This window comes from Ranitomeya variabilis, chromosome 2, assembly GCF_051348905.1.
Source record: "Ranitomeya variabilis isolate aRanVar5 chromosome 2, aRanVar5.hap1, whole genome shotgun sequence".
Taxonomy (NCBI): Eukaryota; Metazoa; Chordata; class Amphibia; order Anura; family Dendrobatidae; genus Ranitomeya; species Ranitomeya variabilis.
In genome coordinates, this window is record NC_135233.1 from 819,269,741 (window position 1) to 820,279,295 (window position 1,009,555).

The window sequence follows — 1,009,555 nt, forward strand, 5'->3', positions numbered from 1 at the left end:
ATTTTCTCCACAACGTACTCCAACTCACCCTCAACCAACACCGGAGCAGGAGGCTCAACTGAAGGTACAACAGGTACCTCATACCTGCGCAATAACGACCGATGAAAAACGTTATGAATGGAAAAGGACGCAGGGAGGTCCAAACGGAAAGAAACAGGATTAAGAATCTCCAATATTCTATAAGGGCCGATGAACCGAGGTTTAAACTTAGGAGAAGAGACCCTCATAGGGACAAAACGAGAAGACAACCACACTAAATCTCCAACACAAAGCCGAGAACCAACACGACGATGACGGTTGGCAAAACGCTGAGTCTTCTCCTGGGACAACTTCAAATTGTCCATAACCTGCCCCCAGATGTGATGCAATCTCTCCACCACCGCATCCACTCCAGGACAATCCGAGGATTCCACCTGACCGGAGGAAAATCGAGGGTGAAACCCCGAATTACAGAAAAACGGGGACACCAAGGTGGAAGAACTGGCCCGATTATTGAGGGCGAACTCTGCCAATGGCAAAAAAGCAACCCAATCATCCTGGTCAGCAGAGACAAAACACCTCAGATATGTCTCAAGGGTCTGATTAGTCCGCTCGGTCTGGCCATTAGTCTGAGGGTGAAAAGCAGATGAAAAAGACAAATCTATGCCCATCCTAGCACAGAATGCCCGCCAAAATCTAGACACAAATTGGGTACCTCTGTCAGAAACAATATTCTCAGGAATACCGTGCAATCGGACAACATTCTGAAAAAACAGAGGAACCAACTCAGAAGAAGAAGGCAACTTGGGCAGAGGAACCAAATGGACCATTTTAGAGAAACGGTCACAGACCACCCAGATGACAGACATCTTCTGGGAAACAGGCAGATCTGAAATAAAATCCATCGAGATGTGTGTCCAAGGCCTCTTAGGAATAGGCAAGGGCAACAGCAGTCCGCTAGCCCGAGAACTACAAGACTTGGCCCGAGCACAAACGTCACATGACTGCACAAAGACTCGCACATCTCGTGACAGAGAAGGCCACCAGAAGGATCTTGCCACCAAATCCCTGGTACCAAAAATTCCGGGATGACCTGCCAATGCAGAAGAATGTACCTCAGAGATGACTCTGCTGGTCCAATCATCCGGAACAAACAGTCTATCAGGCGGACAACGATCCGGTCTATCCGCCTGAAACTCTTGCAAGGACCGCCGCAGATCAGGAGAAACGGCCGACAAAATTACTCCCTCCCTAAGGATACCTGTGGGTTCAGAATTACCAGGAGAGTCCGGGTCAAAACTCCTAGAAAGGGCATCTGCCTTAACATTCTTAGAACCCGGTAGGTATGACACCACAAAATTAAAGCGAGAAAAAAATAAAGACCAGCGCGCCTGTCTAGGATTCAGGCGTCTGGCAGTCTCAAGATAAATCAAATTTTTGTGGTCAGTCAATACCACCACCTGATGCCTAGCCCCCTCGAGCCAATGGCGCCACTCCTCAAACGCCCACTTCATGGCCAAAAGCTCCCGATTCCCAACATCATAATTCCGCTCTGCGGGCGAAAATTTGCGAGAAAAGAAGGCACAAGGCCTAATGACGGAGCAGTCGGAACCTTTCTGCGACAACACTGCCCCAGCTCCGATCTCCGAAGCGTCAACCTCAACCTGAAAAGGCAGATTCACATCAGGCTGACGCAACACAGGGGCAGAGGCAAAACGGCGCTTAAGCTCCTGAAAGGCCTCTACAGCATGAGGGGACCAATTAGCAACATCAGCGCCTTGTCTGGTCAAATCAGTCAATGGTTTAACGACATCCGAAAAACCAGCAATAAATCGGCGGTAAAAGTTGGCAAAGCCCAAAAATCTCTGAAGACCCTTAAGAGAGGAGGGCTGAGTCCAGTCACAAATAGCTTGCACCTTGACGGGATCCATCTCAATGGAAGAGGGAGAAAAAATATACCCCAAAAAGGAAATTTTCTGGACTCCAAAAACGCACTTAGACCCCTTCACACATAAAGAATTAGACCGCAGAACCTGAAAAACTCTCCTGACCTGCTGGACATGAGAGTCCCAGTCATCAGAAAAAATCAGAATATCATCCAGATATATTATCATAAATTTATCCAGAAAATCGCGGAAAATATCATGCATAAAAGACTGGAAAACCGAAGGGGCATTAGAAAGACCAAAAGGCATGACCAAATACTCAAAGTGGCCCTCGGGCGTATTAAATGCGGTCTTCCACTCATCCCCCTGCCTGATCCGCACCAAATTATACGCCCCACGAAGATCAATTTTAGAGAACCACTTAGCACCCTCTATACGAGCAAACAAATCAGTAAGCAATGGCAATGGGTATTGATACTTAACAGTGATCTTATTCAGAAGCCGATAATCAATACATGGTCTCAAAGAGCCGTCTTTTTTTGAGACAAAGAAAAACCCAGCTCCCAAGGGAGAAGAAGATGGACGAATATGTCCCTTTTCCAAAGACTCCTTTATATATTCCCGCATAGCAGCATGTTCCGGCACAGACAAATTAAACAAACGACCCTTTGGATATTTACAACCCGGTATCAAATCTATGGCACAATCGCACTCACGGTGCGGAGGTAACGACCCAAGCTTGGGTTCGTCAAAGACGTCTTGATAATCAGAGAGGAACTCAGGGACTTCAGAGGGAATGGACGACGAAATAGAAACCAAAGGTACGTCCCCATGAATACCCTTACATCCCCAGCTCAACACAGACATTGCTCTCCAGTCCAAGACTGGGTTGTGAGACTGCAACCATGGCAATCCCAGTACCAAATCGTCATGTAAATTATACAGCACCAGGAAACGAATAATCTCCTGGTGATCCGGATTGATACGCATGGTTACTTGTGTCCAGTATTGTGGTTTATTATTAGCCAATGGGGTGGAGTCAATCCCCTTCAGAGGAATAAGAGTCTCCAAAGGCTCTAAATCAAAACCACAACGATTGGCAAAGGACCAATCCATAAGACTCAGAGCGGCGCCAGAGTCAACATAGGCGTCCGTGGCAATGGATGACAAAGAGCAAATCAGGGTTACAGACAAAATAAACTTAGACTGAATGGTGCCAATGGAAACAGACTTATCAAGCTTCTTTGTACGCCTAGAGCATGCCGATATAACATGAGTAGAATCCCCACAATAGAAACACAATCCATTCCTCCGTCTAAAATTCTGTCGCTCGCTCCTGGACAGAATTCTATCACACTGCATACTTTCTGGCGTCTTTTCCATAGACACCGCCAGATGGTGCACCGGTTTGCGCTCCCGCAGACGCCTATCAATCTGAATAGCCATTGTCATGGACTCATTCAGACCTGCAGGCAAAGGGAACCCCACCATAACATCCTTAACGGCATCAGAGACACCTTCTCTGAAAGTTGCCGCCAAGGCGCACTCATTCCACTGAGTAAGCACAGACCATTTACGGAATTTTTGGCAGAAAACTTCAGCTTCGTCTTGCCCCTGAGATAGTGCCATCAAAGTTTTTTCTGCCTGAAGTTCCAAATGAGGTTCCTCATAAAGCAAGCCCAAGGCCAGAAAAAACGCATCCACATCGCGTAACGCAGGATCCCCTGCTGGCAATGAGAAGGCCCAATCTTGAGGGTCACCCCTGAGCAAGGAAATCACAATCCTAACCTGCTGAGCAGGGTCTCCAGCTGAACGAGACTTCAGGGACAAATAAAGCTTACAATTATTTCGGAAATTCTGGAAGCTAGCTCTATTCCCTGTGAAGAACTCCGGCAAAGGAATTCTCGGCTCAGATACCGGAGCATGTACCACAAAATCTTGTAAATTTTGTACTTTCGTGATGAGATTATTCAAACCCGCAGTTACACTCTGGAGATCCATTATTGTCAGGTGCACACAGAGCATACAGAGATTAGGAGGAGAGAGAGAAAAAAGACTGCAGCAAGGCAGACTGGAGGAAAAAAAAAAAAAAAAAATTCCAGCAGACTTCTTATAACTCTCCTTTCTCAACCTGGGTCTTTAACACTTTATTGGCCGGTCAAACTGTCATGATCTCTGCAGGCAGAGATCATAGCAAGCCTATAGAGGGACAAGCTCTCGGAAGATGGAACTATACTGACCATGAACTAAGCCTGCCGCGCAACTAGAAATAGCCAGGTAGCATTTCCTATTTATCGCTAGATGCCCAGCTCTGGCCTAAGACCTAAATAGCTAGCAGAGGGAAATATAAGACCTGGCTCACCTCTAGAGAAATATTCCAAAGAAGACAGTAGCCCCCCACATATAATGACGGTGAGTTCAGATGAAACAACAAACGCAGCAGGAAAATAGTCTTAGCAAATTTGAGGTCCGCTTACTAGATAGCAGAAGACAGATAGTATACTTTCATGGTCAGCAGAAAAACACTAACAAAACACCATCCAGAGATTACCTTAAACTCTGGCATTAACTCATAACGCCAGAGTAGCAATCCCTGATCAACGAGAGCTTTCCAGACACAGTAACAAAACTTCAGCTGTGAACTGGAACAAATAGGCAAAACAAAACATGGACAAAAGTCCAACTTATCTAGTAGTTGTCTAGAAGCAGGAACAAGCACTGAGAGGCATCAGATAACATTGTTGACCGGCAAGAAACCACCAGAGAAATGAGCTTAAATAGCGACACCCACTACTGATGGAATCAGGTGAAACAGGAAAGAGGATGACAAGTCCAATTCCACAAGCGGCCACCGGGGGAGCCCAGAATCCAAATTCACAACAGTACCCGGTACCGGGCCTGTGAGTCTCTGCTCTGGGGTTGTCACGGTGGCTAGACCCGGTCCGTGACCCTGCTGAGGGGCGCCCAATGAAAGGTGTGGATGGTGGTGGTAGTGCGGTGCAGTGCTGGTCACAGTAAATAACGAGGACACCAGGTTGCAGTCTCTTTACCTCTTTACTGAAGGTCTCGAGGTGTCCAATCCAGGGCACTGTTAACCAGGCTGTCTGAGACCGGCCGGTCCGAAGGCACATCAGGAGTCCCCTTTAACAGGTGGGAATCAGCATCTACCTTCTAGCGCCTGTGTGTTGTAGTCCTTCCCTGCTGAGCACCCCGGGATAGTCCTCACAACTTATTCTGTCTGACTCTGATTTTCGTTCTCTCCGTCCCCCAGATGATATGGCTAGGACGCACCCGTATGACGGGGTAGGCCTGGAGTTCTTCTGGGACTCTAGAGTCGCCCCTCTCCCACAGCTGCCTCCGTTGTCTGCTTAGGTGTTTTTGTGAGACAGCCAACCTATAATTGGCTGCCCTGCCGTGGTTTGAAGTAATACTTAAAGTCTCTTACTTTCTCGGCGTTCCGGCCACCGACTGTTTGCGCCTCAGAAGGATGTTGCCTCGGTCTTACAGCACAACTCCTTCTGGTCCTATTGCCTCTTTGCTGTATTCCTGCTTTTCTCACTCAGCACAATAAACCTCGCTTCTTGTCCTTTCTTAGGAATCTGTCAGGATCCCATCCCTGACAGGTCCTCTCTCTAGCTCTTCCCAGTTACTTCTCTCTGTCTTCCTGTCCAACCCCCAGTTTTACCAGAGTGTGAGGAGTGGCCTACTAGATAGAACCACCCCCCCTGGTGGCCGGAGTGTGAAGTGTAGTGTGAGTGTTACCTGATCAGGTGAACTCCTTTAGTGCAGTCAGACGTAACATCACTCCCCTTAGTGGCAGAGCAACATTACTGCAACGACCAGGACTCTGGGGCGCTGCACTATCCGATACCGATACTTTCAAGTATCGGAAGGTATCGCTCAACACTAACCCCGACACGATTTTGGTTTTCTTGACCTTTTTTTCAGAGAATCTGAATGATAACACCAAAACTTTTTCTCCACTCATGGTTAGTGGTTGGGTGAAGCCATTTATTGTCAAACTACTGTGTTTTCTCTATTTAAATCCTAATGACAACCCAAAACATCCAAATGACAGTAGTTTGACACTAAATGGCTTCACCCAACCACTAACCATGAGTGGAGAAAAAGTTTTGTGTTATCATTCATGTTCTCTGAAAAAGGGCCAAGAAAGCAAAAATTTTACCGGGTGTGTAAACTTTTGAGCACAACTGTATATAAGCTGGGAATGGGACACATTAAAGATTTAGAAATGCTTGTATCACGGGGTTACTGTGACAGCGTGGAACCAGATGACCACCGTGTTTGATTGCTCCTACTCTTACACTGAGAAGAAGCACTTCTCCTTCATTTTAATTGTGCTCATTCCTTCTGGCAGAAAAGGGGTTAATCGTTCATCACATATAGTAAAGAGAATGCCAGCTCACCTAGTACTTGAAGTCCAGGTGGATCCATACCAGATAATATATAGCTTTTACTACTGATGCTGCATAGTAATTGTACATTGTAAAGTTCATTAAATCTAGATTTAAATTTACGTGTAGTGCTTCCTATGTAGAATTTATCACATATGGTGCCATTCATTTTATATACCACGTTCTCTGAGTCATAATTAATATACTGCTTAATTTTATACTGATTTGAATGGTCAGAATCATAGAAAACAGAGCTTAATAATGTGAATGAGCACATGCGACATCTCAGTGAAACTCATTTAAAGTATTCTTTTCACTGCAGCCAAGTGCTTTTTTTTGTTTGTGGATCAAAAAAAATGAGTATAAAATTAAACAGTATATTAATTGTGACTTAGATAACGTGGTATACAAAATGAATTGCATCATATATGATAAATTCTACATAAAATGCACTACACATAAATTAAACACCTAGTTTAATAAACATTACAATGATATACTCAATGCAAATAATATCAGTAGAAACATTTCTGCTATTGCAAAGCATTTAATTGTGACATGTCTTCTTTGCAAGTTTTAGGAATAGAAAAACTATTTCCACATACAAGAGGCGGAGATATTAAACGTAAACTATTAACAAAAAAATTGTATTGGACATTTAATCTGGATGAAAGAAGCCCTAAAAGTTTTAATCTAAAGCGAGAAACCATGTGTCTGTGGTGGCCCAGGGTCCTGGTTGTCGCAGTAACATTGCTTCCTTTTGGGGAGAGTGATGTTACGCTTGGAAGCAATGAAGGATATCTCTTATCAGGTAATCACCACACACACAACATGTTCACACTCCAGGCCACAAGGGGGAGCTTTTTATCCTATTTCTAGGTGACTCCCCTGCATATGCAGATATATTGTGGTTTGGAGGGAAGTTAGTCAGATTCTCTCAGAGGACAGGGGAGAGAGGTCAGTCATAGAGTATTGGAAGGACTGAAGGAGCCATGTAGCCAGAGTTGCTACAGCTCCTAAAGAAAGAGAATTAAGAAGGAAAGGACAGCTTGTGGAAAGTGTGCATGAGAGCAAAGCACAGGAGAGTGATATCAGGGGAGACCAACCGCGAACGAGCTGCCTCTCTCTGAAGCGCAGATAACCGGTAGCCGGAACACCGAGGTTGTAAGGGACTCTGTGACTTACAGCAGAGACTGGCAGGACAGCTGAACTGCAAGATACCTGTCCGCCACACACACCTGAAGACACAGTAACACATAGAGCCTGGGGCGTGATAGAGTCCCTGTAAAAAGGCTAGAGTAACCTGTCATACAGGTATCGTCCTATCCTATATGGGGGACAGAGAGAAGAACTGTGAGGACCTTATCTGAAGCCATATGCAGTAAGGGACTACAACACCACCGCGCTAGAGGAAAGCTTTTAACTCCACCTGGTAAAGGTGACTCTGGATTCACTTCCAAGCCGGCCGGACTCTGCCTGCCCTGTGATCTGGTACCCTGGACTGTGGCTGCCTGATGACTTCAGTAAATCAGGTACTGCAAACCTGTGTCCTCGTTCTTTACTGCGCCATTCACCATCTTCTATCTACACACCGGGAGCCCTGGGGATATACTTCACCTGTAGGAATTTATATCATCTAGCTGCCATAACATCACCCAGGATGGTAGGTTTATTTAAATCCTAATGACAACCCAAAACATCCAAATGACAGTAGTTTGACACTAAATGGCTTCACCCAACCACTAACCATGAGTGGAGAAAAAGTTTTGTGTTATCATTCATGTTCTCTGAAAAAGGGCCAAGAAAGCAAAAATTTTACCGGGTGTGTAAACTTTTGAGCACAACTGTATATAAGCTGGGAATGGGACACATTAAAGATTTAGAAATGCTTGTATCACGGGGTTACTGTGACAGCGTGGAACCAGATGACCACCGTGTTTGATTGCTCCTACTCTTACACTGAGAAGAAGCACTTCTCCTTCATTTTAATTGTGCTCATTCCTTCTGGCAGAAAAGGGGTTAATCGTTCATCACATATAGTAAAGAGAATGCCAGCTCACCTAGTACTTGAAGTCCAGGTGGATCCATACCAGATAATATATAGCTTTTACTACTGATGCTGCATAGTAATTGTACATTGTAAAGTTCATTAAATCTAGATTTAAATTTACGTGTAGTGCTTCCTATGTAGAATTTATCACATATGGTGCCATTCATTTTATATACCACGTTCTCTGAGTCATAATTAATATACTGCTTAATTTTATACTGATTTGAATGGTCAGAATCATAGAAAACAGAGCTTAATAATGTGAATGAGCACATGCGACATCTCAGTGAAACTCATTTAAAGTATTCTTTTCACTGCAGCCAAGTGCTTTTTTTTGTTTGTGGATCAAAAAAAATGAGTATAAAATTAAACAGTATATTAATTGTGACTTAGATAACGTGGTATACAAAATGAATTGCATCATATATGATAAATTCTACATAAAATGCACTACACATAAATTAAACACCTAGTTTAATAAACATTACAATGATATACTCAATGCAAATAATATCAGTAGAAACATTTCTGCTATTGCAAAGCATTTAATTGTGACATGTCTTCTTTGCAAGTTTTAGGAATAGAAAAACTATTTCCACATACAAGAGGCGGAGATATTAAACGTAAACTATTAACAAAAAAATTGTATTGGACATTTAATCTGGATGAAAGAAGCCCTAAAAGTTTTAATCTAAAGCGAGAAACCATGTGTCTGTGGTGGCCCAGGGTCCTGGTTGTCGCAGTAACATTGCTTCCTTTTGGGGAGAGTGATGTTACGCTTGGAAGCAATGAAGGATATCTCTTATCAGGTAATCACCACACACACAACATGTTCACACTCCAGGCCACAAGGGGGAGCTTTTTATCCTATTTCTAGGTGACTCCCCTGCATATGCAGATATATTGTGGTTTGGAGGGAAGTTAGTCAGATTCTCTCAGAGGACAGGGGAGAGAGGTCAGTCATAGAGTATTGGAAGGACTGAAGGAGCCATGTAGCCAGAGTTGCTACAGCTCCTAAAGAAAGAGAATTAAGAAGGAAAGGACAGCTTGTGGAAAGTGTGCATGAGAGCAAAGCACAGGAGAGTGATATCAGGGGAGACCAACCGCGAACGAGCTGCCTCTCTCTGAAGCGCAGATAACCGGTAGCCGGAACACCGAGGTTGTAAGGGACTCTGTGACTTACAGCAGAGACTGGCAGGACAGCTGAACTGCAAGATACCTGTCCGCCACACACACCTGAAGACACAGTAACACATAGAGCCTGGGGCGTGATAGAGTCCCTGTAAAAAGGCTAGAGTAACCTGTCATACAGGTATCGTCCTATCCTATATGGGGGACAGAGAGAAGAACTGTGAGGACCTTATCTGAAGCCATATGCAGTAAGGGACTACAACACCACCGCGCTAGAGGAAAGCTTTTAACTCCACCTGGTAAAGGTGACTCTGGATTCACTTCCAAGCCGGCCGGACTCTGCCTGCCCTGTGATCTGGTACCCTGGACTGTGGCTGCCTGATGACTTCAGTAAATCAGGTACTGCAAACCTGTGTCCTCGTTCTTTACTGCGCCATTCACCATCTTCTATCTACACACCGGGAGCCCTGGGGATATACTTCACCTGTAGGAATTTATATCATCTAGCTGCCATAACATCACCCAGGAGGACCCCTTAAAGCAGCATCGGTCCCCATTGATCAAATACCACAGGTGGCGTCACGAACATAAACTTTATTCAATTATTCCTTTTACATGGGTGTCCTGTTAACACCGGACCCGGTACCGGGTACCCCACGGCCCTGACAGGTGACTCATATCACTATTGACTGTTTTCATACACGTGTTGCTTAAGGAATGCATTCATTGATGTAATTGTGTCGTGCGACTTGTTCCAACTGTTTTTCATTGGCACTTTTTTAGTATTTTAAAAATGCACGTGAGCGTTTGAAATGCGCCTTGCTACCTTGCCCTGTCTATGCAACCATTGTAAATTTTGTTAATTTTTAATGGACTTAAAATGAAGAAAGAACTATTTTACTGCTGGAACCACAACCTTTTTTTTCCCTTCAGTTAATAGGCCATGTTGGAAAAGTCCAGGCTCACAGCTGAGCTCAGTTAGCCACTCTTTGCAGCAGGGATTTTGGCACACTCCTCCATACAGGTCACTGGGTAACATTGAGATTCAGCTCCCTCAAAAGATTTTCTATTGGATTCAGGTCTGGAGACTGGCTAGGCCACTCCAGGACCTTAAAATGCTCTTTGGTCTTGGCCATGGACGAGAGGTTGGAGTGTGATTGATTGAGTGTGTGGACAGGTGCCTTTCATACAGGTAAAAAGTTCAAATAAGTGCAATTAATACTGGCAAGGAGTGCAGAGCAGGAGGGCTTCTTAAAGAAAAACTGACAGGTCTGTGAGGCAGAATTCTTGATGGTTGGTAGATAATCAAATACTTATTTCATGAAATAAAATGTAAAGTAATTATTTAAAAATCATACAATGTGATTTTCTGGTTTTTATTTTTAGATTCTGTCTCTCACAGGTGAAGAGTACCTACGATAAAAATTACATAGCTCTCCATTCTTTGCAGGTGGGAAAACTTGCAGGCAGTGTATCAAATACCGTATATACTCGAGTATAAGCCGACCCGAGTATAAGCCGACCCCCCTAATTTTGCCACAAAAAACTGGGAAAACTTATTGACTCGAGTATAAGCCTAGGGTGGAAAATGCAACAGCTACCGGTGAATTTCAAAAATAAAAATAGATGCTCCATACTGTTCATTATGGCCCCATAGCTGTGCCATATAGTGCTCTGCACCATTATTGCCCCATAGCTGTGCCATATAGTGCTCTGCACCATTATTGCCCCATAGCTGTGCCATACAGTGCTCTGCACCATTACTGCCCCATAGCTGTGCCATATAGTGCTCTGCACCATTATTGCCCCATAGCTGTGCCATACCGTGCTCTGCACCATTACTGCCCCATAGCTGTGCCATATAGTGCTCTGCACCATTATTGCCCCATAGCTGTGCCATACAGTGCTCTGCACCATTACTGCCCCATAGCTGTGCCATATAGTGCTCTGCACCATTATTGCCCCATAGCTGTGCCATACAGTGCTCTGCACCATTACTGCCCCATAGCTGTGCCATATAGTGCTCTGCACCATTATTGCCCCATAGCTGTGCCATACAGTGCTCTGCACCATTACTGCCCCATAGCTGTGCCATATAGTGCTCTGCACCATTACTGCCCCATAGCTGTGCCATACAGTGCTCTGCACCATTACTGCCCCATAGCTGTGCCATATAGTGCTCTGCACCATTACTGCCCCATAGCTGTGCCATATAGTGCTCTGCACCATTACTGCCCCATAGCTGTGCCATATAGTGCTCTGCACCATTACTGCCCCATAGCTGTGCCATACAGTGCTCTGCACCATTGCCCCATAGCTCTGCCATATAGTGCTCTGCACCGTCCATTATTGCCCCATAGCTGTGCTGCTGCTGCTGCTGCAATAAAAATAATAAAACACATACTCACCTGTCTTGCTTGCAGCTTCTCGGCGCCATCTTCCCGGCGTCTCCCTGTACTGACTGATCAGGCAGAGGGCGGCGCGCACACTATATGCGTCATCGCGCCCTCTGCCTGATCAGTCAGAGCGGAGAGAGAGACGCCGGGAAGATGGAGACAGCGCCCGGCGTGTGGAACCAGGACAGGTGAATATGACATACTTACCTGCTCCCGGCGTCCCGCTCCTTCCCCCTGCCTGTGTTCGGTGCCGCAGCCTCTTCCTCTGTCAGCGGTCACCGGCACCGCTTCATTACAGAAATGAATAGGCGGCTCCGCCCCTATGGGAGGTGGAGCAGCCTATTCATTTCTCTAATGAGCGGTCCCACGTGACCGCTCAGGGGAAGAGGCTGCTGCACCCGGAGACCGTGGGACGGGCAGGGGGAGTGACAGGATCGCCGGGACTAGGTAAGTATGCCTCAGCGCCCTCTCCCCCTCACCCGCCGACCCTGCCACAGACCGTGACTCGAGTATAAGCCGAGGGGGCACTTTCAGCCCAAAAATTTGGGCTGAAAATCTCGGCTTATACTCGAGTATATACGGTACTTATTTTCCCCTCTGTATGTAGGTCAACATGTCCCAATAGTCCCCTTACTGGGGTCATTAGTAAAATACATTACATTGATTCTGCATAAGGTGAAGATAATTTGCTTTAGGACTGTAAAAAATGATGGAGAAGACAGCCTTATTTAGGATACCAGCAGATGGTGCACATGAGTTACATGTACAGTACATTTAGGACTATATATATATATGAAAATCCAGAAGTGGTGGAAGAGAGCAGCTCTGCAGAGGAAACACAAGCTCATGAAATTAGTGAGGTAGAAAACGTCTTCACTTTCTAGGAAACCCACTGACAGCACTGACTGAAAAAGGAACCAAACTGCATTTCTCTCATAAATCAAGTAAGTAGATATAGTTATTAGCTAAGGGAGTTTTTAATAAAAGCAAAGTCAGTTGCAGCTAATAAATGAAAGCATGGATTAGATTATAATATGGTGGTTTTTGTTTGCATGGAACTAGAAGCAAATATTTTGTGATGTTTTATGAATCTTTGAAACCACTGAACTGAGTCATCACAGGCACAGTGCTTAACCAGAAGTACAGGGCACAACTTCTGCGCACTATCCGGGGATCTGATGTTTGACAGGTGCTACATTATTCTGTGCTGTAGCTTTACCAACTAGTCACACTTGTACAGTTAATATTTATAGAGGACGGATGTTTGAATGCATATAATGTCATTGTAGCAAACACAAAGCAATCTTTCTAGCCCTAGTTAACTGACGGATGAATGAAGTTCTGTTTCCTTCTCGGACTCGGTTATAAAAAGTAGCATTGTGGAATAAACATATACCAGTTATGAAATATAAAGATAAGATGCGTGCTTTCCATTTTATAACTTTTGGATTTAGCCGTTTCTCTTTTTTCACACAATAGTTGTAAATGTTAGCTAACAGATTTGTAGTTTCTGGTTTCCAGCTCTTATACTCTGAGCCAAGAACTGTACTGAAGTCAGGGGACCCCTCTGTGTCTGTTCTCCATTATTTCCATGGAAATAATCATGTATCCTGTTGCTAAACTTAGAACTTTAACTTACAGTGTTAAAAAGCCTACGTGAGTGCTACATGTTGAAGTTGCTGCAGACTCTTTTCTGCTGCACCCTAGCACAATGCTGACAACAAGCGTGCTAAATACATTATTTAATCTTACAAGAATTAAAAGGTCCTCAAAATGTCACATTCTATAACTTATGTTACCAGTAGCTGTTTTCGTTTGTTTGCTTGAAATGATTGCACTCATTGTTATGACAGAAGTGAATCAGTGAAAGAATAGTATCTCATTTGCCACCTGTATGTTATAGAGAAGCCCACAGTGAACAGATTGAAAAAATTCAGCTTAACTTGTGACTCATTCATTGATAATTCTTGCTAATTATAAATTTAGCAGTCAGGTGGGTAGTGTCAATCAAAAACTGACAGATACTGTATCTCTGCGTTCACACTTACACAGGTAAGTAGCACCTCCTTAACTGCCAAGCCCAAAATAAGCAGGGATTTCAATGATGGAAATATATAATTTATGTTTCCAACATTTTAACACTACACAGCAGAAAACGTTTTGTTAACTGATTACCAATGGTGGTTCACTAGTTCTTCTGTCCTTCTTGCTTTAGACTTCATTCAGACATATTTTTTTCACGTAGGCGTTCTATCACTATTTTTTTTCAGATAGAATACACATGTTAACATGTTTGTGGTTTTCTTTGCTGAAGTTGTGTCTGAAAAAAAAACCCAACAATTTTAGTTGGTGTCAGCATCTTACAACTCCTAAAATTTATGGGATTCAAACTGATCCTCAGCAACGTCAGCTGGGCTTGGTTGGGACAAGGGGCAGATGCCCCTAGGCCTGTCCACTAGTAAGTGAATAGAGCCACCCAGTCCCCTGGCGGGTTAGCAGTGTTTATTTTAAATTATCGGCAGCCGCATCACAATGTTGAACAGGTGCGACTGCAGGGTATTTTAAAAGGGTTGTCCTGGACTATTTGCTTTTTTGCTATGGGCCTAATAATTAACAGACCTGTCGATTGTGCCTGGCACCAATCTCTGCCAGCACAGAGCAGTCACTGACTGCTGTTGCCGGTGATTCTGCTGCTTCATGTCAACAAAGCAGCTCTTCCTCTTACGGGCTGCTCTGTCAACAGGACATAACTGCCACATCATGCGGATTGACAGCAAGCTCTCCTGCAGGTAAGCAGTGGGGAGCTGACAGTCAATCAGCATGTCATCGGCAATCATGCCCTATGAAAAGAGCAGAGCGGAAGAGAAGCGGCTGCTCTCTTGATGTGATGGCACGGGAACAACAGGCAGGTGGGTAGCAACCACCTACCAGTTAGTTCTTAGGGCCATATTAAAAAATAAACTATTGAGAATTTTAATACATTGCAAATATGATGCATAGTAGCATTAATACAAACATAATTAAAGAAGCAATAAGGGGGTAAACACATTGAGGGGTGGGGAGTGGTAAATTGAGGGGGAAAGGGAAGAAGGCCAGATGGGGAGACCTAACAAAAATCTTGATTGAAAGTACTTCATGGAGAATTGGAGGCGGCAGAAGCTTTTAGGTGAAGCGGTAAAGTGGTGAAGGGGGTATGATTGGTGTATTCCCCTCAAACATTCTCAAATTTGCGGGATGTGTCTGCGAGTATGGCTGATAGTTTTTTCACTAATCATGTACCGTGAGAAACACCTTTTGACTTCAGTTAGGTCTAGACCTGTTTTTTTCCGGGCTGAGGCTATGGTTTTTTTAACCACTAGAAATGTAAATGAAATAAGGACTTGGGTGTGTTTAGGGATGTTAGGGATACTTTTATTCAGCAGGGCTTTACAGGGGTCTTTTTTAAGGTTGAGGTTAAAGTTAAGGTCAGTGACTGAAAGAAAGTATACCCTAATCCAAAGCCTGCAAACCACGGGGCATAACCACCATATGTGGTACATGTCGCCTGTGGATTTACAGCTTCTAAAACAATTGGAAAAATAGATGGGAATGCTTTGGCCACCCTAGCTGGGGTCAGATACTATAAGGGAAAGTTCACGCTGCGCTGGGCTTTTTTGCTGCTTTTTTTCTGCAGCAAAACCTGATTTCTTGGCAGGAAAGAAGCTGTGGCAAAAACGCAGGTTTTGGTGCATTTTGTTGCGTTTTTTGATGCGATTTTTTGTTGTGTTTTTTGGGCTAACTTGTGTCTCTTTGTGCAGAGTGCCCCCATGACTATTCTGCAGAATAAACGCTGCAAGTAATGATTCCTGCGTTTTTGCAGCATTTTTTTCAACACTGAAAAAATGCTGCAAAAACGCTGTAAGAAGTGACATGCTCTATGTCCAAAAAAAGCAGCAAAGCACAAAATCCTGATGACACAAAAAACCAATGTGTGTGCATGAGATTTCTGAAATCTCATAGGCTTTGCTGGTACTGTAAAAAGTAGCTGAAAATTAGCATAAAAAATGCCGCAAATATACGCAGCAAAAACACCCAGTGTGAACATACCCTTATGGTGGGACCATTCTGAGTCAGATATGGCATATCCCATGTCACACTCCCAGTGAGAAGTGTAAGTTAAACTGTATCTATCAATGGCATAATTTATGTGGGAGCACAGGAGTGAAATACAACCTAGAGCTTTTGGGTTTTGATGGTGTCTTTGTTCAAATGACGTGAATATATAAGATAGGGTGGTGGTTCTTAGTAGTATGGACATAAAGAGTTTAAGTTTCAAAAATTGGAATATTTCTCTAGGGGGAACATTTTTTCTTGAAGAATTGGGAATGGAATACTCCCATTTACATTAAATAGATGGCAAAATCCAGTGATTCCTGCTGCAATCTATGTGCAAAAAATCAAAAGGGACTCGATACCTGGGGGGAATTGTGGGTTACTCCATAGGGGCCTAAAGGCATAAAAGAGGAGATTAGATTTGAGGAGTATTTCAAAGAATCTCAGATTTTGAGAAAGTGCAATATGATGGAGTTCGAAATGTGTTTAAGCTAGGCTGGGAGGAACCATAATAATGTGTCAAGGGTCAGCAGATGGCACTCAGGAGCTTCCAAGGAAAGCCAGAGGGGTGGTTCAGAAGAGACATGACATAAAGTTAATTGCGCTAGCTGGGCTGCTTGGTAAATTGTTTAGATTGGGGACTCCTAGACCCCTTTTCAGATGATGATGATATAATGTGGCTTTCTTTACTCTGGGAAGGCCACCTTTCCAGATGTAGGTATTGATGAGACATTGGGTTGTTTTGAGGTAGTGGGATGGAACACGGTCTGGTAGATTTTGGCGTAAGTAGAGTATTTTAGGAAGTATAATCATGATATGTGCATGCATTCTGCCCAACCAAGAGAGTTGCAACCTCCCCCACAAATAGCATGCATAGTTTACGTAATTTCACACCTATGTAGTTTATTTGGTTTGTGGACTATTCAAAGGGGAAGTCTTGCTTAAGTTGTAAGATGTTTATAGTGTATAATTTTATTCAGTTAATCTGTAGGCCAGATATCACGCTTGGACATGGGTAAGTCGAGCGGACGACACAGCATATAAATAAGACGCGACTGAAAAAAGAGGGGACGACCCTAACGGTAGGGAGTGGGGGATGGGACACCTCCTGACCCCAACCTGTGTCTGTCCCTAAGCTTCCCTAATGCCCTATGCAGGGTCTTCCCTCCTGCTGCCATCACGTGCCTACTCCCTGACTGTCAACTCAATATACCCTGGCTAGTGCACTGGCCGGCAAGGATGTTAGCCTCGTCACTGCAGATGATAACACACAAGGTAAGAAATGAACAGGGGACAGACAAAAAAACTACTCAGCTTAGGCTCTGCTGCTAAGCTCCACAGAAGCAAAGTAAATGGCACCAGGATAGCAGAACTCACACAGCAGCAACACCACAGTCACAAGCAAGCTCCACACACCTAGCTGTTCTGCATAGAACAAAAACTGTGACCGACGACCAGCTCATGGGCCATGTGACACTTAAAGGGAGGTGGGAATGATTACAAACCAACGTCAACTGACCAGCCTAATAGACAACTTACAGCAAGAGTTAATGTCAGTCTCTTTACAAAGGGAAAAAAAACAACATTTAATGATTCCTGACACCATAGTTTTTTTTAAGCTCTGTAGGGATTGGAGCAGAGCAAGAGGTGTGGTCTGTGGGGTGGTTAAGAGAAGCAAAATAACATCTGCAAACATGAAGAGCTTGTGTGAAATTGACACAATTTTTATATCTTGAATTTGAGGGTTGAGGCGGAAGAAAATTGCTAGTGGCTCAATTGCAAAGAGAAATAGTAGCGGAGATAGCGGGCACCCTTGATGAGTACCTCTTTTGATAGGAAAAGAGTCAGAATAAAAGTAGTGGACATGGACTGAGGGGTAGTTATAAAGTGCACAAATCCATGAAAGAAATTGACCGTGGAAATTCTACCGCAGACAAATAGGTCCATAAGACCAAGTCAAAGACCTTTTTAATGTCAAGTGATAGTAGCATGCTTGCTAGGTTTCGTTGCTTACAGTGATGCAGAAGATGGGAATACCATCAAATGTTATCTAACGCTTGTCTATGGGATACAAAGCCAACCTGGTATTTATGCGTAAGGGATCCTAGCCTGGAATTCAGATGTTGAGTTAAGATTTTTGCTAAAAGTTTGAGTCTATAGTTTGACCACAATGAGTGGCCAGAGTTTGGCTTGGCTATCATGGATATAGCTGCTGTGAGGCAGCCTCTGGCTTATGTCAGCCTCTCACGTAGCTGAAATATTGAGATAAGAGATAAGAATAGGTATGGACTTCTTGTAGTAAAGGGTGTGTTAATTTGAGAAGCAGTTAGGGCCTTTTTTTAAATTTTATTTTAGTTGATAGCTGTTTCTATTTCGGTAGAGGAAATGGCCTGGTTTAGGAGACTATATGGTGGGATTGAGGGCCGGGAGGGAAGTAGAATTGAGGAAAGCGTCTATGTTTTCAGATTGTTTGGGGAAAGGTCATTGTGTAGTTGCTTAAGTTACTGCTGGAACAAGCAGGTAATCCATTGGGGGTTGAATGTAAGACCTGTGTCAGTACGTAGTTATATTGGAGTACGAGGCCCAGGGAGACATTTAGGACATTGGACAATGTTGGAGTTGTTTTTATTATTGAGAGAATAACATAGCAAGCGCTGTTAGGACCATTGAAGGGCTTGATCCGCATTATCGGAAATACAGGTATAGTCCAAAGTGTGCATGTGTGAAATCCCGATATACAGTATACAGTTGTGTGAAAAAGTGTTTGCGCTCTTCCTGACGTCATCTCAGGTCCTTTGCGCAATGCATCCCTGGGAACGGAAGCAGCCGCGTGCACTGCTGTGAGGCGGGAGAACTCCGGGGGCCAAGTATATCCATATTTTTTATTTTTATTCTTTTTTTTACATGAATCTCCTCTCCTCCAGACCCTGGGAACTATCCGAGACCGCTCCCTGCTCCATATGCAGCGACCTCAGAGCTCCGCACATGCCGTACCCGGCGTATAAGACAACCCCCGACTTTTGAGAAGATTTTCAGGGGTTAAAAAGTCGTCTTATATGCCGGAAAATACGATACATTCTTTTTATCATGGTACTGAACAAAATGTAAGATAAAAAAGTTTTATGTAAAAAGGTATGGTATCACTGAAAATCTCATCTAGTCCTGCAGAAATGAAGCCCTCATTCAGCTCCGTCAGCGGAAAAATAAAAAGCTATAGCTGTCTGGATAACACCATGCAAAAACATTTTTTTTTAAATAAAATAGTTTTTATTGTGTAAAAGCAGAAAAACATCAAAACTATATAAATGTGGTAGCACTGTAATCATACTAACAGAAGAATAAAGCCGCCATATCACTTTTATCATACAGTGAACAACATAAAATAAACAACAAGAAAAAATCCTAAATTGACGTGTTTTGCAAATTTTTCTTCCCAAAAGTTGTAATTGCAGCGCCCCAGAGTCCTGGTCGTTGCAGTACTGTGGCTCCGCCACTATGGGGAGCTATGGTGCGTCCGATGGCACTGAAGGAGTTCATCTGATCAGGTATCACAGACACCAATACATTTCACAGCCGGGCCTCCGGGGGGAGCTAAGGGTGCTATTCATTAGGCCACTCCCCACCATAGTGGGTAAACTGGGGGTCAGGCAGGAAGTTAGATCAGAAGCTGACTGGGTTGGAACCAGGCAACACCTTGTGGCAGACGGTGTTGTTGGGGAAGATACAGTAGGGTCTCTGTCAGGGGTGGGATCCTGACAGAGGCTTGGCAACGAGAACGAACGTAACGGGACCGTGCCTGCTCCGGGTAGCGGCGGTGCCCAAGAAAGGATTAGAAGAGAGATAGATTGTGCTGAGTGAGAAACGGGATCACACAAAAGGAGAAATACCAGTAGGAGTCGTGCTGTAAGACCGAAGCAACATCCTACTGAGGCGCACTACCGGTGGCCGGAACGCCGAGGGAGTAGAATAACATTCAGCTTCAAGCAATACTCCAAACAGCGGCAGGACAGTCAGTCTCAGGCGGGCTGTCTAACTCAAATCACCTATGAAGTCTTGGGAGGCAATTGTGGGAGAGGGGCGTCTCTAGGGTCCCGGAAGAACTCCAGGCCTACCCGTCAAACGGGTGCCGTTCCTACCCGAACCTCAGGGAGGGACGGAGGATTAGCAGAACATCATCTAATCGAGTTGTGAGGGAACATCAGAAACAGACACAACAGTTGTGGGGTACTTTCCGTAAGCACAGCAGGGAAGGACTACAACACATAGCGCTAGGGGGAAGGCACAGATTTCCTCCTGTGAAGAGAACTCTGGAAGTGCCATTGGACCGGCCGGACTTGCGCAGCCTGGTGAGCCATATTCTGGATTGAGGACTCAGAGATCTTCAGTAAAGAGGTAAAGAGACTGCAACCTGGTGTCCTCGTTATTTATCGCGACCTGCACCCCACAACTGCACCGTTACAACACCTCTTATTTCACCGGACGTCCCCCACTGACAGACAGGGCCACGGACCGGGTCTAGCCACCGTGACAACCCCAGGACTGAGACCTAGAGGCCCGGCTCCGGGTACCCCTAGGCCCTGCGGCGGTGTGGGGGCGCTCCAAACTAGATAGTGATTAAGTAATCTTATGTCCCAAAAAATGATACCAATAAAAACTCCATCACATTCCCCAAAAATAAGCCATCACATGACTCTGTCTGAAGAAAAATTTTAAATTATAGTGCTCAAAATAAGGTGATGCAAGAAACCCTGTTTTTGCAAAAAAGCATTTTTTAGTGTGTGATTGTAGTAAAACTTAAAAAATTATATAAATCTGGCATGGCTGAAATCGTGTCTAAACCACAATGTGTCTATAAACCAGTTATCACCCACATGTTTGGCTTTACTGTAGCAAGGAGAGCCTGGTTAATTTAGGGGTATGTTGTTCCAGAAGCACAAGCTAGGCATAATATATGGTCTCTACAATGGCATATTTGCATTTTCCCTCTGCAGCTTCCACTGCGTGTTTGTTTCTGTAAATCACCCACAGAGTCAAAATCATCACTCCACCCACAGGTGAATTCAGAGTGGTGCAAATTGCAAATAAATTACACTTGATTGTGTTTCTGTTCTTCTTGCACTCAGGGGCTCTGCAAACTGTGTAATCGGATGTGTTGGGGCATAGAATTCCAGAGGATGGGGGATATTCGGGAGAAGCCTTGGAGTCAATTGGGTGAGGAACGAATACGTGTGGAGGAGAGAAGGAGAGCTTGGGAGGACTGGAGATTACATGAGGGAAGATATTGGGAAATTAGTTGGAAATATACAGGGTAGACAAACTACAGATGACTTTGTAGGTCAGTGTTAATAGTTTGAACTGGATACGCTGGGTAATTGGGAACCAATGAAGGGTAGGAGAAGTGTAGGAGTATTCAGGAGAGAGATGAATTAGTCAGGCAGCAGAGTTAAGGACTGACTGGAGAGGTGCGAGAGTGTTAGCAAGTAGGCCACACAGGAGGATGTTGCAGTGGTCAAGGTGGGAGATGATGAATGCATGCACAAGCATTTTGGCAGAGTGAGTGTTGAGGAAAGGATGGATTCTGGAAATATTTCTGAGTTGGAGGCAGCAGGAGGTGGAAAGAACTTGGATGTGTGGTTTGAAGGACAGGGCAGAGTCAAGGGTATCTCTGAGGCAACGGATTTCTGGTATAGGGGAAAGAGTGGTGTCATTTATTGTGATAGATTGATCAGGTAGGGAAGGTGTGTGTGATGAAGGAAAGATAATGAGTTCAGATTTGTTAACATTGAGCTTGAAGAAGCAAGAAGAAGGACGATATACAGACAGACACTACGGGATTCTGGACAGCAGAGAAGTGACGTCTGGGCCAGAAAGGTAGATTTGAGTGTCATCAGCGCATAGGTGGTACTGGAAGTCATGGGACTTTATGAGTTGTCACAGGCTAAGGGTATAAATGAAGAAGAGTAGAACAGAGCCTTGAGGAACTCCATCAGAGAGAGGGTGGGGTGAGGAGGTATTGTGGGAGTGGGAGACTCTAAATGTGCAGTTGGAAAGATATGAGGAGATCCAGGATAGAGCAAGGTCTTTGACATCAAAGGAGGGGGGATCTGTAGTAGGAGGCAGTGGTCAACTGTGTCGAAGGCAAAGGACGGTCTTGAAGGAGGAATATAGAGAACTATCTGTTAGCTTTGGCTATAAGTAAGTCTTTAGTAATTTTGGTCAGGGCAGTTTCAGCAAAATAATGGGGACGGAAGCCAGATTGTAGCTTGTCAAAGAGCAAGTTAGATGAGAGGTGGGAGGAAAGTTTGGCTTGGACGTGATGCTCAGGGAGTTTGTAAGCGAATGGGAGCAGCGACATGGGGCAATAATTGGACTTAGGGATGGCTTTTTGAGGATAGGCATGATTGTGACATGTTTGAAAGCAGAAGGGAAGGTAGCAGACGTTAGTCATAGGTTGAGGAGATGGGTTAGGGATGGGATGAGTGTGGTGGTGAGATTGGGAAGGAGGTAGGATGGGAAGGGGGCAAGTGCACAAGTGGTGAAGTGCGATTTGGAGAGGATATCAGTAAGCCCTCTGTGTCTGTACTGTTACATACTTAGGCTGATAACTGGTTCATGCAGCATTACATGAACACCCGATTCTTACACTATGGCTGGTCCGAACAATGAAAGCAATCGTTACCCTCCACCTTTCATGTCTCCCCTTTTTCCTCATTGATTGTAAGCTTGTGAGCAGGGCCCTAATTCCTCTATGTATCTGTTTTGATCTATGTGTTCATTGTTATGCTGTAATGTCTATTGTCTGTACAAGTCCCCTCCAAAATGTAAAGTGCTACAGAATATGTTGGCGCTATAGAAATAAAACTGTTCTAATTATTCTTATTATTAAGGTATGAGGGTTGTGAAGCAGTGGTGAGGGCTGATTTCAATGCGAGTGTTGCTTGTTTGAATGTGATGAAGTCATCTTGCGAATGTGTTTTCTTCCAACGCCGCTCCGCAACCCTGGACACTTGTCAAAGCTTTTTAGAAATGTTATTGTGCCAGGGTTGTCTATTGATAAATCATAATTGCACGAGAGGGGTGACCGTGTCAATAGCTGATGTGAGAGTGGTGATTGTCTAGATGTGCAAGATTTTTGCAGGGGTGCACTAGTTGCTGGACATGGGTGACAGGTGAGGAGGACATTGATGAAAAAGTGAGTAGGTGGTTGTCAGATAGGGAAGATGGGAGGTTGTGAGGTTAGATATGGAGCAGAGATGAATGAAGATAAGGTATACTGTATGTCTGCTGTGAGTTATCTGTACGTCTGTGAGATGTCGGTCCGTCTGTGAGATTCCTGGTTTGTCTTGCATGCACTGCTATTTTGAGGTCTAGCAACAGATTTTCAATGATGTTCAGATCAGAGTCTGTGAGGGCCATTGTAAAACTTTCAGCTTTCACCCTTTGTGGTAGTCTATTGTGGATTTTGACATGTGTTTAGGATCATTATCCATTTGTAGAAGCCATCCTCTTTCCAACTTCACCTTTTTTACAGATAGTGTTATGTTTGCATCAAGATTTTGTTGAAATTTCATTGAATCCATTCTTTCCTCTACCTGTGAAATGTTCTTCTTGCCATTGGCTGCAAAAATCCCCAAAGAATGATTGATCCACCTTCATGCTTAATGGTTGGCAATATGTTTTTTTCCTGAATTTCTGTGCCCTTTTTCTCCACACATACCTTTGATCAATGTGGCCAAAGAGTTCTATTTTACCCTCATTGGTCCACAGGACTTGTTTCCAAAATGTGTCAGGCTTGTTTAAATGTTCTTTTGCATACTGTATGCATGAGAGGTTTTCTTCTGATGACTCTTTTATGAAGGCCATATTTGTGCAGGTGTCTCTGAACAGTAGAACAATGTTCTGATTTGCCCTTCTAGCAATCCTACGAGCAGCTCTCACTGAAATGGTGCTTAGTCTTCCAGATCTTCTTGAACTTCACTGTTCCTGTTAACTGCCATTTCTTAACTAAGTTTCGAACTAAGGACAGTGCAACATGAAAACGCTTTGCTATCTTCTTACAGTATCCTCCTGCTTTGTGGGCCTTTACTATTTTAATTTTCAGAGTGCTACGCAGCCGCTTAGAAGAACCCATGGCTTCTGTTTTTGGCACAAGGTTAGTTGCATCTCCTGGCCTTTCCTAATGATGATAGTGAACACGCCATTTTTAAAATGTAAAAGATGAAAATATATATGTAGTTTTTTTGCCGAAAATACAAAGGAAATGTGTCATCTTTAACTTTAGGCCTTTTAGGGATAATTTCATCTTCAACTTGCTTAACTGTTCACAACAACAGTAATTTTGACCGGGGGTGCCCAAACATTTACATGCCACTGTAGTATAGCGCATTGTATAGTCCTCCATATATTATAATGCACTCTACATAGTCCTCCATATAGTATAATGCGTTCTGCATAGTCCTCCATACAGTATAATGCACTCCCCATAGTCCATACAGTATTATATACTCCCAATAGTCCTCCATACAGTATAATGCTCTCCTCATAGACCTCCATAGTTCATACTGTATGATGCACCACTGATAGTCCTCCATACAGTATAATGCACTCCCCATATCCCTCCATACAATATAATGCACTCCTCATAGTCTCCATACAATATACTGCAGTCTCCATTATCCTCCTTATATTATAATCAACTTCCCATAGTCCTCCTTATAGCATACTGTACTTCACACAATCCACCATACAGAATACTGCACTCCCCATAGCCCTCCATAGTCTATACAGCATAATGTACTCCCAATAGTCCTCTATACAATATTATGGACACCACAATTTACTCGCTGATTAAAAGAAAAATACAATACTCACCTCTCCATCTTATTCCTCTGCTGCTCCGGTCTCTTCAGTGAGCATTCTGAAGCCCCCGCACATCTCAGGGCAGCAGGCACCATGTAGTGACATCATTGCACCTGCTGCACTGAGACATCAGATGTCGAGGAAGAATGATGGAGGAAGGAAGCATCAGCTGATGCTCCCACTCTCATCATTACTTTCAACTGTATCGACACTCAGGATGCCAATACAGTTGAACATGTCATGATGAGTGGGGATGGGTCTGGTGCTGACACCCCCAGGTCACAAGCACCATAGCAGCCACTTGACCTGATTGGCAGTATGCCACTGGATTCCAGAGAGGTTGCTGTATCATAAAAGGCAAGAAAGTTAATGCTGACCATGACAAACGGGTGTCAAAGCATACAATCTACTGAAGCTTGCTGTGACTGGGGATGCTTAGCTGCAGAGTGTCCATGCCAACTCCTGCCAACCACTTATATTGGCTACTATGACCAAGTGAACATCAGAACCGGAAATTGATCTAGTACGATGAACAATGTCTTTTAATTATATGGATGACCAGTTGCATGTTCATAACTTTACCCAAGATATAGGAAGCACCAAAATGCACAATGGCAAGAAGGCAAGAGACAGAGAAAGTGTGATGCTCTGAGTAATGTTTTTATGTGTATGTTACTTTGGTAAATAGCATCTACCTAATCATTACTGCAAACCATGTGCATGCTTTACAAGCAGTGGTATTTTCTATGGACAGTTGCTTTTCAACAGGATAATGTGCCCCACTATATCACAATTTTTTTTCAGGAGTTTTTCCCATGACATAGAGTTCAAAGTGTTGACTTGGCCTCCAAATTTCCCAGATTACATTCTGATATATCACTTGAGGGTGTGCTTGAAAAACAAGCTTCATCCATGGGTCAAAGCTGATCTAATGACATGACATTGGTGACATAATTTTGTTTTAAGGATGAAGTTTCCTAAAATGATTTGCAAACTTTTCTTCGTTGTACATTTTTTAGGAGGTTTAGAAAACAGTGTAGCTTACGTGTAACATTATGAAACACTGAACATGAGAAGGACACGTGTAAAACAATTTTATAGCACATTAGTCTTTACACACAACATTTTTAATTTTCTTGACATTAGGCAAACTTACTAGGGATTATTATAGGATGTCCTAAGACTAAGACTAATGTTTTAAATAATACAAATATTTTAAATTAAAATAAGTAAAATACATTTTTACAAAATATTTCTTTGCTACAAGGTTTTTTTTTTTTTTTACAAGCAACTTATAAGTAAGTTTATGTATTTTCAATGTTTCTCATGAGAGTCATAGAATTTAACCAGCTCTTCTGTATTTTCCACAGAATGATTGCACATGATTACACACTTTTTCTTATGTTAGAGACAATTATCTAAAGACACTAACCAAACATTTGAGTGTCACTATAGTGAGCTGATATTATTACATATGGTAGTGTAGAAGCATGACTTCAGGTATTAAATGGGTTTACTAAAGGAGAAAATTACAAATTATTTCAGCCACCTATTAACAGTAAAATAATATCTGCCTACAATTTGAAACTGATTCAATAAAATACCACAATTGTTATTCTCTGTCCTGCAATAATATGCTGAAGACTCTTTCCCCTCTGTGAATTTTTATAGGAATTTATGTACCGTATATATAGTGTGAATATTGTAGTTAAATTATATAATTAGAGCGAAATTTAATCTGCTAACATATTTTACCATTGTTTTGTGGAAACATTTGTCTCCAGTGACACTAATTTTATCAGTTGACAAGCACGTGAATATAAGGAAAATTTAATGAATCTAATGTTAGACATTTCTTTATTACCCTTAACATACATGTCCACCAATACATGACTGACATACAGCTGTGTGAAAAAGTGTTTCCTCCCTTCTGATTTCCTATACTTTTGCATGTTTGTCACACTTAAATGTTTCAGATCACCAAACAAATGTAAATATTAGACAAAGATCACACAGGTAAACACAAAATGCGGTTTTCAAATGAAGGTATTCATTATTCATGGAAAAAGAAATCCAAACCCACAGGGCCCAGTGTGAAAAAGTGATTGCCCTATAAACCTAATAAATAATTGGGCCACCCTTAGCTGCAACAACTGCAATCAAGTGTTTGCAATAACTGCCAATGAGTCTTTTTCAACACTCCAGAAAATTTTGGACCACTCTTCTTTCTGAGCATGAACCGCCTTTTTAAAGTCATGCCACAGCATATCAATCGGATTAAGGTCAGGACTTTGACTAGGCCACTCCAAAGTCTTAATTTTGTTTTTCTTAGAGCCATTCAGAGGTGGACTTGCTGGTGTGTTTTGGATAATTGTCCTGCTGCATAACCCAAGCTTCTGCTGGAGGTTACAAACAAATGGCTGGACATTCTCCTTCAGGATTTTTTTGTAGACAGCAGAATTCATGGTTCCATTTACCACAGTAAGTCTTTTAGTACTGAAGCAGCAAAACAGCCATAGACCATCACACTGCCACCAACATATTTTACAGTTGGTATGATGTTCCTTTTATGAAATGCTGTGCTACTTCTACGCCAGATGTAATGGTACATACACCTTCCCATCAGTCCACAGAGTATTCTCCCAAAAGTCTTGGGGATCATCAAAATGATTTCTGGCAAAAGTGAGACTATCCTTTATGTTCTTACTGCTCAGCAGTGGTTTTCATCTTGGAACTCTGCCATGCAGGCCATTTTTCCCCAGTCTCTTTCTTATGGTGGAGTCATGACCACTGATCTTAACTGAGGCAAATGAGGCCTGCAGTTCTTTGGATGTTGTTGTGGGTTTTTGGGTAATTTTGGTCAGCCGGCCACTCCTGGGAAGGTTCACCACTGTTCCATATTTTCACCATTTGTGAATAATGGCTGTCACTATGGTTCAGCTTTATAACCTTTTCCAGATTGACAAATCTTCTTTACTTTCTGATTTGTTCCAAAATGTTTTTGGACTGCAGCCTGACATCTAGCTTTAGAGGATATTTTGGTCTACTTCACTTTGTCAGGCAGGTCCTATTTAAATAATTTCCTAATCAGGCCTGTGCATGGCTAGGGAATTTGAACTGAGCTTCCAAAAGATGTGATAAAACACAGTTAATTCATGTTTTAATTGAGGGGGCAATCACTTTTTCACACAGGGCCCTGTAGGCTTGGATTTCTTTATCCCTTAATAATAAATCCCTTCATTAAAAAGCTACATTTAGTGTTTACTTGTGTTATCTTTGTCTAATATTTAAATTAATTTGGTGATATGAAACCTCTCAGTGTGACAAACATGATAATAATAAGAAATCAGGAAGAGGGCAAATACTTCTTCACACAACTGTATATGTCCACCAATACATGAGTGGCATATATATAAACCAATAGTTCGTCATAAAGATGGTGCCAGTCTACAATATAGATATATATATGGAACACCCGCCAGAGCCGTGGGATACTCAGTACCGGGTCCGGTACTTAAAGAGGATGTGTCATGGTGGCGGCCACCCGATCCGTGGCCCTGGGCGCCCAAGTAAAAGGGAATGTCTTTAAAGGGATTTTGTGAATAAAGTTTGTTTGTGAAGCCACCTGTGGTACTCGGTCAGGGGTGACCGACGCTGCTTAAAGGGGTCCTCTGGGGTGATGTTATGGCAGCAGGGATGGTATGGCTTCCAACAGGTGAAGCTGAGTCCCCAGGGCTCCCGGTGTATAGATAAAGATGGTGGGTGGTATAGCAAGAAACGGAGGACATGGGTTTGCAGCCTCTTTACCTGGTTTACTGATGAATTCAGGCAGCCACAGTCCAGGGTACCAGATCACAGGTACAGGTAAGGTCTGGACGGCTTGAAAGTGAGTTGGGAGTCACCTTTACCACGTGGTGTTGGAAGCCTTCCCTCTAGCTCTGTGGAGTAGTCCCTTGCTGCCTTAGGCCTCTCACAAGGTCCTCACGTTCTCTCTGTCCTTCAGGTTGGTAGGACACTACCTGTTGTGAACTCTGTTTTTGGGCTCCCTCTTGTGGTCACAAGTGGTACTGTGTGAGTGCTGTCTTTGGGCTCCCTCTGGTGGCTCTTTGTATCATTCTGCAGGTCTGAGGCTGGATCAGCTGTCTCGTTATCTGTTAGCTGGTTCCCTATTTAGCTCACCTGGACTATCAGTTGTTGCCTGCTGTCGATGTATTCAGTGCTATTTTGACCTCTCCTGAATTCCTTCGCTATCAGTCTCTCCAAGAGAAGCTAAGTTTTCTGTTTGGTTATTTTTTGTTCATCAGTGTTCAATATGTTTCTTGGTTATTTATTTATCCTTGTCCAGCTTGCTAATATGTGATTTCCTTGCTTGCTGGTAGCTCTAGGGGGCTGAGTTTCTCCCCTCACACCGTTAGTTGGTGTGGGGGTTCTTGAACTCTCAGCGTGGATATTTTGGATAGGGTTTTTTTACTGACCGCACAGTTCCCTGCCTGTCTTCTGCTATCTAGTATTAGTGGGCCTCATTTGCTGAATCTGTTTTCATTTCTACGTTTTGTATTTTCCCCTTACCTCACCGTTATTATTTGTTGGGGGCTTCCTATATCTTTGGGGTCATTTCTCTGAGGCAAATGAGGTCTTACTTTCTCTATAGGGGTAGCAAGTTTCTCAGGCTGCGTTGAGACGTCCAGGAATTTAGGCACGTTCACCGGCTACCTTTAGTGTGTTTGGTTAGGATCAGGTTTTGCTGTCAGTCCAGTTACCACCTCCCTAGAGCTTGTTCTATGTTCAGTAACTTAGCTAGTCCTATCTGTGATCCTCAGCCACTAAGGATCATAACAGTACAGCAGGACAAAAAGTGTTTAATGCATCGCAGAAGTGGGATAAGAGAAGTCCTGAGTACAAATTTTTTTTTTTTACTCTCCCTTTGCTGCAGTCTGTCCAGCTTCTCTCATCCCCTTAATCTCTGGGTGGCTTTGAGTTCAGCTGCAGACATGGATATTCAGAGTCTGACTTCTTTTGGATTTTGTTGTTCGCAGTCCTATGTCTGAGCCAAAAGTACCTATTCCTGAGTTGTCTTCTGGAGATAGATCTAGGTTTCTGAATTTTAAGAATAATTGTAAATTATTTCTTTCTTTGAGACCTCGTTCCTCTGGTGATTCCGCTCAGCAAGTTAGAATTGTTATCTCCCTGTTACGTTGCGACCCTCAAGATTGGGCTTTCTCCCTGGCGCCAGGAGATCCTGCATTGCTGAATGTGGATGCATTTTTTCTGGCGCTTGGTTTGCTTTATGAGGAACCTAATCTTGAGAACCAGGCAGAAAAGGCCTTGCTGGCTCTCTATCAGGGCCAGGATGAAGCTGAGGTGTATTGTCAAAAATTTCGGAAATGGTCGGTGCTTACTCAATGGAATGAGTGTGCCAATTTCAGAGAAGGTCTTTCTGAAGCCATTAAGAATGTTATGGTGGGGTTCCCCACACCTGCAAGTCTGAATGACTCAATGGCTTTGGCCATTCAGATTGATCGGTGTTTGCGGGAGCGCAAATCTGCGCACCATCTGGTGGTGTTTTCTGAACAGAGACCTGAGTCTATGCAATGTGACCGAATTCTGACCAAAATTGAGCGGCAAAATCATAGACGTCAAAATGGGTTGTGCTTTTACTGTGGTGATTCAACTCATGTTATCTCAACATGCTCTAAGCGCTTAAAAAAAATCCCTAAAACTGTCACCGTTGGTACTATACAGCCTAAATTCATTTTGTCTGTTACTTTAATTTGTTCTCTGTCATCCTACTCGGTTATGGCTTTTGTGGATTCAGGTGCTGCCCTGAACCTGATGGATTTGTCGTTTGCCAGGCGCTGTGGTTTTGTCCTGGAGCCTTTGGAATTCCCTATTCCATTGAGGGGAATTGATGCTACACCATTGGCTGAGAATAAGCCTCAGTATTGGACTCAAGTGACCATGTGCATGACTCCTGTACATCAGGAGGTGATTCGCTTTCTTGTGCTGCATAATTTGCATGATGTTGTCGTTTTGGGTCTGCCATGGTTGCAGGCCCATAATCCAGTACTGGATTGGAAAGCTATGTCTGTTTCAAGTTGGGGTTGCTGTTATGATCCTTAGTGGTTGAGGATCACAAATTACTCCAGCTAAGTAACAAACATAGGACAAGCTCTAGGGAGATGGCAAACTGGACTGACCGCAAATCTGAACCTATCCAAACACACTAGAAGTAGCCGGTGAACGTGCCTAAAAAATCCTAGACGTCTCGAGCCAGCCTAAGGAACTAACTACCCCTAGAGAGAAAGAAAGACCTCTCTTGCCTCCAGAGAAATAATCCCCAAAGATATAGAAGCCCCCAACAAATAATAACGGTGAGGTAAGAGGAAGGCACATACACAGGGGTGAAAGCAGATTCAGCAAATGAGGCCCACTAATACTAGATAGCAGAAAATAGAAAAGGGAATCTATGCGGTCAGTAAAAAACCCTTACAAAATATCCACTCTGAGATTTCAAGAACCCCCACACCAACTAACGGTGTGGGGGGAGAAACTCAGTCCCCTAGAGCAACCAGCAAGCGAGGAAATCACATTTTAGCAAGCTGGACAAGAAACATGATGAATGCTGATAATCAAAAAATGAACAAACAAAAACTTAGCTTGTCTTGGAGAGACTGGAAGCAAGGTAGTCACAAGGAATCTGAAGAGCACTGAATACATTGATAGCAGGCAAGGAATTGAGTATCCAGGTGAGCTAAATAGCAAACCAACCAAGGATAATGAACCAGCTGATGCTGCCAACCTGCAGAAAGACAACACTACACAGTACCGCTTGTGACCACTAGAGGGAGCCCAAAAATAGAGTTCACAACAGGTTGCCAGGGGATTCATGGCGAGGTTCTTTTGATGTCAATTGCTTCTTCCACTCCTTCTGAGGTCCCTGAGTTTTTGTCGGACTACCAGGATGTATTTGATGAGCCCAGATCCGGTGCCCTACCTCCTCATAGGGATTGTGATTGTGCTATAAATTTGAATCCTGGTAGTAAGTTCCCTAAGGGATGACTTTTTAATTTGTCTGTACCAGAACATGCCGCAATGCGGAGCTATATAAAGGAGTCTTTAGAGAAGGGACATATTCACCCGTCCTCCTCCCCTCTTGGTGCAGGATTCTTTTTTGTGGCCAAGAAGGATGGTTCTCTGAGACCTTGTATTGATTATCGTCTTCTAAATAAAATCACGTTGAAATTTCAGTATCCTTTGCCATTATTATGTGATCTGTTTGCTCGGATTAAGGGGTCCAGTTGGTTCACCAATATAGATCTTCATGGTGCGTATAACCTTGTGCGTATTCAGCAGGGGGATGAATGGAAAACAGCATTTAATACGCCCGAAGGCCATTTTGAGTACTTGGTGATGCCTTTTGGACTCTCTAATGCTCCTTCTGTGTTCCAGTCCTTCATGCATGACATCTTCCGAGAATATCTGGATAAATTTATGATTGTGTATCTGGATGACATTTTGGTCTTTTCTGGGGACTGGGAGTCCCATGTGAAGCAGGTCAGGATGGTATTTCAGGTCCTACGTGCTAATGCCTTATTTGTGAAGGGCTCAAAATGTCTCTTCGGAGTACAGAAGGTTTCCTTTTTGGGTTTTATTTTTTCTCCTTCTACTATTGAGATGGACCCAGTCAAGGTCCAGGCTATTCATGACTGGACTCAGCCTACATCTGTTAAGAGTCTTCAGAAGTTCTTGGGTTTTGCTAATTTTTACCGTCGCTTCATTGCAAATTTTTCTGGCGTGGTTAAACCCTTGACAGATTTGACCAAGAAGGGTTCTGATGTGACTAATTGGTCTCCTGCGGCCGTGGAGGCCTTTTGGGAGCTGAAGCGCCGGTTTTCTTCGGCTCCAGTTTTGTGTCAGCCTGATGTCTCTCTTCCTTTTCAGGTCGAGGTTGATGCTTCTGAGATTGGAGCAGGGGCTGTTTTGTCGCAGAGAAGCTCTGATTGCTCTGTGATGAAGCCTTGTGCTTTCTTTTCGAGAAAGTTTTCGCCTGCCGAGCGGAATTATGATGTTGGTAATCGGGAGTTGTTGGCTATGAAGTGGGCATTTGAGGAGTGGTGACATTGGCTCGAGGGAGCTAAGCATCGTGTGGTGGTCTTGACTGATCACAAAAATCTGATTTATCTCGAGTCTGCCAAGCGGCTGAATCCTAGACAGGCTCGTTGGTCGTTGTTTTTCTCCCGTTTCGATTTCGTGGTCTCCTACCTGCCTGGTTCGAAGAACGTGAAGGCTGATGCGCTTTCTAGGAGTTTTGTGCCTGACTCTCCGGGAGTTTCAGAGCCGGCTGGTATCCTCAGAGAGGGAGTGATTTTGTCTGCCATTTCCCCAGATTTGCGACGAGTGCTGCAGAAATTTCAGGCGGATAGACCTGACCGTTGCCCACCAGAGAGACTGTTTGTCCCAGATAGATGGACCAGCAAAGTTATTTCTGAGGTTCATTCTTCGGTGTTGGCAGGCCATCCTGGGATTTTTGGTACCAGAGATTTGGTGGCTAGGGCCTTCTGGTGGCCTTCCTTGGCGCGGGATGTGCGTTCCTTTGTGCAGTCCTGTGGGATTTGTGCTCGGGCTAAGCCTTGCTGTTCTCGTGCCAGCGGTTTGCTTTTGCCTTTGCCTGTCCCGAAGAGGCCTTGGACGCACATTTCCATGGATTTTATTTCGGATCTTCCAGTCTCTCAGAGAATGTCTGTCATCTGGGTGGTGTGTGATCGTTTTTCCAAAATGGTCCATTTGGTGCCCTTGCCTAAGTTGCCTTCCTCCTCCGATTTGGTTCCTCTATTTTTTCAGAATGTGGTCTGCTTGCACGGCATCCCTGAAAATATTGTGTCTGACAGAGGATCCCAGTTCGTGTCCAGATTTTGGCGTATCTTTTGTGCTAAGATGGGCATTGATTTGTCTTTTTCGTCGGCCTTCCATCCTCAGACGAATGGCCAAACCGAGCGAACTAATCAGACCTTGGAAACTTATTTAAGATGTTTTGTTTCTGCTGATCAGGATGATTGGGTGACTTTTTGCCATTGGCCGAGTTTGCCCTTAATAATTGGGCTAGTTCTGCTACTTTGGTTTCGCCTTTTTTCTGCAATTCTGGTTTTCATCCTCGTTTTTCCTCGGGTCAGGTTGAGCCTTCTGACTGTCCTGGGGTGGATTCTGTGGTGGATAGGTTGCAGCAGATTTGGAACCATGTGGTGGACAATTTGAAGTTGTCACAGGAGAAGGCTCAGCGCTTTGCCAACCGCCATCGCGGTGTGGGTCCCCGACTTCATGTTGGGGATTTGGTATGGCTGTCTTCTCGGTATGTTACTATGAAGGTCTCCTCTCCTAAATTCAAGCCTCGCTTCATCGGTCCTTATAAGATTTTGGAAATTCTTAACCCGGTGTCATTTCGTCTGGACCTCCCAGCGTCGTTTGCCATTCATAACGTGTTCCATAGGTCTTTGTTGCGGAGGTATGTGGTGCCTGTGGTTCCTTCTGTTGAGCCCCCTGCCCCGGTGCTGGTTGAGGGCGAATTGGAGTACGTGGTGGAGAAGATCTTGGATTCTCGTATTTCTAGACGGAGGCTTCAGTATTTGGTTAAGTGGAAGGGCTATGGTCAGGAGGATAATTCCCGGGTTGTCGCCTCTGATGTTCATGCGGCCGATTTGGTTCATGCCTTCCATGTGGCTCATCCTGATCGCCCTGGGGGTTTTGATGAGGGTTCGGTGACCCCTCCTCAAGGGGGGGTACTGTTGTGAACTCTGTTTTTGGGCTCCCTCTTGTGGTCACAAGTGGTACTGTGTGAGCGCTGTCTTTGGGCTCCCTCTGGTGGCTCTTTGTGTCATTCTGCAGGTCTGAGGCTGGATTAGCTGTCTCGTTATCTGTTAGCTGGTTCCCTATTTAGCTCACCTGGACTATCAGTTGTTGCCTGCTGTCGATGTATTCAGTGCTATTTTGACCTCTCCTGAATTCCTTCGCTATCAGTCTCTCCAAGAGAAGCTAAGTTTTCTGTTTGGTTATTTTTTGTTCATCAGTGTTCAATATGTTTCTTGGTTATTTATTTGTCCTTGTCCAGCTTGCTAATATGTGATTTCCTTGCTTGCTGGTAGCTCTAGGGGGCTGAGTTTCTCCCCTCACACCGTTAGTTGGTGTGGGGGTTCTTGAACTCTCAGCGTGGATATTTTGGAAAGGGTTTTTTACTGACCGCACAGTTCCCTGCCTGTCTTCTACTATCTAGTATTAGTGGGCCTCATTTGCTGAATCTGTTTTCATTTCTACGTTTTGTATTTTCCCCTTACCTCACCGTTATTATTTGTTGGGGGCTTCCTATATCTTTGGGGTCATTTCTCTAAGGCAAGTGAGGTCTTACTTTCTCTATAGGGGTAGCAAGTTTCTCAGGCTGCGTCGAGACATCCAGGAATTTAGGCACGTTCACCGGCTACCTTTAGTGTGTTTGGTTAGGATCAGGTTTTGCAGTCAGTCCAGTTACCACCTCCCTAGAGCTTGTTCTATGTTCAGTAACTTAGCTAGTCCTATCTGTGATCCTCAGCCACTAAGGATCATAACAACTACCCATATGACAGGTAGTGTTATGGACCTGGTGGTTAGGTGCACCAGGAATGACCTAATAGTTAAACACGGAATCAGGACGAGCTCTGGGGAAATGGGAACTCTGCTGACCGCAAACCCTACTCCTATCAACACAACTAGAAACAGCCGTGGAGTGTGTCTGACTCTGCCTAGACGCCACTTCACAGCCTAAGAGCTAACTACCCCTAATGAAAGGAAACAAAGCCTTACTTGCCTCAGAGAAATTTCCCCAAAGGTAAAAGCAGCCCCCCCACAAGTATTGACTGTGAGATAAGAGGAAATCACAAGCACAGGATGAAATAGGTTTTAGCAAAGAGAGGCCAGTCTAACTAAACAGATTGAGGATAGAAAAGGGATCTTTGCGGTCAACACAAAAAGCTACAAAAAACACGCAGAGTGTGCAAAAAATACCCCCGCACTGACTCACGATGCGGTGGTGCCACTCTGCACCCCCAGAGCTTCCAGCTAGCCAGGTAGTTTCATGATAGCAAGCTGGACTAGAACTTAGCAAGAAAAACCATATGTAACAAATGAACAAGCAGGAACTTAGCTTGTGCTGGAGTAGACAGGTCCTCAGAAAGATCCAGGAGAGATCTGAACCAGTACTAGAACATTGACAGCTGGCATGGAGCAACGATCTGAGTGGAGTTAAATAGAGAATCAGCCTAGCTCCAAACGAGGGCAGCTGGAGAAGGAATCTCAGAACCAGCAGCTCCACTCACAGCCACCAGAGGGAGTCCACGGACAGAACTCACCGAAGTACCATTCATGACCACAGGAGGGAGTTCGAGAACGGAATTCACAACAAGGTAGCTCGAGCCTTTTTACAGGGTTTCTATCATGACCCAGGCTCTATGCGCTACTGTGTCCTCAGGTTTCAATGGTGGACAGGTGGCTTGCAATCCAGCTGTCCTGCCGGTTTCTGCTGTGAGACGTAGAGTCCTTCACAACCTCGGTCTTCCAGCTACCGGTATCTGCACTTAATAGGGAGATAGCTCAGTCGCAGTGTACCCCCCAGTTCTTCACTCTCCTGCGCTTCACTTCCCCTACACGCTCTCTACAGCTTGTTCTGCTTTCTTTTCTTTCTCTTGCCAGGAGCTGCAAGACCCCTCTCGTCCCTTCTCCTCTGTCTCTCTGACAGACTACCTAACTTTCCATCCAAGCCAGAATATATATAGGGGAGCCACCCACAATCTGGATCAGAGCTCCCCTTTCTGGCCTGGAGTATGAACATGTTGCATGCTTGTGATTACCTGATAAGAGATCCTTTCTCGCTTCCAAGCGTGACATCACTTTCCCCATGAGGAAATGCCACTGTAACAACCAGGAACCTGGGGTGTTACATATATATATATATATGTATATATATATATATATATATATATATATATATATATATATATATATATATATACTGTGTATATATATATATATATATAAATCTCTTAGCCATGACCATTTTTAAAAGGGTTTGTAATGAATATATTTATCACCTATTTCTAAGTCATTAATAAATGATTGGTGTAATCCCCACTTCGGTACTCCCACCAATACTGAGAACTGTTTTCTTTTAAAATCCCCTACTGCAATGGGGCGGTAGCGACCATGTGTGACATCACTTTTATGGGACTGAGAGACAAATCTTTTTAAAGTACTTTCCAAATCTGTCATGATAGATATGCAAGAGATTTGGTGATAACCACATCAATGATACGAGTGATTGGTGATTTCTGTGCCAGTACATTATATGGGAGAGACACCCCAGATGCAGGATGCAACTGACTAATAAGTAAATGGAATAATGGGTCAATATGAGGTCAACATTATCATGCATGCCAACTCCTCTCAATATCAGAGGGAGCCACCGTCTGACACTCTACACTCCCACTGATCAGCTGCATTACGTTTGCAGTGTTGCAGTAAGTTAGTGCATGAAGCTATAACACCATGCCTCCTTTCCCTGTATGGTGGCTGTCCTCAGGTACTGGAGTGCAGTTCCCATTCTCTCCAATGTCTTGGACAATTGCTTTAAGGTGTTATCAAGGGCCATAGGGGAGCAGGAATAATGTTTCAATCATCTAACTGCCTCCAGGTGTAATTTGTCCCAGCTGAAGTAAACCAGACAACTTACATGAGAGTACAACCATTACTGAGAGAGGAAATGGAATGATACAGCATAAGGAGCACTGAGGCTAATAATAAGGTGATGATTAGCTGTGAAAATGTGAAAATTTGCCTGAATAAAAAGGATCAAATAGGCCAATTCCTGACCATGAGGATTTCCATGCTAAAGGAGTTTAAAGTATGATGCCCAAATTACAAGGTTTTTCCTCCTCATCTAAGAGCAGAATAATGTAGGATCAGAGACCCTGATTCCAGTAGTGTATCATTTACCAGGGTGCTTGCTGCAGTTTTGATAAACTTAGTGTTTTATCTGTTTCAGATCTAACAGTTCTCTGCTGAGCTCTGTATAAGACCACCCACGCTACCTACTGATAACTTTATGTGTCCATTCATAGGCAGAAAGCTGCCAATCAGGAGTGTGGGAGTGGTTATACAGAGACCATGAATATGAAGGACTATATGACAGGAGGCTTGCTAATTCTCTAGTGATAATCTAGTGCTGATTAAACAATTATTTTGTCAAAACTACTGAAAACAGTCCAGTATGTTATAAATCACTGGAATCATGGTCTCTCTTCCTGCATTATACTGCTCACAGATTAAGTGGTAAAAATTTGGTGACAGGTTCCCTTTAAAGGACTGACTCTCCAAGGAGACTGGTGTCTGTGTGTGGGCAACTGATAAATGGTAATTGAAGACGTAGAGTCTGTGCCAGGCAGTGTATGTGTGTGCTGTACTGATTTCCAGAAACTCAGAGACTGTGCCAGAGGGAAGGAGGCACTGTCTACTGTCTGACACATGGGCAATACAATAACAGATGGGTTACTTCTGGCTGCCATAGGGAGAAGAATGATGGATGCCACTCTAAGTAGTAAGTGGTTTATTCATCAACGCGATTCACTGCGTACGGTTCCTTCATCAGGACTACCACGATCGTACTATTTTCCTCCATATCTGTTTTCCCAGATGAGGCCCTATTTTGCTTTGTCTCCTTCTAGTCTCTATCTTGTACTGTCTGACACAAGCACAAGTCTTTGATCGTGTAAAATGTCCCAATTACTGTATTGTGATCTGACTACCTCTGTTCAAGCTTTTTGCAAAATTCTGTAACCACCAACCACTCAAATGAAGGAGACCAACAACGTTACACATGATCGCCATGCATAAGGCTCCAATATCTTAATATTAGGATCACTAGTTCTTGTAATCTATTTATATAATTGTCTAAGGGTTTTTCTGTCTGTCCTGGAAATCCCGCGTCTCTGATTGGTCGAGGTCGCCTGGGCCTCGACCAATCAGCGACGGGCACAGTATCGACGTAGATGTCATAATGGTTGCCATGGCGACGATGATGTCATAAAGGTTGCCTCGACCAATCAGCGACGGGCACAGTCTGCCGTGAATTCTGGAATCATCATTGTCCATATACTACGGGGACATGCATATTCTAGAATACCCGATGCGTTAGAATCGGGCCACAATCTAGTCTACTATATAATTGTCTAAGGGTCACTTTCGTCTGTCTTTCTGTCTGTCTTTCTGTCTGTCACAGATATTCATTGGTCGCGGCCTCTGTCTGTCATGGAATCCAAGTCGCTGATTGGTCTCGCCAGCTGCCTGTCATGGCTGCCGCGACCAATCAGCGACGGCCACAGTCCGATTAGTCCCTCCCTACTCCCCTGCAGTCAGTCACTGAGCGGTTTTCCGCCCCCTGTGTGTGCGGCTCTGACGACCGCCGGGTATGATGGATCTGGACCTTGGACACATGTGCGCCGATGCGCTTGATGAGACTTCCTGTATGCGCCCTATTTTAACCGGTGAGAGAGTGAGCTAGCAACAAACCCCTTTTTGAGAAAGCGACCGCGAAACGTGCGTCAAGGGGGTGGTGTGTGGAGCGTGGTGAGACATCTCAGACCTAATGGGTAAGCTGCTTTATATGATATGAGGTGATGAGTCCTGTAGGCACTATGGCACTTTAGCTAGTGATATAACCTGCACTGTTGCAACTTTTTTTTTTTTTTTTTTTTTTCTCATACTATGGCTCCCACAATAGCAGTCCTTGTGATATGATGTGATAGGTGTTGTCATCCGCTCCGCCACTATTATAGTGTTTCCTCCTCCACTAATCCTGTTATTTATATGTATTGTATTTATATTTGATTACTCAGTTTGAATTATATATTTTGATAATATAAATAAAATTATACAATTTTTAAATAAAATGCGTATTGGGACTTGTATACTCCGTTCTGTTGTTTTGTGTCCCCTGCAGTCAGTGCCTGGCGCCCGCTCCATACTCCCCGCAGTCACCGCTCACACAGGGTTAATGCCAGCGGTAACGGACCGCGTTATGCCGCGGGTAACTCACTCCATTACCGCCGCTATTAACCCTGTGTCACCAAGTTTTTACTATTGATGCTGCCAATGCAGTGTCAATAGTAAAAATATCTAATGTTAAAAATAATAAAAAAATAAAAAATCATTATATACTCACCTTTCGCCGCCTTTCCTGCTCCTCGTGACGCTCCGGTTACCGCTCTATGCAAGCGGCAGGTTCCGGTGGCAAGGATGGTATGCGAGAAGGACCTGCCATGACGTCACGGTCATGTGACCCCGACGTCACGGTCATGTGACCGCGACGTCATCACAGGTCCTGCGCTCATACCAACCCTGGGACCGGAAGCTGCCGCGTGCACCGCACACAGGCGACAGGACTACAAGTGGCCCTCGGAAGGTGAGTATATGTTTATTTTTTATTTTTTAACCTGTGACATACGTGGCTGGGCAATATACTACGTAGCTGGGCAATATACTACGTGACTGGCCAATATACTACGTGACTGGGCAATATACTACGTGGCTCTGTGATGTATACTATGTCACTGGGCAATATACTACGTAACTGGGCAATATACTACGTGACTGGGCAGTATACTACGTCACTGGGCAATATACTACGTAACTGGGCAACATACTACATGGCTGGGCAATATACTACGTGGCTGGGCAATATACTACGTGGCTCTGTGCTGTATACTATGTCACTGGGCAATATACTACGTCACTGGGCAATATACAATGTAACTAGGCAATATACTACGTCACTGGGCAATATACTACGTAACTGGGCAATATACTACATGGCTGGGCAATATACTACGTGGCTGGGCAATATACTACGTGGCTGGGCAATATACTACGGTGGACATGCATATTCTAGAATACCAGATGCGTTAGAATTGGGCCACCATCTAGTAGTGATATATTTGGGCAAGCTAGCTATTGCTTTTTAAATGACCAGATAAAGCTTGTATTGATAAATTCCTTATTGACACCCTAATTTGATGCGTTTAGTCCAAAAAGAAACATTGCCAATACAAATGGGTTAATTCTTCCTATTCTTTTCAGTTAACAATATCATTTGAAATGTTCTCAGTGAAGAATCTCATAAAATATTTCTCTTTCTTTGAAGCTATTATTGTTATAATATTTGTATGTGTTTTCATATTATAAAATGTCTCAGAGTTTTTTTCTCTTAGAATACTAGGTTTTATAGCTGGAAAGTCAAACATAAAGGACCCCTATGAGTTTTTTGACTGCTCTATATCTATACAGCAGACTTTCTCTGTTTGCAGAACACAGGCAATGCAAACAGAACTTGTCTGTTCCCGGTGGCACAAGGAAAGCAGCAGATCAGGGAAATTTTAAAGGAGAAATTTTTATATAATTGGCTTTTTTAATGTGGTAATTAAAGGGAACCTGTCACCCCCAAAATCGAAGGTGCGCTAAGCCCACCGGCATCAGAGGCTTATCTACAGCATTCCGTAATGCTGTAGATAAGCCCCCGATGTATCCTGAAAGATGAGAAAAAGAGGTTAGATTATACTCACCCAGGGGTGGTCCCGCTGCTGTCCGGTCCGATGGGTGTCGCGGTCTGGTCCGGGGCCTCCTATGTTCTTACGATGACGTCCTCTTTTTGTCTTCACGCTGCGGCTCTGGCGCAGGCATACTTTGTCTGTCCTGTTGAGGGCAGAGCAAAGTACTGCAGTGCGCAGGCGCCTCTCTGACCTTTCCCGGCACCTGCGCACTGAAGTACTTTGCAAAACTTTACAAAAGTACGCCTGCGCTGGAGCCGCAGCATGAATACAAGAAGAGGACGTCATTGTAAGAAGATGGGAGGCCCCAGACCGGACCGCGATGCCCATTGGATCAGACCGCCCGCCCAGGTGAGTATAATCTAACCTCTTTTTCTCATCTTTCAGGTTACATCGTGGGCTTATCTACAGCATTTACAGAATGCTGTAGATAAGCCCCTGATGCCGGTGGGCTTAGCTCAACTTCCATTTTGGGGGTGACAGGTTCCCTTTAATAGCAGAGAAAAAAGCATTTTGGTATCACAGTAGTAAATCATGACGTAAATGTCACAAAATAAGATTATGTGCACATGTTCATTAGCTGCAGCAGAAAAATCTGCTGCCAATTCGCTGCAAGTAATGAAGATTTGGCAGGAAGAATAGCAAACAATATGTGTGTTTTTAAAGTATTTTTGATGCATTATTCCCATTCATTAGGGTGAAATCTGCAGCAAAGAACTGAAAAAATGGACATTCTGCAGATTTAAATCTGCGCCAAATCTGCAAAGAAAATCTCACTAACTTTGCTAGGACTAGAAACTCCTTCAGGATTTGTGTGCAGAAAAAACGCAATAAAAATGTATGCACAAAGCCTAAATGTTACAATTTAGAGTATGACAATTGTACCAAAAATTATGGAAAACAAAATTTTCCATTGGATACCTATTTCTTCCCAGACAGCATAAAATATCACAATATTTTCCTTTATGCTCAATGTATTAAAAAAGGTTAAATAAATAAATTAATTAAAACGAGAAGAAAAGCTAGACTATAGGAACTTTATACTGGTTGTTATTGTATGAGCAGAACATTTCATTTCCGCTAATATTATAGATCAAATCCATATATTTACTAGGAAATCAAAGTTATTAGACAGATAAATAGGCATCTTCCATGATGCTTACATTTCTTAGCGCATTAGGATGCTGCATAGAGTAGGTCCGACACTACAAAACGATATGATCAAGAATGCTAGATCTGTTAGAACCAAGACTGGCAACATTTCTTTATTATAGCATTGAATCCGTTATAAAGGCAACCTTTAATGGATGGCAAAGTCTGTGATTTTTGGCAGAAATGAAGTCTGAGCAGAAATAATAGATAGAATCTTGGTTTTCTGTTACAGAATGGCCTGCGCACAGATGTCACAGTAAATAGGCCAACTAGTAACAGATGTTGCCAGAGTTATTTTAGCATTTGGCGAGACACTAAAAAGACATTAGGTCCTTCTAATTTCAACTGAAGGCAAAAATGAATGGGTGTGAATTTATAGCGTTTTGTTCCATACTGTAAATCAAACTGATTTTTCGAAGAACAGGTTTTATAGCACTGATGAGGTGAAAGTATATAAAAAAGAGCAGGTAAATGAAAGGGCAAGAATGAAGAAAGAAATCAAAAGCTTGTATTGTTTGCCAGTTGATGAAATGTGTTCATTTCTGTCATTGTGACGGCCATAGGTTCCCATATTTGATAGAAGCCGGCATGCAAGTCGCACGCTGATCTGAGTGTCAGCTTAGTGTGATCCAATTCATTCCGATGACAGAATCTGATCGCACCGAGGAGAAGATGGAGAACAAAGTGTCTCCATCTTCTCCATTCTGTCAGTGCGTGGAAATCAGACTGCACTCGAATGGTTGCTTTCCTAACACAGTTCAATGGTTTCCACCCTCAAGGAAAAAAATTGGACATGTGCACTGCCCGATAGACTAACATTGGACCGAGTGCGAGTCAGTGGGGCTTATTGCAAAAGATGCGGGTATAATATATGTTGTGATATCCTACAAAGCAAAAACCTGAGGAGAGAGTTCAAGAAATCCCATGTCCACTATGCGTACACTGGCACCCACGGCTTCCCTGCGGAGACCGTCATATGGCGCATCTTTCCAGCCCGCAGCATGTCTATTTGTCATGTGCTGCGTCCAAAGCGCTGCCTAGTACTGAACGTGTGCACCTACCCTTCCAGATTGAATTAATTTCCATTTGACTGGCCATCCTATTCCTCCATAGTACTATACTGTTCCTTGGCAGACACTATCTATCTATCTATCTATCTATCTATCTATCTATCTATCTATCTTTCTTTCTATCTATCTATCTATCTATCTATCTATCTATCTATCTATCTATCTATCTTTCCTTTGGAGATACACTTTGCAAACAACTGCAATTAATATGTTCTCTATGTTATTACCATACTTGGGCTAATCTCATGGAATAGACTGGTGCGTTCATAGTCTCCTTTTACTTGTTTTTTTTTCTATAATCATAAGTTATTCAATAAATAAATGCTTATTTTTATTATTGGGCCTTTAAATCTGTTATTTTGTAGGCTTTGCTAATGCATGAGGAGGCCTCCCTACTATTTTGGTCAGATTTAGGTATTGAAATAAAACTACATATATTTGCTCATAATGTACAAATGCAAACCACAGACCTCAGGTATCAAAACTGATTTATTTTTGGCTGTGCAATTTTTGTAGCTGAATTATAAGTAGTTGGTGTGGTAATTTGAAGCTTCCGGGCTTGATTGCATTGTATCAGGGCCTTTAATAACTGTGTCACATCATTTATAGTATAGGTTTCACTTTAAGGGGCTGGAGGATCTTTTGGCCCCTAAGGCTACAGATCCCAGGTGCGACAACAACCTCTTCACCCCATATAGTTAAGTTACTTCCATGCCCACAGGCAATGAGACAACTTTTGATACATTAGTCAGAATTCAATGTATAAAATCTTTAGTTTGGCGCTTGTTATATACAATGCAGAATACAACGGCTTTATATTTATCAGAATAATACACATACTGCAACATAAAAACAACTTATTGCATAGGTACAAATCCATTTCATACACGATTGTGAACATAAAATTGAATGCAAATCTAATTATTCCAATTCTAGAAAATTGAACATAATTTAAATTACTGGCAGGCGGAGAAATTTGATATATAAACCACCATGTAAATAAAGACAGCTTGATTGCCTCTGTGGTTATTGTTCGGCTCTGAATCTCAAATTATCTTTCTTGCAGTGTTTCCATTCGATCCACGTCACCACCTTTCTACATAAAGATAGGTTCCAACTTTCAATACCAGAAAAAGATGAAAAAAAAAAGAATGAAAAAGTCTTAAATAAAAAGAGCAGTATAAACACAAATACTGTATTCTAAATATACATAGTTATAGTAGATAAAAAAAGTAAAAATGCATTGCAATATCTAGACCATGGGAATGAAATCTGACTGTAAAATAAAATACAATGTCCTCCATATCAAAGGAGCCCAAAACATCCAACACAGTTTGTTACTACCCAACACCAAATAATGCATGTTTTTTTCCACAAAGTTCCATTTAATACCCTCTTAGCCAATGCCTACACACAACAAGGTGTACTTCAATGGTAAGATTGTATCATCCAATTCACCAATGAAGGCAAATAAAGCTCTTCATTCCATATTGTACCTGCATAGGTGCTTCTGTCCGACTAAGATTCATATAGTGCCAAGAAGTGCTCTGAAAATGCCACACCATACCATACCAAGAAACTAGTTAAAGGGAACCTGCCACCAAAAAATGCTACTGACCTGCAGTTTAATAGCATTATTAACCTGCCCAGCGCCTCCACTTACCCAAGAAAAAATGAAGTTTATTCACCCTAGCAATGTTCCAATATCAGTCAATTGGGGGCGGCGCTGGCGCTCGTTCAGTCACCGCTCTGTAAACCACACACCTGACCCTGGCTCTGCATTACAGCCACCTGTGAGTCAGGGCTGAGGGTGCGGTTACAGATGCTGCTTTGTATGCTCAAAGACTGAACCACCACATAGGCACCGCCTCCACGACTGAAGCTGGAACGCTGTCTGTAGCTACAGGAACTAAAATGCATTCTGATTGCTGTTGTTTAACCACGTAAATGCAGATGTCAATTTATAAACTCTGTCAATGCCAGTGCACAAGGTCACCGGCGTCCATCGGCTACCCGCAACATGATCACGGGGAGAGGACGGGTGACCATTGCAGCAGTGGGGGCTGCTGAATGCCCCCATAAATGCTGTGTTAATTGTCCTGTGAAGCTCAGGTACAGACTGTGCTCCACAGGTGATCTGTGATTTCCTTACGTGTTGCAATAATGTGGAAATTGCAGTATGTAGTATAAGTTGTTGGTTGATCACAGGTTCAAGTCCTCTAAATGGACTAAAAGATAAAATATAAATAAAAGAAATGTCTTGAAAAACAAGAAAAAGTAAAGAAGTGAAATTCAAAAAATTGAACCACCACCCTTTTCCCCCATTAAAAATAAAAAAAAAGGAAAAATAAAACATATTTGGTATCATTGTGTCCCAAAAATTCCAGTTTATCAAAATATAAAATTATTTAAACCAGATATGAAAATGCTCAAAAGAAATAAAAATTGACATGCCAGAACTGTGTTTTTCGAATGCCGCACATCACACAAAAAAAAATACAAAATTAGATAAAAAATGGCATAGTTAAAAATCTCAGCTAAGTAAGCAAAACACAAGCCCTGATACAGCACTGTGGATGGAGAGTCTCAGAAAATGGCAGCAAAAACATTTTATTTTACTCCAAAATAAAAAAAAAATGTTACCAAGTCATTTTTACTGCACAATGAATGACATAAAAAAGCAATGACAATTTTTTTTTTCTCACAATTTCACAGTAATTTGAATTATTTTCCTGTTTTTAAGTAAATGACATGGTAAAATAAATAGTGTCCTTCAAAATACCAACTTAAAGGGAATCTGTCACCTTCTTGGATGTACCTAAGGCTTCTTTCACACTTCCGTTGGTACGGGTCCGTCCCTAAGCGTCGGCGTGACATACCGACGGACGTTGTGAAAATTACAAACAACGTAGGCAGCGGATGTTTTTCAATGCATTCACTGCCCATTGTAAAGTCCCGGGGAGGAGGGGGCAGAGTTACGGCAGTGCATGAATGGTAGGAAATGGCGGACCCGACATACGAAAAAACGTTCCCTTTAATGTTTTTTCGTGATGACGGTCCTTCCAAACACGACACATCCAGTGCACAACGAACGCAATGTATGGCCATACGTCGCGATCTGTCGGCAATACAAGTCTATGGGGAAAAAACGCATCCTGCGGGCACATTTGCAGGATCCATTTTTTTGCCAAAACGACGCATTGCGACGGACATCACATGACGCAAGTGTGAAAGTAGCCTTAGCTATTAATATGGGCATAAAGGTATCTGCGGTCTTGCTTTTCAGAAATCCTCTTTAAATCCTTTATGTTAATTCGTTCTTCCAAGCTTCGGGAATTGCGGAAATAAGAAGCCAATACCCATAGAAGGATGTAATATCGCAATTGTAGGGCTCAGGCGTGGTACAATCACTAGAAGTCACAGGGCCCTGTGATGCTGATGGGAGGTGACAGGCATGCAGATGAAGACTGAAAGCAGAGTTTCCTTCCAGGCACCACATGCCCCAGAACCTGAAAGGATTAACATAAAGGATTAAAAGAAGATTTCTGAGGAGCAAGATTGCAGATATGAGGCATACAGGTATGATTATTTTAAGCATTCTAGTAGCTGTATGCCCATATTAATAGATTGGTTATGTCTAAGGGGGTGATACATTCCCTTTAACCTGCAAAGAAAAAGTCTTCCTATGGCTAATTCAATTCAATTATAAAAAGTGATGAGCGAGTCTACTCGTTGCTCGGGTTTTCCCAAGCACTCTCGGGTGATTTCTGAGTATTTGTAAGTGCTTGGAGATTTAGTTTTCATTGCCTCAGCTGCATGACTTATAGCTGATATACAGCTTGAATACATGTGGGGATTCCCTAGCTACCAGGCAACCCCCACATGTACTCAGGCTGGCTAGTAGCTGTGTCAACAAAAACTAAATCTCCGAGCAGTTACAAATACTTGGAGACCACCCGAGCAACTAGTACACTCGCTCATCACTAATAAAAAGTTATTGTTCTTGAAAGATGGGAAGGAAAAAAATGTGTAAAAAACAAAAAAAATCCTTGGTTGTTAAGGAGTTAATAACATCATTAAACATCATTCAAATTCTTGAGGCACTGCAAACAAGGAGGACAGTTTAATACCTCTCTGTCCTAATTTTGCTACTGAAGAAAAATTCCAAGGCTTGCATGTAAGAGAAAATGTTCTTGGCTTTTAAGACAGAGAAGCTATAAGCAATATTTTTTTTTGTCTTTTTAATTTTTTTTATTAACCCCTTCCCGACCTGTGACGCCACGTAGGCGTCATGAAAGTCGGTGTCAATCCGACCTGTGACGCCTATGTGGCATCATGGAGGAATCCAATCCCTGCAGATCGGGTGAAAGGGTTAACTCCAATTTCACCCGATCTGCAGGGACAGGGGGAGTGGTACTTCAGCCCAGGGGGGTGGCTTCACCCCCTCGTGGCTACGATCGCTCTGATTGGCTATTGAAAGTGAAACAGCCAATCAGAGCGATTTGTAATATTTCACCTATGAAAATGGTGAAATATTACAATCCAGCCATGGCCGATGCTGCAATATCATCGGCCATGGCTGGAAACCCAGATCTGCCCCCCCACTGCCACCGATCACCTCCCCAGTCCTCCGTCCTGTGCTCCGCTCCCCTACATCTGCCTGTCCACTCCCCTGTCCTCCTGTCCGCTCCCCCTGTGCTCCGATCCCACCCCCCCGTGCTCCGATCCCCCGTGCTCCGATCCCCCCTCATACTTACCGAGCTTCCCGGTGTCAGTCCATCTGCTCCATGGGCGCCGCCATCTTCCAAAATGGCGGGCACATGCTCAGTGCGCCCGCCGAATCTGCCGGCCGGCAGTTTCGTTCTAGGTACATTTTGATCACTGTGATAGGTTTTATCACAGTGATCAAAATAAAAAAATAGTAAATGAACCCCCCCTTTATCACCCCCATAGGTAGAGATAATAATAAAAGTAAAGAAAATATATTTACTTTTATTTTTACACTAGGGTTAGGGCTAGGGTTAGGGCTAGGATTAGGGTTACAATTAGGGTTAGAATTAAGGTATGCGCACATGCTGCGGATTTTGATGCGGAACCGCAGCGATTCCGCAGCTGCGGGTCCGCAGCGGTTTCCCATAAGTTTACAGTACAATGTAAACCTACGGAAAACGAAATCTGCAGTGCACATGCTGCGGAAAAAAATGCGCAGAAACGCAGCGGTTTATATTCCGCAGCATGTTAATTCTTTGTGTGGATTCCGCTGCGGGTTTTCACCTGCTCCAATAGAAAACTGCAGGTGTAAACCCGCAGCGGAAACCGCACTAGAAACCGCGATAAATCTGCAATAAATCCGCAGTAAAAACCACAACGTTTTTGCACTGCGGATCTATCAATTCTGCTGCGGAAAATTCCGCAATGGAATCCGCAGCGTGGGCACATACCCTAAGGCTATGTGCATACGGTGCGGATTTGGCTGCGGATCCGCGGCGGATTGGCCTCTGCGGATTCGTAGCAGTTTTCCATCAGGTTTACAGTACCATGTAAACCTATGGAAAACCAAATCCGCTGTGCCCATGGTGCGGAAAATACAGCGCTGAAATGCTGCATTTTATTTTCCGCAGCATGTCAATTCTTTGTGCGGATTCTGCAGCATTTTACACCTGTTCCTCAACAGGACTCCGCAGGAGAAATGCGCAGAAAAAAACACTGGAAATCCACAGTAAATCCGCAGGTAAAACGCAGTGCATTTTGCCTGCGGATTTTTCAAAAATGGTGCGAAAAAATCTCACACGAATCCTCAACATGGGCACATAGCCTTAGGGTTAGGGTTGGAATTAGAGTTAGGGTTGGGATTAGGGCTAGGGTTGGAAATAGGGTTAAGATTAGGCTTGTGGTTAGGGTTATGGTTAGGGGTGTGTTGGGGTTAGGGTTGTGGTTAGGGTTGGGATTATGGTTAGGATTAGGGTTGGGATAAGGGTTAGGGGTGTGTTGGGGTTAGGGTTGTGGTTAGGGGTGTGTTGGGGTTAGGGTTGTGATTAGGGTTATGGCTAGAGTTGGGATTAGGGTTAGGGGTGTGTTGGGGTTAGTGTTGGAGCTAGAATTGAGGGGTTTCCACTGTTTAGGCAATTCAGGGGTCTCCAAACGCAACATGGAGCCACCATTGATTCCAGCCAATGTTGCGTTGAAAAAGTCAAATGGTGCTCCCTCCCTTCCGAGCATTTCTAAACATCACTACTTCCATTCCGAGCCCCGACGTGTGCCCAAGCAGTGGTTTACCCCCACATATGGGGTATCAGCGTACTCAGGACAAAAAGGGCAACAAATATTGGGGTCCACTTCTCCTGTTACCCTTGTGAAAATAAAAAATTACTTACTAAAACATAATTTTTGAGGAAAGAAAATGATTTTTTATTTTCACGGCTCTGCATTGTAAACTTCTGTGAAGCGCTTGGGGGTTCAAAATGCTCACCACATGTCTAGATAAGTTCCTTGGGGATCTAGTTTCCAAAATGGTGTCACTTGTGGGGGTTTCTACTGTTTAGGCACATCAGGGGCTCTGCAAACACAACGTGACGCCCGCAGACCATTCCATCAAAGTCTGCATTTCAAAACGTCACTACTTCCCTTCTGAGCCCCGACGTGTGCCCAAACAGTGGTTTACCCCCACATGTGGGGTACCAACATACTCAGGACAAACTGGGCAGCAACTATTGGGGTCTAATTTCTCTTGTTACCCTTGTGAAAATAAAAAATTGCTTGCTGAAACATAATTTTTGAGGAAAGAAAAATGATTTTTTATTTTCACGGCTCTGCGTTATAAACTTCTGTGAAGCACTTGGGGGTTTACAGTGGTCACCACACATCTAGGTTAGTTCCATGGGAGGTCTAGTTTCCAAAATGGGGTCACTTGTAGGGGAGCTCCAATCTTTAGGTACACAGGGGCTCTCCAAACGCGACATGGTGTCCGCTAACGATTGGAGAAAATTTTTCATTCAAAAGTCCAATGGCGCACCTTCCCTTCCGAGCCTTGCCGTGTGCACAAACAGTGGTTTGTGACCACATATGAGGTATCAGTGTACTCAGGAGAAATTGCCCAACACATATTAGGATCCATTTTATCCTGTTACCCATGTGAAAATGAACAAATTGAGGCTAAAAGAAATTTTTTGTGAAAAAAAGTACTTTTTTATTTTTACAGATCAATTTGTGAATCACCTGGGGGTTCAAAGTGCTCACTATGCATCTAGATAAGCTCCTTGGGGGGGTCTAGTTTCAAAAATGGGGTCACTTGTGGGGAAGCTCCAATGTTTAGGCACACGCGGGCTCTCCAAACGCGACATGGTATCCGCTAAAGATTGGAGCCAATTTTTCATTGAAAAAGTCAAATGGCGCTCCTTCCCTTCCGAGCCCTGTTGTGCGCCCAAACAGTGGTTCCCCCCCATATGGGGTATCGGCGTACTCAGGACATATTGTACAATAACTTTTGGGTTCCAGTTTCTCTTTTTACCCTAGGGAAAATAAAAAAATTGTTGCTAAAAGATCATTTTTGTGACTAAAAAGTTAAATGTTATTTTTTTCCTTCCATGTTGCTTCTGCTGCTGTGAAGCACCTGAAGGGTTAATAAACTTTTTGAATGTGGTTTTGAGCACCTTGAGGGGTGCAGTTTTTAGAATGGTGTCACTTTTGGGTATTTTCAGCCATATAGACCCTTCAAACTGACTTCAAATGTGAGGTGGTCCCTAAAAAAAATGGTTTTGTAAATCTCGTTGTAAAAATGAGAAATCGCTGGTCAAATTTTAACCCTTATAACTTCCTAGCAAAAAAAAAATTTGTTTCCAAAATTGTGCTGATGTAAAGTAGACATGAGGTAATGTTATTTATTAACTATTTTGTGTCACATAACTCTCGTTTAACAGAATAAAAATTCAAAAATTTAAAATTGCTAAATTTTCATATTTTTCGCTAAATTTCCATTTTTTTCACAAATAAATGCAAAAATTATCGACCTAAATTTACAACTAACATGAAGCCCAATATGTCACGAAAAAACAATCTCAGAACCGCTAGTATCCGTTGAAGCGTTCCTGAGTTATTACCTCATAAAGGGACACTGGTCAGAATTGCAAAAAACGGCCAGGTCATTAAGGTCAAAATAGGCTGGGTCATGATGGGGTTAAAACAAAAATAAAATATCCACATTCCAGAAATGTAAACACAATGGTCTTCCTCCTGAAGTATGTGTGTTGAAAAAAATGTTCCTTTTTGTGATATTTCAATGTTACACCTGTACTTGCTCCGTGAATACACTGGCCTGTTGAAGGTGCCCACTTCTTAGACGTGATCTACCAAGCTTTTCTTGTTTCATCTTTTTTGATAAAGGCCAGGAGGATTTTTTGTAATCATTTTAAAAGAGGACACGTTAATTTTTAAATAGCGATTACATAGTCCAATTAAGCAACTGTATACTCTACGAATATGCTGCATGTTGTTGCCACAAGTTCCTTTCCAGACACGAACCTATGTGTAGCTGCTTAGCATATAGTATTGTAGAGTTAGGGTGTGTTTTTCTTCAAGAGGGTAATAATTTAAAGCAATTTAATAAAATTATAAATAAACTACAAAAAAGGTTAATATTTCCTAGGACAAATGAACAACTTTACATTTCCTGTGCTTGTCCAGAGTATTTTGTAGCTATACTGTACTGCTGTTGAGAAGCACACTCTCATTAGGATTCACAAACATGAAGCAGCTTACAAAATAGGGATATTTTTTTTTACGTCTTGCTGACCAGCCATTACTTCTTCAACTTTGAAAACAGCTAGCCTGTTCCTGCTCCCTTAAAAAAGGAATCATTTTCATACGACATTATAAAAAACCTTTATAGTTATAAATTAATTTGGAAAATAAAACTTGTTGTGGATCCCTAAAGGCTTTCTTCATTCTTAGTTAAGAAGCTATTACTTTTTCAATTTCAAAATAGCTAACCTGTTCCTGCCTCAAAATAAAGGGATAATTTTTGGACAGCATGTGAAGAAGCTGTTTATCCTAAAAGGTTTGTTACTGCTGTGCTGTTAAATGGGCTGCTGTTTACCACTGGTTACCATTTCCTAACCTAATAAGTTTAGGTCATTTGGACATTACTAAGATGGGTTTTGAGTTAAAGAGCTCAAAAGAGGTTCAATCAGAAGTGTATCTAGTCTTTCCTGCACCCAGGGCAAAGGATCAGTTTGGCGCCCCCCCCGAAACTCCCCCCCAAACCTCCCCCATTTGAACCTTAACTCTATTGAAACTGTATGACCAAGCCAAGGTACATTCCTGAATCCCCATAATGTTAAAATAGATACCAATAATAGTAAAATTAATTGAGACATCAGTAGGTAAGTGTTTTTGAATATCCATATTGAATCAGGAGCCCCATATAATCCTGCATAAAGGTTAATAATGGCCCCATAAGATGCTCCATAGACACATTTGCCCAATATAGTGCTGCAGAAACGTTGATTATGGCCCCATAAGATGCTCCATAAAGATATTTGCGCCATATAGTGCTGCAGAAACATTGAGTATGGCCCCATAAGATGCTCCAAAGACATTTGCCCCGTATAGTGCTGCAGAAACGTTGATTATGGCCCCATAAGATGCTCCATAAAGATATTTGCCCCATATTGTGCTGCACAAACGTTAATTATGGCCCCATAAGATGCCCAATATAGACACTTGCCCCATATAGTGCTGCGCAAACGTTGATTATGGCCCCATAGAGACACTTGCCCCATATAGTGCTGCACAAACGTTATGGCTCCATAAGATGCTCTATACAGACACTTGCCCCATATAGTACTGCACAAACGTTATGGCCCCATAAGATGCTCTATACAGACACTTGCCCCATTTGCTGTTGCTGCGATAAAAAAAAAAGATCACATACTCACCTCTCCGTTGCTCAGGCCCCCAGCACTTTCAATATTCACCTGCTCCTCATTCCAGCCACCGCTCCATCTTCAGCACTGACGTTCAGGCAGAGGGCACACACTAACACGTCACCGCGCCCTCTGACCTCAGCATCACTGCTGAAGATGGAGCGACGCTGGAACGAGGAGCAGGTGAATATCGCGCAGTGCGGCACTCCCCTGCCCGTTATACTCACCTGCTCCTGGCGCGGTGCAGTCCCTGCTTCCCTGGCGCCGACAGCTTCATCCTGTACTGAGCGGTCATCGTTACCACTCATTACAGTAATGAATATGTGGCTCCACCCCTATGGGAGGTGGAGCCGCATATTCATTACTGTAATGAGCAGTACCATGTGACCGCTCAGTACAGGATGAGGAGCCTCCTTGGACCGCCGCATCATCAGGTGGCCCGCTGGCGCCCCCCTGTCGGCTGCGCCTGGGGCACATGCCCCGGCTGCCCCCCCCGGATACGCCACTGGGTTCAATACAGTCATAGAAAACCTCAGAGTACTATACATTTTTACATTATAAGTTTTTTTCCAGGCAATTAGAGGCTTTGCAGTATTGAGATTTGAGGCAAATTTATTTTCTGCAAATTAATGTTTTGGGGAAATTATTTGAAGCCGACAATTTCAAATTTAAAAAGATACATTCATCTCTAGTTAGAGATATAAATATTTTTATCTATTATGCTATGGGTTTTTTTATGGAAATCTCTGTGTACTGTACATCACTTTGCAGTGTAACTGGTTTAAAGAATTTCTCAAGATTGCATTTGCTTAATTTGTGCTATAATACATTTAAATAGATGACTACACAAATTTAACCATACAAATTTAAGAAAAGATTGGAATTACACAATAATAAATGGAATTCATTCAGAATGGAAACAGATTCAGAAACAGATTCAGGCATGCAAAACATTGTTGTCCACCGAATTGTTGTATATCTGTTGTCCATTATGCCATATTGTCACACAAAAACAAAGCAAAAAATCATGTGTTAGACAACGCCTTCTGGAATTTATCATTGTACTTAGTAACATTGTAACATAGTAACATAGTTAGTAAGGCCGAAAAAAGACATTTGTCCATCCAGTTCAGCCTATATTCCATCATAATAAATCCCCAGATCTACGTCCTTCTACAGAACCTAATAATTGTATGATACAATATTGTTCTGCTCCAGGAAGACATCCAGGCCTCTCTTGAACCCCTCGACTGAGTTCGCCATCACCACCTCCTCTGGCAAGCAATTCCAGATTCTCACTGCCCTAACAGTAAAGACTTCTATGTTGGTGGAAAAACCTTCTCTCCTCCAGACGCAAAGAATGCCCCCTGGTGCCCGTCACCTTCCTTGGTATAAACAGATCCTCAGCGAGATATTTGTATTGTCCCCTTATATACTTATACATGGTTATTAGATCGCCCCTCAGTCGTCTTTTTTCTAGACTAAATAATCCTAATTTCGCTAATCTATCTGGGTATTGCAGTTCTCCCATCCCCTTTATTAATTTTGTTGCCCTCCTTTGTACTCTCTCTAGTTCCATTATATCCTTCCTGAGCACCGGTGCCCAAAACTGGACACAGTACTCCATGTGCGGTCTAACTAGGGATTTGTACAGAGGCAGTATAATGCTCTCATCATGTGTATCCAGACCTCTTTTAATGCACCCCATGATCCTGTTTGCCTTGGCTGCTGCTGCCTGGCACTGGCTGCTCCAGGTAAGTTTATCATTAACTAGGATCCCCAAGTCCTGCTCCCTGTCAGATTTACCCAGTGGTTTCCCGTTCAGTGTGTAATGGTGATATTGATTCCTTCTTCCCATGTGTATAACCTTACATTTATCATTGTTAAACCTCATCTGCCACCTTTCAGCCCAAGTCTCCAACTTATCCAGATCCATCTGTAGCAGAATACTATCTTCCCTTGTATTAACTGCTTTACATAGTTTTGTATCATCTGCAAATATCAATATTTTACTGTGTAAACCTTCTACCAGATCATTAATGAATATGTTGAAGAGAACAGGTCCCAATACCGACCCCTGCGGTACCCCACTGGTCACAGCGACCCAGTTAGAGACTATACCATTTATAACCACCCTCTGCTTTCTATAACCACCCTCTGCTTTCTATCAACTTCTTGTTGATAATCCAGCATAATACTGATAGAAGGCTATGGATTTGCTTCAGGCTCTGTTATCGCTTCACAGTGGCCAAAAACAACCCAACATATTGTAATAACCCAAAATAGTAAAGTAAAGGACAAGACAGGTTACTCCATTCATTTTGTGTTCATAATATGAAGACATCAAAGACAGGCAGCAAAAACATCACCCAATTCCGTCAGTGTTAGCATGACACTAGATTGTTTAATATAACTCGATGTTGCTATCCACTGATTCTAATACCAGTTGTGGATTAGTTTACAAAAGAACCAAGGGGGTGATTCATTAAGGCACCAGAGAAAGAAATCTGGAGTAAATATTTTAATAAATTGCAATATTCTTGCGCAACTCGGCAGTTGAGCAAAACTATTGCAACTTTTTATGTCTACATGCCATTTCCAGCCAGCTATACCAATATGGACATGGTGTGAGCAGGACAAAGCGTGTTCACACCTGCCCATTAAATTCATCGTACGTTACACCAATAAAGTGCCGTAACTTACTCCACAAATTTATGCCAGCCCGCTAGTCACACTTTTACCACCCATACTGTTCCCTCACATTTTTCTTCTCCATATTGTTTTCTCACACTATTCCCCTCAATACTCACAACTCATACTTTTCTCCCTATACTGCCACCTCATACTTTTATCATGCTCATGCGTCTCCTCATACTTTTCCAAATTTCCACCATACTGCCAATTCATAACACTTATACCAGCCATACTGATCTTTAACATTATCCCCTAAAACTAACACTTCCTCTCGCATACAGACCCAACACACATTTCTCCCCATACTGTCCTCTGACACTTTTTTCCCACCATACTGTCTATTTATACTTTTCTGCCCCAATATTGTTCACTCATGTTTTCTCTCTATACTGTCCCCTAACACTTCCCCCCTCATAATTTCCCACCCCTCACACTGTCCCCCATACTTTCAACCAAAACTTTGACATATGGGCCCCAAGTTCTCCCCTAAAATTTATACCTTTGCTTTTCAATCCTTTAGTCCATTCCTGCTTTTTCAATTTTTATGTAAATAAATTGCAAGTCCAGGAAATTTGGTCCTGAATTTACAGCTCACTTGCCCCTCTCTAAATTGTCTGAGTGACCTGCCTCTGCAGAGATCTTGCACAACAATGGAGAATAAAGGACATTTTTAATTCTTAACATTTTCTTGACTTCATTAAATTAAAGTATTGCTTGCTGAGTTTTTTTTTCGAATAGTTCAGAAAAAGCATAATCATATTCCTGTTGTATTCCAGAAGTTGGATGTTCTGGTCCTTCCTTAGCATCCAATCTACAGTATGTCTGGAGCAGAGCACTTTTCTCAGTATGGCTCATTGATTACTTCTAACAGGATCTACTTGGTACTCTGTGTTCACTCTTCACTAAAAATTACTTAGAAATTTTTTTTTTTCTGGGCTTTATGGTTACAAATGCTTACAGTCAGCTTCCTTCACCTTCTCCAAAGAATAAATTATTCTAATGTTAACTCTCCTGGATCTGTTTTGAGATATATTACTTTTTGCTCATAGTCAGTCAATTTCTTTTTTAATGTATATAAACTTTAAACTGTTTTTTTTTAACCCCTTCACCCCCAAGGGTGGTTTGCACGTTAATGACCGGGCCAATTTTTACAATTCTGACCACTGTCCCTTTAGGAGGTTATAACTCTGGAACGCTTCAACGGATCTTGGCGATTCTGACATTGTTTTCTTGTGACATATTGTACTTCATGATAGTGGTAAAATTTCTTCGATATAACTTGCGTTTATTTGTGAAAAAAACGGAAATTTGGCGAAAATTTTGAAAATTTTGCAATTTTCCAACTTTGAATTTTTATGCCCTTAAATCACAGACATATGTCACGCAAAATACTTAATAAGTAACATTTCCCACATGTCTACTTTACATCAGCACAATTTTGGAACCAAAATTTTTTTTTGTTAGGGAGTTATAAGGGTTAAAAGTTGACCAGAAATTTCTCATTTTTACAACACCATTTTTTTTTAGGGACCACATCTCATTTGAAGTCATTTTGAGGGGTCTGTATGATAGAAAATACCCAAGTGTGACACCATTCTAAAAACTGCACCCCTCAAGGTGCTCAAAACCACACTCAAGAAGTTTATTAACCCTTCAGGTGTTTCACAGGAATTTTTGGAATGTTTAAATAAAAATGAACATTTAATTTTTTTTCACACAAAATTTATTTCAGCTCCAATTTGTTTTATTTTACCAAGGGTAACAGGAGAAAATAGACTGCAAAAGTTGTTGTACAATTTGTCCTGAGTACGCTGATACCCCATATGTGGGTGTAAACCATTGTTTGGGCGCATGGCAGAGCTTGGAAGGGAAGGAGCGCCATTTGACTTTTCAATGCAAAATTGACTGGAATTGAGATGGGACGCCATGTTGCGTTTGGAGAGCCCCTGATGTGCCTAAACATTGAAACCCCCTACAAGTGACACCATTTTGGAAAGTAGACCCCCTAAGGAACTTATCTAGATGTGTGGTGAGCACTTTGACCCACCAAGTGCTTCACAGAAGTTTATAATGCAGAGCCGTAAAAATAAAAAATCATATTTTTTCACAAAAATGATCTTTTCGCCCCCAATTTTTTATTTTCCCAATGGTAAGAGAAGAAATTGGTCCCCAAAAAATGTTGTGCAATTTGTCCTGAGTACGCAGATACCCCATATGTTGGGGTAAACCACTGTTTGGGCGCATGGCAGAGCTTGGAAGGGAAGGAGCGCCATTTGACTTTTCAATGCAAAATTGACTGGAATTGAGATGGGACGCCATGTTGCGTTTGGAGAGCCCCTGATGTGCCTAAACATTGAAACCCCCTACAAGTGACACCATTTTGGAAAGTAGACCCCCTAAGGAACTTATCTAGATGTGTGGTGAGCACTTTGACCCACCAAGTGCTTCACAGAAGTTTATAATGCAGAGCCGTAAAAATAAAAAATCATATTTTTTCACAAAAATGATCTTTTCGCCCCCAATTTTTTATTTTCCCAAGGGTAAGAGAAGAAATTGGTCCCCAAAAAATGTTGTGCAATTTGTCCTGAGTACGCAGATACCCCATATGTTGGGGTAAACCACTGTTTGGGCGCATGGCAGAGCTCGGAAGTGAAGGAGCGCCATTTGACTTTTCAATGCAAAATTGACTGGAATTGAGATGGGACGCCATGTTGCGTTTGGAGAGCCCCTGATGTGCCTAAACATTGAAACCTCCTACAAGTGACACCATTTTGGAAAGTAGACCCCCTAAGGAACTTATCTAGATGTGTGGTGAGCACTTTGACCCACCAAGTGCTTCACAGAAGTTTATAATGCAGAGCCGTAAAAATAAAAAATCATATTTTTTCACAAAAATGATCTTTTCGCCCCCAATTTTTTATTTTCCCAAGGGTAAGAGAAGAAATTGGTCCCCAAAAAACGTTGTGCAATTTGTCCTGAGTACGCAGATACCCCATATGTTGGGGTAAACCACTGTTTGGGCGCATGGCAGAGCTTGGAAGGGAAGGAGCGCCATTTGACTTTTCAATGCAAAATTGACTGGAATTGAGATGGGACGCCATGTTGCGTTTGGAGAGCCCCTGATGTGCCTAAACATTGAAACCCCCCACAAATGACACCATTTTGGAAATTAGACCCCCTAAGGAACTTATCTAGATGTGTTTTGAGAGCTTTGCACCCCCAAGTGTTTCACTACAGATTATAACGCAGAGCCGTGAAAATAAAAATTCTTTTTTTTTTTTCACAAAAATGATTTTTTAGCCCCCAGCTTTTGTATTTTTACAAGAGTAACAGAATAAACTGGACCCCAAAAGTTGTTGTCCAATTTGTCCTGAGTACGCTGATACCCCATATATGGAGGGTAACCACTGTTTGGGCGCATGACAGAGCTCGGAAGGGAAGGAGCGCCATTTGGAATGCAGACTTAAATGGATTGGTCTGCAGGCGTCACGTTGCATTTGCAGAGCCCCTGATGTACCCAAACAGTACAAACCCCCCACAAGTGACCCCATATTGGAAACTAGACCTCCCAAGGAACTTATCTAGATGTGTTGTGAGAACTTTGAACCCCCAAGTGTTTCACTACAGTTTGTAACGCAAAGCCGTGAAAATAAAAATTCTTTTTTTTTTCACAAAAATGATTTTTTAGCCCCCAGCTTTGTATTTTTACAAGGGTAACAGAATAAATTGGACCCTAAAAGTTGTTTTCCAATTTGTCCTGAGTACGCTGATACCCCCTATGTGGGGGGTAACCACTGTTTGGGCACATGACAGAGCTCGGAAGGGAAGGAGCGCCATTTGGAATGCAGACTTAAATGGATTGGTCTGCAGGCGTCACGTTGCATTTGCAGAGCCCCTGATGTACCCAAACAGTACAAACCCCCCACAAGTGACCCCATATTGGAAACTAGACCTCCCAAGGAACTTATCTAGATGTGTTGTGAGAACTTTGAACCCCCAAGTGTTTCACTACAGTTTGTAACGCAAAGCCGTGAAAATAAAAATTCCTTTTTTTTTTCACAAAAATGATTTTTTAGCCCCCAGCTTTGTATTTTTACAAGGGTAACAGAATAAATTGGACCCTAAAAGTTGTTTTCCAATTTGTCCTGAGTACGCTGATACCCCCTATGTGGGGGGTAACCACTGTTTGGGCACATGACAGAGCTCGGAAGGGAAGGAGCGCCATTTGGAATGCAGACTTAAATGGATTGGTCTGCAGGCGTCACGTTGCATTTGCAGAGCCCCTGATGTACCCAAACAGTACAAACCCCCCACAAGTGACCCCATATTGGAAACTAGACCTCCCAAGGAACTTATCTAGATGTGTTGTGAGAACTTTGAACCCCCAAGTGTTTCACTACAGTTTGTAATGCAAAGCCGTGAAAATAAAAATTCTTTTTTTTTTTCACAAAAATGATTTTTTAGCCCCCAGCTTTGTATTTTTACAAGGGTAACAGAATAAATTGGACCCTACAAGTTGTTGTCCAATTTGTCCTGAGTACGCTGATACCCCCTATGTGGGGGGTAACCACTGTTTGGGCACATGACAGAGCTCGGAAGGGAAGGAGCGCCATTTGGAATGCAGACTTAAATGGATTGGTCTGCAGGCGTCACGTTGCATTTGCAGAGCCCCTGATGTACCCAAACAGTACAAACCCCCCACAAGTGACCCCATATTGGAAACTAGACCTCCCAAGGAACTTATCTAGATGTGTTGTGAGAACTTTGAACCCCCAAGTGTTTCACTACAGTTTACAACGCAGAGCCGTGAAAATAAAACATATTTTTTTCCCACAAAAATGATTTTTAGCCCCCCAAATTTTTATTTTCCCAAGGATAACAAGAGAACTTGGACCCCAGAAGTTGTTGTTCAATTTGTCCCGAGTACGCTGATAACCCATATGTTGGGATAAACCCCTTTTTGGACGCACGGGAGAGCTCGGAAGGGAAGGAGCACTGTTTTACTTTTTCAACGCAGAATTGGCTGGAATTGAGATCGGACGCCATGTCGCGTTTGGAGAGCCCCTGATGTGCCTGAACAGTGGAAACTCCCCAATTCTACCTGAAACCCTAACCCAAACACACCCCTAACCCTAATCCCAACGGTAACCCTAACCCTACCCCTAACCTCACCTCTAACCGTTTAATGAACATTTTCTGACAGTCATAAGTGCCACGTATTTAAGTGCCACGTATTTAAGTGCCACATATTTAAGTGCCACATATTTAAGTGCCACGTGTTTCAGTGCCACGTGTTTCAGTGCCACGTGTTTCAGTGCCACGATATTTCAGTGCCACGTATTTCAGTGCCACGTACTATAAATACTATAACTATGTGGTTATACGTGGCACTGAAATATCGTGGCACGTAAATACGTGGCACTTAAGTACGTGGCACTTAAGTACGTGGCACTTAAATACGTGGCACGTAAATACGTGGCACGTAAATACGTGGCACTTAAGTACGTGGCACTTAAGTACGTGGCACTTAAGTACGTGGCACTTAAGTACGTGGCACTTAAGTACGTGGCACTTAAGTACGTGGCACTTATATACGTGGCACTTATATACGTGGCACTTATATACGTGGCCACTGAAATATCGTGGCACTTATATACGTATATAAACGTATATTTTAGTGCCACGTATTTCAGGTTAGGGGTAGGGTTAGGGGTAGGGTTTTTTTTTTTTGTTTGTTTTCTTGTGTTTTTCTATAAAAACGCATGCGTCTAAAAACGCATGCGTTTTACCACGTTTACATGCGTTTTTTCACACATGCGTTTTTTTAAAAAACGCATGCAGATAAAAACGCAAGTGTGAAACCAGCCTAAAAGACGCTTTTTATAGCAAAAAAGTTTTTGCGTCTCCACATTTTGAGACCTATAATTTTTCCACATTTTGGTCCACAGAGTCATGTGAGGTCTTGTTTTTTGTGGGACGAGTTGACGTTTTTATTGGTAACATTTTCGGACACGTGACCATTTTTGATCACTTTTTATTCCGATTTTTGTGAGGCAGAAGGACCAAAAACCAGCTATTCATGAATTTCTTTTGGGAGAGGCGTTTATACCGTTCCGCTTTTGGTAAAATTGATAAAGCAGTTTTATTCGTCGGGTCAGTACGATTACAGCGATATCTCATTTATATAATTTTTTTATGTTTTGGCGCTTTTATACGATAAAAACTATTTTATAGAAAAAATAATTATTTTGGTATCGCTTTATTCTCAGGACTATAACTTTTTTATTTTTTTGCTGATGATGCTGTATGGTGGCTCGTTTTTTGCGGGACAAGATGACGTTTTCAGCGGTACCATGGTTATTTATATCCGTCTTTTTGATCGCGTGTTATTCCACTTTTTGTTCGGCGGTATGGTAATAAAGCGTTGTTTTTTGCCTCGTTTTTTTTTTTTTCTTACGGTGTTTACTGAAGGGGTTAACTAGTGGGGCAGTTTTATAGGTTGGGTTGTTACGGACGCGGCGATACTAAATATGTGTACTTTTATTGTTTTTTTTTATTTTATTTAGATAAAGAAATGTATTTATGGGAATAATATTTTATTTTTTTTTTCATTATTTTGGAATATTTTTTTTTTTTTTTTTTACACATTTGGAAAAAATTTTTTTTAACTTTTTTACTTTGCCCCAGGGGGGGACAATACAGATCGGTGATCTGCCAGTTTGCATAGCACTCTGACAGATCACCGATCTGAGGAAAGTGCAGGCTGCTTCACAGTGCCTGCTCTGAGCAGGCGTCTGTGAAGCCACCTCCCTCCCTGCAGGACCCGGATCCGTGGCCATCTTGGATCCGGGTCTGGGAGCTGCAGGGAGGGAGGTAAGACCCTCGCAGCAACGCGATCACATCGCGTTGCTGCGGGGGGCTCAGGGAAGCCCGCAGGGAGCCCCCTCCCTGCGCGATGCTTCCCTGCACCGCCGGCACATCGCGATCATGTTTGATCGCGGTGTGCCGGGGGTTAATGTGCCGGGGGCGGTCCGTGACCGCTCCTGGCACATAGTGCCGGATGTCAGCTGTGATAATCAGCTGACACCCGGCCGCGATCGGCGGCGCTCCCCCCGTGAGCGCCGCTGATCGCGTATGACGTACTATCCCGTCGGCGGTCATACGGGCCCACCCCACCTCGACGGGATAGTACGTCAGATGTCAGGAAGGGGTTAAACTCTCCTACAACATCCTCACTTTCAATGTTGCCTCTTTTATTTTTTTTCCTAATTTTGTTCATGTCATCTCTGATGATCATGATCTTTGCTCTCACCCCACTCAACTGCAGTTTTAATTTGTCCAGAGTCTTATTGGAGTGTGAGACTATAGCCAAAATATGTTGAACTGGTTTATGGATGTCCTGTAATGTACAGTGGGGGAAATAAGTATTTAATCCCTTGCTGATTTTTTAAGTTTGCCACTGACAAAGACATTAACAGTCTATAATTTTAAGGGTAGGTTAATTTTAACATTGAGAGCTAGAATATGAAAAATAAAATTCAGAAAATCGCATTGTATAAATTGTATAAATGTATTTGCATTTTTCAGTGAGAAATAAGTATTTGATCCCTCTGGCAAACAAGATGTAATACTTGGGGGCAAAACCCTTGTTGGCAAGCACAGCAGTCAGATGTTTTTCGTAGTTGATGATGAGGTATGCACACGTTAGGAGGAATTTTGGTCCACTCCCCTTTGCAGAACATCTCTAAATCATTAAGATTTTGAGGCTGTTGCTTGGCATCTCGGAGCTTCAACTCCCTCCATAAGTTTTCTATGGGAATAAGGTCTGGAGACTGACTATGCCTCCATTACCTTAATGTGCTTCTTTATGAGCCACTCCTTTGCTGCCTTGACTGTATGGTTTGGATCATTGTCTTGCTGGAAGACATGATCCATTTTTAATGTCCAGGCGGAGGGAAGGAAATTGTCACTCAGGATTTTACGGTACATGGCTCCATCCATTCTCCCATTGATGCGGTGAAGTAGTCCCGTGCCCTTATCAGAGAAACACCCCCAAAACAATGTTTCCACCTCCATGCTTGACAGTGGGGATGGTGTTCTTTTGATCATAGGTAGTATTTCTCTTCCTCCAAACAGCAAGTTGAGTTAATGCCAAAGACCTCAATTTTTCTCTTATCTGACCACAGCACCTTCTCCCAATCACTCACAGAATAATCCAGGTGTTCATTGGCAAACTTCAGCTGGACCTGCACATGTGCCTTCTTGAGCAGGGAGATCTTGCTTGCACTGCAGGATTTTAAACCATTACTGCGTAATGTGTTAGCAATGGTGTTCTTGGTGACTGTGGTCCCAGCTGCCTTCAGATAATTAACAAGTTCCTCCTGTTTTAGGCTGATCAAATATTAATTTCTCACTGCAAATTGCAAAAACATTTTTAATTTATACAATGTGATTTTCTGGATTTTATATTTGATATTCTACCTCTCATTGTTAAAATTAACCTACCCTTAAAATTATAGACTGTTCATGTCTTTGTCAGTGGACAAACTTACAAAATCAGCAAGGGATCAAATACTTATTTCCCCCACTGTAGTTGCTCACTCCGTTTCCTCTCCCTGGTATTGTTTATATTGGCCTTCTCCTGCTTTAGTATTTGTAGGGCATTTGGGTGTTGTCCCGATCCTTAAGATAAATATTCCATTTTGTTGACAATACTTTATCTTTCTTTACTGTCTTTTTTGGGGGTGTTCATTGCCAACTTGATGAAGTTCACAAATACTTTTGTTTGAGGACCTCCTTTACATTTATTGGATTCAGAATACCTAGGTGTAAGAGTGTGGACATAAGTCTTATCTCCCTCATTATTTGTCATGACCAGTGTGGTGATGGTTAATTTTTTGTGAAGTTACATTTCTGCTTATAATATATAAAAATGTTTTTGTTATTCCTATGATTGATGTGTGTGTCAGGTTCCTGTAGGGCTAACTGCAAGACCATCCTCAGGGAGTGTAGGAGGGCGGCCTTATAAGGGAACCAGTGGGAGGGTATAGGGATATAGAAAGGACTTAGCAGGTGTTGAGTAGGCTGTGTGTTGGAGAGGCGTTAAAGGAAGAACAGGTTTATCGGTTGTGGAGCTACAAGGATCAGCATGGAAAGAAGCTAGGTACAGAAGTGGCAGAACATCTCAGGCAAGTGGGGGCCCCTACACAAAGGAAAGCTTATGAGTTGGTGGAAAACAGCACAAGTCCCAAGATGGAGAACAGCATTACGAATTTCAAGATGGTTGACATCAGCGCGGGTACCAAGATAGTGGTGGCCTGTGGTCTGAGGCGAAGAAATTCTGCTCATTGTGGGAGTGGATGGCATCTGAAGGTGCAAAGAAGATGTGCCCAGCATAATGGAGTGATTACCTCGAAGAGGAGGTATGCAAGAGCCAAGATTCAACCTAAAAGAAATGGAATGTTGCGGAAGGGGGCATGATTCAGCAAGGGAGACAGTCCCTTGTGTGAGAAATGCTGAGTGAAGACAGCCATTGGGTCAGAAACGTCGAGTGAGAGTGACGTGCTCAGAAACAGAGTGACAGGGAGTGACGGAAGGAGTGGAGGTCGTATCGCTAGTATGCACTCTGGAAATGCGGAGTCAGGCGGACTTTAAACGTGTAATAAGTGACTGACCAGTGACGTTTTGCCCATAGCTCAGAATAGGAGCAGACGAACTAACCTGTAGTTGAGCTGCAACAAGTAGAACATACAGCAGGAGCAATATGGTGGAAAAGATGGAGATGGAGACTACCTCTACCATTTTCCATCCAATGGCAGATGACACTGCCCCTGGGAAGATGTGAAGAGACTGAGGAGGAAGAGTCGGAGAAAGGGTGAGATGCATCAGAACCAGCACCCATAGCTTTGAAACTTACCATGCTCGACAAAGGCGGGTACTTGCCATGAGCAAATTTGTTCAGAAAACGATTGCCAAACATAAATTCGGCACAAATATGGCAAATTCGGATTCGCAATCGTAAACATTGGGAAAAATCGGTAACATTCGGTAAAAGCGCTGGAAAATATTTGCGTTGCCACAAAATTATTTTCAGCACTTTTGCAACAATGGTGGCCTATCATGAGTGTGAGGCATGTTTGATGAGAGGAGGGGATTGCGGAGCTCAGAGGTGCGGCGTGCTTGTAAACAGTGCTGCATTTTTCGGACTATAAGATACACTTTTTCCCCAAAAAATTTGGGTGGAAAATGAGGGATGCATCTTATAGTCCGAACGCAGGCTTACTAGGGGATTGTGGCAGTGGTGTAGCAACGTCCCTTCATCAGGGAACCGGAGGCGGCAGAGGTGTGGCAATGCTGAGGCTCGGTGTCTGCGGTAGGTGGTGCTAAGTGCATCATTGGTTTCCCTGCCACCATATTTCTGAAACTGTAGGCCACCAGAGGCAGCGCGTGCATAGATTGAGATATCGGTGGCCCCCGGCTTCAGGAAAATGGCCGCCGGAGGCCACGCGTGCACAGGTTGAGATCTCGGTAGCCATTTTCCTGAAGCCGAGTGCTGATGAGATCTCAATCTGAGTATGTGTGGCCTCAAGAAGATGGCCACTGAGAAACCGATGATGCACTTGGCTCTGCTCGCCGTGGACACTGTGCCGTGTCGTCGTCACATTTCTGCCACCAGGATCCTGAGGAAGGGACCCTGCTCCATGCTCTGCCTCACCACCGACATCAGACTTACTGCATTGCATCGCTTGGATACCCTGGGACTGCAGCATTGCCCCACTTCTGCCCTAGCAGAGGAAGGGACCAGGCCTCCTGTGACCCCACTCTACCACCGCCGGCCCTCAGTTAAGATACCTTAAATTCGGACAATAAGACGGACCCCCATTTTATAAAAAAAAAATTTCCTGCTATTTTTCACCCCAAAATTTGGGGTGCGTCTTATAGTCCGAACAATAAGGTACCGTATATACTCGAGTATAAGCCGAGATTTTCAGCCCCAATTTTTGGGCTGAAAGTGCCCCTCTTGGCTTATACTCGAGTCATGATCGGTGGTGGGGTCGGTGGTTGAGGACTGTCATATACTCACCTAGTTCCGGCGTTCCTGTCGCTCCCCCTGCCCGTCCCACGGTCTCCGGGTGCCGCAGCTCTTCCCCTGAGCGGTCACGTGGGACCGCTCATTAGAGAAATGAATATGGACTCCACTCCCATAGGGGCAGAGCCGCCTATTCATTTCTCTAATGAAGCGGTGCCGGTGACCGCTGATAGAGGAAGAGGCTGCGGCACCGAAGACCAGCTGTCCGGGGGAAGGAGCGGGACGCCGGGAGCAGGTAAGTATTACATATTTACCTTCCCTCGTTCCACACGCCGGGCGCCGCGCCATCTTCCCGGCGTCTCTCCGCACTGACTGTGCAGGTCAGAGGGCGCGATGACGCATATAGTGTGCGCGCCGCCCTCTGCCTGATCAGTCAGTGCGGAGAGACGCCGGGACGGGACGCTGAGGAGCTGCAAGCAAGAAAGGTGAGTATGTGTTTTTTTTTATTGCAGCAGCAGCAGCAGCAATGGCACAGATTTATGTGGAGTATCTATGGGGCAATGGTGCAGAGCACTATATATGGCACAGCTATGGGGCAACGGTGCAGAGCATTATATATATGGCACAGCTATGGGGCAATGGTGCAGAGCACTATATATGGCACAGCTATGGGGCAACGGTGCAGAGCACTATATATATGGCACATCTATGGGGCAACGGTGCAGAGCACTATATATATGGCACAGCTATGGGGCAACGGTGCAGAGCATTATATATATGGCCCAGCTCTGGGGCAACGGTGCAGAGCACTATATGGCACAGCTATGGGGCAACGGTGCAGAGCACTATATATGGCACAGCTATGGGGCAACGGTGCAGAGCACTATATATATGGCACAGCTATGGGGCAACGGTGCAGAGCATTATATATATGGCACAGCTATGGGGCAACGGTACAGAGCACTATATGGCACAGCTATGGGGCAACGGTGCAGAGCACTATATATGGCACAGCTATGGGGCAACGGTGCAGAGCATTATATATATGGCACAGCTATGGGGCAACGGTGCAGAGCACTATATGGCACAGCTATGGGGCAATGGTGCAGAGCACTATATATATGGCACAGCTATGGGGCAACGGTGCAGAGCACTATATGGCACAGCTATGGGGCAACGGTGCAGAGCACTATATATATGGCACAGCTATGGGGCAACGGTGCAGAGCATAATATATATGGCACAGCTATGGGGCAACGGTGCAGAGCACTATATATATGGCACAGCTATGGGGCAACGGTGCAGAGCATTATATATATGGCACAGCTATCTATGGGGCAACGGTGCAGAGCATTGTATATATGGCACAGCTTTATGTGGAGCATCTATGGGGCCATAATGAACGGTGCAGAGCATTATATGTGGCACAGCTTTATGTGGAGCATCTATGGGGCCATAATGAATGGTATGGAGTATCTATTTTTAATTTTGAAATTCACCGGTAGCTGCTGCATTTTCCACCCTAGGCTTATACTCGAGTCAATAAGTTTTCCCAGTTTTTTGTGGCAAAATTAGGGGAGTCGGCTTATACTCGGGTCGGCTTATACTCGAGTATATACGGTAATTTTTTTCCCCTAACTTCATGTGAGCACATTGCGGCTAGCCAATCATGGTGCAGGAAACATCCACAATGTCCTGACGCAACAGTTTGCGTCATTGGCTGCTGAAATCACATGTCCATCTCCATATAAAGATCTTGTTTTAGCGCCATTTTGATACTGTAGCAGCACAGAGAAGCTGCTCCTGATGTTGGCAGTGTTAGCAGTTAGATTTTAGCTAGATAGCTAGGTGGTTGATTCTTACTCAGATAGTATAGCTAGGTAGTGTCCTGTGTGACTGTGAAATCGACCTTCCAGCTATTTGTTTTTGCCATTACTGAGATCCACAGACAGCAGGGCACATGTCATACAAACTTGTTGTGCACTGCTTCTATTGTGCTCCAGTATAGTGTTCTAAATCTTATTTTTTTACTAGCTAAATGTGAAAGAGCATGCCTTATCCCACCTTGTCATTTAGTGGAGTGGTGACATTGTTCTGTGATTTGAGCTGTTGTGCAGGAAGAAATATTTTTTGGGGGCAGTTGCTAGCGTGATTAACCATGCCATATCTCACCTTGTTATTTAGTGGCAGTGACATTCCACAGTGTGCATAGCTCATGCACATTAAAAAATAATAATATTTTTTTCTGTTGCTAAATATGATACAGTCTGCTGTATACCACATTGTCATTTTGTGGTGGTGATATGAGGCTGTCTGAAGATGTAATGCACATTAAAAAAAATTATAATTTTTTCTGTTGCAAAACATGATACAGCCCACCATAACGCACATTGTCATTTTATTGCAGTGATATTAAGCTGTCTGCAGACCTCACACACATTAAAAAAACAAAATAATATTTTTTTCTGTTGGAACACGTGATACAGTCCGCCGTATCCCACAATGTCATTATATGGCGGCGATATGAAGCTGTCTCCAGACCTAACTCTCACTAAAAAAAATTATAATTTTTTCTGTTGCAAAACAAGGTACAGTTTGCCGTATCCTATGTTGTCATTTTGTGGCGGTGATATGAAGCTGTCTGCAGACCTCACACACATTAAAATATTTATTTTTTTCTGTTGCTAAATGTGATACCATCCGCTCTATTCAACCTTGTCTTTTAGTGGTATTGAAAATGTTCTGTGTGCAGAGCTGTTGTTTTGAGCATCTAGACAATGTTATGCAGGCCTCATCGACAGGCCCCCCAAAATTCTTCTGTTACTAATTTAATGCAGTAGGGGATATCTCACCTAGGAATTGTTTGTAGAATCTAGTCAATGTTATACAGACATCATCCACAGGCCCAAAAATTTTTGTCGATTACTAACATCATACAGTAGGGGATATCTCACTTTGAAATTGTTTGGAACATGTAGTTAATGTTATACAGGCTTCATCCACAGGCCCCCCAAAATTTTGTTGGTTACTAATGTACAGTAGGAGACATCTCACTTTGAATTTTTTTTAGAGCAGATCATCTTTGTTATACAGGCCTCATCCACACTGAAACAATTCTTTCTTCTGTGAATAGTGTGATTCATCACACCATATTTCACCTTCTACTTTTGTGCTGCTGAAATTCAGCTGCGTGTAAAGAAAAAAATCTAATTTTTAGGTGCTAATAGTGTGCTCCTAGCACATTATCTGAGCAATATGATTGCAAAATAGCGAGGTCGTGGTGGAATGGGGATTAGTCTTTGTGTTCGAGGTGTATGTGGGGTAGGTGTCAATGTTTCTGAAAGCACTAGCAAACTAACAATATGATGTCCTATCCAACAACTTCTGATACTAGATGTTGTAGTTTTTAATGTGCTGCATTGTTCTTGCGTAATTGCATTCTCTGATAACTTTAGTCAGGTTTATGTGCCTGCAGTTGCTGCTGCTGAAGATGTTAACAACACTAATTTGTGGAAATGTGAACAGTCCTGCTTGGGTGTCCATCTGCAGGGTTGGGTGTAGTGGAGGACCTGTTGGTCCCTATTATAATATTTCTACTGTGGTAAATAAAATTGATGCCACTTTGTTAGTCGCTGCCACTAATTTTTTAAAAGGTGAACACTCCTGGTTGGGTGTCCATCCGATAGGTTTGGTGTAGTGGAAGACCTGTTCGTCCCTATTATAATATTTCTACTGTGGTAAAATTGATGCCACTTTGTTAGTGTCTGCCAATAAATTTTTGTAAATGTGTAGATTCCTGGTTGGGTCTCCTTCAGGTGTGTTGCCTACAGCAGTGGGCCTCCGATACCAGCAGTCCTCCACTCTCTTTGAGTCAACTACCCGTGGTACTATCCTTACATTTTTCTGACAATAGTAATCTACAAAACTGATATGTATGCCATCTGATTGTGGATGAGCATCAATTTCAATTTTTTTTGCTTTATCACTTATATAGCTCCAATAATAATTCAACATTCGCTTTACAGACATTTACAGACACTGCTGGCATGGCCACCATCGGGACTTACAATCTAAATTTACTATCTGTATGTCTTTGTAGTTTAGGTAGAAAAATAATTACTGGGAGTAAACTCTCGCAAACACGGATAGAGCATACAAACTCTTTGCAGATGTTGTCCTTAGTGGGGTTGGAACATAGGACTACAGCGCTGCAAGGCTGCTAATGTTTTTGCATTGACAACTGAATGTTACTGTGGTTGGAATGCTATCACTGCGATGCAAACTGTGTGCCTCACTGTTGTCTTAGGGAAAAACACTGTCTAGATTGTCTTCCAGCATGTTTTGATAGTGTAGCATGGGAGCGTTCCTTTCCAGGGGGGGGGAGCAACTGGCAAAATTTAGTTTTGTAATGTGGATAGAACACACTGGCAAACCAGTAGTCAGTCTCTATCATGAGGTCCAACTCTACAGTGTGCTGGTGGAAGGATAACCCTCAAGCTTTCTTCCCCCATGCCCTTCTGACAACCACAGACAACATAAAGGGAATCATTATCCTCTTCCTCTCCCTACTGTTGTGCCTCCATCACCTCTTCCTTCTCGTCCTTTTGATGGTCCTTCTCCATTTGTTCCTCCCATGGCAACCGCCTGTAAGACGACAGACCTGAACTTATAGATATTGTTAACCCTAAAGGTATCCTCCTCTGTTTCCTCCTCTTCCCTCGGGACCACCACCACCACCTTCTCACCCAGACTATTTAAAGTGTGCTCCAGCACGTAGATGACACGTGATGCTGATGATAGCATTGTCTCCGCTAGCCATCTTAGTAGCCATTAATAATATATGCAGAAGGGTGCAGAGGTCCTTCATCTGTGTCAACTCCGCAAGTGTAAATTGCACCATGTCCGTACTGCGCTCTGCCAGGCTATGAAAAATGTCACACAGCACCAGATCTCGGCGCTGCTGCGAGTTGCTGCAACATGTGCAGAGTTTAATTCCATGGTGTGTTCACATTGCATATGAACCTGTTAACCAGTAGTCTGAAAGATCTCTATACCAACTGAAGTGGGATGGTGGAAGTGAGCGCCCAATGACAGAGGTTTCTACAGCAGCGCATCCAGGCTAGGACAGTGGAATTGCTGTACCATCAAGTTGAGGATGCGAACCATACAAGTCACATGTGTAACGTTGTCCTGGCATAGGGCCGCCACTTGGTTTGCACCATTGTCGCACATGGCCTTCCCTGGCTCCAGGTTAAGTGTAGACAGCTCAAACTCTGCATGGATAGCTGTCCACAACTGTTGATCTGTATGACTGCGAGGCATATTAATGTAAAAACTGCCTGTAGTTCATCTTTTACAATACTAGACAGACCCCTTTTAAAAATAGGCAATTGTGCATAACTGTCCCAATTGGTATCTACCGCCAATCTTCTGAATTCAGTGGCATACTCAATAACAGAACGTTTAGCCTGGCATAAAGACAACAAAGCAGATTCAGCGGTTGCACGGTGATTAGGATCATCAAACATTAATGCCATAACGGCCAAGAAATCATCCAAGTCATTTAACCGTGGGTCACGAGACTCAATCATCGGATTCGCCCAGGCGAGCGCTCGTGAGGTCAGTAGCATTATTACACACAATACTTTGGATCTATCAGTAGGAAAACAGTCAGCATGCACATCAAAATATAGCATACATTGATTCACAAAGCCACGAAATTTGTCGCGATCACCATTAAATCTGAATGAGGGCAACTTAGGTGGGCCAGCTGGTGGCGGTTGCCCAGAGGGTAAAGTCACTTGTGCAGCTATTTGCGTGTTTATATCCTGAAAAGCCCATCCATACTGGGACTCTATGCCAGAAAGTTTGTTTTCCTGGGCTGCCATGCGGTTGCTCAAGTCCTGCAAAGTTTGTCCAAACACTTGTTGATTGTGTTCAAAGCTTCCAAACGTCTTTTGCAGACCTTCCACATCTTTCTGCAGTGATCTAATTATGGAAAACACCTGCTCTAATTTGCTTTCTGCAGTCATTGTTCCAGCAGTCTCCTTTTTTTTATTTTTTAGGCTAGAGCATCCTGTAATAATTATAGGGGATAACTCAGGAGACTCTTTGTGTGGAACAAGACAACTACAGGACACAGTTTTATAAGTGGTAAAGTCTATATTATCACACGGTGATTCAAACAGGTGCAGAGAGAAACTCAAGTCCACAACACTTGGTGCAAATAATAAACGCAGCTTAGCAGTCTATAGGAAACTTCAGAGGAAAATGCAATCAAGCAGAAAGTCTAAGAAGCACAGTTATTCTTGAGGATACTTGACACGAATAAATCCTTGTCTTAGTCCAGGCACAGATAGATATGCTTATTAGGCAGTTCAAATCATATTTTAGCTCAACCAGGGAGGCCTGGTTAATAGTCTCAGGTTATTACAAAGCAGCAACAGCTTACATGACCAGCAAATGCAGATGGAAGTAAACACGAACAGCAGATGAAGGAGGATTACTGGAAACTTGTGTATGCAGTAGGAACTCAGAGCAGAGTAGCAGGATCACCACACAGGTTCACAGGAGCAGGTGTATAGCCAGGGAGTAATCAGAGGTCAGGAACTGGATGCAAGGCAGAATACTCTAGCACAGACTGAAGGCTGGGGTGGAGTTTTATAGCAGGAGACACAGTGCACATGAGACCAAAGATGCCATCTTGAAAAAGGGCAGTAATGCACAAAAGGTAAAAAATGTTCAGAGTCCCGACACCCCTATTCATTGAACAACATGGCACAGACGGCGACAACCTTGGCACAGGCTGCAAACACGTTTCATACAGCAGTGCTCCAGGCGCGCCGAACATCTGTGGAGAAAATACAATCTACTCGGATATTTCCTGACAACTTAGGACAATTGATCAAGAAGTGGTCAGACTGTCCGCAGTAGAAACATAGACTTTTACGAAGGCGATGCTCCCGGCGCTCATTGATCTCGCGCCCCTGAACAGAATCAATTTTCATGGGCACCTCCTCCAACTCCCGAGAGGTTTTATCTGCAGGCTCTTTGGAAGGAAGGGAAAAGTTAGAAATACGGTTATATGCAGCAAACTTCTCCTGCCTACGCTCAGTAAGGCGAATGTCAATGCGCACACAATTCTGTATAAATATCTCTAGCTCTTGTGGTGACTGAGAGCGAGCTAGTTCATCTTTTACAATACTAGACAGACCCCTTTTAAAAATAGGCAATTGTGCATAACTGTCCCAATTGGTGTGTACCGCTAATCTCCTGAATTCAGTAGCATACTCAATAACAGAACGTTTTGCCTGGCGTAAAGACAATAAAGCAGATTCAGCGGTTGCGCGGTGATTAGGATCATCAAACATTAATTAAGAAATCATCCAAGTTATTTAACCGTGGGTCACGAGACTCAATCATCGGATTCGCCCAAGCGAGCGCTCGTGCGGTCAGCAGCATTATTACACACAATACTTTGGATCTATCATTAGGAAAACGGTCAGCATGCACATCAAAATATAGCATACATTGATTCACAAAGCCACAAAATTTGTCACGATCACCATTAAATCTGAATGGGGGCGACTTAGGTGGGCTAGCTGGTGGTGGTTGCCCAGAGGGAAAAGTCGATTGTGCAGCTATTTGCATGCTTATGTCCTGAAAATCCTGTCCATACTGGGACTGTATGCCAGCAAGTTTGTTTTCCTGGGCTGCCATGTGGGTGCATAAGTCCTGCAAAGTCTGTCCAAACACTTGTTGATTGTGTTCAAAGCTTCCAAACTTCTTTTGCAGACCTTCCACATCTTTCTGCAGTGATCTAATTATGGAAAACACCTGCTCTAGTCTGCTTTCTGCAGTCATTGTTCCAGCAGTCTCCTTTTTTTTTAGGCTAGAGTATCCTGTAATAATTATAGGGGATAACTCAGGAGACTCTTTGCGTGGAACAAGACAACTACAGGACACAGTTTTATAAGTGGTAAAGTCTATATTATCACACGGTGATTCAAACAGGTACAGAGAGAAACTGAAGTCCACAACACTTGGAGTAAATATTAAATGCAGCTTAGCAGTCTATAGGAAACTTCAGAGGAAAATGCAATCACGCAGAAAGTCTATGTAGCACAATTATTCTTGAGGATACACAGATAGATATGCTTATAAGGCAGTTCAAATAATATCTTAGCTCAACCAGGGAGGCCTGGGTAATAGTCTCAGGTTTTTGCAGAGCAGCTACAGCTTACATGTCCAGCAAATGCAGATGGAAGTAAACACGAGCAGCAGATGAAGGAGGATTACTGGAACTGGTGTATGCAGCAGGAACTCAGAGCAGAGTAGCAGGATAACCCTACAGGTTCACAGGAGCAGGTATATAGCCAGGGAGTAACCAGAGGTCAGGAGCTGGATGCAAGGCAGGATACTCTAGCACAGACTGAAGGCTGGGGTGGAGTTTTATAGCAGGAAGACACAGTGCACATGAGACCAAAGACGCCATCTTGGAAAAGGGCAGTAATGCACAAAAGGTAATAAAAATGTTCAGAGTCCTGAGACCCCTATTCATAGAACAACATGGTACAGACGGCGACAACCTTGGCACAGGCTGCAAACACGTTTCATACAGCAGTGCTCCAGGCGCGCCGAACGTCTGTGGAGAAAATCCAATCTACTCGGATATTTCATCCATTATAAGTTTATGCTTAAAACATACAACAGGTTCAGGGTGCTGAACCTGAAAAGTAGCACATACTTTCTGGTGAAGTCTGTGTTCGGGATCCGTGCAAGAACAGTAGGTGTTTGGTATGGACCCTGAACTTTACTGTTCATGATTGCCCATCTCTATTACTTACCACTGGTTATAATTGGTTTTCCACTAGCCAGATACAGTGGGAAACAAAAGTTTTTAGTCAGCCACCAATTGTGCAAGTTCTCCCACTTAAAAAGATGAGAGAGGCTTGTAATTGACAGCATAGGTAGACCTAGACCACAACTATGAGAGTCAAAATGAGAAAACAAATCCAGAGAATCACCTTGTCTGATTTGGCAAGATTTATTTTGCAAAACATGGTGGAAAATAAGTATTTGGTCACCTAAAAACATGCAAGATTTCTGGTTCTCACAGACCTGTAACTTATTCTTTAAGAGGCTCCTCTGTCCTCCACTCATTACCTTTAGTAATGGCACCTGTTTGAACTTGTTATCAGTATAAAAGACACCTGCCCACAACCTAAAACAGTCACATTCCTAACTCCACTAAGGTGAAGAACAAAGAGCTGTCAAAGGACACAAGAAACAAAATTGTAGCCCTGCACCAGGCTTGGAAAACTGAATCTGCAATAGGCAAGCAGCTTGGTGTGATGAAATCAACCATTGGAGCAATAATAAGAAAATGGAAGACATACAAGACCACTGATAATCTCACTCGATCAGTGGCTCGACGCAGGTTCACCCCGTGGGGTCAAAATTATCACAAGAACGGTGAGCAAAAATCCCAGAACCACACAGGAGGACCTAGTGAATGACCTGCATAGAGCTGGGACCACCGTAACAAAAGCTACCATCAGTAGCACACAACGCCCCCAGGGACTCAGATCCTGCAGTGCCAGACGTGTCCCCTGCTTAAGCCAGTACATGTCCGGGCCCGTCTGAACTTTGCCAGAGAGCATTTGGATTGTCCAGAAGAGTATTGGGAGAATGTCATATGGGCTGATGAAACCAAAGTAAAACTGTTTGGTAGAAACAAAACTCTTCATGTTTGGAGGAGACAGAATGCTGAGTTGCATCCAAAGAACACCATACCTACTGTGAAGCATGAGGGTGGTAACATCATGCTTTGGGGATGTTTCTTTGCAATGGGACCAGGATGACTGATCAGTGCACATGAAAGAATGAATGGGGCCATGTATCGTGAGATTTTGAGTGCAAACCTCCTTCCATCAGCAAGGGCATTAAAGATAAAACGTTGATGGGTCTTTCAGCATGATAATGATCCCAAGCACACCGCCAGGGCAATGAAGAAGTGGCTTTGTAAGATGCATATGAAGGTCCTGGAGTGGCCTAGCCATTCTACAGATCTCAACCCCATAGAAAACCTTTGGATGGAGTTGAAAGTCCATGTTGCCCAGTGACAGACCCAAAACATAACTGCTCTAGAGGAGATCTGCATGGAGGAATGTGCCAACATACCACCAACAGTGTGTGCCAACCATGTGAAGTCTTACAGAAGACGTTTGACCACTGTCATTGCCTACAAAGGATATATAACAAAGTATTGAGATGAACTTTTGTTAATGACCAAATACTTATTTTCCACCATAATTTGCAAAATAAATCTTGCCAAATCAGACAAGGTGATTTTCTGGATTTGTTTTCTCATTTTAACTGTCATAGTTCTGGTCTACCTATGATGCCAATTACAGGCCTCTCATCTTTATAAGTGGGAGAACTTGCACAATTGGTCACTGACCAAATACCTTTTTTTCCCCACTGTATGTGCAATTCGTTTTTACAATTCTGTGTTTCCAGAGCTTGCAAGGATTTCCATTCAGTCCTAGGAGACTTCAGAGAGTTACACACATCTTTTCCATGCATTTGGAAGATTTGCAGAATTGCGATTTGCGGTGAATTGATTAGCTGCATATTGAATAAAAAAAATTGTCAATTGTGGAGTTGAAAATCAAAAGATCTGATCATCTCTATTATCATCCCTATTAGCTACCAATAAGCTGAACTAGATATAATGTTTTATAAATTTATGGATTAGATTTTTGATGCACTCTTTGCACTCTATACATATGATTCTTTATATTTTCTGACTCTTTATTCAGGAAAAAAGATTTTGTAGTCTAAAGTAAGAATCAGCACATGATTCAGGAGATTCTAAACAACGGAGAGATGTTGTAATCTACACAGTAACATACTTTATCTAAGCCATGTTCAATAAATAAGAAGCCGCAATGTTAGACAAATCATTTAATATGGTATTCCTCTGAACAATATCTCATGTTACTATAATGAAATCAAGAATCTCTAAGATATGATGTCAGCCCTGGGGAAAAATTCCTTCTTTTTAGCTAGTCTTAGGTTATGCTCTATTCCCTATGACACGGAATGCTAATCAGGATTTTCAGCATAGAGTACATTGTTTTAGTAATATGAAAGGCATAGAATTTCTTTGGCTTCTATATGTCTGGATTTGGGGCCTCTCTTTTTGGCTCCTTCTACATTTATATTGTATTCTCTAAAGACAACGTCTGTGCTGGATTATTTGGATTTACACAACAGGCTGCTACAATATCTTTTTGAACTCTTGGCAGATTTTGTGGACCAATATGTTTTATATGTGTGAATTTAGAACCATGGATGTACTGATCGCCCTGTTTCTTCCAAGATTTCCAATTACTCTTCCACTCACTCAAAAGTCTGATTGTACTGAGTGTTTTACATATTAAGACAACAAATACTTTGTTTGTTGGCAAGATTTGTGAACTGTATACTTTATAATGTGTTGGCTAATATATTTTAACAGATTTAATATAACAGATTCAAATTAGTTACAGAATATAGGTATTTATGAAATTATAGTATATGGTTTGATATACAATATTGACACAAAATTAAATGAAATATATGTGACATGTCTTGCCAGGACCTTGCCATTGTCATCTTTGCCCAAATAATGGAGGCACAGAAATTTTTCAATAGTTCAAAACTCGTGTAGCCTTCATAAAATCAATAAAATGAAAAAAAACACCCTTGATATCTACAAACACTTTTACTACATGGCTACTAATGTTGGGACTGTAAGAAGGACTGTACTGCGAGTACCTGTTCTGTGCCAGGCCCAGAACTATCGGGGCTGTCACCTCTGTTGTCCATGGGAAAGGCTAAGGGACAGGACCGATCTTGGTATCCAGGAGCAGGGTGTGTGGCTAGAGTTGGTCAGTCGGAGCGTGCACGGAAATGGTCAGACTTGGGAAGAGACAGCGTGCAGTGAGGAGACGTGTGTGTTGGTTCCCCGACCATCGTTGCAGCACAGGCCCGCACCTGAGCTTCTCCACAGCCGACAGCTGAGTCCGTGAGGAGAGACACACGGTGCATCCATTGACCACCATGAACCCAGATGCCCAGCACTCCAGGTCTGCAAGTAACGCACACGTGCCACCAAAGAGAGACCAGAAGCAGGACCATGATCTGTGCCTCACCCCCTGGTGTATATCTGCTGAGCCACGCTGGGCTCAGACAGAGCTGTCATTTGTTCCCCCTCAGCCACATCAGTAAATGGACTAGGGGCTCAGCGGAAGCTACCGGACACCGACCGCTGCCGCCAGAAGACAGATCATCATTACCCTCAAGCTCACATCAGACAAGCACCGCAACAGCCATTGTTGGCGCCATCGCCTGCCCTGGAACTTCTACAGCCTGCGAGGCGACTGGCAGGCTAAGTGGATTCAGCCAGAACTACTATCACAATATCCTTTGTTGTTCTTCATTGACTTTGCATATTTTTTTCCCCGCATTCAAATTGACTTTCACCTTCCCATTTAATTGTTGTCCTCCCTGTGTGGAGTATCCCTGTGTTATTAAAACCATTAACCCTTGCTCTGTCTCCTGCCCTTTGCTGCATTCCACAACCTGCTCACAGGTCCACCATAGTTTATTACTTTATGCCCTACCTTGCATAGATCTATAATAGAAAAAGCAGTTCAATACTTTGAAGATCCAGAAATTTTTCATCAAACTTTCTCCACTCTGCAGTACTCTAAGCCACCAATTTTTTTTCCAAAATCCTGTTTTTACCCCTGCAATACAGCATACAATGATATTATTTGGTAATTTAATTACAATTAATTAATAATAATAATAATAATAATAATAATAATAATAATAATTTTTATCTATATATTGGTTCAGTTGCATTTAGGCATAAACTGTTGGGTAACAAGTTATCTTGTATGTTTGTGTGTGTGCACTTAATATTTAAAGGGAATGCTACAATACATTCTGATGTCTATTTTTCTCTTACAGTATGTGTTTTTGTGGCTCTTCTAAATTGTGTCCAGTTATTTAATTTACAGATCAAAATGGCCCATCTATGTGCCACCCACTGCAGTCCATTTTTTATTTTTTAATGGGTAGGAAAATCTTGTATTTGCTTGTCTACACCATAAAAATGGATACCATACAGATGGTAAAAATAGACTCAAAGACCAAAACCGGTAAAAAAAATCATATTTATCAAATAAAAAAATGGGTCTATTTTTCTTCTGTGCAAAAAAAGGAGTCTGTATGAGGCCTCAGATGTACAGTGGGTACGGAAAGTATTCCGACCCCTTTACATTTTTCACTCTTTGTTTCATTACAGCCATTTGGTAAATTCAATAAAGTTCATTGTTGTTCACATTAATGTACACTCTGCACCCCATCTTGACTGAAAAAAAACAAATGTAGAAATTTTTACGAATTTAATAAAAAAGAATAACTGAAATATCACATGGTCATAAGTAGTGTTGAGCGATACCGTCCGATACTTGAAAGTATCGGTATCGGAAAGTATCGGCCGATACCGGCAAAGTATCGGATCTAATCCGATACCGATACCCGATACCAATACAAGTCAATGGGACTCAAGTATCGGACGGTATCCCTGATGGTTCCCAGGGTCTGAAGGAGAGGAAACTCTCCTTCAGGCCCTGGGAACCATATTAATGTGTAAAATAAAGAGTTAAAATAAAAAATATTGCTATACTCACCTCTCCGACGCAGCCTGGACCTCACCGAGGGAACCGGCAGCGTTCTTTGCTTAAAATGCGCGCTTTTCCTTCCTTCCGTGACGTCACGGCTTCTGATTGGTCGCGTGCCGCCCATGTGGCCGCGACGCGACCAATTACAGCAAGCCGTGACGTAATTTTCAGGTCCTTCTAGGCATTCAGTATTTTAAAATTACGTTCCGGCTTTGTGATTGGTCGCGTCGCGGTCACATGGGCGACGCGACCAATCACAAGCCGTGACGTCATGGGAGGCAGGAAACGCGCGCATTTTTAAAATTACGTCACGGCTTGTGATTGGTTGCGTGCCGCCCATGTGACCGCGACGCGACCAATCACAAAGCCGGAACGTAATTTTAAAATACTGAATGCCTAGAAGGACCTGAAAATTACGTCACGGCTTGCTGTGATTGGTCGCGTCGTGGCCACATGGGCGGCACGCGACCAATCAGAAGCCGTGACGTCACGGAAGGAAGGAAAAGCGCGCATTTTAAGCAAAGAACGCTGCCGGTTCCCTCGGTGAGGTCCAGGCTGCGTCGGAGAGGTGAGTATAGCAATATTTTTTATTTTAATTCTTTATTTTACACATTAATGTTGTTTCGATACCGATACCCGATACCACAAAAGTATCGGATCTCGGTATCGGAATTCCGATACCCGCAAGTATCGGCCGATACCCGATACTTGCGGTATCGGAATGCTCAACACTAGTCATAAGTATTCAGACCCTTTGCTCAGACATTCATATTTAAGTCACATGCTTGTGATCTTCCTTGAGATGGTACTACTCCTTCACTGGAAGCCAGTGTTACGGAACTGCAACACAGAACTAGGATAGAAGGGGGAAAACTGACCCTGCACTCAGACTAGGCTGATACCCTACGATGGAGTGGGCGACCCATTCCTTGCGAATAGACCCACCGACGATCCTAGGTTAATCTCAAGCAAAGACCTATAGATAGGGGGAAGGAGGTCCCTAAAAGATCTAAGGACTGGGTATAAAAACAGGTCACCTCCTAATAGAAAATGCAGAGAAGGCTGCAAAAGCCAAACGAAAACAGAAACTAAGGATAGCGGAACTGGGGGTCCCAGAACTACACAATATCAAACACAGAATGCTATCAAAGCACCTAGCCAGAACTTTAGCGGATTAACACTGTTGTCCAACAAGGACTGGGAAGCAGGTGCTTGGTAATAAAGTGTGATACAATCACCTGACCTAAGACAACCCAGCATCAGGGGAAAAAAGCCAGCAGCCAGAAACCACAACAAGATTCTAACAGCCAGCTGTGTTTAACTAAACTGATAGGACTTGATTTGGAAAAGCACACACCTGTCTATATAAGACCTCACAGCTCATAGTGCATGTCAGACCAAATGAGAATCATGAGGTCAAAGGAACTGGCCAAGGAGCTCAGAGACAGAATTGTGGCAAGGCACAGATCTGGCAAGGTTACAATAGAATTTCTGCGGTACTCAAGGTTCCTAAGAGCACAGTGGCCTCCATAATCCTTAAATGGAAGAATTTTGGGACCACCAGAAGTCTCCTTAGACCTGGCCGTTCAGCCAAACTGAGCAATAGTGGGAGAAAAGCCTTGGTGAGAGAGGTAAAGAGGAACCCCAACATCACTGTTGCTGAGCTTCAGAGATGCAGTAGGGAGATGGGAGAAAGTTCCACAAAGTCAACTATCACTGCAGCCCTCCACCAGTCGGGCCTTTATGACCGAGTGGCCCGACAGAAGCCCTCTTCAGTGCAAGACATATGAAAGCCCACATAGAGTTTGCTAAAAAGCACATGAAGGACTCCCAGACTATGAGAAATAAGTTTCTCTGGTCTGATGAGATGAAGATAGACCTTTTTGGTGATAATTGTAAGCAGTATGTGTGGAGAAAACCAGGTACTGCTCATCACCTGCCCAATACAATCCCAACAGTGAAACATGGAGGTTGCAGCAGTATGCTATGGGGGTGTTTTTCTCATGCAGGGACAATACGACTGGTTGTTATTGAAGAAAACATGAATTCAGTCAAGTACATAGATATCAAGGATGAAAACTTCTTCCAGAGTCCTCTGGACCTCAGACTTGGCTGAAGATTCACCTTTCAACAAGACAATGACCCTAAGCGCACAGCTAAAATAACAAACGAGTGGCTTCAGAACAACTCTGTGACCATTCTTGACTGTTACAGCCAGAGCCCTGACCTTAACCCAATTGAGCATCTCTGGTGAGACCTGAAAATGGCTATCCACCAATGTTCACAATCCAGCCTGACAGAACTGCAGAGGATCTGCAAGGAAGAATGGCAGAGGATCCCCAAATCCAGGTGTGAAAAACTTGTTGCATCATTCCCAAGAAGACTCATTGCTGTACTAGCTCAAAAGGGCGCTTCTACTCAATACTGAGCAAAGGGTCTTAATGCTTATATTTCAGTTTTTCTTTTTTAATAAATTTGCAAAAATTACTACATTTCTGTTTTTTTTTCAATCAAGATGGGGTGCAGAGTGTACATTAATGAGAAAAAATAAACTTTTTTGAATTTACCATATGGCTGCAATGAAACAAAGAGTGAAAAATTTAGAGGGATATGAATACTTTCTGTACGCACTGTACTTTATTGAATTTGAAGCATTTTCTATGGTTTATCATATTATTTTCAAAGTGAAAACTTCAACCCGAATTAACAACTTGCTGTTTTTATTGTGGTACCTACTTGGTTTTCCATAGAAGCACTTTTAGGAAACCAAAACCACATTTATTAGTTCAACTTCAATTGAACTCTAATGCAATTTCTAAACTTTTTTTACATTCACATAATTATGTCGAGTTTGACATGCCTTCAGCTTGTTTTATGTGAAATGGCTGTTGCCAGTCATCAAGACTGTATGCACAACACTGCATATTGTTAAATATACGCATAAAAAATGTTTTTAGAAAAAGATGCTGCTGCCATTTTGTTGAGGGTAGAGATAGTAAAGAAAACCTCAGAGAGCAGTCAGAGAAAGGGGTACAGACAAAAGGACAGGTTATTTTGGCAAAAATGCCTGGTAGAAAGCATTTTAGATTTCTTATTAACAAAATAGATGAACCAACAATAAACTGGATCAATGATACATACAGTGGCATGTAAAAATGTGAGCACTTGGTCATAATTACTGTTATTGTGAACAGTTAAGGAAGTTGAAGATGAAATGATCCCCAAAAGGCCTAAAGTGGCACATTTCCTTTGTATTTTAGGGAAATATATATATATATATTTTCATCTTTTACATTTTAAAAATGGGCCAATGCAAAACTTTGGGCACCATGCATGGTTAGTGCCTAATAGCACCCCCTTTTGAAAGTATCACAGCTTGCAAATGCTTTTTATATCCAGACAAGTCTTTTAATGGGATTTTCATCCATTCTTCCTTGGGAATTTCTTCCAGTTATATGAGATTCCTGGGTTGTCTTGCATTCCCTGCTATATTGAGGACTAGCCACAGATTTTCAATGATGTTCATATCAGGGGATTGTGAGGGCCATTGAAGAACCTCCAGCTTGCGCCTTTTAGAGATAGCCTATTGTGGATTTTGTGTGTTTAGGATCATTATCCATTTGTAGAAGCCATCCTCTTTTTAAACTTCATCTTTTTTTTACAGATGATGTTATGTTTGCATCAAGAATTAGTTGAAATTTTATTGAATCCATTCTTTCTTCTACCCTTAAAATGTTTCCCATGCAATTTGCTGCAACACAACCTCAAAGCATGATTGATCCAACCAATTTTTAATGCTTGGCGAAATGTTCTTTTCCTGAAATTCTGTGCCCTTTTTTTGTCCATTGACTTTGATGGATAGGTCTATTGGGGGGATTGAGTGAGATGGTGGAAGGTGATGAATTCGGTTTTATCATGTTAAGTTTTAGAAATCTATCAGAGAACAAAGATGAAATAGTAGACAGACATTGTGGGATTCTAGTTAGTAAGAAGGTGATATTGGGTCCAGAGAGGTAGATCTGTGTGTCATCAGCATAGAGGTGATACTGAAAGCCGTGGGACTCTATGAGGTGTCCCATTCTGTAGATGTTGATGGAGAAAATCAGGGGTACTAGAACTGAACTTTGGGGGACACCGACAGAGGGTGAGATGAGGAGTTGGTGTGTGAGTGGGAGATGTTTAACATCCGGTGTGTTAGGTATGAGGAGATCCAAGACAGGGCCAAGTATGTGATGCCTAGAGATGAGAGAATTTCTAGGAAGAGAGAATGCTCCACTGTGTCAAAGGCAGATGAAAGGTCCAGGAGGAGGATGACAGAGTAGTGTCAATTGGATTTGGCAGTTAGTAGGTCACTGGTGACTTTAGACAGGGCAGTCTTAATAAAATGGTGCAGTCTGAAGCCAGATTGTAAGCGGTTGAAGAGGGAGCGGGATGAAAGTTCAAGATGGACTTGTTCTTCCAGTAGTTTTGAGGCATAGCAGAGATAGCTAGAACGAGGATGGGTAAAGTGAGGGTTCTTTGAGGATGGGTGTGATTCTATCATGTTTGAAGCATGAGGGGAAGATGCCAGTTGTTAGTGACAGGTTGAAGAGATAGGGTAAGGTTGAGGGGAAGACTCTGGTGAGGTTTGGGATGAGGTGAGACATGATCGGGTCAAGTGTATAGGTGGTGAGATGTGATTTGGAGAGTAAAGTTGTTCTTCCATTATGGTGGAGAAGCTGTTTTGGAGGAGGAGGGCTGAGTAATTATGAGGAGGGGCTGTGGTCATGTTGTCAATCTTCTGCTTGAAGAATGAGGCAAAGTTTTCAGCTAAGATGAGAGGAAAGAGTGGAGGCACTGTGGGACAGAGGAGAGAATTGAAAGTGTTGAATAGCTCTTTAGGACTGTGAGACAGGGAAGATAAGAGAGATGAGAAGTATTTGTTTGTTTTGCTGCAGTCAGTGTGGACTTGAAAGTAATAAGGGACTGTTTGAATGAGATGAAGTGGTCATTGCAATGGTATCTTTTCCATCTCTGCTTAGCAACCCTGGAAAACCTCCTCAGTTCTTGTCACGGGGGAATAGGGTAGACTAAGGTTGGTTACCCGGGCCCCTGTGATATCCCTCAGGCTAGGGAAACCCTGTCTGTCCCTTTCCCAGAAGTTACACTAAAGGTGTGCATGTCTGGGCCGCCAGGCCTGACCCTGACTCCTGTTTCAGCCCTAAGCTGAAACCACCACCCGCCACCCAGTGAAGAGACCACACACCAATCCCCACAGAAAGCACAGACAGGGAAAACTGAAAAACGTACCACGCCGCAGACACACAGGAATACACTCCCTGATGAAGCTACGAGTGAAACGTACGTTGGAGTGTGAGGTGGCAGGATCAGTATACCGAACATGAGCACTGGTTAGTATACATTGTGCCCTTTTTTTTTTTTTGAAACAAGGGTGGAGGAGGCTTTCTGAGGAATTGTGCCACTTATTTGCAATTATTGGCAACAAAGTATTATGTGGTCTTTGGAAATAGAACTGTGAAGTAGTCTTTTAAAGACACATGTTATTTATGTAAGTTAATAGATTAACCCCTTCACCCCGAAGCCTGTTTTCACCTAAGTGACAGGGCCAATTTTTACAATTCTGACCACTGTCACTTTATGAGGTCATAACTCTGAAACGCTTCAACGGATCCTGGTGATTCTGACACTATTTTCTCGTGACATATTGTACTTTATGATAGTGGTAAAACTTCTTCGATATGACTTGCATTTATTTGTGAAAAAAACAGAAATTTGTTGAAAATTATGAAAATTTTGCAATTTTCAAATTTTTTGTTTTTATGCCCTTAAATTAGAGAGTTATATCACATAATATAGTTAATAAACAACATTTCCCACATGTCTGCTTTACATCAGCACAATTTTGGAAACATAATTTTTTTTTGTTAGGGAGTTATAAGGGTTAAAAGTTGACCAGCGATTTCTCATTTTTGCAACAAAATTTGCAAAACCATTTTTTTTACGGACCACCTCACACTTGAAGTGACTTTGAGGGTTCTATATGACAGAAAATACCCAAAAGTGACACCATTCTAAAAACTACACCCCTCAAGGTACTCAAAACCACATTCAAAAATGTTATTAACCCTTCAGGTGCTTCACAGGAATTTTTGGAATGTTTACAAAAAAATTGAACATTTAAATTTTTTTCACAAAATTTTTAATTCAGATCCAATTTGTTTTATCTTACCAAGGGTAACAGGAGAAATTGGACCACAAAAGTAGTTGTACAATTTGTCCTGAGTACGCCGATACCCCACATATTGGGGTAAACCAATGTTTGGGCACATGGCAGAGCTCGGAAGGGAAGGAGCGCCATTTGACTTTTCAATGCAAGATTTGCTGGAATTGAGATCGGAACCCATGTCGCGATTGGAGAGCCCCTGACGTGCCTAAACAGTGGAAAACCCCCACAAGTGACACCATTTTGGAAAGTAGACCCCCTAAGGAACTTATCTAGATGTGTGGTGAGCACTTTGAACCTCCAATTGCTTCACAGAAGTTTATAATGTAGAGCCATAAAAAAATTTCATATTAATTTTCACAAAAAATGATTTTTTCGCCCCAAATTTTTTATTTTCCCAATGGTAACAGGATAAATTGGACCCCAAAAGTTGTTGTGCAATTTTTCCTGAGTACGCCGATACCCCACATGTTGGGGTAAACCAATGTTTGGGCACATGGCAGAGCTCGGAAAGGAAGGAGCGCCATTTGACTTTTCAATGCAAAATTGGCTGGAATTGACATCGGAACCCATGTCGCGTTTGGAGAGCCCCTGACGTGCCTAAACAGTAGAAACCCCCCACAAGTGACCCCGTTTTGGAAAGAAGACCCCCTAAGGAACTTATCTAGATGTGTGGTGAGCACTTTTAACCCCCAATTGTTTCACTAAAGTTTAGAATGTAGCACCGTGAAAATTAAAAAATCATTTTTTCTTTCCACAAAATGATGTTTTAGCCCGCAATTTTTTTTCTCCCAAGGGTAACAGGAGAAATTGGACCACAAAAGTTATTGTCCCATTTGTCCTGAGTATGCTGATACCCCATACATGGGGGGAAACCACTGTTTGGGTGCACGGCAGAGCTCGGAAGGGAAGGAGCGCCGTTTGAAATGCAGATTTAGATGGATTGGTCTGCAGGCGTCATGTTGCATTTGCAGAGTCCCTGATGTACCTAAACAGTAGAAACCCCCCACAAGTGACCCCATATTGGAAACTAGACCCCCCAAGGAACTTATCTAGATGTGTTGTGAGAACTTTGAACCAACAAGTGTTTCACTACAGTTTATAACGCAGAGCCGTAAAAATAAAAAATATTTTTTTTTACACGAAAATGATATTTTAGCCCCCACATTTTTTTTCCCAAGGGTAACAGGAGAAATTGGACCACAAAAGTTGTTGTCCAATTTGTGCTGAGTACGCTGATATCCCATATATGGGGGGAACCACTGTTTGGCGCACGGCAGAGCTCGGAAGGGAAGGAGCACTGTTTTACTTGTTCAAAGCAGAATTGGCTGGAATTGAGATCAGATGCCATGTCGCGTTTGGAGAGCCCCTGATGTGCCTAAACAGTGGAAACCCCCCAATTCTAACTGGAACCCTAACCCCAACCCTAACCCCAGCCCTAACCCTAGCCCTAACCCCAACCCTAACCCTAGCCCTAACCCTAACCCTAATGGGAAAATGGAAATAAATACATTTTTTTAAATTTTATTATTTTTCCCTAACTAAGGGGGTGATGAAGGGGGGTTTGATTTACTTTTATAGCGTTTTTTTTCGCGGATTTTTATGATTGGCAGCCGTCACACACTAAAATATGCTTTTTATTGGAAAGTTAGTTTTTGCATCACCACATTTTGAGAGCTATAATTTATCCATATTTTTGCCCACAGAGTCATGTGAGATCTTGTTTTTTGCGGGACGAGTTGACGTTTTTGTTGGTAACATTTTCGGGCACGTGACATTTTTTGATCGCTTTTTATTCTGATTTTTGGGAGGCAGAATGAACAAAAACCAGCAATTCCTGAAATTCTTTTAGGGGGGGCGTTTATAGCGTTCCACGTGTGGTAAAATTGATAAAGCAGCATTATTCTTCAGGTCAGTATGATTACAGCGATACCTCATTTATATAATTTTTTTATGTTTTGGCGCTTTTACAGAATAATAACTATTTTATATAAAAAAATAATTGTTTTTGCATCGCTTTATTCTGAGAGCTATAACTTTTTTATTTTTCTGCTGATGATGCTGTATGGCGGCTTTTTTTTGCGGGACAAGATGACGTTTTCAGCGGTACCATGGTTATTTATATCCGTCTTTTTGATCGCGTGTTATTCCACTTTTTGTTCGCCTGTATGATAATAAAGCGTTTTTTGCCTTGTTTTTTTTTTTTTTTTTTTTTTGCGGAGTTCACTGAAGGGGTTAACTAGTGGGATAGTTATATAGAGCGGGTCGTTACAGATGCGGTGATACCAAATATGTGTACTTTTATTGTTTTTTTTAATTTACATAAATAAATGGATTTACTGGGAAATGTTTTTTTTTTTTTCCTTCATTTGGGGATTTATTTTTTTTTTTTATACATTCTATTTTTTTTTTTTTTACTTTCTACTATTGTCCCAGGGTGGGATATCACTGTATTACATCAGATCATTGATCTGACAGTGTGCATAGCACTCTGTCAGATCAACGATCTGACAGGCAAGTGTAGGAGGCTTTCAGGCGCCTGCTCTCAGTAACACTCAGCAGGCGCCGGCTAGCCAGGGCATTTCATGACCCGGAAGGAGTCCCGCGGCCATCTTGGATCCGGGGACTCCTTCCGGATCGCGTTGCTCCGGTGGGAGAGCGCAGGGAGCCCCCGTCCCTGCGCGATCCCCCTCTATGCCGCTGTCACTACTGACAGCGGCATAAGAGGGGTTAAATGCCCACGATCGGCGCTAGCACCCGATCACCGCGGCGCTCAGCGTGAGACCGCGGTGATCGGTGCGCCGTACTAGTACTGCTGCTGGCACAAATGCAGTGCCGGCAGCGCAGTACTAGTACGGCGCATGTCGCGAAGGGGTTAAAGGGCCATATGTTTATCCTCTCCCCTTTTCAGTTATTGATGAAAATTTTCCAAGTAACCAGTGCTGTGGATTTATAAAATGTTGAGACTTGTTATACTAAAAAATCTTATATACTGACCTGCCCCTCTTGTTTTTATATATTTTTTCTTTTTTGTGTACTGTTCTTGTTGGTGTTTAAATAAAAAGATTTAATGAATTTTAATATATTGTTGGAGTGAGAATTTCTTCAAGTAGTTTCTTTTTTTCTTTTGGACACAGGAATACACTATAATGTGCACAGGGCAAAACAACTACAAATAGGAAGGAGGAATATGACAAAGGATTATACACCACCAGATACGATATTCCTGCAACAAGACCACCACTCCAGACCGGAATCACCAGGCATAAAGCAAAAGCTATAATCGGCGACGCCCAAAGTCTAGCGTGACTATTTAAAGGCCGTGGGCGTGACTCAGCCTCCAACTTGATTACCAGCTAGATTAACCCCAAGCAAGCTGGATAAAATCTAGCCGATGCCACTGAGCGTGTAGTGGACGTAAGTGGAATTACTGCTGTCTGTCAGACGCCCTAGTGTGAACAGCGTCCGACATGACAGTTCTTTAGTCAGGCTGGTGTACCAAGGTTGCCTGTTGATTGTGTGAGCCTTGGTCTGTGTGAGGGCTGCAGCTGTTGTGCTGTTATATAAAGCAGCATCCGCATTGTGTTAGGAACTTATGGCTGTAAGAGGGAGAATCGACTCAGAGAGTGAGTGTAGTGTGAGATTTCTGCAAGGGTGTGCAAGTTTGTGGAGTGAGGATCGTTGACCTGGAGAGGAGAGAGAAGAGAATGTAAGTAGATTGTGGTCAGAAAGAGGGTGAGGTGAGTTAGAGAGTATAGATAGGGGACAGAGGCAGTGAGTATTAGGTCCAGTGTGTGGCCATCTTTGTGTATGGCTGCAAAACACCATTGCGCTAGACCGAAGGAGGAAGCGAGAGACTGAAGCTTAGAGACAGATGAGTGGGAAGTCTCAATGGGATGCTGAAGTCACCCATGATGATAGTGGGGATGTCAGGGGAAAGGAAATGAAGTAGCCAGGTGGTGAAATATTCAAAAAAGGTGGTGGCTGGCCATGGGGAAATCCAGTTGGAGGTTGGAGGGGGAGTAGTGCACCTCAAAAGAAGAGAGAGTACCAGGGGGTAGTAGTGGAATTGGGGTAGAGGAGCAGTTATCTGATAGAAGAAAACCAACTACTTCACCATGCTACTGGGGCGGGGGGGGGGGTGTGAAACGTGAAATCCACCATAAGCGCAGCTGGAGAAGCTGTGCAGAGGGGGTGAGCCAGGTTTCGGTGATGGCAAGGAAGGAATGTTTGTTAGTAATAAAAATATCGTGGATGTATCAGCGTTTGTTGCAGACAGAGGGAGCGTTCCATATAGCTCCTGTTAGCCGGACTGGGGAAGCGGGGGCTGTGTGAATGGATATAAGGTTAGAAACATTGTGGAAATTTGTAATAGATCATGGATGAGAGATATAAGTGACAGTGGGGATATAATGAGGAGGACAATGGTTTGGAAGAGGAGGAGCATAGAAAGTGTTAGTAGGTGGGAGCAGGAGAAGGCATGAGGTGGCTGTCTGTGTTTGGAGACAGAGGATTGTATGTTGAGGAACAGATCTAAGGAGGGGGTGAGATGGATGAGGAGGATGGAGGGAGAGATGATCAGTTCAATACTAGGTGTAGGGATTAGGGGGTTAGTAGAAAGTGGAGGACTATAGGGTTGAGACTGAAAACAAGCAGAAACATTGTTTACTTTGACTTTGTATCCAGATACTTTCAGTTCCCTTTTGGTTCAATTCTGGTCTAATTCAATTGCATTACCCTTATGTTCTGCAGTTGGGTTATGCACTGGGCAGACTACGTCATGCAGATGTAGTGCTCACAATATATTTGCTAACAAATGCATTCAGGTGTGAAGCAGAGGGGAGAGGCCTCTACTTATCTTTATCAGATAATTAGGGCAGCATGGTGGCGCAGTGGTTAGCACAGCAGCCTTGCAGCGCTGGAGTCCTGGGTTCAAACCCCACCAAGGACAACATCTGCAAAGAGTTTGTATGTTCTCTCCGTGTTTGCGTGGGTTTCCTCCGGGTACTCCGGTTTCCTCCCACACTCCAAAGACATACTGATAGGGAATTTAGATTGTAGATTGAATTTAGATGATAATGTGTGCAAACTGTAAAGCGCTGCGGAATATGTTAGCGCTATATAAAAATAAAGATTATTATTATAATTACAATTGAGCCAGATGCAGGATATAACTGAGGCAGGGTAAAACAGGATGGTCATAAAGAAAAGTGGTGAGGGGCTTAGCGCAGTGACCAGTTGAAAAAACATACTGAGTTAATGCTCAGAGGAGAGGTAAGAATTATAGCAGAGTTTGGAAACCTGGTTGATATACTCGTAGGATGAATAGATAAATAGAGATGCTGATTAGAGTGCGATGGTTATGGAGGACAAGGTGCAGTCTGTATACATAGCATTAAATTCTGGTCTAATTCAATTGCAGTACACTTACGTTCTGCACTTGGTTTATGCACTGTTCAGACTATGTAATGCAGACATAGTGCTCACAATATATTTGCTAACAAATGCATTCAGGTGTACAACACCAGAGTCTGCTAAATCTGTCAAGTATTCACTAGGACAGTGAGTGCCTACCTGATCCTTCAAACTAGGGGGCACACTAGTCTATACCCTGGAGAGCGGATACACCTATGCTATGTTCCTATCTAAAATCTTATCTATTCCCCCACTCAGGGAGGTGTGATGCTGAAGTGTATAGGATTACACTAACCAGGCAGACAAGGGAAGACAGAAAGGGATGAAAGAAAACTGCAGTCATACAAATCGACTCACAAAACAACAGAGTGGAACATGGGGGAGAGATAGGTTGGAAAAAACAAATAGGAGAGGATGAGGATCAGCATGCAAACCAACTCCACGCATGAATTTTCCTGAACAACTCTCCAACTGCCTGCTCCAAACACTGAATTTCTTCTCCAAAACAGCTAATACAAAACAGCTGATGTAATTCAGGACAGAGAGCTCCAGGAGATCAACTGAACTGATTTACCCTTGCAATAACAGAGCAAGAAAAAACCTGCACTGTTTAATAGGATGGTGAAGCAGTTCTAAACAGTGCATGATTTTTTTGCGACCAGACGCTGAAATTTTCTGGCTCCTCTGTTGCATATCCCTGTGACAAAATCTTTTGCAGTTAAGTCAGCGTTCTCATTTGCCTCTCTAGCAATTCTACCAGCAGCTTTCACTGAAATTTTTCTTGGTCATTCAGACCTTCTCTTGACATCCATTGTTCCTGTTAACTGACATTTGTTAAGTACATTTTGAACTGAGGAAAGGTCAACTTGAAAACACTTTGCTATCTTCTTATAGCATTCTCCTGCTTTGTGGGAATCCACCATTTTCATTTTCAGAGTGCTAGGCAGGTGCTTAGTAGAACGCATGGCTGCTGTTTTTTGGCACAAGGTTAGAGGAGGCTGAGTTTTTATAAAGGTTGGAAATTTGCATCACCTGGCCTTTCCTAATGATGATAGTGTAAAAGCCATAACCGTAACAGGCTAATTAAACCTTGGTCAAAGTTATCTGAGCACACAAATCTGCAAGGGTGCCCAAAGTTTTGCATTGGCCCATTTTCCTTTTACTAATTTTTAAAATGTAAATGATGAAAAAAAAATAGATATATATATTTCCTAAAATACAAAGGAACATTTTTAACTTTAGACCTTTTAGAGATCATTGTATCTTGAACTTGCTTAATTGTTCACAATAACAGTAATTTTGACCAGGGGTGCCCAAACTTTTACATGCCACTGTATGAAGAACGTAAAGAGAATTTTGTATGTAAAGTAAAGTAAATATATTTTCTTAAGATGGAGACCAACATTCTTCAAGAGAATGTTGGTTTTCATCTTAACAAATATATTTACTTTATGCGATGGTCCAGTCTGACTGCTACGAACATGAAGGAATCAGTGGAATCCTGCCCTTAGCACAGTGTGATAGCATTTATTTCATATTTTAACTACTTGACAAATGCCAACTGATGGTTTGATCATCCTTACTTCCAATAGTGGAGAAATACAAAGATATAGAAACAGAATCTCAGTCAAGGTCAGCAGCTTGGAATAATTCTTGACAAACACAACGCTGAAGTTATTAGCTTTCTTTCTCATGAAAAAAAAAAACTGAGACGGTAGCACTTGCTGAAAATTTTAAGCTCAAACTTGTTCCCTGAGCAGACGTTTGCTGACTACATGTCTATCTGGGGGACATTATGTTGTTTCAACTAAGTCCCTGTGCCACCAGCTCTTCCAGTGGTACAGCTACATCAAGTAACCAAATTAACAACACCGTTAGCCGCCAATACAGTTTCTTAAACATAATGGACCAGTTGTTTTTTCATTCACTGTGTCATATCTGACTCAGATACTCAGAGCCTTGACCCTATGGACATCTAGGTCAGCAGATTGGGTGACTGGCAAGAAATGGCCCAGTTTGCCATTGGTGTACTGTGTTTTCCAGCCTACAGTGTTCTGTCAAAGAAAATATTCAGCGCAGCAGTTAGCGTTGTCACCCTGGAACAATCATGATTATCTTCCAAGTGTGGAAAACCTTACATTTTTGAAAAATGAATCAAGCATGGATTCACAAGGATATTCACATATTTTCAGCTGAAATCCATGATTTTAACTGCCATTTCTTATACTGGGTAATGGCTATTTATCACAGACCTAATGATGCTGCTGCTGTGATGAGTGCTGTTATGAGTGCTTGTCCACCATGTTTCATACTGCACTGCTGCTGCTGCCAATATTATCACTACACAATGAGATGCATCTTACCTCAAAATGGGATAATTTTGGACTGTTTTTACATTTTTAAAAGTATAAAATGTTTGACAGTGCAGTATATTATCAAACGGGCTATTTGGTACCACCACTTGCCATCCGTTTATTCAATCATCATATGTATGGAGTTCAATAGTTATTAATATAACTAGGCTTTAGTCACTCTATGTAACAGAAAACAGAGCATTGACTGGCTTTCACAAGCTAACTGTTTTAGTTTATAGGGACCAGTGCAAGTGAGAGAAAACTGTGCAATCATTATACCAAGGAACACAGCACAAGCAAAAAAATGATATGCCATATGTGATTGCATGGATTGTTCATCCCAATGAAAAGCAGAAAATTACACATTTCAGTGAGTGATAATACCTGATTGTTGAGTTATGGGATAGTATTTTGCACAGTAACCTATTAACCTATTATTCCTTTTTCACAAAAGGTTCTCCCTGAGCTAAGTACATAACTCACATTCTTTAATAGTCCTTAAACGTAATGATGACCATGAACATGATGCCTGCTTGTCTAGTTTATGAGTGTCTTCTTTCTAGTGGTTTGCTTTGATGTCCTCTTGTCTATTTCAAGCAGACCCTCTCCATCTGTTTTTGGGATGAACTTTTTGTACTTGTACTGTGTGTGTAAAATATTCTCAGATTGCATTTATAGTCAGATATCTTGCAGATTCAAGAGTGCCAACTCATACTTGTACGTGCGTGTTGTAATTTATTCTCAGACTGCATTTAAAGTCAGATATATTACAGATTAGACATTGCCAACTATACTGAGTTATAGACATTTGAAACCATAAAATAAAGGAAGTATGTAGTTCTTACTTTACTGTGCCTACTGGATTGTAGCAATAAAAGAGCTTGTAATCTTTTATCATTCACAAAGTCATCATTCACATTATAGTATGGGGACTTTTGATGCATAATTGTTGTTTATCATAGTATGCAAACTCAAATGAATCTAAACTCAACCTTTAATATATTGTGACTGTACTTAACAGTGTACGCCCAGTGTAGGATAAATGGGTGAGTAAATTATCAAGGGCATTAACATAGAGAGACTTTTATCCATGTTCTATGCAGTGTTGTTATGGCTCACCTGGTAAAGTGGGTTGTCAAAGTCATAAGTCTACATTAAAAGCACAGACCGGTTGCATTGATGAAGCATAGAACAACCAAGCTGGGTATCCTGGATGGCTCCTGCAGCAGTGTGGTATAGGGAGCTGGTTAGGCTGCATGACACCTTTAAAAGAGAAACAGCTAAAGTGAGTGTGCAGATGGCATTTTATTTATTATTATCATGTATTTATATAGCACCATTGATCCAAAGTGCTGTTTATGAGAAGAGGTTACATACAAAATAGAGATATCAGTTAAAGTAAACAAACTAACAATGATAGACTGGTACGGAGGAAGAGGACCCTTCCCTTTTGGGCTTACATTCTACAGGATGATGGGGAAGGAGACAGTAGGTCTGGGGCTTGTAGTAGCTCCAGCAGTGTTGAGGAGGCAGCATGGTCATTTCAGGTTGTATGCTTTCTTGAAGAGATGGATTTTCAAGTTCCATCTGAAGGATCCGAACGTGGTGGATAATCGGACATGTTGGGGCACAGAATTCCAGAGGATGGGGGATATTCGGGAGAAGTCTTGGAGGTGATTGGATGAGGAGCGAATAAGTATGGAGGAGAGAAGTAGGTCTTGAGTAGACTGGAGATTACAAGAGGGAAGATAATGGGAGATTAGTTCGGAGATATACTGAACAGAAAGGTTATGTATGGCTTTGTAGGTCAGTGTTAGTAGTTTGAACTGGATATGCTCTGTATTTGGAGCCAATGAAGGGATTTGCAAAGGGGGGAAGCAGAGGAGTATGAGGAGAGACATTAACTAGTCGGGCAGCAGAGTTAAGGACAGACTGGATAGGTGCGAGAGTCTCAGCAAGTAGGCCACAGAGGACGATGTTGCACAAGCATTTTAGCAGATTGAGGGTTGAGAAAAGGACAGATTCTGGAAATGTATTTGAGCTGAAGGCGACAGGAGGTGGTAAGAGCTTGGATGTGTGATTTGAAGGACAGGGCAGAGTCAAGGTTTACTCAGAGGCAGTGGATTTATGGTGCAGGGAAAAGAGTGATATAATTTATTGTGATAGATAGATCAGTAAGGGAAGATGTGTAAAATGGAGGAAAGATAAGTTCAGATTTATCCACATTGGATTTTTGAGGATAGGCGTGATTGTGGCATGTTTGAAAGCAGAAGGGAACGTACCAGAATTTAGCGATAGATTGAAGAGATGGGTTAGGGATGGGATAAGTGTGGTGGTGAGGTTATGGAGGATGTGGGATGGGATGGGGTCAAGTGCGCAACCCTTGCAACACTTGCCGAAGCCTTTTAGTGAGGTTATTGTGCCAGAATTATCAATTGATTCCTCACACTCTCCCATGCACAAGAGCGGTGAGTCAATAACTAATGCGGACGCCAGTGGTAGAATAGAGTCAGAGTGTGTGAGTGTCTAGATGTGTGAGGTTTCTGTGGGGGTGTGATAGTTGCTGGACATGGGTGACAGGTGAGGAGGATGTGAGTAGATGGTGGTCCAAGACTTCTTCCGAGCTGCAGTTATTCTTTGGAGTACTCTACCGCAAGAAATTAGGACTAACCACAACTTACATAGTTTTAGGCGCTCCCTAAAAACACTTCTGTTTAGGGTGGCCTATCACGTTCCCTAATCAAAGTCCTTTTTATATATAGCCCATTTACTATTTCTCTGAACTTAACTCTCCATCAAACTCCACTGCACTACAAATATTGGCTGGTAACTACCTCAGGCAGCCTTTATCTATCCGTCATTTCCTCACGATGGTTGGACCATCATTGTAAATAAGCACCTGTACTTTTCATCATTAATTTGAATAAAAATTACAATATCTACTTTAAAATACTTAATCATACATCATAGATGTCCAGTATTTAGGGTCACAGTGTGTGACTGATTATGTTATATTCACCACTGTGGCCCACTAAATCCAAAGCGGTTAGACCTCAGAATCAAATGAAATAAATGAGATGGAATCCCAGCCACTGACCGTAAAATTAAAGGCTGGATTCCAGTCTCAATAAGACACTCTGTTAGTTATTCAAGTGAATACATTTGTGGTGTTAAATACCTTATATGTTGAAGTCACACCACATTATTAATCCCATAAATTGTTATAGGTCTGTATGAATGAAACAGCCCTTAAGCACGTAATGTCCCTGAGTAACTGTGCGCCAGCCTTAGTTCTGAATGTTATAGGCTAATCAGATGGCAAAATAAGTTGGAACATGTTCTCTTTATATACCTACTAGAAATAGGCCCGATGCTAACTGCATCGAGAGTGCGATGAAATTTGCAGGGCAGTTGTGACTGTTACTGCACGTGCGGGAATAGCGGTGATGTGAATGTCACTTGCGCAGGCAGGCGCAAGTGACATACACGTCACTGCTATTCCCTCTCATGCGTATTAACGATGTGGCTGGCAATAACAGAGACGTGTATGGCCTTGCGGTCAGGAACTGCCTTATGGGATTCGGGGACAGCAGCCGGAAGACCCAACTGGCGAATATGCAGTATATATAGATTGGGGACGCGGCCAGATAGGTGTCACTGGCACCAGTGATTCCCGGTCTGGACCAGCTGATATTGGCTGTGAGGATTGTCGGCACAAAGCCTTGCAGGAAGGTGTGCTGCTCAGAGCTGCAGCAGCTGAGCAATTAAGTACTGCCACCTGCTTGACATACACTCCGGTGGAAGAAAGCACGCTGATCAGGCACGCTAATTCCCCAGAGAGACTGATTGCGTCCTCCGAATTTCAGGATTTGATCGAATCAACAGCCTACACTACCTCTAATATCAGTATACAAAAACAAAATAAGATGATGGCTAAAAAGCCATGGCCAGCTCACCGATCCTTGCAGGGGCACGGAGCTTCGTCTTGGATCCAGACGAGGGATAATTACAAAGTAGAAACAGAAGGTGCTCCAGCTCCAATAAAAGAGATTCTTTATTAATGGTTAAAATCCAGTGACATAATAGATCCTTGCTGTAGTACAAATGTGGGGGTACAGAGCCCATGCAACGCGTTTCGATCGCTGCCGATCTTAATCAATGCAGATCGGCAGCGATCGAAACGCGTTGCATGGGCTCTGTACCCCCACATTTGTACTACAGCAAGGATCTATTATGTCACTGGATTTTAACCATTAATAAAGAATCTCTTTTATTGGAGCTGGAGCACCTTCTGTTTCTACTTTGCTCTAATATCAGTACCTGCATCTCCTTGTGAGACCATGCAGTAATAAGAGTAACATAGCATGACTGATTTATTGTGCCTATATTAATCTGACATTGTATCAGCTCAGGGTATCGTCCCTGACGTGCGTTTCACCACGGGAACCGACTTTTTTACTTGATAGGTTTAGATACACTACCTATGTCACACAATAGGATTAGACACATGGCCCAGTAGACTGTCACATATGATAGCATTAGATACACAGTTCAGTGGACTGTGTCACACATGACGAGCTTAGATACACAACTGCATCACACATGACGGACATACATGGCTCAGTGAATTGCATTACAGATGATGGGCTTAAATACATGACTGAGCGGATTGCATCACACATAATGGGCTTAAATACACAGTACAGCAGAATACATCATACATAATGGGCTTAGATACACAGCTCAGTGGACTGTGTCACACATAACAGGCTTGAATATCTGGCTCAGAGTACAGTAGCACGCTTAGAAACATGGCTCAGCTCAGCAGACTGCATCACACATGATGGGCTTGAATACCCAGCTCAAGCTCAGATAGGGAAATGGAAGGTTTGAGGAAATTGAAGCAAAGCAGAGTAATAAAGAAAATGGCAGAAGTAAAGGTTTAACACACTTTTATTCGACTGAGCAGATCTCCTAGTGGGGATCTTGTTTGTACCAATCAATAACTGGAGTATAAAGCCTTAACCACAACACTTCCAAGAGCACTAGTGCAATGATAAAAGGTAAAACTAGTAAATATGTGTTCTGAAAATTAAATGCACCCACTTGGAGGATCACCTTTTCAGTATAGAACTGGTCAAGGTCATCCGTGAATGAAGATGCATTTACAGAAATAAGGTTAAGCAGAGTACATAAAGAAATTAAAGTTTTTTTCAGCCTTTTGGTCAACATAGCATATGTAAAGTTCACTGCCGCACTGTAATTCACCAAGGTTAGACCAAAAATTCTGAGAGTGAAGAAGATTACCAATGGTACAATAAACTTACCCTTAGTGGATGATTACATTAACCCAGTGATCCTTCCCTTCTCATCTAGAGTTTGAAGTTTCCTTGCTTGGCCTCCCTTTTAGAGCTGTCAATCTCCATCTCCACAATGTAAACATTTTCCCTTCATCACGTGCAGGATCTTTCTTTAGAAGATAATTTTTTACAGACAGTTTTCATGGGCTTCTGCACAGCCTTTCTGGAATGAAACTTGGAGGGATTTGTAATCTTTGGAACTGGTGGATCTTGGACTTTTGTTCCTTTACCTCTCCTTGAAATATAAATCCACTCTGATGGCAAGAGAAATCAAATTGTCTAAGAAGGTTGACAAGTTCCCATCTTCAATCATATCCTTTTTCTGGTAAGACATATCAGCATTAAAGGTATTTCATTGTTCCAGGCTAATTTTGATGCCAGGTTACAGAATTGAATGGCATATTGTCCTACTGTCAACAGCACAGTAAACTTGACCCAACACTCATCAAACACTCTAGTAAAATGAAGGACTGAAAGTAGTACATCATAGGATCATTTCATTCTTATAAAGGTTTGACCCAGGCTAAAACTTCTCTGTAAAGCAAAATAAAAATTATAGGCCACTCTATACTGGTCAGACAAAGATTTTCACGTGTAGGCCAAAGGATTCCTATCAAAATGGGCTGAGGTGGACAAATGAGGAAATAATCCTCAAGAATAATTTCCTTCCGGAGAGACGACTTAAGGTAAATCATGTAGAACTGGAAATGAAGCAACTGATGTTTCAGCTAGTGAACTCAGAAATGGACTGAGAAATCATGCACAGCCTGAGAACATCCCATCCTTGACTCACAGCGAATTACATAATCAGTAAATACAGAGAACTAAGAGTCAGTGCTACTTAATAAAATTTAATTTTATTGAAACATTCATTGAAATCAACATACGATGAGCAAATACAAAAATTCAGTGAAAAAAAACGAGAATAAAGGCTGGAAGTGCCGCCAAGGTGCAAATAATCTAGAAAATTAAAGTATGTTATTCCCTTAAAAAATGCCTATAATGTGTTCATACATGATTCATGCATATAAGTATCATAGAAATCAACAACAATTAGGTTTATGTCAGCTCAAAATTGATTGTTAGAACAATATGTAAATGCATGCACATCAAGGGAAATATAACTGAAATTAATTCCTTTTTAGTATATGCTTATATAACAAATCAATCTATCTTTCAAAAACCATGCTACAAATAACATGAAGACTATACAACATAAAGTATTTCAGATAAATTAAAAATTATCGGGGATTAATATCCATGGCAGTTGATCTCTTTAGTACTATGTTGAAATACATGAAAATAATAGTCAGTTAGCAAATTGTATATGGCAGATTTAACTGTAGTATAAGGTCAATACCCATTGATGCAGTCACGGCAGTATACCAGCCAGTGTCCCCAACGCGCGTTTTGCAAGTGTTGCTTCTTAAGGGGGCGTTTCTAATTGTGTCATCTGTCCCACTATATATATCCTGTCGCTTGATCATAAAATCGTCATGGGCAAGATTTTCAAGACTTGGCGCATCTGCTCTCCAAGGTCCCGTCATCACCCATATGCCCGTCAGTCAAAGAAGTGGTCACATGGGGCAGCCAGTGCCTGGCCGCTTCCCACATAAGTGCATCAGACTTAGTTATGAGAAGATGCCCAGCACAGGACACCCGGAGGAGGACATGCATGTGCTCCCTCTGTGTGTTTCGGTTTTGAAGTGACTAAGTAATATAAAAAAAGTGCAATAGTGCAATTTACATATATTTCAGCATTATATATATACTCTCGCATAGACCATACACCACTGAGAATAAAATTCACATGACACAGATCAACCTAAGTCATGCGATACCAAGGATGTAACATCTCATGTGCTTATTTACATAAGGTAATAAGAAAAAATAATTGTGTAATTAACATGACAGAAGATATATCTTAAAAACAATATATCAACAAGATGCATAGGGTAATGTGTCAACAACTGCATTTGATATGCAACAAATATTAGCCACAATGCCCAGTGATAAATCTGGTGTTTTTTCTTCAGACACCGACATTCACCCAGGTGCATTTGCAATTTGAAGGTAATGTGGTAATCCAAATATGCTTAACAAGATAAAGAACAAAAAAAAATATTACACAGGATGACAACCACTGAATATAAAGCAAGAACAGGACAATTTTAAAATAATGATAACATATCATACCAAGTTGGTGGCAGAGATATATAATATTTTCATTTTATAAAAAGAAGGAGAATCCAAGAGATTCATTTAGACCATGGAGTACCATAGTATCCAAGATGGTTATCCATCTGCATTCTTTTTGGGCAAGGAGGTGTTTGATATCGCCTCCTTTTATGCCGCATTGTATATGCTCAATTCCTCTTGCCAAGAAGGACTTAGGGTTACATTAGTGAAACATTTTATAGTACATGTTCACGTGTATGGTTTTTTAATTGTCATGAGGTCAATCCTATATAGATCTTGGGACAGCTACTTGTAGCATTATAGATCATGTGAGTCGAGGTACACGTGATGTGATGTTTAATGGGGAAGACTTTCTTTCCATCAGTTGATTCAAAGGAGGTGGTACGACAGATGTTTTTGCAGCCTATACAATCGCCACATGGAAAACAACCATGGGGCGGTCACCTAGAGATAAATGGATTTTTATGGATATGTACTGTATATACTGGCTCTGAGCCAATATATCACCCAAATTTTTGCTTCTCCTTGATGACATTAAAGTGTGATCTAACAGATGTTTGGATAAAGTAGGTTTAGTTTTTAGAATGTTCCAATGTCATGCCAGAGAGGCAACGGGAGATTAGGGAGGTTAATAAGTGGCTCAAGAATTGGTATAGGAAGGAGGGGTTTGGGTTCCTGCAGAACTGGGCCGACTTCTCAGTTGGCTACAGGCTCTACACTAGGGACGGGCTGCATCTCATTGGGGAAGGTGCAGCTGTGCTGGGGGAGAAAATGGCTAGAAGGTAGGAGGAGTGTTTAAACTAGGGATTGGGGGGAGGGTATTCAATTTATAGGAGGGGAAGACAGTGCAGATAGAGACCTGGGCACAAATAAGGAAGTTGGGGGTGGCGGTGGCATGGGGGGTGGGGTTAGAACAGTTAATAATTTAAGAGAGGAACATCAAGTGCATGTATACTAATGCCAGAAGCCTCCCCAACAAAATGGACGAATTAGAATTAATGTTGTTGGAGCATAATTATGATATGGTGGGGATATCTGAAACACGGCTGGATGAGAGCCATGACTGGGCTGTTAACTTGCAGGGCTATAGCCTTTTCAGAAATGACCGTACAGATAAGCGAGGGGGAGGGGTGTGTCTGTATGTAAAATCGTCCTTAAAACCCATCCGGCGTGATAATATAGGTGAATTTAATGAAAATGTAGAGTCCCTGTGGGTGGAGATAAGGGGAGGGGGAAAAAATAATAAATTACTGATAGGGGTTTGTTATAAATCTCCCAAAATAATGGAATCAATGGAGAATATCCTCGTAAAGCAAATAGATGAAGCTGCGACTCATGGAGAAGTCATTATTATGGGGGACTTCAACTACCCTGAAATAGATTGGGGAACAGAAACCTGCAGTTCCACCAAAGGTAATCGGTTTTTGACAACTATGAGAGACAATTACCTTTTACAACTGGTTCCGGACCCAACTAGAAAGGGGGCACTGCTAGACCTAATATTAACCAACAGGCCAGACTGCATATCAAATATAAGGGTTGGGGGTCACTTGGGGAATAGTGATCACAAAATAATAAGTTTTCATGTATCCTTTAATAAGATGTGTAGTAGAGGGGTTACACGGACACTAAACTTCAGGAGGGCAAACTTCCAATGGATGAGAGATGATCTTGGTGCAATTAACTGGGACAATATCCTGAGACATAAAAATACACAAAGAAAATGGGAGACGTTTATTAGCATCCTGGATAGGACCTGTGCACAGTATATACCATGTGGGAATAAACACACTAGAAATAGGAGGAAACCAATATGGCTAAATAGAGCTGTAAGGGGCACAATAAGTGACAAAAAAAAAGCATTTAGAGAATTAAAGGAAGTAGGTAGTGATGAGGCATTAAATAAATACAAAAAATTAAATAAATTCTGTAAAAAGCAAATCAAGGCAGCAAAAATTGAGACAGAGACTCATTGCCAGAGAGAGTAAAAATAATCCCAAAATATTCTTTAACTACATAAATAGTAAGAAACTAAAAAATGATAGTGTTTGCCCCCTTAAAAATAGTCTGGGTGAAATGGTGGATGAGGATGAGGAAAAAGCCAATATGCTAAATGACTTTTTTTCATCAGTATTTACAAAAGAAAATCCCATGGCAGACAATATGATCAGTGATAACAAAAATTCCCCATTAAGTGTCACCTGCTTAACCCAGCAGGAAGTATGGCGGCATCTAAAAATCACTAAAATTGACAAATCTCCAGGCCCGGATGGGATACACCCCTGAGTACTGCAGGAATTAAGTACAGTCATTGATAGACCATTATTTTTAATCTTTAAAGAGTCCATAATAACAGGGTCTGTACCACAGGACTGGCGTATAGCAAATGCGGTGCAAATATTCAAAAAGGGGACAAAAACTGAACTCGGTAATTATAGGCCAGTACGCTTAACCTCTACTTTGGGTAAAATCTTGGAGGGCATTCTAAGGGATGCTATACTGGAGTATCTGAAGAGGAATAACCTCATGACCCAGTATCAGCATGGGTTTACTAGGGACCGTTCATGTCAGACTAATTTGATCAGCTTCTATGAAGAGGTAAGTTCCGGACTGGACCAAGGCAACCCAGTAGATATAGTGTATATGGACTTTTCAAAAGCTTTTGATACGGTGCCACACAAAAGGTTGATACATAAAATGAGAATAATGGGGATAGGGGAAAATATGTGTAAGTGGGTTGAGAGCTGGCTCAGGGATAGGAAACAAAGGGTGGTTATTAATGGAGCACACTCGGACTGGGTCGCAGTTAGCAGTGGGGTACGACAGGGGTCAGTATTGGGCCCTCTTCTTTTTAACATATTTATTAATGATCTTGTAAGGGGCATTCAGAGTAGAATTTCAATATTTGCAGATGACACTAAACTCTGCAGGGTGATCAATACAGGGGAGGATAATTTTATATTACAGGATGATTTATGTAAACTAGAAGCTTGGCAAATGAGCTTTAATGGGGATAAATGTAAGGTCATGCACTTGGGTAGAAGTAATAAGATGTATAGCTATGTGCCTAATTCTAAAAATCTGGGCAAAACCGTCAATGAAAAAGACCTGGGTGTATGGGTGGATGACAAACTCATATTCAGTGGCCAGTATCAGGCAGCTGCTACAAAGGCAAATAAAATTATGGGATGCATTAAAAGAGACATAGATGTTCATGAGGAGAACATAATTTTACCTTCATACAAGTCACTAGCTTGACCACATATAGAATACTGTGCACAGTTCTGGTCTCCGGTGTATAAGAAAGACATAGCTGAACTAGAGTGGGTGCAGAGAAGAGCGACCAAGGTTATTAGAGGACTGGGGGGTCTGCAATACCAAGATAGATTATTACACTTGGGGCTATTTAGTTTGGAAAAACGAAGACTAAGGGGTGATCTTATTTTAATGTATAAATATATGAGGGGGCAGTACAAAGACCTTTCTGATGATCTTTTTAATCATAGACCTGAGACAGGGACAAGGGGGCATCCTCTACGTCTGGAGGAAAGAAGGTTTAAGTGCAGCGCCCCAGAGTCCTGGTCATTGCAGTACTGACACTCCGCCGCTAAGGGGAGGGATGGTACGTCTGATGGCACTTAAGGAGTTCACCTGACCAGGTATCACAGTCACACATTACACTTCACATTCGGGCCACCAGGGGGAGCAAAGGGTTCTATGTATTAGGCCACTCCTCACAATCTGGTAAAACTGGGGGCTGGATAGGAAGTTAGTCAGAAGCTGACTGGGTTGGATCCAGGCAACATCCTGTGGCAGAGGGTGTTGCAGGGGAAGATTCAGGGGGGTCTCTGTCAGGGGTGGGATCCTGACAGTGGCGTAGCGCACAGAACAGAACGTTACGGAGCCGCGCCTGCACCCGTTGCGGTGGCATCCTAAGAAAGGAAACGAAGCGAGGTTTATTGTGGAGAAGTGAGAAACGAGATCGCAGCAAAAAGGAGATAAAGCCAGTAGGAGTGGTGCCGTAAGATCGAGGCAACATCCTACTGAGGCGCGTAGCCAGTGGCCGGAACGCCGAGGAAGTATTAGGCTCCAAGCAATACTTCAAACAGCGGCAGGACAGTTAATTTTAGGTTGGCTGTCTCACCTAAATCACCTAAGCAGACATAGGGGGCAATTGTGGGTGAGGGGCGACGCTAGGGTCCCGGAAGAACTCCAGGCCTACCCGTCATACGGGTGCGTCCTATCCATATCATCTGGGGGATGGAGAAGAACATCAGAATAGATACGAGTTATGAGAGAAGAACATCAGAAACAGACACAACAGTTGTGAGGACTATCCCGTGGTGCTCAGCAGGGAGGTACTACAACACACAGGCGCTAGAAGGTAGGCACTGATTTCCACCTGTAAAGGGAACTCTGGATGTGCCTTCGGACCCTCCGGTCTCAGCCAGCCCTGTTAGCAGTACTCTGGATTGAGGATCCTGAAGCCTTCAGTAAAGAGGTAAAGAGACTGCAACCCTGTGTCCTCGTTATTCATCGCGACCTGCACCACGCACCACCCTCATCACACCTTCCATTGGACGCCCCTTAGCAGGGTCACGGACCGGGTCTAGCTACCGTGACAACCCCAGAACTGAGACAGAGAGGCCCGGTACCAGGTACCCCGTGGCCCTGCGTCTGGGGGCGCTCCATAAGCATAATAACAGACGCGGATTCTTTACTGTAAGAGCAGTGAGACTATGGAACTCTCTGCCGTATGATGTTGTAATGAGTGAGTTGTTACTTAAATTTAAGAGTGGAGTCGGGAAGGAATTTTTTCCCCCAATGTGGAGCTTACTCTTTGCCACATGTTTTTTTTTGCCTTCCTCTGTATCAACATGTTAGGGCATGTTAGGTTAGGCAATGGGTTGAACTAGATAGACTTAAAGTCTTCCTTCAACCTTAATAACTATGTAACTATGTAACTATGTCTTTGTAAACTCTCGCTTATTGAAGAATATTCAACATTATATGTAGAAATAAAATGTATATCTTCCGTTTTTGGGGGGTACATGAGGGATGTAACAATGTTTCTCAATTTCTCTTCTTTGCGTTATTATATCCGAATTTTGTACATCTATTACTGTACCCTCTAGCCTGAAATCTATCCTACAAATTAGCTGATTGTACTTCAACTTTAGAATCTGAAGAGCATCCTAAGGCTAAGTACACATTAGCATATCTGTGCGCAGCGTATCATCCGCATCCACAAACGCATGCCAAAAAGCATGGTTGCCCTGTATTTTTTATCCACATTAGCTTACGCACGATGCCAAAAAACACTGTGTGTGCATGCGTTTGTATGCATTTTTGCATGCGTTTGCGTTTTTTCTGCATATGCGTTCGAAATTTCCATGAATTTTTTTTATGCGGCAAATGCTGTTCCAGGAGAATTTCTTTGACAAAAGCCACACACAATGGGCATGTCTCTTGCCTCATGGGGATTCTGTATATAGACCCTACACAGAAGAAATCCTCATCTTTTGCTGCTGCAAGATGGATCTTGGTATGGAGAGCTTCTATCGTAATCTGGATTTGTCACTGAAATTGGCATTTGCTTTTGCTGTGGCTTGTGAAGAAGAAAGAAGAAGAGAAAGATGGAGAAGACGTCGTCGTCGCTACTGGCAACACCCCATCGTTGAAGTCCAACAGAGCCATGGAGCCTACCACTCTTTGGACACCGAGCTGTGTGAAAACCCTTGAGAAGTTTTTCGAATACACGAGGATGTCGGAACAGAGCTTTGATGACTTGCTGCAATGTGTCCGAGGATCCATCGCCAGGCAGTACACACAACTATGTTGAGCAATTCCTGCTAAGGAACGTCTTTTGGTGTCCCTGAGGTACGTAATTCTGAAAAACAAACACATGTCATTAGTATTATTGTTAGAAAAGACATGTACTTTTTTTTTCCATTTTCTCTTCCGCAGATTCCTGGCTACCAGAGAGACCTTAAGATCTCTATATTTTCAATTCTGGATTGGAGTGTCCACCCTTTTTGGGATTGTTGGAGACACCTGCCGTGCTTTATGTGACTTTCTGGGTGTAGAATTCCTCCCCCAACCCACAACTGAACTCTGGCTTGAAAATGCTGCAAACTGTGTAACGGCAAACACATTCCGATTATGAAACCTGCTGGAAGTGGATGCGAGTATTTCAATTACAAAAAATACTTTTAGATTGTTGTCATGGCGATTGCAGATGCTGAATATCGATTTGTCGCCGTTGACATTGGCTCATTTGGATGAGGAAATGACTCACAGACTTTCAAAAACTCTGACATGGGCCAACCTCATAAAACCATACTCGAGTCGGGACTTGAATCACATCAAAAGGATTTTCAACTACTGACTCACAAAGGCACGAAGAACTGTAGAATGTGCCTTTGGTTTGCTGGCATGTAAATGATGCACTTTGGGAACACCAATCAATCTAAAAACTGAGACAATTGATGATGTGGTCAAAGCATGTGCTGTTCTGCATAATTGCATCCTGGCAAAAGAGCGACAACAATTAGAACTTGACAAAACTGTTGCTAGCACTTTGCTGGATTACCGTGATCACCCTCTGAGGACTTACGTGGAAGTTGTCCAGATGAGGGACAAGTTTGCTGCTTACTTTGTTTCGGATATTGGACATGTGGCATGGCAAGACGATATGGTTTAATACACTTGTAAGTAAATGTACCTGTAATAATGTTTGCTGACTTTACTACTAATAAAACACCACCATTGAAACACCCGTTACTACTTCACTCACCAATACAATACACATGTGTGTGTTTTTGCATAAAGAGACAAAGAATTGTCCAGACAAAATAAAAATTTTATTTAACAACTACAAACAACTGTTTATTTACCATTAACCAAGAATTGGGTTTATGTTTGGGGTCTGTCTGACGGTGAGATATTGTGGGCCTTGGGGGTGTTGAACTGTGATGATTGTGTGGTAGTCGATGATGAAGGGGTTATAGGGGAAGGGGAAATAAATTGCAGGATTGGATCAGGGATGGAACTGGACACATTGGGAGTAGACGACACATTAGGAGTAAAATCTTGGGAAGGGATTGACAAATTGGAAGGGAGAGAAACAAGGGAAGGTAGTGACATATTTGACAACAGAGACACATTGGGAGGTGAGGGTGGAGGTGGTGAGTCCAATTTTGCCTGACATTTTTTGCTCCAGGTCTTCATTTTCCTGTGCTGAGCAGAGTCACTAGTGGGAGTCTGTTTTTTGGAATTACCTCTGCATTTCTTTCTTGGCTGAGTGGGAGTGGTGTCTTCTGTAGCAGTGTGCTGGCGTGCTGCTGGACTGGGCATAGTTGATGGATGCTTTATGCTGCAGGGGTGCTGCACTCAGCAGCGTGGTGGCTGCTCCATGCTGCAGGGATGCTGCACTCGGCAGCGTGGTGGATGCTGCATGCTGCTGGGGTACTGCACTTGGCGGCAGGGTGGAAAATACACGCTGCAGGGGTGCTGCACTCTGGAGCATGGTGTAGATGTGAACTGGGGGAACAGCCGTAATGTCCAGCGGTGGTGGTGGAGGATAGTTCAGTGCTGGCGTCTTCACCCACTGATGCTGTGCTTGGCTTTGCTGCTGTGTCGGGAAAGAGATGTTCACCTGCTGGTAATATCCGGCATGCAGATGGTAGTTTCAGGACTACTGTAATGCCTGGCTGTAAGCAGCCTGGCATGCCTGCATGACATTCAGCTGGAGTCCAGGCGTTCAGGTGTAAGGTTTTCTGACACACCCCTCTCTATTGCTGAAAAAAATGTCACGCCATTCTCTGAAGGTCGGCTTCCAGGTGGTCAAGGTGTCTGTGGACATCCTGGAAAAGTGTGTTCACCTGAGTGAACCCACTGTCCAGTCTATCTCCAATCACCTTCATCCCATCATGGAAGATCGAGCTTAAGCAAATAAACTCGGGCATGACTGACCCTCTGTCACTGGCGAGAAGTCCCAACAAAAGCAGTGGCAGAGGACTGGGGGAGGGGAAAACCTGATGGACCAGCTGCCTGTTCCCCAGCCGGTGAAGCCTGCCCAGTTGCTGATCGATGAGGGGCTGCTCCAACTGAGGTCGATCCAGGTTGTGTGGTGCTGCTCCAGGTTCTGTGTGGAAAATAAATGAAAACATTACTATAAAAAAGAATAACATTTTAGAAAGTGTCAACATATCCTGTAGAACTGAACAATTCAGATGTTAGATAATTGAATACAACACAAAGACACTCACGTTTGATGAGCAAACGCAGGCCTCAGGAAATCCAGCATGCGATGGTATTTGTATTTTAATATCTTTGGAGCAGCACCACTTTGAACCTGAATCTCCTCTCTCATATCTTTATTGAAACAATCCTTCATCAAACGCCAATGGACTTTTACTCTGTTCAATGTGAAGGGGGAAAAAAAATAATAATAAATTGTAAAACAGTGCCCCTACATTTACAGGTTCACTGCCACGTCAGACCACATTGCAATACTTACGAAAATCCTTTCTGATTGTGTGGTGGCACGGTCCCAATTTGCCATGAGCAATCGGGCAAATTCTTCCGAGAGTCACTGAATCACTACCAAGTCAGAATGTTGATGATCATAGGTGTCCCACAACGCTACTCACTCTTGCACAAGATTGATCAGTTGATCATTGTCAATGATGGTATTGGCTTCCTCACATTGTGGAACTTAGACATCAAAGAAACACAAAAAAATTAAGTCATAGTTTTAAAGATGAAACACTTAAACCAAAAACAATCAAGACTACTTACACGCCATCTTTCCATCTCAGGAACTTGGGCCCAATGACCCTGGGAAGAATCATCACTCAAATGCTCCAGCTGTTCAGCACCGGAAGTGTCCTGTAAAGAACATACATCATTTTGATATATGATTTATGTGTCATATTGACAGTCAATACATACCAATCAGTATAGCAAATGTACTCACTTTATCTGTGTCTTGTCCACTCTGGGCAGCGCTCAGGTCTTCACTCGATGACATGTTGGAATAGAAGGCTGCTAGAGAGACAGAGTACACACTGCATAACATGGCAAACACAAAGAGACAGAGTACAGACTGCAGTGAAAGAGACAGACAGACATTTTCATAGCTTCTATACTCACATCCAGAGTCTTCAGATGAAATCCAGAGTATTGGTAGCACATCCAGAGTGTTGTGATCCCTTCAAGAGTCTTGAGAGCACTGGAATTTCAGTGTCCACACCCCCTTTTTATACAACTTGGTTTTTGGAGTGGCTGAAACCAGTTCCTGGACATGTTAAGTCTGAAGTACGCATGCACATCGAACGCATCCATGCCCATATCCATGCATAACAATGCGTTCCCATAGACAATAATGCGTTGTTTATATGCACTTATCTGCATGCATATATGGTGCACCACGAAATTATGGGTGTCAGGTCTGAGCATTCCTACATGGAAAGTGGATTGGTCATTGTGGATTGGTTGAATGGCCACCAAGGTCTCCTGATCTGACCCCCTTAGACTTTTATTTTTGTGGTCACCTGAAGGCAATTGTCTATACTGTGAGTATATGAGATGTTCAGCATCTGAAACAATGGATACTGGAAGCCTGTGCTAGCATTTCTTCTGCAGTGTTGCTATCAGTATGTCAAGAGTGGGAGAAGAGGGTTGCATTGACAATACAACACAATGGGCAACACTTTGAACACATTTTATAAGTGGTCATAAACTTGTAAATAACTCATGAATGAATAAAGTTACGTTAAAGCCAAGCACACAATTGTTTGTCTTGTGAAATTATCAATACGTTTGACGTGTCACATGACCCTGTTCCCATTGAAAAAAATAAAGTTGGATCCAAAATTGCCAACTTCAAAATGGCCGCCATGGTCAACACCCATCTTGAAAACTTTTCCCCCTCCCATATACTAATGTGCCACAAACAGGAAGCTGATATCACCAATCATCCCCATTTTATTTAGGTGTATCCATATAAATGGCCCACCCTGTACTGAGGAAAGCTGCTGGGTAAATGCAGCACTACATATGGGTCATTCATACAAGCTAGTGAATGGAAAGGTCTATGTCTACCAGATAATTCAGAGGAATTGTAATTATGAAAATAGAAGAAAGTATCCCATTTGTTAATGGAAAAGAAAAAATACAGTGATCGCTACAGAAGTACAAGTCAGTGAAAAAGGAATTGCTATAATTGAAAACACTAAATGTTGTGAGTTAGTATAGTAATAATATGTAATATTATACAGATGAGTAGAAATCTGAAGTCTGCAGCTTCATCTTAATCTTCAGAATGTGTTAGCTAGAGCTATAACCAGGTTGACTAAAAAATAGTGTTGTTCTTCTGCAAGCTGGCTGGCCTGCATTCAACAACATCTGCTTCCCTAGCTACTTGACCAGCAGGATGACTTGGGCAACTGCTTAATTTTGTAAAGCAAATATTTATGTCTGATTACTGCAACTGTGTTTTTATACCTATTCTCTTCTATTGCGATAGGTGAAATAACAAAGAGAGAATTCTAGCCATCCTACTTTATTTTACTTTTAGCTCTGGACATATTTGGTGTAGTAGTGCACTTCATTTATTATGTAGATTAGCATACTCTACATTTTAGAATATATTAGATAATCGAATAACAACATATTTTAACCTGCCCCCAACATGGAATTTTCCATTTCCATTTTTTGTTTCCCTTCTTCCCAGAGCTGTAACTTTTTTTATTTTTCCACCAATATGACCGTGTGAGGGCTTGTTTTTTGCAGGATGAGTTGTACTTTTGAACAACACCATTGATTTTACCATATTGCATAGTTCCAAGTGCGGTGAAATTGCAAACAAAAGTGCAATTCCACAATTGTTTTATGGGGTCATGTTCACTAAACGCTAAAAGTGACCTGCCATTATGATTCTCCAGGTCATTATGAGTTCATAGACATCAAACATGTCTAGGTTGATTTTTATTTAAGTGGTGACAAAAAAAATCCAAAGTTTGCAAATAAAAAATAGTGCAATTTTCCAAGACCGGTGGATCTGGGGCTGGGTGAGGGCTTATTTTTTGTGCACCAGGCTGATTTTTTTATTGATAGCTTTCTGGGGTAGATATGATGGTTTGATTGCCTGTTATTTTATTTTATTGCAATGTTGTGGCTACCAAAAAAAGGAATTCTGGCGTTTTGATTATTTTTTTCGTTACACTGTTTACCAAACAGATTAATTTACTTTATATATTGACAGATCAGGCGTTTATGAATGCAGTGATACTAATCATGTATTTTTTTTATTATTGTTTTATTTTGAATGGGGCAAATGGGGGGTGATTTGAACTTTTATACGTTTTACATTGTAAAATATTTTTAATATTTTTTAAACAATTTTTTTAAAAACTTTTCACATGCTTCAATACTCTCCTTAGAAGACTTGAAGCTGCGATCATCTGATTGCCTGTGCTACACATAGCAGATATCATCATCTCCCTATATCGCCAGCACTCATAGGAGATCTGCAATGACAAGCTCAGGGGGGCTTTTGCAGACCCCTGACTGTCATGCCAAACCATTGGTGCACCACAATCATGTGACAGAGGTGCCGATGGGTGGGTCTTATGATGCGCTTCCAGCGCGCTCGCATTACATGCCCTGTCATTAGTTGACAGCGGCATTTAAAAAGTTAACAGCCGTGGGTGGATCGCGATTCCATCCATAGCTGTTAGAGACACATGATCAAATCAGCTGTCATGTGCCGGGAAAGATGCTGACTCAGCGCTAGAACCTGCATCAAAGGGAGGGAAACAACCTTTGACATATCTATATGTCAAAGGTCATGAAGTGGTTAAATCATGTTTGCTTTTCTGCACACTATTCTCAATAAAACCTATGGATTGCCTGTATAATGAATGGAGTATCCTCAGAGAAAGGGCTTTCTCATTCTCCCTGCTGTGGCTAATAGAATGAAGACATTTGCATCTTTTATATCTGTCATGGTTAGGACTTGGTTAATGTCCTCTTATCTCAGGGTTAATTTTGCTGGCCTCCCTTTTGATCTGGGAGGGGTATTTATACTCACTCCAGACTAGGATTCGCTGTCAGCTATACTTTCTGCTCTAGTCTGTGTGCCTGACCCCTGGAGTGTGTGCCTGGGTTTGCAATTGTTTTCCTTGCTCTCCGTGTGTTACTCTGTTTGCTTATTCTTCTGGATTTCTGACCTCTGGCTTCACTTCTGACAATCCCCTGTCTCACCTCTTTGGTACTTCGTGATCTCCTGGCTCCGATCTTAGCTTCTTTGACTACTCTTTTGTGTTCATCCCTTCTCTGCACCCCGGAGTCTGGCTCCGCCCCTGACCACCTCCTACTCTATCACATGGTTCAGGTCCTGGTTGTTACCTGGTTAGTAACCTATCGCTTTGCTCAGATCCCTTGCTGCTGTGTGCAGCGTTTCCCACAGCAGTATTACCCGGGAGTCATGACAATATCTACAGTCATGGCCGAAGGTATTGGCACCCTTGAAATTCTAAATCAACTTATATCCATAGGGTGCAATTGCCAAGGATAATGAGTGACATAGGCTAGAGCATAATTTTAAAATTAAATCTTTATTACAAAATAATGGGTAAAACCCAATTGTAAAACAGGGCTAAAAAACCTCCAAAGGGAGGGAAGCAAATACAGACACAGGTGGTGCATATAAGCCAGATATTAATAAATATGTACTAATTAACAACAGCAAAAACTGCAGTGTTGAACAATAAAGCCCATAAGGGCACCGCTGTAATAATTAACCATGAAGACCAGACAAAAAATATATATATATCTGTCCGCAATATATATAGGAAGACAGCAATGTGCTAGTGTGTGCTCAACACTAAATAGTATTGGCACAAATGTACTATAGTATTATCACAAATATATGTGAACCAGTACAATGAAAAAATGGTAATCCTATAAAATGAATGGCTGGACCTACCAAATAGGAGAAAACCGCTATGTTCCAATATAAAGTAATGGTATAATACCACTGGACTCGATTATAGGTCCTGGGCAACAGTTTCCCCTCAAAAGAGTGCTCACTAAGTAGTGACAATGGTGGTCCTAATGGTGCCGATAAATGCAAAACATGCTATAGGGTATAAGGTATAAGTGCTTACCACCAAGGTGTACTGTGTCTGACGTCCTCCCTCCCGCCCGACGGGCACCGTTTCGCTGATCGCTTCTTCCGGGGGCGTGTACGGTGAGGGGTGTCTACACTGCTTAAGAAGGCCGTGCTGGGATGTGATAGGATGCGCCTCCAGTACTAATGGTGCATGCGTCGGGACTAATAGGTTCCCATCAATAAAGTGACTTCCGGGAGCTGCCTGTTGGAACGCAGTGGAACGCACCGCGGTCCTATATTAGGCATACCCGGAAGTCATAGGGAATCTGACCCCACGCATGCGCACCTGGAAGCTAAGAGGAGATAGTATAAACGGGACCGCCGCAAGGGGGTAAACCTATATAAGCAGACTAAAATTGAAAATACAAATACATAAAGTGCTATAGATAAGCAGGTGCTTCAATATAAAGTGCCCATAGTGTCAATATTATGTTAATATTTAATATATATATGGCAAACAGCATAATTCCAATATTTACATGGGAATTAGATGAGCTCTATACTATTCTATCTTATTTAATAATAAATATGAATCATAACTACATAAACTACAATATACACAAAATGTTAGAAAATAAAAAATATAAAATATATAATAAGTGATAAAGAATAAATAATCAATTGCGCAGGTGTACAAGAATAAATATAAAAATTAATAAAGCTAATCCTATATAAAAATATATGGTATTTAAACCAAACCAATATCCAATATCATGATACATAAACATGATACCAATGAAATATATGATATAATAACTAAATATATCACATAAAACCAACAGTACATATATAGATAATATAGGTGGTCCGTATAGGTCCGTTTATTTTTCTTTTTCTTCATCTCTTGCCTCCAGGTGATAACCTCAAAGAGGAAATTGTCCATAATCATTTAATATAGCCGAAAAATGTTGTGCTATAAATCATGGGCAGAAATATATAGCATCCTATATCCACAATCCCTAATTTCGGACACTTCTGCAAAGAATAAAACAAGAGTATTAAAAAACAGATAAAATCACATACAACACATTAAAAAGGAACCCCAAACCTAGGGAAAACCACTAAGAAAACAACCAAATAACCTACAAAAACGCATTAAAGCCCAGATTTTCATTAAGGCCCTGTGGGGTCAGTGTGCCCAAGCGGAAAATCCATCTGCTCTCATATTCGGCCAAGACCTGACCTAAATTGCCCCCCCTAATGCCAAGATCTACCTGATCAATCCCTTGAATTACCAAACCTCTAGGATTACAATTATGGTGGGCCATAAAGTGGCGGGGAAGTGTTTTAAGACTGGAGACATCTTCAACTGTAGTAATGGCCTTTTCAATATCCTTCACGTGTTCTCTAACTCTTATTTTGAGCTCACGTGTAGTAAGCCCAATATAAATTAAATTGCACGGGCATTTGGCATAATAAATAACCCCTCGTGAAGAGCACGTGAGATGTTTTTTAATTTCATATTTCTTGGATCCATTCCAGCTGGTAAATGAGGTAGATTTGCGTAAATTTAAACAGGCTTTACAAAAGCCACAGGGGAAGAAACCATTCTGTAATGTCCTTTTTTTGGAGTGTCGTTTCGGATCATAATGACTGTGGACCAGAATATCTTTAATATTCTGCCCACGATTAGCTACCATTAACGGGGCTGCCGGAATGACTTCTCGTAAAACTGGGTCAGATTTAAGAATACCCCAGTGTTTCTTTAAAATACTCCTAAGTTCCTCCCACTTGTTGTTATAGTTTGAGATAAATCTCACTGGCTCTCCTACCTTCATGTTACGTTTTTTTGTGGAAGCATGGATCAAATTCGTACGAGAAGTATTGATAGCCCTACTAAACCCTCGTCTAATTGCCTTTTTGCTGTATCCTCTATTGGAGAATCTCAGTGCTAAATCAACAGCCTGATTTTCAAAAGCTTCCTGTTGTGAGCATATTCTTCGAGCCCGAAGAAATTGACCAATCGGGATGCCTCTGATCGTTGAAGGCGGGTGAGCTGACAAATAATGTAACAAGGAATTGGTAGAGGTGGGTTTCTTAAAAAGGTCTGTTGTTAGAACACCATCTTCAAGGACTCCAATTTGTAGGTCCAAAAAATCCAAATTCCTACCATGTTTATATGTTAAATGAATATTCATAGAATTATCATTAAGTTTATCCATAAGACCATGGAGCTCATCTACTGTACCCTCCCATAAGAACCATATATCATCGATATAACGCATCCATCCCTGAACCCTGTCCATTTCAGGGATGGTGCCGTCCAAAAAAATGTCCCTTTCCCAGGCCCCCATAAACAGGTTGGCATATGAGGGGGCACAAGCAGCCCCCATTGCCGTACCTTGTAATTGTAGGTATGTCTGGTTGTTAAAAGTAAAGATATTATGTGTTAGGACATATTCAAGTAGAGTAAGGACAAGATTAATCAAATCAGAATTAAGGTTGGTAGAGTTTAAATGATAAGCTACTGCCCGGAGACCATCTTGATGTTTTATTGCTGTATATAATGTCTCTACGTCCGCAGTTACCATAATCATGTTTTCATCTAGGCAGAGACCGTCCAGTGTCTGTAGGGCGGCATTAGTGTCCTGGATAAAAGAAGGTAACGTTGATACCAGGGGTTTTAAATACCAATCTATGAAATTGCAAACAATTTCATTAAGCCCACCATTCCCGGCCACGATTGGTCTCTCTGGAGGGTCCAATGGATTTTTGTGTAGTTTTGGAATTAAATAAAATGTAGCCAATTTCGGGTGTAAATGCCGTATAGAATCCAACATCTTCTTAGAGATGATTCCCTGTTCCCATGCTTTATCCAGTATATTAATCAACTCAATCTGATAATTATGGGTGGGGTTAAAAGTCAACTTTTTATATCCCAAAGGGGCATTAAGTAGTTTATAGGCCTGTTTCTCATATAGATTCACAGGCCAAATTACCAAATTGCCACCTTTGTCGGCCTCTTTAAAGACCACGTCAGTGAATGTTTGCAGTTCAGCCAAAGCTTGCCTCTCCTCCCTAGAGATATTGGTAGAATATGAAGGCCTGGAGGCTAGGTTTTCAATATCCGCTGTGACCATCTTAGTAAAAATTTCGACGGCAGAACAAGTACTAAGGGATGGGAATTTTTTAGATTTCCCAAACATATTATCCAGACATGTACTCACCGTAGTTGTAGTCTCATTTTCCTCCAATAAGGATTCCAAAATTTGCAAAGTCTCGTCATCCTCACCCATCATTGTAGGGTCTCCAATATCCCTTTTGTGATGAAACTTTTTAAAAATTAATTTCCTAGAGAATAGGTGTAGGTACATAATTCTACTGTTAACTGAAAATGGAATGAGGCCTACAAAGAAAAGAACACAGTATCTATAGTAAAATAAGGTGGAGGTTAAGATATGTTTTGGGGGTTGTTTTGCTGCCTATGGCACTATGTGCCTTAACTGCAATGCATTATGAATTCTGAAGATTACTAAAAGACTTTGGCCTGTGTCAGTAAGCGGGGTTTGTGTCTTAGGTCATTGGTCTTCCAGCAGCACAATTACCCCAAACATACTTCAAGAAGCACCAAGAAATCGATAGAAACAAAGCGTTGGAGAGTTCTGAAGTAGCCAGTAATCAGTCCGGATCTAAATTCCATTGAACACCTGTGGAGAGATCTTAAAAGTGCTGTTGGCAGAAGGCACCCTTCAAATATGAGAAACCTGGAGCAGTTTGCAAAAGAAGAGTGGTCCAAAATTTCAGTTGAGAGATGTAAGAAGCTTGTTGATGGTGATAGGAAGCAATTGATTGCAGTTATTTATCCCAAAGGTTGTGCAACCAAAAATTTAGTTGAGGGTGCCAACAGTTGTGTCTAGACCATTTTTGGGGTCTTGTGTGAAATTATGTCCAATTTGCTTTTTTTGAAATTTTTTTAATGTTTTTCTAATACACACAAATGAAATAAACCTGTGTATAAGAAAACATGTATAATTGCAATACTTTTCTGAAAGAAATACTTCATATTCTATTTCAAGGGTGCCAACACTTTTGGCCATGACTGTTTATGTCTAAATAAAGCTTATAAAAGAGTTGGTGCAAATTAAATATCTAGAATAATGTTCTCCATAGTGGTATAACTTAATTTATGTAAGTTCAGAGAGATGCCAGCCCCACCTCCGAGAAGGAACAGGAGCTATGGAACGATGTCGACAAGAGGACAGTTCCGCTGATTCTGGGACTGTGGGGGGGCTATGTGTCTGTGTGCTTCAGATTCTATTCAATGATTGAGCACCCACAGAGATGACTAATGTGGTAGATCTAGTTTTATAACCAGTGAATACCAATGTATCCCTCCTCCTTATCTCTTCATCTGTCTTGTGTGTACTCTTCCCTGACCAGCATCAGAGGTACACAGACAGCCAATGTGTTATCTCAATTCTAACATCCAATATCCTTGATCTCTGGCAGCCATAACAGGAAAGATAGCCTAGATTAGTACCAAGCTCTCTGTCCTGGTGCAACTCATTCTGCTTGTTTAGGATGAATTTTACATTTACTAATCTAATATCTGCCATTTTACGTAGGCCTCATTCAGATGTCCATGAGTTACACAAATAGAACACTTGCAGTTATGGGGTTTTGTGTGAAATTAGGTTCAATTTGCCTTATTTTCTCATTTTTTTGTGTTGTTCAAATACACACAAAGGAAATAAACATGTGTGTAACAAAACACATGTAATTGCAATAATTTTCTGTGAGAAATCCTTTATTTTCTTGAACAATTTCAAGGGTGCCAATACTTTTGGCCATGACTGTACCCATTATAGCTTATGTGGTTGTTCAAACCATGGTTGCCATCTTTATTTTGTACTTTTTCTGGACACATTCTCAAAAAATGTCAAAGTCAGCTTTTTTTTTACCAACATATTAGATGACCACAGTAAATCATTAGGATTATAAGTGATGCATGTTTACAGACAATACACCCTATAGTCAACCATTAACTGTATTCACTGTGAACTGTAAATGGGTAATAAGTACAGTCATAAAATTCTGTACAAGTTTTTCCTGCTTCAAAAACATCAAGAATGCATCAATTTTTTTTTTACAAACACGAGTAATATGTGTCCTACTTTTTTTTTTTTGCAGACTGTACAGCCCATGTCCATGTGTAGGAAAGATATAGATAGATATAGATAGTTACCGTAAATATTTCAAACATAAATCAAGTTTAAGCTTATATGCAGATATTGAATGTACTGTACTGTACATGAGGCATTTTTTTCATAAACTCAGAAACATCAGTGTCTATCATATTTTTTCAATAAATTTGCATTGATTATTTTAAAATTAAATATGAAATATTGTGTAAGAAGTAGAAGCTCAGACCAGAGTTAACAGCAGTTTGCTAAGGGTTCCACAATCAATTCATTGTTGGTAAAGCTGCAAAAAAAAACCTCAGAACCTCCTTCATTAGTTTCTTTTTTTTGCTAGAACGCTAACAAATTAACAGCTAATTACTATAATAAACATACATTTGTAAACTAGTATTACATCATGCTAACTTGCCTTTTTCATCTTGCATTTCTCTCTTAGGCATCTACATTTAGAACATCGATGGCATGGGTAACTTACAAGCTTTCGACTATTCTCATACTACTGCTTCGATATTATGTTTCATCAGAAGATGGTGAAATAAGATCAAGTAAGTAAAAGTTTTAAAAACAAATATTAAAGTAACATGCTAAAAGTAATGCTGTTGATTCCGATTAAAATAAATTACGTTATAATCAAAAGGCCAGAAGAACATGGCCAAAAGGCTTTGGAAAATGAGAGCTCAGATCTATGGTTATAGGCAGATTTTTTGGCTATAAGCAGGTTTTCGCCTTGAGCTTGTGCTTTTAATAATCTCCATAAATAAATTTGTACACAGTTAATGTAGGAAGAAACAGTCAGAAATTAATTTAAAAAAACCAGCCATCTCTCAGTGTGGCCTCGATTTATCAAGCAGTTTTTGACAGAATTCTGGCATAAAACTGTTTGATATGCAAATTTTTTTTCTTAATAGCTGTGCAAAAATGTTGCCATTTTAGCACCTATCCTGATATGCTATGTTGGGAGAGTTTGTGGCTGAGAATGGCCAACAAATTCATGATAATTTATCCCACAAAAATGTCATAAATTATATCAGAAAGGCACATCAGTCATTGATGGAATGCACTTTGCAGCTTATAGGTGCGCCAAACGCAATAAGTGGTGCACACCTCTTAATTAATTTGGTGGATGTCACTCCAGAGCAATCATCATGAAAATTGTCATGCAAACTGTCAGTCTTAATGAATCAGGGCTGTGTATTTCCTACTATTTGGTGTTACTACATATTTCCCACATTGAAACTATTAGTGACAGCAGTCAGCTGACTCAGCCAGCTATTTGTTAATTGCTGCTCCTGACATAAATACTGTAACTACAAGTGTTTCTCACTAAATTATATCATGAAAAAGTTAATTTATTTCAGTTCTTCAGTACAAAAAGTGAAACTCATATATTATATAGAGTCATTAGAAACAGAGTGATCTATTTCAAGTGTTTATTTCTGTTAATGTTGATGATTATGGCTTACAGCTAATGAAAACCCAAAAGTCATTATCTCAGTGAATTAGAATACTTTATAACACCAGCTTGAAAAATGATTTTAAAATCCAAAATGCTGCCCTATTGAAATATATGTTTAGTAAATGCATTCAATACTTGGTTGTAGCTCCTTTTGCATCAATTACTGTATCAATTCAGCATACCATGGAGGCGATCAGCCTGTGGCACTGCTGAAGTGTTATGGAAGCCCAGGTTGCTTTGATAGCATCATTCAGCTTGTCTGCATTGTTAGGTCTGGTGTCTCTCATCTTCCTCTTGACAATATCCCATAGACTCTCTATGAGGTTAAGGTCAGGCGAATTTGCTGGCCAATCAAGTTCAGTGATACTGTTGTTTTTAAACCAGGTATTGGTACTTTTGGCACTGTGGACAGGTGCCAAGTTCTGTTGGAGAATTACATTTTCATCTCCAAAAAGCTTGTAGGCAGAGGGAAGCATGAAGTGCTCTAGAATTTCCTGGTTGATGGCTGAGCTGACTTTGCTCTTGATAAAACACAGTGGACCTACACCAGCAGATAACATGGCTCCCCAAACCATCACTGATTGTGGAAACTTCACACTAGACCTCAATCAGCTTGGATTGTGTGCCTCTCCACTCTTCCTCCAGACTCTGGGACATTGATTTCCAAAATTTCCAAATGAAATGCAAAATGTAGTTTCATCTGAAAACAACACCTTGGACCACTGAGCAACAGTCAAGTTATTTTTCTCCTTGGTCCAGGTAAGAGGCTTCTGGTGTTGTCTACCGGTCATAAGTGGCTTCACACAAGGAATGCAACACTTGTAGCCCATGTCCTGGATATGCCTGTGTGTGATGGCTCTTGAAGCAATGACTTCAGCAGCAGATCACTCCTTGGGAATCTCCCTCAAATTTTTGAATGGCCATTTCTTAACAATCCTTTCAATGCTGCGGTTATTCTGGTTGCTTGAGCATCTTTTTCTACCACACTTTTTCCTTCCACTCAACTTTCCATTAATTTGCTTGGACACAGAACTCTGCAATCAGACAGCTTCTTTAGCAATGATCTTTTGTAGGTTATCCTCCTTATGGAGTGTGTCAATGACTGCCTTCTGGACATCGGTCTAGTCAGCAGTCTTTCCCATGATTGTGGAGCCTACTGAAATAGACTAAAGGGACTGTTGTGAACTCTGTTTTTGGGCTCCCTCTTGTGGTCACAAGTGGTACTGTGTGAATGCTGTCTTTGGGCTCCCTCTGGTGGCTCTTTGTGTCATTCTGCAGGTCTGAGGCTGGATCAGCTGTCTCGTTATCTGTTAGCTGGTTTCCTATTTAGCTCACCTGGACTATCAGTTGTTGCCTGCTGTCGATGTATTCAGTGCTATTTTGATCTTTCCTGAATTCCTTCATTATCAGTCTCACCAAGAGAAGCTAAGTTTCTGTTTGGTTATTTTTTGCTCATCAGTGTTCAATATGTTTCTTGGTTATTTATTTGTCCTTGTCCAGCTTGATAATATGTGATTTCCTTGCTTGCTGGTAGCTCTAGGGGGCTGAGTTTCTCCCCTAACACCGTTAGTTGGTGTGGGGGTTCTTGAACTCTCAGCGTGGATATTTTGTATAGGGTTTTTTACTGACCGCACAGTTCCCTGCCTGTCTTCTGCTATCTAGTATTAGTGGGCCTCATTTGCTGAATCTGTTTTCATTTCTACGTTTTGTAATTTCCCCTTACCTCACCGTTATTATTTGTTGGGGGCTTCCTATATCTTTGGGGTCATTTCTCTGAGGCAAGTGAGGTCTTACTTTCTCTATAGGGGTAGCAAGTTTCTCAGGCTGCGTCGAGACGTCCAGGAATTTAGGCACGTTCACCGGCTACCTTTAGTGTGTTTGGTTAGGATCAGGTTTTGCGGTCAGTCCAGTTACCACCTCCCTAGAGCTTGTTCTATGTTCAGTAACTTAGCTAGTCCTATCTGTGATCCTCAGCCACTAAGGATCATAACAGTACAGCAGGCCAAAAAGTGTTTAATGCATCGCAGAAGTGGGATAAGAGAAGTCCTGAGTACAATTTTTTTTTTTTTTTTTTTTACTCTCCCTTTGCTGCAGTCTGTCCAGCTTCTCTCATCCCCTTAATCTCTGGGTGGCTTTGAGTTCAGCTGCAGACATGGATATTCAGAGTCTGACTTCTAGTGTGGATCATCTTGCTGCAAGGGTGCAAAGCATTCAGGATTTTGTTGTTCGGAGTCCTATGTCTGAGCCAAAAGTACCTATTCCTGAGTTGTTTTCTGGAGATAGATCTAGGTTTCTGAATTTTAAGAATAATTGTAAATTATTTCTTTCTTTGAGACCTCGTTCCACTGGTGATTCCGCTCAGCAAGTTAGAATTGTTATCTCCCTGTTACGTGGCGACCCTCAAGATTGGGCTTTCTCCCTGGCGCCAGGAGATCCTGCATTGCTGAATGTGGATGCGTTTTTTCTGGCGCTTAGTTTGCTTTATGAGGAACCTAATCTTGAGAACCAGGCAGAAAAGGCCTTGCTGGCTCTCTCTCAGGGCCAGGATGAAGCTGAGGTGTATTGTCTAAAATTTCGGAAATGGTCGGTGCTTACTCAATGGAATGAGTGTGCCCTGGCTGCAAATTTCAGAGAAGGTCTTTCTGAAGCCCTTAAGAATGTTATGGTGGGGTTCCCCACGCCTGCTAGTCTGAATGACTCAATGGCTTTGGCCATTCAGATTGATTGGCGTTTGCGGGAGCGCAAATCTGCGCACCATCTGGCTGTGTTTTCTGAACAGAGACCTGAGTCTATGCAATGTGACCGAATTCTGACCAGAATTGAGCGGCAAAATCATAGACGTCAAAATGGGTTGTGCTTTTACTGTGGTGATTCAACTCATGTTATCTCAGCATGCTCTAAGCGCTTAAAAAAAATCGCTAAAACTGTCACCGTTGGTACTATACAGCCTAAATTCATTTTGTCTGTTACTTTAATTTGTTCTCTGTCATCCTACTCGGTTATGGCTTTTGTGGACTCAGGTGCTGCCCTGAACCTGATGGATTTGTCGTTTGCCAGGTGCTGTGGTTTTGTCCTGGAGCCTTTAGAATTCCCTATTCCACTGAGGGGAATTGATGCTACACCATTGGCTGAGAATAAGCCTCAGTATTGGACTCAAGTGACCATGTGCATGACTCCAGTACATCAGGAGGTGATTCGCTTTCTTGTGCTGCATAATTTGCATGATGTTGTCGTTTTGGGTCTGCCATGGTTGCAGGCCCATAATCCAGTACTGGATTGGAAAGCTATGTCTGTTTCAAGTTGGGGTTGCCAGGGGATTCATGGCGATGCTCCTTTGGTGTCAATTGCTTCTTCCACTCCTTCTGAGGTCCCTGAGTTTTTGTCGGACTACCAGGATGTATTTGATGAGCCCAGATCCGGTGCCCTACCTCCTCATAGGGATTGTGATTGTGCTATAAATTTGATTACTGGTAGTAAGTTCCCTAAGGGACGACTTTTTAATTTGTCTGTACCAGAACATGCCGCGATGCGGAGTTATATAAAGGAGTCTTTAGAGAAGGGACATATTCGCCCGTCCTCCTCCCCTCTTGGTGCAGGATTCTTTTTTGTGGCCAAGAAGGATGGTTCTCTGAGACCTTGTATTGATTATCATCTTCTAAATAAAATCACGGTGAAATTTCAGTATCCTTTGCCATTATTATCTGATCTGTTTGCTCGGATTAAGGGGTCCATTTGGTTCACCAAGATAGATCTTCGTGGTGCGTATAACCTTGTGCGTATTAAGCAGGGGGATGAATGGAAAACAGCATTGAAGGCCATTTTGAGTACTTGGTGATGCCTTTTGGACTCTCTAATGCTCCTTCTGTGTTCCAGTCCTTCATGCATGACATCTTCCAAGAATATCTGGATAAATTTATGATTGTGTATCTGGATGACATTTTGGTCTTTTCTGAGGACTGGGAGTCCCATGTGAAGCAGGTCAGGATGGTATTTCAGGTCCTACGTGCTAATGCCTTATTTGTGAAGGGCTCAAAATGTCTTTTCGGAGTACAGAAGGTTTCCTTTCTGGGTTTTATTTTTTCTCCTTCTACTATTGAGATGGACCCAGTCAAGGTCCAGGCTATTCATGACTGGACTCAGCCTACATCTGTTAAGAGTTTTCAGAAGTTCTTGGGTTTTGCTAATTTTTACCGTCGCTACATTGCTAATTTTTCTGGCGTGGTTAAACCCTTGACGGATTTGACCAAGAAGGGTTCTGATGTGACTAATTGGTCTCCTGCGGCCGTGGAGGCCTTTCGTTAGCTGAAGCGCCAGTTTTCTTCGGCTCCAGTTTTGTGTCAGCCTGATGTCTCTCTTCCTTTTCAGGTCGAGGTTGATGCTTCTGAGATTGGAGCAGGGGCTGTTTTGTCGCAGAGAAGCTCTGATTGCTCTGTGATGAAGCCTTGTGCTTTCTTTTCGAGAAAGTTTTCGCCTGCCGAGCGGAATTATGATGTTGGTAATCGGGAGTTGTTGGCTATGAAGTGGGCATTTGAGGAGTGGCGACATTGGCTCGAGGGAGCTAAGCATCGTGTGGTGGTCTTGACTGATCACAAAAATCTGATTTATCTCGAGTCTGCCAAGCGGCTGAATCCTAGACAGGCTCGTTGGTCGTTGTTTTTCTCCCGTTTCGATTTCGTGGTCTCGTACCTGCCTGGTTCGAAGAACGTGAAGGCTGATGCGCTTTCTAGGAGTTTTGTGCCTGACTCTCCGGGAGTTTCAGAGCCGGCTGGTATCCTCAGAGAGGGAGTGATTTTGTCTGCCATTTCCCCAGATTTGCGACGAGTGCTGCAGAAATTTCAGGCGGATAGACCTGACAGTTGCCCACCAGAGAGACTGTTTGTCCCAGATAGATGGACCAGCAAAGTTATTTCCGAGGTTCATTCTTCGGTGTTGGCAGGCCATCCTGGGATTTTTGGTACCAGAGATGTGGTGGCTAGGCCCTTCTGGTGGCCTTCCTTGTCGCGGGATGTGCGTTCCTTTGTGCAGTCCTGTGGGATTTGTGCTCGGGCTAAGCCTTGCTGTTCTCGTGCCAGCGGTTTGCTTTTGCCTTTGCCTGTCCCGAAGAGGCCTTGGACGCACATTTCCATGGATTTTATTTCGGATCTTCCAGTCTCTCAGAGAATGTCTGTCATCTGAGTGGTGTGTGATCGTTTTTCCAAAATGGTCCATTTGGTGCCCTTGCCTAAATTGCCTTCCTCCTCCGATTTGGTTCCTCTATTTTTTCAGAATGTGGTCCGCTTGCACGGCATCCCTGAAAATATTGTGTCTGACAGAGGATCCCAGTTCGTGTCCAGATTTTGGCGGATCTTTTGTGCTAAGATGGGCATTGATTTGTCTTTTTCGTCGGCCTTCCATCCTCAGACGAATGGCCAAACCGAGCGAACTAATCAGACCTTGGAAACTTATTTAAGATGTTTTGTTTCTGCTGATCAGGATGATTGGGTGACTTTTTTGCCATTGGCCGAGTTTGCCCTTAATAATCGGGCTAGTTCTGCTACTTTGGTTTCGCCTTTTTTCTGCAATTCTGGTTTTCATCCTCGTTTTTCCTCGGGTCAGGTTGAGCCTTCTGACTGTCCTGGGGTGGATTCTGTGGTGGATAGGTTGCAGCAGATTTGGAACCATGTGGTGGACAATTTGAAGTTGTCACAGGAGAAGGCTCAGCGCTTTGCCAACCGCCGTCGCGGTGTGGGTCCCCGACTTCATGTTGGGGATTTGGTATGGCTGTCTTCTCGGTATGTTCCTATGAAGGTCTCCTCTCCTAAATTCAAGCTTCGCTTCATCGGTCCTTATAAGATTTTGGAAATCCTTAACCCGGTGTCATTTCGTCTGGACCTCCCAGCGTCGTTTGCCATTCATAACGTGTTCCATAGGTCTTTGTTGCGGAGGTATGTGGTGCCTGTGGTTCCTTCTGTTGAGCCCCCTGCCCCGGTGCTGGTTGAGGGCGAATTGGAGTACGTGGTGGAGAAGATCTTGGATTCTCGTGTTTCTAGACGGAGGCTTCAGTATTTGGTTAAGTGGAAGGGCTATGGTCAGGAGGATAATTCCTGGGTTGTCGCCTCTGATGTTCATGCGGCCGATTTGGTTCATGCCTTCCATGTGGCTCATCCTGATCGCCCTGGGGGTTTTGATGAGGGTTCGGTGACCCCTCCTCAAGGGGGGGTACTGTTGTGAACTCTGTTTTTGGGCTCCCTCTTGTGGTCACAAGTGGTACTGTGTGAGTGCTGTTTTTGGGCTCCCTCTGGTGGCTCTTTGTGTCATTCTGCAGGTCTGAGGCTGGATCAGCTGTCTCGTTATCTGTTAGCTGGTTTCCTATTTAGCTCACCTGGACTATCAGTTTTTGCCTGCTGTCGATGTATTCAGTGCTATTTTGATCTTTCCTGAATTCCTTCGTTATCAGTCTCACCAAGAGAAGCTAAGTTTCTGTTTGGTTATTTTTTGCTCATCAGTGTTCAATATGTTTCTTGGTTATTTATTTGTCCTTGTCCAGCTTGCTAATATGTGATTTCCTTGCTTGCTGGTAGCTCTAGGGGGCTGAGTTTCTCCCCTCACACCGTTAGTTGGTGTGGGGGTTCTTGAACTCTCAGCGTGGATATTTTGTATAGGGTTTTTTACTGACCGCACAGTTCCCTGCCTGTCTTCTGCTATCTAGTATTAGTGGGCCTTATTTGCTGAATCTGTTTTCATTTCTACGTTTTGTAATTTCCCCTTACCTCACCGTTATTATTTGTTGGGGGCTTCCTATATCTTTGGGGTCATTTCTCTGAGGCAAGTGAGGTCTTACTTTCTCTATAGGGGTAGCAAGTTTCTCAGGCTGCGTCGAGACGTCCAGGAATTTAGGCACGTTCACCGGCTACCTTTAGTGTGTTTGGTTAGGATCAGGTTTTGCGGTCAGTCCAGTTACCACCTCACTAGAGCTTGTTCTATGTTCAGTAACTTAGCTAGTCCTATCTGTGATCCTCAGCCACTAAGGATCATAACAAGGGACCTTTTTACATGCTTAGGCAGCTTTTGCAGGTATTTTTGGTTAATTATTCTAATTTACTGAGATAATGACTTTTGGGTTTTTCTTGGCTGTAAGCCATTAATCAGCAACATTAACAGAAATAAACACTTGAAATAGATCACTCTGCTTGTAATGGCTCTACATAATTTATTAGTTTCACTTTTTATATTGAAGAACTTAAATAAATTAACCTTTTGATGATATTCTAATTTAGTGAGAAGCACTTGTAGATCTCAGTGGAAAGAGATCCACACAACAAAGCCTCTACCCAACAAGTAAATGTTTAAAACCCTTAAAGGTGACAGCCATGTGATATGCCTATATGAACAAGCTCATGAGATGAGCATACTCCACACAGCATGGGTGCTGGCTCGTTTACATAGTTGAAAGCCGACAATAACTGATGTGATTATAGCTAGCTCCAATTCCATCAGTTGACCCCCTTTAGATGATGCTGTCAAGCATCACACAGGCATTTATCAGGCTTCAACATGGCAGTCGTCCCTTCTGACAGTCACCGATATCCCGCCCAATGCAGTTTCGATGTACTGATCAAGTTACCAAATGCATATTGTAGTGGAGCGGCTCATTCAGCTGGACACAGAGATATAACAGGAACACTATCTCTTTAAGAAAAGGCTCGGCTTACTGCAGCAGCATAAACCAAGCTGGGTAAGTAAACACAGCCATCCAGAGAAAACGGCGAAACAAAAAACAATATCCACAGTTCAGATAGAGCACACACCTTCCTGGAGTCCTATCCAGGAACCACTGCACACTGGAATTTCTGACAGTCAACCATTTAAGCTCAGACCTTGTGATTTCTCTATCTTGTGCAGTGACATGTATCTCCCCTCCATCACTTCACCAATGCCTCTGTCGCATATTCCCTACCTCTGCCCAAAGTCGGAGTTTTGGCACCTTCACTCACTAAACAAGGTACTCTGGAAAGGGCATCTGTGTTCCAATGCAACCTCCCTGGCCTGTGCTCCACATGGAAAAGTGAAGTCCTGGAGGGCCAGAAACCACCTAGTTACCCGAGCATTCTTCCCCTTCTTTTCCCTCATCTATCTCAGGGGCGTATGGGAAGATATTAGCCTTAACTTCATGCCTAACAGTATCTAAGGGTGTCGACTGCCCACTTGATGGCCGAGCACTCTTTCTCCATGATGGCATAGTTCTTCTCACAGGAGGAGAGTTTCCTACTCAGGTATAGGACTGGGTGTTCATCACCATCTATTACCTGGGACAGCAAAGCTCCTAAACCAACTTAGGAGGTGTCCGTCTGGAGCACAAACTCCTTCTTGAAGTCTGGTGCGACCAAGACTTGCTGTCGAAACATAAAGAAACAGGTACATTTGAAGGCATGGGAACACATACAACAACACAGCACTATAGTGCCCAAAGAGAGCTGTGGACGGTATCCATATAGTATATTAAAAAAAGGTAATGGTAGAAGCAAGGATTTAACATGGCGTAATCCCTTATGAAGCCATGCTTGGCTCCCCAGGTACTAGTAATAGAAAATACATAAGACAATGTAGTAAATACGCTAGGATAGCAACATACCAGGGTATAATGTCCGTCACCACGCCGTCCACTGCGATCCCCGACGCGCGTTTCGGTTAAGAAACCTTCCTCAGGGGGCATGTCTAACAACTAAAAAGTGCTGTCTTATATAGTGTAGATGTATACCGCCAACGCGGAAACGGAAATCCATCACCATTCACAAAGCAACGCCAACATAAACCGGAAGTGGTGGGACATCACTACAGCGTCGCCATGGCGACGCCAGAAGGGCGTCGCTGAAGCGTCACAAACTCATCGCCAAAGCGTCACAATAATGACGCAAGTGTAGATTCAGTGAAAAAATCAAAACGCTAATGCCCACATAAAATAACGAAACCGGAAGTACTGAGGCGTCACCATAGAAACCAACATGGTTGGTACGTCGCTTTCCAGTCAGCTGATGCTGGAACACATGGGGCCCCATGTGACCAAGTAACAGACTGACAACAAGGGGCGGAGTCACAACAACAGAATGGTATACATAGATAAATAGGCCGCATAAGAGGCGGAAAAATACTACAAGACAGAAAAGAGAAGACATATATATGAGAAAAATAGCACACAATATCTTATGGAGTAAGGACCGAATATATATATGGAGAAACTACATATAAATATATAAATATGGAGATATATAACATATTCAAATCTCAAACATAATCCGGATATACCGAAGTTTGGAACTAGATCTCAGGGTACACAGTATAAATGAATATAGTAATATAGATAACAAATATAAACATAGTACAAAATAGTCAAAACGGATCATCAAACCGAAGCTGTATATATACAGAGAAAGGAATATGAAATAACAATATATGAAATATCACAATAAATATATATATAAACAATGTCCAAACATATCCATAATCTCGAATAAGAATAACAGCAGAAGATCCAGATGAAAAAGCAGATCCGGTAGACAGCATGAACCCCCATATATCTTTTATTCATTTTTAACCAGTGTTTTTTACTTTTAGTATCTATATGCCTTATGTGGGTTCGTGACTGGAGATATACCTTGTATGTGGATGATATCAGCAAATATACGGGGGTTCATGCTGTATACCGGATCTGCTTTTTCATCTGGATCTTCTGCTGTTATTCTTATTCGAGATTATGGATATGTTCGGACATTGTTTATATATATATTTATTGTGATATTTCATATATTGTTATTTCATATTCCTTTCTCTGTATATATACAGCTTCGGTTTGATGATCCGTTTTGACTATTTTGTACTATGTTTATATTTGTTATCTATATTACTATATTAATTTATACTGTGTACCCTGAGATCTAGTTCCAAACGTCGGTATATCCGGATTATGTTTGAGATTTGAATATGTTATATATCTCCATATTTATATATTTATATGTAGTTTCTCCATATATATATTCGGTCCTTACTCCATAGGATATTGTGTGCTATTTTTCTCATATATATGTCTTCTCTTTTCTGTCTTGTAGTATTTTTCTGCCTTTTATGCGGCCTATTTATCTATGTATACCATTCTGTTGTTGTGACTGCGCCCCTTGTTGTCAGTCTGTTACTTGGTCACATGGGGCCCCATGTGTTCCAGCATCAGCTGACTGGATAGCGGCGTACCAACCATGTTGGTTTCTATGGTGACGCCTCAGTACTTCCGGTTTCGTTATTTTATGTGGGCATTAGCGTTTTGATTTTTTCACTGAATCTACACTTGCGTCATTATTGTGACGCTTTGGCGATGAGTTTGTGACGCTTCAGCAACGCCCTTCTGGCGTCGCCATGGCGACGCTGTAGTGATGTCCCACCACTTCCGGTTTACGTTGGCGTTGCTTTGTGAATGGTGATGGATTTCCGTTTCCGCTTTGGCGGTATACATCTACACTATATAAGACAGCACTTTTTAGTTGTTAGACATGCCCCCTGAGGAAGGTTTCTTAACCGAAACGCGCGTCGGGGATCGCAGTGGACGGCGTGGTGACGGACATTATACCCTGGTATGTTGCTATCCTAGCGTATTTACTACATTGTCTTATGTATTTTCTATTACTAGTACCTGGGGAGCCAAGCATGGCTTCATAAGGGATTACGCCATGTTAAATCCTTGCTTCTACCATTACCTTTTTTTAATATACTATATGGATACCGTCCACAGCTCTCTTTGGGCACTATAGTGCTGTGTTGTTGTATGTGTTCCCATGCCTTCAAATGTACCTGTTTCTTTATTTTTTATAAATAAAATATACCTTTTTGCTACTTTGGATATTTAAACTGCTGTGGTGCTTCTTTGTTAGCTTAGTGTTTATTGTAGTTTATCCCAATATGGTCCATATATGTGAGGGGGACCATATATTATATTCTTGGCTCTAATGTTGGGCCCTGTACTTAGGTCTTCTTTCCCTGCACATATAGGATGTCAATGTTGATACATTTATTGCTGTCGAAACATGACGAGCTTCAACTCCTGGAATGCCACCTCCGCTTCAGAGGACCATTTGACCATCGTCGACTTTGTGCCCTCGAGAAGATCAGTCAGGGGGGCAGCTATCAGGCAAAGTTCGGGACAAATTGCTGATAATATCCCTCTGTCCCGAGGAACGCCCTGACCTTCTTTTTGGAGACAGGCTGTGGCGACTTCAGGATTGCCTCCACTTTGTGTACTTGCGACTTTATCTTGCATTTTCCAATGATATAGCCCAAATATTTCACCTCCTTTTTCCCAAGGGTGCACTTCTTTGGGTTTATTGCAAACTCTGTTTTTCTTAGTGCATCGAGTACCGCCTGGATTTTCGGCAGGTGAATTCCCCAATCCGGGCTAAAAATCACAATGTTGGCCAAAAAAGCAGTGGTGTACTTCTTGTGAGGGCCTAGAATCCTGTCCATTGCCCTCTGAAAGGTGGTTGGGGCTCCTTGTAGTCCAAACGGCATCCAGCTATTTTGAAAGCACCTGTCAGGTGTAGAGAAGGCCTTCTTCTCCTTGGCAATTGGAGACAAGAGAATTTGGCAGTACTCCTTCATTATGTCCAGGGTGGTGATGTACCTGGCTGACCCTAGCCTTTCAATAAGCTCACCCGGGGCATTGTATACGTGTCTAACTTGAACACCTCATTGAGCTTCTGGTAATCGTTACAGAAGTGCCACTCTGCACTTGGTTTCGGCATCAGGACAGTAGGGCTGGACCTGCCGCTCTTTGACTCCTCGATGACTCCCAGGCTCAACATTCTCTTCACCTCCTTGGAGATCACCTCATGGCATGCTTCAGGAATTCGATATGGCCTTTCGTTCACCCTCACATGTGGTTCCGTCAAGATCTCCTGCTCCACCACCTGCATAAATCCTGGTAACTCCGAAAACAGGTCTCGGTTCTACTAAAGCAGCTCTCGGCACTGTTCTTTCTGGGCTAGTGACAGTGTCTCTGCTACTGTGACATCCTCAACCTTGGCATCAGGATGGGCCCCAAGGCATGGTACTTCTACCGGATCCCTTCCTCACCACGGTTTCAGCAGGTTAAGGTGGTACATTTGGTAAGGTTTCCTTCTCTCTGGTTGGTGGACCTTATAGTTGTCATCACTCAACTTCTCGACCACCTCTTATGGCCCTTGTCCTGGTCCTCCTGACTTTGTGACTTAACAACAACAAGACTTAGCACAACTGTGTCTCATCATGTTCTTCCTCCTTATCCCACATTGGCCATTCTCTACCATTACTTTCTTGTGGCCGGGCTGCTCTAAGGTTTGTGCATCACTAAACAGCATGTCCTCCTATCCCTCTTGGAGCATGCAGGTTGAAAGGCCACAATCAAGAAATTATGTTGTAAAGAGCTCCTAGTGTAGGATCACTACTCTCCTTGGACTCAACATGGTGGGAGGAAGGAGGATTAGAGTGAGGATTATGTGATCAAGAATTTAGGCTGGGGAGACTGGACATTATAGAAGATTGTGTAGTGCTGCCAAGCCTGCTGGAAGCATTAAACTGACCACCTGTTTACATTGCTCTGGCTTCAGAAGTGGTGCACTGTGCCTCCCTGCAAATTGGGACAGGAACCTATGTGTCGTGGATGGACGTGTCTCTTGTGCTCCAGCAACAGGCGTAGTCACACCTCAAAGCATGTAATACTTTATGGATGAAAATATGTTACATTTTTTCAGCCCCCACAAAAACTGCAGCTATATAGTTGCCTATGGACTGCACAGACCTAATTCTTGTCAACAGAATGTCACTCTTCCTGCTCCTGTGACTCTTTCTCCCTCCCTAGCTTAAATGCAGATGGAATGTGCTGCAAATAATAAGCCCTATGAAGGGCTGTTAGTATGATGGTTTAGCTTCAGCACCAGTATCAACACTATAGGCCTCAGATTTGTTATACTGTGCTCACACAGGCATAGACAAGCACTCTGTCCTCCAATACAAAGTGTCACAGAGCGGTGCAATGGTGTCAGTGTGCCGAGCTGGGCAGAATCTGTCCTTTAATCACTGATGATGTCAGATGGCCAGCTAATCAGAGTAATGCCACAATCAAGATGGCTAAGGCATTATATTGACTCACAGGCAATCCCTGCATGCTTATTGGCTGTGTAATAGACACCAAAGATGCATTGAGGAGATTCAAGTTTTACATCAAGCACCGCCCATTACTCTCTGAATAACAAGCACATCCGAGCACCATGGTACTTGAGTTATAACCGAGTATGACCAAGCACGTTTGCTCATCTCTAGCTGCAATGCTAACCCATAAGCCACCTTCATGCCCTGCCTGTGCCTCTCTGCGCCGCAATGAATTTCCTACAAATGTTCTAGCTGTAAAACGCACTGACATTGATGGGCCCCCTTTCTCCAAGGCCCAGTCACACAGTCCGCGACCACAATCAATAAGACTATGGTCATGGCTACAGTATATTTAAGACATGCAGCCATTCAATTGGTTTATCAATGATATCAATGTAGTTCACACACTGAGCCCACTGAATGGCTATAGCAGTGGTCAATTGTGTTGTCGCTATGTCTACTGACCTCAGAGACACTAGTTACATTTTTCTAGAGCAAACCTATGGGGATAAAAAGTTAACCCCTTAACGACGACTGATGGATATATCCAATATTAACAACAACACGACCAGAAGATGATAAGTTTTGGTATTGATGATTGGCCAGATATATGTCCTATTTATAGTGACAATATTTATCTAAATATGCTTTGATACTTATTAACATTATGTCACTTGGATTTTTGTTGGTCTTTGCATATATCCAATATTGTACGCCTCCCCCAGTTTGTCTGTCATATGCCCTTAACAGCCGTGAATGGAATAGTGATCCACCCGCAGCTGTTAACTTGTTAAATACCACTGTCAAACTCTGACAGTGGCATTTAATATGCACGAGCAGGAAGCGCATCATTAACCCTGCCCATCCATGCACATTTCACATGACTGCGGGTCACCGATGGGTTGGCATGAAAAACCCGGGGTCTGCAGGAGACCCCTGTGGCTGGCATTGCTAGATCGCTGGGCAGTGCTCATAGCAAGTGAGCTTTTCAGCTACATAGAGCAGGGCTGTAGCACAAGCGATCAGATTATCACAGCTTCTAATCTCCCATGGAGACTATTGAAGCAAGTAAAAAGTAAAAAAAAAAGGTTTAAAAAAAATATATATATATAACAACAAGTAAAAGTTCAAATCACTCGCCATTCACCCCTTTCAAAATAAAACAATTAAAAAAATTAAAAAATACACATATTTAGTATTGCCACATGCAAAATCGCCCAATCTATCAATATATAAAAGGAATGAATACAATCGGTAAACGACGTAGCGAGAAAAAAAATAAAAACTCCAGATTTCAATGCAAGACAACTGTCACCATTCCCATGTTATTTAGGTGTATCCATATAAATGGTACACCCAAAAAGTTTGCTCATCAGTGAACATAATGTTTTGTGTAAACTGAGGGTCCTGTTCCAATTTTTGTTTTGCCCATTCTGCAAATTCAGCACGCCAATCTGGCATCAGTTGAACATCCCTTCAGCGGATATTAGCTACTCACAAATGGCACCCTTACAAAATCAAAAATCAAGCTGCTGCAGCATCTCAACGAGGAAGACCCAGATCGCAGAATGGGCAAAATAAAAATTAGTTCTTCATATTGTATAATGTATTCCCCATAGTCCTCGATACAGTATAATTCAGCCCACATATAGTATAATGCAGCTACCACCCCACAGAGTATAATGCAGACACCCCAGAGTATAATGTAACCCCCCACAGAGTATAATGTAACCTCCCCATAGAATATAATGCAGCCCCCATATAGTATAATGTAGCCCCCTCATAGAGTATAATGCAATCACCCCTCATAGGATATAAATATAATACAGCCTCCCCCATAGAATATAATATACCCCCATAGTATATAGCACAGCCCACATAGTAGTATATAGCAGAGCCCACATAGTAGTATATAGCACAGCCACTTAGTATACAGCACAGCCCACACAGTAGTATATAGAACAGCCCACACAGTAGTATACAGCACAGCCCACACAGTAGTATACAGCACTGCCCACACAGTAGTATACAGCACAGCCCACACAGTAGTGTATAGCACAGCCCACACAGTAGTGCCCACAGTAGCATACAGCACTGCCCACAGAAGCATACAGCACTGCCCACAGTAGCATACAGCACTGCCCACAGTAGCATACAGCACTGCCCACAGTAGTATACAGCAGAGCCCACAATAGTATACAGCACTGCCCACAGTAGTATACAGCAGAGCCCACAGTAGTATACAGCACTGCCCACAGTAGTATACATAACTGCCCACAGTAGTATACAGCACTGCCCACAGTAGTATACAGCAGAGCCCACAGTAGTATACAGCACTGCCCACAGTAGTATACAGCAGAGCCCACAGTAGTATACAGCACTGCCCACAGTAGCATACAGCAGAGCCCACAGTAGTATACAGCACTGCCCAGAGTAGCATACATCAGAGCCCACAGTAGTATACAGCACTGCCCACAGTAGTATATAGCAGAGCCCACAGAAGTATACAGCACTGCCCACAGTAGTATACAGCACTGCCCACAGTAGTATACATAACTGCCCACAGTAGTATACAGCACTGCCCACAGTAGTATACAGCAGAGCCCACAGTAGTATACAGCACTGCGCACAGTAGTATACAGCAGAGCCCACAGTAGTATACAGCACTGCCCACAGTAGTATACAGCACTGCCCACAGTAGTATACAGCAGAGCCCACAGTAATATACAGCACTGCCCACAGTAGTATACAGCAGAACTCACAGTAGTTACAGCACTGCCCACAGTAGTATACAGCAGAGGCCACAGTAGTATACAGCACAGCCCACATCCCCCCTTCCCTCCCCTCCTCTCTCCTCCCGAGAATGGCCGCACAGTCCAGTAAAAAAAAACAAAAAAAACACAAGCTCCTTACCTCTCCCCGAGCCCGCGCTGCTCCCTGCTCCTGTGTCAGCGGCTGCTGCCGCACTGCCTGACACACACTGAGTACGCGATGACGCGCACCGCTGTGTCAGAGGCAGAGCGGGGAATGATGGGAGAGGGAGCGTCAGGTGACGCTCTCTCCTCCATCATTGCTTTGAACAGTACTGGCAGATGCTGGTATAGTTCAATGCGGCGGGGGAGTCGGCGCTGGTGGCAGACGGGCCCTCCTGCCTCAAAGAGGCCCCATAGCGGCTGTGTGACTTGCCGCTAGCTGGGGGCCCCTGGAGGAGAGGGGGCCCCAGGCAGCTGCCTGGTCTGCCTGCCCCTAATGCCGGCCCTGCTCATTCCTGTAGTATTGGCAGTGCACCAGCTCAGACGTTACGTGCGAGACTTGACGTGTGACACAGGTGACGTGTGAGAATGGTGATCTGCGGTGAACTCACTGAGCTGAACTGCTATGAATTCAGTGACTTTTTCTCACAGTGCTCACAGTCACTGCAGTTGTGCTCGGCTTAGAACGCAGCCTCAGTGACCCGTGGTAACCTTGATGATGTAACAAATATAGTGGAACACTTAGGAACCTTTTGACTTGAGACAAATGAGTCAATTGAACAAGAGTACGATTAGCAAGTCCATATTACACAAATAAACATAGGTGCAGCATGTGAGCAACAGTTCAAGAAAACAGAGCAAACAGGGAGATACTACAGGGTGGCCATGTATATGAATACACCTAAATAAAATGGGAATGGTTGGTGATATCAACTTCCTGTTTGTGGCACATTAGTATATGTAAGGGGGAAAACTTTTCAAGATGTGTGGTGACAATGGTGGCCATTTTGAAGTTGGCCATTTTGGATCCAACTTTATTTTTTCCAATGGGAAGTGGGTAATGTGACACACCAAACTTTTTGAGAATTTCACAAGAAAAACAATGGTGTGCTTAGTTTTAAAATAACTTTATTCTTTCATGAGTTATTTACAAGTTTCTCTTTGTTTACAGCCATTGACATGTCACAGAGGATAACACGTGAGGATCAGATAGAAATTGTGTTGATGTCTGGTGAACGCAGTACCTGGGTTATTGCAGCAGATTTCAATGCAAAACACCCTACGCAAAAAACTGTCACCATTCCCATGTTATGTAGGTGTATCCATATAAATGGCCAACTCAAAAAAACATAATGTTCTGTGTAAACTGAGGGTCCTGTTCCAATTTTTATTTTGCCCATTCTGCAAATTCAGCGCGCTGATCTGGGTCTTCCTCGTTGAGATGCTGCGGCACCTGGATTTTGTAAGGGTGCCATTTGTGAGTAGCTAATATCCGCCGAAGGGATGTTCAACTGATGCCAGATCGGCGTGCTGAATTTGCAGAATGGGCAAAACAAAAATTGGAACAGGACCCTCAGTTTACACAGAACATTATGTTCAGTGATGAGCAAACTTTTTGGGTGGGCCATTTATATGCATACACCTAAATAACATGGGAATGGTGACAGTTGTCTTGCATTGAAATCTGGAGTTTTTCATTTTTTTCTCGCCACGTCGTCTACCGATTGGATTAATTCCTTTTATATATTGATAGATTGGGTGATTTTGCACGTGGCAATACTAAATATGTGTGCCCCCCCGACTGTCGTTTGATTTATTGTTTTGTTGTTATTTTTTTGTTTATGTAATAAAGATTGTAGTTATTAATGTGCAGTCGGTGGAGGTTTGTTCCAATTCCCCTTTTCCTTTGAATCCCATGCAATACGCTCTGTATGTGGGATTAGCCGCAATTGCGGCTGTTGTTTATCCCCGTCACCTAGGTGATCGATCCCGGCCGGAGTCACGTGGTGCAGCTGACGTGTGGTGGGCGGGCAGCGCTGCTGGTTGGTTCACGCTGCGTTCATGTGACGTGGACTCTCCCAGCCTTCTGTGCGCCTGCGCGCTCCTGACACCGCTTCAGTGTGACTTGAGGTTTGGTGATGGACCTGTAGAGATGATGTCGGCTTATGATGCAAGTATATGGAGATGATATAGGGGTATGGTACGATGTGCCTTATTGGTGGGAACACAGGCGCTCCATTGTATAGAGTCCGGGGATAGGTGTCTTGGTGTATTGTGGCACCTTTTCTTGGGATGAAGCCTATTGGCTCAGACATGCTTGAGTAAATTACATAAGCCCTTATGGATTGGTGGGTGTTTTCCTGATGCGTGGAGCTGATTGATCAACAAAACTGCACACAAGATGTGAATTATCAGTGTATGTGGATTATCTGTAATGTACATATAGTGAATATATTGGCGGCTGATGTTTTTTATTCTATATGTGTTTGATGTTTGTTTTTTTGTATTAATATGTAATAATTGTACTGTGGTAGGCGGCTGGATGGTGATTGGTGCACTGTGTGGCATCCACACTATTTAAGCTGACCCTATGCACTGTATTGTATGCTTGAAAAAGACCTATTTGGTCGAAAGGTTGCTTCACTATGGCAGAATAAACTTATCTTCTTGAATTACTACACCTGGATGGAGCGCTGTTCTTCTACTATTTAGGACATCAACAGATGTCAGAGGAGGCCTCAGCCAGACGCCACGAGATCAGGACTGAACGAGCAGCAATAGCGCCGCTCAGAGGCAAATATGTCAACATAAGGTATTTGCAAAAATACTTATTTGAAAGGTTTAAATTGATGTGCACAATATACATTGTAGTGGACCACCTATTTAACAAATAATTGTGCAAAATCCCAAACACATAACCTAGTATAAACCTCAAAATAGCATTCACAGATGTTGGTGAAATATGAAAAGAGTGATATGCTTTAGTTTCCCTTGTGAGTTGGACACCTTTGTGTTTTTGTGGGTGTGCCATGATTTTATTTTAGGGCATTTCTTTTGTCTGGCATAAAATGTGTTGGCAATAACCTCTGATGTGTTAAATTACATTTCTTTCCATCTCGCATTTGCACTGCAGATCTAGGAATTTAGAATATTAAATAATTCTTGATGGCAGCAAACCTCAATTTTAAGAAAGTCTACAAAGGCAAGCAAGATATGGTCATTACAATTTATTTAATAGTTGTAATTAAATTGCTGAAACTGAATATCGTCATACACATTGCTTTTAGGAAATACAGTGCATTTATTGCCATATTTTTTGTGGAAAAAAATCCTAGTGCCAGATGGTATTGAATAAGAGAGAACAAATAACAATTGCAGTGCACTGCATCAGGGCTTACTTATGAACCCCACAAAGTGGGATTTGGGCATGTGCTTCTAAGTGTCCACCTCCAGTAGGCCCGAAAAAGATGCACGATAGAGCACATGTTGATGCTATCTGCATCATTATAGTCAGAGGCCCCATCGGCACAAACGCCTAAATCTCATTTTGCAGGGGGTTCCGACGTAAGCCCCGGCAGGACCACTGAATGTACCAATGAATTATATATTTGTTGCCAATCCTTTTGTGGCTATAATCATGTAGGTAAAAAAACCCTCTGACCTTGTAGATTATATTCCACATGTGCATCACTATCTAATATCCACTCATGTGTGTATTTATTTCCCTGGTTTATAATGTTTTCAATTTAAGTTACATTTTTTCAAAGATGACTTAATGATTTTATATCCATTTTATAAAAGGTATATCCACTCCTCTCCTTGTCACTTCAAATAATAATTCACACTGAAAAAAATCTAAAATCCACCTCACTTAGGAATCAGATTACAGCTGCATATACTGTGTCTGTAACTTCCATTGAAGTGAATATACAGTTGGTATGGAAAGTATTCAGACCCCTTTACATTTTTCACTCTTTTGTTTCATTGTAGCCATTTGGTACATTAAAAAAAGTTATTTTTTTTTCTCTTTAACGTACACTCTGCACCCCATCTTGACTGAAAAAAAATAGAAATGTAGATATTTTTGCAAATTAAAAAAGAAAAGCTGAAATATCACATGGTCATAAGTATTTAGACCCTTTGCTCAGTATTGAGTAGAAGCACCCTTTTGAGCTAGTACAGCCATGAGTCTTCTTGGGAATGATGTAACAAGTTTTTCACACCTGGATTTGTGGATCCTCTGCCATACTTCCTTGCAGATCCTCTCCAGTTCCATCAGGTTGGATGGTGAACATTGGTGGACAGCCATTTTGAGGTCTCTCCAGAGATGCTCAATTGGATTTAGGTCAGGGCTCTGGCTGGGCCGGTCAAGAATGGTCACAGAGTTGTTCTGAAGCCACTCCTTTGTTATTTTGGCTGTGTGCTTAGGGTCATTGTCTTGTTGGAAGGTGAACCTTCGGCCAAGTCTGACGTCCAGAGCACTCTGGAAGGGGTTTTCATCCAGGATATCTCTGTACTTGGCCGCATTCATGTTTCCTTCAATGATAACCAGTCATCCTGTCCCTGCAGCTGGAAAACACCCCCATAGCATGATACTGCCACTACAAAGTGAAAAATTTAAAGGGGTCTGAATACTTTCCGTACCCACTGTAAGTAATGAAAGTGGCATCACTGCGAGCTACGGAGTTGAGATAACTTTTGAGTTTCTGACATAGTGTAGCAAAGTGCGCTTTGCTCTTTCCGGCGTCCGGACCTTCACTTGTTGACACAAAAAGGTTGTTTCTCACATCCCTGCCATCAATCACACTAATTGGATAATGCATTCTAAATATTTTATTTATCCCTCATACCATATTCTTTGGTACAGTGCTTTGCGAAAGTATTCAGCTTCCTGGAACTTTTCAACCTTTTCCCACATATCATGCTTCAAACATAAAGATACCAAAAGTAAATTTTTGGTGAAGAATCAAAAACAAGTGGAACACAATTGTGAAGTTGAACAAAATGTATTGGTTATTTTAAATTTTTGTGGTAATTAAAAAACTGAAAAGTGGGGTGTGAAATATTATTCGGCCCGTTTACTTTCAGTGCAGCAAACTCACTCCAGAAGTTCATTGTGGATCTCTGAATAGTGTTGAGTGATACTGTCCGATACTTGAAAGTATCGGTATCGGATAGTATCGGCCGATACCCGAAAAGTATCGGATATCGCCGATACCCGATACCAATACAAGTCAATGGGACACCAAGTATCGGAAGGTATCCTGATGGTTCCCAGGGTCTGAAGGAGAGGAAACTCTCCTTCAGGCCCTGGGATCCATATTACTGTGTAAAATAAAGAATTAAAATAAAAAATATTGATATACTCACCTCTCGGGAGGCCCCTGGACATCACCGCTGGTAACCGGCAGCCTTCTTTGCTTAAAATGAGCGCGTTTAGGGCCTTCCATGACGTCACGGCTTCTGATTGGTCGCGTGCCGCTCATGTGACTGCTACGCGACCAATCACAAGCCGTGACGTCATTCTCAGGTCCTAAATTCCTAGAATGGGGAGTTTAGGGCCTGAGAATGACGTCACGGCTTGTGATTGGTTGCGTGGCAGTCACATGAGCGGCACGCGACCAATCAGAAGCCGTGACGTCATGGAAGGCCCTAAACGCGCTCATTTTAAGCAAAGAAGGCTGCCGGTTACCAGCGGTGATGTCCAGGGGCCTCCGGAGAGGTGAGTATATCAATATTTTTTATTTTAATTCTTTATTTTACACAGTAATATGGATCCGATACCGATTCCCGATACCACAAAAGTATCGGATCTCGGTATCGGAATTCCGATACCGCAAGTATCGGCCGATACCCGATACTTGCGGTATCGGAATGCTCAACACTATCTTTGAATGATCCAATGTTGTCCTAAATGCCTAATGATGATAAATATAATCCACCTGTGTGTAATCAAGTCTCCGTATAAATGCACCTGCTCTGTGATAGTCTCAGGGTTCTGTTTGAAGCACAGAGAGCATCATGAAGACCAGGGAACACAACAGGCAGGTCTGTGATACTGTTGTGGAAAAGTTTAAAGCTGGATTTGAATACAAAATGATTTCCAAAACTTTAAACATCCCAAGGAGCACTGTGCAAGCAATCATATTGAAATGGAAGGAATATCATACCACTGCAAATCTACCAAGACCCGGCCGTCCCTCTAAACTTTCATCTCAAACAAGTAGAAGACTGATCAGAGATCTAGCCAAGAGGCCTATGATCACTCTGGATGAACTGCAGAGATCTACAGCTGAGATGGGACAGTCTGTTCATAGGACAACAATCAGTCGTACACTGTACAAATCTGGCCTTTATGGAAGAGTGGCAAGAAGAAAGCCATTTCTTAAAGACTTCCATGAAAAGTGTCATTTAAAGTTTGCAACAAGCCATCTGGGAGACACACCAAACATGTGGAAGAAGGTGCTCTGGTCAGATGAAACCAAAATCAAACTTTTTGGCAACAATGCCAAACGATATGTTTGGCATAAAGGCAACAGCTCAATCCCCCTGAACACACCATCCCCACTGTCAAACATAATGGTGGCAGCATCATGGTTTGGGCCTGCTTTTCTTCAGCAGGGACAGGGAAGATGATTAAAATTGATGGGAAGATGGATAGAGCCAAATACAGGACCATTCTTGAAGAAAACCTGTTGAAGTCTGCAAAAGACCTGGGACTGGGATGGAGATTTGTCTTCCAACAAACATAAAGCAAAATCTACAATGGAATGGTTCACAAATAAATGTATCCAGGTTTTAGAATGGCCCAAGTCAAACACCAGACCTCAATCCAATTGAGAATCTGTGGAAAGAGCTGAAAACTGCTGTTCACAAACGATCTCCATCAAACCTCACTGAGCTTGAGCTGTTTGCCAAGGAAGAATGGGCAAGAATTTCAGTCTCTCAATGTACAAAACTGATAGAGACATACTCTGAACGACTTGCAGCTGTAATCGCATCAAAAGGTGGTGCAGCAAAGTATTAAGTTAAAGGGGCTGAATAATATTGCACGCCCCACTTTTCAGTTTTTAATTTTCCACAAAAATCTAAAATAACTGTAACAACTCTGCTGGCATCACTACATGGCCTTCCATCCCTCACACACCATCTTACTCACTGCTACATGTCATGTTGTGTTCTGTCTGTTGCCAGCTCCATATTCTGTGTCTCTGCTCTCTGCATGCTTCCTGCTTTGTGCATAGGGGGGCAGCACCGGAACTCTCTGGTTCTTATAGGAATCAGGTGCACCTGTCTAATCTGTTCCTGACTAATTACTAGGAGGCCTCCAATATTTAGGAAAGCTCCACCCTGTGGACTGGGCCTGTGCAATGTGTTTCCTCAGTTTGTGTTTTGCTTCTGAGCTGCCAGGCCTTGCTCTGTGTCTTGCCTTCTCTTAAGGCTGTTCTCCTTGCTTTGCCTTGTATCTTGTTTGGCTGTATATCCTGGTCCCTGTGTCTTTGTTCTTGTACATTGTCTTGTTCCATTACCTTGTCTGAACTTTGTCCTACCTCTGTCTCCTTGTCTGTGGTTTCTTTCCCTGCAGTGCCTCTCTGCTCTTGGCTCCGCACTCTGCGACCTTGCTTTGCTTCTTACTCTGCAACCTGTGACTTTGCTCTGCACTCGGGTGCTTGCTCTGCTCTTGTCTCTGCACTCTGTGCCTATGCTTTGCCCTTGGCTCCTGGCTCTGCACTCTGTGCCTTTGCTCTGCTCTTGTCTCTGCACTCTGTGCCTTTGCTTTGCTCTTGGCTCTGCACTCTGGGCCTTTGCTTTGCTCTTGGCTCTGCAGTCTGTGCCTTCACTCTGCTCTTGGCTCTGCACTTTGTGATTCTACCCTGGTCTCTCTGCGGCTTTGCCTCTGATCCGCACTCCTGCGGTTCTGCTCCATTCAACTCTGCTCTGCTCCTGCTGCTGCAGAAAACTCTTGCTGCATCTCCTCTCCACATTCCTTGCGGTTCCGCTCTGCTTAGCTTCTGCTGTTGCAGAAATCTCTTGCTGCAGCTCCTCTCCACATTCCTTGTGGTTCCACTCTGCTTAGCTTCTTCTGCTGTAGTAATCTCTTGCTGCAGCTCCTCTCCGCATTCTTTGTGGTTCCGCTCTGCTTAGCTTTTGCTGCTGCGCCATATCTTGCTCTACCACTCCTATCCGTAGTTTTGCGGTTCTCTTCCTGTGTGAACAGGTTCCAACCTGTTCCTTCATTCTCCTTTCCTTCTGGCTTGTTTCCGTACCTGCATCTCCTGTGTGAACAGGTCCCAACCTGTTCCTTCATACTTCATATCTGTACTTACACCACCTGTGTGAACAGGTCCCTACCTGTTCCTTCATACACCACACCAACCTGCCCTGTGTCTCTGCTGTTCCTGCCAGCCCTGTGTCTCTGCTGTTCCTGCCAGCCCTGTGTCTCTGCCGTTCCTGCCAGCCCTGTGTCTCTGCCGTTCCTGCCTTCCCTGTGTCTCTGCCATGCCTGCCAGCCTTGTGTCTCTGCCACGCCTGCCTGCCTTGTGTCTCTGCCATTCCTGCCAGCCCTGTGTCTCTGCCAGCCCTGTGTCTTAACCGTGCCAGCCTACTCGTCTGAGTTTCATCCATGCTCATCTGCTAGTCCTGCCTGATGCCCACACCTGTCCTAGTGTTCGTGTTCTCCAAGTGGGATCAGCAGCCACAGCCAGACACCACCCTGGAGTAGCACCTGGCAGCTGCCTGCCGCACTAGTCTGACCTCACCATCAGAGGCTCCAGTGAAGACCAAGGCAGCTGTCATAGTCACACCCCTTCCAGGGTAGTCTGGTTCGTGGGGTCACTGACCCCCAAGCTCACGCCCACCAGTCAGGGCGTGAGCGTGACAATAACCAATAAATTTCGTTCAACTTCACAATCGTGTTCCATTTGTTGATTCTTCACCAAAAATTTACATTTGGTATCTTTGTTTGAAGCATGATATGTGGCAAAAGGTTGAAAAGTTCCAGGGAGCCGAATACTTTCGCAAGGCACTGTATATGTATATATTGTGATAGCATTTCCTACTCTTTTTGCATGATCTATTTTTTATCTAATTAGAAGATAAGGCCTATTTATAGGACTTTACCACTAACAGGGAAATGTATATTGTAAAAGCAAAGATTTAGCAAAATTGTGTCTGACATGTTTTAATTAAGCTATTACTCAGTTTCTCCTTATCTTTTACAACATTCCTTATTACAAAAAAAAACACATTTTAATATACTTATGACCTCCAGCAACTTTTTTTTTTTTAAATGAAGAGTATGCACTAAACACAGAATAATGTTTTATCACAGAGATTGTGTGTAGGCTGACAAGCATAGGCAGGATGATTGTATAATTATGAATATTTTACAGTATACTGTAGGTTCAAGGGGTTGTTGCACTGTAACTAAAAAAAAAATCTTAATGAACACATTGGAAATACACATCAAACAACATTTTAGAAAAATGACTTATGAAAAACATTATCTGCAATGTGTCATTCGAAAGTTACTAAACATGTCTAAACAAATAGCATGAGCAAGATAAGGTCATAATTGTACTCTTTTGCAATACTCCTTTGGGGAATGTACATGCTCATATTTACAGAAATCCTAAAAAGCAGAAATATGAAAGCAAATTCTGGAACCAAAAAAGACCTCATCATCAACAATCTAGCAGTTTTATTTTCTGGATCATTTACACATTCTTATAATCCATTTGTTACTAAATACTTCTAACTGCTTTAAAGTGAATTTCCATATTTTAGGTACAAAATCCTGTACCGATTGATTGTTTTAATATATTTACCTAGCACTCAGGACTCTTTCACACATTTGTTTTTGGTACATGTGCTATTCATTATTTTTGCGGATAGATCACAAAACCATTACAATCATTGTGGTTTTTCATTGTGAAGGAGACAAGTTGTACTTTGATTTGTGTTGTTGCTGACAAAATTCGCCAATGCAAGTTAATGGCAAAAAAACAAAAATAGATAGCACACCAATGTGATGTCAACTGTGTGCCTTCTATAATTTACCGTTTGGTAGGAGAAGCTAAGAAATGTTTTGCTTTATATGAGAAAAACAAACTTAGGGTACGTTCACACAGGGTGTTTTTTTGCTGTTTTTTTTCTGCATCAAAACCTGATCTTCTCGACAGGAAATAAGCTGCAGCAAAAATGCAGATTTAGGTGCGATTTTGGTGCACTTTTTGTTGCGGATTAGGTGCGTTTTTGATGAGGTTTTTTTTGGTGTTTTTTTTCCTCTTTGTCCATGCTAATGTCCTTGACGTTTCAGCAGCAAAAATGCAGCAAATAACGATACCTGCATTTTTGCTGCATTTTTGTAGCGTTTTTGCAACACTCATTCAAGTCAATGGGTGAAAAATGTTGCAAAATTGCTGAAAAACACTGAAAGAAGTGACATGCTCTATGTCCAAAAAATGCAGCAAAGCACAAAATCCTGATGACACAAAAAACAATGTGTGTTCATGAGATTTCTGAAATCTCATATGCTTTTCTGGTACTGTAAAAGGCAGCTGAAAATTAGCATTAAAAAACGCAGCAAAAACGCCCTGTGTGAACTTTCCCTTAACAAGTATTGTGAAAACTATCACATTGACCATGGGTCTAGCATGCCGAAAAACACTGACCGTGAGAAAAAAGCTGGTGTGAAACTGGCCTTAGAATGATTTAGATACAAAATCAAATATCTTGAAAAGACTTAGATTTAAAAAATGGACTGCCAGCAGTCACTAAGAGGGGAGCTTACTGCAATCTATGTTAATATTGAGGCCAATGTATTGTATAACCATACCTTCCAACGTTTTAAGAACAGAAAGAAGGACAGATCATGCGGCACTCGTAGCATGTCTCGGCAAATTTTGGCCATGCTAGTAGCCGCACCCCAATCCACGGCCATTTACCATTTCTTTCTACCCTGGCAGGAGGAGATGTCAAAGGGGCATTAGCAGTGAGGGAAATTCAGCAGACAGCTGAAACTGCAGGGCGTAGACTCAAATCCAGGACTGTCACCTGTATTCAAGCCAGTTGGGACTAGAGATAAGTTTATAGATTCCCAGGACTCTAGTCAAGCATGCAAGTCTGTGCAACCAGGCCACTTGATGGAAGGCCATGAATCTCTTACCTTCCGGGGTCCCTGGCACAGAGCTGATTAGCCAGAGTTGGCAGAATGTCATCCATGAGTCCTGCCCATCTCTAATTGGGACCTAAGGATTTTTTACATATTTGGGTAAAGAAAAAGGAAGGGATATAATATAAATGCACAGTAATATAGACACAAACAAGATCAAAATATATACAAAAAGAGAAATTTTAAAAGATGAAAGATATAGGAAAAATAAAGATGGAAACGTTAAGGAGGAGAAGGGGAAGGAAAAATATGGTTTATTAACCCCTTCATGACCCAGCCTATTTTGGCCTTAATGACCTTGCCGTTTTTTGCAATTCTGACCAGTGTCCCTTTATGAGGTAATAACTCAGGAACGCTTCAACGGATCCTAGCGATTCTGAGACTGTTTTTTCGTGACATATTGGGCTTCATGTTAGTGGTAAATATAGGTCGATAATTTCTGAGTTTATTTGTGAAAAAACGGAAATTTGGCAAAAATTTTGAAAATTTTGCAATTTTCACATTTTGAATTTTTATTCTGTTAAACCAGAGAGTTATGTGACACAAAATAGTTAATAAATAACATTTCCCACATGTCTACTTTACATCAGCTCAATTTTGGAAACAATTATTTTTTTTGCTAGGAAGTTATAAGGGTTAAAATTTGACCAGTGATTTCTCATTTTTACAACAAAATTTACAAAACCATTTTTTTTAGGGACCACCTCACATTTGAAGTCAGTTTGAGGGTTCTATATGGCTGAAAATACCCAAAAGTGACACCATTCTAAAAACTGCACCCCTCAAGGTGCTCAAAACCACATTCAAGAAGTTTATTAACCCTTCGGGTGTTTCACAGCAGCAGAAGCAACATGGAAGGAAAAAATGAACATTTAACTTTTTAGTCACAAAAATGATCTTTTAGCGAAATTTTTTTTATTTTCCCAAGGGTAAAAGGAGAAACTGGACCACGAACGTTGTTGTCCAATTTGTCCTGAGTACGCTGATACCTCATATGTGGGGGTAAACCACTGTTTGGGCGCACGGCAGGGCTCGGAAGGGAAGGAGCGCCATTTGACTTTTTCAATGAAAAATTGGCTCCAATCTTTAGCGGACACCATGTCGCGTTTGGAGAGCCCCCGTGTGCCTAAACATTGGAGCTCCCCCACAAGTGACCCCATTTTGGAAACTAGACCCCCCAAGGAACTTATCTAGAAGCATAGTGAGCACTTTAAACCCCCAGGTGCTTCACAAATTGATCCGTAAAAATGAAACAGTACTTTTTTTTCACAAAAAAATTATTTTAGCCTCAATTTTTTCATTTTCACATGGGCAACAGGATAAAATGGATCCTAAAATTTGTTGGACAATTTCTGCTGAGTACACCGATACCTCACATGTGGGGGTAAACCACTGTTTGGGCACATGGTAAGGCTCGGAAGGGAAGGAGCGCCATTTGACTTTTTGAATGAAAAATTATCTCCATCGCTAGCAGACACCATGTCACGTTTGGAGAGCCCCTGTGTGCCTAAACAATGGAGCGCTCCCACAAGTGACCCCATTTTGGAAACTAGACCCCCCAAGGAACTTATCTAGAAGCATAGTGAGCACTTTAAACTCTCAGGTGCTTCACAAATTGATCCGTAAAAATGAAAAAGTACTTTTTTTTCACACAAAATTTCTTTTAGCCTTAATTTTTTCATTTTCACATGGGCAACAGGATAAAATGGATCCTAAAATTTGTTGGGCAATTTCTCCTGAGTATGTTGATACCTCATATGTGGGGGTAAACCACTGTTTGGGTGCACGGCAAGGCTCGGAAGGGGAGGCGTGCCATTTGACTTTTTGAATGGAAAATTAGCTCCAATCGTTAGCGGACACCATGTCGCGTTTGGAGAGCCCCTGTGTGCCTAAACATTGGAGCTCCCCTACAAGTTACCCCATTTTGGAAACTAGACCCCCAAAGAAACTTATCTAGATGCATAGTGAGCACTTATAACCCCCAGGTGCTTCACAGAAGTTTATAACGCAGAGCCGTGAAAATAAAAAATAATTTTTCTTTCCTCAAAAATGATTTTTAGCCCAGAATTTTTTATTTTCCCAAGGGTAATAGGAGAAATTGGCCCCCAAATGTTGTTGTCCAGTTTGTACTGAGTACGATGATACCCCATATGTGGGGGTAAACCACTGTTTGGGCGCACGGCAGGGCTCGGAAGGGAAGGCACGCCATTTGGCTTTTTGAATGGAAAATTAGCTCCAATCATTAGCGGACACCATGTCGCGTTTGGAGAGCCCCTGTGTGCCTAAACATTGGAGCTCCCGCACAAGTGACCCCATTTTGGAAACTAGACCTCCCAAGGAACTAATCTAGATGTGTGGTGAGCACTTTGAACCCCTAAGTGCTTCACAGAAGTTTATAACGCAGAGCCATGAAAATAAAAAATAATTTTTCTTTTCTCAAAAATGATTTTTTAGCCCACAATTTTTTATTTTCCCAAAGGTAACAGGAGAAATTGGACCCCAAAAGTTGTTGTCCAGTTTCTCCTGAGTATGCTGATACCCCATACAGTAGGAACTCCCCACAAGTGACTCCATTTTGGAAACTAGACCCCCAAGGGAACTTATCTAGATGTGTGGTGAGCACTTTGAACCCCCAAGTGCTTCACAGAAGTTTATAACGCAGAGCCGTGAAAATAATAAATGTGTTTCCTTTCATCAAAAATATTTTTTTAGCCCAGAATTTTTTATTTTTGCAAGGGTAACAGGAGAAATTGGACCCCAAAAGTTGTTGTCCAGTTTCTCCTGAGTACGCTGATACCCCATATGTGGGGGTAAACCACTGTTTGGGCACATGCCGGGGCTCGGAAGGGAAGTAGTGACGTTTTGGAATGCAGACTTTGATGGAATGGTCTGCGGGCATCATGTTACGTTTGCAGAGCCCCTGATATGCCTAAACAAAGTAGAAACCCCCCACAAGTGACCCCATTTTGGAAACTAGACCCCCAAAGAACTTATCTAGATGTGTGGTGAGCACGTTCAACCCCCAAGTGCTTCACAGAAGCTTACAACGCAGAGCCGTGAAAATAAAAAATCATTTTTCTTTCCTCAAAAAAGATGTTTTAGCAAGCAATTCTTTATTTTCACAAGGGTAACAGGAGAAATTGGGCCCCAATGTTTGTTGCCCAGTTTGTTGTGAGTACAGTGATACCCCATATGTGGGGGTAAACCACTGTTTGGGCGCACGTCAGGGCTCGGAAGGGAAGTAGTGACATTTGAAATGCAGACTTTGATGGAATGGTCTGCGGGCGTCACGTTGCATTTGCAGAGCCCCTGATGTGCCTAAACAGTAGAAACACCCCACAAGTGACCCCATTTTGGAAACTAGACCCCCGAAGGAACTTATCTAGATGTGTGGTGAGCACTTTCAACCCCCAAGTGCTTCACAGAAGTTTATAACGCAGAGCCATGAAAATAAAAAATAATTGTTCTTTCCTCAAAAATTATGTCTTAGCAAGTAATTTTTTATTTTTGCAAGGGTAACAGGAGAAATTGGACCCCAACAGTTGTTGCCCAGTTTATCCTGAGTACGCTGGTACCCCAAATGTGGTGGTAAACCACTGTTTGGGCGCATGTCGGGGCTTGGAATGGAGGGAGCACCATTTGACTTTTTGAATGCAAGATTGGCTGGAATCAATGGTGGTGCCATGTTGCGTTTGCAGAGCCCCTGATGTGCCTAAACAGTGGATACCCCTCAATTCTAACTTCAACACTAACTCCAACACACCCCTAATACTAATCCCAACTGTAGCCATAACCCTAATCCCAACCCTAACCCCAACACACCCCTAACCACAACCCTAACCCCAACACACCCGTAACCCTAATTCCAACCCTAATCCTAACCCTAATCCCAACCCTAACCCTAATCCCAACCCTAACCACAACTGTAACCCCAACACACCCCTAACCCTATCCGTAACCTTAACCACAAGCCTATTCTTAACCCTATTTCCAACCCTAGCCCTAATTCCAACCCTAACCCTAAGGGTATGTGCCCACGTTGCGGATTCGTGTAAGATTTTTCCGCATGATTTTTGAAAAATCTGCAGGTAAAAGGCACTGCGTTTTACCTGCGGATTTACAGCAGATTTACAGTGTTTTTTTGTGCGGATTTCACCTGCGGATTCCTATTGAGCAACAGGTGTAAAACGCTGCGGAATCCGCACAAAGAATTGACATGCTGCGGAAAATACAACGCAGCGTTTCTGCACGGAATTTTCCGCACCATGGGCACAGCGGATTTGGTTTTCCATAGGTGTACATGGTACTGTAAACCTGATGGAAAACTGCTATGAATTCACAGCGGCCAATCCGCTGCGGATCCATGGCCAATCCGCTGCGGATCCGCGGCCAATCCACTGTGGATCCGCGGCCAATCCGCTGCGGATCCGCGGCCAATCCGCTGCGGATCCGCAGCCAAATCCGCACATGCCATAACCCTAACCCTACCCCTAACCCTAACCCTACCTGTAACCCTAACCCTACCCCTAACCCTAACCCTACCCGTAACCCTAACCCTAGTTCTAACCCTAACCCTAGTGGAAAAAAATAAATAAATAAATAAATAATTTATTTTATTTTTGTCCCTACCTATGGGGGTGATAAAGGGGGGGGTTTATTTATTATTTTTTTTATTTTGATCGCTGTGATAGAACCTATCGCAGCGATCAAAATGTACTTTTAACGAATCTGCCGACTGGCAGATTCGGCGGTCGCACTGAGCATGCGCCCGCCATCTTGGAAGATGGCGGCACCCAGCGAGGAGGCGGACGGACACCGGGAGCCTCGGTGAGCATAAGGGGGGGAGATCGGGGCACGGGGGGGCGTCGGAGCACAGGGGGGTGGCATAGCAGCACGGGGGGAGCGGGCAGGAGCACGGGGCAGCAGAGCACAGGACCGAGGGGACCGGACCCCATAACGGAGCACTGGGGGGGCGATCGGTGGGGTGGGGGGGTCACATTAGTGTTTCCAGCCATGGCCGATGATATTGCAGCATCGGCCATGGCTGGATTGTAATATTTCACCAGTTTTTCAGGTGAAATATTACAAATCGCTCTGATTGGCAGTTTCACTTTCAACAGCCAATCAGAGCGATCGTAGCCACGGGGGGGGTGAAGCCACCCCCCCTGGGCTGAAGCACCACTCCCCCTCTCCCTGCAGATCGGGTAAAATAGGAGTTAACCCCTTCACCCGATCTGCAGGGACGCGATCATTCCATGACGCCACATAGGCGTCATGGGTCGGATTGGCACGGGTTTTCATGACGCCTACGTGGCGTCATGGGTCGGGAAGGGGTTAAGGAAAATGGGAGACAGGAAAAAATTACAGGGATAGAAGGAAAATGACAAAGATTGGTATGTACAGGATAGGCAAGGGAAAGGGGCTATGAAACTCATAGAAGATAACGTACTTTTCAAACTATAAGACGCACTGGACTATAAGACGCACCCAGGTTTTAAAGGTGGAAAATAGGGAAAAAAATATTTGAAGCAAAAAATGTAGTAAAATATTTAATAACATAAATAACATAGTATTTTATGTGGTGTTATTATATATAATAGTATGTTATTATGTTGGAAACTATGGGTAGAAGATGGTTCTGCGGGATAAGTGTGATGTCTGTAAAGTACTATATGAAGATGCTGGAGGGTGAGTATAAGAATGGGGGCACAGGGCTTATATTTAAAGCACCACTCCAGCACTGAAAAATAACACTTTAGAGCTGCTTTAAGATTCCATGGGAGAACTATAACTCCCAGCATGTCCTATCATATGGCATGCTGGGAGTTATAGTTCACCACAGGAGTGGCAGAGTGCATTTTTATGTGTCATTACTAAACTTTTAATTATTGTTTACAGTTCAGGTCCTGCAGCCAGCCATGCTAGAAAACTGAAAGTCTCTCTCTCTGTCAACAGCTTACAGGACCTATGGTGAGGTAAAGAAGGGCTGGAGCATCACATAACCGCACAGAGCCCTCCCTCTTGTTGCCTCACCACAGGTCATGTAAGAGGAAGTTGCATTATTTCTAGTCCGGTGTCTGCAGGACCTGTGATTACATCATGAAGAGGGAGGGCTCTGTGCTGCCATGTGATGCTCCAGCCCGCCCTCTTCATTACCTCTTTCCAGGAGCTGCAGCTCTGAGGGCATGCACAGCTCTGTGTCCTTCTCCCTCGATCTCTGACAGGATCCCACCCCTACCAAAGACCAACTACCTGAGCGAAGCTCAGCCAGCAACTAACTTTCCCTACAAGCTACCAGTTTTACCAATGTGGGGAGTGACCTAATAAATAGGAGCAAGAGCTCCCCCTCGTGGTCTGGAGTGTGAAATGTGTTGTATGTTTGTGATACCTGGATGCAGTTATCCTTCTTTGCCTCCAAACCCCTATCAAAAAACTTGAATAGGTTTACAAGGTGTAATTTTCCTTCTTCTAACTGTAGAATCATTATGGCACAAGTTGAAAAGAAAAATTAAACTGTTAAATTTCCATCTATTAACATCAGGCAATTTGAGGCCGAACTATAAATAGAGAAAACCCCTGCATAAGCATTAAGGTAAATAAAGGTTAACTGTATCAGCTACTGTTGAGGAAGGCTGAGTAACTTATTGCAGAGGTGAAAGTTCAAACAGTTTTCAGTAAGCTATGTCTATGCAATGAATTTGGAGCTCTGTGTCATACAAATATTAAAATTAATGTCAAAAGTTTCAGTGGACAAAATATAAATAAGAATGTGTCTTCTTGCATGGTCTTAGTATCACAAATATCAATATAAATGGGTTATATGACTAATCAATTTTAAAAAGTAGAAATTTGTTTTCACATATATTTTGACAACATTGAATCAACTTGGATTTATAACTATATTCAATGATGTACAGCAGGTGTTTTACTTAGGTGTTTGGGGGTATGTTCTTCATCAAATTACATGAACTAATCAAGGGTTATATAGTTTGCTATCTCACATTTTGTGCAATGGATATATACAATATTTAATATTGCCTTATTTGCTCTTTTGACAGGTTGCAGAACTGCACCAAATGACTTGGTTTTCATCCTTGATGGATCATGGAGTGTGGGTCCTGAAAATTTTGAAATACTTAAAAAATGGGTTGTTAATATTACAAGCAATTTTGATATTGGACCAAAGTTCACCCAAGTTGGAGTGGTGCAGTATAGTGACTATCCTGTTCTCGAAATCCCTCTTGGACACCATGAGTCAATTGATGACCTAATAAAAAGAATGCAAGCTATTGACTATCTGGGAGGGAACACACGCACTGGAAATGCCATTCAGTTTGCAGTAGATAATCTTTTTGCTAGTTCTTTAAGACCATTAACCAAAATCGCCATTGTTTTAACTGATGGAAAATCTCAAGATGATGTGAAATATATAGCAGAAGAAGCAAGAAGGAATAAAATTACTCTTTTTGCTATTGGAGTAGGCTCAGAAATTGAAGAAAGTGAGCTTAAAGCAATAGCTAATAAGCCATCATCTACTTATGTGTTCTATGTTGAAGATTACATTGCCATATCCAGAATACGAGAAATCATGAAGCAAAAGCTCTGTGAAGGTAATTTATTTATATGAGTTAAATACAGACTATAGATTTCAATGTTTTAAAAATAAATTATGAAATTAATTTAGTAAAAAATATCTGGTTATCCTAAACATTCTCTTAAATAATAATAACAATAATAATAATAATAATATTAAGCTATGTACATTAAGGGTTAAATTTATGAAGGTGTTTTCATGATGTTTTTGGACGCAAAACGTCTCAGAATTACAAAATGTTTGCACAATTCTAAGATGCACAAACATTTTGCAGATTTTGGTGTTTTTACATCAGTCACAGCCAAATTCGCCAAAATTCAAGATTTGCACCACTTTAGAGGCATAAATGTTGCCAGAAATACATTTCAGTCCCAGGCTGGAATAACATTTCTGGCAGAGGCTGTAAGATGCATTTTACTACAGTGGTGCCTTCATTAAGACTGCTATAGATACTGTCCACTGTCGATTTGCAGCTCTTACTAATTCACTCATGTCCATTCCTCCAGTCACTAGTGACAAAAATGATCCCATTTAGGGTTGAGCGAAACGGGTCGGCCATTTTCAGAAGTCACCGACTTTTGGCAAAGTCGGGTTTCATGAAACCCGACCCCTGTGTGGGGTCGGCCATGAGGTCGGCGATCTTCTGAATCTGGTATCGGAATTCCGATACCGAGTTCCGATATGTTTGCGATATCGGAAATCGGTATCGGAATCCACATTTAAGTGTAAAATAAAGAATTAAAATAAAAAATATTGATATACTCACCTCTCCGACGCAGCCTGGACATCGCCGCTGGTAACCGGCATCTTCCGTTCCTAAGAATGGCGCTTGAAAGACCTTTCGATGACGTCACGGCTTGTGATTGGTCGCGGCGGCCCACGTGACCGCTCAGCGACCAATCACAAGCCGTGACGTCATCCCTCAGGTCCTAAATTCCTCATTCTAGGAATTTAGGACATGAGAATTACGTCACGGTTTGTGATTGGTCGCTGAGCGGTCACGTGGGCCGCCGCGACCAATCACAAGCCGTGACGTCATCGAAAGGTCCTTCACGCGCTCATTCTTAAGAAGGAAGGCTGCCGGAAAGAAGCAGGGCGCGTCCGAGGGTGAGTATATACCTAATAGGAATATACTCACCCTCGGCTTCTTTCCGGCAGCCTTCCTTCTTAAGAATGAGCGCGTGAAGGACCTTTCGATGATGTCACGGCTTGTGATTGGTCGCGGCGGCCCACGTGACCGCTCAGCGACCAATCACAAGCCGTGACGTAATTCTCATGTCCTAAATTCCTAGAATGAGGAATTTAGGACCTGAGGGATGACGTCACGGCTTGTGATTGGTCGCTGAGCGGTCACGTGGGCCGCCGCGACCAATCACAAGCCGTGACGTCATCAAAAGGTCTTTCAAGCGCCATTCATAGGAACGGAAGATGCCGGTTACCAGCGGCAATGTCCAGGCTGCGTCGGAGAGGTGAGTATATCAATATTTTTTATTTTAATTCTTTATTTTACACTTAAATATGGATCCCAGGGCCTGAAGGAGAGTTTCCTCTCCTTCAGACCCTGGGAACCATAGTATCCCATTGCACTGCATTGGGTTTCGTGTTTCGGCCGACCCTGACCCCGACTTTTTTATAGGATCGGCCGATTTCACTCGACCCGACTTTTGAGAAAGTCGGGTTTCGTGAAACCCGACTCGATCCTATAAAAATAAAAGTCGCTCAACCCTAATCCCATTATTACCTATTCGGTCAGCTTTGTGTTTTAAGGTGCTAGTAGACAAGGTAGATAACGTGACCTGTGGAGATGAGCAGATTGAACCACGGAAGATTAAGTTTGATCGAATCTTTCAAAATTGAGTTTCATGCACATTTGAACATTTTGAGATTGATTCACATTTCTCAAAAAATAAAAACTTGCTTGTCACCATTTCCCACACTGCTGAAGAATTACAGAACAAGCTAAAATCATTGCCCTAATGCCCTACAGCTATGACATCTTATGGATTATCATACCTTTTATATAGTATTGGTCAATTCCTGGGCCACAAAAGATTAACGATTCTCAGCGAAGTAAAATTTGTGTATCTGAGTTGTTTTCCATCTCCATAGACATTAGGTAAGTCTCCATCTACTGTATAAGCTCGGATAGTCAGTGGGATCCTCTCTCGTTCTCAACTTTAAAGTGTAAGCTCTTATGGTCAGCAGGTATCCTCTCTCTCCTATAGAGCGTATGCTCTTGTGGTCAGCGGTGTTCTTTCTTTCTCACCTGTAAATTTTAACCCCTTTCCAATGTTGGGAGTAATAGTATGCCCACATGCGTTGATGGGGACACTGGCGCTGAGCCCACATCTTTCTCGGCACATGTCAGCTGTTTTGAACAGCTGACATGTGCCTCTAACAGCTGTTAACCTGTTAAATGCCACTGTCAATCTCTGACAGCGGCATTTAACTCGCGTGTACTGGAAGTGTGCCAGAAATACCATCCATTGGTGGTCTCAGGTCACGGATGGGTTGGCATGACAACCGCAGGTCTCTAGCAGACCTTTATGGTTGTCATAGCCGGATTGCTATGAGTGCTCTCGGTGGTAGGCGCTCATAGCGAGTAAGCATTTCTGCTACACACAGGTGATCTGATCATCGCCTGTGTGTAGCAGAGGCGATCAGACAACTGCAGCGTCTAATCTCCCATGGAGACTATTAAGCATGGAAAAAGTAAAAAAAAATGTTTTAAAAAATATAAAAAAATAAAAAAAGATAAAAGTTCAAATCATCCCCCCTTTCTCCCCATTCTAAATAAAACAATGAAAAAAAAACAAATATACCAATATTTTGTATTGCCGAGTTCTGAATCACCCAATATATCAACATAAAAAAATAATTAACCCGATCGCTAAACGGCGTAATGAGAAAAAAATTCAAAAGTCAGAATTAATTTTTTTTTGGGTCGTCGTTACAATGCAAATAAATGCAATAATGGGTGATCATAAGATCTTATCTACAACAAAATGTTATCAATAAAAACATCAGCTCAGGGCACAAAAAATAAGCTTTCACCCAGCCCAGATCACGAAAAATGGAGACGCTACAGGTCTTGGAGAATGGTGCCTTTTTTTTGTTTGGATTTTTGGATTTTTTGGATTTTTTTTCAGCCCCTTAAATAAAAAAGAACCTAGATGTTTGGTGTCTATGAACTTGTAATGACCTGGAGAAGTATAGTGACATGTCAGTTTAAGCATTTAGTGAACATGGCAAAAAAAAAAAAAACACTGTGGAACTGCACTTTTTTTGCAATTTCACATCACTTTGAATTTTTTTCCCGTTTTCCAGTACCATGACAAGTTAAAGCTAATGGTGCTGTTCAAAAGTACAACTTGTCCTGCAAAAAAGAAGCCCTCACATGCCCATTTTGATGGAAAAGTAAAAAAGTTATGGCTCTGGGAAGAAGGGGATCAAAAAACGAAAACGCAAAAATGAAAATACCTTTGTCATGAAGGGGTTAAGCTCTTATGGTCAGCAGATATCCTCTCTCTCTCGCCTGTAAATCATAAGCTCTTATGGTCAGTGGGGTTCTCTCTCTTTTGTGTGGAGTGTAAGCTCTTGTGGTCAGCAGCTTACTTTCTCACATGTTAAGTGAGAAAGTATGTAGGGATGTAAGCTCTGTCAGCGGTATACTCTCTCTCGCCTGTAAAGTGTATGCTGTTATAGTCAGAGGGTTCCTCTCTGTCTCCTAGAGAGTGTAAACTCATCTGGTCAGCAGGGTCCTCTCTCTCTGCTGACCCACATGTATTTTCTGTATTTTGCTTGCTTTATAGTATTGAAATTCACTCAAATTTATTGCTTGAAAATTTTATTTTTGAGTTAAATTTGTCAAAGTTGGTGAATTCACATATCAAAAAGTGTGCTCATCTCTAGTGACCTTAACCCCTTCCTGACATCAGACGTACTATCCCGTCGAGGTGGGGTGGGCCCGTATGACCGCCGACGGGATAGTACGTCATCACCGATCAGCGGCGCTCACGGGGGGAGCGCGGCCGATCGCGGCCGGGTGTCAGCTGCATATCGCAGCTGACATCCGGCACTATGTGCCAGGAGCGGTCATGGACCGCCCCCGGCACATTAACCCCCGGCACACCGCGATCAAACATGATCGCAGTGTACCGGCGGTATAGGGAAGCATCGCGCAGGGAGGGGGCTCCCTGCGGGCTTCCCTGAGACCCCCGGAGCAACGCGATGTGATCGCGTTGCTGCGAGGGTCTCCTACCTCCTTCCTGGCTGCAGGTCCCGGATCCAAGATGGCCGCGGCATCCGGGTCCTGCAGGGAAGGAGGTGGCTTACCGAGTGTCTGCTCAGAGCAGACACTTGGTAAGCCTGCAGCCCTGCACAGCAGATCGTCGATCTGGCAGAGTGCTGTGCACACTGCCAGATCAATTATCTGTGATGTCCCCCCCTGGGACAAAGTAAAAAAGTAAAAAAAAAATTTTTCCACATGTGTAAAAAAAAATAAAAAAAAAATTCCTAAATAAATAATAATAAAAAAATATATATTATTCCCATAAATACATTTCTTTATCTAAATAAAAAAAACAAAACAATAAAAGTACACATATTTAGTATCGCCGCGTCCGTAACGACCCAACCTATAAAACTGCCCCACTAGTTAACCCCTTCAGTAAACATCGTAAGAAAAAAAAAAAAAAAACGAGGCAAAAAACAACGCTTTATTACCATACCGCCGAACAAAAAGTGGAATAACACACGATCAAAAAGACTGATATAAATATCCATGGTACCGCTGAAAACGTCATCTTGTCCCGCAAAAAACAAGCCACCATACAGCATCATCAGCAAAAAAATAAAAAAGTTATAGTCCTGAGAATAAAGCGATACCAAAATAATTATTTTTTCTATATTTTAGTTTTTATCGTATAAAAGCGCCAAAACATAAAAAAATGATATAAATGAGATATCGCTGTAATCGTACTGACCCGACGAATAAAACTGCTTTATCAATTTTACCAAACGCGGAACGGTATAAACGCCTCTCCCAAAAGAAATTCATGAATAGCAGGTTTTTAGTCATTCTGCCTCACAAAAATCGGAATAAAAAGCGATCAAAAACGGTCACGTGTCCGAAAATGTTACCAATAAAAGCGTCAACTCGTCCCGCAAAAAACAAGACCTCACATGACTCTGTGGAGCAAAATGTGGAAAAATTATAGGTCTCAAAATGTGGAGACGCAAAAACTTTTTTGCTATAAAAAGCGTCGCTGGTTTCACACTTGCGTTTTTGTCTGCAGCGTTTTTTGCACAAAAAAACGCATGCGTTTTTTCCCTATATTTAACATTGAAAACGCTTTTTTTGTACGCGTTTGGTCGCGTTTTCAAACGCATGCGGTTTTTTTCTGCATGCGTTCATTTTCAGAAATACAACCTGCAGTATTTTCTTGCGTTTTTAAGCACATGCGTTTGTTTGCGTTAAAAACGCATGCATTTTTATCGAAAAAAAACAGAAAACACACTGAAAAGCCACCCACCACCATCAAGGTGATAAAGGGATCCAAACCCTAACCCTAACTCTACCCCTAACCTCACCCCTAACCGTTTAATGAACATTTTCTGACAGTCATAGTGCCACGTATTTCAGTGCCACGTATTTCAGTGCCACGTATTTCAGTGCCACGTATTTCAGTGTCACGTATTTCAGTGCCACGTATCACATATTTCAGTGCCACGTATTTCAGTGCCACGTATTTCAGTGCCACGTATTTCAGTGCCACGTATTTCAGTGCCACGTATTTCAGTGCCACGTATCACATATTTCAGTGCCACGTATTTAAGTGCCACGTATTTAAGTGCCACGTATTTCAGTGCCACGTATTTCAGTGCCACGTATCACATATTTCAGTGCCACGTATTTAAGTGCCACGTATTTAAGTGCCACATATTTCAGTGCCACGTATTTCAGTGCCACGTATTTCAGTGCCACGTATTTCAGTGCCACGTATCACATATTTCAGTGCCACGTATTTAAGTGCCACGTATTTAAGTGCCACGTATTTCAGTGCCACGTATTTCAGTGCCACGTATTTCAGTGCCACGTATTTAAGTGCCACGTATCACGTATTTCAGTGCCACGTATTTCAGTGCCACGTATTTCAGTCACGTTTAGGGTTAGGGTTAGGGGTAGGGTTAGGGTTAGGGCTAGGGTTGGAGGTAAAGTTAGGGTTGGGGTTTGGATTACATTTACGTTTGGATTAGGGTTGGGATTAGAATTATGGGTGTGTCAGGGCTAGGGGTGTGGTTAGGGTTACCGTTGGGATTAGGGTTAGGGGTGTGTTTGGGTTAGGGTTTCAGGTAGAATTGGGGAGTTTCCACTGTCAAGGCACATCAGGGGCTCTCCAAGCGCAACATGGCGTCCAATCTCAATTCCAGCCAATTCTGCATTGAAAAAGTAAAACAGTGCTCCTTCCCTTCCGAGCTCTCCCGTGCGCCCAAAAAGGGGTTTAACCCAACATATGTGTTATCAGCGTACTCGGGACAAATTGAACAACAACTTCTGGGGTCCAAGTTCTCTTGTTATCCTTAGGAAAATAAAAATTTGGGGGGCTAAAAATCATTTTTGTGGGAAAAAAAGATGTTTTATTTTCACGGCTCTGCGTTATAAACTGTAGTGAAACACTTGGGGGTTCAAAGTTCTCACAACACATCTAGATAAGTTCCTTGGGAGGTCTAGTTTCCAATATGGGGTCACTTGTGGGGGGTTTGTACTGTTTGGGTACATCAGGGGCTCTGCAAATGCAACGTGACGCCTGCAGACCAATCCATTTAAGGCTGCATTCCAAATGGCGCTCCTTCCCTTCCGAGCTCTGTCATGCACCCAAACAGTGGTTCCCCCCCACATATGGGGTATCAGCGTACTCAGGACAAATTGGACAACAACTTTTGGGGTCTAATTTATCCTGTTACCCTTGTGAAAATACAAAACTGGGGGCTAAAAAATCATTTTTGTGAAAAAAAAAAGAATTTTTATTTTCACGGCTTTGCGCTATAAACTTTAGTGAAACACTTGGGGGTTCAAAGTTCTCAAAACACATCTAGATAAGTTCCTTGGGAGGTCTAGTTTCCAATATGGGGTCACTTGTGGGGGGTTTGTACTGTTTGGGTACATCAGGGGCTCTGCAAATGCAACGTGACGGCTGCTGACCAATCCATTTAAGTCTGCATTCCAAATGGCGCTCCTTCCCTTCCGAGCTCTGTCATGCGCCCAAACAGTGGTTCCCCCCCACATATGGGGTATCAGCGTACTCAGGACAAATTGGAAAACAAATTTTGGGGTCCAATTTATTCTGTTACCCTTGTAAAAATACAAAGCTGGGTGCTAAAAAATCATTTTTGAGAAAAAAAATAAAAATTATTTTCACGGCTCTGCGTTATAATCTGTAGTGAAACACTTGGGGGTTCAAAGCTCTCAAAACACATCTAGATAAGTTCCTTAGGGGGTCTACTTTCCAAAATGGTGTCACTTGTAGGGAGTTTCAATGTTTAGGCACATCAGGGGCTCTCCAAACGCAACATGGCGTCCCATCTCAATTCCAGTCAATTTTGCATTGAAAAGTCAAATGGCGCTCCTTCCCTTCCAAGCTCTGCCATGCGCCCAAACAATGGTTTACACCCACATATGGGGTATCAGCGTACTCAGGACAAATTGGCCAACATTTTTTGGGGTCCAATTTCTTCTCTTACCCTTGGGAAAATAAAAAATTGGGGGCGAAAAGATCATTTTTGTGAAAAAATATGATTTTTTATTTTTATGGCTCTGCATTATAAACTTCTGTGAAGCACTTGGTGGGTCAAAGTGCTCACCACACATCTAGATAAGTTCCTTAGGGGGTCTACTTTCCAAAATGGTGTCACTTGTAGGGAGTTTCAATGTTTAGGCACATCAGGGGCTCTCCAAACGCAACATGGCGTCCCATCTCAATTCCAGTCAATTTTGCATTGAAAAGTCAAATGGCGCTCCTTCCCTTCCAAGCTCTGCCATGCGCCCAAACAATGGTTTACACCCACATATGGGGTATCATCGTACTCAGGACAAATTGCACAACATTTTTTGGGGTCCAATTTCTTCTCTTACCCTTGGGAAAATAAAAAATTGGGGGCGAAAAGATCATTTTTGTGAAAAAATATGATTTTTTATTTTTATGGCTCTGCATTATAAACTTCTGTGAAGCACTTGGTGGGTCAAAGTGCTCACCACACATCTAGATAAGTTCCTTAGGGGGTCTACTTTCCAAAATGGTGTCACTTGTAGGGAGTTTCAATGTTTAGGCACATCAGGGGCTCTCCAAACGCAACATGGCGTCCCATCTCAATTCCAGTCAATTTTGCATTGAAAAGTCAAATGGCGCTCCTTCCCTTCCAAGCTCTGCCATGCGCCCAAACAATGGTTTACACCCACATATGGGGTATCATCGTACTCAGGACAAATTGCACAACATTTTTTGGGGTCCAATTTCTTCTCTTACCCTTGGGAAAATAAAAAATTGGGGGCGAAAAGATCATTTTTGTGAAAAAATATGATTTTTTATTTTTACGGCTCTGCATTATAAACTTCTGTGAAGCACTTGGTGGGTCAAAGTGCTCACCACACATCAAGATAAGTTCCTTAGGGGGTCTACTTTCCAAAATGGTGTCACTTGTAGGGGGTTTCAGTGTTTAGGCACATCAGGGGCTCTCCAAACGCAACATGGCGTCCCATCTCAATTCCAGTCAATTTTGCATTGAAAAGTCAAATGGCGCTCCTTTCCTTCCGAGCTCTGCCATACGCCCAAACAGTGGTTTACCCCCACATATGGGGTATCAGCGTACTCAGGACAAATTGTACAACAACTTTTGGGGTCCATTTTCTCCTGTTACCCTTGGTAAAATAAAACAAATTGGAGCTGAAATAAATTTTGTGTGAAAAAAAGTTAAATGTTCATTTTTATTTAAACATTCCAAAAATTCCTGTGAAACACCTGAAGGGTTAATAAACTTCTTGAATGTGGTTTTGAGCACCTTGAGGGGTGCAGTTTTTAGAATGGTGTCACACTTGAGTATTTTCTATCATATAGACCCCTCAAAATGACTTCAAATGAGATGTGGTCCCTAAAAAAAAATGGTGCTGTAAAAATGAGAAATTGCTGGTCAACTTTTAACCCTTATAACTCCGTCACAAAAAAAAATTTTGGTTCCAAAATTGTACTGATGTAAAGTAGACATGTGGGAAATGTTACTTATTAAGTATTTTGCGTGACATATGTCTGTGATTTAAGGGCATAAAAATTCAAATTTGGAAAATTGCAAAATTTTCAAAATTTTCGCCAAATTTCCATTTTTTTCACAAATAAACGCAAGTTATATCGAATAAATTTTACCACTAACATGAAGTACAATATGTCACGAGAAAACAGTGTCAGAATCGCCAAGATCCGTCAAAGCGTTCCAGAGTTATAGCCCCATAAAGGGACAGTGGTCAGAATTGTAAAAATTGGCCCGGTCATTAACGTGCAAACCACCCTTGGGGGTGAAGGGGTTAAATATTTATGGTCCAGCTATGGACACATGACAGGTGAACAAAATCCAAAATGTTCCCATCGTTTGTGTTGCCTAATCTGCTGTGCTCCCATCAGCTCAGAAAATAATAACTGGCCACACCCAACTACCGTATATACTCGAGTATAAGCCGACCCGAGTATAAGCCGACCCCCCTAATTTTGCCACAAAAAACTGGGAAAACTTATTGACTCGAGTATAAGCCTAGGGGGGAAAATGCAGCAGCTACCGGTAAATGTCAAAAGTTTATAATAGATACCAATAAAAGTAAAATTAATTGAGACATCAGTAGGTTAAGTGTCTTTGAATATCCATATTGAATCAGGAGCCCCATATAATGCTCCATACTGTTCATTAGGCCCCATAAGATGTTCCATATTAAAATAGGGCCCATATAATCCTGCATAAAGGTTAATAAAGGCCCCATAAGATGCTCCATAGACACATTTGCCCAATATAATGCTGCACAAATGCTGATTATGGCCCCATAAGATGCTCTATAAAGATATTTGCCCCTTATAGTGCTGCACAAACGTTATGGCCCTATAAGATGCTCCATACAGACACTTGCCCCATATGCCGTAGTGCCCTACAAACGTTAATTATGGCCCCATACAGACACTTGCCCCATATAGTGCTGCACAAACATTATGCCCCTATATAGTGCTGCAGAAACGTTATGGCCCCATATAGTGCTGCAGAAACGTTATGGCCCCATATAGTGCTGCAGAAACGTTATGGCCCCATATAGTGCTGCAGAAACGTTATGGCCCCATATAGTGCTGCAGAAACGTTATGGCCCCATATAGTGCTGCAGGAATGTTATGGCCCCATATAGTGCTGCAGGAATGTTATGGCCCCATATAGTGCTGCAGGAACGTTATGGCCCCCATATAGTGCTGCAGGAATGTTATGGCCCCATATAGTGCTGCAGGAATGTTATGGCCCCATATAGTGCTGCAGGAATGTTATGGTTCCCATATAGTGCTCCAGGAACGTTATGGCCCCCATATAGTGCTGCAGGAATGTTATGGCCCCATATAGTGCTGCAGGAATGTTATGGCCCCCATATAGTGCTGCAGGAATGTTATGGCCCCATATAGTGCTGCAGGAATGTTATGGCCCCATATAGTGCTGCAGGAATATTATGGCCCCATATAGTGCTGCAGGAATGTTATGGCCCCCATATAGTGCTGCAGGAATGTTATGGCCCCATATAGTGCTGCAGGAATGTTATGGCCCCATATAGTGCTGCAGGAATGTTATGGCCCCATATAGTGCTGCAGGAATGTTATGTCCCCATATAGTGCTGCAGGAATGTTATGGCCCCATATAGTGCTGCAGGAATGTTATGGCCCCATATAGTGCTGCAGGAACGTTATGGCCCCATATAGTGCTGCAGGAATGTTATGGCCCCATATAGTGCTGCAGGAATGTTATGGCCCCATATAGTGCTGCAGGAATGTTATGGCCTCATATAGTGCTGCAGGAACGTTATGGCCCCCATATAGTGCTGCAGGAACATTATGGCCCCATATAGTGCTGCAGGAATGTTATGGCCCCATATAGTGCTGCAGGAACGTTATGGCCCCATATAGTGCTGCAGGAACGTTATGGCCCCATAGATGCTCCATACAGACACTTGCCCCATTTGCTGCGATAAAAAAAATAAATCACATACTCACCTCTCCGTCGCTCAGGCCCCCGCACTTTCAATAGTCACCTCCCCTCGTTCCGGCGCCGATCTGTCTCCAGCACTGACGTTCAGCAGAGGGCGCGCACTGACAACGTCACCACGCCCTCTGACCTCAGCGTCACTGCTGGAGACAGATCGGCGCCCGGAACGAGGAGCAGGTGACTATCGTGCAGCGCTGCGCTCCCCTCTCCGTATACTCACCTGGTCCTGCCGCTGTGTAGATCCTGCTTCTCCGATGCCGCAGCGCTTCATCCTGTACTCAGCGGTCACATGGTACTGCTGATTACAGTAATGAATAGGCGGCTCCACCCCTATGGGAGGTGGAGCCGAATATTCATTTACTGCAATGAGCGGGACCATGTGACCGCTCAGTGCAGGAAGATGCTGAAGCTGCTGCTGCCGGCGCTGGGGAAGCAGGGACCGCGCCTGGACTAGGTGAGTATTTTTAGACAGCCCCCGCTCCCCCTCCCCTGCCGACCCCCGGTATGACTCGAGTATAAGCCGAGAGGGGCAATTTCAGCCCAAAAAAGTAGGCTGAAAATCTCGGCTTATACTCGAGTATATACGGTAATATATAATGTGTGAGGGCAACTGGCCACACTTCTGTTCATAAAATGGCTGCTGGTGGAGGACAATGTGACCAGAGCTGCCAGTCCCTCAGCTTCCTCAAATATAAAAGCAGTTTTCTCATGTGAGGTGTTTTACAATCAGAGGAGAATAATGCACTGGTCTGGTCACATTTTCCTCCATCAGCAGCCATTTTATGTGAAGAAGTGCTGTTCAGCTAGTGAGGAAAGCTGAACTAACAAGATAAAGTGGCCAACCTCTTCACCTGAGAATCCATCAGTGAGCTAATTCCGACAGTCTAACAGGAACGTTTGCAACTCCTTTTTTTATTTTTCTGAGCTTCTTTAAACTGATTTATGGCCACAAACCACATTAAAGTTGAATGGACAAGGAAACAAAACACCCGTAAAAGTAAGGTGGTACACAATTTCTAATGAAATCCAAAAGCAGTCTTCAATTTGTGGGATAAAAGGGAGTTTTTTTGTGTGTCAAAATATTATTGTTTTTTTTGTTTGTTTTTTATAAAAGATGGTTTGACATACAGGTGCTTCTCACAAGATTAGAATATCATCAAAATTTAATTTGTTTCAGTTTTTCCATACAAAAAGTGAAACTCATATATTATATAGAGTCATTACAAACAGAGTGATCTATTTCAAGTGTTTATTTCTGTTAATGTTGATGATTATGGCTTACAGCCAATGAAAACCCAAAAGACATTATCTCTGTGAATTAAAATAATTCATAAAAATACCTGCAAAGGCTTCCTAAGCATTTAAAAAGGTCCCTTAGTCTATTTCAGTAGGCTCCACAATCATGGGGAAGACTGCTGACTTCGCAGATGTCCAGAAGGCAGTCATTGACACACTCCACAAAGAGGGTAAGCCACAAAAGGTAATTGCTAAAGAAGCTGGCTGTTCACTGAGTGCTGTATCCAAGCATATTAATGGAAAGTTGAGTGGAAGGAAAAAGTGTTGTAGAAAAGGTGCACAAGCAACCAGGCTAACTGCAGCCTTGAAAGGATTGTTAAGAAAAGGCCATTCAAAAATTTGGGGGAGATTCACAAGGAGTGATTCAAGAGACACCACACACAGATATACAGTTAGGTCCATATATATTTGGACAGAGACATCATTTTTCTAATTTTGGTTATAGACATTGCCACAATGAATTTTAAACAAAACAATTCAGATGCAGGTGAAGTTCAGACTTTCAGCTTTCATTTGAGGGTATCCACATTAAAATTGGATGAAGGGTTTAGGAGTTCCAGCTCCTTAACATGTGCCACCCTGTTCTTAAAGGGACCAAAAGTAATTGGACAATTGACTCCGAGGCTATTTCATGGAGAGGTGTGGGCAATCCCTTCGTTATGTCATTCTCAATTAAGCAGATTAAAGGCCTGGAGTTGATTTGAGGTGTGGTGCTTGCATTTGGGAGGTTTCGCTGTGAAGTAAACATGCGGTAAAGGAGCTCTCCATGCAGGTGAAGCAAGCCATCCTTAAGCTGCGAAAACAGAACTAACCCATCTGAGAAATTGCTACAATATTAGGAGTGGCAAAATCTACAGTTTGGTACATCCTGAGAAAGAAAGAAAGAAAGCACTGGTGAACTCATCAATGCAAAAAGACCTGGGCGCCCACGGAAGACAACAGTGGTGGATGATCGCAGAATAATCTCCATGGTGAAGAGAAACCCCTTCACAACAGCCAACCAAGTGACCAACACTCTCCAGGAGGTCAGCGGATCAATATCCAAATCTACCATAAAGAAAAGACTGCATGAAAGTAAATACAGAGGGTTCACTGCACGGTGCAAGCCACTCATAAGCATCAAGAATAAAAAGGCTAGACTGAACTTTGCTAAAAACATCTAAAACAGCCAGCACAGTTCTGGAAGAACATTCTGTGGACAGATGAAACCAAGATCAACCTCTACCAGAATGATGGAAAGAGAAAAGTATGGTGAAGGCTTGGTACAGCTCATGATCCAAAGCATACCACATCATCTGTAAAACACGGCGGAGGCAGTGTGATGGCTTGGGCATGAATGGCTGCAAGTGGCACTGGGTCACTAGTGTTTATTGATGATGTGACACAGGACAGAAGCAGCTGAATGAATTCTGAGGTATTCAGAGAAATACCGTGTGCTCAGATCCAGCCAAATACAGCCAAACTGATTGGTCGTCATTTCATACTACAGAAGGACAATGACCCAAAACAAAGCCAAAGCAACCCAGGAGTTTATTAAAGCAAAGAAGTGGAATATTCTTGAATGGCCAAGTCAGTCACCTGATCTCAACCCAATTGAGCATGCATTTCACTTGTTAAAGACTAAACTTCAGACAGAAAGGCAAACAAACAAACAGCAACTGAAAACCACCGCAGTGAAAGCCTGGCAGAGCATCAAAAAGGAGGCAACACAGCGTCTGGTGATGTCCATGAGTTCAAGACTTCAGGCAGTCACTGCCAACAAAGAGTTTTCAACCAAGTACTAGAAATGAACATTTCATTTACAATTATTTAATCTGTCCAATTACTTTTGGTCCCTTTAAATACAGAGTGGCACATGTTAAGGATCTGAAACTCCTAAACCCTTCATCCAATTTTAATGTGGATACCCTCAAATGAAAGCTGAAAGTCTGAACTTCAACAGCATCTGAATTGTTTTGTTTAAAATTCATTGTGGTAATGTCTATAACCAAAATTTTGAAAAATGTTGTCTCTGTCCAAATATATATGGACCTAACTGTATCCAGGGCATGAGCTACAAGTGTCGAATTCCTTGTGTCTAGTCACTCATGACCAATAGACAATGCCAGAAGCCTCTTACTTGGGCCAAGGTGAAATAGAACTGGACTGTTGCTCAGTGGTCCACGGTGTTGTTTTCAGGTGAAAGCAAATTTTTCATTTCATTTGGAAATCAAGGTCCCAGAGTCTAGTGGAGAGGCACACAATCCAAGCTGCTTGAGGTCTAGTGTGAAGTTTCCACAATCAGTGATGGTTGGGGGCCTTGTCATCTGCTGGTATAGGTCCACTGTGTTTTATCAAGACAAAAGTCAGCCCAGCCTTCTACCAGGAAATTTTAGAGCATTTCATGCTTTTGGAGATGGAAATTTCATTCTTCAACAGGACTTGGCACCTGTCCACACTGCCAAAAGTATCAATACCTGGTTTAAAAACAACAGTATCACTGTGCTTGTGTTATGACCCAACAGGGTTCAGTCCAGCTGGTGGCACAACACTCACACAATGGGACGGAAAAAGGTAGATGAAGGCCCTAACAATAGGGAGCGAGGGATGGGGCACCTACTAAACAACAATCTGTGCCTATCCCTAAGCACCCCTTACGCCCTATGCGGGTCTTTCACCCCCGCCACGGTCACTTGCCTAGTCTCTAGCTGCCACCTCACTATACTCTGACTAGTGCAGTGGCTGGCAAGGATGCTAGCCTCTCCACTGCAGATGGTTTCAACACAGGGGGTAGTGACAAGCACGAAACAGTCAAGGAAAGGTACAACAAAAAACTAAGCTCAAGCTTCTGCTGCAAGCTCCACACAGCAGCGGATACAGAACCAGGACCTCAAGCAGCTGATGCACTGATGGCACCAGAGCGCTCCCAACTCGAAAGCAGTTCTCCAGAGAAAAACTCTATTACCAAGTCAGCTGATGCATCATGTGGCTATTTAAAGGATAGTGTGAGTGGTCACCACCCACATTAGCTGAACAGCAAACACAGCAGCTGCCAGCAAGGAAACTGACATTAACCCTTGCTGGCCCAAAAGTAAAATCCAGGTTTAAATTAAAGCAGAACCAGAGCTGTCACGACTCAAAAAAATCAGTCTTGACAGTACCCCCCTTTCAATGAGGGGCCTCTGGACCCTTAACCCAAGACTTCACAGGAAATGAGGTATGGTGAGGATGCCTCAACCCACTAAGATTCACTCTGCAATCACCTGATTCTCGGGTTTCCGGCAAAACTTAGCCCGATGGTGACGGAAATACCGCAAGCTCTGGAGGCGCAACAAATCTCCAGAGCAATGACTTGTGGAATACGTTATGTACATGCATCACTGGGGGTAACACCAACTGATATGGCCCAATCACCCTAGAATTCCAGGACCCAAATGCGTATTTCCACTTGATGTTTTAGTGGACACCCACACATACTCCTTCACACACAGGTCCGGACCTGAATGTTTATTTCCATGTGTGCATTTGCCAACAGATGGTAATCTCCTTGAGGAACAGACAACAGAGGTGTCCCCTTGTGTCACCAAACTCATACCCTCACGGTATTCAGGGGGAACACCATCCTCCTCTGATCGCTCTTCCTGGGAGGACACCGAGACTCAGAGTTTACCTGAGATGTAAATAAATTAACTTTTTGATTATACTCTAATTTTGTGAGAATCACTTGTAATTTTATATATGAAACATACAGTGGGGCAAAAAAGTATTTAGTCAGTCAGCAATAGTGCAAGTTCCACCACTTAAAAAGATGAGAGGTGTCTGTAATTTACATGATAGGTAGACCTCAACTATGGGAGACAAACTGAGAAAAAAAATCCAGAAAATCACATTGTCTGTTTTTTTATCATTTTATTTGCATTTTATGGTGGAAAATAAGTATTTGGTCAGAAACAAACAATCAAGATTTCTGGCTCTCACAGACCTGTAACTTCTTCTTTAAGAGGCTCCTCTTTCCTCCACTCATTACCTGTAGTAATGGCACCTGTTTAAACGTGTTATCAGTATAAAAAGACACCTGTGCACACCCTCAAACAGTCTGACTCCAAACTCCACTATGGTGAAGACCAAAGAGCTGTCAAAGGACACCAGAAACAAAATTGTAGCCCTGCACCAGGCTGGGAAGACTGAATCTGCAATAGCCAACCAGCTTGGAGTGAAGAAATCAACAGTGGGAGCAATAATTAGAAAATGGAAGACATACAAGACCACTGATAATCTCCCTCGATCTGGGGCTCCACGCAAAATCCCACCCCGTGGGGTCAGAATGATCACAAGAACGGTGAGCAAAAATCCCAGAACCACGCGGGGGGACCTAGTGAATGAACTGCAGAGAGCTGGGACCAATGTAACAAGGCCTACCATAAGTAACACACTACGCCACCATGGACTCAGATCATGCAGTGCCAGATGTGTCCCACTGCTTAAGCCAGTACATGTCCTGGCCCATCTGAAGTTTGCTAGAGAGCATTTGGATGATCCAGAGGAGTTTTGGGAGAATGTCCTATGGTCTGATGAAACCAAACTGGAACTGTTTGGTAGAAACACAACTTGTCGTGTTTGGAGGAAAAAGAATACTGAGTTGCATCCATCAAACACCATACCTACTGTAAAGCATGGTGGTGGAAACATCATGCTTTGGGGCTGTTTCTCTGCAAAGGGGCCAGGACGACTGATCCGGGTACATGAAAGAATGAATGGGGCCATGTATCGTGAGATTTTGAGTGCAAACCTCCTTCCATCAGCAAGGGCATTGAAGTTGAAACGTGGCTGGGTCTTTCAACATGATAATGACCCAAAGCACACCGCCAGGGCAATGAAGGAGTGGCTTTGTAAGAAGCATTTCAAGGTCCTGGAGTGGCCTAGCCAGTCTCCAGATCTCAACCCTATAGAAAACCTTTGGAGGGAGTTGAAAGTCCGTGTTGCCAAGCGAAAAGCCAAAAACATCACTGCTCTAGAGGAGATCTGCATGGAGGAATGGGCCAACATACCAACAACAGTGTGTGGCCACCTTGTGAAGACTTACAGAAAACATTTGACCTCTGTCATTGCCAACAAAGGCTATATTACAAAGTATTGAGATGAAATTTTGTTTCTGACCAAATACTTATTTTCCACCATAAAATGCAAATAAAATGATAAAAAAACAGACAATGTGATTTTCTGGATTTTTTTTTCTCAGTTTGTCTCCCATAGTTGAGGTCTACCTATGATGTAAATTACAGACGCCTCTCATCTTTTTAAGTGGTGGAACTTGCACTATTGCTGACTGACTAAATACTTTTTTGCCCCACCGTATATAATGATGATCACAATCCCCTTCACTGAAAAGGGAATGGTAATGCTTGTCTGTCCCCTCATTGTCCATCATAATTGATGCTAATGGGCACGAAACATTTCACACAATTTTCTCATCAGCTTTTCTTTACTACACTTGGGGGTGCAAATTTATGAAAGAGACTGTATAGATTAAAGAACCTTGCTTATGTACACTTTAACATTTGACACTGATATTTTTTAATAAAATATCAGGCAACTTTTTCCAAATTTACACACGCACTTACAAAAATCATTAAATATTAAGCAGTGCCAGGAAACTTTGTGACATTTAAGCAGACAAATATCCGACAACCAAATGACATTTTTTTTATTCATATGACTCATTATATTAATGATGTAACTGTGATTTGTCTGCAGTAATTAATATAATAACTAGATTACATACTGCAGACTAAACACTTCAAAAAGCAGAAAAGTTTCTGCACAGTAATCTTATGTTTCTTTGAATAGTTCACCATGTACCAACGTCAGTGCTAGGATTACATCATCTGTCAGAATTTTTTACCCTGGCGGAAACTATAACAAGATGACTTTTCTCCAAGATTAAAATTTGCTTAACATATGAAGTAAATTATCACGAAATACATGTTTACCTAAGAAAAGGTCCCTCGATCAGCCATTACATTAAAACCACCTGACAAATATTGTATACTACTCTGTAATGCAAAAATAGCAGTGAACCCTCAGGACATGAACTCCCCAAGACCTCTGAAGAAGCCATTTCATGCAAATTTTTTAAATGAATAACCTGGCCTTAGACCCATAAATATCTGGCAGATGCACAACCCATCTATCAGAATTGCACCTATCACCAGACCAGAGATGTAAAGGAAGAAAATGAATGACAGGAATGGAGAGGTGAAGAAACAACAAAAAGCGGGCATAATCTCAATGCTTTCACTCAGACGTGGAAAAGATCATTTAATCAAAAAATCCCCAGAAAAGGGCAATGGAACTTACATGAACTTACACTTAGTGAGCGGCACAAGAGATAGAGGTTCTAGTACTTTAACCCCTTAACGACCGCCGATACGCCTTTTAACGGCGGCCGCTAAGGGTACTTAAACCACAGCGCCGTTAATTAACGGTGCTGTGGAAAAAGTGAATAGCGCCCCCCAGAGTCGGATTTTCTCTGGGGTCTCGGTTGCCGAGGGTAGCCGAGACCCCAGAGAACATGATTCGGGGGTTTTTTACCGACCCCCGAGTTGCGATCGCCGGTAATTAACCGTTTACCGGCGGTCGCAACAACAAAAAAAAAACGCGATGTGCCGTTTAATTTCTCTGTCCTCCGATGTGATCGCACATCGGAGGACAGAGAAATGGGGTCCCCGATGGCCCCCGATAGCCCCCCAATACTTACCTACCTCCCCCGGTGCTCCTCGTGGGTCCCCATGGGCGCCGCCATCTTTTTTCCGGGAAAAAATGGCGGGCGCACGCGCAGTACGCCCGCCGCCCGGCACCCGGAAGATCTTTGGGGTCTCGGCTGCCGGGGGTAGCCGAGACCCCAAAGAACATGATCGGGGTCGGTTTGCACCGACCCCTGTTTTGCGATCGCCGGTAATTAACAGTTTACCGGCGACCGCAAAAAAAAAAAAAAAAAAAAAAAGCGATCTGTATTTCTCTGTCCTCTGATGTGATCACACATCAGAGGACAGAGAAATAGGGGGATTCGGGGACCCTAACATACTCACCCGGTGTCCCTGGGTCCTCTTCTGTCTTCTCCTGCCAGCCGGCTTTTTCCTTATGGCGGGCGCATGCGCAGTGCGCCCGCCATCTGCTGCCATCTGCCGGCCGGCAGGAGAAGACGAGTTGGGGCTAAAATTAGGGTTAGGGTTAGGGTTAGGGTTAGGGTTAGAGTTAGGGTTAGGGTTAGAGTTAGGGTTAGGGTTAGGGTTAGAGTTAGGGTTAGGGTTAGGGTTAGAGTTAGGGTTAGGGTTAGGGTTAGGGTTAGAGTTAGGGTTAGGGTTAGGGCTAGAGTTAGGGTTAGGGTTAGGGTTAGGGTTAGAGTTAGGGTTAGGGTTAGGGTTAGAGTTAGGGTTAGGGTTAGGGCTAGGGTTAGGGCTAGAGTTAGGGTTAGGGCTAGGGTTAGGGTTGGGGCTAAATTTAGGGTTAGGGTTAGGGCTAGGGTTAGGGTTAGGCTACTTTCACACTAGCGTTTTTTGGCTTCCGTCGCAATGCGTCGGAGAAAAAACGCATTCTGCAAAAGTGCTTGCAGGATGCGTTTTTTCTCCATTGGCTTGCATTAGCGACACATTGCGACGGATTGCCACATGTCGCATCCGTCGTGCGACGGATGCGTCGTGCTTTGGCGGACCGTCGGCACAAAAAAAGCTACATGTAACTTTTTTGTGCGACGTGTCCGCCATTTCCGACCGCGCATGCGCGGCCGGAACTCCGCCCCCGCCTCCCCTCACAATGGGGCAGCGGATGCGTTGAAAAAACAGCATCCGCTGCACCCGTTGTGCGGCGCTTACAACGCTAGCGTCGGTACGTCGGCCCGGCACACTGCGATGGGCCGAGTACGACGCTCGTGTGAAAGTAGCCTTAGGCTTCTATCACACTTGCGTCGGTACGGGGCGGTCGCAATGCGTCGGCCCGACGTACCGACGCACGTTGTGAAAATTGTGCACAACGTGGGCAGCGGATGCAGTTTTTCAATGCATCCGCTGCCCAGTCTATGTCCTGGGGAGGAGGGGGCAGAGTTACGGCCACGCATGCGCGGAAATGGCGGACGCGACGTACAAAAAAAGGTTACATTAAACTTTTTTTGTGACGACGGGGCTAAAGTTATGGTTAGGGTTGGGGCTAAAGTTAGGGTTGGGGCTAAAGTTAGGGTTAGAGTTGGGATTAGGGTTTGGATTAGGGTTGGGATTAGGGTTACGTTTGGGATTAGGGTTAGGGGTGTGTTGGATTTAGGGTTTTGATTAGGGTTATGGTTAGGGTTGAGATTAGGGCTGTTTTGGGGTTAGGGTTGTGATTATCGTTAGGGTTGTGATTAGGATTATGGATCGGGTTAAGGATTAGGGTTAGGGGTGTGTTGGAGTTAGGGTTGGAGTTATAATTTGGGGATTTCCACTGTTTAGGTACATCAAGGGGGTCTCCAAACACGACAGCCAATTTTGCGCTAAAAAAGTCAAATGGTGCTCCCTCCCTTCTGAGCTCTGCCGTGCGCCCAAACAGTGGTTTACCCCCACATATGGGGCATCAGCGTACTCGGGATAAATTGGACAACAACTTTTGGGGTCCAATTTCTCCTGTTACCCTTGGTAAAATAAAAATTTGGAGGCAAAAAGATCATTTTTGTAGAAAAAAATATTTTTTTATTTTCACTACTCTGCATTATAAACTTCTGTGAAGCACTTGAGCATTCAAAGTTCTCACCACATATCTAGATAAGTTCCTTAGGGGGTCTAGTTTCCAAAATTTGGTCACTTGTGGGGGGTTTCTACTGTTTAGGTACATCAGGGGCTCTGCAAACGCAACATAACACCCACAGACAATTCTATCAAAGTCTGAATTCCAAAATGGCGCTCCTTCTCTTCCGAGCTCTGCCGTGCGCCCAAACAGTGGTTTACCCCCACATATTGGGTACCAGCATACTCAGGACTAGGGTTGAGCGACTTTCATTTTTTTAAGATCGAGTAGGGTTTTGGGAAACCCGATTTTGTCCAGAGTCGAGTCGAGTGCAGTCGGCCGATTATCGCTAAAAGTCGGGGATCGACCGAAACACGAAACCCAATGCAAGTCAATGGGGAAGCATAGTCGGCAGTGAGTGGAGGCCAGGAAAACACCTACAGTGCCCATTTTAATGCCAAAAACATCCATTCTTGTTTCTGAAGCTTGCCAATCTTAATTAACTGTATAATAATAGTTGGGCATAGGGAATTGGGTGAAAGTTGTGGGGGGAGTAGGGCTGGCTCAAGTTTTTCGTGGGCCCAGGAAATGCGGACTACGTCACGGCGGTGTTGCAGGGAAAGGTAAGTATTTAAAAGTTGCAAGTGCTGTGATCCTGAGCAAGCAGGGGGGGGGCCCACTCGTTCGCATTGCCACTGGCACAGGGCCCCTCAAAGTACGGCGGTGTGTTTGCATGGCGGGGGCGCCTCCCACCAGCAGCGACACTTTTGCGTACTCTGAGGGGCCCTGTGCCAGTGACGTCGCCAACGAGTATGCCCCCCCACCTGATGAAGGAACCTGCACTTTCATCTGCACCTTCCTCTTTGTCCCTGTGTAAGGTGGTATAACATGCGGGAAGGGGAACCTTACTTTCAGCAGGGACAGATTCTGGCTGTGTAGAGTACAAGGGGAATGTAGTGGTCTAGGTCAATGTACCAGCAGACTCATTTAGCAGTGGCTGGGCAATGGGCAGGATGAGGAGGAAACAGATATAGGGCCAAAGAATAAAGTAGGCTACATGCAGTTCAAAATTGGTAACAGGACTAAACAGGCGGCATTGCTTTGTTCAGTGGAGTAGCAAACCCAAGAGCAGCAGACACTGTTTCAAGGGCCTAACCACACTAGTAGGCCAAATGCAGTTTAATATCTGATAGTATAGGGCGAAAGCCAGAATGTGGAAGCTCAGCTTTGTTCAGTTGAGGACAACACCAGGGAGGGGCAGACACCTTTAGTAGGCCGGAAAAGCCTATTGCATTTTTTAAAATGGTAATTTGGAGCAGAAGGTTGAAGCTCAGCTTTATTTACTTGAGGGCAACACCAGGGAGGGGCAGAAGCCGTTAGTAGGCCCTAACCACCATTTTTTTTTTAAAACCACATAATGAGAGCCGGAAGGTTGAAGCTCAGCTTTATTTAGTTGAGGACAACACCAGGGAGGGGCAGAAGCCGTTAGTAGGCCCTAACCACCATTTTTTTTTTTTAAACCACATAATGAGAGCCGGAAGGTTGAAGCTCAGCTTTATTTAGTTGAGGACAACACCAGGGAGGGGCACACAGACAGACACCTTTAGTAGGCCTGAAAAGCCTATTGCATTTTTCAAAATGGTAATTTGGAGCAGAAGGTTGAAGCTCAGCTTTATTTAGTTGAGGGCAACACCAGGGAGGGGCAGAAGCCGTTAGTAGGCCCTAACCACCATTTTTTTTTTAAAACCACATAATGAGAGCCGGAAGGTTGAAGCTCAGCTTTATTTAGTTGAGGACAACACCAGGGAGGGGCAGAAGCCGTTAGTAGGCCCTAACCACCATTTTTTTTTTTAAAACCACATAATGAGAGCCGGAAGGTTGAAGCTCAGCTTTATTTAGTTGAGGACAACACCAGGGAGGGGCAGAAGCCGTTAGTAGGCCCTAACCACCATTTTTTTTTTTAAAACCACATAATGAGAGCCGGAAGGTTGAAGCTCAGCTTTATTTAGTTGAGGACAACACCAGGGAGGGGCACACAGACAGACACCTTTTGTAGGCCTGAAAAGCCTATTGCATTTTTCAAAATGGTAATTTGGAGCAGAAGGTTGAAGCTCAGCTTTATTTAGTTGAGGGCAACACCAGGGAGGGGCAGAAGCCGTTAGTAGGCCCTAACCACCATTTTTTTTTTTTAAACCACATAATGAGAGCCGGAAGGTTGAAGCTCAGCTTTATTTAGTTGAGGGCAACACCAGGGAGGGGCAGAAGCCGTTAGTAGGCCCTAACCACCATTTTTTTTTTTTAAACCACATAATGAGAGCCGGAAGGTTGAAGCTCAGCTTTATTTAGTTGAGGGCAACACCAGGGAGGGGCAGAAGCCGTTAGTAGGCCCTAACCACCATTTTTTTTTTTTAAACCACATAATGAGAGCCGGAAGGTTGAAGCTCAGCTTTATTTAGTTGAGGACAACACCAGGGAGGGGCACACAGACAGACACCTTTAGTAGGCCTGAAAAGCCTATTGCATTTTTTAAAATGGTAATTTGGAGCAGAAGGTTGAAGCTCAGCTTTATTTAGTTGAGGGCAACACCAGGGAGGGGCAGAAGCCGTTAGTAGGCCCTAACCACCATTTTTTTTTTTAAACCACATAATGAGAGCCGGAAGGTTGAAGCTCAGCTTTATTTAGTTGAGGGCAACACCAGGGAGGGGCAGAAGCCGTTAGTAGGCCCTAACCACCATTTTTTTTTTTTAAACCACATAATGAGAGCCGGAAGGTTGAAGCTCAGCTTTATTTAGTTGAGGGCAACACCAGGGAGGGGCAGAAGCCGTTAGTAGGCCCTAACCACCATTTTTTTTTTTTAAACCACATAATGAGAGCCGGAAGGTTGAAGCTCAGCTTTATTTAGTTGAGGACAACACCAGGGAGGGGCACACAGACAGACACCTTTAGTAGGCCTGAAAAGCCTATTGCATTTTTTAAAATGGTAATTTGGAGCAGAAGGTTGAAGCTCAGCTTTATTTAGTTGAGGGCAACACCAGGGAGGGGCAGAAGCCGTTAGTAGGCCCTAACCACCATTTTTTTTTTTTAAACCACATAATGAGAGCCGGAAGGTTGAAGCTCAGCTTTATTTAGTTGAGGGCAACACCAGGGAGGGGCAGAAGCCGTTAGTAGGCCCTAACCACCATTTTTTTTTTTTAAACCACATAATGAGAGCCGGAAGGTTGAAGCTCAGCTTTATTTAGTTGAGGGCAACACCAGGGAGGGGCAGAAGCCGTTAGTAGGCCCTAACCACCATTTTTTTTTTTTAAACCACATAATGAGAGCCGGAAGGTTGAAGCTCAGCTTTATTTAGTTGAGGGCAACACCAGGGAGGGGCAGAAGCCGTTAGTAGGCCCTAACCAAAGTTGAAGGCCAAATGCAGTTTAATTTCTGATACTATAGGCCGAAAGCCAGAAGGTGGAAGTTCCGATTTAGACAGTGGAGGACAATTTGAATTAGGGACTGCAGACAGACTTAGTAGGCTGTCCCCTGTGGACCATGCATCCACCACATTAACCCATTGCGCCGTAATGGACACGTAATCTTCCGTGGCCATGCCTACAGGTCCATGCGTCTGTTGTCAGGTGCACCTTTGTACTCACAGATTGCCAGAGTGCATGGACAATGCGGTCTTCTACATGCTGGTGGAGGGTTGGGATGGCTTTTCTCGCAAAAGAAGTGTCGACTGGTTAGCTTGTAGCGTGGTACAGCGTAGTCCATCATGGCCTTATTAATAGTAAATAAAATATATAACTAGGCTCTATGAACTTTTAAATAGGTTCCAGGGGTACACGGGCAGCATTGGTGTGGTCAGTGGAGGAGTATTGCAAGTAGGGGCTGCAGACAGGCTATCAAAGGCCTAAAATAACAAACAGTAGGCAGTCATGGCAGTTTTACATCGGTTACATGGATACACAGGCAGGCACTCCAGGCAGCATTGTGGTCAGTGGAGGAGTATTGCAAGTAGGGGCCGCAGACAGGCTATCAAAGGCCTAAAATAACAAACAATAGGCTCATGGCAGTTTTACAGCGGTTACATGGATACACGGGCAGGCAGCTTGGTGGTCAGTGGAGGAGTATTTAAAGTAGGGACCGCAGACAGGCTTCAAAGGCCTAACATAAGAAAATGGGCTGGCTGTAGGCACTTTATAATTGGTTCCAGGGGTACACGGGCAGCAGTGGTCTGGTCAGTGGAGGAGTATTTAAAGTAGGGACCGCAGACAGGCTATCAAAGGCCTAACATAACAAACAATAGGCTCATGGCAGTTTCACAGCGGTTACATGGATACACGGGCAGGCAGCTTGGTGGTCAGTGGAGGAGTATTGCAAGTAGGGGCTGCAGACAGGCTATCAAAGGCCTAAAATAACAAACAGTAGGCAGTCATGGCAGTTTTACATCGGTTACATGGATACACAGGCAGGCACTCCAGGCAGCATTGTGGTCAGTGGAGGAGTATTGCAAGTAGGGGCCGCAGACAGGCTATCAAAGGCCTAAAATAACAAACAATAGGCTCATGGCAGTTTTACAGCGGTTACATGGATACACGGGCAGGCAGCTTGGTGGTCAGTGGAGGAGTATTTAAAGTAGGGACCGCAGACAGGCTTCAAAGGCCTAACATAAGAAAATGGGCTGGCTGTAGGCACTTTATAATTGGTTCCAGGGGTACACGGGCAGCAGTGGTCTGGTCAGTGGAGGAGTATTTAAAGTAGGGACCGCAGACAGGCTATCAAAGGCCTAACATAACAAACAATAGGCTCATGGCAGTTTCACAGCGGTTACATGGATACACGGGCAGGCAGCTTGGTGGTCAGTGGAGGAGTATTGCAAGTAGGGGCTGCAGACAGGCTATCAAAGGCCTAAAATAACAAACAGTAGGCAGTCATGGCAGTTTTACATCGGTTACATGGATACACAGGCAGGCACTCCAGGCAGCATTGTGGTCAGTGGAGGAGTATTGCAAGTAGGGACCGCAGACAGGCTTCAAAGGCCTAACATAAAAAAATGGGCTGGCTGTAGGCACTTTATAATTGGTTCCAGGGGTACACGGGCAGCAGTGGTCTGGTCAGTGGAGGAGTATTTAAAGTAGGGACCGCAGACAGGCTATCAAAGGCCTAAAATAACAAACAATAGGCTCATGGCAGTTTCACAGCGGTTACATGGATACACGGGCAGGCAGCTTGGTGGTCAGTGGAGGAGTATTGCAAGTAGGGGCCGCAGACAGGCTATCAAAGGCCTAAAATAACAAACAATAGGCTCATGGCAGTTTTACAGCGGTTACATGGATACACAGGCAGCTTGGTGGTGAGTGGAGGAGTAGTGCAAGGAGTGTCTGTCCCAGTACTCCCAAAATATAAATAGATGTTAATGTCTCGCAAAACAACCAAAACAAAAAAAAAAGGTGGCATACTTAGGTACAGGGGTGGGCTCATCTACTGAGTTTCTGACATAGTAATTTGGCAGTAACTATTTAATGGTGCCAATATAGGACACAGACACAGACTACTTTAAGTTGCATCATAGATGTCTACAAATTTGTATTGTCAGTGCCAGACATTGAATGATGTCAGCGAATAGACTAAAGATTGGTGGAGCTGTGCGACATAATTTTGCACGTGGTAGAGCACATTTTGAGCTGGGGTAGGGGGGAACTCTCTTGAGGCCGGCGGGACCGCCCCAGGGCCCCTCATGTTACAACGGTGTGTCTGACGTTGGGTGCGCACCACCACCGCCAGAGACACTACATTGTACTATGAGGGACCCAGTAGCAATGCCGTCAACCAAAAGCGAGCACACCCACCTCTTCAGACAAACAGCAGTCTCACGGGTGCTTGCGCCAAGTCGCGATACCACGGCCCCGTGTGGGGAGTTTTGCCATTTAGGGAGGTGTAAACATGTCGTATGCTGTACAATCAGCTGCAGCAAATTAGACATTAGAAAAGTAATTCACAGGCAAGAGCTTTTCATAGGAAAGCTAGGTGTCGGCCGGGCAAGGTGGGGCAAAAGATTTCGAAATCCAGTTGTGGTTCATTTTAATGAATGTTAGATCGTCAACATTTTGGGTAGCCAGACGAGTCCTTTTTTCGGTTAATATTGAACCTGCAGCACTGAATACTCTTTCTGATAGGACACTTGCTGCCGGGCAAGCAAGCTCCTGCAATGCATATTCTGCCAATTCTGGCCAGGTGTCTAATTTGGAGGCCCAGTAATCAAATGGGAATGACGGTTGAGGGAGAACATCGATAAGGGATGAAAAATAGTTAGTAACCATACTGGACAAATGTTGTCTCCTGTCACTTTCAATTGATGCAGCAGTACCTGTCCTGTCTGCGGTCATAGCAAAATCACTCCACAACCTGGTCAGAAAACCCCTCTGTCCAATGCCACTTCTGATGTGTGCACCCCTAACACTCCTAGTCTGCTGCCCCCTGGAGCTCGTGTGAGAACGATCACGTGCGCTGTGTGCTGGGAATGCCTGAAGCAAACGGTCAACAAGAGTTGATTGTTTGGTTGCTAATATTAGTTCCAAGTTCTCATGTGGCATAATATTTTGCAATTTGCCTTTATAGCGTGGATCAAGGAGGCAGGCCAACCAGTAATCGTCATCGTTCATCATTTTCGTAATGCGTGTGTCCCTTTTTAGGATACGTAAGGCATAATCCGCCATGTGGGCCAAAGTTCCAGTTGTCAAATCTCCGGTTGTGATTGGTTGAGGGGCAGTTGCAGGCAAATCTACGTCACTTGTGTCCCTCAAAAAACCAGAACCCGGCCGTGACACGCAACCAAATTCCTGTGCCCCCGGGAAAGGTTCGGCATTAAAAATATACTCATCCCCATCATCCTCCTCGTCCTCCACCTCCTCTTCGCCCGCTACCTCGTCCTGTACACTGCCCTGACCAGACAATGGCTGACTGTCATCAAGGCTTTCCTCTTCCTCTGGTGCAGACGCCTGCTCCTTTATGTGCGTCAAACTTTGCATCAGCAGACGCATTAGGGGGATGCTCATGCTTATTACGGCGTTGTCTGCACTAACCAGCCGTGTGCATTCCTCAAAGCACTGAAGGACTTGACACATGTCTTGTATCTTAGACCACTGCACACCTGACAACTCCATGTCTGCCATCCTACTGCCTGCCCGTGTATCCTCCCACAAATAAATAACAGCACGCCTCTGTTCGCACAGTCTCTGAAGCATGTGCAGTGTTGAGTTCCACCTTGTTGCAACGTCTATGATTAGGCGATGCTGGGGAAGGTTCAAAGACCGCTGATAGGTCTGCATACGGCTGGCGTGTACAGGCGAACGTCGGATATGTGAGCAAAGTGCACGCACTTTGAGGAGCAGGTCGGAGAACCCAGGATAAGTTTTCAATAAGCACTGCACCACCAGGTTTAAGGTGTGAGCCAGGCAAGGAATGTGTTTCAGTTGGGAAAGGGAGATGGCAGCCATGAAATTCCTTCCGTTATCACTCACTACCTTGCCTGCCTCAAGATCTACTGTGCCCAGCCACGACTGCGTTTCTTGTTGCAAGAACTCGGACAGAACTTCCGCGGTGTGTCTATTGTCGCCCAAGCACTTCATAGCCAATACAGCCTGCTGACGCTTGGCAGTAGCTGGCCCATAATGGGACAACTGGTGTGCAACAGTGTCATCTGCCGATGGAGTGGTTGGCAGACTGCGTTCTGTGGAAGAGCTGTAGCTTCTGCAGGAGGACGAGGAGGAGGAGGGGGTGCGAACGCCTACAGCCAACTGTTTCCTAGACCGTGGGCTAGGCACAACTGTCCCTAAATTGATGTCGCCTGTGGACCCTGCATCCACCACATTCACCCAGTGTGCCGTGATGGACACATAACGTCCCTGGCCATGCCTACTGGTCCATGCATCTGTAGTCAGGTGCACCTTTGTACTCACAGATTGCCTGAGTGCATGGACGATGCGCTGTTTAACATGCTGGTGCAGGGCTGGGATGGCTTTTCTGGAAAAAAAGTGTCGACTGGGTAGCTCGTATCGTGGTTCAGCGTACTCCATCAGGGCTTTGAAAGCTTCGCTTTCAACTAACCGGTAGGGCATCATCTCTAACGAGATTAGTCTAGCTATGTGGGCGTTAAAACCCTGTGTACGCGGATGCGAGGATAAGTACTTCCTTTTTCTAACCAGAGTCTCATGTAGGGTGAGCTGGACTGGAGAGCTGGAGATCGTGGAACTTTCGGGTGTGCCGGTGTACATGGCAGACTGAGAGACGGTTGGAGACGGTATTGTTTCCGCCGGTGCCCTAGATGCAATATTTCCTCCTACAAAACTGGTGATTCCCTGACCCTGACTGCTTTTGGCTGGCAAAGAAACCTGCACAGATACTGCCTGTGGTGCGGAAAATGGTGGCCTTACAGTGACGGAAGGGATGTTGCGTTGCTGACTAGCTTCATTGGCCGAGGGTGCTACAACCTTGAGGGACGTTTGGTAGTTAGTCCAGGCTTGAAAATGCATGGTGGTTAAGTGTCTATGCATGCAACTAGTATTTAGACTTTTCAGATTCTGACCTCTGCTTAAGCTAGTTGAACATTTTTGACAGATGACTTTGCGCTGATCAGTTGGATGTTGTTTAAAAAAATGCCAGACTGCACTCTTCCTAGACTCGGATCCCTTTTCAGGGATTGCAGACTGAGCTTTAACCGGATGGCAACGCTGTGCTCCAACAGGTTTTGGCTTTGACACGCGTTTTGGGCCAGATACGGGCCCGGCAGATGTAACCTGTTGCGATGTTGATGCCTGCTGCGGCCCCTCCTCCACCTCCGCTTCTGAACTACTGCCGCCTGCACCCTGTTCCCCCAATGGCTGCCAATCGGGGTCAATAACTGGGTCATCTATTACCTCCTCTTCGAGCTCGTGTGCAACTTCGTCTGTGTCACTGTGTCGGTCGGTGGTATAGCGTTCGTGGCGGGGCAACATAGTCTCATCAGGGTCTGATTGTGGATCTGTACCCTGAGAGGGCAATGTGGTGGTCTGAGTCAAAGGAGCAGCATAGTACTCTGGCTGTGGCTGTGCATCAGTGCACTCCATGTCAGAATATACTTGTAATGGGCATGGCCTGTTAAATGTTTCACTTTCTAAGCCAGGGACGGTATGTGTAAAGAGCTCCATGGAGTGACCCGTTGTGTCGCCTGCTGCATCCTTCTCTCTTGTTGTAGTTTTTGCTGAGGAGGACAAGGAAGCGACTTGTCCCTGACCGTGAACATCCACAAGCGACGCGCTGCTTTTACATTTACCAGTTTCGGAAGAGGAGGCAAAAGAGCTAGAGGCTGAGTCTGCAATGTAAGCCAAAACTTGCTGTTGCTGCTCCGCCTTTAAAAGCGGTTTTCCTACTCCCAGAAAAGAGAGCGTTCGAGGCCTTGTGTAGCCTGACGACGAAACTGGCTCCACAGCTCCAGACTTAGGTGGAATATTTTTATCCCCACGACCACCTGATGCTCCTCTACCACTACCATCATTACCAGCTGACAATGAACGCCCACGACGACCTCTTGCACCAGACTTCCTCATTGTTTTAAAATCTTAACCAAAGTAACTTTATTTGTTGCTGTCAAACAACTTACACGGTGAGCTATAACTTCAGTATGATTTCAATATCCCTTAACAGGTTGGTGAGACCACAAGGAAAATCAGGCACAATGTTACACACTCTGTTTTCTGTGGCACAAAATCACAGAGATGACACACACGCAGGACTGTCACTCAAGCACTAATGTCAATATTAATCTCCCACCTAATTTATTTTTTTTTTTTTCTCAGGGAGACTTTAGAAACCAAATAATATTAAAAAAAAAAAAAAAAAAGGCTTTCTATGGCCCACAATTAGAGAGAGAGAGGTGGCACACCCAGGAGTCAAGACTGGCACACAAGCTGAGAGGGCAATATTACTCTCCCACTGTTTTTTTATGTATTTTTTGTTTTTTCAGGGAGACTTTAGAAACCCAATAATATTTTAAAAAAAAAATAAATAGGCTTTCTATGGCCCACTGAATGAGAGGGAGAGAGGTGGCACACCCAGGAGTCAAGACTGGCACACAAGCTGAAAGGGCAATATTACTCTCCCACTGTTTTTTTAGGTTTTTTTTTTTTTTTCAGGGAGACTTTAGAAACCCAATAATATTTAAAAAAAAAAATAAATAGGCTTTCTATGGCCCACTGAATGAAAGGGAGAGAGGTGGCACACCCAGGAGTCAAGACTGGCACACAAGCTGAAAGGGCAATATTACTCTCCCACTGTTTTTTTATGTATTTTTTGTTTTTTCAGGGAGACTTTAGAAACCCAATAATATTTAAAAAAAAAAATAAATAGGCTTTCTATGGCCCACTGAATGAGAGGGAGAGAGGTGGCACACCCAGGAGTCAAGACTGGCACACAAGCTGAAAGGGCAATATTACTCTCCCACTGTTTTTTTAGGTTTTTTTTTTTTTTTCAGGGAGACTTTAGAAACCAAATAATATAAAAAAAAAAAAAAAAAAAAATAGGCTTGCTATAGCCCACTGAATGAGAGATAGCACACACAGCAGTGGCACACAAGCCCTGACTGAGGCCAATATTTTTCTCCCACTGATTGATGTAGTGTTTTTGTGTTGAGGTAGAATTTAGAACACAAATCACGGAAAAAATAAATAGGCTTTCTATGGCCCACTGAATGAAAGGGAGAGAGGTGGCACACCCAGGAGTCAAGACTGGCACACAAGCTGAAAGGGCAATATTACTCTCCCACTGTTTTTTTATGTATTTTTTGTTTTTTCAGGGAGACTTTAGAAACCCAATAATATTTAAAAAAAAAAATAAATAGGCTTTCTATGGCCCACTGAATGAGAGGGAGAGAGGTGGCACACCCAGGAGTCAAGACTGGCACACAAGCTGAAAGGGCAATATTACTCTCCCACTGTTTTTTTAGGTTTTTTTTTTTTTTTTCAGGGAGACTTTAGAAACCCAATAATATTTTAAAAAAAAAATAAATAGGCTTTCTATGGCCCACTGAATGAGAGGGAGAGAGGTGGCACACCCAGGAGTCAAGACTGGCACACAAGCTGAAAGGGCAATATTACTCTCCCACTGTTTTTTTAGGTTTTTTTTTTTTTTTCAGGGAGACTTTAGAAACCCAATAATATTTAAAAAAAAAAATAAATAGGCTTTCTATGGCCCACTGAATGAAAGGGAGAGAGGTGGCACACCCAGGAGTCAAGACTGGCACACAAGCTGAAAGGGCAATATTACTCTCCCACTGTTTTTTTATGTATTTTTTGTTTTTTCAGGGAGACTTTAGAAACCCAATAATATTTTTTAAAAAAAATAAATAGGCTTTCTATGGCCCGCTGAATGAGAGGGAGAGAGGTGGCACACCCAGGAGTCAAGACTGGCACACAAGCTGAAAGGGCAATATTATTCTCCCACTGTTTTTTTAGGTTTTTTTTTTTTTTTCAGGGAGAATTAGAAACCAAATAATATTAAAAAAAAAAAATAAATAGGCTTTCTATGGCCCACTGAATGAGAGGGAGAGAGGTGGCACACCCAGGAGTCAAGACTGGCACACAAGCTGAAAGGGCAATATTACTCTCCCACTGTTTTTTTAGGTTTTTTTTTTTTTTTCAGGGAGACTTTAGAAACCAAATAATATTAAAAAAAAAAAAAAAAAAAAAAAAAATAGGCTTGCTATAGCCCACTGAATGAGAGATAGCACACACAGCAGTGGCACACAAGCCCTGACTGAGGCCAATATTTTTCTCCCACTGATTGATGTAGTGTTTTTGTGTTGAGGTAGAATTTAGAACACAAATCACGGAAAAAATAAATAGGCTTTCTATGGCCCACTGAATGAAAGGGAGAGAGGTGGCACACCCAGGAGTCAAGACTGGCACACAAGCTGAAAGGGCAATATTACTCTCCCACTGTTTTTTTATGTATTTTTTGTTTTTTCAGGGAGACTTTAGAAACCCAATAATATTTTTTAAAAAAAATAAATAGGCTTTCTATGGCCCACTGAATGAGAGGGAGAGAGGTGGCACACCCAGGAGTCAAGACTGGCACACAAGCTGAAAGGGCAATATTACTCTCCCACTGTTTTTTTAGGTTTTTTTTTTTTTTCAGGGAGACTTTAGAAACCAAATAATATTAAAAAAAAAAAAAAAAAATAGGCTTGCTATAGCCCACTGAATGAGAGATAGCACACACAGCAGTGGCACACAAGCCCTGACTGAGGCCAATATTTTTCTCCCACTGATTGATGTAGTGTTTTTGTGTTGAGGTAGATTTTAGAACACAAATCACGGAAAAAATAAATAGGCTTTCTATGGCCCACTCAGTGAGAGATGGCACACACAGGGATGGCACTGTAGCAGAAATGCCAATCTTAATCTCCCACAAAAAAAAAAAAAAAAAAAAAAAAAAACTGTCCTACAATTACTATCTCCCTGCAGTAATGTAAGCCAGGTATGGCAGGCAGCAATAGGAGTGGACTGATGCACAAATTAAATAAAAAGTGTGGACAAACAAAAAAGATAGCTGTGCAGAAAGGAAGGAACAAGAGGATATGTGCTTTGAAAAAAGCAGTTGGTTTCCACAGTGGCGTACACACAGCAATACAGCTATCACGGAGCCTTCTAGGGCAGCCCAATGAGCTACAGCGCTGAGGGGAAAAAAAAAAAAAAATAGCTTCCACAGTCCCTGCACACCGAAGGTGGTGTTGGACAGTGGAAATCGCTGCAGCACAAGCGGTTTGGTGGTTAGTGGACCCTGCCTAACGCTCTCCCTGCTTCTGACGAAGCGGCAGCAACCTCTCCCTAAGCTCAGATCAGCAGCAGTAAGATGGCGGTCGGCGGGAACGCCCCTTTATAGCCCCTGTGACGCCGCAGACAGCAAGCCAATCACTGCAATGCCCTTCTCTAAGATGGTGGGGACCAGGATCTATGTCATCACGCTGCCCACACTCTGCGTTCACCTTCATTGGCTGAGAAATGGCGCTTTTCGCGTCATTGAAACGCGACTTTGGCGCGAAAGTCGCGTACCGCATGGCCGACAAGCACAGGGGTCGGATCGGGTTTCATGAGACGCCGACTTAGCCAAAAGTCGGCGACTTTTGAAAATGATCGACCCGTTTCGCTCAACCCTACTCAGGACAAATTGGACAACAACTTTTGGGGTCCAATTTCTCTTGTTACCCTTGGTAAAATAAAAATTTGGAGGCAAAAAGATCATTTTTGTAGAAAAAATGCGATTTTTTTATTTTCACGGCTCTACGTTATAAACTTCTGTGAAGCACCTGGGGGTTTAAAGTGCTCACCACACATCTAGATAAGTTCCTTAAGGGGTCTAGTTTCCAAAATGGTGTCATTTGTGGGGGGTCTCCACTGCTTAGGCACATCAGCGGCTCTCCAAACGTGACATGGCGTCCGATCTCAATTCCAGCCAATTCTACATTGAAAAAGTAAAACGACACTCCTTCTCTTCCAAGCTCTGCGGTGCGCCCAAACAGTGGTTTACCCCCACATATGGGGTATTGACGTACTCAGGAGAAATTGCACAACAACTTTTGTGGTCTAATTTCTCCTGTTACCCTTGTGAAAATAAAAATTTGGGGGCAAAAAGATCATTTTTGTAGAAAAAATGCGATTTTTTATTTTCACGGCTTTACGTTATAAACTTCTGTGAAGCACTTGGGGGTTCAAAGTGCTCACCGAATATCTAGATAAGTTCCTTAAGGGGTCTAGTTTCCAAAATGGTATCACTTGTGGGGGGTTTCCACTGTTTAGGCACATCAGGGGCTCTCCAAACGCGACATGGCATCCGATCTCAATTCCAGCCAATTCTGCATTGAAAAAGTCAAACGGTGCTCCTTCACTTCCAAGCTCTGCGGTGCGCCCAAACAGTGGTTTACCCCCACATATGGGGTATTGACGTACTCAGGAGAAATTGCACAACAACTTTTGTGGTCTAATTTCTCCTGTTACCCTTGTGAAAATAAGAATTTGTGGGCGAAAAAATCATTTTTGTGAAAACAAATGCGATTTTTTTATTTTCACGGCTCTACGTTATAAACTTCTGTGAAGCACTTGGGGGTTCAAAGTGCTCACCACACATCTAGATAAGTTCCTTAAGGGGTCTAGTTTCCAAAATGGTATCACTTGTGGGGGGTTTCCACTGTTTAGGCACATTAGGGGCTCCCGAAACGCGACATGGCATCTGGTCTCAATTCCAGCCAATTCTGCATTGAAACAGTCAAACGGTGCTCCTTCACTTCCAAGCTCTGCGGTGCGCCCAAACAGTGGTTTACCTCCACATATGGGGTATCGGCGTACTCAGGAAAAATTGCACAACAAAATTTGTGGTTAAATTTCTGTTTTTACACTTGTAAAAATTAAAAAAAATGGTTCTGAATAAAATGTTTGCAAAAAAAAGTTAAATGTTCATTTTTTTCTTCCACATTGTTTCAGTTCCTGTGAAGTACGTAAAGGGTTAATAAACTTCTTGAATGTGGTTTTGAGCAGCTTGAGGGGTGCAGTTTTTAGAATGGTGTCACACTTGGTTATTTTCTATCATATAGACCCCTCAAAATGACTTCAAATGAGATGTGGTCCCTAAAAAAAAATGGTGTTGTAAAAATGAGAAATTGCTGGTCAAATTTTAACCCTTATAACTCCCTAACAAAAAAAAAAATTGTTTCCAAAATTGTGCTAATGTAAAGTAGACATGTGGTAAATGTTATTTATTAACTATTTTTTGTGACATATCTCTCGGATTTAAGGGCATAAAAATACAAAATTTGAAAATTGCAAAATTTTAAAAATTTTCGCCATATTTCCATTTTTTTCATAAATAATCACAAGTAATATCGAAGAAATGTTACCAGTAACTTGAAGTACAATATGTCATGAAAAAACAATCTCAGAATCAGTGGGATCCGATAAAGCGTTCCAGAGTTATAACTGTTGTGAATTTGGATTTTGGGCTCCCCCGGTGGCCACTGGTGGAATTGAACTTGTGTCATCATCTTTCCTGTTCACTTGTTCTCATCAGATCTGGGTGTCGCTATATAACCTGGCTTCTCTGTTAGTTGCTTGCCGGTCAACAATGTTATCAGAAGCCTCTCTGTGCTTGTTCCTGCTCCCAGACATCTACTAGATAAGTTGGACTTTCGTCCATGTTTGTTTTTGCTTTTTGGTTCCAGTTCACAGCTGCAGTTTCGTTACTGTGTCTGGAAAGCTCTTGTTGATCAGGAATTGCCACTCTGGTATTATGAGTTAATGCCAGAGTCCTAAAGTAATTTCTGGATGGTGTTTTGTTAGGGGTTTCTGCTGACCATGAAAGTGTTCTTTCTGTCTTCTGCTATCTAGAAAGCGGACCTCAAATTTGCTAAAACTATTTTCCTGCTGTGTTTGTTATTTCATCTAAAATCACCGCCAATATATGTGGGGGGCCTCTGTCTCCTTTTTGGGCATTTCTCTAGAGGTGAGCCAGGTCTTATATTTCCCTCTGCTAGCATTATTTAGTTCTCCGGCCGGCGCTGGGCATATAGGGATAAAAAGTAGGACATGCTACCTGGCTACTTCTAGTTGTGCGGTAGGTTTAGTTCATGGTCAGTACAGTTCCCATCTTCCAAGAGCTTGTTCCTATATAGGCTTATGCTATGTTCTCTAGCCATGGAGATCATGACAGTTTGACCGGCCTACTAAAGGGTTAATTCCTTGGCTGAGAAAGGAGTGAAATAAGAAGTCTGCTGAGAGTTTTTTTTTTTTTTTTTGTGCTCTTAATTGGATCATTTGCTAGTCTGTCTATGCTGCAGTCTTTCTTTTTTTTCTCTCTCCTTCTAATCTTTGAATGGCTCTGTGTTCACCTGTTTATTATGGATCTTCAGAGTGTAACTGCAGGTTTGAATAATCTCACCACGAAAGTACAAAATTTGCAAGATTTTGTTGTTCATGCTCCGGTATCTGAACCGAGAATTCCTCTGCCGGAATTTTTCTCGGGGAATAGATCTGGTTTTCAGAATTTTAGAAATAATTGCAAGTTATTTTTGTCCCTGAAATCTCGTTCTGCCGGGGACCCTGCACAGCAGGTTCGGATTGTGATTTCTCTGCTCCGTGGCGACCCTCAAGACTGGGCTTTTTCATTGGCACCAGGGGATCCTGCGTTGCGCAATGTAGATGCGTTTTTTCTGGCCTTGGGGTTGCTTTATGACGAACCTCATTTGGAACTTCAGGCAGAAAAAACTTTGATGTCCCTATCTCAGGGGCAAGATGAAGCTGAAATTTACTGCCAGAGATTCCGTAAATGGTCTGTGCTTACTCAGTGGAATGAGTGTGCCTTGGCGGCTACTTTCAGAGAGGGTCTCTCTGATGCCATTAAGGATGTTATGGTGGGGTTCCCTGTGCCTGCGGGTCTGAATGAGTCCATGACAATGGCTATTCAGATCGATAGGCGTCTGCGGGAGCGCAAACCAGTGCACCATCTGGCGGTGTCCACTGAGAAGACGCCAGAAAGTATGCAGTGTGATAGAATTCTGTCCAGAAGCGAGCGGCAGAATTTTAGACGGAAAAATGGGTTGTGTTTCTATTGTGGGGATTCTACTCATGTTATATCAGCATGCTCTAAGCGTACTAAAAAGCTTGATAAGTCTGTTTCCATTGGCACTTTACAGTCTAAGTTTATTTTGTCTGTGACCCTGATTTGCTCTTTGTCATCTATTACCACGGACGCCTATATCGACTCTGGCGCCGCTTTGAGTCTTATGGATTGGTCCTTTGCCAATCGTTGTGGGTATGATTTAGAGCCTTTGGAGACTCTTATTCCTCTGAAGGGGATTGACTCCACCCCATTGGCTAATAATAAACCACAATACTGGACACAAGTAACTATGCGTATTAATCCGGATCACCAGGAGATTATTCGTTTTCTGGTGCTGTATAATCTACATGATGATTTGGTGCTAGGATTGCCATGGCTGCAGTCTCACAACCCAGTCCTTGACTGGAGAGCTATGTCTGTGTTGAGCTGGGGATGTAAGGGGACTCATGGGGACGTACCTTTGGTTTCCATTTCATCATCTATTCCCTCTGAAATCCCTGAGTTCCTGTCTGATTATCGTGACGTCTTTGAAGAACCCAAGCTGGGTTCACTACCTCCGCACCGTGAGTGCGATTGTGCTATAGATTTAATTCCGGGTAGTAAATACCCAAAGGGTCGTTTATTTAATCTGTCTGTGCCTGAACATGCTGCTATGCGAGAATATATAAAGGAGTCCTTGGAAAAGGGACATATTCGTCCATCGTCATCTCCCTTAGGAGCCGGCTTTTTCTTTGTGTCAAAGAAAGACGGCTCTTTGAGACCATGTATTGATTATCGGCTTTTGAATAAAATCACGGTTAAATATCAATACCCATTGCCGTTGCTGACTGATTTGTTTGCTCGCATAAAGGGGGCCAAGTGGTTCTCTAAGATTGATCTCCGTGGGGCGTATAATTTGGTGCGGATCAGGCAGGGGGATGAGTGGAAAACCGCATTTAATACGCCCGAGGGCCACTTTGAGTATTTGGTGATGCCTTTTGGTCTTTCTAATGCCCCTTCAGTCTTCCAGTCCTTTATGCATGATATTTTCCGCGATTTTTTGGATAAATTTATGATAGTGTATCTGGATGATATTCTGATTTTTTCGGATGACTGGGACTCTCATGTCCAGCAAGTCAAGAGGGTTTTTCAGGTTTTGCGGTCTAATTCTCTGTGTGTCAAGGGTTCTAAGTGCGTTTTTGGGGTTCAGAGAATTTCCTTTTTGGGATATATTTTTTCTCCCTCTTCCATTGAGATGGATCCTGTCAAGGTTCAAGCTATTTGTGATTGGACGCAGCCCTCTTCTCTTAAGAGTCTTCAGAAGTTTTTGGGCTTTGCCAACTTTTATCGTCGATTTATTGCTGGTTTTTCGGATGTCGTTAAGCCATTGACCGATTTGACTAGACAGGGTGCTGATGTTGCTAATTGGTCCCCTGATGCTGTGGAGGCTTTTCAGGAGCTTAAGCGCCGTTTTTCTTCTGCCCCTGTGTTGCGTCAGCCTGATGTGGCTCTTCCTTTTCAGGTTGAGGTCGACGCTTCTGAGATCGGAGCTGGGGCAGTGTTGTCGCAGAAAAGTTCTGACTGCTCCGTGATGAGGCCTTGTGCCTTCTTTTCCCGTAAATTTTCGCCCGCTGAGCGGAATTATGATGTTGGGAATCGGGAGCTTTTGGCCATGAAGTGGGCGTTTGAGGAGTGGCGCCATTGGCTTGAGGGGTCCAGACATCAGGTGGTGGTATTGACTGACCACAAAAATTTGATTTATCTTGAGACCGCCAGGCGCCTGAATCCTAGACAGGCGCGCTGGTCATTATTTTTTTCTCGGTTTAATTTTGTGGTGTCATACCTACCGGGTTCTAAGAATGTTAAGGCGGATGCCCTTTCTAGGAGTTTTGAGCCTGATTCACCCGGCAACTCTGAGCCCACAGGTATCCTTAAGGATGGAGTTATTTTGTCAGCCGTTTCTCCAGACCTGCGGCGGGCCTTGCAGGAGTTTCAGGCGGATAGACCGGATCGTTGTCCGCCTGATAGGCTGTTTGTTCCTGATGATTGGACCAGTAGAGTCATCTCTGAGGTGCATTCTTCTGCATTGGCAGGTCATCCTGGAATTTTCGGTACCAGGGATTTGGTGGCAAGATCCTTCTGGTGGCCTTCCCTGTCACGAGATGTGCGAGGCTTTGTGCAGTCTTGTGACGTTTGTGCTCGGGCCAAGCCTTGTTGTTCTCGGGCTAGTGGATTATTGTTGCCCTTGCCTATTCCTAAGAGGCCTTGGACGCACATCTCGATGGATTTTATTTCAGATCTGCCTGTTTCCCAGAAAATGTCTGTCATCTGGGTGGTGTGTGACCGTTTTTCTAAGATGGTCCATTTGGTTCCCCTGCCCAAATTGCCTTCTTCTTCCGAGTTGGTTCCCCTGTTTTTTCAAAATGTTGTTCGTTTGCATGGTATTCCTGAGAATATCGTTTCTGACAGAGGAACCCAATTTGTGTCTAGATTTTGGCGGGCATTCTGTGCTAGGATGGGCATAGATTTGTCTTTTTCGTCTGCTTTTCACCCTCAGACTAATGGCCAGACCGAGCGGACTAATCAGACCCTGGAGACATATCTGAGGTGTTTTGTGTCTGCTGACCAGGATGATTGGGTTGCTTTTTTGCCATTGGCGGAGTTCGCCCTCAATAATCGGGCCAGCTCTGCCACCTTGGTGTCCCCGTTTTTCTGTAATTCGGGGTTCCATCCTCGATTTTCCTCCGGTCAGGTGGAGTCCTCGGATTGTCCTGGAGTGGATGCGGTGGTGGAGAGATTGCATCATATTTGGGGGCAGGTGATGGACAATTTGAAGTTGTCCCAGGAGAAGACTCAGCTTTTTGCCAACCGTTACCGTCGTGTTGGTCCTCGGCTTTGTGTTGGAGATTTGGTGTGGTTGTCTTCTCGTTTTGTCCCTATGAGGGTCTCTTCTCCTAAGTTTAAGCCTCGGTTCATCGGTCCGTATAAAATATTGGAGATTCTTAACCCTGTTTCCTTCCGTTTAGACCTCCCTGCATCCTTTTCCATTCATAACGTTTTTCATCGGTCGTTATTGCGCAGGTATGAGGTACCTGTTGTGCCTTCCGTTGAGCCTCCTGCTCCGGTGTTGGTTGAGGGTGAGTTGGAGTACGTTGTGGAGAAAATCCTAGACTCCCGTGTTTCCAGACGGAGACTCCAGTATCTGGTCAAGTGGAAGGGATACGGCCAGGAGGATAATTCTTGGGTCACTGCATCTGATGTTCATGCCTCCGATCTGGTTCGTGCCTTTCATAGGGCCCATCCTGATCGCCCTGGTGGTTCTGGTGAGGGTTCGGTGCCCCCTCCTTGAGGGGGGGGTACTGTTGTGAATTTGGATTTTGGGCTCCCCCGGTGGCCACTGGTGGAATTGAACTTGTGTCATCATCTTTCCTGTTCACTTGTTCTCATCAGATCTGGGTGTCGCTATATAACCTGGCTTCTCTGTTAGTTGCTTGCCGGTCAACAATGTTATCAGAAGCCTCTCTGTGCTTGTTCCTGCTCCCAGACATCTACTAGATAAGTTGGACTTTCGTCCATGTTTGTTTTTGCTTTTTGGTTCCAGTTCACAGCTGCAGTTTCGTTACTGTGTCTGGAAAGCTCTTGTTGATCAGGAATTGCCACTCTGGTATTATGAGTTAATGCCAGAGTCCTAAAGTAATTTCTGGATGGTGTTTTGTTAGGGGTTTCTGCTGACCATGAAAGTGTTCTTTCTGTCTTCTGCTATCTAGAAAGCGGACCTCAAATTTGCTAAAACTATTTTCCTGCTGTGTTTGTTATTTCATCTAAAATCACCGCCAATATATGTGGGGGGCCTCTGTCTCCTTTTTGGGCATTTCTCTAGAGGTGAGCCAGGTCTTATATTTCCCTCTGCTAGCATTATTTAGTTCTCCGGCCGGCGCTGGGCATATAGGGATAAAAAGTAGGACATGCTACCTGGCTACTTCTAGTTGTGCGGTAGGTTTAGTTCATGGTCAGTACAGTTCCCATCTTCCAAGAGCTTGTTCCTATATAGGCTTATGCTATGTTCTCTAGCCATGGAGATCATGACATATAACCTCTTAAAGTGACACTGGTCAGAATTGTAAAAATTGGCTCGGTCATTAAGTACCAAATTGGCTCTGTCACTAAGGGGTTAAGTCGGCCTGCAGTTTCCACACCGGTCACCCTATGTACAAATGCCATAATTAGAATCCAAGCTACAGAAAAGACAAAAAGGAACGCCATGCGACACTACTTATGACCATACAGTTACTGCCGAAATTGTTGGTACTTTTGAAATTCTTCCGAAAAATGAAGTATTACTCCCGGAAAATGATTGCAATTACACGTTTTGTTATACACATGTTTATTTCCTTTCAGTGTATTGGAACAACACAAAAGCAGAGGAAAATATGCAAAGTGGACATAATTTCAATCAAAACCCTCAAAATGGGCCAGACAAAATTGTTGGTTACCCTCAACTTAATTTTTGGAATATATAATTACAATCAATCAAATGCTATAACCATCAACAAGCTTCTTACACCTCTCAACTAGAATTTTGCATCACTATTCTTTTGCAAACTGCTCCAGGTCTCTAATATTTGAAGGGTGCCTTCTCCCAACTGAAATGTTAAGATCTCTCTGCAGGTTTTCAATGGGATTTAGATCCAGACTCAATACTTGACACTTCAGGACTCTCCAGTGCTTTGTTTCCATCCATTTCAGGGTGCTTCTTGAAGCATGTTTGGGGTCATTGTCGTGCTGGAAGACCCATGACCTGCATAGATTGTGTTTTTTTATGATCAAATAAAAAAAATTCCTTTGGATACTGAAGTGTGGTTAACTTGAAGCAGTGAAAATTGCAAGGGAAACAATCACAGGGTGGATTTGCCATCCAAACTAAGGAAGAGGCATGATTAAACAAAAAGGTCTGCAATCTTCAAGCAGGAGACTGCGTCTCCACAGGACTGCCATGGGGAAAGTCTCAGTCGGAGTTTATGTGTGTTATCAGCATTAGTGGGGGCAAAGGTAGATCCTCTCCCCTCATGCAAGGTAAATGAAATTACATCGTACCCTTTGTTATACATACACTCAAAAGCAGTATCTGGCACCTCTTTTTGTCTTTTCTGTAGCTAAGAATCGAGAGGTAGCCGGTACATATGCTGGTCTGTCTCTTTTTAATCCTATGGGGGGGAGTTATCCAAGCAAACGTGGTTGCCTGTTACTATTATTTGGCTACTTCTCTATTTCTTCTCCACCTGGATGCAGCTGCCAGTGATGGATGCTAGGCCATAAATGTACTCTTTTTCATTACTTCAAACCATTCCTGAGGAAAAGCCATTGCCATGAAGATGTGGATCTGTTCTACAACAAAGTTTAGATAGAAGATACATGTCAAGGTACCATTGTTCCATTTCTGCAAGGCGTAAAAGAAAATATCCTTCATCGGATCAGGGCAGCATCTTCCATTGCTCCATAATCCAGTTTTGATGCCCATGTGCCAATTGTGGGTGCTTTCAGAGGTGAACAGAAGTCAGAATAGACTCTATGGCCACTTGTCCACTATACAGCCCAATATGTTGTAATATGTAGAAAGCTGAGATGTATTGTGTGTTTTGACATTGTTCTTGCATAGTTATAGCCTGCTACAGTAGGTGTTCTCTAGGATAGAAGCAGACAGGTTTGCCTTTGTTCTCCATGTGCATCAATGAGCACTAGACCACTTTTGATAGGTACAGTAGTGACCAGCGTATTGTATATAGGGAACACCCAATAAGACCTGCTGTTTCAGATTACCAAAAAAGTCATTTTCTGCTGGTAAATTTTTAAGTAAATGAATATTTATTGTAGTAGGATGTAAATGGCGAAAGACAGATCTACATCCAATTATTGCAAGCCCTGACTAGGCAATAGATAACAACAGAAAATGAATAATGATTGTTCATTTTAACTTAACCTTTTGTATTTGGAAGGTCTAGCTTTTTGTGCCAAGTAGCTTCATAGAGAAATAAAAGGAGTTCATGTTTTCTGTTAACGAGCTCCAATGTACTGCGTTTGTTCTGAATAACTTCAAATTATAGATTAATAGGGAAGTAAGAGCTCAAGTTTTCTGTCATGAAGCCTCAATATACTGCTTTTCTATATAGACAAATCTAAGTCATACAATTCTGTTTGCCTGAAGCTACCACAAGCGGATAAGCTTTCAGAATACAGATTTATTACTAAGATTAGCTGAAGCTCCCTGTAACTTGTGATTGCAGAGAGGCAAAGTTACAGGTATCTAGCCTTGTTTACAGAAAATGATTTAATGTGACATTAATGTCTATTTAGCTTTGCGTATCAAAGAAAATAAAGTAGTATAGTGTTTATCTGTATTATTCATTCTTTTGATCAGCACCTGCTTAGCTCTTCTTCTATGGAACATCAGAATACTTCCTATACATTGACCCGCACAGTAAAGGTTATGGAACTGTGCTTTGCATTTATGGACTTAACCAATAGTTACCTTCCTTCTCCACCTGTAGGCTTTTCCAATGAAAGTCACAAAGCCTTGCTGTCAGAAGTATTAATATGTGAACGGTTTTCTTTACATATATATTAGTCATATGGCATTTGTTATCATATTTTGCAGAACATATTTTATTTGAATTGAAAGAACAGTATTTCCTCTACCATAAGCCAAAAGCTTAAATGGGACATAGATGTCTAGTTCCAACGGTGAATGCCAAATATTTCTTTACAAGGTTTTTCTTAGAGATTTTCAGAATATATTTGGCAATGTTACTTTTATCCATAAAACATTTTTGACATTTTTAATTTTTTATTCAATGTAACATTGTAACACAAAGGGAGGTGAAGTTTTGTTAGAACAGAGACTTTCCTGAATTAATACAGAAGCAATAGAAGCAATATGTGGTAGGCAGATGGATCATTTTCTTTGATTAGTTTGTTGTGACTTGATCTTCTGAGATCATTAGAAATTAAAAAACGCTTTGGCAATTTAATGTTCTTGAAAACAGTTGTTGAAGCAACATTAGCTACCTTTTAGGCTAAGTTCACATTTCCTGCAAACATCCCAGAAACAGATCCAGCAGCAATCCATTGACAAAAAAGTGGTGCAGTGCAGACATAACTCTTTTGTTTGGCTAAAAAAAAATATTTCAACTGGATTTTTTAATATAGATGTCTATGGAAAACGGATTCATTAAATAGCCATCTTTTTTTACTTCCAATTAACCCCTTAACCCCAAGGGTGGTTTGCATGTTAATGACCGGGCCAATTTTTACAATTCTGACCACTGTCCATTTATGAGATAATAACTCTGGAACGCTTGCATGGATCCAGGTGATTCTCACAAGGTTTTCTCATGACATATTGTACTTCATGGTAGTGGTAAAATTTCCTAAATATTACCTGTGTTTTTTGTGAAAAAAACAGAAATTTTACGAAAATTTAGAAAATTTTGCAATTTTCCAACTTTGAATTTTCACGCCTTTAAATCACAGAGATATGTCACATAAAATTCTTAATAAGTAACGTTTCCCACATGTCTACTTTACATCATCACAATTTTGGAGCCAACATTTTTATTGTTAGGAAGTTATAAAGGTTAAAAGTTGATCAGCGATTTCTCATTTTTACAACAACATTTTTTTAGGGACCACATCACATTTGAAGTCACTTTGAGGGGTCTATATGATAGAAAATACCCAAAAGTCACATCATTCTAAAAACTGCACCCCTCAAGGTGCTCAAAACCACATTCAAGAAGTTTATTAACCCTTCTGGTGCTTCACAGGAATTTTTGGAATGTTTAAAAAAAGTGAACATTTAACTTTTTTTCACAAAAAATTTACTTCAGATCCAATTTGTTTTATTTTACCAAGGGTAACAGGAAAAATTGGACCCCAAAAGCTGTTGTGCAATTTGTGCTGAGTACGCTGATACCCCATATGTGGGGGGAACCACCGTTTGGGCACATGGCAGAGCCCGGAAGGGAATGAGCTCTGTTTTGGAATGCAGACTTTGATGGAATGGTCTGCGGGTGTCATGTTGCATTTGCAGAGCCCCTGATGTACCTAAACAATAGTATTCCCACAAGTGACTCCATATTGGAAACTAGACAACTCAAGAAACTTATCTAGATGTGTTGTAAGAACTTTGAACCCCCAAGTGTTTCACTACAGTTTATAATGCAGAGCCGTGAAAATAAAAAATCATTTCTTTTCCACAAAAATCATTTTTTAGCCCACAGTTATGTATTTTCCCAAGGGTAACAGGAGCAATTGGACCCCAAAAGTTGTTGTGCAATTTGTCCTGAGTACGCTGATACCCCATATCTGGGGGGAACCACCATTTGGGCGCATGGCAGAGCTCGGAAGGGAAGGAGTGCCATTTTGGAATGCAGACTTAGATGGAATAGTCTGGGGGCGTCTTGTTGCATTTGCAGAGTCCCTGATGTACCTAAACAGTAAAAAAAAACCACAGGTGACTCCATATTGGAAACTAGACACCCAAGGAACTTATCTAGATGTGTTGTGAGAACTTTGAACCCCCAAGTGTTTCACTACAGTTTATAACGCAGAGCCGTGAAAATAAAAATTCTCTTTTTTTTCCACAAAAATTATTTTTTAGCCCCCAGTTTTGTATTTTCCCAAGAATACCAGGAGAAATTGGACTACAAAAGTTGTCCAATTTGTCCTGAGTACGCTGATACCCCATATGTGGGGGTAAACCACTGTTTGGGTGCACGGCAGAGCTCGGAAGGGAAGGAGCACCGTTTTACTTTTTCAAAGCAGAATTGGCTGGAATTGAGATCTGACACCATGTCGCGTTTGGAGAGCCCCTGATGTGCCTTAACAGTGGAAACCCCTCAATTCTAACTCCAACGCTAACCTGAACACACACCTAACCATCCCAACCCTAACCATAACCCTAACCACACCCCTAACCCTGACATACCCCCTAATCCTAACCATAAATGTAATCCAAACCTTAACCCCATCTCTAGCCCCAACCCTAACCCTAACTTTAGACCCAACCCTAACCCTAACTTTAGCCCCAACCCTAACTTTAGCCCTAACCTTAAACCTAATGGGAAAGTGGAAATAAAAACATTTATTTTATTTTATAATCTTTCCCTAATTAAGGGGGTGATAAAGGGGGTTTGATTTACAATTTATAGCGGGTTTTTGTTTGGCAGCTGTCACACACTAAAAGATGCTTTTTATTGCAAAAAATATTTTTTGCATCACCACATTTTGAGAGCTATAATTTTTCCATATTTTGGCCCACATAGTCATGTGTGGTCTTGTTTTTTTGCCGGACGAGTTGATGTTTTTATTGGTACCATTTTCGGGCACATTACTTTTTTGATCACTTTTTATTATTATTTTTGGGAGGCAGAATGAACAAAAATCAGCAATTTATGAATTTCTTTTGGGGGAGGCGTTTATACCATTCCGCGTGTGGTAAAATTGATAAGGCAGTCTTATTCTTCGGGTCAGTACGATTACAGCGATACCTCATTTATATTTTATATGTTTTGGCGCTTTTATACAATAAAAACTATTTTATATAAAAATAATTATTTTCACATCGCTTTATTATGAGGGCTATGACTTTTTTATTTTTTTGCTGATGATGATGTATTGCAGCTTGTTTTATTGGAACAAGATGACGTTTTCAGTGGTACCATGTGTATTTATATCTGTCTTTTTGATCGCGTTTTATTCCACTTTTTGTTCAGCGGTATGATGATAAAGCATTGTTTTTTGCCTAGTTTTTTATTTATTTTTTATGGTGTTCACTAAAGGGGTTTACTAATGGGACAGTTTTATAGGTTGGGTCATTACGGACTCAGTGATACTAAATATGTGTAATTTTATTGTTTTTTTTATTTACATAAAGTGTGTTTTTTAATTTTTTTTTCTTTGTTTAGGAATTTTAAAAAATATATTCTTACACATGTTAATTTTTTTTTTTTACTTTTGTTTATATTGTCCCAGGTTGGGACATCACATCACTGTGTAAGATCAGATCGCTAATCTGACACTTTGCAGAGCACTGTGTCAGATCAGTGATCTGACAGGCAGTGTAGGAGGCTTCTCAGCACCTGCTCTCAGCAGGCACTGACAAGTCACCTCCCTGCAGGACCCGGAAGGACCCCGTGGCCATCTTGGATCTGGGGGCCTGCAGGGAGGAGACCCACAGAACAACGCGATCACATTGTATTGTTCTGAGGGTCTCAGGGACGCACGCAGGGAGCTCCCTCCCTGCGCGATGCTTCTCTATGCCACCAGGACGCTGCGATCTTGTTTGATACCAGTCAAACAATAGAAAAAGGCATGTTGTAATGGAGATCAACGGGACAATCACAGAAAGTACCAAATATAAGTTTTTATTAAAGAACAATGAACAAGCATAAATATTAAAAACATTTAAAAGGCAAGAAAAAATGCCCACAATGACAAAAGGGAAAAAAGCATACCCCACAGACTAGGATGTATTTTGACTCTTGAAAAGGGACAGGGGGTAGAAAAAAAAAACCTTATCACCAATACACACAATTATTACTAGGCGGGTTAAACAAAATATTCCATTAGCATGAATATAAATATGGAGGCAAATATGGGTGATATGCCTCCATATTTATATTCATGCTAATGGAATATTTTGTTTAATCCGTCTAGTAATAATTCTGTGTTTTGTTGATAAGGTTTTTTTTTTCTACGCCCTGTCACTTTTCAAGGGTCAAAATACATCCTAGTCTGTGGGGTATGCTTTTTTCCCTTTTGTCATCGTGGGCATTTTTTCTTGCCTTTTAAATGTTTTTAATATTTATGCTTGTTCATTGTTCTTCAATAAAAACTTATATTTGGTACTTTCTGTGATTGTCCCATTGATCTCCGTTACAACATGCCTTTTTCTATTGTTTGGTTTGTGGTTTTTTCATGTTGTGGTAGATTCCGGGTTTGTCTCTATTTAATATATTAGAGGTGGTGCCCTCCATTCGTTCTATAAAACTTGTTTGATCGCAGTGTTCCGGGGTTAAAGTGAAGGGAGCGGTTTTGAGTACCATGAGATTTGCAGTTTTTAGAATGGTGTCACTTTTGGATATTTTCTGTCATATACAGTTGTGGCCAAAAGTATTGACACCCCTGCAATTCTGTCAGATAATACTCAGTTTCTTCCTGAAAATGATTGCAAACACAAATTCTTTGTCATTATTATCTTCATTTAATTTGTCTTAAATGAAAAAACACAAAAAGAATTGTCCTAAAGCCAAATTGCATATAATTCCACACCAAACATAAAAAAGGGGGTGGACAAAAGTATTGGCACTGTTCAAAAAATCATGTGATGCTTTTCTAATTTGTGTAATTAACAGCACCTGTAACTTACCTGTGGCACCTAACAGGTGTTGGCAATAACTAAATCACACTTGCAGCCAGTTGACATGGATTAAAGTTGACTCAACTTCTGTCCTGTGTCCTTGTGTGTACCACATTGAGCATGGAGAAAAGAAAGAAGACCAAAGAACTGTCTGTGGACTTGAGAAACCAAATTGTGAGGAAGCATGAGCAATCTCAAGGCTACAAGTCCATCTCCAAAGACCTGAATGTTCCTGTGTCTACCGTGCGCAGTGTCATCAAGAAGTTTAAAGCCCATGGCACTGTGGCTAACCTCCCTAGATGTGGAAGGAAAAGTAAAATTGACAAGAGATTTCAACGCAAGATTGTACGAATTTTGGATAAAGAGCCTCTACCAACATCCAAACAAGTTCAAGCTGCCCTGCAGTCCGAGGATACAACAGTGTCAACCCGTACTATCCGTCCATGTCTGAATGAAAAGGGACTGTATGGTAGGAGACCCAGGAAGACCCCACTTCTTACCCCGAGACATAAAAAAGCCAGGATGGAGTTTGCCAAAACTTACCTGAAAAAGCCTAAAATGTTTTGGAAGAATGTTCTCTGGTCAGATGAGACAAAAGTAGAGCTTTTTGAGCAAAGACATCAACATACAGTTTACAGGAGAAAAAAAAGAGGCATTCAAAGAAAAGAACACAGTCCCTACAGTTAAACGTGGCGGAGGTTTTGGGGCTGCTTTGCTGCCCCTGGCACTGGACTGCTTGACCGTGTGCATGGCATTATGAAGTCTGAAGACTACCAACAAATTTTGCAGCATAATGTAGGGCCCAGTGTGAGAAAGCTGTGTGTCCCTCAGATGTCATGGGTCTTCCAGCAGGACAATGACCCAAAACATACTTCAAAAAGCACTAGAAAATGGTTTGAGAGAAAGCACTGGAGACTTCTAAGGTGGCCAGCAATGGGTCCAGACCTGAATCCCATAGAGCACCTGTGGAGAGATCTAAAAATGGCAGTTTGGAGAAGGCACCCTTCAAATATCAGGGACCTGAAGCAGTTTGCCACAGAAGAATGGTCTAAAATTCCAGCAGAGCATTGTAAGAAACTCATTGACGGTTACCGGAAGTGGTTGGTCGCAGTTATTTTGGTTAAAGGTTGTGCAACCAAGTATTAGGCTGAGGGTGCCAATACTTTTGTCTGGCCCATTTTTGGAGTTTTGTGTGAAATGATCAATGTTTTGCTTTTTGCTTCATTCTCTTTTGTGTTTTTTCATTTAAAGCAAATGAAATGAAGATAATAATACTAAAGAATTTGTTATTGCAATCATTTTCAGGAAGAAACTGAGTATTATCTGACAGAATTGCAGGGGTGTCAATACCTTTGGCCACAACTGTAGGCCCCTCAAAGTCACTTCAAATTGTTTTGCAAATTTTGTTGTAAAAATTAGAAATTGCTGGTCAACTTTTAACCCTCATAACTTCCTAACAAATAAATTATTATGCTTCCAAAATTGTGCTGATGTAAATCAGACATGTGGTAAATGTTATTTATTAACTATTTTGTGCAATATGACTCTTTTTCACCAAAATCCGTTTTTTTAACAAATAAGAGCAAGTCATATCAAAGAAATTTTAACACTATTATAAAGTACAGTACGTCACGAGGATCAGTCTCAGAATCACCGGGATCCACTGAATCTGACAGTGGTCAGAATGATAAAAATTGGCTTGATCAGGAAGGTGAAAACAGGCTTCGGGTGAAGGGGTTAAAGTATGTTCTTCTCTGAAACATCTCAGAATTTCACAGTCAAAGATATATGGCTGAAATCATGCAGCCAGTGTGTGATAAATGCTGCTTATAGATCGGGCAGCAGACATCAGCTATAAGACTATCATGAGAGGGGTATAACACATAAAAATGCACTTCAAATGATAGGTACACTTTAAAGTTGTAATGTTTATTTAGTGAACAATGTATTCTGTTTGATGTTTTTCCTAACTTAATAGGGTATCCAGATCCACCCATTTCGAAAGCAGTGTATCGCGACAGTGTGATCCCTAAAGGTATATTGCACAACCAGGCTTGGTTTACCGGAATGTGCTTGATGTGATGGCAATAATATGACTTATTTAATAATGTTTTCTTGATGCATGTTTGATACCAAAATGTAATTGCAGATTTCATACATATGGGGATAAAAAGTTCTTAAAAAGAGTAGTCTGGTATGTTATATAGATGGCCTATCCTTAGATGCGAAGCTGAAAACACACAGCTCCTTTAACTGTGTAGTGGGTGTGGCTGGGTACTGCACATACATGTCTATTCATCTGAATAGGGGTGTATCTGCAGTAACCCACTGCAGACAATATACAGTTGACAGATCTGTATAGTTCTGCTCCACAACTGATCACTTTCGGCTCTGTTGGCACAGAGAAGAGCTGATGGGGGGTGCCAAGTGACATACCGATCTGATATTAAGATGACCTATCCTAAAGATATGCAATCTATATACAATGGATATAAAAGTATAAATACTCCCTTGAAAATGCAACATTTTTCTCATGCAAAAAAATCCTACCAAAAGAATAATTTCAGAACTTTTTCTACCTTTACTATCACCCATAATTTGTACAAAGAAAGAAGCTGAATTAATTTTGAGTGTGAAAATACAAAAAACAAACAAAACTAGAATAAGGCGATTGCATAGTGTGATTGCATGATGTGATTACAAATTGTGAACATTCTCTTTTAAATAGGGATGTGATTGTGTTCAGAATTAGCCAGTTACATTTCAACTCATGTTAAATCATAGTCAGTACACAGATGCCATCACTTACACTGAGTAACCCCTATGTAGTTTAGCCATTCTAGTAATATTTTCTAACACTTTAGTTGCATTTTACTCCAAATGCCATGATTTATAAATAGCTTACAACACAGCAGAGGAATCTCATTGTTGAAAGTTATCAGTCAGGAGAAGGTTACAACATTTTTTCCAAGGCGTTTTTACCATGGAATACTGTGAAGACAATCATTAAGAAATGGATTCATTTTGTCACAACAGTGACATTACCTAGTACTAGTCTACTGCAACAGTAAAGGAGCTGCAGGTATGTGTGACAAGTACTAGTTGAGTACTGTATGTGACAACAATCTCCTATATTTTTCATATGTCTGGCTTGTATGATAGGGTAGCAGGATGAAAGTCTCTTTTTTCACAAAGAAAAACATTGAACCCTCGCTAAATTTACAACAAGTATGCCACAAGTATGTGGCAAACAGAGTTAAGTTCTGATGAGACCAAGGTTGAACTTTATGGTTGAACTTTATGGTCACAATTCCAAAAGGTATGTTTGGTGCAAATCAAGCACTGTGCATCAGCAAGAAAACAGCATATCAACAGTGAAACATGGTGGAGGCAGCATTATGCTTTAGGGTTGCTTCTTGGCAGGTGGAACTGTGGCTTTTGTGAATATGGAGGGTATTATGAACAATTCCAAATATCAGTCAATTTTGCAAGAAAACATCAAGTCTTCTGCTAGCATGCTGCAGATGAATAGGAATTTCAAAAAGCAAAAATATGACTGCACCAGAACAAAATCAGTTTTAGAATGACCCGGCCAGAGCCAAGTCCTGAATCCAACTGAAAATCTGTGTGCTGACCTGAAAAGGGCTGTACTCAGGAGATCTAACAAATTTAGAGTACTAATGCAAAGCAGAGTGGGAAACCATTGTCAACTCTAGATGTGCCATGCTGATAGATCCCTACCCAAAAAGACTGAATACGGTCATAAATTCAAAGGGTACATAAATGAAGTATTAGCTTAAGAGTGCGCATATTTACGCAACCACATTATTTTAGGTCTTTATTTTGACTTTTCCACCACAAAATATTTCATAAGCTATAGCAACAACTCAGGAAACAATAAATGTGTACCAATGACTATAGAACATTAATTATATATTTGACAATATACTAGATTGTGCCCAGTGTTGCCAAAGAAAAAGTGGTGACCACTTAATTAGGGATAGAAAATAACAACCACCAAAACTATGGAGTAACCATGGAAATTTAGACAATTGTATAATGAAATATATATCTCTTTATTCAATATTAGCACAGTCATACAAGAATAAAACAAATTAAAATAGAATGTGTGCACATATCAGGACAATTAATATATAAAAGATATTAAAATATGGTTATATGGTCAATATTATAAATGGTGGACCAAAGTATAATACCTATAGACCTACAATGTGCTAGACCATAGAAGTAGGCTCCTAGTAGGAATATTAGGAATCTTCATAAAGAGACCTATTTTTTCACTCTCTTTATGGAGATTCCTAATATTCCTACTAGGAAATATATATATATATATATATATATATATATATATATATATATATATATATATATATATATATATCATTATACAATTGTCTGGATTTCCATGGTTACTCCATAGTTTTGGTGGTTGGTGTTTTTTACACAAAATATTTCAGTTTACGTTTCATTTGAAATGTACAAATTATGGGATATATTAAAGGGAAAAGGTTCTTGGTATGATTTCTTTTAAATGACAAAAACTACCATAAAACCTGTGTTGCAAAAGGAAAGTATGCCTAAAAAGTATTTGTTTCTTCCTTTTAAAGGCTTATGCAGATGACCACATTGTGGTTTCATACAACCTTAGTCAAAGTAGGATACCACTAAAAATGAATAGTGCCTTCCTTTACAACTTTAATGCATCTAATTTCATGAATGAGAAGTATTTTCTATCAGATTCCTTGAAAAATCTCTCCCAGCCCCAAAAAACAAATTTTGATTGTCTTTACAATCAATATGTGTAACACCTAGTTTAACCACCTCTGAAAAAAAAGCTGTCTAGAAAAATTAAAAGTCAAGTTTGTAACCCTTCATTAAAACAAAACAGCCGTGCTCATGTGCTGCTTACCGAATGACCGCATTGCACTAAGTACATACAACCCAGGCAGCAGTAATTACACTGCTGGCTCAATGAAGCCAACCAATTCAAAATTAATTTAAATGTATAATTTATTAAATAAAGTAAAAATGATCCAAATTACCACATAATAATCTTCACTAACATACTACCCAAATCAGAGAGGAACATTTGAACAAGACCCTAGGCATAGAGATCTTGCTGTACAGCATACACAGGCAAAAATAAACTAAATGTGCAATAATTATATACATATAAATGAATAATTCAATACATAGCAGCATTCATTATTATGGAGCACAGACCAAAGAAAAAAATTAAAGGTGCTAGACAGCATCCATATTAAAATTCCATCTGTACTGGGATAATATTACAATTCACATCATCATAGTGAACCTTAAAGTGCATGCTAAATAGCACATATTACCTTTCCCTAGGCCGCTGACTGTATGAAAAAGGACCTACACGTGGTCCGACGGGTATTCCTCTCTGGCACCCCGACGCGCGTTTTGCCTTCTGCTTCTGTCATGCTCTTTAGCATGCACTTTAAGGTGCACTATGATGATGTGAATTGTAATATTATCCCAGTACAGACGGAATTTAAATATGGATGCTGTCTAGCACTTTAAATTTTTTTTTTTTTCCTTTGGTCTGTGCTCCATAATAATGAATGCTGCTATGTATTGAATTATTAATTTATATGTATATAATTATTGCACATTTAGTTCATTTTTTCCTGTGTATGCTCTACCGCAAGATCTCTATGCCTAGGGTCTTGTTCAGATGTTCCTCTCTGATTTGGGTTGTATGTTAGTGAAGATTATTATGTGGTCATTTGGATCTTTTTAACTTTATTTAATAGATGATTGCTGCTGCCTGGGTTGTATATAACTATAGAAGTACCAATGTGTTTCTAAGTTGAGGACAAATTTGTGATTATTATAACTGTACTAAGTATGTAATAAAGGCACATTACAACATTATAAAATGAGCACATTGCAATGTTTATTTTCCTTTTAGTAAACTATGCGTTTTACTGTTTTAGTAAGAAATCTGCATTTCATGTTGCATCACATTTGCATTAAATAAAGCATTTTAAATAAGCCTTAATTCATACAGAAAACTTCCTAGCTGCTTTCTGAATTTTAAGTTCATTAAAAGGTTGCACAAATATCACTTTTAATGAAGTATAGTAAAATGACATATTTTCTTTGTTTTGCATGAAAATGAGATGCTGAATGGAAATTTGTCCCCAAGCCGTGCATTGCTGAAAGTGGTGCAGGTGTAATAATGAACTATTACACAATACATTGCTTGTTATTGCAAACTGATTTTTTTCTATTACTTGATATTAGAATAAGGAACTAATATGTTTTCTTAATGCATTTATCAATTGTGTTTGAACGGCTACTGAATAACAAATAAGATATATCGCATATTGGAAGACGGCTACATCATTGATGATCATGGAGCATCTATGGAAATATCTCAAGGACATTGTATTAATAGCGAGATATATGTCAATATTTCCTAAGCACCAAAAGTGGAACTGAAGGTCTGAGAATACGAGCCAAAAGGCAATTTGGATTTTAATTTAAAGGGGTTGTCACACTATTAAATATGAATTCACTACGTTACATCTTGTTAAGCAGAACAATTTTTGTCAATAAGAACAATTTAAAAAATGCTATAGTATGTAGATACTGCTGTTTCATATTTATTAGAGGACATCTGCTGTTCTTGTGATTTCCTCAAAGAATGTCCCCTAATGCTGGAAAGAAGAAACTGCTTCTAGGAAATAAGGATGAGTGGACCCGTGGAAGTTCAGGCTCTGGTACCTGTGCCAAAATTTATTCCAAAGTTTGCTTCGGGTACCAGAACTGTACCTGAACTTGAACCAGATCCCAAGACCCTTTGAAAACAATGGGGACCTGGACTTTTGAGCCAGAAAATATTTTCACTCTCTATCTGCAACAGACTCCCTGAGAACTCCGAACATTGCAACGGACTTCAGAAGAAAGTCAGTGTTCGGACTTTAACACCAGACAGAAAGTGTCCAATATGAATACCAAACTTTTATGCTCAGGTTCGCTCATCTCTACTAGTAAACTTATTGGCTAGTAGTCACAATAGCGGGGATCACTTTTCCTCTGGGAATCTCCGTAAGGCATTTTGATTATCCATCATCATTTCACAATGATGACATTGCACTAGCTAGTCGAAAGCCGTTCCGAGGATCCTGGGGGTAAGAGATTTTTAAGCCTCCTGTCCATTTGCCAGACACTACTGTCCTTAGTATCACAACTCGATTGCTCCATTTCTATTGGATACATTAGGTGAATGTTCTGAGAGGTGATCAATAAGAACAAACTAAAAAGTATGTAGCAGAAGATATTTAGCCTTTGGAAAAAATTTTTATGAGATATTTATTCTATTTTGCATGATATATCTGCAAAAAAATCAGGCAGAACAGTATGTATGGTTAGTAGTGATGAGCGAATATACTCGTTACTCGAGATTTCCCGAGCATGCTCGGGTGTCCTCCGAGTATTTTTTAGTGCTCGGAGATTTCGTTTTCTTGCCACAGCTGAATGATTTACATCTGTTAGCCAGCATAAGTACATGTGGGGGTTGCCTGGTTGCTAGGGGATCCCCACATGTACTTATGCTGGCTAACAGATGTAAATCATTCAGCTGCGGCAATAAAAACTAAATCTCCGAGCACTAAAAAATACTCGGAGGTCAACCGAGCGTGCTTGGGAAATCTCGAGTAACGAGTATATTCGCTCATCACTAATGGTTAGTAATATGTGAACATTGAATTTATGAATTTTAAACTGCATTACTTCTGTGCAGACTTTATTTGTAGAATTGAGTTATTTGGCATGCAAGTTTACCAATTTGTGTGTGCTCATCTGCTACAACGAGGCATAACTCGTAGGTTGGAAATTACACCATCGAATTAAATATTTTTCTGGGTCAAGGCCTACAAATACAAAGGGCAGGTAGGATCCAACTCTAATTAAGAACAGCCCTAAGCCAGGTTCCCACAATGGGTGTTTGGTGCATGTTTGATGCTGTGATAAAACTTTATTGATAAAGTCATATATATAGATTTTATGCGCTTTTATTGCATTCATGCTATGGAAAGGCATTAAAAACACATAGATTTTTTTTCACACATTTTCCTCATCTACTTTAAGTCTATGGGAAAAGCCCACAAATAAAACTAATATTTACGGTAAGAAAAATTATCATGTTGCGGATTTCAAAAACACAACAGCTCAGTTTATGTTTGTTAAAAAAGTACAGAGAGCTTGAGATTTATATAAATCCCATCTATTTTCTCAAAACTATAAAATCCTTTTTTTTCCACATTGAAAATAGGCAGAATCAAAACTCATTAGAACTTAGATTAAGAACGTGTTCACACATTCAGTGTTTTACATCAGTATCTGTAAGCCAAAACCAGGAGTGGATGAAAAATACAGAAGTTGTGCATGTTTCTATTATACTTTTCCTCTCACTGTTCCACTCCTGATTTTTACTTAGAAATACTGATGTAAAATACTGACCAAATACTGAACATGTGAACATGGCTTTAGATAGATTAGAAAAAGGCTCAGCAAAAGGCATAGGCAGTCACCACCTTCAAAATATATGCTACAAAAAACTAAACTGAGCAGTGCATCCAAGAAAATGATATAAATATATAGGTGCAAGAGGCTGTCGCTGCAATATTGTGCAAACACACAAATGCAGTTGCACCCTGAACATAAGGTGCAGTATGTATGAACATTAAATATATTGATTTTGAATGGCAACACTGCTACATTGACTAGAATTATAGAATTCTGCTGCTGCATTTGCTTGGATACTATTGCAGTAAGAGTAGCTTGTACTGGTATGTTTACTTCATTATGCCAATAGGTGCTGGTCAATTTTGTTGTCTGTTTTGCGTTACGGACCTCACAAATCAAATATTTTCTTGTGAAACAAAATACAACTACAAGAAAAGGCAAGAAAACATAATTGTGACAGTATCTAAAAACAGATTTAGATAGGAAATCTAATATACAAAAATACTAAAAGATTATACTGTTTTATGTTAGCTTAAATCTTTCTATAGTTATGGAATGAATGTAATCATGTTGAATAAACTTTGTAAATTGTTGATAGTTAAGTAACTTTGCTATACAGTTGTTATTTTCTCACTCTTCAGCCATTCATCGTGAAGTAGGGTAAAACACAAAAATCCCCTACTAACCAAAGGAAAACCAAAACCGTATAATTGGAACGATATGTAAGCACAATGTTACTGATGACAGATTTTTGATCCTAGGACTGGAATAAGATAATATAGTTATGCTTTCTAGCTCAGTTAAAGTGGTTATTCAGTCGAACCTATTTATATTTCATGTCCCTAGTGATGACTTGATGATAGGGAATCTAAATTTTGTAGCTAAAGTGCTATGTTGTTATCACTTTGCTCTATTTTCATAGCTGCTGCAGGGGGAGATAAAGTATTACACAATGCCAATTAAAATAAATCAATATCTGTTTATTTAAAAAAAAATGACAAGAGATCAAAGTCCCTGCTCTTGCCTCTTGTGGTGGTCTCTATTCAAAATATCAAACTCTATCAGCTCAAGATGCCAGAATAAGTATATCTATTATACCAGAATTCTATTAATTGTTTGGTTTTTCTGAAATGTGTTACACTGTGTTGTTACTTTATCTTACACTGCTGCTATGTCTTAAGGCCCATGTGGTCCAATAATTGACAAATAAATATTTGTGAGAATGCTTGGTCCTGACTGTTGGCCAGTATAAAAATGCTACTGCAAGATAATTTATAACCAATTTGGACAGAACAACCACTTTACTATGTTGCCACATTTCCTACATTATCTTCTTTGACTTGTCTTTTTATTGATGAAGCAGGTAGATCTTAGGCTATGTTCACATCACAGTTGTGGACTACACTCCAAATAAACTTGAAAAATATATATTTCAAACCTTTGCAATCATATGCCTATACATTAAAAGGAACTTGTTGTATTCCCCGACTGTTAGGGGCCTGGACTCTCCTGCTGCACGGGGTAGATCCCAAGCCTTGTCTGCCTTGGTGGTTTACTGTTGTGAACTCTATTTTTAGGCTCCCTCTAGTGGTCACAAGCGGTACTGTGTAGTGTTGTCTTCTGCAGGTTGGCTGCATCAGCTGGTTCGTTATCCTTGGTTCATTTCCTATTTAACTCACCTGGATACTCAGTTCCTTGCCTGCTATCAATGTATTCAGTGCTCTTCAGATTCCTTGTGATTACCTTGCTCCCAGCCTCTCCAAGACAAGCTAAGTTTTTGTCCGTTCATTTTTTTATTATCAGCATTCATCATGTTTCTTGTCCAGCTTGCTAAGATGTGATCTCCTCGCTTGCTGGTTGCTCTAGGGGACTGAGTTTCTCCCCCCACACCGTTAGTTGGTGCGGGGGTTCTTGAAATCTCAGTGTGGATATTTTGTTAGGGTTTTTTACTGACCGCACAGACCCCTTACTATTTTCTGCTATCTAGTATTAGTGGGCCTCATTTGCTGAATCTGTTTTCACCCCTGTGTATGTGCCTTCCTCTTACCTCACCGTTATTATTTGTTGGGGGCTTCTATATCTTTGGGGATTATTTCTCTGGAGGCAAGAGAGGTCTTTCTTTCTCTCTAGGGGTAGTTAGTTACTCAGGCTGGCTCGAGACGTCTAGGATTTTTTAGGCACGTTCACCGGCTACTTCTAGTGTGTTTGGATAGGTTCAGATTTGCGGTCAGTCCAGTTTGCCACCTCCCTAGAGCTTGTCCTATGTTTGTTACTTAGCTGGAGTAATTCGTGATCCTCAACCACTAAGGATCATAACAGTATAGCAGGCCAAAAAAGTGTTTAATGCATCGCAGAAGTGGGATTAAAAGAAGACCTGAGTACGTTTTTGTTTTTTTTTCCTCCCGCTTTTCCTTTGCTGCAGTCTGTTTAGTTTCTTTCATCCCCTTGAACTCTGGGTGGTTTTGAGCTCAGCTGCAGACATGAATATTCAGACTCTGACTTCTAGTGTGGATCATCTTACTGCACGGGTGCAAAGTATTCAGGATTTTGTTATTCATAGCCCTATGTCAGAACCAAAGATACCCATTCCTGAGTTGTTTTCTGGAGATAGATCTAGGTTTCAGAATTTTAAGAATAATTGTAAGTTATTTCTGTCTCTGAGACCTCGTTCCTCTGGTGATTCCGCTCAGCAAGTTAAAATTGTTATCTCCTTGTTGCGCGGCGACCCTCAAGATTGGGCCTTCTCTCTGGCGCCAGGAGATCCTGCATTGCTTAATGTAGATGCATTTTTTCTGGCTCTTGGACTGCTTTATGAGGAGCCTAATCTTGAGAATCAGGCAGAAAAAGCGTTGCTGGCTATCTCTCAAGGTCTGGATGAAGCAGAGGTGTATTGTCAAAAATTTCGGAAATGGTCGGTGCTTACTCAATGGAATGAGTGTGCCCTGGCTGCAAATTTCAGAGAAGGTCTTTCTGAGGCCGTTAAGAATGTTATGGTGGGGTTTCCCACCCCTACAAGTCTGAGTGATTCTATGGCTTTAGCCATTCAGGTTGATCGGCGTTTGCGGGAGCGCAAATCTGTTCATCCTTTGGCGGTATTTTCTGAACAGAGACCTGAGTCTATGCAATGTGACCGAACTCTGACCAGATTTGAGCGACAAAGTCATAGACGTCAAAATGGGTTGTGCTTTTACTGTGGTGATTCTACTCATGTTATCTCAGCATGCTCTAAACGTTTAAAAAAAATCGTTAAACCTGTCACCATTGGTACGATACAGCCTAAATTTATTTTGTCTGTTACTTTGATTTGTTCTTTGTCGTCCTACCCGGTTATGGCTTTTGTGGATTCGGGTGCTGCCCTGAATCTGATGGATTTGTCGTTTGCCAGGCGCTGTGGTTTTGTCCTGGAGCCTTTGGAATTTCCTATTCCTCTGAGGGGAATTGATGCTACGCCATTGGCTGAGAATAAGCCTCAGTATTGGACGCAAATGACCATGTGCATGACTCCCGTACATCAGGAGGTGATTCGCTTTCTCGTTCTGCATAATTTGCATGATGTTGTCGTTTTGGGTCTGCCATGGCTGCAGGCTCATAATCCAGTTTTAGATTGGAAAGCTATGTCTGTGTCAAGTTGGGGTTGTCAGGGAATTCATGGCGATACTCCGTTGGTGTCTATTGCTTCTTCCACTCCTTCTGAGGTCCCTGAGTTTTTGTCTGACTACCAGGATGTATTTAATGAGCCCAGGTCCAGTGCCCTGACCCCTCATAGGGATTGTGACTGTGCTATAAATTTAATTACTGGTAGTAAATTCCCTAAGGGACGACTTTTTAATTTGTCTATACCAGAGCATGCCGCGATGCGGAGTTATATAAAGGAGTCTTTGGAGAAGGGACATATTAGCCCATCCTCTTCCCCTCTTGGTGCAGGATTTTTTTTTGTGGCCAAGAAGGACGGTTCTTTGAGACCTTGTATAGATTATCGTCTTCTGAATAAAATCACAGTCAAATTTCAGTATCCTTTGCCACTATTGTCTGATTTGTTTGCTCGGATTAAGGGGGCCAGTTGGTTCACTAAGATAGATCTCCGTGGTGCGTATAACCTTGTGCGCATTAAGCAGGGAGATGAATGGAAAACAGCATTTAATACGCCCGAAGGCCATTTTGAGTACTTAGTGATGCCTTTTGGACTCTCTAATGCTCCTTCTGTGTTTCAGTCGTTCATGCATGACATCTTCCGAGAATATCTGGATAAATTTATGATTGTTTATCTGGATGACATTTTGGTCTTTTCTGATGATTGGGAGTCCCATGTGAAGCAGGTCAGGATGGTGTTTCAGGTCCTGCGTGCTAATGCTTTATTTGTGAAGGGCTCAAAATGCCTCTTCGGAGTACAGAAGGTCTCCTTTTTGGGTTTTATTTTTTCTCCTTCTACTGTGGAGATGGACCCAGTCAAGGTCCAGGCTATTCATGACTGGACTCAGCCTACGTCTGTTAAGAGTCTTCAGAAGTTCTTGGGTTTTGCTAATTTTTACCGTCGTTTCATCGCTAATTTTTCTAGCGTGGTTAAACCTTTGACGGATTTGACCAAGAAGGGTTCTGATGTGACTAATTGGTCTCCTGCGGCCGTGGAGGCCTTTCGGGAACTGAAGCACCGGTTTTCTTCAGCTCCAGTCTTATGTCAACCAGATGTCTCTCTCCCCTTCCAGGTCGAGGTTGATGCTTCTGAGATTGGAGCAGGGGCTGTTTTGTCGCAGAGAAGCTCTGATGGCTCTGTGATGAAGCCATGTGCTTTCTTTTCAAGAAAGTTTTCGCCTGCCGAGCGGAATTATGATGTTGGTAATCGGGAGTTGTTGGCTATGAAGTGGGCATTTGAGGAGTGGCGACATTGGCTCGAAGGAGCTAAACATCGCGTGGTGGTCTTGACTGATCACAAAAACCTGATTTACCTCGAATCTGCCAAGCGCCTGAATCCTAGACAGGCTCGTTGGTCGCTGTTTTTCTCCCGTTTCAACTTTGTGGTCTCATACCTGCCTGGTTCGAAGAACGTGAAGGCTGATGCACTTTCTAGGAGTTTTGTGCCTGACTCTCTGGGAGTTTCTGAGCCGGCTGGTATTCTCAGAGAGGGAGTGATTTTGTCTGCCATTTCCCCAGATTTGCGACGAGTGCTGCAGAAATTTCAGGCGGATAGACCTGACCGTTGTCCACCAGAGAGACTGCTTGTCCCGGATAGATGGACCAGCAGAGTTATTTCCGAGGTTCATTCTTCGGTGTTGGCGGGTCATCCTGGGATTTTTGGTACCAGAGATTTGGTGGCTAGGTCCTTCTGGTGGCCTTCCTTGTCGCGGGATGTGCGTTCCTTTGTGCAGTCTTGTGGGATTTGTGCTCGGGCTAAGCCTTGCTGTTCTCGTGCCAGCGGTTTACTTTTGCCTTTGCCTGTCCCGAAAAGGCCTTGGACGCACATTTCCATGGATTTTATTTCGGATCTTCCAGTATCTCAGAAAATGTCTGTCATCTGGGTGGTGTGTGATCGTTTTTCCAAGATGGTCCATTTGATGCACTTGCCTAAGTTGCCTTCCTCCTCCGATTTGGTTCCTCTTTTTTCAGAATGTGGTTCGCTTGCACGGCATTCCTGAAAATATTGTGTCTGATAGAGGATCCCAGTTTGTGTCCAGGTTTTGGCGGACTTTTTGTGCTAAGATGGGCATTGATTTATCTTTTTCGTCGGCCTTCCATCCTCAGACTAATGGCCAAACCGAGCGAACTAATCAGACGTTGGAAACTTATTTGAGATGTTTTGTTTCTGCTGATCAGGATGATTGGGTGACTTTTTTGCCATTGGCCGAGTTTGCCCTTAATAATCGGGCTAGTTCTGCTACTTTGGTTTCGCCTTTTTTCTGCAATTCTGGTTTCCATCCTTGTTTTTCCTCGGGTCAGGTTGAGTCTTCTGACTGTCCTGGGGTGGATTCTGTGGTGGATAGGTTGCAGCAGATTTGGAACCATGTGGTGGACAATTTGAGGTTGTCACAGGTGAAGGCTCAGCGCTTTGCCAACCGCCGCCGCGGTGTGGGTCCCTGACTTCGTGTTGGGGATTTGATGTGGCTGTCTTCTCGGTATGTTCCTATGAAGGTCTCCTCTCCTAAATTCAAGCCTCGCTTCATCGGTCCTTATAAGATCTTGGAAATCCTTAACCCGGTGTCTTTTCGTTTGGATCTCCCAGCATCGTTTGCCATTCATAATGTGTTCCATAGGTCTTTGTTGCGGAGGTATGTGGTACCTGTGGTTCCTTCTGTTGAGCCTCCTGCTCCGGTGCTGGTCGAGGGTGAATTGGAGTACGTGGTGGAGAAGATTTTGGATTCTCGTATCTCTAGACGGAGGCTTCAGTATTTGGTGAAGTGGAAGGGCTATGGTCAGGAGGATAATTCCTGGGTTGTCGCCTCTGATGTTCATGCGGCCGATTTGGTTCGTGCCTTCCACGCGGCTCATCCTGATCACCCTGGGGGTCTTGATGAGGGTTCGGTGACCCCTCCTCAAGTGGGGGGTACTGTTGTGAACTTTATTTTTAGGCTCCCTCTAGTGGTCACAAGCGGTACTGTGTATTGTTGTCTTCTGCAGGTTGGCTGCATCAGCTCGTTCGTTATCCTTGGTTCATTTCCTATTTAACTCACCTGGATACTCAGTTCCTTGCCTGCTATCAATGTATTCAGTGCTCTTCAGATTCCTTGTGATTACCTTGCTCCCAGCCTCTCCAAGACAAGCTAAGTTTTTGTCCGTTCATTTTTTTATTATCAGCATTCATCATGTTTCTTGTCCAGCTTGCTAAGATGTGATCTCCTTGCTTGCTGGTTGCTCTAGGGGACTGAGTTTCTCCCCCCACACCGTTAGTTGGTGCGGGGGTTCTTGAAATCTCAGTGTGGATATTTTGTAAGGGTTTTTTACTGACCGCACAGACCCCTTACTATTTTCTGCTATCTAGTATTAGTGGGCCTCATTTGCTGAATCTGTTTTCACCCCTGTGTATGTGCCTTCCTCTTACCTCACCGTTATTATTTGTTGGGGGCTTCTATATCTTTGGGGATTATTTCTCTGGAGGCAAGAGAGGTCTTTCTTTCTCTCTAGGGGTAGTTAGTTCCTCAGGCTGGCTCGAGACGTCTAGGATTTTTTAGGCACGTTCACCGGCTACTTCTAGTGTGTTTGGATAGGTTCAGATTTGCGGTCAGTCCAGTTTGCCACCTCCCTAGAGCTTGTCGTATGTTTGTTACTTAGCTGGAGTAATTCGTGATCCTCAACCACTAAGGATCATAACAGTTTACCATTTGGGCTTGGCCGCAGCAGGTATTGCTCAGCATAAACGTCGGTCCCAGTGTCTTGCTCAGGCTCATGGTATATGGTTGGTTACTGCAGGCTCTCCAGCCAAGACCTTTGTAACCAGTGTTATACAGGAGCAACCTGCCACTCTGGAGTCTAAGTCCAGAGATCACCTTACTGAGCATGTCCATGAGGTGGCATCTTCTCATTGGTGGACGGATGTCAGCTGCTCTGGTGATGTGGCAGCTCCGGATTGGTCCATGGGCAAGGTCCTGTCCAACTGGTCATGAGTCTAGTTTATAAAAAAAGGCTCTCAGAGGTGCATGCTGGTGTGCTAGTATCATTTGTTTGTGATTGTTGCCAGTGGATACTCTACCACTCTGTCTGCAGGTGTTGTGTGTCTGTCTAGCTTAGGACTGTACATGTAGGCAAGCAGCTAGCATCATTGGGGCAATTAGCCATTGGCTTAGCATCTGGCTCCTACATGTGTGCGGTGAACACAGTAGAGTTCCTGAACAAGCACAACACTAATCAGGGTATTATACTGAGCATCTGTTCCATTTCTGTGTGTGAATGACACAGCTCAGTTGCAGAGCATCTCCTTTGTTTCTGCGTGCAAATGACAGCTCAGTTGCAGAGCATCTGTTGTTCCACTTCTGTGTATGTGTGACACAGCTCAGTTGCAGAGCATCTCTTTATTTTCTGCGTGCGAGTGACACAGCTCCGTTGCAGAGCATCTGTTTAGTTTCTGCGTGCGAATGACACAGCTCAGTTGCAGAGCATCTCTTTAGTTTCTGCGTGCGAGTGACACAGCTCCGTTGCAGAGCATCGGTTTAGTTTCTGTGTGCGAGTGACACAGCTCAGTTGCAGAGCATCTCTTTAGTTTCTGCGTGCGAATGACACAGCTCAGTTGCAGAGCATCTGTCCACTTCTGTGTATGAGTGACACAGCTCAGTTGCAGAGCATCTGCTTTGTTTCTGTGTGCGAGTGACACAGCTCCATTGCAGAGCATCTGTTTAGTTTCTGAGTGTGAGTTCAGTTCACGTGCTGTTCACACTGAGTGGCGTTCAACCCAGTGAGTACGGGTAATCGCTCGCTGTGTATTCTGTCATTATTCACTAGCATTTCTGCATGGTGGACCTCGGGTGGCGATTGTGCTTTATTATTTTTTTTATTTAGTGCAATCCGTCTGACACCGACTGTCTCCAACCATTACTATAGAAGGATGTGTGTCGATTTCATTATAATGACAAGGTGTTTGACTTGCCATACTAATGGTGCAGTGTTTGAAGAATGAACTTTAATCTTGCTTTATGGCATATGCCAATGGAGGAGGGTAAGTCCATCACGGGATTTCTTCTCCTGGATTAGTCCTGCCTTGGATTTTAGAATCACATACTTGAAACTTGCTAATCTCTCACTGTAAACACACATGCTATGTCTGCATAGTCATAAGCAACCACTTTAAGGCTTTAATAGTAGCACTAAAAATGCAAATGTCTTTCATTTTCAAGTGAAGATTTGTGATTTGTAATGTCGGCCTTTTAATTTGGAAATCTTTTTCTTACTTTAACAGCCTTCATATCATTGCTAATGGGTAACACACTCACACTTACAGGCTAGCCATAAGGTTTGTTTTGTCAGCCTCCACACAAAGCTAGATGTCTGATTGTTTTCTCCTCTCCAAGTACAAGCTTTTTTCATAGTACATTTTATGTCAAAATTCTTGGTGATATGGTCTCACCTATCATTTGTGATAAGCCACTAGCAGTTCTTAAATCAGCTTACTATATAGATAAAAAGTTGTTCCTATGGTTTTTGGTTGTATAATGTCTTTGGGACACACTGGTAAAAACGATCCGTTACAAAAGGACATACATAAAAAATGTGAGTTTGATCAAGTAGTCCTTTGCTCATCATAATAACTGTTTCATATACTTCATCATTACAGTTATTTATTAATTCACAGGTATTGTCAAAGTTTGAGATATAGTCATGATCTTATTGTGATATTAATGTCTCGTAAGTACAGCAGTAAACGCATGTGTTTTGACGAAGTAGAGTGCACAACTATGTGCTCTTAAGACTAGAGCATAATCATTAAATATGGTCACTTACTAGTTAAACAATTTACTGTATTGATTTCCTCTTACACTACAGAATCTGTTTGTCCAACAAGAATTCCAGTGGCAGCTCGAGACGAAAAAGGTTTTGACATACTTTTAGGTTTGGGAATGAATAAGAAAAATGCTAAAAAGGTTAAGGGTTCCATCTCTGCAATTAAAGCTTATGAAGTAACATCTCAAATCGATCTTACAGAGTTCACAAGGTAAAGTAATTCTATCTCCTATCTATCTATCTATCTATCTATCTATCTATCTATCTATCTATTTATCCCATATTTATCTATCAATCTATCTAATCTATATTTGTCATCTATGATGATTCTATATACCTTAATAGTAAAACATTGAAAATAAATTATTTTAGGAATAACATTTTTAAGAATTGCATTGCATACGATTATTTAGCTCATGAGTTTTGCACAGTTTCCGTCGAGTTCCGCTGGGAAATTGTAAATCTGCTTTTTCTTTGTTTTTTACATAGAAATATTTTTCCAGAAGGTCTTCCCCCATCATATGTCTTTGTGTCCACTCAGAGATTTAAAATAAAAAAGAAATGGGATTTGTGGAGAATAGTTGCGCTTGATGGAGTAGTACAAACTGCTGTTTCATTGAATGGAGAAGACAAAACATTGTCCTTTACTACAACCAGCCAAACAAATGATATCCAAACTGTTAAGTTTGCTACACCTGGAGTGAAGGTATAATATTCTATTAATAATCCATGATTTTAAGACATATGTTTCCTAGTAATACAGCATATTATAGTTAGAGGGATTATATGAGATTGTACATGATCAAGAGTGGCACAGTGAAGAGAAGAAGATACATTTTGCAATCTCATGAAAACAAAATTATATATAAATATATTTAAATATGTTGCTTATTTCACTATGTGTAGATAGACAAGATATTTTTTCTGTAGTAAAATTATTTTGTTTGTGCAAAACATTTACATACTGAAATCAAGGTGATTGTCTATTTCAACTGCTTGACAACGTGCGCCATAGATTTATGGCAGAAGGGCTCCATCTCTATGTAATGCTGACCGAGGACTATAGCATGTTCCAAACAGTACAGATGCTTTCTGTGTTATGCAACTGGCACCCAAGAGTAATTGCTGTGATGAGAGCTATCTCAGGTTACAACAGTTTAACCTCTGAGATGCCACTGTCAATGGGGACAGCATCATTTGGGGGTTTGTTGACGACTCCTATTGCTCCCCCTCTGCAACTCGTCTCCAAAATACTATTCCTATGAAGCCAAGCTTGTGCTTCATCGAAGACCAATATTTCCATTCATATAATAGGTAGAATTATGAAAAACAGCACAAGTGGAAATAAAACATAACTTTTACTTAAATGTACATAGATAAAAGTAGAAACAATATCACCCAAAGTGTTATAAAAACATGGGGTAAGGTCCCACCAAGAGACCTATAACACCCCCAATAGGATTAAATAAGCAATGCCTGTAGAGGCTCTAGCAAATTGAGGCAGACCAAAGTATGGTTCAGACCATAACTGACTCAATCATATACATATGAATGGCACAATATAACTCCATACAATTGATCGCATGTAAACAGTCATCACTCAATAACAAAATAACACCTACAAAGTGGTGTCACTAATAGTTATTATGGTGAAATAAAAAGGAACAATCTCACCAATTCCAATACGACTGAGCAGGAGCACCGGAAGACTTCTGGTCATGGAGTAAACCGGGACTTGATAGAGGGAAACGACAATACCCTGTCCATCCCTATGGGGCTACCGGTAAGCTATCCCCAAAAGCTCCTGCCCTTACAAGGGCAGTCCACAGCTACCCCTGTCACAGCATACCCTGCACTCTCCCTATGGTCAGTCCCGACGCGTTTCTTACAAGCCAATCATCAGGGGACCTGCTTGTGTAGAGAGGTCAGTGCCTACGTGCTCAAGAAGGGAGACAATGAGTTCTGCCACCCCCTATGCTATCTTGCAGAGAGTGAGCAGACAGAAGGGTCAGTCTTTAAATATCTTTATTTAATTTATATGCCATTCATATGTATATGATTGAGTCAGTTATGGTCTGAACCATACTTTGGTCTGCCTCAATTTGCTAGAGCCTCTACAGGCATTGCTTATTTAATCCTATTGGGGGTGTTATAGGTCTCTTGGTGGGACCTTACCCCATGTTTTTATAACACTTTGGGTGATATTGTTTCTACTTTTATCTATGTACATTTAAGTAAAAGTTATGTTTTATTTCCACTTGTGCTGTTTTTTCTAATATCATTTAGTGGATCCATCTGTTGGATTGATAAACCAAATACAGATTTTGCTATCATAGGTAGAATTATACAATAGACTAATAAAACATAAAAATATTTCTCCAGTCACCTTCCACGACAGCAGTATCAGAGGATGTCTCCCCGCCCTAATAGGGGACAGGAAACAGAAAGAGGTTAAATACCCCTCCCCTTCCTGCAACTATCAGTGCTTTTTCCTGTCCCCTATGGGGCATGAAGAGGTTCTTTGATGGTGCTGCCGTGGCCGGCGAACGGGAGTACTGTTACCTGATAGCCGGGCAGTCGCGGTCGGGAGCTCCTTTCTCCTCCTCCTCTAGACTGCTCCCATCTCCGCGTTCCTCACATGACTTGGGACCTTTTGCCCGCTCTTCCTGCGCCAATTTCGGATGGCAATGCAGAGCGGTGTAGTGCTCCGGGGTCCACCTGCAGCTCCCTGGCTTCCTCCTCCCTCCACGCTGCTGCTGAAGGTTGGCGCGCGCGCACCGGAAGTGACACGCACCCGGACTTCCGGTTTTTCGGGCTGGAGCTCCGGCGCGTGCTGGCCGTCGTCCTGGACCTGGGATCATCAGCGGCGGCCAGGGCGGGCCTCTCGGACCCCCCCCAGGGACACTATCGAGGGGGAGGAGCACCAAACTCGCTGGAGTCTCGGTAAGAGTACTTATTCCTGACTGGGGAGGCCTCCTAGTAAGACGTCTGTCTGTGACTCACTGGACCTCTGACGTTATGGACGGCGACAAACCCTTACACTCTGCTCCTGCAGAGCCCAGCGCGCACCCCTCTACCGTAAGTAGTGGGATGATGTCCCTTGCTGTCCATTTTTTAAATTTAAGCGACTCAGTCCACCTTCCTCTTTCGTTCCAGGGAGACAAGGTCTCTGGCACTAAGAAAGTCAAGATGCCCAGCCGCAAGTGTGCTGCTTGTGCGTCCAAGCTTCCCTCAACGCATAAAAAGAAGCTCTGCCAACCATGCACAGACGAAGTGCTGTGTAGCGAACAGCCTTCTTTAATGGACAGCATCAGAACCCTCATTAGACAGGAGGTTCAGTCCTCTATGGCGGCCTTCTCTCAGGCCCCGACTCCGCAGCCTCCCCCTCCTAAGAAAACTAAGATGGGCCCGGTAGCCTCAGACTCTGACTCAGGCGAGATACATACCTCAGGTTCAGAGTATAGCTGGGAAAACGAGGGTTCTACTTCTACTTCTGATCCCAAATCTGATAGTAAAAAATACCTCTTCTCCTCTGAGGATTTGGAAGAGTTAATCTCCATGGTGAGAGTCACCATGGGGGTAGAGGAGGAGGTAGAGGGCCATTCCGTGCAGGATGATATGTTCGGGGGTCTGAAACCTAGGTCGGTAAAGGGATTCCCCATACACGAAAACATCGAGAACCTTATCCTCCAAGAGTGGGGCCTGCCGGAAAAGGGGTTAAACGTCCCATCTGAGTTTAAAAATCGTTTTCCCCTTGAGTGAGACTGTTCTTTATTTAAAATGCCCAAAGTGGATGTTCAGGTGTCAAGGGTAACCAAGAAAACGGCCCTACCCTTTGAAGATTCCTCCCAGCTGAAAGATCCTATGGATCGTAAAACTGAGAGTTTATTGAGGAAATCTTGGGACACCTCAACTAATTTATTGAGATCCAACGTAGCCTCAACATGTGTGGCCAGATCGTTGTTTCTCTGGCTTTGTACCTTAGAGAACCACCTCGTACAGGGTACATCCAGGGAAGACATCCTTAATTCTCTCCCGCTGCTCCAAAAAGCAACTGGATTCCTCGCAGACGCCTCCGCGGAATCAGTTCGGGTAGCCGCTAGATCTGCTGTCCTTACAAATTCAGCTAGAAGGGCCTTGTGGCTTAAGTCCTGGGGAGGAGATATTACCTCAAAGTCCAAACTTTGTGGTATTCCTTTCCAAGGTCATCATGTCTTTGGGCCAGCCTTAGATGACATCCTGGACAAGGCTTCGGACAAAAAGAAAGTTCTTCTGGAACAAAGGAACCCTAGGAAGTGTTTTTTTCGTTCCCCTCGTGACCAACCACCCCAACAGAATTATAGGGGAAAGGGCAAAGCGGGACGATGGAGCTACCCCAAAGGTGGGATAGCCAGAAATATCATGGTCCCCCAACCCCAGCAGTCCTCTGAGAAGCAATGACTGCTCCCAGGTCGGGGGTCGACTCTCGGATTTTCTCTCCAAGTGGCAGGAGATCACCAGGGATCGGTGGGTCCTGCGTACCATACAGGATGGCCTAAGATTGGAATTCGAGAGTCCTCCTCCTCACCGTCTAACGATCACTTCTCCAAAATCTCCAAAACTTTAGGAAGCTCTGAGGTTGGATATTCTAAGCCTGCTCCAAGCAAAGGTGATTTCCCATGTACCACATCGGGAAAGAGGAGAAGGCCATTACTCCCATCTCTTTCTGGTGAAGAAACCCTCCGGGAAACACCGTATCATCGTAAACCTGAAACCTCTGAATCAGGTGATAAGATATCGAAGATTCAAGATGGAATCTATCAGATCAGCAATTCCGCTGATTGGACAGAACTGGGTAATGGCCACAATGGACCTGAGGGACGCATACTACCATGTGCCAATACACCCAGACCACAGGAGGTTCCTCAGGTTCACTATTTCCCAAAAAAAGCGGATCTGTCATTACCATTTCAATGTCCTTCCTTTCGGAGTATCATCAGCTCCACGTGTCTTCACCAAGATCATGTCAGAAGTGATAATCTTTATCTGACAAGGGGTCTGCGTCATTCCATACTTGGACGACCTCCTCCTCATTGCCCCATCAGCTTCATGCCTCAATCAGGAAGTGACGAAGGTTCTCAATATTTTAACATCTCTCGGATGGATTCCGAATCTGGCAAAATGAGATCTCCGGCCGACTCCACAGAAGAAATTCCTAAGAGTTCTTCTGGACTCAGAGAAGAGAATGTCCTTCCTACCCAGGGACCGTCGGATTGATCTTGTCCACAGGATCTCCAGATTCAGAGGCCAAAAATTCCCGACTCTAAGAGACTCTATGTCAATCCTGGGTTCACTAACATCATGCATCCAGGCAGTTCCCTGGGCCCAGGCCCATACGAGAATTCTTCAATCTCACATCCTGTCATATTCAAGATGACACCAGATGGCTTTATCCAGGAAGATCCCTCTTCCCACTCATGTAAGATCCTCCCTCTCATGGTGGCTGAACTCCCGAAACCTACAGCGGGGAGTCAGCTGGGATCAGACTCCTCTCAGAGTACTTACAACAGATGCAAGTCAGAGAGGTTGGGGTGCCGTGATCGAGAAATCCCACTTTCAGGGGTTGTGGGCCCCAGATGTGAGACACAGCTCCTCAAATCTGAGAGAATTAAAAGCAGTAGAGGAAGCGCTGAAAGCCTCATCGGCCCTCGTCCAGGGTCACCATGTACGTGTGATGTCCGACAATATGACTACTGTCGCCTATCTCCGACACCAAGGGGGCACGAGACACTCAAGCCTAAAGTTAACTGCTGGAAGGATTTTTTCCTGGGCAGAGAAGCACCTCCTGTCTATCTCTGCAGTGCATATAAAGGGTTTGGACAATTCCCAGGCGGATTACCTCAGCAGGAGGGACTTTCATCCAGGGGAATGGTCCCTAAACCAGGAGGTATTCCTATTCTTGGTCCAGAGGTGGGGAACCCCCGAGGTGGACCTGTTCGCCAGCAGGCAGAATACAAAGTCAGACACCTTCTTCTCCCTAAGCACCTGAAACGAGGCTCAGGGGCTGGACGCATTCTCCCATCCTTGGGAATTTTCGCTAGCATATGCCTTTCCGCCAATCCCATTGCTATCCAGAACGTTGCAGAAAATCCGGATAGATCAAGTCACAACGATTCTGATAGCCCCATTGTGGCCAGGGAGAAGCTGGTTCAACGCGTTAACAGACATGTGCCTAGAAGGTCCGATCCTTCTTCCCCAGAGACGCGACCTGCTTCAACAGGGTCCTCTATTTCATCCAGACCTGCGCAAGCTGAAGTTAGCAGCCTGGTTTCTGAAGCCGAGATCCTGAAAGCCAGAGGGCTCTCTCAAGACGTGATTGAAACCCTACAAAAAAGTAGGAAGCTGATAACTAATGCCATTTATGGCAAAATATGGAAGAAATTTTCTTCATGGTGTTTTCCAAACAAACCAGATCCATTCAACCCAGAGATTGCACAAATCCTTCAATTCCTCCAGAAGGGCTTGGAGCTGGGGCTCTCACCTAGTACCCTAAAGGTTCAGGTGTCAGCCCTGGGGTCTTTCTTCGACCAAGATCTGGCAAATCACTGATGGATCAAATGGTTCATAACTTCAGCAACTAGAATCCGTCCAAGACGTCTTATCCACACCCCTCCATTGGACTTGAATCTTGTTCTAAAGAGTCTGACCGGTGACCCTTTTGAACCCCTTTCAGCCTCCAACTTAAAAAACTTGACCCTTAAAACCATCTTCCTGGTGGCTATCACTACCGCCAGGCGTATAGGGGAGATACAGGCTTTGCCAATCCAGGAGCCATTCCTGACCATAACTATGGACAGCATAATACTCAAATTAGATCCTTCCTTTATGCCTAAAGTAGTCTCAGAATTCCATAGAAATCAAGAGATCATCTTACCCTCATTCTGTCCGAATCTCTCTAATCCAAAAGAGGAGATTTTTCATACCCTGGACGTCCGTAGAGTGGTCCTATTCTATCTTCAACAGACAGAAAGTTGGAGGGTGGATCAGAATCCGTTCGTCCAGTGGTCAGGACGAAATAAAGGCAAGAAGGCAGCCAATAGTACAATAGCAAATTGGATTAAACAGGCCATTAGTCTTGCCTACTCATCCCAGAATCTGACTCCTCCAGCTTGTCTAAAAGCACACTCCACCCGTGCAGTCTCAACTTCCTGGGCAGAGAGGGGTAACGCATCATCGGAGCAGATATGCAGAGCCGCCACCTGGTCGTCAGTCCATACATTCACCAGACACTACAGGCTCAACTTCAATAGGGACCTATCGTTTGGCAGACGAGTTCTCCAAGCTGTTGTCCCCCCCTAAAGAAATTAGCGGTTGGTATCACTCCGATACAGCTGTCGTGGAAGGTGACTGGAGAAAATAGAATTAGAACTTACCGGTAATTCTCTTTCTAGGAACCTTCCACGACAGCACTAATTTCCCTCCCTATCTGATTTATGTATTAGATGTTTTCCTGCACTTAAGTGGTAACTATACATGCTACTGTGTCCAGAAAAAACACTGGTGGTTGCAGGAAGGGGAGGGGTATTTAACCTCTTTCTGTTTCCTGTCCCCTATTAGGGTGGGGAGACATCCTCCGATACTGCTGTCATGGAAGGTTCCTAGAAAGAGAATTACCGGTAAGTTCTAATTCTATTTTATCCCAAACAACGAACCCTGTAATATAAAAGAAATCAAAATGGCAGAATTGCTGTTTTTTGTTGCTGATCAAAATGTTGTATTGACACTAAAATAAAACCTATAGCAACTGAAACTCACCCTGCAAAAAACATGCTAACATTCAACAATTCACACCATCAAATAAATAAAAAATACAAAAAGAATGTATGACTCTCAGAATATGATGACTGAAGCAAAATATTTTTTTTTACTTTTTTTTTTTTAATGATAGTACTACAAACATATTGAGAATCACAATAACTGTGCTGACTTGTAGAACAAAGTTACCAGGTCATTGGTAATTTTTGCCACAAAGTATGGTAGATGTCATAAAAATGCCATTGAAAAGTGTACCAAACCCTACAAGCATTGATAATGTTTTGGAGACAGAAAAAAAGCTATGTGTTTTTGAAGAAATGTAGAACAAATCAAAGGCACAAAAATGAAAGATTGCCAAATTCGTAAGGTGTTTATGTTAAACTAGGTGGTAGCCCGATTCTATCGGGTATTCTAGAATATGTATGTAGTTTATTTATGAAGATTTTAGAATAATACATTGAATACACAGGATTCGGCCGGCCGCAATCAATTAGTGAAGCGTGGTTCAAATCCCGCGCCAATTCGCGGCCGGACTGCGCCTGTTGCTGATTGTTTATGGCCAGCCACGTAGTATATAACAGCCCACGTAGTAAATAGCAGCCACATAGTATATAGCACAGCCCCGTAGTATATAGCACAGCCACATAGTATATAGCACAGCCATGTAGTATATAGCACAGCCCACGGAGTATATAACACAGCCCATGGAGTATATAGCACAGCCACGTAGTATATAACACAGCCCACGGAGTATATAGCACAGCCAAAGATGCTAAAAACACCTATCAATATTGTAAATACAGCTCTACGAAACATAATTATCATAACTTTCTAGTTGGCGATAACCAGCATTGTAAAAAAAAATCCTGGAACATTAAAAGGTCTAATGGTCCATTGAAATAACATGATGTTTAGCACCAAAACAACTGCCAATCAGCTACTTAGATCTGGCTTCAGATCTGCACTGAAAGCTGTTACTAGAAATGAGAGAACCCATCGGGGTTCATACCGGACAGTTAGTGTCTGGTGCTAATCGCCGAACATGGACTTCTCCCACAAGTCCGTTGCAATGTTCCCGGGAAAGTAGAGAGACAGAATTTTTCTTCCAGATCCAAAGTTTCAATGATGTTCAGATTATCTTTCAAATTCGGGTACGGTTCTGGTACCCGAACCGAATTTTGGACTGAAGTTCAGGTCAGGTACCAGAACCTGAACTTCCATGGGTCCGCTCATCCCTATCGGTGATAGATCGTTCAGTGCACAAACATTTTTTCACATTCTGAGGACTGTAGATCCTGTTTATACAGGGTGATGAGCTGCTGAAATGATGATCTGTTGTGCAAGCCAAAAGATCATTTGCCCAATTTTGTTCATTTGCCAGCAGTTTGTTTAGACAGCAAGATTATCATGAAACAAGCATTCCTATGCTCATTCACAATAATGTTGCCATGTTAATAGACCTTTAGATATAATTGAAATAAAATACTCCAGAAAATAATCTTTCAAAATATTGTATTCTTTTTATTACATTATATGAATATGTAATTTGAATTGAATGTAATAAACATTTTCTCACATCCATATGTACTGCAGCTTGAAATAAATGATTATTTTCCTTTGTTAGAAATTATTTGATGAAGGTTGGCACCAGATACGACTTTTAGTGACGGAAGAGGATGCAACTTTGTATATTGATAATCAAGAAATTGAGACCATACAACTACTACCTGTAATAGGAATATATGTTAGTGGCCAAACACAAATTGGAAAGTACTCTGGAAGAGAAGAAACAGTTCAGGTAACTGAATTCCAATTTCTCTACTTGAAAGATAATAGCAAGCAATTTGATCATTCTTCCTGTATCTCATCGATTTCTACAGTGGATTTTGCTTTGCTGTTCTACCCAACTAATAATGCTAATTGCTTACAGAGAACCTGTAAAGTCACCAAGGCCCTCAAACCACAATCAATATGTGTCCAAACTCTTTTCATGCTTTATGATGAACTTTTTTTTTATTATCGCGGGCTCCGGTCCTGAAATCCTGTCCCCTCAACATGAGTGACAATTTCTCTACTGTCCCCATCTATGTTCAGTGGAAGAAGTTTTATTTTGCTATATAAAAATAATTTTGAGACCTTAAGAACTTTATTAAAATAGGGCTCTAACCACATAGCCACATTCGCCTGTAAAATTCATCCAAGATGGCTGCGCTTTGTACATCAGAAATGCTACTCCAGTCTGCAACTAGAGTAGCACTTCTGGCGCAGTGCTCGAAGGTGCATGGCACTTACCCGATGTGCTGAATTCATTAATGAATTTGGTGCCTCCTATTTCAGCAAGACTGGTGTAGCACAATGGTGGTGCTTTATGTCAGTCTCGATGAATTAGCCCCGTGCTGTTTTGCAACAATCTCAAGAAAAAGTGTCAAAAATACAGCCATGTAGCCGGAATCTATATGCAAGTGCCATAATCAAACCTTCAATTAACTCATTACTCCCAAATGATACGCAGCAGCTGAATTGTTATAGCTTATATTACAATACCTGTCCCCTCCACCCAACCAACCAACCAAACACATATTTATTTTTCCAATTGTGATGTACATAGCAGGATTAAAATACTGCTGTGTAACTGTTCCTACATTCTCCAATACCACTGAGAACACTTACGAAAACTTATCAAAATATATTTTTTCAGTGCTGCTGATTGTCAGTTGAAGTGAGCATGGAATTAGACATGAAAATATTAGGACCTGTGGGACATTATGGTTTTCCACTTAATGTTACATCTGTTTCACAGATGAGAGTTGCACCTACATTTGGATGCTTTAACATAAAATATGGTGACACAACTAAAAGCCAATGCAAGGATGTTCTTTATACCCACATTGGACCATAGATTTAAATTTTTTTAATATTAAAAATCCCAAAATTTAGTGTGTTGATGTTTCAAAATGAAAGGTTTACAAACCACTCTAGCTATTGCTAAACCTACATGTCTCCACAAAAAGCCAGAGCGGGATACACTGCATACAAATTTTCAGCTAGTGGCTTTGCGGATGCTTTTATATTTGCAGCCAGATGTTATCAAATTAAATTATGTTCAGTTGTCCTTGAACAATTTCCAGAAAAATACTTATTTGCATTGTAAGTAGCCCGAAGGTTACTATAACCAATCTCAAACATATTATTTTTAAACATGTGTGAGTACTTTAACATGGCCTAAAAACCACAATCCTGAATGTGATATCCTGTGGGTTCCATTTGAAGGATTTGCAGGGTTATAAAATATTAACTTCTAAGTGCCATTTTTCTTTTTTGGAATATACTGCTAGGTTTAATATTTTGCTAAATGTGATGTGTGAAAGTCTTATTTGTGGTTTGCAAACATATTCTCATTTAACCAAGTTACTGGCTTATAATGCAAAGTAACCTCAGACATATGGTTAATTCTATAGTGGATACAGGGAACTAATCAAATCTTCCATTTGTTCCATTCAATTAAAAAAATTAGTATAACTGCCAGGTATCTTAGGCTTCGTGCACACCTTGAGCATTTGGTGAGTTTTTTACCTTAGTATTTGCAAGCCAAAACCAGGAGTGGAACATTCAGATGAAAAGTATAATAGAAACATATGCACCACTTCTGTATTTATCACCCACTCCAGGTTTTGGCTTACAAATACTGAGGTAAAAAAAACTCACCTGCTGCAAGTTTTGCCTGGTATAAAAGTCGTGAAAACAAAGTTAAAGTTGCAAACTGCATGGTAATGCAATGAAGATTCTCTACCAGTAGTGTAGCTACCGAGGGGGCAGAGGGGGCCATCACCCCGGGTCCTGAGCTCAGAGGGGGCCCACCCGGAGCTACGCTACTGTAACTGTATCGGTACACGTAGCGATCTCCCTGTTCTTCTGCCCGCTATGGGGCCCCTGAGCAGGCCGGGGGGCCCCAATGCCAGTAGTAGGCCCCCCTGCCCGTCACCGCATTGATGAGGGAAGGAGCGCTGCACTGCGCTGCACTGCGCTCCTTCTCCCATCATCCCCTGTCAGCGTCTGGCGTCACCGACGCTGATGCTGACAGTGGGCGCGATGACATCACCACCCGGCGCCCGCTGTCAGAAGATGAGCCGGAGGTCGGAGCATCGCTGGAACAAGGAGGAAGAAAGGGGAGTATTTATTTATTGTTTTTTTTTATGGGGGCTGCCTTATACTTCAGCATCTGCCTATAAGTGTGCTGCCTTATATTTCAGGATCTGCCTACAGGGGGGCTGAATTATACTTCAGGATCTGCCTATAGAGGGGCTGACTTATGCTTCAGGATCTGCCTATAAGGGTGCTGCCTTATATTTCAGAATCTGCCTATGGGGGTACTGCCTTTTACTACAGTGTCTGCCTATGGGGTGCTGTCTTATGCTACAGGATCTGCCTATGGGGTGCTGCCTTATACTACATAGTCTGCCTATGGGGTGCTGCCTTATACTACAGGGTCTGCCAATGTGGTGCTGCCTTTTATTAGAGTCTGCCTATGGGGGTGCCTTATACTACAGGGTCTGCCTATATGGGTGGTACCTTATACTTCAGAATCTGCCTATGGGATGCTGCCTTATACTACAGGGTCTGCCTATGGGGTGCTGTCTTACACTACAGGGTCTACCTATGGGGTGCTGTCTTTACTACATGGTCTGCCTATGGGGGTGATGTCTTGTGCTATAGAGTCTTCCTATGGGTACTACCTTGTGCTATAAAGTAGGCCTATGGGGAGTGGATTATACTATATGGAGTCCTATGGGGAGTGCATTATACTATATGGAGACCTATGAGGAGTGCATTATACTATATTTAGGATGATCTGGTGCATTATACTATATGGAGGCTATCTAGTGGGCCATTATACAGTGTGGAGATTACAGTGAAGGGGCCATCATACAGTGTTGGAGCCATCAAACAGTTTGGGGGCTACAAAGGGGTCAGTATACTGTGTGGATGGTACTATACAGTGAGGGGGCATTATACTGTATAGGGGTGCTGCACAGGGGGAGAATTGGGACATTATTAAATGTAAAGTGGGCACTTCTTGTTATAGGGGATCTCAAGTTACTGTGACTATCAAAGGGGCACACAGGGCAATATTACTTTCTAGGGAGCAAAATGTGGGCACTGTTTTCTAGGGCACTTGCACCCGGCATTACTATATTCTAGAGGGTTTCTTTATAATTTAGAAGGCACAGAGAACCACACAGCAGGTGCAGTAACAGGGACAAATACAGCAGCAGCTCAGTATTGGGGTATCAGCAGGATGAGGAGGTTGTGCAGGTTGGGGATAGATGGTGATGGGGCTGGAATGTGAGATGTGAAATGTGTCTTTGTTGTATTCTCTGCAGACAAGTCCTGGCTGGAGAAGTCATCATGTCGGTCTGGGCCAGATGGAAAAAAAGGGAAAAATGAACGATTCCATAATAGAATTTCAGCGGTAAGACATTATCTGTAACTGCGACGTAATCTCTTACATGTTCTGTAGGGCTGGTATCTACCACTGACCATATGGCGGTAATATCCATGTTGGTCGTTATATAGAGATTATTTTCAGTAACAGCGTGGTCATCTGCTGAGGTTCTCCTCCACTATTAGGGCACGTCACCAAATTGAAATGAAGGTTACCTGGTTAGGGGCCCACTCAGAATCTTCCCCCCTTGAACCATAACCCTAGCTACGCCTCTGCTCTCTACATAAGTAAATGGTTCTTACCTAAAGATGCAATAATCAAAAGCCACAAGTAGTGTGTCCACTGGATCTGTTACTTGTCCAAAGTGTCCATCCTTTAATTGATAAGGAGTAAAGATCATCCTTGGATAGTCCATTAATTGTAGCTTCTTACTTCTGTGCAAGAGTTTAGCAGTGTCTCTATTGTAGTCAGCTGATCGGTTTGTAAGTGGCCTGCTCTATGCATTGTGCCGTTACTTACCTGGGTAATCAGTAGACATGTAGTAGTAAAAATCGCTAGCCATATCTCAGTTCAGATCTTGTTCTGCGCATGTGCCGGCTCTGGCACTATTTTATTGAAGACCCGAAGACCAGACTTGGAATCTCACACTATGCATGCACCGCCCATCTAATGATGGGAGTGGCGGTATGAAGTTTCAAAACAGAGGAAGGTCAGTGACCTATAGAAACACATGAAGCAGGCAGAGGGGATGGAGCTGAAGAAGACCCAATCCCTCTCTAGACCCGCTCTGATGTACAGAAGATGTCATCAGAAGAAAATGTAAAACCGTGATTAGAAAAGAACCACTGATTTGACTCCTTCACAAAAGTAACAATTTAATCAGTGTAATAACACAATTATGGCCATACCTTTACTTTATAGTGCTAAATCGTGTTGACAGGTTCTCTTTAACCCCTTTCTGACCTCGGACGTGATAGTACGTCCGAGGTCAGATGCCCTGCTTTGATGTGGGCTCTGGCGGTGAGCCCACATCAAAGCCGCGACATGTCAGCTGTTTTGTACAGCTGAATTGTGCATGCAATAGCGGCGAGTGGAATGACGATCCACCCGCCGCTATTAACTAGTTAAATGCCGCTGTCAAACGCTGATAGCGGCATTTAACAACCGCTTCCGGCCGCACGGCCGGAAATGCTCGCATCGCCGACCCCATCAAATGATCGGGGGTCAGCGATGAGTTGGCATAGTAACCAGAGGTCTCCTTGAGACCTCTATGGTTACTGATGCCGGCTTGCTGTGAGCGCAACCCTGTGGTCGGCGCTCACAGCAAGCCTGCAATTCAGCTACATAGGAGCGATCTGATGATTGCTGCTATGTAGCAGAGCCGATCAGGGTATGCCAGCTTCTAGCCTCCCATGGAGGCTATTGAAGCATGGCAAAAGTAAAAAAAAAAAATGTTTAAAAAAAATATGAAATAAATAAAAAATATAAAAGTTTGAATCACCCCCCCTTCACCCCATTCAAAATAAAACTATAAAAAATATCACGAAAAATGGAGACGCTACGAGTATCGGAAAATGGAGCATTCTTTTTTTTTAACAAAGTTTTGAATTTTTTTTCACCACTTCGATAAAAAATAAGGGGGGAGGATGTGGAAACCACAAACAAAAATTGCGACTCTAAACGTCCATAGTAAATGCAAAACTTTATTTACAATATCAAAAAATAGACAAGTAAATAACAGTGACAAAAGGCATGAAATGCATCCATTAAAAACCACCAACAGCTGTGAAAAATGGATGCCCCAGCCTAAGTAATACCCAGGTACTTTATCCGATTTATACTATCAAAGATGGCTCTCATTGGGGACCCAGACGTAGGATATCCGAAACGCGCGTCGGGGTGACGCGCCAGCCTGATGATATATACGTGTGCCACTCACTTGAGGTAATTACGTACATCTTGGCACTTAATATTTTGTACTTTTCATTTGATAGTTATAACGTGGCATTTTCCTTGTCCTATTTCATGTAAATAACCATACTGGTTCTATTTAGTGTAACCGTGTGTTTCCATACTGTAATATATACTGGTGCATACATAAGATAGATACACATTATGTGATGGGTCAATGAAAGCCATCTTTGATAGTATAAATTGGATAAAGTACCTGGGTATTACTTAGGCTGGGGCGTCCATTTTTCACAGCTGTTGGTGGTTTTTAATGGCTGCATTTTATGCCTTTTGTCACTGTCATTTACTTGTCTATTTTTTGATATTCTAAATAAAGTTTTGCATTTACTATGGATGTTTAGAGTCGCAATTTTTGTTTGTGGTTTCCACATCCTTCCCCCTTGTTCAGGTTTATTGGCGACTAGTCCGGGATCTTTCCTGAGTCTGTTATTAGAACAGCAAATGTTTATTGAGCATAAGAGAAAATTGGTACATAGATTTATACCATGTGGTTGCTGTTGTTTTTCTTGAGTATTTTGCATTTAGATAAAAAATAGCCTATACATGTTTGGTGTCTATGAACTTGAAATGGCCTGGAGAATCATAATGGCAGGTCAGTTTTAGCATTTAGTGAACATAGCAAAAAAGCCAAACAAAAAACAAGTGTGGGATTGCACTTTTTTGTAACTTCACCGCACTTGGAATTTTTTTCCCATTTTCTAGTACACGACATGGTAAAACCAATGTTGCCATTCAAAAGTACAACTTCTCCTGCAAAAAATAAGCCCTCACATGGCCATATTGATGGAAAAATAAAAAAGTTATGGCTCTGGGAAGGAGGGGAGCGAAAAACGAACACGGAAAAATGGAAAATCCCAAGGTCATGAAGGGGTTAAGGGAAAGTACTTCTATTTCATAAAGAAATACAAAGCAAAAATCCTTATTACTAGTTATATTATTAGTATGGATGAGAAAACCCATATGATGTAGGTTAGTGGCAATCGGCATTAAAAGAAAAGCATAGAAATAAATAGATGGATATCCAAAGTGATATTTTTAGAATTTACAGCAACATCAATGCAAAAATAATGCAAACACTATGAATATCCTTTCTAACAACCATGGCAAACCCTTAATTTTCTTGGAGAAGATTCAGCTAGAATACTTGTCCAACATTTTGAAACTAACATGGGGCAGCACGGTGGCTTAGTGGTTAGCTGGAGTCCTGGGTTCAAATCCCACCAAGGACAAAATCTGCAAGAAGTTTGTATGTTCTCCCTGTGATTGCATGGGTTTGCTCCAGGTACTCCAGTTTCCTCCCACATTCCAAAGACATACTGATAGGGAATTTAGTTTGTGAACCCCATCAGGGACAGCGATGATAATGTGTGCAAACTGTAAAGTGCTGCGGAATATGTTAGCGCTATATAAAAATAAAGATTATTATTATTATTAACATGAATTATTATTAAAAATAAATACACAGACACAATTCAAGTCTTTCCTTAATTAGACCAGAAAAAACACTTTCTCATTGTGCCAAGCTTCAAAATTAGATGTGTAGCAAACCCTAATAAAATTAATGGTATATTTTTTTCTATCGGAGCTAAGTAAGCTTTTAAACTATGAAGACTACAACTGTATAATATAATATAAACAGCCATTCATTAGTGATTACTACACCAAGAAGTTAAATGTAAAGTTCAATTAGCAATGTTGGATGTTTGGAAACGTTTGGTGCTAGGCTGGTGCAAGAGATTATTATTGACTCCTATGGGGTCCTACTTTAATTCTGTCTCTATATTTATAAATGTATAATGTATTAAGTTACCATGTATACTCGAGTACAAGATGAGATTTTCAGCCCATTTATTTCGGCTAAAAGTGCCCTTCTCGGCTTATACTCGAGTCATTGTCCCAGGGGGTTGGCGGGGGAGGGGAAGCGGCAGGAGTAGCGGCTGTCACAGCATACTCACCTGCACCCGGCGTGGTCTCTGCACTTCTCTGCTTCTCCAATGGTCTCCAGCGCCTGCAGCTCTTCCTGTGCTCAACAATCATGTGGTACTGCTTATTAAAGTAATGAATATGGACGCGACTCCTCCCCCATAGGCGTGGAGCGCATATTCATTACTTTAATGAGTGGTACCATGTGACTGCTGAACACAGGAACAAGCTGCGCTCGCCGGAGACCATCGGAGAAGCAAGGGCATACAGAAAGACCACACCAGGAGGGGATGAGTATGACGAGGAGGGTGAGCCATGCGATATTCACCTGTCTCCGTTCCACCACTGAGCTCTGTCTTCCGCGTCCTCTGGCTGTGACGTTCAGGTCAGAGGGTGCGATGACGTCGTTAGTGTGCGCCCTCTGCCTGAACAGACAGTGCAGAGACTCGGAAGAAACAGCGGCGTGGAACGGGGACAGGTGAATATCGCAAGTGCTCTGCTGAGGACACCGGCACTCGGTGCCCAGCGACAAGAGGTGAGTATGTAATTTTTTTTTGGAATTGCAGCAACAGCAGCATACAGGTTATATTATTTTATGGAGCATCTTATGGGGCCATCATCCTTTGTGCAGCATTATATGGGGCATAATATTCTATGGAGCATCTTATGGGGCCATCACTAACCTTTTATGCAGCATTATATGGGGCATATTTTAATATGGAGCATCTTATAGGGCCTATCATGAACTTTTTGGAACATTATATGGGGAGTATTTTGTACGGAGAATTATATGGGGCTCCTGATTCAATATGGATATTCAAAACACTACTATACTGATGTCTCAATTAATTTTACTTTTATTGGTATCTATTTTTATTTTTTAAATTTACCAGTAGCTGCTGCATTTCCCACCCTAGGCTTATACTCGAGTCAATAAGTTCTCCCAGTTTTTGTGGCAAAATTAGGGGTCGGCTTATACTCGGGTCGGCTTATACTCGAGTATATACGGTATTAATTTAGCACTATGAAGAGATTCTGAGTTAGAATAACAATTTTATTTGATTTTTCTGGTTCTAATCTTTGGCTATTTATATCAAACTTGAATAATGTAACTGTCCCTCCTCTTACATCTTCACTTCTGCAAGGCTTTGAGTGCTCCATTACTTGCGCATCCATTTTATTTATCACTAAGGTTAGTTTACTGTCTGGGAAAGCAGATTCATACCAGATACTAGATATAGTACATAAAATAAGAACCAGCTGCTGCACAATAATAGTCAAATTCACTCACATTATATGTAAATCTATGCCATATGATGACAGACACATTAAGGTGAGAATAATGCAAGTTATATTTCTCAAATAGAAAAAATAGGCCTAAGAATCGCATGGTTTAGTTTCCTCTAAATGCAGAGCCCTTTATTTAACCTTATCAAGGCAGAGGCCCCTTGCAATGCAGGGAAAACGGCTTGGCAGACTAAAATATGTTCTGAATGTATCCTCGTGTTTATGTGCATTTTACATACAGAAGAGAAAAGCCATATTATTCCTAACATTAGTTTGGTTAATCATGTTACTAATGTCTATTCAATATTATTCCTAATATTAGTTTGGTTAATCATGTTACTAATGTCTATTCAATATTTATTTTTTGTTAAAAGGCTGATAATTCAATATGTATGCTGTATAATATATGCTATTAATTATCATTGTGTCATATAAGATTGCTTTACTTCTTACGGTGGATCTGTCACTAGAACAACCATGCCCATCTAAGGTCACCTGTTCTAGCTCATTAAACTCGACTCGAAGTGGATGTTATAAAGTTAGAAAACATTCATTAATAACCTTTACTCTTGTCTTCCCTCACAAATATAAAAATGATGTTAATGGAATGGTTCAGTAGACTTGTGCTTCATAAATATTATGTCTCATCTCTCATTCCCGCCTCCAGCAATATAATTCATTTTCTTGAAATAAATTTACCATGTTCTACTACACATATGTAATGGGGCTTAGGCTGTAGCCGCAGGCGAGGTACTCTTTTTCTGTGCCTCGGCCTACTACAAAAAAACGAGGGCTGTTTTCAGTGTGTGTATGTGAACAGGTAACTGCAATGGACACCTCCCAGGTGCGAGAGCCAACGCCATTTTTTTAAAGAAAAATAATCTTTTAATAATTAAATACATATACAGTAAGCTGTACACACACTAGACTAAATGTATTTGTCACTGACATCTGTATATCTACCTATTCTATTTGTATTTACTGTATGTAATCCATCTAGTCTATGTTGTCGGATCCTGCTGTGATTTTACACTACACAGCTGCTGAATTGCTGGCTTTTCATCTATCTATCTATCTATCTATCTATCTATCTATCTATCTATCTATCTATCTAATATATAGTGCCTAAAAGTAGTATTCAACCCCCTGCAGATTTAGCAGGTTTAATAAGATGCAAATAAGTTAGAGCCTTCAAGCTTCAAACAAGAGCAGGATTTATTAACAGATGCATAAATCTTACAAACCAAAATTTTGTTGCTCAGTTAAATTTTTATAAATTTTAAACATAAAAGTGTGGGTCAATTATTATTCAACCCCTAGGTTTAATATTTTGTGGAATAACCTTTGTTTGCAATTACAGCTAATAATCGTCTTTTATAAGACCTGATCAGGCCGGCACAGGTCTCTGGAGTTATCTTGGCCCACTCCTCCATGCAGATCTTCTCCAAGTTATCTAGGTTCTTTGGGTGTCTCATGTGGACTTTAATATTGAGCTCCTTCCACAAGTTTTCAATTGTGTTTAAGGTCAGGAGACTGACTAGGCCACTGCAACACCTTGTTTTTTTGCCTCTTGAACCAGGCCTTGGTTTTCTTGGCTGTGTGCTTTGGGTCGTTGTCTTGTTGGAAGATGAAATGACGACCCATCTTAAGATCCTTGATGGAGGAGCGGAGGTTCTTGGCCAAAATCTCCAGGTAGGCCATGCTATCCATCTTCCCATGGATGCGGACCAGATGGCCAGGCCCCTTGGCTGAGAAACAGCCCCACAGCATGATGCTGCCACCACCATGCTTGACTGTAGGGATGGTATTTTTGGGGTCGTATGCAGTGCCATCCAGTCTCCAAACGTCACGTGTGTGGTTGGCACCAAAGATCTCGATCTTGGTCTCATCAGACCAGAGAACCTTGAACCAGTCAGTCTCAGAGTCCTCCAAGTGATCATGAGCAAACTGTAGACGAGCCTTGACATGACGCTTTGAAAGTAAAGGTACCTTACGGGCTCGTCTGGAACGGAGAACATTGCGGTGGAGTACGTTACTTATGGTATTGACTGAAACCAATGTCCCCACTGCCATGAGATCTTCCCGGAGCTCCTTCCTTGTTGTCCTTGGGTTAGCCTTGACTCTTCGGACAAGCCTGGCCTTGGCACGGGAGGAAACTTTCAAAGGCTGTCCAGGCCATGGAAGGCTAACAGTAGTTCCATAAGCCTTCCACTTCCGGATGATGCTCCCAACAGTGGAGACAGGTAGGCCCAACTCCTTGGAAAGGGTTTTGTACCCCTTGCCAGCCTTGTGACCCTCCACGATCTTGTCTCTGATGGCCTTGGAATGCTCCTTTGTCTTTCCCATGTTGACCATGTATGAGTGCTGTTCACAAGTTTGGGGAGGGTCTTAAATAGTCAGAAAAGGCTGGAAAAAGAGATAATTAATCCAAACATGTGAAGCTCATTGTTCTTTGTGCCTGAACTACTTCTTAATACTTTAGGGGAACCAAACAGAATTCTGGGGGGTTGAGGGGTTGAATAATAAATGACCCTCTGAAAAAACTTTTCACAATTAAAAAAAAAATAAACAAAGAAATAACATTCTTTTTTGCTGCAGTGCATTTCAAACTTCCAGGCTGATCTACAGTCCAAATGTCACAATGCCAAGTTAATTCCAAATGTGTAAACCTGCTAAATCTGCAGGGGGTTGAATACTACTTGTAGGCACTGTATATACTGTATATATACATATATATGTGTCACTGACATCTATATATCTACGCATTCTATGTGTATATATTTATACTATGTGTTTATATTTATTCTATCTATTCTAACTTGGTACTCTGATTTTATTGTATGCGGGCAGATGAATTGACAGCTTTTCAAAGGACACCGGTGCGTAAAAATCGGACAGCACTTGCATGGTCTGAGTGCTGTGCGCTTTTTTTCCCTCACACCCATAGACTTGTATTGGAGAGTCTCGGATGAGTTTCGGTACCAATTACAGCATGCTGCGATTTTACAAGCACGCCAAATTCGCCTGTGAAAATAAACGGTGATATGAGCTGCCCCATAGATTAACATAGTTAATAGTACTCGGCCGTACTCTATGGTAGTGTGACTCTGGCCTTACGGTCATAATACTGTCATCTACATAAAGATACATAATGTCATAACAGGAATGCTAAACAGTTCCAAAAATAAAGAAAAAACACAGAACATAATATTTACATACAGTGCAAATGTTGCCTATCAAAATGTAGCAAACATTATCTTGACATTTATGCCAGCACCAACCATTGGAAACAGTTAATATTTGCTAAATCTGTTATCCCTGGGTAATATTGACATATTTGTCCAAAAATTATGTCATGGTGTGTTTGAGAAAGAAGTTGATTAGCAGCCCGATGCTGTTTATTATGCTTGTATAGGTAAATTTCCTGACTCTCGACCACTCTCTGCCCTTTTCAACATTGGTTAGAGGCAATGACAAGGAATTCTAGAGAATCACAGGGCTATGTAGTGGGTGTCCTGACTGTGGGATTCCTCAGGGTTCAGTCCTAGGCCCGCTCCTCATTTCTCTATACACCACCAATATTGGACAAATCATGAGCAGATTCAATTTTCAGTAGCATCTCAAAGCTGATGACTACCAATTACACACATCTTGTGCTGACATCACCCCGCATTACAAGATAATACCAGTAATTGTCTGTCCACTGTCTCTGTCATTATCTCCTCCCAATATCTAAAAGTGAATCTGTCAAAAACCGAACTCACGTTTCCCCCTCTACTAACCTACCTAAACCCAAGATTGCCATTTCTTTTTGTGGTTCTACCATTACTCCCCTTCAGCATGTCCCCTGTCTTTGGGTTATATTTGATTCAGATCTTTCCTTCACTCCCCACATCTGATCACTCATCCGCTCATGTCTCCTGCACCTCAAAAACATCTCTAGAATTTGACCTTTACTTATCTTTGACTCTACAAAAACTCTTACTGTCGCTCTTTTTCATTCTTGTCTGGACTATTGCAACTCTCTACTAATCGGTCTCACTCTTACTAAACTCTCCCCTCTCCAATCATCCTGAATTCAACAGCTAGAATCATACCCCTGTATAATTGCTACACCAATTCCTCCACCTTGTGCCAGTCATTGCACCAGTTGCCCATCCGCTATAGAATAAAATATAAACTTATCACTCAAACTCACAAAGCCTTCCACAGCCCTGCAATGCCCTACATTTCCTTCTTCATGTCTGTCTACTACCCATACTCTCCATTCTAATAATGATCTAAGACCAACATCCTCAATAATCCGAACCTTGCACTCCTATCTCCAAGACTTCTCTCACGGTGCGCCATTTCTCTGGAATGCACTACCTGAACAATTTGAATAATTTCCAGTATCCACAGTTTTAAGCATGCACTAAAAATGACTTGCCTATTACTTTACTTCACTAGTCTAACTATTCCATTTTAACCCTCCTAAATCCTCCTTAGAATCAGGTCCATAGTATCATCCGGTTACACACCCTACAGGCACCTAATGGCACTCTGTATCAGTACTTGTACAGATACTGACTGATGACTAGTCTATGCAGTGTTATTTGAAGACCCTTTTTTGTTATAATGATGGCTGGACCATACGAGACAAGCACTTTTTCCCTCACTACTCATGGCATGTGTTGAGTTATGAGTAACTCTGTAATATTTGATATTGCCTGCACATACAGTATGTTGGCGCTATAGAAATAAAAATTACTATTTAAAATTACTATACTGCAGCTGCTGCTCATTTATTTGTGTGTTTCTGCCATGTAAGGAAGAATTTCTAGGATAGATTTTTGAACATGCTGTCAAAATCTCATCAACATTTTTTTTTAAAGAATGTGACTTTATGGCTCATTGCCATGTTTTGCATTGCAGTTATTGACCTCACAGTTTTTACAGGTGAAATGTTAAATGTTCTTCTAGACTTAGTTAATGTATCCTAAGACAGCTGCTATGTAGCCCCATGCTGTCTAATATAGAGAACATACAGGACTCTGACATTCCTGTCTCCTCTACTCTCTTCCCCCTCACAGCTGCTCAATTTGTAAGCAGGGTAACAGACATTCATGAACAAGAACAGAGATCTCATGCATCCCAAGAAGATATTACGGTACTTTAAGGGCTTGCACATTGGAAGAGTGCTAGCCAATGTTTTATCTGATAGCTCCCGAGCCAATGTTGTTGAATGCCGATGACTGATTTTTTCCACTGACAGAATATGTCTTTGAAAGGCTCGCTCAGATGTCAGTGAAAATAATCTGGCCTTAGCACTTCCCCTTCAAACAACATTGGTCCTATTACTATCCTATAAAACATTGGACAGCACTCATCCAATGTATAATCTCATGTGAGCGTGCCAGAAATCGGATGCCACTCAACCACTCAAGTCTATGGGTGCGTGGAAAATATCCGAGTGCCGTCCTATTTCCATGGACACATAGGATGTAGAAGAGATTGCTCTCCATCTTCTCCACAGTGTGCTCCGATTCTCATCCAAAAGAATTGGATCACACTATGCTAACACTCTGATCAAACTCTAATCAGAGTTTGAACCAAGTGTCATTAGGATAATCAATGCAATTCTCTAAATAAGAGAACCTAGGGTCGTATGAACGGGCCCTAAAAGTGTTTTAACATACAGTAAGTAGCCCCTGTGCTTACAAATTATCATCAATTAATGCAGGGAAGAGGTAAGACCCAACTCTTCCACCTGTCGAACCCCAAAAATGGTGGTTTTCCAATCAAGTCATGCCAGATAGAGGCTTAAACATAGTTTCTCTCTTTTATACAACCTCACCGCGAAGAGTCCCAACAAAGCATTGGGCTATTAGTCTATAGTTCTAAATAAAGCCCTGTCCATGTGTTCATTTTAATTGTTTGACCAGTGAAATGTCAGATTTTTAAGTACATCGTCAAAATACATAATACAGTATATAACATATAATTTTTATTTTACAGTTCACATTGCAAAAGCTGAGAATATATTGTGATCCAGAACAGAACAAACGTGAGACAGCTTGTGAAATTCCTGGATTGGTAAATACTTTATATTGCTCATGTATATATTCAAAGGATTGCATGTAGTGTTTTGCAGAATAAATTTACTGCTAAGTAAACAAACCAACAAGAGACAAAATCTTCATCCTCAAAAATACAATAAAAATGCATGAAAAGAAGCGCAGTGAAAAATGCAATGAATAAATGCATGTAACTAGAGATGTGCAGAACCCTGGTTGCTCAGGTATGGTGGGTTTGGCTGAACAGTTAAAAAAAAATGTTCGGGTTCGTGTACCAGAACAGTACCTGAACCCAGACCCCATTCACTTGAATAGGGAGCAAGAACATCCAGTCTTTGCCACAATGTCATGTGAAACTGCTTCTGATTGGCCGTGTAATCATTACCGCCACAGACAGCCACACAGTTCCCACACTGTCAAATGACAGCGTGATCCCGCAGCTGGTCGGAGGTAAAACGTTTATCTACAGTCAATGGCGTTGGCTGATGGGACTTCTACCCCTATCAGCGTGCAAAAAAACCCAAAGGTATAAACTGGTGTGCATGCTGCGTGTAAGTGCACGTTCACACTGGCCACTGAACATAAAAAAACTAAGAGAAACATACTGATTAAATACCCTGCAGTAACTAAATAAACAGCAATAGTATAAGAAATAAAATACAGTACTTAGTTAACATGTTTTTTGATAAAAAAAAAAGGCAAAAGCCATCCCGCTACTTCACAGTGACCATAATTGGAACAGTCCTAACCTTACTTGTCAAGTGACATGTATGTGGATAAGGGCTGAGAAGGACTGGGCCCCGCTAGTGGAGACGCAGCCATGGGAGACCACATCAGTATAATGCCCAGCTCAAGGAAAGGCAGGCCTCACCTAAGGTTTCAACACACTTTTTTTATTTGACTTTTTTACCTCAGTATTTGAAATCCAAACCCAGGAGTGGGTGATAAATGCAGAAGTGCTGACGTGTTTCTATTATACTTTTCCTCTGATTTTTCCCCTCCTGGCCTTGGCTTACAAATACTGAGGTAAAAAAAATCACCAAATACTGAACAAGTGCACGAGGAATTACAGTTCCAGCAAATTGGATGTGATTTATGGGTACGTGGTTCAAATCTGCAGCGTGTCAATTTCTGTCAATATGTTAAAAAACACAAGAAAACTGCAATAAAAACGCAAGCAACCTTATTTAACTGATTGGTACAGAAAATCAAAAACGCTCCAAATACTCATTGTGGGAACTTAGTCTAACATATTGAATGTACTGGTAAAAAACACTTTCTATTCTTCTTATTTTTCAGAATGGAGAGGTATGTGAGAATTTATTTTACATAAAGCATTAAGGTAATGTTTTCAATTGATTTCAAGAATGTGGGAAGACCATAATTCAACAGAATATATATTTTTGGTTGCATATATCTATATTTATCTATTTATCAAGACATCTATCAATAGATTTGTTTACCCTTATGTATTTTAAGTATATCAATCTTTAATTAATATCTTAGTGCATCTGCTGTTAAAGGGAGTCTGTCAGCAGGTTTTTGCTATGTAATCTGAGGGCAGCATGAGGGGGTGGTTGAGCCATTGATTTCAGCAATGTGACTTATAGGGCTGTGTGCTGTTGTTTCAGTGCAATGAGTGTTTTATCAGCAGGAGATTATCACTACAGGACTAAGTCTCCCGTGAATCCTGGTCCAACCATGCTGCCAGAACTAATTAGCAGCTTACTTGCATTATACAATGTACACAGTAAGCTGCTAATCAGTGGTGTGGTTTGCTTTCTCAGCTCTGCTGCATTGCTACATGTAAAAACTCTGATAGTATCGAAACTAAATGATTCAGTCGCTTGATTCAGAGTGTCTTCAGGGTGAGATTGAAAAAACCTTCTGACAGATTCCTTTCACACTTTTAAAATTAAATGGTAAAATAGAAATCTGTTCGTTACAAGTAAATGATAGATATTAACAACAAGTGGTAAATATGTGAGATATTTATAGAAATATTAAAGAAAATTAAAAAGTATAAAACCCCAATAATCTAAAATATTTATTGATGCAAAAATGTATTTTTCTCGATAATTTCTCAGTGCTTAAATGGTCCAAGTGATGTCGGCTCGACACCTGCTCCGTGCCTTTGTCCACCTGGGGAAAAAGGATCTCCTGGCCCTAAAGTAAGTATGGTCAAGTCATGTTACCACTATCACACATCACTAAAAAGTGAGAAACAGACTTTACGTACTAGGATAATTAGCAACCAAATAATACAAATAAAATAGGCGAGGTCTAAACATTCTAAATCATGCACAATTGTTGCATATTGTACCTTATACTGCTTTCATTTGAACTTTTTACCTTACATCAGTGTTCCTGGGAGGAATTTCCCCTAAGCTTTGCCTCACACATCAGGAAATGTGGATTGCCAGATGGAAATATTGCCTAAAATATCCAAAGTAAACAAGAATACAAATCAAAACACTTTACAGCATTCGTAAATATTTTTCTAGGCCTGTATATAAAAATGTTAACTTTAATTTATGACCTGTTAAGATAGAACAGGTATCAAATGATGAGATACTGTTAACATTTTTTACTTTTTTTTAATTGGAAAAAAGAAAATAAAGTTTTTCTCTTTCAAATTATACTTTTTTGGGGAATCTTTTTTTCCCCTATTTATGGGGTTTCCTAGATCTAGACAAAAGTGTTCTATAGATAGCATATAATAACAAAAAAGTATTGGGACTTTCATTGAAGCAAGCGATTGACTGCAGCTGCCACTTAATTGGATGGCATTCAGCTATTAGCCATGTAAACGCAACCACAGAATAGAGGCAGACAGGGACAGATGGAGAGCTTGAGCGTTATGAAGCTGGAGTAGCGTGTAATTTTCAGGTAATTAATAGGTATTTTGTAACTTTATGCCTTAAACTACCTTTAGATTCATTTGGGGTAATCCCAGAAAATTCCCTTTAAATTTTATTAAAAAGGTTACCCATCCCTGAAAACGTATTTGATACACGGTTCATCCTGGTTAAAATAGATAAATAAGGCATACTCAACTTATTGATCCATACTGCTTCTCTTATAATGCTACCGGGAATTAATGGTGATATATATATATATATATATATATATATATATATATATATATATATATATAAATAAATAAATAATAATTTAGAGATGAGCAAATAAATTTGAGTGGAATTTAACTCTACTTGAATCTTAACAAAAATTTGCTTTCACCAAATTGCAGAAGTTTTATAATTCTCTTCCATGCAGATTCAGCAGAATGACATACAGGCAAGGCCACTAAAAGGTTAAAAAATGTTACAAAATAAATTTTCTCACCTTAACACACACCTCTCCAACCCCTTCTCTGTTAACTTCCATCTGTTTAGTCCTAGCAGCATCTTCTGATCTTCCACCGCTTGTGCTGGAATCCCCTCTCATGCTGAGACAAAGCTTCCAGATTTTATGAGGCCAGAGAGGGTTCTGCGCATGTCTGCCTAAGGTGACAGCTCACGTCGTGATGTCAAGACCTTCTATGATGCTATGACCTTCCACGTGAGAGTGTCGAACTCTCATGTCTCATGTAATCCAGAAGTTCTGCCTAAGCATGCGGTGCCCAAGGATTCCAGCACGAGTGGTGGGAGATCAGAAGATGTGGAGATGACCATATGCATGGTGGGAGCAGAGGGGCTGGAGAGGGGAGTGTTAAGGTGTGTATTAATTTTTATTTTCTCTTCGCCACGACAGCAACCACTTGAGAGAAGGGATCCGCCCCTAGGAACAGGAAACCTTATGGAGATAAAAGTGGCGGTCCCCCTCGCTCCCACAGTTGGTTTCCTGTTCCTACGGGAGACACATGGAGAGAAGAGGATGCCCAGCCTGGATGCCGCTTGTGCAGTTTACCTTAATGGGACGGCAAGGGCTCCAGAGCTGGAAGCAGCGTCGGGGGTCCTAATGCAGCTTCCCCCCTCTGCTGGCAGGTACCGTGAGGCCAGGTCCGGGGAGTCGCCTGGCTCACGGAGATCCATCCGGCTGACCTGCGGGGATTGAAACGCTGAGGTAGGAGACCCTGCGACGCCATCTCCGGTGGTGTGCAGGCAGCGTGTAGCCCAGTATATTTCCCCCCGGAAGTGTTGCCACAACTTCCGGGGTGATGCAGGAGGAAGGACGGCGCCTGTGCTAATACCAGTGGGTGCGCAGGCGCATACAGCATGGCCGCGACCCGGAAGTATCGTTCACTTCCGGGTGCGACAGGAAGAAGATGGCGGCCCCCATTAACAAAAGGACTCTGGCGCTGATACTCCGGCGTCCATCATGGCATCTCCCCAGGACCCGGTGATGGCTTCATCTGAAGTCACCGCTATTACGCCAGGCAGCCATACAAGCAGCGGTCGCTCAAAGAGCAGATCCTCTACAAAGAGCACCAGGGATAAAAGATTGGACTGGTCTATTCCTCCATCTGTGCCTCCATCTCCTCCTCATCAGCCGGTACCATAACAGCAGCGTCACTGGGGTGAGTGTGTATCTACCCTATTAGGCTGACTATACTTCCCTCTTTGTCTATATTCCCTAGGCGAAAAGAATGGGAAAAACCAAACTCAAGCAATGTGCTTTATGTTCCCAGCCGCTCCCGGATAGTTATATGAAGAAGTTGTGTCACTCATGCATTGAATCCACCTTACATGAAGAATCTTCAGTAAGGTCGGAAGATATAAGGAAAATGATTAAGAGATGAATTACGGTCCTTACAAAGCTTGGAAAGTATTCCTGAGTGTAAGGACAGGAAAAAATATAATTCGCCCAGATCTGAACAGTCTTCTGATATTGATGATAAAGATTCGGACGGTTCCCAAGAAATTATTTCCTCAGATGGCGAACAGGATACATGCTTTCCAACAGACAGCATTGATAATTTAGTCAAATCAGTATGTAACACCATGGGCATTGAAGACACTAAAAACCCTAAAACACCACAGGACATAATGTTTGCTGGCCTGTTATGACCCCAGTGGACAGGGTCTCAGAGGAACGTGTAAGTCTGCGAGATTCAAAAATCCAGCTCATAGGGCTGTGGTAACTGGGTTGACCAAATAGCTACTCCTAACGCCAACACTAGAAGTAGCCGGGGATCATGCCTACGGTGATCGCTAGATGACTCGCGCCAGCCGGAGAATCTAACTACCCCTAGGAGAAGAGAACAAAGACCTCTCTTGCCTCCAGAGAAAGGGACCCCAAAGCAAGATACAAGCCCCCCACAAATAATAACGGTGAGGTAAGAGGAAATGACAAACACAGAAATGAACCAGGTTCAGCAAAGAGAGGCCAGCTTACTAATAGCAGAATATAGCAAGATAACTAATCTGGTCAACAAAAACCCTATAAAAATCCACGCTGGAGATTCAAGAACCCCCGAACCATCTAACGGTCCGGGGGGAGAACACCAGCCCCCTAGAGCTTCCAGCAAAGGTCAGGATACAGATTGGAACAAGCTGGACAAAAATACCAAACAAAACAAAAGCAAAAAGCAAGGAAGCAGACTTAGCTTGAAATACAGGAACCAGGATCATAGGACAAGAGCACAACAGATTAGCTCTGATTTCAACGATGCCAGGCATTGAACTGAAGGTCCAGGGAGCTTATATAGCAACGCCCCTGAACTAACGGCCCAGGTGAGGATATAGGAAAAGACAGAAGCTCCAGAGTCAAATCACTAATGACCACTAGAGGGAGCAAAAAGCAAAATCACAACAGTACCCCCCCCTTAGTGAGGGGTCACCGAACCCTCACCACGACCACCAGGGCGATCAGGACGAGCGGCGTGAAAGGCACGAACTAAATCGGCCGCATGAACATCAGAGGCGACCACCCAGGAATTATCTTCCTGACCATAGCCCTTCCACTTGACCAGGTACTGAAGCCTCCGCCTGGAGAGACGAGAATCCAAGATCTTCTCCACCACGTACTCCAACTCGCCCTCAACCAACACCGGAGCAGGAGGCTCAGCAGAAGGAACCACAGGCACAACGTACCGCCGCAACAAGGACCTATGAAACACGTTGTGGATAGCAAACGACACAGGAAGATCCAGGCGAAAGGATACAGGATTAAGGATTTCCAATATCTTGTAAGGACCAATAAAACGAGGTTTAAATTTGGGAGAGGAAACCTTCATAGGAACAAAGCGGGAAGAAAGCCACACCAAATCCCCAACACGTAGTCGGGGACCCACACCGCGGCGGCGGTTGGCAAAGCGCTGAGCCCTCTCCTGTGACAACTTCAAGTTGTCCACCACAAGATTCCAGATCCGCTGCAACCTATCCACCACAGAATCCACCCCAGGGCAGTCAGAAGGTTCCACATGACCCGAAGAAAAACGAGGGTGGAAATCAGAGTTGCAGAAAAACGGCGAAACCAAGGTGGCGGAACTAGCCCGATTATTAAGGGCAAACTCAGCCAACGGCAAGAAGGTCACCCAATCGTCCTGATCAGCAGAGACAAAACACCTCAAATAAGCCTCCAAAGTCTGATTAGTTCGCTCCGTCTGTCCATTAGTCTGAGGATGGAAAGCAGACGAAAACGACAAGTCAATGCCCATCCTACTACAAAAGGATCGCCAGAATCTGGAAACGAACTGGGATCCTCTGTCTGACACAATATTCTCAGGGATGCCGTGCAAACGAACCACGTTCTGGAAAAACACAGGAACCAGATCGGAAGAGGAAGGCAGCTTAGGCAAAGGAACCAAATGGACCATCTTGGAGAAGCGATCACATATCACCCAGATAACAGACATGCCTTGAGACACCGGAAGATCAGAAATGAAATCCATGGAGATATGTGTCCAAGGTCTCTTAGGGACAGGCAAGGGCAAGAGCAACCCGCTGGCACGAGAACAGCAAGGCTTAGCTCGAGCACAAGTCCCACAGGACTGTACAAATGACCGCACATCCCTAGACAAGGAAGGCCACCAAAAGGATCTGGCCACCAGATCTCTGGTGCCAAAAATTCCTGGGTGACCTGCCAACACCGAGGAATGAACCTCGGAAATGACTCTGCTGGTCCACTTATCAGGCACAAACAGTCTGTCAGGTGGACAAAAATCAGGCCTATCAGCCTGAAATCTCTGCAACACACGTCGCAGATCTGGAGAAATAGCTGACAAGATAATACCATCCTTAAGAATACCAACAGGTTCAGCGACTCCAGGAGCATCAGGCACAAAGCTCCTGGAAAGAGCATTGGCCTTCACATTTTTTGAACCTGGTAAATACGAGACAACAAAGTCAAAACGGGAGAAAAACAATGACCAGCGGGCCTGTCTAGGATTCAGGCGTTTAGCAGACTCGAGATACATCAGATTTTTGTGATCAGTCAAGACCACCACACGATGCTTAGCACCCTCGAGCCAATGACGCCACTCCTCAAATGCCCATTTCATGGCCAACAACTCCCGATTGCCCACATCATAATTTCGCTCTGCAGGCGAAAACTTCCTAGAGAAAAAGGCGCAAGGTCTCATAACAGAGCAACCAGGGCCTCTCTGCGACAAAACGGCCCCTGCTCCAATCTCTGAAGCATCCACCTCAACCTGAAAGGGAAGCGAGACATCAGGCTGGCACAAAACAGGCGCCGAAGTAAACCGACGTTTCAACTCCTGGAAAGCCTCCACGGCAGCAGGAGCCCAATTAACCACATCGGAGCCCTTCTTGGTCATATCCGTCAAAGGTTTCACAATGCTAGAAAAGTTAGCGATAAAACGACGGTAGAAGTTAGCGAAACCCAAGAACTTCTGAAGACTCTTAACTGACGAGGGCTGAGTCCAATCAAGAATAGCTCGGACCTTGACTGGGTCCATCTCCACAGCAGAAGGGGAAAAAATGAACCCCAAAAAGGGAACCTTCTGTACACCAAAAAGACACTTTGAGCCCTTGACAAACAAAGAATTTTCACGCAAAATTTTAAAGACCATCCTGACCTGCTCCACATGCGAGTCCCAATTATCAGAAAAAAACAGAATATCATCCAGATAAACGATCAAAAATTTATCCAGATAGTTCCGGAAAATGTCATGCATAAAGGACTGAAAAACTGAAGGGGCATTAGAGAGCCCAAAAGGCATCACCAAGTACTCAAAATGAACTTTGGGCGTATTGAATGCGGTTTTCCATTCATCCCCTTGCTTAATGCGCACAAGGTTGTACGCACCACGAAGGTCTATCTTGGTAAACCACTTGGCACCTTTAATCCGGGCAAACAAGTCAGACAACAGCGGCAAAGGATACTGAAATTTGACAGTGATCTTATTTAAAAGCCGATAGTCAATACAAGGCCTCAAAGATCCATCCTTTTTAGCCACAAAAAAGAATCCCGCACCAAGAGGGGAAGAAGACGGACGGATGTGTCCTTTCTCCAGAGACTCCTTGATATATGAACGCATAGCGGTATGTTCAGGTATCGACAGATTAAACAGTCTTCCCTTAGGAAATTTACTGCCTGGAATCAAATCTATTGCACAGTCACATTCCCTATGAGGAGGCAATGCACTGGACCTGGACTCGCTAAAGACATCCTGATAATCAGACAAATACTCTGGAACTTCCGAAGGCGTAGAAGAAGCAATAGACGCAGGCAGGGAATCCTCATGAATACCACGACAGCCCCAACTAGACACTGACATAGCCTTCCAGTCAAGGACTGGATTATGGGTCTGTAACCATGGCAGCCCCAAAACAACCAAATCATGCATTTTATGTAGAACGAGAAAACGTATCACCTCGCGGTGTTCAGGAGTCATGCACATGGTAACCTGTGTCCAATACTGCGGTTTATTTTCTGCTAATGGCGTAGCATCAATACCCCTAAGAGGGATAGGATTTTCTAATGGTTCAAGAATAAAACCACAGCGCTTAGCAAATGAGAGATCCATAAGACTCAGGGCAGCACCTGAATCTACAAACGCCATGACAGGATAAGATGACAGTGAGCAAATCAAAGTTACAGACAGAATAAACTTAGGATGCAAATTACCAACGGTGACAGGACTAACAACCTTAGATATACGTTTAGAGCATGCTGAGATAACATGTGTAGAATCACCACAGTAGTAGCACAAGCCATTCCGGCGTCTATGAATTTTCCTCTCATTTCTAGTCAGGATTCTATCACATTGCATCAAATCAGGTGTCCGTTCAGACAACACCATGAGGGAATTTGCGGTTTTTCTATCACATTGCATCACATCAGGTGTCTGTTCAGACAACAACATGAGGGAGACGAACAAGGTTTCAGGGACGAAAACAATTTACAATTATTCCTGAAATTCCTAAACTTAAATCGGTCTCCTGAAAACAGTTCAGGAATCGGAATCTTGGGTTCAGACCTAGGATTTCTGGTAACATAATCTTGTATACCCTGCACACGAGCGGCAAGCTGGTCCACACTTGTAATCAAGGTCTGGACATTCATGTCTGCAGCAAGCTTAAGCCACTCTGAGGTAAAGGGGAAAAGAAAAAAAAAAAATGAGAGAGGGAAAAAAAAAACTCAAAATTTTCTTTCTTATAATCCCACTTCTGCAATGCATTAAACATTTAATACTGGCCTGGCATACTGTTATGACCCCAGTGGACAGGGTCTCAGAGGAACGTGTAAGTCTGCGAGATTCAAAAATCCAGCTCATAGGGCTGTGGTAACTGGATTGACCAAATAGCTACTCCTAACGCCAACACTAGAAGTAGCCGGGGATCATGCCTACGGTGATCGCTAGATGACTCGCGCCAGCCGGAGAATCTAACTACCCCTAGGAGAAGAGAACAAAGACCTCTCTTGCCTCCAGAGAAAGGGACCCCAAAGCAAGATACAAGCCCCCCACAAATAATAACGGTGAGGTAAGAGGAAATGACAAACACAGAAATGAACCAGGTTCAGCAAAGAGAGGCCAGCTTACTAATAGCAGAATATAGCAAGATAACTAATCTGGTCAACAAAAACCCTATAAAAATCCACGCTGGAGATTCAAGAACCCCCGAACCATCTAACGGTCCGGGGGGAGAACACCAGCCCCCTAGAGCTTCCAGCAAAGGTCAGGATACAGATTGGAACAAGCTGGACAAAAATACCAAACAAAACAAAAGCAAAAAGCAAGGAAGCAGACTTAGCTTGAAATACAGGAACCAGGATCATAGGACAAGAGCACAACAGATTAGCTCTGATTTCAACGATGCCAGGCATTGAACTGAAGGTCCAGGGAGCTTATATAGCAACGCCCCTGAACTAACGGCCCAGGTGAGGATATAGGAAAAGACAGAAGCTCCAGAGTCAAATCACTAATGACCACTAGAGGGAGCAAAAAGCAAAATCACAACACTGGCCTATCAGAAAGGAAAAGACCTTCTTTTCCAGTAATACCAGCAATAAAAAATTTGGTCAAAAAAGAATGGGAAAGCCAGGGACAAAGAGGGTTGCCATCTTCATCAAAAAGACGCTATCCCTTTAATGACTAAGATTTCTCCACATGGTCAAAAGCCCCAAAGGTAGATGCGGCAGTGGCATCCACATCTAGGAAATCTTTGCTGCCCGTGAAAGATTCGGGTTCTTTACAAGACCCGCTTGGCTGAAAAGCTGATTCCCTTTTAAAAAGAGCATAGGAATCCTGAACAGGAGCATTCAGACCGGCTATATCAGCTACATGCATTGCTAGGTCCATGCTAGTCTGGTTGAACGACCTAGAAGAAGGATTGAGAGGTGGCCTTTCCAGAGATAAACTTATCTCTTCTATACCGTTGATCAGAGGGGCTACAGCCTTTTTGGCGGATCAGCTGACTCCATAAGGTTAGCGGCCAAATCGGCAGGTCTGACTAACGCAGCTCGCCGGGCTCTGTGGCTAAAGGGGTGGAAAGGAGATCCCCAAACAAAATCTAAATTATGTGGCCTTCCATGCCAGGGTGAGTACCTATTTGGTACTAAGTTAGATGAAATACTAACCGAAGCGGGTGAGAGAAGGAAGAGGTTCCCCAATAATAATTATCTTCCATCCTATAGGAGAGCGTTCCGGAAGCCCATATTTAATAAAAGAAAGGACTTTAAAAACCAGGACCGCTGGGCCAATAGAGACTCCAAACAGAAAGGAGCATTTTTTGGGAAGCGCCCATTTAAATCTGAAGATAAACCCCGTTAGGACAGATCTTCCCGTTGGTGGTAGATTGTCATTTTTCTCTACACAATGGCTGGCAATAACTTCCAATTCTTGGGCAACTAGCCTCATAACTTCTGGTCTAAAATTAAAATTTGCCCGAGTCCCTCCGGACTCATTCTTATTGACTTCCTTAAGGTCTCAATCACAACAAGAGGCCTTAGAGCAGGAAATAATAAATCTCCTATCTAAAGGGGTATTAGTGGAAGTTCCTTTTCATCAAAAAGGAAAGGGATTTTATTCCCCTTTGTTTTTGATTCCAAAACCAGACGGGTCATTCAGAACGATAATTAACCTTAAGAGACTAAATGTCTTCTTAGAAAATCAAACTTTTAAAATGGAGTCTATCCGGTCAACTATAAAACTTCTGTTTCCCCATTGCTTTATGGCAGTACTTGACCTTAAAGATGCGTATTACCATCTACCAATCTTCATTGAACATCAACAATATCTACGAGTGGCAGTTATGATGAAAGGTCAAATAAGGCATTATCAATATACAGCAATGCCCTTTGGACTGTCGATAGCTCCGAGAGTCTTCACAAAATTAATGTCAGAAGTAATGTCATTTTTGAGGTTAAAAGACACCCACATAATACCATATTTAGATGACCTTTTGATAGTGGGGAATTCCCCTTCTCAATGCCATCAACGTCTATTTGATGCAGTTTCGTCCCTGCAGGAATTGGGGTGGTTAGTAAATTGGGAAAAATCCAGACTGTCCCCCACAACTCGACTAGGACTTATTTTAGATTCCATAAATCAGAGGTGCTTCCTTCCAGATTCTAAACAATCAGCAATTCAATCAGTGATTAATAACCCCCTAATTTCCCTAAGAGAAGGTATGTCCCTTCTTGGTTCCTTCACATCATGCATTCCGGCTGTCCCGTGGGCTCAATTCCATACTAGGAAGTTACAGTATACAATTCTACAAGAAGAAGAAAGATTACATGGTCAATTAGATGGTCAGTTATCTTTACCAACGGACGTGTTACAATCTCTGACCTGGTGGTTAGATCTGAATCATTTTACCAGTGGGGTCCCCTGGGTGGTTAATCCTTTGAAAACGATCTTCACTGATGCCAGTCCTAGTGGTTGGGGAGCACACTTAGGAGATCAAATACTTCAGGGTCTGTGGTCTCTTAGAGAATCAAACGATTCTTCTAATGAAAAAGAACTAAAGGCTATCTATCATGCCATATGTAAATTCCTTCCGCAGCTACACGGAATGCATACAAGAATTTTTTCAGACAACATGACAGCGGTCGCATACATAAATCAAGGGGGAACAAGATCAGAAGCTCTCATGTCTATAGCCAGCGACATTCTAACCATAGCAGAAGAACACCTTCTATCCTTATCAGCACTGCATGTCAGAGGAGTCGACTATTCAAAGGCAGATTTTCTCAGCCGTCACACCCTCCACCAAGGAGAGTAGGTTCCCAGTCATCGTATCTTCTTAATGATAACCAGAAAATGGGGCACTCCCAAGATAGACCTTTTTGCGACAAAAGACAACAAAAAAGTCAAAAAGTTTGTTTCATTGTTCCGGTCCGACAATCCCAATATCTTCGATGCCCTGCAAGTCCCTTGGACATTCCGAAAAGCATATGCCTTTCATCCATTGATACTTCTACCAACCGTGATCAGGAAGATAAGGGAGAACAGAGCAAACGTGATCTTAATAGCTCCTTTTTGGCCCAAGAGACCATGGTTTTCCTGGCTGAGAGCCATGTCAATCTCAGACCCATGGATTCTCCCGGAGGATCAGGATCTTCTCTTCCAGGGCCCCTTCAACCACCCTCATGTGAAGGGCCTACGGTTGACAGCTTGGAATTTGAGAGGCAGCTGCTAAAACTAAGGGTACTGTCACACAGTGCAATTTTGATCGCTACGACGGTACGATTCGTGACGTTCTAGCGATATCGTTACGATATCGCAGTGTCTGACACGCAGCAGCGATCAGGGATCCTGCTGAGAATCGTACGTCGTAGCAGATCGTTTGGAACTTTCTTTCGTCGCTTGATCACCCGCTGACATCGCAGGATCGTTGTGTGTGACAGCCATCCAGCGATGTGTTCGCTTGTAACCAGGGTAAACATCGGGTAACTAAGTGCAGGGCCGCGCTTAGTAACCCGATGTTTACCCTGGTTACCAGCGTAAACGTTAAAAAAACAAACAGTACATACTTACATTCCGGTGTCTGTCCTCCAGCGTCTCAGCTTCTCTGCACTGTGTGAGCGCCTGCCGGCCGGAAAGCGAGCACAGCGGTGACGCGGTGACATCACCGCTCTGCTTTCCGGCTATGGTGCTTACACAGTGGAGAGAAGCTGAGACGCCGGGGACAGACACCGGAATGTAAGTATGTACTGTTTGTTTTTTTAACGTTTACGATGGTAACCAGGGTAAACATCGGGTTACTAAGCACGGCCCTGCGCTTAGTTACCCGATGTTTACCCTGGTTACCCGGGGACTTCGGCATCGCTCCAGCGCCGTGATTGCAAAGTTTGACCGCAGTCTACGACGCTGGAGCGATAATCATACGACGCTGCGACGTCATGGATCGTGCCGTCGTAGCAACGAAAATTGCACTGTGTGACAGTACCCTAAGAGGCTTCTCAAACAAAGTAATTGACACTCTTCTACTAAGTAGAAAAAAATCCACCACATCTATTTATGTAAGAGTGTGGAAAAAATTTCTAAGCCTCTACCCGACAGCCCTGTCAAATGAAATTCATATTCCTATGATTTTAGAATTTCTTAAAAAAGGGCGCGATTTAGGTCTGGCAGTCAGTACCTTAAAAGTACACATTTCTGCTCTTGGAGCTTTATATGGTAACGATATTGCAGTTAACAAGTGGGTAGCCAGATTTGTTGCAGCATGCCAAAGGTCAGAGTCAGTTCAAATTCCCCACGTACCACCTTGGGATGTTAATTTAGTCCTCGAAGCTCTGACAGGGCACCCTTTTGAGCCACTACATTTAGCTCACATAAAACACGTCTCCATCAAGACAGCTCTTCTTGTCGCCTTAGTATAGGCAGGAAGGGTAAGTGACATACAGGCATTATCAATAGATCCTCATTTTCTGTCAATATTTCCAGATAGAGTTGTCCTAAAAACGGACCCTTCCTACTTACCCAAAGTATGCACTAAATTTCATAGATCACAAGAAATTTTCCTTCCTTCCTTCTATGATAACCCTACAAATCAGGAAGAAGAAAAATACCATACATTAGATGTGAGGAGGGCCATAATAGCCTATTTAGATAGAACTAGCGCCTGGAGGAAGAGCAGGGCTCTCTTTGTTTCCTTCCAGGGTCATAGAAAAGGAGCTGGAATCACAAAAGGTAATTTATCTCGGTGGATTCGAGATACAATATTTCTGGCATATTTATCTAAAGGGGAGAGCCTGCCTGAGACCATAACTGCACATTCCACCCAGGCGATAGCATCATCCTGGACTGAACGAGCGGAGGTTCCAATAGAACTAATATGTAAGGCCGCAACCTGGTCTCCTACTACCTTCTATAATCACTATAGATTGGATTTATCTACCTCTTCTGACCTGTCTTTCGGTAGATCAGTTCTTAACACGGTGATCCCTCCCAAATGACTATCTCTGAAAGTCTCTCAAGTGGGTGCTGTCATGGCGAAGAGAAAACACCGGATTACTTACCGGTAATACTCTTTTATAGAGCCACGACAGCACCCCTTCACTTCCCTCCCTAATAAGTTAATTTTGTATATGAGCATGGTTAAGGGTGATTGGTTCTTGTAGTTAGCCATACTTAAGTTAATTAATGATAAATGATAATATCGAATTGCCTACTAAATCTGGTGGGCGGTTCCTCGCAATCTCTGTAACCCAACTGTGGGAGCGAGGGGGACCACCCCTTTTATCTCTCCATAGGGTTTCCTGCTCCTAGGGGCGGATCCCCTCTCTCAAGTGGGTGCTGTCGTGGCTCTATAAAAGAGTATTACCGGTAAGTAATCCGGTGTTTTCTTTTTTTTACATACTACATTTAATATGCTCTGGGGACTGGAGAAAACCCAGTGCATAATAAAGGATATTCAATTCACAGAGAATAAATTCTCTGCTAATTATTTTTCTTGGGAAAAAACAGGCAAACAAGGAAATTTAAATTTCATCAGATCAACTTATCTCTAGGTTGTTGCCATCACTCCTCTTGTTTCATACACCAAAACTTTTCTTTCAGTATTTTTTGTGAACTTTTCTACATCCAAAAAAATTACATTTTTAATATTGTCATTTGCTGAAGAAATAAGCCTTGTGCTGAATAGGCCCCGGCCTTTCCATTGACTGGTCATTGATTACACTGTCTTGATTCTGGTGCTTCCCCATTGCTTAATCACTTTATGAACAAAAACCTGTTGTCAATTTACAAAAAAGGCATAGAAATACATGCAGCCGCACACTCCGGTCTCGAGTGTCGGCGGCAATGCCGGGTATTGATGCGCATTGTACTCGCAAGTGTGACCCCAGCCTTAAAGTGACTGTGCCCCTTATCACCCCTTATAGCCAAATTTTGAAGTAAAGCTATTTCTCATTTAATCTCTCTGGAGTTCTTTGTCAGCCTCTTTATCTATAGGTATACCACACTCTTATCTAGCACTGTCAGCAGTTTTCCAGAGTCAAAACACTTGATAAAATCCTTTTAATTTACCCTTTTTTATTCAGACATATTCATTTGCATGAAACACAGAAACCTAATGCTGACTGGAAAACCAGTATAAGTTTCCAATTATTGCAGATTTTAACAGTTGTAATTATTGGTTGCTTCATAACCACATCTTGGAGAAACTTATTTTGGAATTTTGGAATTGAGTCTCCTAAATGGGTAGCAAAGAACTACTTGGAAATTGGAATAGTAAGAAACATTTATATGCCAAAAATAATGCTGCAAAATATTACACACAAAGAACTAGCTGGCAGCATTTGATTTATAAAAATCATTAAACTAAAATGGATTAATTCAAAATTAAAAGGGTTGTCCAAGTTTTGGATGATTAAATGTGACTATAAACTTCTGAATGCTCATAGCGCGCACATCACATGCTATCAGGATTCAGTGGTGCATACGGTGAGAGCGGGCAGTTACGTCAGCTCAAGTTCGCGATTTGCATACATGTAGTCACATGCTGGCTCAAGGTGCTAGGTCTCCCTCATTTCACTTGTATTTAGCGAGGCTGGATACATCTAGTTGGAATATTACTAATTATTACTATGTTTACAAAGTAGAAGATCAGTCCAGAAGGAGAAAGAAGCAGAATTCTTTCAGATCAAATATATTCCGAAATTGGTTATTTTTATATATATACCACTGATTTATGATGAAAAAATGAAAACAATGATTTAAGTAAAATATATATACTAAAAGGGTTCTACATAGCCCCACTTGTTTTATTTTTGTTTTCAATAAAAAAAAGTTTAACAGATATCACAGAATAACTAATCATTTACAAACAGTAACATAACAATGAAATTCCCATATGTATTAAGAATTGACATCAGAAACATCAAAAGGTATATCTGAAAACTGAAAGAATCATCTGTAATCCACAAATGCTGGCCATTAAGTAAGCCAAATTGATTATTATTCATACAATTAAGAACACATTTATTAGGACTACATTAGGATTATGTTACTATGCCAAACATAACATTCTGCAAAATAAACAAAAGAGCTCAAACTCAAAATAAAAGGTGGAATATAAAAGAGACAGGCATAATGCAATTAGCGGCGTTCAAGCATGTGATTGTGAAGTAGCTGGATACCCATTCTGGTGGTTAGGATGTTCTCCCTAGCACATGACAGGTGCTACCTAGGGGAGTAGCTAGAGAATCCAGTCTGGAGGGAACCATCAAAGAGCCCATCCTGGAACAGCTTAGATTTCTTGATTTGGAGGGTGTCTTTGGAGTGCCCAACAAGGAGAAGCTGAAGAGCTCAGCCAGGAGGTAGCTGCTAGAAAACTTAATTTGCTGGCTGACTGATCAAGAGACAATCATGGTGGAAAACATGCATTCAAGCTTGGAAAAGGTGCTCCTCATTGAAGAAAGACTGCATTATTGATTATATCCAGACCAGCAAACAATTTTTCTAAGAATGTAATAGATTTTCAAGTCAGCATCTTTACTTCATATAGAGCTCGTAAACTTCTAAAATATAGAAGCTTGGTATTAATTGCTAGCAGTAACTCTTAGTTTGTAAAAGTTTAAGTTTAGTATCTAACATAAAGGAATAATGTATCTTTGCTTTTATAGGGTGATTCCGGACAGCCTGGTAATCCTGGATCCCCTGGACAACCTGGTCCAGATGGTAAGCCTGTGAGTACTAAATAATTTGTATACATAAGCACAATAAATGTTCAGACTTCTTCCTGTGTATATTATAATTAAATACATGAATTTAAGGTATAGATTTGAAAATGACATTGCATTAGACTTAAGCTCCATTCACATGTCTGCGTAAACATTCAACTTTTCTGCTCTTTCTTAAGAACAGATCAACAAAATGCCTGATTCGTTGCATTAGTTATGCAATTAAAAGCAAGTGGCCCTATTCATGGGCGGACATACCACCGGTTCAACCAGTGCAGCTGCATCGGGGCCCGGAGGCTCTGGGGGCCCCCTGCAGGGTGGCTAATGAGGGCAATCTGGCTAGTTTATCTGGCTTTGAGGTCCTGGCCAGATTGCCCTCATGTGTGGTGGGCAGGGAGCAATCCCTGCAGTTCCGCTGCCTGCAAGAGAAAATGGCAGCGGAGCTGCAGGGAATGGATCTGTCCTGCTTCCTGCCCGCACTTCCTTAACATTAGCAAGGTGACATTAACCCTTTATTACCCCATATCCCACCGCTACTCGGGAGTGGGAAGAGAGAGGCTAAGTGCCGGAATAGGCGCATCTTACAGATGTGCCTTTTCTGGGGTGGCTGGGGGCAGATGTTTTTAGCCAGGGGGGCCAATACCATGGTCCCTCTCTAGGCTATTAATATCTGCCCTCAGTCACTGGCTTTCCCACTCTGGCGGAGAAAATTGCGCAGGAGCCCATGCCAGTTTTTTCCGTGATTTAACTCTTTATTTTAACAGCTAGAGCCCCCAAATTTTGCACACACACACTACTAACATTAGTAGTGAGGAATATGCAAAAAAAGGATATGAAATGGTTTACTGTATGTAAACTATGTCTTATATCCTGTTGTGTTTGATAAGGAGATAGCAAGAGCCGGCAATTGAATTAGCGTCTTTTATGCTATCTAGCGCTGTATGAAATATATATATATATATATATATATATATATACATATATGCGTCTCACTGACATATATATATATATATATATATACAGTACAGACCAAAAGTTTGGACACGCCTTCTTTTTTAAAGATTTTTCTGTGTTTTCATGACTATGAAAATTGTACATTCACACTGAAGGCATCAAAACTATGAATTAACAGATGTGGAGTTATATACTTAGCAAAAAAAGTGTGAAACAACTGAAATTATGTCTTATATTCTAGGTTCTTCAAAGTAGCCACCTTTTGCTTTGATGACTGCTTTGCACACTCAATTTTGAATAAATTCCCAACAGTGTCACCCATAAAGCACCCCCACACCATCACACCTCCTCCTCCATGCTTCACGGTAGGAACCAGGCATGTAGAGTCCATCCGTTCACCTTTTATGCGTCGCACAAAGACAAGGTGGTTGGAACCAAAGATCTCAAATGTGGACTCATCAGAGCAAAGCACAGATTTCCACTGGTCTAATATCCATTCCTTGTGTTGTTTAGCCCAAACAAGTCTCTTCTGCTTGTTGCCTGTCCTTAGCAGTGGTTTAATAGCAGCTATTTTACCATGAAGGCCTGCTGCACAAAGTCTCCTCTTAACAGTTGTTGTAGAGATGTGTCTGCTGCTAGAACTCTGTGTGGCATTGACCTGGTCTCTAATCTGAGCTGCTGTTAACCTGCGATTTCTGAGGCTGGTGACTCGGATAAACTTATCCTCAGAAGCAGAGGTGACTCTTAGTCTTTCTTTCCTGGGACAGCCCTCATGTGAGCCAGTTTCTGTGTAGCACTTGATGGTTTTTGCCACTGCACTTGGGGACACTTTCAAAGTTTTCCCAATTTTTCGGACTGACTGACCTTCATTTCGTAAAGTAATGATGGCCACTCGTTTTTCTTTACTTAGCTGCTTTTTTCTTGCCATAATATAAATTCTAGCAGTCTATTCAGTAGGACTATCAGCTGTGCATCCACTAGACTTCTGCACAACACAACTGATGCTCCCAACCCCATTTATAAGGCAAGAAATCCCACTTATTAAACCTGACAGAGCACACCTTTGAAGTGAAAACCATTCCCGGTGACTACCTCTTGAAGCTCATCAAGAGAATGCCAAGAGTGTGAAAAGCAGTCATCAAAGCAAAAGCTGGCTACTTTGAAGAATCTAGAATATAAGACATAATTTCAGCTGTTTCACACTTTTTTGTTAAGTATATAATTCCACATGTGTTAATTCATAGTTTTGATGCCTTCAGTTTGAATGTACAATTTTCATACTCATGAAAATAAAGAAAAATCTTTAAATGAGAAGGTGTGTCCAAACTTTTGGTCTGTACTGTATATGGACTGTATATATGTTTTCACAAATATTTGAGCCCATGGATCCATTATATGTCCATTTTGCAAGATTGCGAGAAAAAAACGCAGTACGGATGCCATACGGATTAAAAATGGAGGATGACATGCATAAAATACACAGCCACACCCTGCCTACGGATGACATACGGATCACTGTTTTGGGATCATTTCTGCGTATTACGCCTGTAAAAAATGGACCGTATTTTCATACGCTAAGTGTGAGCCGGCCTAATAGTATTCCCATAATACAGAGATTCATTTAATTGGTGGGGTGGGGGTTGCTTGCAGCAGTGATAGACTTAGTGATTGATTAGTTATATGATGTAGCTGGAATATGACCTGTTGCACTTGAATTGCTATTGCCCATCAGAATTAATGTACTAGAAAGCAGCAATCAACACAATATTTTATAGAAAAAAAAAAAAATCTAAAAGTCAGTGTACTTTCAGCAGCAGAAATGCCACCACCACCACTGATACCATCTATCCTAGCAGTATTATTACAAAACGTAGGTTACAACAAGCATAATATTTTACAAGAAGTGGAGAGCTTTATACAATATATGGAACATCACTCATGTTAATCACTGCAGGAAGATGTAAATTCTGACAGCGACAGCGTCACTTTGAATTAGTATCCTACATAGAAGTTTCTGCCTGATCACAAATGACTTAAAAAGGAACATTTTTGGACCATTTTTTAATAAAAAAAAAAAGAAAACTCTGTAACTACACTGTGCTATTAAATAGACCTTGAAAGAGGTTGGATACATTCTTAGCAGATCTGAGAGTGTTAGGCTTTGTGCACACATTGAGTAAAATGTCTGCACCATTTCTGCAGCTCTTTGCAGGAAAATCGCAGCTGAAAAGAACCTACCACGTTTTTTGCCCCATTTTTGCCTGCATTTTTTCCCTGCATTTTCACTGATTTAAGTAAAGTTAATATTGAAAAGCGCAGGGCAAAAACACACAAAGAATTGACATCCTGCACCAAATCTGTAAGTCAAAAATACTCAGCGTTTGCATGACACTTCAGGTTTCTCATTCACTTTGCTGGCATTAGGATTGCTTCAGGTTTATCTAGAAAATTTGCAAGGAAAAGGCGCACCAAATCTGCAAAATGTGCACACAGCCTTACAGACATCTTTTAAGCTCAACTGGAGGCTTTGCAGTTTGTAGTTTTTGCAGCAAATTAGTATGTTAATATTTTCTTTTAAAATAATGGTCTGAACAATAGTATGCCTTGCTTGCTAAACCACCAGTAAAAAAAAGTCTTTTGCTAGCGTAACGCTTGCCAAACCCCAAACTCTTTGGAAAACATAATTCATTTGAACACAATTATTGACTTGCTCTTTAGTATGATTAGCTGTACTCATCACAGTTGTCTGTTTGAGGACACAATATGCCCTTGAACTAAAAATATGAATTTCCCACAAGAAGGTTTAGCTAGGATCATTTCTTTGGGTGTTTAAGCTAAAATTACAGTTTTAATCCACTCTGGAAGTAAAAGAACTAAAAGGAAAGTATTATGCTCTTTTTTTATAACTGGAAATAAAATGTCAATTTAATTCTATGTGTTCTGCCAACTATGAGAAGGAAACCCCTTTTGCGTTTCAAAAACAATTCAATGTTGCATAATTGGTCGCTAGGACACTGGACTTTTTTACAAAATAATTGGAAATGCTTCTAGTCTAGAAGCTATGTTCAGTTACTTAATATGCAATTGTGTAACTTAGGCCAGGGTCACACTAGCGTAGAATATGAATGAGTGCTGTGCGAGAAAACTCGTACCAGCGTTAATCTATGGGGCAGCTCACATCATGCTGTGATTTTACTCGGAAAAAAAAAATCGCACAGCACTCGGACCATGCAAGTGCTGTCCGATTTATACGCATCGGTGTCCTTTGAAAAGCCAGCAATTCAGCGCGGTGTACAGTAAAATCACACTGACAGGTTAGAATAGAATAGATAGAATAGATATATACACATAGAATACATATACATATAGATGGATGTCATTGACACACACAAATAAATATGTATATATATTACACACATAGATAGAAGAAAAGCCGGTAATTTATCTGCCGTGTCTGTTTGAACTGCTATTCTCTGTCTGAGGGCACAGCGAGCGTGAGAAAGTTCTCCTGCTCACGGTGTGATCTGACAGGTCCCGCGACTTCACGGCCAATGAACTCACTTCATCTATGTGACGTCGGCAAAAATTTCCCACGGCGCAAGCACTGACGTGAAAAGTGAAGTGAGTTCACTGAATGTGAACTCCCGGGACCTGTCAAACGGCACCGCGAGCAGGAGAATTTTCTCACTCTCATGGTGCCCGCAGACAGGGAATAGCAGTTCACATAGAGACACTGAGCACAGGGCAAGTGGGAAGAGTGACGCCAAGTGCCAGAATTGGCGCATCTTAGAGATGCACCTTTTCTAGGGGGGGCTGAGAGCTGATGTTTTTAGCCTGGAGGGGCCAGTATCCATGTCCCCTTCCTAGGCTATTAATATCAGCCCGCAGCTGTCTGCATAGCTTTTGCTGGCTATTAATTATAGGGGCCCCTATGTAATTTTTTTGGGGGGTCCCCCATTTTAATAGCCAGTAAAAGCTAATTATACAGCTGTGAGCTGATATTAATAGCCTGGGAAGGTCCATGGGTATTACCCCCTTCCCAGGCTATAAACATCTGACCACAGCTGACGGCTTTCCCTCTGCTGGTAGCAAAAATTGCTCAGGAGCCCATGCCATTTTTTTCTGAAAAATAATCTTTTATTAATTAAATACATGTCCAGTAATTTACACACACATACTAATTGTATTTGTCACTGACATCTATATATCTACCCATTTCATTTGTATTTACTGTATGTAATCCATCTCTTCTATCCTGTCGTGTCCTGCAGTGATTTTACAGAACACCGCAGCTAAATTACTGGCTTTTCTTCTATCTATGTAATATATATAGATATACATATGTGTGTGTCACTGACATCTATATATCTATGTATTCTATGTGTAAATATCTATTCTATATATTCCATTCTAACCTGTCAGCGTTATTTTACTGTACACACACATGAATTGCCGGCTTTTCTTATGTCTATCTAGTAAAAAAAAAGAATATATATATATATATATATATATATATATATATATATATATTGCTCAAAAAAATAAAGGGAACACCTAAGCAGCAGAATATAACTCCAAGCAAATCAAGCTTCTGTGAAATCAGACTGTCCACTTAAGAAGCAACACTGTTTGACGATCAATTTCACATGTTGCACAAATGGAATAGACAACAGATGGAAATTATTGGCAATTATCAAAACACACTCAATAAAGGAGTGGTTCTGCAGGTGGGGACCCCAGACTCTCAGCACCAATGTTTTCTGGCTGGTGTTTTGGTTTTTTTTAATATTGGTTGTGCATTTCACACTCGTGGTAGCATGAGATGGACTCTACAACCCACACGGGTGGCTCAGGAAGTGCAGCTCATCCAGGATGGCACATCAATGTGAGCTGTGGCATGAAGGTTTGCTGTGTCAGTCAGCGTAGTGTCCAGAGGCTGGAGGCGCTACCAGGAGACAGGCCAGTACACCAGGAGATGTGGAGGGGGCCGTAGAAGGGCAACAACACAGCAGCAGGACCGCTACCTCACCCTTTATTCAAGGAGGAATAGGAGGAGCAAAGCCAGAGCCGTGCAAAATGACCTCCAGCAGGCCACAAATGTCCATGCATCTGCACAAACTGTTAGAAACCGACTCCATGAGGATGGTCTGAGTGCCCGATGTCCGCAGATGGGGGTTGTGCTCACAGCCCAGCACTGTGCAGGACACTTGGCATTTGCCACAGAACACCAGGATTGGCAAATTTGCCACTGATGCCCTGTGCTCTTCACAGATGAAAGCAGGTTCACACTTAGCACATGTGACAGACACGATAGAGTCTGGAGATGCCTTGGAGAGTGATCTGCTGCCTGCAACATCCTTCAGCATGACCGGTTTGACAATGGGTCAGTAATGGTTTGGGGTGGCATTTCTTTGGAGGGCCACACAGCCCTCCATTTGCTCTCCAGAGGTAGCCTGACTGCCATTAGGTACCGAGATGAAATCCTCAGACCCCTCGTGAGACCATATGCTGGTGCGGTTGGTGCTGGGTTCCTTCTAATGCAGGACAATGCCAGACCTCATGTGGCTGGAGTGTGTCAGCAGTTCCTGCAAGATGAAGGCATTGAAGCTATGGACTGGCTCGCCGATTTCCCCAACCTGAATCCGATTGAACACATCTGGGACATCATGTCTTGCACCATCCACCAATGTCACGTTGCACCACAGACTGTCCAGGAGTTGGCGGATGCTTTAGTCCAGGTTTGGGAGGAGATCCCTCAGGAGACCATCCACCGCCTCATCGGGAGCATGCCCATGCATTGTAGGGAGGTTATACAGGCACATGGAGGCAACATACACACACACAACTGAACATCATTTCCTTGTCTTGAGGCATTTCCATTGCAGTTGGATCAGCCTGTAATTTGATTTTCCATTTTGATTTTGAGTAACATTCCAAATCCAGACCTCCATGGGATATTAATTTTGATTTACATTGATCATTTTTATGTTTTATTGTTCTCAGCACATTCCACTATGTAATGAATAAAGATATGCAACTGAAATATTTCATTCAGTGATATCTAGGATGTGGTATTTTAGTGTTCCCTTTATTTTTTTGAGCAATATATATATATATATGTATATATATATATATATATATATATATATATATATAGTAGCATAGCGCCTACTACGTGTCTTGGGGACACTCGCTTGGTATGGTATTAACGCACTCGGGCACGGTTTTCTATCAAAACAGAGCCTTTTAGGTTTATTTCTCACAACATAAACCACATCCACAGTAACTTCGTAACAGTTTGAACACCATCTGGACGTATTCAACTTCACAATAGTTCGTCTCTGACCCTGGTCAGCATAACACACGGTTTTCAGACCGTTACCCGTTGGCAACCTTCACGGGTTCCTGGACACCTCTTGGCCTCAGAGGTGCCCAATACACAATGTCTCTCTCTCTTCTAACCCCGGTTAGCATAACACAGATCCCTTTCCGTTACCTGTTGGTGCCGCACAGGTTTCTCGGATACCTCTCCTCCACAGAGGTATCCTTCAGACGTTTCTCACTCTGACCCCGGTCAGTACAACACGGATCTCCATCCGTTCCACACACTGGCATGTGCTAGGTCCAGAGCCCTGCTATGTGCTCTCCAGGACCTTCCAGCACATTCAACCCAGGCTTCCAGGACCTTCTGGCATAGACCATTCAGGTCCACACTCCAAGACCATGTGACCATCCCTCAGTCACATTATATAGTACTAACCACTCCCACAGGTGGGAGTGTGGATGTGTGACTAGTTTGTCCCGCCCATCTCACACAACTAGCCTAGTAAGTCTCCCTTACAACTATACAACCTCTTGAGGGACTACAGGTCCCAGAACAACAACATTGCATCAGACTTAACACGCAGACTCCCTCTGCGACACATATCGGCCATTCACAACACTGCCAGTCACTGTTTCACCACGATTATAATGACAAATATGCCTCCAAGCACATCCCAAGGAGCACACACAGTGCCCCCTAGATGCCACAGGGGTCACTACACCACAATATATATATATATATATATATATATATATATATATACATATATAAACAATATATACAGTATATATATTTATTTATGTATGCATGTGATTAACTTTCTTTAAAGTATCATAGGTTGCAGTCTGTTGAAGAGTTACATCATTTTATATAGCGTGAGCTAAAGAGTTGACAATGTGTTGTGTATTCAAAGAATGAATTTGGTATTTAAAGTTTCCATTGGCCTGATGCCTTTAAGTGACTGTGGAGTGGAATGTAAGCTTATCTCTCAATAAATGTGAATGGTTATTCTGGGCACTCTTGTTTCTATTTAAAAATTATAATCGCTTACCCTGTGCGGTCTCATGGTGGGAGGGTTATTATGCTGTAATACATATACATGAGCCAGCTGGAAGTATAAACTGTCGATGTGGGCAAAATAGTACTCTGTGCCTAATGTTTTGGAATTTATAATGTAATCTGTGGTAAAACGCATAGATCGATAATCCTTAATAAATTCTGAATCCACACAAATAAGTCACAGAAATTGAGAAACCTTTTTACCACATGTTTAATATACTAGATCCATACATTTAAAGGCAAAATTGCAGTGTGTTGACTTATCTTAAAGGAGTAACCCTGTGACATAGTATCCTGACTCATCACATATTACTAGTGTGTGCTAGAACCAGAGGAGTAGCTAGGGTTTTGGTTAGGGGGGGCGGGGGGGGGGGTGAAACTTCTGGGCCCCTAACCAGGTAACCTTGTTTACAACTCGGTGATGCACCCTAATAGTGGAGGAGGACCACAGCAGATGGCAGCGATGTTGCTGAAAATAATCTCTACACTTCCTGACAGAAGTTATGTCGCTTATCCATGTTATGTAAATAAAAGCTTATAACCTGACGTTAAATTCATCCATTGGTTGTATAAATTATTCTTTTGAAAGCTGAAACCCTACGAAATGTGGTTTAGGTTAAGAATATAAATTGCCATCAATGCAGAAATATTGATCAGTTAATGGACACAGAATGGTCAGATTTTGGCAAGACAAAAGTTTTGTCGCCCACAGAAAGTAATGTGATATTCAAACAAATAATTAACTTAAAATACAAATACATGCTGCATAACATTGGTGAATGAAATTGTGGTGCTAATAGAGTCATATTTAATATTTTGTGTGACTTCCATGAGCTTGAAGGACTGCATCCATGCGGTTTAACAACGATTCATACAATTTATTAATGAAGTCATCCGGAATAGCAAAGAATGCAGTCTTACATGCCTCCCAGAGTTCATCTAGATTCTTTGGTTTTGTCTTCCAAGCTTCCTCTTTCATCCTACCCCAAACATGCTCAATGATGTTCATGTCTGGTGACTGGGCTGGCCAGTCCTTGAGCACCTTGATCTTTTTTGCCTGGAGGAACTTTGTTGTAGAGATGGATGTATGAGATGGAGCACCATCCTGCTGCAGAATTTGACCCCTTTTATGATTTGGAATATAAGAGGTAGCTAATACTTCTTGATATTTTAGGCTATTGATATTGCCTTCCACCTTACAAATGTTTTGCACATCCACATACTGAATGTAACCCCAGACCTTGATCTTTCTACCACCAAATTTAACTGTTTTCAGGGTGTATTTTGGATCCATACGGGCTCCAGTAGGTCTCCTGTAGTATTTGCGGCGGGTGTGGTGTAATTGTACTGAAGATTCATGAGAGAAATCCACCTTCTGCCACTTTTCCAGCATGCATCTTTTTAGCAGGCTGTGGGACTTTGCAGATGCCACACGGCTTTCTATTTGCCTTTTGTTTAGTGCTGGCTTCCAGGCACTGATTCAACCATGGAGGCCATTTCGAGACAGAATCCTACAAATTGTTCTAGATGACACAGGGACTTGAGGTGATCAGGCCTGTTGGAGCTCTGCTGCAGTGGAAGAGGAGCTTGCTTTGGATTTTCTAACCAACAAAAGTTCCTCTTGAGCATTTGTCTTGCGGGGTCTGCCAGACCTGGGCTTCAGTCTCTTAAAATCTTTTTTTAATTCTTTATACTTGATGCTGAGACACATAAAAGGTGTCAGCCACCTCTGCAGTGGATCTGGTCTTCAGCCTTTGGTTTCAGGGTGGATTTTTGGCATGTTGTCAGGGCTCAAGATGCAGTTCAAGTGAAGGTCTGGGGTGCTGGGTTTCTTTTTATACACACACTAATTAACCGATCATCTACTGAGCACAGGTGAGGATGTAAACTAGGATTGGGTGCATTATATGACCAGGCGACAAAACTTTTGTCTTGCCAAAATCTGACCATTCTGTGTCCATTAACTGATCAATATTTCTGCATTGATGTCAATTTATTTCCTTAACCTAAACCACATTTTGGAGGGTCCCAGCTTTCAAAAGAATAATTTATACACCCAATGGATGAATTTAACATCAGGTTATAAGCTTTTATTTACGTAACATGGATAAGCGACATAACTTCTGTCAGGGAGTGTATATATAGTATAATTATTTTTGCACTTTGCACTTTATTTACTAATTGGTGCTATTTTGGCAATAATCCCTGAATACTCATTTTAAAGGCACATATATATTATTTTATAATGTGTTTTAGGTAATATCTATTCTCTCCAGACTTAAGTGCTTATTATTTGTCCAGTGTTTTGCTTTTTCCATTTCTGCATGGTTTGTCTCCATCTCCAACAAAATAAATTTTATGAAGTGTTTTTTATTATAAATTTAAATAAAGATTATGTATTTTTATGATTCCTGTCTGGAGGACCTTTGTTCTTTCATATTTGTCTAAATCACGGTCCTCTGTGTTTAATTATTGGGGCATCTTTTTCATAGACTCTGTAATAAGTCAGCCCCCATAGGCAGACTGTGTAGCATAATGCAGCCCCCCCATAGGCAGACTCTGTAGCATAAGGCAGCCCTCATAAAAATAAATAAATACTCACCTCTCTTCTTCCTGGTTCCTCCACTGTTCTGAGTGCCCGCTTATCTCCTGACAGCAGGCACCGGGTAGTGATGTCATCGTGACCCCTGTCAGTGTTAGTGTCGGTGATGTCAGACGCTGACAGGGGGATGTTGGGAGAGGGAGCATAACGCTCCTTCTCTCATCAATGCAGTCAGCTGTATCGGCATGTAGCCTATACAGCTGAACCTGCGATGACAGGCGAGGGGCCCACTACTGGCACCGGGCCCCCCCGTCTGCTCAGGGGTTCCATTGCGGAAGAGCAGGGAGATCGATTCTCCCTGCTCTGCCACAGAATGTAACTGTATCAGCGTGCTGTGCACAAGCCGATACAGTTACAGTAGTGTAGCTCTGGGTGGGCCCCCTCAGAGCAGGGGGACTGGGGCGACTGCACCCTCTGCCCCCCCGGTAGCTACGCTACTGCCTAGAACATAAAGCTTAGTGTGGGTTGAACTTCTGAGACTCTCATAGACCATGAGAATAAATGAGCAGAAGCCATTTTTATCTATTTTCCTTGCACAGCAAAGTTCTCACCTACATCTTGTCAATGGGGCAAATGAATAGCACTGCATTGTCATTACTTGCCCAGTGGATGGCTGGGAGTGGCAATTTAAAGGGAAGAATTTTATCATAGACCTTTTTTTGTTTGCATGCAAGTCAACATTTTATTGAAACAAGAAAAGCTAATTTCAGCTCACTCTTGTGTAGGAACCTGGATGAATTCCTTCAGCGAAGCAAAGGATTGAGTCCCTGCCAGACTCCATAGGCCATGAGGAAGGAAAGATAATCCAGCTTCATTGTTAAATTCGAAAAATCTTTATTCCAAAAAATGTTTAAAAAACAAAGCATGGCGTAGAATACAAATTCAATTGCAAATGCAGATGGATTGGCAGGTACTGAAAAAACTAAGAAGAAACCGGATATGTTTTGAACACTCTGAAGTGTTTTTAAACTCGATATACTAGTTAAACTCGGTTAGTGATTCCAGATGATTTCACCTGATTCTTCAAATTAGGCAAAATTTCCCTCCAGATTTCACTCTAACTTTTGGCTCAAAAAGTCTAAAGCAGTTCTGTGTTGGAAAAAAGCCATTTTTAAATTTTCTCCAAATTCATGAATCATGTGCGCCATTTTGATGAATTTTCTAATCAACGTTAGAATCAATAGATCTTGGAATAATAACTAGTTGGCCCATGCAAAATTTTCGCACATTGGTCATCTGGGGCACAGGCAATTTTCAAAAAAGCAAGCTGGTCAAATGTAAATGTATTTAATGACATGAACACAGACAGGTATTTATTTATCCTTATATATTATTTCAAAACATTCTTTTTCAGTGATTACTTTGTATCTCCGTTCATACTGCACCCACACACACAACACAAATGATACACCATTTGAAAGGTAAATTTGCCCCCTTCAACAAGAAAATAGCTAAACAACCACACAGTTTAAACATTAATTTTCATAAATCTGCAGTAAGGGAAAATGACCTGCAGGTGGCACCACACGACTTCACCTAAATAGAGCTTTGCTGAACAATGTGAACATACTTTATCCATACTCCCAACACTGTGGGTTTTAACTTCATTGTCTGGAAGTAATAAGAGAGCACAACAGTATGTCTTTGGAAGTGAATGTTGGCACCTCCTTGCACAGATGTCTTGTTGTAGACGCAGGAAGTAATCAGGTGGAACTGTTGTGAATTCTGCTCTTCGGCTCCCTCCGGTGGTTATAAGTGGTAGCGCTGCTGTCTTTGGATCGCTGCAGTCATCAGGTGTGTCCACTTATTGCAATTCTGACTGGGCTATTTAGTCTTGCTTGACCCTTTAGTCAGTGCCAGTTGTCCATTGTTCCTGGAGGATTCACATCCCTGCCTGGTCTCTCCTGCTTTGCTGTTCATTTCAACAAAGATAAGTTCTGGCTTTGTTTTTTGCAGTCCACATGCTGTGGGACTTATTGTTCAGTTCTTTTCCATGTTTTGTCTTGTCCAGCTTGGTCTGTATAAGGATTTGTTCAGTCAAGCTGGTATCTCTGGAGATGCAGATATACCCTCCATATCTTTAGTTAGATGTGGAGATTTTGTATTTTCTGTGGTGGATATTTTCTAGTGTTTTAATACTGACCGCATAGTACTCTGTCCTATCCTTTCTATTTAGCTAGAGCGGCCTCCTTTGCTAAATCCTGATTTCAGTCTGCGTATGTTATTTCCCTCTCCTCTCACAGTCAATATTTGTGGGGGGCTGTCTATCCTTTGGGGATTTTCTCTGAGGCAAGATAGTTTTCCCTTTTCTATCTTTAGGGGTATTTAGTCCTCCGGCTGTGTCGAGATGTCTAGGGAGTGTTAGGTACATTCCACGGCTACTTCTAGTTGCGGTGTTAAGTTCAGGGTCTCCAGTCAGTATAGGTATCACCTTCTCCAGAGTACGTCTCATGCTGCTCCTAGGCCACCACATCATAACATGGAACTAAATCAACACAGTGCTCTTGCAGTAGTGTTCTTCGCTGATTCACTATTGGTTGTCTGTGCTTCTGTTGAGCCTGTCTATTGTTTTCAAGTATTTGTTGCCTTTTGTTCATGAGGTTGTAGCCTGTTTGATAATCACTGAGATGGTGTCTGAAGAGGTCTGGGATGTCTCATCTGTGTTGGACTGCCTCGAGGCCTGCTTTTTATACGCCTCTTCCTAGTCATCCTGCAAAGTAATTTCAAACCCAAGCAATGTCAGGTCTGCGCTCCAAATGCAGCTTGAAATGTACAATAAGCAGTGAATGTTTCCAATAGAATAAGCAGTGCATGTTTCAAATGTGTTTGCATATGTGACTCACCTGCAGTGAAGTGTGCAATCTGTTTGGATTTGTTTGTGATGTCTGTAATCAGCTTTGTGAAAGTGTGCTTTGGGGTAGTGTGGTGTCACCTGCAGGTCATTTTTCCTTACTGCAGGTTTATGAAAATTAATGTTTAAACTGTATTTTGTGATCACATTGTGAATGTGTAGTTTGTTTGGCTATTTTCTTGCTGAAGGGGGCAAGTTTACCTTTCAAATGGTGTATCATTTGTGTGTGTGGGTGCAGTATAAATGGAGATACAAAGTAGTCACCAAAAAAGAGTGTTTTGAAATAATATATAAGGATTTCCAGCACAGGCACATTTTTTTAATACATCAAAAATGTGGAAGTTAGTATTATTCCAAGATTTATTCATTAAAATGTACTTTGCTCATGGGAAAACCCCTTTAAAACACCAGAAATTATGAATCTCAGCCTCTGTGTTAAACTACTGTCATGGGTTTACAGCGACAGAGAGAAGCCAAAAGACCTCAGTGTCTGATTTCTTCTACTCCTGCACTGATTAGAAGTACTTCAAAGGTGTAAACATTTTTTTGGTAGTGTAGGGTTTAATCTTCTCTGTTGATAGCTCCTGAAGCATTAAGGCTCCCAGCTGTGCACTGTTAGCCACTCCCATCTCCTATATAATCTGGGTCCTGGCTAGCACTGATTGTCAAATAGCTTATGCAGCATGGCTGGAGGTTGTTGTTGGTTATTATAGGAGAAGGTGTTTGGTGGGTTTATCTGTGACTGTTGCTAGGTTTTGAGTGTGTGATAATTCCCTCTTTTCTCCTACTTTGGTTTAACTCCATCCTCCACTCCCCGCTGTATTCTTCTGTTGTCTGAGTATATTTGTATGTTTGGTATTTTTCATTACCCCTGTTCATATTACCTTGTTAGTTTGGTTGGTGTACTACTGTATATTACTACTCCCCTCTTCCCTGAGTGGGGGAAGGGTGCAGACTGAGGGTGAATTCAGGAGTTAAGGCAATGTACGTGACCCTGGCGTCTTCACCATCAGAAGTAATTTGGAGAAGATGGTGAGCTATGACACCCTAGCATTAAGGACAGGAACAACAGAGTTGTGACAACTACATCCAATCCAAGAAACGTGATGTCCTGGAAACCAGATACCGACTGATAAATAGGACATGGGATGCCTTATCGATTCAGAGTCACTTGTAATATTGAAAAGACCTCTTTAACTACAGTATACATTATATAACAATTATATAGTTAAATAGTATATCTCTGTGAAATGGAAGAACGTTTTGCAGATCTACAATATGTCTATTTCATTAACAACATCATGTGGAAGAGTATTTCATATCATCAATTCTCTAGCAATAATAGTTCCATGCTGTTGGAAAAGCTGTCTTTTATATCTCAAGAATGTTCCTTTTTATATTTATAGCCCTAGGTATGAAATGATCATTAGATAGTAGGTTTTTACACATTTTTTTATAATGAATAGTTCACCACTAAGTTATCTTTTTTCAAAATATTGTTAAACCCTTCCTGACAAGCGCCATACTTATACTGCTCAGCGGGAGCTACGTTCCCCCAAACAGCAGTAAAAGTACAGCGCACCAATAGTGCTCCCTCACGCTGAGCGCCGTGGCAATCAGGTGTGGGTGTCAGCTCTGTGTCAGAGCTGACCACCCGCAGAATCACACATGATCGGTGCTAGCACAGATCATGGGCATTTAACCCATCTGTCAGTACTAACAGCGGCATAGATGAGCATTTATCATCATACTGACAAACCAAAAGTGCAATAAAACGTAATAAAAAAGACAAATGTAAATTAAAATGCTACTGCTGAAAATGTCATCTTGTCCCACAAAAAACAAGCCCCATACAGATCCATCAGCAGAAAAATAAAAAAGTTATAGCTCTCAGAATAAAGCAATGCAAAAATAATTATTTTTTCTATAAAATATTTTTTATTGTGTAAAAGTGTCAAAACATAAAAAACGCTATAAATTGGGTATCACTGTAATCATACTGACCCGAAGAATAAAGCTGCCTTACTAATTTTACCACAAGGACAAAAGTGGTGGTCAATCAAATAACAAAAAATAATAAAGCCACAATTGGGCTGCAATGATAATTTGTGTAAAATTGTACAATTACAAGAAGACCACTACTTATTAGATGAATGGCAAACCATTCGGTGTAAGAGTAAAACAAAGATCCTAAAACTATGGAATCCAAGATATAAAAATAATAAAACTTAAAATAAATCTATAAAAAATCTAAAAAATTTTTTTGAGAAATAATAATGAGGAAAGGTGCAATGCACTAAAATGCCTTTATTACATAAATATGTATTTATACAGGGCAACAATAGGCAACTCAAAAGTGTGCCTGTAACTGGAGGACAAAATGGTAAAATTAAACAGCAAAAATAGCACCAATATTGTAACGGACACCGAGAAGGCAGAATATAAAAGAGAAAAAGTTCATACATATATGTAAGAAAGTATAAAAACATATATATATGTATATATTATGTATATAAATAACAAATTTAGTAAAAAATCTGTATATAAAAAGATGGCCGTAAAAAAGGGGGGGAGGGGAGATATAAACACTGAGCAAAGCTGAATAAGGTACGATCATAAACTATATATATATGTGCAAAGACGTGTATAGTAAACACATACTACATATAAGGTGCACACAATGAGTAATAAGGTGCAAATGAAAGTGCAAAGTGTAATGCAAGCTGGTTGAAACAAAAAATATATATATATATGAAACAAAATGAGTGATAAGATACAATTGAACACACAAAGTGTTAAAGTGGTGAGGGATAAACCCTAAATCACGAAACTTGCTCAATGTGAAAATTACATACGGCCACAAAAAATATATATATATTTACCAATGCCCGCTAAGTGTCCAGGTCCTCCAGATACCGCACACCCCGACGCGCGTTTCGGACTGTGTCCTTCGTCAGGGGGTGGCATACTGGAAGAACCGGGGGTCTATATATACACGTGGAGTAACATACCGCCGATGAGCGAGGTCGGCGCTGAAGCGGCGCATGCGCAGCCCGAAGGACCCGGAAGTGCGTGAAACCCGCGCCACGCGACCCGGCAGAGGAGCGTTGCCAAGGCAGTGAGGACGCAGGACACGCAACAAGAGGGACCCGAGCGGCGCATGCGCACTGCGGCGGCCCCGTGTCATCGGAGGAAAGTAAGCTGTCGATGAGGAAGCAGAAGCAGAGCGGCGCATGCGTCATCGGCGGCCCCAAAGATGTGCGAACCAAGGCCCGGAACCGGCAGCAAGAAGCTCATCGGCGGTATGTTACTCCACGTGTATATATAGACCCCCGGTTCTTCCAGTATGCCACCCCCTGACGAAGGACACAGTCCGAAACGCGCGTCGGGGTGTGCGGTATCTGGAGGACCTGGACACTTAGCGGGCATTGGTAAATATATATATATATATATCAAGTTTCGTGATTTAGGGTTTATCCCTCACCACTTTAACACTTTGTGTGTTCAATTGTATCTTATCACTCATTTTGTTTTATATATATATATATATTTTTTGTTTCAACCAGCTTGCATTACACTTTGCACTTTCATTTGCACCTTATTACTCATTGTGTGCACCTTATATGTAGTATGTGTTTACTATACACGTCTTTGCACATATATATATTTTATGATCGTACCTTATTCAGCTTTGCTCAGTGTTTATATCTCCCCTCCCCCCCTTTTTTACGGCCATCTTTTTATATACAGATTTTTTACTAAATTTGTTATTTATATACATAATATATACATATATATATGTTTTTATACTTTCTTACATATATGTATGAACTTTTTCTCTTTTATATTCTGCCTTCTCGGTGTCCGTTACAATATTGGTGCTATTTTTGCTGTTTAATTTTACCATTTTGTCCTCCAGTTACAGGCACACTTTTGAGTTGCCTATTGTTGCCCTGTATAAATACATATTTATGTAATAAAGGCATTTTAGTGCATTGTACCTTTCCTCATTATTATTTCTCAAAAATTTTTTTTAGATTTTTTATAGATTTATTTTAAGTTTTATTATTTTTATATCTTGGATTCCATAGTTTTAGGATCTTTGTTTTAATTTTACCACAAGCGGAACGGTATATAAAAAAAAACAATAAAGCAGTTCCTGAATTGCTGTTTTTTGTTTATTCTGTCTCCCAAAAATCGGAATATAAAGAGACCAAAAAATGTCATGTGCCAGAAAATGATACCAATAAAAACATCAGCTTGACCCACAAAAAACAAGCCCCCACATAACTCTGTGAGTCAAAATATGGAAAAATTATAGCTTTTAAAATGTGGTGATGCAAAAACTATTTTTTGCAATAAAAAGCGTCTTTTAGTGTGTGACAGCTGCCGAACATAAAAACCCGATATCAATCTGGCATCGCTATAATAGCACCGACCCAAAGAATAAAGTCGCCTAATCATTTATACCGCATGAGGAACATCACAAAATATAAATGAAACGCAACTCTTCACATGTTGTTGATTTTTTTCATTCTGCCTCTCAAAGATCGCAGTAAAGCTCGGCGCACATTTATCCTGTGGTCTGCGCTGAGTGCTCACATCGGGGTTTCTGTGTAAATCTGTAAGATACGTGATTCCGATGGAACCACTGGTGGAAGATTTACTATAATGAGGCAGATGGAGGCACTGTGGACGCCTTAGGACCTGTGATCTGGCGGTTTCCGTCTTTTTAGGATTGCATAAAAGTGCTGAAGGACAAAGTTTTGTGCACTTCTGAAAAGAAGTACACCACTGAACAGAGGCCAGACAGAGACAAGAGTAACTCTGCTACCACATTATAGTGAATGGATCCATTGGGGTTTCATCTGTCACACCACTCGAAGATTTAGATGGAAACCCTGATGTAAGTGCTCAGTGTAGAGCACCGGATAAGTGTGATCTTAAATGTAAAAAAAAGTGGCATTCACCTGCGCTGTCTACAAAAACAAACAATAAAATGAAAAATAGATAAATAAATGAATAAGAGAGCACTTACTTAATGAGTAATCATTGGTTATGCAGTGAATGTTGTAATAGGTCCTTAAAGTAATACCAGAATCTTAGGGGAATGAGAGAAAAAAAAAAAAGGGTAAATGTTTGTATTGGTGAATATAGTGAGACTATATAGATTTATAATATATACTCACTGAGATATTAAATGGAAATGTGCAATGAAGAGACGTGATCCCTGTGTATCTGCAATTGATGCGGGTATTGTGATGACCATGGTTGCTTAATCTTCAGAGGTTTATAGTAGATGCCCCTGCTTAAATAAATGTACAACCTTTATAGGTATGGTTTTAAATAAATGCGGTCTAGTTTTCCCAGTACACAATAAACTTACTGCTGGTGGGAGTAGCGCAGGATTCCGTTAGGTTAAGGTACTAAGATGACCGTCAGGTGCTGGCTGACAAGGATTACTGTGATTAGAATTGATTGCCCATATGTTGAGATGAGGAGAAATGCTCCCCTAGTACGTTGGAGCACTAATATGCCACAATTGTGCACATAAAATATGCTGTACTCACTGTGGTGCTGAGTGTGGAGGGAAGCGGTTCCGGAAAGTCTGAGCCACCGCTAGGTGTACCACTATGGCAGAGCGGTGGGTTAAGGAGAGAGTGGCGGCAGAAGCCACGCAGCCGTGAAACCTCGCATGCCCCGGCTGGATACAGAGCTGAGGTAAAGGTCAGAGAGGGTGAGCGGAGCTACTGGTGACGTCACCACACTACGGGGCTAAAGAGGACAGGTGTGCTAGTATAGCTAGTCAGCCAACCATTGCATTTCAAGTGCTCTGGCCCTCTTCATCAGGGTTAATGCTGACCGCATGTGTTCCTGCTTCTTTTATAGCGATATGCCCTCCCCTCCTATGTGTAATTGCTGCCAGTGCTGATTCAATTAGTGAATCGTATCTTTAATTGGATGGTTGTTTGTGCACCAATACAGAAAGTTGCTGATATATAATTAGGTATTGAGCTGTGGAACTCAATTGAATTGTCTGTTGGTTAGGAATAGTGTTGAGCGATACTTTCCGATATCGGAAAGTATCGGTATCGGAAAGTATCGGCCGATACCGTCAAAATATCGGATCCAATCCGATACCGATACCCGATCCCAATGCAAGTCAATGGGACGAAAATATCGGAATTAAAATAAACCCTTTATACACTTGTAGGTTCATTCTACATGAAGGAAAACAACTAAGAATAATGTAGGATGTATTGGGGGACGTGGCGGAGACATTAAAGGCACAGAGGTTTAGCCCAATGTAATAGAATAGCAGGTTTTTTTTTTTTTTGGATGACGTTTGGCGTTAGAAAGAATTTGACTATGTTAATTTTTTTTTTTTTTTATGCCACATATTGATGTTTCACTACTTCAACGCCCTTCACCTTCTTTTTTTCTTCTCCCACGCTTTCTTCTTCATTATCCTCATCATCAGCTTCTTTGACATCAACTTCTTCACCTTATTCATCTTCTTCTTCATCTTCTACCTATTATTTTTTGGGTTACATTGTTCATATTCTTTTTATTTTACTATTATCTTCATCATAATCTACTTCTTCATCATATTCTTATTTGTGACAGGCATTCCTGTAGTTGTTATCTATAAAAGTTTGAAGATTACACCTTCCGTTCTGCCTGTCACAAAACAGTTACATTTGTCCGCGTTCTGTTTGGCCTGCAGCATCAGGCTTTATCCAGGGGCACCACGAGGAGGAACGGACTCACCCCCATACACTGCTTAGTCTTCTTCTGCTTATAATTTAGATAATATTTTTTGCTCTGATATTTAGTGTTATGCTTAATGTTCTTCTGCTCTTTGTTCTGCAGCCTCTTGTTCTTCTGCTTCTCGGTCTTCCAGGTCGTCGTCGTCTCCAGGGTCGTCGTCTCCAGGGTCGTCGTCTCCCGGGTCGTCGTCATCGGGGTGGTCTTCAGGGTCGTCGTCTCCGGGGTCGTCGTCATCACGGTGGTCTTCAGGGTCATCGTCTCCAGGGTCGTCGTCATCACGGTGGTTGTCGTCTCTGGTGCCGTCGTCATCTTAGGGGTGTTCTTCCGGGTCATCGTGTTTAGTCTCTTGAACTTGGAAATGTAGCAGAAGGTACAAGAAGGCTGAGAAAATGCCGAGAACCAGCTGATGGAACTGGAACTCGGATGGCTACCCGAAGGTCCAAGAGCCAATGGAACTACCGAGGACCAGCTGACGTTACTGGAACCCGGTTACTAAGCAGGAGGTACCCGTGCCTGAAAGCACTACCAAGGACCACCTGACGTTGGTGGAACTCGGATACCCAGAGGGAGGCACCTAAGCCAAAGGCTCTGCCCGGAACCAGCTGACGGTACTGGAACCAGGATGGGGAGCAGAAGGTACAAGAGCAAAAGACAGTGCCGAGAACCAGCTGACGGTGCTGGAACCCGGATGGGTAGCCGAAGGTCCAAGAGCCAATGGAACTACCGAGGACCAGCTGACGTTACTGGAACCCGGTTACTAAGCAGGAGGTACCCGTGCCTGAAAGCACTACCAAGGACCACCTGACGTTGGTGGAACTCGGATACCCAGAGGGAGGCACCTAAGCCAAAGGCTCTGCCCGGAACCAGCTGACGGTACTGGAACCAGGATGGGGAGCAGAAGGTACAAGAGCAAGTGTCTGCGTGGCTTTTGCAGGACACGATGCCGGCTGCACAGCAGGGGAACAGCTGGCGGTGCTGAACCCCACTGACACATTGGCGAGGTGTTTTTCTCTGTGCAGCTAGCAGTACCGGGCCCCAACTGGCGGTGTTGGAGCCCGGGGTCAGCAGGAGGAGGAGAGGGAGCAGAGTGTAGGCCAAAGCCTGCACTGGCGGCAGCTTTGGGTCTGTTGTGCCTGCGTGGCTGTTGCAGGACACGTTGCCGGCTGCACAGCAGGGGAACAGCTGGCGGTGCTGAACCCCACTGACACATTGGCGAGGTGTTTTTCTCTGTGCAGCTAGCAGTACCGGGCCCCAACTGGCGGTGTTGGAGCCCGGGCTCTGCAGGGGGAGCAGAGTGTAGGCCGAAGCCTAATCGAACCAATTTCAAAGGTAACCTTTAACCCCCCCTCAGGGGTTACAAAGTAGAAGAGCCACAGCTTATGCAGCAGTAGTGGTGCACAAGTCAAAGGTTGCTCTTTTAATTTGGCTCCTTGCACACGCTGAATGGAACACGTATAACATTTAGCCCTTTATACAGTCAAACTGTGTTGGAGGCGCGAGTTCCCTTTGTAATGAGACGCAGCACAGATGTCAAGAATCCCACCTTGGTGCTGGGTGCAGCCTCCTGAGCGTTGTTATTTGCTGTACAGGAGTCTGCGCTGTCGTGTTATCCCCTGGCCTAGCGCTGTTAGCGCTGCCCATCTTCTGACCTCATTTAATGTTGGCTGGTGCGGTTCGCGATGCCCATGAATCACAGCCCCGCAGTGTATTGACATAGTTAAAACACTGCGGGGCTGGGATTCATGGCCTGGCGCAGTACATATGTTCGCCTCTCGCTTGGGTTCTTACACCTGCTTCAGACTATGTGGCGTCAGCTGATCCCTTATCGCATGCCACGGCCATGAAGCCGCACAGTCTGAAGAAGGCGGAAGGAGATGAGGGACAGGCGAACTGATGCACTGCTCATGCCCATCAAACACACCCTCGCAGTCCCAAGAAATAAGACACCGAGGGGCGTTGTGTGGGTCAGGGCGGCCGCAGAGGCGCAGGCAGCCAAACAATGATGCCAGAAGACGGGCAGCGCTACCAAGGGGGTTGCAGCGTGTCATTACAAAGGAAAGTCACACCACCGGGACGGTTAAATGGTCACACAGAGGACACATTTTAGACGTGTTTTCCGTTCCACATGTGCGAGGAGAATACGTTTATGAGCCACCTTGCACACATGCAGCATTACCGCTGTACAAGGTGGCCTTAAAAACGTACAAACGCCTGGGGGAGGGGGGACAGGTTCCCTTCAATTTCAGTTCTGGTGTCTGCGTGGCTTTTGCAGGACACGATGCCGGCTGCACAGCAGGGGAACAGCTGGTGGTGCTGAACCCCACTGACACATTGGCGAGGTGTTTTTCTCTGTGCAGCTAGCAGTACCGGGCCCCAACTGGCGGTGTTGGAGCCCGGGGTCAGCAGGAGGAGGAGAGGGAGCAGAGTGTAGGCCGAAGCCTGCACTGGCGGCAGCTTTGGGTCTGTTGTGCCTGCGTGGCTGTTGCAGGACACGTTGCCGGCTGCACAGCAGGGGAACAGCTGGCGGTGCTGAACCCCACTGACACATTGGCGAGGTGTTTTTCTCTGTGCAGCTAGCAGTACCGGGCCCCAACTGGCGGTGTTGGAGCCCGGGCTCTGCAGGGGGAGCAGAGTGTAGGCCGAAGCCTAATCGAACCAATTTCAAAGGTAACCTTTAACCCCCCCTCAGGGGTTACAAAGTAGAAGAGCCACAGCTTATGCAGCAGTAGTGGTGCACAAGTCAAAGGTTGCTCTTTTAATTTGGCTCCTTGCACACGCTGAATGGAACACGTATAACATTTAGCCCTTTATACAGTCAAACTGTGTTGGAGGCGCGAGTTCCCTTTGTAATGAGACGCAGCACAGATGTCAAGAATCCCACCTTGGTGCTGGGTGCAGCCTCCTGAGCGTTGTTATTTGCTGTACAGGAGTCTGCGCTGTCGTGTTATCCCCTGGCCTAGCGCTGTTAGCGCTGCCCATCTTCTGACCTCATTTAATGTTGGCTGGTGCGGTTCGCGATGCCCATGAATCACAGCCCCGCAGTGTATTGACATAGTTAAAACACTGCGGGGCTGGGATTCATGGCCTGGCGCAGTACATATGTTCGCCTCTCGCTTGGGTTCTTACACCTGCTTCAGACTATGTGGCGTCAGCTGATCCCTTATCGCATGCCACGGCCATGAAGCCGCACAGTCTGAAGAAGGCGGAAGGAGATGAGGGACAGGCGAACTGATGCACTGCTCATGCCCATCAAACACACCCTCGCAGTCCCAAGAAATAAGACACCGAGGGGCGTTGTGTGGGTCAGGGCGGCCGCAGAGGCGCAGGCAGCCAAACAATGATGCCAGAAGACGGGCAGCGCTACCAAGGGGGTTGCAGCGTGTCATTACAAAGGAAAGTCACACCACCGGGACGGTTAAATGGTCACACAGAGGACACATTTTAGACGTGTTTTCCGTTCCACATGTGCGAGGAGAATACGTTTATGAGCCACCTTGCACACATGCAGCATTACCGCTGTACAAGGTGGCCTTAAAAACGTACAAACGCCTGGGGGAGGGGGGACAGGTTCCCTTCAATTTCAGTTCTGGTGTCTGCGTGGCTTTTGCAGGACACGATGCCGGCTGCACAGCAGGGGAACAGCTGGTGGTGCTGAACCCCACTGACACATTGGCGAGGTGTTTTTCTCTGTGCAGCTAGCAGTACCGGGCCCCAACTGGCGGTGTTGGAGCCCGGGGTCAGCAGGAGGAGGAGAGGGAGCAGAGTGTAGGCCGAAGCCTGCACTGGCGGCAGCTTTGGGTCTGTTGTGCCTGCGTGGCTGTTGCAGGACACGTTGCCGGCTGCACAGCAGGGGAACAGCTGGCGGTGCTGAACCCCACTGACACATTGGCGAGGTGTTTTTCTCTGTGCAGCTAGCAGTACCGGGCCCCAACTGGCGGTGTTGGAGCCCGGGCTCTGCAGGGGGAGCAGAGTGTAGGCCGAAGCCTAATCGAACCAATTTCAAAGGTAACCTTTAACCCCCCCTCAGGGGTTACAAAGTAGAAGAGCCACAGCTTATGCAGCAGTAGTGGTGCACAAGTCAAAGGTTGCTCTTTTAATTTGGCTCCTTGCACACGCTGAATGGAACACGTATAACATTTAGCCCTTTATACAGTCAAACTGTGTTGGAGGCGCGAGTTCCCTTTGTAATGAGACGCAGCACAGATGTCAAGAATCCCACCTTGGTGCTGGGTGCAGCCTCCTGAGCGTTGTTATTTGCTGTACAGGAGTCTGCGCTGTCGTGTTATCCCCTGGCCTAGCGCTGTTAGCGCTGCCCATCTTCTGACCTCATTTAATGTTGGCTGGTGCGGTTCGCGATGCCCATGAATCACAGCCCCGCAGTGTATTGACATAGTTAAAACACTGCGGGGCTGGGATTCATGGCCTGGCGCAGTACATATGTTCGCCTCTCGCTTGGGTTCTTACACCTGCTTCAGACTATGTGGCGTCAGCTGATCCCTTATCGCATGCCACGGCCATGAAGCCGCACAGTCTGAAGAAGGCGGAAGGAGATGAGGGACAGGCGAACTGATGCACTGCTCATGCCCATCAAACACACCCTCGCAGTCCCAAGAAATAAGACACCGAGGGGCGTTGTGTGGGTCAGGGCGGCCGCAGAGGCGCAGGCAGCCAAACAATGATGCCAGAAGACGGGCAGCGCTACCAAGGGGGTTGCAGCGTGTCATTACAAAGGAAAGTCACACCACCGGGACGGTTAAATGGTCACACAGAGGACACATTTTAGACGTGTTTTCCGTTCCACATGTGCGAGGAGAATACGTTTATGAGCCACCTTGCACACATGCAGCATTACCGCTGTACAAGGTGGCCTTAAAAACGTACAAACGCCTGGGGGACAGGTTCCCTTCAATTTCAGTTCTGGTGTCTGCGTGGCTTTTGCAGGACACGATGCCAGCTGCACAGCAGGGGAACAGCTGGCGGTGCTGAACCCCACTGACACATTGGCGAGGTGTTTTTCTCTGTGCAGCTAGCAGTACCGGGCCCCAACTGGCGGTGTTGGAGCCCGGGGTCAGCAGGAGGAGGAGAGGGAGCAGAGTGTAGGCCGAAGCCTGCACTGGCGGCAGCTTTGGGTCTGTTGTGCCTGCGTGGCTGTTGCAGGACACGTTGCCGGCTGCACAGCAGGGGAACAGCTGGCGGTGCTGAACCCCACTGACACATTGGCGAGGTGTTTTTCTCTGTGCAGCTAGCAGTACCGGGCCCCAACTGGCGGTGTTGGAGCCCGGGCTCTGCAGGGGGAGCAGAGTGTAGGCCGAAGCCTAATCGAACCAATTTCAAAGGTAACCTTTAACCCCCCCTCAGGGGTTACAAAGTAGAAGAGCCACAGCTTATGCAGCAGTAGTGGTGCACAAGTCAAAGGTTGCTCTTTTAATTTGGCTCCTTGCACACGCTGAATGGAACACGTATAACATTTAGCCCTTTATACAGTCAAACTGTGTTGGAGGCGCGAGTTCCCTTTGTAATGAGACGCAGCACAGATGTCAAGAATCCCACCTTGGTGCTGGGTGCAGCCTCCTGAGCGTTGTTATTTGCTGTACAGGAGTCTGCGCTGTCGTGTTATCCCCTGGCCTAGCGCTGTTAGCGCTGCCCATCTTCTGACCTCATTTAATGTTGGCTGGTGCGGTTCGCGATGCCCATGAATCACAGCCCCGCAGTGTATTGACATAGTTAAAACACTGCGGGGCTGGGATTCATGGCCTGGCGCAGTACATATGTTCGCCTCTCGCTTGGGTTCTTACACCTGCTTCAGACTATGTGGCGTCAGCTGATCCCTTATCGCATGCCACGGCCATGAAGCCGCACAGTCTGAAGAAGGCGGAAGGAGATGAGGGACAGGCGAACTGATGCACTGCTCATGCCCATCAAACACACCCTCGCAGTCCCAAGAAATAAGACACCGAGGGGCGTTGTGTGGGTCAGGGCGGCCGCAGAGGCGCAGGCAGCCAAACAATGATGCCAGAAGACGGGCAGCGCTACCAAGGGGGTTGCAGCGTGTCATTACAAAGGAAAGTCACACCACCGGGACGGTTAAATGGTCACACAGAGGACACATTTTAGACGTGTTTTCCGTTCCACATGTGCGAGGAGAATACGTTTATGAGCCACCTTGCACACATGCAGCATTACCGCTGTACAAGGTGGCCTTAAAAACGTACAAACGCCTGGGGGAGGGGGGACAGGTTCCCTTCAATTTCAGTTCTGGTGTCTGCGTGGCTTTTGCAGGACACGATGCCGGCTGCACAGCAGGGGAACAGCTGGCGGTGCTGAACCCCACTGACACATTGGCGAGGTGTTTTTCTCTGTGCAGCTAGCAGTACCGGGCCCCAACTGGCGGTGTTGGAGCCCAGGGTCAGCAGGAGGAGCAGGGGGAGCGGAGTGTAGGCCGAAGCCTGCACTGGAGCAAGTTGAAAGGAAACCTTTAACCCCCCCCCCAGGCGTTTGTAGCTGGAAGAGCCATCGTGTACAGCACTAATGCTGGAAAAGGTAAACTTAGCTCTTTTAATTATGGTCCTTGCAGATGCTGAACCTAACACTTATGAAATGTGTCCCCTCACAGCGTTCAACCGTCCGGTAGGTGGAACTTTCCTTTGTCATGTGACGCAGCACAGCCGTCATTTTTACCCCCTTGTCGCCGTGCGCCGCCTCCTCAGCGTTGTTTGAATCTGTCCCGGAGCCTGCGCTGTTAGGTTACCCCTTGGCCATGCACACATTTTGCGCTGCCCGTCTTCTGACATCATTTGCTGTCAGGCTGGCTGCGCCTGTGCGGGTGCGCTGTCCGAGATTCAGCCTCGCGGTGTCGTCTAATGTAATCCCACCGCGGGCCTGGGATCCGTGTCCATGCGCAGTGCATATCCTCGCCTCTCACACCCCTCCCAACGGCTTCTTAAGACTGTGCGGTGTCACGGCCGTGGCATGCTATTAGGGATCAGCTGACACCGAACAGTCTTTAGAAGCCGTAGGGAGGGGAGTGAGAGGCGAGGATATGCACTGCGCATGGACACGGATCCCAGGCCCGCGGTGGGATTACATTAGACGACACCGCGAGGCTGAATCTCGGACAGCGCACCCGCACAGGCGCAGCCAGCCTGACAGCAAATGATGTCAGAAGACGGGCAGCGCAAAATGTGTGCATGGCCAAGGGGTAACCTAACAGCGCAGGCTCCGGGACAGATTCAAACAACGCTGAGGAGGCGGCGCACGGCGACAAGGGGGTAAAAATGACGGCTGTGCTGCGTCACATGACAAAGGAAAGTTCCACCTACCGGACGGTTGAACGCTGTGAGGGGACACATTTCATAAGTGTTAGGTTCAGCATCTGCAAGGAGCACCACGAAAAGAGGCACTTTTTCCCTTTGCATCATTACTGCTGCACAAGGTGGCTCCTTCAGTAACAAACGCCTGGGGGGGACAGGTTCCCTTAAATTTAACTTGTTGTGCCTGCGTGGCGGTCGCAGTACACGTTGCCGTATACACAGCAGGGGAACAGCTGGCGGTGCTGAACCCCACTAACACATTGGCGAGGTGTTTGGCTCTGTGCGTACAGCACTTCTGGACGGCAACTGGCGGTGTTGGAGCCCAGGGACAGGTGGAGGAGGAGGAGGTTGGAGGAGGTAGGAGGGATTGCCACACACACAGCAGGGGAACAGCTGACGTTACTGAACCCCAATAACAGAGGAGGGACTGTTGACTGTGCGTACAGCACTTCTGGACGGCAACTGGCGGTGTTGGAGCCCAGGGGCAGGTGGAGGAGGAGGAGGTTGGAGGAGGTAGGAGGGATTGCCACACACACAGCAGGGGAACAGCTGACGTTACTGAACCCCAATAACAGAGGAGGGACTGTTGACTGTGCGTACAGCACTTCTGGACGGCAACTGGCGGTGTTGGAGCCCAGGGGCAGGTGGAGGAGGAGGAGGTTGGAGGAGGTAGGAGGGATTGCCACACACACAGCAGGGGAACAGCTGACGTTACTGAACCCCAATAACAGAGGAGGGACTGTTGACTGTGCGTACAGCACTTCTGGACGGCAACTGGCGGTGTTGGAGCCCAGGGGCAGGTGGAGGAGGAGGAGGTTGGAGGAGGTAGGAGGGATTGCCACACACACAGCAGGGGAACAGCTGACGTTACTGAACCCCAATAACAGAGGAGGGACTGTTGACTGTGCGTACAGCACTTCTGGACGGCAACTGGCGGTGTTGGAGCCCAGGGACAGGTGGAGGAGGAGGAGGTTGGAGGAGGTAGGAGGGATTGCCACACACACAGCAGGGGAACAGCTGACGTTACTGAACCCCAATAACAGAGGAGGGACTGTTGACTGTGCGTACAGCACTTCTGGACGGCAACTGGCGGTGTTGGAGCCCAGGGGCAGGTGGAGGAGGAGGAGGTTGGAGGAGGTAGGAGGGATTGCCACACACACAGCAGGGGAACAGCTGACGTTACTGAACCCCAATAACAGAGGAGGGACTGTTGACTGTGCGTACAGCACTTCTGGACGGCAACTGGCGGTGTTGGAGCCCAGGGGCAGGTGGAGGAGGAGGAGGTTGGAGGAGGTAGGAGGGATTGCCACACACACAGCAGGGGAACAGCTGACGTTACTGAACCCCAATAACAGAGGAGGGACTGTTGACTGTGCGTACAGCACTTCTGGACGGCAACTGGCGGTGTTGGAGCCCAGGGGCAGGTGGAGGAGGAGGAGGTTGGAGGAGGTAGGAGGGATTGCCACACACACAGCAGGGGAACAGCTGACGTTACTGAACCCCAATAACAGAGGAGGGACTGTTGACTGTGCGTACAGCACCTCTGGACGGCAACTGGCGGTGTTGGAGCCCAGGGGCAGGTGGAGGAGGAGGAGGTTGGAGGAGGTAGGAGGGATTGCCACACACACAGCAGGGGAACAGCTGACGTTACTGAACCCCAATAACAGAGGAGGGACTGTTGACTGTGCGTACAGCACTTCTGGACGGCAACTGGCGGTGTTGGAGCCCAGGGGCAGGTGGAGGAGGAGGAGGTTGGAGGAGGTAGGAGGGATTGCCACACACACAGCAGGGGAACAGCTGACGTTACTGAACCCCAATAACAGAGGAGGGACTGTTGACTGTGCGTACAGCACTTCTGGACGGCAACTGGCGGTGTTGGAGCCCAGGGACAGGTGGAGGAGGAGGAGGTTGGAGGAGGTAGGAGGGATTGCCACACACACAGCAGGGGAACAGCTGACGTTACTGAACCCCAATAACAGAGGAGGGACTGTTGACTGTGCGTACAGCACTTCTGGACGGCAACTGGCGGTGTTGGAGCCCAGGGACAGGTGGAAAAGCAGAGGAACACAATGTAGGCCGAAGCCTGAGAAAGTCGAAAGGGAACCTTTAACCCCCCCCCAAGGCGTTTGTAGCTGAAAGAGCCAGCTTGTGCAGCACAAAAGATGCAAAAGGAAAAGGTGGCTCTTTTCATCATGCTCCTTGCAAACACAGAACTAAACACTTATAAAATGTGTCCCCTGCAACCGTAAAACCGTCCCGGAGGTGGGACTTTCCTTCGTAATGTGACGCAGCACAGCCGTCATTCCTACCCCCCCGGCGCCGCGCACCGGCTCCTCAGCGTTGGTTTATTCCGTCCCGGAGCCTGCGCTGTTATGTTATCCCGTGGCCAGGCACACTTAGCGCTGCCCGTCTTCTGGCATCATTTGGTGTCAGGATGGCTGCGCCTGTGCGGCCGCGCTGGCAGAGAGCCCGCCTCGCAGTGTCTTCTGATTTAATCCCACTGGGGGCCTGGGATCCGTGTCCATGCGCAGTGCATATCCTCGCCTCTCACTCCCCTCCCTACGGCTTCTTAAGACTGTGCGGTGTCACGGCCGTGGCATGCTATTAGGGACCAGCTGACACCGAACAGTCTGAAGAAGCCATAGGGAAATGAGTGAGAGGTGGAGGTTCAGATATGCACTGCGCATGTCCATGGATCCCAGGCCCCCAGTGGGATTAAATCAGAAGACACTGCGAGGCGGGCTCTCTGCCAGCGCGGCCGCACAGGCGCAGCCATCCTGACACCAAATGATGCCAGAAGACGGGCAGCGCTAAGTGTGCCTGGCCACGGGATAACATAACAGCGCAGGCTCCGGGACGGAATAAAACAACGCTGAGGAGCCGGTGCGCGGCGCCGTGGGGGTAGGAATGACGGCTGTGCTGCGTCACATTACGAAGGAAAGTCCCACCTCCGGGACGGTTTTACGGTATCAGTGGACACATTTTATAAGTGTTAAGTTCTGCGTGTGCAAGGAGCTAAACAAAAATAGCTACCTTTTCCTTGTGCAGCATTACTGCTGCACAAGGTGGCTCTTTCAGTAACAAACGCCTTGGGGGGGGGGGACAGATTCCCTTACATTTCAGTTGTTGTGTCAGCGTGGCGGTCGCATGACACATTGCCGGCTACACAGCTGGGGATCAGCTGACGTTACTGAAACCCAATAACACTGGGTCGTATGTTTTGACTGTGCAGACGGCACTTCTGAGCCTCAACTGGCGGTGTTGGAGCACAGGAATTTAAGTTCAGGTGGTAGAAAGATGAACACAACAGGAGACCTGGATAACGTATACAGTGACCTAATTATTTAATCAGGAGGAGGAGTGGCAAATTCCTGCGAGATCCAGGCCTTGTTCATTTTCAGGAAAGTAAGCCGGTCAACGTTATCGGAGGATAGTCGCATGCGACGGTCAGTTAGTACACCACCTGCAGCACTAAAGACACGTTCCGATAATACACTGGCCGCAGGGCAAGACAGCACCTCCAATGCATACTGGCTTAGCTCTGGCCATGTATCCAGCTTTGAGACCCAAAACTTGAAAGGGGAAGAGCCGTCTGGGAGTACAGCAAGAGGGCAAGACATGTAGTCTGTCACCATCTGACGGAACCGTTGCCTCCTGCTGACTGGAGCCGTCTGTGATGGTGTAGACTTTTGTGGTGGGCACAGAAAACTGTGCCACAGTTGGGCCATACTGGTCTTGCCTTCGGCAGAGGCACTGCTTCTGCTCCCTCTTTGTGCAGAGCCTCCTCCACTGCCTGGACGCACTGAGCTGCTTTGTAATGCACTAGCAGCACTTCTCTCAGTTGGAATGGAGAAGATGATGGAATTGACCAGTGTGTCTTGGTACTCCCGCATTTTTCGCTCCCGGTTCAACGGTGTGATGAGGCTTTCTACGTTGTCCCGGTAGCGAGGATCGAGGAGGGTGAACACCCAATAATCAGACATGTTGAGAATGTGGGCGATGCGGCGGTCGTTTCTCAGGCACTGCAGCATGTAATCCACCATGTGCTGCAGACTGCCAACTGCCCAAGAAACGCTGTCCCCTGCTGGAGGCGTGATCTCTGCCTGCTCGTCATCACCCCACCCTCGCTGTACACACTGAGTACTGGACAATTCGGTAACTCCCTCCTCTGGACGGACGTCTTCCTCCTCCATTGACTCCTCCTCATCCTCCTCACAAACTGTCCCCTGCCTACGCGTTTGTGAGGAACCACGTGGCGCTGACTGTCCAGAAGATGATGGAAATGGTGAATCCTCATCCTCCACCTCTTCCACAACATCATCCCTTAGCGCTTGCAGTGATTTTTCAAGCAGGCAGATAAGGGGGACAGTCATGCTGACTAGTGCATCATCTGCACTCGCCATCCGCGTGGAATAATCAAAGGGACGCAAAACCTGGCAGACGTCATTCATAGTGGCCCACTCTGTGGTTGTGAAGTCTGTACGGCGCTGACTGCGACTTTTTTGCGCCTGAAGCAGCTGGTACTCCATTACAGCTTGCTGCTGCTCACACAACCGCTCCAACATATGTAACGTGGAATTCCACCTGGTAGGTAGGTCACATATGATGCGATGTTCCGGCAGGCGGTGTCGGCGCTGCAGAGCCGCAATGCGCGCTTTTGCCGTGCTGGAACGCCGCAAGTGAGCACACTCTAGGCGGACCTTGTGCAGCAGTGCATCAAGATCCGGATAGTCCCTCAAAAAGCTCTGCACGACCAAATTGAGCACATGTGCCAGACATGGGATGTGAGTGAGGTTGCCGAGGCCCAGAGCTGCCACCAGATTTCGGCCATTATCACACACTACCATGCCTGGCTGGAGATTCGCTGGCACAAACCACACATCGCTCTCCTGCTTGATGGCATTCCAGAGCTCCTGCGCTGTGTGGCTACGATTCCCCCAAAAAATTAATTTCAACACGGCCTGTTGACGTTTGGCCACGGCTGTGCTCATGTCGGTCGTAACAGGTACACGTTCATCACGGGTCCATGTGGAGGTGGACTGTGACGGCTCCTGCAGCGATGATTCTGAGGAACTGGTGTAAGAGGAGGAGTCAATGCGTACAGAATGGATTCCTGCAATCCTTGGAGTGGGCAGGACACGTCCTGCGCCACTCGCACGGTCTGTACCTGGCTCAACGACATTAACCCAATGGGCAGTGAGGGAAAGGTATCGCCCCTGTCCATGTTGACTGGTCCACGCATCGGTGGTGAGGTGGACCTTGCTACTGATGGCGTTCAGAAGCGCGTGTTTTATGTGTCCCTCCACATGCTTGTGCAGGGCAGGGACGGCTTGCCTGCTGAAGTAAAAGCGGCTGGGCACATTGTACTGTGGGACTGCCAATGACATCAAGTCACGGAAGCTGTCAGTCTCCACCAGCCTGAATGACAGCATTTCCAGTGACAGCAGTTTGGCAATGCCTGCAGTCAGAGCCTGTGCTCGTGGGTGGTTTGACGAGAAAGGCCGCCTTTTCTCCCATGCCTGTACTACCGATGGCTGTAGACTGGGCTGGGAGTGTGTGGATGACTGGGAAAGTGGTGCTGCGGGTGGAATTACAGCGGGTCTCTGGACAACAGGGCCAGAGGTTCTTCCACGGCGATCCTGGGAGGAAGCCGAACCAGCTGCGTGTGAGCTAGAGGAAGAGGCAACACGAGCTGAAGAGGTGGTAGCTGCCGCTGTTGGTTGGCCTACCTCTTCAGTGTGTTTTTCTAACTCCGCCGGGTGCCTGTTGCGCACATGTTTCCACATGTTGGAGGTATTGAGGTTGCTGACATTTCGACCTCTTTTGACTTTTTGATGACACACGTTGCATCTGACATAGCAAATGTCATCTGCAACTGTGTCAAAAAAGGACCAGGCACTGCAAGTCTTGGGAGCGCCCTTTTTGGCTTTTGGAAGAGACATGCTCCTAACGGGTGCCAAAGCGGAGGCTGCAGGATCCGCGGTCTTCCCCCTCCCTCTCCCTCTTTGGGCCGTACGGGGAATCTCTTCCTCAGAGCTGCTCCCACCACCTTCCTGTCCCTCACGCCAAGATGGGTCGAGGACCTCATCATCTACACTACCCTCTGCCCCCAACTGCTCCTCCTGGGTAGTCTCAGCAGCAGAGCACGCACCAGTAAGTGGCACCTGAGTGTCATCATCAGCTGATGCGGCCTGCGATGTGGTGACCGGAGCCACTGGCCCACCCGCCTCTTCAGAGGAAGACAGAAAAAGCTGTTGGGCATCACTGCACCCTGCCTCTTCTTCCATTTCTGCAATGCTGCTTGGCTGGCCCCCTGTTTCCAAGCCAAGAGATTCAGAGAACAGAAGTAGAGACGGCTCCTGTCCTGGGCTCTCTGTCTGCCTGGGCAATTTGGCAGGTGGTGAAGAGACAGATGGCTGCTCTCCAGTGCTCTGTGTCTGAGAGGATGTGGCACTAATGGAAGTTGATGCATTAGCTGCCATCCATCCGACAACAGCTTCAATTTGGTCTTGACGCAGCAGCGGTGTACGGCGCTCTGACACAAAGCTGCGCATGAACGACTGTTGCCTGGTGAAAGTGGGTGCTGATGAGTCACCGGTGCCCGCAGCAGGCACAGAATCCCCACGTCCCCTCCCTGCTCCGCGCCCACGCCCACGCCCACGTGCCTTACTCACTGCCTTCTTCATCTTGGTTGACTGATAAAGATAAGCAGAAAAGTACTAACGGATTTGTGTGCTTATTCCTGAGCAACTCCTCCTAACAGGTATAAGAAACACTAATTTTCTAAAGTGTGGACTAGACTTTAATATGAGCTAATGTGGCCTACAGAAATGTAAAGTGGTGTAACTGGTGTGTTTGGTGAACTTTATTATTTATTTCTTTTTTGGGGGCTGAACTGACAACAGATAGAGCTGCAGTCAAACAGAGACCGTGCAGACAGACGTATACGGCGCTGCAAGGCCCAAAAACCCTCCTCTACTTTATCCTATGTAGTGTTTTTCCACAAATTAGCTGGAGACGGGTGGAAAGACACTAATAGGATTTTTTTAAATTAATTAGCAGCAGACTACACTACTTGAAAAAAAATTAAAATTGATTTGGCGGTATGACGCAGTGAACAACCCTGAGCTGGAGACAACCAGGCTACGGCTGCTCACAGACTACAGGGCGAGCTGCAGTCACACGGAGACCGTGCAGACAGCCGTAAACGGCGCTGCAAGGCCCAAAAACCCTCCTCTACTTTATCCTATGTAGTGTTTTTCCACAAATTAGCTGGAGACGGGTGGAAAGACACTAATAGGATTTTTTTAAATTAATTAGCAGCAGACTACACTACTTGAAAAAAAATTAAAATTGATTTGGCGGTATGACGCAGTGAACAACCCTGAGCTGGAGACAACCAGGCTACGGCTGCTCACAGACTACAGGGCGAGCTGCAGTCACACGGAGACCGTGCAGACAGCCGTAAACGGCGCTGCAAGGCCCAAAAACCCTCCTCTACTTTATCCTATGTAGTGTTTTTCCACAAATTAGCTGGAGACGGGTGGAAAGACACTAATAGGATTTTTTTAAATTAATTAGCAGCAGACTACACTACTTGAAAAAAAATTAAAATTGATTTGGCGGTATGACGCAGTGAACAACCCTGAGCTGGAGACAACCAGGCTACGGCTGCTCACAGACTACAGGGCGAGCTGCAGTCACACGGAGACCGTGCAGACAGCCGTAAACGGCGCTGCAAGGCCCAAAAACCCTCCTCTACTTTATCCTATGTAGTGTTTTTCCACAAATTAGCTGGAGACGGGTGGAAAGACACTAATAGGATTTTTTTAAATTAATTAGCAGCAGACTACACTACTTGAAAAAAAAAAAAAAAAAAAGAACAGTATGAGGCAATGAACCACCCTCCCTGAACTGAATACAACCAGCTATGGATGGCCTATGTGGCTGCACTCAGACTAGAGAGTGGGCTGCACTCACACACACACACACACACAGACCTTGCAGATCGCTGTGAAAACAGCGCTACAAGGCAAAAGCAAGGTGAATAGTAGGTGAACACAGCGGTTGCTAAATTAGCCTTTGGAAAGCACAAAGAAGCAAATCGCTATCTCTAAACTGTCCCTCAGTCAGCAAACAGCGTCCTGTCACTAACTGAATTCACAGCAGAGTGATCGCAAAATGGCGCCAGCGACTTTTAAACTGCATCATGACATCATTTCAGCAGCCAATCACAGCCTTGCCAGTAGTTTCATGCCCTCCATGCTAAACAGGATGTGCCCACACTTGGAATCATTCTCATTGGCTGAATTTCGGAATTTTGAATCTGGGAACTTCCGATTCCGGTATCCGATACGCGGCAAGTATCGGAATCCCGGTATCGGAATTCCGATACCGCAAGTATCGGCCGATACCCGATACTTGCGGTATCGGAATGCTCAACACTAGTTAGGAATTAAAGTGTATAAACAGGTGAATTAAGAACTGGGAAAGTATTTAAAAGGGTAAAAAATTCTTTATTAATTATAGTAAAAAGCTTAAAAAGTATATTTGTATATACTGCACTTAAAAATGAAAATACTAATAAAATCTTGTCTCTCAATTAGACTGACTGAACATATAACCACATCAGTATGTGTGGAGTTATAAATGTACACACATATTAAGAATGCATAAAATATGTCATTTTATGTATGAAATATAAAATATTAGGGCTCTATAACCCTTGTTAGGCACTTGCCTCTATGTATAGTAACCCATTACTAATGTTTGCCCGGGATATTCGTCGGGCTCCATCGTTTTAGCCTGTGTTCAAAATGGATGATATTATTGACCCAGCTACTGCTGACAGCCTCATGAGGGTCAGAATTTGGCCAAATGACACGTCAAAAAAAGGCATAAAGTTCAATTTCCTGATTTAGCCCTTTGGGTGCCAGGCTGTCAAGGGAGAAGATCCATTTAGATTCAATTCTTGACATGGTTTTGATGTAGTGGCCACCCCTTTGGTTCTTAGGTACGGTTTGGATACCGTAAAAGGAGATCCCCTCACATGATTTATTGTGTTTCTCATAGAAGTGTCGGGATAAGGGATGACCTTTGAAACCCTTTTTGATATTCTTCAGATGTTCCTTTATGCGGACCTTTAGGGGTCTTTTCGTGCGCCCGACATAAATTTTCTCGCATGGGCAACTAGGATATAGATGACCCCTACAGAGTCACATGTGACTTAATGGGGTATTCATGAGTGTTATTTGTGTCTGAAAAAGACGTGTATATTTTTCTGCCACATTTTGTGTGCTTGCAGCAGAAACATTTGCCACATGATTTGAACCCCCATAGTTTTAGTAGTTGATGCCTTATTTGTATTTGTGAGATTGCTTAATACTGGTTTAGTGGTGGGAGCAAGCAGAAGGCCCAAGTTTTGGGCTTTTGTATATACAAATCTTGGATTTTGCGGTAAAAGATCCCCAATATGTTTATCGCCCTGTAATATAGGCCAATGTTTCCGGATTATATTATTGAACTTTTTATACCCGGGATAAAACTGGGTGACTATGGGTAATTTACATATCTGCTCCTGAAGCGTGGATGGACCAGGGTTTTCATAAGTTTTGAATATCATCGATTCCCTTGACATATGCATTATTTCATTTATGGATTGGTGTAAGGCCAGTGGGTTATATCCTTTTTCCTCGAACTCGGCTGTCAGACGATCGCTTTCTATGTTATAATCCTCTGTGTTGGTACAGTTCCATCTGATTCGCATATATTGGCCCCTTGGAATGATCTTAAATGTTATGTAAAATGTTCCCAATAAAAGCTTAAACTTAATCCACAAAAAAGCCTTCACTCACACAGGTCCATTATCTCTTTATGGAAATATAGGGGGCTTCCACGTTGTTCGTAGCACAAAAGCTATGGTAAAGCGAAATGGCTCCTCGCCCCACATATTCTCCGCTCCCAAATTCAAATACCCCCCTCACTTCTGAGCCCCAGTGTGCCTTATTTCTGTAGTGATGAGAGCCTGCCTAATTTACAATTGCGTGTCTCCAGGAGCACGGGCTAGGCATAACGTACTGGTCACTACAACGGCAGTTTGCAATTTTCACTCATCATCATCCACTGCTGCTTGTTTCTGGAAAACACCCATGGAGTAAAAATCATCACTACAAAAAAAATCGCCAAAGGTGTATAATTTCCAAAATGGGGTTTGGTGCAAAGAGGTTAAAGGGAATCTGTTAGCAGGTTTTTGCTCTTAAATCTGAGAGCAGTATGATGTAACGGCAGAGAGCCTGATTCCAATTATGTATCAATTACTGGACTTCTTTCTGTTGTTGGGAGAACTCCCGATTTATCTGCTATAGATGTAGCAGCAATCATATTGCTAAGCTGTATATAACCCTGCGCACACCACTGATCGGCAGCTTCCTGTGTACAGTGTACATTGTCAGTAAGCTGCTAATTTGTGTCAGTGGCAGAGTTACACCGATTAGCCTGACTGCCTTGCACAAGAGACCTAGTCAAGAAGTGATAATCTCCTGTTGATAATACTCTGGTTGCATTGAAACTGCAACACACAGTCCAGTAAGTGACACATCCCTGGAAACACGCTCACTTGCTGTCACTTGCCCAATATCATGTTACTCTCAGGTTAAATAACAAAAATAGCTTCAAGATTTCCTTTAAGCATTCTACCAGATTTCTAGAAAAATAAAAAATAGCAGAACATTTCTTTAAAATTGGCCAAATCCTTTTACCGTTAGCAGGTACACAGTGTCCTCAGAAGCTGGGAATAATATGAGTAAATTATGATTTAGATTTTTATTCCAGTTTACATAGAGCTTGTTTAGATTTCAGTAAATCATATATTGTGCAAATGTAAATTATACTATCATGTTACCATGCCAGTATCAATTATTAACACAACAATTTCTTTTGCAACAGGGAAGTTCAGGAACTATTGGGAATTCAGGTATGCCTGGTTCACCTGGAGTGCAGGTAATGTTTGCATTTTTATAATAGTACTAATCTATATTTAAATTAGCAATGCTGTATAAAGTATACTAATATCTTTACACTCCACATCAGAGGCACACCTAGGGTTTCCGATGGGGGGACGAAACATCTGACATCTGAGTGGGCACCTAACAGCTACGTTGGTGCCCCATAATTGTGAATATAGGGGAACATCAGCAGATGACCGATGATTGAAAATAAATCTCTATACAAAAACAAACACTGATAATACTGCCATATGGTGACCATATAGTGGTAGATACCAGTCCTGCAGACAATATAAAAGTTTACAGTAGAGTTACAGATAGTGACATACAGCTGATGTTTTTTTCTTATGGAATAGTTCACTTTTCCCATCTTTTCCATTTGACCCAGGCCAACATGACAACTTCTCAACCCAGGTCTCATCTGCAAAGAAACTATTTGACTTCTCACCTTTCGCAGGCACAGTTTCAGTCACTGCTGCTGTAACTGCGCCCCTGACCCTGACTGACAGCCAACTCAGCACCCTCTACCACCCGGTAGATACACTACTGGTGCCCCTATAAACAATAATGCTTCTTAAGTGCCCACTTAACATTTAATTATGTATCCTAAGCCTCCCCATGTACAGTAGCAATGACCCCAGCATCACTGATGTCAGCAGGCGGTCAAGTGACTACTCTCTCGGCTTCTCTCAATTCTCTTGCATTGAGAGAAGCCACACCTTTCTAGTCGACACATGCACATATCAAAAGTGGTCGCATGACCGCCTGATAACGCCAGTGATATTGGGGACTCTTGACTAGAGATAAGTGAATTTGCTCAGGTTCCCTCTTATTCGAACGCTATAGTGCTTGCCGAATAAGCTGCAGAGGGAACCTGGCTTCCTGGATCACGCCGGCTGATCAGCGCCACAGCAGCATGTGTCGCAGCTGTATCACAGTCACGACACATGCCTGGAGAGCCAGTTTGTTGAGCTCTCCATGCATATGTTGTGACTGTCACACAGCGGTGACACATGCACCTGCGGCGCCGATCAGCTGATCGGCCGGCGTGATCCAAGAAGCCGGGCTTCCTCTGCAGCTTATATGGCAAGCACTATAGCGTTCAAAAAAGAGGGAACCTGAGCAAATTCGCTCATGTCTAGTTATAACAGCAGGCGCTCCTGTCATGATTTGGCAGTCTGCAGTCAGAGTGACTGCACACATTTATTCCAAACCTTTATTAACTTTTTAATAATAAATTTCATATTATTAAATTATTAAAGCGCCACTCCAGAGAGCCTTTTTTTTACCGCTGTAGTGGTGGTTTAAGTGCAAGTCCCCTGCCCCGGTCATATACTCATCCTCTGGCATATTGATATTAATTTTTGGCACCGCTCCAGTCCCTAGGCACCAAATGTAACAGTAGCTTCTGACTGGCCAGAAGCTAGAAGCTATGTCACAAGCGTAGTTTAGGAGGGCCAGAAAGTCATGTGCAAGTCTATGAGAGCCAGAAAGAGGCCAGAATAAGGCTCTCATAGTCTCATATTCATTACTGACCTCCGCGCTGCTGCATGAAATACTGGAGCAATGAACTGGCCACAAACTGCAGGAGATGGACTGGAGCAGCGGCAAAAATAGATGAAAATGCCGGAAGGTAAGTATCGGGCAGGGGACTTGGATATTAAGTGACACTACTGTGGTGAAATTTAAAAAATGCTGGAGCGGTGCTTTAAATGTAATGCAGCTCCAGATCTCAACCCCATAGAAAACCTTTGGAGGGAGTTGAAAGTCCATGTTGCCCAGCGACAGGCCCAAAAAATCACTGCTCTAGAGGAGATCTGCATGGAAGAACGGGCCAACATACCACCAACAGTGTGTGCCAACCTTGTGAAGACTTACAGAAAATGTTTGACCTCTGTCATTCCCAACAAAGGATAGATAAAATATTGACATGAACTTTTGTTAATGACCAAACACTTATTTCCACCATAATTTGCAAAATAAATCTTGCCAAATCAGACAAGGTGATTTTCTGGATTTGTTTTCTCATTTTCACTCTCATAGTTGTGGTCTACCTATGATGTCAATTACAGGCCTCTCTCAACTTTTTAAGTGGGAGAACTTGCACAATTGGTGGCTGACTAAATAATTTTTTTCACCACTGTAATAAGAGTTTGGGTATTAAAGTCTGTGATCTGGATTTGTGATCAAGTTTTCACAATAAAAGGGATCTATAGAATGCTTAACCACATGTCACTATCACAAAATTCTGAAATTCTGAAAGTCAAAAGTTTTACCATCGTTTTGATTGCCAGTGTGCAAAGTGTTTTGTCATATTTCCAATAGCCGAGATCTCTGAGCAATGCCAAAGTGTTTTCTTCATACAGCCCAGTTGGAGCGCCCCCAGACACAGAGCCGCAGGGTACCCGGTACCGGGCCTCTCTGTCTCAGTTCTGGGGTTGTCACGGTGGCTAGTCCGTGACCCTGCTAAGGGGCGTCCAATGAAAGGTGTGATGAGGGTGCGTGGTGCTGGTCGCGATGAATAACGAGGACACAGGGTTGCAGTCTCTTTACTTCTTTACTGAAGGCTTCAGGATCCGCAATCCAGAGTACTGCTAACAGGGCTGGCTGAGACTGGCCGGCCTGAAGGCACATCCAGAGTTCCCTTTGCAGGTGGAAATCAGTGCCTACCATCTAGCGCCTGTGTGTTGTAGTACCTCCTGCTGAGCACCACGGAATAGTCCTCACAACTGTTGTGTCTGTTTCTGATGTTCTTCTCTCACAACTCGTATCTACTCTGATGTTCTTCTCCGTCCCCAAGATGATAGGGATAGGACACACCCATATGACGAGTAGGCCTGGAGTTCTTCCGGGACCCTAGCATCGCCCCTCTCCCACAATTGCCCCCTATGTCTGCTTAGGTGATTTAGGTGAGACAGCCAACCTAAAATTAACTGTCCTGCCGCTGTTTGAAGTAATGCTTGGAGCCTAATACTTCCTCGGCGTTCCGGCCACCGGCTACGCGCCTCAGTAGGATAATAAATATAAGAGAAACAAGAGTCAAAGAATGGCTACAAAGATGAAAAAGTACCTAAAAGTTGTATTTTATTTAGAATCCACTAAAAAACATCATATATGATGATATACAATAATATCAAAAATAGTGATTAGTGACTACATACAAAGTGCATCCAATATTCCAGGAACCATAAACGGAACATTAAGTAATATGTTATTGCGGTGCTTTGTAATCAATATATACGTGCACATTAGCACTTGGTTACGGTGTGCAACAAGGTATAAATGTATCAATGGTACACCATCGCTATATCAGTAGCACATCCTACCCCAGCTATCCGCACAGTTAAATATACATATAGTATTTTACAGAAAGTTATTTACCCATGGATATCTGTAACCGTCCGTCCAGGTCCTGGATAAGTACCCCGACGCGCGTTTCGCGTTTGGTATGTGACCGCTTCCTCAGGGGGCGTGGCTAATAGGGGATCACTGTCCATTTTATATAGTGACTCGATCCGGTCATGTGACTTTAAAATAACAAACCGGTGTGCAAAGGTGAGCCGCAGGAAGATGCCGTCACTGAGTTCCAAGCCTCCCTCCCAGCAAGAGGTCCCCGTCACGTGAGCGGGTCGGCACCATGCCCACATCATGCAGCGGGGAACCGTCACCAAGAGACAGGCAAGGAGCAGCGCACGGCGTGTAACAGCGCATAAAGTGACGAGTGCTTTGTGTCAATAAAACAATATCCATCAATACGGTAAGGTGATGATTAAATAAATAGTACGTATAACAAAAGTGCTTAAATCTAAGGCATCACTACCCAATGCCATACATCATTCGGACAATCCAAATGATATAGGACATGGACCACACAGCAAATATCCTAAAAATTCTAAGTGCAGTGATTAAATAATTAAATATGATATCATACATATGACAAATGACATAATATGAATTATATAAACAACAATAAACAAAACACTAAAATATGCTAGGGGCCTGGACATACATATTCAACATGAGAACAGTACAGGGGAGGAAAATGACTTTAGTGGAACATACTACATAATGATAGTAAATAGTACTCAGTGTCCATTAGTAAAAGTCTTCTGAGAAGGAGATCCATTCTCATCCTTTGATATTCATCTCATTCAGAGACTATATTTGTGTTCTTGCATATTGCATCCTCCCCAATGCCTCCTCCCAACATCGAAAATAGTATGGACATGATCCAAAGCATAAGCACACTAAAAATAGAACAAAGAAACCCAATTAAAAACTGACAGGTATGCAGCAGAGACAAATTAGACTAATCATTCCGGGACAATAATCTAAAGGAAAGAGGAAAATCCATGTGCCTCATTTAAACCTTTTGGTGTGAGGGTACCAAGAATGGTAATCCAGCGGCATTCCCGCTGCGCCAAAATGCGCTTTACATCCCCACCTCTAATGCCACATTGGATATGATCAAACTTGTGTGGTATTACACGTAATATGGTGATTAATGGTGAAAATCCTTCCACCATCCGCAGATTCAAATGTGGTTTCACGACTGATATTGGGGCATGAAATGCAACCACCACATGGAAAGCAACCCCTAGGAGGTCCTCCAGATCCGAAATTAAATCCCACATTTTTAGGTACATAGTGGCTAGAAACTAACAAATCCCTGAGGTTTTTACTCCTCCTAGCTGTCATTGAGGGATATTCTAGAAGGCACTTCGACAATGTGGAATCACTTCTGAGGATGCCCCAATGCTTCTGTAGGCAATTCCTCATTGTGCTCCACTCACCATTAAAGGTGGAGATAAAGCGTATTGTGTCCTGTTGTTTCAACATTTTTTTATTATAATTATTCCTAGAACACAATAATTCATCACGTGGTGTAGCTTTAGCTCTCCGATACCCTTTTCTGATGCTTCTGTTACTATATCCCCTATCCTGGAATCTAGCCTTTAAATCCATCGCCTGAATCTCAAATTTAGTTTCAGAGGAGCAGATCCGCTTCATCCTGAGATGCTGCCCAACTGGGATGGCTGAGATCGTACTTCTTGGGTGACCCGAATTAGCATGTAGCAGGGAGTTGACCGAGGTGGACTTCCTGAAGACATCAGTCTGTAGATAGCGTTGATTGTCAACTTCAATTTTGATGTCCAGGAAGTCCACGTCGGTCTTGCTCGCCTGATACGTCAGTTTAATATTGAGTGTGTTGTCATTCAATTGTCTCATAAACTGATGTAGTGCTTCTTCGGGCCCCTGCCATATGATGAACAAGTCATCAATGTAACGCAGCCAGCACTGCACATGGTCCGCGGCCCGCGGCCCGCCTCCGCCAAAAATCTCCCTCTCCCAATAGCCTAGGAAGAGGTTAGCGAAGGAAGGCGCACAGGCCGCGCCCATGGCGCCGATGTACAATCTTTATATACATCTATTGGCCATAGTGATGGCTTAGAGGCGGTCCGCTTCTTCCTGGATGCTAGCAACTGGGATGGTGCCATTTGTGATTTGATCATGGAAATTCTGACTTTCATCTTGACAAAAAAAATTTTATTTTTAAAGATGTTTTTTATTTACAGCAGCGCGGCACTGCCATGGGCGCGGCCTGTGCGCCTTCCTTCGCTAACCTCTTCCTAGGCTATTGGGAGAGGGAGATTTTTGGCGGAGGCGGGCCGCGGGCCGCGGACCATGTGCAGTGCTGGCTGCGTTACATTGATGACTTGTTCATCATATGGCAGGGGCCCGAAGAAGCACTACATCAGTTTATGAGACAATTGAATGACAACACACTCAATATTAAACTGACGTATCAGGCGAGCAAGACCGACGTGGACTTCCTGGACATCAAAATTGAAGTTGACAATCAATGCTATCTACAGACTGATGTCTTCAGGAAGTCCACCTCGGTCAACTCCCTGCTACATGCTAATTCGGGTCACCCAAGAAGTATGATCTCAGCCATCCCAGTTGGGCAGCATCTCAGGATGAAGCGGATCTGCTCCTCTGAAACTAAATTTGAGATTCAGGCGATGGATTTAAAGGCTAGATTCCAGGATAGGGGATATAGTAACAGAAGCATCAGAAAAGGGTATCGGAGAGCTAAAGCTACACCACGTGATGAATTATTGTGTTCTAGGAATAATTATAATAAAAAAATGTTGAAACAACAGGACACAATACGCTTTATCTCCACCTTTAATGGTGAGTGGAGCACAATGAGGAATTGCCTACAGAAGCATTGGGGCATCCTCAGAAGTGATTCCACATTGTCGAAGTGCCTTCTAGAATATCCCTCAATGACAGCTAGGAGGAGTAAAAACCTCAGGGATTTGTTAGTTTCTAGCCACTATGTACCTAAAAATGTGGGATTTAATTTCGGATCTGGAGGACCTCCTAGGGGTTGCTTTCCATGTGGTGGTTGCATTTCATGCCCCAATATCAGTCGTGAAACCACATTTGAATCTGCGGATGGTGGAAGGATTTTCACCATTAATCACCATATTACGTGTAATACCACACAAGTTGTGTATTATGCTGTATGTGGATGTCCTAAAATATATATCTATCATCTCGCAGACTTGGTATACGAATACGGGAACATGTACGCGACATTGTGGCAGCAAAGGGGGTGTTGGATCCATCAAAATTGAAAACCATACCACGCCATTATAGGCAATTCCATGGTTGCAACCCCAAATCCTTCAAGGCACGTGGAATTGATCATATCCAATGTGGCATTAGAGGTGGGGATGTAAAGCGCATTTTGGCGCAGCGGGAATGCCGCTGGATTACCATTCTTGGTACCCTCACACCAAAAGGTTTAAATGAGGCACATGGATTTTCCTCTTTCCTTTAGATTATTGTCCCGGAATGATTAGTCTAATTTGTCTCTGCTGCATACCTGTCAGTTTTTAATTGGGTTTCTTTGTTCTATTTTTAGTGTGCTTATGCTTTGGATCATGTCCATACTATTTTCGATGTTGGGAGGAGGCATTGGGGAGGATGCAATATGCAAGAACACAAATATAGTCTCTGAATGAGATGAATATCAAAGGATGAGAATGGATCTCCTTCTCAGAAGACTTTTACTAATGGACACTGAGTACTATTTACTATCATTATGTAGTATGTTCCACTAAAGTCATTTTCCTCCCCTGTACTGTTCTCATGTTGAATATGTATGTCCAGGCCCCTAGCATATTTTAGTGTTTTGTTTATTGTTGTTTATATAATTCATATTATGTCATTCGTCATATGTATGATATCATATTTAATTATTTAATCACTGCACTTAGAATTTTTAGGATATTTGCTGCGCGGTCCATGTCCTATATCATTTGGATTGTCCGAATGATGTATGGCATTGGGTAGTGATGCCTTAGATTTAAGCACTTTTGTTATACGTACTATTTATTTAATCATCACCTTACCGTATTGATGGATATTGTTTTATTGACACAAAGCACTCGTCACTTTATGCGCTGATACACGCCGTGCGCTGCTCCTTGCCTGTCTCTTGGTGACGGTTCCCCGCTGCGTGATGTGGGCGTGGTGCCGACCCGCTCACGTGACGGGGACCTCTTGCTGGGAGGGAGGCTTGGAACTCAGTGACGGCGTCTTCCTGCGGCTCACCTTTGCACACCGGTTTGTTATTTTAAAGTCACATGACCGGATCGAGTCACTATATAAAATGGACAGTGATCCCCTATTAGCCATGCCCCCTGAGGAAGCGGTCACATACCAAACGCGAAACGCGCGTCGGGGTACTTATCCAGGACCTGGACGGACGGTTACAGATATCCATGGGTAAATAACTTTCTGTAAAATACTATATGTATATTTAACTGTGCGGATAGCTGGGGTAGGATGTGCTACTGATATAGCGATGGTGTACCATTGATACATTTATACCTTGTTGCACACCGTAACCAAGTGCTAATGTGCACGTATATATTGATTACAAAGCACCGCAATAACATATTACTTAATGTTCCGTTTATGGTTCCTGGAATATTGGATGCACTTTGTATGTAGTCACTAATCACTATTTTTGATATTATTGTATATCATCATATATGATGATTTTTAGTGGATTCTAAATAAAATACAACTTTTAGGTACTTTTTCATCTTTGTAGCCATTCTTTGACTCTTGTTTCTCTTATATTTATTATGTGCTATTGAGTCGTGGCATATGGTAATTTGCTGACGCCCTCTGTTTATGCGCCTCAGTAGGATGTTGCCTCGATCTTACGGCACGACTCCTACTGGCTTTATCTCCTTTTTGCTGCGATCTCGTTTCTCACTTCTCCACAGTAAACCTCACTTCTTTTCCTTTCTTAGGATGCCACCGCATTCGAGTGCAGGCGCGGCTCCGTAACGTTCTGTTCTGTTCGCTAGGCCACTGTCAGGATCCCACCCCTGACAGAGACCCCCCTGAATCTTCCCCCGCAACACCCTCTGCCACAGGATGTTGCCTGGATCCAACCCAGTCAGCTTCTGACTAACTTCCATGTTACTTCTAACTACCATGTTACTTTTTAAAACACTTGAGTAATCATTCATTGGCTAATTCATGTCACATGGGCACCGACAATTAATCGCTGGTGATTCTCATTTGAGATTTACCACAAGAGAGTCAAAATGTGTTTTCATACTAATTTAATGTAAAGGGTGCCAATACCAGTGTCATAGCAAATTTAGGTTTTTCTATTTCTGACTCCCATTGTTTTTTGTTTTAAATTATTGTTTATCATTTGCTCTTTTGTATTTAACACGAGTGCTCTATACAAAAAAACTGATTCATTTTTTCAGGAGATATTTCACATTATATACCTAAACTTCATGGGTGCCAATAACGATGAACAGGATTGTATATAAACTCTTAAAGAGGTAGTCCACTCTTGGACGGCCCTTTCTTAAATGCTAAAGTGTCACAGGTAAAATATAAAAAAAACATGCGTCCCAAACTAATAATATTCTACTTATTGTTATGTGACATGACTACTACAGCCAACTGGAAACTGCTGATCGGTTGCAGCCTTCACACTTCTGTCAGACTGAACTGTCAGGGCTGCAGTGCTAAAAGGCTGTTGCATTCAAGTGATATAACAATGGCCTGTGACTGCCCTGAAAAACTGCTCAGACATGACTGGAACAGTGCTGGCCCACAAGGTGAGTGTATTTTTTTAAATTTTATATGTGGCACTTTAGCATTTAAGAAGAAGCTGTCCAGTAATCAACTACCTCTTTTGAGGTCTTGTGTGCTTTGGACAATCCCTGTTTGTTAAAAGTGTTGCACATCACAAAAGGCCAACAAATTCAAATCACAACAGTAAAATGTAACCTGTGAGAGATCCCTTGCAGTAAATGTTCCATTTCCCTGTAATTCTACCACATGGGAAATAAAGCATTACATATTCCACCAATATCAAGGGCCAACTATGAGATGCATAGATGTGCTTGGGTTTCCAGAGGGAAAGACGCCCTTTGTCATTATTCTCTCTGGCTAATAGATAAAGGTTCTGAATAGTGAAAATCTTAACTCTTGATCTTCCTTTGCCTACTTCAACTCTGGATTACAATAATATAGTCTCTGGGTGTGGTTTTGGAAAAAATATGCTTAATGATGGTGACAATAATAGATATACTAATTTAACAGATTGGATGAAAAAATTGACCTAAGCTAATAATGTTTAGTGTTTCTTATTTTTTTGTGTTAAAAGTAGTGTTGAGCATTCCGATACTGCAAGTATCGGGTATCGGCCGATACTTGCTGTATCGGAATTCCGATACCGAGATCCGATATTTTTGTGATATCGGGTATCGGTATCGAAACAACATTAATGTAAAAATGTGTAAAAGAGAGAATTAAAATAAAAAATATTGCTATACTCACCTCTCCGACGCAGCCTGCACCTTACCGAGGGAAGCGGCAGCGTTCTTTGTTTAAAATTCGCGCTTTTCTTTCCTTTCCGTGAGTCCCGGCTTGTGATTGGTTGCGTGCCGCCCATGTGACCGGGACGCAACCAATCACAGCAAGCCGTGACGTAATTTCAGGTCCTTCAGGATTTTAAAATTACGTTCCGGCGTTGTGATTGGTTGTGTCGCAGTCACATGGGCGACGCAACCAATCACAGCAAGCCGTGACGTAATTTCAGGTCCTTAAGGATTTTAAAATTACGTCCCGGCTTTGTGATTGGTTGCGTCGCAGTCACATGGGAGACGCAACCAATCACAAGCCGTGACGTCACGGGAGGCTGGACACGCGCGCATTTTAAAATGGGCGCGTGTCCAGCCTCCCGTGACGTCCCGGCTTGTGATTGGTTGCGCCGCGATCAACCAATCACAAGCCGGGAGGCTGGACACGCGCGCATTTTAAAATTTTAAAATGCGCGCGTGTCCAGCCTCCCGGCTTGTGATTGGTTGACCGCGGCGCAACCAATCACAAGCCGGGACGTCACGGGAGGCTGGACACGCGCCCATTTTAAAATTTTAAAATGCGCGCGTGTCCAGCCTCCCGGCTTGTGATTGGTTGACCGCGGCGCAACCAATCACAAGCCGGGACGTCACGGGAGGCTGGACACGCGCCCATTTTAAAAAGCGCGCGTGTCCAGCCTCCCGTGACGTCACGGCTTGTGATTGGTTAATGGCGGCCATGTTGCCGGGACGCGGACCAATCACAGCAAGCCGTGACGTAATTTCGTCACGGCTTGCTGTGATTGGTCCGCGTCCCGGCAACATGGCCGCCCTGACCAATCACAAGCCGGGACTTCACGTAACCAAGTAAAAGCGCGAATTTTAAACAAACAACGCTGCCGGTTCCCTCGCTGAGGTCCAGGCTGCGTCGGAGGGTGAGTATAGCGATATTTTTTATTTTAATTCTTTCTTTTACACATTAATATGGATCCCAGGGCCTGAAGGAGAGTTTCCTCTCCTTCAGACCCTGGGAACCATCAGGAATACCGTCCGATACTTGAGTCCCATTGACTTGTATTGGTATCGGGTATCGGTATCGGATTGGATCCGATACTTTGCCGGTATCGGCCGATACTTTCCGATACCGATACTTTCAAGTATCGGACGGTATCGCTCAACACTAGTTAAAAGCAGTTATCACATTGTGCATGTTATTTGAATTGCATCATAGTACAAGAGAATTTCTGTGAGACATTCCTGTTATGTGACTTCTAACTATGCCAATTATTTATTATTATTATTTATGGGCTAATTTGCTATTTCCTATAGCATGTTATCTCACTAAAATGTTTTAAAGGAGTCTATAGAGGCCTAATGTTATCCCCTTTCTTATAAATACGGTATATTTAACTAATCATATGTTGTAAAATTTTAAAGGATTACTAATTAAAAAACTCCTTTTTTTTAACTCTGCTGAATTATAAATATATATTCTGTTGTTATTCTCCCCATAAACGTATTTTTTTTATATTGGTTCTGCATTGCTTCTAGTTTATGCAAAGTCATGCTCTAGGCAGGGGGAATTCCATGTGCCAAAAGTCTATAACTCTTTGTAGCTTTTTTCCCTTTAGTTTCTGTTGCGTATCTTTTGGATGAGCTGTATGGCACATGTAGACTAAATTTGTCTCAATAGTTTATTCGAACATAAATTGATTTTTAGAGATGAGTGGATCTTTCAAGGTTCGAGTTTGCCGCCTTTGCCAAATTTTACCCAGAAATTTGATTTGCGTTGAATAAATCTCAGTTCTGGAAAGTTTGTAATTGCTTGGTAAATACACATGAGGAGAGGAGAGAAAGAAGTCCCCCTGACTGTAAAAGCTTACACCGTAGAGGTGAAAGAGAGAAAGGACCCCACTGGTCATAAGGACTTACACTCTACATAAGAGAGAGGACCTCGCTGACCATAAGAGCTTACATTCTACATAAGAGAGAGGAACATACTGACCATAAGAGCTTAAACACTACCGGAGAGAGAGTTACCCAAGGGCTCTGGAGATGGATAACACCTCTGCCGTACAAACAATGCTCTACTGGAAGTTGCTGATCTGTGATTGTTCAAGTACTGACCAATACTGTACAAGGTAGGAAAATCTGGAAGATATCACCACAACATTATGGGGAAGCTCTCACATCAACACAAAGTAATGGTATCCTGCTCTCTGATGCTTCAGCAACGTAGGAAAATGGTGTTGATTTTTTTTCCATGCATCTAATCGAATTTCAAAATGTTAGATTTGGAATGAGACGGCAAATTTCAGGAATTTTGACTGCAACTTGTTTCTCCATGTATTGATCAGCTCATCTCTACTGACTTTTCTACCTAACCTATACACTACAAAAGCAGTGCATTTGTAGTAAAAGCTCTCCTTTATTACTGTATTCACCAATAGAGAGAGCACAGTTTGATACAGCAACAGGAAATATTGAAAATACAGAACATTTCAAAATATAAAGTAAAGTAAACTTGAAATGTATGAGTAATGAAATCCATTTATTAATGTGCTTCACCCCTGTAGAGGCTAATAATTTAATGAAATATTTTAGGGACCACGTGGGATACCAGGTTTCAAGGGCAACTCCGGACGGGATGGTGAAAAGGTTTAGTATTGTGTCCTTTTTAAAAAATAAATAAATTAATCAATAGCATATGTTGTATCGCACTTTGGACCTCTTACATACAGTACTTAGCATCCTATTATTTTCTATGTGCTCTTCGTCAGATTGAAAGAAAAGTTTCTACTAATGGCGAAATGTTAATCAAATTCAGAATATCTCACATAATTTTAGACAAGACAGACAACATTAAGTAAAGTTTTTTTGCTAGTGCATTCTCTCCGCCTGGAAAAAACTGTATATTTTTCCAGTACATCACTTGTAAAATATATTTTGTATCCTCAAGTGTTTTCCTTAAAACAAGGACATTTTATACTCCATCTCTCTCATCTCTCTGCTGCCAGAACAAAATAATGATCCAGATGTTATCTATTACCGCATATATGGATGCATACCAGCAGGTGAAAAAATAAATGCTTTACCAATCATAAAATGGTCAGAATGGACGGCTCGACATCTTCAACTAGTTTTATTGCATGACAGTGCAATAATTGTGAGAATCTTTGCCTAGGCAACATGTGCAACATGAACATGTTGCAATATGAACAAAATAATGTCATCATTTAATGTAATATTGCATCATAACGTAAAGCATTATCTTGCATACTTCTAACACCAAACCACGCAACAGGCTCCCCATCCTCTGTGGCATTGGACCATTATGGTGAAATAGTTAATTAGCCATGGACTGCTACTTGTTTAGCTCTCAATGTTTATAAAGTGACATACCAAAGAAACCACTAGACATGGATTAAGAAGCATGGATATGGGGCCAAAAGGTTATGATGTAAAACATCTTTATTAACCCCTTCTTGACATGCGCCATACATGTACTGCTCTGCGGGAGCTGCGTTCCCGCAAAGAGCAGTACATGTATGGTGGCACGATGGCGCAACCTCACATAAACCTGACACCATGCAGCAACGCCCACGATCGATGCTAGCACCAATCGTGCACATTTAACCCATCTGATGATGCTGTCAGTAGCGACAGCAGCATAGATGAGCATCAAGCAGGGAATGAGTTCTTTGCATGCTTTCATCAGGACAACGTGATGCGATTGCATTGTCCTGATGGTCTCCATGGAGAACCCCGACCCCCAAGATGGCCACAGGGTCCTTCCAGGTCCTGCAGGAAAGGTGGCTTCCCAGTGCCTGTGGATAGCAGGATATGAGACGCCTCCTTCTCTGCCTGTCACTCGCTGTTCTGATGTTCTGTTGGTGGAATATTCAGTGTAATGAGGCAGATGGAGGCACTGTGGATGCCATAGGACCTGTGATCCAGCAATGTCTGTATTTTTAGGATAGCATAAAAGTGCCATCGCCCACAGTTTTGTGCACTTCTGCAAAAAGGACACCGCTGAACAGAGGCCAGATGGAGTCTAGAGTAACTCTGCTGACTCATTATAGTGAATGCATCCATCAGAGATTTCATCTGTCATGTCACTCAGAGATTTAGATGGAAATCCCGATGTGAGTGCTCAGTGTAGAGCATGGATAAGTGTGATAATAAATGTCATGTAAAATGTTCCCAATAAAAGCTTCAACTCAATCCACAAAAAAAGCAAGCCGCCACTTAGGTCTGTCATCCATTAATGGAAATATATGGTATTTCTACATTTCTACATTTAGCAGAAATTGTGGGACAAGGTTTGGTGCCATTTTTACAATTTTCCCAGTATGAAAATGTAAAATTTGGGGCTAACACAATTTTGGTTTAAAATGTAAATTACTTTTTCTTCACTACCCAATGGTATAAAAGTCTGTGACACACCTGCGGTGTCAATATAATCACTGGACCTCTAGATTAATTCACTGGGAGGTTAGGTTTGAAAAATCGGGTCACTTATGGGGGGTTCTGCTGTTCTAGCACCTCTGGGGCTCTGCCAATGTGACATGGCACCCTCAAGCCAGTCCATCAAAATCTTCTCTGTAATATGGCGCTACTTCCCTTCTGAGCTTTGCACTGCACCTCAAAAGTAGTTTTCGACCACATATGGGGTATCTGCGCAACAAATTGTATCGAGCAATTTCTCCTTTTACCCTTAAGAAAATGCAAAATTTGGAGCTAAAATAGATTTTTGTGGGAAAAATTAGATGATTTTTTTATTTTCACGGCTCTACATTATAAACTTCTGTGAAGTACCTGCAGGTTCAAGGTGTTCAATTCACATCTAAATAAGTTCCCAAAGGGGCCTAGTTTCCAAAATGGTGTCACTTGTTGGGGGTTTCCACTGTTTACGCACATCTTTAGGTTCTCCAAACATGACATGGCGTCCGCTAATTATGCCAGCAAAGTTTTTATTTTTGGAAAAAAAAAATTTGTGAAAGAAAAGTAAATGTTTATTTTTTCTTCCACATTCCACAAATTCCTGTAAAGCACCTGAAGGGTTAATAAACTTGTTGAATGTGGTTTTGAGCACCTTTTAGAGGTGCAGTTTTTAGAATGGTGTCACTTTTGGGTATTTTCTGTCATATAGACCCCTCAAAGTGTCTTCAAATGTGATATGGTCCCTAAAAAAATGATTTTGCAAATTTTCTTGTAAAAATGAGAAATCACCTGCCAACTTTTAACCCTTATAACTTCGTAAAAAAAAATTATGATTAAAAAATTGTGCTGATGTAAAATAGACATGTGGGAAATGTTATTATGTTATTATGTTATTTATTAACTATTTTGTGCGATATGACTCTATAACTTAATGGCATTAAAATTAAAAGTTTAAAAATTGTAAAATTTTCGCCAAATTTCCATTTTTTTCACAAATAAAGGCAAGTCATATCAAATAAATTTTACCACTATCATGAAGTGCAATATGTCACAAGAAAACATTCTCAGAATCAGTGGGATCCATTGAAACGTTCCAGAGCTATAACCTAAAGTGACAGTGGTCGGAATTGTAAAAATTGGCCTGGTCAGGAACGTGCAAATAGGCTTCGGGGCAAAGGGGTTAAACAGTAGGTGGCAATAACTGGAGCTGTGTGCAACATAGTGCCCGCACAAGTACAATGATTCAATACTAAAGCATATTAAAAACAAGATTTGTACACAACGGTATAGAAATTCATTCAAAGAGGGAACCACAGAAAATATAAGGTGGTAAAATTAGTGATTAAAGTGCATAAATATAGTAATCCCTTTAAAAATTACCATAAACAGTATAAATACAGAGATGACAGTATTCAATTGTATGGTAAATGATTTATGCAACATACCAACTCGCCCAGAATATACACTCACTGGCCACTATATTACGTACACCTGTCCAACTTCTTGTTAACACTTAATTTCTAATCAGCCAATCACATGGCGGCAACTCAGTGCATTTAGGCATGTAGACATGGTCAAGACAATCTCCTGCAGTTCAAACCGAGCATCAGTATGGGGAAGAAAGGTGATTTGAGTGCCTTTGAACGTGGCATGGTTGTTGGTGCCTGAAGGGCTGGTCTGAGTATTTCAGAAACTGCTGATCTACTGGGATTTTCACGCACAACCATCTCTAGGGTTTACAGAGAATGGTCCGAAAAAGAAAAAAAATCCAGTGAGCGGCAGTTCTGTGGGCGGAAATGCCTTGTTGATGCCAGAGGTCAGAGGAGAATGGGCAGACTGGTTCGAGCTGATAGAAAGGCAACAGTGACTCAAATCGCCACCCATTACAACCAAGGTAGGCCTAAGAGCATCTCTGAACGCACAGTGCGTCGAACTTTGAGGCAGATGGGCTACAGCAGCAGAAGACCACACCGGGTACCACTCCTTTCAGCTAAGAACAGGAAACTGAGGCTACAATTTGTACAAGCTCATCGAAATTGGACAGTAGAAGATTGGAAAAACGTTGCTTGGTCTGATGAGTCTCGATTTCTGCTGCGACATTCGGATGGTAGGGTCAGAATTTGGCGTAAACAACATGAAAGCATGGATCCATCCTGCCTTGTATGGAGCATCTTTGGGATGTGCAGCCGACAAATCTGCGGCAACTGTGTGATGCCATCATGTCAATATGGACCAAAATCTCTGAGGAATGCTTCCAGCACCTTGTTGAATCTATGCCACGAAGAATTGAGGCAGTTCTGAAGGCAAAAGGGGGTCCAACCCGTTACTAGCATGGTGTACCTAATAAAGTGGCCGGTGAGTGTATACTGCAATGAAAAAGGGGTATATAATCTAAAAAGTATTGTATAGGGAGAAGGAATGTAGATAGCAGCAAGGTTTTACCTGATAGTGGTCTGGTAGTGGTCCACGATTCAAGAGCAGCGCACACCCCGCACTACAATACTTTGTAGATTGGTAACACAATTACACATATTTTACTCTAGTCCCATTGCTCTCATTTCACGTACCAGCCTTTTATGTGGCACTATATCAAATGCAAAAGTCCAGTTCGAGGACATCCACATTGTTACCTTGGACCAGTCTGGAATTTACCTCCTTGACAGTCTCAATCCTTCATAAACCCATGTTGATGATTGGTCATGATGTTATTTTTTTAGAAAAACTCCGGGATAGCATGTTAAAAAACTCTCAAAGATTTTGACAGTAGAGGTTAAACTTAAAGGGAACCAGTCACCCCCAAAATCGATGATGAGGTAAGCTCACCGTCATCAGGGGCTTATCTACAGCATTCTGTAATGCTGTAGATAAGCCCCCGATGTTACCTGAAAGAGGAGAAAAAGGTTAAAAAAAAGGCCTCTCTGACCTTTCCGGCGCCTGCGCACTGCAGTACTTTGCTCTGCCCTCAACAGGGCAGACAAAGTACGCCTGCGCCGGAGCCGCTGCGTGAAGACCTGAAGACGACGTCATGGAGTGAAGATGGGAGGCACCGGAGTGGACCTGAGATGCCCATTGGAGCGGGACCGCCCCTGGGTGAGTATAATCTAACGTCTTTTTCTCCTCTTTCAGGTAACATCGGCGGCTTATCTACAGCATTACAGAATGCTGTAGATAAGCCCCTGATGACGGTGAGCTTACCTCACCATCGATTTTGGGGGTGACAGGTTCCCTTTAACAGCCTAAAATGTCTTGGCTTAGTCTTTGTCCCCTTCTTAAATATTGGCACCATATTTGCTATGTGCCAGTCCTGTAGTATAGACCCTGTTATCATGGAATCCTAATGATCTGTCTTTCACCATACAGTACTTAATTCATGCAGTACTCAGGGATGTATGCCACCTGGGCCTGGTCATTTGTCTACTTTAGTGTACTTCATGCTGCGTTGAGCAGTTGACACATTTCTTGATCGGTCAAAATTTTTCATGCAGTAGTTATTTAAATTAAAGAACTTATAATCTTTATTTTTATTTAGGGCGAACGTGGAATTCCTGGTTTTCCAGGACAACATGGACAGCAGGGATCAAAGGTTAGAACATATACATTTCCTTTTTTAACTTGAATATCAACGAATGGAGAACATTACAACCCCAATTCCAGAAAAGTTTGCATGCTGTGTATATTGTAAATACAAAAAGGACGCAATGACATGGCCATAGTTTATTCACAGAACAGAACAGAACATTGAAAACAAATCAGAAGTTAGAAGTTAAACATTTTTACATCTCATTTTGAAAAAAATAACTCATTTAGAAATTAAGGGGGTTGTCCTCATGATTTCCCCTTATAAAATAATAACACATAGTCATGTTCCTCTCCCGGAGATTGTGTAACATTATGTCACCCAATCACAGAATGCTGGCTTCACTCTCCCCGTCTGAGGACAAATCACATACAACGGGTGGAAGTTAGAGCTGCAGCTCTCTCATTTCCTTTGGATGTATGTGATAAGATCAAAGTCAAGTTATCCCACAAGTAAAACTAGTCAGTCCCTATCATACAGCTCAGGAGTGATTGCTGAAGTTGAGAACACAGCAGGTAAAGTTTGACAGTGTAGAAGTATCATTGCTCCTGGGAGCTTCCTGATTGGTCATTTCTTCCTGCTAACCCTTTAATGGGCCTTTACTACATAGCTGTGTTAGTTGTGGTATGGATCTTTCTTTATATAATTTGCCGTAGTGAAACTTGTAGAGTTGTCAGAACGTACAGTACAAAAAATATACTTATTACAATAATCATACACCGTGCAGTAAATGTTGGCATTTACACATTACACATAAAAATGACAAAAATACCTCAATCCTGCCTCTTAATCCACAAAACGCTAATGTAGTGCAAATACTGGCATCGTTTAAAGACGAGACGACAAAAAATTTGGCTTCTACATATGTTTCAATGTCATCAGTATGAATAAGTATTAAGCCCTGGTTTTAGTTCTTGCTGCTCTGTGTCACCATGTCAACTATGCAGTAGTGATGAGTGAATGTGTTTGGATATCGTCTTATCCAACCATGCTCGGGTGTTATTTGAACATCTGGATGTGCTCGTATATTATGATCGAGTCACCGCGGCTGTATGTCTTGTGGCTGTTAGCCTCAACCGATGTGGGGATTACTTGTTTGTTAGGGAATTCCCAACATGTGTTGAAGCTGGCTAACAACTGCAAATCATGCAGCTGTGGGGACTCGAACATAATATACGAGCACGTCCAGATGCTCGAATAACACCCGAGTGTGCTCGGATAAACATTATTCGAGCATGTTCGCTCATCGTCACTACTAGGCAGCACTTGCATAAAATTTGCTGGATACAGTAAAGGCATCTATTTGATGTCTGTTGGGGCAACATGGTGTTTCAGTTGTTACACTGGAGCCTTGCAGCGCTGGTGTCTTGGATTGAAATCCCAACAAAGGCAACATCTGCAAGGGATTTGTATGCTCTCCCTGAATTTGCATGGATTTCTCCCATACTCCAATAACATACTGATAGGGAAGTTAGATTATGAGCCCCAGTATGAACAGTGCTGATGATTGATTCTAAGTGTAAATCATCTTTATTAAAATGATCTCCTATTTTGCTGCTGCAGAGTATGTCCTTTATCTAAATATCACTGACTGAGGTGGAGTCAATATTCTATAAAATATAACTTTTATTAAATTGATTAAGATTCCAATATCTTTCCACCATGTTTAACAGTTTATTCACCACGGCCCTAGTTCATTACTTGGGTCATGCTGTGGATATTAATATGACATTTAAATAAAGACCATGTGCTCTGTTACTTACTTTATGTGTGAACCCTCTCTAACAAATCCTCTTAAGGAAACTACACTTTACATCCCTTTAAGTGATATTTAGACACCTAGCTGTCTCAATATTCATGTGAGTCGCCCACCAGGGCAATGGGGATACTCGGTACCGGGTCCGGTGGGAATTAAAGGGGATGTTACAGTGGCTGCGACCCGGTCCATGACCCAGGGCACTCAAGTAAAAGGGGAAAGTCTTTTAAAGGACTTGTAGGAATAAACTTTGTATTTGTGACTAGTGTTGAGCATTCCGATACCGCAAGTATCGGGTATCGGCCGATACTTGCGGGTATCGGAATTCCGATACCGAGATCCGATACTTTTGTGGTATCGGTATCGAAACAACATTAATGTGTAAAATAAAGAATTAAAATAAAAAATAGGGATATACTCACCTCTCCGACGCAGCCTGCACCTTACCGAGGGAACCGGTAGCCTTCTTTGCTTAAAATGCGCGCGTTTACTGCCTTCCGTGACGTCACGGCTTGTGATTGGTCGCGTGCCGCCCATGTGGCCGCGACGCGACCAATCACAGCAAGCCGTGACGTAATTTTCAGGTCCTGAATGCCTAATTCTAGGCATTCAGGATTTTAAAATTACGTTACGGCTTGTGATTGGTCGCGTCGCGGTCACATGGGCGGCACGCAACCAATCACAAGCCGTGACGTAATTTTAAAATGCGCGCGTTTCCTGCCTCCCGTGACGTCACGGCTTGTGATTGGTCGCGTCGCCCATGTGACCGCGACGCGACCAATCACAAGCCGTAACGTAATTTTAAAATCCTGAATGCCTAGAATTAGGCATTCAGGACCTGAAAATTACGTCACGGCTTGCTGTGATTGGTCGCGTCGTGGCCACATGGGCGGCACACGACCAATCACAAGCCGTGACGTCACGGAAGGCAGTAAACGCGCGCATTTTAAGCAAAGAATGCTGCCGGTTCCCTCGGTGAGGTCCAGGCTGCGTCGGAGAGGTGAGTATAGCAATATTTTTTATTTTAATTCTTTATTTTACACATTAATATGGATCCCAGGGCCTGAAGGAGAGTTTCCTCTCCTTCAGACCCTGGGAACCATCAGGGATACCGTCTGATACCTGAGTCCCATTGACTTGTATTGGTATCGGGTATCGGTATCGGATTAGATCCGATACTTTGCCGGTATCGGCCGATACTTTCCGATACCGATACTTTCAAGTATCGGACGGTATCGCTCAACACTATTTGTGACTCCACCTGTGGTTCTCGGTCAGAGGGGCCGACGCTGCTTAAAGGAGTCCTCTGGGGTGATGTTACTGCAGCATAGATGGTGACACTTCCCACAGGTGAAGCGGGGTCCCCAGGGCTCCCAGTGTAGTGGGCAAGGATGGTGGGTTGCCGGTAAATAAACAGAGGACACGGGATTGCAGTCTTTACCTAGTTTACTGTTGTTGTAGTCAGCCTCAGTCCAGGGTACCGGTAACAGGTGTAGATGGAGTCCAGGCAGCCTGAAGACAGGTGGAAACCCCTTTAACAGGTCAGGTTGGGAGCCTTCCACTTTGCCTGACTATTAGGGTTGAGCGAAACGGGTCGATCATTTTCAAAAGTCGCCGACTTTTGGCTAAGTCGGCGTCTCATGAAACCCGATCCGACCCCTGTGCTTGTCGGCCATGCGGTACGCGACTTTCGCGCCAAAGTCGCGTTTCAATGACGCGAAAAGCGCCATTTCTCAGCCAATGAAGGTGAACGCAGAGTGTGGGCAGCGTGATGACATAGATCCTGGTCCCCACCATCTTAGAGAAGGGCATTGCAGTGATTGGCTTGCTGTCTGCGGCGTCACAGGGGCTATAAAGGGGCGTTCCCGCCGACCGCCATCTTACTGCTGCTGATCTGAGCTTAGGGACAGGTTGCTGCCGCTTTGTCAGAAGCAGGGAGAGCGTTAGGCAGGGTCCACTAACCACCAAACCGCTTGTGCTGCAGCGATTTCCACTGTCCAACACCACCTTCGGTGTGCAGGGACTGTGGAAGCTATTTTTTTTTTTTTTTCCCCTCAGCGCTGTAGCTCATTGGGCTGCCCTAGAAGGCTCCGTGATAGCTGTATTGCTGTGTGTACGCCACTGTGGAAACCAACTGCTTTTTTCAAAGCACATATCCTCTTGTTCCTTCCTTTCTGCACAGCTATCTTTTTTGTTTGTCCACACTTTTTATTTAATTTGTGCATCAGTCCACTCCTATTGCTGCCTGCCATACCTGGCTTAGATTACTGCAGGGAGATAGTAATTGTAGGACAGTCCCTGTTTTTTTTTTTTTTTTTTTGTGGGAGATTAAGATTGGCATTTCTGCTACAGTGCCATCCCTGTGTGTGCCATCTCTCACTGAGTGGGCCATAGAAAGCCTATTTATTTTTTCCGTGATTTGTGTTCTAAATTCTACCTCAACACAAAAACACTACATCAATCAGTGGGAGAAAAATATTGGCCTCAGTCAGGGCTTGTGTGCCACTGCTGTGTGTGCTATCTCTCATTCAGTGGGCTATAGAAAGCCTATTTTTTTTTTTTTTTATATTATTTGGTTTCTAAAGTCTCCCTGAAAAAACAAAAAATACATAAAAAAACAGTGGGAGAGTAATATTGCCCTTTCAGCTTGTGTGCCAGGCTTGACTCCTGGGTGTGCCACCTCTCTCCCTCTCATTCAGTGGGCCATAGAAAGCCTATTTATTTTTATTTTTAAATATTATTGGGTTTCTAAAGTCTCCCTTAAAAAACAAAAAATACATAAAAAAACAGTGGGAGAGTAATATTGCCCTTTCAGCTTGTGTGCCAGGCTTGACTCCTGGGTGTGCCACCTCTCTCCCTCTCATTCAGTGGGCCATAGAAAGCCTATTTATTTTTTTTTTTAAATATTATTGGGTTTCTAAAGTCTCCCTTAAAAAACAAAAAATACATAAAAAAACAGTGGGAGAGTAATATTGCCCTTTCAGCTTGTGTGCCAGGCTTGACTCCTGGGTGTGCCACCTCTCTCCCTCTCATTCAGTGGGCCATAGAAAGCCTATTTTTTTTTTTTTTTTAAATATTATTGGGTTTCTAAAGTCTCCCTTAAAAAACAAAAAATACATAAAAAAACAGTGGGAGAGTAATATTGCCCTTTCAGCTTGTGTGCCAGTCTTGACTCCTGGGTGTGCCACCTCTCTCTCATTCAGTGGGCCATAGAAAGCATTTTTTTTTTTTTTCCTTGATTTGTGTTCTAAAATCTACCTCAACACAAAAACACTACATCAATCAGTGGGAGAAAAATATTGGCCTCAGTCAGGGCTTGTGTGCCACTGCTGTGTGTGCTATCTCTCATTCAGTGGGCTATAGAAAGCCTATTTATTTATTTATTTTTTTTCTTATTATTTGGTTTCTAAAGTCTCCCTGAAAAAAAAAAAAAAAACATAAAAAAACAGTGGGAGAGTAATATTGCCCTTTCAGCTTGTGTGCCAGTCTTGACTCCTGGGTGTGCCACCTCTCTCCCTCTCATTCAGTGGGCCATAGAAAGCCTATTTATTTATTTTTTTAAATATTATTGGGTTTCTAAAGTCTCCCTTAAAAAACAAAAAATACATAAAAAAACAGTGGGAGAGTAATATTGCCCTTTCAGCTTGTGTGCCAGTCTTGACTCCTGGGTGTGCCACCTCTCTCTCTCATTCAGTGGGCCATAGAAAGGCTATTTTTTTTTTGGTTTTATTAATATTATTTGGTTTCTAAAGTCTCCCTGAAAAAAAAACAAAAACATAAAAAAACAGTGGGAGAGTAATATTGCCCTTTCAGCTTGTGTGCCAGTCTTGACTCCTGGGTGTGCCACCTCTCTCCCTTTCATTCAGTGGGCCATAGAAAGCCTATTTATTTTTTTTTTAAAATATTATTGGGTTTCTAAAGTCTCCCTTAAAAAACAAAAAATACATAAAAAAACAGTGGGAGAGTAATATTGCCCTTTCAGCTTGTGTGCCAGGCTTGACTCCTGGGTGTGCCACCTCTCTCCCTCTCATTCAGTGGGCCATAGAAAGCCTATTTATTTTTTTTTTTAAATATTATTGGGTTTCTAAAGTCTCCCTTAAAAAACAAAAAATACATAAAAAAACAGTGGGAGAGTAATATTGCCCTTTCAGCTTGTGTGCCAGTCTTGACTCCTGGGTGTGCCACCTCTCTCCCTTTCATTCAGTGGGCCATAGAAAGCCTATTTATTTTTTTTTTTAAATATTATTGGGTTTCTAAAGTCTCCCTTAAAAAACAAAAAATACATAAAAAAACAGTGGGAGAGTAATATTGCCCTTTCAGCTTGTGTGCCAGTCTTGACTCCTGGGTGTGCCACCTCTCTCCCTTTCATTCAGTGGGCCATAGAAAGCCTATTTATTTATTTTTTTAAATATTATTGGGTTTCTAAAGTCTCCCTTAAAAAACAAAAAATACATAAAAAAACAGTGGGAGAGTAATATTGCCCTTTCAGCTTGTGTGCCAGTCTTGACTCCTGGGTGTGCCACCTCTCTCTCTCATTCAGTGGGCCATAGAAAGGCTATTTTTTTTTTGGTTTTTTTAATATTATTTGGTTTCTAAAGTCTCCCTGAAAAAAAAAAAAAAAACATACAAAAAACAGTGGGAGAGTAATATTGCCCTTTCAGCTTGTGTGCCAGTCTTGACTCCTGGGTGTGCCACCTCTCTCCCTTTCATTCAGTGGGCCATAGAAAGCCTATTTATTTTTTTTTTAAATATTATTGGGTTTCTAAAGTCTCCCTTAAAAACAAAAAATACATAAAAAAAACAGTGGGAGAGTAATATTGCCCTTTCAGCTTGTGTGCCAGTCTTGACTCCTGGGTGTGCCACCTCTCTCTCTCATTCAGTGGGCCATAGAAAGGCTATTTTTTTTTTTGGTTTTTTTAATATTATTTGGTTTCTAAAGTCTCCCTGAAAAAAAAAAAAAAAACATAAAAAAACAGTGGGAGAGTAATATTGCCCTTTCAGCTTGTGTGCCAGTCTTGACTCCTGGGTGTGCCACCTCTCTCCCTTTCATTCAGTGGGCCATAGAAAGCCTATTTATTTTTTTTTTAAAATATTATTGGGTTTCTAAAGTCTCCCTTAAAAAACAAAAAATACATAAAAAAACAGTGGGAGAGTAATATTGCCCTTTCAGCTTGTGTGCCAGTCTTGACTCCTGGGTGTGCCACCTCTCTCCCTTTCATTCAGTGGGCCATAGAAAGCCTATTTATTTTTTTTTTTAAATATTATTGGGTTTCTAAAGTCTCCCTTAAAAAACAAAAAATACATAAAAAAACAGTGGGAGAGTAATATTGCCCTTTCAGCTTGTGTGCCAGTCTTGACTCCTGGGTGTGCCACCTCTCTCTCTCATTCAGTGGGCCATAGAAAGGCTATTTTTTTTTTGGTTTTTTTAATATTATTTGGTTTCTAAAGTCTCCCTGAAAAAAAAAAAAAAAAACATACAAAAAACAGTGGGAGAGTAATATTGCCCTTTCAGCTTGTGTGCCAGTCTTGACTCCTGGGTGTGCCACCTCTCTCCCTTTCATTCAGTGGGCCATAGAAAGCCTATTTATTTTTTTTAAAAAATATTATTGGGTTTCTAAAGTCTCCCTTAAAAAACAAAAAATAAATAAAAAAACAGTGGGAGAGTAATATTGCCCTTTCAGCTTGTGTGCCAGGCTTGACTCCTGGGTGTGCCACCTCTCTCTCTCATTCAGTGGGCCATAGAAAGGCTATTTTTTTTTTTGGTTTTTTTAATATTATTTGGTTTCTAAAGTCTCCCTGAAATAAAAAAAAAACTTAAAAAAACAGTGGGAGAGTAATATTGCCCTTTCAGCTTGTGCGCCAGTCTTGACTCCTGGGTGTGCCACCTCTCTCTCTCTAATTGTGGGCCATAGAAAGCCTTTTTTTTTTTTTTTTTTTTTTTTTAATATTATTTGGTTTCTAAAGTCTCCCTGAGAAAAAAAAATAAATAAATTAGGTGGGAGATTAATATTGACATTAGTGCTTGAGTGACAGTCCTGCGTGTGTGTCATCTCTGTGATTTTGTGCCACAGAAAACAGAGTGTGTAACATTGTGCCTGATTTTCCTTGTGGTCTCACCAACCTGTTAAGGGATATTGAAATCATACTGAAGTTATAGCTCACCGTGTAAGTTGTTTGACAGCAACAAATAAAGTTACTTTGGTTAAGATTTTAAAACAATGAGGAAGTCTGGTGCAAGAGGTCGTCGTGGGCGTTCATTGTCAGCTGGTAATGATGGTAGTGGTAGTGGAGCATCAGGTGGTCGTGGGGATAAAAATATTCCACCTAAGTCTGGAGCTGTGGAGCCAGTTTCGTCGTCAGGCTACACAAGGCCTCGAACGCTCTCTTTTCTGGGAGTAGGAAAACCGCTTTTAAAGGCGGAGCAGCAACAGCAAGTTTTGGCTTACATTGCAGACTCAGCCTTTAGCTCTTTTGCCTCCTCTTCCGAAACTGGTAAATGTAAAAGCAGCGCGTCGCTTGTGGATGTTCACGGTCAGGGACAAGTCGCTTCCTTGTCCTCCTCAGCAAAAACTACAACAAGAGAGAAGGATGCAGCAGGCGACACAACGGGTCACTCCATGGAGCTCTTTACACATACCGTCCCTGGCTTAGAAAGTGAAACATTTAACAGGCCATGCCCATTACAAGTATATTCTGACATGGAGTGCACTGATGCACAGCCACAGCCAGAGTACTATGCTGCTCCTTTGACTCAGACCACCACATTGCCCTCTCAGGGTACAGATCCACAATCAGACCCTGATGAGACTATGTTGCCCCGCCACGAACGCTATACCACCGACCGACACAGTGACACAGACGAAGTTGCACACGAGCTCGAAGAGGAGGTAATAGATGACCCAGTTATTGACCCCGATTGGCAGCCATTGGGGGAACAGGGTGCAGGCGGCAGTAGTTCAGAAGCGGAGGTGGAGGAGGGGCCGCAGCAGGCATCAACATCGCAACAGGTTCCATCTGCCGGGCCCGTATCTGGCCCAAAACGCGTGTCAAAGCCAAAACCTGTTGGAGCACAGCGTTGCCATCCGGTTAAAGCTCAGTCTGCAATCCCTGAAAAGGGATCCGAGTCTAGGAAGAGTGCAGTCTGGCATTTTTTTAAACAACATCCAACTGATCAGCGCAAAGTCATCTGTCAAAAATGTTCAACTAGCTTAAGCAGAGGTCAGAATCTGAAAAGTCTAAATACTAGTTGCATGCATAGACACTTAACCACCATGCATTTTCAAGCCTGGACTAACTACCAAACGTCCCTCAAGGTTGTAGCACCCTCGGCCAATGAAGCTAGTCAGCAACGCAACATCCCTTCCGTCACTGTAAGGCCACCATTTTCCGCACCACCGGCAGTATCTGTGCAGGTTTCTTTGCCAGCCAAAAGCAGTCAGGGTCAGGGAATCACCAGTTTTGTAGGAGGAAATATTGCATCTAGGGCACCGGCGGAAACAATACCGTCTCCAACCGTCTCTCAGTCTGCCATGTACACCGGCACACCCGAAAGTTCCACGATCTCCAGCTCTCCAGTCCAGCTCACCCTACATGAGACTCTGGTTAGAAAAAGGAAGTACTTATCCTCGCATCCGCGTACACAGTGTTTTAACGCCCACATAGCTAGACTAATCTCGTTAGAGATGATGCCCTACCGGTTAGTTGAAAGCGAAGCTTTCAAAGCCCTGATGGAGTACGCTGAACCACGATACGAGCTACCCAGTCGACACTTTTTTTCCAGAAAAGCCATCCCAGCCCTGCACCAGCATGTTAAACAGCGCATCGTCCATGCACTCAGGCAATCTGTGAGTACAAAGGTGCACCTGACTACAGATGCATGGACCAGTAGGCATGGCCAGGGACGTTATGTGTCCATCACGGCACACTGGGTGAATGTGGTGGATGCAGGGTCCACAGGCGACATCAATTTAGGGACAGTTGTGCCTAGCCCACGGTCTAGGAAACAGTTGGCTGTAGGCGTTCGCACCCCCTCCTCCTCCTCCTCCTCGTCCTCCTGCAGAAGCTACAGCTCTTCCACAGAACGCAGTCTGCCAACCACTCCATCGGCAGATGACACTGTTGCACACCAGTTGTCCCATTATGGGCCAGCTACTGCCAAGCGTCAGCAGGCTGTATTGGCTATGAAGTGCTTGGGCGACAACAGACACACCGCGGAAGTTCTGTCCGAGTTCTTGCAACAAGAAACGCAGTCGTGGCTGGGCACAGTAGATCTTGAGGCAGGCAAGGTAGTGAGTGATAACGGAAGGAATTTCATGGCTGCCATCTCCCTTTCCCAACTGAAACACATTCCTTGCCTGGCTCACACCTTAAACCTGGTGGTGCAGTGCTTATTGAAAACTTATCCTGGGTTCTCCGACCTGCTCCTCAAAGTGCGTGCACTTTGCTCACATATCCGACGTTCGCCTGTACACGCCAGCCGTATGCAGACCTATCAGCGGTCTTTGAACCTTCCCCAGCATCGCCTAATCATAGACGTTGCAACAAGGTGGAACTCAACACTGCACATGCTTCAGAGACTGTGCGAACAGAGGCGTGCTCTTATTTATTTGTGGGAGGATACACGGGCAGGCAGTAGGATGGCAGACATGGAGTTGTCAGGTGTGCAGTGGTCTAAGATACAAGACATGTGTCAAGTCCTTCAGTGTTTTGAGGAATGCACACGGCTGGTTAGTGCAGACAACGCCGTAATAAGCATGAGCATCCCCCTAATGCGTCTGCTGATGCAAAGTTTGACGCACATAAAGGAGCAGGCGTCTGCACCAGAGGAAGAGGAAAGCCTTGATGACAGTCAGCCATTGTCTGGTCAGGGCAGTGTACAGGACGAGGTAGCGGGCGAAGAGGAGGTGGAGGACGAGGAGGATCATGGGGATGAGTATATTTTTAATGCCGAACCTTTCCCGGGGGCACAGGAATTTGGTTGCGTGTCACGGCCGGGTTCTGGTTTTTTGAGGGACACAAGTGACGTAGATTTGCCTGCAACTGCCCCTCAACCAATCACAACCGGAGATTTGACAACTGGAACTTTGGCCCACATGTCGGATTATGCCTTACGTATCCTAAAAAGGGACACACGCATTACGAAAATGATGAACGATGACGATTACTGGTTGGCCTGCCTCCTTGATCCACGCTATAAAGGCAAATTGCAAAATATTATGCCACATGAGAACTTGGAACTAATATTAGCAACCAAACAATCAACTCTTGTTGACCGTTTGCTTCAGGCATTCCCAGCACACAGCGCACGTGATCGTTCTCACACGAGCTCCAGGGGGCAGCAGACTAGGAGTGTTAGGGGTGCACACATCAGAAGTGGCGTTGGACAGAGGGGTTTTCTGACCAGGTTGTGGAGTGATTTTGCTATGACCGCAGACAGGACAGGTACTGCTGCATCAATTGAAAGTGACAGGAGACAACATTTGTCCAGTATGGTTACTAACTATTTTTCATCCCTTATCGATGTTCTCCCTCAACCGTCATTCCCATTTGATTACTGGGCCTCCAAATTAGACACCTGGCCAGAATTGGCAGAATATGCATTGCAGGAGCTTGCTTGCCCGGCAGCAAGTGTCCTATCAGAAAGAGTATTCAGTGCTGCAGGTTCAATATTAACCGAAAAAAGGACTCGTCTGGCTACCCAAAATGTTGACGATCTAACATTCATTAAAATGAACCACAACTGGATTTCGAAATCTTTTGCCCCACCTTGCCCGGCCGACACCTAGCTTTCCTATGAAAAGCTCTTGCCTGTGAATTACTTTTCTAATGTCTAATTTGCTGCAGCTGATTGTACAGCATACGACATGTTTACACCTCCCTAAATGGCAAAACTCCCCACACGGGGCCGTGGTATCGCGACTTGGCGCAAGCACCCGTGAGACTGCTGTTTGTCTGAAGAGGTGGGTGTGCTCGCTTTTGGTTGACGGCATTGCTACTGGGTCCCTCATAGTACAATGTAGTGTCTCTGGCGGTGGTGGTGCGCACCCAACGTCAGACACACCGTTGTAACATGAGGGGCCCTGGGGCGGTCCCGCCGGCCTCAAGAGAGTTCCCCCCTACCCCAGCTCAAAATGTGCTCTACCACGTGCAAAATTATGTCGCACAGCTCCACCAATCTTTAGTCTATTCGCTGACATCATTCAATGTCTGGCACTGACAATACAAATTTGTAGACATCTATGATGCAACTTAAAGTAGTCTGTGTCTGTGTCCTATATTGGCACCATTAAATAGTTACTGCCAAATTACTATGTCAGAAACTCAGTAGATGAGCCCACCCCTGTACCTAAGTATGCCACCTTTTTTTTTGTTTTGGTTGTTTTGCGAGACATTAACATCTATTTATATTTTGGGAGTACTGGGACAGACACTCCTTGCACTACTCCTCCACTCACCACCAAGCTGCCTGTGTATCCATGTAACCGCTGTAAAGCTGCCATGAGCCTATTGTTTGTTATTTTAGGCCTTTGATAGCCTGTCTGCGGTCCCTACTTTAAATACTCCTCCACTGACCACCAAGCTGCCTGCCCGTGTATCCATGTAACCGCTGTAAAACTGCCATGAGCCTATTGTTTGTTATTTTAGGCCTTTGATAGCCTGTCTGCGGTCCCTACTTTAAATACTCCTCCACTCACCACCAAGCTGCCTGCCCGTGTATCCATGTAACCGCTGTAAAACTGCCATAAGCCTATTGTTTGTTATTTTAGGCCTTTGATAGCCTGTCTGCGGTCCCTACTTTAAATACTCCTCCACTGACCACCAAGCTGCCTGCCCGTGTATCCATGTAACCGCTGTAAAACTGCCATGAGCCTATTGTTTGTTATTTTAGGCCTTTGATAGCCTGTCTGCGGTCCCTACTTTAAATACTCCTCCACTGACCACCAAGCTGCCTGCCCGTGTATCCATGTAACCGCTGTAAAACTGCCATGAGCCTATTGTTTGTTATTTTAGGCCTTTGATAGCCTGTCTGCGGTCCCTACTTTAAATACTCCTCCACTGACCACCAAGCTGCCTGCCCGTGTATCCATGTAACCGCTGTAAAACTGCCATGAGCCTATTGTTTGTTATTTTAGGCCTTTGATAGCCTGTCTGCGGTCCCTACTTTAAATACTCCTCCACTCATCACCAGCTGCCTGCCCGTGTATCCATGTAACCGCTGTAAAACTGCCATAAGCCTATTGTTTGTTATTTTAGGCCTTTGAAGCCTGTCTGCGGTCCCTCCTTCCACTAGGCCTCCACTGACCAGACCACTGCTGCCCGTGTACCCCTGGAACCAATAATAAAGTGCCTACCGCCAGCCCATTTTTTTATGTTAGGCCTTTGAAGCCTGTCTGCGGTCCCTCCTTCCACTAGTCCTCCACTGACCAGACCACTGCTGCCCGTGTACCCCTGGAACCAATTATAAAGTGCCTACAGCCAGCCCATTTTTTTATGTTAGGCCTTTGAAGCCTGTCTGCGGTCCCTCCTTCCACTAGTCCTCCACTGACCAGACCACTGCTGCCCGTGTACCCCTGGAACCAATTATAAAGTGCCTACAGCCAGCCCGTTTTTTTATGTTAGGCCTTTGAAGCCTGTCTGCGGTCCCTCCTTCCACTAGTCCTCCACTGACCAGACCACTGCTGCCCGTGTACCCCTGGAACCAATTATAAAGTGCCTACAGCCAGCCCGTTTTTTTATGTTAGGCCTTTGAAGCCTGTCTGCGGTCCCTCCTACCACTAGTCCTCCACTGACCAGACCACTGCTGCCCGTGTACCCCTGGAACCAATTATAAAGTGCCTACAGCCAGCCCGTTTTTTTATGTTAGGCCTTTGAAGCCTGTCTGCGGTCCCTCCTTCCACTAGTCCTCCACTGGCCAGACCACTGCTGCCCGTGTACCCCTGGAACCAATTATAAAGTGCCTACAGCCAGCCCATTTTCTTATGTTAGGCCTTTGAAGCCTGTCTGCGGTCCCTACTTTAAATACTCCTCCACTGACCACCAAGCTGCCTGCCCATGTATCCATGTAACCGCTGTAAAACTGCCATGAGCCTATTGTTTGTTATGTTAGGCCTTTGATAGCCTGTCTGCGGCCCCTACTTGCAATACTCCTCCACTGACCACAATGCTGCCTGGAGTGCCTGCCTGTGTATCCATGTAACCGATGTAAGACTGCCATGACTGCCTACTGTTTGTTATTTTAGGCCTTTGATAGCCTGTCTGCAGCCCCTACTTGCAATACTCCTCCACTGACCACACCAATGCTGCCCGTGTACCCCTGGAACCTATTTAAAAGTTCATAGAGCCTAGTTATATATTTTATTTACTATTAATAAGGCCATGATGGACTACGCTGTACCACGCTACAAGCTAACCAGTCGACACTTCTTTTGCGAGAAAAGCCATCCCAACCCTCCACCAGCATGTAGAAGACCGCATTGTCCATGCACTCTGGCAATCTGTGAGTACAAAGGTGCACCTGACAACAGACGCATGGACCTGTAGGCATGGCCACGGAAGATTACGTGTCCATTACGGCGCAATGGGTTGATGTGGTGGATGCATGGTCCACAGGGGACAGCCTACTAAGTCTGTCTGCAGTCCCTAATTCAAATTGTCCTCCACTGTCTAAATCGGAGCTTCCACCTTCTGGCTTTCGGCCTATAGTATCAGAAATTAAACTGCATTTGGCCTTCAACTTTGGTTAGGGCCTACTAACGGCTTCTGCCCCTCCCTGGTGTTGCCCTCAACTAAATAAAGCTGAGCTTCAACCTTCTGCTCCAAATTACCATTTTAAAAAATGCAATAGGCTTTTCCGGCCTACTAAAGGTGTCTGTCTGTGTGCCCCTGCCTGGTGTTGTCCTCAACTAAATAAAGCTGAGCTTCAACCTTCCGGCTCTCATTAAGTGGTTTTAACCCCTTCCCGACCCATGACGCCTATGTGGCGTCATGGAATGATCGCGTCCCTGCAGATCGGGTGAAGGGGTTAACTCCTATTTTACCCGATCTGCAGGGAGAGGGGGAGTGGTACTTCAGCCCAGGGGGGGTGGCTTCACCCCCCCGTGGCTACGATCGCTCTGATTGGCTGTTGAAAGTGAAACTGCCAATCAGAGCGATTTGTAATATTTCACCTAAAAAACTGGTGAAATATTACAATCCAGCCATGGCCGATGCTGCAATACCATCGGCCATGGCTGGAAAACCTGAAGTGACCCCCCCCACCCCACCGATCGCCCCCCCAGTGCTCCGTTATGGGGTCCGGTCCCCTCCGTCCTGTGCTCCGCTCCCCCGTCCTCCTGCCCGCTCCCCCCCTGCTCCTATGTCACCCCCCGGTGCTCCGACGCCCCCCCCCCGTGCCCCGATCTCCCCCCCCTTATACTTACCGAGGCTCCCGGTGTCGGTCCGTCTCCTCGCTGGGCGCCGCCATCTTCCAAAATGGCAGGCGCATGCTCAGTGCGCCCGCCGAATCTGCCGGCCGGCAGATTCATTACAAGTACATTTTGATCGCTGTGGTAGGTTCTATCACAGCGATCAAAATAAAAAAATAATAAATAAACCCCCCCCTTTATCACCCCCATAGGTAGGGACAATAATAAAATAAAGAAAATATTTTTTTTTCTTTTTCCACTAGGGTTAGGGTTAGAACTAGGGGTAGGGTTAGGGGTAGGGTTAGGGATACAGGTAGGGTTAGGGTTAGGGGTAGGGTTATGGCATGTGCACACAGAGCGGATAGGCCGCGGATCCGCAGCGGATCGGCCGCGGATCCGCAGCGGATCGGCCGCGGATCCGCAGCGGATCGGCCGCGGATCCGCAGCGGATCGGCCGCGGATCCGCAGCGGATCGGCAGCGGATCAGCAGCGGATCCACAGCGGATTGGCCGCGGATCCGCAGCGGATTGGCAGCGGATTGGCCCATGGTGCGGAAAATTCCGTGCAGAAACGCTGCATTGTATTTTCCGCAGCATGTCAATTCTTTGTGCGGATTCCGCAGCGTTTTACACCTGTTCCTCAATAGGAATCCGCAGGTGAAATCCGCACAAAAACACACTGGAAATCTGCTGTAAATCCGCAGGTAAAATGCAGTGCCTTTTACCTGCAGATTTTTCAAAAATCGTGCGGAAAAATCTCACACGAATCCGCAACGTGGGCACATAGCCTTAGGGTTAGGGTTGGAATTAGAGTTAGGGTTGGAATTAGGGCTAGGGTTTGAAATAGGGTTAAGATTAGGCTTGTGGTTAGGGTTACGGATAGGGTTAGGGGTGTGTTGGGGTTACAGTTGTGGTTAGGGTTGGGATTAGGGTTACGGTTGGGATTAGGGTTAGGATTAGGGTTGGAATTAGGGTTACGGGTATGTTGCGGTTAGGGTTGTGGTTAGGGGTGTGTTGGGGTTAGGGTTGTGATTAGGGTTATGGCTACAGTTGGGATTAGGATTAGGGGTGTGTTGGGGTTAGTGTTGAAGTTAGAATTGAGGGGTTTCCACTGTTTAGGCACATCAGGGGTCTCCAAACGCAACATGGCGCCACCATTGATTCCAGCCAATCTTGCGTTCAAAAAGTCAAATGGTGCTCCCGCCCTTCCAAGCCCCGACGTGCGCCAAAACAGTGGTTTACCCCCACATTTGGGGTACCAGCGTACTCAGGACAAACTGGGCAACAACTGTTGGGGTCCAATTTCTCCTGTTACCCTTGCAAAAATAAAAAATTACTTGCTAAAACATAATTTTTGAGGACAGAACAATTATTTTTTATTTTCACGGCTCTGCGTTATAAACTTCTGTGAAGCACTTGGGGGTTGAAAGTGCTCACCACACATCTAGATTAGTTCCTTCGGGGGTCTAGTTTCCAAAATGGGGTCACTTGTGGGGTGTTTCTACTGTTTAGGTACATCAGGGGCTCTGCAAATGCAATGTGACGCCCGCAGACCATTCCATCAAAGTCTGCATTTCAAATGTCACTACTTCCCTTCCGAGCCCTGACGTGTGCCCAAACAGTGGTTTACCCCCACATATGGGGTATCAGCGTACTCAGGAGAAACTGGACAACAACTTTTGGGGTCCAATTTCTCCTGTTACCCTTGGGAAAATAAAAAATTGTGGGCTAAAAAATCATTTTTGAGAAAAGAAAAATTATTTTTTTATTTTCATGGCTCTGCGTTATAAACTTCTGTGAAGCACTTGGGGGTTCAAAGTGCTCACCACACATCTAGATTAGTTCCTTGGGAGGTCTAGTTTCCAAAATGGGGTCACTTGTGCGGGAGCTCCAATGTTTAGGCACACAGGGGCTCTCCAAACGCGACATGGTGTCCGCTAATGATTGGAGCTAATTTTCCATTCAAAAAGCCAAATGGCGTGCCTTCCCTTCCGAGCCCTGCCGTGCGCCCAAACAGTGGTTTACCCCCACATATGGGGTATCATCGTACTCAGGACAAACTGGACAACAACATTTGGGGTCCAATTTCTCCTATTACCCTTGGGAAAATAAAAAATTCTGGGCTAAAAATCATTTTTGAGGAAAGAAAAATTATTTTTTTATTTTCACGGCTCTGCGTTATAAACTTCTGTGAAGCACCTGGGGGTTATAAGTGCTCACTATGCATCTAGATAAGTTCCTTGGGGGGTCTAGTTTCCAAAATGGGGTCACTTGTAGGGGAGTTCTAATGTTTAGGCACACAGGGGCTCTCCAAACGCGACATGGTGTCCGCTAACGATTGGAGCTAATTTTCCATTCAAAAAGTCAAATGGCACGCCTCCCCTTCCGAGCCTTGCCGTGCACCCAAACAGTGGTTTACCCCCACATATGAGGTATCGGCATACTCAGGAGAAATTGCCCAACAAATTTTAGGATCCATTTTATCCTGTTGCCCATGTGAAAATGAAAGAATTGAGGCTAAAAGAAATTTTGTGTGAAAAAAAAGTACTTTTTCATTTTTGCAGATCAATTTGTGAAGCACCTGGGGGTTTAAAGTGCTCACTATGCCTCTAGATGAGTTCCTTGGGGGGTCTAGTTTCCAAAATGGGGTCACTTGTGGAGGAGCTCCAATGTTTAGGCACACAGGGGCTTTCCAAACGCGACATGGTGTCCGCTAACGATGGAGATAATTTTCCATTCAAAAAGTCAAATGGCGCTCCTTCCCTTCCGATCCTTACCATGTGCCCAAACAGTGGTTTACCCCCACATGTGAGGTATTGGTGTACTCAGGAGAAATTTCCCAACAAAATTTAGGATCCATTTTATCCTGTTGCCCATGTGAAAATGAAAAAATTGAGGCTAAAATAATTTTTTTGTGAAAAAAAAGTACTTTTTCATTTTTACGGATCAATTTGTGAAGCACCTGGGGGTTTAAAGTGCTCACTATGCTTCTAGATAAGTTCCTTGGGGGGTCTAGTTTCCAAAATGTGGTCAATTGTGGGGGAGCTCCAATGTTTAGGCACACGGGGGTTCTCCAAACGCGACATGGTGTCCGCTAAAGATTGGAGCCAATTTTTCATTCAAAAAGTCAAATGGCGCTTCTTCCCTTCCGAGCCCTGCCGTGCGCCCAAACAGTGGTTTACCCCCACATATGAGGTATCAGCGTACTCAGGACAAATTGGACAACAACGTCCGTGGTCCAGTTTCTCCTTTTACCCTTGGGAAAATAAAAAATTGTTGCTAAAAGATCATTTTTGTGACTAAAAAGTTAAATGTTCATTTTTTACCTCCATGTTGCTTCTGCTGCTGTGAAACACCTGAAGGGTTAATAAACTTCTTGAATGTGGTTTTGAGCACCTTGAGGGGTGCAGTTTTTAGAATGGTGTCAATTTTGGGTATTTTCAGCCATATAGAACCCTCAAACTGACTTCAAATGTGAGGTGGTCCCTAAAAAAAATGGTTTTGTAAATTTTGTTGTAAAAATGAGAAATCACTGGTCAAATTTTAACCCTTATAACTTCCTAGCAAAAAAAAAATGTGTTTCCAAAATTGTGCTGATGTAAAGTAGACATGTGGGAAATGTTATTTATTAACTATTTTGTGTCACATAACTCTCTGGTTTAACAGAATAAAAATTCAAAATGTGAAAATTGCGAAATTTTCAAAATTTTTGCCAAATTTCCGTTTTTTTCACAAATAAACTCAGAAATTATCGACCTAAATTTACCACTAACATGAAGCCCAATATGTCACGAAAAAACAATCTCAGAATCGCTAGGATCCGTTGAAGCGTTCCTGAGTTATTACCTCATAAAGGGACACTGGTCAGAATTGCAAAAAACGGCAAGGTCATGAAGGGGTTAAAAAAAAAAAATGGTGGTTAGGGCCTACTAACGGCTTCTGCCCCTCCCTGGTGTTGCCCTCAACTAAATAAAGCTGAGCTTCAACCTTCTGCTCCAAATTACCATTTTAAAAAATGCAATAGGCTTTTCCGGCCTACTAAAGGTGTCTGTCTGTGTGCCCCTGCCTGGTGTTGCCCTCAACTAAATAAAGCTGAGCTTCAACCTTCTGCTCCAAATTACCATTTTAAAAAATGCAATAGGCTTTTCCGGCCTACTAAAGGTGTCTGTCTGTGTGCCCCTGCCTGGTGTTGTCCTCAACTAAATAAAGCTGAGCTTCAACCTTCCGGCTCTCATTAAGTGGTTTTAAAAAAAAAAAATGGTGGTTAGGGCCTACTAACGGCTTCTGCCCCTGCCTGGTGTTGCCCTCAACTAAATAAAGCTGAGCTTCAACCTTCTGCTCCAAATTACCATTTTAAAAAATGCAATAGGCTTTTCCGGCCTACTAAAGGTGTCTGTCTGTGTGCCCCTGCCTGGTGTTGTCCTCAACTAAATAAAGCTGAGCTTCAACCTTCCGGCTCTCATTAAGTGGTTTTAAAAAAAAAAAATGGTGGTTAGGGCCTACTAACGGCTTCTGCCCCTCCCTGGTGTTGCCCTCAACTAAATAAAGCTGAGCTTCAACCTTCTGCTCCAAATTACCATTTTAAAAAATGCAATAGGCTTTTCCGGCCTACTAAAGGTGTCTGTCTGTGTGCCCCTGCCTGGTGTTGCCCTCAACTAAATAAAGCTGAGCTTCAACCTTCTGCTCCAAATTACCATTTTAAAAAATGCAATAGGCTTTTCCGGCCTACTAAAGGTGTCTGTCTGTGTGCCCCTGCCTGGTGTTGTCCTCAACTAAATAAAGCTGAGCTTCAACCTTCCGGCTCTCATTAAGTGGTTTTAAAAAAAAAAAATGGTGGTTAGGGCCTACTAACGGCTTCTGCCCCTGCCTGGTGTTGCCCTCAACTAAATAAAGCTGAGCTTCAACCTTCTGCTCCAAATTACCATTTTAAAAAATGCAATAGGCTTTTCCGGCCTACTAAAGGTGTCTGTCTGTGTGCCCCTGCCTGGTGTTGCCCTCAACTAAATAAAGCTGAGCTTCAACCTTCTGCTCCAAATTACCATTTTGAAAAATGCAATAGGCTTTTCCGGCCTACTAAAGGTGTCTGTCTGTGTGCCCCTGCCTGGTGTTGTCCTCAACTAAATAAAGCTGAGCTTCAACCTTCCGGCTCTCATTAAGTGGTTTTAAAAAAAAAAAATGGTGGTTAGGGCCTACTAACGGCTTCTGCCCCTCCCTGGTGTTGCCCTCAACTAAATAAAGCTGAGCTTCAACCTTCTGCTCCAAATTACCATTTTAAAAAATGCAATAGGCTTTTCCGGCCTACTAAAGGTGTCTGTCTGTGTGCCCCTGCCTGGTGTTGCCCTCAACTAAATAAAGCTGAGCTTCAACCTTCTACTCCAAATTACCATTTTAAAAAATGCAATAGGCTTTTCCGGCCTACTAAAGGTGTCTGTCTGTGTGCCCCTGCCTGGTGTTGTCCTCAACTAAATAAAGCTGAGCTTCAACCTTCCGGCTCTCATTAAGTGGTTTTAAAAAAAAAAAATGGTGGTTAGGGCCTACTAACGGCTTCTGCCCCTCCCTGGTGTTGCCCTCAACTAAATAAAGCTGAGCTTCAACCTTCTGCTCCAAATTACCATTTTAAAAAATGCAATAGGCTTTTCCGGCCTACTAAAGGTGTCTGTCTGTGTGCCCCTGCCTGGTGTTGCCCTCAACTAAATAAAGCTGAGCTTCAACCTTCTGCTCCAAATTACCATTTTAAAAAATGCAATAGGCTTTTCCGGCCTACTAAAGGTGTCTGTCTGTGTGCCCCTGCCTGGTGTTGTCCTCAACTAAATAAAGCTGAGCTTCAACCTTCCGGCTCTCATTAAGTAGTTTTAAAAAAAAAAAATGGTGGTTAGGGCCTACTAACGGCTTCTGCCCCTGCCTGGTGTTGCCCTCAACTAAATAAAGCTGAGCTTCAACCTTCTGCTCCAAATTACCATTTTAAAAAATGCAATAGGCTTTTCCGGCCTACTAAAGGTGTCTGTCTGTGTGCCCCTGCCTGGTGTTGCCCTCAACTAAATAAAGCTGAGCTTCAACCTTCTGCTCCAAATTACCATTTTAAAAAATGCAATAGGCTTTTCCGGCCTACTAAAGGTGTCTGTCTGTGTGCCCCTGCCTGGTGTTGTCCTCAACTAAATAAAGCTGAGCTTCAACCTTCCGGCTCTCATTAAGTGGTTTTAAAAAAAAAAAATGGTGGTTAGGGCCTACTAACGGCTTCTGCCCCTCCCTGGTGTTGCCCTCAACTAAATAAAGCTGAGCTTCAACCTTCTGCTCCAAATTACCATTTTAAAAAATGCAATAGGCTTTTCCGGCCTACTAAAGGTGTCTGTCTGTGTGCCCCTGCCTGGTGTTGTCCTCAACTAAATAAAGCTGAGCTTCAACCTTCCGGCTCTCATTAAGTGGTTTTAAAAAAAAAAAATGGTGGTTAGGGCCTACTAACGGCTTCTGCCCCTCCCTGGTGTTGCCCTCAACTAAATAAAGCTGAGCTTCAACCTTCTGCTCCAAATTACCATTTTAAAAAATGCAATAGGCTTTTCCGGCCTACTAAAGGTGTCTGTCTGTGTGCCCCTGCCTGGTGTTGTCCTCAACTAAATAAAGCTGAGCTTCAACCTTCCGGCTCTCATTAAGTGGTTTTTAAAAAAAAAAATGGTGGTTAGGGCCTACTAACGGCTTCTGCCCCTCCCTGGTGTTGCCCTCAACTAAATAAAGCTGAGCTTCAACCTTCTGCTCCAAATTACCATTTTAAAAAATGCAATAGGCTTTTCCGGCCTACTAAAGGTGTCTGTCTGTGTGCCCCTGCCTGGTGTTGTCCTCAACTAAATAAAGCTGAGCTTCAACCTTCCGGCTCTCATTAAGTGGTTTTAAAAAAAAAAAATGGTGGTTAGGGCCTACTAACGGCTTCTGCCCCTCCCTGGTGTTGCCCTCAACTAAATAAAGCTGAGCTTCAACCTTCTGCTCCAAATTACCATTTTAAAAAATGCAATAGGCTTTTCCGGCCTACTAAAGGTGTCTGTCTGTGTGCCCCTGCCTGGTGTTGCCCTCAACTAAATAAAGCTGAGCTTCAACCTTCTGCTCCAAATTACCATTTTAAAAAATGCAATAGGCTTTTCCGGCCTACTAAAGGTGTCTGTCTGTGTGCCCCTGCCTGGTGTTGTCCTCAACTAAATAAAGCTGAGCTTCAACCTTCCGGCTCTCATTAAGTGGTTTTAAAAAAAAAAAATGGTGGTTAGGGCCTACTAACGGCTTCTGCCCCTGCCTGGTGTTGCCCTCAACTAAATAAAGCTGAGCTTCAACCTTCTGCTCCAAATTACCATTTTAAAAAATGCAATAGGCTTTTCCGGCCTACTAAAGGTGTCTGTCTGTGTGCCCCTGCCTGGTGTTGTCCTCAACTAAATAAAGCTGAGCTTCAACCTTCCGGCTCTCATTAAGTGGTTTTAAAAAAAAAAAATGGTGGTTAGGGCCTACTAACGGCTTCTGCCCCTCCCTGGTGTTGCCCTCAACTAAATAAAGCTGAGCTTCAACCTTCTGCTCCAAATTACCATTTTAAAAAATGCAATAGGCTTTTCCGGCCTACTAAAGGTGTCTGTCTGTGTGCCCCTGCCTGGTGTTGCCCTCAACTAAATAAAGCTGAGCTTCAACCTTCTGCTCCAAATTACCATTTTAAAAAATGCAATAGGCTTTTCCGGCCTACTACAGGTGTCTGTCTGTGTGCCCCTGCCTGGTGTTGTCCTCAACTAAATAAAGCTGAGCTTCAACCTTCCGGCTCTCATTAAGTGGTTTTAAAAAAAAAAAATGGTGGTTAGGGCCTACTAACGGCTTCTGCCCCTGCCTGGTGTTGCCCTCAACTAAATAAAGCTGAGCTTCAACCTTCTGCTCCAAATTACCATTTTAAAAAATGCAATAGGCTTTTCCGGCCTACTAAAGGTGTCTGTCTGTGTGCCCCTGCCTGGTGTTGCCCTCAACTAAATAAAGCTGAGCTTCAACCTTCTGCTCCAAATTACCATTTTGAAAAATGCAATAGGCTTTTCCGGCCTACTAAAGGTGTCTGTCTGTGTGCCCCTGCCTGGTGTTGTCCTCAACTAAATAAAGCTGAGCTTCAACCTTCCGGCTCTCATTAAGTGGTTTTAAAAAAAAAAAATGGTGGTTAGGGCCTACTAACGGCTTCTGCCCCTCCCTGGTGTTGCCCTCAACTAAATAAAGCTGAGCTTCAACCTTCTGCTCCAAATTACCATTTTAAAAAATGCAATAGGCTTTTCCGGCCTACTAAAGGTGTCTGTCTGTGTGCCCCTGCCTGGTGTTGCCCTCAACTAAATAAAGCTGAGCTTCAACCTTCTGCTCCAAATTACCATTTTAAAAAATGCAATAGGCTTTTCCGGCCTACTAAAGGTGTCTGTCTGTGTGCCCCTGCCTGGTGTTGTTCTCAACTAAATAAAGCTGAGCTTCAACCTTCCGGCTCTCATTAAGTGGTTTTAAAAAAAAAAAATGGTGGTTAGGGCCTACTAACGGCTTCTGCCCCTGCCTGGTGTTGCCCTCAACTAAATAAAGCTGAGCTTCAACCTTCTGCTCCAAATTACCATTTTAAAAAATGCAATAGGCTTTTCCGGCCTACTAAAGGTGTCTGTCTGTGTGCCCCTGCCTGGTGTTGCCCTCAACTAAATAAAGCTGAGCTTCAACCTTCTGCTCCAAATTACCATTTTAAAAAATGCAATAGGCTTTTCCGGCCTACTAAAGGTGTCTGTCTGTGTGCCCCTGCCTGGTGTTGTCCTCAACTAAATAAAGCTGAGCTTCAACCTTCCGGCTCTCATTAAGTGGTTTTAAAAAAAAAAAATGGTGGTTAGGGCCTACTAACGGCTTCTGCCCCTGCCTGGTGTTGCCCTCAACTAAATAAAGCTGAGCTTCAACCTTCTGCTCCAAATTACCATTTTAAAAAATGCATTAGGCTTTTCCGGCCTACTAAAGGTGTCTGTCTGTGTGCCCCTGCCTGGTGTTGCCCTCAACTAAATAAAGCTGAGCTTTAACCTTCTGCTCCAAATTACCATTTTAAAAAATGCAATAGGCTTTTCCGGCCTACTAAAGGTGTCTGTCTGTGTGCCCCTGCCTGGTGTTGTCCTCAACTAAATAAAGCTGAGCTTCAACCTTCCGGCTCTCATTAAGTGGTTTTAAAAAAAAAAAATGGTGGTTAGGGCCTACTAACGGCTTCTGCCCCTCCCTGGTGTTGCCCTCAACTAAATAAAGCTGAGCTTCAACCTTCTGCTCCAAATTACCATTTTAAAAAATGCAATAGGCTTTTCCGGCCTACTAAAGGTGTCTGTCTGTGTGCCCCTGCCTGGTGTTGTCCTCAACTAAATAAAGCTGAGCTTCAACCTTCCGGCTCTCATTAAGTGGTTTAAAAAAAAAAAAATGGTGGTTAGGGCCTACTAACGGCTTCTGCCCCTCCCTGGTGTTGCCCTCAACTAAATAAAGCTGAGCTTCAACCTTCTGCTCCAAATTACCATTTTAAAAAATGCAATAGGCTTTTCCGGCCTACTAAAGGTGTCTGTCTGTGTGCCCCTGCCTGGTGTTGTCCTCAACTAAATAAAGCTGAGCTTCAACCTTCCGGCTCTCATTAAGTGGTTTTTAAAAAAAAAAATGGTGGTTAGGGCCTACTAACGGCTTCTGCCCCTCCCTGGTGTTGCCCTCAACTAAATAAAGCTGGGCTTCAACCTTCTGCTCCAAATTACCATTTTAAAAAATGCAATAGGCTTTTCCGGCCTACTAAAGGTGTCTGTCTGTGTGCCCCTGCCTGGTGTTGCCCTCAACTAAATAAAGCTGAGCTTCAACCTTCTGCTCCAAATTACCATTTTAAAAAATGCAATAGGCTTTTCCGGCCTACTAAACGTGTCTGTCTGTGTGCCCCTGCCTGGTGTTGTCCTCAACTAAATAAAGCTGAGCTTCAACCTTCCGGCTCTCATTAAGTGGTTTTAAAAAAAAAAAATGGTGGTTAGGGCCTACTAACGGCTTCTGCCCCTCCCTGGTGTAGCCCTCAACTAAATAAAGCTGAGCTTCAACCTTCTGCTCCAAATTACCATTTTAAAAAATGCAATAGGCTTTTCCGGCCTACTAAAGGTGTCTGTCTGTGTGCCCCTGCCTGGTGTTGCCCTCAACTAAATAAAGCTGAGCTTCAACCTTCTGCTCCAAATTACCATTTTAAAAAATGCAATAGGCTTTTCCGGCCTACTAAAGGTGTCTGTCTGTGTGCCCCTGCCTGGTGTTGTCCTCAACTAAATAAAGCTGAGCTTCAACCTTCTGCTCCAAATTACCATTTTAAAAAATGCAATAGGCTTTTCCGGCCTACTAAAGGTGTCTGTCTGTGTGCCCCTGCCTGGTGTTGTCCTCAACTAAATAAAGCTGAGCTTCAACCTTCCGGCTCTCATTAAGTGGTTTTAAAAATAAAAATGGTGGTTAGGGCCTACTAACGGCTTCTGCCCCTCCCTGGTGTTGCCCTCAACTAAATAAAGCTGAGCTTCAACCTTCTGCTCCAAATTACCATTTTAAAAAATGCAATAGGCTTTTCCGGCCTACTAAAGGTGTCTGTCTGTGTGCCCCTGCCTGGTGTTGTCCTCAACTAAATAAAGCTGAGCTTCAACCTTCTGCTCCAAATTACCATTTTAAAAAATGCAATAGGCTTTTCCGGCCTACTAAAGGTGTCTGTCTGTGTGCCCCTGCCTGGTGTTGCCCTCAACTAAATAAAGCTGAGCTTCAACCTTCTGCTCCAAATTACCATTTTAAAAAATGCAATAGGCTTTTCCGGCCTACTAAAGGTGTCTGTCTGTGTGCCCCTGCCTGGTGTTGTCCTCAACTAAATAAAGCTGAGCTTCAACCTTCCGGCTCTCATTAAGTGGTTTTAAAAAAAAAAAATGGTGGTTAGGGCCTACTAACGGCTTCTGCCCCTCCCTGGTGTTGCCCTCAACTAAATAAAGCTGAGCTTCAACCTTCTGCTCCAAATTACCATTTTAAAAAATGCAATAGGCTTTTCCGGCCTACTAAAGGTGTCTGTCTGTGTGCCCCTGCCTGGTGTTGCCCTCAACTAAATAAAGCTGAGCTTCAACCTTCTGCTCCAAATTACCATTTTAAAAAATGCAATAGGCTTTTCCGGCCTACTAAAGGTGTCTGTCTGTGTGCCCCTGCCTGGTGTTGTCCTCAACTAAATAAAGCTGAGCTTCAACCTTCCGGCTCTCATTAAGTGGTTTTAAAAAAAAAAAATGGTGGTTAGGGCCTACTAACGGCTTCTGCCCCTCCCTGGTGTTGCCCTCAACTAAATAAAGCTGAGCTTCAACCTTCTGCTCCAAATTACCATTTTAAAAAATGCAATAGGCTTTTCCGGCCTACTAAAGGTGTCTGTCTGTGTGCCCCTGCCTGGTGTTGCCCTCAACTAAATAAAGCTGAGCTTCAACCTTCTGCTCCAAATTACCATTTTAAAAAATGCAATAGGCTTTTCCGGCCTACTAAAGGTGTCTGTCTGTGTGCCCCTGCCTGGTGTTGTCCTCAACTAAATAAAGCTGAGCTTCAACCTTCTGCTCCAAATTACCATTTTAAAAAATGCAATAGGCTTTTCCGGCCTACTAAAGGTGTCTGTCTGTGTGCCCCTGCCTGGTGTTGTCCTCAACTAAATAAAGCTGAGCTTCAACCTTCCGGCTCTCATTAAGTGGTTTTAAAAAAAAAAAATGGTGGTTAGGGCCTACTAACGGCTTCTGCCCCTCCCTGGTGTTGCCCTCAACTAAATAAAGCTGAGCTTCAACCTTCTGCTCCAAATTACCATTTTAAAAAATGCAATAGGCTTTTCCGGCCTACTAAAGGTGTCTGTCTGTGTGCCCCTGCCTGGTGTTGTCCTCAACTAAATAAAGCTGAGCTTCAACCTTCTGCTCCAAATTACCATTTTAAAAAATGCAATAGGCTTTTCCGGCCTACTAAAGGTGTCTGTCTGTGTGCCCCTGCCTGGTGTTGCCCTCAACTAAATAAAGCTGAGCTTCAACCTTCTGCTCCAAATTACCATTTTAAAAAATGCAATAGGCTTTTCCGGCCTACTAAAGGTGTCTGCCCCTCCCTGGTGTTGTACTCAACTGAACAAAGCTGAGCTTCCACATTCTGGCTTTCGCCCTATACTATCAGATATTAAACTGCATTTGGCCTACTAGTGTGGTTAGGCCCTTGAAACAGTGTCTGCTGCTCTTGGGTTTGCTACTCCACTGAACAAAGCAATGCCGCCTGTTTAGTCCTGTTACCAATTTTGAACTGCATGTAGCCTACTTTATTCTTTGGCCCTATATCTGTTTCCTCCTCATCCTGCCCATTGCCCAGCCACTGCTAAATGAGTCTGCTGGTACATTGACCTAGACCACTACATTCCCCTTGTACTCTACACAGCCAGAATCTGACCCTGCTGAAAGTAAGGTTCCCCTTCCCGCATGTTATACCACCTTACACAGGGACAAAGAGGAAGGTGCAGATGAAAGTGCAGGTTCCTTCATCAGGTGGGGGGGCATACTCGTTGGCGACGTCACTGGCACAGGGCCCCTCAGAGTACGCAAAAGTGTCGCTGCTGGTGGGAGGCGCCCCCGCCATGCAAACACACCGCCGTACTTTGAGGGGCCCTTTGCCAGTGGCAATGCGAACGAGTGGGCCCCCCCCTGCTTGCTCAGGATCACAGCACTTGCAACGTTTAAATACTTACCTTTCCCTGCAACACCGCCGTGACGTAGTCCGCATTTCCTGGGCCCACGAAAAACTTGAGCCAGCCCTACTCCCCCCACAACTTTCCCCCAATTCCCTATGCCCAACTATTATTATACAGTTAATTAAGATTGGCAAGCTTCAGAAACAAGAATGGATGTTTTTGGCATTAAAATGGGCACTGTAGGTGTTTTCCTGGCCTCCACTCACTGCCGACTATGCTTCCCCATTGACTTGCATTGGGTTTCGTGTTTCGGTCGATCCCCGACTTTTAGCGATAATCGGCCGACTGCACTCGACTCGACTCTGGACAAAATCGGGTTTCCCAAAACCCTACTCGATCTTAAAAAAATGAAAGTCGCTCAACCCTACTGACTATTATTCCCTTGCTCCCTGTAGTATCCTAACAAGGTCCTCGTTCTCTCCTGTCCTGGGACAGTACCTGCACGGTAGGCAACTTGAGCCATTTCTCTGGGGTCTCTTTATATGGTGACTCTGGGCTCTGGAATGCTGCTGTACCTCAGGTTTTATGTGGGCAGGTTACTTTCAGTTCTCTGCCCTCCAGTTCTGCTGTGGGACTTGAAGTTCCACACAGCCTCGGGCTCCCAGTGCCCGGTTTCTGTGCTCAGCTCTGAGGGGCCCAGTCGCAGCCCTCCTCCAGCTCTTAGGTTCCTCAGTGCTCCCTCACTCTCTGCTTGTCTGCACCAGACTGTCTAACTCCTCCTCCAGACCAGGATGTATATTGAGGGAAGCTCCCCTAAAACCGGATTTAGAGCTGCCCCTTCTGGCCTGGAGTCAAAATGTGTTGAATGTAAGATTACCTGCCAAAGGGATCCCTCCTGTTTCCAGCATGGCACTACCCTCCCCGAGAGGAAGGCAGCACCACTGTGGTACCCGAACTCCTGGGGTGCCACACATGTATCAGATATCTTGCCCTAAGTTGTTATTGTACCCTCTCTGAAACTATTATATCCAGATACATCAAATAAGAAGTCCTTATAGGCAGAGCTCAATACTTTTCAATTGCTGGATCCCCCTTAGTTGGCTTTAAGAGAGATATTGCACTTTGAACATTTATATTATAGCACCTAGCAAAACAATGCAAACAGATATTTTGAGTATGGGGACTCCTGCTACTAACATATTTCCCTTTATCCCCAGAAGAACACGCTATCCATTAATAGTATACTGCTCTCATGTAAAACTATTATATAACAGATACATCCATTTGCTAACTGGCAGAAATGTTTCATCCAGCCTCTACATCATGCCTTAATATAACATATTCATTGCCACGACGTGTTTCACCCTCCCTTGTTGTTGGAGGGCACATCAGGAGGCTATTATAGTACTCTCTTTGTTCTCTTTAGTGTTTTAGCACACATGGGAGCATTGCTACTTAGTATGTAATGGCCATGATGAGAGCTTGTATTCTGCTTATTTATGAATTTTGGGGAAAAATGTCAATTATCCCCATTCATATATTTTACTGTCTCCTCTGTGCCTCCATTGTTCTGTGGTCAGTAGGTTTGCACTACACATGTGACAAGCTATGAGTTCACACCCAATGCTGCTATGACACTATTAGTACCATCACGAGAAAACAACAGAGTGCTCACATGATCAATTATAGCTTTGTGACAGCTCGGTGACAGTGAATTTACAGAACTATAGACTTGCAACTAAGCCCATACACCATTGTGTGCACACAGGTCATGATAGAGCCGCAGACTTCAGAGCAGTATTTTAAGTGATCAGTGGGGGTTTCTGGAGCTGGATCCTTACTGATCAGCAGCACTGTGCAGTGCCTGCCATATATTAAAATGTTTATATAATGACAGTTACACTTTAAAATATGCATTCCAGTACACAATTCTACCTACTTTACAGACTTTTAAGCCTGCTTCTAAGGGGCATCATGTTCCTTTGTGTTGTCTTATTACTAAAGAACAAAGTACTCACCAATTTCTGTAGTACAATGTAAACATGTATACTTCAACCCTTATTTTCTTACCAGTTAAACCAAACAAGTAAGCATGGCCTCTTCATTTTGGCATGCTTCAAATATCCTTTTTGTTTTACTGATTTACTGTAAATGAAATCTGTCACCGGATTTTTGCTACCTCATCTATGAGCATAAAGAAAAACAACTATCATATAATTCACCAAAATGAACGAAAGGTGAATGAACACTGGGATAATTAATAAAATATAAATATTTATTGACACCAAGTGTTAAAACAACTGCATATTAGCAGAAAGAAAAAAAATTACATACAGAGGGAAATAAAGAACACACAGGAAAATCACGTGGAAAAGATGTATAGAAAAATGGGTCCAGTAATGATATGGTATAAATCACGAACATCAGTGAATAAGGAATAACAGGATAGTTCTAGTACATAAATATTAAATATTGAGTATAACAATACATATCCACATGGATAAATGGTTAATTACATATGAGGACACCAAACAAAATTTTTAAACACATAAATAAATAAATAAATAAATACATATTACCATATATAAATAAATACCAAGTTACTCCGACATAAGTTTCTCCTTGAGACAGCCACCTGGCAAAACATACGTAGGAGCTACTGGGTATTTATTTATAAATGATAATTTATCTTTATTTTTTCTCCTTGAGAAAGCCACCTGGTGAAATGTACGTTCGAGCTCCTGGGTATTTATTTATATATAGTAATTTATCTTTATTTATTTATGTGTGTTTAGAAATTGCGTTTGGTGTCTTCATATGTAATCAACTATGTAGCCATGTGGATATATATTGTTACTCAATATTTTTAGCGCTATTGTACAAGGGCCATCCTGTTATTTCTTATTCACTTATTGATGTTCGTGATTCATGCCATATCATTACTGGACCCATTTTTCTATACTATATATATTTTCTTTTCCCTATGATTTTCTTATTTGGCCTTTATTCCGCTGTGTATGTAAATGTTATCGTTCTGCTAATATGCAGTTTTTTTAACATTTGGTGCCAATAAATATTAATATTTTATTAATTACTCATCTAAGAGCAGCATAATGTAGAAGAGACACTGTTTCCAGAGCTGTATCACTTGGTTTACTTTGTGCAACAGTTGTGACACAATCAGAGTTTTTAGATGTAGTGTGTAGCCGAACTCAGAAAGCTGACCTCACCAACTCCACTGCTTTCTGTGTATATTGTTTATTGACAATGAGCTGCATATCAGAGGAGGTGGGGTAGTCAGTCTAGGAGTCTTGTGAGCTTCAGTCCAGGCAGTGATAATATCCTAGTGATGAAACTTTAATTGTATGGAAATAATAGCGTACAGCCTAATAAGTGACACATCTCTGAAATCTCTATCTCCTGCTGTCTTCAGAATACATAGCAAAAACCTGCTCATAGATTCCCTTTAAGATTGTATTGCATCCCAACAGTTGATGGCTGACATAGTTTAAATACATTTTTTGTACAACATTTATTAATAATAAAGTATTTTACACTAATTGAACTGGAGGGTATAGCTGACGAGATCTGCACCATATTTATTCAAATGGACATATAAAAAAAACTAAGAAAACACAAATAATTACATTGAACAGAAGATCTTCTCTTCGTGCAGACCAAGCACACACTGCCTGGGTCCATACATGTGAAAACCTAGCACACATTGCCTAAGTCCATACATGTGTAGACTCAGCATACATTGCCTGGGTCCATACATGTGTAGGCAGAGCAAACATTGCCTGGGTCCATACATGTGAAGGCAGAGCAATCATTGCCTGGGTCCTTACATATGTAGACTGAGCACACATTGCCTGGGTCCATACATATGTAGCCTGAGCACACATTGCCTGTGTCCACACATGTGAAGACCGAGCACACATTGCCTGTGTCCATACATGTGTAGACTAGGGCTGAGCGACTTTTCCTTTTTTGAGGTCGAGTCGGGTTTCACGAAACCCGACTTTCTCAAAAGTCGAGTCGAGTGAAATCGGCCGATCTTCTTGAAAAGTCGGGGTCGGCGATCGGCCGAAACACGAAACCCAATGCAAGGTAATGGAAAATCTATATATTTTTATATTTACTTCAGCGCGATATATGTGAAAAGCCGGTAATTTAATTGCCGGCTTTTCATTTCTCCTGCCTAAACCCGACATGATATGAGACATGGTTTACATACAGTAAACCATGTCATATCCCCCTTTTTTTTGCATATTCCACACTACTAATGTTAGTAGTGTGTATGTGCAAAATTTCGGCGTGGTAGCTATTAAATTTAAGGGTTAAATCGCGGACAAAATTGGCGTGGGCTCCCAGGCAATTTTCTCCGCCAGAGTGGTAAAGCCAGTGAGTGAGGGCAGATATTAATAGCTTAGAGAGGGTCCATGGTTATTGGCCCCCCTGGCTACAAACATCTGCCCCCAGCCACCCCAGAAAAGGCACATCTGGAAGATGCGCCTATTCTGGCACTTGGCCACTCTCTTCCCACTCCCGTGTAGGGGTGGGATATGGGGTAATGAAGGGTTAATGCCACCTTGCTATTGTAAGGTGACATTAAGCCAGATTAATAATGGAGAGGCGTCAGTTATGACACCTATCCATTATTAATCCAATTGTATGAAATGGTTAAAAAAACACACACAATATTGCAAAGTATTTTAATGAAATAAACACACAGGTTGTTGTAATATTTTATTGTTCTCTCAATCCACCTGAAGACCTTCGCTTTGCAAAATAATAAACCAACAATATACATACCCTCCGATGATCTGTAACGTCCCACGATGTAAATCCATCTGAAAGGGTTAAAATATTTTACAGGCAGGAGCTCTGCTAATGCAGCTGTGCTCGTGCCTGTAAACCCCGGGGAATGAAGGAAATGTAGGTCAATGACCGATAGTTACCTTCAGTCGCGGTGATGTGCCCTCTGCTGGATGTCCTCATATGTAGTGTTGAGCATTCCGATACCACAAGTATCGGGTATCGGCCGATACTTGCGGGTATCGGGATTCCGATACCGAGATCCGATACTTTTGTGGTATCGGGAATCGGTATCGGGATTAATATCAATGTGTAAAATAAAGAATTAAAATAAAAAATAGGGATATACTCACCTCTCCGGCGGCTCCTGGACTTTACCGCCGTAACCGGGAGTCGTTGTACCTAAGAATGCGCGCTTGAAGGGCCTTAGATGAGGTCACTGCGCTCTGATTGGTCCGTAGCGGTCGCGTGACCGCTACGCGACCAATCACAAAGCAGTGACGTCACCTAAGGTCTTTCAAGCGCTTGAAATACCTTAGAAGACGTCACTGCTTTGTGATTGGTCGTGTAGCGGTCACACGACCGCTACGCGACCAGTCAGAAGCTGCGGACGTCACCTAAGGTATTTCAAGCGCTTGAAAGACCTTAGGTGACGTCACTGCTTTGTGATTGGTCGCGTAGCGGTCACGCGACCGCTACGGACCAATCAGAGCGCAGTGACCTTATCTAAGGCCCTTCAAGCACGCATTCTTAGGTACAACGGCTCCCGGTTACGGCGGTAAAGTCCAGGCTGCGCCGGAGGGTGAGTATATCCCTATTTTTTATTTTAATTCTTTCTTTTACACATTGATATGGATCCCAGGGCCTGAAGGAGAGTTTCCTCTCCTTCAGACCCTGGGAACCATACAGGATACCGTCCGATACTTGGTGTCCCATTGACTTGTATTGGTATCGGGTATCGGTATCGGATTAGATCCGATACTTTGCCGGTATCGGCCGATACTTTCCGATACCGATACTTTCAAGTATCGGACGGTATCGCTCAACACTACTCATATGACGTCGAGCGTGGGAAAAAGTTCCCAGGCTGCAGTTCATGAGGACATCCAGCAGAGGGCGCATCACCGTGACTGAAGGTAACTATAGGTCATTGACCTACATTTCCTTCATTCCCCGGGGTTTACAGGCACGAGCACAGCTGCATTAGCAGAGCTCCTGCCTGTAAAATATTTTAACCCTTTCAGATGGATTTACATCGTGGGATGTTACAGATCATCGGAGGGTATGTATATTGTTGGTTTATTATTTTGCAAAGCGAGGGTCTTCAGGTGGATTGAGAGAACAATAAAATATTACAGCAACCTGTGTGTTTATTTCATTAAAATACTTTGCAATATTGTGTGTGTGTTTTTTTTAACCATTTCATACAATTGGATTAATAATGGATAGGTGTCATAATTGACACCTCTCCATTATTAATCTGGCTTAATGTCACCTTACAATAGCAAGGTGGCATTAACCCTTCATTACCCCATATCCCACCGCTACACGGGAGTGGGAAGAGAGTGGCCAAGAGCCAGAATAGGCGCATCTTCCAGATGTGCCTTTTCTGGGGTGGCTGGGGGCAGATGTTTGTAGCTAGGGGGGGCAATAACCATGGACCCTCTCTAGGCTATTAATATCTGCCCTCAGTCACTGGCTTTACCACTCTGGCGGAGAAAATTGCGCGGGAGCCCACGCCAATTTTTTCCGCGATTTAACCCTTAAATTTAATAGCTACCACGCCAAAATTTTGCACATACACACTACTAACATTACAGTCATATGAAAAAGTTTGGGCACCCCTATTAATCTTAAGCTTAATGTTTTATAAAAATTGTTTTTTTTGCAACAGCTATTTCAGTTTCATATATCTAATAACTGTTGGACACAGTAATGTTTCTGCCTTGAAATGAGGTTTGTTGTAGTAACAGAAAATGTGCAATCTGCATTCAAACTAAATTTGACAGGTGCATAAGTATGGGCACCCTTATCATTTTCTTGTTTTAAATACTCCTACCTACTTTTTACTGACTTACTAAAGCACTTTTTTTGGTTTTGTAACCTCATTGAGCTTTGAACTTCATAGCTAGGTATATGCAATCATGAGAAAAGCTACTTAAAGTGGCCACTTGCAAGTTGTTCTCCTGTTTGAATCTCCTCCGAAGAGTGGCATCATGGGCTCCTCAAAACAACTGTCAAATGATCTGAAAACAAAGATTATTCAACATAGTTGTTCAGGGGAAGGATACAAAAAGTTGTCTCAGAGGTTTAACCTGTCAATTCCCACTGTGAGGAACATAGTAAGGAAATGGAAGAACACAGGTACAGTTCTTGTTAAGGCCAGAAGTGGCAGGCCAAGAAAAACATCAGAAAGGCAGAGAAGAAGAATGGTGAGATCAGTCAAGGACAATCCTCAGGCCACCTCCAGAGTTCTGCAGCATCAACTTGCTGCAGATGGTGTCACTGTGCATCGGTCAACTATACAACGCACTTTGCACAAGGAGAAGCTGTATGGAAGAGTGATGCGAAAGAAGCTGTTTCTGCAAGCACGCCACAAACAGAGTCGGCTGAGGTATGTAAAAGCACATTTGGAGAAGCCAATTTCTTTTTGGAAGAAGGTCCTGTGGACTGATGAAACCAAGATTGAGTTGTTTGGTAATACAAAAAGGCGTTATGCATGGCGGCAAAAAAACACAGTGCGTTGTATAGTTGACCGATGCACAGTGACACCATCTACAGCAAGTTGATGCTGCAGCTCTCTGGAGATGGTCTGAGGATTGTCCTTGACTGATCTCACCATTCTTCTTCTCTGCCTTTCTGATGTTTTTATTGGCCTGCCACTTCTGGCCTTAACAAGAACTGTACCTGTGTTCTTCCATTTCCTTACTATGTTCCTCACAGTGGAAATTGACAGGTTAAACCTCTGAGACAGCTTTTTGTATCCTTCCCCTGAACAACTATGTTGAATAATCTTTGTTTTCAGATCATTTGACAGTTGTTTTGAGGAGCCCATGATGCCACTCTTCAGAGGAGATTCAAACAGGAGAACAACTTGCAAGTGGCCACTTTAAGCAGCTTTTCTCATGATTGCATACACCTAGCTATGAAGTTCAAAGCTCAATGAGGTTACAAAACCAAAAAAAGTGCTTTAGTAAGTCAGTATAAAGTAGGTAGGAGTATTTAAAACAAGAAAATGATAAGGGTGCCCATACTTATGCACCTGTTAAATTTTGTTTGAATGCAGATTGCACATTTTCTGTTAGTACAATAAACCTCATTTCAAGGCAGAAACATTACTGTGTCCAACAGTTATTAGATATATGAAACTGAAATAGCTGTTGCAAAAAAAACAATTTTTATAAAACAGTAAGCTTAAGATTAATAGGGGTGCCCAAACTTTTTCATATGACTGTAGTAGTGTGGAATATGCAAAAAAAGGGGGATATGACATGGTTTACTGTATGTAAACCATGTCTCATATCATGTCGGGTTTAGGCAGGAGAAATGAATAGCCGGCAACTGAATTACCGGCTTTTCACATATATCGCGCTGAAGTAAATATAAATATAAATATATATACAGTGGGGCAAAAAAGTATTTAGTCAGTCAGCAATAGTGCAAGTTCCACCACTTAAAAAGATGAGAGGCGTCTGTAATTTACATCATAGGTAGACCTCAACTATGGGAGACAAACTGAGAAAAAAAAATCCAGAAAATCACATTGTCTGTTTTTTTATCATTTTATTTGCATATTATGGTGGAAAATAAGTATTTGGTCAGAAACAAAATTTCATCTCAATACTTTGTAATATATCCTTTGTTGGCAATGACAGAGGTCAAACATTTTCTGTAAGTCTTCACAAGGTTGCCACACACTGTTGTTGGTATGTTGGCCCATTCCTCCATGCAGATCTCCTCTAGAGCAGTGATGTTTTTGGCTTTTTGCTTGGCAACACGGACTTTCAACTCCCTCCAAAGGTTTTCTATAGGGTTGAGATCTGGAGACTGGCTAGGCCACTCCAGGACCTTGAAATGCTTCTTGCCCTGGCGGTGTGCTTTGGATCATTGTCATGTTGAAAGACCCAGCCACGTTTCATCTTCAATGCCCTTGCTGATGGAAGGAGGTTTGCACTCAAAATCTCACGATACATGGCCCCATTCATTCTTTCATGTACCTGGATCAGTCGTCCTGGCCCCTTTGCAGAGAAACAGCCCCAAAGCATGATGTTTCCACCACCATGCTTTACAGTAGGTATGGTGTTTGATGGATGCAACTCAGTATTCTTTTTCCTCCAAACACGACAAGTTGTGTTTCTACCAAACAGTTCCAGTTTGGTTTCATCAGACCATAGGACATTCTCCCAAAACTCCTCTGGATCATCCAAATGTACTGGCTTAAGCAGTGGGACACGTCTGGCACTGCAGGATCTGAGTCCATGGTGGCGTAGTGTGTTACTTATGGTAGGCCTTGTTACATTGGTCCCAGCTCTCTGCAGTTCATTCACTAGATCCCCCCGCGTGGTTCTGGGATTTTTGCTCACCGTTCTTGTGATCATTCTGACCCCACGGGGTGGGATTTTGCGTGGAGCCCCAGATCGAGGGAGATTATCAGTGGTCTTGAATGTCTTCCATTTTCTAATTATTGCTCCCACTGTTGATTTCTTAACTCCAAGCTGGTTGGCTATTGCAGATTCAGTCTTCCCAGCCTGGTGCAGGGCTACAATTTTGTTTCTGGTGTCCTTTGACAGCTCTTTGGTCTTCACCATAGTGGAGTTTGGAGTCAGACTGTTTGAGGGTGTGCACAGGTGTCTTTTTATACTGATAACAAGTTTAAACAGGTGCCATTACTACAGGTAATGAGTGGAGGAAAGAGGAGACTCTTAAAGAAGAAGTTACAGGTCTGTGAGAGCCAGAAATCTTGATTGTTTGTTTCTGACCAAATACTTATTTTCCACCATAATATGCAAATAAAATGATAAAAAAACAGACAATGTGATTTTCAGGATTTTTTTTTCTCAGTTTGTCTCCCATAGTTGAGGTCTACCTATGATGTAAATTACAGACGCCTCTCATATTTTTAAGTGGTGGAACTTGCACTATTGCTGACTGACTAAATACTCTTTTGCCCCACTGTATATACAGTATATATATATATATATATATATATATATATATATATATATATATATATATATAACGAAACCCGACTTTGGAGCGAAGATCGCCGATGGCCGACCCGATCCCACAGTGACATCGGGTCGGGTTTCACGAAACCCAACATTCCCAAAAGACGGCGACATTTGAAATTGGCCGATCTGTTTCGCTCAACCCTAGTATAGACCAAGCACACATTGCCTAGGTCCATACATGTGTAGACAGAGCACACATTGCCTGGGCCCATACATGTGTAGACAGAGCACACATTTCCTGGGTCCATACCTGTGTAGACCAAGCACACATTGCCTGTGTCCATACATGTGTAGACCAAGCCCACATTGCCTGGTTCCATACATGTGTAGACAGAGCTCACATTTCCTGGGTCCATACATGTGTAGACCAAGCACACATTGCCTGGGTCCATACATGTGCAGACCGAGCACACATTGCCTGGATCCATACATGTGTAGACCGAGCACACATTTCCTGGGTCCATACATGTGTAGACCGAGTCCATACATGTGTAGACCAAGCACACATTGCTAGGGGCCATACATGTTTAGACTAAGCACACATTGCCTTTGTCCATACATGTGAAGACTGAGCTCACATTGCCTGGGTCCATACATGTGTAGACTGAACACACATTGCCTGGGTCCATACATGTGTAGACCAAGCACACATTGCCTGGGTCCATACATGTGCAGACCGAGCACACATTGCCTGGATCCATACATGTGTAGACCGAGCACACATTTCCTGGGTCCATACATGTGTAGACCGAGTCCATACATGTGTAGACCAAGCACACATTTCCTGGGTCCATACATGTGTAGACCAAGCACACATTGTCTGGGTCCATACATGTGTAGACCAAGCACACATTTCCTGGGTCCATACATGTGTAGACCAAGCACACATTGCTAGGGGCCACACATGTGTAGACTAAGCACACATTGCCTTTGTCCATACATGTATAGACCGAGCACACATTGCCTGGGTCCATACATGTGTAGACTGAGCTCACATTGCCTGAGTCCATACATGTGTAGAATGAGCACACATTGCCTGGGTCCATACATGTGTAGGCCGAGCACACATTGCCTGAGTCCATACATGTGTGGACTGAGCTCACATTGCCTGAGTCCATACATGTGTAGACTGAGCACACATTGCCTGGGTCCATACATGTGTAGGCCGAGCACATATTGCCTGGGTCCATACATGTATAGACCAAGCACACATTGCCTGGGTCAATACATCTGTAGACTGAGCACATATTGCCTGGGTCCATACATGTGTAGACTGAGCACACATTGCCTGGGTCCATACATGTCTAGGCCAAGCACACATTGCCTGGGTCCATACATGTGTAGACCAAGCCCACATTGCCTGGGTTCATACATGTGTAGGCTGTGCACACATTGCCTGGGTCCATACATGTGTAGGCCGAGCACACATTGCCTGGGTCCATACATGTGTAGACAGAGCTCACATTGCCTGGGTTCATACATGAGTAGACAGAGCTCACATTGCCTGGGTTCATACATGTGTAGACAGAGCTCACATTGCCTGGGTTCATACATGTGTAGACAGAGCTCACATTGCCTTGGTCCATACATGTGTAGACAGAGCTCACATTGCCTGGGTTCATACATGTGTAGACAGAGCTCACATTGCCTGGGTTAATACATGTGTAGACAAAGCACACATTGCCTTTGTCCATACATGTGAAGACTGAGCTCACATTGCCTGGGTCCATATATGTGTAAATTGAGCACACATTGCCTGGGTCCATACATGTGTAGGCCGAGCACACCTTGCCTGGGTCCATACATGTATAGACCAAGCACACATTGCCTGGGTCCATACATGTGTAGACTGAGCTCACATTGCCTGAGTCCATACATGTGTAGACTGAGCAAACATTGCCTGGGTCCATACGTGTGTAGGCAAAGCACACATTGCCTGGGTCCATACATGTATAGACCAAGCACACATTGCCTGGGTCCATACATCTGTAGACTGAGCACATATTGCCTGGGTCCATACATGTGTAGACAGAGCACACATTGCCTGGATCCATAGCTGTCTAGACCAAGCACACATTGCCTGGATCCATACATGTATAGGCCAAGCACACATTGCCTGGGTCCATACATGTGTAGGCTGAGCACACATTGCCTGGGTCCATACATGTGTAGACAGAGCTCACATTGCCTGGGTTCATACATGAGTAGACAGAGCTCACATTACCTGGGTTCATACATGTGTACGCTGAGCACACATTGCCTGGGTTCATACATGTGTAGACAGAGCAGACATTGCCTGTGTCTATACATGTGTAGACCAAGCACACATTGCCTGGGTCCATACATGTGTAGGTCGAGCACACATTGCCCAGGTCCATACATGTCTAGGCCAAGCACACATTGCCTGGGTCCATACAGAAATATATTTTCTGGGGTGGCTGGGGGCAGATGTTTGTAGCCAGGGGGGGGGGGCAATAACCATGGACCCTCTCTTGGCTATTAATATCTGCCCTCAGTCACTGGCTTTACCACTCTGGCGGAGAAAATTGCGCGAGAGCCCACGCCAATTTTTTCTGCGATTTAACCCTTAAATTTAATAGCTACCAAGACAAAATTTGCACATACACGCTACTGACATTATTAGTGTGGAATATGCAAAAAAAAGGGGGATATGACATGGTGTACTGTATGTAAACCATGTCTCATATCATGTCGGGTTTAGGCAGGAGAAATGAAAAGCCGGCAATTGAATTACCGGCTTTTCACATATATTGTGCTGAAGTAAATATAAATATAAATATATATATGTGTCTCAATGACATATATATATATGTATATATATATATATATATATATATATATATATATATATATAACGAAACCCGACTTTGGAGCGAAGATCGCCGACGGCCCACCCGATCCCACAGTGAGATCAGGTCGGGTTTCACGAAACCCGACTTTCCCTAAAGTCGGCGACATTTGAAAATGGCCGATCTGTTTCGCTCAACCCTAGTGTAGACCAAGCACACATTGCCTAGGTCCATACATGTGTAGACAGAGCACACATTGCCTGGGTCCATACATGTGTAGACCAAGCCCACATTGCCTGGGTCCATACATGTGTAGACAGAGCACACATTTCCTGGGTCCATACATGTGTAGACAGAGCACACATTTCCTGGGTCCATACCTGTGTAGACCAAGCACACATTGCCTGGGTCCATACATGTGTAGACCAAGCCCACATTGCCTGGGTCCATACATGTGTAGACAGAGCACACATCTCCTGGGTCCACACCTGTGTAGACCAAGCACACATTGCCTAGGTCCATACATGTGTAGACAGAGCTCACATTTCCTGGGTCCATACATGTGTAGACCAAGCACACATTGCCTGGGTCCATACATGTGCAGACCGAGCACACATTGCCTGGATCCATACATGTGTAGACCGAGCACACATTGCCTGGATACATACATGTGTAGACCGTGCACACATTTCCTGGGTCCATACATGTGTAGACCGAGTCCATACATGTGTAGACCAAGCACACATTGCTAGGGGCCACACATGTGTAGACTAAGCACACATTGCCTTTGTCCATACATGTGTAGACTGAGCTCACATTGCCTGGGTCCATACATGTGTAGACTGAGCACACATTGCCTGGGTCCATACATGCGTAGACCAAGCACACATTGCCTGGGTCCATACATGTATAGACCGAGCACACATTGCCTGGGTATATACATGTGTAGACTGAACTCACATTGCCTGGGTCCATACATGTGTAGACTAAGCACACATTGCCTGGGTCCATACATGTGTAGACAAAGCACACATTGCCTGGGTCCATACATGTATAGACCGAGCACACATTGCCTGGGTCCACACATGTGTAGACTGAGCTCACATTGCCTGAGTCCATACATGTGTAGACTGAGCACACATTGCCTGGGTCCATACATGTGTAGGCCGAACACACATTGCCTGGGTCCATACATGTATAGACCAAGCACACATTGCCTGGGTCCATACATCTGTACACTGAGCACATATTGCCTGGGTCCATACATGTGTAGACTGAGCACACATTGCCTGGGTCCATACATGTGTAGACCGAGCACATATTGCCTGGGTTCATACATGTGTAGGCTGAGCACATTGACTGGGTCCATACATGTGTAGGCCGAGCATACATTGCCTGGGTCCATACATATCTAGGCCAAGCACACATAGCCTGGGTCCATACATGTGTAGGCCAAGCCCACATTGCCTGGGTTCATACATGTGTAGGCTGTGCACACATTGCCTGGGTCCATACATGTGTAGGCCGAGCACACATTGCCTGGGTCCATATATGTGTAGACAGAGCTCACATTGCCTGGGTTCATACATGAGTAGACAGAGCTCACATTGCCTGGGTTCATACATGTGTAGACAGAGCTCACATTGCCTGGGTTCATACATGTGTAGACAGAGCTCACATTGCCTTGGTCCATACATGTGTAGACAGAGCTCACATTGCCTGGGTTCATACATGTGTAGACAGAGCTCACATTGCCTGGGTTAATACATGTGTAGACTAAGCACACATTGCCTTTGTCCATACATGTGAAGACTGAGCTCAAATTGCCTGGGTCCATACATGTGTAAATTGAGCACACATTGCCTGGGTCCATACATGTGTAGGCCAAGCACACCTTGCCTGGGTCCATACATGTATAGACCAAGCACACATTGCCTGGGTCCATACATGTGTAGACTGAGCTCACATTGCCTGAGTCCATACATGTGTAGACTGAGCAAACATTGCCTGGGTCCATACATGTGTAGGCAAAGCACACATTGCCTGGGTCCATACATGTATAGACCAAGCACACATTGCCTGGGTCCATACATCTGTAGACTGAGCACATATTGCCTGGGTCCATACATGTGTAGACAGAGCAGACATTGCCTGTGTCCATACATGTGTAGACCAAGCACACATTGCCTGGGTCCATACATGTGTAGACCGAGCACACATTGCCTGGATCCATACATGTCTAGACCAAGCACACATTGCCTGGGTCCATACATGTGTAGACCGAGCACACATTGCCTGGATCCATACATGTCTAGGCCAAACACACATTGCCTGGGTCCATACATGTGTAGGCTGAGCACACATTGCCTGGGTCCATACATGTGTAGACAGATCTCACATTGCCTGGGTTCATACATGAGTAGACAGAGCTCACATTGCCTGGGTTCATACATGTGTAGGCTGAGCACACATTGCCTGGATCCATACATGTGTAGACAGAGCACACATTTCCTGGGTCCATACATGTGTAGACCGAGTCCATACATGTGTAGACCAAGCACACATTTCCTGGGTCCATACATGTGTAGACCAAGCACACATTTCCTGGGTCCATACATGTGTAGACCAAGCACACATTTCCTGGGTCCATACATGTGTAGACCAAGCACACATTGCTAGGGGCCACACATGTGTAGACTAAGCACACATTGCCTTTGTCCATACATGTATAGACCGAGCACACATTGCCTGGGTCCATACATGTGTAGACTGAGCTCACATTGCCTGAGTCCATACATGTGTAGAATGAGCACACATTGCCTGGGTCCATACATGTGTAGGCCGAGCACACATTGCCTGAGTCCATACATGTGTAGACTGAGCTCACATTGCCTGAGTCCATACATGTGTAGACTGAGCACACATTGCCTGGGTCCATACATGTGTAGGCCGAGCACATATTGCCTGGGTCCATACATGTACAGACCAAGCACACATTGCCTGGGTCAATACATCTGTAGACTGAGCACATATTGCCTGGGTCCATACATGTGTAGACTGAGCACACATTGCCTGGGTCCATACATGTCTAGGCCAAGCACACATTGCCTGGGTCCATACATGTGTAGACCAAGCCCACATTGCCTGGGTTCATACATGTGTAGGCTGTGCACACATTGCCTGGGTCCATACATGTGTAGGCCGAGCACACATTGCCTGGGTCCATACATGTGTAGACAGAGCTCACATTGCCTGGGTTCATACATGAGTAGACAGAGCTCACATTGCCTGGGTTCATACATGTGTAGACAGAGCTCACATTGCCTGGGTTCATACATGTGTAGACAGAGCTCACATTGCCTTGGTCCATACATGTGTAGACAGAGCTCACATTGCCTGGGTTCATACATGTGTAGACAGAGCTCACATTGCCTGGGTTAATACATGTGTAGACAAAGCACACATTGCCTTTGTCCATACATGTGAAGACTGAGCTCACATTGCCTGGGTCCATATATGTGTAAATTGAGCACACATTGCCTGGGTCCATACATGTGTAGGCCGAGCACACCTTGCCTGGGTCCATACATGTATAGACCAAGCACACATTGCCTGGGTCCATACATGTGTAGACTGAGCTCACATTGCCTGAGTCCATACATGTGTAGACTGAGCAAACATTGCCTGGGTCCATACGTGTGTAGGCAAAGCACACATTGCCTGGGTCCATACATGTATAGACCAAGCACACATTGCCTGGGTCCATACATCTGTAGACTGAGCACATATTGCCTGGGTCCATACATGTGTAGACAGAGCACACATTGCCTGGATCCATACCTGTCTAGACCAAGCACACATTGCCTGGATCCATACATGTATAGGCCAAGCACACATTGCCTGGGTCCATACATGTGTAGGCTGAGCACACATTGCCTGGGTCCATACATGTGTAGACAGAGCTCACATTGCCTGGGTTCATACATGAGTAGACAGAGCTCACATTGCCTGGGTTCATACATGTGTACGCTGAGCACACATTGCCTGGGTTCATACATGTGTAGACAGAGCAGACATTGCCTGTGTCTATACATGTGTAGACCAAGCACACATTGCCTGGGTCCATACATGTGTAGGTCGAGCACACATTGCCCAGGTCCATACATGTCTAGGCCAAGCACACATTGCCTGGGTCCATACAGAAATATATTTTCTGGGGTGGCTGGGGGCAGATGTTTGTAGCCAGGGGGGGGGGGCAATAACCATGGACCCTCTCTTGGCTATTAATATCTGCCCTCAGTCACTGGCTTTACCACTCTGGCGGAGAAAATTGCGCGAGAGCCCACGCCAATTTTTTCTGCGATTTAACCCTTAAATTTAATAGCTACCAAGACAAAATTTGCACATACACGCTACTGACATTATTAGTGTGGAATATGCAAAAAAAAGGGGGATATGACATGGTGTACTGTATGTAAACCATGTCTCATATCATGTCGGGTTTAGGCAGGAGAAATGAAAAGCCGGCAATTGAATTACCGGCTTTTCACATATATTGTGCTGAAGTAAATATAAATATAAATATATATATGTGTCTCAATGACATATATATATATGTATATATATATATATATATATATATATATATATATATAACAAAACCCGACTTTGGAGCGAAGATCGCCGACGGCCCACCCGATCCCACAGTGAGATCAGGTCGGGTTTCACGAAACCCGACTTTCCCTAAAGTCGGCGACATTTGAAAATGGCCGATCTGTTTCGCTCAACCCTAGTGTAGACCAAGCACACATTGCCTAGGTCCATACATGTGTAGACAGAGCACACATTGCCTGGGTCCATACATGTGTAGACCAAGCCCACATTGCCTGGGTCCATACATGTGTAGACAGAGCACACATTTCCTGGGTCCATACATGTGTAGACAGAGCACACATTTCCTGGGTCCATACCTGTGTAGACCAAGCACACATTGCCTGGGTCCATACATGTGTAGACCAAGCCCACATTGCCTGGGTCCATACATGTGTAGACAGAGCACACATCTCCTGGGTCCACACCTGTGTAGACCAAGCACACATTGCCTAGGTCCATACATGTGTAGACAGAGCTCACATTTCCTGGGTCCATACATGTGTAGACCAAGCACACATTGCCTGGGTCCATACATGTGCAGACCGAGCACACATTGCCTGGATCCATACATGTGTAGACCGAGCACACATTGCCTGGATACATACATGTGTAGACCGTGCACACATTTCCTGGGTCCATACATGTGTAGACCGAGTCCATACATGTGTAGACCAAGCACACATTGCTAGGGGCCACACATGTGTAGACTAAGCACACATTGCCTTTGTCCATACATGTGTAGACTGAGCTCACATTGCCTGGGTCCATACATGTGTAGACTGAGCACACATTGCCTGGGTCCATACATGCGTAGACCAAGCACACATTGCCTGGGTCCATACATGTATAGACCGAGCACACATTGCCTGGGTATATACATGTGTAGACTGAACTCACATTGCCTGGGTCCATACATGTGTAGACTAAGCACACATTGCCTGGGTCCATACATGTGTAGACAAAGCACACATTGCCTGGGTCCATACATGTATAGACCGAGCACACATTGCCTGGGTCCACACATGTGTAGACTGAGCTCACATTGCCTGAGTCCATACATGTGTAGACTGAGCACACATTGCCTGGGTCCATACATGTGTAGGCCGAACACACATTGCCTGGGTCCATACATGTATAGACCAAGCACACATTGCCTGGGTCCATACATCTGTACACTGAGCACATATTGCCTGGGTCCATACATGTGTAGACTGAGCACACATTGCCTGGGTCCATACATGTGTAGACCGAGCACATATTGCCTGGGTTCATACATGTGTAGGCTGAGCACATTGACTGGGTCCATACATGTGTAGGCCGAGCATACATTGCCTGGGTCCATACATATCTAGGCCAAGCACACATAGCCTGGGTCCATACATGTGTAGGCCAAGCCCACATTGCCTGGGTTCATACATGTGTAGGCTGTGCACACATTGCCTGGGTCCATACATGTGTAGGCCGAGCACACATTGCCTGGGTCCATATATGTGTAGACAGAGCTCACATTGCCTGGGTTCATACATGAGTAGACAGAGCTCACATTGCCTGGGTTCATACATGTGTAGACAGAGCTCACATTGCCTGGGTTCATACATGTGTAGACAGAGCTCACATTGCCTTGGTCCATACATGTGTAGACAGAGCTCACATTGCCTGGGTTCATACATGTGTAGACAGAGCTCACATTGCCTGGGTTAATACATGTGTAGACTAAGCACACATTGCCTTTGTCCATACATGTGAAGACTGAGCTCAAATTGCCTGGGTCCATACATGTGTAAATTGAGCACACATTGCCTGGGTCCATACATGTGTAGGCCGAGCACACCTTGCCTGGGTCCATACATGTATAGACCAAGCACACATTGCCTGGGTCCATACATGTGTAGACTGAGCTCACATTGCCTGAGTCCATACATGTGTAGACTGAGCAAACATTGCCTGGGTCCATACATGTGTAGGCAAAGCACACATTGCCTGGGTCCATACATGTATAGACCAAGCACACATTGCCTGGGTCCATACATCTGTAGACTGAGCACATATTGCCTGGGTCCATACATGTGTAGACAGAGCAGACATTGCCTGTGTCCATACATGTGTAGACCAAGCACACATTGCCTGGGTCCATACATGTGTAGACCGAGCACACATTGCCTGGATCCATACATGTCTAGACCAAGCACACATTGCCTGGGTCCATACATGTGTAGACCGAGCACACATTGCCTGGATCCATACATGTCTAGGCCAAACACACATTGCCTGGGTCCATACATGTGTAGGCTGAGCACACATTGCCTGGGTCCATACATGTGTAGACAGATCTCACATTGCCTGGGTTCATACATGAGTAGACAGAGCTCACATTGCCTGGGTTCATACATGTGTAGGCTGAGCACACATTGCCTGGGTATATACTTGTGTAGACTGAACTCACATTGCCTGGGTCCATACATGTGTAGACTAAGCACACATTGCCTGGGTGCATACATGTGTAGACAAAGCACACATTGCCTGGGTCCATACATGTATAGACCGAGCACACATTTCCTGGGTCCACACATGTGTAGACTGAGCTCACATTGCCTGAGTCCATACATGTGTAGACTGAGCACACATTGCCTGGGTCCATACATGTGTAGGCCGAACACACATTGCCTGGGTCCATACATGTATAGACCAAGCACACATTGCCTGGGTCCATACATCTGTACACTGAGCACATATTGCCTGGGTCCATACATGTGTAGTCTGAGCACACATTGCCTAGGTCCATACATGTGTAGACCGAGCACATATTGCCTGGGTTCATACATGTGTAGGCCGAGCACACATTGACTGGGTCCATACATGTGTAGGCCAAGCATACATTGCCTGGTTCCATACATATCTAGGCCAAGCACACATAGCCTGGGTCCATACATGTGTAGGCCAAGCCCACATTGCCTGGGTTCATACATGTGTAGGCTGTGCACACATTGCCTGGGTCCATACATGTGTAGGCCGAGCACACATTGCCTGGGTCCATATATGTGTAGACAGAGCTCACATTGCCTGGGTTCATACATGAGTAGACAGAGCTCACATTGCCTGGGTTCATACATGTGTAGACAGAGCTCACATTGCCTGGGTTCATACATGTGTAGACAGAGCTCACATTGCCTTGGTCCATACATGTGTAGACAGAGCTCACATTGCCTGGGTTCATACATGTGTAGACTGAGCACACATTGCCTCGGTCCATACATGTGTAGGCCGAACACACATTGCCTGGGTCCATACATGTATAGACCAAGCACACATTGCCTGGGTCCATACATCTGTACACTGAGCACATATTGCCTGGGTCCATACATGTGTAGACTGAGCACACATTGCCTGGGTCCATACATGTGTAGACCGAGCACATATTGCCTGGGTTCATACATGTGTAGGCCGAGCACACATTGACTGGGTCCATACATGTGTAGGCCGAGCATACATTGCCTGGGTCCATACATATCTAGGCCAAGCACACATAGCCTGGGTCCATACATGTGTAGGCCAAGCCCACTTTGCCTGGGTTCATACATGTGTAGGCTGTGCACACATTGCCTGGGTCCATACATGTGTAGGACGAGCACACATTGCCTGGGTCCATATATGTGTAGACAGAGCTCACATTGCCTGGGTTCATACATGAGTAGACAGAGCTCACATTGCCTGGGTTCATACATGTGTAGACAGAGCTCACATTGCCTGGGTTAATACATGTGTAGACTAAGCACACATTGCCTTTGTCCATACATGTGAAGACTGAGCTCAAATTGCCTGGGTCTATACATGTGTAAATTGAGCACACATTGCCTGGGTCCATACATGTGTAGGCCGAGCACACCTTGCCTGGGTCCATACATGTATAGACCAAGCACACATTGCCTGGGTCCATACATGTGTAGACTGAGCTCACATTGCCTGAGTCCATACATGTGTAGACTGAGCAAACATTGACTGGGTCCATACATGTGTAGGCCGAGCATACATTGCCTGGGTCCATACATATCTATGCCAAGCACACATAGCCTGGGTCCATACATGTGTAGGCCAAGCCCACTTTGCCTGGGTTCATACATGTGTAGGCTGTGCACACATTGCCTGGGTCCATACATGTGTAGGACGAGCACACATTGCCTGGGTCCATATATGTGTAGACAGAGCTCACATTGCCTGGGTTCATACATGAGTAGACAGAGCTCACATTGCCTGGGTTCATACATGTGTAGACAGAGCTCACATTGCCTGGGTTCATACATGTGTAGACAGAGCTCACATTGCCTTGGTCCATACATGTGTAGACAGAGCTCACATTGCCTGGGTTCATACATGTGTAGACAGAGCTCACATTGCCTGGGTTAATACATGTGTAGACTAAGCACACATTGCCTTTGTCCATACATGTGAAGACTGAGCTCAAATTGCCTGGGTCTATACATGTGTAAATTGAGCACACATTGCCTGGGTCCATACATGTGTAGGCCGAGCACACCTTGCCTGGGTCCATACATGTATAGACCAAGCACACATTGCCTGGGTCCATACATGTGTAGACTGAGCTCACATTGCCTGAGTCCATACATGTGTAGACTGAGCAAACATTGCCTGGGTCCATACATGTGTAGGCAAAGCACACATTGCCTGGGTCCATACATGTATAGACCAAGCACACATTGCCTGGGTCCATACATCTCTAGACTGAGCACATATTGCCTGGGTCCATACATGTGTAGACAGAGCAGACATTGCCTGTGTCCATACATGTGTAGACCAAGCACACATTGCCTGGGTCCATACATGTGTAGACCGAGCACACATTGCCTGGATCCATACATGTCTAGACCAAGCACACATTGCCTGGGTCCATACATGTGTAGACTGAGCACACATTGCCTGGATCCATACATGTCTAGGCCAAACACACATTGCCTGGGTCCATACATGTGTAGGCTGAGCACACATTGCCTGGGTCCATACATGTGTAGACAGAGCTCACATTGCCTGGGTTCATACATGAGTAGACAGAGCTCACATTGCCTGGGTTCATACATGTGTAGGCTGAGCACACATTGCCTGGGTTCATACATGTGTAGACAGAGCAGACATTGTCTGTGTCTATACATGTGTAGACCAAGCACACATTGCTAGGCCAAGCACACATTGCCTGGGTCCATACAGAAATATCTTTTCTGGGGTGGCTGGGGGCAGATGTTTGTAGCCAGGGGGGGGGCTATAACCATGGACCCTCTGTAGGCTATTAATATCTGCCCTCAGTCACTGGCTTTACCACTCTTGCGGAGAAAATTGCGCGGGAGCCCACGCCAATTTTTTCTGCGATTTAACCCTTAAATTTAATAGCTACCACGCCAAAATTTGCACATACACACTACTAACATTAGTAGTGTGGAATATGCAAAAAAAAGGGGGATATGACATGGTTTACTGTATGTAAACCATGTCTCATATCATGTCGGGTTTAGGCAGGAGAAATGAAAAGCCGGCAATTGAATTACCGGCTTTTCACATATATCGCGCTGAAGTAAATATAAATATAAATATATGTATATATACACTCACCGGCCACTTTATTAGGTACACCATGCTAGTAACGGGTTGGACCCCCTTTTGCCTTCAGAACTGCCTCAATTCTTCGTGGCATAGATTCAACAAGGTGCTGGAAGCATTCCTCAGAGATTTTGGTCCATATTGACATGATGGCATCACATAGTTGCCGCAGATTTGTCGGCTGCACATCCCAAAGATGCTCCATACAAGGCAGGATGGATCCATGCTTTCATGTTGTTTACGCCAAATTCTGACCCTACCATCCGAATGTTGCAGCAGAAATCGAGACTCATCAGACCAAGCAACGTTTTTCCAATCTTCTACTGTCCAATTTCGATGAGCTTGTACAAATTGTAGCCTCAGTTTCCTGTTCTTAGCTGAAAGGAGTGGTACCCGGTGTGGTCTTCTGCTGCTGTAGCCCATCTGCCTCAAAGTTCGACGCACTGTGCGTTCAGAGATGCTCTTAGGCCTACCTTGGTTGTAACGGGTGGCGATTTGAGTCACTGTTGCCTTTCTATCAGCTCGAACCAGTCTGCCCATTCTCCTCTGACCTCTGGCATCAACAAGGCATTTCCGCCCACAGAACTGCCGCTCACTGGATTTTTTTTCTTTTTCGGACCATTCTCTGTAAACCCTAGAGATGGTTGTGCGTGAAAATCCCAGTAGATCAGCAGTTTCTGAAATACTCAGACCAGCCCTTCTGGCACCAACAACCATGCCACGTTCAAAGGCACTCAAATCACCTTTCTTCCCCATACTGATGCTCGGTTTGAACTGCAGGAGATTGTCTTGACCATGTCTACATGCCTAAATGCACTGAGTTGCCGCCATGTGATTGGCTGATTAGAAATTAAGTGTTAACAAGAAGTTGGACAGGTGTACCTAATAAAGTGGCCAGTGAGTGTATATGTGTCTCAATGACATATATATATATATATATATATATATATATATATATATATATATATAAATAAAACGAAACCCGACTTTGGAGCGAAGATCGCCGACGGCCGACCCGATCCCACAGTGAGATCGGGTCGGGTTTCACGAAACCCGACTTTCCCACAAGTCGGCGACATTCGAAAATGACCGATCTGTTTCGCTCAACCCTAGTGTAGATCAAGCACACATTGCCTAGGTCCATACATGTGTAGACAGAGCACACATTGCCTGGGTCCATACATGTGTAGACCAAGCCCACATTGCCTGGGTCCATACATGTGTAGACAGAGCACACATTTCCTGGGTCCATACATGTGTAGACAGAGCACACATTTCCTGGGTCCATACCTGTGTAGACTAAGCACACATTGCCTGGTTCCATACATGTGTAGACCAAGCCCACATTGCCTGGGTCCATACATGTGTAGACAGAGCACACATTTCCTGGGTCCACACCTGTGTAGACCAAGCACACCTTGCCTAGGTCCATACATGTGTAGACAGAGCTCACATTTTCTGGGTCCATACATGTGTAGACCAAGCACACATTTCCTGGGTCCATGCATGTGCAGACCGAGCACACATTGCCTGGATCCATACATGTGTAGACCGAGCACACATTTCCTGGGTGCATACATGTGTAGACCGAGTCCATACATGTGTAGACCAAGCACACATTGCTAGGGGCCATACATGTTTAGACTAAGCACACATTGCCTTTGTCCATACATGTGTAGACTGAGCTCACATTGCCTGGGTCCATACATGTGTAGACTGAGCACACATTGCCTGGGTCCATACATGTGTAGACCAAGCACAGATTGCCTGGGTCTATACATGTATAGACTGAGCACACATTGCCTGGGTCCATACATGTGTAGACTGAGATCACATTGCCTGAGTCCATACATGTGTAGACTGAGCACACATTGCCTGGGTCCATACATGTGTAGACCAAGCACACATTGCCTAGGTCCATACATGTGTAGACAGAGCACACATTGCCTGGGTCCATACATGTGTAGACCAAGCCCTCATTGCCTGGGTCCATACATGTGTAGACAGAGCACACATTTCCTGGGTCCATACATGTGTAGACAGAGCACACATTTCCTGGGTCCATACCTGTGTAGACCAAGCACACATTGCCTGGGTCCATACATGTGTAGACCAAGCCCACATTGCCTGGGTCCATACATGTGTAGACAGAGCACACATTTCCTGGGTCCATACATGTGTAGACAGAGCACACATTTCCTGAGTCCATACATGTGTAGACCAAGCACACATTGCCTGGGTCCATACATGTGTAGACAGAGCCCACATTTCCTGGGTCCATACATGTGTGGACCAAGCACACATTGTCTGGGTCCATACTTGTGTAGACAGAGCACACATTTCCTGGGTCCACACATGTGCAGACCGAGCACACATTGCCTGGATCCATACATGTGTAGACAGAGCACACATTTCCTGGGTCCATACATGTGTAGACCAAGCACACATTGCTAGGGGCCACACATATGTAGACTAAGCACACATTGCCTTTGTCCATACATGTGTAGACTGAGCTCACATTGCCTGGGTCCATACATGTGTAGACTGAGGTCACATTGCCTGGGTCCATACATGTGTAGACCAAGCACACATTGCCTGGGTCCATACATGTATAGACCGAGCACACATTGCCTGGGTCCATACATGTGTAGACTGAGCTCACATTGCCTGAGTCCATACATGTGTAGACTAAGCACACACTGCCTGGGTCCATACATGTGTAGGCCGAGCACACATTGCCTGGGTCCATACAGCTGAAGACTGAGCACATATTGCCTGGGTCCATACATGTGTAGACTGAGCACACATTGCCTGGGTCCATACATGTGTAGACCGAGCACATATTGCCTGGGTTCATACATGTGTAGGCCAAGCACACATTGACTGGGTCCATACATGTGTAGGCCGAGCATACATTGCCTGGGACCATACATGTCTAGGCCAAGCACACATTGCCTGGGTCCATACATGTGTAGACCAAGTCCACATTGCCTGGGTTCATACATGTGTAGGCTGTGCACACATTGCCTGGGTCCATGCATGGGTAGGCTGAGCACACATTGCCTGGGTCCATACATGTGTAGACAGAGCTCACATTGCCTGGGTTCATACATGAGTAGACAGAGCTCACATTGCCTGGGTTCATACATGTGTAGACAGAGCTCACGTTGCCTTGGTCCATACATGTGTAGACAGAGTTCTCATTGCCTGGGTTCATACATGTGTAGACAGAGCTCACATTGCCTGGGTTCATACATGTGAAGACTGAGCTCACATTGCCTGGGTCCATACATGTGTAGATTGAGCACACATTGCCTGGGTCCATACATGTGTAGGCCGAGCACACCTTGCCTGGGTCCATACATGTATAGACCAAGCACACATTGCCTGGGTCCATACATCTGTAGACTGAGCACATATTGCCTGGGTCCATACATGTGTAGACAGAGCAGACATTGCCTGTGTCCATACATGTGTAGACCAAGCTCACATTGCCTGGGTCCATACATGTGTAGACCGAGCACACATTGCCTGGATCCATACATGTCTAGACCAAGCACACATTGCCTGGGTCCATACATGTGTAGACCGAGCACACATTGCCTAGATCCATACATGTCTAGGCCAAGCACACATTGCCTGGGTCCATACATGTGTAGGCTGAGCACACATTGCCTGGGTCCATACATGTGTAGACAGAGCTCACATTGCCTGGGTTCATACATGAGTAGACAGAGCTCACTGTTATGACCTGGTGGTTAGGAGCACCCGAAGTGACCTGATGGTTAAAACAGAAAACCTGGGACAAGCTCTGAGGGAGTAGTAACTCTACTGACCGCAATCCCTAATCCTATCACACACACTAGAAATAGCCGTGGAGTGTACCTAACTCTCCCTAGACGCCTCTTCACAGCCTAAGAGCTAACTACCCCTAAAGATAGAAATAATAGCCTACCTTGCCTCAGAGAAATTCCCCAAAGTAAAGGTAGCCCCCCACAAATATTAACTGTGAGTTAAGAGGGAAGTGACAAACACAGGAATGAAACAGATTTTAGCAAAGGAGGCCGAATCTTCTCTAGAAAGACAGAGGATAGGAAAGGGAACTATGCGGTCAGTATAAAAAACTACAAAAACCACGCAGAGTGTGCAAAAAGACCTCCACACCGACTCATGGTGTGGAGGTGCAGCTCTGCACCCCCAGAGCTTCCAGCTAGCAAGGAAATGTCATAATAGCAGGCTGGACTGAAACATAACATGTACTGAAAAATATATTCAAAAAACCAATGAACAGCAAATGATTAGCAAGGACTTAGCTTCTGCTGGAGTAGTCAGGTCATCTGAGAATTCCAAGAGAGATCTGAACCAGTACTGAGACATTGACAGCTGGCATGGACTAACGACCTGGGCAGAGTTAAATAGGGAAGCGAGCAGAAGCAATAAACGAGGGCAGCTGAGAAAGCCAACCTCAAAGATCAGCAGTTCCACTCAAAGCCACCAGAGGGTGTCCAAGGACAGAACTCACCAAAGTACCATTCACGGCCACAGGAGGGAGCCCGAGAACGGAATTCACAACAGTACCCCCCCCTTGAGGAGGGGTCACCGAACCCTCACCAGAGTCCCCAGGCCGATCAGGATGAGCCAAATGAAAGGCACGAACCAAATCGGCAGCATGGACATCGGAGGCAACAACCCAGGAATTATCCTCCTGACCATAGCCCTTCCATTTAACCAGGTACTGCAGCTTCCGTCTCAAAATACGAGAATCTAAAATCTTCTCCACCACATACTCCAACTCCCCCTCAACCAACACCGGAGCAGGAGGATCAACGGAAGGAACCATAGGCGCCACATATCTCTGCAACAACGACCTATGGAACACATTATGGATGGCAAAAGAAGTTGGAAGGGCCAAACGAAACGACACAGGATTGATAATTTCAGAAATCTTATAAGGACCAATGAAACGAGACTTGAACTTAGGAGAAGAAACCTTCATAGGAACATAACGAGAAGACAACCAAACCAAATCCCCAACACGAAGTCGGGGACCAACACAGCGACGGCGGTTAGCAAAACGTTGCGCCTTCTCCTGAGACAACGTCAAATTGTCCACCACGTGAGTCCAAATTTGTTGCAACCTGTCCACCACAGAATCCACACCAGGACAGTCAGAAGACTCAACCTGCCCTGAAGAAAAACGAGGATGAAAACCAGAATTACAAAAAAAAGGCGAATCCAAAGTAGCAGAACTAGCCCGATTATTAAGGGCGAACTCGGCCAATGGCAAGAAGGTCACCCAATCATCCTGATCAGCAGAATCAAAGCATCTCAGATAGGTTTCCAAGGTCTGATTGGTTCGTTCGGTTTGGCCATTTGTTTGAGGATGGAACGCTGAAAAAAAAGACAAATCAATGCCCATCTTAGCACAAAAGGACCGCCAAAACCTAGAAACAAATTGGGAACCTCTGTCCGACACAATGTTCTCCGGAATTCCATGCAAACGAACCACATGCTGAAAAAATAATGGAACCAAATCAGAGGAGGAAGGCAATTTAGGCAAGGGTACCAAATGGACCATCTTAGAAAACCGATCACAAACCACCCAGATGACAGACATCCTTTGAGAGACAGGAAGATCAGAAATAAAATCCATGGAAATATGTGTCCAGGGCCTCTTCGGGACAGGCAAAGGCAAAAGCAACCCACTGGCACAAGAACAGCAAGGTTTGGCCCGAGCACAAGTCCCACAGGACTGCACAAAAGAACGCACATCCCGTGACAAGGAAGGCCACCAAAAGGACCTGGCAACCAAATCTCTGGTACCAAAAATCCCAGGATGACCAGCCAACACTGAACAATGAACCTCAGAAATAACCCTACTAGTCCATCTATCAGGGACAAACAGTTTCTCCACTGGGCAGCGGTCAGGTCTATCAGCCTGAAACTCCTGCAGCACCCGCCGCAAATCAGGAGAGATGGTAGACAGAATCACCCCCTCTTTAAAAATACCAGCCGGCTCAGGGACTCCCGGAGAATCAGGTAAAAAACTCCTAGAAAGGGCATCAGCCTTCACATTCTTAGATCCCGGAAGGTATGAGACCACAAAATCGAAACGGGAGAAAAACAGTGACCATCGAGCCTGTCTAGGGTTCAACCGCTTTGCGGACTCGAGGTAAGTCAGATTCTTGTGATCAGTCAGGACCACCACGCGATGTTTGGCTCCCTCAAGCCAATGTCGCCACTCCTCAAATGCCCACTTCATAGCCAACAACTCCCGATTGCCGACATCATAATTACGCTCGGCAGGCGAAAACTTTCTAGAAAAGAAAGCACACGGCTTCATCAAGGAGCCATCAGAACTTCTCTGAGACAAAACAGCCCCTGCCCCAATCTCAGAAGCATCAACCTCGACCTGAAAAGGGAGCAAAACATCTGGCTGACGCAACACAGGGGCCGAAGTGAAACGACGTTTAAGCTCCTGAAAGGCCTCAACGGTCGCAGGGGACCAATTCACCACATCAGCGCCTTTTTTCGTCAAATCAGTCAAAGGCTTAACCACACTAGAAAAATTAGCGATGAAGCGACGGTAAAAATTAGCAAAGCCCAGGAACTTCTGAAGACTCTTCACAGATGTAGGTTGAGTCCAATCATAAATGGCCTGAACTTTGACAGGATCCATCTCGATAGTAGAAGGGGAAAAAATGAAGCCCAAAAAGGAAACCTTCTGAACTCCAAAGAGGCATTTAGAGCCCTTCACAAACAGCGCATTAGCACGAAGGACCTGGAACACCATCCTGACCTGCCTTACATGAGACTCCCAATCATCCGAAAAGACCAAAATATCATCCAAATATACGATCATGAACCTATCCAGATACTTCCGGAAGATGTCGTTCATAAAGGACTGAAACACAGATGGAGCATTAGAAAGCCCGAATGGCATCACCAGGTACTCAAAATGGCCCTCGGGTGTATTAAATGCTGTTTTCCATTCATCGCCCTGTTTAATACACACAAGATTATACGCCCCTCGAAGGTCAATCTTGGTAAACCAACTAGCCCCCTTAATCCGAGCAAACAAATCAGACAACAGAGGCAAAGGGTACTGTAATTTGACCTTGATTTTATTGAGAAGGCGGTAATCTATACAGGGTCTCAGAGAGCCATCCTTCTTGGCCACAAAAAAGAACCCTGCTCTCAACGGCGACGAAGACGGGCAAATATGCCCTTTCTCCAAGGACTCCTTTACATAACTCCGCATAGCGGTATGTTCTGGCACAGATAAATTGAACATTCGGCCCTTAGGGAACTTACTACCAGGAATCAAATTAATAGCGCAATCACAGTCCCTATGAGGAGGTAGGGCACTGGACTTGGGCTCATCAAATACATCCTGGTAATCCGACAAAAACTCAGGGACTTCAGAAGGAGTGGAAGAAGAAATTGACATCAAAGGAACATCACCATGTATCCCTTGACAACCCCAACTAGACACAGACATTGATTTCCAATCCAGTACTTGATTATGAACCTGTAACCATGGCAAACCCAACACGACAACATCATGCAAATTATGCAACACCAAAAAGCAGATATTTTCCTGATGTGCGGGAGCCATGTACATGGTCAGCTGAGTCCAGTACTGAGGTTTATTCTTGGCCAATGGCGTAGCATCAATCCCCCTTAAGGGAATAGGACTCTGCAAAGGCTCCAAGGAAAAACCACAGCGCCTGGCAAACTCCAAGTCCATCAAGTTCAGGGCAGCGCCTGAATCCACAAATGCCATAACAGAGTAGGACGACAGTGAGCAAACCAGGGTAACAGATAAGAGAAATTTAGGCTGCAAAGTACTAATGGTGACAGACCTAGCGAACCTCTTAGTGCGCTTAGGACAATCAGAGATAGCATGAGAGGAGTCACCACAGTAAAAACACAGCCCATTCTGACTTCTGTGTTCTTGCCGTTCAGCTCTGGTCAAAGTCCTATCACATTGCATAGGCTCAGGACTCTGCTCAAAGGACACTGCCATATGGTGCACCACCTTGCGCTCGCGCAGGCGCCGATCAATCTGAATGGCCAGAGACATTGATTCGTTCAAACCAGCAGGCGTGGGGAACCCCACCATAACATCTTTAAGGGCTTCAGAAAGACCCTTTCTGAAAATTGCTGCCAGGGCATACTCATTCCATTTTGTGAGCACAGACCACTTTCTAAATTTCTGGCAGTATACTTCTGCCGCTTCCTGACCCTGACACAGAGCCAGCAAGGTTTTTTCTGCCTGATCCACAGAATTAGTTTCGTCATACAGCAATCCGAGCGCTTGAAAAAATGCGTCTACATTGAGCAATGCAGGATCCCCTGACTCAAGAGAGAATGCCCAGTCTTGCGGGTCACCATGCAACAAAGAAATAATAATCTTTATTTGCTGAATGGGATCACCAGAGGAGCGGGGTTTCAGAGCAAGAAACAGTCTGCAATTATTTTTGAAATTCAAAAATTTAGATCTATCCCCAGAAAACAAATCAGGAATTGGAATTCTAGGCTCTAACATCGGATTCTGAACTACATGATCTTGAATAATCTGTGCCCTAGCAGTGAGTTGATCCACACAAGAGGACAAACCTTGAATATCCATATCTACACCTGAGTCCTGAACCACCCAGAGGTTAAGGGGAAAAGAAAGACAAAACAGGCTGCAAAGAAAAAAAAATTGACTCAGAACTTCTCTTATCCCTCTTTTGAGATGCATTAACACTTTGTGGGCCAGCTGTACTGTTATGACCTGGTGGTTAGGAGCACTGATGGTTAAAACAGAAAACCTGGGACAAGCTCTGAGGGAGTGGTAACTCTTCTGACCGCAATCCCTAATCCTATCACACACACTAGAAATAGCCGTGGAGCGTACCTAACTCTCCCTAGACGCCTCTTCACAGCCTAAGAGCTAACTACCCCTAAAGATAGAAATAATAGCCTACCTTGCCTCAGAGAAATTCCCCAAAGTAAAGGTAGCCCCCCACAAATATTAACTGTGAGTTAAGAGGGAAGTGACAAACACAGGAATGAAACAGATTTTAGCAAAGAGGCTGAATCTTCTCTAGAAAAACAGAGGATAGGAAAGGGAACTATGCGGTCAGTATAAAAAACTACAAAAAAACACGCAGAGTCTGCAAAAAGACCTCCACACCGACTCACGGTGTGGAGGTGCAGCTCTGCACCCCCAGAGCTTCCAGCTAGCAAGGAAATATCATAATAGCAGGCTGGACTGAAACATAACATGTACTGAAAAATATATTCAAAAAACCAATGAACAGCAAATGATTAGCAAGGACTTAGCTTCTGCTGGAGTAGTCAGGTCATCTGAGAATTCCAAGAGAGATCTGAACCAGTACTGAGACATTGACAGCTGGCATGGACTAACGACCTGGGCAGAGTTAAATAGGGAAGCGAGCAGAAGCAATAAACGAGGGCAGCTGAGAAAGCCAACCTCAAAGATCAGCAGTTCCACTCAAAGCCACCAGAGGGTGTCCAAGGACAGAACTCACCAAAGTACCATTCATGGCCACAGGAGGGAGCCCGAGAACGGAATTCACAACAGCTCACATTGCCTGGGTTCATACATGTGTAGGCTGAGCACACATTGCCTGGGTTCATACATGTGTAGACAGAGCAGACATTGCCTGTGTCTATACATGTGTAGGTCGAGCACACATTGCCCAGGTACATACATGTCTAGGCCAAGCACACATTGCCTGGGTCCATACATGTGTAGGCTGAGCACACATTGCCTGGGTCCATACATGTGTAGACAGAGCTCACATTGCCTGGGTTCATACATGAGTAGACAGAGCTCACATTGCCTGGGTTCATACATGTGTAGGCTGAGCACACATTGCCTGGGTCCATACATGTGTAGACTGAGCAGACATTGCCTGTGTCCATACATGTGTAGACCGAGCACACCTTGCCTGGGTCCATTCATGTGTAGACAGAGCAAACATTTCCTGTGTCCATACATGTGTAGACCAAGCACACATTGCCTGGGTCCATACATGTGTAGACAGAGCAAACATTGCCTGTGGCCATACATGTGTAGACCAAGCACACATTGCCTGGGTCCATACATGTGTAGACAGAGCAAACATTGCCTGTGTCCATACATGTGTAGACCAAGCACACATTGCCTGTGTCCATACATGAGTAGACAGAGCTCACATTTCCTGGGTTCATACATGTGTAGGCTGAGCACACATTGCCTGGGTCCATACATGTGTAGACAGAGCAGACATTGCCTGTGTCCATACATGTGTAGACCGAGCACACCTTGCCTGGGTCCATACATGTGTAGACAGAGCAAACATTGCCTGTGTCCATACATGTGTAGACCAAGCACACATTGCCTGTGTCCATACATGTGTAAACCGAGCACACCTTGCCTGGGTCCATACATGTGTAGACAGAGCAAACATTGCCTGTGTCCATACATGTGTAGACCAAGCACACATTGCCTGGGTCCATACATGTGTAGACCAAGCACACATTGCCTGGATCCATATATGTGTAGTAAATACAAGGACGCATTTCCTGTCCTACTATTTTGACCGAGAGCACAATGAGTGCCAGAAAATGAAGTTTCAGCTTGTAGCTGATATTATACAGTCCACAAATGCAGCAACTGAATGAAAGCAGTCTCACACAGCAGGGACTCAGATCACATTACTAAATGGCATGAACATGTTTATTAGCAATGCAAAAAAGTTATTGTAGATTTTAATTGGGGAGATGATGACTTTTTAAGTGGATAAATTATTTCATAAATTTGCATGAAGAATAAAAAACATTTCTCCACTTCAGAGAATAGTTGCTATATTGTAATGTGGAATGTTTTTTTTCTAAACATTATCCAAACCTTCTGGATAAGATTTATAGTTGGAAATGCACTACCTTTCATTCTTCCGGCCTCTAATGCTTGAATTATATTGGTTTCCTTAGTAATCTTCTGACATAAAAGGAGGCTTTCATCCACAGTTACTACAGTTCCAGCATCACATGTGATTGATTTTGGGAGGACATAAGGTTGTTTTTGGGCACCATACTCCCACAACCTTTCTTATCCCCATTCCTAGAGATTAACGTGAAAAGTCCTTGTTTTTTATATCCTCAAATAGTATCCTGAATGTTTTATTCTATACTGTCAAGTAAAGCAGCATAACACTTTTCTGTTATGAACCACCACAGAAGATGGCATTACTAATAAAAACAATATAATCAATTAATATTATTCTAGAACTAATTGCTGTTTTTTAAAATATGTACTATGTTTTTATGTAATTGAATTTTCACATTTGAATAAGGAAAGTCTTTTGCTCAGTTATCTGTGAGCTGCCTGGTTGATAATCCAGGAACTTGATAGCTTTGATCATAGATGCAGAAACTGTACATAGTGGTCTTATATCTGATGTATGCTTCTGCCCTCCTTTTTATACTTTTGTTTATTAGTATAAGATTATAACGGGAATTACTAATATATCACCAGAAATCTTTATTTTTTCTTTCTCTAAATATGTTTGAAATTTCTCTCTTTAACTTAGGGTGATCAGGGACATAAAGGAGAAAAGGGGTTTGATGGAGTTGATGGAAAAAAGGTAAATAACTTTTTATATATGCTTTACAATATGTTAAGTGCTCATTTGTAAATGTATGAGAATTTATTTTCTAAAATAATGCTAATTAATAACACTTCCCACTTATATGAAGGTAAATGTAAAAATATTATGCTATAGTATATATATTAAAACACATGTGCTAAGCTTCATTTACATCTGCGCTGTATAGCTTTATGTCAGACAGATCTTTAAAATGAGACCCTTAGGGGCATAAAAAGATTTTTGCTTTCTAACTTGTGCTGAATTATAAAACTTTTTCCACTGCTAATTTAACCCTTTTCATATGTCCTAACTCTTTCTAACAATCAGTTTTCCAATATACTTGTATTACTTGTGCTGCTTCTGTAAGCTCAGCTCTGTGTGGGTCATATATCCCTGGGGACCGGAAACGGATGAACTGAACAGCTCACGTCATTGGTGGAGGCAGGACTACTGTACGTCTCAATGAATGACAGCAGTCTGGGCTTGCATGCTCTCGTCAGAATTAATTCTACTCCTCTGCCTGGATCCTGCCGTTATCTTAAAATGCTGTGCTTTCAGCTGACAAGCTCTGCAATGTGCTGCTGATCAAAGCTTCGGCAGACTCAGTCTGCACCATGCATGACCAAGATCAGATCAGGTTTCATTCTCCTCCTTTGCCTAAATCCTGTTGAAGCTTTGAAGTGCCGTTCCTTCAGCTGAAAAATCCTGTGAATCACTTTCTAAGCAGCACATCGCAGTGCTTGTCAGCTGAAGGGACAGAGCTCCGAAGCAACGACAGGATCCAGGCAGAGGAGGAGAATAAACTCTGATCTGAACATGCATGCTCAGACTGCTGTCACTCACCGAAATGTAGCCCTGCCCACACCAGTGACCTGTTCTGCACAATTAATCTGATTGCTGTTCCCAGATTGGATGTAGTTGAGCCAAAATTGCAACAGAGGACTGTAAGACCCATCCGAAGCTGGCCTTACAGGTGCAGGGCAGGTAATAGAAGTATATTACCAAATTGATTGCTATGAAGAGTTAGGACAAAAGAAAGGGGGTGAAATTAGCAGTGGCAAACCTCTTTAAAGAGAGAAAAAGTGTATATATGCCACGTCACACATTGCTTCTAAAGGCCCCGTCTCACATAGCGAGATCGCTAGCGAGATCGCTGCTGAGTCACAAGTTTTGTGACGCAACAGCGACCTCCATAGCGATCTCGCTATGTGTGACACGTACCAGCGATCAGGCCCCTGCTGCGAGATCGCTGGTCGTGTCGGAATGGCCTGGACCTTTTTTTGGTCGTTGAGGCCCCGCTGACATCGCTGAATCGGTGTGTGTGACACCGATCCAGCGATGTCTTCACTGGTAACCAGGGTAAACATCGGGTTACTAAGCGCAGGGCCGCGCTTAGTAACCCGATGTTTACCCTGGTTACCAAAAAAAACAAACAGTACATACTCGCCTTTCGGTGTCCAGGTCCCTTGCCGTCTGCTTCCTGCTCTGACTGAGCCGCCGTACAGTGAGAAGTGAGAGCACAGCGGTGACGTCACCGCTGCGCTCTGCTCTCACTGTACGGCCGGATCTCAGTCAGAGCAGGAAGCAGACGGCAAGGGACCTGGACACCGAAAGGCGAGTATGTACTGTTTGTTTTTTTTGGTAACCAGGGTAAACATCGGGTTACTAAGCGCGGCCCTGCGCTTAGTAACCCGATGTTTACCCTGGTTACCCGGGTGCTGCAGGGGGACTTCGGCATCGTTGAAGACAGTTTCAACGATGCCGAAGTCGTTCCCCTGATCGTTGGTCGCTGGAGAGAGCTGTCTGTGTGACAGCTCCCCAGCGACCACACAGCGACTTACCAACGATCACGGCCAGGTCGTATCGCTGGTCGTGATCGTTGGTAAATCGCTTAGTGAGACGGGGCCTTAAGTCAAAATGCCATGTTTTCTAAGGGTACCGTCACACAGTGCCATTTTCATCGCTACGACGGCACGATTCGTGACGTTGCAGCGTCGTATAAGTATCGCTCCAGCGTCGTATACTGCGGTCACACGTTGCAATACACGGCGCTGGAGTGATCATTTCATGACGTATTTGCGATGTAGAACCCGTTGGTTACTGTGCGCACATCGTATACAACCTGTGTCACACAATGCAATCATGCCGCCACAGCGGGACACTAGACGACGAAAGAAAGTTTCAATCGATCTGCTACGACGTACGATTCTCAGCGGGGATCCGGATCGCAGTAGCGTGTCAGACACAGCGATATCGTAAATGCATCGCTGGAACGTCACGAATCGTGCCGTTGTAGCGATCAAAATTGCACTGTGTGACGGTACCCTAAGGCACCATACAGCAGAACACATATTGCATGCAGTTTCATCTGTCAGGGCTATAGGCTAAAGACAATACGTGAGAGATTTTCCATATGTATATACTGGACACATATCAAAAGTGAGGCGTAAACAATATAATGTATATATTCTGCATTTACTCTCTCTCTGCTTTCAGGGAATGCCCTGCTGCTCATCATTTATGGCATGCAGGCTCCCACACATGCTAAGGCAGAATATTGCAGTTGCATCGCCTCCTTTGTTTTGCTCCATTTTATAATTACTATTTTACAGTAAAAAAGATTTTTGTTTGGTTGCTGATGAGATTTGTTTCTAAGAAAAGGAGTGTTTACATTACGACTGCTAGAAGTTGTGGAAAATATTTTTCCTGTTGAAATATATTACACAATTGTCATAAGAATACATGTAGTGGTGATTAAATAAAAAAGGTCTAACAATTAGTGTTGAGCGATACCTTCCGATATTCAAAAGTATCGGTATCGGATTGGATCGTCCGATATCCAAAAAATATCGGATATCGCCGATACCGATACCCGATACCAATGCAAGTCAATGGGACACAAATATCGGAATGTAAATAAGCCCTTTCTGTGCTTCTATATGCTGTGCCGGAGGGGGGAAGAATGTGGGCGGTGCGTGGACGGACACTGAGTGTCTGTGTGTGCGGGCGGGGTCTGTGCGGGCCTGCCGGGGATGTGTACGTGCCTTCCAGGGCTGTATGCGACGTGCAGGGGATCTATGCAGCGTGCCGGGGCTGTATGTGGGCTGCATGTGGGCTGCCCGGACTCTGTGCAGCGTGGGGGGGCCTCTGTGCGGCGTGGGGGGTCTCTGTGCGGCATGGGGGGGTCTCTGTGCGGCGTGGGGAGGGGTCTCTGTGCAGCGTGGGGGGGGTCTCTGTGCGGCGTGGGGAGGGGTCTCTGTGCAGCGTGGGGGGGGTCTCTGTGCGGCGTGGGGGGGTCTCTGTGTGGCGTGGGGGGTGTCTCTGTGCGGCATGGGGGGGGTCTCTGTGCGGCATGCCGGGGCTCTGTGCGTGTGTGCAGGCAATCCCATCGGACGATGCCTGCTACACTGACAGTGATTGACACATTAGCCAATGATGGGACAGTAGTAGTCCCATCATCCGGGTAATGTGTTGAATGAAAAAAAAAAACTCCCTGCATGCTACATACATGCTACATACATGCTACATACATACGTGCTAAATACATGCTACATGCATACTACATACATATATGCTACATACATACTACATACATACTACATACATGCTACATACATACTACATACATACATACATACATGCTACATACATACTACATACATACATACTACATACATGCTACATACATACTACATACATACATACTACATACATACATGCTACATACATACTACATACATGCTACATGCATGCTACATACATACATGCTACATACATACTACATACATACATACTACATACATGATACATACATACTACATACATACATACTACATACATGCTACATACATGCTACATACATGCTACATACATACTACATACATACATACATACTACATACATATTCCATACATACTACATACATACTATACACATACATACCACATACATACATACATACTACATACATACTACATACAGTACATTCATACATTATATACATGACATACATATAGACATACAGTACATTAAACACAGATTACAGACTAACCATTACGTGTCACTTTGTTCCCCAAAGCCAGCGTCAACCTGTAAAAATATGAAAAAAACAAACAACCAATATACTCCCTGTCTGCAGAAATCCACGAGTGTCCCACGACGATCTCCCATAGAGAACGGCAGCTACAACTGTTGCAACCGCTCTCTAGGGGCTCCAGAAACACAATGACGGAGGAAGGTATTCCTCCGCCACTGTAAAAGAAAAGTCCCTAGTCTCACTTTATGGCATTGCTGTATGAGAAATTTTCCCAGGCGGCAATTGCCATAAAGTGAGATTTGTCCTAAGGTAACCTCAGTGATACACTGCAGGAGCTATTGTCTCCTGTCAGTGTGTCACTGAGGGTCCTATAGAGCAGTGACATCACCCGATGTCACTGTTCTATAGGGGAGATCGTCGTGGGACACTCGTTATTAATTGGACTATGGCGGACAGGTAGTATGCGGTTTATTATTTTATGTTTTTTGCAGACACTGAAGTATGGTAAGTATGGTTAAATGAAGAATATTAAAATACTTTTTCCTAATGTGTGCGTGTTTTATTAACCCTTTCTTACTATTGGATTAATAACGGATAGGCGTCTTATTGACGCCTCTCCGTTATTAACCCAGCTTAATGTCACCTTACAATAGCAAGGTGACATTAACCCCTTATTACCCCATATCCCACTGCTACATGGGAGTGGGAAGAGAGGGGCTACGTGCCGGAATTGGTGCATCTTACAGATGCGCCATTACTAGGGCGGCTGCGGACTGGTATTTGTAGACGGGGGGGGGGGGGGGCAATATCCATGGCCCCTCTCTAGGCTATGAATATCAGCCCGCAGCTGTCTGCGTAGCCTTTCTGGCTATAAAATATAGGGGGACCCCACGTCATTTTTTTAGGGGGGTCCCCCTATTTTAATAGCCAGTAAAGGCTACGCAGACAGCTGAGGGCTGATATTCACAGCAGGCTACAAATATTTGCCCCCGGCCGTCGGCTTTCCCCCTCTGGCGCAGAAAATTGCATGGGAGCCCATGCCGTTTTTTTCCATTTTTTTGTGTTTTTTAAATTCAATGCTCATAAAGGCCTGTTTCACACTTGCGTCGGTACGGGTCCGTTGCTATGCGTCAGGCCTACATACCGACGCATGTTGTGAAATTTGTGCACAACGTGGGCAGCGGATGCAGTTTTTCAATGCATCCACTGCCCATTCTAAAGTGCGGGGAGGAGGGGGCGGAGTTTCGGCCGCGCATGCGCGGTAGAAAATGGCAGACGCGATGGACAAAAAAACGTCACTTGAACGTTTTTTCTGCCGACGGTCCGTCAAAACACGACAGATCCGTTGCACAACAGATGCGCCGTGTGGCCTTCCATCGCGATCTGTCGCTAATACAAGTCTATGGGAAAAAACGCATCCTGCGAGCACATTTGCAGGATCCGTTTTTTCCGCCGGATCGGTTTGTTTCCGCCGGATCCGTTTTTTTCCGCCGGATGGCCACATGTTTCATCCGTTTTTTGCAGGATCCATCAAAAAAGCTGTTTCTGCCAACGGAAAACACATACAGAGGAACGGTTTTTCTGTCCAGCGAAAAAACGCACAGCGACGGATCCAGCAAAAAACGGATAAAACAGATGTGAAATGATGAATCCGGCCTCCGAATCCATTTTTTCATGCATGTTTCCATTCAAATCATGAACATTTTCCATTTCCAAAAAATGCATCAAAACCGGTCAAAAAACGGAACAAAAACTGCATAAAAAAACCGCATCAAAAACAGCATCTAAGGGTATGCGCACACGATGCGGATTCTCTGTGGATCCGCAGCGTTTTTTGAGGTGCAGAAACGCTGCAGATCCGCAATTGATTTACAGAAAATCCGCTGTGGAAACGCTGCGGCTTAAAAGAAGTAGCATGTCACTTCTTTTTTGTGAATCTGCAGCGTTTTTGTACCCACTCCATTATAGAAAACCGTAGGGGTAAAAACCGCAGCAAATCCGCAAGAAAACCACAGCAAAAACGCACAAAAAAATGCTGCGGAACCGCACAAAAAACCGCAGGCGCGTTTTCTGCCAGGAGAGACAGAATCCGCACCAGAAATTCCTAAGCCTAATCCGCAACATGTGCACATACCCTAAAACTGCACCAAAAACTGCACCAAAAACTACATGACGTGTTTTGGCGGACCGTCGGCACGAAAAAACGTTCAAGTGAACGTTTTTTTGTCCATCGTGTCCGCCATTTTCTACCGCGCATGCGCGGCCGAAACTCCGCCCCCTCCTCCCCGCACTTCAGAATGGGCAGCGGATGCGTGCACAAATTTCACAACGTGCGTCGGTACGTCGGCCCGACGCATAGCGACGGACCCGTACCGACGCAAGTGTGAAACAGGCCTTTATGAGCATTGAATTTAAAAAAACACAAAAAAAACAGAAAAAAACGGCGTGGGCTCCCGCGCAATTTTCTGCGCCAGAGGGGGAAAGCCGACGGCCGAGGGCCAATATTTGTAGCCTGCTATGAATATCAGCCCGCAGCTGTCTGCGTAGCCTTTACTGGCTATTAAAATAGGGGGACCCCCCAAAAAAATGACGTGGGGTCCCCCTATATTTTATAGCCAGAAAGGCTACGCAGACAGCTGCGGGCTGATATTCATAGCCTAGGAGCTATAAAGGGGCGTGCACGCCGACCGCCATCTTACTGCTGCCGATCTGAGCATAGGGAGAGGTTGCTACAGCTTTGTCAGAAGCAGGGATATTGTTAGGGAGGAAAGATTAACCCCCAAACCGCTTGTGCTGTAGCGATTTCCACTGTCCAACACCACCTTTTCTTTGCAGGGACAGTGGAGGCTAGATTTCTGTGCATCAGCTCTGTAGCTTATAAGGCTCCCTGATAGCTGCATTGCTGTTTGTACGCCGCTGTGCAAACCAACTGCTTTTTTCAAAGCAAAAATCCTGTTGCTTCTTTCAGCACAGTTCTCTTGTTTCTTTGTCCACACTCTTGTGTGCAGCAGTCCTTTTTATTGCTGCCATACTTGTCCTTTGATCATTGTAGGGAGATTGAAATTCTACTACAGCCCTTGTATTTTTTGATATATCTTCCAGCCACTTTCTGCCACTCAAACTGTGTAGTGTAATACAGTGGGCCTGATTTTTTTCCTGCATTCTCCCACACATAAAAAGGGAGATTTATATTGCCACTGAGTGAATCTGCGTTAGTCCTGTTTGTGGCATATGTGCCAGCCACTTTCTGCCACTCAAGCTGTGTAGTGTAATACAGTGGGCCTGATTTTTCTGCTGTCTCCCACACATAAAAAGGGAGATTTATATTGCCACTGAGTGCATCTGCGTCAGTCCTGTTTGTGGCATATCTGCCAGCCACTTTCTGCCACTGAAACTGTGTAGTGTAATACAGTGGGCCTGATTTTTTTCTGCATTCTCCCACACATAAAAAGGGAGATTTATATTGCCACTGAGTGCATCTGCATCAGTCCTGTTTGTGGCATATCTGCCAGCCACTTTCTGCCACTCAAACTGTGTAGTGTAATACAGTGGGCCTGAATTTTGCAGCAGACCCCCACACATATAGAAAGGGAGATTTAAATTCACAACAAGTTTACATACACCTTCTACCTTGTTTTACAGTACCATATAATGGTTATTAGTTTGGTTACATTTTCCTAAGAATGAGGCGGTCATTGCCAGCTGGTAATGATGGTGATGGTGGTGGTGGTGGGGCATCTGGTGGTAGTGGGAAAAGCAAAATAGCACCTTAGGCTCGAGTTGTTGAGCCAGCGTCATCGTCTGGCTACACAAGGCCTCGAAGGCTCCCTTTTCTGGGAGTAGGAAAACCGCTTTTAAAGCCGGAGCAGCAGGAAAAAGTTTTGGCTTTCCTTGCTGACTCAGCCTCTAGCTCTTTCGCCTCCTCTTCCGAAAGTTCCAAATTTAAAAGCAGCGAGTCGTCAGTGGATGCTCATGGTCAGGAACAAGTCGCTTCCTTGTGTCCTTCACCCAAAGCAAAAGTGAAGGATGCGTCAGGCGACACTACAGTTTACTCCATGGAGCTCTTTACACATACCGTGCCAGGGTTAGAAAGGGAAATAGATCACAGCCCATTACAAGATGAGCAGTAGCTCTGAAGTGGAGGAGGATGAGCCGCAGCAGGCATCAACATCGCAACAGCTTTCATCTGGCAGGCCTGCATCAGGCCCAAAACGTGTGTCAAAAACCACAACAGGTGTAGGACAGTGTTGCAATCCGGTGACAGTAGCATGGCGTGCAAAGCCTGAAAAGGTATTCCATAGTAGGACGAATGCAGTGTGGCAATTTTTTAACCAAGATCCGAATGACCAGTTTAAAGTTATATGTAAGAAATGCTCCAAGACCTTTAGCAGAGGGAAGAATCTACAAAGTTTAAATACAATGTGCATGCGTGGACATCTAACCAGCAGGCACTTGGAAGCATGGACTAACTACCAAACTTCCCATACCGTTGATGCACCTGCTCAAATTGAAGTTAGTCAGCAATGCAACATTGCTTCCCTCACTGGAAGCCCACCGGTTATGACACCACCAGTGCAGGTATTGTCACAAGGCCAAAGCAGTCAGGGAATCACAAGGTTCTTGGTTGGAAACACTGTAGGTAGGCCCACATCAAGAATACCATCACCAAGCCTCTCTCAATCTGCCATGTCCACCACCACCCCCACTAGTTCCACCATATGCAGCTCTCCAGTCCAGCTCAGCCTACCAGAGACTCTCGATAGGAAAAGGAAGTACTCTTCCTCTCATCCGCGTACACAGGGTTTGAACGGCTATATTGCTCAACTAATCTCGTTAGAGATGATGCCCTACTGGTTGGTTGAAAGCGAAGCTTTCAAAGCCCTGATGGCCTACGCAGTACCACGCTATGACCTACCCAGTCGACACTTCTTTGCGAGAAAAGCCATCCCAGCACTCCACCAACATATCAAAGAACGCATTGTCCATGCACTGAGGCACTCGGTCAGTAGAAAGGTGCACCTCATAACTGATGCATGGACCAGTAGGCATGGCCAGGGACGTTACATGTCCATCACGGCACACTGGGTTAATGTGGTGGATGCAGGGTCCACAGGGGACAGCCATAATGGCACAGTTCTGCTTAGCCCACGGTCTAGGAAACAGTTGGCTGTAGGTGTTTGCACCTCCTCTTCCTCCAGAAGTGAAAGCTTGTCCACAGAGCTCAGTCGCACGAACACTCCATCCGCAGCTGCCAGTGTTGCACCCGTGGTGTCCCATTATGGAACAGCTAGTGGTAAGCGTCAGCAGCCTGTGCTGCAAATGAAGTGTTTCGGCAACAACAGACACACCGCGGAAGTACTGGCCGAGTACTTGCAGCAAGAAACTCAGTCATGGCTGGGCAGTGTACATCTTGAGGCAGGCAAGGTAGTCAGTGATAACGGAAGGAATTTTATGGCTGCCATAGCCCTTTCCGAAATGAAACACATACCTTGCCTGGCTCACACCTTGAACCTTGTGGTGCAGTGCTTCCTCAAGAATTACCCTGATTTACCAGCCCTGCTCCTGAAGGTGTGCAGACTTTGCTCGCACATCCGCCGGTTGCCCGTCCACTCCAGCCATATGCTTAACCATCAGCGATCACTGAATCTTCTCCAGCACCACCTAATAATAGACGTTGCAACAAGGTGGAACTCTACACTGCACATGCTTCAGAGGCTGTGCGTGCAGATGCGTGCTGTCATGTATTTGTGGGAGGATACACATACACGGGCAGGCAGTTGGATGGCAGACATGGAGTTGTCTGGTGTGCAGTGGTCGAAGCTCCAAGACCTCTGTCAAGTCCTTCAGTGTTTTGAGGAATGCACACGGCTGGTCAGTGCGGACGACGCCATCATAAGCATGAGCATCCCACTAATGCGTCTACTGATGCAAAGTTTGACGCACATCAAGGAGCAGGCATCTGCGGCCGAGGAGGAGGGAAGCCTTGATGACAGTCAGCCATTGTCTGGTTAGGGAAGTCTCCGGGACGAGGTGGCAGATGAAGAGGAGGAGGAGGATGATGGGGCTGAATATTTATGGGAGGAGGATGCTTCTCAGGGGGCAATAGAAACTGGTGGCATTGCAATGTCAGGTAAAGGGTTTTTGCTGGCCACAAGTGAGGTAGATATTCAAGAAAGTGCTCCTCAACCCAGCACAAGCAGTGAATTGACACCTGGAACTTTGGCCCACATGGCAGAGTATGCCTTGCATATCCTAAAACGGGACCCCCGCATTATCAAAATGATGACTGATGACGATTACTGGTTGGCGTGCCTCCTGGATCCACGATACAAAGGCAAATTACAAAATATCATGCCACATGAGAACCTTGAGCAAATATTAGCTACCAAACAAGCAACTCTTGTAGACCGTTTGGTTCAGGCATTCCCAGCACACAGCGGCACTGATGGTTCTCACACGAGCTGTAGGGGGCAACATTGCAGAGGTGCTAGATGTGCACAAAGCCGAAGTGGCATTGGACAGAGGGGATTTCTCACCAGGTTGTGGAGTGATTTCGCAATGACCGCTGACACGACAGGTACTGCTGCATCGATTCAAAGCGACAGTCGACAGCATTTGTCCAGTATGGTTACCATTTTTCTGCCATTATCGATGTTCTCCCTCACAGGTCATTCCCCTTTGATTACTGGGCATCTAAACTAGACACCTGGCCCGAATTGGCAGAATATGCATTACAGGAGCTCGCTTGCCCAGCTGCTAGTGTGCTCTCAGAAAGAGACTCCAGTGCTGCAGGTTCAATACTGACAGAAAAAAGGACACGTCTGGCTCCCTGAAATGTTGATGATTTAACCTTCATTAAAATGAACCAATCATGGATTTCGAATTATTTTGCCCCACCTTCCCCTGCTGACACGTAGCTTGCCAGAAACATTTCTTGTTTTTGGCCTGCTCTTACTGACTGCTCCAATTCCGCCATTTGCAGGTGCCGAATGTCCACCATAGGCCATTTGTATACCTCCCTAAATGGGCTGACTCCCCCCACAGGGCCGTGGTCACAACGTGGCGCAAGCACCCATGCGAGTGCCGTTTGCCTGGACAGGTGGGTGTGCCCACTCTTGGGCCACGGCACTGGCACAGGGTCCCTCATAGTACAATGAAGTGTCTCTGACGGTGGTGGTGCACAACCAACGTCAGACACACCGTCGTAATATGAGGGGCCCTGGGCCAGTACTGCCGCCCACGAGAGAGTGTCCCCCCCTGCTCGAACTGTGCTCTACCACTTGCAAAACTTACCTCTCCCTGCCCCACCACTGTGTAGTCTGTGCTGTTAAATCCTTAAATGGCACTGCAATAACAATTTTGTTGAAAGGATCGATGATAGTAAAAATATACAGGGGCCCTGGCCTCCATTTAGACCGCTTAATACTTTGCGCCAACTACCCCTGTCTGCAACTCTGCAGAGGAGCCCACCCCTGTACCTCGCTATGCCACCAGTTTATTTATGACCAATTCCTTGGCTGACATTTAGCCCACTTTAGTGTTTTGGCCTACTAACTGTGTCAGCCACTTCTAACAGTTGACCTTCGCTGAACAAAGCTATGCCACCTCTGTACTCCTGTTACCAATTGTGAACTGCATGTAGCCTACTCACTTATTTGTGTCAGCCTCTCAAAACAGTTGTCCTCCCACGCTGAAACAAGCTAGGCCGCCTGCTTAGTCCTGCTAGCAGTTTTGAACTGCATTTAGATACCTTTTTTTAGGTTAGGCCTCTGTCTGTCTGTCTGTCGGCGCCACACATTACAACTGTCCCCCCCCCTGCAACAAGCTAGGCCGCCTGGTTAGTCCTGCTAGCAGTTTAGAACTGCATGAAGCCACCGTTTTTTATTTTAGGCCTTTGTCTGTCTGTCTGTCGGTGCCACACATTACAACTGTCCCCCCCTGAAACAAGCTAGGCCCCCTGGTTAGTCCTGCTAGCAGTTTTGAACTGCATTTAGACACCTTTTTTTAGGTTAGGCCTCTGTCTGTCGGCACCACACATTACAACTGTCCCCCCCGAAACAAGCTAGGCCGCCTGTGTACTCTTCTTACCAATGTAGAACAGCATTTACCCTACTTATTTATTTTGTCCTAGTAACTGTGTCAGACTCTCAGAACAGTTGTCCTCCACCGCTGAACCCAGCAAGGCCGCCTGTGTACTCCTCTTACCAATTGTGAACTGCATATATTGTTCTTTTTTATTTTACGCCTACTCAGTGTGTCAGAGCCACTAATTACACTTGTCCTCCTCCGCTGAACCATGCTATGCCGACTGTGTACTCCTATTACAAATTTTGAACTGCAATTAGCCACCTTTTTTAATTGTAGGCCTACTCTGTCTGTCTGAGCCACTTATTACAGTTGTCCTCCGCTGAACAAAGCTATGCCGCCTGTATACTCCACTAACCAATTTTGAACTGCATTTTGCCTACTTTCTTATTTATGCCTACTAACTGTGTCTGCCTCCCATTACAGTTGTCCTCCACTCAACAAAGCTGAGCCTCAGTTTTCATCCGATGTCAGATATTAAACTGCATTTGGCCTACTTGTTTGGTTGGGCCTACTAACGGTGTCTGCCGCTGCTTGGTGTTCTCCTCCACTGAACAAAGCTGAGCGTCAATCTTCAGGCTTTCGGCCTATATTAGATATTAAACGGCATTTGGCCTACTAGTTTGGTTGGGCCCTACTAACTGTGTCTGCCGCTCCTTGCTTGTCTCCTCCACTGAACAAAGCTGAGCTTCAGTTTTCAGGCTTTTGGCCTATAGGAAATTTTAAACTGCATTTGACCTACTAGTTTGGTTGGGCCCTAGTAACGGTGTCTGCCGCTTCTTGCTTGTCTCCTCCACTGAACAAAGCTGAGCTTCAGTCTTCAGGCTTTCGGCCTATAGGAAATTTTAAACTGCATTTGGCCTACTAGTTTGGTTGGGCCCTAGTAATGGTGTCTGCCGCTCCTTGCTTGTCTCCTCCACTGAACAAAGCTGAGCTTCAATCTTCAGGCTTTCGGCCTATATCAGATATTAAACTGCATTTGGCCTACTAGTTTGGTTGGGCACTAGTAACGGTGTCTGCCGCTCCTTGCTTGTCTCCTCCACTGAACAAAGCTGAGCTTCAATCTTCAGGCTTTCGGCCTATATCAGATATTAAACGGCATTTGGCCTACTAGTTTGGTTGGGCCCTACTAACGTTGTCTGCCGCTCCTTGCTTGTCTCCTCCACTGAACAAAGCTGAGCTTCAGTCTTCAGGCTTTCGGCCTATAGGAAATTTTAAACTGCATTTGGCCTACTTGTTTGGTTGGGCCTACTAACGGTGTCTGCCGCTGCTTGGTGTTCTCCAATGAACAAAGCAGTGCCGCCTGTCTGCTCCTGTTACCAATTTTGAACTGCATTCAGCCTACTTTATTCTTTGGGACTATATCTCTGTTTCCTCCTCATCCTGCCCAGTGCCCAGCCACTGCTAGATGAGTCTGCTGGTACATTGACCCAGACCACTACATTCTCCTTGCACTCTACACAGCCAGAATCTGACCCTGCTGAAAGTCAGGTTCCCCTTCCCGCATACTATACCACCTTACACGGGGACAAAGAGGAAGGTGCAGATGAAAATGCAGGTTCCTTCATCAGGTGGGGGAGCATACTCGTTGGCGATGTCACTGGCACAGGGCCCCTCATAGTATGCAAAAGTGTCTCTGCCGGTGGGAGGCGCCCCCGCTGTCAAACACACCACCGTACTTTGAGAGGCCCTGTGCCAGTGCCAATGCGAACAAGTTGGCCCCCCATGCTTGCTCAGGATCACAGCACTTGCAAAGTTTTAATACTTACCTCTCCCGGCTCCACCGCCGTGACGTAGTCCGCGTTTCCTGGGCCCACAAAAAACTTGAGCCAGCCCTACCCCCCTCCCCACAACTTTAGTCAAATGACCCCCAATTTTCAATGCCTAACTATTATTATAAGGTAAATTAAGATTCACAAGCTTAAGTGACAAGAATTGATGTTTTTGACATTAAAATGGGCACTGTTGGTGTTTTCCTGTCCTCCACTCACTGCCGACTTTGATTCCCCATTGACTTACATTGGGTTTCGTGTTTCGGTCGATCCCCGACTTTTCGCGATAATCGGCCGATTTCACTCGACCCGACTTTTGAGAAAGTCGGGTTTCACGAAACCAGACTGGATCTTAAAAAAGTAAAAGTCGCTCAACCCTAGTAATAAGGGGTTAATGTCACCTTGCTATTGTAAGGTGACATTAAGCCGGGTTAATAACGGAGAGAGGTCAATTAGACGCCTATCCGTTATTAATCCAATAGTAAGAAACGGTTAATAAAACATGCACACATTAGGAAAAAGTATTTTAATATTCTTCATTTCACCATACTTACCATACTTCAGCGCCTGCAAAAAACGTAAAATAATAAACCGCATACTACCTGTCCGCCGTAGTCCAATTAATAACGAGTGTCCTACGATGATCTCCCCTATAGAACAGTGACATCGGGTGATGTCACTGCTCTATAGGACCCTCAGTGACACACTGACAGGAGACAATGGCTCCTGCAGTGTATCACTGAGGTTACCTGAGTTCAAAGTCTCACTTTATGGGAATTGCTGCCTGGGAGAATTTCTCATACAGCAATGCCATAAAGTGAGACTAGGGACTTTTTTTTTTTTACAGCGGCGGAGGAATACCTTCCTCCGTCATTGTGTTTCTGGAGCCCCTAGAGAGTGGTTGCAACAGCTGTTGCTGCCGTTCTTTATGGGAGATCGTCGTGGGACACTTGTGGATTTCTGCGGACAGGGAGTATATTGGTTGTTTGTTTTTTTCATATTTTTTGCAGATGACACTGGCTTCAGGGATCAAAATGACAAGTAATCGTGAGTATGTAATCTATGTTTAATGTACTGTATGTCTACAGTATATGTATGTCATGTATGTAATGTATGAATGTACTGTATGTAGTATGTTGTGAATTCTGTTCTCGAGCTCCCTCCTGTGGTTATGAATGGTACTTCGGCGAGTTCTGTTCATGGACTCCCTCTGGTGGCTGTGAGTGGAGCTGCTGGTTCTGAGATTCATTCTCCAGCTGATCTCGTTGAGGCCTTGGCTGGCTGCTCTATTTAACTCCACTCAGATCGTTACTTGATGCCAGCTGTCAATGTCCTAGTACTGGTTCAGTTCTCTTGGATCTTTCAGATGACCTGTCTACTTCAGCAAAAGCTAAGTTTCTGCTAGCTTATTTGTTATCATTGTTTTTTGTCCAGCTTGCTACCATGATTTTGTTCTGTTAGCTGGAAGCTCTGGGATGCAGAGTGGCACCACCGCGCCGTGAGTCGGTGCGGTGGTTTCTTTTGCACACTCTGCGTGGTTTTTTGTTAGTGTTTTATGCTGACCGCAAAGATACCTTTTCTATCCTCAGTCTGTTTAGTTAAGCCTGGCCTCCTATGCAGTATGTAGTATGTATCTAGCATGTATGTAGTATGTATGGATGTATGTAGCATGTATGTAGCATGTATGTAGTATGTATGTATGTATGTAGTATGTATGTAGCATGTATGTAGCATGTATGCAGTATGTATGTAGTATGTATGTATGTATGTATGTATGTATGTAGTATGTATGTATGTAGTATGTATGTATGTAGTATGTATGTAGTATGTAGTATGTATGTAGTATGTAGGTATGTAGTATGTAGGTATGTAGTATGTATGCAGTATGTATGTAGTATGTATGGAGTATTTTTTTTTCATCATTCAACACATTAGCCGGATGATGGGACTACTACTGTCCCATCATTGGCTAATGTGTCAATCACTGTCAGTGTAGCAGGCATCGTCCGATGGGACTTGTAGTCCCATCGGACGATGCCCGCACTGAGACACCCCGCACGCCGCACAGAGACACCCCGCACACCGCATAGAGCCCCGGCACACACGCAGAGAGCCCCACGGTCACGCACAGACACTGCGCACAGAGACACCCCACACGCCGCAGACACCCTGCACGCCGCACAGAGACCCCGCACAGAGACACCCCCCACGCCGCACAGAGACATGCCGCACAGAGACCCCCCGCACGCCGCATAGAACCCCGACACACACGCAGAGAGCCCGACGGTCACGCACAGACACTGCCCGCACAAGCACACACGCAGTCTCTGCCCACGCATCGCCCACACTTCATTTTACTGCATAATTTCACTATAGGAACTTCCGATTCCGATTTCCGATATGGCAAAAATATCGGAACTCTGTATCGGAATTCCGATACAGCGAATATCGGCCGATACCTGATATTTGCAGTATCGGAATGCTCAACACTACTAACAATACATACACATTATGTATATAAATCAATAATACATATGAAAATAAGAAACTTTGTAACATATCAGAGAAATCCTCCTAATTATCAATTCACAGGCAAAATCTGTCTTCAATCAATCTAAATACATAATTTAAAACATAAAAAAAACTTCTGCATTAGGAACTTGTGATTTTATTTAAATGAATAATTTGGTTTAAACCCAAATGTAAATACTGCTTGATATTACACATTCATTGTTTAGGGTGTGAAAGGAGACAAAGGAAATAGTGGGTCAACTGGAAAGCCTGGGAGATCTGTGAGTATATATTTTAAATAAAATGTTTTTTTTTGCAATATTATTAATAGTGTCGTTTGGATTTTGATTATCAGTCTTCCATTTTAAAAGGGAGAGCAAGGAATACATGGAAAAGATGGCATGCCAGGCTACCATGGAGAGAAGGTAATTTTCCATATTTTTTACATTTAGCACAGCTAACTACTATGCACAATATGTGTTTAGAATTGTGAACACTGTGAGATAAAATACAACTGCAAGTTGTTAGTGCAAATATCTTTTTGTGTATCCTTTGTTTGCATGGCCTTTTAGTGAGCGTGTAGATATTTCATGAAAATATTATTACTTGCCGAATTTATCATAAAAATCACAGAGGGGTGAAGGAACTAGGTTGCATAACCATATGTTTGGCATATGTTTGAAAAATTAAAAAATCCCTGAGGAGTTGAGGAATTTGGATGAAACATTTAGGGACACTGGGGATACATACAGGGGAAAGGAGCTGTCCTTGTCAATGAGCTGAGACTTGGAGGTAATTTACAGCATTGATTAGGATCCTAAACCCTGTAGGAATAAATCTAGCCTCTCTTGTACAGAGTATGTGCTGTCTCATCATTATGTGCATATCACTTAATCTTTATAATTAGTATAAACTTTTTTCACAGTTTTTATGTGACTTAAAGGGAATAGGTAAAATATGCATGTCGGCGGTAATGCACTCCGTGAATTTCAGTTTAAACTACTAGTGTTTAAATTAATGTGAATAATTGGAGATACATGACTATATCCAAAGTCATTTTCCCTACTATTATCCTGTGGATGAATACCTGCTGGCACCTGCAATATATGTTGGCATGTAGTCAAGGCTTAGCCTTTAAATGCATTAAAAAAAAGTGTTCCCGTTTTATTTCAATAAGATGATTAACTCTGTTCTTGAAATAGCTATTGCAGCATCTGAGAAGATTGAAATATGGAGAGTGCTGCCTTTGTAACCCATTAGCCTCTCACAATGCGATCACTAGGTTTAAATGGGTTACCATTAGTGATGATCGAATAGTGAAATATTCAGATTTGGGAAAATCGTCACAAATAATTTCTAGTATTCGTAACGAATGCAATGCAAGTCAATAGGAAAGCAGAATATTTTTCTGCTGGACCCAACAAACGGGTCTGTGGGCCTGAGAAAAAATCTGAAATGGATGGGAAAGAGCTAAAACTAAATGGGAACAGCATGGAGAAGATGCCTGCATGCCTTTCTGACTCGCATATGGTATCTGGGAATAAGGTTGTCAGACTATTGCATCGGTTATATGGATTTTTAAAAATACCTACCAAACAAACCAAACATTTTTTTTAAAGGGAAACATGCTAAGAAACATTATTTCCCTCATAATTACCGCATATACTCGAGTATACGCCGACCCGAATATAATCCGAGGCACCTAATTTTGCCATGGAAAACTGGGTAAGCTTATTGACTCGAGTATAAACCGGGTATGCATTGTCCCCTCATCCCTGTCCTGCTATGTGTGGCTCCCCCATCACTGTCTTGGCATGTGGCTCTGCCTTCCTGTCCTGGTAAGTGTGGCTCCCCCCCTCCTGTCCTGCTATGTGTGGCTCCCACTCGTCCTGTCCTGGTATGTGTGGCTCCCCCTGTTGTATGCATGGCTCCCCGATCCCGCATGACTCACCCCCCATCCCATTGTTGTATGCATGGCTCACTCCCCTCCGTCCTACTCACTCTCCTCACGCCGTCACTGCATCTCCGTTGTCCCAGCGTGGCAGCTTTCCTGTGCTGAGCGGTCACATGGTACCACTCATTAAGGTAATGAATACGTGCTCCATGCCTATGAGAGTGGAGATGCGTGCATATTAATTACTTTAATGAGCGGTACCACATAACTGCTCAGCAGAGGAAGAGCCACCGGGACGGAGATGCATGGACGGAGATGCAGCGACTACACCAGGGAAATGAGTATGATGTCTTCTGTTAGCCAGCTACTGCCGCTGCTCCGCAGCTCCCCCTCCCCCGCTGGCTTTCTGGTCAATGACTCGTGTATAAGCCGAAGGGGGCATTTTCAGCACACAAAAAGTGCTAAAAATCTTGGCTTATATACGAGTATATACACTACATGTATATAATGCGAAATAAAAAAATAAAATAAAAATAATAATTTATACCTCACATTTAGCATATATTCACACAGAGCGTTTTGGCTTTATTTTTTTACTCTAACATTTGTGAGGGATCTTACTCCTACATTTGGGAGGACCCTCCCTGATCTCAAATAGTTAGCAAGATAGTGTAATACATATTCCCCATCCCTTTACAATGCAATTTCAAATATGCCCATTTGAATTTTGGGCATCGCCCGCTACCACCACCATGTCCACCACCATGTCATTATGCGGCCTTCGCTGGCAATTAGCAGAGTGCCACCATGTGCTGTGAAACCTGCATTTTGTAAGGTCCACAGTTCATTTTTGCCACCGGATCCCAATGGAACCACTGTCATAGTGGGTGAAGCCCTTGTACGGTGAATATAATACAGAAGTTGGGGGAGCTGTATCATCAATATCAGTAAATTGGATTCTAGCAGACACTAAAAGTATTAGAATTAAATTCGGAATACAGTGTATGCAAGCAAGGGCCTGCATTGAGGTCAGTCTTTCAGGCCTGAAACCCTTGTCTGGAACATGTACAAGCCTCATTTTACTTGGAGGCGGCCTCCTCAAGGGAAAGAGACAGAGGTGCCATTGACCAATCTGCACAAGCCTACGCACTTTGTTAGGACTGGCGGAATACACCAAAAAATAATTAGAGATGATATAAGGTGCGTTCGTTCGCAGTCCGGGGTCCACCGTGCAGCTAAGTCACCTGCTGCTTGGTAATGACAGACTATATGGTGGTATAATGTGAGTACACACATGGGTTAGCTTCACTCGGTATGAAGGAAGTAAACCCTGTTGTGTCACAGGGCAGCAATACTGCACAGAGAATGCAAGCAAGGCGACACAGAACTCTGCCCCAAGACTCAGGGTAAGAGTCCCTCTAGATCTCTTGAGCTCGACACCGCTGCTGTGGTGCCAGGGAATCAATTAAACTAAACATTTACGGCACAGGAGTGCATGCATCACTGCTCTGGTGGACACCAATAGCCACCCTAACCAGGGCCAGGAAAGCGCACTATCTGCGCTCGGTGCCACTCTGACGGTCGCTGCTAACTAGATTAGTATCTTGCGCTAATGTGCATGATAGCACTGTTGGGTGCTAGGTAGCTCTACCATTCGCGAGCAGGCAACAACACTAGGGATGGGAATGATTCGGAGCTTTCATCCATCGACAGCAGTAGCGTAGCTACTGGGGGGGCAGAGGGGGCCGTCGCCCCGGGCCCTGTCACATGAAGGGGCCCACTGGGAGCCAGGGCAGGGCCACTTCTGTGAGGAGGAGGCAGAACACCACATAGGAGCAGAGCAGTATAATGTCTGCTCCCATCTGACAAGCTGCACGCTGCTAGCACAGTGGCGGCTGCAGTCTCCCCCCTGCAGTGAATAGTTTCGCCCGTCTGACCTGATCATGAAGCTTTTCCCCTGCTGCAGTTTTCCTCACTCTGTGCACGCTGGGATTGGCTCAGGCACGCTGGGTCCTAGTGCCCACACCTTGCATTTCAACACTTCCTGGTCCTGCCTGCAGTGCAAACGTTACCAGTAAGTGCTGGGGATGGAACTTATTAGGGTTATTAAATTCAGGTATGTCACTGTGAGACCGTTGGGGTATTGTGGGGGCTGAAAGTGAGTGAGGGGAGACAGGGCACTGGGGGGTGAATGTGAGACCATTTGGGGGTTGTGAGGGCAGAAGGTGGGTGAGGTGGGACAGGGCACTGAGGGGTGGATGTGAGATGATGGGGGTACTGTGGGGGAGGGGGGACAGGGTACTTGGGGCTGAATATTATAATGTTTAGTTCTGATATTATATGTGCTCCATCACATAATATTTGCTGTCTGGGGAGGCTGGAGATGGGGGGTAGGGGGCTTTTGATACGGACCACCTGGGTCTTTTATGAGTATTAGTATAAGGAGCCCCCATACAGTAACCAAGAGCTGCATCACATGTACAGCACCATTCCAGCATTATTTTTTATTTCATTGCTGGAGCGGTGCTGACAATCCGCGTCCCCTGCCCTCTGTCTGATACTCACCTTCTGGCGTCTTCATCTGTTTTAGTCTCCGCTCGGCTCCATCTCCTGCAGTTTGTGACCTGTCCGAGGCTCCAGTGTTTCATGGAGCAGCGCAGAGGTCACTAATCAGTGTGAGTCTGTGGGAGCCTCGTTCTGGCCTCTTTCTCACTCTCAGGCTATGAGCACACGGTGCGGATTGGCCGCTGCGGATCTGCAGCAGTTTTCCATCTGGTTTACAGTACCATGTAAACCTATGGAAAACCAAATCCGCAGTGCACATGGTGCGGAAAATACCACAAGGAAACGCTGCGTTTTATTTTCTGCAGCATGTCAATTCTTTTTGAGGATTCCGCAGCGTTTTACATCTGCTCCTGTATAGGAATCCGCAGGTGGTAAAACGCAGGTGAAATCTGCACAAAAAGCACAGGAAATCCGCGGGAAATCTGCACAAATCCGCAACAAGTGCACATAGCCTCATAGTCTTACATTGAGCGCTTGTGACTTAGCTTCTCACTTCTGGCCAGTCAGAAGCTGCGCTCACAAGTTTGAGCCGCGGCACTGCAGCAGTGCCACAAAATAGTGAATACGCCGGAGGATGAGTAAATGACCGGGGCATCCAAATCATGACAGGGAGCTGTGAGTCCATCACACTGTGTATATGGGAGCTGCGGGTCCATCATACTGTGTATAAGGGAGCTGTGCACACATAATACTGTGTATATGGGAGCTGCAAGTCCATTATACTGTGTATACGGGCGCTGTGAGTCCATCATACTGTGTATAAGGGAGCTGTGAGTCCATCATATTGTGTATAAGGAAGCTGTGCACACATAATACTGTGTATATGGGAGCTGCAAGTCCATTATACTGTGTATACGGGCGCTGTGAGTCCATCATACTGTGTATAAGGGAGCTGCGGGTCCATCATACTGTGTATACGGGAGCTGTGCACACATAATACTGTGTATATGGGAGCTGCAAGTCCATTATACTGTGTATACGTGCGCTGTGAGTCCATCATACTGTGTATAAGGGAGCTGTGAGTCCATCATATTGTGTATAAGGAAGCTGTGCACACATAATACTGTGTATATGGGAGCTGCAAGTCCATTATACTGTGTATACGGGCACTGTGAGTCCATCATACTGTGTATAAGGGAGCTGCGGGTCCATCATACTGTGTATACGGGAGCTGTGGGCCCATCATACTGTGTATAAGGGAGCTGTGAGTCCATCATACTGTGTATAAGGGAGCTGTGGGCCCATCATACTGTGTATAAGGGAGCTGTGAGTCCATCATACTGTGTATAAGGGAGCTGCGGGCCCATCATACTGTGTATACGGGAGCTGTGAGTCCATCATACTGTATATAAGGGAGCTGTGAGTCCATCATACTGTGTATAAGGGAGCTGTGGGCCAATCATACTGTGTATACGGGAGCTGTGAGTCCATCATACTGTATATAAGGGAGCTGTGAGTCCATCATACTGTGCATACGGGAGCTGTGCACACATAATACTGTGTATATGGGAGCTGTAAGTCCATTATACTGTGTATACGGGCGCTGTGAGTCCATCATACTGTGTATAAGGGAGCTGTGAGTCCATCATATTGTGTATAAGGAAGCTGTGCACACATAATACTGTGTATATGGGAGCTGCAAGTCCATTATACTGTGTGTACGGGCGCTGTGAGTCCATCATACTGTGTATAAGGGAGCTGCGGGTCCATCATACTGTGTATACGGGAGCTGTGCACACATAATACTGTGTATATGGGAGCTGCAAGTCCATTATACTGTGTATACGGGCGCTGTGAGTCCATCATACTGTGCATAAGGGAGCTGTGAGTCCATCATATTGTGTATAAGGAAGCTGTGCACACATAATACTGTGTATATGGGAGCTGCAAGTCCATTATACTGTGTATACGGGCGCTGTGAGTCCATCATACTGTGTATAAGGGAGCTGCGGGTCCATCATACTGTGTATACGGGAGCTGTGAGCCCATCATACTGTGTATAAGGGAGCTGCGTGCCCATCATACTGTGTATAAGGGAGCTGCGGGCCCATCATACTGTGTATACGGGAGCTGCGGGCCCATCATACTGTGTACAGGGGAACGGTAAGGGACATCATACTGTGTATAAGGGAGCTGCGGGCCCATCATACTGTGTATAGGAAACTGTGAAGGCATATTGTGCATATGGGAGCTGTTGGCCCATTACACTGTATATAGGGGAGCTCTGGGGGGCATTATACTTTCTCTAGTGGAGTTCTGTCAGCATTATACTGTGTATAGGGGAGCATTGGGCTCATACTATCTATAGGGGAGCAGTGGGAACATCATGCGGTGTATACGGGAGTTATAGAATCATCATACTGTGTATAGGGGAGCTGTGGGGCCTTAGACTGTGTATAATGGAGCAGTACATGGGGGAACTTAGGGAACATTATTAAATGTTAATTGGGCACTTAAGCATTATTGTTATAGGGGCACCCAGAGTATTGTGACCATCAAAGTTGCATATGGTCACAATATGGCGGTAAAGTCAATGTTCGTTTTTGTATATAGATTTATTTTCAATAACAGTAGGGTCATATTGTGAGGTTCCCCTATATTCACAATTAGAGTGCACAACCGTAGCTGTAATCAGGGTTAGCTGGTTAGGGGCCCACTCAGATGTTTCGCCCCCCTTAAGTTGAAACCCTAGCTACGCCTCTGATCGACAGGCATTCATACACACACACAAGTTAACAAGTTTTACACTAGCGCATGGCCAAGCGGCCATGAGAACCTTTTATAGTCGTAGCCCTCCGGGACCTTTCTGATGGTCCAATAGGAGCAGCAACAGGACCTGAGCATGTGACCCCGACCTCCAATGGGAGGTTGTCCCGTGGGCATGCTCAGCCTGGGAAAAGCAGGACTTAGTCCCTGAAATGCCTGCTCGCTGCTGATCAGTGCTGGCTACAAAGGCAGAGCCTGCAAAGGCAGAGCCCGGCAAAGGCAGCAGTACCCAAGCGCACAGTATCAGCTTGAGTCAGGTGCTGGGATCGACGTCTCTGCTGAGCAGGTTCCACTGTGGCTGGAGGAGAATGGGAGACCGCAGTGGACATGGTTTGAGATTCCCCCTGTGCAGCGGTGGGAACTCAACACCTAGCACGCTTTTTCTGGAAACTACCCAACCAGGCAGAATGTATCTTTTGCTTGGCTTTGAGCAACAATGAAGTAATTAGATGATATGTCCCAGAGAGTGTCAAGGTCTGTGGAGAGCATTACTCAGGTGACAGGCAGTGCTACAGAGGACAGATAAAGGCCTTAGCATGGTAATGACCATGTTCCAATATGTGTAAGGCTTCGGCCTGAATAGGTCTGTGGACCATATTAACCCAGTCTCTTAGGCGTGCTTAAAATATACAAAAACTGGCCAATACCCACCACCATTTTTTTGTAAGGACCCAAATATAGAAAATGTAATGGAAGCAACAGTTTAATAAAGAGACACAAGTCTCATTTAGGAGCCTGGAAAAGTCAGCAATGGTCTTTGTCCAGCACCGGACAATGTAAATTGCCAAGGAAAATGTATTCCCTTATCTAACTAAAAATTTGTGAACAGACATATACAGGTCCTTCTCAAAAAATTAGCATATAGTGTTAAATTTCATTATTTACCATAATGTAGTGATTACAATTAAACTTTCATATATTATAGATTCATTATCCACCAACTGAAATTTGTCAGGTCTTTTATTGTTTTAATACTGATGATTTTGGCCTACAACTCCTGATAACCCAAAAAACCTGTCTCAATAAATTAGCATATTTCAACCGTCCAATCAAATAAAAGTGTTTTTTAATAACAAACAAAAAAAACATCAAATAATAATGTTCAGTTATGTACTCAATACTTGGTCGGGAATCCTTTGGCAGAAATGACTGCTTCAATGCGGCGTGGCATGGAGGCAATCAGCCTGTGACACTGCTGAGATGTTATGGAGGCCCAGGATGCTTCAATAGCGGCCTTAAGCTCATCCAGAGTGTTGGGTCTTGCGTCTCTCAACTTTCTCTTCACAATATCCCACAGATTCTCTATGGGGTTCAGGTCAGGAGAGTTGGCAGGCCAATTGAGCACAGTAATACCATGGTCAGTAAACCATTTACCAGTGGCTTTGGCACTGTGAGCAGGTGCCAGGAAGCATGAAGTGCTCCAAAATCTCCTGATAGCTAGCTGCATTGACCCTGCCCTTGATGAAACACAGTGGACCAACACCAGCAGCTGACATGGCACCCCACACCATCACTGACTGGGTACTTGACACTGGACTTCAGGCATTTTGGCATTTCCTTCTCCCCAGTCTTCCTCCAGACTCTGGCACCTTGATTTCCGAATGACATGCAAAATTTGCTTTCATCAGAAAAAAGTACTTGGGACCACTTAGCAACAGTCCAGTGCTGCTTCTCTGTAGCCCAGGTCAGGCGCTTCTGCCGCTGTTTATGGTTCAAAAGTGGCTTTACCTGGGGAATGCGGCACCTGTAGCCCATTTCCTGCACACGCCTGTGCACGGTGGCTCTGGATGTTTCCACACCAGACTCAGTCCACTGCTTCCTCAGGTTCCCCAAGGTCTGGAATCGGTCCTTCTCCACAATCTTCCTCAGGGTCCGGTCACCTCTTCTCGTTGTACAGCGTTTTCTGCCACATTGTTTCCTTCCAACAGACTTACCATTGAGGTGCCTTGATACAGCACTCTGGGAACAGCCTATTTGTTGAGAAATTTCTTTCTGGGTCTTACCCTCTTGCTTGAGGGTGTCAATGATGGTCTTCTTGACATCTGTCAGGTCGCTAGTCTTACCCATGATGGGGTTTTTGAGTAATGAACCAGGCAGGGAGTTTTTAAAAGCCTCAGGTATCTTTTGCATGTGTTTAGAGTTAATTAGTTGATTCAGAAGATTAGGGTAATAGGTCGTTTAGAGAACCTTTTCTTGATATGCTAATTTATTGAGACAGGTTTTTTGGGTTATCAGGAGTTGTAGGCCAAAATCATCAGTATTAAAACAATAAAAGACCTGACAAATTTCAGTTGGTGGATAATGAATCTATAATATATGAAAGTTTAATTGTAATCATTACATTATGGTAAATAATGAAATTTAACACTATATGCTAATTTTTTGAGAAGGACCTGTATGCTGACAAGGGACAACTGAACGCTGCGCTGGGACAACAAACTGGATGTGGTTGATGACTGTTGAGTTTGTGCAACTGCAGGTTGTGAACTGGAGGCCTCAGCGCCTCCTTCCTGGACAGCAGAGTTAGAACAATGTAGCACAGGGGAAGGGCCAATGGTTTCACTGTCAGAAACAGATTTTGTACCCAGGCATTCTGCCAACCTAATGGGGTGCTGTGTATATGAGCAGAATATGGTGTATGCTAACAGAGGTATCATGTCAAATTTCCCTCTATATTGTGTAAGGCTGAAACATGAAGAATTGTGTGAAGCATATTAATGTATTTATGTTCCAAAATGTCCAAGTGCAGACCCAAAAAACAACATCAGTCTACCAGATAGACTCTTAACCCCTTCAAGTCGCAGCCCTTTTTTGTATTTGCGTTTTTGTTTTTCGCTCCCCTCCTTCCCAGAGCCATATCTTTTTTATTTTTCTGTAAATATGGCCATGTGAGGGCTTGTTTTTTCCAGGACAAGTTGTTGAACGACAACATTGGTTTTACCATGTTGTATACTAGAAAACGGGAAAAAAATTCCAAGTGTGGTGAAATTGCAAAAAAAGTGCGATCCCACACTTGTTTTTTGTTTGGCTTTTTTGTTAGGTTCACTAAATTCTAAAACTGACCTGCCATTATGATTCTCCAGGTCATTATGCGTTCATAGACAACAAATAAGTCTAGGTTCTTTTTTATCTAAGTGGTAAAAAAAATTCCAAATTTTGCTTAAAAAAGATTAAAAAATTGCGCAATCGCTTCTATGTAGTGGAATTACAGTATTGCTATGAGCGCTGACCACCGGGTGACGCTCACAGCAATCCGGCATCAACAACCATAGAGGTCTTCAAGAGACCTCTGGTTGTCATGCCGATGCATCGCTGACCCCCAATTATGTGACGGGTCAGCGATGCGCACATTTCCGGCCCGATGGCCAGAAACGCACGTTAAATGCCGCTATCAGAGTTTAACTTCGGCATTTAACTAGTTAATAGCGGCAGGTGAATCGCGATTTCACCCGCCGCTATTGCGGGCACATGTCAGCTGTTCAAAACAGCTGACATGTCCCGACTTTGAGGTGGGCTCACCGCCGGAGCCCACGTCCAAGGGGGAGATATGAAATGCACCGTACTATGTCACGAAGGGGTTAAAGAGACCATGAGAAGGGCAACACAATAAAAAAATTCTAATAATAGAAAATATAGAGATTGAGAGTAGAAATTTGACCATTGCACAATGTACAAATGTTTTAAAAAATTACCCTAAGGGTTCTGTATCATACACGCTGAAAGACACCATCATGGGGACTTCACAATACACTTTGCAGTTATTACAAGAGCATATTACTTCAGGGTCTTTCTAGCGGCGTTCCACTCTGACTTCCATCTTTCTTGTCCCCCACTTGGTTGGACGCTCCACTTTACCTTGGGAAGTTCTACTTCCAACATCTGGGTATACTTTTTTACTTTACAACCTTCTGATCCACACTATTATTGTGGCTCATTTATATTTAACTTTGGCTGACCTTTATCTCATTAAACACATGCTTTGGCCTTTGTGCCATATGTATTGTACATTTTTTTGCATGTGTAGCAGCCATGACCGGATTTGGGCTATGCTGATCATTAGGTTGTTTCTATGTTGGTGTCGTCTGTTCCTATTGTTGTAGGTTATATCCTGCTTTGAGCATATTCAGGGTTATCTTGGGGTTTTCCACCTTATTATTACATCTTTATATTGTCTTGGGTGCATTGGATATATTTATCTCTCTTGTGGCATCCTATTTATATTATATATGGTGTGGCTCCTGTATTATTTTACTTATGTTTTATGTTTTTGCTATGGTGTACCAAATAAAATTTGCTATTTTTTCATATTATATTTGTGTGGTGTAGTGTGCAAGTATTACGGTAGTGAGATCTGAATCTGAGCATGCGCTGCCCCCAGCGGCCATTTTCCCGGAGGCCACTGCATCGCAGCAATGAAGCTGCCGGAGCTTCCGGGCTTTGAGGAAATGCTGGCAGAGCCCCGACGCTGCACGAAAATTGGCCGCCGCCGCCGCCCCCCAGCACAGAGCCCCCACACTGCACAAAGAGGAGCTGCCGCTGCCCCCAGCACAGGGACCCCATGCTGCACAAATAAGAGCCTCCGCCACCGCCCCCCAGCACAGAGAGCATCGCTTCCACAATGAGGTAATAGGGAGATACTCCACTTACACCTTCCCTGTGAGACTTCCTCTCCACCATATGCACATTGGTCACCCGCCCTATAAGATGACACATGGCGTATAAGAAGACCCCTGACTTTTAAGAAGATTTTATATTTTAACTGGAAAGGTTGGGGGTTATCTTATACACCGGAAAATACGGTAGGTTGCACTACATACTTAGCTCATTGTATTATTTACATGATGAAAATATCCCATTTTCAAGTCCCTTAATGAGACTAATGAAAATTGTAAAAGAAAAAAATGGTTAAGTATTTAAAATGATCAAAAGCAGGTTTTTATATAGTAAGTAGGGATGAGCAAACATGCTCGGTGATACTCGGATATCACTTAAGTATCTAGATGTTTTGATGTGCTCGACACTTGACGAGCATTGGCCAGTGCTCGCATGTTTTGCTCTTGTTACACAGCCAGTAAGCATGCAGGGATTGCCTGCTAGTCACTGTAATGCCGTAGTCATCTCAGTAGTGGCATTACTGTGATTGGCTGGTCCCATTACCTCATCACGGGTTTTATATATAACACACAAAAAAAGTGTTGACTTTTTTTCTGGATTAAGTTAGTCCTCTATAGAGTATTAAGTGTTTTGAATTACATTTCGGAGGTATGTAACACTCCAAAAAAGCATTGTAAAAATTTTTTCTGGATTGAATTTGTTATCCATAGAGTATTACATGCTTTGTTACATTTCGGTGATTTATAACATTCCAAAAAGACTTGAAAAAATGTAAAAACATTTCCGGATTGACTTTGTTATCCATAGAGTATTAAATGCATTGTGTTACATTTTCAGCGGCATATAACACTACAAAAAAAGAGATTACTTTTTTTCGATGGTATTTGCTATCCATAGAGCAGGGGTCTCCAACTTGTAGCTCGAGAGCCACCTGTTGCTCGCGGGCCCGTGATGTGTGGCTCACAGCTTGGTGCATTAGCACCAGGTGTAGCAAATGGCTGTTAGGATTAGATCTCTAGATGGTGACTTGTGTGTAGCCATGCACAGAAGAGCAGATCTGAATGGGGGTAAGATGGGAAACCCTGGAGCTTGGCATACTGCTTTTGTGTTATTTCAGTGGTAAAGTTTTGGCTGTCATTATAAATAATAACAGTCTCTTTATTTATATACCACCAACCTATTCTGCAGCGCTTTACATTTTGCACTCCTTATCATCGCTGTCCCCGATCGGGCTCACAATCTAAATTCCCTATCAGTATGTCTTTGGAATGTGGGAAGAAACCCCCACCTGTTAATAGGGAGCTCTAGGTGTCACTGTTGAGAGTGGGGCAGGAACTGGATGTGGCTGGTGACCCTCTTTCAAAACTGAATGTGGCTCTGAAGGTCAGACAGGTTGGGGACCTCTGCCATAGAGTATTACATGCTTTGGGTTACATTTTAATGATATATAAGACTCCAAAAAAGGATCCAATACATTTTCTGTATCTAATTTATGATTAGTGTTGAGCGATACCATCCGATACTTGAAAGTATCGGTATCAGATAGTATCGGCCGATACCCGAAAAGTATCGGATATCGCCGATACCGATACCCGATACCAATACAAGTCAATGGGACACCAAGTATCGGAAGGTATCCTGTATGGTTCCCAGGGTCTGAAGGAGAGGAAACTCTCCTTCAGGCCCTGGGATCCATATTAATGTGTAAAATAAAGAATTAAAATAAAAAATATTGATATACTCACCTCTCCGGAGGCCCCTGCACCTCACCGCTGTTAACCGGCAGCCTTCTTTGCTTAAAATGAGCGCGTTTAGGGCCTTCTATGACGTCACGGCTTCTGATTGGTCGCGTGCCGCTCATGTGACCGCCACGCGACCAATCACAAGCCGTGACGTCATTCTCAGGTCCTAAATTCCTAGAATTAGGAATTTAGGACCTGAGAATGATGTCACGGCTTGTGATTGGTCGCGTGGCGGTCACATGAGCGGCACGCGACCAATCAGAAGCCGTGACGTCATGGAAGGTGCTGAATGCGCTCATTTTAAACAAAGCAGGCTGCCGGTTACTACCAGGGCGCGTCAGAGGGTGAGTATATCCCTATTTTTTATTTTAATTCTTTATTTTTTACATTGATATGGATCCCAGGGCCTGAAGGAGAGTTTCCTCTCCTTCAGACCCTGGGAACCATACACTGGGAACTTCCGATTCCGATTCCCGATACCACAAAAGTATCGGATCTCGGTATTGGAATTCCGATACCGCAAGTATCGGCCGATACCCGATACTTGCGATATCGGAATGCTCAACACTATTTATGATCCATACAGTATTATGTGCTTTGTGTTACATTTCAGTGGTATACAATACACAATACTTCAAAAAAGGATTGAAATTTGTTTCTGGATTCAGCTACTCGCCTATAAATATTATATGGTTTGTGATACTTTTCTGTGGTATATAACACTCCAAAAAAGAGTTGAAATTTTGTTCTGCATTCAATTACTCATCCATAGGCTATTATGTGATTTGTGGTACATAATAGGGGTATGAAACTCCAAAAAACAACTTTGCTGCAAGTGACTATTTTTTAAAATTAAAAACTAAGCTTGCTTTCACTAGACCTAGCAATCAGAAAGTGGAAGTGCTTATGATGGTACACACAGATGCCGAGGACGTGGGACAGGTGTGATTATGTCTGTTGCTGGAGCACAAGAAATACTGCCACATAGGTTCCAGTTAAACTGTGCAGAGAGGCATCTTACATCACTTCTGAAGCCATAGCAGTGTGAACAGGTGGACTTCTGAATAGCAGGTAATACTTCCAGCATTCTTGGCAGCGTCACCCAGTCTTCCAAACGATACAGTCACAGCAGTCAACAGTCTGGGTGACTTAATGATAACTCTAATCCTCCTTCCTCCCATCATATTGAGTCCCATGAGATCACCGATCCCACACTAGTACACTTTGAAAAGCTCTTTACAACATCACTTCTTGATTGTGGCCTCTCACCCTGCATGTTCCAAGAAGGACAGGAGGAGATGCTGTTAAGTGATGTACAAAACTTAGAGCAACCATGGCAACAAGAAGATGACTGTGGGGAATGGCAAATTTTGTCTAAGGAGGAAGATGATGAGACTCATTTGCCGATAAGTCAGGTTGTTGTTAAGTCAAGAAATCAGGAGGACCAGGGTGCAGCAGAAGAAGATGAGTTGGTGGATGATGAAATCACTGACCCAACCTGGGAATCTGGCAGGCAGAGCATGGTCAATAGTGCTGAGAAGAAGGGATAGGCCGCAACGAAACAAGCAGGAAGAGACAGTGGGGTGACCAGAGAGAGAAGGCAGGCAACTGTTTCGCAGAGCACTGATGCTCCTGAATTTCTCCATCAAAGAGTTAGGTGTTCCCCAGTATGGGACTTTTTTAAAGAGAGTTCTGAGACAAAAGAAATGCTCATTTTCAACCTCTGCCATGCCAACATCAGAAAGGGCCTGACAACTAAGAGCCTAACCACGGCAAGCTTGATCAGAAACATGTTATCTAAGCACCCAACTCGGTGAGGCAAATGACTGGTTCCACAATTGGTGCCAGCAGGTGAAACCTCTTCCTCTGTTCTAGATGCTTCCTAATTCCCTGTCCATGACACTGGCGCAGATGCCTCATGCCCTGCATCTCTCCTTGCACATTCTGACGCACCATCATCAGGCATTTCCAAATCCTTGTCCCCGCAAAGCGTTCAGCTGTCCCTACCTCAGGCCTTGGAATGAAAGAGAAAGTTTACAGCCACCCACCAACAGGCCCAAGCGCTGAAAGGCACATTTCATTTCTACTTGCCATGGAAATGTGGCCATTTAGGCTCATTTGCACTGATGATTTCTGCTGACTCATGGCGCCATCCATGACTTGGTCCTTGGTCTCCATCCACCACTTTTTCTCCCACTGTGGCGCCCCCGACTGGTACCAGCATGTGTCTAGGAACCTCACCCACTCACTTATCAACACAGTTACTGGGATTGTACACTTAATGACCGATGTGGACAAGAGCTTTTGGCCAGGGATTTTACATTTCCCTAATGGCACACTGGGTGAATATTGTGGAGGCTGGAGTTGAGTCCTACCCTGGCATGGGACAAGTGCTCCTGAGGCCGAGAATCACTGGCCCTACTTCTATAATTGTTTCTTTCACATCATACATCAGTTCCTGCACCCACTCCTGCTCCTCCTCATCCTTCATCTCCAATGTGTCAGAGCACGTCGTCCACATCAGCCAGAAGCTTGAAGCTCTGCAGCACTGCCTTAGCAAAATGGCAACAGGCTCTGCTGTAGCTAATTTGTCTAGGAGACAAATCATACACTATGGCAGAGTTACTTAACCCCTTCACCCCGAAGACTGTTTTCACCTTCCTGACCAGGCTAATTTTTACAATTCTGACCACTGTCACTTGATGAGGTCATAACTCTGGAAGGCTTCAATAGATCCCACTGATTCTGAGAATGTTTTCTTGTGACATATTGTACTTTATGATAGTAGTAAAATTTATTTGATATGACTTGTGTTTAGTTGTGAAAAAACAGAAATTTTGTGTAAATTTAGCAATTTTCAAACTTTTAATTTTTGTGCCCTTAAATAAGAGGGTCATATTGCACAAAATAGTTAATAAATAACATTTATCCCATGTCTTCTTTACATCAGCACAATTTTGAAACATAATTTTTTTGTTAGGAAGTTATAAGAATTAAAATTTGACCAGAGATTTCTAATTTTTACAACAAAATTTTCAAAACCATTTTTTTAGGGACACCTCACATTTGAAGTGACTTTGAGAGACTTATATGACAGATAATACCCCAAAGTGACATTCTAAAAACTGCACCCCTCAAGGTACACAAACCACATTCAGGAAGTTTATTTACCCTTCAGGTGCTTCACAGGAATTTTTGGAATGTGGAAGGAAAAAATAAACATTTACTTTTCTTTCACAAAACATTTCCTTTAGACCTATTTTTTTTTTTACTTTTGCAAGGGTAACAGAAGAAAATACAATTTGTTGTGCAATTTCTCTTGAGCATGCTGATACCCTATGTATGGGGGAAGTCTACTGTTTGGGCACACGGCAGGACTCGAAAGGGAAGGAGCATTTCAGTTTTTGAATTTAAAATTTGCTGGCATAATTAGCGGACGCCATGTCAGGTTTGGAGAGCCCCTACAATACCTAAGCAATGGAAACCCCCAACAAGTGACACCATTTTGGAAACTAGACCTCTTAGGGAACTCACCTAGATGTGTATTGAGCACCTTGAACCCACAGGTGCTTCACAGAAGTTTATAACATTAAGCTGTGAAAATAAAAAAAATCCCATTTTTCTCAGATAAATGTTTTTAGCTCCAAATTTTGCATTTTCATAAGGGTAACAAGAGAAATTGCTCCATACAGTTTGCTGTGCAATTTCTCCTGAGTGTGCAGATGCACAATATGTGGAGGAAAACAACTGTTTGGGTGCACGGCAGGGCTTGGAAGGAAAGGCGCGCCATTTGACTTTTTGAATATAAAATTTGCTGGAATAATTAGCAGTTGCCATGTCTCATTTGGAGAGCCCTTGATGTGCTAAAACAGTGGAAACCCCAACAATTGATACCATTTTGGAAACTAGACCCCTTTAGGGAACTTATCTAGATATGCATTGAGCACCTCGAACCCCCATGTGCTTCGCAGAAGTTTATAACGTAGAGCCGTGAAAATAAAAAAAATTACATTTTTCTCAGATAAATCTTTTTTAGCTCCAAATTTTGCATTTTCATAAGGGTAACAAGAGAGAATGAGAATGCCAATACCCACTATATGGAAGAAAAAACTGTTTGGGTGCAAGGCAGGGCTTAGAAGGGAAGGAGCATCAGTTGACTTTTTGAATGCAAAATTTGCTAGAATAATTAGCGGACGCCGTGTCGCATTTGAAGAGCCCCTAATGTGCCTAAACAGTGGAAACTACCCACAAATTACACCATTTTGGAAACTGGACCCCTTTTAGGAACTTATTAAGATGTGTATTGATCACCCCCATATGCTTCACAGAAGTTTATAATGTTAAGCCGTGAAAATAAAAAATTACATTTTTCCCACAAAAAATCTTTTTTAGCCACAAATTTTGCATTTTCACAAAGGCAAAAGGAGAAAATGGACCCCAACGTTTGTTGTACAATTTCTCCTGAGTTCATAAATACCCTATATGTGGTTGAAAACTACTTTTGAGGCACAGTGCAAAGCTTAGAAGGAAAATAGCGCCATATTACAGTGCAGATTTTGCTGCACTTGTTTGAGGATGCCATTTTACAATGGCAGAGCCTCTGAGGTGCCAGACTAGCAGAACTCTCCATAAGTGACCCCATTTTACTAATTAAACTTCTCAATGAATTCATCTAGTGGTGCAGTGATTACATTGACAGCACAGGTGTGTCACAGACTTTTATACCATTGGGCAGTGAAGAAAAAATAATTTACATTTTTACCACCAAAATTGTGTATTTGTCACGGGGATACAAGGAGGGCGAGAGCTAATAACCCGGGCCCCTGCAATTTCCCTCAGACTAGGGAAACCCTGCCTGACCCTCTACCTGAAGTTTACACTGAAGGTGTGCATGTTCAGGCCTCCACCCTCACCCTGACTCCTGATTCAGCCCTAGACTGAACACCACCGCCCACCACCCAGTGAATGCAATAGACCAATACCCACAGTTATAACAAACAAGGATAAAAGAAAATATACACCACACACTGCAGTCAATCAGGAATACACTATAAAGGTGCAGGGCAAAATAAATACAAATATAGGAAGGAGTAAATAAGACAAGGAAAATACACCACCAGCAACGATTCTCCAACAACCAGCTCTCCACTCCGGACCGAGATAACTACGGATAAGACTGAAGCTATAATCGGCGACGCCCAAAGATCAGGAGAACCATTTAAAGGAAATGGGCATGGCCCAGCTTCCAATCCGAGGATCAGATAAATTAACCCCGGAGCAGCCAGACGAAAACTAGCCGACGCCAATGAGCAAACAGTGGTCAAACGCGGAATTACCGCTGTCTGTCAGACGACCTGCCTGGTCTGAACAGTGTCCGACATGACAGTACCCCGCCTTCTACGAGGGACCCCAGGGCCCTCACGGCTTATAGGACCCGGCTTGTCTGGATGGCGACGATGAAAACACCTGACCAGCCGATCCGCATGAATGTCCGAGGCTGGTACCCAGGACCTCTCCTCAGGCCCATAACCACGCCAGTGTACCAAATATTGTAAAGTGCGGTGCACCACACGAGAGTCAACCACCCTGGAGACTTCAAATTCTAGGTTACCATCCACCAAGACTGGAGGTGGCATAGGCGCCGCGTCCACAGAACCCACCACCTTCTTAAGAAGAGACCTGTGGAACACATTGTGTATTTTATACACCGTAGGGAGCTCCAGTCGGTACGCTACTGGGTTAATGACGGCGGTGACCCTAAATGGGCCAATAAACCGTGGACCCAATTTAAGGGATGGTATCTTGAGTCTTATGTTTTTTGTGGATAACCACACCCAGTCATCCACACTCAGGTCCGGACCTGGCACACGCCTACTGTCAGCCACACGTTTGTACCTAGCACCCACACTCAACAGGCGCTGTTTCACTCTCCTCCAGACTGATGACAATTGTGTTCCTAACTGGTCTTCCTCCGGAACGCCGTAAGAGCCTCTCTGACTCAACGTACAAAACTGAGGATGTAGCCCGTAAACACAAAAAAACTGAGACTCCCCAGATGACTCCTGGCGGTGATTATTGATGGCAAACTCAGCCAAAGGAAGAAAGGTAGACCACTCCTCCTGGTTATCAGAGACAAAGCAGTGCACGTACTGCTCCAAATTTTGGTTCATACGCTCGGTCTGACCATTTGACTGGGGATGAAACGCAGACGAATGAGACAACTTGATCCCCAGCCGTGAGCAAAATGCTTTCCAAAATTTTGCTACAAACTGAGTACCCCTATCTGACATGATGTCAGACGGAACTCCATGAAGCCTGACCACCTCCTGCACAAACACCTGAGCAAGAGTCTAAGCGTTAGGTAAAGAAGGCAAAGACACAAAGTGCGACATTTTTGAAAACCGATCCACAATCACCAAAATGACCGTGTTCCCAGCTGAGGGAGGCAAATCAGTGATGAAATCCATGGAGATTTCCGTCCATGGCTTACTAGGTACCTCCAGAGGAAGTAGTGTGCCAAAAGTATGGGAGCGGGGCGTCTTTGCCCTAGCGCACGTGGTGCAAGCTGACACATATGAGACCACATCCTGTCGGATTTTGGGCCACCAAAACCGACGTGACACCAACTCCAAAGTACCTCTAACCCCTGGGTGGCCAGCCAGGACAGTATCATGATGCTCCGCCAACACCTTTAGGCGGAGATGAAGCGGTACAAAAGATTTATTGATGGGAAGCTCAGATGGTACTTCCTCCTGAGTCTCGGCAATCTCAGCCTCAACCTCAGTAGTGAGGGCTGAAACCACAACACCCTTTTGGAGAATGGGTACTGGGTCTTCCCGAGGTTCTCCCCCAGGAAAACACCTGGACAGAGCATCCGCTTTAGTGTTTTTAGACCCTGGTCTGTAAGTGACAACAAAGTTGAACCGCGTGAAAAACAATGCCCAGCGAGCCTGCCTGGGAGACAGACGCTTGGCAGACTCCAAATACAGTAGATTCTTATGGTCGGTAATAACAGTGACCTGATGTACCGACCCCTCCAAGAAGTGTCGCCATTCCTCAAAGGCCAACTTAATAGCCAACAACTCCCTGTTGCCGATATCGTAGTTATGTTCAGCGGACGACAGTTTTTTGGAGAAATAGGCGCACGGACGCAAACCACTCAAGGATGAGCCTTGAGATAGTACCGCCCCCACACCAACCTCAGACGCATCGACTTCCATGACAAAGGGTTTAGATACGTCTGGCTGCACAAGAATGGGGGCTGAAACAACACTGTTCTTGAGAAATTCAAATGCGCAAACAGCAGCCTCAGGCCAAACGGAGAAATTGGTACCCTTTTTAGTCATGTCAGTTAGCGGTTTAGCAATGATAGAAAAATCCTTGATAAATTTCCTATAGTAGTTAGAAAACCCAAGGAACCGCTGAAGTGCTTTCAGGTTATCAGGACGTTCCCAATGCAGCACCGCTTGCACCTTAGCGGCGTCCATTTTAAAACCAGAAGCAGACACAATATAACTCAAGAACGGCAACTCTTGAGCAAAAAATACACATTTCTCAAGTTTAGCATACAGCTTATTCTCTCTGAGAAGCTGTAACACCTGCCTGACATGATCTAAATGAGCATCACGGTCGCAAGAATATATGAGGATGTCATCTAGGTACACGATAACGAATTTCCCCAAAACATGCGAGAACACATCATTGATGAAATGTTGGAACACTGCAGGTGCGTTAGTTAACCCAAAAGGCATCACCAAATTTTCTAAATGACCCTCAGGGGTATTAAAAGCCGTCTTCCACTCATCACCTTGATGGACTCTTATAAGGTTGTACGCCCCCCTGAGGTCAAGCTTGGTAAACCACTTAGCACCTGCCACCTGGTTGAACAAGTCAGGTATCAGTGGCATAGGGTATGGATCATGAACCGTAATCTGGTTCAACTCCCTGAAATCCAAACACGGGCGTAATCCGCCATCTTTCTTCTTCATGAAGAAGAACCCTGCTGCCACCGGCGAGGATGACGGCCTGATGTGCCCTTTGCTCAAACTTTCAGAAATGTAATCCTTGAGCGCTTGTCTCTCCGGACCGGAGATGTTGAACATCCTTGCTTTAGGCAACTTGGCCCCTGGTTTAAACCTGATAGAACAGTCATAGGAGCGGTGTGGCGGCAACTCTGAACAACCCTTCTCAGAGAACACATCCGCATAATCCTGAAGTGACTCAGGAACGTTTGAAGTCACAGCGGACACAAGTGGCCAGGCAATTCTCCTGACAGAAATCACTCCACTGGATTATGTCCTGAGTTTTCCAGTCAATCGCCGGGTTGTGTGTAGACAACCATGGAAAACCCAGAACCAATTGTGCCGGAAGACTCTTGAGCACCTTACATGTGACCTGCTCGAAATGAAGAACCCCAATGTGGAGTTTAACCTCAGCCACAAACTCAGTAATCTCCCCCTGTGGAAGAGGAGCAGAATTGATGGTGACCACACGGATAGGATGAGGCAGTTTTTCAATCTTAAAACCAGCAGTGCGCACAAACTCCTCATCAATGAGATTTGTGGCGGAACCACTATCCACAAAAATAGTGATTGGTATCTCTCTGCCAGCGACAACAACTTTGGCAGGGAGCATGCACTGAGAAATCATCATGGAGGATATACATAAGCTCAGATTGGACTCCTCCAGACCCTCTGAGCTCAGAATTTTTCCGCCGTTGCGTTTTTCTTTAACAGCAGAGGACAGATATTAATAAAATGACCAGTTTTACTGCAGAAAAAACAGGCTCCCTGCTTCCTGAGTACAGGGGTACGATTCTTAACATGTGACACCCCTGCGATTTGCATAGATTCCGTGGGCTCACCTGCAGCAACCTCACGTGAACCTAAACCTTCACCCACAGGCGGCGTCTCATGATTCCCCTGACGCAAACGGCGATCAATGCGGACAACAAGACTCATAGCGGAATCTAGTGAAGCAGGAGTCTCGTACATCAGGAGGGCTTTTTTAACCCTATTAGAAACTCCATGAATAAAGTGACTCCGCAATGCTGGCTCATTCCACTGAGTGTCAACCGCCCAACGGCGAAATTCAGAACAGTAATCCTCTGCAACACGCTCCCCCTGGCAAATAGTACGTAACTTAGATTCTGCTAGAGCCATTCTGTCTGGATCGTCGTAAATGTGTCCTAGAGCAGAAAAGAAACTCTCCACTGAGTTAAATGCAGCAGAATCAGACGGCAACGAAAATGCCCATGCTTGGGGATCCCCGCTTAATAATGACAACACCAGGCCCACACGTTGAGCCTCATTACCAGAGGAGATCGGGCGCATACGGAAATACAGTTTGCAAGCTTCACGAAAAGAAACAAATTTACTGCGTTCCCCAGCAAATTTTTCATGCAAAGGAAACTTGGGCTCATTAACTCCTCCTGTCGCTCCAGCCTGTATATTAGATAGTGCTAGTCCCTGTTGCTGCACTGCTCCCCTCAACTCAGTGACCTGTAGGGACAGCGCCTCCAACTGGCAGGTTATGGAAGTCATGGGATCCATGACAAAACACAGAGAAGAAAAAAAAAAAAAAAGGAACCCCTTTTCTTTTTTTTTTTTTGTTGTTGTTAGGCCGATTATAATGTCATGGGGATACAAGGAGGGCGAGAGCTAATAACCCGGGCCCCTGCAATTTCCCTCAGACTAGGGAAACCCTGTCTGACCCTCTACCTGAAGTTTACACTGAAGGTGTGCATGTTCAGGCCTCCACTCTCACCCTGACTCCTGATTCAGCCCTAGACTGAACACCATCGCCCACCACCCAGTGAATGCAATAGACCAATACCCACAGTTATAACAAACAAGGATAAAGGAAAATATACACCACGCCGCAGTCAATCAGGAATACACTATAAAGGTGCAGGGCAAAATAAATACAAATATAGGAAGAAGTAAATAAGACAAAGGAAAATACACCACCAGCAACGATTCTCCAACAACCAGCTCTCCACTCCGGACCGAGATAACTACGGATAAGACAGAAGCTATAATCGGCGACGCCCAAAGATCAGGAGAACCATTTAAAGGAAATGGGCATGGCCCAGCTTCCAATCCGAGGATCAGATAAATTAACCCCGGAGCAGCCAGACGAAAATTAGCCGACGCCAATGAGCAAACAGTGGTCAAACGCGGAATTACCGCTGTCTGTCAGACGACCTGGTCTGAACAGTGTCCGACATGACAGTGTTAGCCCCAAGTTGTACATTTTCACATTGGGAAATGGGTAAAAATGGCACCAAAGTTTGTCCCACAATTTTGGCTGAATGCAGAAATACCCCATATGTGGATGTACAGTACTACTTTGGAGAGACTCAGGAGGGACAGAGTGCTATATGCCTCCTGGAGCGCAGATTTTCCTTTACTAGTTTGTGGATTCCATATAAAGAGCCCCTAAGTGCTAGAAAAGCAGAATCTCCCCTCAAGTGACCGCATTTTTGAAACTATAACCCTCCGGGAATTTATCTACATATGTAGAGATGATTTTGACTCCATGGGTGTTTTCCAGAAACAAGCAGCAGTGTGTTAGGTGTCGAGTTCCCACCGCTGCACAGGGGGAATCTCGAACTATCTCCGCTGCGGTCTCTCATTCCCCTCCAGCCGCAGTGGAGCCTGCTCAGCAGAGACGTCAGTCCCAGTGTCTGGCTGAAGCTGATACTGTACTGCTGGTTACTGCTGTCCTTCCAGGCTCAGCCATTGTAACCAGTACTGATCAGCGGCGAGCAGATGCAGTCTCGCAGACTGCGCCTGTGTGGCCACCCAGATTGTGAATCCCAGCCCCGCACTGTGCATAATGCTTAACACACTGCGGGGCTGGGATTCACAAGCTGGGTTGCCGCACAGGCGCAGTCTGTGAGACTGCATCTGAGGTCAGACGGGCAGTGCTCACTGCGCCTGCCCCAGGCAGAACAAAACAGCGCAGGCGCCGGATTTGATTTGAAAACAGTGCGGAGGGGGCGGCGCCCGGCGCCGAAGAAGCCGTGAGCGACGGCAGTGTGGCATGTGCAGCAGGGGGGTTAAGACCTGCCTCCAGGGCTAAAGACAGGTATTTTTGCGAAATTATAAAACACTTTATTTCTGCTTTGACTGCACCAATAAGTAAAAGAGCCACCTTGTCAGAATGCAGCATTACTGCTGCACAAGGTGGCTCTTTTAGTTTCTAATGGCTGGAGGGGGTGACAGAGTCCCTTTAACTAGTGGGACAGTTTTATAGAACGGGTCATTAGGGATGCTGCAATACCAAATATGTGTACTTTTATTGTTTAGGTTTTTTATTTATATAAATACGAGTAAATGTAGTCATTGGAAAAATACAACCCCTGGCAAAAATTATGGAATCACCAGCCTTGTAGGATGTTCATTCAGTTGTTTAATTTTGTAGAAAATAAAGCAGATCACAGACATGGCACACAACTAAAGTAATTTCAAATGGCAACTTTCTGGCTTTAAGAAACACTAAAAGAAATCAAGAACAAAAAATGTGGTAGTCAGTAATGGTTACTTTTTTTAAACACGCATAGGGGAAAAATTATGGAATCACTCAATTCTGAGGAAAAAAATATGGAATCACCCTGTAAATTTTCTTACCCAAAAATAACACCTGCATCAAATTAGATCTGCTCGTTTGTCTGCATCTAAAAAGGAGTGATCACACCATGGAGAGCTGTTGCACCAAGTGGACTGACATGAATCATGGCTCCCGTGACCATGTCATCAAAGATAAACCTCTTCCAGAACCCTAGGAAGAGGATGGCGTATGAGGGCGCACAGGCCGCACCCATGGCCTTGCCGCATTTCTGATGGTAAAACTGATCTTTATATACAAAAAAATTATGATGAACTGCAGGAGCTCGAGAATGAGCCCAAACAAAGGGCTGTCCAGGTTGGAGGCCCCTAGGAAGAAGTGGACCGCATTTAAACCATCAGTGTGGTTGATGCAGGTGTATAACATTTTGACATCTGCTGTAACCAATAGGGTCCCATCTTCCATCTTCCAAATTATTTAAAATCTATAGTGGAAGCAATGCCATCATATGCTCATCCTCCTCCTATTGACCTACATGTATAAAGCATCCATATCTATCTGAAATTGTTTTACTTGATTCTATTTTTGGATGGGCCGATTATTCATTTTTTTTATATGTCTGCTCATCACCTTCTTTTACAAGTGTCCAAGGTCCTACTCAGTATAGCCATCTAGTTGTTTTCATATTCCCCAACACATCCCCCTTATGAGCACATACAGTTAGGTCCATATATATTTGGACAGAGACAACATTTTTCTAATTTTGGTTATAGACATTACCACAATTAATTTTAAACAAAACAATTCAGATGCAGTTGAAGTTCAGACTTTCAGCTTCCATTTGAGGGTATCCACATTAAAATTGGATGAAGGGTTTGGGAGTTTCAGCTCCTTAACATGTGCCACCCTGTTTTTTAAAGGGACCAAAAGTAATTGGACAATTGACTCCAAGGCTATTTCATGGACAGGTGTGGGAAATCCCTTCATTATGTCATTCTCAATTAAGCAGATAAAAGGCCTGGAGTTGATTTGAGGTGTGGTGCTTGCATTTGGAAGGTTTTGCTGTGAAGTAAACATTAGTTCAAAGGAGCTCTCCATGCAGGTGAAACAAGCCATCCTTAAGCTGCGAAAACAGAAAAAACCCATCCAAGAAATTGCTACAATATTAGGAGTGGCAAAATCTACAGTTTGGTACATCCTGAGAAAGAAAGAAAGCACTGGTGAACTCATTAATGCAAAAAGACCTGGGCGCCCACGGAAGACAACAGTGGTGGATGATCGCAGAATAATCTCCATGGTGAAGAGAAACCCCTTCACAACAGCCAACCAAGTGAACAACACTCTCCAGGAGGTCGGCGTATCAATATCCAAATCTACCATAAAGAGAAAACTGCATGACAGTAAATACAGAGGGTTCACTGCACGGTGCAAGCCACTCATAAGCATCAAGAATAAAAAGGCTAGACTGGACTGTGCTAAAAAACAGCTAAAAAAGCCAGCACAGTTCTGGAAGAACATTCTTTGGACAGATGAAACCAAGATCAACCTCTACCAGAATGATGGAAAGAGAAAAGTATGGCGAAGGCGTGGTACAGCTCATGATCCAAAGCATACCACATCATCTGTAAAACACGGCGGAGGCGGTGTGATGGCTTGGGCATGCATGGCTGCCAGTGGCACTGGGTCACTAGTGTTTATTGATGATGTGACACAGGACAGAAGCAGCCGAATGAATTCTGAGGTATTCAGAGCCATACTGTGTGCTCTGATCCAGCCAAATGCAGCCAAACTGATTGGTCATCGTTTCATACTACAGATGGACAATGACCCAAAACATAAAGCCAAAGCAACCCAGGAGTTTATTAAAGCAAAGAAGTGGAATATTCTTGAATGGCCAAGACAGTTACCTGATCTCAACCCAACTGAGCATGCATTTCACTTGTTAAAGACTAAACTTCAGACAGAAAGGCCCACAAACAAACAGCAACTGAAAACCACTGCAGTGAAGGCCTGGCAGAGCATCAAAAAGGAGGTAACACAGTGTCTGGTGATGTCCATGAGTTCAAGACTTCAGGCAGTCATTGCCAACAAAGGGTTTTCAACCAAGTACTAGAAATGAGCATTTTATTTAAAATTATTTAATCTGTCCAATTACTTTTGGTCCCTTTAAAAACAGGGTGGCACATGTTAAGGAGCTGAAACTCCTAAACCCTTCATCCAATTTTAATGTGGATACCCTCAAATGAAAGCTGAAAGTCTGAACTTCAACTGCATCTGAATTGTTTTGTCTAAAATTCATTGTGGTAATATCTATAATCAAAATTAGAAAAATGTTGTCTCTGTCCAAATATATATGGACCTAACTGTATATGTCATATTGGTTATCAAGATGCACATATAGGATGGAGAGCTTTGAGGGCTAGTTAGGGTCAGCCGTTAGTGAGCGGGGGCACCATATTGTGTACAAGCTAGGGTGCCAACCTCTGTGGCAAGGTAAGGACACTTGCTAGGGAATTTTGAGGGTGAGCAGCGTATTAGGGCCCACCTTTACCATTTCTCTGGACATATGAAGGTTATTCATTATTTTTATCTTTTCATTCTTCTTGATGAGTTGATTATTTATTAAGGACCTGAATATAGGCCATATTTTGGAATATGCTCTTACTTCTTGATTGGATAAATTAGAATTGACTATTAAAGTGATATAAATTGCAAGTTTGAGGACCTCATTCTAAACCTTGTTTTAAACATCTCTCCCTTAGAGACTACCTGTACATTTAATCTATACTCTTGATAATTGGTTTGGCTTTTGGATTTGGTCACCTCCGTTGGTTGTAATATTCTTACACCATTGTGATATCTTTGCAGATTAGGGGTTTCTAGACGATACATAGGGTGAGCCGTCGGTGAGTAGGGATGCCATATTGCGTTCAAGCTAGGGTGCCAACCTCAGCAGCAAGGCAGGGGTGACTTTAGTGAGAATATAGGGTGTGTTACATTCTGTACTTTTGTTATTGAAATTAGTTTCTCACCTCAAGAATAAGAAATTGGTCATTGCACATTACCATGTTTCGGTCAAAATTTTAATTTATGCCTGGTTGGGCATTGCATATAGTTCTAGTTCATTTTGGTTTTAGTATTTGTCACATAAAAGTTAATTTTTATGGTTATTAATGTATTCTGGTGAGCCCTATAGGGAAGGTCTAACTGCTGTCCGAATTTTTTTCGCACCCATAGACATGCATTGGTAAGTCTTGTCTGATATACGCAGCCAATGGCAGCATGCTGCAAACTTTCCTCATGCCAATGCCACTAAAAAAAAATTGCAGCTCTGCACTGCCTCATTGAATACCATAGGTCCGATTTTTTTTTATCGGATTGCACTTGTTTGATTGATATGCTATTGTGAGGGAACCATAACTCAACTACTCCATGCAGTTCTGCTAATCCAATTTTTCAGATGTAATAATAATAATAATATTATTATTATTATTATTATTTTTATTATTATATTATTATTATTAATAATAATAATTATTATAAACTCTCCCCGCTCCAATCTGTCCTGAATGCTGCAGCCAGGATCATATTCCTCACCAACCTTTATACCGATGCCTCTACGTTGTGCCAGTCATTACACTGGCTACCCATCCACTCCAGAATCCAGTACAAAACTACTACCCTCATCCACAAAGCACTCCATGGCTCAGCACCACCCTACATCTCCTCTCTGCTCTCAGTCTACCACCCTACCCGTGCCCTCCGCTCCGCTAATGACCTCAGGTTAGCATCCTCAATAATCAGAACCTCCCACTCCCGTCTCCAAGACTTTACACGTGCTGCTCCGATTCTTTGGAATGCACTACCTAGGTTAATACGATTAATCCCCAATCCCCACAGTTTTAAGCGTGCCCTAAAAACTCATTTCAGATTGGCCTACCGCCTCAACGCATTAACCTAACTATCCCTGTGTGACCTATAAAAAAAAAAAAAAAAAACATAATCAGGTTCCTCGCATCATGTTCTCATACACTTTATGCAGTTAATAGCCTCTGTGTCTGTACTGCTACATACTTAGGCAGTTAACTGGTTCATGCAGCTTTACATGAACACCCGAGCCTTACACTATGGCTGGTCCAAATAACTAAAGCAATTGTTACCATCCACCTCTCGTGTCTCCCCTTTTCCTCATAGTTTGTAAGCTTGCGAGCAGGGCCCTCACTCCTCTTGGTATCTATTTTGAACTGTGATTTTTGTTATGCTGTAATGTCTATTGTCTGTACATGTCCCGTCTATAATCTGTAAAGCGCTGCGGAGTATGTTGGCGCTATATAAATAAAAATTATTATTATTATTATTATTAATGACAAGTAATAAGATGATAGTTCTTGTCTCCTACAGGGTGAAGAAGGAAAGCCAGGCCCACCAGGAATGGAAGGTCAACGAGGACTACCAGTAAATATAATAAACTATCATTTTATGTGGTTAGTTTGTGGAATTACTTTGCCTATATTGAGCGATACTTGAACAATCAATGGTAGCAATCAAATATGAAGCACAGCTCCATACAACTAGTGTTGAGTACGGGTAATCACAATCCTCCATCACCCACAAACTCACAGGGGTACAAGAAGTAAGGCTGGCAGGTATACACAGTATCATTCCACTGGTGCTCAGTTTAAATCAAGGCTTAGGATTAGTCCTATCACAGGCAGACACTGACAGTGGTGGACCCTTACACAAAAAGTGTGTTTCTCCTTTCAATACCAAAGCTGCAAAAGTTATCATATGCATATATATTTATAGCTGGAGAAATTGTTCATTTGACAAATTCTCAAATGTGCAGCATGATATACCACAGAACTGCTTGCCAATTAGTTGTATTCAAAGAACAGCTCATGAGGAGCTGCCATTTAACCCCTTCATGAGTGCTCAACCTTTGATGTATGGCTACAACATGGCAATCGTGCACAACACAAGAACTATGCCCGCATGATCGTCGCCTGGAGCTCAACTTATGTGACAGCCAAGATCCTTCAAACACTGCCAGAAGTCGTGCCTGCACTGCCTCCGGCTGTTTAATGCCCTAAATGCAGAGCTCAAAATTGATAGCAAAATGTGGGAGGCTATATGAGGGATGGGGTTCCCTCTCCCATCTGATCAGCTCTCCCATGACGTGATTGCGAGCACTCTATCATTGTCATGACAACCTGAAGTCGTCGTGATGACCCCTAGCCAGCCGGCTATGGCAAGCCTGTTGGACCATGCTCAGAGCATGGTCTAAGTGGCTTTTGTTAGTGTAATACTGACATTGATCAGAGTAGTAAAAGTTAAAGCCCCATAAAGAAACTAAGAAAAAAAAGTTTAAAAAAAAGTAAAAATATTTTTTTTAATAATCACAAAATATATTTAAAAATTTAAATTAATACGTAAATACGCATATTTATGAAAAAAAAGTGCACATATTTGGCATCATGGCATCCAGAATGACTCATCCTATAAAGCAATCACACTAGTTTACCCCTTCAGTGAACACAGTGAAAAAAATGTGACAAAAAATTATTTTTCATCATAATGCTGAACAAAAAAGTGGAAAAAAAGGGGTTAAAAAAGTGAAATGGAAATAAAAATTATGTTGCTAAAATTGTCATCTTGTCCCACAAAAAAGTAAGCTGCCACGCAGCTCCATCAGTGGAGAAATATAAAAGCTATAGTTCTCAGAATACGTAAATGCAAAAACAATTATTATTTTTTTTAAATAGTTTTTATTGCATAAAAGCAGAAAAACATTATAAAAGATATAAATGTGGTATTGCTGTAATTGTATTGACACAAAGAATAAAGCTGCCTTATGACTTTATTACACGATGAGCAGTAATAAAAAAAAACCTAAAAAACAAATCCTGAATTGCTGTTTTTTGTTCATTCTTCCTCCCAAAAATTGGAGTAGAAAGCGATCAAAATGTGTTATGTGACGTAAATTGTACCAATAAAAAACGTCAACTCGTCCTGCAAAAAACAATCATAAAGTGACTCTATCAAGAGAAATATATACAAATTTTAGCTTTTAAAGTATGGTGATGCAAATACTTTGTTTTGCAAAAAAAGCATTTTTTAGTGTGTGATAGCAGCCAAACATAAAAAAAAAATTTAATCTGGTATTGCTGTAATCGCACCGACCTGGAGAATAAAGTCATCTAATCACTTATAACACATGCAAAACAGAGAAAAAATAAATATAACCAATTCTTGATTTGCTGCTAATTTGTTTATTCTGCCTACCAAACATCACAGTAACACTCGGCTCACATTTATCCTGTGCTTTACGCTGAGCAATTACATCGGGGTTTCTATATAAATCTCTGAAATATGTGATTCAGACGGATCCACTGATGGAATATTCCCTATAATGAGGCAGATAAAGACACTGTGGATGCCATCTGGCTTATGGTCTAGTGGTTTCTGTCTTTTTAAGCATGCATAAAAGTGCGGTCGGACAAAGTTTTGTGTACCTTTGAAAAGGACACCACTGAACAGATGCCAGATGGAGTTCAGAGTAACTCTGCTGCCTCAATATAGTGAATGGATCACTCAGGTGTTTCATCTAAATCGCATCGTTTGGAGATTTAGATGGAAGCTATGATGTAAGTGCTCAGCATAGATTTATTTAATCGTATGAACATATATTTAAACATCATATAAGAATAAATAAATGATAAACAGTGATTGAAAAGAACAAAGGAACAGAAATCAGAGTCGGATATCGAGATTTTCTATGTATGCAATAACATTGTCATTTCCAGTATAGAAATCATTCTTGTCACCAGTGTAAGATCTGAGGGGACATTCCTCGACAATGTGCTGAATTGTTTGATGGTCAGCTCCACAGTCACAGGCAGGAGAGTCCGATTTTCCCCACTTATGCATAAGATCTGCACAGACACCAAAGTTTGTTCTGATAAGATTCAAAGTGACCCAGGTTTTCCTTGGCAGATTGAAGCCTGGTGGTGAATTTTGAAAGTGCGGAAACGTTTGAGGCTCACCTTCTACTGCACTGACCCAAAGTTTACGCCATTTCTCTTCTAAATTGAAATCATGTTCATACAGGGTAACTGCGGTTCGGATGGCGCTTGAAATACCTTAGGTGACATCACGGCTTTGTGATTGGTCGCGTAGCGGTCACGCGACCGCTACGGACCAATCAGAGCGCAGTGACCTCATCTAAGGCCCTTCAAGCGTGCATTCTTAGGTACAACGGCTCCCGGTTACGGCGGTAGAGTCCAGGCTGCGTCGGAGAGGTGAGTATATCCCTATTTTTTATTTTAATTCTTTCTTTTACACATTGATATTAATCCCAATACCGATTCCCGATACAACAAAAGTATCGGATCTCGGTATCGGAATTCCGATACCGGCAAGTATCGGCCGATACCCGATACTTGCGGTATCGGAATGCTCAACACTATTATTCACTACTTTAGTGTATTCTTTAAGTAGGAGCTTTTGTCTTCTCAGATTTGCAAGTGCAATATGGGTCAGCATAGAGAGCAGGATAAATGTGATCCATATGATAGTGTGATAAATGTTATGAAAAATGTTCGCAATAAAAGCTTCATCTCAATCCACAAAGAAAGCCCTTATGCAGGTCTCTCATCTGTTAATGGAAATATAGAGAGCTTCCACGTTACTGGTGGCACAAAGACTCAGAGATGCGCTATGACTCCTCACCCCCCAAAATAAATCCAGCAAATTCTGCACTGCCAAATCCAAATGCCCCTCTATTCAGAGCCCCAGTGTGCTTAAACTACATTTAGTGTTCACGTGTCACATTTTTGTAGCGATGAGAGCCCTCTTAATTCACGGGTTGAGTGTCTCCAGAAGCATGAGGTGGGAACAAAATATGGGCACTACAATGTATGGACACTACAATGTACTGGGCATTATGACATATTGGCACTGCAATGTACGGGCACTGCAATGTACGGGGACTACAATGGCAGAAATGCAAAACACCTGTGGAGTGAAAATCGTCACTTCAGCTGTATAGATAAATTCCCAGAGTGGTGTAATTTCCAAAATAGCATCTTTTGAGGGGGATTCTGCTCTGCTGGCACTTGGGGGCTCTGTATATGGAGTCCACAAATTATTCTACAACAAGCAACATTTTGTGGGAAAAATGCATTTTTCCATTTTCACAGCTGAACGTTATAAAATTCTGTGAAGCATCTGCGGATTGAAGGTACTCACCACATTTCTAGATAAGTTCCTTGAGGGGTGTAGATTAATATCTGGAGTCACCTGTAGGGGGCTTTCCACTGTTTAGGCACTTCAGTGGCTCTGCAAATGCGACATGGCATCTTCTATCTATTCCAGCCAATTTTGGATTCCAAAAGTCAATTGGAGCTCATTCTCTTCCGAGCCCTGCTGTGTTCTCAAACAGTAGTTTTCCACCACATATGGGGTATCGATGTACTCAGGAGAAATTGCACAACATATTGTATGGTCCATTTTCTCCTGTCTTCCTTATGGAAATGAAAAATTTGAAGCTGAAGCAACATTTTTTTTTCAGTTTAGCTCTAACAGCACTGAGTGGATTGGATAGTGTGAGAGTTTGTAGGGAGTGGTAACATTTAGTTGTCAATTTCTTCAAAAATGTCTAGAAGGAATAACAGACAAATAGCACATCAGTGGTATCAGGTGTTCTGAAATGGTATTTACTAAGTATTGACTAAGTAATACTTGATGAAAGTTAAATTTGAGAGTAACAGACACAGCCACTTAGTGGCTATCAGCATGTATATATTTACGAGATATTTACCTAATATTTTTGTGTGGTTTTTTTTGTATTTTATAATTAGGGGATACCAGGGATTCCTGGAAGTGATGGTGTTAGTGGTTTGAAGGTATGATATCAAATTGTTTTATGTAATGGCAATGATAAGCTTTAAACTATTCATGTGAGCATCGTACCACCAAAATATGAAAAAATACAATTGTAAATAAAAATAGTCATCTCCTCTTTGCAAATTAGGTTTATTAATACAATATATAAACTTTCTGCTAATTGTAATAAATCAATTAAGCAAGAACAATTTAAATACCGTAGCTTATCACAACTAATGTGAAGTGGATTTCCAAATTCTACACAAAATATTGTACCTCTATTTATGACTTCTGCAATCTCAGAATTATTCACCCCCTTCATGACAAGTGTCTTTAATACTTAGTAGGGCATGTTTGGCTATTATGACGCTGCAGTGAATGTGATGCATTGTCTAAACCAGCTTCTGACAGCATTCCTGAGGAACTTTAGTCTATTCCTAATAGGCAACAGCCTTCAGTTCACTAATAATCTTGGATTTGCATGCTGCACTTGCCTTCTTCACAGCCCAACTTGGCCATTCTAGAAACCTCCAGGACTTCTGCAACACAGCCATTGTGGTCTTTGAGGTATTCTTCTGCTCATAGTTCTATTATAAGGTCCAATGGCTTCCCAGTTTCAGCTTCCTTACAGAAGGCAGGATGCAACTGCAATAGTCATTAAAAGTGACATTTTGTGTTGAATTTAGAAAAATCGCTTGTGTTATATTGCTTGTGTTCAACTGTTAAAATTGTTCTTGTTTGATTGTTTCAGTGCAAACTGAATGTTTATAAATTTTGCTACAGACCTAGTTTGCAGAAGGGGTTGAATGCAACTGTTTGTTACAAAAACCTTAAATTTTATGTCACAATCTGATAATACATTTCTTTTGAATTACTCAGGGTGAAACAGGACCTTCTGGGGAACCTGGTGTCAGAGGGCCTCCAGGAACTCCAGTATGTATATAAAATTTCACCACATGTATGTTGCTTGTACTATTTTTCTACTTGCTGTGACGCCTTGTGTTATGCTTCACCAGTTACCTTATCCACTGGTAGAACATCTTGTAGTTTTCTCAATAGCAATTTTTCACCTAAACAAAACAACATATTTCATAAAGAAAGTAATTACAATTTTGGTAGTAACTACATTTGAAAACTAGTCAGCTTAAGTTTGCAAAACAACAATGATCATTAAGGCAAAGAATGGCAGTGGGCCAGGGAAAAATCAACATGTAGTGGCAAGAAATTGCCAGGAGTTCAGAGGTATTTAAAAGTTTGTGAACTCTTGAGAATTTTCCACATTTCTTCATTAATTTAGTTTAAAAATTCATCAGATTTTCATACATGTCTACATGTCCTAAAAACATGTGACAAGAACCAAATTAAACAAATAAGTCAGACATAAAAGACTTTGTGATATTTTAAATACATAAAATGATCAAATACTATATCTGAGTGAAAAAAGTTTGTGAACCTTAGCAGGATCTGATATTAGCCCCTTGTGGAGAAATAGCTATCATCATCTAAATGTTTCTTGTATTTGCTCCATCGTCTTGGACTAATTTGAGCTCACTCCTGCCTATAAAACAATGTAAACTCTATTATGTTGGTACGTTTTCTCCCATGAACTACGTATTTTAGGTCCTTCCGCAACATTTCTATCCAATTAAGGTCAAGACTTTTACTTGGCCATTACAAAATGTTGACTTTGTTCTTCTTAAATCATTGTTTTGTAGAACACCTTGTGTGCTTTAGGCTTTTGTCTTGCTGCATGACAGATGTTCTCTTGAATTTCAGCTGATTCAGAGATGTCTTATTATTTTGTCCTAATATGTCCTAGAAAATTATTTCTCCATCATTGATTGCAAAACATCTTGGCCCAGATGCAGCTACACAGACCTAAACCATGACACTACTATATCACCAGCATGTTTCAAAGACCACATGAGGTTTCCATGCTACAATGCAGAGGAGTTTTTTTCTTCAAAAATAATGCTTTTCATTTAAAACAAAAAATTCAATTTTCGTCTCATCTGTCCAGAAAACATTGTTCCAATATACTTCTGTCCAGAGGATCATTAGCAAACTGCAGACAGGCCACAATATTCTTTTTGGAAATCTTTTTTCTCCTTGCTACTCCTTGCAATCCTGCCATGTACACCATTGTTAATCAATGCCCTCTCGTTGATGGACTTGTGAACATTACATTAGCTAGAGACCTTTAGGGTACTGTCACACTCTGCAACTTTCCAACGATCACGACCAGCGATACGACATGGCCGTGATCGTTGGAAAGTCGTTGTGTGGTCGCTGGAGAGCTGTCACACAGACCGCTCTCCAGCGACCAACGATGCCGAAGGCCCTGGGTAACCAGGGTAAACATCGGGTTACTAAGCGCAGGGCCGCGCTTAGTAACCCGATGTTTACCCTGGTTACCATCGTAAAAGTAAAAAAAAAACAAAAAACAGTACATACTCACATTCCGGTGTCCGTCAGGTCCCTTTGCAGTCTGCTTCCCGCTCTGACTGACTGCCGCCGTAAAGTGAAAGCAGATCACAGCGGTGACGTCACCGCTGTGCTCTGCTCTTACTTTCCGGCCGGCAGTCAGTCAGAGCGGGAAGCAGACTGCAAGGGACCTGACGGACACCGGAATGTGAGTATGTACGGTTTTTTTTTTTTTACTTTTACGATGGTAACCAGGGTAAACATCGGGTTACTAAGCGCGGCCCTGCGCTTAGTAACCCGATGTTTACCCTGGTTACAAGCGAACGCATCGTTGGATCGGTGTCACACACACCGATCCAACGATGACAGCGGGAGATCCAGCGACGAAAGAAAGTTCCAAACGATCTGCTACGACGTACGATTCTCAGCAGGGTCCCTGATCGCTGCTGCGTGTCAGACACAGCGATATCGTATGGATATCGCTGGAACGTCACGGATCGTACCGTCGTAGCGACAAAAGTGCCACTGTGTGACAGTACCCTTAGTTGGTTAGAGGTTACCTTGGGTTCCATTGTTACCTAGCAGACTATTATATGCATCACTCTTGGCGTTATCTTTGTTGGACGACCACTGCTTGGGATGGTAATAATGGTGATGATTTTCTGCCATATGTGCACAAACTATCTAACTGTGGATTTGTGAAGTTCAAACTCTGTAGACATAGTTCTGTAATCTTTTGCAGTCTGATGAACATCAGTAACTCTTTTTCTGAGGACCTCACATAACTCCTTTTTTTATTATACAATTCCATAAGCATGTGAAGATCAGACTTTGATAGATCCATGTTCTTTAACCCCTTTGTGACATAAACTTACATCATATGCCATTTCCCTTCCTTTGCCTATCTTTTCTGATATAAGGCCATGTGCACACGTTCAGTATTTTTCGCGTTTTTTCGCGTTTTTTCTCTATAAAAACGTGATAAAAATGCGAAAAAACCGCGGAAAAAACGCTTACATATGCCTCCCATTATTTTAAGTGTATTCCGCAATTCTTGTGCAAATGTTGCATTTTTATCTGCGAAAAAATCTCATAGTGGAAAAAAAAGCAACATGTTCAATAAATTTGCGGAATTGCGGGGATTCCGCACACCTAGAAATACATTGATCTGCTTACTTTCCGCATGTGGCTGTGCCCACCATGCGGGAAGTAAGCAGATCATGTGCGGTTGGTACCCAGGGTGGAGGAGAGGAGACTCTCCTCCACGGACTGGGCACCGTATAATTGGTAAAAAAAAAAGAAATAAAATAAAAAATAGTCATATACTCACCTTCGATGGCCCCCGGAGTCTTCCCGCCTCTTAGCAATGCATGCTGCCGCTTCTGTTCCTATAGAAGGTGTGGTGAAGGACCTGCGATGACGTCGCGGTCACGTGACCGCGACGTCATCGAAGGTCCTGTACCACACCATCTATTGGAACGGACACCGCTGAGGAGATCGGCTGTCTGCAGAGGGTGAGTATAACCATCCTGACGTGTGCACATACCCTAAGATGGATGATTTAATCAGCCATCATGTGTCACTAACAGCTCCAACTGCAGCTGTTAATCTGTTAAATCCCACTGTCAATCTCTGACAGCGGGATTTAACATGCACAGGCAGGCAGGCAGTGAATAGCAGGAACTTTACTGCTTTTCACAGATCGCGGGGATATATTCGAGGAACGTGGACTACATCTGAGCTGAGTGGCATTTTGGGTAATAATTTGGTGAATGAAGGAGGGTAGTGTCTTTATTTCTGTCTTTATGTCTGTCAGGTATTCTTTTCCGGCCTATGAATTAGTTGGATTGCTTAAGCCTTGCGTGGAATCTTTAAAAAAAAAATGTCAACAAATTAGTGAACAAGGGATAGCGTGGGGGAGTCTTTATTCATATAAAGATTTTTTTGTGTCTGTGTTTTTATTTTTTATTACTGGCATAGTAATGAGAGTGACACCACTCCATTGCTAACCATAAGGGTTGATGGCAGCTGTGCTTTTTGACAAATCACAGCTTTCATCAACCCCAACTAACATTACCCCAATTGTTACTATACCAGGGCAATCGGGAAGAGTCTGGAAAAGTGCCAGAATTGGAGCAATGAATGTGATGCACCAATTCTTGGGTGGATGCGGGCTTGTATTTTTAGGCTGAGAAGATCTACCCAGGCTGGCAGTCAAAAATAGACTGGACTCCACATAATTTTTAAAAACTGTTTATTTACTAAAACCAGGCTAAAAACACCTGTGTAAACGCACTTACAACATGTGCTTTTTTTGTTTTTTAAACTCCACATGATGACCCTCTAAATATTTGGAGCGAGGGTTGCATGATGACCCTGGTGATATGGTGAAGGATGTATGTAGCCCTAAAAAAGACTTTTGTTTTAATGGTGCACAGCAGTATACAAGTACTGCAATAGCAATAAGGCACTGAATGTATGCCTGCTCTAATCCAAGCTTTTCCTCCTAGATCAGCTCTCTATGAACTACTTCCATGGGAAAGTTTGCCAAGCATCGCATGACTGGGTCTTATATAAGACCCGATGATGCAATGCGGCCAGCCAATCACAGTAATGCCAGTAACCAGCATGACTAAGGCATTACCATTTATGGCAGTCTATACCCAAATATTTATTGGTTGTCTAACAGCCACAAAAAACATGGGGCCGGGACTTGAGCATGGCGCTCAAGCATCCGCGATACTCAATCGAGTGACGAGCACGCCCGAGCATCCCAGTGCTCGATGGAGTATCGAGCATGGACTAGCAAGCTCGCTTGTATATCACAAATGATCGGATGATCACAGCTTCAATCCTCTAAGTGGATTAACAAATACAGTAAAAAGTGAAAAGGTTTAAAAAAAATATGAAAAAAACAACACAAAACTTCAAATCACTTTAGTTTTGCCCATTAAAAAATAAAAAAATAAAAATACACATATTTGGTACCACTGCGTTCGTAAAAGTCTGATCTATCAAAATTTAAAATGAAATAATCCGATTGGTAAACGGCGTAATGAGAAAAAAATCAAAAACACCAGAATGATGTTTTTTGTCCACCACAACAAAGCAATAAAATGCAATAACAGGCGATCAGGATATCAAAATATTACCAGTAAAAACATCAGCTCAGTGTGAAAAAAAATAAGTCCTCACACATCCCCATATCTTCAGAAATTAAAACATTACAGGTCTTGGAAAATGGTGACAAAAGCCTCATTTTTATTTCTTAACGAATTTCCTAGTTTTTATTCCCCACTTAAATAAATAGAAAACTATACATGTTTGGTATCTGCATACTCATACTGAAGTGGTCAATCATCTTTTTCCTATTTTCCAGTACAAGAAAAAAACAGAATAAATAATGTCATTCAAAAGTACAACTATTCCTGAAACAAAAAGCACTGATATGGCTATGGGGATGGAATAATGAAACAAGTTATGTCTCTTGGAAGAAGGGGAGTAAAACACAAAAGTGAAAATAAATAAATAAATAAAGGAAATAGCCTTATCATGAAGGAGTTAATTAAATCAGATTGCCACTCACATCTGATTGTCATTTCATTGATTGAAATCACAATTTTACCTTCAATTTATCTGCTAATCCTAAACGTTTAACCCCTTCACCCCCAAGGGTGGTTTGCACGTTAATGACCGGGCCAATTTTTACAATTCTGACCACTGTCCCTTTATGAGGCTATAACTCTGGAACGCTTTGACGGATCTTGGCGATTCTGACACTGTTTTCTCGTTACATATTGTACTTCATGTTAGTGGTAAAATTTATTCGATATAACTTGCGTTTATTTGTGAAAAAAATGGAAATTTGGCGAAAATTTTGAAAATTTTGCAATTTTCCAACTTTGAATTTTTATGCCCTTAAATCACAGACATATGTCACACAAAATACTTAATAAGTAACATTTCCCACATGTCTACTTTACATCAGTACAATTTTGGAACCAAAATTTTTTTTTGTGACGGAGTTATAAGGGTTAAAAGTTGACCAGCAATTTCTCATTTTTACAACACCATTTTTTTTTAGGGACCACATCTCATTTGAAGTCATTTTGAGGGGTCTATATGATAGAAAATACTCAAGTGTGACACCATTCTAAAAACTGCACCCCTCAAGGTGCTCAAAACCACATTCAAGAAATTTATTAACCCTTCAGGTGTTTCACAGGAATTTTTGGAATGTTTAAATAAAAATGAACATTTAACTTTTTTTCACACAAAATTTATTTCAGCTCCAATTTGTTTTATTTTACCAAGGGTAACAGGAGAAAATGGACCACCAAAGTTGTTGTACAATTTGTCCTGAGTACGCTGATACCCCATATGTGGGGGTAAACCACTGTTTGGGCGTATGGCAGAGCTCGGAAGGAAAGGAGCGCCATTTGACTTTTCAATGCAAAATTGACTGGAATTGAGATGGGACGCCATGTTGCGTTTGGAGAGCCCCTGATGTGCCTAAACACTGAAACCCCCTACAAGTGACACCATTTTGGAAAGTAGACCCCCTAAGGAACTTATCTTGATGTGTGGTGAGCACTTTGACCCACCAAGTGCTTCACAGAAGTTTATAATGCAGAGCCGTAAAAATAAAAAATCATATTTTTTCACAAAAATGATTTTTTCGCCCCCAATTTTTTATTTTCCCAAGGGTAAGAGAAGAAATTGGACCCCAAAAAATGTTGTGCAATTTGTCCTGAGTACGATGATACCCTATATGTGGGTGTAAACCATTGTTTGGGCGCATGGCAGAGCTTGGAAGGGAAGGAGCGCCATTTGACTTTTCAATGCAAAATTGACTGGAATTGAGATGGGACGCCATGTTGCGTTTGGAGAGCCCCTGATGTGCCTAAACATTGAAACTCCCTACAAGTGACACCATTTTGGAAAGTAGACCCCCTAAGGATCTTATCTAGATGTGTTTTGAGAGCTTTGAACCCCCAAGTGTTTCACTACAGATTATAACGCAGAGCCGTGAAAATAATTTTTATTTTTTTTCTCAAAAATGATTTTTTAGCACCCAGCTTTGTATTTTTACAAGGGTAACAGAATAAATTGGACCCCAAAATTTGTTTTCCAATTTGTCCTGAGTACGCTGATACCCCATATGTGGGGGGGAACCACTGTTTGGGCGCATGACAGAGCTCGGAAGGGAAGGAGCGCCATTTGGAATGCAGACTTAAATGGATTGGTCAGCAGCCGTCACGTTGCATTTGCAGAGCCCCTGATGTACCCAAACAGTACAAACCCCCCACAAGTGACCCCATATTGGAAACTAGACCTCCCAAGGAACTTATCTAGATGTGTTTTGAGAACTTTGAACCCCCAAGTGTTTCACTAAAGTTTATAGCGCAAAGCCGTGAAAATAAAAATTCTTTTTTTTTTTTCACAAAAATGATTTTTTAGCCCCCAGTTTTGTATTTTCACAAGGGTAACAGGATAAATTAGACCCCAAAAGTTGTCCAATTTGTCCTGAGTACGCTGATACCCCATATGTGGGGGGGAACCACTGTTTGGGTGCATGACAGAGCTCGGAAGGGAAGGAGCGCCATTTGGAATGCAGCCTTAAATGGATTGGTCTGCAGGCGTCACGTTGCATTTGCAGAGCCCCTGATGTACCCAAACAGTACAAACCCCCCACAAGTGACCCCATATTGGAAACTAGACCTCCCAAGGAACTTATCTAGATGTGTTGTGAGAACTTTGAACCCCCAAGTGTTTCACTACAGTTTATAACGCAGAGCCGTGAAAATAAAACATCTTTTTTTCCCCACAAAAATGATTTTTAGCCCCCCAAATTTTTATTTTCCTAAGGATAACAAGAGAACTTGGACCCCAGAAGTTGTTGTTCAATTTGTCCCGAGTACGCTGATAACACATATGTTGGGGTAAACCCCTTTTTGGGCGCACGGGAGAGCTCGGAAGGGAAGGAGCACTGTTTTACTTTTTCAACACAGAATTGGCTGGAATTGAGATTGGACGCCATGTCGCGCTTGGAGAGCCCCTGATGTGCCTGGACAGTGGAAACTCCCCAATTCTACCTGAAACCCTAACCCAAACACACCCCTAACCCTAATCCCAACGGTAACCCTAACCACACCCCTAGCCCTGACACACCCATAATTCTAATCCCAACCCTAATCCAAACGTAAATGTAATCCAAACCTTAACCCTAACTTTACCTCCAACCCTAGCCCTAACCCTAACCCTACCCCTAACCCTAACCCTAAACGTGACTGAAATACGTGGCACTGAAATACGTGGCACTGAAATACGTGGCACTGAAATACGTGGCACTGAAATACGTGGCACTGAAATACGTGGCACTGAAATACGTGGCACTGAAATACGTGATATGTGGCACTTAAATACGTGGCACTGAAACACGTGGCACTGAAATACATGATACGTGGCACTGAAATACGTGGCACTGAAATACGTGGCACTGAAATACGTGGCACTTAAATACGTGGCACTGAAATATGTGATACGTGGCACTGAAATACGTGGCACTGAAATACGTGGCACTGAAATACGTGGCACTGAAATACGTGGCACTGAAATACGTGGCACTTAAATACGTGGCACTGAAATATGTGATATGTGGCACTTAAATACGTGGCACTGAAACACGTGGCACTGAAATACGTGGCACTGAAATACGTGGCACTGAAATACGTGGCACTGAAATACGTGGCACTGAAATACGTGGCACTGAAATACGTGGTACTAAAATATGTGGCACTGAAATACGTGATACATGGCACTGAAATACGTGGCACTGAAACACGTGGCACTGAAATACGTGATACGTGGCACTGAAATACGTGGCACTGAAATACGTGGCACTGAAATACGTGGCACTGAAATACGTGGCACTATGACTGTCAGAAAATGTTCATTAAACGGTTAGGGGTGAGGTTAGGGGTAGAGTTAGGGTTAGGGTTTGGATCCCTTTATCACCTTGATGGTGGTGGGTGGCTTTTCAGTGTGTTTTCTGTTTTTTTTCGATAAAAATGCATGCGTTTTTAACGCAAACAAACGCATGTGCTTAAAAACGCAAGAAAATACTGCAGGTTGTATTTCTGAAAATGAACGCATGCAGAAAAAAACCGCATGCGTTTGAAAACGCGACCAAACGCGTACAAAAAAACGCATGCGTTTTCAATGTTAAATATAGGGAAAAAACGCATGCATTTTTTTGTGCAAAAAACGCTGCAGACAAAAACGCAAGTGTGAAACCAGCGACACTTTTAATAGCAAAAAAGTTTTTGCGTCTGCACATTTTGAGACCTATAATTTTTCCACATTTTGCTCCACAGAGTCATGTGAGGTCTTGTTTTTTGTGGGACGAGTTGACGTTTTTATTGGTAACATTTTCGGACACGTGACATTTTTTGATCGCTTTTTATTCCGATTTTTGTGAGGCAGAATGACCAAAAACCTGCTATTCATGAATTTCTTTTGGGAGAGGCATTTATACCGTTCCGCGTTTGGTAAAATTGATAAAGCAGTTTTATTCGTCGGGTCAGTACGATTACAGCGATATCTCATTTATATCATTTTTTTATGTTTTGGCGCTTTTATACGATAAAAACTAAAATATAGAAAAAATAATTATTTTGGTATCGCTTTATTCTCAGGACTATAACTTTTTTATTTTTTTGCTGATAATGCTGTATGGTGGCTTGTTTTTTGCGGGACAAGATGACGTTTTCAGCGGTACCATGGATATTTATATCAGTCTTTTTGATCGTGTGTTATTCCACTTTTTGTTCGGCGGTATGGTAATAAAGCGTTGTTTTTTGCCTCGTTTTTTTTTTTTTTTCTTACGGTGTTTACTGAAGGGGTTAACTAGTGGGGCAGTTTTATAGGTTGGGTCGTTACGGACGCGGCGATACTAAATATGTGTACTTTTATTGTTTTGTTTTTTTTATTTAGATAAAGAAATGTATTTATGGGAATAATATATTTTTTTTATTATTATTTATTTAGGAATTTTTTTTTTTTTTTTACACATGTGGAAAATTTTTTTTTTTACTTTGTCCCAGGGGGGGACATCACAGATCATTGATCTGGCAGTGTGCACAGCACTCTGCCAGATCGACGATCTGCTGTGCAGGGCTGCAGGCTTACCAAGTGTCTGCTCTGAGCAGACACTCGGTAAGCCACCTCCCTCCCTGCAGGACCCGGATGCCGCGGCCATCTTGGATCCGGGACCTGCGGCGAGGAGGGAGGTAGGATACCCTCAGAGCAACGCGATCACATTGCGTTGCTCCGGGGGTCTCAGGGAAGCCCGCAGGGAGCCCCCTCCCTGCGCGATGCTTCCCTATACCGCCGGTACACTGCGATCATGTTTGATCGCGGTGTGCCGGGGGTTAATGTGCCGGGGGCGGTCCGTGACCGCTCCTGGCACATAGTGCCGGATGTCAGCTGCGATATGCAGCTGACACCCGGCCGCGATCGGCCGCGCTCCCCCCGTGAGCGCCGCTGATCGATGATGACGTACTATCCCGTCGGCGGTCATACGGGCCCACCCCACCTCGACGGGATAGTACGTCTGATGTCAGGAAGGGGTTAATACCTAATACATTTGCTACTCACAGACATTTTCCTTATTAAAAAATGACAAAGTCTAATTTCTTTGACTCATTTGTTCTCTTTACTTTTAGGACTTGTATGAAAATCTGATGTAGTTTAGGTCAAATTAATGCAGAAAAATTGAACATTCTGAAGGGATCACAAACTTTCAAGCACTACTATACTCCCATCGCGTCCAACAATATAGTATTATATAATGTCATAAACAGTTAACAAATAATCTTTGCGTGCATACCTAAGGGAGACTAAAACATGAATTATCAGTTTTCTGTTCAATTTAATTTTGGGGTAGGGATCCCACAGATAAATACAACCTCCTCTGTACTCTGTAAACAAACTACATGGAAGAATTAACAGTCTCTCTGTTTGAAGCACATTGGGTGAATCTTTAGCAGGATCGTTGAGGCAGGGATCTGTGGCAGGCATTCTTGGGTGTAGATACGTAAATTGCCCTACTTATAGTGTATCTAGTTCGGGCTAGATTCTCTCATGTATTCATTGTTTGGTAGCACACAATATATTTTCTTTCTGTTGCTCACATTACAATGCGTTAAATCAGATATCTTCTAGTTTGTCTAATAGTTTTAGATATTTTTGGATGGGAAAAAGTAGGTTGAAATAGAAATAGGAATAACTCCAGATTGAGACAAACATTGGGAATTCCCTTTTGGAAAATTTGACTTTGGAAAAACTGATTTCTTTTCCAAATTGTTCTTGGAACGAAGTGTCTCTTCAGGGGAACAACCAAAGCTCTAATAGATATCTTAATAATAAAGCCCTGGAAAGTCAATTAGATACTATATATAGCATACGGTATATACAGTATATATATTTAAATCTCTATATCTATAAGTACAGTGTCTGTCAAAAGTTTGGACATACCTTTTCATGCAATGATTTTCCTTGTTCCTATTGAATGTGAACATTGTGGACTGAAGGCAGCACAACTGCGAAAGAAAACACATGGGAAAAAGCTGTCAAAAACATGTGAAATAAACCAGAATATGTGTTAAACCTTAGAATTCCTATATTTACTCTTATTACAGCTTTACCCATGCTTGGCATTCTCTCAAACAGGTAGTCACTTGGAATGGCTTTCACTTACTAGTTTATCTTTGGAATAGCAAGCTTGTAGATAATGTTTTCAATCATCAGGTGTGTTTTTCAGAGGCAGGGTTGGCACATCATTTCAAACAGTGCTGAACTCTATTCCCCAACTGTTCTAAACAGGGCCAGTTTTAAACAAAGTGGGGCACTGGCAGGGCTGGCTCCAGGTTTTCATGGGCCCTGGTTGAAAGAGTCCCGGTGGGCCCCTTTAACACATACCACAATTCATAATGTATGGATACGGCAGAGAAATATAGGTATAGTACAATGCCAAAGATTTCACTTACTTCTTACATTAAATGAGTGATATCTATTGTGCATTCTACATTAGCTCAGAAACTGGACAGTATAGTCCTCTATACAGAATAATGAGCCCCATATATTGCTCCAAACAGAATAATGAGCCCCATATATTGCCCCATACAGTATAATGGCCCCATATAGTGCTTCATACAGTATAATTGGCACCACATAGTCCTGAATGAGCCCCAAATATTGCTCCAATCAGAATAATGAGTCCAATATTATGCTCCATACAGAATAATGAGCCTCATATAATGCTCCATACAGTATAATGGGCACCACCGAGTACTCCATACAGAATGAGCTGCATATATTGCTGCATAGGGAATTGACCCCATATAATGCTCCATACAGTATAGTGAGCCACATATAATTCTCCATACAGTATATGATGGGCCCCATCTATTGCTCCATATATAATGGGCCTCATATAATGATCCATCCCGTATATGATCGGCCCCATACAGTATACTGAGTCCCATATATTGCTCCATACAGAATGGGCCCCATATAATGCTCCTTACAGAATGAATCCCATATAATGCTCCAAAAATAATTGGCCCCATAAGATGCTCCATGTATAATGGGCCCCATATAATGCTCCATATATAATTGGCCATATAAAATGCTCCATATATAATTAGTCCCATAAGATGCTTCATATATTATTGGCCCCATATACTGCTCCATATGTAATTGGCTCCATATACTGCTCCATATTGAATTGGCCCCATAAGATGCTCCATATTAAATTGGCCCCATATAATGCTCCCTATAGAATTGGCTTCATAAGATACTCCCTATATTATTGGCCCCATAAGATACTCCATATAGAATTAGCCCCATATAATGCTCCATATATGGGCCCGTTCTGATGGTCCCCATATATTGCTCCAAATATAAAAAAAAATGAAATACTCACCTCTCGTTGCTTGATGCTGCTCTGCTCTGGACTCCTCAGCATCGGCGTCTTCCTGCTCTCTGTGATGCGACTGCTCAGACAGAGGGCACACACTGGTGACGTCATCGTGCCCTCTGGCCTGAACGTCACAGTCAGAGGATGGAAGATGCTGCAGCGCTGGAACCGGGAGAGGTAAGTATCGCAAGTGCTGGGGCCCAGAGCAGGCGGGGGGTCCACTCGCGGGGGTGGCACTATAGTGCGCCAGTGTCCGCGATGGTGAGTAGGCCCCCTGCCTGCTCAGGGCCCCGGCACTTGCCCGGGTGTGCCGGGTGCTGACGCTGGCCCTTGGCACTGGGAAAAAGCTTAGAGTGTGGCCCTAAATGTTCACATATTGCACATCACACTCAAACATTTAGGTTGCATTTAGATGAGTTGAGTACAGGCCGTTAAATGAGCACAACAGACAATATTGAAGTCGTTTGTCCCTTGTTTCCCGACCTCTTTACACAAGTTGGCAAAGAATGATGGGCACAGAAGAATCACTAATAGATCAATTTGGCACCATACATATCATGTTATCAGCAGCACATCTGCAGTTTTCTCTGGGCGATGTGCTGCGGAGGACAGTTATTTTTGTTCTGGCACAAACAATACCATCACCCAATGAATAAGTATCATTCGTTAGGCGATTGCTGACATGTTTACACCTATGAGCTCTCGCCTGCACTGCCGGGATTAATAAATGGATGCTATGCACTGTATGTGACACACACACTTCATGTTACACACATACATCATTATTATACACCAAGCACACACACACACGTATACACAGAGCACATACATATACATGTATACAGAGCACATACATAATTGTCTACACACAGCACCTTCCTACAGACACATATATATATCTATTTAGAGCCCATACATTCTGTCTTCACTAATATAAACCACCAGAAGCTCATACATTCTAAAGTCAACCACACACACACACAGAGCAGGGGTGGGACAAGGTATTTTGGTGACCTAGGCAGATAAAGCCAATGCTCCCTCCATTCCTGATCCAAAGTAAAAACACACAAAAAAGTATAACAGGCAATCAAAACTTCATATCTACTCCAAAATGGTATCAATGAAAACACCAGCTCAGGATGCAAAAATAAGCCCTCACGCAGCCGCATATCCTGAAAACTTAAAATGTTACGGGTCTCAGAAAATGACATCACAATCAATTTTTTTCTTTATAGATTTATGATTTTTTTTCACCAGTTAAATAAAGCAAAAACTACAGTATACGTGTTTGATATCTGCGTAATCATACTGACCTGGAGAACCATATTGCCAGGTATTTTTTGCAGTAAAGTGAACACTGTAAACACAAAAAACAATTGCTGAATTGCGGTTTTTTTGCTATTTCGCCTCACTTTTAATCTTTTTTCCACTTTCCAGTACATCACATGGTAAAATTGATGGTGTCATTCAAAAGTATAACTCATCCAGCAAACAACAAGCCCTCATATGGCCATGATGACAAAAAAAGAAAAAAGTTATGTCTCTTGAAATAAGGAAAAAAAAAATAAAGCAAAAAAACAAAAATTGTCCGCTCCTTAAGGGGTTCAAGGGATTGTCGTTACTTATCCCACATGAGCACTGGATCCTATCAGAGGCTGCTGATGGTCTGCATTCATTTTACTGTCTGACACTGAAAGGCTGCAGCACTTTAGGGACATAAGCAGCATTATGTGTTGTTGGGGACACAGAGATTGGAGCAGATGAGTAGTTTAGGTCCTAAAGGGCATAATCTTTTACTAATTTTATTGAACACAGTGGGGGCATAAATGCTTAAAGTCAGTCAGCAGCTACTGTGTATCTACAGTATACCCGGCCATCTACACATACATACTATTAACATATATACAAGTTAGAATAATGTAATAAAATATATAAACATGCACACTTATATGTACATAACACACAGGTACACGGCACCCACTTATACATCCATGTACATGTCACACACTTATACACACAAATGTACATAGCAAACACTTATACAAAGCATTTTGATGTACACAGCACACACATGTACACGGCACACGCTTACACATACATCTACATGGCACACACTTGTACACAAATGTAAATGGCATACACTTATACACAGCACACACATGTACACAGAACGCACATGTACATGGAACACACTTATACATACATGTACATGACACACACATACATACATGTACATGGCACATATTTATACATACATGTACATGAAACACAATTATGCACACTTGTACATGGTACACAATTATACATGCATATACAGTTGTGCTCAAAAGTTTACAAACCTAGGCACAATTTTTGCTTTCTTGGTCTTTTTTTCCAGAGAATATGAATGACAACACCAAAACTTTTTCTCCACTCATGGTTAGTGGTTGGGTGAAGCCAGTTATTGTCAAACTACTGTGGTTTCTCTTTCTAAATCATAATGACAACCAAAAACATCCAAATGACTCTGATCAAAAGTTCACACCCAATTTCTTAATACCGTGTATTGCCCCCTCTAGCATCAATGACAGCTTGAAGTCTTTTGTGGTAGTTGTGGATGAAGGTCTTCATTTTCTCAGATGGTAAAGATGCACACTCTTCTTGACAAAAAGCCTCCAGTTCCTTTAATTACAGCAGGTCCCTACTTACCCATAAATACAGGCATTGCTGACAAAGGTGTCCACATTCACCCAGGAATTCAGTCATCAGCTATAGAGAGGTATTCTCACAGGTCAGGGACCCATCAGGCTGACACCACCTTGATTATGGTTGATGGGCACATAATATTTGGCCAAATTTTATGCTAAGCGTGTCATATTTTTTCCTAATCCTCCAAAGCCATATTACTATTCAAATTTCACATATTCTAAATTGACATGCTTTAGCATGATAGAGTGCAACCTTTTTTTGTATAAATCAATAATATTGAGGTCAGGAGACTGAAATGGCCACTCCAGAACCTTCACTTTGTTCTGCTGTAGGCAATGACAGGTCGACTTGGCCTTGTGTTTTGGATTGCTGTCATGTTGGAACGTCCAAGTACGTCCCATGCACAGCTTCTGGGCTGATGAGTGCAAATTTGCCTCCTGTATTTGCTGATAACATGCTGCATTCATCTTTCCTTCAACTTTGACCAAGTTTCCTGTGCCTTTGTAGCTCACACGTTCCCTAAACATCAGCGATCCACCTCCGAACTTTACAGTAGGAATGATGATCCTTTCCTCATACTGTAGGTCTTGTTGACCTCTCTCCAAATGTCACGTTTATCGTTGTGGCCAAAAAGTTTAATTTTGGTCTCATCACTCCAAATTACCTTGTTCCAGAAGTTTTGAGGCTTGTCTCTGTGCTGTTTTGCGCATTATAGGCGAGATTCTTTGTGGCATTTGCTCAGTAATAGCTTTCTTCTTGCAGCTTGACCATGCAGCCCAATTTTCTTCAAGTGCCTCCTTATTGTGCATCTTGAAACAGCAACACCGCTAGTTTTCAGAGAGTCTAGTATTTGAGCTGATGTTATTTGTGGGTTTTTCTTTGCATCCCGGCAGTTGTGGACAATATTTTTTTGGTCTACCTGACCGTGGTTTTGCTTTTATAGACCCCCTGATTTTCCATTTGTTAATCACAGTTTGAATGCTGCTGACTGGCATTATCAATTCCTTGGATATCTTTTTGTATCCCTTTCCTGTTTTATACAGTTCAACTACATTTTCCCATAGATCCATTGACAATTCTTTTGCTTTCCCCATGACTCACAATCCAGAAAAGTCAGTGGCTGGATGAAAGATGCAAGAGTCTGTCTGGATCCCAGAAACTCATTCAGCTTTTGTGCACACACACTGATTACAAGCAAACAAGTCACAGGTGAGGATGTTACGTTTAGTAGCCATTCAAACCCATTTGTGTCAACTTCTGTGTATGTTATCAGGCCAAAATCACCAGGGTATGTGAACTTTTGATCAGGGTAATTTTGTTGTTTTGGGCTGTCATTATGATTTAAAAAGAGAAAACACAATAGTTTGACAACAAATGGCTTCACCCAACCACTAACCATGAGTGGAGAAAAAGTTTTGGTGTTATCATTCATATTCTCTGAAAAAAGGCCAAGAAAGCAAAACTTCTGCCAGGGTATGTAAACTCTTGAGCACAACTGTACATGTGAGTCGCCCCGCCTGAGCCGTGGGGTCATCGGTACCGGGTCCGGTGTTTCACAGGGGGATGTCACGGTGGCGACCCGGTCCGTGGCCCTGGGCGCCCATGTAAAAGGGAAAGGTCTTTAAAGGGAATAAAGTTTATGTTCGTGATGCCACCTGTGGTATTCGGTCAGTGGGGACCGACGCTGCTTTAACCCCTTTCTGCCAGCTGACAGAATAGTACGTCAGCTGGCAGATCCCCTGCTTTGAGGTGGGCTCCGGCAGTGAGCCCACCTCAAAGCCATGACATGTCAGCTGTTTTGTACAGCTGACATGTGCGCGCAATGAGCGCGAGCAGAATCGCGATCCGCCCGCACCCATTAACTAGTTAAATGCCGCCGTCAAGCGCTGACAGCAGCATTTAACTAGCGCTCCCGGCCACGCGGCCGGAAGTGCTCGCACCGCTGACCCCCGTCACATGATCGGGGGTCAGGGGTGCATTGCCATAACAACCAGACGTCTCCTTGAGACCTCTATGGTTGTTGATGGCCGATTGCTTTGAGCGCCACCCTGTGGTCGGCGTTCAAAGTACACCTGCATTTCTGCTACATAGAGGTGATCTGTACTTCACCTCTATATAGCAGAGCCGATCGAGTTGTGCATGCTTCTAGCCTCCTATGGAGGCTATTGAAGCATGCCAAAATTAAAAAAGTGTTTAAAAATATAAAAAAATAAAAAATATATAAAAATTCAAATCACCCCCCTTTCGCCCCAATCAAGATAAAACAATTAAAAAAATCAAACCTACACATATTTGGTATCACTGCGTTCAGAATCGCCCAATCTATCAATAAAAAGAAAGCATTAACCTGACCGCTAATTGGCATATCGAGAAAAAAAATCAAAATGCCAAAATTAAGTTTTTTTGGTCGCCGCGACATTGCATTAAAATGCAATAACGGGCAATCAAAAGAACGTATCTACACCAAAATGGTATCATTAAAAACTCCAGCTTGGCACACAAAAAATAAGCCCTCACCTGACCCCAGATCATGAAAATTGGAGACGCTACGGGTATCGGAAAATCACGCAATTTGTTTTTGTTTGTTTAGCAAACTTTGGAATTTTTTTTCACCACTTAGATAAAAAATAACCTAGACATGTTAGGTATCTATGAACTCATAATGACCTGGAGAATCATAGTGGCAGGTTAGTTTTAGCATGTGGTGAACCTAGCAAAAAAGCCAAACAAAAAACAAGTGTGAGATTGCACTTTTTTTGCAATTTCATCACACTTGGAATTTTTTTCCCGTTTTATGTTACATGGCATGGTAAAACCAATGACATCGTTCAAAAGTACATCTTGTCCCGCAAAAAATAAGCCCTCACATGGCCATATTGACAGAAAAATAAAAAAGTTATGGCTCAGGGAAGGAGGGGAGCGAAAAACGAAAACAAAAAACGGAAAAAGCTCCGGGGGTGAAGGGGTTAAGGGGTCCTCTGGTGTAATGTTATGGCAGCTAGATGGTCCCACAGGTGAAGTATATCCCCAGGGCTCCCGATGTGTAGATGGAACATGGCAAATGGCGCAGTAAGGAACAAGGACGCAGGTTTGCAGTCTCTTTACCTTGTTTACTAAAGACTTCAGGCAGCCACAGTCCAGGGTACCAGATCACAGGGCAGGCAGGGTCCAGCCGGCTTGGAGGCAAGTTAGAAGTCCCCTTATCCAGGTGGAAGTCAAAGACTTCCTCTAGCGCGGCGGTGTTGTAGTCCGTTACTGCCTATGGCTTCAGATAAGGTCCTCACAGATGTTGTCTCTCTGTCCCCCGTATAGGATAGGACATAACCCGTATGACTGGTGACTTCAGCCTGTTTATAGGGACTCTAGCATGCCTCGGGCTCTAAGGGTGTCACCGTGCCTCCTGGGGATAAGGCGGACAGGTAACTTGGAGTTCAGCTGTCCTGCCGGTCTCTGATGTAAGTCGTAGAGGCCCTTACAACCTCAGCGGTCTGGCTACCGGTCTCTGCACCTCAGAAGGAGGCAGCCTGCTCCTGGCTGGTCTCCCGCTGGTATATCCTCTCCTGTGCTTCTCTCTCCTACATGCTCACTGCAATATATTTGACTTTCTGTATGTCTCTTTCCAGGAGCTGCAGCACTGTGGCTACACAGCTCCGTAAACCCTCTTCTGCCTCAGACTGATCCAGTCTGCTTACTGGCAAGAACTCACTAATTTTCCCTACAGACTACCACATATATATGGGAAGTCACCTAGTAAATAGGATCAAAAGCTCCCCCTGGTGGCCTGGAGTGTGAATGTGTTGCATGCTTGTGTTTACCTGATGACAGTTATCCCTTCTTGCCTCCAAACGTAACATCACTCTCCCTGTGAGGAAAGCAATGCTACTGTGATGACCAGGACCCTGGGGCACCACACATGGCACAGACTTATACATAGAGATGAGTGAACTTATTCAGGATTCCCGAGCCTTTTTACATAAAAATCAGCAAAATTCTGCTACAGCTTGGTACACGATCGAGTTTCTATTAATGCTTTTGTTAAGACTTTGGTTAGGATAGTGATGCTGTTTGATGAGTAGGGGAACGTGTTTGATGAGGGGAGGGGGTGGGGAGAGGTCAGAATAGTGATGGGGATGGGGATGAGGAGACAATGCATGCCAGGCTTATACTCGAGTCAATGTAAGAACTAACAAAGTCCTCCAGCACCAATACACTCAATGTATAATAATTTTATCAATATACATGATTTTAAGAACTACAGAATATAACACATCCTAAGGTAGTCATACAACCAGTCTGAACAAAGATGTAAACAAGATCAATGCAGAGATAAAGTCCATAGTGCAAAAAGGTTGAATGGAGAGGTATGCTGGACGTGACTACATACAGGGTATTTATATTGACTCTGGGTATTTACACTATGAATTGCCATCTTTGTGCCTAGCTACCTCGAGTTATAGTGTGCACATTATTATTTTTTCTGTTTTTCTTTGAAGGCTATATATTATAATGATTTTATTATGTTATGTTTTTGATATTTCCTGCCTTCAGATGAAAACCGATATAATCAGTATAGCACTATACTAAGAGATTGATATATCCTTCATTGTGCATGATCATTTGTTTTCATATACCCTACATCCTTATATTTAATTCAACCTTTTTGCACTATGCACTTTATCTCTGCATTGATCTTGTTTACATCTTTGTTCAGACTAGTTGTATGACTACTGTAGGATGAGTTATATTCTGCACTGCTCTATTTAGGGCTTAAATTTATAAACTATTTCTCATGTCCAGTGTTTGCATTTTGCCATCATCTGTATGGTTTGCCTGCATTTCCAATTTTTAATTGTTCTTAACGTATATTAATAAAATTATTATATATTGAGTGTATTGGTGTTGGAGGACTTTGTTAGTTCTTATATTTTTTCGATTTACATGCGATCCTCCGTGTATACTTTTGGGCTATTCATTCTTGTTTATACTCGAGTCAATAAGTTTTCCCAGTTTTTTGGCGTAAAATTAGGTGCCTAGGCTTATATTTGGGTCGGCTTATACTCGAGTATATACGGTACATACCCACACCTTTCAGATGTTAGGTTATTCCACTTAATCTATAAATACCCGATGAGCTAGAGCCAGTACAGTAGTGTTGTCAGAATTAAGAATTATGTGCATTTTTTAATCTTCAAATAATATTTGGAAATACTTTAGAGCTATATTTTTATTCTGATTACTATACTCCAAAGCTAGGTTTGATTTTATGTTGAAATTTATATGAATATTTTGCAAAAAATGAAATCATTATTTTGATTACTATCTACCCTGCATTTTGCTCGCTGATGCATCCACTTTGGAAAGCCTTGTTTAATCAACCCATTGAGCAATTTTTTAGCTTCCACTTTATAGTCCACGGCCCCAATTCATCAAAGCAATGTCATCACAATTCTGGCATAAATTGCTGTGAAAGTCACCCAATTTTTGCATAACTTGGAGTTGCGCAAAAATGTGACTTTTAGCTTGCTCATACTTGTTGCTCCCAGCCAGGGCCGGCGTCAGCACCCGGCGTACCCGGGCAAGTGCCGGGTCCCTGGCGAGACGGGGGGGCCCATTTATGGTAGTGCACTACATCCCTGCTGTGTGTGACTACAGTGACTCAGACTACTCAGTCATTCAAATCCCTCATCGCCGGCGCCCAACGGCGCCTCGGAAGCAGGCAGCACAAAGATCTAAGGGTTTCGCTGGCGCCGCGCAGCTGCGATACTCACCTCCGCCGGCCCATCACCATGGATACAATACAAAGAGAGTCACTTCCGGGTCATCTGCCTATCACTTCCGGTCGGCTCGTCATCCTAAGAGCCGGCAAGAAGAGCACAGAGAAGATGATCATCGGATCACATCCATTCCGTTCGTTCCATTCCACTTCCAGGACAGGTCCAGGCTCCAGCAGCGGCAGCGCCAAGCAGGAGAAGACGAGCAGCAGCTGCAGTCAGGACTCAGGAGGTGCACCCTCTCCGTGTCCACAACGAGGGTGACGGCGCCGAGTGAAGCAGTGAGTGAGTGACTCGTCTTCGTTGACGGTCCCAACGCTGCACATTGCGGGGGTGGGGGGGAATGGGATGCAGCCTGCCCCCCAGAGCAGCTTCATGTGGAGATCATCACCGTGTCACATTACAGCAGAGCGCTTCCAGCTCGGTAATATATGAGCAGTCTGTCTCGTACAATGAGATGTGTATACCGAACTTGTAGTCCTCCAATAGCTGATAAGTCCCGTGTTCACCATATTACTCCCATGCAGCTTGGTAACCGAGTCCTTAGTTACCGCTTTTGTTAACAGGAATTTGTCTTCAGTTTAGTGTGCAGAGCTAAATATTGGCAGCTGTTTTCCCTAAGACCAGACTGCACGTATTCCAATATCAGCGACCACGGCAATATGGCGGACATAGTGAGGACACAAACGATGCTAGTGTTAACGAGAAAAACCTCAGTGCAGCTGAAGGAGCGAGTGAGAGGAGCACAGCTGATAGAGGTAGTCCGGGTGTAGAAATGTGGGATTTAGTGCTGGGCCTGGGCCTGCTGCGTGCATCCTAATGCCAAGCTGTTTTGCTTGCTTCATTCAGAGTTTGTGAACCAGGCCTTTCCTGGTTTCTGATCCTGACGAGTTAGGTCATCATGTAGACTGAGGGTCTCTGAGGCTATTTCCCCTCCCTATTTTATCCCCCCATAGATAGTCAGAAGAGAACACTGAACACTGACCCTTTTACTTTCCAAATCTCAAATGTTGCAACTTGCATCATACAGACTAAAGGTATAGACTACGGAGTCTGACTGTATATACTAAATGGCTGGCTGTGTTATATACTGCGTGGGCTGTGCTGTATACTACGTCACATGGGCTGCTATATACTGCGTGGCTGCTATATACTGCATGGGCTGTGTTATATACTGCATTGGCTGTGTTATATACTATGTGGGCTGCTATATACTATGTGGGCTGCTATATACTACGTGGGCTGCTATATACTACGTGGGCTGCTATTTACTACGTGGGCTGTTATTTACTACGTGGGCTTTGTTATATACTGCGTGGGCTGCTATATACTATGTGGGCTGCTATATACTATGTGGGCTGTGTTATATACTACGTGGGCTGCTATATACTATGTGGGCAGTGCTGTATACTACTATGTGGGCAGTGCTATATACTACTATGTGGGCAGTGCTGTATTCTACTGTGTGGGCTGTGCTATATACTACTGTGGGCTGTGCTGTATACTACTGTGTGGGCTGTGCTGTATACTACTGTGTGGGCTGTGCTGTATACTACTGTGTGGGCTGTGCTGTATACTACTGTGTGGGCTGTGCTGTATACTACTGTGTGGGCTGTGCTGTATACTACTGTGTGGGCTGTGCTGTATACTACTGTGTGGGCTGTGCTGTATACTACATGGCTGTTCTATAAACTACGTGGGCCATGTTATATACTATGTGGCTGTGCTATATACTATATGGGCTGTTATATGCTATGTGGGCTGTGTTATATGCTATGTGGGCTGTTATATACTACATGACTGTGTTATATGCTACGTGGCTGTGCTATATACTATGTGGGCTGTGTTATATACTACATGGCTGTGTTTATATGCGATCATGAATCGTGGTATGTGTTAAAGGGGGGGCCCACTGAGACTCTTTCGCCCAGGGCCCTCAAAAACCTGGAGCCGGCCCTGCTCCCAGCTCTACCAAAATGGGCAAATGTGAGGCGCAACAGGTGTGGGACGGGTGATGTGACACCACAGCTCATTTAATTAAATAATGACTCAACTGAAGCAAGATTTGTGGTAAGGTGCACGAAGGCATACTCCTCTTGTCAGATGTTCCTGATTCATTAATAGGCATATGCCACTTAATAAATCAGTAGCATGTGACTCCACTATTCCCCCTTATAAAGACTGTTCTTAAAATTGACAGTCTTGATGAATCAGGACTCTTATCTACTACACCTAAATTTAATAGGAGTTAATTCTCCTACTGTTACTCCCCTAATGACATGGGGAAGATAAGCACTATTGACTCTCAATATTGTTTTACTTGTTATCGCTTTACAATGTGATTAAAAGGGGGCTCACATGCAATACTTATAATAGATGAATCTATAAAGTGATTTTTGTGGAAAAAATATTGAGATTTAAATTCTCTGTAATGTTTATTGGTAATATAGCCAATAAATACAGGCACAGAAGATATATCTCTAATCGGTATGAGTAACAGGTCATTGAGGTATCTCATGTACCATCAATATACCTAATTTGAATGTGTCCATGAGTAGAGTTGAGCGACTTTTACTTTTTTCAGATCGAGTTGGGTTTCGCGAAACCCGATTTTGTCAAAAGTCGGGTCGGGTGAAATCGGCCGATTATTGCGAAAAGTCGGGGGCCGACTGAAACACGAAACCCAATGCAAGTCAATGGGGAATCAAAGTCGGCAGTGAGTGGAGGAAAGGAAAACACCTACAGAGCCCATTTTAATGCCAAAAACATCAATTCTTATTACTTAAGCTTGTCAATCTTAATTTACTTTATAATAATAGTTAGACATTGAAAACTGGGGGTCATTTGGCTAAAGTTGTGGGGGGGTAGGGCTGGCTCAAGATTCTCGTGGGCCCAGGAAACGCGGAATACGTCACGGCAGTGGAGCAGGGAGAGGTAAGTATTTCAACTTTGCAAGTGCTGTGATCCTGAGCAAGCAGGGGGGGCCCACTCGTTGGCACTGGCACAGGGCCCCTCATAGTACGGCGGTGTGTTTGACGGCAGGTGGCGCCTCCCACTGGCAGAGACACTTTTGCGTACTATGAGGGGCCCTGTGCCAGAAACGTCGCAAGCGAGTATGCCCCACCTGATGAAGGAACCTGCACTTTCATCTGCACCTTCCTCTTTGTCCCTGTGTAAGGTGGTATAGTATGCGGGAAGGGGAACCTGACTTTCAGCAGGGTCAGATTCTGGCTGTGTAGAGTGCACGGGGAATGTAGTGGTCTGGGTCAATGTACCAGCAGACTCATCTAGCAGTGGCTGAGCAATGGGCAGGATGAGGAGGAAACACAGATATAGGCCAAAATAATAAAGTAGGCTAAATGCAGTTCAAAATTGGTAACAGGACTAAACAGGCGGTATTGCTTTGTTCAGTGGAGGAAAACTGTAATGAGTGACAGACACAGTTAGTAGGCCCAAATAATAAAGTAGGCTAAATTCAGTTCAAATGTGGTAACAGGACTACACAGGCGGCATTGCTTTGTTCAGTGGAGGAAAACTGTAATGAGTGGCAGACACAGTTAGTAGGCCCAAATAATAAAGTGGGCTAAATGTCTGCCAAAAAATTGTTCATAAATAAACAGGTGGCATAGCTAGGTACAGGGGTGGGCTACTCTGCTGAGCAGCAGACAGTGGTAGTAGGCGCAAAGTATTAACTGGTCTAAATGGAGGCCAGGGCCCCTGTATATTTTAACTATCATCTATCATTTCAACAAATTTGTATTGGCAGTGCCATTGAAGTATTTAACAGCACAGACTACACAGTGGTGGAGCAGGGAGAGGTAAGTATTGCAAGTGGTAGAGCACTGTTCGAGCTGGGGGGAACACTCTTTCGTGGGCGGCGGTACTGGCACAGGGCCCCTCATATTACGACGGTGTGTCTGAAGTTTGTTGTGCACCACCACCATCAGAGACACTTCATTGTACTATGAGTGACCCTGTGCCAGTGCCCTCGCCAAAGAGAGATCCCACCCACCTGTCCAGGCAAACGGCACTCGCACGGGTGCTTGCTCCAGGTGGTGACCACGGCCCTGTGGGGGGAGTCAGCCCATTTTGGGAGGTATAAAAATGGCCTATGGTGGACATTCAGCAGCTGCAAATGGAGGAATTGGAGAAGTCAGTAAGAGGAGGCCAAAAGCAAGACATTTTTCAGGCAAGCTACATGTCAGCAGGGGAAGGTGGGGCAAAATAATTTGAAATCCATGATTGGTTCATTTTAATGAAGGTTAGATCATCAACATTTCGGGGAGCCAGACGTGTCCTTTTTTCGATCAGTATTGAATCAGCAGCACTGAAAACTCTTTCTGATAGCACACTAGCAGCAGGGCAAGCGAGCTCCTGTAATGCATATTCTGCCAATTCAGGCCAGGTGTCTATTTTAGATGCCCAGTAATCAAAGGGGAATGACCTGTGAGGGAGAACATCGATAAGGGAGGAAAAGTAGTTCTTAACCATACTGGACAAATGCTGTCTCCTTTCACTTTGAATCGATGCAGCAGTACCTGTCGTGTCAGCGGTCATTGCGAAATCACTCCACAACCTGGTCATAAAACCCCTCTGTCCAATGCCACTTCGGAAATGTGCACCTCTAACACCTCTGCCATGTTGCCCCCTATGGCTCGTGTGAGAACCATCACTGCCACTGTGTGCTGGGAATGCCTGAACCAAACGGTCTACAAGAGTTGCTTGTTTGGTAGCCAATATTTGCTCAAGGTTCTCATGTGGCATGATATTTTGTAATTTTCCTTTATATCGTGGATCCAGGAGGCAGGCCAACCAGTAATCGTCATCGGTCACCATTTTGATAATGTGGTGGTCCCTTTTTGGATATGCAAGGCATACTCAGCCATGTGGGCCAATGTTCCAGGTGTCAATTCACTGCTTGTGCTGGGTTGAGGAGCACTTTCTTGCAAATCAATATCACTTGTGTCCCACAAAAACCCTGTACCTGACCTTGCAACGCCACCAGTTTCTATTGCCCCCTGAGAAGCATCCTCCTCCGATAAATATTCATCCCCATCATCCTCCTCCTCCTCTTCGTCCGCCACCTTGACCAGGAGAGTTCCCTGAGCAGACAATGGCTGACTGTCATCAAGGCTTCCCTCCTCCTCGGCTGCAGATGCCTGCTCCTTAATGTGCGTCAAACTTTGCATCAACACGCATTAGTGGGATGCTCATGCTTATGATGGCATCATCTGCACTTACCAGCAGTGTGCATTCCTCAAAACACTGAAGGACTTGACAGAGGTCTTGTAGCTTCGACCACTGCACACCACACAACTCCATGTCTGCCATCCAACTGCCTGCCCGTGTATGTGTATCCTCCCACAAATTAATTACAGCATGCCTCTGTTCGCACAGCCTCTAAACCATGTGCAATGTGGAGTTCCACCTTGTTGCAACGTCGATTATTAGGCAGTGCTGGGGAAGATTCAGTGATCGCTGATGGTAAAGCATATCGCTGGAGTGCACAGGCGACCGGCGGATGTGCGAGCAAAGTCTTCGCACCTTCAGGAGCAGGGCTGGTAACTCCGGATAATTTTTGAGGAAGCACTGCACTACCAGGTTCAAGGTGTGAGCCAGGCAAGGTATGTGTTTCAGTTCTGAAAGGGCTATGGCAGCCATAAAATTCCTTCTGTTATCACTGACTACCTTGCCTGCCTCAAGATGTACACTGTCCAGCTATGACTGAGTTTGTTGCTGCAAGTACTCGGCCAGTACTTCTGCGGTGTGTCTGTTGTCGCCCAAACACTTCATTTGTAACACAGCCTGCTGACACTAACCACTAGCTGTTCGATAATGGGACACCTCGTGTGCAACACTGGCAGCTGCGGATGGAGTGGTTGTGTGACTGTGCTCTGTGGACGAGCTTTCGCTTCTGGAGGAGGAGGAGGAGGAGGAGGAGGGGTGGCAAACGCCTACAGCCAACTGTTTCCTAGACCGTGGGCTAGGCAGAACTGTCCTACTATAGCTGTCCCCTGTGGACCCTGCATCCACCACATTAACCCAGTGCACCGTGATGGACACGTAATGTCCCTGGCCATGCCTACTGGTCCATGCATCTGTTGTGAGGTGCACCTTTCCACTGACTGATTGACTCAGTGCATGGACAATGCGGTCTTTGACATGCTGGTAGAGGGCTCTGATGGCTTTTCTAGCAAAGAAGTGCCGACTGGGTAGGTCATAGCAAGTGTTGAGCATTCCGATACCGCAAGTATCGGGTATCGGCCGATATTTGCGGTATCGGAATTCCGATACCGAGATCTGATACTTTTGTTGTATCGGGAATCGGTATTGGGATCGATATAATGTGTAAAATAAAGAATTAAAATAAAAAATATTGATATACTCACCTCTCCGACGCAGCCTGCACTTTACCGAGGGAACCGGCAGCCTTCTTTGCTTAAAATGCGCGCGTTTACTGCCTTCCGTGACGTCACGGCTTCTGATTGGTCGCGTGCCGCCCATGTGACCGCGACGCGACCAATCACACAAGCCGTGACATAATTTTCAGGTCCTGAATGCCTAATTCTAGGCATTCAGGACCTGAAAATTACGTCACGGCTTGTGTGATTGGTCGCGTCGCGGTCACATGGGCGGCACGCGACCAATCAGAAGCCGTGACGTCACGGAAGGCAGTAAACGCGCGCATTTTAAGCAAAGAAGGCTGCCGGTTCCCTCGGTAAGGTGCAGGCTGCGTCCGAGGGTGAGTATATCAATATTTTTTATTTTAATTCTTTATTTTACACATTAATATGGATCCCAGGGCCTGAAGGAGAGTTTCCTCTCCTTCAGACCCTGGGAACCATCAGGGATACCGTCCGATACTTGAGTCCCATTGACTTGTATTGGTATCGGGTATCGGTATCGGATTAGATGGATTAGATCCGATACTTTGCCGGTATCGGCCGATACTTTCCGATACCGATACTTTCAAGTATCGGACAGTATCGCTCAACACTAGTCATAGCGTGGTACTGCGTAGGCCATCAAGTCTTTGAAAGCTTCGCTTTCAACCAACCGGTAGGGCATCATCTCTAATGAGATTAGTATAGCAATGTGGGCGTTCAAACCCTGTGTACGCCGTTGAGAGGATGAGTACTTTCTTTTCCTAACGAGAGTCTCTTGTAGGGTGAGCTGGACTGGAGAGCTGCATATGGTGGAACTAGCGGTGGTGGTGGTGGACATGGCGGATTGAGAGAGGGTTGCTGATGGTATTCTTGATGTTGGCCTACATACAGTGTTTCCTACCAATAACCTTGTGATTCCCTGACTGCTTTGGCCTTGCGACGATACCTCCACATTTGCTGCTGGTGATGTCCTAACTGGTGGGCTTACAGTGAGGGAAGTAATGTAGCATTGCTGACTACCTTCATTCTGAGCAGGTGCACCAACGGTACGGGACGTTTGGTAGTTAGTCCAGGCTTGCAAGTGCATGCTGGTTAAATGTCTAAGCATGCACGTTGTATTTAAATTTTGAAGATTCTTCCCTCTGCTAAAGGAATTTGAGCATTTTTTACAGATAACTTTTGACTGATCATTCGGATCTTGGTTAAAAAATTGCCACACTACACTCTTCCTACTTTGGAATACCTTTTCAGGCATTGCACGCTGTGCTACTTTCACCGGATGGCCACGCTGTCCTAAAACTGTTTTTGTTTTTGACAAATGTTTTTGGCCTGATACGGGCCTGCCAGATGATAGATGTTGCGATGTAGATGGCTGCTGTGGATCATCCTCCTCCGCTTCTGAGCTACTGGCAGCGGCACCCTCTTCCCCTAATGGCTGCCAATCTGGGTCAACAACTGGGTCATCTATCACCTCCTCTTCAATGTCATGTGCACCTTCCTATGTGTCACCGTGTAAGGTGCTATAGCGTTCGGGACGGGGCACCATAGTCTCATCAGGGTCATATTCTGGCTCAGTACACTGCGAGGGCAATGTAGTGATCTGAGTCAATGGAACAGCATAATAATCTAGCTGTGGCTGTGCAACAGTGCACTCCATGTCCGATTCATCTTGTAATGGGCAGTTAACAATTTCCCTTTCTAACCCAGGCACAGTATTTGTAAAGAGCTCCATGGAGTAACCTGTAGTGTCGCCTGACGCATCCTTCACTTTTGGTTTGGGTGAAGGACACAAGGAAACATCTTGTTCCTGACCAGGAGCATCCACTAACGACCCGCTGCTTTTATATTTGGAACTTTCTAAAGAGGAGGCGAAAGAGCTAGAGGCTGAGTCAGCAAGGGAAGTCAAAACTTTTTCCTGCTGCTCCGGCTTTAAAAGCTGTTTTCCTACTCCCAGATAAGGGAGCCTTCGAGGCCTTGTGTAGCCAGACGATGACGCTGGCTCAACACCTCCAGCCTTAGGTGCTACTGTGCTTTTGTCACTACCACCAGATGCATCACCACCACCACCATCAGTACCAGCTGGCAACCACCGCCCACGGGCTCTTCCACCAGACTTCCTCATTTTTTGGAAAATCTAACCAAAATAACAACCATTATATGGTACTGAAAAACAAGGTAGAAGGTGTATATAAACTTGTTGAGAATTTAAATCTCCCTTTTTTGGGGGGGAGACTGAACCAAAACTCAGGCCCTGTGCATAAAACAACACAATGTAAGTGACAGAAAGTGGCTGGCTGATATACGACAAACTAACAGGACTGAAGTATATCCACTTTGTGAGAATTTGAATCTCACTTTTTTTGGGGGGAGACTGAACCAAAAATCAGACCCAGAGTATATAACAATGCAATCTAAGTGGCAGAAAGTGGCTGGCTGACATACGACAAACTAACAGGACTGAAGTATATCCACTTTGTGAGAATTTGAATCTCACTTTTTTTTTTGGAGACTGAACGAAAACTCAGGCCCAGTGTATAAAACAACACAATGTAAGTGGCAGAAAGTGGCTGGAAGATATATGAAAAAATAGTACAATACAATAGTACAATTTCAATCTCCCTACAATGATCTCAGGACAAGCATGGCAGCAATAAAAAGTACTGCTGCACACAAAGGTGTGGACAAATAAACAAGATAACTGCAGAAAGGAGCAACAGGATTTTTGCTTTTAAAAAAGCAGTTGGTTTGCACAGCAGCGTGCAAACAGCAATGCAGCTATCAGGGAGCCTTATAAGGCAGCCTAATAAGCTACATAGCTGATGCACAAAAATATACCCTCCACTGTCCCTGCAAAAAAAAGGTGGTGTTGGACAGTGGAAATCACTACAGCACAAGCAGTTTGGGGGTTAATCCTCCCTCTCTAACTATATCCCTTCTTCTGATGAAGCTGCAGCAACCTCTCCCTATGCTAAGATCGGCAGAAGTAAGATGGTGGTCGGCGTGCACGCCCCTTTATAGCCCCTGTGACACCACAGAAAGCAAGCCAATCACTGTCATGCCCATCTCTAAGATGGTGAGGACCGAGACCTATGTCATCATGCTGCCCACACTCTGCATCCTCCTTCATTGGCTGAAAAATGGTGCTGAAAGCGTCATATGAAACGCAACTTTTGCGCGCAGATCGGTGACCTCATGGTCGATCCCACACTAGGATCGGGTCGGGTTTCATGAAACGCGACTTTGCCGAAAGTCAGCAATTTTTGAATTTGTCCGATCCGTTTCGCTCAACCCTATCCATGAGTTATCCACAGCTGAACAGTAATTTAGGTATCCATAGTTACTACCACTAGCAGCTAACTGCCTGGGCGTAACCATGAATACTTTAGGAGAGGAGCTCTCCCTGGTGGCGAGTTAAGGCATAAGTCTTTTTTGCAACACTCAGGCAACACTGAGGCAACAGTGTGAAGCAACATTACAAAGATGGATCAAATTGAGTGCGCTGCTGCATGTAGAGAAGCAAATCGCATATGGATGCGTAACCTGCATCTTGATGAAACAGAGGACGAACAAAATTGTCGAAGAACTTCTGATGCAGCCTGACAGAGGGCGGCCAGAGCAAGAGAAACAAATGAAGTAACTGAATCACGTAGAGCATCTAATGCTGCACGACAACAAGCAACATGCAATGCACAAAGTGATACACATATTTGACAAAAAAGAGAACAAGATAGAATACGTGTCCAAAATGCAAGAGCCACTCGACGATGGCAAGTTACATTTGCCGCTAGAGGACTTCTCAATCAGACTGAGGAGACACGTATTGAAGAGCAATATGCTGGCGAACGGACATTTCGATGTAAGTTCTGCCAATCTAAAAATTTCAAAGACGAAATGGCGCAGGAAAAAACATTCCCTTCCTGCTGTAAGAGAGGGTGCATCCAATTACGTCCCATTCATATGGATGATCAATTAGTCAAGTTGTTGAAAGGAGAGCATCAGCGCTCCAACTTTATAGCTAATATAAGGCAATACAATTCCTAGCTTGCTTTGGGATCAATGGGGGCACAAGTAGCGCCACCTCCTGGGCATGGCCCATACTGTTTTTGAATTCATGGACAAATTTACCACAGAACTTCCCCATTGCATCCCACTGTGGGTAGTACTCCCAAGTTTGCCAAGATTTATATCTTGGACAGTGAAGAAGCATTAAGTACAAGAAGTCAAGCAAATAAAAAGTGCCTCTCATCACTGCTATCATCTCTTGGAGAGAAAATGAAAGCAATTAACCCACTCACAAGAGCCTTCACAATGATGAGGGAATTTGAAATAGAGGAAGAGAGGATTGCTGAATTAGAAAATCGTGATCCACTCGAAATAACAATGTCAATTATAAATGACTATAATGATGACCAGAGGCGCTACAATGCACCAAGGTGCAATGAAGTAGCTATAATTTATCAAAATGCAATGGGTGAACCCCCATTTAATAGGGACATCAGAGTTCACCTCAAAAGTGAAAACCAAACTGTTCAAATCAGCTTTCTTCACAGAAAGTGTGATGGAATGACATATCCACTTCTATTCCCATATGGGGACAGTGGATGGACAATAAATTTGACAACTCCAATTGCCCTAAGTGTGCAACATCAAGGAATTGGTGACATTCATCTACCATCCATACCAGTGGATCAAGATCGACAAGAAAAAATCACCCTGTGCAGTACTATGCATACAGGCTTGCCATTCGTGACTAGATCAATCCCCTTTTAAATGCTGGGAAGTTGACGCAACAATTTATCGTTAACAGTTACGTCAAAATTGAATCTGACAGGATTGAATATATAAAACAAAATCAAAAGGCATTACGCGTCGACAGTTATGCCGGCGTTATGAATCACATCTATAGTGCTGCATTACACCAAGGGCTAAAGCTGGGACACCAGTAATTTTACCGTCCACCTTCATTGGAAGCCAATCAATGTTGAGATATGTGTTTCAATAAAAAAAGTGTTAAATATCTTTTCAAATATGTATACAAAGGACATGCCTGTGCCAATATCAAGTTTGATACATTAAACTGGATTGAACCAGCCATGTGGAGAATCAGAAAGAATTAAATGCATGAAGCTTCACATACCATTACCATTAACGTTGCTGCTCACCTTGAAAACATGTAGCAAGTGTATTTATAAGATGATAATGTGGATATGGTTATTTCGGACTCAAAAGCCTCTACTCTACAGGCTTATTTTGAGATAATCAGAGTTGAAGCTTCCGCCCGTCAGTATTTGTACAGTGAAATCCCTGAACACTATGTCTGGGATAGAAAAGCTGTACCCGAAGGATGGAAAAAACGATGGGCTCAATTTGGACAATCAATTGCCCGAATGTATACAGTCTCTTTAACAGATGGTGAGCTGTATTATCTAAGACTCCTTTTACTTCACGTAAGAGGAGCAAAGTATTATGCTGACTTAAGGACTGCCAATGGAGTCGCACATGACACGTATAAAAATGCGTGAATTGATCTTCATCTTTTGGAAGACGATTCCCAATTGGAAGATGGCATAACGGATGCAATCGCTTTCCAAATGCCCTACCAACTTCGAGAATTATTTGCTATAATTTGTGTATATGGGGAACCAGCTAAACCACTGGAATTATGGCAAAAATATAAAACCGAATTTATGGAGGATTACAGCAGGCGGTATACTCCAGAAATTGCTGAGCAACTGGCTCTTTGTGATATTAATGAAGTGCTCTTAAGCAGTAAAAAGTCCTGTGCTGACTACGAATTGCCAACTCCAGTAAATGTTCCAGATGAAATACTGGACCAACTGAATTATGCTGTAATAAAGCAGGAGGCTGAGCAATTGAAAGCTATGCTTAATGAAGCTCAGAAATCAGCTTTTGATGCATTTATGCAAGCAGTCAATGCTGCATCGCAGCCAGACGACACTAGCTCACACTGTTTTTTTCTGGATGGCCCAGAAGGCAGTAGGAAGACATTTTTGTACAACTGCTTGCACAAGACACTGCAAGCAGAAAAGAAGTCTATTTGCTCAGTAGCCTCCACTGGATTGGCAACTACATTACTACAAAATGGTAGCACCTACAATTCCAAGTTTGGCCTTGGAATTACAACAAATGAGACCACAGTGTCAAAAACTAAGCCAACCTCACTTCAAGCAAAGGAGATTAGGGAGTAATCTGTCATTATTTGGCACGAAGTAACAATGACTCCCTGTTTTAATATGAACTCTGTGGATAATTTGTTCCAAGACATATGTGGAAAAAAAAAAAACATTTGGTGGAAAAGTTTTCATAAACGGTGGTGACTTTCGTCAAACCCTACCAATAGTGGAAGGTGGTAAAAGAGCCCAAATTGTACAGTCCACCATTAAATACTCAAAATCCTGGAATCAGTTTTCACAGTTCCAGTTACAACAGAATATGAGAATATCTCAGGACGAAGTTGAGTACAACTCATGGTTACTGAAACTTGGCAATGGAGAGTTGTCAAATGTATATGGTCTACAAGAAGACACAATTGAAATCCCGAATTCTTTTATTGAAGAGGGTGATTTCATTACAGCTATTTTGGCGACTCAATTGAGATTACCGATGCAACGGTAGAAGCAATTGCCAATAATGCAATTCTTACCCCATTGAATGATGACTTTCACGTCTTGAACAACAAAATTCTTAGTCAAGTTCAAGGTGAACACTCAACATATCGCTCCGTCCACACAATTGCGGAAGAGGAGGGTGTGATTCTCACAGATTACTGTTGTGAAATTGGATTTTGGGCTCCCCCGGTGGCCACTGGTGGAATTGAACTGGTGTGCATCATCCTCTCTGTTCACCTGTTTCCATCAGGATGTGGGAGTCGCTATTTAGCCTTGCTCCTCTGTCACTTCCATGCCGGTCAACATTGTAATCAGAAGCCTTTCTGTGCATGTTCCTGCTGCTAGACAACTGCCAGCTAAGTTGGACTTAGTCCTTGTTTGTTTTTGCATTTTGTTCCAGTTCACAGCTGTAGTTTCGTTTCTGTGTCTGGAAAGCTCTTGTGATCTGAAATTGCCACTCTGATGTTATGAGTTAATACTAGAGTCTTAAAGTAATTTCAGGATGGTATTTTGATAGGGTTTTCAGCTGACCATGAAAGTGCCCTTTCTGTCTTCCTGCTATCTAGTAAGCGGACCTCAATTTTGCTAAACCTATTTTCATACTACGTTTGTCATTTCATCTAAAATCACCGCCAATATTTGTGGGGGCCTCTGTCTGCCTTTCGGGGAAATTTCTCTAGAGGTGAGCCAGGACTATATTTTCCTCTGCCAGGATTAGTTAGTCCTCCGGCCGACGCTGGGCGTCTAGGGATAAAACGCAGGCTACGCTACCCGGCTACTGTTAGTTGTGCGGCAGGTTTAGTTCATGGTCAGTTTAGTTTCCATCCTTCCAAGAGCTAGTTCGTATGTTTGCTGGGCTATGTTCTCTTGCCATTGAGAACCATAACAGTTTGACCGGCCTAAAAGGGTTAAATTAATTGACAGAGAAAGGAGAGAAAAGAGAAGTCTGCTGAAGATTTTTTTTTTTTTTTTTTCTCAGTTCTGAGTGTGCTTGTAATTGAATCTCTTGCAAGTCTGCCTATATTGCAGCCTTTCTCTCTCTCTCTCCTTCTAATCCTGGAATGGCTCTGTGTTCACCTGTTTAAAATGGATATTCAGAGTTTAGCTGCAGGTTTGAATAATCTCACCACGAAAGTTCAAAACTTACAAGATTTTGTTGTTCATGTTCCTATATCTGAACCTAGAATTCCTTTGCCTGAATTTTTCTCGGGGAATAGATCTTGCTTTCAAAATTTCAAAAATAATTGCAAGTTGTTTTTGTCCCTGAAATCTCGCTCTGCTGGAGATCCTGCTCAGCAGGTCAGGATTGTGATTTCTTTGCTCCGGGGCGACCCTCAGGATTGGGCTTTTGCGTTGGCTCCAGGGGATCCTGCGTTGCTCAATGTGGATGCGTTTTTTCTGGCCTTGGGGTTGCTTTATGAGGAACCTCAGTTAGAACTTCAGGCGGAAAAGGCCTTGATGTCCCTATCTCAGGGGCAAGACGAAGCTGAAATATACTGCCAGAAATTCCGTAAATGGGCTGTGCTTACTCAGTGGAATGAGTGCGCCCTGGCGGCGAATTTCAGAGAGGGTCTCTCTGATGCCATTAAGGATGTTATGGTGGGGTTCCCTGTGCCTGCGGGTCTGAATGAGTCCATGACAATGGCTATCCAGATCGATAGGCGTCTGCGGGAGCGCAAACCTGTGCACCATTTGGCGGTGTCTACTGAGAAGACGCCAGAGAATATGCAATGTGATAGAGTTCTGTCCAGAAGTGAACGGCAGAATTTTAGACGAAAAAATGGGTTGTGCTTCTATTGCGGTGATTCAACTCATGTTATATCAGCATGCTCTAAGCGTACTAAGAAGCTTGATAAGTCTGTTTCAATTGGCACTTTACAGTCTAAGTTTATTCTATCTGTGACCCTGATTTGTTCTTTATCATCTATTACCGCGGATGCCTATGTCGACTCTGGTGCCGCTTTGAGTCTTATGGATTGGTCCTTTGCCAAACGCTGTGGGTATGATTTGGAGCCTCTTGAAACTCCTATACCCCTGAAGGGGATTGACTCCACCCCATTGGCTAGCAATAAACCACAATACTGGACACAAGTAACTATGCGGATTAATCCGGATCACCAGGAGATTATTCGCTTTCTTGTGCTGTATAACCTACATGATGTGTTGGTGCTTGGATTGCCATGGCTGCAATCTCATAACCCAGTCCTTGACTGGAAAGCTATGTCTGTGTTAAGCTGGGGATGTAAGGGGACGCATGGGGACGTACCTGTGGTTTCCATTTTATCATCTATTCCCTCTGAGATTCCTGAATTCTTGACTGAATATCGTGACGTTTTTGAAGAACCTAAGCTTGGTTCATTACCTCCGCACCGGGAGTGCGATTGTGCCATAGATTTGATTCCGGGTAGTAAATACCCTAAGGGTCGTTTATTTAATCTGTCTGTGCCTGAACATGCTGCTATGCGAGAATATATAAAGGAGTCCTTGGAAAAGGGACATATTCGTCCTTCGTCATCTCCCTTAGGAGCCGGTTTTTTCTTTGTGGCTAAGAAAGATGGCTCTTTGAGGCCGTGCATTGATTATCGGCTTTTGAATAAAATCACGGTTAAATATCAGTATCCGTTGCCACTGCTGACTGATTTGTTTGCTCACATAAAGGGGGCCAAGTGGTTCTCTAAGATAGATCTTCGTGGGGCGTATAATTTGGTGCGAATTAAGCAGGGGGATGAGTGGAAAACCGCATTTAATACGCCCGAGGGCCACTTTGAGTATTTGGTGATGCCTTTTGGTCTTTCAAATGCCCCTTCAGTCTTTCAGTCCTTTATGCATGACATTTTCCGTGATTATTTGGATAAATTTATGATTGTGTATCTGGATGATATTTTGATTTTTTCGGATGACTGGGACTCTCATGTCCAGCAGGTCAGGAGGGTTTTTCAGGTTTTGCGGTCTAATTCCTTGTGTGTGAAGGGTTCTAAGTGCGTTTTTGGGGTTCAAAAGATTTCCTTTTTGGGATATATTTTTTCCCCCTCTTCCATCGAGATGGATCCTGTCAAGGTTCAGGCTATTTGTGATTGGACGCAACCCTCTTCTCTTAAGAGTCTTCAGAAATTTTTGGGCTTTGCTAACTTTTATCGTCGATTTATTGCTGGTTTTTCTGATGTTGTTAAACCATTGACTGATTTGACTAAGAAGGGTGCTGATGTTGCTGATTGGTCCCCTGCTGCTGTGGAGGCCTTTCGGGAGCTTAAGCGCCGCTTTTCTTCCGCCCCTGTGTTGCGTCAGCCTGATGTTGCTCTTCCTTTTCAGGTTGAGGTCGACGCTTCTGAAATCGGAGCTGGGGCGGTTTTGTCGCAGAGAAGTTCCGATTGCTCCGTGATGAGACCTTGTGCTTTTTTCTCGCGTAAATTTTCGCCCGCCGAGCGGAATTATGATGTTGGGAATCGGGAGCTTTTGGCCATGAAGTGGGCTTTTGAGGAGTGGCGTCATTGGCTTGAGGGGGCTAGACATCAGGTGGTGGTATTGACTGACCACAAAAATTTAATTTATCTTGAGTCCGCCAGACGCCTGAATCCTAGACAGGCGCGCTGGTCGTTGTTTTTCTCTCGGTTTAATTTTGTGGTGTCCTACCTGCCGGGTTCTAAGAATGTTAAGGCGGATGCCCTTTCTAGGAGTTTTGAGCCTGACTCCCCTGGTAATTCTGAACCTACAGGTATCCTTAAGGATGGAGTGATATTGTCTGCCGTTTCTCCAGACCTGCGGCGGGCCTTGCAGGAGTTTCAGGCGGATAGACCTGATCGTTGCCCACCTGGTAGACTGTTTGTTCCTGATGATTGGACCAGTAGAGTCATTTCTGAGGTTCATTCTTCTGCGTTGGCAGGTCATCCTGGAATCTTTGGTACCAGGGATTTGGTGGCAAGGTCCTTCTGGTGGCCTTCCCTGTCTCGAGATGTGCGAGGCTTCGTGCAGTCTTGTGACGTTTGTGCTCGGGCCAAGCCTTGTTGTTCTCGGGCTAGTGGATTGTTGTTGCCCTTGCCTATCCCGAAGAGGCCCTGGACGCACATCTCGATGGATTTTATTTCGGATCTTCCTGTTTCTCAGAAGATGTCTGTCATCTGGGTGGTGTGTGATCGTTTCTCTAAGATGGTCCATTTGGTTCCCCTGCCTAAGTTGCCTTCTTCTTCCGAGTTGGTTCCTCTGTTTTTTCAAAATGTGGTCCGTTTGCATGGTATTCCGGAGAATATCGTTTCTGACAGAGGTACCCAATTCGTGTCTAGATTTTGGCGAGCATTCTGTGCTAGGATGGGCATAGATTTGTCTTTTTCGTCTGCTTTCCATCCTCAGACTAATGGCCAGACCGAGCGGACGAATCAGACCTTGGAGACATATTTGAGGTGTTTTGTGTCTGCAGATCAGGATGATTGGGTTGCTTTTTTGCCTTTAGCGGAGTTTGCCCTCAATAATCGGGCCAGTTCTGCCACCTTGGTGTCTCCCTTTTTCTGTAATTCGGGGTTTCATCCTCGATTTTCTTCTGGTCAGGTGGAATCTTCGGATTGTCCTGGAGTGGATGCTGTGGTGGAGAGGTTGCATCAGATTTGGGGGCAGGTAGTGGACAATTTGAAGTTGTCCCAGGAGAAGACTCAGCTTTTTGCCAACCGCCGGCATCGGGTTGGTCCTCGGCTTTGTGTTGGGGACTTGGTGTGGTTGTCTTCTCGTTTTGTCCCTATGAGGGTTTCTTCTCCCAAGTTTAAGCCTCGGTTCATCGGCCCGTACAAGATATTGGAGATTCTTAACCCTGTGTCCTTCCGTTTGGACCTCCCTGCATCTTTTTCTATTCATAATGTTTTTCATCGGTCATTATTGCGCAGGTATGAGGTACCGGTTGTGCCTTCCGTTGAGCCTCCTGCTCCGGTGTTGGTTGAGGGTGAGTTGGAGTACGTTGTGGAAAAAATCTTGGACTCCCGTGTTTCCAGACGGAAACTCCAGTATCTGGTCAAATGGAAGGGATACGGTCAGGAGGATAATTCTTGGGTGACTGCCTCTGATGTTCATGCCTCCGATTTGGTCCGTGCCTTTCATAGGGCTCATCCTGATCGCCCTGGTGGTTCTGGTGAGGGTTCGGTGCCCCCTCCTTGAGGGGGGGTACTGTTGTGAAATTGGATTTTGGGCTCCCCCGGTGGCCACTGGTGGAATTGAACTGGTGTGCATCATCCTCTCTGTTCACCTGTTTCCATCAGGATGTGGGAGTCGCTATTTAGCCTTGCTCCTCTGTCACTTCCATGCCGGTCAACATTGTAAACAGAAGCCTTTCTGTGCATGTTCCTGCTGCTAGACAACTCCCAGCTAAGTTGGACTTAGTCCTTGTTTGTTTTTGCATTTTGTTCCAGTTCACAGCTGTAGTTTCGTTTCTGTGTCTGGAAAGCTCTTGTGATCTGAAATTGCCACTCTGATGTTATGAGTTAATACTAGAGTCTTAAAGTAATTTCAGGATGGTAACAACAAACAATACCACACTGGCGCTAATGAGATAAGATATGTGCCAGCTGCTGATATCAGACGGGTGCCGTGACTCGCCCGTCACACCTAATAGTGAAATAAGAATAATTAAAGAATGAGATATCGCGCTGTAGCACTGCTTATTTGAACCCACCTATTATACTCAATAGAAGCCTACACTAACATGCCATAAACTAATGAAGAAATAACAATAATATGATAAAACTAACAAGAAAATGATGAGATCATAATAATATGAAATACTAGATAACAGTAATGGTAGAATGCCACTACTTCAAATACCAAGAACAATACGATTGAATAATTAAGAGCAAAACTTCTTACCTAAATGGTAGCTTAAAGCAAGTACCAGCTGGTACAGCGGTGTAAGTGGTAAATATCCGTAGCCTGCGGTGCCAGGCGGCAGAGACAATTGTCAGCCTGTACTATACTAATATAGCGATGCTGGTAATAAGGTGCCCGCAGCTGGACCTGCTAAAACACTCGGCGGCAGGAGTGAGTGTCCAAGGAGAGGGGTGTGCTCTACGAACGCGCAGAGCCAGGAGCACTCCGGCCGGTAGTGATCCCGGATGCGCGTGTGAAGGAATGGCCGCCGCTGCTAAACTGCAGCGTGTGACGTCACAAGGGCCTACGGCGTGTAGCACAGGACACAAGGTGGCTAACCTGGTTAGCCACCTTGTGTCCTGTGCTACACGCCGTAGGCCCTTGTGACGTCACACGCTGCAGTTTAGCAGCGGCGGCCATTCCTTCACACGCGCATCCGGGATCACTACCGGCCGGAGTGCTCCTGGCTCTGCGCGTTCGTAGAGCACACCCCTCTCCTTGGACACTCACTCCTGCCGCCGAGTGTTTTAGCAGGTCCAGCTGCGGGCACCTTATTACCAGCATCGCTATATTAGTATAGTACAGGCTGACAATTGTCTCTGCCGCCTGGCACCGCAGGCTACGGATATTTACCACTTACACCGCTGTACCAGCTGGTACTTGCTTTAAGCTACCATTTAGGTAAGAAGTTTTGCTCTTAATTATTCAATCGTATTGTTCTTGGTATTTGAAGTAGTGGCATTCTACCATTACTGTTATCTAGTATTTCATATTATTATGATCTCATCATTTTCTTGTTAGTTTTATCATATTATTGTTTTCCAGGACGTCCCCCTGACAGCACTCTGGAGGACGTCCTCCTCCTCCTTGCAGGGACAGGAAACAACACGAGAGGTTAAAAGGTCCCACTCCGCCCCCTTTCCTTTAGTGTTTTTCCTGTCCCTGCATGGAGGGACACGCGAGAGAAGCAAGCTTACCGGACCGGAGGGCTCAGGGGGATCGTGCGGCTGGTCCAATATCCTTCCCCCTCGTCGATAGCCCAGGGCACATACTTCCCGGGTGGGAGTCCCTGTGCCCAGAGACCAGTCGAGCGGACGCGCTCCTGGGTGAGCCGCTTCCTCCCGGGGGGAGGCTCTCGGCTCGGGCGCCAGGAGGAACAAGAGGCGCCGGCGCCAGTAAGGGAAAAGGCGCATAGGTCCACATGACCTCAGGTGAACATGCATGGACGGCAGAACCTCCCGGCTCAGCGTGCGTTCCACTGCGTGGAACGCGGAAGTAAGTGTGTATTGTCACTTCCGGTGACGTCAGCGGCGTCATTTCCGGCGAAGGCGGTGACAGAACTTGCGTTCCACAGTGTGGAACGCTGAAGCGTCTATAAAAAGGCGCCGGTTTTGAAAATGAGCGTCCAAGCGTTCTACTCGGCAAGCGCTACAGTGAACCGGGACGAACATTCAAACGAGCCAGAAAAGGAGGTCTGCAATGCCAGAGACAAGGGGTAAGTGCAGCAAGGCTGCTAAATCCCTATATGTATATCTGGCAGGGGATGTGCTATTTATGGTATATTTATATTTAAACAGAGGATATGGATCCCAGGAGTGAAGAGACTGGGGTAAGTGCGCATAGCGCATATTACCTTTCTCACTTATTCCTAAGTCACTAAGATATACTCACTCTTATACTTAGGATAAGGAGGCTCAACAGACATCCCTGCCAGTGGCAAAAAAGTCAGGCAAGGCACTGACAAAGTCCAGACGATGCTCCATATGTAATACAAAGTTACCAGAAGCGCATAAAAAGGAGTTGTGCGGGGCCTGCATTACTAGAGTTGTAAGAGAAGAGCAACCGTCGTTATTATCCGAAATGAGATCCTTAATTCGGGAAGAAGTACAGAATTCATTAGCTACCATGACACAACGGTACCCCTCCAGCCCAGGTCGAGGTCGCAAGAGACCACGGATGGACCTGGACCAGGATGATGTGGAGGCGTCATCTAAGGAAGAATCAGACGGGAGAAGTTCGGACCAAGAAGAAGGAGAATTACCATTGGAGGAACAGGACCAAGGAAGGAAGTTTCTATTTCCCGTAGAAGAAACAGAAGATTTAGTGCAAGCAGTGAGGAATACGATGCAGATGAAAGAAGAACCGCGGCCTAAGTCCAGACAAGATTTAATGTTTGGAGGGCTTACGTCACAAAAACAGACGGTATTCCCTGTAAGCGATCACCTAAAGCAGATGATATTGCAAGAATGGAAGGATGCTGAACGTAGACTGATAGTGTCTCGGGAATTTAAAAGTCGTCTACCATTCGATCCAGAGGATATCAAGTCTTGGGAGGAAATTCCAAAGGTTGACGTACCCATAGCCAAGGTTACTAAAAAAACGGCTATTCCTTTTGAGGACTCATCTAGCCTCAGAGACGCTATGGATCGCAAAGCAGATATTCTGTTGCGCCGTTCCTGGGAAGCATCGGCAGCGCTGATAAAGGCTAACATTGCAGCCACGTCAGTAGCTAGATCAATGTATTTGTGGATGGGGCAGTTAGAGGAACATTTGGTGAATAAAACCCCACGGGCCGATATAATTTCCTCCTTACCCATCATAAAGTCTGCCACAGCCTTTATGGCTGACACGTCAGCAGAATCCGTCAGATTTGCGGCCAGGAATAGCTCCTTATCCAATGCGACTCGTAGAGCTATATGGCTTAAATCATGGTCAGGAGATAATGCATCTAAAAATAAATTATGTGCTATCCCCTTTTCAGGTTCCAAAGTATTTGGACAGGCTTTAGATGACATTCTAGAGTCTGCTTCAGACAATAAAAAAGGGTTTCCGGAGGAGAAACCAAAAAAGTTTCAGCCATTTCGGAAAAGACCCCCACCTCGAAGTTCCTATAGAGGCAAACAGCCTGACTATAGAGAACAATGGAGATCCAACAGAGGTACCTATAGAGGAGCATACTCTCAGAACCGAAAGGGAAGAAATACCCTATTTGGATCAAGCCCTAGATCTAGGAGACAATGACGCCATAGGTATAGGGGGCAGACTCAGTTTTTTCCTGAACAACTGGAAAAAAATTACAAAAAATGCCTATGTCCTCAAAATAATTTCAGAAGGATACAAAATAGAGCTAGTATCCCCAGCACCACAGAGGTGTATACCACCCACCAGTGTGGCAAAAGATTCACCAATGTTCTCGGACCTTCACAAGCTGTTCAGGTCTCAGGTTATAGTGCGGGTTCCCAAAACAGAAATAGCCAGAGGTCACTACTCTTCACTATTTTCAATTCCAAAGCCATCGGGAAAAACTCGCACAATAATAAACCTAAAACCCTTGAACGCCTATGTAAGATACAAAAGATTCAGAATGGAATCAATAAAAACAACTGTCCACCTCATAGACAAAGATGCGGTAATGTGTACGCTCGACCTAAAAAGCGCTTATCATCAGGTTCCAATCCATGTAACATCTCAGGAGCTTCTGAGGTTTTCTGTAAAGATTCCGGACCAAACCTGCCACCTACAATTTCAGTGTCTCCCGTTCGGCCTGGCCTCAGCACCAAGGATATTTACAAAACTGGTAGCAGAGGTGGTGGCATATTTAAGAAACGAAGGAATTACAATAATTCCTTATTTGGACGATTTTCTGCTGGTAGCCAGAATAAAAAACACCTTAATCCTACACAGGGATCGAGCCATCTCAGTCCTAGAATATCTAGGTTGGGTTGTAAACCAGGAAAAATCACACATAAAGCCCGAATCTCGGAAGGTGTTTCTGGGAGTTCTTCTAGATGCCACCTCAAGACAATCCTTTTTACCAAGAGAAAAACAGGTGTCAATGAGAGCGTTAATTGTGGAATTCCTAAAACATCGGATTACTATAAGATCAGCCATGAAGATCTTAGGGAAGATGACGGCCTGTATCACTTGCGTAAGGTGGGCACAGGCTCACTCAAGATTGTTACAAGATCAGGTGCTCTCGACATGGGATCGACGTCAGTCATCACTGGACAAAGTAATCCATCTGACAAGAGCAGTAAAAAAGTCATTGCACTGGTGGACTCAAAACAGCAACCTAAGAGTGGGTGTTCCATGGACCTTGAACCCTTGTGTGGTGATTACCACAGATGCCAGTCAGTGGGGTTGGGGAGCCCATCTAGAAGGATCATTCATCCAAGGCAGATGGCCAGAAGATATCAGTCAAAGATCTTCAAACTACAGGGAGCTTTACGCTATTTGGGAAGCTCTAAGAAGGAATCACTCTCGCTTGAGGAACAAACATGTGAAAGTCCTAACGGACAACATGACAGCAGTATCCTTCATAAGACATCAGGGAGGTCCCAGACACAAACCACTTCAAGAGTTGGCACGAAGAATATTTTTTTGGGCAGAGAACACAGTCCTGTCGATCACAGCAGTCCACTTAGAGGGATCTCAAAACGTCCTGGCAGATTATTTGAGCAGAAAAGAAGTCTGTCCGACAGAATGGGAATTAAATCAAGAAATCTTTCACCAATTATGTCATCATTGGGGAACTCCCAGGATAGACCTATTCGCTACAAGAAAAAATTCGAAGGTGGCCAGATTCTATTCCCTCAACCCTATGGACATGCCAGAAGCAGTCGACGCTTTGAGTCAAACATGGGTCGAGCCACTCTCTTATGCATTCCCTCCAATAGCACTCATTCCGAGAGTGCTCAGAAAGATTCAGGAAGACCAAGCAACAGTGCTGATGGTGGTGCCATTCTGGCCAAGAAGGAGCTGGTTTCCATTGTTAGGACAAATGACAACAGACAGTCCAATCAGACTTCCCCTATGGAAGGACATCGTTCATCAGGGGCCGGTGTTACATCAAAACCCGGAACGATTACACCTTTCAGCATGGATCCTGAGAGGGACATCTTGAAATCGCGGGGATTATCGGATGAAGTCATCTCAACAATCCAAGCTAGTCGTAAACCAGTGACTTCAGCTATTTATTACAAAATTTGGAAGAAATTCTGTATGAAGGGTGGCAGGTTGGCCGAGACGTCGGGAAACCCGGATGTTCCCAGAGTTCTGGATTTTCTCCAATCTGGATTCAATATGGGGCTGAGACCTAGTACCCTTAAGGTGCAGATTTCGGCTCTTAGCACATTCCTGGATTACCCATTGGCCTCTCACCCTTGGGTAATCAGATTTGTAAAAGCAATCCAGAGATTACGTCCCACGTTTAGACAAATATCTCCCACTTGGGATTTAAATTTAGTGCTGAGAGCCCTATGTAAAGATCCCTTTACCATTAAAGGTGACATGCCCATTGCAATACGAACTTGGAAAACAGCTTTTTTGGTAGCAATTACAACGGCCAAAAGAGTAGGGGAGATACAAGCCCTGTCAATTAGGGATCCGTACCTCCAGGTTCGTGAGGATCATATAATCTTAAAACTAGATCCATCATTTATTCCCAAAGTGGCTTCAGTACAAAACAGAAATCAGGAAATAATTCTACCCTCCTTTTGCAATAAACCCTCTAATACAAAAGAACAATCCTTACATTCTCTTGATGTTAGACAGGCAGTACTAGACTATTTGGAGGCCACTAGTACTTGGAGAAAAGATCCCAATCTATTTATCTTGTTTGGAGGTAAAAATAGGGGTAAAAAAGCATCCAAAACCTCTATAGCTAGATGGATCACTACAGTTATCTCAAAAGCCTATACGTCAGAAGGGGTAGATTGTCCTATGGGAATAAAAGCTCATTCCACTCGGGCCATTTCAGCATCATGGGCTGAACGGGCAGGGGCATCTTTAGAACAAATCTGTAAAGCCGCAACATGGGCCAGTGCGAACACATTCTGTAAACACTACAAACTAGACGTGTTAGCAACACAGCAAATGTCATTTGGGAGAAAGGTTCTCCAGGCAGTTATCCCACCCTAAAGGAGTTTTCTTTGGTATTCTCCAGAGTGCTGTCAGGGGGACGTCCTGGAAAATGGGTATTATACCTACCGATAATTCGGTTTCCAGGAGTCCATCCTGACAGCACCGTTACTTCCCCCCCTATGTATACTATGTCATATGCTGTAAATATGATTTGGTTAAATAAAAATTCAAATGGTATCTATCCATGGTGTGGTACTTGTCAAAACACTAAAGGAAAGGGGGCGGAGTGGGACCTTTTAACCTCTCGTGTTGTTTCCTGTCCCTGCAAGGAGGAGGAGGACGTCCTCCAGAGTGCTGTCAGGATGGACTCCTGGAAACCGAATTATCGGTAGGTATAATACCCATTATTTCTTCATTAGTTTATGGCATGTTATTGTAGGCTTCTATTGAGTATAATAGGTGGGTTCAAATAAGCAGTGCTACAGCGCGATATCTCATTCTTTGATTAATTTCAGGATGGTATTTTGATAGGGTTTTCAGCTGACCATGAAAGTGCCCTTTCTGTCTTCCTGCTATCTAGTAAGCGGACCTCAATTTTGCTAAACCTATTTTCATACTACGTTTGTCATTTCATCTAAAATCACCGCCAATATTTGTGGGGGCCTCTGTCTGCCTTTCGGGGAAATTTCTCTAGAGGTGAGCCAGGACTATATTGTCCTCTGCCAGGATTAGTTAGTCCTCTGGCCGACGCTGGGCGTCTAGGGATAAAACGCAGGCTACGCTACCCGGCTACTGTTAGTTGTGCGGCAGGTTTAGTTCATGGTCAGTTTAGTTTCCATCCTTCCAAGAGCTAGTTCGTATGTTTGCTGGGCTATGTTCTCTTGCCATTGAGAACCATAACAGATTACCCTGTAGAGTTTCTTAACTCTTTGAATCCCACTTGGATGTCTCTTCATGAACTAAAGCTGAAACCAGGAGCTGTAGTTATGCTCCTCTGTAATCTTAACAGAAAGTGTTGCCTTTGTAATGGCACAAGGCTTTATGTGAAAAGCTTAAAAGCAAACTTTATTAGTGCCGTTGCTTTAAATGGAAAAGCAATGAGTCAGACAGTCCTTATTCCAAGAATTGACCTGATTTCCAAAGATAAAAGCTTGCCAGCCAGATGTGACGGCGTCAGTTTCCTGTCATGTTGGCTTTTGCAATGACCATCAATAAATCTCAGGGACAGTCCATGGATATTGTAGGAATTCATTTGCCTCTCCCAGTGTTTTCACACAGGAAGTTATATGTGACTTTCTCCAGGGGAAGGAAAAGCCAACAAGTAAGGGTCAAAATATTTGAGACACAGAAGCAAGGAAAACTTATTCCTAACGTTGACAAATGGTTTACTGTCAACTGTGTCTACAAAGAAGTCTTTTATTAAGCTTTTTAACAATTGTAAAAGCCAAAAAATGTTGTCCCCAACAGCGGGACTAACTTCTAGCCGCGGTCTATGGACCAAACATTGGGCACGGGCAGGGCCTTGGGGGCAGATCCCAAGTGCGCTAAACCATGTGAAAAAGCTTACGCTCAGGAACATTGAGGAATAGCACTATCGGATAGTTCTACCTGAACAGTATTAACTACAGAGCTTTTTCATACACAAGGTAGGAGTGGCAGGAGCGGTACACAGGTATTTATGTTTGCTATTACACTATGTTCCAAATTATTATGCAAATGACATTTTTCTCAGATTTTCCTAAATGGTCAGTGCAAATGACAGTCAGTCTAATAAAAGTCATCACCCGTTAGAGTATACATCGAATTTTATTGAAGAAACCTCCCAATGATAACAGTATAATCTCCAAAATGAATAAAAACTCAAAATGCACTGTTCCAAATTATTAGGCACAGTAGTATTTCTAAACATTTGATATGTTTTAAAAAACTGAAAATGCTCATTTGTGGAATTTGCAGCATTAGGAGGTCACATTCACTGAACAAAAAAGCTATTTAACTCCAAAACATCCTAACAGGCCACGTTACATGTTAACATAGGAGCCCTTCATTGATTTCACCTTCACAATTCTTTCATCCATTGAACTTGTGAGTTTATGGAGAGTTTCTGCTTGTATTTCTTTGCATGAAGTCAGAATAGCCTCCCAGAGCTGCTGTTTTGATGTGAACTGCCTCCCACCCTCATAGATCTTTTGTTTGATGATACTCCAAAGGTTCTCTATAGGGTTGAGGTCAGAGGAAGATGGTGGCCACACCATGAGTTTATCTCCTTTTATGCCCATAGCAGCCAATTACTCAGAGGTACTCATTGTCATGCATGAAGATGATTTTGTTCCTGAAGGCACGTTTCTGCTTTTTAGACCATGGAAGAAAGTTGTCAGTCAGAAACTCTATTTACTTTGCTGAGGTCATTTTCACACCTTCAGGAACCTTAAAGGGCCCTACCAGCTGGTTCCCCATGATTCCAGCCCAAAACATGACTCCTCCTCATCCTTGCTGACGTCGCAGCCTTGTTGGGACATGGTGGCCATCCACCAACCATCCACTACTCCATCCATCTGGACCATCCAGAGTTGCTCGACACTCATCAGTAAACAAGACTGTTAAAAAATTAGTCTTCATGTATGTCTGGGCCCACTGCAATTTAACGCTTTTCAGCAGCAGAGAGATCCTTTTAATTTCCCATATTGCTTGAAACCTGTGACCTGCATAATAATGTGGAACATCATTTTTGAGTAGTTTTCCTTTAATTAGAATCACCTGGAAAACTAATTATCACATGTGTTTAAGATTGATTTCAGTGATTCATTGAGCCCTGAGTCACAATTAGTGTTGAGCGATACTTTCCGATATCGGAAAGTATCGGTATCGGAAAGTATCGGCCGATACCGTCACAGTATCGGAATCCAATCCGATACCGATACCCGATCCCAATGCAAGTCAATGGGACGAAAATATCGGAATTAAAATAAACCCTTTCTTTCCTTGTAGGTTAATTCTACATGAAGGAAAACAACTAAGAATAATGTAGGATGTATTGGGGGAGGTGGCGGAGACATTAAAGGCACAGGGGTTTATCCCAATCAAATAGAATAGCAGTATTTTTAATTTTTTTATGACGTTCGGCTTTAGAAAGAATTTGACTATGTTAATTTTTTATTTATTTTGTCAGTTATTGATGTTTCACTACTTCCACGCCCTTCACCCTATTTTTTACTTCTCCCACACTTTCTTCTTCATTATCCTCATCATCAGCTTCTGTGACATCAACTTCTTCACCTTATTCATCTTCTTCTTTTCTACGTATATATATATTTTTTTTTTTACATTGTTCATATTCTTTTTATTTTACTATTATCTTTTTTATATTCAACTTCTTCATCATATTCTTATTTGTGACAGGCATTCCCGTAGTTGTTATCTATAAAAGTTTGAAGATTACACCTTCCGTTCTGCCTGTCACAAAACAGTTACATTTGTCCGCGTTCAGTTTGGCCTGCAGCATCAGGCTTTATCCAGGGGCACCACGAGGAGGAACGGACTCACCCCCATACACTGCTTAGTCTTCTTCTGCTTATAATTTAGATAATATCTTTTGCTCTGATATTTAGTCTTATGCTTAATGTTCTTCTGCTCTTTGTTCTGCAGCCTCTTGTTCTTCTGCTTCTCGGTCTTCCAGGTTGTCGTCGTCATCTCCAGGGTCGTCATCTCCAGGGTCGTCGTCATCGGGGTCGTCGTCATCGGGGTCGTCGTCATCGGGGTCGTCTTCAGGGTCATCGTCTCCAGGGTCGTCGTCATCTCGGTGGTTGTCGTCTCTGGTGTCGTCATCATCTTAGGGGTGGTCTTCCGGGTCATCGTCTTTCGGGTCTTGAACTTGGAAATGTAGCAGAAGGTACAAGAAGGCTGAGAAAATGCCGAGAAACAGCTGATGGAACTGGAACTCGGATGGCTACCCGAAGGTCCAAGAGCCAATGGAACTACCGAGGACCAGCTGACGTTACTGGAACCCGGTTACTAAGCAGGAGGTACCCGTGCCTGAAAGCACTACCAAGGACCACCTGACGTTGGTGGAACTCGGATACCCAGAGGGAGGCACCTAAGCCAAAGGCTCTGCCCGGAACCAGCTGACGGTACTGGAACCAGGATGGGGAGCAGAAGGTACAAGAGCAAAAGACACTGCCGAGAACCAGCTGACGGTACTGGAACCCGGATGGGTAGCCGAAGGTCCAAGAGCCAATGGAACTACCGAGGACCAGCTGACGTTACTGGAACCCGGTTACTAAGCAGGAGGTACCCGTGCCTGAAAGCACTACCAAGGACCACCTGACGTTGGTGGAACTCGGATACCCAGAGGGAGGCACCTAAGCCAAAGGCTCTGCCCGGAACCAGCTGACGGTACTGGAACCAGGATGGGGAGCAGAAGGTACAAGAGCAAAAGACACTGCCGAGAACCAGCTGACGGTACTGGAACCCGGATGGGGACCTATTCAAGCTTGTCTTCCTAGGGCCCCAACTGGCGGTGTGTTAGAGCCCAGGGACAGCAGGAGGAGGAGCAGGGGGAGGGGAGTGTAGGCCGAAGCCTGCACAGGCGGCAGCTTTGGGTGTGTTGTGTCTGCGTGGCTTTTGCAGGACACGTTGCCGGCTACACAGCAGGGGAACAGCTGGCGGTGCTGGACCCCACTGACACATTGGCGAGGTGTTTGGCTCTGTGCAGCCAGCACTTCCGGACAGCAACTAGCGTTGTTGGAGCCCGGGCTCTGCAGGTGGAGCAGAGTGTAGGCCGAAGCCTAATTGAACCGATTTCAAAAGTCACCTTTAACCCCCCCTCAGGGGTTACAAAGTAGAAGAGCCACAGCTTATGCAGCAGCAGTGCTGCGCAAGTCAAAGGTTGCTCTTGTAATTTTTCTCCTTGCACACGCTGAATGGAACACGTATAACATTTAGCCCTTTATACAGTCAAACTGTGTAATGGAGGCGAGAGTTCCCTTTGTAATGAGACGCAGCACAGGTGTCAAGAATCCCACCTTGGTGCTGGGTGCAGCCTCCCGAGCGTTGTTATTTGCTGTACAGGAGTCTGCGCTGTCGTGTTATCCCCTGGCCTAGCGCCGTTAGCGCTGCCCATCTTCTGGCATCATGTAATGTCGGCCGGTGCGGTTCGCGATGCCCATGAATCCCAGCCCCGCAGTGTCTTAACATTGTTAAAACACTGCGGGGCTGGGATTCAGGGCCTGGCGCAGCACATATGTTCGCCTCTCACACTCGGGTCCTTACACCCGCTTCAGACTGTGCGGCGTCATCTGATCCCTTATCGCATGCCACGGCCATGAAGCCGCACAGTCTGAAGAAGGCGGAAGGAGATGAGGGACAGGCGAACTGATGCACTGCTCATGCCCATCAAACACACCCTCGCAGTCCCAATAAATAAGACACCGAGGGGCGTTGTGTGGGTCAGGGCGGCCGCAGAGGCGCAGCCAGCCAAACAATGATGCCAGAAGACGGGCAGCGCTACCAAGGGGGTTGCAGCGTGTCATTACAAAGGAAAGTCACACCACCGGGACGGTTAAATGGTCACACAGAGGACACATTTCAGACGTGTTTTCAGTTCCACATGTGCGAGGAGAATACGTTTCTGAGCCACCTTGCACACATGCAGCATTACCGCTGTACAAGGTGGCTGGATAACGTAAAAACGCCTGGAGGAGGGGGGACAGGTTCCCTTCAATTTCAGTTCTTGTGTCTGCGTGGCTTTTGCAGGACACGTTGCCGGCTGCACAGCAGGGGAACAGCTGGCGGTGCTGGACCCCACTGACACATTGGCTGGTGTTTTTCTCTGTGCAGCTAGCACATCTGGGCCCCAACTGGCGGTGTGTTAGAGCCCAGGGACAGCAGGAGGAGGAGCAGGAGGAGGAGGAGCAGGGGGAGGGGAGTGTAGGCCGAAGCCTGCACAGGCGGCAGCTTTGGGTGTGTTGTGTCTGCGTGGCTTTTGCAGGACACGTTGCCGGCTACACAGCAGGGGAACAGCTGGCGGTGCTGGACCCCACTGACACATTGGCGAGGTGTTTGGCTCTGTGCAGCCAGCACTTCCGGACAGCAACTAGCGTTGTTGGAGCCCGGGCTCTGCAGGTGGAGCAGAGTGTAGGCCGAAGCCTAATTGAACCGATTTCAAAAGTCACCTTTAACCCCCCCTCAGGGGTTACAAAGTAGAAGAGCCACAGCTTATGCAGCAGCAGTGCTGCGCAAGTCAAAGGTTGCTCTTGTAATTTTTCTCCTTGCACACGCTGAATGGAACACGTATAACATTTAGCCCTTTATACAGTCAAACTGTGTAATGGAGGCGAGAGTTCCCTTTGTAATGAGACGCAGCACAGGTGTCAAGAATCCCACCTTGGTGCTGGGTGCAGCCTCCCGAGCGTTGTTATTTGCTGTACAGGAGTCTGCGCTGTCGTGTTATCCCCTGGCCTAGCGCTGTTAGCGCTGCCCATCTTCTGACCTCATTTAATGTTGGCTGGTGCGGTTCGCGATGCCCATGAATCACAGCCCCGCAGTGTATTGACATAGTTAAAACACTGCGGGGCTGGGATTCATGGCCTGGCGCAGTACATATGTTCGCCTCTCGCTTGGGTTCTTACACCTGCTTCAGACTATGTGGCGTCAGCTGATCCCTTATCGCATGCCACGGCCATGAAGCCGCACAGTCTGAAGAAGGCGGAAGGAGATGAGGGACAGGCGAACTGATGCACTGCTCATGCCCATCAAACACACCCTCGCAGTCCCAATAAATAAGACACCGAGGGGCGTTGTGTGGGTCAGGGCGGCCGCAGAGGCGCAGCCAGCCAAACAATGATGCCAGAAGACGGGCAGCGCTACCAAGGGGGTTGCAGCGTGTCATTACAAAGGAAAGTCACACCACCGGGACGGTTAAATGGTCACACAGAGGACACATTTCAGACGTGTTTTCAGTTCCACATGTGCGAGGAGAATACGTTTCTGAGCCACCTTGCACACATGCAGCATTACCGCTGTACAAGGTGGCTGGATAACGTAAAAACGCCTGGGGGAGGGGGGACAGGTTCCCTTCAATTTCAGTTCTTGTGTCTGCGTGGCTTTTGCAGGACACGTTGCCGGCTGCACAGCAGGGGAACAGCTGGCGGTGCTGGACCCCACTGACACATTGGCTGGTGTTTTTCTCTGTGCAGCTAGCACATCTGGGCCCCAACTGGCGGTGTGTTAGAGCCCAGGGACAGCAGGAGGAGGAGCAGGAGGAGGAGGAGCAGGGGGAGGGGAGTGTAGGCCGAAGCCTGCACAGGCGGCAGCTTTGGGTGTGTTGTGTCTGCGTGGCTTTTGCAGGACACGTTGCCGGCTACACAGCAGGGGAACAGCTGGCGGTGCTGGACCCCACTGACACATTGGCGAGGTGTTTGGCTCTGTGCAGCCAGCACTTCCGGACAGCAACTAGCGTTGTTGGAGCCCGGGCTCTGCAGGTGGAGCAGAGTGTAGGCCGAAGCCTAATTGAACCGATTTCAAAAGTCACCTTTAACCCCCCCTCAGGGGTTACAAAGTAGAAGAGCCACAGCTTATGCAGCAGCAGTGCTGCGCAAGTCAAAGGTTGCTCTTGTAATTTTTCTCCTTGCACACGCTGAATGGAACACGTATAACATTTAGCCCTTTATACAGTCAAACTGTGTAATGGAGGCGAGAGTTCCCTTTGTAATGAGACGCAGCACAGGTGTCAAGAATCCCACCTTGGTGCTGGGTGCAGCCTCCCGAGCGTTGTTATTTGCTGTACAGGAGTCTGCGCTGTCGTGTTATCCCCTGGCCTAGCGCCGTTAGCGCTGCCCATCTTCTGGCATCATGTAATGTCGGCCGGTGCGGTTCGCGATGCCCATGAATCCCAGCCCCGCAGTGTCTTAACATTGTTAAAACACTGCGGGGCTGGGATTCAGGGCCTGGCGCAGCACATATGTTCGCCTCTCACACTCGGGTCCTTACACCCGCTTCAGACTGTGCGGCGTCATCTGATCCCTTATCGCATGCCACGGCCATGAAGCCGCACAGTCTGAAGAAGGCGGAAGGAGATGAGGGACAGGTGAACTGATGCACTGCTCATGCCCATCAAACACACCCTCGCAGTCCCAATAAATAAGACACCGAGGGGCGTTGTGTGGGTCAGGGCGGCCGCAGAGGCGCAGCCAGCCAAACAATGATGCCAGAAGACGGGCAGCGCTACCAAGGGGGTTGCAGCGTGTCATTACAAAGGAAAGTCACACCACCGGGACGGTTAAATGGTCACACAGAGGACACATTTCAGACGTGTTTTCAGTTCCACATGTGCGAGGAGAATACGTTTCTGAGCCACCTTGCACACATGCAGCATTACCGCTGTACAAGGTGGCTGGATAACGTAAAAACGCCTGGGGGAGGGGGGACAGGTTCCCTTCAATTTCAGTTCTTGTGTCTGCGTGGCTTTTGCAGGACACGTTGCCGGCTGCACAGCAGGGGAACAGCTGGCGGTGCTGGACCCCACTGACACATTGGCTGGTGTTTTTCTCTGTGCAGCTAGCACATCTGGGCCCCAACTGGCGGTGTGTTAGAGCCCAGGGACAGCAGGAGGAGGAGCAGGAGGAGGAGGAGCAGGGGGAGGGGAGTGTAGGCCGAAGCCTGCACAGGCGGCAGCTTTGGGTGTGTTGTGTCTGCGTGGCTTTTGCAGGACACGTTGCCGGCTACACAGCAGGGGAACAGCTGGCGGTGCTGGACCCCACTGACACATTGGCGAGGTGTTTGGCTCTGTGCAGCCAGCACTTCCGGACAGCAACTAGCGTTGTTGGAGCCCGGGCTCTGCAGGTGGAGCAGAGTGTAGGCCGAAGCCTAATTGAACCGATTTCAAAAGTCACCTTTAACCCCCCCTCAGGGGTTACAAAGTAGAAGAGCCACAGCTTATGCAGCAGCAGTGCTGCGCAAGTCAAAGGTTGCTCTTGTAATTTTTCTCCTTGCACACGCTGAATGGAACACGTATAACATTTAGCCCTTTATACAGTCAAACTGTGTAATGGAGGCGAGAGTTCCCTTTGTAATGAGACGCAGCACAGGTGTCAAGAATCCCACCTTGGTGCTGGGTGCAGCCTCCCGAGCGTTGTTATTTGCTGTACAGGAGTCTGCGCTGTCGTGTTATCCCCTGGCCTAGCGCTGTTAGCGCTGCCCATCTTCTGACCTCATTTAATGTTGGCTGGTGCGGTTCGCGATGCCCATGAATCACAGCCCCGCAGTGTATTGACATAGTTAAAACACTGCGGGGCTGGGATTCATGGCCTGGCGCAGTACATATGTTCGCCTCTCGCTTGGGTTCTTACACCTGCTTCAGACTATGTGGCGTCAGCTGATCCCTTATCGCATGCCACGGCCATGAAGCCGCACAGTCTGAAGAAGGCGGAAGGAGATGAGGGACAGGCGAACTGATGCACTGCTCATGCCCATCAAACACACCCTCGCAGTCCCAATAAATAAGACACCGAGGGGCGTTGTGTGGGTCAGGGCGGCCGCAGAGGCGCAGCCAGCCAAACAATGATGCCAGAAGACGGGCAGCGCTACCAAGGGGGTTGCAGCGTGTCATTACAAAGGAAAGTCACACCACCGGGACGGTTAAATGGTCACACAGAGGACACATTGCAGACGTGTTTTCAGTTCCACATGTGCGAGGAGAATACGTTTCTGAGCCACCTTGCACACATGCAGCATTACCGCTGTACAAGGTGGCTGGATAACGTAAAAACGCCTGGGGGAGGGGGGACAGGTTCCCTTCAATTTCAGTTCTTGTGTCTGCGTGGCTTTTGCAGGACACGTTGCCAGCTGCACAGCAGGGGAACAGCTGGCGGTGCTGGACCCCACTGACACATTGGCTGGTGTTTTTCTCTGTGCAGCTAGCACATCTGGGCCCCAACTGGCGGTGTGTTAGAGCCCAGGGTCAGCAGGAGGAGGAGGAGCAGGAGCAGGGGGAGGGGAGTGTAGGCCGAAGCCTGCACTGGCGGCAGCTTTGGGTCTGTTGTGTCTGCGTGGCGGTCGCAGGACACGATGCCGGCTGCACAGCAGGGGAACAGCTGGCGGTGCTGAACCCCACTGACACATTGGCGAGGTGTTTTTCTCTGTGCAGCTAGCAGTACCGGGCCCCAACTGGCGGTGTTGGAGCCCAGGGTCAGCAGGAGGAGCAGGGGGAGCGGAGTGTAGGCCGAAGCCTGCACTCGAGCAAGTTGAAAGGAAACCTTTAACCCCCCCCCCCCCCCAGGCATTTGTAGCTGAAAGAGCCATTGTGTACAGCACTAATGCTGGAAAAGGTAAACTTAGCTCTTTTAATTATGGTCCTTGCACATGCGGAACCTAACAGTTATGAAATGTGTCCCCTCACAGCGTTAAACCGTCCGGTAGGTGGAACTTTCCTTTGTCGTGTGACGCAGCACAGCCATCATTTTTACCCCCTTGGCGCCGTGCGCCGCCTCCTCAGCGTTGTTTTAATCTGTCCCGGAGCCTGCGCTGTTAGGTTAGCCCTTGGCCATGCACACATGTTGCGCTGCCCGTCTTCTGACCTCATTTGGTGTCAGGCTGGCTGCGCCTGTGCGGGTGCGGTGGCCGAGATCCCGCCTCGCAGTGTCGTCTAATGTAATCCCACCGCGGGCCTGTGATCCGTGCCCGTGCGCAGTGCATATCCTCTCCTCTCACTCCCCTCCCTATGGCTTTTTCAGACTGTGCGGTGTCACGGCCGTGGCATGCTATTAGGGACCAGCTGACATCGCACAGTCTGAAGAAGCCGTAGGGAGGGGAGTGAGAGGAGAGGATATGCACTGCGCACGGGCACGGATCACAGGCCCGCGGTGGGATTACATTAGACGACACTGCGAGGCGGGATCTCGGCCACCGCACCCGCACAGGCGCAGCCAGCCTGACACCAAATGAGGTCAGAAGACGGGCAGCGCAACATGTGTGCATGGCCAAGGGCTAACCTAACAGCGCAGGCTCCGGGACAGATTAAAACAACGCTGAGGAGGCGGCGCACGGCGCCAAGGGGGTAAAAATGATGGCTGTGCTGCGTCACACGACAAAGGAAAGTTCCACCTTCCGGACGGTTTAACGCTGTGTGGGGACACATTTCATAAGTGTTTGGTTCAGCATGTGCAAGGAGCATCACGAAAAGAGGCACTTTTTCCCTTTGCATCATTACTGCTGCACAAGGTGGCTCCTTCAGTAACAAACGCCTGGGGGGGGGGGGGGTCAGGTTCCCTTACAATTAACTTGTTGTGCCTGCGTGGCGGTCGCAGTACACGTTGCCGTATACACAGCAGGGGAACAGCTGGCGGTGCTGAACCCCACTAACACATTGGCGAGGTGTTTGGCTCTGTGCGTACAGCACTTCTGGACGGCAACTAGCGGTGTTGGAGCCCAGGGACAGGTGGAGGAGGAGGAGGTTGGAGGAGGTTGGAGGAGGTAGGAGGGATTGCCACACACACAGCAGGGGAACAGCTGACGTTACTGAACCCCAATAACAGAGGAGGGACTGTCGGGACTGTGCGGACAGCACTTCTGGACGGCAACTGGCGGTGTTGGAGCCCAGGGACAGGTGGAGGAGGAGGAGGTTGGAGGAGGTTGGAGGAGGTAGGAGGGATTGCCACACACACAGCAGGGGAACAGCTGACGTTACTGAACCCCAATAACAGAGGAGGGACTGTCGGGACTGTGCGGACAGCACTTCTGGACGGCAACTGGCGGTGTTGGAGCCCAGGGACAGGTGGAGGAGGAGGAGGTTGGAGGAGGTTGGAGGAGGTAGGAGGGATTGCCACACACACAGCAGGGGAACAGCTGACGTTACTGAACCCCAATAACAGAGGAGGGACTGTTGACTGTGCGTACAGCACTTCTGGACGGCAACTGGCGGTGTTGGAGCCCAGGGACAGGTGGAGGAGGAGGAGGTTGGAGGAGGTTGGAGGAGGTAGGAGGGATTGCCACACACACAGCAGGGGAACAGCTGACGTTACTGAACCCCAATAACAGAGGAGGGACTGTTGACTGTGCGTACAGCACTTCTGGACGGCAACTGGCGGTGTTGGAGCCCAGGGACAGGTGGAGGAGGTTGGAGGAGGTTGGAGGAGGTAGGAGGGATTGCCACACACACAGCAGGGGAACAGCTGACGTTACTGAACCCCAATAACAGAGGAGGGACTGTCGGGACTGTGCGGACAGCACTTCTGGACGGCAACTGGCGGTGTTGGAGCCCAGGGACAGGTGGAGGAGGAGGAGGTTGGAGGAGGTTGGAGGAGGTAGGAGGGATTGCCACACACACAGCAGGGGAACAGCTGACGTTACTGAACCCCAATAACAGAGGAGGGACTGTTGACTGTGCGTACAGCACTTCTGGACGGCAACTGGCGGTGTTGGAGCCCAGGGACAGGTGGAGGAGGAGGAGGTTGGAGGAGGTTGGAGGAGGTAGGAGGGATTGCCACACACACAGCAGGGGAACAGCTGACGTTACTGAACCCCAATAACAGAGGAGGGACTGTTGACTGTGCGTACAGCACTTCTGGACGGCAACTGGCGGTGTTGGAGCCCAGGGACAGGTGGAGGAGGAGGAGGTTGGAGGAGGTTGGAGGAGGTAGGAGGGATTGCCACACACACAGCAGGGGAACAGCTGACGTTACTGAACCCCAATAACAGAGGAGGGACTGTCGGGACTGTGCGGACAGCACTTCTGGACGGCAACTGGCGGTGTTGGAGCCCAGGGACAGGTGGAGGAGGAGGAGGTTGGAGGAGGTTGGAGGAGGTAGGAGGGATTGCCACACACACAGCAGGGGAACAGCTGACGTTACTGAACCCCAATAACAGAGGAGGGACTGTTGACTGTGCGTACAGCACTTCTGGACGGCAACTGGCGGTGTTGGAGCCCAGGGACAGGTGGAGGAGGAGGAGGTTGGAGGAGGTTGGAGGAGGTAGGAGGGATTGCCACACACACAGCAGGGGAACAGCTGACGTTACTGAACCCCAATAACAGAGGAGGGACTGTTGACTGTGCGTACAGCACTTCTGGACGGCAACTGGCGGTGTTGGAGCCCAGGGACAGGTGGAGGAGGAGGAGGTTGGAGGAGGTTGGAGGAGGTAGGAGGGATTGCCACACACACAGCAGGGGAACAGCTGACGTTACTGAACCCCAATAACAGAGGAGGGACTGTTGACTGTGCGTACAGCACTTCTGGACGGCAACTGGCGGTGTTGGAGCCCAGGGACAGGTGGAGGAGGAGGAGGTTGGAGGAGGTTGGAGGAGGTAGGTGGGATTGCCACACACACAGCAGGGGAACAGCTGACGTTACTGAACCCCAATAACAGAGGAGGGACTGTTGACTGTGCGTACAGCACTTCTGGACGGCAACTGGCGGTGTTGGAGCCCAGGGACAGGTGGAGGAGGAGGAGGTTGGAGGAGGTTGGAGGAGGTAGGAGGGATTGCCACACACACAGCAGGGGAACAGCTGACGTTACTGAACCCCAATAACAGAGGAGGGACTGTCGGGACTGTGCGGACAGCACTTCTGGACGGCAACTGGCGGTGTTGGAGCCCAGGGACAGGTGGAGGAGGAGGAAGTTGGAGGAGGTTGGAGGAGGTAGGAGGGATTGCCACACACACAGCAGGGGAACAGCTGACGTTACTGAACCCCAATAACAGAGGAGGGACTGTTGACTGTGCGTACAGCACTTCTGGACGGCAACTGGCGGTGTTGGAGCCCAGGGACAGGTGGAGGAGGAGGAGGTTGGAGGAGGTTGGAGGAGGTAGGAGGGATTGCCACACACACAGCAGGGGAACAGCTGACGTTACTGAACCCCAATAACAGAGGAGGGACTGTCGGGACTGTGCGGACAGCACTTCTGGACGGCAACTGGCGGTGTTGGAGCCCAGGGACAGGTGGAGGAGGAGGAGGTTGGAGGAGGTTGGAGGAGGTAGGAGGGATTGCCACACACACAGCAGGGGAACAGCTGACGTTACTGAACCCCAATAACAGAGGAGGGACTGTTGACTGTGCGTACAGCACTTCTGGACGGCAACTGGCGGTGTTGGAGCCCAGGGACAGGTGGAGGAGGAGGAGGTTGGAGGAGGTTGGAGGAGGTAGGAGGGATTGCCACACACACAGCAGGGGAAAAGCTGACGTTACTGAACCCCAATAACAGAGGAGGGACTGTTGACTGTGCGTACAGCACTTCTGGACGGCAACTGGCGGTGTTGGAGCCCAGGGACAGGTGGAGGAGGAGGAGGTTGGAGGAGGTTGGAGGAGGTAGGAGGGATTGCCACACACACAGCAGGGGAACAGCTGACGTTACTGAACCCCAATAACAGAGGAGGGACTGTTGACTGTGCGTACAGCACTTCTGGACGGCAACTGGCGGTGTTGGAGCCCAGGGACAGGTGGAGGAGGAGGAGGTTGGAGGAGGTTGGAGGGGGTAGGAGGGATTGCCACACACACAGCAGGGGAACAGCTGACGTTACTGAACCCCAATAACAGAGGAGGGACTGTTGACTGTGCGTACAGCACTTCTGGACGGCAACTGGCGGTGTTGGAGCCCAGGGACAGGTGGAGGAGGAGGAGGTTGGAGGAGGTTGGAGGGGGTAGGAGGGATTGCCACACACACAGCAGGGGAACAGCTGACGTTACTGAACCCCAATAACAGAGGAGGGACTGTTGACTGTGCGTACAGCACTTCTGGACGGCAACTGGCGGTGTTGGAGCCCAGGGACAGGTGGAGGAGGAGGAGGTTGGAGGAGGTTGGAGGAGGTAGGAGGGATTGCCACACACACAGCAGGGGAACAGCTGACGTTACTGAACCCCAATAACAGAGGAGGGACTGTTGACTGTGCGTACAGCACTTCTGGACGGCAACTGGCGGTGTTGGAGCCCAGGGACAGGTGGAGGAGGAGGAGGTTGGAGGAGGTTGGAGGAGGTAGGAGGGATTGCCACACACACAGCAGGGGAACAGCTGACGTTACTGAACCCCAATAACAGAGGAGGGACTGTTGACTGTGCGTACAGCACTTCTGGACGGCAACTGGCGGTGTTGGAGCCCAGGGGCAGGTGGAAAAGCAGAGGAACACAATGTAGGCCGAAGCCTGAGAAAGTCGAAAGGGAACCTTTAACCCCCCCCCCAAGGCGTTTGTAGCTGAAAGAGCCAGCTTGTGCAGCACAAAAGATGCAAAAGGAAAAGGTGGCTCTTTTCATCATGCTCCTTGCAAACACAGAACTAAACACTTTTAAAATGTGTCCCCTGAAGCCGTGAAACCGTCCCGGAGGTGGGACTTTCCTTCGTAATATGACGCAGCACAGCCGTCATTCCTACCCCCCCGGCGCCGCGCCCCGGCTCCTCAGCGTTGTTTGATTCCGTCCCGGAGCCTGCGCTGTTATGTTATCCCGTGGCCAGGCACACTTAGCGCTGCCCATCTTCTGACATCATTTGGTGTCAGGCTGGCTGCGCCTGTGCGGCCGCGCTGGCCGAGAGCCCGCCTCGCAGTGTCTTCTGATGTAATCCCACTGGGGGCCTGGGATCCATGGCCATGCGCAGTGCATATCCTCGCCTCTCACTCCCCTCCCTACGGCTTCTTTTTCAGACTGTGCGGTGTCACGGCCGTGGCATGCTATTAGGGACCAGCTGACACCGAACAGTCTGAAGAAGCCATAGGGAGATGAGTGAGAGGTGGAGGTTCAGATATGCACTGCGCATGTCCATAGATCCCAGGCCCCCAGTGGGATTAAATCAGAAGACACTGCGAGGCGGGCTCTCGGCCAGCGTGGCCGCACAGGCGCAGCCAGCCTGACACCAAATGATGCCAGAAGACGGGCAGCGCTAAGTGTGCCTGGCCACGGGATAACATAACAGCGCAGGCTCCGGGACGGAATCAAACAACGCTGAGGAGCCGGGGCGCGGCGCCGGGGGGGTAGGAATGACGGCTGTGCTGCGTCATATTACGAAGGAAAGTCCCACCTCCGGGACGGTTTTACGGTATCAGTGGACACATTTTATAAGTGTTAAGTTTTGCGTGTGCAAGGAGCAAAACCAAAATAGCTACCTTTTTCCTTGTGCAGCATTACTGCTGCACAAGGTGGCTCTTTCAGTAACAAACGCCTTGGGGGGGGGGGGGGACAGATTCCCTTACATTTCAGTTGTTGTGTCAGCGTGGCGGTCGCATGACACATTGCCGGCTACACAGCTGGGGATCAGCTGACGTTACTGAAACCCAATAACACTGGGTCGTATGTTTTGACTGTGCAGACGGCACATCTGAGCCTCAACTGGCGGTGTTGGAGCCCAGGAATTTAAGTTCAGGTGGTAGAAAGATGAACACAACAGGAGACCTGAATAACGTATACAGTGACCTAATTATTTAATCAGGAGGAGGAGTGGCAAATTCCTGCGAGATCCAGGCCTTGTTCATTTTCAGGAAAGTAAGCCGGTCAACGTTATCGGAGGATAGTCGCATGCGACGGTCAGTTAGTACACCACCTGCAGCACTAAAGACACGTTCCGATAATACACTGGCCGCAGGGCAAGACAGCACCTCCAATGCATACTGGCTTAGCTCTGGCCATGTATCCAGCTTTGAGACCCAAAACTTGAAAGGGGAAGAGCCGTCTGGGAGTACAGCAAGAGGGCAAGACATGTAGTCTGTCACCATCTGACGGAACCGTTGCCTCCTGCTGACTGGAGCCGTCTGTGATGGTGTAGACTTTTGTGGCGGGCACAGAAAACTGTGCCACAGTTCGGCCATACTGGTCTTGCCTTGGGCAGAGGCACTGCTTCTGCTCCCTCTTTGTGCAGAGCCTCCACCACTGCCTGGACGCACTGAGCTGCTTTGGAATGCACTAGCAGCACTTCTCTCAGTTGGAATGGAGAAGATGATGGAACTGACCAGTGTGTCTTGGTACTCCCGCATTTTTCGCTCCCGGTTCAACGGTGTGATGAGGCTTTCTACGTTGTCCCGGTAGCGAGGATCGAGGAGGGTGAACACCCAATAATCAGACATGTTGAGAATGTGGTCGATGCGGCGGTCGTTTCTCAGGCACTGCAGCATGTAATCCACCATGTGCTGCAGACTGCCAACTGCCCAAGAAACGCTGTCCCCAGCTGGAGGCGTGATCTCTGCCCGCTCGTCATCACCCCACCCTCGCTGTACACACTGAGTACTGGACAATTCGGGAACTCCCTCCTCTGGACGGATGTCTTCCTCCTCCATTGACTCCTCCTCATCCTCCTCACAAACTGTCCCCTGCCTACGCGTTTGTGAGGAACCACGTGGCGCTGACTGTCCAGAAGATGATGGAAGTGGTGAATCCTCATCCTCCACCTCTTCCACAACATCATCCCTTAGCGCTTGCAGTGATTTTTCAAGCAGGCAGATAAGGGGGACAGTCATGCTGACTAGTGCATCATCTGCACTCGCCATCCGCGTGGAATAATCAAAGGGACGCAAAACCTGGCAGACATCCTTCATAGTGGCCCACTCTGTGGTTGTGAAGTCTGTACGGCGCTGACTGCGACTTTTTTGCGCCTGATACAGCTGGTACTCCATTACAGCTTGCTGCTGCTCACACAACCGCTCCAACATATGTAACGTGGAATTCCACCTGGTAGGTAGGTCACATATGATGCGATGTTCCGGCAGGCGGTGTCGGCGCTGCAGAGCCGCAATGCGCGCTTTTGCCGTGCTGGAACGCCGCAAGTGAGCACACTCTAGGCGGACCTTGTGCAGCAGTGCATCAAGATCCGGATAGTCCCTCAAAAAACTCTGCACGACCAAATTGAGCACATGTGCCAGACATGGGATGTGAGTGAGGTTGCCGAGGCCCAGGGCTGCCACCAGATTTCGGCCATTATCACACACTACCATGCCTGGCTGGAGATTCGCTGGCTCAAACCACACATCGCTCTCCTGCTTGATGGCATTCCAGAGCTCCTGCGCTGTGTGGCTACGATTCCCCAAAAAAATTAATTTCAAGACGGCCTGTTGACGTTTGGCCACGGCTGTGCTCATGTCGGTCGTAACAGGTACACGTTCATCACGGGTCCATGTGGAGGTGGACTGTGACGGCTCCTGCAGCGATGATTCTGAGGAACTGGTGTAAGAGGAGGAGTCAATGCGTACAGAATGGATTCCTGCAATCCTTGGAGTGGGCAGGACACGTCCTGCGCCACTCGCACGGTCTGTACCCGGCTCAACGACATTAACCCAATGGGCAGTGAGGGAAAGGTATCGCCCCTGTCCATGTTGACTGGTCCACGCATCGGTGGTGAGGTGGACCTTGCTACTGACGGCGTTCAGTAGCGCGTGTTTTATGTGTCCCTCCACATGCTTGTACAGGGCAGGGACGGCTTGCCTGCTGAAGTAAAAGCGGCTGGGCACACTGTACTGTGGGACTGCCAATGACATCAAGTCACGGAAGCTGTCAGTCTCCACCAGCCTGAATGACAGCATTTCCAGTGACAGAAGTTTGGCAATGCCTGCAGTCAGAGCCTGTGCTCGTGGGTGGTTTGACGAGAAAGGCCGCCTTTTCTCCCATGCCTGTACTACCGATGGCTGTAGACTGGGCTGGGAGTGTGTGGTTGACTGGGAAAGTGGTGCTGCGGGTGGAATGACAGCGGGTCTCTGGACAACAGGGCCAGAGGTTCTTCCACGGCGATCCTGGGAGGAAGCCGAACCAGCTGCGTGTGAGCTAGAGGAAGAGGCAACACGAGCTGAAGAGGTGGTAGCTGCCGCTGTTGGTTGGCCTAGCTCTTCAGTGTGTTTGTCTAACTCCGCCGGGTGCCTGTTGCGCACATGTTTCCACATGTTGGAGGTATTGAGGTTGGCGACTTTTTGACCTCTTTTGATTTTTTGATGACACACCTTGCATCTGACATAGCAAATGTCATCTGCAACTGTGTCAAAAAAGGACCAGGCACTGCAAGTCTTGGGAGCCCCCCTTTTGACTTTTGGAAGAGACATGCTCCTTACGGGTGCCAAAGCGGAGGCTGCAGGATCCGCAGTCTTCCCCCTCCCTCTCCCTCTTTGGGCCGTACGGGGAATCTCTTCCTCAGAGCTGCTCCCACCACCTTCCTGTCCCTGACGCCAAGATGGGTCGAGGACCTCATCATCTACACTACCCTCTGCCCCCAACTGCTCCTCCTGGGTAGTCTCAGCAGCAGAGCACGCACCAGTAAGTGGCACCTGAGTGTCATCATCAGCTGATGCGGCCTGCGAGGTGGTGAGCGGAGCCACTGGCCCACCCGCCTCTTCAGAGGAAGACAGAAAAAGCTGTTGGGCATCACTGCACCCTGCCTCTTCTTCCATTTCTCCAATGCTGCTTGGCTGGCCCCCTGTTTCCAAGCCAAGAGATGATTCAGAGAACAGAAGTAGAGACTGCTCCTGTCCTGGGATCTCTGTCTGCCTGGGCAATTTTGCAGGTGGTGAAGAGACAGATGGCTGCTCTCCAGTGCTCTGTGTCTGAGAGGATGTGGCACTAATGGAAGTTGATGCATTAGCTGCCATCCATCCCACAACGGCTTCAATTTGGTCTTCACGCAGCAGCGGTGTACGGCGCTCGGCGACAAAGCTGCGCATGAACGACTGTTCCCTTGTGAAAGTGGGTGCTGATGACTCACCGGTGCCCGCAGCAGGCACAGAATCCCCACGTCCCCTCCCTGCTCCGCGCCCACGCCCACGCCCACGTGCCTTACTCACTGCCTTCTTCATCTTGGTTGACTGATAAAGATAAGCAGAAAAGTACTAACGGCTTTGTGTGCTTATTCCTGAGCAACTACTCCTAACAGGTATAAGACACACTAATTTTCTTAAGTGTGGACTAGACTTGAATATGAGCTAATTAGTCCATGAGCCGGGCCAGATATCGGTACCACCCGGAGTGACTAATTTTCTTTGGTATTTTTAGGTAGATGCATGTCTGTAGTTTATTTTTTGATATGATAGCCCTTACATATACGTAGCTTATTAACCCCTTCAGCCCTAGGCCTATTTGTACCCAAGTGCCTAAGCCAATCTGACCTGTGCCACTTCATGGGCTAATAACTTTGGAACGCTTTCACCTATCCAAGCCATTCTGAGATTGTTTTCTCGTGACATATTGTACTTCACGTCAGTGCTAAATGGGAGTCAATATATTTTACCTTTCTATATAAAAAAATGCTAAATATTCGGAAATTTTGGAAAAATCGGCAATTTTTTAACTTTGAAATTCTCTGCTTTTTACAAAAATACTGATACCCCCCATAATAGTTATTAATTTACACTCCCCACATGTTTACTTCATATTGGCATCATTTTGAAAATGAAACCTTATTGTTTTACGACGTAATAGGGCTTATAGTTTTATGCGCAATTTTTCACATTTACAGCAAAACCCACTTTTCAAAGGACCAAGTCACTTCTGAAGTCACTTTAAGGGGCTTACATAACAGAAACCACCCATAAATTACCCCATTTTGCAAACTACACCCCTCAAGCTGTTCAAAACTCATTTTTAAAAACTGTTAACCCTTTAGGTGTTCCACAGGAATTTTAGCAGAATGAAGGCGAAATTTCAAAATTTCATTTTTTTTCCAGATATTACATTGTAATCCAATTTTACCTGCAACCTAGCAAGGGTTAACGGCAAACCCAAACTTGGTTACCCTAATTCTGCAGTTTATAGAAACACCCCACATGTACTCGTAAACTAAAGTATGGGCACACAGCACAGCTCAACACGGAAGGAGCGCTATGTGGTTTTTGGGTGGCGGATTCACTGGAAGAAATCTAGGGGGCCATGTCACATTTGAAGGCTGCCTGAGGTACCCCCACAGTGGAAACCCCAAAAAGTGACCCTATTTTGGAAACTACACCCCCAAGGAATCTTTTAGGGGGTATAGTGACCACTTTGACCCAACCAGTGTTTCACAGTAGTTGGAAACACTTGGTTGAGAAAATGGAAAAAGTGCATTTTTTACATGAAGGTGTCATTTTAGGCTAATTTTTTTATTTTTAAGAGGTGTACCAGCAAAAAATGCACCCCACTATTTGTTCACCAATCTCTCCCGAACACAACAACACCCGATATGTTGTCGTACACTGCAGTATTGGGGAACGGCAGGCCTCGGAAGGGAAGGAGCGCCAAATGACTTTTGGAGTGCAAATTTTACTGGAAGAAATCTAGGGGGCTATGTCACATTTGAAGACACCCTGAGGTGCCCCAACACACGCACACACACTGACACATACACGTTCTGTGCTGAACAGGACTCTCCGGTCTTCTCTGCAGAGCTCCTATCTCCCTCTGTAGAGGCTGACACCTCCCAGGCTTGTGACTGATCACATGGCCGTGACATCACCACAGGTCCTGTAGTCCTGTACTGTGTGCTGCTGCTGGTAAGGAACTTGTGGAGAGAGGGGGAACAGTCACCTAGCACCAGCGCTCCCAGCTCTAAGAACGAGCGCCTCATGAAGGTGGGCCCCTGCCTCCTCCTTCCCTGCGCGGCGGCCTTTCCCCCCGGCGGCTGTATTCGGCGTATAAGACAACCGCCCTCTTGGAGCCATGTTTTTCATGGCTAAAAAGTCGTCTTATACGCCAGGAAATACGGTAAATAAAATTTTAATGTTTTTCTTTGTGTTTGCAGGTGTTTACTGACTATCTAACGGCATGATGGAGCTGTTTCCAGGTTCTACCTGACATCAGAGTACCGCAGTATGTACTTGAGGCAGCTGAGGGCCCTGGTAGGCCAACAATATACTGACTTCAGCCATTCAGACCTACAGGTGTCTAGGATTAGAAGAGATGAAGCCGATGTCCAATCTTTCGTTCAACTGCTGGAGACAGGTTGGGTGAACCCCTTCAACAAAGAGCATAATGGTGAACTTATCAGTTTGTCAACAGCGACTGTAGCACCACCAGATGTAGCCAAAGACCTTCAAGGGGCATACAGTATAGGAGAGGATGCATATCAAACATTCAAGGATGAGCGTTTGGGTACCGATAAGCCAACTACATTGTTTCATGACAAGATGACGAAGAACAAACTTAAAACGTTCTCTAACATCCAAATGAAGACACGCAGACAAGGTCTTGGCAAGGAGGTAATTTTGAAGGCTGACAGAAACCTATTTGGCCAGATGATACTTGTAGCTGAGAACAGAAAGCTACAAATGAGTGATGTCTTGACTCATCCCCTGGGTCCATTGCCATGGGCACTTGCCAATGGTGATGGGTCTATCCGCAAGACCAACAAGGCTGCCCTCGCAAGGGAGTTGGAGAGGAATGCTCGTCCTGCAGAAGTGATCCCTGAGCCCTCTGCAACCATCATTGATGGGATGAGCCTGGTTCAGAAACTGAAGGGAAACAATGCAACATTTGGCCAGCTAGCAGGCACAGCAATGAGTCGCGCTATCCATGAGGGTGCTAAGAGCAAGCGCATTGATATTGTCTTTGACGTCTACAAGGAGACATCCATCAAAGATACAGAAAGAGTCAACAGATATGAAGGCACAGGGATCCATTTCAAGAACATTCAACATGGGCACAACATCCAGCAGTGGAAAAAGCTTCTAAGTAGTTCCTCCAACAAGGCAAGTCTCATAAAGTTTCTGGTAGAAGAATGGAAGGCGAAACACCACAGGGAGAAGCTTGAGGAGAAGGAGCTGTATGTCACATGTGAGCAGCTCTGCTTTAAGATCACCAAAGAACAGTGGGAAGAGGCTGCTGACCTTAAGTCAAATCAAGAAGAAGCAGACACACGCCTCCTTCTCCATGCTCTTCATGCAGCAGAATCTGGTTACAAGTCGGTCATCATCACTTCGGAGGATACTGATGTCATGGTCCTGTGTCTGGGCATGTGCCACAAAATCCCATCCCACCTGTTCCAGAAATGCGGTACACAGAACCGGACAAGATTCCTGGATATCACCACTCTGAGCCGAACATTGGGAGGCAGCGTATGTGATTCATTGATTGGTATGCATGCATTTACAGGCTGTGACACCGTCAGTGCATTCGCTGGCCGTGGGAAGATGACGACACTCAAGCAGTTGAAGATGAACAAGACATACCAGGATGCCTTTCAGGAAGTTGGTCGTTCATGGGAAGTGTCTACCGAACTTTTTGAGAAGTTACAGGAAATCACCTGCCACATGTACCTGCCAACTACCCAAACAACTGAGGTAAACAGGCTCCGTTATCAGCTGTTCTGTGCCAGACGTGGAGTGGTAGAGTCAAGTCAACTCCCTCCTTGCCAGGACTGCCTTTTCATGCATGCACTGCGTGCAAACTACCAGGCTGCGATCTGGAGGAGAAGTCTGCAGAGCCAGCCATGGGTTGCAAACCCAACAGACTGCGGTTGGATGATAGATAACGACGGAAAGCTTGTTGTCAAGTGGATGCAAGGGGCACCAGCACCAGAAGCTATTATACAGCTACTGTCCTGCAAGTGTGTGCGGTCATGTGAACTTCCTCAGTGTACTTGCCTCAGCAATGGCCTGAAGTGCACAGACATGTGCAGATTACAGACATGCCAGAACAAGGGTACTGAAGACGAGCCAGTAGAACAACAGTCAGATTCAGAGTCCGATGTTGAAGATATTATGGAGTAACATATATATATATATATATATATATATATATATATATATATATATATATGCACATGACATGTTCAGTGTGTATTTACATAACTTGGATTAAATTTTGTTACAAATACTACATCTAGTCACTCCGGGTGGTACCGATATCGTCATATTTGGTTCTTGGCTCATGCTAAAATTCCTGTGGAACACCTAAAGGGTTAACAGTTTTTAAAAATGAGTTTTGAACAGCTTGAGGGGTGTAGTTTGCAAAATGGGGTAATTTATGGGTGGTTTCTGTTATGTAAGCCCCTTAAAGTGACTTCAGAAGTGACTTGGTCCTTTGAAAAGTGGGTTTTGCTGTAAATGTGAAAAATTGCGCATAAAACTATAAGCCCTATTACGTCGTAAAACAATAAGGTTTCATTTTCAAAATGATGCCAATATGAAGTAAACATGTGGGGAGTGTAAATTAATAACTATTATGGGGGGTATCAGTATTTTTGTAAAAAGCAGAGAATTTCAAAGTTAAAAAATTGCCGATTTTTCCAAAATTTCCGAATATTTAGCATTTTTTTATATAGAAAGGTAAAATATATTGACTCCCATTTAGCACTGACGTGAAGTACAATATGTCACGAGAAAACAATCTCAGAATGGCTTGGATAGGTGAAAGCGTTCCAAAGTTATTAGCCCATGAAGTGGCACAGGTCAGATTGGCTTAGGCACTTGGGTACAAATAGGCCTAGGGCTGAAGGGGTTAATAAGCTACGTATATGTAAGGGCTATCATATCAAAAAATAAACTACAGACATGCATCTACCTAAAAATACCAAAGAGAATTAGTCACTCCGCTTGGTACCGATATCGTCAAATTTGGTTCTTGGCTCATGGACTAAATGTGGCCTACACAAATGTAAAGTGGTGTGTAACTGGTGTGTTTGGTGAACTTTATTATTTATTTATTTTTTGGGGGCTGAACTGACAACGGATAGAGCTGCAATCACACGGAGACCGTGCAGACAGCCGTAAACGGCGCTGCAAGGCCCAAAAACCCTCCTCTACTTTATCCTATGTAGTGTTTTTCCACAAATTAGCTGGAGACGGGTGGAAAGACACTAATAGGATTTTTTAAAATAAATTAGCAGCAGACTACACTACTTTGAAAAAAAAGAAAATTGATTTGGCGGTATGACGCAGTGAAAAACCCTGAGCTGCAGACAACCAGGCTACGGCTGCTCACAGACTACAGGGCGAGCTGCAGTCACACGGAGACCGTGCAGACAGCCGTAAACGGCGCTGCAAGGCCCAAAAACCCTCCTCTACTTTATCCTATGTAGTGTTTTTCCACAAATTAGCTGGAGACGGGTGGAAAGACACTAATAGGATTTTTTAAAATAAATTAGCAGCAGACTACACTACTTTGAAAAAAAAGAAAATTGATTTGGCGGTATGACGCAGTGAAAAACCCTGAGCTGGAGACAACCAGGCTATAGCTGCTCACAGATTACAGGGCGAGCTGCAGTCACACGGAGACCGTGCAGACAGCCGTAAACGGCGCTGCAAGGCCCAAAAACCCTCCTCTACTTTATCCTATGTAGTGTTTTTCCACAAATTAGCTGGAGACGGGTGGAAAGACACTAATAGGATTTTTTTGAATAAATTAGCAGCAGACTACACTACTTGAAAAAAAAAAAAAAAAAAAAAAAAAAAAGAACAGTATGAGGCAATGAACCACCCTCCCTGAACTGAATACAACCAGCTATGGATGGCCTATGTGGCTGCACTCAGACTAGAGAGTGGGCTGCACTCACACACACACACACACAGAGACCTTGCAGATCGCTGTGAAAACAGCGCTACAAGGCAAAAGGAAGGTGAATAGTAGGTGAACACAGCGGTTGCTAAATTAGCCTTTGGAAAGCACAAAGAAGCAAATCGCTATCTCTAAACTGTCCCTCAGTCAGCAAACAGCGTCCTGTCACTAACTGAATTCACAGCAGAGTGATCGCAAAATGGCGCCAGCGACTTTTAAACTGCATCATGACATCATTTCAGCAGCCAATCACAGCCTTGCCAGTAGTTTCATGCCCTCCATGCTAAACAGGATGTGCCCACACTTGGAATCTTTCTCATTGGCTGAATTTCTGAATTTTGAATCATTGAACTTCCGATTCCGGTATCCGATACGCGCCAAGTATCGGAATCCCGGTATCGGAATTCCGATACCGCTAGTATCGGCCGATACCCGATACTTGCGGTATCGGAATGCTCAACACTAGTCACAATACCATCCACGAGTTTATTTGAAAAACAAAACAATTAAATCTTTAAGACACTTAAATCCAATTTGCATAATAATTTGGAACACAGTGTAGTTTGCACATACGCCAGTCTTGTGCGTGGGTACACCCCATTGCGAGGTTCGTAATCTCTCGTTTGATGTAATTTTGAAAGGGATAGTCGACATTGTATATGAATTGTTCTTCCCAACAGGACATACAGTAACAAGGTTAGCCAAAGAGGGCGAGCATTTTGCTCACATTGGCACTTTTTTGTGTCTGCAAATAATATTTCTTATTGATAATATAATAATAATAATTCAGAAAAAAATTGCTGGTAAAATAAACAGTTTAAGGTCTAAAGAATACTCACTACACATATTTAAGTGGAATTTCGCAGCTTGCAAGGCAGTCTTGTGTGGATTTGATGGGTATAATGAGACTGCATCACAACTTAATCATCTATATGAATGGTCCCAAAAAACCTCATAAAAATCTCTCAATATGTCCCTCGCATCCCGAATATTTCCAGGCACTCTTTTACTGGGAGTTACAATTAACAATCCAACCAACCCCATATATAAAATCCCATACCAGAAACAATTGGTCTCATCAGAGGTGGGTGAATGCTTTTGTGCACTTTAGGGAAAGCGTGCAATATTTTCAGATATATCAAATACTTATTATATGTGTGCATTCATATGATCCTCTAAAAAATTGTTCAGAGTTTTATTTAGAAAAGTGAGACAATTTTTTTGCTCACCTTCATTTGTGGTAGATCATTTCACTCTGCTGCACATTGAGGTAGACTGTCTCTTTAAATCTCCCAATGGTTTATTAAATGTCTTGCATAAAACAATGCAGAGTTAGCAAAATAAATAACTGCCTTTCTGGCCTAACAGGAAAACAAAACATAAAAACATACTATATGGCAGTCTGTGTTGCGGCGGGGATCCGCCCACTCAGGAGCAAAAATAAAAAAGATCCAACTTTCCGTATCAGGAACACACACAGCTCTGGAGCTCTGATCTCCATGCACACCCAACACTGAATGAACCAGAAGACTGTGTATTTACCTTCTGGGCTCAAACATGGGGTGCAGATATGGTGGACAGCCTCCAACCCTCTCTTCAATGTTCACTTAACTTAGCCCTTATCATGGCTAATTAATTTAATTAAAATCTGCTCCAAAAATGCAAGTTAAAAAAACCCACAAAAATGAGGCAAAAATGCACCTTTTAGTCGCTGCATTTTTCCTGCCAAAAGATGCAGAAATATTGCAGAACTTTCTGCACCAAATACCTAATGTGTGCACAAACCCTAACATTGTAGTAGTACATCTCAAGTGCCAGGTAGTCAGGCTAATCGGTATAACCCCACCAATTATTAGTAGCTTGCTGATAATCTACAGTGTACACACAAAGCTGTCATTCAGGGGTAGGGGTTATTAACAGAGCAGAAGATGTGGCTCTGTTACATCTTAATCTGACAAACAAGGATTCTATGAAATCTACATCAAGCAGTCCAGTAGGTGAGACATCTCTGGAATCAGGCTTTCTTGCCCCATGTTATGCTGCTCTTAGATTATATAGCAAAAACCTGCTGACAAATTCCATTTAATTAACATTTGCAAGACCATTTACAGTTTCCTATGCTAAAAAATTGCAGTGTATCCAAAAAAACTGATGCTTTACTGTGGCTCTGTATGTCATCTAATTTTTTTTGCATACCTAGAGACTTGAATGGGTGAGTCTCATCCACTTTTCAGAAGAATGTAGTGCAATTTGGTGAATGAAAACAATCGGTCATCTAGACTGCTCCTTTGAATAACATTAGCCTAATGTTGTCTGTTTTTTTCATGGAGAGCACAGTTCTGTAAACCGCCCTCCAGATTAGTATATGAACTTGTGAATGCCATAAGTATACATATCTATATATGTATAATAATCGTTTAATAAAAGTTATGGTATTTTTTGGAAATCATGTTAGTTTAGCTAAGGTCAGAGACAGACTGCCGTATTTCTTGTGCGAGAATCGCATCATAAACCTCGCACTGGCTTTCGGCTCTCCTGACCTGAACTTGACAGCTGCATAGAAATACATCATGCTTTCTTGCTCAGGTCAGAAGAGGTGCTAGATCAGTGCATGCAGTGGGATGCGACTCTTGCACTAGAAATACGTCAATCTGTCTCTGCCCTAAGTCATATTTCTGGATACATGCCTACCTGGTCTCCAGAATCCAGCCCCCTTTTTCCATCTGTTTTACTCTACTTAGTAAGCGAAGCATGTTTTTTTGGCATAATACATGACTAAGGACAAAATTATATATGAAACACACAGGATAATACCATTATTACTGTCTGAACTGTACCTGGAACACTTTTAAGACCCTGAAATAAAGATTGTGGATTAATTTTAATTTCAATCAGTTGGAAAACTTTATGCTTTATTGTTTTTCACACACAACATCAAGCAGCAGAGCCATGACCTGGTGAGTTGGTTATTTCACTTTTCCGTAAAATATAATTCTGTACAAAACCTAAAATCAGAGCCAACTCCAAGTCAGGTTCTTTAATACATTTTATTTTTTTACACTTTAGGGAATGATGGGAGTAGAAGGTTTACCTGGTTCACCTGGAGTATCTGGACCTAAGGTAATAACATAGGTTATTTTATTGTAATTAAATCATCTGTACTCCTTACTGCATCATTACGTATTTTCATGTTGTTGGTTCACCTTGACATATTCTTTAGGGTTAGTATCGCCACATTTCTGAGGGTGATAATTATCAAATTATAATGTCACAGGTTTACAGAGACAGAGAGGGACCAGGAGATTGCAGTGTCCGATTTCATGTATTCCTACACTGATTAGAAGCCCTTCTCCTTCATAATAAATGGTGCAGGTTTCTGATAGCAGTGCAGGTGTTAAACTGTTCAGCTTAGAGTCTCTGAAGTTTTCCTGCTGGTATGATCTCAGCTGTTGAGTATTGACCACTCCCCTTTCATATATATACTCGCCTCTGGCAACCTGGATTGCCAGTGTTAGTCTTATACTGCCTGATGTGGAGTGGAGGTGTCGATTGTTGGTTGAGGTATTAGGAGTGTTGATCTGTGACTGTTGTGTTTCAGCTATGTGCAAATCCTCACCTATTTGGTTGTCCCTCTTTTTCTACCCTTTGTTCCACACTGTTGTCTGTGGATGCATATTTGTATGTTTGGTATTTTCATTTATCCCTATACGTCATTCCTTGTTAGTCTAGTTTGTGCATATACATACACTATTACTCACCACTTCCAATGGTGGGCAACAGATATAGGGTTGATTCAGGACTTCAGCAAGGTATGTGGCCCCAGCATCTTCAATATCATAAGTAACTGAACTCCTAGTGTTTCCTCCCTCTACTAACCTACCTTTGCCTGACATTGCCATCTCCATGTGCAGTTCCACCATTACTCCAAAGCAACATGCCCACTGCCTTGGGGTCATCCTTGATTCTGAGCTTTCATTCACCCCCCACATCCGATCACTGGCTCGCTCTTCTTATCTGCATCTCAAAAACATTTCTAGAATTCGCCCTTTTCTTATTTTTGACTCTGCAAAAAATCTTACTGTTTCACTTATTCATTCTCATCTGGACTATTGTAACTCTCTACTAATCGGCCTCCCTCTTACCAAACTCTCCCCGCTCCAATCTGTCTTGAATGCTGCAGCCAGGATCATATTCCTCACCAACCGTTACACCGATGCCTCTACCTTGTGCCAGTCATTACACTGGCTACCCATTCACTCCAGAATCCAGTACAAAGCTACTACCCTCATCCACAAAGCACTCCATGGCTCAGCACCAACCTACATCTCCTCTCTGGTCTCAGTCTACCACCTACTGTGCCCTGCGCTCCACTAATGACCTCAGGTTAGCATCCTCAATAATCAGAACCTCGCACTCCCGTCTCCAAGACTTTACACGTGATGCGCCGATTAATGCACTACCTAGGTTAACCCCTTAGTGACAGAGCCAATTTGGTACTTAATGACCAGGCCAATTTTTACAATTCTGACCACTGTCACTTTATGAGGTTATAACTCTGGAACGCTTCAACGGATCCTGCTGATTCTGAGATTGTTTTTTCGTGACATATTGTACTTCATGTTAGTGGTAACATTTCTTCGATATTACTTGAGATTATTTATGAAAAAAATGGAAATATGGCAAAAAATTTTAAAATTTAGCAATTTTCAAACTTTGGATTTTTATGCCCTTAAATCAGAGAGATATGTCACAAAAAATAGTTAATAAATAACATTTCCCACATGTCTACTTTACATCAGCACAATTTTGGAATCAAAATTTTTTTTTTTAGGGAGTTATAAGGGTTAAAAGTTGACCAGCAATTTCTCATTTTTACAACATCATTTTTTTTTTAGGGACCACATCACATTTAAAGTCATTTTGAGGGGTCAATATGATAGAAAATAACCAAGTGTGACACCATTCTAAAAACTGCACCCCTCAAGGTGCTCAAAACCACATTCAAGAAGTTTATTAACCCTTTACGTGCTTCACAGGAACTGAAACAATGTGGAAGGCAAAAATGAACATTTAACTTTTTTTTGCAAACATTTTGCTTCAGAACCATTTTTTTTATTTTCTCAAGTGTAAAAACAGAAATTTAACCATAAATGTTGTTGTGAAATTTCTCCTGAATACGCCGATACCCCATATGTGGGCGTAAACAACTGTTTGGGCACACCGCAGAGCTTGGAAGAGAAGGAGCGCCGTTTGACTTTTTCAATGCAGAATTGGTTGGAATTGAGATCGGATGCCATGTCACGTTTAGAGAGCCCCTGATGTGCCTAAACAGTGGAAACCCCCCACAAGTGACCCCATTTTGGAAACTAGACCCCTTAAGAAACTTATCTAGATGTGTGGTGAGCACTTTAAACCCCCAAGTTCTTCACAGAAATTTATAAAGTAGAGCCGTGAAAATAAAAAATCCTTTTTTTTTCCTTAAAAAATGATTTTTTAGCCTGCAATTTTTTATTTTCTCAAGGGTAACAGGAGAAATTGGACCCCAAAATTTATTGTGCAATTTATGTTGAGTAGGCTGATACCCCATATGTTGAAGTAAACCACTGTTTGGGCGCATGGCAGAGCTCGGAAGGGAAGGAGCGCCATTTTGGAATGCAGACTTTGATAGAATGGTCTGCGGGCATTATGTTGTATTTGCAGAGACCCTGATGTACCTAAACAGTAGAAACCCCCCACAAGTGACCCCATTTTGGAAACTAGAGCCCCCAAGGAACTTATCTAGATGTGTGGTGAGAACTGTGAATGCCCAAGTGCTTCACAGACGTTTATAATGCAGAGTTGTGAAAATAAAAAATATTTTTTTTTTTCCACAATAAAGATTTTTTAGCCCCCAAGTTTTTATTATCACAAGGGTAACAGGAGAAATTGGACCCCAAAAGTTGTTGTCCAATTTATCTCGAGTACGCTGATGCCCCATATGTGGGGGTAAACCACTGTTTGGGTGCACGGCAGAGCTCGGAAGGGAGGGAGCACCATTTGACTTTTTGAGCGCAAAATTGGCTGTGGCGTTTAGAGACCCCCTGATGTACCTAAACAGTGGAAACCCCCCAAATCTAACTCCAACCCTAACCCCAACACACCCCTAAGGCTTCTTTCACACTTCAGTTGTTTGGCGTCAGTCAGCTCCGACATAGTGACGGATCCGTCACAATTGTTGAGAAAACGGTTCTAACGGATCCGTTTTTTTGACGGATCCGTTACTTGGGGGTTGTCTGGGAAAAGTATCTACTTTTTGGAGCATGCGCAATTGAAAAAGCGGATTGGGGCGACGGATCCACCGAAATGACGGTAACGACGGATCCGTCGCCCATAGGCGGCCATTCTATGGAATGACGAACGCGACGGATCAGCCATTTCGGCGCAGACAAAAAACGTTACAATGGCCGTCAATGTCTAGATGACGTCCGCCAAATCTCGACGGATCCGTCACATGGCGGATGGAACGGACGACCATCCGCCACAATCCGTCGCTAATGCATGTCTATGGGAAAATAGCGGAACCGCCAAAAAAATGGCGGATCCGCTATTTGATGAAAATGGCGGTTTCAGACTGACGCCAAAAGACTGAAGTGTGAAAGAGGCCTAACCCTAATGCTAACCCGATCCATAATCCTAATCACAACCCTAAGGATAATCGCAACCCTAACCTCAAAACTACCATAACCCTAATCAGAACCCTAAATCCAACACACCCCTAATCCTAATCTCAAACCTAACCCTAATACCAATACACCCCCTAATCCCAACCCTACCCTTAACCCTAATCCCAAACCTAACCGTAATCCCAAACGTAACCCTAATGCCAACCCTAATCCAAACCCTAATCCCAACCCTAACCCTAACTTTAGCCGCAACCCTAGTCCTAACTTTAGCCCCAACTCTAACTATAGCCCTAACTTTAGCCCCAACCCTAACCCTAACCCTAAATTTAGCCCCAACCCTAACTCTAAATTTAGCTCCAACCCTAACGCTAAATTTAGCCCCAACCCTAGCCCTAACCCTAACCCTAACCCTAGCCCTAACCCTAACCCTAGCCCTAACCCTAGCCCTTACCCTAACCCTAGCCCTAACCCTAACCCTAACCCTAATTTTAGCCCCAACTCTTCTCTCCTGCCAGCCGGCAGATGGCAGCAGAGAGCGGGCGCACTGCGCATGCGCCCGCCATTTTCTTTTCATAGGAAGAAGCCGGTGGCCAGGGGAAGACACAGGAGGACCCAGGGACACCGGTAAGTATGATAGGGTCCCCGAATCCCCCTATTTCTCTGTCCTCTGATGTGCGATCACATCAGAGGACAGAGAATTACACATCACTTTTTTTTTTTTTGTCGCCGGTAAACAGTTAATTACCGGCGATCGTAAAACAGCAGCCGAGACCCCAAAGATCTCCCAGGTGCCGGCCGGCGGGCGCACTACGCGTGCGCCCGCCATTTTTAAGATGGCGGCGCCCATTGGGAGCCACGAGGAGCACCGGGGGAGACAGGTGAGTATCGGGGGGCATAGGGGGCGACCGGGGACCCCATTTCTCTGTCCTCCGATGTGCGATCACAACGGAGGACAGAGAAATTAAATGGGAAATCGCGTTTTTGGTTTTTTTTGCGATCGCCGGTAAGCGGTTAATTACCGGCGATTGCAACTCGGGGGTCGGTAAAAAAAACCCGAATCATGTTCTCTGGGGTCTCGGCTACCCCCGGTAACCGAGACCCCAGAGAAAATCCGACTCTGGGGGGCGCTATTCACTTTTTCCACAGCGCCGTTAATTAACGGCGCTGTGGTTTAATTACCCTTAGCGGCCGCCGTTAAAAGGCGTATCGGCGGTCGTTAAGGGGTTAATACGATTAATCCCCAATCCCCACAGTTTTAAGCGTGCCCTAAAAACTCATTTGTTCTGATTGGCCTACCGCCTCAACGCATTAACCTAACTGTCCGGCTGCCGTCACACTAGCAGTGTTTGGTCAGTATTTTGCTTCAGTATTTGTAAGCCAAAACCAGGAGTGGAACAAATAGAGGAAAAGTATAACAGAAACATATGCACCACTTCTGCATTTATCACCCACTCCTGGTTTTGGCTTACATATGCTGATGTGGAGTGCTGACCAAGTGCTGCTAGTGTGACAGCAGCCTCCCTGTGTGGCCTATTAAAAATAAATAAATAAAAAAAAAAACACAAAAAAAACAAAAAAAACATAATCAGGTTCCTCGCATCATGTTCTCATACACTTTATGCAGTTAATAGCTCTCTGTGTCTGTACTGCTACATACTTAGGCAGTTAACTGGTTCATGCAGCTTTACATGAACACCCGAGCCTTACACTATGGCTGGTCCAAATAACTAAAGCAATTGTTACCATCCACCTCTCGTGTCTCCCCTTTTCCTCATAGTTTGTAAGCGTGCGAGCAGGGCCCTCATTTCTCCTAGTATCTATTTTGAACTGTGATTTCTGCTATGCTGTAATGTCTATTGTCTGTACAAGTCCCCTCTGTAATTTGTAAAGCGCTGCGGAATATGTTGGCGCTATATAAATAAACTTCTTGTTATTATTATTATTAAGTAATCCAGGGAGCAGGGATAGCTAGGGCGCCCTTAGCTTTAGGAATAGGGAAGGAGCCACTGGCACCGGGTATTCCGACAAGAGTTGTGACATTAACACTGGCCCATACTATTTTTTGATCCATCATGGATCCTATTACTCCTCTGGCTGGGCAACTGCAGCAGCTAAGCCTGGAGATGGCAGATCTTCGCTCTGTTGTTACACAACATTTAAGCATGGCTGGTCTTGGGACCACTACTCCCAGGCAGTCCAACGTGGAGCCCAAGATAGCTTTGCGGGACAGGTTCTTTGGGGGTGAGACAAGTTTGTTGTTTTCAGGGAGGCCTGTAAGGTATAATTTAAGTTATGTCCTCACTCCTCTGGAATTGAAAAGCAATGGGTGGGGATCATAATTTTGCTCTTTCAGGCTGACCCTCAAGCATTGGCTTTTTCTCTTCTGGCCGACTCTCTGTTCCGGATGGTGAAGGATTTTTTTTGAGGCGATGGGTTACATATATATGAGGACCTCGACCGTGTCTACCTGGCCGAGTCTACATCAGCTCCAGCAGTGAAACCGGCCGGCGGAGGAGTATTGCTCCAAGTTTCAGAGGTGGTTCACCGATACCAAGTGGAATGACCCCATACTGCATAGCCAGTTCTATCAATGGATATATTTAGGGATAAAGGATGCCTTTGCCATGCATGAGACTAGAGATGAATCCGCAATAAAATTCTTGGAAGCTTGTTACTCAAACCAAGCAATTTCTAACGAGTAACAAGTATAATGGGAGTCAATGGGAAATTCAATTAATTTTTCCTGCAGACCATACAAAGAGGTCTGAGGGGCAGTGAAAATGTTGAAATGGATGGAAAAAGTCCTGAATGGAAGGAGGACAGGATGGGAAAGACCCCAGAAGCATCCAGAAGGAACTAGTCCAAGTGGAGGAGGTGGACATGGTGATATAGTTGTCTAGTCATCCAAAGGTATGGACAAGTCATGTGGGATCCACTCCTTGTTCATTTTAAGGAATGTTAAGTTACCCACGTTGGCTGTGGATAGGCGGATGCGCTAGTCTGTGATGACCCTAGTGCCGTGCTGAACACACATTCCAACAGTACACATACTGCAGGGCAGGCCAGCACCTCAAAAGCATAAAGGGCAAGCTCAGGCTATGTTTCCAATTTGGAGACCCGGAATTTAAATGGGGCTGACCTTTCTGTTAGTACATGGAGACGTATGGAAAGGTAATCTTCCACCATGTTGTTGTGTCGCTGCCTCCTTCCAATACGAACCGTATCAGATGGTGGTGCCAGATGTTGTGGCGTGCTCATATAGTTTTTCCACATTTTAACCATGCTAATCCTGCCTTTCGAGGTGCTGGTAGTGCCCCAGCTCCTTCGCCTTGTTGTTTCACTGAGCCCCCGCTGTCAGGTGGGAAAGACATTAGTAGATTTTTCTATCAGCATGCGCTTGAATTCACGCATTTTGCGATCCCTCTCCAGTTATAGAAGTAATGATAGTATGTTATCCTTGGAGCGGGGATCCATCAGGGTGGCCACCCACTAATCTGCACTAATAACAATACGGGCAACTCGGAGGTCATTCAGCATGTATTGGCTCATGTGTGCCAGGTTGCCTAGAGACAACAGCAAGCTGTTCTCCGTGGGAGGTATATTTTCTGGGTACTCTGCATCCCCCAGCCATGCTCCAGTGATGCCCGTAAGATGATCTGAGTGCCACCCTGCTGTGAAAATGGTTGATCCTCCTCACACGCTGCATCATCCTCATCCTCCTCCTCCACCCCCTCCTCCTCCTCCTCCTCCCTCCTCCTCCCCCTCCTCCTCCTCCCTCCTCCTCCTCCCGCCTCCTCCCTCCTCCTCCCTCCTCCTCCTCCTTCCTCCTCCTCCTCCCTCCTCTTCCATCCTCCTCCTCCTCCCTCCTCTCCCTCTCCCTGTATTGTTGGGTACCTGGCCAATGTTGGGACAGTTACCCACCCTACTCCTGGTCCTCTTCCTCCTGTGCTACCACCTCATCCATCATGGTCTGAATTGTTTTTTCAAGCACGCATATAATGGGTATAGTACTTCTGCTTCATCAGCTCTGGCCATATTGGTGGAATATTTAAAGCAGCGCAACACGGCACACATGACTTGCATGGAGGCCCACTCAATGGTGGTCAAATGGTGTTTTTCTGCAGTGCGACTCATCCGTGCGTGTTACTGCTGAAATTTCACTATTGCCTGCTGCTTGCACAGTCTCTCCAGCATATGTAAGATGGAGTTCCATCTTGTTGGTACGTTGCATATCAGCCGGTGAGCGGGATAGCAGAAGTGAAGCTGCAGCATAGACTGGCAAGCAGCAGCAGGGTAAGAATGCCGAAAGTGCGTACAAACTTCCCACACTTTCAGCAGCAGCTCCAACATGTGTGGTTAGTTTTTTAGGAAGCTCTGCACCACCAAGTTTAGCACATGCACCAAGAAAGGGAAGTGCATGAAACCGGCTAGGCCCAGAGCTGCTATGAGATTTCGCCCATTATCACACACCTCCAGATCGGGCCAGAGGTTCACCGGCAGCAATCACTCATCTGTCTGTTTTTTGATCCCAACCCACAACTCCTGTGCGTTGTGGGATTTGTCCCCCAAACAGAGGAGTTTAATAACAGTCTGCTGTTGTTTGCCCCTGGCAGTACTCAAGTTGGTGAAAGAATGAGGAGGCGGTGAACAAAGAAAAGTAGGAGGAGGAAATCTGGAAAGATAAACATTCAGCAATCCTTGGTGGTAGGACCTGAGATAGAATACCTTCCACCTCTGCCCCAGCCACCACTACATTTACTCAGTGGGCAGTTAGGGAGATATAATGTCCCTGTTTGTGCTTAGTGGTCCACGTATCGGTGGTTATGTGGACCTTGCCACTGACGGCATTGTGCAGCGCACACTTGATTTTGTCTGCAACAGGACAAGGGTGGCCCACCTGGAAAAGTAGTGGTGGCTGCGAACAATGTACTGCAGGTCAGTCACCGACATTATTTTTTTTAAATTGTGCAACTCCGCCAGCTGGAATGGCAGCATTTCAAAGGCCAGTAATTGTAAAATGCTGTCATTCAGGACCATGGTTAGTGAGTTGCTAGGTTGGTATCTCCTCTTTCTCCTCTTTGGGGGGTGGAAATCTGAACACTTCCATGGGACAGTAAGGAGATTCTTAGTGACACTGGTGGTGGTGGTGATGCTATCACATCCTCTATATGCGGTTAGGAAGTTGGCCCTGTTGATTGTAATGGGGAGGAAGAAACTGAAACTGCAGCAGAAGAGAGAGCAATAGGAGGCTGAGATCTGTCATGGTTTTTAAGGTGTGTACTCCACTGCACCTCATGCTTGGAATTCAGATGAGTTGTCATACAGGTGTCTTACAGAACATTTATACCTCACTTCAGGGTCCAAAGGCACAGAGTGCAAATCACCTCTCACTTGTCGGCAGCACATTCCCTGAAGACATGAAATGACTGGTAGCTCTTTTGAGCTGTCTTTGTTATGTTTATAGCAGCGGTGATGTGGGCAGTAGCAGCCAATGTCCTGGCTAGGGGCTGCTCGCTGTGACTTTGAGCCCTGCTCCCTCTTTTGCTTTGCTGTTGTGACAGTGTGGCCTCCTTCTCTTCCTCTGAACTGCGCACATCACTAGTATGGCCTCCGCTCCATGTGGGGTCTAGGACCTCATCATCCCCCGCATCATCTTCCACTGACTCCTTAACCCTATCCTCCTTGCCAGTCTGCACACTTCATAAAGACGCTCCAGTTAGCAACTAAGTTTAATCATCATCTGATATGTGCTGCGGTGGTCCACTGACTGTGCACTAGCACTCCCACGTACTCATTATCCAACTTAATAAGTGTTCGGGCATCAGTGCACTCATTCTCTTCCATTCCTGGAATCAGGGGCAGGTGGATGGGCCACGGAAACCGAGCCAGCACAGTCAACAAAAATCAGAAGAGACTGCTGCATGACTTGGGGCTCAGACTGCTTAGGTGATTTGTAAGGGGGTGATGTTGTAGCTGGATGACGATGGTCCTCAGGTGCCAACTGTGCACTTTCTGCACTGGAGCAGGTAGAAGAAAATGCGAAGGAACTGGAGCCACACTCAGCCATCCAGTCTAACACCTTTTCAACATCTTTTGGCCTCACCATTCATGCAAAAGAATTCGGGACTATGAAAAATGTAAAAATGAGAAGACATGTGGGAAATGTTATTTATTAACTAATTTGTGTGATATGACTCTCTGATTTAGGCCGGCGTCACACTAAACGTATTAAAAATCGGTCCGAGTCTCCCTGCCAAGAGTCGCATGAGTGTATTGCGAGTGTCATGCGAGTACAGTCCGCTTTTTCCCAACTAGCATCCGTTTTACTTCCAAATGCAGTGCGATTGCTATCCGATTGCAATGCGATTTTAACATGCACTTTTACATACTGCAATTCTCTGTCATTTACACATTACTTTCAAAGGAAATATTCGTCAAAACACACACACACAAGCACACACACAGACACACACATAAATAAATAATAGATAGAATAAAAGCTGGCAATTCATGTGCCACATACATTATAATCACAGCATGATAGGTTAGAATAGAATAGGTATATACAGTTGTGTTCAAAAGTTTACATACTCCTGCAAAATTTCTGCTTTCTTTGCCTTTTTTCAGAGAATATGAATGATAACACCAAAACGTTTTCTCCACTCATGGTTAGTGTTTGGGTGAAACAAGTTATTGTCAAATTGCTGTTAGTGTTGAGCGATACCTTCCGATATTTGAAAGTATCGGTATCGGATGGTATCGGCCGATATCCGAAAAATATCGGATATCGCCGATACCGATACCCGATACCAATACAAGTCAATGGGACACAAGTATCGGAAGGTATCCTGGATGGTTCCCAGGGTCTGAAGGAGAGGAAACTCTCCTTCAGGCACTGGGATCCATATTATACAATATTGTTCTGCTCCAGGAAGACAACCAGGCCTCTCTTGAACCCCTCAACTGAGTTCGCCATCACCACCTCCTCAGGCAAGCATTTCCAGATTCTCACTGCCCTAACAGTAAAGAATCCTCTTCTATTTTGGTGGAAAAACCTTCTCTCCTCCAGACGCAAAGAATGCCCCCTTGTGCCCGTCACCTTCCTTGGTATAAACAGATCCTCAGCGAGATATTTGTATTGTCCCCTTATATACTTATACATGGTTATTAGATCGCCCCTCAGTCGTCTTTTTTCTAGACTAAATAATCCTAATTTCGCTAATCTATCTGGGTATTGTAGTTCTCCCATCCCCTTTATTAATTTTGTTGCCCTCCTTTGTACTCTCTCTAGTTCCATTATATCCTTCTTGAGCACCGGTGCCCAAAACTGGACACAGTACTCCATGTGCGGTCTAACTAGGGATTTGTACAGAGGCAGTATAATGCTCTCATCATGTGTATCCAGACCTCTTTTAATGCACCCCATGATCCTGTTTGCCTTGGCAGCTGCTGCCTGGCACTGGCTGCTCCAGGTAAGTTTATCATTAACTAGGATCCCCAAGTCATTCTCCATGTCAGATTTACCCAGTGGTTTCCCATTCAGTGTGTAATGGTGACATTGATTCCTTCTTCCCATGTGTATAACCTTACATTTATCATTGTTAAACCTCATCTGCCACCTTTCAGCCCAAGTTTCCAACTTATCCAGATCCATCTGTAGCAGAATACTATCTTCTCTTGTATTAACTGCTTTACATAGTTTTGTATCATCTGCAAATATCAATATTTTACTGTGTAAACCTTCTACCAGATCATTAATGAATATGTTGAAGAGAACAGGTCCCAATACCGACCCCTGCGGTACCCCACTGGTCACAGCGACCCAGTTAGAGACTATACCATTTATTACCACCCTCTGCTTTCTATCACTAAGCCAGTTACTAACCCATTTACACACATTTTCCCCCAGACCAAGCATTCTCATTTTGTGTACGAACCTCTTGTGCAGCACGGTATCAAATGCTTTGGAAAAATCGAGATATACCACGTCCAATGACTCACCGTGGTCCAGCCTATAGCTTACCTCTTCATAAAAACTGATTAGATTGGTTTGACAGGAGCGATTTCTCATAAACCCATGCTGATATGGAGTTAAACAGTTATTCTCATTGAGATAATCCAGAATAACATCCTTCAGAAACCCTTCAAATATTTTACCAACAGTAGAGGTTAGACTTACTGGCCTATAATTTCCAGGTTCACATTTAGAGCCCTTTTTGAATATTGGCACCACATTTGCTATGCGCCAGTCCTGCGGAACAGACCCCGTCGCTATAGAGTCCCTAAAAATAAGAAATAATGGTTTATCTATTACATTACTTAGTTCTCTTAGTACTCGTGGGTGTATGCCATCCGGACCCGGAGATTTATCTATTTTAATCTTATTTAGCCGGTTTCGCACCTCTTCTTGGGTTAGATTGGTGACCCTTAATATAGGGTTTTCATTGTTTCTTGGGATTTCACCTAGCATTTCATTTTCCACCGTGAATACCGTGGAGAAGAAGGTGTTTAATATGTTAGCTTTTTCCTCGTCATCTACAACCATTCTTTCCTCACTATTTTTTAAGGGGCCTACATTTTCAGTTTTTATTCTTTTACTATTGATATAGTTGAAGAACAGTTTGGGATTAGTTTTACTCTCCTTAGCAATGTGCTTCTCTGTTTCCTTTTTGGCAGCTTTAATTCGTTTTTTAGATAAAGTATTTTTCTCCCTATAGTTTTTTAGAGCTTCAATGGTGCCATCCTGCTTTAGTAGTGCAAATGCTTTATTTTACTGTGAATTGCCTGTCTTACTTCTTTGTTTAGCCACATTGGGTTTTTCCTATTTCTAGTCCTTTTATTTCCACAAGGTATAAACCGCTTACAGTGCCTATTTAGGATGTTCTTAAACATTTTACATTTTTTATCTGTATTCTTATTTCTGAGGATATTGTCCCAGTCTACCAGATTAAGGGCATCTCTAAGCTGGTCAAACTTTGCCTTCCTAAAGTTCAGTGTTTTTGTGACTCCCTGACAAGTCCCCCTAGTGAAAGACAGGTGAAACTGTACAATATTGTGGTCGCTATTTCCTAGATGCCCGACCACCTGCAGATTTGTTATTCTGTCAGGTCTATTAGATAGTATTAGATCTAAAAGTGCTGCGCCTCTGGTTGGATTCTGCACCAATTGTGAAAGATAATTTTTCTTGGTTATTAGCAGAAACCTGTTGCCTTTATGGGTTTCACAGGTTTCTGTTTCCCAGTTAATATCCGGGTAGTTAAAGTCCCCCATAACCAGGACAACATTATGGGTTGCAGCTTCATCTATCTGCTTTAGAAGTAGACTTTCCATGATTTCTGTTATATTTGGGGGTTTGTAACAGACCCCAATGAGAATTTTGTTACCATTTTTCCCTCCATGAATTTCGACCCATATGGACTCGACATCCTCATTCCCTTCGCTAATATCCTCCCTTAAAGTGGACTTTAGACAAGACTTTACATAGAGACAAACCCCTCCTCCTCTCTGATTTTTATGATCCTTTCTAAACAGACTGTAACCCTGTAAGTTAACTGCCCAGTCATAGCTTTCATCTAACCATGTCTCGGTTATTCCCACTATGTCAAAGTTACCTGTAGATATTTCTGATTCTAGTTCTTCCATCTTGTTTGTCAGGCTTCTGGCGTTTGCGAGCATGCAGTTTAGAGGATTTTGTTTTGTTCCAATCTCCTCGCTGTGGATTGTTTTAGAAATGTTCTTACCTCCCTTCTGAGTATGTTTTCCTGGGTCTTCTTTGTTCGAGTCTAATGTTTTTCTTCCCGTCCCCTCTACTTCTAGTTTAACGCCCTCCTGATGAGTGTAGCGAGTCTTCTGGCGAATGTGTGTTTCCCAGGTTTGTTGAGGTGTAGTCCGTCTCTGGCGAGGAGTCCATCGTACAAGTAATTTACACTGTGGTCCAGGAATCCGAATCCTTGTTGTCTGCACCATCGTCTTAGCCAGTTGTTCGCATCAAGGATCCTGTTCCATCTCCTGGTGCCATGCCCGTCTACTGGAAGGATAGAAGAAAAAACTACCTGTGCATCCAGTTCCTTTACTTTCTTCCCCAACTCTTCAAAGTCCTTGCAGATTGTCGGTAGGTCCTTCCTTGCCGTGTCATTGGTGCCAACATGTATCAGCAGAAATGGGTGGACGTCCTTGGAGCTGAAGAGCTTTGGTATCCTATCGGTCACATCCTTGATCATCGCACCTGGAAGGCAGCATACTTCTCTTGCGGTTATGTCCGGTCTGCAGATGGCTGCTTCTGTGCCTCTCAGTAGTGAGTCTCCCACCACCACCACTCTTCGTTGCTTCTTGGCTGTACTTTTTGCTGTCACTTGTTGCTGTGTGCCCTTTTCTTTTTTGCTTGCTGGTATTGCTTCATCCTTAGGTGTGCCATCTTCATCCTCTACAAAGATTTGATATCGGTTCTTCAGTTGTGTGGTTGGTGATTTTTCCATGGTCTTCTTGCTTCTTTTGGTCACATGCTTCCACTCATCTGATTTTGGAGGTTCTCTGACACTTTTTTCACCTTCTGTGACCAGTAGAGATGCTTCTGTTCTGTCTAGGAAGTCTTCATTCTCTTTGATGAGTTTCAAAGTTGCTATTCTTTCTTCCAGACCTCGCACCTTTTCTTCTAAAAGGGCCACTAGTCTACACTTCTGACAGGTGAAATTGGATTCTTCTTCTGGTCGATCTGTGAACATGTAGCACATGCTGCAGCTCACCATGTAGGTTGTCACATCTGCCATGTTGCTCCTAGATCCTGCTGACTTGCTGTGTGTTTTCCTTCTTGTGTAATCTACTCAGCCAAGCTTTCTTGCAATAATGTCCTACAGGCAAAAATTTCGCACACCGTAAGGCGCGCGGTTTGGTGATGCTTTCCAAGCAGCTGGTCCCGGCTGTACCCAACGATCTTCTTGCTGAGGGAGACTCTTTGCTTTTCCCAGAAGGCACCTGGAATATGCAAATTATCCTCCTCAATCTTGAATCCCTGGTTTGGTCATGCTTTCCAAGCAGCTGGTCCCGGCTGTACCCAACGATCTTCTTGCTGAGGGAGACTCTTTGCTTTTCCCAGAAGGCACCTGGAATATGCAAATTATCCTCCTCAAGCTTGAATCCCTGGTTTGGTGATGCTTTCCAAGCAGCTGGTCCCGGCTGTACCCAACGATCTTCTTGCTGAGGGAGACTCTTTGCTTTTCCCAGAAGGCACCTGGAATTAACAATGATTCATGTGTAAAGTAAAGAATAAAAATAAAAAATAGGGATATACTCACCCTCTGACGCGCCCTGGTAATAACCGCTGTAACCGGCAGCCTCCGTTCCTAAGAATGAGCGAGTGAAAGACCTGCGATGACGTCACGGCTTGTGATTGGTCGCGTGACCACTCATGTGATCGCTCATGCGACCAATCACAAGCCGCGACGTCATTGCAGGTCCTTCACTCGCTCATTCTTAGGAACGGAGGCTGCCGGTTGCACGTCTGTGGTCCAGGCTCCGTCGGAGGGGTGAGTATATCCATATTTTTTATTTTTATTCTTTATTTTTTACATGAATATGGATCCCAGGGCCTGAAGGAGAGTCTCCTCTCCTCCAGACCCTGGGAACCATACACTGGGAACTTCCGATTCCGATTTCCGATATCACAAAAATATCGGAACTCGGTATCGGAATTCCGATACCGCAAATATCGGCCGATACCCGATACTTGCGGTATCGGAATGCTCAACACTAATTGCCGTGTTTCCTCTTTTTAAATCATAATGACAACCCAAAACATCCAAATGACCCTGATCAAAAGTTTACATACCCTGGTAATTTTGGCCTGATAACATGCACAGAAGTTGACACAAATGGGATTGAATGGCTATTAAAGGTAACATCCTCACCTGTGACCTGTTTGCTTGTAATCAGTGTGTGTGCATTAAAGCTAAGTGAGTTTCTGGGATCTAGACAGACTCTTGCATCTTTCATCTAGCCACTGACATTTCTGAATTGTGAGTCATGGGGAAAGCGAAAGAATTGTCAACAGATCTATGGGAAGAGCTATTTGAACTGTATAAAACAGGAAAGGATACAAAAAGATATCCAAGGAATTGATAATGCCAGTCAGCAGCATTCAAACTGTGATGAACAAATGGAAAATCAGGGGCTCTGTAAAAGCAAAACCACGGTCAGGTAGACCAACAAAAATGTTGTCCACAACTGCCAGGAAAATTGTTCAGGATGCAAAGAAAAACTCACAAATAACATCAGCTTAAATTCAGGACTCTCTGCAAACTAGCGGCGGTGTGGATGTTTCAAAATGAACAATAATGAGGAACTTGAAGAAAAATGGGCTACATGGCAGAGTCGTCAGAAAAAAGCCATTACTATGCAAATGCCTCAAGACATCTGGAACAAGGTAATTTGGAGTGATGAGACCAAAATTGAACTCTTTGACCACAACTATAAATGTTACATTTGGAAAGAGGTCAACAGGGCCTATAATGAGCCTATTCCTACTGGAAAGCACAGAGGTGGATCACTGATGTTTTGGGAATGTGTGAGCTACAAAGGCACAGGAAACTTGGTCAAAGTTGAAGGAAAGATGAATGCAGCATTATTTGAGGTCTGCAAGTAATGCATTTTTTTTGTTATTTTGACCATTTCTCATTTTCTGAAAATAAATACAAAATGTATTGCTTGGAACTACGGAGACAAGTTATCAGTAGTTTAACCCCTTAAGCCCGAGGGTGGTTTGCACATTAATGACCGGGCCAATTTTTACAATTCTGACCACTGTCCCTTTATGAGGTTATAACTCTGGAACGCTTCAACGGATCCTGGTGATTCTGACATTGTTTTCTCAAGACATATTGTTCTTCATGATATGATAGTGGTAAAAAATTTTTGATATTACCTGTGTTTATTTTTGAAAAAAACGGAAATTTGGCAAAAATTTTGAAAATGTCGCAATTTTCCAACTTTGAATTTTTATGCCCTTAAATCACAGAGATATGTCACACAAAGTACTTAATAAGTAACATTTCCCACATATCTACTTTACATCAGCACAATTTTGGAAACAAATTTTTTTTTTGTTAGGGAGTTATAAGGGTTAAAATTTGACCAGCAATTTCTCACTTTTACAACACCATTTTTTTAGGCACCATAACACATTTGAAGTCATTTTGAGGGGTCTATATGATAGAAAATAGCCAAGTGTGACACTATTCTAAAAACTGAACCCCTCAAGGTGCACAAAACCACATTCAAGAAGTTTATTAACCCTTCAGGTGTTTCACACAAATTTTTGGAATGTTTTAAAAAAAATGAACATTTAATTTTTTTTCATAAAAAATTTACTTCACCTCCAATTAGTTTTATTTTACCAAGGGTAACTGGAGAAAATGGACCACAAAAGTTGTTGTACAATTTGTCCTGAGTACCCCGATACCCCATATGTGGGGGTAAGCCACTGTTTGGGCGCATGGCAGAGCTCGGAAGGGAAGGAGCGCCATTTGACTTTTCAATGCAAAATTAGCTGGAATTGAGATGAGACACCATGTTGCGTTTGGAGAGACACTAATGTGCCTAAACATTGAAACCCCCCACAAGTGACACCATTTTGGAAAGTAGACCCCCTAAGGAACTTATCTAGATGTGTGGTGAGCACTTTGACCCACCAAGTGCTTCACAGAAGTTTATAATGTAGAGCCGCAAAAATAAGAAATAATATTTTTTCCCAAAAATAAACTTTTTGCCCCCAATTTTTTATTTTCCCAAGGTTAACAGAAGAAATTGTACCCCAAACGTTGTTGTGCAATTTGTCCTGGCAGAGCTCAGAAGTGAAGGAGCGCCGTTTGACTTTTCAATGCAAAATTGGCTGGAATTGAGATGGGACGCCCCTGCGTTGGGGAGCCCCTGATGTACCTAAACATTGAAACCCTCCACAAGTAACACCATTTTGGAAAGTAGTCCCCCTAAGGAACTTATCTAGCCCCTTCATGACCTTGCCGTTTTTTGCAATTCTGACCAGTGTCCCTTTATGAGGTAATAACTCAGGAACGCTTCAACGGGTCCTAGCGATTCTGAGACTGTTTTTTCGTGACATATTGGGCTTCATGTTAGTGGTAAATTTAGGTCGATAATTTCTGAGTTTATTTGTGAAAAAAACGGAAATTTGGCAAAAATTTTGAAAATTTCGCAATTTTCACATTTTGAATTTTTATTCTGTTAAACCAGAGAGTTATGTGACACAAAATAGTTAATAAATAACATTTACCACATGTCTACTTTACATCAGCACAATTTTGGAAACAAATTTTTTTTTTGCTAGGAAGTTATAAGGGTTAAAATTTGACCAGTGATTTCTCATTTTTACAACAAAATTTACAAAACCATTTTTTTTAGGGACCACCTCACATTTGAAGTCAGTTTGAGGGTTCTATATGGCTGAAAATACCCAAAAGTGACACCATTCTAAAAACTGCACCCCTCAAGGTGCTCAAAACCACATTCAAGAAGTTTATTAACCCTTCAGGTGTTTCACAGCAGCAGAAGCAACATGGAAGTAAAAAATGAACATTTAACTTTTTAGTCACAAAAATGATATTTTAGCGAAAATTTTTTTATTTTCCCAAGGGTAAAAGGAGAAACTGGACCACGGACGTTGTTGTCCAATTTGTCCTGAGTACGCTGATACCTCATATGTGGGGGTAAACCACTGTTTGGGCACATGGTAAGGCTCGGAAGGGAAGGAGCGCCATTTGACTTTTTGAATGAAAAATTATCTCCATCGTTAGCGGACACCATGTCGCGTTTGGAAAGCCCCTGTGTGCCTAAACATTGGAGCTCCTCCACAAGTGACCCCATTTTGGAAACTAGACCCCCCAAGGAACTCATCTAGAGGCATAGTGAGCACTTTAAACCCCCAGGTGCTTCACAAATTGATCCGCAAAAATGAAAAAGTACTTTTTTTTCACACAAAATTTCTTTTAGCCTCAATTCTTTCATTTTCACATGGGCAACAGGATAAAATGGATCCTAAAATTTGTTGGGCAATTTCTCCTGAGTATGCCGATACCTCATATGTGGGGGTAAACCACTGTTTGGGTGCACGGCAAGGCTCGGAAGGGGAGGCGTGCCATTTGACTTTTTGAATGGAAAATTAGCTCCAATCGTTAGCGGACACCATGTCGCGTTTGGAGAGCCCCTGTGTGCCTAAACATTGGAGCTCCCCTACAAGTGACCCCATTTTGGAAACTAGACCCCCCAAGGAACTTATCTAGATGCATAGTGAGCACTTATAACCCCCAGGTGCTTCACAGAAGTTTATAACGCAGAGCCGTGAAAATAAAAAAATAATTTTTCTTTCCTCAAAAATGATTTTTAGCCTAGAATTTTTTATTTTCCCAAGGGTAATAGGAGAAATTGGACCCCAAATGTTGTTGTCCAGTTTGTCCTGAGTACGATGATACCCCATATGTGGGGGTAAACCACTGTTTGGGCGCACGGCAGGGCTCGGAAGGGAAGGCACGCCATTTGGCTTTTTGAATGGAAAATTAGCTCCAATCATTAGCGGACACCATGTCGCGTTTGGAGAGCCCCTGTGTGCCTAAACATTGGAGCTCCCGCACAAGTGACCCCATTTTGGAAGCTAGACCTCCCAAGGAACTAATCTAGATGTGTGGTGAGCACTTTGAACCCCCAAGTGCTTCACAGAAGTTTATAACGCAGAGCCATGAAAATAAAAAATAATTTTTCTTTTCTCAAAAATGATTTTTTAGCCCACAATTTTTTATTTTCCCAAGGGTAATAGGAGAAATTGGACCCCAAAAGTTGTTTTCCAGTTTCTCCTGAGTACGATGATACCCCATATGTGGGGGTAAACCACTGTTTTGGCACACGTCGGGGTTCGGAAGGGAAGTAGTGATGTTTTGAAATGCAGACTTTGATGGAATGCTCTGCGGGCGTCAGGTTGCGTTTGCAGAGCCCCTGATGTGCCTAAACAGTAGGAACTCCCCACAATTGACTCCATTTTGGAAATTAGACCCCCAAGGGAACTTATCTAGATGTGTAGTGAGCACTTTGAACCCCCAAGTGCTTCACAGAAGTTTATAACGCAGAGCCGTGAAAATAAAAAATGTGTTTCCTTTCCTCAAAAATATTTTTTTAGCCCAGAATTTTTTTATTTTTGCAAGAGTAACAGGAGAAATTGGACCCCAAAAGTTGTTGTCCAGTTTCTCCTGAGTACGCTGATACCCCATATGTGGGGGTAAACCACTGTTTTGGCACACGTCGGGGTTCGGAAGGGAAGTAGTGACGTTTTGAAATGCAGACTTTGATGGAATGCTCTGCGGGCATCAGGTTGCGTTTGCAGAGCCCCTGATGTGCCTAAACAGTAGGAACTCCCCACAAGTGACTCCATTTTGGAAACTAGACCCCCAAGGGAACTTATCTAGATGTGTGGTGAGCACTTTGAACCCCCAAGTGCTTCACAGAAGTTTATAACGCAGAGCCGTGAAAATAATAAATGTTTCCTTTCCTCAAAAATATTTTTTTAGCCCAGAATTTTTTATTTTTGCAAGAGTAACAGGAGAAATTGGACCCCAAAAGTTGTTGTCCAGTTTCTCCTGAGTACGCTGATACCCCATATGTGGGGGTAAACCACTGTTTGGGTACATGCCGGGGCTCGGAAGGGAAGTAGTGACGTTTTGGAATGCAGACTTTGATGGAATGGTCTGCGGGCATCATGTTACGTTTGCAGAGCCCCTGATATGCCTAAACAGTAGAAACCCCCCACAAGTGACCCCATTTTTGAAACTAGACCCCCCAAGGAACTTATCTAGATGTGTGGTGAGCACGTTCAACCCCCAAGTGCTTCACAGAAGTTTACAACGCAGAGCCGTGAAAATAAAAAATCATTTTTCTTTCCTCAAAAAAGATGTTTTAGCAAGCAATTTTTTATTTTCACAAGGGTAACAGGAGAATTTGGACCCCAATATTTGTTGCCCAGTTTGTTGTGAGTACGCTGATACCCCATATGTGGGGATAAACCACTGTTTGGGCACACGTCAGGGCTCGGAAGGGAAGTAGTGACATTTGAAATGCAGACTTTGATGGAATGGTCTGCGGGCGTCACATTGCATTTGCAGAGCCCCTGATGTGCCTAAACAGTAGAAACACCCCACAAGTGACCCCACTTTGGAAACTAGACCCCCGAAGGAACTTATCTAGATGTGTGGTGAGCACTTTCAACCCCCAAGTGCTTCACAGAAGTTTATAACGCAGAGCCGTGAAAATAAAAAATAATTGTTCTTTCCTCAAAAATTATGTTTTAGCAAGTAATTTTTTATTTTTGCAAGGGTAACAGGAGAAATTGGACCCCAACAGTTGTTGCCCAGTTTGTCCTGAGTACGCTGGTACCCCAAATGTGGGGGTAAACCACTGTTTGGGCGCACGTCGGGGCTTGGAAGGGCGGGAGCACCATTTGACTTTTTGAACGCAAGATTGGCTGGAATCAATGGTGGCGCCATGTTGCGTTTGGAGACCCCTGATGTGCCTAAACAGTGGAAACCCCTCAATTCTAACTTCAACACTAACCCCAACACACCCCTAATCCTAATCCCAACTGTAGCCATAACCCTAATCACAACCCTAACCCCAACACACCCCTAACCACAACCCTAACCGCAACACAACCGTAACCCTAATTCCAACCCTAATCCTAACCCTAATCCCAACCGTAACCCTAATCCCAACCCTAACCACAACTGTAACCCCAACACACCACTAACCCTATCCGTAACCCTAACCACAAGCCTATTCTTAACCCTATTTCCAACCCTAGCCCTAATTCCAACCCTAACCCTAAGGGTATGTGCCCACGTTGCGGATTCGTGTGAGATTTTTCCGCACGATTTTTGAAAAATCTGCAGGTAAAAGGCACTGCGTTTTGCCTGCGGATTTACAGCAGATTTCCAGTGTTTTTTTGTGCGGATTTCACCTGCGGATTCCTATTGAGGAACAGGTGTAAAACGCTGCGGAATCCGCACAAAGAATTGACATGCTGCGGAAAATACAATGCAGCGTTTCTGCACGGAATTTTCCGCACCATGGGCACAGCGGATTTGGTTTTCCTTAGGTGTACATGGTACTGTAAACCTGATGGAAAACTGCTTCGAATTCGCAGCGGCCAATCCGCTGCGGATCCGCGGCCAATCCGCTGCCAATCCGCTGCGGATCCGCGGCCAATCCGCTGCCAATCCGCTGCAGATCCGCGGCCAATCCGCTGCGGATCCGCTGCCGATCCGCTGCGGATCCGCGGCCAATCCGCTGCCAATCCGCTGCAGATCCGCGGCCGATCCGCTGCGGATCCGCTGCCGATCCGCTGCGGATCCGCGGCCGATCCGCTGCCAATCCGCTGCAGATCCGCGGGCGATCCGCTGCGGATCCGCTGCCGATCCGCTGCGGATCCGCGGCCGATCCGCGGCCGATCCGCTGCGGATCCGCGGCCGATCCGCTGCGGATCCGCTGCGGATCCGCGGCCGATCCGCTCTGTGTGCACATGCCATAACCCTACCCCTAACCCTAACCCTACCCGTAACCCTAACCCTACCCCTAACCCTACCCCTAGTTCTAACCCTAACCCTAGTGGAAAAAGAAAAAAAAATATTTTCTTTATTTTATTATTGTCCCTACCTATGGGGGTGATAAAGGGGGGGTTTATTTATTATTTTTTTATTTTGATCGCTGTGGTAGAACCTACCACAGCGATCAAAATGTACCTGTAACGAATCTGCCAGCCTGCAGATTCGGCGGGCGTACTGAGCATGCGCTTGCCATCTTGGAAGATGGCGGCGCCCAGGGAGAAGACGGACCGACTTCGGGAGGATCGGTAAGTATGAGGGGGTGGGGGGGGGGTGGATCGGAGCACAGGGGGGGGGATCGGAGGACGGGGGGAGCGGACAGGAGCACGGGGGAGCGGACAGGAGCACGGGGGAGCGAACAGGGGGACGGAGGGGGGTACCGGACAGAACGGAGGACTGGGGAGGAGATCGGGGGCGGTGGGGGGGGCCAGAACATGATTTCCAGCCATGGCAGATGCTATTGCAGCATCGGCCATGGCTGGATTGCAATATTTCACCATTTTCATAGGTGAAATATTGCAAATTGCTCTGATTGGCTGTTGCACTTTCAACAGCCAATCAGAGCGATCGTAGCCACGTGGGGGCAAAGCCACCCCCCCTAGGCTGAAGTACAACTCCCCCTCTCCCAGCAGATCGGGTAAAATAGGAATTAACCCTTTCACCCGATCTGCAGGGATGCGATCATTCCATGACGCCGCATAGGCGTCATGGGTCGGGAAGGGGCTAGATATGTGGTGAGTAGAATTGAGCGACTTTTACGTTTTTCGGATCGAGTCGGGTTTCGCGAAACCCGACTTTGTCAAAAGTCGGGTCGGGTGAAATCGGTCGATTATTACGAAAAGTCGGGGGCCGACTGAAACACGAAACCCAATGCAAGTCAATGGGGAATCAAAGTCGGCAGTGAGTGGAGGACAGGAAAACACCTACAGTGCCCATTTTAATGCCAAAAACATCAATTCTTATTACTTAAGCTTGTCAATCTTAATTTACTTTATAATAATAGTTAGGCATTGAAAACTGGGGGTCATTTGGCTAAAGTTGTGGGGGTGTAGATCTGGCTCAAGATTTTTGTGGGCCCAGGAAACGTGGAATACGTCACGGCGGTGGAGCAGGGAGAGGTAAGTATTTCAACTTTGCAAGTGCTGTGATCCTGAGCAAGCAGGGGGGGCCCACTCGTTGGCACTGGCACAGGGCCCCTCATAGTACAGTGGTATGTTTGACGGTGGGTGGTGCCTCCCACTGGCAGAGACACTTTTGCGTACTATGAGTGGCCCTGTGCCAGTGATGTCGCCAACGAGTATGCCCCCCACCTGATGAAGGAACATGCACTTTCATCTGCACCTTCCTCTTTGTCCCTGTGTAAGGTGGTATAGTATGCGGGAAGGGGAACCTGACTTTCAGCAGGGTCAGATTCTGGCTGTGTAGAGTGCAAGGCGAATGTAGTGGTCTGGGTCAATGTACCAGCAGACTCATCTAGTAGTGGCTGGGCAATCGGCAGGATGAGGAGGAAACACAGATATAGGCCCAAATAATAAAGTAGGCTAAATGCAGTTCAAAATTGGTAAAAGGACTAAACAGGCGGTATTGCTTTGTTCAGTGGAGGAAAACTGTAATGAGTGGAAGACACAGTTAGTAGGCCCAAATAATAAAGTAGGCTAAATGCAGTTCAAATGTGGTAACAGGACTAAACAGGCGGCATTGCTTTGTTCAGTGGAGGAAAACTGTAATGAGTGGCAGACCCAGTTAGTAGGCCCAAATAATAAAGTGGGCTAAATGCAGTTCAAATGTGGTAACAGGACTAAACAGACAGCATTGCTTTCTTCAGTGGAGGAATACTGTAATGAGTGGCAGACCCAGTTAGTAGGCCCAAATAATAAAGTAGGCTAAATGCAGTTCAAATGTGGTAACAGGACTAAACAGGCGGCATTGCTTTAGTCAGTGGAGGAAAACTGTAATGAGTGGCAGACACAGTTAGTAGGCCCAAATAATAAAGTAGGCTAAATGCAGTTCAAATGTGGTAACAGGACTAAACAGGCGGCATTGCTTTGTTCAGTGGAGGAAAACTGTAATGAGTGGCAGACACAGTTAGTAGGCCCAAACAATAAAGTGGGCAAAATGTCTGCCAAAAAATTGTTCATAAATAAACAGGTGGCATAGCTAGGTACAGGGGTGGGCTCCTCTGCTGAGTAGCAGACAGTGGTAGTAGGCGCAAAGTATTAACTGGTCTAAATGGAGGCCAGGGCCCCTGTATATTTTAACTATCATCTATCATTTCAACAAATTTGTATTGGCAGTGCCATTGAAGGATTTAACAGCACAGACTACACAGTGGTGGAGCAGGGAGAGGTAAGTATTGCAAGTGGTAGAGCACTGTTCGAGCTGGGGGGAACACGCTCTCGTGGGCAGCGGTACTGGCACAGGGCCCCTCATATTACGACGGTGTGTCTGACGTTGGTTGTGCACCACCACCATCAGAGACACTTCATTGTACTATGAGGGACCCTGTGCCAGTGCCATCTCCCAAGGGTGGGCCCACCCACCTGTCCAGGCAAACGGCACTCGCTTGCGCCAGGTGGTGACCACGGCCCTGTGGGGGGAGTCAGCCCATTTAGTGAGGTATAAAAATGGCCTATGGTGGACATTCAGCAGCTGCAAATGGAGGAATTGGAGAAGTCAGTAAGAGGAGGCCAAAAGCAAGACATTTTTCAGGCAAGCTACGTGTCAGCAGGGGAAGGTGGGGCAAAATAATTTGAAATCCATGATTGGTTCATTTTAATGAAGGTTAGATCATCAACATTTTGGGTAGTCAGACGTGTCCTTTTTTCGGTCACTATTGAACCAGCAGCACTGAAGACTCTTTCTGATAGCACACTAGCAGCAGGGCAAGCGAGCTCCTGTAATGCATATTCTGCCAATACAGGCCAGGTGTCTATTTTAGATGATGACGCTGGCTCAACACCTCCAGCCTTAGGTGCTGTTGTGCTTTTGCCACTACCACCAGATGCACCACCACCACCACCATCAGTACCAACTGGCAACCACTGCCCACGGGCTCTTCCACCAGACTTCCTCATTTTTTGGAAAATCTAACCAAAATAACAACCGTTATATGGTACTGTAAAACAAGGTAGAAGGTGTATATAAACTTGTTGAGAATTTAAATCTCCCTTTTTTTTGGGAGACTGAACCAAAACTCAGGCCCTGTGCATAAAACAGCACAATGTAAGTGGCAGAAAGTGGCTGGCTGATATACGACAAACTAACAGGACTGAAGTATATCCACTTTGTGAGAATTTGAATCTCACTTTTTTTGGGGGGAGATTGAACCAAAACTCAGGCCCAGTGTATATAACAACGCAATCTAAGTGGCAGAAAGTGGCTGGCTGACATACAACAAACTAACAGGACTAAAGTATATCCACTTTGTGAGAATTTGAATCTCACTTTTTTGGGGGGGGAGACTGAACCAAAACTCAGGCCCTGTGCATAAAACAACACAATGTAAGTGGCAGAAAGTGGCTGGCTGATATACGACAAAATTGTTAGACTAAATTGTCAGACTAATTTGATCAGCTTCAATGAAGCGGTAAGTTCCGGACTGGACCAAGGGAACCCAGTAGATGTAGTGTATATGGACTTTTCAAAAGCTTTTGATACGGTGCCACACAAAAGGTTGATACATAAAATGAGAATAATGGGGATAGGGGAAAATATGTGTAAGTGGGTTGAGAGCTGGCTCAGGGATAGGAAACAATGGGTGGTTATTAATGGAGCACACTCGGACTGGGTCGCGGTTAGCAGTGGGGTACCACAGGGGTCAGTATTGGGCCCTCTTCTTTTTACCATATTTATTAATGACCTTGTAGGGGACATTCAGAGTAGAATTTCAATATTTGCAGATGACACTAAACTCTGCAGGGTAATCAATACAGGGGAGGACAATTTTATATTACTGGATTATTTATGTAAACTAGAAGCTTGGGCTGATAAATGGCAAATGAGCTTTAATGGGGATAAATGTAAGTTCATGCACTTGGGTAGAAGTAATAAGATGTATAACTATGTGCTTAATTCTAAAACTCTGGGCAAAACCATCAATGAAAAAGACCTGGGTGTATGGGTGGATGACAAACTCATATTCAGTGGCCAGTGTCAGGCAGCTGCTACAAAGGCAAATAAAATAATGGGATGCATTAAAAGAGGCATAGATGCTCATGAGGAGAACATAATTTTACCTCTATACAAGTCACTAGTTCGACCACACTTAGTATACTGTGCACAGTTCTGGTCTCTGGTGTATAAGAAAGACATAGCTGAACTAGAGCGGGTGCAGAGAAGAGCGACCAAGGTTATTAGAGGACTGGGGGGTCTGCAATACCAAGATAGATTATTACACTTGGGGCTATTTAGTTTGGAAAAATGAAGACTAAGGGGTGATCTTATTTTAATGTATAAATATATGAGGGGACAGTACAAAGACCTTTCTGATGATCTTTTTAATCATAGACCTGAGACAGGGACAAGGGGGCATCCTCTACGTCTGGAGGAAAGTAGGTTTAAGCATAATAACAGACGCAGATTCTTTACTGTAAGAGCAGTGAGACTATGGAACTCCTTGCCGTATGATGTTGTAATGAGTGATTCTTTACTTAAATTTAAGAGGGGACTGGATACCTTTCTGGAAAAGTATAATGTTACAGGGTATATACACTTGATTCCTTGATAGGGCGTTGATCCAGGGAATTAGTCTGAGTGCCGTATGTGGAGTCGGGAAGGAATTTTTTTCCCCAAAGTGGAGCTTACTCTTTGCCACATGGTTTTTTTTGCCTTCCTCTGGATCAACATGTTAGGGCATGTTAGGTTAGGCTATGGGTTGAACTAGATGGACTTAAAGTCTTCCTTCAACCTTAATAACTATGTAACTATGTAACAGGACTGAAGTATATCCACTTTGTGAGAATTTGAATCTCACTTTTTTGGGGGGGAGACTGAACCAAAGCTCAGGCCCTGTACATAAAACAACACAATGTAAGTGGCAGAAAGTGGCTGGCTGACATACAACAAACTAACAGGACTGAAGTATATGCACTTTGTGAGAATTTGAATCTCACATTTTTTTTGGAGACTGGATCAAAACTCAGGCCCAGTGTATAAAACAACACAATGTAAGTGGCAGAAAGTGGCTGGAAGATATATGAGAAAATACAAGGACTGTAGTACAATTTCAATCTCCCTACAATGATCTCAGGACAAGTATGGCAGCAATAAAAAGGATTGCTGTACACAAATGTGTGGACAAATAAACAAGATAACTGTGCAGAAAGGAGCAACAGGATTTTTGCTTTAAAAAAGCAGTTGGTTTGCACAGCAGCGTGCAAACAGCTATGCAGCTATCAGGGAGCCTTATAAGGCAACCTAATAAGCTACAGAGCTGATGCACAAAAATATAGCCTCCACTGTCCCTGCAAAAAAAGGTGGTGTTGGACAGAGGAAATCGCTACAGCACAAGCAGTTTGGGGGTTAATCTTCCCTCCCTAACTATATCCCTTCTTCTGATGAAGCTGCAGCAACCTCTCCCTATGCTAAGATCGGCAGAAGTAAGATGGCGGTCGGCGTGCATGCCCCTTTATAGCCCCTGTGATGCCGCAGAAAACATGCCAATCACTGTCATGCCCTTCTCTAAGATGGTAGGGACCGAGACCTATGTCGTCACGCTGCCCACACTCTGCGTCCTCCTTCATTGGCTGAAAAATGGTGCTGAAAGCGTCTTATGAAATGCGACTTTTGCGCGCAGATCGCCGACCTCATGGCCTATCCCACACTAGGATCGGGTCGGGTTTCGTGAAACCCGACTTTGCCAAAAGTTTTAAATTTTTGAATTTGTCCGATCCATTTTGCTCAACCCTAGTGGTGAGCACTTTGACCCACCAAGTGCTTCACAGAAGTTTATAGTGTAGAGCCATAAAAATAAAAAATAATATTTTTTCACAAAAATGAATTTTTCGCCCCCAAGTTTTTATTTTCCCAAGATTGCCAAAAGAAATTGTACCCCAAACATTGTTGTGCAATTTGTCCTGAGTACGCTAATACCCCATATGTGGGGGTAAACCACTGTTTGGGTGCATAGCAGAGCTCAGAAGTGAAGGAGCGCCGTTTGACTTTTCAATGCAAAATTGGCTGGAATTGAGATTGGATGCCATGTTGCGTTGGGGAGCCCCTGATGTGCCTAAACATTGAAACCCCCCACAAGTGACATCATTTTGGAAAGTAGACCCCCTAAGTAACTTATCTAGATGTGTGGTGAGCACTTTGACCCACCAAGTGCTTCACAGAAGTTTATAGTGTAGAGCCATAAAAATAAAAAATAATATTTTTTCACAAAAATGAATTTTTCGCCCCCAAGTTTTTATTTTCCCAAGATTTCCAAAAGAAATTGTGCCCCAAAAGTTATTGTGCAATTTGTCCTGAGTATGATGATACCCCATATGTGGGGGTAAACCACTGTTTGGGTGCATGGCAGAGATCGGAAGGGAAGGAGCGCCATTTGACTTTTCAGTGCAAAATTGGCTGGAATTAAGATGGGACGCCATGTTGCATTTGGAGAGCCCCTGATGTGCCTAAACATTAAAACCGCCCATAAGTGACACCATTTTGGAAAGTAGACCCCCTAAGGAACTTATCTAGATGTGTTGTGAGAGCTTTGAACCCCCAAGTTTTTCACTACAGTTTATGACGCAGAGCTGTGAAAATAAAATTATTTTTTTTCCACAAAAATTATTTTTTAGCCCCCAGTCTTGTATTTTCCCAAGGGTAACAGGAGAAATTGGACCCCAAACGTTGTTGTGCAATTTGTCCTGAGTATGCTGATAACCCATATGTGTGGGGGTAACCACCATTTGGGCACATGGCAGAGCTCAGAAGGGAAGGAGCACCATTTGGAATGCAAACTTAGATGGAATGGTCTGCAGGCATCACATTGCGTTTGCAGAGCCCCTAATGTAACTAAACAATAGAAACCCCCTACAAGTGACCCCATATGGGAAACTAGATCCCCCAAGGAACTTATCTAGATGTGTTTTGAGAACTTTGAACCCCCAAGTGTTTCACTACAGTTAATAACTCAGAGCTGTGAAAATAAAAAATATTTTTTTTCCTACAAAAATGGTTTTTTTAGCCCCCCAATTTTTTTTCCCAAGGGTAACAAGAGAAATTGGACCACAGACGTTGTTGTCCAATCTATCCTGAGTCTGCTGATACCCGATATGTTGGGGTAAACCCCTGTTTGGGTGCACGGGAGAGCTCAGAAGGGAAAGAGCAATGTTTTACTTTTACAATGCAGAATTAGCTGGAATTGAGATCGAATGCCATGTTGCCTTTTGGAGAGCCCTGATGTGCCTAAACAGTGGAAACCCCAATTCCAACTGAAACATTAACCCAAACACACCCCTAATCCCAACCACACCCCTAACCACAACTTCAACACACCCCTAACCCTAATCCCAACCATAACCCTAACCACACCCCTAACCCTGACACACCACTAACCTTAATCCCAACCGTAAATGTAATCCTAACCCTAACCCTAGCCCTAACCCTAACCCAGCCCTAACCCTAGCCCTAGCCCTAACCCTAACCTTAGCTCTAACCCTAGCCCTAACCCTAGCCCTTACCCTAACCCTAACCCTAGCCCTAACCCTAACCCTAATGGGAAAATGGAAATAAATACATTTTTTAAATTTTTTTATTTGTCCCTAACTAAGGTGGTGATGAAGGGGGGTTTGATTTGTTTTATAGCGGGTTTTTTAGCTGATTTTTATGACTGGCAGCAGTCACACACTAAAAGACGCTTTTTATTGCAAAAAATTGTTTTTGCGTCTCCAGATTTTCAGAGCTATAATTTTTCCATATTTTGGTCCACAGAGTCATGCGAGGTCTCTTTTTTCACGGGACGAGTTGACGTTTTTATTGGTAACATTTTCGGGCATGTGACATTTTTTGATCGCTTTTTAGTAAGATTTTTGTGAGGCAGTATGACCAAAAACCAGCTATTCATGAATTTCTTTTGGGGGGGCGTTTATACTGTTTCGCCTTTGGTAAAATGGATAAAGCTGTTTTTTTCTTCGGGTCAGTACGATTACAGCGATACCTCATTTATATCATTTTTTTATGTTTTGGCGCTTTTATACGATAAAAACTATTTTATAGAAAAAATAATTATTTTTGCCTCGCTTTATTCTGAGGACTATAACTTTTTCATTTTTTCGCTGATGACGATGTATGGTGGCTCCTTTTTTGCGGGACAAGATGACGTTTTCAGCGGTACCGTGGTTATTGATATCCATCTTTTTGATCGCGTGCTATTCCACTTTTTGTTCAGCAGCATGATAATAAAGCGTTGTTTTTTGCCTCTTTTTTTTTTTAGGTGTTCACTAAAGGGGTTAACTAGTGGGACAGTTTTATAGGTCGGGTCATTATGGACGCGTCGATACTAAATATGTGTACTTTTATTGTTTTTTTTTTATTTAGATAAAGAAATGTATTTATGGGAATAATATTTTTTTGAAGATTCTTAGCGCATAAATTGGCCAATTCATGTGTGCCCATCAACCACGGCAAGGTGATCTCGTTCTGATGGGTCCTACTCTACCGTACATGCCACTCTTGGGCCACCAGCCTACAACTATGGACAAACATGTCACTCTAGGGCTAAACCTACAATGCGCTAAGAATCTTCAATTCATCTATTACTGTAAGTTTTATGAAAAAAAATTTTTTTGAAACAATTTGTGAAAAAATATTTTTGGGAAGTATGATTCATATTGGATATTTGTCTATGTTTTCACATGGCCTATATTCATGTACATGTGCTGCTGTGTTCTTTTTTATCTATATTATGCAGTTTGCAGCATGCACGTGTTCACATTAGGAGTGCCGGTTGGGTTTTTTTTCCTCTATTTAGTTACTGGATGCTGGCTGCTTCCAGGCTGATCTTGCACTCCTCCCATTGACCCTGCAGATGGAGGTAATCAACTCTACCTGCCCATAAATTGTAGCTTTAGCCCTAGAGTGACATGTTTGTCCATAGTTGTATGGAGGTAAACACCGTGTGCACAGCTACAAACTGGTGCTGAGACTAGGTACCCAAACCATATAGTAGTTATGAAAAAGTCTCGCACTCAACTTAAGTATGAATACGTGAATTTATTTTAGTAGCACCAGAAATGTTTCAGTCCTAGTGGACTTTCATCAGTCACGTGCTGTGCCTGGTTTGAACAACAACCACTATCATATGCAAATGGTATGCCTGTTGTGCAATTAAAGGCCGCCGTACTACAAGTCAGGGAAAATTATAAGAGGGTATATAGAATGACTCGACTATAGTACTAGCAGAAATGGGTCCGGAAGCACCCGAAAACACAGGGTGCCCAAGGGCTTTTGTAGCTGTGCTTGTGTGAGGAGTTCCTCCAGACTCGGTATCCACCATTTGTCTGTCCATAGTTGTAGGCTGGTGGCCCAAGAGTGGCATGTACGGTAGAGTAGGACCCATCAGAAGGAGATCACCTTGCCGTGGTTGATGGGCACACATGAATTGGCCAATTTATGCGCTAAGAATCTTCAATTCATCTATTACTGTAAGTTTTATGAAAAAAAAATGTTTTTGAAAAAATTTGTGAAAAAATATTTTTGGGAAGTATGATTCATATTGGATATTTGTCTGTGTTTTCACATGGCCTAGATTCATGTACATGTGCTGCTGTGTTCTTTTTTATCTATTCTATGCAGTTTGCAGCGTGCACGTGTTCACATTAGGAGTGCTGGTTGTTTTTTTTTCCTATATATATATATATATATATATATATATATATATATATATATATATATATATATAAGTTTGGACACACCTTCTCATTTAAAGATTTTTCTGTATTTTCATGACTATGAAAATTGTACGTTCACACTGAAGGTGTCAAAACTATGAATTAACACATGTGGAATTATATACTTAACAAAAAATTTTGAAACAACTGAAAATATGTCTTATATTCTAGGTTCTTCAAAGTAGCCACCTTTTGCTTTGAGGACTGCTTTGCACACTCTTGGCATTCTCTTGATGAGCTTCAAGAGATAGTCACCGGAAATGGTCTTCCAACAATCTTGAAGGAGTTCCCAGAGATGCTTACCACTTGTTGGCCCTTTTGCCTTCTCTCTGCGGTCCAGCTCACCCCAAAGCATCTCTATTGGGATCAGGTCTGGTGACTGGTGGAGGCCAGGTCATCTGGCGCAGCACCCCTTCACTCTCCTTCTTGGACAAATAGCCCTTACACAGCCTTAAGCCTTAACAAAAAATTAAGAAACAACTGAAAATATGTCTTATATTCTAGGTTCTTCAAAGTAGCCACCTTTTGCTTTGATTACTGCTTTGCACACTCTTGGCATTCTCTTGATGAGCTTCAAGAGATAGTCACCGGAAATGGTTTTCACTTCACAGGTGTGCCCTGTCAGGTTTAATTAGTGGGATTTCTTGCCTTATAAATGGGGTTGGGACCATCAGTTGTGTTGTGCAGAAGTCTGGTGGATAAACAGCTGATAGTCCTACTGAATGGACTGTTAGAATTTGTATTATGGCAAGAAAAAAGCAGCTAAGTAAAGAAAAACGAGTGGCCATCATTACTTTAAGGAATGAAGGTCAGTCAGTCCGAAAAATTGGGAAAACTTTGAAAGTGTCCCCAAGTGCAGTTGCAAAAACCATCAAGCGCTACAAAGAAACTGGCTCACATGAGGACCGCCCCAGGAAAGGAAGCCCAACATTCACCTCTGCTTCTGAGGATAAGTTTATAGGAGTCACCAGCCTCAGAAATCGCAGGTTAGCAGCAGCTCAGATTAGAGACCAGGTCAATGCCACACAGAGATCTAGCAGCAGACACATCTCTACAACAACTGTTAAGAGGAGACTTTGTGCAGCAGGCCTTCATGGTAAAATAGCTGCTAGGAAACCACTGCTAAGGCAACAAGCAGAAGATACTTGTTTGGGCTAAAGAACACAAGGAATGGACATTAGACCAGTGGAAATCTGTGCTTTTTTTGGTCTGATGAGTCCAAATTTGAGATCTTTGGTTTCAACCATCGTGTCTTTGTGCGACGCAGAAAAGGTGAACGGATGGACTCTACATGCCTGGTTCCCACCGTAAAGCATGGAGGAGAAGGTGTGATTGTGGGGGTGCTTTTCTGGTGACACTGTTGGGGATTTGTTCAAAATTGAAGGCATACTGAACCAGCATGGCTACCACAACATCTTGCAGCGGCATGCTCTTCCATCCAGTTTGCGTTTAGTTGGACCATCACTTATTTTTCAACAGGACAATGACCCCAAACACACCTCCAGGATGTGTAAGGGCTATTTGACCAAGAAGGAGAGTGATGGGGTGCTATGCCAGATGACCTGGCCTCCACTGTCACCAGACCTGAACCCAATAGAGATGGTTTGGGGTGAGCTGGACCGCAGAGTGAAGGCAAAAGGGCCAACAAGTGCTAACTATCTCTGGGAACTCCTTCAAGATTGTTGGAAGACCATTCCCAGTGACTACCTCTTGAAGCTCATCAAGAGAATGCCAAGAGTGTGCAAAGCAGTCCTCAAAGCAAAAGGTGGCTACTTTGAAGAACCTAGAATATAAGACATATTTTCAGTTGTTTCACACTTTTTTTGTTAAGTATATAATTCCACATGTGTTAATTCATAGTTTTTATGCCTTCAGTGTGAATGTACAATTTTCATAGTCATGAAAATACAGAAAAATCTTTAAATGAGAAGGTGTGTCCAAACTTTTGGTCTGTACTGTATATGAATGTGCACTGCTGAAAAAAATAAAAGGAACATTAAATCCCACATCCTATACATCACTGAATGAAATATTCCAGTTGTAAATCTTTATTCATTACACAGTGGAAGGTGTTGAGAACAATAAAACCTAAAAATGATCAGCGTAAGTTGGAATGATGCTCAAAATCAAAGTGGAAAATAAAGTTACAGGCTGATACAACTTCAGTGGAAATGTCTCAAGATAAGGAAATGATGCTCAGTAGTGTGTGTGTGGCCTCCACGTGCCTGTATGACTCCCTACAATGCCTGGGCATGCTCCTGATGAGGCGGCGGATGGTCTCCTGAGGGATCTCCTCCCAGTCCTTGACTAAAGCATCCGCCAACTCCTGGACACTCTGTGGTGTAATGTAACATTGGTGGATGGTGCGAGACATGATGTCCCAGATGTGTTCAATTGGATTCAGGCCTTAGGAACGGGCGGGCCAGTCCATAGCTTCAATGCCTTCATCTGGCATTGTCCTGCATTAGGAGGAATCCAGGGCCAACAACACCAGCATATGGTCTCACAAGGGGTATGAGGATCTCATCTCGGTACCTAATGCCAGTCAGGCTACCTCCAAAGAAATGCCACTCCAAACCATTACTGACCCATGCTGAAGGATGTTGCAGGCAGATCGCTGTCCATGGTGTTTCCAGACTCTGTCACGAAAGTCACATGTGCTCAGTGTGAACCTGCTGTCATCTGTGAAGAGCACAGGGCACCAGTGGCAAATTTGCCAATCCTGGTGTTCTGTGGCAAATGCCAAACATCCTGTACGGTGTTGGGCTGTTAGCACAACCCTCATCTGTGGACGTCGGCACTCATACCATCCTCATGGAGTTGGTTTCCAACCATTTGTCCAGACACATGCACATTTTTGGCCAGCTGGAGGTTATTTTGCATGGCTCTGGCAGTGCTCCTCGTGTTCCTCCTTGCATAAAGGCTGAGGTAGCGGTCCTGCTGCTGGGTTGTTGCCCTCCTTTGACCCCCTCCACTTCTCCTGGTGTACTGGCCTGGTAGCGCCACCAGCCTCTGGACACTACGCTGACAGACACAGCAAACCTGCTTGCTACAGCTCGCTTTGATGTGCCATCCTGCATGAGCTGCACTACCTGAGCCACTTGTGGGGGTTGTAGAGTCCATCTCATGCTACCACAACTGTGAAAGCACATCCAACATTCAAAAGTGACCAAAACATCAGCCAGAAAGCATTGGTACTGAGATGTGGTCTGTGGTCCCCACCTGCAGAACCACTCCTTTATTGACTGTGTCTTGATAATTGCCAATAATTTCAGCATGTGAAATTGACTGTCAAACAGTGTTGTTTCCTAAGTGGACAGTTTGATTTCACAGAAGTTTGATTTACTTGGAGTCATATTCTGTTGTTTAAGTGTTCCCTTTATTTTTTTTAGCAGTGTATATTACATAGATAGAAGGAAAGCCGGCAATTCATCTGCCGTGTACTGTATAATCACAGCAGGAGTCAACAGGAGAAAAGAGATGGATTAAATACAGTAAATACATGTAGAATGGATAGATATATAGATGTCAGTGACAAATACAATTAGTGCTGTGTGTGTACAAATTACTGTACATGTATTTATTTAATAAACAATTTATTTTCGGTAAAAAATGGCTTGGGCTCCCGCACAATTTTCGTAATCAGCAGAGGGAAAGCCGACAGCTGGGGGCAGATGTTTATAGCCTGGGAAGGGGATAATACCCATTGATCTTCCCAGGCTATTAATATCAGCTCACAACTGTATATTTAGCATTTACTGGCTATTTAAATGAAGGACCCTAAAACAAAATGATATAGGGTCCCCCTATAATTAATAACCAGCAATTCTATGCAGACAGCTGCCGGCTGATATTAATAGCCTAGGAAGGGGCCATGGATACTGCCCCCAGGCTAAAAACAACAGCTTTCTGCTGTCCCAGAAAAAGGACATATCTAAGAAGCGCCAATTCTGGCACTTAGCCTCGCTCTTCCCACTTGCCCTGTAGCGGTGGCAAGTGGGGTGATATTTGGGAGGTTGATGTCACCTTTGTATTGTCAGGTGACATCAAGGCCCAAGATTAGTAATGGAGAGGCATCAATAAGATGCCCCATTACTAACCCCATAGTCATAGTAACATAGTAACATAGTTATTAAGGTTGAAGGAAAACTTTAAGTCCATCTAGTTCAACCCATAGCCTAACCTAACATGCCTTAACATGGTGATCCAGAGGAAGGCAAAAAAAAACCATGTGGCAAAGAGTAAGCTCCACCTTGGGGTAAAAAATTCCTTCCCGACTCCACATACGGCAATCAGACTAGTTATCTGGATCAACGCCCTATCAAGGAATCTAGTACATATAACCTGTAACATTATACTTTTCAAGAAAGGTATCCAGTCCCCTCTTAAATTTAAGTAATGAATCACTCATTACAACATCATACGGCAGAGAGTTCCATAGTCTCACTGCTCTTACAGTAAATAATCTGTTATTATGCTTAAACCTTCTTTCCTCCAGACGTAGAGGATACCCCGTTGTCCCTGTCTAAGGTCTATGATTAGAAAGGTCTTTGTACTGTTCCCTCATATATTTATACATTAAAATAAGATCACCCCTTAGCCTTTGTTTTTCCAAACTAAATAGCCCCAAGTGTAATAACATATCTTGGTATTGCAGATCCCCCAGTCCTCTAATAACCTTGGTCGCTCTTCTCTGCACCCGCTCTAGTGCAGCTATGTCTTTCTTATACACCGGAGACCAGAACTGTACACAGTACAGTAGTCACATTGTAAGAAAACACAAGACACCCAGAAAAAAGTATTTTAATTGAAAGAATGACACAGACTCCTTTAATAATCTTAATTAAACCATACTTATGACCTCACCCATTCCACCGATGCCCTCATCATCTGCAAAAGAGGTGAAAAAAGCAATATTCCTCACCTTTCCGCAGAGATGCTGCTAATCCATTTGTCCCACAACAGGTCCAGCTCTGCTACATCTAGATGGGAGGCTGCATGGTTGCATGGTGCGACTATGCAGCCTGTCATCCAGCAGACACCGTGTGCTCAATGTCTCTCTGTGAACTCCTATTACCTATCTGATGGCACTGCTAGCATAAGAAAGTTCTCCTGCTTGCGGTGCCATCTGGCAGATCCTGCGAGTTCACGCCCAATGAACTCACTTCACCTTTCTAACATCAGCGCGAGTGTCGTGGGAAAATAAGCCTGCACCTTTTCTATCACATGACAAGTGATCTGATCAGCTGTCATGTGCCCCTTTCAGCCACGAGTGGAACTGCGGTCCTCCCACGGCTTTTAACCCATTAAATGCCTCTATCAAACTCTGACAGCGGCATTTAACATGCGCTTCTGGCAATCACGCCAGAAATCCGCCCATTGGCGACGCCCGTCACGTGATCGCTGGTCACCGATGGGTTGGCATGACATCCAGAGGTCTCCTGCAGACTGCTATCGTTGTCACTGCCAAATTGATATGAGCGGTTTACGGCAGATTCTAGTCTCCCATGGAGACTATTGAAGCATGCCAAAAGTAAAAAAAAATGTTTTTAAAAATATAAAAAAAATAAAAAATATTTAAAAGTTCAAATCACCCCCCTTTCGCCCCATTCAAAATAAAGCAAAAAAAATCAACTATACACATACTTGGTATAGCTGGGTTCAGAATCGCTTGTTCCATCAATATATAAAAATAATTAATCCAAGTGGTAAACGGCCTAGCGAGAAAAAAAAATCGAAACGCCAGAATTACTTTTTTTGGTCGCTGCAACATTGTAATAGAATGCAATAATGGGTGATCAAAAAATCGTATACACACCAATATGGTATCAATAAAAATGTCAGATCGGTGCACAAGAGCACAAAAATAAGCCGTCACCCAGCCCCAGATACAGAAAAGTGGAGACACTACGGGTCTCGGAAAATGGCAACATTTTTTTTTTCAAACTTTGGATTTTTTTTCACCACTTAAATAAAAATGAACCTAGACGTGTTTGTGGTCTATGAACAGGAGAATAATATTGACATGTCAGTTTTAGCATTTAGTGAACATGGTAAAAAAAAATCCAAAAAACAATTGGGGAATTGCACTGTTTTTACAATTTCACCGCATTTGGAATTTTTTTTCTGTTTTCCAGTACACGATATGGTAAAATCAATGAAGCCATTCAAAAATACTACTCGTCCCACAAAAACAAGCCCTCACATGGCCATATTGACAGAAAAATAAAAAAGTTATGGCCGTGGGAAGAAGGGGAGCAAAAAGTGGAAACGCAAAAATGGAAATACCCCTGGTCCTTAAGGGGTTAAGATGCAGTTCAATCTTCTTTATAATATGACTATAATTTTACATTACTCTAAAAACAAAACTAAATAAAGAAATCCGATTTTTCACAGGGAAATAAAGGTGATCCTGGAATACCTGGAAAAGCTGGTTCATTAGGTGTAAAGGTATGTTTATATGTTCTATATACAGTACATTAAAGTGGTTAATCCTCTATTTTTTTATTTTAGCAAATGTGTTGAGGATAACTTCTAACTTGCTAGCTCAGACCAGACCAACTAGACATGTCCGTCAGTTTGCTCCAGCTGAAAAACAGCATATGGGAAATCTCTTTTTCGATTGGAGAAGGCTAGTAGACAGACCTGGTTATATACTCCTCCATTATCTATCTTGTTGGTAAGAGGAGCACTAACAAGTACAATCTGAGAACCTGTTATAATATTCGTTATCTAATTCCCTAAAATCATGTTCTAAAAAATGTATTAAAATAAAGATAAATTATCAACCCCTTTAAACGTTGACTCTCCATGCTTATAAGGAATCTGTCACCACATTTGACCTGTCTAAACTATTAATATGGCCACTAGGGTTATAGACTTCTGAAAAGAGTGATATGCCTCATATCAGATGCCTTGTTGTTGATAAATCAACTTTTATCACTTTATGTAAAATACGTCTTCCAGGCTATGAGGAGAATGCTGCTTGTAAGATAACTGCCTCCAGAGCTTATTTTACATAAAGGGGGTGATACTAGTGTCCTGTGTAATGGCCATTTCCTGCTCTCTTAATCTCACTTTAGAGCTGTGAGTCATTATACCTGACACATTTGCAGGATACTATCATCTTCATATTTCATCTCACAGGCAGACAGGGATGCAATATTGTTACAATACAACAGAGCTCAGAGAGCTGCAAAAAATCTGTTTGCAAGAAGACAAATTTCAGTTTTCCTGTTCTGTGTTACTGTGTTAGTTACTTGAATCACTCTGGCAACTCCCCTTTTATTTAAAATAAGCTCTTGAGTTATCTTCCATGCAACAGACTACCCATAGCCTTGAAGAGGTCATTTACGTAAAGAATAGAAGATGATTTCTCCACTTCAAGGCATCTGATATGAGACATACAGGTAGGATTTTTTTCAGCAGTCTATAAACTGTATGCAGATTTTAATGGTTTAGATAGGGCAAATGTGGTGACAAACTCCCTTTAAACTCTTACAAACTGTATTTTTGTATGCTCCTACATACAGTGGCATGTAAAAAGTTGGGCACCCCTGTCATGATATGTACTTTTGCCCTGTCCTGTATTTGCATAATATGCCATTTGATGTATGTAAGGGTACTGTCACACAGTGCAATTTTGATCGCTACGACGGCACGATTCGTGACGTCGTAGCATCGTATGATTAGTCGTAGACTGCGGTCACACGTTGCAATCACGGCGCTGGAGCGATGCCGAAGTCCCCGGGTAACCAGGGTAAACATCGGGTTACTAAGCGCAGGGCCGCGCTTAGTAACCCGATGTTTACCCTGGTTACCAGCGTAAACGTAAAAAAAACAAACAGTACATACTCACATTCCGGTGTCTGTCCTCCGGCGTTCTGCTTCTCTCCACTGTGTAAGCACAGCGGCCGGAAAGCAGAGCGGTGACGTCACCGCGTCACCGCTGTGCTCGCTTTCCGGCCGGCAGGCGCTCACAGTGCAGAGAAGCTGAGACGCCGGAGGACAGACACCGGAATGTGAGTATGTACTGTTTGTTTTTTTTATGTTTACGCTGGTAACCAGGGTAAACATCGGGTTACTAAGCGCGGCCCTGCGCTTAGTTACTTGATGTTTACCCTGGTTACAAGCGAACACATCGCTGGATCGGTGTCACACACAACGATCCAGCGATGTCAGCGGGTGATCCAGCGACGAAAGAAAGTTTCAAACGATCTGCTACGACGTACGATTCTCAGCAGGGTCCCTGATCGCTGTTGCGTGTCAGACACTGCGATATCGTAACGATATCGCTAGAGCGTCACGAATCGTACTGTCGTAGCGATCAAAATTGTACTGTGTGACAGTACCCTTACTGTTCTCTGGTTTCCATTAGCTGTAATTTATGTATTTTCTTGTGCTGGGAGTTCACCTGTAACAATATGTCTCTTTCCCCAACAATTGCATTCCTGGACTCTAATGTAATTATGTAAGTAACCTGTCTCCTTTCCACGAGCACAGACAAGAGACCCATGTGTGATCTAGTCAGTTGTGTGTTGGATACTGGAAGAGAAGGAACCGAAGCTGTCTGAGGAAGCAATCGGTATCCGTGTGATTGTGGTGGATCTGTTGGACTCGTTGTAGGACTATTGTTTCGTTTATCGGGTGCGGGATTACTGGAAAGCACCTCCAGATCTGTTTCTTTACTTGGACTTATTGTGAACTTCTTGTGGACTTGAAGGACATTATGGATATTTGATGTTGTATGCTCCCTGCTTTAATAAATCTCGTTGGATCGTCCCTCGGCCTGTTGTCCCTTCGTGCTCTGCCGTACACCCCGTCACAACCCCTAGTCAAAATTACTGTTATTGTGAACAGTTAAGCAAGTTGAAGATGAAATGATCTCTAAAAGGCTTAAAGTTAAAGATGACACATTTCCTTTGTATTTTAGGCAAATATACATACACATATATATACATATGTACTGTAAAAGTGATTATATATATGTATGTTTAAAAATTACAAAAAGGAAAATGGGCAGATGCTAAAGTTTGAGCACCCTGCATGGTTAGTACCTAGTGGCACCCTGTTTTGTAAGTATCACAGCTTGTAATCAGTTTCTGTAGCCAGACAATAGTCATTCAATTCATTTTTAAGATATTTTCATCCATTTTTCCTTGTAAAATTCTTCCAGTTTTGTGAGATTCCCGGGTTTGTCTTCCATGCACTGCTATTTTGAGGTCGAGCCACAAATTTTCAATCACTGGTGTTCAGATCAGGGAACTGTGAGATCCATTGTAAAACCATCATTTTGAGCCTTTTGAGGTAGTCTATTGTGGATTTTGATCATTATCCATTTGTAGAGGCCATCCTCTATTCAACTTCAGCTTTACTACAGACAGTGTTGTTTACATCAAGAATTTGTTGAAATTTCATTGAATCCATTCTTCCCTCTACTTGTGAAATGTTCCTCGTACCATTTACTGCAAAACCACCCCAAAGCATGATTGATCAACCCCCATGCTTAATGGTTGGTAAAATGTTCTCTTCCTGAAATTCTGTGCCCTTTTTTCTACAGCCATACCTTTGATCATTGTGGCCAATGAATTCTGTTTTAACCTCATCGATCCACATGACTTGTTTCCAAAATGCATCAGGTTTGTTAGATGTTATTTTGAGCTTCTGAATCTGATTTTTTTTTGGTGATGACCCAGTAGAAGTTTTCTTCTGATTACTCTTTCATAAAGGCAATATTTTTGCAGGTGTCTCTGAACAGTAGAACAATGTACCACAACTAGTGTTGAGCGATACCGTCCGATACTTGAAAGTATCGGTATCGGAAAGTATCGGCCGATACCGGCAAAGTATCGGATCCAATCCGATACCGATACCCGATACCAATACAAGTCAATGGGACTCAAGTATCGGACGGTATTCCTGATGGTTCCCAGGGTCTGAAGGAGAGGAAACTCTCCTTCAGGCCCTGGGAACCATATTAATGTGTAAAATAAAGAATTAAAATAAAAAATATCGCTATACTCACCTGTCCGACGCAGCCGGGACCTCAGCGAGGGAACCGGCAGCGTTGTTTGTTTAAAATTCGCGCTTTTACTTGGTTACGTGAAGTCCCGGCTTGTGATTGGTCAGGGCGGCCATGTTGCCGGGACACGGACCAATCACAGCAAGCCGTGACGAAATTACGTCACGGCTTGCTGTGATTGGTCCGCGTCCCGGCAACATGGCCGCCATTAACCAATCACAAGCCGTGACATCACGGGAGGCTGGACATGCGCGTATTTTGAAAAGCGCGCGTGTCCAGCCTCCAGTGACGTCCCGGCTTGTGATTGGTTAATGGCGGCCATGTTGCCGGGACGTCACTGAAGGCTGGACACGCGCGCTTTTCAAAATACGCGCATGTCCAGCCTCCCGTGACGTCCCGGCTTGTGATTGGTTAATGGCGGCCATGTTGCCGGGACGTCACTGGAGGCTGGACACGCGCGCTTTTCAAAATACGCGCATGTCCAGCCTCCCGTGACGTCCCGGCTTGTGATTGGTTAATGGCGGCCATGTTGCCGGGACGTCACTGGAGGCTGGACACGCGCGCTTTTCAAAATACGCGCATGTCCAGCCTCCCGTGACGTCCCGGCTTGTGATTGGTTAATGGCGGCCATGTTGCCGGGACGTCACTGGAGGCTGGACACGCGCGCTTTTCAAAATACGCGCATGTCCAGCCTCCCGTGACGTCACGGCTTGTGATTGGTTAATGGCGGCCATGTTGCCGGGACGCGGACCAATCACAGCAAGCCGTGACGTAATTTCGTCACGGCTTGCTGTGATTGGTCCGCGTCCCGGCAACATGGCCGCCCTGACCAATCACAAGCCGGGACTTCACGTAACCAAGTAAAAGCGCGAAATTTAAACAAACAACGCTGCCGGTTCCCTCGCTGAGGTCCCGGCTGCGTCGGACAGGTGAGTATAGCGATATTTTTTATTTTAATTCTCTTTTTTACACATTATTACATTAATGTTGTTGCGATACCCGATACCCGATACCCGATACCACAAAAGTATCGGATCTCGGTATCGGAAATTCCGATACAGCAAGTATCGGCCGATACCCGATACTTGCAGTATCGGAATGCTCAACACTAACCACAACTCTAGAGTCTGCTAAATCTTTCTGAAGGTCTTTTGCAGTCAAGCGGGGGTTCTGATTTGTTTCTCTAGAAATCCTTCGAGCAGCTCTCACTGAATTTTTGCTTCGTCTTCCAGACCTTTTCTTGACTTCCACTATTTGTGTTAATAATTGTTAGGGGTCGAGTTCCCGCCTCTGCACAGGGGGAATCTCAGTCCATCTCTGCTGCGGTCTCCCATTCTTCTCCTGCTGCAGTGGAGCCTGCTCAGCGGAGACATCGGTCCCAGCGTCTCGCTCATGGTGACTCTGTGCAAAGAGGTGCTGCTGCCTCTCCTGCTTCTGCCATTGAGGCCAGTGTTGGGCAGCGGCGAGCAGATGCTGCTGGGACTAAGTCCTGCTTTCCTCGTTCTGAGCATGCCCAGAGTAAGATCTCTCAGTGGAGATCGAGGGTCACATGTTCAGATACTGCTGTCAATTCTATTGGTCCTTCTAGGAAGGTCCTGTAGGTGCGCAGGCTCTGTAGCAGCCTCTCATTGGTCCTTCTAGGAAGGTCCTGTACGTGCTGCCACTATTTAAGGCTCGCATGGCCGCACAGCCATGCGCTAGTGTCTTTTCAAGTTATGTGCTTTGCGCCAGTGTGGTCATGTGGTTGTATGTGTTCAGAGACCCGGCTGAAATAAGCCCCTAGAATGCTGGCACCTCCGGCGAGGAGATTGTGTTTGAATGTATTCAGGGACCCGGCTGAAATAAACCCCTAGAATGCTGGCACCTCCGGCGAGGAGTTTTGTATGCATGCATGACCTGTTGTGAATTTGGATTCTGGGCTCCCCCGGTGGCCGCTTGTGGAATTGGACTTGTCATCCTCTTTCCTGTTTCACCTGTTTCCATCAGTAGTGGGTGTCGCTATTTAAGCTCATTTCTCTGGTGGTTTCTTGCCGGTCAACAATGTTATCTGATGCCTCTCAGTGCTTGTTCCTGCTTCTGACAACTACTAGATAAGTTGGACTTTTGTCCATGTTTCGTTTTGCCTATTTGTTCCAGTTCACAGCTGAAGTTTTGTTACTGTGTCTGGAAAGCTCTCGTTGATCAGGGATTGCTACTCTGGCGTTATGAGTTAATGCCAGAGTTTAAGGTAATCTCTGGATGGTGTTTTGTTAGTGTTTTTCTGCTGACCATGAAAGTATACTATCTGTCTTCTGCTATCTAGTAAGCGGACCTCAAATTTGCTAAGACTATTTTCCTGCTGCGTTTGTTGTTTCATCTGAACTCACCGTCATTATATGTGGGGGGCTACTGTCTTCTTTGGAATATTTCTCTAGAGGTGAGCCAGGTCTTATATTTCCCTCTGCTAGCTATTTAGGTCTTAGGCCAGAGCTGGGCATCTAGCAATAAATAGGAAATGCTACCTGGCTATTTCTAGTTGCGCGGCAGGCTTAGTTCATGGTCAGTATAGTTCCATCTTCCGAGAGCTTGTCCCTCTATAGGCTTGCTATGATCTCTGCTTGCAGAGATCATGACAGTTTGACCGGCCAGTAAAGTGTTTAAGACCCAGGTTGAGAAAGGAGAGTTATAAGAAGTCTGCTGGAATTTTTTTTTTTTTTTTTTTTTTCCTCCAGTTTGCCTTGCTGCAGTCTTTTTTCTCTCTCTCCTCCTAATCTCTGTATGGCTCTGTGTGCACCTGACAATAATGGATCTTCAGAGTGTAACTGCGGGTTTGAATAATCTCATCACGAAAGTACAAAATTTACAAGATTTTGTGGTACATGCTCCAGTATCTGAGCCGAGAATTCCTTTGCCGGAGTTCTTCACAGGGAATAGAGCTAGCTTCCAGAATTTCCGAAATAATTGTAAGCTTTATTTGTCCCTGAAGTCTCGTTCAGCTGGAGACCCTGCTCAGCAGGTTAGGATTGTGATTTCCTTGCTCAGGGGTGACCCTCAAGATTGGGCCTTCTCATTGCCAGCAGGGGATCCTGCGTTGCGCGATGTGGATGCGTTTTTTCTGGCCTTGGGCTTGCTTTATGAGGAACCTCATTTGGAACTTCAGGCAGAAAAAACTTTGATGGCACTATCTCAGGGGCAAGACGAAGCTGAGGTTTACTGCCAAAAATTCCGCAAATGGTCTGTGCTTACTCAGTGGAATGAGTGCGCCTTGGCGGCAACTTTCAGAGAAGGTCTCTCTGATGCCGTTAAGGATGTTATGGTGGGGTTCCCTGTGCCTGCAGGTCTGAATGAGTCCATGACAATGGCTATTCAGATTGATAGGCGTCTGCGGGAGCGCAAACCGGTGCACCATCTGGCGGTGTCTATGGAAAAGACGCCAGAAAGTATGCAGTGTGATAGAATTCTGTCCAGGAGCGAGCGACAGAATTTTAGACGGAAGAATGGATTGTGCTTCTATTGTGGGGATTCTACTCATGTTATATCAGCATGCTCTAGGCGTACAAAGAAGCTAGATAAGTCTGTTTCCATTGGCACCATTCAGTCTAAGTTTATTTTGTCTGTAACCCTGATTTGCTCTTTGTCATCCATTGCCACGGACGCCTATGTTGACTCTGGCGCCGCTCTGAGTCTTATGGATTGGTCCTTTGCCAATCGTTGTGGTTTTGATTTAGAGCCTTTGGAGACTCTTATTCCTCTGAAGGGGATTGACTCCACCCCATTGGCTAATAATAAACCACAATACTGGACACAAGTAACCATGCGTATCAATCCGGATCACCAGGAGATTATTCGTTTCCTGGTGCTGTATAATTTACATGACGATTTGGTACTGGGATTGCCATGGTTGCAGTCTCACAATCCAGTCTTGGACTGGAGAGCAATGTCTGTGTTGAGCTGGGGATGTAAGGGTATTCATGGGGACTTACCTTTGGTTTCTATTTCGTCGTCCATTCCCTCTGAAGTCCCTGAGTTCCTCTCAGATTATCAAGACGTCTTTGACGAACCCAAGCTTGGGTCGTTACCTCCGCACCGTGAGTGCGATTGTGCCATAGATTTGATACCGGGTTGCAAATATCCAAAGGGTCGTTTGTTTAATCTGTCCGTGCCGGAACATGCTGCTATGCGGGAATATATAAAGGAGTCTTTGGAAAAGGGACATATTCGTCCATCTTCTTCTCCCTTGGGAGCTGGGTTTTTCTTTGTCTCAAAAAAGGACGGCTCTTTGAGACCATGTATTGATTATCGGCTTCTGAATAAGATCACTGTTAAGTACCAATACCCATTGCCATTGCTTACTGATTTGTTTGCTCGTATAGAGGGTGCTAAGTGGTTCTCTAAAATTGATCTTCGTGGGGCGTATAATTTGGTGCGGATCAGGCAGGGGGATGAGTGGAAGACCGCATTTAATACGCCCGAGGGCCACTTTGAGTATTTGGTCATGCCTTTTGGTCTTTCTAATGCCCCTTCAGTTTTCCAGTCTTTTATGCATGATATTTTCCGCGATTTTCTGGATAAATTTATGATAATATATCTGGATGATATTCTGATTTTTTCTGATGACTGGGACTCTCATGTCCAGCAGGTCAGGAGAGTTTTTCAGGTTCTGCGGTCTAATTCTTTATGTGTGAAGGGGTCTAAGTGCGTTTTTGGGGTCCAGAAAATTTCCTTTTTGGGGTATATTTTTTCTCCCTCTTCCATTGAGATGGATCCCGTCAAGGTGCAAGCTATTTGTGACTGGACTCAGCCCTCCTCTCTTAAGGGTCTTCAGAGATTTTTGGGCTTTGCCAACTTTTACCGCCGATTTATTGCTGGTTTTTCGGATGTCGTTAAACCACTGACTGATTTGACCAGACATGGCGCTGATGTTGCTAATTGGTCCCCTCATGCTGTAGAGGCCTTTCAGGAGCTTAAGCACCGTTTTGCCTCTGCCCCCGTGTTACGTCAGCCTGATGTGAATCTGCCTTTTCAGGTTGAGGTTGACGCTTCGGAGATCGGAGCTGGGGCAGTGTTGTCGCAGAAAGGTTCCGACTGCTCCGTCATTAGGCCTTGTGCCTTCTTTTCTCGCAAATTTTCGCCCGCAGAGCGGAATTATGATGTTGGGAATAGGGAGCTTTTGGCCATGAAGTGGGCGTTTGAGGAGTGGCGCCATTGGCTAGAGGGGGCTAAGCATCAGGTGGTGGTATTGACTGACCACAAAAATTTGATTTATCTTGAGACTGCCAGGCGCCTGAATCCTAGACAGGCGCGCTGGTCTTTATTTTTTTCTCGCTTTAATTTTGTGGTGTCATACCTACCGGGTTCTAAGAATGTTAGGGCAGATGCCCTTTCTAGGAGTTTTGACCCGGACTCTCCTGGTAATACTGAACCCACAGGTATCCTTAGGGAGGGAGTAATTTTGTCGGCCGTTTCTCCTGATCTACGGCGGTCCTTGCAAGAGTTTCAGGCGGATAGACCGGATCGTTGTCCGCCTGATAGACTGTTTGTTCCGGATGATTGGACCAGTAGAGTCATCTCTGAGGTACATTCTTCTGCATTGGCAGGTCATCCCGGAATTTTTGGTACCAGGGATTTGGTGGCAAGATCCTTCTGGTGGCCTTCCCTGTCACGAGATGTGCGAGTCTTTGTGCAGTCATGTGACATTTGTGCTCGGGCCAAGTCTTGTAGTTCTCGGGCTAGCGGACTGCTGTTGCCCTTGCCTGTTCCTAAGAGGCCTTGGACACACATCTCGATGGATTTTATTTCGGATCTGCCTGTTTCCCAGAAGATGTCTGTCATCTGGGTGGTCTGTGACCGTTTCTCTAAAATGGTCCATTTGGTTCCTCTGCCCAAGTTGCCTTCTTCTTCTGAGTTGGTTCCTCTGTTTTTTCAGAATGTTGTCCGATTGCACGGTATTCCTGAGAATATTGTTTCTGACAGAGGTACCCAATTTGTGTCTAGATTTTGGCGGGCATTCTGTGCTAGGATGGGCATAGATTTGTCTTTTTCATCTGCTTTTCACCCTCAGACTAATGGCCAGACCGAGCGGACTAATCAGACCCTGGAGACATATCTGAGGTGTTTTGTCTCTGCTGACCAGGATGATTGGGTTGCTTTTTTGCCATTGGCAGAGTTCGCCCTCAATAATCGGGCCAGCTCTTCCACCTTGGTGTCCCCGTTTTTCTGTAATTCGGGGTTTCACCCTCGATTTTCCTCCGGTCAGGTGGAATCCTCGGATTGTCCTGGAGTGGATGCGGTGGTGGAGAGATTGCATCACATCTGGGGGCAGGTTATGGACAATTTGAAGTTGTCCCAGGAGAAGACTCAGCGTTTTGCCAACCGTCATCGTCGTGTTGGTTCTCGGCTTTGTGTTGGAGATTTGGTCTGGTTGTCTTCTCGTTTTGTCCCTATGAGGGTCTCTTCTCCTAAGTTTAAACCTCGGTTCATCGGCCCTTATAGAATATTGGAGATTCTTAATCCTGTTTCTTTCCGTTTGGACCTCCCTGCGTCCTTTTCCATTCATAACGTTTTTCATCGGTCGTTATTGCGCAGGTATGAGGTACCTGTTGTACCTTCAGTTGAGCCTCCTGCTCCGGTGTTGGTTGAGGGTGAGTTGGAGTACGTTGTGGAGAAAATTTTGGACTCTCGTGTTTCCAGACGGAGACTCCAGTATCTGGTCAAGTGGAAGGGTTACGGCCAGGAGGATAATTCTTGGGTCAATGCATCTGATGTTCATGCTTCTGATCTTGTTCGTGCCTTCCATAGGGCTCATCCTGGTCGCCCTGGTGGATCTGGTGAGGGTTCGGTGCCCCCTCCTTGAGGGGGGGGTACTGTTGTGAATTTGGATTCTGGGCTCCCCCGGTGGCCGCTTGTGGAATTGGACTTGTCATCCTCTTTCCTGTTTCACCTGTTTCCATCAGTAGTGGGTGTCGCTATTTAAGCTCATTTCTCTGGTGGTTTCTTGCCGGTCAACAATGTTATCTGATGCCTCTCAGTGCTTGTTCCTGCTTCTGACAACTACTAGATAAGTTGGACTTTTGTCCATGTTTCGTTTTGCCTATTTGTTCCAGTTCACAGCTGAAGTTTTGTTACTGTGTCTGGAAAGCTCTCGTTGATCAGGGATTGCTACTCTGGCGTTATGAGTTAATGCCAGAGTTTAAGGTAATCTCTGGATGGTGTTTTGTTAGTGTTTTTCTGCTGACCATGAAAGTATACTATCTGTCTTCTGCTATCTAGTAAGCGGACCTCAAATTTGCTAAGACTATTTTCCTGCTGCGTTTGTTGTTTCATCTGAACTCACCGTCATTATATGTGGGGGGCTACTGTCTTCTTTGGAATATTTCTCTAGAGGTGAGCCAGGTCTTATATTTCCCTCTGCTAGCTATTTAGGTCTTAGGCCAGAGCTGGGCATCTAGCAATAAATAGGAAATGCTACCTGGCTATTTCTAGTTGCGCGGCAGGCTTAGTTCATGGTCAGTATAGTTCCATCTTCCGAGAGCTTGTCCCTCTATAGGCTTGCTATGATCTCTGCTTGCAGAGATCATGACAATGACCACTGACTGCTCTAATTTGGGTAGTTAGCCTGTGCCTCTGTGAAAGTTAACAGGGCACAGAGCTTTGCTTTCTCGGCTGCTCTGCGAAGCTAACAGAGCTGGTTCATACCGCCATATAGTGCTGCCGTTTCCTAGCAGCAGGTTTTCCTGCACGGTGGACCCCGGGCTGCGAACGCATCTGTTTCAATAAAACATTTATATTTACTCGGTGCGTTCCGCTAGCCCTAACAATAATGCTGGGAAATTTGCATCACCTGGACTTTCCTAATGATGATAGTGAACAAGCCATAATTCTAAAATGCTAATTAAGGTCTGAAATCTTGGTCAAAGTTATCTTAGCACAAAAATCTCCCTTTTAGAGATCATTTAATCTTCATCTTGCTTAACTGTTTACAATAACAGTAATTTTGACCAGGGGTTCCCAAGTTTTACATGCCACTGTATTTCTTTCTAAGTGTGTAACATGACCATAAATTTACAATATGTATGCTATTCAAGAAAAAGAAAATGAGAGGAATAAAATGTAGTGATCCTTATGGAATGAAAATACAGTATATATTATTTCTTAATGGTTCCAGAGGAAGCAAAAGGCTTGGTTCGCATCATATTTTTGAACTATAGCATAAAAGCAGAAAGGCATCCCAATACAAATATATTATGATTAAGGCCCGAGACACACTGGTGCGAGATACGGCCGAGTCTCGCTGGTTAAAAGCAAGTTGTGGCACCTGCACTCCGGAGCAAAGCGTGCAGCTCCATGTATTGCTATGCAGCTGCACGCTCCGCTCCTGAGTGCAGGTGCCACAGCTTGCTTTTAACCAGCGAGACTCGGCCGTATCTCGCAGCAGTGTGTCTCCGGCCTAATATGCAAACTGGGAACGGGAAGTAATTATGTTGCAGGCTTATTTTACTCTGATAACTTATTTTTTTTTAAATTTACAACAGAAGCTAATGGGCACAGAAAGTAATTGTATAAAGATGTTATACAATTACATGTTGTTTTTAACTTGCATGTTGTTTTAACTTGTACTGGTGCTGGTACTTTTTTCTAATCTTGAAAACAACATAACCTTTCAACAGGGTGCAAGAAATCGGTGCGTATACAATGTATGTAGTACTGCTTTACCTTTAGCAATTAGATTATCAATGTTTCTCACATTGAAGTAAATGTTCACTGTCATTTTGACAAACTTTGCATAAATTAATAGTAAAAGTGAATATAAAAAAAATTTGGAATACATCTTATTGGAGATATTTCCTTCTTTCCCTACTCATGAACCACTTGTTCCTCTCTTGCCTCTTGAGCTCTTCCTCAGCTTTAAAAACAAATAAACAAACAACAAAAACAGATCAAATCAAAGCAAGATGGAGTGCCAGAACAGAGACGTGTCAGATTACACCTGTTTTTATATTCCATATAGAGGGGAGGGAGTGATAGAAGAAGTAAGGAGAAGAGTGATACACTGACAGAGAAGCACACACACAGATGAAGCAGCAGTTTTCTATTAAATTATTTAGATTCTCCCACAACTGTATTCACAGCCACACAGCTGAGTTTTGCTGTATAATGTCTTTCATGCTGCTGCTACTGCTCTCTGAGTGCTATTTATGGAAATAAGAACAGATATCCTGATTCTAGCTGAAATCATAGCAGCTAGTCTCTGCCCATGAATTCAGAGAGAAATGCATGTTGAAGATAGAACCTGCAGAGGGAAAAACTGGTGAAAAGTGCTGGATACATGTCATATAATAATCAAAAATTGTATTTTTTCTTAGGTACACATGCAGCGCCCCAGAGTCCTGGTCGTTGCAGTAACGTCGCTCTGCCACTAAGCGGAGTGATGTTACGTCTGATGGCACTGAAGGAGTTCATCTGACCAGGTATCACAGACACCAATACACTTCACAGTCTGGCCTCTAGGGGGAGCTAAGGGTTCTATGTATTAGGCCACTCCTCACAATCTGGTAAAACTGGGGGTTAGGCAGAAAGTTAGACAGAAGCACAATGAACCTCGCTTCTTGTCCTTTCTTGGGGTACCGCCGCTATCTCGTGCAGGCGCGGTCCCGTAACGTTCTCTCTGTTCGCTAGGCCTCTGTCAGGATCCCACCCCTGACAGGGACCCCCCTGAGTCTCTCCCCGCAACACCCTCTGCCACAGGGTGTTGCCTGTTCGATTCCCAGTCAGCTTCTGTCTAACTTTCTGCCTAACCCCCAGTTTTACCAGATTGTGAGGAGTGGCCTAATACATAGAACCCTTAGCTCCCCCTAGAGGCCAGACTGTGAAGTGTATTGGTGTCTGTGATACCTGGTCAGATGAACTCCTTCAGTGCCATCAGACGTAACATCACTCCCCTTAGTGGCAGAGCGACATTACTGCAACGACCAGGACTCTGGGGCGCTGCACACACATGACAACCTTTTCTGAAAGGTTGGCTTAAATGACTGGTACTCTATAAGGAAGCACATCTGTAAAAAAATGTAATAGCTAAACCTGGGAAAATGGTAGTGTAGTGTCAGGCTATGTGCTCACGTCAGGATTTCTGGCAGAAATTTTCCTGACAAAAACCGGACATTTCTGCCAGAAATCCACATGTGTTTTTACCGCGATTTCACCACGTTTTTGACGTGTTTTTTGTGCATTTTTTGTGCGTTTTTTTCCAAATGCATAGAATTGCGGGAAAAACGCGGAAAATCCGCAAAATTAATGAACATGCTGCTTTTTTTTACCGCGATGCGTTTTTTTCGTGGAAAAAAACGCACCATTTGAACAAAACGTGCAGAACACATTCTAAATGATAGGATGCATAATGTATGCGTTTTTAATGAGTTTTTATCGCGAAAAAATGCGAAAAAAACTCGAAAAAACCTGAACGTGTGCACATAGCCTCGGTGTATTAGTTTATTGTCAGGTATCCACCTCTGTTCTGTTCCACTTTTGAGTCAGCTGATGGCTATTCAGAATTTCCGGTTTACTTTGCACTATATGGACCTGATTCATCAAGATTGATGTTGTTCATGCCAGTCTTAATAAGAAATTCATGAAGAGGTGAATGCAATGAAAAACATCAGAAAAGAGGCATGCACCTCTGTGTGTGCCTTGCCACAATTCCTACCGCAGCCCTTGCTGGAGTAAGATTTGTAGTGTATCAAACATCATCACTAGTCATTAATTTGATGAGGGGCAGTCACCATGCCCCCATTCCTCCCCAGCTCAGCCATGAGATGCCCGAAGTAACAAAACTTAGGCGCAGCTCCAAGTTGTGAAGACTTCTTGCATGAAAGCTTTGATGCACAGGGCCCTATGTGTGAGAAAGAAGTCTCCTTTAGGGCTCATTTCCACATGCGAGAGACAAAACGGTCCGATTAACGGACCGAAAAAACGGAGGAAAATCGTGCGATTGTCATGCGAGTGTCATGCGATTTTTTAATCGCAACATCCATATGACATCCGTATGACATCCGTATTGCTGTCCGATTTTTACGCACCGGTGTCCTTTGAAAAGCCGGCAAATCAGTGCTGTGTACAGTAAAATCACACTGACAGGTTAGAATAGAGTAGATATATACACATAGAATAGGTATATATACATATATATATGTCAGTGAGACACCTATATATGTATATTTATATTTAATGCATCGCAAGATAGCATTAAAGCCGCTAATTCAATTGCCGGCTTTTCATTTCTCCTTCCCAAACCCGACAGGATATGAGACATGGTTTACATACAGTAAACCATCTCATATCCCCCTTTTTTTTCCATATTCCATACTACTAATGTTAGTAGTGTGTATGTGCCAAATTTCGGCGCTGTAGCTATTAAATTTAAGGGTTAAATCGCGGAAAAAATTGGTGTGGGCTCCCGCGCAATTTTCTCCGCCAGAGTAGTAAAGCCAGTGACTGAGGGCAGATAATAATAGCCAGGAGAGGGTCCATGGTTATTGGCCCCCCCGTGGCTAAAAACATCTGCCCCCAGCCACCCCTGAAAAGGCACATCTGGAAGATGCGCCTATTCTGGCACTTGGCCACTCTCTTCCCACTCCCGTGTAGCGGTGGGATATGGGGTAATGAAGGGTTAATGCCACCTTGCTATTGTAAGGTGACATTAAGCCAGGTTAATAATGGAGAGGCATCAATTATGACTAGTGTTGAGCATTCCGATGCTGCAAGTATCGGGTATCGGCCGATACTTGCTGTATCGGAATTTCCGATACCGAGATCCGATATTTTTGTGATATCGGGTATCGGTATCGAAACAACATTAATGTAAAAATGTGTAAAAGAAAGAATTAAAATAAAAAATATCGCTATACTCACCTGTCCGACGCAGCCTGGACCTCAGCGAAGGAACCGGCAGCGTTGTTTGTTTAAAATTCGCGCTTTTACTTGGTTACGTGAATTCCCGGCTTGTGATTGGTCAGGGCGGCCATGTTGCCGGGACGCGGACCAATCACAGCAAGCCGTGACGAAATTACGTCACGGCTTGCTGTGATTGGTCCGCGTCCCGGCAACATGGCCGCCATTAACCAATCACAAGCCGTGACGTCACGGGAGGCTGGACTTGCGCACTTTTTAAAAAACGCGCGTGTCCAGCCTCCAGTGACGTCCCGGCTTATGATTGGTCACGGCGCCATGTTGCCGGGACGCGGACCAATCACAGTAAGCCGTGACGAAATTACGTCACGGCTTGCTGTGATTGGTCCGCGTCCCGGCAACATGGACGCCATTAACCAATCACAAGCCGTGACGTCACGGGAGGCTGGACACGCGCGTTTTTTAAAAAGTGCGCAAGTCCAGCCTCCCGTGACGTCACGGCTTGTGATTGGTTAATGGCGGCCATGTTGCCGGGACGCGGACCAATCACAGCAAGCCGTGACGTAATTTCGTCACAGCTTGCTGTGATTGGTCCGCGTCCCGGCAACATGGCCGCCCTGACCAATCACAAGCCGGGAATTCACGTAACCAAGTAAAAGCGCAAATTTTAAACAAACAACGCTGCCAGTTCCCTCGCTGAGGTCCCGGCTGCGTCGGACAGGTGAGTATAGCGATATTTTTTATTTTAATTCTTTCTTTTACACATTTATATGGTTCCCAGGGCCTGAAGGAGAGTTTCCTCTCCTTCAGACCCTGGGAACCATCAGGAATACCGTCCGATACTTGAGTCCCATTGACTTGTATTGGTATCGGGTATCGGTATCGGATTGGATCCGATACTTTGCCGGTATCGGCCGATACTTTCCGATACCGATACTTTCAAGTATCGGACGGTATCGCTCAACACTAATTATGACACCTATCCATTATTAATCCAATTGTATGAAAGGGTTAAAAACACACACACACATGATTAAAAAGTATTTTAATGAAATAAACACACAGGTTGTTTTAATATTTTATTGCTCTCAAACCATGTGATGACCCTCGCTTGGAAAAATAATAAACCAACAATATACATACCTTCAGATGACATGTCACGTCCCACGAGGTAATCCATCTGAAGGGGTTAAAATATTTTACAAGCAGGAGCCCTGCTAATGCAGCTGTGCTCGTGCTTGTAAGCCCCGGGGAATGAAGGAAATGTAGGTCAATGACCTATAGTTACCTTCAGTCGCGGTGATGCGCCCCCTGCTGGTTGTCACATACAACACATATGTTGTATGTTGTCACATACGAAATTTTGCACATACACACTACTAACATTAGTAGTGTGGAATATGCAAAAAAAAGGGGGATATGACATGGTTTACTGTATGTAAACCATGTCTCATATCCTGTCGGGTTTGGGAAGGAGAAATGAAAAGCCGGTAATTGAATTAGCGGCTTTAATGCTATCTTGCGCTGCATTAAATATAAATATACATATATAGGTGTCTCACTGACATATATATATGTATATATACCTATTCTATGTGTATATACAGTTAGGTCCATATATATTTGGACAGAGACAACATTTTTCTAATTTTGGTTATAGACATTACCACAATGAATTTTAACCAAAACAATTCAGAAGCAGTTGAAGTTCAGACTTTCAGCTTTCATTTGAGGGTATCCACATTAAAATTGGATGAAGGGTTAAGGAGTTTCAGCTACTTAACATGTGCCACCCTGTTTTTAAAGGGACCAAAAGTTATTGGACAGATTCAATAATTTTAAATGAAATGTTCATTTTTAATACTTGGTTGAAAACCCTTTGTTGGCAATTACTGCTTGAAGTCTTAATCTCATGGACATCACCAGACGCTGTGTTTCCTCCTTTTTGATGCTCTGCCAGGCCTTCACTGCGGTGGTTTTCAGTTGCTGTTTGTTTGTGGGCCTTTCTGTCTGAAGTTTAGTCTTTAACAAGTGAAATGCATGCTCAATTGGGTTGAGATCAGATGACTGACTTGGCCATTCAAGAATATTCCACTTCTTTGCTTTAATACACTCCTGGGTTGCTTTGGCTTTATGTTTTGGGTCATTGTCCATCTGTAGTATGAAACGACGACCAATCAGTTTGGCTGCATTTGGCTGGATCTGAGCACACAGTATGTCTCTGAATACCTCAGAATTCATTCGGCTGCTTCTGTCCTGTGTCACATCATCAATAAACACTAGTGACCCAGTGCCACTGGCAGCCATGCATACCCAAGCCATCACACTGCCTCCACCATGTTTTACAGATGATATGGTATGCTTTGGATCATGAGCTGTACCATGCCTTTGCCATACTTTTCTCTTGCCATCATTCTGGTAGAGGGTGATCTTGGTTTCATCTGTCCAAAGAATGTTATTCCAGAACTGTGCTGGCTTTTTTAGATGTTTTTTTAGCAAAGTCCAGTCTAGCCTTTTTATTCTTGATGCCTATGAGTGGCTTGCACCGTGCAGTGAACCCTCTGTATTTACTTTCATGCAGTCTTCTCTTTATGGTAGATTTGGATATTGATACGCCTACCTCCTGGAGAGTGTTGTTCACTTGGTTGGCTGTTGTGAAGGGGTTTCTCTTCACCATGGAGATTATTCTACGATCATCCCCCACTGTTGTCTTCCGTGGGCGCCCAGGTCTTTTTGCATTATTGAGTTCACCAGTGCTTTCTTTCTTTCTCAGGATGTACAAAAAATAGCAAATAACTCTGTATATAGATGAGCAACACAGATGTAACCACTAGAACAATTAACTCAATACAGCACAAGTGGAATTAAAACGTAACTTTTACTAAGATAATATAAAAGTACAAATCAAAAAAAAGCCACCCAAAAAAGTGATATAAAACCACATGGGGAAAGGTCTCAACAAAGGGACCTAACAGAAAACCCCCTAAAAGGATTCAAAAAACACCGCCTGCAGAGGCGCTTGCAGATGAAAAGCAGACCAATATATGATTCAAAAGCTAGCTACAAGAAACAAATACATATGAGTCATGAAGCAATAGTACATATAATTGGTTGCATGTAAATAGAGAGATATTGCACAATGGCAAAAAACATAGCACCTATACCACGGTGTCATTAGTTAGAGTCATGGTAAAGAAAATGGAACATTCTCACCAACTCCAGGATAAATAGGCAGGAGACACGGAACACCTCTTGTTCAGGCCACGGTCCAGAGTATGAAAGAGGGAACTGACAATACCCTGTCATTCCCTATGGGGCTAACAGTAGTTAGTTCTTTCTCAGGATGTACCAAACTGTAGATTTTGCCACTCCTAATATTGTAGCAATTTCTCAGATGGGTTTTTTCTGTTTTCACAGCTTAAGGATGGCTTGCTTCACCTGCATGGAGAGCTCCTTTGACCGCATGTTTACTTCACAGCAAAACCTTCCAAATGCAAGCACCACACCTCAAATCAGCTCCAGGCCTTTTATCTGCTTAATTGAGAATGACATAACGAAGGGATTGCCCACACCTGTCCATGAAATAGCCTTGGAGTCAATTGTCCAATTACTTTTGGTCCCTTTAAAAACAGGGTGGCACATGTTAAGGAACTGAAACTCCTTAAACCTTCATCTAATTTTAATGTGGATACCCTCAAATGAAAGCTGAAAGTCTGAACTTCAACTGCATCTGAATTGTTTTGTTTAAAATTTATTGTGGTAATGTCCATAACCAAAATTAGAAAAATGTTGTCTCTGTCCAAATATATATGGACCTAACTGTATCTACTCTATTCTAACCTGTCAGTGTGATTTTACTGTACACCGCGCTGAATTGCCGGCTTTTCAAAGGACACCGGTGCGTAAAAATCGGACAGAACTCGCATGGTCTTGCATTGGCGAGTCTCGTCCGAGACTCGCAGAAAATCGCAGCATGCTGCGATTTTTTTCTCAGTCCGATTTCGGCTGAGAAAAAAATCGCAAATGAAAAGACACCTATTGAATAACATTGGTCCGAGTGCAATCCGATTTTTTATCGGATTGCACTCGTCCGTTTTCCTCGCCAGTGGAAATGAGCCCTTAGAATGTAAGCCTATGTAGGTTTGTTCTGAATCTCCATAGGTTTACATTGTAAAATTACATCTGGGTTTTCTCGGACAGTCTGAATTGCTGTCATGTCACTCAGATGAGGAGCAGAGCGGTGGTGGATACCAGAGAAAACTGTGACTGGGGAATATAATAACATACTGATACTACGATGCACTAACTTTATAAACTAAGGTTTAGCAAGCAAAAAAAAATAATGGGAGTCCTTTAACAACAATGGATAATGAAAACAGGGGCTGTAACTTAGACCCCCAGTGGCTGTAAAAATACATCAGGGTCCCACAGTTGTTCACTACACCTTGCCTAAGTTTACTTACACAAGTGCATAACACATATCCCTCTTATCTACTAAACCTACTTACCAGGGAGAAAAAGGAGAAAGTGGCCTTCTAGGTTCACAAGGATATAGAGGAGTTCCTGGACTCACAGGTGCCAAGGTAATGTGCATTTTGTTTTTAAATAAATTAGTTTTCAATAAAAAATTTAGTATAGTACTTAAACTTTTATTGTTTATTAGCTTTTTAAATTGAAAGGGCTTATATAGGAGAAAAGCTGATATATTTGCCACTAAAAACATTAGCACCTTGAATACAGACAAAGCTCAAATCCTGGGAGAGACCCTCCCACATAAGAAAAATCTGAAACTTGACCCAGGCTGCAAACTTTTTTCCATTCGCATTTTTGGAGGTGCTTTATACACATTCATGACCTAATGTATTAATCTGATACTAGTATATGTAAAAAAAAGAATAAAATCATTGATTCTATGTCCTAGCCTTTAAAGGGACTCTGTCACCTGAATTTGGAGGGAACAATTTTCAGTCATATGGGCGGGGTTTTCGGGTGTTTGATTCACCCTTTCCTTACCCGCTGGCTGCATGCTGGCTGCAATATTGGATTGAAGTTCATTCTCTGTCCTCCATAGTACACACCTGCGTAAGGCAAGATTGCCTTGTGCAGGCATGTACTACGGAGGACAGAGAATGAACTTCAATCCAATATTGCAGCCAGCGGGTAACGAAAGGGTGAATCAAACACCCAAAAACCCCACCCATATGACTGAAAATTGTTCCCTCCAAATTCAGGTGACAGAGTCCCTTTAACTAGTGCCTATCACCACTGAATTTAAAGAGAGCCTGTCAATATGCAAAATAAATTATATTAAGAATATCACTATGATACACTTTAAGATTTGGAAGGTTATTATCGGTATAGATAGCTGCTGATACGCACATCATGTGGACTTTTTTAGACTGTTCACAAATGTCATAGCAGCTCTGGTCTCATTTCTCTCTGTCATATGGGTCAGTGCATTAACCTCTGCACCCACTGATTCAAATTAATAATGTCCGTACTTTAGCTGCCACTTTGTTGTGTGTCAGTGTATAGGTGTACTCATAAATGCTCATAGAATTTAATTTATTCAACTATATACTGTACCTACTTTTGGGTCACTCACTATGTGCTTTGTGGTGGATTTTTAATATTTAATCACTCCACAGCCAATTTCTGTTTTTTAACCTTTGTTTTTTCATCCCCTTCTTCCAACAGCCATAACATTTTTAATTTCATAATTTCATATGAGGGATTTTTTTTTTCTCGAATGAGTATTACTTTAGAAAGACACCATTTATTTTATCATGTCATGTACTGGAAAATGGGAAACAAATTCCAAGTGGCAAAAGAAATGCAATTTCAGTATTGTTTTGATTTTTTTAATTTACCATGTTCACCATGTTTTAAAACTGACCTGGCAATATGATTCTCCAGGTCAGTACAAATACACAGATACCAAACATGCATTGCCTTTTTTTTTGTTTAAGTGTTAAAAAAAAATCTGAAGTTTGTAAAAAAATAAATACATTTTTGCTTGACAGCGGCATTTAAGGCTTGTTTCACATTTACGTTCGGCTGAGCTGCGGAGGGCCGCGTACTTCCTCATTAAGCTCTGCCTACTTTCTCACTTCTTCCGTTTAGCTCCCCCTACTTCAGCATGCATCCTGTGTACCAATTTTTAACATTGGGTGGGCAGGACTTGTGGATGCATGCGGATGTATGCGGATACGTCGTTTTGACGGGCCCACCGAACGCCCAGAAATGGAACATGTTGTGCTCCCATGCAGTCAGTGGGCTCATCAAAACGCCGCATGCGGACTGGTCCGCATACATCTGCATGTCCTGCATACCCAATGTTAAAGATAGGTATCCAGGACGCATGCAGAAGTAGGTGGAGCTAAATGGATAATCGCAGCTTCTAGTCTCCCATGGAGACTATTGCAGCAACTATAAAGTAAAAAAAAATGTTTTTACAAATATTTAAAAAATAAAAAATATAAAAGTTTAAATCACCCCTCATTCACCTCATTTAAAATAAAACAATAAAAAAATAAAAAATACACCTATTTGGAATCACATGATCTATTAATATATAAAAATAATTAATCCAATCGGTAAATAACGTAATGAGAAAAAAGTCAAAACGCCAGAATTACATTTTTTTGGTCGTCTCAATATTGCATTAAAATGCAAATGACGGGTGATCAAAACATCATATCTACACCAAAATGGTATCGATAAAAATGTCATCTCAGTGTGCCAACAATAAACCCTCACCCAGCCCCAGGTACCTAAAAATGGAGATGCTACGGGTCTCAGAAAATGATGCCATTTTTTAATAAACTGGATTTTCTTTTCACCACTTAAAGAAAACAGAACCTATGCATGTTTGGTATCTATGAACTAGTATTGACCTGGAGAATCATAATAGAAGGTCAGTTGTAGCAATTGGTGTACATGGAAAAAAAACAACATTTGGAATTGCAATTTTTTTGCAACTTTACTACAGTTGAAATTTTTTTCCCGTTTTCCAGTACACGATATGGTACAACCAATAGTGTCATTCAAACGTACAACTCGTTCCTGCAAAAAACAAGCCCTCACATGGCCATATTGACGGAAATATATAAAAATTATATTGATAGAAAATTAAAAAGTTATGGCTCTGGGAAGAAGCAAAATAATAGAAATGCAAAAAACGAAAATTGGATGTGGCATGAATGGGTTAATAGTCCACTTAGGAGACTTAAAGATGTGATTGTCTGGTCGCTTGTGCTATACATAACAGTGCTTCCTAAGTACACAAGGTTAACTCTGGCTTTTACAGCAGTATCTTAATAATGGAGGTAATAATGTGGGTCTTCAGCAGATCCTCAGTGTCATGGTGACCCATTGGCACCCCGCAATTGTGTCACGAGCATGCCAATGGGTGCTTGAAATTATGCACCCCCAGCTGGCGTTTGTTAAGCGCCACTGTCAAAGATTGACAGTGATATTTAACAGGTTAATAGCTTTGCTCCACCTTCATCTGTGAAAAGCACAAGATGGAGTGCAAGCTTACATCAAAGGCAGGGACACGGCATACATGTACATCATATGTCATGAAGGGCTTAAGTATGTCTATACTCATCAATACTCTTTCTTTCACACATTCGCAAAAGCATCACAAACAAAGCAGATGTACACAGCGGGACAGGGTGACTTGTATTAGGCCAGGGTCACATTAGCGTAGAAAACGGATGAGTGCTATGCGATAAAACATCGCATAGCACTCAGACCACTGTTAATCTATGAGGCACCTCACATCATCTTTTTTTCTCATGCGTACAGCGATTGTACTCGTATATCACCCGAGTCTCGCCAATGCAAGTCTATGGGTGCGAGAAAAAAATGGACACCACACGGACCATCCATGTGACTTGCGAGAAATATGCACACATTTTCCTCATTTCAGCCCATTGAGCCATTAAATTCAATAGGGAAAATCAGTGAGAAATGTAAAACCATACGCATTACACACGGATGAGGATGACCATACGAAGAACACTTGTGCGATGCTCAGCAGGGAGACTCGGACCAATTTTTCATATATTAAGTGTGACCCCGGCCTTAGAAGTAGGAAATGCTCTCTGAAAAAGGGACACTTGGGATACTTGTGATTCACATAGAACCAAGAAATGCTTTCTTATCAGCCCCAATGTTTCTTTTTGAGGCACTGTTTAGTGGATGCAATTATATTCACTAATGTCAGTCAACTAGTGTGTTCACACATCCTTTTTTCCAGTACCGGAAAAAAACGGTATTGAGATGACAGTGTCGTGTGTGTAATACTTGCGGCATACATGTGGCAACCGTGTGCCGTCTGTGTGCCTCATCAGTACCACACAGACAGGCGCCAGGTAAGAAGCACTACAGTAAGCGCTGTTCCCCGGAGCCGGGTACTGAAGACCTCTCTCATCATGCTCCCCTGCTCTGCTGGTGATCAGTGTGATCAGGGGAGAATTATGAAAATTATCCCATCATCCTACACCTGCTGCCGCTGATAATATTTACAGCAAGAGTGGCTTATGGGAGAATTCAGTAGTCATCATCCGCTGCCTGCGCTATAATAAAATAAATAGATGAAAAAAACGGCGTGGGTTCCCCTCTATTTTCTATAACCAGCCAGGCAAAACTCACAGCTGGGGGGCTGCAGCCCTCAGCTGTCACCTTCAGCAAGTCTGGTTATCAAGAATAGAGGGGTCCCCACACAGTTTTTTTTTTTCATTTATTTAGGGGATAATGATGAGAGCCGTCTTCAACACCCAGCACCGGGGAGCAGAGCTTACTGTATCGCTTCTTCCCTTCCCTGGCACCAGTGCATGTCACACGGATGACATCACAGTGTATCACCCGAGTGCACGTGTGCGGGACGTTTTGTGGCCTGTGTTGACAGTAAAAAATGGACATGTCAGTGTGTTTTGCACACGGACACACAGTCCATGGAAACATACATACATGTGCACAGACCCATTCACTTGAATGGGTCTACATGTGTCAGTGTCTTTGATATGTGTGAAAATTGTCACCATACGTAGCGGAGACACGGACGTGTGAAAGAGTCCTTACATTGTTTTTGCTTTTACATATTAGTGTCTCTGCACATTTGCTCTCTCCATAAAACAGTTAAAAGTCATTTTTTTATTTTCTCTTTTGATTTTTATAGGGTGATAAAGGAAATCAAGGTGAACGCGGTATTCAGGTACAAGTTTTATAACTGTAATAAAATCTACTATAACATAATGCCGCTCCTGCATTTTTTTTTTATTTCCCTGCTGGCATGGTCATCATAATTTAGTTAATCTGAGGCTAGTCTTATACTTACTAGCTGCCGTCTTCAGCTGTTCCCATTGTTGCTCTGTCATCTTGTGAGCACAACTTCTGACTGACCAGAAGTCAGAGTTAATGGTCACAAGCTCTCAGTGCAAGTCTATGAGAGTCTCATTCTTACATTCATAGATTTACATTGAGTTGTGACTTCTGCAAATAATGGAACAATCTGTAGGTCGCAAACTGCTGGAGATTGACCACAGTGGCGCTAATGAAATTTGAAGACGTCTGCTAGTAAGTATAAGACTAGAGGAGGGCACGAAGATTGCTATCAACACATCAGAGTTGCAATAAATAAAAATGCAGGAGTGTTACTTTAAAAGTAGTATCTCCACTATGCCATTAATAAAGTATTGGGTAAATAAAACAACAACATGCTACTGGGTGGGAAATACAGAAACTGCAAGAAAATTCATCACCGACCAATAAATAAATGACTACAACCAAGAAAAAATCTACTAAAAAATGCAATTTTTATTAAAGACTATATAAAGAAAAAATGTCTCATCTTAAAAAAATCTTCATACACAAAAATAGATAAAGTGAATTCACACATGAAGAACAGAAGGTGGGATATGCAGGAATGAGACTGGACACAATGAAGCAGGCAATGTAAAAAAAAATGCATGTAGAAATATGTAATAAGATTATACCTAAAAGTGGCTTACTACTGGCAAGCTTACAGAGTGGAAATGCATACAAATTAATAAATAATAAAAATCAAAGTAAAACAATAAGGGCAGTACATAAACAATTGGTGTACATATGGAGTAGGTCCTAAACCAGCAGCAGGGTGCCAGACCTAGGTCTTTGTGATTCAAAGATATCTGCAAGCATGTTTGAGGACATAGTCTCTAAAAAGAAATTTTTAATTCAGTTTTTCTGTAAAATAAAATGAAGGATAAAAATAAAATCAAGGAAAACTTTGATGATTGGCCTTATGTAATTGAAAAATGGGTAGGGCTCACACTCTGTATAGGTATGATTTCTTTCTCAGAAGGAACTTCAACAATTCATAGAAGGCAACCTTTGGCACAGAAGATTAAACAGTAGATATCTGTTTGAAGATTTATTCATGAATAGAGATGGGTGAACCTGAACAGTAAAGTTCGGGGTCCATATTAAACACCTATTGTTTGGGCACGGACACCGAACACTGACTTCACCAGGAAGTCTGTGTTACTGTTCAGGTTCGGCACCAAGAACACCGGGTGTTTCTTGCGTTGTCATGGCAAACACTGCCTTTGATCAGCGGTAAAATGATTCCCGCCGGTCAGGCAGCCGCAGTTCCCATGCTGTGAAATGACATTGTGAGCCCGCACCTGTGATCAGAGGTAAAAGTTTAGCTCCTGTCACTGGCATCAGCTGATGGGACTACTACTACCATCAACATACAATTGCTGCATCAATAACAGCAAGAGCAGGAGGCAGCTGATGAGAGTATTCATCAGTCGGCGCCTGCACACTAAATAAATAATTAAAAAAAAAGTTGTGGGTTCCCCTGTATTTTTGATAACCAGCCAGGCAAAACAAACAGCTGAGGACTGTAACCCTCAGCTGTCAGCATTTGCAAGGTTGTTTAACAAGAATAGAAGGGTCCCCACAATGTTTTTTAAAATTATTTTAAAAAATTTTAAAAACCAGCGTGGGCGTGTGGTCCCCCCTATTTTTGTCAACCAGCCAAGCTTAAGCAGACAACTGGGGCTGGTATTCTCAAGCTGGCAAGAGGTCACGGATATTGGCCCTCCCAGCCTAAAAATAGCAACCCGCAGCTGCCAAGAAAAAGTGCATGTATTAGATATACGAATTCTGTCACTCTGCCTGCCTCTTCCAACTTGCCCTGTGGTGGTGGCAAGTGGGGTTCATATTTGTGGGGTTGGTGTCACTTCTGTATTGTCAGGTGAAATCAAGCCCATGCCTTAGTAATGGAGAGGCATCCATTATTAGCAGCCACAGACGTAGGCTGATGAGAGTAGGAGTCCCATCAGCCTATGCCAGTGACTGGAGGTAAACTTTTTACCTCCAATCACAGCTGCAGGCTCACGCTGTCATTTGACAGAGTAGGAACCATGCTGTCTGACCAGCGGTAATGATTTTACCGCCGATCAGAGGCAGTGTTTGCTGCACTTTCATGCACATGACAGCATGGCAAACATTAGATGTTCAGGCCCCCCCATTCAAGTGAATGGGGTCCAAGTTCTGGTTCGGGTACTGTTCTGGCTCCAAAAGCTGAACTTTTTTTAAATGTGGGGTCTGCCCATCTCTATTCATGAATTCATTGACTATATGAAAATACAGAAAAATGTTTCCAACATTTTGGCCTAGGTTCTTTATCAAGGATATCTGTAAATCATAGGATAATTCAAAAAATGAACAATTTAAACTTATTTTCAGAGTAATGAAAATCTCTTTTTAAAAAGAAAAAAATAGAAGTGGAAAACACTAAAATATAAGGATTGAATGAGTTCATGAATAAAGCTTCAAACATATATCTACTGTTTTATTGTATGATTTACCGATATCCTTGATAAAGGCCCTAGTACGAAATGCTGGAAAAAAATTCTGTATTTTTGAAATTCTTTCTGAGCATGAATTCATTCTTATAGTGCAAACCATACCCGTTTTTCAATGATCTACTGTAATGTTAGGCTACGGCATACCCAACACAAGAATAGATGTCATTGTACACCATCTCATACAATCAACCTTAAGAGGAGGACATTATATCACGTATCGTTATCTCTGGGCATTTTCTACATACACCTGCAAAAGAACTTAGGACCTGTGACCACGAAAGGGAATTAAGACAGAAATTGACCCTGGAATTGCACTTTAGCAGAATACCATGAAGCACAACATATCCCCAAGGACTTCCGGTCTCATTAACCCCTTTTACAACATTTGGTGTAAAAGTACGCCCATGCCGGATTCCTCCTGTTTGGTGCGGGTTCTTGCTCTGAGCCTGCACCTTTCTGGCACATGACAGCTGATGTGTACAGCTGATATGTGCCCACAACAGCCGCAGGTGGAATCACAGCCACAACTGTTAACTAGTTAAACACCGCTGTCAATCTCTGACAGCGGCATTTATCTTGTGCTTACCGGAAGCACGTTGCTAATCCCACCCATCAGTGAAACCATCACATTACCCATCACCGATGGGTTGGCATGACAACCAGTGGTCTGCAGCAGACCTCTATTGTTGTCATTGACAGATTGCTATGAGCCGTGGTCTACACTCATAGCAAGTGAGCATTTCTGCTACACACAGGCGATCTGATCATCACCTGTGTGTAGCAGAAGTGTTCAAAGCATTGCAGCTTCTAGTCTCCCATGGAGACTATTGAAGATGCAAAAAGTAAAAAAAAGTTTTTATAAATAAAAAAATATAAAAGTTCAAATCACCCCCCTTTCATGTCATTCAAAATAAAATAATAAAAAATATCAAATATTCACATATCTGGTATCGCTGTGTTCAGAATTGCCCAACCTATCAATATAAAAAAAGAATTCACCCAATCGCTAAATGGCATAACTAGAAAAAAATTCAACACACCAGAATTACTTGTTTTAGGTCACCACTACATTGCAATAAAATGCAATAACAGGTGATCAAAAGATTGAATATACACCAAAATGGTATCAATAAAAACATCAGCTTGACACGCAAAAAATAAGCCCTCACTCAGCCCTAGATCACGAAAAATTGAGACTCTACAGGTATCGGAAAATGGCGCCATTTTTTATTTTTGTTTTAACACATTTTGGATTTTTTTTCACTTAAAATATTTTTTCACTTAAATAAAAAAGAACTTAGGCATGTTTGATGTCTGACCTGGAGAATCATAATGGCAGGTCAGTTTTAGCATTTAGTGAACATGGCAAAAAAAATAAAATAAAATAAAAAACAACTCTTGAATTATACTTTTTTTTTTGCAATTTCACCGCACTTGCATTTTTTTTTCCCATTTTCCAGGACACGTCATGTTAAAACCAATTATGTCATTCAAAAGTACAACTTGTCCTGCAAAAAGCAAGCTCTCCCATGGCCATATTGACCACAAAATAAAAAAGATATGGCTCTGGGAAGGAGAGCAAAAATGGAAATTCAAAAACTGAAATACACCTTGTCGTTAAGGGGATAAGATCAACTTTATTGTATTGAATTATTGTATGATTTACAGAGATCCTTGATAAAGGTCCTAGGCCAAAATGTTGGAAAAAATTATCTGCATTTTCACATGGTCGGTGAATTCATGTATAAATAGTCAAACATATATCTACTGTCTCATCTTCTGTGCCAAAAGTTGCCTACTATGACTTTTATGTAATAACATTTATTTCATCTCATTTGTTAAAGGGTCAAAAAGGAATGAATGGTTCCCCCGGTAATGAAGGAATTAAGGTATATAATATGCAGAGTACATATTAACAAATGCTTAGCCGCATTTTCTGTTTGGAATACGCAAGAAATTTTAGTGGGGTGTGACAGCAATCTAATTGGTGCCCCTATTCTTTTGTAATTTGTATGCAGAGCCTAAGCAAATATCTAATATTTTGTCAACATTTGTTTGATCCAATTCTAAATGGGATTCATATTAAAGTGTTAAACTTTGAAATATATTACACATACTATATATTTATATATATTAGATTCAAATATTCATTTTTTGCTAAAAATAAATGGCTGAACTTGTATACAGTCACTTATCTATTGCATCTGTTATAACAGTTATAATCAATGTGCTTATCACTGTCATGCAGATTGGCACACCTTTAATTAGACACACTTCTCACAAAAAGTTAGGGATATTTGACTTTTGAGAGAAATTTCAGGATGAACCTAAAATTCACTCTATTCTTTTCAGGTGTACTTAAAGTGACTCTCTAAAATTTTGAATTTTGCACAACTTGCTGTTCTCCAACAAGGTGCTTGATGTCAAAATTCACAATAGGTGTTTGATCCATAAATCGGCCAATACATTTCCTGGTTCAATTAGAAATGGAATTGCTCCTCCTCATAATGCTGTTCAAATTTTTACATCATGAGACAAAGATGACGCCTAACAATTGATCGACAGTACTTCGCCATTGTGGGGCTTCAAGCAGGATGTTCTCAGACGGAAGTGGCCACTGAGTTTAGAGTGTCACAGAGTGTCATCAGCAGAGTGCAACAGACATATACAGAGAGACTGTAAGAGGCACAGAAAGCCAGAGAAGTGGACGTCCTTTGGCCACATCTCACACTGATGATCGCTTCATTGTGAACAATGTCCTTCGTTCCCAGATGATGAATGCCACACAACTCCAGGCACATTTAAGGGAGGTGAGAGGAACCTAAATTTAATGTCAGACCATTCAAAACTGTTCACTTCAGCATGTTCTGCATGCTACGAGACCTGCAAGGGTGCACCACCAGGCCCTGGCGTCATTGTTTTGCATCTATGCTGGATGAGGGGCCAGTGGACCTCAGTGCTATTCACTGATGAAAGTTGATTAACGCTGAGCAGAAATGATGACCACCAGTGATGTTGGAGACTTCAAGTAGAGCACTATGCATTAGACACTGTGGTCACCAGATGAGTCTTTGGTGGTAGTGGTGATACAGTGTGGGCAGGTGTGTTTTGTCAATACAAAACTGTTCTACACATTGGGACAAGCCCCTACTACTTGAATAACATTATTATTCTAGTCATTGTGCCTCTGCATGAAAACACATGCCTAAATTCACCTTCATGAATGACAATGCTCCATCTCATCGAGGTCGCGTCATTAGGGAATGGCTGCTGGAGTAGCATGCACTTTCTTCAGACCGGAATCCCACAGAAAATCTATTGGATGAACTGAGTCGCTGTGTAGAGACTCATAACTCTACCCCAGAACCTCAGTGACCTGATGGCCGCCCTTCAAGAAGAGTGGGATTCCATGTCTTAACAGACAATAACTCGACTTGTGAACAGAATCAGATGTTGTTGTCAAGCTGTAATTGATCCTCAAGGCCACATTACAAGTTACTGAGATATTGACATTTATTGTTGGGGTATATTCACCATTGTTGATGGCTTTTGTTTTAATAAATTGTTTGAGATGTGGAAATCACCATTGTATGCTTCTATTTAAATGCCCTAATTTCATGATAAAATGTCACTGTAGAGTGAACTTTTTAAGTTTTTCATAAATTTCGCCCACAAGCCAAATATCCCTAACTTTTTCTAAGTAGTGTGTGTTATACTTCACCTGAAAAATGAGGACTATTTGCTGTTCAGGACTCTGGACAGTTTGATGACATCCCACATGACTTTAATTTTGGCAATCAATGACTGCTTTTGTAATTAGTGAGAAATATTTTATGGCATTATTCAGATATCAGTGATTGTTCACATGAGTTTCATGAGTGTTTTGGATCAGACTTGCATCAATGTTTGGTCAGTGCGTGAGTTTCTACCATCGGTATTCCATCAGTGGTTTTCTTATATGAAAAAATAAATAAATAACTTACAAATCTTATCCTATGCATTACAATATTAATTACTGACGGTAAATGGATTGCACACTGATGACATTTGTGAGCTGTCTGTGATTTTCACTTTTCATCCATGACTCTGATCAAAAATGGATGCGAACAGCTCCATAGACTATAGTGTATATATATATTCTATCCGTGAAAACCATGGATAGAAGAGATGAGTGAAAACAGACTTCTGAAATAGGCCTAAGGCCGGCCTCACACTCAGCGTATAAAAATACGGTCCGTTTTTTACGGCCGTAATACGCAGAAAAGTCCCTAAAATAGTGGTCCGTATGTCATCCGTAGGCAGGGTGTGTCAGCGTATTTTGCGCATGGCATCCTCCGTATGTAATCCGTATGGCATCCGTACTGCAATATTTTCTCGCAGGCTTGCAAAACCGACATCTAATGGATTTATGTGCTCAAATGTTTGTTAAAAAATATATACAGTATATATATATATATATATGTCATTGAGACACATATATTTATATATTCTGTATTTATATTTAATTCAGCGCGATATCTGTGAAAAGCCGGTAATTCAATTGCCGGCTTTTCATTTCTCCTTCACAAACCCGACAGGATATGAGACATGGTTTACATACAGTAAACCATCTCATATCCCCATTTTTTTTTGCATATTCCACACTACTAATGTTAGTAGTGTGTATGTGCAAAATTTCGGCGCTGTAGCTATTAAATTTAAGGGTTAAATCGCGGAAAAAATTGGCGTGGGCTCCCGCGCAATTTTCTCCGCCAGAGTGGTAAAGCCAGTGACTGAGGGCAGATATTAATAGCCTGGAGAGGGTCCACGGTTATTGGCCCCCCCCTGGCTAAAAACATCTGCCCCCAGCCAGCCCAGAAAAGGCACATCTGGAAGATGCGCCTATTCTGGCACTTGGCCACACTGTGATGCGCCCTCTGCTGGATGTCTTCATATGACCTCGAGCCTGGGAACTTTTTCCCACGCTCGACGTCATATGAGGACATCCAGCAGAAGGCGCATCACCGCGACTGAAGGTAACTATAGGTCATTGACCTACATTACCTTCATTCCCCGGGGTTTACAGGCAGGAGCACAGCTGCATTATAGCAGAGCTCCTGCCTGTAAAATATTTTAACCCCTTCAGATGGATTTACATCGTGGGACGTTACAGATCTACGGAAGGTATGTATATTGTTGGTTTATTATTTTTAATTTGTTACAGAACGAGGGTCTTCAGGTGGATTGAGAGAGCAATAAAATATTACAACAACCTGTGTGTTTATTTCATTAAAATACTTTGCAATATTGTGTGTGTTTTTTTTTAACCATTTCATACAATTGGATTAATAATGGATAGGTGTCATAATTGACGCCTCTCCATTATTAATCTGGTTTAATGTCACCTTACAATAGCAAGGTGACATTAACCCTTCATTAACCCATATCCCACCGCTACACGGGAGTGGGAAGACAGTGGCCAAGTGCCAGAATAGGCGCATCTTCCAGATGTGCCTTTTCTGGTGTAGCTGGGGGCAGATGTTTTTAGCCAGGAGGGGGTAATAACCGTGGACCCTCTCCAGGCTATTAATATCTGCCCTCAGTCACTGGCTTTACCACTCTAGCGGAGAAAATTGCACGGGAGCCCACGCCAATTTTTTCCGCGATTTAACCCTTAAATTTAATAGCTACAGCGCCGAAATTTTGCACATACACACTACTAACATTAGTAGTGTGGAATATGCAAAAAAAAGGGGGATATGACAGGGTTTACTGTATGTAAACCATGTCTCATATCATGTCGGGTTTAGGCAGGAGAAATGAAAAGCCGGCAATCGGCTTTTCTGCTATATCGCGCTGAAGTAAATATAAATAAATATATATATATATATATATATATATATATACATATATATGTGTCTCAATTATATATATATATATATTTATATATATATATATATATATATATATATATATATATATATAAAAAAACGAAACCCGACTTTGCCAAAAGTCGGCGACTTTTGAAATTTGTCGATCTGTTTCGCTCAACCCTAATTTTGATGATTGGCAGCTGTCACACACTTCTCAGCATGCGTTTCAAAAACGCAAACGCAGGAAAAAACGCATGTAAATGCGTCAAAACGCCGCGTTTTTTTACCGCATGAGAAAACGCATGCGTCTAAAAAACGCAGCATTTGCACGCGTTTACATGCGTTTTTTCACCACCTGCGTTTGCGTTTTAAACGCAAATGTGAAACTAGCCTTAATTAGACAATAAGCACTTTTCATGTAAAAAAAAAAACTTCATTAAGCAATACATTTTGGCATTATTCTCCTCTTATCTTAATACATATTATTTGAAATGTTAAATTGTGTTGATGTTTTGATATTCTACTTTAATTTCTATTCCAGGGAGAGCCCGGAATTTCTGGTTCCAGGGGAGAGGTGTGTATACCTGTCATTAGATTAAAGTTGGATATGAATACTATTTTTCAGCAAAATACAGGTCCTTCTCAAAAAATTTGCATATAGTGTTAAATTTCATTATTTACCATAATGTAATGATTACAATTAAACTTTCATATATTATAGATTCATTATCCACCAACTGAAATTTGTCAGGTCTTTTATTGTTTTAATACTGATGATTTTGGCCTACAACTCCTGATAACCCAAAAAACCTGTCTCAATAAATTAGCATATCAAGAAAAGGTTCTCTAAACGACCTATTACCCTAATCTTCTGAATCAACTAATTAACTCTAAACACATGCAAAAGATACCTGAGGCTTTTAAAAACTCCCTGCCTGGTTCATTACTCAAAACCCCCATCATGGGTAAGACTAGCGACCTGACAGATGTCAAGAAGGCCATCATTGACACCCTCAAGCAAGAGGGTAAGACCCAGAAAGAAATTTCTCAACAAATAGGCTGTTCCCAGAGTGCTGTATCAAGGCACCTCAATGGTAATGGAAGGAAACAATGTGGCAGAAAACGCTGTACAACGAGAAGAGGTGACCGGATCCTGAGGAAGATTGTGGAGAAGGACCGATTCCAGACCTTGGGGAACCTGAGGAAGCAGTGGACTGAGTCTGGTGTGGAAACATCCAGAGCCACCGTGCACAGGCGTGTGCAGGAAATGGGCTACAGGTGCCGCATTCCCCAGGTAAAGCCACTTTTGAACCATAAACAGCGGCAAAAGCGCCTGACCTGGGCTACAGAGACGTACAGGAAGGTATGTTTGCAAGTGGAAATTTATTGACAGTGGTTGTGCAATCAAGCGACTGGTAAATTTAACGTTTCGGCCAATACATAGCCTTGGTCACAACGTCGCTAGTATGCAGAATAAAGTCTCCGTTCCAGGGTTAACCGGTGCTGGAAACGGGTCCTATCCATGCAGTTTCCATGGAAACCCAAGAGGTTAGGGCTGAAGGATCGCTCCTTGTAATCAATGTAGTGAATGGCTGTCGTAGTTGCGTGCCAGGAGCCTGTAGCACTATATGGTACAGGAAATGTGGTATGGAGTCCAAGATAAACAGTAACTTAAACGGTACTCCTAAGGTTGTGCTGCCCCTGCGTATGTTAGTCCACAGAATGGTATGTCGGTGAGCTGCTGAAATAGTGATGCCGCCCTCTGGGTAAAGCCTGACGACCTGCAGCAAAGTATGGGGATCCTGACACAGCCGTGTCTATGTAAAGATTGGTGCTGGCGTCCACGTTCCCAAGTGGGTCCGGTGCTGGCACAAATGTGCCTTAGGATGTGAATGGCGTGGTCCACGCCATTCACATCCTAAGGCACATTTGTGCCAGCACCGGACCCACTTGGGAACGTGGACGCCAGCACCAATCTTTACATAGACACGGCTGTGTCAGGATCCCCATACTTTGCTGCAGGTCGTCAGGCTTTACCCAGAGGGCGGCATCACTATTTCAGCAGCTCACCGACATACCATTCTGTGGACTAACATACGCAGGGGCAGCACAACCTTAGGAGTACCGTTTAAGTTACTGTTTATCTTGGACTCCATACCACATTTCCTGTACCATATAGTGCTACAGGCTCCTGGCACGCAACTACGACAGCCATTCACTACATTGATTACAAGGAGCGATCCTTCAGCCCTAACCTCTTGGGTTTCCATGGAAACTGCATGGATAGGACCCGTTTCCAGCACCGGTTAACCCTGGAACGGAGACTTTATTCTGCATACTAGCGACGTTGTGACCAAGGCTATGTATTGGCCGAAACGTTAAATTTACCAGTCGCTTGATTGCACAACCACTGTCAATAAATTTCCACTTGCAAACATACCTTCCTGTACGTGTGCAGTGATCCTTATATATTCAGTGACTTTGGAGCAAACAGTTCCCTTCACTAGCACCGTCATCCTCACCCCAGTTGAGTGCTAACCATTATAATTTTCTGGGCTACAGAGAAGCAGCACTGGACTGTTGCTAAGTGGTCCCAAGTACTTTTTTCTGATGAAAGCAAATTTTGCATGTCATTCGGAAATCAAGGTGCCAGAGTCTGGAGGAAGACTGGGGAGAAGGAAATGCCAAAATGCCTGAAGTCCAGTGTCAAGTACCCAGTCAGTGATGGTGTGGGGTGCCATGTCAGCTGCTGGTGTTGGTCCACTGTGTTTCATCAAGGGCAGGGTCAATGCAGCTAGCTATCAGGAGATTTTGGAGCACTTCATGCTTCCTGGCACCTGCTCACAGTGCCAAAACCACTGGTAAATGGTTTACTGACCATGGTATTACTGTGCTCAATTGGCCTGCCAACTCTCCTGACCTGAACCCCATAGAGAATCTGTGGGATATTGTGAAGAGAAAGTTGAGAGACGCAAGACCCAACACTCTGGATGAGCTTAAGGCCGCTATTGAAGCATCCTGGGCCTCCATAACATCTCAGCAGTGTCACAGGCTGATTGCCTCCATGCCACGCCGCATTGAAGTAGTCATTTCTGCCAAAGGATTCCCGACCAAGTATTGAGTGCATAACTGAACATTATTATTTGATGTTTTTTTTGTTTGTTATTAAAAAACACTTTTATTTGATTGGACGGTTGAAATATGCTAATTTATTGAGACAGGTTTTTTGGGTTATCAGGAGTTGTAGGCCAAAATCATCAGTATTAAAACAATAAAAGACCTGACAAATTTCAGTTGGTGGATAATGAATCTATAATATATGAAAGTTTAATTGTAATCATTACATTATGGTAAATAATGAAATTTAACACTATATGCTAATTTTTTGAGAAGGACCTGTACATAGACATGATCGGTTAGTTCCTATAGAAGAGCAGATCTGTCGAAATTTGAATTTGACAAATCACATGGATTTCACAGGGAAATTCAATTTGCAGCAAAATTAATCCCTGCAATTGACTGTTCTTCTCCAGGCCCCAGAGTAAAATAAAGGTAGGGCATAAAATACAAAAACAACCCCTCACCTCTCTGCTCCCCTGTGCCATTATTCTCCAACCTACCATCTGGTCCTCTGCATTTACTCTTTTTCCCTTCCCCCATTGTTCTCATTTTTTTTAACCTTAACCTGAAGTTGTGCTTGCAGCTTCACTAGGCCTTGGATGTCACTGCGCACTTGTTGAATTGTTACTTTGGTGACACACATCTTAGGGTACGTTCACACAGGACTTTTTTGCTGCGTATTTTTGCTGCTTTTTTATGCTAATTTTCAGCTGCTTTTTACAGTACCAGCAAAGCCTATGAGATTTTAGAAATCTCATGCACACACATTGGGTTTTTGTTTGATCAGTATTTTCTGCTTTGCTGCGTTTTTTGGACATAGGGCATGTCACTTCTTTCAGCATTTTTGCTGCGTTTTTGCAGCGTTTTTTCACCCATTGACTTGAATGGGTGATGGAATAAACGCAGCAAAAACGCATGTAGCATGTAGCATTATGTAGTTTTTTGTGCAGAAAAATCATGGCCAGCAGGAAGTGATCTCACAGCCAAGAGCATAGGGGTGTGGTTAGTGAGGTGTGAAGAGCCATTGTGAGCCATTGTGAGGTGTGAAGAGCCATTGTGAGGTGTCCTGATTGTGATCTATTGTGAGGGAGTTCCTGGTAGTGAGGTGTGAAGAGCCATTGTGAGCCATTGTGAGGTGTGAAGAGCCATTGTGAGGTGTCCTGATTGTGATCTATTGTGAGGGAGTTCCTGGTAGTGAGGTATGAAGAGCCATTGGGAGGTGTCCTGATTGTGATCTATTGTGAGTAGTGTTGAGCATTCCGATACCGCAAGTATAAGGTATCGGCCGATACTTGCGGGTATCGGAATTCCGATACCGAGATCCGATACTTTTGTGGTATCGGGAATCGGTATCGGGATTAATATCAATGTGTAAAATAAAGAATTAAAATAAAAAATAGGGATATACTCACCTCTCCGGCGGCTCCTGGACTTTACCGCCGTAACCGGGAGCCATTGTACCTAAGAATGCGCGCTTGCAGGGCCTTAGATGAGGTCACTGCCCTCTGATTGGTCCGTAGCGGTCGCGTGACCGCTACGCGACCAATCACAAAGCAGTGACGTCACCTAAGGTCTTTCAAGCGCTTGAAATACCTTAGAAGATGTCCGCAGCTTCTGATTGGTCGCGTAGCGGTCGCGTGACCGCTACGCGACCAATAACAAAGCAGTGACGTCTTCTAAGGTATTTCAAGCGCTTGAAAGACCTTAGGTGACGTCACTGCTTTGTGATTGGTCGCGTAGCGGTCACGCGACCGCTACGGACCAATCAGAGCGCAGTGACCTCATCTAAGGCCCTGCAAGCGCGCATTCTTAGGTACAACGGCTCCCGGTTACGGCGGTAAAGTCCAGGCTGCGTCGGAGGGTGAGTATATCACTATTTTTTATTTTCATTCTTTCTTTTACACATTGATATGGATCCCAGGGCCTGAAGGAGAGTTTCCTCTCCTTCAGACCCTGGGAACCATACAGGATACCGTCCGATACTTGGTGTCCCATTGACTTGTATTGGTATCGGGTATCGGTATCGGATTAGATCCGATACTTTGCCGGTATCGGCCGATACTTTCCGATACCGATACTTTCAAGTATCGGACGGTATCGCTCAACACTAAGGCCAGGCTCACACATGCGAGAAATACGGCCGAGTCTCGCATGGTAATACCCGGCATTGCTGCCGTCACTCAGGAGCGGAGCGTGCGGCTCCATGTATTGCTATGTGGCCGCACGCTCCGCTCCTGAGTGACTGCAGCAATGCCGGGTATTAACATGCGAGACTCGGCCATATTTCTCGCATGTGTGAGCCTGGCCTTATTGTGAGGGAGTTCCTGGTAGTGAGGTGTGAAGAGCCATTGTGAGCCATTGTGAGGTGTGAAGAGCCATTGTGAGGTGTCCTGATTGTGATCTATTGTGAGGGAGTTTCTGGTAGTGAGGTGTTAGCCATGTCTTGGTATAGGAGGATGAGCATTAATGTTTCCCAACTAATCATGGAGGTAATAGTTTTTTTAATTTGTGGTATATCTATCTATCCGATTGTTTGCAATGGTACACTTTGCGATGCTCATGTGCTGTTTTGTACATGTTCATGTGTTCTGCATGTGTATGTTTGTATCTTCCTTGTCATGAATGTTGGCTTCATTTCATCTTGCATTTGGTAATTACTTTTTTATTTATTTTTCCAAGGTGGAAGTAATGCCTGTAATTTGGGATGTAGCTTGCCCAAACTACAGTGATTGTCAAAAAAAGGCCGATGCATGGCATGTAATTCGCCGTAAATTGTTCCCCCGCTGGGATGAAGGCGATGCTAACCTCCACTGGGGTCACTCAACTTTATTATCATGCACAAATAGACAAAAAAAAACACACCAAAACCACACAAAAAACGCATCTATAAGCAGCTGAAAATTGGCATAAAAAACGCAGCAAAAATACGCAGCAAAAAAGTCCTGTGTGAACTTACCCAAAAAACGCACCAAATACGCACCAAAAAAAGCACCTAAATTAGCATAAAAACAGCAGCAAAAATACACAGCAAAAAAGTCCTGTGTGTACTTACCCTTAGTGTAGTGATGTCACGATGTCATTACACGCTTCGCCCAAGTGGCAGTTTGATGCATGTGCAGTGATGTCAGTTAAAGGCCTTTTTGAGCCAGAAGCCAGCTCTTAAATTGACGGAAAAAGAAAAGCGTATGTTCGACAAGGCAAGGTGAAAAGAATAGGTGCCAAAGACGGTACAGTGGGTTGCAGAGATCACGGGACAGGTGAGTGGTAGATCACGGGACAGGTGAGTGGTAAGATGAGTTTTATTTTTTTAACCATTTGTCTGGCCCTCTAGGGTGAATTTGAAAACAACTTATATTTTGGCGAATACAACTTTTTGTAAAATTTGAGTAGAATTCAATTCCACTTTACCTGAATACATTTTCTTATCTCTTCTAGTTACCCTTTGCTTTTTATAGTACATTGCTTTCACTTAATGTTAAATGCTGGTTCACCTTAAAATGAATGTAATAAAATTAGCTAAAGGAAACACATTAAACATAGCATCTGGTAAGGGTGTAATTCAGAAGGAGCTGTGCAGATTGAGGTATAGGTTTTTTGATAATTGTTCAGTACAGCCCTAAATAGTAATTTACATAATTGTAATCTCTGTATACATGCTTAAGGCTCATTTGGACAAACCAAAAGATGGTAAATTAGCATTCTTTGAAACTCTTGTTCACTGAAGATTGGCCACCAATCATCCAGTGAACAAAACCAAAAACTCAATCTTCTGGTGGTTGGATCGTTCATGTTGGCATTAACATCAAAGTTTTCAGCAGTATATCACCCTGCATAAACAAAAGATGCAAACACATTTTCAACATGGTAGATACCATACGAAAAAAATGAAGTGAGAAGGAAAATACTAGTAAAAACAATACATTTATTGGTGAAACTTGTTCTAAAAAGAATATAACACAATAAACAAAGTATAAGTTTAGACAAAAAGGGGGGGACGGAAACCTCCAAATACCAGGGGAGGCTTACCACTGCACTATGCCAAGAAAAGGATCAAAGAGCTAAGATGGTAGCTGTCTCATCAGGCTCATGTCATTTGGCACAATAGTGTGCCGCGCACAAAACAACATACAGAATTGCAGTATACAGTGGGGCAAAAAAGTATTTAGTCAGTCAGCAATAGTGCAAGTTCCACCACTTAAAAAGATGAGAGGCGTCTGTAATTTACATCATAGGTAGACCTCAACTATGGGAGACAAACTGAGAAAAAAAAATCCAGAAAATCACATTTTCTGTTTTTTTATCATTTTATTTGCATATTATGGTGGAAAATAAGTATTTGGTCAGAAACAAAATTTCATCTCAATACTTTGTAATATATCCTTTGTTGGCAATGACAGAGGTCAAACGTTTTCTGTAAGTCTTCACAAGGTTGCCACACGCTGTTGTTGGTATGTTGGCCCATTCCTCCATGCAGATCTCCTCTAGAGCAGTGATGTTTTTGGCTTTTCGCTTGGCAACACGGACTTTCAACTCCCTCCAAAGGTTTTCTATAGGGTTGAGATCTGGAGACTGGCTAGGCCACTCCAGGACCTTGAAATGCTTCTTACGAAGCCACTCCTTCGTTGCCCTGGCGGTGTGCTTTGGATCATTGTCATGTTGAAAGACACAGCCACGTTTCATCTTCAATGCCCTTGCTGATGGAAGGAGGTTTGTACTCAAAATCTCATGATACATGGCCCCATTCATTCTTTCATGTACCCGGATCAGTCGTCCTGGCCCCTTTGCAGAGAAACAGCCCCAAAGCATGATGTTTCCACCACCATGCTTTACAGTAGGAATGGTGTTGGATGGATGCAACTCAGTATTCTTTTGCCTCCAAACACGACAATTTGTGTTTCTACCAAACAGTTCCAGTTTGGTTTCATCAGACCATAGGACATTCTCCCAAAACTCCTCTGGATCATCCAAATGCTCTCTAGCAAACTTCAGACGGGCCCGGACATGTACTGGCTTAAGCAGTGGGACACGTCTGGCACTGCAGGATCTGAGTCCATGGTGGCGTAGTGTGTTACTTATGGTAGGCCTTGTTACATTGGTCCCAGCTCTCTGCAGTTCATTCACTAGGTCCCCCCGCGTGGTTCTGGGATTTTTGCTCACCGTTCTTGTGATCATTCTCACCCCACGGGGTGGGATTTTGCGTGGAGCTCCAGATCGAGGGAGATTATCAGTCGTCTTGAATGTCTTCCATTTTCTAATTATTGCTCCCACTGTTGATTTCTTCACTCCAAGCTGGTTGGCTATTGCAGATTCAGTCTTCCCAGCCTGGTGCAGGGCTACAATTTTGTTTCTGGTGTCCTTTGACAGCTCTTTGGTCTTCACCATAGTGGAGTTTGGAGTCAGACTGTTTGAGGGTGTGCACAGGTGTCTTTTTATACTGATAACAAGTTTAAACAGGTGCCATTACTACAGGTAATGAGTGGAGGAAAGAGGAGACTCTTAAAGAAGAAGTTACAGGTCTGTGAGAGCCAGAAATCTTGATTGTTTTTTTCTGACCAAATACTTATTTTCCACCATAATATGCAAATAAAATGATAAAAAAACAGAAAATGTGATTTTCTGGATTTTTTTTTCTCAGTTTGTCTCCCATAGTTGAGGTCTACCTATGATGTAAATTACAGACGCCTCTCATCTTTTTAAGTGGTGGAACTTGCACTATTGCTGACTGACTAAATACTTTTTTGCCCCACTGTATATGCTGTAGTGAAAAGGTTATGTATACAGTGTGTACTGAAGTACCAACCAGGCCAACCCAGAGAGGTGGCAATAATTTGCCATAGAGCCCTGGGAAGTGACAAAGGCACTATGTGTTCTGATTAGTATATAACAGACAAAGGTCCCCAGGGAAAGATTACCTGTGTATGCAGATGCAAGTGATACTATATGTGGTTTTAGTTTATATAATTAAGCTCTGTCTATAATTAAAGCAGGTTTTTTAATCCCTAGGGAAGGTGATTACCTGTGAATGCAGATCCCAAATTGGTGCGCCCAGGTTAAGTGCTGTGGAGGCCTCCCGCGCCCGACTAGCGCCGTTTCGCAATTAAGCTTCTTCCAAATGGGACATGGATGGTTCTAATGGGTGTCAGAGATACTTATATAGTGTGTGTGGGAACGTGGATAATAAGTAAATAAATAGATATAAGACCTGCTAGGGGCCTAGGGTGAAGTGAACTTGTATAGAAGTGTCATATTGATACTATGTGAGGAAGTGCAACATGTTATGTTAAAAGGCTGTAAAGGCATAAAAAATATATATAAAGGCATAAAAACTATAAAAAACTGTAAAATTTTAAATTGACTACTAGTGTTGAGCGATACCGTCCGATACTTGAAAGTATCGGTATCGGAAAGTATCGGCCGATACCGGCAAAGTATCGGATCTAATCCGATACCGATACCCGATACCAATACAAGTCAATGGGACTCAAGTATCGGAAGGTATCCCTGATGGTTCCCAGGGTCTGAAGGAGAGGAAACTCCCCTTCAGGCCCTAGTAGTTGTATCACGATCATCAGGGCCGGACTGGCCATAGGGCACTTCTGGCAAATGCCAGAAGGGCCGGTGCCAGTGGTGGGCCGCTCAATCCGCCGCCCCCGCCGTCGCATTCAACTATACCGGCGTATAGACGCCGGTACAGTTGAATGCAATGATGGAGGAGAGAGCGTCTACAGACGCTCCTCTCCCATCATTCCCCGCTCTGCCTCTGACACTGCGGGTGCGCGATGATGTCATATCATCGCGCACCTGCTGTGTCCCGGGCAGACTGCAGCTGCTGAGACAGGAGCAGGAACCAGGAAGCAACGCTGGGCACGAGGAGAGGTGAGGAGAGTTTTTTTTTTTTTCTGGACTGTGGGGCCATTCTCGGAGGAGGTGAGGGGAGGAAGAGAAGAGATGTGGGCTGTATATAGTTCTCTGTGGGCTGTGCTCTGTGCTGTATATAGTTATCTGTGGGCTGTGCTCTGTGCTGTATACTACTGTGTGCTATATATAGCTCTCTGTGGGCTGTGCTCTGTGCTGTATACTGCTGTGGGCTGTATATAGCTCTCTGTGGGCTGTGCTCTGTGCTGTATACTACTGTGGGCTGTATATAGTTCTCTGTGGGCTGTGCTCTGTGCTGTATACTGCTGTGGGCTGTATATAGCTCTCTGTGGGCTGTGCTCTGTGCTGTATACTACTGTGTGCTCTGTGCTATATATAGTTCTCTGTGGGCTGTGCTCTGTGCTGTATACTGCTTTGGGCTGTATATAGTTCTCTGTGGGCTGTGCTCTGTGCTGTATACTGCTGTGGGCTGTATATAGTTCTCTGTGGGCTGTGCTCTGTGCTGTATACTGCTGTGGGCTGTATATAGTTCTCTGTGGGCTGTGCTCTGTGCTGTATACTGCTGTGGGCTGTATATAGCTCTCTGTGGGCTGTGCTCTGTGCTGTATACTACTGTGTGCTCTGTGCTATATATAGTTCTCTGTGGGCTGTGCTCTGTGCTGTATACTGCTGTGGGCTGTATATAGTTCTCTGTGGGCTGTGCTCTGTGCTGTATACTGCTGTGGGCTGTATATAGTTCTCTGTGGGCTGTGCTCTGTGCTGTATACTGCTGTGGGCTGTATATAGTTCTCTGTGGGCTGTGCTCTGTGCTGTATACTATTGTGGGCTGTATATAGTTCTCTGTGGGCTGTGCTCTGTGCTGTATACTGCTGTGGGCTGTATATAGCTCTCTGTGGGCTGTGCTCTGTGCTGTATACTACTGTGTGCTCTGTGCTATATATAGTTCTCTGTGGGCTGTGCTCTGTGCTGTATACTGCTGTGGGCTGTATATAGTTCTCTGTGGGCTGTGCTCTGTGCTGTATACTACTGTGGGCTGTATATAGTTCTCTGTGGGCTGTGCTCTGTGCTGTATACTGCTGTGGGCTGTATATAGCTCTCTGTGGGCTGTGCTCTGTGCTGTATACTACTGTGTGCTCTGTGCTATATATAGTTCTCTGTGGGCTGTGCTCTGTGCTGTATACTGCTGTGGGCTGTATATAGTTCTCTGTGGGCTGTGCTCTGTGCTGTATGCTACTGTGGGCTGTATATAGTTCTCTGTGGGCTGTGCTCTGTGCTGTATATAGTTCTCTGTGGGCTGTGCTCTGTGCTGTATACTACTGTGGGCTGTATATAGTTATCTGTGGGCTGTGCTCTGTGCTGTATGCTACGGTGGGCTGTATATAGTTCTCTGTGGGCTGTGCTCTGTGCTGTATATAGTTCTCTGTGGGCTGTGCTCTGTGCTGTATACTACTGTGGGCTGTATATAGTTATCTGTGGGCTGTGCTCTGTGCTGTATGCTACTGTGGGCTGTATATAGTTCTCTGTGGGCTGTGCTCTGTGCTGTATATAGTTCTCTGTGGGCTGTGCTCTGTGCTGTATACTACTGTGGGCTGTATATAGTTATCTGTGGGCTGTGCTCTGTGCTGTATGCTACTGTGGGCTGTATATAGTTCTCTGTGGGCTGTGCTCTGTGCTGTATATAGTTCTCTGTGGGCTGTGCTCTGTGCTGTATACTACTGTGGGCTGTATATAGTTCTCTGTGGGCTGTGCTCTGTGCTGTATACTACTGTGGGCTGTATATAGTTCTCTGTGGGCTGTGCTCTGTGCTGTATACTGCTGTGGGCTGTATATAGCTCTCTGTGGGCTGTGCTCTGTGCTGTATACTACTGTGTGCTCTGTGCTATATATAGTTCTCTGTGGGCTGTGCTCTGTGCTGTATACTGCTGTGGGCTGTATATAGTTCTCTGTGGGCTGTGCTCTGTGCTGTATACTACTGTGGGCTGTATATAGTTCTCTGTGGGCTGTGCTCTGTGCTGTATACTGCTGTGGGCTGTATATAGCTCTCTGTGGGCTGTGCTCTGTGCTGTATACTACTGTGTGCTCTGTGCTATATATAGTTCTCTGTGGGCTGTGCTCTGTGCTGTATACTGCTGTGGGCTGTATATAGTTCTCTGTGGGCTGTGCTCTGTGCTGTATGCTACTGTGGGCTGTATATAGTTCTCTGTGGGCTGTGCTCTGTGCTGTATATAGTTCTCTGTGGGCTGTGCTCTGTGCTGTATACTACTGTGGGCTGTATATAGTTATCTGTGGGCTGTGCTCTGTGCTGTATGCTACTGTGGGCTGTATATAGTTCTCTGTGGGCTGTGCTCTGTGCTGTATATAGTTCTCTGTGGGCTGTGCTCTGTGCTGTATACTACTGTGGGCTGTATATAGTTATCTGTGGGCTGTGCTCTGTGCTGTATGCTACTGTGGGCTGTATATAGTTCTCTGTGGGCTGTGCTCTGTGCTGTATATAGTTCTCTGTGGGCTGTGCTCTGTGCTGTATACTACTGTGGGCTGTATATAGTTATCTGTGGGCTGTGCTCTGTGCTGTATGCTACTGTGGGCTGTATATAGTTCTCTGTGGGCTGTGCTCTGTGCTGTATATAGTTCTCTGTGGGCTGTGCTCTGTGCTGTATACTACTGTGGGCTGTATATAGTTCTCTGTGGGCTGTGCTCTGTGCTGTATACTACTGTGGGCTGTATATAGTTCTCTGTGGGCTGTGCTCTGTGCTGTATACTGCTGTGGGCTGTATATAGCTCTCTGTGGGCTGTGCTCTGTGCTGTATACTACTGTGTGCTCTGTGCTATATATAGTTCTCTGTGGGCTGTGCTCTGTGCTGTATACTGCTGTGGGCTGTATATAGTTCTCTGTGGGCTGTGCTCTGTGCTGTATGCTACTGTGGGCTGTATATAGTTCTCTGTGGGCTGTGCTCTGTGCTGTATATAGTTCTCTGTGGGCTGTGCTCTGTGCTGTATACTACTGTGGGCTGTATATAGTTATCTGTGGGCTGTGCTCTGTGCTGTATGCTACTGTGGGCTGTATATAGTTCTCTGTGGGCTGTGCTCTGTGCTGTATATAGTTCTCTGTGGGCTGTGCTCTGTGCTGTATACTACTGTGGGCTGTATATAGTTCTCTGTGGGCTGTGCTCTGTGCTGTATACTACTGTGGGCTGTATATAGTTCTCTGTGGGCTGTGCTCTGTGCTGTATACTACTGTGGGCTGTATATAGTTCTCTGTGGGCTGTGCTCTGTGCTGTATACTGCTGTGGGCTGTATATAGCTCTCTGTGGGCTGTGCTCTGTGCTGTATACTGCTGTGGGCTGTATATAGTTCTCTGTGGGCTGTGCTCTGTGCTGTATACTGCTGTGGGCTGTATATAGTTCTCTGTGGGCTGTGCTCTGTGCTGTATACTATTGTGGGCTGTATATAGTTCTCTGTGGGCTGTGCTCTGTGCTGTATACTGCTGTGGGCTGTATATAGCTCTCTGTGGGCTGTGCTCTGTGCTGTATACTACTGTGTGCTCTGTGCTATATATAGTTCTCTGTGGGCTGTGCTCTGTGCTGTATACTGCTGTGGGCTGTATATAGTTCTCTGTGGGCTGTGCTCTGTGCTGTATACTACTGTGGGCTGTATATAGTTCTCTGTGGGCTGTGCTCTGTGCTGTATACTGCTGTGGGCTGTATATAGCTCTCTGTGGGCTGTGCTCTGTGCTGTATACTACTGTGTGCTCTGTGCTATATATAGTTCTCTGTGGGCTGTGCTCTGTGCTGTATACTGCTGTGGGCTGTATATAGTTCTCTGTGGGCTGTGCTCTGTGCTGTATACTGCTGTGGGCTGTATATAGTTCTCTGTGGGCTGTGCTCTGTGCTGTATACTACTGTGGGCTGTATATAGCTCTCTGTGGGCTGTGCTCTGTGCTGTATACTACTGTGGGCTGTATATAGTTCTCTGTGGGCTGTGCTCTGTGCTGTATGCTACTGTGGGCTGTATATAGTTCTCTGTGGGCTGTGCTCTGTGCTGTATATAGTTCTCTGTGGGCTGTGCTCTGTGCTGTATACTACTGTGGGCTGTATATAGTTATCTGTGGGCTGTGCTCTGTGCTGTATGCTACTGTGGGCTGTATATAGTTCTCTGTGGGCTGTGCTCTGTGCTGTATATAGTTCTCTGTGGGCTGTGCTCTGTGCTGTATACTACTGTGGGCTGTATATAGTTCTCTGTGGGCTGTGCTCTGTGCTGTATACTACTGTGTGCTGTATATAGTTCTCTGTGGGCTGTGCTGTATATAGTACTCTGTGGGCTGTGCTGTATATAGTACTCTGTGGGCTGTGCTGTGTATAGTACTCTGTGGGCTGTGCTGTATATAGTACTCTGTGGGCTGTGCTGTATATAGTACTCTGTGGGCTGTGCTGTATATAGTTCTCTGTGGGCTGTGCTGTATATAGTTCTCTGTGGGCTGTGCTGTATATATTACTTTGTGGGCTGTGCTGTATATATTACTTTGTGGGCTGTGCTGTATATATTACTCTGTGGGCTGTGCTGTATACTACTGTGTGGACTGTGCTGTATACTTCTACGTGGGCTGTGCTGTATACTACTGCGTGGTCTGTGCTGTATACTACTGTGTGGTCTGTGCTGAATACTGCTGTGTGGGCTGTGTTATCTACTACGCGAGCTGTGCTATAGTATGCAGGCTGTGCTGTATACTATGCGGTTTGTGCTATATAATATGCGGGCTTTGCTATATACTATGGGGAGTATATTATATTCTATGGGGGAGGCCATGTTATGTACTATGTGGCTGTGTTATATACTATTGTGGGGGTATATTATATTCTATGGGGGAGGCTGCATTATATACTATGGGGGGCTGCATTATATTCTATGGGGGGCTACATTATATATTATGGGGAGGTGGGCTGTATTATATTCTATGGGGGTTACATACTCTGGGGTGGCTGCATTATACTCTGTGGGGTGGCTGCATTATACTCTGGGGTGGCTGCATTATACTCTGGGGTGGCTGCATTATACTCTGGGGTGGCTGCATTATACTATATGTGGGCTGCATTATACTGTATCGAGGACTATGGGGAATACGTTATACTATATGAAGAACTATGGGGTGCATTATACTATGGGAAGTGAATTGTACTACATGGATGACTGTGGCGGTGCATTATACTATATGGAGCACTATGAGGATTGTATTATGCTATATGGAGGACTATGAGGATTGTATTATGCTATATGGAGGACTATGAGGAGTGTATTATACTATGTGGAGGACTGAGCAGTGTATTTTAATATATGGAGGACTATAGGGAGTGTATTATACTATATGGAGGACTATGGAGCACATTATAATATATGGAGGACTATGGGGTGTATTTTACTAAACAAGTAAAATGCTGCATATTCGGATTGTTTTTGCTGGAACAAAAAGCCTTGTTGTCAGCAGCACATTGCCAGTGTAAACTGTAGATGTGCTGCTGAAAACATGATACTGTATGGTGATCAATTAGTGATCGTTCTGTCTCATCATTATTCCTCAGCTGGTGGAAAGAGGCCGGGAAACAAACGTTGAACAACTTCAGTATTGTCGATCAAACTCGTTTAGCGGCCTGAACTCAGCGCACGTAAATACAACAGAAAGGCTTCTGTGTGATGTGCAATATGTTAGCATTTGGGGACCCATTTTAAACTTTGCCTAGGGCCCCACTTTGCCTAAAACCGGCCCTGCCTACAAGTGTACAAAGATATTATACAGTCACCATGTGACAAGTGGGCCTGTGTAACTTCAAATGCCAGGGCTGAATTTTAGTCCCAGTCCGGCCCTGACGATCATAATTCATTCCTGGTCATGCCGAAAGCCAGATCTGTACGAAAGGGATGCCCATTTCAGAAGGGGACTTGAAAGTGTCCAGAGTATTCCCAAGATGCTTGTCTGTGCCGTCCTCAGAGTTTAAAGATAGCACCGCCATAGAGCGCTTATCACCGGTAAAGGGATATCGGTTAGTGTGAATCTATGAAAAGTGAAAGCTGGTTAATAAAATCATGTTAGAGATAAAAAAGCGATTGACAACATAAAAAATTAAAAACACCTTACAAACAATCCGAAAATACGGGGAAGCAGTTACAAGAAGGAAATAAAACCAAAATTTTCATTAAGGCCGTGGGGGGTGATCGTATTTAGGCGGTATATCCACTTGCTTTCTAGCTGCGCCAAAGATTTGGCCAGATCCCCACCACGTGTGCCTAAACTAATTTGATCAATGGCTTTAAAAAGGAAGCTTTTAGGATTACAGTCATGATACATTTTAAAGTGCCGGGGTATTGTTTTTAAAAGGGACATATCCGTAATTGTTTTTGCCTTCTCAATGTCCCGGATATGTTCCCGGACTTGGATTTTCATTTCCCTTGTTGTTAATCCAATATATATTAGCTTACATGAGCATGTGGCATGGTATATAACCCCCTGAGAGGAGCAATTACCGTATTTCGCGGACTATAAGACGCACCAGACCATAAGACGCACCCCAAATTTGGGGTGAAAATTGCAGAAAAAAAGATTTTTTTATAAGATGGGGGTCCGTCTTATTGTCCGAATTTACAGTATCTTACCTGAGGGCTGGCGGTGGCAGAGCAGGGTCACAGGAGGCATGGTGTCAGCAGAGGTGGGGTGATGCGGTACGGCGTGCACCTGAGCAGGGTCCCGTCCTGACGCCATGGCCTGATGTGCTGGGATGAGGAGGCGCTGGGATGAGGAGGCGCTGGGATGAGGAGGTCCTGGGATGAGGAGGTCCTGGGATGAGGAGGTCCTGGGATGAGGAGGTCCTGGGATGAGGAGGCGCTGGGATGAGGAGGCACTGGAATGAGGAGGTATAGTGTAAGAGGGGTCCCTTTCCCCGGTGAGGTGATGCAGCAGCCCGGTAATGCAGCAGAGCCGGGTGAATCCTGTTATTAATAACAACATCAAACTTAGATGCCGCGCTACAAGGGGATGCTACTACTTCGTAGAGCAACACAAATAATGCAATAAACAAATCCTAAGGTGAGTTACCTTGTGGCCGTCACTGATGTGTCCCCGTAAGGCAGTGGGCTATTGTAATAACTGTGTTCTCCGTGCTGATGAGAGCAACGTTCCTCAGACAACACAGACAAGGGAGCGTCCTCCCAGTCTGTAGAAACCCCTGCGCGCACGCTGCTGATAGTGCCGGCACAGTTATCACAGTAGCCCACTGCCTTACGGGGACACATCAGTGACGGCCACAAGGTAACTCACCTTAGGATAGCACAGTCTCACTTTAGCGCCGGTGTTCATTCTGAGTATCTGAATCCTGTTATCACCGGTGGTGGCGGCCATCTTGCGGAGGCCACGAGTGCGCAGATGGAGCCTCTGCTGCCCGGGGCTTCAGGAAAATGGCCGCCGTGATCCCCATCTGCGCACGCGCGGCATCCCGCGGCCATTTTCCTGAAGCCCCGGGCTGCAGAGGCTCCATCTGCGCACGCGCGGCCTCCGCAAGATGGCCGCCACCACCGGTAATAACAGGATTCACCCGGCTCTGCTGCATTACCGGGCTGCTGCATCACCTTACCGGGGAAAGGGACCCCTCTCACTGCGCCTCCTCATCTCCGCACCTCTGCCGCCGCACCTCTGCCGCCGCACCTCTGCCACCGCACCTCTGCCACCGCACCTCTGCCGGAACGGGTAAGCCTGCATTTCGACTATTAGACGCACCCCCCATTTTCCCCCCTTTTTTGGGGGGGAAAAAGTGCGTCTAATAGTCCGAAAAATACGGTAAGGTTTTTTCTTATGTCGAAATTTTTGGAGCCATCAGAGTTGCAGAATGAATGTGCCTTTCTCATATTGAGACACGCTTTGCAATTTCCACAGGGGAAAAAAACATTTCTTGCCCCCTGGATTGTGGGTTTTGAAGTAGGGTCATAATGGCTATGCACTAGTAAATCTCTTAGATTGCGGCTCCTTTTTGCTACCAAGGAGGGAAAAGGGGGAAGGATTTTCCGTAGTATTGGGTCCGTCATTAGGATATTCCAATGTTTATGGAAGGCTGATTTTATATCATTCCAACGATTATTGTATGTGGAGATGTACCTCACTTGATTGCTATTATCTCTAGGTTTTTTAGAGGAATAGAGGAGTTGTTCTCTGGGTGTATTTTTAGCTCTTCTGTAGCCATTTTTTATGCTGCGTTTGCTGTACCCGCGGTTTAAGAATCTTTTAGTGAGGTCAGCTGCTTGATCCTCAAAATTAGAGGTTTCAGAGCATATTCTTTTGGCTCTAAGAAATTGACCTACTGGTATGCCTTTTATAGTGGCAGGTGGGTGTGAGGAAGTTGCATGCAGCAAAGAGTTTGTGGCAGTGGGTTTTCTGTACAGATTGGTATTAATTATACCCTCCGTCGAGACCTTTATGTTAATGTCCAAGAAGTCTAACTCTCTTCCATATTTGTATGTTAAAATGATGTTATAATTGTTGTCATTTAGCTTAGTCATTAATCTATGAAGATTTTCTGCAGTTCCCTCCCATACAAACCAAACATCATCGATGTACCTCATCCAATCCTGCACTCCCTGTATTTCTGGGATGGTATCCCCCTGGAAAATGTGCCTTTCCCATAAACCTAGAAAAAGGTTAGCATATGAGAGGGCACAAGAGGCCCCCATGGCTGTGCCCTGTGTTTGTAGATAAATATGTTTATCAAACGTAAAGATATTGTGCATAAGGACAAATTTCAAAAGGGTTAAAATTAAATTGGCTAGGTCAGGATCCAGATTGCTGGTTTGTAGGTACCACGCTACCGCTTTCAGGCCATCCTCATGCCGGATAGAGTAAAGCATCCACGAATGAATTATATATATGTGAATATATATATATATATATATATATATATATATATATGTGTGCGTATAGATATGGATATATAGATAGATGCACCAATGGAGGTACGGGAGGAGATAAAAATATATATATATATATTGGGAGAAAGTTGGTGGGATTTCCCTGTTGGCACATGTCACTTTTTGTCTAGGTGTAGTCAATTTAAAATTTTACAGTTTTTTATAGTTTTTATGCCTTTATATATATTTTTTATGCCTTTACAGCCTTTTAACATAACATGTTGCACTTCCTCACATAGTATCAATATGACACTTCTATACAGGTTCACTTCACCCTAGGCCCCTAGCAGGTCTTATATCTATTTATTTACTTACTTTGGCGCATCTTACACTATGCACATGCATATCTATGTCTGCGCCAATTATGTTGCGCCTTTTCACTTTCCCTATCACACAGGCACTTATGGGAATGCTTTACTAATAGTTTGCTTAATGCACCTCAATTTCCTTAATGCACACTTATACCATCATTCCATAGACCCTTCCATTACAGCTTACACACCTCAATACACACATACACCATTCCAGCCGACAAATCTCTCCGTAGTATCCCCTTCCCCGCCCCCTCTTCCGCTTATCCCTCCTTCCCACCATACCCGACGGGAGCAGGAAACGCCCACCGTAATAAGGTCACCCTCTTTCCTTCCAAGCTGCGCCTTATCCCCTCTCTGCCCATCCTCTATAGTTTTTGGCCCATTGCGCACGCGCTGGGTATATCCTCTTCGGTCCATAGGTTTACTGCGCACGCGCAGATTCTGACTGCTGGTTATGTCCTTTTATGTCTTTTTTATGTCTTTTTTGGTCCGTGGGTTGATTGCGCACGCGCAGAGTCCGATTGCCCCCTCTGACTTCCGGAGGCGCCAACCCACATGACAGCAGTGCGCTCCACTGCGTGTCACGGTGCGCCAGTCCGGAATTCCCTTGGCATGGGGGACGGTTCTGCAGACGCGCGCTAACCACCAATGCACGGACCTCCCCCCTTATTATCCACGTTCCCACACACACTATATAAGTATCTCTGACACCCATTAGAACCATCCATGCCCCATTTGGAAGAAGCTTAATTGCGAAACGGTGCTAGTCGGGCGCGGGAGGCCTCCACAGCACTTAACCTGGGCGCACCAATTTGGGATCTGCATTCACAGGTAATCACCTTCCCTAGGGATTAAAAAACCTGCTTTAATTATAGACAGAGCTTAATTATATAAACTAAAACCACATATAGTATCACTTGCATCTGCATACACAGGTAATCTTTCCCTGGGGACCTTTGTCTGTTATATACTAATCAGAACACATAGTGCCTTTGTCACTTCCCAGGGCTCTATGGCAAATTATTGCCACCTCTCTGGGTTGGCCTGGTTGGTACTTCAGTACACACTGTATACATAACCTTTTCCCTACAGCATATATACTACAATTCTGTATGTTGTTTTGTTCGCGGCACACTATTGTGCCAAATGACATGAGCCTGATGAGACAGCTACCATCTTAGCTCTTTGATCCTTTTCTTGGCATAGTGCAGTGGTAAGCCTCCCCTGGTATTTGGAGGTTTCCGTCCCCCCCTTTTTGTCTAAACTTATACTTTGTTTATTGTGTTATATTCTTTTTAGAACAAGTTTCACCAATAAATGTATTGTTTTTACTAGTATTTTCCTTCTCACTTCATTTTTTTCGTATGGTATCTACCATGTTGAAAATGTGTTTGTATTCTATGTCGAAGTGACTCTAGCCATACTAAATATAGGACTATGGGAATAATAAACAAAAGATGTGCTGCCATAAAGATTATATTCTGTGTTCACGGAATGATTCTGGTCTGCCTGTCTAAACTGGTTATTGGTTAGATTGTCAGCCACTTAGTAGGTTGACCTTTGATTTCAATGAATGAAAAGTAAGCTGTATTGAATCTTTTATCGCACACCAGTATATCAAATTGTTCAGCCTCTCCTGCTCTAAAGTGTAACATGCTACCCATTTACTGCTCAGAATGTTCAAGCTGATAGATTACCTTTTCCCCAAAAAATATATCTTTGTACTAAGTTAGCCAGTGGATAGAAAAATGATCAATATTGGGAATCCTCAGTAAAAATAAAATGATAATACAATTTTATGAGTAATAGGTAATGATGTAAAAGCATAGTTATTGAATCGATTTAATTATACTGCTATCTTTTCAGAAAGGAGACATTGGAGAACCAGGACTTCTAGGTTTTAATGGACAAAGAGGAGAACCTGGTCTTCCAGGCTTAATTGGTACTCCTGGCCCTAGAGGTATTAGTGGGGATAGAGGTCCACCTGGCCTGCCTGGTCAAGAAGGAAGACCCGTATGTAACATTCCTTTCTAATGTAATCATTTTGCTTTAAACTAATTTAAACCATGAACTAGAATGTGAAAACTGATGCAAATTGATTTGAAGCAATGTAAACCAATGTCTCTGTCATCAGTGTTTCAGCTAGTTTAGGTCAGTTGGTGAGTAAAAAAATAAGCTCAACAATAGTAGTTTAACATTGATGTGCCTTTTAACCTTTCCATACCCAATTTATGCATATTAATTTTTTTTTTTTTAAAGATATTAGTCTTCATTTTATGGATTATTTGCAGACCCATCTCTAATCTCTCCTTCACTAAACTACTGGAATTCTTGAGATCCCTATTATTTGGCCTAAATACTATTGACACTTCCACAGATTTTTAAAGTAAGCCTACAAGAAAAGGAAGCTGCTGCCACTTCAAACTTCTTTATTAACATATACATGAACAAATCACAAGTTAAAAGGGGAATCAATGTGCAGAATGCTACACTCACAGGGTATATAAGATGACCTTTCCCAGAACAGATAACCTAATAAAAAATGTTTAGATTTATTTTGATGTGCAGGAGGACATAGCCCTGAAAAAAATATATATAAAAGGGTGCGCAATAAAAGTGATGAGGAAATGTTTGTAGGGGATTTCACGTGACACCACCTGTGGTGTTCGGCAATAGGTAGCGACGCTCCTTAAGGGGACCACTGGGGCTGATGGTGTCACAGCTGAGATGGTTCTGCTTCTCACAGATTGAGCAAGCCCCAGGGCTACGAGTACAGTCTATCAGGGATTGTGCATGTTGGTATGCAAAACTGAGGGTGTGGGAAAAGGACTTGAGGACACAAAGACTGTACTTTCTTTTACCTTTAATTGCAGATGCAGTCTGGGGCACTAGTGACAGGTGGTCATGGAGATGAGGGCAGCCTGGAAGCATTTCAGGGTCCACCTAGCCAGGTGGATTTGGAGGCCTTTCCTCTGCGCTGCTCCCTAGGTCCTTGGTACCTTAAGCTCCCCCCAAGTCCCTGTTACAGTCTGTCCATGAAATGGAACATTTCCCCACATGGCAGGCAGCTTGAGTGTGTTCCAGGTATCACTCCCTCGTGGTGACTCCAGGCTCTCATTTGCTGCTGTGCCTCAGGGTGTCAGCTGGAGCCAGGAGACCTGCAATCTCCTGCCCTCTGGTTCTAGTTGCTGGGCCTGCAGTTCCCACACAATCACGGACTCCGGTGTCTGGTCTTTGGTGCTCAGTCCTGGGGTGAGCTCAGTCACAGCTCCAATCCTCCAGATTCTCCTCACTTGCCTCTTATTCCTACACTGTCTGCTCCCCAGACTCACACTGACTCTGACCCCTCTAACTCCTCCTGCAGGCCAGAATTTATAGAGAAGCTCCCCTAAAACAAGTGTTAGAGCTCCCCCTTCTGGTCTGGAGTGTGGAAAGGTGTTGTATGCTGAAGTTACCTGGTAAGGGGACCCCTCTTTGCTCCCAGGCATGACATCACCCCCTTATGAGTGAGGCAATGCCACTGTTGCAACCGGACTCCTGTGGAGCCACACTTACACAGTCAGTAGCTATAGAGAAAAAAGTGATATTATTATTAGTGATTGGTGGGCACTAAAATGTTCAGGTGGAGCAAATTGGAATACTTGGGTGCTCAACCCAATGTAAGTCTATGGGAAAACTGAGTATTTTTACCGTGATCCCCCCGGGGGTCCTTTTTAAGGTCTAAAACATCTCAAAATGATGGAAACACTGCTCAAATGACACAGGAACATCATGGAGATCACCCCTAAAAGCTTTTCTGAGTCCTAGGTCACAGCTGTAAGCAATGTTGTCAGAGTTTCACGCCATTTTAACAGGTGCACCAAAAAACATACAAAAACGAAACCAAAATGGATTTTGCTGGGAAATATGTTAAGGTACATCCTTTCCAGGGTTATGACTTGTAAATAAGGCAAAATAATTAACCCCAGACCAAAATTTTCCTCCACTACTTGGACTATGTTCACACGCAGCGTTTTTGATGCGTTTTTCAAATTTAACATTGCTTTCAACCAATACAAATGCATTCACTGTGAAATGTCATTGTAACATTTAACAACCCTAGCTCGTCATGTGGTGTGTGGCACATAAGGAGAAACATCTTGTTTCATTAATGAAGGAGGGACTCTTAAAGTCACAAAGCCTATTTTCAGAGGGGCATCAGGCGGCATTAATATTCTTAAATGGCCATTATTAAACAGTGGGTCTCCTATGCTGTTATTGCCTATGCAGTGAGTGGCTGGGCTGCCAAGAATTACGATGCACCCAATACCCCTTTCACGAGAGGTACAGGAGGGCTTCCTGAAAAAATGTTGCATTGAATGCAAGGCCTGCCCTGCTATCAAGTCATATGCACCCCAAGAATCCTTTGAATCCAGGTACTGGATGGCCACAGGAAAATACACTTCACATAAGTCATTTTGTAATCCCATACTGTTTTCTTATGTATTGACTGCAAGGCCTGCTGTGCTGCCAAGTCAAATGCACCCCAATAAGCCTTTGTACCCAGGTACTGGAAGGCCACAGGAAAACCCACTTCCCATTCTTCAGTTGGTCATGCCATACTGTTTTCTTATGTATTAACAGCAAGGCCTGCCCTGCTACCAAGTCATATGCACCCCAATAAGCCTTTGAACTCAGGTGCTGGATGGCCACAGGAAAACCCAATTCACATTATTCAGTTGGTCCTGCCTTACTGTTTTCTTATGTATTAACTGCAAGGCCTGCCATGCTACTAAGTCATATGCACCCCAATATGGCTTTGAACCCAGGTTCTGGATGGCCACAGGAAAACCCACTTCACATTCTTCAGTTGGTCCTGCCATACTGTTTCCTTATGCATTGAATGTAAGGGTCGCCTTGACCCAACACAATCCCCCTTGGAAGAAACATGGAGGAGGGCCTCATAAAAAACTGTCCCATTACAAAGAAGCGGGTATCCTAGACTTGTAATGCCCATACATTAAGTGCATGGGCTGAAAAACATTTCCCCATGGGGGTATATTTTTTAAAAAATGATGGGGATCATAGACACCCTTGCCAAAAATTGGACTGGCTGTAGCAGCACGGAACATGTAAACCCTGGTCATCTAGTGGTGGAGAATGATGAGACATTGAGGAAGGCCTTATTAAAAACTAGGCCCAATTTAAAGGAGCAGGTCTCCTAGATTCGTAATGCCCATACACTAAGTGCATGGGCTGAAAAACATTTCCGCATGGGGGTACATTTTAAAAAAATATTTTATGGGGATCATAGACATCCTTGACAAACATTGGACTGGCTGTAGCAGCATGGAACACGTTAACCCTGGTGAGTTAGTGGCAGTGGATGATGAGACGTTGAGGAAGGCCTGATTAAAAACTAGGCCCAATTTAAAGAAGCGGGTCTCCTAGGCTTGTAATGCCCGTACACTAAGTGTATGGGCTGACAAACATTTCCCCCTGAGGAAGTAAAATTTTTTTGGCTTCAAATTAGTAACGGGCATCATAAAAACACCTTTGCACAAAAAGTGAGTGACTTTTGCATCACGGAATATGTTCACCCTGGTGTTCTAGTGTTTGTGGATGATGAGGATGAGGATAAAAAGGAGACTAACACCAAACAGATCAAATCAGGAAGCGTATAGCCATGTGTGGTTGTGAAGAGGTGCATGAGAATACACCTCCACAAAAAAGACAATGTATTTGAGTTTATGTTTTGCTGTTTTCATTAATTGGTGTACAGAAGTCTTGCCCAATCCAGCCCTTGTTCATTTTTATAAGAGTCAGCCTGTCAGAATTTTCAGTTGACAGGCAGATGCGCTTATCTGTTATAATTCCACCAGCGGCACTAAAAACCACTCTGACACACATTAGCAGCAGGGCAGGCCAGGACCTCCAAGGTGTAGAGAGCCAGTTCATGCCATGTGTCCAGCTTGGATACCCAATAATTAAATAGCACAGAGGAATCATGATGGATATTTGTTCGATCAGCAAGGTACTCCCACAGCATCTTCCAAAACATTGCACTTCTTGTGACAGCATCACTTCCCTCTGTACCAGCACGATGGAAGGGTATGAGAAAACTGTCCCAGAACTTGACAATTGTTCCCCTGCCTGAGCTGGATTGTACTTCTGTCTCTCTTGCTTGGAATCCTTGGTTGTACAACAAAATCTGACGTCTGCTGCCAGCGTTCTCAGATGGGAATTTTTTTTATTAATTCCGCTACAAGGGTCCTCTGGTACTGCAACATTTTAGTACACCCGTCTGCTTCTGGAAGAAGAGATTGAAAGTTCTCCTTATAGCGTGGGTGTAGAAGTGTCACCAACCAGTAATGAGTGTCACTGAAAATTTTAAGAATGCAGGGGTCACGGGAAACACAGCGGAACATAAAGTCAGCATTGCATGCCAGACTGCTAACAGGCAAGACTTCCATGTCCTCACCAACAGGATGACAAACCATGCTATCCTCCCCCTCCTCCTCCCTGTCCTCAGGCCATCCACACTGAACAGACGGTATGACAGCTGTTCTTTTAGTGCTGTCTAAAGCGCACAAAATGGTAGAAAAGACCCAAAATGAAAGAAAACAACAACACATTCCTCCGCATGCTCACAACCTCAGTGGGGGAGACTACCAGGAGGACATGTTTAGTATGGTAAGGACACTCCTAAAACCGATACAATAAAGCAGAAGAGAAACGGAGTTTCATGTCCAAAAACATTTAAATATTTTATTAAATTACAAAAAACTTTTTTTTATCAATAATTTCCAAATACATAAAAAATGTATAAAGGTAAAAATATCAAACATTAGAGGAGTAGGGGTAGCACAGACAAAAAAACGGTGCAGGAATCGGTCAGATGCCAAATGCCTAGACAAATCACTTGCATTGTGCACAGTATAACATAGGTATAAATGCGGGGGACGTATAGTAGAATATGTATCAATGTCATGAGCCCTGTACACAGACTCATATCTCATATGTCTAAACCGTAGACCCTCCCCCCGGACTCTTACCCATGTATTGGCACCACGACCGGACCACACCGTTGCCCCAACGCACGTTTCGCGTCAGCTTGCTTCCTCAGGGGGCGGGGACCGCCCCCTGAGGAAGCAAGCTGACGCGAAACGTGCGTTGGGGCAACGGTGTGGTCCGGTCGTGGTGCCAATACATGGGTAAGAGTCCGGGGGGAGGGTCTACGGTTTAGACATATGAGATATGAGTCTGTGTACAGGGCTCATGACATTGATACATATTCTACTATACGTCCCCCGCATTTATACCTATGTTATACTGTGCACAATGCAAGTGATTTGTCTAGGCATTTGGCATCTGACTGATTCCTGCACCATTTTTTTGTCTGTGCTACCCCTACTCCTCTAATGTTTGATATTTTTACCTTTATACATTTTTTATGTATTTGGAAATTATTGATAAAAAAAAGTTTTTTGTAATTTAATAAAATATTTAAATGTTTTTGGACATGAAACTCCGTTTCTCTTCTGCTTTATTCTAAAGCGCACAAAAGTAGCTCCTGTTCTTCCTCCTCCTCCTCTTCCTCATTGTCTCCCAATCCACGTTGGGATGACATGAGGCTAGGCTGAGTGTAATCACCCTGTATGGTTCCTTGCTCCATGTCCTCCTGCTCCACCTGCAATGCATCCTCTTTAATTGTGAACAGAGAGGCTTTCAGAATGCAGAGAAGTGGGATGGTGACGCTAATTATTGCGTCATCGCCACTCACTATCTTGGTGAAGTCCTCAAAGTTTTGGAGGATGGTACATATGTCTGACATCCATGTCCACTCCTGAGTTCTTATGTGTGCAGTCTGAACTGAATAACGACAGCCTTGTTGATGCTGGTAGTCAACAACTGCCCTTTTCTGCTCACAAATCCTTTCCAACACATGCAGTGTAGAGTTCCAACTCGTGGGGACATCACACACCAGTCAGTGAGCCAGAAGTTGCAAATGCTGCTGAAGCACTTCAAGGGCGGATGAATATGTAGCTGACTTTCTAAAATGGGAAGACAAGTGGAGTACTTTCACTAGTAGATCCGGCAGCTCTGGGTAGCTTTTGAGAAAATGTTGAATGACCAGGTTAAACACATGGGCCAGGCAAGGTACATGTGTGAGCTCACCTTGCATCAGAGCCACCACCAGGTTCCGGCCATTGTCACACACGACCATGCCTGGCTGTAGGATCAGCGGTGTTATCCAAAAATCTGACTGCTCTTTCAGCGCTGTCCACAACTCTTCAGCATTGTGCGGTTTGTCACCTAAGCAGATTAGTTTCAGCATAGCCTGTTGCCACTTGGCTGAGGCAGTGCTGCAGTGCTTCCAGCTTCTGACTGATGTGCTCCTTTCAGAGTTGGAGGCTGAAGAGGAGGAGGAGGTGCAGGATCTGTAGACTGTGGGCAACCCTGATTGACGTAGGGCCCGCAATACTCGGCATCGGGAGGATGTGTTCCATCCAAAGGTCCGACTGGGTCCCGGCTTCCACTATGTTAATCCAGTGTGCCGTCAGTGAGATGTACCATCCCTGCCCATAAGCACTTGTCCACGTGTCCGTGGTTAGGTGGACTCTCTCAGTAACAGCATTGTTGAGCGCACGTGTAATGTTGTGGGACACGTGCTGGTGTAAATAGTGGCGACTGGGGACCGAGTACCTTGGGACGGCTGCCACCATCAGGTTGCGGAAAGCTTCTGTCTCAGCAAGCCTAAAAGGCAGCATTTCTAGCGCAAGCAGAAGAGAAATATTAGAATTGAGGAATGTGGCCTGTGGGGCGTTGGCTGGGTATTTCCGCTTGCGTTCCAAAGACTGGGTTATAGACAACTGAAGGCTGTGCTGGGACAAGGAGGTGGACGAGCTTGCTGATGGTGCTGTTTGACTGTGGGCTTCAACAGGTGCAGGGCTGTAGGCAACTTCACATGTACGGTGAACTGGGGATTGGCTTCTATGCAAAACAGTGGAAGAAACAGTGGTGTGACCAGCAGGCAGTGGTCCTGGAGCCTGGGGTTTGGCCCACAAAGTCGGGTGCTTTACTGCCATGTGCCTGATCATGCAGGTGGTGGTCAGGCTAGCTGTTTTGCTACCCCTGCTGATGCGGGCATGGCAGGTGCTGCAAATGGCCTGTTTGGGGTTATCGGCAGAGTCTTTTAAAATAACCAGACTTGGGAAGATCTAACGGTTGGAATGGCAACTCCCGTCTTGTTAGTGTTACGGGGAATGGATGCACTCCTTCTGTCTGTGGCTACCACACTGCTTCTTCCTGCCTGTTGGGGTGCTATGCCTCCTTCCCCATGTGTGCTGCTGTCCTCACTCTGCATGTACTCCTGTCAAGTTGGGTCAGTTACTATGTCATCCACCACCTTGTCTTCTACATCCACACCTTGCTCCTCCTCCTGACATTCTGGCAATTGTGTCTCATCATCGTCCACCTCTTGTGACACTTTCCCACCATCACCTTCATGTGACCGTGGCTGTTCAAATCTTTGGGTATCGCTACATGCGATCTCATCTTGCCCTACTTCAAGTTGACCTGCTGAGAGTCCGGAGTCTTTAAAGGGAAATCTGAACAGCTCTACGGAGTGTCCAAGTGTGGGATCAGTTGTCTCAGGGCACTCGGCATGGTGGGAGGAAGGAGGATCAGGGTGAGTAATATGAGGTCCACACTCACGGCTACTCAGACTTGACCGTGTGGAAGACGTGGTGGCGGCTAAGTTGCTGGAAGCATCCGCTATCCAACCAACAACCATTTCACACTGTTCTGGCTTCAATACTGGTGTGCTGCAGTCCCCTATAAACTGGGACAGGAAGGTCGAGCGAGAAGATGTGGGTCTATGTTGTGGCCCACTTTCAGCTTTGCCACGGTCTCCTACTCTGCATGCACCTTCAGCATCACGTCCACTTCCCCATCCCTTGCTCCTTGCCTTGCCCATTTTAAATGGACTACTGAAATATTTTCAAAGTTCAATACAAGTTTATTAATTTTGAGAAAACTTATATGTGATCAGTTTGCCTGAAAAGCAAGTATTTGGAGACCACAGATAGACCGGGCGTCTGAGTGAGATAACAGACTATTTCAATATGTGGCCTGTTTTTTTGTTTTGACATTTTTTTACCACAAAATACTGTATAGACCAAGGCTAGCAGGCAAAAAAAGCCAATGTATGCCTGCAAAGCGAGGATTTTGACACCACAGATATACCAGGCATCTGATGGAGATAACAGACTGTTTAAATATTTGGCCTGTTTTTTAGTTTTAAACTTATTTTTACCACAAAATACTGTATAGACCAAGGCTAGCAGATAAAAAATGCAATGTATGCCTGCAAAGCGAGGATTTTGACACCACAGATACACCGGGCGTCTGATGGAGATAACAATCTGTTTCACTATGTGGCCTGTTTTTTGGTATTAATTTTTTTTTACCACAAAATACTGTGGAAACCAAGGCTAGCAGACAGGATTTTGACACCACAGATACACCGGGCATCTGACGGAGATAACAGACTTTTTCAATAAGTGGCCTGTTTTTTGTTTTAAAATTTTTTTTAGCCCAAAATACTGTTTAGATCAAGGCTATCAGACAAAAAAAGGCAATGTATGCCAGCAATGCGAGGATTTGGACACCACAGATACACTGGGCGTCTGATGGAGATAACAGACTGTTTCAATATGTGGCCTGTTTTTTGTTTTAAATTTTTTTAACCGCAAAATACTGTATAGACCAAGGCTAGCAGACAAAAAAATGCAATGTATGCATGAAAAGCAAAGAATTTGGAGACCACAGATAGACCAGGTGTTAGACGGAGATAACAGACTGATCAAAATGTGGCCTTGATTTTTTTTGGCCCACCAAAATTGTGTCAATAAGTAGGCTATGACAAAAAAAATCGGTGTACTAAGATTGTTAAATATTTAGCGCAATGATATGCGATATGTGTGGCATACAAATCAGTGATAAATATAAGAACTGTAGCTAAATATTTTTTGGCCAGCTACAGATTTTTTGGGCAGCAAAATGGTGTCCAAAAATGTTGTAAGACACTCCAAAAAATAATATAGTACCAAAAAAAAAGGCCAGATTTTTCTGCGCACTCACATCTGAAGCCTGGGACATTTTTTTTTTTTTAAATTGTTAGATTTTCACGTTCTTGTATTGCAATGACCTGGCTGTAGTCTGCAGTTTGACCAAGCAAATAAATGTCTTGAAGATGTTGTGCTGCTTTGCCACTAGCATGTTGTCTGAGTGGGTTTTAGTGCCGCCAGGGGGTTAAAACAGACAGGCGCTTTTGCCTGTCAACAGAAAGTGATAACATGCTCACTTCAATAAAAATGAACAAACCTTGGATTGGTCCGCTACTTGTTGACTTCAAGGGTCTATAGGTGACTGGATGCCCCTACTTATAATTTTTTCCTGGCTTTGCACTTTGTGGAAAGACTGAGTGTTTCAGTACATCAACTACACTTTCTTAATATTTTAATGAGGCCCTCCAGTTGTTGCCTTCATGACTCTATGGCTTTGCCTGCTTATAATTTTTTCCAGGTTTTGCACTGTGTACAGAGCCTTTATGAGTTTAGGTTTACCACAACTACACTTTGTTTACAATATTTGAATGAGGTACTATAGTTGGTAACTTCAAGGGTGCATGGATCACCCTGCTAGTAATTTTTGGCAGGCTTTGCACTTAATGCATACCCTGTATGGGTCTAGGAGTACCAGTACATGACAATTTAAACAAAATGTGAATAAGGCCCTCCTTTATGTCTGATACAGTGTGCAGTGTGCAGTGTACAGGGTCCCTCTTCCATCACATGTTTGGCACTTCTTGCATCCTTCATAAATTACACTAAAATTCAATATTTGGTTTACTTAAATTATTATTTTTTATGAAATCTGTTTTTAAAATGTTACCTTATATGCAAGTCCTTTTATAGGAAAGAATGTTTCTTAATATTTTTTCCTCTAAACTCCAATTTCTCTGTGATTTTGAATGTTTAAGGCTATGCACCCACGTTCAGGAAAGTTTGCAGAATTTTACTGAGCAAATCCAGGCTGCTTTCGCAGGAAATTTGCACACGTATTTTTCATGGTTTTTTTTGCGTTTTTATTGCATTTTTTGCTAGTTTTTTTGCGGATTTTTCGCGTTTTTTCCGGAGGTTCCCAATACAGTAATTTAGCGGGAAATCTGCAGATTTTCTGCAAAATTAATGAACATGCTGCGTTTTTTTCCGTGATGCGTTTTTTCAGGGAAAAAACGCAGCATGGGCACAAAAGTTGCGTAATGCATTAAATTGATGGGATGCTTAATGTAAGCTTTTTTTTTAGCATTTTTGCAGCAGAAAACGCGAAAAAAATGCAAAAAATCCGGAACGTGCGCACATAGCCTTATTGTCAGGCCTTAAAGTGTAGTGTGACACCATTGTTTTCAGAAGCGATCTGGGAGGCAGAGATGCTTCCAGGAGTCATCCTCATGCTGACCTCCTTCCATTGAACACTTTTTCCATACATTCTAACATTTTCACTGCCCCCAGACCTCCAGGGGTCATCCTCATGCTGTCCTCCTTCCATTGAACACTTTTTTCATACATTTCAACATTTTCACTGCCCCCAGACCTCATTGTAGAGTCTGCCAGAAAAATGCTCGGATTCCTCATTGATTCCCTTTATACTCGTTACTCAAAACGAACATCCAAGCATTATGAATTGCTTGGTTAGAGTAGTGAGCATCCGAGCATTTTAGTGCTCACTCAATTCTATTCTCTACATCTTTGTGGTTGCTGTGAAGCAAATCTCTAAATTGCCTTACACAGAGCATAGAAACATATCAGATAACATAACTAAAGCCTGGACACATACAGTAGGCAAAAATACATATTTTAAAAAAAATAAATGTATTAATAACATTTTATTCAATTGGAATATTAAATAACTTCTTTAATATTACAGTTAATTAAATTATTTACATTTATAGTTAATGAGAATTCCTATGTATCCAGAGTTTAGGGACACTCTTATATAATAAAACAAATGTTATGATCAAAATTTTAAAGCAAGTAATAAGAAAATAATATATTTCAGTGTCTGATTTAAATTTTTTAAGGAAATATGCAAAAGTTTTAGGCATTTGTGGAAATTTTTTTAGCAAATTAAGAGTGCTTTTAAATATAGAGGTGTTAATAGTTTATTTTTTATCAATTACCAAAATACAAAATTAATAAACAAAAACGGAATCTATATCAGATCAATATTTGATGTGACTGCCATTTTCCTCCAAAACAGCATCCATTCTTCAATGGACACTCACACACAGTTTTTGAAGTAAATCGGCAGAAAGATTGTTCCAAAAATCATACAGAAATAACCACATTTCTGTGGTTGTAGGTTTGTGTATATCATTCTGTCTCTCTATGTAATCCCAGAGGAACTCAAAGATGTTGAGATCAAGGTTCTGTGGAGGCTATATCATCACTTTCAGGACTTCATGTTCTTTTTTTATACTGAAGGTAGTTCCTAATGAAATTGGCTGTGCGTATGTTTGGTGTCATTGTCTTGCTGAAGGTGATAATCTCTCTAAAAAAAATCTGTATGGATGTTACTACAGACTGTGCAAGGCTCTTTATAAACTGTATTAGGATATTAAAATATTTTTAGAAATATAAGAAAGTTATAAGTGAAAGTAAGGTGGCTAGACGAATAAGAGATTTGTATAAATTATTAGTCTGTGCTATTCAGACACTCATGTCAATGTTTTTGTTTTTATAAAGGGCAAAGAACAATCTGAACAATTTATACGGGCAATTTGCATGGATGTTTTAAAAGGTATGTTGTAGTACCATAAAAAAATATACTTCATTTGAAACAATTCTCAAGATATTGTTATAATTGTAAGGAAAACATTTGACATCTATGAACAGCACTCATTGACAGAAGTAAATTCTTTATTAACTACACTGCTCAAAAAAAATAAAGGGAACACTTAAACAACAGAATATAACTCCAAGTAAATCAATCTTCTGTGAAATCAAACTGTCCACTTTGGAAGCAAAACTGTTTGACAATCAATTTCTCATGCTGTTGTGCAAATGGAATAGACAACAGATGGAAATTATTGGCAATTATCAAGACACACTCAATAAAGAAGTGGTTCTGCAGGTGGGGACCACAGACCACATCTCAGTACCAATGCTTTCTGGCTCATGTTTTAGCCACTTTTGAATGTTGGTTGTGCTTTCACAGTCGTGGTAGCATGAGACGGACTCTAGAACCCACCCAAGTGGCTCAGGTAGTGCAGCTCATCCAGGATGGCACATCAATGCGAGCTGTGGCAAGAAGGTTTGCTGTGTCTTTCAGCGCAGTGTCCAGAGGCTGGAGGCACTACCAGAAGACAGGTCAGTACTCCAGGAGATGTGGAGGGGGCCGTAGGAGGGCAACAACCTAGAAGCAGGATTGCTACCTCAGCCTTTGTGCAAGGAGGAACAAAAGGAGCACTGCCAGAGCCCTGCAAAATGACCTCCAGCAGGCCACAAATGTGCATGTGTCTGCACAAATGGTAAGAAACCGACTCCATGAGGATGGTCTGAATGCCCGACGTCTACAGATGGGGTTGTGCTCACAGCCCAACACCGTGCAGGACGCTTGGCATTTGTCACAGAACACCAGGATTGGCAAATTCGCCACTGGTGCCCTGTGCTCTTCACAGATGAAAGCAGGTTCACACTGAGCACATGTGACAGATATGACAGAGTCTGGAGACGCCGTGGAGAGTGATCTGCTGCCTACCACCATGACCGGTTTGGCAGTGGGTCAGTAATGGTGTGGGGTGGCATTTCTTTGGAGGCCCGCACAGCCCTCCATGTGCTCATCAGAGGTAACCTGAATGCCATTAGATACCAAGATGAGATCCTCAGACCCCTTGTGAGACCATATGCTGGTGCGGTTAGCCCTGGGTTCCTCCTAGTGCAGGACAATGCCAGACCTCATGTGGCTGGAGTGTGCCAGCAGTTCCTGCAAGATGAAGGCATTGAAGCTATGGACTGGCCCGCCCATTCCCCAGACCTGAATCTGATTGAACACATCTGGGACATCATGTCTTACACCATCCACCAACATCACGTGGCACCACAGACTGTCCAGGAGTTGGGGATGCTTTAGTTCAGGTCTGGGAAGAGATCCCTCAGGAGACAATCAGGAGACAATCCGCCGCCTCATCAGGAGCATGCCCAGGCATTGTAGGGAGGTCATACAGGCACGTGGAGGCCACATACCCTACTGAGCATCATTTCCTTGTCTTGAGGCATTTCCACTGAAGTTGGACCAGCCTGTAGCTACATTTTCCACTTTGATTTTGAGCATCATTCCAACTCCAGACCTCCATAGGATATTAGTTGTGGTTTACATTGATCATTTTTAGGTTTTATTGTTCTCAACACATTCCACTATGTAATGAATACAGATTTACAACTGGAATATGTCATTCAGTGATATCTAGGATGTGGGATTTTAGTGTTCCCTTTATTTTAGTGAGCAGTGTGTTTCACTCCCAATCAAGTTTTCCATATTTTGCGCTTTCATTTTCTCCCTCCCTTTTTCAAAGTGCTATCACTTTTTTTATTTTTCTGTAAATATAGCCATGTGAGTTCTTTCTAGTTGTGGGTTGATTTGTAGTTTTGAATAACATTTACCATTTAAAACTCTGTTCGCACATTGCCTTTTTGTAGCATTTATTAATGCATCTTTTATAGAAAATAAGTAAGTCACTCTGTGACTGCAGACTTATGAAACCTTCAGTGCACGCATTCTGCACTGCAGGGATTTGCTGGTTTCTGACCCAAGATCGGTGGGTATGTATGAGCTATACATACTCCCAGCCAGTGGGCGTGGCTTTGCTTTCATATACTTATATGGAGCAAGGCCACGTCCTCAAGCCAGCCACACCCATTGGCCGGACACATCAGTAGAAGTGGGGTATGTAGCAGCTATACATACTCCTGGCCAGAGCTGGTCTAGTGGTCGTGGCTATGCTCCATAGCCACAACCACTAGACCAGCTCTGGCCAGGAGTATGTATAGCTGCTACATACCCTCCGATCAAGGGTCAAAAACTAATAAAGAAATCCTATATAAAGATATAGCTAGATAGATAGAATATCTAGCTGTTCTGTAGATATATAAAGACACAAGCCTCCTACATATAGTAATCTTGCTCCTATTAGTGCCTTTTATGGCACTAAAGGGTGTTTCACCTTATTTAAACTATTAAATAAATAAATATTTAAAAAAAAATATATCTATTTTTTTATAACAAGCAAATGTAAAGCAGACAGCTGAGGACTTTTATTACCAGGCTTGGAAGGTCCCCAGTTATTGGGCCCTTTCCCGCCTAAAAATAAAAGCCTGCAGCCACCTCAAAATTGATGCATCCCATTACATGCGACACTTCTGGCGCTTTACAATGATCTTCCTGAATGCCCTGGTGTCATGGCAATCGGGGTAATGGTAGTTGGGGTTGATGACTGCTGTGATTTGTCAAAAATCACAGCAGCCATTATTGGGTTAGTAATGAAGCATTGTTTATCAGACACCCCCATTACTAATCCAGTAATCAAAAATAAAATCACACATACCGAAAAAACCCTTTATTTGAATAAAGCCTATCCCACACTATACCTCGTTTACTAATTTATTGAAAAAAAAAAAAAATCCAGGGCAGACCCACCATAATCCACCAAATCTGATGTAGTCCAGAAATAGACTACCTGAAAAACCTAAAAAGACAGAAGTAAAAACAAGAAACAGTCCCTTGTTCAACAATTTATTACCCAAAATGTTTCCACGAAGCTCCAATGTATTCCATGTTTCCCAAATCTGGCAACTGAATAGCAGTAAAGTGACCACTATTCACAGGTGCTGGGTACTGACGACAACGCTCATCAAAGTCGCCAGATCTTGCTGACTGCAGCATGACCCAGTGACGCTGTTGAGCACTGTCATCAACAGCGCCTGTGAATAGTGGTCACTTTACTGCAATCCACAGTCTCCAGGGCCAGTTTCAGGGAATGTGGAATACATCAGAGGTTCGTGGAAACATTTTTGGTAATAAATTGGTGAACAATGGACAATCTCTTGTTTTTATTTCTGTCTTTTTATTTTTTTCAGATATTGATTTTTGGACTTCAGGGGACTTGGTGGATTATGGTGGACCTGCATGGGATTTTCTTATCTTTTTCAATAAATTGGTGAATGAGCGATATTTATTTAGAGAGTATTGGGGAGTCTTTATTTAAATAAAGTTTTTTATCTGTTGTGTCATTTATTTTTTAGTACTGTTAGAAATGGGGTTGTCTGATAGACACCTCTCCATTACTAACTCCAGGGCTGGATGGCAGCTGTGATATTTCACAAATTACAGTTGTCATCAAATCCAAATACCATTGTCCCGATTGCCACCGCACCAGAAAATTTGTGAAGAGCCAGGAAAAGCGCCAAAATTGGCGCATCTAATGTGATCTGTCAATTCTTGGGTGGCTGCTGGCTTGTATTTTTAGGCTGGAAGTGCACAATAACCAGGGACCATCCCAAATTCATAATATATGACCCCCAGCTGTTTGTTTTACCTTTGGTGGTTATCAAAAATAGAGGGGTTCCCATGTAATTTTTTAAAATTATTTAATAGGTTAAATATGGTGAAACCCTTTAGTGACATTATGTATCTACAGAACATCTAGCTATTCTATCATCTATTTGTCTGTCTATATATAACATTGGTCAGAGTGCAATGTGATATTTTCTCTCACTGCACTCCTCCATGTTATATGCCAGTGTAAGCAAGCCTTTAGGCACACTGTGGGGCTCAGAAGGGAGAAGACATAATGATTTGGGAGTGCAGAATTCACTGGATTTCTATTGGGGGGGTAAAAATTTTACTTTTTCACATTGCAGTCATCCAAGTTATACGCCAGCATGAGCGAGCCCTAAAAGCAGTTTTTTACAATGCCAGCAAAAGCTATGAGAATTCAGAAATCTCATTCACGCGATTACCTTTTTTTCCAGACTGAATTGGAATACCAATTTTTTTTTTAAACTGCAGCATGTCAATTCTTTCAGCATTTTTTCAGCTCTTGTTCACTTTAAAAAACAATGAGAAATTGCAAAAGTACTGCAAAAAAACACAACTATGTGTTTATTGCTGCTTTTTTGGTGAATATAATCTGCACCAAAAGAACAGATAGAACTCAGAAAAACCTGCTTTTTGCAAGCAATTTTGGATCCAGAAAAAAACGCAGCAAAAAACATGTGAACATAGCCTAAGGCTACTTTCACACTAGCGTTAACTGCAATACGTCGCAAATGCGTCGTTTTGCCGAAAATACGCATCCAGCAAAAGTTCTTGCTGGATACGTTTTTTCGTCATAGACTAACATTAGCGACGCATTAGCGACGCATTTGCGACGCATTGCCAAACGTCGCGTCCGTTTTGCGACGCTTGGGCGTGTGTTAGCGGACCGTCGGGAGAAAAAAACCTTACATGTAACGTTTTTTGCTCCCGACGGTCCGCTTTTTCCGACCGCGCATGCGCGGCCGGAACTCCGCCCCCACCTCCCCGCACTTCCCCGCACCTCACAATGGGGCAGCGGATGCGTTGGAAAAATACATCCGCTGCCCCCGTTGTGCGGCGGAGACCACGCTAGCGTCGGGAACGTCGGCCCGACGCACAGCGACGGGTCTTTCCCGACGCTAGTGTGAAAGTAGCCTAAGGCTCTTTCACGCATCAGTTTTTTTGGCACATGTGCTATCCATTATTTTTGTAGATTGATCATGGACCAATTGTAATAAATGTGACCTTTTAACAGATACTTTTTCTTTTGTGGTCTGAATTTCTGCAATAAATAAAACGGAGAAATGTCCTACTTTGATTCTTGTTGTGGATCACAATCGCCAATGCAAGTCAATGACTCCATGAAAGAAAATAGTAGAACAAGGATGTCATACGTATGTTGTCCTTATGTAAATGTTTAATGGGTATGGCAAGCTTTGTTTCATACAAGTATAATAGATAGATGTAGCAAGGATTCTAAAAGCTTTAAAGGGAACCCGTCAATTGAATCATGCTGCCCAAACCACAAGTAGCATGAATCAGAGGTGACTGCATGATTGAAGCCAGGTATATTTTTTTCAGAAAAACTTTGGCGTCTCAGAGTAAATATCCAAACACAAAAAATGACAGCTCACCCCACCTGCATCACTTTTATTTCAGGTGCACGACAGCCTGAGCAGGTAAGGAGGTTTAACAGCAGAGGAAAGTTGACATTTTGTTTTCCTTGGTTCAATGCTCCATTGGAAATCCATGTGCACAAATCACAAATCACTTACTGTGTGGTCTTCAATACATCTTACACATTGTGGATTATCATCTATGATTAAGGAATGACGCATAAGATGTATTGAAAACTGAACTGTATGTCATTTGTGCACATGAATTTCTAATAAAGCATCGAACCAAAGAAAATGGAGAACCAACTTCTGCTGTTATACCTTAGAGTAAATACAATTTGTAGAGTGTCACACTATTTCAAGTGAGTGACAGGTCTCTCCATGTGTGTACAGGAAGAAACCGTTAAATCACCAAGAGCGGCATTAGGAAAAGCTGCCCAGAGGCAGCAATGGAATAATCTATGCTTATGTGCACACGATGCAGATTTAGTGCGGAATTGGTGCAGAACTGCAGCAGATTTTTCTGCTGCAGAAACGCTGCAGAACTGCACTGTGATTTACATTACAATGTAAATCAATGTGAAAAAAAAAAGCTGTGGACATGGTGCAGAAAAATCTGCGCAGAAAAGCTGCAGATTTCAAAGAAGTGCATGTCGCTTCTTTTGTGCAGTTCTGCAGCGTTTCTGCACCCCTCCATAATAAAAATCTGCACTGGTAAAATCTGCACAGAAACAGCACAGAAACTGCGCAGAAACTGCACAGAAACTGCATCAAATCTGCACCTGCGTTTTCTGCCAGGAGATGCAGATTTAGTGCAGAAAATTCTGCACCACATTTCCTACGTGTGCACATAGCCTAATGGTTCCTGGCCGTCTATTCAAACTATATCTTCTCTGAAATACAGGAGCATTTAAAATAAATATATGCTTGGTTGGCTGCATTTATGCATTGAGACTGCCCATAATTTAGACAGTAACATCAAGTTATAGCTTCCTGTGGAGACACGAGGGTCAGTGGGTACTCTCGTCCGCTGGCCTGGTTGTCTTTAGAAAGACCTCATGGACCAGAACTCTTCTCACTGAATGCCTCTACTCCTTTCCCATCTGCAGAATACTACTCAGACAACACAGGGTGAAGATAACACAGTGTGGCCATTCTTTAGTGAACCACCAATAGACAAAAATATACAGAATAGTCCCAGCAAGTACACAAGATGGTGTAAATGACAGAGACTCAACCTTCCACTTTCTTGCTGGGAATTAGAGCATCTGCAACTTCAGGGCATCCAAGGGCAACTACCCTCACTAGTGACACTACACTTTTGTTGGGCACCAACAGAGAGAAGGTAGCGGCAAGCTTAGAAAGACCATTGAGGTACATGGCCAAAAGTCCAGAGTCCATATGACCTGATTGTCTCAACCTGAGTTCTCCAAATGGTTCCATAGGTTCAGTAATGGGCGGTGGATCAAATCTGTATTTCTCCAGTTGGAGCCATGGTGCATTGGCTGCTGTCCTTTAAAGTCTCCATGTAGAAGTAGAGAGGTCCCTTTTTTATACCCACAGCTGTCCTTCATGCCATTATCCACAGGTTTGGGGGGAGGTGGGAGGAGGTAATCTCTCACTGTTCGAGTGTTCAATTAACTTGCATATTTTGTCCTTCAATGTTTGCAGAACAACAAGCTGCATCGACTGATAGAATAGGTAGTCAGCAGTAGTGATGAGCGAATATACTCGTTACTCAAAATTTCCCGAGCACGCTCGGGTGTCCTCTGAGTATTTTTTAAGTACATGTGGGGGTTTCCTGGTTGCTAGGGAATCCCCACATGTACTTATGCTGGCTAACAGATGTAAATCATCCAGCTGCGGCAATAAAAACTAAATCTCCGAGCACTAAAAAATACTCAAAGGACACCCGAGCGTGCTCGGGAAATCTTGAGTAACAAGTATATTCGCTCATCACTAGTCAGCAGGCATTCACCAAATTAACAAACATTGATTATTCAATTAATCTATGCCTTTGTCCTTCAAGTATAGCAGAACAATAAACTGCAAGGACTGATACAATGGGTAGTCATCAACCATTCAACAAATCAACAAACCTCGATTCAACCTACAACAAGAGTCAACATTCAGGCTCATATGAACAATGGCTTGTGTCTCTTGACCTGCTGAATAATATGTCTGGCATAATTAACAATAAATGCTGTGTTGTCGCACAAATTGCCAACATTTTCTGTGCATAACTTTTTAATTTTTCCATTTACAGTGCTGCTTGAGGGCTTAATATTTTTGCCTGGTGGGTTAGCATTTTTATTGATATGGTTTTAGGGTACATGCAAGGTTTTGTTTTTTTTTATTTCATTTATTCAAAGAGGTTTAGTGACCGAACAACTGAAATTTTAATGCTTCATTTATTTTCTTTGATCATACATACCAGTTAATTACTTTTAAACTTTCACAGATCAGACTTCTATGAATTTAAACAATGCACCAGAATGAGAAATGTATCCATCTGGTAACTGAATAATGTATGCCACTGTCTGACATAAATTATACTTAATTTCTCTTGAAGTGATTGACAATGTACCTTCAGCTAAGAACTGCCCACTTTTATTAAAGTTGTGGGGCCTTTTTAAAACCATAAGTCACAAAAAGTTTGGGCAATTACAGATTGGGAAAAATGTGTGACTTTAATATGTGGCCAGAAAAGTTGCTTAAATGGAATCATGATTTTCTTCATTAAAGGGATTGTCCACCATTTGGAATATTTTTTTTTACTCAAATTCATGGTTTAGGGGCTAAAATACATTTTTGCAATTGGATTTCATTTTAAATGTAGCTTCATTGGGGCTTTAATATGCTTTGTTTCCTTCACATTCATCATTGATTTGGTCTTTGGACATACACTATATGAGCTGAGAGGAGCTCAGACAGATAAGCGTTACAAACTCTCTCATCAGCGCAAGCTCACTGACAGATTCTCACAATATGCTGCAGTCAACAACACAGAGGCTACAAAAGGCAACTGTGCAACATTTTTAGCTTTAATGAAACCAAATATATTAATTCTTTTTATTCCCAAATACACAGATTTATTTAAAATAAATGCCCCCAAAGATGGAAAATCCCTATAATATTCTCTGCATCTAATGTATACTGTACACTGATAAGGTTTTTTTATGGCATCTCCCCCACCACTTTCTGGTCTCTGGGGGGAGAAGAAAGGGACTATGCCTAAATTTCTCAGAATACATATTCAGTGCTATATTATTACATGCTTGAAGAACCCTTAAAATGCTGTGACTCACACTACAACCGCTGGGTGGCCACACAGAAAAATACTGCATAGACATGTTGTGACTAGTGTTGAGCATTCCGATACCGCAAGTATCGGGTATCGGCCGATATTTGCTGTATCGGAATTCCGATACCGAGATCCGATACTTTTGTTGTATCGGGAATCGGTATCGGGATCGATATAATGTGTAAAATAAAGAATTAAAATAAAAAATATTGATATACTCACCTCTCCAACGCAGCCTGCACTTTACCGAGGGAACCGGCAGCCTTCTTTGCTTAAAATGCGCGCGTTTACTGCCTTCCGTGATGTCACGGCTTCTGATTGGTCGCGTGCAGCCCATGTGACCACGACGCGACCAATCACACAAGCCGTGACGTAATTTTCAGGTCCTGAATGCCTAATTCTAGGCATTCAGGACCTGAAAATTACGTCACGGCTTGTGTAATTGGTCGCGTCGCGGTCACATGGGCGGCACGCGACCAATCAGAAGCCGTGACGTCACGGAAGGCAGTAAACGCGCGCATTTTAAGCAAAGAAGGCTGCCGGTTCCCTCGGTAAGGTGCAGGCTGCGTCGGAGAGGTGAATATATCAATATTTTTTATTTTAATTCTTTCTTTTACACATTAATATGGATCCCAGGGCCTGAAGGAGAGTTTCCTCTCCTTCAGACCCTGGGAACCATCAGGGATACCGTCCGATACTTGAGTCCCATTGACTTGTATTGGTATCGGGTATCGGTATCGGATTAGATCCGATACTTTGCCGGTATCGGCCGATACTTTCCGATACCGATACTTTCAAGTATCGGACGGTATCACTCAACACTAGTTGTGACACAATATCATCAAGCATTTGTATGCTAAACATTCCCATACTAAAAAAGCACAATACTTCTAAATTGCAGCTACTTTATATGCAAAAAGTAAATAATTGTTTTCTATTTTTAATATAATAGCCCAGTTACCATCCATACTTCATTCTGAAAGGATTCAAGGTTGTGATCAGTGTAAAACTCAACAAGGTCCGCCTGGAGTTCCAGGGTCCCCAGGGCCAGGTGGCTCAGATGGTCCAAGGGGGCATCCTGGATCACCTGGAAGAAATGGCTTTCCAGGTCCTGTAGGACATCCTGGGAGACCAGGCATTCCAGGATCTAAAGGTATAAAGTAAGACTGTGGGGAGATTAATTAATTAATTTGTGTCTTTCTTGTCTAGTTTTATGTAATTTCAGAGATCTCAATGGCTCTGAACTAGTGTCGTCACACTTCAAAAGGAGTTTGTCAAGGTTTTTTCTATTTAATCTGAGAGCATATTAGAAAGCTACAGAGCCTAATTTCAAAGATGTATCACTCGGCTGTTTGGGGCAGTTTTGATAGAATCCCTGTTTTATCTGCTGTATCTGTAGCAGTAATCAGAATGTTGAGCTGTGTGTTGCCCCTACCACACCCCTGATTGACAGCTTCCTGTGTAGAGTGTATATTGTCAGCTGCTAATCAATGGTGGGGGTGAGGTTACTCAGATTAGCCTGATTCCTGACTGCTGTGCATGTGAAATCTAGTCAGCCAGTGTGATATAGTCATGTACTCCTGCTGATAAAACACTGATTGTATTGAAACTAGCTTATATTGTACACAAAAAGCTTATTGCTGGGGGATCTTTTTTTTTTAAAGTTAATTTCTACATGAGAAAAACCCTTTAACATTCTGATTCTTTTAAATATAGTATTCTTTAATAAATAAAAATGTTAATACCTACAGGACCTCCTGGAAAGCCTGGTTTAAAAGGACATAAGGGAGAAGGGGAGCAAGGAATGCAAGGTCCTCAAGGAATTCCAGGTATTGTGGATGGACCATATTTTCATTACCAAGCCAATTTAAAGAGAAATCAGACCTTTATTTTGTCTTTTCAGCTCATGAATTTGTAGAATTGTCAACTTTCACTGTTGTATTGCATGAACCGCACATGTACGTAACTTGTAGTCTCCAGCAGTTTGACTCCAAGGTGTGAAAATGTTCCACCAGTATGAATGATCCCGCCTTTCTGATATTTCTAGTTGTACTCATAGCCAGAACTCCTGAAACCTAAATCATTCACTAATTTATTGTAGGACCCATTGGACAACCAGGAATGAGCAAAGAAGGTCAACCTGGATTACCAGGGCCTCCAGGCCGAGAAGGAGAACGTGGACCTCCAGGAACACAAGGCTCACCAGGACAACCAGGAATGTGTGACCCATCTGTTTGTTTTAGTGCAATTATTGGAAGAGATCCATTTAGAAAAGGACCAAATTATTAACAGCGATTTTTGGAGCAGAATTTTAGTCTTTGCGTCTTTCATGTCTCAGGAAAATGTTTCTAATGTTCAGCTTTACACAAGTACCTCTTTATAAATAATATAAAAAAAATGTCTTCAGAAAAAACTGCAGAAACATGAATCTGAAGGCTGAATGTAGGTGACATATATCTGAAGTATGCTCTACTTTAATTGTATATTTATCTATCTGTAAGGTAAGCAGATATAAAACTGTGAAATGGTTTCACATCATGTCCTGTTACATAAAATGTGTAATTAGAATATCATATTTTTGTGTTAAAACTGCATATTATGTCAAAAGAGAATATGAAATCCACCGCATCTTATTTAAAAAATAATTTCCTTTTCTGAGAAAGTCCAATTTGTGTGCTAAATGATGTACCCTACATGAAAGACAATGATCATCATTTGGGCAAGAATAAATACATTTTTTACCAACAATGCCTACTGTTTTCATAAGTTATTAAGAGCATTGATTCTACAGATCTCGTTACATGATCATATTAGAGAATGTAAGTTTCACATTTTAATGGGAAAATTACCAGCTTATCATTGAAAGGGAATCTGTCACCAGGTTTTTGTTACCCCATCTGATAGCAGCATAATGGAGAAATAGCCCCCCTGATTCCAGAAATCTGTCAATTATTAAGCTGCTTACTGTCATTTTGATAAAAATATATGTTATATATGCTGCAGATCAAGCAGTGATCTGAATCACTGATTTATCAGCAGGAGATTATATTCATAAGCTCTGTATAACCCCGCCCACATCACAGATTGGCACTTCTCTGCCCATGTACAGTGTACACAGAAAGCTGCCAATCAGTGGTGGGGGTGGGGTTATATAAAGCTCAAGAACATTATTTCCTGTTGATAAAACAGTGGTTTTACTGCCTAATAATCACTCCATGTCCGGGCAGAGACCAACTGAGTAGTGCAACAATGGAAATAGATGTGAGTGTCAGATAAAACTGTTTTCTTTGTTTCATAACAATAGCTATCTTCTGCCAAAGTTTTAAACGTTTTGGAAATATTGATAAGAAACTTTGCAATCCAATACTGTATATAATTTCATGGTCTCATATGGCGATATATTCATCCACATGATAGGTGATAACTAGTGATGAGCGAGTATACTCGTTGCTCGGGTTTTCCGGAGCACGCTCGGGTGATCTCCGAGTATTTGTAACTGCTCGGAGATTTAGTTTTTGTTGCCTCAGCTGTATGATTTACAGCTGATAGACAGCTTGAATACATGTGGGGATTCCCTAGCAACCAGGCAACCCCCACATGTACTCAGCCTGTCTAGCAGCCGTAAATCATGCAGCTGCGTCAACAAAAACTAAATCTCCGAACAGTTACAAATACTCGGAGACCACCCGAGCGTGCTCCAGAAAACCCGAGCAACGAGTACACTCGCTCACCACTAGTGATAACTTGTTGATCACTATAGGTCCCATCTGTAATTGGTAAAATAGGCTACTTTTATCCCAATTAGACTGTAGCAGCAGTGTACAAAGAAAGGGGAAAAACGTTCAAATGTCTATCGAACAAATAAATACTTTACTGAAGGGAAAGTAGTTGGGGGAGGAATATACAGTACATACACACAAAAAATGGGAGCACATTCCATAATAACATAATGTCAATCATGCTATATATATCTCATAGAGATTAACATACATAGTGGACAAAGGCAAAACCACAGATGGAATGCTAATCTATCAAAATTGCACTACACGGTGCATTGTATATAATTGTGGCTCATGGTATCAGAGCATAGTTATGCACAATTAGACAATTTTATACATTGTATAATTTGAAGACTCCCTCTGGAATGGTGTCCACTCCAACATGTGTTTTGGCACTCAAATTTCCTCAGGGGGTGACATCAACAAGGGAAGGGGAGGTTTCAAAAAAGGCAACACCCAATCAGATTGCTGCGCGATCTGGAGTGATGCATGTGTCACTATGGTAATCAGGAAGCCGATTTGTCTTTGCATCACATGACCAGTGACATCAGAGTCACATAACAAATAATATGATCCGATGTCAGCCGACACATAAAGATACAGAGAGCTGAGGGTGAGCCTGCGTGCTGGTCCTCTGTATATGTGGCAGATTTTATAATACGCAGTGTATATTGGCGTGCCCATTAATTGCTTGTACAGCAATTCATTTTGTCCAACATTGTTGATATAGAAACCATGGAGCCCAGCATCATTGTATATAGAAAGGATGGTAAAGTTGCTTCTCACAAAATTAGAATATCATCAAAAAGTTAATTTATTTCAGTCCTTCAATACAAAAAGTGAATCTCATATATGACGTAGAGTCATTACAATCAGAGTGATCTACTGTATTTCAAGTGTTTATTTCTGATAATGTTGATGATTATGGCTTACACCTAATGAAAACCCCAAAGTAATTTCAGTAAATTAGAATGCTTTATAACACCAGCTTTGAAAATTATTTTAAAATCCAAAATGTTGGCCTACTGAAATGTATGTTCAGTAAATGCACTCAATACTTGGTCGGGCTCCTTTTGTATCAATTACTGCATCAATGCGGCATGGCAAGGAGGCGATCAGCTTGTGGCACTGCTGAGGTGTTATGGAAGCCCAGGTTGCTTTCATAGCAGCCTTCAGCTCGTCTGAATTGTTGGGTCTGGTGTCTCTCATCTTCCTCTTGACAATACTCCATAGAATCTCTATGTGGTTAAGGTCAGGCGAGTTTGCTGGTCAATCAAGCACAGAGATACTGTTGTTTTTAAACCAGATATTGGTACGTTTGGCAGTGTGGACAGGGGCCAAGTCCTGCTGGAGAATGAAATTTCCATCTCCAAAAAGCTTGTCGGCAGAGGGAAGCATGAAGTCCTCTAAAATTTCCTCGTAGATGGCTGCGCTGACTTTGGTCTTCATAAAACATAGTGGACCTACACCAGCAGGTGACATGGCTCTCTAAACCATCACTGATTGTGGAAACTTCACACTAGACCTCAAGCAGCTTGGATTGTGTGCCTCTCCACTCTTTCTCCAGACTCTGGGACCTTGATTTCCAAATGAAATGCAAAATTTGCTTTCATCTGAAAACAACACCTTGGACCACTGCGCAACACTCCATTTCTTTTTCTCCTTGGCCCAGGTAAGACGCTTCTGGCATTGTCTCTTGGTCATGAGTGGCTTGACACAAGGAATGCAATCCTTTCAAGGCTGCAGTTATCCCGATTGCTTGTGCACCTTTTTCTACTTTTTCTGTAAGCCATAATCATCAGCATTAATAGAAATAAACACTTGAAATAGATCACTCTGTTTGTCATGACGCTATACAATATGTGAGTTTCACTTTTTGTATTGAAGAACTGAAATAAATTAATTGTTTGATGATATTCTAATTATGTGACAAGCATCCCAATATATTAAAATATGTACTGTATATACTTAATCAAAGACTATTTAGCCACATGAACAATTTGACATATATGCAAATCTTATATCAATATCATAACAGTATTATAGATAACAGTGCATATCACATATATCATGCTGACATTGGAGGATCAAAGACATATCTATAGCAATACATCATTCCAATATACAATAGATGGATATACTGTACGGATAGTTGGAAAATTGTGTTTAATAATATAAGTGCACATCAGTGTAACCTCTGATAGACTCAGATACACATGAAATAAGATAACATCAGAGACAGCTTTAGTCGACAACCCCCAGAGCCCTTCCTCCCAATTGCCCAGCCCTCCACCTCCAAAACCAACTTCTCCACCATTATAGAAGATCGACTCTCCTCTATACTCTCATGATCGCATCTCATCACCTGTGCACTTGACCCGATCCCTTCCCACTTCATCCCAAACCTCGCCACAGTCTTCATCCCAACCCTAACCCATCTCTTCAACCTATCACTAACAACTGGTGTTTTCCCCTCAAGCTTTAAAGGGCAAAATTGCCTTGCGCTGGCGTGTACTCCGGAGGACAGAGAATGAACTTCAATCCAATATTGCGTCCAGCATGCAGCCAGCGGGTAAGGAAAGGGTGAATCAAACACCCGAAAACCCCGCCCATATGACCCAAAAATGGTCCTGCCAAATTCAGGTGACAGGTTCCCTTTAAACATGCCTCAATCACACCTATCCTCAAAAAGCCCTCTCTTGACCCATCCTCTGTATCTAGCTATCGCCCTATATCACTTCTCTCCTATGCCTCAAAACTACTGGAACAATACGTCCATCTTGAACTGTCTTCCCATCACTCTTCCTGCTCCCTCTTCAACCGCTTACAATCTGGCTTCCGGTCATACCACTCCACTGAAACAGCCCTAACTAAGGTCACCAATGGCTTATTAACCGCGAAGAGCAAGCAACACTACTCTGTCCTCCTCCTCCTGGACCTGTTCTCTGGCTTTGACACAGTGGACCATTCCCTATTATTACAGACCCTCCCATCCCTTGGCATCGCAGACTTGGCTCTATCCTGGATCTTGTCATACCTAACAGACTGGACATTCAGCATCTCCCACTCACACACCACCTCCTCACCTCGCCCCCTATCTGTCAGAGTCCCCCAAAATCCAGTCCAAAGGCCACTGCTCTCCTCCATTTACACCTTTGGCCTGGGACAGCTCATAGAATCTCACGGCTTTCAGTATCACCTCTATGCTGATGACACACAGATCTACATCTCTGGACCAGGTATCACTAGCCTACTAACCAGAATCCCTCAATGTCTGTCTGCTATTTCATCCTCCTTCTCCTCTAGATTTCTAAAACTTAAACATGAACAAAACAGAATTCATCATCTTTCCCCATCTCATGCGACCCGCCAATGAACCTATCCATTACAGTAAACATCTGCCCACTCTCCCCAGCCCCACAAGCTTGCTGTCTCGGGGTAATCCATGACACTGATCTCTCCTTCAAACCACATATCCAAGCCCTTTCCACTTCCTGCCACCTTCAACTCAAAAATATTTCACTGATCCGTACATTCCTAAACCAAGAATCTGCAAAAACCCTAGTCCATGCCCTCATCATCTTCCGCCTCGACTACTGCAACCTCGCGCTCTGTGGCCTCCCCTAGAACACTCTCACACCCCTCCAATCTATTCTAAACTCTGCTGCCTGACTAATCCACCTGTCCCCCCACTATTCCCTGGCCTCTCCCCTCTGTCAATCCCTTCACTGGCTCCCCATTGCCCAGAGACTCCAGTACAAAACCCTAACCATGACATACAAAGCCATCCACAACCTGTCTCCTCAATACAACTGTGACCTCATCTCCTGGTACTTTCTTGCACGCAACCTTCGATCTTCACAAGATCTCCTTCTCTACTCCCCTCTTATCTCCTCTTCCCACAATCGCATACAAGATTTCTCTCCTGCATCACCCCTACTCTGGAACTCTCTACAACAACATAGGAGACTCTCACCTACCATCGAAACCTTCAAAAAGAACCTGAAGAAGAACCTCTTCCGACAAGCCTACAATTTGCAGTAACCACCGATCAACCAAACCGCTGCACGACCAGCTCTACCCTCACCTTCTGTATTCTCACCCATCCCTTTTAAGATTGTGAGCCCTCGCGGGCAGGTTCATCTCTCCTACTGTACCATTCATGACTTGTATTGTTTAAGATTATTGTACTTCTTTTTATTATGTATACCCCTCCTCACACATAAAGCGCCATGGAATAAATGGTGCTATAATAGTAAATAATAATAATAAGTGACATAAAATGTGATAGAGTGTAAAGATGTACCACCGCACTTAGCCGGCAGGGGCAGCGGAGGCAGGGCACACCCTCATGCTGACAGAGAGCACCACAGCCAGACCACAGCCACCTACATATGGTACGGTATACAGGAAAAGGAAAGGACATAACAAATATAATCATAAATATCTATATATAGTTAAATGGCCCATAGGACAACATATATAGACCATGTTCCAAGTTATTCTGCAAATTGGATTTAAGTGTCATAAAGATTTAAATGTTTTGTTTTTCAAATAAACTCATGGATGGTATTGTGTCTCAGGGCTCAATGGATCACTGAAATCAATCTTAAACACATGTGATAATTAGTTTTCCAGGTGATTCTAATTAAAGGAATACTACTTAAAAATGATGCTCCACATTATTAAGCAGGCCACAGTTTTCAAGTATCATGGGAAAGAAAAAGGATCTCTCTGCTGCCGAAAAGCATCAAATAGTGCAATGCCTAAGTCAAGGGATGAAAACATTAGATATTTCCAGAAAACTTAAGTGTGATTATCGTACTGTTAAGTAATTTGTGGCATAATGAGGAAGGTTTCTGCCAAGCAAGTTCATCGGAATAACAGAGCAGCTGCTATAAAGCCATTACAAACCAGCAAACAGATATTTGAAGCTGCTGGTGCCTCTGGAGTCCCTCGAACCTCAAAGTGTAGGATCCTTCAAAGGCTTGCATTGGTTCATAAACCTACTATTCAGCCACCCCCAAACAGTGTTCACAAGCAGAAACGGTTGCAGTGGGCCCAGACATACATGAAGACTAATTTTAAAACAGTCTTGCTTACTGATGAGTGTCGAGCAACCCTGGATGGCCCAGATGGATGGAGTAGTGGATGGTTTGGTGGATGGCCACCATATCCCAACAATGCTGCGATGTCAGCAAGGAGGTGGAGAAGTCATGTTTTGGGCTGGAATCATGGCGAAACAGCTGGTAGGGTCCTTTAAGGTTTCTGAAGGTGTGAAAATGACCTCTGCAAAGTATATAAAGTTTCTGACTGACAACTTTCTTCCATGGTATAAAAGCAGAAACGTGCCTTCAAGAGCAAAATCATCTTCGTGCATGACAATGCATCATCTCATGCTGCAAAGAATACCTCTGAGTCATTGGCTGCTATGGGCATAAAAGGAGATAAACTCATGGTGTGGCCACCATCTTCTCCTGACCTCAACCCTATAGAGAACCTTTGGAGTATCATCAAGCAAAAGATCTATGAGGGTGGGAGGCAGTTCACATCAAAACAGCAGTTCTGGGAGGCTATTCTGACTTCATGCAAAGAAATGCAGGCAGAAACTCTCCAAAATCTCACAAGTTCAATGGATGCAAGAATTGTGAAGGTGATATCAAAGAAGGGGTCCTATGTTAACATGTAACTTGGCCTGTTAGGATGTTTTTAAGTTAAATAGTTTTTTTGTTCAGTGAATGTGACCTCCTAATGCTGCAAATTCCACAAATGAGCATTTTCAGTTCTTTAACACATATCAAATGTTTAGAAATTCTACTGTGCCTAATAATTTGGAACAGTGCATTTTGAGTTTCTATTCATTTTGGAGATTATACTGTTATCATTGGGAGGTTTCTTCAATAAAATTCGATGTATACTCTAACGGGTGATGACTTTTATTAGACTGACTGTCATTTGCACCGACCATTTAGGAAAATCCGAGAAAAATATTATTTGCATAATAATTTGTAACATGGTGTATAAGAGGAAAGCCATATGTCCATCAATGTTAAGCATTGTTTTATTTTAAACACACAAGAGGAAAAAGAGGGAAACAACATTGCAGCAATGCAAGTAAGAGACCTAGGTGTCACATCCAGGCAAAAAGCAAACATCATGTAAATCTAGACACAATTGCATTCAGTATAATCCATGCTGTAAAGGCTATAGTCCATATCCATAGTACTGGTACGATAAAATAGGGTTGCTGTTGTGTAACGGAGCAATGAGCAGAAGACAAGTGCGTGCATATATGCATGAACCAGAAGATGCTAAAATAAAAACATATATTTAAATAATAAAACAATAGCAACAGACACATGATGTGACAATTGACATATCTATTTAAAAACAAGCCGGCGATCACAAAAATGGGGCATAACTGATGTTCTCATTGAGTCCAGATGGATGGAGTGTACTGTACCCAAAATCCAAATCAATCTGGACTAAAGTTGCCGAAGTCTCCTAGAGATCCCACCACCATGGATATTGTCATCAATCATGTCAATACCCCTGACCATGAGGAGGCTGCAATCACAATTGTGGTGACATTTAAAATGACGTGGGAGAGTTTTTAACGTGGATGCGTCCTCGTGGGTCGTCGCAGTGGTAATGCCGAGCACATGCTCTCTGATATGTACTTTTAATTGCCATTTGGTCAATCTGACATATATCTTAGTACAGGGACAAACCACATAATAGATGACATTCTTACTTGTGCATGTGATGCACTTCCTGACTCCGTACTGACAGGATTGACTGCAATCAGGAAACGTATCAAAGCGGTCAATATTTAGGCAAGCCACGCAGTGGCCGCATGGGACACACCCACGTTTCCCCACAAATGAGTCAAGAATCGTGTTGGCTGGTTCCCCCACGTAATGACTACAGGCTAAATGGTCTCATAAATTCTTTGAGAGTCATGCCATAATGGCAGCACTCTCAGGTAGGAATTTGGAAATAGTGGGATCTGCCCTTATAATGGGTCATGACCTCTCTAATGCACCCCTCATTAATGGAAATTGGGAGTGGAAATTCGTGACGAACCGAACAACATCCTGTTTTTTCTTTGCCTCAAACTTATATAGGAGGGTATGTCTAGGGGAGTGCTTAGCCCTATTATAAGCTGTTTCAATCATGCGGTTGGTATAGCTGCATTTGTATAGTCATTATTTCAGGTACTCCGCCTGTGTTCTAAAACTGACGTCAGCAGAGCATAGTCACCGCAAGTGTAGAAATTATCCCGAAGGAACAGATTGGATGATATGTATTGTTGAGCGAGCACTAAATGCTCGCAATGCCCAGACACTCAGTGTATGGGCTGATAAATATTTTCTCCTGGGGGGCACACATCAACATACTGTGTAAATATTTTTATTACGGGCATCATAACACGCTTGCAAAAAAATAGATTGCTGTAGCAGCACAGAACACGTTAACCCTGGTGATCTAGTGGTGGTCGATGATGAGACGTGGAGGAAGGCTTCATTAAAAAATAGGCCCAATTTAAAGGAGCGGATCTCCTGGACTTGGACTGCCCACACACTAAGTGTATGGGCTGACAAACATTTCCCCATGGGGGGGTCAATTTCTTTTAAAGAATTTGTTTACGGCATCATAAACACCCTTGCAAAAAAATAGAGTGGCTGTAGCAGCACAGAACACATTAACCCTGGTGATCTAGTGGTGGTGGATGATGATACGAGGAGAAAGGCATCATTAAAAAATAGGCCCAATTTAAAGGAGCGGGTCTCCTAGACTTGGAGTGCCCATACACTAAGTACATGGGCTGACAAACATTTCCCCATGGGGGGTCAATTTCTTTTAAAGAGATTGTTTACGGCATCATAAACATTTCCCCCTGGGGGTACATATCAACATAATGTGTAATTTTTTTTAGGGGCATCATAAACACCTTGCAAAACAGTAAAGTTGTTTCCTACACAGTTGCCGCTAGGAAGGTGCATGTTTTTAGTAAAAATGTGGCGGACAAATTGTTGGATGAAGTGATCAGGAAAGGAGGCATGGTGATGACAGGAATGGGAACGCACATGATTAATAACAGCGGTGGCTATGGGACGTATGAGATCCAGGATACAGCTTACAATGATTAATCATTTAGCCACCACCAATTACCAGAATGTGTTTCATGCCCGTCAGAAGATCGGTCTAACAGATACGTGTGTGAGACTCTGCCTAAAAAATGCCCGTCAAAAATATGTTGCCAAAGACACATGTGTTTGTCTAAAGGGCAAAGTGCAACGTGTTCGTGAGATGCTGAATTAGAGAAAGCAGATCAGTGTTGGAGGAAAACCAAACAAACTGATGGAAGTTTAAGAGACTGAGAAAAATTTTTGAAATCTGACTAGTGTCACTTTCTCCTTTTTCTTATAATTCATTAATATTTCTTTTTCAAGTTATTTATTCCGCTGCTGGCAACACATCTCTTTGCACATATTATCACACCACTTACACGGAGAGGTGTGCATGCCTGGATGTTGGGACCGGGTGGTGATGTGGGGCGGACACAGGCGCTGCTTCGGGCTTGTTCATCACTCCTGATGGGGGGCCTGGGTCACCGCTGGTCTGCTTACTCATCACCGTTATACCAACACCAGTCTGCCATTCACGCATGCGCCGCCATACTCTCTGTCCATACACATAGGGCTCTTGTCTTTAACCATGTAACTTAATTTTTGGCCTTTTCATAAATAGCACTAGCATCCTGGTGTAATCCTCATCACACCCACTATTTATCCTCATTTAAACTTAGTATATCGTATTTTTACACTGTTAGTGCTCCTCTTTATAGTGTTTTTTACATTAGCGCCACCCCCTTTTGTTTTTTTATAGCGTTTACCTACCTCCGTACTATGACATTAATGTCGCTGATGATGTTTTCTTCACGCAGGTTTCAGTTCACATAGCACCTTTTCCATGTTTTTTTTTTTTATAATCTTTTATAATGTCACTTTTTGCGCTTGTTCACGCACGCGCATTGTAGCGTAATGTATTTAATTACTTACTCACGGTTGTTTATATTCACGTGCCACACACGCCCTTAGAAGGTGCACTCACATTTATATATTGGTATTTATAGCCACGCCGCACATTACGTTTAGTTAATTTTGTCCTAAGCCACGCACATGGCACTTTATTTTGTTTTGGGTATCCATAGCAACGCGTCAGACGGCGTTTTTCATGCATGCGCAATGCTCTCCCGTTAGCATATCTAACATCCATCCTTCAGACATTGGAGGATACATGGTCACGCCGCAGACGGAAGTAACCATTTCTTGGGCCCTCCTCCAACACAATTTCCTCCAATCGGTACAGTTTCTTTACATATAAAAACCGGCCTTCCCCCTTCCTAGACACGCCTCCTGAAGAAGCGGTCTGTGAAACGCGCGTCGGGGCAGAGGGACGCCGAGGTACAGCCACACCACATCGCTCTGGTAAAGTGCAGCATTTACTTTGTCTTTATTGAGCTTCATTTCACATCAGAACTTTGCAGCCACTAGTCCATGCACCTTATTTAGGCACACATCACCTTTATGCTTATGTTATTGTTATACCAAGGTAGTCTACTTGTTAGACATCGGTTACAACATTATTAGCATGTGCTATTATGGTCTCCCATTGGACTTAGTATTTGGGCAGTGAATTAATCTGTTCTTCCTCACAATTTTGCTGATGATATTTCACAGTGTCATAGACAAATTGTTGCACATAATAAATTATTGCGCTGTAGGTTGTTGGTGGCTTTCCTATGGTTGTAGTCCCTCTTTTAACAGAACTTGCATTTTTTCCATTCATTTAAGTTACATATTCCTGTATTTATGTTACATGTTGACTTAGCTTTTATCCTTTTGTGTTCAATAAATTATATTTTATTCAAAAAGTACCACCTGTTTTGGAGTTTACTATACAGCAGAAATTCCAAAAAAAAGTGATTTATGTATCATGTATTTAGTGGTACTTGTCCCCCTGGCTATGGGGTATCATATTGAGGGCAAATTTTTGTGAGTTATAGTGTCACTTTATGTGGTAATAACTCTGCAACGCTTCAACAAATCCTAGTGATTTTGAGAATGTTTTTTCGTGACACATTATACTTTATGATAATGGTAAATTTAGGTCAATATGTTTTGTGTTTATTTGTAAAAAATATAAAAAAATTTAGAAAAATGTTAAAAAATTAGCAATTTTCAAAATTTGAATGATTATCCCTTCAATTCAGATGGTAATACCACAGCAAACCATTAATAAATAACATTTCCCACATGTTGGCTTTACATCAGCACCATTTGTAAAATATTATTTTATTTTGTTAGCATTTTAGGAGGTTTAAAAATGTAGCAGCAATTTTTCATTTTTTCAAGGAAATTTAAAAAAATTTTTTTGGCGACTTATCCATGTTTGAAGTGACTTTAGGGGTCCTATATATTGGGAAACCCTCGAACATTATACCATTTTAAAAGCAGCACCACCTGACATATTGAAAACTGCTGTCAGGTAGTTTATTAACCCTTCAGGTGCTTTACAGGAACTAATGCAAAGTGGTATGACAGAAATGAAAATGCCTCTACTTTCTGAACAGAATACTACAGCCGTCAGTCTCTAAGGGCAGTATTTGGTCGTGAATTGCCATGGTAAACTTCAGGACCACATAATCATGGTCTGAGGGCACTAATTTGGATAAAGAGGAACCCCCACACTCTGTAACCATTTATAATGATGTAGTCACTATTGACAGCAGCATCTAAGGGGTTAAACAGATTTGGACGGTGCAAACACTGATCGTGGCTGATACAGCAAGTTGCCAGCAATAGTGTACAGCCGACAGCTGCTGAATTGTCACCTGTATGGGAAGGCTATTCTCTTATATCTCAGGTCAGTTAAAAGAAGTATTAGCTGTGATTAAGGGGTTAAAGAAGAGTGCACCGTCCGTAACTATAAACACACCAGTGGCACAAGCTTCTTCATCTTCACCCATATTACCAATAATATGGGCAGCACGGTGGCTCAATGGATAGCACTGCAGCCTTGCAGTGCTGGAGTCCTAGGTTGTAATCCCACCTTGGACCACATCTGCAAGGAGTTTGTATGTTCTCCCGGTGTTTGCATGTACCGGTACTCTGGCTTCCTCCCACATTCCAAAGACATACTGATAGGGAATTTAGATTATGAGCCCTATCGGGGACAGTGATGATAACGTGTGCAAAACTGTAAAGCGCTGCGGAATATGTTAGCGCTATATAAAAATAAAAGATTATTAATATCCAAATGCTACAGTCGAAAATTATTTGTTCTAGCATAACAAACACTGTTAAAGGAATGCCACTAAATGTAGATAACCACGACCCTGGGAAACACCAGATTTCCTCTTTACAAGATATGGACAATGGTGGTATTGATGATGACTTTGAAATTTACCATATCCACACCAAGAAGATGAAGATCACAGCTGCAAAAAATGTGCAAAAAAGGCCGTGAATGTTTGGAAAATAATTTTCTCTTGGGCAAACTTTCCCTCTTACTGAATTGGTACCGAATTATGAATACACAGCTCTCATATCTATTTAGGGTGAGATGGTTGAAAGATGATCTATTCTGTTTTGTCCATGTCCACTTTTTGAAAGCGAGCAGAAAAGAAGGATGAAATAGCGGGAAGACGTGTGATTTTGGTCAGTAGGGAGGTGATGTCAGGTATAGATAAGTAGATCTGTGTGTCATCGACGTACTGCTGATATTGCAAACCATGCCATTACATTAGCTGTCCCAGGCCGAAGGTGTAGATGGACAAGAGTAGAGGTCCTAAAAGTGAGCCTTAGGGAACACTGAAAGACAGTGGTCGAGGTGAGGAGGTGGTGTGGGAGAGGGAGACACTGAATGTCCCCATAACAGTCTGGTTGTTTTTTAAAGACTCTACTGATAACCCCAAAAAGGCCATTTGCACCACCGGCCATGCCCACTTCAGCAGGGGTAGCAAAACTCCCATCCTAACCAACACAAGCATGATCAGGCACTAGTGTTGAGCATTCCGATACCGCAAGTATCGGGTATCGGCCAATATTTGCTGTATCTGAATTCCGATACCGAGTTCCGATATTTTTGTGATATCGGAAATCGGAATTGGAAGTTCCCAGTGTATGGTTCCCAGGGTCTGGAGGAGAGGAGACTCTCCTTCAGGCCCTGGGATCCATATTCATGTAAAAAATAAAGAATTAAAATAAAAAATATGGATATACTCACCTCTCCGGCGGCCCCTGGACCTTACCGATGTAACTGGCAGCCTCCGTTCCTAAGAATGCAGTGAGTTTAGGACCTGCGATAACATCGCGGCTTGTGATTGGTCGCGTGAGCGGTCACATGAGCGGTCACGCGACCAATCAGAAGCCGCGACATCATCGAAGGTCCTTCACTCCTCATTCTTAGGAACGGAGGCTGACGGTTACATCGGTAAGGTCCAGGGGCCGCCGGAGGGGTGAGTATATCCATATTTTTTATTTTAATTCTTTATCTTTTACATGAATATGGATCCCAGGGCCTGAAGGAGAGTTTCCTCTCCTTCAGACCCTGGGAACCATCCTGGATACCTTCCGATACTTGTGTCCCATTGACTTGCATTGGTATCGGGTATCGGTATCGGCGATATCCGATATTTTTTGGATATCGGCCGATACCATCCGATACTGATACCTTTGAGTATCGGAAGGTATCACTCAACACTATCAGGCACATGGCAGCAAAGCACCTGACTTTGTTGGTTGAATACAAGGCTCCATGAACAGTGTCTTTGGGTGATACCACTGCTTCTTCCAATTTTGTGCGTGAAAGCCAATCCCCTGTCCATGGTGCATGCAAAGATACCTCCTGCCCTGCATCTGTAGTTGGCCACAAACTCAACTAGCACCATCAACAATCATGTCCACATCCTTGTCCCAGCACAGCGTTCAGTTGTCCATACCCCAGTCATTGGAATGCAAGCAGAAATACACAGCCAATGTCACAGTACTAAATTCACACATTTCTCGACTGCTTGCATTTGACATGTTGCATTTTAGGCTCATGGGAAATGGAAGCTTTCTGCAACCGGATGGCGGTGACCGTCACAAGGTACTCGGTCCCCAGCCGCCACAATTTCTCCCAGTCTGCCGTCACGACATTACACAAGCAAGCACGTGTCCCACAACATTATCTGGGCCCTCAACAATGCTGTTACAGGGAAAGTGCACCTAACCACAGACACGTGGACAAGTGCTTGTGGGCAGGGATGGTCCATCTCGCTGACGGCAAACTGGGTTAGCATAGAGGAAGCCATGACCCAGCCGGACTTTGGGAGACCATGTCACAGTTGTATGGAGGAGTTGTAGAAGGCTTTGTATGTCATAGTTAGGCTTTTAAACTGTAGCCTCTGGGCAATAGGAAGGCAGTGAAGTGCCTGGCAGACAGGAGAGGTTGGGGAATAGCAGAGGGACAGTTGGATTACTTGGGTAGCAGAGTTTAGGATAGATTGGAGTGGTGCAAGAGTGCTAGAGGGGAGGCCAAAGTGTAGAAGGTTGCAATAGTCGAGGCGGGAGATCATGAGGGAGTGCACAAACATTTTTGCAGTTTCTTGGAATGTACGGATCCTGGAAATGTTTTAGAGTTGTAGTGGGCAGGAGGAGGCAAGGGCTTGTATATGTAGCTTGAAAGAGAGGGAAAAGTTGATGATCACCCCAAGGCCCTGAACATGCGGGACTATTTGTCCCGGAATCCCGGTGTGTCGCCTTGGCATTACACAGGCACGTGTCCCACAACATTACCCGTGCCCTTCACAATGCTGTTACTGGGAAAGTCCACCTAACCACAGACACAAGGACAAGTGCTTGTGGTCAGGGACGGTACATATCACTGATGGCACACTGGGTTAACATAGTGGAAGCCGGGACCCAGTCCGACCTTGGGAAGGTGCATGTCCTCCCAACCCCGAGTATTGCGGGTCCTACATCAATCTGGGTTGCCCCACAGTCTACAGCTCCTGCACCTCCTCCTCCTTTGTGTCCTGTTCAGACTCCATCTCTGAAAGTAGCACATCAGTCAAAAGCTGGAAGTACTGCAGCACTGCCTCATCCAAGCGGCAAAAGGCTGTGTTGAAGCTAATATGCTTAGGTGACAAACCGCACAAAGATGAAGAGTTGTGGACTGCTCTGAAAGAGCAGTCAGATCTGTGGCTGACACCTCTGAACCTTCAGCCAGGCATGGTCATGTGTGACAATGGCTGGAACTTGGTGGCTGCTCTGTGGCGAGGCGAGGTCACACATGCCTAGCCCAAGTGCATAACCTCATTGTTCAACATTTTCTGAAAAGTGATACAGAGGTGCCAGATCTGCTAGTAAAAGTACGAGGCTCTGCATACCCATTTTAGAAAGTCAGCTAGAGCTTCATCCGCCCTTGCCATGCTTCAGCAGCGTTTGCAGCTTCTGGCTCACTGACTGGTATGTGATGTCCCCACGCATTGGAACTCTACACTGCAGATGTTGGAAAGGATTTGTGAGCAGAAGAGGGCAGTTGGTGATTACCAGCATCAACAAGGCCATTGATATTCAGTTCAGACTCCACACATAAGACCTCAGGCGTGGACATGGATGTCAGACATATGTACCATCCTCCAAAACTTTGAGGAATCAACCAAGATGGTGAGTGGCAATGACGCCATAATTAACGTCTCCATCCTGCTTCACTGTGTTCTAATATTAATATTTATAGATATTTATATAGTGCCAACATATTTACAGTTTAACAGTTTCAAACACAAGAGTCCTAAGTAACAATGGTAACAATAATACAATAAATGAACAGAAATAAAACTACCCTGCTCGAGACAGCTTACAATCTACACTACGTAACAATGATAACAATAATTAAACCCCCCAAAAAACGATCCAGCTCATGACAACTTACAATCTACAATGAGGTGGGGGAGATAAAAACTACAATGATGAATTTACAATGATATTGCTGAGATTTATCGGTAGTCATGGAGGCCTGAGGACCAGGAGGAGGAGGAGGAGAGCATGGGCAGTCATCCTCTTGGTGAAGACAAGGAAGTATTGACTGTTAGCAGTCTTGCACGCATGGCTGAGTTTATGTTACTCTGCCTTTCACGTCACCCTCGTGTTCTCAACATTTTGTGACACTTCCAGACCCATGCTACAAGGAGAACTTTATATTTCTTATTCCAGAGGCAGACAGGTGTACTAAAATGTTGGAGGACCAGAGGGCCCTTCTTGCAGAATTCTTAAAAAAAATTCCCATCTAAAAATGCTGGCAGCAGAGGTCACAGTTCATTGGCCAAGCAAGTAGTATAGGTAAGAGAAACACAACTCCAATCCAGCAGAGGCAGTGGAACACTGGCAAAGTTCTGTGAGAGTTTTCTCAGACCCTCCCATCGCCCTGGCCCTGAGATGCGAGGGAATCTCACAAGGAGTGCAAAGTTTGGGAAAATGCTGAGGAAGTACCTTGCTGACCGTACCAACGTCCTCTGTCATTCCTCTGTGCCTTTTAATTATTGGTTAGCAAAGCTGAACACATTGCATGAACTGGCTCTCTCTACTGTGCACATGCGCTGTACCCAGGGTCATGGAGTGCACGGTGCCTCACTCTCTGGCAGTCACTGGGCACAAGGCACCTCACTCTCTGGCAGTAACGCATTTAGTGGCGGAAGCCAATGGGAACAGTCCTTTGAGGCACCAGTGCTCTAAGTATGGAGCACGCTGCTCAGCCTCCTATGCGCTGCTTGTCCATGCCAGAAATTTCTGCTGTCGTGCCCGCTTTCTCTTAAGCTGGCCCCCTGCCTCTAAGTCACCGGGTCTGTCTGCTGCAGTTGGTCGCAATGCCAGCACTTCTGGTGCGTAGTGCACTGCCCCCCTTGCTGCTCACACGCTGACAGCTGGGGACTCACTCCTGCTTTGCTTTTTTTTCCCCCTCAGCTTACGACCAGGTTCCCTGTCTAAACATGCATCCTCTTCCTGGATAATGAGGCCTGTCCGTTCCTCTATTCCTTACCTCGGGAAACAGGGGATGAAGCCTTGAAAGTTCCAGACCCGCACAGCACAGGTACCCGCAACCTGGTCATCCTAAGTCCATACATATCTGGCCAATCAGTTCTTTATTAATGCAAGTATCATATAAGGCATGCTCTTATAATTTTCAAGATAAAATTGTACATTACATCCAGAACAGTTTCACTTTGAAGGACTTTGTGGCTCAAATCAATCTACAAGATGACACTAGTCTCATACTTCAAAATTTTGGTGGTAAATCATTTCCCCATAGATAGTTTGTGTATGTTCTGACTTATGTTACATCATTTGGGTGATAATTATTCATACCTATTTGCTTCACAATATATTCATCTTTTTCTTCAAGGCTTCGGAATATAATGTTATAAAAGAGAAAGCAAGTTGGTGAAGTGTGTTTTAACTCAAATGTGAAAGTAATTGTCATCTTTACTATTTCTCCATTCTGTGTGCAGCTAACCACCTCATTGATCTTATTGCTTTTCTTTGGAAAGAAAACTACAGCTTCATCAATACCATGTGCTTTTCCTATTAATCATGCTGGTAAAGTAGAGGTGAGATTAGGGATCTAGATAACATCTGTGGACTGAAGTCAACATGACACTGTGACAAAATCCACTGGGGTCTAGCTGCCAATTTGATATAGTTTGCGCACAGTTGAACACAGTTGTCAGAAAAACAAGATTTTGATTCAATAACATGTTTAATGAATTGCGTAGTGGAAACACCCATATAGTATTATTATTATTATTATTATTCATTTATATAGCGCCATTAATTTCATGGTGCTATACATGAGAAGGGGTTACATACAAAGTAATAGATATCATTTACAGTAAAAACATTTACAATGACAGACTGGTATAGAGGAGAGAGGACCCTCTCCTTGCCGACTTACATTCTACGGGATAATGGGGAAGAGACAGAGGGTTTGAGTACAGCAGCTTGGGTGGTGGTGAGGCAGCAGCTCGGGTGGTGACGTAGAAGTCACATCTACGACCACCATGCTCTCCAATTGTCAGCTCTTGAAATACAGCCGAAATGTCAAAATATCTAGCTTCTGTTATAGAAAATGCAGAGGTTCCTTTTTGATGTCCTCATCCAACCAGTTCAGTATTATACATAACCATAGAAAAGAAACGATCAAACACCCAAGACTATTAGACGAAAAGTAATATTTTATTAAATATACATACAACAAGGTATACAGGGAAGGCCAGGGGGGGAAAGATTGAAAACACTCAGGTCACAATGTGCAACATGAAACGGCCAGGGGTGCAGGCATGTGGACCATGCAGCAATATAGCTAATCAATAACTAGGTTCCAACAAAGGACTCCTACATAGTGCCATAGCAGGAAAGTAAAGAATATATAAAAGACACAAAATCCATTTACTAAAGACCAGGTGCACCATAATCAATAGCTACTATATATGGAAAACATATATTTACCTGCAAGGGCACAATGGATAATCACGGTCCACCGCGTGCACCCACCCCAACGCACGTTTCGGCGTATGAGCCTTGAAAAAGGCTCATACGCCGAAACGTGCGTTGGGGTGGGTGCACGCGGTGGACCGTGATTATCCATTGTGCCCTTGCAGGTAAATATATGTTTTCCATATATAGTAGCTATTGATTATGGTGCACCTGGTCTTTAGTAAATGGATTTTGTGTCTTTTATATTTTCTTTACTTTCCTGCTATGGCACTATGTAGGAGTCCTTTGTTGGAACCTAGTTATTGATTAGCTATATTGCTGCATGGTCCACATGCCTGCACCCCTGGCCGTTTCATGTTGCACATTGTGACCTGAGTGTTTTCAATCTTTCCCCCCCTGGCCTTCCCTGTATACCTTGTTGTATGTATATTTAATAAAATATTACTTTTCATCTAATAGTCTTGGGTGTTTGATCGTTTCTTTTCTATGGTTATGTATTTTCGGTTAGCGATTATCCCATAGTATATCCATTATGGCCCATTATTTATCTTGATTTCAGTTAATTTTATCTTATTTTGTTATTACTGTTATATGGGCATGCTTCTCATGAAGTTGTGGTTTTTACAGTTCAGTATTAGTAGGTGATGGATAGTGTTGAGCATTCCGATACCGCAAGTATCGGGTATCGGCCGATACTTGCGGTATCGGAATTCCGATACCGGGATTCCGATACTTGCCGCGTATCGGATACCGGAATCGGAAGTTCTAAGATTCAAAAAGCAGAAATTCAGCCAATGAGATTGATTCCAAGTGTGGGCACATCCTGTTTAGCATGGAGGGCATGAAACTACTGGCAAGGCTGTGATTGGCTGGTGTAATGATGTCATGATGCAGTTTAAAAGTCGCTGGCGCCATTTTGCGATCACTCTGCTGTGAATTCAGTTAGTGACAGGACGCTGTTTGCTGACTGAGGGACAGTTTAGAGATAGCGATTTGCTTCTTTGTGCTTTCCAAAGGCTAATTTAGCAACCGCTGTGTTCACCTACTATTCACCTTGCTTTTGCCTTGTAGCGCTGTTTTCACAGCGATCTGCAGGGTCTGTGTGTGTGTGTGTGTGAGTGCAGCCCAGTCTCCAGTCTGAGTGCAGCCACATAGGCCATCCATAGTTGGTTGTATTCAGTTCAGGGAGGGTGGTTCATTGCCTCATACTGTTCCTTTTTTTTTTTTTTTTCCCAAGTAGTGTAGTCTGCTGCTAATTTATTCAAAAAAATCCTATTAGTGTCTTTCCACCCGTCTCCAGCTAATTTGTGGAAAAACACTACATAGGATAAAGTAGAGGAGGGTTTTTGGGCCTTGCAGCGCCGTTTACGGCTGTCTGCACGGTCTCCGTGTGACTGCAGCTCGCCCTGTAATCTGTGAGCAGCTGTAGCCTGGTTGTCTCCAGCTCAGGGTTTTTCACTGCGTCATACCGCCAAATCAATTTTCTTTTTTTTCAAAGTAGTGTAGTCTGCTGCTAATTAATTCAAAAAAATCCTATTAGTGTCTTTCCACCCGTCTCCAGCTAATTTGTGGAAAAACACTACATAGGATAAAGTAGAGGAGGGTTTTTGGGCCTTGCAGCGCCGTTTACGGCTGTCTGCACGGTCTCCGTGTGACTGCAGCTCGCCCTGTAATCTGTGAGCAGCTGTAGCCTGGTTGTCTCCAGCTCAGGGTTTTTCACTGCGTCATACCGCCAAATCAATTTTCTTTTTTTTCAAAGTAGTGTAGTCTGCTGCTAATTAATTTAAAAAAATCCTATTAGTGTCTTTCCACCCGTCTCCAGCTAATTTGTGGAAAAACACTACATAGGATAAAGTAGAGGAGGGTTTTTGGGCCTTGCAGCGCCGTTTACGGCTGTCTGCACGGTCTCCGTGTGACTGCAGCTCGCCCTGTAATCTGTGAGCAGCTGTAGCCTGGTTGTCTCCAGCTCAGGGTTTTTCACTGCGTCATACCGCCAAATCAATTTTCTTTTTTTTCAAAGTAGTGTAGTCTGCTGCTAATTAATTTAAAAAAATCCTATTAGTGTCTTTCCACCCGTCTCCAGCTAATTTGTGGAAAAACACTACATAGGATAAAGTAGAGGAGGGTTTTTGGGCCTTGCAGCGCCGTTTACGGCTGTCTGCACGGTCTCCGTGTGACTGCAGCTCGCCCTGTAATCTGTGAGCAGCTATAGCCTGGTTGTCTCCAGCTCAGGGTTTTTCACTGCGTCATACTGCCAAATCAATTTTCTTTTTTTTCAAAGTAGTGTAGTCTGCTGCTAATTAATTTAAAAAAATCCTATTAGTGTCTTTCCACCCGTCTCCAGCTAATTTGTGGAAAAACACTACATAGGATAAAGTAGAGGAGGGTTTTTGGGCCTTGCAGCGCCGTTTACGGCTGTCTGCACGGTCTCCGTGTGACTGCAGCTCGCCCTGTAATCTGTGAGCAGCTATAGCCTGGTTGTCTCCAGCTCAGGGTTTTTCACTGCGTCATACCGCCAAATCAATTTTCTTTTTTTTCCAAATAGTGTAGTCTGCTGCTAATTTATTCAAAAAAATCCTATTAGTGTCTTTCCACCCGTCTCCAGCTAATTTGTGGAAAAACACTACATAGGATAAAGTAGAGGAGGGTTTTTGGGCCTTGTAGCGCCGTTTACGTCTGTCTGCACGGTCTCCGTGTGACTGCAGCTCTATCTGTTGTCAGTTCAGCCCCCAAAAAATAAATAAATAATAAAGTTCACCAAACACACCAGTTACACCACTTTACATTTCTGTAGGCCACATTAGCTCATATTAAAGTCTAGTCCACACTTTAGATAATTAGTGCTTCTTATACCTGTTAGGAGGAGTTGCTCAGGAATAAGCACACAAATCCGTTAGTACTTTTCTGCTTATCTTTATCAGTCAACCAAGATGAAGAAGGCAGTGAGTAAGGCACGGGGGCGTGGGAGCCGTCGCGGAGCAGGGAGGGGACGTGGGGATTCTGTGCCTGCTGCGGGCACCGGTGACTCATCAGCACCCACTTTCACCAGGCAACAGTCGTTCATGCGAAGTTTTGTGTCCGAGCGCCGTACACCGCTGCTGCGTGAAGAACAAATTGAAGCTGTTGTCGGATGGATGGCAGCTAATGCATCAACTTCCATTAGTGCCACATCCTCTCAGACACAGAGCACTGGAGAGCAGCCATCTGTCTCTTCACCACCTGCCAAATTGCCCAGGCAGACAGAGAGCCCAGGACAGGAGCCGTCTCTACTTCTGTTCTCTGAATCTCTTGGCTTGGAAACAGGGGGCCAGCCAAGCAGCATTGGAGAAATGGAAGAAGAGGCAGGGTGCAGTGATGCCCAACAGCTTTTTCTGTCTTCCTCTGAAGAGGCGGGTGGGCCAGTGGCTCCGGTCACCACATCGCAGGCCGCATCAGCTGATGATGACACTCAGGTGCCACTTACTGGTGCGTGCTCTGCTGCTGAGACTACCCAGGAGGAGCAGTTGGGGGCAGAGGGTAGTGTAGATGATGAGGTCCTCGACCCATCTTGGCGTGAGGGACAGGAAGGTGGTGGGAGCAGCTCTGAGGAAGAGATTCCCCGTACGGCCCAAAGAGGGAGAGGGAGGGGGAAGACTGCGGATCCTGCAGCCTCCGCTTTGGCACCCGTTAGGAGCATGTCTCTTCCAAAAGCCAAAAAGGGCGCTCCCAAGACTTGCAGTGCCTGGTCCTTTTTTGACACAGTTGCAGATGACATTTGCTATGTCAGATGCAACGTGTGTCATCAAAAAGTCAAAAGAGGGAAAAATGTCAGCAACCTCAATACCTCCAACATGTGGAAACATGTGCGCAACAGGCACCCGGCGGAGTTAGAAAAACACACTGAAGAGGTAGGCCAACCAACAGCGGCAGCTACCACCTCTTCAGCTCGTGTTGCCTCTTCCTCTACCTCACACGCAGCTGGTTCGGCGTCCTCCCAGGATCGCCGTGGAAGAACCTCTGCCCCTGTTGTCCAGAGACCCGCTGTAATTCCACCCGCAGCGCCACTTTCCCAGTCATCCACACACTCCCAGCCCAGTCTACAGCCATCGGTAGTACAGGCATGGGAGAAAAGGCGGCCTTTCTCGTCAAACCACCCACGAGCACAGGCTCTGACTGCAGGCATTGCCAAACTTCTGTCACTGGAAATGCTGTCATTCAGGCTGGTGGAGACTGACAGCTTCCGTGACTTGATGTCATTGGCAGTCCCACAGTACAATGTGCCCAGCCGCTTTTACTTCAGCAGGCAAGCCGTCCCTGCCCTGCAGAAGCATGTGGAGGGACACATAAAACACGCGCTACTGAACGCCGTCAGTAGCAAGGTCCACCTCACCACCGATGCGTGGACCAGTCAACATGGACAGGGGCGATACCTTTCCCTCACTGCCCATTGGGTTAATGTCGTTGAGCCGGGTACAGACCGTGCGAGTGGCGCAGGACGTGTCCTGCCCACTCCAAGGATTGCAGGAATCCATTCTGTACGCATTGACTCCTCCTCTTACACCAGTTCCTCAGAATCATCGCTGCAGGAGCCGTCACAGTCCACCTCCACATGGACCCGTGATGAACGTGTACCTGTTACGACCGACATGAGCACAGCCGTGGCCAAACGTCAACAGGCCGTCTTGAAATTAATTTTCTTGGGGAATCGTAGCCACACAGCGCAGGAGCTCTGGAATGCCATCAAGCAGGAGAGCGATGTGTGGTTTGTGCCAGCGAATCTCCAGCCAGGCATGGTAGTGTGTGATAATGGCCGAAATCTGGTGGCAGCTCTGGGCCTCGGCAACCTCACTCACATCCCATGTCTGGCACATGTGCTCAATTTGGTCGTGCAGAGCTTTTTGAGGGACTATCCGGATCTTGATGCACTGCTGCACAAGGTCCGTCTAGAGTGTGCTCACTTGCGGCGTTCCAGCACGGCAAAAGCGCGCATTGCGGCTCTGCAGCGCCGACACCGCCTGCCGGAACATCGCATCATATGTGACCTACCTACCAGGTGGAATTCCACGTTACATATGTTGGAGCGGTTGTGTGAGCAGCAGCAAGCTGTAATGGAGTACCAGCTGCTTCAGGCGCAAAAAAGTCGCAGTCAGCGCCGTACAGACTTCACAACCACAGAGTGGGCCACTATGAATGACGTCTGCCAGGTTTTGCGTCCCTTTGATTATTCCACGCGGATGGCGAGTGCAGATGATGCACTAGTCAGCATGACTGTCCCCCTTATCTGCCTGCTTGAAAAATCACTGCAAGCGCTAAGGGATGATGTTGTGGAAGAGGTGGAGGATGAGGATTCACCATTTCCATCATCTTCTGGACAGTCAGCGCCACGTGGTTCCTCACAAACGCGTAGGCAGGGGACCGTTTGTGAGGAGGATGAGGAGGAGTCAATGGAGGAGGAAGACATCCGTCCAGAGGAGGGAGTTACACAATTGTCCAGTACTCAGTGTGTACAGCGAGGGTGGGGTGATGACGAGCGGGCAGAGATCACGCCTCCAGCAGGGGACAGCGTTTCTTGGGCAGTTGGCAGTCTGCAGCACATGGTGGATTACATGCTGCAGTGCCTGAGAAACGACCGCCGCATCGCCCACATTCTCAACATGTCTGATTATTGGGTGTTCACCCTCCTCGATCCTCGCTACCGGGACAACGTAGAAAGCCTCATCACACCGTTGAACCGGGAGCGAAAAATGCGGGAGTACCAAGACACACTGGTCAATTCCATCATCTTCTCCATTCCAACTGAGAGAAGTGCTGCTAGTGCATTCCAAAGCAGCTCAGTGCGTCCAGGCCGTGGTGGAGGCTCTGCACAAAGAGGGAGCAGAAGCAGTGCCTCTGCCCAAGGCAAGACCAGTATGGCCGAACTGTGGCACAGTTTTCTGTGCCCGCCACAAAAGTCTACACCATCACAGACGGCTCCAGTCAGCAGGAGGCAACGGTTCCGTCAGATGGTGACAGACTACATGTCTTGCCCTCTTGCTGTACTCCCAGACGGCTCTTCCCCTTTCAAGTTTTGGGTCTCAAAGCTGGATACATGGCCAGAGCTAAGCCAGTATGCATTGGAGGTGCTGTCTTGCCCTGCGGCCAGTGTATTATCGGAACGTGTCTTTAGTGCTGCAGGTGGTGTACTAACTGACCGTCGCATGCGACTATCCTCCGATAACGTTGACCGGCTTACTTTCCTGAAAATGAACAAGGCCTGGATCTCGCCGGAATTTGCCACTCCTCCTCCTGATTGAATAATTAGGTCACTGTATACGTTATCCAGGTCTCCTGTTGTGTTCATCTTTCTACCACCTGAACTTAAATTCCTGGGCTCCAACACCGCCAGTTGAGGCTCAGACGTGCCGTCTGCACAGTCAAAACATACGACCCAGTGTTATTGGGTTTCAGTAACGTCAGCTGATCCCCAGCTGTGTAGCCGGCAATGTGTCATGCGACCGCCACGCTGACACAACAACTGAAATGTAAGGGAATCTGTCCCCCCCCCCCCAAGGCGTTTGTTACTGAAAGAGCCACCTTGTGCAGCAGTAATGCTGCCCAAGGAAAAGGTAGCTATTTTTGTTTAGCTCCTTGCACACGCAGAACTTAACACTTATAAAATGTGTCCACTGATACCGTAAAACCGTCCCGGAGGTGGGACTTTCCTTCGTAATGTGACGCAGCCCAGCCGTCATTCCTACCCCCCCGGCGCCGCGCACCGGCTCCTCAGCGTTGTTTTATTCCGTCCAGGAGCCTGCGCTGTTATGTTATCCCGTGGCCAGGCACACTTAGCGCTGCCCGTCTTCTGGCATCATTTGGTGTCTGGATGGCTGCGCCTGTGCGGCCGCGCTGGCAGAGAGCCCGCCTCGCAGTGTCTTCTGATTTAATCCCACTGGGGGCCTGGGATCCATGGACATGCGCAGTGCATATCTGAACCTCCACCTCTCACTCATTTCCCTATGGCTTCTTCAGACTGTTCGGTGTCAGCTGGTCCCTAACAGCATGCCACGGCCGTGACACCGCACAGTCTGAAGAAGCCATAGGGAGATGAGTGAGAGGTGGAGGTTCAGATATGCACTGCGCATGTCCATGGATCCCAGGCCCCCAGTGGGATTAAATCAGAAGACACTGCGAGGCGGGCTCTCTGCCAGCGCGGCCGCACAGGCGCAGCCATCCAGACACCAAATGATGCCAGAAGACGGGCAGCGCTAAGTGTGCCTGGCCACGGGATAACATAACAGCGCAGGCTCCTGGACGGAATAAAACAACGCTGAGGAGCCGGTGCGCGGCGCCGGGGGGGTAGGAATGACGGCTGGGCTGCGTCACATTACGAAGGAAAGTCCCACCTCCGGGACGGTTTTACGGTTGCAGGGGACACATTTTATAAGTGTTTAGTTCTGTGTTTGCAAGGAGCATGATGAAAAGAGCCACCTTTTCCTTTTGCATCTTTTGTGCTGCACAAGCTGGCTCTTTCAGCTACAAACGCCTTGGGGGGGGGTTAAAGGTTCCCTTTCGACTTTCTCAGGCTTCGGCCTACATTGTGTTCCTCTGCTTTTCCACCTGTCCCTGGGCTCCAACACCGCTAGTTGTTGCCTGGTAGTGCTGTACGCACAGTCCCAACAGTCGCTCCTCTGTTATTGGGGTTCAGTAACGTCAGCTGTTCCCCTGCTGTGTGTGTGGCAATCCCTCCTACCTCCTCCAACCTCCTCCTCCTCCACCTGTCCCTGGGCTCCAACACCGCCAGTTGCCGTCCAGAAGTGCTGTACGCACAGTCAACAGTCCCTCCTCTGTTATTGGGGTTCAGTAACGTCAGCTGTTCCCCTGCTGTGTGTGTGGCAATCCCTCCTACCTCCTCCAACCTCCTCCTCCTCCACCTGTCCCTGGGCTCCAACACCGCCAGTTGCCGTCCAGAAGTGCTGTACGCACAGTCCCAACAGTCGCTCCTCTGTTATTGGGGTTCAGTAACGTCAGCTGTTCCCCTGCTGTGTGTGTGGCAATCCCTCCTACCTCCTCCAACCTCCTCCTCCTCCACCTGTCCCTGGGCTCCAACACCGCCAGTTGCCGTCCAGAAGTGCTGTACGCACAGTCAACAGTCCCTCCTCTGTTATTGGGGTTCAGTAACGTCAGCTGTTCCCCTGCTGTGTGTGTGGCAATCCCTCCTACCTCCTCCTACCTCCTCCTCCTCCACCTGTCCCTGGGCTCCAACACCGCCAGTTGCCGTCCAGAAGTGCTGTACGCACAGTCAACAGTCCCTCCTCTGTTATTGGGGTTCAGTAACGTCAGCTGTTCCCCTGCTGTGTGTGTGGCAATCCCTCCTACCTCCTCCAACCTCCTCCTCCTCCACCTGTCCCTGGGCTCCAACACCGCCAGTTGCCGTCCAGAAGTGCTGTACGCACAGTCCCAACAGTCGCTCCTCTGTTATTGGGGTTCAGTAACGTCAGCTGTTCCCCTGCTGTGTGTGTGGCAATCCCTCCTACCTCCTCCAACCTCCTCCTCCTCCACCTGTCCCTGGGCTCCAACACCGCCAGTTGCCGTCCAGAAGTGCTGTACGCACAGTCAACAGTCCCTCCTCTGTTATTGGGGTTCAGTAACGTCAGCTGTTCCCCTGCTGTGTGTGTGGCAATCCCTCCTACCTCCTCCAACCTCCTCCTCCTCCACCTGTCCCTGGGCTCCAACACCGCCAGTTGCCGTCCAGAAGTGCTGTACGCACAGTCAACAGTCGCTCCTCTGTTATTGGGGTTCAGTAACGTCAGCTGTTCCCCTGCTGTGTGTGTGGCAATCCCTCCTACCTCCTCCAACCTCCTCCTCCTCCACCTGTCCCTGGGCTCCAACACCGCCAGTTGCCGTCCAGAAGTGCTGTACGCACAGTCAACAGTCCCTCCTCTGTTATTGGGGTTCAGTAACGTCAGCTGTTCCCCTGCTGTGTGTGTGGCAATCCCTCCTACCTCCTCCAACCTCCTCCTCCTCCACCTGTCCCTGGGCTCCAACACCGCCAGTTGCCGTCCAGAAGTGCTGTACGCACAGTCCCAACAGTCGCTCCTCTGTTATTGGGGTTCAGTAACGTCAGCTGTTCCCCTGCTGTGTGTGTGGCAATCCCTCCTACCTCCTCCAACCTCCTCCTCCTCCACCTGTCCCTGGGCTCCAACACCGCCAGTTGCCGTCCAGAAGTGCTGTACGCACAGTCAACAGTCCCTCCTCTGTTATTGGGGTTCAGTAACGTCAGCTGTTCCCCTGCTGTGTGTGTGGCAATCCCTCCTACCTCCTCCTACCTCCTCCTCCTCCACCTGTCCCTGGGCTCCAACACCGCCAGTTGCCGTCCAGAAGTGCTGTACGCACAGTCAACAGTCCCTCCTCTGTTATTGGGGTTCAGTAACGTCAGCTGTTCCCCTGCTGTGTGTGTGGCAATCCCTCCTACCTCCTCCAACCTCCTCCTCCTCCACCTGTCCCTGGGCTCCAACACCGCCAGTTGCCGTCCAGAAGTGCTGTACGCACAGTCCCAACAGTCGCTCCTCTGTTATTGGGGTTCAGTAACGTCAGCTGTTCCCCTGCTGTGTGTGTGGCAATCCCTCCTACCTCCTCCAACCTCCTCCTCCTCCACCTGTCCCTGGGCTCCAACACCGCCAGTTGCCGTCCAGAAGTGCTGTACGCACAGTCAACAGTCCCTCCTCTGTTATTGGGGTTCAGTAACGTCAGCTGTTCCCCTGCTGTGTGTGTGGCAATCCCTCCTACCTCCTCCAACCTCCTCCTCCTCCACCTGTCCCTGGGCTCCAACACCGCCAGTTGCCGTCCAGAAGTGCTGTACGCACAGTCAACAGTCGCTCCTCTGTTATTGGGGTTCAGTAACGTCAGCTGTTCCCCTGCTGTGTGTGTGGCAATCCCTCCTACCTCCTCCAACCTCCTCCTCCTCCACCTGTCCCTGGGCTCCAACACCGCCAGTTGCCGTCCAGAAGTGCTGTACGCACAGTCAACAGTCCCTCCTCTGTTATTGGGGTTCAGTAACGTCAGCTGTTCCCCTGCTGTGTGTGTGGCAATCCCTCCTACCTCCTCCAACCTCCTCCTCCTCCACCTGTCCCTGGGCTCCAACACCGCCAGTTGCCGTCCAGAAGTGCTGTACGCACAGTCCCAACAGTCGCTCCTCTGTTATTGGGGTTCAGTAACGTCAGCTGTTCCCCTGCTGTGTGTGTGGCAATCCCTCCTACCTCCTCCAACCTCCTCCTCCTCCACCTGTCCCTGGGCTCCAACACCGCCAGTTGCCGTCCAGAAGTGCTGTACGCACAGTCAACAGTCGCTCCTCTGTTATTGGGGTTCAGTAACGTCAGCTGTTCCCCTGCTGTGTGTGTGGCAATCCCTCCTACCTCCTCCTACCTCCTCCTCCTCCACCTGTCCCTGGGCTCCAACACCGCCAGTTGCCGTCCAGAAGTGCTGTACGCACAGTCAACAGTCCCTCCTCTGTTATTGGGGTTCAGTAACGTCAGCTGTTCCCCTGCTGTGTGTGTGGCAATCCCTCCTACCTCCTCCAACCTCCTCCAACCTCCTCCTCCTCCACCTGTCCCTGGGCTCCAACACCGCTAGTTGCCGTCCAGAAGTGCTGTACGCACAGAGCCAAACACCTCGCCAATGTGTTAGTGGGGTTCAGCACCGCCAGCTGTTCCCCTGCTGTGTATACGGCAACGTGTACTGCGACCGCCACTCAGACACAACAAGTTAAATGTAAGGGAACCTGACCCCCCCCCCCAGGCGTTTGTTACTGAAGGAGCCACCTTGTGCAGCAGTAATAATGCAAAGGGAAAAAGTGCCTCTTTTCGTGATGCTCCTTGCACATGCTGAACCTAACACTTATGAAATGTGTCCCCACACAGCGTTAAACCGTCCGGTAGGTGGAACTTTCCTTTGTCGTGTGACGCAGCACAGCCATCATTTTTACCCCCTTGGCGCCGTGCGCCCCCTCCTCAGCGTTGTTTGAATCTGTCCCGGAGCCTGCGCTGTTAGGTTAGCCCTTGGCCATGCACACATGTTGCGCTGCCCGTCTTCTGACCTCATTTGGTGTCAGGCTGGCTGCGCCTGTGCGGGTGCGCTGGCCGAGATCCCGCCTCGCAGTGTCGTCTAATGTAATCCCACCGCGGGCCTGTGATCCGTGCCCGTGCGCAGTGCATATCCTCTCCTCTCACTCCCCTCCCTACGGCTTCTTCAGACTGTGCGATGTCAGCTGGTCCCTAATAGCATGCCACGGCCGTGACACCGCACAGTCTGAAAAAGCCGTAGGGAGGGGAGTGAGAGGAGAGGATATGCACTGCGCACGGGCACGGATCACAGGCCCGCGGTGGGATTACATTAGACGACACTGCGAGGCGGGATCTCGGCCAGCGCACCCGCACAGGCGCAGCCAGCCTGACACCAAATGAGGTCAGAAGATGGGCAGCGCAACATGTGTGCATGGCCAAGGGCTAACCTAACAGCGCAGGCTCTGGGACAGATTCAAACAACGCTGAGGAGGGGGCGCACGGCGCCAAGGGGGTAAAAATGATGGCTGTGCTGCGTCACACGACAAAGGAAAGTTCCACCTACCGGACGGTTTAACGCTGTGAGGAGACACATTTCATAAATGTTTGGTTCCGCATGTACAAGGACCATAATTAAAAGAGCTAAGTTTACCTTTTCCAGCATTAGTGCTGTACACAATGGCTCTTTCAGCTACAAACGCCTGGGGGGGGGGGGGGGTTAAAGGTTTCCTTTCAACTTGCTCGAGTGCAGGCTTCGGCCTACACTCCGCTCCCCCTGCTCCTCCTGCTGACCCTGGGCTCTAACACCGCCAGTTTTTGCCCAGATGTGCTAGCTGCACAGAGAAAAACACCAGCCAATGTGTCAGTGGGGTTCAGCACCGCCAGCTGTTCCCCTGCTGTGTAGCCGGCAACGTGTCCTGCGACCGCCACGCAGACACAAGAACTGAAATTGAAGGGAACCTGTCCCCCCTCCCCCAGGTGTTTCTATGTTTTACAGCTACCTTGAACAGCAGTAATGCTGCATGTGTTCAAGGTGGCTCAGAAACTTATTCTCCTTGCCCATGTTGAAGTGAACACGTCAAAAATGTGTCCTCTGTGACCATTAAAACGTCCCTCAGGTGTGATTTGACTTTGTATTGACACACGCAACAAGCTCCTTGGTAACGCTGCCCGTCTTCTGGCATCATTGTTTGGCTGGCTGCGCCTCTGCGGCCGCCCTGACCCACACAACGCCCCTCGTTGTCTTATTTATTGGGACTGCGAGGGTGTGATTGATGGGCAGGATCAGTGCATCAGTTCGCCTGTCCCTCCTCTCCTTCCGCCTTCTTCGGACTGTGCGGCTTCATGGCCGTGGCATGCGATAAGGGATCAGATGACGCCGCACAGTCTGAAGCGGGTGTAAGGACCCGAGTGTGAGAGGCCAACATATGTGCTGCGCCAGGCCCTGAATCCCAGCCCCGCAGTGTTTTAACAATGTTAAGACACTGCGGGGCTGGGATTCATGGTCATCGCGAACCGCACCGGCCGACATTACATGATGCCAGAAGATGGGCAGCGCTAACGGCGCTAGGCCAGGGGATAACACGACAGCGCAGACTCCTGTACAGCAAATAACAACGCTCGGGAGGCTGCACCCAGCACCAAGGTGGGATTCTTGACACCTGTGCTGCGTCTCATTACAAAGGGAACTCTCGCCTCCATTACACAGTTTGACTGTATAAAGGGCTAAATGTTATACGTGTTTCATTCAGCGTGTGCAAGTAGAAAAATTAAAAGAGCAACCTTTGACTTGTGCAGCACTACTGCTGCATAAGCTGTGGCTCTTCTACTTTCTAACCCCTGAGGGGGGGTTAAAGGTGACCTTTGAAATCGGTTCAAGTAGGCTTCGGCCTACACTCTGCTCCACCTGCAGAGCCCGGGCTCCAACAACGCTAGTTGCTGTCCGGAAGTGCTGGCTGCACAGAGCCAAACACCTCGCCAATGTGTCAGTGGGGTCCAGCACCGCCAGCTGTTCCCCTGCTGTGTAGCCGGCAACGTGTCCTGCAAAAGCCACGCAGACACAACACACCCAAAGCTGCCGCCAGTGCAGGCTTCGGCCTACACTCCCCTCCCCCTGCTCCTCCTCCTCCTGCTCCTCCTCCTGCTGTCCCTGGGCTCTAACACACCGCCAGTTGGGGCCCAGATGTGCTAGCTGCACAGAGAAAAACACCAGCCAATGTGTCAGTGGGGTCCAGCACCGCCAGCTGTTCCCCTGCTGTGCAGCCGGCAACGTGTCCTGCAAAAGCCACGCAGACACAAGAACTGAAATTGAAGGGAACCTGTCCCCCCTCCCCCAGGCGTTTTTACGTTATCCAGCCACCTTGTACAGCGGTAATGCTGCATGTGTGCAAGGTGGCTCAGAAACGTATTCTCCTCGCACATGTGGAACTGAAAACACGTCTGCAATGTGTCCTCTGTGTGACCATTTAACCGTCCCGGTGGTGTGACTTTCCTTTGTAATGACACGCTGCAACCCCCTTGGTAGCGCTGCCCGTCTTCTGGCATCATTGTTTGGCTGCCTGCGCCTCTGCGGCCGCCCTGACCCACACAACGCCCCTCGTTGTCTTATTTATTGGGACTGCGAGGGTGTGATTGATGGGCAGGATCAGTGCATCAGTTCGCCTGTCCCTCCTCTCCTTCCGCCTTCTTCGGACTGTGCGGCTTCATGGCCGTGGCATGCGATAAGGGATCAGATGACGCCGCACAGTCTGAAGCGGGTGTAAGGACCCGAGTGTGAGAGGCCAACATATGTGCTGCGCCAGGCCCTGAATCCCAGCCCCGCAGTGTTTTAACAATGTTAAGACACTGCGGGGCTGGGATTCATGGTCATCGCGAACCGCACCGGCCGACATTACATGATGCCAGAAGATGGGCAGCGCTAACGGCGCTAGGCCAGGGGATAACACGACAGCGCAGACTCCTGTACAGCAAATAACAACGCTCGGGAGGCTGCACCCAGCACCAAGGTGGGATTCTTGACACCTGTGCTGCGTCTCATTACAAAGGGAACTCTCGCCTCCATTACACAGTTTGACTGTATAAAGGGCTAAATGTTATACGTGTTTCATTCAGCGTGTGCAAGTAGAAAAATTAAAAGAGCAACCTTTGACTTGTGCAGCACTACTGCTGCATAAGCTGTGGCTCTTCTACTTTCTAACCCCTGAGGGGGGGTTAAAGGTGACCTTTGAAATCGGTTCAAGTAGGCTTCGGCCTACACTCTGCTCCACCTGCAGAGCCCGGGCTCCAACAACGCTAGTTGCTGTCCGGAAGTGCTGGCTGCACAGAGCCAAACACCTCGCCAATGTGTCAGTGGGGTCCAGCACCGCCAGCTGTTCCCCTGCTGTGTAGCCGGCAACGTGTCCTGCAAAAGCCACGCAGACACAACACACCCAAAGCTGCCGCCAGTGCAGGCTTCGGCCTACACTCCCCTCCCCCTGCTCCTCCTCCTCCTGCTCCTCCTCCTGCTGTCCCTGGGCTCTAACACACCGCCAGTTGGGGCCCAGATGTGCTAGCTGCACAGAGAAAAACACCAGCCAATGTGTCAGTGGGGTCCAGCACCGCCAGCTGTTCCCCTGCTGTGCAGCCGGCAACGTGTCCTGCAAAAGCCACGCAGACACAAGAACTGAAATTGAAGGGAACCTGTCCCCCCTCCCCCAGGCGTTTTTACGTTATCCAGCCACCTTGTACAGCGGTAATGCTGCATGTGTGCAAGGTGGCTCAGAAACGTATTCTCCTCGCACATGTGGAACTGAAAACACGTCTGCAATGTGTCCTCTGTGTGACCATTTAACCGTCCCGGTGGTGTGACTTTCCTTTGTAATGACACGCTGCAACCCCCTTGGTAGCGCTGCCCGTCTTCTGGCATCATTGTTTGGCTGCCTGCGCCTCTGCGGCCGCCCTGACCCACACAACGCCCCTCGTTGTCTTATTTATTGGGACTGCGAGGGTGTGATTGATGGGCAGGATCAGTGCATCAGTTCGCCTGTCCCTCCTCTCCTTCCGCCTTCTTCGGACTGTGCGGCTTCATGGCCGTGGCATGCGATAAGGGATCAGATGACGCCGCACAGTCTGAAGCGGGTGTAAGGACCCGAGTGTGAGAGGCCAACATATGTGCTGCGCCAGGCCCTGAATCCCAGCCCCGCAGTGTTTTAACAATGTTAAGACACTGCGGGGCTGGGATTCATGGTCATCGCGAACCGCACCGGCCGACATTACATGATGCCAGAAGATGGGCAGCGCTAACGGCGCTAGGCCAGGGGATAACACGACAGCGCAGACTCCTGTACAGCAAATAACAACGCTCGGGAGGCTGCACCCAGCACCAAGGTGGGATTCTTGACACCTGTGCTGCGTCTCATTACAAAGGGAACTCTCGCCTCCATTACACAGTTTGACTGTATAAAGGGCTAAATGTTATACGTGTTTCATTCAGCGTGTGCAAGTAGAAAAATTAAAAGAGCAACCTTTGACTTGTGCAGCACTACTGCTGCATAAGCTGTGGCTCTTCTACTTTCTAACCCCTGAGGGGGGGTTAAAGGTGACCTTTGAAATCGGTTCAAGTAGGCTTCGGCCTACACTCTGCTCCACCTGCAGAGCCCGGGCTCCAACAACGCTAGTTGCTGTCCGGAAGTGCTGGCTGCACAGAGCCAAACACCTCGCCAATGTGTCAGTGGGGTCCAGCACCGCCAGCTGTTCCCCTGCTGTGTAGCCGGCAACGTGTCCTGCAAAAGCCACGCAGACACAACACACCCAAAGCTGCCGCCAGTGCAGGCTTCGGCCTACACTCCCCTCCCCCTGCTCCTCCTCCTCCTGCTCCTCCTCCTGCTGTCCCTGGGCTCTAACACACCGCCAGTTGGGGCCCAGATGTGCTAGCTGCACAGAGAAAAACACCAGCCAATGTGTCAGTGGGGTCCAGCACCGCCAGCTGTTCCCCTGCTGTGCAGCCGGCAACGTGTCCTGCAAAAGCCACGCAGACACAAGAACTGAAATTGAAGGGAACCTGTCCCCCCTCCCCCAGGCGTTTTTACGTTATCCAGCCACCTTGTACAGCGGTAATGCTGCATGTGTGCAAGGTGGCTCAGAAACGTATTCTCCTCGCACATGTGGAACTGAAAACACGTCTGCAATGTGTCCTCTGTGTGACCATTTAACCGTCCCGGTGGTGTGACTTTCCTTTGTAATGACACGCTGCAACCCCCTTGGTAGCGCTGCCCGTCTTCTGGCATCATTGTTTGGCTGCCTGCGCCTCTGCGGCCGCCCTGACCCACACAACGCCCCTCGGTGTCTTATTTATTGGGACTGCGAGGGTGTGATTGATGGGCAGGATCAGTGCATCAGTTCGCCTGTCCCTCCTCTCCTTCCGCCTTCTTCGGACTGTGCGGCTTCATGGCCGTGGCATGCGATAAGGGATCAGATGACGCCGCACAGTCTGAAGCGGGTGTAAGGACCCGAGTGTGAGAGGCCAACATATGTGCTGCGCCAGGCCCTGAATCCCAGCCCCGCAGTGTTTTAACAATGTTAAGACACTGCGGGGCTGGGATTCATGGTCATCGCGAACCGCACCGGCCGACATTACATGATGCCAGAAGATGGGCAGCGCTAACGGCGCTAGGCCAGGGGATAACACGACAGCGCAGACTCCTGTACAGCAAATAACAACGCTCGGGAGGCTGCACCCAGCACCAAGGTGGGATTCTTGACACCTGTGCTGCGTCTCATTACAAAGGGAACTCTCGCCTCCATTACACAGTTTGACTGTATAAAGGGCTAAATGTTATACGTGTTTCATTCAGCGTGTGCAAGTAGAAAAATTAAAAGAGCAACCTTTGACTTGTGCAGCACTACTGCTGCATAAGCTGTGGCTCTTCTACTTTCTAACCCCTGAGGGGGGGTTAAAGGTGACCTTTGAAATCGGTTCAAGTAGGCTTCGGCCTACACTCTGCTCCACCTGCAGAGCCCGGGCTCCAACAACGCTAGTTGCTGTCCGGAAGTGCTGGCTGCACAGAGCCAAACACCTCGCCAATGTGTCAGTGGGGTCCAGCACCGCCAGCTGTTCCCCTGCTGTGTAGCCGGCAACGTGTCCTGCAAAAGCCACGCAGACACAACACACCCAAAGCTGCCGCCAGTGCAGGCTTCGGCCTACACTCCCCTCCCCCTGCTCCTCCTCCTCCTGCTCCTCCTCCTGCTGTCCCTGGGCTCTAACACACCGCCAGTTGGGGCCCAGATGTGCTAGCTGCACAGAGAAAAACACCAGCCAATGTGTCAGTGGGGTCCAGCACCGCCAGCTGTTCCCCTGCTGTGCAGCCGGCAACGTGTCCTGCAAAAGCCACGCAGACACAAGAACTGAAATTGAAGGGAACCTGTCCCCCCTCCCCCAGGCGTTTTTACGTTATCCAGCCACCTTGTACAGCGGTAATGCTGCATGTGTGCAAGGTGGCTCAGAAACGTATTCTCCTCGCACATGTGGAACTGAAAACACGTCTGCAATGTGTCCTCTGTGTGACCATTTAACCGTCCCGGTGGTGTGACTTTCCTTTGTAATGACACGCTGCAACCCCCTTGGTAGCGCTGCCCGTCTTCTGGCATCATTGTTTGGCTGCCTGCGCCTCTGCGGCCGCCCTGACCCACACAACGCCCCTCGGTGTCTTATTTATTGGGACTGCGAGGGTGTGATTGATGGGCAGGATCAGTGCATCAGTTCGCCTGTCCCTCCTCTCCTTCCGCCTTCTTCGGACTGTGCGGCTTCATGGCCGTGGCATGCGATAAGGGATCAGCTGACGCCACATAGTCTGAAGCAGGTGTAAGGACCCAAGCGAGAGGCGAACATATGTACTGCGCCAGGCCATGAATCCCAGCCCCGCAGTGTTTAAACTATGTCAATACACTGCGGGGCTGTGATTCATGGGCATCGCGAACCGCACCGGCCAACATTAAATGAGGTCAGAAGATGGGCAGCGCTAACAGCGCTAGGCCAGGGGATAACACGACAGCGCAGACTCCTGTACAGCAAATAACAACGCTCAGGAGGCTGCACCCAGCACCAAGGTGGGATTCTTGACATCTGTGCTGCGTCTCATTACAAAGGGAACTCGCGCCTCCAACACAGTTTGACTGTATAAAGGGCTAAATGTTATACGTGTTTCATTCAGCGTGTGCAAGGAGCGAAATTAAAAGAGCAACCTTTGACTTGTGCAGCACTACTGCTGCATAAGCTGTGGCTCTTCTACTTTCTAACCCCTGAGGGGGGGTTAAAGGTTACCTTTGAAATTGGTTCAAGTAGGCTTCGGCCTACACTCTGCTCCCCCTGCAGAGCCCGGGCTACAACACCGCTCGTTGCTGTCCGGAAGTGCTGGCTGCACAGAGCCAAACACCTCGCCAATGTGTCAGTGGGGTCCAGCACCGCCAGCTGTTCCCCTGCTGTGCAGCCGGCAACGTGTCCTGCAAAAGCCACGCAGACACTTGCTCTTGTACCTTCTGCTCCACATCCTGGTTCCAGTACCGTCAGCTGGTTCCGGGCAGAGCCTTTGGCTTAGGTGCCTCCCTCTGGGTATCCGAGTTCCACCAACGTCAGGTGGTCCTTGGTAGTGCTTTCAGGCACGGGTACCTCCTGCTTAGTAACCGGGTTCCAGTAACGTCAGCTGGTCCTCGGTAGTTCCATTGGCTCTTGGACCTTCGGCTACCCATCCGGGTTCCAGCACCGTCAGCTGGTTCTCGGCAGTGTCTTTTGCTCTTGTACCTTCTGCTCCCCATCCTGGTTCCAGTACCGTCAGCTGGTTCTGGGCAGAGCCTTTGGCTTAGGTGCCTCCCTCTGGGTATCCGAGTTCCACCAACGTCAGGTGGTCCTTGGTAGTGCTTTCAGGCACGGGTACCTCCTGCTTAGTAACCGGGTTCCAGTAACGTCAGCTGGTCCTCGGTAGTTCCATTGGCTCTTGGACCTTCGGGTAGCCATCCGAGTTCCAGTTCCATCAGCTGGTTCTCGGCATTTTCTCAGCCTTCTTGTACCTTCTGCAACATTTCCAAGTTCAAGAGACTAAACACGATGACCCGGAAGAACACCCCTAAGATGACGACGACACCAGAGACGACAACCACCGTGATGACGACGACCCTGGAGACGATGACCCTGAAGACCACCCCGATGACGACGACCCCGGAGACCACCCCGATGACGACGACCCCGGAGACGACGACCCTGGAGACGACGACGACCTGGAAGACCGAGAAGCAGAAGAACAAGAGGCTGCAGAACAAAGAGCAGAAGGACATTAAGCATAACACAAAATATCAGAGCAAAAAAATATTATGTAAATTATAAGCAGAAGAAGACTAAGCAGTGTATGGGGGTGAGTCCGTTCCTCCTCGTGGTGCCCCTGGATAAAGCCTGATGCTGCAGGCCAAACTGAACGCGGACAAATGTAACTGGTTTGTGACAGGCAGAACGGAAGGTGTAATCTTCAAACTTTTATAGATAACAACTACGGGAATGCCTGTCACAAATAAGAATATGATGAAGAAGTTGAATATGATGAAGATAATAGTAAAATAAAAAGAATATGAACAATGTAACCCAAAAAATAATAGGTAGAAGATGAAGAAGAAGATGAATAAGGTGAAGAAGTTGATGTCAAAGAAGCTGATGATGAGGATAATTAAGAAGAAAGCGTGGGAGAAGTAAAAAAGAAGGTGAAGGGCGTGGAAGTAGTGAAACATCAATATCTGACATAAAAAAAAAAAAAAATAACATAGTCAAATTCTTTCTAACGCCGAACTTCATAAAAAAAAATTAAAAATCCTGCTATTCTATTACATTGGGCTAAACCTCTGTCCCTTTAATATCTCCGCCACGTCCCCCAATACATCCTACATTATTCTTAGTTGTTTTCCTTCATGTAGAATGAACCTACAAGTTTATAAAGGGTTTATTTTAATTCCGATATTTTCGTCCCATTGACTTGCATTGGGATCGGGTATTGGTATCGGATTGGATCCGATATTTTGACGGTATCGGCCGATACTTTCCGATACCGATACTTTCCGATATCGGAAAGTATCGCTCAACACTAGTGATGGATTGTCAGAATCCACCAGGCTTCAGTAGTTGCAAGTCCTGGCCCCGTGCTCTTGCTCGTACTCTTGATCTGGCTCTTCCAGTCATTATTTAATCTAGAAGATTTTGCCTGCATAATCCAGAGACAGAGTACAACACCGCCCAAGAGTTCACCCTCTGCTCCTCGGACTTTCTAGGTGTGCAGTGACTGCCTCTAGGCAGAAAATGATGATGGTGGTAGTAGTTGGAGCATTTAAGACAGTCATGAAGCAGCCATAACAACTTGAAACAGAAGTATTTTTACTGAGATACCACACTGTTCAATATGTGGCCTGTATTTTTTAATTTTAAAAACCAAAATAGTCTACCGAACTAGGGTAACAGACAGCAAATATAGTGGAATGTAGGCCTCAATTTCCACAATTTGTAGGCCACAAATACATCAGACGTCTGACAGCTATACCACACTGCCAAATATGTGGCCTGTATTTTTTATTTTTTTTAATGCAAAATAGTGCTGTATATAATTAGAGTAACAAACATGAAAACAACTGGAAAACATGCCTAAAATGCCCAAACTTGGAGCACGCAGATATATGAGGCCTGTCACGGAAATACCACACTACCAAATATGGGGCCTGTATTTTTTTTAAATGCAAAATAGTGCTGTATATAAGTAGAGCAACACACAGGAAACATACTGGAATATTGGTCTAATTTTCCAAAACTTGGAGCACGCAGATATATTAGGCCTGTCACGGAAATACCACACTGCCAAATATGTGGCCTGTATTTGTTATTCTTTTAAATGCAAAATAGTGCTGTATATAAATAGAGTAACAGATAGGAAAAAATTGGAATAACGGCCTAAAATGCCCAAACTTGGAGCACGCAGATATATGAGGCCTGTCACGAAAATACCACACTACCAAATATGCGGCCTGTATTTTTTATTCTTTTAAATGCAAAATAGTGCTGTATATAAAAAATAAAAAAAAACTGGAGTAAAAGTCCAAATCAATATCCTTTATTAGCTTACACTAATATATACATCTGTAAAACATAATTTAAGTAATCTATTACGTATATAGACACTAGATGACATGAGAGGGCAAAAAATGAGAGTAAAAAAACACCAGGTCACAATTATGTTAAAGTGGATATGGGAAGAATCAGCAGAAAAAGAAATTTAAAATATATATTTCTCTAGTACCCAGTGGGTTATTTAAGAGTTGCAAATAGATCTAGCTATCAGCATAGGTAGTTATATAATGAGGAATGTCTCAACTAGTAAGCCACATCACGTGGAAGACAAACAAAGTCCACACCATATCTTTCAAATAGCGTACTACCTATTGACACATATGTACTGTCAGACAATAAATGCCACAACACCTTCGACGAGTCTTACCCATATTAGTGCCACTCAAATGAGCTGGTGAAGCCCCTACGCGCGTTTTCACACTGCCAAATATGTGGCCTGTATTTTTTTAAATGCAAAATAGTGCTGTATATCAGTAGAGTAACAGACAGGAAAAAACTGGAATAATGGCCTAAAATGCCCAAACTTGGAGCACACAGATATACGAGGCCTGTCACGGAAATACCTCACTGCCAAATATGTGGCCTGTATTTTTTGGGGGGTCTGCAAAATAGTCCTGTATATAAGTAGAGTAGCAGACAGCAAAAAAATGGAATTTAGGCCTAAAGAGCCCAAATTTTTATCACACGGATGTATGAGGCATGTGTCACAGACATACCACACTGTAAAATATTTGGCATGTATGTATTTTTTTTTAGTTCAGCAAAATGGTGTCAAGAAATTGTGTAAGACACTCAAAACAAAATCAACTCTACCGTACCACAAAAAAATGAAAGATTTTTATGCGCACTCATAAGTGATTTTTGTGACCCCTTCAAAATTGCTGGATTTTCACGCTATGCTAGGAAAAGGATCTGGCTGTATTGTGCAGTGTCAAAAAGCAAATGGAGAAAAAAAAGGGCTCTGGATTGCTTTGCAATAAAATAATCTCTATAGACCTTTCAAAAATTATTTTCCTAGCCAATTATACTTGGGGCTAGGTATATATGGTCAGTATATGCTATAGGTAGCAGCAGCAGCAGCAGACAGTAATGGAATGGACCTTCTTGATGTATGCAATGATATCTATATACACACATACAGTGCCTGCAGGTCTTGCAGTGATATGTATAGAAAGATGTACACTCCCCTGGATACCTAGCACTGCAACCTATATACTCTGGAATTAGTCCTTAACCCCTTAATCCCATATGACGTACTATCCCGTCAAGGTGACCTGGGACTTAATTCCCAGTGACGGAATAGTACGTCATATGCGATCGGCCGCGCTCACGGGGGGAGCGCGGCCGATCGCGGCAGGGTGTCAGCTGACTATCGCAGCTGACATCTGGCACTATGTGCCAGGAGTGGTCACGGACCGCCCCCGGCACATTAACCCCCGGCACACTGCGATCAAACATGATCACAGTGTACCGGCGGTACAGGGAAGAATCGCGCAGGGAGGGGGCTCCCTGCATGCTTCCCTGAGACGATCAGTACAAGGTGATGTACTCACCTTGTACCGAGCGTCTCCTCCCTGCAGTCCCTGGATCCAAAATGGCCACGGGGCTGCATCCGGGTCCTGCAGGGAGTACTTCCGGGTCCACAGCAGGCGCTGGTAAGCCTGCACTGCTGTATGTCAGATCGCCGATCTGACAGAGTGCTGTGCAAACTGTCAGATCGGCGATCTGTGATGTCCCCACCTGGGACAAAGTAAAAAAGTTAAAAAAAAAAATTCCACATGTGTAAAAAAAAATAAAAAAAAAATTCCTAAATAAAGAAAAAAATATATATTATTCCCATAAATACATTTCTTTATCTAAAAAAAAAAACAATAAAGTACACATATTTAGTATCGCCGCGTCCGTAACGACACAACCTATAAAACTGTCCCACTAGTTAACCCCTTCACTGAACACCGTAATAAAAAAAACGAGCCAAAAAACAACGCTTTATTATCATACCTCCAAACAAAAAGTGGAATAACACGTGATCAAAAAGACGGATATAAATAACCATGGTACCGCTGAAAACATCATCTTGTCCCGCAAAAAAACGAGTCACCATACAGCATCATAAGCAAAAAAATAAAAAAGTTATAGTCCTCAGAATAAAGCGATGCCAAAATAATTATTGTTTCTATAAAATAGCTTTTATCGTATAAAAGCGCCAAAACATAAAAAAATTATATAAATGAGGTATTGCTGTAATCGTACTGACCCGGAGAATAAAACTGCTTTATCAATTTTACCAAACGTGGAACGGTATAAACGCCTCCCCCAAAAGAAATTCATGAATAGCTGGTTTTTGGTCATTCTGCCTCACAAAAATCTGAATAAAAAGTGATCAAAAACTGTCACGTGCCCAAAAATGTTACCAATAAAAATGTCAACTCGTCCCGCAAAAAACAAGACCTCAAATGACTCTGTGGACCAAAATATAGAAAAATTGTAGGCCTCAAAATGTGGAGACGCAAAAACTTTTTTGCTATAAAAAAGTCTTTTAGAGTGTGACAGCTGCCAATCATAAAAATCCAATATAAAAACACTATAAAAGTAAATCAAACTCCCCTTCATCACCCCCTTAGTTAGGTAAAAATAATAAAATTAAAAAATTGTATTTATTTCCATTAGGGCTAGGGTTAGGGTTAGGGCTAGGGCTAGGGCTAGGGTTAGGGTTAGGGCGAGGGTTAGGGCTAGGGATAGGGCTAGGGTTAGGGTTAGGGCTAGGGTTAGGGCTAGGGTTAGGGTTAGGGCTAGGACTAGGGTTAGGGTTGGAGCTAAAGCTAGGGTTAGGGTTGGGGCTAAAGTTAGGGTTAGGGTTGGGGCTAAAGTTAGGGTTAGGGTTGCAGCTAAAGTTAGGGTTAGGGTTGCGGCTAAAGTTAGGGTTAGGGTTTGGATTACATTTACGGTTGGGATTAGGGTTGGGATTAGAATTAGTGGTGTGTCAGGGTTAGGGGTGTGTTTGGATTAGGGTCTAAGGTAGAATTGGGGAGTTTCCACTGTTCAGGCACATCAGGGGCTCTCCAAACACGACATGGCGTCCGATCTCAATTCCAGCCAATTCTGCGTTGAAAAAGTAAAACAGTGCCCCTTCCCTTCCGAGCTCTCCCGTGCGCCCAAACAGGGGTTTACCCCAACATATCAGCGTACTCGGGACAAATTGGACAACAACTTTTGAGGTCCAAGTTCTCTTGTTATCCTTGGTAAAATAAAAATTTGGGGGGCTAAAAATCAATTTTGTGGGAAAAAAAGGATTTTTTATTTTCACGGCTCTGCGTTATAAACTGTAGTGAAACACTTGGGGGCTCAAAGTTCTCACAACACATCTAGATAAGTTCCTTGGGGGGGACTAGTTTCCAATATGGGGTCACTTGTGGGGGGTTTCTACTGTTTGGGTACATCAGGGGCTCTGCAAATGGAACGTGATGCCTGCAGACCAATCCATCTAAGTCTGCATTCCAAATGGCGCTCCTTCCCTTTCAAGCTCTGCCATGCGCCCAAACAGTGGTTCCCCCCACATATTGGGTATCAGCGTAGTCAGGACAAATTGGACAACAACATTTGGGGTCCAATTTATCCTGTTACCCTTGTGAAAATACAAAACTGGGGGCTAAAAAAAAATTTTTGTGAAAAAAAAAAGAATTTTTATTTTCACGGCTCTGCGTTATAAACTGTAGTGAAACACTTGGGGTTCAAAGTTCTCACAACACATCTAGATAAGTTCCTTGGGAGGTCTATTTTCCAATATGGGGTCACTTGTGGGGGATTTCTACTGTTTGGGTACATCAGGGGCTCTGCAAATGCAACGTGACGCCTGCAGACCAATTTATCTAAGTCTGCATTCCAAATGGCGCTCCTTCCCTTCCAAGCTCTGCCATGTGCCCAAACAGTGGTTCCTCCCCACATATTGGGTATCAGCGTACTCAGGACAAATTGGACAACAACTTTTGTGGTCCAATTTATCCTGTTACCCTTGTGAAAATACAAAACTGGGGGCTAAAAAATAATTTTTGTGAAAAATAAAGAATTTTTATTTTCACGGCTCTGCGTTATAAACTGTAGTGAAACACTTGGGGGTTCAAAGCTCTCAAAACACATCTAGATAAGTTCCTTAGGGGGTATACTTTCCAAAATGGTGTCACTTGTGGGGGGTTTTAATGTTTAGGCACATCAGGGGCTCTCCAAACGCAACATGGCGTCTCATCTTAATTCCAGTCAATTTTGCATTGAAAAGTAAAATGGCGCGCCTTCCCTTCCGAGCTCTGCTATGCGCCCAAACAGTGGTTTACCCCCACATATGGGGTATCGTCGTACTCAGGACAAATTGCAGAACAACTTTTGTGGTCTAATTTCTTCTCATACCCTTGGGAAAATAAAAAATTGGGGGTGAAAAGATCATTTTTGTGAAAAAATATGATTTTTTATTTTTACGGCTCTGCACTATAAACTTCTGTGAAGCACTTGTTGAGTCAAAGTGCTCACCACACATCTAGATAAGTTCCTTAAGGGGTCTACTTTCCAAAATGGTGTCACTTGTGGGGGGTTTTAATGTTTAGGCACATCAGGGGCTCTCCAAACGCAACATGGCATCCCACCTCAATTCCAGTCAATTTTGCATTGAAAAGTAAAATGGCGCTCCTTCCCTTCCGAGCTCTGCTATGCGCCCAAACAGTGGTTTACCCCCACATATAGGGTATCGTCGTACTCAGGACAAATTGCACAACAAGGTTTGTGGTCTAATTTCTTCTCTTACCCTTGGGAAAATAAAAAATTGGGGGCAAAAAGATAATTTTTGTGAAAAAATATGATTTTTTATTTTTACGGCTCTGCACTATAAACTTCTGTGAAGCACTTTTTGGGTCAAAGTGCTCAGCACACATCTAGATAAGTTCCTTAAGGGGTCTACTTTCCAAAATGGTGTCTCTTGTGGGGGTTTCAATGTTTAGGCACATCAGGGGCTCTCCAAACACAACATGACGTCCCATCTCAATTCCAGTCAATTTTGCATTGAAAAGTCAAATGGCGCTCCTTCCCTTCCGAGCTCTGCCATGCGCCCAAACAATGGTTTACACCCACATATGGGGTATCAGCGTACTCAGGACAAATTGCACAACAATTCTTAGGGTCCAATTTCTTCTCTTACCCTTGGGAAAATAAAAAATTGGGGGCGAAAAAATCATTTTTGTGAAAAAATATGATTTTTTATTTTTACGGCTCTGCATTATAAACTTCTGTGAAGCACTTGGTGGGTCAAAGTGCTCACCACACATCTAGATAAGTTCCTTAGAGGGTCTACTTTCCAAAATGGTGTCACTTGTGGGGGGTTTCAATGTTTAGGCACATCAGGGGCTCTCCAAACGCAACATGGCGTCCCATCTCAATTCCAGTCAATTTTGCATTGAAAAGTCAAATGGCGCTCCTTTCCTTCCGAGCTCTGCCATGCGCCCAAACAGTGGTTTACCTCCACATATGGGGATCACCGTGCTCAGGACAAATTGTACAACAACTTTTGGGGTCTATTTTCTCCTGTTACCCTTGGTAAAATAAAACAAATTGGAGCTGAAATAAATTTTGTGTGAAAAAAAAAATAAATGTTCATTTTTAGTTAAACATTCCAAAAATTCCAGTGAAACACCTGAAGAGTTAATAAACTTCTTTAATGTGGTTTTGAGCACCTTGAGGAGTGCAGTTTTTAGAATGGTGTCACACTTGGATATTTTCTATCATATAGACCCCTCAAAATGACTTCAAATGAGATGTGGTCCCTAAAAAAAAATGGTGTTGTAAAAATGAGAAATTTCCGGTCAAATTTTAACCCTTATAACTCCCTAACACAAAAAAATTTTGCTTCCAAAATTGTGCTGTTGTAAAGTAGACATGTGGGAAATGTTACTTATTAAGTATTTTGTGTGACATATCTCTGTGATTTAAGGGCATAAAAATTCAAATTTCCGTTTTTTCACAAATAAACGCAAGTTATATCGAATAAATTTTACCACTATCATGAAGTACAATATATCTCGAGAAAACTTTGTTAGAATCGCCAAGATCCATTGAAGCGTTCCAGAGTTATAACCTCATAAAGGGACAGTGGTCAGAATTGTAAAAATTGGCCCGGTCATTAACGTGCACACCACCCTCGGGGCTTAAGGGGTTAAAAGGACTGTTGGTTTAGCTGGATTTGAATAGTTTAGAATGGTAGACCCCACACTGACTAAGAAATCCCAAATCTGACCCTATCTCAGCAGCAGGTCTCCTCCACTGTCTGATTCCGGACCTGAATGCGCTGAGCAGGGCGGCGTCCAGTCTCTTATATCCCTGATGATGCTGTGCGGCCAGCCAATCACCTCAAGACCACAACAAAGATGGCTGCGGCGTTACAGTGCCTGGCAGACAATCCCTGCATGTTGATTGGGTCTCTAAAGACCACCAAAAATGCAGGGTGGAGACCGGAGTTCCTGCAGAGTAATCCCGGAAATGCTTGGTACTCGCCGAGTACACACATTACAGTGATACTCGGGTGAGTAACGAGTAGTGGCGAGCACGTTCGCTCATCAATAATCATATGCTTGGGGTGTGAAGAGGAGGCATGCAGTAGCATGTTTGTGGAAGTAGGTTTGAAAAACATATTAGTTTGTATCTCGCCAATAGTGTCTCTCTTTAGTGTTGCATCGAGGAAATCGATGGCATCACCATCACATTTGTATGTAATGAAAATATTCCGGTCTACCTGAGGTGATGCGCTTCCATTTCTTTCAGTACATGATGTGACAATTTTGGTATACTTTTTTTCCCCTCACCTGTTCTTTTTATATTTTAATAATAACATTTATACTGATATTAATGTTGACCAATATAGCATTCTTTTCTCTTTTTCTCACCTAATATAGTATGAAGATAGGTCTTCATCAGTCCCTTGTATACATACAAATGGTTTTCTCATATTTATTTGTTTTAGGTATTCAACTGTGAGTACCTATACAATGTGTAACTGTCATATAAGTTGTCTTCATAGCATATCATCACAGCATTGTTGAGTACAAATAACATATATCATTCAACATTAATATGTTACATAGGATTGCCATGGATAACTATGTATCTGACCATGTTATGAGTTGCTTCAGGAAGTCACATCAATATTCACAAGATAGAAAATGCCTCTACAATGTAAAAACACTCAAATTAAAATGGATACCTGCTGTATCAGATAAAATCAAATATGAAGAAAATAAAAGTTGTAAATTTAAACCCGGGCGGCCATTAGTGATCATAAGAAGGGAACAAAACTAATATTTTCATTAAGGCCCATTGTATATATCATGTTCAGAGTCGATGTCCATCTGGATTCAAGTTGGGCTAGTCTCTGACTAATCCTTCCCCCGCAGATATTGATATCAATTTAGTCAATACATCTGACTTTGAGAAGTGCACCATTACACTGATGGTGTCATTTAAAATGTCTGGGTAGAGTCTTTAACATGGATATGTCCAGGTGGTCCAGTGCTGCTGTTAAACCATTCATGCGTTCCATTATACAGACTTTGTATATCTTTGGACAGGGGCATGGGTCATAATAAACTACCTTTTCAGATGTACATCAAATGTATTTTTCATGTTATATATTTTAACCCAACTACAATTACTGAATGTATCACATCGCTCTATGTGAGGGCAAGCAATGCACCATCCACTTGGAGCACATCCACGTGTAGGGTTAAAGGCATCAAGGAAAGTAGATTTAGTCAGGTGACACCACTGTGTCTTCCCCTGTTCTATGTGCATGCCAATCCACTGTCCATGATGTAAGCAAAGATTCCGCCCACCCTGCACCTGTTGTCTCACACTTGCAACCACCGTCAGCAACCATATCAACATCCTTGTCCCAGCACAGCGTTCAGTTGTCCCTACCCCAGCCTTAGAATGTAAGTGTAAATGCGCAACCACCGACCCACAGGCTACAAAACTAGATGGCAACATTTCCAGACTGCTTGCCCTGAAAATGTTGCCTATTAGGCTTGTGGAGGTGGAACCTTTCTGCAACCTCATGGCTGCAGCTGCCCCTCTGTATTCAATCCCCAGTCGCCACTATTTCTCCCGGTGTACCGTCCCAGCCTTACACCAGCATATGTCCCATAAGATCAGCCATGCCCTGATCATTGCTGTAACTGGAAAAGTCCACTTAACCATGGACACCTGGACAAGTGTTTGTAGCCAGAGATGCTGACGGCACACTGGGTGAACATTGTGGAAGTCGGGTCCCAGTCTAACTCTCAGACGGAACATGTGCTATTGACACTGAGGATTGCAGGCCCTGGTTCAATCAAGTTTGCCCCAACTTCTACAGCAGTTCCTGCACCATCTCCTCTTCATACTCTATCTCACAAACATCAACATCGGTCACAAACATCGGTGACAAACCGCACACCACCAAGGAGATTTTAAATGGTGCAGCGGGACCAGACTGATGTGTGGCTCTGGCCCCTAGAACCAGGCATGGTCATGTGTGACAATGGCAGTAACCTGGTGGCAGCTCTGAAGCTTCACAACCTTGCACACGTACCATGGCTGGCCCAGGTGCTCAACATCGTGGTTCAGTGGTTTCAGAAAACCTACTCAGATCTGACAGAGCTACTTGTAAAAGTATACCACGTGTGTGCCAATTTCCGCAAGTCGGCTACAGATACTGCCACCCTACATTCCACTCCTACAGATGCAACAGTGCTGCAGCAGCGTTTGCCAATCCCAGCTCATCAACTGGTGTGCTATTTCACCATGCAATGGAACTCAATGTTGCATATGTTGGCAATCCTTTGTGAGCATCAGAGGTTATTAGTGGAATAGCAGATACACCATGCATGTCGGTATTCCGGTCAGCCTCTGCACACAAGAGCTGATGAGTGGGCATGTATGTCTGATATCTGTACGGTTCTCCAAAACTTTGAGGACTCAACCAAGATGGTGAGCGGCGATGATGCCATAATCAGCATCACCATCCCATTTTTTGTCTACTGAAACACTCGCTACCCACAATTATAGAGGAGATCTTTCAAGTGGAGCAAGTTGAGATGTAGCAAGAAACTATACTTGGTGATGCTACCCTGCCCAGTCTGATTTCATCTTCTCAATATGGATTGGGTGATGAGGAGCAGGGGGAGGAAGAGAAGGAACAGGAGCTGGTTGCCTGCGCTACAGACAGTAGTACCCACACCACCTTCATCCCGTCTGTTTAGTGTGGATGGACTGAAGATGAGGAGGAAAGGGAGGATGAGGAGGAGGACAACATGGACAATCACCCTCTTGGTTGGGACAGGTAAGTCTTGGCTGTTGGCAGTCTGGCACACATAGCTGAGTTTATATTCCATTGCCATTCCCGTGACCCTCAAAATATGCATTTTAGCCAACGCTAATTACTGGTTGGTCACCCTTCTAGACCCAAGCTACAATGGCTGGATGCTCTAAAGGACAGATATGTCCAAGAAGAATGGGAGATTTGTCTAAAATAAATTCTCCCTGCACAATCGGTAACAATCCTGAAAAAAAGGAAGAATTGGAAGCATTTAAAGAGACGAGGATGAATGAAACAAAACTTAACCACTTTTTAAAAAGGAAAAAATAAATGTATATTAAATGGAAACAGTGGGGCACATTTGAAGAAGAATATAATGCTGTCTGCAGGGAATGTACGTCAAGCGTTAGAAGAACTGAAGCTAGTAATGAAGTGAAGCTTGCAAGCGAGGCCAACAGCAGTAAAAAATGATTTGGGGGGTATGTCAAAAGCAAAATGAAACAAAAGATGCTATAGGATTTTTACAGGCTGAAAAGAGTGAAGTGGTCAAAAATTATGTTGAGAAGCCAAACTTTTAAATTGATATTTTGTATCTGTGTTCTCTAAGAAAGCAGTTGTAACATCAATTAATCTTCACAATACCATTGAAGGAATTAAAGAATCCACACTATCAATAAGCGAATGAATTTAAATTTTCTGTTCCAGATGAATTACATCCTAGGGTACTGAGAGAGTTAGCAAAGGAAATTGAAGAACCACTAGCCAGAATCCTAAAAAAATCCTGGAGAACAGGAGATGTCCCAGAAGATTGGAGAAGGGCATATGTTGTCCCTATATTCAAAACATGAAAGAAGTTGGAGCCAGGTAATTACAGGTTAGTGAGCATTACTTCTATACCAGGAAACATCTTTGAACAAATTATTAAACAGCATGTATGTAAATACTTGGATAAGAATACAGTAATTAAACAGAGCCAGAATGGGTTTGTAGCAAACAAGTCATGCCAGAATAATTTAGTTTCCTTCTATTATGGAATGAAATGACTTGGTGAATCAGGGTAATGCGGTAGATATAGTATATCTCAACTTCAGTAAAGCATTTGATAATGTATCTTATATTATCCTTATTCAAATTTAACAAGTATGGGATTGACAAGGCTACGGTGGATTCTTAACTGGCTCAATGATCGTACTCAAGGAGTGGTAATAAATGGCTGCACATTCAATTGGAAGAGTGTTTCAAGTGGGGTACCACAAGACTCTGTCCTGGCCACAATGCTGTTCAACGTTTTTATAAATGATCTAGATAAGGGAACTGAAGGTAAACTAATCAAATTTGCAGATGATGCAAAGCTAGGAGGGATGGCTAACACTAGAGAAGACAGTCACAGGATTCGCGAGGATCTAGATAAGCTTGACCAATGGGCAGAAATTAAAAGAATGGTACTTAATATGGAGAAATGCAAGATTGTACATTTGGGCTAGAAAAATGAAAATGCACCTATAGAATAGGAGGAACAGAACTAAGCAACAGCACATGTGAAAAAAGACTTGGGTATACTAACAAATCACAGACTGAACATGAGTCAACAGTGTGATGCAGGAGCAAAAAAGGTAAACACAGTTCTAGGATGTATTAAAAGAAGCATAGAGTCTAGATCACATGAACTAATTATGCCCCTCTACTCCCCCTTGGTCAGGCCTCATATGGAATACTGTGTCAAGTTCTGGGCACCACATTTTAAAAGAGATATTGAAAAACTGGAGGAAGTTCAGAGAAGAGCTACCAGGATGGTTAGCAGACAGCAAAGTATGTCCTACAATGAACGGTTAAAGGATCTGGGAAAGTTTAGTTTGGAAAAATGAAGGCTAAGAGGAGACTTAAAAGCTGGATGCTATCTGACGCGTTTCAAGGGTACTCGGACCTTCTTCATCAGGGATGCTTTATGACCATCTACCCTGCACCTGTCAGACACAAGTAAGTCATTCTTCCTGTATCCCAGCATCCTTAGCTCATTTATAGCTGCATTTATTGCATGTGCAGCAACTTCTATGCAGGTGGTCTTTGCACAGTTACTTAGTCCTGGCAGCTACACTCGGTTGCCGCAATAGCTGAACTAGTGATCATTTTATTTCTAGTGCAGGTGTCTTTTTATATATTATTTCCTCCAGTTTAATTCTGTCAGAAGTGGCACAGATTCTGACTTGACACCAGGAGCTTTCACCATTTTACTACAGGAGCGCCAGTGTATAGTTTATTCTATACAGAGATTTAAAAGCTGTCTACAAATATCTGAAGGGATGTTGCGGCGACACTACATTTTATCTTAATTTACCAGATGTCTATTTTCAGTAAGACAGGAGGAATAGACTGTTATCTATATGCTGACTTTTGAATTTATGTGTTTGTTCTTTGGTTGGTCAAGAAAACACAGACATTTGCTAGTATAAGCAAATGCAAGTTAACCTCATAAACATCTTTCTCTTGACCTCTGGATGCTGGCTTGATGAACAGTTGTCAACTATAAAAAGATGATATGCACCCCTGTAACATCATACAGATAAACATCCAGACATCCAAACAGCCAAGAGATCCAGAGATCCAAAGAACCAGAGACCCTTTACAAGAAATCTACCACATCATGGCTCCATCACAAGGCACAAAGATTTGACATTCCACAGGATGCCAGCTTAGGGGACCACAGCTTCTGCTGAAAAAATACAGATCTGCTCCATTGACCATGGCTGAACCATGGATTTGTTTGAAGTAGTAAGGATTTGGACCCACTGGTCACCTGAACCCATGGATACATTTGTGAAAGCCATGAATGGGACCGACTGGTCACGTGCCTCCATGGAGATGTTCGGAGAAGCCAGGTTGTGACCCTCCAGTCACCTGCCATGTGCCTCAATGGACTGTCATGTTACTAAGCCTGTTGTTACCTCTTCTCTGTGCATGCTACATGTGGTGTAGTCGGCACTAGAAGCTCTGAAGTCACAGCTGCGATTATCCCAGCAAGTCAGCGAAGGGTGAGACTCTGCAATTTGTACCACCTTGGGTATTTTGCTGGGACAGTTCTATGTGTTATTTACCTGTTTTGTGGTTCAATAAATTATTCCAATTCTGTTTTACCCTCAGCCTGAGTTGTCTGAGTAGTATTAAGTCCATGGTAATAGGAAAGCAGGCGTGCGGTGGGATGATCCCAGGTCCATGAGGTCTTGGCTAGCGCACCAGTGCACCCGCTGACCCCCATGTCTCCACAGATGTCATAAGATAGTGTAGAGGGGATCACCCTTATTCTCATTTGCATTTGCACACAGAAACACAAGAAAATAAACAGCAGAAATGCTTTGACTAGTATACTTTTAGCTAAAAACAGTAATACACTTTATACTCCATACCATAGATGGAGCGTTGCTGTCTTTACATGTAGGGAGAAATAAAGGTTTTTCTATTGTTTTACTTCTTTATGGTGAGCAATGTTTTTGCTTTGAATGGCTGTAACATTTTATTCACTAAGTGGATTATTTGGTAATTTATAAACTATGTCACTTCTGTTGTCCTGAGAATGTTGTCAAATTTTTTTTTACGAAAGGCAAAGTCTGTCTTACATGTAGTGTTAGTTGATGTGTTCCAAAGAAATCCAAAGAAGTGAAAATCTAAAAAGTACTATCTTTACTAAAGTATTAATTGTTACACTCTTACTTAGGTCTTATTCAGATATCGTTTTTTTCAAGTGCAAGAAAAATGGACAGAGTTCCTTCAGTGTTTTAGACCTGAGTTTCATTGGAGTTTCAGAAGAGTGTCAACAGAGCTTGTTCCAAGTTTCAAAAGTTTTTCTTTGATGAGAAAAAAATTGCTTCTCCATCGTACATGTATTGTTCTATTTTTTTCACGGAGCCATAGACTTGCATTTCTGATTTTGATCTGACAGTCAGATCAATATAGGACATGTCTTCGCGATTTTGCATGCACCACTTGGTCCGACAAAACAATCGGATTTGTGAATAGCCTCAGACTATCATATCAAGTGCTACTTGTGAAAAATTTACATGAAAAACGGACATCTGAATGAGCCCTTACTTTGCTGGCTTGATCAAGGTCATGACCTATGTTTTTAAGGAAACACCTGCTACCAAAGCTGTATCAGATTCATACTGCAAAACCATGACACTTTTGGAATGTGGTTATTTTTTCATTTTAATTGGAAATGGCTAACAGTGGAACAGTGCCAAACACAATAGATGACTTCAATTTTTTTCCACTGACAAAAAAGTAATCTTTCTTCTTTACTTGGTAAGAAGCTTTACATATGAAATAAAAATGTCCATGTAAGACATCTAATGAGTCTACATAAAAAAGCTGGTAATTACTATGCTTTGATTTTCAATGACCCATGTTACATACTTTCCATAAACTGGTAAAAGCTTTACAAAGACATTTGTTCTATCTCCAAGACATGTATCTTCAGTTTAGGAATCTTCCCATATTGCTCCTATTAATTTCAATAAGGGTTTACAGAGCAAGGAGTACGAAGAGTACGATTAAAGAAAGAGTAAAGCAAACTGTGAAGTTCTCCACTGAATCTCAGTATCTTTGTAAAGCAGCAAAACCCGAGTAATAAAATGAGAACTGTGCAGTGCATGGTAAGAGTGGGATCATTTTCTTATTTAGTCTAAAAAGGGACACTTTGATGATGTTTTGGCATATAAGAGTTTTATTCTCTTTCCCTTTCATTAAAATTGTTTTGAAAAGCATTATGTTTCTACAAATAGAATATTTATTCTAGCCCCCAAAAAACACAAGCTTTATAATAAAATATAATTGCTGGGCTGCTATTAGATGGGGTTGAAATTTGGATAAAGACTCAGCTCTATTTTCCATGTTGGCAAGACTCTATATGATCTTTGGAAGTGACAGCTAATGAAAATGGCATAAGGGGTATCTTCAACTCTCTACTTTGGAGTAAAAACATGTGGAGTTTGTCATTTACCAACTAAAATTGGATCAAGATTTCTTTAAAAAACGCACAAAGTATAGTTTATAGTTCAAGCAAGTTGTAAATATACTGAAAATTATGTCTCTTTTATAATATAATATACACCTGAATCAGGAATTACTAGTTGGTATAGGGGTTGTTGCTACAACCAATTTCAGAGGGGTTTAACCCTAGAACACATGACGTTAAAAATATACATATTAACGTATTGGGGGCCTTTTAGGCCCCCATGCACATAATGTAGAAAAACACACTTAAATAACTTTCACAAGTTTATTTCAAAATTGCTCAATAAAATATGAATAGTGGACAAATTTTCAATTATAATTTTTCACACAAAGACATGAAAACACACAAAAACGCATAGAAATCTATAGCAAACTAGCTACATTTTTATTCTAACTTTCTTTTCTATTATATTAGTCTTCCAAACAATTCTGACATGTTATTTTTTCCGAAGAGTGTTCTTTGCAAACAGTTTCCTTACAACTGGAACAATATCGCTCAGTTTTCCTCTCTATGTTTCTTGGACACATGAAACAACGCTTTCGTTTTCTTTCTCCTGGCTCTGGAATAATCTGAAACTGTACGCCACACCGTTTCATTGCTTCTTTAGTTTAGTTTGCTTTGGCAAGCATTTCAAGTCACTTCGCTCTATCATGTGAGGCATTACAAGTTCATGACAAAGGTCCTTCAAGAATATGCGTCTCCTGTCCTTCCTCTGTGCATGAAATTCCAGATGAGTTTCTGTATAAATAATGAATCAATTTAGGGCTGCTAAATCAAGCATATTTGAAAATAGTACTACAGACCATCGTTTTGTTTGCCTCTTTCACGAATATTCTCCCACCATCTCATCCATTTTATCTACACCTCCTTTTGTTGTATTGTAATGCAGGATGATTTCTGGTTTCAATTTTTTGTCATTGCTGTCAACACTGTAATCGTGATGCAGGGTACTGAGTAAAATTACTGATTTCTCCTTCTTCGCCTTGTAAGATACCAAAGTCGCTTTGTTATTGAATCCAAAGACACTCTCATAAAGTGCTCGCTGACGAATGTGTTTCAGTGCTTCTGGAATTTCTCGTCTGTTTTGCTTTATAGTACCAACAAGTGTAATAGCTTTTGCAAGCAGAAAATTGCCTAGTTCAACATTGGTGAAATAATTGTCCATGGTAATGTTTCTACCTGAATTGTATATTGGAACAGCAAGAGTTTTGACTATTTCAGACCCCAGATCCTTCTGTACTGGTGCACCAACCTCTTTGCCACAGTAGATTACGCCATTTATGCCATAATAATTTACAGAATCAGACATCCAGAAGATTTTTATTCCGCACTTGGCTGACTTGCTGGGCATGTACTGTATGAACTTGCAGCGTCCTCTGAACTGTACAAGTTGCTCATCTACAGTAACATTAGTACTAGGATTGTAAAGTTTTGTGCAATTTTTGATAAATATGTTCCAGATATAACTGATAGGGGCTAATTTGTCTGTTTCAAACCTCTCTGAACGAGTTCGCTTATCATCAAAGCGAATGATTCTTCTAATTTCCTCATATCTGCCCACTGACATTGTCGCCTTATAGTGTGGATCAGAAAGTGGGTCCAGAAATAATTCCCGTATTGGGACATCATACGATTTTTGACTCCCTGCCAGCAGTAAAAGTCCAATATATGCATAAAGTTCCTCTTTTGAGATATTTTTCCAGGACTTATTTATTGCAGAAGTGATACATCTTCCTTCTAGGTTTGAACATAATAGGACCTCTTCTGCAATATTGTCAGAAAAATAAGTACAGAATACATCTTTAGGGGTAAAGTAACTGGGACTTCCCACAGCTCCTTGAGCCTGTCTCACAACATTGTGTGTTGGAGTACGTCCGACTAATGTAGGATTACTGTCCCAAAAAACATTAGTTTTGGATGTTCTGCTTATCACTTCTTGAGGATCCACTAGATTCACTTCTTCATCATCAGAAGAATCACTGGATGAGGATGTTTGATTAGCTGGTGGCAGATATTCTTCATCAGACAAAGAGTTCACTTTCATCATCGCTTTGAAACATAATCGCTTCAATCTCTTAGTCAGTCAGACACTTGGAGGAAGAGTGTGCCATTGCTGACTAGATGTTAGCAAACTAAAAGAAAAAACAATGAACAGAATCAGGGTTGTCCACTCTTTGCTTGTGTGTGACACACTGTAAGTGTAATGTCCCCCCTTCTTCCTCTCACCCTCAGCAGCTCTTACCTTTTATACTTTTAGGTGGTGTACAATTCTCTGGATTTTTGTGGCTCACAAGCTGTAGCCTTTGCAAGCTTCTTAGAAGCAGAAACTGAAAATGAATCAGATTTCCTCTCAACAGCTTATCTTATCACAGGTCCTTCAGCAATTAGCTCACAGTGTATACTGTCCTCAGTACTCTATACACAGCTCATTACTGTGTTCAGAAGGACCTGAGGTGATGTCATGGCCATATCACTCCCTCCAAAAATCACATGACATCCTCACATGTTATTATCCACACCCTGGCCCCTTCACCAGCATTACTGAGTACAAATGAAGTAACTTGAGACACAAACACTACTGAGAACATGATAAAAATAGCGGGGGCCTAAAAGGCCCCCAATTCGTACAGATGTAGTTTTCACCAAACAAGCATTGTTACACCATAATGCCTATGAAAAAAATTATATGAACAACTGGATATTATCAACAATGACATACTTGAGGAATACCTGGAGTTTCAAAATTCTAACTAAAGTAATTTTGCAGATAATAGCAAAAATGTAAGCATGGGGGCCTAAAAGGCACCAACATGCGTTCTAGGGTTAAAGGTTCCATTTAGTTTGAATGAGAAGATCAATACTATTAAATATGATTGATAGTTGGAGGCCCTGTTGGTGATTTTATACTCAGGCACATGAGCTTCACATTGTGCGAAAGTAGCTAAATATACTCAAAACTACATGACTATGTAGGGGATATGATAAACTGTATTTATGTTTCTGCCAAATGTTCTTTGTTTACATATAATTGACACATACATTCACTATGGTACTGCTACACCACTAAGGTGTATTACCATTGTTTGAAATATTGGTATTGCTATTTCTCATATGTATTACCATTTACTGTATTTGTATGTATTAAATAAGGTAGTTTACTACCCTGGGTCAGCCAATAGATGGGGGAAGAGAACATTACCTCAGCTGAGTCACTAGATGGGGGAATTTTAGTACAGTACATAGTTAACAGTAGGAGGGGCTGCTGCTTGTTAAGCCCGGGAATAGTTCCTGGAATAGTTCAGTAGGGCGGGAGTGCCCAAATGTCCGCATGGACTATAGGCCCAGAACACAGAAGCAGTTCCACACCATTAAAGAGGGGCCTAGCCATACACAGCAGATGAAGAAAATACAGCAGGCTTGTACTGCAAAGTGCCTAAAGAAACGTCAGGATGTGGCAGCTCATGGCGTGGGCGGAAACTCTGTGGATCGGAACAGAGCGGTTGGGGAACCTCACAGAAGCAGTGAGTACAGACCAAAGGAATCTGGCACCTACACATAGCGCAGCACAGAAGGGCAGTTTACTCTCCCAGTGACAACTGACTCCGGTAATTAATGATCTTGTGACTGAGGCAAAGCCAACCGAGGGTAGCTTAACCATAACAGAAATGTAGAGAGTTTTCAGAAGAGCCTTCAGGGACAGTCCGAAACGGGTCCATGCTATGTAACCATGAGATAGGTGCAGGGAAAGAAAAGGAACAATGCACTGTGATGTCTGTGAATGCTGTTATGATGACGTCACGGCTTTGTGATTGGTCGCGGCCGCCCACGTGACCGCTCAGCGACCAATCACAAGCCGTGACGTAATTCTCATGGCCTAAATTCCTAGAATGAGGAATTTAGGACCTGAGAGAATTACGTCACGGCTTGTGATTGGTCGCTGAGCGGTCACGTGGGCCGCCGCGACCAATCACAAAGCCGTGACGTCTTCTAAGGCCCTGAACGCGCTCATTCTTAGGAACGGAAGATGCCAATTACTACCAGGGCTCGTCGGAGAGGTGAGTATATCAATATTTTTTATTTTAATTCTTTATTTTACATTTAAATGTGGATTCCGATACCGATTTCCGATATCGCAAACATATCGGAACTCGGTATCGGAATTCCGATACCAGATTCAGAAGATCGCCGACCTCATGGCCGACCCCACACAGGGGTCGGGTCGGGTTTCATGAAACCCGACTTTGCCAAAAGTCGGCGACTTCTGAAAATGGTCGACCCATTTCGCTCAACCCTAGTCAGGAATCAGATCAAATGCCCACAAGGACATCTTGGTGCTGATATTGCTCGGTCAAAAGGGAAGATCAAAAGCTACTGAGATATCATAGACTTCAGAACTTGGAATGCATGAACTATGAACCAAGGCAAACGTGACATCGTGAAAGCCGAAATGGACAGAACAGGACTTAACTTACTCAGAATTAAAGAACTAATATGGAGTCAATCTGGATATTTCCAGTCAAAGGAACATTAGTATCCTGGCAATTATAACCAAAGAAGAAACAATGCTTCTTAACTTCTCAACCAAAGATTAACCAGCACTGTCCTATAATACAATGCAGTCAGTGCCAGAGTCATCTCAATACAACTACATGGAGCATCAATTCTTGTCACAGTTATACAAGTCTATTCACCAACAGCAGATGCTGAGGAGGAGGATCTTGAACCATTCTACAATCAAGTTCAAGAAGAAATTGACAAGACGCCAAAACAAGATTTACTCATTATTATGGGAAACTGGAATTCCAAAGTGGGCTATGGCAAACATAAAACCATTGTTGGAAACTTTTGGCTTGGTGAATGAAAAAAGGTTGGAGGAAGATTCATTGACTTTTGTATGACAAATCAACTGTCCATCATGAACACCTTCGAAAATCCCAAATGGAGACTTTACACATGGACATCACCAAGTGGGGCTTGTAAAAATCAGATTGACTACATATATATTTGTCAAAGATGAAGGTCATCAAACATTACTACAAAAACAAGGCCAGGAGCTGACTGTGGGACTGATCATGAACTTTTGACAGCAAAGATTAGAGCCAAGCTGCTTAGACTAGAAAACAAGTCGATTCCAATTTTGATTTTACCAACAACATACCTGAAGTTTTTTGGAACAGTCTACACAACCAATTTACAGCACTGGACAAGGATGAAAGAAAACCTAAGGAATTATGGGTACATATAAAATCTATTATTACTAAAGAAGCCAGAAAGACAATAAACAAGAGGAAGAGGAGACCACCACTGCCATGGTTAACAGAAGAGTCTCTAAAGATAATGAAAAAAAAGATGTGGCAAAAGCAAAAGGTAACAAGCAGGACACAGACAACATCACTTAAGCATAAAGACAGCCATTTAAGCAGACAAAGAACTTTATTACCAAAAGATATGTACAGAGATAGAAAGTGAAGGGCAAGACTAGGAAGGCACACTAAAAGATCAAAGAGATACGACGAAAGTTTCATCCAAGAGTGGGAGTGTTGAAAGACACCAACAGAACAAACTAACTGAGCCAGAAGAGATCAAGGAAAGAAGGAACGAATACACAGAGCACTTCTACAAGAATGACTCAGTGATATGGGAAGAAACTGAGAAGTGATAGCGAACTAAACATCTTGAAAAACGAACTTGCTACGGCGATAAAGTTTCTGTCAAAAAACAAGCTCTGGGATGTGACAATAATCCAATAGAGCTAATAAAGTCTTCTGAAGCAGCAGTTGATGTCATCACATGCCTGTGTCAACGGATATGGACAACTGGTAAATGGCCCAAGGCCTGAACACATTCCGTTGTTATTCCTATTCCATGGAAGGGAGATGCTATCAACTGTGGAAACTATTGGACTATTGCGCTCATACCTCATGCCAGCAAAATACTACTGAAGATATTACCAAGACAGCTACAGCCTTAATTTGACAAAACCTTGCCAGAGGAGTGAGCAGGATTCAGAAAAGGTAGAGGAACAAGAGACTTAATTGCTAACATTAGATTGATAATGGAAAAGGCCAAATAATACAAGAAGGAGATCTATTTTTGCTTCATCGATTACAGCAAAGCCTTAAACTGTGTTAGTCACCAAAAAACTTTGGAATACCATGAAGGATACGGATGTGCCGAACTATCTGATCAGTCTCATTAGGAACCTTTACAACGACCAAGAAGCAACAGTCCTAACGGAACACGGTGTCACAGCATGGTTCAAAGCAGAGTAAGGTGTCAGACAAGGCTGCATCCTGTCACAATTTCTCTTCACTTTATATGCAGAAGCTATTCTCAGGAAGGCTTGGCTTGCCACAAAAGAAGAAGGAATCAAAATTGCTGGACGAATTATCAGCAATCTTAAATATACAGATGATACAGCATTGATAGCAACAAGCGTAGAAGGAATTATTATTATTATTATTATTATTATTATTTATTGTTATAGCGCCATTTATTCCATGGCGCTTTATAAGTGAGGAGGGGTATACATAATAAAAACAAGTACAATAATCTTAAACAATACAAGTCATAACTGGTACAGGAGGAGAGAGGACCCTGCCCGCGAAGGCTCACAATCTACAAGGGATGGGTGAGAATACAGTAGGCGAGGATAGAGCTGGTCATGCAGCGGTTGGTTGATCGGTGGTTACTGCAGGTTGTAGGCTTGTCGGAAGAGGTGGGTCTTCAGATTCTTATTGAAGGTTTCGATGGTGGGCGAGAGTCTGATGTGTTGTGGTAGAGGGTTCCAGAGTAGGGGTGATACGCGAGAGAAATCTTGTATACGATTGTGGGAAGAGGAGATAAGAGGGGAGTAGAGAAGGAGATCTTCTGAGGATCGGAGGTTGCGTGTAGGAAAGTACCGGGAGATGAGGTCACAGATGTAAGGAGGAGACAGGTTGTGGATGGCTTTGTACGTCATGGTTAGGGTTTTGTACTGGAGTCTCTGGGCAATGGGGAGCCAGTGAAGGGATTGACAGAGGGGAGAGGCCGGAGAATAGCGGGGGGACAGGTGGATTAGTCGGGAAGGAATGAAGGACTTATTACAAAGTGTGCAGATGGAAAGCTCAAGCATGGGACTCCTACTCAATATAAGGAGGACAAAGATATTGACTACTGCCAAGTATGAGTGAGACACATTTTAGATGGACGGCGATAAACTAAAAGTTGTAAGGGACTTCAACACCAGAAGTCATTAGGAGAATAGCTATGGGCTAATCAATAATAAAGTCACTTGACAAGGTCTTTAAATCGAGGAACATTTCAGTGGTGATGAAGACATGGCAATACCATGTATGGCAAGAAGAACAAATAAATTTTGAAACAAATCAAGCCAGACATGTCACTTGAAGCAAAGATCACCAAACTTGCCTTCTTTGGACACATCATACAAAGAGAGCAATCACTGGCCCTACAGTTAACCCTGTCATCCCAGGCTACCAGGAACCACAGCCTCCTGAAAAATAATATATATAATACAGTAAAATACATGTTCATATATTTATGATTACAGATTGATGCAACGTCATACCCTCCTCCCTTCATCTGCATCTGTTTTTTGTCTAGTTATATATGTTTTGCACATTTTTTGTTTGCAGCCAATTCATTATTCTATTTGTGCCTTTTTTTAAGTCTCTTTTATACATGCCCCCATTTTTCTTGTCTTCACTCTGAGAATGGAGTCTGCTAATTCCAGACATTTCAGCCTGTGATTCATCTATTGTGACTTTTTAAAGTTTTTAAAAAGTTGTAAAATTCCAGACCTCCTGGTATATTATTGAGCGCGCCAGTGTTTTGACGGCATATTGCAATGTTTTGCGCCAATGGGTGATCTTTGGTGCCAACATTCACAAAAATAGTTCACGACAAGATGAAAGCCCATTTTCGACTTTGTGCCAAATTCATGAATTGCCATTTTGATTAATTTGCCACACAAAATTGCAACTAATACCACAGAACAAAATTGAAGAGTGACTTTAAAAACACAAATAAAGTGACCTTTGTTAGGGGTCGAGTTCCCGCCTCTGCACAGGGGGAATCTCGGGCCATCTCCGCTGCGGTCTCCGATTCTTCTCCTGCCGCAGTGGAGCCTGCTCAGTCTGACTCTGTGCAAAGGGTTACTGCTGCTTTTCCAGCTTCTGCCATTGAAGCCATTGCTGGGCAGCGGCCAGCAGATGCTTTTGGGACTAAGTCCTGCTTTTCTCCTTCTTAGCATGCCCAGGGTAAGATCTCTCATTGGAGATCGAGGGTCACATGCTTTGATACTGCAGCAAAGCCCATTGGTTCTCCAGGAAGGTCCTGAAGGTGCTCAGGCTCTGTGGCAGTCTCTCATTGGTCCTTCTAGGAAGGTCTTGTACTTGCTGCAGCTATATAAGGTTCGCATGGCCGCTAGTATCAATGCATGTTATGAGTTTTGCGCCAATGAGGTCACGCTTGTGTGGATTTAGGGACCCGGCTGAAATAAGCCACTTAGAATACCGGCACCTCCAGTGAGGAGATTGTGTGCATGATTTCAGGGCCCTGGCTGAAATAAGCCACCTAGAATACCGGCTCCTCCGGTGAGGAGATTGTATGTTTGCCTCCTTGACTGCGTGACCACAAGCTGCTATCTGCTCAGCAGTTACTGTGTATTCCTGTGGAGTTTAACAGGACACTGTCTTTTCTTTATAGCGACTCTGTGAAGCAACAAAGATCACTTCTACCGCCATATAGTGCCGCCGTTTGCCAGCAGCAGGTTCTTTTCCTGCACGGTGGACCCCGGGCTGTGCACCAAATAACATCTCTATATTTACTCAGTGCGTTCCGCCAGCCCTTACTGTATACTAGCACCAGGGTCTGGCTGGTAAATGTCGGATGATCAGAGTCTACAGCGAAACATCCAGCAGCTGGAGGGTAGGTTGGCGGCTCTTGAGCCGTGGATGTTACCGCAGTCGCTGCTCAAGCTGCCAGTGTAGCTGCAGCCAGTTTGTCCTCTGCCACCCCTGCTCCGACTTTATCCCGTCTCCCGCTTCCAGACAAATTTGCTGGTGACAGTAAGCTATGTCGAGGATTCGTGAGTCAGTGCTCCATACATCTTGAGCTCCTGGCTGCACGTTTTCCTACGGAACGGGTGAAAGTGGGATTTATTTTATCCCTTTTGTCGGGCAGGGCGTTGGAGTGGGCAATGCCGCTATGGGAGCGTAATGATCGTGTGGTGCAGAGTGCTCCTCTCTTCATGGACGCTCTGAAACAGGTCTTTTTGGGACCTCGTGTCACCCACGATACCGCGCTCCAATTGTTGGCAATAGCACAGGGTTAGTCCATGGTCAGCCAGTTCGCCGTCCAATTCCAGACTCTGGTCTCTGAGCTGGAGTGGCCGGATAAAGTCCTTATTCCGGTGTTCTGGAAAGGACTGGCAGACCATGTGAAGGATGCCTTGGCCATTAGGGAGATTCCCGCCACACTGGAGGAACTCATTACTATATCTACCCGCATCGACCTCCGTTTTAACGAGCGGAGGTTAGAGCGGACCCAGTGTAGGCAGAGGTTTCGGCTGGCTCCCACCTTTGCCAGACCTCTAGAATCTTCCGTTGAGGCGTCCGACTCCCATGAGGTCATGGAGGTTTCTCGAGCGGGACCTAAGTCTTGGACCGCTTGAGTACCCGTGGTTTGTAGAAATTGCCAACAAGGACATTATGCAAATAAATGTCCACGGCGGTCGGGTAAACGATCGCGTCTAGTAACCATTGGAGGAGGTTCACTAAACACAGTGGCGTTTTCCTCCAAGCTGTCCTTCAAAGGGACAATCATGTTAGGCTCATCCTCTCTAACAGTCAAGCTTTGTGTGGACTCTGGAGCAGAGGGGAATTTCATGTCCTCTGCTTTTGCTCTGCGCCATGCAATACCTCTGGTGATGCTCGCCAAACCGGTGACTGTTAGAGTAGTGAATGGGTCGACACTTCCCTCACAAATCACACACCAGACTGTCCCTTTCACGTTATCTATGTCCCCTTCCCACCAGGAGATTATTTCCCTTCTTGTTCTTCCCGAGGGAATGGACGAGATTCTGCTGGGAATACCCTGGCTCCGTTTCCACTCCCCACATATTGAGTGGACCTCTGGGAGGATATTGGATTTGAGTGATTCATGTAAGGGCAGATGTGTGAGGGAGTGCATTCAGGTTTCCTCTACTAAGATACCCGCAGATCTCTCTTCCCTTCCCAAGTGCTATTGGTCCTATGCAGACGTCTTCTCCAAAAAGGCTGCGGAGACCCTTCCGCCCCACCGTCCCTATGACTGTCCTATTGATCTCTTGCCTGGAGCAGAACCTCCTCGGGGATGGGTCTGTCCCCTCTCTCCTGGAAACGGAGGCTATGTCCCAATACTTCCAGGAGAATTTGGCAAGAGGGTTCATTAGGAAGTCAGTGTCACCTGCAGGGGCGGGGTTCTTCGTGCAGAAAAAGAACGGAGAATTACGTCCTTGCATAGATTACAGGGGTCTTAACGCCATTACCGTTAAGAATAAATACCCATTGCCCCTGATTTCTGAGCTCTTTGATAGGCTACGGGGAGCAAGGGTATTTACCAAATTAGATCTGCGGGGTGCTTATAACCTGATTCGCATCCGTGAGGGGGACGAATGGAAGATGGCCCAGGGATGGGCACTATGAGTATCTGGTGATGCCCTTTGGGCTCTGCAATGCCCCAGCCGTTTTCCAAGACTTTGTCAACGATATCTTCCGGGATATGCTCTCCACTTCACAGTCATAGTCTGTCTGGATGATATTCTCATCTTCTCTCCAGATATTTACTCCCACCGGAGAGATGTTGGCAGAGTCTTCGACCTCTTACGGGCAAACTCCCTCTATGCAAAGTTGGAGAAGTGTATGTTTGAGCAGGAGTCTTTACCTTTCCTGGGCTATATCATCTCCGCCCAGGGATTGGCTATGGATCCTGCCAAACTACAGGCTGTGATGGACTGGCAAGAACCCCATTCTCTTAAAGCGGTGCAGCGCTTTATGGGGTCCATAAATTACTATCGTCAGTTCATTGGCCACTTCTCAACTTTGGTAGCTCCCTTGGTAGCCCTCACCAAGAAGGGAGCAAATCCTAAATTGGGGTCTGAAGAGGTCTCCAAGGCTTTTTCTTCTATTAAGTCTCATTTTGCTAGCGCCCCCATCCTACATCATCCCGATGTTGATAAGCCGTTTATAATGGAGGTGGATGCCTCATCCGTTGGTGCAGAAGCAGTCCTCTTCCAAAAGGATGCTCAAGGTTGGAAGCATCCTTGCTTCTTCTTCTCCAAGACCTTCACACCAGCAGAGAGGACTTATTCCATCGGGGACAGGGAGTTCCTAGCAATGAAGTTAGCCTTCTCAGAGTGGAGACATCTTTTGGAGGGGGCTCGCTTTCCCTTCCAGGTCTTCACGGACCACAAAAATTTGGTTTATTTACAAACAGCCCAGCGGCTAAATTCTCGTCAGGCCAGATGGTCCTTGTTCTTCTCCCGGTTCCACTTCACCCTCCATTATCTCGCTGGGGAGAAGAACATTCGTGCTGATGCCCTCTCTCTCTCCACATTGTGTCATTTGAGGAGGAGGAAGGGGAGCCTTGGCTTATTGTCTCTTCTGAGAGCTTGAGAACCATAGCTCCGGTTTCGCTAGAGTCTGTGCCTCCGGGCAAGACTTTTGTGCCCATTAATTTGCGACCGGAGGTTCTCTCTTGGGCTCATTCGTCCAGGGTGGGTGGACACTTTGGGGCAAAGAGGACATCTGAGCTGCTGTCGAGGACGTACTGGTGGCCACATATGGTCCGTGACGTCGGAGATTATATTCGGGCGTGTGTCTCCTGTGCCAAAAATAAGTCTCCTCGACAATGGCCAGCTGGGTTACTCTATCACTTGCCAGTGGCAGACAGGCCCTGGGAGATGGTCGGGATGGACTTTGTGGTGGGTTTGCCCAAGTCTCGTGGCTGTACCATCATTTGGGTTATCACCGATCATTTTTCTAAAATTGTGCATTTGGTGCCGCTTCCACGGCTACCTTCAGCACGGGCCTTGGCAGCGTTGTTCATAAAACACATCTTCCGCCTACACGGTATGCTGGACAAAATTGTCAGTGACCGGGGTCCACAGTTTGCGTCTCAGTTCTGGAGAGAACTTTGTCGTCTTCTCAGCATTGAGTTGAATCTCTCTTCCGCATATCATCCCGAAGACGAATGGGTTGGTAGAGAGGGCCAACCAGACCTTGGTCACATATCTGCGACATTTTGTCTCAGCCAGGCAGGATGACTGGGCTTCCCTGCTACCGTGGGCGGAGTTTGCGCTGAACAACACCGTAGCCGACTCCACTGGACAAACCCCATTCCTCCTTAACTATGGTCAGCATCCGCGGGTACCTGTGCCTATGCCCGTGTCTTCCACTGACTCCAGGGTGGCAGACTGGGCTGTGGAGGCACGGGATATTTGGGACTGCACTCAGGATGCCATTCAGGCCTCCAAGGAGAGAATGAGGTGCTTCGCCGATGCACATCGGCACCCTGCTCCGACCTCTGCGCCTGGCGACTTGGTGTGGCTCTCCGCCTGTAACATCAGGCTGCGAGTTGAGTCCACTAAGTTTGCACCTTGCTACTTGGGCCCTTTCAAGGTCCTTGAACAGGTTAACCCTGTGGTCTACCATTTAGCCCTTCCACCACGCATGGGTATCCCCGACACCTTTCATGTGTCCCTCTTGAAACCCGTATATATGTCTCGGTTTTCCGAGTCATCTGCCGGGACATTGGGTTCGTCTAAGGATGATTACTAGGTGAATGCTATTTTGGGGTGCAAGGTGGTACGTGGCAAAAAATTTTATTTGGTGGACTGGATGGGTTATGGTCCTGAGAGCCTGCTGAGCACATTCAGGCTCCGCAGCTCATTGCTGCCTTCGAGCGTAGCAAGGTCCAAGGAGGGAGGGTAATGTTAGGGGTTGAGTTACCGCCTCTGCACAGGGGGAATCTCAGGCCATCTCCACTGTGGTCTCCCATTCTTCTCCTGCCACAGAGGAGCCTGCTCAGCGGAGACGTCGGTCCCAGCATCTCGCTCAGTCTGACTCTGTGCAAAGCGTTACTGCTGCTTTTCCAGCTTCTGCCATTGAAGCCAGTGCTGGGCAGCGGCCAGCAGATGCTTTTGGGACTAAGTCCTGCTTTTCTCCTTCTGGGCATACCCAGGGTAAGATCTCTCATTGGAGATCGAGGGTCACATGCTTGGATACTGCAGCAAAGCCCATTGGTTCTCCAGGAAGGTCCTGAAGGTGCTCAGGCTCTGTGGCAGTCTCTCATTGGTCCTTCTAGGAAGGTCTTGTACTTGCTGCAGCTATATAAGGTTCGCATGGCTGCACGGCCATGCGCTAGTATCAATGCATATTATGAGTTTTGTGCCAATGTGGTCACGCTTGTGTGGATTCAGGGACCCGGCTAAAATAAGCCACTTAGAATACCGGCACCTCCGGTGAGGAGATTGTGTGTATGGTTTCAGGGCCCTGGCTGAAATAAGCCACCTAGAATACCGACTCCTCCGGTGAGGAGATTGTATGTTTGCCTCCTTGACTGCGTGACAACAAGCTGCTATCTGCTCAGCAGTTACTGTGTATTCCTGTGGAGTTTAACAGGACACAGTCCTTTCTTTATAGCGACTCTGTGAAGCAACAGAGATCGCTTCTACCGCCATATAGTGCCGCCGTTTGCCAGCAGCAGGTTCTTTTCCTGCACGGTGGACCCCGGGCTGCGAACGCACCAAATAACATCTCTATATTTACTCGGTGCGTTCCGTCAGCCCTAACAGACCTTAATATTCTCTTCACCATTTTGTTACAAGGACACAGTGATCTTTATTTTGTACCATATATTTTCCTCCATTTACATAATGTCCAACCGGGATAGTCTTGTTTGCTTAACCTATTGTACATTGCCTCTTGCTCCCTCTGAATTTGATTAGTGAAGTAATTGCATTTTTGACCGAGTAAGGCTGGGTTCACATTTGCGTCTGTGTGTGCAGCGTACGATCCTCATCGATCAACATGCGTCATGCGTACATATCTTTAACATTGTGTACGCAGTGACATGTTTTTTTATGCGTTCACTTGCGGACACGTACGCATGCGTCATTTGGAGGTGTGTGGTGGGGTCTGGCAAACGCAACATGTTGCACTTTAGACTGCGCATGTCCAAAAAATGATGTCACCTCCTCCACCATGTGCATAAAAAAGGCAAACGCATGGCAAAACGCATTTAAACACATGCACGCACAGCATTTTTGTTTGCGTCATGTGTAAGATGATGTGCAAGGGTAAGCATACTTTTTTTTCATGCATTTTGGAATGCGTTTGCGCATGCAGATGACATGCTGCGCACAGAAATGCTAATGTGAACTGTTGTGAATTTGGATTCTGGGCTCCCCCGGTGGCCGCTTGTGGAATTGGACTTGTCTTCCTCTTTCCTGTTTCACCTGGTTCCATCAGTAGTGGGTGTCGCTATTTAAGCTCATTTCTCTGGTGGTTTCTTGCCGGTCAACAATGTTATCTGATGCCTCTCAGTGCTTGTTCCTGCTTCTAGACAACTACTAGATAAGTTGGACTTTTGTCCATGTTTCTTTTTGCCTATTTGTTCCAGTTCACAGCTGAAGTTTTGTTACTGTGTCTGGAAAGCTCTCGTTGATCAGGGATTGCTACTCTGGCGTTATGAGTTAATGCCAGAGTTTAAGGTAATCTCTGGATGGTGTTTTGTTAGTGTTTTTCTGCTGACCATGAAAGTATACTATCTGTCTTCTGCTATCTAGTAAGCGGACCTCAAATTTGCTAAGACTATTTTCCTGCTGCGTTTGTTGTTTCATCTGAACTCACCGTCATTATATGTGGGGGGCTACTGTCTTCTTTGGAATATTTCTCTAGAGGTGAGCCAGGTCTTATATTTCCCTCTGCTAGCTATTTAGGTCTTAGGCCAGAGCTGGGCATCTAGCGATAAATAGGAAATGCTACCTGGCTATTTCTAGTTGCGCGGCAGGCTTAGTTCATGGTCAGTATAGTTCCATCTTCCGAGAGCTTGTCCCTCTATAGGCTTGCTATGATCTCTGCCTGCAGAGATCATGACAGTTTGACCGGCCAATAAAGTGTTAAAGACCCAGGTTGAGAAAGGAGAGTTATAAGAAGTCTGCTGGAATTTTTTTTTTTTTTTTTTTTTTTTTCCCTCCAGTTTGCCTTGCTGCAGTCTTTTTTCTCTCTCTCCTCCTAATCTCTGTATGGCTCTGTGTGCACCTGACAATAATGGATCTTCAGAGTGTAACTGCGGGTTTGAATAATCTCATTACGAAAGTACAAAATTTACAAGATTTTGTGGTACATGCTCCGGTATCTGAGCCGAGAATTCCTTTGCCGGAGTTCTTCACAGGGAATAGAGCTAGCTTCCAGAATTTCCGAAATAATTGTAAGCTTTATTTGTCCCTGAAGTCTCGTTCAGCTGGAGACCCTGCTCAGCAGGTTAGGATTGTGATTTCCTTGCTCAGGGGTGACCCTCAAGATTGGGCCTTCTCATTGCCAGCAGGGGATCCTGCGTTGCGCGATGTGGATGCGTTTTTTCTGGCCTTGGGCTTGCTTTATGAGGAACCTCATTTGGAACTTCAGGCAGAAAAAACTTTGATGGCACTATCTCAGGGGCAAGACGAAGCTGAGGTTTACTGCCAAAAATTCCGTAAATGGTCTGTGCTTACTCAGTGGAATGAGTGCGCCTTGGCGGCAACTTTCAGAGAAGGTCTCTCTGATGCCGTTAAGGATGTTATGGTGGGGTTCCCTGTGCCTGCAGGTCTGAATGAGTCCATGACAATGGCTATTCAGATTGATAGGCGTCTGCGGGAGCGCAAACCGGTGCACCATCTGGCGGTGTCTATGGAAAAGACGCCAGAAAGTATGCAGTGTGATAGAATTCTGTCCAGGAGCGAGCGACAGAATTTTAGACGGAAGAATGGATTGTGCTTCTATTGTGGGGATTCTAATCATGTTATATCAGCATGCTCTAGGCGTACAAAGAAGCTTGATAAGTCTGTTTCCATTGGCACCATTCAGTCTAAGTTTATTTTGTCTGTAACCCTGATTTGCTCTTTGTCATCCATTGCCACGGACGCCTATGTTGACTCTGGCGCCGCTCTGAGTCTTATGGATTGGTCCTTTGCCAATCGTTGTGGTTTTGATTTAGAGCCTTTGGAGACTCTTATTCCTCTGAAGGGGATTGACTCCACCCCATTGGCTAATAATAAACCACAATACTGGACACAAGTAACCATGCGTATCAATCCGGATCACCAGGAGATTATTCGTTTCCTGGTGCTGTATAATTTACATGACGATTTGGTACTGGGATTGCCATGGTTGCAGTCTCACAATCCAGTCTTGGACTGGAGAGCAATGTCTGTGTTGAGCTGGGGATGTAAGGGTATTCATGGGGACTTACCTTTGGTTTCTATTTCGTCGTCCATTCCCTCTGAAGTCCCTGAGTTCCTCTCTGATTATCAAGACGTCTTTGACGAACCCAAGCTTGGGTCGTTACCTCCGCACCGTGAGTGCGATTGTGCCATAGATTTGATACCGGGTTGCAAATATCCAAAGGGTCGTTTGTTTAATCTGTCTGTGCCGGAACATGCTGCTATGCGGGAATATATAAAGGAGTCTTTGGAAAAGGGACATATTCGTCCATCTTCTTCTCCCTTGGGAGCTGGGTTTTTCTTTGTCTCAAAAAAGGACGGCTCTTTGAGACCATGTATTGATTATCGGCTTCTGAATAAGATCACTGTTAAGTACCAATACCCATTGCCATTGCTTACTGATTTGTTTGCTCGTATAGAGGGTGCTAAGTGGTTCTCTAAAATTGATCTTCGTGGGGCGTATAATTTGGTGCGGATCAGGCAGGGGGATGAGTGGAAGACCGCATTTAATACGCCCGAGGGCCACTTTGAGTATTTGGTCATGCCTTTTGGTCTTTCTAATGCCCCTTCAGTTTTCCAGTCTTTTATGCATGATATTTTCCGCGATTTTCTGGATAAATTTATGATAATATATCTGGATGATATTCTGATTTTTTCTGATGACTGGGACTCTCATGTCCAGCAGGTCAGGAGAGTTTTTCAGGTTCTGCGGTCTAATTCTTTATGTGTGAAGGGGTCTAAGTGCGTTTTTGGGGTCCAGAAAATTTCCTTTTTGGGGTATATTTTTTCTCCCTCTTCTATTGAGATGGATCCCGTCAAGGTGCAAGCTATTTGTGACTGGACTCAGCCCTCCTCTCTTAAGGGTCTTCAGAGATTTTTGGGCTTTGCCAACTTTTACCGCCGATTTATTGCTGGTTTTTCGGATGTCGTTAAACCACTGACTGATTTGACCAGACATGGCGCTGATGTTGCTAATTGGTCCCCTCATGCTGTAGAGGCCTTTCAGGAGCTTAAGCACCGTTTTGCCTCTGCCCCTGTGTTGCGTCAGCCTGACGTGAATCTGCCTTTTCAGGTTGAGGTTGACGCTTCGGAGATCGGAGCTGGGGCAGTGTTGTCGCAGAAAGGTTCCGACTGCTCCGTCATTAGGCCTTGTGCCTTCTTTTCTCGCAAATTTTCGCCCGCAGAGCGGAATTATGATGTTGGGAATAGGGAGCTTTTGGCCATGAAGTGGGCGTTTGAGGAGTGGCGCCATTGGCTAGAGGGGGCTAAGCATCAGGTGGTGGTATTGACTGACCACAAAAATTTGATTTATCTTGAGACTGCCAGGCGCCTGAATCCTAGACAGGCGCGCTGGTCTTTATTTTTTTCTCGCTTTAATTTTGTGGTGTCATACCTACCGGGTTCTAAGAATGTTAAGGCAGATGCCCTTTCTAGGAGTTTTGACCCGGACTCTCCTGGTAATTCTGAACCCACAGGTATCCTTAGGGAGGGAGTAATTTTGTCGGCCGTTTCTCCTGATCTGCGGCGGTCCTTGCAAGAGTTTCAGGCGGATAGACCGGATCGTTGTCCGCCTGATAGACTGTTTGTTCCGGATGATTGGACCAGTAGAGTCATCTCTGAGGTACATTCTTCTGCATTGGCAGGTCATCCCGGAATTTTTGGTACCAGGGATTTGGTGGCAAGATCCTTCTGGTGGCCTTCCCTGTCACGAGATGTGCGAGTCTTTGTGCAGTCATGTGACATTTGTGCTCGGGCCAAGTCTTGTAGTTCTCGGGCTAGCGGACTGCTGTTGCCCTTGCCTATTCCTAAGAGGCCTTGGACACACATCTCGATGGATTTTATTTCAGATCTGCCTGTTTCCCAGAAGATGTCTGTCATCTGGGTGGTCTGTGACCGTTTCTCTAAAATGGTCCATTTGGTTCCTCTGCCCAAGTTGCCTTCTTCTTCTGAGTTGGTTCCTCTGTTTTTTCAGAATGTTGTCCGATTGCACGGTATTCCTGAGAATATTGTTTCTGACAGAGGTACCCAATTTGTGTCTAGATTTTGGCGGGCATTCTGTGCTAGGATGGGCATAGATTTGTCTTTTTCATCTGCTTTTCACCCTCAGACTAATGGCCAGACCGAGCGGACTAATCAGACCCTGGAGACATATCTGAGGTGTTTTGTCTCTGCTGACCAGGATGATTGGGTTGCTTTTTTGCCATTGGCAGAGTTCGCCCTCAATAATCGGGCCAGCTCTTCCACCTTGGTGTCCCCGTTTTTCTGTAATTCGGGGTTTCACCCTCGATTTTCCTCCGGTCAGGTGGAATCCTCGGATTGTCCTGGAGTGGATGCGGTGGTGGAGAGATTGCATCACATCTGGGGGCAGGTTATGGACAATTTGAAGTTGTCCCAGGAGAAGACTCAGCGTTTTGCCAACCGTCATCGTCGTGTTGGTTCTCGGCTTTGTGTTGGAGATTTGGTGTGGTTGTCTTCTCGTTTTGTCCCTATGAGGGTCTCTTCTCCTAAGTTTAAACCTCGGTTCATCGGCCCTTATAGAATATTGGAGATTCTTAATCCTGTTTCTTTCCGTTTGGACCTCCCTGCGTCCTTTTCCATTCATAACGTTTTTCATCGGTCGTTATTGCGCAGGTATGAGGTACCTGTTGTACCTTCAGTTGAGCCTCCTGCTCCGGTGTTGGTTGAGGGTGAGTTGGAGTACGTTGTGGAGAAAATTTTGGACTCTCGTGTTTCCAGACGGAGACTCCAGTATCTGGTCAACTGGAAGGGTTACGGCCAGGAGGATAATTCTTGGGTCAATGCATCTGATGTTCATGCTTCTGATCTTGTTCGTGCCTTCCATAGGGCTCATCCTGGTCGCCCTGGTGGATCTGGTGAGGGTTCGGTGCCCCCTCCTTGAGGGGGGGGTACTGTTGTGAATTTGGATTCTGGGCTCCCCCGGTGGCCGCTTGTGGAATTGGACTTGTCTTCCTCTTTCCTGTTTCACCTGGTTCCATCAGTAGTGGGTGTCGCTATTTAAGCTCATTTCTCTGGTGGTTTCTTGCCGGTCAACAATGTTATCTGATGCCTCTCAGTGCTTGTTCCTGCTTCTAGACAACTACTAGATAAGTTGGACTTTTGTCCATGTTTCTTTTTGCCTATTTGTTCCAGTTCACAGCTGAAGTTTTGTTACTGTGTCTGGAAAGCTCTCGTTGATCAGGGATTGCTACTCTGGCGTTATGAGTTAATGCCAGAGTTTAAGGTAATCTCTGGATGGTGTTTTGTTAGTGTTTTTCTGCTGACCATGAAAGTATACTATCTGTCTTCTGCTATCTAGTAAGCGGACCTCAAATTTGCTAAGACTATTTTCCTGCTGCGTTTGTTGTTTCATCTGAACTCACCGTCATTATATGTGGGGGGCTACTGTCTTCTTTGGAATATTTCTCTAGAGGTGAGCCAGGTCTTATATTTCCCTCTGCTAGCTATTTAGGTCTTAGGCCAGAGCTGGGCATCTAGCGATAAATAGGAAATGCTACCTGGCTATTTCTAGTTGCGCGGCAGGCTTAGTTCATGGTCAGTATAGTTCCATCTTCCGAGAGCTTGTCCCTCTATAGGCTTGCTATGATCTCTGCCTGCAGAGATCATGACAGTGAACTTAGCCTAACATTGATAAAATATAGTATCACAGGAGAAGTCTGCGGGCTCGAAAGGCATTGCTGGAAAAAATGAAATGAGAGGTGTGGTATACTATTTCTTTGTATTGCAGGAAAAAATGGAAGAAATCTGTAATATAAATCGTCACTAAAATTTGCACAACTTTTTCTGCTGCATATAGATAGGGGTTTTCCTTATGGCAGAGGAAGATGCACAGTATCATAAAAATCAGTGCTTTATGTATTCATCATGTTGTACATCCAGTTGTGTCTACCTGAGGATAGGACTCCGATATTAAAATCACAAAAATACTGTGCACATTTCTAACTTATTGCATTCATTCCTTATTTCTTTTACAAACACATTCACAGATTAAGTTGCGTTTTTTTTTCCATGGAACTATGGAGCAGTTGGGGTCACAATGAAACTTCGGCCAGATCACAATAAAGAAAACAAAAAACTTGAACACAAAGTATGTACTAGTTACAAATGAAGTGGGACTAAGAAAATGCCAAGAAACGCAATGATCTTTTTCCCAAGAGGTTCATCCTAGGACAAAGGTAGATATTTCGTCCGGGGAATTTTTTTTTGAATAGCCTACACATTCATAACATACTGACAGCCAATAAAGTGTATCATGGTATTCTACGAGTATGTACTACATTGGATTTCTTAAAAGAACATACTTAAAAAGAACAATTTATAAACAGAAATTAATACTTTCTCACTGCTTCACATTACAGGACGCAAGATAATTGGATTGCTAACATAAACCTTAGATTAAAATGCAAATTACAAATTCCACTGCTTAGCTGAAATCATCTATCTGCTAGACTGAATACATATTTTCTTTGCCAGGGAGTTGGATCAAACTCTGCATGGCACAATGCTGTTTGTCTCTGTGAGTAAGTCACCAGATGTGGCACAGATGTTTTTCACATGTGAAGTTCTTGTTTCTTATACGTGAGGATACCAAGAAAAATATTACTAAATGCTGAAAATATTAAAGGTGGAATAAAAAAAATCTAATTAACCTTCTATATGTTATAATAGGGGAATGAAAGGGAGTTCCTGATATCTCCCGATCTCAGATGGCAAGTATGTAAAGTAGAAACTAATACATTTTCTAATTCCATATAATTACTCTATGGTCCATTTAACCTTCAAAGCAACATTGGCAAAAAAAAAAAATCTGATATTTAGGTAATGCCGAGTTTTAAATTATCCATAGCAACCATGTCAATGCCAATCAGTTTCCAAAGATGTCTTAGTTCCCTCCCTTATTTAACATGGGTCTGCCAAAAATATTGTCTTACACTTTAAACTAGCCTCTCTTCAAAACTGGTGATTTTTAGGAATGTTTTTCTGACTAAAAGTAACAATTTTAGGTTTATAAAAATGGATTGCTCAACTGATCTTTGACATGTGTTTTTATGACTGCAAAAGTTAATGTGAAAAATTGATAGCTTAAGCCTCTCTGAGTTGCTAAAAGTGTCCTACATAATATTCACATTTTCAATGCATTTTTCTTAGATTCTGAATAACATGTAAAAAGAAATCATGGGGTCTTCTAATCCCCTCTCGGGTCTTTTTCTCTCATTCTTTGGCATATCAATGCTCTGCATTCTGTTACTCACTACTTCTTTTTCTTTTCCTATGCCCTTAAATCATTTAGATTATTGTTCCTTTTCTAATAAATGTAGCAAATTAATTATTGAATACTAAAACATAATTTCAATTTAAGAAGAAGCCAGCTCAAATGTATTTGGCTTTCCAGTATGGAATTCCTTAACTTCCGCTATTCATATATGGCACAAGTTGGAAGCGGGTGTAAGGAGTGGGCTCCAGGGGTGACTCAGCCCCATACCTGGCAGGTGATGGCTGTGTGTTACAGCCAGGACCTCCTAACAATTGCGGGTGGAGCGGAGCTCTCCATCAGTGACACTTAACATGCACATGGAGGTGTGTCATTCAATGCGCCCATCCGAATGCTCCTGACATGGGTTGCTATAACAGCCGAAGGTCTATTGAAGACATTCATGCTTGTCATTATGGAGCTCCTTTGAGCCTGGTGCCTGGCTTCAAAGAAGACCATAATTTCTGCTATATACAGTAATGGTATATGGCATCGCTGTATATTGCACAAGCAGTCAGATGATCGCAGCTTCACGTCCCCTAATGGGACTATTAAAAACAATGAAAAGTAAAATAAAATGTTTTTAAAAAAATGGAAAGAAATTAAAAACACACAAAATTTCATATAACTTTTCCCCCAAAAAAGTTATTAAAACCATAAAAAGTGCACATATCTGGTATAACCATGTTCATAAAAGTCCAATCTATACAAAATATAAAAATTATTAACCAAATTAGTAAATACTGTAATTTAAAAAAAATCAAGAACAGCAAAATTACATTACAAGTACAAGTACAATAACCAAAACGTCATATCTATCCAAAAATACTATCTATAAAATCATCATATCGTCCTGCAAAGAATAAGCTGTCACAAAGCTCCATCGACCAAAATATGAAAATGCTAATGGTTTCGGAAAATGGCGACCCAACTAAAAGAAAAATATTTGCAAACTTCTGATTTTTTTTCGCAACTAAAATAATAACAAAACTGGACATGTTTGGTGCCACCATAATTGGACTGATGAGCGGAATCATATTGTGAGGTAATTTTTACCACAAAATGTACATCGTCAAAACAAATCCCCAAAAATAATGTCAGAATTGCGTTCTTTTCACAATTTCACCTCACTTGGAATTTTTTTTCCTGTTTTCCGGTACACAATGTGGAAAATGTATAGTGCCATTTAAAAGTATTATTATTATTATTATTATTATTATTTATTGTTATAGCGCCATTTATTCCATGGCGCTTTACAAGTGAGGAGGGGTATACATAATAAAAACAAGTACAATAATCTTGAACACTACAAGTCATAACTGGTACAGTAGGAGAGAGGACCCTGCCCGCGAAGGCTCACAATCTACAAGGGATGGGTGAGGATACAGTAGGTGAGGGTAGAGCTGGTCATGCAGTGGTTTGGTCGATCGGTGGTTACTGCAGGTTGTAGGCTTGTCGGAAGAGGTGGGTCTTCAGATTCTTTTTGAAGGTTTCGATGGTGGGCGAGAGTCTGATGTGTTGTGGTAGAGGGTTCCAGAGTAGGGGTGATACGCGAGAGAAATCTTGTATACGATTGTGGGAAGAGGAGATAAGAGGGGAGTAGAGAAGGAGATCTTGTGAGGATCGGAGGTTGCGTGTAGGAAAGTACCGGGAGATGAGGTCACAGATGTAAGGAGGAGACAGGTTGTGGATGGCTTTGTACGTCATGGTTAGGGTTTTGTACTGGAGTCTCTGGGCAATGGGGAGCCAGTGAAGGGATTGACAGAGGGGAGAGGCCGGAGAATAGCGGGGGGACAGGTGGATTAGTCGGGCAGCAGAGTTTAGAATAGATTGGAGGGGTGCGAGAGTGTTTGAGGGGAGGCCACAGAGCAGGAGGTTGCAGTAGTCAAGGCGAGAGATGATGAGGGCATGGACTAGGGTTTTTGCAGATTCTTGGTTGAGGAATGAACGGATTCGTGCAATATTTTTGAGTTGAAGTCGGCAGGAAGTGGAAAGGGCTTGGATATGTGGTTTGAAGGAGAGATCAGCGTCAAGGATAACCCCGAGGCAGCGAGCTTGTGGGACTGGGGAGAGTGGGCAGCCATTTACTGTAATGGATAGGTTCGTTGGGGGGGTCAGGTGAGATGGGGGAAAGATGATGAATTCTGTTTTGTCCATGTTAAGTTTCAGAAATTTAGCGGAGAAGAAGGATGAAATAGTGGACAGACATTGAGGGATTTTGGTTAGTAGGGAGGTGATATCTGGTCCAGAGATGTAGATCTGTGTGTCATCAGCATAGAGGTGATACTGAAAGCCATGAGATTCTATGAGCTGTCCCAGGCCAAAGGTGTAAATGGAGAAGAGCAGGGGCCCAAGGACTGACAAGTACAACTCATCCTGCAAAAAACAAGCCCTCATATGCCTGTGTGGACAGAAAAATAAAAGTTATGGCTCTGGGAAGAAAGGGAGGAAAAAACGTAAACGCAAAAATGGAAATTTGCCCTGTTGTGAAAAGGTTAAAGAAAGAAGTCAATCACAGAATAAATAAATATAGGCATTTCAAATTGAAAGCACACACTTGTAGACTAGTGGTTCACACTGTGTGTTGTTTTCTCACTTTAGCATGCACAGTGGTATAATAGTGTCACGGAGGTACTGGGTAGACTACAGCTGATTACCCAGGCCCCTGCAATATCCCTCAGACTAGGGAAACCCTGTCTGTCCCTCTCCCAGAGTTTACACTGAAGGTGCGCATGTCTGGGACGCCAGGCCTGACCCTGACTCCTGTTTCAGTACTAAGCTGAAACCTCCACCCGCCACCCTCCGCCCATAAAACCTCACACCAACCCCTACAGAAAGCACAGACAGGGAAAACTAAAAACGCACCACGCCGCAGACACACAGGAAAACACTATAATGTGCCCAGGGCAAAACAAATACAAATATAGGAAGGAGAAATATGACGAAGGATAATACACCACCAGATACGATATTTCCTCTCCTAGACCACCACTCCAGACCGAGATCACCAGGCACAAGACACAAGCTATAATCGGCGACGCCCAAAGTTCAGCAGAACTATTTAAAGGCAGTGGGCGAGACCCAGCCTCCAATCTGAGTACCAGCTAGATTAACCCGGGACAACCTAGATGAAATCTAGCCGGCGCCACTGAGCGCATAGTGGACGAATGCGGAATTACCGTTGTCTGTCGGACGCCCTAGTGTGAATAGCATCCGACATGACAAATAGTTACAGTGTTCAGTTGAGGAAAATACTAATACATTGAAAAAATATTTAACAACCTGAACTCAATAAGAGCAATCTTTTGGCCACATTCACATTCATGCTTTGCCAACTCGCAAACAATTTCACACTTCACACACAGTTTCCCACATAGGTTGACACTACTGTTTCCTGATACTTGTCAAGAAAATGTCACTCTCCTACTCCTTAAAGAGAACCTATCAGAAGGATTTTGCTAAGTAAACTACACGCATTGTCAGGTTGGCAGTGTTAAACTGTTAAAATGATACACGGGTTGAAGAAATCCATCTTGTGGTTCTTGTTTAATCAGTGTTAGAAGTTTTCAGTTAATGAGATGCCCGTGCTCCTGAGTAGGACTGTAGGTAGTCTTACCTTCCTGCACTAAGCAATAGAAACCAAGTAATATACAACAGCTTGCAGATACATCATTGACTGAATTTCTTTAAACAGAGAGGAATAGTGTTGCGTTGCTCTCAACAGGTAATATACATGAGGGGACCCCATATTAAAAGATAGTTTTTGCTTATTGATGAAAGCCAATGTATTTTTGCATTATAATGACTTTTTTTTGCTAGAAAAGTTTACTTTGAGTTCAACACTCAATCCTACAAGTGACCTCCCAAACCAAATTCACTATCTTCGACTTCTCATCCACCATGCCTTTTCAACTAACAACCTCACAGTTGCACTCTTCACAATGGAACAAGTCACACACTACTCCAACAACTGAGGCACTAGGATTACACTTAGCTCAGCATTATCTATGTACAGTGCCTACAACCTTAAACTTCACAAACTGGTGTGATACCAACCCAATTGGTGCATTTTCCATAACTCCCTCCTACTGTGCAAGGCTCTTTCTAGGCCCAGCTAGGACAACTCAACTCCCAGATATAGTCTTCAGAAGCTCAAGCTTTACCTTCCTGTCCTGGCTCCATATTCCATTCCTGTGCTTACATTCTAGTCGTACTTGTCTCCATGCTCCAGCCTCTTTTTTAACTATGTTCCATTTAGGTACTCCAAACTTCATTTCTTTTTCCTGTTTCCATCTTGCCATAGCCTGTTACAGTGTGTCTATATCAGAACTGTTGTCGCTAGCAACTGGTGACTATTCTGGTGACTATAAACTGGAGAGCAAAGACCTTTTGGGGTTTGAGGGTGAAAACGTAGGTCCATACCACAATATAGCCATATCTGCTAAATCTGCTGCAGCTTAAAGACCCTTTCACATAGGCTAGTAACCAAATGTGCTTTCATTAAAATGCTCATTTCCAAACATTTGCCTGTGTAAACATGCCAACAGATACCTATCACCTGTCAAAATTCCACATAGCTTTCATGTAATTTTTTCTTAAACAGTAATTTTTTTGTCATAAAAAAATAGCAAAAACATAATGTTTGTACCAGTGACATATGTAGAAATCATGGGGCCTCAAAGCAAAAGTGCTAATTGGGTCCCCCCCTTCCCCTTATGATGCAGCTACAATGACTCTAACACAGTATAATACCTCCTATAGCATAATGCAATTAAAGTGCCCCTATTATAGTGTGATGGCCCCCACAGTCCCCTATGCACAGCATGTTGGCTCTATAAACACAAACACCTATAAACAATATGATGACTCAACAGCCTACACAGACAGTATGAGGGCCCCCCACACACATTATAATATTACCCACTAGGGTTGAGCGACTTTGACTTTTTTAGGGTCGAGTCATGTTTCGCGAAACCCGACTTTTTGAAAAGTCGAGTCGGGCGAAATCGGCCGATTACTGCGAAAAGTCGAGGATCGGCCGGAACACGAAACCCTATGCACGTCAATGGGAATTTTTTTTCTCTCTCTCTCTCTCTCTCTCTTTCTCTCTCTCTCTCTCCGTCCCAGCACAGAAAATCTCGTGTTACACATTGCAAATCCCTACTGCGCACAAGCGATAGCCGTGCACGCCCCTAACCCCTATGTCATCACTCTGCCCACACTCCTTCATTGGCTGAAAAAATGGCGCTAAATGCATCATACGATACGCGACTTTGGCACCAAGATCGCGTGCCGCATGGCCGACCCCACACAGGGATCGGGTCGGGTTTCATGAGACGCTGACTTTGCCAAAAGTCGGCGACTTATGAAAATTAACTATCCGTTTTGCTCAACTCTATTACCCACTGTTACAATAAGGACCACAACACACACAATGTGATCTCCCCTACAGCCCCTCAGACAATATGTAGGTGTAGGTCCCCACAGCTCCCAACACAGCATGATGTCCCCACCATACCCCATACAGCATTAGGACCTCCCCACACAATATGATGCCCCACACAGCCAAAACAGGCAGTATGAGATTTAATAGACAATATGATGTCCCCCCAGAAGTACTATGAGGGACTCAAGACCTCCCCACACAGTATGAGGGCTCCGACATGCAATATGATGTCCTCCACAGCACCAACAGGAGGTATGAAGACCTGCACACACAATATGAAGTCCCCCACAGGCAGTAGGAAAACTCCCACAGCCCCCCACACATTTTGAGGGCCCTCACATACAATGTGATGTTCTCAAAATTCTATATGAGGGCCATCACAGTCAGACAAAATATGATGCACCAACACAAGCGCCATAAAAGCCACCACAAACCCCACACACACATTATGAGACCCACACACTCAATAATAATGTCCCCCACATGCAATATAAGTGGACCCTGCAGCCCCCACTCAGATTAAGTGCCTTCACTGGCCCCAGCACAGTGTGTTGACCTCCACACAGTTTTATGATCAAGCAGCCTCACCCCTCACATGCACAGTATGTAACCCACAAATATTGACAATAAAAAAATACAAACCACCATATATACTCTTGTATAAGCTGAGATTTTCAGCACTTTTTTTGTGTGCTGAAAACACCCCCCTTGGCTTATACATGAGTCATTGTCCAGAAAGCTGGCGGGGGAGTGGGGCGGCGGAGCAGCGGCCGAAGCTGGCAGCTGTGGCACTGTGAAAGCTGCAGCTACAGCTGCCGGCTAACAGAAGACATCATACTCACTCGCGCTGTCTCTGCTTCTCCGTCCCTGCATCTCATTGGCCTAGCAGCTCTACCTGTTTGGTACCGCTCATTAAAGTAATGAATATGCACGCATCTCCACTCCTATAGGCATGGAGCACACATTCATTACCTTAATGAGCGGTACCACGTGACCGCTCAGCACAGGAAGAGCTGCCGGTGCTGGGACAACAGAGATGCAGCGACGGAGCGAGGAGGTTGAGTAGGATGGGGGGATGTAATCTATGCATACAACAATGGGACAGGGAAGCCGAGCCATGTGGGACCGGGTGAGCCGAGCCATGTGGGACTGGGGGAGCCATGCATACAACAGGGGGAGCCACAGGACAGGACGGGGGAACGACATACCAGGACAGGACGGGGGAAGCCAGATACCAGGACAGCACTGAGGAGCCACATACCAGGACAGGTAAGGGGGAGCCACGTATAGCAGGACAGGGATGAGGGGACAATGCATACACTCAGGTCAATAAGCTTTCCCAGTTTTACGTGGCAAAAGTAGGTGCCTCGGCTTATACTCGGGTCGGCTTATACTCGAGTATATACGGTACTTACCTACAACCATTCCCCCCCATGTCTGCTCCATAGTGCATTGTGCAGACTGAAGCTCCACTCCCGAATCAATCTCAAACACAAACGCATAGGCACCTCTCTATTCAATGGTATATGCATTCCATGAATGCAGATACTGTTGAAATTGCAAGAGCAGGCAGTGAATTGGGGTGGTGACTAACACTATGTACGAGGTATCTTTGAAGTCATAGTATCCGCATGGTTTGCTGCTGTGCCCTTGGTTTGTGTTGTTATGTATCACTCAAGCAGAACCTTAAATGTGCAGTTTTCTCTATAAAATGTTCAAGATCTGTAAAGTTTATACATTATGCTTCCACAAAATCATCTAAACTGAGTAGACAAAAACAGAGTTAGATACCCTGAAAAGTAATTGTACGCCATACCCTAAATATTTCTTAAAAGCAGAAAAAATTAATAATGTAAAAAGGTGTGCAATTATTTATAGCAAAAAAAATGCATAAAGAGAAAAAAACTTATACTGCATGTCACAGTCACTGCCTTGATGTAGCTAGAAGGCTACACAGGGTCATGATTATAGTTACAGACTGTGATCTGGCTCACTGCTCTAAATAACAGCTCCCTCCAACCCTGTATGAAACTTTCATGCAGCTTCCTGCTTCAAATGAGTGCTTTGCTTCCAAAATCACAGCTAGATTTGTTTGAAGAATTTAAAGTTCTCCCACTTTTTTTAAGGCTTGACATAAAACTTATGATCTTTCATGACAGTCCCTCCATTATGCATGTGACAGACCAAAACCTTGTACTTTTCATGTACAAGCTGAATTACTTAAATGCAACACCATGTAATATACCTAAGATCATATTGATGGTCCTCGAACACAACCACTACTACTGGACAACCCCTACTTAATTACTTAATTCCCCATATAAAATAAGAGCATACTCAACTTTTGTCAGTGCCGTTGTCCTGCAATGTCGATGTTGCTTTTTTCAGCGGGCCATATGATATTTTTGTGACACTAGACCCGCTGCAACCAGTCAGCAGATGATGATTTGCTGAACCCCTTCAATAATCTGATAGAGTGGACAACCCCTTTAAAACATGTGCATTTTTTTTCAGCAAATAAAATGTATGGGTGTGGGTGACAGGTATATACATAGGAAACTATAGAAGGGGAAACTTTTCAAAAATAAAAAAATGTGTCAAAATTACTAACAACTTACTGTCAAAGCTAAGAGACAATTCTCTGTACTCCTCTTTCTAGATCTGTCCTCTGCCTTTGGCACAGTCGACCACTCCATCACAAAAGCTCTCTTCCCTTGGTGTCAAAGATCTTGCCCTCTTCTGGATCTCCTCATACCTTTGAAAATGCACATAAAGTGTATCCCACTCCCACACTACTTCCTCATCCTGCCTTCTCTCTCTTGGTGTCACTATAGGCTCTATCCTCTACCCTTCTCAATCTATACCTTTGGTGTGGGACAACTCATAAACTATCTATCTATCTATCTATCTATCTATCTATCTATCTATCTATCTATCTATCTATCTATCTATCGAACATCTGCACTCTGTATCATATATGTAAACACTGAAAACATTAAATCTAAACTAGGTTACTACTCAGTAAAATGTACTTACAAAAAAATTAAGGTTCTTAGCGCATAAATTGGCCAATTCATGTATGACCATGGAACACAGCAAGGTGACATCCCTCTGATTGGTCCTATCCTACTATACTTGCCACTCTTGGGATATAAGCCTACAGCTAAATGAACAAATATGTCTCTCCCAGGCTATGAGCCTACAAGTTGCAGTATATGGGCAAGTAGAACTAATTAAAATCACCTACAGGTTAATTGGAGTAGTGCAGAAACAGGTAGGAAGTAGTCAAACCTCCAATAGTAAAATTTGATTATTGATGGGCATACATGAAGTGGCCAATTTCTGTGTTAAGAACCTTAATTTTTTTGTAAGTACATCTATCACAATTAGTGACACCATGCATTCCACAGTAGTGGAAGTCAGCTGCCCTGGAGTAACCTTCGACTCTGCTCTGTCCTTCAAACCACACATCCAAGCTCTTGCCATCTCAGGCCAATAGCACTCTGTCTCTCCCGAGTCTCGTTATATAGCTAAGCAGTACTGTACAGCCACATTTGGGTTATTTCTACATGCAGCAGAAATTGTTGGTGCCATTCTTACCCATTTCCCCATGTGAAAATGTAAAATCTGAGGTAAACAAAAATTTTGGTGGTAAAAATATAATTTTTTTTTCATTGCCCAATGGTAGAAAATTCTGTGACCCGCCTGTGGTGTCAATATAATCACTGCACCCCTAGATGAATTCATTGAGTGGTATAGATTGTAAAATTGGGTCTTTTATGGGGGGTTCTGCTGTTATGGCACCTCAGAGGCTCTGTGGCATCGCACCCTCAAAACACTCCAGCAAAATGTGAACTCAAATATGGCGCTTCTTCTGTTCTGAGCTTTACACTGTACCTTAAAAGTAGTTTTCAATCACAAATGGGGTATTGGCGTACTCAGGAGAAATTGCATGACAAATTTTGGTGTCCATTTTCTCCTACTATCCTTGTGAAAATAAAAAAAATGTGTCCAAAATAACATTTTTGTGGAAAAAATGTATTTTTTTTATTTTTACTGCTCTACGTTTTAAACCTCTGTGAAGGAGCTGGGGGTTGAAGGTGCTCATCACATATCTAGATACATTTCTTGAGGGGTCTAGCTTCCAAAATGGTGTCACTTGTGGGGGTTTTCCACTCTTTAGGCACAGCAGGGGTTCTCTAAACAAGACTTGACACCTGCAGACTATTCCATCAATGTCTGCATTCCAAAACGTCACTCCTTCTTTTCTGAGCCCTGCCTTGAGCCTAAACAATATTTTATCCCCACATATGGGGTATCTGCGTACTCAGTGGAAATTGTACAACAAATTGTATGTGCAATTTCTCCAATTACCCTTGTAAAAATGTAAAATTTATTTTTGTGGGGAAAATGTGATTTTTTTTACTTTTATGGCTCAATGTTATAAACTTCTGTGAAGCACCTGGGGGCTCAAATAGCACACCACACACCTAGATAAGTTCCCTGAGGTGTTTAGACTCCAAAATGGTGTTATTTGTTGGGGTTTTCAAGGGCTCTCCAAACGCGACATGGTGTCCATTAATTATTCCATTAAATTTTGCATTCAAAAGGTCAAATGGCGCTCCTTCCCTTCCAAACCCTGCTGTGTGCCCAAACAGTAGTTTTCTCCCACATATTGAGTATAAACCTACTCAGGACGAAATTGCACCCCAAATTTTTGACATGTGGAAAATGTTATTTATTAAGTATTTTGTTTGATATAACTCTCTGATTTAAGGGCATAAAAATAAAAAAAAATTAAAATTGCTAAATTTACAAAGTTTTTGCCAAATTTCCGTTTTTTTCACAATTAAACGCAAGCCATATTGAAGACATGTTACCATTGTCATAAAGTAGAACAGAACTAGGCAACATATTATCTGGGAGATTTAGAACACTGAATCGTGCCAGAAAAACCCAGAGTCCCAAGGACAAAGAAACTCCATAAGAATAATAGAAAAAAAGGAGTAAAACGGAGAAAGCAAATACTGTAAATAATTTATTTAATCATATAAAAGTTAATACATACAAGTATAATAGCAATGTAAAAAGGATGGTAAGGGTAGAGTGAGTCCCCACCAGTATAAGCCACCACCTGAACAGTATAACTTATCTAATAGTAATATAGAGGCAGCCGCCCATAAGTATAAAGTGAGCCCTGGGAGACACAAAATCATCCCCCACACTAAGAATACTGGCAACCAAACAGGCGCTTACCGACAGGATACAGAGGTGGCGTGTACCGGGTGGGATTCAGTCCAGCGGGACCCCCGACGCGCGTTTCGCTAGCGCGGGTGCTTTAGCTTTATCAAGGGGAATGCCCCAGACCATTGTAGGACCTCTCAAATAGCTCCGGATCTATACCACGTGAATAGTCACGTGTAAAGATTCTGCCAATCATGGCCAAGATTGCGGCGCATGCGCAGTCATGGCGCCCCGCCCCACGTCCGGAACGGCCTCAAGCATCGCGCAGACGCGGCGGGAGAGGGTCCCACCGCGCCTGCGAGAGGCAAATAGACGCCGCACGGACCGGGAACCAAGGAAACCAGGGGCCGAGCATGCGCACTCAGGCCGAGGTGCTAGGCATGAATCAAAGATAAATACCAGGTTGTGAACCGCCACACACATTACACATATCAGAGGCAAACCCGGCCAGATGTTCATATATGTAAGTATCTACCTATAATATGAATACCCCAAATGCAACCAAATAAATAGCATAAGCAGAATAATATGATGCTAAAATCGGCACATGATCACAGTAACAGAAAGGTACAAAAAAGGCTGCGCTATGTCACATATGTCTAAGAGTCTATAAATAAGAGAAACATACAGTGAATATATATACACAAACATGCCAGATAGACAGAATTCTCTATCTATCAAAAATATACAAATTTAGGCAAATAATTGCCATGTTGATATGCCTTGTATGTATAGTATTCAGCTAAAAAATAGCCAATGGACAAAGTTCAAAGCGGCAGCAAAGATGGTCCAATGAGGAGTCCAAGAAAGGTCAAGGGACATCAAATGCATATTATACAAACTGAAAAGAATAAAGAAAAAGAGAATAATAAGTTAAAACCACAATAAAAATGGACAAAAATCCCACCAAGGGACCCACCCAAATAGGGGGCCAGGAGGATGCACAAGTACCGAGATTACATGATGATATAACACATTCAGTTGAGATAAATGGAGAACAAGGGTTAAAAATAAAAAAAGTGAAAGGATGAGAAAGTCGACAGTTTATCCCAAAAATGAGGAAAAGCTCAGAGATTCATTGAGTCCACTCGGGGTCAGAGTATTGAGGCGCACAATCCAAGCAGCCTCTCGCTGTGCCAATACCTTTTTATAATTACCACCTCTGGCCCCGAGATGGACACAATCGATGCCCCTGACCTGAAGAGTCCCTGCATCACAATTGTGATATTTTTTAAAGTGGCGAGGGAGTATCTTCAGGTCAGATTCATCAATGACTGTACGTGCGGCATTAATATCTCTGACGTGTTCCCGAACACGTACCCGGAGCTCTCTGGACGTAAGTCCTATGTAAATCCGAGAGCATCCGCATGTGGCATAATATATGACATTAGACGTGCCACAAGAAATGTGTTGTCTAATGTCATATATCTTGGAACCGTCAGAGGATTTAAAAGTCGAAATCCGTATCATATTAACACAGGCTACACAATGGCCACACTTAAAAGAGCCTAACATGGGGCCCCTAGAGCCAAAGGGGTTAACCGCAGCAGGGACATAATGACTCCTCACCAATAGGTTACTCAAATTGGGAGATCTCTTGGCGGTCATTGATGGAGAATTGCCCAAAACTGAGGTGAGTGCGGGTTCTGTTAATAGGACCGGCCAATGTTTTTTCAAAATCTCCCGCATGTGTAGCCACTCGTGGTTGTATGTGGTTATAAACCGGACCTTATCACCATCTGTTTGCATAGTTTGTCTCTTGATCTTTGGGTACAGTAGATCCCTCCGTGGTGTTCTCCTCACCCTTTCAAACCCTTGCCTAATGGTCCTATGACTGTATCCACGGGACTCAAAACGTTCCCTAAGATCCTCCGCCTGTGCTAGGAATTTACTGTCGGTAGAGCAGATCCGCCTCATCCTCAGGAACTGTCCGACCGGGACGGCCCTAATTGTGCTATAGTTATGAGATGAGCCAGCATGTAGCAAAGCGTTGACAGATGTCGACTTCCTGTAAACGTCCGTCTGAATCCGACGGGCGTTGTCAACCTCAAAGGTGACGTCCAGGAAGTCGATACGTTGATGGTGGAAATGATATGTAAGCTTTATATTCAACTCATTGTCATTTAGCTGGTTCATAAATTCCCCCAGCTGCTGCGCCGTCCCCCCCACAAAAAGAGAACATCGTCAATATAGCGCATCCAGCACAGCACATGGTCCACGGACCGCGCGCCCCCGTCACCAAAAATCAATCTCTCCCATGAGCCCAGGAAGAGATTGGCATACGAGGGCGCGCAGGCCGCGCCCATGGCTGTGCCGCGCTTCTGTAGGTAGTAGTTGTCTTTAAAGACGAAAAAATTGAAAAAATTGAAAAAATTGAAGAATCAACCTCAGCATCAGTGGAATCTGTTCCAGAATTAGTACTACATAAAGTTACACTGGTCAGAATTGTAAAATTTGGCCCAGTCAGGAAGGCGAAAACAGGCTTAAGAGTGAAGGGATTAATACACATCTTACACATTTTGTAATTGCTAGGTCTTTTGAAACCAAGTTAATTTTTACTAAACAAAAAAGTGGTCACCTGCAGCAATCAAAGCGGTTTTTGTGAGTTTACTCCATCGTAACGTAACAAAAAGAATGCAAAAGTGTATGTATGACAATCAAATTAAATCCAGAAAAATGTTTTAATGCTCTCTCACTTTTAGAGATCACAGAAATATTCACAGACAAAGTAACACTGTATATCTGAGAAATGGAGGCCTACAAAATTTTTAAAAGCTTTTTACAGATTTACAGATCACAGAAATGTTCACAGACAACATAGCACTGTATTCCTCCTGACAAAGCCATAGAGGTGAAACGCGCGTTGAGGGTCTCTCTTCGCTTCCTACTGTGCACATGGCACTTACATATCCCAAGGTAGTTAACCTATACATATGTTATCTCTATATTCCTGCCCATCTTCCTATATTATTGATCTATTTTTTTTCCTTGATCATTAGCACCATGGCATGATTCCTTTGATGTTGTACTGTTGCCGATATATTTACATGTGATATCACTACATCATTTTTTCTTGCTTTTGAAGGTTTGCACCTAAAACAACTCTCTCACACTATGGACTTTTGATTTCTTTATACCTCTTGGTATATTGGATTTAAATCTTTCTATACACAACATTCACCAGTGACCTGGACTTACAATTGATGTTGGTAGCTGTGGACTAAACTGCCTGGGCATATTATAGGAAGTGATTTGAGTCTCTAAAAGGTGGTTCTTTGGCTTTCCATCCCTTGCCCCTTATTATTTCATTTTTAGCTGTCCCTCTCAACAAATTGTCTATTGTATTAGTATTGTATGTATTTTATTGTTAATCAATTTTGATACTTTTTTAAATCCTAGGTTTCTCTTTGGCTTTCTTATATGGTAATTGTTTGCAGATGCATACCACTCACTTTTAATCATTTGCAGATACCCATGTTCATTTCAGGTATCACATAACATTGTATGTCTGAGAAATGGAGGCCTACAGAAATTTTAAAAGCTTTTGTTCACTGAGATCATAGAAATTTACTCCACACTACGGAATAGTGCATGGCTGAGAAATTTGGCCGAGGAAAATGTTTCAATGATTTTTAGGTGTGTTATTTAACACAAAAAATTATCTCAAAGCACTTAATACTTGATGGATCAAAATACATTCCAGCACTCACAAAAAAACTGCAGCTATATCTTTGCCATCGGACTGCACAGGCCTAATTCCAGTCTACAGACTGGATTCTGTTACTCTTCCTGCTCCTGTGTCTCTCTCTCTCCCTCCCAAGGCTAAATGCAGAATGTATGTGCTGCAAACGATTAACCTTTAGAAGGGCTGTTAGTATGATGGCTCAGCTTCAGGACCAGTATCACCACTACAGGCCTCAGATTCGTTGTACTGTGCACACAGGCCTTGACGAACACTCTCTCCCTCCCATGCAAAGTGTCATAGGACTGTGCAATGGTGTGTGTCAGTGTGCAGAATTGCGCCTTTCCTTTTATAACCTTGGATCATGATGGCATTACAGTGACTCACAGGCAACTCCTGCATGCTTATTGGCTTAACAGGCGCCAAAGAGGCAGGGTGGAGATTTGAGTTTTACATTACATTCGAAGACTGCCCATTAGGGTCCCTTTCCACTTGCGAGGAAAACGGACGCGTGCAATCCGATAAAAAATCGGATTGCACTCGGACCAATGTTAGTTAATAGGTGTCTTTTGATTTGCGATTTTTTTCTCAGCCGAAATCGGACTGAGAAAAATCTGGATCGGCTGAGAAAAAAATCGCAGCATGCTGCGTATTGCTGCGATTCTCGGACGAGACTCGCCAATGCAAGTCAATGGGTGCGAGAAAAAAATCGCACAGCACTCGCACCATGCGAGTTCTGTCCGATTTTTACGCACCGGTGTCCTTTGAAAAGCCGGTAATTCAGCGCGGTGTACAGTAAAATCACACTGACAGGTTAGAATAGAGTAGATATATACACATAGAATGTGTATATATACATATATATATGTCAGTGAGACACCTATATATGTATATTTATATTTAATGCAGCACTAGATAGCATTAAAGCCGCTAATTCAATTGCCGGCTTCTCATTTCTCCTGCACAAACCCGACAGGATATGAGACATGGTTTACATACAGTAAACCATCTCATATCCCCTTTTTTTTTGCATATTCCACACTACTAATGTTAGTAGTGTGTATGTGCAAAATTTCAGCGCTGTAGCTGCTGAAATAAAGGGTTAAATGGCGGAAAAAATTGGCGTGGGCTCCCGCGCAATTTTCTCCGCCAGAGCGGTAAAGCCAGTGACTGAGGGCAGATATTAATAGCCAGGAGAGGGTCCATGGTTATTGGCCCCCCCGTGGCTAAAAACATCTGCCCCCAGCCACCCCAGAAAAGGCACATCTGGAAGATGCGCCTATTCTGGCACTTGGCCACTCTCTTCCCACTCCCTGTAGCGGTGGGATATGGGGTAATGAAGGGTTAATGCCACCTTGCTATTGTAAGGTGACATTAAGCCAGATTAATAATGGAGAGGCGTCAATTATGACACCTATCCATTATTAATCCAATTGTAGGAAAGGGTTAAAAAACACACACACACATGATTTAAAAGTAGTTTAATGAAATAAACACAGCGGTTGTTGTAATAATTTATTGTTCTCCCATTCCATTTCCAGGACCTCGCTTGGCAACATAATAAACGCACAAGATACATACCTTCTGCTGTCAGATCTCGTCCCACGAAGTAATCCATCTGAAGGGGTTAACTAATATTACAGGCAGGAGCCCTGCAAATGCAGCTGTGCTCCCTGCCTGTAATCCCCAGCGAATGAATGAAATGTAGGTCATTGACCTACATTTCCTTCAGTCGCGGTGATGCGCCCCTGCTGGATGTTCTCATGAACTGCAGCCTGGGAACTTTTTCCCACGCTCCAGGTCATATGAGGACATCCACCAGGGGGCGCATCACCGCGACTGAAGGAAATGTAGGTCAATGACCTACATTTCATTCATTCCCCGGGGATTACAAGCACGGAGCACAGCTGCATTTGCAGGGCTCGTGCCTGTAATATTAGTTAACCCCTTCAGATGGATTACCTCGTGGGACGAGACGGTTCACCAGAAGGTATGTATCTTGTGCGTTTATTATGTTGCCAAGCGAGGTCCTGGAAATGGAATGGGAGAACAATAAATTATTACAACAACCGCTGTGTTTATTTCATTAAACTACTTTGTAATCATGTGTGTGTGTGTTTTTTAACCCTTTCCTACAATTGGATTAATAATGGATAGGTGTCATAATTAACGCCTCCCCATTATTAATCTGGCTTAATGTCACCTTCCAATAGCAAGGTGGCATTAACCCTTCATTACCCCATATCCCACCGCTACAGGGAGTGGGAAGAGAGTGGCCAAGTGCCAGAATAGGCGCATCTTCCAGATGTGCCTTTTCTGGGGTGGCTGGGGGCAGATGTTTTTAGCCACGGGGGGGCCAATAACCATGGACCCTCTCCTGGCTATTAATATCTGCCCTCAGTCACTGGCTTTACCGCTCTGGCGGAGAAAATTGCGCGGGAGCCCACGCCAATTTTTTCCGCGAGTTAACCCTTAAATTTAATAGCTACAGCGCTGAAATTTTGCACATACACACTACTAATATTAGTAGTGTGGAATATGCAAAAAAAAGGGGGATATGAGATGGTTTACTGTATGTAAACCATGTCTCATATCCTGTCGGGTTTGGGAAGGAGAAATTAAAAGCCGGCAATTGAATTAGTGGCTTTTATGCTATCTTGCGCTGCATTAAATATAAATATACATATATAGGTGTCTCACTGACATATATATATGTATATATACCTATTCTATGTGTATATATCTAGTCTATTCTAACCTGTCAGTGTGATTTTACTGTACACTGCGCTGAATTGCCGGCTTTTCAAAGGACACCGGTGCGTACAAATCGGACAGTAATACGGATGTCATACGGATGATGCGAGTATAAAAAACGGATGATGCGATTAAAAATCGCATTGTACTCGCATGACACTCGCATGAAAATCGCATACGTTCCATCCGTTTTTTCGGTCCAGATTACGGACCGTTTTTTATCTCGCAAGTGGAAAGGGACCCTTACTCGCTGAGTAGTGTAACCCCTTCTCATGTACAGCACCATGTAGTCAATGGTGATTTAAAAATAAATACTACTACTACTACCTATAATAATAATAATAATAATAATAATCATAATAATAATAGTGACATGTCATAACTTATCAAGAAGGAGAAGTTAAACAAGCAACAAACTAGCAATCTAACGCAGTAAGTAAGTTTCTGACGACAGTGTGGTATCGTCATGTTGAACATTCTATCCAGCTTCTAATGATGAAGAGGGGCCAGCCAGTGACAGTGCTATTTTCAGATGGCTCTCTGTCCTTGGATAGACATCTAGTTTAAAACTATCGTAGACCTGAGAAACATTGGCTCTCTGCCCTGTAATATCTATTTATGCTACCAAACTATCAGAGGCATGCAGCATCAGGTGACATTAAATGTTACGTAGGGGAAGAAGGATCTATGAGGACAGGTGAATGGAACGGTAGTTTTTAAATTCCTATGTAATAAGTTAGGGCTGTTATCATTATATAGAAACCCGAATGGAGGATCGTTTTCATAGTTTTCAATGTATGGGTGTCAGATATTATTATTGTCTTTGGGGTCAGAATGAGGGACATTATCATTGTACAGCAATCAGAATCGAGACATTATTATTATATGGGGGTCAGAGTGGGAAACATTTTACTGTATGATACTGTTACTGTGCAGAGCACCAGAATGGCATTGTGGTGCCCCTGAGGGTTCAATCGCCACAGAGGTACTGCACTCTCAGGTAAGGAGGGGGCACTACCCAGGACTCTAACACCAGCATCCCACACCTCACCACTCCAGTAAGGGCACCTGGGTGTACCCTATGGGAGGATGGTCTCATCACAGTCTGGAGAGGGTTACTAGGTAGAGAGTGTGGGTGGAGCACGCAGTTAGGGGAAGAGCTTGTGAGAAGTCAGTCAGTGAGGGGAAGGAGATGGAGAGATGTACAGAAAGGAGCTCCCTGTTAGAGGGAGCTAGAGAAAGTTGAAGCTACAGAAAGAAGAGAAAAAAAGGGTCCTAGGGGTACAGGTAGTGAGGAATCCACCCATGGGGCCTGAATCCACGTCGACTTCTGTTGGGTGGAGAGACCAGGTCGCAGTGGGGGAACCAGCCCCCAAGACTAGTGGGGAACTACAAGTCTCAGCTAGCAAGCCGGAGTCTGTGGTATCTGTAAGTGCCACAGCCACATCCACACATATTAGCTGAAAAGCTAGCCACATAGGACCAAGGGGACTCGCCCGACAAGACCCATGGCTGCTGGCTTGAGACACTGTGTGTGAAGGCGCAGGGCAGGAGAGACGGGAACCAGCTCAGAGAGATGGCCAGGAAAGGAACATAAGAGAGGAGTCCTGCAACGGTGTACCCCAAATCATCTAGGGGTTGACTGGACCACAGACCCGGAGGACACGCCACACGGCTGGAAGCAGTAATCTACAGCCCTTTGAGTAAAGCATTGAAAACTGCACCCAGCTGTGTCCTCTGAATTATTCCTGCGTCACTTGCCCTGCATTACAACTACAACAATCACCATCATCACAATTAACACCTAAATCTGCCCTGAGGTCTAATTCTACCCATGGAGAGCTGAAACATATTTGCCGCGTCACCAACTGCCCCAGTGGATCCGAACTGCAACGTCGGCCATATTGACCAAACACCACGGTTGGCGTCACAAAAATTCCCCTTTTTCCCCAATAAACTGTATTTCCCCTTTAATCATCATTTTTCATTGGACAACCAGGGTCACAGACAGGGTCACCGCTGCCTTGACACATCCCTTTAAGAACCGGCCCAGTATCGAGTATCCCCACGGCCCTGGCAGGTGCCCCAGCATTATGCCACTGTATTCCATATACAGTGCTTGTGAGCATGCAGAATGTCTGGTGTAACATAAAGCACTTACCACTATTTTAATCAGTCAATGATGACAAAGGTTTAGTTTGCAAATAAGTTGTCCTATGCAGCCTTTAACAAGCAGCCATTATGCATTAGGGCAACTAAGTGTGACATTGGTGTGGGGAAGTAAGGGTCTGAAAACCATTGTATGCCATAAGAGAAAGCATGGTTGCCACTAGGGTCTAAGGGCTGCCTACTTTTGCTGCAAATGCAAGTGTGGAAAGGTGCAGTGTCTGTGAGTTAAAAGGAGTAGACCTTTGAGACCTGTGAAAAAGACGCAAGGAGTTATGTCAGGGTTTTGTCACATCTTGGCAACACAGAAGCAGGGCAATCTCCTGTAGGAATAAATATCACTTTAGCTGGGAGGGGAAAGAGCAGAGAAATGTTAGATAAGTGGCCTGGCTAAGCCTTTGTAAGAGACCCCGAGAAAACTATACCAGTGTGAAATGTTCATAAGCACAGATGCACCTTGCAAAGAATTGATACTAATATATTTTGCAAATTGTTTGCTGCTTCTCACTTCTTCTATCACTGCCTCCTGATGATGGTTCACATGAGGGCAATGCCTGAAGCTGGGGGACAGGCCTGGTGTCACCCACTGTTTCTATCTCTGTCCCCTGGTGATGTCTTGCTTCACATTTAGAAGATGTGCAGCAATGATACGGTAATAGATAGTGTCGGTGCTGCACTCATCTCTGACGCAGTTTCTATTACCATGGATCTAGGACATCTTCAGGAAGCGGCAATGCAAGAAGCTTTAACTGCAACTGTAAACAAGTAAGTCTTAACCTGTCCCCTGATGACGTCCTGTTCCAGGAGGAGCAATAAAAGCTGCAGGGAATTGAGTGCAGCTCCAGCCTCCTTTACTGTCCTGTTTGAGATTCCTCTCAAACTAGAGTCCTGGGTTCAAATCCCACCCTGGACAACATCTGCAAGGAGTTTGTGTGTTCTCCCCGTATTTGCGTGGGTTTCCTCTGGGTACTCTGGTTTCCTCCCACATTCCAAAGACATACTGATAGGGAATTTAAATTCCGAGCCCCATTGGGGACAGCGACGATAATGTGTGCAAACAGTAAAGCGCTGCGGAATATGTTAGTGCTATATAAAAATAAAGATTGTTATTATTAAACAAAACATCACTGGAAATGCAGTAAAAAAAAGACATTTAGGGATTAGCTAGATAGGGAGTTATGTAGGATATTTTATAAAAAAGCTAATTTTGAAAGTGGTTAGGGTGTAAAGATAGCTATTTAGAAAGGACATATGTACTGGACCGCCCCTGTAAGACATTTGCATGGGCAGGCAGGCCATAGGAAGTTGAATAAAATGATACCTTGTTAATTGTACTCCTGTCTTAGTTAGGAAAAAATCATGTTTTTCATATTATGCAAATAAACTGTGTAGATCTACAAGCTGGACACAGATCTCCTTGAGAATCTGCCTCCAGGGCTTTTTTGAAATGAAAGGGGACCTGTATTGACTGGCAGTCTTCTCTCTTGATTTTAGCACAAAGCTATTTGTGATTATAATTAACACAGTACAGAAGAACTAAACTTTGTCTCATTGCAAACACATTTGCAGCTGCAGCTCTCCTTTCCTGCTGTCATCTCACTGTGCAGCCCCTCCCTCACACTGGCTGCCTGTGAGATGGAAGTTGAAGTGTTCATTGAAATCAGTCATAGGTCAACAGCAGAGCTGAAAGCAGTATGCAGGGTGTCAATTAAGGACAGACAATATTTTACATGTACACATTGAAAGTCTATGATAAATCTTTATGATTATAAGTGATCCATGTCTAACGCCCATAATTCTGATATGAAAACATCAGCTACATTCACTATAAAGTGTAAAATTATGATAATTACTAAATAATTTGTAGAATTTTCTTCGGTTTCAAACAAAATCACGGATGCCTTTAAAATTTTTTCAGATGGCAAAAAGTGCCCTATTTTTATGGCCATTCTTGGAATTTCTGGATGGCTGGCAACCATGGCAGTATGTGAGGACAACTACAGCTGCATATGTGTTTGTAATGAGACAAAGTTCAGTTTTGTTGAGTGTGTTTATAACTGTCAGTAATTACATATATCACACTGGTAATGCCAACTTTCATGGAAAACAAGCTTTAGAAGCAGATTGTCAAGGAGATCTATGTCCGACCCATAGATCTTAACAGATCATTTACATTGTATTCATACAATGGATTTCTGTGGAAAACATAGGATCTCAGCTATCAAGGTATCAGTTTATTCAACTGTCTGTGTCCTCCATTCCAATATAGATGTTTTAGAATAATTGATCCGACTGACAGATTCCATTTAAGAGCAAAATATCATTTTTTTCAACAGGTAAATATTTGTTAAAATTTAATTTGTGGTAGAACATACTATTCTTTCATGCAAAGCACTGCTCACTTAAAAAGGACACAAGAAGACAATGTGATACGTCTTTGGACATTTATGATAACTGGAACACATTACCAGCTAGATACAGTTCTGCCATGGACAACTTGTGTTGATCCCCATCAGCATCCTTATCAATACCTGAAAGTGAACCTGCCATGATGAATATGCAGCAGCATTGAACAGCAAGAGTTGAGCAGATAGAAGTATAGTTTTATGGGAAAAGATTCAGCAGAATTTACATTTTACTTCTTAAAACTTTTACTTATTCTGCCCTTAAGTGTCCAATGAGTGGTCATTTTGGTGATTCACAGCAAACTTTCTGTAAATACTTATTATTGACTCACTTAAAAATAGAAATAGTAGAAGTAAGTTGCAGGTATGGCAAATCTTTTCCCAGAAACCTAGTATATCAATCTGCTAGGATTCTCCTGCTCTATAACAAGTTCATGTTGTAAACATGTCCTGTTGTATTTATTTCCCACCATATGGAAACATGTCAAAGAGTAAATTGCATTAGCAGATTATTAGGTTTCTATAGATACTCGCATTATTCAGGTGTGGGCTTCAATTTATGTTCTATTTTTAAAAATGGAAAATTATTTTAGTGCACAGAATATGAATTCTGGCTAACCTTGACATGATTTCTAGGACTCGATGCAGTGGAAACTGGTTTCTCTTTATCCTGTTTTCCAGATTTAATTTTAGGATTACATTCATGTTAAATCTGATTTATTGTTTAAATGTTAGGAACATTTTAAAACATGATCTTTTTTTTTATTAAATGTACTTTGCTTCTTTTTGGATTTTAATAACCTTGTGAAGATAATCTGCTTACTGAATTTGATTATTCCAATCCATTGTGTTCTGGCCTTTATTCAGACCTCATATGGACAAACATATAATTTCCACATATGCTTTGAAGATTACAAACACATGCCGTTTTCTTTAGTAATCTGGCTGAAATAGTGTCATATCATCTTCTTTAAATTATTCAAAATTGCTCTAGACAGAGTGTCTGTCAAAATAGCTCTAAATCTTTGCAATGTAAGCACTTCAGCAGTTTTCCATCAAATCTGATAAATGAATATCAGAACTCCAGCATATTTTTTAATATCTGCTGCATTTGTCTGTAATACATTACTTTATTAAAAATCTTACAATCCTTTAAAAAGACTGTCCATTTTGGACAATTCATTTGATGAAAGGGTTATAATAGTAAATTGATAATAAACAGGGACAGTTCTTGATTTTCTGCTGCCAGAGGCCAAAAATTGTAATGGTGTCCATATACAGTACAGACCAAAAGTTTGGACACACCTTCTAATTTAAAGATTTTTCTGTATTTTCATTACTATGAAAATTGTACATTCACACTGAAGGCATCAAAACTATGAATTAACACATGTGGAATTATATACTTGTTATATAACTATAAATATAGTATGACTACTTTGAAGAACCTAGAATATAAGACATAATTTCAGTTGTTTCACACTTTTTTGTTAAGTATATAATTCCCCATGTGTTAATTCATAGTTTTAATGCCTTCAGTGTGAATGTACAATTTTCATAGTCATGAAAATACAGAAAAATCTTTAAATGAGAAGGTGTGTCCAAACTTTTGGTCTATACTGTATATATACATAAGTATCTTGCAGCAATAAATAAACTGTACAGACAAATATATATCAGCAGTGAAGAAACCGTATACATAAGCATGTACCAGAATCCATTAATGAATAACACGTACACATAAATATATATCTGCAGAGAAGAAACAGTATAACTATGTATCAGAATCCAGCAATTAATAATCTGTACACATAAATATATATCAGCAGTGAAGAAATTGTATACAAATCCATTTACAAAAAAAAATGGAATACTGTTAAAATGTGAAGAAAACAAGAAAGCAATGATTTGGAATACTTCTTATAATTGCATTTAATTCACAACCACATAACGAACTGTTGAGTAGCTAAAATCCTACATCAAACAACAACATTCGTTTCCCAAAACTCCAGCAATTGTTCCCAGTTCCCAGACTGTTATAGATAGTTGTTAAAAGAAGAGGGGATACTACACGCTGGTAGACGTGGCCCTGTCCCAACTTTTTGACATGTGTTGCTACCATCTATTTCTAAATGAGTTATTTTTTTCTAATGAAATGGAAAAATGTCTGTTAACTGTGTTCTGTGTTCTGTTGTGTATAAAATATGGCTATAAGAAATTTGCCAATCTTTGCATTCTTGTTTTCTTTTACAGTATCCCAATTATTTTAAATTGGGATGTAGGTTCAGCAAATATGTGAAAGCAAATATACACAATTATTAGGCAATTTGCATTTTTTCATGTTTAATTTTATTGTTGAACAACTACAGCGCTGTCGATAAATCCAAAAGTTTAATAAACCTGAAACTGGAATATTTAAGAAAGTAAAAGTGAGTTTTTGTCTTTCCAAGGAGAATATCTACATGTGCATAATTATTGGCCAGCTTTTAGTGAGCAAAATAACGGCATTATTAAACTAAATGAAAAATGTGAATTTTCCCATCTCAGTTGTTTATTTTCAATCTGTTAATGTAAGAATAATAATTAAAGAACTCAAGATGTACAAAAATAAATTTCAGACTTTTCCAAAAAAATATCAGTGACCAATATAGGCACCATTAATTTCAATAAGTCTTCCATCCATGGACTCTTTCAGTTTCTTACTCTGCTGCCAAACAATTTTTTGGGCTGCACCAACCACAGCCACCCAGTCACTGTTCAGAGAGGTGTCCTGTTTAGTTCACTGTAAATTTCCCATTTAAGAACGGCCCACAAGTTGTCAAATGGATTTAGGTCAGGTGAGGTAGGGGCCATGTCATTATTCTTTCATCTTTAAGTCCCTTACTGGCAGTCAAGCAGTAGAAACTTTGATGCAAGTGATGGAGCATTGTCCTGCAAAAAAATCAGGGTGTCACTGGGTTAACGCAACAGAGAGAAGTCAGAAGACCGTAGTGTCTGATTGTTCCTACTCCTGAGCTGAAAAGAAGCAATTCACCTTCTTTTTAAATGATGTTAATTTCTTTGGGCAGAACAGGGGCCCTAGTATGCGTGACATCTGAAATATTCACTTTCACATAACCCATGCCTTTTAGGCCCTTGTGCAAATCATATGGAGGAACTCAAATAAATAAACTTTTACAAGTTTATTTCAAAATTGCAAAGTAAGATATGAAAAATGCACAACATTGTAATTATAATGGTTCGCAAAAAGTAAGCTACCGGGTCTCAAAGGGTTAGATCGCAAATTTCAGCATTTTTGACTCAAGATCTTTAACTTTAAGTGTTGAATAGAATGCTTGAGGAGTTCACACGCACACATACACCCAGAAACAAGAAAGAAAGTCATACTATATTTTTCAGACTATAAGGCGCACTTTTTACCTCCAAAAATGAGGATTAAAATAGGGGGTGTGTCTTATAGTCCAGATGTACCTGCCCTGGCTGTAGTGGGGAGATGGGGGAGCAGCAGCTGCGGATCAGCGTGTCAAAGGAGGCAGAAGCAAGCGGCTGCGGCTAACTCCTGTACCTACTGCTAAAGAGAAATGAATATTCATGCATGGAGAAATGAATATTCATGCATTCTATGCCTATGGGTGTGGAGGGCAGTGACTATTAATTTCTCTTTAATTGTGAACACAATTAAACAATTAACAACGCATACCTGTTACTTAAGGCAATGAATATTCACTGCTCTCCACTTCCATGGGCGTGGAATGCAGTGAAAATAAATTTCCTTTAGTAGTGGCACACATGAATGCCCAGCAGCTCCAGGAAGCTGTCCTCAGCTTGTAAGCAGCGAATGACGTCACTGCCATGTGCTGCTTACAAGCCCAAATCAGCTGCTGGCATTGGATCAAGACAATGCAAGGGAGCACAGTGAAGGTAAGTATAATGTTTTCTCTTTTTTCATGTTTTTCTGATGGGGGCCATGCATACCTGGATGGGGATGGGGCATATCATACCAGGATAAGGAAGGGGCCATGCATACCAGAACGGGGATGGGGCCCTGCATACCAGAATAGGGATGAGTGGGACCATACCTGCTACACTAGGGATGAGGGGGCCATTCATACCAGGTTAGGGATGAGAAAGCCATGCATAGCAGGATGGGGATGAGGTGGCCATGCATACCAGGATAAGGATGAGGGGGCCATGCATACCAGGATCGGGATGAGGGGGCCATGCATACCAGGTTAGGGATGAGTGGCCGTGCATACCAAGATGGGGATGAGAGGGCCATGCATACCAGGATAGGGATGAGGGGGCATGCATGCCAGGATAGGGTTGAGGGAGTCCTGCATACCAGGAAAGGGATGAGGGGGCCATGCACACCAGGATGGGGATAAGGCGACCATATATATCAGGATAAGGGATATTAAGTACATAATTTACCACATTTTTTGCTTCATTTTTTTTCTAATTTACTCCTCTAAAATCTAGGTGAGTCTTATGGTGCGATGCGTCTTATAGTCCAAGAAATATGGTAATTACTTCCTGTGCTCTGCTAAAATATTTTGCCAAAGTAAGTGGAGTGTTTGTTCCACCCAGAAATGAGTGCAAATTGTGGTTCTGTCTTGTAAGAAAATGTTTATTTCTTGTGCAGATAGAATTGAGTTAATTGATTCATGTCACAGTTTTTGAAATTCACATAACCAGGGAAATTCAAACAATTTGTGATTTGATTCACACAAATTGCTTAACATGGCTTCCTTCATTTTACACATCTCAAAAGATTGCACCAGCCAAATAAGGATCACATGTCCTTTGGTATAGCCAGATAGTCTTCCCCATAATACAATAAGGAGGGACAATCATAACCTGTATACAAGCAAAAGCAGGGAAAGCAGCTTCCATTTTGTGCTGAATCTACATCATAAAAGGATGTTGCAGCTGACAGCTCAGCAATAGAACTATGGAGAGAAAGCCATAAAACACTGAAGAAATTGTGCAGATAGTGTGGGAAAACACAGCAGTTAACAACAGTTATCATCCATTTACCGATAGCCATATATACTGAGTTCACTTAGACATCACTACATCTGAGTTTGCTTTCAACAGCTTGAAGTAAGATGGATAAGTCCAAGGAGACATCAGAGTGTCATGCAAGTATTTTCAGAATAATTGTAGTAGTATAATTTGCTGCAGAACCTGAATATTTAGCAGCAAAAATTTGGCTAACTTAACAAAATCCAATTTTAAAAGATCTGCTCATCTCTATGTGTAAATTATCCATTTTATTTGTATCTAAGAAGCAAATTGAAAATATTTGCCAGTGTGAACTATTTTAGAAATATAGCATTTAGGAAATAGCAGGGTAGGATCAGAATCAGACTAGGGGAACAAGATGGGAATGGAAAATGAAGAGTCAAGATAGCACAAAAGCCTTAGAGCTACTCATGAATCAGAATACTGAGAAAAGTATAAAGAACACCAAGAACAGAATGAGGAAATTAAGAATGAGACATTGGAACTAGAAGGAAGGAACCAAGAGTCAGGATCTGGCTGAACACAAACTGTAGCAAAGAAACCAAATCTTAAAAGCAAATTGCTCCAGCAAATTTTCTACCAGCTTACTACCTAAAACAAACACTCCCATGAAGATTTTAATATCTCCTTTATAAGTGAATGGGAGATAAAGTACAATATTCGGCAGTGACCACTAAGCATTGCTGTATATCACTTAGACCCGCCTGCTTTTAGAGCGGACCTTAGCTGAGAGATCAGGGTGTCAGACCCCATGATATGATTTTGATTACCTATCCTAAGAACAGTTAATCAATTGTAAAATCCGGGACAACCCTTTAAAGGCATGGAAAACCGTGCTAAGGTTTCTGCATACACCAAAGTTTCAGTTAAATGCAAGTTTGCACTTCAGTTTATTTAGATAGGAAACATATATGATATTTGTCTAATGGAGCAGAAATTTATCAACGTGGTTTATCAGCATTTATCAACAATTCATCAACATCTGTTTATTAAGTGCCACTGGATACCTGGAACTGTAATACAGTCATGTGCATGAACGCTTAACCAGTAAGGTTACAGAAGTTTAAGAGCAATCCTAACAGTAAATTGGTTTTCTTTTTACTTTTTGAGTTTTAGTCATATTACAATACTTGCATGTATTAATGGTAATTTTTTTCAGCGTGTACTACAAACTCTTACATTATCCTCCAAAACATATGGCATATTGTCACGAGAAGAGCTTACAGCATGAAGATGGGTTTGATCTAAATTGATTGCACACTACAACTTGTCAGCTTGTTTAGGCTCAGCAATAAACAATTTTCCTTTGTTGTAGATGTGAGGATGAAAGCGAAGAAGTACAACATTATAAATTACACAAGAGAATCATTACTGTGTCTGGGACAATAGATATATAATGGATTTAATAGAAGTTCAACTAACATCCTTCACAAGAAACATCAGACACAATGTTGGCAGAAGGCACATACAAACATTATTTTGCAAAAGTGTTATTAGTTTATTTTTACCAATTAGCAGAATGTAAAGTGATGAAATGAGCAGAAATCTAAATCAATATTTGCTACAAGCAGAAAAACTGACCAGCACATCCAAACTGGTGTGAACAGGTGCCAGCTAACCGCAAAATTCTGAGAAAATACAAAGCTGCACTCTGCGATGTTAAGAATGGTAAATCTAGAAAATTGGAACTGCATTACTGCCATTGAAAATAGGTAAGTGCTACATTATGTACATATGGAAATTTTCTAGATTTACCATTCTTAACATTCCAGAGTGCCGCTTTGTATCTTCTTAGAATTATTGTGTTAGCTGGCACCTGTTCACACCAGTTTGGATGTGATGGTCAGTTTTTCTGTTTGCAGCAAACTCTTGTGACATGTGCACCATAACCCCCACTCCCATCAGCCTTAGGTGGTTTTAGTTAGCTGGTTTCTTCCTGTCCTATAAATTGTAGGCTTTTTAGTCCAAGAGAAGTGTCTTATCAGGACAGGGACCCCACTATAAGGTACGCCTTGATGGTGGCAGTTGGGCTCATATACATTGGCCAATTTATGTGCTAAGTACCTTCTTTTTACTGTAACTTTTCCTATAGCAATATTGTAGTTCCAGTTTTCTAAAATTGCATATGTACATAAAGTAGCACTTACATATTTTCAATGACAGTAATGCAGTTCCAGTTGTCTAGACAGGATCGGACAGGCCTGGTGGGGCATCGGGGAAATCGCCGGTGGGCCCTTGTCTCTGGGGGCAGAAAAGGAGGAGAAGAAGAAGGAAAAAAAAGTGTCTGTGGTTTTTAGAGGCGTGGGCCCTTTAAAAGTGCAGTCACAGTCTGTGCAGGGATGCGCGCACGCAGCAATCATTACCTGAACCGCTGCGGCGCACATCCCGATCAATACTGAACAATGTGTGTCCGTCGTCACCGGAGTATGATGTCAGTGCCATGCGCCGAATACGATGTGTGCACACATTGACCGCCAGCCTCTGCTATGTCGGCATTCATTTTTCTATCTGCGTTCTGACCTGCAGAGGAGGGGGAGGACGCCGCACGGCGCTGGGAGTGCAGTAAGGTAAGAGGGATTTTCATGTTCTATCTCTCTCTATCTCCATGGGGCCAGGATGGAGACACATGGGGGGACCTGGATGGAGACATATGGGGGAGACCAGGATGGAGACTCATGAGGGGGGACCAGGATGGAGACACATGAGTGGGGTCGAGAATGGAGACACATGGTGGGGGACCAGGATGGAGACACATGTGGGGGACCAGGACCAGGATGGAGACACATAAGGGGGGCCATGATGGAGGCACATGAGGGGGGACCAGGATAGAGACACAAGAGGGGGGACCAGGATGGAGACACATGGGGGGACCAGGATGGAGACATATGGGGGACAAGAATGGAGACACATGGGGGAGACCAGGATGGAGACACATGAGGGGGCACCAGAATGGACACACATGGTGGGGGACCAGGATGGAGACACATGAGAGGGGACCATGATGGAGACACGTGAGGGGGGACCAGGATGGAGACACATGAGGGGGGACCAGAATGGAGACACATGAGGGTGGATCAGGATGGAGACACATGGGGGGCCCGGGATTGAGACATATGAGAGGGGACCAGGATAGAGACACATGGGGAGGCAGGGTGGAGACACATGGGGAGGGGGAACCAGGATTTAGACACATGGTGGGGGACCAGGATGGAGACACATGAGGGGGCCAGAATGGAGAAACATGAGGGGGTCCAGGATGGAGACACATGAGGGGGACGAGGATGGAGACACATGAGGGTGTATCAGGATGGAGACACAAGGGGGGCAGGGTGGAGACAAATGGGGACCAGGATGGAGAAACATGGGGGGACTGGAAGGAAACACATGGGGGCAGGATGGATACACATGGGGGGACCAAGATGGAGGCACATGGGGGACCAAGATGGAGACTCATGGGGGGACCAGAATGGAGATACATGGTGGGGGACCAGGATGGAGACACATGGGGACCAGGATGGAGACACATGGGGGACCAGGATAAAGACACATGAGAGGGGACCAGGATGGAGACACATGGGGGGCAGGATGGAGACACATGGGGAGGGGGGACCAGGATGGAGACACATGGGGACCAAGATGGAGACATATGGGGACCAGGATGTAGACATATCGGGGACCAGGATGGAGACACATGGGGGGACCAGGATAGAGACACATGGGGGTCAGGATGGAGACACATGAGAGGGGACCAGGATGGAGACACATGGGGAGGCAGGGTGGAGGCACATGGGGAGGGAGGACCAGGATGGAGACACATGGGGAACCAGGATGGAGACACATGGGGAGACCAGGATGGAGACACATGGGGAAACCAGGATGGAGACACATGAGGGGGGCCCAGGATGGAGACACATGAGAGGGGACCAGGATGGAGACACATGGGGAGGCAGGGTGGAGACACATGGGGAGGGGGGACCAGGATGGAGACACATGGTGGGGGACCAGGATGGAGACACATGAGGGGACCAGGATGGAGGCAATGAGGGGGTCCGAGACAGAGACTGTTATGACCTGATGGTTAAGAGGCCACACTGATATGACCTGGTGGCTAAAACGCAACATGGGACGAGCTCTGAGAAGGTGGTATCTCTACTGACCGCAGTCCCTAATCCTAACAACAACACTAGTAATAGCCGTGGGATGTTCCTGACTCTCCCTAGACACCTCTTCACAGCCTAAGAACTGACTACCCCTAAAGAAGGAAATAGAAAGCTATCTTGCCTCAGAGAAAACCCCAAAAGGAAAGACAGCCCCCCACAAATATTGACTGTGAGTGAAGAGGGAAATGACGTACACAGAATTGAAATCAGATTTCAGCAAAGGAGGCCAATACTAAACTTGATAGACAGAGAGAAAAGGATACTATGTGGTCAGTATTAAAAACTACAAAATCCACGCAGAGTTTACAAAAATGAACTCCACACCGACTCACGGTGTGGAGGGGCAAATCTGCTTTCCCAGAGCTTCCAGCTAGCCTGAATATGACATAGTGACAAGCTGGACAAAAGGAGACATATTTGCAGAGCAATAGAGTCCAGGCAAATGGACAAACAAAAACTTAGCAAAAACTTATCTTTTGCTGACAAGGACAGGCCATATGAGAAATCCAAGGAGAGAACCAAATCCAACCAAGAACATTGACAGCTGGCATGAACTTAAGCCCAGAGCAGGTTTAAATAACAAACCCAGGCAAGGCGATTAGTGAAGGCAGCTGCCACAGCTACCTAAAGGGGCAGCAGTTCCACTCGAAACCACCAGAGGGAGCCCAAGGGCAGAACTCACAAAAATACCATTAGCAACCACAGGAGGGAGCTCCAGAACGGAATTCACAACATGAGATACATGAGGGGGACAAGGATGGAGACACATCAGGGTGGATCAGGATGGAGACACATGGGAGGAAGGATGGAGACACATTGGGACCAGGATGGAGAAACATGGGGGGACCTGGATGGAAACACATGGGGGCAGGATGGATACACATGAGGGACCTAGATGGAGACACATGGGGGACACCAGGATGGAGACCCTTGGGGGACTAGAATGGAGACACATGGTGGGGGACCAGGATGGAGACACATGGGGGGACCAGGATGGAGACATATGGGGAGACCAGGATGGAGACACATGAGATGGGCCCAGGATGGAGACACATGAGGGAGGACCAGGATGGAGACACATGGGGAGGCAGGGTGGAGACACATGGAGAGGAGGGACACGGATGGAGACACATGGCGGGACCAGGATGGAGACACATGAGGGAGGGCCAGGATGGAGACACATGAGGGGGACCAGGATGGAGACATATGAGGGGGACCAGGATGGAGACACATGAGGGTGGATCAGGATGGAGACACATGGGGGCCCAGGATGGAGGCATATGATAGGGGACCAGGATGGAGACACATGGGGAGGCAGGGTGGAGACACATGGGGAGGGGGGACCAGAATGGAGACACATGGTGGGGACCAGGATGGAGACACATGAGGGGGCCAGGATGGAGACATATAAGGGGTCCAGGATGGAGACACATGAGGGGGACCAGGATTTAGACACATGAGGGTAGATCAGGATGGAGACTCATGGGGGGCAGGGTGGAGACACATGGGGACCAGGATGGAGAAACATGGGGGACCAGGATGGAAACACATGGGGCAGGATGGATACACATGGGGAGACCAAGATAGAGACACATGGGGACACCAAGATGGAGACTCATGGGGGGGACCATAATGGAGACACATGGTGGGGAACCAGGATGGAGACACATGGTGGGGGGACCAGGATGGAGACACATGGGGAGACCAGGATGGAGACACCTGAGAGGGGGTCCAGGATGGAGACGCATAAGGGGGAGCAGGATGTAGACACATGAGGGTGGATCAGGATGGAGACACATGGGGGGCATGGTGGAGACACATGGGGGCAGGATGGATACACATGGAGGGACCAAGATGGAAACACATGGGGACACCAGGATGGAGACTCATGGGGGGACCAGATTGGAGACACATGGTGGGGGACCAGGATGGAGACACATGGGGGGACCAGGATGGAGACAAAGAGGGAGGATCAGGATGGAGACACATGGGGGGCCCAGGATTTAGACACATGAGAGGGGACCAGGATGGAAACACATGGGGAGGCAGGGTGGATACACATGGGAAGGGGGGACCAGGATGGAGACACAGGGTGGGGGACCAGGATGGAGACACATGAGGGGGCCAGGATCGAGACACATGAAGGGGTCCAGGATGGAGACACATGAGGGGGAAAAGGATGGAGACACATGGGGACACTAGGATGGAGACTCATGGGGAGACCAGAATGGAGACACGTGGTGGGCAACCAGGATGGAGACACATGGGGGGAACAGGATGGAGACACATGGGGGGACCAGGATGGAGACACATGGCGGGACCAGGATGGACACACATGAGGGGGAACAGGATGAAGACACATGAGGGTGCATCAGGATGGAGGCACATGGGGAAAGGGTGGAGACACATGGGAGCCCAGGATGGAGACACATGGGAGGACCAGGATGGAGATACATGGGAGGCCCAGGATGGAGACTCATGAGGGGGACCATGATGGAGACACATGTGGGGGGACCAGGTTAGAGACACCTGGGGGGACCAGGATGGAAACACATGAGGGGGGACCACGATGGAGACACAAGGGGGACAAGGATGGAGACACATGGGGGACCAGGAAAAAGACACATGGGGAGGCAGGGTGGAGACACATGAAGAGGAGGGACCAGGATGCAGACACATGGGGAACCAGGATGGAGACACATGGGGAGACCAGGATGGAGACACATGGGGAAACCAGGATGGAGACACATGAGGGGAGCCCAGGATGGAGACACATGACAGGGGACCAGGATGGAGACACATGGGGAGGCAGGGTGGAGACACATGGGGAGGGGGGACCAGGATGGAGACACATGGTGGGGGACCAGGATGGAGACACATGAGGGGACCAGGATGGAGGCAATGAGGGGGTCTGGGACGGAGACACATGAGGGGGACAAGGATGGAGACACATCAGGGTGGATCAGGATGGAGACACATGGGAGGAAGGATGGAGACACATTGGGACCAGGATGGAGAAACATGGGGGGACCTGGATGGAAACACATGGGGGCAGGATGGATACACATGAGGGACCTAGATGGAGACACATGGGGGACACCAGGATGGAGACTCTTGGGGGGGACTAGAATGGAGACACATGGTGGGGGACCAGGATGGAGACACATGGGGGGACCAGGATGGAGACATATGGGGAGACCAGGATGGAGACACATGAGATGGGCCCAGGATGGAGACACATGAGGGAGGACCAGGATGGAGACACATGGGGAGGCAGGGTGGAAACACATGGAGAGGAGGGACACGGATGGAGACACATGGCAGGACCAGGATGGAGACACATGAGGGAGGGCCAGGATGGAGACACATGAGGGGGACCAGGATGGAGACATATGAGGGGGACCAGGATGGAGACACATGAGGGTGGATCAGGATGGAGACACATGGCGGGATCAGGATGGAGACACATGAGGGAGGGCCAGGATGGAGACACATGAGGGGGACCAGGATGGAGACGTATGAGGGGGACCAGGATGGAGACACATGAGGGTGGATCAGGATGGAGACACATGGGGAGGCAGGGTGGAGACACATGGGGAGGGGGGACCAGAATGGAGACACATGGTGGGGACCAGGATGGAGACACATGAGGGGGCCAGGATGGAGACATATGAGGGGTCCAGGATGGAGACACATGAAGGGGACCAGGATTTAGACACATGAGGGTAGATCAGGATGGAGACTCATGGGGGGCAGGGTGGAGACACATGGGGACCAGGATGGAGAAACATGGGGGACCAGGATGGAAACACATGGGGCAGGACGGATACACATGGGGAGACCAAGATAGAGACACATGGGGACACCAGGATGGAGACTCATGGGGGGGACCATAATGGAGACACATGGTGGGGGACAAGGATGGAGACACATGGTGGGGGACCACGATGGAGACACATGGGGAGACCAGGATGGAGACACCTGAGAGGGGGTCCAGGATGGAGACGCATGAGGGGGAGCAGGATGTAGACACATGAGGGTGGATCAGGATGGAGACACATGGGGGGCATGGTGGAGACACATGGGGGCAGGATGAATACACATGGAGGGACCAAGATGGAAACACATGGGGACACCAGGATGGAGATTCATGGGGGGACCAGAATGGAGACACATGGTGGGGGACCAGGATGGAGACACATGGGGGGACCAGGATGGAGACAAACAGGGAGGATCAGGATGGAGACACATGGGGGGGCCCAGGATGGAGACACATGAGAGGGGACCAGGATGGAAACACATGGGGAGGCAGGGTGGATACACATGTGAAGGGGGGACCAGGATGGAGACACAGGGTGGGGGACCAGGATGGAGACACATGAGGGGGCCAAGATGGAGACACATGAGGTGGTCCAGGATGGAGACACATGGGGACACTAGGATGGAGACTCATGGGGGGACCAGAATGGAGACACATGGTGGGCAACCAGCATGGAGACACATGGGGGGAACAGGATGGAGACACATGAGAGGGGCCCAGGATGGAGACACATGAGGATGGACCAGGATGGAGACACATGGGGAGGCAGGGTGGAGACACATGGAGAGAAGGGACCAAGATGGAGACACATGGTGGGACCAGGATGGACACACATGAGGGGGAACAGGATGAAAACACATGAGGGTGCATCAGGATGGAGGCACATGGGGAAAGGGTGGAGACACATGGGAGCCCAGGATGGAGACACATGGGAGGACCAGGATGGAGATACATGGGAGGCCCAAGATGGAGACTCATGAGGGGGACCATGATGGAGACACATGTGGGGGGACCAGGTTGGAGACACCTGGGGGGACCAGGATGGAAACACATGAGGGGGGACCACGATGGAGACACAAGGGGGACCAGGATGGAGACACATGGGGGACCAGGATGAAGACACATGGTGGTGATCAGGATGGAGACACATGAGCGGGGACCAGGATAGAGATACTGGGGGGACCTGGATGGATACACATGGGGGCAGGATGGATTTACATGGGGGGATCAAGATGGAGAAACATGGGGGAGACCAGGATGGAGACACATGAGGGAGGGCCAGGATGGAGACACATGAGGGGGACAAGGATGGAGACACATGAGGGTGGATCAGAATGGAGACACATGGGGGGCAGGGTAGAGACACATGGGGGGACCAGGATGGAGATACATGGGGGACCAGGATGGAGACACATGGGGGCCCAGGATGGAGACACATGGGGGACCATTATGGAGACACATGAGGGGGGGACCAGGATGGAGACACCTGGGGGGACCAGGATGGAGACACATGAGGGGGACCAGGATGGAGACACATGGGGCTCAGGATGGAGACATGGGGAACAGGATGAAGACAGATGGTGGTGACCAGGATGGAGACACATGAGAGGGACCAGTATGGAGACACTGGAGGGGACCTGGATGGAGCTACATGGGGGGGGGGGCAGAATGGAGACTCATGGGGACCAGGATGGAGACACATGGGGAGGGAGGACCAGGATGGAGACATATGGGGGGCAGGATGGAGACACCTGGGGGGACCAGGATGGAGACACATGGGGAGGGAGGACCAGGATGGAGACCCATGGTTGGGGGACCAGGATGGAGACACATGGGGGGAAGATGGAGACACATGGGGGACCAGGATGGAGACACATGGGGCAGGGTGGAGACACATGCGGAGGGGGGACCAGGATGGAGACACATGGGAACCTGGATGGAGACACATGGGGGGACCTGGATGGAAAAACATGGGGAGGGGGGACCAGGATGGAGACACATGGGGGGACCTTGATGGAGACACATGGGGGGCAGGATGGAGACACATGGTGAGGGGGGACCAGGATGGAGATACATGTGGGGGGCCTGGATGGAGACACATGGGGATAGGGGACCAGGATGTAGACACATGGGCAGACCTGGATGGAGACACATGGGGGATCCAGGATGGAGATACTGGGGGAGGTGACCTGGATGGAGACACATGGGGAGGGGGCAGGATAGAGACACATGGGGACCAGGATGGAGACATATGGTGGGGGTCCAGGATGGAGACACTGGGGGGGCAGGCTGGAGACACATGGGGGGCCAGGATGGATACACGGGCGGCAAGACAAGGAGCCAGGATGGATATATGGTAGAGCCAGGATGTATATATATGGGGGGCCAGTATGGATTTATGGGGGGGTGGGGCGGACAATGGACCTGGATGCATATATATGGCGGACCAGGATGGGAGCCATGATCGATATATGGGGGGCCAGAATGGATATATGGGAGTGCCAGGATGGATATATGGGAGTGCTAGGATGGATATATGGGGGGCCAGGATGGATATATGGGGGGCCATGATGGATATATGAGGGACCAGGATGGATATATGGGGTGCCAGGATGGATATTATATATGGGGTAATATCAACAAAACATGTATCCTACATGTACCAACAAATATGGCGCTTCAGACAATGCACATGAATGGACTTACTAAACCAGTAATCCAAAGAAGCGAACCACAATAGAAAAAAGTTTTTATTAGAAATCATAAAATATAGAAGACAACAAATAAAGAAACAGGAATGTCCAATGGGGGGGGACTCTAAAACTTCATCAATGGCTAATACTTATCCAAGATAGTAAATATACAGCTCCAATGTTTCACTGGGGAGGATTTCTTACATATATATATATATATATATATGTATATATATATATATATATATATATATATATATATATATATATATATATATATATATATGTATATATATGTGTGTGTGCTATTTTTTGCATCCCTCATAGTATATATGCACAGGGTAAACTTACATATACTGGGAGTGTATTACATTTGTGTACGGCGGTCGGTACTAGTGTTTTATTAGTTCCAGGTTATTTTGCAGAAGTTATTTGGTATATATTTTTCAGTATACTGCCTGTTTTAGAATGGATTAACATTCACTGGTAATTGGGAATTATTTATCTGATACATTGGAGCTGTATACTTACTATCTTGGATATGTATAGCCATTGATGCCATTTTAGAGCTCCCTTATTGGACAAGGGATCAGGAAGGCTATATGGGGGCCCAGGAAAGATATATGGGGGGCAGGAAAAGGGATATATGAGGGACAGTATGTATAGCTAAGGGGGCAGGATGGATATCTGGGGGCCAGGCTGGACAAGGGACATAGGGGACAGGTTGGGGCATATTATAAAATAAAGGGGCCCGGATGAGGGAATAAATTACTGTTTGAGGGCCAGAATGAGAAACATACTATATTAGTTTATGGTGACAAGTGGGGAACATGGTTTCTTTATGGTCCAATTAGGGACATTATTACTACTGTAATATAATTTACTTTTTAGGAAACTGGTTTCCATGGAGGGAGAAAAATGGGGGTCCTGTTACTGTTCAGGGCAGCACTATGTCATTTTTTTCTTCATCTGACGTAGTGTAGAAGTCAGGAAAAAGTGGGGAAAGTGCTCTGGAAGCGATCAGTATTGATGACTGTTATTTTTTGCAGAGACGAGTCATGGCTGGAATAAGTAATGTGGTCTGTGCTTTGAAGAAGAAAACCGAAGATGAAAGACTTCAACTACAGACATTACTGGTGAGTTAGTGTATTACATGTACCTGCACACTATACACTATATACTGTGTACAGAGCTCCAGTGTATAATGTCACTGGTGATCACTGTATTACCTGTACACTATACACTATGTGCAGAGCTCTTGTGTATAATGTCACTGGTGATCACTGTATTACCTGTACACTGACACTATATACAGAGCTCCTGTGTATAATGTTACTGGTGACCACTGTATTACCTTTACACTATACACTATATACAGAGCTCCTGTCTGTGTGTAATGTCACTGGTGATCACGGTATTACCTGTACACTGACACTATATACAGAGCTCCTGTGTATAATGTCACTGGTGATCACTGTATTACCTGTACACTGAAACTATATACAGAGCTCCTGTGTATAATGTCATCGGTGATCACTGGATTACCTGTACACTGACACTATATGTAGAGCTCCTGTGTATAATGTTACTGGTGATCACTGTATTACCTTTACACTATACACTATATACAGAGCTCCTGTCTGTGTATAATATCACCGGCGATCACTGTATTACCTGTACACCGACACTATATATAGAGCTCCTGTGTATGTCACTGGTGATCACTGTATTACCTGTACACTGACACTATATACAGAGCTCCTGTGTATAATGTCACCGGTGATCACTGTATTACCTGTACACGGACACTATATACTGAGCTCCTGTGAATAATGTCACTGGTGATCACTATATTACCTGTATACTGACACTCTATACAGAGTTCCTGTGTATAATGTCACCGGTGATCACTGTATTACCTGTACACTAGCACTATATACAGAGCTCCTGTGAATAATGTCACTGGTGATCACTGTATTACCTGTACACTGACACTATATACACAGAACCTGTGTATAATGTCACCGGTGATCACTGTATTACCTGTACACTGGCACTATATACAGAGCTTCTGTGAATAATGTTACCGGTGATCACTGTATTACCTGTACACTGATGCTATATACAGAGCTCCTGTGTATAATGTCACTGAATGTAATAACAGTGTATTGTGGTTTGTATTCATGATCAAAATTGTAGTATTCGGTCACTATGTGGTGGTAATTTGTGTCTGGTCACGCCATGGCAGTATTTCTCCTTGTATGTGGTATTATTTCATCCTTATATGCTGGTAATATGTCATATTATTCAGTCACTATATGGTCTGATCATGGTGTGGCAGTATTTGTCCCTTGTATGTGGTATTATTCGGTCACTATGTGATCTAGTCAAGGTGTGGTGGTATTTCTTCCCTGTATGTGGTATTATTGGTCTTGGTATAGTGGATTGTGTTGTGTATTGCTGTCATTTGTTCTCTCTGATTTTAATTAGAAGATTCTTTATTTCCATTAGAGATTAAATACTTTGTAAACAGCAGCGGAGATGCACTTACATGGGGTTTCCTGTGGAAAAAAGTAATCACCTCTCCACAGGATAAGTGATAACGTACTGATTGGAGGGGTGTGACTACTTGGACTCAATCGGCAGAATGTGGAACTTTTCATCCCCATTAGACTGAAGTGGCATGTGCACCTCAATCACTGATCCATTTGTTCCCTCAGCGGCTGCACTTGTTTTTTTCTGGAAGCCCCAAAGAGGATTAATGGAGTTGTGGTCAGATATCCCACCTGCTGCTCACTTCCTCATTGCTCCGATCGGTGCAGTTTCTAATGGTCGGACCTAAGCAATCACCTATCCTGTAGAGCCCATGGATCAGTGATAACTTGTTTTAAACAAAGAACCCCATTAATGTAAAATACCATAATTATACATTCCAGTTATGGGGGTGCACAGTAGATGTGCAGGAGCTGCCTGTGTTTTACAGCCGATGCTCCACTAAAATCAGGATAACTACTGACAGATATTTGCATATAGCTGTAATGTGGGCCGCTAGAGTCCATTCCCCTGGTGGGCCCCAGACACCCCAGTCTGACCCTCTAGATGTACCATTCTAAACAATCCAGAATGTAAATCAATATTTGCTACCTTCAAAACAGTATCAGAGCATGAATTCTTGAATGGCAGCTTGATGGCTCAGTTATTACTGTAGACTTGCAGCACAAGAAGAACAACATCAGTAATGTTCTCCCCATGCTTTGTGTGGGTTTCCCCTGGGTGCTCCGACTTCCTTCCACACTGCAAAGACATGATGGCAGGAAATTTAGTTTGAGAGCTCCAATGGAAACAGTAATGATGACGTAAAGCGTTGTAGAAATTAATGGCACAACATAAGAGAGTAAAGCAAATAAAGTAATAAATTCTTCTAGGTTCAATTGCACACAGTTTTTGTAGTTTTTTGTAGGAACGTCAGGAGGTTAATCCAGACATCTTGTAGGACTAACCACAGATCTTCTGTGGATGTGAGCCTACACAAATCTTTTTGTCTCTTCATGTAATCCCGGACAGACTCGAATCTGTTAAAATCAGAGCTCTGTGGCTTTATGGTACAAATTTGTTATTTTTTTTTCACCACTTATATCAATAAGGGGATTAAAAGTTTTGACCCTTGGAAGAAAACAAATGCACAAAAATGAAAAATTTCCTGGTCTGCAAGGAGTTAAGCAATTTATTAAATTTCTTTTGACATTATAAAATGGGCAATGAAAGAAGAGCAGAGGATGAGAGGAGATTTAGGGAAACTACAGCCTGTCTTCATGAGGAGGCAAGGTCTAGTCAGATGCTCCTGATTCATGAAGAGGCTGAAGTAAGATTTCTGGCGTAGGTAATGTCGCAGCTTGGCGTCACACCTCTGCACCATCCCGACTCTGCCTATGTTGGCAGAGCTAAGAAAAACTGGAGCAAAAATGAAAAAAAAAAAATTTAAAGCAATTAATTCCATAATTCTAGCAAAATTCTTTTGATGAATCATGGCCAAACTTTTTGATTTACATTGGTTGGCCTCAGTAGGGGAAGACCAGGAAGAAGTCAGTATAGGTACAGATGCTAGTCTACATCACTTTGACAAATAATGTTTTACTTTTGAATTATATCATGCTCACCCCTGTCCCACACTTACTGCCATTTAGTGTCTGATCTATGTCAGACTTGGGCAAAGTGCAGCCCATAGGAGAAAATGTGGGGGGCACATAATACTTGATTGACAGGCCGAGGGGACATCAAACTTGTGTAAGGGGGTGTGGGGACATCAAACTTGTGCAAGGGGGTGTGGGGACATCAAACTTGTGCAAGGGGGTGTGGGGACATCAAACTTGTGTAAGGGGGTGTGGGGACATCAAACTTGTGCAATGGGGTGTGGGGACATCAAACTTGTGTGAGAGTGTGTGGGGACATCAAACTTGTGCAATGGGGTGTGGGGACATCAAACTTGTGTAAGGGGATGTGGGGACATCAAACTTGTATAAGGGTGTGTGGGGACATCAAACTTGTGTAAGGGGGTGTGGGGACATCAAACTTGTGTGAAGGTGTGTGGGGACATCAAACTTGTGTAAGGGGGTGTGGGGACATCAAACTTGGGTAAGGGTGTGTGGAGACATCAAACTTGTTTGAGGGGGTGTGGGGACATCAAACTTGTGCAACGGGGTGTGGGGACATCAAACTTGTGTGAGGGTGTGTGGGGACATCAAATTTGTGTAAGGGGGTGTGGTGACATCAAACTTGCTTGATGGGGTGTGGGGACATCAAACTTGTGTAAGGGGGTGTGGAGACATCAAACTTGTTTGAGGGCATGTGTGGACATCAAACTTATGTAAAGGGGTGTGGGGAGATCAAACTTGTGTAAGGGCGTGTGGGGACATCAAACTTATGTAAAGGGGTGTGGGGACATCAAACTTGTGTAAGGGGGTGTGGGGACATCAAACTTGTGTAAGGGGATGTGGGGACATCAAACTTGTGTGAGGGTGTGTGGGGACATCAAACTCGTGTTAGAGGGTGTGGGGACATCAAATTTATGTAAAGGGGTGTGGGGACATAAAACTTGTGTGAGGGGGTTTGGGGACATCAGTGTGTGAAGAGTAGTGGGAATGTCATACTGTGTGAGGGGCTGTGATTACAGTGGCCGTGGACATTCATATTGCTACTAACAAATTAACTCTATATCTGCAAATTCGGATATGACAGGATCACTTGTTAAAAAAAACACAGTGAAGCGTACTCTTTCAAAGAGAAAAGTTAGTGGAGCAGCTTATATGTTTGTTCTGTACAATCAATTCTAAAAATCAAGCCTACAGAGTAATCAACTGGCTACCAGGAAGCCGACATTTCTAGCCACACAGTTTTTATTGCTGGAGAATAGAGATTGATTTGCGCAACTCCGGTCCATGGTATAGGTTAGTGCTCCTGGCTGTAGATATTAGATGCATGAATTTCCTGAGATCCATGTTCCCCGATGTAGCGTGTGATTCGCCGGCCTTGTATTACGTCATTTGTGTTGCATATGATGAACAGATGATGACATGTCAGCCTGACAAATCATAAACCAAGACTGGAATATTAGAGGGTAAGGAAATATGCAGGTGTCCAGTCTATGGGAAGAAATCATTGACCTGGACTCTGGACTGTAGTTGCACAAAGCGATCTGCTCATCTCTAGTGGAGAAGCCTTCACTGCAGGAGAAATGTAGAGTTACTATGGCCTGGTGCATGTGTGCTCTTGCTGATACACAGGGTCTCAACCTAGTGAGAGGATGCCTGGGAAGAAAAGATGTGGCGAGGAATAGTCAGCATAGTCAGCTGATTGTGAGGAGTGGAGGATTGCAGAGGTAAGTGGTAGTTGAATACAATATATTTTTAAATTTTTTATATCTTACGATTATTATGCTCTGGGGTTGTACCAAATCTTGCCTGATCATCTAATTTCTACTATCAACAGTACTCATTTTTTTAAAGATATGAATGCTTTTTTCCCTTTATTTACTTATTTTTTATATTAATTACACGATATGATGTTTTCTGCAACTCTGCTTTGTAACCAGGTAGTGGGAATCTTAGCAACTAAACAATTTGTAAGGTTTTACTGCCATCTGGTGGTGACATAATTTTTTTTTTTTTACATTAGGAAAATAACCATTTAAACGTTCCAGTATACAGTATACGCATCATAAAAAGAGTAATGAAATGTTGAATAGGATAAAGAATATAAACTTGTTAATGCATATTTCTAAATAAATGTGACAATTTAGTCAACGTAATTTTAGGTTTTGCAGTTAATTATTAGTTATTCTTGCTTCTGCCAACATGTTCTGTAAGGATTTATAGACCTTTTCATTATTGTCCACATTGGCACTCACAATCTACATCCTTTATCAGTATGTAATTGGAATGTGGGATGATACTAGATTAATGTATTAAATATATTAATGTTTATTCATTTAAACTAAGAAATGCATAGAGTCATATTAAAATCATCAACCTTATATTGTGTAGGTACCATTCTGCCATCAAAACCGGTATCTGACTCATTCAGACATACATTTCACAAGACCTCTGAAAGTGTCCTGTGGTTTCTGACATCAAGATGTTAGCAGGATACTTTAAGTTCAGTAAGCTTTGAGATGGGGTCTCCATGGACTTGACCTTTTCTCCAGTATGTCTTACAGATGCTCCGTTTGATTGATATCTGTGGATTTGGAGTCCAAATACCATCTTAAAGGGACCCTGTCACCCCCAAAATGGAAGTTGATCTATGCCCTCCGGCATCAGGGGCTTATCTACAGCATTCTGTAATGCTGTAGATAAGCCCCCGATGTAACCTGAAAGATGAGAAAAAGAGGTTAGATTATACTCACCCAGGGGCGGTCCCGCTGCGGTGGGCGTTGCGGTCCAGTCCGGGGCTTCCCATCTTCTTACGATCATGTTCTCTTCTTGTCTTCACACCGCAGCTCCGGCGCAGGTGTACTTTGTCTGTCCTGTTGAGGGCAGAGCAAAGTACTGCAGTGCACAGGTGCGAGGAAAGGTCAGAAAGGCCCGGCGCCTGCGCACTGTAGTACTTTGCTCTGCCCTCAACAGGGCAGACAAAGTAGGTCTGCGCCGGAGCCGCAGCGTGAAGACAAGAAGAGGAAAATAATCCTATAAAGATGGGAGGCCCCGGACCGGACAGCGACACCCATCGGACCGGACCACAGCGGGACCGCCCCTGGGTGAGTATAATATAACCTCTTTTTCTCATCTTTTAGGATACATTGGGGGCTTATCTACAGCATTACAGAATGCTGTAGATAAGTCCCTGATGCCGGAGGGCTTAGCTCAACTTCCATGCTGGGGGTGACAGGTTCCCTTTAAATTATCATGATTTTTAAACTCTTAATTCAGCAGCCTATTTGGGATGTTAGGACTAGTGATGGGCAAGCACTAAGATGCTCAGGTTGAGCAAATGGGAATGCTCGGGCTTCTCAACCCGAGCAACGAGCCCAATATATTGTAAGTCTATGAGAAACTTGAGTATTTTTGCGGAGGCACCCCCAGTGGTCTGCAGAGGGACTACAGTAGAAATTGCGAAAATCGATGGGAACAGTGCTCAAATGACATGGGAACAGAATAGGAAGACTCTTGGAAGCATTTCTGACTCCCAGGTCACTGCTGTTATCATTGTTGTCAGAGTCTTAACGCCACTTTTGCAGACTCACAATAAAACTCACAAAAACGAAACCAAAATGGATTTTCCTGGAAAAAAATGTTAAGGAACATCCTTTCCAGGGTAATGACTTGTATATAAGGCAAAATAAATAACCAAATACAAAAATGCTCCTCTACAGCTTGGGCTATGTTCACATGTAGCGTTTTTGATTCGTATTTTAACTTTAGCATTGCTTTCAACCAAGACAAATGCATTCACTGGGAAATGTCATTTTAACATTTTACAATCTTAGCTGGTCATGTGGTGTGTGACACATCATCAGACTCATCCTGTTTCATCTATGAAGGAGGGACTCTGTAAGTCACAAAGCTTATTTTTATAGGGCCATCAGGCAACCTTTACTATTCTTAAAAGGCCAGCAGTCAGCCCTCACTATTCTTAGAGAGCCATCAGCCAGCTATGCTTTGTTGTTCCCATAATTAACCAATCCTATCTGTTATTGTGTATGCAGTGAGTGGCAGGGCTGCTAAAAATTTGGACGCACCCCAATACCCCTTTGAAGAGATGTACAAGAGGGCCTCCTGAAAACAATGTTTCCATTATTAGGAAGTGGGTCTCTCGTACTGTTTGCCTATGCAGTCAATACAAGTGCTGCCAAAAATTGGGACCTACTCCAATGCCCCTTGGAAGAGATACAGAGGAGGGCCTCCTGAAAACAATGTTCCCATTATTAGGAAGTGGGTCTCCCATACTGTTTGCCTATGCAGTGAAGCAACGGCTACCAAAAATTTGGAGGAATTCCAATGCCCCTTGGAAGAGACGTAGAGGTCAGAGGGCCTCCTGAAAACAATGTTCCCATTATTAGGAAGTGGGTCTCACATAGTGTTTGCTTATGAAGTGAATGCAAGGGCTGCCAAAAATGTGGAGGTACTCCAATGCCCCTTTGAAGAGACGTGGAGGAGGGCCTCATAAAAAAGTTCCCATTAGAAAGGAGTGGGTTTCCTGTAATTGTAATGCCCATGCACTAAGTGTATACATGAACATTATGACTAACAAATTGTTTTTACGGGCATCATACAGTAAACACCCTTTAAAAAAATGATGTGAGTGTTGAATCAAGGACCACGGTCACCCTGGTGATTTTTGATGGTGGAGGATGAGGATGTGGAAAAGGAGGAGGACAACAGCAAACAGCCAAAATCAGGAAGCATATACCCATGTGTGGGTGTGAAGAGGTGCATGGAAACAGACCTCCCACAAAAAGAGCCTGGATTTGAGTTTATGTTACGCTGCTATCATTCTGTGGTGTTGAGAAGTCTGGCCCAATCCAGCCCTTGTTCATTTTTATAAGAGTCAGCCTGTCAGCATTTTCAGTTGACAGACATATGCACTTATCAGTTATAATTCCACCAGCGGCATTAAAAACCCGCTCTTACAAAACGCTAGTGGCAGGGCAGGCCAGGACTTCCAAGAGAACCAGTTCATGCCACGTGTCCAGCTTGGATGCTCAATAATTATAAGGCACAGAGGAATCACGGAAGATGTTGGTACGGTCAGTAAGGTACTCCCTCAGCATCTTTCCAAACTTTGCACTCCTTGTGAGAGTACCCCATGCCTCAGAGCCTGTAGGATGGGAGGGACTGAGAAAACTCTCCCAGAACTTTGACAGTGTTCCCCTGCCTCTGCTGGATTGGAGTTGTGTTTCTCTCACCTGTACTCCTTGGATGTCCAACGAACTGTGACCTCTGCCGCCAGCATTATCAGATGGGAATTTTTTTAAATAATTAAGCTACAAGGGCCTTCTAGTACTGCCCCATTTTAGTAGACCTGAACGCCTAGGGAATAAGAGATAGAAAGTTCTCCTTTTAGCATGGATCTAGAAGTGTAACCGACCAGTAATGACTGTCACCCAAAAGTTTGAGAACGCGAGGATCATGGGAAAGGCAGCATAACATAAACTCAGCCATGTGTGCCAGACTGCTAACAGACAAGACTTCTGTGTCCTCACCAAGAGGACGACTGACCATGCTCTCCTCCTCCCTGTCCTCAGGCCATCTGCGCTGAACAGGTGGTATGACATTTGTGCATGTAGTACCATCTATAGCGCACAAAACTAGCTACTGTTCTTCCTCCTCCTCTTCCTCATTGTCACCCAAATACACATTGGGATGAGATGAGGCTGGGCTGTGTGTAATCACCCTGTATGGTTCCTTGATCCATCTCATCGTGCTCCGCCTGCAATGCATCCTCTTTAATTGTGAGCAAAGAGCATTTCAGAACACAAAGAAGCGGGATGGTGACGCTAATTATGGTGTCATCGTTGCTCACCATCTTGGTGGAGTCCTCACAGTTTTGGAGGATGGTACATATGTCTGACATCCATGTCCACTCCTGAGGTCTTATGTGTGGAGTCTGAACTGAATACTGACGGTCTTGTTGATGCTGGTTGTCAACAACTGCCCTCCTCTGCTCACAAATCCTTTCCAACATCTGCATCACACTTACCTGTGTGACTGGCATCCTATGCAAGTCCCATTAGTGTGCACAGTAATAGGCAGCAAGCCAGACACTTTGCATCACACTTACCTGTGTGACTGGCGTCCTATGCAAGTCCTATTAGTGTGCATTTTTTTTACAAGGCAGCCAACCTCTCCATAAACTGGTAGGTGTGGGGTTGGCTGTTTTTATCAGTAGCTTCACCTTAGCTGCCCCTTGCCTTTATTAGTGGGGGCCTGCTGCATCTTGCTAGTGCATTTGTCATCAGACAGGGAAGGCTGTATCTGTATGGTAATATGCTAAGCATATTAGCATCAGCACAGCCTGTTGCCACTTGGCTGAGGCAGTACTGCAGTGCTTCCAGCTTGTGACTGATGTTGTCATTTCGGAGAGGGAGGCTGAAGAGGAGGAGTAGGATGAGATGCAGGAGCTGTAGTCTGTGGGGGAAACCCTGATTGACCTAGGACCCGCAATCCTCAGCATTGGGAGGACGTGTTCCATCCCAAGGTCCGACTGGGTCCTGGCTTCCATTATATTAACCCAGTGTGATGTCAGCGAGATGCACTGTCCCAGCCCACAAGCACTTGTCCATGTGTCCGTAGTTAGGTGGAATTTCCCAGTAACTGCATTGTTGAGGGCATGGCTAATGTTGTGGGACACATGCTTGCGTAATGCAGGGATGGCACACCAGGAGAAATAGTGGTGACTGGGGACCGAGTACCGGTTGCAGAAAGCTTCAGTATCCACGAGCATAAAAGGCAACATTTCAAGCACAGGCAGTCGTGAAATGTGTGAATTTAGTAGTGTGGCCTGTGGGGCGTTGGCTGCGTATTTGCGCTTGTATTCCAAGGACTGGGGTATGGACAACTGAACGCTGTGCTGGGACAAGGACGTGGACGTGCTTGCTGATGGTGCTAATTGAGTGTGTGCAACGACAGGTGCAGGGCAGGAGGCATCTTCACATGCACATTGGACAGGGGATTGGCTTGCATGAACAACAGTGGGAGAAGCAGTGGTGTCACCTGCAGACACTGTTCCTGGACCCTGAGGTTCGGTCCACAAAGTCGGGTGCTTTGCTGCCACTTGCCTGATCATGCTAGTGGTGGTCAGCCTGGTAGTTTTGCTACCCCTGCTGATGCTGGCCTGGCAGGTGGTGCAAATGGCCTTTTTGGGGCAATCGGCAGAGTCTTTAAAAAACAACAAGACTCGGGAAGACCTAACAGTTGGAATAGCAACTTCCGTCGTGTTGGTGTTATGGGGAACGGTTGCCTGCCTTCTGTTTGCGGCAACCACACTGCTTCTTCCTGCCAGCAACTGGGTTCGTAAGGCTTCCAGCCACTTGGCTCTACCTTGGACTGCGAATGTTATCTATACTAGATAACAAGCTACAGTGTAGCCTGACTTGAGAGTCAAAAAGGAGAAAATAGCCAGACTGGGACACAAGTTCTATGGGGAATTGAAGATGCAGTGACAGTGCAAGGAGCATGTAGCCCTTATAAAATAGACTTTGAGAATAGTAGTGAAGTAGCTTTGAGAGCCTGTTGCGACACACCTGGCTCCTCACAGAGGAAGATGGAAAATCCCATAATGGTTTGCTAGACTGATATAACATGTAATGGAAGTAATGTACTGTAGTGTACTTTTCAAGATGTTGTTCAGTAAAGTTTATTTTTGGACTCTGGTCTCCCTCATTCATCTCTATCTCATTGACTCGTGGCCTGCTTCTGTATGTCAAGAGGCAGCATACAGTCTGCAATTGCATATCACCAAGGTAACAGCACACACCCAGGCAAGACCCTCATTTTTCTGTAGCATGGTAGGGCATGGATTTGACCCTCCGCCATGGTTGCCCCGCCCATTACAGTTATGTAATTATGTATAGTTGTCTCCTCTCCATGCTGCAGTTACATATTCACACATGCCGCCGAAAACGAGGGGGAAGTGGCACCATCACTGCTACACAGGTAAATTATGCGTTAAACTTTGCAGCACAGCTGTGTGTGTAATAATGCACTGGTGTGTGTGTGTGTATAACGTGGCACAGCGGTGAAGGTGCTTAAAAAAAGAGGTTCCCACACCAGATTAATGATAGAGTAATTTTTTGGCACTCAACTTGAATGATATAGATGAATATATAGATGAATTTTTATTAGCAGTCTCTGGTATAAACGTTTCGGTCAAACAGCTGACCATCTTCAGTACACTGTGGAATTGTAAATAATATATAGACATACACTTATTGACTATGAAAATCATAATTCTAACTTCAAGAAGATGATCACAACAATAATGTGTACAAGGGGAATGGGAAGGGCAAAATAGGAGAAAGGGAAGAAGAGAAAGGGAGAAGAAAAAGGTATAAGGGAACATACCCAACTGCTTATGAGGTGTCTGATATATGATTATAGAAAAATGATGTATATAATAGTAGTATACATAAAAAACTTACACTAAGGATGTGCAGAGAATTTTATATTGAACGCAAAGATACAGGATTGATCCTCATTAGGTCCTAAAAAAAGAGGATTTATAAAATGATGAAGAGTGAATACTTAAGGAATGTTCTAAAGTTAGAGTAACTAACCTATAAAAATAATGGATCAGAGGTGGTTCATGATGTGAGTCTCATTACAGATCTCTGGTCCTCAGTGGGGATCTGTGACGACAACTTAAGTTAGGGTACCGTCACACATTGAAATTTCCATCGCTACGACGTTACGATTCGTGACGTTCTAGCGATATCGTTACGATATCGTTGTGTCTGACACGCTACTGCGATCAGACACCCTGCTGAGAATCGTACGTCGTAGCAGATCGTTTGGAACTTTCTTTCGTCGCTTGATCACCCGCTGACATCGCTGGATCGTTGTGTGTGACAGCGATCCAGCGATGTCTTCGCTTGTAACCAGGGTAAACATCGGGTAACTAAGCGCAGGGCCGCGCTTAGTAACCCGATGTTTACCCTGGTTACCAGCGTAAACGTTAAAAAAACAAACCGTACATACTCACCCGTCGGTGTCCTTCAGGTCCCTTGCCGTCTGCTTCCTGCTCTGAGTGCCGGCCGGAAAGTGAGAGCAGAGCGCAGCGGTGCTGCGCTCTGCTCTCACTGTACGGCTGCACTCAGAGCAGGAAGCAGACGGCAAGGGACCTGAAGGACACCGACAGGTGAGTATGTACTGTTTGTTTTTTTATGTTTACGCTGGTAACCAGGGTAAACATCGGGTTACTAAGCGCGGCCCTGCGCTTAGTTACCCGATGTTTACCCTGGTTACCCGGGGACTTCGGCATCGCTCCAGCGCCGTGATTGCAACGTGTGACCGCAGTCTACGACGCTGGAGCGATGATTATACGACGCTGCGACGGCACGAATCGTGCCGTCGCAGCGATGAAAATTTCAATGTGTGACGGTACCCTTAGAATATGCTCCTAATATAATCCAATTATATTGGTGTCAGCCCTCTTTGATAAAGATCTCATCGTGTTAGTACCTGGTTCGGTTAGCAGAGATAGATGGCTCTGTATATTAGGCTGCCATACCTAGGACCAGTAGAATATAACCACCATCTGTGTGATAAATAGACAGAATCACAGTGTGTTCCATAATATCGATGTGTCCGGTGATGGATGTTTCTTACCGGAGGTGGTAGTAGGTATCTCTCACCGTTCTAAATGCGGTGTCCACCGCTTGTTCAGGGCGACGAGTGTGTGTGTGCGCGCTTTATTTGTGAGTTGGGGGCAGGATCAACTATACAAGAAAAACAGCCACACTCAAGTCTTTGCGTTTATGTAGAAAATTTAGTTGCTTTTATTCATGTGCACAGGCACCACCAAATAATTTTAAAGAAAAAGGAGGGTGATTGCGGACAACAAGGTTAACGTTTCGACCAGGCACGGTCTTTCTCAAAACCTCACTGCAAAATAAATACATTGTATAAGTGTTCTGTACAAATTTACATGTGCTCAAAAAGTGAAATTCATCTAAACATAAAGAGGAAAAAACAAACAACTTTCAGTAAAAATATATACAGAGAATATATACAGCTCACAATATATTAGATATGGACTCGTCCCAGTCCAAGGGCAATTAATCATAACATATAAAGAGTTAAATTAAAGTCCCATGAGGACAGGTTAGAGCAAGGACTATTACAAAGTATGCACTTGTACTGAGGCAAAATTCAAGGCTAGGTACAAATAGACATAGGTAGATGAAACTGATCAAGCCGCCATAATGGTGTACTGACCTTATGTAAGAGGAATGAGTGGGAAAATAAGAGTATAGGAGGAGAGTCCCAGAGAACTAGAGAGAAAAGAGAGGACATGGATAAGTATACATTGAATGTAAATAAACCAATAGAGGCAAAGGCCATGAGATGATATGAAACAGCAGCTTTACCAGCTCCAGGTAGAGTTCAGGGGTAAGGTGTCCCATTGGTGATGCAGTGGCTAGTGTGGAGGATGTTGGCGCTTTAAATAGGGTGCTGGTGTAGTAACATCCGGTGCATGATGGTACAGCTCTTGTGAGCTGAAAAGGAGGTTTGCACCGCTATGATATGCGCGCACCTTCCTGGCGCATGCGCAATGGATGCCGAGGCCGAGGACATGTTTTGCAGTTGCGCAACCAGTGCAAAGGGGTCGGAACATGCACAGTGCATGCCAAGCGGCCAGACTTAACAGCGCTTGCGCAGGAAAATATCATGGATGTTACTATGCTATGTACACACCAATGTAAGCGGCGAAAAGGAGGCTGGACTGTCATAAGCTGGGTATAGTAGGTATACCCATAGGAGTGGAGGCGATTAGTACATATGAAAAGAAAAGAGAAGGGAAGGAACATAAGAAAAATAAGAAAAAATAAGAGGGAAGGAGTACAGAAGAGATAAGAGGGAAGGAGTACAGAAAAAATAGAAAAATAATGAAAATAAAAATAAAAATAAAAATAATGAAGATAAGACTCTGGGTAGAATACACCAGAAACCTGGTTTAATACGGGGGGACCATAATCATAATGCTGATGTGGAGAAAAGACCAATAAATCAGATATAGAAGGTCAAACATAAACAAATGGAAAATAGAAAAAAGAAAAATAAAACAAAGTCAATGAAAAAATATATATAAAAACAAATAAATGTAATAAAATGAACACTACGGAGAAAACAAAACAAATAAATGATAAATAAAGATAATGGAATGAAAAAAATGAAAAAATATTTAAGTAAACTGTAAAAATGAAAAGCAATAAAAATGAAAAAATTACAAAACGAAAAAAAGGAACAAAGGGTTGGAAAAAATGAATAAAATAAATATCAAAATTTTAAAAATAAATAAAAGTAAAAAAAATAAATAAAATAAAAATAAAAATAAGAACAAGAGTAAAAATAAAAATAAAGAGCCTTATAGTCATAGTAAACTTACCAAAAAGTGGTAGATTGTAGTGAAAAAAAAAAAAATTTCATGTGCTTCCTTCCTAAGAAGTCTAGAAAAAGAAAGAGAAGTAAAAGGTGATTAGAGAGGCAGTCTTGATCCAGAAACATGAACAAAATAGTAACCACGATAGTTAACATATAACCAGCTTGTATATCAACATTCTAAAAAGTGAAGTCCAATTCCCTATTAAGGCCTTTAGGGGCCACAGTCTGCAGTGTATAGATCCAGAAGGATTCTCGTTCTTTGAGGAGTTTTATATGATCACTACCCCGTCTCGGTTGTTCCACTCTCTCTATTACCTGGTAGAGGAGTTGAGATACGGAGTGGTTGGCCGAGGCAAAATGATGGGGGCAGCAGGAGCCAGGTTTTCTTCAGTCTGATGGTAGACTTGTGGCTGGAGATTCTGTCTCGTACGTGCTGTATGGTTTCACCCATGTACATAAGACCGCAGGGACACTTGATTAGGTACACAACATAGTTAGTTTCACAAGTGTAGAATCCCTTAATCTTGAACCTCTTACCCGTATGTAGGTGTGCAAATTCACTCGATCTAATTATGTTGGCACAACAGGCATAACCCAAACAAGGGAACGTACCCACCCTCTGAGTTCCAAGGAATTGTTGTCTTGGTTGTTTGATGAAACTTCCGATGTCGGCCTTATCCAGGCTGTCTTTAAAGTTCCTTGGTCTTGAAAGGCAGCTACCTGTGGGTAGGCCTCAGAGAGCAGGGGCCAATGTTTATTAATGGTCTTATAAATCAAAGGCATGGTGGGTGGTGGGTATGCATAAATGGTATTCGTTGCTGTTTAAGGGGTTTGTGATCTGGAAGGAGAGTATTCAAGAGCCCTCATTCTTTCTTTCTGGAGAATCCTATTGGGATAATTTCTGTCCCTGAATTTTTGTACCATGTCATCTAGTCGAGATTCAGTCAGACTGGAGTTTGACACTATGTTAGTAACCCTACGGAATTCTAATGGTGTGGTGAAGAATATGGACATATGGATGGTAAGTGTGGACGAATGGTATTTGCCCTGTGATGGGTTGTCTGGATACTGTAGATGGTTGAAGGGCATTATGTAGTAGATCTGATGGATAACCCCTCTCCCTAAATTTGTGAAACATCTCCTGCTTCCTCTCCTTGTTTTTACTAGGATCAGAGACTATACGTTCAATCCTCTGGAATTGAGACCGTGGTATGGACCTCTTAGTGGATGCTGGGTGGAGGTTCTGAAAATGGAGTAGGCTGTTACTATCTGTAGGTTTGACATACAGATCTGTTGTGAGTATCCCATTGTCATCCTTCATCACCATGGTGTCCAAGAAGCTGACCTGATGCAGGTCCTTTGTGATGGTGAATTTGAGGCCTGGCCAAGATTGATCAAGTGTGTTGAAAAAATCGCTAAGGGACTCTTCGGGTCCTGTCCATATACAAAATATGTCGTCAATGAATCTTATTCTTTCATATAATGCAATGGATTCTGAAGAGGGGGCTCCACCCATCACCAAGACAGGGTGGTAACCGTATCCATATTGGATACATGAATTAGAGACCCTATCTCCAAAAGGACTTAACAGAGAATATGACTTGCTTTTTTTTATAATACGTGGTTTTTGGATAATAATATAATGCATTAAGTGGACTGTTTCTGTTATACATAGATAATGTGATGGTTTTCAGGTCTTTTACTTGGTTATATCATTGTGTTTGCATTTGTATATATTGACACGATATCTTGTTTTTACAGAGTCGCCTCGCCTCTATTTTTACAGAGTCGCCTCTATTGAAACGATAACGTGCAATTGCTCACCTCCTGATCCTCTTTCCTACTGGATTCCCATCCCATCTGCTTTACTTCCTTATTTTCTTTTATCCACTGCCTCTTCATTTTATCCAATTTTCCTCCACTAGCATATGCTCCACATAACTCTTCATTCTTAGATCTAGCCCTTTATTCATTTACATACACCGATACAAGCGCACACAGGGTGGAACGCACCGCCATATCACTTCCTGTACCAGTGGAGCGCATACAGAGTGGCACCTCTAGGTACACCGTCACTTCCTGTGATGCACTTCCTGGCCGCGGCCAGGACGTTGATCCTGCGCCCAACTCACAAATAGAGTGCGCACACACACACTCGTCACCCTGAACAAGCGGTGGACACCACGTTTAGAACGGTGAGAGAAACCTACTACCAACTCCGGTAAGAAACATCCGTCACCAGACACATCGATATTATGGAACACACTGTGATTCTGTCTATTTATCACACAGATGGTGGTTATATTCTACTGGTCCTAGGTATGGCAGCCTAATATACAGAGCCATATATCTCTGCTAACCGAACTAGGTACTAATGCAGCGCCCCAGAGTCCTGGTCATTGCAGTAATGTCGCTCTTCCACCAGGGGGAGTGATATTACGTCTGATGGTACTAAAGGAGTTCACCTTGCCAGGTATCACAAGTCACACACTACACCTCACACTCCAGTCCACCAGGGGGAGCCTTGCTTCTATTTATGAGGGCACTCCTCACACACGGGTAAAACTGATGGGTTGGATAGGAAGTTAGGGAGAAGCTACCTGGGTTTGACCCAGAGAGGACCTGTCAGGCAGACAGGGGGAGAAGGAGGAACATCTGAGCTGCAGACAGAGGGTCCCTGTCAGGGGTGGGATCCTGACAGAGGCCTAACACGAGATAGAGAGCTACGGAGCTGCGCCTGCCCCTATGTGCGGCAGCATCCTAAGAAAGGACACGAAGCAAAGTGTATTGTGGAGAGTGAGAAATGAAGTCACAGCACAAGGAGATAATACCGGGAGGAGTTCTGCCCCAAGATCGGCAGCCTCCTTCTGAGGCGCGTAGCCGGTGGCCGGAACACCGAGGGAGTAATTGACTCTACGCATTACTTCAGAGACTGGCAGGACAGTCAATTCCAAGTTGGCTGCCCGACCTTAATACCTAAGAAGACACGGTGGCAAATTGTGGGGGCTGGGGTGTCTCTAGGGTCCCTATAAACAAGCCCCAGGCTATCCCAGTCATACGGGTTGTCCTATCCATACCATCTGGGGGACAGAGAGAGAGAGAGAACATCAGAAACATCCACAAAAGTTGTGGACTATCCCGTGATGCTCAGCAGGGAAGTACTACAACACACAGGCGCTAGTAGGAAGGCTACTGATTTCCACCTGGTTAAGAGAACTCTGGGTTTGCCTTCGGATCGGCCAGACTCTGCCTGCCCTGTGAATGGTACTCTGGACTGTGGACCCTGAAGTCTTCAGTAAAAGGTAAAGAGACTGCAACCTTTGTGTCCTCGTTATTCATTGCGCCTCACAACGTCCACCATCACTACCTACAGATCTGGGAAGCCCTGGGGACATACTTCACCTGTGGGAAGGTAAACCATCTAGCTGCCATTCCATCACCCCAGCGGACCCCTAAGCAGCGTCAGTCACCCTGACCGAATACCACAGGTGGCGTCACGAACACCAGACAAACTACACCTTTAATTGGACGCCCCCTCAGAAGGGCCGCGGACCGGGTTGGGCCGCTGTGGCATCCCCAGGGCCGAGAGGGATGGACCCGGTGCCGAGTACCCCATTGCCCTACACATGGGGGTGCTCCACTAACACGATGAGATCTTTATCAAAGAGGGCTGACACCTATATACCGTATATACTCGAGTATAAGCCGACCCGAGTATAAGCCGACCCCCCTAATTTTGCCACAAAAAACTCGGAAAACTTATTGACTCGAGTATAAGGATAGGGTGGAAAATGCAGCAGCTACCGGTGAATTTCAAAAATAAAAATAGATGCTCCATACCATTCATTATGGCCCCATAGATGCTCCACATAAAGCTGTGCCATATATAATGCTCTGCACCGTTCAGTATAGCCCCATAGATGCTCCATAGAAAGGTGTGCCATATAAAATGCTCTGTACCTTTGATTATGGCCCCATAGATAGCTGTGCCATATATAATGCTCTGCACCTTTGATTATGGCCCCATAGATGCTCCACATAAAGCTGTGCCATATATATAATGCTCTGCACCGTTGCCCCATAGATGCTCCACATCTGTGCCATATATACAATGCTCTGCACCGTTGCCCCATAGATGCTCCACATCTGTGCCATATATACAATGCTCTGCACCGTTGCCCCATAGATGCTCCACATAAATCTGTGCCATATATATAATGCTCTGCACCGGTGCCCAATAGATGCTCCACATCTGTGCCATATATAATGGTGCTGCTGCTGCTGCAATAAAAAAAAAAAAAACATACTCACCTCTCTTGCTTGCAGCTCCTCAGCGTCCCGTCCCAGCGTCTCTCCGCACTGGCTGATCAGGCAGAGGGCGGCGCGCACACTATATGCGTCATCGCGCCCTCTGACCTGAACAGTCAGAACAAGAGGACGCGAAGACGGAGCGGCGCCCGGCGTGTGGAACGAGGGAAGGTAAATATGCAATACTTACCTGCTCTCGGCGTCCCTGGCTCCTTCTCCCGGACAGCTGGTCTCCGGGTGCCGCAGCCTCTTCCTCTGTCAGCGGTCACCGGCACCGCTGATTAGATGAATGAATTATGCGGCTCCACCCCTATGGGAGTGGAGTCCATATTCATTTCTCTAATGAGCGGTCCCACGTGACCGCTGAACAGGGGACGAGCTGCGGCACCGAAGACAGTGTGACAGGCAGGGGGAGCGCCAGGAGCGCCGGGACTAGGTGAGTATGCCTCAGCGCCCTCTCCCCCGCACCCGCCGACCCCACCGATGACCGTGACTCGAGTATAAGCCGAGAGGGGCACTTTCAGCCCAAAAATTTGGGCTGAAAATCTCGGCTGATACTCGAGTATATACGGTAATTGGATTATATTAGGAGCATATTCTAACAAGTTGTCGTCACAGATCCCCACTGAGGACCAGAGATCTGTAATGAGACTCACATCATGAACCACCTCTGATCCATTATTTTTATAGGTTAGTTACTCTAACTTGAGAACATTCCCTAAGTATTCACACTTCATCATTTTATAAATCCTCTTTGTTAGGACCCAATTAGGATCAATCCTGTATCTTTGCATTCAATATAACATTCTCTGCACATCTTTAGTGTAAGTTTTTTCTGTATACTACTATTATATACGTCATTTCTCTATAACCACGTACCAAATACGTATTTATCATTATTATAGGCTTCATCTACTCAGACAGCAGTTGGGTATGTTCCCTTATACCTTTTTCTTCTCCCTTTCTCTTCCTCCCTTCCCTTTCTCCTATTTTGCCCTTCCCATTCCCCTTGTGCACATTATTTTTGTGATCATCTTCTTGAAGTTAGAATTATGATTTTCATAGTCAATAAGTGTATGTCTTTATATTATTAACAATTCCGCAGTGTACTGAAGAAGGTCAGCTGTTTGACCGAAACGTTTATACCAGAGACTGCTAATAAAAATTCTCTATACCACAAGTTGAGTGCCAAAAAATTACTTTATTACTAATGTACTGGTAATATCCTTAGGTTTCCTCTTTGTGTCTGTAATATATGCACTATGCACTTCAGCATTTAATTAGCAGTATTATGTTTACTCTGGGATTGTGATAGCCTGATGTGTTACCTGATTATTTTTTAATATAGTTTGCATGCTGCCATTGTAATAAGTTCTCCTGTCAGGCTGTGATGCCGCACTTTTTGGCTCACCATTTGAGTATTTTGGTGCACCTGCTTTTTAAATGGTTTTATGTCATTTTTTTGTCATGTGTTCAATAAAGTGCCTTATAATTGAGTAGTTCCTGGTGTGCCTCTCTCTATATATATGTTCTTATTTTGCTTGGTCTCTATGCAGCTCTGCAGTGGGGTAAGTATGTTGTCGGTCAGCTCCTCAGTACCAAAGGTTACAGCGTTTGCGTATATGAGCCTTATACAGGAACATACTGTAAGCATAGCTCAGGTAATAGAAAGACCACTAGGTGGCACTACAGCTGCATGTTTACCTGCTGAAGTGAGATAGTGGAGCATATTTTGTAATAAAATAGTGAACGCACATATTGAAATTTTCTTTCATTGACCCTGATGGAAACACAGATATACACATTGTGCATCTCTAACTTTTATGAAGTGTACCTACGATAAACATTACAGACCTCTCCATTCTTTGTAGGTGGGAAAACTTGCAAAATTGGCCTAGTATCAAACATTTATTTTCCCCACTCCATATGTGGGTGCAAACCAAGATTACACTTTTCTTTCAAATATGAAACACTAGATGGTGGCCCGATTCTAACTCATCTGGTATTCTAGAATATGTATGTATATATATAGCAGCCACATAGTATACAGCACAGGCAACGTAGTATATAGGAGCCATGTAGTATATATCAGACAAACAGTACGTAGCCTGTGCTATATAGTATGTGGCTGCTACATACATACATACATACATATTGTAGAATACCCGATGCGTTAATACAGGCCACGCAATATATAACAGTGGCCACGCAGTATATAACACAGCCCAAACAGTATATAACACAGCCCACGTACTATATAACACAGCCCACGCAGTATATTGCAGCCACGCAGTATATAACACTACCCACGTAATATATAAGCACAGCCCACGTAGTACAAAACACAGGTCAAATAGTATCTACACTGGCCACGTAGTATACAGCAGCCACGCGGTATATAATACAGCCCACTTAGTATATAGCAGTGTGGGCACCATATCCCTGTTAAAAAAAATAATTAAAATAAAAAATAGTTATATACTCACCGGCAGGGATCCAGTGAAGCTCTGGCTTTCGCGAGACCGCTAAGTCTTCTGGGTAATTTCGCAATGCATATCTGGGAACGGAAGCTGGCGGCAGCCGCGCGCGCCTCAATGGAAGGTGAGAATAGCAGGTTTTTTGTTTTTTTTATTATTTTTAACATTACATCTTTTTACTATTGATGCTGCATAGGCAGCATCAACAGTAAAAAGTTGGGGACACACAGGGTTAATAGCAGTGATAACGGAGTACGTTACCTGTGGCATAACGCGGTCCGTTACCGCTGGCATTAACCCTGTGTGAGCGGTGACTGGAGGGGAGTATGCGGGCGCCGGGCACTGACTGCAGGGGAGTAGGGAGGGACTAATCGGACTGTGCCCATCGCTGATTGGTCGCGGCAGCCATGACAGGCAGCTGGTGATACCAATCAGCGATGCAGGATTTCCGTTACGGAAGTTGAAGACAGGAAAAATGGAAGTATTCCTTAGACAATTATATATATAGATGCAAGTATTGGCATTTCTGCAGCCCTATCAACATCTCATTAGTGCTGCAGATTATAATAGACACCAGGAGCAGCACTGGAAACTCATCACTGGGCTTGGGAAGGATAAATAAAGCACCATTTGTTTTTTAACCCCTTAGTGACTGTGATACAAATGAGACAAGAATGTCTGAATGTATGTGTAGATAGTGATTTCACGTATCTATTGCCATTAACTGAGTAAAGCAAGACAAAATGGAAGCGGGAAAGTGCCCTCAGAGTGACCTATTTGTATTGTATGAGGAGATGTGGCATAAACAGCTATGTATGCATGCGCAGCGGCATTCTTGTAGTGTGAGGAAAATATTCTCAGAGCGAAGAACAAGATAAGCGTGGAATTTGCACGATAACGACAAATTGTACAGGACAAAAATGCCAGTACGCATGACCAAACTAGATCCAGTTTTAAATGTATAAAACAGGTCGGCACCTAGGTGGGGGTAGGGACATTCCAGGAGACTTTATGGACGCATAACTTCTGTGATGATGTGTTACCGAATGTTTCCTTCTCATCAGTCGAGTCCCCCGACAGGGAAGTGATGTTACAATATTTGGTAATTATATAGATGCTTACTTTCTCTATTATATAGATGATGATTATGATCATGTAATGTTAGGCTAGCGCTGTTATAATTCATGTGCCTGTAGTACATACACTCACCGGCCACTTTATTAGGTACACCATGCTAGTAACGGGTTGGACCCCTTTTGCCTTCAGAACTGCCTCAATTCTTCGTGGCATAGATTCAACAAGGTGCTGGAAGCATTCCTCAGAGATTTTGGTCCATATTGACATGATGGCATCACACAGTTGCCGCAGATTTGTCGGCTGCACATCCCAAAGATGCTCCATACAAGGCAGGATGGATCCATGCTTTCATGTTGTTTACGCCAAATTCTGACCCTACCATCCAAATGTCGCAGCAGAAATCGAGACTCATCAGACCAAGCAACGTTTTTCCAATCTTCTACTGTCCAATTTCGATGAGCTTGTACAAATTGTAGCCTCAGTTTCCTGTTCTTAGCTGAAAGGAGTGGTACCCGGTGTGGTCTTCTGCTGCTGTAGCCCATCTGCCTCAAAGTTCGACGCACTGTGCGTTCAGAGATGCTCTTAGGCCTACCTTGGTTGTAACGGGTGGCGATTTGAGTCACTGTTGCCTTTCTATCAGCTCGAACCAGTCTGCCCATTCTCCTCTTACCTCTGGCATCAACAAGGCATTTCCGCCCACAGAACTGCCGCTCACTGGATTTTTTTTCTTTTTCGGACCATTCTCTGTAAACCCTAGAGATGGTTGTGCGTGAAAATCCCAGTAGATCAGCAGTTTCTGAAATACTCAGACCAGCCCTTCTGGCACCAACAACCATGCCACGTTCAAAGGCACTCAAATCACCTTTCTTCCCCAAACTGATGCTCGGTTTGAACTGCAGGAGATTGTCTTGACCATGTCTACATGCCTAAATGCACTGAGTTGCCGCCATGTGATTGGCTGATTAGAAATTAAGTGTTAACAAGAAGTTGGACAGGTGTACCTAATAAAGTGGCCAGTGAGTGTATATCAAGTCATAGCTTAAATTGTTGATTATTAAACTTTATTTCATTATTAATAAAATATAAATTGTTTTACCAAAATAGAGACCTAGTAGTCTTCTTGCCTAATTAGTATATTAGTGAGCGCTACGTAAGTAAGGGGTTTTCCCCTCCCGGAGTGAAAACTCGGTAAGACAGTGACGGAGCCAATTTGCAACTTAAGGACCAGGCCAATTTTTACAATTCTGACCACCGTCACTTTATGAGGTTATAACTCTGGAACGCTTTAATGGATCCTGCAGATTCTGAAACATATTGTACTTCATGTTATTGGTAAAATTTCTTCGATATTACTTGCGTTTATTTATGAAAAAAATGGAAATATGAAGAAAATGTTTTAAATTTCTCAATTTTCAAACTTTGAATTTTTATCCTCTTAAATCGGAGAGATATGTCACACAAAATAGTTAATAAGTAGCATTTCCCACATGTCAACTTTACATCAGCACAATTTTGGAACCAAATTTTTTTTTTGTTAGGACGTTATAAGGGTTAAAAGATGACCAGCGATTTCTCATTTTTACATTAAAATTTACAATACCATTTTTTTTAGGGACCACCTCACATTTGAAGTCAGTTTGAGGGGTCTATATCGCAGAAAATACCCAAAAGTGACACCATTCTAAAAACTGCACCCCTCAAGGTGCGCAAAACCACATTCAAGAAGTTTGTTAACCCTTCAGGTTCTTCACAGGAAATGAAGCAATGTGAAAGGAGAAAATGAACATTTAACTTTTTTCATGAAAATTTTATTTCTGAACCAATTTTTTTTATTTTTTCAAGTGTAAAATGAGAAAATGAACCACAAAATTTGTTGTGCAATTTCTCCAGAATACGCCAATACCCCATATGTGGGGATGAACCACTGTGTGCATAGCAGAGCTCAGAAGGGAAGGAGCTCCGTTTGACTTTTTCAACGCAGAATTGGCTGGAATTGAGATGGGACACCATGTTGCGTTTGGAGAGCCCCTGATGTGCCTTAACATTGAAACCCCCACAAGTGACACCATTTTGGAAACTAGACCGCCTAAGGAACTTACCTAGATGTGTGGTGAGCACTTTTAGCCCGCAAGTGTTTCACAGAAGTTTATAACGTAGAGCTGTAAAAATAAAAAATCATATTTTTTTCACAAAAATAATCTTTTCACCCCAAGGGTAGCAAGAGAAATTGGACCCCATTAGTTGTTGTGCAATATGTCCTGAGTATGCTGATATCCCATATGTGGGGGTAAACCACTCTTTGGGTGCACAGCAGAGCTCGGAAGGGAAGGAGCGCCGTTTGACTTTTTAATCTCAAAATTGTAAGAACGGATGCCATGTCGGGTTTGTAGATATGCCTAACAGCAGACACCCCCCACAACTGACCCCATTTTGGAAACTACACTGCTCAAATATTTTATCCAGGAGTATATTGAGAAATTTGAACCCATAGGTACGACACAGAATTTTATAACATTAGGTCGTCATATTGAAAAAAATTATTTTTTTCACAAAAATCTTGTTTTAGACCTGAATTTCTTACTTTTGTCAGAAATTACATCAAAAGGTGGACCCCACAATTTGTTACCCACTTTATTATGAGCACGGCGATATCCCATATGTAGTCAAAAAGTTCTGTTTGGACAAACGGCAGGGCTCAGACAGAAAGGGGCACAATGTGACAAATTTGTGCTTTATTTGGAATAGATTGTCATACTGGCAGAGCCTGTGTGGTTCAAGAGCAACAGAAATCCCCCATAAATGTCTTTTTTTTATAAATTGTACCCTCTAATCTATTTATCTAGGGGGGTAGTGAGTAGTTTGATGCCACCATTTTTTATGCAGTTGATGCAACATAAGTTTGAAAATTTGCAAATTGCATTTTTGTCTCTTTTATGGTTCTTTTTTGTACATTCTGAGAAATACATCTCAAATTTTATTTCACTATTTTTTATGTGTTCAGAAAAATATCCAATATGGCACCAATGTGATTACTGGACAAATGGCTGTGCCTATAATAGATGGCACACCATTTGGTCTTTAGGGTAAAATTGAAGATCCAGGCCCGATTCAAAGCTTCTAGAGACATTGAGCAAACAAGAAAATCCTTCCAGGAATTATTACTCACAGAGGGAGGCATGCTCCTAAAAACACATTGGCTGATTATAAAATTTGGTCTTGCTAACTAAACAGTTGACCCCCATTTGCGTATATTGTAGCAGGAAGAATAAACTGTACTGGAATGAAGGGCAAAATGTGTAGGAAAATGCAGCCAACTAAGTGGCAAAGCTGAGTTTGTTCCCAAGATGAAAGAACACCAGCAGGGCTAGAATGCAGACACTTTCAGAAACTGGTTGTACAACATCCTTATAGCTCCATCAATCCCTATATGACAGATGAATGTGCCAATAGACGTGGTACACCATAGCAAGCTCCCACCCACCAAGGTCAGAACCGCTATATGCACAAAGCAAACAGTTCTCTATAGAAAGTATTGTCTGATACCAGAGGTTCGGCAAGAGCCATAAAGTAAAGCCCATAGTGTATAAGTACAGAACTTCCTCATTTTTAGAAATCCTCCAATAAATGATCATGCCCGTATCGCCAACATAAATATAAGTAATATAAAAATGGAAGCCAAAATTTTGGGTAGTAAGACAGTCGTAAAACAATCAAAATTAGACAAATGGTCAAAAATGTTTGTGAGTAATCAAGTCCTAGAATTCATTTTCAGATGACCTGACTTTTCATGAACATTTGTGGGGTCCACACTCTAGAGCGTACAGACGTGGATACATGGACAAGAATTTGTTGGAATAGTAGTTTGGAATGGGATTGATCAAGTTCTGGAATTAATTGTGAAATGGGGTAAAATGGGATATACTAATGAAAATATTCTTTATTAATTGTTCCAAATTACTCTACAAGGGCCACTAAGCAGAAAATAAAAATTATTGAGAAAATCTAAACAAACTAATAATTGTAGGTGGTGTGGTAGGTCTCAAAACAGGGGGAGATACAAAGGCCTGATTGGGATGGGCATGTGTTGTGAATTCTGCTCTTGGGCTCCCTCCGGTGGTTGTAAGTGGTAGCGCTGCTGTCTCTGAATCACAGCATTTATCAGGTGTGTTCACTTCTTGCAATTTTGACTGGACTATTTAATCTTGCTTCACCCTTTAGTCAGTGCCAGTTGTCCATTGTTCTTGGAGGATTCACATCTCTGCCTGGTCTCTCCTGCTTTGCAGTTCTTTTTAACAAAGATAAGTTTTGGCCTTGATTTTTTGCTGTCCACATGCTGTGGCCTTATTGTTCAGTTTTTTTCCATGTTTTTGTCTTGTCCAGCTTGGTCTGTATAAGGATTTGTTTAGCCAAGCTGGTATCTCTGGAGATGCAGATATACCCTCCATATCTTTAGTTAGCTGTGGAGTTTTTGTATTTTCTGTGGTGGATATTTTCTAGTGTTTTAATACTGACCGCATAGTACTCTGTCCTATCCTTTCTATTTAGTTAGAAGTGGCCTCCTTTGCTAAATTCTGATTTCAGTCTGTGTATGTTTTTTCCCTCTCCTCTCACAGTCAATATTTGTGGGGGGCTGCCTATCCTTTGGGAATTTTCTCTGAGGCAAGATAGTTTTCCCTTTTCTATCTCTAGGGGTAATTAGTCCTCCGGCTGTGTCGAGATGTCTAGGGAGCGCTAGGTACATTCCACGGCTACTTCTAGTTGCGGTGTTAGGTTCAGGGTCTGCGGTCAGTACAGGTACCACCCTCTCCAGAGTACGTCTCATGCTGCTCTTAGGCCACCAGATCATAACAGGCATGTGGGGCAATAGTACCGGGAATCACTCCGTCTGCCATGCTTCCTGCAAACCCGGCATCTTTTTTGAGGATACCTTTGGGTGGGAGTAACAGGAACAGGGTGAGGAAAATGGAGCTCTGTAAGTGGATCGCCCCGTCAGGGCAGCGGGGTACTCGGTACCGGGTCCTGCGGTTCACAGGGGGATGTCACGGTGGCTGACCCGGTCCGTGGCCCTGGGACATCCATGTAAAAGGGAAAGGTCTTTAAAGGGATAAAGTGTTTATGTTCGTGATGCCACCTCTGGTATTCGGTCAGGGTGACCGACGCTGCTTTAAGGGGTCCGCTGGGGTGATGGTATACCTTCCCACAGGTGAAGTATGTCCCCAGGGCTTCTCAGTGTGTAGATGGTAGGATGGTGAGAGGCGCAGAGAAGAACGAGGACACAAGGTTGCAATCTCTTTACCTTTACTGAAGACTTCAGCATCCACAGTCCAGAGCACCAGATCACAGAGCAGGCAGAGTCCGGCCAGTTTGGAGGCAAGTCCAGAGTCCCCTTATTCAGGTGGAAATCAATAGACTTCCCTTGCACTGTAATGGTGTGGTCTCTTACTGCATTAGCTTCATATAAGGTCTTCACAGATGTAATATCTCTCTCTCTGTCCCCTGTGGTCGGAAAGGATAAAACCCGTATGACTGGTGGCTTGAGGTGGTTTATAGGGACTCTAGCATGCCCCAGCCTCTAAGGGGTGCCACCGTGCCTCCTGGGTGTAGGGGAAGACAGGTACTTGCAATTAGCTGTCCTGTCAGTCTCTGAAGTAAAGCGTAGAGATCCTTACTCCCTCGGTATTCCGGCTACCGGATTTTTGCTCCTCAGAAGGAGGCAGCCTGCTCCTGGCTGGTCTCCCTCTGATATCCTCTCCTTTGCTCTGACTTCTTTCACGCTTGCTGCAATATGTTCTGCTTTCTATCCGTCTGTTTCCTAGGAGCTGCAGCACTTTAGGCTACATGGCTCCTATGCTTCCATTCCCTCTGTCTCCCTGACAGGAACTGAACCCTTTCCCTCCAGATCAGGATTTTCTTATAGGGGAGTTCACCTTAAACAGGCTTAGAGCTCCCCCTTCTAGTCTGGAGTATGAACATGTTGTATGCATTGTGTTACCTGACAAAGAGTTCTCCTTCATTGCCTCCAAACGTAGCATCACTCTCCTTGAGATGACAGCAATACCACTGTGACGACCAGGACCCTGGGGTGCCGCACAAGTCTCCGGGAATCCTCAGAGTTGAAGGCTTCCCCCCGGTGCCATTGACTCAAATATGAGGCCCGCTACAATTTTTTCCTGAAATTGCAGGAATGTAAGTGGTCCTTGGGACTTTTTGTACAGGACAAAACTGTTGCATGTGGCAGTTTGAATAAGGTAGATTGCCACTTTTTTGTACCAGGCCCTTATCTTCCACTTGACCATGTATGGTTGCAGAACCTGGTCTGACAAGTCTATGCCACCCATACATTTGTTATAGTCTGTGATGCAAACCGGTTTTTCCTTGTCCCTTGTGGCACCCCTCTCTCTAACCGTCACAATGGTGTCCGCATGCAGTGTGGTCAGCATGTAGACGTCCTTCCTGTAATTCTACTTCACTGCAAGAAGTTGGTCACTTGCGAGTGAGGATGACGCCCCCCTCTCCAAACGTCTGGACAACAACTATGATGGAAACCCCACTCTTTTTTTCCTGACTTTCTCACAGGCCCCTGTATTTGCAGCATGGAGAGATTTATTTAGGGAGATGCTCGTGTAATAGTTGTCCATATACACATGGTTCCCTTGATGGAGAAAGGGTGTCATTAGCTCCCAGACAATTTTGCCTGGAATGCCAATTGTCTGAGGGCAGTTTGGGGGGTTTATTTGGCGATCCCTACCTCCATAAATTAGGAAGGGGGAAGTGTACCCTGATGAGCTCTTGCAAGTTTTGTATAATTTTATGCCGTATTTTGCACGCTTTGAGGGGATAAATTCTCAGAATGACAGATGGCCCTCTTAGCTCATCAAGGACTCGTCAACTGCCAGATTTTTCTCTGGGGTATAGGAATTTAGAAATTAAGTTTGTAGGAGGGAAATTAGGGGTCTCAATTTATTTAGCAGATCGCAGTTGGGGTCAGTTCTTGGGGGGGGGGCTTGGGAATTGTCACTGAAGTGGAGGAATTTTTTCAGGGCTTTGTAACGGACTCGGGACATGATGGCTGCAAATACAGGGGTGCTGTGAACAGCTTTTGCTGCCCAGTCAGATGCTATAGGATGCTTACGGATGCAGAAATGATGTTTTATCACTCTGACAGGGCAGCACTTCAACTGTAGTCTATCTCTCTTCTCTCCCTGAACAACTACAAGGAGAGAAGAGAGAGGCACAGCCCAAGTGCTGCCATGTTTATAAAATATTGGGGGTTTTGATTACTGTGATAGGGTCTATTACAGTAATCAAAACCCAGCAGCCAATGAGAAAATTCTCATTGATTGCCGGGTGCCGGCCTGCAGATCTTGGTGGGTGCATTGCGCATGCACCCGCCATTTTCTTTCTGCCGGAGGAGAAGTAGGGGGCTGGAGGGACAGCTTTTCTGGTACATAATGTACTGTGGGGGTCTCGAGGGACCATATTTTTCTCCCCTTTGATGTGCGATCACATCAGAGGAGAGAGAAATTAGATGCAAAACTGGATTATTTTTTGCGATCGCCGTTGTACAGTAACAGAGATCGCAACCCTGGGGTCGGTAAAAACTGACCCCAATCATGTTCAAAAAACCCAGCAGCCAATGAGAAAATTCTCATTGGTTGCCAGGGGCCGGCCGGCAGATCTTAGGGGGCGCACTGAACATGCGCCCGCCATTTTCTTTCTGCTGCGGGAGAAGAGGGGAGCTGGGGATCGGGGACAGCTTTTCCGGTCCATAAGGTACCATGGGGGGCTCAGGGTAACCCATTTCTTGCCCCTCTGATGTGCGATCACAGCAGAGGAGAGAGAAATTAAATGCAAAACCGGACTTTTTTTGTGATTGCCATTATACAGTTAATAATGGCGATTGCAACCCTGGGGTTGGTAAAGACCAAGCAGAATCATGATCTCTGGGGTCTCGGCATGACAGGTTCCCTTTAACGGACAATACTTTGATGTGGTAGCATGGTAATGTGGAGACATGGGAGTGAGAGGGTGCTTTCGTCTGTTGGCCTGGCTGTCTTTAGAAAAATTGCATGGACCAGGGCTCATACCAGTGAACGTTTGCTCTCTCTCCCTGTGGGCAGAACACCACTCAAAAAACAGGGTAAGGGTAAAACAGTCTGGCAATAATTTATTGAACCAAACAGACAATAACATATAGAACAGTCACAGAAAATACCCAAGATGGTGCAAATTACAGAGTTTCACAGAGTTCTGCTGACTCATTGAGATTAGAGCAGCTGCAACTTCGGGGCTTCCAAGGCCAACTTCCCCCACCAGTGGCACTACGTTTTTGTCAGGCACCCATACAGAGGAGGTAACGACAAGCTTAGGAAGCTGACAGTCTATTGAGTTACTTAGCCAGGTGACCTGCTTGTCCTAACTTGGATTCACTGAAAGTTTTTGAACAGCCAATGGAGCAGATCTATATTCTTCTAGCTGGGGCCATAGTCTTCTAAGCTGACATTCATGTAGAATGTCAAATCTGTGTCTCTCTTGATGAAGTCATGCTGTCCTGGTAGAGTGTTTCTTTATGGAGTCCTGGTGTACTAGCTGTTGTTAAGCCCTCTTGATACAGAGGCATAAGCCCCCTATATTGTTCACAACTGTCCTTCAAGCCATCAGCCACAGATCAAGGTGAAGGTGTGATGAAATTAACTTGCATTGTTTGTGAATTTAATCAATCTGTCTAGTTTGTCTGCTGCAGGTCAACAAGCTAGCTGGCCTGGTACAATGTGTAATCAACATATTAACAAACATCTATTGTTAAATTACCATATGTCCCTGCCCTCCAGAGATAGCAGACAATAAGTTACAGCAAACATCAACTCAAGTGTCAACATTCAGACAATATGGCAATAGTCCATATTTCTTGACCAACCGAAGAAAGAAACGCATAAGCTGAATAGTTAACATAAAGTTAACAGCCTATGGGTACTGTCACACAGTGCAATTTTGATCGCTACGACGGTACGATTCGTGACGTTCTAGCGATATCGTTACGATATTGCAGTGTCTGACACGCAGCAGCGATCAGGGACCCTGCTGAGAATCGTACGTCGTAGCAGATCGTTTGGAACTTTCTTTCATCGCTTGATCACCCGCTGACATCGCTGGATCGTTGTGTGTGACACCGATCCAGCGATGTGTTCGCTTGTAACCAGGGTAAACATCGGGTAACTAAGCGCAGGGCCGCGCTTAGTAACCCGATGTTTACCCTGGTTACCAGCGTAAACATAAAAAAAACAAACAGTACATACTTACATTCCGGTGTCAGTCCTCCGGCATCTCAGCTTCTCTGCACTGTGAGCGCCTGCCGGCCGGAAAGCTAGCACAGCGGTGACGTCACCGCTGTGCTTTCCGGCTATGGTGCTTACACAGTGCAGAGAAGCACAGCGCCGGGGACAGACACCGGAATGTAAGTATGTACTGTTTGTTTTTTTTACGTTTACGCTGGTAACCAGGGTAAACATCGGGTTACTAAGCGCGGCCCTGCGCTTAGTAACCCGATGTTTACCCTGGTTACCCGGGGACTTCGGCATCGCTCCAGCGGCGTGATTGCAAAGTGTGACCGCAGTCTACAACGCTGGAGCGATAATCATACGACGCTGCGACGTCACGGATCGTGCCGTCGTAGCGATCAAAATTGCACTGTGTGACAGTACCCTATGTCTCATGGCCTACTGAAAATAGACATCTGGATAACTAAGATTAAATGCTGCATCATCACAGGTGGCTTAGTGGTTAGCACTGTTACTTTCCAGCACTGAGGTCCTGGGTTCAAATCTCATCAAGTACAGCATCTGCAAGGAGTTTGTATGTTATCCCTGTGTTTGTGTGGGTTTCCTCCCATACTCCAGTGATAGTGAATTTAAATTGTTAGCCCCATTGGGGACAGCAATAATGAACTTAAAATTCTGCAGAATATGATAGCTCTATATAAGCAATCCAAAACAACAATAATAATAAAAATTGGTAGATTGTGTAATCTCAGTCTAATACATTGGGACAGATATAAGTATGTTGTTTTTCTCAACAAGTGATATGTGGTTCACCGACAATTGCCTAGTAAGCAAGACATACAGGTGAATGTACGGAACTTCTTCTCCCCGGAAAAAGTATCTGGGAGCCTTACTGTAGGTTCAGGAGAGTGGAGCGAGACATCTATGGGGTCCGAGTGCTTATAGACAGATTGTGTGACAGAAAACTGAAAAGACTTAACCGTCTCAGAAAGCTCTCTCTGAAGTTGATTATGGGAAGTGGCCAGGCTCTATTTTCCACAGACAAATTCTGCATCATCTGAGTCAGATTAGATATCTGATTCGCCAGTGTGCAAAGCGGATCCATGAAGAGAGGAGCAAAGCAAAAAAAAAAAACCTATCAATGGTCAGTTATAATGTCACGCTGCAGCTATGCAGGATGATACACGCTCCACTAGATGGCAATAGAGTGGAGAGAGGACAGCAAGTCTGCCAGAACAGACCTGCAGCGCTGCAGCGAGGCTACCACCAGATGGCAGCAGAATAGTCAAACAAGCCAGGTCAAAACCTAGAGAGTAACGCAGTACAAAGGGAAAACACCAAATACAGAGTCAGCAGGGTGCCAGGGCGTCAATGCCAGTCAGATGCCGAAGTACCAGAAAAAAGACATGTTAGGATCTAAGCCAAGTCAAACACTGGGAAATCCAAATACTAAGGGAAACACTAAGTCAGGACGGGGAGAGAGGGGGGAACAGACACGAGCAAAGTCAGCTAAAGCAGCAGGACACATCAGGGTAACACTGCTGGCTTAAGCAATATTTTAGTAGAAATCGTAATTTTGTAACTTCATGTCCATTGCTATAACATGCTGTCAAACATTGGTGCTGTCAACATATTTACTGTACCCCTAGATGAATTATGGCACCGTTATGGCTCTGCTAATGAAACATGTCACTAATATGCTATTCCAGCAAAATCTGAACTCCAATATGATGATACTTGCCTTTTAAGCCCTGTTGTGTGTTCAAACAATAGTGTTGACCTCATATGTGATGTTGGCATACTAAGGAGAAATTGCATTTTTTTGCATTACCCTTCCTGCAAATAAAAAATGGGCCTAAGGTAACATGTTATTGGAAAAAATAAATTTCTTTCAGTTTCACAGACCAACGTTATAATATTTTGTGAACCACCTGTGGGTTCAAAATGCTCACTACACTTCTAGATAAATTCAATAATGGATGCAGTATCAAAAATGTAGTCAGTTGTGCAGAGTTTCTCTTGTTCTGGCACCTCAAGAACTGTGCAAATATGACATGATGGCTGCAATCTATTCCATTCATTTGAGCAATCACAGACAAATAGCAGTCCTTCCCTATGTCGCCATGCCATGTGCCTAAGGGTACTGTCACACAGTCACACTTTGATCGCTACGACGGTACGATTCGTGACGTTCTAGCGATATCGTTACGATATCGCAGTGTCTGACACGCAGCAGCGATCAGGGATCCTGCTGAGAATCGTACGTCGTAGCAGATCGTTTGGAACTTTCTTTCGTCGCTTGATCACCCGCTGACATCGCTGGATCGTTGTGTGTGACAGCGATCCAGCGATGTGTTCGCTTGTAACCAGGGTAAACATCGGGTAACTAAGCGCAGGGCCGCGCTTAGTAACCCGATGTTTACCCTGGTTACCAGCGTAAACGTAAAAAAAACAAACAGTACATACTTACATTCCGGTGTCTGTCCTCCGGCGTCTCAGCTTCTCTGCACTGTGAGCGCCGGCCAGCCAGAAAGCGAGCACAGCGGTGACGTCTGACGTCACCGCTGTGCTTTCCGGCTATGGTGCTTACACAGTGGAGAGAAGCAGAACGCCAGGGGACAGACACCGGAATGTAAGTATGTACTGTTTGTTTTTTTTACGTTTACGCTGGTAACCAGGGTAAACATCGGGTTACTAAGCGCGGCCCTGCGCTTAGTAACCCGATGTTTACCCTGGTTACCCGGGGACTTCGGCATCGCTCCAGCGCCGTGATTGCAACGTGTGACCGCAGTCTACGACGCTGGAGCGATAATCACACGATCGCTGCGACGTCACGGATCGTGCCGTCGTAGCGATCAAAATTGCACTGTGTGACAGTACCCTAAACAGTAGCTTCCAACCATACATAGAGTATTGGTGAATTTTAGAAAAAAAATTCTTACAAAATTTGCAGTCCGTTCCCTCTTATTACCTCTTGTGAACATGAAAAATTTAGGGCTAGCACAACATTTTCTTGGAAAAATGTAATTATCACATCCCAACATCCCATTCTGTGAGACTTTATTTCAGCCAAAATTGCGCTTAAAATGTGAAATAGTGCTCTTTTCCATTTAGCTGTGAGCCCGAACAGCAGTTTCCATCCATATATGAGGTATTAGCAAACTCAAGAGAAATTCCATAATAAATTGTGGTGTATATTTTCTCCTCATAGCCTTTTGAAAATGAAAAACTAGGGGCAGCGTTTCAGAGAAAACATAGTTTGAAGAGGCAGCTGGTGACTAGTCCAATGCGTTTCCTGGCCAATTTCTCTCCATCCTGCTCCAGTTGATTGACAGGCCTCTCCCACAGGATATGTGACTGCCACGCATTATTATTTTTCTTCTTATTATTATTATATCTATCATTTGATATTATTTTTATTAAGAAAACAGTACTTTATTATTTGATTTATCAATATTTTTCTCTCTAAGGATTAGAACTCAAACAGTTACATTTTTATTTCTTAAATTATTGATTGGTAAGAAAATTGGATATGTGTCATATGTCTGATGGAACAATAATAAACTTTGCTCACATGTAATAACAAATTCCAAAATTATGACCATACATATGATTCCTTACAAATGGAATTCCTGTGATATACAGAAAATCTCATAAGTGTTATGTTTGTAAAATTAAATGCACCAACTAAAAAGGTAGTAAACACATCTTAAATTATTTCTCACATTTTTTTCTCTTTTGTTAAAAATGCCACATTCTGCATTTCCATAATTTTACTCATATGTCAAGCAATACAATGATAATGAAGGGAAGGATAAGAGGCCTAAATTGTTTGATACCACAATTTTGGTAAGTAGACAATTTCTATATGGTAGTGCACAAGAAACATATAGTGTGAATCTATTATGATTTTTTCAGCTGTCAGTGAATAAAATGTACCATATTTTTCGGACTATAAGACGTACCGGACCATAAGACACACCGAGGTTTTAGAACTGAAAAAAACTGAAACAAAAAATGTGGTCAATTCTGTGCTCCCCTCATCCCTAACCTGGTATGCATGGCCCTCATCCCCATCCTGGTATGCATGGCCCCATCCTTATTTTGGTATGCATGGCCCCATTCTTATTCTGATATGATTCCTCTCCCTTCTGAACCCCAGTGTGCCTAAATTACATTTAGCGTCCACATGTTTGCAGCGATGAGAGTCGGCCTAATTTACAGATGTGTCTTTCTGGAAGCATGAGCTGGGCACTACAATGTAGTTGGCACTACGAGTTACGACATACTGGGCACTACAATGGCAGTTTACAATTTTCACTCGGCGACATCCACTGCTGCCTGTTTCTGGATAAAACCCATGGAGTCAAAAGCATCACATTTGTAGGTAAATTCCCAAAGGGGTATAATTTCCAAAATGGGGTAACTTTGTACAGCTTTGCACTGTGAATGAATATTAGTTCCCGATTGCACTTGGGGTATTGGCGCATTCAAGAGACACTGCTCAACAAACTGAGAGGCCCATTTTCAATTTTTTCTAATAGCCCTTGTAAAATTAAAAACTTGGGGGCTAAACATAATTTAAAAATGTAAATATTCTTTCTTCACTGTCAAATGTTATAAATTTCTGTGCGGCAAATGTGATGAGGCTATCATAACACCTCAGCAGTGCCACAGGCTGATTGCCTTCATGCCACGCTACATTGATACAGTAATTGATGCAAAAGGAGCCCCAACCAAGTATTGAGTGCATTTACTGAGCACATACATTTCAGTAGGTCAACATTACAGATTTTAAAATCATTTTTCAAGCTGATGTTATAAAGTATTCTAATTGACTGAGATAATGATTTTTGTGTTTTCATTGGCTGTAAGCCATAATCATCAACATTAACAGAAATAAACACTTGAACTAGATCACTCTGTTTTTAATGACTCAATATATAATATTTAATATATAATATATATATATATATATATATATATATATGTGTGTGTGTGTGTATATGCATGTGATTAATTTTTGTTAAAGTATGATAGGTTGAAGTCTGTTGAAGAGTTACATCATTTTATATAGAGAGAGCTCTGCTGACAGGTGCCTTTTAAACAGACATTGTGCTATGCTCACCCTACGCGCCCCCGTATGTGCTTTTTTGTTTTTTTATTCCTTTCTATAAGTACAATATGTCTTGTTCTATTCTAATAAGTAATATCTGCATTACAGTTCAACACTGCAGATTCACTATACTCATTTTTTCTCTCAATCAATTGGTTCTAATTTGCGAATTGTAAAATCATAAAATCCACAGGATTTGGGTGGGACCGGAATATGTTATTATATTAAACACCCTTATTAAATATATATTATTTCTATGAGTCAACATGGTGATAGTTGGGGTACATTTCAGATAATTCTTTGGAAAGTTATATTTAATATACAGCAAAAACCTGTTCAAACAATATTTTTTTTCAAAACTTGAATAAGCCCCATAGGAAGAGCTGTCAAGCATAAGATTATCTAATCTCATTTTATATCTAATGAACATGCTGGTCATTTTGTAAAACATGAAGGGAATATAAATCAAATTGTTTCATAACATTTCTCAAAGGAAAGTAACTTTACTGGAAGAAAACTAATCTGCTTTAAGAGTAACCATAGTGAATACATATCATCAAAGCTGTTTCTTTAGCTTGTTACCATGACTTAAAAATGTTTTGTCTTTGAATAAAAACACATGGCAATAATTACACTGCAAGAATATTCTGCTTTGACTATGGAGTAAAATAAAAATTAAATAAAAAGTACATTGTGAGTATTCTAAATAATAAAACATACTGTAAATGGGATAGATACAGCGCCTTGTGAAATTATTTGGCTCACTGGAACTTTTCAACCTTTTCCCACATATCATGCTTCAAAAATAAAGATACCAAATGTAAATTTTTGGTGAAAAATCACCAACAAGTGGAACACAAATGTGAAGTTGAACGAAATTTATTGGTTATTTTAAATTTTTGTGGAAATTCAAAAACTAAAAATTGGGGTGTGCAATATTATTCGGCCCCTTTTAACTTAATACTTTTTTGTGCCACCTTTTGCTGCGATTACAGCTGCAAGTTGCTTGGGGTATATCTCTATCAGTTTTGTACATCGAAAGACTGAAATTCTTGCCCATTCTTCCTTGGCAAACAGCTCGAGCTCAGTGAGGTTTGCTGGAGATCGTTTGTGAACAGCAGTTTTCAGCTCTTTCCACAGATTCCCGATTGGATTGAGGTCTAGACTTTGACTTGGATATTCTAACAACCAGGTTATGTTTCTTTGTGAACCATTCTATTGTAGATTTTGCTTTATGTTTGGGATCATTGTCTTGTTGGAAGACAAGTCTCCATCCCAGTCTCAGGTCTTTTGCAGACTCAAACAGGTTTTCTTCAAGAATCGTCCTGTATTTGGCTCCACCCATCTTCCCATCAATTTTAACCATCTTCCCAGTCCCTGCTGAAGAAAAGCAGGCCCAAACCATGATGCTGCCACCACCATGTTTGACAGTGGGGATGGTGTATTCAGGGTGATGAGCTGTGTTGCCTTTACTCCAAACATATTATTTGGCATTGTTGCCAAAAAGTTCAATTTTGGTTTCATCTGACCAGAGCACCTTCTTCCACATGTTTGGTGTGTCTCCCAGGTGGCTTGTTGCAAACTTTAAATGCACTTTTTATGGATATCTTTGAGAAATGTCTTTCTTCTTGCCACTCTTCCATAAAGGCCAGATTTGTGCAGTGTATGACTGATTGTTGTCCTATGGACAGACTGTCCCACCTCAGCTGTAGATCTCTGCAGTTCATTCTGAGTGATCATGGTCCTTTTGGCTGCATCTCTGATCAGTCTTCTCCGTGTTTGAGATGACAGTTTAGAGGGATGGCCGGATCTTGGTAGATTTGCAGTGGTATGATACTCCTTTCATTTCAATATGATCGCTTGCACAGTGCTCCTTGGGATATTTAAAATTTTGGAAATCATTTTGTATCCAAATCCGGCTTTAATCTTCTCCACAACAGTATCACGGACCTACCTGTTGTGTTCCTTGGTCTTCATGATGCTATATGTGCTTCAAACAGAACCCTGAGACTATTACAGAGCAGGTGCATTTATACGGAGACTTGATTACACACAGTGGATTATATTTATCATCATTAGGCATTTAGGACAAAATTGAATCATTCAGAAATCCACAATGAACTTCTGGAGTGAATTTGCTGCACTGAAAGTAAAGGGGCCGAATAATATTGCACGCCCCACTTTTCAGTTTTTGAATTAAAAAAAAAATGTAAAATAACCAATAAATTTCGTTCAACTTCACAATTGTGTTCCACTTGTTGATTCTTCACCAAAAATTTACATTTGGTATCTTTATGCTTGAAGCATGATATGTGGGAAAAGGTTGAAAAGTTCCAGGGAGCCGAATACTTTTGCAAGGCACTGTAGATAGATAGATAGATAGATATGAGATAGATAGATAGATAAGATTTATGCGATTCTCGATATTCACATTTTCTAATTGAGGATTATTGTAGGTAGCCAAGAAAAATGGACAACAACCGATTTTGTGTCCTCCTCTTGTCTGTTTCTTAAAATGATTTTACATTTTATTTATATATACTCAGTTTAAAAAAATGCAAAATTAGCGTTACTTAAACCAACCGCTCCAGTGCTGGTGCTGCTCTTTGCCACTGCCCCAGTCTTTGTTGATATGGCTGCAGTGGTGTTGTCACCTTTATGAGGTAGATGGCACAAGACGGTTAAGCTCAGTGATTGGCTGCAGTGGTCTTGTGTTGTAGTGGTGACTTCAAAAGGTGCAGCAATGTCCAGAAAAAGCAGTGGCAACAGGGAAGAGGCAGGGCTTAAACAGCAGAGAATAAGTAAGGCTGATTATGTTATTTTTAGACTGATAACCGTGTATGTAAAATAAAAAAAATGGAAGTTGAAACCTTAATAGCGTTAAACTTCTGATAAAAATATTTAAATCAAATCTAACAAAAAGCCATTATTTTCTCCAGCATTTTGTAATAATTTGCAGTCATATTACATAGAGCTCTAATATATTCGAGTATAATATCTGGATATAATTTAAGTAATTGTCCCTGTTGAAAATTATAACTATTAAAGAAATATGACCCACATTATATTTTATTTGGAACAAATATAGTCATTTGCCTTTCTGAATATACAGGTCCTTCTCAAAAAATTAGCATATAGTGTTAAATTTCATTATTTACCATAATGTAATGATTACAATTAAACTTTCATATATTATAGATTCATTATCCACCAACTGAAATTTGTCAGGTCTTTTATTGTTTTAATACTGATGATTTTGGCATACAACTCCTGATAACCCAAAAACCTGTCTCAATAAATTAGCATATTTCACCCGTCCAATCAAATAAAAGTGTTTTTTAATAACAAACAAAAAAACCATCAAATAATAATGTTCAGTTATGCACTCAATACTTGGTCGGGAATCCTTTGGCAGAAATGACTGCTTCAATGCGGCGTGGCATGGAGGCAATCAGCCTGTGACACTGCTGAGATGTTATGGAGGCTCAGGATGCTTCAATAGCGGCCTTAAGCTCATCCAGAGTGTTGGGTCTTGCGTCTCTCAACTTTCTCTTCACAATATCCCACAGATTCTCTATGGGGTTCAGGTCAGGAGAGTTGGCAGGCCAATTGAGCACAGTAATACCATGGTCAGTAAACCATTTACCAGTGGTTTTGGCACTGTGAGCAGGTGCCAGGTCGTGCTGGAAAATGAAATCTTCATCTCCATAAAGCATTTCAGCCGATGGAAGCATGAAGTGCTCCAAAATCTCCTGATAGCTAGCTGCATTGACCCTGCCCTTGATGAAACACAATGGACCAACACCAGCAGCTGACATGGCACCCCACACCATCACTGACTGTGGGTACTTGACACTGGACTTCAGGCATTTTGGCATTTCCTTCTCCCCAGTCTTCCTCCAGACTCTGGCACCTTGATTTCCGAATGACATGCAAAATTTGCTTTCATCAGAAAAAAGTACTTGGGACCACTTAGCAACAGTCCAGTGCTGCTTCTCTGGTTCAAAAGTGGCTTTACCTGGGGAATGCGGCACCTGTAGCCCATTTCCTGCACACGCCTGTGCACGGTGGCTCTGGATGTTTCCACACCAGACTCAGTCCACTGCTTCCTCAGGTTCCCCAAGGTCTGGAATCGGTCCTTCTCCACAATCTTCCTCAGGGTCCGGTCACCTCTTCTCGTTGTACAGCGTTTTCTGCCACATTGTTTCCTTCCAACAGACTTACCATTGAGGTGCCTTGATACAGCACTCTGGGAACAGCCTATTTGTTGAGAAATTTCTTTCTGGGTCTTACCCTCTTGCTTGAGGGTGTCAATGATGGCCTTCTTGACATCTGTCAGGTCGCTAGTCTTACCCATGATGGGGGTTTTGAGTAATGAACCAGGCAGGGAGTTTTTAAAAGCCTCAGGTATCTTTTGCATGTGTTTAGAGTTAATTAGTTGATTCAGAAGATTAGGGTAATAGGTCGTTTAGAGAACCTTTTCTTGATATGCTAATTTATTGAGACAGGTTTTTGGGGTTTTCAGGAGTTGTATGCCAAAATCATCAGTATTAAAACAATAAAAGACCTGACAAATTTCAGTTGGTGGATAATGAATCTATAATATATGAAAGTTTAATTGTAATCATTACATTATGGTAAATAATGAAATTTAACACTATATGCTAATTTTTTGAGAAGGACCTGTACTTACAGTTGGAGATTTAACTCACAGAAGGAAGTGGGGCTTATATTGGTAATAAACTTCAGGTAAAATGTTACTTAATCTAAATGCCAGCTCTTCAATAATCATTAGGGGGTTGCACATAACTAATGAATTTCTTCAGAAGCTTACAGCTAATTGACCTGTGATCTTATTCATATAAAAATATGTGAGGCATTAGTCGATATTTTGGCCAAAATATGCAAGCTCGCAACCCGCATCAAGGGTCCTCACGTCCTATTTGTGACGCCCATACTATTCATAAGGCAGGTTGCCCAGTGCTATCCAAATGCAACCCATGTGAACAGGCACCACTCTCGGCCTACCAGTCCATGGAGGGGATGATTGCTTGGTATATTAATGCACAATAGAGGCATGTATGAGGCGCTGTTCACATACAGGTGATGCACAGCATGCAGGTTAGCAGCCTATTAGAGACGCCCATACTTTTCGATCACGCGTACTATTCAATTAGGCAGGTTGCCCAGTGCTATCCAAATGCATCCCATTCGAACAGGCACCACAGTTTACAAGACTAAATGGGCCCAGCTGCACCCTGAAAAATAAAGTGCAGAAAATACATATAAAAATATGTGAGGTATTAGTTGATATTTTAGCAAGATATGCAAGCTCGCAACCCGCATCAAGGGTCCTCATGCTTGCGAGTCATATCACTAAACATTAAAACCACAAAAAGAGGACTTAAAAATCCTCCAAAAATTCAAAAACAGCAGAAAGAAGGCAGCAATGTTTACCTGTCCAGGCCTCCAAACATTTCTAGTACCTTGTTCATTTCTTTGAAACAGAGAATGTGTTCTCCACTGTAATTGAAGTGTTTATGTGTCTAGGTTTTAGTCTTGATTTTGTTCTTACTTAGTTTCCTACCCTGGACCTAGCCATTATGCAGTCACTGTGTTCTGGGAGGCAGGAAGAACTGCTGCATCCTAACAGATGTAGAGCAACTCTGCAGTTCAACAGGAGGATGAATTTTTCCTGTAACTTGGGCTAATATTCCAGAGGAAATTAGCAATATAGAATGAATATAAATGTTAACTCTTTACCACCAATGCCAGTTTTCATCTTCCTGACAGAGCCCTATTTTTCAAGTGTTACACGTATCACTTTATATGGTAATAACTTTTTAATGTCTCCAATCACAGTGATAAATATTGAAAATGTGTCAATAATAGAGTACAATTTGCAATTTTCTAAATTTAAATTGTTATGCTCTTATAACAGTCATTCCACTGAAAAACAAACAAACATATAACATTCTCTACATCTCTACTTTGCATCAGCATCAATTTTGAAACACCCTTTCATTTTGTTAGGATATTGGAAGGGTTCTAAGCAGTTAGCAGTTATCTGCATTTTTTAAACAAATTTTTTTAATTGACTTTGAGGGGCTTGCATGTAAGAAAACCATAAAAGCGGTAATAAAAAGTGTACTCTTTGATATATTCATAACTGTGCTTAGGAAGTTTGTTAACCCTTCAGGTGCTTCACATGAATTAACCCCTTAACCCCCAAGGGTGGTTTGCATGTTAATGACCGGGCCAATTTTTACACTTCTGACCACTGTCCCTTTATGAGGTTATAATTCTGGAACGCTTGCATGGATCTCAGTGATTCTGACATCGTTTTCTCGTAACATATTGTACTTCATGTTAGTGGTAAAATTTCCTCGACATTACTTGCGTTTATTTGTGAAACAAATGGAAATTTGGCAAACATTTTAAAAATTTTGCAATTTTCCAACTTTGAATTTTCATGCCCTTAAATCACAGCGATATGTCACACAAAATACTTAATAAGTAACATTTCCCACATGTCTACTTTACATCAGCACAAATTTGGAACCAAATTTTTTTTGTTAGGGAGTTATAAGGGATAAAAGTTGACCAGCAATTTCTCATTTTTACAACACCATTTTTTTTAAGGGACCACATCACATTTGAAGTCATTTTGAGGGGACTATATGATAGAAAATACCCAAGTGTGAAACTATTCTAACAACTGCACCCCTCAAGGTACTCAAAACCACATACAAGAAGTTTATTAACCCTTCACGTGTTTCACGGAAATTTTTGGAATGTTTAAAAAAAATCAACATTTAACATTTTTTCACAAAAAATGTACTTCAGATCCAATTTGTTTTATTTTAACAAGGGTAACAGGACCCCAAAAGTTGTTGTACAATTCGTTCTGAGTATGCTGATACCCCATATGCGGGGATAAACCACTGTTTGGGCGCATGGCAGAGCTCAGAAGGGAAGGAGAGCCGTTTGACTTTTCAATGCAAAATTGACTGGAATTGAGATAGGATGCCATGTCGCGTTTGGAGAGCCCCTGATGTGCCTAAACAGTGGAAACCCCTCACAAGTGACACCATTTTGGAAAGTAGACCCCCTAAGGAACTTTTCTATATGTTTTGTAAGAACTTTGAACCCTCCAAGTGTTTCACTACAGTTTATAACGCAGAGCCGTGAATACAAAAAATCTTTTTTTTCCCCACAAAAATGATATTTTAGCCCCCGGTTTTGTATTTTCCCAAGGGTAACAGGAGAAATTGGACCCCAAAAGTTGTTGTCAATTTGTTCTAAGTATGATACCCCATATATGGGGGAGAACCACCGTTTGGGTGCATGGCAGAGCTCGGAAGGGAAGGAGCGCCATTTGGAATCCAGACATGGATGGAATGGTCTGCGGGCATCACATTGATTTGCAGAGCCCCTGGTGTACCTAAACAGTAGAAACCTCCCACAAGTGACCCCATATTGGAAACTAGACCCCCCAAGGAACTTATGTAGATGTGTTGGGAGAACTTTAAACCCCTAGTGTTTCACTACAACTTATAATTAGTGTTGAGCATTCCGATACCGCAAGTATCGGGTATCGGCCGATACTTGCGGTATCGGAATTCCGATACCGAGTTCCGATACTTTTGTGATATCGGAAATCGGAATCGGATCCATATTCATGTAAAAAATAAAGAATTAAAATAAAAAATATGGATATACTCACCTCTCCGGCGGCCCCTGGACCTTACCGCTGTAACTGGCAGCCTCCGGGCCTTTGATGACGTCACGGCTTCTGATTGGTCGCGTGACCGCTCATGTGACCGCTCACGCGACTAATCACAAGCCGCGACGTCATCGCAGGTCCTTCACGCGCTCATTCTTAGGAACGGAGGCTGACGGTTACAGCGGTAAGGTCCAGGGGCCGCCGGAGAGGTGAGAATATCCATATTTTTTATTTTAATTCTTTATTTTTTACATGAATATGGATCCCAGGGCCTGAAGGAGAGTTTCCTCTCCTTCAGACCCTGGGAACCTTCTAGGATACCTTCCGATACTTGAGTCCCATTGACTTGTATAGGTATCAGGTATCGGTATCGGCGATATCCGATATTTTTCGGGTATTGGCCGATACTATCCGATACCGATACTTTCAAGTATCGGAAGGTATCGCTCAACACTACTTATAATGTATAGCCGTGAAAAAATGTTTTTTTCCCACCAAAATTTTTAGCCCCCAGTTTTGTATTTTCTCTAGGGTAACAGGAGAAATTGGACCCCAAAAGATGTTTTCCAATTTGTCCTGAGTACGCTGATACCCAATATGTGGGGGGAACCAAAGTTTGGGCTCATGGCAGAGCTTGGATGGGAAGGAGCGCAATTTGGAATGCAGACTTAGATGGAGTGGTCTGCGGGAGTCATGTTGCATTTGCAGAGCCCCTGACATGCCTAAACAGTGGAAACTCCCAATTATAACTCCAACCCTAACCCGAACACACCCCTAACCCTAATCCCAACAGTAACCTTAACTTTAACCACACCACTAACCCGAACATACCCCTCACCCCAACACACCCTTAACCCAACACACCCCTAAACCTAATCCCAACCATAACCCTAACCACACTCCTAACCCTGAAACACCCCTAACCCTAATCCCAACCCTAATCCAAACCGTAAATGTAATCTAATCCCTAACCCTAACTTTAGCCCCAACCCTAACCCTAACTTTAGCAACAACCCTAACCCTAACTTTAGCCCCAACCCTAACCCTATCTTTAGCCCCAACCCTAACCCTAACTTTAGCCCCATCCCTAAATTTAGCCCTAACTCTAATGGGAAAATAGAAATAAATACATTTTTTTTATTTTATTATTTTTCCCTAACTAAGGCGGTGATAAAGGTGGGTTTGATTTACTATTTATAGCAAGTTTTTATAGTGGGTTTTATATTTCGCAGCTGTCACACACAAAAGATGCTTTTTATTGCAAAAAATAGTTTTTGCATCATGACATTCTGAGAGCTATAATTTTTCCATATTTTGGTCTACAGAGTCATGTGAGGTATTGTTTTTTGCGGGACGAGTTGACATTTTTATTGGCACCATTTTGGGGCATGTGACATTTTTTGATCACTTTTTATTATTATTATTTTTGTGAGGCAGAATGAACAAAAACCAGCAATTCATGAATGTCTTTTGGGGGGGCGTTTATACCGTTCCGTGTTTGGTAAAATTGATGAAGCAGTTTTATTCTTCGGGTCAGTACGATTACAGCTTTTATACAATAAAAACTATTTTATATAAAAAATAATTATTTTTGCATCGCTTTATTCTGAGGGGTATAACTTTTTTATTTTTTCGCCTATGATGCTGTTTGATGGCTCATTTTCTGTGGGACAATCTGACGTTTTCAGCGGTACCATGTTTATTTATATCCGTCTTTTTGATTGCATGTTATTCAATTTTTTGTTATTTGGTATGATGACAAAGCATTGTTTTTTGCCTCTTTTTTTTTCTACAGTGTTCACTGAAGGGGTTAACTAGTTGGACAGTATAGGTCGGGTCGTTACAGACGCGGCGATACTAAATATATGTACTTTTCTTGTTTTTTTTTATTTACATAAAGAAATGTATTTATTGGAACAATTTTTTTTCCTTTATTTAGGAATTTTTTTAAATATTTTTACACAGTGTAATTTTTTTTTTACTTTTTATTTTGTCCCAGGGTGGGACATCACTGTATAGTGTCAGATCGCTGATCTGACACTTTGCAGAGCACTGTGTCAGCTCAGAGATCTGACAGGCAGTGCAGGAGACTTGCAGGCACCTGCTCTCAGCAGATGGTCACAAGTCACCTCCCTGCAGGACCTGGAAGGACCCCCGTGGCCATCTTGGATCCAGGGCCTGCAGGGAGTAGAACGGAGGAGAACCTCGGAACAACACAATCACATCACATTGTTCCGAGGGTCTCAGGGAAGCACGCAGGGAGCCCCCTCCCTGTCCGATGCTTCCCTATGCCACCGGAACGCTGTGATCATGCTTGATCGCAGTGTTTTGGGGGTTAATGTGCCGGGAGTGGTTCCTGACTGCTCTTGGCACATAGTGCCGGATGTCAGCTGTGATAATCAGCTGACACCTGGCCACGATCGGCCACACTCCCCCCGTGAGCGCGGCTGATCGCCTATGACATACTATCCCGTTCATGGGAATAAAGTCACAGGTCACATGGACGGGATAGTACGTCCAATGGCAGAAAGAGGTTAATGCAAAGCGTAATTAAAAATTTAAAATGACATTATTTTCCACAATGTTTTCATTCCTATAAGACATTATGAATAAAGAATAAAGATGGTTAAACATGAACAATAAAGTTCGGGGTCCTTACCTAACACCTATTGTTTGGGCAGGGACCCCAAATACGGACTTCACCAGGAAGTCTGTAATACTGTTATGGTTCGGCACCCCGAACATTGGTTCTTTCCCACACTGTCATCTGCATGTCCAATGAACATTCTCACAGAAGCTCAGTGCTAGACACTGACAGGAGCATTTATGTTCTTGTCAATGTAAGCCAGATGACGGTGAGAGCTGTCACTAATGTGACCACTCATCATCAAATTGTCATGGGACAGTCTGAATCAGCTGCTCTTTGGATAGGTGAGGGATATGGTTGTTCTTTATTATTTATTTTTTTCTTTACAAGGGACACGAGCATCGGTGGATTAGGTGAGCATATGGTTGTTTACTATTTCCTGTTTTTTACAGGTAACAATGGATTCAATGCAATGGGCGTAAGGAGAGTATAATTTTACTGTTCGGGGTCAGCAACCCAAACATCGGGTGTTTCTTGCACTGTCATCTGCATGACAGCGTGAGAAACACTGGTAACTCTGAGCCTACTCTGTATAGTAATCCCATCAACCTATGCCTGCTGCTGCTATTAACATAACAGGCACTGGCAGATGGGAGTATTCATCTGCAGGTACCTGCACTATAAATAAAAAATTGTAAATAATGAGGTGCGTTTCATTGTTCTTTTGATAACCAGCCAGGCAAAACGGACAGCTGCGGGCTTCAATCCTTAGCTGTCAGCTTTAGCAAGGCTAGTTATCAAGGATAAAGATGTCCCCATGACATATTTTTAAATGATTTAAATAAATAATTTGAAAAAATGGTGTGGGGTCCACCCCATTTTTTGACAACCAGCCAAGCTAAAGCAGACAGCAGGGAGCTGGCATTCCCAGGCTGATAAGGGGCCATGGATATTTCCCCCAGCCTAAAAACAGCAGCCCGCAGTGTCCCCAGAAAAGGCACATCTATTATAACTGCCATTTCTGGTACAATGCCTGGCTCTTACCACTTGCCCTTTGGTGGTGGCAAGTGGGGTAATACTTCTGGGGGTTGATCTCATCTGTGTATTTTCAGGTGACATCAAAACCATGTATTTGTAATGCAGAGACAAGACACTTCTCCATTACTAATCCTATGGTTACATTGTAAATAAACACACAGCCAGAATGAAGTCCTTCATTTGAAATAACAAAACACTGTTTTACATTTTTATTTAAAATAACAAAAACACAGTTATACTCAGCTAATGCCCTTTCCATTGAAGCCATCATCTCCTGTAAAAAAATAGTTTTCAATCTGTATAGTGCCAAGATGAGACCCTCCGAGCTGAAAACCACTGAAGAATGAGCTGCTGCAAGTGCAGCGTCAGTGACAAGTGGTGACGTCATTCAGTATAACGCAGGTCATTGAGTTTTCATTCCCATCTGGGCCAATGATCTGCGGTAACCTCAGTGCAATCATCTATAGCACAGTGAGAGAAAGTATTTTTAGCTGTTTATTTATAGTGCAAGCACCAGCTGATGGATAATCCCATCAGCCGGCGCATGCTCTTGCTGTTATTAGAGGCAGCTTAGGGACTACTACTCCCATAAGCTGACACCTGTGACAGGAGGTAAACTTTTTACCTCCGGTCACAGCTGCTGGCTCACGCTGTCATCTGCATGGGAAGACAGCATGGGAGCCGTGGCTCACTGACCGGTGGTAATGATCTTAAATTTTTTCGACATAAATATTTCTCTTGAATACGCTGATACCCTATATTTCGTTTGGAAAATACTGTTTAGGCACATGGAAGGCTAGGAGGAAAGGTACACTATTTGACTTTTGGAATGCAATTTTAACTTTAACAGATTGAGAAATTCTATATCAAAATTACAGCATTCCTGAGCTACCAAAACAGCAAAAATCCCACAAGGGAGCCTATTTTGTAACATGTGTCTTTCGAAGAATTCAACTAGTGGTGAAGGTACCTATTTGGACCAACAGGTGTTTCATGAGATTTTATAACACTGGGACATAAAATTGAAAAATTATATTTTTTGTTGGAATAATGATTACACTGGTCAACAGCATTTTTGGTGCCAAAGATATTTCATCGAATTTAGGGTAACTTTGGGGTGCTGATTCTGAATATGTAATCAGTTTTGCCAGATTGGCTCAAGTTTTTGAGATTTTTCGTAAAATGTGTCAAAAAAAGACGTAATTTGCTACACGCGCATTAACTTTATTGAAATAACAGTCATCATGATGATTTTTTTGCTCTCTCCACACCATTGGAACACCAAATTTGAAGCTTTTTCTTTGTCCTTTGCTCCATTTTCGTAATAATTCGATACATGCTTTGCACACTATGTCTTGGTCCCCAAGCATAACCCCAAAATAGGCAAAATACACTTTTTTTACGAAGTCTGTTATGTTTCTTCTATGTTTTGGCAGTGTGTATTCACCACAAATGTAACAGAATGAGTCTGGATCGTTAAGACAACTTCTTCTTGATGAGTTCATGCTTTTCACTGGAAAACAGACAACAACATAAAGTTAGTGCAAAAATCAAGCTATGAACAAACTTTTAGAACACTAATTAACACAAAACTATATTGAGAACTGCTCAGTTCAAGTACTAATCCAAAGAAATTAATGAGATGATGCGTCGCATTTACCAACAAGTGCTATAAATAAGATACCAAAAATCTCAAAAACTTGAGCCAATCTGGCAAAACTGATAGCATATTCAGAATCAGCACCCCAAAAATACCCCAAATTCATTAAAATATTTTGGACACCAGAAAAAAAAATTTTTTTTGTTGACCTGTGTTATTATTGTCTATATTGCATCAACTACTATTTACTGCTGTTTAGTAAAGCATGAGTTTCTCCAGCAATAGTGTTATATTGCTGTTAAAATTAAAACAAAAAAACCCAGGAAGTTCCTGTTTTCTCAGTGTGTGTCTAGCTGGAGCATGGTTTCACTTTCACTTTGCTGACAAACAAGGTGCTAAGATCCTAAGCTATAAGAAATACCACTAGTAAGAAGGCATGAGCGGACCAGTGGATGTTCAGGTTCAGCCAAACTACAGTTGAAAGTTAGGTTCAGTATCCAAACTTGACCCTGAATCTGAACCCAATGAAAGTCAGTGGGGCCCCAAACTTTGATGCTTTAAAATGGCTGTGAAATGTGAAATAGTAAGAGCTAGGGGGCTGCAAAAGGAAGCTAAAAGGGGGGTAAGAGAAGGACAATTGTCCTTAAACAAATGTGGATAGGGAACAGACTTAAAATAACAAAATAAAAAAATAATAAATTATAATCTTGAAGGCGGCGGTAGAAAGTGGAGGAGAAGGTTAAGTTGGCGGTGTAGGTGGAAGAGGCTTAAGAGGAGGAGGTAGCCAACTCTGAAAACAGGCAGTGTAATAATCACTCTCTCTCTCTCTGTCTACAGGCCATTTAATACTCTGAATTTTGGGGGGTTGAAAACAAAAAAGAGCATCAAATAAGACACGTGGCCATATTGCGGGTGGTGATATTGTAGCTGCTGCAGGGAGAGAGAAGCTGGGGTTGAACTGTGCCTGCTACATGCCCAAATGAAACACCTTCCTCTGGTGCAAACTGGTGACAGGACGGTCTGTGAAATTTCCTGGGCCCATGTACTGCTGGATGAATGCTGAGGCCAGAACAAGTTCAGTTCTTTCACTTTGCTTTCCACCCAGTCCTCTTCTGCTGAAAGTGTAGACTTTGCACCTGTTGCCCATGGAAATCTCTCTTCAACCTCACCCCTTTGCAAAGCAGGCAAGCCGTTTGAGCCTCAAGTCATGCAGCATCACTTCTGCTTTTTCATTACTCTGCTGGATTTGGTTTCCTTGGCCATCTACATGGCCCTGGCCAACAATTAGAAGAGACCGAGTGCACTGATGCAAAACCACTTGTTCTGTTGGAGTATGAATACATGAGAGTGGTAGCGCAAATGATCAGGGGACCACCGCTGCACATCTCTGATTATGTCAAAACACAAGTGCCAACTGCAGCAGCTTTCTGCTTTGTGTAGTCTAGCAAGGAGGGCAAGGGTAAAGAATGGGTGGAACATCATGCGAAGGATTATTATTATTTACCTTGCACCCTTGCACCTCTCCAGTTCATCCTTAATTCTGCTGCCCGACTAATTCATCTCTCTCCTCACTACTCCTCTGTTTCCCCCCTCTGCAAATCTCTTCACTGGCTCCCATTCCCTCAGTGTATACAGTTCAAATTACTTATACTAACCTACAAAGCCATCCATAACCTGTCTCCTCCATATATCTCTGAACTTATGTCCCGATATCTTCCCTCACGTAATCTCCGGTCCTCCTAAGACCTCCTTCTCTCCTCCACACTTATTCACTCCTCACCCAACCGCCTCCAAGACTTCTCCCGAATATCCTCATCTTCTGGAATTCTTTGCCCCAACACGTCCGACTATCAACCACATTCGGATCCTTCAGACAGAACCTGAAAACCCACCTCTTCAGGAAACCCTACAGCCTGCATTGACCCCGTTGCCTCCTCACCACTACTGAAGATACCACCTCACCAGCACCTGAGCTTCTGAAACCCTCAACCTATTGTCTGCTTCCCCACCATCTTGTAGAATGTAAGCCCGCAAGGGCAGGGTCCTCTCCCCTCTGTACCTGTCTGTCATTGTTAGTTTGTTTACTGTAAGTGATATTTGTATTTTGATGTAACCCCTTCTCATGTACAGCACCATGGAATCAATGGTGCTATATAAATAAATAATAATAATAATAATAATAATAATTTTCAGAGCACCATTTATTTCAAGGTGTGTACATGAGGAGGAGTTGCATACAAAACCGGAATAGAAATTACAATGAACCAACTAATAGTGACAAACAAATGCAGATGGGAGAGGACCTTACCCTTGCGGAATTACATTCTACGGGATAATGGGGACGTAAATAGTAGGTTCGGGAGTTGCAGGAGCTCCGGTGTTGGTGAGGTGGCAGCAAGGTCATTGCAGGCTGTAAGCTGTTCTGAAGACATGGGTTTTTAAGTTCTGCTTGAAAGCTCCGAATGTAGGGAATAATTGGATGTGTTGGGCCACAGAATTTTACAGGATGGGAAATACTCTGTAAAAGTTTTGCAGATGATTGGATGAGGAACATATGATTGTGGAGGAGAGAAGGAGGTCTTGGGAGGACCAGAGATTATGTGGTAGGAGATAAGTTTAGAGATATATGGGGGGACAGATTATGCATGGCTTTGTAGATCATTTTTTACTAGCTTGAAGGGGATACATTATGGAATTGGGAGTGATTTGCAGTCGGGAGAAGTGGAGAAGCGAGGACAGAAGTAGATTAGTATGGCAGCAGAGTTACAGACAAACTGGAGCGGTGTGATGATATGTTGGGGCATGATGAGGTCCTAGACCCCACATGAAGTCAAGGCTATCCAATTGACATGGGCAGTTTGGAGGAAGAAGTGGTAGTCACGCTGCTCCAGCTGCACAGCAAACAGGGGTACAAAAGCTGTCCATGTTGCCTCCTACTCTGCTTCTCTCACAGTCTCAGCCAGTCAGAAAGGGCTGGTCATCTTTGTGTGTTTTTGCTGTTCTCACCCTGCTGCTGCTCACCTGTCTAGATGCAGTGTCACTTCTGCCTTCCTGCTCCCCACCTCATATGAAAATTACCTACATGGTAAAACACCACCTTGCATAAGCTGGAGAGACTGTGCAAGCAGAAGCACTTGATAGTGGAGTTTGAGCTGCAGCACACATGGGTCAGTCACTCGGCTGAACAACATTACTTCAAGACCAACAAGTGAGCCTCCATGTGGGATGTGCGTACCGTGTGGCAGCCTGGCACACATGTGGCAAGACATGCTGCTGTGTCAGCACAAAGAGTTGCCTGGATTGTTGCAAGTGCTGATGACTGTGTGGCCACCCTCATGGATCCCTGTTACTAGTGCAACATGCCATCCTTCCATAACTAGAGCATGATCAGAAAATGCGGGAATACAAGTGCATGCTGGTAGATGCAGTCATGATGATGTCCTCATTTGGCAGTGGGTGCTCAGTGGATGCACAAGGCAGACGAGGATGAAGTTACCAATGCAGCTGGAGCACTGCCACCATCTCGGAAGGGAGGGTTAGCGTGCCAGAAATGTGGAAAACCTTAGTCAGCACGTCGCAACATCCAGCACCCCCATGTGATACAGTACATATTAGCAGGATCCAGTGTTTAGGTTATACCTGTGTATAAACTCACTCGGGATTAATAGGTTAGACACTAAAAAAGTATAGGCAGACAATTAAAACACCTGTATTAAGCTAGACAGACTGCAGCCAGAAAACAAAATCCAAACAACATGAGAAAAGGTGTGTCTCCGTTTACTAGGCAGAAATAGAAGACCACAAAGCCAAAGCTCAAAGGATCAAATCCATGAGCATTTCAACAACATGGTGTAAGAGTATGTGTCCACACGTTTCCACAGAACGAGTGAATGGTCTGGCCCATTTAACTTCTGGGTCTCCAAATTGAACACATGGCCTTAGCTTGCCCATCATGCCTTGGAGATGCTGGCCTTCCCTGCGGAAAGTGTACTGTCATAGCATGTGTTTTACACAGCAGGCAGTGTGATCATGGAGAGGCACATGAGCCTGTCCATGGGCAAGTGCTCATTCATTAAACAGAACCAGCGGTGGATTCCAAAGGACTTGTCCATAACTTTTTCTGAATATCAAAGTATACTAGCCGGCTGCACTTAGCCATTGTTAGAATCCACCACAGGTTTTTTTTCCATTCGCAATGTTTTTAGGCCTTCTCAAATTAAAAACAAAAAAAGGTGTTTTGCAGAGTACACCCTCACAGCCTGTTTTTCTGAATATCCCCTCAAAGGCTTTTTTCAGAGTACTCCTGCAGAGATGTGTGCAAAGTAGATACACAGGTTTTTCTGCCACAGTATTTTCACAGACACCATTGCAGAGTAGATAAATTTGTTTTTATGTACAGTACGGGTGCAGAGTATAACCATTTTTTAAGCCTACAACTTTATCTGACATATATATAAGTGCAGTGTAATGCAACTGTGGAGCAGTTGTGCTGAATCACCACCAGGGGGCGCTGTTAAAGGAAAAAGGGTCGCACTTACTGTGTAGCACTTTGGTGCAGAAGTGCAAGCTGCCACCAGTAGGCGGCAGAGTAGTCAGACAGGCCGAATTCAGCTACAAACAGGGAGATGAAGTACCAGAGGTCACTGCAAAGCATGTGGTTAGAGACAAGCCATAAGTCGGAGCCACACGGGAGCGCCTTATCCAAAACGTGAGATGGAAAGAGGAGTCAAGGTACGAGCCAGAGGGTCAAAGCCAGTCGGGGAATGCAGTACCATGGACAGAAAAACCAAAGGTGGAGTTCAGAGTTCCAGCCGAGTCATACACTGTAGGGAAATCACCAAACATACACTGAGTCAGGAATAGGGAAAAGGTCAGACACACACACAGGAAGTCAGAGGAAGAAGGATCACTAGGGTGTACGGATCATCTGCTCTAGTCAAGGACCAGAACTATCAGTAACACAGGCTACTAGAAATAGCACCAATAAATAGCCACCCGAGAACCAAAGAGAGGCGGGAAAGGTTATGACCATGACCATGTCCATGACTAGGCCAGAGAAAGACAAGCAAGAAGCAAACCCCGACCTGGATCATGACATGCAGAGTATAATTATTTTTTAGGCAAACTAGTCATACAGACATCGCTGCAGAGTACACAAACAGGCTTTTTGGTACAGTACTCCCAGAGGCAGGGTTGCAGCATACACACAGAGGCTTTTTGGCACAGTACTCGCAGAAGCATCATGGCACAGTACACAGAGAGGCTTTTTGGCACAGTACTCCCCAAGGCAGGGTTGTAGAGTACAGACATATGCATTTTTGGCATAGAACTTCTAGATGCTTTTCAATACAGTACTTCCAGAGGCTTTTTGGCACCGTGCACATAGAGGCTTTTTAGCGGTTCTAGGATGTTTCGCTCCCAGCAGTTCGCCCCCAGCAGTTCGCCCCTGGGTACATTTTGCCCCTGCACATTTTGCCCCCAGCATTTGGCCCCCAGGATGTTTCAGCCCCAGCACATTTTGCCCCCAGCAGTTCTCCCTAGCAGTTCACCCCCAGCAGTTCGCCCCTGGGTACATTTCGCCCCTGCACATTTCACCACCAGCATTTGGCCCCCAGGATGTTTCGCCCCCGCACATTTCACCGCCGCACATTTCTCCCCCAGCAGTTTGCCCCTGGGTACATTTCACCCCTGCACACTTCTTCCCCAACATTTGGCCCCGGATGTTTCGCCCCTGGCAGTTCACCCCCAGCAGTTCGCCCCGGATGTTTGTACCCTTGTGGTTCATGAATTCCTGTCCATCATCAATGTTTCGCCCCCAGCAGTTCACCCTTGGAAGTTCACCCCTGGATGTTTGTATCCTTGTGGTTCATGAATTCTCGTCCGTCATCAATGTGTCGCACCCAGCAGTTTGCCTCTAGCAGTTCGCCCCCGGATGTTTCGCACCAAATGTTTCTCCTACAGCATTTTGACCCCAGATGTTTCACCCTACACTTTTGGGGTCAACATGCAGGGATCAAAACATCTAGGGCTGAACATACCTGGGGAAAAATATACAGGACCCCAATTGCTGGGGATTCCTGTGGCTGCCTTTTCAGCAGCTCACCCAGTGTCTCTTCTGGCTGGCCTTAAAGGAGTATTATCACCCTAGAACAAAACAAAACTGACTTACTTACCTGTCGCAGCTGCAGCTCCTTGGGTCACGGAGTGCAGTCTAGCAGTTCCCCATGATGTCTTCTGCTTCTGGCTGTCTTTTCATCTTCCCTGGATCACTGAACCATGAAGCATGATGAATGCCGAAGCAGTGAGGCTGAATGTCTCCAGGCCGCTCCCTGACATGACATCACTCCTGCCCTATTCATCAGTCAATCCAGGGGGCAGGATGCCTCTCCTGTCACCAAGACTCATGGTGGCCTCTGGATCCAGCATGGCCATTGCCAGCCCACACAGCCAGGAAAAGATCAGGCAAAGATGAGCAGAAGACCTCTAGGTAAGTACCAGGAGGGGAAGATCAGCAGCATGCTTACCGCAACATGATTACTGAAGCATGCTGCCTTAATTTGATTTTGCTGTTTGACATAAGAATACCCCTTTATTGCAGGCTATGTATGGAAGCAGGGGGATTGCTGACTGACTACAGCGTTAATACCACCAACCATCTCTGCAGAACTGAGATATTGACTTTGCTGAACTAAAGTGTGGGTTAACCAGCTTCTACAGAACCTCTTTATCAGGTCTACTGAAGTGGTGTTTGGGGATTAGCCCTCACAGAACAGTGTACAGAACTCTGCCAGTGTACAAAAGAATGGAGCAGCAGATAAAAGTGGTATTCTCACTTCAGGATCCCTTTTTCTGTTGATGCCCATTCCTCAGATTAGGCCAAGAATAGGGTCCAGTTGTATTCTGCATTGAACCAGCTGTTTATTAGCAACTTTCAGCACCAACAACAATGACAAGTGACTGGAAGCTGCAGCCATAGCTCTCCTTGATTTCAGTGAGCTCTAGGGAAGATGTGACCGCGCCTGGCAAAGAGCTGATCCACCGTGGCATGCCATTTACAGGGGCATGCACTGCTCTGTACAGAGAAATGCATGTTCTGGAAGGGACTCGGTTGTGTGCATCCGGTCTTTCAGCAACAAATGGCCCTTTGGGGACAACCATTAAATTGGTGTGGCCCTTGGTGAATATGAGTTTGACACCCCTGATCTAAGACAAGTGACCATCATTTTACTGTCATGTACTAGTGGTGTTACATTTGATAGCTTCTTTTTGTCATCCATTACATATCATACTGTATCTAGTGATGAGCAAACCCGATCAGGAAAGTTCAGGGTTCATATCGAACATTGCCTGCTTGGGTTCAACCACACCAACCCCAAACAGGCAATGTTCGGAGTTTGCTCATCAGAAAATAAAAATCACTTTTCTCCCTTTTGCTGAGGTCCCGACCTATGTGGAGAGTCTTCTTGACCAATGGAATCCCTAGCTAGGAATCCTGAAAGGGATTCCCTGGGGTAGGATGACCTATTCACACAATGTGGAACTGCATAGAAGAGGAATGAAGAGGACCCTCCGCATCTGCCGGTACCTCAGCAAAGGGGTAATTAGCAATATATATATTTTCTTTTTACTATCTGGTCAGTGATGAGGATGTGGTGGACAGATCCTCCACTCCTCTGAGTCTCCATGCCCATTGAGTTCAATGGAGATGATAGTTTGGGATGCTGAATCTGGCAGGGTCACTTCTCACTAATCATATTTTGGATCTAAGATGTATAAATGTGATCAAGTTACAGTTTTTTTAATTCCAAAACTTTGAGTTTTCTAGATAAGTAACTTTACAAACAGACAGAAAAATATTAACAATTGGTCAAACCAACCAACATTGCAGAACAACATATTTAAAGCGTAACTCTAAAAAAAGCCCCCAAACTTTTGATATGTTATAGTACCTGTGTCACTGATCTTTTCCAAAGGAGAATCCCTTCTAACAGCTTTAGTTTATTTTTTTTAAATATAATATTTTGCAAATTTTATTTAGTTTTGTGTGAAAAGTCGCATCAAGTTACAGCAGCAGGCTTTATGTGCTGCAGGATTTCAGTGGTTACTAAGGAAGTCGGGCCCCCTTGGTAGCAGAAATTGGGAACGGATCCAGGCTTCCTGTGATACATTCAGGGCTGTTCAATCACAGCCCTCTGGAAAGTTCCCCTTCCCCCTCCCCTCATGTGCTAGATCCTGGACAAGAGGAGGGCTTCCCCCTGTGTAAAGCCAGTAAAGGATTGAGCAAATGGGGAGTTGGGGAGCTTTGCAGGGGGCTGTGAACAAGCAGCCCTGTATACATCATAGGGAGCACATTGGTGCCTCTTTCAGACTTGCTGTTTTCCTGGCGATTACCGCGGCAGTTTCAAACCGCGGCGGTAATCACCTGGAAGATAGAACATTTTTTAAAATGGAAAACCGTGCGGCTTTCTGCTGCACAGTTTTCCCAAGATTTGATCCCATTGACATGGAGCCTGCTGTTGGAACTTGGATGGGACTTTTCACACAGAAGTGAAGTTGCTGGAAGGGGTTCTCCATTGGAAAAGAAGATCAGTGCCACAGGTACTATAACATAGTAAAACATGTTCTTTTTTTAGAGTTACGCTTTAACTGTATAAATTAAAACTGTTCAACAAGAAACATAAAGGGTGTAGAGGAGGAAGGGTTAGAGAAAAAGAGGAAAGAAAAGAAAAATTGCAGGTGTTAATTAGTGTTGAGCGATACCGTCCGATACTTGAAATTATCGGTATCGGAAAGTATCGGCCGATACCGGCAAAGTATCGGATCTAATCCGATACCGATACCCGATACCAATACAAGTCAATGGGACTCAAGTATCGGACGGTATCCCTGATGGTTCCCAGGATCTGAAGGAGAGGAAACTCTCCTTCAGGCCCTGGGATCCATATTAATGTGTAAAATAAAGAATTAAACTAAAAAATATTGATATGCTCACCCTCGGACGCAGCCTGCACCTTACCGAGGGAACCGGCAGCCTTCTTTGCTTAAAATGCGCGTGTTTACTGCCTTCCGTGACGTCATGGCTTCTGATTGGTCGCGTGCCGCCCATGTGACCGCGACGCGACCAATCACACAAGCCGTGACGTAATTTTCAGGACCTGAAAATTACGTCACGGCTTGTGTGATTGGTCGCGTCGCGGTCACATGGGCGGCACGCGACCAATCAGAAGCCGTGACATAATTTTCAGGTCCTGAATGCCTAGAATTAGGCATTCAGGACCTGAAAATTACGTCACGGCTTGTGTGATTGGTCGTGACATGGGCGGCACGCGACCAATCAGAAGCCGTGACGTCACGGAAGGCAGTAAACGCGCGCATTTTAAGCAAAGAAGGCTGCCGGTTCCCTCGGTAAAGTGCAGGCGGCGGCGGAGAGGTGAGTATATCAATATTTTTTATTTTGTTTCTTTATTTTACACATTATATCGATCCCGATACCGATTCCCGATACAACAAAAGTATCGGATCTCGGTATCGGAATTCCGATACCGCTAAATATCGGCCGATACCCGATACTTGCGGTATCGGAATGCTCAACACTAGTGTTAATGTTTGAATTATTTTACATCTAAATATGTGACCATCAACTAAAATTCAAAGCTGTAAGCGATGCCTCTCAGATAATCTATCAAGCTTCTATTGTTGAAATCTTGCACAATGCGTGTAACCCTTGCTGAAATTGCAGCATATTTTTTGTTTCTTGCAGTTGTGGGATTTCCTGCTATTATCTGAATAATTTCTAAACTGTGGAGCTTTTGCTGATGTTTCAGACAGTTAATGAACCGGTATATATTTGGGAAGAGAGTACCACATGTTTCTTGAAAGCTACATTGCCATCCTTCAACATCATTATTTGTTCACTGTTGATCATATAACGTTCGTTCATACATATTCCAAAGTTCAACTGGAAACAAAGGTGCCTGACTTCCTCTGCGAGTCGTTTGATCAATATAGGTATCTTCAAAATAGTTGGCAATGGGTATGGCTTCTTGTGGAAAGTCTGGATTTTCCACTAACTCTTCAAATAAAGGCACAACATTCTGTGTTCGTAGAAAGGCAAGGGCAGGTTTCATACGTATCCAACGAGCAAATTCATGGTCACCTTGATATTGCACCTTGAGTCCTTCATTTTGAACTTTACGCCAAACTGACTGTGATAGGTGGAGGAAGCAACCGATCTTCTTGAGGTTGGGGAATTCATTCTCAAATGCCTGGATTGCAGCTAGTTCAAAATCCAACATAAGGTTGTGTGGCTGCAGTCCAGGTTGCATGTTCTTCAGCTCTTGTAGCAATCTCTGGTATGTTAAATGGCTCTTGTCCGTCAGTAAGGCTTACACTACAGGAACAACAAGGCCACTGTGGACTACATTATTTGTTTAAACTTGCTTGAACAGGGATGGTGTAGTGGAAAACATGCCATCAGCAAACCACTCTTTACTTTGGGCCAGTAGATGGAGATTGTCTCTTGTTCCAAATATCAAGATATGCCTTTGTCCACTTCCTAACTAAAAGTGAAAGTATTAGTACAGGAAATAATGAGAGACAAAATAAAAAGTAACAAGCAGCAGACAGAGAATTTCGGGATGAATTCACAATAAATTTTCCAAATCAGAAGCATCCGTTGTTCATATCGCACATTAAAAACTCACATTTTGCTTCAGATTTCCTGATTTTTTAACAGAAGCGTAAAACTGAAGCAAAATCTGGTGTGAAGGGGCTAAGCAATATTTGTTTCTACGACATGTATTGTCCCAGTGGAAAATTATATATTCCTGTCTAAAAATGGTTCCAAACTTCAAAAATGTCACATTTTCAATGTCGTGAAAGGATTAACAGCAGCAGAAACTAGCAAAATGCAGAATTCCATGATAATAAAAGGTTTACATTAGGAAAAAGGAGCAAACATGTAAGAAGTATTTGTGAAAAGAAGCATAGTAACTCAATGGTTCATTAGGTTGGGGTCATATGCAGCGTAAAGGTCTGAATCCTATCCTCATGCTGATGAAAAAATGCACAGTTAAAAAAATGACATGCAGTGCAGCAGTGGCGTACCTACCATGTAGGCAGAGGACACAACTGCTTCCAGGAGGCCTGCCGCCAAGGGGTGTAATGCACCCATGAATAGCAGGCCCCCTGGATCTACCAAGGTCTGGTACAGTAGTTGTTAGGAGTCGAGTTTCCACCGCTGCACAGGGGGAATCTCAAACCATGTCTGCTGCGGTCCCCCATTCTGCATCAGCCACAGTGGAGCCTGCTCAGCGGAGACGTCGGTCCCAACGCCTCACTGAATCTGATACTGTGCAAAGGGTTACTGCTGCCTCTCCAGGCTCTGCTATTGTACCGTGCACTGGTCTGCGGCAAGCAGGCTTTTCTGGGACTAAGTCCTGCTTTGCACACACTGAGCATGCCCAGGGTAAGATCTCTCAATGAAGATCAAGGGTCACATGCTCAGGTACTGCAGCAACTTCCATTGGTCCTCCAGGAAGGTCTGGTACCTGATCAAGTTCTGTGGCAGCCTTCCATTGGTCCTTCTGGGCAGGTCCTGAAGTTGCTGCAGCTATAAAAGGTTCTCATGACCACACGGCCATGCGCTAGTATCAAATATGTACAAGCTCAGCGCCAGTGTGTGGTCAGGGACCTGGCTGAAATAAGTCCTCAGAATGCTGGCACCTCCGGCAAGGAGTTTTGTGTGTATGCAGCCAGGGACCCGGCTGAAATAAGCCCCTAGAATGCTGGCACCTCTGGTGAGGAGTTTCTTATGAGTGAATTCAGGGCTGGCTAATAGCCATTAGAATTCTGGCTCCACCGGAGACGAGCTGCGTGTTTGGTTTGGACTGCATGACCACTGTTGGCTCTACTCAGTTATTGTGTCCCCTGTGGGCTAAACAGGGCACAGCATTCTCTTTACTATGGGCTCTGTGAAGTAACAGAGTTCATTTATACTGATTTACTTCGCCACCTTACTTAGCAGCAGGTTCTTTCCTGGATCCCGGGTTGCTAACGCACCTATCTCACCTAATAAATATATTTGGTGCATTCCGCCAATCCTAACAGTATACTAGCGCCAGGATCTGGCTAAGTAATGGTGGATGAACAGCGATTGCAGGGGTACATCCAGCTGCTGGAGGGCCGGTTGGTGTCTCTCGAGCGTGCAACCTCGACGGTGGATGTTACCGCAATAGCTGTTCAGGCTGCTAGCGTGGCTGCAGCAGCTTTACCCACTGCCACCTCTGTTCCGACCTTATCTCACCTCCCATTGCCTGAAAAATACTCTGGGGACAGTAAGTCCTGTAGTGGTTTCGTGAGCCAGTGTGGTATACATCTCGAGCTCCTGGCTGCACGTTTTCCCACAGAGCGGGCAAAGGTGGGATTCATAATCTCTCTCCTGTCAGACACAGCTCTGGAGTGGGCTATGCCGCTGTGGGAGCGCAACGATCATGTGGTGCGGAGTGTTCCTCGGTTTCTGGGAACTCTGAAACAGGTCTTTGTAGGACCTCAAGTCACCCATGATACGGCGCTCCAACTGCTGGCATTGACGCAGGGTTCAACCATGGTCAGCCATTTTTCCATCCATTTCCGGACATTAGCGTCTGAGTTGGAGTGGCCCTGTATTTTGGAGGGGGCTGGCTGACCATGTGAAGGACCACATGGATCACTGATCCGTGAAGCATGATGAATGCCGCAGCAGTGAGGCCGAATGTCTCTAGGCCGCTGACTGACATGACATCACTCCTGCCCTATTCATCAGTCAATCCAGGGGGCAGGATGCCTCTCCTGTCACCAAGACTCATGGTGGCCTCCGGATCCAGCATGGCCATTGCCAGCCCACACAGCCAAGAGAAGATCAGGCAAAGATGAGCAGAAGACCTCTAGGTAAGTACCAGGAGGGGAAGATCAGCAGCATGCTTACCGCAACATGATTGCTGAAACATGCTGCCTTAATTTGATTTTGCTGTTCATCAAAAGAATACACCTTTAATGCAGGCTATGTATGGAAGCAGGGGGATTGCTGACTGACTACAGGGTTAATCCCACCAATAGTGTTGAGCGATACCTTCCGATATCGGAAAGTATCGGTATCGGAAAGTATCGGCCGATACCGTCAAAGTATCGGATCTAATCCGATACCGATACCCGATCCCAATGCAAGTCAATGGGACGAAAATATCGGAATTAAAATAAACCCTTTCTTTCCTTGTAGGTTAATTCTACATGAAGGAAAACAACTAAGAATAATGTAGGATGTATTGGGGGAGGTGGCGGAGACATTAAAGGCACAGAGGTTTAGCCCAAACAAATAGAATAGCAGTTTTTTTTGTTTTTTTTTATGACGGTCGGCGTTAGAAAGATTTTGACTATTTTTTTTTTTTATTTTGTCAGATATTGATGTTTCACGACTTCCACGTCCTTCACCTTCTTTTTTACTTCTCCCACACTTTCTTCTTCATTATCCTCATCATCAGCTTCTTTGACATCAACTATCTTCACCTTATTCATCTTCTTCTACCTCTAATTTTTTTATTACATTGTTCATATTCTTTTTATTTAACTATTATCTTTTTCATATTCAACTTCTTCATCATATTCTTATTTGTGACAGGCATTCCCGTAGTTGTTATCTATAAAAGTTTGAAGATTACACCTTCCGTTCTGCCTGTCACAAAAGAGTTACATTTGTCCGCGTTCAGTTTGGCCTGCAGCATCAGGCTTTATCCAGGGGCACCACGAGGAGGAACGGACTCACCCCCATACACTGCTTAGTCTTCTTCTGCTTATAATTTAGATAATATCTTTTGCTCTGATATTTAGTCTTATGCTTAATGTTCTTCTGCTCTTTGTTCTGCAGCCTCTTGTTCTTCTGCTTCTCGGTCTCCCATGTCGTCATCGTCTCCAGGGTCGTCGTCTCCGGGGTCGTCGTCATCGGGGTCATCGTCATCGGGGTCGTCTTCAGGGTCATCGTCTCCAGAGTCGTCGTCATCTCGGTGGTTGTCGTCTCTGGTGTCGTCATCATCTTAGGGGTGGTCTTCCGGGTCATCGTCTTTAGGGTCTTGAACTTGGAAATGTAGCAGAAGGTACAAGAAGGCTGAGAAAATGCCGAGAAACAGCTGATGGAACTGGAACTCGGATGGCTACCCGAAGGTCCAAGAGCCAATGGAACTACCGTGGACCAGCTGACGTTACTGGAACCTGGTTACTAAGCAGGAGGTACCCGTGCCTGAAAGCACTACCAAGGACCACCTGACGTTGGTGGAACTCGGATACCCAGAGGGAGGCACCTAAGCCAAAGGCTCTGCCCAGAACCAGCTGACGGTACTGGAACCAGGATGGGGAGCAGAAGGTACAAGAGAAAAAGACACTGCCGAGAACCAGCTGACGGTACTGGAACCCGGATGGGTAGCCGAAGGTCCAAGAGCCAATGGAACTACCGAGGACCAGCTGACGTTACTGGAACCCGGTTACTAAGCAGGAGGTACCCGTGCCTGAAAGCACTACCAAGGACCACCTGACGTTGGTGGAACTCGGATACCCAGAGGGAGGCACCTAAGCCAAAGGCTCTGCCCGGAACCAGCTGACGGTACTGGAACCAGGATGGGGAGCAGAAGGTACAAGAGCAAAAGACATTGCCGAGAACCAGCTGACGGTACTGGAACCCGGATGGGTAGCCGAAGGTCCAAGAGCCAATGGAACTACCGAGGACCAGCTGACGTTACTGGAACCCGGTTACTAAGCAGGAGGTACCCGTGCCTGAAAGCACTACCAAGGACCACCTGACGTTGGTGGAACTCGGATACCCAGAGGGAGGCACCTAAGCCAAAGGCTCTGCCCGGATCCAGCTGACGGTACTGGAACCAGGATGGGGACCTATTCAAGCTTGTCTTCCTAGAGCCCCAACTGGCGGTGTTAGAGCCCAGGGTCAGCAGAAGGAGGAGCAGGGGGAGGGGAGTGTAGGCCGAAGCCTGCACTGGCGGCAGCTTTGGGTCTGTTGTGCCTGCGTGGCGGTCGCAGGACACGTTGCCGGCTACACAGCAGGGGAACAGCTGGCAGTGCTGAACCCCACTGACACATTGGCGAGGTGTTTGGCTCTGTGCAGCCAGCACTTCCGGACAGCAACTAGCGTTGTTGGAGCCCGGGCTCTGCCGGTGGAGCAGAGTGTAGGCCGAAGCCTAATTGAACCGATTTCAAAGGTAACCTTTAACCCCCCCTCAGGGGTTACAAACTAGAAGAGCCACAGCTTATGCAGCAGTAGTGCCGCACAAGTCAAAGGTTGCTCTTTTAATTTTTCTCCTTGCACACGCCGAATGAAACACGTATAACATTTAGCCCTTTATACAGTCAAACTGTGTTGGAGGCGCGAGTTCCCTTCGTAATGAGACGCAGCACAGATGTCAAGAATCCCACCTTGGTGCTGGGTGCAGCCTCCTGAGCGTTGTTATTTGCTGTACAGGAGTCTGCGCTGTCGTGTTATCCCCTGGCCTAGCGCTGTTAGCGCTGCCCATCTTCTGACATCATGTAATGTCGGCCGGTGCGGTTCGCGATGACCATGAATCCCAGCCCCGCAGTGTCTTAACATTGTTAAAACACTGCGGGTCTGGGATTCATGGCCTGGCGCAGCACATATGTTCGCCTCTCACACTCGGGTCCTTACACCCGCTTCAGACTGTGCGGTGTCAGCTGATCCCTTATCGCATGCCGCGGCCATGAAGCCGCACAGTCTGAAGAAGGCGGAAGGAGATGAGTGACAACAGGCGAAGATATGCACTGCTCATGCCCATCAATCACACCCTCGCAGTCCCAATAAATAAGACACCGAGGGGCGTTGTGTGGGTCAGGGCGGCCGCAGAGGCGCAGGCAGCCAAACAATGATGCCAGAAGACGGGCAGCGCTACCAAGGGGGTTGCAGCGTGTCATTACAAAGGAAAGTCACACCACCGGGACGGTTAAATGGTCACACAGAGGACACATTTTAGACGTGTTTTCAGTTCCACATGTGCGAGGAGAATACGTTTATGAGCCACCTTGCACACATGCAGCATTACCGCTGTACGAGGTGGCTGTAAAACGTACAAACGCCTGGGGGAGGGGGGACAGGTTCCCTTCAATTTCAGTTCTTGTGTCTGCGTGGCGGTCGCAGGACACGTTGCCGGCTACACAGCAGGGGAACAGCTGGCGGTGCTGGACCCCACTGACACATTGGCTGGTGTTTTTCTCTGTGCAGCTAGCACATCTGGGCCCCAACTGGCGGTGTTAGAGCCCAGGGTCAGCAGGAGGAGGAGCAGGAGGAGGAGCAGGGGGAGGGGAGTGTAGGCCGAAGCCTGCACTTGCGGCAGCTTTGGGTCTGTTGTGTCTGCGTGGCGGTCGCAGGACACGTTGCCGGCTACACAGCAGGGGAACAGCTGGCGGTGCTGAACCCCACTGACACTTTGGCTGGTGTTTTTCTTTGTGCAGCTAGCAGTACCGGGCCCCAACTGGCGGTGTTGGAGCCCGGGCTCTGCAGGGGGAGCAGAGTGTAGGCCGAAGCCTAATTGAACCAATTTTAAAGTAAACCCTTAACCCCCCCTCAGGGGTTACAAACTAGAAGAGCCACAGCTTATGCAGCAGTAGTGCCGCACAAGTCAAAGGTTGCTCTTTTAATTTTTCTCCTTGCACACGCTGAATGAAACACGTATAACATTTAGCCCTTTATACAGTCAAACTGTGTTGGAGGCGCGAGTTCCCTTCGTAATGAGACGCAGCACAGATGTCAAGAATCCCACCTTGGTACTGGGTGCAGCCTCCTGAGCGTTGTTATTTGCTGTACAGGAGTCTGCGCTCTCGTGTTATCCCCTGGCCTAGCGCTGTTAGCGCTGCCCATCTTCTGACATCATGTAATGTCGGCCGGTGCGGTTCGCGATGACCATGAATCCCAGCCCCGCAGTGTCTTAACATTGTTAAAACACTGCAGGTCTGGGATTCATGGCCTGGCGCAGCACATATGTTCGCCTCTCACACTCGGGTCCTTACACCCGCTTCAGACTGTGCGGCGTCAGCTGATCCCTTATCGCATGCCACGGCCATGAAGCCGCACAGTCTGAAGAAGGCGGAAGGAGATGAGTGACAACAGGCGAAGATATGCACTGCTCATGCCCATCAATCACACCCTCGCAGTCCCAATAAATAAGACACCGAGGGGCGTTGTGTGGGTCAGGGCGGCCGCAGAGGCACAGGCAGCCAAACAATGATGCCAGAAGACGGGCAGCGCTACCAAGGGGGTTGCAGCGTGTCATTACAAAGGAAAGTCACACCACCGGGACGGTTAAATGGTCACACAGAGGACACATTTTAGACGTGTTTTCAGTTCCACATGTGCGAGGAGAATACGTTTATGAGCCACCTTGCACACATGCAGCATTACCGCTGTACGAGGTGGCTGTAAAACGTACAAACGCCTGGGGGAGGGGGGACAGGTTCCCTTCAATTTCAGTTCTTGTGTCTGCGTGGCGGTCGCAGGACACGTTGCCGGCTACACAGCAGGGGAACAGCTGGCGGTGCTGGACCCCACTGACACATTGGCTGGTGTTTTTCTCTGTGCAGCTAGCACATCTGGGCCCCAACTGGCGGTGTTAGAGCCCAGGGTCAGCAGGAGGAGGAGCAGGAGGAGGAGCAGGGGGAGGGGAGTGTAGGCCGAAGCCTGCACTTGCGGCAGCTTTGGGTCTGTTGTGTCTGCGTAGCGGTCGCAGGACACGTTGCCGGCTACACAGCAGGGGAACAGCTGGCGGTGCTGAACCCCACTGACACTTTGGCTGGTGTTTTTCTCTGTGCAGCTAGCAGTACCGGGCCCCAACTGGCGGTGTTGGAGCCCGGGCTCTGCAGGGGGAGCAGAGTGTAGGCCGAAGCCTAATTGAACCAATTTTAAAGTAAACCTTTAACCCCCCCTCAGGGGTTACAAACTAGAAGAGCCACAGCTTATGCAGCAGTAGTGCCGCACAAGTCAAAGGTTGCTCTTTTAATTTTTCTCCTTGCACACGCTGAATGAAACACGTATAACATTTAGCCCTTTATACAGTCAAACTGTGTTGGAGGCGCGAGTTCCCTTCGTAATGAGACGCAGCACAGATGTCAAGAATCCCACCTTGGTGCTGGGTGCAGCCTCCTGAGCGTTGTTATTTGCTGTACAGGAGTCTGCGCTGTCGTGTTATCCCCTGGCCTAGCGCTGTTAGCGCTGCCCATCTTCTGACATCATGTAATGTCGGCCGGTGCGGTTCGCGATGACCATGAATCCCAGCCCCGCAGTGTCTTAACATTGTTAAAACACTGCGGGTCTGGGATTCATGGCCTGGCGCAGCACATATGTTCGCCTCTCACACTCGGGTCCTTACACCCGCTTCAGACTGTGCGGCGTCAGCTGATCCCTTATCGCATGCCACGGCCATGAAGCCGCACAGTCTGAAGAAGGCGGAAGGAGATGAGTGACAACAGGCGAAGATATGCACTGCTCATGCCCATCAATCACACCCTCGCAGTCCCAATAAATAAGACACCGAGGGGCGTTGTGTGGGTCAGGGTGGCCGCAGAGGCGCAGGCAGCCAAACAATGATGCCAGAAGACGGGCAGCGCTACCAAGGGGGTTGCAGCGTGTCATTACAAAGGAAAGTCACACCACCGGGACGGTTAAATGGTCACACAGAGGACACATTTTAGACGTGTTTTCAGTTCCACATGTGCGAGGAGAATACGTTTATGAGCCACCTTGCACACATGCAGCATTACCGCTGTACGAGGTGGCTGTAAAACGTACAAACGCCTGGGGGAGGGGGGACAGGTTCCCTTCAATTTCAGTTCTTGTGTCTGCGTGGCGGTCGCAGGACACGTTGCCGGCTACACAGCAGGGTAACAGCTGGCGGTGCTGGACCCCACTGACACATTGGCTGGTGTTTTTCTCTGTGCAGCTAGCACATCTGGGCCCCAACTGGCGGTGTTAGAGCCCAGGGTCAGCAGGAGGAGGAGCAGGAGGAGGAGCAAGGGGGAGGGGAGTGTAGGCCGAAGCCTGCACTGGCGGCAGCTTTGGGTCTGTTGTGCCTGCGTGGCGGTTGCAGGACACGTTGCCGGCTACACAGCAGGGGAACAGCTGGCGGTGCTGAACCCCACTGACACTTTGGCTGGTGTTTTTCTCTGTGCAGCTAGCAGTACCGGGCCCCAACTGGCGGTGTTGGAGCCCGGGCTCTGCAGGGGGAGCAGAGTGTAGGCCGAAGCCTAATTGAACCAATTTTAAAGTAAACCTTTAACCCCCCCTCAGGGGTTACAAACTAGAAGAGCCACAGCTTATGCAGCAGTAGTGCCGCACAAGTCAAAGGTTGCTCTGTTAATTTTTCTCCTTGCACACGCTGAAAGGAACACGTATAACATTTAGGCCCTTACACAGTCAAACTGATTTTGAGGCGTGAGTTCCCTTCGTAAAGAGACGCAGTACAGCTGGCAAAAATGCCACCTTGGTGCTTGGCGCGGCCTCCTGAGCATCGTTATTTGTTGCACAGGAGTCTGCACTGTCGTGTTATCCCTTGGCCTTGCGCTGTTAGCGCTGCCCATCCTCTGACATCATGTAATGTCGGCCGTTGCGGTTTGCGATGACCATGAATCCCAGCCCCGCAGTGTCTTAACATTGTTAAAACACTGCGGGGCTGGGATTCATGGCCTGGTGCAGTACATATGTTGGCCTCTCGCTTGGTTTCTTACACCCGCTTCAGACTATGCGGCGTCAGCTGATCCCTTATCGCATGCCACGGCCATGAAGCCGCACAGTCCGAAGAAGGCGGAAGGAGATGAGGGACAGGCGAAGAAATGCACCATTCATGCCCATCAATCACACCCTCGCAGTCCAAATAAATAAGACACCGAGGGGCGTTGTGTGGGGCAAGGCGGCCGCAGAGGCGCAGGCAGCCAAACAATGATGCCAGAAGACGGGCAGCGCTACCAAGGAGCTTGTTGCGTGTCAATACAAAGGAAAATCACACCTGAGGGACGTTTTAATGGTTGCAGAGGACTCATTTTAGACATGTTCAGTTCCCCATGGGCAAGGAGAATAAGTTTCTGAGCCACCTTGCACACATGCAGCATTACTGTCGTACAAGGTGGCTGTAAAACGTAGAAACACCTGGGGGAGGGGGGACAGGTTTCCTTCAATTCCAGTTCTTGTGTCTGCGTGGCTGTTGCAGGACACGTTGCTGGCTGCACAGCAGGGGAACAGCTGGCGGTGCTGAACCCCACTGACACATTGGCTGGTGTTTTTCTCTGTGCAGCTAGCACATCTGGGCCCCAACTGGCGGTGTTAGAGCCCAGGGTCAGCAGGAGGAGGAGAGGGAGCAGAGTGTAGGCCGAAGCCTGCACTGGAGCAAGTTGAAAGGGAAACTTTAACCCCCCCCCAGGCGTTTGTAGCTGAAAGAGCCATCGTGTACAGCACTAATGCTGGAAAAGGTAAACTTAGCTCTTTTAATTATGGTCCTTGCACATGCTGAACCTAACACTTATGAAAAGTGTCCCCTCCTACCGTGATACCATCCGGTAGGTGGAACTTTCCTTTGTGATGTGACGCAGCACAGCCGTCATTCTTACCCCCTTGGCGCCGTGCGCCGCCTCCTCAGCGTTGTTTGAATCAGTCCCGGAGCCTGCGCTGTTAGGTTAGCCCTTGGCCATGCACACATTTTGCGCTGCCCGTCTTCTGACATCATTTGGTGTCAGGCTGGCTGCGCCTGTGCGGCCGCGCTGGCCGAGATCCCGCCTCGTACTGTCTTCTGATTTAATCCCACTGGGGGCCTGAGATCCGTGGCCATGCGCAGTGCATATCCTCGCCTCTCACTCCCCTCCCTACGGCTTCTTCAGACTGTGCGGTGTCACGGCCGTGGCATGCTATTAGGGACCAGCTGACACCGCACAGTTTGAAGAAGCCGTAGGGAGATGAGTGAGAGGTGGAGGTTCAGATATGCACTGCGCATGTCCATGGATCTCAGGCCCCCAGTGGGATGAAATCAGAAGACAGTACGAGGCGGGATCTCAGCCAGCGCGGCCGCACAGGCGCAGCCAGCCTGACACCAAATGATGTCAGAAGACGGGCAGCGCAAAATGTGTGCATGGCCAAGGGCTAACCTAACAGCGCAGGCTCCGGGACTGATTCAAACAACGCTGAGAAGGCGGCGCACGGCGCCAAGGGGGTAAGAATGACGGCTGTGCTGCGTCATATCACAAAGGAAAGTTCCACCTACCGGACGGTGTCACGGTAGGAGGGGATACTTTTCATAAGTGTTAGGTTCAGCATGTGCAAGGAGCACCACGAAAAGAGGCACTTTTTCCCTTTGCATCATTACTACTGCACAAGGTGGCTCCTTCAGTAACAAACGCCTGGGGGGGGGGACAGGTTCCCTTAAATTTAACTTGTGCCTGCGTGGCGGTCGCAGTACACGTTGCCGTATACACAGCAGGGGAACAGCTGACGTTACTGAACCCCAATAACAGAGGAGGGACTGTTGACTGTGCGTACAGCACTACCAGGCAACAACTAGCGGTGTTGGAGCCCAGGGACAGGTGGAGGAGGAGGAGGAGGTGGAGGAGGTAGGAGGGATTGCCATACACACAGCAGGGGAACAGCTGACGTTACTGAACCCCAATAACAGAGGAGGGACTGTAGGGACTGCGCGTACAGCACTACCAGGCAACAACTAGCGGTGTTGGAGCCCAGGGACAGGTGGAGGAGGTGGAGGAGGTAGGAGGAGGTAGGAGGGATTGCCACACACACAGCAGGGGAACAGCTGACGTTACTGAACCCCAATAACAGAGGAGGGACTGTTGACTGTGCGTACAGCACTACCAGGCAACAACTAGCGGTGTTGGAGCCCAGGGACAGGTGGAGGAGGAGGAGGAGGTGGAGGAGGTAGGAGGGATTGCCACACACACAGCAGGGGAACAGCTGACGTTACTGAACCCCAATAACAGAGGAGGGACTGTCGGGACTGCGCGTACAGCACTACCAGGCAACAACTAGCGGTGTTGGAGCCCAGGGACAGGTGGAGGAGGTGGAGGAGGTAGGAGGAGGTAGGAGGGATTGCCACACACACAGCAGGGAAACAGCTGACGTTACTGAACCCCAATAACAGAGGAGGGACTGTTGACTGTGCGTACAGCACTACCAGGCAACAACTAGCGGTGTTGGAGCCCAGGGACAGGTGGAGGAGGAGGAGGAGGTGGAGGAGGTAGGAGGGATTGCCACACACACAGCAGGGGAACAGCTGACGTTACTGAACCCCAATAACAGAGGAGGGACTGTTGACTGTGCGTACAGCACTACCAGGCAACAACTAGCGGTGTTGGAGCCCAGGGACAGGTGGAGGAGGAGGAGGAGGTGGAGGAGGTAGGAGGGATTGCCACACACACAGCAGGGGAACAGCTGACGTTACTGAACCCCAATAACAGAGGAGGGACTGTCGGGACTGCGCGTACAGCACTACCAGGCAACAACTAGCGGTGTTGGAGCCCAGGGACAGGTGGAGGAGGTGGAGGAGGTAGGAGGAGGTAGGAGGGATTGCCACACACACAGCAGGGGAACAGCTGACGTTACTGAACCCCAATAACAGAGGAGGGACTGTTGACTGTGCGTACAGCACTACCAGGCAACAACTAGCGGTGTTGGAGCCCAGGGACAGGTGGAGGAGGAGGAGGAGGTGGAGGAGGTAGGAGGGATTGCCACACACACAGCAGGGGAACAGCTGACGTTACTGAACCCCAATAACAGAGGAGGGACTGTTGACTGTGCGTACAGCACTACCAGGCAACAACTAGCGGTGTTGGAGCCCAGGGACAGGTGGAGGAGGAGGAGGAGGTGGAGGAGGTAGGAGGGATTGCCACACACACAGCAGGGGAACAGCTGACGTTACTGAACCCCAATAACAGAGGAGGGACTGTTGGGACTGCGCGTACAGCACTACCAGGCAACAACTAGCGGTGTTGGAGCCCAGGGACAGGTGGAGGAGGAGGAGGAGGTGGAGGAGGTAGGAGGGATTGCCACACACACAGCAGGGGAACAGCTGACGTTACTGAACCCCAATAACAGAGGAGAGATTGTCGGGACTGCGCGTACAGCACTACCAGGCAACAACTAGCGGTGTTGGAGCCCAGGGACAGGTGGAGGAGGAGGAGGTGGAGGAGGCAGGAGGGATTGCCACACACACAGCAGGGGAACAGCTGACATTACTGAACCCCAATAACAGAGGAGGGACTGTCGGGACTGCGCGTACAGCACTACCAGGCAACAACTAGCGGTGTTGGAGCCCAGGGACAGGTGGAGGAGGAGGAGGTGGAGGAGGTAGGAGGGATTGCCACACACACAGCAGGGGAACAGCTGACGTTACTGAACCCCAATAACAGAGGAGGGACTGTCGGGACTGTGCGTACAGCACTACCAGGCAACAACTAGCGGTGTTGGAGCCCAGGGACAGGTGGAGGAGGTGGAGGAGGTAGGAGGAGGTAGGAGGGATTGCCACACGCACAGCAGGGGAACAGCTGATGTTACTGAACCCCAATAACAGAGGAGGGACTGTCGGGACTGCGCGTACAGCACTACCAGGCAACAACTAGCGGTGTTGGAGCCCAGGGACAGGTGGAGGAGGAGGAGGTGGAGGAGGTAGGAGGGATTGCCACACACACAGCAGGGGAACAGCTGACGTTACTGAACCCCAATAACAGAGGAGGGACTGTCGGGACTGTGCGTACAGCACTACCAGGCAACAACTAGCGGTGTTGGAGCCCAGGGACAGGTGGAGGAGGTGGAGGAGGTAGGAGGAGGTAGGAGGGATTGCCACACACACAGCAGGGGAACAGCTGACGTTACTGAACCCCAATAACAGAGGAGGGACTGTCGGGACTGTGCGTACAGCACTACCAGGCAACAACTAGCGGTGTTGGAGCCCAGGGACAGGTGGAGGAGGAGGAGGTGGAGGAGGTAGGAGGGATTGCCACACACACAGCAGGGGAACAGCTGACGTTACTGAACCCCAATAACAGAGGAGGGACTGTCGGGACTGCGCGTACAGCACTACCAGGCAACAACTAGCGGTGTTGGAGCCCAGGGACAGGTGGAGGAGGAGGAGGTGGAGGAGGTAGAAGGGATTGCCACACACACAGCAGGGGAACAGCTGACGTTACTGAACCCCAATAACAGAGGAGGGACTGTCGGGACTGTGCGTACAGCACTACCAGGCAACAACTAGCAGTGTTGGAGCCCAGGGACAGGTGGAGGAGGTGGAGGAGGTAGGAGGAGGTAGCAGGGATTGCCACACACACAGCAGGGGAACAGCTGACGTTACTGAACCCCAATAACAGAGGAGGGACTGTTGACTGTGCGTACAGCACTACCAGGCAACAACTAGCGGTGTTGGAGCCCAGGGACAGGTGGAGGAGGAGGAGGTGGAGGAGGTAGGAGGGATTGCCACACACACAGCAGGGGAACAGCTGACGTTACTGAACCCCAATAACAGAGGAGGGACTGTCGGGACTGTGCGTACAGCACTACCAGGCAACAACTAGCAGTGTTGGAGCCCAGGGACAGGTGGAGGAGGTGGAGGAGGTAGGAGGAGGTAGGAGGGATTGCCACACACACAGCAGGGGAACAGCTGACGTTACTGAACCCCAATAACAGAGGAGGGACTGTCGGGACTGTGCGTACAGCACTACCAGGCAACAACTAGCGGTGTTGGAGCCCAGGGACAGGTGGAGGAGGAGGAGGTGGAGGAGGTAGGAGGGATTGCCACACACACAGCAGGGGAACAGCTGACGTTACTGAACCCCAATAACAGAGGAGGGACTGTCGGGACTGCGCGTACAGCACTACCAGGCAACAACTAGCGGTGTTGGAGCCCAGGGACAGGTGGAGGAGGAGGAGGTGGAGGAGATAGAAGGGATTGCCACACACACAGCAGGGGAACAGCTGACGTTACTGAACCCCAATAACAGAGGAGGGACTGTCGGGACTGTGCGTACAGCACTACCAGGCAACAACTAGCAGTGTTGGAGCCCAGGGACAGGTGGAGGAGGTGGAGGAGGTAGGAGGAGGTAGGAGGGATTGCCACACACAGCAGGGGAACAGCTGACGTTACTGAACCCCAATAACAGAGGAGGGACTGTTGACTGTGCGTACAGCACTACCAGGCAACAACTAGCGGTGTTGGAGCCCAGGGACAGGTGGAGGAGGAGGAGGAGGTGGAGGAGGTAGGAGGGATTGCCACACACACAGCAGGGGAACAGCTGACGTTACTGAACCCCAATAACAGAGGAGGGACTGTTGACTGTGCGTACAGCACTACCAGGCAACAACTAGCGGTGTTGGAGCCCAGGGACAGGTGGAGGAGGAGGAGGTGGAGGAGGTAGGAGGGATTGCCACACACACAGCAGGGGAACAGCTGACGTTACCGAACCCCAATAACAGAGGAGGGACTGTTGACTGTGCGTACAGCACTACCAGGCAACAACTAGCGGTGTTGGAGCCCAGGGACAGGTGGAGGAGGAGGAGGTGGAGGAGGTAGAAGGGATTGCCACACACACAGCAGGGGAACAGCTGACGTTACTGAACCCCAATAACAGAGGAGGGACTGTCGGGACTGTGTGTACAGCACTACCAGGCAACAACTATCGGTGTTGGAGCCCAGGGACAGGTGGAGGAGGTGGAGGAGGTAGGAGGAGGTAGGAGGGATTGCCACACACACACAGCAGGGGAACAGCTGATGTTACTGAACCCCAATAACAGAGGAGGGACTGTTGACTGTGCGTACAGCACTACCAGGCAACAACTAGCGGTGTTGGAGCCCAGGGACAGGTGGAGGAGGAGGAGGTGGAGGAGATAGAAGGGATTGCCACACACACAGCAGGGGAACAGCTGACGTTACTGAACCCCAATAACAGAGGAGGGACTGTCGGGACTGCGCGTACAGCACTACCAGGCAACAACTAGCGGTGTTGGAGCCCAGGGACAGGTGGAGGAGGAGGAGGTGGAGGAGATAGAAGGGATTGCCACACACACAGCAGGGGAACAGCTGACGTTACTGAACCCCAATAACAGAGGAGGGACTGTCGGGACTGTGCGTACAGCACTACCAGGCAACAACTAGCAGTGTTGGAGCCCAGGGACAGGTGGAGGAGGTGGAGGAGGTAGGAGGAGGTAGGAGGGATTGCCACACACAGCAGGGGAATAGCTGACGTTACTGAACCCCAATAACAGAGGAGGGACTGTTGACTGTGCGTACAGCACTACCAGGCAACAACTAGCGGTGTTGGAGCCCAGGGACAGGTGGAGGAGGAGGAGGAGGTGGAGGAGGTAGGAGGGATTGCCACACACACAGCAGGGGAACAGCTGACGTTACTGAACCCCAATAACAGAGGAGGGACTGTTGACTGTGCGTACAGCACTACCAGGCAACAACTAGCGGTGTTGGAGCCCAGGGACAGGTGGAGGAGGAGGAGGTGGAGGAGGTAGGAGGGATTGCCACACACACAGCAGGGGAACAGCTGACGTTACCGAACCCCAATAACAGAGGAGGGACTGTTGACTGTGCGTACAGCACTACCAGGCAACAACTAGCGGTGTTGGAGCCCAGGGACAGGTGGAGGAGGAGGAGGTGGAGGAGGTAGAAGGGATTGCCACACACACAGCAGGGGAACAGCTGACGTTACTGAACCCCAATAACAGAGGAGGGACTGTTGGGACTGTGCGTACAGCACTACCAGGCAACAACTATCGGTGTTGGAGCCCAGGGACAGGTGGAGGAGGTGGAGGAGGTAGGAGGAGGTAGGAGGGATTGCCACACACACACAGCAGGGGAACAGCTGACGTTACTGAACCCCAATAACAGAGGAGGGACTGTTGACTGTGCATACAGCACTACCAGGCAACAACTAGCGGTGTTGGAGCCCAGGGACAGGTGGAGGAGGAGGAGGAGGTAGGAGCAGGTAGGAGGGATTGCCACACACACAGCAGGGGAACAGCTGATGTTACTGAACCCCAATAACAGAGGAGGGACTGTTGACTGTGCGTACAGCACTACCAGGCAACAACTAGCGGTGTTGGAGCCCAGGGACAGGTGGAGGAGGAGGAGGAGGTGGAGGAGGTAGGAGGGATTGCCACACACACAGCAGGGGAACAGCTGACGTTACTGAACCCCAATAACAGAGGAGGGACTGTTGACTGTGCGTACAGCACTACCAGGCAACAACTAGCGGTGTTGGAGCCCAGGGACAGGTGGAGGAGGAGGAGGAGGTGGAGGAGGTAGGAGGGATTGCCACACACACAGCAGGGGAACAGCTGACGTTACTGAACCCCAATAACAGAGGAGGGACTGTCGGGACTGCGCGTACAGCACTACCAGGCAACAACTAGTGGTGTTGGAGCCCAGGGACAGGTGGAGGAGGAGGAGGTGGAGGAGATAGGAGGGATTGCCACACACACAGCAGGGGAACAGCTGACGTTACTGAACCCCAATAACAGAGGAGGGACTGTTGACTGTGCGTACAGCACTACCAGGCAACAACTAGCGGTGTTGGAGCCCAGGGACAGGAGGAGAAGCAGAGGAACACAATGTAGGCCGAAGCCTGATTGGAGAAAGTCGAAAGGGAACCTTTAACCCCCCCCAAGGCGTTTGTAGCTGAAAGAGCCAGCTTGTGCAGCAAAAAATATGCAAAAGGAAAAGGTGGCTCTTTTCATGATGCTCCTTGCAAACACAGAACTAAACACTTATAAAATGTGTCCCCTGATACCGTGTGACCGTCCCGGAGGTGGGACTTTCCTTCGTAATATGACGCAGCACAGCCGTCATTCCTACCCCCTTGGCGCCGTGCCCCGGCTCCTCAGCGTTGTTTGATTCCGTCCCGGAGCCTGCGCTGTTATGTTATCCCTTGGACAGGCACACTTAGCGCTGCCCATCTTCTGACATCATTTGGTGTCAGGCTGGCTGCGCCTGTGCGGCCGCGCTGGCCGAGAGCCCGCCTCGCAGTGTCGTCTAATGTAATCCCACCGCGGGCCTGGGATCCGTGGCCATGCGCAGTGCATATCCTCGCCTCTCACTCCCCTCCCTACGGCTTCTTAAGACTGTGCGGTGTCACGGCCGTGGCATGCTATTAGGGACCAGCTGACACCGCACAGTCTGAAGAAGCCGTAGGGAGATGAGTGAGAGGTGGAGGTTCAGATATGCACTGCGCATGTCCATGGATCTCAGGCCCCCAGTGGGATGAAATCAGAAGACACTGCGAGGCGGGCTCCCGGCCAGCGCGGCCGCACAGGCGCAGCCATCCTGACACCAAATGATGTCAGAAGACGGGCAGCGCTAAGTGTGCCTGGCCAAGGGATAACATAACAGCGCAGGCTCCGGGACGGAATGAAACAACGCTGAGGAGCCGGGGCACGGCGCAAAGGGGGTAGGAATGACGGCTGTGCTGCGTCATATTACGAAGGAAAGTCCCACCTCCGGGACGGTTTTACGGTATCAGTGGACACATTTTATAAGTGTTAAGTTCTGCGTGTGCAAGGAGCTAAACAAAAATAGCTACCTTTTCCTTGTGCAGCATTACTGCTGTACAAGGTGGCTCTTTCAGTAACAAACGCCTTGGGGGGGGGGACAGGTTCCCTTACATTTCAGTTGTTGTGTCAGCGTGGCGGTCGCAGGACACATTGCCGGCTACACAGCTGGGGATCAGCTGACGTTACTGAAACCCAATAACACTGGGTCGTATGTTTTGACTGTGCAGACGGCACTTCTGAGCCTCAACTGGCGGTGTTGGAGCCCAGGAATTTAAGTTCGGGTGGTAGAAAGATGAACACAACAGGAGACCTGGATACTGTAGACAGTCACCTAATTATTTAATCAGGAAGAGGAGTGGCAAATTCCTGCGAGATCCAGGCCTTGTTCATTTTCAGGAAAGTAAGCCGGTCAACGTTATCGGAGGATAGTCGCATGCGACGGTCAGTTAGTACACCACCTGCAGCACTAAAGACACGTTCCGATAATACACTGGCCGCAGGGCAAGACAGCACCTCCAATGCATACTGGCTTAGCTCTGGCCATGTATCCAGCTTTGAGACCCAAAACTTGAAAGGGGAAGAGCCGTCTGGGAGTACAGCAAGAGGGCAAGACATGTAGTCTGTCACCATCTGACGGAACCGTTGCCTCCTGCTGACTGGAGCCGTCTGTGATGGTGTAGACTTTTGTGGCGGGCACAGAAAACTGTGCCACAGTTGGGCCATACTGCTCTTGCCTTGGGCAGAGGCACTGCTTCTGCTCCCTCTTTGTGCAGAGCCTCCACCACTGCCTGGACGCACTGAGCTGCTTTGGAATGCACTAGCAGCACTTCTCTCACTTGGAATGGAGAAGATGATGGAATTCACCAGTGTGTCTTGGTACTCCCGCATTTTTCGCTCCCGGTTCAACGGTGTGATGAGGCTTTCTACGTTGTCCCGGTAGCGAGGATCGAGGCGGGCTTCTGCCTCACCCCTTAGCCCGTCTCCTGTCTTTCTCAGGCATCTGGGTTCATTGCTCAGCGTTGGTATTGTCCTTGCTGGACACTTTTTTTTTTTTCCCTCTGTTTCAGCTTACTTACTATTATGTATTCATTAGGCTGCATTTGCATTACTTTGCACTCTAGATAATATGGGGTTGCCAGTGCACACCTGATTGAGGTTTTTTGCTTACAACCGAAGCCCAGACTAACATGCCAATACTGATATTTCTATCATCCTGGGCAAACAGCATGCTCATTTAACACCTTATATTTCTATACTCAATACACTGAACTGCAGTAATTTCATCACTTGACTATCCGCCAGTGTATTATTATAAGTCAATATATATATCTGTTCAGTCCTTTACATTTTCATATGTTCATGCATGCTATATTGAGCCATTATCTGTATAGATAGGAGGCATTGTGTATTTTTCTTGCACTTTATTGTTGTGTCTGTCATTCCATGGCATATGTGCTTAGGGGTGGTGGTTCATGGTTCTGTATTCAGGCCTAAATTGTTTTATTGTATTTGTCTTTTTTGAGGTATAATAAACATTTTTGAGATTTTTTGTATATTCTATGGGTGTGCATAGCGTTATTGGCCTAGTCTTTTTTTCTCTGGTATTTCTAGTATTCATTTTACTGACCAGGTTTTGCACCCCATTTTCATGAGATTAGCAGGGGTGCACCGCTTATATAAATTACTATAGAGTACTAGTGGTGTTACACTTGATGGCTTCTTTTTGTCATCCATTACATATCATACTGTATCTAGTGATGAGCAAACCCGATCAGGAAAGTTCAGGGTTCATATCGAACATTGCCTGTTTGGGTTCAACCACACCAACCCCAAACAGGCAATGTTCAGAGTTTGCTCATCAGAAAATAAAAATCACTTCACTCCCTTTTGCTGAGGTCCCGACCTATGTGGAGAGTCTTCTTGACCAATGGAATCCCTAGCTAGGAATCCTGAAAGGGATTCCCTGGGGTAGGATGACCTATTTACACAATGTGGAACTGCATAGAAGAGGAATGAAGAGGACCCTCCGCGTCTGCCGGTACCTCAGCAAAGGGGTAAGTAGCAATATATATATATTTTCTTTTTACTATCTGGTCAGTGATGAGGATGTGGTGGACAGATCCTCCACTCCTCTGAGTCTCCATGCCCATTGAGTTCAATGGAGATGATAGTTTGGGGTGCTGAATCTGGCAGGTTCACTTCTCACTAATCATATTTTGGATCTAAGATGTATAAATGTGATCAAGTTACAGTTTTTTTTTAATTCCAAAACTTTGAGTTTTCTAGATAAGTAACTTTACAAACAGACAGAAAAATATTAACAATTGGTCAAACCAACCAACATTGCAGAACAACATATTTAAAGCGTAACTCTAAAAAAAGCCCCCAAACTTTTGATATGTTATAGTACCTGTGTCAATGATCTTTTCCAAAGGAGAACCCCTTCTAACAGCTTTAGTTTATTTTTTTAAATATAATATTTTGCAAATTTTATTTAGTTTTGTGTGAAAAGTCGCATCAAGTTACAGCAGCAGGCTTTATGTGCTGCAGGATTTCAGTGGTTACTAAGGAAGTTGGGCCCCCTTGGTAGCAGCAATTGTTGACGGATTCAGGCTTCCTGTGATACATTCAGGGCTGTTCAATCACAGACCTCTGGAAAGTTCCCCTTCCCCCTCCCCTCATGTGCTAGATCCTGGACAAGTGGAGGGCTTCCCCTTGTGTAAAACCAGTAAAGGACTGAGCAAATGGGGAGTTGGGGAGCTTTGCAGGGGGCTGTGAACAAGCAGCCCTGTATACATCATAGGGAGCACATTGGTGCCTCTTTCAGACTTGCTGTTTTCCTGGCGATTACCGCGGCAGTTTAAAACCGTGGTTGTAATTGCCTGGAAGATAGAACATTTTTTAAAATGGAAAACCTTGTGGCTTTCTGCTGCACAGTTTTCCCAAGATTTTATCCCATTGACTTGCATTGGGAAAATAGAGTGCTATGTAGTGATTTTGCTGGCGACTACCTCCACGGTTTTAAACTGCTGCGATAATCGCTGGCAAAACCGCTAGTCTGAAAGAGGCCTGACAGTTGCATGTCCCGTGTAGCCATGCCCCCTAGAGTCCATCCACAAGTTCTGCTACTAAGGCAAAATGACCTCCTTATTAGCCACTGAAATCCTGCATCACATGGAGCCTGCTGTTGGAACTTGGATGGGACTTTTCACACAGAAGTGAAGTTGCTGGAAGGGGTTCTCCATTGGAAAAGAAGATCAGTGCCACAGGTACTATAACATAGCAAAACTTGTTTTTTTTTTTTAGAGTTACGCTTTAACTGTATAAATTAAAACTGTTCACCAAGAAACATAAAGGGTGTAGAGGAGGAAGGGTTAGAGAAAAAGAGGAAAGAAAAGAAAAATTGCAGGTGTTAATGTTTGAATTATTTTACATCTAAATATGTGACCACCAACTAAAATTCAAAGCTGTAAGCGATGCCTCTCAAATAATCTATCAAGCTTCTATTGTTGAAATCTTGCACAATACGTGTAACCCTTGCTGAAATTACAGCATATTTTTTGTTTCTTGCAGTTGTGGGATTTCCTGCTATTATCTGAATTATTTCTAAACTGTGGAGCTTTTGCTGATGTTTCAGACAGTTAGTGAACCGGTATATATTTGGGAAGAGAGTACCACATGTTTCTTGAAAGCTACGGTGCCATCCTTCAACATCATTATTTGTTCACTGTTGATCATTTAATGTTCGTTCATACATATTCCAAAGTTCAACTGGAAACAAAGGTGCCTGACATCCTCTGCAAGTCGTTTGACCAATATAGGTATCTTCAAAATAGTTGGCAATGGGTATGGCTACTTGGATTTTCCACTAACTTTTCAAATAGAGGCACGACATTCTGTGTTGGTAGATAGGCAAGAGCAGGTTTCATATGTATCCAACGAGCAAATTCATGGTCACCTTGATATTGCACCTTGAGTCCTTCATTTTGAACTTTACGCCAAACTGACTGTGATAGGTGGAAGAAGCAACCGGTCTTCTTGAGGTTGGGGAATTCATTCTAAAATGCCTGGATTGCAGCTAGTTCAAAATCCAACATCAGGTTGTGTGGCTGCAGTCCAGGTTGCATGTTCTTCAGCTCTTGTAGCAATCTCTGGTATGTTAAATGGCTCTTGTCCGTCAGTAAAGGTACCTTCACACTAAGCGACTTTACAATGATAACGATAGCGATCCGTGACGTTGCAGCGTTTTTTCTAATATCTGATCTGTGTCTTATTCCATTCAGTTTCATTCCATTGCTTCTAGTCTTTCCTTGTGCAAATGAGAATAAAGATGATCCTTCTACAATGTGACAGCCCTAGAGATATTTGTAAACAGCTATTAAGTCTCCTCTGTCTACTTTTTTGCAAGCTAAACATTCCCAAATCCTGTAACCATTCTTCATAGGACATGGTTTGCAGACCAGTCACCATTCTGGTCGCTCTTCTCTGAACTTGCTCCAGTTTGTTGAAGTTTTTTTTTAAATGTGGTGGCCCAAACTGGACACAGTATTCCAGATGAAACATTGGTCCAAACACGTCCCTTGCAAGTCGACTGTTTGTCACACACCCAGATGCCATGGACATCATCAGCCGTTCGTTTTGAAAATACATAAATGTGATTCTCGTAGACCAACTTCTTCTTCCCATGTTTGGATAGAACTGAATTCATACTTGTAGAAAGTGAATTGCTGTAGAAGCTGACTGATTTTTTTGTGCTAGTGCACCTCTCTCTTTGTAGAGATTTTAGACACTGCTATATACTGATGTAAAGATGGAATAAGAGCTAGTCTAATGTAACTTTCAGGACACCTTACATGGAAATTGTTACATCTGCAACAAAACTTGCAAACAAGCAGGTCAATGCTGGGTCAGGTAAAAGTTCACAAAATGTTTTTAATTTAGAGTGCTTTACATTCTCCACCTAAATCAGGCCTCATTCACACTACATTTTTTTAATCCATTTATTTTTTTCACAAAAAAAACAAAAGATAGTCAGCTCACCTGAATATCGGCTATTCCACACCTGTTCCTGCACGGAAAAGTTGAGCACTCAGTCCACAGAAAAATCGATGAATCCAGCAGGAATGTAGTAAAATCAGTATATTTATTTCTTCATTTTTTTAAAAAAAGGAAATGGTTGTATCCTATGGTACACCACTTGTAAATAAGCTATAATTTCTTACAGCACTATGCACACATGGCAGCATTCTTCCGACGCGTTTTGACTAACGTCTTAATCATGATTAAGAGGTTAGTCGAAACGCGTCGGAAGAACGCTGCCATGTGTGCATAGTGCTGTAAGAAATTATAGCTTATTTACAAGTGGTGTACCATATGATACAACCCTTTCCTTTTTTTAAAAATGAAGAAATAAATATACTGATTTTACTACATTCCTGCTGGATTTATTTTTTTTGTGTTATGTTTTTGTAACACAAAAACGTTTTAGAAAAGTTTTGGAAAATGTCTTGTTAAATTTGCGGGCAAAATGCTCTGACACTATAATGCAATCAGTTGTGAGGTTAACAGATGGAAACAGTTGATTTAACATGTCACAAAAGTGCAGCACTCTGTAAAGTACTTTTGTGGCATGTGGATTGATGACAGACGGGAATTCGAAACCAAAGAGAAAAAGGTAGACTAGTATAGTATGCACAACCACAATCAATATAGAAAATATATATAACACCTTTATTGCACCTCAAAAGATAGACACATAAAAACATTTAAAACATGGTACATGAATTAGTATGAAAAAACCACACTCCAAGAGATAGAAACTCCTCATAACACCTATAAATATTGTCCTGCATATGCATTGAAAATGAGTGGCAATCCATATATATGACAACAACAGCACTATGTATATACCCACTATCCCAGGTATAAAGAGCAAATAGCCTAAAAGGGTGACCCATATATATAGTCCCCTGAAGTAAAGGTGATGATGAAATACATCAACCCTGTGGATACAACCTGTGCATGGATAAGATGGATCCTGAAATGTGCTGCAGAAAAATATGAGGCAGAATTCCAAAAATAGCAAGTAAATAAACTCCCTATGAATGAACAGGGGAGATGGGCAGAATAGGCCAGAAATGGAGGAGTGTGGTGGAAGCAGACCCCACGCGTATCGCTGTCGCAGCAGCTTCATCAGGGGAAGTGACCTGGAGGTGCATATGACCGGATTAAATAGTTAAGTCAATTAGGGTAAGTTACATACCGCTGTGCACACAATAGCCTGGTTAGGAGAGCCGGAGGACGCTGCGCCCCTAGAGGAACATGAAAGCCCGGGTAAGTTCAGCTAAAGAGACCAAGCCAGCCGATAAGGATGCAGGACAAATGATCCTGCTAGACCAAAGAAAGGAGTGAGGAGAAGGGGGAAAAAAAGAGGCCGGTGCCAGCGAGGAATGAAACAAGAGGGAGATAGGAGGAAAGGACATATGCCAAATGAGTGGCAGAGCATAGGCCACGGTGCATGACCCCCTGATGTATGGGCATATGCAATGAAGTAAAGCCCCATAAGTAACGAATACATAATGAATAAAGTACCTGGGGGAAGGAAGAGATGTTAATGCAATGTATATATAGACAGATAATAGTAATCCCCATGACATCTGAAGGTATGAATAATATTAATTAAATGAATAAATAAATATACATATACACCTATACATACACATATATATACAGTGGGGCAAAAAAGTATTTAGTCAGTCAGCAATAGTGCAAGTTCCACCACTTAAAAAGATGAGAGGCGTCTGTAATTTACATCATAGGTAGACCTCAACTATGGGAGACAAACTGAGAAAAAAAAATCCAGAAAATCACATTGTCTGTTTTTTTTATCATTTTATTTGCATATATGGTGGAAAATAAGTATTTGGTCAGAAACAAAATTTTATCTCAATACTTTGTAATATATCCTTTGTTGGCAATGACAGAGGTCATACGTTTTCTGTAAGTCTTCACAAGGTTGCCACACACTGTTGGTGATATGTTGGCCCATTCCTCCATGCAGATCTCCTCTAGAGCAGTGATGTTTTTGGCTTTTCGTTTGGCAACACGGACTTTCAACTCCCTCCAAAGGTTTTCTATAGGGTTGAGATCTGGAGACTGGCTAGGCCACTCCAAGACCTTGAAATGCTTCTTACGAAGCCACTCCTTCATTGCCCTGGCGGTGTGCTTTGGATCATTGTCATGTTGAAAGACCCAGCCACGTTTCATCTTCAATGCCCTTGCTGATGGAAGGAGGTTTGCACTCAAAATCTCACGATACATGGCCCCATTCATTCTTTCATGTACCCGGATCAGTCGTCCTGGCCCCTTTGCAGAGAAACAGCCCCAAAGCATGATGTTTTCACCACCATGCTTTACAGTAGGTATGGTGTTTGATGGATGCAACTCAGTATTCTTTTTCCTCCAAACACGACAAGTTGTGTTTCTACCAAACAGTTCCAGTTTGGTTTCATCAGACCATAGGACATTCTCCCAAAACTCCTCTGGATCATCCAAATGCTCTCTAGCAAACTTCAGACGGGCCCGGACATGTACTGGCTTAAGCAGTGGGACACATCTGGCACTGCAGGATCTGAGTCCATGGTGGCGTAGTGTGTTACTTATGGTAGGCCTTGTTACATTGGTCCCAGCTCTCTGCAGTTCATTCACAAGGTCCCCCCGCGTGGTTCTGGGATTTTTGCTCACCGTTCTTGTGATCATTCTGACCCCACGGGGTGGGATTTTGCGTGTAGCCCCAGATCGAGGGAGATTATCAGTGGTCTTGTATGTCTTCCATTTTCTAATTATTGCTCCCACTGTTGATTTCTTCACTCCAAGCTGGCTGGCTATTGCAAATTCAGTCTTCCCAGCCTGGTGCAGGGCTACAATTTTGTTTCTGGTGTCCTTTGACAGCTCTTTGGTCTTCACCATAGTGGAGTTTGGAGTCAGACTGTTTGAGGGTGTGCACAGGTGTCTTTTTATACTGATAACAAGTTTAAACAGGTGCCATTACTACAGGTAATGAGTGGAGGAAAGAGGAGACTCTTAAAGAAGAAGTTACAGGTCTGTGAGAGCCAGAAATCTTGATTGTTTGTTTCTGACCAAATACTTATTTTCCACCATAATATGCAAATAAAATGATAAAAAAACAGACAATGTGATTTTCTGGATTTTTTTTTCTCAGTTTGTCTCCCATAGTTGAGGTCTACCTATGATGTAAATTACAGACGCCTCTCATCTTTTTAAGTGGTGGAACTTGCACTATTGCTGACTGACTAAATACTTTTTTGCCCCACTGTACATACATGCATGTTGTGAATTCCGTTCTTGGACTCCCTCCTGTGGTCATGAATGGTACTTCAGTGAGTTCTGTCTTTGGACTCCCTCTGGTGGCTTTGAGTGGTACTGCTGATCCTTGAGGTTGCTTTCCCAGCTGCCCTCGTTTATCGCTAGGCTGGCTTCTCTATTTAACTCCACTCAGATCGTTACCTCATGCCTGCTGTCAATGTTTCAGTACTGGTTCAGATCTCTCTTGGATTTCTCTGATGACCTGACTGTTCCAACAGAAGCTAAGTCCCTGCTAGCTTATTTATTGTTTATTGCGTTCTGAATATATTTCTTAGTACATGCTAAGTTCTGTCCAGCTTGCTATCATGATATCTCCTTGCTAGCTGGAAGCTCTGGGGGCATAGGGTTGCACCTCCACACCGTGAGTCGATGTGGAGGGCTTTTTGCACACTCTGCGTGGTTTTTGTCGTTTTTTGTGCTGACCACATAGGTCCCTTTACTATCCTCTGTCTATTTAGTGAAGACTGGCCTCCTTTGCTAATACCTGTTTCATTCCTGTGTTTGTGACTTTCCTCTTAACTCACCGTCAATATTTGTGGGGGCTGCCTTTTCCTTTGGGGAATTTCTCTGAGGCAAGGTAAGGCTTATTTTCCTATCTTTAGGGGTAGTTAGCTCTTAGGCTGTGAAGAGGCGTCTAGGGAGAGTTAGGTACGCTCCACGGCTATTTCTAGTGTTTGAGTGATAGGATTAGGGTTGCGGTCAGCAGAGCTCCCACTCCCCAGAGCTTGTCCCGATTTCCAGTTTAACCATCAGGTCATTCTGGGTGCACCTAACCACCAGGCCCATAACAGTACAGCAGGCCCACAAAGTGTTAATGCATCTCAAAAGAGGGATAAGAGAAGTTCTGAGACCATTTTTTTTCTCTGCAGTGTGTTTTGTCTTTCTTCTCCCCTTAACCTCCGGGTGGTTCAGGACTCAGGTGTAGATATGGATATTCAAGGTCTGTCCTCTTGTGTCGATCAACTCACTGCAAGGGTACAAAGCATTCAAGATTATGTAGTTCAGAATCCGATGTTAGAGCCTAGAATTCCAATTCCTGATTTGTTTTCTGGGGATAGATCTAAGTTTCTGAATTTCAAAAATAATTGTAGACTGTTTCTTGCTCTGAAACCCCGCTCCTCTGGTGACCCCATTCAGCAAGTAAAAATCATTATTTCTTTGTTACGTGGCGACCCTCAAGACTGGGCATTCTCCCTTGCGCCAGGAGATCCTGCACTGCTTAATGTAGATGCGTTTTTTCTGGCGCTTGGATTGCTTTATGACGAACCTAATTCTGTGGATCAGGCAGAGAAAATCTTGCTGGCTTTGTGTCAGGGTCAGGATGAAGCGGAGGTATATTGCCAGAAGTTTAGAAAGTGGTCTGTGCTTACTCAATGGAATGAGTGTGCCCTGGCAGCAATTTTCGGAAAGGGTCTTTCTGAAGCCCTTAAGGATGTTATGGTGGGGTTCCCCATGCCTGCTGGTCTGAATGAATCAATGTCCTTGGCCATTCAGATCGATCGGCGCTTGCGTGAGCGCAAAATTGTGCACCATTTGGCGGTTTCCTCTGAGCAGAGGCCTGAGCCTATGCAATGTGACAGGACTTTGACCAGAGCTGAACGGCAAGAACACAGACGTCAGAATGGGTTGTGTTTTTACTGTGGTGACTCCACTCATGCTATCTCTAATTGTCCTATGCGCACTAAGCGGTTCGCTAGGTCGGTCACCATTGGTACAGTACAGCCTAAATTTCTTTTGTCCGTTACTCTGATTTGCTCTTTGTCGTCCTACTCTGTTATGGCATTTGTGGATTCGGGCGCTGCCCTGAATTTGATGGACTTGGAGTTTGCCAGGCGCTGTGGTTTTCTCTTGGAGCCCTTGCAGTATCCTATTCCATTAAGGGGAATTGATGCTACGCCTTTGGCCAAGAATAAACCTCAGTACTGGACTCAGTTGACCATGTGCATGGCTCCTGCGCACCAGTAGGATATTCGCTTTTTGGTGTTGCATAATTTGCATGATGTGGTCGTGTTGGGTTTGCCATGGCTGCAGGTTCATAATCCAGTATTGGATTGGAAATCAGTGTCTGTGTCCAGTTGGGGTTGCCAAGGGGTACATGGTGACGTTCCGTTGTTGTCAATTTCTTCTTCCACTCCTGCTGAAGTCCCTGAATTTCTGTCGGATTACCGGGATGTATTTGATGAGCCCAAATCCAGTGCCCTACCTCCTCATAGGGATTGTGATTGTGCTATCAATTTGATTCCTGGTAGTAAGTTTCCTAAGGGCCGACTTTTCAATTTATCTGTGCCATAACACGCCGCTATGCGAAGTTTTTTAAAGGAGTCCTTGGAGAAAGGGCATATTCGCCCATCGTCGTCACCGTTGGGAGCAGGGTTCTTTTTTGTGGCCAAGAAGGATGGTTCTCTGAGACCCTGAATAGATTACCGCCTTCTCAATAAAATCACGGTCAAACTTCAGTACCCTTTGCCTCTACTGTCTGATTTGTTTGCTCGGATTAATGGGGCTAGTTGGTTCACCAAGATAGATCTTCGAGGGGCGTATAACCTTGTGCATATTAAACAGGGCGATGAATGGAAAACAGCATTTAATACGCCCGAGGGCCATTTTGAGTACTTGGTGATGCCATTCGGACTTTCTAATGCTCCATCTGTGTTTCAGTCCTTTATGCATGACATCTTCCAAAGGTATCTGGATAGATTCATGATTGTATATCTGGATGATATTTAGTTTTTTTCGGATGATTGGGAGTCTCATGTGAAGCAGGTCAGAATGGTATTCCAGGTCCTTCGTACTAATTCCTTGTTTGTGAAGAGGTCTAAATGTCTCTTCGGAGTTCAGAAGGTTTCCTTTTTGGGCTTCATTTTTTCCCCTTCTACTATCGAGATGGATCCTGTTAAAGTTCAGGCCATTTATGATTGGACTCAGCCTACATCTGTGAAGAGCCTTCAGAAATTCCTGGGTTTTGCTAATTTTTACCGTCGCTTCATCGCTAATGTTTTTAGTGTTGTTAAACCGTTGACTGATTTGACCAAGAAAGGTGCTGATGTCGTGAATTGGTCCTCTACGGCCGTTGAGGCTTTTCAGGAGTTGAAACGTCGTTTCTCTTCGGCCCCTGTGTTGTGTCAGCCAGATGTTTCGCTCCCTTTTCAGGTCGAGGTTGATGCTTCTGAGATTGGAGCAGGGGCTGTTTTGTCTCAAAGAAGTTCTGATGGCTCTGTGATGAAGCCATGTGCCTTCTTTTCTAGAAAGTTTTCGCCTGCTGAGCGTAATTATGATGTTGGCAATTGGGAATTGTTGGCTATGAAGTGGGCATTCGAGGAGTGGCGTCATTGGCTTGAGGGAGCCAAACATCGCGTGGTGGTCTTAACGGATCACAAGAATCTGACTTATCTCAAGTCTGCCAAGCGGTTAAATCCTAGACAGGCTCGATGGTCGCTGTTTTTCTCCTGTTTCGATTTTGTGGTCTCATACCTTCCGGGTTCTAAGAATTTGAAGGCTGATACCCTTTCAAGGAGTTTTGTGCCTGATTCTCCGGGAAACCCTGAGCCGGCTGGTATTCTCAAAGAGGGGGTGATTCTGTCTGCCATCTCCCCTGATTTGCGGCGGGTGCTGCAGGAGTTTCAGGCTGATAGACCTGACCGTTGTCCAGCGGGGAAATTGTTTGTCCCTGATAGATGGACTAGCAGAGTTATCTCTGAGGTTCATTGTTCTGTGTTGGCTGGTCATCCTGGGATTTTTGGTACCAGAGATTTGGTGGCTAGATCCTTTTGGTGGCCTTCCTTGTCACGGGATGTGCGTTCTTTCGTTCAGTCCTGTGGGACTTGTGCTCGGGCTAAGCCCTGTTGTTCTCGTGCCAGTGGGTTGCTTTTGCCCTTGCCGGTCCCGAAAAGGCCCTGGACGCATGTTTCCATGGATTTTATTTCAGATCTTCCTGTCTCTCAAAGGATGTCTGTCATCTGGGTGGTTTGTGATCGCTTCTCTAAGATGGTCCATTTGGTATCCTTGCCTAAATTGCCTTCCTCCTCTGATTTGGTTCCATTATTTTTCCAGCATGTGGTTCGTTTGCATGGCATTCCGGAGAACATTGTGTCGGACAGAGGTTCCCAGCTTGTTTCGAGGTTTTGGCGGTCCTTTTGTGCTAAGATGGGCATTGATTTGTCTTTTTCTTCGGCTTTCCATCCTCAGACAAATGGCCAAACCGAACAAACCAATCAGACCTTGGAAACCTTTCTGAGATGCTTTGTTTCTGCTGATCAGGATGATTGGGTGACCTTCTTGCCATTGGCTGAGTTCGCCCTGAATAATCGGGCCAGTTCGGCTACTTTGGTTTCGCCTTTTTTTTTGCAATTCTGGTTTTCATCCTCGTTTTTCTGGGGCAGGTTGAGCCTTCGGACTGTCCTGGCGTGGATTCTGTGGTGGACAAGTTGCAGCAAATTTGGACTCATGTAGTGGACAATTTGACATTGTCCCAGGAGAAAGCTCAACATTTCGCTAACCGCCATCGCTGTGTTGGTCCCCGACTTCGTGTTGGGGATTTGGTTTGGTTGTCATCTCGTTATGTTCCTATGAAGGTTTCTTCTCCTAAGTTTAAGCCTTGTTTCATTGGTCCTTATAAGATTTCTGAAATTCTCAATCCTGTGTCATTTCGTTTGGCCCTTTCAGCTTCTTTTGCCATCCATAATGTGTTCCATAAGTCGTTGTTACGGAGATATGTGGCGCCTATGGTTCCCTCTGTTGACCCTCCTGCTCCGGTGTTGGTCGAGGGGGAGTTGGAGTATGTGGTAGAGAAGATTTTGGATTCTCGTGTTTCGAGACGGAAACTTCAGTACCTGGTCAAATGGAAGGGCTATGGTCAGGAGGATAATTCCTGGGTTGTTGCCTCCGATGTCCATGCTGCCGATTTAGTTCGTGCCTTTCATTTGGATCGTCCTGATCGGCCTGGGGGCCCTGGTGAGAGTTCGGTGACCCCTCCTCAAGGGGGGTACTGTTGTGAATTCCATTCTTGGACTCCCTCCTGTGGTCATGAATGGTACTTCAGTGAGTTCTGTCTTTGGACTCCCTCTGGTGGCTTTGAGTGGTACTGCTGATCCTTGAGGTTGCTTTCCCAGCTGCCCTCGTTTATCGCTAGGCTGGCTTCTCTATTTAACTCCACTCAGATCGTTACCTCATGCCTGCTGTCAATGTTTCAGTACTGGTTCAGATCTCTCTTGGATTTCTCTGATGACCTGACTGTTCCAACAGAAGCTAAGTCCCTGCTAGCTTATTTATTGTTTATTGCGTTCTGAATATGTTTCTTAGTACATGCTAAGTTCTGTCCAGCTTGCTATCATGATATCTCCTTGCTAGCTGGAAGCTCTGGGGGCGCAGGGTTGCACCTCCACACCGTGAGTCGGTGTGGAGGGCTTTTTGCACACTCTGCGTGGTTTTTGTAGTTTTTTGTGCTGACCGCATAGATCCCTTTACTATCCTCTGTCTATTTAGTGAAGACTGGCCTCCTTTGCTAATACCTGTTTCATTCCTGTGTTTGTTACTTTCCTCTTAACTCACCGTCAATATTTGTGGGGGATGCCTTTTCCTTTGGGGAATTTCTCTGAGGCAAGGTAAGGCTTATTTTCCTATCTTTAGGGGTAGTTAGCTCTTAGGCTGTGAAGAGGCGTCTAGGGAGAGTTAGGTACGCTCCACGGCTATTTCTAGTGTTTGTGTGATAGGATTAGGGTTGCGGTCAGCAGAGCTCCCACTCCCCAGAGCTTGTCCCGATTTCCAGTTTAACCATCAGGTCATTCTGGGTGCACCTAACCACCAGGCCCATAACACATGCATACACATATACATACACATATACATATTGATAATCTAATATATAAAGCTGAATGTGTGTGTGTGTGTATGTATGTATGTATGTATGTATGTCCGGGATTGGCATCTGAACCGTAGCAGCTACAGCCACAAAATTTTGCACAGTCACACGTCTGGACCCCGAGAGCGTCATAGGCTATGTTGTGAGGTGAAATTTTAACCCCGCGCTTTCCAATTCACCAAACAATTTTGCCCCTATCTACATAATGGGGAAAAAGTGAAAGGAAAAGTGTTGGAGGCGTCGCAGCTACAGGCACAAAATTTTGCACAGTCACACGTCTGGACCCTGAGAGCGTCAAAGCTATATTGTGAGGTGAAATTTTAACCCCGCGCTTTCCAAGTCACCAAACAATTTTGCCCCTATCTACATAATGGGGAAAAAATGAAAGGAAAAGTGTTGGAGGCAAATTAACAGCTGCCAGATGTGAACAAGGGGGACTTAAAGAATGACAGCGATGGCACCAAAGAGTATATACTGTACAGTTGCTAAGGTGGGGCCCCAACATGGGATAATCACACCACCACGGGGATATGAACACACACACAAAATGCGCCACACACTACCACGTGCTCGAACACATATACCACCCTCAGTGCACATTTCACCACACATACACCAACCTCGCCACATAAAAGTAGAAACACAAAAGTCGCCGCTCAAAACTCGCCACGCGCAAAACTCTCCACATGCAAAACTCGCCACACGTGCAAAACTCGCCACACGCAAAACTTGCACACGCAGAAAAATTGCCACACGCAGAAAAATTGCCACATGCACAAAAGTTGCAACACATGCAAAAGTTGCCTCACACAAAACTTGCACATACTCAAAAGGCACCACACATAAAACTCGCCACGCGCAAAACTCGCCATGCGCAAAATTTGCTGCACACAACTTGCTACACTAACCTGTCACATGCAACTCGACACACAAAAAGTTGCTACACGCATGTCGCCACACAAAACTCATCTCACAAAAGTCCCTACATGCATGTCGCCACACGCAACTCAACACACACAACTTGACACACGAAACTCGCCCTAAAACACACACAAGTCTGGTATCCTTCAAAAATAAAAATCTGATTAATAAGCAGACAAACTACAAGAGCAACAAATGTACCATATAGGAATCCGGCAGCTGTCAGTCACATGACCAGTCTATTATGTGTATGTGTGAGCTAATATATACTGCCAGGGGGTGGGCTTACTGTTGGCTGGGGATTTATCAGGCTGCCATTTTAGCTTACAAATACTGAGGTAAAAATACTGACCAAATAACGTGTGAACGAGGGCTAATACAGGAGGAGATGGCATACAGCTATATACTATATACAGGAGATGACACACAGGTATATACTATTTACAGGGGAGATGACACACAGGTATATACTATATACAGGAGGAGATGACACACAGATATATACTATATACAGGAGAGATGACACACAGGTATATACTATATAGAGGAGGAGATGACATACAGGTACATACTACATACAGGAGGAGATGACATACAGGTATATACTATATACAGGAGGAGATGACACACAGGTATATACTATATACAGGAGCAGATTACCTACAGGTATATAGTATATACAGGAGGAGATGACACAGGTATATGCTATGTATAGGAGGAGATGACATACAGGTATATACTATATACAGGAGATGACACACAGATATATACTATATATAGGTGAGATGACACACAGGTATATACTATATACAGGAGATTACATACAGGTATATCTAATATATAAAGCTGAATGTGTGTATGTATGTATGTGTGTATGTCCGGGATTGGCATCTGTACCGTCGCAGCTACAGCCACAAAATTTTGCACAGTCACACGTCTGGACCCCGAGAGCGTCATAGGCTATGTTGTGAGGTGAAATTTTAACCCCGCGCGTTCCAATTCACCAAACAATTTTGCTCCTATCTACATAATGGGGAAAAAGTGAAGGGAAAAGTGTTGGAGGAAAATTGACAGCTGCCAGATGTGAACAATGAGGACTTAAAGAATGAGAGCGATGGCGACAAAGAGTATATACCGTACAGTTGCTAAGGTGGGGCCCCGAGATGGGATACTCACCACACACGGGGATATGAACACAAACACAAAATGCGCCACACACTACCACGTGCTTGAACACATATACCACCCTCAGCACACATTTCACCACACACACACACCAACCTCGCCACATAAAAGTCGAAACACAAAAGTCACCACTCAAAACTCGCTACATGCAAAACTCGCCATATGCAAAACTAGGCTCACGCAAAACTCGCCACACGTGCAAAACTCACCTCATGGAAAACTCACCTCATGCAAAACTTGCACACACAGAAAAATTGCCACATGTACAAAAGTTGCACCACATGCAAAAGTTGCCTCACACAAAACTTGCACATACTCAAAATGCACCACACATAAAACTCGCCACGCGCAAAACTCGCCATGCACAAATCTTGCTGCACACAACTTGCTACACTAACCTGTCACATGCAACTCAACACACAAAATGTTGCTACACGCATGTCGCCACACAAAACTCATCTCACAAAAGTCGCTACATGCATGTCGCCACACGCAACTCAACACACACAACTTGACACATAAAACTCGCCCTAAAACACACACAAGTCTGGTATTGTCCTTCAAAAATAAAAATCTGATTAATAAGCAAACTACAAGAGCAACAAATGTACCATATAGGAAATACGGCAGCTGTCAGTCACATGACCTGTCTATTATGTGTATGTGTGAGCTAATATATACTGCCAGGGGGGAGGGCTTCCTGTTGGCTGGGGATTTATCAGGCTGCCAATAGCAACCAATCACAGCTCAGCTTCTATTTTGCTACAGTTAATTAACCTGAGCTCTGATTGGTTAATATAGGCAACAAAGACATTCTCAGTATAACAAAGCTAATATATGTTGTGAAATGCTTCTATTTGCTTAGTTTTTGCCTTTTAATAATTACATTTCTATCTATTTGTTTTGTGGTTTTTGTGTGCAGAATAAATTTTTGTTAACACATTCTATTTTGCTAACAGCAGTCATTAACCCGGGCGAAGCCGGGTAGTACAGCTAGTCTAATATATAAAGCTGAATGTGTGTGTGTGTGTATGTATGTATGTATGTATGTATGTCCGGGATTGGCATCTGAACCGTAGCAGCTACAGCCACAAAATTTTGCACAGTCACACGTCTGGACCCCGAGAGCGTCATAGGCTATGTTGTGAGGTGAAATTTTAACCCCGCGCTTTCCAATTCACCAAACAATTTTGCCCCTATCTACATAATGGGGAAAAAGTGAAAGGAAAAGTGTTGGAGGCGTCGCAGCTACAGGCACAAAATTTTGCACAGTCACACGTCTGGACCCTGAGAGCGTCAAAGCTATATTGTGAGGTGAAATTTTAACCCCGCGCTTTCCAAGTCACCAAACAATTTTGCCCCTATCTACATAATGGGGAAAAAATGAAAGGAAAAGTGTTGGAGGCAAATTAACAGCTGCCAGATGTGAACAAGGGGGACTTAAAGAATGACAGCGATGGCACCAAAGAGTATATACTGTACAGTTGCTAAGGTGGGGCCCCAACATGGGATAATCACACCACCATGGGGATATGAACACACACACAAAATGCGCCACACACTACCACGTGCTCGAACACATATACCACCCTCAGTGCACATTTCACCACACATACACCAACCTCGCCACATAAAAGTAGAAACACAAAAGTCGCCGCTCAAAACTCGCCACGCGCAAAACTCTCCACATGCAAAACTCGCCACACGTGCAAAACTCGCCACACGCAAAACTTGCACACGCAGAAAAATTGCCACACGCAGAAAAATTGCCACATGCACAAAAGTTGCAACACATGCAAAAGTTGCCTCACACAAAACTTGCACATACTCAAAAGGCACCACACATAAAACTCGCCACGCGCAAAACTCGCCATGCGCAAAACTTGCTGCACACAACTTGCTACACTAACCTGTCACATGCAACTCGACACACAAAAAGTTGCTACACGCATGTCGCCACACAAAACTCATCTCACAAAAGTCCCTACATGCATGTCGCCACACGCAACTCAACACACACAACTTGACACACGAAACTCGCCCTAAAACACACACAAGTCTGGTATCCTTCAAAAATAAAAATCTGATTAATAAGCAGACAAACTACAAGAGCAACAAATGTACCATATAGGAATCCGGCAGCTGTCAGTCACATGACCAGTCTATTATGTGTATGTGTGAGCTAATATATACTGCCAGGGGGTGGGCTTACTGTTGGCTGGGGATTTATCAGGCTGCCATTTTAGCTTACAAATACTGAGGTAAAAATACTGACCAAATAACGTGTGAACGAGGGCTAATACAGGAGGAGATGGCATACAGCTATATACTATATACAGGAGATGACACACAGGTATATACTATTTACAGGGGAGATGACACACAGGTATATACTATATACAGGAGGAGATGACACACAGATATATACTATATACAGGAGAGATGACACACAGGTATATACTATATAGAGGAGGAGATGACATACAGGTACATACTACATACAGGAGGAGATGACATACAGGTATATACTATATACAGGAGGAGATGACACACAGGTATATACTATATACAGGAGCAGATTACCTACAGGTATATAGTATATACAGGAGGAGATGACACAGGTATATGCTATGTATAGGAGGAGATGACATACAGGTATATACTATATACAGGAGATGACACACAGATATATACTATATATAGGTGAGATGACACACAGGTATATACTATATACAGGAGATTACATACAGGTATATCTAATATATAAAGCTGAATGTGTGTATGTATGTATGTGTGTATGTCCGGGATTGGCATCTGTACCGTCGCAGCTACAGCCACAAAATTTTGCACAGTCACACGTCTGGACCCCGAGAGCGTCATAGGCTATGTTGTGAGGTGAAATTTTAACCCCGCGCGTTCCAATTCACCAAACAATTTTGCTCCTATCTACATAATGGGGAAAAAGTGAAGGGAAAAGTGTTGGAGGAAAATTGACAGCTGCCAGATGTGAACAATGAGGACTTAAAGAATGAGAGCGATGGCGACAAAGAGTATATACCGTACAGTTGCTAAGGTGGGGCCCCGACATGGGATACTCACCACACACGGGGATATGAACACAAACACAAAATGCGCCACACACTACCACGTGCTTGAACACATATACCACCCTCAGCACACATTTCACCACACACACACACCAACCTCGCCACATAAAAGTCGAAACACAAAAGTCACCACTCAAAACTCGCTACATGCAAAACTCGCCATATGCAAAACTAGGCTCACGCAAAACTCGCCACACGTGCAAAACTCACCTCATGGAAAACTCACCTCATGCAAAACTTGCACACACAGAAAAATTGCCACATGTACAAAAGTTGCACCACATGCAAAAGTTGCCTCACACAAAACTTGCACATACTCAAAATGCACCACACATAAAACTCGCCACGCGCAAAACTCGCCATGCACAAATCTTGCTGCACACAACTTGCTACACTAACCTGTCACATGCAACTCAACACACAAAATGTTGCTACACGCATGTCGCCACACAAAACTCATCTCACAAAAGTCGCTACATGCATGTCGCCACACGCAACTCAACACACACAACTTGACACATAAAACTCGCCCTAAAACACACACAAGTCTGGTATTGTCCTTCAAAAATAAAAATCTGATTAATAAGCAAACTACAAGAGCAACAAATGTACCATATAGGAAATACGGCAGCTGTCAGTCACATGACCTGTCTATTATGTGTATGTGTGAGCTAATATATACTGCCAGGGGGGAGGGCTTCCTGTTGGCTGGGGATTTATCAGGCTGCCAATAGCAACCAATCACAGCTCAGCTTCTATTTTGCTACAGTTAATTAACCTGAGCTCTGATTGGTTAATATAGGCAACAAAGACATTCTCAGTATAACAAAGCTAATATATGTTGTGAAATGCTTCTATTTGCTTAGTTTTTGCCTTTTAATAATTACATTTCTATCTATTTGTTTTGTGGTTTTTGTGTGCAGAATAAATTTTTGTTAACACATTCTATTTTGCTAACAGCAGTCATTAACCCGGGCGAAGCCGGGTAGTACAGCTAGTAATATAATAAAATATAATGTAATGTAAGGCTCCAATGCATTAATGTGCCCCAAAGTAGGTAATACCATATAATACCCGCACAAATGAGTAAATGTGCCGGGAGCAAGCGTACAATTGTTTCGTTTAATTACTAGTGGTCCATGTGTGAAAAATATCCCACATGTCATCATAACAAAACTCCGTGGGCATACACATACAAAGAATGTCCAAAGCCATGTAGAAATAGGGATCCATCATCCATAGAACTTGCATAAGGCTCATCCAGCTGCAAGGGTCCAATGGAGACGATCCTGTCCAGATCTCCAATTGAGACGTGATCTTCTCATAACCGCCAAGATGAGTCCCCATTAAGTCCATTTCTCCTATTTGTTCAAAGTGTATTTTTCAATTTTCCATCCTCTTCAGTAGCCACCTCCATCCACCCCCGATGGGATACTTCATCCTTACTTTACATCCCATGAAAAATATATAATATTAAACTGACACTGTGGATTACAAAAATAGAAAAAAAAGAGAAACCATAAAAATCATAAAAAATAGATGAATAAGCAGGAAAGCGGGTAGAAGGTTGCTGGATTCATTATATGTCAGATCCACTGGGAATCAGGGCCATAAAACCAGACTACCCCAAAAATCCCGTGAAGAGAAGCTCTTCATTAAGTCCCATTGGTGTGACCGCCTGAAGTGCGAAAATCCATCTGGACTCTGTCCGCAAAAGACAATTACGGATATTGCCACCCCTTTCACCACAAAAAACTTTCTGCAACCCCACAATCTTAAGGTTGGTGGAGGACCCCCCATGTACTGATAGAAAATGAGCCACCACCGGAGTGAGCATTTTACCTTTCTGTTGATCAGTGGAAGCCAGATGTATAGTTGATATGTGCTTCTGTGCTCTTTTTCTTAATTCCTGGGAGGTCTGCACTACATAAACCAGGTTACAAGGACATATGAGAGCGTAAATCACATTCCTGGTTTTGCAATTCACATACGCTTTTAAGGTGTGATGACTAGAATTGGTGGGGTGAACGAACGAGTTCTGGGTGGGTACTATAAAGGGGCAAATATTGCAAGACCCACCATTGAATGAACCCTTAAGAATAATGCCCCTGTTTAGCTTCACTGTGGGCCTAACAAAGTGACTCTTGGTTAACAGCTGTCTCAGATTTGGGGCTCTTCTGGCTGTTAATAAAGGTCTACTGCTAATAATTTCCGTAGTCTGTGTGTCTGTTTGTAGTATCGGTCAATGTCTGGTAAGGATCTGTCTTACCTGTCCCCAGCTGCTGTTATAGTCTGTAATAAATCTCAATTGTGATTCTTGAACTTGTCCCGTAGAAGTCAGAAGTGAAGCCTGATCTTGCTGCTTTGCCCGCTGAAACGCTGTGGAGATGATACGTTTAGGATAGTTCCTCCGTCTAAAACGATCTGTCAAGTCCCGGGCTTGCGATAAGAAGTCCTGATCCAAAGTGCAATTGCGTCTGACACGCAAGAACTGCCCCGTAGGTACGCCCTCCTTAGTGTGCCATGGATGAAAGCTACTGAATTCCAAGAGGGCGTTAGTTGCAGTAGGTTTCCGATAGAGGTCAGTTGCCAACCGGTTCCCCCTCACAAAAATCTTAAGATCCAAGAAAGTGATGGAGCTGTTGGAAACAGAGTGGGTGAGAAAAATGTTGTGGGGGTTAGAGTTGAGTTCATCAATAAATTTAATACAATCCTCTTTTGTGCCCAACCATACGAAAAATACATCATCGATATATCGATGCCAATTTCGGACTTGATTTTTGAAAGTCTCGGATGGGTACACAAACTTCTCCTCCCACCAACCTAAATAGATATTTGCATAAGTTGGTGCACATTTAGCCCCCATTGCCACTCCTGCCATTTGTAAATAGAACGTCCTATTGAATATGAAGAAATAGTGGTGTACAAATTTGAGCAAATCAAGGAGGAAGGAATCATGCCCCCGATCTGTGTGCATGTTCCTGTCTAGGAAAAAAGCAACCGCATCAAGGCCATCCTTGTGGTCAATATTGGAATACAAAGACTCCACGTCACAGGTCACTAAGTGAAACTCCACTGGCAACTCTATCTGACCACAGATGTCAATAAAATGGGCTGAGTCTCTTACAAAAGAGGGCAAAGCTGTGGCCACTGGCTGAAAGAAGAAATCTAGGTATTCACTTGCCTTCTCACAGATGCTACTGATACTGGAGACAATTGGTCTGCCAGGTGGCCTCTTTTCATCCTTATGTATCTTCGGCAACATATAAAATGTTGCGGTAATCGGATGTTCCACCCATAGGTATTTTTTCTCCTGAGGTGGATGGGGGTGGCTACTGAAGAGGATGAAAAATTGAAAAATGCACTTTGAACAAATAGGAGAAATGGACTTAATGGGGACTCATCTTGGCGGTTATGAGAAGATCACGTCTCAATTGGAGATCTGGACAGGATCGGCTCCATTGGACCCTTGCAGCTGGATGAGCCTTATGCAAGTTCTATGGATGATGGATCCCTATTTCTACATGGCTTTAGACATTCTTTGTATGTGTATGCCCACGGAGTTTTGTTATGATGACATGGGGGATATTTTTCACACATGGACCACTAGTAACTAAACTAAACAATTGTACGCTTACTCCCGGCACATTTACTCATTTGTGCAGGTATTATATGGTATTACCTACTTTGGGGCACATTAATGCATTGGAGCCTTACATTACATTATATTTTATTATATTATTATCATAACGTATATGTGTATGTATATGTGTATGCATGTATGTTTATATATGTGTATGTATAGGTGTATATGTATATTTATTTATTCATTTAATTAATATTATTCATACCTTCAGATGTCATGGGGATTACTATTATCTGTCTATATATACATTGCATGAACATCTCTTCCTTCCCCCAGGTACTTTATTCATTATTTATTCGTTACTTATAGGGCTTTATTTCATTGCATATGCCCATACATCAGGGGGTCATGCACCATGGCCTATGCTCTGCCACTCATTTGGCATATGTCCTTTCCTCCTATCTCCCTCTTGTTTCATTCCTCGCTGGTACCGGCCTCTTTTTTCCCCCCTTCTCCTCACTCCTTTCTTTGGTCTAGCAGGATCATTTGTCCTGCATCCTTATCGGCTGGCTTGGTCTGTTTTGCTGAACTTACCCGGGCTTTCATGTTCCTCTAGGGGCGCAGCGTCCTCCGGCTCTCCTAACCAGGCTATTGTGTGCACAGCGGTATGTAACTTACCATAATTGATTTAACTATTTAATCCGGTCATATACACCTCCAGGTCACTTCCCCTGATGAAGCTGCTGCGGCAGCGATACACATGGGGCCTGCTTCCACCACACTCCTCCATTTCTGGGCTATTCTGCCCGTCTCCCCGTTCATTCATAGGGAGTTTATTTACTTGCTATTTTTGGACTTCTGACTCATATTTTTCTGCAGCACATTTCAGGATCCATCTTATCCATGCACAGGTTGTATCCACAGGGTTGATGTATTTCATCATCACCTTTACTTCAGGGGACTATATATATGGGTCACCCTTTTGGGCTATTTGCTTTTTATACCTGGGATAGTGGGTATATACATAGTGCTGTTGTTGTCATATATATGGATTGCCACTCATTTTCAATGCATATGCAGGACAATATTTATAGGTGTTATGAGGAGTTTCTATCGTTTGGAGTGTGGTTTTTTCGTACTAATTCAGGTACCATGTTTTAAATGTTTTTATGTGTATATCTTTTGAGGTGCAATAAAGGTGTTATATGTATTTTCTATATTGATTGTGGTTGTGCATACTATACTAGTCTACCTTTTTCTCTTTGGTTTCATATGCTCATACATAGACTAGGTATTGCACCCCTTGATGATCATTATCTTCCCAGGATACTATAGTGCGCCCCTTGTTTCTATATAACTTCTCCGTCAACTCTTGCCTCGTGTCCTGGGGTGTTCTTCAGGGGCTGCACACATATATTATTACGTAATTGGATTTATTTTTATATTTTGATACTGGTGTACTTGGTCATGGACTGGGAAGCTAGGGAGGGGGCATGGTTAGCCAAACCATCTAATGTTTTTGATTCATTGAGCCCCATGGGTTTGGCGTCTGATTCTGGTTTCTCCTCATTATGCACAGATCTGACCAGGGCTCACAAAACGGGTGTGAGGCTCTGGTGGAATATGAGACGCTTAGAAGAGTATGTGAAATCAGGCCTGATTCCCCGGGGCCTACGAGTACCTATTTTTCCGACTTGGGAACCTTCAGTGTCATTTAAACAAATCTGGGAGCAGGGCCTCACACGCTGTTCCAACATATTGATTAACTTATTGTTGGAACATGATAAGGACCTTTTCGCCTCCACTAAGGTTTCTATTAAAGAGATGGAAACCAAGCTGGCTACGTTTGAGGCAACACAGGTTCAGGCCTTTAAGGCTAAACTTAAAGACACTCTAGATAAATATGAGGCAGAGGTCACGGGCAGGAAGCGAAAGAAATTTCTCAGGGACAAAACAGATTATGAACAGCATACTATTTACAGATGGACTCATAGGGGCAACCCACGTCATATGAGATCCCATGAAAACAATGTACCGATGGTAGCCACCACATCCACAATACCGTTCCGGGGTGAAGAAAGTTCTAGTGATTTTTTATCTTCCACCGGAAGCGAGATAGGCCACGGACCAGGCATGGGAGGAGACGGAGGAGCTCTAAAAAAACGGATGACACGGTACAGGGGCCGCAACCAGACCTATCATCACAAATATCCGACCAGATGGAAGTGAGTGATGGGGTACCCCTTCCCCATATGGAGCAGGCCTCAGGATCCACGACTATGACCTTACAGGTAATTAATCTGTCTAAACATGTTCTCACGGATGTGGAGAGCTCGGTCCTACAAAAGGTCTTAACTTTTGTCCCGACGCATACTGCTGATAAATTTACTTTGGTCAAGGACCTTTATCTTTTTTGTAGGAATCTTATGTTCCAGGTTATCTACAAGAAGCCTGATCTTTTACAATCAATGCCCCTAGATGAACGTCAAACGTTTCAGGACTTACTTGAGCTGTTGGAAGAAAATGAGTCTGGATGGACAAGGAGAAGATTCCCTGGCAGAAATAGATCTCTAAAAACTCTTTCTTTTTCGCTGGTTCCCGCCATTAAGATTTTTTTTGATTTGGTCAGACGGGATATCCTAGCCATACCGACACAGGTGAGTACACCATCTAACCTTAGTCGGGTGGAGAAACGAGCATTGATGGATCTACAACAAAATAAGGAATTCATCATTAAGGAAGCAGACAAAAGGGGCAACGTGGTTTTGTGGTCTGTGGAAGCTTATCTGATTGAGGCCAATAAACAACTTTCAAATTCAAGATGCTACCAGAGGTTACCATCTGACCCTACTGAAGAAGTGTTTTTGACTAAATTTGATTCTTTGCTATGCAGAGCCCAGCGTTTTGGCATTATTTCACCTCAGGAGAAAAAATACCTATGGGTGGAACATCCGATTACCGCAACATTTTATATGTTGCCAAAGATACATAAGGATGAAAAGAGGCCACCTGGCAGACCAATTGTCTCCAGTATCAGTAGCATCTGTGAGAAGGCAAGTGAATACCTAGATTTCTTCTTTCAGCCAGTGGCCACGGCTTTGCCCTCTTTTGTAAGAGACTCTGCCCATTTTATTGACATATGTGGTCAGATAGAGTTGCCAATGGAGTTTCACTTAGTGACCTGTGACGTGGAGTCTTTGTATTGACCACAAGGATGGATTTGATGCGGTGGCTTTTTTCCTAGACAGGAACATGCACACAGATCGGGGGCATGATTCCTTCCTCCTTGATTTGCTCAAATTTGTACTCCACCACAATTTCTTCATATTCAATAGGACATTCTATTTACAAACGGCAGGAGTAGCAATGGGGGCTAAATGTGCACCAACTTATGCAAATATCATTTTAGGTTGGTGGGAGGAGAAGTTTGTGTACCCATCCGAGAATTTCAAAAATCAAGTCTGAAATTGGCATCGATATATCGATGATGTATTTTTCGAATGGTTGGGCACAAAAGAGGATTGTATTAAATTTATTGATGAACTCAACTCTAACCCCCACAACATTTTTCTCACCCACTCTGTTTCCAACAGCTCCATCACTTTCTTGGATCTTAAGATTTTTGTGAGGGGGAACCGGTTGGCAACTGACCTCTATCGGAAACCTACTGCAACTAACGCCCTCTTGGAATTCAATAGCTTTCGTCCATGGCACACCAAGGTGGGTGTACCTACGGGGCAGTTCTTGCATGTCAGACGCAATTGCACTTTGGATCAGGACTTCTTATCGCAAGCCCGGGACTTGACGGATTGTTTTAGACGGAGGAACTATCCTAAACGCATCATCTCCACAGCGTTCCAGCGGGCAAAGCAGCAAGATCAGGCTTCACTTCTGACTTCTACGGGACGAGTTCAAGAATCACAAATGAGATTTATTACAGACTATAACAGCAGCTGGGGACAGGTAAGACAGATCCTTACCAGACATTGGCCGATACTACAGACACACAGACTACGGAAATTATTAGCAGTAGACCTTTATTAACAGCCAGAAGAGCCCCAAATCTGAGACAGCTGTTAACCAAGAGTCACTTTGTTAGGCTCACAGTGAAGCTAAACAGGGGCATTATTCTTAAGGGATCATTCCCTTGTGGGTCTTGCAATATTTTCCCCTTTATGGTACCCACCCAGAACTCGTTCGTTCACCCCACCAATTCTAGTCATCACACCTTAAAAGTGTATGTGAATTGCAAAACCAGGAATGTGATTTATGCTCTCCTATGTCCTTGTAACCTGGTTTATGTAGGGCAGACCTCCCAGGAATTAAGAAAAAGAGCACAGAAGCACATATCAACTATACATCTGGCTTCCACTGATCAACAGAAAGGTAAAATGCTCACTCCGGTGGCGGCTCATTTTCTATCAGTACATGGGGGGTCCTCCACCAACCTTAAGATTGTGGGGTTGCAGAAAGTTTTTTGTGGTGAAAGGGGTGGCAATATCCGTAATTGTCTTTTGCGGACAGAGTCCAGATGGATTTTCGCGCTTCTCTTCACGGGATTTTTTGGGTAGTCTGGTTTTATGGCCCTGATTCCCAGTGGATCTGACATATAATGAATCCAGCAACCTTCTACCCGCTTCCCTGCTTATTCATCTATTTTTTATGATTTTTATGGTTTCTCTTTTTTTTCTATTTTTGTAATCCACAGTGTCAGTTTAATATTATATATTTTTCATGGAATGTAAAGTAAGGATGAAGTATCCCATCGGGGGTGGATGGAGTTGGCTACTGAAGAGGATGGAAAATTGAAAAATACACTTTGAACAAATAGGAGAAATGGACTTAATGGGGACTCATCTTGGCGGTTATGAGAAGATCACGTCTCAATTGGAGATCTGGACAGGATCGTCTCCATTGGACCCTTGCAGCTGGATGAGCCTTATGCAAATTCTATGGATGATGGATCCCTATTTCTACATGGCTTTGGACATTCTTTGTATGTGTATGCCCACGGAGTTTTGTTATGATGACATGTGAGATATTTTTCACACATGTACCACTAGTAATTAAACGAAACAATTGTACGCTTGCTCCCGGCACATTTACTCATTTGTGCGGGTATTATATGGTATTACCTACTTTGGGGCACATTAATGCATTGGAGCCTAACATTACATTATATTTTATTATATTATTATCATTATGTATATTGTTGTGAATTCTGCTCTTGGGCTCCCTCCGGTGGTTGTAAGTGGTAGCGCTGCTGTCTCTGAATCGCAGCAGTTATCAGGTGTGTTCACTTTTTGTAATTTTGAATGGGCTATTTAGTCTTGCTTCACCCTTTAGTCAGTGCCAGTTGTCCATTGTTCCTGGAGGATTCACATCCCTGCCTGGTCCCTTCTGCTTTGCAGTTCATTTCAACTAAGATAAGTTCTGGCCTTGATTTTGCTGTCCACATGCTGTGGCCTTATTGTTCAGTTTTTTTCTATGTTTTGTCTTGTCCAGCTTGGTCTGTATAAGGATTTGTTTAGCCAAGCTGGTATCTCTGGAGATGCAGATATACCCTCCATATCTTTAGTTAGCTGTGGAGATTTTGTATTTTCTGTGGTGGATATTTTCCAGTGCTTTAATACTGACTGTATAGTACTCTGTCCTATCCTTTCTATTTAGCTAGAAGTGGTCTCCTTTGCTAAATTCTCATTTCAGTCTGTGTATGGTTTTTCCCTCTCCTCTCACAGTCAATATTTGTGGGGGGCTGCCTATCCTTTGGGGATTTTCTCTGAGGCAAGATAGTTTTCCCTTTTCTATCTCTAGGGGTAATTAGTCCTCCGGCTGTGTCGAGATGTCTAGGGAGCGCTAGGTACATTCCACGGCTACTTCTAGTTGCAGTGTTAGGTTCAGGGTCTGCGGTCAGTACAGGTACCACCTTCTCCAGAGTACGTCTCATGCTGCTCTTAGGCCACCAGATCATAACAGTACAACTGGCCTACAATGAGTTAACCGCATCTCAGAAGAAGGGAAGGAAAGTCCTGAGCCATTTTTTTTTCTGTAGTCTGTTGTGTTTTTTTTTTTCTTCCCTCTTTACCTCTGGGTGGCTCAGGAGTTCGGCGCTGGTATGGATGTTCAGGGATTGGCTTCTCGTGTGGATCAACTTGCTGCTAGAGTACAGGGTGTTTCCGATTATATCATTCAGACTCCAGTTTTAGAGCCTAGAATTCCAACTCCTGATTTGTGTTTTGGGGATAGGTCCAAATTTCTGAGCTTTAAAAATAACTGTAAACTGTTTTTTGCTCTGAAACCCCGTTCCTCTGGTGATCCCATCCCGCAGGTAAAAATTGTTATATCTCTGCTGCGTGGTGACCCCCAGGATTGGGCATTTGCCCTGGAACCTGAGAATCCGGCGTTGCTTAATGTAGACACCTTTTTTCAGGCGCTTGGGTTATTGTATGATGAACCTAATTCAGTGGATCATGCTGAGAAGACCTTGTTGGCCCTGTCTCAGGGTCAAGAAGCGGCAGAATCATATTGCCAGAAGTTTAGAAAATGGTCTGTACTGACTAAATGGAATGAGGATGCCTTGGCGGCAATCTTCAGAAAGGGTCTTTCTGAATCCGTTAAAGATGTTATGGTGGGGTTCCCCACGCCTGCTGGTCAGAGTGATTCTATGTCTCTGGCCATTCAGATTGATCGGCGCTTGCGCGAGCGCAGAGTTGTGCACACTATGGCATTGTCTTCCGAGCGGAGTCCTGAGCCTATGCAGTGTGATAGGATTGTGTCTAGAGCTGAACGACAAGGATTCAGACGTCAGAATAGGTTGTGTTTTTACTGTGGCGATTCTGCTCATGTTATTTCTGATTGCCCTAAGCGTACCAAGAGAATCGCTAGTTCTGTTACGATCAGTACTGTACAACCTAAATTTCTGTTATCTGTGACCCTGATCTGCTCATTATCGTCATTTTCTGTCATGGCATTTGTGGATTCAGGCGCCGCTCTAAACTTAATGGACTTAGAATTTGCCAGACGTTGTGGTTTCCCCTTGCAGCCTTTGCAGAGTCCTATTCCTTTGAGGGGCATTGATGCTACACCGTTGGCTAAAAATAAACCTCAGATTTGGACACAGCTGACCATGTGCATGACGCCAGCCCATCAGGAAGATTGTCGTTTTCTGGTGTTGCATAATTTGCATGATGCTGTTGTGCTGGGTTTCCCATGGTTACAGGTGCATAATCCGGTATTAGATTGGAAATCTATGTCTGTGACTAGTTGGGGTTGTCAGGGGGTTCATGGTGACGTTCCTTTGATGTCAATTGCCTCCTCCCCCTCTTCTGAAATTCCTGAGTTTTTGTCAGATTTCCAGGATGTATTCAATGAGCCCAAGTCCAGTTCCCTTCCACCGCATAGGGACTGTGATTGTGCTATTGACTTGATTCCAGGCTGTAAGTTCCCTAAGGGCCAACTTTTCAACCTGTCTGTGCCAGAACATACCGCCATGCGGAGCAATGTTAAGGAGTCCTTGGAGAAGGGGCATATTCGGCCATCTTCTTCACCATTGGGAGCAGGGTTTTTTTTGTTGCCAAAAAAGATGGCTCCTTGAGACCCTGTATTGATTATCGCCTCTTGAATAAGATCACGGTCAAATTCCAATACCCTTTGCCTTTGCTTTCTGATCTGTTTGCTAGGATTAAGGGGGCTAGTTGGTTTACTAAGATTGACCTTCGAGGGGCATATAATCTTGTTCGTATTAAGCAGGGTGACGAATGGAAAACTGCATTTAATACGCCCGAAGGCCATTTTGAATACCTTGTGATGCCATTCGGACTCTCTAATGCTCCATCTGTGTTTCAGTCCTTCATGCATGATATATTTCGGAATTATCTTGATAAATTCATGATTGTATATTTGGATGATATTTTGATTTTTTCAGATGATTGGGAGTCTCATGTGAAACAAGTCAGGATGGTATTTCAGATCCTTCGTGATAATGCCTTGTTTGTGAAGGGGTCTAAGTGCCTCTTTGGAGTACAGAAGATTTCTTTTTTGGGCTTCATTTTTTCTCCCTCATCTATAGAATGGATCCGGTTAAGGTTCAGGCCATTCATGATTGGATCCAGCCCACATCCGTGAAGAGCCTTCGGAAATTTTTGGGCTTTGCTAATTTTTATCGCCGTTTTATTGCCAACTTCTCCAGTGTGGTTAAACCCCTGACCGATTTGACGAAGAAAGGCGCTGATGTGACGAATTGGTCCTCTGCGGCTGTTTCTGCCTTTCAGGAGCTTAAACGCCGATTTACTTTTGCCCCTGTGTTGCGTAAGCTGGATGTTTCTCTTCCTTTTCAGGTTGAGGTTGACGCTTCTGAGATTGGGGCAGGGGCCATTTTGTCTCAGAAGAATTGTGAATTGTTGGCTATGAAGTGGGCATTTGAGGAGTGGCGACATTGGCTTGAGGGGGCCAAGCACTGTATTGTGGTCTTGACCGATCATAAGAATCTGATTTACCTCGAGTCTGCCAAACGGCTGAATCCTAGACAGGCCCGATGGTCCCTGTTTTTCTCCCGTTTTTATTTTGTGGTCTCGTATCTTCCGGGTTCTAAGAATGTTAAGGCTGATGCCCTCTCTAGGAGCTTTTTGCCCGATTCTCCTGGGATCCTTGAGCCGGTCGGCATTCTGAAGGAAGGGGTGATTCTTTCTGCCATCTCCCCTGATTTACGACGGGTTCTTCAGGAATTTCAGGCTGATAAACCTGACCGCTGTCCAGTGGGCAAATTGTTTGTTCCTGACAGATGGACTAGTAAAGTGATTTTGGAGGTTCATTGTTCTGTGTTAGCTGGTCATCCTGGGATTTTTGGTACCAGAGAATTGGTTGGTAGGTCCTTTTGGTGGCCTTCTTTGTCATGGGATGTGCATTCTTTTGTGCAGTCCTGTGGGACTTGTGCGCGGGCCAAGCCTTGCGCTAGTGGGTTGCTTTTGCCTTTTCCAGTCCCTGAGAGGCCTTGGACGCATATTTATATGGATTTTATTTCGGATCTTCCGGTTTCCCAGAGGATGTGAAGTTATCTGGGTGGTTTGTAACCGGTTTTCTAAGATGGTTCATTTGGTACCTTTGCCTAAATTGCCTTCCTCTTCTGATTTGGTTCCGTTGTTTTTTCAGCATGTGGTTCGTTTGCATGGTATTACGGAGAATATTGTGTCTGACAGAGGTTCCCAGTTTGTTTCTAGGTTTTGGCGGGCCTTTTGTGCTAGGCTGGGCATTGATTTGTCTTTTTCTTCCGCATTTCATCCTCAGACAAATGGCCAGACCAAGCGAACTAATCAGACTTTGGAAACTTATTTGAGATGCTTTGTGTCTGCTGATCAGGATGATTGGGTGGATTTCTTGCCATTGGCCAAGTTTGCCCTTAATAATCGGGCTAGTTCTGCTACCTTGGTTTCGCCCTTCTTTTGTAATTTTGGTTTTCATCCTCGTTTTTCTTCGGGGCAAGTTGAACCTTCTGATTGTCTTGGTGTGGATTCTGTGGCTGACAGGTTGCAGCAGATTTGGGCTCATGTGGTGGACAATTTGGTGTTGTCTCAGGAGGAGGCTCAGCGTTTTGCTAACCGTCGTCGATGTGTTGGTTCCCGGCTTCGGGTTGGGGATTTGGTCTGGTTGTCTTCCCGTCATGTTCCTATGAAGGTTTCTTCCCCTAAGTTTAAGCCTCGGTTTATTGGTCCTTATAGGATTTCTGAGATTATCAATCCGGTGTCTTTTCGTTTGGCCCTTCCAGCCTCTTTTTCCATCCATAATGTTTTCCATAGATCTTTATTGCGGAAATATGTGGTGCCCCGTTGTTCCCTCTGTTGATCCTCCTGCTCCTGTGTTGGTTGATGGGGAGTTGGAGTATGTGGTTGAGAAGATTTTGGATTCTCGCTTTTCGAGGTGGAGGCTTCAGTACCTTGTCAAATGGAAGGGTTATGGCCAGGAGGATAATTCTTGGGTTTTTGCCTCTGATGTCCATGCTGCTGATTTGGTCCGTGCCTTTCATCTGGCTCGTACTGATAGGCCTGGGGGCTCTGGTGAGGGTTCGGTGACCCCTCTTCAAGGGGGGGTACTGTTGTGAATTCTGCTATTGGAGATGCAGATATACTTTATATGTCTTTAGTTAGATGTGGAATATTTGCATTATCTGCTGTGGATATTTTTAGGATTTTAATACTGACCGCTTAGAATTCTGTCCTATCCTTTTCTATTTAGCTAGAAGTGCCTCTTTTGCTAAATCCTGTTTTTCTGCCTGCGTGTGTCTTTCCTCTTATACTCACAGTCAATATTTGTGGGGGGCTGCCTATCCTTTGGGGTTGTGCTCTGAGGCAAGATAGAATTCCCATTTCCATCTATAGGGGAATTTAGTCCTCCGGCTGTGTCGAGATGTCTAGGACGTGTTAGGTACATCCCACGGCTACTTCTAATTGCGGTGTTAGTTTAGGGTTTGCGGTCAGTACAGGTACCACCTACTCCTGAGAAAGTCTCTCATGCGGCTCCAAGGTCACCAGATCATAACAGGAAACTTGGTCAAAGTTGAAGCAAAGATGAATGCAGCATGTTATCAGCAAATACTGGAGGCAAATTTGCAATCATAAGCCCGGAAGCTGCTCATGAGATGTACTTGGATGTTCCATCATGACAATGATCTAAAAAAGAAGGCCATGTCAACCTGTCATTGGCTACAGCAGAACGAAGTGGAGGTTCTGGAGTGGCCATTAGAGTTGAGCGACTTTTACTTTTTTAGGATCGAGTCGGGTTTTGCGAAACCCGACTTTGTCAAAAGTCGGGTCGGGTGAAATCGGCCGATTATTGCGAAAAGTCGGGGGCCGACTGAAACACGAAACCCAATGCAAGTCAATGGGGAATCAAAGTCGGCAGAGAGTGGAGGACAGGAAAACACCTACAGTGCCCATTTTAATGCCCAAAACATCAATTCTTATTACTGAAGCTTGTCAATCTTAATTTACTTTATAATAAATAGTTAGGCATTGAAAACAATGGGGTCATTCGGCTAAAGTTGCGGGGGGGGGGTAGGGCTGGCTCAAGATTTTCGTGGGCCCAGGAAACGCGGAATACGTCACAGTGGTGGAGCAGGGAGAGGTAAGTATTTCAACTTTGCAAGTGCTGTGATCCTGAGCAAACAGGGGGGGCCCACTCATTGGCATTGGCACTAGCACAGGGCTCCTCATAGTACAGCGGTGTGTTTGACGGTGGGTGGCGCCTCCCACCGGCAGAGACATTTTTGCGTACTATGAGGGGTCCTGTGCCAGTGACGTCACCAACGAGTATGCCACCCCACCTGATGAAGGAACCTGCACTTTCATCTGCACCTTCCTCTTTGTCCCCGTGTAAGGTGGTATAGTATGCGGGAAGGGGAACCTGACTTTCAGCAGGGTCAGATTCTGGCTGTGTAGAGTGCAAGGGGAATGTAGTGCTCTGGGTCAATGTACCAGCAGACTCATCTAGCAGTGACTGGGCAATGGGCAGGATGAGGAGGAAACACAAATATAGGTCAAAATAATAAAGTGGGCTAAATTCAGTTCAAAATTGACAACAGGACTAAACAGGCGGCATTGCTTTGTTCAGCGGAGGACAACTGTAATGAGAGGCTGACATAGTGAGTAGGCCCAAATAAGTAAGTAGGCTAAAAGCAGTTCAAAATTGGTAACAGGACTAAACTGGCAGCATTGCTTTATTCAGCGGAGGACTAAAAAATGAGAGGCTGACACAGTAAGTAGGCCCAAATAAGGAAGTAGGCTAAAAGCAGTTCAAAATTGGTAACAGGACTAAACTGGCGGCACTGCTCTGTTCAGCGGAGGACAACTGTAATGAGTGGCTGACACAGTGAGTAGGCCCAAATAAGTAAGTAGGCTAAATGCAGTTCAAAATTGGTAACAGGACTAACCAGGCGGCATTGCTTTGTTCAGCGGAGGACAACTGTAATGAGAAGCTGACACAGTGAGTAGGCCCAAATAAGTAAGTAGGCTAAAAGCAGTTCAAAATTGGTACAGGACTAAACTGGCGGCATTGCTTTGTTCAGCGGAGGACAATTGTAAGGTGTGGCTGACACAGTGAGTAAGCCCAAATAAGTAAGTAGGCTAAATGCAGTTCAAAATTGGTAACAGGACTAACCACTCGGCATTGCTTTGTTCAGCGGAGGACAACTGTAATGAGAGGCTGATACAGTGAGTAGGCCCAAATAAGTAAATAGGCTAAATGCAGTTCAAAATTGGTAACAGGACTAATCTGGTGGCATTGCTTTGTTCAGCGGAGGACAACTGTAATGAGAGGCTGACACAGTGAGTAGGCCCAAATAAGTAAGTAAGCTAAATGCAGTTCAAAATTGGTAACAGGACTAAACTGGCGGCATTGCTTCGTTCAGCGGAGGACTACAGTAATGAGAGGCTGACACAGTGAGTAGGCCCAAATAAGTAAGTAGGCTAAATGCAGTTCAAAATTGGTAACAGGACTAACCAGGCGGCATTGCTTTGTTCAGCGGAGGACAATTGTAAGGAGTGGCTGACACAGTGAGTAGGCCCAAATAAGTAAGTAAGCTAAATGCAGTTCAAAATTGGTAACAGGACTAAACTGGCGGCATTGCTTCGTTCAGCGGAGGACTACAGTAATGAGAGGCTGACACAGTGAGTAGGCCCAAATAAGTAAGTAGGCTAAATGCAGTTCAAAATTGGTAACAGGACTAACCAGGCGGCATTGCTTTGTTCAGCGGAGGACAATTGTAAGGAGTGGCTGACACAGTGAGTAGGCCCAAATAAGTAATTAGGCTAAATGCAGTTCAAAATTGGTAACAGGACTAACCAGGCGGCATTGCTTTGTTTAGCGGAGGACAACTGTAATGAGAGGCTGACACAGTGAGTAGGCCCAAATAAGGAAGTAGGCTAAAAGCAGTTCAAAATTGGTAACAGGACAAAACTGGCGGCATTGCTTTGTTCAGCGTAGGACAACTGTAATGAGAGGCTGACACAGTGAGTAGGTCCAAATAAGTAACTAGGCTAAATGAAGTTCAAAATTGGTAACAGGACTAACCAGGCGGCATTGGTTTGGTCAGCGGAGGACAATTGTAAGGAGTGGCTGACACAGTGAGTAGGCCCAAATATGTAAGTAGGCTAAATGCAGTTCAAAATTGGTAGCAGGACTAACCAGGCGGCATTGCTTTGTTCAGCGGAGGACAATTGTAAGGAGTGGCTGACACAGTGAGTAGGCCCAAATAAGTAAGTAGGCTAAATGCAGTTCAAAATTGGTAACAGGACTAAACTGGTGGCATTGCTTTGTTCAGCGGAGGACAATTGTAAGGAGAGGCTGACACAGTGAGTAGGCCCAAATAAGTAAGTAGGCTAAATGCAGTTCAAAATTGGTAACAGGACTAAACTGGCGGCATTGCTTTGTTCAGCGGAGGACAACTGTAATGAGAGGCTGACACAGTGAGTAGGCCCAAATAAGTAAGTAGGCTAAAAGCAGTTCACAATTGGTAACAGGACTAAACTGGCAGCATTGCTTTGTTCAGCGGAGGACTACTGTAATGAGAGGCTGACACAGTGAGTAGGCCAAAATAAGTAAGTAGGCTAAATGCAGTTCAAAATTGGTAACAGGACTAACCAGGCGGCATTGCTTTGTTCAGCGGAGGACAATTGTAAGGAGTGGCTGACACAGTGAGTAGGCCCAAATAAGTAAGTGGGCTAAATGAAGTTCAAAATTGGTAACAGGACCAACCAGGCGGCATTGCTTTGTTCAGCGGAGGACAATTGTAAGGAGTGGCTGACACAGTGAGTAGGCCCAAATAAGTAAGTAGGCTAAAAGCAGTTCAAAATTGGTAACAATACTAATCAGGCGGCAATGCTTTGTTCAGCGTAGGACAACTGTAATGAGAGGCTGACACAGTGAGTAGACCCAAATAAGTAAGTAGGCTAAAAGCAGTTCAAAATTGGTAACAGGACTAAACTGGCAGCATTGCTTTGTTCAGCGGAAGACAATTGTAAGGAGTGGCTTTCACAGTGAGTAGGCCCAAAAAAGTAATTAGGCTAAAAGCAGTTCAAAATTGGTAACAGGACTTAACTGGCGGCATTGCTTTGTTCAGCGGAGGACAACTGTAATGAGAGGCTGACAAAGTTAGTAGGCCCAAATAAGTAAATAGACTAAATGCAGTTCAAAATTGGTAACAGGACTAACCAGGCGGCATTGCTTTGTTCAGCGGAGGACAATTGTAAGGAGTGGCTGACACAGTGAGTAGGACCAAATAAGTAAATAGGCTGAATGCAGTTCAAAATTGGTAACAGGACTAAACTGGCAGCATTGCTTTGTTCAGCGGAGGACAATTATAAGGAGCGGCTGACACAGTGAGTAGGCCCAAAAAAGTAAGTAGGCTAAAAGCAGTTCAAAATTGGTAACAGGACTAAACTGGCGGCATTGCTTTCTTCAGCGGAGGTCAATTGTAAGGAGTGGCTGACACAGTGAGTAGGCCCTAATAATAAAGTAGGCTAAATGTCTGCCAAAAATGTTTTCATAAATAACCAGGTGGCATAGCTAGGTACAGGGGTGGGCTTCTCTGCTGAGTAGCAGACAGTGGTAGTAGGCGCAAAGTATTAACTGGTCTAAATGGAGGCCAGGACACCTATATATTTTAACTATCATTTATTATTTCAACAAATTTGTATTGGCAGTGCCATTGAAGGATTTAACAGCACAGACTACACAGTGGTGGAGCAGGGAGAGGTAAGTATTGCAAGTGGTAGAGCACTGTTCGAGCTGGGGGGAACACTCTCTTGTGGGTGGCGGTACTGGCACAGGGCCCCTCATATTACGACGGTGTGTCTGATGTTGGTTGTGCACCACCACCGTTAGAGACACTTCATTGTACTATGAGGGACCCTGTGCCAGTGCCGTCGCCCAAGAGTGGGCCCACCCACCTGTCCAGGCAAATGGCACTCGCACTGGTGCTTGCGCCAGGTGGTGACCACAGCCCTGTGGGGGGAGTCAGCCCATTTAGGGAGGTATAAAAATGGCCTATGGTGGACATTCAGCAGCTGCAAATGGAGGAATTGGAGAAGTCAGTAAGAGGAGGCCAAAAGCAAGACATTTTTCATGCAAGCTACGTGTCAGCAGGGGAAGGTGGGGCCAAATAATTTGAAATCCATGATTGGTTCATTTTAATGAAGGTTAGATCATCAACATTTCGGGTAGCCAGACTTATCTTTTTTTCGGTCAGTATTGAACCAGCAGCACTGAAGACTCTTTCTGATAGCACACTAGCAGCAGGGCAAGCTAGCTCCTGTAATGCATATTCTGCCAATTCAGGCCAGGTGTCTATTTTAGATGCCCAGTAATCAAAGGGGAATGACCTGTGAGAGAGAACATCGATAAGGGCAGAAAAGTAGTTTGTAACCATACTGGAAAAATGCTGTCTCCTGTCACTTTGAATCGATGCAGCAGTACCTGTCGTGTCAGCGGTCATTGCGAAATCACTCCACAACCTGGTCATGAAACCCCTCTGTCCAACGCCACTTTGGATTTGTGCACCTCTAACACCTCTGCCATGTTGCCCACTACGGCTCGTGTGAGAACCATCACCGCCGCTGTGAGCTGGGAATGCCTGAACCAAACGGTCTACAAGAGTTGCTTGTTTGGTAGCCAATATTTGCTCAAGGTTCTCATGTGGCATGATATTTTGTAATGTTCCTTTATATCGTGGATCCAGGAGGCAGGCCAACCAGTAATTGTCATCGGTCATCATTTTGATAATGCGGGGGTCCCTTTTTAGGATACGCAAGGAATACTCAGCCATGTGCGCCAAAGTTCCAGGTGTCAATTCACTGCTTGTGCTGGTTTGAGGAGCACTTTCTTGCAAATCAACATCACTTGTATCCCGCAAAAACCCTGTACCTGACCTTGCAACGCCACCAGTTTCTATTGCCCCCTGAGAAGCATCCTCCTCCCATAAATATTCATCCCCATCATCGTCCTCCTCCTCCTCTTTGTCCGCCACCTCGTCCAGGAGAGTTCCCTGAGCAGACAATGGCTGACTGTCATCAAGGCTTCCCTCCTCCTCAGCTGCAGATGCCTGCTCCTTAATGTGCGTCAAACTTTGCATCAGCAGATGCATTAGTGGGATGCTCATGCTTATCATGGCGTCGTCTGCACTTACCCGCCGTGTGCATTCCTCAAAACACTGAAGGTCTTAACAGAGGTCTTGTAGCTTCAACCACTGCACACCAGACAACTCCATGTCTGCCATCCAAGTGCCTCCCCGTGTATGTGTATCCTCTCACAAATAAATTACAGCATGCCTCTGTTTGAACAGCCTCTGAAGCATGTGCAGTGTGGAGTTTCACCTTGTTGCAACGTCGACTCTTAGGCGGTGCTGGGGAAGATTCAGCGATCGCTAATGGTTCAGCATACGGCTGGAGTGTACGGGCGACCAGCGGATGTGCGAGCAAAGTCTTCACACCTTCAGGAGCAGGGCTGGTAACCCCGGATAATTTTTCAGGAAGCACTGCACCACCAGGTTCAAGGTGTGAGCCAGGCAAGGTATGTGTTTCAGTTCTGAAAGGGCTATGGCAGCCATAAAATTCCTTCCGTTATCACTGACTACCTTGCCTGCCTCAGGATGTAAACTGCGCAGCCATGACTGAGTTTTTTGCTGCAAGTACTCAGCCAGTACTTCCGCGGTGTGTCTGTTGTCGCCCAAACACTTCATTTGTAACACAGCCTGCTGACGCTTACCACTAGCTGTTCGATAATGGGACACCTCGTGTGCAACACTGGCAGCTGCGGATGGAGTGGTCGTGCGACTGCGCTCTGTGGACAAGCTTTCACTTCTGGAGGAGGAGGAGGGGTGGCGAATGCCTACAGCCAATTGTTTCCTAGATCGTGGGCTAGGCAGAACTGTCCCACTATGGCTGTCCCCAGTGGACCCTGCATCCACCACATTAACCCAGTGCGCCATGATGGACATGTAACGTCCCTGGCCACACCTACTGGTCGATGCATCTGTTGTGAAGTGCACCTTTCCACTGACTGATTGCCTCAGTGCATGGACAATGTGGTCTTTGACATGCTGGTGGAGGGCTGGGATGGCTTTTCTCGCAAAGAAGTGCCAACTGGGTAGGTCATAGCGAGGTACTGTGTAGGCCATTAGGTATTTGAAAGCTTTGCTTTCAACCAACCGGTAGGGCATCATCTCTAACGAGATTAGTCTAGCTATGTGGGCATTCAAACCCTGTGTACGCGGATGATAGGATGAGTACTTTCTTTTCCTCGCGAGAGTCTCTTGTAGGGTGAGTTGGACTGGAGAGCTGCATATGGTGGAACTAGCGGTGGTGGTGGTGGTGGACATGGCGGATTGAGAGAGGGTTGGTGATGGTATTCTTGATGTTGGCCTACATACAGTGTTTCCTACCAATAACCTTGTGATTCCCTGACTGTTTTGGCCTTGCGACGATACCTCCACAATTGCTGTTGGTGGTGTCCTAACCGGTGGGCTTACTGTCATGATTCTCAATGGCGAGAGAACATAGCCCAGCATATATGAGAACTAGCTCTTGGAAGATGGAAACTATACTGACCATGAACTAAACCTGCCGCACAACTAGAAGTGGCCGGGTAGCATGCCTACGTTTTTTTATCCCTAGATGCCCAGCGCCAGCCGGAGAACTACCTAATCCTAGCAGAGGAAAAGACAGTCCTGGCTCACCTCTAGAGAAATTTTCCCAAAAGGCAGACAGAGGCCCCCACATATATTGGCGGTGATTTTAGATGAAATGACAAACGTAGTATGAAAATAGGTTTAGCAAAATCGAGGTCCGCTTACTAGATAGCATGAAGACAGAAAGGGCACTTTCATGGTCAGCAGAAAACCCTATCAAAACACCATCCAGAAATTACTTTAAGACTCTAGCATTAACTCATAACACCAGAGTGGCAATTTCCGCTCACAAGAGCTTTCCAGACACAGTAACGAAACAGCAGCTGTGAACAGGAACAAAATGCAAAAACACACAAGGACAAAAGTCCACTTAGCTGGGAGTTGTCTAGTAGCAGGAACATGCACAGAAAGGCTACTGATTACATTGTTGACCGGCATGAAACTGACAGAGGAGCAAGGTTATATAGCGACTCCCACATCCTGATAGGAGCAGGTGAACAGAGGGGATGATGCACACAAGTTAAATTCCACAAGTGGCCACCGGGGGAGCCCAGAATCCAATTTCACAACAGTACCCCCCCCTCAAGGAGGGGGCACCGAACCCTCACCAGAACCACCAGGGCGATCAGTATGAGCCCTATGAAAGGCACGGACAAGATCGGAGGCATGAACATCAGAGGCAGTGACCCAAGAATTATCCTCCTGACCGTATCCCTTCCATTTGACCAGATACTGGAGTTTCCGTCTGGAAACACGAGAGTCCAAGATCTTTTCCACAACGTACTCCAACTCACCCTCAACCAACACCGGAGCAGGAGGCTCAACGGAAGGCACAGCTGGTACCTCATACCTGCGCAACAATGACCGATGAAAAACATTATGAATCGAAAAGGATGCAGGGAGGTCCAAACGGAAGGACACAGGGTTAAGAATCTCCAATATCTTGTACGGGCCGATGAACCGAGGCTTAAACTTAGGAGAAGAAACCCTCATAGGGACAAAACGAGAAGACAACCACACCAAGTCCCCAACACAAAGCCGAGGACCAACACGACGACGGCGGTTGGCAAAAAGCTGAGTCTTCTCCTGGGACAACTTCAAATTGTCCACCACCTGCCCCCAAATCTGATGCAACCTCTCCACCACAGCATCCACTCCAGGACAATCCGAAGATTCCACTTGACCGGAGGAAAATCGAGGATGAAACCCCGAATTACAGAAAAACGGGGACACCAAGGTGGCAGAGCTGGCCCGATTATTGAGGGCGAACTCCGCCAAAGGCAAAAAAGCAACCCAATCATCCTGATCCGCAGACACAAAACACCTCAAATATGTCTCCAAGGTCTGATTAGTCCGCTCGGTCTGGCCATTAGTCTGAGGATGGAAAGCAGACGAAAAAGACAAATCTATGCCCATCCTAGCACAGAATGCCCGCCAAAATCTAGACACAAATTGGGTCCCTCTGTCAGAAACGATATTCTCCGGAATACCATGCAAACGAACAACATTTTGAAAAAACAGAGGAACCAACTCGGAAGAAGAAGGCAACTTAGGCAAGGGAACCAGATGGACCATCTTAGAGAAACGGTCACACACCACCCAGATGACAGACATCTTCTGAGAAACAGGCAGATCCGAAATAAAATCCATCGAGATGTGCGTCCAAGGCCTCTTCGGGATAGGCAAGGGTAACAACAAACCACTAGCCCGAGAACAACAAGGCTTGGCCCGAGCACAAACGTCACAAGACTGCACAAAGCCTCGCACATCTCGTGACAGGGAAGGCCACCAGAAGGACCTTGCCACCAAATCCCTGGTACCAAAGATTCCAGGATGACCTGCCAACGCAGAAGAATGAACCTCAGAGATGACTCTACTGGTCCAATCATCAGGAACAAACAGTCTACCAGGTGGGCAACGATCAGGTCTATCCGCCTGAAACCCCTGCAAGGCCCGCCGCAGGTCTGGAGAAACGGCAGACAATATCACTCCATCTTTAAGGATACCTGTGGGCTCAGAATTACCAGGGGAGTCAGGCTCAAAACTCCTAGAAAGGGCATCCGCCTTAACATTCTTAGAACCCGGTAGGTAAGACACCACAAAATTAAACCGAGAGAAAAACAACGACCAGCGCGCTTGTCTAGGATTCAGGCGCCTGGCAGACTCAAGGTAAATTAAATTTTTGTGGTCAGTCAATACCACCACCTGATGTCTGGCCCCCTCAAGCCAGTGACGCCACTCCTCAAAAGCCCACTTCATGGCCAAAAGCTCCCGATTCCCAATATCATAATTCCGCTCGGCGGGCGAAAATTTACGGGAAAAAAAAGCACAAGGTCTCATCACGGAGCAGTCGGAACTTCTCTGCGACAACACCGCCCCAGCTCCGATTTCAGAAGCGTCGACCTCAACCTGAAAAGGAAGAGCAACATCAGGCTGACGCAACACTGGGGCGGAAGAAAAGCGGCGCTTGAGCTCCCGAAAGGCCTCCACAGCATCAGGGGACCAATCAGCAACATCAGCACCCTTCTTAGTCAAATCAGTCAATGGTTTTACAACATCAGAAAAACCAGCAATAAATCGACGATAAAAGTTAGCAAAGCCCAAAAATTTCTGAAGACTCTTAAGAGAAGAGGGTTGCGTCCAATCACCAATAGCCTGAACCTTGACAGGATCCATCTCGATGGAAGAGGGGGAAAAAATGTATCCCAAGAAGGAAATCTTCTGAACCCCAAAAACACACTTAGAACCCTTCACACACAAGGAATTAGACCGCAAAACCTGAAAAACCCTCCTGACCTGCTGGACATGAGAGTCCCAGTCATCCGAAAAAATCAGAATATCATCCAGATACACAATCATAAATTTATCCAAATAATCGCGGAAAATGTCATGCATAAAGGACTGGAAGACTGAAGGGGCATTTGAAAGACCAAAAGGCATCACCAAATACTCAAAATGGCCCTCGGGCGTATTAAATGCGGTTTTCCACTCATCCCCCTGCTTGATTCGCACCAAATTATACGCCCCACGGAGATCAATCTTAGAGAACCACTTGGCCCCCTTTATACGAGCAAACAAATCAGTAAGCAGTGGTAACGGATATTGATATTTAACCGTGATTTTATTCAAAAGTCGATAATCAATACACGGCCTCAAAGAGCCGTCTTTCTTAGACACAAAGAAAAAACCGGCTCCTAAGGGAGATGACGAAGGACGAATATGTCCCTTTTCCAAGGACTCCTTTATATATTCTCGCATAGCAGCGTGTTCAGGCACAGACAGATTAAATAAACGACCCTTAGGGTATTTACTACCCGGGATCAAGTCTATGGCACAATCGCACTCCCGGTGCGGAGGCAATGAACCAACCTTGGGTTCTTCAAAAACGTCACGAAAGTCAGACAAGAATTCAGGAATCTCAGAGGGAATAGATGATGAAATGGAAACCAAAGGTACGTCCCCATGAGTTCCTTTACATCCCCAGCTTAACACAGACATAGCTCTCCAGTCGAGGACTGGGTTATGAGATTGCAGCCATGGCAATCCCAGCACCAAAACATCATGTAGATTATACAGCACCAGAAAGCGAATAACCTCCTGGTGATCCGGATTAACACGCATAGTCACTTGTGTCCAGTATTGTGGTTTATTACTAGCCAATGGGGTGGAGTCAATCCCTTTCAGAGGTATCGGAGCCTCCAATGGCTCCAAATCATACCCACAGCGTTTGGCAAAGGACCAATCCATAAGACTCAAAGCAGCGCCAGAGTCGACATAGGCGTCCGCGGTAATAGATGACAAAGAACAAATCAGGGTCACAGATAGAATAAACTTAGACTGTAAAGTGCTAATTGAAACAGACTTGTCAGGCTTCTTAGTACGCTTAAAGCATGCTGATATAACATGAGTTGAATCACCACAATAGAAGCACAACCCATTTTTTCGTCTAAAATTCTGCCGCTCGCTTCTGGACAGAATTCTATCACATTGCATATTCTCTGGCGTCTTCTCAGTAGACACCGCCAAATGGTGCACAGGTTTGCGCTCCCGCAGACGCCTATCGATCTGAATAGCCATCGTCATGGACTCATTCAGACTCGCAGGCACAGGGAACCCCACCATAACATCCTTAATGGCATCAGAGAGACCTTCTCTGAAAATCGCCGCCAGGGCGCACTCATTCCACTGAGTAAGCACAGACCATTTGCGGAATTTTTGGCAGTATATTTCAGCTTCATCTTGCCCCTGAGACAAGGACATCAAGGCCTTTTCCGCCTGAAGCTCTAAATGAGGTTCCTCATAAAGCAACCCCAAGGCCAGAAAAAACGCATCCACATTGAGCAACGCAGGATCCCCTGGTGCCAATGCAAAAGCCCAGTCTTGAGGGTCGCCCCGGAGCAAGGAAATTACAATCCTGACCTGCTGTGCAGGGTCTCCGGCAGAGCGAGACTTCAGGGACAAAAACAATTTGCAATTATTTTTAAAATTTTGAAAGTGAGATCTATTCCCCGAGAAGAATTCAGGCAAAGGAATTCTAGGCTCAGACATAGGTGCATGAACAACAAAATCTTGCAAATTTTGTACCTTTGTGGCGAGATTATTCAAACCTGTAGCTACACTCTGAAGATCCATTTGAAACAGGTGAACACAGAGCCATTCAAGGATTAGAAGGAGAGGAAGAGAGGAAGGCTGCAGTATAGGCAGACTAGCAAGTGATTCAATTAAGAGCACACTCAGAACTAGAGGGAAAAAAAAAAAAATTGTAGCAGACTTCTTTTTTCTCTCCTTTCTCAGCCAGTAATTTAACCCTTTTTTGGGCCGGTCAAACTGTCATGATTCTCAATGGCGAGAGAACATAGCCCAGCATATATGAGAACTAGCTCTTGGAAGATGGAAACTATACTGACCATGAACTAAACCTGCCGCACAACTAGAAGTGGCCGGGTAGCATGCCTACGTTTTTTTATCCCTAGATGCCCAGCGCCAGCCGGAGAACTACCTAATCCTAGCAGAGGAAAAGACAGTCCTGGCTCACCTCTAGAGAAATTTTCCCAAAAGGCAGACAGAGGCCCCCACATATATTGGCGGTGATTTTAGATGAAATGACAAACGTAGTATGAAAATAGGTTTAGCAAAATCGAGGTCCGCTTACTAGATAGCATGAAGACAGAAAGGGCACTTTCATGGTCAGCAGAAAACCCTATCAAAACACCATCCAGAAATTACTTTAAGACTCTAGCATTAACTCATAACACCAGAGTGGCAATTTCCGCTCACAAGAGCTTTCCAGACACAGTAACGAAACAGCAGCTGTGAACAGGAACAAAATGCAAAAACACACAAGGACAAAAGTCCACTTAGCTGGGAGTTGTCTAGTAGCAGGAACATGCACAGAAAGGCTACTGATTACATTGTTGACCGGCATGAAACTGACAGAGGAGCAAGGTTATATAGCGACTCCCACATCCTGATAGGAGCAGGTGAACAGAGGGGATGATGCACACAAGTTAAATTCCACAAGTGGCCACCGGGGGAGCCCAGAATCCAATTTCACAACAGCTTACAGTGAGGGAAGCAATGTAGCGTTGCTGACTACCTTCATTCTGAGCTCGTGCACCAACAGTACGTGACGCTTGGTAGTTAGTCTAGGCTTGCAAGTGCATGCTGGTTAAATGTCTACGCATGCACGTTGTATTTAAATTTAGAAGATTCTTCCCTCTGCTAAAGGTCTTTGAGCATTTCTTACAGATAACTTTTGACTGATCATTCAGATCTTGGTTAAAAAATTGCCACACTGCACTCTTCCTACTATCAAATACCTTTTCAGGCATTGCACGCTGTGCTACTTTCACTGGATGGCCACGCTGTCGTAAAACTGTTTTTGTTTTTGACACACGTTTTTGGCCTGATACGGGCCTGCCAGATGACAGCTTTTGCGATGTAGATGGTTGCTGCGGATCATCCTCCTCCGCTTCTGAGCTACTGGCAGCGGCACCCTCTTCCCCCAATGGCTGCCAATCTGGGTCAACAACTGGGTCATCTATCACCTCCTCTTCAATGTCATGTGCACCTTTCTCTGTGTCACCGTGTAAGGTGCTATAGCTTTCGGGACGGGGCACTATAGTCTCATCAGGGTCAGATTCTGGCTCATTACACTGCGAGGGCAATGTAGTGATCTGAGTCAATGGAACAGCATAATAATCTAGCTGTGGCTGTGCATCTGTGCACTCCATGTCCGATTCACCTTGTAATGGGCAGTTAACAATTTCCCTTTCTAACCCAGGCACGGTATATGTAAAGAGCTCCATTGAGTAACCTGTGGTGTAGCCTGATGCATCCTTCACTTTTGGTTTGGGTGAAGGACACAAGGAAACATCTTGTTCCTGACCGGGAGCATCCACTGACGACTCGCTGCTTTTATACTTTGAACTTTCTGAAGAGGAGGCGAAAGAGCTAGAGGCTGAGTCAGAAAGGAAAGCCAAAACATTTTCCTGCTGCTCCGGCTTTAAAAGCTGTTTTCCTACTCCCAGATAAGGGAGCCTTCGAGGCCTTGTGTAGCCAAACGATGACGCTGGCTCAACACCTCCAGCCTTAGGTGCAATTTTGCTTTTAAACAGTAGAAAAAGTTGTGTTTCAGCTCACCCCCATCAGCAAATCCATGAAAGTTCACAGAAACATCCGAGCAAGGAAAACGCCACCACCCAACGTCCTCTGCCAGGTAAGTAAGAAGAAAATCCAGCTCCGGAGTAAAAAGTCATCAAATTTATTTCCACATATTTAAAATTCGGAAAAAGCTGCTTACAAATAGCTGCACAACTATTCCAGAAAAGAAGCCATAAGTTAGCAATTTTGCTTTTCCCACTACCACCAGATGCTCCACCACCACCACCACCATCAGTACCAGCTGGCAACGACCGCCCAGGGCCTCTTCCACCAGACTTCCTCATTTTTGGGAAAATGTAACCAAAATAACAACCGTTATGTGGTACAGTAAAACAAGGTAGAAGGTGTATATAAACTTGTTGAGAATTTAAATCTCCCTTTTTATTTTGGGGAGACAGCACCACAACTCAGGCCCAGTGTACACAACACAATGTAAGTGGCAGCAAGTGGCTGGCTGATATATGACAAACTAAGAGGACTGAGGTATATCCACTTTGTGACAATTTGAATCTCCCTTTTTTGGGGGGAAGACTGCACCACAACTCAAGCCCAGTGTATAAAACAATGCAATGTGAGTGGCAGCAAGTGACTGGCTGATATTCGACAAACTAAGAGGACTGAGGTATATCCACTTTGTGAGAATTTCAATCTCACTTTTTTGGGGGGGAGACTGCACCACAACTCAGGCCCAGTTTATAAAACAATGCAATGTGAGTGGCAGGAAGTGGCTGGCTGATATACGGCAAACTAAGAAGACTGAGGTATATCCACTTTGTGAGAATTTCAATCTCACTTTTTTTGGGGGGAGACTGAACCCAAACTCAGGCCCAGTGTATAAAACAACGCAATGTGAGTGGTAGCAAGTGGCTGGCTGATATATGAAAAAATACAAGGACTGTAGTACAATTTCAATCTCCCTACAATGATCTCAGGACAAGTATGGCAGCAATAAAAAGGACTGCTGCACACAAAAGTGTGGACAAATAAACAAGATAACTGTGCAGAAAGGAGCAACAGGATTTTTGTTTTTAAAAAAGCAGTTGGTTTGCACAGCAGCAGTGCAAACAGCAATGCAGCTATCAGGGCGCCTTATAAGGCAGCCTAATAAGCTACAGAGCTGATGCACAAAGATATAGCCTCCACTGTCCCTGCAAAACAAAGGTGGTGTTGGACAGTGGAAATCGCTACAGCACAAGTGGTTTGGGGGTTAATCTTCCCTCCCTAACTATGTCCCTTCTTCTGATGAAGCTGCAGCAACCTCTCCCTATGCTAAGATAGGCAGAAGTAAGATGGCGGTCGGCGTGCACGCCTCTTTATAGCCCCTGTGACGCCGCAGAAAGCAAGCCAATCACTGTCATGCCCTTCTCTAAGATGGTGGGGACCGAGACCTATGTCATCACGCTGCCCACACTCTGCATCCTCCTTCATTAGCTGAGAAATGGCGCTGAACGCATCATACGAAACGCGACTTTGGCACGAAGATCGCCGACCTCATGGCCGATCCCACACTAGGATCGGGTCGGGTTTCATGAAATCCGACTTTGCTGAAAGTCGGCGATTTTTGAATTTGTCCGATCCGTTTCGCTCAACCCTAGTGGCCATCTCAGTCTCCTGACATCAATGTCATTGAGCCAGGCTTTTTGCCAATAAGAGTGGGAAGCTTTACCATCTGAGAAAATAAAGAACCTCATCCATAACTACCACAAAAGACTTCAAGCTGTCATTGATGTTAAAAGAGGCAATACATGGTATTAAGAAATGGGATATGTGAACTTTTGATCAAGGTCATTTGGATTTTTTTGGGTTGTCATTATGATTTCAAAAAACACAGTAGTTTTACAATAAATGGCTTCACTCAACCACTAACCATGAGTAGAGAAAAAGTTTTGTGGCTATCATTTATATTCTCTGAAAAAAGGCCAAGAAAGCAAAACTTCTGCCAGGGTATGTAAACTTTTGAGCACAACTGTATATATAAATATAAATATATATATATATATATATATATATATATATATATATATACACACACATATTTATATGTAGATATACAGTATATGCATCTATATATACAGCTCTGGCAAAAAATTAAGAGACACACCACACCACCACCACATCAAAACCCTCTCATGGGCAGCGCAATCTCCAGACCTGAACCTCATTGAAAACCTCTGAAACGTAATCAAGAGGATGATGGGTAGTCGCAATCTGCTACTGCTTAAATTTTTGCACCATAAGCAGTGTGAAAGATTGGTGGAAAGCATGCCAAGATGTATGAAAGCTGTGATTAAAAATCATGGTTATTCCACAAAATATGGATTTCTGAACTCTTCCTGAGTTAAAACATTAGTATTGTTGATTCTAAATGATTAAGGACTTGTTTTCTTTGCCTTTTTTGAAGTCTGAAAGCCCTGGTTTTTTTTAAATTTTGACCTTTTTCTTTGTCAGTAAAAAAATACACAATTTATTGCTTGGAACTTCGGAGACATGTTTCCAGAAGTTTATAGACGAAAAGAACAATTTACATTTTACTCAAAAATATACCTATAAAGAGAAAAATCAGACAAACTGAACATTTTGCGGTGGTCTCTTAATTTTTTCCAGAGCTGCATATACATATACAGGTAAATTGACTTACTTGATAGTTGATGCTACTTTTCAAATTCTTAGTCCTGTATTCTATCCCTTTCTCCCCCTCTTTCTTCCTTTTCTTTCCCTTTTTTCTTTCCCTGCGCTCTTTTTTTTTCTATGCTCTTCTTTTCTGAATAATCAAGAAAAATCATGGGTTTCTGATTTAATACATCGCAGTACAACTTTATTTTGATGTAAATTAATTACCTAAGAGTTCCTAAGGAATCCCATTTATATTATACGCTATGGTTCCAGGTGCCTGTACTTTATTATGCATCCTGTATATAACTCACTTGAAAAAAAATACATGTACACACTCTCTCTCTGTATATATATATATATATATATATATATATATATATATATATATATATATATACACTGCTCAAAAAAATTAAGGCAACACAAACAACAGAATATAACTCCAAGTAAATCATACTTCTGTGAAATCAAACTGTCCAATTAGGAAGCAACACTGTTTGAAAATCAATTTCACATGCTGTTGTGCAAATGGAATAGACAACAGATGGAAATTATTGGCAATTATCAAGAAACACTCAATAAAGGAGTTGTTCTACAGGTGAGGACCACAGACCGCATCTCAGTACTAATGCTTTCTGGCTGATGTTTTGGTCACTTTTGAATGTTAGTTGTGCTTTCACACTCGTGGTAGCATGAGACAGACTCTACAACCCACACAAGTGGCTCAGGTAGTGAAGCTCATCCAGGATGGCACATCAATGCAAGCTATGGCAAGAGGGTTTGCTGTGTCTCTCAGCGTAGTATCCAGAGGCTGGAGGCGCTACCAGGAGACAGGCCAGTACAACCGGAGATGTGAAGGGGGCCGTAGAAGGGCAACAACCCAGCAGCAGGACCACTACCTCAGCCTTTGTACAAGGAGGAACAGTAGGAGCACTGCCAGAGCCCTGCAAAATGACCTTCAGCAGGCCACAAGTGTGCATGTGTCTTCACAAACGGTTAGAAACTGACTCCATGAGGATGGTCTGAGTGCCCGAGGTCCTCAGATGGAGTTGTGCTCACAGCCCAACACCGTGCAGGATGCTTGGCATTTGCCACAGAACACCAGGATTGGCAAATTCGCCACTGGTGCCCTGTGCTATTCACAGATGAAAGCAGGTTCACACTGAGCACATGTGACAGACATGACAGAGTCTGGAGACGCCATGGAGAGCGATCTGCTGCCTGCAACATCCTTCAGCATGACCGGTTTGACACTGGGTCAGTAATGGTGTGGGGTGGCATTTCTTTGGAGGGCCACATAGCCCTCAATGTGCTCGCCAGAGGTAGCCTGCCTCCCATTGGGTACCGAGATGAGATCCTCAGACCCCTTGTGAGACCACATGCTGGTGCGGTAGGCCCTGGGTTCCTCCTAATGAAGGACAATGCCAGACATCATGTGGTTGGAGTGTGTCAGCAGTTCCTGCAAGATGAAGGCATTGAAGTTATGGACTGGCCCACCTGTTCCCCAGACCTGAATCCGATTGAACACATCTGGGACATCATGTCTCACACCATCCACCAACATCACGTTGCAACACAGACTGTCCAGGAGTTGGCAGATGCTTTAGTCCAGGTCTGGGAGGAGATCCCTCAGGAGACCATCCGCCGCCTCATGAGGTGCATGCCCAGGCATTGTAGGGAGGTCATACAGGCATGTGGAGGCCACACACAGTACTGAGCATCATTTCCTTGTCTTGAGGCATTTCCAATTAAGTGGGATCAGCTTGTGACTTCATTTTCCACTTTGATTTTGAGCATCATTCCAACTCCAGACCTCCGTGAGATATTAGCTGTGATTTACATTGATAATTTTTAGGTTTTATTGTTCTCAATACATTCCACTATGTAATGAATAAAGATTTACAACTGGAATATTTCATTCAGTGATATCATATCTAGGATGTGGGATTTTAGTGTTCCCTTAATTTTTTTGAGCAGAGTATATAGCCTTGAGAAAGGTTCCTGTTGGAACTGAAACGTCACCTTCTGGGCTGATTAAATAGCTCCTTTTTCACTACAAACGGTGTGCTGCCTCCAATTTTTCTGGATATATATATATATATATATATATATATATATATATATATATTTATATACTGTATAGTACTGTGTAGAAGGTTTTGAGAGATGACAAATGTTAGTAGATTTTTTTACATTTCTTATCAATTGCAAAATACAAGGTGAATAAACAAAAGGGAAATCTAAATCAAATCAATATTTAGTTGGACTATCCTGTGCCTTCGAAAGCATCAACTCATCAATTCTTCTAGATAGATTTGCACACTTGAAGGAACTTGACAGGGAGGTTGTTCCAAGAGTCTTGGAGAACTAACCACAGATCTTCTGTGGATGTATGTTTGTGCAAATCCTTCTGTCTTTTAAGGTAATCCCAGACAGGCTCTATGATGTTAATATCAGGGCTCTGTGGGAGTCATATCATCATTTCTAGTTCTGCTTGCCCTTAAGTCTGAGAATAAAAATCCTAATGAGACTGGCTGTATGTTTGGGATCACTGTCCTGCTGTAGAATAAATGTAGAACTAATTAGAAGTCTTCCTGATGGTATTGCATGAGAGATAATTATCTGCCTATATTTCTCAGCAAACCAACAAATTGACTTTGTTGAAGACTGTAGATGCAGTGGCCGGCCAAGGAAATTTGGTGTAGTAGAAGAAAGATATGCTTTCTTCCCTACAAAATAGGAAGATGTCCTATGCAAGTGCCAGGAAATGTGATCAAGACTAACTGTGTCCTCAGAGCTGAGAAATACCAACAGATAATTATCCATCAGGTGTCTGGCTCCAAATTTATTTGTCAGAAAGTCCATGACCCTAAATAAACAGCCAATGTCTTTAAAATCTATCTTCAAAAAAAAGAAAAATAATGAGTGCATGAATTGATGATATGCTGCCCACAGAGCCCTGATCCCAACATCATTGAGCCTTTCTGGGTCTGCATGAGAAGATAAAAGGCTTGCACAAGCCTACGTCAACAGAAGAATTGATGCTTGATGCTGTTTTGAAGGCATTGGACAATCACACCAAATATTGATTTGATTTCTCTTTTGTTCATTCCCTTTGCATTTTAATTGCTAAAAAAAGAAACTATTAACACTTCTATTCTACAAAGCATTCTGATTTTACAGCACTTTTTTACAACAATCTAAAACTTTTGCACAGTGCCGTGTTAAATCATCTATACATGATAATTTCCCTGTCACATATTACTAGAATTTTCATGACAGTTGACTAATATCTACTTGGCAGATCCATAATTTAAGTCAAATATGTGTACAAAATGTTAGAAATTTGCTCTCAGTTAAGTGTGTTTCTTAGAATACTCTTAAGATGAGAGCATAATAATGCTACTCTGTAATTCTACAGCAGGATAATTCAAGTGACACAAGTATCTTCCATCACAGGATGCCATGAGTAGTTTTGTCATAAACCACTAAGTGGCACTAGTGCACTTTCATTAAGGTAAACTAATATGTAACTTATTTTCTACTGAGTAGAAATTGTTATTATGGTATCCGAATCACACACTCTACCCTTTCTATGCATTTATTTTTTTCTGTACTGTTTTGATAACTTAGAAATATTGGTCATTGTGATAATATATGAACACTTAATTTCTACTAATATATACCCTACATTCCAATTTTCAACAAATACATTTTTAATTGGGAAAGTAGAGCTGCAGAGTGATATGCAGCAGATTGATCCAGTGGTTAGCACTCTATTCTTCCAGTGCTGGGGTCCTGGGTTCAAATCCCACCAAACATTTGCAAGGAGTTTGTATGTTCTTTCCGTGTTTGCGTGGGTTACCGCCAGGTTTTTGGGCTTCCTCCTACACTTCTATATGCTGGTAGTGAGCTTAGATTGTGAGCTCTAGTTGGGAAAGTGATGACAATGTCTGTAAAATGCTGTGGAATAAAATGGTGCCATATAAGAAAGGCATAATAAATAATAATAAAATGTGCCATCCAGCTCAGTTTCTATTGGCACACTACTAAAGCAGCTAATGAACTTGTTCTTCTCCCATGTCCTTTTTGTGTAGTAAAGAGAATGAGTTACTGAGGAAACTGAGCAGTGGTTGGAAATATGTACAGAACAAGAGTAGAACTCTGTAGATGGCGACTGCTCCAATATGATGTTGGTGCATATTACTGAGGTCGTTCAACCTAAGGTCTAAACTGCATATAATATAAAATATCTTTTTCAACCTCCAAGTCATTTTCATTTTGGGAAGACCAAGTTTAATGCAGATTAGGCATATGTTTTAATATCTATCCCAGCTTGTAATGTCATGTAGTATCTTGTTCTTCATGTTTTTCTTTTTGGACTAAAATATAGAGGAAAGAAGATGATGTGAAGAACCCTCACTTTATTAAACCCCTTAGAAGTTGATATATGCTATGACTGCAGCTTAAGAGGGATTAATCAGCTGCGATCAAAGCTAGCTACAATCGCCAATGATGCAGAAGGTGTCCAGCTATATACTACTGATGGCCCACATGCTCATGGACTGCAGCCTTTAGCCTAAGCCATTTTGCATTAAATCCTATCCACCCATGACATAAATCCATGTCATAAAGCGTGAAGGGTTTAAAATTGATATCTACTCAATGTATTGTTGGGCAGATAATATTCTAAACAATATTTTTGGAGGAAAACAAATCAATGTAAGCGCGAAAATTGGAAGACAATCAATTTTAACAGATAAACTGAACTGATCTAAAATCTTATGAAACATATAGCCATCCTCATTTTTACAAATCGAAGTTGAACACGTACGTGCCAGTGTCATCCATGTCTATTGATTATAAACCTATTTGCATTTTTATCCTGTTCTGTAACTCAAATTGAGTCTAAATGCAGTTGTTAGGTCCATTATTACATTCTCCCTCCAAGGAATGAACATTAAAAGGGTTTTCCACTTTTAGGAAACAAGACTTCAAATACCTAAAATAACAAAGAAGGTATTTAGACTCTCTGGGTCCAGCACCTTTTCTCTGCCACTGCTCGTGCTCGGGTCTTCGTGTTTTAGCTGCAGCAGAGACATCAGGTCTACAGCGCCATATCAAGGTCAAGGTCAGTGATTGGCTATAGTGGTTATGCATACAGGCAATGTGACAAAACAGCTGCAGCCAAAACACAGAGAGCCAAGTAGAGGTAGAGAGCCATCACTCAACCCGGGGAGGTTGAGTACGTTCTTTGCTCATTTTAGGTACTTTAAAGTGTTTAGAGCCACTTCCATGCAATTGCAAATACCCATTTGAAGTTTATCTCAATATAAACACATTTCTAATTCAGGAGAATATTTTGAACTTCCTGTCAACAAACTTGAGTACACCTCTAAGTGAAAAAGGCCAAATTGTGCCAAATTTGCAATTTTTCCTCCCCGGTGTCATGTGACTCATTAGTGTTAGTGATTCAAATCACAAAATAAAACATATATTATTTATTTTATAAATATGCTTTGAGACTTTTCCATGTTCAATTTCCAGAGTTTCCCATTTAATGAGATCTTTTATGTATTAATGTTTTATTTCTATAAATCATAAATAAAGAATACTTTTGAGGGGTTACTATTAATTATTTAAATTAATTTCCTTAATAGGTTTTCAATACGGACGAATATGGTAGCCTGCAGTACAATTCCTTTTGTTTGTGTAAATGATGCTGCCGTCTACGTGCTCATTCTTATCACACTATTTGATGAAGTGCAAGTATTTGAAGTATGTTTTACCAGCATCAGAAGATTTTAGTGCTACAAAGAAGCAACAAAGAGACTACACATGAAAAGATGAGTGTTGTATGTAAGATTTTATAATGGCTCCAGCAGACTTTTATGGGTTATTTATGTGCCTAAACAGTGGAGAATTTCAGCACATAGACTGAAAACACATTTTACGAAGCTCATTATATATAACCAATGTCCAAGATGTAAATGTTAATGTTTTCTATAAAGCAGCAATACAATGACCTCTTTATATTGTTTAATTAAATGGATTAAATTAAAACCATTTCTGTGATTGTAAATGTTCCTTTGGAGACCTGGATTGTGCAACTGGAAAACCTTCCTTTCTGTCCCTCACAAGTCTTAACAATGTTCTAATGAGACCACACATACTGATGAGAGGCCAGTGAGTTCCTGTAGTCATTTCATCCTTATCTAGCTTTCTGTATCTTTAGTGTGATTAGGATACATGTTTATTGCACAACTGTCAACTCTTTAGTATCTGAAGTTTGTCATAGACATCACTAAGCGCTTTCTTGCCTTTTGCTGTCATTGTTTGTTCAGTCAGTCTATCTCTAAGCTGCAAACAAAAAGGAAGTATTATGACATGGCCAATTACATTTATAGTGTGAGAGAGGTTTGCGATACTTGACCAAAGCATCTACTAAATAAATTGTAAATATAGTTATAGCCAAAATATATTTTTGATGTGTTTACTTTACATTAAAAGTGTTGTCTGTGATTAATTCTTCGTTGCCCATAGGTATGCTGAGGTAGAAAATAACAAACATGGAAATTCTCATCCTCTCCAGGTACATTGGGCATTTACCACACTGGCCCAGTCATCGTTGACAGACTGTGCTGGTGGCTTCATGACTACAGTGCACATGATAGCTGCAGCCAATCGCTAAATTCAGCACCTCCTGCTATCTATATGTCATCAGAAGAACTCATTAGAACACTATTTGGCTGCAGCGGTCACAAACGCTGTAGTTGTGATGACAACGCTGCAGCCTATCAAAAGCTAAGGCAGAAAGGATCTGAAAATGGTGAATATTAATGTGTTTATTATTGTAAGATTGTATAGAGTGTTAGCTTGCGAGCAGGCCCCTCACGCCTTTTGGTATCTGTTGAATTATGTATTTACATTTATTTCAATGTTATCTCCGAGCAGTTCCCAGTGAGTTATTAGCATTGTGAAGCTGCCCAATGCCGGCACTTAGACCCACGCTGCTGGGCGGAAATTAGCTTTATTCCCCCGGCAATGTCCTGGTTTCAGTCATGGGGGTGGCAAAGGCTTGGGTTCAGTCACCGCTCTGTGTATAGAGAGTGATGCCTTTAACTGTGCTCCCCGCACTGACTGACACCTGGCCCTAATGCTGAGTTGCTGTTAGTCTTTGCCAGGGGCATGATTACATCCACCACTCTCTATACATAGAAACTGAAATGGGGACACTGCTAGGACTAATAAAATTCACTTCCTCGCAGAAGCATTGGTCCAAGTTCCGGCAACGGATAGCTTCACAACATTATTAACCTGCAGATTAACCCCATAACTGCAGGTTAATTCCTTTTTTTTCAGGTGACAGGTTTCCTTTAATAATTATGCATTAAAATAGCTAGCACCTAAAATTCCTTTGTATTTCAGGCAAATTGACACACATAAAAAGGACAATAACAAACCCAAGCTCATTTTTCAGAGGTACTGATCTCATAGAGACTAGGCCATGGTGTCCTTTTAGAAGTACTTGAACTGCTATGATAGCTAGAACATCAGTAGGATCCTTGTGTAATCTCAATGGATTACTGTCTACTGTCTGACTAACCCTCACACATTACCACTGTTCTTATTTTTTCAGCAATCATTTTTAGCAACGTACAGCCTTTGTCTGATGTGTTATGTGATATGCATGATATTGATGGTAGTTGCATGCCCCAGGGCTCTTGAATTGGCTATTTATTGAGGTTCCATCCTCCCGTAACAGTTTATCAGCACAATTTCATTCAAGGGTGGGAACAGCAATTGACGGAAAATTCCCTGCATCTATTCGAATATTGATTAAATTACTAAATCAATATCTTAACAAAATTAATGAACAACTAGATAAGGAAATCCTTGAAATCCATCAATTTAACATGCAACTTAGAATTTAGCAGATTAGAACTTAATTTGCAAAAAAATTTAAGGATTTTAAGAAAGAAATTAAAGAACGCAAATATCGTAAATATATTGGGGACATGAACAATTTTGAGACTGGACAAATCTATGAACAAAATGCAAGAATTAGAAATCCAAGATTTAATAATAGTTCATGATGCACAGATATCTACGAGACAGATAATTCAGGGTCAGAAAGCTCAGTGACTAATAATAGCATAGGTAAAGTATTAAGAGGAAGAGTGGTGCCAGAAGAAATTTTAAACAAAAGAAAACTTCTGCCCCAAACAATGGCTGAATTTCAAACAAAAGAAATTGAGACAAAAAGAAGGATACAACGTCTCATTTGGCGGGCAATCCTCCTACAATACTTTACAGGCAACTTCAAAGGAGATGAATTTGAGGACTATGGCTTTTGGAAATACCATGAGTATACCAATACACAAATGATGTTGATAAACGGTAGCAATACCCCTCATTTGACAAGAAATTCACAAACACCACTGGATAGTATCATTCCCCAAGTATCCTTGACCTCTCAAATGAATACACCAAACCAGTTCACTACACAATCTGTAACACCATCCACAATGACCCCTTTCCCAATATTCACAGATGCTACACAGCCGGCTGTTTTTTTAGGACCTCAATGTCTGAACTAACGATACCTGATACAATTGATACAAATGATAGCATGATGGTCGAATTGAATATGGTGGATAGAATTAATATAAATGATGATCTCCAAAGCATTGCTTTCCTCGACTCATCTGGATGATAGTAAAATCTCTCTCCTAAAATGAGGTCTATTTTTTACACCTCCCTATGATCGATTTTTGAATGCTTTTTTGGTGTGTTATATAATTAAAAAAAAGTCACAGAAAGCTCCTAATACTCCATGGATGACTAACTGACTCCAGACAAATTTTTGAACACTTTTTGGAGTGTTACATACCACTGAAATTTAACAGAAAGCACCATATACTGTATGGATGAGTAACTGAATCCAGACAAATATTTTAATGCTTTTTTGAAGTCTTATATGCCACCGAACTTTAACACAAAGCACACAATACTCTATGGATAAGTAATTGAATCCAGACAAATTTTTCAACTCTTTTTTGAAGAGTTAAATACAACCCTAATGTCACAAAAAGCACATAAAACTCTATGGATTGCTAAGTGAATACAGACAAATTTTTCAACTCTGTTTTGGAGTCTTAGGGAACTTGACCACAATCAGGAAGAGAAGTGTTTTGAATGCAGCTCACCTGCACTGCATCCAAAATGCTATGTTCTACATTAGAAGCACAGTGGATGAAGGAAAACAGAAAAAATTGGAATCGGGCTCAACAGGACTGAATTTTCCTTTTCTTTTTCTTTTTCAAAAGAAAATATAGTGCACACAAAAGAAAAATTTACATGGTCGACATGACTCAGTCGACGCGTTTCGACTGCACTAGGCAGTCTTATTCATGAGTCGGATTCCAATTCAGCAGGTGTCAGAGCCCCAGGTGGATGAGCATAGAGCAACTGGGTGAGCTGTAATCAAGTTTTCACAGTGGATGATATTTTATAGAAATTACATGCCCACTGTGCTTCTAGCTAACTCAATACATGGTGCAGATTTACGAGCCACAGCACGTCAATTATCTGCAGTGCAGGTGCTAGTCTCTGCTGCATAGTTTCACCCATAGCCATTTAATAGATGCGGCATATCAGCACGATTCACTGAACACATGCAGATTTAACTGCATGATTTAGGCTGGTTTCACACTTGCGTTTTGATCTGCAGCATTTGTAAAAAAAATGCAGGTGGTGAAAAAACGCATGTAAACGCGTGCAAATGCTGCATTTTTTAGACGCATGCGTTTTTGCATGCAGTAAAAAAAGCGGCGTTTTGACGCATTTACATGCGTTTTTTCCTGCGTTTGCGTTTTTGAAACGCATGCTGAGAAGTGTGTGACAGCTGCCAATCATCAAAATCAACTAGAAAACCCACTATTAATAGAATTAGCTAGGGTTAGGGTTAGGGTTAGGGATAGGGTTAGGGGTAGGGTTAAGGTTAGGGTTAGGGTTTGGATCCCTAGGGTTAGGGTTAGGGGTAGGGTTAGGGGTAGGGTTAGTTTTAGGGGTAGGGTTAGGGTTTGGATCCCTAGGGTTAGGGTTAGGGTTAGGGGTAGGGTTAGGGTTAGGGTTAGTGTTAGGGGTAGGGTTAGGGTTTGGATCCCTAGGGTTAGGGTTAGGGGTAGCTTTGTATTAGAAGAATGTCCTGGTCACCAGGTCACTGATAAGCCACCCCCCACCATCAAGGTGATAAAGGGATCCAAACCCTAACCCTACCCCTAACCATAACCCTAGGGATCCAAACCCTATCCCTAACCCTACCCCTAACCCTACCCCTAACCCTAACCCTAGGGATCCAAACCTAACCCTAACCCTAACCGTACCCCTAACCCTACCCCTAACCCTAACCCTATGGATCCAAACCCTAACCCTAACCCTAGGGATCCTAGGGATCCATAGGGATTGGCTATTATGTTCAACTGGAGACCAGGACATTCTTCTAATAAAAAGCTTTGTTCAATGTGGACACCCCAAGATATACGGTATTGCTATAGAGTACTAAAAATATAAACTCGGAGAGTATTCACTGTCATATTGTTAGGGTTAGGGTTAGGGTAAGGGGCAGGGTTAAGGTTAGGGTTAGGGTTTGGATCCCTAGGGTTAGAGTTAGGGGTAGGGTTAGGATCCCTTTATCACCCTGATGGTGGGGGGTGGCTTATCAGGGTGTATTCTTGTTTTTTTCTATAAAAACGCATGCGTTTAAAACGCAAGCAAACGCTTGTACGCAAAAACGCATGCGTTTCCATAGACATCAATGTATTTTTTGACGCAAATCAAACGCAAATGAACGCATGCGTTTTTTTTGCGGCAAAAAAACGCCTCTGAAAATTACTGCATGTTGCATTTCTGCAAAAGAACGCATGCAGCAAAAAAACGCATGCATCGTTAAATGCGGCCAAACGCATACAAAAAAACCGCATGCGTTTTAATGATAAACATAGGGGAAAAAAATGCATGCGTTTTTTTCGGTAAAAACCCTGCAGATCAAAATGCAAGTGTGAAACCAGCCTAAAACCAACGCTTTGGACGCAGTGAAAATATGCTGCTTCCAAAACACTGCTATTTCCTGATCATGGACACATAGCGTTATCTACTACAGAAATGTAACAGAAAGCACCCAATACTCTATGGATGACTAATTGAATTCAGACCAATTTTACAATGCTTTTTTGGAGTGCTATATCCTACCGAAATGTCACAGAAAGCACCAAATACTGTAAGGATGACTAATTGAATACTGATAAATTTTTCAACACTTTATATACCACCAAAATGTAACAAAAATCACCCAATGCTGTATGGATGACTAACTGAATCTAGAACAAATTGATCAATGCTTTTCTGGAGTCTTATGTACCACCAAAATGTAACAGAAAGCACCTAATACTCTATGGATAACTGCAATATATACTCGAGAATAAGCTGAGTTTTACAGCACATTTATTTTTTATGCTGAAAAAGCCCCACTCGGATTCTACTCGAGTAAGGGTTCCATGATTGAGCGGCATTGGTGGAGCTGCTGGTCACAGGAGGCAGGAGCTGGCTGCTGCAGCTAAAGTCTCTGCTCGTTGCTAAAAAGAAATGAATATTCACTGCGCTGGCAGTTAATATTAATTTCTCTCTAATGGCGGGCACAGTAGTGGCAGCCGCCGGCTTCCTGCAGCTTCCAGGCGATCACGTACATCCGCTACTTAAGGGAATGAATATTCACTGCCCTCCACTATCATTGGTGTAGTAGTGGGCACATGTGAAAGCCCGGCCACTGCAAGAAGCCGGCGGCTGCTGCTACCGGGCCCGCTACTAAGAGCAATGAATAATCAGTGCTCTCCACACATATAGTCCCCGCGTGAGGAGCAGTGAGTATTCTGGCAGCTGTCCACTGCTTGTAAGCAGCGCATGATGTCACTGCCACACACTGCTTACAAGGATAAATCAGCTGCTGGCATCAGAACAAGAAGCTGCGAGGGCGCACAGGTAAGGTAAGTAGAATGGTTTATTTTTTTAATATTTTTCTGATGGATAGGACAGCATAGGCTTAATAGTCACTTGAAGATTTATAGCTGAATGTAGAAAGTTTCCAGGAGCCCTGTTAGATATTGGAATTACACAGGTTCACTTTAGTAATTTTAACTGTAGACCATCTTTTAATTAAAGTTAATAAAAGTCATTTTTTTGCATCCATTAAATAAAGTCTATTTACCCTTTGAGTAATGTTTTGATAAGAATTTTTCATCCATTAACAACCATTTACACTTTGGTAAATTATTAAAGTTTATCAGCACCACACGTCATTCTAACAAGTGAGACAGCTACCAAGAATCTTCTGATATTAATGATATTTAATAATGAATCTTTGATATGACGTTTAGATCTATGAGAACAAATTTAATGAAAATGGGCTGACGAAATGACCGTTCAACCGTTATTGGATTTTTTAAACTATTGATGTAGCCACTGGTTTTCATTAACCCAAAACAATCCAACATGCCTGATCAGTGTTTTAAACAATAAAAAATATTTATTTGTCAAAATGAACAGTCAGTCTATAGGTGAGCAAATAAAAACAGATCCTATACAAATCCTCTGTATTGCATACATTTTTTACAATACCTACAAAAAAATAGATCAATCAATTAGAAAGTGAGTAGTTATTGGACTATAGGAACCTAGAAAGAATACATAGCCAGTCAGAATTTTTTTTCATTATAATTCAATTTAGTTAGATCATACAATGACATAAAAAGAGATATTAAAAATTGGGTAGAACCATACAGAGGAAAATGGTGAAAAATTGTATCATATATATTGGTATAAAATACATGTTAAAAAAAACTCAATATTAAATTAAAGGGAACCTGTCACCCCGCTTTTTGAAGATGAGCTAAAAATAGCGCTAAATAGGGGCAGAGCTGGGCGTTACATTAGTGTCTTTGTGTGCCTTTATTACCCACCTATGCTGCCGAAATACCTTTGTAAAGTCGCCGTTTTCTGCTGTCACTCACGCTGGTCTGGTCCTATGGGCGTGGTGACAGCGCTGTTTCTCCTCCAGAATCCTGCTCATCATTACGTTGGTGGCGTAGTGGTGTGCGCATGTCCAAAAGGCGAATCCACTGCTCAGGTGATGAAAAACAGCGCAATCTGCGCTATTCAGCCGTTTACCGGTGGGCGCGGCCATCTTTCCTGTGGCCGCGCGTGCGCAGATGGAGCGCTCTGCTGCCCGGGGCTTCAGGAAAATGGCCGCGGGATTCCGCACGTGCGCAGATGGAGATCGCGGCGGCCCATAGGACCAGACCAGCGTGAGTGACAGCAGAAAACGGCGACTTTACAAAGGCATTTCAGCAGCATAGGTGGGTAATAAAGGCACACAAAGACACTAATGTAACGCCCAGCTCTGCCCCTATTTAACGGTATTTTTACTCATCTTCAAAAAACGGGGTGACAGGTTCCCTTTAAGTGGCTGTGCAATAGATAATCTAAGAATGGAGAGATAATATATGTACAGTACAGATTAAAAGTTTAGATACACCTCACACCCTAAGGTTCTTCAAAGTAATCAAATCAAAGTCATCAAAGCAAAAGGTGGCTACTTTGAAGAACCTGGAATATAAGATATAATTTCAGGTGTTTCACACTTTTTTGTTAAGTATATAATTCCACATGTGTTAATTCATGGTTTTGATGCCTTCAGTGTGAATGTACAATTTTCATAGTCATGAAAATACAGAAAAAATTTTAAATGAGAAGGTGTGTGCAAACTTTTGGTCTGTACTGTATATTATATTATACCACAATGGCATAACGTTCAAGTACTTTGGTGTAACTGTCAAATGCAAACATGCCATCTCTCAAAAGAATAGTTGACCAGGGTGACAAGAGATCCAGAACTCCAACGTTTATTTCGCCTTTAGCTGTCCAAAAGAGTCTTGAAATGTATGGACATATTTACATATGGATGTAAAAATGGACATATAGATGACAATTGTTTGGCACACAGATGGAATATGGATGACTATATAGATGAAAGTCATCTGTTTTTGTTGAGCTGAAAAACATTTTTTCATTTTGCCTGAACACTGCCTTATACAGAGTTTTGGAGTAGGAGTGACATGGTGGAGCCAAATATGAGAACAAGAATACACATTCATAATCTTACAGGTCATTTGTAACAAACTGTAATAAAATGGATTAAAATAATAATACAAATTTCACAATTATAATGAAAGATGAGTTGAGCGATTTTTATTTCCACAATACATTTCAATGCTGGACCAGTGTCTCTTTCAAGTGAAAACATTAACTGTTTTTCCACTTGAAAAATACTTTATTCCAGCACTGATAGGCGTTGTGTAAATAAAAACCATTAAAATCATCTTTGCCCTAAGGATTGTTCATTACAGCAGCGCAGCCTGATATCATGTTATCGTCCAAATTGGTCACCTATCCTGGAGGAGATCATCCATCAGCCATGAGGCTGCAGCTGATATTTTCAGGTGCTCATAGAGGTTGTGCCTGCACACAACCTGCTCAGGTGATCACCTTGCTTTTACTTTCCTTTCCCCTACAGTTTTTCAACAATTGTAACTAAGAAATAATAAAGTATGCCTTGCTAGCTGTATAAAGCGCTAATCCTAGAGCAATCCCTATTGTTCAGACATGAAACTTGATACTGTAATTGAACTCATGGCAGCGTCAAATATAAATTCTGATGCGTTTGCTTTAACCTTAAAAAATAGCTCTTTATTCCTTGTACCAAGTAAAAGCCCAAAAATAGAAAAATTGTGCTGGGTTATTAAGGCCCAGAATGCATTTGGACATTTATAGTACTTACGTGTCTGTTAAAATCCCATATTCACTGTATAAAGCTGTATACTTTACCTCTACTTAGAGATGTGTAATAACTCATTATATTATTTAATTATACTTGATCCTTCATTGACTGTAAAAGCTTTTATAGGTTTTACTTTTCTGGCTCCGGCTCCATTACATATTTATGTTCCTCTTATAATTGTGCCTTCTCAGCTTTGATGTGAGGTTAGTTTATTTAACTAAAGAGATGCTGCTTCTTAAACTTTTCTAGATGCCGTTTTTTAATCTCTGAACTCCTTCCTATGTTGCTTTGTTGGTTAATTCATATTAATTAAAATACATCATCATTTTGAGTGTAGATTTAAATGCTAGAAATTTTTTTTAGTTTTTGTATTCTATAATTTGTTTCTGTACATGACTCCTCCTTTTTTTGCTCTTTTTTTCGGAAGAACCATAAGCTACACATTTTTTACTTTTCTGCTCACAAAGTTGTATGAGTTGCGGTTTTGAATGAATCCATTTTACTTTAGAATGTGGTAAAAAATAAACTGGTAACACGAATCTTCATGTCAGTACAATTATTTTTAAAGGAGTTGTCCACAACTGGGTAATCTCTTCTCAAAAGCTGCATTATGGGTCAAAAAATAGGAAAACAATTACTTACCTGTACTTTCCTGTGATCCTTTTAATTTTTGTGTCACCATTTTCTGAGTACCAATTTTTTTGTTATATATTTTGGCAATGGGCCTACCATATATGAGGGCTTGTATTTTGTGTGACAAGATGTCATTTTTATTTATATCATTTTGGTATATATACATTTTGAAAAGCACCAATCCTTAAATTTCAATTTTCTTTTTCTTTGGAGTTTACCATACGAGTTATTTCATTTTATATTTTGATAGATGGGAGTTTTTATAGACACGACAATTCCAAATATGTATTTTTTTTTTTTTCATTTTAAATGTCTTTATTTGTGAATTGGGAACAGGGGTCATTTAATCTTATTTTTTTATTTGCATTATTTTAAAACTTTTTTTTAATAATTTCTAGTGTACACTCCCCTTGGAGACTTGACCCTGCAATAACCCTAGTACTATAGTATTGCAGTATATAGTGAAACAACTACTCTCTTATAAATCCCAGACATAGTATATACTTCCTAAAAGCACCAAGACGCTGTCCCCACCTTCTGTGCTAACCTATTGGTTCCATGTTCTGGACACAAGGGGGTGCTGATGGGTGCAGTTACCATTCACAATCACTTAAATGCTGCTGTCAGAGATTGACAACACTACTGAAATGGTTGAACAGCAGCGACCCACTAGAGCCCACTCTATACACCCACACAACAGGAAGAGGTTAAAGGGAATCTGTCACCTACTTTTTTGTATATACGCTGCAGCCACCACCTTTAGGGGCTTATCTACAGCATTCTGGAATGCTGTAGATAAGCCCCCGATGTAACCTGAAAGACAAGAAAAACAAGTTATATTATACTCATCTGGGGGGCGGTCCGTTCCGATGGGCGTTGCGGTCCGGGTCCGGCACCTCCCATCTTCATGCGATGACATCCTCTTCCTTGCTTCTGTCGTGGCTCCTATGCAGGCGTACTTTATATGCCCTGTTGACGGCAGCGCAAAGTACTGCAGTGTGCAGATGCTGGGCTTCTCGGACCTTTCCTGGCACCTGCGCACTACAGTAATTTGCTCTGCCCTCAACAGGACAGATAAAGTACACCTGCGCAGGAGCCGCAGCAGGAAGCAAGGAAGAGGACATCATTACATGAAGATAGGAGGCGCCAACTCGGACCGCAAAGCCCATCGGACCGGACTGCACCGAACCGCCCCCCAGGTGAGTATAATCTAACTTGCTTTTCTTATCTTTCAGGTTACATCGGGGGCTTATCTACAGCATTACAGAATGCTGTAGATAAGCCCCTAATGGTGATGGCCGCAGCTTATATACGAAAAAGTAGGTGACATATTCCCTTTAATGTACAATAAGAAGGACTGTAAAGTAAAAAAATAAAAGATAAAAACATTTCTATGTGTCCTCTTAGCATTCTGGTGTATTACATATGGATTACATATGATCTGCTAACTGATCATTTGGGACATCTGTGCTAAATCATATACTTTGCATCCCCAACTTTTAAAATTGTTTCAATATACAACCATTTACATGGTCTGATTCATGCCTTGGTGACACTCACTATTGTAGACCTACGGTTTGATTTTAACTATTTAGTTATGCTACAGTCCAAAGAAATACATTCAGTTGAACGCAACAGGGTAGACTGCTACCACATCATAGTTAAAATCAACCAGTTGCTCTAGAAAAAATCATATTGTGGCTTAGGCCTCATGTTCACATAAAATCATGATTATTAGCAGCACATTCTCTGTATTTGTCCACACATTGATGATAACAGCTCCAAGGAAATTGAAGCAAATGAGTGCAGCTTGACCTAATCAGCATACCTACTAGTACTATATAATATGAGTCACATGCAATTTAACGTATAGTATTTCATGTATTGCAATTAGTTTTCAGAAGTTTTACATAATCTTGATCGTTTTGAAATTGTTTTGTTATTTATTTATTGTTATTATGCTTGTTTTTTATTATAACTTCTTGCTTTACCTACACATACTTATTTATTATAGCAATGCTACTCACTTGAGGAGCAATCTGAGATATCACTGGAACTGTTTCTATTTGAAGTCCAGCTGGTTTATTTCAGTTCTCATAAACACATCACAGAAAATTTGCACAGCATAATATAAAACAGAAAGCAATAATTCCATTAAATAGTGCTGGTTAGTTCGCCTGGCATCAAGGGAACCTGTCAGCAAAATTGTGCACAGTAACTTACGCACACTGTCAGGTCGGCACCATTATGCTGATTAAAATGATACCTTGGGTGATGAAATCCGTCTTGTGGTTGTTGTTTAATCTTTATTTTCAGTTTTGAGTTAATGATTTGCTCGTGCTCTGCGGAGGTCTGTGGGGGGTCTTCATGATGTGCTCTGATTAGCTATTCATAATGAAGACTGCTGACAGGTCACTGATACCAAGGTATCATTTTATTCCGTATAACGGCGCCAACCTGACACTGTCTGTAGGTCACTGTGCACAATCCTGCTGACAGAAGAAGCCCAGCTTCTTAGTCCTTGTGCAGAGGCACTCAATCCAGGAGATCTACACACCTCCATATACATAGACATGTGTGACACAAACAGCTCTCAATTTACAAAGTGAACCACATCTAGGGGTGGAGATGTGGAGAGCAGCCATTTCTCCCAACTCACTAGCTGCTCACAATCAATCTGTCATGGTGGATTATGCCCATTTAGTCCTATATGTACTAAATGGTTACTCCAAGTTTATATCCCAACCATATGGTGTCTAACAACATTTCGTAGTAGGACTTTTACTGAAACTCCAAAAATGTACCAGTTACTTTTTCTCACTCATATTGCCCTGGATCCTCCATGTGTGGTAGCATGATACAGCTATTATGTTTCATATTTTTTTTAACTGTTTAAGTTAAGTAAGTTTATATATTTCTTTTCTAGGAATCCTATATAGTAAAATGTCAGGACCTTAATTTACAGTTCTAAGCAGTATAAACAGTATGTCAACTATGTAACACTTTACAGAGCAAATAAATTGACCATGAAATCATGGATTTAGAAATATTTCATGTTGACACTCCATACCCATGGGTGGAGTAAGATTTACTTGAAGGGGTGATGTGGATTTCCTGTGAGCATAAAATTTGAGGACTGTGCATTTGTTTAAATGAAAGCAACCTAGGTTCTCTTGAGTGTTGTACCACAACTCTTCATGTTCTATGACAAAAACCTTACATTAGCCATATACAGACAAGATGTTTAGACATAAATAGGAACAGTCTTGTTAAATACATCAGAATAGGCAGAATATAACTTCACAGGAACCAGTGAAGTGAGTTATGATAATGATACAATAAATGCATTAGCGCATGTAGTAGGGAAAGTAACTGTAGTGAAGTTATGTGAGCCTGTATGTGATAAATGATGCGTACTGACTGAGCGATGTATAATAAATTACTCAGTGTACATAGGCTTCCATGGTTCTGGGTAGCATGAGTCCTGATTACACAGGACAATGCACCTCTCAGAACCATTAATTTTTTGCAGTGATGATTATTTAATTCAATGAATGTACATTTTGCTCATTCATCAGTGATTGCCAGCTTGTTTACACTGAAAGATTATCGTGTAATGGGTGTTTTTAAGAATGCACTGTCTCGATTACCCTTCAATGTAAATGCAGCTTGAGGTCGGGTCACACTTGCGAGTGTGATGCGAGAAACTTGCACTAGTCTCTCACATCAATACCCGACACAGCCACCGCCTCTCGGGAATGGAGTGTTCAGCTGCATTGAAATACATGAAGCCACATGCTCCAGTCCCAAGTGCCTAACAAGGCTCAACAGGAGTCAACAGTTTACAGCCTGTAGTTGCACAGTGTAGTCAAACATATTTTGTTTAATATTAATGAGGGTATCTGGCTGAAGAGGTTGAAGAAGGAAATTATATCACAATTATTATATTTTTTAACAATATATCTTTAGCTCTATTGATTTACAAAAACGCATGGAAAAATGCATGGAAAAACAAATAAAAAACGCATGTATTTTCAGCTCCGTTTTTCTGCCAAGAGATGCAGAAACCTTGCAGAAATTTGTGCAAGCAAATACGTTAGCACATAGCCTTAGCATGTTATATGAGCTTACTATGCATACCCAAACCAAATCTTGCTGCAGGCGTCTCCACATTTCAAAAAAATAATTGTCACACACCACTAAAGTAGCATCAATTTCCACAGAGTAGAAACAGTATAATAGTCCTCTGTCACACCTTCCACTACAGGCAACCCACCTGATGGAGACCCAACTTGGAGTCTCCACATTTCAAAACATTTTTGGTACCATCAGCAGCAGTAGCAACAGCAGGCACAGAAGACACCACAAAGATGACACAGACTGCAATAACGTGAGAGCAATACTTAACACTAAAAACTGCACCATCACTTAGTCTGTCCAATCTGCGACTGGGGTGAAAAGTCCAAATCATATTCCAAATCATTTGTGCTAAAACTGTGTATCAGTGGCAAATCAGAAGGCCAGATGTCCACTTAAAATTTTTTAGGCCTAATATTGATTGTTAATGAATAGTGAAGAAACAGTGAACTGCACCAGTAGGGTATTTATCTTGCTGAGCACCGTACACCCGATGAAAGCGCTGTTGTACTTCAGATATGGCTAGGACCATTCATTAACAATTGCGAAATAAATACCCTACTGGTGCAGTTCACTGTTTCTTCACTATTCATTAACAATCAATATTAGGCCTAAAAAAATTTAAGTGGACATCTGGCCTTCTGATTTGCCACTGATACACAGTTTTAGCATAAAATATTTTGGAGTAGCTAATTGGGCATCATGGCTGCACCATTATATTAGGCTTAACGCTTTTTAAGTAGAAATCTGGCTGTCTGATTTGCCACTGAAACAGTTGTAGCGCAAACAATTTGGAGTAGCATAAAGGAGCTTCCTGAGACTGCCACACATTTTTTGCACAATCTGCTATATGTCTTTGGCAGCCAATCACAGAAGAACTTGTGTCATGAGGTTGTGGATGGTTTCTGCTCCCTGATTGGTTGCCAGAATCAACACACATAAAATTAAGGGGAAATATAAAGCGTGCAATCTCTTCAGACGCTCCTTTAACCTCTCCACACTCCCTCCCCTCATCAAACATGTCCACCACACTCATCATACAGCACCGCTATCCTAGCCAAAGTAATAATGGAGCGCCCGCCAGGATCGTGGGGCAATCAGTACCGGGCCGGTTCTTAAAGGGATGTGTCACGGCGGCAGTGAACCAGTCCGTGGCCCTGGGGGTCTAATAAAAGGGGGATTAATGGAAATGGGAATAGAGTCTAATGTAGTAGTGTTTGTGATGCCACCTGTGGTACTCGGCCAGAAATGGCTGATGCTGCCTAAAGGGGTCCACTGGAGATGGTGATATTGCAGCTTAGATGGTACAGCTCCCCACAGGTAGAGCTTAGTCCCCAGGGCTCCCGGTGTAGTTAGAAAGGATGATGGTGATGTGCGGGAAAGAATTGGAGGACAAAAGGTTGCAGTCTCTTTACCTTTTACTGATGCAGTTCAGGTACAGGTTACAGGTGGTCTTTGGAATCTGGGCAGCCTGGAAGCGATTCGGAATCCCCCTAGCTAGGTGGGGTTGGAAGCCTTCCTTACTGCACTGTGTTCTCAGTCCCTTGCTGCCTGAGGCTTCACACAAGGTCCTCTCTTTCTCTGTCCTTTTAGGTAGACACTACCCGCATGGCAGGCAACTCGAGCCTTTTTACAGGTGTCCCTTCTCATGGTGACTCCTGGCTCTGACCTGCTGCTGCGCCTTTTGGGTGTAATGGTGGCCAGAAGACTTGGAATCTCCTTCCCGCTGGTTTCTGCTGTGGGGCATACAGTTACCCCACGCAACCTCAGTTTTCCAGCCTCCGGTTTCTGCGCTTGATCCTGGAGGGAGCCCACTCACAGCTCCACTCCAATTTCTTTCTCCTCTTTTGCCCCTTCTCCCCTCACTGCCTCCTACAGACTGTCTGACTCTCCTGTCAGGAGCTGCAGAGCCACATGTCTGCTCAGCTCCAGCTATTCACACAGACTCTCTTCTAACTCCTCCTCCAGCCAGAATATATAGGGAAGCTACCCTCAAACAGGGTCTAGAGCTCACACTTCTGGCCTAGAGTCAGAACAGTGTTGTGTGTACATGTTACCTGTTAAAGGGATCCTTGTCGCTTCCAGGCATGGCATCACCCTCCCCGTGAGGAAGGCAATACCACTGTAACAATCGAATTCCTGGGATGTCAAAATAACAAAATCTTTAGAGAAAACACGATGATTTACCAAACTGTGACCAACTTTGAGTAAAAATGCTCATGAAAGCTAACACGAATCCAAATGTGCTATGTTCTTACCAAATTTGAGATTGGCGAACGTTTTTAGAACATGTTCGCTCATCTCTATTCCTAATACTCCAATTCACGTCTCCAGTAACGAGTATAATGTGAGTTAATGGGTCTGGGAGCAGTGAAAGTGTTCAAATGGATATGAAAATTGCTGAATGGAAGCAGAACAGCATGGGGAAGACCCCTGGAAGCATTAAAGATTGCTGCTGAAAACATTGGTGTCATACTTTTACTCCACTTTAAGGAGTGACAAGAAAACATTCCAAATTGGCGAACAATTGCATTTTACAGGAAAAAAAATTTAAGAAGCATTTTTCCTGTATAATGATTTGTATATAAGGCAAAATTTAAAAATGATTTAAAAATTTTAATTTAACCCATTCCCGACAAGCACCATACTAGTACTGCTCTGCGGGAATTGCATTCCCACAAACTGCAGTACTAGTATGGCACATCGAACGCGGGGCCTCACCATGAGCACTGTGGCAATCAGGTTCGGGTTTCAGCTGAATGTGACAGCTGACACCCCGCAGCAGAGCACATGATCAGTGCTAGCCCGATTTTAACCTCTCTGATACCGTTGTCAGTAGTGACAGCGGCATAGAGGAGCATTACATTTTCCTGATCATCTGAGCATGGCCACGGGTCCTTCTGGGTCCTGCAGGGAAGGTGGCTTGTGAGCGCCTGCTCTGAGCAGATGCTGGCATGCTTCCTTCCCTGCCTGTCAGATCCTTATCGGATACTCTGCAGTGCAAAGTGTCAGATCAGTGATCTGACACAATACAGTGATGTCCCATCCTGGGACAATGTAAAAAAGTAAAAAAATAAAATAAAAAATCCCCAAATAAAGAAAAAATAAATAAATAAATATTTTTTCTAATAAATACATTTATTTATGTAAATAAAAAAAAAACAATAAAAGTACACATATATGGTATCGCCGTGTCCGTAACGACCCACTCTATAAAACTGTCTATAAAACTGTCACACTAGTTGGCCATGGAAACAAGCAAAACCAAAGAAGAAACAATGTATGCATATACCCTAAAGAAAATAAATAAATAAAAAAGCAAGCGCATTAAATAATTAACATAGGGTATTTAGTAAACACTGTTTTTGATGAAAAAAAAAGCATTAAGCTGTCTCAAGGTGTACCCAATTGGGACAGTAACTTCACTCTCTAATGTTAAAACCTACCTAGAGTGAACAGTGGCAGTGAGTACCCGGGTCCCAACTGGACACCCAGTTTTGGATGGACTATATATGAATTTCCCAGCTCAGTGAACAGGGGGCCACACGCTATTTGCACTGAATACAAAAACACTGACATGGTGTCCGAAATTATGCCAGCAAATTTTACATTCAAAAAGTGAAATGGGGCTCCTTCCTTTCCGAGCCCTGCCGTATGCCCAAACAGTATATTTCCCCCACATATGGGGCATCGGCATGCTCAGCAGGAATTGCACAACAAAATGTATTTTCCATTTTCTCCTGATACCCTTGCAAAAGTAAAAAAAAATAGGTCTAAAGGAAAATTTTTGCGAAATAAGAGTAAATGTTTATTTTTTCTTCCACATTCCAAAAATTCCTGGGAAGTACCTGAAGGGATAAGAAACTTATTGAATGTGGTTTTGAGTACACTGATGCAGTTTTTAGAATGGTGTTGTTTTGGGGTACTTTCTGTCATATAGGCCCCTCAAAGTCACTTCAAATGTGAGGTGGTCCCTAAAATACATGGTTTTGCAAATTTTGAGAAATCGCTGGTCAACTTTTAATGCTTATAACTTCCTAAAAAAAGAAAATTATGTTTACAAAATGGTGCTCATATAAAGTAGGTATGGTGGAAATGTTATTTATTAACTATTTTGTGCGCTATGACTGTCTGACTTAAGGGCATAAAAATGAAAATTTTGAAAATTGCAAATTTTCAAAATTTTCACCAAATTTCCATTTTTTTCACAAAAAATGTAAGTCATATCAAGTAAATTTTACCACTGTCATAAAGTGCAATATGTCATGTGAAAAAACTGACACTGTATCACCGGGATCCATTGAAGCTTTCCAGAGTTATGACCTCATAAATTGACAGTGATCAGAATTGTAAAAATTGGCTTGGTCAGGAAGGTGAAAATAGGCTTCGGGGTGAAGGGGTTACGTAAACTAACATTGATTTTTTAATAAAAAAATAGGGAAATTTCACTGTAATTTATGAAGGAAGCAAGAAATGTCATAAATAAGGGACTCAGACACACTCTGTATTAGGGCTCATACTCATTTGCGAGAAAAACAGACGAGTGATATATGATAAAAAAAAATCGGATTGCACTCTGACCAATGTTATTCAATGAGTTACATTTCATCTGCGAATTTTTCTCACCTGAAATCAGACTGAGAAAAAAATCGCAACATGCTGCGATTTGCTGCATACCTCGGATAAGACTCGCCAATGCAAGTCAATGGATGTGAGAAAAAAACGTACAGCACTCGCAGCATGCGAGTTCATGTGCGAATTCATGTGCGGTGTACAGTAAAATCACACTGACAGGTGAGAATAGAATAGATAGAATAGCAATATACACATAGAATACATACATATATATATAAAGTACAGACCAAAAGTTTGAGCACACTTTCTCATTTAAAGATTTTTCTGTATTTTCATGACTATGAAAATTGTACATTCACACTGAAGGCATCAAAACTATGAATTAACACATGTGAAATTATATACTTAACAAAAAAGTGTGAAACAACTGAAAATATGTCTTATATTCTAGGTTCTTCAAAGTAGCCACCTTTTGCTTTGATGACTGCTTTGTACACTCTTGGCATTCTTTTGATAAGCTTCAAAAGGTAGTCACCGGGAATGGTCTTGCAACAATCTTGAAGGAGCTCCCAGAGATGCTTAGCACTTGTTGGCCCTTTTGCTTTCACTGAGGTCCAGCTCACCCCAAACCATCTCGATTGGGTTCAGGTCTGGTGACTGTGGAGGCCAGGTCATCTGGTGTAGCACCCCATCACTCTCCATCACTCTCCTTCTTGGTCAAATAGCCATTACACAGCCTGGTGGTGTGTTTGGGATCATTGTCCTGTTGAAAAATAAATGATGGTCCAACTAAACGCAAACCGGATGGAATAGCATGCCGCTGCAAGATGCTGTGGTAGCCATGCTGGTTCAGTATGCCTTCAATTTTGAATAAACCCCCAACAGTGTCACCAGCAAAGCCCCCCACACCATCACACCTCCTCCTCCATGCTTCACGGTGGGAACCAGGCATGTAGAGTCCATCCGTTCATCTTTTCTGTGTCGCACAAAGACACGGTGGTTGGAACCAAAGATCTCTAATTTGGACTCATCAGACCAAAGCACAGATTTCCACTGGTCTAATGTCCATTCCTTGTGTTGTTTAGCCCAAACAAGTCTCTTCTGCTTGTTGCCTGTCCTTAGCAGTGGTTTCCAAGCAGCTATTTTACCATGAAGGCCTGCTCCAGAAAGTCTCCTCTTAACAGTTGTTGTAGAGAAGTGTCTGCTGCTAGAACTCTGTGTGGCACTGACCTGGTCTCTAATCTGAGCTGCTGTTAACCTGCGATTTCTGAGGCTGGTTACACGGATAAAATTATCCTCAGAAGCAGAGGTGACTCTTGGTCTTCCTTTCCTGGGGTGGTCCTCATGTGAGCCAGTTTCTTTGTAGCACTTGATGGTTTTTGCAACTGCACTTGGGGACACTTTCAAAATATTCCCAATTTTTCGGACTGACTGACTTTCATTTCTTAAAGTAATGATGGCCACTCGTTTTTCTTTACTTAGCTGCTTTTTTTCTTGCCATAATGCAAATTCTAACAGTTTATTCAGTAGGACTATCAGCTGTGCATCCACCAGACTTCTGCTCAACACAACTGATGGTCCCAACCCCATTTATAAGGCAAGGAATTCCACTTATTAAACCTGACAGGGCACACCTGTGAAGTGAAAATCATTTCCGGTGACTACCTCTTGAAGCTCATCAAGAGAATGCCAAGAGTGTGCAAAGCAGTCATCAAAGCAAAAGGTGGCTACTTTGAAGATCCTAGAATATAAGACATATTTTCATTTGTTTCACACTTTTTTGTTAAGTATATACAGTAATTCCACATGTTTTAATTCATAGTCTTGATGCCTTCAGTGTGAATTTACAAAAAAAAATAAAAATAAATATATATATATATATATATATATATATATATATATATACACTGCTCAAAAATAAAGGGAACACTTAGCCCCTTAACGACCGCCGATACGCCTTTTAACGGCGGCCGCTAAGGGTACTTAAACCACAGCGCCGTTAATTAACGGCGCTGTGGAAAAAGTGAATAGCGCCCCCCAGAGTCAGATTTTCTCTGGGGTCTCGGTTGCCGAGGGTAGCCGAGACCGCAGAGAACATGATTCAGGGTTTTTTTTACCGACCCCCGAGTTGCGATCGCCGGTAATTAACCGTTTACCGGCGGTCGCAACAAAAAAAAAAAACGCAATGTGCCATTTAATTTCTCTGTCCTCCGATGTGATCGCACATCGGAGGACAGAGAAATAGGGTCCCCGATGGCCCCCAATAGCCCCCCGATACTTACCTACCTCCCCCGGTGCTCCTCGTGGGTCCCCATGGGCGCCGCCATCTTTTTTCCGGGAAAAAATGGCGGGCGCACGCGCAGTACGCCCACCGCCCGGCACCCGGAAGATCTTTGTGGTCTCGGCTGCCGGGGGTAGCCGAGACCCCAAAGAACATGATCGGGGTCGGTTTGCACCGACCCCTGTTTTGCGATCGCCGGTAATTAACAGTTTACCGGCGACCGCAAAAAAAAAAAAAAAAAGCGATCTGTATTTCTCTGTCCTCTGATGTGATCACACATCAGAGGACAGAGAAATAGGGGGATTCGGGGACCCTAACATACTCACCCGGTGTCCCTGGATCCTCTTCTGTCTTCTCCTGCCAGCCGGCTTTTTCCTTATGGCGGGCGCATGCGCAGTGCGCCCGCCATCTGCTGCCATCTGCCGGCCGGCAGGAGAAGTCGAGTTGGGGCTAAAGTTAGGGTTAGGGTTAGGGTTAGGGTTAGAGTTAGGGTTAGAGTTAGGGTTAGAGTTAGAGTTAGGGTTAGGGTTAGGGTTAGAGTTAGGGTTAGGGTTAGGGCTAGGGTTAGGGCTAGAGTTAGGGTTAGGGCTAGGGTTAGGGTTGGGGCTAAATTTAGGGTTAGGGTTAGGGCTAGGGTTAGGGTTAGGCTACTTTCACACTAGCGTTTTTTGGCTTCCGTCGCAATGCGTCGGAGAAAAAACGCATCCTGCAAAAGTGCTTGCAGGATGCGTTTTTTCTCCATTGGCTTGCATTAGCGACGCATTGCGACGGATTGCCACATGTCGCATCTGTCGTGCGACGGATGCGTCGTGCTTTGGCGGACTGTCGGCACAAAAAAAGCTACATGTAACTTTTTTGTGCGACGTGTCAGCCATTTCCGACCGCGCATGCGCGGCCGGAACTCCGCCCCCGCCTCCCCTCACAGTGGGGCAGCGGATGCGTTGAAAAAACAGCATCCGCTGCACCCGTTGTGCGGCGCTTACAACGCTAGCGTCGGTACGTCGGCCCGGCACACTGCGATGGGCCGAGTACGACGCTAGTGTGAAAGTAGCCTTAGGCTTCTATCACACTTGCGTCGGTACGGGGCGGTCGCAATGCGTCGGCCCGACGTACCGACGCACGTTGTGAAAATTGTGCACAACGTGGGCAGCGGATGCAGTTTTTCAACGCATCCGCTGCCCAGTCTATGTCCTGGGGAGGAGGGGGCAGAGTTACGGCCACGCATGCGCGGAAATGGCGGACCCGACGTACAAAAAAAAGGTTACATTGAACTTTTTTTGTGACGACGGGGCTAAAGTTATGGTTAGGGTTGGGGCTAAAGTTAGGGTTAGGGTTGGGGCTAAAGTTAGGGTTAGAGTTGGGATTAGGGTTTGGATTAGGGTTGGGATTAGGGTTACGTTTGGGATTAGGGTTAGGGGTGTGTTGGATTTAGGGTTTTGATTAGGGTTATGGTTAGGGTTGAGATTAGGGCTGTTTTGGGGTTAGGGTTGTGATTATCGTTAGGGTTGTGATTAGGATTATGGATCGGGTTAAGATTAGGGTTAGGGGTGTGTTGGAGTTAGGGTTGGAGTTATAATTTGGGGGTTTCCACTGTTTAGGTACATCAGGGGGGTCTCCAAACACGACAGCCAATTTTGCGCTAAAAAAGTCAAATGGTGCTCCCTCCCTTCTGAGCTCTGCCGTGCGCCCAAACAGTGGTTTACCCCCACATATGGGGCATCAGCGTACTCGGAATAAATTGGACAACAACTTTTGGGGTCCAATTTCTCCTGTTACCCTTGTGAAAATAAAAACTTGGGGGCTAAAAATCTTTTTTGTGGGAAAAAAAAATATTTTTTATTTTCACTACTATGCATTATAAACTTCTGTGAAGCACTTGGGCATTCAAAGTTCTCAACACATATCTAGATAAGTTCCTTAGGGGGTCTAGTTTCCAAAATTTGGTCACTTGTGGGGGGTTTCTACTGTTTAGGTACATCAGGGGCTCTGCAAACGCAACATAACACCCACAGACAATTCTATCAAAGTCTGAATTCCAAAATGGCGCTCCTTCTCTTCCGAGCTCTGCCGTGCGCCCAAACAGTGGTTTATCCCCACATATTGGGTACCAGCATACTCAGGACAAATTGGACAACAACTTTTGGGGTCCAATTTCTCTTGTTACCCTTGTGAAAATAAAAATTTGGGGGCTAAAAAAATCTTTTTTGTGGGAAAAAAAATATTTTTTATTTTCACTACTATGCATTATAAACTTCTGTGAAGCACTTGGGCATTCAAAGTTCTCACCACATATCTAGATAAGTTCCTTAGGGGGTCTAGTTTCCAAAATTTGGTCACTTGTGGGGGGTTTCTACTGTTTAGGTACATCAGGGGCTCTGCAAACGCAACATAACACCCACAGACAATTCTATCAAAGTCTGAATTCCAAAATGGCGCTCCTTCTCTTCCGAGCTCTGCCGTGCGCTTAAACAGTGGTTTACCCCCACATATTGGGTACCAGCATACTCAGGACAAATTGGACAACAACTTTTGGGGTCCAATTTCTCTTGTTACCCTTGTGAAAATAAAAATTTGGGGGCTAAAAAATCTTTATTGTTAAAAAAAATATATTTTTTATTTTCACGACTCTGCATTATAAACTTCTGTGATTCACTTGGGCATTCAAAGTTCTCACTACACATCTAGATAAGTTCCATGGGGGGTCTAGTTTCCAAAATGGGGTCACTTTTGGGGGGTTTCTACTGTTTAGGCACATCAGGGGCTCTCCAAACGCGACATGGCGTCCGATCTCAATTCCAGTCAATTTTGCATTGAAAAGTCAAATGGCGCTCCTTTGCTTCCGAGCTCAGCCATGCACCCAAACAGTGGTTTACCCCCACATTCGGGGTGTCGGCGTACTGAAGACAAATTGTATAACAACTTCTGGTGTCCATTTTCTCCTGTTACCCTTGGTAAAATAAAAATTTGGAGGCAAAATGATCATTTTTGTAGAAAAAATGCGATTTTTTTATTTTCACGGCTCTACGTTATTTACGTGGTTTACCCCCACATATGGGGTATTGACGTACTCAGGAGAAATTGCACAACAACTTTTGTGGTCTAATTTCTCCTGTTACCCTTGTGAAAATAAGGCTGGGTTCACATTGCGTTAATGGGTTAACGCTAACGGACTGCGTTGCACGGCGAAAATGTCGCAATTAACGCCGTGCAACGGGTCCGTTAGCGCACCCATTGACAGCAATGTAAATTTAGCCTGCAGCGCATCACTAGCGCGTGCCTTTTTCGGCTCGCGCTAGTGATGTGCCGTTCTTCTGTGACGCGCCTCGGACGCTGCTTGCAGCGTCCGCGGCGCGCCCGAGGTCCGTTCCCCGCTCTCGCAGATCAGGGATCTGCGAGAGCGGGGACGTTAACGCGACCCCTAACGCGGCCCCTAAAAAAACATTGCGTTAGCGCAATCCGCTAGCGCTAGCGCTAAACGGATTGCCCTAACGCAATGTGAACCTAGCCTAAGAATTTGTGGGCGAAAAAATCATTTTTGTGAAAACAAATGCGATTTTTTATTTTCACGGCTCTACGTTATAAACTTCTGTGAAGCACTTGGGGGTTCAAAGTGCTCACCACACATCTAGATAAGTTCCTTAAGGGGTCTAGTTTCCAAAATGGTATCACTTGTGGGGGGTTTCCACTGTTTAGGCACATTAGGGGCTCCCGAAACGCGACATGGCGTCTGATCTCAATTCCAGCCAATTCTGCATTGAAACAGTCAAACGGTGCTCCTTCACTTCCAAGCTCTGCGGTGCGCCCAAACAGTGGTTTACCTCCACATATGGGGTATCGGCGTACTCAGGAAAAATTGCACAACAAAATTTGTGGTTAAATTTCTGTTTTTACACTTGTGAAAATTAAAAAAAATGGTTCTGAAGTAAAATGTTTGCAAAAAAAAGTTAAATGTTCATTTTTTTCTTCCACATTGTTTCAGTTCCTGTGAAGTACGTAAAGGGTTAATAAACTTCTTGAATGTGGTTTTGAGCAGCTTGAGGGGTGCAGTTTTTAGAATGGTGTCACACTTGGTTATTTTCTATCATATAGACCCCTCAAAATGACTTCAAATGAGATGTGGTCCCTAAAAAAAAATGGTGTTGTAAAAATGAGAAATTGCTGGTCAACTTTTAACCCTTATAACTCCCTAACAAAAAAAAAAATTGTTTCCAAAATTGTGCTAATGTAAAGTAGACATGTGGGAAATGTTATTTATTAACTATTTTTTGTGACATATCTCTCGGATTTAAGGGCATAAAAATACAAAGTTTGAAAATTGCAAAATTTTAAATTTTTTTGCCATATTTCCATTTTTTTCATAAATAATCGCAAGTAATATCGAAGAAATGTTACCACTAACTTGAAGTACAATATGTCACGAAAAAACAATCTCAGAATCAGTGGGATCCGATAAAGCGTTCCAGAGTTATAACCTCTTAAAGTGACACTGGTCAGAATTGTAAAAATTGGCTCGGTCATTAAGTACCAAATTGGCTCTGTCACAAAGGGGTTAAACAACAGAATATAACTCCAAGTAAATCAAACTTCTGTGAAATCAAACTGTCCACTTAGGAAGGAACACTGTTTGACAATCAATTTCACATGCTGTGAGAAAAATAAATTACTGATAAGGGTGTGTTATAAGTCTGCAAAAATAAGGGAAGCAACTGAGAATCGTTAAGCAAATATGTGAAGCAGCAGCTCAAGGAGAAGCCATTATTATGGGAGATTTCAACTACCCTGAAATACATTGGAGAACAGAAACCTGCAGTATCAGCAAAGGTAATACATTTTTGACAGCTATCAGAGACAGTTACCTTTCACAACTGGTTCAGGACCCAACAAGAAGGGGGGCACTGCAAGACCTAATACTAACCAATAGGCCAAACTGCATATCAAATACACTGCTCAAAAAAATAAAGGGAACACTTAAACAGAATATAACTCCAAGTAAATCAAATTTCTGTGAAATCAAACTGTCCACTTAGGAAGCAACACTGTCTGACAATCAATTTAACATTCTGTTGTGCAAATGGAATGGACAACAGATGGAAATTATTGGCAATTATCAAGACACACTCAATAAAGGAGTAGTTCTGCAGGTGGGGACCACAGACCACATCTCAGTACCAATGCTTTCTGGCTGATGTTTTGGTCACATTTTAATGTTGGTTGTGCTTTCACACTCATGGTAGCATGAAACAGACTCTACAACCCACACCAGTGGCTCAGGTACTGCAGCTCATCCAGGATGGCACATCAATGCGAGCTGTTGCAAGAAGGTTTGTTGTGTCTGTCAGCGTAGTATCCAGAGGCTGGAGGTGCTACCAGGAGGCAGGCCAGTACACCAGGACATGTAGAGGGGGCCATAGGAGGGCAACAACCTCAGTCTTTGTGCAAGGAGGAACAGGAGGAGCACTGCCAGAGCCCTGCAAAATGACCTCCAGCAGGCCACAAATGTACATGTGTCTGCACAAACGGTTAGAAACCCATTCCATGAGGGTGGTCTGAGTGCCTGACATCCACAGATGGGGCTGTGCTCACAGCCCAACACTGTGCAAGACGCTTGGAATTTGCCACAGAACACCAGAATTGGCAAATTTGCCACTGGTGCCCTGTGCTCCTCACAGATAAAAGCAGGTTCCCACAGAGCACATGTGACAGACATGACAGAGTCTGGAGATGCTGCGGAGAGCGATATGCTGCCTGCAACATCCTTCAGCATGACTAGTTTTGCAGTGGGTCAGTAATGGTGTGGGGTGGCATTTCTTTGGAGGGCCGCACAGCCCTCCATGTGCTTGCCAGAGGTAGCCTGACTGCCATGAGGTACCGAGATGAGATCCTCAGACCTCTTGTGAGTCCATATGCTGGTGCGGTTGGCTTTGGGTTCCTCCTAATGAAGGACAATACCAGACCTCATGTGGCTCCCCAGAATGCGCAGGCATACTCTGCCCTGTTGAGGGCAGACTATCGTATGGCAGTGCACAGGCACTGGGCCTCACTGACCTTTCCTGACAGTCAGTATAATAAAAGTTATTTTTCTTATCTTTCAGTTCGGATCGGGGGCTTATCTACAGCATTACAGAATGCTGCATATAAGCCCTGAAAGGCAGTGGCCGTATCTTATATCAGCCAAACCTGGTGACAAGTTCACTTTAACGGGGCATTCTCGGGGCCCGACAAATTGACAATGTAGCTGCATCGAGTCCAGAAGTGGAGTGAAGCCACTGACACCAGCGAATATTTTAGCTCGATCTGCATCCTCGGACGCACATTCAGCTGAAATATGTTGCAGCAGAGGTGATCTGCCAGTTCCGCTGCAGTATACGCCACTGATCAATTTGCGTCCAGCATCTGACCTTGGTGCGCCTGTGACTGGGGGGCATATGGCAGTGATGACATGAGCGATGGTGGGGATGCCGAAGTCAGCTGGCGGCTCTTGCACCGGTTGCTGAAGAGGATGCTGTGTGGCATGGGAGCGGAGAAAGGTGAGTATAATCGGGAAGCTGTTTAGTGACCGGCCCATGGCGCTGTCTCCAGCATGCTCCTGCTCCTGCCTGCACTGTTTGCCAATGGTGTGCCTAGGGTGCGTGCAGGGCCGTATTTGCCACTAGGCACTCGAGGGCACGTGCCTAGTGCGGGGACGATGCGGGGGGGGCGGCACCTGAGCAAGTTAAAAAATATATATATTTTTTTCTTTTTTTTGAAAGTCCGGGGTCGCCCCACCCACCCACCTCAGTCCCGGCTGCTGCGGGGGGAGGTGCTCTCGGGTGCCGGGCCGCCATCAGGGCATTACAGCCCTGACTACTGTATGGGGCAGAAATGGGTGCTGTACCTTTAAGCAGTAGCAGGCCCAAGTGCATCATGGTCCTGATGCCAGTCATGTGACACGCTGCGAGCTCTTCTTAATGTAGGAGCACTGGAACAGACTGCAGAGAAGCAGGTCATGTTTGTGGGAGAAGATAATGAAGTCGGCGGTGAGCAGGGAGAGGAGGCGGGCAGTGTGTGAGGACAGAGGAAGCTGCAGAGAGGAGTGAGGTGAGAGAGGAGACGTGAGTCGGCTGATGTGAGTGAGGAGAGGGGAGGCTGCTAAGGGGAGGAGATGAGAGGCTGGAAAGGAGAGGAGATGAGAGGTTGGTAAGGAGAGGAGATGAGAGGCTGATGAGGGGAGGCTGCTGAGGAGAGGAGATGAGAGGCTGGTGAGGGGAGGCTGCTGAGGAGAGGGGAGGCTGCTGAGGAGATGAGAGGCTGGTGAGATGAGAGGCTGCTGACATGAGGAGAGGGGAGACTGCTAAGGGGAGGAGATGAGAGGCTGCTGAGGAGAGGAGATGAGAGGCTGGTGAGGGGAGGCTGCTGAGGAGAGGAAAGGCTGCTGAGGAGAGGAGATGAGAGGCTGGAGAGGAAATGAGAGGCTGGTGAGGAGATGAGAGGCTGCTGATGTGAGTGAAAGGGGAGGCTGCTAAGGGGAGGATATGAGAGGCTGGTGAGGAGAGGGGAGGCTGCTGAGGAGAGGGGATGAGAGGCTGGAGAAGGGAGGCTGTTGAGGGGAGGCTGCTGAGGAGATGAGAGGCTGGTCTCATGCTGTATATGGGGAGGCTGTGTGGGGCTCATACTGTATATGGGGAGGCTGTGTGGGGCTCATGCAGTATATGGGGAGGCTGTGGGGCTCATGCAGTATATGGGGAGGCTGTGTGGGGCTCATCCAGTATATGGGGAGGCTGTGTGGGGCTCATGAAGTGTATATAGGGAGGCTGTGTGGGGTTCATGCTGTATATAGGGAGGCTGTGTGGGGCTCATGCAGTATATAGGGATATAGGGAGGCTGTGTGGGGCTCATGCTGTATATAGGGAGGCTGTGTGGGGTTCATGCATTATATAGGGAGACTGTGTGGGGCTCATGCTGTATATGGGGAGGCTGTGTGGGGCTCATGCAGTATATGGGGAGGCTGTGTGGGGCTCATGCTGTATATGGGGAGGCTGTGTGGGGCTCATGCAGTATATGGGGAGGCTGTGTGGGGCTCATGCTGTATATGGGGAGGCTGTGTGGGGCTCATGCAGTATATAGGGAGGCTGTGTGGGGCTCATGCTGTATATAGGGAGGCTGTGTGGGGCTCATGCTGTATATAGGGAGGCTGTGTGGGGCTCATGCATTATATAGGGAGGCTGTGTGGGGCTCATGCTGTATATGGGGAGGCTGTGTGGGGCCTATGCAGTATATGGGGAGGCTGTGTGGGGCTCATGCTGTATATAAGGAGGCTGTGTGGGGCTCATGCAGTATAAGGGGAGGCTGTGTGGGGCTCATGCTGTATATGGGGAGGCTGTGTGGGGCTCATGCAGTATATAGGGAGGCTGTGTGGGGCTCATGCTGTATATGGGGAGGCTGTGTGGGGCTCATGCTGTATATAGGGAGGTTATGTGGGGCTCATGCTGTATATAGGGAGGCTGTGTGGGGCTCATGCTGTATATAGGGAGGCTGTGTGGGGCTCATGCAGTATATGGGGAGGCTGTGTGGTGCTCATGCTGTACATAGGGAGGCTGTGTGGGGCTCATGCAGTATATGGGGAGGCTGTGTGGGGCTCATGCAGTATATGGGGAGGCTGTGTGGGGCTCATGCTGTATATAGGGAAGCTGTGTGGGGCTCATGCAATATATGGGGAGGCTGTGTGGGGCTCATGCTGTATATAGGGAGGCTGTGTGGTGCTCATGCTGTATATAGGGAGGCTGTGTGGGGCTCATGCTGTATATGGGGAGGCTGTGTGGGGCTCATGCTGCATATGATGGGGAGGCTGTGTGGGGCTCATGCTGTATATAGGGAGGTTATGTGGGGCTCATGCTGTATATGGGGAGGCTTTGTGGGGCTCATGCTGTATATGGAGAGGCTGTGTGGGGCTCATGCTGTATATAGGGAGGCTGTGTGGGGCTCATGCATTATATGGGGAGGCTGTGTGGGGCTCATGCTGTATATGGGGAGGCTGTGTGGGGCTCATGTAGTGTATATGGGGAGGCTGTGTGGGGCTCATGGTGTATATAAGGGGCTGTGGGGGGTTTAAAGATATATAGGGGGTGTCAGCATACTTAATACTGCTCAATATTAAGTGATACAATTAATATTAATTAATATTGAGTAGAATTATTTTCATGCTATTGGTTCAGCCTCCACAACAGTCATGGTCTTTCGTCTGGCCCCTCGGGAAAATAAATTGCCCACCCCTGATCTAGAGATATGGAGTGAGAAGCCCACAGATGATAGCAACAGATTAGTCAGTTCTCTCACTAAATTACCCATCCAGCTCCTCAAACTATTCTCTCTGAAACGTCCGAGCATTGCAGAGATAAACTTCCCTGTTTGCAGTCTGAGTGATGCTGCCCATGGTTTTGGTAGTATGAATCGACTGACAGGTTCCCCTTAAAAATCTGTCAGCCAAACCTTGCAACCGTGGCAGAATCAACTGACCATGTACGGTGTATGAGATCCACCAGATTCTCACATGACAACTAATGGAAAGGTTTGCTAAGGCTACTTTCACATCAGTGATTTTCTCCGGTCGCGTAACATATCACTTATGGGCCGGCAACTCTGCGTTCGGCCTTATTCATTCCCTATGGGACTTGCGGACATGTGCGGCACTTGAGGTGAGACAAAAAAAACACCGCTAGCAGCATTTTTTTTCCTGTTGCTGCAAGTACCGCATTTGCCGGATCACAGCAAAACTGCAAGTGCCGCAAGTCCCATAGGGAATGAATGAGGCCGAACACAGTGTTGCCATAAGTGATCCGTTACGGATGCGGAAAAACTGCCGGATATGCCGCAAATGTCAAAAATCGCTGATATGAAAGTGGCCTAAGTCACTGCCGATAGTGTCTGCATTAGTCATACTCGCCAATGAGGGAGACAGCAAGAAAAGTGCCTAGGGCAGCAGAAACTCTAAATACGGCCCTGGGTGCATGTGCATGCGCTCTCCTGTTCTAAAAAGGGGCATCACGTGCACATGGTAAATGCTCCCAGCAACAGTTGGGAGGCATTTAGTTAAATGTGTGTTCACTTGCAACATGTCTCCCAATCAATAGCTCGGAGACATCTTGTATAAAAAGCCCCTCCCCAATAGGGAGGTGTCTGAGCAATCCCTATAGTTACAGTGGGGGAAATAAGTATTTGATTCCTTGCTGATTTTGTAAGTTTGCTGTTGTGGATTCTGTTTTTGGGCTCCCTCTGGTGGTTACAACTGGTACTGGGTGACTTTGGTGGGTGGCGGTCTCTGGTTTCCACCTGTCCATCAGAGGCTGGGTGTTTCCTATTTAACCTGGCTTTCCTGTCATTCCCTTGCCGGCTATCAATGTATCAGTGTGTCTCTGTTACCTGCTCCTAAAGCCTTCAAGACAAGCTAAGTTCTGATTTCCCTGTTTCATGTTTGCTTTCATGTTTTTAGTCCAGCTTGCAGATATGTAATTCTCTGCTACTGGTTGCTCTGGTGGGCTGAAATTACCACTCATGTACCATGAGTTGGCACATGAGTTCAAGTAATTTCAGGATGGTATTTTGAAGGGTTTTTAAGCTGACCGCGCAGTGCACCTTTTGTATCCTCTGCTATCTAGCTTAAAGCGGGCCTCATTTTGCTGAATCTATTTTCATAACTACGTTTGTGCCTTCCTCTCATTTCACCGTCATTATATGTGGGGGGCTGCTATTTCTGTGGGAATATTTCTCTGGAGGCAAGATAGGTCTGTGATTCTTCTGATAGGGGAAGCTAGATCTCCGGCTGGCGCGAGGCGTCTAGAGTCCCCCCAGGAACGCTCCCCGGCTACTGTTAGTTGACTGTTGAGGTTTAGGATCGCGGTCAGCTCAGGTTCCATCACCCTAGAGCTCGTCCTGTTTTTTGCCCGTGTTCTGTTGTTAAATTCCCTGCCATTGGGAACATGACAGTATAGCCGGCCCACAAAGTGTTAATTGTTTGGGCTGAAGCAGGAGAAAAAGAAGTGTTGAGGAGAAATTTTTTTTTTCCCTCAGAGTTTTGCTGCCTAGCCCTTAATTGCTGTCTAGCTGCTTCTTACCTTCTCTTAACCCTTGAATGGCTCTGACCTTAGCTGTTTAACATGGATGTCCAGAGTTTGGCTTCCAGCCTGAATAATCTTGCTGCAAAAGTTCAAAACATACAGGATTTTGTTGTTCACACTCCTATGTCTGAACCTAGAATTCCTATTCCAGAGTTTTTTTCTGGAGATAGATCTACCTTCCTGAATTTCAGGAACAATTGCAAATTGTTTCTTTCTTTGAAATCTCGCTCCTCTGGAGACCCTGCTCAGCAGGTCAAGATTGTAATATCTTTCCTGGGGGCGACCATCAGAATTGGGCATTTGCATTGGCACCAGGGGATCCTGCATTGCTCAGTGTGGATGCGTTTTTTCTGGCACTGGGATTGCTCTATGAGGAACCTAATCTGGAGATTCAGGCTGAAAAGGCTTTATTAGCCCTCTCTCAGGGGCAAGATGAAGCAGAAGTATATTGTCAAAAATTTCGGAAATGGTCGGTGCTTACTCAGTGGAATGAGTGCGCCCTGGCTGCAAACTTCAGAGATGGTCTTTCTGAGGCCATTAAGGATATTATGGTGGGGTTCCCTGCGCCTACAGGTCTGAATGAGTCTATGGCTATGGCCATTCAGATTGATCGGCGTTTACGGGAGCGCAAACCTGTGCACCAGTTGGCGGTGTCTTCTGAACGGGCACCTGAGACTATGCAATGTGATAGAATTCAGTCCAGAAGTGAACGGCAAAATTATAGGCGGAAAAATGGATTGTGTTTTTATTGTGGTGATTCAGCTCATGTTATATCAGCATGCTCTAAACGCACAAAAAAGGTTGATAAATCTTTTGCCATTAGTACTCTGCAGTCTAAGTTCATTTTGTCTGTAACTTTGATTTGTTCACTGTCATCCATTTCCGTCGATGCCTATGTGGATTCGGGCGCTGCCCTGAGTCTTATGGATTGGTCATTTGCCAAACGCTGCGGTTTTAGTCTGGAGCCTCTGGAAGTTCCTATTCCTTTGAAGGGAATTGACTCTACACCATTGGCTATGAATAAACCGCAGTACTGGACACAAGTGACCATGCGCATGACTCCCATTCATCAGGAGGTGATTCGCTTCCTTGTACTGTATAATTTACATGATGTACTAGTGCTTGGTCTGCCATGGTTACAAACTCATAATCCAGTCCTGGATTGGAAAACAATGTCTGTGTTAAGCTGGGGATGTCAGGGGGTTCATGATTATGCACCTCTGATTTCAATCGCTTCATCTACTCCTTCTGAGGTCCCTGCGTTTTTGTCTGACTATCGGGATGTTTTTGAGGAGCCTAAGCTCAATTCGCTCCCTCCTCATAGGGATTGTGACTGCGCTATAGAATTAATTCCTGGCAGTAAGTTCCCTAAGGGTCGTTTATTTAATCTGTCAGTGCCAGAGCATACTGCTATGCGGAATTATATTAAGGAGTCCTTGGAAAAGGGACATATTCGTCCATCTTCGTCCCCTCTGGGAGCAGGTTTTTTTTTCGTGGCTAAAAAAGATGGTTCCCTGAGGCCTTGTATAGATTATCGCCTTCTGAATAAGATTACAGTCAAATATCAGTATCCATTGCCATTATTGACTGATTTGTTTGCTCGCATTAAGGGGGCTAGGTGGTTCACTAAGATAGATCTTCGCGGTGCGTATAATCTTGTGCGGATAAAGCAGGGTGATGAGTGGAAAACCGCATTTAATATGCCTGAGGGCCATTTTGAGTATTTGGTAATGCCTTTTGGACTTTCTAATGCTCCTTCAGTCTTTCAGTCCTTTATGCACAATATTTTCCGTGAATATCTGGATAAGTTTATGATTGTGTATTTGGATGATATTTTGGTGTTTTCTGATGACTGGGAGTCTCATGTTCTACAGGTCAGGAAGGTGTTTCAAGTCCTGCGGGCCAATTCTCTGTTTGTGAAGGGCTCAAAATGTCTCTTCGGAGTCCAGAAGATTTCTTTTTTGGGGTACATTTTTTCTCCTTCTACTATTGAGATGGATCCCGTCAAGGTTCAGGCGATTTGTGACTGGACACAACCTACATCTGTTAAGAGTCTTCAGAAGTTTTTGGGTTTTGCTAATTTTTATCGTCGGTTCATTACTAATTTTTCCAGTGTTGTTAAACCTTTGACTGATTTGACTAAAAAGGGTGCTGATGTTGCTAATTGGTCTCCTACGGCTGTGGAGGCCTTTCAGGAACTTAAGCGCCGGTTTTCTTCTGCTCCTGTGTTATGTCAACCAGATGTTTCACTTCCCTTTCAGGTTGAGGTTGATGCTTCCGAGATTGGAGCGGGGGCGGTTTTGTCACAGAGAAGTTCCGATGGCTCGGTGATGAAGCAATGTGCGTTCTTTTCTAGAAAATTCTCGCCCGCCGAGCGCAATTATGATGTGGGTAATCGGGAGCTTTTGGCCATGAAGTGGGCATTTGAGGAGTGGCGTCATTGGCTTGAGGGTGCTAGACATCGTGTGGTCGTCTTGACTGACCACAAAAATCTGATTTACCTTGAGTCTGCCAGGCGTCTGAATCCTAGACAGGCTCGTTGGTCGTTATTCTTTTCTCGTTTCAATTTTGTGGTTTCATACCTGCCAGGTTCAAAGAATTTGAAGGCGGATGCTCTTTCCAGGAGTTTTGTGCCTGACTCTCCTGGAGACTCTGGGCCGACTGGTATCCTTAGGGATGGGGTAATATTGTCCGCCGTCTCCCCAGACTTGCGACGTGCATTGCAGGAGTTTCAGGCGGATAAACCTGATCGTTGTCCACCAGAAAGACTGTTTGTTCCGGATGATTGGACCAGTAGAGTCATCTCCAAGGTCCATTCTTCTGTGTTGGCTGGTCATCCTGGAATATTTGGTACTAGAGATTTGGTGGCCAGGTCTTTTTGGTGGCCTTCCTTGTCAAGGGATGTGCGCACCTTTGTGCAGTCTTGTGAAGTGTGTGCTCGGGCTAAGCCTTGCTGTTCTCGGGCCAGTGGGTTGTTGTTACCCTTGCCTATCCCGAAGAGGCCTTGGACGCACATTTCCATGGATTTTGTTTCAGATCTCCCTGTCTCACAGAGAATGTCCGTTATCTGGGTTGTGTGTGACCGCTTTTCTAAGATGGTTCATTTGGTACCCTTGCCTAAGTTGCCTTCCTCCTCTGAGTTGGTTCCTTTGTTTTTTCAGAACGTGGTTCGTTTGCATGGGATTCCGGAGAATATCGTTTCTGACAGGGGATCCCAGTTTGTGTCTAGATTTTGGCGGATGTTTTGTGCTAAGATGGGCATTAATTTGTCTTTCTCGTCTGCATTCCATCCTCAGACGAATTGCCAGACGGAGCGAACTAATCAGACCTTGGAAACTTATTTAAGGTGTTTTGTTTCTGCTGATCAAGATGACTGGGTTGCCTTTTTGCCACTGGCCGAATTTGCCCTTAATAATCGGGCTAGTTCTGCTACTTTGGTTTCTCCTTTCTTTTGTAATTCGGGGTTTCATCCTCGTTTTTCCTCTGGTCAGGTGGAGCCTTCAGATTGTCCTGGAGTGGACGTGGTGGTGGACAGGCTACATCAGATTTGGAATCAGGTGGTGGACAATTTGAAGTTGTCTCAGGAGAAGGCTCAGCAGTTTGCTAATCGCCGTCGCCGCATGGGTCCCCGACTTCGTGTTGGGGACTTGGTGTGGTTGTCTTCTCGTTTTGTCCCTATGAAGGTCTCTTCTCCTAAGTTCAAGCCTCGGTTCATCGGTCCTTATAAGATCTTGGAGATTCTTAACCCTGTATCTTTTCGTTTGGATCTCCCAGCATCGTTTGCTATTCATAATGTGTTCCATCGGTCGTTATTGCGGAGGTATGAGGTGCCCGTTGTTCCTTCGGTTGAGCCTCCTGCTCCGGTGCTGGTGGAGGGAGAATTGGAGTATGTTGTTGAGAAGATCTTGGATTCTCGTGTTTCCAGACGTAAACTCCAGTATTTGGTTAAGTGGAAGGGTTATGGTCAGGAGGATAATTCCTGGGTGGTCGCCTCTGATGTTCATGCGACTGATTTGATCCGCGCCTTCCATAGAGCTCATCCTGATCGCCCTGGGGGTTCTCGTGAGGGTTTGGTGACCCCTCCTCAAGGGGGGGTACTGTTGTGGATTCTGTTTTTGGGCTCCCTCTGGTGGTTACAACTGGTACTGGGTGACTTTGGTGGGTGGCGGTCTCTGGTTTCCACCTGTCCATCAGAGGCTGGGTGTTTCCTATTTAACCTGGCTTTCCTGTCATTCCCTTGCCGGCTATCAATGTATCAGTGTGTCTCTGTTACCTGCTCCTAAAGCCTTCAAGACAAGCTAAGTTCTGATTTCCCTGTTTCATGTTTGCTTTCATGTTTTTAGTCCAGCTTGCAGATATGTAATTCTCTGCTACTGGTTGCTCTGGTGGGCTGAAATTACCACTCATGTACCATGAGTTGGCACATGAGTTCAAGTAATTTCAGGATGGTATTTTGAAGGGTTTTTAAGCTGACCGCGCAGTGCACCTTTTGTATCCTCTGCTATCTAGCTTAAAGCGGGCCTCGTTTTGCTGAATCTATTTTCATAACTACGTTTGTGCCTTCCTCTCATTTCACCGTCATTATATGTGGGGGGCTGCTATTTCTGTGGGAATATTTCTCTGGAGGCAAGATAGGTCTGTGATTCTTCTGATAGGGGAAGCTAGATCTCCGGGTGGCGCGAGGCGTCTAGAGTCCCCCCAGGAACGCTCCCCGGCTACTGTTAGTTGAGTGTTGAGGTTCAGGATCGCGGTCAGCTCAGGTTCCATCACCCTAGAGCTCGTCCTGTTTTTTGCCCGTGTTCTGTTGTTAAATTCCCTGCCATTGGGAACATGACAGTTTGCCCACTGACAAAGACATGAGCAGTCTATAATTTTAAGGGTAGGTTGCATTTGTGCTTTTTCGACCTGTGTTTTTGGTTGATAAGACTGTACACTGTGTTCCAAATTATTATGCAAATTGGATTTAAGTGTCATAAAGATTTAATTGTTTTGTTTTTCAAATAAACTAGTGGATGGTATTGTGTCTCAGGGCTCAATGGATCACTGAAATCAATCTTAAACACATGTGATAATTGGTTTTCCAAGTGATTCTAATTAAAGGAAAACTACTTAAAAATGATGTTCCACATTAGTAAGCAGGTCACAGTTTTCAAGTAACACGGGAAAGAAAAAGGATCTCTCTGCTGCTGAAAAGCATCAAATAGTGCAATGCCTTGGTGAAGGGATGAAAACATTAGAAATTTCCTGAAAACGTAAGCGTGATCATCGTACTGTTAAGAGATTTGTGGCTGTATCTGAGCACAAATGTGTTTGTGCTGATAAAGGCATAATGAGGAAGATTTCTGCCAGGCAAATTCATCGGATTAAGAGAGCAGCTGCTAAAAAGCCATTACAAAGCAGCAAACAGATATTTGAAGCTGCTGGTGCCTCTGGAGTCCCTCGAACCTCAAGGTGTAGGCTCCTTCAAAGGCTTGCTGTGGTGCATAAACCTACTATTCGGCCACCCTTAAACAGTGTTCACAAGCAGAAATGGTTGTATTGGGCCCACACATACATGAAGACTAATTTCCAAACAGTCTTGGTTACTGATAAGTGTTGAGCAACCCTGGATGGTCCAGATGGATGGAGTAGTGGATGGTTGGTGGATGGCCACCATGTCCCAACAAGGCTGCAACATCAGCAAGGAGGTGGAGGAGTCATGTTTTGGGCCGGAATCATGGAGAAACAGCTGGTGGGGCCCTTTAAGGTTCCTGAAGGTGTGAAAATGACCTCTGCAAAGTATATAGAGTTTCTGACTGACAACTTTCCTCCATGGTATAAAAAGCAGAAATGTGCCTTCAGGAGCAAAATCTTCATGCTGACAATGCCCCATCTCATGCTGTAAATAAAACCTCTGAGTCATTTGCTGATATGGGCATAAAAGGAGATAAACTCATGGTGTGGCCACCATCTTCCCCTGACCTCAACCCTATAGAGAACCTTTGGAGTATCATCAAACAAAAGATCTATGAGGGTGGGAGGCAGTTCACATCAAAACAGCAGCTCTGGGAGGCTATTCCAACCTCATGCAAAGAAATACAAGCAGAAACTCTCCAAAAACTTACAAGTTCAATGGAAGCAAGAATTGTGAAGGTGATATCAAAGAAGGGTTCCTATGTTAACATGTAACTTGGCCTGTTAGGATGTTTTGGCGTTAAATAGCTTTTTTGTTCAGGGAATTTGACCTCCTAATGCTGCAAATTCCACAAATGAGCATTTTCAGTTCTTTATAACATATCAAATGTTTAGAAATTCTACTGTGCCTAATAATTTGGAACAGTGCATTTTGAGTTTTTATTCATTTTAGAGATTATACTGTTATCATTGGGAGGTTTCTTCAATAAAATTCGATGTATACTCTAATGGGTGATTACTTTTATTAGACTGACTGTCATTTGCACCAACCATTTAGGAAAATCCGATAAAAATGTAATTTGCATAATAATTTGGAACATAGTGTAGTTAATGGTGAAAAATGCAAGGCAAAACGCACAGAGAATTGACATGCTACAGATTATTCTATGCATCAAATTTGCGAGTCAAAAATACTTAACATGGGCATGACACTTTTGGTTCCTCATTCACTTTGCTGTCATCAGGTTTTGTTTCAGGATTTGTCACCAATCCGCACTAAAAAAATGGGACAAAAAAAGCGACAAATCTGCAATGTGTGCACACAGAATAACATTTTGAACACTTTTTTCTTCTAGACTTATATAGCAATGAAATCTACCCAAGAATATGTAAAAGTCTATGGATGAACAATATATTATACCAATAAATTTTTGAACAAGTTCTTTGAGTCTTATATACATGAACATGTCAGAAGAACCATCGTCAGTACATTAATACATCACCAGAACCACCATCAGTACATGAATTCAGCACCGAAACTGTTATTAGCACAGGAATTCATTAATAGAGCCACCATCAATAAATTTATAAAAGACCAGAACCACCTTCAGCTCATGAACACATCACCAAGCCTAGTGTACTGAAATATTGCCTTGTATACAATTGTATGGCCTGAAACTACAATCCACAATGGTAAGGAGATACTGGTAGTTGTTCACAGACATCTTTAGACTGCAAACTATACAGGAACCAGAGCACTGATGAAACGTAGTTACTATTACAAGTAAACAGTTGCATCCATGGACCTCATAGGCAGGGCCGGACTGGCCATCTGGCAATTCTGGCCAATGCCAGAAGGGTCTGTCTGGTCATGGGCTGCCTTGTCTGCTATGTTGTTAACAGAATCAGTGTTCTCAAGATACACATACTGATAAGAGTTGTGATGAAGCACAAAGTTGCTGACTCCATCACTTACCTCAGCATGCCACAGGTATCATTAGAAAGATTGGTCTTGTAGAAAATCTTCCTTTCCTTCATCCAGGGTAAAAGTAATATATCCCTTCTGGTTCATGAGGACGGGGACAACATAGGCCTGTGTGATTTCAAATGCCAAGACTGAATTTCAGCCCCAGCCCGTACCTGCTCATAGGTGACATTTTCTCTGATTAGAGTAATCCTCAATATTATCACTCTTATAGTACATGGTCTCCACACTTTCTTCTCCTAAAAATAATTCCTTCACAGCTATAACTGCCACATTGTCCACCCTTATTAGCTATAATTTCCACCCTGTTTGTCATGACTTTGTGATCCGAAAAAATTCAGGCTGTGTTCAGTTGAACAACATTTTGGGGTTTTTGTGATCTACCCTAGAGGATATTTATCCAGAGTGCTCTTTTCGTTGCAGCAATTAGGGGTATTATACAGTCATGGGCCCATGACATACAGGTTCTTCCTGGGCCAATTATTGATACTATTTAGGTATTTTGGAGCACACAGGTTCTAGTATGATATTGTATATACAGCATTGTTTGTGATATTCACTCTGTCATTGTAACTTTAGTGGGCTCCTGTTTTGATTCAAACCCATGAGTGGGGGTGTAACTTTTTGCATTGTATATTTTTAAATGTTTTTATGTATTTTGTGAGGTGATAATAAAGGTTTTTCGATACTTTTATATATGATGTGGTTGTGCATACCGCAATTAGTCTAACTTTCTTCTTGTTGTCAGGTCTATAATTTTTATCGTAGGTACACTTAAACTGTGAGAGACATAATCTAAAAATAAAAAACAGAAATTCACACTGTATGATTTTTAAAAAATTAAACTGCATTTTCTTGCATGAAATAATGATTTGACCACCTACCAACCAGCAAGAATTCTGGTTCTCACAGACCTGTTAGTTTTTCTTTAAGAAGCCCTCATAATCAGCATTCATTATGTAACTACTCCTACACTGGACCCTCTGGATCATGATACCAAAACAACCCTGATTGAGCTGACCTAGTGAGACCAACCCCTATACAGGGGCAGGTCCAAGGGAATCGATATCACAACAGCCGGTACCAAGGGGCAGCTCATAGGAGGGAAAAGGCACCAAGAGTAGCATGGAGGAGACAGAGAGCACTGGGGGAAGCAAGGAGTCAGGGTGTAGAGCAGCTAAGTTGCAGGATCCAGAGGAGAAAGGCAGGGAGAGGGAGAAAGGATCCGAAGGCCAGAGGATGAGGAGACTGAACGGTACCCAAGGACCTCCAGGGACTTAGGTGAGGACTTGTCCTGAAATACACAGACAGCACAGGCAGAGCAAAGTAAGCCCAAGTTACAGCCAGGGTTAACAGATGCCCAGGGGACCTAAGTTAACACCAGTACCAGGGCTGGCACTAGAGCAATAATCAGGAGGAAGTAGCCTGATATATCCAGTACCTGACCGCTGATAGGAGGGCGACACTTCCCTGTCAGGATCTCGCAGCTGCATAAAGTGCCAGGGAAGCATGCGGCCACAACCTAAGGTGCGCAGGGAGCATGCACGTACAGCGAGAATCCCAAGGCGGCTGCAAGACTGGAAGTATGAGGAACCGTGGCGAAACCCTCATCCACCAACCCAACCGTGACCCAGGACTGCAGAGAGTTAGGTGAGTATAGTGGGACCGGGTGGCCACAGCATTGACATATTACCTGTATTAAATGCACCTGTTTGAACTCGTTACCTGTATAAAAGATACCTGTTCACACAATCAATCACACTCCAAGCTCTCCACCATGGCCAAGACTAAAGAGCTGTCTAAGGACATCAGGGACAAAATTGTAGGCATGCAAAAGGCTGAGATGGGCTTCAGGACAATGGTGAGTAGCTTGGTGAGAAGGCATCAACTGTTGGCACAATTGTTAGAAAATGGAAGAAACACAATATGACTTTCAATCTTCCTTGGTCTGGGGCTCCATGCAAGATCTCGCCTCATGGGGTAAGGGTGATTCTGAGAAAGCTCAGAAATTAGCCCAGAACTACATGAGACGACCTGGCCAATGACCTGATGAGAGCTCAGACTGCAATCTCAAACATTATTGCTAGTAACACACTAAGTCATCATTGATTAAAATCTTGCAGGGCAAGCAATGGCCCCCTGCTCATTCCAGCACATGTCCAAGCCCATTTCAAGTTCGCCAGTGATCATCTGCATCATCCAGAGGAGGGATGGGAGAAGGTTATGTGGTCAGATGAGACCAAAATAGAACTTTTTGGTATCAACTCCACTTGCAGTGCTTGGAGGGAAAAAAAGATGAGTACAGCTCCAAGAACATCGTCCCAACCGTGAAGCATAGTAGTGGAAACATCATACTTTTGGGATGCTTTCCTGGGGATGACTGCACTGTACTGAAGGGAGGATGTATGGGGTCAAGTATCACAAGATTTTGGCCAACAACCTTCCCTCAGTAAGAGCATTGAAGATGAGTCATTGCTGGATCTTCCAGCATGACAATGACCCGAAGTGCACAGCCCTGAAACCTGAAAGATCTGGAGAAGATCTGTAGAGAGGAGTGGACCAAAATCCCTGCTGCAATGTGTGCAAACTTGGTCAAGAACTACAGAAATGTCTGACCTCTGTAATTGCAAACAAAGGTACCAAATATTAAGTTCTGTTTTTCTATTGTTTTAAATACGTATTTCATGAAATAAAATGCAAATTATGTAAAAATCATAAAATGTGATTTTATTGATTTTTTTTTAAGATTCTCTCTCACACACAATGTACCTCTTATAAAAATTGTTGATGGGAAAGTTTGCAAAATTGTCAGTGTATGAAATACTTATTTTCACCATTGTATAACTTCCACACTATCCATACTGACTAGCTATAACTGCTACACTGTGCTCCCAATGGAAAAAAATGTATCCAAGCTTTTTAAACTACATTTGCAGATATCTATACAGTATATGTCATTTGTAGTGATGAGCGAACGTGCTCGCCACTACTCGTTACTCGCCCGAGTATCGCTATGCTCGGCGTACTCAGCGAGCAGCGAGCATTTCCGGGATTATACGGCGGTAACTGCAGTCTCCACCGAGCAGTTTTGGCGGAATTTAGAGACCCAATCACGGTGCAGGGATTGTCTGCCAGGCCATGAAATGCCGGAGCCTTCTTTGTTGTGGTCGTGCAGTGATTGGCTTGGCCGCACAGCATCATCCCGAGTATAAGAGACCCGGTGCTGCCCTGCTCGCCGCATTCTATTCCTGTTTCAGCGAGAGTAGGGAGAGCTGCTGCCGAGATAGGGTCAGAATCGTGCTTTTAGAGTTAGTGTAGGTCTGCAACTCTTACATCCACAACTTCTCAGAAACCAAAAGTCCTTTTTAGGGCTAATTTGTGGGTCCTGATATTGCAGCACTAGGTAAGCAGGGTACAGTATATCCACATCAGTGCAAGGCCTGCATGCACTGTATGTGCGTCCATTGGTCCCACTGCATCCTTCCCAAATCTCCATAACTGCCTGCTGCTGCTTATTTACTGTCTATATACATTTTTTTTTCACTCCAAAAATCCCCCCCCCAAAAAAAAATATACAGTCTGTTCAGTCAACTGAGGTCTGTTGAAAAATTATAGTTTGTCAGGCATACGTAGCATAGTTATGTGTGCTACCCTTGTGCCCCCTTTTTTTTTTTTTTGGTGTTTTAAATTCACCCAAAAAGGCCTCATATATCGGCGTGCTCCATGTTTGGTCATTGGAGGCAGGTGTACTTTTTTTTTGGCTGTCTGATAGTCAAGTTTTATACAGCACTATTTCGCATAAAAAATTGAACGGCCACAGGTTTGCCAGTGTGGTATTTCATTTACAGCCGTCATATATCTCTTTTCCAAGTTTGGGCATTGGAGGCCGGTGTACTTATTTTTTGGCTGTGTGATACTCAAATTCTATACAGTGCTATTTAGCCCCCCAAAAATTGAAAGGCCACAGATTTGCCAGTGTTGTATTTCTGTTACAGCCATCATATATCTCTGTGCTCCAAGTTTGGGCATTGGAGGCCGGTTTACTTATTTTTTGGCTCTGTGATACAAAAATTCTATACAGCGCTATTTAGCCCCCCCAAAAATTGAAAGGCCACAGATTTGCCAGTGTGGTATTTCTGTTACAGCCGTCATATATCTCTGCTCCAAGTTTTGTCATTGGAGGCTGGTGTACTTATTTTTTGGCTGTGTGATACTCAAATTCTATACAGCGCTATTTAGCCTAAAAATTTTTTGAAAGGCCACAGATTTGCCAGTGTGGTATTTCTGTTACAGCTGTCATATATCTCTGTGCTCCAAGTTTGGGCATTGGAGGCCAGTGTACTTATTTTTTGACTGTGTGATACTCAAATTCTATAAAGCACTATTTAACATAAATTAACTTAAAAAAAAAGTCCCCAAAAATTTAACACAGTCTGTTAGGTCAGGCTGAGGCCTGCCTGGTGTTTGGGTTTGAAAAATCATACTGATCACAGATTATTTCACTACTAATAATAACATTTCTGTTGAGCATTTGAAATAGTGCAGTAGTCCATTTAAAATGGTTGGGGCAAGGGACGGGGAAGTGGACTTGATGCTGATGGTGTATCCAGAGGATGAGGCTGTGGGCAAGGTGAAAGTGGGCAACAACAAAGACCCAAATCTTCTCACTCTTCTTGTCCCAGTTTCTAGGGGACCACAGCACACCACTATTGAAGTCAGAGCAGTGTGAAACGGTTGTTGGTTGCATAGCAGATAATGCTTCCACTTAGCCACCACAACCACCTTTTCTTCCACACGGTCAAGTCTGAGTAGCCGTAAGTGTGGCCAGGATATTCCTCACCCTGATCCTGCTTCCTTCCACCATGCCAAGTGCCCTGAGACAACTGATCCCACACTTGGACACTCTGAAGAGCAGTTCAGTTTTCTTTTCAAGATTCAGAAATCTCTGCCGGTCAACTTGAAGTGGGGAAAGATTATATTGCATGTAGAGCTGCCCAAAGCTTTGACCAGCCCTGGTCACATAAAGTTGATGGTGGGAAAGTGTCACAAGAGGTGGACTATGATGAGACACAATTGCCAGAAAGTCAGGAGGAGGAGCAGAGTGCGGATGTGGAAGACGAAATGGTGGATGACATAGTGACTGACCCAACCTGGCAGGAAGACATGCATACCGAGGACAGCAGCACAAATGGTGAAGGAGGCATTTCCCCCAACAGGCAGGAAGAAGCAGTGAGGTGGCCACAGACAGAAGGCGTGCATCCATTTCCCGTAACACCAACATGAGTGAAGTTGCCATTCCACCTGTGAGATCTTCCCGAGTCTGGCTATTTTTTAAAGACTCTGCCAATAACCCCAAACAGGCCATTTGCAGCACATTCCATGCCCACATCAGCAGTGGTAGCAAAACAACCAGCCTGACCACCACCAGCATGATCAGGCACATGGAAGCAAAGCACCCGACTTTGTGGACTGAACCTCAGGCTCCAGGACCACTGCCTGCTGGTCACACCACTGCTTCTTCCACTGTTTTGCGTAGAAGCCAATCCCTAGTACACCGTGCATGTGAAGATGTCTCTAGCCCTGCATCTGTTGTGGCCCACAGTCAAGCAGCCCCACCAGCAAGCCAGTCCACGTCTTTGTCTCAGCACAGCATTCAGTTGTCTATAACCCAGTCTTTGGAATGCAAGCCGAAATACCCAGCCAACGCCTCACAGGCCACAGTCCTCAATTCTAAATATCTCTTCTGCTTGCGCTAGAAATTCTGCCTTTTAGGCTTGTTGAGATGGAAGCTTTCTGCAACCTGATGGCCGCGGCTGTCTCAAGGTACTCGGTCCCCAGTCGCCACTATTTCTCCAGGTGTGCCTTACCGGCATTACACCAGCATGAGTCCCACAACATAGCCCGTACCCTCAACAATGCTATTACCGGGAAAGTCCACCTAACCACGGACATGTGGACAAGTGATTGTAGGCAGGGATGGTACATCTCAATGACGGCACACTGGGTTGACATAGTGGAAGCTGGGACCCAGTCGGATCTTGGGATGGAACACATCCACCCTAAGTCAATCAGGGTTGCCCCCACAGTCTACAGCTCCTGCACCTCCTCCTATTCATCCTCCATCTCTGAAATCAACACATCAGTCAGAAGCTGGAAACAATGCAGCACTGCCCTGCCAAGCGGCAACAGGCTGTGCTGAAGCTAATCTGCATAGGTGACAAACCGTACAATGCAGAACATTTGTGGACAGTGCTGAAAGAGCAGTCAGATGTTTGGATGACATAGCTGAACCAACAGCCAGGCATGGTCATGTGTGACAATGGCCGTAACCTGGTGGCGGCTCTGAGGCAAGGTGAGCTCACGCATGTACTTTGCTTGGCCCATGTGCTTAACCTCGTGGTTCAACGTTTTCTGACAAGCTACCCGGAGCTGCCAGATCTGCTAGTGAAAGTATGCCATCTGTCTGCCCATTTTAGAAAGTCAGCTACAGCTTCAGCCACCCTTGCCGTGCTTCAGTAGCCTTTTCAGCTTCCAGCTCACCGACTGTTGTGTGATGTCCCCACGTGCTGGAAATCTATGCTGCATATGTTGGAAAGGATTTGTGAGCAGAAGAGGGCCGTTGTTGACTACCAACATAAAAAAGGCAGTCAAATTTCAGGTCAGACTCCACACACAAGACCTCAGGAGTGGCATTGATGTCAGACATATGTAACATCCTCCAAAACTTTGAGGACTGCACCAAGATGGTGAGCGGCAATGACGCCATAATTAGCGTCACATCCCGCTTCTCAGCATTCTGAAAACCTCTTTGCTCACAATCAAAGAGGATGCATTGCAGGCAGAGCACTAGGGCATGGAGCAAGGAAACATACGGGGGATTACACTCAGCCCTGCCTCATGTCTTCTCAGCATGGATTGGTAGGCAATGAGGAAGAGGAGGAGGAAGAACAGGAGCTACTTTCATGCGCTATAGATGGTACTACAAACACATCTGTTAGCTTCTGTTCAGCAGGGATGGTCTGAGGACAGGGAGGAGGAGGAGGAGAATGAGGATGAGGAGGAGGAGGACTGCATGGTCAGTCGTCCTGTTGGTGAGGACATGGAAGTCTTGCCTGTTAGCAGTCCTGCACGCATGGCTGACTTTGTGTTGTGCTGCATTTTCACGTGACCCTCGGATTATCAAAATTTTGGGAGACACTCATTATTTGTTGGTGACACTTCTAGACCAACACTACAAGGAGAACTTTCAATCTCTTCTGCCTGAGGCAGAGAGGTGTACTAAAATGTAGCAGTACCACAGGGCCCTTGTAGTGGAATTACTTAGAAAATTCCTATGTGAGAACGCTGGCAGCAGACATCAGAGTTTGTTGTACAACCAAGGACTCCAAGCGAGAGTGACAGAAGTACAATCCAGGCCACTGATTTTTGGGCTAGGGGGCTGTGATGGCAGTATTTTTTTTTTTAAAAAAAGGACAACACATTGGGGAATTGGGCATGACATTAAATTGGGCCTACTTCTTAACTCGGTTTCCTGCAATGTGTCCTTTAGCTGCCACTAGATCACCTGGGTTAACGTGTTCTGTACTGTTATAGGCCACTGATTTTTGGGCTAGGGGGCTGTGATGACACTATTTTATTTTTTTTTAAAACGACAACACTTTGGGGAATTGGGCATGACATTACATTGGGCCTATTTCTTAACTTGGTCTCCTGCAATGTGTCCTTTAACTGCCACTAGATCACCAGGATTAACGTGCTCTGTACTGTTATAGGCCACTGATTTTTGGGCTAGGGGCCTGCAATGGCACTAGTGTATTTTTAAAAATGGTACCCCACATTGGTGAAACCGCAGCCTTGTTGGCAAAGACTTCATAATGTTTGTGTACCTTAAAGAGCTCCCTTAAAAAGCTAATTTTTGTGTTGCCTGGTTGCTCATATTGGACACAATACACTTCATATAAATTTGATAAAGCAATGTTGTTAGTTTGGCTCTGTAGTTCATTACAAATATTTCTTTGTTGACTACATTAGTTTCTCTCCTTGAGAGCCATAACTTTGGCTGCCTCAAATGTACAAATGGCAAATATACAAACGGTGAGTTGTAACCAAGATTTAAATGCTGTATACAGAATGCATTCAGACAATCAAATAGCTGCATTTCTTGTAAAACAAATTTCAGATGTGACAGACAATGCTCATAGTGACAGAATCTTGATAAATGTTTGTTTATTCACTTCACAAACAGTTCTAAGCCTCTATATGTTTGCTATTTGTCATTGTAAAACATTAAGGTTTACTGAAACTATGATGGTGGTGGTTTGATCTAAATCTTTTGTGGCTTTTTTTTCTAGGGGTTTATGGACCCTCGTCTGATGAGTCCATGATATCTCAGTTTCATCCAACCTTGAAAAGTGGCCACTTAAAGGTCTGGGTGAAACCAGAGTTACTACATAGTGTAAATCACTATATAAAACCAGAGAAACATGACTAAGACAGATGCCAAAACTGGGGTACCTGTACATGAACAGTGTGCTGATATCTGCATAATTGGGGATGCCCATGCAGTGTAGGTAATCTCCCAGGGGTTCTCTGTCTTGGTGTTGCTTCTTGGTTATTCCAGACGGATGATGTTTAAAAGCCTCTTGGTGATGATGATCTAAGTATACTGCATGTAGTGAATCTTCAGATATCCTTAATGCTTATATATACTTATTAACCGGTGTATGTTAACATACACAAAAGTGTACGCACTCACACTGTTCAATCATACTATTCCTTGAATTTTGTTGTTAGCAATAAAATTGCGCTGTATTGCAAGTATTAGCCTTTTTTAAAGCCGTATCTGAACCTTAGTGTAAACAACATGACATAAAATTGCCAAATTCTCCTGTAAATAATTGTGCAAAGAGGGAACCATCATACCATTACAAAATACGAGAGGATTTTCATGGGCCCATCCAGTATGTGGGTTCCAAGGCCTAATGGGGTGCATATGACTATGCAGCAGGGCTGGCAATGTGTAAAACAAAGGAGTACGGAGTACAAATGCATATTGTGAAGTGGATTTTCATGTGCTCATCCAGTATGTGGGTTCAAAGGCTTATTGGGGTGCATGTGAATTGGTAGCAGGGCAGTCCTTGAATTCAATGCAACGCTTTTTCAGGAGTCCCCCCTGGACATCTTATGACAGGGGTATTGTGGTGCATCATAATTCTTGGCAGCTCATCCACTCACAGCATAGGCATAAGCAGCTTAGGAGACCCACTGTTTCATAATGGCCCTTTAAGAAGATAATGCTGCCTGATGCACTAGTAAAAATAGGCTCTGTGACTTTAAGAGTCCCTCCTTCGTAAATGAAACAAGATGGGTCTGCTTATGTGGCTCTCACCACATGGCCATCTAGGGGTGTTAAATGTTACAAGAACATTTCCCAGTGAATGCATTTGTAGTGGTTGAAAGCAATGTTAAAGTTGAAAAACGCTTCAAAAACACCGCCTCTGAACTAAGCCTAAGTGGGGGAGGAAATTTTCTGTCTGGGGTTAAATATTTGGCCTTACAGGCCAGTCATTAACCTGCAACAGTAGCGTAGCTACTGGGGGGGGCAGAGGGGGCCATCGCCCTCTGAGGGGGCCCACCCGGAGCTATGCTACTGTAACTGCATCTGCGCGCATCTACATCTGCCTTTGGGAGGGTGCTGCCTTATATATAGGATCTGCCTTTGGGGGGTGCTGCCTTACATACAGGATCTGCCTATGGGGGGTGCTACCTTATATATAGGATCTGCCTTTTGGGGGGTGTGCTGCCTTATATACAGGATCTGCCTATGGGGGTGCTGCCTTATACTACAGGATCTGCCTTTGGGGGGGTGCTGCCTTACATACAGGATCTGCCTATGGGGGGAGTTGCCTTATATATAGGATCTGCCTTTGAGGGGGTGTGCTGCCTTATATACAAGATCTGCCTATGGGGGGTGCTGCCTTATATATAGAATCTGCCTATGGGGGGTGCTGCCTTATACTACAGGATCTGCCTATGGGGGGTTTTCCTTATGCTACAGGATCTGCCTATGGGGTGGGGTGCTGCCTTATACTACAGGATCTGCCTATCCTATGGGGGGTGCTGTCTTATACTACAGGATCTACCTATTCTATGGGGGGTGCTGTCTTATACTACAAGATCTACCTATCCTATGGGGGGTGCTGTCTTTTACTACAGGGTCTGCCTAGGGGGTGCTGCCTTGTATTAAATTGAGGACTATCTGGCACATTATACTATATGGAGGTTATCTATGGGGCCATCATACAGTGTGGAGATTACAGTGAAGGGGCCATTATACAGTGTTGGAGCCATCAAACAGTTTGGAGGCTACTAAGGGGTCAGTATACTGTTTGGGTGGTACTATACAGTGAGGGGCATTATACTGTGTATAAGAGAGCATCATACTGTGTATAGGGGAGCTGCACAGGGGGGAGACTCTGGACATTATTAAATGTAAAGTGGGCACTTATTGTTTTAGGGGAACTCAGGTTACTGTGACTATCAAAGAGGCACACAGGACAATATTACTTTCTAGTACAAATGTGGACACTGTTTTCTAGGGCACTTGCACCTGGCATTACTATATTATAGAGAGGTGCTTTAGAATTTAGAGGGTACACAGAACCACACAGCAGGTGCAGTAATATGGACACATACGGCAGCAGTGGCTCAGTATTGTGGTATCAGGGGCAGTAATAGGGACACATACAGCAGCAGCGGCTCAGTATTGGGGTATCAGGGGCAGTAATAGGGACACATACGGCAGCAGAAGCTCAGTACTGGGGTATCAGGGGCAGTAATAGGGACACATATGGCAGCAGCGGCTCAATATTGGGGTATCAGGGGCAGTTATAGGGTCACATATGGCAGCAGCATCTCAGTATTGAGGTATCAGGTGCAGTAATAGGGACACATATGGCAGCAGTGGCTCAGTATTGGGGAATCAGGGGCAGTAATAGGGACACATACGGCAGCAGCGGCTCAGTATTGGGGTATCAGGTGCAGTAATAGAACACATACGGCAGCAGTGGCTCAGTATTGGGGTATCAGTAATAGGCACACATACAGCAGAAGCGGCTCAGTATTGGGGTACCAGGGGCAGTAATAGGGACATGTACAGCAGCAGCGGCTCAGTATTGAGGCATCAGGTGCCGTAATAGGGACATATATGGCAGCAGCGGCTCAGTATCGGGTTATCAGGGGCAGTAATAGGGACACATACGGCAGCAGCGGCTCAGTATCGGGGTATCAGGTGCAGTAATAGGGACACATACAGCAGCAGCGGCTCAGTATTGAGTTATCAGGGGCAGTAATAGGGACACATATGGCAGCAGCGGCTCAGTATTGGGGTATCAGGGGCAGTAATAGGGACACATACGGTAGCAGTGGCTCAGTATTGGGGTATCAGGGGTAGTAATAGGGACACATATGGCAGCAGCGGCTCAGTATTGGGGTATCAGGGGTAGTAATAGGGACACATATGGCAGCAGCGGCTCAGTATTGGGGTATCAGGGGCAGTAATAGGGACACATATGGCAGCAGCGGCACAGTATTGGGGTATCAGGCGCAGTAATGGAGACACATACAGCAGCAGCGGCTCAGTATTGGGGTATCAGGGGCAGTAATAGGACACATATGGCAGCAGTGGCTCAGTATTGGGGTATCAGGGGCAGTAATAGGATCACATACGGCAGCAGCGGCTCAGTATCAGGGTATCAGGGGCAGTAATAGGGACACATACGGCAGCAGTGGCTCAGTATTGGGGTATCAGGGGCAGTAATAGGACACATATGGCAGCAGCGCCTCAGTATTGGGGTATCAGGGGCAGTAATAGGACACATATGGCAGCAGCGCCTCAGTATTGGGGTATCAGCAGGATGAGGAGTTTGTGCAGGTTGGGAATAGATGGTGATGGGGCTGGAATATGAGAAGTGAAACCTGTCTTTGTTGTGTTCTCTGTAAACGAGTCCTGGGTGGAAGAAGTTGTCATATCACTCTGGGCCAGATGGAAAAGACGGGAAAAGTGAACGATTCCATCAGAAAGAATGTCAGCAGTAAGACATTATCTGTAACTGTGCTGTGATCTCCTATATGTTCTGCAAGGCTGGTATCTACCACTGACCATATGGCGGTAATATCTATGTTGGTCTTTATATAGAGATTATTTTCAGTAACAGCCCGGTCATCTGCTGAGGTCCTCCTCCACTATTAGGGTGTGTCACCCAGTTGTTATCAAGGCTACCTGGTTAGGGGCCCACTCAGAAGCTTCGCTCCCCCTGAACCAAAATCCTAGCTACGCCTCTGGCCTGCAAAGGATATACCTTGACATATTTCCATGCAAAACCCATTTCGGTTTCGTTTTAATGTGTTTTTTGTGACACCGGGAAAAATGGCATGAATCTCGGAAAAAAATTATTAAAGCTGTGAACTAGGAGTCAGGAAAGCTTCCAGGGGCGATCGCCATGATGTCCCTGTGTCATATGAGCAGTGTTTCCATCATTTTCAGATGTTTTTAGACCTTAAAAGACTTACATTGGGCTCGTTGTTCTGGCTGAGTACCCGAGTATTCCAATTTGCTCGACCCGAGCAACGAGCACCCGAGCATTTTAGTGCTCGCCCATCACTAGTCACTTGTTTTCAGATGTTCATTTTTTTTTATTTCTAGAATCATTGCTTTATTTTCGAAAAATTAATATATAGGAAGGAGAATTGGGAATTTCATACATATAAAATCCCTGGAAAATATACATTAAAATATATTAGAAAGAAAAACAATACTGTCCTCTCACACTGTTTCCACCCCAAACTGTCCAGTCTCCAAACTGTGCCTCCACCTCACATTTCCCAACTTTGCATACTGTCGCCTCTATATTGTACTCTTACATACTGGCCACTCACACTGTTGCCCCAGTCTCTATATTGTGCCTCCTTGTCACACATTACACCCTCTGCATAGCGTCAACTCTATACTAAGTCATTAATGCGTCCCCCCACATTGCCCCCTCTCTATACTTCTACCCCATACTTCACAGTGTCTATACTGTACCCTCTCACACACACCTCCATACTGTCCTTTCACACTTTTTCTCCTCCCGTTAAGTCTCCCCTGCATATTTATCTCCATTTGAGCCCTTACCTTACTAGTCATATACCCCAGGGTGGCACAGGAGTAACATCAGCAGCATTATCAGGTGACCTCATGAATGTCACCATTGCCCCAGAGTTGCTGGCAGTCAGAGATTCATTTGTTCTGACATCTGAAATACCTTTTACAATCGATAGCAGGCAATTGTTTTTTTCATTTCTCAGAGCTGGCTGTCAGTTCAATACCTGTCTCAACATTTTGCCGTCCTCAGTTATGGGGGTGGCAGCAAACTGATGCCCCCCTGGGAGACATCTTAGACTCTCACATGAGATGGCCTAACAGTGCCCCGCTGCTACTCTTCATGTTCCTCTACTAGTTTCACCTGCTTTGTAAGTTGATTTATTATAGTGACTGTGTAGACAGATGAATGGAATTCTCAACTACATATATTTTTTTATGTATGTTAGAATCATGTTTTAATGTAAACATATTACAAATCTTTCATATATTTTTTCAAAACAGCATTTATTGCCAAGTACAAAATCTACAAGCTATGAAAGCCAGCCTATGAATTTTACAGCCTATTTAAAAACATTTACCATTGTTAATTGAAAGTGCACAAGTTGTAGAGTTCCCAGGTAATTAATACAAATAGCATTGTTTGCCAGTATTTATCTTTTTCTACTTTGTGAATATATGGATGTTGTCACACATATAACAGTTTATTATTTCCTGCAGGTCTAGAATAAAACAACAGTTCTCAGTGTAAACAGCTCAGCACTTAAGACCGAATGTAATCTCTGGGCTATTAAATATGATGTCTAACAGAAACAGTAGCTGTCTCGGGACTGACCCATTGCTAGTCGTGGAAGTCTCTGATTACATCTACAATGCTCTGGTCTTTGTAAATGCCTCCCATAAATAACTAGTCAACTTTACACCTTCAAGATAAAGAAGGAATAATTAATCGATAAATCTGTTTAGACAACTCTTTCTTAATGTGTCCTATTTATTGCATACTGAACCTATAGAAGAGGAAGGGGTAGTTCTAAGAAGGAGAAAAGTTAAGGGCCCATTAAAGATTCATTCTTGAAATCATTACTCACCATAAAAGTTCATTTCTTGGCATAAATTACCAGCAGTTGTTTGGAGTGTACAGTTTAGTATTTTATAATTTACATGCACATATATTACTAGACTTTTAGAGGAGGAAGTCATCAAACACTTTACTCTCCCAGCGCTGAAACGCCAGGAGAGATCTCTGCTGCAAGAGCGTGGCCAGGTAAGAAGAAAGCACTACCCAGGTTAATACGATTAATCCCCAATCCCCACAGTTTTAAGCGTGCCCTAAAAACTCATTTGTTCAGATTGGCCTAACGCCTCAATGCATTAACCTAACTATCCCTGTGTGGCCTATTAAAAAATAAATAAATAAATAAATAAATAAATAAAAAATAAAACATAATCAGGTTCCTTGCATCATGTTCTCATACACTTCATGCAGTTAATAGCCTCTGTGTCTGTACTGCTACATACTTAGGCAGTTAACTGGTTCATGCAGCTTTACATGAACACCCGAGCCTTACACTATGGCTGGTCCACATAACTAAAGCAATTGTTACCATCCACCTCTCGTGTCTCCCCTTTTCCTCATAGTTTGTAAGCTTGCGAGCAGGGCCCTCATTCCTCCTGGTATCTATTTGAACTGTGATTTCTGTTATGCTGTAATGTCTATTGTCTGTACAAGTCCCCTCTATAATTTGTAAAGCGCTGCGGAATATGTTGGCGCTATATAAATAAAAATTATTATTATATTTTTATTAAGAAAGGCTTTTTTATTTTTTTTTATTTTTATTGAAAGCGGCAAGCCGCAATGTTTCTCCGGCAGGATGGAGACACATGGAGACAAGAGGCAGATTGGAGACACAAGGGCAGAATGGAGACATGGCGCAGAATGGAGACACGGGGGCAGAATGGAGACAGGGTCAGAATGGAAACACGGGGGCAGAATGGAGACAAGGGGCAGAATGGAGACACGGGGTGCAGGATAGAGACACGGGGTGCAGAATGGAGACACAGCGCAGAATGGAGACACGGGGGCAGAATGGAGACACGGGGTGCAGGATAGAGACACGGGGTGCAGAATGGAGACACAGCGCAGAATGGAGACACGGGGGCAGAATGGAGACAGGGTCAGAATGGAGACACGGGGGCAGAATGGAGACAAAGGGCAGAATGGAGACACGGGGGCAGAATGGAGACATGGGGTGCAGGATAGAGACATGGTGCAGGATGGAGACAGATGGGGCAGGATCATGGGACAGATGGGGCAGGATGGAGACAGATGGGGCAGGATCATGGGGTAGGATGGAGACAGAAGGGGCAGGATCATGGGGTAGGATGGAGACAGAAGGGGCAGGATCATGGGACAGATGGGGCAGGATCATGGGACAGGATGGGGAGATCATATGGGGCAGGATGAGACATCACATGGGGATAGAATAGGAGAACATATGGCTGGAGCCAGGAATGAGACACACGGGGGCCATGATGGAGGATATTATTACCATAGTGGCTAATTAAGGGATATTATTACTGCAGTGATGTATTTATTTTATTTTTGAGGATACTGTTTTAAATGCGGGGGCGGTCCTGTTACTGGCAGAGCGACACTGTCGCTTTTTTTCTTCATTTGTTGTAGTTTAGAATTTGGGAAAAAATAAGTAATGTGTTCTGCAAGCGTTGCTCTAGATAACTGTTATTTCCTGCAGAAACGAGCCCTGGCTGGATGAAGTGACAGCGGTCTTTTCTGGATGAAGAATAAAAGCAAAGATGAAAAACTTCACCTAGAGATGTCACTGGTGAGTCAGTGTGCTACCTGTACACTGATGCTATATATATACTATATACAGCGGTCCTGTGTACAATGTCACCAGTGATCACTGTATTACCTTTACATTATACACTATATACAGAGCTCCTGTGTACAATGTCACCAGTGATCACTGTATTACCTGTACACAGACACTGCATACTAAGTACAGATCTCCTGTGAATACTGGCACTTATGGTGATATTAGTATTGGGTTTCTTTATTACTGATCAGTATTGTAGTATTCAGTCACTATGTGGTGGTAATATGTTGTCCGGCCATGGTGTGGCGGTATTTTTTCCTTGTATGTGCTATTATTTGGTCACTATATGATGGTAATATGTGGTCTGGTCATGGTGTGGTGTGGTGGTATTTGTTCCCTGTATGTGGTATTATTGGTGATCCTATGGTGGTAATATGTTTTCCTGCCATGGTGTGGCAGTATTTATTCCTTGTATGTGCTATTATTTGGTAACTTTGTGGTGGTAATATGTGGTCTGGTCATGGTGTGGTGGTATTTGTTCCCTGTCTGTGGTATTATTGGTGATCATATGGTGGTAATATGTGGTCTGGACATGGTGTGGTGGTATTTGTTCCTTGTATGTGCTATTATTTGGTCACCATGTTGTGGTAATATGGTGTCTGGTCATGGTACGGTGGTATTTGTCTCCTTTATGTGGTATTGGTCATTTTAAAAATTGAAAAATAAATAAAAATATACCTAAATTGTATTGGATATTTTAACAAATGTTTACTAGGTTAGAGTAGGGTAGGGCCCGACCTTGTCGTGGTGGCGGCTTTAAAAATCTTTTGACTGTGGACAGTTTGAGGTGTGGAGGTGGGGCTGGGGTGGAGCCTGGGCAGCGTATAAAGGAGGCCCCCAAAATTTTGCCAGTATGGGGAACCGAAATTCCTAGTGGCAGCCCTGCATGTGCATCCCGTTTTTTAGCTGCGCCTCTTATTTAATCAGGAGTGTTTGATTACAACATGCCCCCCTCATCAAAACTGGAGCTGCTCTCACTGCACTTGATGAATCGGAGAAATTGTTTTTTTGAAAAGTGGATAAAACATAGACGAGGGGAAATTTACTAATACCTGCACACAAATTTAATCTAGATTACAACGAAATTAAAGCAGTCCATGAATGGAATACATTTGTTCTTCTGGTCCAAAATTAATTACTTTGGTATGCAAGATAATTATTTTTAACCATTCTTTAGTATTATAACAAATAATCTACCTAATTCATACATCCTTTTGCATTTTTGACAATGTTATCACTTTTTTATCCCTCATTCAGAAGTCCATCTTTTCATGTATGTGGTAAAAGTCATGTGCGATTAGAAAAGCATCTTATCTTCCAAAAACAATAACCATGTTGTGCACAGTCTTTCAGTATTGCAACTCAGCCGTATGTGTACGAGTGTGGTTAAGCTACAATACTACTTAGAGCCTACACTTCTCTTAGTCATAATTATTACAACTAAGAGCAGTGTATGATTGAAACGCGTAATAAAACCAACATGTACTACAGTACTATGTTTTAATCGATTGCAATAAAGAAAGAAATTCATTATATTGAGTTGCTGGAGCAGTTTTTTCTATAGTACCACGTTCACATGCTTGGATTCAGCAAGTGTTCCTCTCAGCATTCTACCAGTAAGGAATACAGTTGCCAATGGAAACTACAATGAGAATTTGCAGCAATAGTGAGTAATCTTGAATGGTATAAGTTGAATGGAGCAGGTTAGGTATGACCTTGGTCAGGTGTGACATCATTTGAAGTGTGACATCTTTCTGGAGCAGCCCCCAAACGCAGGGCAGCGGGGTACTCGGTACTGGGTCCCTTGGTCTCAGTTCTGGGGGTGTCACGGTGGCCCGACCCGGTCCATGGCCCTGCTAAGGGGCGCCCAATTAAAGGTGTAGGTGAGAGTTTGTCAAGAGTTCGTGACGCCACCTATGGTGTTCAGTCAGGGTGACCGACGCTGCTAGGGGTCCGCTGGGGTGATGGAATGGCAGCTAGATGGTGTAACTTCCCACAGGTGAAGTATGTCCCCAGGGCTTTCCTTGATGAGTAGATGGTGATGGTGTAGGTCGCAGTAAATGACGAGCACACAGGGTTGCAGTCTCTTTACCTTTTTACTGAAGGGTTCGGCATCCACAATCTGGAGCACTGCTAACCGGGCTGGCTGAGACCGGCCGGTCTGAAGAAACATCCAGAGTTCCCTTTGCAGGTGGAAATCAGTAGCCTTCCTACTAGCGCCTGTGTGTTGTAGTACCTCCCTGCTGAGCACCACCGGATAATCCTCACAACTGTCATGTATGTTTCTGTTCTCTCTCTCTGTCCCCCAGGTGGTATGGATAGGACACACCCGTATGACGGGGTAGGCCTGGAGTTATTTTATAGGGACCCTGGAGACGCCCCTCTCCCACAATTGCCTCCGTTGTCTTCATTAGGTGTAAAGGTGAGACAGCCAACCTAGAGTTAACTGCCCTGCCGTAGTTCAGAGTAATGCGTAGAGCCTATTACTCCCTCAGTGTTCCGGCCGCCGGCTACGCGCCTCAGAAGGATGTTGCCGATCTTGGGGCACGATTCCTCCTGGTTCTATCTCCTTTGTGCTGTGATCTCGTTTCTCACTTCTCCACAATATACTTAGCTTCGTGTCCTTTCTTAGGATGCCGCTGCAATGAGGTGCAGGCACGGCTCCATAACGATCTGTCTCGTGCTAGGCCACTGTCAGGATCCCACCCCTGACAGGGACCTCCCTGAGTCTTCCCAAGCAACTCTCTCTGTCACTAGATTTTACCTAGGCAAAACCCAGTCAGCTTCTCCCTAACTTCCTATCCGACTCCCAGTTTTACCAGAGTGTGAGAAGTGGCCTAATACATAGAACCTTTTGCTCCCCCTGGTGGCCGGAGTGTGAAGTGTAGTGTGTGACTGTGATACCTGGTCAGGTGAACTCCTTTAGTGCCATCAGACGTACCATCATTTCGCTTGTGGAAGAGCGACAATACTTCAACGACCAGGACTTTGGGGTGCTGCATTTCACCCCTTTCTGCCATATGACGTACTATCCAATCGAGGTGACCTGAGACTTAATTCCCAGGGAAGGAATTGTACGTCATGGGCGATCAGCCGCCGGGTGTCAGCTGATTATTACAGCTGACATGTGGCACATTAACCCCTGGAACACTGCGATCAAACATGATCGCAGCATTCCGGCTGCATAGAGAAGCATCGTGCAGGGAGGGGGCTCCCTGCGTGCTTTCCTGAGACCCTCAGAACAATGCGATGCGATCGTGTTGTTCCGAGCGTCACCTCCCTGCAGGCCCCGGATCCAAAATGGCCGCTGGGCTCCTTCCGGGTCCTGCAGGGAGATGGCTTGCAAGCACCTGCTAAGAGCAGGCGCTGGCAAGCCTGCAGCACTGCCTGTCAGATTGCTGATTTGACACAGTGCTTCGCAAAGTGCCAGATCAGCGATCTGACACTATACAACTATGTCCCACCCTGGGACAAAGTAAAAAAGTTTTTAAAAAAAATTTACATGTGAAAAAAAAAAACCAAATAAAGAAAAAAAATATTGTTCCAATAAATACATTTCTTTATATAAATAAAAAAAAACAATAAAAGTACACATATTTAATTTCGCCTCATCCGTTACGTCCCGACCTATAAAACTGTCCCACTAGTTAACCACTTCAGTGAACATCGTAAAAAAAACGAGGCAAAAAACAACGCTTTATATCATACCGCCGAACAAAAGATGGAATAACATGCGATCAAAAAGATGGATATAAATAAACATGGTACCTCTGAAAACTACATCTTGTCCCACAAAAAACAAGCCACCATACAGCATCATCAGCGAAAAAATAAAAAAGTCATAGTCCTCAGAATAAAGCGATGCAAAAATAATTTTTTTATATAAAATAGTTTTTATCATATAAAAGCGCCAAAACGTAAAAAAAGATGTAAATGAGGTATCATTGTAATCGTACTGACCTGTAGAATAAAACTGCTTTATCAATTTTACCAAAGCTGAAATGGTATAAACGCACCCCCAAAAGAAATTCAGGAATAGCTGTTTTTTGGTCATTCTGCCTCACAAAAATCGGAATAAAAAGCGATAAAAAAAGTAACGTGCCCGAAAATGGTACGAATGAAAACCTCAACTCGTCCCACAAAAAACAAGACTTCACATAACTCACATAATACATAATAATATTGTGAACCAAAATATGGACAAATTATAGCTCTCAAAATGTGGAGACACAAAAAATATTTTTTGCAATAAAAAGCATCTTTTAGTGTGTGACAGCTGCCAATCATAACAATCCGCTAAAACCTCCCGCTATAAATAGTAAATCAAACCCCTCTTCATCACCTCCTTAGTTGGGGAAAAATAATAATAAAAAAAGTATTTATTTCCATTTTTCCCTTAGGGATAGGGTTAGAGTTAGGGTTAGGGCTACAGTTAGGGTTGGAGCTAAAGTTAGGGTTGGGGCTAAAGTTAGGGTTAGGGTTGGGGCTAAAGTTAGGGTTAGGATTGGGGCTAAAGTTAGAGTTACGGTTTGGATTACATTTATGGTTGGTATTAGGGTGGGATTTGGGTTGGGGTATGTCAGGGTTAGGGGTATGGTTAGGGTTATGCTTGAGATTAGGGTTAGGAGTGTGGTGGAGATAGGGGTGTGGTTAGAGTTGGGATTAGGGTTAGGGGTGTGTTGGGGTTAGGGGAGTGGTTGGAATTAGGGTTAGGGGTGTGTTCGGGTTAGGTGTTATGAACTATACTTTTGGGCTCCCTCTTGTGGTCACTCGCGGTATGGCTCTTGGATTCTCTTTCCTCAGCTTGGTAGTCACCTGTTCGTTAAGACTCTGGGTGTTTCTATTTAAACTTCCTGGAGTCTTAGTCCATTGCCTGGCATCCATGTAATCAGTCCTTGTCTGGTTGCTCTTGTCTACTGGTCCTGATTTTTGCAACATAAGCTTTCTACTTTCTACTGGTCCTGCTTTCTTGTTTTTTGTTTATTTGTATTATTCTGTTTTTTTGTCCAGCTTGTTCATAATGTGATTCCTGATTTTGCTGGAAGCTCTTAGGGGGCTGATATTCTCCCCCCATACCGTTAGTACGGGGGTTCTCGGATATTCAGCGTGGATATTTTAGTAGGGTTTTTCGCTGACCACATAAGTCCGCTTTCTATATTTCTGCTATTATTTAGTGGGCCTCTCTTTGCTGAATCTAGTTCATACTTACATTTGTCCTTTCCTCTTACCTCACCGTTATTATTTGTTGGGGGCCTGTATCTACTTTGGGGTATCTTTCTCTGGAGGCAAGTGAGGTCTGTATTTTCTCTGAAAGGGTTAGTTAGATCTCCGGCTGGCACGAGACGTCTAGAACCAACGTAGGCACGTTCCCCGGCTGCTATTATTTGTGGGCTAGGATCAGGTATGTGGTCAGCTCAGTTACCACCTCCCTAAGAGCTAGTTTTTTTGTTTGCAGACTTTGCTGAAGACCCTGAGATCCTCTGCCATTAGAATCACAACATTAGGGGTGTGGTTAGAGTTATGGTTAGGGTTGGGATTAGGGTTAGGAGTGTGTTTGGGTTAGGGTTTCAGTTAGAATTGGGGTGTTTCCACTGTTTAGGCACATCAGGGGCTCTCCAAACGTGACATGGCATCTGATCTCAATTCAAACCAATTATGCATTGAAAAAGTAAAACAGTGCTCCTTCTCTTCCGAGCTCTCCCATGCGCCCAAACAGGGGTTTACCCCAACATAAGGGGTGTTAGAGTACTCAGGACAAATTGGACAACAACTTTTGGGTCCAATTTCTCTTGTTTCTCTTGGGGGCTAAAAAAAATCATTTTTGTGGGAAAAAAATTATTTTTTATTTTCACGGCTCTGTAAACTGTAGTGAAACACTTGGGGTTCAAAGTTCTCACAACACATCTAGATAAGTTCCTTGGGGCACATCAGGGGCTCTACAAATGCAATGTGACGCCTGCAGACCAATCAATCTAAGTCTGCATTCCAAATGGCGCTCCTTCCCTTCCGAGCTCTGCCATGTGCCCAAATGGTGGTTCTCCCCCACATATGGGGTATCAGCATACTCAGAACAAATAGGACAACAACTCTTGTGGTCCAATTTCTCCTGTTGCCCTTGGGAAAATACAAAACTGGGAGCTAAAAAATAATTTCTGAGGAAAAATATGATTTTTTATTTTTACGGCTATACATTATAAACTTCTGTGAAGCACTTGGTGGGTCAAAGTGCTCACCACACATTTAGATAAGTTCCTTAGGGGGTCTACTTTCCAAAATGGTGTCACTTGAGGGGAGTGTCAATGTTTAGGCACATTAGGGGCTCTCCAATCGCGACATGGCGTCCTATCTCAATTCCAGTCAATTTTGCATTGAAAAGTCAAATGGCGCTACTTCCCTTCCGAGCTCTGCCATGCACCGAAACAGTGGTTTACCCCCACATGTGGGGTTTCGGCGTACTCAGGACAAATTGTCCAACAACTTTTGTTGTCCAATTTCTTCTGTTACCCTTGGGAAAATAAAAAATTTGGGCAAAAAGATAATTTTTGTGAAAAAATATGATTTTTTATTTTTACAGCTCTACATTATAAACTTCTGTGAAGCACTTGGTGGATCAAAGTGCTCATCACACATCTAGATAAGTTCCTTAGGGGGTTTACTTTCCAAAATAGGGTCACTTGTGGGGGTTTTCAATGTTTAGGCACATCAGGGGCACTCCAAGCGTGACATGGCGTCCTATCTCAATTCCAGTCAATTTTGCATTGAAAAGTCAAATGGCGCTCCTTCCGAGCTCTGCAATGCGCCCAAACAGTGGTTTACCCCCACATATGGGGTATCAGCATACTCAAGACAAATTGTCCAATAACTTTTGGGGTCCAATTTCTCCTGTTACCCTTGGTAAAATAAAACAAATTGGAGCTGAAGTAAATTTTTTATGAAAAAAAGTTAAATGTTCATTTTTTTAACATTCCAAAAATTCCTGTGAAACACCTGAAGGTTTAATAAACTTGTTGAATGTGGTTTTGAGCACCTTGAGGTGTGCAGTTTTTAGAATGGTGTCACACTTGGGTATTTTCTATCATGTAGACCCCTCAAAGTGACTTCAAATGTGATGTGGTCCCTAAAAAAAATGGTGTTGTAAAAATGAGAAATTGTTGGTCAAATTTAACCCTTAGGGTACGTTCACACAGGACTTTTTTGCTGCTTTTTTTTTGCTGCTTTTTTTTATGCTAATTTAGGTGCGTTTTTTTGGTGCGTTTTTGGTGCGTTTTTTGGGTACGTTCACACAGGACTTTTTTGCTGCAGATTTTTGCTGCAGATTTTTGCTGCTTTTTTTATGCCAATTTTCAGCTGCTAGGACACCTCACAATGGCTCTTCACACCTTACTACCAGGAACTCCCTCACAATAGATCACAATCAGGACACCTCACAATGGCTCTTCACACCTCACAATGGCTCACAATGGCTCTTCACACCTCACTACCAGGAACTCCCTCACAATAGATCACAATCAGGACACCTCACAATGGCTCTTCACACCTCACAATGGCTCTTCACACCTCACTACCAGGAACTCCCTCACAATAGATCACAAACAGGATACCTCACAATGGCTCTTCACACCTCACAATGGCTCACAATGGCTCTTCACACCTCACTAACCACACCCCTAAGCTCTTGGCTGTGAGATCCCTTCCTGCTGGCCATGATTTTCTGCACAAAAAACGCAGCAAATAATGCTACATGCGTTTTTTCAGCGTTTTTGCAGCGTTTTTTTCATCACCCATTCAAGTCAATGGGTGAAAAAACGCTGCAAAAACGCAGCAAAAACGCTGAAAGAAGTGACATGCCCTATGTCCAAAAAAAGCAGCAAAGCAGAAAAAACTGATCAAACAAAAAACCAACGTGTGTGCATGAGATTTCTGAAATCTCATAGGCTTTACTGGTACTGTAAAAAGCAGCTGAAAATTAGCATAAAAAAAAGCAGCAAAAAAAAGCAGCAAAAAAGTCCTGTGTGAACGTACCCTTATAACTCCCTAACAAAAAAAAATTTTGGTTCCAAAATTGTGCTAATTATAAGTTAACATTTTCCTCATGTCTACTTTATAAGTATTTTGTGTGACATATCTCTGTGATTTAAGGGCATAAAAATTCAAAGTTGGAAAATTGCTAAATTTTCAAAATTTTTGCTAAATTTCCGTTTATTTCACAAATAAACGCAGGTAATATCAAAGAAATTTTACAACTATCATGAAGTACAATATGTCAGAAGAAAAGGGTGTCAGAATCATCAGGAACCATGGAAGCTTTCCAGCGTTATAACCTCATAAAGGGAGAGTGGTCAGAATTGTAAAAATTGGCCTGGTCATTAACGTGCAAACCACCCTTGGGGGATAATGGGTTAAAGTGTAATATCAGAAATATACCAGAATACACTTATTGTCCACCATAATTTGCAAAATAAATCTTGCCAAATCGGACAAGGTGATTTTCTGGATTTGTTTTCTTAGTTTGACTTTCATAGTTGTGGTCTACCTATGATGTCAATTACATACCTCTCTCATCTTTTTAAGTGAAAGAACTTGCACAGTTGGAGGCTGACTAAATACTTTTTTTCCCAGTGTAAATATAATGCTTAACCAAAAGTACTGCGTATTAGAGTGAAAAGAGAGACTGTACCAATGAATGCTTTCAGAAAGGAGTAAATGCCTGGTGGGAGCTATGAAAAAAATTGTAACGCGCTATGTTATAATCATCAAGTAATAAGTGTAATCCAGGGAAAGGCTACATACCCGTGTTATGAATGGTCCTGGTGACTGGTGTGACGGTGTGTCCACCGATGGTCATCGGAGGTAAGATGGCGCGTGTGGGTATCAAGAGCCAGTGGGCCAGATGGGACAGTGTGCATCCAGCCAATGCAAAGTGTGCCACTGCCGGAAGTGATGTTGTCAGTGGTGAGTGAGTGTGTGCATTCCAGTTGTTAAGGAAACTTGTATGTCACGAACTGGAAGTGAGACTCTTGTTGTGAATTAGACTTTTTGGCTCCCTCTTGTGGTTACTAGTGATATGACTCTGGGATTTTCTTCCCTCAGTTTGCACCCAGCTGGGTCGTTAGTTCAGGGGTGTTGCTATATAAACCTCCTGGATCCTTAGTCCAGTGCCTGGCATCGTTGTAATCAGACACATTCTGTTTGCTCCTATCTGCTGGTCCTGGTTCGTGCAAAATTAAGCTAAGTCCTGCTTCTTTGTTTTTTTGGGTTATTTGCTTGCTCTCATTTTTGTCCAGCTTGTACTAAATGTGATTCCTGACCTTGCTGGTAGCTCTAGGGGGCTGGTGTTCTCCCCCCGGGCCGTTAGACGGTTCGGGGGTTCTTGAATTTCCAGTGTGGATATTTTTGATAGGGTTTTTGCTGACCATATAAGTTATCTTTCTATATTCTGCTATTAGCTAGTGGGCCTCTCTTTGCTAAATACCTAGCTCATTCTTATGTTTGTCTTTTCCTCTTACCTCACCGTTATTATTTGTTGGGGGCTTGTATCCAACTTTTGGGGTCTATTCTCTGGAGGCAAGAAAGGTCTTTCTTTTCCCTTCTAGGGTTAGTTAGTTCTCCGGCTGGCGCGAGAGGTCTAGAATCAACGTAGGCACGTTCCCCGGCTGCTGGTATTTGTGGTGCTAGGATTAGATATATGGTCAGCCCAGTTACCACTGCCCTATGAGCTGGATTTCTGTGTTTGCAGACTTAGCAATTATTCCTGAGACCCTCTGCCACTGGGGTCATAACAGTATGCCAGGCCAACATTGAATGTTTAATGCATTGCAGAAGTGGGATAATAAGAAAGGAAATTCTGAGTTTTTTTTTTTCTTTCCTCTCTTCCTCCCCTTTACCTTTGAATGGCTTGTGCTTGCTGCAGACATGAATGTCCAGACCTTGATCACAAGTGTAAACCAGCTGGCAGCTCGTGTGCAGGGCATACAAGATTTTGTTACCAGTAGTCCTATGTCTGAACCTAAAATACCTATTCCGGAATTATTTTCTGGAGACCGATTTAGGTTTAGGAATTTCATGAATAATTGTAAATTGTTTCTTTCTCTGAGACCCCGTTCATCTGGAGATTCAGCTCAGCAAGTTAAAATTGTTATTTCTTTTTTACGGGGCGACCCTCAGGATTGGGCTTTCTCCCTAGCGCCAGGAGATCCGGCATTGGCAAATATTGATGCGTTTTTTCTGGCGCTCGGATTGCTTTACGAGGAACCCAATCTTGAAATTAAGGCAGAAAAAGCCTTGCTGGCTATTTCTCAGGGCCAGGATGAAGCTGAAGTGTATTGCCAAAAATTTCGGAAATGGTCCGTGCTTACTCAGTGGAATGAGTGTGCTCTGGCCGCAAATTTCAGAAATGGCCTTTCTGAGGCCATTAAGAATGTGATGGTGGGTTTCCCCATTCCTACAAATCTGAATGATTCTATGGCGCTGGCTATTCAAATTGACCGGCGTTTGCGGGAGCGCAAAACCGCTAATCCTCTGGAGGTGTTGTCTGAACAAACACCTGATTTAATGCAATGTGATAGAATTCAGACTAGAAATGAGCGGAAAAATCATAGACGTCAGAATGGGTTGTGTTTTTACTGTGGTGATTCTACACATGTTATATCAGCATGCTCTAGACGTCTAACAAGGGTTGTTAGTCCTGTCGCCATTGGTAATTTGCAACCTAAATTTATTTTGTCTGTGACTTTGATTTGCTCTTTGTCTTCTTACCCTGTTATGGCGTTTGTGGATTCAGGTGCTGCCCTGAGTCTTATGGATCTGTCATTTGCCAAGCGCTGTGGTTTTGTTCTTGAACCATTGGTAAATCCTATTCCTCTTAGAGGTATTGATGCTACGCCATTGGCGGAAAATAAACCGCAGTTTTGGACGCAGGTGACCATGTGCATGACTCCTGAACATCGGGAGGTGATTCGTTTTCTTGTTCTGCATAAAATGCATGATTTGGTCGTTTTGGGTCTGCCATGGTTACAGACCCACAATCCAGTCTTGGATTGGAAGGCAATGTCTGTGTCAAATTGGGGCTGTCAGGGAATTCATGCTGATTCCCCGCCGGTGTCTATTGCTTCCTCTACTCCTTCGGAAGTTCCTGAGTATTTGTCTGATTATCAGGATGTATTCAGCGAGTCCAGATCCAGTGCTCTGCCTCCTCATAGGGACTGTGACTGCGCCATAGATTTGATTCCAGGTAGTAAATTTCCCAAGGGAAGATTATTTAATCTGTCTGTACCTGAGCATGCCGCAATGCGTTCGTATATCAAGGAGTCTCTGGAGAAGGGGCATATCCGTCCTTCCTCTTCCCCTCTTGGTGCGGGATTCTTTTTTGTGGCCAAGAAGGACGGATCTTTGAGACCTTGTATTGACTATCGGCTTCTGAATAAAATCACTGTTAAATTTCAGTATCCTTTGCCTCTGTTGTCGGATTTGTTTGCCCGGATTAAAGGTGCCAAGTGGTTCACCAAGATAGATCTTCGTGGTGCGTACAACCTTGTGCGCATTAAGCAAGGAGATGAATGGAAGACTGCATTTAATACGCCCGAAGGTCATTTTGAGTACTTGGTGATGCCTTTTGGGCTCTCTAATGCTCCCTCAGTGTTTCAGTCCTTTATGCATGATATTTTCCGGAAGTATCTGGATAAATTTATGATTGTTTATCTGGATGATATTCTGGTTTTCTCTGAAGATTGGGACTCACATGTGGAGCAGGTCAGGATGGTGTTTCAGGTTTTGCGTGAGAATGCTTTGTTTTTTAAAGGCTCAAAGTGTCTCTTTGGAGTACAGAAGGTTCCCTTTTTGGGGTTTATTTTTTCCCCTTCTGCTGTGGAGATGGACCCAGTCAAGGTCCGAGCTATTCATGAGTGGACTCAACCCACGTCAGTTAAGAGTCTTCAGAAGTTCTTGGGTTTTGCTAACTTCTACCGTCGTTTTATCGCTAATTTTTCTAGCGTTGTTAAACCTTTGACGGATATGACCAAGAAAGGTTCTGATGTTGCTAACTGGGCTCCTGCAGCCGTGGAGGCGTTCCAAGAGTTGAAGCGCCGGTTTACTTCGGCGCCTGTTTTGTGCCAGCCTGATGTCTCACTTCCCTTTCAGGTCGAAGTGGATGCTTCTGAGATTGGGGCAGGGGCCGTTTTGTCACAGAGAGGCCCTGGTTGCTCGGTAATGAGACCATGTGCTTTCTTCTCTAGGAAGTTTTCACCTGCTGAGCGGAATTATGATGTTGGCAATCGGGAGTTACTGGCCATGAAGTGGGTATTTGAGGAGTGGCGTCATTGGCTCTAGGGTGGTAAGCATCGTGTGGTGGTCTTGACTGATCACAAAAATTTGATGTATCTCGAGTCTGCTAAACGCCTGAATCCTAGACAGGCCCGCTGGTCATTGTTTTTCTCCCGTTTTGACTTTGTGGTCTCGTATTTACCAGGTTCAAAGAATGTGAAGGCTGATGCTCTTTCAAGGAGCTTTGTGCCTGACTCTCCTGGAGTCGCAGAACCTGTTGGTATTCTTAAAGAGGGAGTTATTTTGTCAGCCATTTCTCCTGATTTGCGACGCGTGTTGCAGAGATTTCAGGCTGGTAGACCTGACTCTTGTCCACCTGACAGACTGTTTGTTCCTGATAAGTGGACCAGCAGAGTCATTTCCGAGGTTCATTCCTCGGTGTTGGCAGGTCATCCGGGAATTTTTGGCACCAGAGATCTGGTGGCTAGGTCCTTTTGGTGGCCTTCCTTGTCACGGGATGTGCGGTCATTTGTGCAGTCCTGTGGGACTTGTGCTCGAGCTAAGCCTTGCTGTTCTCGTGCCAGCGGGTTGCTCTTGCCCTTGCCTGTCCCGAAGAGGCCTTGGACACACATTTCCATGGATTTCATTTGTGATCTCCCGGTGTCTCAGGATATGTCTGTCATCTGGGTGGTATGTGATCGCTTCTCAAAAATGGTCCATTTGGTGCCTTTGCCTAAGCTGCCTTCCTCTTCCGATCTGGTTCCTGTGTTCCTTCAGAATGTGGTTCGTTTACATGGCATTCCTGAGAATATTGTGTCTGACAGAGGATCCCAGTTTGTTTCCAGGTTCTGGCGATCCTTTTGTGCTAGGATGGGCATTGATTTGTCGTTCTCGTCTGCCTTTCATCCTCAGACTAATGGACAAACGGAGCGAACTAATCAGACTCTGGAGGCTTATTTGAGGTGTTTTGTTTCGGCAGATCAGGATGATTGGGTGACCTTCTTGCCGTTGGCTGAGTTTGCCCTTAATAATCGGTCTAGTTCCGCTACTTTGGTTTCGCCATTTTTCTGCAACTCTGGTTTCCATCCTCGTTTTTCCTCGGGACATGTGGAGCCTTCTGACTGTCCTGGGGTAGATTCTGTGGTGGATAGGTTGCAGCAGATCTGGAATCATGTGGTGGACAACTTAAAATTGTCACAGGAGAAGGCTCAGCGTTTTGCCAACCGCCGCCGTGGTGTGGGTCCCCGACTTCGTGTTGGGGGTTTGGTGTGGCTGTCTTCTCGATTTGTTCCTATGAAGGTCTCCTCTCCTAAATTTAAGCCTCGCTTCATCGGTCCTTACAAGATATTGGAAATCCTTAATCCAGTGTCCTTTTGCTTGGATCTTCCGGTTTCGTTTGCCATTCACAACGTGTTCCATAGGTCTTTATTGCGACGCTACGTTGTGCCTATGGTTCCTTCTGCTGAGCCTCCTGCTCCGGTGTTGGTTGAGGGCGAGTTGGAGTACGTGGTTGAGAAGATCTTGGATTCTCGTCTCTCCAGACGGAGGCTTCAGTATTTGGTCAAGTGGAAGGGCTATGGTCAGGAGGATAATTCCTAGGTGGTTGCCTCTGATGTGCATGCGGCCGATTTAGTTCGTGGCTTTCACGCTGCTCATCCTGATCGCCCTGGTGGTCTTGGTGAGGGTTCGGTGACCCCTCCTTAAGGGGGGGGTACTGTTGTGAATTAGACTTTTTGGCTCCCTCTTGTGGTTACTAGTGATATGACTCTGGGATTTTCTTCCCTCAGTTTGCACCCAGCTGGGTCGTTAGTTCAGGGGTGTTGCTATATAAACCTCCTGGATCCTTAGTCCAGTGCCTGGCATCGTTGTAATCAGACACATTCTGTTTGCTCCTATCTGCTGGTCCTGGTTCGTGCAAAATTAAGCTAAGTCCTGCTTCTTTGTTTTTTTGGGTTATTTGCTTGCTCTCATTTTTGTCCAGCTTGTACTAAATGTGATTCCTGACCTTGCTGGTAGCTCTAGGGGGCTGGTGTTCTCCCCCCGGGCCGTTAGACGGTTCGGGGGTTCTTGAATTTCCAGTGTGGATATTTTTGATAGGGTTTTTGCTGACCATATAAGTTATCTTTCTATATTCTGCTATTAGCTAGTGGGCCTCTCTTTGCTAAATACCTAGCTCATTCTTATGTTTGTCTTTTCCTCTTACCTCACCGTTATTATTTGTTGGGGGCTTGTATCCAACTTTTGGGGTCTATTCTCTGGAGGCAAGAAAGGTCTTTCTTTTCCCTTCTAGGGTTAGTTAGTTCTCCGGCTGGCGCGAGACGTCTAGAATCAACGTAGGCACGTTCCCCGGCTGCTGGTATTTGTGGTGCTAGGATTAGATATATGGTCAGCCCAGTTACCACTGCCCTATGAGCTGGTTTTCTGTGTTTGCAGACTTAGCAATTATTCCTGAGACCCTCTGCCATTCGGGTCATAACAGACTCTATCCCAACTAGAGTCAGTAAAACTCTTTTACCTATGATGCATTTAAACTATAACTAGTGTTGAGCGATACCTTCCGATACTCAAAGGTATCGGTATCGGATGGTATCGGCCGATATCCAAAAAATATCGGATATCGCCGATACCGATACCCGATACCAATGCAAGTCAATGGGACACAAGTATCGGAAGGTATCCTGGATGGTTCCCAGGGCCTGAAGGAGAGGAAACTCTCCTTCAGGCCCTGGGATCCATATTCATGTAAAAAATAAAGAATTAAAATAAAAAATATGGATATACTCACCCGTCCGGCGGTACCTGGACCTTACCGATGTAACCGGCAGCCTCCGTTCCTAAGAATGAGATGTTTAGGACCTTCAATGACGTCGCGGCTTGTCATTGGTTGCGTGACCGCTCATGTGACCGCTCACGCAACCAATCACAAGCCGCGACGTCATCGCAGGTTCTAAACTCCTCATTCTTAGGAACGGAGGCTGCCGGTTACATCGGTAAGGTCCAGGGGCCGCCGGAGGGGTGAGTATATCCATATTTTTTATTTTAATTCATTATTTTTTTACATGAATATGGATCCCAGGGCCTGAAGGAGAGTCTCCTCTCCTCCAGACCCTGGGAACCATCCAGGATACCTTCCGATACTTGTGTACACTGGGAACTTCCGATTCCGATTTCCGATATCACAAAAATATCGAAACTCGGTATCGGAATTCCAATACAGCAAGTATCGGCCAATACCCGATACTTGCGGTATCGGAATGCTCAACACTAACTATAATGTAAAAGGATAATACATGAAGAAATATGTCTGGCAGTCAGGCATGTAGAGGAGGCAGGGAAATCCGAGGGAGAAGATCATGGAGTCAAAGGATTCATCATGCATGAGTGTAAGTGACTTTGCAAGAAGGATATAGAGAATTAGTGTCATGTGAAAACAGTCACCATATATAAATCAGATAACATATGCTGAATAATGTAGTCACAATATATTAATCAGATAATATTCAAATTGCCACTTCTGAGAAAAAGAGGACTTAAACTCTATAGCGCCACCTGTTGGAAGTAGCGATCCTGCAAGTCACAATCAACCCTTTAACGAGTCGTGCAATATGACTTAGGATAAAAGCCAAATCAGTGTCTCAATTCGCAGTCACGGTGTTTTGGGCTGTTGGCCCTCGTCAGTGCGAAGCATGAGAACTGATTTGACTAGGTGAGAGGCTCTGGACTGGGGTCTAAGGGGTAGTGTTTCTCCTTATGGAGAGTGACATACCAGCTGGCTTGTCAAGGTAGGGAGGTTTTTTCGCCGTGCAATGCTCCTCTGTGAAATTAAATATTCAAATTGCCTCTTCTGAGAAAAAGAGGACTTAAACTCTATAGCGCCACCTGTTGGAAGTAGCGATCCTACAAGTCACAATCAACGCTTTAACGAGTCGTGCAATATGACTTAGGATAAAAGCCAAACCATTATCTCAATTCACAGACACGGTGTTTCGGGCTATTGGCCCTCGTCAGTGCGAAGCATGAGAACTGATTTGGCTAGGTGAGAGGCTCTGGACTGGGGTCTAAGGGGATACTGGTTTGGCTTTATCCTAAGTCATATTGCACAACTCGTTAAAGGGTTGATTGTGACTTGTAGGATCGCTACTTCCAACAGGTGGCGCTATAGAGTTTAAGTCCTCTTCTTCTCAGAAGAGGCAATTTGAATATTTAATTTCCCAAGGAGCATTGCACAGTGAATAAGCCTCCTTACCTTGACAAGCCAGCTGATATGTCACTCTCCATAAGGAGAAACGCTACCCCTTAATCAGATAACACATAACAGATAATGCTGGAACCCTGTGCAGAGGATAATTTGAGTTAAGGTACCGTCACACTCAGCGACACTGCAGCGATATAGACAACAAGCCGATCGCTGCAGCGTCGTTGTTTAGGTCGCTGGGGAGCTGTCACACAGACAGCTCTCTCCAGCGACCAACGATCAGGGGAACGACTTCGGCATCGTTGAAACCGTCTTCAACGATGCCAAAGTCACCCTGCAGCACCCGGGTAACCAGGGTAAACATCGGGTTACTAATCGCAGGGCCACGCTTAGTAACCCGATATTTACCCTGGTTACCATTGTAAAAGTAAAAAAAAAACACTACATACTCACCTTCTGATGTCTGTCACGTCCCCCGGCATCCAAATGGTTAAACTGCTTTCGGCAGGAGCGCTTGCTAATGCTGCGCTGCTGCCGAGAGCTTCCCTGCACTGAATGTGTCAGCGCCGGCACCCGGCAGTAACAGCGGTGACGTCACCACTGTGCTCTGCTTTACAGCAGGCACTGACAGTCAGTGCAGGGAAGCTCTCGGCAGCAGCGCGTGCATTTAGCAGCGCTCCTGCCGAAAGCAGTTTAACCCTGTGGACGCCGAGGTATGTGACAGACATCAGAAGGTGAGTATGTAGTGTTTTTTTTTTTAACTCTTACAATGGTAACCAGGGTAAATATCGGGTTACTAAGCGCGGCTCTGCACTTAGTAACCCGATATTTACCCTGGTTACCATTGTAAAACATTGCAGGCATCATTGCTTTTGCTGTCAAACACAACGATACACACCAATCTGACGACCAAATAAAGTTCTGGACTTCTAGCTCCGACCAGCGATATCACAGCGGGATCCAGATCGCTGCTGCGTGTCAAACACAACGAGATCGCTATCCAGGACGCTGCCACGTCACGGATCACTGTCGTTCTCGTTGTAAAGTCGCTCAGTGTGAAGGTACCTTTAGCTACCAGTGGGAAGATAGAGAGCCTGGTATGGGCAGATTATCCCTATTGCATAAATGATAATAGATCATAGTCCCTATTGAGACCTTTAGGGGATATTGTCTCCAGTTAGTGAATCCAGTAGGCTTCTCTACGTTTTAGAATTCCAATACGGTTCCAACCAAGTTTTGGGAGTGGTACATGTTCGATCACTTGGAACCTAAGCTGGGAAATCCTATGTCCAGATGAAATAAAATTCTGAGGTATGGGCAAGAGGGGATTTTTGCACCTGATTGTGGACTTATGTTTGGATATTCTATCCTTGATGGGTTGTGTCGTTTCACACACATATAGGAGACCATAGGGGCAATTGATCAAATACATAACAAACTATGTGTCATATGTAGAATAATACCGAATTGTGTATTTCTTGACTGATTGGGAATGGTGTATAATGTTCCCCCTTACGACGTTATTACACTGACTGCAGTGAAAGCATGGGAACTGTCCAAGTAAAGAAAGTGACAGCGCACTCACCGGTGTTGAGCCAAAGTGATTTATTCACATGCAATCATGCGGTGCAGGGAGGGTTGTGAACACATTGCGGATGACAGCCGCATCCAGATGACTGGATCTGTTGAAGTGCTTGTTAGCACGTAACGGCTGTCATCCGCAATGTGTTCACAACCCTCCCTGCACCGCATGATTGCATGTGAATAAATCGCTTTGGCTCAACACTGGTGAGTGCGCTGTCACTTTCTTTACTTGGACATTTTCTTACAAATTGTTTTTTTCATAAAGCAGCACCCAGGTGGAGCTTGCACAGCGATCACTTTTTTCTATTGTGACTAAAGGCATATATGGTGTGTTATTTTATACTCCTGAAGCAGTAAGGGTCTAACGTATAACGGCTGTGCGATTGCAACATTTCTGGACTGTGGATTTAAAGCATGGGAACGTGCCTGTTTTGGGGTTCTGCAAAAAGCGTTGTAGCTGTGGATGTTTAGTGATGCCTACATCTGCTCTGGCTAGTGAGTCTCTGAGGTTGGGTGCCCTCTTAAAGCATGGTTGGAATGTTTGTCTGAATTTTGTAATTTCTGTATGTGCTGTTTGCAAAAGGTGTCAGTGTTTTCTGATGGTTCTTTGTAGGATATAATTGAAAGGATGGTAAGTGTGTACAAAAGGGATACAATCCCTGGCTTTGGAATGTGTAGAGGTCCTATTTTGCATTGATTTATCAAATATGTAGGCGGGATAGCCAGTTTTTTGGAATTTGGACTACATTTCATCTAGCCTTTGTGTACACAATGTTGTATCAGATACTATCCTTTGGACTATCTGAAATTGTGACCTAGGGATAGCGTTCTTCATCGATGTAAGATGAAGGCTCTTAAAATGCAATAGACTATTGCGGTCGGTAGATTTAGTGTACAAGTCTGTTGTTAGTATCCCGTGTATTTTTCATGACCAATGTGTCCAGGAAGTTGACTCTCTCTGGATCTTGAGACATGGTAAAGCCAAGGCCTGGCCAGGATGAATTGAGAAATACAAAGAACCGATGTAAGGACTCCATGGTGCCACCCAATATGCAGAAAAATGGTCATCCATGTATCTCTTCTTCCATAGAATGAAATAGGTTTGGAATAGAAGGTTTATGTATATGATTTTTTCTTTGTATTATGCCATATTACTGTTAGCATATGGGGGGCAACATTGGAAACCATTGCTGTTCCCTGCATCTGTAAAAAGAAGGTGTCTTGGAACATGAAGGAGTTTTTAGTTAGGATCAGTGTAAGCAGTTCGAGGCATAAATTTACTTTGTCTGTATCCAGACTGAACCCTGTGAGTAGCCACTTGACCAATTGTATACTTCAAGAATGTGGAATCGATGTGTACAGGTACTTCACATCAAATGATACTAGAATGGCTTCCTTGGGAACAAAACTCAGATTCCTGATGGTATCAAGAAAGGCACCTGTATCTAAAATAAATTATGAGGTGAAGTTAGGATCTTTTATAAATATATTGAGTGGAGGTAAAAGATAAATTCGGTGGAAGCTACAATTGGTCTTCCTGGGAGTGTTCTAGATTTTTGTGTATTTTTGCTAGCATATAAAAAAAATAATATGATTGGGTGATTTTTATTGACAAATTTACAGGTTTTTAAATCTAGAACCCCCATCATTGTGTATCTATGCAGAACATAGGAAATTAGACCTCTTATGTGTCCCGTAGGGTCACTGGATAATTTACTATAGATGGTGGTGTGTTTCAGTTGTCTGTGTACCTCTGACATATAATCTAATTTGTCCATAACTACAATAGCCCCTCCCTTATCCGCTGGTTTAATGATGAGGCTTGGGTCATCTTGGTGTGATTTCAAGGCCTGTTGGTCTATGGCCGTAAGGTTTTGTGGGTAGTGCAACTTACCCCAATGAATTTCACTCTGGAGATTCTGAAATGAGTAGTCAAAGTTAATGAATGTCTCTAGTGCATTCGAGCCTTGGGGAGGTCTATATGTGCTCTTAGTCCGTAGACCAAGGTTTGCTGCCGAAAGTAGTTTGGTGTATTCAGCGTTAGCTATCGGTGGTTCATCAGCCAAAGATGTCATGGAAAAATGCACCTTAAGTCTGAGACAGCGATAGAAACGCTGAAGATTCATCTCTTGTTCAAAGGTTTTGTATCTGTATGTCGGTCAGTAGGACATCTGTTCTGTTTCTGTGTGTGAGTGACACAGCTCAGTTGCAGAGCAGCTCTTTCATTTCAGTGTGCGAGTGACACAGCTCTGTTGCAGAGCATCTCTTTTGTTTCTGTGTCTGACCGGCACAGCTCTGTTGCAGAGCATCTCTTTCGCCATGTGTTCCTTCATTGTACTCTAGCAGCAGTTTTCCATCTCTGCACAGTGGACCCCGGGTTGTGATTGCACTATATTGTTTATTTTATTTAGCACAATCCACAAACCCTAACACAATGACAAAAGCTCTGGTGTCTGAACATTGTGGATGGTTTCTGTGCCGTGATTGACTGCCAATTGTAAACAATTGTAAAATACACTTCGCAGCTCCTCTGACCTCTCCCTTCCCTTCATAAAACACGTCCACTCATCATACAGAAGTAAAGAGCTATCAATTCAGCATCCTCCTCTGCTTCCTCCTCTTCCTCTGGGACCAACATGTTCTCATGCAGACTATTCAACGTGTGCTTGAACATGTAGATGACCAGAATAATGATGCTGATGATGGCAGTGGCAGTGCTAACTATCTTAGTAGCCATTTCAAAACTGTGCTGAAGAGTCCAGAGGTCCTTCATATGTGCCCACTCCTCAAGCGTGATTTGCTGCATGTTTGTACTCCATTAGGCCAGACTATGCAAAATGTCATACTTTACCAGGGGTCATCGCTGCTGCCACAGTCACTGCAACATATGCAGAGTGGAATGCCACCATTTCGGCACAGCACATATCATGGGATAATGACATAGAAATTGCTGTACTACCAGGTTGAGAATGTTAGCTTTGCAAGGCACACGTGTGAGGTTGCCATGGCATAGGTCCGCCACCAGCTTTGTACCATTATCGCACAGTGACTTCCCTAACTCCAGGTTCCGAGGAGACAGCCATTGCTGAAACTTGGCTTGGATAGCTGTCCACAATGCTTGAGCTGTGTGACTGCTATCTCCAAGGCATTTAAATTAAAAAAAAGAAAAAAGTTGGTTCCAGTTCCAGTAAATTAAAAACTTGAGCCTTTATTGTTCCATGTTAAAAACATAGGCTGAATAACTCTCCATAACACACCAGGAAACGAGCTCTGACAAAGATCTGTAAAGATCTAAACGCGTTGCTCGTTTCCCGGTGTGCTATGGAGAGTTATTCAGCCTATGTTTTTAACATGGAACAATAAAGGGTCAAGTTTTTAATTTACTGGAGCTGGAACCAACTTTTTTCTTCTTCTCTACTTACTACCACGTGGATCAGCGTGGAGTTCCGTGCACCTGCTATGGCTGCCTGGTGAGCTGGCTTTTGTTTGTTCGTATTTTCTCATTTTAATTAAAACACTGCCTGATTATGGTTTTCCCTGGATGCGCAATACGGAGGTGGGGGGCAATTCTCTCTGCACTGTTGGAAAGCGTGTCTCATTAACAAAGAGGTTGAGGGTGCAGGTGGAGGCCCTAGATGAGGTGGAGGAGGTGTTATACACAGAGGTTTGTCCCGCAAACCTTGGTGATTCCAAGATTTCCTGTCTAGTGACACCTTGGTGTCTAGTGTTTTAGGTCACCATCCATTGGTTAGTTCTCCAATCCTTGTTGTCTAGTAGTTTATTTCCCCATATTCAGGTATGTAGTGGTTTAGTTATCAAACCCTCTGTGTTTAGTAGTTTAGGTCTCCAAGCCCAGTTATCTAAAGGTTTAGTTCTCCTTATGTTTGTAGTTGTTTAGGACCCCATCTCCAAGCACCCTAAAAGCCTTGGGGATTCCAAGGCTTGTGGAGCATCCCCTTCCCCGCCTACCCCCACAGCCACCAGAGTCACCCAGTGCCCAGTCAGTGAGATGTAACACACCTGTCCATGTTTGCTCGTCCAGGTGTCAGTGGTGAAATGCACACTGGCAGACATAGATTTTTTAACGGAATGGGTGATGTTGTCTGCGATATGCTGGTGCAGCAAAGGAAAATCTTTCTTAGAGAAGTAAATGGTAACTGGTACTGGTAGACTGCGACGGTCATCAGCATTCAGAAACCATCTGAATCCACCAGGCCAACAGATTGGATTGGACAACAAATTTGTCAAGGACTTCATCCCATTATCACAGAGATCACAGGCTGGGAATCATGCAGAACCACCCACACCCACTGTGATCTTTGGAGCGAACAGATGTCAGCTGGCCCCTATCTTCCAGACAGTTACATGATTGGGCGATGATCAAATGAGGAGGCTGCAGGCTGTTCCCAATAATTAGATATTGGAAAGCGACCAGTGAGGGTTTGGAATACAGTGGGTATGGAAAGTATTCCTACCCCTGTAAATTTTTCACTCTTTGTTTCATTACAGCCATTTGGTAAATTCAAAAAAGTTATTTTTTTTTCTCATTAATGTATGCTCTGCACCCCATTTTGACAGAAAAAAACCCAGAAATGTAGTAATTTTTTCATATAATTGCAAGTATTGCTAGTACAGCCATGAGTCTTCTTGGGAATGATGCAACAATTTTTTCTCACACCTGGATTTGGGGATCATCTGCCATTCTTCCTTTCAGATCCTCTCCAGTTCTGTCAGGTTGGATGGTAAACATTGGTGGACAGCCAGTTTCAGCTTTCTCCAGAGATGCTCAATGGGGTTTACATCAGGGCTCTGGCAGGGCCAGTCAAGAATTGTCACAGAGATGTTTTGAAGCCACTCCTTTGTTATTTTAGCTGTGTGCTTAGGGTCATTCTCTTGTTCGAAGGTGAACCTTCGGCCAAGTCTGAGGTCCAGAGCACTCTGGAAGAGGTTTCATCCAGGATATCTCTGTACTTGGCTGCATTCATGTTTCCTTCAATGACAACCAGTCTTCCTGTCCCTGCAGCTGAAAAACACCCCATAGCATGATGCTGCCACCACCATTTTCACTGTTGGGATTGTATTGGGCCGGTGATGAGCAGTGCCTGGTTTTCTCCACACATACCACTTAGAATTATCACCATAAAGGTCTATTTTTGTCTCATCAGACTAGAGAATCTTATTTCTCATAGTCTGGGAGTCCTTCCTGTGTTTTTTAGCAAACTATAAATCGGCTTTCATATGTCTTGCACTGAAGAGAGGCTTCCATCGAGTCACTCTGCCATAAAGGCCTGACTGGTGGAGGGCTGCAGTGATAATTGACTTTGTGGAACTTTCTCCCATCTCCCTACTGCATCTTTGGAGCTCAGCCAAAGTGATCTTGAGGTTCTTCTTTACCTCTCTCACCAATTGTCACAGAGATGTTTTGAAGCCACTCCTTTGTTATTTTAGCTGTGTGCTTAGGGTCATTCTCTTGTTCGAAGGTGAACCTTCGGCCAAGTCTGAGGTCCAGAGCACTCTGGAAGAGGTTTCATCCAGGATATCTCTGTACTTGGCTGCATTCATGTTTCCTTCAATGACAACCAGTCTTCCTGTCCCTGCAGCTGAAAAACACCCCATAGCATGATGCTGCCACCACCATTTTCACTGTTGGGATTGTATTGGGCCAGTGATGAGCAGTGCCTGGTTTTCTCCACACATACCACTTAGAATCATCACCATAAAGGTCTATTTTTGTCTCATCAGACTAGAGAATCTTATTTCTCATAGTCTGGGAGTCCTTCCTGTGTTTTTTAGCAAACTATAAATCGGCTTTCATATGTCTTGCACTGAGGAGAGGCTTCCATCGAGTCACTCTGCCATAAAGGCCTGACTGGTGGAGGGCTGCAGTGATAATTGACTTTGTGGAACTTTCTCCCATCTCCCTACTGCATCTTTGGAGCTCAGCCAAAGTGATCTTGAGGTTCTTCTTTACCTCTCTCACCAAGGCTCTTCTCCCACGATTGCTCAGTTTGGCTGAACGGCCAAGTCTAAGAAGATTTCTGGTGGTCCCAAACTTCTTCCGTTTAAGGATTATGGAGGCCACTGTGCTTTTAGGAACCTTGAGTACTGCAGAAATTCTGTTGTAACCTTGTCCAGATCTGTGCCTTGCCACAATTCTGTCTCTGAGCTTCTTGGTCAGTTCCTTTGATCGCATGATTCTCATTTGGTCTGACATGCACTATGAGCTGTGAGGTCTTATATAGACATGTGTGTGCTTTTCCATATCACGTTCTATCAGCACAGCTGGTCTCCAATGAAGGAATAGAACCATCTCAAGGAGGATCACAAGGAAACAGACAGCATGTGATTTAAATATGAGTGTCTGAGCAAAGGGTCTGAATACTTATGACCATTTGATAGTTCAGTTTTTCTTTTTTATTAAATTTGCAAAAATTTCAGCATTTCTGTTTTTTTCAGTCAAGATGAGGTGCAGAGTGTACATTAATGTAAAAAAATGAACTTTTTTGAATTTACCAAATGGCTGCAATGAAACAAAGAGTAAAAAATGTAAAGGGGTCTGAATACTTTCCGTACCCACTGTATGTGTATATACTGCCGTAAGATCACTGCCACACTACTCGTTGCTACCATCAATTTGTTTTTTCAAATAAATACATGCCAATCAGACAACATTCTTCTCTTGAGGACCACAGACTCCACACATCAGGCTTCTCCATCCCTCTCCCTCAGAGTAGCGGTCATATGCCATCCCCAAGCTCAACCCTCCACTTCCTTGACCACTTTTGTGCCTGGCTGACACACTTCATGTCCTCAGAATTGCCAACCCTGATCCTGGAAGTCTTTAACATCCCCATAAACAGCCCCACCTCCCCAACTGCATCCCAGCTTGTATCTCTAACCACTTCTATTGGCCTCTCACAACTTTCAACGTCTGAGACACACAAAGACAGTAACACATTTGATCTGGTCTTTGTCCGGCTCTGATCAATCTCCTACCTAGTTACCTCACCTCTTCCCCTCTCTTCCCTATGAAATTTGGACTAGCCATAACTTACACAGGTTTAAGCGCTCACTAAAAACACATCTGTTTAGGGTGGCCTACCACATTCCCTAATCAAAGTCCTTTTTGTATATAGACTTTTGTCTACTTCTCTGAACGTAATTTGACAACAAACTCCACCGCACCCAAAAGCGCTACAAATATTGACTGGTAACTAACTCGGCCAGCCTTTATCTAACCCCATTTCCTCAAGATGGCTGGAATATCATTGTAAATAAGCAGTTGTACTTTTTGTCACCCCCACCTCATTGTACATTGTAACCTCTTACGAGCAGGGTCATCAATATTTTTGCTTTAATTATTGGATTATCGTTCACTTTGTAACTTATGACTGTTTTATATGAACTGCTGACTTGTAAAGCACTGCAGAATATGTTTGTGCTATATAAAAAAAAGATTATTATTAGTAGTAGATTAGAGATGGTGAAGTTCAAGCTCTTAGCTTTGCCATGTGTAGGAGGAAACTATCTTTTGTATGACCACAACTGCACAAAATGAGGGCTGGCTTCTGTGCTGAGGGAGGATGGAGTAGGCTGGACACGACAAATTGCTGTACTGTGAGTGAGGTGCAGATGGGGATGTTATGGTGGATGTGATGTGCTCAGTGTCTGAGATCGGTCAAAAACTGCAGGTATATCTACTTCCATAGCAGCTGATGGGCTCTCACTCACCAGAATGTTGCTGGTAAACAAGTGGAGGTTCTGCGGATGGAGACCTGCGCAAGAACACTTTCCACATTGAAGGAGGAGAAAGAAGCAGATGTGGTTGATGGGGCAGCCGGTGGTTGGCGAGGACTGCTAGTCTGCGGGCAATAAGATTCCCACACTAACACATGTTGATCATGCATGTCCCTGTACATGCTTGTAATAGTCAATTTATTGATTTTTTTCCCTTTACTCAATCTTTTTTTACAAAGTTGGCATCTAACCTGAGTTGAGTCATCCTTTGCGGTCCTCCAAAAATGGGCAGGCAAGCCAACCCTTGCCACCCCTGTGAACTGTAGACATGCTACTACTGCTTGCTACAGACAGTTGTTGCTGAAGATGCAGTGCTTGTCCTGGTTGAATCACTCAGTGTCTGATGAGCTACTCAGCTGCATGCCTCTGGGTTCACACCAAGTGAGATCTACAACCTCTTTGTCATCCTCTCTGTTCTCCCACTCCTCGCCCTGAGAATCACCCTCCTTATCTTCCTGCCCTGGCACCACAGTACAGTCATGCGCCTCGGGTATCTGAGTCTCATCAAGATCATCTTCACCCCTGGTGGATAATGCCCAGTGATGAGGGTCTGGATTATGCTTAAACTCTACTTTGTTTGGCCCCAGATCCAAATGAAAAATATTTTGACCATTGGTGCCGATGCTTTCCTCCTCTTGAGCCTGTGAATCTAACCATGGAATAGAATTTGCAAACATCTCTGCAGACTAGCCCATCTGTAATTCCACACAGTCAGTTGGGCGAGTGAAGAGTTGTGATGAGGGTGGAAAAAAGGGCAATTTGAGTGCCACTTCTGAGGACTGTACTATGTGTCATTTTAAAATGGAGGAAGAGGAGGAAAGACCACTTGATGCAGAGCTAGCCATCGACTGGAGCACATGCTCTTCCTGGCCCTCATGTACAAGGCATACCGCTGTAGACTGAGCTCTCATGGGCAGGGTCTTCTTTCCTCCAGTATCAGACAGTGACTTGTATTGTTTAAGATTATTGTCCTTGTTTTTATTATGTATACCCCTTTTCATATGTATAGCACCATGGAATAAATGGCGTTATAACAATAAATGATAATAATAATGCCGCTGTGCAGCTGCCAAAGAAAGAGAGTCGAGTAGACCATAAAATAACAGAAGTTTTTTTAAAAAAATGCTCAATTATACCATTTCTACTCTGGGAAAATTGATGACACTTTAGTGGTGTGTGGCAACACTTTTTCTGAAATGTTTGTACTCCAAGTTGGGTCTACTTTATGTGTGTTGACTGAATTTGGCAGGGCTCCCAGCACAGCAGGCCTACACTTGTCCTTCAAACAACTCTTAATTTCAACCAAATTTCAAAGCTGTAAATGCTGGCCCAAACCCTGATACCTCATGTATGGCCCATGTCTGACTTCTTCTGTGCCATTATTAAATGTTCTTCTGTGGGTCAATTGATCAGTCAACAACCTGTGTTACTATCCTTACATGTTTCTAACATTGATGGTCTACCAAGGTGATATTTGTGCCACCTGCGTGTAACTGAGCAAAAAAGGCATCTGCAATCTGACGAAGGAAGGCACATTCAGCTTAGAGTGGCCATTGACATAGAGTGGTCAATGAGCAAAAAAGCAGTTTGAGCTGTTGTATGAGGTATCAGGGCTCCCAGCACAGCAGGCTTTCACTGGTCCCTCACTAATCTCATCTTAATTTAAACTTTAATTAAAACTGTAAATGCTGGCTCAGACTCTGATACTTCATGCATGGCCTATGGTTGACTGCTGCAGTGCTATTATGAGATTTCTATTGTGGGTCAATTGATGCCACTTTTCCTGGTGTCTGCCCCTTATTTGAGTTATTCTGGTAGCTTTTTGGCCTCCCTGAAGATGTGTATGCGTTTAATATTGCCTTCCATTGAATTCAATGGGGTTCGGATATGTTCCTTGAACTGTTCAAATCGGCAAATATGGGGACATTTGCCGAATCCGAACCAAACCGAACCTTGAAAGGTTCGCTCATCTCTAATCCTCTTCCCTCGGTACCTCTCTGTCACTATTGGGTTGTTCATTGTAATTTCAAATTGTGTTTTGTATGTAACCTCTCCTCATGTATAGCACCATGGATTCAATGGTGCTCTAAAAAAAATTATTAATAATAATAATCTTCATGATGTTTCACACAATCCTCACCTCTGCCCTCCTTGCCACTCCACACAAAGCAGAAAGCTGCAGCAGTTGGCGCTTATATATTATCATCACAGATGGGCTGCGGTGATCTGCTGACAGTTTGCAGTACCCCACCGACGTACTGATACTCCAACAGAACAACTGATTGGGCATCAGTGCACTCAATTTCTTCCAATTGTTGACCAGATCCAGGTTAATGGCCAATGGAATAGTAAAAAATGCTATGACCACCAATCCAACAGACAGCATGAAAAGCAGGGTGCGATTGATAAGTTAAAATATAACTTTTAATCAATATATTGTGTAGAAAATAGTGCTAAATAAATACAAAATAACAAACAATTAGACTCACAAAAATCACACTCAGCTGTATGCTGACATAAACCTGGATAAATTGACCCAAAGTCTGATGTCACCCAAGAGATCCAAGGGGCAAATTACCACATATATATCCCTCCAAAGATCCAAGGAGCAAAATACCACGTGTTATTTCCTAAAAAATGCTCCAATATGAGGACTCACGTTGGAACCCACATTTGGAAAATCATAGGTCAGTAATGTTGGGTACAAAGAGCAAAAATCAATACAAATAATTATATATAGCTCATATGTAAAATTCGCACAAAACTGTAGTAAAGGAACGATTTCACCTCATGTTTCTTTGTTCATCAGATGAGATCATAGTTATTGGTATCATATATAGGGGGGAGGCACTTTTTCAGCCATACAATACCCCACAAGAGAATCATCAGCTATGGCCAATACCGTAACCCCAAAACTCTTGCTCCTGTCGCCTGAATGCACTAGAGGAAGGTGTTTCAATTGGGTGCGTAGCAGGCAGGGTTGGGGAGTCAGTAAGCCAAACCACCGACTCCTCAATATCCCTGACTCCCGACTCCACGAATCACACTCCCCAGCACTGCCTCACTACTGAGCATGTAAATTAAATGAAGTACAGATTCATCTCAACTAAATACCTACATCCTTACACCAGGAATAGAACAGACATTTATAGTACATTTCATAACTTTCCCAAATTATTATGAAAACATTTTCAGCACATAATGCATTGAACTACTGTTCCCAATTTATTATATATTTTAGGAGTTGCAGTTGTTTTATTTTATACCGTCTCAAAATGGACCCCAGCTATGACTTCGACTCTACAGCCCTGAAAACAGTCACAGATTGACCATGTGCTTTCTATTCCTGCAGCAACTACATCACCACCAGCAGTCACTTGGCCATGTTCCCTATTTGATTCTCTCCTCATTTTTTTCAACCCAAAAAGTGGAGAGTATTGCACTGCCTGTATACAGAGAGACAGTGGCCAGCAGATTATTACACTGCATGATTTCAGAGTACCCTTCCCCCAAAAAATCAAATAAACCAAACCCACAAAACCAGTTGTAACGCCGGTGGGTTTGTACCTTGTTTCTCCGGCGTTACTCTGCATGCCTCTGCTTTAACCCTTTGCTCCTCTCCCCCTAACTAGCAGGGATACTGTTGTCTGTTACATGTATTGATGCTGCTCAGTTCCCTGCTCCGCTGCGTAGCTGTACATGTGTCGTTATATCTTTGCTCTGCTGCATGACCACCCACATGTGCAGTCCCTGGCTGCTGCTGTGGAAGCTATCCACGGGTTGCAAGGTCCTCTGCAGCTGGTGCATGACTTTCCACGTGTGTTCAGGCTTGCAGCAGCTTCCAGATCCCCAAAGCCTCAGTTCCTGTGCTGACTGTGCTCTAATGGTTTCTGTTTGTGCTTAAGGTGCGCGTGGCCACACCTTCCCTTCTTTTATTAGGGTAGACCACCAGATCCCCGGGGTCCACCCTGTGATCATGTCTGTCCTGGGTCAGTATCTGATATTCTCCTGCTGAGTCTATGCCAGAGGCCTGAGAGAGAGGTTGTCCTAGTTAGCCCGTGCCAGATGACCCTGGACTGCATCAACCCGTGATGACCCCTGATATTATCTGACGTCTGTCCGAGGTCGGTGTATAAACATGCGATTATGCTGCAGCACATGTGCCATGGCTGGCACCTGCCTGCAGAAGGTTTTTTTTTCAGTATGTGCATATATTCATTATGTAAACTAGGGGACAGTTCAGTGAGGGATCAGTGACCTGTCAGCAGTCTGCATTATGTATAGCTAATCAGAGTGTGGCGCCCCTAGGGGTATTTGCCACAAAAATAGTTATTGACACCAAATACAAATATTAAAATAGCAAGACTGCACTACCATCTCCGGCCAGAAGGGGGAGCTCCAGAGACTCCCCTTGATCTATTCTGGTCTGAGAAAAGGACTGGCAGTTGGGTTGAGGAGCTGAAAGTGAGAGGTCGTATAACTGAACTCCTAACAGCCCTATGACGGATTATAGGCCCGTAATACCCATAGTAGGAAAATAGGAATAGAGAAAAAGGACATTGTGAGAACCGGGTAGCAATAACCTCTACCCAGAATAGGCGCAGAGACGGATACTGGATCCGTGGCTATATTCATTATATATAATACAGCAACCGGAAGGAAGTGAGGTGATATCAGCTTCACCAGGGTAAGACGCAGCAACAGACACAGAGTTCAGCGGTACTCCCAGAGGGGGTAAGCCGACAAAAAGGACTCGGGTTGTCCGTCAAACCAGAGCACAGAAGAGACAGATTGGGTCGGCAGCCAGTTCACAAACAGCAGCAGGGCCATACAGAAACTGCGCATAATAAGAGGTGGAAATCCTGACAGGGTCAGAGTAATTCAGAATTCTTATACAGACTCCGGTGACAGTATTGATTGCAATTCCCTTTGTGTTGAAGTAAACTGGTTAAACGTTTCAGCGCCTCAGTCTTTCATTTGGACAATAGCCATCGATCCAGGATCGGGGTCATCACAGCTGAGAGGACCTGCTGCTGATCAAGTAAGTGTCTGTTCCTTCATGATCTACCCCTTACACTGTGCATCGTCTGAGTCCACAGCACCGGGTCAAGCCACTAGTGACATCCCCCTCAAGAGACGGACCTCATTGATCTGGTGCTGGGCACCTCGGTCTCCCGGGCGTTACAAGAGCAACACATGAAGACCCCCCACAGGCTGCCCAGGAGCACAAGCATATCATTAACTCAAAACTGAAAATAAAGATTAAACAACAACCACAAGATAATAATAATAATAATAATAATTTTTATTTATATAGCGCCAACATATTCCGCAGCACTTTACAATTAAGCGGGGACAGGAACAAACAATAAATTCAATACAGGTTAAGACAATTTAAACAGTGACATTAGGACAAGATGGATTTCATCAACCAAGGTATCATTTTAATCAGTATAACGGCTCTGAACTGACACTGTCTGTAGGTTACTGTGCACAATCCTGCTGACAGGTTCCCTTCAAATCATTTCCCCATTTAGCTTCCTTTCAAAGCCCTCTAGTCCTGACTTTGACCATTTTACAGTCATTTTAAAGCAACAAAGTTTGGGTTCCCATTGACTTCTATTCGGTTCAGATCCAGGGTCAAGTTTGAACTGAATATTTTACTATATGTTCATCGAACCCTGCAAACCTGAAAATGCACGGGTTTGCTCATGTCTATTTAAGAATTATGGATTCCCTCTCCCCTGTTTCCCTTCAGGCTGTACTTATCTCAACACTGCCTTGCTTTTCCACCCTGTCTCCTCTCTATACTGCCTCCTATTTACACTGTACCATGATACTATCCCCATTTCCATACTGAACCTCCCCCCATGCTATCACCTCTCCACACAGTCTTTATCTTAAGTGTCCCCTCCAAGGTGCTCCCTCTCCATGCTGTCTCCAAAAACTGTCCCCTTTCTATACTATACCCCCACTCCATCCTGTTCCTTCACAGTAACCCCCCTTTACAATAAAAGTCTCATATCTTTAGCTTTGTTACAACAGTGATGTCAGCAGCACTTTATGTCATCTTTGGCCCTGCTCATTGACATGGGGTCCCCCTATAAAATCGAACCAGCAAACACTAGACAGACAGCTGTGAGCTGATATTAATAGCCTGGGAAGGGGCCATGGATATTGGATTGGCATCCCCCAGGCTAAAAACATAAGCTTTCAGCCGCCCCAGAAATGGCACATCTTATAGATGCGCCAATTCTGGCACTTAAACTTGCTCTTCCCATTTGCCCTGTAGCGGTGGCAAGTGGGTTTCATATTTGTGAGGTTGATGTCACCTTTATATAGTCAGGTGACATGAAGCCCATAGGTTCGTAAAGTAGAGGCGTCTATAAGACACCTATCCATTAGTAACCCCATAGTGATATTGTAAAAAAAACACACACACAGAATAAAGTCCTTTAATTTAACAGAATGACACAGACTCCTTTAATAAATCTTAATTAAACCATACTCACTGAATGCCTCTCCTGCAACAAAAATAAAATAATAAACCACAATATTCCTCAACTGCCGACATAGAAGATAATCCATAATGTCACACGATGATCCTGATGACTTTGAAAGCAGTCACTAATGTGACTGCTCTTGAAGACAGCCGGTGATACACTGACAGGAGGTAATCACTCCCGAAGTGTATAACACTGAGCTGACGTGAGAAAGTTCTCATGCAGTGGTGCTGTGACAGCACTGGAGCTGATCAGCTATTGAACTTAGGTGAACTCTCTAACAGCAGCTCACTGATACACTGCAGGAGCAATAATCTCCTCTCAGTGTATCGCCTGCGGCCAGGTAGAGCAGTCACATATCTCGATGTGACTGTTCTACACGTGAGATCGCCGTGGGACATTTGGGATTATGTGGACTATGGCGAACAGGTGAGTATATGGTGGTTTATTATTTTTTATCTTTTCTAGGACACGAGGGCATTGGGGATTTGGTGTTAGGTGACTATAATGTTTTTTTTTAATTATTTTAATATGTATGTAATTATTTAACTTTATTTTTTTATTTTGAGCACAGGCGCCGGCTGATGAGACTAGGTTTCCGATCAGCGGCACCTGCTTTCACTGTTACCAGTGACAGCAGACATAGCCCGATGGGATCAGTAATCTCTTCAGCCAACGCCTGCTGGCCTGCGGTAAGCTTTCTACCGCAGGTCACCACTGCAGGTCACAGTCATCGCTGCAGGCTCACGCTGACATGTGACAGTATGGCCCCACAGCACTCTGACTGATGGTCTTACCAGCAGTAGCAGGGCTGTCGATAAGAACCTCTGCACCAGTGTTTCCCACGCTATCACACAGATGACAGTGTGGGAAACATCATAGGAAATATGGGGAAGTGCAAACAAAAACTCAGCAAATCGACAAACATTTTTATACCTGCGTTTTTGCTGTAGATTTGATCGACCCAATTGAAGTCAATGGGTGAAAAACGTGCAGAAACACACAAAGAATTGACATACTGCAGAAAAAAATGCACTGCAAACACTCAACGGAAATTTACTGATCATGTGCACAACACTTCAGGATTGTCATTAAATTAGCTTGCAGGAGGATTCCATAGCATTTTTGGCACATTTCCACGTGGAAAAAACGAGGCGAAAAAGCATCAGAAAGGCACCGCGTACACACAGCCTTAAAGTTTTACAATAACGAACATAAATACTGTTTGTTGCTGCTTTTAGAGTTTTAAAATGGAAAAATAATCACTACAATGTTCTCAGTAAGATGTTTTCACAGAATGCTAGATAATGTTCTGTAATACAGTATATGTCAATATAAAACATCTCTTTTTGTGTACATTCAAAGCTGTACAAATTAAAATAGTATGCATGAAATGTAGAACAGTGAAGTGTACTAGCAAGGCTATGTGAAAAAATGGAAAATAAATTTCCAAATTTTTTATCGCTGCATCATTTTTAATCTAGATTTAGAAAAAAATCATATTACTATTTCTTTTATACATGATTACCTCATAAATAAAGTAAGCTTTGGGTTGTTTGAAAATCACTAAGAAACTATAATTAAACATAAATTAGAATGTGCCCCTATGGTCTGGGGATTAAAGTCTGAAAACAAATCCCAAATCTTTCTTTAAAGAACAAACATCAATGAAAGAGTCTTAGCCTAGTCCTGAATATTACATTACATTCTCTTCAAGTCACCTGTGATCAAGGCTTAGCCTGCACATTCTCCCTGAGGAAAACACCTGAGAAAGGCCGCAGCCATGGATCCATGAAGTCTGTCACATAAACAGTGTGATCTGCTTATATACAATATACACAGCTACTGCTCATCATTATTCAATACCTGTGGAAGGATTGACGCATACCAGACAGAAAAGATTGTAAAAAATGAAAAGGGTCAGGTTTTTGTCATTATGTAAGTCCTATAGACTTATGTGAGAAAAATGTACATGTGAAGTCTCCATGAGTAGGATGGTAAATGGAAGGATGGAAGGAAAAACAAAAAAAAAAATTGTGATACATTTTTGGCATAAGCCACTAAATATTAGAGAATCCACAGAAACTCTGCTACTAAAGTTGGGTTTACACCACTAGACTTGTGGCACGTAACAACCACTGATCAGCTATTTGTTCGGAAGGCCTTGTCTTCATATTGTGATTTTTTAATACTATGGAATAAAGATCTAAATTTTTAAGGATTACCTCTGGTGCCTTGGCATTCTTGAATATTATATTGATTTTGGGCCTTGTGGGAGGCCATGCTGACCAAGCACAGAATCTATGAATGGTGCATGGGACTTGGACATTGGATTAAGGCGGTCATTTAGTAGACAGTTTAGATATACAGACTTCATTTAATGTGCACAGAATGATAAGTAATAGTTTGTTCAGTGCCATTGTTCTCAGCAGCTCAAGTTCTATTTCCACAAGACGATGTGCTAAAAAGAATAATGATTTTTCCAGCCTCTTTATACACTATTGGGAAAAAAACATTCCTAAGAATACTTGTTTTCGATAACCAAGCACAGTGCAGGTCAAGTACTCCTCTGGCTTACACTGGTCCATTTGGATTTATCTGCTTCAACACCTTGTAGAGTTTCGACTCCAAGCGAACATCTGACTTTCCTATGGTAGTCTTTACACGAACCAGCATTCTGTCCCCAGGTGTGAATGGTTCAGTTTGGACTGAACCATGGTCTCGGGATAACTAATTTTGTTGCTTGTCAACTGGGGAAAAGTCTTCAGTCTGATTCAATGCTCCGGCACCCATGTGTCTGGTGTGAGGTGTTTTTTCTTCATTTGGAATATTCAAGTTAAGTTTGCAACCTTCCCGACTATCTGAATAGTAACATGCAGGGAGTGTAATCAGTAGTGCTATGCACTTTGTTATTGTAGGCCCTGAGCAGTTCAGGTAAATAATCTGGCCATCTCAATTTCTTGCTTCCCTCCAGGGTTCAAAGCATCTGCACCAGTGTTTGATTAAATCACTCAAAGTCGTAATTTCCCTGTGGTTGATAAGGTGTAGTTCAGGACCTCCTAATCTCATAGATCTTATAGAGCTTTTCCATGACTTTACCTTGAAAGCATGCTCCACAGTCAGAGTGAATTGTCCTCTGACATCCGTATGCCTAAATGAAGGGTCTGCACATGACCCTAGCCACCATCTCTGCAGTTTGCTTTCGGATTTGTACGGCCACCGCAAACTTTGAAAAGTGATCCGTCAGTACCGTACCCCTCCTGTGGCAGGCCGGACTAGTAGATAAACGATCATCAAGATTTCCAGGGGTGCAGTTGATAGGATGATTTGAGTCAACGCCCTCTGCTTAGGTGTTTTTACCAGCTCGCAACTCTGCATTGCGAGCAGACATCTCTGATGATCTGCTCCACCTGAGGATATTACACAAATCGTTGAATCCACATGTAAGTTTGCTCTGGACCAAAATGGGCTCTTTTCTCATGGCCCTCGTTAGCCACATTCTGAGCTAGGCTGCGAAAAATCACAACTTGCCACTTCTTTTATCTCTCTGATGGCAAATACACTGTCCGGTATGTTACTCCACCTTAGGCCTCTTTCACACGTCCAGATAATTCCGGTACTGGAGAAATCGGTACCGGAGTTAACCGTGTCCGTGTGCTCACGTGGCACATCAGTGTGGCACACGTGCGGCATCCGTGTGCCGCATGTGTGCCGCCTGTGTGCCGCCTGAGGACCACACGGACCGTGCAGGAGAGACAGTGCTACACTAAGCGCTGCTCCCCCGCTGTGGTGCTGAAGGCGGCATTCATCTCTTCTCCCCGCAGGAGAGAAGAGATGAAAGATCAAGTTTTTTTTTCTTTTATATTAAAAATAAAGTTGCTGGGACCTCCCGCCTCCCATCCCCAGTGCGCCGCCCGGCCCCTTGCAGAAGAAATACTCACGCAGCTCCCGCGATGTCTCCTCTCTCCTCTCAGCGCCGGCAGCCTGTCCTGTGTGAGAGGTCACGTGGGACCGCTCATTACAATGAGGAATACGCGCATATTCCTCACTAATGAGCGGTCCCACGTGACCGCTCACACAGGACAGGCTGCCGGCGCTGAGAGGAGAGAGGAGAAATCGCGGGAGCTGGGTGAGTATTTCTTCTGCAAGGGGCCGGGTGGTGCACTGGGGATGGGAGGCGGGAGGTCCCAGCAACTTTATTTTTAACAAAAAAGAAAAAAAAACTTGATCTTTCATCTCTTCTCTCCTGCGGGGAGAAGAGATGAATGCCGCCTTTAGCACCACAGCGGGGGGGACAGCGCTTACTGTAGCGCTGTCTCTCCTGTGGGCGGTACGTGCACACGGAGGAGAGAGCACATTGTTCTCCGTGTGCACGTGTGCAGGACGTATTGCTGTACGTGCTGCCGGAGAAACACGGACATATCTCCGTGTTTTGCACACGGACACACGGTCCGTGAAAACACGGAGACATGTGCATAGACCCATTCATTTGAATGGGTCTACGTGTGTCAGTGTCTCCGGTACGTGAAAAAACTGTCACTAAATGTACCGGAGACACTGACGTGTGAAAGAGGCCTTAAACACATTTTCTCACGGCAAATACATATTCTAATATGGAATACCATAGAAGAAAGAAGTGAAGGAGGATCGTATGTATTAAAATGATATATTTATTGGTAAATAATTAAAATAATAATAAGTTTAACATAGAGGCAAAAAATAGTGAGGGAGGGAGGGGTTTTGCTACCACCAGTACTTAGAAGGGAGGTGGCAAGGTCCAATTCCAAGGGTATAATAGAGTATAATTTAACCAATAGCCATCTGTGCTATGCAAAGATGGAGGTTATATTTGTAAATAAACAAGAGACAGCAGATTGTATAAAAGCCCATACAGGAAATAATCTTAAATATATAAATGTGTTCCAAATATTGGTTATTCCTTAAAGGGGAGGCAAGTATAGGATATATGTCCAGGGAGTACAACAGGAAGTTGTTAATAAGCTGGAAAGTGAATTCACTACATATGCCTAAGGATGCCGAAAAAGGAAGAAAAATGGAAATTCACATAATAGGGTTAATTTACCTGTGGTGCAGATATGGATCAGGAGTAGCCGTGCACTAGGGTGGGAGTACCAATGCTATTATCCCAAGCCCAACGAGCGCCGTTTCGCAAATGCTTCTTCAGTATGCAGAATCTTCCAGCTATCTGAGGACAATTTAGCCGGAGCCATCACTGAAGGCTATTCACCATCTAGTAGCCAGCCCTTGATTTTATCTCTATGACAGTGAATACACTGTACGCTACATTACTATAACACGAAGCCTTTCTCACTGATGCAGAATCTTCCAGTTATCTGAGGACAATACTGCCTGAGCCATCACTGTTCTGTCTTCATACACGTTGATACAGTGTGCGATCCAACATACAGCATAAACCACTTCTGTCTTCCAAAATAAGCAGACTGTTCTCTGTAGTCTAACTTGTTTATTGGTAACAGGTATTGAAATGCGGTAAAACTTTAAGAATATAAATGATACGTATAAGTATTGAGCCAAATAATAGCACAGCTGATACTTTACAACTAATAGAAAAGTATACAGGATGATGCAACTTCTACATATAACTACATACAGCAAGTGACTGGTAATAGATTTCCTAAGTACTAGCTGCTATACAGTAATCACATTCCGTAGAACACTATATTGCAGGAGCAGGGAAAACAATCTTAGCGGATAAACTTAACCAGGGTGGCAAGTAAGTGAAGTAGTTCCAACATATCAGATAACACGAGTGTACAGGAAAATACACAGAGAGAAAATGGGGAATTCCCCTATCCCATGATGCTTTGGTGCAACCCAGAATGCTACATACTAATAATTACTAAGAAGAACACAGGTAATACATTTATCCACCACTGGGTGGTGCTATAACACAGCAAAACCAGAACTATGGTATTAAAACTCTTTAACGGATATATGAACCATGCTGTCCTTCATTAGAAAGGGCAGAACACTACTCGCCTGGCATCAACCGATGCCACACACAGCTCTTTTGGCGAAAACAGTAAGACAAGTTCCGCAACTGGTCTGAGGAATTAAACGAACGAGGGCACGAACAAGCAAATTCCAAGTTGAGAACCTGTTGAAACGGTGGGATTTGAGGTGATTGTCTTTAGTCACCGTACGTAGAACAGATATCCCAGGGCGGATTTCCTCATCTGCCTCTGGATCTACCAGTTCAAAGATGTTTGACTCGTCCATGTTTGGCGTCGAACGGTATAAGAATGTAGGGCCAGTAAACTAGGTTGTGTCCTTAAGGTGTCTTGCTTCAACGGATCTGGTTGCGTGGTCCGCCGGATTGTGGTGCGTGGACACATAGTGCCACTGTTTAGGGTCAGTGGATCTCCTGATCCTTAGCACCCAATTGCTGACATAGACATAAAAATGACGAGTTTCATTGCCAATGTACCCCAACACTACCTTGCTGTCTGTGTAGAACTCGACATCCTTGACCTCCAGGTCCATCTCTGTCGAGATAAGCTCAGCTAACTCTACTGCTAGCACAGCTGCACAGAGTTCCAGTCTGGGTACTGTGTGTTCACGGAGTGGGGCCAGTTTTGTCCGGCTCATAACAAGCCTTACGTGGCACTGTTCGATGATGTCAGTAGTTTTCAAATACGCCACTGCTGCAATTGCTTTGGTTGAGGCATCGCAGAAGATACAAAGCCTGTGCATCTTGATTTCTGTTGATGGCACAGAAGCATATGGTCGAGCCACGTAGAGACTTGACAAGGCTTCTAAAGAGTTCTTCCATCTTACCCACAAGTCTCTTTTCTTGCTGGGAAGCGGATCATCCCAATCGGATGTCTCTTGGCTGAAGTCTCTCAACATCATCTTACCTTGGATAGTTACAGGGGTTACAAATCCCAGAGGATCATACAAGCTGTTTACAAAAGACAGGACGCCTCTACGCGTGAAGGGTTTCTCTTCTTCACTGATCTGGAAGGTGAATGCATCCTTTTTCAAATCCCAGAGTAAACCCAGGCTCCGCTGCATGGGAAGGGAGTCCGTGCTTAAATCCAAGTCTTTTAAATCAGTTGAGTAATCTTGAGAGGGAAAGGCTGCCATTAGTTTTTGGCTGTTGGAAGCAATTTTGTGCAACCTCAAATTGGATGAAGCGAGCATTTCTTGTGCCCTTTTCAGGAGACTGACTGCCGACTCATCTGTAGGTGTGGATTTCAGGCAGTCATCTACGTAGAAATCCTTTTCCACAAACGATCTTACATCTGATCCATACTTTGCTTCACCCTCTCTGGCTGAATGTCTAAGGCCATAGATAGTGACAGCAGGGGAAGGGCTGTTCCCGAAGATGTGTACCTTCAAACGATATTCCACGATGTCCTTGTAGGGGTCATAATCGCGGTACCAGAAGAACCTCAAGTAGTTTCTGTGTTCTTCTTTAACAAGGAAGCAGTGAAACATCTGTTGTGTGTCGGCCATAAATGCTACTGCATCTTTGCAGAAACGAAGAAGTACTCCCAGAAGTCTGTTGTTGAGGTCTGGACAAGACAGGAAGACATCGTTTAAAGAAACACCTTCGTATCTGGCACTTGAGTCAAATACCACTCTTATCTGACCTGGTTTCTTCGGATGATACACACCGAAAATAGGTAAGTACCAACATTCCTCGGAATCTTGAAGTACAGGTGCAATTTCCGCGTGGCCACTCTGGAATATTCTCTCTATGAAGGTAAAGAAGTGTTCTTTTGTTTCTGGTGCCTTCTGCAGTTTGCGTGTAAGGGAGACAAATCGACTGTAGACAAGTTCTCTGTTGTTGGGTAAGCGTTGCCTCCGTGGTTTGAATGGTAAAGGTGCGACCCAACTCTTTGATTCATCTCTTACTATCTCTCGCTCCATGATGTCCAAGAACAGTCTGTCCACTATGGACATTGCTACCTGGTTGTCTTCTCTTGTCCTGTGGAAAACTGTGCACCCTATATGATCTTGCTCACTGTCGCATGCATGGTCTTCACAGGAAGGATCAGCTAACGGACAAGGTGGAGGGGTGTGGTGTGGCAATTCTTTAATCAGGAAACTGCTCTCGCATGGCTGGAAGAGAGACAGATGTCCATTCTCGAGGGTATTGGTGAGCATGCTGTTGACTGAAGTCAGCCTGTGTGCTCCACCTAAACAGACGTCTCCCACAATGACCCATCCTAGGTCAAGTCTCTGAGCATATGGGGCGTTTTGTGGGCCGTTAATCTGTCCTCTAGCCTTGTGGACCCGTAGTATGTCTCTTCCGAGAAGTAAGATGATAGGAGCTCCTTGGTCAAGCTCCGGTATCATGTGAGCTATACATCTCAAGTGGGTGTGATGAGCTGCTACCTCTGGTGTAGGTATCTCAGACCTGTTGTCGGGAATCTGGTTGCACTCCAGTATTGATGGCAAGGATAAGCAGGTTTGACCGTCCATAGACTCTACTTTGAATCCGGTCGCTTTCCTCCCCGCCGTCTCGACAGTACCTGCACATGTCTTCAAGGAGTATGGAGAGCCGGGACCAGCAATGTTGAAGGTGTCGAAGAGAAAGGACTTAACTAGAGACCTGTTGCTCTGATCGTCCAAGATTGCATATACCTTGATTGCCTTATCCCGTTGGCTCGCTGGGAATACTCTGACAAGACAGATCTTCGAGCAGGATCTTCCTGCTACGAGTTCCTTGCAGATCTCTGTACACTGAGAAGTGACCACTGGGGTGTCCATGTCAGTGTCCATCTGTTTTTCGGCAGACTCTTCTACTCGCGACTGTACCCCTGAGGGTGGTCCAGGATGTAAGGCCGTGTTGTGCTCCACACTACTACATTCTGTGCATTTCACACTGGTTTCACAGTTCTTGGCGAAGTGTGAGGTTGTCGCGCAGCATCTGAAGCATATCTTGTTTTCCTTTAGGAAACTCTTACGGTCTTCTAGAGACTTCTCCCTGAAGGCTCTACATTTTAGCAGAGGATGAGGTTTCTTGTGTAGGGGGCTGTTATGGACCTGGTGGTTAGGAACACTGGAAATGACCTGATAGGTAAACCAGAAATACAGGACAAGCTCTGGGAGTGTGGAAACTTTACTGACCGCAGCCCTGATCCTATCACACACACTATAGGCAGCCGTGGAGCGTACCTAACTCTCCCTAGACGCCTCTTCACAGCCTGAGAGCTAGCTACCCCTAGAGAGAAAGAAAGCCTCACTTGCCTCAGAGAAATTTCCCCAAAGTAAAGTCAGCCCCCCACAGATAATAACGGTGAGTTAAGAGGAAAATACAAACATAGGCATGAAAACAGGTTTTTAGCAAAAGAGGCCCACTAATACTAGATAGGAAGAAGATAGCAAGGGAACTGTGCGGTCAGTATAAAATGCTACAAAAATATCCACGCAGAGAATACAAAAAGACCCTCACACCGACTCACGATGTGAGGGCGCAACTCTGCACCCCAGAACTTCCAGCAAGCAAGAAAATAGCATATAAGCAAGCTGGACTGAACTTATCATATACTGAGAAACATTTTCCAAAAGCAATGAGCAAAAATGAACTAGCATAAACTTAGCTTCTCCTGGAGGAGACAGGTCACTAGAGAAGTCCCAGAGAGATCTGAACCAATACTGAATACAACGACAGCTGGCAACAAGTAAAGATCTAGGTGGAGTTAAATAGGCAGCCAGCACAGCAGAAAACGAGGCAGCTGGGAGCCAGCTAAGGACCAGCAGTATCACTCAAAGCCACCAGAGGGAGCCCACGAACAGAACTCAACCAAGTACCATTCATGACCACAGGAGGGAGCCCGAGAACGGAATTCACAACAGTACCCCCCCCCTTGAGGAGGGGTCACCGAACCCTCACCAGAGCCCCCAGGCCGATCAGGACGAGCCAAATGAAAGGCACGAACCAAATCGGCAGCATGGACATCAGAGGCAACAACCAAGGAATTATCCTCCTGACCATAGCCCTTCCATTTAACCAAGTACTGAAGCCTCTGTCTCGAAACACGAGAATCCAAGATCTTCTCCACCACATACTCCAATTCTCCCTCGACCAACACCGGAGCAGGAGGATCAACAGAAGGAACCACAGGCACCACATACCTCCGCAACAATGACCTATGGAACACATTATGGATGGTAAAAGATGCTGGGAGGTCCAAATGAAATGACACCGGATTGAGGATTTCCGAAATCTTATAAGGACCGATGAAACGAGGCTTAAACTTAGGAGAGGAAACCTTCATAGGAACATAACGAGAACAAGGCTAAATGCAAGCTATCAGATATGGTGAATAGCTGAATAGCAAAAAAATGTGCATAAAAATACTAAACCAGAATATATATATGTGCACAACAAAACAAAATAATAATAAATAAATAAATAGCATTTAATCATTTCATAAAAGATAATATGATGAACGCTCTCCACAATGAATGGTAAAACGTGATCAATTGAATCACACAATACATATAACCAGCTGATAATTGTAAGGTGCTGAGTGCTCAGTGCAGACGCATAATGCACAAGTGTGCCAATGCAAGAAAAGGGGATAATTGATGTGAAATCCCTGCATCACAAATGCAAAGCCGCAGACCTGGTTACTAAGTGGAGAGCCAGCGCAAAGAAAAGGGAAATGAAACCATACCTGACTGTGAATGAATGTAAAAGGTCCCAAATTGAGCGTGTGCTCTCACCCCGACAGCGCCGTTTCGCTAAATGCTTCCTCCTAGGGTCGTCATACATACGCCCCCACAGAGGAAGCATTTAGCGAAACGGCGCTGTCGGGGTGAGAGCACACGCTCAATTTGGGACCTTTTACATTCATTCACAGTCAGGTATGGTTACATTTCCCTTTTCTTTGCGCTGGCTCTCCACTTAGTAACCAGGTCTGCGGCTTTGCATTGGTGATGCAGGGATTTCACATCAATTATCCCCTTTTCTTGCATTGGCACACTTGTGCATTATGCGTCTGCACTGACCACTCAGCACCTTACAATTATCAGCTGGTTATATGTATTGTGTGATTCATTTGTTCACGTTTTACCATTCATTATGTGGAGAGCGTTCATCATATTATCTTTTATGAAATGATTAAATGCTATTTATTTATTTATTATTATTTTGTTTTGTTGTGCACATATATATATTCTGGTTTAGTATTTTTATGCACATTTTTTTGCTATTCAGCTATTCACCATATCTGATAGCTTGCATTTAACCTTGTTCATTTAGACGGGTGCATTTAGTTTCATGTACTTGTAGTATGCACTGGACACTTTATTAGCATTTGCTAGTCGGCACTTTTTGTAGCATTATTTTGCACATATAATTATTATGCCAGGCTTATTACATCTGTCTGTGCATTAAAGCGGTATCATTCATGGCACTAATTTTCTAATCATACCTGGGCTATAAATATTTATCTGGCATTGTCCATAGGTCCCCGTTTGTTTGTGTGTTCTTCTTTTGTGTGGTTCTTATAGCTTGTTTGGTATTTTTTATATGTTTTTTATATGTTTTTAATTATATTTCAATACATTTGTTATATTTTAACCATTTGCTATATCGTCTTTTCTACTCTTTATTCCAGTAGTAGTATGTATTTATTATTACATTTGACGTTTTTTGCAAAAAATGTTTTTCAAGACTGTGTTAAATAATAGAAAAGTATACAGGATGATGCAACTTCTACATATAACTACATACAGCAAGTGACTGGTAATAGATTTCCTAAGTACTAGCTGCTATACAGTAATCACATTCCATAGAACACTATATTGCAGGAGCAGGGAAAACAATCTTAGCGGATAAACTTAACCGGGGTGGCAAGTAAGTGAAGTAGTTCCAACACATCAGATAACACGAGTGTACAGGAAAATACACAGAGAGAAAATGGGGAATTCCCCTATCCCATGATGCTTTGGTGCAACCCAGAATGCAACACACTAATAATTACTAAGAAGAACACAGGTAATAAATTTATCCACCACTGGGTGGTGCTATAACACAGCAAAACCAGAACTATGGTATTAAAACTCTTTAATGGATATATGAACCACGCTGTCCTTCGTTAGAAAGGGCAGAACAATCACTGAAGGCCATTACCCTTCTAGTAGCAAGCCCTTGATCATCTGGATTACAGGGTCATCATCTTCGGTCTGGGCCCACTCATCCCTTGTCCTGCTGAGCAACATCATCTGGCCTGCTGCTACTTCATTAGTCTTGGCTACAGATGCCACTAGTTTCACTAGACCCAAGTCTGGTATCTCCATCTCTTCTTCTTCTTCATTCACAGAAAGAGTGACTTGAGACAAAGCATCAGCATTACCATTATCTTTGCTGGAATGGTACTTGATGGAGTAATTAAAATTCAACATTCAGGTGACCCGCCTCTGTACCAGGTCCCCCAGCTTTGGACTTTGGAGATGAGCCAATTAATTAATGTCAGTCCAGACCAAGAGCTGTGCTACAGTCAGATATTTGGCGAACTTCTCGGTCATGGCTCAGATACATGCCAACAACTCCAGCTTAAAGGAAGTGTATTTATTTGGGTTTCATTAAAAAAAAATGACTGCCGTATGCTATTACTCGCTCCTGGCCCCCCTGCTCCTGGACCAGCACCTCTCCCAATCAATGAAGACTTATGTTTGTATATAGAATGAAAGGGCAATCATATTGGGGCATTGCTCAAGGCTTCTTTCAGCTGATCCAGGGCTCGTTGTTGCAAGGGACCCCAGGCAATGAGCAGATTCTTTGGGTTTTTGCGGTCCCCTTCAGTAACTTGTGAAGAGGCTCAGCTATCTTAGCAATTTGAGATGAAACATTGATAATATCCTGTTAGTTACAGGAAGGCTTGCAACTCTCGAAGAGTCCTTGACAGAGGCCAGTTCCTTGCAGATTCCACTTTTCTTCCAGTCGGTCTTATTCCACCCAAAGACACCACATGCCCTAAATATTTGATTTCTGTCTAAAAGAAATTACACTTTTGAGACTTAAACTTCAGACCATGGACCTGTAGACAGGTCAGCATTTGTCGCAGTCTTTATAGACGTTGCTCGAAGGTGGGTGCATGTATGATGATGTCATCCAAATAGATCATGATGGATTCAGAATTCAATTCTCCCAAACAGTGATCCATTAACCGATGAAACATCCCAGGTGCATTGGCGAGTTCGAAAGGCATTCTATGGAAGTTGTTCAGGCCCATTGGTAAAATGAAAGCTGTCTTGGGCTTGTCTCTTTCAGCCACCAGAACCTGCCAGTATCCAATTGCCAGATCTAAGGTGCAGAAATACTTGCCCTGTTGAAGCGTCATTAGGGACTCTTCTGCTCTAGGCAAAGGATAAACATCTCATACGTGACACTATTCAATTTCCAATAGTCGGCACAGAATCTCAAGCTTCCATCCTTCTTTCAGATGAGCACTATTGGTGCGGCCCATTGACTATGACTCTCCTGCACTGCTTCATTATCTAGCATCTGTGCTAGCTTTTTCTTACTGGTACAGGTTAGGGGAAATTTGTCAATATCGCTCGTGGATCAGAGGTTTGTCTCCCATCGCAATCTCGTGTTCAATGCGAGTTGTACATCCAAAATCATCTTTTGTTTCTGGAGAAAGCAGCTTGAAACTTCCATAACAAGTCTTCCAACAGCTGAATTTGTACGGAGGAGAATTGACTCCAGTCTTATTATTTCAAGGATCTTCTGGCCATTCCACTGCAGAGTCAGCTCTGTCTGAGGTTCGGATAGAGTCACAGTCATTCATGCTCGTGCTCCTCAGCAATCAGGGCAAGTTTCACTTTGGGGAGTGTCTCTGCTCCATTCACGAGCAAATTTGCAACTTTTTTGCCTGCAGGAAGTACCACAGTAGAATTATGTGTATTGACACAAAGGACGGCCACTTGTTCATCCACCACCGTCAACATTGTACTTGCGATTATCAGGCCGCCTCCGGTTACTGGTGACTCCTGGGGCTCAATAATCAGCTCTATTCCTTTGAGTCTTCGTTTTTTTCCCACATCAATCTGTACAATCTGCTCCTGACAAGGTAAGATAAAATTTTGAAAATTGAGATGGTCGCAATCCCCACCACTTCATCTTTGGGAACAGTGTAGCGAATCCCACATACCTGGCTCAGTCTCTGTAATGCCTTCTGGTTAAGCAAACATTTGGTGACTCTCTACTAGCATCCTGGGCCATCTTTGTGGAACATCAAAAAGTCTAGATCATGCAGGATATTCATTACTAATATAACTGAGATTGTGGACTGTGAATCCCCATCAACCAGCATGACCACTTTTTGGCCTGCATCCAGGTCTCCAGTCTTCACATGCATCCACACTATTCAGTGGAGTGGAATCTTTGTCTTGTTAACGGTCATCAGCTTAATCAGTTTTTCTCGCTTGGCTTTGATAAAGTGACCGAAATGGGTATCAAAGTAATCCAGTGACATTGTGGAGACTTTGGCTAATGTATCAACTAGGTCACTCACAGTCTTGTCTTCAATCAGTATGGCCATCACTGGACTTCAGTACACCAAGTTCTAAGGGCATTTTAGGCCTGGCCTACATGCAGCATTTCCTCCAGTGCACCCTACCACTGAAGGTGATCCTTGTTTAAATGTCCGGGCTTGCACTCTACCAACCTGATCTTGTCTGAGCTGGAGGCAAACATGCCCTTTTTCTCAACACCTCCAACATAATGGGTCCCGGGGTAGAGAGTGTTCAAGTGTTCTCGGGTTTGGTCCTGGTTTGGATGAGGTTTTCCTTGGGGGTCGGTCAGGCTATGCTGGGGCCCTCCAGTCCAGGGTCTCCTCTTCTTCCCACCCCATCTGTCAGGGACATGGGTCACACGTCGAATAGACTGACTTCCCCCATCCCTTCCTAGCTGATCTACTTGCCAGGTCAGTTCCTTGATTGCGGCCCTCATCTCAGCCAAGGATTAGGACTGCTGATTTTCAGCCTGGACTCCCTGTCTTCTGGGGCCATACATACGCACAGTGCTGGAGCCCATATCATCTTCACCTTCATGAGCCAAAACTCAACCTCGGTGAACTGAAGTGTCTCATTTGCCCTTATCTGATCCCTCAGAATCCATTGGTGAATCTATCAGTCCCTGAACAAATTGTTCTTTCAGCATGACATTTTTTTGTCAGGTCTGTAGCATTCTCTGTGAAGCATTTATATACTGGGGTAGCGTTCGTCTTCTTGCTGATGTGGTGCCCCAGGGTCCTGGTCATCACAGTAGCATTGCTTTCCTCACGGGGAGAGTGATGTTACGCTTGAAGGCAAGAAAGGATAACTGTTACCAGGTACCACAAACATGCAACACATTCATACTCCAGGCCACCAGGGGAGCTTTTGATTCTACTTACTAGGTGACTCCCCATATATATAGAACTGGTAGTCTAGGGAAAGTCAGTCAGTGTTCCAAAGGGTTCCTGCCAGGAAGAAGACAGGAGCCATCTGAGGGAGGTGAAGGTTTTACAGAGCTGTGTATCCCCAGTGCAGCAGTTCCTGGAAAGAGACACACAGAAAGCCAAATTGATTGCAGAGAGCGTGCAGGAAAGCAAAGCACAGGAGTGGATATCAGAGGGAGACCAGCCCTAAGCAGGCTGCCTCCTTCTGAGGCGCAGGAGCAGGTAGCCGGAACACCGAGGATCGTAAGGCTCTCTATGACTTACATCAGAGACCGGCAGGACAGCTGAACTTTACGTTATCTGTCCAACCTAACACCCAGGAGGCACGGTGGTAACCCTCCGAGGTCGTGGCATGCTAGAGTTCCTGTAAACAGCCCCAAGCCAGCAGTCATACGGGTTATGTCCTATCCTACCCGTGGGACAGAGAGAGAGACAACATCTGTGAGGACCTTATGTGAGCTTTTAGCAATAATGGACTACAACACTATGGCGCTAAAGGAAGGCTTTTGATTTCCACCTGGGTAAGGGGACTCCTAACTTGCCTTCAAGCTGGCTGGACCTTGTCTGCCCTGTGATCTGGTGCTCTGGACTGCGGATGCTGAAGTCTTCAGTAAACCAAGGTAAAGAGACTGCAACCTTGTGTCCTCGTTCTTTACTGCACTCCTCACCATCTTCCACCTACACCACGGGAGCCCTGGGGATACACTTCACTTGTGGGAAGTTATACCATCTAGCTGCCATAACATCACCCCAGAGGACTCCTTAAAGCAGCGTCGGTCCCCACTGACCGAATACCACAAGTGGCGTCACGAACACAAACTTTATTCCCTTTAAAGACCTTTCCCTTTTACATGTATGTTCCAGGGCCACGGACTGGGTCGCCACCGTGACATCCCCCTGTGAACTCAGGACCCGGTGCCAAGTATCTCGCTGCCCTGACGGGGCGATCCACTGACACCAATAAAAGAAGCGCCTCCAGAAACGAGAAGCCAAGCCCCTCTCACTGTAAACCTCCTCTAATGTGGCCACAAAGTCTTCTGGAATTTTTTGTGTTGATGCGGGATGCCGCATCACCATTTTCCGGGCTTCTCCCTCTAGTGCATGCAGCATGACGTCAGAGTATAGCTCCTTAGCTAGGTTGTACAGTTTGTATGTACTTCGCATACACTCAGCACCATCATCAATTGACATGCTATCACCATCAAATTTTGCAAATTGTTTCAATATAGTTCCTGCTGACAAGCTCAGGCTCTGAGCATATAGAGTTGGCAGGACAGCGACTGGGACAGGTGATGAAGTGGACCCCACTGCCTACACTGCACAAACATCCCCAGTCGTATTCTGCATTATGATGCTATACCCTGCTCGCAAATGAAACATGGACATGGGATGGCCACAGCAAGAAGGGTACAGCAACAATCAGCAGACCTACAAAGATTAGATAATATAATATGAATATTTACTGAACAGTTTATAAAACAAAGGAAAATATGGTAGGTAAGTAGTGTATAAGTAACAAATACAATGGCAGCAGTTACTCTCAATAACACAGAGTAAAAGTAAATGCCAGTACACTTAAAAAGAATTAACAGTTGTATGCTAGCAAAATACAATGTGATTAACCCTTTCTATGCATAAATAACTAAAACAACAGCATTGTGCCATTGCTTTAATAATCTCCTACACTGTGCAGTTTTTGACGAATCTCTTACAGAAGAGGCCTTTTCTCCTAACTAACTAGAGCTCTATAAGGGTATTTATATATGCGCAGATATATTCAGATGTTAGATGGCACCAATACGTCCTGAAACTGAAGTAGAAGAGTCCTTCTGGGCTGAGTCCCGAATAATCAGAAATGCCATCTTATAGCTCCTGGGGGATGCCGATCTCTCCAACTCAGGGCTTCTCTAAAGGTACCGTTACACTAAAAGACTTACCAATGTTGACAACCAGTAATACGACCTGGCCGTGATCGTTGGTAAGTCGTTGTGTGGTCGCTGGGGAGCTGTCACACAGACAGCTCTCTCCAGCGACCAATGATCAGGGGAACAACTTTGGTATCGTTGAATGACGTCACAGCTGTGCTCTGCTTTACGGCCGGCGCTGACACATTCAGTGCAGGAAGTTCTCGGCAGCAGCGCGTAACCCCGGGGGGACGTGACAGACATCAGAAGGTGAGTATGCAGTGTTTTTTTTTTAACTTTTACAATGGTAACCAGGGTAAATATTGGGTTACTAAGCGCGGCCCTGCGCTTAGTAACCCAATATTTACCCTGGTTACAAGTGAACACATCGCTGGATCGGCGTCACACACGACGATCCAGCGATGACAGCGGGTGATCTGACGACGAAAGAAAGTTTCAAACGATCTGCTACGACGTACGATTCTCAGTGGGGTCCCTGATCGCAGTAGCATGTCAGACACAGCAAGATCGTAAGTATATCGCTGGAACGTCACGGATCGTGCCGTCGTAGCGACCAAAGTGCCACTGTGATACAGTACAGTAAGTCCTAAGAGATAAGGCCTCATGTGGCCTAGCTCAAGATGCTGTGTACTTGGTTGTCCTCACAGAGTCGGCTCATGTGAAGTTGAACAACATGTTCCACAGTCACCAACAACACTCCCCGAGTCGCTACGCGCTTAGGGTGGGCAAGTGCAGCGCCCCAGAGTCCTGGTCGTTGCAGTTATGTCGCTCTTCCACCAGGGGGAGTGATATTACGTCTGATGGTACTAAAGGAGTTCACCTTGCCAGGTGTCACAAGTCACACACTACACTTCACACTCCAGTCCACCAGGGGGAGCCTTGCTCCTATCTATTAGGGCACTCCTCACATTCGGGTAAAACTGGTGGGTTGGATAGAAAATTAGACAGACGCTGCCTGGGTTTTGACCCAGAGAGTCCTGTCAGGCAGACATGGGGAAAGGAGGAACATCTGTGCTGCAGACAGAGGGTCCCTGTCAGGGGTGAGATCCTGACAGAGGTCTAGCACGAGACAGAAAGACAAGGAGCTGTGCCTGCTCCACGTGCAGCAGCATCCTAAGAAAGGACAAGAAAGGAATTGTATTGTGGAGAGTGAGAAACGAAGTCAGAGCACAAAGATAATAATACCGGGAGGAGTTCTGCCCTGAGATCGGCAGCCTCCTTCTAAGGCGTGTAGCCGGTGGCCGAAACACAGAGGGAATAATAGACTCTACGCTTTACTTCAGAGACCGTCAGGACAGTCAATTCCAAGTTGGCTGCCCGACCTTAATACCTAAGAAGACACGGTGGCAAATTGTGGGGGTCGGGGCATCTCTAGGGTCCCTGCAAACAAGCCCCAGGCTATCCCAGTCATATGGGTTGTCCTATCCATACCATCTGGGGGACAGAGAGGAAGAAATAACATCAAGACAAAGGTTGTGAGGACTATCCCGTGGTGCTCAGCAGGGAGGTACTACAACACACAGGCGCTAGTAGGAAGGCTACTGATTTCCACCTGGATAACGGAACTCTGGATGTGCCTTTGGACCAGCCGGACTCTGCCTGCCCTGTGATCAGTGCTCTGGACTGTGGATGCTGAAGCCTTCAGTAAAGGTAAAGAGACTGCACCCTTTGCGTCCTCGTTATTCACTGCGCCTTACATCGTCCACCATCACCATCTACACTAAAGGGAAGCCCTGGGGAAACACTTCACCTGTGGGAAGGTATACCATCTTGCTGCCATAAACATCACCCCAGCGGACCCCTAAGCAGCGTCGATCACCCTGACCGAGTACCACAGGTGGCGTCACGAACCTTATACAAACTTCCCCTTTAATTGGACGCCCCTCAAAGGGCCACGGACTGAGTCGGGCCACCGTGACATCCCCCGAACCGTAGGACCCGGTACTGAGTACCCCATTGCCCTTACGTGGGGGCGCTCCACAAGCACACTCCCTGTCTCTTAAAGAGACAGCAATGATCTGCCACATGGTGAGCGACCTGTGTCCCTGTACTTGTCTTGGACCACTTCTCTAGCTTCTGTCCCGAACTGTGGCAACACTGCTGCCTCAGCTGTACATGTCATCCATTTGGACATTGAATGGCTGGGTATGAGACTTAAACGTTGCAGAGCTGTCTGCCCAGCACGGGCACTAAGCCCCTACTGACTACAAACAGGAAGGTTTTGCACTTAACACAGACAGCCCCTCCTACATAACTATGTATAATGTAGAGCCCCATCTAGTGTCCAATAACCAGTTCTACACTTACCCTATCACAACTATAGCAGACAAAATGGTATATATATATATATATATATATATATATATATATATATATATAGCATGACAAATATACATCTTTAAGGGGGTAGAGGCTTGGCACCCCCTTACAATGGCATGTTTGAAAATGGAGGGAAAGGTTCCAGAAGAAAATGAGAGGTTTAATATTTTAGTTAGGTGAGCAGTGACAGCTGGGGACAGGGACTGAAGGGAATGTGAGGGAATAGGGTCATTGATGCAGATTGTAGGGTGAGAAAGAGTCTGGTAACTTCTTCTGTAACAGGTTCAAAGGTAAAAAATGAAATTTTTCAGAAGAGAAAGGGATCCAAGCTGTGAGGGACTTGGTTGAAGAGGTCTTGATGGATATGGTTGACTTTTTTCTTGGAAGTAAGTGGCCAGATCATCAGTGCTGAGATTGGTGACAGTGGCCTATACTTTAGAGCTCAGGAGTGGTTAATTTTTAAGAGTCATTTTGGATTGTCGGATAGTGAAGTTATGAGGGTGGGGAAGCAGACTTGTTAAGCCAAATAGAGAGCAGAGTTATAGGTTGTGAGCTCAAATATATTTTTTGAGAGATACTGTTGCTGATGGAGGTACTGTTACTGTGCAGGGCATTAGGTCATTAGGGCAGCATAATGGCAATTTCTTCTTCATCTGAAACAATACATAAGTAGGGGAAAAATTAGGGATGGTGCTCTAAAAGCTATCCATCATAGATATATATGTGTTACATTCTCCAAAGATGAGTTTTGGCTGTAAGAATTTCTTGTGGTCTTCCCTGAATGAAGAAGAAAAGTGTAAATGAATAACTTGACCTGTATAGTACATACTATCTATAGTATATAGTTGACATACGGTAATGTTTGAATACTAGATGTTAGGACCGTCCCGAGTAGGGTCACCTTGTCATGGTAGGAAGGTTTTTACCTTTTTCTAGCAAAACAGAGTTAACTAAGTACCCTGTTATGATCTGGTGGCCTAGGAGCAGCATGGGGAACACTCAGGAGAAGGTGGTACCTGTACTGACCGCAGACCCTGAACTTAACACCGCAACTAGAAGCAGCCGTGGGATGTACCAAACACTCCCTAGACACCTCGTCACAGCCGGAGATCTAAATACCCCTAGAGGTAAGAAAAGGGAAAACTATCTTGCCTCAGAGAAAATCCCCAAAGGATAGACAGCCCCCCACAAATATTGACTGTGAGAGGAGAGGGAAATAACATACGCAGACTGAAATCAGGATTTAGCAAAGGAGGCCGTACAATTCAGAAACAGGAGGAGGGGGGAAGGGAAAGGGTTGGAGCTTGACACGCCGAGACATACATCTAGGAGCCGTTGCAAATGAATATAACTGGTGGGTGCCGTACCTGCTGGTGATTAACAGCTGATGTAGAAGAGAAGAGAAATGGAAATTCCCAGCACGTCCATCCAGTATGAATAAAATAGCCAAAATTTATTAGAACATTTTAAAATGTTCTAATAAATTTTGGCTATTTTATTCATACTGGATGGACGTGCTGGGAATTTCCATTTCTCTTCTCTTCTACAAAGGAGGCCGTACTAGCTAGATAGAAAGGAAAGAACAGAGTACTATGCGGTCAGTATTAAAATACTAGAAAATATCCACCACAGAAAAATACAAAAGCTCCACATCTACTAAAGATATGGAGGGTATATCTGCATCTCCAGAGATACCAGCATGGCTGAACAAATCCTTGCACAGACCAAGCTGGACAAAACAAACATGAAAAATGAACTGAACTATTAAGCCCACATCATGTGGACAGCAAAAAGCAAGCCAGAACTTATCTTTGATGAAATGCACAGCAAGCAGGAGAGACCAGGAAAGGATGTGAATCCTCCAGGAACAATGGACAACTGGCACTGACTAAAGGGTGAAGCCAGACTAAATAGCCCAGTCCAAAGTGGACACACCTGATGACTGCTGTGAAGGACAGACAGCAGCGCTACCACTTATAACCACCGGAGGGAGCCCAAGAGCAGAATTCACAACAGTATCCTATGATATTTTCATGCACTATTGCTATTTATTTACTTATAAGGTATTTGCTGATATTGTTTTTATCTTACGGTTTGACTGCATACTAGTCACAGAGCTCTTGTGTATAATGTCACCAGCGATCACTGTATTTCCTATACACTTACACTACACACAATATACTATCTACAAAGCTCCTGTGTATAGTTTCACCGTTTATCACTGTATTACCTATAGACTTCCACTATATACTGTTTCCAAAGCTCCTGTGTATAATGACAGTGATAATCACTGTATTACATGTACACAGTGGCATAACTAGAGTTCGATGGGTCCCGGTGCAAGATTTGGACCGGGCTCTCTCATCCTGGTAAATATATTTATATGTATATACCAAATATATATACCATGTAATGCTCAACATTTTCAAAGAAAATGTCCAGCGCAACCACAGTAAACAACAGTAGAAGCATAGTCTTCTCCCAAATTTTGTGATCCAACGAATTAGCCAGGGTCATGTCCTCCTCTAGTGAACAAGATTGCATATGGAAATCCAGAGCATCTTTGAGAGTATCTGAAAGGTCTCTGCCGAACTGGCACCTGAGAGCTGCAATGAAATGTGGAAGACATTAGAACCTTCTTGGGAAAGATGAATGAATAAGGATACACAGCCTTCCAGGGGGAACCCCCCTAAAGGAAAAGAAAAAAAGAACTTGCAGACTTTTAGTACTAAATTAATATAAATAGCTAAATAACTGGCTGAGTGATAGCAACAGAAAGTATTCAATTTAATATGTCACCAGTTTTTTGCTTTGTAGGGCAGAGACCCTGATTCCAGTGATGTATCATGTACAAAGTGTACAAAATAATACAGTGTAACGGGGTCTACCGTGCTGAAGTACCTCTTTCAGTACCACCCCGTGTTTCAGGAGGTCCACTCTGCTTTGGCTGGAGTCTGAATGAAGGACGCTAGCTGGAATTGCTTGGTTACATGGGCGCTTATAAAAGATCACTGCTTCTCCACGTATTTCCAGTATGACAACACTTTACTCACAGGACACAGAATATATCACACAGATACAGAGGGCGGGCCAATTGAAAAGCGGCTGGCCAGACATACATTACAATAGCCGCAGGTGGCCGGAGCCTGCCGATATTTACTGTGGGAATTACAAAGGAGGGGGAGGTAAGAAGGGGGATATCTTGTCCCTTCTGCCTAGGGGCGCAGCCTGTGGGCTGATGCATTAGGGACATGCATCTCACATGGAACCTATTTTACATACATATAACTGCACAACATATTCTGGGTGCTGGGGGGTTCTGTAACATACAGTATATACAATCACATAATATAAAAAGGAATAACAAAAGAAAAGTCCTAAACCTGCAGCACAAACATGGTGCAGATCTTTCATGGTGGGAAGCAATCCTTTTAGAGAAAAGGTACAACACCATAACTTTCACAACTCTGTTATCGGATAACCCAGGACAAGGGGCTCCTTCCCTGTCCCTAACGCTAGGGAGCACCCTATGCCACTCTGCTCCTTTGGTTACTTCTGAAGGTGAAGATGCCATGGCCATGTACCTTGTCTTATCTCCTAAATCCACCCTCCGTCTGTACCCTTACCTTGCCCAGGGAAGAGGGGAATAGCAGTGCACCGTAGTACACCACCAGACAAACAAGGTAACACAAACAGGGGGAATGGAAAATACAAGGCATATAAATGTACACTCACCAAACGAAGCAACAATCACCGATTAATCCACCAAACGCCTTTTCTTATAACCACCAACTACTATCCTCCCAGCCATGCATCATAAGCTTTCTCTGACGATGTGTGTCAGTCAAGACCCAGATTATATAGGGGATAGGAGTGGCTAACCGTGCTCAGCTGAGAGCCCTAGCTCCCAGAGCTCTCACCATGGCCGATGAACTCCTGTAATGCCAACATAAATTTACACTGTTTAAAAAGAAGATGAAGTGCTTCTATTCAGTGCAGGAGTAGGAGCAATCAGATGCTGCTGATTTCTGGCTTCTTTCTGAATACCCTGTGACAACAGCAAACTGTGTCTTCCAGGACAGACAATTAAAAAACTTAAAAATCTGCTTTCATTGGGAAAAAACACCCACATACCATAAATAGGAAATATGGCATGTATCCATCCATTCATCCATCCATTTGTCAGATTTTAATTTGAGACTGCCCAGTGATGAAAGTCAATGTGCTACGTTTGCCACTATGTCACAATGCTGAAAATATATTTGCAATAACTGTAGGTCCCTTGCTGTTCATAAAAATACACAAGATTCATAATTTGAAAAGGGAACAAAAGGAGCTCATAAGTCTGTTTGCAGTTCTGTGACATAGGGATGCAAGGGCCATAGGGTATCATCACAGGCCATAAATCTATTCCCTCCCACATTCTTCTGAAAGCTGTGTATGAAATTTGTGTCTGTGATCCATCAGATAACCAACTTTAATTACCTGTTTGCAGCAGGAGATACCAGCTGCACCAGTGTCATGTGGAGTGAGATCATGTGGAGTTTAATATAGGTCTAGCTTTTGTTCCCTTCAATTCATGATGAAGCCACGCTTCAATGTTGCTTTGTGTTTTTTTATTTAGAATGTACAATTTTTTTACACTGTCATTGTAACCAGCACGCAAAAATCATTACTGGCAAAGGATTTTTAGAATAAATATAATTTTATAAGCACTCAAGTGTTATCATCACTACTCCGAACATCACCTGGCGGTATGTTTCACATCTGACGTCTATTTGGGATTCCTTCCATAAGAGAGAAGCGCCTCCGAAATCTCTCCTTCTATATTTCCATTTGGAGTCATGAATGGAACAGGACAAACACAACTCCACTCAATTTGGATGGGCGGCAAGCAACGAAGTTGGAACCCAATTATCAACAAATTCCATCATAGCGTTGTGCCTATCTTGCACAATCTCCACTGGCGAACACATACATACGCATCACCTTTGCCATTTATTTTTTTTATTGCGCTTAGGTAGCGTTCTCTTGATTTATCTCTCCTTCCCCAGCTTTCTGCTAAATTTTCACATCTATGACACATGGAATTTCTCATTTTTGTGCTTTGGTTTTTCCTCACCACCTTCCAGGAGCTATAACATTTTTATTCTTCCATCAACATAGGTGTATGATGGGTTGTCTTTTGCTGTGAATAGGCTGTGGTTTTGAATGACACTATTCATTTTGCAATACAATGTACTGAAAAACAGGACAGATATTCTCAGTTGAATGAACTGTTGAAAAAATTGCAGTTTTGCTATTGTCTTTTGTTTTCTTCATTGTGCGGTGAAAGTGGCCTTGAAAACTTGACTCTCCATGTCAGTGTGATTATTATAATACTAAACTTGGATACATTTTTTTAATACTTTTTTTAATTTCCCATATTTTGACTATTTTATGATGCACTGGACCATAAGACGCACCCCGAATTTTAGGGAGGGAAATAGGAACAAATATTTTTTAAATAAAATGGTGGTGCGTCTTATAGTCTGATTTTACAGTAGCTTACCAGGGGACGGCTGCGGTGGAGTGGGGTCACAGGGGGCTGGGACCCTGCTGCAGGAGATTTGCAGCGGTAGGAGTGGAGTGATGCTGGAGGTCCAGGGCCCGCAGCCTCGCACTGCTGGGACACCCCTTACTCCCAACCTCATTCCTCCTGCCATCGGCATCCTGCAACAGCGACCCTGCTTCCTGTGACCCCGTTCCACTGCAGCCAGTAAACTACATTCAGATCTTAAGATGCACCCCCATTTTCTTCCAAACTTGGGGGAATAAAAGTGTATCTTATAATCCAAAAAAATATAGTAAGTGCTGAAAAAAATAAAAAAAATTGTAAATAAGTTTTTTTTTTGTTTTTGTGTTGACATTTTCCGAGATCGGTAACTGTTATTTTCTTGCCGATGGAGCTAGTTGAGGGCTTGTTTTTTGCATTGACAGGTAAAGTTTTATTGTTAATTATTTTTGTAGTACAAATTATTTTTTGATTGATTTTGATTGCATTTTTTTAGTGTGGTTAGATGACAAAAAAAGCCTAATTCTGGTGTTTTGATTCCTTCCAGTATTGCAATATATAATGAAAATGTATCCCTTTTATGTAGCTCAGCCTATGAGCTTTACAGAAGAGGAAAGATGGAAACAATTGAGGCCTTTGACTTCCATTGTAACTCAACGCTTCCCCATGATCACATTGTTGGGGGTCAATGGGAGATGATGTGCGTCCTATTTAAATGGCACTGTCAGAAATTGACAGTGGCATATAAATGGTTAACAGTTGCTGCTGGAACTGAGCTGTTAGAAACAGATGCCAGCTATGTAACATACCCTGCATCACTCACATGTGGAGGGAGCTCAGCGGTCCGCCTAGGACCTAAATTCACGTCCTAATGTGGGAAGGCATTAATGGTACATACTCAGTGTAGGTGAAAAATACTAAGCGTATCACAGGGGTCAATGTATGGTGCAATTTTTTCAGTATTTTGTATTAATGACTGAATTGTTGTGGAATTACATTTTCAATTTTTTTTTTCAGATGAACTAAACCAATAATTTGACTGTATGCTGTTACAGATGGATCACGATAAGGATAAGTTAGAGGCTGTGCAGAGAAGTTGAAAATTAGTTCTAATATTACTTTATATATGTTGTCACACCAAAAAAGGGTGCCAGATATAAGCAATCTATGATGCAGAGCACAAGAGCTTCATACATTGCATGGTGGCTGGTCATTGCCAGCAGGGGTGAACATACCACTGCTGCAGAATGTTAAGCTGCACTGGGGCCCAGAGGTGGAGGGAGGCCAAGCCGACACAAGCGACTATTTGAGCTGGATGTGCTTCTGAAGATGATAGATCTTTATCCCATGATAGGAGACATTATGATAGGAAGGGGCCCAGGATTGAGGACATTATATCAAGAAAGATCTCAGGATTGGTGACATTATAACAGACAGAGTCCCAGGATGGTTGACATTATACCAAAAAGAGGCCTAGGTTGGGGAACACTAAATCAAGAAGGAGACCAGGATGGGGGACACTATGCCAGGAACTGCCAAGCATGGGAGACATTATACCAAAGATGAGTCCAAGATGGGAGATATTATACCAAGAAGGAGCTCAGGATGGGGACATTATACCAGGAAAAGGGCCAGGATAGAGAACATTATACCAGGAACGTAACAAGGATAGGGGGCATTTTACCAGGAAGAGGCCTAGAATGGAAGACATTATACGATGAAGGGGACCAGGATGGGGGAGGTTGTACCAGGAAAAGGTCCAGGATTTAAGACATTATACTAGGAAGGGGCCTAGGATGGGGAATATTATGCCAATAAGTGACTCAGGGTGCAGAACATTATTATAGGATGGAGCCAAAGATGGGGGACATTATACTAGGAAGGGGCTCAGGATGGGAGAAATTATACAAGGAAGGGGCTGAGGATGGGGGACATTATTACAGGAAGAGCCCAGGATGCGGCAAATCATTATATTGGGGATGAACACATATGTCTTTATAGGATTTAGAATGCTAAATACATCTGACCAACAGGGGGGGGGAAACCAGGTCCAAATTTTACCTGATAGCATCTTTCCACACATACCAATTTGTTAAAGACCTTGATAACTTTTTTTCTCACCCTCTAATTAATTATGATGCTATCAGGGACTTATAGTGAATCGGGGGCACACAGGACAAGGACTAAAGGTACCTTCACACATAACGATTTCGTTAACGATATCATTGCAACGTCACGCTTTTTGGTGACGTAGCAACGATCCCGCTAACGATCTCGTTATGTGTGACAGCGACCAACGATCAGGCCCCTGCTGGGAGATCGTTGGTCATAGGGAATGATCAGGACCTTTATTTGGTCGCTGATCACCCGCTGTCATCGCTGGATCGGCGTGTGTGACGCCCATCCAGCGATGTGTTCACTTGTAACCAGGGTAAACATCGGGTTACTAAGTGCAGGGCCGCGCTTAGTAACCCGATATTTACCCTGGTTACCATTGTAAAAAAAAAAAAAACACTACATACTCACATTCCGATGTCTGTCACGTCCCCCGCTGTCAGCCTCCCGCACTGACTGTCAGTGCCGGCCGTAAAGAAGAGCACAGCGGTGATGTCACCGCAGTGCTCGGCCGGCGCTTTACGGCCGGCGCTGACACAGTCAGTGCGGGAAGCTGACGGCGGGGGACGTGACAGACATCAGAATGTGAGTATGTAGTGTTTTTTTTTTGTTAACTTTTACAATGGTAACCAGGGTAAATATCGGGTTACTAAGCGCGGCCCTGCACTTAGTAACCCGATGTTTACCCTGGTTACCCGGGTGCTGCAGGGGGACTTCGGCATCGTTGAAGACAGTTTCAACGATGCCGAAGTCGTTCCCCTGATCGTTGGTCGCTGGAGAGAGCTGTCTGTGTGACAGCTCCCCAGCAACCACACAACGACTTACCAACGATCACGGCCAGGTCGTATCTCTGGTCGTGATCGTTGGTAAGTCGTTTAGTGTAACGGTACCTTATGGCTATGTGTACAAATTCATGATTTGCATAACACAATTCTGTTGAAAATTCTAATGTTTTGGCAGGAAAAATCCTGCATAAAATGCTTGTTTCTTCCTGTGTTTTTTACATGTGTTTTGTTGCGCGTTTCTCTCTACACAGTAGTACAGGTAAAATACACTACAACAATTGATAGGGGCGTTCATTAAAGATTTCCCCTGACCAACTTCTATTTATCGCAGGATGCTAAAACTGCACATGTGTAATGATATAAGTCTCTATAGGTTACCTGCCAATTTGCAATTCAGAACTGACAAAAGGTGTTGATTTTACAGGTGCTGAAGTGGTGTGAGGTATGATAATGGACACAGTGGAATACTGAGCAGTCATCAAGTTCCTTTACTTGAAAGGCCGCTCACCAAAGGAGACATTCAGTGCAGAGATGAAAGAGGTTTGTGGTCATGATTCCCCATTATATGATGTAGTGAAGAACTGGCATTGTCAATTCAAATGTGGTGGAGTTCGGTGCAAATAGCTCCAATTCCAGGGCGACCCCACTCTGTGAACACACCATCCAGCAAGTGGAGGTCACCATTTTGGAAAATTGCTGCGGAGCCATTCACGACCTAGCCCAAAATGTCAAGATTAGTGTGGGATCCATGGGAAAAATCATCCAAGACCATCTTCATATGCATAAGGTATCCGCTCGCTGGGTCTCCCGGCTGCTCACACCTTACCAGAAGTAGGAACGAGATGAATGCTCTCAGGCTCTATTGACAATGTGCCATGGAAACCAGGAGGACTTTTTCAACAGATTGATCACACAGGATGAAAGCTGGGTCCATCACTATGACCCTGAGACTAAAGTCCAGTTGATGCAATGGATGCTTGATGACTCACTGCCTCCAAAGAAGGCATGTGCCCAACCCTCGGCAGGTAAGGTCATGCTCACAGTTTATTGGGACCACATTGGAATAGTTTAGATGGATTTCCTAGCAAAGGGTACCATGATCACTGGGGCATACTATGCTTCACTGCTGCAGAAATTACGGGAGGCCATTAAAACCAAGAGACATGGCATGCTAACAAGTGTGTGCTTTCTGCAAGACAATGCACCAGTTCGCAACTCACATGTTGCCCAAATGGAAGCATGTCCTGCGGCTTTGAAATTCTACCGCATCCTCCTTATTCACCTGAACTTGCACCATCAGACTTCCACCTCTTTTCAGCAATTAAGTTATTTTTGAAGGGTAAGCATTTTACAGATGATGAGACTCTGATTTCCGAAGTCACAAAGTGGCATTTGGAGCAATTTGTCGACTTCTACATGTGAGGTGTTTACAGTTGCTTAAAGAGCTAGGAGATGTGTGTGTCCCTAGATGGCACCTATGTAGAGAAGGACAAATAACTGTGCCAATGTCATGTCAGATGCTGTTCAGACCAGGTCGTTCGACAGACAGCGGTAATTCCGCTTTTGACCACTATTTGCTCATTGGCGTCGGCTAGATTTTATCTAGCTGTTCCAGGGTTAATTTACCTGATCCTCGGATTGGAAGCTGGGCCATTTTCATGGCCTTTAAATAGTTCTCCTGATCATTGGGCGTCGCCGATTATAGCTTCTGTCTTGTGCGTTGTTATCTCGGTCTGGAGTGGAGAGCTGGTTGTTGGAGATTCGTTGCTGGTGGTGTATTTTCCTTAGTCTTATTTACTCCTTCCTATATTTGTATTTATTTTGCCCTGCACATTTATAGTGTATTCCTGAGTGACTGCGGTGTGGTGTATATTTTCCTTTATCCTTGTCAGTGCTAACTGTGGGTATTGGTGTATTACCTCTTCACTGGGTGGTGGGCGGAGGTTTCAGCCTAGGGTTGAAACAGGAGACAGGGTGAGGTTCGAGGCCTGGACATGCACACCATCAGTATAAACTCCAGGTAGAGGGTCAGTCAGGATTTCCCTAGTCTGAGGGAAATTGCAGGGGCCCGGGTTATTAGCTCTCGCTCACCTAGTCTCCCCGTGACAGCCAAGTTTCATTGCTCTCAGTCCTCAGGAAGTGGGTCAGGGGAAATCTTTAATGAACACCCCTCGTATACTGCAGATTTTAATCTACTGCAAATCTGCAAGGAAAAAATAAGCAACATGTGCAAGAAAATTCAGAAACCTCATTCACTTTGCTGATACTGTAAAAGGCTGCATAGTGTCCTCAACAAATCCGTAATGAAAAAAATGCAACAAAAAACAACATGAACACATGGCCTTAAATTGAATTGAGGGAGAGTCACAGTGATTGATGGATTTATATTTATTGGGCCATGAAAATTGTAGTTAAGGGGAGCACAGTTCTGGCTTATCAATTTATGTATTGAATGGTGAGTGGCTAATATACAGCTCTGGCAAAAATTAAGAGACCACTGCAAAATGTTCAGTTTGTCTGATTTTTCTCTTTATAGGCATATTTTTGAGTAAAATGTAAATTGTTCTTTTAGTCTATAAACTTCTGACAACATGTCTCTGAATTTCCAAGCAATAAACTTAGTATTTGTTTTCTTAAAAGGAGAAATGGTCAAAATTAAAAAAACAAACAGTGCTTTCAGACCTCAAATAATGCAAAGAAAACAAGTTCACAATCACTTAGAAACAACAATACTAATGTTTTAACTCAGGAAGAGTTCAGAAATCAATATTTTGTGGAATAACCATTATTTTTATTCACAGCTTTCATGCGTCTTGGCATGCTTTCCACCAGTCTTTCTCACTGCTTCTGGTGCAAAAATGTAAGCAGTTCTTCATTGTTTGATGGCTTGTGACTATCCATCATCCTCTTGATTACATTCCAAAGGTTTTCAGTGGGGTTCAGATCAGGAGATTGGGCGGCCCATGACAGGGTTTTGATGTGGTGGTCTCTTAATTTTTGCCAGAGCTGTATATTAATTTTGGGGTACATAATTGTATTCAGAAACGACACAGCATGGGGGATTATTTATTCAGGAGACAATTGTAAGTATACAATTTATGTGACCTTGTTATTTCCAGTTCTATGGTGATCAGTGCAGCAAGATGAATCATGGCTGAAACATGTTGACATGAAGGTCTGATCATATGGAGAAGAAACAGAAAGCGACTGTAATCAGAAGAGGCATCAGCAGTAACTACCTGGAGGGAAATATTTATTCTTTATCTGTACTGTATGACTTGGAGTAATTCTGTTATTTGCAAAAAAAAAAAAAACCTCCCTTAGGCCACAATCTGACATTTGTGTGATAAGTCTATGTGGTGCCAGATTTTTTAATGAAGGGCAAATGGAGTTTTATAGATCCGTTTACATAGCTAATCACGGATCTAAGTGAATTTTATCTGCAAGACTCAGAGTATGTCCTTTTCTGTTCTGATTTTGAGGAATAGGATAGAATATACTCAATGAGTCTGTGTGATGTCCAAGAAGAAAATTGAACATACTGATAGGGAATTTAGATTATGAGCCCCGTCGGGGACAGTGATGATAATGTGTGCAAACTGTAAAGCGCTGCGGAATATGTTAGCGCTATATAAAAATCAGGATTATTATTATGAACAGCACACTGATGCTACACACGGATACAGGAAGGTGGACTTATTATGCATAGCACAGTCCCTTAGTATATAGTGTACATTTTTGTTATATACAGCACCATCCTTAGTTAAATTATTTCCTCTTTTATTATATAAAACACAGACTTTTATGACACCATCTCTTCTTACATACCATCCTGACTAGTTATGTATCGTATCTTCCTTCATTGTATAGCATTCTCTTTTGTAATTTACAGCACCATCCCATTATTACATAGGATCATCCCTTGTTATGTAAAGCATAATACCTTACATAGCGTATTCTGATTTCTTTGGTTATTCTGAGCACCCTCTCTTTGTTACATAGTCCTCTTTTGTTGGATATAAAATAAAATGACTGCTGATATAGCAGAATATGATCAGAAGACTAGTCCATCATCCTCCATTATTAGCAAATAATATTTCCCTTGTTCCATATTTAACCCCTTCACCCCCAAGGGTGGTTTGCACGTTATGGACCGGGCCAATTTTTACAATTCTGACCACTGTCCCTTTAAGAGGTTATAACTCTGGAACGCTTCAACGGATCCTGGTGATTCTGACAATGTTTTCTCGTGCCATATTGTACTTCATGATAGTGGTAAAACTTCTTTGATATTACCTGCGTTTATTTGTGAAAAAAATGGAAATTTGGTGAAAATTTTGAAAATTTCGAAATTTTCCAAATTTGAATTTTTATGCAATTAAATCACAGTGATATGTCACACAAAATACTTAATAAGTAACATTTCCCACATGTCTACTTTACATGAGGATCATTTTGGAACCAAAATTTTTTTTTGTTAGGGAGTTATAAGGGTTAAAAATTGACCAGCAATTTCTCATTTTTACAACACCATTTTTTTTTTAGGGACCACATCTCATTTGAAGTCATTTTGAGGGGTCTATATGATAGAAAATACCCAAGTGTGACACCATTCTAAAAACTGCACCCCTCAAGGTGCTCAAAACCACATTCAAAAAGTTTATTAACACTTCAGGTGTTTCACAGGAATTTTTGGAATGTTTAAATAAAAATGAACATTTAACTTTTTTTCACACAAAATTTACTTCAGCTCCAATTTGTTTTATTTTACCAAGGGTAACAGGAGAAAGTGGACCCCAAAAGATGTTATACAATTTGTCCTGAGTACACCGATACCCCATATGTGGGGATAAACCACTGTTTGGGCGCATGGCAGAGCGATTGGCAAATGCGTTGCACTTGCGTTTTGCGACGCATGCGTCACTGCGGCGCACGCGTCATGGCACAGAGGACGCAGCAAGTTGCATTTTTTATGCGTCCAAAATCAAGCAAAAAAAGGACGCATGCGTCGCAAAACGCAGCGTTGTGCATGCGTTGTGCATGCGTTGTTCCTGCGTTGTGCGTTGCGTCGCCGACGCTGCGACGCACAACGCAAATGTGAATGTAGCCTAAGCGGGTGATGAAGGGGGGATTGATTTACTTTTATAGCGGGTTATTTAGCGAATTTTTATGATTGGCAGCCGTCACACACTGAAAGACGCTTTTTATTGCAAAAAATATTTTTTGCGTTACCACATTTTGAGAGCTATAATTTTTCCATATTTGAGTCCACAGAGTCATGTGAGGTCTTGTTTTTTGCGGGACGAGTTGACATTTTTATTGGTAGCATGTTTGGGCACGGGAGATTTTTTGATCGCTTTTTATTCCGATTTTTGTGAGGCAGAATGACCAAAAACCAGCTATTCATTAATTTCTTTTGGGGGAGGCGTTTATACCGTTCCGCGTTTGGTAAAATTGATAAAGCAGTTTTATTCTTCGGGTCAGTACGAATACAGTGATACCTCATTTATATCATTTTTTATGTTTTGGCGCTTTTATACGATAAAAGCTATTTTATAGAAAAAATAATTATTTTGGCATCGCTTTATTCTGAGGACTATAACTTTTTTATTTTTTCGCTGATGATGGTGTATGGCAGCTCGTTTTTTGCAGGACAAGATGACGTTTTCAGCGGTACCATGGTTATTTATATCCATCTTTTTGATCGCGTTATTCCACTTTTTGATTGGCGGTATGAGAATAAAGCGTTGTTTTTTGCCTCGTTTTTTTTTTACGGTGTTCACTGAAGGGTTAACTAGTTATGTAGTTTTATAGGTGGGGTCGTTACGGACGCGGCGATACTAAATATGTGTACTTTTATTGTTTGATTTTTTTTTATTTAGATTTATTTATTTTTTTTAACTTTTTTACTTTGTCCCAGGGGGGGACATCACAGATCGGTGATTTGACAGTGTGCACAGCACTCTGTCAAATCACCGACCTCACTTACATCGGTGCAGGCTTACCAGCGCCTGCTCTGAGCAGGCGCTCGGTAAGCCACCTTTCTCCCTGCAGGACCCGGATGCCGCGGCCATCTTGGATCCGGGACCTGCAGCAAGGAAGGAGGTAGGAGACCTCGCGTTGCTTCGGGGATCTCAGGGAAGTGGAGCGCCCCCACACCGCCGCAGGGCCGAGGGGTACCCGGAGCCGGGCCTCTAGGTCTCAGTCCTGGGGTTGTCACGGTGGCTAGACCCGGTCCGTGGCCCTGTCTGTCAATGGGGGACGTCCGGTGCAATAAGTGGTGTGGTAACGGTGCAGGTCGCGGTAAATAACGAGGACACCAGTTTGCAGTCTCTTTACCTCTTTACTGAAGATGTTGGAGACCTCAGTCCAGAGCGCTGTTAACTGGGTTTTCAGAGACCGGCCGGTCCAACGACACATCAGGAGTTCTCCTCACAGGTGGGAATCAGTATCTACCTTCTAGCGCTGTGTGTTGTAGTTCTTCCCTGCTGAGCTCCCGGGATAGTCCTCACAACTGTTTCTTTCTGTCTCTACTGTTCGTTCTCCGTCCTCCAGGTGATATGGTAGGACGCACCCGTATGACGGGGTAGGCCTGGAGTTCTTCCGGGACTCTAGAGTCGCCCCTCTCCCACAGCTGCCTCCGTTGTCTGCTTAGGTGTTAAGTGAGACAGCCAACCTGTAATTAGCTGTCCTGCCGTGGTTTGCAATGTACTTAAAGTCTCTTACTTGCTCGGCGTTCCGGCCACCGATTGGTTGCGCCTCAGCAAGGTGCTGCCTCTTTCAACAAAACCCCTGCTGGTATTCTCCTTTTCTGTATTCCCGTTGTTTGCTGGTTAGTTCTGCTCTGAGGAGTCTGCCAGGATCCCCATCCCTGACAGGTCCTCTCACTAGCTCTTCCCAGCTACTTCTCCCTGTCTTCCTGTCCAACCCCCAGTTTTACCAGAGTTGTGAGGAGTGGCCTACTAGATAGGACCACCCCCCCTGGTGGCCGGAGTGTGAAGTGTGGTGAGAATGTACCTGGTCAGAGAAACTCCTTAGTGCAATCAGACGTACCATAGCTCCCCATAGTGGCGGAGCCACAGTACTGCAACAACCAGGACTCTGGGGTGCTGCACTCCCCCCCCGGTTAAATCCAGTACTCCGGGACTGGGAAAACAAGAACAATAATACATGTTAACAGGAAACACACAAAATTTTGAAATAGCATAACAATTGAACATAACAATGCTTCCCTTTACGGGAGGTGAGGATTCTTGAACGTTGCAAAAGTTAGGTCATGCACAGTTTATGACTCTCAGTTCAGTGGTTGAAACAGCGGGGACCCCGGGTAAACAAAGGGGTCCCCCTTATGAAAGTTTTTGAGCAATTCACTGTCCATTACTCTATTGTCCATTTTAACAACCTGTAACAAAAAGATATGCATACAAACATTTTTAATGAAATAGCAGCCCTTATCAATACCTCCACATTTTGTAGCGGAGGGGAGTTTGGTTCTGTGTGCTGCGTGTGGACCTTCGCAGCGCAGGGGTTGCTATTGGCCTAACAGGGCCCGCTATGCTTGCTACCGCTGGTGTAGTGCGCTGTCTTCTAACTACACTTCTAGTGAGTCTGGGTAGCACTGGCAGGTTGGGGCTCTCAGAGCTGCTGCTATCAACAGTGGGTACGGCAGGCTCACTGATAGCAGAGGGAGGATTTGCCGGTTCAACGGTTGGCATGGCTTCTTCAAGCAAGGCTTGTTGAGGTTGCGGGGCCGGATGATCTGGTTCCACCATTGTTTCTGGCGGGTCCGGCTGTTCAAACATTACAACAGGTACCGCAACGGCTTGGTTTATCAGAGTCCAGGACTGGGGAAAGTCACCAAGGACCGTATGGAACATTTTCTCCTTTTCCACCGGTGGGGAGATTTCTGGGGCCGTGCCCCTCTCTTTCAATTTATCGGGGCAGACCTTAAGGTGATCCCTGGATACCGCTGTCGAGGTCTCCCCTTTGTCCTTGCTGATGAGACAGACCTTAGTGTTGTCGAAGTCGGATGGCAAGATGGTATACGGTTCCGCTTCCCATTGGTCATCGAGCTTGTGTAACCTCCTCTTTCGTTTAAGCACTTGCTCACCAGGTGACAGGGGAATCGCAGGAGCGTGTTGGTTGTAGTCCCTTTCTTGCCTCTGCCTAGCCTGGGCGAGACTTCTCTCCACACACTCTTGCACTTCATGGTACCTTCGCTGCCTTTCTGCATCCCAATCCGCATCCGGCGAGGTATCTTCGGGTACTAGGACCCCCATGTCCAGATCAACGGGTAACCGACTAGACCTTCCTCGCATCAGGTACGCTGGAGTACAGTTGGTGGAACTTACTGGGATGTGGTTGTACATATCCACCAAGTCAGGCAACTTTGTCGGCCACAGATTCCGTTCCTCCACAGGCAAGGTCTTCAATAAATCGATTACTACCTGGTTCATCTTCTCGCACATCCCGTTGGTTTGAGGGTGGTACGGTGTAGTTCTGATCTTCTTACACCCGTACAACTGGCAGAATTCTTGGAATACTTCTGCTTCAAAGGCAGGTCCCTGGTCGGTCAGTACCTTCTCTGGGTAGCCATGGGGCCTACAAAAGTGCTGCTGGAAGGCCCTGGCGGCAGTCCTGGCCGTTAGATCTTTAACAGGCACAACCACCAGAAACCTGGAGTAGTGGTCCACGATGGTAAGGGCGTAGATATAGCCCGACCGGCTAGGTGTCAGCTTCACATGATCCAGCGCGACCAGTTCAAGCGGCCGTTTGGTGATGATAGGCCGCAGGGGGGCCCGTTGGCTGTCACGGTCCTTTCTGCGCAGACTACATGGACCACACTCCCGACACCACTTCTCAATGGTTCTCTTCATGCCAATCCAATAGAACCTCCCTCGGAGTAGCTTCTCCAGCTTCTTCCATCCGAAGTGTCCGGCTCCATCATGGTAGGCTCCCAGAACCATGGGCGCATCTCGCCTTGGCACCACTATCTGCCACACCAATTCATGAGTACGTGGGTCGATGCTCCTCCTGCACAGCTTGCCATCATGGATAAACAGCTTGCTTCTTCCCTTCCACAGCTGTTGGGTTTCTTGTGGATCATCTGGGCCAGGGTGCAACCCAGCCTGCGTCAAGAGCTCCTTCACCTGACGGACCGCGGGGTCACTATCCTGGGTTTCTGCCCATCCGTGGTGGGGCAGGGGATTCAGCGTGGCATCCGGTTGGTTCTTGTGCCTGTTCTTCACATGGTGAGAGCTCTGAGTGGCTTTGGGGCGATGGAAGGCAGGCAGCTCCACCTCTTCAAGTGCCTCCGGGTCTTCTCCCACTTCTGGTAAATTGGGCATTCGGGACAAAGCATCGGCATTGGCATTCTGGTGCCCTGCCCGATATTTGATGGTGAAATCATAGTTGGACAGCCGGGCCATCCACCGCTGTTCCAAGGCCCCGAGTTTGGCGGTATCCAGATGCGTTAGCGGATTGTTGTCCGTGAAGACGGTGAATTTCGCGGAAGCCAGGTAGTGCTTAAACCTCTCCGTCACTGCCCAGACAAGGGCAAGGAATTCCAGTTTGAAGGAACTGTAGTTGTCAGGGTTCCTTTCCGTGGGACGGAGTTTCCTGCTGGCGTAAGCGATCACTCTTTCCTTGCCGTTCTGGACCTGAGACAGCACGGCTCCTAGTCCCACATTACTGGCATCTGTGTACAGCACAAACGGTTGGTCGTATTCGGGGTAAGCCAGTACCTCTTCCCCCGTCAGCGCCGACTTCAAGCAGGTGAAGGATTCCTCTAGCTCTTCGTTCCAATCAAAGGGGGTTTTCCTCCCCTTGGTCTTCTTTGGTTGGCCCACCAGCAGATTTTGCAAGGGTGCGGCCTTCTTGGTGAAATCCTTAATGAATCTCCGGTAGTAACCTACCAACCCGAGGAACTGCCGGACTTCGTGGAGGTCACTAGGCTTTGGCCAGTCCTGGATCACTGTGACCTTGTCGGGGTCTGGGGCCACTCCTTCAGCGCTCACCACATGGCCCAGGTACTGCACTTTAGGTTTCAGCAGATGACACTTGGACGGTTTCACTTTTAGGCCGAATTTGGACAAGGCTTCAAACACCTCGGCCAGGTGCTTCAGATGGTCTTCGTAGGTTTTAGAGAAGACTATGACGTCATCCAGATATAGCAGCACGGTTTCAAAGTTCAGGTGTCCCAGGCAGCTCTCCATCATCCTCTGGAACGTTCCGGGAGCATTGCACAATCCGAAGGGCATGTAGTTGAACTCACAGAGGCCCATTGGCGTCGTGAAGGCCGTCTTTTCCTTGTCCGCCTCCGCCACAGGAACCTGCCAGTACCCACTGGTGAGATCTAAGGTAGAGAAATAGTTAGCAGATTTTAAAGCAGCCAGAGACTCCTCTATCCTGGGCAGTGGGTATGCGTCCTTATGTGTAATGCGATTCAACTGTCTGTAATCAACACACATCCTCATTGTACCATCTTTCTTTTTAACAAGGACTAACGGAGCCGCCCAGGGGCTACAGCTGTCTCTCACCACCCCAGCCTCCTTCATTTCCCGCAACATGTCCTTGGCACACTGGTAATGAGCTGGGGGTACAGGGCGATATCTCTCTTTTATGGGTCGATGATCTCCCGTGGGGATGTGATGTTGGATCCCTTTCACCTGCCCAAAATCTGAGGGGTGTTTGCTGAATACCTGTTCGTACTCGTGTACCACCCTGTAAGCCCCCTGTATTTGATGAGATGGGGTAGAGTCAGTGCCCACATGCAATTCCCGACACCAATCTTTCGAGTGCTCTGCAGAACCTTTGTTCTCCGCCACGTTTGACGGGCCCAAGGGTTCAGGTGTCTGTATTACACTATTATTGACAGTGAACAGTTTGGCGAGCGTAGTATACTTGGTTAGGTGGACCTCTTCCTCCCCACAATTGAGGACACGTACAGGCACTCTCCCCTGTCGGACGTCTACCACCCCCCGGGCTGTCAGAACAGTAGGCCTATTGTCTGAATATACAGGTTCTACCAAGGCCTGGTAGTCCTTACCCCTGAGGCCTATGGCTGCTCGACACCATATTAACATTTCACTCTTGGGAGGTATCGCGATGGGGTTTGAATCACTTACAGTGACACGACCAATCTCACCACCAGTCAGCTCTACCTGCTGTCTCTGCATCAGAGCTCTGATTTCCTTCTGCAGGGCACGTTGCTCACTGTGGCCAGCGTTTTCTGCCACCTGTTGCAACAAAACAATCACTTCTGCAAGACAATTTTCTATAACATTAGTACCAAGAGTCATCATGGGATTACATTCTCGACGATCAATATCTACAATCACAATCCCTTGGGCTTTCAATTCCACCCGCCCCACTTTGATGGTGACCTCCTTATACCCCACTTGTGGCAATGGCTGACCATTACTGGCGATTATGGTGAAATCATCATCAGGGCCACGAGTAATATCAGCGTCCTCCCAATACCGTTTGTAGAGCACGTAAGGTATAGTCGTCACCTGAGAACCAGTGTCCAGCAAAGCATTCAAGGGGATTCCATCAATCACTACAGGGAGAACTGGTCGTCCTCCAATATACTTGGTTCTCCAATGCTGCGGGCCTGACCGTCCTACTCCTGGGGGTTGGCCCTTTGCCCCAGGGGTTGCTCGTTTAAAGGACAGTACCTTGCAAGATGGCCCACCTGGTGACAGCGGCGGCAGATGGGTCGTCCATCCTGGTGGAAGCGATCGTCGGGCCGGCTCCTGGTCGGCGGAGTCCTCCTCTGTCGCATCCAAGGGACATCCTCCGGGCTGGAAGCCAACTGGATCTTCTCTTTGGGGGCCTCCTGTAGGGACTGCACCGTCCGGGCCAGGGCAGCAACGCTCTTGGTTAGCTCTTGCATCTGGAGACGAAGTCCTGCAGGGGAGTCGTCCTCGAAGCTCTGGGCGTCGGCCTCCGCGGCAACTGGGGTATCCGATGCCACCTCCTGGTGGTATGTGAGAGCGGGGCGCCTGGGTGGTACTGCGCGGCTGGGCTGTCGCTCCTGCAATGCCTGGATAGCTTTATCTTTAAACTGCGCAAAAGTCAAGTCTGGATTTTGCATGGCCAGAAAGTGCAATTGGCCCCGCTGGTGACTGCACAGGAGCCCCTCAATGAACCGCTCCTTCAGGATTTTATCTTCATCCTGCATGCTGCCGGGGTCACTCTGCTTAATGGCCCGCATCGCTTCCTGGAGATTAAGGGCATAGTCCCGCAAGCTATCCTGTGACTTTTGTTTGCATCCATAAAAAGTCAGTTTAATCTCTGTAGCAGTGCGAGTGTCAAAGGTGGCTTTAAGCTTGGCAAAAATCTGTTGTGCAGTTCCTTTATCCTCAGCGGGCCAGGATTTCAATTCCCTCAGAGCCGCCCCAAAGAGTTGGCCGGTTATCATATGGACCTTCTGGGGCTCGGTTAGGGGATAGAACTCGAGCAGGCTGCAGAGCCCTTCTTTAAAGTCAGTGAACGTATGCGCCTCCCCAGAGTATCGTGGGAGCCAGGCCGCTCCGGGCAGGTAGGGCATGGAGAAGGGCATTATGGCTTTTGCATTAGCGGCAGTGTCCGACTGGCTGATGGGGGCAGCGGGTTCTGCGGCAGTCAGTGGTGGTATTAGGGCCGCGGCTTCGCCCGCTGCGGGGACCGGAGCTGCCCCTGCGTCCGCGGCTGCGACCGCCACCTCCTCTCCTCCCGACTCGGACATGGCCGTCCCTTCCTCCCACTAACCTGCTGGAGGTTGGAGTTCCTCTTCCGGGATTGGCGCCTCACCGCGCTTTCCGTTCCGCGCTTCTTTTGGCTGATCCCGCCCACGTAGCTAAGGCTCCTCCCTCCGCGCGCGGCAATGGCGAATTTTGGCGGCAAATGGCACAGCACAGTCTTTTCAATAAAGTACAGTCCAAGCACAATAACTCACAGTTCCAAGGCACACATGACCTGATTCTTCAGGCTTAAGTAAATCCTGTTCGTGACGCCAAGTTGGAGCGCCCCCACACCGCCGCAGGGCCGAGGGGTACCCGGAGCCGGGCCTCTAGGTCTCAGTCCTGGGGTTGTCACGGTGGCTAGACCCGGTCCGTGGCCCTGTCTGTCAATGGGGGACGTCCGGTGCAATAAGTGGTGTGGTAACGGTGCAGGTCGCGGTAAATAACGAGGACACCAGTTTGCAGTCTCTTTACCTCTTTACTGAAGATGTTGGAGACCTCAGTCCAGAGCGCTGTTAACTGGGTTTTCAGAGACCGGCCGGTCCAACGACACATCAGGAGTTCTCCTCACAGGTGGGAATCAGTATCTACCTTCTAGCGCTGTGTGTTGTAGTTCTTCCCTGCTGAGCTCCCGGGATAGTCCTCACAACTGTTTCTTTCTGTCTCTACTGTTCGTTCTCCGTCCTCCAGGTGATATGGTAGGACGCACCCGTATGACGGGGTAGGCCTGGAGTTCTTCCGGGACTCTAGAGTCGCCCCTCTCCCACAGCTGCCTCCGTTGTCTGCTTAGGTGTTAAGTGAGACAGCCAACCTGTAATTAGCTGTCCTGCCGTGGTTTGCAATGTACTTAAAGTCTCTTACTTGCTCGGCGTTCCGGCCACCGATTGGTTGCGCCTCAGCAAGGTGCTGCCTCTTTCAACAAAACCCCTGCTGGTATTCTCCTTTTCTGTATTCCCGTTGTTTGCTGGTTAGTTCTGCTCTGAGGAGTCTGCCAGGATCCCCATCCCTGACAGGTCCTCTCACTAGCTCTTCCCAGCTACTTCTCCCTGTCTTCCTGTCCAACCCCCAGTTTTACCAGAGTTGTGAGGAGTGGCCTACTAGATAGGACCACCCCCCCTGGTGGCCGGAGTGTGAAGTGTGGTGAGAATGTACCTGGTCAGAGAAACTCCTTAGTGCAATCAGACGTACCATAGCTCCCCATAGTGGCGGAGCCACAGTACTGCAACAACCAGGACTCTGGGGTGCTGCAGAAGCACGCAGGGAGCCCCCTCCCTGCGCGATGATTCCCTATACCGCCGGTACACCGCGATCATGTTTGATCGTGGTGTGCCGGGGGTTAATGTGCCAGGGGTGGTCCGTGACCGCTCCTGGCTTATAGTGCCGGATGTCAGCTGCGATAGTCAGCTGACACCCGGCCGCGATCGGCCGCGCTCCCCCCGTGAGCGCGGCCGATCGTGCTGGACATACTATTCCGTCCTTGGGAAGTAGGGCCCACCCCACATGGACGGAATAGTACGTCCAATGACAGAAAGGGGTTAAAGCTGCATTATACGTCATTTTGCAAAGCAATGCTGTGCCTGGATAAGATATAACTCCATGAACCAAATAAGAAAAACATTCGTCACTCTTGAAATTGCAAACAAATTGTAACTTTAATGAGAGAGGCATTCCAAAAAGAAAAGGTAACGTTTCTCTCACCAAGCATTTCCTCAGGTGGATTGCACGTATTGCTCAAGAGATATGTGCACACCTTTTAAGCAATGCATCTGTCATGGGTAAAACGCAACAGAGAGGAGCCAGAAGACTGCAGTGTCTGAGTCCTCCTACTCCTACGATGAATAGGAGCACTTCACCTTCTTATTAAATGGTGTAAATTTCTTTGGGCAGTGCAGGGGTTAATCTGCTGTGATAAGAGCTCTTGAAGCTAAGGCTCTCAGCTGTGCACTGTTAGCCACTCCCATCTCCTTTATAATCTGGGACCTGACTAACACAAATCGTCAAAGCTAGCTTATGCTGCATTGCTTGGAGGATAGTTGGTGATTATTTGAGCAGTCAATTGGTGGATTTATCTGTGACAGTTGTTTCGTTTAACCCCATCCGTCACTCCCTGGTGCATACCTCTGTTATATGTGAGTATATATTCGGATGTTTGCTATTTTCCATTACCCCTGTTCATATTACATTGTTAGTCTGGTTCGTGTACTGTTGTGAATTTGGATTCTGGGCTCCCCCGGTGGCTACTGGTGGAATTGAACTGGTGTCTTCATCTTCTCTGTTCACCTGTTTCCATCAAGATGTGGGAGTCGCTATATAACCTTGCTGCTCTGTTAGTTGCTTGCCGGTCAACAATGTTATCAGAAGCCTCTCTGTGCTTGTTCCTGCTCCTAGACAACTACTAGATAAGTTGGACTCTTGTCCATGTTTGTTTTTGCATTTTGTTCCAGTTCACAGCTGTAGTTTCGTTACTGTGTCTGGAAAGCTCTTGTGAACGGGAATTGCCACTCTGGTGTTATGAGTTAATGCCAGAGTTTCAAAGTAATTTCTGGATGGTGTTTTTGATAGGGTTTTCAGCTGACCATGAAAGTGTCCTTTCTGTCTTCTGCTATGTAGTAAGTGGACCTCAAATTTGCTAAACCTATTTTCATACTACGTTTGTTATTTCATCTCAACTCACCGCCAATACATGTGGGGGGCCTCTGTCTCCTTTCGGGGTATTTCTCTAGAGGTGAGCTAGGACTAATATTTTCCTCTGCTAGCTTTATTTAGTCCTCCGGCTGGGCTGGCCATCTAGAATCAACGTAGGCATGCTACTCGGCCACTGCTAGTTGTGCGTTAGGTTTAGTTCATGGTCAGCTTAGTTCCCATCTTCCAAGAGCTAGTTCCTATATATGCTTATGCTATGTTCTCTTGCCATTGAGATCATGACAGTTTGACCGGCCCGCAAAGTGTTAATTGTTTGGGCTGAAGCAGGAGAAAAAGAAGTGTTGAAGGGAAATTTTTTTTTTTTTTTTTTTTTTTCCCCTCAGAGTTTTGCTGCCTAGCCCTTAATTGCTGTCTAGCTGCTTCTTACCTCCTCTTAACCCTTGAATGGCTCTGTGTCCACCTGTTTGTAATGGATCTTCAGAGTGTAGCTGCAGGTTTGAATAATCTCGCCACGAAGGTACAAAATTTGCAAGATTTTGTTTGTCATGCACCTGTATCTGAGCCGAGAATTCCTTTGCCGGAATTTTTCTCGGGGAATAGATCCGGGTTTCAGAATTTTCGAAATAATTGCAAATTATTTTTGTCTCTGAAATTTCGCTCTGCCGGAGACCCTGCACAGCAGGTCAGGATTGTGATTTCCTTGCTCCGGGGCGACCCTCAAGACTGGGCTTTTTCATTGACACCAGGGGATCCTGCGTTGCTCAATGTGGATGCGTTTTTTCTGGCCTTGGGGTTGCTTTATGACGAACCTCATTTGGAGCTTCAGGCAGAAAAAACTTTGATGTCCCTATCTCAGGGGCAAGATGAAGCGGAAATTTACTGCCAAAGATTCCGTAAATGGTCTGTGCTTACTCAGTGGAATGAGTGCGCCCTGGCGGCGACTTTCAGAGAGGGTCTCTCTGATGCCATTAAGGATGTTATGGTGGGGTTCCCTGTGCCTGCGGGTCTGAATGAGTCCATGACAATGGCTATTCAGATCGATAGGCGTTTGCGGGAGCGCAAACCAGTGCACCATCTGGCGGTGTCCACTGAGAAGTCGCCAGAGAGTATGCAGTGTGATAGAATTCTGTCCCGAAGCGAGCGGCAGAATTTTAGACGGAAAAATGGGTTGTGTTTCTATTGTGGTGATTCTACTCATGTTATATCAGCATGCTCTAAGCGCACTAAAAAGCTTGGTAAATCTGTTTCCATTTGCACCTTACCGTCTAAATTTATTCTATCTGTGACCCTGATTTGCTCTTTGTCATCTATTACCACGGACGCCTATGTCGACTCTGGCGCCGCTTTGAGTCTTATGGATTGGTCCTTTGCCAAACGCTGTGGGTATGATTTAGAGCCTTTGGAGACTTCTATTCCTCTGAAGGGGATTGACTCCACCCCATTGGCTAATAATAAACCACAATACTGGACACAAGTAACTATGCGTATTAATCCGGATCACCAGGAGATTATTCGCTTTCTGGTGCTGTATAATCTACATGATGATTTGGTGCTAGGATTGCCTTGGCTGCAATCTCACAACCCAGTCCTCGACTGGAGAGCTATGTCTGTGTTGAGCTGGGGATGCAAGGGGGCTCATGGGGATGTACCTGTGGTTTCCATTTCATCATCCATTCCCTCTGAAATTCCTGAGTTCCTGTCTGACTATCGTGACGTCTTTGAAGAATCCAAGCTTGGTTCGTTACCTCCGCACCGAGAGTGCGATTGTGCCATAGATTTAATCCCGGGTAGTAAATACCCAAAGGGTCGTTTATTTAATCTGTCTGTGCCTGAACATGCTGCTATGCGAGAATATATAAAGGAGTCCTTGGAAAAGGGACATATTCGTCCATCGTCATCTCCCTTAGGAGCCGGTTTTTTCTTTGTGTCAAAAAAAGACGGCTCTTTGAGACCATGTATTGATTATCGGCTTTTGAATAAAATCACTGTTAAATATCAATACCCATTGCCGTTGCTGACTGATTTGTTTGCTCGCATAAAGGGGGCCAAGTGGTTCTCTAAGATTGACCTTCGTGGGGAGTATAATTTGGTGCGAATCAGGCAGGGGGATGAGTGGAAAACCGCATTTAATACGCCCGAGGGCCACTTTGAGTATTTAGTGATGCCTTTTGGTCTTTCTAATGCTCCGTCAGTTTTCCAGTCCTTTATGCATGATATTTTGCGCGATTATTTGGATAAATTTATGATTGTGTATCTGGATGATATTCTGATTTTTTCGGATGACTGGGACTCTCATGTCCAGCAAGTCAGGAGGGTTTTTCAGGTTTTGCGGTCTAATTCTTTGTGTGTGAAGGGTTCTAAGTGTGTTTTTGGGGTACAGAGGATTTCCTTTTTGGGATATATTTTTTCCCCCTCTTCCATTGAAATGGATCCTGTCAAGGTTCAAGCTATTTGTGATTGGACGCAGCCCTCTTCTCTTAAGAGTCTTCAGAAATTTTTGGGCTTTGCTAACTTTTATCGTCGATTTATTGCTGGTTTTTCGGATATTGCTAAGCCATTGACCGATTTGACTAAGAAGGGTGCTGATGTTGCTGATTGGTCCCCTGATGCTGTGGAGGCCTTTCGGGAGCTTAAGCGCCGTTTTTCCTCTGCCCCTGTGTTGCG

General features: G+C 44.1%; 1 protein-coding gene across 1 annotated transcript; it reads left to right on the forward strand.

Moving 5' to 3' along the window:
* Positions 1-12,668: 12,668 nt before the first annotated feature.
* COL21A1 (collagen type XXI alpha 1 chain) lies at positions 12,669-627,463 on the forward strand. Its single transcript, XM_077290009.1, has 29 exons — positions 12,669-12,801; positions 121,337-121,445; positions 156,487-157,038; positions 224,323-224,491; positions 224,770-224,986; positions 233,699-233,872; positions 248,696-248,773; positions 250,842-250,925; positions 266,236-266,298; positions 305,109-305,162; positions 317,686-317,739; positions 323,054-323,107; positions 385,637-385,690; positions 402,325-402,378; positions 402,469-402,522; positions 431,651-431,704; positions 436,108-436,152; positions 437,012-437,065; positions 511,187-511,240; positions 549,704-549,757; positions 569,720-569,791; positions 574,396-574,431; positions 578,920-578,964; positions 583,469-583,501; positions 604,044-604,190; positions 615,968-616,022; positions 625,669-625,869; positions 626,468-626,545; positions 626,818-627,463. The coding sequence occupies exons 2-29, from the start codon at positions 121,358-121,360 to the stop codon at positions 627,003-627,005; spliced, it is 2,865 nt and encodes a 954-aa protein (XP_077146124.1). The 5' UTR covers positions 12,669-12,801; positions 121,337-121,357; the 3' UTR covers positions 627,006-627,463.
* The last annotated feature ends 382,092 nt before the right edge of the window (positions 627,464-1,009,555 follow it).

Excerpts from the sequence above, each read along its gene's own strand:
- COL21A1 (XM_077290009.1), top strand. The coding sequence starts at position 121,358 with ATGGCATGGGTAACTTACAAGCTTTCGACTATTCTCATACTACTGCTT. Across the intron at positions 224,987-233,698 it reads TTGCTACACCTGGAGTGAAG|AAATTATTTGATGAAGGTTG; the intron begins GTATAATATTCT and ends TTCCTTTGTTAG. Across the intron at positions 604,191-615,967 it reads CTGGTCAAGAAGGAAGACCC|GGCAAAGAACAATCTGAACA; the intron begins GTATGTAACATT and ends GTTTTTATAAAG.